This window comes from Fonsecaea pedrosoi (genome assembly GCF_000835455.1).
Source record: "Fonsecaea pedrosoi CBS 271.37 unplaced genomic scaffold supercont1.5, whole genome shotgun sequence".
NCBI lineage: Eukaryota > Fungi > Ascomycota > Eurotiomycetes > Chaetothyriales > Herpotrichiellaceae > Fonsecaea > Fonsecaea pedrosoi.
The window spans coordinates 2,240,741-3,234,729 of record NW_013550611.1 but is presented as its reverse complement, the minus strand read 5'-3'; the positions used below and the strand labels follow the sequence as shown (position 1 = coordinate 3,234,729).

The 993,989-nt window shown below is 52.7% G+C and overlaps 357 protein-coding genes and 3 non-coding genes across 360 annotated transcripts; 175 read left to right on the top strand and 185 right to left on the bottom strand.

Annotated features, from left to right (window-relative positions):
* Positions 1-3,025: 3,025 nt before the first annotated feature.
* Positions 3,026-4,823, top strand: Z517_08649 (uncharacterized protein; the record flags this gene model as incomplete). Its single annotated transcript, XM_013427164.1, has 4 exons — positions 3,026-3,068; positions 3,124-3,246; positions 3,318-4,245; positions 4,301-4,823. The coding sequence occupies 4 exons, from the start codon at positions 3,026-3,028 to the stop codon at positions 4,821-4,823; spliced, it is 1,617 nt and encodes a 538-aa protein (XP_013282618.1).
* Positions 4,824-6,002: 1,179 nt separating this feature from the next.
* Z517_08648 (uncharacterized protein) lies at positions 6,003-8,047 on the top strand (the record flags this gene model as incomplete). Its single annotated transcript, XM_013427163.1, has 3 exons — positions 6,003-6,488; positions 6,543-7,907; positions 7,955-8,047. 3 exons carry the CDS (start codon positions 6,003-6,005, stop codon positions 8,045-8,047), a joined length of 1,944 nt encoding a protein of 647 aa, XP_013282617.1.
* A 1,154-nt stretch (positions 8,048-9,201) lies between these two features.
* On the top strand, positions 9,202-10,861 carry Z517_08647 (uncharacterized protein; the record flags this gene model as incomplete). The annotated part of the gene is made up of 6 exons (XM_013427162.1): positions 9,202-9,417; positions 9,522-9,602; positions 9,665-9,918; positions 10,010-10,161; positions 10,211-10,362; positions 10,466-10,861. 6 exons carry the CDS (start codon positions 9,202-9,204, stop codon positions 10,859-10,861), a joined length of 1,251 nt encoding a protein of 416 aa, XP_013282616.1.
* A 399-nt stretch (positions 10,862-11,260) lies between these two features.
* On the top strand, positions 11,261-12,250 carry Z517_08646 (uncharacterized protein; the record flags this gene model as incomplete). Its single annotated transcript, XM_013427161.1, has 3 exons — positions 11,261-11,567; positions 11,661-11,774; positions 11,877-12,250. The coding sequence occupies 3 exons, from the start codon at positions 11,261-11,263 to the stop codon at positions 12,248-12,250; spliced, it is 795 nt and encodes a 264-aa protein (XP_013282615.1).
* A 1,110-nt stretch (positions 12,251-13,360) lies between these two features.
* Positions 13,361-14,434, bottom strand: Z517_08645 (3'(2'),5'-bisphosphate nucleotidase; the record flags this gene model as incomplete). The annotated part of the gene is made up of 1 exon (XM_013427160.1): positions 13,361-14,434. The coding sequence occupies one exon, from the start codon at positions 14,432-14,434 to the stop codon at positions 13,361-13,363; it is 1,074 nt and encodes a 357-aa protein (XP_013282614.1).
* Positions 14,435-17,248: 2,814 nt separating this feature from the next.
* Positions 17,249-18,865, top strand: Z517_08644 (uncharacterized protein; the record flags this gene model as incomplete). Its single annotated transcript, XM_013427159.1, has 1 exon — positions 17,249-18,865. The coding sequence occupies one exon, from the start codon at positions 17,249-17,251 to the stop codon at positions 18,863-18,865; it is 1,617 nt and encodes a 538-aa protein (XP_013282613.1).
* Positions 18,866-19,277: 412 nt separating this feature from the next.
* Positions 19,278-19,754, top strand: Z517_08643 (uncharacterized protein; the record flags this gene model as incomplete). Its single annotated transcript, XM_013427158.1, has 1 exon — positions 19,278-19,754. The coding sequence occupies one exon, from the start codon at positions 19,278-19,280 to the stop codon at positions 19,752-19,754; it is 477 nt and encodes a 158-aa protein (XP_013282612.1).
* Positions 19,755-20,720: 966 nt separating this feature from the next.
* On the top strand, positions 20,721-22,354 carry Z517_08642 (uncharacterized protein; the record flags this gene model as incomplete). Its single annotated transcript, XM_013427157.1, has 2 exons — positions 20,721-20,756; positions 20,813-22,354. 2 exons carry the CDS (start codon positions 20,721-20,723, stop codon positions 22,352-22,354), a joined length of 1,578 nt encoding a protein of 525 aa, XP_013282611.1.
* Positions 22,355-22,933: 579 nt separating this feature from the next.
* Positions 22,934-23,472, top strand: Z517_08641 (methionine-R-sulfoxide reductase; the record flags this gene model as incomplete). Its single annotated transcript, XM_013427156.1, has 2 exons — positions 22,934-22,988; positions 23,084-23,472. 2 exons carry the CDS (start codon positions 22,934-22,936, stop codon positions 23,470-23,472), a joined length of 444 nt encoding a protein of 147 aa, XP_013282610.1.
* A 1,307-nt stretch (positions 23,473-24,779) lies between these two features.
* On the top strand, positions 24,780-26,728 carry Z517_08640 (uncharacterized protein; the record flags this gene model as incomplete). Its single annotated transcript, XM_013427155.1, has 9 exons — positions 24,780-24,900; positions 24,954-25,297; positions 25,363-25,411; positions 25,461-25,533; positions 25,590-25,617; positions 25,666-25,944; positions 26,002-26,244; positions 26,334-26,483; positions 26,561-26,728. The coding sequence occupies 9 exons, from the start codon at positions 24,780-24,782 to the stop codon at positions 26,726-26,728; spliced, it is 1,455 nt and encodes a 484-aa protein (XP_013282609.1).
* A 447-nt stretch (positions 26,729-27,175) lies between these two features.
* Positions 27,176-28,210, bottom strand: Z517_08639 (nicotinate-nucleotide diphosphorylase (carboxylating); the record flags this gene model as incomplete). The annotated part of the gene is made up of 2 exons (XM_013427154.1): positions 27,176-27,252; positions 27,388-28,210. 2 exons carry the CDS (start codon positions 28,208-28,210, stop codon positions 27,176-27,178), a joined length of 900 nt encoding a protein of 299 aa, XP_013282608.1.
* A 663-nt stretch (positions 28,211-28,873) lies between these two features.
* Z517_08638 (phosphoribosylaminoimidazole carboxylase, catalytic subunit) lies at positions 28,874-29,497 on the top strand (the record flags this gene model as incomplete). Its single annotated transcript, XM_013427153.1, has 2 exons — positions 28,874-28,901; positions 28,968-29,497. The coding sequence occupies 2 exons, from the start codon at positions 28,874-28,876 to the stop codon at positions 29,495-29,497; spliced, it is 558 nt and encodes a 185-aa protein (XP_013282607.1).
* A 771-nt stretch (positions 29,498-30,268) lies between these two features.
* Positions 30,269-33,427, top strand: Z517_08637 (uncharacterized protein; the record flags this gene model as incomplete). The annotated part of the gene is made up of 6 exons (XM_013427152.1): positions 30,269-30,425; positions 30,503-31,924; positions 31,987-32,035; positions 32,085-32,195; positions 32,243-32,556; positions 32,604-33,427. 6 exons carry the CDS (start codon positions 30,269-30,271, stop codon positions 33,425-33,427), a joined length of 2,877 nt encoding a protein of 958 aa, XP_013282606.1.
* A 314-nt stretch (positions 33,428-33,741) lies between these two features.
* Z517_08636 (uncharacterized protein) lies at positions 33,742-35,203 on the bottom strand (the record flags this gene model as incomplete). Its single annotated transcript, XM_013427151.1, has 3 exons — positions 33,742-34,464; positions 34,535-34,753; positions 34,901-35,203. 3 exons carry the CDS (start codon positions 35,201-35,203, stop codon positions 33,742-33,744), a joined length of 1,245 nt encoding a protein of 414 aa, XP_013282605.1.
* Positions 35,204-35,805: 602 nt separating this feature from the next.
* On the bottom strand, positions 35,806-37,317 carry Z517_08635 (uncharacterized protein; the record flags this gene model as incomplete). Its single annotated transcript, XM_013427150.1, has 4 exons — positions 35,806-36,458; positions 36,526-36,699; positions 36,747-37,071; positions 37,144-37,317. The coding sequence occupies 4 exons, from the start codon at positions 37,315-37,317 to the stop codon at positions 35,806-35,808; spliced, it is 1,326 nt and encodes a 441-aa protein (XP_013282604.1).
* Positions 37,318-38,045: 728 nt separating this feature from the next.
* Positions 38,046-39,173, top strand: Z517_08634 (uncharacterized protein; the record flags this gene model as incomplete). The annotated part of the gene is made up of 1 exon (XM_013427149.1): positions 38,046-39,173. The coding sequence occupies one exon, from the start codon at positions 38,046-38,048 to the stop codon at positions 39,171-39,173; it is 1,128 nt and encodes a 375-aa protein (XP_013282603.1).
* Positions 39,174-39,639: 466 nt separating this feature from the next.
* Z517_08633 (uncharacterized protein) lies at positions 39,640-40,506 on the bottom strand (the record flags this gene model as incomplete). The annotated part of the gene is made up of 1 exon (XM_013427148.1): positions 39,640-40,506. One exon carries the CDS (start codon positions 40,504-40,506, stop codon positions 39,640-39,642), a length of 867 nt encoding a protein of 288 aa, XP_013282602.1.
* An 810-nt stretch (positions 40,507-41,316) lies between these two features.
* Z517_08632 (uncharacterized protein) lies at positions 41,317-43,289 on the bottom strand (the record flags this gene model as incomplete). Its single annotated transcript, XM_013427147.1, has 5 exons — positions 41,317-42,126; positions 42,185-42,286; positions 42,347-42,790; positions 42,845-43,050; positions 43,112-43,289. The coding sequence occupies 5 exons, from the start codon at positions 43,287-43,289 to the stop codon at positions 41,317-41,319; spliced, it is 1,740 nt and encodes a 579-aa protein (XP_013282601.1).
* A 915-nt stretch (positions 43,290-44,204) lies between these two features.
* Positions 44,205-46,495, top strand: Z517_08631 (uncharacterized protein; the record flags this gene model as incomplete). Its single annotated transcript, XM_013427146.1, has 4 exons — positions 44,205-44,292; positions 44,360-44,676; positions 44,748-44,776; positions 44,836-46,495. 4 exons carry the CDS (start codon positions 44,205-44,207, stop codon positions 46,493-46,495), a joined length of 2,094 nt encoding a protein of 697 aa, XP_013282600.1.
* A 771-nt stretch (positions 46,496-47,266) lies between these two features.
* Positions 47,267-49,777, bottom strand: Z517_08630 (uncharacterized protein; the record flags this gene model as incomplete). Its single annotated transcript, XM_013427145.1, has 4 exons — positions 47,267-48,224; positions 48,372-48,457; positions 48,525-49,027; positions 49,078-49,777. 4 exons carry the CDS (start codon positions 49,775-49,777, stop codon positions 47,267-47,269), a joined length of 2,247 nt encoding a protein of 748 aa, XP_013282599.1.
* A 341-nt stretch (positions 49,778-50,118) lies between these two features.
* On the bottom strand, positions 50,119-51,135 carry Z517_08629 (uncharacterized protein; the record flags this gene model as incomplete). The annotated part of the gene is made up of 1 exon (XM_013427144.1): positions 50,119-51,135. The coding sequence occupies one exon, from the start codon at positions 51,133-51,135 to the stop codon at positions 50,119-50,121; it is 1,017 nt and encodes a 338-aa protein (XP_013282598.1).
* A 697-nt stretch (positions 51,136-51,832) lies between these two features.
* Z517_08628 (uncharacterized protein) lies at positions 51,833-53,176 on the bottom strand (the record flags this gene model as incomplete). Its single annotated transcript, XM_013427143.1, has 1 exon — positions 51,833-53,176. The coding sequence occupies one exon, from the start codon at positions 53,174-53,176 to the stop codon at positions 51,833-51,835; it is 1,344 nt and encodes a 447-aa protein (XP_013282597.1).
* A 253-nt stretch (positions 53,177-53,429) lies between these two features.
* On the bottom strand, positions 53,430-54,615 carry Z517_08627 (uncharacterized protein; the record flags this gene model as incomplete). The annotated part of the gene is made up of 5 exons (XM_013427142.1): positions 53,430-53,677; positions 53,727-53,750; positions 53,809-54,389; positions 54,435-54,510; positions 54,570-54,615. The coding sequence occupies 5 exons, from the start codon at positions 54,613-54,615 to the stop codon at positions 53,430-53,432; spliced, it is 975 nt and encodes a 324-aa protein (XP_013282596.1).
* Positions 54,616-55,015: 400 nt separating this feature from the next.
* On the top strand, positions 55,016-56,791 carry Z517_08626 (uncharacterized protein; the record flags this gene model as incomplete). Its single annotated transcript, XM_013427141.1, has 2 exons — positions 55,016-55,184; positions 55,245-56,791. 2 exons carry the CDS (start codon positions 55,016-55,018, stop codon positions 56,789-56,791), a joined length of 1,716 nt encoding a protein of 571 aa, XP_013282595.1.
* A 487-nt stretch (positions 56,792-57,278) lies between these two features.
* Positions 57,279-58,827, top strand: Z517_08625 (uncharacterized protein; the record flags this gene model as incomplete). Its single annotated transcript, XM_013427140.1, has 3 exons — positions 57,279-57,945; positions 58,011-58,709; positions 58,772-58,827. The coding sequence occupies 3 exons, from the start codon at positions 57,279-57,281 to the stop codon at positions 58,825-58,827; spliced, it is 1,422 nt and encodes a 473-aa protein (XP_013282594.1).
* A 1,198-nt stretch (positions 58,828-60,025) lies between these two features.
* Z517_08624 (uncharacterized protein) lies at positions 60,026-61,810 on the top strand (the record flags this gene model as incomplete). The annotated part of the gene is made up of 1 exon (XM_013427139.1): positions 60,026-61,810. One exon carries the CDS (start codon positions 60,026-60,028, stop codon positions 61,808-61,810), a length of 1,785 nt encoding a protein of 594 aa, XP_013282593.1.
* Positions 61,811-62,834: 1,024 nt separating this feature from the next.
* Z517_08623 (uncharacterized protein) lies at positions 62,835-65,800 on the top strand (the record flags this gene model as incomplete). The annotated part of the gene is made up of 3 exons (XM_013427138.1): positions 62,835-62,840; positions 62,973-65,450; positions 65,504-65,800. 3 exons carry the CDS (start codon positions 62,835-62,837, stop codon positions 65,798-65,800), a joined length of 2,781 nt encoding a protein of 926 aa, XP_013282592.1.
* Positions 65,801-67,106: 1,306 nt separating this feature from the next.
* Positions 67,107-67,493, top strand: Z517_08622 (uncharacterized protein; the record flags this gene model as incomplete). Its single annotated transcript, XM_013427137.1, has 2 exons — positions 67,107-67,132; positions 67,208-67,493. The coding sequence occupies 2 exons, from the start codon at positions 67,107-67,109 to the stop codon at positions 67,491-67,493; spliced, it is 312 nt and encodes a 103-aa protein (XP_013282591.1).
* An 826-nt stretch (positions 67,494-68,319) lies between these two features.
* Z517_08621 (uncharacterized protein) lies at positions 68,320-69,378 on the bottom strand (the record flags this gene model as incomplete). Its single annotated transcript, XM_013427136.1, has 1 exon — positions 68,320-69,378. The coding sequence occupies one exon, from the start codon at positions 69,376-69,378 to the stop codon at positions 68,320-68,322; it is 1,059 nt and encodes a 352-aa protein (XP_013282590.1).
* Positions 69,379-69,505: 127 nt separating this feature from the next.
* Z517_08620 (uncharacterized protein) lies at positions 69,506-69,950 on the bottom strand (the record flags this gene model as incomplete). The annotated part of the gene is made up of 2 exons (XM_013427135.1): positions 69,506-69,548; positions 69,619-69,950. 2 exons carry the CDS (start codon positions 69,948-69,950, stop codon positions 69,506-69,508), a joined length of 375 nt encoding a protein of 124 aa, XP_013282589.1.
* A 904-nt stretch (positions 69,951-70,854) lies between these two features.
* Z517_08619 (uncharacterized protein) lies at positions 70,855-72,016 on the bottom strand (the record flags this gene model as incomplete). Its single annotated transcript, XM_013427134.1, has 3 exons — positions 70,855-71,605; positions 71,654-71,775; positions 71,825-72,016. The coding sequence occupies 3 exons, from the start codon at positions 72,014-72,016 to the stop codon at positions 70,855-70,857; spliced, it is 1,065 nt and encodes a 354-aa protein (XP_013282588.1).
* Positions 72,017-73,877: 1,861 nt separating this feature from the next.
* On the top strand, positions 73,878-75,919 carry Z517_08618 (uncharacterized protein; the record flags this gene model as incomplete). The annotated part of the gene is made up of 5 exons (XM_013427133.1): positions 73,878-73,977; positions 74,031-74,818; positions 74,872-75,057; positions 75,103-75,526; positions 75,573-75,919. The coding sequence occupies 5 exons, from the start codon at positions 73,878-73,880 to the stop codon at positions 75,917-75,919; spliced, it is 1,845 nt and encodes a 614-aa protein (XP_013282587.1).
* A 1,133-nt stretch (positions 75,920-77,052) lies between these two features.
* Z517_08617 (uncharacterized protein) lies at positions 77,053-78,042 on the bottom strand (the record flags this gene model as incomplete). Its single annotated transcript, XM_013427132.1, has 1 exon — positions 77,053-78,042. The coding sequence occupies one exon, from the start codon at positions 78,040-78,042 to the stop codon at positions 77,053-77,055; it is 990 nt and encodes a 329-aa protein (XP_013282586.1).
* Positions 78,043-78,910: 868 nt separating this feature from the next.
* Positions 78,911-80,113, top strand: Z517_08616 (uncharacterized protein; the record flags this gene model as incomplete). Its single annotated transcript, XM_013427131.1, has 2 exons — positions 78,911-79,076; positions 79,137-80,113. 2 exons carry the CDS (start codon positions 78,911-78,913, stop codon positions 80,111-80,113), a joined length of 1,143 nt encoding a protein of 380 aa, XP_013282585.1.
* Positions 80,114-80,820: 707 nt separating this feature from the next.
* Positions 80,821-83,085, bottom strand: Z517_08615 (uncharacterized protein; the record flags this gene model as incomplete). Its single annotated transcript, XM_013427130.1, has 1 exon — positions 80,821-83,085. The coding sequence occupies one exon, from the start codon at positions 83,083-83,085 to the stop codon at positions 80,821-80,823; it is 2,265 nt and encodes a 754-aa protein (XP_013282584.1).
* Positions 83,086-84,014: 929 nt separating this feature from the next.
* On the bottom strand, positions 84,015-84,959 carry Z517_08614 (uncharacterized protein; the record flags this gene model as incomplete). The annotated part of the gene is made up of 1 exon (XM_013427129.1): positions 84,015-84,959. The coding sequence occupies one exon, from the start codon at positions 84,957-84,959 to the stop codon at positions 84,015-84,017; it is 945 nt and encodes a 314-aa protein (XP_013282583.1).
* Positions 84,960-85,807: 848 nt separating this feature from the next.
* Positions 85,808-87,556, top strand: Z517_08613 (uncharacterized protein; the record flags this gene model as incomplete). The annotated part of the gene is made up of 1 exon (XM_013427128.1): positions 85,808-87,556. The coding sequence occupies one exon, from the start codon at positions 85,808-85,810 to the stop codon at positions 87,554-87,556; it is 1,749 nt and encodes a 582-aa protein (XP_013282582.1).
* Positions 87,557-88,732: 1,176 nt separating this feature from the next.
* On the bottom strand, positions 88,733-96,367 carry Z517_08612 (uncharacterized protein; the record flags this gene model as incomplete). The annotated part of the gene is made up of 1 exon (XM_013427127.1): positions 88,733-96,367. One exon carries the CDS (start codon positions 96,365-96,367, stop codon positions 88,733-88,735), a length of 7,635 nt encoding a protein of 2,544 aa, XP_013282581.1.
* A 1,315-nt stretch (positions 96,368-97,682) lies between these two features.
* On the top strand, positions 97,683-98,012 carry Z517_08611 (uncharacterized protein; the record flags this gene model as incomplete). The annotated part of the gene is made up of 1 exon (XM_013427126.1): positions 97,683-98,012. One exon carries the CDS (start codon positions 97,683-97,685, stop codon positions 98,010-98,012), a length of 330 nt encoding a protein of 109 aa, XP_013282580.1.
* Positions 98,013-98,053: 41 nt separating this feature from the next.
* On the bottom strand, positions 98,054-98,975 carry Z517_08610 (uncharacterized protein; the record flags this gene model as incomplete). The annotated part of the gene is made up of 2 exons (XM_013427125.1): positions 98,054-98,142; positions 98,201-98,975. 2 exons carry the CDS (start codon positions 98,973-98,975, stop codon positions 98,054-98,056), a joined length of 864 nt encoding a protein of 287 aa, XP_013282579.1.
* A 436-nt stretch (positions 98,976-99,411) lies between these two features.
* On the top strand, positions 99,412-100,246 carry Z517_08609 (uncharacterized protein; the record flags this gene model as incomplete). Its single annotated transcript, XM_013427124.1, has 3 exons — positions 99,412-99,572; positions 99,642-100,038; positions 100,100-100,246. The coding sequence occupies 3 exons, from the start codon at positions 99,412-99,414 to the stop codon at positions 100,244-100,246; spliced, it is 705 nt and encodes a 234-aa protein (XP_013282578.1).
* Positions 100,247-100,500: 254 nt separating this feature from the next.
* On the bottom strand, positions 100,501-101,399 carry Z517_08608 (uncharacterized protein; the record flags this gene model as incomplete). The annotated part of the gene is made up of 3 exons (XM_013427123.1): positions 100,501-100,603; positions 100,659-100,984; positions 101,040-101,399. 3 exons carry the CDS (start codon positions 101,397-101,399, stop codon positions 100,501-100,503), a joined length of 789 nt encoding a protein of 262 aa, XP_013282577.1.
* Positions 101,400-103,932: 2,533 nt separating this feature from the next.
* Positions 103,933-104,845, bottom strand: Z517_08607 (uncharacterized protein; the record flags this gene model as incomplete). The annotated part of the gene is made up of 2 exons (XM_013427122.1): positions 103,933-104,567; positions 104,647-104,845. The coding sequence occupies 2 exons, from the start codon at positions 104,843-104,845 to the stop codon at positions 103,933-103,935; spliced, it is 834 nt and encodes a 277-aa protein (XP_013282576.1).
* Positions 104,846-106,839: 1,994 nt separating this feature from the next.
* Positions 106,840-107,710, top strand: Z517_08606 (uncharacterized protein; the record flags this gene model as incomplete). The annotated part of the gene is made up of 2 exons (XM_013427121.1): positions 106,840-107,146; positions 107,220-107,710. 2 exons carry the CDS (start codon positions 106,840-106,842, stop codon positions 107,708-107,710), a joined length of 798 nt encoding a protein of 265 aa, XP_013282575.1.
* Positions 107,711-108,876: 1,166 nt separating this feature from the next.
* Z517_08605 (uncharacterized protein) lies at positions 108,877-110,775 on the top strand (the record flags this gene model as incomplete). Its single annotated transcript, XM_013427120.1, has 5 exons — positions 108,877-109,177; positions 109,230-109,437; positions 109,500-109,961; positions 110,047-110,419; positions 110,476-110,775. The coding sequence occupies 5 exons, from the start codon at positions 108,877-108,879 to the stop codon at positions 110,773-110,775; spliced, it is 1,644 nt and encodes a 547-aa protein (XP_013282574.1).
* A 354-nt stretch (positions 110,776-111,129) lies between these two features.
* On the bottom strand, positions 111,130-111,915 carry Z517_08604 (uncharacterized protein; the record flags this gene model as incomplete). The annotated part of the gene is made up of 2 exons (XM_013427119.1): positions 111,130-111,855; positions 111,883-111,915. The coding sequence occupies 2 exons, from the start codon at positions 111,913-111,915 to the stop codon at positions 111,130-111,132; spliced, it is 759 nt and encodes a 252-aa protein (XP_013282573.1).
* An 833-nt stretch (positions 111,916-112,748) lies between these two features.
* Positions 112,749-113,715, top strand: Z517_08603 (uncharacterized protein; the record flags this gene model as incomplete). Its single annotated transcript, XM_013427118.1, has 2 exons — positions 112,749-112,929; positions 113,096-113,715. The coding sequence occupies 2 exons, from the start codon at positions 112,749-112,751 to the stop codon at positions 113,713-113,715; spliced, it is 801 nt and encodes a 266-aa protein (XP_013282572.1).
* A 158-nt stretch (positions 113,716-113,873) lies between these two features.
* Positions 113,874-115,167, bottom strand: Z517_08602 (uncharacterized protein; the record flags this gene model as incomplete). The annotated part of the gene is made up of 2 exons (XM_013427117.1): positions 113,874-114,664; positions 114,723-115,167. The coding sequence occupies 2 exons, from the start codon at positions 115,165-115,167 to the stop codon at positions 113,874-113,876; spliced, it is 1,236 nt and encodes a 411-aa protein (XP_013282571.1).
* A 570-nt stretch (positions 115,168-115,737) lies between these two features.
* On the top strand, positions 115,738-117,733 carry Z517_08601 (uncharacterized protein; the record flags this gene model as incomplete). The annotated part of the gene is made up of 2 exons (XM_013427116.1): positions 115,738-115,806; positions 115,859-117,733. 2 exons carry the CDS (start codon positions 115,738-115,740, stop codon positions 117,731-117,733), a joined length of 1,944 nt encoding a protein of 647 aa, XP_013282570.1.
* Positions 117,734-118,513: 780 nt separating this feature from the next.
* Z517_08600 (uncharacterized protein) lies at positions 118,514-119,612 on the top strand (the record flags this gene model as incomplete). Its single annotated transcript, XM_013427115.1, has 2 exons — positions 118,514-119,418; positions 119,573-119,612. 2 exons carry the CDS (start codon positions 118,514-118,516, stop codon positions 119,610-119,612), a joined length of 945 nt encoding a protein of 314 aa, XP_013282569.1.
* Positions 119,613-119,690: 78 nt separating this feature from the next.
* Positions 119,691-122,072, bottom strand: Z517_08599 (uncharacterized protein; the record flags this gene model as incomplete). The annotated part of the gene is made up of 1 exon (XM_013427114.1): positions 119,691-122,072. One exon carries the CDS (start codon positions 122,070-122,072, stop codon positions 119,691-119,693), a length of 2,382 nt encoding a protein of 793 aa, XP_013282568.1.
* Positions 122,073-122,737: 665 nt separating this feature from the next.
* Positions 122,738-124,160, bottom strand: Z517_08598 (uncharacterized protein; the record flags this gene model as incomplete). The annotated part of the gene is made up of 6 exons (XM_013427113.1): positions 122,738-122,878; positions 122,990-123,579; positions 123,634-123,782; positions 123,830-123,861; positions 123,910-124,007; positions 124,061-124,160. The coding sequence occupies 6 exons, from the start codon at positions 124,158-124,160 to the stop codon at positions 122,738-122,740; spliced, it is 1,110 nt and encodes a 369-aa protein (XP_013282567.1).
* Positions 124,161-125,649: 1,489 nt separating this feature from the next.
* Positions 125,650-126,207, top strand: Z517_08597 (uncharacterized protein; the record flags this gene model as incomplete). The annotated part of the gene is made up of 1 exon (XM_013427112.1): positions 125,650-126,207. One exon carries the CDS (start codon positions 125,650-125,652, stop codon positions 126,205-126,207), a length of 558 nt encoding a protein of 185 aa, XP_013282566.1.
* Positions 126,208-126,867: 660 nt separating this feature from the next.
* Positions 126,868-128,251, bottom strand: Z517_08596 (mitogen-activated protein kinase HOG1; the record flags this gene model as incomplete). Its single annotated transcript, XM_013427111.1, has 6 exons — positions 126,868-127,599; positions 127,660-127,759; positions 127,816-127,859; positions 127,910-128,039; positions 128,094-128,141; positions 128,196-128,251. 6 exons carry the CDS (start codon positions 128,249-128,251, stop codon positions 126,868-126,870), a joined length of 1,110 nt encoding a protein of 369 aa, XP_013282565.1.
* A 3,482-nt stretch (positions 128,252-131,733) lies between these two features.
* Z517_08595 (guanine nucleotide-binding protein alpha-3 subunit) lies at positions 131,734-133,090 on the top strand (the record flags this gene model as incomplete). The annotated part of the gene is made up of 6 exons (XM_013427110.1): positions 131,734-131,863; positions 131,922-132,267; positions 132,329-132,457; positions 132,508-132,637; positions 132,696-132,934; positions 132,991-133,090. The coding sequence occupies 6 exons, from the start codon at positions 131,734-131,736 to the stop codon at positions 133,088-133,090; spliced, it is 1,074 nt and encodes a 357-aa protein (XP_013282564.1).
* Positions 133,091-135,206: 2,116 nt separating this feature from the next.
* Z517_08594 (uncharacterized protein) lies at positions 135,207-138,576 on the top strand (the record flags this gene model as incomplete). The annotated part of the gene is made up of 10 exons (XM_013427109.1): positions 135,207-135,397; positions 135,464-135,476; positions 135,539-135,574; positions 135,631-135,692; positions 135,748-135,851; positions 135,904-135,981; positions 136,032-136,897; positions 137,117-138,236; positions 138,292-138,414; positions 138,476-138,576. 10 exons carry the CDS (start codon positions 135,207-135,209, stop codon positions 138,574-138,576), a joined length of 2,694 nt encoding a protein of 897 aa, XP_013282563.1.
* A 602-nt stretch (positions 138,577-139,178) lies between these two features.
* Z517_08593 (uncharacterized protein) lies at positions 139,179-142,026 on the top strand (the record flags this gene model as incomplete). The annotated part of the gene is made up of 9 exons (XM_013427108.1): positions 139,179-139,228; positions 139,336-139,504; positions 139,544-139,749; positions 139,840-139,867; positions 139,946-140,009; positions 140,143-140,222; positions 140,347-140,518; positions 140,573-140,613; positions 140,719-142,026. 9 exons carry the CDS (start codon positions 139,179-139,181, stop codon positions 142,024-142,026), a joined length of 2,118 nt encoding a protein of 705 aa, XP_013282562.1.
* A 1,247-nt stretch (positions 142,027-143,273) lies between these two features.
* Z517_08592 (uncharacterized protein) lies at positions 143,274-145,756 on the bottom strand (the record flags this gene model as incomplete). The annotated part of the gene is made up of 4 exons (XM_013427107.1): positions 143,274-143,462; positions 143,515-145,516; positions 145,570-145,644; positions 145,692-145,756. The coding sequence occupies 4 exons, from the start codon at positions 145,754-145,756 to the stop codon at positions 143,274-143,276; spliced, it is 2,331 nt and encodes a 776-aa protein (XP_013282561.1).
* A 742-nt stretch (positions 145,757-146,498) lies between these two features.
* On the top strand, positions 146,499-147,026 carry Z517_08591 (uncharacterized protein; the record flags this gene model as incomplete). Its single annotated transcript, XM_013427106.1, has 1 exon — positions 146,499-147,026. The coding sequence occupies one exon, from the start codon at positions 146,499-146,501 to the stop codon at positions 147,024-147,026; it is 528 nt and encodes a 175-aa protein (XP_013282560.1).
* A 238-nt stretch (positions 147,027-147,264) lies between these two features.
* On the bottom strand, positions 147,265-148,571 carry Z517_08590 (uncharacterized protein; the record flags this gene model as incomplete). Its single annotated transcript, XM_013427105.1, has 2 exons — positions 147,265-148,205; positions 148,265-148,571. 2 exons carry the CDS (start codon positions 148,569-148,571, stop codon positions 147,265-147,267), a joined length of 1,248 nt encoding a protein of 415 aa, XP_013282559.1.
* Positions 148,572-149,347: 776 nt separating this feature from the next.
* Positions 149,348-150,314, top strand: Z517_08589 (uncharacterized protein; the record flags this gene model as incomplete). Its single annotated transcript, XM_013427104.1, has 3 exons — positions 149,348-149,784; positions 149,846-149,901; positions 149,953-150,314. 3 exons carry the CDS (start codon positions 149,348-149,350, stop codon positions 150,312-150,314), a joined length of 855 nt encoding a protein of 284 aa, XP_013282558.1.
* An 839-nt stretch (positions 150,315-151,153) lies between these two features.
* Z517_08588 (uncharacterized protein) lies at positions 151,154-152,134 on the top strand (the record flags this gene model as incomplete). Its single annotated transcript, XM_013427103.1, has 1 exon — positions 151,154-152,134. The coding sequence occupies one exon, from the start codon at positions 151,154-151,156 to the stop codon at positions 152,132-152,134; it is 981 nt and encodes a 326-aa protein (XP_013282557.1).
* Positions 152,135-152,906: 772 nt separating this feature from the next.
* On the top strand, positions 152,907-155,558 carry Z517_08587 (uncharacterized protein; the record flags this gene model as incomplete). Its single annotated transcript, XM_013427102.1, has 1 exon — positions 152,907-155,558. One exon carries the CDS (start codon positions 152,907-152,909, stop codon positions 155,556-155,558), a length of 2,652 nt encoding a protein of 883 aa, XP_013282556.1.
* A 681-nt stretch (positions 155,559-156,239) lies between these two features.
* Positions 156,240-157,930, bottom strand: Z517_08586 (uncharacterized protein; the record flags this gene model as incomplete). The annotated part of the gene is made up of 3 exons (XM_013427101.1): positions 156,240-157,700; positions 157,761-157,815; positions 157,869-157,930. 3 exons carry the CDS (start codon positions 157,928-157,930, stop codon positions 156,240-156,242), a joined length of 1,578 nt encoding a protein of 525 aa, XP_013282555.1.
* Positions 157,931-158,285: 355 nt separating this feature from the next.
* Positions 158,286-160,898, top strand: Z517_08585 (uncharacterized protein; the record flags this gene model as incomplete). Its single annotated transcript, XM_013427100.1, has 3 exons — positions 158,286-158,376; positions 158,426-160,671; positions 160,725-160,898. 3 exons carry the CDS (start codon positions 158,286-158,288, stop codon positions 160,896-160,898), a joined length of 2,511 nt encoding a protein of 836 aa, XP_013282554.1.
* Positions 160,899-161,631: 733 nt separating this feature from the next.
* Z517_08584 (uncharacterized protein) lies at positions 161,632-164,322 on the top strand (the record flags this gene model as incomplete). Its single annotated transcript, XM_013427099.1, has 1 exon — positions 161,632-164,322. The coding sequence occupies one exon, from the start codon at positions 161,632-161,634 to the stop codon at positions 164,320-164,322; it is 2,691 nt and encodes an 896-aa protein (XP_013282553.1).
* An 850-nt stretch (positions 164,323-165,172) lies between these two features.
* Positions 165,173-167,564, top strand: Z517_08583 (uncharacterized protein; the record flags this gene model as incomplete). Its single annotated transcript, XM_013427098.1, has 5 exons — positions 165,173-166,001; positions 166,068-166,118; positions 166,322-166,888; positions 166,940-167,008; positions 167,083-167,564. 5 exons carry the CDS (start codon positions 165,173-165,175, stop codon positions 167,562-167,564), a joined length of 1,998 nt encoding a protein of 665 aa, XP_013282552.1.
* A 1,013-nt stretch (positions 167,565-168,577) lies between these two features.
* On the top strand, positions 168,578-171,506 carry Z517_08582 (uncharacterized protein; the record flags this gene model as incomplete). The annotated part of the gene is made up of 2 exons (XM_013427097.1): positions 168,578-169,023; positions 169,082-171,506. 2 exons carry the CDS (start codon positions 168,578-168,580, stop codon positions 171,504-171,506), a joined length of 2,871 nt encoding a protein of 956 aa, XP_013282551.1.
* A 4,753-nt stretch (positions 171,507-176,259) lies between these two features.
* Z517_08581 (uncharacterized protein) lies at positions 176,260-178,388 on the top strand (the record flags this gene model as incomplete). The annotated part of the gene is made up of 2 exons (XM_013427096.1): positions 176,260-176,581; positions 176,656-178,388. The coding sequence occupies 2 exons, from the start codon at positions 176,260-176,262 to the stop codon at positions 178,386-178,388; spliced, it is 2,055 nt and encodes a 684-aa protein (XP_013282550.1).
* A 1,185-nt stretch (positions 178,389-179,573) lies between these two features.
* Z517_08580 (uncharacterized protein) lies at positions 179,574-180,440 on the bottom strand (the record flags this gene model as incomplete). Its single annotated transcript, XM_013427095.1, has 2 exons — positions 179,574-180,178; positions 180,242-180,440. 2 exons carry the CDS (start codon positions 180,438-180,440, stop codon positions 179,574-179,576), a joined length of 804 nt encoding a protein of 267 aa, XP_013282549.1.
* A 2,318-nt stretch (positions 180,441-182,758) lies between these two features.
* Positions 182,759-184,924, top strand: Z517_08579 (uncharacterized protein; the record flags this gene model as incomplete). The annotated part of the gene is made up of 8 exons (XM_013427094.1): positions 182,759-183,137; positions 183,223-183,327; positions 183,434-183,673; positions 183,760-183,906; positions 183,975-184,086; positions 184,150-184,279; positions 184,344-184,571; positions 184,700-184,924. 8 exons carry the CDS (start codon positions 182,759-182,761, stop codon positions 184,922-184,924), a joined length of 1,566 nt encoding a protein of 521 aa, XP_013282548.1.
* Positions 184,925-185,793: 869 nt separating this feature from the next.
* Z517_08578 (uncharacterized protein) lies at positions 185,794-186,801 on the top strand (the record flags this gene model as incomplete). Its single annotated transcript, XM_013427093.1, has 1 exon — positions 185,794-186,801. The coding sequence occupies one exon, from the start codon at positions 185,794-185,796 to the stop codon at positions 186,799-186,801; it is 1,008 nt and encodes a 335-aa protein (XP_013282547.1).
* Positions 186,802-188,711: 1,910 nt separating this feature from the next.
* On the bottom strand, positions 188,712-190,440 carry Z517_08577 (uncharacterized protein; the record flags this gene model as incomplete). The annotated part of the gene is made up of 2 exons (XM_013427092.1): positions 188,712-189,952; positions 190,008-190,440. The coding sequence occupies 2 exons, from the start codon at positions 190,438-190,440 to the stop codon at positions 188,712-188,714; spliced, it is 1,674 nt and encodes a 557-aa protein (XP_013282546.1).
* A 428-nt stretch (positions 190,441-190,868) lies between these two features.
* Z517_08576 (uncharacterized protein) lies at positions 190,869-192,071 on the bottom strand (the record flags this gene model as incomplete). The annotated part of the gene is made up of 1 exon (XM_013427091.1): positions 190,869-192,071. One exon carries the CDS (start codon positions 192,069-192,071, stop codon positions 190,869-190,871), a length of 1,203 nt encoding a protein of 400 aa, XP_013282545.1.
* A 436-nt stretch (positions 192,072-192,507) lies between these two features.
* Z517_08575 (uncharacterized protein) lies at positions 192,508-195,129 on the bottom strand (the record flags this gene model as incomplete). The annotated part of the gene is made up of 1 exon (XM_013427090.1): positions 192,508-195,129. One exon carries the CDS (start codon positions 195,127-195,129, stop codon positions 192,508-192,510), a length of 2,622 nt encoding a protein of 873 aa, XP_013282544.1.
* Positions 195,130-199,248: 4,119 nt separating this feature from the next.
* On the top strand, positions 199,249-199,692 carry Z517_08574 (uncharacterized protein; the record flags this gene model as incomplete). Its single annotated transcript, XM_013427089.1, has 1 exon — positions 199,249-199,692. The coding sequence occupies one exon, from the start codon at positions 199,249-199,251 to the stop codon at positions 199,690-199,692; it is 444 nt and encodes a 147-aa protein (XP_013282543.1).
* Positions 199,693-200,527: 835 nt separating this feature from the next.
* Positions 200,528-201,676, top strand: Z517_08573 (uncharacterized protein; the record flags this gene model as incomplete). Its single annotated transcript, XM_013427088.1, has 1 exon — positions 200,528-201,676. The coding sequence occupies one exon, from the start codon at positions 200,528-200,530 to the stop codon at positions 201,674-201,676; it is 1,149 nt and encodes a 382-aa protein (XP_013282542.1).
* A 903-nt stretch (positions 201,677-202,579) lies between these two features.
* Positions 202,580-204,610, bottom strand: Z517_08572 (uncharacterized protein; the record flags this gene model as incomplete). The annotated part of the gene is made up of 3 exons (XM_013427087.1): positions 202,580-203,460; positions 203,584-203,787; positions 203,935-204,610. 3 exons carry the CDS (start codon positions 204,608-204,610, stop codon positions 202,580-202,582), a joined length of 1,761 nt encoding a protein of 586 aa, XP_013282541.1.
* A 1,172-nt stretch (positions 204,611-205,782) lies between these two features.
* Positions 205,783-206,223, bottom strand: Z517_08571 (uncharacterized protein; the record flags this gene model as incomplete). The annotated part of the gene is made up of 1 exon (XM_013427086.1): positions 205,783-206,223. The coding sequence occupies one exon, from the start codon at positions 206,221-206,223 to the stop codon at positions 205,783-205,785; it is 441 nt and encodes a 146-aa protein (XP_013282540.1).
* A 30-nt stretch (positions 206,224-206,253) lies between these two features.
* On the bottom strand, positions 206,254-207,644 carry Z517_08570 (uncharacterized protein; the record flags this gene model as incomplete). Its single annotated transcript, XM_013427085.1, has 2 exons — positions 206,254-207,221; positions 207,272-207,644. The coding sequence occupies 2 exons, from the start codon at positions 207,642-207,644 to the stop codon at positions 206,254-206,256; spliced, it is 1,341 nt and encodes a 446-aa protein (XP_013282539.1).
* A 2,786-nt stretch (positions 207,645-210,430) lies between these two features.
* Positions 210,431-211,159, bottom strand: Z517_08569 (uncharacterized protein; the record flags this gene model as incomplete). Its single annotated transcript, XM_013427084.1, has 2 exons — positions 210,431-210,953; positions 211,014-211,159. 2 exons carry the CDS (start codon positions 211,157-211,159, stop codon positions 210,431-210,433), a joined length of 669 nt encoding a protein of 222 aa, XP_013282538.1.
* Positions 211,160-212,286: 1,127 nt separating this feature from the next.
* Positions 212,287-213,032, bottom strand: Z517_08568 (uncharacterized protein; the record flags this gene model as incomplete). The annotated part of the gene is made up of 2 exons (XM_013427083.1): positions 212,287-212,848; positions 212,905-213,032. 2 exons carry the CDS (start codon positions 213,030-213,032, stop codon positions 212,287-212,289), a joined length of 690 nt encoding a protein of 229 aa, XP_013282537.1.
* A 692-nt stretch (positions 213,033-213,724) lies between these two features.
* Positions 213,725-215,070, top strand: Z517_08567 (uncharacterized protein; the record flags this gene model as incomplete). The annotated part of the gene is made up of 2 exons (XM_013427082.1): positions 213,725-213,874; positions 213,931-215,070. 2 exons carry the CDS (start codon positions 213,725-213,727, stop codon positions 215,068-215,070), a joined length of 1,290 nt encoding a protein of 429 aa, XP_013282536.1.
* Positions 215,071-215,333: 263 nt separating this feature from the next.
* Z517_08566 (uncharacterized protein) lies at positions 215,334-217,355 on the bottom strand (the record flags this gene model as incomplete). Its single annotated transcript, XM_013427081.1, has 1 exon — positions 215,334-217,355. The coding sequence occupies one exon, from the start codon at positions 217,353-217,355 to the stop codon at positions 215,334-215,336; it is 2,022 nt and encodes a 673-aa protein (XP_013282535.1).
* A 1,790-nt stretch (positions 217,356-219,145) lies between these two features.
* Z517_08565 (uncharacterized protein) lies at positions 219,146-220,012 on the bottom strand (the record flags this gene model as incomplete). The annotated part of the gene is made up of 1 exon (XM_013427080.1): positions 219,146-220,012. One exon carries the CDS (start codon positions 220,010-220,012, stop codon positions 219,146-219,148), a length of 867 nt encoding a protein of 288 aa, XP_013282534.1.
* Positions 220,013-220,651: 639 nt separating this feature from the next.
* On the bottom strand, positions 220,652-226,058 carry Z517_08564 (uncharacterized protein; the record flags this gene model as incomplete). The annotated part of the gene is made up of 5 exons (XM_013427079.1): positions 220,652-221,716; positions 221,771-223,249; positions 223,306-224,543; positions 224,601-225,180; positions 225,237-226,058. The coding sequence occupies 5 exons, from the start codon at positions 226,056-226,058 to the stop codon at positions 220,652-220,654; spliced, it is 5,184 nt and encodes a 1,727-aa protein (XP_013282533.1).
* A 250-nt stretch (positions 226,059-226,308) lies between these two features.
* Positions 226,309-226,977, top strand: Z517_08563 (uncharacterized protein; the record flags this gene model as incomplete). Its single annotated transcript, XM_013427078.1, has 1 exon — positions 226,309-226,977. The coding sequence occupies one exon, from the start codon at positions 226,309-226,311 to the stop codon at positions 226,975-226,977; it is 669 nt and encodes a 222-aa protein (XP_013282532.1).
* Positions 226,978-227,188: 211 nt separating this feature from the next.
* Z517_08562 (uncharacterized protein) lies at positions 227,189-228,593 on the bottom strand (the record flags this gene model as incomplete). Its single annotated transcript, XM_013427077.1, has 6 exons — positions 227,189-227,252; positions 227,309-227,440; positions 227,493-227,607; positions 227,661-228,217; positions 228,267-228,387; positions 228,440-228,593. 6 exons carry the CDS (start codon positions 228,591-228,593, stop codon positions 227,189-227,191), a joined length of 1,143 nt encoding a protein of 380 aa, XP_013282531.1.
* A 1,372-nt stretch (positions 228,594-229,965) lies between these two features.
* Positions 229,966-231,771, top strand: Z517_08561 (uncharacterized protein; the record flags this gene model as incomplete). The annotated part of the gene is made up of 1 exon (XM_013427076.1): positions 229,966-231,771. The coding sequence occupies one exon, from the start codon at positions 229,966-229,968 to the stop codon at positions 231,769-231,771; it is 1,806 nt and encodes a 601-aa protein (XP_013282530.1).
* A 496-nt stretch (positions 231,772-232,267) lies between these two features.
* Z517_08560 (uncharacterized protein) lies at positions 232,268-232,980 on the bottom strand (the record flags this gene model as incomplete). The annotated part of the gene is made up of 3 exons (XM_013427075.1): positions 232,268-232,297; positions 232,388-232,870; positions 232,969-232,980. The coding sequence occupies 3 exons, from the start codon at positions 232,978-232,980 to the stop codon at positions 232,268-232,270; spliced, it is 525 nt and encodes a 174-aa protein (XP_013282529.1).
* A 458-nt stretch (positions 232,981-233,438) lies between these two features.
* Positions 233,439-234,203, bottom strand: Z517_08559 (nascent polypeptide-associated complex subunit alpha; the record flags this gene model as incomplete). Its single annotated transcript, XM_013427074.1, has 3 exons — positions 233,439-233,760; positions 233,811-233,869; positions 233,958-234,203. 3 exons carry the CDS (start codon positions 234,201-234,203, stop codon positions 233,439-233,441), a joined length of 627 nt encoding a protein of 208 aa, XP_013282528.1.
* Positions 234,204-235,555: 1,352 nt separating this feature from the next.
* On the bottom strand, positions 235,556-236,166 carry Z517_08558 (uncharacterized protein; the record flags this gene model as incomplete). Its single annotated transcript, XM_013427073.1, has 3 exons — positions 235,556-235,612; positions 235,720-235,983; positions 236,041-236,166. 3 exons carry the CDS (start codon positions 236,164-236,166, stop codon positions 235,556-235,558), a joined length of 447 nt encoding a protein of 148 aa, XP_013282527.1.
* Positions 236,167-239,092: 2,926 nt separating this feature from the next.
* On the top strand, positions 239,093-241,134 carry Z517_08557 (uncharacterized protein; the record flags this gene model as incomplete). The annotated part of the gene is made up of 5 exons (XM_013427072.1): positions 239,093-239,605; positions 239,652-239,758; positions 239,807-239,932; positions 239,982-240,068; positions 240,123-241,134. 5 exons carry the CDS (start codon positions 239,093-239,095, stop codon positions 241,132-241,134), a joined length of 1,845 nt encoding a protein of 614 aa, XP_013282526.1.
* Positions 241,135-241,578: 444 nt separating this feature from the next.
* Positions 241,579-243,549, bottom strand: Z517_08556 (uncharacterized protein; the record flags this gene model as incomplete). The annotated part of the gene is made up of 3 exons (XM_013427071.1): positions 241,579-242,658; positions 242,857-243,193; positions 243,395-243,549. 3 exons carry the CDS (start codon positions 243,547-243,549, stop codon positions 241,579-241,581), a joined length of 1,572 nt encoding a protein of 523 aa, XP_013282525.1.
* Positions 243,550-244,651: 1,102 nt separating this feature from the next.
* Z517_08555 (elongation factor 2) lies at positions 244,652-247,336 on the bottom strand (the record flags this gene model as incomplete). The annotated part of the gene is made up of 5 exons (XM_013427070.1): positions 244,652-244,662; positions 244,719-246,963; positions 247,019-247,133; positions 247,187-247,265; positions 247,318-247,336. The coding sequence occupies 5 exons, from the start codon at positions 247,334-247,336 to the stop codon at positions 244,652-244,654; spliced, it is 2,469 nt and encodes an 822-aa protein (XP_013282524.1).
* Positions 247,337-248,500: 1,164 nt separating this feature from the next.
* Positions 248,501-250,500, bottom strand: Z517_08554 (uncharacterized protein; the record flags this gene model as incomplete). The annotated part of the gene is made up of 3 exons (XM_013427069.1): positions 248,501-249,103; positions 249,164-250,343; positions 250,400-250,500. 3 exons carry the CDS (start codon positions 250,498-250,500, stop codon positions 248,501-248,503), a joined length of 1,884 nt encoding a protein of 627 aa, XP_013282523.1.
* Positions 250,501-250,962: 462 nt separating this feature from the next.
* Z517_08553 (uncharacterized protein) lies at positions 250,963-260,723 on the top strand (the record flags this gene model as incomplete). Its single annotated transcript, XM_013427068.1, has 2 exons — positions 250,963-251,021; positions 251,081-260,723. 2 exons carry the CDS (start codon positions 250,963-250,965, stop codon positions 260,721-260,723), a joined length of 9,702 nt encoding a protein of 3,233 aa, XP_013282522.1.
* A 745-nt stretch (positions 260,724-261,468) lies between these two features.
* Positions 261,469-263,276, bottom strand: Z517_08552 (uncharacterized protein; the record flags this gene model as incomplete). The annotated part of the gene is made up of 2 exons (XM_013427067.1): positions 261,469-262,844; positions 262,916-263,276. The coding sequence occupies 2 exons, from the start codon at positions 263,274-263,276 to the stop codon at positions 261,469-261,471; spliced, it is 1,737 nt and encodes a 578-aa protein (XP_013282521.1).
* Positions 263,277-264,770: 1,494 nt separating this feature from the next.
* On the top strand, positions 264,771-265,642 carry Z517_08551 (uncharacterized protein; the record flags this gene model as incomplete). The annotated part of the gene is made up of 3 exons (XM_013427066.1): positions 264,771-264,887; positions 264,950-265,304; positions 265,356-265,642. The coding sequence occupies 3 exons, from the start codon at positions 264,771-264,773 to the stop codon at positions 265,640-265,642; spliced, it is 759 nt and encodes a 252-aa protein (XP_013282520.1).
* A 2,201-nt stretch (positions 265,643-267,843) lies between these two features.
* Positions 267,844-271,147, top strand: Z517_08550 (uncharacterized protein; the record flags this gene model as incomplete). The annotated part of the gene is made up of 3 exons (XM_013427065.1): positions 267,844-270,837; positions 270,895-270,963; positions 271,022-271,147. 3 exons carry the CDS (start codon positions 267,844-267,846, stop codon positions 271,145-271,147), a joined length of 3,189 nt encoding a protein of 1,062 aa, XP_013282519.1.
* Positions 271,148-272,755: 1,608 nt separating this feature from the next.
* Positions 272,756-274,711, top strand: Z517_08549 (uncharacterized protein; the record flags this gene model as incomplete). The annotated part of the gene is made up of 3 exons (XM_013427064.1): positions 272,756-272,993; positions 273,043-273,401; positions 273,452-274,711. 3 exons carry the CDS (start codon positions 272,756-272,758, stop codon positions 274,709-274,711), a joined length of 1,857 nt encoding a protein of 618 aa, XP_013282518.1.
* Positions 274,712-275,044: 333 nt separating this feature from the next.
* On the top strand, positions 275,045-277,882 carry Z517_08548 (uncharacterized protein; the record flags this gene model as incomplete). The annotated part of the gene is made up of 2 exons (XM_013427063.1): positions 275,045-276,499; positions 276,632-277,882. 2 exons carry the CDS (start codon positions 275,045-275,047, stop codon positions 277,880-277,882), a joined length of 2,706 nt encoding a protein of 901 aa, XP_013282517.1.
* A 620-nt stretch (positions 277,883-278,502) lies between these two features.
* Positions 278,503-279,930, bottom strand: Z517_08547 (uncharacterized protein; the record flags this gene model as incomplete). Its single annotated transcript, XM_013427062.1, has 2 exons — positions 278,503-278,856; positions 278,983-279,930. 2 exons carry the CDS (start codon positions 279,928-279,930, stop codon positions 278,503-278,505), a joined length of 1,302 nt encoding a protein of 433 aa, XP_013282516.1.
* Positions 279,931-280,260: 330 nt separating this feature from the next.
* On the bottom strand, positions 280,261-281,889 carry Z517_08546 (uncharacterized protein; the record flags this gene model as incomplete). Its single annotated transcript, XM_013427061.1, has 1 exon — positions 280,261-281,889. One exon carries the CDS (start codon positions 281,887-281,889, stop codon positions 280,261-280,263), a length of 1,629 nt encoding a protein of 542 aa, XP_013282515.1.
* Positions 281,890-282,642: 753 nt separating this feature from the next.
* Z517_08545 (uncharacterized protein) lies at positions 282,643-284,226 on the bottom strand (the record flags this gene model as incomplete). The annotated part of the gene is made up of 1 exon (XM_013427060.1): positions 282,643-284,226. The coding sequence occupies one exon, from the start codon at positions 284,224-284,226 to the stop codon at positions 282,643-282,645; it is 1,584 nt and encodes a 527-aa protein (XP_013282514.1).
* Positions 284,227-284,822: 596 nt separating this feature from the next.
* Z517_08544 (uncharacterized protein) lies at positions 284,823-287,252 on the top strand (the record flags this gene model as incomplete). The annotated part of the gene is made up of 1 exon (XM_013427059.1): positions 284,823-287,252. The coding sequence occupies one exon, from the start codon at positions 284,823-284,825 to the stop codon at positions 287,250-287,252; it is 2,430 nt and encodes an 809-aa protein (XP_013282513.1).
* Positions 287,253-288,147: 895 nt separating this feature from the next.
* Positions 288,148-289,656, top strand: Z517_08543 (uncharacterized protein; the record flags this gene model as incomplete). The annotated part of the gene is made up of 1 exon (XM_013427058.1): positions 288,148-289,656. The coding sequence occupies one exon, from the start codon at positions 288,148-288,150 to the stop codon at positions 289,654-289,656; it is 1,509 nt and encodes a 502-aa protein (XP_013282512.1).
* A 414-nt stretch (positions 289,657-290,070) lies between these two features.
* Positions 290,071-292,104, top strand: Z517_08542 (uncharacterized protein; the record flags this gene model as incomplete). The annotated part of the gene is made up of 1 exon (XM_013427057.1): positions 290,071-292,104. One exon carries the CDS (start codon positions 290,071-290,073, stop codon positions 292,102-292,104), a length of 2,034 nt encoding a protein of 677 aa, XP_013282511.1.
* Positions 292,105-292,541: 437 nt separating this feature from the next.
* On the bottom strand, positions 292,542-293,990 carry Z517_08541 (uncharacterized protein; the record flags this gene model as incomplete). Its single annotated transcript, XM_013427056.1, has 1 exon — positions 292,542-293,990. The coding sequence occupies one exon, from the start codon at positions 293,988-293,990 to the stop codon at positions 292,542-292,544; it is 1,449 nt and encodes a 482-aa protein (XP_013282510.1).
* Positions 293,991-294,965: 975 nt separating this feature from the next.
* Positions 294,966-295,475, bottom strand: Z517_08540 (uncharacterized protein; the record flags this gene model as incomplete). The annotated part of the gene is made up of 1 exon (XM_013427055.1): positions 294,966-295,475. One exon carries the CDS (start codon positions 295,473-295,475, stop codon positions 294,966-294,968), a length of 510 nt encoding a protein of 169 aa, XP_013282509.1.
* Positions 295,476-297,801: 2,326 nt separating this feature from the next.
* On the bottom strand, positions 297,802-300,049 carry Z517_08539 (uncharacterized protein; the record flags this gene model as incomplete). The annotated part of the gene is made up of 2 exons (XM_013427054.1): positions 297,802-298,405; positions 298,509-300,049. 2 exons carry the CDS (start codon positions 300,047-300,049, stop codon positions 297,802-297,804), a joined length of 2,145 nt encoding a protein of 714 aa, XP_013282508.1.
* A 621-nt stretch (positions 300,050-300,670) lies between these two features.
* On the bottom strand, positions 300,671-302,302 carry Z517_08538 (uncharacterized protein; the record flags this gene model as incomplete). The annotated part of the gene is made up of 1 exon (XM_013427053.1): positions 300,671-302,302. The coding sequence occupies one exon, from the start codon at positions 302,300-302,302 to the stop codon at positions 300,671-300,673; it is 1,632 nt and encodes a 543-aa protein (XP_013282507.1).
* A 1,637-nt stretch (positions 302,303-303,939) lies between these two features.
* On the bottom strand, positions 303,940-304,731 carry Z517_08537 (60S ribosomal protein L10-A; the record flags this gene model as incomplete). The annotated part of the gene is made up of 3 exons (XM_013427052.1): positions 303,940-304,402; positions 304,459-304,634; positions 304,687-304,731. 3 exons carry the CDS (start codon positions 304,729-304,731, stop codon positions 303,940-303,942), a joined length of 684 nt encoding a protein of 227 aa, XP_013282506.1.
* Positions 304,732-305,276: 545 nt separating this feature from the next.
* On the bottom strand, positions 305,277-305,751 carry Z517_08536 (60S ribosomal protein L30; the record flags this gene model as incomplete). The annotated part of the gene is made up of 3 exons (XM_013427051.1): positions 305,277-305,372; positions 305,463-305,617; positions 305,676-305,751. The coding sequence occupies 3 exons, from the start codon at positions 305,749-305,751 to the stop codon at positions 305,277-305,279; spliced, it is 327 nt and encodes a 108-aa protein (XP_013282505.1).
* Positions 305,752-306,495: 744 nt separating this feature from the next.
* Positions 306,496-308,370, top strand: Z517_08535 (uncharacterized protein; the record flags this gene model as incomplete). Its single annotated transcript, XM_013427050.1, has 1 exon — positions 306,496-308,370. The coding sequence occupies one exon, from the start codon at positions 306,496-306,498 to the stop codon at positions 308,368-308,370; it is 1,875 nt and encodes a 624-aa protein (XP_013282504.1).
* Positions 308,371-309,163: 793 nt separating this feature from the next.
* Z517_08534 (uncharacterized protein) lies at positions 309,164-310,105 on the top strand (the record flags this gene model as incomplete). The annotated part of the gene is made up of 1 exon (XM_013427049.1): positions 309,164-310,105. The coding sequence occupies one exon, from the start codon at positions 309,164-309,166 to the stop codon at positions 310,103-310,105; it is 942 nt and encodes a 313-aa protein (XP_013282503.1).
* Positions 310,106-311,193: 1,088 nt separating this feature from the next.
* Positions 311,194-313,619, bottom strand: Z517_08533 (uncharacterized protein; the record flags this gene model as incomplete). The annotated part of the gene is made up of 2 exons (XM_013427048.1): positions 311,194-311,932; positions 312,058-313,619. The coding sequence occupies 2 exons, from the start codon at positions 313,617-313,619 to the stop codon at positions 311,194-311,196; spliced, it is 2,301 nt and encodes a 766-aa protein (XP_013282502.1).
* A 1,205-nt stretch (positions 313,620-314,824) lies between these two features.
* Z517_08532 (uncharacterized protein) lies at positions 314,825-316,387 on the bottom strand (the record flags this gene model as incomplete). Its single annotated transcript, XM_013427047.1, has 1 exon — positions 314,825-316,387. One exon carries the CDS (start codon positions 316,385-316,387, stop codon positions 314,825-314,827), a length of 1,563 nt encoding a protein of 520 aa, XP_013282501.1.
* A 2,553-nt stretch (positions 316,388-318,940) lies between these two features.
* Z517_08531 (uncharacterized protein) lies at positions 318,941-320,353 on the bottom strand (the record flags this gene model as incomplete). Its single annotated transcript, XM_013427046.1, has 1 exon — positions 318,941-320,353. The coding sequence occupies one exon, from the start codon at positions 320,351-320,353 to the stop codon at positions 318,941-318,943; it is 1,413 nt and encodes a 470-aa protein (XP_013282500.1).
* A 399-nt stretch (positions 320,354-320,752) lies between these two features.
* Z517_08530 (uncharacterized protein) lies at positions 320,753-321,518 on the bottom strand (the record flags this gene model as incomplete). The annotated part of the gene is made up of 2 exons (XM_013427045.1): positions 320,753-320,890; positions 320,994-321,518. 2 exons carry the CDS (start codon positions 321,516-321,518, stop codon positions 320,753-320,755), a joined length of 663 nt encoding a protein of 220 aa, XP_013282499.1.
* Positions 321,519-323,421: 1,903 nt separating this feature from the next.
* Z517_08529 (uncharacterized protein) lies at positions 323,422-324,412 on the bottom strand (the record flags this gene model as incomplete). Its single annotated transcript, XM_013427044.1, has 4 exons — positions 323,422-323,462; positions 323,528-323,875; positions 323,936-324,076; positions 324,145-324,412. The coding sequence occupies 4 exons, from the start codon at positions 324,410-324,412 to the stop codon at positions 323,422-323,424; spliced, it is 798 nt and encodes a 265-aa protein (XP_013282498.1).
* Positions 324,413-327,873: 3,461 nt separating this feature from the next.
* On the bottom strand, positions 327,874-330,558 carry Z517_08528 (uncharacterized protein; the record flags this gene model as incomplete). The annotated part of the gene is made up of 4 exons (XM_013427043.1): positions 327,874-328,903; positions 328,968-329,083; positions 329,134-329,166; positions 329,218-330,558. 4 exons carry the CDS (start codon positions 330,556-330,558, stop codon positions 327,874-327,876), a joined length of 2,520 nt encoding a protein of 839 aa, XP_013282497.1.
* Positions 330,559-341,680: 11,122 nt separating this feature from the next.
* On the bottom strand, positions 341,681-341,769 carry Z517_08527. Its single transcript has one exon. It is a non-coding gene; the product is annotated as a tRNA-Val (tRNA).
* Positions 341,770-342,351: 582 nt separating this feature from the next.
* Z517_08526 (uncharacterized protein) lies at positions 342,352-344,991 on the bottom strand (the record flags this gene model as incomplete). Its single annotated transcript, XM_013427042.1, has 2 exons — positions 342,352-344,247; positions 344,311-344,991. The coding sequence occupies 2 exons, from the start codon at positions 344,989-344,991 to the stop codon at positions 342,352-342,354; spliced, it is 2,577 nt and encodes an 858-aa protein (XP_013282496.1).
* A 427-nt stretch (positions 344,992-345,418) lies between these two features.
* Z517_08525 (uncharacterized protein) lies at positions 345,419-345,913 on the top strand (the record flags this gene model as incomplete). Its single annotated transcript, XM_013427041.1, has 1 exon — positions 345,419-345,913. One exon carries the CDS (start codon positions 345,419-345,421, stop codon positions 345,911-345,913), a length of 495 nt encoding a protein of 164 aa, XP_013282495.1.
* A 971-nt stretch (positions 345,914-346,884) lies between these two features.
* Positions 346,885-349,397, bottom strand: Z517_08524 (uncharacterized protein; the record flags this gene model as incomplete). The annotated part of the gene is made up of 6 exons (XM_013427040.1): positions 346,885-347,183; positions 347,274-347,417; positions 347,501-347,582; positions 347,672-348,805; positions 348,876-349,023; positions 349,099-349,397. The coding sequence occupies 6 exons, from the start codon at positions 349,395-349,397 to the stop codon at positions 346,885-346,887; spliced, it is 2,106 nt and encodes a 701-aa protein (XP_013282494.1).
* Positions 349,398-350,047: 650 nt separating this feature from the next.
* On the bottom strand, positions 350,048-352,126 carry Z517_08523 (uncharacterized protein; the record flags this gene model as incomplete). Its single annotated transcript, XM_013427039.1, has 6 exons — positions 350,048-350,278; positions 350,341-350,489; positions 350,566-350,687; positions 350,738-350,832; positions 350,910-351,679; positions 351,766-352,126. 6 exons carry the CDS (start codon positions 352,124-352,126, stop codon positions 350,048-350,050), a joined length of 1,728 nt encoding a protein of 575 aa, XP_013282493.1.
* Positions 352,127-352,620: 494 nt separating this feature from the next.
* On the top strand, positions 352,621-354,592 carry Z517_08522 (uncharacterized protein; the record flags this gene model as incomplete). Its single annotated transcript, XM_013427038.1, has 6 exons — positions 352,621-352,846; positions 352,918-352,951; positions 353,010-353,174; positions 353,242-353,719; positions 353,813-354,140; positions 354,246-354,592. The coding sequence occupies 6 exons, from the start codon at positions 352,621-352,623 to the stop codon at positions 354,590-354,592; spliced, it is 1,578 nt and encodes a 525-aa protein (XP_013282492.1).
* Positions 354,593-355,583: 991 nt separating this feature from the next.
* Positions 355,584-356,737, bottom strand: Z517_08521 (uncharacterized protein; the record flags this gene model as incomplete). The annotated part of the gene is made up of 2 exons (XM_013427037.1): positions 355,584-355,983; positions 356,085-356,737. The coding sequence occupies 2 exons, from the start codon at positions 356,735-356,737 to the stop codon at positions 355,584-355,586; spliced, it is 1,053 nt and encodes a 350-aa protein (XP_013282491.1).
* A 1,456-nt stretch (positions 356,738-358,193) lies between these two features.
* Positions 358,194-361,670, bottom strand: Z517_08520 (uncharacterized protein; the record flags this gene model as incomplete). The annotated part of the gene is made up of 1 exon (XM_013427036.1): positions 358,194-361,670. The coding sequence occupies one exon, from the start codon at positions 361,668-361,670 to the stop codon at positions 358,194-358,196; it is 3,477 nt and encodes a 1,158-aa protein (XP_013282490.1).
* Positions 361,671-362,761: 1,091 nt separating this feature from the next.
* Positions 362,762-363,567, bottom strand: Z517_08519 (uncharacterized protein; the record flags this gene model as incomplete). The annotated part of the gene is made up of 2 exons (XM_013427035.1): positions 362,762-362,964; positions 363,024-363,567. The coding sequence occupies 2 exons, from the start codon at positions 363,565-363,567 to the stop codon at positions 362,762-362,764; spliced, it is 747 nt and encodes a 248-aa protein (XP_013282489.1).
* A 315-nt stretch (positions 363,568-363,882) lies between these two features.
* Positions 363,883-365,020, bottom strand: Z517_08518 (uncharacterized protein; the record flags this gene model as incomplete). Its single annotated transcript, XM_013427034.1, has 2 exons — positions 363,883-364,817; positions 364,924-365,020. 2 exons carry the CDS (start codon positions 365,018-365,020, stop codon positions 363,883-363,885), a joined length of 1,032 nt encoding a protein of 343 aa, XP_013282488.1.
* A 523-nt stretch (positions 365,021-365,543) lies between these two features.
* On the top strand, positions 365,544-367,717 carry Z517_08517 (uncharacterized protein; the record flags this gene model as incomplete). The annotated part of the gene is made up of 8 exons (XM_013427033.1): positions 365,544-365,591; positions 365,648-365,688; positions 365,747-365,875; positions 365,945-366,375; positions 366,452-366,782; positions 366,871-366,951; positions 367,017-367,126; positions 367,230-367,717. 8 exons carry the CDS (start codon positions 365,544-365,546, stop codon positions 367,715-367,717), a joined length of 1,659 nt encoding a protein of 552 aa, XP_013282487.1.
* A 605-nt stretch (positions 367,718-368,322) lies between these two features.
* Positions 368,323-370,525, bottom strand: Z517_08516 (uncharacterized protein; the record flags this gene model as incomplete). The annotated part of the gene is made up of 7 exons (XM_013427032.1): positions 368,323-368,497; positions 368,612-369,145; positions 369,224-369,321; positions 369,387-369,523; positions 369,587-369,840; positions 369,902-370,180; positions 370,245-370,525. The coding sequence occupies 7 exons, from the start codon at positions 370,523-370,525 to the stop codon at positions 368,323-368,325; spliced, it is 1,758 nt and encodes a 585-aa protein (XP_013282486.1).
* Positions 370,526-371,200: 675 nt separating this feature from the next.
* On the top strand, positions 371,201-372,964 carry Z517_08515 (uncharacterized protein; the record flags this gene model as incomplete). The annotated part of the gene is made up of 4 exons (XM_013427031.1): positions 371,201-371,604; positions 371,678-372,167; positions 372,227-372,648; positions 372,718-372,964. The coding sequence occupies 4 exons, from the start codon at positions 371,201-371,203 to the stop codon at positions 372,962-372,964; spliced, it is 1,563 nt and encodes a 520-aa protein (XP_013282485.1).
* A 719-nt stretch (positions 372,965-373,683) lies between these two features.
* On the top strand, positions 373,684-374,062 carry Z517_08514 (uncharacterized protein; the record flags this gene model as incomplete). Its single annotated transcript, XM_013427030.1, has 2 exons — positions 373,684-373,829; positions 373,894-374,062. The coding sequence occupies 2 exons, from the start codon at positions 373,684-373,686 to the stop codon at positions 374,060-374,062; spliced, it is 315 nt and encodes a 104-aa protein (XP_013282484.1).
* A 1,013-nt stretch (positions 374,063-375,075) lies between these two features.
* On the top strand, positions 375,076-377,506 carry Z517_08513 (uncharacterized protein; the record flags this gene model as incomplete). The annotated part of the gene is made up of 6 exons (XM_013427029.1): positions 375,076-375,992; positions 376,074-376,273; positions 376,339-376,483; positions 376,544-376,759; positions 376,840-377,004; positions 377,068-377,506. The coding sequence occupies 6 exons, from the start codon at positions 375,076-375,078 to the stop codon at positions 377,504-377,506; spliced, it is 2,082 nt and encodes a 693-aa protein (XP_013282483.1).
* A 644-nt stretch (positions 377,507-378,150) lies between these two features.
* Z517_08512 (uncharacterized protein) lies at positions 378,151-380,302 on the top strand (the record flags this gene model as incomplete). The annotated part of the gene is made up of 6 exons (XM_013427028.1): positions 378,151-378,443; positions 378,566-378,844; positions 378,911-379,068; positions 379,139-379,429; positions 379,500-379,802; positions 379,872-380,302. 6 exons carry the CDS (start codon positions 378,151-378,153, stop codon positions 380,300-380,302), a joined length of 1,755 nt encoding a protein of 584 aa, XP_013282482.1.
* A 1,190-nt stretch (positions 380,303-381,492) lies between these two features.
* Z517_08511 (uncharacterized protein) lies at positions 381,493-383,764 on the bottom strand (the record flags this gene model as incomplete). Its single annotated transcript, XM_013427027.1, has 6 exons — positions 381,493-381,900; positions 381,955-382,455; positions 382,509-383,213; positions 383,282-383,335; positions 383,387-383,660; positions 383,721-383,764. 6 exons carry the CDS (start codon positions 383,762-383,764, stop codon positions 381,493-381,495), a joined length of 1,986 nt encoding a protein of 661 aa, XP_013282481.1.
* A 747-nt stretch (positions 383,765-384,511) lies between these two features.
* Positions 384,512-385,925, top strand: Z517_08510 (uncharacterized protein; the record flags this gene model as incomplete). The annotated part of the gene is made up of 3 exons (XM_013427026.1): positions 384,512-384,716; positions 384,789-385,104; positions 385,175-385,925. The coding sequence occupies 3 exons, from the start codon at positions 384,512-384,514 to the stop codon at positions 385,923-385,925; spliced, it is 1,272 nt and encodes a 423-aa protein (XP_013282480.1).
* A 616-nt stretch (positions 385,926-386,541) lies between these two features.
* Z517_08509 (uncharacterized protein) lies at positions 386,542-386,980 on the top strand (the record flags this gene model as incomplete). Its single annotated transcript, XM_013427025.1, has 2 exons — positions 386,542-386,719; positions 386,805-386,980. 2 exons carry the CDS (start codon positions 386,542-386,544, stop codon positions 386,978-386,980), a joined length of 354 nt encoding a protein of 117 aa, XP_013282479.1.
* A 742-nt stretch (positions 386,981-387,722) lies between these two features.
* Z517_08508 (uncharacterized protein) lies at positions 387,723-389,105 on the top strand (the record flags this gene model as incomplete). The annotated part of the gene is made up of 1 exon (XM_013427024.1): positions 387,723-389,105. The coding sequence occupies one exon, from the start codon at positions 387,723-387,725 to the stop codon at positions 389,103-389,105; it is 1,383 nt and encodes a 460-aa protein (XP_013282478.1).
* A 551-nt stretch (positions 389,106-389,656) lies between these two features.
* Z517_08507 (mitochondrial import inner membrane translocase subunit tim17) lies at positions 389,657-390,234 on the top strand (the record flags this gene model as incomplete). Its single annotated transcript, XM_013427023.1, has 3 exons — positions 389,657-389,735; positions 389,787-390,130; positions 390,187-390,234. 3 exons carry the CDS (start codon positions 389,657-389,659, stop codon positions 390,232-390,234), a joined length of 471 nt encoding a protein of 156 aa, XP_013282477.1.
* A 744-nt stretch (positions 390,235-390,978) lies between these two features.
* Z517_08506 (uncharacterized protein) lies at positions 390,979-394,710 on the top strand (the record flags this gene model as incomplete). The annotated part of the gene is made up of 1 exon (XM_013427022.1): positions 390,979-394,710. One exon carries the CDS (start codon positions 390,979-390,981, stop codon positions 394,708-394,710), a length of 3,732 nt encoding a protein of 1,243 aa, XP_013282476.1.
* Positions 394,711-395,864: 1,154 nt separating this feature from the next.
* On the bottom strand, positions 395,865-396,515 carry Z517_08505 (uncharacterized protein; the record flags this gene model as incomplete). The annotated part of the gene is made up of 1 exon (XM_013427021.1): positions 395,865-396,515. One exon carries the CDS (start codon positions 396,513-396,515, stop codon positions 395,865-395,867), a length of 651 nt encoding a protein of 216 aa, XP_013282475.1.
* A 1,205-nt stretch (positions 396,516-397,720) lies between these two features.
* Positions 397,721-401,327, top strand: Z517_08504 (uncharacterized protein; the record flags this gene model as incomplete). Its single annotated transcript, XM_013427020.1, has 3 exons — positions 397,721-397,932; positions 398,000-399,619; positions 399,713-401,327. 3 exons carry the CDS (start codon positions 397,721-397,723, stop codon positions 401,325-401,327), a joined length of 3,447 nt encoding a protein of 1,148 aa, XP_013282474.1.
* Positions 401,328-401,890: 563 nt separating this feature from the next.
* Z517_08503 (uncharacterized protein) lies at positions 401,891-404,122 on the top strand (the record flags this gene model as incomplete). The annotated part of the gene is made up of 1 exon (XM_013427019.1): positions 401,891-404,122. One exon carries the CDS (start codon positions 401,891-401,893, stop codon positions 404,120-404,122), a length of 2,232 nt encoding a protein of 743 aa, XP_013282473.1.
* A 745-nt stretch (positions 404,123-404,867) lies between these two features.
* Positions 404,868-406,460, bottom strand: Z517_08502 (uncharacterized protein; the record flags this gene model as incomplete). Its single annotated transcript, XM_013427018.1, has 2 exons — positions 404,868-406,029; positions 406,081-406,460. 2 exons carry the CDS (start codon positions 406,458-406,460, stop codon positions 404,868-404,870), a joined length of 1,542 nt encoding a protein of 513 aa, XP_013282472.1.
* A 333-nt stretch (positions 406,461-406,793) lies between these two features.
* On the top strand, positions 406,794-407,670 carry Z517_08501 (uncharacterized protein; the record flags this gene model as incomplete). Its single annotated transcript, XM_013427017.1, has 2 exons — positions 406,794-406,925; positions 406,990-407,670. 2 exons carry the CDS (start codon positions 406,794-406,796, stop codon positions 407,668-407,670), a joined length of 813 nt encoding a protein of 270 aa, XP_013282471.1.
* A 900-nt stretch (positions 407,671-408,570) lies between these two features.
* On the bottom strand, positions 408,571-410,352 carry Z517_08500 (uncharacterized protein; the record flags this gene model as incomplete). Its single annotated transcript, XM_013427016.1, has 1 exon — positions 408,571-410,352. One exon carries the CDS (start codon positions 410,350-410,352, stop codon positions 408,571-408,573), a length of 1,782 nt encoding a protein of 593 aa, XP_013282470.1.
* Positions 410,353-411,838: 1,486 nt separating this feature from the next.
* Z517_08499 (uncharacterized protein) lies at positions 411,839-414,324 on the top strand (the record flags this gene model as incomplete). Its single annotated transcript, XM_013427015.1, has 2 exons — positions 411,839-411,843; positions 411,906-414,324. 2 exons carry the CDS (start codon positions 411,839-411,841, stop codon positions 414,322-414,324), a joined length of 2,424 nt encoding a protein of 807 aa, XP_013282469.1.
* A 942-nt stretch (positions 414,325-415,266) lies between these two features.
* Z517_08498 (uncharacterized protein) lies at positions 415,267-417,996 on the bottom strand (the record flags this gene model as incomplete). The annotated part of the gene is made up of 1 exon (XM_013427014.1): positions 415,267-417,996. The coding sequence occupies one exon, from the start codon at positions 417,994-417,996 to the stop codon at positions 415,267-415,269; it is 2,730 nt and encodes a 909-aa protein (XP_013282468.1).
* Positions 417,997-418,423: 427 nt separating this feature from the next.
* Z517_08497 (uncharacterized protein) lies at positions 418,424-419,835 on the bottom strand (the record flags this gene model as incomplete). Its single annotated transcript, XM_013427013.1, has 3 exons — positions 418,424-419,464; positions 419,529-419,682; positions 419,747-419,835. 3 exons carry the CDS (start codon positions 419,833-419,835, stop codon positions 418,424-418,426), a joined length of 1,284 nt encoding a protein of 427 aa, XP_013282467.1.
* A 358-nt stretch (positions 419,836-420,193) lies between these two features.
* Z517_08496 (uncharacterized protein) lies at positions 420,194-420,970 on the bottom strand (the record flags this gene model as incomplete). Its single annotated transcript, XM_013427012.1, has 3 exons — positions 420,194-420,350; positions 420,402-420,787; positions 420,836-420,970. 3 exons carry the CDS (start codon positions 420,968-420,970, stop codon positions 420,194-420,196), a joined length of 678 nt encoding a protein of 225 aa, XP_013282466.1.
* A 1,479-nt stretch (positions 420,971-422,449) lies between these two features.
* Z517_08495 (uncharacterized protein) lies at positions 422,450-424,729 on the top strand (the record flags this gene model as incomplete). The annotated part of the gene is made up of 2 exons (XM_013427011.1): positions 422,450-422,923; positions 423,062-424,729. 2 exons carry the CDS (start codon positions 422,450-422,452, stop codon positions 424,727-424,729), a joined length of 2,142 nt encoding a protein of 713 aa, XP_013282465.1.
* Positions 424,730-425,271: 542 nt separating this feature from the next.
* Positions 425,272-426,564, bottom strand: Z517_08494 (uncharacterized protein; the record flags this gene model as incomplete). Its single annotated transcript, XM_013427010.1, has 2 exons — positions 425,272-426,425; positions 426,480-426,564. The coding sequence occupies 2 exons, from the start codon at positions 426,562-426,564 to the stop codon at positions 425,272-425,274; spliced, it is 1,239 nt and encodes a 412-aa protein (XP_013282464.1).
* Positions 426,565-427,270: 706 nt separating this feature from the next.
* Z517_08493 (uncharacterized protein) lies at positions 427,271-429,016 on the top strand (the record flags this gene model as incomplete). Its single annotated transcript, XM_013427009.1, has 1 exon — positions 427,271-429,016. The coding sequence occupies one exon, from the start codon at positions 427,271-427,273 to the stop codon at positions 429,014-429,016; it is 1,746 nt and encodes a 581-aa protein (XP_013282463.1).
* Positions 429,017-429,872: 856 nt separating this feature from the next.
* On the bottom strand, positions 429,873-432,446 carry Z517_08492 (uncharacterized protein; the record flags this gene model as incomplete). Its single annotated transcript, XM_013427008.1, has 1 exon — positions 429,873-432,446. The coding sequence occupies one exon, from the start codon at positions 432,444-432,446 to the stop codon at positions 429,873-429,875; it is 2,574 nt and encodes an 857-aa protein (XP_013282462.1).
* A 926-nt stretch (positions 432,447-433,372) lies between these two features.
* Positions 433,373-434,514, bottom strand: Z517_08491 (uncharacterized protein; the record flags this gene model as incomplete). The annotated part of the gene is made up of 3 exons (XM_013427007.1): positions 433,373-433,883; positions 433,941-434,240; positions 434,291-434,514. 3 exons carry the CDS (start codon positions 434,512-434,514, stop codon positions 433,373-433,375), a joined length of 1,035 nt encoding a protein of 344 aa, XP_013282461.1.
* Positions 434,515-435,740: 1,226 nt separating this feature from the next.
* Positions 435,741-436,146, bottom strand: Z517_08490 (uncharacterized protein; the record flags this gene model as incomplete). Its single annotated transcript, XM_013427006.1, has 3 exons — positions 435,741-435,890; positions 435,966-436,035; positions 436,091-436,146. 3 exons carry the CDS (start codon positions 436,144-436,146, stop codon positions 435,741-435,743), a joined length of 276 nt encoding a protein of 91 aa, XP_013282460.1.
* Positions 436,147-437,121: 975 nt separating this feature from the next.
* Positions 437,122-438,720, top strand: Z517_08489 (uncharacterized protein; the record flags this gene model as incomplete). Its single annotated transcript, XM_013427005.1, has 1 exon — positions 437,122-438,720. The coding sequence occupies one exon, from the start codon at positions 437,122-437,124 to the stop codon at positions 438,718-438,720; it is 1,599 nt and encodes a 532-aa protein (XP_013282459.1).
* A 382-nt stretch (positions 438,721-439,102) lies between these two features.
* On the bottom strand, positions 439,103-440,249 carry Z517_08488 (uncharacterized protein; the record flags this gene model as incomplete). Its single annotated transcript, XM_013427004.1, has 3 exons — positions 439,103-439,327; positions 439,421-439,803; positions 440,000-440,249. 3 exons carry the CDS (start codon positions 440,247-440,249, stop codon positions 439,103-439,105), a joined length of 858 nt encoding a protein of 285 aa, XP_013282458.1.
* Positions 440,250-441,375: 1,126 nt separating this feature from the next.
* Positions 441,376-446,010, bottom strand: Z517_08487 (uncharacterized protein; the record flags this gene model as incomplete). The annotated part of the gene is made up of 6 exons (XM_013427003.1): positions 441,376-441,921; positions 441,977-442,692; positions 442,742-443,200; positions 443,264-445,754; positions 445,802-445,945; positions 445,999-446,010. 6 exons carry the CDS (start codon positions 446,008-446,010, stop codon positions 441,376-441,378), a joined length of 4,368 nt encoding a protein of 1,455 aa, XP_013282457.1.
* A 753-nt stretch (positions 446,011-446,763) lies between these two features.
* Z517_08486 (uncharacterized protein) lies at positions 446,764-448,665 on the top strand (the record flags this gene model as incomplete). Its single annotated transcript, XM_013427002.1, has 1 exon — positions 446,764-448,665. The coding sequence occupies one exon, from the start codon at positions 446,764-446,766 to the stop codon at positions 448,663-448,665; it is 1,902 nt and encodes a 633-aa protein (XP_013282456.1).
* A 511-nt stretch (positions 448,666-449,176) lies between these two features.
* Positions 449,177-451,726, top strand: Z517_08485 (uncharacterized protein; the record flags this gene model as incomplete). The annotated part of the gene is made up of 1 exon (XM_013427001.1): positions 449,177-451,726. One exon carries the CDS (start codon positions 449,177-449,179, stop codon positions 451,724-451,726), a length of 2,550 nt encoding a protein of 849 aa, XP_013282455.1.
* A 1,377-nt stretch (positions 451,727-453,103) lies between these two features.
* On the top strand, positions 453,104-454,746 carry Z517_08484 (uncharacterized protein; the record flags this gene model as incomplete). Its single annotated transcript, XM_013427000.1, has 6 exons — positions 453,104-453,292; positions 453,346-453,761; positions 453,878-453,925; positions 453,977-454,072; positions 454,136-454,183; positions 454,236-454,746. 6 exons carry the CDS (start codon positions 453,104-453,106, stop codon positions 454,744-454,746), a joined length of 1,308 nt encoding a protein of 435 aa, XP_013282454.1.
* A 725-nt stretch (positions 454,747-455,471) lies between these two features.
* Z517_08483 (uncharacterized protein) lies at positions 455,472-456,521 on the bottom strand (the record flags this gene model as incomplete). The annotated part of the gene is made up of 2 exons (XM_013426999.1): positions 455,472-455,602; positions 455,660-456,521. 2 exons carry the CDS (start codon positions 456,519-456,521, stop codon positions 455,472-455,474), a joined length of 993 nt encoding a protein of 330 aa, XP_013282453.1.
* Positions 456,522-457,189: 668 nt separating this feature from the next.
* Z517_08482 (uncharacterized protein) lies at positions 457,190-459,406 on the bottom strand (the record flags this gene model as incomplete). The annotated part of the gene is made up of 1 exon (XM_013426998.1): positions 457,190-459,406. The coding sequence occupies one exon, from the start codon at positions 459,404-459,406 to the stop codon at positions 457,190-457,192; it is 2,217 nt and encodes a 738-aa protein (XP_013282452.1).
* A 974-nt stretch (positions 459,407-460,380) lies between these two features.
* On the bottom strand, positions 460,381-461,223 carry Z517_08481 (uncharacterized protein; the record flags this gene model as incomplete). Its single annotated transcript, XM_013426997.1, has 1 exon — positions 460,381-461,223. One exon carries the CDS (start codon positions 461,221-461,223, stop codon positions 460,381-460,383), a length of 843 nt encoding a protein of 280 aa, XP_013282451.1.
* A 504-nt stretch (positions 461,224-461,727) lies between these two features.
* Positions 461,728-462,251, bottom strand: Z517_08480 (uncharacterized protein; the record flags this gene model as incomplete). Its single annotated transcript, XM_013426996.1, has 2 exons — positions 461,728-461,995; positions 462,043-462,251. The coding sequence occupies 2 exons, from the start codon at positions 462,249-462,251 to the stop codon at positions 461,728-461,730; spliced, it is 477 nt and encodes a 158-aa protein (XP_013282450.1).
* A 786-nt stretch (positions 462,252-463,037) lies between these two features.
* On the bottom strand, positions 463,038-464,711 carry Z517_08479 (uncharacterized protein; the record flags this gene model as incomplete). The annotated part of the gene is made up of 5 exons (XM_013426995.1): positions 463,038-463,737; positions 463,819-463,852; positions 463,910-463,997; positions 464,069-464,370; positions 464,426-464,711. 5 exons carry the CDS (start codon positions 464,709-464,711, stop codon positions 463,038-463,040), a joined length of 1,410 nt encoding a protein of 469 aa, XP_013282449.1.
* Positions 464,712-467,411: 2,700 nt separating this feature from the next.
* Z517_08478 (uncharacterized protein) lies at positions 467,412-468,626 on the bottom strand (the record flags this gene model as incomplete). The annotated part of the gene is made up of 1 exon (XM_013426994.1): positions 467,412-468,626. One exon carries the CDS (start codon positions 468,624-468,626, stop codon positions 467,412-467,414), a length of 1,215 nt encoding a protein of 404 aa, XP_013282448.1.
* Positions 468,627-470,031: 1,405 nt separating this feature from the next.
* Positions 470,032-470,490, bottom strand: Z517_08477 (uncharacterized protein; the record flags this gene model as incomplete). The annotated part of the gene is made up of 1 exon (XM_013426993.1): positions 470,032-470,490. The coding sequence occupies one exon, from the start codon at positions 470,488-470,490 to the stop codon at positions 470,032-470,034; it is 459 nt and encodes a 152-aa protein (XP_013282447.1).
* A 584-nt stretch (positions 470,491-471,074) lies between these two features.
* Positions 471,075-472,475, bottom strand: Z517_08476 (uncharacterized protein; the record flags this gene model as incomplete). Its single annotated transcript, XM_013426992.1, has 1 exon — positions 471,075-472,475. One exon carries the CDS (start codon positions 472,473-472,475, stop codon positions 471,075-471,077), a length of 1,401 nt encoding a protein of 466 aa, XP_013282446.1.
* Positions 472,476-473,525: 1,050 nt separating this feature from the next.
* On the top strand, positions 473,526-476,174 carry Z517_08475 (uncharacterized protein; the record flags this gene model as incomplete). The annotated part of the gene is made up of 1 exon (XM_013426991.1): positions 473,526-476,174. One exon carries the CDS (start codon positions 473,526-473,528, stop codon positions 476,172-476,174), a length of 2,649 nt encoding a protein of 882 aa, XP_013282445.1.
* Positions 476,175-484,190: 8,016 nt separating this feature from the next.
* Z517_08474 (uncharacterized protein) lies at positions 484,191-485,244 on the bottom strand (the record flags this gene model as incomplete). The annotated part of the gene is made up of 2 exons (XM_013426990.1): positions 484,191-485,101; positions 485,160-485,244. 2 exons carry the CDS (start codon positions 485,242-485,244, stop codon positions 484,191-484,193), a joined length of 996 nt encoding a protein of 331 aa, XP_013282444.1.
* A 5,460-nt stretch (positions 485,245-490,704) lies between these two features.
* Z517_08473 (uncharacterized protein) lies at positions 490,705-491,235 on the top strand (the record flags this gene model as incomplete). Its single annotated transcript, XM_013426989.1, has 1 exon — positions 490,705-491,235. The coding sequence occupies one exon, from the start codon at positions 490,705-490,707 to the stop codon at positions 491,233-491,235; it is 531 nt and encodes a 176-aa protein (XP_013282443.1).
* A 943-nt stretch (positions 491,236-492,178) lies between these two features.
* Positions 492,179-494,920, top strand: Z517_08472 (uncharacterized protein; the record flags this gene model as incomplete). The annotated part of the gene is made up of 1 exon (XM_013426988.1): positions 492,179-494,920. The coding sequence occupies one exon, from the start codon at positions 492,179-492,181 to the stop codon at positions 494,918-494,920; it is 2,742 nt and encodes a 913-aa protein (XP_013282442.1).
* Positions 494,921-495,113: 193 nt separating this feature from the next.
* Z517_08471 (uncharacterized protein) lies at positions 495,114-497,138 on the bottom strand (the record flags this gene model as incomplete). Its single annotated transcript, XM_013426987.1, has 1 exon — positions 495,114-497,138. One exon carries the CDS (start codon positions 497,136-497,138, stop codon positions 495,114-495,116), a length of 2,025 nt encoding a protein of 674 aa, XP_013282441.1.
* Positions 497,139-498,279: 1,141 nt separating this feature from the next.
* Z517_08470 (uncharacterized protein) lies at positions 498,280-499,830 on the top strand (the record flags this gene model as incomplete). The annotated part of the gene is made up of 1 exon (XM_013426986.1): positions 498,280-499,830. One exon carries the CDS (start codon positions 498,280-498,282, stop codon positions 499,828-499,830), a length of 1,551 nt encoding a protein of 516 aa, XP_013282440.1.
* Positions 499,831-500,178: 348 nt separating this feature from the next.
* Positions 500,179-501,795, top strand: Z517_08469 (uncharacterized protein; the record flags this gene model as incomplete). Its single annotated transcript, XM_013426985.1, has 1 exon — positions 500,179-501,795. One exon carries the CDS (start codon positions 500,179-500,181, stop codon positions 501,793-501,795), a length of 1,617 nt encoding a protein of 538 aa, XP_013282439.1.
* Positions 501,796-502,017: 222 nt separating this feature from the next.
* Z517_08468 (uncharacterized protein) lies at positions 502,018-502,737 on the top strand (the record flags this gene model as incomplete). Its single annotated transcript, XM_013426984.1, has 1 exon — positions 502,018-502,737. One exon carries the CDS (start codon positions 502,018-502,020, stop codon positions 502,735-502,737), a length of 720 nt encoding a protein of 239 aa, XP_013282438.1.
* A 294-nt stretch (positions 502,738-503,031) lies between these two features.
* Positions 503,032-505,200, bottom strand: Z517_08467 (uncharacterized protein; the record flags this gene model as incomplete). Its single annotated transcript, XM_013426983.1, has 7 exons — positions 503,032-503,232; positions 503,323-503,724; positions 503,851-504,220; positions 504,335-504,493; positions 504,596-504,720; positions 504,853-504,946; positions 505,049-505,200. 7 exons carry the CDS (start codon positions 505,198-505,200, stop codon positions 503,032-503,034), a joined length of 1,503 nt encoding a protein of 500 aa, XP_013282437.1.
* Positions 505,201-506,162: 962 nt separating this feature from the next.
* On the bottom strand, positions 506,163-508,068 carry Z517_08466 (uncharacterized protein; the record flags this gene model as incomplete). Its single annotated transcript, XM_013426982.1, has 4 exons — positions 506,163-506,609; positions 506,688-507,009; positions 507,096-507,960; positions 508,023-508,068. The coding sequence occupies 4 exons, from the start codon at positions 508,066-508,068 to the stop codon at positions 506,163-506,165; spliced, it is 1,680 nt and encodes a 559-aa protein (XP_013282436.1).
* Positions 508,069-508,452: 384 nt separating this feature from the next.
* On the top strand, positions 508,453-509,820 carry Z517_08465 (uncharacterized protein; the record flags this gene model as incomplete). Its single annotated transcript, XM_013426981.1, has 3 exons — positions 508,453-508,560; positions 508,623-509,392; positions 509,445-509,820. 3 exons carry the CDS (start codon positions 508,453-508,455, stop codon positions 509,818-509,820), a joined length of 1,254 nt encoding a protein of 417 aa, XP_013282435.1.
* A 998-nt stretch (positions 509,821-510,818) lies between these two features.
* Z517_08464 (uncharacterized protein) lies at positions 510,819-512,324 on the top strand (the record flags this gene model as incomplete). Its single annotated transcript, XM_013426980.1, has 1 exon — positions 510,819-512,324. The coding sequence occupies one exon, from the start codon at positions 510,819-510,821 to the stop codon at positions 512,322-512,324; it is 1,506 nt and encodes a 501-aa protein (XP_013282434.1).
* Positions 512,325-512,722: 398 nt separating this feature from the next.
* Z517_08463 (uncharacterized protein) lies at positions 512,723-513,769 on the bottom strand (the record flags this gene model as incomplete). Its single annotated transcript, XM_013426979.1, has 1 exon — positions 512,723-513,769. The coding sequence occupies one exon, from the start codon at positions 513,767-513,769 to the stop codon at positions 512,723-512,725; it is 1,047 nt and encodes a 348-aa protein (XP_013282433.1).
* A 1,090-nt stretch (positions 513,770-514,859) lies between these two features.
* Z517_08462 (uncharacterized protein) lies at positions 514,860-516,023 on the bottom strand (the record flags this gene model as incomplete). Its single annotated transcript, XM_013426978.1, has 2 exons — positions 514,860-515,277; positions 515,374-516,023. 2 exons carry the CDS (start codon positions 516,021-516,023, stop codon positions 514,860-514,862), a joined length of 1,068 nt encoding a protein of 355 aa, XP_013282432.1.
* Positions 516,024-516,693: 670 nt separating this feature from the next.
* On the bottom strand, positions 516,694-518,740 carry Z517_08461 (uncharacterized protein; the record flags this gene model as incomplete). The annotated part of the gene is made up of 4 exons (XM_013426977.1): positions 516,694-517,662; positions 517,722-518,297; positions 518,361-518,428; positions 518,491-518,740. 4 exons carry the CDS (start codon positions 518,738-518,740, stop codon positions 516,694-516,696), a joined length of 1,863 nt encoding a protein of 620 aa, XP_013282431.1.
* A 443-nt stretch (positions 518,741-519,183) lies between these two features.
* On the top strand, positions 519,184-520,733 carry Z517_08460 (uncharacterized protein; the record flags this gene model as incomplete). The annotated part of the gene is made up of 2 exons (XM_013426976.1): positions 519,184-520,118; positions 520,481-520,733. The coding sequence occupies 2 exons, from the start codon at positions 519,184-519,186 to the stop codon at positions 520,731-520,733; spliced, it is 1,188 nt and encodes a 395-aa protein (XP_013282430.1).
* Positions 520,734-521,703: 970 nt separating this feature from the next.
* Positions 521,704-522,546, top strand: Z517_08459 (uncharacterized protein; the record flags this gene model as incomplete). Its single annotated transcript, XM_013426975.1, has 4 exons — positions 521,704-521,814; positions 521,903-521,967; positions 522,059-522,248; positions 522,367-522,546. 4 exons carry the CDS (start codon positions 521,704-521,706, stop codon positions 522,544-522,546), a joined length of 546 nt encoding a protein of 181 aa, XP_013282429.1.
* Positions 522,547-522,668: 122 nt separating this feature from the next.
* On the bottom strand, positions 522,669-523,378 carry Z517_08458 (uncharacterized protein; the record flags this gene model as incomplete). Its single annotated transcript, XM_013426974.1, has 2 exons — positions 522,669-523,256; positions 523,313-523,378. The coding sequence occupies 2 exons, from the start codon at positions 523,376-523,378 to the stop codon at positions 522,669-522,671; spliced, it is 654 nt and encodes a 217-aa protein (XP_013282428.1).
* Positions 523,379-525,034: 1,656 nt separating this feature from the next.
* Z517_08457 (uncharacterized protein) lies at positions 525,035-528,510 on the top strand (the record flags this gene model as incomplete). Its single annotated transcript, XM_013426973.1, has 3 exons — positions 525,035-526,960; positions 527,009-527,701; positions 527,773-528,510. The coding sequence occupies 3 exons, from the start codon at positions 525,035-525,037 to the stop codon at positions 528,508-528,510; spliced, it is 3,357 nt and encodes a 1,118-aa protein (XP_013282427.1).
* Positions 528,511-529,592: 1,082 nt separating this feature from the next.
* Z517_08456 (argininosuccinate lyase) lies at positions 529,593-531,391 on the bottom strand (the record flags this gene model as incomplete). The annotated part of the gene is made up of 3 exons (XM_013426972.1): positions 529,593-529,834; positions 529,987-530,871; positions 531,112-531,391. The coding sequence occupies 3 exons, from the start codon at positions 531,389-531,391 to the stop codon at positions 529,593-529,595; spliced, it is 1,407 nt and encodes a 468-aa protein (XP_013282426.1).
* A 468-nt stretch (positions 531,392-531,859) lies between these two features.
* On the bottom strand, positions 531,860-533,922 carry Z517_08455 (uncharacterized protein; the record flags this gene model as incomplete). The annotated part of the gene is made up of 2 exons (XM_013426971.1): positions 531,860-533,457; positions 533,565-533,922. The coding sequence occupies 2 exons, from the start codon at positions 533,920-533,922 to the stop codon at positions 531,860-531,862; spliced, it is 1,956 nt and encodes a 651-aa protein (XP_013282425.1).
* A 787-nt stretch (positions 533,923-534,709) lies between these two features.
* On the bottom strand, positions 534,710-537,356 carry Z517_08454 (acetoacetate-CoA ligase; the record flags this gene model as incomplete). The annotated part of the gene is made up of 12 exons (XM_013426970.1): positions 534,710-535,190; positions 535,248-535,317; positions 535,367-535,732; positions 535,779-535,843; positions 535,899-536,023; positions 536,083-536,163; positions 536,211-536,352; positions 536,413-536,588; positions 536,641-536,738; positions 536,796-537,030; positions 537,082-537,185; positions 537,260-537,356. The coding sequence occupies 12 exons, from the start codon at positions 537,354-537,356 to the stop codon at positions 534,710-534,712; spliced, it is 2,040 nt and encodes a 679-aa protein (XP_013282424.1).
* Positions 537,357-538,954: 1,598 nt separating this feature from the next.
* Z517_08453 (uncharacterized protein) lies at positions 538,955-540,040 on the top strand (the record flags this gene model as incomplete). Its single annotated transcript, XM_013426969.1, has 3 exons — positions 538,955-539,133; positions 539,190-539,324; positions 539,374-540,040. 3 exons carry the CDS (start codon positions 538,955-538,957, stop codon positions 540,038-540,040), a joined length of 981 nt encoding a protein of 326 aa, XP_013282423.1.
* Positions 540,041-542,354: 2,314 nt separating this feature from the next.
* Positions 542,355-543,158, top strand: Z517_08452 (uncharacterized protein; the record flags this gene model as incomplete). Its single annotated transcript, XM_013426968.1, has 1 exon — positions 542,355-543,158. One exon carries the CDS (start codon positions 542,355-542,357, stop codon positions 543,156-543,158), a length of 804 nt encoding a protein of 267 aa, XP_013282422.1.
* Positions 543,159-543,551: 393 nt separating this feature from the next.
* On the bottom strand, positions 543,552-544,637 carry Z517_08451 (uncharacterized protein; the record flags this gene model as incomplete). Its single annotated transcript, XM_013426967.1, has 3 exons — positions 543,552-543,907; positions 544,057-544,342; positions 544,542-544,637. The coding sequence occupies 3 exons, from the start codon at positions 544,635-544,637 to the stop codon at positions 543,552-543,554; spliced, it is 738 nt and encodes a 245-aa protein (XP_013282421.1).
* Positions 544,638-545,505: 868 nt separating this feature from the next.
* On the bottom strand, positions 545,506-550,494 carry Z517_08450 (uncharacterized protein; the record flags this gene model as incomplete). The annotated part of the gene is made up of 1 exon (XM_013426966.1): positions 545,506-550,494. One exon carries the CDS (start codon positions 550,492-550,494, stop codon positions 545,506-545,508), a length of 4,989 nt encoding a protein of 1,662 aa, XP_013282420.1.
* A 1,295-nt stretch (positions 550,495-551,789) lies between these two features.
* Z517_08449 (magnesium-dependent phosphatase-1) lies at positions 551,790-552,503 on the bottom strand (the record flags this gene model as incomplete). The annotated part of the gene is made up of 1 exon (XM_013426965.1): positions 551,790-552,503. One exon carries the CDS (start codon positions 552,501-552,503, stop codon positions 551,790-551,792), a length of 714 nt encoding a protein of 237 aa, XP_013282419.1.
* Positions 552,504-552,900: 397 nt separating this feature from the next.
* Z517_08448 (uncharacterized protein) lies at positions 552,901-554,498 on the top strand (the record flags this gene model as incomplete). The annotated part of the gene is made up of 2 exons (XM_013426964.1): positions 552,901-553,194; positions 553,254-554,498. 2 exons carry the CDS (start codon positions 552,901-552,903, stop codon positions 554,496-554,498), a joined length of 1,539 nt encoding a protein of 512 aa, XP_013282418.1.
* Positions 554,499-555,070: 572 nt separating this feature from the next.
* Z517_08447 (uncharacterized protein) lies at positions 555,071-557,612 on the bottom strand (the record flags this gene model as incomplete). The annotated part of the gene is made up of 2 exons (XM_013426963.1): positions 555,071-557,285; positions 557,338-557,612. The coding sequence occupies 2 exons, from the start codon at positions 557,610-557,612 to the stop codon at positions 555,071-555,073; spliced, it is 2,490 nt and encodes an 829-aa protein (XP_013282417.1).
* An 802-nt stretch (positions 557,613-558,414) lies between these two features.
* Z517_08446 (arsenical-resistance protein) lies at positions 558,415-559,676 on the top strand (the record flags this gene model as incomplete). Its single annotated transcript, XM_013426962.1, has 3 exons — positions 558,415-558,688; positions 558,741-558,781; positions 558,933-559,676. The coding sequence occupies 3 exons, from the start codon at positions 558,415-558,417 to the stop codon at positions 559,674-559,676; spliced, it is 1,059 nt and encodes a 352-aa protein (XP_013282416.1).
* Positions 559,677-559,716: 40 nt separating this feature from the next.
* Z517_08445 (uncharacterized protein) lies at positions 559,717-560,601 on the bottom strand (the record flags this gene model as incomplete). The annotated part of the gene is made up of 1 exon (XM_013426961.1): positions 559,717-560,601. One exon carries the CDS (start codon positions 560,599-560,601, stop codon positions 559,717-559,719), a length of 885 nt encoding a protein of 294 aa, XP_013282415.1.
* Positions 560,602-563,544: 2,943 nt separating this feature from the next.
* Z517_08444 (uncharacterized protein) lies at positions 563,545-565,342 on the bottom strand (the record flags this gene model as incomplete). Its single annotated transcript, XM_013426960.1, has 4 exons — positions 563,545-564,066; positions 564,179-564,496; positions 564,561-565,031; positions 565,229-565,342. The coding sequence occupies 4 exons, from the start codon at positions 565,340-565,342 to the stop codon at positions 563,545-563,547; spliced, it is 1,425 nt and encodes a 474-aa protein (XP_013282414.1).
* Positions 565,343-565,857: 515 nt separating this feature from the next.
* On the top strand, positions 565,858-567,015 carry Z517_08443 (uncharacterized protein; the record flags this gene model as incomplete). Its single annotated transcript, XM_013426959.1, has 1 exon — positions 565,858-567,015. One exon carries the CDS (start codon positions 565,858-565,860, stop codon positions 567,013-567,015), a length of 1,158 nt encoding a protein of 385 aa, XP_013282413.1.
* A 589-nt stretch (positions 567,016-567,604) lies between these two features.
* Z517_08442 (uncharacterized protein) lies at positions 567,605-568,835 on the top strand (the record flags this gene model as incomplete). The annotated part of the gene is made up of 2 exons (XM_013426958.1): positions 567,605-567,786; positions 567,845-568,835. 2 exons carry the CDS (start codon positions 567,605-567,607, stop codon positions 568,833-568,835), a joined length of 1,173 nt encoding a protein of 390 aa, XP_013282412.1.
* Positions 568,836-569,984: 1,149 nt separating this feature from the next.
* Positions 569,985-571,159, bottom strand: Z517_08441 (uncharacterized protein; the record flags this gene model as incomplete). Its single annotated transcript, XM_013426957.1, has 3 exons — positions 569,985-570,424; positions 570,487-570,996; positions 571,060-571,159. The coding sequence occupies 3 exons, from the start codon at positions 571,157-571,159 to the stop codon at positions 569,985-569,987; spliced, it is 1,050 nt and encodes a 349-aa protein (XP_013282411.1).
* Positions 571,160-571,643: 484 nt separating this feature from the next.
* Positions 571,644-573,244, top strand: Z517_08440 (uncharacterized protein; the record flags this gene model as incomplete). The annotated part of the gene is made up of 2 exons (XM_013426956.1): positions 571,644-571,991; positions 572,051-573,244. 2 exons carry the CDS (start codon positions 571,644-571,646, stop codon positions 573,242-573,244), a joined length of 1,542 nt encoding a protein of 513 aa, XP_013282410.1.
* Positions 573,245-574,725: 1,481 nt separating this feature from the next.
* On the top strand, positions 574,726-575,964 carry Z517_08439 (uncharacterized protein; the record flags this gene model as incomplete). The annotated part of the gene is made up of 1 exon (XM_013426955.1): positions 574,726-575,964. The coding sequence occupies one exon, from the start codon at positions 574,726-574,728 to the stop codon at positions 575,962-575,964; it is 1,239 nt and encodes a 412-aa protein (XP_013282409.1).
* Positions 575,965-577,444: 1,480 nt separating this feature from the next.
* Z517_08438 (uncharacterized protein) lies at positions 577,445-579,160 on the top strand (the record flags this gene model as incomplete). The annotated part of the gene is made up of 1 exon (XM_013426954.1): positions 577,445-579,160. One exon carries the CDS (start codon positions 577,445-577,447, stop codon positions 579,158-579,160), a length of 1,716 nt encoding a protein of 571 aa, XP_013282408.1.
* A 428-nt stretch (positions 579,161-579,588) lies between these two features.
* On the top strand, positions 579,589-580,491 carry Z517_08437 (uncharacterized protein; the record flags this gene model as incomplete). The annotated part of the gene is made up of 1 exon (XM_013426953.1): positions 579,589-580,491. The coding sequence occupies one exon, from the start codon at positions 579,589-579,591 to the stop codon at positions 580,489-580,491; it is 903 nt and encodes a 300-aa protein (XP_013282407.1).
* Positions 580,492-580,940: 449 nt separating this feature from the next.
* Positions 580,941-581,760, bottom strand: Z517_08436 (40S ribosomal protein S9; the record flags this gene model as incomplete). Its single annotated transcript, XM_013426952.1, has 4 exons — positions 580,941-581,358; positions 581,451-581,549; positions 581,628-581,646; positions 581,715-581,760. 4 exons carry the CDS (start codon positions 581,758-581,760, stop codon positions 580,941-580,943), a joined length of 582 nt encoding a protein of 193 aa, XP_013282406.1.
* A 300-nt stretch (positions 581,761-582,060) lies between these two features.
* On the top strand, positions 582,061-582,830 carry Z517_08435 (uncharacterized protein; the record flags this gene model as incomplete). Its single annotated transcript, XM_013426951.1, has 4 exons — positions 582,061-582,126; positions 582,189-582,275; positions 582,382-582,541; positions 582,667-582,830. The coding sequence occupies 4 exons, from the start codon at positions 582,061-582,063 to the stop codon at positions 582,828-582,830; spliced, it is 477 nt and encodes a 158-aa protein (XP_013282405.1).
* Positions 582,831-584,121: 1,291 nt separating this feature from the next.
* Positions 584,122-588,404, bottom strand: Z517_08434 (uncharacterized protein; the record flags this gene model as incomplete). The annotated part of the gene is made up of 2 exons (XM_013426950.1): positions 584,122-588,115; positions 588,163-588,404. 2 exons carry the CDS (start codon positions 588,402-588,404, stop codon positions 584,122-584,124), a joined length of 4,236 nt encoding a protein of 1,411 aa, XP_013282404.1.
* A 2,169-nt stretch (positions 588,405-590,573) lies between these two features.
* Positions 590,574-591,503, bottom strand: Z517_08433 (uncharacterized protein; the record flags this gene model as incomplete). The annotated part of the gene is made up of 1 exon (XM_013426949.1): positions 590,574-591,503. The coding sequence occupies one exon, from the start codon at positions 591,501-591,503 to the stop codon at positions 590,574-590,576; it is 930 nt and encodes a 309-aa protein (XP_013282403.1).
* A 1,463-nt stretch (positions 591,504-592,966) lies between these two features.
* Z517_08432 (uncharacterized protein) lies at positions 592,967-594,868 on the top strand (the record flags this gene model as incomplete). The annotated part of the gene is made up of 3 exons (XM_013426948.1): positions 592,967-593,375; positions 593,434-594,251; positions 594,302-594,868. The coding sequence occupies 3 exons, from the start codon at positions 592,967-592,969 to the stop codon at positions 594,866-594,868; spliced, it is 1,794 nt and encodes a 597-aa protein (XP_013282402.1).
* Positions 594,869-595,345: 477 nt separating this feature from the next.
* Positions 595,346-596,717, top strand: Z517_08431 (uncharacterized protein; the record flags this gene model as incomplete). The annotated part of the gene is made up of 4 exons (XM_013426947.1): positions 595,346-595,560; positions 595,719-595,960; positions 596,040-596,417; positions 596,542-596,717. The coding sequence occupies 4 exons, from the start codon at positions 595,346-595,348 to the stop codon at positions 596,715-596,717; spliced, it is 1,011 nt and encodes a 336-aa protein (XP_013282401.1).
* Positions 596,718-597,191: 474 nt separating this feature from the next.
* Z517_08430 (uncharacterized protein) lies at positions 597,192-598,106 on the top strand (the record flags this gene model as incomplete). Its single annotated transcript, XM_013426946.1, has 1 exon — positions 597,192-598,106. One exon carries the CDS (start codon positions 597,192-597,194, stop codon positions 598,104-598,106), a length of 915 nt encoding a protein of 304 aa, XP_013282400.1.
* A 596-nt stretch (positions 598,107-598,702) lies between these two features.
* Z517_08429 (uncharacterized protein) lies at positions 598,703-600,707 on the top strand (the record flags this gene model as incomplete). Its single annotated transcript, XM_013426945.1, has 2 exons — positions 598,703-599,019; positions 599,087-600,707. 2 exons carry the CDS (start codon positions 598,703-598,705, stop codon positions 600,705-600,707), a joined length of 1,938 nt encoding a protein of 645 aa, XP_013282399.1.
* A 322-nt stretch (positions 600,708-601,029) lies between these two features.
* Positions 601,030-602,395, bottom strand: Z517_08428 (uncharacterized protein; the record flags this gene model as incomplete). Its single annotated transcript, XM_013426944.1, has 3 exons — positions 601,030-601,791; positions 601,894-602,021; positions 602,107-602,395. The coding sequence occupies 3 exons, from the start codon at positions 602,393-602,395 to the stop codon at positions 601,030-601,032; spliced, it is 1,179 nt and encodes a 392-aa protein (XP_013282398.1).
* Positions 602,396-602,943: 548 nt separating this feature from the next.
* On the top strand, positions 602,944-603,723 carry Z517_08427 (uncharacterized protein; the record flags this gene model as incomplete). Its single annotated transcript, XM_013426943.1, has 1 exon — positions 602,944-603,723. One exon carries the CDS (start codon positions 602,944-602,946, stop codon positions 603,721-603,723), a length of 780 nt encoding a protein of 259 aa, XP_013282397.1.
* Positions 603,724-603,921: 198 nt separating this feature from the next.
* Positions 603,922-605,951, bottom strand: Z517_08426 (uncharacterized protein; the record flags this gene model as incomplete). Its single annotated transcript, XM_013426942.1, has 4 exons — positions 603,922-604,931; positions 604,989-605,304; positions 605,399-605,636; positions 605,710-605,951. The coding sequence occupies 4 exons, from the start codon at positions 605,949-605,951 to the stop codon at positions 603,922-603,924; spliced, it is 1,806 nt and encodes a 601-aa protein (XP_013282396.1).
* An 813-nt stretch (positions 605,952-606,764) lies between these two features.
* Positions 606,765-607,544, bottom strand: Z517_08425 (uncharacterized protein; the record flags this gene model as incomplete). The annotated part of the gene is made up of 1 exon (XM_013426941.1): positions 606,765-607,544. One exon carries the CDS (start codon positions 607,542-607,544, stop codon positions 606,765-606,767), a length of 780 nt encoding a protein of 259 aa, XP_013282395.1.
* Positions 607,545-608,045: 501 nt separating this feature from the next.
* Positions 608,046-609,600, top strand: Z517_08424 (uncharacterized protein; the record flags this gene model as incomplete). The annotated part of the gene is made up of 2 exons (XM_013426940.1): positions 608,046-608,379; positions 608,453-609,600. 2 exons carry the CDS (start codon positions 608,046-608,048, stop codon positions 609,598-609,600), a joined length of 1,482 nt encoding a protein of 493 aa, XP_013282394.1.
* Positions 609,601-609,771: 171 nt separating this feature from the next.
* Positions 609,772-611,200, bottom strand: Z517_08423 (uncharacterized protein; the record flags this gene model as incomplete). The annotated part of the gene is made up of 3 exons (XM_013426939.1): positions 609,772-609,840; positions 610,038-610,144; positions 610,285-611,200. The coding sequence occupies 3 exons, from the start codon at positions 611,198-611,200 to the stop codon at positions 609,772-609,774; spliced, it is 1,092 nt and encodes a 363-aa protein (XP_013282393.1).
* A 439-nt stretch (positions 611,201-611,639) lies between these two features.
* On the top strand, positions 611,640-612,970 carry Z517_08422 (uncharacterized protein; the record flags this gene model as incomplete). The annotated part of the gene is made up of 4 exons (XM_013426938.1): positions 611,640-611,924; positions 611,999-612,119; positions 612,213-612,635; positions 612,837-612,970. The coding sequence occupies 4 exons, from the start codon at positions 611,640-611,642 to the stop codon at positions 612,968-612,970; spliced, it is 963 nt and encodes a 320-aa protein (XP_013282392.1).
* An 805-nt stretch (positions 612,971-613,775) lies between these two features.
* On the top strand, positions 613,776-614,593 carry Z517_08421 (uncharacterized protein; the record flags this gene model as incomplete). Its single annotated transcript, XM_013426937.1, has 2 exons — positions 613,776-614,127; positions 614,211-614,593. The coding sequence occupies 2 exons, from the start codon at positions 613,776-613,778 to the stop codon at positions 614,591-614,593; spliced, it is 735 nt and encodes a 244-aa protein (XP_013282391.1).
* Positions 614,594-615,389: 796 nt separating this feature from the next.
* Z517_08420 (uncharacterized protein) lies at positions 615,390-617,420 on the top strand (the record flags this gene model as incomplete). The annotated part of the gene is made up of 5 exons (XM_013426936.1): positions 615,390-615,447; positions 615,502-615,680; positions 615,746-616,584; positions 616,645-616,784; positions 616,843-617,420. The coding sequence occupies 5 exons, from the start codon at positions 615,390-615,392 to the stop codon at positions 617,418-617,420; spliced, it is 1,794 nt and encodes a 597-aa protein (XP_013282390.1).
* A 382-nt stretch (positions 617,421-617,802) lies between these two features.
* Positions 617,803-619,488, top strand: Z517_08419 (uncharacterized protein; the record flags this gene model as incomplete). The annotated part of the gene is made up of 1 exon (XM_013426935.1): positions 617,803-619,488. The coding sequence occupies one exon, from the start codon at positions 617,803-617,805 to the stop codon at positions 619,486-619,488; it is 1,686 nt and encodes a 561-aa protein (XP_013282389.1).
* Positions 619,489-619,976: 488 nt separating this feature from the next.
* Positions 619,977-621,965, bottom strand: Z517_08418 (uncharacterized protein; the record flags this gene model as incomplete). Its single annotated transcript, XM_013426934.1, has 3 exons — positions 619,977-620,379; positions 620,459-621,663; positions 621,834-621,965. 3 exons carry the CDS (start codon positions 621,963-621,965, stop codon positions 619,977-619,979), a joined length of 1,740 nt encoding a protein of 579 aa, XP_013282388.1.
* Positions 621,966-623,003: 1,038 nt separating this feature from the next.
* Z517_08417 (uncharacterized protein) lies at positions 623,004-624,779 on the top strand (the record flags this gene model as incomplete). Its single annotated transcript, XM_013426933.1, has 4 exons — positions 623,004-623,312; positions 623,370-623,968; positions 624,054-624,477; positions 624,573-624,779. 4 exons carry the CDS (start codon positions 623,004-623,006, stop codon positions 624,777-624,779), a joined length of 1,539 nt encoding a protein of 512 aa, XP_013282387.1.
* A 1,312-nt stretch (positions 624,780-626,091) lies between these two features.
* Positions 626,092-627,759, bottom strand: Z517_08416 (uncharacterized protein; the record flags this gene model as incomplete). The annotated part of the gene is made up of 2 exons (XM_013426932.1): positions 626,092-626,277; positions 626,380-627,759. 2 exons carry the CDS (start codon positions 627,757-627,759, stop codon positions 626,092-626,094), a joined length of 1,566 nt encoding a protein of 521 aa, XP_013282386.1.
* Positions 627,760-628,902: 1,143 nt separating this feature from the next.
* Positions 628,903-629,672, bottom strand: Z517_08415 (uncharacterized protein; the record flags this gene model as incomplete). The annotated part of the gene is made up of 2 exons (XM_013426931.1): positions 628,903-629,207; positions 629,273-629,672. 2 exons carry the CDS (start codon positions 629,670-629,672, stop codon positions 628,903-628,905), a joined length of 705 nt encoding a protein of 234 aa, XP_013282385.1.
* A 298-nt stretch (positions 629,673-629,970) lies between these two features.
* Z517_08414 (uncharacterized protein) lies at positions 629,971-630,639 on the top strand (the record flags this gene model as incomplete). The annotated part of the gene is made up of 1 exon (XM_013426930.1): positions 629,971-630,639. One exon carries the CDS (start codon positions 629,971-629,973, stop codon positions 630,637-630,639), a length of 669 nt encoding a protein of 222 aa, XP_013282384.1.
* A 2,910-nt stretch (positions 630,640-633,549) lies between these two features.
* On the bottom strand, positions 633,550-635,972 carry Z517_08413 (uncharacterized protein; the record flags this gene model as incomplete). Its single annotated transcript, XM_013426929.1, has 7 exons — positions 633,550-633,975; positions 634,150-634,431; positions 634,655-634,685; positions 634,783-635,210; positions 635,259-635,314; positions 635,369-635,582; positions 635,637-635,972. The coding sequence occupies 7 exons, from the start codon at positions 635,970-635,972 to the stop codon at positions 633,550-633,552; spliced, it is 1,773 nt and encodes a 590-aa protein (XP_013282383.1).
* Positions 635,973-641,044: 5,072 nt separating this feature from the next.
* Positions 641,045-642,190, top strand: Z517_08412 (uncharacterized protein; the record flags this gene model as incomplete). Its single annotated transcript, XM_013426928.1, has 1 exon — positions 641,045-642,190. The coding sequence occupies one exon, from the start codon at positions 641,045-641,047 to the stop codon at positions 642,188-642,190; it is 1,146 nt and encodes a 381-aa protein (XP_013282382.1).
* Positions 642,191-642,800: 610 nt separating this feature from the next.
* Positions 642,801-644,658, bottom strand: Z517_08411 (uncharacterized protein; the record flags this gene model as incomplete). The annotated part of the gene is made up of 5 exons (XM_013426927.1): positions 642,801-643,314; positions 643,375-643,491; positions 643,556-644,128; positions 644,180-644,394; positions 644,455-644,658. 5 exons carry the CDS (start codon positions 644,656-644,658, stop codon positions 642,801-642,803), a joined length of 1,623 nt encoding a protein of 540 aa, XP_013282381.1.
* A 607-nt stretch (positions 644,659-645,265) lies between these two features.
* On the bottom strand, positions 645,266-646,455 carry Z517_08410 (uncharacterized protein; the record flags this gene model as incomplete). The annotated part of the gene is made up of 6 exons (XM_013426926.1): positions 645,266-645,494; positions 645,545-645,636; positions 645,704-645,745; positions 645,793-645,979; positions 646,060-646,331; positions 646,411-646,455. 6 exons carry the CDS (start codon positions 646,453-646,455, stop codon positions 645,266-645,268), a joined length of 867 nt encoding a protein of 288 aa, XP_013282380.1.
* A 315-nt stretch (positions 646,456-646,770) lies between these two features.
* Z517_08409 (uncharacterized protein) lies at positions 646,771-647,256 on the top strand (the record flags this gene model as incomplete). The annotated part of the gene is made up of 1 exon (XM_013426925.1): positions 646,771-647,256. One exon carries the CDS (start codon positions 646,771-646,773, stop codon positions 647,254-647,256), a length of 486 nt encoding a protein of 161 aa, XP_013282379.1.
* A 498-nt stretch (positions 647,257-647,754) lies between these two features.
* On the top strand, positions 647,755-648,298 carry Z517_08408 (uncharacterized protein; the record flags this gene model as incomplete). The annotated part of the gene is made up of 3 exons (XM_013426924.1): positions 647,755-647,904; positions 647,979-648,067; positions 648,130-648,298. 3 exons carry the CDS (start codon positions 647,755-647,757, stop codon positions 648,296-648,298), a joined length of 408 nt encoding a protein of 135 aa, XP_013282378.1.
* Positions 648,299-649,313: 1,015 nt separating this feature from the next.
* On the top strand, positions 649,314-650,938 carry Z517_08407 (uncharacterized protein; the record flags this gene model as incomplete). Its single annotated transcript, XM_013426923.1, has 2 exons — positions 649,314-650,427; positions 650,490-650,938. 2 exons carry the CDS (start codon positions 649,314-649,316, stop codon positions 650,936-650,938), a joined length of 1,563 nt encoding a protein of 520 aa, XP_013282377.1.
* A 131-nt stretch (positions 650,939-651,069) lies between these two features.
* On the bottom strand, positions 651,070-651,453 carry Z517_08406 (uncharacterized protein; the record flags this gene model as incomplete). The annotated part of the gene is made up of 1 exon (XM_013426922.1): positions 651,070-651,453. One exon carries the CDS (start codon positions 651,451-651,453, stop codon positions 651,070-651,072), a length of 384 nt encoding a protein of 127 aa, XP_013282376.1.
* A 1,247-nt stretch (positions 651,454-652,700) lies between these two features.
* Positions 652,701-654,742, top strand: Z517_08405 (uncharacterized protein; the record flags this gene model as incomplete). The annotated part of the gene is made up of 7 exons (XM_013426921.1): positions 652,701-652,865; positions 652,918-652,936; positions 652,987-653,184; positions 653,246-653,544; positions 653,592-653,798; positions 653,860-654,365; positions 654,418-654,742. The coding sequence occupies 7 exons, from the start codon at positions 652,701-652,703 to the stop codon at positions 654,740-654,742; spliced, it is 1,719 nt and encodes a 572-aa protein (XP_013282375.1).
* Positions 654,743-655,065: 323 nt separating this feature from the next.
* Z517_08404 (uncharacterized protein) lies at positions 655,066-655,704 on the bottom strand (the record flags this gene model as incomplete). The annotated part of the gene is made up of 1 exon (XM_013426920.1): positions 655,066-655,704. One exon carries the CDS (start codon positions 655,702-655,704, stop codon positions 655,066-655,068), a length of 639 nt encoding a protein of 212 aa, XP_013282374.1.
* Positions 655,705-657,561: 1,857 nt separating this feature from the next.
* On the top strand, positions 657,562-663,494 carry Z517_08403 (uncharacterized protein; the record flags this gene model as incomplete). Its single annotated transcript, XM_013426919.1, has 2 exons — positions 657,562-658,010; positions 658,067-663,494. 2 exons carry the CDS (start codon positions 657,562-657,564, stop codon positions 663,492-663,494), a joined length of 5,877 nt encoding a protein of 1,958 aa, XP_013282373.1.
* Positions 663,495-664,350: 856 nt separating this feature from the next.
* Positions 664,351-667,004, top strand: Z517_08402 (uncharacterized protein; the record flags this gene model as incomplete). Its single annotated transcript, XM_013426918.1, has 2 exons — positions 664,351-666,592; positions 666,658-667,004. The coding sequence occupies 2 exons, from the start codon at positions 664,351-664,353 to the stop codon at positions 667,002-667,004; spliced, it is 2,589 nt and encodes an 862-aa protein (XP_013282372.1).
* A 478-nt stretch (positions 667,005-667,482) lies between these two features.
* Positions 667,483-668,023, top strand: Z517_08401 (ubiquitin-60S ribosomal protein L40; the record flags this gene model as incomplete). The annotated part of the gene is made up of 3 exons (XM_013426917.1): positions 667,483-667,491; positions 667,542-667,712; positions 667,826-668,023. 3 exons carry the CDS (start codon positions 667,483-667,485, stop codon positions 668,021-668,023), a joined length of 378 nt encoding a protein of 125 aa, XP_013282371.1.
* A 552-nt stretch (positions 668,024-668,575) lies between these two features.
* Positions 668,576-669,610, bottom strand: Z517_08400 (uncharacterized protein; the record flags this gene model as incomplete). The annotated part of the gene is made up of 3 exons (XM_013426916.1): positions 668,576-669,342; positions 669,423-669,477; positions 669,566-669,610. 3 exons carry the CDS (start codon positions 669,608-669,610, stop codon positions 668,576-668,578), a joined length of 867 nt encoding a protein of 288 aa, XP_013282370.1.
* A 1,278-nt stretch (positions 669,611-670,888) lies between these two features.
* Positions 670,889-672,263, bottom strand: Z517_08399 (uncharacterized protein; the record flags this gene model as incomplete). Its single annotated transcript, XM_013426915.1, has 3 exons — positions 670,889-671,772; positions 671,825-671,974; positions 672,047-672,263. 3 exons carry the CDS (start codon positions 672,261-672,263, stop codon positions 670,889-670,891), a joined length of 1,251 nt encoding a protein of 416 aa, XP_013282369.1.
* A 1,074-nt stretch (positions 672,264-673,337) lies between these two features.
* Z517_08398 (uncharacterized protein) lies at positions 673,338-677,445 on the top strand (the record flags this gene model as incomplete). The annotated part of the gene is made up of 5 exons (XM_013426914.1): positions 673,338-673,888; positions 673,945-674,077; positions 674,125-675,688; positions 675,740-675,936; positions 675,985-677,445. 5 exons carry the CDS (start codon positions 673,338-673,340, stop codon positions 677,443-677,445), a joined length of 3,906 nt encoding a protein of 1,301 aa, XP_013282368.1.
* Positions 677,446-678,111: 666 nt separating this feature from the next.
* On the top strand, positions 678,112-681,511 carry Z517_08397 (translation initiation factor aIF-2; the record flags this gene model as incomplete). Its single annotated transcript, XM_013426913.1, has 3 exons — positions 678,112-678,603; positions 678,654-681,211; positions 681,268-681,511. 3 exons carry the CDS (start codon positions 678,112-678,114, stop codon positions 681,509-681,511), a joined length of 3,294 nt encoding a protein of 1,097 aa, XP_013282367.1.
* An 844-nt stretch (positions 681,512-682,355) lies between these two features.
* Z517_08396 (uncharacterized protein) lies at positions 682,356-684,130 on the top strand (the record flags this gene model as incomplete). The annotated part of the gene is made up of 4 exons (XM_013426912.1): positions 682,356-682,521; positions 682,580-682,730; positions 682,795-684,043; positions 684,095-684,130. The coding sequence occupies 4 exons, from the start codon at positions 682,356-682,358 to the stop codon at positions 684,128-684,130; spliced, it is 1,602 nt and encodes a 533-aa protein (XP_013282366.1).
* A 1,400-nt stretch (positions 684,131-685,530) lies between these two features.
* Positions 685,531-687,485, top strand: Z517_08395 (uncharacterized protein; the record flags this gene model as incomplete). Its single annotated transcript, XM_013426911.1, has 10 exons — positions 685,531-685,891; positions 685,964-685,992; positions 686,134-686,193; positions 686,245-686,287; positions 686,368-686,429; positions 686,496-686,586; positions 686,688-686,846; positions 686,989-687,088; positions 687,176-687,255; positions 687,364-687,485. 10 exons carry the CDS (start codon positions 685,531-685,533, stop codon positions 687,483-687,485), a joined length of 1,107 nt encoding a protein of 368 aa, XP_013282365.1.
* A 719-nt stretch (positions 687,486-688,204) lies between these two features.
* On the top strand, positions 688,205-690,343 carry Z517_08394 (uncharacterized protein; the record flags this gene model as incomplete). The annotated part of the gene is made up of 1 exon (XM_013426910.1): positions 688,205-690,343. The coding sequence occupies one exon, from the start codon at positions 688,205-688,207 to the stop codon at positions 690,341-690,343; it is 2,139 nt and encodes a 712-aa protein (XP_013282364.1).
* Positions 690,344-690,767: 424 nt separating this feature from the next.
* Positions 690,768-691,941, bottom strand: Z517_08393 (uncharacterized protein; the record flags this gene model as incomplete). The annotated part of the gene is made up of 3 exons (XM_013426909.1): positions 690,768-691,646; positions 691,744-691,826; positions 691,899-691,941. The coding sequence occupies 3 exons, from the start codon at positions 691,939-691,941 to the stop codon at positions 690,768-690,770; spliced, it is 1,005 nt and encodes a 334-aa protein (XP_013282363.1).
* An 804-nt stretch (positions 691,942-692,745) lies between these two features.
* Z517_08392 (uncharacterized protein) lies at positions 692,746-694,098 on the bottom strand (the record flags this gene model as incomplete). The annotated part of the gene is made up of 7 exons (XM_013426908.1): positions 692,746-692,906; positions 692,960-693,087; positions 693,169-693,445; positions 693,519-693,673; positions 693,753-693,818; positions 693,886-693,934; positions 694,014-694,098. The coding sequence occupies 7 exons, from the start codon at positions 694,096-694,098 to the stop codon at positions 692,746-692,748; spliced, it is 921 nt and encodes a 306-aa protein (XP_013282362.1).
* A 904-nt stretch (positions 694,099-695,002) lies between these two features.
* Positions 695,003-697,618, bottom strand: Z517_08391 (uncharacterized protein; the record flags this gene model as incomplete). Its single annotated transcript, XM_013426907.1, has 5 exons — positions 695,003-695,420; positions 695,514-695,865; positions 695,939-696,576; positions 696,643-697,169; positions 697,238-697,618. 5 exons carry the CDS (start codon positions 697,616-697,618, stop codon positions 695,003-695,005), a joined length of 2,316 nt encoding a protein of 771 aa, XP_013282361.1.
* A 715-nt stretch (positions 697,619-698,333) lies between these two features.
* Positions 698,334-699,205, top strand: Z517_08390 (uncharacterized protein; the record flags this gene model as incomplete). The annotated part of the gene is made up of 2 exons (XM_013426906.1): positions 698,334-698,893; positions 698,992-699,205. The coding sequence occupies 2 exons, from the start codon at positions 698,334-698,336 to the stop codon at positions 699,203-699,205; spliced, it is 774 nt and encodes a 257-aa protein (XP_013282360.1).
* A 516-nt stretch (positions 699,206-699,721) lies between these two features.
* Z517_08389 (uncharacterized protein) lies at positions 699,722-702,008 on the top strand (the record flags this gene model as incomplete). The annotated part of the gene is made up of 11 exons (XM_013426905.1): positions 699,722-699,818; positions 699,876-699,914; positions 699,971-700,029; positions 700,079-700,115; positions 700,172-700,323; positions 700,438-700,546; positions 700,608-700,628; positions 700,682-700,813; positions 700,874-701,197; positions 701,322-701,563; positions 701,628-702,008. 11 exons carry the CDS (start codon positions 699,722-699,724, stop codon positions 702,006-702,008), a joined length of 1,593 nt encoding a protein of 530 aa, XP_013282359.1.
* Positions 702,009-702,539: 531 nt separating this feature from the next.
* On the bottom strand, positions 702,540-703,645 carry Z517_08388 (uncharacterized protein; the record flags this gene model as incomplete). Its single annotated transcript, XM_013426904.1, has 3 exons — positions 702,540-703,069; positions 703,160-703,279; positions 703,342-703,645. The coding sequence occupies 3 exons, from the start codon at positions 703,643-703,645 to the stop codon at positions 702,540-702,542; spliced, it is 954 nt and encodes a 317-aa protein (XP_013282358.1).
* Positions 703,646-704,258: 613 nt separating this feature from the next.
* Positions 704,259-705,319, top strand: Z517_08387 (uncharacterized protein; the record flags this gene model as incomplete). Its single annotated transcript, XM_013426903.1, has 2 exons — positions 704,259-704,611; positions 704,695-705,319. 2 exons carry the CDS (start codon positions 704,259-704,261, stop codon positions 705,317-705,319), a joined length of 978 nt encoding a protein of 325 aa, XP_013282357.1.
* Positions 705,320-706,267: 948 nt separating this feature from the next.
* On the top strand, positions 706,268-708,537 carry Z517_08386 (uncharacterized protein; the record flags this gene model as incomplete). Its single annotated transcript, XM_013426902.1, has 7 exons — positions 706,268-706,563; positions 706,643-706,927; positions 706,982-707,235; positions 707,330-707,466; positions 707,527-707,625; positions 707,692-707,831; positions 707,934-708,537. The coding sequence occupies 7 exons, from the start codon at positions 706,268-706,270 to the stop codon at positions 708,535-708,537; spliced, it is 1,815 nt and encodes a 604-aa protein (XP_013282356.1).
* Positions 708,538-709,356: 819 nt separating this feature from the next.
* On the top strand, positions 709,357-710,745 carry Z517_08385 (uncharacterized protein; the record flags this gene model as incomplete). The annotated part of the gene is made up of 2 exons (XM_013426901.1): positions 709,357-709,760; positions 709,869-710,745. The coding sequence occupies 2 exons, from the start codon at positions 709,357-709,359 to the stop codon at positions 710,743-710,745; spliced, it is 1,281 nt and encodes a 426-aa protein (XP_013282355.1).
* Positions 710,746-711,163: 418 nt separating this feature from the next.
* Positions 711,164-712,345, bottom strand: Z517_08384 (uncharacterized protein; the record flags this gene model as incomplete). Its single annotated transcript, XM_013426900.1, has 1 exon — positions 711,164-712,345. The coding sequence occupies one exon, from the start codon at positions 712,343-712,345 to the stop codon at positions 711,164-711,166; it is 1,182 nt and encodes a 393-aa protein (XP_013282354.1).
* Positions 712,346-712,777: 432 nt separating this feature from the next.
* Z517_08383 (uncharacterized protein) lies at positions 712,778-714,873 on the bottom strand (the record flags this gene model as incomplete). Its single annotated transcript, XM_013426899.1, has 6 exons — positions 712,778-713,000; positions 713,051-713,154; positions 713,211-713,822; positions 713,891-714,068; positions 714,155-714,431; positions 714,582-714,873. The coding sequence occupies 6 exons, from the start codon at positions 714,871-714,873 to the stop codon at positions 712,778-712,780; spliced, it is 1,686 nt and encodes a 561-aa protein (XP_013282353.1).
* Positions 714,874-715,479: 606 nt separating this feature from the next.
* Z517_08382 (uncharacterized protein) lies at positions 715,480-716,956 on the top strand (the record flags this gene model as incomplete). The annotated part of the gene is made up of 2 exons (XM_013426898.1): positions 715,480-715,976; positions 716,074-716,956. The coding sequence occupies 2 exons, from the start codon at positions 715,480-715,482 to the stop codon at positions 716,954-716,956; spliced, it is 1,380 nt and encodes a 459-aa protein (XP_013282352.1).
* Positions 716,957-717,273: 317 nt separating this feature from the next.
* On the bottom strand, positions 717,274-718,403 carry Z517_08381 (uncharacterized protein; the record flags this gene model as incomplete). The annotated part of the gene is made up of 5 exons (XM_013426897.1): positions 717,274-717,529; positions 717,612-717,710; positions 717,765-717,916; positions 717,974-718,158; positions 718,232-718,403. The coding sequence occupies 5 exons, from the start codon at positions 718,401-718,403 to the stop codon at positions 717,274-717,276; spliced, it is 864 nt and encodes a 287-aa protein (XP_013282351.1).
* A 1,407-nt stretch (positions 718,404-719,810) lies between these two features.
* Z517_08380 (uncharacterized protein) lies at positions 719,811-721,155 on the top strand (the record flags this gene model as incomplete). Its single annotated transcript, XM_013426896.1, has 2 exons — positions 719,811-719,918; positions 719,983-721,155. 2 exons carry the CDS (start codon positions 719,811-719,813, stop codon positions 721,153-721,155), a joined length of 1,281 nt encoding a protein of 426 aa, XP_013282350.1.
* Positions 721,156-721,473: 318 nt separating this feature from the next.
* Z517_08379 (uncharacterized protein) lies at positions 721,474-722,907 on the bottom strand (the record flags this gene model as incomplete). Its single annotated transcript, XM_013426895.1, has 4 exons — positions 721,474-722,313; positions 722,370-722,672; positions 722,768-722,805; positions 722,865-722,907. The coding sequence occupies 4 exons, from the start codon at positions 722,905-722,907 to the stop codon at positions 721,474-721,476; spliced, it is 1,224 nt and encodes a 407-aa protein (XP_013282349.1).
* Positions 722,908-723,672: 765 nt separating this feature from the next.
* On the top strand, positions 723,673-724,838 carry Z517_08378 (uncharacterized protein; the record flags this gene model as incomplete). The annotated part of the gene is made up of 4 exons (XM_013426894.1): positions 723,673-723,731; positions 723,787-723,901; positions 723,960-724,720; positions 724,769-724,838. 4 exons carry the CDS (start codon positions 723,673-723,675, stop codon positions 724,836-724,838), a joined length of 1,005 nt encoding a protein of 334 aa, XP_013282348.1.
* A 1,366-nt stretch (positions 724,839-726,204) lies between these two features.
* On the top strand, positions 726,205-730,589 carry Z517_08377 (uncharacterized protein; the record flags this gene model as incomplete). Its single annotated transcript, XM_013426893.1, has 3 exons — positions 726,205-726,537; positions 726,596-728,968; positions 729,051-730,589. 3 exons carry the CDS (start codon positions 726,205-726,207, stop codon positions 730,587-730,589), a joined length of 4,245 nt encoding a protein of 1,414 aa, XP_013282347.1.
* A 663-nt stretch (positions 730,590-731,252) lies between these two features.
* Z517_08376 (uncharacterized protein) lies at positions 731,253-734,438 on the bottom strand (the record flags this gene model as incomplete). The annotated part of the gene is made up of 6 exons (XM_013426892.1): positions 731,253-731,757; positions 731,833-732,962; positions 733,006-733,892; positions 733,948-734,063; positions 734,124-734,320; positions 734,373-734,438. 6 exons carry the CDS (start codon positions 734,436-734,438, stop codon positions 731,253-731,255), a joined length of 2,901 nt encoding a protein of 966 aa, XP_013282346.1.
* A 1,682-nt stretch (positions 734,439-736,120) lies between these two features.
* Positions 736,121-738,217, top strand: Z517_08375 (uncharacterized protein; the record flags this gene model as incomplete). Its single annotated transcript, XM_013426891.1, has 1 exon — positions 736,121-738,217. The coding sequence occupies one exon, from the start codon at positions 736,121-736,123 to the stop codon at positions 738,215-738,217; it is 2,097 nt and encodes a 698-aa protein (XP_013282345.1).
* A 1,028-nt stretch (positions 738,218-739,245) lies between these two features.
* Positions 739,246-742,425, bottom strand: Z517_08374 (uncharacterized protein; the record flags this gene model as incomplete). Its single annotated transcript, XM_013426890.1, has 1 exon — positions 739,246-742,425. The coding sequence occupies one exon, from the start codon at positions 742,423-742,425 to the stop codon at positions 739,246-739,248; it is 3,180 nt and encodes a 1,059-aa protein (XP_013282344.1).
* Positions 742,426-742,828: 403 nt separating this feature from the next.
* On the top strand, positions 742,829-743,380 carry Z517_08373 (sorting nexin-3; the record flags this gene model as incomplete). Its single annotated transcript, XM_013426889.1, has 2 exons — positions 742,829-742,906; positions 743,009-743,380. 2 exons carry the CDS (start codon positions 742,829-742,831, stop codon positions 743,378-743,380), a joined length of 450 nt encoding a protein of 149 aa, XP_013282343.1.
* A 1,569-nt stretch (positions 743,381-744,949) lies between these two features.
* Z517_08372 (uncharacterized protein) lies at positions 744,950-747,112 on the bottom strand (the record flags this gene model as incomplete). Its single annotated transcript, XM_013426888.1, has 1 exon — positions 744,950-747,112. The coding sequence occupies one exon, from the start codon at positions 747,110-747,112 to the stop codon at positions 744,950-744,952; it is 2,163 nt and encodes a 720-aa protein (XP_013282342.1).
* Positions 747,113-750,371: 3,259 nt separating this feature from the next.
* Z517_08371 (uncharacterized protein) lies at positions 750,372-753,830 on the top strand (the record flags this gene model as incomplete). The annotated part of the gene is made up of 1 exon (XM_013426887.1): positions 750,372-753,830. One exon carries the CDS (start codon positions 750,372-750,374, stop codon positions 753,828-753,830), a length of 3,459 nt encoding a protein of 1,152 aa, XP_013282341.1.
* Positions 753,831-758,373: 4,543 nt separating this feature from the next.
* On the top strand, positions 758,374-758,946 carry Z517_08370 (uncharacterized protein; the record flags this gene model as incomplete). The annotated part of the gene is made up of 1 exon (XM_013426886.1): positions 758,374-758,946. The coding sequence occupies one exon, from the start codon at positions 758,374-758,376 to the stop codon at positions 758,944-758,946; it is 573 nt and encodes a 190-aa protein (XP_013282340.1).
* Positions 758,947-759,167: 221 nt separating this feature from the next.
* Z517_08369 (uncharacterized protein) lies at positions 759,168-760,481 on the bottom strand (the record flags this gene model as incomplete). Its single annotated transcript, XM_013426885.1, has 3 exons — positions 759,168-759,301; positions 759,349-760,359; positions 760,415-760,481. 3 exons carry the CDS (start codon positions 760,479-760,481, stop codon positions 759,168-759,170), a joined length of 1,212 nt encoding a protein of 403 aa, XP_013282339.1.
* A 316-nt stretch (positions 760,482-760,797) lies between these two features.
* On the bottom strand, positions 760,798-761,916 carry Z517_08368 (uncharacterized protein; the record flags this gene model as incomplete). Its single annotated transcript, XM_013426884.1, has 3 exons — positions 760,798-761,463; positions 761,529-761,597; positions 761,662-761,916. 3 exons carry the CDS (start codon positions 761,914-761,916, stop codon positions 760,798-760,800), a joined length of 990 nt encoding a protein of 329 aa, XP_013282338.1.
* Positions 761,917-762,566: 650 nt separating this feature from the next.
* Z517_08367 (uncharacterized protein) lies at positions 762,567-764,387 on the bottom strand (the record flags this gene model as incomplete). The annotated part of the gene is made up of 5 exons (XM_013426883.1): positions 762,567-763,012; positions 763,073-763,206; positions 763,274-763,877; positions 763,956-764,211; positions 764,268-764,387. 5 exons carry the CDS (start codon positions 764,385-764,387, stop codon positions 762,567-762,569), a joined length of 1,560 nt encoding a protein of 519 aa, XP_013282337.1.
* A 943-nt stretch (positions 764,388-765,330) lies between these two features.
* Z517_08366 (uncharacterized protein) lies at positions 765,331-767,656 on the bottom strand (the record flags this gene model as incomplete). Its single annotated transcript, XM_013426882.1, has 4 exons — positions 765,331-765,369; positions 765,463-766,214; positions 766,273-766,339; positions 766,457-767,656. 4 exons carry the CDS (start codon positions 767,654-767,656, stop codon positions 765,331-765,333), a joined length of 2,058 nt encoding a protein of 685 aa, XP_013282336.1.
* Positions 767,657-769,489: 1,833 nt separating this feature from the next.
* Z517_08365 (uncharacterized protein) lies at positions 769,490-773,485 on the top strand (the record flags this gene model as incomplete). Its single annotated transcript, XM_013426881.1, has 1 exon — positions 769,490-773,485. The coding sequence occupies one exon, from the start codon at positions 769,490-769,492 to the stop codon at positions 773,483-773,485; it is 3,996 nt and encodes a 1,331-aa protein (XP_013282335.1).
* A 262-nt stretch (positions 773,486-773,747) lies between these two features.
* Positions 773,748-775,402, bottom strand: Z517_08364 (uncharacterized protein; the record flags this gene model as incomplete). The annotated part of the gene is made up of 2 exons (XM_013426880.1): positions 773,748-775,341; positions 775,395-775,402. The coding sequence occupies 2 exons, from the start codon at positions 775,400-775,402 to the stop codon at positions 773,748-773,750; spliced, it is 1,602 nt and encodes a 533-aa protein (XP_013282334.1).
* Positions 775,403-775,975: 573 nt separating this feature from the next.
* On the top strand, positions 775,976-776,921 carry Z517_08363 (uncharacterized protein; the record flags this gene model as incomplete). Its single annotated transcript, XM_013426879.1, has 2 exons — positions 775,976-776,711; positions 776,776-776,921. The coding sequence occupies 2 exons, from the start codon at positions 775,976-775,978 to the stop codon at positions 776,919-776,921; spliced, it is 882 nt and encodes a 293-aa protein (XP_013282333.1).
* Positions 776,922-777,853: 932 nt separating this feature from the next.
* On the bottom strand, positions 777,854-780,161 carry Z517_08362 (imidazoleglycerol phosphate synthase, cyclase subunit; the record flags this gene model as incomplete). The annotated part of the gene is made up of 3 exons (XM_013426878.1): positions 777,854-777,940; positions 778,133-779,674; positions 780,039-780,161. The coding sequence occupies 3 exons, from the start codon at positions 780,159-780,161 to the stop codon at positions 777,854-777,856; spliced, it is 1,752 nt and encodes a 583-aa protein (XP_013282332.1).
* Positions 780,162-780,795: 634 nt separating this feature from the next.
* On the bottom strand, positions 780,796-783,798 carry Z517_08361 (uncharacterized protein; the record flags this gene model as incomplete). Its single annotated transcript, XM_013426877.1, has 1 exon — positions 780,796-783,798. One exon carries the CDS (start codon positions 783,796-783,798, stop codon positions 780,796-780,798), a length of 3,003 nt encoding a protein of 1,000 aa, XP_013282331.1.
* Positions 783,799-784,198: 400 nt separating this feature from the next.
* On the top strand, positions 784,199-784,998 carry Z517_08360 (uncharacterized protein; the record flags this gene model as incomplete). Its single annotated transcript, XM_013426876.1, has 2 exons — positions 784,199-784,344; positions 784,395-784,998. 2 exons carry the CDS (start codon positions 784,199-784,201, stop codon positions 784,996-784,998), a joined length of 750 nt encoding a protein of 249 aa, XP_013282330.1.
* A 192-nt stretch (positions 784,999-785,190) lies between these two features.
* On the bottom strand, positions 785,191-785,655 carry Z517_08359 (uncharacterized protein; the record flags this gene model as incomplete). The annotated part of the gene is made up of 1 exon (XM_013426875.1): positions 785,191-785,655. The coding sequence occupies one exon, from the start codon at positions 785,653-785,655 to the stop codon at positions 785,191-785,193; it is 465 nt and encodes a 154-aa protein (XP_013282329.1).
* Positions 785,656-785,959: 304 nt separating this feature from the next.
* Positions 785,960-788,329, top strand: Z517_08358 (uncharacterized protein; the record flags this gene model as incomplete). Its single annotated transcript, XM_013426874.1, has 1 exon — positions 785,960-788,329. One exon carries the CDS (start codon positions 785,960-785,962, stop codon positions 788,327-788,329), a length of 2,370 nt encoding a protein of 789 aa, XP_013282328.1.
* A 309-nt stretch (positions 788,330-788,638) lies between these two features.
* Z517_08357 (uncharacterized protein) lies at positions 788,639-791,026 on the bottom strand (the record flags this gene model as incomplete). The annotated part of the gene is made up of 1 exon (XM_013426873.1): positions 788,639-791,026. One exon carries the CDS (start codon positions 791,024-791,026, stop codon positions 788,639-788,641), a length of 2,388 nt encoding a protein of 795 aa, XP_013282327.1.
* A 580-nt stretch (positions 791,027-791,606) lies between these two features.
* On the top strand, positions 791,607-794,060 carry Z517_08356 (uncharacterized protein; the record flags this gene model as incomplete). The annotated part of the gene is made up of 1 exon (XM_013426872.1): positions 791,607-794,060. The coding sequence occupies one exon, from the start codon at positions 791,607-791,609 to the stop codon at positions 794,058-794,060; it is 2,454 nt and encodes an 817-aa protein (XP_013282326.1).
* A 1,380-nt stretch (positions 794,061-795,440) lies between these two features.
* On the top strand, positions 795,441-796,889 carry Z517_08355 (cAMP-dependent protein kinase type 2; the record flags this gene model as incomplete). The annotated part of the gene is made up of 4 exons (XM_013426871.1): positions 795,441-796,067; positions 796,125-796,378; positions 796,430-796,804; positions 796,862-796,889. The coding sequence occupies 4 exons, from the start codon at positions 795,441-795,443 to the stop codon at positions 796,887-796,889; spliced, it is 1,284 nt and encodes a 427-aa protein (XP_013282325.1).
* Positions 796,890-798,198: 1,309 nt separating this feature from the next.
* Positions 798,199-798,633, bottom strand: Z517_08354 (uncharacterized protein; the record flags this gene model as incomplete). Its single annotated transcript, XM_013426870.1, has 1 exon — positions 798,199-798,633. The coding sequence occupies one exon, from the start codon at positions 798,631-798,633 to the stop codon at positions 798,199-798,201; it is 435 nt and encodes a 144-aa protein (XP_013282324.1).
* A 512-nt stretch (positions 798,634-799,145) lies between these two features.
* Z517_08353 (uncharacterized protein) lies at positions 799,146-800,265 on the top strand (the record flags this gene model as incomplete). Its single annotated transcript, XM_013426869.1, has 3 exons — positions 799,146-799,247; positions 799,324-799,761; positions 799,819-800,265. The coding sequence occupies 3 exons, from the start codon at positions 799,146-799,148 to the stop codon at positions 800,263-800,265; spliced, it is 987 nt and encodes a 328-aa protein (XP_013282323.1).
* A 763-nt stretch (positions 800,266-801,028) lies between these two features.
* Positions 801,029-801,581, top strand: Z517_08352 (histone; the record flags this gene model as incomplete). The annotated part of the gene is made up of 3 exons (XM_013426868.1): positions 801,029-801,038; positions 801,223-801,468; positions 801,526-801,581. The coding sequence occupies 3 exons, from the start codon at positions 801,029-801,031 to the stop codon at positions 801,579-801,581; spliced, it is 312 nt and encodes a 103-aa protein (XP_013282322.1).
* Positions 801,582-802,511: 930 nt separating this feature from the next.
* Positions 802,512-806,120, top strand: Z517_08351 (uncharacterized protein; the record flags this gene model as incomplete). The annotated part of the gene is made up of 1 exon (XM_013426867.1): positions 802,512-806,120. One exon carries the CDS (start codon positions 802,512-802,514, stop codon positions 806,118-806,120), a length of 3,609 nt encoding a protein of 1,202 aa, XP_013282321.1.
* Positions 806,121-807,160: 1,040 nt separating this feature from the next.
* On the top strand, positions 807,161-809,209 carry Z517_08350 (uncharacterized protein; the record flags this gene model as incomplete). The annotated part of the gene is made up of 1 exon (XM_013426866.1): positions 807,161-809,209. One exon carries the CDS (start codon positions 807,161-807,163, stop codon positions 809,207-809,209), a length of 2,049 nt encoding a protein of 682 aa, XP_013282320.1.
* Positions 809,210-809,575: 366 nt separating this feature from the next.
* Positions 809,576-809,665, bottom strand: Z517_08349. Its single transcript has one exon. It is a non-coding gene; the product is annotated as a tRNA-Thr (tRNA).
* A 1,131-nt stretch (positions 809,666-810,796) lies between these two features.
* Z517_08348 (uncharacterized protein) lies at positions 810,797-811,903 on the bottom strand (the record flags this gene model as incomplete). The annotated part of the gene is made up of 2 exons (XM_013426865.1): positions 810,797-811,829; positions 811,881-811,903. 2 exons carry the CDS (start codon positions 811,901-811,903, stop codon positions 810,797-810,799), a joined length of 1,056 nt encoding a protein of 351 aa, XP_013282319.1.
* Positions 811,904-812,439: 536 nt separating this feature from the next.
* Z517_08347 (calmodulin) lies at positions 812,440-813,237 on the top strand (the record flags this gene model as incomplete). The annotated part of the gene is made up of 6 exons (XM_013426864.1): positions 812,440-812,481; positions 812,527-812,583; positions 812,639-812,654; positions 812,731-812,856; positions 812,917-813,129; positions 813,203-813,237. The coding sequence occupies 6 exons, from the start codon at positions 812,440-812,442 to the stop codon at positions 813,235-813,237; spliced, it is 489 nt and encodes a 162-aa protein (XP_013282318.1).
* A 374-nt stretch (positions 813,238-813,611) lies between these two features.
* Positions 813,612-814,741, bottom strand: Z517_08346 (uncharacterized protein; the record flags this gene model as incomplete). The annotated part of the gene is made up of 3 exons (XM_013426863.1): positions 813,612-813,706; positions 813,771-813,875; positions 813,937-814,741. 3 exons carry the CDS (start codon positions 814,739-814,741, stop codon positions 813,612-813,614), a joined length of 1,005 nt encoding a protein of 334 aa, XP_013282317.1.
* Positions 814,742-815,409: 668 nt separating this feature from the next.
* On the top strand, positions 815,410-817,412 carry Z517_08345 (uncharacterized protein; the record flags this gene model as incomplete). Its single annotated transcript, XM_013426862.1, has 4 exons — positions 815,410-815,506; positions 815,586-815,781; positions 815,832-817,265; positions 817,319-817,412. The coding sequence occupies 4 exons, from the start codon at positions 815,410-815,412 to the stop codon at positions 817,410-817,412; spliced, it is 1,821 nt and encodes a 606-aa protein (XP_013282316.1).
* A 968-nt stretch (positions 817,413-818,380) lies between these two features.
* Positions 818,381-819,388, top strand: Z517_08344 (uncharacterized protein; the record flags this gene model as incomplete). Its single annotated transcript, XM_013426861.1, has 1 exon — positions 818,381-819,388. One exon carries the CDS (start codon positions 818,381-818,383, stop codon positions 819,386-819,388), a length of 1,008 nt encoding a protein of 335 aa, XP_013282315.1.
* Positions 819,389-820,337: 949 nt separating this feature from the next.
* Z517_08343 (uncharacterized protein) lies at positions 820,338-821,482 on the top strand (the record flags this gene model as incomplete). Its single annotated transcript, XM_013426860.1, has 4 exons — positions 820,338-820,380; positions 820,439-820,785; positions 820,841-820,905; positions 820,966-821,482. The coding sequence occupies 4 exons, from the start codon at positions 820,338-820,340 to the stop codon at positions 821,480-821,482; spliced, it is 972 nt and encodes a 323-aa protein (XP_013282314.1).
* A 419-nt stretch (positions 821,483-821,901) lies between these two features.
* Positions 821,902-823,059, top strand: Z517_08342 (uncharacterized protein; the record flags this gene model as incomplete). The annotated part of the gene is made up of 1 exon (XM_013426859.1): positions 821,902-823,059. The coding sequence occupies one exon, from the start codon at positions 821,902-821,904 to the stop codon at positions 823,057-823,059; it is 1,158 nt and encodes a 385-aa protein (XP_013282313.1).
* A 1,452-nt stretch (positions 823,060-824,511) lies between these two features.
* Z517_08341 (uncharacterized protein) lies at positions 824,512-824,883 on the bottom strand (the record flags this gene model as incomplete). The annotated part of the gene is made up of 1 exon (XM_013426858.1): positions 824,512-824,883. The coding sequence occupies one exon, from the start codon at positions 824,881-824,883 to the stop codon at positions 824,512-824,514; it is 372 nt and encodes a 123-aa protein (XP_013282312.1).
* Positions 824,884-825,750: 867 nt separating this feature from the next.
* Z517_08340 (uncharacterized protein) lies at positions 825,751-827,262 on the bottom strand (the record flags this gene model as incomplete). Its single annotated transcript, XM_013426857.1, has 1 exon — positions 825,751-827,262. The coding sequence occupies one exon, from the start codon at positions 827,260-827,262 to the stop codon at positions 825,751-825,753; it is 1,512 nt and encodes a 503-aa protein (XP_013282311.1).
* Positions 827,263-828,100: 838 nt separating this feature from the next.
* On the bottom strand, positions 828,101-829,183 carry Z517_08339 (uncharacterized protein; the record flags this gene model as incomplete). The annotated part of the gene is made up of 1 exon (XM_013426856.1): positions 828,101-829,183. The coding sequence occupies one exon, from the start codon at positions 829,181-829,183 to the stop codon at positions 828,101-828,103; it is 1,083 nt and encodes a 360-aa protein (XP_013282310.1).
* Positions 829,184-829,600: 417 nt separating this feature from the next.
* On the top strand, positions 829,601-829,933 carry Z517_08338 (PHD finger-like domain-containing protein 5B; the record flags this gene model as incomplete). Its single annotated transcript, XM_013426855.1, has 1 exon — positions 829,601-829,933. One exon carries the CDS (start codon positions 829,601-829,603, stop codon positions 829,931-829,933), a length of 333 nt encoding a protein of 110 aa, XP_013282309.1.
* Positions 829,934-830,596: 663 nt separating this feature from the next.
* On the bottom strand, positions 830,597-831,803 carry Z517_08337 (uncharacterized protein; the record flags this gene model as incomplete). Its single annotated transcript, XM_013426854.1, has 2 exons — positions 830,597-831,708; positions 831,785-831,803. 2 exons carry the CDS (start codon positions 831,801-831,803, stop codon positions 830,597-830,599), a joined length of 1,131 nt encoding a protein of 376 aa, XP_013282308.1.
* Positions 831,804-832,903: 1,100 nt separating this feature from the next.
* Z517_08336 (uncharacterized protein) lies at positions 832,904-834,974 on the top strand (the record flags this gene model as incomplete). The annotated part of the gene is made up of 6 exons (XM_013426853.1): positions 832,904-833,011; positions 833,086-833,236; positions 833,355-833,414; positions 833,494-833,888; positions 834,017-834,257; positions 834,349-834,974. The coding sequence occupies 6 exons, from the start codon at positions 832,904-832,906 to the stop codon at positions 834,972-834,974; spliced, it is 1,581 nt and encodes a 526-aa protein (XP_013282307.1).
* A 334-nt stretch (positions 834,975-835,308) lies between these two features.
* Z517_08335 (uncharacterized protein) lies at positions 835,309-837,824 on the bottom strand (the record flags this gene model as incomplete). Its single annotated transcript, XM_013426852.1, has 4 exons — positions 835,309-836,316; positions 836,420-836,671; positions 836,735-837,518; positions 837,565-837,824. The coding sequence occupies 4 exons, from the start codon at positions 837,822-837,824 to the stop codon at positions 835,309-835,311; spliced, it is 2,304 nt and encodes a 767-aa protein (XP_013282306.1).
* Positions 837,825-838,786: 962 nt separating this feature from the next.
* On the bottom strand, positions 838,787-840,423 carry Z517_08334 (uncharacterized protein; the record flags this gene model as incomplete). Its single annotated transcript, XM_013426851.1, has 4 exons — positions 838,787-839,145; positions 839,200-839,398; positions 839,451-839,856; positions 839,909-840,423. 4 exons carry the CDS (start codon positions 840,421-840,423, stop codon positions 838,787-838,789), a joined length of 1,479 nt encoding a protein of 492 aa, XP_013282305.1.
* A 1,278-nt stretch (positions 840,424-841,701) lies between these two features.
* On the bottom strand, positions 841,702-844,816 carry Z517_08333 (uncharacterized protein; the record flags this gene model as incomplete). The annotated part of the gene is made up of 3 exons (XM_013426850.1): positions 841,702-842,513; positions 842,571-842,783; positions 842,836-844,816. 3 exons carry the CDS (start codon positions 844,814-844,816, stop codon positions 841,702-841,704), a joined length of 3,006 nt encoding a protein of 1,001 aa, XP_013282304.1.
* A 935-nt stretch (positions 844,817-845,751) lies between these two features.
* Z517_08332 (uncharacterized protein) lies at positions 845,752-847,511 on the top strand (the record flags this gene model as incomplete). Its single annotated transcript, XM_013426849.1, has 2 exons — positions 845,752-846,940; positions 847,021-847,511. The coding sequence occupies 2 exons, from the start codon at positions 845,752-845,754 to the stop codon at positions 847,509-847,511; spliced, it is 1,680 nt and encodes a 559-aa protein (XP_013282303.1).
* Positions 847,512-848,796: 1,285 nt separating this feature from the next.
* Z517_08331 (uncharacterized protein) lies at positions 848,797-850,593 on the top strand (the record flags this gene model as incomplete). Its single annotated transcript, XM_013426848.1, has 3 exons — positions 848,797-849,081; positions 849,147-850,286; positions 850,393-850,593. The coding sequence occupies 3 exons, from the start codon at positions 848,797-848,799 to the stop codon at positions 850,591-850,593; spliced, it is 1,626 nt and encodes a 541-aa protein (XP_013282302.1).
* A 2,175-nt stretch (positions 850,594-852,768) lies between these two features.
* Z517_08330 (uncharacterized protein) lies at positions 852,769-855,063 on the top strand (the record flags this gene model as incomplete). Its single annotated transcript, XM_013426847.1, has 1 exon — positions 852,769-855,063. The coding sequence occupies one exon, from the start codon at positions 852,769-852,771 to the stop codon at positions 855,061-855,063; it is 2,295 nt and encodes a 764-aa protein (XP_013282301.1).
* A 1,438-nt stretch (positions 855,064-856,501) lies between these two features.
* On the bottom strand, positions 856,502-857,548 carry Z517_08329 (uncharacterized protein; the record flags this gene model as incomplete). Its single annotated transcript, XM_013426846.1, has 2 exons — positions 856,502-857,115; positions 857,188-857,548. 2 exons carry the CDS (start codon positions 857,546-857,548, stop codon positions 856,502-856,504), a joined length of 975 nt encoding a protein of 324 aa, XP_013282300.1.
* Positions 857,549-859,750: 2,202 nt separating this feature from the next.
* Z517_08328 (uncharacterized protein) lies at positions 859,751-861,433 on the bottom strand (the record flags this gene model as incomplete). Its single annotated transcript, XM_013426845.1, has 1 exon — positions 859,751-861,433. The coding sequence occupies one exon, from the start codon at positions 861,431-861,433 to the stop codon at positions 859,751-859,753; it is 1,683 nt and encodes a 560-aa protein (XP_013282299.1).
* A 1,446-nt stretch (positions 861,434-862,879) lies between these two features.
* Z517_08327 (uncharacterized protein) lies at positions 862,880-864,154 on the bottom strand (the record flags this gene model as incomplete). The annotated part of the gene is made up of 1 exon (XM_013426844.1): positions 862,880-864,154. One exon carries the CDS (start codon positions 864,152-864,154, stop codon positions 862,880-862,882), a length of 1,275 nt encoding a protein of 424 aa, XP_013282298.1.
* Positions 864,155-865,107: 953 nt separating this feature from the next.
* Z517_08326 (uncharacterized protein) lies at positions 865,108-866,086 on the bottom strand (the record flags this gene model as incomplete). The annotated part of the gene is made up of 2 exons (XM_013426843.1): positions 865,108-865,654; positions 865,716-866,086. 2 exons carry the CDS (start codon positions 866,084-866,086, stop codon positions 865,108-865,110), a joined length of 918 nt encoding a protein of 305 aa, XP_013282297.1.
* A 337-nt stretch (positions 866,087-866,423) lies between these two features.
* On the bottom strand, positions 866,424-868,142 carry Z517_08325 (uncharacterized protein; the record flags this gene model as incomplete). Its single annotated transcript, XM_013426842.1, has 3 exons — positions 866,424-866,559; positions 866,609-867,009; positions 867,057-868,142. The coding sequence occupies 3 exons, from the start codon at positions 868,140-868,142 to the stop codon at positions 866,424-866,426; spliced, it is 1,623 nt and encodes a 540-aa protein (XP_013282296.1).
* A 1,008-nt stretch (positions 868,143-869,150) lies between these two features.
* On the top strand, positions 869,151-870,230 carry Z517_08324 (uncharacterized protein; the record flags this gene model as incomplete). The annotated part of the gene is made up of 1 exon (XM_013426841.1): positions 869,151-870,230. One exon carries the CDS (start codon positions 869,151-869,153, stop codon positions 870,228-870,230), a length of 1,080 nt encoding a protein of 359 aa, XP_013282295.1.
* Positions 870,231-870,792: 562 nt separating this feature from the next.
* On the bottom strand, positions 870,793-873,273 carry Z517_08323 (uncharacterized protein; the record flags this gene model as incomplete). The annotated part of the gene is made up of 1 exon (XM_013426840.1): positions 870,793-873,273. One exon carries the CDS (start codon positions 873,271-873,273, stop codon positions 870,793-870,795), a length of 2,481 nt encoding a protein of 826 aa, XP_013282294.1.
* Positions 873,274-874,482: 1,209 nt separating this feature from the next.
* On the bottom strand, positions 874,483-880,720 carry Z517_08322 (uncharacterized protein; the record flags this gene model as incomplete). Its single annotated transcript, XM_013426839.1, has 2 exons — positions 874,483-874,668; positions 874,727-880,720. 2 exons carry the CDS (start codon positions 880,718-880,720, stop codon positions 874,483-874,485), a joined length of 6,180 nt encoding a protein of 2,059 aa, XP_013282293.1.
* Positions 880,721-882,584: 1,864 nt separating this feature from the next.
* Positions 882,585-885,896, bottom strand: Z517_08321 (uncharacterized protein; the record flags this gene model as incomplete). The annotated part of the gene is made up of 2 exons (XM_013426838.1): positions 882,585-885,035; positions 885,084-885,896. 2 exons carry the CDS (start codon positions 885,894-885,896, stop codon positions 882,585-882,587), a joined length of 3,264 nt encoding a protein of 1,087 aa, XP_013282292.1.
* A 1,440-nt stretch (positions 885,897-887,336) lies between these two features.
* On the top strand, positions 887,337-888,689 carry Z517_08320 (uncharacterized protein; the record flags this gene model as incomplete). Its single annotated transcript, XM_013426837.1, has 1 exon — positions 887,337-888,689. One exon carries the CDS (start codon positions 887,337-887,339, stop codon positions 888,687-888,689), a length of 1,353 nt encoding a protein of 450 aa, XP_013282291.1.
* Positions 888,690-890,914: 2,225 nt separating this feature from the next.
* Z517_08319 lies at positions 890,915-891,075 on the bottom strand. Its single transcript has one exon. It is a non-coding gene; the product is annotated as a tRNA-Val (tRNA).
* A 6,922-nt stretch (positions 891,076-897,997) lies between these two features.
* On the top strand, positions 897,998-899,647 carry Z517_08318 (uncharacterized protein; the record flags this gene model as incomplete). Its single annotated transcript, XM_013426836.1, has 1 exon — positions 897,998-899,647. The coding sequence occupies one exon, from the start codon at positions 897,998-898,000 to the stop codon at positions 899,645-899,647; it is 1,650 nt and encodes a 549-aa protein (XP_013282290.1).
* A 10,751-nt stretch (positions 899,648-910,398) lies between these two features.
* Z517_08317 (uncharacterized protein) lies at positions 910,399-913,274 on the top strand (the record flags this gene model as incomplete). Its single annotated transcript, XM_013426835.1, has 2 exons — positions 910,399-910,423; positions 911,032-913,274. 2 exons carry the CDS (start codon positions 910,399-910,401, stop codon positions 913,272-913,274), a joined length of 2,268 nt encoding a protein of 755 aa, XP_013282289.1.
* Positions 913,275-913,925: 651 nt separating this feature from the next.
* On the bottom strand, positions 913,926-915,677 carry Z517_08316 (uncharacterized protein; the record flags this gene model as incomplete). Its single annotated transcript, XM_013426834.1, has 1 exon — positions 913,926-915,677. One exon carries the CDS (start codon positions 915,675-915,677, stop codon positions 913,926-913,928), a length of 1,752 nt encoding a protein of 583 aa, XP_013282288.1.
* A 1,064-nt stretch (positions 915,678-916,741) lies between these two features.
* Z517_08315 (T-complex protein 1 subunit epsilon) lies at positions 916,742-918,490 on the bottom strand (the record flags this gene model as incomplete). The annotated part of the gene is made up of 3 exons (XM_013426833.1): positions 916,742-916,795; positions 916,849-916,928; positions 916,978-918,490. 3 exons carry the CDS (start codon positions 918,488-918,490, stop codon positions 916,742-916,744), a joined length of 1,647 nt encoding a protein of 548 aa, XP_013282287.1.
* Positions 918,491-920,018: 1,528 nt separating this feature from the next.
* Z517_08314 (uncharacterized protein) lies at positions 920,019-920,996 on the top strand (the record flags this gene model as incomplete). The annotated part of the gene is made up of 3 exons (XM_013426832.1): positions 920,019-920,034; positions 920,138-920,522; positions 920,615-920,996. 3 exons carry the CDS (start codon positions 920,019-920,021, stop codon positions 920,994-920,996), a joined length of 783 nt encoding a protein of 260 aa, XP_013282286.1.
* A 1,325-nt stretch (positions 920,997-922,321) lies between these two features.
* On the bottom strand, positions 922,322-925,336 carry Z517_08313 (uncharacterized protein; the record flags this gene model as incomplete). The annotated part of the gene is made up of 1 exon (XM_013426831.1): positions 922,322-925,336. One exon carries the CDS (start codon positions 925,334-925,336, stop codon positions 922,322-922,324), a length of 3,015 nt encoding a protein of 1,004 aa, XP_013282285.1.
* A 777-nt stretch (positions 925,337-926,113) lies between these two features.
* On the top strand, positions 926,114-926,668 carry Z517_08312 (cytochrome b5; the record flags this gene model as incomplete). Its single annotated transcript, XM_013426830.1, has 2 exons — positions 926,114-926,226; positions 926,374-926,668. The coding sequence occupies 2 exons, from the start codon at positions 926,114-926,116 to the stop codon at positions 926,666-926,668; spliced, it is 408 nt and encodes a 135-aa protein (XP_013282284.1).
* A 2,336-nt stretch (positions 926,669-929,004) lies between these two features.
* On the bottom strand, positions 929,005-931,311 carry Z517_08311 (uncharacterized protein; the record flags this gene model as incomplete). The annotated part of the gene is made up of 6 exons (XM_013426829.1): positions 929,005-929,732; positions 929,786-929,974; positions 930,031-930,651; positions 930,708-930,828; positions 930,908-931,167; positions 931,272-931,311. The coding sequence occupies 6 exons, from the start codon at positions 931,309-931,311 to the stop codon at positions 929,005-929,007; spliced, it is 1,959 nt and encodes a 652-aa protein (XP_013282283.1).
* Positions 931,312-932,212: 901 nt separating this feature from the next.
* On the bottom strand, positions 932,213-935,030 carry Z517_08310 (uncharacterized protein; the record flags this gene model as incomplete). Its single annotated transcript, XM_013426828.1, has 4 exons — positions 932,213-932,314; positions 932,366-932,800; positions 932,854-934,131; positions 934,227-935,030. The coding sequence occupies 4 exons, from the start codon at positions 935,028-935,030 to the stop codon at positions 932,213-932,215; spliced, it is 2,619 nt and encodes an 872-aa protein (XP_013282282.1).
* Positions 935,031-938,617: 3,587 nt separating this feature from the next.
* Positions 938,618-939,518, bottom strand: Z517_08309 (uncharacterized protein; the record flags this gene model as incomplete). The annotated part of the gene is made up of 2 exons (XM_013426827.1): positions 938,618-939,129; positions 939,224-939,518. The coding sequence occupies 2 exons, from the start codon at positions 939,516-939,518 to the stop codon at positions 938,618-938,620; spliced, it is 807 nt and encodes a 268-aa protein (XP_013282281.1).
* Positions 939,519-939,962: 444 nt separating this feature from the next.
* Positions 939,963-940,963, top strand: Z517_08308 (uncharacterized protein; the record flags this gene model as incomplete). The annotated part of the gene is made up of 2 exons (XM_013426826.1): positions 939,963-940,701; positions 940,764-940,963. 2 exons carry the CDS (start codon positions 939,963-939,965, stop codon positions 940,961-940,963), a joined length of 939 nt encoding a protein of 312 aa, XP_013282280.1.
* A 695-nt stretch (positions 940,964-941,658) lies between these two features.
* On the top strand, positions 941,659-942,688 carry Z517_08307 (uncharacterized protein; the record flags this gene model as incomplete). Its single annotated transcript, XM_013426825.1, has 2 exons — positions 941,659-942,034; positions 942,114-942,688. The coding sequence occupies 2 exons, from the start codon at positions 941,659-941,661 to the stop codon at positions 942,686-942,688; spliced, it is 951 nt and encodes a 316-aa protein (XP_013282279.1).
* A 3,034-nt stretch (positions 942,689-945,722) lies between these two features.
* Z517_08306 (uncharacterized protein) lies at positions 945,723-947,644 on the bottom strand (the record flags this gene model as incomplete). Its single annotated transcript, XM_013426824.1, has 2 exons — positions 945,723-947,046; positions 947,139-947,644. The coding sequence occupies 2 exons, from the start codon at positions 947,642-947,644 to the stop codon at positions 945,723-945,725; spliced, it is 1,830 nt and encodes a 609-aa protein (XP_013282278.1).
* A 322-nt stretch (positions 947,645-947,966) lies between these two features.
* Positions 947,967-949,983, bottom strand: Z517_08305 (uncharacterized protein; the record flags this gene model as incomplete). Its single annotated transcript, XM_013426823.1, has 2 exons — positions 947,967-949,865; positions 949,915-949,983. 2 exons carry the CDS (start codon positions 949,981-949,983, stop codon positions 947,967-947,969), a joined length of 1,968 nt encoding a protein of 655 aa, XP_013282277.1.
* Positions 949,984-951,132: 1,149 nt separating this feature from the next.
* On the bottom strand, positions 951,133-952,395 carry Z517_08304 (uncharacterized protein; the record flags this gene model as incomplete). Its single annotated transcript, XM_013426822.1, has 1 exon — positions 951,133-952,395. One exon carries the CDS (start codon positions 952,393-952,395, stop codon positions 951,133-951,135), a length of 1,263 nt encoding a protein of 420 aa, XP_013282276.1.
* A 1,693-nt stretch (positions 952,396-954,088) lies between these two features.
* Z517_08303 (uncharacterized protein) lies at positions 954,089-955,039 on the top strand (the record flags this gene model as incomplete). Its single annotated transcript, XM_013426821.1, has 1 exon — positions 954,089-955,039. One exon carries the CDS (start codon positions 954,089-954,091, stop codon positions 955,037-955,039), a length of 951 nt encoding a protein of 316 aa, XP_013282275.1.
* A 650-nt stretch (positions 955,040-955,689) lies between these two features.
* Z517_08302 (uncharacterized protein) lies at positions 955,690-958,593 on the bottom strand (the record flags this gene model as incomplete). Its single annotated transcript, XM_013426820.1, has 1 exon — positions 955,690-958,593. One exon carries the CDS (start codon positions 958,591-958,593, stop codon positions 955,690-955,692), a length of 2,904 nt encoding a protein of 967 aa, XP_013282274.1.
* A 717-nt stretch (positions 958,594-959,310) lies between these two features.
* Positions 959,311-962,217, top strand: Z517_08301 (uncharacterized protein; the record flags this gene model as incomplete). Its single annotated transcript, XM_013426819.1, has 1 exon — positions 959,311-962,217. The coding sequence occupies one exon, from the start codon at positions 959,311-959,313 to the stop codon at positions 962,215-962,217; it is 2,907 nt and encodes a 968-aa protein (XP_013282273.1).
* Positions 962,218-962,875: 658 nt separating this feature from the next.
* Z517_08300 (lysine-tRNA ligase) lies at positions 962,876-964,678 on the bottom strand (the record flags this gene model as incomplete). Its single annotated transcript, XM_013426818.1, has 1 exon — positions 962,876-964,678. One exon carries the CDS (start codon positions 964,676-964,678, stop codon positions 962,876-962,878), a length of 1,803 nt encoding a protein of 600 aa, XP_013282272.1.
* Positions 964,679-965,246: 568 nt separating this feature from the next.
* On the bottom strand, positions 965,247-965,775 carry Z517_08299 (uncharacterized protein; the record flags this gene model as incomplete). The annotated part of the gene is made up of 2 exons (XM_013426817.1): positions 965,247-965,661; positions 965,741-965,775. The coding sequence occupies 2 exons, from the start codon at positions 965,773-965,775 to the stop codon at positions 965,247-965,249; spliced, it is 450 nt and encodes a 149-aa protein (XP_013282271.1).
* Positions 965,776-966,628: 853 nt separating this feature from the next.
* Z517_08298 (uncharacterized protein) lies at positions 966,629-968,058 on the bottom strand (the record flags this gene model as incomplete). The annotated part of the gene is made up of 3 exons (XM_013426816.1): positions 966,629-967,828; positions 967,884-967,940; positions 967,993-968,058. 3 exons carry the CDS (start codon positions 968,056-968,058, stop codon positions 966,629-966,631), a joined length of 1,323 nt encoding a protein of 440 aa, XP_013282270.1.
* Positions 968,059-968,646: 588 nt separating this feature from the next.
* Z517_08297 (uncharacterized protein) lies at positions 968,647-969,258 on the bottom strand (the record flags this gene model as incomplete). The annotated part of the gene is made up of 1 exon (XM_013426815.1): positions 968,647-969,258. One exon carries the CDS (start codon positions 969,256-969,258, stop codon positions 968,647-968,649), a length of 612 nt encoding a protein of 203 aa, XP_013282269.1.
* An 806-nt stretch (positions 969,259-970,064) lies between these two features.
* Z517_08296 (uncharacterized protein) lies at positions 970,065-971,779 on the bottom strand (the record flags this gene model as incomplete). Its single annotated transcript, XM_013426814.1, has 3 exons — positions 970,065-971,167; positions 971,267-971,549; positions 971,606-971,779. 3 exons carry the CDS (start codon positions 971,777-971,779, stop codon positions 970,065-970,067), a joined length of 1,560 nt encoding a protein of 519 aa, XP_013282268.1.
* A 2,168-nt stretch (positions 971,780-973,947) lies between these two features.
* On the bottom strand, positions 973,948-974,873 carry Z517_08295 (uncharacterized protein; the record flags this gene model as incomplete). Its single annotated transcript, XM_013426813.1, has 2 exons — positions 973,948-974,621; positions 974,741-974,873. 2 exons carry the CDS (start codon positions 974,871-974,873, stop codon positions 973,948-973,950), a joined length of 807 nt encoding a protein of 268 aa, XP_013282267.1.
* Positions 974,874-977,146: 2,273 nt separating this feature from the next.
* Positions 977,147-977,515, bottom strand: Z517_08294 (uncharacterized protein; the record flags this gene model as incomplete). The annotated part of the gene is made up of 1 exon (XM_013426812.1): positions 977,147-977,515. The coding sequence occupies one exon, from the start codon at positions 977,513-977,515 to the stop codon at positions 977,147-977,149; it is 369 nt and encodes a 122-aa protein (XP_013282266.1).
* Positions 977,516-980,909: 3,394 nt separating this feature from the next.
* On the top strand, positions 980,910-985,202 carry Z517_08293 (uncharacterized protein; the record flags this gene model as incomplete). Its single annotated transcript, XM_013426811.1, has 1 exon — positions 980,910-985,202. The coding sequence occupies one exon, from the start codon at positions 980,910-980,912 to the stop codon at positions 985,200-985,202; it is 4,293 nt and encodes a 1,430-aa protein (XP_013282265.1).
* Positions 985,203-986,444: 1,242 nt separating this feature from the next.
* Z517_08292 (serine/threonine-protein kinase pef1) lies at positions 986,445-987,522 on the top strand (the record flags this gene model as incomplete). The annotated part of the gene is made up of 2 exons (XM_013426810.1): positions 986,445-986,486; positions 986,548-987,522. 2 exons carry the CDS (start codon positions 986,445-986,447, stop codon positions 987,520-987,522), a joined length of 1,017 nt encoding a protein of 338 aa, XP_013282264.1.
* A 684-nt stretch (positions 987,523-988,206) lies between these two features.
* Positions 988,207-989,435, top strand: Z517_08291 (pyruvate dehydrogenase (acetyl-transferring) E1 component, alpha subunit; the record flags this gene model as incomplete). Its single annotated transcript, XM_013426809.1, has 2 exons — positions 988,207-988,418; positions 988,475-989,435. 2 exons carry the CDS (start codon positions 988,207-988,209, stop codon positions 989,433-989,435), a joined length of 1,173 nt encoding a protein of 390 aa, XP_013282263.1.
* Positions 989,436-989,996: 561 nt separating this feature from the next.
* Z517_08290 (uncharacterized protein) lies at positions 989,997-991,814 on the top strand (the record flags this gene model as incomplete). The annotated part of the gene is made up of 4 exons (XM_013426808.1): positions 989,997-991,506; positions 991,568-991,630; positions 991,678-991,711; positions 991,772-991,814. The coding sequence occupies 4 exons, from the start codon at positions 989,997-989,999 to the stop codon at positions 991,812-991,814; spliced, it is 1,650 nt and encodes a 549-aa protein (XP_013282262.1).
* Between the last annotated feature and the right edge of the window lie 2,175 nt (positions 991,815-993,989).

Here is a 993,989-nt window from a genome sequence, read left to right as displayed (position 1 = left end):
GGAGGGATGTTCCTTTTCTGGAGGGATGTTCCTTTTCTGGAGGGATGTTCCCTTTCTTGGGACGGTCTAGTACTTCACCCTTGCGGTGCCATGGGAGAACATCCAGCTTGGCAAGGTTGTGGTCTTGGTGGTGACGCAAAGTTATCTCCTTTCTGACTCTCTGTCTTTTCAGCAAGAATAGTACGGGACGGCCGGAAGAACAGAGCGCCCCATTGGGTGACAACCCAGGCTCCCGTCGGATTCATGCATTTTGTAGTGGGACTCGAGCTGAACTTGACGTGCAGGTGGACATGGCCGGAAACTGCCTGTCCGAGGCTGGACACCTTGCGAGTATTATACGTAAAGTCCAGTACGGAATTTGGATTGGTTGGTAAGAATGGAAGTGAATGCTCGTGGAGACTGTAAAAATGGAGTACGAGGTGAAACTCCAATGTGTACCAGTACTAGGTACCGAGTACTTGGTACGTAACCCAATACCTTCGTAAATTGGTAGACGTGGAGATAGGCCATGAAGATCGACAGGAATAACTAGAACCCGGTCAGTCTCAGATCATTTCTCTCCATATCCAGACACTCCAAACCCCTAGGACTCGGTGGACAGAGCGCTCGTCCGTCAACCAGCTCTTCTAGTGTTGAATGGGCCATGCTGTTCTCACACGGCAAACGCGTGGTACTTATAGCGGACAGTGCATACGAGTACAGAGCGACATGCAGTGTACAGGTCTGAAGGGAGTGCCTTGGGATGGAAACTCTGTCAAGCCAAGGGTTGGCAAAACGTACGCTGTATCGCTCTAGAGCTCTCAAAGTGGTCGCCTAGTTTGGAAATAATGGTACCTAGTGTCGGTGGGCTTTCGGGCGACTGAGGCTTTGGTGAGGGCTGACAAGGTGCTAAGGGAAAAGTTTACCGGGCTGGACTTTTGACCGAACCAATGCGGACGCAAGCTGTTGTTTCACGGCCAGGGTCAGCTGCAGCAGCAACGTGGCAGCCACCTTTTGAGACCAAGCCGCCAGTTGCAGCAGCCCGGACAAGGGGGTGCGCCAGTCAGGACTGAGGACTCTGCAGAGAAAGGCCCGCCCACCTCTCGCATGTTTCCCTCGTGGCTCTTTTTCTTAATGTTTCTGGAAAAAACCCAATTCCTCGGTTTGTCTCGGATAGGCGCAAGATGGCGGGATCGAAGGCTAAAAGGGTGCCAGGCTCTGCCAAAGGTAAAATATCTTGATACCAACAGACAATCGACGGTCGACGTTCAAGTTAGTCAGGCCAGTCGCCGGTGACTCGATAGTACATGGCCTAGTGATTGATAGCCCTAATCAAAAGCAAACCCCCAGAGAAAGGGGTAGGTCCTTGGAAAGATGAAACGTGGTCAGCCATGGTCGCAGCTTGCACCAACTGCGCCTAGCTCGTTAGGGGCCAAGTGCGCAGTTAGAGGGTGGAACGGTGCTTGATGGGTGATGGGGATGACGGACGGTGATTGAACCAATCTTGGACAGGACCAGGGCGACATGGTGGTTTCTTTCTTGGGGGGGCATCTGTCGAAGTTTGCCATCCGCTATTTATCGCCGAGGGAGAGAGAAGAAACGACTCGACTCGACGAGTAAGAGGTTTGAAGCAACAGAGAGGAGAACCTGCCGGTCGGGAGATGAGATTTGTCCTGAGCTTCCCCAATCATTAGCAATTGCTACAGCTTCTGCTTTGACTTTTGGGTTTTGACTTTGCCATGTGATGGATGGATGCTGGTGCAGATGGGCCACGGCTGATGGCTGATGGCCCGATGGTGGATGGTGGATTGGAGGTTGGCGGGATGATGGTTGTGGAGGATGGATGGAGGATGGATGGACTTGGAACAACGGGCCTCTTCATTTCTTCTCCCTCGCCTTCTTCTCCTTCTTCCAACTATGGGGCCGCCTTCGAGAAAAATCCACACCACAATTAATTCACTCTTCATTTCTTTCGGGCCTCTTCTTGATTCCTTCTATCGCCTGCCTATCCGCCTCGCCGTCCTCTGAGTCTTGAAGTCGTGCGCTGAGCTTCCCTTTGAACCGCCCCTGGTCGATCATCGTCTGCGTTCCCACCCATCCGCCTGCGACATAGCTCAACTATTGGTGTCCATCGATCAACTGTCGTTCGCCGCACAGGGACTATTATCCCCTTTGCACATCAAAGCCGATTGACAGCCCAGTTTCTGGAACTGGAGTAGCAGCAAGGGACTGCATCCCCCCTGGTCCCCTGTCAAAAAGGTTGACCTCCGCCTTACCAGTCTAAACGACGTTAGAAGGCGCACTTGATGCTTCGGCTACTACACTTTCTGGTATTAGGACCCTGACCGCCGCTGTCGAGCCCTCATGCCCGAATGATTCATTGCTATCTCAACCGTGGACAGCCTTTTTAATCGTACCATATCCTCTTTCTGGCTCGCTCCACGCTACCCCGGGCCTTCTTGTTCTGCTTCTTCACTATTTCGACAAGTACCTCGTACAACTCCAAAGTCTCCTCCGTCAAGTTTTGTCGCCTTGCCGTTCCTTTTCCTGTCATCTTGGGGCTGCGGCATTCGCCCCTTCAGATATTCCGCTGACAGCGATATTTTCTGAGCGTCTCCCACCGCACCGATATCTTTGATTCTAGAATTGGACGCTGGTCGGCACCTCCTCGACTCTTTTTTCTATCCTCCTTACCGATACTCTATCCCTTGGTCTGCCAACCTCGGTTGTCTAGTGAGGCATGCTCTGACATATCCTAATTGAACTTTCATGTGGCTTGGATAAATCTTCAAGATCGATCAGACAGCCTGATCGTCAACCGCTCAACTCCATCTCCAAATCCTCACCGCAATCCCAGCGCATATCTGTGGTACCTGCTACCACAGATCTATCGACCAAACTATTGGCCACCACGGTGTTCCTAATCTGACGTCCTCGATTATTTCCACCACCATCCGGGTTGTAACCTCTATGTTACTTCCTGGTGTGACAGATCTGCCTTAGTGGAGGAATTTTGGTGCTATTGTTACTCTTCCTTGATTGGTCAATGGGGAATTCTCAGGGCAAGCCTGTGGTCTTGACCGATGAAGGTGAGTTGTCTGGACGCTCGAAGACTATGCATTCATGTGCTCACATTTGAGTCAGTCAACCTCAATCACTTTCGCCTGTTAAGAGTCGTGGGCAAAGGAGCTTTTGGGAAGGTTCGCATTGTAGAGCGCAAAGACTCTGGTTTGACGTTTGCTCTTAAATATATCCGCAAGGATGAAGGTCCGTTCTTAGCCATGATGCCAACAAGCAGCCACAAGCAGCCCATCGGGTTATCTCTAACTGTATCGCAGTGGTTCGATCTGAAAGCGTTCGCAATATCATCAGAGAACGGAGAATGCTCGAGCATCTAAACCACCCCTTCTTGTGCAATCTGCGCTACAGTTTCCAAGACGTCGAATATCTGTATCTCGTGGTCGACCTGATGAATGGTGGTGACCTTCGCTTTCACATCCAGCGGAAGTCCTTCACCGAGGACACGATCCGCTTCTGGATGGCCGAGCTGGCTTGTGCCCTTCGCTACATTCACAGTCAAGGTATCGTCCATCGCGATCTGAAGCCGGATAATGTGCTACTAGACTCGGAGGGTCACGTACATCTGGCGGACTTCAACGTCGCCTCCGACTTCAAGCCAGGGAAGCCTCTAATAAGCAAGTCAGGAACCTTGGCATATCTCGCACCAGAAGTGTTCAGAGGTCAAGGATATTACAGTGAAGTTGATTGGTGGTCGTTGGGGGTGACCATGTACGAATGTGTTTATGGGAAGAGGCCGTTTGAAGCACGGACTCACGAAGAATTGGTCGACCAAATTTGTGCGGCTAACCCCCGATATTTTGTTACGAAGCCTCCGGTGTCGATGCCATGCCTTCATGCGATGACAGCTCTGATCGAGAAAGACCGACGAAAACGAATCGGCGCCACTGGTTTCGATACCTTCACCTCGCATCCCTTCTTCACTAGCATCAACTTTGAAGCGCTGGAAAGAAAGCAAATCCCTCCCGTGTTTGTTCCCTCCAGTGAAAAGACCAACTTTGATGCCACCTACGATCTGGAAGAATTGCTCTTAGAGGAGGCGCCTTTGGAGGCTCGAGCGCGGAAACAGAAACCGCGGGCGGAACTGCGCAACGATGCTACGAGCAAGGAAATTCGGGAAGACGAACTTCATCGCATGATCGAGACAATGTTTGAGCCTTTTGACTATACCCTGGCCAGTTATGATGTGTACGAGCAGGATTTTCCGCGGACCTAGCTGGGCACGATGCTAACAATATCATAGGAGTGCGGCAGCTGCAGTTGCTGGCACCGTACCGGAAGAACATGTCGAATTAGATATTGCTCAACCAGACTCACATTCTGTTCCTACCTCGCCAGACGGATCGCCACCGATATCACCTACCGCAGTCACATCGCCTCCACGGGCCGAAGAAAACTATCCACCATTGGATGAATTGAAAGCGGCAGTGCCGCAATCTCTGCCATCTGGACCACATGGTCGACCCGCCTCTTCCTCGAAATCATTCAGCAGACCTATCCCTCCTCAGCGACCGATGCCCGCCACGCGGCAGACAAGCAAAGGGGGTGGAGTTCAAATGGTGTTGGACGAGTCGGGAAGCTGGACGAATTTGGCCGATCAGACCGCTCCGCACCCGCAAGACAGCTTGGGCGATGGAGGTAAACTGGAGAAGAGCAGTGGCAGTATGCTAGGGTTCCTTAGCAGGAAGAAGGGAAGGGATCGAAGCCCCAAACCAAAAGAGGCGGGCGTTTTGGGTAAAGTTGGAGCAAGACATATCATCAGCTAAATTGCCATACAACCTGGGGCAACCACCACACTTCTCCCACCTCAAGCTCGACAAAGTCGAGTACCACACAAATATGATCGGCTCAAACTGGACTTTCAACCTGAGTTCGTCAAGGCCCCTAGCCTTCCCACGATAACAGCATCGAGTCTCGAAAATCGAGGGACGGGCCGGCACCGTGCCATATTGGCAGAGACGCGGGATTGAACAGCCTTCACCATGTGTCAGGAAGCAGTCTCGGTCTGCCAAAGATACTATTAGACATCAAGCACCACCACAGCGATTCTCGAGCAGGTCACGGCATGACAGGAATCCATACCTTATTCTTCACATATGTCGATCACCACGATCTGAAGCAGAGAACGTGGGAAATAGGAGGGAAACCGGTGACAGGCAACCGGAGGCGCAAATTGTATGACTAGGCCATATGTAATGCTACAAGACTGAACATGCTGGGTGGCATTGAATAAATAATTCAGCTACGATGATACCAGTGTGATTTTCTGTCGATTTGTTATTTGTTTATTATTTGGATACCCTGCATGAAAGAGCAGTAAGTAGCGAGTGCCTAGTACAGACACCCAACAGAGATATGTTCCCATCCGGGTGCTTTGTATAATATTGGTCGGTTGTTGCCCGGCACAGAAGACGAACCGGCGCAAGTTGGGGACCCACCGCAGCCACCAAACAACCAGCTCCCAGTGGCTCAGAGACCCAGACCAGCTCCAATTCTCTCTTGCGTGCTGCTCTCCCGGAACTGTCCAATGTCAACACTCGAAACAATACACACTACGAGTTCCTCTCTCTCTCTCTCACCCACACACCTTTTGTCCAGTGTCTCTGCTTCTTTTTTGCTGCTCCCACTCACTTCTGTCTCCTCCATAGTCGCTCGTGCTGGTTTTATTGCACATATCCTTTATTGAGCCCTATTATGTGCACTTTTTAATCTTGGTGGTTGGAGTTGGAGTCGAGACACTTGAGGCGCGTCGGTCGCGTGGTTCCAATACCACACACACACTCTCACCACACCAGCTACCCCTCCCTGCCATTCTACCGTCCTGCCATCCTTCGCCCATCTCTCTCCCCCAGCCTGCCTCCAGCCAGCAGAGACAACCACTTCTATCCTTATGAATGGCCGCTGCTGTATTCGTACCGCCTTCACCCCACGATCCTCTCTCCAAGATGGCGACTTCCTCTCGTCGAGTTCCACTGGCCAGCATAGCAAATGCTACCAACTCTCCCCATCGGCCACTCACCAACAGCAGTTCTAAACGGCCCCGAAGCATAGCGAACGTGTCCCAGCAGGAGAATGAACATCCACACAAACGCCTGGCCGTAGATAGGGCTGGGCGAGAGGTGTACAACCCAGCTACCCCACAAAAACAATCCCATCTAGCCTTGACAGAGGGTCGTGTCTTTGAAAGAAGCCATGGGGAGTCTGCATCGACTGCTTTCCAAAGGAGATTGGTCGCTTCGAGGGACAAAGATCGAACTGCTGCGGGTCTTCGTGTGACCAAGAACATCGATACACTCTCCAAAGAAGATTCTGGACTTAAGATGTGGCAGCGACACTATCGGAAAGTGTTTCCCTCCTTCAGGTTCTACTTTGACGGTTTTCCCGAGGAGGTCAAGTCGCGCTTCCTCCGACACATAACAGCTCTTGGGGCGGTATGTTTCACACGGGGACGCCTCGCGCTGTATTTCTTGCTGACATTGTTGTAGAAAGAAGAAAAGTTCTTTTCAAAAGCTGTCACGCACATAGTAACAGCTCGCCCTATCCCGGTGGAGCTGGGGAAGACCAATGCGGCCGGAGATGGAGCTGCACAACCATCTCCGACTGAAGAACACCCTCAGACCATTAACCCATCTTTACTTGAAAAGAACCCTCGTGGACATGGCGGCTCCCACGTGATGCGCAATGCCGTCAATCCAATGGATATCCTCGTTCGGGGGAAAGAAATGGGCATGAAGATCTATTCCATTGACAAGTTGCAAAGAGTACTCAACTCTGTCCTCGATGACACCGGAAATCATGGCCATCACACCAGGGCATCGGCCCACACCACCCGACTCCAGCACGAAGATTTGGGGGAAGTCTTGAGGAACGAGAAGCTTGGTGTCGCTTCGGAAAGGGAGCTACCATCTATGTCGATGGTGGCGTTCAAGGGTCCTTTCATCTATGTTCATGACATGGATGAGAAATACCGTCCCACCTTGGTCAGGGACTATCCGAAAGTGGCTCGGAGGACCGATGGTGAATGGCCTCAATTCCGATCTGCCAGTGTTGGGAAATGTCCATTCGTCGAAGACCCTGCCATGAAGAAGGACATCGAGCAGGAGCAGAGGCGAGCACAGAAGCTGGCCTTGCAGCAGCAGGAGCAGCAGCGTCAGCAACAGCAACAGCAACAGCGTGAGCAACATGCTCCGCGCACCCGATCACACGTTACTGTCACCACTGCGGGTAACGATGCTCCTCGCCGTACGAGCCCCAGGAAGGCCCTGCAACCGGTCAACAACGGTGCAAATACCTCCATGGACCTGGACAAGGAGAGGGGTTCAAAGAGTCACTCTGCTGTCATGGAACGTCAACCATCGTTTCCTCCCATGCCGAAACGAGGCGATCTGGAATTTGTCCGCCCACCGCAGCTACACATGGCTCGCGAACCAGCAGCATCTGGGATACAGAGATCCAATCTGACTTCAGCAATCCAGTCACAGATGATTTCTTCAACGGCGGGCACTGGAGTCAAAGCTGGCACGAGCAAAGAGGTGCATCATCAATTACAGCGTCAAGTCCTTGAGCGCACCCATACTGGAAGCCTTTCTGTAGGCTCTATTCCGTCCTCTCATCGTATGAATGACCTTGCCGGGGTTCTGAAGAGTGCCCGGGGTCCTGCTCCACAAAGGGCAGCCAAAAGCAAAGCTCAAGAAAAGTTGGGCGGAATACAAGAAGAGGCAGACTCCCATGCCGATGACATTGCAGCTGAACGGGCCACGCAGACGTCGAGGAGAAGGAAGACTATTAAGAGAGATCCCAAGCCAGGGTACTGCGAGAACTGCCGTGACAAATATGAAGACTTTGACGAGGTAAGTCATTGAAATTGCCGTCATGGCCAAGTCTGACTTGAACATAGCATGTTGTATCCCGCAAGCACCGAAAGTTTGCAATGACTCAGTCCAATTGGACAGAGCTGGACGCGCTTCTCGCAAAACTCCAAGCATGTTGAAGAGCATGGGACGCCAGGTTGATTCCAAAGGGGGAGCGAAGGCAACACTGTTGCTCGAAACCTCACGATGCAGCAACAGCGTGTCACTCACTTTGATTATACCTTTTGCTGTTGCATTTTAGCGGTCGATATGGTTTATCCTTGAAAGCATCAGCAGAGCACCAAACCGTCCGACCGTGAACGGCTGCGGTTTTGGAGGACAATGCCGAATCCCAGCCTCGTCGGACGATGAAAAATCTAATAATATTGCGTAAAAATCTATTCTTGGTTCGAATGCGGCAATAAAGGGGGTGGAGGAGCATGGTACACGAGATGATGAAGGGAATGGCTTTCCATGAGGTTCATAAAGTTGGCGAATCTGATGTGCATGGTCTCTGAATTCCAACGAAGTACCGAATACATGGTGCCTTGCTCTTTTGTTTCTTGTGATATGTGCTGCGGCTTCAGACCATTCTTTCAAGAGTCTCTCAGCTGGTTCATCTTGACTTCCTCTGACACCTCGAGCCCTCATCTACAAATTTCCAATGGCAGGTTTCAAAGACATCAGATTGTTGTTGCTTGTGATGATGCAAAGTGGCCCGTGCAATTAATGTGGATGGGCTGAACTGGTCATTATCCCCTTCCACTCTTCATCTTTTCTCTCTGACACACATTCTCTCACCAATGACACTTCCCTTTTCCTGAGGGGAACTGAATACTCTCTACTCACACTAACTCGTACATCCTCGTCCAGAGTCTAAATCGAAGATATCTGCTAGACAATGAACGGAACTTGGCTCTGTTCGCCACGCCTTGTTCAATGGAGTCCGAGGGGATGGTCAAAGCGCCGTCTTCGAAGATGCCGGATTCGGCCTCGACGTCTCTTTGAAGTTCAAGCAAGAAACACCCTTCCCGATGTCTGCACAATGAAGTTCTTTACGAGGAAAATGCTCGTTTACGTGAACGTCTGCTTTGTGCCCTGCAAAGCCGTGTATTTGGGATCAGCTGTGGTCTCGAACGAACTTTCGCGATGTTGTCCGATGCGACCGACCTATGCTTCGTCGAAAGATTTTCAACCCATCCTTTTGTTCTCTTTTGCTGTTTACTGTTCGAGCAACTTCTCAATTCTACAAATCTTGTTTAATTGAGTTCAAGCTGTCGATGGTTGTGTCATCATGAAGGTTAGGGACCTCCCAGGCGCCAATTTCCGCATCGCCACGACCTACAACTCACCCTACGATCGGGCAAAATGGACACACGACGGCGAGAAAACGAGGCGGCGGGTGCGTCGGTGGAGACAGGAGAAGGAGTGGTACGATGGACGGGTGGAGGCGTTTGCCCTGTCCAGGTCATATCTCGAGCTTGAGCGTGAGGAGGATAGTATGTGGGAGGTATTGATCCCTGATGAACGAATTCTGAGAGTCGGGGAAAGTGGATGTTCTTTCTCCCTCTTCGTAGATCCTGTCATTGCTGATGTCTGGGCTTTATCGTTTAGTGTACGGACATCCTGGGCCGCGGGGCCTTTGGTATGGTTGGGAAATGGACCAAGTTTGACAAAACCGGCAGGGTTTTGGATGTAAGGCGATCGACACCTCCGTTGTCAAAAGGAGCCTTTGCTTACCGATCTCTCTTGTCTAGGACGTTGCGATCAAGCAGTCTGACCTCGACGACCGTGAGCTTGACGAGGAGGGCCGTCCAACGGTACCCACCGAAGCCGTGCTGGTAAAGGCATTGATGAACCAGGGATGTCGGAACGTTGCCAAGGTGCGCGAGATGAGATTCTTTGACGGCGACCGACCAAAATGGAGATTGTACCTCGAATACTACCGATACGGTACCTTGCATGACCTGATCCAGAAATACCGGGCACGGAACAAAAGAAATCGTCAAGAGTAAGGCGGGCCACCTCACCTCCAAAAAGAGAGAATAAGGGTCACACCCAAACAGGAGCTCAATTTTGCTAATATGTTGGATTGGGTCCAGAGAGCGGATCCCAGAAGCGTTTGTGTGGCAAGCATTTCACGACTTTGCCCAGGCGTGTTATCACATGAAGGTTCTTCGGCTGGATAGCATTGGTGTCCGCTCGCCTCGGGGCGACCACTTTGCTCTGCACCTGGACCTGAAGGCAGAAAACGGTACGTGTTCAGCAATGAACTAATCGATCTGGCTAATCAGATGAGGCAGTTTTGCTGGGAGATGCGCCTGCAAACCAGAAGAGTATTCCGTATCCGACGGTGAAAGTCGCAGACTGGGGTATGGCCGAGTACACGAGCCTGGACGATAGTAGAAACAGCAAGAGATGGAAGAAGTACGGGACGATTGTGTGGATGCCTCCGGTATGTTTTCGTCTTTCACATCTCTTACCGATCTCCTCCGTCCTCCCGTTACATTTCCCAAGGCGAGGATAGATGAGAAACTGATGTGTCTATCCGAACACAGGAACAACGGGACTTTGGTCGCTATGGCGAACGATGGCATCATCCCGTTCTGGGAGGCGCCAATCATCCTTACTCCATGAAGCACGTCGTCTGGCAAATCGGCGCCAACATCTACGGGCTGATGAACCTGGATATTTACAACGAGGACATTAACGAGGTGATCAACAACGCCGAGGGCATGGAGAACACCCTGCGGAAACACGGCTATTCCGCCCTGATGGGCTATCGGAGTCGGTTCTACTCTTCCGAGCTGACGAGTTTGGTCGAGGACTGCCTTCGGATCGATCCCTCGAGGAGGCCGAATCCGTACGAATTGGTTGGGAGGACGCAGGACGGGCTGGCTCGATATACGGAGAAATACCGCCAGACGGGAGATCATCCAAAGTTGAAGCTGTAAGATGACTTACTCTATACCTTGTATGTATGCATCATGGTCAGAATAGAGAATTGGTTGTCAATTCATATTATTATGTAGTTGATCCGAAGCCGCCTAGATTTAGTCTAGTGTGATCTTCAAGTGGAGCTTGAGCTGAGTTGCCATATTATTGGTCCACACGCTTCCTCATCTGCCAATGCAGCAAACTGCGGAGTTCGCGAAAAAGGTCCATGCCAACGGTCTTTATTTCCAAGCCAGCTTTTGTTACTTTGTACACTATTTGCAGCGTCCGCGACCGAGAACGTCTTGAAAGCTCGCAACTCTGGACCTTCGCTCAGTGATGAGCTAACAGCAATTCCACCGCCTAAATTACCTCGCCGTGTTACTCGAGGACCGCCCCGTCTCTCTCTGACCATCATCATGGCTTGCACAAGCCTCCAATCCTCCTTTCGCCGTATGGTCCGCGAAGCCAGCCGCTCAGGGCCACGCGAGATCCCATCGTTCCTCGTCCCAGCACTATCTATATCTCGGCCGCTTAGAGCAAGACATGCCTCGACGCTCGTCGAACCCCAGACCCAGATACCGAGCTACCAGTCACGCATCGGCCGAGCCCCCATCACCGTGCCCCCCGAAGTGTCGCTGCGGTTTTACGAGCTGCCAAAGGGAAACGTCCGGAGTCGACATCCAGACACGCCGAACATGGCGTTGGAGGTTACGGGTCCTCTAGGTAAGAAACCAAGGAGGTGTGGGATGTGTCAAAAGAGGATCAGGGAAAGGGCATTTGGAAAGTTTTGGTAGCTGATCCGTTGGGTGTGCGCAGGACAAATGACGGTGCCTTTGCCGCCTTATCTACAGGCCGAACTCGACGAGTCTGCCAAAAAGATCAATATCAATGTCAAGGATGCGGCGGAGAAACATCAGAGGGCAATGTGGGGTGAGTTTGCGAGGCCATCGTAGCTTATGTTCACTTTGGAATGAGTTACATCAGGGAAAGAGGAAAAGCAGTGCTAACAATTTCTCTTTGGCGGTTTCTTAGGGACCATGCGCGCTCTCGTCCAGAACTCCGTCTCGGGCGTTTCCGAAGGTCACCTTTGCATCCTGAGATTGGTGGGCGTTGGGTACCGCGCCACGATCGAAGATACCGCACAGACCAAGACGCCGCAATACCCCGGCCAGAAATTTGTGAATTTGAAGCTCGGGTACGCGCATCCGGTCGAGATGGGCGTTCCCCCGGGCGTCAAGGCCTCGACCCCCCAACCCACCCGCATCCTGCTCGAGGGGTGTGACAAGCAGGTCATCAAGCAGTTTGCGGCGGAGATTCGGCGGTGGAGGAAACCCGAGCCGTACAAGGGGAAGGGAATCTTTGTGAATGACGAGACTATCCGCCTAAAGGCCAAGAAGATCAAGTAGATGGACCGAATCTGATGGCGAAGGTGGAAGGGAGAAAGGAAGACATTCTCGGTTGCCATGCCCTAGGAAGATATTATGCTATTGTGTCTTACAGTGCCAGTAGCAATACCAGGACAAGCACAAACAGCGAGGTACAGGACCTAGATGAACACCAAGCGAGCAGATGCTGGAGATGGTGTTCAACCAACTTCTGTTTTCGTTTGGTCCGACAAGAAGTCTCATTTGTTCTCGAGTCCCCGGATGTAGAGACAGGGCCGAGGACGGAGACATGTATATACTAGGGGTAAAATACGTACAATGTATACTGTACCATAGATGGAACGGGATTCAGTCTACGAGCACTTACCGAGTACATAATCTGCAATCAATACCTACCTACCTACCTACCTATCGACCCATCAACCCATCTATCCGCGTACGAGTATCTCATACTGCTTCTACCCACGTATGTATCCAATGGATGTATGGACACAACAGATGTATACTCCTCCTCCTCCTCTCCTCCTACTCCACGTGTACGCATACTCGTACTCGTACTTGGTACCCATACACACACCGACTCGACTCGTATCGAACCGAATATGCTCTACACAGACAGGTGCTCGTAGACATAGCATTGACGGGTAGATATTCATCTTCCACTCGTTTTCAAATTTTTCATCTTTGGTACGGTTTTTGGATCATGAAAACCTGGGACCGATAGAGATCCAGCTATCTACCCACCCATCTTTCTTCTACAGGGGTGGATGGTGGATAACTGGGTACACAGATGTGGATGTGGGACTTGATATCTTATTCGAGGGTCTGTCTGTCTGTCTGTCTCCCCAGTACCCGTACCTACTCAGAGGCGAGGCGCAGTGCACCTCGTAGTGTCGTGACCAAGCTCCGAGTCAACATTGTCTGCTATCCGTCCGACCCATCTATCGATGTATACAGGCATTCAATGAGAGCCCTACTTGAATCATTTTTCCATTCGTTCAATCAATCAGTCAGTCGCTCAACCAGTCACAAAGATCTAACATAATCCTCGGCCTTGTTCTCCAGCGCCAAAGTTTTTGTCCCCAATCTATGCGTCTCTCTGTAACGCGATTCAGTTTTGAGACGTATCATCTATTTCGCCGCCAATACTTCCTGGACAGCCTTGAGGACCTCGGCGTGCACGTTGGCCGGAGTCGCAATAACGCCCTTGTTCTCGAGCAGGGTCCGGCCAAGGCTAAAGTTGAGTCGCTTGCCAGTAACGTCGGTGACCTGGCCGCCGGCCTCGCGCACGATCAGGTCACCAGCAGCGTGGTCCCAAATCTTCTCAATATAGTCCTTGCGCACGGGTAGGCGGAGGTAGAGATCCCCAGCTCCTCGGGCCACACTGCCGTACTTGGCCTGGCTGTCCATCTGTACAGGGCGGCCCGTGATGCCCAGCTTCTCCGCGATCAGTGCGTTGTCGCCTTTACTCGAGTGGCCTGGCTCAACCGACTCGCACATGACGGCCTCGCTCACCTTGGAGATCTTGCTCACGTGGATCGGTTGACCATTTGTTGGGAGACCTCTTGTCAGGGGTTGCGAGGTCGCGCCCTGACCCTGCACGGCGGAGAAGAGGACTCCTTTCCCCTCCGCGTCGGTGGCCGCGGCACCGATGTCCTCTGTGAGTGGAGCTGAGTCATCGACTGGTAGGTTCGGGCAGCCTAGAACCCCGACTTTAACGTCGCCGTCGACCATGAGGGCAAGACACACAGCATACTGTCCGCCGCGGAGGAAACCCTTGGTGCCATCAATGGGGTCCAACGCCCAAATGCGGCCCTTGTTGCCGCCGGCCGAGTTGCCTTGGTCGATGGCGTCGAGCATTGCCTCTTCAGACTTGAGCGGTCCGCCGAGCACGGCATCGATGGACGGATCGTCCAGTCGAACATCCTTGACAAGGTTCCAGATCTTGGATGAGAGGTCTTTCTGTTCACGAAGAGAGGAAGCTTCTTCTTCGCCGACAACCTCGTCATTAGGAAAATTGTGCTTGATGGCGGCGATGATTAGGGCCTGGGCGCCAAAGTCGCCGATCGTCACGGGAGATTTATCGTCCTTGGACACGGTGCCCTTGGCCTTCTCGTGGAAGACTGCCTTGGTCAAGATGGCGGCACGGGCGACGGCCAGCTGGGCAACTTTGAGCTCATGCTCGTATTCCTTGGTGGGTGCCATCTTGTGGAGAGCGGCGTTTCGTTGAGATCGGGATTTGATGCCAAGGCTTGATATGAAGCTTAGGAGGGGAAAGGGGGCTGCCGGCGGAAATTGAGCGATCAAGGCACTCAGACGAGGGAGCAGAGATGAAGCTGCTGGACGGGGAGACGGTGCCAGGATGAAAGCGACGATTAGGATGGCAGCGGAGCAGAAGAAGATGACGATTGTAAGAACCGTGATAGAGAGTCGACGGTCGGATCGAAAGTGGATGCGTTGGTTGGGATTGAACAGGAGGAGCAAGTTCATCACTCACCGCCAATCTGGGGAAGAAACTCTCAATGGTTTTTTTTTTTCGCATGCAGTAGTAGGACAGTAGGGGATGGAGGGGTAGGGCAAGTCAAGGAATTCAGTCAGACAGAGACAATCGGGCAGTCAGGCAGCCTGACGCTCAGCTTTTAGGGGGCCAGAGGTGCCAAAGGCAGGCGCGGGAGGCTTCTCAACAGCCTAGGCGTCAATTCAGCCTCAGTGTCAGTCAACAACCAGTTGGGCGTCCAGCCTCTGGCAGTTCTCGCAGTTTTCAGAGTTTGGCTGTTCGACGGGCGGCGACACGGGATCCAACGCATGTCGATCTTGGCGCATCTCCGTCCTCTCCCAATCTGGTCAGAGTTCAATATCTGCTCGCCATGTTTTGTTTTTGTTGTTGTTGTTGTTGAAGGTGGCCGTTGGTGAAAAGCCGACGACAATCATGACCTACGTACGTCTTCAACACAGGGGGGAACGCCATGTCTTATCTTCTTGCAGTGCCCACAGAGCCCTAGCTCTGCTGGTTGATCACGCAATCCCACCATCGAATTGCCAAATCCATTGGCCCTCTACCTATCCGTCTGGCAGTGTCCCAAACTCCCAAGATCCTCCACGCCAGCCCGCCGGTGTGGCTTTAAGCATTTCGAAGCTCTTCCTGGAATGGACCAGATGGGCCCTTGTATCTCGGTTGGGCAAGACCGACGCCGGTTCGGAGGACGGGAGTACACGCAGGACTTTATGCAGGCACAGTGGATTACGCTGGTGGCTTGAGAAACACCACCTTTGAAGAACTACAGTCCATACCTCTATTTGTTTGCTTCCCTGGGCACAATCATAACTTAGGGATTTGTTAGGTTACGATTTGCTGCTCTCTGTGCTGGGATGATGCATCAGAAAGGGCGTGTGCCCCTTTGCAGGTAAACCAGCCCCGTTCGTTCAACAAAAACCGGTGGAAATAGAAACAAATTCTCGTTCTGACCACCCACTAATATTTAACATGAGGAATCAGCATGAGCACGCGCCGTCTTTGCTGTTTGAAGCTCACACTTCGCCCCTAGCAGTGTGACCCCCCAGCCTCCCAGGTGCAACCCTGACGCTTCAAACCCATTGAGGAACAACAGATGGGAAGTCCTGGTCCTCGACACAATGTGCTCTAACCACCGGCGGATATTTGCTACTCGACAAAGTAAAAAGCACAAACGGTCGGCAACTACAAACTCCTCGGTCCGCATTGAATTTGCTTTTTCCCTTCAAATCCTACTCGTCTGGTCGGCTCGAAGATCTAGACGGGTGCGCTTTTGTTTGGAAGGGATCAGCCAGCTCGGGAGGAAGATTCTGATAGAGCAAAGCGGTGTGGCCTCATCTTGACTGGCGAACCATCTGTGAGGAATGATGCGTGTGGTCGAAAGGATTCAGCTAGCCTGCGAGTAAATATGTGCCACTAACACCTTGAACCATGCGCCATCTCCCTCTTTCGGAACGGCTACTCACTGGATCCAGATCCTTCGCGTCTCCACCACTTGGCCTTCCGCGTGCCTCGTGGCACTTTAGGACCTGCGCTTACCGTGGTAGACCAAACACCACGGCCCAAAGTGGCCAAAGTCCAGTGTCCTATGCAGTATGCCTCCTCTTGAATAGTGCCATATCGGCGAAAAGGTGTCAGTCCATGCCGACGTTGAGATGGGAGAATAAGTGACAGCTGGGGAAGGTCCTGAGCAGCGAAACGACGAAGTTACCAGATCATTTGGGTTGTGTTCCCCTGCCGGGGTTTGCTGGCTTGTCAACAAACTGTGTTGGCGTCAGATAAGATCCAGAATGATGTGAGAAAATACGAGTCATCTCGTCTGTTTGGTTGTTTACCAAATCTCCAGGCCCAGGCAAATCCAGGCTTTCGCAACGTATAAGGAATGCTGAGGTTATTGAGGCGCAGTACCTTGATCCCCATTGACGCCAAAATTGAGCTTTCTTCCTTGGAAACACAGCGCAATTTGCCCCAAAAGCCAATGTGAAGTGGACGCGATGCCCGCGATTCCAGCGAGAAGTGGGTTAATTAACAGGTAGTGGCTGCTAAAGTGGAGAATGAGGGGCATCTACTATCGCCTAAACAAACAACTTTTTAGCAGTGATCCCGGTGGCTTTGGCGACTCTTTCCCCCCCCCCAAAACGCCCCCCAAGGCCTGGTTTTGCAGGTGACTGTCACTGACTGGGTCCTATTTTGGAGCCTTTCCCTTCTTGGCTCCGCAGGCCACTAGGGCCCGATGCAGCAAACCATCCACCATCGATGTTCCAACCCGTTCACACCTGGATGCTCAACCCCCAATTTACCAGTCTCATTTCCGTACGCCTCTGACCTACCTGTGCATAGGCCCTCTATAACCATGTTCTCCGCCTCGGTGAGTCCTCTCTCTTCCTATATCATCTCTTATTGTCCCTTGTTTCTGCCATGTCTTGACCCTGTTCCGCCCATCTCCATCCCCAAATCACCTACCCCGCCCAGTGCCCGCCATACCGGTGCTCCCAATGAAGCCCTCAATGTCGATATTCCTGGTGCACGCTCCAGCATGTGCTCCCGATGCTGGATTCGTCGACCTACCTCGACCTGAGAGTCCCCAGGTGGCCGATCCCTACGAGGTCGAAAGCTTGATCCATTGTCAAGAGCCGGAGGAGTGCGTCCGCTGCGCTCGCAAGAAGAGGAGGACCTTTGACGCCTATCCCGCACAGCCAAACCCTGAGATCCTAACTCGCCGGTTCCCTGACAAGAAGGGCTGCAAGCGGCTCCTTGCTCTCATCCTACATTTCTCTTGTTGTGCGCGATCTCGGAGAAGGTATCAACTAATCACTCGTTATCGGTACCACAAACAGAAGAAACCATATTCCGCCATCTCTGTCAACGTCGAACAATTGACCTCGGAAACCTATGAGGAAGACGACGTTGCTGGCATCCCTGATCTTCTCGAGGTCGTCAAGTTACAAGCCACTGGTGCGCAGGAAGTTGCTCGAGCTCTGCGGAAGAAGTTGAAATATGGCAACGTGCACCGGCAACTCCGGGCGCTTACCATTCTCGACGGTCTCCTACAAAATGGTGGGACAAGACTACAACGCGCGTTATTGTCCGATGGTCCTCTATTGGAACGACTTCGAATAGCCGCGGCCGACCCTACTTCGGACCAGGATGTCCGCTCAAAATGCAAAGACCTCTTCGGGCAGTGGGTTGCAAGCTCAAAAGAAAGTCCAGGCTTGGAAGGGGCCAAGTCCCTCTACAACACATTGCCTCGAACTCATCAACCGGTGCAGCAACGACGCGAGCAAAGCAGGGTGCTCCGGGAGACAGAAGAAGACGTTGCCAGAGAGCAAGAGATGGAGATTGCAAGAACGAGGTCCGATAGCTACTCAAGATCCGGCGAGTCATCCAACCCCGCAACTCTACGAAAGCAACCTTCTCCCGTTGCTCTCGGGGAATCGTCCACATTTGCCCCCAAAAAGGTCAAGAAGGACAAGAAAAGCAAACAAGCCAAGGGAGGATTCAACCTGGAGAAGGAAAAACCCAATATCTTACAATCGATCGCTGCATCTTCAGTTGCTTCCACTGGTTTGGCCAATGCCTTGAGGCTGGTCAACCGCGAGTCTCAGCGCGTGTCAGACAATCCCGAGGTTATGAAACGCTTCGAAACCTGCAAACAGCTCCGACGTCAGATTCTGCGATACATCCAATTCGTCGAGTCCGAGGAGTTCTTGGGCGGTTTGATCCACGCCAACGAAGAGCTGGTCAATGCTCTGATGGCGTTCGAAGTTCTCGACAAGTCGGTAGATGACGATTCGGACAGTGAGCTCGAAGAAGCACAGCATCTCAGTCGACAAGCAGCTAAAAGTGAGGCGTCTGCTGCGAGAGATGCAGAGAAGTTGGTCGCTGGGCTCAGCATTTCTGCTCCACCCAAACCTCCCCGGCCAACCCCCCGCAATATTGCGATGCCACCGCCACGGCCATCGTCGAATTCCAAGAATTGGAGGACCAAGCAAGTCGAAAGTGACAGCGAGAGCGAGACAGATGTCGAGGACGATTCGGATGACCCTTTTGCTGACAAAAACGCCATGAAAACTCCCGACCCCGACTCTCTAGGGAGAAAGGGGTACACGTGGAAGGAAGTGTAGATTTAACGGTATGAGTTATGAGGCATGGAAGATTGGCGGACCTTCAAGCACAGCTTATGTTCATCCCCTTCTATTCGATAGAGCGGCAGACGATGTGCTCTTACATTTGATGAAGCTATGAATGAATGACATTCGAAACACGAAAAGCACCTGATACCAATTCCCCTCTTTGTTTTAGTGCTTTGATTCATCGAATCAACCAAGTGGTCGGCAGTTGATTATCTCCCGATGCTCGTATTTTACCCCACAATCTGAGCTTGAGGCCTCGGCCATCCCAGCATGATATAGGTGGAACCTGTATATACAGCTAGGAAGCTTGTGTCGTCACCTTTCCATCCTTTGCTGACATTGTCCAACATCAGACGTGCGAGGAAATAAACAGCACGAAGCGAGTCGAGGCACAACAGAGTCCATGGCCAACTACACTTTCTCCAATCAATCCTCCATCCCGTCCCCTCTGGACAAACAACTCCCAGCGTTCTTTCGCTCGTGGGACGACCCGCACTCGGACAACAGCTACCTCAGCCTGTTCGCCCCCGAAGGCCAGCTGTTGTTCGGGTCAGCCGTGACGGGCCACGAAGCCATCCGTTCCTTTCGCGACGCCATGATCCACCCGACGAACGGGCCTGTCGTCGACCTCGAGCACACCCTGGACAAGTGCTTCGTGCTGGCCGGGGGCGCCGGGCCGGGGAAGCAGGAGGTGATTGTGAACGGGTCACTGTGGTACAAGCTGCGCAACGGCCGCAAAATCGCCGTCGACTTTGCCAGCATGATCAAGTTCGCGGATCCGGGCGACGGGGCCGATCTTCAGGCTGAGCTTTACGAGGTGTACCTGGACGCGCATGAGTTGAAGACTGCGATCACTGAGATGGGGGAGGAAGGGAAATGAGAGATGGATGAATATTGCTCTCCTTCAGCTCCTATCCTTGTTGTTCTTCCCTCCTCTTCCTTTTTTGCTTTTCCCTCAGCTCCCGCCTGGAATCGAGTGGTGAAATGGCTTGAGTGACATGAAGTCAAGTCAGCTGATGGGTGTGTCAATGTATACAGTAGGCGATACGTCGTTCTCATCTTGCTGCATTCTGTTCCGCTACTTTCTGATAGCTTATCTACTTGGTCTGGCTATGATGGGAATTATATCCTGTTCGTCCTTGAATGCCATGATAGGGGCGTATCTGCGTGAGCGCTCATCAGCAACGTCTGTGCGTTTTTCGCACTGCCATTCCAGATAGGCTTCGTGCGGTGTTGAAGAGCTTGACGTGGACAAGTCTCGCCCGTCTAACATGGTATTGGGTAGGGCAGAGCCTCGTGGAGTGGACGTAGGAACTCTGTATATTCCACATCCGTGTTGCAGAGAGCGGTTGTTCTCCGCTGTTTCGAGCGTTTAGATGTCGTGGACTGTTGGATGAGTTCTACCAGATATAGCATAGTCATGTACAGCTGAGCCGCAACCTTTGGGCAAGGCTGCAGGAGTTCACAGAGGTGGAGTTGATGACGTTGGCCATTGATTGGCTGAACCGAAGTTGAGCCTCTCTGCGCCCTGCAAGTCCTCGAGGCTGCCGAGTTATTGCGGCTTGAGTTCATTAGGCTGGAACTTTAGTAGCGGCGTTGGCGTGGCGGGCAAGGCGGGCTAGGCCGTCGTGGCCTTCGCACTGGTGGCACCTAACAAAGAAGTTGCATCACCATCTTGAGGCTGAAAACTCCCCTCCATCCTCACCCAACACTCTCAACCAGTACGTTACAATGCTTCTTCATCTTGACCCTTTGCACCAAATGTTTACCCTGCGAACACGAGAATACCCTACAAATCCCAGACTAGCCCCGCCGAATCAAACATGATCAACCCCAACATCTCAGCATGGTTGACTTGGAGACTTCACCTGCGGAGGTAGAGGTATGAATAAAATCCCTCGTCCCTTCTTGCCTGGCAATTATCTGATCTCTTGTTAGGCCCTTCGAGTCCAATATTGTCCTCCGCTGGATGATGCCCTTTTCTACGCCATCGCGTCTGATTACCAACTGCCCCAGGATAGGGCAGCCTTGACGGCGGACCTTGATCGCCTCAAGGCTGGTGCAATAGAACAAGAGGACGCAGAATTTGATCCTTCGGGTACAGGAGCTCCTGCACACCTCATAGATGCCACCGACACGTCCAGGTCGTGCCCCGAAGACAACTTCTCCAACGGTGTCACGAGCATAACCACTGGTATCTCCGACTTGCGGTGGAATGACTCAGACAGCCCGGGAAATGATCAGGATAACACCTTGTCGACTGAGAAGAAGATTGGTCGGCTGCGGCATGTATTTCCAAACATACCCAAACGTGAGCTGTCCAGTGTCTTGGAGAGCCACGCAGGATGCCTTGACAAGGCCGTCGACGAGCTTCTCAACCTCTCCTTCCTTAACCAGGGACTGGGGGAAGAACTAGAGGATGTGCCTATTTTGAAAGGGGTAGATGGATTTGCAGAAGATGCTCTCCTGCAAAGAAAAGGAAGGAAGAAACGGAAATACCGCACAACTGAGTCTTCGCGTGCGAATTCAGGCTCCTCCTCGCCTTATGAGTTAGAGCCCACTCCTACCAATGTCTGGGCTACTATGTCTAAAGATGTCGACTTCATTTGTTCTAGGACCAAACTCCAACCCCAACTAGTGCGGTCTATATATCATGCCAACGATGCGCGGCTGGCGTCTACCATTCGCGCGCTAGCAATAAGAGAAGGAGAGGCATACAGTAAGTCGGCAGAAGTCGATCCCCTCCTCGATATGCAGATTGCGGAGTTCCAGAGCCAGTTTGAGTATGTGCCCAAGTCACAATTGTATGGTCTGCTGAGACTAGCCCGAAATATACCCTCTGCGGCTCAGGAATTGTTGGAAGCCATGTCAGTGGCCGAGACTGTGCCAATAACCGGGAAGCTGCAGGCTGCCGCCCAGTATGCCCCTCTGAATCTCGGGGAAGATGAAGTCCCCAGAACCGCCTCGACCGCACCGGAGGATCTGACTATTGACCCATATCGGGCATCTGCAGCTAGTTTCCGGATAGCTGCAGGTCAAAGTTTTGATCAAGCTGCCGCAGCATACAGACGAAGCAAATCCGATCGTCTCTACGGAGGTGTTGCAGCGCACTACTCTGAGATTGGCCGAGAACGCGTCAGAGCTGCAAAGGAAGCCAAAGCTGCGGAAGCAGACTTGCTCGTGGCTAGACAATCTTCTTCAAACGTCCTCGATCTTCATGGCGTGACGGTACAAGACGCAGTTCGAATTGCCCGAGCAAAAACACAGAGCTGGTGGGATGGTTTGGGTGACGCCAAATATGCTTCTGGAGGTGGCGGACCTGCTAGGGCCGGCTTCAGAATAGTGACCGGGCTGGGAACTCATAGCAAGAATCATGCTCCGCGGATAGGACCAGCGGTAAGCAAAATGCTCCTGAAGGAGGGATGGAAGGTGGAAATTGGCCATGGTGAGTTGACAGTGACGGGTAAGAGGCGTGCATGAATGATAGTGTAGCTCGAAGCAAATGCTCTTTTGGAGATCTAGAGAACATGGATATGGATAGATTTGAGTGCTGAACTGAGTGCCACACTCTGTTACTGCTTTGTCACGGTAATTCCAAATACCTTGTGCCTAGTTGCTACTGGCGGCCGAGGCTGCGTATCTCAGCCTCGCCGCTACTGAATGATTCCACAATCAAAGTCCCACATTGTTGCCCGTCCAGCCAATCACGATGACCAAAGTATTTCATTGCATCATCAACCCTTGCGTGTTGGAGGCGCAGAACTCGCAAATACGCATTTCGTCGGTCTCGTTCCTTGCCTCTCGCTCCATTGCCGGCTCCCGACGAGGTCTATATCTCATCCCATCGTCCCAGGTATCCCTCTCTTGATGCGCTTCTCATCATTTCCTAGGATCGTTCGCAGGCTCTATACATTCGGCAACGCAACCGCATTTCGATTCCAACAACCGCTGCGGGGTAATCGCATCTCGCACACCCGTCGCGCCGTTGTTCCAAAATCTATGTCCTCGATCCCGTTCCTGAGCGCTTTATTCGGAACCTCAACCCCAGCTTCAGCCAAGATGACCTACCCTGATGCGCGATCGAATGATGAGTGGAGGACGGTACTCAACAAAGGTACGTCCGGAACATATATCCCCATAGCAACTGTCCATGAGATCGCAACTCTGATGGCCAGCCACACATTGAACCACCACTGACATCTATCGCAGAACAATTCCGCATCCTCCGCGAAAAGGGCACGGAAGCTCCCTTCACGGGCGAATACGATAAGCACATGCCCGACCACGGCGTTTACACCTGCGCCGCCTGCAACGCACCTCTCTACAAGGCCAACCACAAGTTCAAGTCCGGGTGCGGCTGGCCCGCGTACTTTGACAGCATCCCCGGCGCCGTAACTCGGCACACGGACAACAGTTTTGGCATGGAGAGGACCGAGATTGTCTGCTCAAACTGCGGTGGGCACCTGGGGCATGTCTTCAAGGGCGAAGGATATCCGACGCCCACGGACGAGAGACATTGTGTGAATAGTATCAGTTTGAAGTTTCACGACAAGGAGGACGAAGTGGCTGGGAAGCAAGGGAATGGGGAGGCGAAGTAAAAGAAAGATATTCAAATAAAAATGAAAATCAATACTATGGTTTAACAACTCTTTTCAACGCATGTGGTGGATGCAGACATATTGTCGCGATCCAAAATGACTTGTAGATGCGGACACCTGCCAACGAGTCGGAACACCATCCTGATGATCTTTATCAGCATGACTCTGGATTCTCGTGGGTGCTGATTCTGTGGCGTTGCCAATGCCGCAGAGTTACCTTGGCAAGATCCAACCAAGCATTGGATGCCGCGACCAAAAGCATCTTCAATGACCTACTTCACGAACTTGTCTATCCGAGATTCCTACGGAGGCGCTGGATATCGTATCCAGGATATCTTGCGGGTCTGGAGCTCAGGCCTGTACCACAACATTACATTTCTTTCTGCGCTGATCCTCGTGAAAGCATGTTTGTTGAAGGCTGGCAGACCCGTGACGTGGACGACAACTGGTGCAAGCGAATCAATGACCCTATTAGCTGCAATACCACTCGCCGTGGTTCGGAAAACTCTCCAGAATAATCTGTTCGAAGCGGACGTCCTGACTAAAAACCTACAGCGTCCGTCGAGTCGCGAGATCCAGATTCAGGGAGACGGGAGGGAATATGCTCCATACCCCTGTACTACCAGGATTGATAACACAGAACACTCAATGCCCTGCAATCCTGCAGATGGACGTTCGATGGGTCAGCTTCACTGCGATATGGCACGTGTGTGCAGGTGATTCTCGGAATTTACTGGTGCTCCAAAGTTCTACGCAAGGCACACTGCACAGACCATCCAAGCTCTATCAAGGCCACACTGGCTATCTGCGACCCACAGTTGCAATGGGACTGCGATCTCCGAAACCTATGTCGAGCCAACCTAATCGAGCTGTGGTTCAAGACTCACTGATAACCGGTCCTGCATTCCTGGATCACTGTTGTAAAGACAACCAATCCAAAGCTCAAAACTCCAACGGGATTTGACGAGTCCAAGGGAAAAGGCCTGTTTCTAAAGCCTTCACCAATCACACCTCCGTCACGAATCAAGGTGGACATCAAGATGTGCGGCAAGCTGCGAGGACTCCCCACGAAATAGATGGGGAGGTGGAACCACGGCTATTCGGACATCCCCCGAGAGACATATAATGGGCGATCATACTAAAGTCTGGCTCGTCAGGCCGTTTTTCATGCTGAATCGCCACCGTCTCCAACACATCTGCCGTGTCTGGAGGGCACACGACCAGTCTATGAGTGGAAATTTATCTTCGACAAGTCGACATCCTGCCCGTCCCAGCACATAGCCGATGTCATTCGGCTCGCGGCAAACATGATTGAGGACTTGAAGCCATCTCAAATGTCGACTTCCAAGAGCACTGATTTCCCATTGACGCAGGTTGGGAGCTTGTCTGGCGAGATTGAGGAATTGCCAGGATCCGGTGTGAAGAAGAGTACGAGGAGACTCCATTGCCCCCAGATATATACTTCAGCTCATCTTGAAAAGGCTTGTTGTGGAAGCTTGACTTGATCATCTTGCCTGTGCTTGCCATGATCTACTTCACCAACAGTCTCGACCGAGCCAATCTGGGAAACGCAAAGACCGATGGCATCGAAAAGGACCTTCACTTTGGGGCGAATCAGTACTCATTGGTCTTAACGTTGTTCTACATTCCTTATGGTCTCCTGAATATCCCTACCACGATTCTGGCGAAGCGCTTCAGCCCGGCCAACGTTATTCCGATTCTCATGTTTGGTTGGGGTGCTGTGTCTCTTGGGGCTGCCGCAGCGAAGAACTTTGGTGGTATTGCCACAACAAGAATTCTGCTGGGAGTCGCGGAGGCTGGATTTGTACGTCTATTCAGTCCTGTTTGCTCTGGTTGGCTGCTCGATTGGGATGCTAATGGCAATATCAGTTCCCGTCAGCCATTTACTACCTGTCGATGTTCTATACTCGGCATGAAAGTAAGGCATCGACTCGCCTCCCCTGACATTCAATACTGACCAGCCTCAGTTGCGAAAAGAATTTCGTTATTTTACATGATGGGCTTTGTGGCAAATGCTTTTTCCGGATTGATTGCCTATAGGTGTGTCTCAACCAGGCTGGGTGAAAAGATATGATGCTGACACCAATTGTTACCAGTGTCTTTCAATGGCATAAAAAGCTTCACGTAAGATATGCCTCCCAATCTTCGGGTCGACCGTTAACGTTGATGCAGAATTGGCAATATCTTTTCATCATCGAGGGGAGCCTCACGGTTTTTCTGTCCCTCGTAGCATTCACAATCCTGCCTCGAAGTTTGACTGCCTCGAGGTATTTTAGCCAGGAAGAGAAGGACTATGGCAGACTGCGGCTGCAGAGGGAGTTTGAGATTGAGCCAATCAAGTTTTCATGGTCCGCAGCGCTGAAACCACTGTTGAACTGGCACACGTGGATGTTTGGGGCCATGTCGCTGTGCTACGGAGTCGCGGCGGCCACTCTGTCCAATTTCTTGCCTGTGAGTTACATACAAATCTTTGGAGAGGTCTCCATCAGCTAACTGTGGTATCGGTAGACCCTCATCAAGCGATTGAAGCCAGACACAGTCCAAGCCAATCTCTTCACGATCGCGCCCAACCTCAATGGAGCGGTGTGGATCGTGGTCGTCTGCTGGATTTCTGACCGGTTTCAAGCTCGGGGGATCTGGTCAGTCGTTACCATGGGGACATCTATGATCGGCTTCATCTGCCTGGGTTCGGTCGATCTTGTCCACAAGACCGGAGTGGGATACTTTTTCACGTTCCTGTTGACATTTGGTGTGAGTTGGCAGCTTCATCCTCTTCCCCCCCCTTTACCTATCTCGGGGATATCTCCACTTTATAGGCATCCGCTCACCAGCTCTCCCAGACATTCACACCGGCCGTGTTGGTTCCTGCCTGGGCGACCAGCAACATAACTTCCAATTCAGCGCGTGCCACCACTCTTGGCCTGCTCGTGGGGCTCCAGAACATTGCAGGAATCATCTCGTCGTATGCGTTTCGAAGCCAGGATGCGCCGGTAAGCAATCCTCTATTCCCCAGTGATTTAGAAGAAGAGGCCCGAAGCTGATGTACCATTGGGTGCTATATTTGTAGGTCTATCGACCCGCACTGATCGTCTCAGGCTGTTTTCAGGGCGGCATGCTCCTGACCGCGTCGTTTGCCTGGTTTTACTACCGACGCGTCAACCGGCAGCTGGACAGTGGGAAGAGGACGTCGGTTCGGGGCATGGAGCAGAATCCAGACTTTCGATACGTGCTCTAGGGCTAAACTTGTGGCTATACACTATACATCTCTTGGAGTGCTACGTAGACGATATGATAACGAATGAATGATCTTTTCGGACCGGGAGTGTCATGCTTTGTTTGGTACCTAGAATCAAGTACCTAGGACTTAGGACCTAAATTCTGGCCCATCCTTGCGAAGTTGTGCTCATGAAATAGGGGCTACGTTCGCTATACTCTCGACTGTCTTGCTCGGCCGTCGACTCTAATTTCAAGTATACATATCCTACTTTTGCGCCCCCTCCCCTTCCTTCACGTTGCATTGCATCGCTTGCTAGACCTCGCTTTTGGTATCACAGATGCACTAACTACAGGCCTCCAGCCCTTCCGGCCTGTGTGCCTGTATCGTGCCGCTGCACGTGTTGTGAGAAGAAAATATCCACCCCAGAAGCAAAAGCAAACAGCTAAGGTCGAGGTGTCTGTCTGTCTAGTGGTCAATCTTGAGGGAAAAGTCGACGTGCGGACATCCTTGGTGCACGGCAGATGTGGATATCACGTCAATATCTAGATTTTTGCAGGCAACGTTAGCATCTGTTTGTTTGTCTCCCTGGATTGCTGGTAAAGGGGATGAAATTGGTAGATAGATTGATGAGATGGATGGACTGGTAGATAAAATCGATAGATAGAGTGTCGACTTACCATTGCTGACATAGTCGTTCACGTTCGCCGGCGTGAGGCCCCCACTACACTCGAGCAGAAACGACTTCTTGCCCGCCCACCTCTCCCTCAGGTTCCTGGCCGCGACGCGCAGCCCCGGCCCGTCGTAGTTGTCGAGCATGATGACGTCGGCGCCGGCAGCGATGGCCTCGTCGGCCCCCGCCTCGCTGTCGACCTCGACTTCGACTTTCAGGGCGAAGCCGCCGACGGCGCGGGCGGAGCGCACCGCGTCGGTGATGCTGCCGCGGGCCCAGATGTGGTTGTCCTTGAGCATGATCATGCTGCTCAGGTCCATGCGGTGCTGGTCGACCCCGCCGACCAGCATGCCGTACTTCTCCACCAGCCGGAACCCGGGCGTCGTCTTGCGCGTCCCCGCCACCATCCCCGTGTAGCCCGCGGCGCGCACGAGAGTGAGCAGCTGCCGACTTGCCGTGGCGACGCCGGAGCAGCGCGACAGGGTGTTCAAGGCCACCCGCTCGCCGAGGAGGAGCTTCCTCGTCGGCCCCGTGACCGTCGCGGCTTTGACCTTGCCGCCGCCCGCGGCGATGGCGCTAGAGTCGACAAAGTCGCCGTCCTTGACGAACCATTCGACCGTGCAGCCGCATTGCGCAAAGATTTCGTCCACGAACGGCAACCCCGCAACCACGCCGGGGGCCTTTTGGTACAGCGTCGCGGTGCGGATGTCCTCGCCGACGACGAAGCCGCCGTAGTCGAACGAAGGGGTGTCCTCGGCGAGCCAGGCGCGTACCTTGTCGGGGAGGCTGGTTGGGAGGAGGTGCGCGGTGGTTCCGTGGTCAAGAGCCATGATGATGAGGAGATGCCTGAGATCAAAGAATCGTGCCTACGTCCGTGTCCAAGACTGGCATGGCCGTGGCCGTGACAAAATTACCCCCTCCTGCGGCCATCGATCTTGGATTCAACATAATAGACCAAGAGCTTTGTATGAATCTGATGTTCCCCCACTATTCATTTTTCTGGTTGAGTTCAGACACCCGCCACTGGCCTCTTTCACGCATTTTCGTAGCGGTTCCCGATATATGGGGCTGCTCCCCCCATGTTTGAGGTGGACAAGGCAACGGGTTGAGCATTTTGGGTTTAGGCCAAGTGAGACTCGGGTTGCCCATCATCGGCTGGAATATGGGGGGCATTTCTGGGCGTTCATGACCCGATGGCTCTAACCGTGTGGAGGAGGAGGGTGGGAGGTAATGTGACATCCAACGCAGTGGTGGATGATGGCAGTGGTTGGTGGTAAAGAGCATAAGTTTGTCATACATAATCATCCATGGATCGTCCAACTGGATTGCATTGTGAGAGACGGTCATCACCGCACATTGGGATTTTTCCCCTTTTTGTATCTCGAGTCCAGCAAATCCAGGAGTTGAACACAGACATATACAGCCACTCACAAAAAGAGATCCCCATTGCTCTCTATCTCTCATTCCAAATCAAATCGAGCAATTGTTCCATCATGGACGCCCCAAGATTGTACCGCGGCGGTAGGTCTTAGTATTATCCTCCTACGATTACTGACTCCCTCGCTGACCCCTATCCCCCTCCTCAAGGGCCAGAACAGCGCAAGGCTGTGATTGCCGTCTGCATGGGCTCAGACACAGATCTGGCGACCTTGCGTCCTGGCATTGAGATTCTCGACACCATGGACATCCCCTACGAAGTCCACATCACTTCGGCCCACCGCACACCACAATACATGCTCGACTTTGCAAAGGGCGCCGCAGGACGGGGGCTCAAGGTCATCATCGCCGCTGCTGGCGGCTCTGCTCACTTGCCGGGAATGCTGGCCTCGGAGACGGTCCTCCCTGTCATCGGCGTGCCCGTCAAAGCCATGGCCTTGGACGGACTCGACAGTCTGTGCAGCATCGTCTCGATGCCGCGAGGCATCCCCGTGGCCACCGTGGGCATCTCCAACAGCGTCAACGCGGCCATCTTGGCAGCAAGGATTGTCGGGACGAGCGACGAAAAGGCTCAGAAGTGGGTGGCGGACCATCTCAAGAAGATGGACGACGACAATATGGCCAAGGAGCGTCGTCTCCAGGAGGAGGGGTGGTCGACGTACAAGAAACTGGACTCATGAATTGGGGAAAAAGGTCATGTCAGATGGGATTCTCTCCAAAGGCTCTAGTCATTTCATGAGCCAATACCTACGAGGACACGCGCGATGAGATAGAAGAAACATGCTTTGTATGTACTGTAATTCCTGTTCTGGGGGTTCAACAACGCAACGGGCCAAAAGCGACAGTGCGAAAATGGACCATCTTGCTTCTTGACATGTTCTCAATAGTCCCAGTGTGCCAGATCCAATATTGTTCGACATACCAGCCGTACCAAGATCTTGGGTGTTTTGGAGTGGCGGGCGGAATCAATTGCGCATCTTCCCTCGGTGTTGCCCGTCCGCAATCCATTCGTCAGTTGGAATTGCTTGTCCTACGCCCATTTTGTATTTCGTCGGCACCATCGAGCTACATTCTCGGCGATATCGAGGGTCGTTCTATTATGACATTCAAAGCCCAGCCAGCACGACGCCGATTGCCGCTAACTCTGTTGCATGGAATGATAAGAGGAGGAGTCCGGCTCGAAAACTAGGTGACACCAACAACCGCCATCGTGAAGATAGCCACTCAACGCCACGACCGAGGTTCGCTTGGGGTTTATCTGACTCCCTCATACACGATACGCCTCTGATAGTGGCTGGCGTTGCCCGCTCCCAGTCCCCTGATGCGTCCCTGACGCTAAGTCGTCCTGCGATCGGCCTGACATCCTTGACCTCACAAGATCAGATCTCGACATACATTGTGATGCTCTCACGTGCAGCCCTAGACACCTACATCGCCTATGGACATCGATCATGGCGACCAAGCCAAAGAGATTCGTCTGCCCCAACGATGCCTGCCAGAAAGGCTTCACCCGCGCTGACCACCTGAGGCGTCACATGTTGAACCATGGCGACGGGGAATACACCTGTCCGAGATGTCGCTTGCACTTTAAGAGATCCGACCTCCTAGGTAAGGCGAGACGGCTGATCTTACGCAGCGCGGGCCGTGGCTGTGACCACGACTGGCTAACTCGAGCTGTCACTTAGATCGCCATGTGGCGCGACATCGGCAGAAGGACGAAGAGGCTGGCGGTGAAGGACTCGGCATTGTCGAGAGTCGGAAACGACTCTGGCGAGACGCCAACGGGAATATCGTCAGGGATCGGCCCTCGCACAGCTACTTGCGCAGGCAGTGGATGAAGATGCAGTCTCTCGACCTCGCGCAGCAGAGTGCCCAGATACCCATCTTCATGAGCTGTTTGAATACCCCCACATCTGTCGATTCAGAGACGGCCTCTCCGTCGAGGTCCAAGTCTGGGCCCGACACGGTGACTTCCCAGGGTCTTGAGGCCGATGGAATTCCTCAAAATCAAGGCTTGATCGAGACGGCACTGGGATTTGACATGTTTGAGTTCATGGCCAGGTCGTCCTGGGACTTTCCGACCGATGATCTGGAGATGCAGGTCGACGCTCCCTGTGACGAAGCGTCGACACAGAACACTATGGGGGAAGCACCATGTTCACGACAAATGGACCGAACTGGCCACTCCGCTACAGCAACAATCTCTTATGATGGACTATTCACTCCGGTGGCCAGTCTCGACTGGCTCATCGACCCCAATGCCAACATAATGTCCGGTCTTGAATCATCGGAATTTGGACAGACCACGAACCCCAATCCGCCACCGAACATGTCTCAACAACCGATGAATTCGTCACTAAACGAATTATTCACCATGCCCCCCGAAACGGAGAGCGAGCCAACGTCGATACAACCACTGGAGCAGCTTTGTCAGCCGCTGCTACAGAACTCGACCGGAGCAACGGAGACCCTGGACGAAGTTCCGGCAACCCCAGCAGTTGGTACAAGAACCTCGAGAATACCGGCTCCATCAGAACTTGTCTCCGCCCTAGATTCGATCTGGGAGACTGGGTCTTCTACTTTTGCTTTGACACGTCCAGGATCTTCAAGAGGGGCACGAGAAGAGTCTGAGCAGATGCCACAATCTGAAAGAGCCAGCTCGTGCTCTGCGTCAAGCCTGGATAGCCTTCCTAGTCGGCTGGCACATGCACCACTGCTGGATGACGACTCGCACCAGAAACTATTGAGCTTGTTGCGCCATGCTAAGGGTAGGGCAGCAGAGGTGAACGTGGATACCGGCAAACACCACTCGCTCTTGTCCCGCGCCTCCATGCAAACCTATCTCGAGCTTTTCTTTTCATGTTTCAATGCTTCTTACCCGCTTCTGCACCCGGCCACTTTTGAGCCATCTCGGACGGAGACTCTACTTCTCGCGGCTGTGGTTTTACTCGGTGCAACCTTTAGCGATAACAGTATTGACGCCTTTTCCGACCGGATGTACGATGCTTTGAGGGCCGAAGTGTTCCATCGGGTAGCGTTTTGTGTGACGCCAGAGCTATGGATGATACAGACCGTGTTCTTGCTCGAATGCTTCGGTAAGTCCAGGCGTGTGGAATTGCATCCCATGTTGACCCATACTGGGACCGGCTAACATGATTGACAACTCTAGGACAAAGAACACATGACACGGCGTTTTTATTCCACGGTCTCCTCGTCAAGTATGTTTTCCCGGCATGAAACACGTCAGTGACAACTAATGCAGAGTAGCCTCATTCGGCGAAGTGATTGCCTGACTGTGCAGCAACCAAGAGCGGTCGACAAACCTGAGCTTCTCGAGTCGAATTGGCACAAGGCGATTAATGTCGAGCTCCAGAAAAGGTGAAATCAATTTCAGAGGTCCAAACAATATACTGACTGGTCCACAGGGTGGCTTTCCTTTGTCTCTTCTGGGATACACAAAACGCCGCTCTCTTCTCCCAGCCACTGTCTCTATCCACGTTCGAAATTCGCACCGCTCTGCCCTGTAGCCGCTCAGCTTGGGAGGCCGCCTCTGCAGAAGAGTGGTGGAAACACGCACGCGAGGAGTCTCTCCTCCCTTTCCAGTCCGTCTTGACGGCGTATCTGGATCTCGAGTCGGGGTTGAAGATTCCTGATCTTGACGCGTTCCCACTACTTCTCATCCTCAATGGACTCATATCGATTCAGTGCGAGATGAAGCACGTAGATCAGATGGCTTCTGGTAAGCGAATGAAATTGAGTCGCTCATCGGTACTAAATGTTCGACAGGATTGATGCACCATACGGGCTATTTGGACAAGGACAAATGGCGGGAACAACTTATTGCCGCATACGACGCATGGAAAGTCGACTTTGACACCTACTGCTTGAAGATGGTTTCTTTTGACGAGAGCCACTCAAGACGAGCCCACTTTGCGCGCTTTAGAACCGCTGCAAATGCGGTGTACCACACGGCCCATATCACGTTGAACGTCGACATCGTCGATCTCCAGATCTACGCCGGAGCCCGGCGTTCCATGGGCCGGCGCGTCACACGCTCGGACTATATGCGAGCCCAAGGGAATGTCAGGGAGTGGGCCAAGGCGCGCGGTTCGTTTTCTGGGGTCAAGGCAGTGTGGCACGCGGCACACCTCTTGCGGGACAGCGTCTTCAACCTGGAACACTTTGACGTCCGACATACCTTTTTCTACCCGTTCCGTCTGTACATCTCGACGCTGATATGCTGGGCGTTTCACTCCCTGACCGTGGCGGACACTACCAAGGCGCCACAGCGGCAGATCGCCAGCCATCGACAGGATGACACGACACCCGCCACAGCTGCTGCTGCGGGCGTAAAGACGACCGAAGGCTCTACGAGGTGGCAGGCCGAAACGGAGATGAAGGTCCTAGTCAGTAGCATGACGAGTGTGATGCCCGAGCGTCTCTCGCGGCTGCTGGGGAAGTATTCGACGTCGGGCCTCACGACCGTCATGGCCGAGCGGTTGAGTCGCATCAGGTGGATCGTGATCCAGGAGGGGATCAAGCTGCTCAGGGATCTTGTGCCGGAACGAGTGGTGGACGAGTACGAGGGCGAGGGCGTTGCTGATGATTAGGTAGGAGTCGTAGGAGCGAGGAGTACTATGAGACTTTACGCGTTGTCTTCCATGGGCTGTCGTGTCTTGTGAGACGGACGAGACCCTCCCGTCTATTTTCTTCTCTTGTTCTCATCATTTACCTATACCCTCTGTTCCGGCACCTTCTACCACCTGGCCATATACGTGCTTGTCCTAAGGGGGCCCCGAGCAGACCAGACCAGACCAGCCTCTTCACTACCTCCCATCCGCCGTCTTGGTTTGATCTTGATGTTGATCTTGTCGAAAGAACAAGACTCGTCACCACCGTTCATCACGACGGATTGAACACCCCCCTACTCCCCTTCCCTCTCCACCTCTCCCTCCCCCTGCTCCTCCCCCTCCACCTTCGTCCTAATCCAATTCTCCAACACGACCGCAATTTCGAGATTATTCAGCTCCAGCATCTGCATGTGTCCGTTGCCCAAGATCCCCCGGTCCTCCAGCCTGATGAAGTCGCACTGCACCCCGGCCTGGCGGAGGTACGCGACGGTGGCGTGGTCGTAGGGGGCGTGGTAACTGGCCTCGCCGACCTCGACCAGGACGGGGATGTGTTGGAGGTTTTTCAATTTGCGCAGCACGACGCCGCCGTTTCGCGGCGCAGAGGAGTCCGCGTCCTGCCGCTGCAGTACCGTGTCGTCTCGCCCGGGCTCTGTCGACGGGATCGTCACCAGGTCCAACTCACCGACCTCCGTCACGGGCGGGGAATACGCGATCGGAATGTCCGTCAGGCCCCATGCCCGCGCGGCCGCGCCGTTGTGGGGGTGTACCCCGGCAAAAGGGGGCCCGTTGGGTTCCACGGCGATGATGGCGCGGATCAGCTCGGGGCAGATGTCCGCCGCGAGCCAGCCCCCCGGAGAGCCTTGGGAGTGGGTGAGCAGGATGGCCGGCGTGGCGATGTGGCGGAGCAGCGCGGCGATAGCACTCGCTTGCGAGGATTGGTATGCGGCGATGTCGGTGACGCTGGGGTATGTACTGGCGTAGAAGGCGTCGAAGACGGGGTCGCCGCGTCGGCCGGTCTGTATGAACCGTGGGCATGTGGTTAGTCGAGTAGAGAGATAGAGAGAGAGAGAGAGAGAGGCAACTCACTCCAGGCCACTGCGAATGCCTCCTCGCCTGCACCCACTTCTCGGGAGAAGGTGCCGTGAACCACGCCTCCACAAACCCCGTGGAGAAGGTTGTATGGTCCTGGCCGAAATCCGGCGCTGATCGCCCCCGCGACGGCGTGTCCATGATGTACACGGTGAAGCCACGCGCGAGGAAATACGACGCCCACCCGGGCCGGTTGTCGGGCGTGTGTAGCCAGTTCTGTACGACCAGCCTCAGCCTCGTGTAATGACATGATATGATTTATGGTGCGGTATAAAAGATCCATGGATATTGGGTATATGGACATGGATATGGATGAAGTAGTGGAAAGTGGAGAAGAAGCAGGAGGAGGAGAGTGGAACGTACCAATCCGCTCTGTCCTGCCCCGTGGATCAAGACCAGCGGGAACGGTCGTCTTCGTTGTCGTCGTCGTCGTTGTTGTAACCCCTCGACTCCCTCGACCTCGACCTCGACCTCGACCGGCGACAAACACTCGACATACGCCTGGCCTTTCATGACGTATCCGCCGTATCTACGGGCCTTGTCCTTATCCTTACCTTGATTAGAATTGCTGTCGTCCTCTTCCTCTTCTTCCGGGACATACTCCCCCCCGACGAAAAAGTAGTTGCGACGGTATGGACCGTCGGGGAAGACGCGTGGGGAGGACATGATATTTCTCGGTCGTTTACTTCTCTCTTCCTCTTTTGGGTTGGCAATGGTATGGTATGGTGTGGTGTGGTGTGGTGATTCGGTAAACAACGTAGGGTCGCCTGGATATGTAGATGAGATAGATCGAATGAGTGAGTGAGTGAGTGAGTGAGTGAGTGACTTGACTTGATCTGATCTGATCTGTCCGCGTGTAAAACAGATCGGGCGTATCTACTTTGGCATATCTACCATCTATACCATCTATACCAAATGAAGGAGGGATAGTGGGGGGCGAGGGATGGACTTATAATAATCTATGGATGACCTAGATAGATACCTGGATAGGAAGGAGAATAGAGAAAAGGGAGAATATACTACTACTTACCGGGCCAACTAGATACTCCCGACGCGGCATCCGCTTAAAATCTTCTCGACTTTTTCCCATTTTTGTACGAGGGGAGATAACAGTTTGTGCGTGTTTCAGAGTGGACATGTGCATAGTATATGGTGCTATTAATTTATAGATATACTCCCCCTGAACCATTCCAAACCTCCGGTTTCAACTTCCAACTTTCCCACCTTGACCCGCACGAGCAAGATTCTGGCCAAAAAAAAAAAAGTAATCAAAAAAGAGTCCCGTCGCCCGCAATCAGAATGGGACTGGACTTGGTCGTCGGCCTGTACTTGGCAGCCAATTCGCGACCTGCCTTGAAAGTGCCGGCCTCAAGCATCTGGCCTAGACTTATGGGTGCCTTCTTTCCATCCGCACTCGCACCGAGTCTGGCCAAAATCATCTGGTAGAGCTCGTCACACAGCGCGACCGTCATGGCACGCCACTCGACGATTTCGTCGCCCGTGGCATCGAACTGGGGCAGGGTTTGGCCCGACAGCTCCTGTCCCCTCCGCAGGGCGTCGGGCTTGAGTCGCAGCACCGGAATATCCACGAAGATGCCGCCGTTGCGGTACTCGGCCAGACCGGTGCTGAGGTGTTCGTTCCGCCACGTCAGATCGAGGAGTCTCACGAACGGCACTTTGAGCGAGTACGCGAGCCACTGCGTCAGCTTGTGGAAGGGCTGGATGGGGCCGGTGAGGCGCTCGTCGCCTGTGGCTTTGGCCCGCTGGGCAAGTACCCGGAGTGGCCATGCGTCGCCGATCGGCCGTCCGTCTATGTGTGGTCGGTTTTCTGGCCAGACAGGGAGAAGAAGCTGTTGCAATGTCTGCCAGAGAAAGGCAAAATCGAGGATATTGGGGTTGGTCGAGTTTTGTAAGAGGTAGTCTGGGGAATCTTACTATCAGAATGATCACAGCGATGGAGAATTAATGGAACGCTCAGAATGCCTTACCGACAAGATTCCCTGGTCGCCCCGTTGCTCCAAAGATGGACGTGTGGTTGAGTAAAGACACACCGAGACGGTTGAGGAGCGTCACCCGTGATGAGAAAGCAGTCATGGCGTTGTTAGTCGAAATCTGAAATCCCTGCTGCATTGCCTGTTCGGTCATGTCGGCGAGACCACGCGCTGGATGCTGTCAGACAGAGCAGAGCCTGATGGTGGAGGTAACATACCGTCAACGAAGTGACCCCCCGTGCTCTGTGACTGGAATTTCCCGCCCAAGAACATGTGCAGAGTAGCCAGCGCGATACCCTCGCTCCTCCCGTACGTCTGGCCCGTTCCCGGCTCGCTGAACTGCCACACATCACCGGCGCCGGCGTCCATCAACACCGAGACAAACAGCAAGTCGACCATACGACGCGCGAGCTCTTTCCTGTCACAGCCCTGGCTCGTCCATTCTTCGAGCAACGGGGTGATTCGCTCCTTGTTCCCGACGTTGAACTGCTGCCACCGTCCATGCGGAGGGATCTGATCGTACCTGTCCGGACCAAAGTCACGCTAACCCGACAGGTGAACTCGTCAGCACTGGTAGACTCTGCCGGGAGCTTGGTTAGGGGGGGAAGAACACACCGAGATGATGGAGAGCACGAAATCGGCGACCTCGGGCATTTTGGTCTCGTCAAAGTCAAAGTGGTTGAGGGAGTCTTTCCTCGCGGCGTCTAGCACATGTTGTGCCTGCGATCGGACACTCTCCAGCGATAGGATGGCGCTGATTTCGGCGTCCAGCGTTTGACTAGGTGTCATGGTGGCCGGTGTTGTGCTGGTCTATCTTGGTTATGTCTGGCGAACAAGAACGACAGAGCCCAGCGATTAGGCGTACCTAATCAGAGGGACGATAACGGCTGAGAGTATTACAGGTGTTTCTGGGGATAATTGGCTTGAGAGTGCAGTAGGAGTAGCACAGCCTAGGACAAGTGCTTCGAGGGGGTCTGCATCGAGGATCGGGGAGAGGCAGAGGTAGAGGTGAGGTTGCGTTTCCCATTTCAGCCAAAGGATGGGGACAAGTCAGGCAGCGAGGGTCGAGGTACGAGTGACGAGGGATGAGGGACGAGGGACGAGGTAGTATGGAAGTAGTAATTGTATCCTCCCCACTCAAGATGAGGCACCAAGCAAGGATGACCTGCATATATTATTATTACTGTGTGTAGAAATATGCCCGAATGACATTAATCGGGGGCACCATGGGGACGGTCATTTCCCGCTATTTCATGCCTCCCCTCCATACATAAGTTCCGCTCCATACAATTGTGTATTCTCCTATACTGGCGAGAAACTGAAAGACGCCACCACAACACTAGATGGAAAACGACACTCGGGTCTCGTCTATCATCAATACAGTATTTACAACTGGATAGCGGTGGTGGTGTACAGAAACAACCCTGAACTGGTCACTGGGCGGGCGGTGACGGGTTCCTCGTTCCTCAAGGCGTACGACACAACACCACCGCAACTTCCCAGATATACCGATGACAATGGGCAAGATCCGCATCGGCATCGTCGGCCTGTCCAGCAAACCCGGCGCCTGGGCGGCCCTGGCGCATCTCCCGCGACTGGCGTCGTCGCCCAACTTTGAGATTGTCGCCATGTGCAATTCGACCCTCGAGTCGACCAAGGCGGCCATCAAGGCACACAACCTCCCGGACTCGGTCAGGGCGTATGCTTCGTACGACGGCATCGCTGCGGACCCGGACGTCGACCTCTTTGTCGTCTCGACCCGTGTCGACAGCCACTACGACGTGGTCGTCCCGGCGTTGAAAGCGCACAGAAACGTCTTTGTCGAGTGGCCACTCGCGACGACGACAGACGAGGCCAAGAAGATGGCCGCGCTCGCGAGAGAAGCCGGCGTTCGGACCATGATCGGGTTCCAGGCCCGCGCGTCGCCGTCGATCCGCAAGATCAAGGAGCTCGTCGACACGGGCAGCCTGGGCGAGATCCACAGCGTGCACTACCACGGCGTCATCAACAACTGGCACGACAACGCCGCCGACGAGCGGTACGCGCACTTCCTGCAGCGAAAAGTCGGCGCGAACCCTCTGACCATCTACGGCGGGCACGCGCTCGACTCGATCTTCTTCGCCGTCGGGGAACTCAAGCCGGGCACCTACCGACCCCTGGCCGTCAACCTGCGGCCGAAGATGCCCATCCAGCGCGCCGACGGGACGATATCGCCCGAAGTCTTCGACAAAGACACCCCCGACCAGATCTGCCTGCAGGGCCAGCTGGCGCGCGACCCGCCCGCCGTGCTGAGCTTCCACCTGCGCGGGGGCGCGCGGTTCCCCTCCTCGCCCGGCTCGACGTGGGAGATCTACGGCACCACGGGCGTGCTGGTCGTCACGTTCGCCAGCGCGGGGCCCCAAATGGCCAAAGCCACGAGCATGCGCCTGTACCGCACCGAGTCCAAGACCGTCGAGGAGATCGTGGTCGACGAGGGCGGCGACGAGTGGACCGCCCTACCCAACCAGGGCCAGAACATCGGTCGGCTCTACGAGGCGTATGCCCTGGGCGAGGGGTACGGGGATTTCGAGCTGGCTGTCAAGAGGCACGAGTTGTTGGATGAGTTTTGGGCGTCGATGGACAGTGTGCACGAGGGTTCTTTGTGATCTTCAGGTTTACTTTTTGATGTGCTATGCTGTGGAAGAGGTGGTATAAACTATGAGAGACATGGCTTTGGTAAGAGGTGGTACGATATAATAAATGAATGAATAAATATAGACAGGGTGCTGCGTTGTCTAGAAAGGGTAAAAGGGGTTGGTTCTGTTCCCCAGATTACAATCCATAGACTTATTACGGTCTTTTAGAAATATACAAGAACTATCTTACTCGGTCCTCTTGAAATTATTAGACTCGAGTGCTGAGGGAGAATTATTATTGTGTGTGTGTATGTGTGCTGCAAAGAACCAGACTCGGTGTCCGTCCAATCCATCCCATCCATTTCCCATAATACCTGTACCATCCCCATCCCACACCAAACGAAGAACCCACGCATAATATCAAATTTCAACTAGCCTTTCTTTACTGAAAGGAAAAGAAAGCCTCCTTTCTTCCTCTTGAGAACCTACTAACAAGTTACTCAATCGGCGTCACATTATCCCACGCCCGATGAACCAACTCGGCAAATTCCTGCAAATTCTGACACCGCCAACCATACCCGACCAAGCCCTTTTCCAGAACCATCCTGCTTTCCGCTTCCTTACCCCACCGCGGCCCGTCCCCGACGAGGTACACGCTGCTCAGACCCAGCCGTTTGGCCGGGGCGTGGTCGTGGCCCAGGCTCTGCGCGACGTGGAGGATCTCGTTGCGCTGCACGCCGTACCGGGCGCAGTAGGCGACCAGGGTTTCAAGACGCGTCTCGTCCAAGGGCCGCTCGGCGTCACTCGGACAGTCCTCGGCGGTGAAGACCTTCCACCAGCTCACGTCGCCGAGGCCGCTCGAAGGCGACGACGACGTCGTGTACCACGCGAACCGGTCGATGTTGGACAGCGCCACGAGCCGGTAGTTCTTCTGCAGTTGCCGGAGCGCCTTGACGGTGCCTGGAAAACACGGCCACGACGAAATTACCGCCTCGCTACCAAACGCGAGAGCCTCGGCCTCGGTCGTGTCGACCTGCAATTCGCGCGCGATCCGGCGCCAGATCTCCGCAAGGATCCCGTCGAACCGTCGCACAGGCTTCTCCAGCTTGATCAGGTCCTCCTGGCGCTGGAAGAGTTGCAGGAACCGTACCGCCCCGACCGTGTTGCTGTTCGGGATGTTCGATGACAGGGGGGTCGGATCCAGGTACGGTGACGACGATGGCAGACGCGACAGCAGCGGTTGGAAGGACCGGACAATGTGGGCCTTGTACTCGATCAGGCTGCCATAGACGTCGAACGAGATAACTTTGTAGTGAGGCAGCGGCAAGGTCGGGATGGTCGGTTCGGGCATGGGCAGATCCATTATTGCGGCAAACAAGAATGCCAGGGGTTTGCTTTTTGGCGACGGCAGCTGGAAGCGATGGCGATGGCGATGGCGATGGCGAGGTCAATGGTGAAGGCGAGCATCACGGCCAACACACAAAAACCAGATCAAACCAGGGGAGACACACTACCTAGTATTGTACCCAACCATCTCACCAGTCGGTGTGAGAAGCTGATACACCGTGCATCCTGCATCCTGCACCGTGAACCGTGCACCGCGCACCACGTACTCGGTAGCAAGTCACAGTATAGAGATAGGTAGTCCTTCGGCGCCCTCCGCTAGACACCACGGGCCTCCCCGTCTGTATCATGCCGTTTTTGGGATCAAAGGTGGGGGAAACCCCACAATGGGACGGAGAACAACGGTCAACGCTGACCGGCGTCGATCACTTTGACCGTGTTGGGCATAAAGGTCCAGGTCTGGGACTTGGCGATGAGATGCCAGCGCATTTTCAGGTAGTACTAGTAGTGATGACAAGAGTGGGGGAGGCGAGGCAGATGGCGTTGCTGGGTGTTGATGGGCGGTGGATGATGGAGATGGTGGATGGTGTTTGGTGGTCCTGACTGCGGTTTGCAAAGGTGGAAAAGGTGTGAAACAAAGAGACAAGGCTGTAAAGAGCAGTGACGGCACGTGACAAGGCTGAGGTCAGGCGCGCAACAAAAAGAAGTCACCTTTCGAAGAAGGCATGGTTTCAACAATCATAAAAGCACATGTACATGCACCTGCAACGTAATTCTATCCAGGTCAGCAACGACATAGACACTCATCAACTCATCAAAGGCCGGTAAATCAAGCAACCCTCCAATTAAACCTCACAATCTCATGCCACATGATCCAGTACCCGTTCCGATCATCCAGAATCTCCTCCCGTTCCACTTCGAGCCTCTTCCCCTTCAGCCTCGGCACGAGGTAATAGAACACAGCCCAGTATGCGAGAGAAAAGCCAACTAGGCCCATCCCGATCGTGCCGGTCAGATACCACTTGACGGGCTGCGTGATACCCGTGTCGCCCGACGGTGGGATCCAGACGGCCACCAGCGGGAAGGCGTTGGCGATGGTGAAGAGGAGCGCCGCCGAGATGCTCACCCACGCGTTCGACTCGGACTTGCTGGCCCAGTGGTAGCCCGGCGCCAGGCGCAGGACGAGCAGGCTCAGGCCAACGGCGAACCTGAACAGGGCGTCGATTGTGAACGAGTATAGATTGACCACGGTCCGGTAGGCGTCAGTGGGGCTGTGCTCGGGAATGGTCAGTACGATCACCGCGACGGCGAAGACCCAGTGCAGGATCAAAGCCCCCGCGGGCGTGTCCTCCGATGTCTCTCCCGCTCTTCTATTAGAGTTGCGCCGGGACCGCCGCGGCCATAGCGAGTAGTTGTTGGCAAAGAATCGCGCCCACGGCAGGATACCCTCTTTAGCAATCTCCTGCTTCACCCGCGCGGCCGTAAAGGTCTGGACAATGATGTTCCCGAAGCTCGAAAAGGCGATGAACCCACAGAGGACCTTGTCGGCCGCGTCCTCGCCAAAGATGCGTTGGAAGAATGGCCGGGCGACCGTGTCGTCTGCGCGGCCGAACAAGATCGAGGCTGGCACGACCAGCATCTACGCGGCAGTCAGTCATTGCTGCCATCGAATCTTCTGTTCCTGTTCTTGCACTTACGTAGGATATGTTGATCAAGACATACAATATGCTGACAACGCTAACGGTGGTCACCGCAGTAATCTTGAACTTCTTTCGAGGATCGTCAATGTCTCCCAGGACCTGGTCTCTTGTCAGTAACCCGAGATTCCCAAGTTGGAGCAATTTCGCAAGATGGCTCACATAGTTGGCCTGATTGAAACCGCCAATGGCAAAGATGATGCCCAGAAAGGCTTCGGCATAGCCGTACGATGATGTCGCTGCATTCGCAAAGGACTTGTGGACGTTTAGGTTGTCGGCGGCGATCTCATCGTTCCCACCCAGGCGACCCCCGGCATACACGACGCCCAGGATGAACATGAGCAGCAGCATGATGAACTTGACCGTCCCAAACACGTTGTTCAGCCAGACACCCCCGGTCCTCGAGATGGCATGCAGCAGGCAAGCAAAGGTGATGACCCCGACGGCGATGCCCCGCACCGAGCCGTTGATGGCCTCCTTGCCGGACGCCAGCATGATGTTTTCTGCAAAGACAATCGCATTGCCAGCGGCAGTGCCCAGGCAGATAAACGGGATGCCATAGACACAGGTGGCCAGGTAGAGCGGGCGTTTGACCATGTATTCGAGCTGCGTCGACAGGAGTCAGTTTCTGTTCTTTCGCTTTTCAGGGCTTGTACTGACATAGTTCTTCTCGCCTCCATTTCGAGGCACCGACTCTTTCTGGTGCTCATTCTCTATCGTCAGTCTCGGGACAGTCATGCCAAACTCTGCAAAGACGAGGACCCCCGCGATCGCGACGATGGCCCCAGCAGCCCAGAAGACGAGACTGTAGCCCACAGTATGGGTACCATGGGCCACGGTGGTGGGAGTCCTGAATATGCCAGTTCCTTGTCACACAATCAGAACCCTCTGGTCGACATAGGTCAGAGCGACTTGTCTGTGACTTACCCACCATGCGGTTGATGATGATGCAAGCAATGGAGATGTAGCCCAGCGAGGGTGGACGGGTTGTCACCACCGTTCTAGGCTGTAACCTGGCTTGCTGGATCTTTTGCAGCTCTTCCTCTGTGAATCTGGGGCGGTCATCCATTGCATCTTCGATTTCCATCTCTACGAAGCGTTCCATGGTGTCTTCTGAGCACGCGACTGGTGTTGAAGAGAGCGAAACAAATCTCAGGACGATAACGAAACGAAGAGCTCAAGGGAGGGCAAACTCATACGACTGATGCCCTTCTTGGGTTCAAGGGCATGATTAAGGGAAAGCTATCAAGTTGGCAGCAATGCCCTCTTTCTTCTGGGCTTTCTTTGCTTTCCCGACTTCGCCTCACCTGGGCGCATTCTTTTCCAACTGCAGCCAAGCGGGCTAGAGTCCCAAGAAGTCCCAAGAAGAGCATGAAGAGGGCTGTCCGACCTTCCAGAAGGCAGCCGCTAAAGGAATTGTTTCAAGCCACGGCGACTTGCTAAGTGTAGGACAAGGCGACGGATACCATCCTATACTCGTCTTGATTGGGCCACTTCCACCATTTCCAAGGCTGGGCGCTTAACTGGACTGACAAGTCCTCGCTTAGTCTTCTGCAAAGCCTCAATTCAAGCCTAGGCAGGCAGGTCAAATGGCCGACTCGGAAATTGGCTCGTGAGGCTGTACCATCTGCCTTCTGCCCCTCAGACTAACGATCTGGGACTCGGGCTAAATGGTGAGGCTGAGAATCCACGGCCAATGCTCCCACACCCTCAATCAGCAGAGCCCGGTCCGCAGGATTTGGGATAACTGAGACCTGTTATCCCTGGCTAAACACCTGCATCACCTCTGGGACTGGGTATTGCTGCGCGTGGGAATTTTTGGTTCCCCATATCCGAAGTCCCGATTTTGCTGTAAGTGAAGCAAGGCAAAACCACCCACTGACTCCGGACCGTTTCCAATCCGCCAGATCCCACAGTTTGCCACCAGCCTGAGCAATACTTGGGACAAACCCTTGGACAACTCCTTCATCACTGTTCGAACTTGCGCACCAAAACATGCCATCCTTTCCCGCCGGCAAGCATGGCACTTCCGCTGTCTGAAATCGCCGCCGCTGCACGCATCGCGTGGGCTATCTACGACCTCGGGTTCAGCCAGTACACCAGCGCCCGTAAGTGTGCTCTCGCCGTTGCCATCCATAAGAGCGAGAACCCGGGCTGAGAGCTACTACTGTATAGAGCAGGAATATCTCGATTTCGGAAAGGACATACTACTTCTTCGCGATGGTCTCAAGGCCATCGTCGACTCAGTCGAGTATGTCAATCGCCAAGGTCCGCGCGGTGATGGGGGCGTAGACAACCGACAGGACTTGTCTGCTTTTCACACGATTGTTGGCGACTTCAGGGAGACGTTGAAACGGTGCGAGAAACTCATCCGCCAGAACGCCCATTTTAGCCGGGATGCCAGCGGCTTCGTACGCAATGTCCAGTGGAACTCGGGGATTGGCAGCTATGTTGAGTACCTGGGGAGACGAGTGTCTTTTCACTGTTCAAAGGTGTGTGCCGGTTATATTGGGTGACCCATCTTATATTCTTCTCTGACTGTCCGTGGCTAAACGTGGAAAAGATCAACTTGGTTCTCATCCCGCTCAAGATGTGAGTAGTAGATCGAGCATCCCTCTTACACTTGGCCGGAGTCCCTAACTTGATAATAGAAAGCTGTACACCGACATCCGGAGAGACATCTCCATCGTCCACGAAGACATCATCTTCCAGTTCGAACAGATCATCCGAGCTCTCGATATCGACAGCGATGGCACCCTGCTGGCACTTCCAACCATCCTCGAAGAAAAGTTCCGGCTTTCTGTCGCACGATCATCGATCCCGTTCTCCATCGAAAAGGCCATTGACGCACTCGCCCTTCACCTGGGCAACAGCACGCAGCAGTTTGTGCTCCAGCCGCCACTGCTCGTCAGACCGGACACGTGCCAATACATCAACCTCATGAAATGCGTGTGGCTGGTGCAGCGTCTCCAACGGGACCCGAATTTCGAAGCCAGATGTCTGGACGTCCTCTGGGGGGCGTACTTTCGCCAATTACAGAGAAGAGTCATCTACGAGTGCCGACGGTTCGGGGCGCGCGACTGGCCCCTTCTCGCGCCCGACGACCAACAGATCTTGCAGGAAGCGGACGACAAGTTCGAGATGTGGGTGCACTTTGACGAGGCCGACGACTTGGACGACCTCACCGAGCCCAACGGTATGGAGACGCGTGTCTTCCGCGCCACCCTGCCCGACGATTCCGGGCGGGCACAACAGATCGCGGTCCTCAGGGTCAACACGAGCCGGATCCGGCTCGTCCGCACCCTGACACGCGGCAATGACCGCGCGATTGAAAACTACGAGATCGACTCCCAGCGGGTATTTCTGCTGCCCTTCTACAGCTTCCCCGAGGCGTCGGCCGACGCCCTCAGTCTCGGCTGGAAAGCCCAGGCCTCGGACCACCAGAGCCGGGCACTCACGTTCCGCCGACTGGGCGACCTGCACCGACTGCAGGAGGCCATAACAAATTTTGGCGTTGTCGCTGATCGGCCCGGCGTGGCGGCCGTGCAGATCAAGGAGTCGACCATATCACCGCTGAAGACCATCGGAGTGGGCGGCAGGGCACAGATCTGGGTGTGTCGCGCCGAGAAGAGATACGACGAGCAGCACTCTCCCAGGTCTTTGGACACGGACTCGGCCAGCCCGCGGCCCAGGCAGGATTCAAGCCTCACCGGGTCGTCTGGGTGGAACGGAGCAGGCGGTCCTGGCGGGTGGGCGCGATCGTACGCGGCGTCAGTCAACGGCAGCACCAGCATCCAACAGTCGGGCAGCCGTGCGCTGGTTGCTCGGCCCATCGCGGCGCAACTAGTACTGTTCACAGAGCGAAAAAAGGGCGTCAAGACGCTCGTGGCGATCCAGATCGACGAGGGCACGCGCCTGAGCCCGGAGAACTGCCACTGCAACAACCCGGCCAAGAAGTGCACGAAGATGGTCATCAAGAGTAGCGGGAGCAGCGTCAGCGGTCGCAGCACCGGCAATTCCTCAGGTTCCAACAGCAGCCACAAGCCCACCGTCCCCGTCAAAATCTACGAGACCAAACCGGGCCACGAGGACCAGTGGAACCTCGCCGTGCTGGGGTACCCGGAGCACGAGGACGCGCGCAAGGACGTGCAGCTGCACCGGGCAAAGTTTCTCGTCGTCGACTTTGAGAGCGACCGCGCCCGCGAGCTCATGGTCGACGTCTTTGAGCAGACGTGCTTTCTCATGCAGGAGCGCGTGCGGATCTATCACCAGGACCTGGCGGATTCGAAGAGTCGCAACGTGGCGCAGTGACTTGCGAGTTACTGTACCGTCCAAGAGGATAACTATCACGGCTTCCCTTCCCTATCACGCGGGTTACCATCCCTCCGTCCCTACCTCACTACCATGGCTACCATGGCCACCTTGGCCAAGTACCTAGTACATAGGTACTTACGGTAGGTATCGAGATAGTGAAAGGCGACTTTAGTCGCCGAGTACTCGGTACAGGGACATGTCCATCGCTATACCTACCTACCATACCATACCACACCCTACCATTGCGAAGAGGATGGCATACCTACATAGGGTTTAGACCAGGAGCACAAACGAGCACAGGACATTACGGATATTACGGGTTTTGGGATAGATTGCGCACAGGACCTCATCAGCCTTTGAATTAAAGGGAGTGTCTGGGGTTCTTGTGGGTCATGATGTAGCACAGCGAGACACACAGGTGTAGAGAGAGGGTAGGGAGGATGTGTGTGTATGTATTGATTTTTATGTGCGTATGTGTGTGTATGTGTATGTGTATCAGTAGAACTTGACCGCTAGAATAGGATAGGAAATGAGAAAGAAAAAAAAAACAAATTAAAAATGATAATAAATAAGTCCATTTTCGTCTCTGGTTCATGACTTGGTTGTTCTCAAACTCTGACACCCTCTCTTATAGGTAGTCCCTTCTGAAGAAGCCAGAGGTCAAAAGTTCTCGAGCATTTGGGGTTGTTCAGGGAGCAGATTGACTGACTGACTGACTGCCCGTAATTCCAGGCTGCTGACTGACTGACTGACCGACGACATGCCATCTCAGCCACATGACGAATCATCCTCGCCGTCCGACTCTGCCGCCGCGACGAGCTTTTCAAACTCGTCCAAAAACCCCTCTGGAGGACTGACTCTCCGGCGCGCAATCTCGAGGGCCGTGGCTCCCTTGTGGTCTCTGAGGGAGAAGTGGCTCCGCCGCCACCGGACACCGGCGGTGGTGCGGAGGATGTGGACGGTGCGGGCGTCGGCCTCGAGCGCGGCGGCGTGCAGGATGGTGGAGCCGGCGTTGTTGACGCCGTGGAGGGGATCGGCGCCTCGGTCCAGCAGCATGGTGAGGAAGAGGTGGTTGTTGTGGAAGACGGTCTCGAACAGGGGCGTGTCGCCGTGCAGGCTGCGCGTGTGCATGTCGGCGCCGGCGTCGAGCAGAAACGCCCCGATCGCGAGGCAGTTGGCGATGGCGGCGCCGGACAGCGGCGCCTGCCCGAAGGAGTTTGTGCTGTTCAGCGACGCACCCGCGCGTAGCAGCGTCCGCACCGGCTCGATCGCCCGCTGGTGCCGGCTCGCGTGGTGGATCGCCTGGCTGCCGATGGACGTGCGGGCGTGGACGTCGGCGCCGTGCAGGATCAGGAGCTCGAGGAGGCGCACCGAGCCCGTCGACGCCGCAAAAGTCAGCGGCGTGTTGCCAAAGTCGTCGCGACAGTTGACGTCCGCCCCGGCCTCCAACAAACACCTCACGGCGTCTTCGTCGCCCCTGGTCGCCGCCCAGTGCAGGGGCGTCCGCTTCATCGAATCCGCCGCGTGGATGTGGTGCCGGTACTGCTCACTCTCGAGCTCTCTGGCCAGCTGTCCGGGAAACAGGCCCAGCACGACCTTGTGTAGGTACGAAAACTCCCAGGCTTCGAGCTCTTCGGTTGCTGAAAAGACTCGCTTCAACCCGTCAAGCTCGGCGACGGTCCCTCTCTTGCAGAGGATTTGCTCCCAGGCTTTTTGGAATGGGGTTCTGTGAGATGAGACGGTCAGAGAATGTCAGTCAATCAATCAATCAAGCTTCGTATGGTCTTTATGTTTGGGTCCGAAGATTACATGCGTGTACAGGCGAGAATAGCAGGATAACGGATGGGGAAGGGCTCTGTTGTTGATAACTTACGTGCCGTAGTCGTCTTGCAAAAATGGATCTGCCCCAGCGGCCAGCAGTAGCGTGCACATGCTCGTTTTGTTACGCAGCACAGCGTACTATATGAAAGTTCGCGTTAGCAAGGTTTTCAAGCATAATAGCCCTGGTCTACTCGGTACCACTCACGTGTAAGGCTGTACGTCCATGATTAGGGTCCGCGTCGTTAAGTGAGGCCTTTCTGTCGTCCAACAGTGACTTGGCGCCGTCGACGTTTCCAGTCAGCGCAAACTTGAGCAGCGAATCTTGTCCTCCGCCCCAAGGCACTCTGCGTCTGATACTCAGCTGCATCGTCCAACCAAGAGAAGATGACAACGTTGCCGAGGCGTGTAGTGCTCGTTTGGAGAACCACAGGGGAAAGCAATACACTAGATTGATCGATCTCTTGTCGGTGTTGCGACAAGCCTTGACATTGCATTTTGGCCAGAACCCGGGGGATCCGGAGTAGCCCAGAAATAAGGTCCCAAGGTAATTCTTGAGCAGGGAATTTTTGTATCGTCCAGCCGAGTGGCATACACAGGGACACGGCGCGACGCAGCGACGCGCGCGGCGGAGGTGGAAGAACATGGTATTATTCGGAAGAAACGTGTCTGTATTCACATGGTTTGGCTGTAGTGTGCCATTGCTCGAAGCTACAGGAGTTAACACTAAGTATGTAAAGAGGGCTCACATGATACTGTACCGTCTATCTTTGGTTCTTCCCTCGGGGCAATCTCTGTCGTACCTTGTGATATGCTTGAATGAGTGTCTTCATCGGCAGTACTCGAGTGATCTTGCGATGTAGATGCAGTGTCGGGAGCTTGGGTCAAACTAGCGGTGGTGTTCTCGAGCTGAGGCTGCAAAACATGGAATGAGGTGCTCGGACCTGGCTGTATACATGAGAGAATGGTGGAATGCAGGTCTTCCAACCGAGCTTCAATCTTGAAGATCCGACTGCTGAGATGATGTCCGTCAGCCTTGGTGGACAGCAACAGCACAGCCTCGATATCCGATTTGAGTCTCCGTAAATTTTGGTGAATTTTCTTCGCTTTGGCTCTCTGCAAGACCCAGCCCAGCCGGCTTCGTTTGTTGGAAGTGTGTGATTCTGCCGTCTTGAGTATTTTCTCCAAGTCGACCAACGCCTTTCCTGCATCTTCGAGTGGCCTATAGGCCGCCTGGAGGAATTTAGATTGTTGTTGGTCTTGGCCTGCGATAATATCGTCGCAGAGATTCTTGACCTCTTCGAAGAAACCCTGAAGATCGCTGAGGTCGTTGAGCAGTGCCTGGATCTCGAACGGGGCGTTCTGAGCGCATTTAATCAGCTTCAGAAGTACAGCAAGGCACGTTGAACTCGTGTCGAGTAGTGTGACGACACTGGCGCCAATTGACAAGGGATCAGCCATGCTGAGATGACTGGCCCCGGAGGAATGGAAAGGTTGTAAAAGGAATGAACAGGCATGGTGATGGTGTACATGGATGCTGTTGATGAGGCTGAGAACATGAGCGCCTGATCAGGCACCAAAAGAGCCTCGTGCATATTAATTAATATCTTGGCAGCCCAAGTGAAAGTCAATCATCAACGCCGACCTCAGCCTGCGCCTCACTCGGTTGTACCCTCTCCCCTTCTGACCCCTCGCATGGTCTACGACATGGCGAAACATTGGACTGGACTTGGAGGGCAAGCAAAAGGCGTATCCGAGCCATATTTTATTTTCTTCGTTACATGGCAAAATCTTTCCCATTTCTACAGCTTTCCGACCTCGTATGGCCTGTTTTCCCGCCAACACTGTGCAATCTCCCCTCGGGTACACACCCACACGTCCTGTTTCGAGGCGACATACTCACAAAACCGCTTCAACTCGGCAAACCGGCCGGGCTTGCCGACGATTCTGCAGTGCAGGCCGACGGTCATCATCTTGGGCTTCCCCTGCTCGCCCTCCTCGTACAGCACGTCAAAGGCGTTTTTCAAGTAGGTGAAGAAATCTCCCGGCCCGCCAAAGCCCGTCGGCGTGTGGAACTTGAAGTCGTTGACGTCGTACGTGTACGGCACCATCAGCATGCCGACACAGTCTTTCTTGGTGCGCTTGCCCTCGGCCACCATGGCCTGCTCTGCGGGCACGTCGACCCAGTAGGGGATGTCGTCACCGTAGCTGTCACTCTGCCACAACAGCGGCAGTTTCATCTCGTCGTAGACGTCCCAGACCAGCGCGCGGCTCCGACTCGACAGCCGCCCGTAGTACCAGCCGACGGGATACTCCCCCGTAACGACCTTGAGGCTCTCGAGGCCCTTGCGGATCATGTCCTTTTCCTGCTCGGCGGGCATATCCTCGTAATTGACCCAACGGTAACAGTGGCTGGCGACCTCTGAGCCGCTCCGCACCGTCCGCCTCGCGACCTCCGGGTTGGCCTCCACGGCCTTGCCGACCGCGTACAGCGTCCACTTGAACCGGAGGCGCTCAAACAGCGACATGATGCGCCACACGCCCACGCGCGACCCGTACTCGTAGTCGCTCTCGACGTTGACCGCGCGCTGCTGCTGCCGCGGCGCGTACCGGCCCGCCGACTCCCACAGCGCGGCCTCGGACGTCGGGTCGCCGTTGAGCACGCAGTTCTCGCCGCCTTCCTCGTAGTTGATGACGAACGAGAGCGCCAGTTTGGCCTTGTTGGGCCACGGCGCCGCCGGGGGGTCGGGCCCGTAGCCCACCAGGTCGCGCGGGAAGTCGTGGTGGGCGTCCCATGTGTAGGGTGCTACGTCGGGCATGGTGGCGGAAATATTATGGTCGTTGTTGTTTCTTACTGTTCTTTTTGTTGTTGGTGGTGTTGGTGGTGGAAGACGATGGCTGTATCGAGTGGTTAAGATGAGGGGTGAGAGGGAGATAGAGATAGAGATAGAGTACGGAGTAGATAGGGTACTGTATGATTCCTTGGAACTGGTCTAGGAAACTCCTCAACACTCACAAACCGGCTGGGTGTGGTCTTGGTCTTGGCCTGGACGTCGTACTCGCGGTATTTCCCCTTCGTGGTATTTCCCTTTTTTAAATCTGAAATGCTTCAAGCGGCGGCGGCCCTGATTTCATATCATTGTTTGTCATTTGTTCTGATTATCGAGCCCCGCGGTGGACGACCTCGGATACCCGGCTACCTGGCTACCTGATAGCGTCCTCGTAGGAAACTATTGCTTCCCCGAGGTGGCTCACCACGATAAACATTCGTGGATTCGCGGATTCGTGGGCATTTGTCAATCTGACATCCCCCAATAATACCGGTGACAAGCATGGCTGGACTTCTCCGCCCTCCACATGGTTCTAGATAACCGGAGAGAAGCTCGGTGATTTCCTGTTACGGCACGGACCACGTTTCTCGTGGGCGCTCCAGTTGGAGTTCCCCGTTGGAGGCTGCACTAGTACGTTGGGCACGGCAGTTCGCCCCAACTACGAGGTTTTTGTAATGACGGACCATCATTCCTCGCAAGGCGAATAGTCTGTATATCCACGGGCTCGTTCGTCAAAAGGCACCCAATAGAATCGGTCGCGTTCGTACTTTGTAAGCGCCTTGCCGCGTCTCAGGCGAGACACGAGATCGGGATTCGACGTAAAGTAGCGGCCGATACTGATCGCATCGGCTGAGCCAGACTCGATCACTCCCCAGACATTCGTGTCGTTGTAACCGCCCGAGACGAAGAATGGGGTCGATCCCATGATTTTGCGGAAAGGCTCGAGGCTGATGTTGTCTCCGAGGGATTTCAGATATGTGTCTTTGGTGGCAGGGTCGATGATCTGCTCGAATCGTGGCTCGATGAAATGGATGTACGACATGGTCGGTATCCTCTGCTTGAGCTGTTGGCATAGATGAGACCAGATTTCCATTCTCTGCTCGCCATATGACTGCAGGAAGAGACCAAAAGGGGATAAACGGAGAGCAACGTTGTCTCCTCCAACGGCTTCCGCCAAAGCCTCCATGAGCTCCAGGGGAAATCGGCAATACCCAGCAACAGTGCCGCCGTATTCATCTGTCCGCTTGTTGATGTTGGTGCTGAGAAACTGCTCAACCAGATATCCATTGCCACCATGGACCTCGATGCCGTCAAATCCGCATTCAAACACAGCACGTTTGGCTGTGTCCACGTAAGCTCCTATAGTTCGCTTGATGTCGTCGTGGGTCATCTCCTTTGGCGGATGATCGCTCATTGTGATGCCTTCTCCGCGACCTGGTGCGCCGCTGTCATCGTCAGGAGGAGCGTAGCGCGACTTGTGATTCCCCTCGAACGGCGTAGCACTGGGGCACAGTGCGGGCACGCCGGTGAAATGAGGCAAGCACGATCTCCCTGCGTGCCAGAGTTGAGCGTAGATGTAGCCACCCTTGTCATGCACGGCGTCGACGACCGCTTTCCAGCCGGCGACCTGTTCGGGGAGAAACAATCCCGGCGCACAGGGTGACGCTGACGCTTCGACCGTAGGGTAGATGCCTTCTGAAATGATGAGGCCTCCGGGGGTCGTTCGTTGGGCGTAGTAGGTAGCACCAAGCTCATCGTGACCCCAGGCACGGTTGGGTTTGCCGACGTATAAAGGAACCCCCCGATTGCGCGTCATGGGCGCCATGACAACTCGATGGGAGAGTTGGATCCGGCCATTGGCAATGGCAAGCGGCGTGAAAAGGGCCGAGCTGGCACGGTCCTGCGAGTCGAGAGTCGGTGGCTCTCTGGTGTCGGTCCAAACTGCTGTATTTTCGGGGCTCACAACAGCATCTGCAGGGGCTGTCGCCGCAACTGGGGGAACCGGGGGAGCAGGAGCGGCGGCGGCCATGATCTGACGGACTAACTAGCACAACGAGACCAAAGTGACCTTGTAGGAACTCACTTGGTTGATATATTCCTTGTAAGATGACAGACGTTTGACGAGCCTCGTTCCTCTCAAAACTTGGCGGCTGCTTCTAGCTACCTAGTATGTACCTACCTAGATATTACCTAATACGGTAATATACGTGCCTAGACCTGGCTGGGTCATTACAAAACCTCCACTGCCCCACTGTCTGCCTCTCGTTTCCTACCGCGTATGGTCATGCTCGATGTCCTGGCCTGTAGGGAAACTTTGCCCTAAAATGCTTCGCAATGTCGCGTCTTGTCGCTACCCAGACGCCTTCGTGCTCCTGGACGTATTTCATAAAGTTCCGCAAAGCCTCCGAACGGCCCGGCTTGCCAACTATGCGGCTGTGCATCGGTATGTTCATCATCTTCCCCCCCTCGCGATATAGCATGTCGAATGTGGCCTTCAAATACTTCTCATACATGTCGCTCCCCACGAAGCCTGATGGGAAGGTCAGCTGTGCTGGTCCAATGTCCTGAGAAAATCTTACCTGGACTCATGTGAAACTTTCCATCTGCCTGACCGTCAGCACTGTCTTCTGCTCGTTCACTATTATACTGGGGGGGACTTACCATTGCAATCATAATTGTAGGGGAGAATGAGCATACCCTTCTTCTGCTCGTCCGGGAGATCTTTCTCTGCGGGTAGATCGACCCAATATGGAACGTCATCATTGTATGCCTCCGAGTTCCAGAGCATCTCGCTGCCAGCCTCCTTGAATACCTCTGGGAAGAGTGCTTTAGTATTGGGGGTTCCCCGTCCGTAATAGGCACCGACGGGCATCTCCCCAGACACATCCTTGAGAACCTTCAAGCTCTGAATAATATAGTCCTTCTCCTTCTGGAGATCGTAGTCCCATATATCGAGCCAACGAAGGCCGTGCGTTGCAATCTCGTGGCCATCTCTCACACAAGCCTTTGCAAAGGTCGGGTTGAGCTGCATTGCTTGAGCAACGGCGTATGTCGTCCACTGGTAGCCAAACTCCTTGAAGAGACGCAAAAGCCGCCAGGCGCCAACACGACTCCCGTATTCATACTCGGATTCCGCGTTGACGTAGGGGGCGCCTTCCTTGAAGCCCCCCGATGCGCCTTTCTCCCATAGATATGGCTCGGAATGCCCGTCGCCGTTGTGATAGGTGCGCTCCGCTCCCTCTCTGCAGCTCTGAGCATGAGTCCCGTGCAACAGATTTCCCACCTACTCGTAATTCAGGACAAATGACACGGCGATGCGGGCTCCATTTGGCCATTGAGGATCGAATGATTCCTCACCATAGCCTGACCACAGAAATCAGAGACTCATGTTATATCTCATCAACTTTGGTTGCGCGACTTACCCTCCAAGTCTCTCGGTATGTCGTATTTGGGATCGAGGTTGACCATGATGCTGGTGGCTTGAAGATTTCGATATAATTGCTCGCCCGTGATCCTGAGCTGGATATGCCAATTCAGCCGCCTTATCTCCCCAGGGTGAGATTCTTAAAAAGCGCACGGGATCAAAACGGGTTCCATGCATTGCCACCGTAATGAAGTATCGGGTTCGGTATGGCGGCGAAACCATACAAGGCAATCTCCGTGGAAGGGCCCCCCACACATCCATCCCAATGCTGGTTCTTTTGCCCTTGCAGCATGCATCTCCAAATCCGTCTTATCATCGCCTCACAATAAGAAGGTTCATGATCCTGGCAGGCCTTTATCTGTAAGACAAAGCCACAACCGGCACCAGTATCGTGGCTATCATAGTGGTTTCAAAACCACGACACACAACTTGTGAGCCACTACAATGTCGGTTTTTTCACTCGATGTGTCCAAGGATAATCCGGTGACTACGGACGACCTTGACCGGGCATGCGAAATCCTCGGAGTCTCCATCAAAAATGAGGAAAAGGCAGAGTATGTCAATCTCTTGGCCGTATACCATGATTCTATGGCCAAATTGATGGCACTCGAAGGTACATTCATACTATGTCCACGAAAATCACCGCAGCTAGCTGACTTGACAATCATTCTAGACTACGTCCCACAAGTTGATCATGAGAGGTTTGAAAGGAGGAATGTCCATTTTCCTGAGCCCGCGGACAACCCCTATGGAGCGTGGGCTTGGAGGTGTGAGATCTCCGACAAAAATCCCAATCCAGAGGCGCTCCTTTATGGCAAGACGGTGGCCCTGAAGGACTGCATTGCGGTCGAGGGCGTTCCAATGCTGCTTGGCACCAACTTCTTTTCAGGCTATACTCCGGGCACTGATGCCGCTATTGTCACTCGTATGTTGAAACAGGGCGCGACCATCCTGGGCAAGTCAGTTTGTGAAAATCTGTGTCATTCGGCGACATCGCATACTGCGTCGACGGGACTCGTACATAATCCCTACGCAAAGGGATATGCTTCGGGGGGTTCCTCGTCCGGCTCGGCAGTCTTGGTCTCTCTTGGCCCAGAGAATGGAGGCGTGGACTACGCAATAGGGGCAGATCAAGGCGGGAGCATTAGAGTCCCTGCGGCGTGGTGCGGCATCGTTGGGTTCAAGCCAACCTTTGGTCTCATCCCCTGGACTGGCGCTGGCAGTAACGAACCTACGAATGACCACATGGGACCGATGACACGCGACGTCCTCAGCAATGCCCGACTGCTCAAGGCGATAGCAGGTACAGACTATGTGGATGATCGGTCATACGGTGCCCCTGCACCGGACAAGATTCCTGCCTATCATGAAATTCTACTCGGACAGAAGAACCCTCAAGACCTAACAGGTATGAAGATCGGGATTTTGGCGGAGGGTCTCCGCACCCCTATGCTCGATCCTAGGGTTAAGGAGTTGTTCCTCGCTGCTGCCGACAAGTTTCGAAGCCTCGGTGCAGAAGTGGAAGAAGTGTCCGTCCCTGCACACGCGACGGCCAGTGCGGTTTGGACGGGCATCTCGAAGCTGGGAGGCTATGTGAACAAGACACTGGCGCTGGGAGGCCGCAGAGGCTATCAACTCAACGATCTCAATCAGAAGCTCTGGCCGATGACTCAGGACAAATGGGACAACGCCATCCCGTCGACCAAAAACATCTACCTGAACGGCGTCTACGCTCAGGACATGCAGAAATTCCCGGGCTTGTTTGGGAAAGCAACAAATCTCTCACTCAAGGCGCGTCATGGCTACGATGCAGCGCTCGGGGACTGGTCGGCAATCTCGACATTTGTCACTGACTCTCAACTCGAAGAGATGAAGCAGCAGAAGACGTACGACGTCTTGATCTCACCAACATTGCCATTCGTGGCCAAATCACACCCTGAGCTGGGCAAATCAGGTGCAACAGGCAACCCACTGTTGCAGCTACAGAAACAAGTCGGTCTGACCGGAAATACAGCTCCGTTTAACCAGACCGGCCACCCTGCACTGGCCATGCCTGTGGGGATGCTCGAGCCTACCGAGGGACCCCTTGCGGGGACTCCAACCAAACTGCCCGTTAGCATGCAGATTGTTGGCAAATGGTGGGACGAGTTGACCGTGCTCCGAGTAGCATACGCGTGGGAGACGGCGGCGGGGGGTCCAAACGCCTGGAAAGAGTTCTAGACCAACCCCCCTGCTTTCAACGTCGCGTGCACGCGCTCGAGTATCTCCGGCAGATGAAGTGCATAAACCATCGGATCAGCACGAAGGCCCCCTTTTTTGCCAGTCAGCCGGGCCGCACGAGTCTTTGACGATGTACATAGATAGACCTGGCGCTAAACAGCGACCGTATCAGCCAAACGTCTCGGATATTACCTCATTAGGAAATTCCCATATTCGGAAAGATCCATTTTGTTTCCACTTCGACACAGGCGACTCTCCGTGCATTATCAACCAGTTTTGGCGGGGGTGTTGGTCAAGCGTTCTCTCCATGCCTCGACCGTTGCGCCGCGCATATCTAGAACTCATGGGTCTTATCATACCTCCTCTCTGCCTCCCTGTATAAATACAGTGTCTAGGAACCATATCACCGGGGTCCCGGTTTGTCGTTCTTACACTCCATCCATCTTGACGTCCTTGCCAAAAAAAATACTCCCCCCCCAGTGCAATCATGGACACCACACAGCAGGACACCAAACAGGACCCGGAAAAGATCCATACCATTCCTAGCCGTGACAGCGAGGAAATCGTCAAGGAGCCCGCGGAGCAACAAGAAGTCTTCAAGATCACCGAGGATGGCGTCGACTTTCGGACCGTCACCTGGCCACGCGCCGCCATTCTCTTCCTGAAGATCCTCTTCGCCACCGGCGTCCTGAGCATCCCGGCAGCCATGTACGAGATCGGTGCCGTCGGTGGTGCTCTGGTTCTGCTCGGTTTCGGCATGCTGAACTGCTACGTCGGCAAGATCCAGGGCGATTTCAGAAACAAGCACCCGAGTTGCCACTCCGTCGCCGACATGGTGGGAGTCATGGCCGGCCCCATTGTGAAGGAGCTCATCGGCGGGCTCTACATCATCGCATGGGTCCTGTGTGCCGGCGCCGGTATCAACGGCACGAGCGTCGCGTTCAACGCCCTCTCCGACCACGGCGCCTGCACCGTCTGGTTCTCCTTCGTTTCCATGATCATCGTCGCCATGTCAGCCTCGATCCGCACCTTTCAAAATCTGGGTTGGGTCGGCTGGGCGGGCTTCATTTCCATCTATGTAGCCGTCTTTATCCTGGTCGTTGCCGTCACCCAGGTCGACCGTCCAGCTGCAGCCCCCAAAACTGGGGTGTACGGTGAGTTTTATCACAGTCTCGATCCTGCTTGTTTTCTGGAAAGTGCTAACATCTCCTCAATACAGACCTCGGATACCACGCGATCAGCTCCACTTCATTCCACGGCGGCATGGTCGCCACGACCACCATCTTCGTCTCCTCGGCCGGCACTTCAGCCTTCATCCCCGTCATCGCGGAGATGCGCCGCCCGCAAGACTTCAACAAGGCCCTCTACGTGTGCATGTCCTTCGTGACTGCCTCTTACATCACGTTCGCTTCGGTCATCTATGCCTGGTGCGGCCACTGGATCACGGCACCCGCCCTGGGCTCCGCGGGCCCGACGATCAAGAAAGTCTGCTACGGCATCGGCCTCATCGGGCTGATCGTGTCCGGCGCCTTCTACAACCACGTGGCGGCGAAATACCTGTTTGTGCGTCTCCTGCGCCGCTCCAAGCATCTGCAGTCCAACTCGCTCGTGCACTGGGGCACCTGGCTGGGGTGCACGTTCGGGCTCGCGGCCATCGCCTTCATCCTGGCCCAGGCCATCCCCGTGTTCAACTACCTCGTCGCCATCACGGGGAGCTTCTGCTTCGCGCCCCTCGCGCTCATGGTCCCCGCCTGGATCTGGATGTACGACCACCCGCACTACCGCAGCGGCACTATCGTGCAAAAGGCCATCTACGCCGCCCACATCCTGCTGATGCTGCTGGGCGCCTTCCTCTGCGTTGGCGGCACCTACGGCAGCATACAGAGTATCCTCGACGCGTATAGGAACGGTACAGTCGGTGAGTTGGCCCCCTTCGTTTCTTACTCAGTAGCCTATATTTGTGCTAACATTGCATGATAGGTGGTGCATTCTCGTGCCGGGATAATTCGGGGACTGTGCTGGGCGGTGGGCATTAAGTATGCTGTATGCTGTATGCTGTGTTCGAATAGTTGATCCAACTAAGGGAGGACGCCAGGCTGGGGCTTTGATGGTCACGTATACTGTGTGTAGTATAAGTACCCGTCTCAAAGAACACTCCTCTTTGTTATTCGGACACAGGGTTTTTTCTTTGAGAACGACAGAGCGAAGCAGAAATACGAGAACCTACCATGTCTCCGGTTACGCCATGCCATGCCGTCGTGACCCCTTCTTCGATACATATTGTATTTGACCACGCACGCATCCGTTACTCAAGAAGCATAAGCATAAGCATCGGGGATTCCATCTCCCACTGCGTAACAAATTCATATACTGGCAGAGCGAGCATCCAGGTGCCACTACCTACGAAATCCATAGATGCCTGCTCCTTTTCTTTTCCCGTATGAGAGAGCTGTCGCGGAAAAAAAGGCTATTGGTTTTTGCGTAACGCCTGGCGAACTCAATTTGGGGAAATGGTGGCATTTTCAGAGGGGGGGGGGGGAGGGCCATATACCTAGGTAAGGGAATAGGGGGGAGGACCTGTCAGACTGACAAACTAGGTATATCGAGTGCACGCTATGTCTTTCGGATATCTCTGAGCAAAGGTGGACGAAGCAACAGAGATTCCACTGTGTCAATGGGAGCGGTCTGAAGCATGACACCTCCTGTGTGATCAAGTTGGAGTTGGTCGGAAAGGGCTGACCGTCAGAGAGAGGGTTTTTGCAGAAACCGTCTGGCGTGAGAGGGGTGGCCAGAATCATTTTTAGATCCACGCATTAGCCCATAGCCTTGAGACAAGACAAGACCGTATCACAGGTGAGAGGGATATGATAGAAGCAGAGAATTGAAAGGAAAAGCGGCAGGACAGGTCGTTCGATGTTGACGCGTGTTCACGTGCAGACTGGGCATCTTCAAATAAAGCGGCGTATCCCACTAGTCTTGGGAAACCGGGGCGCTGACATTGCAATTCTGTCATTCCAACTCGGCGGGCAAACAACCACTTGGGATCTTATCCGTCGTTGCGGAATACCCTGGCCGAACGATCCCATCCTCTGACGTGAACCAGCAGGTGTCTTGACTCTGCACTCACACCATCGGGAAGCCCTCATACCATCAGACATCGCCCTCGTGCACCTCAACAACTGTGCACTCCAGTTTCGCCCCCTCAAACACGTTGTCACGACCACTTGAACCTCGATGTCTCGACGGCCCGGCAATGACAGAGCGGCCCAAAATGCCCAGACCCTCAAAGCTCTAGTCAAACTGGAAGGAAACAAAGTCTGCGCTGACTGCAAAAGAAACAAGCATCCACGATGGGCGAGCTGGAATCTTGGGGTGTTCATTTGCATTCGATGCTCGGGCATTCATCGAGGCATGGGCACTCACATCAGCCGAGTCAAGTCGGTTGATCTGGATGCCTGGACAGACGAACAACTGCAGAGTGTCTTGAAATGGGGCAACTCAAGAGCCAACAAATACTGGGAGGCCAAGTTGGCACCAGGGCACGTGCCGTCCGAGGCGAAGATTGAGAACTTCATACGTACAAAGTACGAATCCAAGAGATGGGTCATGGACGGGGCCATGCCTGATCCCTCAACGCTAGACGCCGAAGGTGACGATAATATGCCATTGAATATCGTGCAAGAGAAGGCCAAAATTGAGAGGTCGGCTTCGCAGCGTCAAGCGTCTACTCAACCACCTCCGCCTCCGCAGCCTCGGCCGACTGCAAATGTGAATCTGTTCGACGACTTCGCTCCAGCTCCCCCTGTCAGGCCCAATACAGCGGACATTCCTGACTCGAAACCCACGCGAACTGGCCCAGCAGCGCCTGCTCCGGCTCCAAAGCCCGCTGCGAAGCCACAAGACTCTTTGCTTGGACTAGATTTTTTTGGAGGCTCATCCTCCAGTGGCATTGGTCGACCTTCGAGTGCAGCATCCAATCCTTCGGCTTCCACAAACAGTAGAGGAGACCTGAAGAGCTCAATCCTCTCGTTATATTCTGCTGCACCTAAACCTCAACCAGCACCTCAACCCCAGCATGACCGTCAGCCGTCATTTGGTGGACTGGCCACATCACCCGCTCCAGCGAAGCAAGATGCGTTCGGAGGTCTTGCCGATGCCTTTAGCGGATTGAGCTTCCCTAATCCAACCACCACAAAACCTCCCGCGCCGCAGCCAGCCTCTGCGTTTTCGGCGTTTGGAAGTCTGACCAGCCCTGTTGCAGCGCCGAAAGCCACGCCAACCGCTCCCCAGGTGACATCGCCACCTCCCCTGAGTGGTGGCAGTTTCTTCGATGCGCTTCCCTCCAAAGCACCCGCTGCCAAAGCCACTGTCACCTCGCCATCGGCGTCGAATGGACTGGATTTCTCCTTTACCCAAAGATCCCCGCCTCCACAGCCTATGGCCGCCGCTGCACCCAAACCATCTGCTACGTCTATTCCTGTTGATTTGTTTGCGGCTGATGATTTTGGAGGCTTTGCCAGCTCGACACCTGTCTCACCACCCAAACCTGCTCCCGCTCCCGCTCCCGCCCCGCAAGTGTCGTCACCTATCAATCCGAGCTCGACATTTAGTTCTCCTTTCAATCTATCTTCACAGCCTGATCCAACGCCAAAGCCGGCTCCTCAACCGTTCAAAGCACCAGCCGTCGCTCAAACCAGTTCGTCAATGTTTGACCCGTGGGCTTCAGGCAATGATAGCAGTCCTTGGGCGGCGCCCGAACCAACACCTGCAAAGCCAGCACAGCCCAAGGTCGAATTGGGGAAGCCACCTGCACACATTACACCCAATGATATCCATGGAGGGTGGGGAGAGCCGATATCGTCGAGCAACAAACCAGTGCGACAGGCTTCTGTCACAGCCGACGAGGACTTTGGGGGATGGACCTCAGCTTCTACGACGCAGACACCAGTAGCTCCACAAGCCAAAGGGAATGGGGGATTTGGAGGCGCATCGGATCCTTTTGACAATCCATGGGGTTGATAAGGGATCAATGAGGACAGTCGGCCTCTGCTGAGGTACGAGACGAATAGTTATGAGATCTGGGGACGACTAGAGGAATGCCCTCGACGAATATAGGGCTGGCAAAGGACCCGAAAAACAAATTCCCATGTTATCTAGGCACTATACAGATTTTTAAGACCTGGACCTCCCTATGACGGAATGTAGATAAACCTTCCGCCAAGTCAGGAGCAACGACAAGTGTGACATTTGTCCGATGGGTGGATTGGCGGAAGGGGAGGGATAGAGAGCAGACGAATGATAAAGGAGTAGGAGGCCCACCTGCGCCACTGATCAGGGCACAGCACAAAATAATACGGGCACGTCCAAGCACGTCCTGGTACGTCTGGGCGATCCCTGGCGATTTGACAGGGATACGGGGTAGCAATTCCACCATTGGCTGACAAGAGCGCGGCTACTTGCCTACGATGATCCCCCCATCCTCCCTGTGTCTTGTCCTGCCTTGCCCTGCCTTGCCTGCACATCACCAACCCACGACTCTACATTTAGCAGCCTTTAGCAGCCCAACTGACAGTTCCTTTAGAGTAACCAGACCACCACACACTTGTCTCGTCCTGTCAGCGCCCGCCTGCACATCCGGATCTTCTGAGCCTTGTCTTTGGACCCCCGACAGAGGGCTACGTGCCTGGGTGCCTGGGTACAAGCCGCCGCAAACACACCGAGCACCTCTCCTTCCCGCGTTGATCATCCCCCATGATCTCAATTGTTGCAACTTGGTCCACCACTACCAAAACCGCTTTTCGATAACGCCCAGTTACCTCCAACTTTTGCCCAACGGTGAACCATTCTCTTCGGCCGTTCTATTCGCTCCGAACACTGCCTGCTTCACTCCGATGATTAAAGGAGTCTCCTCCGCAGCACCAACCTGTCGGCCACTGCGCGCAGGAGGCGGGTTAGGAGGGAAGGCTGTAGCCTGTGTTTGCACGCGCTCCTGATACAGGATAACTTCAGTCCTGGATATCTGTAGCCGCAGCCGGTCCGCTCCATGCAGGTTCGTCGAATTGCTTCCTTTGTACAAAAGATGGGCGACTGCAAGATCTTGGGGCCCAGGGTCCAGCGAGGAGGATCCGATACCTTTTCTGGTACTATAACAGAGACCAACTGACATGGTTGAATCTTACAGACCTCAACCCGCAGTCGAGACACAGGCGCGAGCTTCGCCGCCCGCCAAAGGGGGCACCTGCCCCGATTGTCGATAAGCGATGAGAATCACCACGTTACCGAAACCATCGGATACCTCTACGATGACGATTCCGAGCAAGAGCAGCAGCACCCTTCCTATTCAAGCCCATATCAGAATGCGGATTCACAATCAGAAGTTAAAATCAATGGCCACCACGTGGAGGGTGTGGTGACCCCGAGGAGGACGCCGTCTATACCCAGAAAACAGTTGCCCTACCGAGATATGCCAGACGACCATGCTGGCGCACAATCGAACGGTGTTTCCCGAGGGTCCCCTGGTCAAGTTCATTCCTGGGAACACCATAGTCGCACATCATCGTCGGCCTCGGGCTCACGAGAGCGCTCGTCCTCGGATACCGCCACCTCTCCATTCCCACTAAATGATATTGACTACGAGTCTAGCCCGGCAGGTCTGGCGCAAGAGCTGAGCAATTTGCAAGCCCTGAGACGCATGTCAATGCATGTGGGTGCAACGGACGACCCAGACCTGCCCCAACTGAATGCGGCCGGCATGCCGAGTGCTCCGTCACCCACCTCGAGTGAAGACGACTCCTCTCGATTATTCTGGGTTCCGGCTCGATTACACCCAGAACTTGCGCCGAAGGAATTCAAGACGTTTTTGGAAAGCAAAGCAGAGCAAATCAGAAGGAGATCGGGCGAACTGTCGGCTTTTACTACACCAACCTCGTCTCGGTCTTCCTCGTTAAGTGCCGAAGGAGGTAATTCTGGCTTGCGCAGAAAGAAATCGATGCTATCACGCCAGATCGATAGTTCTGTGGGGTACCAAGATGGTGCGGAACGATTAGAGAGGAAAAAATCACAGTCACGCCGGGCGGCGCCTCTAGACCCAAACCTGCAAGAGTTGGAAACGTTGGTTGCGAATACCCCGGGCTTGTCGAGGCCAAGTCTAGATCCTTCATCAGAAGACGATACCCCGGATATAATACTACCATCAGTCCCGGGCAATAGTCTCAAAAGGTCGACAAGAACAACCTACCGACGAGGTGGAAGTGTCAAAGGGAGGGGAGATCGAGGCACCTACGCTCAACGAGCCGCGAAAAGGGCAGCGGCTGGGAGCCCTTCGAGCAGCAGACCTGAGTCGCCCGAATCCAGCATCCCTGCGGTTCCTCCATTGCCAAATATATCCGTCGAGGGTCCCAGCCTTGCGCAGACCTTGAAGGACGTATCTAGCACAGCAAATTCCGGACGGACTGCTCCTACAAACTTCTCTCGGCCAGCAACCTCGTCCTCTAGCGGCGGGTCTTCTGGACCAACACCGTTTGATCATAGGTTCGGCAATGACGACGAAACGAAAAGGCCAACAGCAGCAGGCATACCTGAGTCGCGAAAATCACCACCCCCTCCAAAATCACCTCCTTCGACGGGCGTTTCTTTCGAGCGAAAGCCCGTGCCACAAATTGTTGAGACTCCGCCTCCCCTTGAAGCGCCACAGGTGTCTGTCCAGCCTCCGCGGTCCTCTTCGATGACACCCCCACCCGTGCAACAGCCAGTGCGACATCCCGAGAGGGTTTCTTCTCGGGACGATAGCCGAACAAGAGCCATTTCCCCGCAAAGACCGTCGATGCCGTCCAGGGGGTCTTTACCGACCATTACACCCCGAACACCGTCCCCAGCAAATCAGATATTGCCACAAACAAAACCCTCCCAAAGTCTCGAACAGCCATCACCTCTGCCTGGAAATGACACAAATACTAGCAATCTCTCGTTTATCCCGACCCTCAGTGTGGATAAGAGAGCCGACTCCAAAAAGAAGGAAGAGACCAAGAAGTCAAGCTGGAGTTGGTTGCTGGGAAAAGAAGACGGAGACAAAGACAAATCCGAGAAACCAAAGGCCAAAATTTCCAAACCTCCACAACAACACGACAATACACGGCTTGATCTGCTCCAAACATCCATTGATGGGGGTGTTCGAGGGCGTGAAAGTCTGGTGCTAGATCGGGAACACCTCAAGCTTGATGAAGAACGCCGAAAAGAAAGCCAACGGAAAGCGTCAGGGAGTGACAAGAAGGAAAAAGAAGGCCTTTTCTCCTCGATATTTGGCGGCAAGAGGAGCAAGGGAGACAAGGAAAGCAGCTCAAAGAAACACCGCGACCGAGGTCTGTCGCCTGAGCCGCCGTACCGAGAATTGAAACCCGACATCGACTATAATTGGACCAGGTTCTCGATTTTGGAAGAAAGGGCCATCTATCGCATGGCACATATTAAATTGGCCAATCCTCGTCGAGCCCTGTACTCGCAGGTGCTCCTCAGTAATTTCATGTACAGTTATTTGGCCAAGGTCCAGCAGATGCACCCACAAATGAATCTACCCACGAGTGCCAAACAGCAGCGGAAACAGCAGCAGAAAGACCAACAGCAGCAGCCGGACGAATATGTCCAATACCAGCGATATCAACAAGTGAGTACTTCAGGTTAGGCAGTATGGAGGTTCTCGTGCTAATTTCTTTGCAGCAGCAAGCTCAGCAGCAGCAGCAGCAACAACCTCAATCGTACCAAGGAGAGCAGTCATATGGTTCTCAACAAGATTTTGCGGGTGATTCGTCTGGCTATGATTACGACGCTGGCAGCTCGAGGCCAAGTTCGAGGGGAAGCAAGCACACGGTCGAGGGTAATGGTTCGGCATATGGCGGTGGTGCCGGTGCATATAATCAGTACCATAACAACAATCAACTTCAAGAGCACGTACAACAGGGGGGCTCACGCCACGGCGGGTCCCAGCTGGACGATGATGACGACGATATGTGGTAATATTCGGCGAGGTCGAAGAAAAGGCGTCCCGACTTGTTCTTCAAGCCAACTGGCAGTATCGCCGCTTTGATATTGGACAAGATATACTGCTGAACACTTTGGCCCGTTGCTCTCCCAATGTCTTTGGAGGGTTTTCTCTCGTCGATTTCTAGCATAGCGGATGGCAGGAAGGATGCGTATTTGTGAAGGAATATTTTCAACTTGAGGAGCGGTATGATCACATATCTCGAAATGACATTACAATATTTTGACACATCAAACTCGACATGACATCTGCTAGGACCAGGTCCTGACTTATCAGATGGGATTAGGAAGGGGAGGGGAGGATAGGAATGGTCCCTCCACCTAGAAAATTGTACATAGATGGAGGAATGCACAAACTTTGCTCAGATCCGGATAAATACCACACAGTATCGTGTGGGCTGCATGCATGTTAACGGGAGATGAGTGATATATAGAGAGGGTCATTGAGATGGCGCGAATACCGAGTGTCTGAGACTCTGTCCCGAGCAAGATGGCCAACGGCTGATGGTTTGTATGGTGCATCATGATTTCAGTTCTCGTTACAAAGTGTTGTAGATGCGAGGCTGAGGCATCCTGCAAGACACCGAGAATTACCTAGGTATTGATTTGTACCCTACATGTATGTAAGGTTTACCCTAACCATTCATTGCCAGTCACGCCCTGACCCCCGTTACCGCCGTTCCTGCGCCAGAGGCAAGGCCATGCGAGGCGAGGCGAGGCGGCACGTTTCCGCAACCAAAAGTGTCACCAAGTGCCTCTGATACCTCTCCATTATTCGCAAAGGAACTCTTAATCTTGATACACTACTCACTGACATCACAACTCCTGTGTCTCTCTCCCTCCTAGCCTCCGCAGCAGAGACTCACACGCGCACTCGACCTCGACGGAGTTAACTGCGTTTCCCCAAGGGCATCCGCTGCGCTCCTTTCCCGGCCCCCCCCCGTATTCGAGTCGCCGTAATCACAGACACAGCCACAGCCACCGAGACCTTGGAAAGACAACGGAACTGACGGCGCGAAAGTGAAGAAGAGGACAAAGTCTTGGGAGAAAGAGAAGGGGAAGAAGGGCGAGAACAAACGAGAGCCGACACTAGCCCGCCTGTGTGTCTGCGAAACCGCGCAGGGTCGAGGGCGAGCGGCATCATATCTAGCCCTTTCATACGGCTTCAAGGTCCTAGTCCTAAGCAAGGGGGAATCGGCCTCGTGAGGGCTGCCTCTGTCACCGACTCAGAAGTCCAAGAACATAGGACACCGGAAAAGTCACCAAGTCCGCCACCGCCGCAATGGCCGACGCCTACGGGCGCGAAGAGTAAGTCCATTCTCCCTCACCCTCGATACACCCAGACCCTTGACCAAAGTCAACACACTGATTGCGGCGAGACAGACAAAACAACGCCCTCCTCTCGTCCCTCTCCCAAAAGACCTCGGCGCTCAAACACATCACGCTCGACATCTACGACAATGCGCGCAGCCAGGGCACGCTCGACAACACCAACGAGGTGTTTAGCAGCATGAGCACAAACATCCGCGGCAGCGCGGGTCGGCTGACCCGCATGGCGCGCCAGGGCGACAAGGTCGCCGTGCTCAAGGTCGCGGGCGTCGTCGTCGTCGCCGGCTTGTTGGTCTGGTGGATCGGCGGGTGGATCTTGGGCTTGTTGTTGGGCAGGTGATGCATCCAGTCCTGTCTCGCTGGGTACGGGTGTAGGTGACTTGCCTGAACAAGCTAAGCACCTAGGTATCGATCCGAGTAGGTAGAGCATGAAAGGGCGAGGAAATGAAAGGGAAGAAAACATAAAGCAATCGTGAATGGGAAATGGGGGTTCGAGAACCAAATACCTAGAGAGGTAGGTATTACAGCAGCGAAAGCGAAATGATTTTGATCATACTTTGTTGTATTATTGATACTGATACTGATACTGATACACTGTCTATCCGTCTGCCTCTGTTTCGTTATAACGATACCAGTGCTCTGTTCCATTTCATTCATTCATTGATTCGTAATAATAGCTTTTGTGTCATGTTCATATTCATGATCATGATCCGTAATGATACCCAATGCCCATGCCAATGCTAACAATATGCGTGTTTCTTTTTTTCCTTTTCCTGGTTGCCTGCTCAATAAAAATGCCCATGCCGTGATAATGATGTTGTGATTGGTGGCGTTGGTGGTGTTTGCGTGTCGGTAAGTAAGGATGCTGGTAATAATGTCATTTTTCCCTTTTGGGTAACAATGCTGTAAGAATGGCTTTTGCTCTGCAGTAACAATGCCTCTCCTTCGGTAACGATGTTGTAAGAATGCTTTCCTTCAGTAACAATGTTGTAAGAATGCTGTGCCAATAACATTGGTCTTTTCCACACGCCATAACAATACGTGTAATGATGCTTGTCGTTGATGCTTTTGCCATGCTGCGGAAAGGAAAAACCCAGCTCAGGTTCCAGTCACATCTGCAGTTCTGTTGGGCTGATTTGGTTGGTTTGATGCGATCCATGTTGTCCTTAGACTGCATCTTCAAACTCTTCATCTTCTTCAGAGTCTCCTTCGAAGGCAACTTCATACTCTCTCTTGATGCCATTAATTGGTTCTGGTTTGACATCCACATCTTCAAAGTCTTCCTCTTCCTCTGCATCTTCTTCTCCTCCGGCGTCATCTTCATCTGGAGTGGTAGCAGCCGTGGCGGTTCCATTGGTGGTAGCCCCGATTGCACTGCTTGTATACCACACTGGCAGTTGATTCTGTTTGGCGAGGAATTTTCTGCGCTCTTCTTTCCTTTCTGCTTCTTCACGTTCTTGCTCCTCACCACTAGTCAGGTTGACGGTGAGATTTTTAACGTCGACCATGTCTGGGCCGCTTCTCTTGTAGTCGTAGTACCTGTTGCCTCTCTGTAGAGGAACGTACTGTTCTGATGTGTCTGTTTTCCCACTTCCCTGCGGTCGGGGGACGTCTTTCTTTCGGTCCCACGCTGACGTGAAGTCGTTTTCGGGGATGTCTGTCCGATCGATCTTGAGGATCATGTCGTCAAACTTTTTGAGCTGATCATTCAGCTTTCTGATCTTTTCGTGGTTGCCGCGGTCTTTCAGTGCGACTTGTTCGTTCTGGACCAGCGTCGCATGGCATCTGTCGCAGTAGAAGCCTTCGTCTCCAACTTTGTCGAGTATGTCAAGTTCTTCATATTCTGCCTTGCAGCGGGGACAGCGCCAGTCTTTGCGTTTGGTCTCATCTTGTTGATACATCGCCTCCACCTTCTTGCGGAGTTTTGCGATCTTGTATTTGATTGCGTCGATTGCGGGGTGGAAGGGACAGTAGTAGTATTCTCTGGACGAGGGTCTTGTAGAGCCGATCTTGGCTTCATTGCGGGACTGTGTCTGGACAAGCCGAGCAGTGCGCAGAGGGTTGAGTAGGCTGCGGATGTCTTTGGGCTGAGAGTTCAGGAGAATGTTCAGGTCGTCCATTTGTAGAACTGAGTGCATGAGGATGGCGTCGACAATGATGATCTGTTTAGGGTGAGGGAAGAAAGTGCGCACTGCCGTCCGGATGAGAGTCTTTGCTTCGTCCATGATGATGATGGTAAGGGTGTGATTTGAGTGTGACTGTGAAATGTTGTGACCAGGAATTGAGAGGACCGAGAAGAGAGGACCGAGCAGAAGAGACGTGCAGCCAGCGAGTCTTGGAAGGGGAGCTCCTTCAAGCGTATCTTGGGTTGCGCGGAGGCGCAACACGCTTGTCTCTGCCAAGCCAGTTAGTCAGCATCCTTTGAGTTGGGCGGAGCGGAAGACGCCAAACGAAAATTCACTTACGCGCAGCACTCGCAGACGAGGGAGTCGCTCGACTCAAGCTCGAGCTTCTTCCAATTCTCACACCGCATCTGTGGCAGCGGTGGCCTCTCCCTTGCCTTCCTCTCCAGCACCAAGGAGGGACTTGGGTCCCTCTCGTCCAACGCTTTGAGCCAGCGAAGGACGAGGGACGCAGTGACCTTTTCAGGTTCACTCGCCTCCTTGGTGACTGGCTTGCAGTCGGGGAGAGGACAGGCGGGAGGGCGGAAGGGCACCGGCTCGAAAACGAGCGGTGGGAGGTTGTCCTCCTCCTCCTCAATCTCCTTTCGGAGTTTCTTGGAGAACATGCACCCCATTGTCTCCGGCGGTCTCTTGAAAATTAAAATGGTTAAAAAAAGAAGGTGTAAAAAAAGTGTCAATGTCTCGGGCGTTCAAGTGATGTGGTATAGAGAAGTCCAAGTACGATGGGCCAGGTGTGTGTCTCACATATATTCTACAAAATCCCTCAGGGTTGATCTTGTGCGTCCGCTCCTCTGCCGAAATTTTATAGAGAGTTGTCAATCCAGTTGGAGACTGTCGATCCCAAGCCTTTTACAATTGCTGCCTCACTGCCTTGTACACTTATCACATGCAATGTTCCGCTATCACACATGGCTAGGTGGAGTTTATTGAAGGCGGTTGAGCCAATATCCGCTTAAGCGAACCCTACCGCTAGCGCCGCGCGGAACATCTTCGCTGTGCCGCCGCTGGAACTGACGAGGCTGGGGCTTACGGTGGGGCACGTGAACTTTTACACATGAAAAAGTTTGATGCAAGAGTTCAGTGAGAAAACCACGCATTGCTAGTTATTCGTGCCGTTGGAATCCTCAGGCCTGATCAAGTTTATCTGTCCGTTCAATGGTCTCTCCTTGCCTGATGTGCGCAGCTCATGCCTCATTGCAAATCGCCACATAATTGGCCAGATCAGCCAGATCAGGCACCCTGGGTTGATCCGAGGACGTCGCATCAATTCATCTGGTCGAATTGATTCCAATAAAGTTTTCTATATTGCTGGCAAAAAAGGTGCGCGACGTGCTATCAGAGGTCAAGAGGCTGTTCATTGTTCCCAATATATGGCAGATATAGGAGCCCTCAGGGGTGCCTAGAAGTTTGGATGGCCAGCATAGAAAAACAATATACCATCCTTGATCCATTGAAGAAGTATGCCATTAGTTGAGGCAGTGCAGCCTTTCCCCTCCATATCTGCTGCTCGTGAGTTTCCTAGCTGCCTGGATCGTCGTCGCTGCGTGGTCTAGATAGTGCTTTGTCCTGCGCCATCTTCCGCTCCAGCGAAAGAGTCAGCAACTCAGTCCAGAAGAATTGCCTACAGACCTCAAAATGTAGGTGATTGAACTCTGGAAATGGGACGTCCCGACGTAGTTTGTTGGCAGTCTTCCAGGTTTGTGTGTCATGGTCGAATGTCGCCAACAGTAACATTTTCGCCCAGAGAAGAAAGTCTTCGAGTCCCAGGGCGCCTGTACTGCGACATTCTCTCTCATAATCGACGTCCCAGTTCAGCATGCAAAAGGTTTGAATAAATCCATAGCCATTCGTTATATGTTCCCCTAAAGTCTCGGTTGAGATAGTGACGGCCAGCAATGAAATGGCCAACAACTCTTCCACCATGTTCCGGTGCTGGTTTTGCAGGATTACAATAGCCAGGAACATGACTTGAGGAGGCGACACTGGATATGTTGATGGCGAAAGTGCGAGTTTGTCATCTTGCTTGAGATCTTGCGTCTGGTGCATTAGATCAGACATTAGTTGCGCACTTGTCTGCACAACTTGAACCACTTGAATACTCAGTCTGCAAGACATGGCTAATTCAACAAAGCCTAGAGGCAGGCGACTCAACGTAAGGCTAAATTCCGGGTGGAAAGGATGTGTAGGATATTCAAGCAGGCCGTAAGGAAACTTTGGCACCTGATCTCGGTCAGGCTCAGCATACACCCCTCCCAGGAATGTTTCCCAGCTGACCATGTTAGATTGCATGTGCCGTTCGTGTAAGGCGATAACTTACGATCTGATGTGGGCCTTGATGTAGCCCTGTAAGCCGGTAGATCTGAGCTCGCCTCGCATTTGTATCATACGATGCATCACACCTAGATGCTGAAGAGGCGACCCTAAGTCTTCCGAGAGTGCCTGTAGAGAGTTACTCTAACGCCGGGTGGTCCACTATCGGGAAACAAACCTCAACAGCCATCAAATAAATAAGACTAAGCAGTATAGCGTCGGTCGAATTGGGAATGTCGGATTCAAGTCTGTTTCGAAGGAGGACAAGAGCCTTCCAGTAATATCCGACCACTTTCCGGCTCTGTCGTTTGTCTTGTATGCGAGAAGCAAATGCAAGGCCGGCTGCCGTTATCAAGGGATCTTGCATCATTGCCGAAAGATTGGCACCGATGAACTTCGAATCTCTGCTCTCCAATCTGAACGTTGGGTAACGCAGCATAGACGGGCAGTAAACCTCGACAACTTGAATGAATCTGTTCAGCATAACAATCTCCCTCCCTGGATCGTAGATGCTCACAGAATTGGATGGTTGCCAAGGGGTTGGTGTCGCCCTCCATCATTGTAGCATCCAGCGGCAAGGCATGAAAATTGACCGGCTTGACTCTGAGCAGCGTGCGAGCGGACCGCCGAGCTGAATTGATTTCCGACTCGATGAGTCGCAGTGCAGGGCTGGCCCTAGCTTGATTATTCATATGCGATGGTCTGAGAGTGTAGTCGGACTCTCCGCGAGGTGCATCCTCTTGAGAGGTTGAATGGTGAATAGGAGAGACATGCCCTCCTCGACTCATCGCCTTCCTATATCGGTCGATTGATCCTTCTGGCAATCGCTTTGCGTCGAGGGGATCTTTGGCGGGGATCGTTGATCGGACCTTGAGTGACTCCTCCGCTCGATTGTTTGAACGGTATTCCGCTGCCCCTGGAAGTTGTGGTACTGGAAAAAGACGGCTTGGATCATCTCAGGCCTCGCTCCAGCTGGAGCGAGGCCATATAATATACCATTCTGCCATCCTTGAAGCTCTCGTTTTTGTCCGACCAGGAAATCTTCTTTGAATCTGCGATCATTGTGGAAAGTATGCACATATTACACCGGCGGTTAAATACGGGCCAGCCCTTAAAAATAACGTGGACGCGGGGTCTAAAGACGACAGCAATGGAGTTGCATTGTCGGGCTCCAGACCTCCTCATCGGTGTCCTGCATGCTAAGGGCAACGAGCCACTGAAAAGCTTGTGCCTGAATATGGCGGTCACTCGCAAGGCAAGATTAGGCGTGAAGCGAGGTCGAAAGCTCGGATTTTTATTCCCATCCCACGTTGTAACTGGAGAGCCCTCAATGCAATCCCGTCTTTTTTGGGGGTGAACCTGCTGTCGCATGGCCCAAACTTACGGGCCATTTGGGCCCTTCGGGCCAGCTGACTTCATATAAGCTAGCCAAGGGGCTATTGGGGGAGGCTTCGCAGTGTGACTGGTGCTCTTGGAATGGTGTGCCGCTTGGGGCAAACTATCTGGGGGCAGCAAGAGGGGGAGCAGGGGGCGTCAGCCACAGAGGAGCTTGCGGAAGAGACTGCTGATTAATGGTCGGTGGTAGTCTGATTGGAGGCAGTTGTTGTCATGTTCCAGGTTCGGTAAATGATGGGAGAGCGTGGATTGAAATGTCCAAGAGCGTTGTTTGTATACTGCGCAGATGGGACAATGTGAGAGGAGAATGAACACCATGGCTGCGACTGCGGTAGCGGCGACGGGCCACGGCGGTGAGCTTTGAGTGAGTTTGGGGAGCGCCGCACACACTCACCAGAGCTTCTTCCACTTCCTTTGAGCACCAACTCAGATTACTGCCCGCTTATGATCCCCAGCTGCTCAAGCTTTCACTGAATTCCATGTCACTCTCTAGTCTGCAGCGCATGTAGCTGCCGTCCAGATAAGATCATTACCGTCTACACAGTGTGATTCCAGAAGGTGAGCTTGCGTTGAAAGGATCGCCAGGTCTTACCTCGTCTTGATCTTTGAAGTAAACACTACTTACTACACCTTGCTTCACACATGACCACGAGTACCATCGAATTATCCGTGCTACTAAGCGTGGGCCTGTTCACTCGGCCATAGAAACCCTACAGCTGTCTCTTTTCACGCTCGTTACTACTTACGCCCGCCGCTCATCAGCTTTGGTCGTAATCTCTCTTTGTTTCTTCCTTCGACGCACGGTGATAACGGCTCACACTGGTATGATCGCAACAATGGTCTTATCCGGACGTTCTCATGTACTCTGGTCTACTTATATCTGGGTTGCCTTGGCCATCGCCTTTGCTGGTAACACCCAAGCGAAATTCCTCAAAGGTGAGTGTAGTCTTTCAAGAGCAAAGGTCATCTTCATGCCCTAACTTCTTCAGCGGATCTAAAATGGCCTATCCTTCGAAGAGCCCAGGGTGACCTCCAATCCAGCCTCACTGATTTGTTGATATTGAGAGAGCCTGACAACGACCCGATATTTGAAAAGGCTATGCGAGTGGTCGACAATCTCGCCACCCAGTCGACCTGCCATCAAGCCGCGGCAGGTCACTTGCTTGTGACTTGTAAGACGATTGGCGCAAACATGGGTCGAGAACAAGGGAAACACGAACTACTAGAGAGGGCTCAATCAGTATACGCAGTCAGAGTGGCAGTATGCGAAACGGGTGAAGGCAGAGCAGCAATCCCCCCTGCTTGCAAACCAATTCTTGAAATCCCTCAACGACTTGACCACGAGATTGACGTCGTCAATAGCAAAATACTGGCTTCCTGTCTTGAAGCGTTGATCACAGAACATTACTACTGGACGAGCTATAGTAACAACAGACAAGATGCCAATACTTTGTGTCAAGCCACTACTATCGAGTCCACCAGATTGGAAGCGCTTCAGTCCTACCAGAAGCTGGCAGAACTCCTTCCCGAGCTTCGTGCTGCACTTGGTTCGACCCATTCTCAGTGGCTGGCTTTCCTGGAGCAGCAGCAGGAAGAGATTGCGTACGTGAGCAAACTTGAGCGGAAAAGTCGAGATGAACGCCAGGCACAACACAAACATGAGCTTAACATTTTTCACGACACTATGAATATGGCGAAAGAAGGCGTGCATAACGCATTTACGACTCTGCAGCGACGGATAGCTAGTACGCAGGAGGGCGTGACCCAAACCCGCGAGGTAAGTCGTATTCAACCATGGCTGCTGGACGAACCACTGATTCGTCATTACAGACTCTGGGAGATGTGTTTGCTGATTTTGTCAAACTTCGAGAACTGTTGCACACAGCAATTGCAACCACTGGTGAGCAGCATGCTGAAGCTGCAGCCGCCCAATTGCAAGAGATGAGCATTGCCCATGAGCTTGCCCTTGCCACCACAAAGGCACTCGAAACTATACAGGCGGGTGGAATAGCCCAGGTTTGTGAGTCCTACACAGTGGGAGTCATAGACTAACAGCGACAGGATATCAACAAGCTTCTTCATCGTCTAAAGGACGGACTCGATGAAATTTCGGGTATACAGTCGACCCAGTTGGCGGGCGTGAAGCATCATCTGCAACTCAGCGGTGAGTTGTCTATGGCCCAGAGGGCTAACCTTGCCTTGGGCGAACAAATGAAACATTTTTCGACTTCCCTAGCTTCTGAACTTGACGCTGCAACCACCGCGGCCGGAAGAGTGTCCAGCAAGCTTGACAGAGTCAATCAAGCGTTGACGCGCGTTGAAGCTGCTTCCACCATTCTCAGCTCACTTTTCGCCGTCATCACAATACCGTCCCGGATCGTGGAGCACCTTCATTTGAGATTATTGGGACTTTTTGCCATGCCAGCTTTACTGTTGTCGGCCTGGAAGCCACCAACATATTCGTACATACTGATGACTTTCTACGGTATGCGCCTCGTCTCGGGCCTCTTCGAAGTGCTAACCATTTCCAGTGTTCCTCGAAAGCCTCATATCCTTGATCGAAGAGCATTACGACAAAATCAGCATTGCTTCGCAGTACCTCAGCAACAGATGTCAAGCTATCATATTGACTTTCGCTTTCAATATCTCCGGCAAGAAACTACTGGTTGCTGGGCTGAGCATGGTGGTTGTCTTCTGCTGCTTCCTGCTGGCACATCCTCTCAAGTCGCAACCGATATCTTCTTTACCCCTAAAATCCATTGAAGAATTTGACGCCCTCACAATGGCAGAGCGATTTTACCTGGAGAACAGATTGCGGAATGCCAAATATCTGGGGCTTTCAAGAGACCGTTACCGACGAGCAGCGACTGTCTGCTAGTGTTCCACTTCGGACATCGTATGGTTGTCATTCTATCTTTCCACCCTATCATCATCATCTACGCCCATCATGATGCGAGTCACGACTCTATGACGCTATGATACCCAGGTATTTGGGAAGGACATGGCGTGGGGATTTACACTATTCTAGCTGGTGCAGTAAGGGATTTGTCTTGGTTTGATCATTGTCTTTGTTTCGCACCGCTGCAATGGTTCAAGAGAGGCGATTGTGGGTAGAGGAGAGGGAAGCTAGCAATGCACAGATGGCGAGCATCTGCAGGTCAATTATCCCGCATCTCGAGGATAATACTCAAACTTCATTGCACATTCATTCGTTCTTTCGCATGTATTGTCTGGCTCTCTCTACTCGGAATGTCCCCTCCCCATCTTTCCTCCCCTGGTTGGCCTCACATGAATACCCTCTGTCCGCCACATCAATCGAATTGCAACTTTGAAGGTTCGAGGACATATTGCCGATGCCAAGGCCTCTCTTTGCCCAAAGGCTGCGGTTGTGGTGACGTATTTTCCTACGAGTGTCTACCTGGTGGATAGACATTGGTGGGAGTCGCACCAAGAGGCACCAGCGGAATTAGCGGGACGGTTCGTCGTGGGAGACACGGCCAAGGACGGAGGATGATGATGCAGATATAAGAGCTGGTGGTGGAACACTTAGATCCGCCGTCATATTCGTATTGACAATGGCAGATAGGCAAACCTCAGACGACGAGGACGGACACAAAGTCAATGATTGCAGAAAGAATTGTGTAGCTTCTATGCCGTAATTGTGTGCTGCGCTTTCACCCGGTGACCCGGCACCACCGCAGGCACTGACATGTCTTCTCCTGTTCTTCGCTCTCTCATCTCTATCTCCATGTTTCCAGCATGCTTCGACAGACCACCACCATCCACTGACGAGCGTCCTGTCTACCCTGTCCCTTCGATCGCGAATAACATTGTCCCAAAACCCTCGCAGGATCCAGGCAGAGGAGCAGCCGTGTGACCCTGATCAACTCCCCTGACCCTTTTCACACACTGCTGGCAGCTATCTTTTCTTCTGGTTAGTTGCCAAGTTGAGACCCCTGAAAAATGCCGCGAGCTCACCACCTTTGGGACGACGACGATGCCGCCCTGTATTCATTGGTTAGTCTCCCCCGCCCCCCCTCTTAAGCTCGCTGCCGACGGAAATAACTCCATTTGAGCACCGAGACGACTAAACAGCTCAAATTCCATTCTTTCGCCTGACTTCGGACCCCGAAGTATCTCACCAACAATATCAGAACCAGGCGGGAGGTCATGTTCGAAGTGCGGCTCTCCAGTACCCCTCATATTCGCTAGGACAGCCTGTCTAAAGTGCCATCGTAGAAGTGGATCAATAGGCGCATCAGGGCGAGTAAATAACTCCCGATCGAGATGCTTACCTACAAAATCAAACCCTGTAGGCTCAAAGGCAACAATCTTATAGTTATCATCCGGATTAATCGAGATAGAGTATGAATCGAATAGTTGATGTATACCGGCGCTGAGTAGTAATCCATTCTGAACCGAGTTAATAGATCCCCCTTGTACTGGTTGACTTATAATCCATCGGCCGTAATTCTCTTTAATCCAGTAACCTTCGTAGGCGAGTGGGAAAATATGCGCAGCTTCGAAGCTTCTCCAGTAGTAGATATCGTTTAAGAAAGGTACAGACCGTCCAGATATAATACATTGACGATCTCGTAAACGAACAGCCTCGGCGAAGGCAGCGACGCGACTTCCGGTAGCTAGGCTAATTGTCCGGACAAGCCATGGCTCATCATTAAGTCGAAAAGAACTGGTAGTAACAATGTAATAATTTCCAGGTTGAAGTGGATAGTCGTCTTTCTCAATCTTCGTTTCGTTCTCATTTTGTAGAAAGAAAGGGCCCTCGAATATAACAATGATCTCTATCATTGCATAGAAGTTGGCATTTGTGACACCGGGTTGGAGGATCAGGCCGCCAATTACGGTAGTACGATCATTCAAGTCGTAGATATAGACATTTCGCCCCGCTGAGCGATCGCCTGTAGGCATAGTATTTTGCGGCGAAGAGGTTTCGGATGGAGGAGAGGCAAACGTTTTCGGGGACGAGGACGAGGACGCCATGATGGAAGCCTAGGACGCAAAAGTTGCATTAGAATGGCAAATGGTAGATGGCAGGTGTAGACTTGTAATAACGGAGTCGATGGGAAGGAAGGAGGAAGGAAAGTGGTGAGCGCACGTGAGCTCGAAGTAGTTTTGACTTCTCTTTGGCTGCCAAGTTGAGATCGGGGTCATAAGATTGGTCCAAAGCTTGCGAGAAACACGAGAAATACCATCGCGCGCGTCCCTAACCAGCTGCGATCCCTTCTTACCACCTTCATCAAATCCATTCTGTTTTTGGGCACAAGTCCTCAAACCTGAGTCTTTACGTCCTAGAGGAATAGCAGAGGAAGATGGTTCTCTCGTTTCAGATGCCTGCGCGTAGGGCTAGTCGAAGCTCACTTGTGGCCAGACACTGCGCCTTACGAACCAGCCAGCCATGTGCCTCCTTTTTGCTGGGCGGCCTTACTCGTATTATTGGCGAGTTCGCAATGACAACATTTGACAGGCAAACAGGCACCCAGCACCAAAAGCACAGCTCAGCCCCCAAACCTAGGCCCTTGGCACCTCTTTTCGCCCAGGGGGCCTTCTGGATGTTATGGTGCCAATCGTTGCATGTGAGAAATCTATGCAGCCCGACAGAGTAAGGTGGCATAGTGGCTAGAAGCCCCTCTGCAAGCTCGATACGTTCCAGCCCCTTTTCGAAGCTGTCGAAAGCCACGCCTCGACTCCGTCAAATGGCTATCGCTTTTAGCTGGCAGCTCAGGCGGTGATACAAAAGTCAGGATCATATAAGAATGACAAGGCCATCGCTTGCATTGTCGTCTCCCATTCCCTTTGCTCCAATTCCTCCTCATTCTTGCCTCAGCCGCTAGAACGTCCGTGAGTCGTGATGGCGCTGACTAGGATACTGACTACGGTTGCTACATGCTTCCTCGTGTTCGACACAGTTCTCGCTGCTGCCGATGCAGCTAATTCATCACAGCATGTTGTTCCCAACGCGGCTGGAGTCACAGCCCTTGACCCTGCCAAAGTCCAGAAGTACAAGTCTCTACTGGGTAAGCGAGTCTCTCGGGTCCTCCACTGGCGACCATGTTACTGACGAGAATTTATCGCAGATCACTTTGATTGGAAGGAAAAGTGGGAAAACGGATTCAAATGGCACGATATCGTCGACGATTACGCCCCAGCCAATGCAGACTGCTCACCGAGATGCCTGACTTGTGCCCCTGGGTGTAACCCGAGATGCTGTGCGCTTGACAGTTCACCGGCGACCACTGACAGGAACTTTGGCTCTCCTGATACATTCATCTCTCGCCCGATCTTTCCCGGTATTGGACGTCCTCTTCCCCGTCCACCACTCGGCTGTCCTTGCCATTGCGAGTCGTGGTGCCCGAGAAATGTTCAAATCATCTGCTGCTTTACACCTGCCTCTGCTTCTCCAGAACCAGGACCAGGAGAAGGCGCGATTCGTTCGGAACGAGCTCACCTTGTCGACGATGACATACAGAAGAACCTTCTCGACCGGATCTTCCCTATTCAAGAGCATTTCTGGGGCCGTCCAAAGCACCCTGAAGCATGCCCGTGTTACTGTGCCCCGACCTGCCCGGCATACATCCAAGCAATCTGCTGCACGACTCCGGGCTCCGACTCCCGCGTCAGCGAGCCCCCGAAGAAACTGCACGACGTCCTTGCGATGGTCACGGCAACCACGTCTGGAGATCCGGTCTCGGTGCTAGCCGCCATCAACCTGACAGTCTTTGACAGTTTCATCACCATGAATCTCGTGCGTGGGTTGAAGCGAGTCAACGAAGTCACGTACAGCGACGACACCAAGACGTTCGAAATCACGCTAGGCGTCACGGTCGGGCCCAAGGAGACCAAGCAGGCGCTGGCCCACACGTTTGTCGTCGTAGACGGCTCGCGCTTGTTGGAGGAAGAGCAGATCCTGCTCGGCGCGGGCTTCATGAATAGGATTGGTGTCCGAGGTGGAGCGCGAGCGGGAGCCGTGAATGTGAACAAGGACTTTTTGACGCCGCTGGAAGAGGGTCTCCCTGTCCTCACGGGGGTTGATGAAGGAGAGAAAGCGAAATGAATGAATGAATGAATGAACAAGCTACGTAGCTTGCATGTATGGCCAGCTGGCTGGCTGGAATACTCACCTACCTACCTATCTATCCAGGTAGCTATAGAGATTAGATTGACTACAGGTAGAGGAACGAAATACAAGGTCGATCCTCAGTATGAGACTTACCTACCTACGTCCCCACCTCTTTTTACCAGGCTTCTTCTCGTCCGCTGGCCGAGAACCTCGAGCGTGTCGAGTTAACACGAGCACAAGCCATCAAACCACTTGCTGAGGTACTGATTACCACCCTTCGCATGTCTTTTTTCTTCTTTATTGGGGCTTTTTTCGTCTATATATCGGCCTCCTTTCTCGCGCGCGAACACACACACACACGCACACACGCACACACAATGCGTGCGCATAGCAGGCTCAAGCATAAATAGTTGGATATCTAGAGCAGAGCAGATCATATCATGTACATTCGACGCGTATAGTACTATACAGCAACAGTCTAAAACACCTTACAATACCTCTCTCGAGAGGAAAGGGGAAAAAAAATTTGTCTAGATGCGAAGGTCTAAGTTCGAAATGAATATAGCACTCTTTGTCTCCAACCCTCCTCGCACGGCGCACATACACACACACACGCGTACCGGAAGGGGGGCCGAAAAGATCTTGCCAGCAAGAAAATTCGGTTTCCGTCTTTTCGTAGAGATCGCGAATGGCCCGTGTTTCTAGACCAGGCTCTTCAAGACGAAGCCGGTCCTGGGCTCGCCTTCGACCGCGACTCTCATGGTTTCGCGCGTTATTTTCGTCTCGTTGAATACTCTGCGCTCCTCTTCGACCCCGTTCCCTGTTCGGATTGTGTCCACGTCCACGGCGTCCTTTTCAGTGTTGTCGTCTCGGAAAGCGTGTAGCCCCAGGGCCGGCAGGCTGAATCGAAACGCCAGGTCCCGTACATCCACGACCCTCAACGCACCGTATGCCAATGTCGCACTGACGACACCAAAGACGATATAGCACAAGCACCCCGCGATGAGGATCGCCAGCGGCACTTTGGGCACTTTGGCCACAAGCAACGGCGTACGAGTCTGTTCTTGCAGATTGGCACGTGCGGAGAGGAATGGGCCAATGACACTCATCACGCGCGCCGAATAGCTGTTTGCAAACGTATCAGCAAGCTGCTGCAGGTTAGACTGTAGTGCTGCCGCGAGCATAGAGTCCTGGAGATCATTGTCAAAGCTGTCATAACTGCCGTAGATATTGTACCCGTGGAAAACCTCCGCAATTGTGCCATTTGGAGAAGGAGTCAGCGAATTTACTTTGGCTGAAGAGTTGACCCAGTTGTAGTCGACGAGATACGTAGTGTACTTGCATCGAAGTGTGAAGTCAAGGTAAGGCGTGGGACCCTGATAGATCCCTGGATCGGAGGACATATTCACACCAGCCCGTTGGGCAGTGGACTGAAAACGTGCAGCGACCCCGACATACACAGGGTTAATGAGCTCCGGGTCGGGCACAAACGGGCCCAGGCTGCCAGACGAGTCATAGTTGATGCTCAGTCCTTTGTCCATGTAGAATGAGTATTGCAAGGCCGCACCGCGCTTAAATCCCAAAGGTGGCACAGAACTATCGTCGACGAGCATGCCGGTGTCACTGACATTGGGTGACTTTCCTAGCACTCCCCAAAAGTTCTCGCTGCAGTTGAATTGGCTATAGTAATTTCCCGGACCACCGCTTGTCCAGTTGCAGAGGTTGCTAATGGGTTCGCAAGTCGTGATTACACCAGTTGTGTATGCTTGGAAGTCACGGAACGGAGACAAACCAGTGCTTCGAGGGACGAGAAGAGCCACCTTGGCGGCACCGGATGACGTGACGTTTGCTGGTTCGTCTGATGGCATATCGACGAGACGAACTTCACTGACATTGGATATGCCGTGCTGAAGATAGAAGATCTCGTTCTGGCTTGCAACGTAGGCGTTGTAATCCGCGGCGGCGAGTTGTCCGTTACGGGAGCATGGTAGCCCAAAGTTGTCGCTGCGGTTGAGGGCAAGACAAGTAGACGATAAGCCGTACCCATAGGAATGGGACAGAGGTGAGACAGATATTTGGTCGAAGTTGATGGTTGAAGTTGTGTAGTGAAGGGCAGTGTCAGCACCGAAGACGATGCAGGCAAGGACAAGGGTCAATGTTAGAGTCTGCGCAGCGCGCCGGAGAGCTGGAGGAATGATGACTCCATCCTCTTTCGCGTAGGAGAAGTACCTTCCCAGTCTGCCAATTGAGGCCAGACAAAGGCCGACAAGGAGCGTGTACTGATATGGGGTTGGGAGGTCCTGTTGTTGCGGGCTTGTGGAGGAGATATACATGAGGAGGGCAGACTGGAAGCTGGACAAGTTCATGATGAAGCTAGCAAGGAGAGGGGCAAGCGTCGATGCCCATGAAGCGACAAATGCGATCCGGGTTGCTGAATAATTGACCAAGACAACAGCCCGGTCACTTAAGGCGTGAGAGTTGGACACTTCTTCAAACAAGCTGTCTTCGGATCTGACCCGGTAGCCGAAGATGAGCGCTAAAAGTCCAGCAACAAGGAGGGCCATTGGCAGGATGATGATCGAGGTAGGGAGAAGAAGAGCTTTCCAGAGCGTCCATCTTGGGCATCTTAGATCGTGTGTTGCAGATGAGAGCGCATAGTATTTTTCAGTCAGGGGCCAATTGCCAGACCGACGAGGCCAACTGCCGGACCGGACAGAGGCAGCATCATCCAAGCGCGCCGTATTCTTGCTTTTGGAGGGATTGTAGGTAAAGTCCACTTCCTCGAATGACGCCTGGGACCATGCTGAGTCGGGTGTTGTTTGGGTATAGATTCGAGCTCCATCAGTGGAAGACATCCGTATGTGACTGTCATGGTCTAGGACAGAGCTTAGTCGTCTCGAAAGCGCGTGGGGCATGCCGTCCGTGAACGGGGTGGCAAACGACCAGAAAGGATTCGTAGAAGCCATGGTAGTAAATTGACAACTTGGGCGAGTAATTCTGATGCGCTCCCCAGATACCCTCACAAGCAGTCCGATCGAGGATCGAGCGTGTGGGCACGACCATGAGGGTGAAATGGGATATTATGGTACATACCATGAAGAGATCTTTCTTTTCCAGCCCGGGCTTGGCTCTCAAAGAGACAACTCACAACAAACCCTCTAGGGATACCAAGAGGCATAGTTTGGTTTCGCAGCAGAGCATGCAGTGTGTGTCAGAGAGCGCACACACCGAAAGCCATAACATCCTAGGCTGGGTTGTAGCCTTCGAATAGTCCGAGTGGCTGCTGGTTGCCTTGTGCAAGGCGAGAGCGAATGAGGTGGAAAGGAAGACTGCCTGAAGAAAGCATATCTAGGTAGAACAGCGATATTCGGGGATGATTGGCAGATCGAGGGGATTCGCCTGGTCTCAGCCGTAGGGCTCTTGGAGTCCAAGGGTCGATGGCTTTTGATAGGACATGCAAGATCGAGACGAACCTTTGAGCTGTGGTTGTGATGGACTTGTGGTGCATGGTTTTGGCCCCCAGTCGTCGGAATCGTACCCTCAGCACAATGATCCACAAAGCATCAAAAGAACCGCCAAGGCAATCGGGTCCAAGCCGGCACTAGAATAGAGTCTTTGTCGTCTCCTGACATTCCAATCGTATTGATATGTGTAACAATTCTCCGGCCAAAGCATACGCGAACTAGCGAGCCAGGGCGCGGGCCAAAGCCGCAAATATGCTGCCTGCAAGCGCCTATGGTTCTAGACTGGCCGAATTTCAATGCACGGTGAAATCTTGTCCCTGGTGAGATGTTTTGTTCGCTGTTGCCTGCCCCTCGACGACTTTGGTATCGTATGTTGAGTTACATGTGGCTCGTATTGTCGTCGTCCGACTCACCGTCTACGACTCCAGCATTCATAACACTGGTCCCTTCGTTTCCTCAAACTCCCCAACCTCTCCAATCACGCTCTTCAATATCTCGGGTACAATGACGGCTGCGTCTCCCTCGAAGAACCAATCATGCTTTGTGAGCTCTTGTGCGTCGCTGCGGTCCATGTTGATGACCGCAACTCGAGCACCCTTGGCTCTGGCAATGTTTGTGTAGCCGGCAGCTGGGTATACTTTTGCACTGGTTCCAATCACTAGCATGAGGTCAATCTTCCCAGGCTGTTGAAAGTATTCGTTTACATCGCGCATCACGTCTTCGGGAAGTGACTCGCCGAACCAAACCACCCCTGGGCGAAGTAGATTCTTCTTGCACGACGGGCATTGCGGAAGATCTTCACGCTTGAGCGCGGGAATATCCACATCAACATTCGAGATGTCAGCACCTCGAACGAGAGCATGCTTCTTTTGGTTGATGGCTGCCTTTAGCTGTTCATCTTGGGCTTCTGGTGGCAGGGCCAGAGCCGGGACGATGGGGTCTGTAAAGTCATTTTTGCGAAAATAACCACAGCCATCTTCGTCCCAGCATTTGACATCAAACAGATTGCCATGGATGAGTTTGAGTTGGCTAGCAGGATGGCCAGCGCGAGGGCTGAGACCGTCCACGTTCTGGCTGAGGGTGATGAAGTTGGGATTGCGACGGGCCAACTCTGCCAACGCAAGGTGGGCTCTGTTTGGTTTGGCATTGAGGGCCATGTGACGACGGTAAGAATAAAACTGCCATGATAAACCAGGATCTTGCTGAAACGCTTCCGGGGTGGCTAGCATGGTGGCATCGAAGGTGCGCCATAGTCCTCCTGCACCGCGGAACGTAGGCAGACCGCTGGAGGCGGATAGACCAGCCCCCAAGAGAGCAACAATGCGTGTGGATGACTGGAGGTGTTGCACAAAAGAAGCAACGTCGGTGAGGGGCATATTGGCGGAGGACAGATAACTCATGGCCGTGAAGACGACAGAGTTCTCTCGGTGTCAGAGGGTGTCTCAATCCGGTTCAACTTCTGTTGGTAGCAAGTATCAGTTTCAGGGCGAAAGCTAGAGGGTCATGAAGGAGATGTGAGTGTCCTGCCTGGGTGCCTCCATCAGGCTGAAGGGATAGAGTTTCCGGAGATGGCCATGATGGGCGATGGATATTGTGGTGTTGATGGTGATGTGAATGGTTAGAGTAGTAACCCCTTGTACCACTTGTAGGTATTACGATTAGTGGAGGTGGCCACCCCCAGAAGCCCTGAGGGGAGGCCAGCCCGCTGCCTCTCCATCGCCAGAGGCTTCCCAGAGGCTGCCAATGCTGACTTACATAACAGGAACCAGGGCCGGGTCTGGTAGCCGCCTATCAAGTGGCCCCTAGCATGCCACATGGCTCCAATAATGCGGTCACACATACGGTCTGATCGGCCATAGTTGAATTTCCCCTCTTCCCATACTTTTTCCCTACTGTCTGCGATGAATTGACGAATGTCAAACCACTTATTTTCCCATTCCATTTCCTTCTCAGGTTCTGCGAAGAAAGATAAAAGACTCCCTCAAGTCACATCCAGTCCACAGTACTCGAATCTCAAGCCTCTTTCCCATCAAACTTTTCCGCATCTCGCCGGGTTACATTGCCGCTTATCGTGAAGCCCTCCCACCGCCACGATCCCGATAAACCATTTTCGCCACCAATGATCAGAACACTAGACTTATAACACCCTCTGGCAAAACTGCGCGTTTGTCCTACCACCCCTCCGTCCGTCGAAACTCGACAAACCTCGAGACTGTCTCGGACCATGGAACGCCCAGTACAACCTCGCCCGGTTCGTCGGCGGGTCAACGCTCTTCTCTACGTGAGCCAAAGAATAGGGCCAGAACTGCTGCCCTACCTCCTCCACAACCCCAACCTAAACCTGCGAGTGATATCGGAACTCTCAAAGTCGGAATTTCAACAGCATATGGCCCCGGGGGTCAGTTTGGACAATGTACAATGGATAGAGAACAAGCCCCAAGATCCACACCGCAACGAGGTTATGATGTTAGGCCACCGTCTGGCGAGATGGGCCGATTTCATGTTTCTCGCTATCGATGCTGGCATGATTTGCTTCATGCTAAGCGGCTTCACTACCGATGTCCTTCTACATGTGTTGAGATGCTGGGATGTGTCAAAGAGAATCGACCTGTTACCGGAGTTGAGCAGAGACCAATACAGACATCCCATCTGGAACAGGCAGTTGTACGAATTGCGGAGAAAATGGGACTGGGTCCGTGTTCTGTCTCCGGCCATCTTTGAGTACTCGGAGAATGGTACCAGCCTGGCTCAGTCAGGAGCAAACTCTTTGGATGGAGACGTCAACCCAGAATTCCGCTGGCAATGGGCTGGACCGGCGGAGATGATCGAAGCTATCGAGAGCGAAGCTCAATCAGTCCTTCGGGCCACTTATCTCAAGACAAACTCGACCATTCCAGATCTCCCACTCGCCAAATCTGCTTCTACCAAGCCTCGACTACCCAGCGAGATTTGGACCATGATTCTGGATTCACTAGGTGACTGGGAACTCGCCACCGCCCTAGGAATCTTCACACACCTACCTGTGCCTCACGAGTGGGAGACGCTCATCCCATCGCCAGGATCATCCAAGTCTCCCTCGCTCGAATACACCATCCTCACACAACCTATATCCCAAATCCAAAAATATTTCACCACCAAAGCCTCCTCGAACCCTCCAACTACCCTCTCACCAATTGCGACCCGGCTCATCTTTCGCTTTTCTATGACTGACCTCCTCACATACCTGGCTCTTCATCAAAAGGACATATTCTGGACGTCTTTTGGGTTGGCCCTTCTGCCGCACAAAGCGTCTTTGATCTACAACTCCCCGACGATCTTGCAGTGGTGGAAAGATTGTCCTGCCGTGATCAAGAAGGAATACGGTCCTGAAGCACTGGACGGTGCTTCGCGCGCCGGATTCGTCGAGGTGCTAGATTGGTGGCTCAATTCGGGCTTGAAACTCACATACACAGAAAAGGCACTGGAATCAGCTAGCGCCAAAGGGCACGTCGAGGTGCTTGAATGGTGGAAGGAGAATTCCCTGAAATTGGCGGGCACCGATCGCGAAATGCCGCTCAAGGTCGGCAAGAGCATCCTCTTAGCGGCGCAGAGTGGTCGGACTAATTCGATTGAGTGGTGGGAAACGTCGGGGATCCCGTATGCACACGAAGACGGTGTCGCGCGGCTTGCATCCCAACATGGCCACGTCCCCGTGCTCGAGTTGTGGTACCGCTTCAAAGGGAGCAAGATGATTTTCGACAACCAAGTCCTCGTCGGGGCAACAAAGAATGGCCATGCCGGCGTCCTGCAATGGTGGAAGGAGATCAGTCGCAAGACGGGCCTGAGAGTCGAGTACAAGACGTGCGATATTGAGGAGGCCATGGAAGATGCGGTCGGCGGCGGCGGCGAAGGAGAAGTCAGAGAGTGGTGGGCGCGCAACGGGCTGAACCTGGGAGTCGGGACGGGCGAGTGGATGAGAGTCAAGACTTTATGAAACCTTTACGATCACGACGGCTGTCGACTCTCTCACTACCCGTTACCCGTCGATTCTTGTTTTCCTAGCATGGGCTTTTCCTTTCTTACGACGGAGCAATCGAATGCAGTCGACTCGACTGGTGGTGTGGTACTGGGGCGTCCTTCTATCTGTCTGTCTTGTCTCCTCTGAGTTTCTCGCTGCGTTTCTCTGCACGTTATCCAGCGTTGGGCGTCCTGGATTTGGGGCGAAAGGGGGCAGAGCTGGGCTTTTGTATGGAGTATATCGTACACTACAGGGCTGTGGGTTGGTTGCACAACAATGGGGGCGTCAAGAGAAGATACTTGTTGCTGGTCATTCATTGTTGTTCAACGACACAACAACAAGCACCTGGATGGGGTAGGGGACACTGAGATAGAGAAGAAAGAAATATCCCGACAAATGAACTCGATCGTCGCTAATCATTTGATCTCATTAAAGTCATGACAGTACCAGAAAGATCCCCTAATGAATGAATACCAGACTGAATTTCCCACCCATCTTTTCCCTGCCCCTGAATTTGATAGCAAAATACCCGAAGAGGTGAGTGAGGAGCCATTGGCCTTCATCGTTGATGTGGTCGAGGCTCTCTTCTCCCTGTCGTGTTCTCACGTTCTCCCGAAGAAGAATAGAACCAAGTCTGTCGCTTGCACCTCGTCCTTTGGCGCCTCAAACAGCTTCCACAACTCTTCTATTAGACGGCCCGGCGTGACTCCCAGAAAGCAGAAGGTCCTTCTTCCAGTCGCGTGCGTTGAAGTCGGGCAACACCAATTCATCCTTGCTTATGCGCCTAAGCTGCTCCCAACTTAGAATCATCCTCACACGGCGCCCGGAACCTGAATTGACTCAACCATGTTGTGCCCGTCATACCCATCTTCACCACTTTGCTCCATGCGCCATCAAAACTCTTCAAGCAGGGTTGGTTGCTTTTTCTTTTCATCATGCATCATCATCATTATCGGGAGACCCGCGTGTTGGTCCTCCCAAAGCATTACTCTTTCGCTATCCCGTGTCAATCAGTCCATCGACGCCCAACCTGCACGCCCAAGGTATTTCCGAAAGGACTCTTCCATTCAATGATGTCGAAGGCTTCGCCAGGGCCATTGCTTGCTGCCGCTCAAATTCGTGCGTGGCCAGAAGGGTTGTATACGAATGATCTCACGGGCTAAGCGGATCCTCGTAGTCCTCGGCGCTCAATTCGGCCAGCTCACTGCTACCGTCCTGCCAGTCAGCCGAGCTCAGAGTTTCAACTGCTGTCTCAGCTTTGGTTCTCAATGCCAGCATGTTGTTCTGGATTTCCCTCATCTTCTCCTCATGTACTGGATTCTCGAGTTCAAAGTATGTGAGACAATGTTCCACCACATCGATCACTTGGCTGACTTGGCCGGGCTGGAGAGTGTTACTTTCTCGACTGCGGGGATTCAAGAAGGTGGTCTGCACAAAGTGGGAACAGCTAGTCGCCAAATCGTGCACCGCCGTGACAAGTGTCGAGTAAACTCGAGGGTCTTGGAGAGCAGGCTCCTGGAGAGGGGTGAACAGGATCCTCTTGAGCAAGTCCACCGTCCCAAGACGGATGTTGAATTGACCTTCATTGGGTGCAATCAAGAACGTTGGCGCCCATTGATGCACCGTCTGCAGGACCAGGTCCTCGAGGAAACCCGCGGGAAGGTTAAGGTGGCCATTTTCCACCTTCAACAAGGCTTCAACAAACTCAAAATACTCCCGGGCATATTCCACGCCTACTGTCGCGATGCTTTCCAGGGCGGGTTGAACCAGGTCGAATACCTGATTCTCTGAGTGACAATACTCGCAGAAGGTCAGGACTGGCCGGAGGAAGGCACTGGCTATGTTGATGCTCCGGTCATTGAGCCCATTCACCAGGATGATGGAGAGTGCACCAGCGAGTCTCCGGTCCGTCGAGAACACCTCTATGAGATTATCCGCCATTGACGGATTCTGCCGTCCTGCAATCAGGCGCCTGAGCCATTCCAAGTTGGGGGGAATCTTGTTAAACCCGAGCATGTCCATCTCAGGAACAGTCAAACCGGCTCGCTTGTCATATTGGCGAAAATCTCTGTTGGCAGGTAAGTGGAGGTCGACACTCAGGAGTAAGCTCACAAAGAGGCGGATGAGCACCGGGTGGTTGAATGGTCGATTCCTCTCTCGGGCACTCAAATATGCAGCGTAGCGTGTTTTGAGCCTCCTGGACAACGGGAACTCGGCTTGATTGTTCAAGTGCATCATGATGATATCGACACACTTTTCGAGGAAGTTTTCTTCGAGGACGAAGAGGGTTTCCTCTTCGCCCAACCGATGTATCGCGAATAAGAGGCCGAAATAGTCCGTCCAGCAACGACCTGTCTTGGCTACCACGTCCCACAATCGAGACAAGTGATTGAGACTGCTCTGAAGCCACAAATCGTATTCTGCCGCAACCTTTTCGAATTCCGGACCAGATCGTAGTTCGTTCTTGACGGAGCGAAGTCGATTGAACGTGACGCAGAATAGGTTCGCAAACGACTTCCGGACGATCTGGTAGGGGCTACGGACGACCACATCTTCAAGGACCCGGACGGTTTGTAACCAGTGAGCTATTGTCCTGGTGCAGTCCTTGCACTGCTGTGTGTAAGTGAGAAGAACACCGATAGTCTCTTCAAAGTATGGTTGTTCCTTGAAGCGAGAAGATACTGAGCGCAAATAGTCCAGAACCATTTCAATCACAGCGGATTCGAGGCTGTGATTTTCACTGCATTTATCCGAACCCTGTGGCATGCGTTCGAGGAACTTCTGGACGAATTGCGCGTGTGACGGGTCTTGCGCGCAGTAAGAACGCAGAAAAAGCTCATTTTGTTGGGATATGTGTTGATCCAATCGACGCGGCAAGGGAATTCGTACAGGATTGATCGGGTCGTGGCAACGATATCGCTCCTCGACCTTGCGAATGCTCGATGTCCTCTGGTAGAACAGCATGTAAGCACTATAAAACTTGGGAAGATGGTAAAAGCCGGCTTCTGAAGTGCCTCCGAAGCAGTTGTCACGCATTTGGGTGGTATCAAAAACGCCGACATCTTGGTCATTGAATTGGACCCAAGACTCGTGGACGGGTTTCGCCGACGGCCGCTGGCGGATAAATGAATAGTAGTGACCAGAATCTGCTGTCCCAGAGTGAACAATGACACCAGTGAGCTGGAAGTAATCTGGCTCTCCGGATTGCTGCTCATCGCTAAGTCTTGCGAGAGTATAGGGTGCCATATCGAGAGTGTCGGGAAACTGGAATTCATCGTTGACTTTTGTCCGCATCCCAGTCATGATGTCGTAGTCGAACCGCTTGAGGTTGAATATCAAATTGTCAGGCACGTCTTTCAGACAGGCTCGCTTGACAGCATCCACGTGGCGCCCGCATGAAGTGCAAGAATATTTGTTTTCGCCTTGGAGAACTTCTCCCTCGACATACGCACGAAGACTGTCTTCGAGACGGGCTTTGCCTTTGATCTCCACCTGAACAGCGGAGAAGGGCTCCAGTCGTTCCGAAATGTGGTCACACTCCTTCGACTTGACTTGCTGGACCAGCTGTCCGCCGTACATTGACTTGAATGCCGCCCGGGCCGAAGAATCAATCTGGCCCTCAAGGCGATCAAAGAGCAGGTTGAAGAACTCATCCACATCCATCTGTACCGACACGTCAATTTGCTCTCCTTCATAAGTCGTTATCGCTTCAACCGCCATCGAGGGATCGATAGACTTTTCATAGGAATTTTGCATATATGCGAAGACCTTTGCCAGTTCTAAGACGAGTTTCTGTTTCGATTCATCGGAGCCCAACATGTTCAAAAAGAATTCCCGGAATTGCACGTTCATGAAGAGTTGGGAAAACAACGAGTTGAGGTAGCAAGTGTTGGAAAGATTTCGTAGCCCGGCGTAGCCGACATCTGTCCGGAGATTCTGCCGGTCGTGCGAATAGATGGGTTCAAAAAAGTCTGGAGGCAGTAAGTCGTCCCCCAACTTGGTGACAACCGTTGTGAGCTCTTCCGGTCCGTGGCACAGGGCAAGAATCAGGTTATACAAGCTCTCCCGCACAGTGCTGTCCAGAACTGGCAACCTCGAGTTCTCATCGACCCCTGCCCCGTTCTCGGACAGCGGTGGAAACAGGAATAACGTAATGATCTCGTCGATGATCTGATGGCCGGGAGGAAGCGCATTTAACGTCTTGAGTAGTTTGCAGTTTTCGAGGAGCAGTTTGGTGAGACAGGCAATCACATGATCCTTGAGAGGTTGGCCAACAACCTCGACATGCTCATGTTTCAGGAGGATGGAGATCCACTGGTCAAAGTACTGTTTAACAATCTCAAGAGGAAAAGATTTGCCTATCCTTCTTAGGATAGCAAGCATTGTCTCGCAGACTTCGGCGCAGCGCTCATGCTGCAGACACGCATACGGTAGGATGTCTGCCAGAGCAGTCCACAAATGTGAGAGACAAGTCTCAATGGAAGCGGGTGGAAAGCGTGATCGTGGCGCTCGTGGATTGTTAATCTTGAGGTACAGCTTTGTTCCGACCGCACCAGTCAAACCAACCACAACCTCAAGGATCGAATGCCGCACATCAGTTCGAGGATCAGCGACGAAGGCAGTGACAATCAAGTCTTTGAAGTCAGCTTCAGCCTCCACGTGAGTCCAAATTCGTTCATCATGTAGGCACGCTTCGATGAAAGTTTCCAAGACCAGTTTCACCATGGCTGAGGACGAAATTTCGTCCATGTTGGTGTTGTCACTCTCTAGTGCAAAGCGGAGCAATCTTGAAGCTTGCGCGGCGAATTCTTGATGGTCCACAATGTATTCGCTTGATGTTTCTGCGGACACCTTGGCTCGGAATGCGAGAAGAAGTGCTTCCGCTAAACCGTGCGCAATGGACATCTGGAGCCCATCTGATGGGTTATTCAAGTCCAGTTTGGGCAGTACTTGCACGATGGTTTGAATGCTGTAGATGAGAAATTGAGAATCCGGGCTTGAGCTGAACGACTCGTCCTCAATGCAAGATCGCAAAGCCCGGGCGCAATACAAGAGTTTGAAAGGTTTGCCAGGAGGCAGAAGTTCCGTGGGCGACTTGTCTCTTGATCGTACGACTCGGACGAGTTCGGTCTGCGCCGAGAAGAGGCTGAGGAATGTGTACACCTCTCTTGACAGGCGCTCATCAGCGTCAAGCAGCTCGTAAAGGTCATCGAAGTGGTGCATGATTTTGTTGTCAACCGGTGAGGTGGCACGCGTGGCGCGGGTTGGCGGGCTCTCTGGCGTGTTCAATGTTTTATGAACAATCAGGAGACCAGAGGCTACCTTTGAGTCTGCGATAGTTGTCGACTGTCCTGCGAGCAAAACCTTTTGGCCCATGTTGAATACGGAGAACTGGGTGAAACCACTCGCCTCACAAAGATACTTGTGCAATTCGTCGCAAGTATTCTCGGACCCGATGGTGATATTTTGCACCTTCTCCGTTATATACTTGCTTGCCATGATCTGAATCTTGAGTTCAATAGTCTCTCCTTTCTTGCCTGAAAACTCCGCCAGCCCCTGGATCTGCTGATCGGGGACTGGACTATACCGAGGACGTAGTTTCATGCCTTCAAGAAATTTTCGGAGGAATAGCAGAGACCGATCAAAACGCAGTTCCTCGGCGCGTATTTCGTCCTCCGAGGCGATAATCACCATGGGCTCATCCTCGCCACTCATGGTACCATCTGTGTATGATTTTAGCTTTGCTGCAGACGCCATAACCTGCTGCACCGAGCGGTCCACGAGAGAAGCATGCGTCGCGTCGATCACCTCCTTCGACCTTCGCGTGACAAGGTTGTTATCCAAGTACGTCCGGATGATGAAGTCTGTTGCTTGATTCTCAACAGTGTTTGGAGGCGCATCCAACATGACTTTCCACATTCTCTCGATCCCGGGTACTACAATGACATCCTCAACATCAGTGATATTTTCCGTGGTGCGTCTGATTGTGTGGAGAATCGACACCCTGATGAACTCGAGGACTTGTTCATTGTAGTCTTGGGGTAACAGGGTCGGCAAGTGTTTTTCGATGATCAAGTCCAAGAGGAGATTTTCGTCCTTGTTCTGTTTTATTCTCTCTGCGTGTGTCAATGTCTCCCAAGCGCGAGCTCTGATGGATGTGGGGAGAGGTGAGAATGCATAGAAGGATGTCCAAAGTTCCTGCACGAGATCTGCAGTGAAGACTTCAGGCACATAGATAATGAAGTAGTACAGGCAAGCGGATCGCACCTCGTACATTGCCTCGATTAATTTGACGGGTACACTGCGAGCCAGCATCAGGTCAAATTGGTCACGCAGGTACGCAAAGTCGGCAATCAACAGTGCCAACAAGTTGAACTTTTGTGTGGCTTCAGCAACACCTTCACCTCCCAGCATTGGTAATAGGCAGTTCAAGGCTTGAAGATCACCAGTGGCGTATTCAATGTGGGCTTCGAGGTTCGAAGCCGCCTCGGACATGATCCGATTCCGCTCTTCCTCGTCAATCGTGGGAAAATTAAGTTCAGAGCGACCCAACGACAGAACGTTAGTCAGATGTTGGGCAAAGTCCCTCCGTATGAGCGGCGCTTGTTCAAGAGACGCGTTTTCCTCCATGGAGGCTTCGCGCAGCAATCGTATGCACAACTTTCGTGTTATCGGATCTGTGGGTATTCCAAGATGGAGAGGTGATATGCCAGTCTTAGTTCTGAGATTCTCAAACAGAAGAGCAGTGAACTGCAAGACGTGCAGATCGAAGCGCTGAATGGGATAATCAGATAGTTTTCGGCAGATGTAATAAAGTGCATGAAGGTCGTATACAGTAAAGCACATTTGAAGGAGATTGAAAATCTCATGCGCCGTCCGCGGGTCTTGGCTCTCGACAATGGTTTTCCAGATATTGTCTGTGTCGGCGTCGGTGTATGTCCCAGAGACGCAGAGGAAACCGACCACATTATGGGCTCGACGAATCAACTGGGGGTGGGAGTCGACCCCGACAATATAGTCGACCAATTGGTTCTCCTTGATGAACTTGACCAAGAACTTTACCAGGGGGTGAGACATTGCAGGCTGGGCTTGGCCACTGATATGTTCTTTGAAGACTTGAACAAGATCAGTTGACATACTGTCGACGCCGGAAACTCGAAGTTCCATCCGCCCATTGGTGATGAATTTGCGAAGCGTCTTGAACTTCCAGGCGTATGGCATCGTGCTGGGAAGGTCAGTGAGATCCGAGTCAGCGAACCCAACTCCTGCTGCAGATATTATGTCCTTGCCGATCTGCGGGATATCTACCGCGATTGTCGACACCATTGGATTCAGAAGGTCAATGATCTTCCCCGCGGTCTCTAGATTGAGCCATGCCGCTTGTTTCACAATGGCTTGCTGAATGGCATGGTCTGCTTGTAAAATTATTTCCGCAGCGCTGTTGCGGATGTGGTCAAGTTGTGAGAAGTCGGCATAGACAAAATTTGTCTCGGTACTGTACACATTGGAGATCGGAGCCATGATACAGTTGGTCACCGAGAGCAAATTGTGGAAAGGTCGAAATAGATCAGCTCGCTTCGATATTAGAGCGCATATTTCGGCCATCAAGGCGGAGATGGATGGTAAGAGAGACACGGTCGCCGGGTTTCCAAGGCGATCGATGACGAGCGTGTAGAAGTGGGTGCGATCGAAACTGTGTGCCCGACACAAAGCGTCGTAGAAAGGAATGCGGACCGAGAGGATCCATGTCAGTGGTTGTATGTAGTTAGCACACACCAAGCTGAGTGACTTGAGCTCGCCGAGTTCTGCATCCTCACGGAGCAAACGAAGTCTTTGGGTGTCAAAGTCCATCAGGAGCTTGGCAATCTGAGCAAAGGCGACGAAGAAGTCGACGAGGTCTTCGGTCCGAGCTCCAGGAGGTGGACCGGCCTCTCTTCGCAGCAGGCCTTCGATGAGATCTGGGAGTCGTTGCCAGAAATCCTTCTCCTCTTCAAGCAGTGTCGGGGGGAACTCGTCACAGATGGAGACAAATTCCATCATCCAGTCCTTGACTTGACGGAATATAGCCCCATTCTGACCACCAGCGTGTTGGAAGTTTTCCGATATGCGGACAAGCACTCTATGCGTACTCCCTGGGGCCCATTCTTGAGCAAAGGGGAATGTGCGATTTACATAGCCAGCTGGGACCGGCTGCAGGTGGTCAGATGCGGATGGACTTCCCCCACTAATACGACCCGTCCACCTTGTCTGGTTTGGATCTTGGTCAAAGTCTTCAGGCTCAGCGACCTCGATTTCAGGGCTCTTGCTTGGGGAGGAAGATATCGAGATGATCTCCGCCGACTCAGTCGGATGTGGTTCGGGGGCAGGTACCGCATTGTCATCTCCCTTTGGGTCGGCACAACCAATGGGGTTTTGAGGAAGCGAGGGATTGGACGGCATATCTGCTGCTTCAGCCTCGGTGGTTGGTTGTGTGATTGATTGTGAAGACAACGGGCGGGTATTGATGGTAACCTTGCTGGTAGGAGATATGAGAGCGGGAGGGGCTACAGTTCTGGGAGGCAGCGGCGGAGTCTTGACGACAGCTCTTTCCTCATCCCGGTTGGCAAGGACAACTGGCACTGAAAGTGCGGGGTTGGAATTGTCTTGTTGGAAATCCGACATGACATGCGTCCCATCAGGCTTAGTATCACTCAGCCTTGGACGCTTGTGCTCGTGCTCAGGCAGCTCAGAACCTTCGGTGGAGTCGCTTCGGTTGCGAATCGAAGAATCGGACATTGAGGACGACATGTTACGAGAGTTGCATCTGGAATTCCGCAGGAGCGCGAGGTCCGCGTCCAAGAAAAGGAGAGCGGTGAATTCAAGACTGACCGGAGAATGAAGGGGTGGTTGAGGTGAGGCAGTGAGAGGTCTTGGCAAAGGCTGTAAAAGACCGCCACTCAGAGACAAGGCAAACCAGGATGACTGTCGGATCAGGAGAGGGTGAGCAACGGCTGGCAACTGATGCCCACGGGGGTCTTCACTGCATAGACAGCCGATCTCGTAGAGATTGACTGATGTCGACTTGGGCCATGTCTCTCGGCCAGGGGATGTTGAGTGACGGATGGAGACACGGGAAAGAGGCTTTGTTCAGCGTGTGGTGATGAGAGGCGGGGCCCAGGTGCTAGTCTTGGGGGGTGGGAAATTTACGACATGAGATCGGGAGACGCAGAGGGGGATATTGGATAGTCAGGAGATTTCTACCGATAGGCACTTAGAATGTAGATTCTTTCTGAGGATGGAGAGGAAGGAGAAAATAGTCTAGATGGTGGTGGTTTTTGTGAGTCGAATGGTCGTTGGACAGAGATGGGACCAAGGCTCGCAGGCTGCCGTTGACTTACAGTAGACGAAGTTGTTAGGGGACCCGGCACAACTTGCTTATTGGCGGTCCCACCATCACCAAATTCACCAAACTCACCAAAAACGCGTCTGGCGCGTGAGCTGCCCAGCTAATGGAAAGCATGGAGGGGCTTCCCAGTCCTGCTAACTAATCCTGGTATTCTCACACGTCATGCTCCCCCCTGCGCCTTGTCAGTTACCATCACAAAGATTTTTCTTGGGTGGATTGCCAGTATCGATGGGCATGGACAAACGAAAGAAACCAGCAGTTGTGCATTCTTTATCCCTCCCATATCCAGAGCCACAATGGTATATCTCTCTCTCTAGTGAGGAAAACATTCCTGTAGTCTACCACCCAACTAACTCCAATTCTTTTGCCAGGCCCACCATCTCTCCTGACACTGAGCAGGCACTCCTACAACTCCTCCTCCGGCTACTACAGCCCATTGGCGACTTCAGACGCGACCATGTTCTGCGTTCCAAGGGCAAAAGAAGAAGTGGGAAAATAAACAAGAAGATACAAGAAGACTCTATGCCAGAATGGATGCCTGATGTTTACGACCATCTAACTCTCGGATTTAATACCACGGTCCGCAGGCTTGAATCCTTAGCCCACCAGCGGAAGCCCAAAGTGCTATCTCAGCACACGAACGACGACTCTTCACCGGGACATACGTTTGCAAATCTCTCAGTTGTCTTTGTTTGCCGCCGCAATCTGCCTGACATAATGACTTCCTCCATACCTTTGCTGTTAGCATCCTCAGCTCCCGCAACCACCAGGGCCAGACTAGTCGAATGGTCTTCACAAGCCGAAGAGCAGGTTGCTCGAGCGCTGCACCAGCCTCGTGTCGGTGTGCTCGGAATTGGGGAAGGAGCGCCTGGCGCTGAAACACTTTTACGATTTGTTCAAGACAATGTTGACGCAGTTGATGTTCCCTGGCTAGACCATACACCCAAGCCCACATACCATTCCGTCAACATCCAAACAGTCGAGTCAGTTTCCAAGCCCAAGGCCACACTCCAAAATCGGAACCGAAAGAATCCCGGAGACGGCTGAGAGTGCTTTGAAGCTGGTGAACTGGAAGACTGATGCCATCGTCAACGGATGAATGGAATCCGGACGGGGACATGTCTGCGGTATTCAATGTAGTCTTCACCAAAGAAAGAAACCAGATGCCGTTCTTCATCTGTGAGCGAAACCATTAGCACATCGAGCTATGGAGGAGGCATGAAGCAGCGACTTACGAGTAATTCGATGGTGGAAGAACTTCCACAATACCACGGCATATATTACAAAGCAGATGCGGTTCCCTAGCAGCACTTGTGTTCCCAACCCCCACCAGAAGAATCCGAAATAGGATGGATGTCTGGAGAAGGCATAGACTCCGTCTGTCACCAGGACATGGTCTGCTCTCTTGGTCCACTGGACAACATGATTGAAGTTTGTCTTTGCCTGTCGCATGGCGGCACTTCTGACAAGTTGTCCCAGGACGATCAAAGTGGCGCCCAACCCGACAGTTATTGAGGATGGAACTGACGGAAATATCCTTGGGACCTGGAATGGCAGACTCAGCCAGACTGGGGCGTACTGAGAATACAGCCAGTACCGAACCAGCAATTCAAGCATGGCCGAAGAGTGGGCAGCCGCATACCCAACACCGTTTGAAAGTAAGAGAAAAGACGAGATTGAGGCATCTGGAGGATTGTATCGTGCTGTCATGTCAAATTCGAGGTAGTGAAACAGGGCCAGTGCTGCAACAAAACATGGTGCCCTCCAAAGTCCATAACCACAATACACCAACTCCACGGTCAAGATTGTAGAAATGCCCAGCGCAATGCCTAACCCAAAGGCGCGAATCGCAACCCCTGATAGTGCCCGTTTGCCTCCCGGCAGGTATTGCGGTGGGATGTACATGGGCTGCAAATTCGCGCGAGTACTACCATTGATGTGTTCTTGAATCCGATCTCTGGGGAATTCATGGACAATCCCTGGGGAACTGGGCGCTGAGGAGTCCGACATGCTTTCCAAATGCCGACACCTCTAATAGGCGGAATAGAGGACACCTGGGATGTGGCTATTTAAGGGGTTGTTGTCCTGGCGATCGTACAAATTAAAATGCCCACACTTTGGGAGCTTGCACAAATGACATCTTCAAATAAGCCAAAAGAATGAGTGGATCAAAGAGAATTGCATTACTTGAAAAGAACAATAGTAAGGAAAACGCCTGAAGGGGGTTGTCGAAAGGCTCAAAGCGTCTGCAGAATTGTGTCATCCGACTCTCCTCGAAGAATCTGCCAAACACGCCAAACACGCCACAGGCTCGGCATGTTCTTTCGCATCAATGATTTTCCGGCCCCGGTTTCTCTGATTATCTCCTTGACGGGCCCATGCCATCTTCTTCCTTTTCCCTCTCCATCAGCCATTCCAACTCTTGTTGTTGGGCTATTTTGGAACCATGTGTGATCATCCAGAGTGGCAGAAAGCCCAACGAGGCGAGCTCTATCATGCTTTTGTCCCTGAACTCATCGCAGCTCGAGACCGATGTAAGCAAGCCTGTGATAAGTTGAATTCCTCTGAATCCACAACCCGGCGCCGAATCATCGAAATGTGGAGAGAGTAGGTCGACGCAAAATCGGTCACATATACAAAACCCTCCTGGGGTATAGTCTCATGTCTGCCTTGCAGGATTACTAACGACACCCGCCCCCTGCCACCTCTGCAGCCATCGTCGGTAGACGACGACAGGCTGTTCGAAAAGGAGCCTTGGATCTGCGGTCCACTCCGTGCTGATTACGGCTTCAACATCTTTCTTGGCCAGGGAGCTCAATTGAATTTCAACTCGACCTTCATTGACACCTGCCCCATCCGCATTGGCGCTCGTACCTTGGTTGGACCGAACTGCAGCTTCTATGCTGGGACCCATCCTCTTGACCCGGCGGTTAGGAATGGAACCAACGGTCCCGAACTTGGAAAAGAGATAAACATTGGCGAAGACTGCTGGCTGGGAGGGAACGTTATTGTCTTGCCCGGAGTGACGATTGGCCGAGGCAGCACCATTGGAGCCGGAAGTGTAGTGACAAAGGTAGCGAGCTTGAGGCTCTCCTTACTCTTGCACAAAAATTTCCCATCTGACTTCTTTACAGGACATCCCTGCCTTTCACGTAGCGGCCGGCAATCCTGCGAGGATTTTGAGAAAGATCCAGACTTCGATGGACCCGAGTCAAGATAACTCAACAGTCGCGAAGAAAGACAGCGAGCAGGGAGCGGAAGGTGTGATATCTGCACAATAGACCTTCAAATTCACTGGCAGTACTTGTTTTATGCGTTGCTTCTAGCTCCTCTGCATAGTGGTGCAAGTCTCAAGCCTCCATATTTGTCCTTGGCTGCGCCTTGGACGCGGACAAGTAACGCTTCCAATCTCTCCACTTCTTATCCGGTGACGAATTCTCTGGATATCAGGGACGAACATTGCACTAGTTGTCTTCCAATTCTCGAGATATCTTAGACCGATTGCATGGTTCCAAGGCACTCGTCGACTGACTGTTCAAGTCCACTTCTCATACTCTGGGAAGTAGAGGCTGTGGATTCTTTCCGCATACTTGACGACACTCGCAAAACTTTTTACGAGTGTCTTTGACTCTGGAGCGCTGAGGCACGAAATCAATAAGAGCCTGCGAGGCTATACAAGATTGGGATACCCACCTGTCACTGACAAGCACAGACACTATGAAGCCGAACAACGTCGCGTCGGCCTCCGATGGCTGCTCGCCCCCAAGCAGCCAGACAGGTTCGTCATCGGCTGAAACCTGCCGCAGACGAATGCTGAGGACTTGGTTGATCGATCGCCAGATCTCCGTCTTCAAAACTCGCACCTCGTCGTTGGTCAGGCGTCCCACTCCTTGACCATGCAATGTTTGCGTCACACCTCGATAAATGAGAAACCCAACTAGTACGCGCACTGGGAACGGCATCGACCACAGGGCTTTGTCTCTTTGGACATAGAAATTTTCGAGCCACCGCTCGCGCATCTGATAGAAGTGTCAATTCTCCCGGAAGATGGCCAAAACGTGGAAAACTACTCACGTGGTAGAAATACAGCTTATCTTCCAGCAGGGCACGAAGAGCAAGATCTTCTAGCTTCAATTGCTCCGACAAGCTCCCATTCAGATCTGGAATACAGCCCATGCTCAGTAGCCTCTGGATGATCAACGTCGAGTCTCCCAAGAGAGAGGGTCTGTTGTGGCCATCGCTCTGGAGAGGACCGAGATCCACATAAGGGATTTTGCCCTTTGGCGCAACTTTTGCTGACCCTGCTTCGACATCGTAAGCCAGGCCAGCATGTCGAAAGCGGAATTCGACCTTCGTCACGAAGGGCGACCAGCTGTATACTCCCTTTTCAGGCCAGCCACGGGAGAGAATTAACTTGGAGTTTCCGGCTGTCATTCTCTTTCAAGCTGATGAGAGCAGTGACGTCCAATTTATCGATGACTGCACAGATCAAAGGCACGAACCAAACTTTGCAGAGTCCAGGAATCGGAGCGCTCATTGATATATTTACACCAGGACCTCAATCTCGTCTAGCAAGGCCGGGCCCAGTCGGCGTCTGATTTCTCAAACACCGACTCGGCTCGGAGCCACCGCGAACCGGCTCAAACATCCCCTTGGCGAAACAACCGAAGGGACAGGCGCACTGACTTCCTTGATATTTTGTTTCATGTATTCGGTACTGTCAGGAAGCTGGTAAGGAGACGATGGGAGAGGGACGATGACTTTCGGGCATGAAATTCCCTTTTTGCAATTCGGAGGATATCTGCTCCAAATAACACCAGCCAAGTTGGTGCAACAAGCAAAGATTTCGCTGTCAACGAGCAGAGGCCTTCCTGGCCATTCGTGGTGCGGCAGAGAGTGGCAGCTTCAACGGCCAAGGCGAAATATTTCAAGTCAACCCAGATGGCTCCCACAAAGATGAAAGAAAAGAACACCACGGTCAAAATTCCCCAGGGTTCAACTGAGCAAAAACTCACTCCCCGATTTCATCCACATTATTTTGCGGTGTGCACGAGGAGTGAGAAACCTTTCCCATTGCTTTTGCAGCAGGTGGTTTTTTGGAGTAACAATCATCCGAAGCACCCAACTAGGTGTATTCCTTCCTGTAGCATTGCACAGGAGAGAGATCCTAGGCCCCGTCCGGCTTCATCCGAATTGTTGGGGGGAAATGGACAACAATAATATATGAAGGGTCGATGTGGAGAGCTGGGTAGAGGTCTGGCAGAATTCTGAGGACTTGTATGGATGGGAACAGTATATCTTCTTTCACATCCCTCAAAGGTCATGGATCATATGCCCTTCCACTGTCAGCCTACTTCAAGTCCACAATGCCCGCGGCGATACTATCCTCCAAGCTCGTCCACCCAGCAACGCCGAAGAATGATTTGATGAGATCTTACGATTTCACAAGGACATGGCAAGGCCTTAGCAAGGCCACCTCGCCACCAATGGATATTGAGGCGTACATCATCTCTGGGGTATTGGTACTGTCGATACTGGGAACGGTTGTTCCGTACGTGAAGTTATGTACATGCCCTCTTCCGTTGATCTTGGCCTTGGGCTTGACCTATGAACTAGGGGGGAAGGTATACTCAGGCATCTTCTCATTCCCTAGACTAGGGGTTCGTTGCGAGGGCAAGTAGGGCAGACGAAGCTCCCTGGTGCGCAGTGAACCAGCTCTTAGCAACGGGGTCATCATTCGCCATGCAGCTCCGTGAGGTTGGTTGGAGAGGAGGCAGAGTAGATTCTATGGGCTTGTGCTTGAGCTCATGAGCAATGCAGGACGACAGGACAGGTATACCTAGAAGAGTAGCCTGGCGGGCCAAAACCAAAACCAGAACCAGAACCAAGACCAGAAGCGCACGAGAAGTCAAGTCAACGCCAAGTCAATGGGCACACAGAATCCCCATGTAGGTAGATAGGAGGTGTGTAGAGAGCATGCAAAGCTCGCCTGAGCGAGTCATGAATATTCCGAAGACATCGCACCATAAATAATGGCGACCATGATGGTACAGTAATACCAGTGCCACCAATGGAACCAGACCAAATGTGCTGACATAAACGCATGCTCGTATACGTACTTAACTGCTAGTGTACTTGTGTACATGGCGGTAGGCATGCTTACTAAGGACCCGAAGCGACTTTTATGTTCTGGCTCCGCATTATTTTATTAGTGCCGAGTACAAGTATGTACCGTATGTACCAAGTCTTTGGGCGTTAGGTGGATTCCCATTCAATTCAATTCAATTCGGCTCTGCCCCCACTCGACTAGACTTCGACTCCACCATACAAGTACAGAGTACGGAGTACAAGTAATAGATGGCGTCGGCGTCATGTGGGCTCTTTCTGACCTCTGCGTGAAGATGTTCCGTGGCGGTATGGCGGTATGGCGGTATGGCGGTATGGCGCAATATGGGTATATACGTAGCTACTGATTTCATGAGTCGCCGGCGTGTGGATGAGCTATGAGATGAGATGAGATGAGACGAGATGAGATAGGCATGGATCGTGTCACCACTCATCGCTCATCGCTCCAGCTTAGAGGGAGAGGGAGAGGTGATAGGTGAATCCCACTACTGAGGTGGCATTGGGTGGGCGGAAGAAAAGAGTAACAGAAGCAGAAAACCCGGGTGACGATATGGTCATTGGTCATTGGTCATTGATCAAGCGGCATATGTTCAACAGTAAACGCATCCATCCATATTTTTGTCATATTGTCGTCGTCATTATCGCTGTCCTGACAAGCCTGCGAGGGCAGAGCACAAACCCGATGACCTGGGATGACATCTTTAAAAAGCATCACATTACAACTCCTTGCCGTCGCATAACACTTACTACAGAGTAGTTACCTAGAGCTGTAGGTATTGCTCTTTCTTTCGTCGATCAGTCCCAGAGGAAGGGGTTATTGGCGTTGTTGTAGGTATGTGTCTCAAGCGAGCAGTGCCAGCACGCCCACCATCGCCAGTGCGACAGCCGCCGTCGCAAAAGCCCCCTGGCTCTCGAAACCCTTTCGTGCAGCACCAGCGACCTGAGTCACCGTCGCGGTCGTGGCTGCGGGCGGGGGCGACACGACTTCGGTGCTGGTGGTCGCCGCCGGGGTTGGGGGGAGGGTGCTAGTGCTGGAGGTCGTGACGATTACTGTTATGACGGTCGGGATCGATGCCGATGAGGTGGGAATCGGTGCTTCCGTCGTGGTGGTAGGCGGTGCCGGTGGGTTTTCGGTTGTGGAGGGAAGTAGTGGTGTTGTCTCGGTGATGCCTGGAGTCGGTGTAGGCGTGGGTGTGGGAGCTGTGGTACCTCCGGCGCCGACAGTTGCGACAGACGCCACCGTGTTTCCTGCTGTCGCCTTGCAATCATCCGGGCCGAGCGTCACCGACGAGCCATCCGTGTCGACCAGGACAGCGCAGGTTGCGTCGCTGCAACACACGCCCTTGGTGTCGCAGAAGCCACAGGTCAGACCGATCGCGCAGCCGCCGCCGGCACTGTCGTCGCAGCAGACATCGCCCTGGGGCACGGCGCCTCCGTTGGCGCAGCATACGGCGTTGGCACCAACATAGCAGCCATCTAGACCGGGTTAGTGATTGAGTACGAGACAGATGGAAGAGCTCTTCAAGGGTTCAACAGTGGTGGTCGTTAGCCGTACCGGGGCAAGGCGTCGAGTCTGCTGGGTCACAGTCATCTCGTTGGAACAGACCGTCAAAATGTAAGAAACCGCTTCTCAGTTGGCTAGAATTGCGTACGCTGCGCGTGTAACCCTGAGAGAGGTCGATGGGATGGAGAGGCTGGAGATGCGTGGCGACAACGACAGTGGAGAGGAACACCAAGGGCAGAAAGGGCGACATTGCAGATACCATCGTCTCGGGCACGTATGAGTAATAGCACGGAATTGAATCGACTAAACCGAAAACAACCTCCGCTTGTTCCCGGAAAATTCGAATACCTTGGAATAGTGAAAGCGTTTTTCTCTCCTCGACCATTTTCTGGACGATGTGCGGTATATGAGTCCCTCGACCTGGGGGCTCGAGCTGGCACCGTGCTGGCACAAACTCCCTCATTCCCCTAGGTACCTAGACCGCGGGATGAACACGAGGAACACGAGCCCTGAGAGCATCCAGGAAGACATTAGGGGCCATTTACCCGACACATGTTTCCACGATGCACCAACGACAATGGCTAGCTAACCCTTGTGGCGTCGGAGCTTCAGAAGCTTTCACGAGCTTAGTGATTCTTGTTTTGGTCTTGGCGCTGCTTCTGTAGACGAAGGGCGAGTTGTTTGGTTCCAATCAAGGTGACAGCAAAGATCGAGTTTGCTTTCAGCTCAGCCGCACGGAGCGATCGCAACGCAAGTACGAGGTCAGCCGAACGTCCAGGCAATGCCTAGACTCGATCGGAATCCCTCAAAAACTCTCGAGTCTGTCAGCGAGATCATGGATCGAGATTGTAGGACTGGTTACGATGGAGGATTTGGCGTAGAGACCGGTACCTCTCAGAGGTAGAAAGGCAGGGGGCTCAGCGGTCTAGGGCTGTGAATCATGGGTACGGGGAGGCAACACAAGTACATGGTAGTAATATGAAATCACAGTCCGAGTACTCACAGGAATGAAAAGGCACATAGTCATAATAAGAGAGAAGAGGGATGAGGAGAGCTCTTTACACATATCAATGGAGCGGAGGGTGGGAAGAGGGATACACGACGAGGTACGAGGCACTTGTACTCAAAAAGTAGATAGATCCTCCGGAGAATTGTTGTTCCATGAATTCTATATCTGGAATAGCCTAGAATTTCTTGGCACCAACCTATTCCATTCCAGGTATCCATCTCGCGACCACCATCAGCATCAACGGTCTTCTTTCTTCACCACCTACTTGTAGATTGCTCGAGAACGAAGAACCTTATCAACATTTACGGGTCAATCCTAGGGTGAGCGAAGGCTTTAACATGAGCTTTGGCTGAGCCTTTGGCTGCGCACCACTGAGCGCCTAATCAAGCCTCTCGGAGTCGTACAACCCTGCCTTTCAACGAGACATCTGTTTCAGATGGGTGCTAGGGGAACCTGGTAAATCGCCAACCTTTGCTCTGCGACAAAACCCGTCCGAACACAAACGTCTGCTCATTAACCACTGGTTGTTAGCAGCGAGGAGCTTACAGAAGATGAGAGGTACGGAGTACAGCCTAGCTAACGGCCATACTTCCGTATGAGGGTGAAAGTGCCGTGGGAATGAGTTGTTCAACAGCAGTCCCTGATCGATCAACAGGCTCTCGAAACTTGGTCGAAACTTGCTGCAGGCACATGCATGAGAGCATGCATGAGACGCGGATATGTGTCAAACGTGATCCGAGACCTCTTCAACGTCCCACCACCGGATTAATGCCTAGAAGACCTTCTGAATCACTTTGATTCACGCTCACAAGGTGAGGACTTTTGGGCTAGATTGATCTTTGTCGACTCCATGAATCATGGTTCGGATCAACGGTTCGCCTGGTAAAGCTTGACTTTGATCCTACGCGAAATAAGGCGCAAACAAGGCACCTGCGCACCGGGGCACACGGGCTGCAGGAGGCCTAATACAAGGCACGACCCCTGCTGCCGCTAATGGGGCGGAAACCCTATCTGTGAAGCCTCTGGAGATCGAGCGAGGGGCAAGCCGCGAACGTCCTGGGCTCATGCCTGTGTAGAGGGACTGCCAATATGGAGTTCGAAATCTGTTATTATCCCCCTAAGGAGACCCGTGTGCCTCCTCTGCACCAGAATCTCTCTTCATTGTTGACATCCCCGTACTAACTTTGGATTTCTTGGCCCACTTTTGCCACGACATTCACTCTACGTGCAGAAAGATGAGGGCTATTCAAGCCTGTTGGATGGTGTTCTCCCTGTTGCTTCGGCTCGCAATTTCATCCAAGACGTGCTACACACCGGCCGGCGAAGATACGAATGGCCCTTACTCGACCCCCCAGAACAGCACCTATCAACCATGCAACCCGACAGACGGCACGGTGTCAATGTGCTGCGCCAGCTGGGACACATGTATGCCCAACGGTCTTTGCTGGAACGAGGCGTACCACATCTGGTGGCGTGAAAGCTGTACTGATCCAGATTTTACCGATCCCAATTGCGTGAAGCTGTTCACCAACATAACTGGAGGTACGTATGGAACATGGTGCTGCGATTTCCCATCTCTTGCGTACATTGAGTGCTAAAGTATATATCTATCTAGACACGACAGTATCGAATTGTACCGACGGTAGTTGGTGTGTCGGCACAAAAGGTGGCTGCTGTTCGGATCATACAGGAGTCTTTCTTGCAGCAAACAACGACACCTTACCTGTAACCTCCACTGCCGCCATCTCGGCCAGTCCCACTCCCACCGTTTCTGCGAGCAGCACGAGTTCGTTATTGATAACAACAACTATCGCTTCCTCAAGTACCACACCCTCGTCCATCGCATCTGAAGGTTCACATTCTCTTTCCGCTGGCGCCAAGGCAGGTGTAGGCATTGCTACAGCTGTAGCTGTCTCGATGCTGCTTGGGCTGCTCTATTTGTTTGTTCGTCGGCGTCAGAACAAACGTAAACAACTCCGAACCGGTTCTGACAATCTGCTTCCAGCAGAGTCCAAGCCCGATAGAGCAGAAATCTTCTCCACTCCGGTGTTTGAGAAGGACGGCTCTCGTTTGAAAACGAGAGCGCCGGCGGAGATGGAAGGATGAATCAGTGAAGAAATTAAGAAATACGAATCATGAATGTTCAAATTTTTGAGAGGGATCAAATAGTCAGTATCAAGGGCACTTGGCGACTAGGTGTCTTGAGCAGTTGCAGAGCGCAGGAATACAATAATAATTGGGGTCGACTACCATTTTATGAAGTTGAGTGTCCTATCCTGTAGGTCACCCTTGAACAACGCTTCGAGTCCATGGATGCGTATCGTATACTGTAGGTGGAATCCTTTCCGCCTGAAGCCTCGTGTGAGACGCCACGCCACTACATATATCGAATATCACCCACCAATCAGCGGTCTGTGACCATTCGCGACTCCAATGAGAAGCTCATCAATTGGAACACGATTTTCCCCGAAGACAAAGGATATAGTTGGCACGCGGCACTGCACAATGCCAATATGTAGTGTTTCTAGCAGCCGATCGATCCATAGAACAGAGGCATATGATATCAGGGGATTGTGCGACACATGGAAATGACAGATCCGGGTGTCAAGTGACGAGGCTGTTCGACATGATTGAACTCAGCCTTGCGGCCACTTTCCCTATCAAGACATCATCAACGCCATGTCGCCCAGAGCACGACTGTCACCGTCTATATTTATAACTGGTTGTGCCTCAATTGTCCCCTCATAGCCTTGTCCTACCTCTACCTAGCACTCCATGTCACTCGGCGCCTTGTCACACGGGCTCACAGTAAGGCTGTCAATAGCGCCTTTCTGGCAAGAGAAACAGACGTCACCACTGTTGAAAGAAGACCACAAGTGAAGAAAAGAGACTCACTCTGTTGGACAAAGCAGGACGTTCAGTTGACACTTGAGCACAAGGCATCACATCTCTTCTTCACTTGTGCCATGAACCACGTGAACAAACAAACATTGCCTGCGGGTTCCTTCTCTCCTCCTCGTCCATCCTTTCCAACTTCAAGTACGCGACTGTCGAACTGCGCCTGCTTCATTCTCCTGATTGCTCCATCACTTGTTCTTCTCTTTCTCCTGCACACCTCGAGTCCTCTTCATCCTCTCCCTGCATCGACTTCACCGCATCCTCGCTTCGACATCGCTGTGCATACTTCCGCACCTGATCCAGTGTATCAGCATTAAAAACATCGTCCAGTCGCAGCCACACAATCACTATCTTAACGTCTCTAATCACTCAACATGCCTGGTGGTGGTGCTGTTCACCTTACGGCCACGACCGATGTCGCCCGGATCGAAGCCCCTGTCACTTTCAGAGCCTACCTGATGTGCGCCTTTGCTGCCTTCGGAGGGATCTTCTTTGGGTATGACTCAGGATACATCAATGGCGTGATGGCAATGAAGTACTTCATCCATGAGTTCACCGGCAAGCCGTATCCAGGGGCAGATGCTACGGCTCCAGAGAAAGCTGCTTTTGCCGTCCCTTCATCGCGCCAATCCCTGATCGTGTCAATCTTGTCTTGTGGAACTTTCTTTGGCGCAAGTAAGTCGGCTGGAAATCGTTGCTCTCAAGCCATGCTGACTCCATCTTTCAGTCATTGCCGGTGACCTAGCCGACTTCATCGGCCGCCGAACCACCATCATTGCCGGTTGCTTCGTCTTCTGTCTCGGTGCCGCCCTCCAGACTGCTTCCACAGCTTATGGCCTTCTCATCGCCGGACGTCTCATAGCTGGCTTTGGTGTTGGTTTCGTGTCTGCCATAATCATACTGTACATGTCGGAAATCTCGCCCCGCAAGGTTCGGTAAGTCTCCCAAGGTCTAGCTGGTGTTTTTTAAGTGGCCAGTACTGATGCCACGAATGTAGCGGTGCTCTTGTGTCTGGCTACCAGTTCTGCATCACCCTCGGGCTCTTGTTGGCATCGTGCGTTGTCTACAGCACGGAAGACTTCACCGACTCCAGCTCATACCGAATCCCAATCGCTCTTCAGATGCTCTGGGCTGTTATCTTAGCCGCAGGACTGTTCGTGCTGCCTGAATCTCCACGTTATTTTGTAAAACGTGGGAAACTCGACAAAGCAACCCATGCTCTTGCTAGGCTGCGAGGTCAGCCTCGTGACTCTGAGCTGATCCAGCAAGAACTGGCAGAGATCGTCGCAAACCACGAGTATGAGCTGCGGGTCGTTCCCCAGGAAAGTTACGTTGCGAGCTGGGCCAACTGCTTCAGAGGGAGTCTGTTCAGACCGAGCTCGAACCTGCGACGGACCATTTTGGGTACTTCTTTGCAGATGATGCAGCAGTGGACCGGAGTCAACTTCATCTTCTATTTGTAAGTCATTTGGCAACTTGCACATCTCTCGCATAGATCTTACCACAGGCCTTATTGAACTGTATGATGCTAACAGGGAGGATAGCGGCACCACTTTCTTCACCCAGCTTGGTTCCATTCAGAATCCCTTCCTCATTTCACTCATCACCACCCTCGTGAATGTCTGTTCGACACCAGTGTCATTCTGGATCATCGAGCGATTCGGTCGGCGGTCCATCATGATCTGGGGCGCTCTCGGCATGGTCGTGTGTCAGTGCATCGTGGCAATTGCGGGAACTATCGACGGCCGCAACCCACAGACAGTCAAGGCGGAGATTGCATTCATTTGCATTTACATCTTCTTTTTCGCAACCACTTGGGGACCAGGTGCGTGGGTGGTGATCGGAGAAGTCTTTCCTCTCCCTATCCGATCGCGCGGAGTCGGGCTATCTACCGCCTCGAATTGGCTGTGGAACTGTGTAAGTGGACATGCTTTTCCGTTTGCGAGACTTCACTAACGCGATCCATGTGATAGATCATTGCCGTCATCACACCATACATGGTCGGAACCGACAAAGGCAACCTCGGGCCCAAGGTTTTCTTCATCTGGGGTTCCCTGTGCGCATGCTGCCTTGTGTATGCCTATTTCCTCATTCCTGAGACCAAAGGCCTTACACTCGAACAAGTTGACCGCATGCTGGAAGAGACGACTCCACGGACGTCATCGCGATGGACGCCGAAGACGACCTATGCGGCAGCAATGGGAGTTAATGAAGCTGGTGAACTCAAGTCAGAGGTTGTCGAAGGCATCCAGCATAAGAGTTCTGCTGTTTGAGGGCAATTAAATCTGTGTGATTAGATAGGGATGTTCAGGCTTGCGGTCACTCAAGATCAAACAAGGACAGACAATCTGAGGGCGGATGGATAGATCGGCAAAACTCCGGTTACGCCTGTTGAGGCTGTAGCTGTAAGAGGTTCACGTCTACTACCGAGGGATAGTCAGATAATGGTAGAAGTTCTATGTTCCATACCATATTTCCAGGTGGATGATTCTCTCTGAGTAAACAGGAAGAAAGAGGGGAGCAGACGACACCTTGTGGCTTCTATATGGACCCTTTTCCTGGTTGGTCGGTCTATGTAAACACCCAACGAATTCCCTGTAAAGAGGTATGACAGGCAAACAAAACTGCTATAATTTGGCCTTGTCCTGGGACCACGGCTCACCCACCAAGGTCAAGCCGGTGATCTTTTCTAGTTCCTGGACGGCCTCCTTTGTCTTGCCGAGGACGACGCGGATGGTGCGCATGCCCAGGGCGCGGGCGGTCTTGAGGTTCTCGCCAATGTCGTCGAGAAAGACGATGTCGTGGAACTGGATGTCGGACCCCCACTTCTCGCGCATCAGGGCCAGGGCGTACTCGTAGATGTCGCGGTTGGGCTTGCGCATGCCGACGTGGGCGCTCGAGACGAAGATCTCGAAGACGTCGCGCACGTCGACGGGCGACGGGTTGTTGAACGGGTGGCCCTCCGGGTAGACGGTCGTGTTGGACAGCGCCGCCAACCGGTACCGCCCGTCGGCCTGCAGCTTGAGCAGCGCCGGGTACATCCACGGGTCCGGGTTGCGCGAGTAGGTCATCATGTTCCAGTACAGCGTCTTGGTGTCGAAGTTGGGCACGGGCGGCAGTTTCGACGGGTCCGTGATGGACAGCTTCTCGCGGTGGAACCGCGCCCACAGGTCCGCCCGCTCCAGGTCCGCCTTGAACAGCCGGAAGTAGTCCTCGTCGTTGGGGATCTCGCCGCGCTCCAGCTTGTGCCACGCCCCGTCCGGCGTCAGCTCCCGGATCGAGTAGTTGATGTAGCCCTTTGGAATGCCGTTTTCGATCTCATACTCGAGGATGGCTTGGAAGGGCGATTGGACCTAAAGAGAGGGAAAACCAGTCAACACCTGTTCATCTCGGGCGTATCTAGCCTTGGACATGCAGGGGTTTCTCTCTTTTCTCTCTCTCTCTCTCTCTCTCTCTCTTTCTCTCTTCTTCATATTTCCTTCTCTCCTGCCCATTCTCCAAATGTCCCACCAATACAAAAAGCGACCAGATCTGATGACGGGCTCATAATCTCAAGAATTTGTTTCCCCACGTAGATTCCAAGTCGCAAAGTCCAGGGGAGAGCACTTACACAAACACCTCCAATATCAAACATCAGCACCTTGGGCCGACTCTGCGAGGCCATGATGGGTGACAGGCTCGGGAAAAAAGGTCTATTCGCAAAGTAGAGAGGCGAGGGTCGCGAACAAAAGACAATCGATTATGAGAGGACCATCAAACTCCTAATAAGGCCATCTATGTTTATGTCTGAATGTATGTCACGTATATTGTATTGTCTGTGGATACAAAAATTCTCTACCGAGACAAGAACAGAGCCGGTGGAACTCGTTCAAATAATAATTAATGTACGAGGTCAAAGGCAATTAAATGAATGGTCTTTGGCCGTTGGGGAGAGATGACCGAGCCGCCGCTTCGAGGGTTGAGCCGAGGTCTTTGACGGTTTGAGCCTTACCGGGGCATGAACTTGTCGGTGACTTCGCTTGTGGTTCTTACGGTCCGCGGTAGAGGGAATTCTCAACGGCTACGGTACGGAGTACGCACTAATAGTGCAGCGCCCATCCCAAGACGCGCCCAGTACCTCGTACAAGTCGTCTAGACCGCGTCGCGGCGTTAGCGAGAAGAAGAACCAACAACACCCTACACACCTCTACCTCCTACAACAACGACATCTTACTCCTCCCGACGACCGAAACGAAAAGGAGAAAACATGGCCGAACCAACAATCACGGCGATCAAAGCAGCCTTCCTCCGCGTCGAGGTGCGTCAGCTTGAAACGCCGTTGGAGCCGTCGACTCATTGGCGCGCTCATGGGCTTAACCCCGGGCCTGAGTCCAGAGAGGGCCGCCCTCTGCTCAGCGACAAAGCGGTCCAGGACCTCGTTGCGAAAGGTACGAGAGATCGCCTTCCTCCATATTTTCTATATTCTTGTGACGGGAAAATACAATGCGTGTCGGCCAGAGAGGGAGAGCCCAAGAGGTGGAGAGAGAGAGAAACAGAAAATTGATGATTTTGACTTTACGAATTGAACGCACACTTATACGCCCGTCTACACAGTCAACGACAAGATCAAACAGCACAACCGCCTCGTCTTCTCCACGCAGTCGCAGCGCCACGTCGCCGAGCAGATCGAGTCGCTGCTGTGGGCGCGCACCAGCGCCGCCGCGGAGCACGCCGAGCTCGACACGCTCGCCATCCGCAAAGACGTCGACCTGGGGGACTCGGCCGTGATCTCTGCGCTGCCGCACGATTACGCCGCCCTGCATATCCACCCGGACCACGACACCGCGAGAAATGAAGAGGGAGGGGACGGCAGAGAAGGCCAAAAGGACGCGGAAGAACAATACGCCCGCTTACGTGGAGAGCTCGTCACCCTCAGCCGGCAGAGGGACGCGCTAAAGGCCCGGCTCGCCAGGTACCAACACCTCCAGGAAATGACGGAGCCGCTGCGCGATCCGCAGGAGAATGTCCAGCCAAATCTCGTCACCAAGCATGGCAAGCTGGCCAAGGAACTGGACCGCACCAGAGTCATTCTGTTGAGGATCGCGGCGCAGTTACGTGGAGAGGAGCAGCCGAAGCGGCGGACGAAGCGGCGTCGTCGCGAGGTGGTGCCACGACCGCCGCCGCAGACGGATCAAGAGAAATTGGGACAGGTCTTGGGGTGGACTCGGACATGATTGAAAAAAAGTGCTCATGTTTGTTGAAAGGCCCTGTTTTTGTAAAATCCGACAGCAGCCCAATGTTGTTGGTACATCATCCATCTGCACTCTGCGTCAACCTGCGCTCGTATACCCAGGACGCCGTTACATGTAAAGACCACTCCCAAAACCAGAAATCATTCATCGTCAGCCTCCTCCACCGTGGGAGCAACATGTCGCTTAGCTGTCGTGGACGTGGCAGCAGGCTCAACCGCAGAGGTGACGGCTGCACCGTTCGAGGGCACGGGTGTCTGCGCTACTGGAGTCACACCTTTCTCACCTCCGGCAGCAGCGGTCGCAGCGGCGAGCTTCTTCTGAGCCTTCCTAGCCTTCTTCTCCTTTTTCTTCCGCTTGATATCCTCCTTGGTTTCATGCCAGCCCCAAAACGGTCGGAAACTGTCGAAGAAGCCGACGTCCTCGAATAGGTTGGGATACAACCACAGCCCAGGCGGTACGAGGAAGAATGTGATAACGAAGAGAATCAGGCGGAAGATAGCCATGGCAAAGAACAGGCCAATCAACCCCATCATGCCCACCGAGAGGTACCACACACCTTGTCTCAGAACGAGCGGCCACAACGGGAAGAGGACTGCTGCGAACACCAGAACAAGGACCAATGCCGCCCACAGTTTGGTCTTCCACTGTGACCCCTCGTACAACCAGACGTAGTACATCATAGGATCAAAGTCCTGTTGTTGCTCGATCTTGACTTCCCACAATCCCTTGACTCTTTTCTCTTTCTTGGGTTTGGCGTGGTTGTGTCCCTCATGTGGATCCTTCTTGGAAACTCGAAGAGCGAGCATCGACAGGGGAAGAAGTTGCAAGGCTGTCCGCGCCTCAACGTCGTTCTCGACTTTCGGTAATAAGGGGTTTTTCTTTTGAGCCTTTTTGTAGGCGTCAGAGTGCAGGGCACGGTACGCTCGTTTCACTGTCCAGTGTGGTGGTTAGCAGAGAACAAAGGTACAGAGGTGACTTTTTGACCATACATTTGAACATATCCTTCCTCCCGCCGTCAAAGATGCATGTGCGAGTTTTCAGATCCTGGGCACGTAGAAACTTTGCCAGGGCCAATGCTTCTGGTTTGGGTTCCACCTTCGCATTCAAGGGGATATGTTGAGTCTGCTGTCCCGGCGGTGGTCCTCGTGGTTGTCCTTGTGCTTGTCCACCCTGTTGTTGTTGTTGTTGTTGCTGCTGCTGAGCCGCCTGCTGCTGGCGTATGAATTGTTGTCTTGCTTCTTCCTGCTTCATCTGGATGAATTGTTGAGGGGTCATTCCCGCCTTAGCGGCTTCGGTCTCGATCTGTTGTCGTTGAAAGGCTTGAAACTGAGGGATGGTCATTCCACGCTTCTGCGCTTCCATGGCGATCAATTGTTGGATTTGTTGCGGACTGAAGGGTTGGGCGCCCGGCGGAGGGCCGCCTGGGGATGCCATGGTTGCAGAGTTGTAGGAGAGGCCTGCGGAAGAGAGGGGAGGTGAGAGATCGAGCAAAGATTTCCTTGGATGTGTTGAGTCTACCAAACTAAAAGTATAATAACGTAGACTTAAGAGAGAGAATATCGTCAGTATGCCGATTATAGGGCGAGATGGCTCCTGGATAGAAGACACGGTTTGCGATCAGAATAATAGAGGCGCCAAAAATTATGGGGGGCACAAGCCGCGCGAGGCCATTGGTCATGCGCCACACACTTCAGCCTCGTCGCCAAGACCGTGGCTGTGCAATATCCCAGAATATCATATGGCGGAACCCGTTTACAACTCGACCATCATTCACCGGCACAAGTGGTACTCAACATTGTGAGCTTACAGAGAAGTTTGTTAATATAGTCCAACCCAGACGTTGACACACGACGGAAACCCATTCAGCGTGAAAACGCGGACACTCTAAGCTTGGTCATTCTTCCCATCCCAACTTGTCACCGACCCGTCTCTGCTCCCTCTCCCAATCTTGGGATCAGTGACCGACCAACTCTCCCTCAACATGTCAAGAGACCTCTCTGACATATGACGTCCCTCGAATACCAGCCTGGCCCTGCGGCGGAACCGGACGACCATTGGGGAACCGTGTTCCTGGTAGGTTGCCTCCCTTCACCTCCAGACTGCTCGTGTCAACTAATTGAACAAGTCCATGCGAGATGCTTCCGGACAGGTTCCTATCAACTACATAACCCATCCCGGAATCTACGTCACAAAGGCCTGCTTTTCTGATGGGGTCTACGATGACCTCCCGGCTCAAACATGCATATCAGATCTGTTTGCAAGCCAATACCGCCGGCTGATCATCGATCTCTACTGGGATAACATCAACCGTCAATTCAGTCTGTGCCCAGTTGAGCTTCCTCCTTTGGTGGGCAATGCGACGGCTGGTTACAGTGTGGATTCGTCGGCACTGTATTCTATCACGGCATCCACTTCTTTCGAAACCCCCGTCTCGTCCACCACGGTAGCGTCAAATGCATCGGTGTCCCTTGTTCCTAGCCTCGAAATTCGACAGGCCTCGTCGTCTTTGCCGGACAACTCCACCTCGCCGCTCACCGCCACCTCTCCCTCGATAACTAGTAGTATTACGACCACGGCGACGGGCGATGTGGCCATCCCAACGGCGACTGGTGTCACAGGTGGAACTTTACTCAAACTGGGACCTTACATGTGTAGTCTGGACTTGAACATCGGTTCCGTCATTTCTTTGTACAATGATTACTTTGACCACACCTCAGACACTATCTCTGCACGACTACATTTTCTCGATATCAATCTACACGCCGCAGCGCCATTCACCGACCCTTCCTCGCCCGCGCACACCCCGATGCCGGGTCGACTACCTCATTCCGACGAGCTGATAGGCGCTCAATTTCAGGCTGCACTCGGTAGGGATATATACAAACCGCAAGACTTGCAAGAAGATCGAAGAAATCTGAACAAGTCGTGGTTCCGGGATGATTACCGAGTAACGACAGACGCAAATTACTTTCGTACAGAGCAAACAGGACAGGATGACGTCCTTTCCACACCAGATGGCTGGCCGGGAGAAGATTGGATTCTCCTTACCGACAGCCGGAGGCTTCTGCTGAGTTGGGACCAGATCGATTCGCAGATGGCAGCGTACGACTTTCTGACCGAGTCGAGCAGCATCTTCAACGCGACTGAGCTTTTTTCAACTCCGTCTGTCGAATGGAGTGACACGGGCGTGGTGACTTCAGGCTGCTATTATCGTCCAGGCGATACGACAAATGCATCCTGGGCGATTGCGACCATCCAGGACACCAGTCCCAATGCGCTCTCTCTCCTTGCCGGAAACTTGTCCGCATGTGGCTACTCACCGGTAATCAACATGACTTTGGACGGTGTGTCTGTACAGAATAATTTGGCCCCGTACCGGGATTTTGCCCGGTCGACAGTCTTTGGTTGGGCTCCGGGTCAGCCACTTAACACGTCCTCGGTTAAGAACAATGGAAAGAGTGACGACCAGCTTCGGTGTGCAGTTATTGATTCGACGAGCCAATTCCAAGGACGTTGGCGGCTAGAGTCATGCCAAAAGTCACGGCGAGCGGCATGTCGCATTGCAGGCGTGCCATATGCATGGCGCCTTTCTACCTTCGATGTCCCTTATAGTGCGGCGCCAGATGCATGTCCGGAGCATACCTCATTCGACCTCCCTAGAACGGGGCTGGAAAACACGTACTTGTATCGGCAGATATTGAATGATACGAATCCCCCGGATGACGATTCAGACAAGATCTTGTCGGGTGTCTGGATTGATTTTAACTCGCTGGACGAGGAAGACTGCTGGGTATTGGGCGGTCCCAATGCAACATGTCCTTACTTGGACTTTCAGGAGGAAGATCAACAAAGACAGATTCTCATTCCGACAATAGCGGCATTGATCATCCTGATACTGACCGTTTTGACAATTCTGGTCAAATGTAACCAGAACCGAAGGAATAGCAGGACACGAAGAAGAGGCGATAATGGATGGGAGTATGAGGGTATTCCGTCTTGATTGCTGCGAGGACATGGTTCATTTAGCTGCCATGCTAATGTCGGCATTGTCCTGTGCTCTCCTTACCTTCCCACAAATGTCGCCATCAGCTCGGGGCGGACCCCCACAAACTGGGTCGGTCCAACTCTCCTCCGATGTGGCGTCCTTCGGCGACTTTCCTCACGCAACAACATGGCAATGACTCAGCTGCGCAAGGCCCATTATGCCCTGGATCCCCACCAGGGGGTAGCCTTGTCAAACATGATCACTCCTGACAAACCGGCAACATGGGACAATGCATATTGATATCTGCTGGATTTCAAACCAAAAGCCAGATCAAGCACGCGACTGCGCAATGTGCAATTCGGAAACATACGAGATAGACCTTTGTACGCGCCACCCATGCCCACAGCGGAATTGAGCCATGCAAACAAATGCCGGGTTACGGCATTGCCATTCTCCATAACACCGACACTGGCAGATCTATAATCTAGTCTTGGGTACAATTTTGAGGCTGGGAATACATAAAAGGGACTCGACTCTGCAAGAGAAGGACACTTCCTCTGTCGTCCTCGATCACACCATCTACCGAGCCAACTTCGACATCCGCAACCAGACACAGACGCGCGAATCAACTCCACATCCCCTCTGAATCTTCCGGACTGGGCCCCACATCGACATTGGGATAGACTTGCATAGAAATAGTCTTGCTCCTTGCTCTGCCTGTCCTCGTGCTTCCACACACAACCACTGCAACTCATTTGTGGAAGACATAATTGCAACCTCTCTACAACACACATCATGGCACCAGTAAAAGTGGCCGTCGCGGGAGCCACGGGCAACGTTGGACTGCCAGTCATTCAGGCACTTCTTGACGCCAACTATTCTGTCACTGCATTGACGCGCAAGGGAAGCAATAGCGCCTCCAAACTGCCTCAATCTTCCAACCTCACAGTCAAAGAAGTCGACTATACGTCGGTGTCGGACCTCAAAGCAGCTCTAGAGGGCATCAAAGTGGTGGTGTCCACCCTCGCAACCACCAGTATTGGCGAGCAATATCCTTTGATTGACGCCTCCATCGCCGCTGGGGTGGAAAGAATCCTCCCGTCCGAGTTTGGCAGTGATTTGGACAACCCCAAGACTGCTGCTCTCCCGGTGTTCAAGTACAAGGTTGAAGTGCAGAACTACCTCAAGGCCAAAGTCAAGGAGTACCCGAACTTCAGCTACACGCTCCTATACACGGGTCCCTTTTTTGACTGGGGCCTCGAGCACGGCTTCTTCTTGAATCCGGCCAAACACTCGGGCGTTTTGTACAACGGCGGCGACGCAAAGTTCTCGACCACGACGCTCAAAACCATTGGCCGGGCCGTAGTTGGGGTCATTGAGCACCTTGCCGAGACGGCCAACCGCGCAGTCTATGTGCACGACACGGTCACCACGCAGAACAAGCTGATCGCCTACGCCAAGGAGAAGGACGGCAAGGAGTGGGACACGTCGGTCAAGTCGACCAGGGATGTCTACCAGGAGAGTTTGGACGAATTGACCAAGGGCGGAGACATTGGCAAGGCCATGGTCGGGTTCATTCTGAGTGGTCTTTTCGGTGGTGACGAGACGGGCGCGAGCTACGAGGGCCGCACGGACAATGCATTGCTGGGCATCAAGGAGTTGAGCGAGCAGGAAGTCAAGGAAGTCGTCCAGCGCTTTGTGTAAGTTCTTGTCCATCCACAGAGTCTTGGGCGCTTTTCTTTGAAGCAGACGGAAACAAGATACTCTCATAGCCTCAAACCTGAAACCTGAAACCCGGGTCAGTTAGTTAGGTATACTCAATACAAAGAAAGACCTGACAACCGGCCCTGCTAGGACACCGAACCCCAAGACCAAGATGGACGTCAAACTGTGAATAGAATCATTGCAGAAAATCCTCGTCAGACGAATCAAACATGCATTGTTCTATCTGATCAATAAATGTTGTGGACTTTTATATCCAGATCTGCCCATCCTCGTCCATAGAGGCCGGTATACCCCCTGGCCGTTGTCGTTTTCGTTGTCGTTGCCGCTGCGAGGTCGAGGGCGGTATTTCTTCCTCCGCTGCCAACGCCGCCGCCGCCCCTGCCGTCAACGCTCGTGTTCGTGCTACCGCTGCCGCTGATGCACCCTTCTCGCCCCGTCCGTGTAAAAGTTCGGGGTATTCAGCCGGGTCGTAGACACAGACACGGGGACAGAGATACACGGTCGCCTCTCCCTCGCCCTCTCCGTCTCCCTCTCTCGCCTCCAGCATCGTCGCTGGTGTCGTGGGATATAGCCCCTCTCCCTTGTCGAAATCTGTCGCGACGGGCCGCGCAGGCCGGATGGGTAGGCTGCGGGAAGTATCCTGTAGAGGTTCCTTCGTCTTCTTCCACTCCATCGTGTCCCCGCTGCGATCCCCTCCGCGATCCGTCCGTTCACCAGCTTCCCGGATCTTGAGCGTCGGCACGGTTGGATAGACGGGCAAATACAGGTCGAGAATCTCGTCAATGTCTGCCGACAGGAGGAGGGGATCCGCGTCCGCTGCTGTTCCTTTCCCATTTCCTCTTCGCCCTTGACCCCTTCTAATTTGAGGGAGGGTTTCGTGGTGTTTCCGTAGCGGCTGACGAGTCCCGTCGTTGCTGCTGGGGCTGGGGTGATGAATGTCGTCGCGACCGGGACCGCTGCCGCGACAGGAATCGGATGGTAGGGGAGGCAGAGCCTTGTCTCTGAAAATCGGATTCGCTGGTAAGGGGTGTTGCTCAGTTGGCGGTTTTGTTGTAGGTCGTCCGACCACCGGTACTGGCACTAGTCCTGGTACTGAAATAGTGCATGTGGTGCCGTGGCAAGGTGTATCCTCAGGCTGGAGCGCGCCGCTGCCAGCGCCAGGACAGTAGATTGTCGCCCAGGAAGATTGGGGTGAGTTCGCCTCGGGATGCTGCTCGGTCAGGAGAGAGAAAGCCTCACGGCCACCATTCCTCCCATCTTCTCCATCGGCAGCGTCAGCGTCATCATCAGCAGCAGCAGCAGCAGCAGCAGCAACAGCGGGCGACGCGCACGTCCTCTGCCGTGTCAGCCGCAGGGGTGGCGGTACCAGTAGATTCAAATTCTTCTCATTGCGATTGCAGCGGTCATTCCCTTGGTCGACATCTGCTCCACCAGTCTCGAGAATAGTAGGAGGAGGAGGAGTGTTCTTCCTGTCACATGGCAATGGATCGGAGAACCCTCGACGTGGCCCGAGACTCTGACGTCTGCGCCGCCGGGACTTGAGATCGTCGCTGGTGTCATGATGGTCGTCGCCGTCTTGTATCCCGGTGGCAAAGGGAAGCTCGGGAAGCGGGCGAAGCGAAGACATCCAATATCGGACAGGGTCTGAAGAAGCGAGTCCAGCTCTCGAGTAGTCGCTCCGTAAGCCCTTTGGTTCTTTTACGCCCCTCGCGCTCTCATCGCAAGGGACGTTCGTCGTGGTGAATCGCTCAAGTGTCTCGGTCAGAGAGAGCGGCAGTGCCATATGCCCGTCATCATCATCGTCGTCGTCGTCGTCATCATCATCATCATTTTCTTCGAATCCTTCTTCCTCGTTGTCGTCCTCGATAACAGACATGCCACCCGCCAATTTACAGCCAGCGCTTCCCTCGCCATTGCTCTCACAGTACAGACTCCTGTCGTCGTCTCGACCCGTGTCTGACGGACTGTTGCTGAACTGCTCCTCGACCCATTTCCTGGGAATGACTTTACTCCATCCATCCGGGTCGATTCGAGCAAATGCCACACATCTCTTGTCCGGGTCCAGATCGGCCCAAGAACGCGGCGTGATGTGGTGTTCGCACTGTGCGTTTGGAGGAGGGGCCCGCCCAGCGTTCGAAATTGACGGCTGCTCGGCCTTCCGGGGACCCAGTGACCCGTCGCGTGATGGGTACGGGTCTGTATGAGACGAGGTCGGGAAGTGCAAGGAGTCCGGTCGAAGAGGGACTGGCGGACTGATTCTCAACTTGGGTTTCCTCGCCACGGTTGGATTCGATGACCACCAGCGAGACTCGGCCTCTCTGCGAGATACATATGTCGCTGTCGGGTGCTCATCCTGCTGTCTCTTGGATCGGAACAGGGACCACGACAAGAGCGAATTCTTCCGCTGCCGGTTCTGTGCTGGGTAGTGGCGGAGATCAGCTGTCGACGTCTGTGATGGTTGCTTCTCACCGGCAACGCCCCAGCTCGAGGACGAATATTCTGTGACCGGCGTCGCCTCCGAGCTCTTGCAGTATTGTGTCTGTGAGATCCACGACGCCGGCGTCCCCGGCGGGCTCGATGATGTCTCGCTGAACCTGCTCCGGTAATCCCGAGTCGAAGAGAGATCCATCATTGTACAAAGTCAGGGGATCTGAAAGGGTAAGTATCCAAATCCAGATCCATAACGTACCAAGGTCGAGCTCTCGGGTTTGACAGATCGATTTGGTGAATTCCGTTTGTCTGAACAGAGTCAGAGCAGAGCAGTCAAACGACACGAGGCACGAGGTTGAGAAACGGTTGTGGTTGACATTGCCTTCACCAACTAGAGTATCACTCGTTCGAGAACTTCTAGAAGAATGCCTCATGACATGTAGACAGCTCGGTGACACGTCAGCAGCCCCAAACAGTCCTATCAGCCCAGCATTCGAAACACGATGTGCCATCATTTGAGCAGAAGCCATATTTGCACAGACTGTATATCATGCTCATGGCACATGGGCTCGCTGTAGGTTAAGGCTGGTACACGAGCAAGGCACTGAACCCATCACCAAAATTCTTTCCGATAGAGAAGCTCCTGCTTTGACTTACCTATATGAAGCCAAGTTTGAGCATTGAGAGCATGGAGCTATGTTGTTGTTTGCTTGTTGCCAGCTCTGTCAAACGAAAGGAGGAAAAATGACGTCCGTTTGAAAGGGTAGAACAGGCTGCATAAGTGCGATTGTTCGCAGAATAACTTCCTTATATTATATCTAACCTCCACCTGTGACGAGATAGATGCATGGTTCATTCGCAACGTCACAGTTTTGACTTGAGCCACGATTTGATGGCCTTTCCTTGCTCCGTCTCGGCCGTGTCGCCAAATCGCAAGTGAATAATGGGAGCAATGTGTGCCTCGTTCGCACCGACCACGTGGGTTATAGAGTCCGGGTTGACGGACTTGAGAGTTCAGCATTAGCAGATTTCCCCCCTGAAGGACCCCTGAAGGAGTCGAGCAAACGGCCCTCCAACCACCGAGACGAGAGGAAAAGGAGGGAAGAATCAACGCACCTTGTACTTCTCCACCCATTGGGCAATCGAGTCGATCAGGATCTCGTTCCCACCACACACCACCAGGAGATTCTCAACTTTGGCGTCTTTCCACCACTCTGTCGGAGCATTGAGCGGCTCAGCAAAGGGCGTTGACGGTTTCCCTGCCAGGTAGTCCTCGGACCACTTTCGACCAGCGTATTGGCTGACAATGTCCTTGTGGCGGTTCCTTCTCTCGCTCTCCCAGTCAAGATTGAAGCTGACCCACGGTGCCACTGCCACAATGCCCTTGAGTTTCTCACCATCGGCCAGGTTGAGTTCCGGGAATTCAGAAGATGGATGCATGATTTGTGATAGCACCCCGAGGCACATGTTAGCACCGGCGGAATCGCCCGCAAGGAGAACCTCGGACGCCGGGCGATTCAAGTCTTCCAAGACGTATTTGACGGCTTCGACGGCTTCATAGATTGGCTTTGGAAAGGTGGCGTGTGGCACGAGCGAGTACTCGAGGAACAAGAACGCAATTGAGATGTCGTCGCCCTTGAGGTCATTCTGAACGCTGCTCCAGAATTGGAGATGGGTGTCGTCACCATCGAGCGAGAAGCCGCCTCCTGCGGTGGAATCAGTCACATAATCAGAAATGGCAACAATGACAAGACGCTTACCGTGGAAATACACACAGACGTATTTGGCGGTCTTTGGATCACCCACCCAGAACGCCTTGCATCCGGACTTTAGAGTCACAAACTCTGGCTGGACGTGAGCGCCCTTACACCACTTCTCATAAATTTTTGAAAACGGCGCGCCTAGATACCTGCCACTTGTGAGCCGAGCCTGGGGCCTCTGATCGGGGCCACTTACTGCAATTGAAGCGTGGTGAACCTTTTCACCATCTGCCCACCTCAGTGATAGTCCACGAACAGAGGGTATCACCAGCCTACCGTTCGCACGAGGGTGAAAGAGATATGCTGCCCATAGGTATGAGCTCCTGACTCGCCGCGGAATGGGGCGATGGCCGCCGTATATAGAGCTGTCCCGACTGGTACAACATCAGCTGAAATAGGACAGTGAACTCTCGTGGGAAGATCTTACTCAGTGACAGTAGTCCCGGGAATATGTCCAGCTTCTCCAGGAAAGAGACCTGATGTACAGGAGCAGAAAGCGCTTGGTCGGCGCTAGGAGGGGCTGCCATGTTGGAGTTGGGTATAATACAATCGGTCAACTATTTGGGTCCCAGGAGTTCAAGCTCTGCAGTTGTCCGCGATCTTGGATGGGCAAGGCGGTTGATATATGTGATATGTGAGGACAGGGTGTATTGCGTATCGGTGAGGATACGACTCTAATTCGGATTAGTCGATGTCAGGTCTGACAGTGTAGGGGAGTGAAAATACCAGTCAGCACAACGGAACGATAAGCAATAACCGATGCTTTCCCAGGCACGCAGGCTCTTCTTACTCGCACAAGTGTTGGGTGTCGACACATTCAAAGGATGTAGGAACAAATACGGGGTGCGTCGTAAGGAGAGCCGGTCTTACTCATGTACTTGAAGAGGGAAGCAATCTGTGAGAATTAGCATCAAGATCACCATGGACGTGATAAGGCCATTTGTGAGCTGTCGGCGTGCGCAAGTGCATCCCACTAAGAACTAAGCCCGTGAGATCAATAGCTCGTCGCCGTCAAACACCGCAGCCTTTGACGGCGATGGGTAGTTGCCGAGGCATATACCAAAACAGGTATAGCCTATATTGGGGTGAGGGACCTCATTTGCATGTGCACGCAGCGACCATACCCGCCATACCAAGTACAGCATTGCTTAACCTCTGGCTTTCTGTCTCTCTTCCTCTCCTTTCTCATTTGACCTGTCGAGCTCGAACCCTTGCGAGGGATGTAGGTCGGTCTTCGTTGCCCGACAGTAAGACTAGGCTGTCCATCTCCTGCATAACATTGTTATGGGCCGCAAGAATGTGGCCCATCCGGACGACAGTTATGACACCCCTCAAATCGAGCGTGTCTCCTCCCTCTGCACATCCTTAGGCCGTCGTGTAGGGCCCGCAACCCGCGAGTTGGAGATCACCAAACATGAGGCGGGCTTGACGTGAGACTCTGCTACGGGTACACACCGTGGTGGTCAGACTAAAAGAAGCAGGTATACCACCGAGGGAGAAGAAACCAAAGCACACACATCTCTTTCACTAAACAAAATGATCCCATCTCAATGACATACCGTTAAATCCTTGTTGTGGACGATGGGTGTCTTGCCGTATGTATGTTATAAGATACGCGTCGATCCAATGACTGCTCCCAATTCCGACGTGACAACATGAGGAAAGGGGAAAGGAAAAGGGGAGAGACTCGCAGCCTCGCAGCCTCGCGCACCCCTTTCATGCTATGTTCATCTCAACAGCCTCCAGCTGCACTGTTACCAGGTCGAGCCGCACATCAAGCCGCGATAACAAACACCAGCTGCCTACAATCACGAATGTCTTCTCTTGGAAGGGCTGATCTTGTTGTCACTCGGTCGTCCACCCATTCAATCACATCACACGAACAACGAACAGCGAACGACCGAACGAACGAACCACTGCCTTCGAACCCCCGGAGCTTGATATTGAGATTGAGGTTGCCGCCCGCCAATCATCTCGATTACAGACGTCCTCCTCAAATCCTTCACCACACTCAACATGCCCTCTACAACTGCGAGCCAGGATCCCTCCAACCCCAAGAAAGGCGTTGAGACGCCTTACTCAACCGCGTCTGGAGGCGGCGATGCCACCACCCCCACCACCACCGCTGGGCTCATTACGCCTGCCAACATCGATGACACGCCCACGCGGGCTGGGGATAATCACTCCAGGACTTCGCGTGAGTGCCACGGCGCCATAATCGCCTGGGGCAGTACTTCGGGAAAACTGTACCTCTCGGGCGGGGACCTCAACGAACCGAATGTGACGGCTAGTCTTGCGGCGCTTTTCACCGGTGTGGGCAAGGCGACCACCACCAGGGATGGAAATGCAGGGGATGGCAATGGTGGCGGTGGTTGTGGTAGTGAGGAAAGGGAAAGCAGTGCCGATTCAATCGGCCCCTCTGCTTCTGACCCCGTCATTCCTCTTGTTCTTCCTCTTTCCCTCACCCCCTCTCAATCTACCATGAGAAGGAAAGAGGCGCTTACGCAACCCAACCATACATACGCCACAGAATACTCGGTACACAATACACAACACAGCGAACGAGTCAGCTGACCTGCATGAAGCGAACCAAACCACGAGCACTCCTAGGGATCCACAGGGGGAGGAATTCTCGGCAGCGAGTGAATCAAACTTTGCAAGGCTCTGCGCTCTTTCTCACAGATAGATGATACCGGGATCAATCAATCAATCAATCACACACACCATCACCCTCACACGTTCTCTCACACTGTCAACCACACACATATGAGAAAAGGTTTCTGATTTGGCCCCTCGTTTACAGGCCACGGCATATATTGACTCTGATTCCAGCGCCACGCAATAAGGCTGGTTGACCCTCTACAGAGAAATTAGAGACTAATTACTCCCCCTACGGACTGGGGCTGGGGCTGGGACTGGGACTGTGCAGAAAAAGAACGTCTCGGGCGTCCATCTCTCAAGAGACGGGGATCAGGCCTGGACAAATACTAGGTAGTCTCGGATTGACCCCTGCTTACAGCGCCACCAAGCGCTACAGAGGCATGAAGCAATGGTACAACTTGTAAACCTTTTGTTGCAGAAATCTTGGTATGCCCGTTTCCCTCCCTGGTACACCAAAACATATCGTGGCATTCATTCGTTTCACTCCGTCCTAGAGCAGCAGGCAACATCCCGCTGACGCCTCCAGCTGCACGCCCATTATTGCTGTCACAGATCTCTCAAGGTCTTCCCGCTCTATTGGACGACCTGACTGTTGACGGCCTGAGCTTGCTCCACGGTCAATGGCTTGCCGCCCATCTCGGTTTCCTGGTTGTCGATATTATGATAGTCAAGGATTTCAGAGTACATCATAATCTTCCACGTGTCCACCGGAAGGTCGGCATCGTTGAACGACCAGTCGAACTTCTCGTCTGCGACTGGCTCATCGGTCGGATCGTGATATGGCGAAAGATACTCGTGCTCCAGGCCACCGGCTGCTGATACTCGTTTCTTGGGGTCGAAAACCAACATCTTCTCCAAAAGGTCGACGGCGGAAGGGTCGGCATTCTTGAATTTCGCACTTAGGGGTTGCCGTTCTCGCTTGGGCAGAGATTGGACAAATCTGAGGGTGTTTTCGCTGCAGATGGTCTCGATCACGTCCTGGGGAGGAGTACCAAGCAGCTCGGTGATGATGGAGAACTGGTTGACGTGATCTTTGCCTGGGAATAATGGTTTCCCTTCCAACATCTCAGCGAAGATGCACCCAGCGCTCCAGATGTCCACCTCGACGTCGTATTTCTGCCAGGTAAGCATAATCTCAGGGGCTCGATAGTACCGGGTTGAGACGTATCCAGTCATTTGAGGGTCCTGGATACGAGCCAAACCAAAGTCGCAGATTTTGAGGTCGCAATTCTCGTTGACCAGGATATTGCTTGGCTTCAGATCTCGGTGGACGACGCCAGCCGAATGGACATATTTGAGGCCTCGCTGCACGTGATGCTGTCAGTGATCCACGCATCGGAGACAAGTTCCGGGACATGTACATACCAGGATTTGATAGAGGAAATATTGGATGAATTGCTTCTCAAGCGGTCTTGAGGTCAATAGGCGATGGAGGTCAGTGCCCAAGAGTTCGGTCACGAAGTAGCTGGGCTCAACATCAGCATTTGGGCGCTTGGGGGAAATGGTGCTGATTCGGCATACATGTCTTCAAGCGGGGAGATGAAGATATCGCTGAGAGAAATGACCTGATAGTTCAGTATCATCAAAGACCAATTAGGGGTTCTTTCCAGCTCACATTCTCATGCCGAAGGTGTTTCAGCAGTTTGAGTTCTCGATAGGTGCGTTTTGCGAGCACCGGTGTAGAGAACGGCTTCATAATCTTCTTGACCGCCACCGATTGGCCTGTCAATTGATCTTTGGCAGAACTTGCAGACTGTCAGTTCGGAGGTTTCAGATGTATCTTCTGGAACAGTGCTCACCAGACAAGACCAAAGGCTCCCATGCCCACGGGTTGCAAGTCTGTGTACCTGGCTTCCAGTCAGCTGCGCGTGTCTTGCCACCAATATGCTTTTTCTGCCTACCTGCTGGTGATCTCGAATGTTGTCCCAAATATCTGGGCTCGTACGAACTCCGCCATCTTGATAGAAATCTAGTTGAGCAGGGCCAAATCTCGGAGAGCAGTGGAGGGGTGGTCTTGGATTCGCGATAGCGTGAGTGGTCGCAAGAGATCGCGACGTGCGTAAAATGTGAGAGTAGAGTGACGACCGGCTCAGCCAGAGACAAGAGACAAGGTGAAACGAAAAGCTCAAGTACGGGAGTGGCGGTTTGGAACTTCGGGATGTTTCAGGTATCCTGAAAATCGCAGTTAGAAAGGCACGAAAGGGAAGGGAGACAGGAGTGCGGCGGACACCAGGGAGCACGAACCTGAGAGATGTGACTGGCGCAACCGATGGATATTATAACATTCAATGTCTGGTACTGGTGACTGTAGCCAGTTTCACTACTCAGGAAAACTTGTCGTGGTGGTAGGAACAATGGCATATGAAAAGAGCAGAGCAACTGGAAGCAATAGCGGCGGCGGGCAGCAGCAACAGCAGTAGCCAGCCAGCCAGCCAGCCCAGCGTGGGGCAAACCAGTTTCCCGCCTTCTGGCTCCTCGATCGGGTCAGTTCTGGGTTACTAAGTAAAGGCTTGATGGTGGTAGTGGCACCTAACCAAATACCTAGTAACGGTTGGAGTGGCTTGAAAAGCCCTCCTTTTGGCTGTGAGGATGCCCACAATGCCCGCTTAAAAGATGACAATCGCAATCACCCATGCCCCCCAAAGCCCTCCTGGTGCCCCTAAGCCCAACTTCCCATCTACAAGTATTATTTTGTACCGTGTAATCCGTTTACCCCTCCATCCTCACTCCCACCTAGGCAAGTCAAGCAATTCAGCGACGTCGTGAACCATCCCTCCAATCTCATCCAATCTCATCCCAGCCACTTCTGTGTGACGGTGGTACTTTCTTCCGTCGACCCAAGGCCGGAGAAATCATCCAGCTGGCACTTTTTACACCTCCAGGATGTCCGCAGGCGATTTCGATTCCAAACCTGCCGGACAACCAGAGGTTAGTCAGATCGCTCCACCCTCTGGCTTTTCGATTTCAGTCGATGTTCCCGATCCATTTGCAGCCCACGAGCAGAAAGGTACAACTCGGTTTGTCAAGCCCGTCGCGGATCCCGTTAATAATCGATGATCTCACCCACCCTGTTTCTCCAGTTAAGTTAGAACCATCAGGCCATTGGAATAACACAATCAATAAAACCCGAACCCTCACGCACTCCAGTCACGTGGAAGTACTGATTCAATCTCAGCAATAACACTCGAGGCTCGCCTTTTTCACAACTGGATTTCATGGAAGATGGTGACCCAGCTCTACTCTGCCGTTGCCCGCGTCTCCTAGCACTCCTCGGCCTCAAGCGCGACCTCAAGCAAAGCGTCTAATATAAGACGAGCGTCGCTATCCTCCAATCAAGTCAACAAGCCTTTCATATATGTCCGGAACCAGGAGTTTCTAGGCAACAACATCATAAAATGGGCCATCCAATAATAAGATATGTAAAATTGAGCAATACTACAACATAAGGACGTAGGGGTGCTGGGGGTGACACCCATGTCTATCAAAGACACGGAGCCAACTACCTATCCACTGCTTGGCCAACATTGATGTGTAGAGCCTTGGCATTGATTCATTATCATTTCTTGAGTAATGTTCTATTGCTGAATGGGCAAGGGGATCGAGGCATTACTCTGACACCATCTCGCGAATTGTTGACTGGGGTCCCATGAGATCTCGTTGTGGTACGTATAGATGGTGGGCTCGCAAGAAAGCGCCTCGGCTATTGACCACTGACCTCCAGCACACAGCTGTGTAGGCGAGTGTTCAAAATCCGGGTGGTCAGTCTTTGTATTGGACGTCCATCTTTTGCCATGAGAGCTGAGACTGCGCCTATGTCGGTCGTTCTGGTAGATTAAGGGGGCGAACTTCGAGGAGTTGCGCATTTTCCCCAAGAGTCAGGGGAGGACACCTTGACGGAAGATTCGGCACAGAAGAAAAATCAAAGTCCGCGACAGTCAAACCCAGACTTGTTGTCCGTCGGAAATTTACCAGTGGACAGTGGTTTGGTAAAGGGGGACAACAACTTCTGCTGCTCTACCTATAAAATGATGAGCATTGACGACATCGTGTCCGGGATCCAAGTGCACGCAGGCTCTGTCATGTGCTGGCGACGCTGATCTGACAAATTTCCAGCTAAGCCCTGGTCCAACAGGGCGCCAGGGCGGTGTCAAGCGATGAGGCTGTCTGTCAAACTGGAGAATTCAAGTGCTCAGAGTGGAAATGGGATGGTTCTGGATGGTCTTTGGAGTAGCGAGTAGACCCAGAAAACCTCGTGCAACACAATCGTTTCTTTTGGCTTAGGTGCCATCAGCCTATGGAGGGGATAGCCATGTGGCGGACCCTGGCGTCTCGACGATGCTGGTTTTCTGGAGCGGCTGATGTCTGTCACGTTGCTGGGCGGAAGCGGTGTCTGACATGCAAAGTATTGGCGAACACTCGCACTCAGGGCATTCTAGGACAGAGGTCATTTGTACGGAGAGAAATTAAGACACGACTGGATGGTGGATTGGGGACAGAGACAAAATACACAGCCGTGCCTGCGTGCCTAATCTGCCTGACCAATGTGTCTTGTTACCCCTACTCGGGACGAGTAACTCGTAGATGAGACAGAAGCGGCCCTGGTGGCCCAGCACGATTATTAGTTGATTGACCTTGGGGGGACCACGGGGACCTAGGGGAGTGCCTAGTGAGCCTGGCCACTGGGACTTTAGCCCACCAGTCTGTCCTCGGTACCCCTAAGCGTGCCTACCCAACTATTCGGCTACTCCGCTTAAAGCTGGAGGTTCTGGCTGGCATTGGCACAACTGCCACTTACTACTGCCAGCGCCAGCCAGCACAGCTCCTCGTAACTCGCTCTCGCACTCGCACTTGGGTCCTTGTTCTCCACGATCGGCCCATTCCACCCTCTCGTCAGCTGGCGACTACTTCATTGGTAACAAATCTCTCTTCTGCTGTAACAACCTCGCCTTGCCTTGCTGCCCTCAAACATCCTGTTGCGCGACGACGTTCTCTGGCAGCGAGCTCTATACACAACTTTCCCGTTCGTTTCCCGGATTCTATATCTACAAACTTTGGCTCACCTCCAGTCCCTTCGCACCCATCTTTCATTCTACTAAGCCGCTCCAGCCCGAGTCAAGCTCCACTGACCAGTGCGAATCCTGGTCTCGGCCCCGACCACCACCATCATCAGCATCTCGAGGTTATCGACGCTCTCAAGTCTACCACGGTGCTTGCGAACCTGTCCTCCACATCTCCAATTCTCCCATTCGAGCCTGCGCTGCTTCAATATTTGAATCCCCCCGACCTCGATAACGACGTTCAATTGCCCTCCCCCCCGCACTCAGGCCGCAACCACAGGAGAACGCCCGTGCAGCTCCCTTTGCAGCTGCAGTCGCATCTGGCGCTGCTTCTGCAGCGCTGTCGCTGTCGCTGCGCTACATCCAACCCCATCCCTTCGACATGGGTGCATGTGGAAGTAAAGAAGCGTCGGCTGAGGATACGGAGCAGAAAAAGAGAAGTCAGGCGATAGACAAGAAACTAGAGGAAGATTCCCGCAGGTTACGGCGAGAATGTAAAATCCTACTGCTCGGTAGGCGACTTGAACAATTATGTTAGTGCATACAGTTGACTGATTGGTAACCTCGTAGGGTCCGGTGAGAGTGGCAAGTCGACGATTGTGAAGCAGATGAAGATTATCCATCAGAATGGCTACACACAGGAAGAAAGAGCGCTTTATCGGCTCACCATCTACAAGAACCTCGTTGACTGCATGAAGGCGCTGATCGGCGCCATGCAGCAATTTGAAATTGAACCAGAAGATCAAACCGTCAAGGACTACGTGGACTACATAATGGACTTTAACGTTGATCCGGATCCGGACACTTCGCTCGATCCCAAAGTCGCCGATGCTGTTCAAGCTGTCTGGAAAGATCCGGCCTCAGCGAAAACAATGGAACGACAGAGTGAATTCTACTTGATGGATTCGGCCCCATAGTACGTCGTGGCGTTCATTTTCAAGGCAAAATGAAGGGCCAACCCGCTCACACGTGGACAGCTTTTTCGAAGAAGTGCGAAGATTGGCCGCGCCCGACTATATCCCGAACGAGGCCGATGTCCTGCGGGCACGCACAAAGACGACGGGTATTTATGAGACGAGATTTACCATGGGCCAATTGAGCATCCAGTCAGTACAGACAAGGGAAATCGGGGGCGATCTCGCTAACTTTGTACCAGCATGTTCGATGTAGGAGGGCAGCGCAGTGAGCGCAAGAAATGGATCCACTGCTTCGAGAATGTCACATCGATCATTTTTTGTGTGGCACTGAGCGAATATGACCAAGTACTACTGGAAGAATCGAACCAGGTATGCAGAGGGCCGGAGCAAAACAGAGGTGGGATGGATTTGCTGACCGCCATTCTAGAACCGGATGATGGAAAGCCTTGTACTCTTCGACTCGGTCGTCAATTCCCGATGGTTCATGCGGACCAGCATCATTCTCTTCCTCAACAAAGTCGACCTGTTCAAGGAGAAGCTGGGTCGATCACCACTAGGGAACTACTTCCCTGATTACTCGGGCGGCAACGACGTCAATCGCGCCGCCAAGTACCTGCTCTGGCGGTTCAACCAAGTGAACCGAGCGCAACTCAACCTCTACCCTCAGTGAGTCCTCGTCTGCCGGTACATGGTCACTAGCATCGAACTAACTGCGTGTGAAGCCTTACACAAGCCACAGACACGACCAACATCCGGCTGGTTTTCGCCGCGGTAAAGGAGACCATCCTACAAAATGCCCTGAAGGATTCGGGAATATTATGAGAGCCACGACCAGAACCCATTTTCGTTTGTGTTTGGAAATTGCATTTTGCCCGGCGTCCAGCGTTCTCATATGATGAATCGGGAGTCATGACGGGATGGGATGGCGCCACTACCTCGCGCTGCTATATTTTCTCTGCCTGGAGGTCATTGATGTTGCTCGACAGCGGTATTCCGACGCCTTGTTTTGTTCTTCCTTGTTGCTGCCAATCCTGAGCTTTTTGAGTTTGTCGCCGCAAAAAGTTCGCGTTTTGGAATAGTCTTTTCGTTTGTCAAGTCAAGAGTTGGAGCGAGTGGAGAAGGATATTCTTGCACATGTCAAGGCTGCTACGGCGATGGGCTGTCAATTGTTTGATTTTGGGATGAAGGGCTGACTTGGTCATTGGATAACCACGACATTCGCAGGATGCTTGGGATGGGATCTTGACCATTGGGCAGATATGACGGACAACGTTAGCGTTCGCTGTCGCTCTCAGTCAGAGCCATCCCCCTAAGAACTGGAGGCAGGAGGCGGGACAGCATTTGGATAGTTGGCTGCAAAGCGAGATACGACATCTAAAGGCTGAAAACGTCGCCGTGTACTCATAATAAGACACTATTTCAACGTGGGAAGTTTTGCTTTTGTGCAACATTGGCACCATCAGAGTCTCGTGCCTTGGATTTGGATCGAAGCCCAATGTGGAAAGCAATTACACAGCAACCACGGGTGGATTACAGGACATTGTGATTTTTCCCGTCATGAGCCTTGATGAGCTCAGCATCGGGATGGGACATGGCTGATGCACCCTGGTGCAGTGGTGGTCTGATATCCCACCGCAGCCTCGCAGAAAGAATTTGGGTCAGGGAGAAGAACGGGCGGTGGCACATTATTTCGCCTTTGATGCCTGCTCCGGGCTGCTGTACAGCGGGTTAAGACAGGGCTTCGGTTGGCGACGGCCTCTTCCTCCCACCCCAACGCATCCAGGTAGCTTTCCGTCGAGATGGACGGGAAGGTGGGCGGTAAATCAATCCAATGGGATGCACTCGCTAGGGTGGATTAGAAGTGCAGCTGGTGTGGAGTGTAGCAAAACCGGGGCGGAAGCAAGAGAACCATAATTATCAGGTCGATATCCCAACTCTTTGACTTGGCTAACGAGTAGAGGTCGAGAAGGGCTACTCGTGCGCCATGATTACCCCGCCATGTGGCTGCCCAAAGGATAGCTTTGTCCGCCTCTTTGGCCCTCGTGTTCGTTTCTTTCCTTGTGGCCTTATTCCTTCAATGGAAGTATGTAGGGGGCTGGGTTGGTGTACGGAGTAGTAGGTTTCAATCGATTGTTCAGGCTTCAGACCAATATGACAAGGCAGTAAGTAGCATCAACGAAAGGGCTGATGTAGTAATATGGAACCGAGTAAAACCACGCCACTCTCGTTTGCACATGCAAAGTGTTTTCTTGGCCTCTGGCCCCGTTGCCGTGGAGCTTGAGCTCTAGCTTGGAGATACAGGCGCAGGTAGCTGTCAAGGTGGGATACAGGATCTGAGGCGCGTTAAATCTGGAGAATATGGCGTAGGGAATCCTCTTTTTCGTGGCTCACCGCTTGGTCTAGCACGATATTCAAGGTCGGGCGTTGCTGTTGATCGACGATGGCTAGATGCGACACTACTGTAGAGAGAATGATTCATGGTCAAGGTAATATCCCAAGCAGATGCTCGTACAGAGCCCCGCCGTTGCTGGCAGTGCGCTAATGCATACCGCATGCTGAATGATGGAGCTGGGATAAAATGGCCCGTTCATAGGCTGGATCCGGTTTTGCATGGCATCCATCGCATTGCATTTACAATGACGATAAGTCAATAAGCCCATGAGGCAAGGGCAAGGCCCAGGGCGAAGCAAACGACACTTCCATTGGCTTTTCACAGCAACCCAGCTTCCCCTTCCTTCCCGTCCCTGTCGAAGCTATACCACGTCCTGGCCTGCCCCTCTGTCCTCACAATTTCTCCCTTGCAATTACTCTTCCGCCCTCACCTCTTTTCTAGAGGCAACTTAACCTTCCAGGCCCATTGATTTTCCTCGATATTATCCTTATCACTCTGCCCTTCGTTTGGCTTGCTTGGGTAGTCTAGTCCTACCCCGCCGACAACATGGCCACCGCAGCCACCGCAGCTCCAGCCCCGCGGGAGCGTAAACCCTCGACGAGTGCTCCCATTTCGACCTTAGTAGGTCCTGTCGGCCCTGGCTTTACTCGACCGAAGCACAAGCGGACTGCCACAGGCTTTGGAGCCGGTGACATCAAGGCCGTGGAGTCAAGCATCCCGGAGCATATGCGAGAGGCGTAAGTAGTGGCCCGTCTCCGATACCACACAAAATGAGCATACTGACCTTTTCTTTACGACAATAGCTGGAGAAAATTTGTAATGAGCTCCTAACAGCTGTCTCCCACGTTCGGCGACCTTTCTAACCCTGATCTGGACAGTCCCCCCGTCCGTTCACAACCAAGGAAGAGTTTGAGGTCAGTGGTCGACTTATCTCTGAGCGAAGACACACAACCTGACACTTCCTCAACAGGCAGAATGTGTCAAGCAGATCGAGACCACCTTGGCGCGATCTCTCTTCAACTGCGACGAGCTGTATGTCTTGCCAATCTATTCCCATAACCACCTCCTCACGTTGATCCTCACACAGAGCCGCATATTCCGGGACTGCGCTGGCCTTCCGAAACCGCCTCATCATTGATTGGAACAAGACCCAGCAGAGGCAGACATTTGTCGATCAAAAGAGAATCTACTGTGAGTGCTGGGAAAGCTGTGGTGGAAGGTTGGAAGCTTACAAATCTGGAAGATCTCTCCCTCGAGTTTTTGATGGGTAGAGCACTAGACAATGCAATGCTCAATGTTGGATTGAAAGACGTGGCCAAAGGTAGGTCATACGCCACAACGCCGTCTTGGGCGCGCTGACACTGCAATTAGACGGTCTCGCGGAGCTTGGATTCCGCATCGAGGATATCATCGAACAAGAGCACGATGCGGCTTTGGGCAACGGAGGTCTCGGCCGCCTGGCTGCATGTTTCCTCGACAGCTTGGCTTCCTTGAACTACGCTGCCTGGGGCTATGGCCTTCGATACCGATACGGCATTTTCAAGCAAGAGATTGAGAACGGCTACCAAGTTGAAATCCCGGATTACTGGCTTGATTTCAACCCCTGGGAATTTCCCAGGCACGACGTTACGGTCGATGTGCAGTTCTATGGTTGGGTCAACAAGTTCACGGATGATGAGGGCAAACAAATTGTGTCCTGGCAGGACGGCGAGGTGGTCACCGCGACTGCCTACGATGTGCCCATTCCCGGCTATGGAACTTCGACCGTGAACAACCTGCGCCTTTGGTCCAGCAAGGCCTCAAGTGGCGAGTTCGATTTCTCCAAATTCAATTCTGGCGAGTATGAGAGCGCCGTGGCCGACGAGCAACGTGCGGAAACGATATCAGCCGTGTTGTACCCGAATGACAACCTTGAAAGAGGCAAGGAGCTCCGCCTGAAGCAGCAATACTTCTGGTGTGCCGCGTCTCTGCATGACATCGTCCGCAGATTCAAAAAATCCAAGCGCGAGTGGTCCGAATTTCCCGAACAAGTGGCCATTCAGCTCAACGACACGCATCCGACCCTTGCCATTGTCGAGTTGCAACGAATCCTGATCGACATGGAAGGCCTCGAATGGGACACCGCCTGGGACATTGTCACCAAGACATTCGGTTATACCAACCACACTGTTTTGCCGGAAGCATTGGAGAAGTGGTCCGTGCCTCTGATCCAGAACCTCCTTCCACGGCACCTTCAGGTTAGTAGCTTTTCATTTCCTTGATGTGCCTCGTATGTAGCTCCCTGTATTGCCCACACTCAGACCCGAAAAGGCACCACGACTCGAAGGTCAAACAGGCAGCGCACGATGCTGGTCAAGAACCTTATCTTCTTGTATCCCATGGATCTTACATTATATGTGCATGGCTTTGCTGCAAACCACGTCAAACACCGTTACTAATATGGGATTTTGTAACAGATCATCTACGATATCAACCTGTATTTCCTCCAGTCTGTCGAACGTCGCTTCCCAAAGGACCGGGATATGTTGGCCCGAGTCTCTATCATTGAAGAATCCCAGCCCAAGATGGTCCGGATGGCCTTCCTGGCAATTGTCGGCTCCCACAAAGTCAATGGAGTGGCTGAGCTGCACTCGGATCTGATCAAGACCACCATTTTCAAAGACTTTGTCAAAGTCTATGGCCCGGACAAGTTCACCAACGTCACCAATGGCATCACTCCCCGACGATGGCTGCACCAGGCAAATCCGCGTCTGTCCGAATTGATTGCTTCAAAGATTGGAAGCTACGAGTTCCTGAAGGATTTGACACTGCTCAACAAACTGGAACCGTTTGCTGATGACAAAGCGTTCAAGAAGGAGTGGGCGGAGATCAAGTACGCCAATAAGGTCCGACTTGCCCAGCATATCCTGAAGACTACCGGGGTGAGCGTCAACCCCAAAGCGCTCTTCGACATTCAGGTCAAACGCATTCACGAATATAAACGCCAGCAACTCAATATTTTTGGTGTGATTCATCGTTATCTGGCGATCAAGGCCATGACCCCTGAGGAGCGCAAGAAGGTTTCGCCTAAAGTGTCCATCTTTGGCGGCAAGGCAGCTCCAGGCTACTGGATGGCCAAGACCATTATTCATTTGATCAACAAGGTCGGCGAAGTCGTCAATAAGGATCCCGATGTTGGCGATCTGCTCAAAGTGGTCTTTGTGGCAGATTATAATGTCAGCAAGGCGGAAATCATTATTCCGGCCTCGGATATCAGTGAACATATCTCCACGGCTGGTACCGAAGCCTCGGGCACCAGTAACATGAAATTTGTGCTGAATGGCGGTTTGATCATTGGCACTCTGGATGGGGCGAACATTGAGATCACGCGCGAAATCGGAGAGCAGAACATCTTCTTGTTTGGCAATCTGTCCGAGGACGTGGAGGACTTGCGCCATCACCACTTCTACGGCAACTACCAGGTCAACCCCGAACTGCAGAAGGTGTTTGACTGCATCAAAAAGGGCACTTTCGGTGACGAGGCTGCTTTTGGCGCCCTTATCAGTGCTATTGCGGAGCACGGCGACTACTACCTTGGTAAGAATCTTGGAGCTTGAACAGCAGGTCAGAGGCTGACGAAATGACTCCACAGTGAGCGATGACTTCAACAGCTATTGCCAGACACAGGACCTCATCGACGAGGCATACAAAGACCAGGACTCCTGGGTCACCAAGTCGATTATGAGTGTGGCCCGAATGGGCTTCTTCACGTCGGGTACGTCCAACTGCCACATACTTCCATATAATTGTGTGTAGTGAGCTGACCTGGTATCTAGATCGTTGCATCAACGAGTATGCCGATACGATTTGGAACATTGAACCTCTCGACGTCAAGGATGAAAATGAGGTCAGAGCACGAACTGGTCTTGATACTTAGACAGAGAGGGTTTGAATGGTGTTCTTTCCTTAGACATCAGACCGGCAATGATTACAGAAAGAGCCTTGGCTTCATCAACCCATTGAACTGAGACCTCTCGAATTAGGAGTGTGGGAAAATAATGGATACAGCAAAATCAACCCTATAAGATTGCACTCGGGAATTATCAGCCAGAGCAGGAAGATGGAGTTAGCGGCCGCAGAGAATGATGACGACCTCATTGAACACAGTCACCTAAGTACCTAGTATGAAAATTGAGCACGTAGTAAGACAAGCAAGTTTACAAGATTGGAGATGTTCGCGCTCCGATTTCGCGATGTATCAAGGGGTCCTTACGGTAATTGACCGAAGTCTTGGCACTGCCTGAAATTCCGGCAGCGGCGCCAAGGGCGGAACCACGTGCAAATCGGAGAAACTAAGATCCGAAATCCGATACGGACTCCTTTCTCTCATTCCTCAGCGGAAACGGGCATTCTTGTTTCTGATCACACGTCGACTACATAGAGGTGCGCTTCGTCTCTGCCTCTGGGATGCGTAATATAATTTCCCTGCTTGCCTTTTTCTGTTCTTGACATGCCTTGCATATTGTTTTCATCTTCAACATGACAACCATTACGCCGCAGGTCGCCGTCGTTGACTTCCACCACGCTCGGTACGTTGGATCTTTTCGGGTTTATTCAACCCTGGTCCGTTCCCCAATAGCTTCATATTTCACATGAGACAAACTCCTTCCTTTGACTAACGGATCGTTGGGATCAGTGGTCCAGAGATTGAGTTCTGGGTTCACAGCGATGGCGAAAACCTGTATAAATTCAACGATTGGTCGTTGCTGCCGTTCATGGCGCTGTCTGACGGCGCGCACGCCATGGCGGAGGAGTTTAGCTATTTTACGCTGCTCGACAACCGGAGCCCCGACGCTGACCCTGTCGTGACTTCTCCATCAAGTGCAGAGGCGAAGCCACGCGAGACAGGAGCGGTGACGAGCGCGGCCACGAGTCTGTTTGGTATCTCCTGCACGCGACAGATCCGGTCGGAGAAACTCAAGCGCCGCTCCGTGGACGTCACGCGGTCGACTGTCCAGAAGGCCGTGGTCGTGATCTCGCCCACGGCGAGAGGTATGGGGGAGTTGAGGGAAAGGCTGGGCATTGTCACGGCGGCTTGGTTTGCGCAAGAGTAAGTTTGGAGGCCTAACCACTTCCGTTGCCTTTGGGCGTGGCGTGGGACGGTGCGTCGCGGTACGGGAGTGGCTGATGTTTGCGATAGAGATTTTTCAGACATCTCGATTTTGAAGGTGGGTGAGTTTGCCTGCACTCTGGCATGCAAAGGAAAGACGTGATGCGCGAAAGATGCTGATCGTTCCGCTCTACAGGAATTTCAAGATAGTCTGGTCAGAGCGCCGCCAACGCATGAGGACGGGAAGGATCACAATTTCGGTACGTCCCTGGCTGATCTATATCCTTTTTCATTTCTAGTATCTTGTGCCATTAGGTGACTCGCTTTTGGATGACACACTGGAACGAACTCGAGTCTCTGTGCGAGAGAAGCTGATTTCGGGATTGCTCATAGGTCTCTCTCTGAGAGAAATGATATATGAATTTCGACATCAGACCTTGGCTCTGGTCAAATGCCTCCTGCTGCAGCGAAAGGTAAGATTTTTGCCTACCCGGACACTTCTTGCTGGACCTCCCTGCTCAAAACGTCCCTCGTTTCTGCCAATGCGATGCAGTGCTCTCTGTCTATCATACTTACACATTGTGCTTTCTGTTGCAGATGCTCTTCTTTGGCTCCAAGTGTGAAAGGCTGTGCATGATGCAGTTTGCCCTGATATCGCTCATTCCTGGACTTATTGCAAACTTGCAAGACGCGGCAGATCCGAGCCTGGACAATTACGCACAGAAGGCGCAGAAGGCGACGAGCCTGAGGACGGGCGATAGATCCTCGCGTACGTACTTGGACACGCATGGCCACTGGGAAAGACGCTGACACGGGTACTCAGTATTGGCATTTATGGGCTTGCCATTACAGCTGTTTGGAAAGGTGAGTCTGCAGAGGAGAAACTCCCGATATTTCTTTGATAGACTTCGATCTTCATTCGTACGTCCGCAGCGGCTAACCAGCTCCATCGCTTGGGCGGTTTCCTAGGGTTCAATCTTTGGTCCATACACGCCCCTCCAGCAACTTGACATTCTTGCCGACTATGACACCAAATCCTACGTCGTCGGTTCCACCAACAGCCTCCTCCTCCAGCAAAAGGAAAAGTACAGCGACATTCTCATCAACCTCGACGAATCCAACTCGATGACCGTCACGTCTCCGTCTTTGCGCGCCGCTCTCGCCCTGAGCGCCGCGGATCGACGGTGGATCGACTACCTCACACAGACCGTTCTGGACACGTGGGATCCAGAAAACCCGAGCCGGCCGAAGAACATGGGCTATGCCGGTTCGGAGGATGCCATCCGCATGCAGTTCGAGGAGTACATACTCTCGTTACTCAGCAGCATGGCCTATCAAATCTACCACGAAACCGTCTCGGAAAGCGGCATCCCGGCTTCGGTGGCCAACATCGAGAACTTCCCCGAACCGGGAGACACGGCGACGGATTTCAACCCGGAATTCCTGGCCATGTGGCGCACGACGAATAATTTCGCCCTGTTTGACCGCCTCACGCGGGGGAACCGCATCTTCGACATCATCGAACCACGGCACCCGACCGGTGGAGGTTTGACGGTGGAGGACCTGCAAAGGCGGGTTGCGAGGGGAATGGCGGAGCTTCACCTCGACGAGAAGGTCAGGGAGGGACGCGAACAGTTGGGCCGCACGCTGCAGAGCGGGCGGGAGAGGGTCGAGGCCGGGATGGCTAGGTTTTGGGCCGAGCTGGAAAAGGCGCGGGAACAGCGGGCGCAACAGCGGGCGAACAAGACGACAAGCGGGAGTCACGGCACGGCGAGGACCAGCGGGGAAGGCGAACAACATCAAGACCTCGCGACGAAGCCGTCCGCCGCGGCTCTGTCGAGCGCGAGCTCCAACTCAAGTTGGATGGTGGTCGAAACCGAGGGAGAGCTAGGCAATGGATCCGCACCATCAAAGACGACGCCGCGGCCTGTCTCGCCTCCCTCTTCCTCCTCGACCACAGGACCTTCCTCTTCGACAGGGGCAGCGGGTGGTTCGAATTGGACGGCATCACTCCGCGACCGGGCCCCGCGCGTCGACACGTCCCAGATCCAAGCTTCGGCACGCGAGGGCGCGGCTCGTGCAGGCGCGTATCTCAGCGGCTGGGGCACGTGGGCCAGGGAACGGATTCAACAGCAGAATCAGCAGACGCAGCAGACCCAACAGACTCAGCAGCAACAAGTGAAGGGGACCCCGTCGTCTCAGACCCCGTCTCAGATCCAGAGCACACCTGGACCAAACGAGGCGGGGGATGCAGGGGGCGGTGGTGGAGGGGGATGATTTTACCAGATGGTTTGGTTTGTTTATTGAGTGATTGATTTACCGGAGTGGGCGATCGATTGAGCGATTGAGCCAGCGAGCGAGCGAGCATCGAGCATGGAGAGAGCACAAGGAACAAGGTCAGCGTGGTTGGTTGATTGATTGATTGAGGACAGATCCGGGGTCCGGGGGGGGGGAATGAGGTAGCACACTCGAAGCAGTATTTACAAGAAGTAAAATGGAACAGGAGCAGGAATAGGACCATTCTTGGGCATGTTCATCCCGTCGCCAAAGACACCTACCTACTGTATCTACTTGCAAATGTTTCGTGGTGGGTAGCGTAGCGTCAAGGCCATTCGTTCCCTCATAATTTCTTCGAATCTATTCCTTGCGACGCTACACTGCGAAAAGACACGACAAGAGCACAAAGTCTGCAGCGAGAAAAGGGATACCTCGTTTCTACTGTATGAATGTATGTATGTATGAATGAATGCGTGTATGTAGACTGACTACCCAAGTCCGACTTCTGCCTGTTGGAATCGCCTCAATCGCTCACGAACGCCATTGTGACCTGTAAACCGCGGATTGGGATGAAACAGAGAGTCTTCTTTTTTCATTGTCATCATACCACTCACTAACGGGCCCTTGCGTGCGCGCGAAACACAACCAGCGCCAAATGCTTCTCGTCATGACCTGCCCAAGACCAAGAACCATCCTTGTCCACAACCTCGTTATTGTCCTCGGGGGACAAACGCACGCAAGCATAATACTCGGTGCCGTTCATTCAGGCCCCTTTCCACAGTTCCGGCCCATTGATTCTAGTCGACTTTGTGAAAAACTCTCAAGGGTTAATGTGCACGCGTCGTCAAGTCGTTCAGTCGAATTCGTTCCCATCAGAAGCCTTGTTTTTCCCCCACGCTCCGAGAACTGCCCGGTCGAGTCGTGACGCTGATCGTAGGAGAGAAAAGAAATTGAGAGAGAAGCCAATGCAGTCCGCTGCACCACCGCGCAATGCTGTTGTCCGTACCATGCGTGTTGATTAGGTGAAATCGCCCGTCAACAAATCGTCCAAATCCGTCCACGCCATTCGCCCTGATTCACCCTTGTCTTTCGAGTTCTGAGAATTCTCTGCCTGGAATGTCGGCAAAAGCATAGAAGAAACATCCACTGAAGAGACTGGTTTCCTCTGGCCGACAGCTGTAGCCCCTCCAGGGAACCAATAGATTTCCCTCTTTGGAGAGAGCCATTCTGCACAAAAAGTGCATTACTCATGCAATGTACGCCAATTCGTCATTGTCCAAACGTTCAATGTAATCTTTCTCCATCAGGGCGTCGATGTTTTTCTTGATGTCGGAGATTTTGGGGGGGAATCGGTTACGGACTTGGTTGATGACTTCCTCGACCAGATGGACATGCTTGAGCTTCTTGCGACCTTTCATAATACGAACGATCACAGCCTGATAAAGTTAGCAAAACGCACACCCAGCAACACAACTGCAAGACACCTACCTGGAGTAACAGTTTTCGATCCTCCTCAATGGTCTTGTGAGTGTCTTCCGATTCTACCTTTTGTTCGGATTTGACAGTGATATTCAGGTTAATCTTGACCTTCTTGTTCTTGAAGTTGTAGTTGAGCGAATAACTAGTGCCGGGTGCCGGCTTGCCGTCTTCGGGCGACGAGATCAAGACGCGCGCTTTGCACAGGATGCCGATCGCCGGTTCAATTGTTTCATCGGTCAACTTGGTAAGTTCTTTGATTTCGGAATAATCCATCTTGTCGGAGTCGTTGAACAGAAGCAGGATGGCCATCTGGTAGGTGGAAACTTGAAAGGTATAGGGCACTTTCTGGCTCTTGATATAATTAGCTCGAATCTCGCCTTTGCACAACTGCCACAGCCATGTCAACTTGCGACCATTATGTTTCTGGTCGTAGAAGCGGGTAAAAGACTCGATGGCTTTGCTGACTTCAGCAGGAGGGGCAAATGGAGTGTTGGGAGCATTGAGAGGCCAGAAACCCGTTCCCAAGATTTGGAATGTCGAGTCGACCGTCCTCTTCTCGTCACTGTCCTCGAGAATCTTGTCATGCCAGTCTTTGTAGGCAGTATTGAGATCCTTGGAAATTTGTACGTCTTGGAACATTCTCTGAAGCTTGTTAGTGTACTCGTAACCACATGCCTCCTTCAATTTGCTGATCATGCTCGTTTCCGCATCGTCTGATACTGAGCTCGTGTGCACTAGACGCTTGGCCAACATTCGGGAATAGAACTTCTGGAACACGTCCTTATCCTCGATGTATTTAAACACGACCATAATCTGTACAAGAAGTTCTTCAAGCTCAGACTCGTCTGCCGCCTTGGCGCCTTTCTTGAGGAGTTGATCGGCGTATTTGGCAAGCAGTTCAGGGGATCGAGTAGAGTTGGTTTTGCAAACTTGGTTGTGGTTGACAAATTCCTGGCAAGCATTGTCGAGCGACCGCACAAATTCGGATTCTCCCGTAAAGGCGACATTGACGAGTTGTTGATATTTGCCGTGGATTTCGAGCAACGCATCGACATAGACTTTTGGTTCAAAGCTGTCTCCTTGGGCCGCAACCTTCTCCACAGCTGCAATGCCGGCTTTGCGGACGTGGCTCTCGAATCGCGTCCTCAGGGGGTCCAGCCCATCCTTGATTCTGGACAGGAGTTTGTACATCCGCGCAAGGTCCTCGGTACGCTCGTTGTCGAGCAGCACCTGAAATTCATCTCGCAACAGGACAGAATGAGCGCTGATGAGGGCTTCGTTGCACGTTTCCATAAGTTTTTTCATAATGTCCGGGTGCAAGTAGAGGCCCACACGCTCCTTTTCTTCTTCTAATCTTGCCTCTGCCTTCTTCATGTACTCGACAACGCTGTTCTCTGCCACAAACCGGCGGGACTCGTTGATGTAGTATTCTTTGGTGGCGAGGATAAACGGGCGTTCGAAGTAAAGGCGGTAGACGTCCAACGTGGATTTGCTGCTGTCATGCTCATCCAAGCCGAGGGAGACGAAGGAATCGACAATGGCCTTGATCTGCATCTGATCAATAGTCTCGCCGTTGCGTTGTTTTTCAACGAGTCTCAAGACCGCATCCATTACCTTGCCCTCAACGGCCTTGAAGAAGTCGTCCTTCCATTTAACCAGGTGGAGCGTGTAGACGTCGTAGACGTTCTTCTTGCCTTCATCAATTTCTCGCTTCACCCAGTGCCGATTCAGGTATCTAAAGAGGTGGTTGTTGTATTTTGCAGCGTCGGTATACCGTTTCCACTCTCGGATGTAGAAGGCCAGCAGCGCCTCGTCTGTGTGTGATTCGGAAGCGGCCAGGACATCGCGAAGATGTCCCGTGAGATATTTACCAAGGAGGGTGTAGAGCTCCTCGCCCAGAAGATGGGCGCCTCGATGAGCGGGACTCAAGGTTCCTGGTGAGCCACCCTGACTTTGATTCGTGGCTGCTTTTTGCGAAGTACAGAAATTGTGAACCGCGGTATACACGCCCCTGGCATCAGGTCAGAAAAGACTACTACCTGCGCAAGGGGGATTTTAACAAACATGTATGTCTTCATGTCAAGACCCTCCTGCAACTTGTTCATTACATTGTCGACGTTCTTTTCGAGATATGTCCACCTAATACCGGTCAACAGGGGCTTTTGTTTTCATTGTGACATCCTTACGTAGAATCAAGATCGTCTCGCGCTCGCATCGCCGGGTTAGAGGCCGTGCTCGCCGTTGGTGCCATTTCGGGAGGATATCTTTGTCTTCACTGAAGACTTGGAGAAGTATTGTTGCAAGGAGCAGATATAAAGGTCTGGGGGAGGGGGCGAGAGGTTATGTAAAGGCGACCGTGGCAAACGGAAAGCAGCCTGGGTGTTGTCTCCCTGCGGAGGCTTGCGTGCTTTTAGTTCTTCCTCCTCCTCTCGAGTTCTTGCCAGATCGGTTCCTCGGTTCGACAGCGAAAGAGGGAGTGAGGGAAACTCGAGGTTGGTTCGACTGAATGGCACAGTAGCGGGTGAATTTCAGTCACTGCGGATTCAACGAGGAAGCAATGTCATTCCTGAAACGCATTCCAACTCACGGACAGGTGACCAGAAAGGACGAGGCGTTGGTCGTAATCGCTGCAGGCAAAAGATGCTGTATGGAGGTAGGCTGTTAGATGAGAGGCTGCGCTGGAAGGGCAAGGCCACAGCACGTCTGGTCGGTCTGGATCATCCATATCTTCCGGAGAGATGATGACTAACTAACTAGACCGGATGACGTCATTTAACTCTAGTCTGAGCTGTTCTCTGCGTGTTCTGTTGTCGCTCTATACACTGTCTTGGAATTTCACAGGCCGCCCATGTAAAGTGCTCCTCTTCTCCTGTTCTAATGCTATCATCTCTCTCGTGCACGAGGCACTGCACGAGCCCCTTCGCAACCCTATCAGTTCGCAAGTCTCCGAACCACGGACACTCCGATCTCGACGAGTTCGCTGAAGAGGCAACATGCCGATCACTCCGTTGAGTGCTTTGCGAGTTTCGAAACATCAGATCCCCGCCTACAAAGGCATTCCAAACACCTCCATACAAGGCAAACCACTCATGATATACCACGGCGCCTTTACAGACCCCCAGCCCTCAACCATCGAATCTCACCTCAACTCCGTCGGGGTTGTTTCTCCACAATGGAGATACACCATGTTTAGCGAGACTCACTTCCACTCCACAGCCCATGAAGTTCTCAGCATTGCTGCAGGGTCTGCAAAGTGCTGCTTTGGAGGTGAAAAGAACGAAGGTCGAGTGGAGCCTGTTTTGGAGCAAGGGGATGTTGTAGTGGTCCCTGCTGGGGTCGGTCACCGGTTGCTGGAGGATTATGGCGGCTTCCAGATGGTAGGATCTTATGAGAAGGGCAAAACATGGGACATGTGCTATGGGAAGCCCGGCGAGGAGGACCAGGTCAGACGGATTGGAAGCTTGGGTTGGTTCAAGCGCGATCCAGTATATGGCAACGAAGGCCCCAGTCTGAGTGTATGAGGGAGTTGCCAGAGGTGTATCATTGACGAGGACTAAAGGGGTATGTAAAGCCATTAATCATGCCGAGCAGTCCTCCGGTGGCATGGGTCTTGCCACCGCTGGGCTCTGTACAAAACAGATTTTAAACATTTTGGTCGTAGAAGTCCAAGTCGTGAAATCGTTTCACTTCGTGTCGATTCGTTCTACCAGCCTGTACACAATCAGTCGACGTCCACAGAGGGGTCGGGGACGACTAGGCTTACCTCAAGACGCTAATGGAAAATGTCATTAACCATGCAGTAAGTGACACCAACAACACACCGCTGAGGGCCTCTGCTCTGTTGCAGATGCTCCCAAATCTGCCGGTCGTCCTCACAAAATCGCCAGTTTTGCAGGCGCCTTCATCCACGGTCAGGGATTCAAAACTTAAACTCAAATTTGCCGACTGAAACACAATGAAGAACAGATCGAGCAGCATCAGCCGTACTTTTGCTCTTGCACGTCGTAACCCGAGAGGTTTCGAAAAGTATTCGTCGTAGGTGATGTATATGGTGTAGATGATCGCAATAGCATCTACTATCACCGCCATCAAGCCTGAAGGATCTCGATAATAGTCGGTGGCTGAGGCGCCGACGCGCTGTGCACATTCGGGAGTGCGCCGGTCTGGTGGTTGTTTGATGCACTTTGTGATCTTGCCGGTTTCATGGTATATTGAAGCCCCTAGGCCCAGAGCGACGAGGGCAAAAGACAACACTGTCAAGCGGAACGCAAGAGGAATAAATGGATTTCGTAGGATGTAGAACTGGGCGCGTTTATACCACACCTGTCTTTTCCGGCGAAAGGCACGATAGCGGGAACTGCCATCCTCGACGTCGTCATCGTCGTGGTCCGCAAGCCATGTTTTGGAGTAGTCGGTAAAATTCTGGTTGAGCCAATCCGTGTCCACCTTTTCACTATTGAAATTCTCTCGTGGGTAGGCGCTGGGTTGGGCAAAGGACATCCATCTCGAAGTTCGCGGGGGTGTGACCTTGCCTGACGGTGTAGCGTAGCCCTCCTCGTGAGATTGCCCGCTTGATATAATGGGCCGCCTTGCTGTGGTCGAGCTGTAATGATGTTGAGCAACCAACGCCGCATGTGGGGTGTCCGGGCCCTGGAATTGGGGATCGCACAGATCATCCTCATCCGCATCTCTTATCCAAGCTGCTCGAAAGTGTTAACCTTGTTCACCAGAGTCTGACCGGAGCGAGACAGTGACCTACGGGGAATGGTTCGAACTGGGAGCGGCGATGTTGGTTTTGCCCTGGCCGGTTCTGACTGCGTACTGAGCGCAGTTGACAGGCCTGCTCGCGGAGGGCCTCTAGTTACAGCATGCCGATGCTTCCCTTGCGAGTTGATATTCTTCCGAGGCTGGGACTGTTGTTGCAACGCCGCAGTCTTGGTGGGGGATGTTGGTTCTCCTTCTTGCGTGGTTGGTTGAGGGACGGTGTTGCGATCCGGCACTGGCAACGCGGCCTTCTCGGGATCTCTTGATGGCGCTTGCCATGGGAAGCCCGCTTCAGTGGCCATGTGAATGACCGATTAGAAACGTAGGAGTACCCAGAAATCTGGGTGTTCCGGCAAAAAGAGGTTCAAGGGCCGCGGGCTTGTGAGGGCATATCGAGGGTAGTCGGTCGCGTAAAATCGCCTGGTGGAAGTCGGAGGAGGTCGTGTCAATGCTCAGTCAAGACCTTCTCCGGTATTGTAGCAACGGCGTTGGATAGAGATCGCTCTTTTAAGGCCTATAGACAGAAAGATATATTAGGTAGTGCTGCACCATATGCCACATGGGGAGTTTGACCTGCCTTTATTAGTAGGAGGCTGATCATTCATCACGGAGGAACCTTGGAGTAAGCTCATCTGGCGAATGGGGGCTTTTGCTTGCCGCAGATGGCTGTGGGAACACTTGCCTTGGTGCTGCCTAGGTGACGCCCTAGAGCGCGTTCTGCCTTGGCCCCTGGGAAGCTTTGGGGCGAATCAATGCATGGGATTCAGCCATGACGTTGGTAGATCTTGTAATATATAATCTTACTCGATGAGGATTTTGTTTGCGCAATAGTCGCTACCAAGTACATACCTGCACAAAGGCCAGATTGCAGCTACAATTCGTTTCTTCAGCCTCCAGCAACATCAGGGGAGGGAGATATTGAACTTCTCGTCGCTCATCTTCAGCTTTACTGGTGTTGCTCCACTAATATTTCGGACAGCATGCTGTCTCGACCATGATTTCATCGAAACTTCCCTGAACGGCGCAAATCGGTCGCATTCTCGGTTCCCCTGACCTCCAGTGCTCAGTCGTCGCGGCTATGCGAATCTTTCTCCTACCTCTCACCACGCGACAAGCACTCGTCTTCTGTCAACGCGCTGCTCCAAAGCCCAATGCGAAACCAACTATCGCCGATCGAATTACAGCGAAGGCTGCTGAGACATGGGCCAAGTGGGAAGCAGCAGATAGAGGATGGCGAAAAACAGTTGTCCACTATGGCAACCAAGGCTTGCAGCGTATACCTTACCAGGAATGGGGATTAAAGAGCTTTCCTCCTTCCAATCCCAAACTGCAGGCCGAGCAGATCGCACAAGGCAAGAAATTCGATGTCATCTACCCTGGTAATATCATGCACAAAGACGATGTGCCAAAGGTTCTGGCAAGGCTGGCTAGGGAACGCAAGCAATTGCACTGGAATCGGTTCATCGGAAGCATGGTCGCCATGCCACTCTGCATACCCTTTGCACTGGTGCCTGTGTATGGTCTTGCCCTACTCTTCCCTGTCCATGAGCCCATCAGCATGGCTAACGAGCAACAGAATTCCCAATTTCCCCTTTTTCTATGCTGCATATCGGTGTTGGTCTCATTGGAAAGGTAATTGGCAGGATCTCTTGGCAACCAACATGTTTGCTAACAGGCTGCCAGCTTTGAAAGGTTCCGATCACTTGGATTTCATCCTGGATAATCGACTTTTTCGACCAATTTCGCCGCCGAAGATTGAGGACTTGTATGAGCAGGTGGCACCTGATGCACCGGATTTCACGTTTGTCACGCTAAGCCAAGTCCTAGACGGCAGTGCACCTCCTGAAAAAATCATCCTCCCTGCAGACAGCCACGACCTTGTGGCCAAAGTGACAGGAGTGCCAGAGCTGAGTGGAGAGGTTGAGAGGGCAATTTGGCAAGTAGAAAGACAATTAAAGCGCGACAAACAACAGCATGAAAAGCGGGCGCTATCGCAGCCTCCTAAAGATGCTGGAAGCACTGGATCCCGGACCAAAGGCCAATAACGAGCAAGAAATGGCCATAATGTTCGTGGGATGGGTTATGAAATGATGATAGACTTGGTGGCAAAGTGGCACATTGTGCTGCATTACTGTACTATATGAGCTCCACCAAATAAGGGGGATAAACCAAGTTGGACAGTTAATTCAACTCGATTATACAAGAAAGAGAGTCTATAAGACGACGGGTATGTAGGTCATTTGAGTGGAAAATTGTCTACTCGGTACAAGGTACCTCACTTGTATTCGGTACTTGTAGTGGTTGAGGCGGGTGGCGCAGCTGCGGCGCTCCCAAGCAGGCGGCAGGGAACTTGGCTTCACTTCCCTTCCCTCCATAATGACATCCACAACCACATCTCCAAATCCACGGCCAGACCATGAACCAGCGTCCTCTACTCAGTACGTTGGCAGGCCTCGATTCGATTCACTGCCGCATCTCGCCATACACTCCGTATTGCTCTTCTTCCTCCCTCTAGTCATCGACTCTCCTACACTGGCGAATCTAAGACTGGACGAGGCGGGCACAAGCAATCTTCCTGTACTAATTCGGTCACCGCGAAAAGAATCCTTCGAGTTCCTTCACGCTAGTCCTGGGTCCACGAAGTATCATTGATCTCGACACCCGCTACAGGTACTCATAACATCTTCTGAGGATGGTAGGAATGGAGATTTCTTATCCATCACCTGTACCAACCTTCTAAGCTCCAAAAGTCTCTTCGCCTTGACAGCATTCTACATCCCCAGACTACGCCAACCACAAACAGACTGGAGTCCACCATCTCGGTCTCTATTCAGCTACAGACAAAGTATTCCTGCAACACCTCAGATCTTGCTTTAGATTTGCCATGTTTTCAAACACCGAGGTCAACCCAGACTCTCCCTGTCCTACAAACTCAGGTGTCTACCTGGCGGCTCAGAGGTACAGCGACAAACGACATCTGGAAGCCCCCAAAGTCTATGTACCACCACCTACTCTCGAGTACCACGACGGCAAGCCTTCTTTCAGAGTTCTTGTCACGCCTTTTACCCAACACTCCACGCAATATGGTAATCCGGATTTCTTGACCGCGCTGGTCACCAGTCACCAGCTGGATTTGACCCACTCGATGCTTATATGGCAGTACGAGATGCGCAGAAGTGCTCAGTGTATCCTTCCATTCTTGCTGCTGGGCCCCAGCAGCTCGGCCAAGGATCCCGTGTTTATAAAGCAAACGGGCATCACCCTCCTTGTTGCCGTTCGCTCTACCAGATCATTGCTGACGAGACCGACCTTCCTCGATCCTGCACGCTTTCCTTCGAGCTCGGGGCTTGCGACCTTGACTTTGGACTTTGATCATCCAAGCAATTTCATCCCTCTGGTCAAGTCGACTGTTCGAGCGATAAATGACCATCTCGAGATGTCATGTGCCCGCACACCAATCCAAGACATTAACGACGTCCGTGGTAAGGTCCTCGTCTTTTGTGAGTCTGGAAATGACCGATCTCCGTTGCTGGTAGCCGCATACTTGATGATTGTTTACGGAGTGGACGCAATCTCTGCCATTCATATCATCCAGTCGCAGCGCTTCTGTATCAGTTTAACGGACGAAACGAAGAATGTTCTCCTAGATTTGCAAGCAATCACTCGAGCTGAACGCCAGGTCTCCGGCTCAAGTGCAGGCGCATTGACTGACGGCGTCAAAGAGAGCATGCCACCCAGAATACTAGGCAAGCGCAGTTTGGATGACTTCTACGACCCCAACGAGAACATGAACCCTGCTTCTGAGCATACGGATTGCACTCAGGTTCGGGAAGGGGTGGCGCCGTTTGTGGACGTGTTCGATTGACAATGAGCGTTCTCGCAAAGAGACATTCGACACTGTTAATTGGGCAATGGATGCGAACCTACGCCTCGCAGCAAGAACAGGACGAACGGAACATCTGCCATCGGATGATATCGAGCGGGGCATGCCATCACCCTTCTTAAACACCTGTCTGGCAATACTTCTCTCCCGTGGACGTCTCTAAGAGAACTTCAATCATCGGATGAAGTCGTCACGTGCCATCTATCCGTTGTCATCGTCACGAGAGCAAGGTATGAACCCCTTGAAGAGTGGTGCGAGAGAAACGCAACCTTCCGTTACAAGGACCTCGAGCAACAAGCACTTCAAGAAACAGGACAGCACGGAACTTCACCATCGGCGTATGTCTGCGTATGAAGGATAGCATCGAGGAGTACAGCACATCAAATGCTAATGACCCATTTCACGGCCACAGCTTACCTCTGCTCCTGGATTAGCAGGTCGCGATCTCCTATCTTGGAGTGTCGCGTGAGAAAGAACTTATCAAAGGCGCCTCCCTCAGAGGCAAGCACTTCACTGGCAGCTGCTTCACTGTCCAACTCTTCACATACCCAGCCAGGTCTGGTCTAACAGTTCACACTTGTTTTTTCAACCGTCCAAACTGCTTTTGTCTTCCATCCTCCCTGTCTTGGGTAACTGACTCCCCGTTCATCACGTGTTATCACCCACGCTCCTTTATCGTGCTCAGACTGCTTCACATGTTCACCTCTCTATCGATCTCTCTTTCATACCATATGGAATTTATTGATATGCCACCATGCAACTGAGGAGAACTGTCACAGTGCCCACACGTTTCGAAGATGAGGTGCACAACTCATCGCCCAATCGAAATGGAACAAAGCCAGCTTATCCCACCTTACTCAAAGCTCAGATTGTCCCGTTCAATCCAAACAACCCTCCAGCAGCCTTTCCTTCACTTCCGCTGACATCTGCCAGTACACCTGCTGCGAGAGACTCAGACAGACCTGAAGAGATGGTGAACATCCCTGACACACTTCATTCACTTCGACTCGAGGGTCTCGGTATCAACTTGGCAGGCAGCGGCGCGGTCGAAGAAGACGACCCTCCAGCGCAATGGCATACAGTTGAACCCATCACAGTACAGCAAGACACCGAAATAACCGAGGGACCAATTGTAGATGACCCGATTGGCGCAGAAGTCCTAACCACCAGCTCAAATGTCTGTGGACTACTCAACCGCCCAAAGCTCATGTCAGCTGATACTTTACAGACAAATTGCGTTGTAACATGGGACCACCTCCCACTGTCCCTGCAGTCTCATATCTACAAAGCTCTATCGGGAAGCTATCCCTCGAAACTTGCACCCATCCTTTTGGGATTGACGGAGCATGAAGCGTTCCAGATCGAGAAGGCTGTGAGCATGCGGGTTTTGCATCCAGCTACGGTTGCGGAGATCTGGGACTACTGTTCCAAAGCTAGCGCTGAAGGCTCTGCACCCCTTCAACCGCCCTCCGTCATTGATGCGGATGTCTTCGATGAGTACGTTGGCTACATGGTCTTTGCGAGCAACTATGAGCTAGCATTTGAGTCCGAGGTCCGCCTGGCAAGAGAATTCTTGTCTAGTCGTGGCATTGCGACGGAAGTGCTTGGAACGTGGATGCCAGATCCTTCAGATGTGCCGTTTGACGGACTCTTCAGGCATGTCCCCGGCACTACGGGTAGGCCGAGTCTGTCGAACAATCATCTGGCAATTGATTCAGGATATTCATCCCTATCAGAAGCGGATCAGACCCTTAATGCAAAGTCGAGCGACCGGCACTCGCAGCCTAAACACGATCTGATCAAAAAGAGAACTGCGGGAAACCGAAGCACAAAGCCAACGACTCCAGCCAGCTTAGTCTATTCGATAAAACATCGCCCGACATTCGAGCCTCTCTCGACAAATTTCAAGTCGAACTTGGTGGTGAAAATCACACCCCATCCCCGTGCTATCGTCGACAATGTTGGTGGGTTACAAGGTACATCAGGGGATCCATTTTTCGATGCTGGAGACTTCAATGAGAAGCGAACAGGCGTCCCACACGCCGGTTTGCACTCAACCAAAGCTGCCTCTCCTCATTCTACACTGGAAACTTCCCAGAAGTCGCAAATCGAGACACGAGATGAAGGTCCAATGGTTGTCGACCAACCCCGTGATTGCTCCGCCTCCGAAGGTACATTGGCGGCATTTCTTTCAAAGGCTAACGAACACGTTCGGAACCTGGAAGGTGATGACGCTTCTCAACAGCCTGCTTCACAGTTGTCAGAAGAACGTACGCAGATTGGGGATGCACCAAATCCCCAGCGCCTAGTTCTCAGGATACAGAACAAGGACGGGCTGGCAAAAATCTTGAGAACGAAACCAAGACACGCGAATTGGGGGCAACAAGCATTACTTGCTAATTCTGGAAATACAACAGCACTTTCACTGAAGCGGGCCGCGAATCCGTCTGAGAGCTCATCACTCTTCTCCCCGTCACGCAGTACTGATGTATCTGGTTTCAGCACGGCTCCCGTAGTGGAGAACGTGGAACGATCTCTGCACTGTGGCATGTTCGACATTACCCTTTTCAGGCCGGAAAATCGTCTCCCAGTCAAACCCCAGTCACGTCCAGGTGGTTCTGGACCCGTGGCACCCGAAGGCACAAAGCGAAAGCCTTCTCAATCTGATATTCGTCCAGATACCAGCAAAGTTCAACGACTGCTAACCGTTCTGACTTCTGCGACTCCCTCGAAAGCTATTTCGCTGGGGTACAACGGCGATAACACCAAAGTCAAGGACGAAACGTCTAATGTTGAATCAGCAACAGCTATGACAGGCACTCTTGAGGGCACAGGACCCCCAGAAATCTTAGAGTCAAGATCTCCGGTCTCTCCGTCGTGGTCCCCGATTTCCGAAAATGAAGACTTACAGGATTTTCAGGCTCGACTCCGGGGCTCGCCGATGCATCGAACGAGGGGAGAGGTTCCTGATCCCAGCGACGGCCTTTCTTCTCACCCAGGCTTCGCTCTTGCCCCTTCCTCCGCATGTGCTGCAAAACTAGCCGCACTGGCAGAAAGTGATAGGCATCTACCAAGCTCTGGTGCAGGCTCTTATCTGTCAGCAGAGGAAATCCAGGACACTCCCCCGAACATTGTAGATGATGTGGTTAACCAAAAAACCTCTGGAACTGATCAGCACAAGCCACTCACTTCTGGGGACGTCGAAATGGACCAAGGAAATAAGGCATCACTTTCGAGCACGACGAGCGAACAGACATCCAGGACGACTCGGTCGGGAAGGACAGTGCAGAGGAGAACCGCCAACCAAAAGAAACGCGGGGGCCAGAGAGGGCCGAGAGGACCATACAGGAAAACGCGGGAACGGCTTGCGAAACTTGCTGAGGAAGGGAGTGTCAAGACTACCTGAATAAGCGCAGAGGCTACAGCGAGCCATGCAGGGCAGATGGAAGGCTAGTGCTTCGAAGAAGGACGCATTTTCAAGTGACAACTGAGGCGTTTCAGAGCAGGAGACCAGCAATAATGTTCAACAGGGCTCTTGCGACACATCGAACTATTCGGCATTTGTACTCCAACTGCAAGACTGGACCTGGAGGAGAATCAGAAGGGACAGAAATGTACAGAGTATTAATATCATCAACAATGAAGAGCAGCCAAAGACGGGCTGGGGGAAAACAGCATCAATTGAGTGGAACAAGGAGTTAGAAGGGATTGTTCGCAACTGAAAGAGCTTCAAGGCCAAAACCCCAATCATCAACATTGTCCTAGACCTGTGGACGCGGTGACGACCACTGCTGCTGCTATTGCTGCTGCGAGCGAGTGAACCCGAATACAAAGGTGCTTTCCAGGATCGACTTTTTGTTCTACACTTCCCCTTTCCACATCCATCAGAATTGAGAGATCCGAAATTGAGCATTGACGTGGATTTGAACGCCGATTCCGACGTGCCAGGTACACAATTATAGTTGTAGATGCTGTCTTTGGATAACCTGTCTTCAGCTCTCTTCTCCGATGACCGCCAGCGCGCATTTCATACATCGCGCGGTGCAAAAGGGGGCCTTCGGACAGTTGGCGCTTTTTCGACCATTGTTCAATACCCAGACTGTTCCCTCCTTGTAGCCCTGTCGCCCTCACCTCCACCCTCGGCGTCTCCCCCACCGCCACTTCCGCCGCCGTGAAAGTGGCCATTGGCCCTGCCATCCCTTTCCTTGGCCTCCTTGATGGCCGCTTCGTCGCCTCTGAGTTTCTCAAAGTAGGCCTTGATATCCTCGGCGCTGACGGCCTGGCCGCTCTCCGCGTACGGCTTGAGGAACTCCTTGACCTTGTCGCGCAGGTGGTTGTAGACCATGACGCCTTCGATTGCGCGGACGCGGTCCATGTTGGACAGGGCGGCTTCGCCTCTCTCCAGCAGCGAGGCACGCGAGGATCGCGAATGACCACCGCCACCACCACCACCGTTCTCGTGTGAGGATGCCCCTTCGGACGACAGCGACGGTTCGTACGTGTCTTCCTCTTCCAGGAGTTGCGGGTGCGGACCCAGGTGTGGGTAGCATTGCGGGCAGTGGCAGAAGTGGTCGCGGAAGTCTGCGCGCAGGAACAGCGAGAAAATCCCCGTCGGGGCCGAAGCGGGAAGGAGTTCGTGCTTGCGTTTGGGCTTCGATTCGGTGTCAGCGTCTGTAGGTTCTGTGGAGGGAATCTCGGTGGATTTATCGTCGTTCCTAACGCGTTTTGAGGGGCTAGGTGGTCCGGCTTCGATGTCGTCGTCGGAGGCTTTGCGTTTGAGGGAAACAGGTGCGGTCGATGTCGATGCGCCTTCCAATTGCGTGCTCGAGTCAGAAGGGTCGTCCACTGTGGGCCTCTGGAGGTCCTTTTTGAATACAGCGGGCAGAAATCCTGGTGTGCCAGCGTACTTCTTGATCCAGGGATTGGACTCCACACATTTGTAGCATATCATGGTCTCAAAGTCATCTTCGTTCGGGAAGCCTGGCGGAACTGGATGGCTGGGTTCTTCTGCCTCTTTATCCTCGGCCCCCTGCCCTTTCTGTCTCCCATCTTCTGCTTTTTGGTTCGAGCTGACCGACTTGTACCAGTCTCTGGGCAAGCCCATCAGGCACTCTGGGTGGTACCAGTCTTCTCCACACCCACCACTTTCAACCGAGCCCAAACCCAGACATTGGAACATGGTTCCCTTCTCTGTCTCCGCATCATATTCCTCGCCGCACGCGCAAAAGCGATTCTGAAAGTTGTGGTTGTAATGATTTCCCTTGCGCGGATCCTGCGAATGTACCCCTCGACTTCCCGTCACGGGATCGGATCGTAAAGTGCAAGGCGAGGTCGACGGCAATCGGCTAGTGCCACAGTCGCAGACGAAATTGCGGCGTGAGAACAACTCAACGAGAGTGTGTTCACCATGGCAAGATATGGAGCATGCGTAGCAGACTCCGGCGGGCGTGTAGACTTGCGCTGCAGAAGCGGGTGGAGGGCTGCATGTCAGACAGGCAAAGACGTTCTGGCGCAGCGGCCCGAGAATATTGGTGCACTTGTCGAATTTCTGTAGGAGATATTAGCGACCTGATTGTTGCTTCTAGTGACCCAGGGGATAAAGCCATACGTATGGAAGCACCTCTCGCGCATCAGCCTCAAGGGCTAGTTGTTGATCAATGAAACTGGAAATGTCAGTGTCAATGAGAAGCGCCGAATTGTTTGACAGGGGACTAACTCGGATGCGGTTTGTGAGTCTTGAGATGGCTTCAATTCATCCATTCCGGGCACAGTGTTCATCTTCACAATCGAGAATATCAGAGAAAAAGACAAGTAGAGGAGATATTCGATATTATTACTGAAGGTTGCACCGCATGCGAGGCGAGAGAGACTCGAACTGGAAATGACCTCAATTCCCCACTTCGAATGGGCTTTAGCGTGTTTCTTGGGACGCGTCTTCGCGCGTAAAGTGGTTTTAAGAACTGCGCACCTGGGGCTCTCCCTACTCAATTCAACCCCCTTCCATACTAGACTACAACGGTTGGCTTCTGCATAGAGTCGCAAAATCATGAGGTATGTGATTTGATAGTGTCTATACCTATGCTTGGATCGTATCAAGAGTACTAACTTGACAAGCTCACCGCTTCGACCCAGCATGTCCGCGGCAAATAGAGGCCCAGGGAACGCAAGCAGGCGGAAGAGGGCTCGCGATGAAGAAGACGAGATCATGTCCTCATCACCAGCTGGTAAGCAGCAGTCTCCCTCTCCGGATACCAGAGATTCTAACTTCCTCAGCGCTGCCTTCTTCTCCACCTTTGCTCCCCACGAACGAGAATGATGATCTTGGGGACGATGAACTGCAGACAGAAGACGACCTTATTGGTGACATTGACGACGCCGACGAGATGGCCGAGGATGAAGATGGCATCGATCTCTTTGGAGACAACTTTATGAATGACGAACGCGAACGCGGCGACCAAGAGACCTATCAAGGCCGAATGATTGATGACGACGGCGAATATGACGACCTTGACCTGGCTTCTCGGCGTCAATTGGAAGCACGTCTCAACAAGCGCGACCGCGAGCTGGCTCGGAGGCGCCGCATGCCCGCAGCATTCATGCCAGATGATGACGACGATGCTGGAATTGACCTGACCAAGCAGCCACGGAGACGCCGCCATCATTATGACGAGGATCAAGATGACATGGACCTTGACGAAAATATTATGGAGGAAGAGCTCTCTTTGGAAACGTTGCAAGACGTCAAGGCATCGAACATCACCGAATGGGTCACTCTGCCTCCGGTCATGAAGACCATCGCTCGCGAGTTCAAATCATTTCTTACCGAGTACATCGATGCTAACGGCACGTCGGTGTACGGTACCCGCATTCGCACTTTGGGAGAGGTCAATTCAGAATCGCTCGAAGTGTCTTACGATCATCTGGCCTCCACCAAAGCTATCCTGGCATACTTTCTTGCCAATGCTCCGTCGGAGATGCTCAAGATCTTCGATAAAGCCGCCTTTGAGGTCGTCCGACTACATTATCCGAACTACGAACTGATTCACCCGGAGATCCATGTTCGAATCTCAGATTTGCCGGTTCAATATACTTTGCGGCAACTGCGACAGTCACACCTCAATTGTCTTGTTCGAGTGTCCGGAGTGGTTACTAGACGAACTGGGGTCTTCCCACAACTCCAAATGGTCAAGTTCACATGTCAGAAGTGCGGTGTAACTCTTGGGCCATTTGCCCAGGAGTCAACATCAACCGAAGTCAAATTGACTTTCTGCCAGAACTGTCAGTCGCGGGGTCCTTTCACGCTGAACAGCGAGAAAACCGTCTACCGGAACTATCAGAAATTGACCCTGCAGGAGTCGCCCGGCACCGTGCCAGCGGGTCGTTTACCACGACACAGAGAAGTCATTCTTCTTGCGGACTTGATTGACAAGGCGAAGCCCGGCGAAGAGGTTGAAGTGACTGCGATTTATCGCAATAACTACAGTGGTCAGCTCAATAACAAGAATGGTTTCCCCGTGTTTGCAACGATGCTTGAAGCCAACCACGTTATCAAAACACACGATCAACTCGCTGGGTTCCGACTGACAGAGGAGGACGAACGACAAATCAGGGCTCTTTCGAAAGACCCCAACATCGTGGACAAAATCGTTGATTCAATTGCCCCCTCAATTTATGGGCATCGGGATATCAAGACAGCAGTTGCGCTATCTCTCTTCGGCGGTGTCAGCAAAGAGGCCCAAGGCAAACACAAGATCCGCGGCGATATCAATGTCCTACTGCTTGGTGATCCTGGCACAGCCAAGTCGCAAGTGTTGAAGTATATCGAGAAGACCGCACATCGAGCAGTCTTCGCTACAGGACAGGGGGCGTCCGCAGTTGGTCTGACTGCCTCTGTTCGCAAGGACCCGCTCACACAAGAATGGGGACTTGAAGGTGGTGCTCTTGTCCTGGCTGATCGTGGCACCTGCCTGATCGACGAGTTCGACAAGATGAACGATGCCGATCGAACTTCTATCCACGAAGCCATGGAACAACAGACCATCTCCATCAGTAAAGCTGGTATTGTCACCACGCTTCAGGCACGCTGCGCCATCGTTGCTGCAGCCAATCCAAGCGGAGGCCGATACAACAGTACTATTCCTTTTAGCCAAAATGTCGAGCTCACAGAGCCGATTTTGTCTCGTTTCGACATTTTATGTGTGGTCCGAGATACAGTTGACCCCGATGAAGACGAGCGGCTTGCAAACTTTGTGGTCAACAGCCATGGACGAGCGCATCCCGCAAGACTCGAGATAGACGCTGGAGACATTGCCGCCATGGAGACTGAACCAGTGAATGCAATCAACAATGGCGAACCACGGCAAGAAGGAGCAATTCCCCAGGAGTTACTCCGCAAGTATATCATGTATGCCCGAGAAAAGTGCCGGCCGAAACTCTATCAGATCGATCAAGATAAAGTGGCTAGGCTCTTCGCAGATATGCGAAGAGAGTCTCTCGCAACGGGCGCGTACCCTATCACGGTTGGTCATTGACAGATGAAGGCATAATGTTGTGTGGCTAACTCCTTCTGCAGGTCCGTCATCTTGAAGCGATCATGAGAATTGCAGAAGCATTCTGCAAGATGAGACTGTCTGATTTCTGCTCTTCGCAAGACATTGACCGTGCGATTGCGGTGACTGTCGATTCATTTGTCGGCAGTCAAAAGCTGAGCTGCAAGAAGGCACTTGCCAGAGCATTTGCAAAGTAGGTCACAAACTCCGCTGTGTATGTATTTCGCTGACATGAGGTTGCAGATACACATTACGCCGTCCAGAGCGTCAGCGAACTCGTGTGGCTGGAAGGGGTGCCAATCCTGTGGCAACAGTTGCGGCATGAGACCTGAGTGTTGGATATTTGTATGTGGAAGTCCTACAAGTACAGTGCTGATGATCGTATTATGACTTGGGGTTGGCTGCATAGTTGTTTTATACGAGAGAAATACCCAGATAAATGGTCCATATTGACAGGAGCACAATCACTCCATGTTGCTAGAGTGTTCCTGACCCTCTCCAATTCTTGTGACATTCTGAGTCCACGATAAGATTGTGGCCAAAAAGATCTTAGCGCCGATCAACGCGTATTCGAACGCGTAAAGTGGATCACGAAAGGGCGTGTCTTTCTGCCTTTCGTGACGACACCATATTCTTTGCAGTAACGGCACCCAGGGTTGAGGTCGAGGTCGAGGTCGAGGGTCGAGAATGATATCTGAGCAGGAAAGTCAGACTACTTGTGACCTTGTTTTCTATTAATACTTTGTCTAAGGGATTGGGAGGCAATTTGTCCTCTGATCCTCTCATCGCTGTCGTTTACGGAGACTCTCTTGCGCGGAAAGCCTCGGACTGGATATCAGTTCCTTCAGCGTCCCCTTTCGCGCCTACACCTAGACTACAGCGGTAGTAATGGCAACAAGGCCTTCGTCATCAGAGCCAACGACACCAGCTATGTCTTCTGGCAAAAGCACCCCTCCCACCTCGCCACTCGATGGCAGCATTGCAGAGGTCCAAACCGAGACTGGCGACAACAAGAAAGAGCAAGATACGAACAAAATGGAGGTGGACACAGACAATGTCGAAGAGATGGACTACAAGACACGGGCACTTACAAATCTCCTCAAGACGAGCTCGGTTTTTGTTGCGATCATGGCGGACAAGATGAAGCAGGAGCAGAAGCGCAATCAGGAGCAAGCCAGACGGGCGGCGACGAAGAAGAAACAAGAAGCTGCCAAAAACGCCGAGTCGAAAGGCCCAACAAGAAAGTCTACAAGAGGCCATGCTCAAGATGAGCGCGTGGCAGACGAGCCGGAGAAAGAAGGGAAGAGGGTCACGCGCGGTCGGGGTGGACCGCCCAAGAAGGCCAATGCTGCAAAGAAAAACATAACTGATTACTTCGACGCGAATACTCTTCAGGCCTCCAAGGAGGGTCCCACGGTCCAGGAAGCCCTTGCAGAGGCCGCTGATGAATATGAAGGGGAAGGACTCGGGGCTCAGGACCTTATCGCAACGGAGCAGCCTGCTCTAGTCACTGGAGGGAAAATGAAGCACTATCAACTCGAGGGACTAGAGTGGTTAAAATCACTCTGGATGAACGGTCTCTCCGGCATCATGGCAGACGAGATGGGTCTGGGGAAGACTTTGCAAGCCATCTCATTGATTGCCTTCTTGAAAGGGAACAATGTCTCCGGCCCTTTTCTAATCGCAGCTCCCTTGAGTACTGTGAGAAACTGGGTGGAAGAATTCAAATACTGGACTCCTAGTATCAACACGATTCTCTACCATGGGAGCAAGGAAGAGCGCGCAACCATGAGGCGGAAAAGCATGAGGATCCAAGATCAGCACAAATACGAGTTTCCGATCGTTGTCACCAGCTACGAGATTTGCATGAACGACCGAAAATTCCTGGCAAACTATCAATGGAACTACATCATTGTGGATGAAGGACATCGCCTGAAGAACATGAACTGCAAATTGATCAAAGAGTTGATGACATACACATCTGCCAATCGACTCCTGATCACAGGCACGCCGTTACAGAACAATATTGCAGAGCTTTGGTCGTTGCTTCATTTCTTGCTCCCCGAGGTTTTCAATGACCTCGACAGCTTCGAACGGTGGTTCGACTTCTCAAGTGTTTTGGAAGGCAAGCAGGAGGCTGACGAGAAGACGCTGAGTCGCAGAAACAATCTCGTGTCGACTATGCATGCCATTCTAAAGCCATTCCTTCTCCGGCGGGTCAAAGCGGACGTCGAGTCAGACCTCCCGAAGAAACGGGAGTACATCTTGTATGCACCCCTGACCTCCGAACAGAAGGACTTGTATCGGGAGATCATCGCAGGCACGAGCAGGTCGTATTTGGAAGAAAAGGCCATTGAACGCATTGACGCCAGAAGCCGCACGGCTTCCCTCAAGCGTAAAGCCGCCACCAGTGGCCGCGGAACACCCCAGAAGAGTTTGAAACCCAGTCGAGATTCCACACCAGCCTCTATTGCTTCCACCGGCTCCGTTCGACGGGGCCGCAAAGGAGCCCGCACAAGCTATCGAGATGTAACAGACCGGGAATTCAATGCTCGACTTCGCCGTATCGAACAAGGTGAAGAAGACATCAGCCTGGACCGCGCGTCTCCATCTCCCGGCTCCCAAGATGTCTCATCGGATGACGCAGAAGAGCTCGAAAGAGCACAAACATTCAAGCTTGCAAAGAAGGAGATTGCCGCTAAGAAACTTCAGAACCCCCTGATGCAAGCCCGACTGGCGTGCAATAGTCCGCACAACTTCTACTGGCCATGGAAACCAAGCACAGCAGCCGAGGAGCAGTCAGGCGACTACCCACGCGTTGATGAAAGTCTCGTCACGGCTTCAGGGAAAATCCTTGTGCTTGACACGTTACTCCCCCGACTTTTCGGTCTAGGCCACAAAGTCCTCATTTTCAGCCAATTCAAAAACACACTGGATATATTGGAAACGTATGCGACTGAACTGCGCGGCTGGAAGGCGTGTCGCATTGATGGCTCGGTCGCTCAAGAGGAGCGTTACGAGCAGATTACCAACTTCAACACGGACAAGTCTTACAACTTGTTCCTCTTGACCACCCGAGCTGGTGGGCAAGGAATCAATTTAACTGCAGCAGACACGGTGATTCTATTCGATTCCGACTGGAATCCGCAGCAAGATTTACAGGCGATGGACCGCGCACACCGCATTGGCCAGACAAAACCTGTCATTGTGTACCGCCTTGCAACACGGGGAACCGTAGAGGAGGCTCTGCTCCTTAAGGCTGACACAAAGAGGAAACTCGAGAAACTGGTCATTCAAAAAGGCAAATTCAGGTCTCTTCTGTCGTCTGGCATTGATGCAGATGATGTTAAAGGCGCGCTTGTCAACGACGAGTTTGAAAAGTATGATGTCCCGCATCTAGAGGATGATGAGAACGAAGCGAAAGGAAAACACCGAAAGAGGAGACCGATTCTCAGCGAAGAGGAGCTGAAGATATTGACAGATCGGAGCGATGAGGCGTACGAGCGGGCGGCGAAGGGATTAGATATGGGAGGCGAAGGAAGTGCATTCCAGGTCGCTGAAACCAAAAGGGGAGGGACGGCGGACGTCCTTGACGATTTGACGGTCAGGACTAAGCCATGATGAGCCTGTCCGTTAGATGTACAGTTGGAGTGGTTGTCTTAGGGAGGTTTTCTGGGACGAATGGGATAGACGAGGCCGAATATCAGAGGTTCCCTGCAACATGCATGTCATGTGCGAGGTAATCTCGTTGCCAATACCTCATCGTCCGTCCTAAATCCTGGGGGAGTGAGTGGAGGGTGACCCAGCCTGACACGTGACAAAGGATAATCTTCGGCCTGTGTAGATCACGTGGACCTATGGATGAGCATCCCGCATTGCATAGAAATTCTAGTCCACCTCGTGTATCATCACTATGATGGGACCAACCGGCCGTTGGAACGATTTCCTCGCCTGAATATCCAATTACTGCCGCTTCAGTATCCAATGATCTTTCCATTGCTCAAAACAACTCTCCACCGCGGGCCGGGTGGCCTCCACAGTGCCCAAGCGCGTCCATCCACGTGTGCGTCCCATCACACCCACACAACCCTCAGATATGGGGTTATGCACCGAGAATGTGAAGAGAGCCAAGGAATATTTACCAAGAAGAGCGCTGGTGTGGGTGGCACGGTTGGTCAGGAGGATTCTGGACGGAACCCATGAACAGCCGAAAATGTGCCTGATATCAAAGACCCATCTCCGCAATTCAGCCGGGCGGCATGGCTGATTTGAGAAGTTCCGTGGCTGATCAGGCAAGTCGCAGTATCCACGCTGGTAGGATACTACAACCTTCACTTTTAGCTTGGATCTGGCGGGGAGGCTCAGCGGATTCTTTCACGGTTACCAGGTCTGAAGATAAAAACTGTGCCTTGTGCGAAAAGTCAAGACGCGTTGAGGAAAACCGGCCTGCTCGAGGAATACGAAACCCACCATGTTACTCTCCAAAGATGACACTCTGCACTATACCTACGATTCCGAACGGGTTCAGATCGAAGCCTGGGGTCCGAATGCCCTTCGGATTCGTGCCACCAAGTTTCATACCCTGCCGTCGGAAGACTGGGCTTTGACAATTCCGCCGCCCAAGACCGATGTATCTATTTCTGTGAATGATGGGCATGCATCAATCAGCAACGGCAATATCTGTGCCACGATATCTTCGCGGGGAAAGATTACTGTCAAAAATTCCAAGGGCGAGTTACTGCTTGAAGAGTACCAGCGCAACCGTTCGGATGTCGAGGATCCAAAATGCAGCGCCTTGATGATCGAAGCAAGGGAGTTCAAGCCCTTGTTGGGTGGTGACTACCATTTGACCTACCGTCTAGAATCCATTGATCGGAATGAGAAGATCTACGGCATGGGCCAGTATCAGCAACCATTTCTTGACCTCAAGGGACTGGACCTGGAAATGGCCCAGCGCAATTCTCAGGCAAGCGTGCCTTTCATGCTCTCTAATCTAGGATACGGTATGCTATGGAACAACCCTGCCGTCGGCAGAGCTGTGCTGGGAAAGAACACGATGAGCTTCGAGGCTTATTCCACGAGGGTGCTTGATTATTGGGTTGTGGCTTGTGACACCCCGACCCAGATCATCGAAGCTTATGCGGACATCACGGGCAAGGTACCGATGATGCCTGAATACGGACTGGGCTTTTGGCAGTGCAAATTGAGATATCAAACTCAGGAAGAGCTTCTGGATGTTGCACGAGAGTATCGAAGACGGAATCTGCCGCTTGATGTTATCGTGGTGGATTTCTTTCATTGTAGGTCTCCACGTGCTATTTGATGGCTACGTGCCATTTGCGCACAGGAAACTGACGGTGTAAAAGGGCCGAAGCAAGGAGAATGGAAGTTCGACCCCACATACTGGAAAGACCCCGGTGAGTCTGCCATGCGAAGACTGTTATCGACGTGGAAGGAGTCGGCGACAGAGTCAGCGCCTGAATTCCACTTTCCCCCTCCTCCTTCCGCCATCAAACTCCAACTCGACTCTTTCTCGCCGCACTCTACCCCTGAAAAGGGCCCTGCTATCAAGGTGGAAGAATATAGCTCTGACGAAGTGTCGTGACGCTTGGTACTACAGACGACATGATCAAGGAGCTCAAGTCGATGAAGATTGAACTCCTTGTCTCCATCTGGCCGACGGTCGACAAGCGATCTGAAAACTACGACTACATGCTGGAAAATGGCCTTCTGATCCGGCAAGATCGAGGACTGCGGATCTCGATGGACTTTCAAGGAGAGACCGTCCACGCTGATTTCACGAATCCGGCCACAAGAGAATTTGTCTGGAATACTGTCAAGAAGAATTATTACGAAAAGGGTGTGAAGCTTTTTTGGCTTGACGAAGCGGAGCCAGAGTACAGTGCCTATGACTTTGATATTTATCGGTACCATAGTGGGAGTTTGTTGAGCACCGGGAATGCATATCCAGTGGAATACGCCAAGGCCTTCTATCAGGGAATGGTGAAGGATGGCAAGCAGAAGGACGTCTGCAATCTTATCCGCTGTGCTTGGGCCGGAAGTCAGAAGTTTGGGACGCTGCTGTGGAGCGGTGACATTGCAAGCAGCTGGGAGAGTTTTCGAGACCAATTTGCGGCTGGTTTGAATGTGGGGATTGCGGGCATCCCATGGTGGACTACGGACATCGGTCAATCAACTCTGTCAACGTTGCTCTATAAATTATGCTGACTCCGTCAAGGTGGCTTTCATGGAGGAAATCCCAAGTACCCCGAATTCCGTGAGCTCTGCACTCGATGGTTCCAATACGGTGAGTGGATCAAGCAAGAAGCCCCGCCTACGTTGCCGTTGCCCTCTGAGACTGTAATGCTGATTTGGTTTCAGGCTGTTTCTGCCCTGTCTTCCGCCTCCATGGCGATCGTGAGCCCAAGCAGCCCCAACACGGCACCACCGGTGGCGCGACCTGCCTCTCCGGGGCGCCGAACGAAATCTGGTGCTACGGCGAAGAGTGTTACCAGATCATGAAAAAGTACCTGTTCCTGCGCGAAAGACTCCGTCCGTACATCCGCGACCTCATGGCCCAAGCACACAACAAGGGCACGCCGGTGATCAGGACCTTGTTCCTGGAGTTTCCCGACGACAAGAGGTGTTGGGAGGTCGAGGACCAGTACATGTTCGGACACAAGTATCTCGTCGCGCCGGTCATGTACCCGGGCATGACCACGAGGAAGGTGTACCTGCCGAGGGGTGCCACGTGGAAAAGGTTCGATGATGGGGAGGTCCAAGATGGGCAGACTTTTGTGGGTGGAAGGGAGGTTCAGGTGGATTGTCCACTGCACGTGATGCCTGTGTTTGAGCGAATTTGAAAGGGTCAGGGCTGAATGAGCTCACCAACGAGGCGGTCGCAAAAGGCGGGTTTACCGTATCGCCCTGATGGCAGGTCACTGTACTCGAGCCTTTCAAATAGGTAAAAAAGGCACCTCTTCCAACTTGTATGGATTCTGGAAAACACATTCTCTACATGTGTCAACCCTTGTATGGATGAAAGGGTGGCGGAGTACGGGGGCTAGGGCTGGGTGGAGGGAAGCAAGGCTGCGCCTGCGCCACAAAAGGGGCCCCCTTCCTTACAGATCTGCTATCACGAGGCACCGCGACGGGATCGAATCCACCTTGCAGTGGCGTAATATGATTTGAGTTGTAGTACTTGTCGTCCAAAGGGCTACATATCACCTTTCCAGGTGCGACAAAGTCGTAGGGCGAGGCAAAGGATAGTTAAAGGGGGATTAGGCACTAAGCCCAATTGGTGTCTATACCAGGTCTTGGCATATATCTTCCAAACCGTGACATTCCTTATCTTGGCGTCGCTGTTTGTCGCCATCACTAACGTCTATGATTTTTGAGCAGGAGGGAGTAGCTGTGGCGCACGCAAGGCGAACTGGCACCGCCCAGTAACCCAGCCATTGGTGACCAGAGTTGACCAGGACGAGCCATTGGCTCGGCAGCAGCCCAATGCGTTGTCCTGGGGCTGTGTCAAGATGTTGGCAGCCTGTGGTTGGAAACCTCAAAGTCTCTGGTCAACTGTCATCTCCTTCGACTTGGTGAGGGTGACAGATTCGCACAGCATCGATTCAATTCACAGTAATCACATCCACCTTCCTCCAGAACTTGGTATAAAACAGTTTGCGCAAAGCTTGTAACGTGCGATTAACGCCTTTTCTCAGACCTTGATTTCGATCGCGGGGCAGGTGCAGCCAGCTCTTGGTGCCTGTAGAGATTCAGCCTCAGCCCTTCCGTTACAGGTCCTTACTGATAGCGAGAGTCTCCTTTTCATCAGCCCGTCTGACATCGCCTAAAGAATCGGCTACAGATTGATCGCATTATGGATCCTATCACAGCAGTTTCCATCGCTGGGAATGCGATTCAATTCGTGGATTTCACTGCCAAACTCATCTCGAAAGGGGCAGAACTGTACAAGTACAACACACTATCAGAGCATGTCGAGTTGCGCAAGGCAGCCGTTCAGTTGCGGAGTTTCCAATTGCCTCACAAATTGGACGACCTACGGTCTCTTCAGACGACATCGCTGACCGAAGACCAGTCTTTGCTTTTATCCCAGCTCGAAGAGGCTTACAGTTATTGCACGGACTGTGCCGAGCAGATCATTGAAGCCGTGGGAAAACTCACCGTGTCGGGAGACCACAGGAAGTGGAAGAGTTTTCGCCATGCCTTGTCCAGTGTGATGGGTGTTTCAAAACTGGACGACGCAAGCCGACGCTTGTCCAATGCACGTCAACAGTTGATGCTGTTCTTGCTGCTCTACAACGAGTAGGTCCTTGATCCCTTCCTTTGGAGTCGATGCTAAATAATTCCGTTTCAGCGACAGGCGCGAACGAGGTACTCGTGAACTGAAAGAACTGCAAGCGGGTTCAGCAGCAAGCATCTTGACAGAGTTGCAAGGGCTGAAAGACGAACTCCACTCCTATCTCTCCAGTCTTCGTCATCAACTCGTTGCGCAAGATCAGTCATTACGGGGGCCCATTCTGACCTCATGGATACACCAACACGAGCCTACTATGGCCCTGGCGGAAGAAAAGGTTGCTGAGGTTTTGCAGGAGCAAACTCGTTTACGATTCTGCTCGCACCTTCGCTTCCATCAGATCGATGATCGGTACGGCAGCATAGCACAGGCGCATGAAAAGACCTTCGAATGGGTCCTTCATCCGGACAGTCAACGAGATGCATCCTGGGACAATTTCGCACAGTGGTTGGAGGAGCCTCAGCCGTTGCACAACATATATTGGCAAAGTGGAAAGCCAGGGTCAGGTAAGTCGGTACTAATGAAATATCTTTCGACATCACCGACGACGTTCCAGCTGCTGTCAAAATGGCAATCACAAAAGCACCTGCTGGTGGCCAAATGTTTCTTCTGGAATCCAGGGACAGAGTTACAAAAATCTCTCCAAGGAATGCTGAGGACACTCTTATTCCAGATACTCATCGATAAAAGAGTCGATTGTGCAGTCATTGAGTACATTGCTCCGTGGCGGTGGTACGCATGTCAGAGCTCAAATTTCGTCCCGGAAGCGTGGTCTGTGCCTGAGCTATCAGCCATGTTCGAATCGACGGTACAACGAATAGCTGAATTTGCAAACGTCGTGTTCTTTGTCGATGGGCTCGATGAGTTTGGCCGCGATAATGTCGAGCGGCAGGAACTTGTCAGGCTTTTCCTGTCGTTGCGAGGCCTGGAAACTGTCAAAATCTGCGTTTCAAGTAGACCTTGGAATGTCTTCATCGATGCCTTCGAAGGGTTTCCTTGTCTGCGACTGGAAGATCTGACCCGAGGAGACATCCTGGCCTTTGTGGAGGCTGAATGTCAGGAGAGCAAGGCCTTTCGAGACCTGGAGGCCGTGGACCCAAAGCAGGTCTTGCATATCCGGGAAGAGATCGTCACAAAGTCCTCCGGGGTTTTCCTCTGGGTTTACCTGGTCACTAAGAGGCTCTTGGCCGAGATGCAGGATGGCCTGAGGTCGCCGAAAAAACTCCTCGAGGAAATTCCCGAAGGCCTCGACGAGTACTTTCAATTCATGCTGTCCGCCATCAGCACACGGGATCAGGCAAGAGTATCGAGAATCCTTCAGCTCATGAAAGCCATCCGATCTTCCACTCTACCATCGCTTATGATACTCTCCTTTACGGACGAGGAGAGTGCCGACTTCGCTCTCCAGGAAGGATCCGATCACGAGAGTCTGGATGCTATCAGGGCCAGGGTACTGTCGATGAGGCGGCTCTTCCAAAGTCAGTGCATGGATTTACTGGAGTACAAAGAGATTCCACAAGATGATTACCCGTGGCAGAATTCAGCGGTGGACTATCTGCACCGAACGGTGGAAGAATTTCTCGCTTCGCCTGCGACTCAGAACTTGCTCAACAACTACACCAATGGCGCATTCGACACGTCGTGGTACCTCGTAAATGCCCACCTCAAGCACATCGTGTTCATTGACGCGTTTATCACAAGCCATCGACTGCCAACTCGGCAAGGAGCAGGCAAAATAATCCACCACTTCGACGAATTCGCGCTAAAGATGAACCGTGTCAAGGGCCGACCGTGCTCGTCCGTTGCAAGATGTTTCGACAAAGCGGCGGTGATGGTCTGCGCAATGCTCGAAACTAATCAGTCTCCTCACCGGGATTCTGGGTTTATATTGCCTGCCCATGGCGATTTGTCTGTGTCACTACTGGGGGATTTTCACCGTGTCCAGTCACACGTGGAAGATCCTCATCTATATCTGGCAGTGCTATATCGTGCGAGTGCGTATGTTGAGGCAAAGCTCAGCATCAATGAGAATCTGCTCAGTCCAAAATTCTACGTTGAAGCCATGTTGTTTAACACATCGGCAATGACCGATATGCCAGATGCCTCAGTGCTACTGTTGCTTCTGAAGCGTTGCAGATGTTTCGCAGATGCTTCGGAGGCTGTATACCTATCTCACAGCTATTGGCAAACTATAAAATCCGGGGTCTCCAATTTCGGCAACAACAAAGTCTACATAGATTATGCTGAGGTTACAAAGGCGATACTCGAGTTGACAAAGGGGCTGGAACTGACTTCAGATCAATCGTCAGATCTGGCTCGCACGATGCTCAACGTATTTGGATATGACACTTTACCCTTGGCAGGGCGGAAAGATGTTCAGAAACACTTGCACAACGTTCAAAAGACCTGGCGAGTTACCACACCCAAATGGCCAGAAGCTTTGGGATTTCACAAGCTTGGTCAGCGGATGAGAAGGCTGATCTCACCATAAACGCAATATTAGGAGAAAAGTTGCAGAGTTTAGTTTTGAGAATATCTGATAGCGATGTGCGTTCCAACAGTCAACCTGTCTGCCCTCGTGCCTCCACAAGCCAAGTCGCGGCGATTGATCCGAGGTTGTCATTGGAGTTGATTTCTATCAACGGGCTCAATGCCCGAGACATCCGACTCGAGAAAGACTGTGGGACTGTGGATGGCTGCGACTGTTGGCCTCTAGCTCGGACGATGACACTGTCAGGTTTCTGGCTCTGGGACCCGCGCACCGGGCAGAGAGTGCAACAGTTCGAGAACATATTAGGAATCACAGCAATCAGTTTCACAGTTGATAACAATACTTTTACTCTACTCATCGAGTCCTTCGAAAACCATCCAGTCGTTTGTATAGTGTCTTGCAACTTATTGGGACGATATCTACCACAGCCAACGCTGAGGCTGAGCCGAAGTTCCGCAGAGTCAACACCAGAGACTGTATATGCCGAAATCTTTGTGCTGCTTTCAAGGCGACTTTCCGTGCCGTCTGGCCGTAAATATTCTACCGGAGGCTGACAACGTAAGTTCTACCTCTGATTAGCAACCTCCTTCGCTGTCACGCAATCGTATTCTTGCACAAGCTTTGTATTTTGGGGGAACATTTCCAGGGCCTCGGTTTCTGTAGATACCGGCTTGCGTGTCAACAAACAGCCAGATAGTTGGGGTGAAAGATGACGCGAGGTCGTAAAAGTCCTTGCGCTGTTCTTCTGACATACCTGAACCCGTCGTTTGGATCCAGCTCGAGTGTTGTGACAGTCTGGGACTTGGGTACTGTAACTCTGAGTAATTGACTGAAGATTCAGGCAGTCGCGCCATTGTATCTGATTAGACCGCTTTTGGACTTAGTGCAAGTTCCTTAGCTGCGTAATCGATAAGATCTGCACACACACGGCTAGCGCGGTTCTTAGCGGCTACTTAACTTCATCTTCATTCCTCCTTAGCTGTTTCTCTGTCAATCATCGCAGACGCGTTCGTTTGAACAGTGATGCTCATCAAACGATTCTTCTGTCGAGCGCTATGACAATGGACCTGGGACTGCCTCTCAGAGGTCTGATTGATGTCGAATCATCTGTCATTGCGACAAAGAGTTGCAAGGCGGTTCACTCCCTCCTCTTCCTGACAAACTGAGTAATGTGAGAGACTGATTAGTCCATAGCCACCCACCAGAAGTGAGGTGCTCAACTTGGTCGTCTGATGTAAGGACGGTATCACATAGCGTGGCCTGACACAGATACAGCACGGCCTGACCACAAAGAAGTCCTTGCTTGACAGTGTCTTTACAGGAGGTGTTTCCCTCCAGAACATAACAATTACAAGCCTGCATCTCCGGCTAATCGATATCGATACGATCTAGAGATTCCAAAGCGCAGATGGGTGGATAAGCCCCATGGGGATGTCGTGACAGCTCGACGACCTCGGCGAGCCCATCCAATTCGATGCTTGAGGCCCTGGGCTGATTCATTAACCGGACGACCCTCTTTGCTGAAGAGACATCGCTCTACAGGAAATCTTGCAACATACTGGGGATGGGATTGAGGGGCCCAAAGGAGTCGCCGGGCAGAAAGGCAGGTGGAGGCCATGTTGTGGCTAGATGCTTCTCGCCCCAAAAGACCACGCCCATCCCCAGTGGAGTGGCGATTTTTGCTGCAAGAATGTGTCGCCAGACTGCCTATCACTCCTCCGTAAACGTGCTCCACGACAAGCTCCACAGATACCTTCAAACCCATGCCGCACTTGGGGAGGTCGCCACCTCCACTCGTAGACACGTGGTTGCTTTGAGACCAAGGTCGAAACCCCTAGCACATCTCGCAAGACTTTTCGCGAAATCGGGCACGTCGTTCCTGACTTCTCGCGCCGGCCGAGGACTGATGCGCCACCGATCTGGGTGTCCTCACGAGGAGGCTGCCGGTTAATCGAACTTCCCAGACCGGCACGAGGTGGGTGGCAAGACTTCAAGAGGTCAGATACGCAAGTGCTCGCTGGAATCAGCCAGACTAGCCACCGGCATGTTATCTTTGCAACAGAACCACCAATGCGCTGAGCTTCCCTCGTGGGTGTGGTATTCCACCAGCCGGGGCTCCGCTTGCTCCAGAATTCTGGAGCAAGAACTCAGTCCAACGACACTAAGAAGGATTCCCTGCTGAGACGTGTGTGTCCACATGCCCTTTGAGCTTGGGACCTGTCCTCACAGGTAAAGAGTGTGCTTCTGGCTAAATGTTCATCCAGCAGATCAAGTGACTTTGGTGGACTGTACCTTGTACTCGTGGAGGGATGGGATCACGGTGAGTCACTGAGTCTTACCGTCTGGTATCGTTTGAGGACGTGATCGGGCGCTCGGCACCTGTGCTGGGGTGGAAGTTCAGGTATCTATTCTTGAAGGCTGCTCAGTGCTTGGTGACTGGTCGGGAAAAAGGTCGGTCGATCTTTGCCCTTTGCTCCTTTTGGTGGGCGTTGTTGCTGTCCTGTTGCCTCGAGGTCCAACCTGAGCTGTTGCATGTGACGGGTTCCCGGCATACGCAAAGCTATCAGCTCTGCTATCAGCAATTCAAAGATAAGGCGTGATGTGCTACGGAACTCTGTCGGCGTCCGCTGAAGGGGAGAACAGCCGTTTGGAACTCCGGTGCTCATGCCGTGGTCTAAAGTGCAATAACTATTAGCCCGAATGTGCCCGATCCCAAGACTCAACATCTGGACAAGAATATAAAAGCTCGGGATAAATCGATATCTCAGCTCAGAGAACTTCTCTTTTCACGGTTCTCATCCTTTACACGAATCGGCCACGAAATGCCATCGCCACAAGTCCCAGCATCGGGTCATGCTAACGGGCTTGAGACTAGGAAATCCAACTGGGGACGTCTGGGCTGAGGCCCCCCCATGCATGTTTGCCACGGGCTACCCTGGACCTGTAACGGTGTGAGATCTGCGTCGGTGCTCATTGGACTGGGAGAAACCCCATGCTGGAACCGCAGATCAATGGTCCTCAACTACCGGTCCCCGGTCTAGAAGAGGGGATCCCTGAACCTGGAGTGGTCATGCGAGCTTCTCCTGGACGGCACAGAGCACTGACCATGGGGACCGGTGTCAATGACACCAATGGGCGTGGGCACGCACACGGGAAAAGGGCACTGTTCGATAATGTTGACGACGTCCAAATTAGATCAGGGATCTCATTACCGAAGTAAGAGGCGAGCGACTTGGGGCGCGGCGTTTGATGGTTGCAGAGTTGGTTTGTGTGTGTCTTTCGACAAGAAATCCGGCCTCCAGACAAACTATTCAACCATGCACCATGCAGCTTATTTGTTTTCCCGGCCCTGAGGTCCTGACCATGATTTATGGTATTGATATTGTATTCATGACGAAGCTAGTCCTGAATGAACGCCATCGTGTGAAGCGTGTTAACCTTTTTCCCCCAGAAATGCTCCTTCCCAAGACCTCCAGAAACCCCGGATTTTTTTGGGCTGGTGGCTGGCAAATTACTGGCGACGACAACGTCTGGCGGGGTAACCCGCTCTGCGCCGCTATGCGGGGGAAGATACGGTCTCCGGAGCAGCTCGACCTTTTTGTCATGTCTGGAAGTAGGGTCCGTGTGGACTTGGGGAGGGAGATTGCAAGGGCAAAAGGTGTGACGCCATCCATTGCCCTCAAGAGTCGTGTATGTACCTACGTATGTAGCACCTCGTAGACAAGAAGCGAGGGAGCCATTGGGAATAGTGGTTCGGGAGAAGGTTTAAGCGTACACAGGTGCGCCGTTTTGTGACCAAGGAACGAAAATGCGAACTGGGGTTATTCAGCTTTTTTGGGGGGGGGGTTGGCAATAATCAAGCAAGGGGCGCGCGCGACGCCGCCAGCCATGGGATGATGAGGCGCATTGGGTCGTTTCGGCCAATTACCAACTCCACCCCCGCATTGCCGGGCGGAGTGAGCGGTACTAGCGCGATATTTCACGCGGTGTGATTCGTCGGTTCTATATCCTAGAATACCCCCCTACCCCGGCTTAGCGCGGAAGTTAAGCTACTAAGCAGCCAACCGTCAACCCTGCTTGGCAACAGCTACTGCTCACCCACGTCTCCCACCCCCCAGACACAACCTCTCTGCCTTCTTTCTCTCTCTCTCTGTGTGATCGTCTTGTCCTTTTTCTGACAATCCTGCATATACGCATAGTACCAGGAAGCACCAAGTATCGTCCTGGCGGCGGCTCCCCGCTAGTGGAATTCTCCACGTTCTCTATTGTGGTTTGTTGCTTTCACCCACACACACACACACACACACGTCCTTTTTGTGTTTCGGTTTTTCCAGACCAGACCAGACCAGACAAGACACATGCATTCCCTGATTTAGCGACCGGACCCAAATGCACATTCAGTTAAACGAGACAGGGCGACAGAAACTCATACACAACACCACAAAATCGACATGGGTTCGCTGGGTTAAATCCTGCGTCGAACACGGAGACAGAGAGAGAGAGGAGGGGGTGGGGGCCCTTGTCCTGTTGTGTCACATCCCTGACATGCATGATTGATTATATTCCCGGCCATCTTCCCCAGCTTATCAAAAGCCTCTTTCAATCCTGATCAAATATCACTTTGTTGACAGTCTACCTTTCCCCCCCTTTCCCTCAGTCGTTCTGCTTGCTGCGGCCTTTTGCTCCTTGTATACCTAAGTCGACTGCTTGTGTGTGTGTGTGTGTGTTCCCCCCAAAAGAGACTGCTATCATCATGCAGATCTACGAGAGGGTGAAGAATGATTTCAAGACTGATGTTACCTGGAACCGCGTCTCCCGTTATGGGAAACACGCCCTGCGTGCCACCCCGAGGGTAGCAGCAAGATATATCTCTGAAAAAGCACCCATTGTCGGGTGGCTGCCTCGATACAACCCTCGATGGCTCCTGACCGACTTCGTGGCCGGCTTGACCGTGTCGCTCATGTTGATTCCTCAAGGTCTTGCTTATGCCAAGATTGCAAAGATCCCCGTGCAATACGGTCTCATGTCCTGCTGGGCGCCTGCGGTCATCTACGCCATCATGGGCACGACAAAAGGTGCAGTTTTGTTCCCCCCCAAATCATCTTGTCAAAAGACAACCACGGCCTACTTACTTACACCTTTTGGGCAGATGTCTCAACGGGTCCAACTTCGTTGATCGGTTTGTTGACGGCAGATGTCGTGGATGACCTCCAAAAGGAGGGCTACGCTCCAGAAGCAATCTCTTCTGCGGTCGCTCTCTCCATGGGCATCTTCATGGCCGGCATAGGCGTCCTGAAGCTCGGATTCCTGCTTGATTTCATCTCTTACCCAGTGCTCACCGGCTTCATTTCCGCCGTTGCCATCACCATTGGCCTCGGCCAAGTCGCCAATCTCATCGGTGAGGACAATGTGGGCACTGGTACCGCAAACCAGATCCATGACATTCTGACCAACTTCGGCACTTGCAACGGACGGGCTGCGGGTGTCGGCTTTGGCGGCATCGTTCTCCTGGTTCTCTTGCAAAAGATTGGCGAGAAATGGGGCAGCAAGAACAAGATCATCTGGTTCTTGTCCATCACTCGGTCCTTCATCGCGCTTCTCTTGTTCACCGGCATCAGCTACGGCGTCAACAAGGGCCGTGATAGCGATGACTACCTATTTGATGTCAGCAAGGTCCCTTCCCTCAACATCCATACTCCCAAAGCAGTGGATTCGGCTCTTCTGGGAAAAGTTGCCGGACGCAGCATCGCCGCGTTTCTGGGTGCCTCAATTGAGCATCTCGGTATTTCCCGGGCTTTCGGCTTGAGGAACAACTATGTGATCGATCCCAGCCAGGAGCTCTGCTACCTCGGGGTGGCCAACATCTTCAACAGCTTCTTCACCGTCATGGGCGTCGGAGGGGCCATGTCCCGGACGGCCGTCAACTCTCAATGTAATGTCAAATCCCCGCTCTCGGGCTTGGTCACCACCGGCGTCATTGTTCTCTCCATCTACAAGATGACTGGAGCATTGTACTGGATCCCAAAGGCCACCCTTGCCGCCATTGTCATCACAGCCATCTGGCCACTCATCGGCAAACCAAGCACTTACTACCATTTCTGGAAGACCTCATTCGCCGACTTTGTTGCCGCTATGGTCGCCTTCTGGGTATCGCTGTTCGTCTCGACCGAGATTGGTATCGCCAGCGCCGTGGGCTTCAATATTGTGTATGTCTTGCTCCGCCAAGTCTTCATGCAAGCAAAGACGGTCGGAGCAGACTCCCGTTCGGAACTTGCGGCCTCGCTGGATTCTGCTCGCGGGATGCCGCCGCATATTCCTCCGGACACCCGGGTCTTCCGCTTCGAGGAGTCCTTCTTTTTCCCCAACATCCAGAGGGTCAAGGGCCACATTCTCAACGTCATTCAGACATACCACGCTCCCGAGTATAATAACCGCAACGGCGAGGAGGCCGAACGGAACTGGTCGGTGGAGTCAGAGAAACGCATCGCTCGACTGCGCCGGCACGCCAAGACCCAAGGTGTCAGCTTGCCGCCGATTCACGTTGTGGTCCTTGACTTTTCAAAGGTCAACTACTTTGACACGAGCGGTGTCGTAGGCCTGAAGAACTTCTTTGCCGAGTTGAGACACTATGCCGGTGACGGCGTCGAAGTCCGGTTTGTTGCCCTGAGCGACATGATCCGTGAACGCTTCGAGCGAGCCGGCTGGACCCTGCTGGATGGGGACAGCTCGATGGACACCTCCAAGGTGACGTCGGTGAGAGTATTCCGGACCGTGGCCGACGCTGTTGTGGCCTCGAGACAAGACCACGAAATCTGCGAGGTCGTCGTCAAATCGGACAGCAGCGAGGAGAACACCACAATTCACCATCGCGAGAAGATGTGATTGTTCCCCCCCCTCCTCAACGACTTGTTTGGCGGAGCGGGCAGGTCTTGCCTCGAGCCCGGTGATTTTAGAGCATGTTGGGTCTTTGCGAATGCTCGGAAGTCTTGCGGGCTGATTCGAGTGTTATGAGTGTATGAAGTGACGATCATTGTTATATGGCGACGAACATGCTGTTGCGCAAAGGCATGGCGGGCACGTGTATAGGAAGAAGCTGAGCCTGGGGAGCCGGCAGAGTTGATTTCCACTTTCCTGAGAGAAGGCGAGGGTAGTAGTGGCAGTGCACATACATACCTAGTGCAGGCGCGGGCGACCTCTTGAAAGGGTGTTGTGGTTTTCTTTCTGTATAGTTTTCGATATGGCCGGAGGAGGGGGCGAGAAGGAGAAAGGGCTTCTTCTTGTGTTATGTGAACGACGCCATGTGGGATGCAGGCAGGGCACACAGGATATCTATCTATCTATCAATCAGTCAGTCAGTCAGTCATCAGCAGCAGCAGCGGCAGCAGCAACAGTGAAATACCATCGCCCATTAAGTTTTTCTTCCTTTTCTGCTTCTCCTTGTTGGACTATTAGCATGGTCCACTACCTAGTGACTTACTCCATATTCCTCTCACAACGCAAATGCGATAACGATGTGTGTGGTGGACACACTGTCGTAACATTTAGCCGGCAGCCGCAATTTCACCGCCCAGTTTCGAGCCTGAGCCTGATCCGGTTTTCTCCACAAAGACGGCGAAGGTCCCATCAGTCTCATCTTTGTCGGGCGGTGGTCCACGGTCTGGACTGGCGAGAGAGATAAGGCATTGCCCGTGCGAATGTCAGCTCCATCGGCTAATTTCGGGGTCTTGAACATTTGAGAGAGGCTGGGAAAACGTATTCATGGGTACGTTGAAAAGGCTTGAAGAATTATAATATTGGATTACTGGTTCGCAAGAGATTTTGCCCCTTTTTAGATCTCGGAACAATGTATTTATCCGTGCCGGGCACGTGTAGAGTGTTCTGACTTCTTTCTCCTACCAACGGCCAGCGATGCGGTTGATCGTTGCTGACTTGTACAGTCAAGCAAGGCCCATTTCTTACTTGAAAACAATATATACAGGACATTCGGCCTTTCCACCGCTCAATGTGCTTGTTGCCATCCAACCGAAGTAAGTCCTCTGCGACTGTTCTAGGCGCTGTACCATTCATTCACTCCAGCCGGATTGATCCTTCGGCCCTCCAAAAGAGCCACACCACGGCCATCACGACTTTGGTGCCTCCAGCGATCCATAGTGGCCTAGAAATATCTCCACCCTCCGTCAGAACCCCGCCGAGTCCAGCTCCGAGGAGGAGCGCCACGGCCGACACAAATCTGCGGTTGCGCTTGGGATTCTGAGTGATGGGTGCCGTGAACAGGGTCGGATCGAACATCAGGTCGCAGTAGGTACTCGTCAGGACAACTGTTGGCAGTTCGTTGTACAGTAACATCCTGCTCATCACGATTTGACCGGCCGATTGAAATGAGAGCAGCCCCAGGGGAAGCAGGACGATGTAGTTGTAAGGTAGTTGGGTGCCGGCGTCATTGGGCACCACATCGCTGACCACGAGGATCCCGCTGATGAAGCAGAGCAGAGCCTGGAAGAGGCACGAGCCACTCAGGGTACCCCGGCGAAGCGGTCCAAGGTAACGACAGACGCGGCTGAAGAAGAAGGTCCCTAAGCAGAAACTGAGGATTGCCGTGCCAGACTTCACCCATCGATATGGCTGACTGAGCGGTTGGCCAGACATGCCCAAACCAACATATACAGTGTTTCCTGAAAACCAGAACGTCAGTCACCCAATCATTTTTCACCGCTACGTCCATCTCAGCAGCTCACCAGTTTGCATGCTCACGAAGCAGCTCCAGACGTTGAAGACAGCACTGTCAACCAGGCCTGAGATGAAACAAGCGACAATCAAGATCAAATCTCCCCATTGTTTGTTCGCATCTTCTGACAGATACTGTCGCCAGCGAGCCATACGGCTTCTTTGTTTGAAGACCTCAAGCGAGTCGTCCATGCTGCTGTCTTCGGCCATGTTTTCTGTGTTTCAAGGCAAAATACTATCAAGCTTCGTCCAATGCTTGCACCAAGGGATCAGGTCTTGAATCTGTGAGATACGGGAGACAGTGTCACCCAAGAGATTATGATGCTTATATGACGAGGCATCCTTCCCCAACAGGGACGCAACGACTCCGTGAACCGGACGTGGAGGCGACCCCCACAAGCAGCAGGATAGTGGCAATGGCCGTGACGGCTAAAGTATGAAGAGCATACCCTGGCCCCTGGAGGTGCTCGGCTGGGCACTGCAATCGGGATTCCCAAGCGCGAGAATCCCATCGTAACTTCTCCGCATGGGCATCAAACTCTGACTGTCGAAATCTCCACCAGATCTCCATGCAGGCGAGATCTCCATCACAGAGGGGGGCCAACTCCCATCTGTTTCCGCCTAAAGGATTAAGCGGCACTATTGGTCTCCGTATCACGCATCCCCCTCTCAACTTCTTGAACAAGGCGTTTTATGTCTATCCAACGGAACACTACTCAAGTGGCTCCCCGGCGTTTTCCTCCGGTCGGAGGTGCTAGCCCACCCGAAACCGAAATACCATCTAGGTCTAAGGGGGCACGGAGGCTCCCCCACGGTACCTGATTATATGTACATCGAAGTCAGTCTCAACGCTGGCCGATAGCCAGTATTAGGCTATGAACAAGCTGTGCAGCCGACTCTACTTTGTCTAAATCTCGGTGAGATTGCACGGTAGTTCGATCTAGCAAGTGAAGTCGGCTGTCTAGGTATGCAGTCAAATCTTCATCTGGCATTTGACATGTTTGGCGTGGTATCCATGTGGCATGTGCCCTTTCAGGTATGGTCCACATCCTTGTGAGTTGTTGCAGACACCACGCAGACGCAGTGCAACGGCCGACAGGCAAGTGCCAAGTGAAAGAAGGCGGTGTTGCTGAACATCTGCCAGACGATCAAGGAGCCATCTTCTCCTTTGGGAGAATTGACTGCCGGCAAACAGCCAAGCCCGCAGGCTTGCAGCTTTCAATAAGGATCTGTGAGATGTGTGCCGATGCACCTTTATTGGCCAACGCGTCTGTCACCATGGTGGGCTTCGTATGTGCACTCACTGCTTCGGCCAACTGCAAAGACGTCGCTGACCAGAGGCTTTGTGCCTCCCTCTCTCGGTATTCGTATTAACACAAACTCGTCATGCCAGTGGGTCACCGGGTAAAACGATATACCGCCGTGGCCCCTCCTCGACGGCAACATGCCATGATGGAGCCGACAAGGTGCTTGACTCGCAACTCATGACGGCGGGTTCCATCTCCGCGTCCGGGCTGCACAGCAGCTTCAGGCAGCAAGTGTCCCGTCAACCAGATTTCGACCTTTGGGTCTCATGAAAGAGGCCCTAGCGGTGATCCCACTTGCGCACGATATTGCGGATATCCGAAGGCGATTCCTGGGGCTATGTCGTATCGTGGGGTTTTTAACTTGTACGTGTCTGGGACTCCAGGAGCCATGTCCAAAGTTGTGAGCCTGGCAATATCATGTTCAAATAGCTGCACCACGAGATCTTTTATCATTCGCAGAAGCCGTTGTTATGCATCTTATCCCAAACCATTCCCTGTTCCGAGTGTTTTGATGGCACTGGGCTTGTTCTGTAGCTCGAAACTTATTCACTACATGCCAAAAAGACAAAAACAGTATTGCACAGACCAGACTTACCCAAGAGTCCGCCAACACATCTGGCAGGCTGCTTCTGGAGATTCCGATGTAAGAACCTCTGACAAGTGGTGGTGGTGGAGGAGATTCTCAGCAAGCATCGGATTTATGATGATCCGGTTCTCGGAACATTAAACGCCGACAAAAACTCCGCAGCCTCGGCCGCCGCACGAGGCTGTTAAGTGCAAGGCTGTCAGACACGACGTGGGACAAGGTCATCTGCCAAAGCTCTTTTGATTCTTGCCATGATTTGTTGATTATTATTCTTTCGGATGCAATAACCTCGAAACGAGCTTGTCCCAAGGAACAGCCCGCAGTTTGCCGGCACCGGCACGGCATCAGGCTCCCTGGTTTTGGTATCAAAAAGGTCAGGATACCTCGGCTGCGGTGGACCGTTGTCAGCACCTCTTCGGCAGTGTGACCAATCACCACACAATGCTTCTTTCTTTGTCCCTCTCTCGAAACGGGGCTCGTTCGATCTCTCGAAAGAGCCGGTAGGTTTGGTTTTCATTCTGAAAATATGAGTCGAGATTGTTTCCTTCTTGTTGTTGTTGATAATACATACCGAGAGTGAGCTTTTTCCATTGTCGGGGAGCGTGAAAAAGAATTTGTAGAGGTCCCGAGGAACCATGGCTCATCAGATCCCCATCGTCGTCGGCGTCGGCGACTTTGTCAACCGATCCACCGCGGTTGCTGACGCGCTGGAGCCGTTGACCCTGATCCTCAACGCCATCAACAACGCGCTCGACGACACCGGTCTCCCCCAGGACAAGAGGCGGCAGGTCCAGGCCGCTGTCGACAGCATCGACGTTGTCCGCACGTGGACCTGGCCCTACGACGACCTCCCAGGCGACATTGCCCGTGGCCTCGGGGTCGAGCCGCGCCATAAATTCTACAGTGATCACGGCGGGAACAAGGTCGCCAAATTGTTTGATCATGCCGCGAGGAGGATCTCGCAGGGCCAGACCAACGTCGCGATCGTCACGGGAGGAGAGGCTTTGGCGTCCCGTGAGTGAGACAATCTCTCTCCCTTCCACCAACGGGACCTTGTCTCTCGAGGCTAATTCTTCTTCTTCTTTGTCATAAAATATAGTGAGCGCGTGTGCTGCGGCCAAGAAGTTTCCGCCGCCGGGTTGGACCAAGACGAAGGTAGGGATCGACGGAGTTTTCAGTCCCACAGACAGAGATATGGGCAAAGGTATGTGAATCTCGGGGATGGGGAGGGGGGGGGAGCTTCCCATATGAAACGGTGCTCTCTGGCTTGACTTCTTGTTGATCTTCGCTCACGACTATTTAACAAAAAGATCTCGGCGCCATCCACTCGATAGGCGCCCCCATCCACATCTATCCGCTCTTCGAAAACGGTTTCCGTGCCCACCGCGGCCAGTCGATACCCGACAACCACGAGGAGTCGTCTCAGCTCTACGCCGAATTCGCCAAAGTCGCCGAGAAGTCGCCGTACTCGTGGAACTACGGCAAACCGGCGCCCACGAAGGAAGTCATCGGGACGGTAACGAAACGCAATCGCATGATTTGCTTACCCTGTGAGTTTTTCTTGCCGACCACCAAGGCACCAGGAAGGGGGTTTGGGCGATGGCAGGTTTTTTGGGGCTGACGAAAGTGACCTCAGATCCCCTTCTCATGAATGCGTTCAACACCATCAATCTGGCCGGCGCGTGCATTCTGACCTCGACAGCCTACGCTGAGGAACTTGGTATTCCCAAGGAAAAGTGGATCTATGCCCTCGGCGGTGCTGGCACGCAAGACTGCGACAACTGTACGTACCTGACGAGTTCTTTCAAGAGGCCACGATGTTACAGGGTCAACTAATCATCGAGCGCGCAGTTTGGGAACGACCCAACTTCTACACGAGTCCGTCCATCGAACAGTCCATTGACACGGCACTGCGTGTCTCGGGTGTCGACAAGGAAGAAATTGACCTTTTCGACTTTTATTCGTGAGTCGCGCGCCAATAGCTGATCGCCACCACTGTTGTCTCTGACATGGTGATCTACTGCAGGTGTTTCCCGATTGTCCCCAAAGTCGCCGCAACACACCTGGGCCTACCCATCACGCATGGAACCAAGCCAATCACTCTTCTCGGCGGGTTGACCAGCTTCGGAGGCGCAGGAAACAACTACTCCATGCACGTAAGTTCAACGCAACAACAGAATCGGTGGGCTATCGCTGACATTTTGCTCCTCTTCTACTCAGGCCATCACCGAGATGACGCGACAACTGAGACAGGGCAAAGGCCGAAACGGCCTGATCCTTGCGAACGGTGGCGTCATGACCTACCAGCACGTGTTGTGTTTGTCGACGACACGCCGACGAGATGGCTCCCCTTACCCAGACAGAGACCCGTTGCCGCAGTTTGTGACTGGCCTCACTGTTCCGAAAATCGATGCCAAGGTCGAGGGGGAGCAGGATGCTGTCATCGAGGTATGTACAACTTTTCAAAGGTCCTATTGTTTCCAGAGCCCTGCTCTCCGGACGTGTGCGATGGACATTACTGTTGAGAGGCGTGACGAAAAGCTTGCTAACGTCTGACACCCGGTGGAAACGAATAGACGTACACGGTTGAATTCAAACGGGACAACACCCCGCTCCGGGCATATATCGTCGGTCGACTGAAGAAGAACGACCACCGGTTCGTCGCCAACCACGCGGACGAGGAGACGCTGCGGCAGCTTTCGACCGGGACGGATGAGAAGATTGGACGGGCAGGACGGGTTCACAGCGATGGAGTGAGGAACTTTTTCTCGCTGAAGAAGGAGACACGGGGCAAGCTGTAGAGGTGTGATCTAACGAGTGGTCAGTCCATTCAATCCGTACAAAGTACTTGTAGTGGTTAGTCTCTTGAAAGGAAGATTGACCGCCCTCTACCGAGTACTCCGTACTCCGTACTTGGTACTCGGTACACTCTGATCGTACGGATCTGAAATTACTAAGCACAATCTTGGCGAGGCTTAGTTACTAACCTCTAATGCACTAGCTCAGTCACTGGATCATCACCGCCAAGCTTTACAGCCTTGTACGCCCAGCTCCCATTCTTCTCCCTTCTTTGATCTTCAGAGACTCTCTTATTCAGTCGATGAAGCCAATCAAAGACACAGGCTCCAGGTTCAAGACTATATCCCCTTTCCCAGTCTCAAAAGTCGATTCATCGCACACATGGTTCGCCTGTTCGCACACTTGTTGTGCCGTGTCATCTAGGGTGCCCTCCAATAAGGTCCCGCTCAACCCCTGATTGTTGCGCGTGGCGTCGCCTGGCCCGTTTCACCCGTCGGGCTCCTGCAGGTTTGCCCTCGCCAGGTTTCCCACATCCATCTTCTGTCCCCATGTTTCTGGCGCATTTCCAAAACGCCTTGCGGTTCGTCGCATGTAAGGCCACCCTCTGCCTACCCGTTTTTGAGGCGTCCTTGCGCCGCTAGCCCAAGTCTCGCCCGCGTTACAAGGTACGAATACTCGTTAGACGGTGATGACTGGGTCGTGTCCACATCTCCAGTCTCGACCCGCAAGATTGTGACCCGCTCTGGCACGGGTACTAGGTATGCTCCAGTCTTGCGATCGCACTACGTGAACATTCCCATCATCAGAACCACTTTTGCTCGCGTTCGTTGTATGGTTTTTTCATTTTTTTTGGGCCTGAAAGCATCTATCCATGGCCTCCCCAAAGTTTTCCGAAGATCATTCGTCCTACAGCGACAAGCAGATCGTGTCGAGCGTCGATCATGGTATAGAGGTCGTCAGACAGCCCTATCCGGACGCCTATGCATATGCCAACCCTAACAATACCAACAACGACAGTTCAAAGGGCGGTAGTGGAGGTGGCGGTCTCGAAGCTGTTCATCACCTTCTGTCCAACGATCAAGAGAACCCTGCTTCGTCCAAGGAAAAGTCGAATCGAAAAATCTGTGGTCTTCGCAGCAGGACCTTCATAATCGTGATTGCCGTGGTCACGGCTTTGGTTGTTGCCGCCATCATTGGAGGGAGTATAGGTGGCGTCCTGGCAAACAAACACAGCGCAGACAGCGCAAAGGCCGACTCAGCAGAGGTAAAGTTGGACTACTCTGACATTTTCGTTCGTGCGTTTATTGATATTGTGACCTTGAAGACCAGCACCACGTCTCCAGCTCCTGCACTCTCGACGACTGTAACAACGACCTCGGCATCAGCAACATCAGCCACCTCCGAGCCTGCTGTTTCCACGAGCAGTCCATCCTCATCCTCGACAACAAGCACGACCGGCACAACTAGCACCTCCACCTCTTCGACCGCTGCCGCCACGACGTCGAGCTCTGGCGAAGGAACCTACAACTGTCCCGCAGACAACAACACAAACTACGTGTCACCCTTACTCAGCACCGCGACCTGGACTATCCTCTGCGACACAGACTGGCCGAGCGGGGTGGACTCGTTCAGCGGTGGCACTGTGGTCGACCTCACTGCCGTCATTGCATACAGTATCGAAGCTTGCGTTGATCAATGCGCTGCGTACAACGTTGCTGGTGGAAATTGTGAGGCGGTCGTCTACGGCGCCAACATCACCCTTGCGTTGAGTAGGGGCGGAATCCAGGGGAACTGCTTTCTGAAAAGTGACCGGGGAGAAGAGAACATTGCCGACAATAGTGGACAAGTAGAGGCGGCGTATCTGCTCTCGGCCAGTTGAGATGGGAGAGAGGGGAATTTCGATTGCTATCGAACAAATATTGCAATGGAGGTGTGTGCCTCATTTCTACTCTGGCTATGCCACTGCTTGATTTCTGTTACCTCGACATCGGGTCAACGAAGAGGTGGCTGTCTCTCTTCATCTCAAGGAACCATGGGGACTACCGCCATCAAGATTGAGACAACGACAAACAACACGCAAGATTGTCCTGTGTTGGCGCTCTACGGACGCGCCTACCACTCAACACCGTATTGACTACTCACCTGTCTCAAAGCGCGTGCTCAACACTACCAACTGAGAGGCAACTTGGGGATCTCATGGTGCTGGGAGTCTGCAATCTGGTCCGGCTTTCTCACGCCAACTTCGCGCCTAGCATGGATAAAATGCTCGACACAAAGCGTGACATTTTGGGATACATCGACGAAGTTTCGAGGGATTGTTGTCAAGTATGAGCATGAACGACAGAACAATCATACAGGAGCCTCCTCGATGAGATACGGAGATGCACTCCTTTCCACATCCTCCGAGTGGAAGGACTGCCAACACCTACTGCCAACACCTATACCTGGGACTTTTTTTTCGCGAAACGCGAGAGCTCAGTCATGATGGCATTTGCGTTTACTGGGATCTCTATCCCCACCCAACCTGAGGGGAAGCTAGCTGGTTCAAGAGGAGCGAAGGCATATGAATATGTCGTCAACTCGTTCGGGCGATATGGAAGAGGGCAAGTGCGTGTGGAAAAGCACTTCGAGTGTTAGGAGGCTGTCAGATTGGGATGGGATGGAGTTGGATGAGAATCTCGACTCACGGCACGGCGTCCATGGGCATGCATGGTGCAATACAACCAAGAGAGACACCCCCATCCTCCCTTTTTACACGACTCGAATTCCTGGACATCGCGACACTTGTTCCAGCGTCACCCAGGCGTCAGATTGTGCATAAACCGTCATCATTATCACCATCACCATCACCATCTAACCTATCTACCCGTCAGTCCGCCAGTCGGTCAGACAGTCAGTCAGTGCCGTCCGCTGACATTACCATCTCCCGCCCCTTCCCAACACCTCCATTTCCACGCGGTACCCCTGGCACTCATTACCGTATCCGTCTCGACGATAGGCGGTTAAAAACCAGCCACGCACGCAAGAGCAAAAACAAGGCCGTCAGTTAGTCAGTCGGTCGATCAGACCAGGAAACCTACCTGTCTACCTACCTACCTACCTACCTGCCTGCCTGCCTGCGTGCTGGGGAAGTGAGTGCGCAGCCAAGTTTTGAAAATACTACAGAGAGGTACTGTAGGTAGGAGGAAGGCATGGAAGCTTATAGGCGGTCCCGGCACCAAGGAGGGCGCTGGTCGCGAGTTAGATATATATATACATGGCTATATTGCTCATGGATAGCTCAGCGTGCTCAGTGTGCTTGGTTGTCAGGTTCAGGACAACGACCACGACCACGACCAGGCGAGGACAAGGAGAAGGTATATATACATAGTACATAGGACACGGTACAGAAATTACCTAGATTGAGAGTTACATACTAAGTAGCCAATTGGATTCGCCCCTGGCTACGTCCCTGGGATGCGTTTCATCTACCTACCTAGATACCTAGGTATCTTGTACAGCTTGTCCAGCCTCGACTAACTTACCACGCGTTTGCGTTTAGGTCCGTGACTCTGACTCTGACTCTAATTTGTCTGACTGTAACCTCGATACCGATACAGAATACATTGTCCATGCGAACGAGCCCCTCAGAGCCAAAGCGCAAGCATGCATATCCCTTCTTTGGCTTTCAAAACCATGTTTTTTTTTTTTTTTTTTTTTTTGGTCATTCGTTCTTACTCGACTGCCGCCTAGGCTGGGTGTAGAAGTTCATGCTGCGAGGGTTCTTATCCTGAGGCGTGAGGCACAGTCTCAGTGGTGGGTTCCGGGAGGAGCGATATCGGTCATTTCGGTGTCTCTGGGTTGGTGGTCTGGTGTTTGTCCTTGTGTTTCTTTCTCTGTTTTCTTCAGCCTCTCCTCCACATGACCCTCCTGCGCCTGCACGTGGTCTGCTCCTTGCGGTTGCGTCGGTGTCTGTAGCGGGGCTTGTATCTGCGGCTCTTCCGGTGCTTGGACGGTGGGTGGTAGACGCACGTAGTCCTTCTCCTGGTCCTGGTCCTGGTCCTGGTCCTGGTCCTGCTCTTGTCCTTGTCCTTGTTCTAGTTGAGAAGGTCGCGCCGCGGAGTCGAGCGACTCTTGCGGTACGCAGCTTCCAGCTTGGACCTGCTCTTGAGCCCCAGATGTACGAAGGCGGAGCTGGGTCGCCATGGGCAACATGGCGGCAGTAAGCAGTGTATTCTCCTTCCTGTTTCGTTCGTCGAATGCCTCGTAGTCCTCGACCCCGCCTGTCCACATGTCCATGATACTGATCCCTTCTTTCCGATACCTCTCTCCGTCGCGCACACTAGACCGCTTCGCAATAGCCGTGGTCCACTCCCGGAGGATTCGGCGCTGCCTCAGCATTGCGGCGATCTGGTGCTTACGATGGAGCTCTGTCCGAAACTGACGCGAAGCCTGGGGAGGAATAGGGTCGTGGTGCTGAACCCGTGAGATCAGATACCTCAGCTGGAGGTCCGCGATCGTCCCCGTCGAGTCCTGGAAGTCAAACTGTACGTCCGGCTGTCGTCGCCGCCATTTCTCCAACTGCTCAATGAAGGTCATCTTGATCATCTTTCTCGCTTCGTAGATGACTTCCTGCCATGTCAACAAGTTCATTCCAGGCTGTCGACCGACACAACGCAGGTAAAGGCGACTCATCTGTCTCAGCTCTTTTTGAACCACTCTTTGATGGAATTCGCAGGCGTCACGAAACATCTGGTCATTGCAGACTAGTTGCTCTAGCTGCTCGGTACTGAGATCGGAGAGGGCGTCGCGCATGTTCGGAGACAACGAGAGCTGTGGCATGAACGAGGTCTGCACCAAGCCGTGTTGTTGATCTGAACCGTCATGGCGTGCTTGTTTTGGAACATCATCCTCAGGATAGGTACGTATTTGGCCTCTGAAAACCGCCCCTGCGACTTGGCCCGAGTTGACCACTATCCTTGCCAGGTCATTACTTTCCTGTCGTAACATGTCCTGGTAGATCGGCACTGCGGATGCTGGAAGAATGGGTACTGGACAGAAAGACATCAGAGGCGCTTCCGGTTTAAGGCGGTCATGGAGACATACATGACAGTTTCACACTTCGACCACACTCAATGCGCAGTGCGTCGCGTTCGATGTTCGCCATGACAAACTGTGTCCAGTCAAACTGCGCGAACGCGCCTGGCCAGTGTTCAACCTCATAGATCGCATAGAGCCTGCTGACCTCGAATTGTGATTCCTTCTTTTGATCTCGTGGCTGACATTCGCGGAAAAAGCAACGGTGTCTGCCTAGGCGAGCTTCCACGGCTCTAATCAGCCTCTTCAAGCGAGTGCGTGGATATTTTCGTATTGCTGTATCAGCAAGCATGCCGTGAGGAAGTCGAGGCAGTGGTACTCTTATCACGAAGTCTCTGTAGGTAAAGCTCTGAGGAGGGTCGAGACGGAAGACATCCTTGGACGAGGTTGCCGTTGAGCTCCCTCGGGTGACGTGATGCTCACTGAGACGACGACCGTGCATCTTGTTGAGAGTGATCATCGAATGTGGTTTGTGTGAGAAATGGCGACTGGCAGAAAGACAAATCACATAAATCTAGTGAGGCAGCGCCTTGGGCCGGCTTCACGCGGTGAAGACTGCACAAGCGGACCATCGAAGACCTGAGCCTAACTTTCCATCGGTCAGTGAAGCACTCGGTTTAGTGAAAGTAGCGACCTCCGGAGAGAGTGTGGGTTGGTTGGTCTTTGCGAGTGTCAGTTGCCTCGAGGTGACCCCCTACTACAACAAGATCGTCGTCTGAAGTAATGGTACAAAGCCGGGGATTGACAGTGGGTATCAGTGCACTAACGCCTACCCAGTGTTTTCTGTCGTGGACTGAGCATTCGCGCTGAGCTGCACCAGTCCCTAGGGCGTCAAGCAGTTCGGACTCTTCTGACCTTTTCCTGATCGATTTATACAGGTTCCGTGCGAGTCCAGGAGCTCTGACCTTTGGGACTCGACCCAAAGATGAAGTTCTCCCAATTCGCTTTCAGTCGCTGGGCTCCTTCTCGCACATCCCACCCCTTCACCTCACAAACCTTGTGTATAATCTCCAGAAGAAGCCCGTCCATTGTTTCCCCCGCACAGTGTAGGTCGCTCTCAATGAGAATTCTGTTATCTGGCACCGCTTTGATGACACTGGTGACCTTTGCGGTCGAAGAATTTGAGAAATTGATGGCCGCCGAAAAGGAGAAGTAGATTTCCGCCGGCACGGTAGGGGCGAGAAATTGTTTCAACGCATCAGGAGGCCCGGAGTAGGAGTGCATGCAGATTCGTGGCGGAAATGGGAATGTCTTGTCTTGGTTACCAGTGTTGGGACTGTCGTCGCTATGATGGGCCTTTGGAGCGCTCAGAGCCCTCTTTCTTTCTTTCTTGGATGGCTTCTCGTAGCCTTTCCACATCGCTTGTAGAAGGTCAAACACCAAGCCATGAGCTTGGACGCTGTGCACAGAAAGCGGGCGCCGTAGCTTTGCAGCGAGCTCGAATTGAGCTTTCAAGATCGCCTTCTGATGATCAATATTGACGCGGTAGGGCGAGAGCGGTCTCCCTTCGCGGGTTCCGGGGGTATAGTCCTCATCTGAACCACCAGTCTTGTTTGTGACATCGCCGGTCATGGCCCTTGGGCCTTGTGGCAGCCGAAATGATCGATCCAAGCCCACCTCCCCGACCAGTGAATAGGGAAACTCCTCCACTTTCTGCTCCGTCTCCCGGAGAAACTCACGTAGCGATCGAGGGGCAGGAAGAATCTTCAAGAACTCATCGTCATCGGGTGTCGGGGTCAACACCGCTTTGTAATGCTCAATCTGATTAGGACGTACGTCTCCCTTCAGGTCGTCGTACATTTGATGGGAGAACCAAGGGTGCCATCCGAACGCTGGAACGACGTATTTCGAGGTATTCTCTCTGGCATCCGAATTCGAGTCCTTCAACCTGTATTTCCTCGCAGTCTCCAGAACCATTTCCTGATCTTGAGACCGGGTGGCCATGATCGTGAGAACTCTTGCCTTCATGTTTGCGATGTCCTTGATCGAGGCCATGATATCGGTGGGATGACAGTGAGCGTCAAAAACGCCAATTTGCCAGATGGCATCATTGGCATCGTCGGTCTCCGCCATCTCTTGAACACGACTGTTCTCTGTGCTAGACGATTGAGGGAATAAGAGAGCTTTTCAGCAACAAAACATAGGAATACACAACATGATCAAGGTGAAAGACGCACTTACGCAATATTCAAATGACATCAATTTCTGTCATTCAATATCTGCCACTTCATCGATTACCGAAAAGAGGGAGAAAGATCAACAGTTGGGGGATTCAACACTGCTTCATAGCCTAGTCTACGAAAAGTGGCTGCCGGTTGGATGTATATTCTTCATAAGGCTGTGATTAATTCATAACAGTACTACGTTGACAAGTGTTATACATGGACAACAATCGTACGCTGTTCGCAAATGACAGGACCATCATCATGTATACCACTATCGGGGACAAGACCAGCTCTAATCCATTTCTTTCATATTCCGACCGCGACACCGTACCTCGTCAGAACATTCAAGCTGTGTTTCCCGGCAATGGCCCAGCATCCATGTCCCAATAGGATATACAAGCATCCTGACTGTCATAGCCAGAGTCGGTGCTAGTTTCACTATACCGGCGCGGGATCTTGTTTTGACTATTTTGCATGCCCAACACGTCAGCAGCATATATGTGATCGTGTGGTAGAACGCGAACCTCTTCCCTTCCAGCAGTTGCTGGTTTCTCAATAGCTGGCAGCCGTCGGAGAAGGTGCTTCCTCGCTGCCTGCGCCAACAGGTGCGTGTGTTCGATCTCAAGTTTCTTCGAATTGAAAAAGGCCAATGCTTCTGTTTCGTTGTCTTTGAGGTCATGATCTTCACGATCGAGAATCCGCAAAGTTTCTGCACAATGCAAGCAGTTCATGATATCAGCCCTAGCGGATGGGGGAGTTGACGAGTCGATGAAATAAGGGGGTCGAGTGTCAGCTGCTGGCTGCGTGGTGGGAGTGGACAACACTTTCATGGCCTCTGATGCCCGCCTGAAATAGTCGGATTGAGCAGTATCGCTCAGGACCGAGCTTGCGGCCAGCGCTCGCGTTTCAGCTGCGGAGCCTGGTGGCGCAATTTTGAGCGCAGCACTCAAGTGCTCTTGGACACGAGCGGATTCCTCGGCTGTGTGCAGAGACAGCTCCAAAGCCTCTGTCAGTGACAACATTGACCGCCAGGCAGCAACAGCATCAAGCGGTGATCTGACTGCATGATCTTCGACCACGACGTCCAGAAGGGGATTGGGAGAATCTTCCTGCGTGGGTCGGTCGTACATCAAATTGTACGCCCTCTGACAGACTGTATCCAGGAATACATGATCGCACGGCATATCAAGCATGTTGGCAAGATACGGAGGGAGGGGATCCGGATGATGCAGGGGTAAATTGTCGTGCGAGTCTTTGGCGCGGCCCCATTGCCTGTTTGCAAAAAACTTCCCGACGCGGTTAGCGATCCTGGATACTCCAGTTCCGAGTGAGCCCACGTTCCACAGGAGCACCCGACAATGGAGTGTTTTCAGCATTAACCGCAGAGGTGATCGGGGGAGAGTTCCTGCACCAAAGATTGTCAGGAGCAATCGGCTTCGGCTCACTTCGGCATCACCACCAGCCAATTGTGCGTCAATTGCAATGTCCCACGCCTTGATCCGAGCCACGTCGTCGTCAGCAGTGCGACCGGTAAGCCAAGCATAGGCGCGTGCTCCAAAAAGATAGCCAAAGGTATACTTGAGCCATTCACAAGTAATGGCTATCCACTCGGGGAAGAAGTGATGATGAGGAAGGTGTAGTTCCTGCATGCTCGTGCTCCAGGCGCGGCGTCGAACTTGAATGGGCGAGGCTGGAGCTGGAACCTGTCTCGAGGTAGTGCCCAGCTCCTCGACATCGGTTTTCGGTGGAGGTTTTGAATTGAACAAATATGAAAAGATGAGGAAAGCCAGGAATGTCAGGGCAATGAATCCTTTGACTAAGGGTATGATGCCACCGGCCTGGCAGAACTGACTGAATGCAGTCAAGTATATCCGAGGAGAACGTAGAAATTTCCAGCCATCAAGAAGCTCGAGGGGAATTCCAAATAGGCCCTTCTCACGGGATGTTGAGCCCATATCGGACTCACTGAGGCCATCTATTACCATCAGACTGGCAATTGAACCCAGAATGATCCTCGTAGGCCATTTCCCCTTGAGTCTCGAGCGTTCTGACGGGGTTTCATAGATGTGGCCGTAATGTTCCTGTGGTTGGTTTTGTCGTAGCCGCCTCCAACTCTCGGGCAATGGGATCAGGCCCTGCGGAGGGTGGGTGGTTGCGTCTGTCGATTCGGATGAGGGGGACTGGCTATTTGAAGCCGGTGAAGATTCCTCTATTACCACATTGCTCGTGAAAGCAGCAGCTCTTTGAGCATCATGACCGCCTTGAGCGATTACTTTGTCAAGGATCTCGAGCCGTTCTTTTAGTGCCTTGTTTTCTTCCTCTAAGCGCTTCGTCCGGAACTCGAGATGGCGGATGTACTCGACCGCTTTTGTCAATATCGAAGCCTTGTTGAGCTTGTTGCTTGGGGTGAGGCCATCCAGATCCTCCTCATCAGATTCTCCATTGGCTGATTCACGAACTTTTGTCTTCTGTGCGAACCGAAGGCTAGGCACGCTGTCCCTCAGCTCGGCTATCTTCTCATTGAGATTGGCACGATATCTCTTCTCAATTATGTTATGCGGCCGCTTTTTGGCAGGAGCTTCATGCCGGTAGTCCGTCATTGGGATATCGGTGGGTGACAGTTTCCGTTTGAGCATAGGTCGTATACTTGGGGTTGGCTGTTCTCTTAGTGTGTCGCCACTGAGTCGCATCTCGAGACTAGATCGTGATTCTGGAGATGCTGAACTGTGTCGCGGGGTCAACAGATCTTGAGATGGAAGGGCGGTGAGGAGGTCGGTCTTGAGTTGGGCAGGGAGAGAATCTCCATTTGCGGTCGATGATGGGGATATCGGAAGTGCGTGAAGGGCTTGATTTGGAGCAAGATTGTCTTCTTCGGGAGCTCGTGGAAAGGTATCTGCAGTTCCGTTCCAATCCAGCCATTTGTCGAATTCACGGCCAGCGGATTGGAGGTCAAGCGGCGCGGCCATGGCTGGCTGCGGAGGAGTGATCATGGCGCGTGTGTCTGTGCAGTCTGCCACTGTCTTCGGACGGCGAAGGCCAGCATATGAAGGAGCTCCTTATATAACGCTCATCCGTTGCTTTGGTGGTAGGATGTTTCGAGGAGGCGATATTGGGAAAGAATGGTGAACGAGCACAGGCCGAGTTGAGGTCCCTGACTAGCCAGTCAATGCCAATCCAAGAAGGGGGAACAATCTGCACGGCTGCAGATTCCGCTGGGCAAGCATGGTCGATAGAAGAGAAGCAGTTGGTTCGCTTGCTTGGTGGCTCTTCAGGCTGCGCCCAGGGAGCGCAGCGGCCATTGGTGGGATTGGGGGACGCCTGTTCGGCTGCTCTAACTTCCGCCATGCTGCGCCACGATAACACGATTCAATCCAAGAGGGGTCAGAGAAGGATAGTGTACCGATACATCTTTAATGTGCTATGGACAGCCCTGATAGCATGTACCTTCGTATTCTCACGCCCCTGCTGGTGGTTGAACACGTTGAATGTGGCTGATAGTCGAGCATCTCACCGGTACATCAGCGAAGCGAAGACATTCCGAGTCCTGACTTGGGGCTATTTAAGCGAGGGGCATCGATTCTTGTACAAGTACGAGGTACGAGCAGATACTGTTAATACCCATGAATGCCATTCGATACCGGTGGAACACCTGCAAGAGCCAGATGATACGAGGCTCTTGTCCGCTATCGAAGAACTTATCGACACATCCAGGAAAAGGTACCCTTCGCAGGCGCAGTGGAATAATCAAGGCCAGCATTGAGACATGGACACGGTGAGCCCACCATTTGAGGCCCCGCCTCTTGGATTTTTGGGTGGTGCCCCCCCTTGTCATTTGTGTGTCTGTCCCCTCGCACCCACCTCGTCCCCTACTGTACGAGGTACATAACCCACCCTCTCAGGGGATGGCTCGTAATATGATAAGGTTCCTCCTGCTACCCATATCGCTTTCGTGCGAACGGAGACAGGGGAGATTGTGCGTGAGGGGTTCAACCGTGTGTGGCATTTTCTTTAGGAGTCCTCACTGTGCCCTCGTAATGTAACTAGCTCTTTTAGGTACACAGCAGATAACAAGGCCTGTTGGCCTGCTATCTATTGCGCGCGGAGGAAACATCCTCATCGACGATCTTGCCGAAGCGAGAACGGATCCGTCGGAGTAAGAGGATATTGATCGTCTTGTCAGGTGGTCGATAGATTTGTCTCGAACCGCGACTGCACCTACCGTCACACAGTAGGGTCAAGACGATTTGTGGATAGTCCCATAGCCAAGTGGATAGCTTCATGAGTCGTTCGCCTGTCGAAACAATCCAAATGCGGAGAGTTCAACAAAAACGTGTATTTTGAGTCGCGGATACGTCCTTTGTAGTGCTCGGTTACGGGTTTGCATTGGCACTACTCCCTCGGTAAGCCTTGATCATGGCGCACAATCACTTGTCCTCGGTCTGTGGTCCGTGTTAATGTTCAAGTGGAAAACGTTTCCAAGGAATGCCAGTTCTGAGCGGGTTCCAGGGACAGGGTTCATTCCTTCGCACATTCTTTTGTAACAGTGCACCGAGTACGGATGTACCTGTTGTCTGTGACATATCGTTCTCTCTGTACCCAGTAATTCGACACTAGAGAGAAGTTGCACCGACTGGTAAGGAAATTGTTCCTGTAGTTGCAATGTTGTAGACTGTAGGGCCATGGCCATTTCCAGGGGATTTCCCCAGTGCCCCATCCATATCAACGAGGTACTTCTGAGAGGGCGGTCATCCCGTCGTGTCTCGGACTGGCACTATCTATTTCTGAAGTCGGCTCGCAGGGTGGCAGAGTAGGTAACAACTTGATGCATTTCCTGCGGGAAACCCTCGAGCGCTCGCTTCTCTCTCCCCCGCAAACGCCTTCACAAGTGCTGCTATTTTCTGCGCTTGCCTGGATCGATACAAGGAATGTTGGACACCGTCCTGTGCCCCGCACCTGTAAAAAGCACGTACATAGAGGTTGCACAAAACGCGGCCGAACAAGTCTGGTCGATGGCTCCATCTTCCCTGCATCATGGCCTCGGGAACCTTCAAGGGATATTGGAAACTAGCAGAGGAAACTCGGTCTTCGGCATTTCTGGTCCAAGCGGGACAATGGCTAATCCAGAAGTCAGTTCTTTCAGGACTTTGACACTGTGAGAGCTCAATGCTCGCGGGCACTTTGCGAGTAAGAGACCCTACCGTAGGTACCCAGGAATGGGATCTGGAGGGTCTCTGGTCCGGCAATTTTAGAAGGGGAGAAGTGGACGGGTTACAGATGTTGGCTCGAAGTTTACAGGCTTGCCACGTTTCCCACCCGCGCAATCGTGCGATCCTGGGCAGACGGCTCGAGGGTATAATTGATTAATGAATTTGTCAGACGATCAAAATACTCGGATCGCACGGAAAGAAGCCACGGATGGCACCTCAGCACCGATGAGTTGGCACCATGTGGATTTTCTGTCAGACACAGAATTTCTGTCCCTTCTGTTCAGCCTCCGTAATGACATCACAACGAGAAGTGAACGGGATTGAGTTCTGTAACTGCGTTCGCTTTTTTTCTCCGGGTGGTTTCTTGATCAAAACATCATCATCTTCTATACTCGTTCAAATTCTCTGAACTCTTTTTTGTTGTTTTGTTTGGAAATGCAGCGACACCGCCCTTGATCTACACCCAGCAATCTTTGGGTGTCACAATGTTTTCTCGGCGCTCAAGGCCTTTTCGGAGGCTCCATTATTGTTTGATCTCCGCCCCGGTACCCCTGTCCATCCATGCTATTCGCCCCATGGCTAGTCGTCCTGTTGGTCAGCCAGGACGGGTGGCGTGGTGCTGGCGTTCTCATTTCAACGCTTACCGTCATAGGCCATGTCAGGGATTCCCTTTTGTCGTATCCACCGAATCGCAATCAGCCAATACCTACTGAGGTTTCTTTTCATGTCCCTCCAGGCTTGAGTCTACATGGCCCTGCATCGATCACTGGGAAACCGTCGCCCCTTCGATAACCTTCTTCAAAATCATGGGGCGCCGATGAGGCCTCCTGATATACCAGCATTTTCATAAGCACGAAGATCTTTTCGGTTTTAAATGACGACGCCTTAAGAGCTGGGAACAAGAGGTTTGTGCCCAGGTCGCTTATACTCTGCCTTGTGCCCCCTGGTACTCATTCTACTCGCGCTCCTCGAGGCTGGAATCCTTTATCAACATCAAAACCCTCCGGCACCGAGATCAGCGTACCCTTGGTTGTTGGCAATCCCGGCACTTTCTGTTGATCATTTCTCACGCAATTTTCCAAAACACTGCAGATCAGACGCCCCCCAGCACAACCGCAAGCGCAACAGCACAAGCACCTGCCACCATCCCTGTCCATCAAGACAAACTCGTGACTCTGAGTCTGACTCTCATTTGTACTACATCTGGTAAAGGGCGAGCGACGAGAGGCCTACAGGAGCAATTCTGAGACGAGACCCATCTTTGGCAAACTCGGTGCCTGATCCTCCAGTCGTGTACAGCACACCAACCTTGGGCATCCCTCCACCAAATACCTATCCGCTTCTTCAATTCTTCCTGTTGCGGGCTCTCCTCTTTTACCGACATAAATCAACTCAGCATTGCCCCTCTTTCGGGCTCATTGCAACAAACAATTCGACGTCACGCGGAGCCCACCTAAAGGATTGACAAGTTGGTAGCAACCACATTTCCAGCGCCCCTCGCAGCCCTGGTCTCTACAATTTGGCCCCTTTGATCCGACTTCCGAACTTTGCAAACAGGACCAACCCACTTCGATGGGCATAAGACTCTTCATAAAGAGGTAACCGCACCTGTACCACAGCTGCCGCATGCACACAACAAGTGGCGATTCCCAGAGACGTCGCAGAGATTCCACGAAACACGGCCTGCGACGTTTCGCTTCTCCCATTTATATTGATCTTCCTGATTCAATGGGGTACACGATGAACCGCGATACATACTCTGGGCGTTACACCCCAACCTCACCGTTGTCTCCGAGACTCCATGCTAGTCAACAACCACTCTCTCCTCAATCAACCCGAAGTCGGCCAGCACCACATGGTCGGCAAGCATCGAGGAACATGCACATGACTCTGCCTCGATTCCATCCTGCCAATTTCGGTCATCTTGACTCGCCAGCCACACCAGCAACACCATCTTCCACTGTCCAGAGCCCAGCCATCACCTTGAACCGGGTGACGCAGCCCGTCGTACTGGAATCTCCGAGGTTGATGCGTGAGAAGCAACGCGAATTCATAGAGAGAACCACGTTGTCCGCCAAGATCGCAGCCTCTTCGATGGGCATCAAACCCGGTGCACCACGGTTGGACCCTCTGGGCAGTCCTAAAGGTCCCGTCACGCCTCTAGCACTCGAAGAAGGTGACGACTACTTTCAAGTCGCTGGAGCAGGCAAAGTGTCACCAGCAGGAAGTCCAGGCCCGGGAAGAAGTCCACGTAGTGATATTTCGTCGGACAAGGAGGAATCGAAGAACAAGAAAATCAGACAAGCCGATGTCTATCAATGATGGCAGCAATACAGTTGGTGTTGAGCAGAGATGGGGATTCGCAGGCTGACACTTGCTCAGTCTGTTCGATGGTTTCTCAGTTTCTTTTGTTATTAGCATATTGACACTCGTTGCGACTGGCCTCGCATCAAGGTTGCATCGGGTACACGGATTGCATCAGGTATCGCCTGAGACTCTAGCATTGGCGTTGGGAAGTCTACAAATTCGACCATCATCGTTGCCTGGGGCAATCTTGGTTTTGCCATTAGGGATTGACTGGGCCATTCTCTGCATAGCGAGGGTTGCAGGTCATTTCTGAGCATCATAACGATAGGCATGAAAAAAGAGGCCGGTCTATATTTGCATGGCCATGGGCATAGATAGACCAGACGAGCGAGAAGAACATTTGACAAATCCAACACATCATCTCGCACTATGCGGAAAGATGACTCCGTATGAGAGTACCTGTCCGTAGGATTTCCTGTGGCTGGGATATCTGCACAGGGATGGAGTGTAGTGTAAAGCCAAAGTGGCGGTGCATGGTCCGTCATCCATGTTTCACCAACGGCTCCAAAAATGTCACTCTCGACAGCCAGTGAAGCGACTTGAACACAAAACACACCCACAACTGCAGTTCACTCATTTGAGTCTCATTGTCTTTTCTTCCTCTTTCCTTTTTTCCCTTCTTGATTGCAGAGCTAACCGCTGCTCTTCGAGACCTGAAGCACCTCGTTTTGCCCGTTCTCTTTCAGGCCGCCTGCTCCCACGAACATGCTCCAACAGGCCACGCAACAGTCCCCGAGGTGACACGATTGTTCAAACCTCGTCCATTGCACAGGCGTGGCATGCTTCCAACATGCGACAGCCACGCAGTAGCAACAGGACCCTGGCCCTTGGCATCCTCCTGGGCGTTGTCTTCATCTACTTCCTCTACAGCATCCACAACACCTCAGTCGACCAGTCCGAACTCCGCCTGCGAGTACAAACGTCGGCAGCCGAGAACCCTCTATCTCCCCCGACCTCAGCCTTCCGCAAGCAATCCAACTCCCAAAATGCCCACGGTGTCCGCCGGCCGCCTCCCGTCGTTCACTACCAACTGAATAACCTGACCGCGTCAGCGCTGCCCGTTCAAAAGCACGAGAAAGTCCTCATTTTGACGCCCCTAGCGCGCTTCTACCCCGAGTACTGGGCCAATCTCATGACCTTGAGCTACCCTCACGAGCACATCAGTCTCGGCTTCATCACACCCAAGACGAAGGAAGGCAATGCGGCGACGGCCGCTCTACAAGATGCAATAAGGGAGACGCAATCGGGTCCGGAAGAGCAACGGTTTCAATCGGTGACTATTTTGAGGCAGGACTTTGTGCCACCCTTGAATTCACAAAACGAACAGGAACGCCACAAGATGGAGAACCAAAAGATCCGGCGGGCGTCCATGGCGCGGGCACGGAACAGCCTTCTCTTCACCACCATCGGGCCGCATACGTCTTGGGTGTTGTGGTTGGACGGTGATGTGGTTGAGACCCCCCCTACACTGATCCAGGATCTGGCCAGTCACGACAAATCCGTCATTGCCCCGAGCTGCATGCAGCGGTACGTCAACGACGACGGGAACGAGGACATCCGACCCTACGATTTCAACACCTGGCGCGACAGTGACGTCGCACAGGAGCTCGCCAGCAAGATGGGTCCCGACGAAGTTCTTCTCGAGGGATACGCGGAGATGGCCACGTATCGAACGCTCATGACCAAGCTGGCCAAGGTGGGCAAGGACCGTGATGAACGGCGTCTGATGCCGTTGGACGGCGTGGGTGGAACAGCACTTTTGGTCAAGGCCGAGGTGCACCGCGACGGCGCCATGTTTCCTCCTTTTCCTTTCTATCATCTCATCGAGACGGAAGGCTTCGCGAAGATGGCGAAGCGGCTTGGGTTCGAGGTCTGGGGTCTCCCCGATTACTTTGTAAGTTTTGCGCGATGTGTGACTGTTACTTTGTCCTCGTACTAATTCTCTGACCTTTTTTTTTTTAACAGGTGTACCATTATAATGAATAGATAACGCCCCGTGATGACATCCAGCAATACCTAGGGTATCATATCATATTCAGGGTTTTGTTTTGTTTTGACCCTGACCTTGACCTTGATCCTGATCCAGAAAAAGGAAAGAAAAAAAAAGAAATAGCGCAAAAAGAATATTATTTGGTTACTTACCTACCTACCTACCCACCTATCTGCCTTTGAAACACTTTTACCAATCCTACATGCCTCCTAACTATGTTGCCTACCAACCCTCGAAACAGTTTTGTCTATCCTACGTGCCTACCTACCACCTTTGCACTGTGAACCGCTCTCCGCGCTCCACGCCCCACGCCCCATGCATGATGATTCGCAGGTACACCGCTTCTATAAGATTTCAAGTGAGTGGGGAGAGATCTACGAGATTGTCGAAGTGCCGACATGTCGAAGTGTCGGAGCAGACAAAGGCAACGCGGGGATGAGAATGAGGGCTAGGATGTATTATCCAGGAATATCCGAGTCCCAAGAGGCAGAAAAGGGGAGCATGAGTTTCCGGGTAAGACAGAAAGAGAGATGTACGAGGTAACTGCTCTACTAAATGAAAATGAATCGAAAGAACATGTCTGATCAACTGAACTGGGTTGCCCTGTTTTTGTCAATTACTACTACGATAGTATATTTCCTCTCCTCTCCTCCCCTTTTTTTTCTTTTTTTTTCTTTTAGGTGTCGTCACTCATTCAGAGCTTGTCACAACAACAGTGTATCTGGAGCAGCCATGACAAGGGGCTCTTTTTGTGTCCATCTTTTCTGCAACTCCAGAACAGTTGGCCCTGGGCGGCCATCCAGCGAGACATATATCTCTCGCGGTTTCTGTAACATTATTTTTTTTCATCACTCATTTCGACCATCCGCCCAACTTGTCCCTCTTGATCTTCTTGGCCTGTCGCAGGCTGTATTTTGCCCGCTTGGCGAGTTTCTTGCCACCGCCACCGCTGGAGGTCGAGTTCTGAGGCATGTTGGTCGTGGTGTTGTAGATGGCGTCCGGAGGGATGACGGACAGCTGGATGGTGGCGTTGCCCTCGCGGTACGAGGAGACGGTGGAACCCTTGGTGAGGAACTGGGGCGTGATGGTGGTCTTGCCCGTGGCGATGTCGGTGTCGGCGAGGACGCGGTCGAGCATCTCGAGAGAGACGAGCGGCTGGTAGAAGGGCACCTCGTGGCCGGACTCGAAGATGCGCACAAAGGCGAACTTGCCGCTCTGGCGCACCTGGCCGTGCACGACGCCGTCCGAGGAGGAAATGTTGACAAAGCCCGCGTTCGCGTAGCCCGTCGCGCTGACGTGGTCGGCCACCACTTGCCCGCCCAGCCAGTTGCAGTTGAAGTCGGCGTCTCCGAAGTACATGGTGACAGAAACGTTCTGGCGCAGCAGCGCCTGCAGGGCCTCCACGGTGCCGATCTCGCGGTCGTCGTCGCCCGTGCTGCCGAACGCGTTGCCCACAGCCGCGTTGCTCTCGGTGTAATTCACGTACGCCCCAATGGCCGCCTGCACCCGCTCCGTGTTCAGGTAGTCGACATAGTCAACCGGTGGGAACGGGTCCGGCATCAAGAAGCGCACGTCGTACTCGTCGCGATTCAGGTAGATGTCGTACAGACTCTCCACCTGTTCTAGGCAGAAATTGTCGGCCGCCGTGCATATTTCGTCAATCTTCCGTGTGTTGCAGTCGAGTGTCTGGTCGTAGCAGTTGCCCGGCCCGTACAGGTTGTTGAACCATTGGTCTGTCCACAGGTCAGGACCCCTGTCTGCCACTCAATCATGCAGGGGGGCAGAAAGGCGTAGCCAGAAAAAATGGGCGAAAGATAGAAACGAGGCATAAAACGGAAAAGGGAGGGAAAACACACCTTTGACGGTCTGATTCAGTGGGTCATAGTCGTATGTATTACCTGGGGCTACGGAGAAATTGTAGTAGGCTTGGTATTGGATCAAAGGGTCGTACCAGCCGTTGCCGATCAACACATGCTCGAGGCGGATGTTGTGTGCTCCGGTGATGTTCTTCGCATTCTGCTGCTCGAAGTATTCCGACATGATGGGTGCATAATGGCCACCTAAAGCGAGTAAATGTCAACTGGGTCAGTACTTCTCGCATTCAATCTCTTGGCGACTGGGGTGGAGGTGGACTGGCAGATGGGAGAATAGAACTGTAGTAAGGCCCTTTGCCTTCAGAAGGCCTCCCTGCAGAAACGGGCACGTACCATATGATTCCGTCGCAAAGTTGATCCCCTGTCTCGCATACTGCGGGAATACGCCCATGAACCCCTGCAGTGTCTTCCACATGTTTGGCGCGGTCGCGGGCGTGCTGTTAGCTGTCAGAGACTCGTTCCAGTACGAGTACGTCCCGCAGCCCCAGTCACTGGCATAGTCGGGGCAGGTGTTGTTGGGCAGTTGGACTAGCATTCCCGAGTTCGGGTCCTCGTAGGCGGGCACAGGCGACGAGTAACTTAAGCCGACCTGCGTTGGCTCGTCGATGACGATCAAATTGGTGACATTGGACCACGAGTACGGATTGTCCACCGCCTCACCGTCCTGGTTGATTCGACATGGTCCCAGCTCTTGAAACAGACCGATCATCGAGGACGAACCCGGTCCGCCATTGATCCAGATGGTGAGCGGTGCGGTCGTGGGGTCGACGTTGCGCGCCTCGAAGAACCACCAAAAGATGTGTTGGCCGGGAGACACGTCGGCGTAGCCAGAGAAGCTCTTCACGTCGGGATCCTGCTCGCAGATGCCAGCGGGCACGGACTTGTAGCGGAGCGTGACATCTGCGTAACCAGTCTTGGTTGTAAAGTTCGTTGGCGCAGTCACGAACTGGGAGGAAACGAACTGAGCACCTGAAGCCAGCAGCAGAGCTGCAGGGAGCAAAGAGATCATGTTGGAATTGCGCAGTCAAAGAACGCACTCCGGACTCGCTCCGCAGAAAAGAAAACGTTGAGCGAGACAAAAAAGAAGATCAAGGAGGGTAGCACCGAAGAAGAGCTCGTCCCGCGTCACTCTAGAGAAAAAAGGCAATGGTGATCCTTTTGTACCACGCACGGAGCACCATCAGCACCCGTCATGCACGAGCTACCTTGCTCTTTTCATCCTTCTCGATCCGAGGTATAGCTACGAGGGGAATAACAGCTTGCTCAGATGATGACGATGCTGCTCCCCCACGAGCTCGGGATTGACCGAAGGAACCATCACAATTAATCCTCTCGATCGCATTGGATGAGAGAAGCTAGGGAGGCGGGTCTTGCTAGACATGGTAGGGAATAGGAAGAAGAGCCGTTTGCTAGCAAGGTAGCAGAGTCGCAGAGGGAAGCAGAGGCTGGTATAGGGAGCTGCCTGTTCAGGTATTCTTTGTTTGGCGATCAGGGCACGGCTGCTACCCTAAGGTAAGCTTTCTCATCGACAAAGCTTGCTCCAGACTGTGGCGAAGATAAGAAACAAGTCCCATGGGCCGATAAAAAGGCTTCCGCAGGCGAGGAGGGGCTTGGTAGGAGCTCTAAGAGGCATCGGGTCGTGGGGAAAGGTAGCATTGAACCTGAATTGCCCTGTCGGTGCCCGCCCAAGCTTTTGGGAGGCGAGGCAAACAATGGGTCTGGTGAGCCCTTGATCCCGGCTGCGGGCGGGAGCCAGGTTAATAGTTGGAATCCCGCCGCGTCAGATGATTGGAGGGAGGCCAGTTGGTGTCAAGGCACCTCCCATGCTCATCCTCATGGAGATGGCAGAGATGGCAGAGATATGTGGGAGGGGCACATCAGTAGTGTAGGCACGGGACAGATAGGAGGGGAGCTGACCCTCTGCGCAAGTGGCGCAGGCACCCAGGACGGGCGTCAAGGAGGCGCCTCGCGTATCTCACTATCTCCATCACGTGAAGACGACAAGTCCACCACCAAGAAACATCACCAAACACGAGGGATATTATTTGGGAATACATCCATTGTTTTGTCAGCTCAAGATTCGTTTTGCTACCATAAAATCAGATTCGTAAAGTCCTCAAACTCCCCCATATCGTCAAAGCTTTCAACTGCTGTGTCCACCATATGTTTGGTGCTCACCGACTATGCTTCCTTTTGTCTGAAATCAATCGAAATTTCCTCATAAATAAATTCCTTTTCGTCCACAGGATCGTACTCCTCCGCACTGAAATCACGGATCCAAATCGTTCTCTTCACCCCGGTACCCCTTGCGGCATCAAAGTCGTCGTCGATCTCGTACGTGACTTTGACCAGTCCCTGCGCGACACGCTCCTCGTCGCTAGGCTCCTTCTTGGTGACCTGCCTCGGTGGGCTGGTCTGAAGCTTGGCTGGCTTGTTTTCGTCGGATTTTGGCTGCGGACGTTTGACAAGGAGCTCCAGTGGACAGGTGGTATTGTTGTAGACCCAGCTGGATGGGTTGTTTCGTGCACTGCAGCGCACACAGTTCCGACGATGGTTCCAGAAAGCCTGGTGGAGGGAAAGCTTGATCTTGTCTGGCAAGACAGTGTCAAGGTGGGTGCACATGACAATCTCGTCGTTGCATGATTCCGGTACCTAACCGAGAAGCTTTGCCATTCCGGCGACGTGAGTGTCCACGGCAAAGACAGGCAACGACATGTTGAAGCACATCAAGCAGGATGCAGACTTGACACCGATCAACGGGAGAGACACAAGGTGATCAAGGAGAGCTTGCTTGCCCTCTTGTCGGTAGATTTCCCAGAAATAGTCGACAGACAGCAGGCCAGGTACGAAGTCAGAGGCACCTCTCTCGTTGCCATCGTAAAGGACTTCACCAACCCCAAGTGGGTCAAGACGCGCGACATTTCTTTGGTAGACGATGTCAAGGATGTCTTTGATCGCTTTTGGCTTCTTGTTGGCAAGACCGGCCTTTTTCAGCACCTTTTCCAGCTTTGTCAGACTCTGGACGCGCATTGCGTGATAGTTCGGCTTCTGTCCTGCGACCCATGTGTGTCCGACGCGATAAGGATATGCAAGGAGCATTGCTTGCTGTGCATCCAGTGCCGCTTCGTTTGTGCATGCCTGCGACAAGATGACACGGACGATGGAGTCGACAGAGATACCGGTGCTTGCATGGAATGGGTTGGTCGCTGTCCCTTCCACTGCGGCAGCCGCATTGATGGCAGGCTTTTCCTCCTCCAGTATCTCGTAGACCTTGCGGATGTTATACGGGCTCGGTGATGTCCAGTACCACAGGTGGTCGTGGCCGAACTGGAATCGTTGGATGTTCGTGTAAGGCGTTGCGGGGCGGCGCTTTCTCAGTTTCTTCAAGAACATGCCCAGACCTTTGGATTGAAGAGTGATAAAAGGGCCACGAAGGTCTTCCTTTGCCTTTCGAACAGCCTTGATCCGCCCCGTGACTGTGCCGTCTCCTCCTCGACCACGAAGTGCGCGACCGGCAGTAAGAATGCTCGGAGCTTGTGTCGTTGCATGGTCTGGTTCAAACTCGTCCTCGTCCTCCCTATGAGCCTGCTTGCTTTTCTTGGGTGGCGAAGTGTCAAGATCTAAGGAGAGTTAGCTTCGATCCAAGCAACAACCACTTCACGTCACGAACCTTGATCAGTGGACTCGCGTTTGATCCCCCGGGAAGTGGCAGCAGCTTGCTGACGGACTGATTTATTTCGCTTGGGCCTCTCCTTGATGTCAACCTTGGAAGCCACAACAAGATCCGTGCCAGTAACCCCGAATTGCTGAAGACGAGGGCCAAGCTTGAAAGTGACAATAAGACGACGAGCGCTATTCGATGTCTGGTCAGAAGAAGCGGTGAAAGCGGTGGCAATGGTGACGTCCGGCATAGCGACATCTGTGCTGGCACCTGCGGACACGGTGGTGGAGACTTGTGTGACCTGGGTGGTAATGTTGACTTTGCTAGACCCTTGTGCTCGAGTCGTGCGGCCCTTGGTTTGCTGTGCTCTTGTTGACACCATTTTGGAAGCTAGAACTGCAGTTGAAACAAATTCGAAAACTAAAGGAAATCATCTTGTCAGTCTCATGCGAAGTCATTGAACAAGAAGGGGTCAGATGTGATGGGGGAAGAAGTTGAGGCAAACAAGTCGGATAGTTGGAAGTCAAGAATCGGCGACAACGAACTGGGCCTGAGTTCTTGACACATGTCGGCGCTGGACGGTCTCCTGTATAGATGTTGAGCACATGTCGATTGAGGAGCCAGCCTTGTCGTTGTCGGCGCAGACTCGCTTCTATAGTGAAGTTGTCACATGTCGATTGTCTGAAGAGACTTGTCAATGCTCATATGCTCGGGGCCTGACTGTGATGGTGAAGACACCCTCAGCCTTGCCTAGGCTCGGCGCTGACCCGCCTTCCGGAACAGGCAACTCAACGACCAAATTCGGCGGTGTAAACAAAAGCCTGTTGTTGGAGGCCAAAAATGCTGGATGGTTGAAGTCTGCTGCAAGTCGGTCCAACTCGTGCGGATTTGTCAAGATGAACCTCTGTCTCAAATCGCAAGACAAATGACATCTTGAAACTGATACTAGGAAATGCCCTTTCGAAACCTGGGACCTCTTCGCTGTCGATCTTCGCAGGCGGCCAAAGGGACAAAGGAGGCGGACAATTCCATACCATCCAAATTCTGGGAGATCGATTGTCCAGGATCGGGTGGAATCAGAGACAGAAAGAACAATGAAGATGACTTACAAAATCTCAAAGTGACGTTGGTCTGACGTGGAGTAGACCGTGCGAAAAGGTTCAAACGGCGAAAACGGAAAGCAGTCGAAAACAAATTGCTTCTGTAGATATGGTCGAGGGTGTTGATATTTCGAGGCTAAATCGAAGTAAGTAATGTGAGCGAAGAAGTTGTTGATGGATTGACTGAAGGAAAGAAGACGGAGGAAAGAGGGAGGAGGAGAGTGATATATATAGACGATGGGCGACGAGGAGCACATGCGAGCACATGCTCGTCGTCGTCATGTCACCGTCTTCCGCCCTCCTCGCTCCACTCTCCGCTGACAACCGGAGGACACGTGGTCCTTGTGGCCAGGCTCCAGCGCCAGGAAGGTCCACTGCAGTAACTTTGCATGGCCTGACACGTGGCAGTGAGGGAGAAGGATAGGCACGGAAGAGCGATTGAAAGAGCCTTGACGGGAAAGTGACGGACAGGAGAGAACAGACTCACAGGCAGACCGACCAAACCCTAAGAAAGTCAGCTTCGTCAATGGACAGGGACACAGTCAGAGAAAAGGGCATACCTCAGAGCATGGAATTGACTGTTCTCAGAAGCCCTCAGAAGGCCCTTGGCGTACCTTGCGGTATTTGTGATCTGTATATATTCATGCATGTCAGACTATCAGAGAACTAACATGCTCATGGGAATGGGCAGGTTAAATATGTTTTGGCTTTCCAGACTCTAGAAGTGTCTGGAGGAGCAAATTGAAGGGTTCTGTTTGCTGTTTGTCTCCGGAATCCTAACACCCGTTCCGCCCGGAGCTTGCGACAGACAAACTGCAGAGCGCAAACAGCAACTCTCATGGTGTAGTATTGCTAGGGTATGGAACTCACCAAGGGGAGTGTCGGGAGGCAGCGTGTTGTGCGAAGTCTCAGGCAGTGTCCTGCAAAATGTTCATGTCAGCAAGTCGTTCGACACCAATCACAGACGCAAGGTCAAGTTGCCAAAGACAGCAACGACGCAGCACCAAGCAAATGCCTATCTCAATTGGAACTTGCGAGAGGCAACATACCTTTCTTGCCCAGTCCTTCAGGTGACAGACCGGTGACGGTGTGGATTTCTGAGAGGAGGAAGTCGGCAAAGTATTGGACAATCGGACGCTTAAATACCCCGAAGACGATCCCTCGACGACACAAGGTGACGAAACCGTGACGGGAACAAGACGTGGTAGAACCTCACTTTTCGACGGCAGACTAAATACAAAGCGACGTCCAGTCGATGCCACAGGGTCTCAAATCGGACACAATTTGCAAAGTCAATTGTGCGAGATTGATGACGTGCCGGTGACGGGAAAGAATGACAGTATCCGAGTAGTTGGAAAGGATATCAACGAGACAGAGACAGTGCAACAGAGGTGGAAGTGAGTTGGAAATGCATCGCAGAAGAGGATGAGACTGGGGACGGGGTTCGGGAAATAAGCTTAACTGTTTTGTGGCCGCCCATTGGATGTCGAGAGGAGGGGGGTGGATTGGGGGAGACCCGAACGTACACAACGATTTCCGCTCCGCCAGCATCGCCCAGGCATCCAAGCCAAGGGCGGAGAAACCAGGGTCTCGATCGGCGAGATTGATATTGGCTATTTTCCTTCCTGATAGTCCGAGGACCTGATAGAGGACGGGAAGGAAGGAAAACCATGAGTTTTGCTTCAAACAGGGTTGTCCTCAGCAGGAAGCATTTTGCTCGTCTCTGGCCTGATGCAAAACCCAAATCTGCAGCCTGTCCATCTTTTGACTCACACTATGCACAGCTCTGAGACTAACAGACCACTCTTGTCAGCTCTATCGATGCCATCGCAATGTCCTGTGTTCGAAATATGCAATCAGCGCCACCCCCAATGAACCTGCGCCAACGCTTTACCGTCCATGCCATCGCCACAATACCACCTATAGTCGTGGTAGTTTCACACACAGAAAAGACAGGCAATTGCCAGAATAACCAGGCTTACTGCATACCCGCAAGAGTTTGGGGCCGTACTCCGAACTAGCACGGCGCTTTTCTTGAGTGCTAGAGGCAAGCCCATCCTTCCGAAGCCTAAACGATCCATCTGGCCCCCAGTTTCTCGATCTGCTCTTCATTCTCTGCTTTCCAGGAAGTGTACTCTGGTTTCTCTTTGCCATCGGCGTCGTGAATGTTGTAATGGACGAGGCCCCAGAGCTCCAACTGCGTTTGGAAACCAGGATTCGGTTTCGCCTTTGAGCGACCACACCGAACATATCGCAATGCCGTGTCGAAATCGAGGTTCATTTCTTCCATAATAAACCCAATCACAACTGCGACAGATCGTGATATACCTTTCTGACAATGGACAAGAACACCGCCATCGTTGTTCTTGAGGCTTGCTTTGATGAAAGCACAGGCCTCGCCCAGAAACTGGAGCAGGTCAACGTTGACGTTATCCCGGAGACTGATCAACTTGAGAACGAAGTCTGCCTCATGGCCAGGGGGCACTTTGGGCTGCTTGTCCGGATTCTCGATGACGGAGAGGACATATTTGATTCTTGGCCGATTTGGTGCATTGTAGTTGGGGCTGAGGACTGCGGCAGCAGTGTGAATGCTGTCCGACAAGGGTCAGACAAAGCCTGCGCACATAATGAATGGGGCAGACTTCACTCACTCTGACAGGTACAGATTTGGCAAGATCTTATCTGGGATCAGAGGCGCTGTTGTCGTGGAAGGGGTGGCGCAAGGACTATTCATCTTGGAGGCTGTTGAGTTGGTGAAAGGACTCTTTATCGGCATGGACTTGGAAACGACACTCATGGCGCGATGCTGGTTTGACCGGAGAGATCTGGGTGAAGATATTATGGCCAACATCATGCTCACGCTGCTGTAACAATTTATCAACCCTTTGCCAAGTAGAGGGATGACCTTTTTTGCAGGTGGTTTCGCTATGGGTGCGGCAGAAACCGTGGTTCCAACTGACGCTCTTCCTCCTTGTCTATGTCTGGATTTTGTTGACGGTATGGATATAAGCCGGAGTCCTGTAACATTTTGGATGCGTTGATTGCAAAAGGGCGAGGACTTCGCCGGGACATCGCGCTGATATACGGGAGCGAGCTTGAGCACCTGCGCTGACTGTCATAAGGACACCAGAGGGGACCCACGGGAATGAAGGGAGTGGAAACGTGAAGATCCATGAAAGCTAGATACGCGAAAGGAGGATGCAGGAAACCAGCACGAGGCGGATCAGAAGAAGCCGCTTGGTTCGCTGTGGACACGACCAATTGTATCTATCTTCTTACTAGTCGTCATCCACATTTCTCCGCCCCGAAAAGTCTGGGCGTCGCTTCCCGCTGCTGAATCCCCCGGAGAAGGTGATTGTCGACGTAATCGGGTCCAAAATCCCTCCCGCGTCTACTCAGCATCTTGTTCAAGAATAGCCAATGCAGGCAGCGGGGAGAGTGCTTCCATGTTTCTCGTCGTTTTTTTGGATGCAAGTCATAGCACAGCCGTTCTCTACCAGCCCCTTTCTCCATTCCTCCCGAGTTGGATGGCTGAGTAGGGTTTGCGAGATTGTGGAGGAACAGTGGTGGTGCTTCTATCTTCCAAGGTCGCACTCGGTCGTAATGGCCGCTCGTTCGGTAATCGAAGCCTTGTATGTGGATGGATAGTCCTCGCACAAGCACCCTCCTAGGCCCTACTAAGCCTGCGATCTTTCTGTAAGCAAATCTTACTTGTCGGATGTATCTTTGTGAGCTCTGGTGTGTATACGGCAGATATCCAAGTCGATTTCATGGAGCATTTCTTCCTGCGTGGCAAAGCCTATATGTTTCGGCGCAGTGCTGTTGCATTTGTTCGAGCAAGGCCCTTTCTTTTCGCATCTGGTTGGGGCGATGTCTAGTGTCGAAGACTGGGCATATTGGACGACTATTCGCTAAGATATTGTCTCATGTCATGACGTCTCCGTGGTTTACCTTCCACTTCTTGATTCTGCGAGCAAGATCGCCTTCGCTCTGTTGCATCGGATTGAGCTTTCGGTCTCTGACCATGGCTTTAATATCGTCGCCATGCTTCTCCACTAGTTTAGCGATCCATTCTTCTTCCCGATGGCTCTGTTGTCGTGGCCGTTTCTTCTTTGCCAGCAACTCCGCCTCCTCTGCCGCCTGCGCTTCCAGCTCTGCGACGATGCCACTTGCAGGCTGTGGCCTCGGTTGTTCATCTTCCACATCCATAATGTCGTTTAAAGGGTCGTTTAGCGGATTGTCATTCGCTGTCTCTGGTCGGATGATCCTGAGTATACGACCTGTCTCCGGGTCTCTCTCAACTTGAACTTCTTGAGGGGTCAAGTTGACGGCCAGCGGTCCGGCGATGGCAAGCGAATCTCTTTTCACCTCTTCTGAGTCGGTTTTGTCCTTGGCTGCCTTCTTTTCGGTCCCGCCTGTCACAGCACTCAGTCTGGAAGACAGGCCCAGTCGCTTATAGTTTTGCGATAAGGTAAGTTTTCGATCCCTGTGGAAGGCGTTAGCCGTGGACAATCTGTGGATGTCGTGTAGCTGCAGACGTACCAATTCTTTGCAATGGTCTCATTTCCCAGAAAATTCACCCTCTTCTTACCGGCTTTTGTCCTTCCATCCTTTGGCCTTGCTTTCGGGATGGAAGACCTGTTTTTCTTTTTCTGTCGTTCGCGACCCATTATGATGCGGATTCCTCACAACTTCAGATACAACGATGGAGTGTCTGTCCGTTCTAGAGGGAATTATTGGCAGTAGCACACCAGTGAACAGAAAATCCGCAGTTTGTACCAAAAATGTTGCTTTTTTAGCCGAGGATTTGCCGTTATCGATAACGCCTGGTCGAACCCCTGAATTTCTTATTATGGCACATCCAGAAGCGGCCGCTTTAAAACCTCATCGTGCACAACTCATCAGTAACCCTGTCCTCTTGAGCATTGATACTGTCAATGCTTGCGTAGCCGGACTTGAGAAGATATTGGGCAGAAGCATTAGTGGTGGACGCGTCCGTCTATGAGTGCGAAAGGGATTCCATCTTGCCTTGCTCTGTCCCTCTCCAGACGGAGACAGAGGAAGTCAAAGCTCTAGGTGCACGAAGTCATTGGCAAATCTCCTGTAGATCCAGGGCTATGTGTTAGCTCAAAGGAACGAACAAGGAAGACCGCAGATAGCCTGTCAAGCCTGTCTACCTGTCGTACCTGCCTAAGAGCACAGTTGGAGCGCAGTGCGTGACTCGCGCGTGCTGCGGTTAAGGACAGGGCGGCGTCATCCTGACCCCTGATGCGGGTGAGCTCACTGCACTTTTACCAATGGTCCCTCATCAATGCCTGCGCAGTCGCGTGCCGTTTCATCTTACAGTCTGGAGGCAGGAACAATGGCTACTCTACGTTTCAGACCCTCAAGGATGATCAAATACACTATGTACGCACTATTTCTCGGTCTGGTAGTCTCGGTCTGTGCGGAGACTGTCCAAAGCAAGGACACCAGCCTGCTGACAAGGGATGAAATCGAGGAGAACGTCCAGGTGCGCAAGACCAAATCTCTGACCGTATAGATCAGCGCTGAGGCTTTGAGTGCCAGCAATGTGCCTTTGTGCAAACACTGTCAGAGGCAAAGGCTGGAAGTAATCCTACACATGCCTCGTTGACGACCCAGCTCTTCGCCATCCTTTTTCCCTCGTCCTCGCCTGCGATCAACGCCCTCCTCGCAACAGCTTACATCTCGGGCCCTCCGAACTTCCTGCTCGCACTATGTCCCCCCAATATCGACCCGTCGTCGCTCAGTATCATGGTTGCCTTTGCAGTCGGAGGTCTTCTGGGAGACACGCTCTTTCATTTGCTCCCTGAGATATTTTTGGGCGAGGACGAACATGACCAAGTCAAGTTCGTCATGGTCGAACCGAACCGCAATCTGCTCCTGGGAGTCGGAATTATAGTTGGACTGGTCACATTCATGGTTATGGATAAAGCCCTGCGCATTGCGACCGGAGGGGACGGCGGCCACTCGCACTCACACTCCCATTCTCACGACGAGAAGCACGAGAATGCCACCAATGGCTCAGCCACAACTACGTCCGCAAAGAAAGGGAAAGCAGCAGATGGCGACGTGAGACAACGCAAGGGCCAGAAAGACACCAAGGCCCTTACCCCAGTCTCTTCATCCTCGCCACAAAATCCCTCTGTAAAACTCGCTGGTCTCCTCAACCTAATCGCCGACTTTACGCACAACATCACCGATGGCCTAGCCCTCTCGTCCTCGTTTTACGCCAGCCCGGCCCTCGGCGCGACCACCACCATGGCCGTTTTCTTCCACGAGATCCCCCATGAGGTGGGCGACTTTGCGCTGCTGATCCAGTCTGGGTTTTCAAAGCGGAAAGCCATGGGCGCTCAGTTCGTCACGGCGGTGGGCGCCTTCCTGGGCACGCTGATCGGCATTTTTGTGCAAGAGTACGGCGGCTCCTCCAGGAGCGCGGCCGACGAAGCCACGGCCGGAGCTGGAACAGGTGGAGGATTTGGCGGCATCTGGGGCACCAGCCTCTCGTGGGGCGACATGCTGCTCCCTTTCACTGCGGGCACGTTCCTGTACGTAGGCACAGTAGCCGTCATTCCTGAGCTGTTGGAGACCGGTCCCAACAAAGCCGCCGAGTTGAAAAAGACGGCTCTCCAGTTCGCAGCAATGTTTGTGGGTGCCGCCATCATGTTGGGGATATCATGGTCGTGAATTGCGGAGTCAAAAAGTTTCAACCCTAAAAACAATACATAGAAGAAATAAGACGTCGGATCCAGGGCTGGGTTACGTGTGTTTATACCCTCCTCGGGTAATCGCCATTCTGGCATGATATTGGAGTTGGCTTACCAACCTTGACGTTTCCCCAGAGCAGCTGAAGATTTCTACTTCTGTAGGATACGCACGGAATGAGCGGCATGGGAGGATCGAGATCGACAATGTATATGAGGTGAAGGTATGAGGATCATGAGAGTACTTCATATCCTTTCTTCTCTCAGTTTGTTCTCTACCTTCGCTCCGGTCCAGCTAGTGTCACCCACCCACCCATCCACCCACTGTCCGGTGTGTCTCTGCTGTCTTTGTTCTTTTCTCATCAAGGCCGCCAAAAGCATCACCACAGATGCGGCCCACTCCCCCAGGCCCAAGGTGAATGCATAACCCGTGCCAACGACTCCTTTACACACATCCCAGCCATGCTTGGAAACGGGGTACTGTAGTTTCGGTGGAATCCTCGTCTGGATGCCCAGGGACCGGGCTAACCAATGGTCTTCACAGACAGCTTTGGTGTTGCAGAGAGCCCGGAGGCCTTCTTCGCCCCCAAAGCGTCCGTAGCCGGAACCTTTGACGCCGCCAAAGGGTAGCGAGCACGCGTAGTAGGCTCCAAAGTCGTTGACGGCGACCATCCCTGCCTTGACGCCCCTGACGCACTTTTGGACATCACGCTGGTTGTGTCCAAAAACTCCAGCGCCGAGGGCATAATTTGTCGAGTTCGCGATACGGATCGCGTCATCTACGCCCACGGCCTTCATTAGCAAGAAGACAGGCGCGAAGAGCTCATTCTGCGCGATCTCCATTTCAGGAGTCACGTTGCTGAGGAGCGTAGGCGTGAAGTAGGTCCCGCGGGGATATTCAGGGTGATTGAAGCGTCTGCCTCCACAGTGCAGAGTTGCCCCCTGAGCGACAGCAGAAGAAATCAAGGTTTCAAGACGGGAGAAACTGCGTGACGAGATCATGGCGCCCATGTCGGGCGGGTTGTTGGGAGATGACAGGAGAACAGAGCCCAGACGAAGCGACTTTATTTTGGGAAGAATCTCAGCCAGCAATTTATCGTGAATTGCGGGTAATGCGATGACGCGCTCAATACCGATGCAATTCTGACCGGCAGACTGAAAGACTCCACGCATGAGGATTGAGACCACGTCGTCAATGGTCCTGATGGTCTTCGGATCATCAAGCACGATGGCAGGATCTTTCCCACCCAACTCCACCGTGACAGGAGTCAATGCTTTAGCAGCCGATGTGCACACCTTGTGCGCGATGTCTCTGCTGCCGATAAAAGTAATGTGGCTGATACCTGGATGGCTGGTGAGGTAATTGGCAGCCTCCGGTAGACAGATAACATTCTGGACGAGATCCACACTGTGGTTGCATGCTCGCAATGCGCCTTGGATGATATCGATGAAGTACAACGTGCTCCAGCATGTCTGCTCGCTCGGCTTCACTACGATTGCATTGCCTGCAAACAAGGCTGAAATGACTGGGGAGATGAAATTGTGGAAGGGATAGTTCCAGCTCACGCACGCCGCTACCACGCCGAGAGGTTCATAGACAACAGCGTTTGACTTGTAGCACATGAGGAGATTGGACGGTCGTTTTGACACACGGAGAGCTCTTTCCCCATGTTTGATAGTCCATTGTAGTTTTTCGACAGTGACAAGTATTTCGCCGAAGCAGGCATCTATCTTGGTCTTCCCGGAGTCGAGGCAGCACGCAGCCACAATGTCTTCCTGATGGTCAAGCACATATCGAAGCAGCGTTCGAAGGACTTGACGTCGTTCTGAAAAGGTCGTCTGTGACCATTGGATTTGGGCTCGTGCTGCAGCTGAAACGGCAGAGTCGATTGCGGAGGGGCTTGCAGGAGTAATGGGCGGTCCTAAACGACGGCCATCCGCTGGACATCGAGGGTATATTCGACCGTCAGACACCTGCGTACACGGGTTAGCACCAGGCCGGGCAAGCGATAGGTTAGTACATGCCTCAACCTGTGGTTTGTCATCCCCGGCTATTACATCCTCAAGATTCCATGAGCGTAACTCCTGAGGGATGCGGACCGTAAAACGAACTGCGCTTTCTCTGCTGAGGGAAAGCAATCGGCGTCCAATGACTATAGTCAGTGCCGCGATCAGGCATAGACACACCACGCCTGGGATTGCCAGGTGCCCTTCGGACGACCATAAGCACCACCACGACTCAGTAGCCCAATTGACCAACTGCAGCATCTCGCTCGATGCGGTACGTGCACATTGGTTTTCATTGGCGGAGAATATTGAGGTCGGGAAGCTGTTCCTGCATGCACCGCCACCGACGCCACAGTGCGGCTCGTAGCGGTGGCTGGGGAATTGAAATCGAGATGCGGGACGCCACAACCGCCACAAATCCATCAGACCAGCAGCCAGTGACGTCCATTTATGCCACTTGCGCTCCTGGGATGCGGCCTGTTGGTTGGCGTCTTCCTGCACGGATCTGCAAATGACGTCGATAGCCCAAGACTTTCTTTCTCCGCCATTCTTTATCGGTCGACATCGGCCGCCATCTGCCACCGTCTGCCTTGTTTTCTCACTCGAAATCAGACGTCAACTGGTTTCCTTGAGCACATCCTTTCCCCTTTTGTTCCCACCATGGCATAATGGTGGTTTCCCATCCCAGAACTAGTGTAACGGGCAACCCCGTCAGATGCGCATTTTCGAGGTCAGGCTAGCATTTACTTGGCCCAGCCGTGAGATGGTCAACTCATCGCTATCTAATTTGATCCCGTGGCATCTCGAGCAAACAGACTTCCCAACGTCATAGCTCCATGACGTTTATCTCCCCAACTGCTCGTATTGGCCGGGATTGATGTCCTTGTGCATAGAGGTCCAAGCGCTAGGTCTAAGGGAGGTTAGAATCATGCTAAGCGAAGGATGTGAAGAAAGCAAAGTGATGTATTTGTCTCCATGGCAGTCGCAATGGCGATGATTCCCATACCTCATGGTGAAGTGACACAAGTACAAAGACCTCTTTTTCCCCAACCCCCACTTCTTCATCCTCCCTGAAGATTCTAGACATCCTCGACTCTCTCCTGTTTATCAAGACATTCAAAAGCCAGCCCATCATCCTATTCTTTAAACATTCACAAGAAACTACGATCCATTCAGACAGACACAAACCCTCACCGTCTCAATAAACCCACACAATACTCACAGACCGCCACAATGGGTGCAGTCGTCTCCTGCGTATGTTGTCTCCCTTACATATCCCCGTCATGATTTCGGTAGTACTAACGGTCGGACTACAGTTCGAATCAATCTGCCGCACCATTGGCTCCGTGCTGATGGCCATCGTCAACGGCATTGGCTCCATCATAACCGCCATTGTCAACGGCATCGTGTCCCTCTTTGACATTGTCATCTCATGCCTCACCTGTGGCCGCACACGAAGACATAGGACTCGTACAACAACGCACAGACATCACACAACGAGTAGGATCTGATCGACGGACTCTCTCGACTCATGAAGGAGACAAGGAGAAGTCACCAAAGAGAGAGTCTACAAAACACGAAGCTTGATGGATCAGACCGAGGTGCATAGAGGAAGGAGAGATTACTGAGTTGACTGCACAAGGCATTCAACCGATTGAACATTACCCGATTTGCTTTTCATCGACAAAGTGGCTTGGACAGACACGGAGAGAGCCCACTGTTTGTTTAGCACCCTGCATAATACCTCTGTACTACTAGTACCCCGATACCTGCGGCGCTTTCTGTAGCGCTGTCGAGCATAGAGAAATGAATGATGATGGAGAAGACACCAATTCTTTTCGCACTTTTTAACGACTAATAATCCTCATGATTAAATTATTCCATATAATGTTGCTAATAGTGCTATTGCCCCCAAACCCAAATTCACTCCCGCCCTTGTTGATACAGCTGCAAAATGTCATTCGCCACTACGTCCCCGACTCGCTCTCTAGGTTTGACTGATGAAATCCAGCGAGCTGATCAGCTAGATGGATAGGTAGCTAGATAGCTAACTAGCTAGTCAAACTGACCATCTCGCCCTCCCACCTCCCCTTACTCCCCTTCAACGCCTCCCCGACCACATTCTCATAAACCCACCGCCCAACATCCGCTCTCTTGATGATATACCCAAGCGCCGGCTCCGCCTCTGTGCCGCACCGGATCTTGTCCAAGCCGTTGCCGTCGCGGTAGTCGGCGCCGCCAGCGAGCAGGGTGGGCCTGACGCCGACGACGGTGCGGAAGGCCGGGTCCGCGGACGCAGCGTCGGCGCGGAACAGGTCTTCCATGTTGCGCTTGTCCGCGTGCGGCAGGGCCAGCATCTGGTGGTACAGGAAGCGGATGGGCGGGGGGACGTCCTCGGGTCCGCGCGAGATGCCCGTCGTGGAGATGAATGTCAGGAGCGGTTCCGAGGCCGCATCATTCGCAGTCGTGTTATTGTCGGTGGTAGTGTTGCCGGTTTTCTTCTCGGCAGAGATCTCGTGCACGGCCGCGAGCAGGGTCCGCGCCGCCGTCGCGCAGATCGTCGGGTTGTCGAGCTGCGCGATCTGGAACGGGTGACGCCAGTCGAAATGCAGTTTGGGGCTGCCGCCCAGTCCCGTCACCACGACCGAGGGGAGATGGCCGCTCGGTGATGAGGGAGACGCCGCCGCCGCCGCCATGAGTGTGCGTCGCACGGCCGGGACGTCGAGCGCGTCGCCCTGCACGATGGTCAAGTTGGCGATGATCTCCGCGGAGAGGCCCTGCGCTGTGAGCTGGTCCCGCAGCTTCTGAGGCGTGCGCACGAGCGCGCTCGCCTTGTACCCCGCCTTAAGGGTGTGCACCAGGATGGCGTTGGTGACACCGCCGGTAGCGCCGAAGAAGGCCACGGTTGGAGAAGACATTGATAGAGTTGCTTGAATGGATTCTTGTGAGTGGCTTTTGTGACTTTTTGGGTTTTTTTCCCCTTTGGCTTCCTTGAAGATGTATTTGGATCTTAGTGAAATATCGATGTTGCTTTTACTGTTGGCTCTTTTGCTATTTCGATTGCGGTAGATGTTAGTTCTCTGTTCGTTTGGTTCCTTGATGATTAGCAATGTGTAAAGAGAGTCATCCGTGGTCTTTATACACGATACTCCCGTATTCGCTTCGCCAGGCCACAGAGATCTGGGGAGACATGGTTCCAGCGACGGTGCGATTCATGACACGCAAGCTTGAAGAGGCTCAGAGTGATCCTCACAGGTACCTCAGAAATGCACCTGCATGTAATGCCGGTGGAGGGTTTCCCAACGACGAGGCTGAAGTCGAAACCTGAAAGGGATGAGAAGCGGAGAGACTCCAGCGTGAGTCGGAGGAATAATCTATCCGGCTTGGGGGTGAGTTTCCCCTATTGGTTAATAATTATCCGCAAGACTTTTCATTGGTTGACAGTGTGCCAACTGGTTACAGACGGACATGAAACTGCGCCGTAATAAAAGGTAAGACTGCGCCTTGTTCGTCCACCCCCAGACGGACGCCACACAGAGAAGCGAACATGCACCCACCTACTTCTTGTGAACAGGAAGCTCCACCTTCGAGCACGTCTTGATAAGACGATCCCACACTTGACATGCATCCTCGTGTTCCTTCCTCCTGGTCAATGTCGACTGGTCCCCGACAATGATCAGGCCGGCCTTGGCCCTGGTGACCGCGACGTTCAGCCTGCGCATGTCTTTCAAGAACCCGATTTCTCCCTGCAAGTTGCATCGCACCGTGATGAAGATGATGATGTCCGCTTCCTGGCCCTGGAACCCGTCAATGCTCGACACCGTGTGTCCCGGGCAAAGCTGCTTCAGCACTTCGGCCTGGCGCGCGTATGGTGTCAAGATCGCAATAGAAGGCGGCGGCGGCGGTGGTGGCGAGCTAGGTCCCTGATCTGGACTGCTTTGACCGGCTACTGGCGGCGCAGTGGTCAATAGCCTCAGAATCTCTTTGCAGATGTTGGCTTGGGCGTGGTTGACCTTTGATTTCCGCCCGAGGTCTTCTGCGTCGCTACACTGAATCCACACCGCTCTGGTCTTGTCAGGTTCTGCCTGCTTCGCATTCACTACTCGTTTTGGCCAGGGAAATGTCGAGGCCGGGATTCTAATCGTGCGGCAAGACTCGGCTGACAACAAGCGTCCCCCGTAGAATTCGTGACTCGGAAAGGTACACAGGCTTGGATACATACGATATTGAGTATCCAACATGACCCGACCAATGGTATTGTCTGATGCTTCTGTCCAGAGGCGTTCCATGAGCGAGACATCATAATCTAGAGTGGACGCATGGGGACTGACGGTGGCCCGAAGTTGAACGTGGTCCCCTACCAAGATGGCCCGCTGACAGCCCTTGACCAGGGGTATAAGGGATGCGGACTCCGTTTGTTGAGACGCTTCGTCGATGATTACCGTGTCAAAGAGTTGTTTCCGAAGCAGACCTAGCGCTGCACCCACACAAGTTGTGAATACCAACCTAGCGGCGGAAACCGTCTGTATCGCCTTGCGTTTCGCAGCCTGATACTTGTTCAGATCCTTCCCGATCATTGCGTCGACAGTGTAGGTTTTCAAATCATCCGAGACCTTCATCACCTGCGCAGAGACTTGTTATGAATTGTCTGTTCAAAGAGTTGCAAGAACACTTACCTCAGTAGAAACCCGGACTGGTCGTGGCAGACTGGGATCGATATCCAGCGCCTTTTTCACGTACTGGCGCAACACATTGTCGACGGCATTGTGCGTTGGTGCTGTGACTAATACCCTCTCTGCCTCTTGCTCCTTCAACAACCTCCGCAACAGTGCAATGATGGTCGATGTCTTACCTGTACCGGGAGGTCCCCAGAGACAGGTTAGCTGGGACTTGATGGACACATCAACGGCGCGGCTCTGGCTTTCATTGAGACCCTCAACAGGATCGCAACCCTGTGATGAAGCTCGTTCGCCCTCGCTCTTGCTCTCGGCGAGTACGTTGTTCTTCTTCAGCAGAGTATGGTAAAAGCTGCAACTCTGGTCCTTGTGATCAAGAAGATGCACCAGAGCTTCCCCGGCCGACTGACTGCTCACCACGGAGCCGCAATGCTTCATGTCCCAGGCCGTCTTCTCGAGAAAGGTCGCAGGTTGCGAGAGGCATCGAAATTTAATGGCGTTGTCACTTGCTGCTGTCTCCACCACAGCGTCGAATGTTGCAGGTTTGGCAGCAGAGGAATTCGTCGCGGTCGTCTTTGCCACGAATCGCACGTGGTCGCCGACTGCGAGCCTGGCCAGCCTGGGGGCATCAATACGGCGCTGGCTGGTCACAGAGGACACTCGTCCGTGGACTGCTAAACCTGATTTTAACATCCAGGAGCCTGGTGTGATCTCAGTATTATCGCTGGCTTCGGCGCAATGGTCGAGCACGGTCCCGAACATATTCCGCAAGAAATATGCGACGACATCAACGTCGTGATCCTGAATGGCATCCGCAAATGCTTCTCGGCATTCCATCAGGATCGTCAGCAGCAAATCCGGACTCGCAACCGCTATAGCGGCAGTTTCCAACAGTTCGCGCGTCATAGACAGAGTCAGAGATATGTCTTGCAGCACAGCCCGCAGGTGCCTCACCACCAGCTCTCCGGCCCTGTTTGCGCAGAGGAAAAGAGCACCAAGAATGGTAGAACCCTGCCGCAGAAGGGCATCCGAGAAGGGGTCGGGAAGTCGTGTCCAGGGACATAAACGCGCGAAGTGTATCGCCATTGCAGGCTTGAAGTGGAGAAATTCAACGAGGCATCGAAGGATCTCGGGGCTACACCGCAGTGCTGGACGTTGGTCGACAGTCTCAAGCTTCAGAATTCGGCTGTAAGTCTCCGAGACGACATCAGTAAGGTCGTGCCTCCAGCTCAACTCTAGCAGATCCGCGAGTTGAGCATCCGTTGCTTCCAGCACCAGGGGGTATCTCTTGTGCCGCACAACTTGAACAACAAAGTCGCTACAGAGACTCCAGTCGACATCATCAAGTGTCGGCAGGTTGTATGGCGGCTGTTCGTCTTCTGGAAAGTTGGGAAGGACGTCCAGAGTGTCGACGCTCTCGAGCCAGAGGTCGAGAGCCCGCAGTGCACGAACGTCCTTGTTGCTGATGAGATACAGTTCCTATCACAAGATATCAACGACGGTCTCTCACTTGCTTTTGATCCTCTGTCACCTACAGCATCAGTGACTGCTTCCTTCCTTGTGCGGCCGATATGGGTAGCGAGTTGGGCACTGAATCTGCCCAGATCTATACTCACTCTCCAGTCGCAGTTGACGCCTTGGTCGATTGTCTCCTGGCGGGATCGAGCCCGGTTATTTTTGCCCTGTACACCGCGGTAGGCACTGTCGTTATTGACGGATCTCTTGAAGTGGACAAACGTACTTTCGCGGCGGTTCTCGTAGAGCTGCATCCCGTTTTCGTCATAGTAAAACCTGTAGTTTATCTTGGTGGGCACACCTCGTCGGTGTCCGACTCTGTCCGGGTGGGAATGCGGGAAGGCAAACAATCTGACCGTGTCGTGGACGACGGCGTCTTCTTCCCTGTCGATCGGACGGGGAAAATAGATTGCCACGCTCAGTCGTTCGCCCACGCGGAGCACGAGGAGCTTCTTCGCGAAATCGGCAAAGGTCCGGTTGACCACCGCCATGAAACTCCGCAGCGGTTCGGACTGGGAGTCGAACACGCATTTCCAGTGGAGGGAATGCAGGTCGAGCCGGAAGGCCTGCAGGTCCTCGCGCGAGAGAATATGCGACTGGAGCAGTCCGTTCTTGAAGTGTGACGGATACCGGGGCGACGGGGGCAGCTCGGCCAGGATCCACGTCTGCTCGTCGACGGTGAGTTGCGATGCGTCGAAAAACGCCCAGAACTCTTCAAAGGGGACCTTGTTCCTCCGGCACCAGCTCAGCGTCAACCGTGCCAGTTCGAAATCCGAAAAGGGAGCCGGGTTGCTGAGGATGAATCCCAGGGTCTCTCGATCCGCAATGCCCATGGTGGGAATGGCGTGCGCCAGACTCTGGTGTCCCGCGGCATCAAAGGCCCTCGTCGCATTCTTGACACTGCTGCAACGTTCCCGTGCTGCGGCATGGAGGGCGTCGAGGATGAACGGCTCACCATTGAGCGGAACGTCTGGAGTATCGAGCAACGCCTCGGGGATTGTGATACGGTTGCCGTCGACGCACTGGGAGAAGAGTCGATTGAGCTCCTGGCACTGGCTGCAGCGAGGGCCCCGAGCGCGCGCCCATCCAAGGTAAACCTTCTTGACCCGTCCGAGGGACATGTTGTTGTAGCCCGCAAAATATGCTATCAAATCATCTACCTTGATGGAAGTGAATCGAGTCGCCTCCTTTACTCCTGGATACTCGGCTGGCTCTGACATTGCCTGAGGAATCAGGTCGGCATCCCAGCATACAAAGACTGTCTTGAGTTAGTAAAGAAGAGAGAGGGCAACTCTTTGATCCAGGGTAAACCCACATGTATCGCCGTCCAAGTCGCCGCCGGACATGAGGTCAGCAGCCGGTCGTCTCCCAGCCGTGGAGAAAACCACACAGTCTGTGAGGTGGCTGAGTTCCGGACGGTTCACGGCCTCGAGCTTGCGGAGGTCTCCAGGATGCAGACAGGGATTCCGCGACACCAGCACGTTAACCCCAGTGATGGTCAACGGGGTTCCGGTTTCTTCCAACGTCACACGCAGAAAACATTCGCCCGGTTTGAGCAAGCCGTAAGGATCACAGACCCCAAACAATAATCGGGACCGGGGGATCAGAATCCGTGTTTTCTGTTCGTCCCGTTTGTTGAGCAGCTTGCCGTATTCTTGAGTGACAGTCTTGCGCACACTCTGTTCGACCTTCTCCATCCCCTCGACCAGGAGTTTCTCGGCCTCGACGGTCATACCGAGGGAGCTTAGCAGGCGGAACGCAAAGACAGGGTCTGTCCGTGACCGATCGAGAAACCCAAAGTATTCTCTCTGTTTTTTGAGGAAGACATCCGCTTCGATGCCGAGAGAGTGCAGCAGGAGAACGATTTCGTCGTTGAGGTATCCGTAAGTGTAGGGCTGGAGGTGTCAGTGTCTCTCCAAACTCAGGGACCGATTTCTTGTGTTGTATATACCTTTGAGAATGCCACGACAGCAAAGCTCAGGTCACTTGTTCCGCTGAACTTCTTCATCGACTCGCGTAACTTGAGCCAGAGACCCTTCTCCATCCGGGGCTCAACACATACCACGCCCTTGTAGCTCGAGTAGCGGATCTGGAGGACGGAGGGGTAGTACCGCTGCTCGCGAAAAATGATGGGTTTCTTGCTCGCCACCAAGTGGACAAAATCCTTGGATGCCAGGCCGCATCCATCCGTGAAGATGAAGCCATTTCTCTCGACATCTTCAATGTCTCGACACCGGGAGGTGGGGACGTCTTGGACAATGTCGGCAGTCGAGAACAACAATCCGATCCGTTTGGCCTTTTTGGCCACGGTCTTGATCTTGCTGAAATCTCCCAGCGCCTCGACCTTCCTGCTCACCTCCTGCTTTGACCCGGCCAGCAGGTAACACGACCGAGATTTCAACTGGCTGTTGCTGTGGCCGTAGAATGAGTACTGGACACCGTTGATGACAATACCAGCGGTGAGAAACCGGCGAATGTAGTCGACGCTCTGTGCATTGCCCCTCGGTAACGAAGTATCCTGAGTGTCGTAGATTGGCCGAAAGTCCGCGACGCTGACCTGCACGAGATCCTCTGGGCGGTATTCGCGAGTGGCTCGATTTCGAGGAATAGAGGTCCAATCCAGGGATATGCCTCGTGATGAGGAGAGCTGTATTGATTTGATGTCTCCAGCCTTACCACCTCCTTCTGCATCCGACAAGCCAGGGATATCGTACCGCCACTCCTTGTCCGAAACGGCGATGTTGTCCTGTAATGTACGCTTTGCTCTTTTCATGATAGCAATCAAGGATGAAGCACGTCGAAGAAGGAATGTCTCTAGAGCAGAGGTCGACGACAAGAAGGCTGACACGTGATGGTATGCAGCCACCCAGCTGCCTGATGGTTGCATTTGCGCAGATGTGCATATGCACTTGCAGGGGCCTTGACTGCCAACTCATGCCCACCCCTACGAGGGTTGGGCTGTGAGATTGACTGCCTGCATCTGTGATTGCAGCTGATCTTCATCTGAGAGCCACTTGATGATGATGGCCATCCCTTCGATATACATCATTGGAGCCCAATGTACCGGCAAGACCACTCTGGTCGAGGCTGTCTCTCAACAGATCCACAGAGACCGATCCCATCTTTCCTTTGCGGTCATCAAGGAGCTTGCTCGCGGCGTCTTGATGGCGGCAGACGTGAACAGAGACGACATCCGAGCCGGGTCCGAGAAGGCCATGAATTTCCAGCGACTTGTGCTCCAGACGCAGCTCGACGAGGAACAGAAGCTCCAGAGCCACGAATTCATCATCTCAGACCGATCTGGCATCGACCCCATCGCTTATGCCAACCTATACGGTCCGCCGCAGGTTACAAAAGAAATGATCGAGACGTCTGCTTGGGAAGAGCTGAGAAAGAGATTGGACCAAGCCATCGTTATACTCTGTGAGCCAGTTCCACCCTGGCTGTTTGATGATGGAGTGAGGTTGATGCCGGAAGACATGAGCGAGTGGCTTGAGCTGCACAAAACCTTCATCAACCTGCTATGTCAAAACGAGCTTGAGTTCGACTTGTTGCCGGCGACAATCAGATCGATCGAAAAGAGAACAGCTTTTGTGATTGAAAAGTGGGAGGCTCGGGCGAGGCACAACGCCAGTTGGACGCCGTCAACTCAGCAAATGTGGGACCCGGGATTGGCGACGACGACCTTGTGACTCGAAGGAGATGATACTGAACCGAGAAATTGCATCATCACGCTGCGAATTTTGCTAGAAGAAAGATGAACTGCAACTAAACTACTCGACCGAGAAGAGGAAAGTACAAAAGTCGGTGAGTTGCCGTCCCTCCTAAGTCCTTTTTCTATGGTCCCTAATGTTCCTAATCATCATTCCTATAGCCTTTGCGCCTCTTCTCGATTCCCTGCTCTCAGTGTGCTGCGGACGTGGCACAGACCCAGCCTGATGGAGTCGTCTTGACCGTTGAGGTGATCCTGCCGTGGCATTAGCTATAGGCTCATCGGACCAAAGAAAAGTCCATAACACATACGTGGCCCAAATGGTCGAGGTGGTCCAGACTGTCTGATATGTGCGAGTGGTGCGAGTGCGTGTCGGTGTTGCTGCTGTGACTGTGATTGTCGTCTTTGCCTTTCCAGAGTATGCCGTTACTGGAGGAGGCGTGCTGGTAGTCAGAGTTAGTATTCCTGCAGAACTCTTCACTCGTTGCAACCTACACTGTAGTTGTCGTCGTTGCGTTTTCCGTGTCGATTTCGGTGCTTGTCGGGGCGATCACTGTGGTATATGAAGAGACAGCGTTGGCAGTATCGACAGAAGTGGTGGTGCATTGATCTAAGGAGATGTCAGCATATTCGATGACCACCAGCATGTCCACCCGCGAATACCTGGGCCACTGTCAACGGGCGAGTCATCTCTTCTTTGGCCAGCTCTCTTATTCCCGTTCCGACCGTTTCTCTCGAATTGACGCATTCGTGGGAGGATAGTGATTGATTCGAGGCTTGCGGCAAGGGTAGCCTTCGTAGGCCGAATGGTACATGTGGGATCCTTCGCTGGTGGCTGCGTTTTGCATGACGTGGTGACAGTAGTGGTCGAGACTGTCTTCGAGAACACTCTGCTGGTGCGTGTCCGCGTGATGGTTGATGTCGAATACACTGTTACTTGGGCGGGGGTGGTGGTTATGGTTCTTGTGATGGTCGTAGTAGGTACTGTAACTGTAGAAGGGGATGCCGTGGTTGAAAAGACATTGGTAATGGTCGTTGTGATCGTGGTGGACGGGGTAGATGTGACGGTGAACGTAGCAGTTGGAGTGGTTGTCACGACCACTGGTGGTGCCGCAATGATAGAAAACGATCTCATCCAGGCAAATGTCAAGCCTTCAATGACAATCGTCCAGTCTCCAGAGAACATATTGTTCTTGGTCACTTCATTACCAGGGATATTACTGGTTGCTGTTAGCAAGCAGACTCGTTTATGGTAACCCAAACAATTACCATGTCGATACCATATCCGCCCCGTCTGGTTGAACGGCAATGTCGGAGCAGAAGTACTCATCGCTGTTTGGATCGACCAGAATTGGAGTGACAGCGTCTTGTACATCACTTGCCTGGCAGCCTTTGTCACTGTCAGATTTTGGCTCGGCCCATGAAGGGGACGCTGTTCTCACCAAAGAATTCCGTGCCAAACGAGAAATAAGCCGTAGAAGTCGTATTGACACAGTAAGGTCCTCCAAGATTGACAAAGTCATATCCATACGACAAGCATTCGGCAGCAGATTTACCTGCAAGACCCAAAAAGACGGCGACAAGTATGAAATGCATATTGACGATTGAACACATAGACACAAAATGAAAGTGTTTTTCTCACAAAAGGACCAATGTCCGGCCTATATGACCATGTCGCAACATCTTGATCGGGTCGTTGTTGGCGGTGGAGGCCAAAGTATCACACCCCTTTGTAGAGATACTCTGAGATCTGAGACACAATGTCTTCCGCTCCCTAGCAAATGTAGACCCGGAGAACCCTGTACCCATGAAATTTGGCTTTGGTGAGAATCAGGCTGAGACATCAAGGGCCGGCAACATCCAGGATGTGGGCTTGAACTCGAAATTAGAAGCCAGCGGAATGGATCGCCAAAGGCTTTGATTGCAGTAGCAAATTCAGCTTTGGTCATAACGATATTGTCTAGGGGGTGTCAAGGTTCCACGGTCCCCAGATAGCATAAGGCGAGCCCGAAGACACGAGAGATACTCGAAAGGAGATCCGGGTATCTGGTTCAGCCATAATTCGCCAAACTGCTTCTTCGTATCACTCATAGCTCTTGTGAGGTTCCAATAAAAGAAACATGAGTGGTTTCTCTGAGCCAAGATAGACACACGTAATGTCTGGACTGGCCGGAATTGGGACAAGGGTGGTGGCGCCTGAGTTCAATCACAGCGATGCAAGGAGCATCAGACAATTGTAATTGTGGTTCAGTATCAAAGTGGACCGGAAAGAAGCGAGGGGGAATGCAACAATGAAGATTGTGACTTTGTCCCTTGAGATTCCAGATTCCGCACAATGGAAAAAGGGGGGTGGGAATTAAAGTGTCTGATTGGCCAATATCTTCCCGCTAGACCATTTTAGGAAAGGGAAACGACTATGCTTCGACTTCAGCGGCCTCGACGCCTCCAGCTATCGATCTTATTTACCGTCTTCGCCATTCTCAGCATTTCAATTCGGGCTGCTGCATTGATGGTTGAATACGCTGGAGAAATTCGTCATGGCCAGATTGAAAACAACGAGTGCAGCCCTTATTGCGGAAATTAGGCCCAAGAAATTGTCTCGGTTCTATTCTTGCCGTCGATGACCTGCTGTCCCAATCTGGCTTTTGTCGGACGAGGCTCCATCGAAACGAGAATCTGAGTGGCTCAAGAGAATGGCTGAATCCTTTTACTGTACGACTTCAAGCTGCTAGGGGTCCAAGACAACCTGGGCAAAGCCTCGTCTGTACCACGTTTCAACCACAATGATCCCAACATCCACCATACCGTCCCTAGATCGACATCTCGCCATGGCAAGGGAGGAAGCCATCATCTGAGATGAGTATCTCGGTTTCCTTTATATTGATGGGACTCGGGAGCCATCAGGTTTATCTCTTCCTATCCTCTACTCTGTCACTCTTGAAGTCTGTCCTCACCTTCGTCGCTCGCTATGTTGCTCTTCTTGTCCCTCGTTTCACTTCTTTTCTACCAGGCCTTTGCCAAATTTATCCCCAGAGCCGAATTGATTCGGATTGACAATGGCGTTCTGCCGAGGCAAGCATCATCGACGACTGGCAGTCCGTCAACCACGACCCTGACGCCAGATTCCCAGTGCACCAATGGGCCATTTACGCGCCAATGCTGGGGCAATGGCTTTAGCATTGCCACCAACTACGACAGCACCTGGCCCAACACGGGCAAGGTGGTGGAGTATTTTCTCGAAGTGCAAAACACCACGATGGCCCCAGACGGATTCTCCAGACCGGTGTACGCCATCAATGGTCGATTCCCAGGTCCCACCATCGTCGCCAACTGGGGTGACACGTTGAAGATCACGGTGAAGAACAGCCTAACCACCAACGGGACGAGCATGCATTGGCACGGTCTGCGTCAATGGAAGACGAACCACATGGACGGGACCAACGGTGTGACAGAATGTCCACTTGCCCCCGGCCAGTCGCGCACATACACCTTCTTGTGCACGCAGTTTGGTACGACGTGGTACCACAGCCACTTCTCGGACCAATATACGGACGGCGTCGTGGGGACAATGATCATCAACGGACCCGCAACGGCCAACTACGATATAGATCTGGGTGCCTTCCCGATCACCGATTGGTACTACCGCAGTGCGTTCGAGCTGGGGTATCTGATCAAGTATGGTGGATTCCCGCGCGGCCCTCCGCCGGGCAACAACGTCCTCATCAACGGCACCAACGTGAGCCTCAACGGGACGGCTGGTCGCTACAGCCGGACGACGTTGACGAAAGGCAAGAAACACCGTCTTCGCCTGATCAACACGTCGACCAACGACAACTTCAAGGTCGGCCTAGACGGGCACAACTTCACCGTCATCACGGCCGACTTTGTGCCCATCAAGCCCTTCAGCACCCAGTGGCTATTCATCGGCATCGGCGAACGGTACGACGTCGTCATCGAGGCCAACCAGCCCGTCGGCAACTACTGGTTCCACGCCGTGCCCCAGGCCGGCTGCAGCAGCAACCTCAACACCAACGCGCTGGCCATCTTCTCGTACGCGGGCGCCGACTCGACGGCCTTGCCCTCGAACGCGACCCGGGCCAACGCGCCCCCAGCGCCGGACTGCAACAACCCCAACAGCCAGCTGATCCCGTACGTCAAGCTGGACGTGCCCAGCAACTTCACGATCCCGCAGTCGTCGCGGCTGGACGTGGGCTTCGCCATCGTGCAGAACCAGGCCCAGCAGACGCTGTTCCAGTGGAACCTGAACTTCACGGCGATCCAGGTGCCCTGGAGCGACCCGACGCTCGAGTACGTGCTGTCGGACAACACCAGCTACGCGGCCAACATGAACCTGATCTCGCTGCCCGAGGCCAACGCGTGGTCGTACTGGGTGATCCAGGCGGTGCCGACCATCGCGCCGCCCATCCCGCACCCGATCCACCTGCACGGCCACGACTTCTACGTCCTGGGCGCCGGCCAGGGCATCTTCAACAACTCGCAGACCCTCAACTACAAGAACCCGCCCCGCCGCGACTCGGCCATGCTCCCGGCCTCGGGCTACCTGGTCATCGCCTTCATCACCGACAACCCGGGCGCCTGGCTCATGCACTGCCACATCGCCTGGCACGTCGGCCTGGGCCTCGGCGCCCAATTCTTGGAGGAGCCCGACCAGATCAAAAACCTGGGCATCGGCCCGGACTGGTACAAGCAGTGCAGCGACTGGAATACGTACAGCCAGACCGCCGTGTTTCAGCAGGAGGATTCGGGTCTGTAAGAAATGTGGCTGCGACCAAATAAACAGAGTCTAGCGGGGGGAAAAAGTGCTTCTTTTCACGAATGATAGCTGGCAACACATGATCTTTTCGAGTATTTTGTGACGGACTTGGTAGTATGTTCTTTAAGTCGAAAGTAGCGGAATTTGTGTCAGAATAGATCGATCAAGTATTGAACCGATAGGCGTTGAATGTCCTCTCTCACGTTATGAGAATGACGCTCCTGTTGACCTGTGAAACACGAACTGGGACGCTGGCTCTCGTCATCTCGGGCACTCCAGCTTTGCGCGATTATCTTTGCCACAGCACGCGACCCCGGTACGAGGACATTGGGTCAGACAGCTTTATGGTGTTGAACAAGTGCTCGTGTTTTGATCTAAGACACTATACATAAATTCTCGGTTGGGGAAACAAAAGCATTGATTCTGAGTAAAGGTTGTGCCACCCCCAAACCAATTGCTCCATTTCCTTCTCCATCTCTCTCTTGCAGGGTAACGTCTACAGCACCGACAAGTTGGGGAACCGCTCCTGTAATGCCATTAAGTTAGCAGTCTGATATCGAAGTGGAAAAATGTTGTTCTGAGATGTGTGTAGGGAGAATATCAGAGAGATTCGTACCTGGTATCCCGGAGGCATCCATCGTCCCTTCTTGACCAATCTTGCCGTGTACTCGTCAATCTCCGGCGCGGCTGCAGCAACCTCGTCAACAGTAGTCTCATCCCAAGGTCTTGCGCCCTCGATATCGTTCAAAGCCTTCTCCAAGCTCCTCAGTTCGACCTCCACTTTGCCCTTGGTCTCCTCGGCATTCTTGAGCGCCACCTGTTCGAAGCTCTCGATGGCCTTGATCTGTTTGCTAACGTCGTAGGTTTTCGGCTGGAAGGTCTTGAAGTACTGCTCGATCTCATCGATCACGGCCGTGTTTTTCAGGATGGAGCGGTAGTGTCCGAAGTCGACAGTGGAGGGCTGGTCCTGGAGCACTTGCACCCGGCGTCGGGCGTCATCGTTTCGCTTCTTGAAGTTTGCTAGAGATGTGGCCGTGCTGCCGCGAAGACCGAGTTGGGTGCCGACTTTGCTCCAGTCGAGCTTGATTGCTGCGCGGGACTGTAGTGAGGGAAATTGCGCGGTTAGTCAAACGGCATTCAAGCAAGCCTCTTTCCAAGCAAATCTGGAGGGTGGTTGACAGGAGCTTGTAAACGTACTTGAGCAGCCATCTTGAGGAGTCTAAGGGTGAAAGATACTGGGAGGGGTGAGCGAGTTGTCGAGCTTTGATTTTGAGAAAGGTCGGAAGTTGAAGGTCCCTGAGCTCCAGCGAAACTCAATGCCAAACCCCATCACGTGATTATCACATTTCTCAAAGCTGTTTTTCGTCTGGTCTGACGTCGCTTTAACTGCTTTGCTCATACATCTAAAGAAACCTTCAATTTCCCCCAACTCAACTACACTTGGAGATGGACAAAGAAGAAAGAGTCAACGACTAGTCAAAGACTAGTGCATTTGTTGAGATGCATTTGAGCATCTGGAGACATAGCTCGAGGTTCAAGCCCGCATACATAGCGTACATAGCAATACAGGCTTGGATTGCTGAGGACCATTGAACCAATTGTGTGGAAGACCGACTACCCCCATAGAAGCGAGCAGATCCAGAAACTTTTAGTTTGCCTTTTCCTGATCATACACTCAACGCCATGATGGAGTTGACTATGTCGTTGCCGTTCTCTTTCAGAGCTTTGACAGCCTTCTTCCGTGACACGGAGGCCTGGGTCATGACGAGTTCGATGTCCTTAGCCTCGAGACCACTATCATCCACTTCCTCGTCATCGTCTTCTTCATCCTCGGCCTTCTTGTCTTCGACAGCCTTGCCCTTGCCATTCTCAGCTGCATGATCGTGGCCAGAGTGATCTGCGTTGGCGGCTTCTGCAGCTGCGAGCTGTTGAGCGGCAACGGCTTGGGATTGTGAGTTGAGGTCTTCGATCTTGGCCTCTCCAAAGATGCTAGCAGTTTTGTTAGTGGACGTTTGGACACCGAGACAAATTCAGCTTACATCCAAGTGTTGCTGGTTGGCGAGCGGTAGACATCAGGGTTAGAGATGACGAAGAGAATCTATGGGCGAGAGTCAGCTACCCGCAACAGAACCAGTGCTCACAGAATCTCGACAGAGACATCTGCCATCGCGTGGATGAGAGCTTACTCCTTTTGGTCTCCTCAGCGTAACACGTGTGATCCCCGGGACGTGCTTCAAGCCCAGCTTGCCAATTGCCTTTCTCGCCTTCTTCTCGTTTCGGCTGTGTACTGCGACTGCAGAACCTGCCGGAATATTGGCTTCTCCTTCACCAGCGGCTTCAGGTTCGGAGTCGGATGAGCTGGAGGCATCTTCTGCTGCGGCCTTCTTGTCAGGCTCGTCATCAGGGAGCTCTTCTATTCTGGGGTTCGACATGATGATCGGCTAGTGAAGAGAGGACTGGTTGAGATGTACTGCGCAGTTGCAAAGGTTAGCTGAGCTTCGCTTCAGGTTTGTGGGATAGGATTAGTGCTCTCTGAGATACGGGTTCCGATATCTTTGAGCGCCAATACATTCGAGCGACGAGTAGCAAGAGCTAGGGACCTTACAGTTGAGCCTCTCTGAGCGGTTGATGAGCAACGGGATTTTGTGATTTGGATGTTCGACTGTTCGTTGAATTGTGGAATGGACGAGCCTCGGGTAAATTGCCCATCTTGTCCTACACCAGGGCTTGGCGTTCTTTCAATAACTGGAGACATGGACGAGTCAGTCCCTTGAGATTGCTTTCAGAGGAATATGCCATCATGCCATTACCGAGTACATGGGCAAGTTTCACCATCCGTGATCGCAGCCTTGTCCAGGAGGAAGCTCTAAAGTTAGTATGGCATGCGGTGCAGACACGAACGGTCAAGAGATCTCTACCGAGTACTCTAATGTAAGACGTGCAACGTCCGTCCAAGCGAGACATTGAGGGCTACAGAGAACAAAAAGAGTCGAAGTCAATGGGCGGCCGTTTAAGTGGCGCACAACGTGCTGAATTTTGTGTCAAAGAAAATGGCGTCCAGGGACAAACCATGTCCAGGATTTCCCTGAGTCCAGAATGCCGCGCAATGGGTAGGGACAGCGCATTTTCAGAAGGTGTATCCATGTTGTTCATCTTATCGCTTGCCCGATACACTAGATTTTGCGCAAGACACAGGGAGACTTGGGGCGGTACGTCATTTGTTGAAATAGGAGTCGTATCGCGCCCTGCATTAGGTAGCATGTACTTGTCGAGCTCAAGCAGCGTGGCGAGTAACCAAACGAACAGTCTCATTCTTGCAGGAACTTGCACCATAGGCCGGAGTTTTGCACATAGAGCAATCAGGCGATCAAACAGCCGACTCAAGAAGGAGAGCCATAATCACAATGAAAAGGGACGCAACAGGTGCCAACAGGTGAACGTGTCAAGCCTCGAAGTCTAAGATTCTCTCAGGTACATCCTGCTCACTACCGAGTGCACTGTTATCGTTGCAGGAGGCACATGGTGAAAAGCTCGACAACCCCTCATGAGTGAGTTTCCCATGATGATTTTGGTTTGAATGTTGATCGCATTTCATGAATGTATTGGAATCATGCTCTGCAGAAATTCCCACGCGGGCAAAGGGAAGAGAGCCACAGCCGCGGAATATTTTCTTTTCGTCAATCGAACCGACAGTGGTGCCTACCCTCGACATGCTGCAACTTGCATATCTTTGCTCATCTTGAAAATTTGTGAGCTGGATTGTGACGCCGTATCCGTGCCGAATTTATGCCTTCGCTGCTGCCCGAACCTTTGCCTGTGCCTTCAGAACTTCAAATCGTGCCTACAATCCCATAGGATTAGCGCTGATCTTCCACAAGGACATCCATTCAGAACTCAAAGGCAAGATCCCGTTCAAAGGGATTGCAGATCGTTCAGAGGATTGCTCACCTGCTTCTTCAACCTCATCACCTTGAATCGCTCGAAGTCAGTCAGATTCCTCCTCCTGTCCTGTTGTTCTCTCTTCTTTGCCCATGACGACTCTGACCACTTCTTGTCAACCTCGAAGCTCTCCCACTTCTTCTTCACTGCGCCAGTGCCTGCCGCCTTTGGTAGACCGGGAATGACCCAAGGGGTGAGGGAGACGGTGCTTGTAGCGATAGCCTGTCGGGGAACAACCGCATCTTCTTTCGTTGAGGGACCGTCGACCAAGATCTGGGAAATTTCGTGAGCACATATTTCCTCCGGTATTTCCCACGAGTGAACACATACTCTGCCAGGATCTATTATCTCAACCACGGTAGCCAGCTTGCCCTCGTAAGGCCCTGATCGGAGGGTGACCACTCGGCCGACCTCGACCAACTTCCATCCGGCGGGCTTGATATCGATGGTGGACATCTTGCCGGCAAATGAGGACTATGCGCAAGTATTAGTTTGTATCTGGAGTAAAGGATAGTCGGGCACGCATACGAATAGTAATGGGGAATATTGTTGTCGCCTCTACAATCAATTCGGAGATCTTTGGCAACGTGCAAGGGAAATTCGAGATAGTGCGTTCGCGCCAAGATATTTTGCGCCAAGAGCCGAGGCCGACGCTAAACCCTCTTGTGCCTCGTTCCTCTGTCGTGAAAGGACACGCGAATTTTCTTCCAGTATCTCTTTGTTTTTGCCATACTTTTCTCCCCATTTTGCTGCTAAGAAATGTCTCCTTCATCCAGTTCTATTCCCTCATGTAACATCCAACAACTCCCAAGGATGATGCTTGTCTCAAGCCAATGTGTAACTCCGTGTTCATTCCTTCGACTACCGAGACCACGGCTTGATTAATTTGTGAGTGTCTTGTTCTCCTATCCTATCACTTTCTTATGATGTTATAATTTGCGATTGAATTTGGTACTGGAGACTCTCGCCGGAGCCTCTTAACAGTCCCAAAGAGATGATATTCATTTCTTACATATGCTGAGTTTAGGAACCTGCACCCTGCTTTCGTTTGGCATGTTTAAAGGCTACGAATAATGTACTGACACTGCGAACAGTTGCTTTTAGAATTGTTGCGTTCCCCTTTCACCTCGACTTACTCGGAATCCCTTCAGCGAGCAGTATAAATGACTGTTTCTTGATTTGTGTCAATGTCTTCTCTGGTGACCATGTAACATCCAAGGTACGTACTTTGTTCTCTGATCGGCTTTTCCGATGATTACACCCTTTGCACTAGATAGTAAATGATCAACATTGACATGATCGTATCCCATTCACCAAGATCTCTGAGGAAATTTGACACCTTTGCATGTTCACTCAAGCTCTGCAAGTTCATTGCTGACCTTGTGCTAGGAAAGAAGCCTGAATCTCATCTGGTCGTCTGAGAGGGACCCGCTGCTTGGGAGATGGCCCCAAAAGACCCTTCTGATCCCCCCCTGAGCAGCTCGATCCATGCTTTACTGACTGACGAAAGTGGTCCATCTTTGCATCACTGCCCTCCGCCATTTCTGCAATCTTCTGGCCCACTCCTGCACCTTGCCTTCCGTTAGAGTTACCATCGCGTGTCTGAGATATTCCTCTACTTTGGAACAAGTCAACTCGTGTTCATCATTACCTATCAAATCGCACCAGCTTGTCTGACGGGGCTCACCCATGGTATAATGTCTCGAGGCCTTGTGGTGATGATCCGAATCGTCTCTTCGGGACGATCAACTCGGCTCATCTGCCTGTCTCTCCCATCATGAAGGGAGCGGTAGATGTCAGTAGGACTTGTACACGAGTAGATTGTAGATACTCAACGTTGCCCGACAGTGATGGCCTGGTTGGCTGTTTCCAAGTGCCACTGCAATTACTCCGTGTTCACTGCTTGTTGCCATGGAGGATGATGTGTTGCCTGGTCAAATGTTTCCTAAATCGCTAGAGTAACACAGCCGCATCGAGAACTGGTACAAACTTCCCTTTCGTCACACCATGGCAAATGGGATGCTTTCATACTCTCCTCTGGCCATTGGTCCGGAAACCCTGTTCTGCACACAGAGGGTTTCTAGCTCGAGAAAAACAAGTGCGTCTGTCAATATCTGCCGCAGGTGTCTCCAATCCAATATGGTATTCGCTTAAGCTGTTTCCTGCCAAGGCTCAAACTGCGCAATGCAGTGTTCATCAATCGAGAAGGGATCCATGTTGTCGCTTAGAGTGACTGGCATGGCCTGGACAGGTCTGTACGGCAGCAACGGGAAGTGGAGCGCGGTGGCGCGGCAATTGTTCGTACTTGTACGAGATAATCAGGTTGATAGCGAATGCTTGGTTATGGCGCACTTGACTGGGGTCAGAATTAAGGAACGTTCAACGGCGTGAACGGGCTTCGTCCGCCAGGGGGAAGACGACGCACCATAACGTTCGATCACTCAATCTGGGATAAGGTTGTGCAGAAGGGCTGACAGGGGGCTCAGCATGGAAGGATGTTTGGAAGTTGACTGGGGTTCTTCGACTCCACATGAGCTCGTTTTTCTTTGTTTCCCATGCTGCGCTCCCGTGCCCTGCAAGGCTCACACGGGGATGTAACGTGAATTCCTCCTCTTCCGCTTCTTCATCGGTCCCCGCAATGCTGGTGATGGTTCTCGTTCAGGTCAGATCGTGGGCGAGGAGGAAGTGATGGTCTGCCACGTCAAAGACCGTGCTCAGGGAGTCTGGAGGAGCCAACAATCTGGTGGTAGGGGTGCGGCAACAAATCTGAAGGCAAGTGCAGCACCCATGAAACAGTACATAAAACCCATCGCGTGCCGCACCTCAAAGTGACGATGGCAGGCGATCGAAAAGGAACACAAAGCCTTGCGAGTTCAAAGTGACGATCAACTGTCAGCTAGCTGGAGGGGACAGAGGCAGAGAGAGGGAGAAGACCTCATCTCTCACATCTTTGTGTTTCTCACCCAGCTTCACACCTTCGTTGACTTTGTGAATGATTGTGTCCATCTCGTCCTTCCCGCGTTCCTTCCTTTCGACACCACCTCTTCTCACCTCTCCTGTCGTCTTGTGCCACACACACCCTCACGCCAATATCGCTGCCACGGCGGTAATTAACCTGGTCTCCTGACCGCGCGCACTGAGATTTGAGCGACGCACACTGCCGACCTGCGTCGACACGCGCTCGGCTTACTTCACTCATCTGTCCAGCATATCCATCTTCTCCTTCCAATCTCTCACCGTCATATCGACATCAAGGCACTGGCTTATTTGGAACCCTCTCACTGAACACGCTTATCCGCTGGCACGGATGGCTTCACCTACTTCACCATGTGCTGGCTCCATGCCACGGGATATTAATAGTGCTGATCGAGGTACCATTGCCATGTCGACTCAAGTTCAACACGCTTATGCAAATGGCTATGATATGGCGCTGAGGTACAACACCGACGGACTCGGAATCACTTACATCGGTCTCGTCATCGCGTGGACCTGCCTCTTACTTCCTGCTGCTGTATTTCTCATGCGCAATCGACACTTGCCGTACCTACGCATTCGGAACATACCTCTCGCGGTCAGTGCTGTTGCAACTCTCCATGTGTACTGGGTCTTGTGCATGATCGCCTATGTCCTGAATGGATACTTCCCCTGTGCCACCGAATACTGGATTATGAGTATCTATCTTCCACTGGGCATCGCTCTATTCCAAGCAACAAATTCTCAATTACTCTCTGTTGCGACAGCACAGAAAAGATATGCGCATGGAGATGTTCTGGTCGAATCCCAGCCGATCACAGACCGGAAGACCCCAGTATGGCGCAAGTGGTGGCGCAGACTCAAGACATACAACGCTACAAAGAATACCATGGCATGGATTGGGATTGGTATGAGTATTCAGGTAAGTAATAGTCACTTCAGCTAGCACCCTGTCACTAACTCCCCAGGTTGTCTTTGCACTCATCATCTTTCTTGCCTCGCGAAAATTCCACCCGGGGTTCGGAGTCACAGGACAGGTGACCACAAGATCACTCTGCCGACGTGGATGGGAATGGTAAGCCTGGTGCTCAAACGCCCTGGAGTCAAATCTAACACTGGTCAGGTGGCCTTCAATCGTGTGGCAAATCGTCTGGTCTTGGATGTATGCGCCTGTACTTCTCTGGAGAGTCCGGAATATCCATGATGTTCACGGATGGCGGACGCAAACCATCGCTTGCATTGTTGCTGGGTAAGTGTTGACGACAACCACACGTGACGGCTTGTATTGATGACACCAGGTTACCTGCCTCACCTATGTGGTTAGTCGCACTGTATGCTGGACCTTTGCAAACGACAGTCGACAAGTACTTTGTCCCTCCCTTATGGTGAGATTCGCTCCTATTGTCCTATTGACGGCGATTGTCACTCATGCTATTCAGGTTTTCCCCTTCCATTGTCATCATGCAAGCTTCGGTCATATTTCTCCCTTTCTTTCAGATATTCAAGAACAGAAAACTCGAGACCGAAACACGCGAGATCATCGCCGAGTGGGAGGAAAAGCAGAAATTCAACGGCTCGCTGAACGCAGGGTCGACCAAAGCCGGCGTTCGATCACGGACTTCTACACGCCAATCTGTCAAGAGCACCACAAGCGCCCGCCAAGGAGAGATGTACACTATGAGCGCTCTCGAGACAACGCTGAAGTTGAATCCTACCCCTCTTCTCATGTTCTCGGCGCTGAAGGATTTCTCAGGAGAGAACATCAGCTTCCTGATCCACGTACGAGACTGGAAGGCTGCCTGGCTTACTGCCACTCCGAGATCCGGGATGCTGCGCAAGCAAGGACATGCCAGAACGAACGACCAGGAATTGACGCGGCGACAGTTTCAACAAGCGGTTGGAATTTATGCCTCCTTTGTGAGCCTAAACTATTCCGAGTTTCCGATCAACATCTCTTCAGCTCATCTCAGAGACCTGGAGGCGATCTTCGAGCAATATGCGGCCCTCGTCTGCGCAGAACCAACATCGAATGCTGCTACGCCCTTTGAAAACTATTGGTCCTCCACTGTCTCCGAGGACCTAGAAAGCCAAATGGGGAAGGATCAATTGTCGGTCGTTTCGACAGTAGTAGGAGAAGGTGGGAGAGGCGAGTTGAGACGCGAAAACAGTGAATCACTCCAACTGCAACAGTTGAAGATGACCAATTTCGGCGAGAGACTGCCCGCTAATATCGGCATTCCCGACGCTTTCGACGAGAAGGTCTTTGACAAGGCTGAGCTCAGCATCAAAGAATTGGTCCTGACCAACACATGGGCCAAGTTTGTAAAAGCTGGCTTCGCTCAAAACAGTGTCAAGTCGAGCTTCACGGCTCGTCTCGAGGCGGTAGTCGACTCTTGTCGACTTCGAATCCCAAGCCGACTTCCAAAGCTTGCTGGCAAGCCAAGGAAATAACGTCGATAATTTCAGGGCGGCATTTTTGTGGGATCATAGCGCGGAGACATTATGAAGGCAAGTGGTCGGGGGAAAAAACAAGAATTGTGCTACGGAAATTGATACCAAATGTCACGGATTTGTTTGCGTATGCTATGGGGGTCTAGGATTGCTCCGACATGACGCTCGCTGGAAATCGAGGATAGTATGGTGGAATATCCATGGAAGTTGCATTGGCTTCCTCTGTATGACCAGATTTCGGGAGTTTGTGGCCGGGCCTGGAGAGATAATGGCTGATGCATTTGATATCCGTGGATGCCATATTCAAGAACCGAGTCACAGCTTTCGCCGTGCGCATATGCATGACTTGCTAATCTCTGAATAGCTGGGAGACTGATGGCCACAGCAGAGAGTAACCAGCAGTGAGTGACACACGACATGCTCCTTAGCAAGGAATACCACTCATCAATACATAAGGACACTCAAATCCTCCCTCGCCTTCCCGCTACCGCCACCATCTCCATCTCCGTCGCCATTGGCGTTGACTCTCTCGTAGCCCTGTCCCTGTCCGCGTCCATCTCGATCCGCATTCTCGGCCTCTCCGTCGTCGTCATCATCATAATCCTCATCATAATGATGACCCCCCACCTTCCGCCCGACGAACCACCAACAGGGACTGAAGATCCCCTCGCGGCCGGCCTCGGCGGTACTGTCGACGCAGTACGCCAACGTGGTCATCGCGTCCGTGACGCCCCGATCCCACAGGCCGACGCGCTCGCCGACCCAAATCGTCCAGAAGCACAGGCGCCGCGGCCACGTCGACATCTTCCACGCCGTCCAGTAGTCCGTCCAGGTGGTGGCGAGGTGCGTCGCGCCCTCGAGCGGCCAGTACCATGGGCGGAAGGTCGTGGGAGGGATCGGGAGGGAATCGGGGAGGGGCGTCGTCGTGGGTGGGGCGGGAAGAAGGAGGGAGATACCATCGTCAGGAGAGAGTGAGGATTTGAAAGGTATGAGGACAGAGCTTTGAGGGGTTTGGTCAGAAGATGGTGGAGGAGGAGGAGGAGCAGGGGTGGGAGAGGGAAGGGTGTGGTCCTGTGGGCTGGTGCTCTCGTGTCCTTCAATGTCGATGTCATTGCCCCGATTCTTTCTAACCACCCCTCTCTGTGTCTTCGTCTTCGTCTTCGTCTTCGCGGTGGCGGAAGCGGACGCAGAATCCTCCACCAGACTCTTCGCATAGTCAAAACGCGCCGCAAAATCCTCTTCGTGGAGGATCTCGAATCCGGCCCCCTTCATCGCCTCGCGCGCCTCGTCGCTCGTGCGCAGGTTGCTCACGCCGTTGCCTCTCTCCACCCGGTTCCGCATCCCCACGTGCCTTTGGTCCGTCGGGTCGTATTTCGGCGTCATGACCCATTCCGAGAGACCGAATATGGCGCCGGGCTTGAGCACGCGCGCGACGCCGCTGTACACCTGCAAGAGGGAGGGGGAGTGGACTGTCGCCTCGATGGCGTAGGCGGCGTCAAAGGACGCGGGGGCGAAGGGGAGGTCCTGGCTTTGGGTTTTAGTACTCGTTCGTACATGTGGGTTCTGTCGTTATCTTCCCCAGTTCCTCCTGGCTTGAAGGGGACTTTGTCGTATAGAAGGGATGGTCGGATCATGAGGGGAAAAAAAGGGGTGGAAAGAGGCAGACTTAAGCGAAAGAGCGGGAACACCCTGAGATGTTCGAGTTCTGGAAAGCTAGCTCACCAGGAAATCTGCCCTCACAAAGGTACACTTGTCCTGCAAACCCTCCATCCTCGTCAAGTAGACGGCGCGATCGATCTGGGTCTGGTTGATGCACACGCCCACGATCTCGCAGCCCACAAACTTTGCAATCTCGCGCGCGGGCCCGCCGATGCCGCAGCCCACGTCGAGGACTTTCATGTGCGGCTTCAGGCCCATGACCAGGGCGAGGCGGTGCTCGTAAAAGGCCAGCGCTATGGCGATGGTGCTGTCGCACGGAGGGAAAGAGGGCGGGAAGGGGGCGTAGTGGAAATGGGTGGACCAGCCGCTTTCGTATGCTGCAGAGGCGAAATTGTAGTATCTGTAAGAGACAGGGAAAGAGAGGCATTGATTTTGATGATTAGCATAGGTCCTATATTTCTCTCTGTCCCTCCTTCGCTCCCTCCGTATTTCAATCCCTTCGGGTTGCTTTCGTTGGTGTATTGGTGTGATCTTCAAGGGTATTATGGGCAATGAACCATTTTGTATCCACGCCTTCAGAAATGGCACAAACTGTACTCACGATTCAGCAACGTCTGTCGCCGCTTCTCGTCTCTTCCTCCTCTCCTGCTCGGTCACAGTGGTCTGGTCGTCATCCTTGCCAAAGTGGGAGGTGAAGGTGTTGACGACACCGGCAAAGTTCTCGATCTTCTTGGGGTTGCCATGTCTGTCCCCCATTGTGCTGGGTAGCTGGCTGCCAGGTGGTCTTTTCGTCCGTCTTATTGCTAGGCTTTTTTCGGTGTCTCAGAGAACAAAGATTGCCTGTGATGGCTTTCGAATCGCGACAATATGTACCGGTTGTTCAAGAAGGCCCGATGAACCGCACCCGCGCGCCTGAACTGGAGGAGCGGCCATGAATCATTCTGTTGGGCGGTCGGCACATGTACATACATGGTTAATGCTCTCCCTTTGCGGGGCGAGCAAACGGGGAAGAATGTGTCCATTGTCAGCGAGAACAATACTAAGCAGCGCCATGTGGTGAGCGATGGTCAAGAGGTCAACATGCTGAGAGTCATTGGTATGTGCGGCAAGGGATGATGTTTGTCACTCACGGAAAGACATGGTGACGTGTCAGTAAACCACCATTTTCGTTCGTTCACCCCTTGCACAGTCCTGAATATCGACCTGTCGACATGGCATTAGCCCAGTCCCGTCTCGTTTGTAGATAATGGCATTGCCTCGAAGCCGGACGGTTGTTGACAGAGTGAAGAGATGGTTGCCAAAGTATTTCGGACACGTCACTAGCGACATTATTAATGTGGATTTCCACTTACCACTTCCATATGATCAACCACGATGAAGCTACACACTTCGAAGTTGGTTACGTAGCCCGGTAGGTTCACAATCCTTTCGCTCTACACCTCCGTCGGCGTCTCAAGAACAGACTCGATAGGAATCAAAAGCCAGAGCCGAGCAGTATCAGTGTCAATGTCATAAAATGCAATTCATCGTATTCTACTAGCAGAGAGATTTTTCTATCACTGCAACAGGCGGAGAGGCTGCCACATTTATCTATCCATTTCGCAGGGAATAGACATGGACGGGACAACCTTGCCTCCCGGGGATCAAGATTGACAAAGGCCCCATCGTCTACCTTCATACCACAACCACTTCTTCCGCTCTACTTCTTCTTAGTTTGCTGCTTCTTTCCTCGAGCATCTCGTTGCGTGCAGATCTGCTTTTGGAGGGTTGTCATCATACAATGCCTCAGGACCATAAACTCATGTATGCAATTCGTAAAGTCATGGCCTTTTCTATTTGCGCCTTCACGTCGAGTGCTCTACAACTTGTCTGTTTGCACCGTTAGTAACTATCGAACACAGAACAGGAATCAAAGAGTAACTTACCATAGTAGTTGTCATAGCCCGGAACTTGCTCCTTGAGACCCTTCCTCTTACGCATGTCCGTAACAATCTTGCCAACCATGGTAGTAGCATCAAGCGGCGAGCCACCAGGAAGGATTTGCCAGTGATCAAAGACGGATTGAGGGAAGGCTTGGCCACCGGTGGCAGCACGCAGATCAGCATTGAAACCAAATGACTCCAAGACGGGAAGATATGCCTTGACGGTGAAAAGCGGGGTTCCGACACGTTGCTCTTCGGAGAAGACGTGACCTCTTCTGCGGGTAAGGACACCGTAGATACCACCCATGGCTTGTTCTGGAACCTGGATCTCGACCAAGTAGACGGGTTCGAGGAGACCGGGGTCGGCGAGCAGAGTGGCCGCATAGAGCACACGTCGAGCAGTGGGGATAATCTGGCCACCACCACGGTGAATGGCATCAGCGTGGAGGGTCACATCCATGATGTTGAAGCGGATTGAGCGCATGGCCTCTTCGGCAATCGGACCTTCGCGAGTCGCCCACTGGAAACCGGACACGAAAGAATCCTTGATTTCGTTGAGGTACTGGACGGCCTTGGTCTGGTCAACCAACAAGTTGGCACCAGTGGTGTCGGGACCGAACGCCCAGATCTTACGAGCATCCGTAACATCCCAGCCGTGCTCATCGGCGAGGATACGGGCACGGGCCTTGAAATCGTCACGAGGCGTGATCTTGCCGTTCTCAATATCCTTCGACACTTCTTCACCAAGAGGCTCGGCGATGACATACAGACGGTTATGCTTGTTGGGAGACTTGGACAGGGCAGTCATGCTCGAGGTGCCGCCAACAGTCTCACGGTAAGACACGACTGGGTCGCTGATCTTGAGAGGAACACCGGCGTGGTCTTCTTCCAAATCCTTCAAGCAAATTTCCAAGTGAAGCTCACCGGCACCGGCAACAATGTGCTCACCGGATTCGGAGATTTGCGTCAACACGCAAGGATCGGACTTGGACAATCGCTTGAGACCTTCGACGAGTTTGGGCAAGTCGTTGGCGTTCTTGACTTCGACCGATCGTCGCACGACGGGGGAGACGGAGAACTTCATGACCTTCAGGTTGTGGGCGGTTTCGGAGGTGGTGAGAGTACCAGACTTGAGCAAGAACTGATCAATACCAACCAAACCAATGATGTTACCAGCGGGCATATCATCAATAGGCTCGACGGTACGACCCATCATCAGGACAGTTCGTTGAATGGACTTGATGAACAGATCTTCCTTCTTGCCAGGAACATAGTTGGGCCCTTGGATGCGGACCTTCATGCCGGATCGGACAGTACCAGCGAAGACACGACCGAAGGCATAGAAACGACCTTTATCGGAAGTTGGCACCATCTTGGAGACGTAGAGCATGAGATCGGCATTGGGATCACAGTCGCGGATCGCAATGCAGGATGGGTCATCAGCCGGTCCCTCGTACAGGGTCTCGGCACGATATTTCTGGGCAGTGACGGGAGAGGGCAGATGGATAACCATCATTTCGAGCAGGGCATCGGCAGCCGGCAAGAATTTCCTCATGGCAGCCTTCAAAAGACCCTTGCCCGGAAGTTCCTTTTCTTCACTGGTGATCTTGATCTCGAGCTTGGCGCAGAGCTCAACGAGTTGGTCGACTTTTCCCTTCTGGAATGCATCAAAGATCTTGAAGATGGGGTCGAGAATGAATTGGTTGAAAGCACGCTCAAGGGTCTTTCCCTCGTGCTCGGCAGTCTTGGTCCATTTCTTGGTCTTTGGGTTGAAGTAGTTGTCGCCCCAAAGACGTTCCATCATCTTGGTCTTGTCAACACCGAATTTCTTGGCGTATCTGACGGCGAATTGCCGCACGGTGAATGCCCAACCGTGAAGCCCGGAACCGAACGCAACGGTGCCTTTCTCGGGGAAGACTTGGACATCACCCAGGGCCTTGTCGAGGTAGGTGGAGATGATGACGTTGACCGACTCGATTGTACGAAGGAAAGATTGGTAGAGATCTTCCTTTTGGAGTTGCAACTCGAGCAGAGCTCGGTCGACCTTGTTGATGATGACCACTGGCTTGATACGCTCACCAAGAGCCTGTCGGAGCACAGTCTCGGTCTGGACACAGACACCTTCGATGGTGTCGACGACCACCAAGGCACCATCGGTAACTCGGAGAGCTGCCGTCACCTCGGATGAGAAGTCGACGTGGCCGGGCGAATCAATCAAATTGATCAAGAATTCGTTACCGTCGACTTTCTGAGAAATGAATTAGTCATCGGCAGGGTATCAGCGACTCGAGCGCATCTCTCACCTGGGGAATGTCCTTCAAATCTTCCTCGTCCGGAAGATGGGCATAAAGGGAGATGGCAGTCGACTTGATGGTGATACCACGCTCCTGCTCATCTTTTCTTGTGTCTGTAAACCGGCTGCGGAATTGTCATTATCTTTCCCTTGAGCACATAGTGGCGCGAAGACCTACGCTTCTCCTGCCTTTGCTGCAGAAATAATACCAGCTCGCTGAACGAGAGAATCGGTCAAGGTGGATTTGCCGTGATCGACTGCGTATCCGGTCAGCTTCCGTAGTCTCCAGACGACAGATGTGCGACATACCGTGAGCAATGACAGACATGTTGCGAATGTTCGCTGGCTTGTCCATCAACTTTTTGGGGTATTAGTCCACATCTCGCATAGCAGCCAGAATCCAATCAAGTCCAACTCCATAATCGGGTGTTGTCGAAGGAGGGGCAACTTACAGCGCGGATTTCTTCGATCGTAAACTGCCAACGACTTAGCCATGACCAGCTGATACAGAGCGAGAACGATGTAGACTTACGTTGACCATTTTGACGGTTTTTGATGTTGGAACTGCCCTAAAACGGCGGAATAGTGCGCTCCCTTGAGCTACTGAGAAGAATTGATGCAAGATCGAGAGCTCGCTCAATCTGCCAAAAAACGGAGCGAGAACCTGCGCGGGTATAGACGAAGAAGGATGGAAATTGCAGCTGGTTGAGCCGCGTGTTTGGTACGGGAGAACTCGAAGGGAAAAGAGGGTGAGGGAGGGGTTGGACTGAGATGAGAAAATCTTGGTGGTTAGAAATGCAAGAGTCGAGTGCGGCAATTTGCCAAGCAAGCATTCACGTGGGGCTTGGAGGGTCCCAGCAAGTTCAACAAGTGAGCGAGTGAGGTGACAGGGTGAGTTCCCGTACCGTGGTACCCCGCCAATGATCGAGGGCGCAGTCACCGTCGGGACGCCGTCTGCCGTGCAAGCTGTTAACTCCGGCCCTTGGCCACCGCTTCCTTCCTCTGGGACTGTATCTAGCTGCGCCAGACGAGAGGTGCTATGACTCTACCTCCTCGGTAGGCAGTAGGATACGACCTGTCCGGGTCCAATATGGCACAGATCAAAGGTGTCAGTGAGTCATCCGAAGAGTACGCATCTATACCGGCGGACGCACGCAGAATATCATTGGTCCAGTGCTTCCTGATATTGCCCTCCGCCTTCAGCAGCTGACCAATTCCCAAAACCTTTATGTGCGCTTGCTTTTGATGTATACCTATACCAACTGCCAGGGAGGTGGCGCAAAGACGACCTCGAATCTTGACGAGACCAGAACTGACCATCGACCATCGCCTGTCGCAGGATAACCCATGTCCGCTTGAACGCTCTCATGCCCACATATACCAGAACAAGCGGTAAGCCTAGTCAAACCCAATACCAACCATTTGAATGAGCTTCGCACAATGAGCTCCAGACCCTAGGCCATCCTTCCTCCCTAGAATGGTGTTACAATATTCAACTCCGGCTCCAAACATTATCTTCCTCGATCATGTTGGCATATTGGCCTTCTCCACGCTCTGTCCGAGACTCTTCTTCATCCTTGTGGTCGATAAAGTTGTTCTCGTCGTCACTCACTGCCCTCTCAGGAGGTGGTGGTCTCGCGGCCACGCTAGCCGGATCCCAGCCTTCTCGTATCTCCTGTCCTTCTGGTGCCTCCTCGTCGATGCTGTAGGTGCGTACGAAATGTCGTTGGGGTTTTCGATTCCAGGCATCGCTGCCTTCCTTTCGAGCTCTGACTCGCTCCGCCTCTTCCGCCTCTTCGTCCTCGACAACGAGATCTACGAGCTGGCTGCGGTCAGACTTCCCCGATGCCGAAGGGGAACGCTCTTTGGGGCGTTTCAACTTTGCTTCGATGGCACCTTGCTGTGAGGAGCTTTCGGAAGGTGACGTGCTCCGATTCTTGCCTTTCCGGATACGGTCCTGGATCTCGCTTTGGCGGCGGCTCTTCCTGTCGCGAGTCGGTTGAAAGAGGTGACGATTTGTAGAGGTAGTTAGCAAGTTAGGATCACGCCGCAACCAATCTTCACGTCGTGCTTCGTGCGCGGTAATGACTGGATACTGCAGAAGGAGGACAATTAGAAACATGGACCAGCATTCATGAGAGCATGGGTAACTTACGTTCCAATCGCCGAATTCCAGCGCCCGCGCATTGGTAAATAGTCGTTCGTCTTCCGCATCAATCCCAATCTCGATATCGGGGTCTGCTGCTCGGTATTCGTGAGCTTTGCCTCGAGATTCTGGCGCTGGAGCTCGAGATGACCCGTCCTTTGGCAATAGTGGTGTCCGACTGTTAGGACCCTGCGGCTTTGGGATCCAGTACTTGCCCTTGCCCCCCCTCTCATACCTCATGCCGTCCATCATCCTAGCAACGCGCGAATGGGACTCCTCGTGAGCGATCACATTGTCCCCAGAGTCAAACGTTCGATAGTCGTAATCCTTTCCTCTGAACGTCTCTTTTGTATCCTGGATCAGATCCATGGGACCAAAGGCATCTCTTAACGCGTACTTGACGGGCATGCGAGCTGCCGAAATGGTGACGTCGGCATAGTCATGCCAGGAGAAGGCATACCAGTGCGCCACAGCGAAGATGGGCATCTCGAAACAGATCAGAGCATCTTGAATGGCTGCAGCAAGGTTGTCCGGAGTGTAACCTGGGACATCATTCGGGATAGCCCCTAGGAATTGAAGAATAGAAAGGAAGAATCCTTGCCAGTAAGAGGCGAAAATGATGAGCTTTATGCACAAGAACTTTGGCATGGGGCGGAAAGGCTTGAGATCCTCATGCATACACACCCAGAACATGGCCAGGAAATACAAGCTCATAGTCACGCTGACGTTGTACAACAGGCCCGTCCAGAAGTAGCCCGACGTCAAGGAGATATAGCCTTCTTGGTATGTCCCCGTGAGCTTGAGGATGATGGTGGCAACACTGAGGACAGGTTTGAGCCAGGCATATTGCAGAATCCCTCTTTTGATCAGGAGAAAAGTATGTGGATCCGAGATATCCATCTTGGGGCACCATAGACTTATCGGCCATGGGTGCGAGACAGGCGCTCGCCCATGCATCATGATAATGAGGGATCGTTCGCCGCCGAGGAAGTTGACGAGGAGTTGGAGGAAAGTGTAGATGGTGAAGGCTTCGTAAATGTCACGAAGAGGGTCGAGGTAGAAGGCAGCCTTGAGCGATACGATCGAGGCCCACGAGGCAGCAGAGTAAATGGGCACCATGAGCAGGATTCGAATGACATATCGTTGCAATAAGGGTTTCCTGTAATTCTTGGACTGAAGCCATATCGATCTAGGCAGCAGATTAGCACCGCGGACTTCAACAGCATGGGGAATATAGACACATACACGCATGAAATTAGAGTAGCAAGCAGCGACGATACTCCCGCGAGGATAATGATGACTCTGGTGAGCTTGCTGCCCGTTCCACCACTGGCCATTGTTTCCATGACGGACGGCACGCAATGCCCAAGAGGCACCGCGAGAAGAGTTCCAGTCCCGTTACCGCGATCCCCAAGCCGACCTCATGTCGAGTTTGCCAACGCCTCAGAAATTATCGAGGAGCAACTGGTGTCGGGTATTGATGATGTGACGAAGTCGCTGTTATCGCATATAAGGAGTGTAGGCAAGTCATTCATCACAGTCAAGAAAACGTGCAAGTGATGCACGCATGTGCCTGTTCGGGATTTCTGCGGGGAAACACATCATCACCGCAACTCAGCATCGCGCATCTGAGTCCACATCCGCAACTTGACACGGGCTCACCTTCCTCTGCATGCCTTCGAGGTATTTTTCCTTTGGCCGCCGTTTCTTTCTGCTGTACGGCTCTGGAAACGCAACAGACAATGCGACCACCCTCTAAATACCAGTAACCATGGGCGCGCCGTCGCATGGTTGCAGCTACATGAATCATGTCGGATATGGATAACCTAGTCGGGGCTCCCATCTCAAGGAATACCTCTTTCAATTGGTGAGCAATTTTAATAGTCGCACCTATGCAGGATCAGGTTGGATACTGAAACTCTCTAGGACATGGTTTATCGAACTCTGCACCTGCTCATGCTTGACTCTCTTCTTTCTCTTCTACTTCAATCGCCTGTTCGCGACCCTTGTCTCCTACGGGCTGAGAGCCTTCACCTGGCATAAGTACCGAGTCTGGATCGACATTCAAGCGCTTCAGCTATCCTTTTTAGCCGGACGGATCTTCTTCAAAGGCATCCGCTATCATGCCGAGAACGAAACTGTCCTGATCCAGAATGGTTACATCACTTGGAGGTATTGGCAGTCCTCCGCGCGGCAGGTAGATCTCTCGGGGCTGGAAGGAGAAGAGGAGGATTATGTGGTCAAGGAGAAGAAAAAGTCTCCGCTGGACGGGTCTGACGATTCAGAGACTCCCTCTGAAGACCCCGAGAATGGCCGTTTCAGAGTGAAAACGACAGCAGAGGCCCGAATCTCGGCTCATATCTCGGGTTTGGAATGGTTTGTCTACAACAGAACTCCTGTATACGACTCCATTGTCCAAGGTGTTTTGAATCACGATCTCAAGGGCTGCAACTCGCAGAACCATAATACCGGCCAGAAACACGACCACATGCTGGGCAAGCTCCATCTCCGTAGGGACAAGACAAGGCCTCATTCGAAAGATACTGCTCATAGTGTCACCTCCGCAGACAGCCAACTTGGCGAAAAGGCTGACCGGGACTCACCAACGAGCGATTTCGCTGTCCCTCTCGGACGCACAGATACCTACGCCAGCGTGGCCCCGGACATGGAGCGACCTGTCGCAGACATACCATCCTCCTATCCTTGGATTCTTCGTGTCCTGCCGATCGCTCTCGAGTGCTCAAAAGGCGCAATCTCACTTGGAAATGAGAACACGCGGGCATTGGTCGTCACTACCTTTGCAGGTGCAAAAGGCCATATCGACGCGAGCGCAGCGGGGCTGTCAGACTTCTTCCGGCAGGTGTTCGACTTCACCATCGACCACCCCAAAGTTGAAATGAAACCCAATCCAGACTTTCGCAGGACTCAGTTCGTTGCTGCGGAGAGGATAATATCAGCCGCAGAGTCTCTCAACCACCCGCGACGCTGGTGGCAAGTGAATCTCGGTCTTAGACGCAGAATTGGTAAAGCTTTCCGTGGATTCAAACGACTTCTGCCAGGTCTAGGAAGTTCGAGGAGTTCACTGCGGACGACTGCATCACAAGACGGTAATACCAAGAAATACTATCCCTACGATGAATTTCAGGATGAGAACCGGTCGTGGCATGGACTTGGTAGGTACCTGGATGAGGACGAGCGCGACGATCACGAAGGCTGGTCTCACGTGGAGTATGCCAGGTATTCACAAATCCTAGATTCGCCGGCAATCCACTTCAAGTTCTTTTGGGACATGCCGGGGACCGTGACAGAAGAAGATGCAGACTTGGGCCGTCACGCACACTTCGACGACATCAATCTGTCCAAGCCACCGGCCTACGGGATGGACCTGACCGTCAAAGGTGGCTTCGTTAACTATGGACCTTGGGCCGATCGCCTTCGCATTGAAATCCAGTCCGCTTTTTTCCCGAATCCCTACCGATCGGTTTCAGCCACTCCGCCGGTCAAAGTTGGCGACGTGCGGCAATACACAGTCATGACGATACGCGTTGATCTTGAAGATGAAGTCAGCCTCCGCGTACCGACTAGAGAACGCTCGAAAGATTGGCAGTGGAGAAACCGAGCTCACGCGGTCAGGGAAGCTGCTGCTGTACGGAAGCAACGTGAAAAGAGACACTTTCGATTTCGCCGCGCTCCCAAGACAAAACTTGGTCCAGACATTCGCCCATTTGGCTGGTTGACCGTTTCAGCAGGACAAGATTCGACAGTGCGTTATGACATGGACATGGTGCCGCGACTAGAAGGGTACAGAAACCACTTGCGCCTTGACCTTAAGCACACGAAAGCTACTTCTAGCGTCAATCACGCACTGCTCTGGCGTTGTCCATCCCAAAAGGTCTCGTGCGACCTGTCCAACCCTCTAGGGTGGAATGCCCTTCATACCTGGGTTTTTGACGTTGAGAGCAGCGCCATGGAGATGTTCATTCTGAGAGACCACATGATTCTGCTAACAGATCTTATTAGCGATTTTACGGCAGGCCAGAAGCCAGACTATATGACCTTTGTCCCGTTTGTCTATCAACTCCACTTGAATTTCCCGGATCTTAAACTCTACCTCAATGCGAACGACTATAACATTATTGATAACCCATGTGACCTTGAAGAGAATGCATTCTTGGTATTGGGATTTCAAACGCTGGCTGGAAGTGTGGATATCCCAATGCAGCACTTCTCGCCTCGTCAGAGCAGCGTCAAGTTCATTGGGGAGGGCCATAATGCCTCCCTAGAACTCATCACCCCAGTGTGGAACACGCTCAATACGCTCGCTGAAGACACGACGATGATGACGCTCAAGGTGCTTAATCTCGAAGGCTCCTACAACTACTACCCCAATGTGTCTCCCACCTTGACAGATTCTTTATTCATGACCATTACAGGCTATTCGCCGAAGTTCTTTTTGCACGGGTATCTGATCCGCTATTTTGTGAACGTCAAGGAGAATTACTTTGGCGAAGATCTGCATTTCAGGACATTGGAGGAGTATCAAGACATGCTCGCTGGCGATGAACTCCCACGACCCCGACCAAGTAACAAAAAGGACAACGACCTCGATGTCATCTTGACTATTCGAGCCGAGAACTCCTCGGTACTTTTACCTGCAAACATTTACTCGCAGCGAGAAAATGTCCGTGTGGATATCCTCCTTGTCGATGCCGACATGCGCTTTACCAACTACTACATGGACTTGCAGGTGGAGTCGAGCCCCCTTGAGGTTTCTCTCGAGTCGATAACTCTTACGGAAAACGAGCCGTCCAGCGAGATCACGAACTGTCAATTATTCATCGATAGCACTGGGGTGTACGGTCATAGACTTTTTGGAGCTCCCCCTACGGAGCCCACATACGCCTGTCATTGGGATATCAATGTTGGCGAGATCACGGGTGAATGCTCCTCCAAATTTGTACAGACCCTAATCAATTCCATCATGGCATTCATTTACACCCTGGACGACGATGAAAATTCTTTGCCACCTTTCAATCGAACGGCTGTTCACGATGTGACCTTTCTCAGAGCCAATCTTGCCGGCCTTCGTCTTTGGCTGGTTTCGGGACGAACTGCCTACTTGCTGGAGCTTTCTGAATCGGATGTTTCGTTCAGCGACTGGGCCAATTCTAGCTTTGCAAAGACTTTGCGTGCCAGCGTCCCACAGGTTGTCCTAGCAGCTGTGGACTACAAGGCTGCTCTACGACATCACGATCGGCAACCAGGCCCGGTAGAGACCCTCGCCTGTTTCCAAACCTCTCTTCGAATTGGGACGCTGGACAAGACCGACAACCTTGCACAAACACGCGCATCACAACAACAGCATATTCGTTATCATGACCAACGAACCCACCGTGCACGTTGGTTGTTGGATCCTCAGAAGCACTACTTGCCCAATCACAGAACACCCGACTGGGCGCGTGATCCGCCGGCCATGCCAGTGCCATCAATGCCTGAACCTGTTGGGGGAGTAGAAACTACCACTTTTGCGGATTCAAGGCACGGCGATGATCGAAGGCGAGCTCGGGGACGACAACCCTCGTTTATATCGGCCTCGTCAACACCACCACGAAAGGGATTGTCTGTCGAGTCAGGTATGCGGGATCGGTCTAGTCATGGCCCTGTTGGATCCTGGCCGCCCCCGTCCAACAAGTCTGGTCTTAGCCGTGAGGGTCTGAGTCGTGTCCATTCAAAAGATCAAGATGTGCATCAGACCTTAGTGACGTTCTCCAGTCCATGGACCCCACCGCACTTTACACTGCATGATATCGAACCTGATACAAGAAATCTACCTCAGCTCCCTGCCTTGGATCCTGCCCAGTTTCCCTCCCTGACGCCAGCGGCCAGCACAGATCTTGGGACGATCCCAGACGAATTCGAGGACACACCACACAACGGTGTTGTCTTCATGGTTCAGAATGGCCTAAGAGGGTTTTGCACTCCCTCTCTCTTCATGTCAATAGGAGATCTAATACGAGAACTGGGTGAGGATCGGCCGATGGACCAGCTGGACAAGGTGCAGATTACGGTTATGAAGCGAATTCTGGAATCCCACAAGCACGATGACCGCGGACACGTTGTTGACTTCGCTGTTCAATTGCCCTTTGTACATGTTAGGTTGGTCAACAGCCTACAAGGCGAACCCGAGGGCCTCACACCATTTGCTCGAGAGGACCAATACGACGTGAAACTCAGGAGTTCACAGTTATTCTACCGCCTCCTTCATCCCAGGACCAGTGCCAGAGGGGGGCACAACCAACCGCACAGTCAACTGGCGTATGGTTCGATTGAAAATTTGTCCGTATCCGTACAGGATGCTACACTCACAACTGAGAAGCCCTCTGCACAGACTGCAGTCTCCCTGGCGAAGGTGGGATTCTGGTTCTGCATGAAAGAAGAAATCAACTCCAAATTGCAGCTGAGCAACTTTGACGTTGTATTGTGGGCGGACCAACTCAACAGTATGGCAGGACTTATCCAAAGGACAGTGTCGATGGTCGATCGCATTGTCGAGGGCTTTGAAGGTCTTGATCAGAGCTATAAATCAAGGCACTTGATCTATCATCTGACTCAAGCGGGCAATACAATCTCGGATCCTGTCTTTCTGACGAGACCTTCCTATGTGCTCAGAAGTGCGGACAAACATGTCCGTCTAAGCGACTCGTGGAAGATCATTTCCAGACTCAGGTACATCTTTGCCACCCTCGAAAAAGAGCAAGGGCGAGACTTCGTTGCGAAGTGCGGCTGCGAAAACTTCGAGTTGAAAGATCCCGCCAAACTCCAGGTTCTTTCTTCGTTCGAGCAGTGGCGAGGCTGGGATTACGCACGCGATAAAGTGCCGATCATGAGTTCCCTTTTTGACAGTGGGCGTGTCCAAACACCGGAAGCAGTCGACAACAAGCTGATTGTACAGACGGAAATCATCGTGGGGAAACTTGAAGTCATTTTGGATCCAGGACCTCGTCAGAGTGATTTGGCTCTACTCGGCCTTGATTTCAACATAATCCTGCGGCCTGCAGGTACATCCGGCCTCGACAAAAATGCGCGGAGAATCATCCTTCAAGCTTACACTGCAGACACGTCGCTTCATCTCAACTGGGCTCTGGTCGAACTCGCCCGTCAGGTTATTGAACTGGGCAATCCTCTATCCCTACGAACAGCCGACACCAATGATTCCGTGGAGAAGGCAGCGCAAAACCGGTCTGCAAAGAGAAACCACTTCACAGTTATGGTGGGAGCCGATGCAGCTTCCATTTACCTCACCACGATCAACCTGAAACTGAAATGGGCAGCCGAAAGCTTTCGAAGTGGTGTCTCTTTCTCCGAAGGTGGCTCTAAGCCTACGATTTCCTCCTTCACGATTGCAGCATACACAGCAATGGCCAAGTTCAGAAGCCATTCTCATACTCTGATGATGTGGCGCCTCCGCATGCCAAAACTATATGGATCAGTATGGCCACAGCCGCCTGCCAGCTCCGGAGACCAAAAGATGGTGGTCCAGATCTGTGCCGCTTCGCACAAGTTTCGGTTTCAGATGAAGGAAGACATTGTCAAGTTGCTTGTAGTCGCCGATTCTGTCGTGCGCGAGGAAGCTGCGACAATTACTGATTTACTCCACCAGATTCCCAGCGCAAACGGCAGCAAAGTCCAAAAGAGTTCTGGTTCAAACGATGCTCTCAATCTCGATCTTCGTGTTGCCATGTTTTTGGACGACTACAGGTTGAGCTTCGTGATCGTTCCGTCTCTACACTATGCAATTGCCGGGAACGTGGCCCGCACATCGATCGTTCCACGGCGACATGGTGGACTGGATGTCAATTTTGACATTAAAGAGCACGAGCACTTGTTTGAAGTCCCTGAGGGTGCCTCCCAGGGCAATTTGTCCCTCTTGAAGATGCCACCGATCAATGGGCGTCTTTGCGTAGCTCAGAATGATGCTCTGGTGTCAGTCCGAGCTCGTATGACTGTCGAACAGATTAATCTGGAAGCGTCGGGTGTGCGAGCTTGTTTCGACGCACTGAATCAGCCTGGCGTGATCCAATTAATACTAGATGCCAGGAAAGCAGTCCAGCGAGTGCAAGAGTCCATCGATCATCTCACAGGTGGGAAGTCAAAACCCAAGGCCGACAACCCTCCTGACGCCACACTTTTGCTTCGCTATGCAATTCATGGAACACTTGCCGGGATCAAGGTCCACTTCAGTGCGCCGTCTGTCAGGGAAGATCAGGACTACCGTGCTGATATGGAGCTTCAGCTCCAAGGGACGACATTATATATTCACAACGAGGCGGAAGATCCGGACTCGATCCATGAGCGGCCACAGTTCATCCTAAACTCTCAGGGCATTGGCCTTGGGCTTTATCGCAGTACAAGATCCGAGCGGGCTAACTTTGGCCTCTGTACCATAGGAGTGAAAGCCTCGGGCAAAACCGAGACAATTGGGAAGTCAGGGACAGTCCAGGTTTATAGGGCATGGAGCGATGGAATTGCTATTGAGCTGTTTGAGGAGAGTGCTACCCTTGCGGTCGACATCATGGCATTTCTGCAAGATCGGATCAAATCACTCAAGCTTGCTGATAGTGGGGAGAACATGCAACACATCCGGAGGATGACCACCGCTGGCCTCACCGAGCGGTTGAGACCTCGAGATCCAATGGATGTGGCCAGTGAAGCGGCCGAGAGCGTCGACGGCACTTCTACCATCCTCTATGCCTCGACCTATGCTCTTGACCTCGAGAACATTATGCTCCGATGGAATTTGACGCGAAGCCCTGGTTTTTCGGCTACCCGTGAGCTGGACGATCTCGTTTTCTCAATACGAAAGGTCGATCTCAAGACCCGACAAGAAGGAACCGCTCGGCTCTCGATACTGGACACACAGTTGCAGATTGTTCCACAGTCCCATTCGGAGAACCCCATTGAACGGACCGCCAACTCTGCATTACTACCCGAAGTAGTCTTCGCCACGGCCTACCTCTCCACCAAGCATGAACGACGATTTGCGTTTCAAGCGAAAGGGAAAGCGCTGGACCTCCGACTTTCTTCCGACTTCGTGATACCCGGTCACGCCTTACAAAAGTCGCTTGGCAGTGCCAGCGCCGAGTTACGCAGAGCGAAGAGTTTCCGTGTGACCAGTTCAGCAACACCACAAGCCTCTCAGATGGATCTGTTGGGCGGAAAGCGACTGGCATCTCTTTTAGTTGATGCTGATTTTGCCGGGGCTGTGGTCCATATCAGCCCTCGGAGCGAAGTTGAACACAAGAGTTCAGTATTCGGGTTCTTGAAAGGCAAGAAACGATCTCGGGCAGGCCGGTATGGTCAAGCAGTCCAAGGTGAAGACGTTTCATCAGCCGTGTTAAAGGCTCCTGGAGTTGCTCTGAAAGTCGAGTACAAAGACGATAACCGAGATGATCCGTCCCTGAGTACTGAGGTCAGAGTCGCAGCATCCTCGAATACTCTTTACCCTACTGTCGTGCCGTTGATACAAGAAATATCAGCAAGCATCAAAGAGATCCTGGGCGACGATCGGACAGGGGATGGCAAGCCTGGCTCATCGGCAGACGCTCGCAGCTACCTTTCGGAGACGGCGCTCAGTAACTCGAATCCAAGTACCATTTTCGGACGCTGCAAACTGAATGCTGGGCTCTACATACAACCACAGCAGTTCAGCTTGAGCTGTCAACCGATTGCAAGAGTGGCGGCCACAGCCAGATTTGCAGACATATTCGTCAGGGTCAACACCGTGTCTGCCCCTGATCAAGAACGATTCTTTGCCATTCAGACGACATTCAATAAACTCGCGGCTTCGGTACAACATGTTTATTCACGGGAATCAACTGCCAGCTTCGAAGTGGATTCAATTGTCATGTCGCTAATAAACAGCAAGCATGTCAGCGCGACGACGGGTATCTCAGTGGTTCTCAATATCAGTCCGATGAAGACAGACATCAATGCAAAACAACTGCAGGACTTTCTGCTCTTCCGTGAAATCTGGTACCCGCCAGAACTGCGCAGCAAGTCCAAAACAGCCGCCCCCACCGCGTCTCCCCTGGACCAACAAGCCTATGCAATGCAGCGCTATCAGGAGTTCTCCGGGAAGGGCACTTTACCATGGCATGCTATCGTGTCGGTGCAGGAAGTCCAGCTCCAAGTCGACCTTGGTCAGGGGCTCGGCAAATCGATCTTCACGATCTCCAAACTTTGGGCCTCGTCGAGAAAGAACAGCGATTCGGAGCAAAACTTGTGCATGGGGTTTGACAGAGTCGGGGTCGATAGCACGGGGCGGATGAGCGGTTTCATTGAGCTGGAAAATATGCGGGCACGGACGTCAATCAAATGGCCAGAAGATGCAACAGCGAAGACCCGTGCGCCCCTCGTCCAGGCATCTATTGGGTTCGAGCACTTCCGCGTGAAGGCCGCCTTTGACTATCAACCGTTCGCAGTGGCTGACATTTCTTTCTTCGAGTTCTTGATGTACAATGTGAGGCAGGGCCTTGGGAGCGACAGTGATCGCCTGGTCGGCCTTGTCGATGGCGGCAAGGTTCAAGTGTTTTGCACCACAGCCACTGCCGCACAGGGCCTGGCTCTCGTGCAGGCGTTTGAACGATTGATGCAAGAGAAACATGAAGCCTACGAGACATCGCTCCGGGATCTGGATAAGTTCCTCCGAAGGAAATCGGTGTTTCCATCCAGCACTTGGACAACTCCCGCTCCGGTCAAGGAGCGCCAAGGGGAAACTGTCGCAAAGGGCACATTTGCGCTACACACAGACGTCGTTCTGACATTGGGCGCTCTTGACGCTGGCGTCTTCCCAAACACGTTCTTCGACAACCAGATCCTGAAGGTCGAAGCGACGGAAGTACAGGCGAGGTTTGCAGTGGCGACAACCGAGGGCAAAACTCACAGTGCCCTCGGAATGACGTTGGGACAACTCAGAGTCGCGTTGTCGAGTGTGACGCGGGTTACCACCAAAGCTCTGAGCGAGGTCTCGGTCCCGGATGTCATCGACAGAGCCACCACCTCCCGAGGCGGAACCATCGTCAAGGTACCTCGTCTCGTCTCCGCAATGCAAACCTGGCAGGTCGCGGACTCTAACACGATTGAATATACCTTTCGGAGCACCTTCGAGGGCAAAGTCGATGTTGGCTGGAACTATGCGCGAATCAGCTTCATCCGCGGCATGTGGCAGGCTCATTCCCGCGCCCTGGCCCAGCGCCTGGGGAAACCCCTCCCACCATCTGCCATCAAAGTCACAGCGGAGCCCTCGGAAGATGGGGAGAACGGACGTCAAGAGAAGATCACTGCGGTTGTCAATGTTCCGCAGAGTAAATTCACCTATGTGGCGCTTGAGCCGCCGGTGATTGATACGCCACAGCTTCGAGACATGGGCGAGGCGACGCCGCCGTTGGAGTGGATCGGATTGCACAGGGACAAGCTGCCCGAGGCCACACATAGCATTGCAATCGTGAGTCTGTTGGAGATTGCGAGGGAGGTGGAGGATGCGTATACTAGGATACTGGGAGCGAGCTGATCTGGGGTTTTTTTGGGGTTTTTTAATCCCTGGACAAAAGGCAAGCATAGCGACGGCGTGGGATTGAGAATTTGGGCATTTGCTCAGAAAAGATTTACTTGAATTGATATCTATTAATTAAAAAGTAGCCCTTGAGAACTAAACACCTCGGATCTTGTCACCGTGGACCCCTCTATCTTCCATCAGTCCTCCCTGGAACAGTTGAGACCAGAAGACTAGTAGAGGTTTGTTTGTCAATTAAGCACCAAGATAACCTCGCTCATCCCGTCGGTGCTTCACTCATTCACTTGACCACCACATCTCTCTCTCTCGCTCGCTCGCTCGCGCGCTCTCTCTCTCTCTTTCGTTTCGTCCATATATCTCGATCCTCTCTCTCTCTCTCTCTCCCCGTTCACACATCTCCACCACAAAGGAAAGATGCCAATGGGGACGGACATTGCCACCCCGACTTGTATCCTTCCCTCTCCTGCCATCTGCCATCTGCCGTCTGCCAGAAGACTTGTCGCTAACCAACCGCTTGCTTTGTTTCAAAGGTGGAGAAAAAGGTCTCGGTCGTCTGACACTTTTGAATCCCCCATCTCCCCCCCGGCCCGGGATCTCTGTGTCCGAAAACCATTTCGCACCCCCCACACTCGGGGTTTAGTCGGGCGACACCTCTTGGTAGTTACTGTAAGCTGGATATCTCTCGTTTCTGCTCTCTTGCCATATCCCATCTTGGTGATTTTTTTGAATTTTTTTTTTTTTTTCACACTTCGCCAGCCTTCTTGGCCCCGGTGGGAGAAACCTCGTTTCCGTCCTTGAAGGCGTAGCGGCTGAATTTGCGGATGCGCGCGCCGTAAAAGTAAAAGGCGTAGGGGATGGCGCAGCAGGCGAGGGCCAAAAACGCCAGGAGCGAGCTGGCCCACTGGTAGCCCAGGGTGTGGTACATCTGGACGGTGAAGAGGACGACGCCGGCGCCCCAGAAGGAGCGGATGCAGGTCTTGGCGGCGAGGGCCGAGGCGGCCAGGTGCTGGTACGTGTCGACGAGGTAGTTGTTGGCCGAGTTGTAGAGGAAGATGAAGCCGAAACCGACGGGAAAGCCGCCCATCATGGGCCCCCAGTACGAGACCTCCGGGTAGGATGTCCACCCGAAGATGAACAGCCCGATCGGGATCAGCCAGCACGAGAGCATCATCGGGATGAGGCGCGCTTCCGCCGGTGGTTTGCCGTCCGGGTACCTGGCGCAGATGGAGAGATAGTGTCGGTTGACAAAGGGCGAGAGGACCGCCGACAACAGCACCCCGACGGCCAGCGGGATGAACATCAGGCCCGTGCTGCCTTCGGTCCACCCTTTGCCCTCGACGTAGACGATGGGGTACGCGACGAAGAACATGTACAGAAGGCCGTAGAGCACCGACATGTACAACGAGATGAGAAGCACGATGGGTTCGAGGAACAGTAGCTGCAGAGGCCGGAGGAGGAAGATGGCAAGTTGCTGCGTCAACGGGCGGGTGTCCAGGTCCCTTTCCGTCACGTACCTGCTGTCGCCCGTCTCCTTGCGGAGTTTCTTGGCCCGTTTGTCGAGGAGGATCGGTGTGTAGGTTTCCGGCACCGTGAAGGTCAGGATGGCCAAGCAGAACCCGGCGAGGATGAGTTGGATCCAGTAGAGCCAGCGCCAGCCGGCGGCATCACCGAGAAAGCCGCCTGCCAGGGGTCCGATCGCAGGACCGATAAAGGGCGCAGCTGAGAAGACAGCCATGGGGACGCCACGCTCTTCGTTCTTCCACAGGTCGGCCAGTGTGCCACCCACAAGAGTCATGGGGGCAGAGAAGGCGATGCCGTCGATGAGCCGACAGACCAACAGAGTGCCAATGTTCTGTGCCACGGCGCAGGGTATTTCAAATATGACAGCGAGACTGAGGGTGATGATATAGACCGGTTTCCGACCGTAGAGTTCCGACAACGGTGCAAATGCGAGGGGTCCGACTCCGAATCCGATGACGAACATGGTGATGGTCAGGAGGGAAACTTCTTCTGAGACGTGGAATGTTTCCGAGACGCCTTCCAAGTCGGCGGTGATGACGGCGCTGTTGAAGGCGACGGTAAAGCATGTGAATGCGACGACCATGGTGCACCACCACTCTGTTCGCAGCAGGGTCAGCAGGCGCAGAAAGGAATTATAACGGAAAGAAAATGTGGCACGAAGCACATACTATAAGCCTTGGACCAGTTCTTTGGGTTCTCCGGATCCCCAACCTTGAAAGTCACCAATTCGTGCTCCTCAAGCGCTCCAGTGACCCTCGAAATCGTCTTCTTGGGAATCACACCAGTCGTCGTCTCCTCCAGATATTCGTTCATGTTGGCCTCATCATTGAGGATGTCGTAAGGCAAATCCAGCACATCCGAGGCATCTTGTGTCGGCCTTGTCTGGTAGCGCTCCAGTGTTCGGCGAGTGGACGTCCGGGTCATTCTGGTGTCTGATTTCTCAACGCCATGTTCCAAAGCGCCGTCAGCATCCGACAGAGTTGGAGTTGTAGTTAGAGAAGCCCCGTGGGGCACGTGCGTGTGATCCATGTTGAGTCTGGCGAATTGGATATGGGTCTAGGAAATTAGTTCTGAACAGTAGAACTGTTTCTTCGTGCAGTCCTGAACGCCAACTGTGAGCTGGGAGACAAAAAGGGGCAATGAAGAGCCGGGAATGCGATGTATATATACTATAGTTTCCAGAAAATCTCCGTGCTATTTTGACAAACCTTCAGAGGCTTCGCCGCCCAGAAGGGCGCTATCTGCGAAAGCCATGTGCGGACCCAGTGCCCAAAAAAGTCGAGATCAAACATTGACTCCATTAACACATGCAGGTGGTTCGACCTTGTTTGCTTCGCTCGGTCTTGCGCAAAACGCGAGAGACGACGAGGCTAGCTCCTTGTGAGTGGAGCGGGTGCGGAAAGGTCGCCGTGAGGCTGCCTCGCACCCAATTGAACAGTGCAACCAGTTAAGCTTAAATCAAGCGAAAGGGAAAGTCGGCATCGCCCTTGCTTGAGCGAAGACACCGAATGCCACTCAGGAGGGACAGTGGAGGCCGAATCGTCAGCGCAGTTCAGACCGAATCCAACTCGAAGATACCGTTGAGAACAGCCGCGCCTGAGGAGAGATGCTGATTGGCAGTGGAAGCAAGAAGCGAGAAAAAGAACCAGTGATTATCAATGCCCGAGAAAGCACCGAACCTGACCAGGTGGGAGGGCCGCCCAACTGTTGTCTCGGTTTGGGTCCGCTCCCCGATGATGATTGGTCGTCTTGGGGTAGATCTCGCAAGGCTCTGAAGTGCAGGAGTACCCGTTTCACAAATATATCACCATGCAAACGCTGAGTCAGTGAAGGCTCAGACGATCGATGTCACAGGGGAAATTCTTCCTCGTTTTTGCTTGCTGCTATACGGCGGCTGGAATCCCATCTGAATCAGCGTCCACTGGATGTAACAATCTGGTGTCATTGAGAACAGATTCGGAGCCCGACGTTCTGCGGGCACTTCAGTGTCTGCCCTCAACAGTGAGGACACTTCTTAGGCTTTGATGCTCGGAAAGAAGAAATGGCGATGAAACTCATTCCTTGAAGCATTGTCCTGTGGAGCACGATCCAAGAAAGGATCAACCAGTATGAAGGGCCCATTCTCCCCCTTTTCTGTTCAGGAGGATTCGTGGGGATTGACAGGCAAAGCACACAATGACAATTCTCCTGATCACGGAGAGTGGCGGAGATGCCAGTTTCCAGGAAAAGAGAGGCATTTTGTGATATGGCCGAAAGGAGGAAGGCGTCTTGGCGGTAGCCTGTGGCTTGCTGAGCCTGATGTTTCGGATTGGTTTTCACGTCGTCCTGGCCATTCCGAGCGATGACCTCATAATTTATCCGCCCTTCCGGCCACAAGCCCCCGCCACCCTCCGCGCATCACCCGGACTGACTAAGGACTGAGCCTGCTGTCACTCCCATCATGCGCCGCCCTTGATAACACTTGCGACAGTATCTCTGCTTCGCTTCTTTCTGAAGACTGCTATTCGATTCATCCATATCAACATGTCAGACTACTACAACCAAAACCCATATCCTCCCCCGCCAGGGAGCGGGTACCACCAATATCCGCCACCTCCGCGATCACAACACGAGGGTGGTCAAACCTACGCTGCTCCACAGGTAAGGCTAGTTTGTTGATTTCGAATGTGGCCAGCATCGGTCTTGGCTGACTCCTTCATCAGTCCTCCTATGGAGAGTATCAGCCTGCACGTGAAGACCAATACCGATCCTCGCCGCGTAACTCGGGCATGCAGGTCGGCCAGTACGCGGGCGAATATGACGGTCGCTCGCGTCGTAACTCCGGCCCATATGCTGCCAGTCAGTACCGCGCAGGAGATAGCGCGTCATATTATGCGCCTCCATCGCAAGGATACGACGATCGCTATGACGACCGTCCAAGCTCCCGAGGCTCGAGACGGGAGAGGGGGAGGGAAAGATCGCGGGAAAGGTCAAGAGAACGCGGGGAGAAACATCACGGTGGGCACGAGGCAGAAAAGAACATAGGGGCAACTCTCCTTGGTGGTGCTGTTGGTGGATGTAAGTCTTGATACCGTCCTGTCGTTTGAACAAGGTCTAACAGTGAGGTAGGGGCGGGTCATGAATTGGGCCACAAGAACGGCCTTATCACCGTTGCTGGAGCGCTCGCAGGTGCCTATGCCGGTCACAAGCTCGAATCCAAGCATGAGAAAAGCAAAGAAAGGAAAAAAGAACGCCGGGAAGGCGAGGCTTATGGCGAATACTATGACGACTACGAAGACCGAAGAAGCCGTTCGGTGTCTCGCTCCCGCAAGAGATCAGAGAGCAGGAGGAGAAGTGTCAGCAGTAGCAGCAGTGAAAGTGACAGCAGCAGGCGCAGGCATCGTCACCATCATTGAGAGAAGTAAAGGGTTTGCGGGCGTTTGTCGACGGTTGGAAGGGATTGTTGAATGCCTTCGGCTAAATTTTTCCGCTGTGTTTTGGCGTTGCTGATCCACTATTTCCTGCAACAACACGAGTCATGACAACAAGAAATCTTTCCTTATTCGTGATAAAGGGATCTCCTGCTAGGATGCGCGTGTGTCCGTCTGGACATACGGCAAGGATGTCGTCCAGTTGAAGCATAAACCTGTCAGCCCTGAGACACTTGAAATAAAGTGTGGCGAAGACAACAAAATGCGATGCCCGCGATGGCACCCTGCATGCGCATGGGTTCCTGTCTGTCACTATCGAAATGTGGAGAGCTCGAAGGCGGTACATCTGGAGTAAACTGAATGCCAAAATCCGGGGAGGAGGCGGTGAACAACTGATCTCAACCTGGTTGTGAGAGGCCTTCTACCCCAGTTTAGTCCATCAGGATCCTTCACAGAGCCTGTATCCACGAATGGATCCCACTATCAGAGAACTCCGCATCTTGTCACTTGTGAAGAAGAAAGATCGACATCAGTCGCGATCTTAATGGAAGTATTCGAGTAGTGTAAATTTGTCCATCCCCGAAACTCAAGATTAAAAATTCAGTTCGCGCCGAAGATACCACGACGACAAGCCACTAAAGGACGGCAATATCCCCGTAGTTGATAGGTCCGCCAATCGGTAAGCACGTAAAAGGAACGTTTCGCCGATTTTTTGGCGCACCAGCGGTTGGGTGGCACCGAGCTTACCATCCTGTAAATTTTCGCGGGATGGACTTTTGCATTTGTTGGCGCAAATCTCGCTGGAAACAACAGGAATGAGAGGTGATCAGGGGGTGACGATCCTAGAGGCTCCCTCATACAGGCTGACTCCTCGTGTCGCACCTCCTGTTTGATCGCAAGGAGATTTCAGGAGTGAGGCAGGGTGCGCGTGGAAAAATTATTCTTCTTATCATTTAGCTCCGTTCCTATCGATAAAGGGGCATGTCTGATACGCGAGTTGGCCTGAAATGATTCCCACAGCCCCTCCCGGGCACTTAGGGTAACTCCAGGCTTCCTCCAGTGCAGGACTGGGGGAAGAAGTCTGACAAGTAGGACGGGGTGAACGGGATGACCGTCTGTTCAAGGCGAGATATTGCCAATCACTCAGCCATTAGGGTGTAAAAAAAGGCCCCGTCCAGGAGGCGAAGCATGCTTACACATTGTTCCATGTGTAGGCGGGAAAAGGCGACATGGGGAACTTGACAAACAACCTGCCGCGGGGGCTGCCCTCGTACTTGCTAGGATGTTGGGCATTCAGATCTGACGTGGTAGGCGTAAATGCAGCCTGCACACTGGTGTGAAACCCCCCTGTCTCCCAGCTGGCCTCTACTGTAACAGGAGGGTGCGGGTTGTTGATTATCCAAGGCTGAGTGGCGACAAAAATAGGTCTTCCAGAAGATTGACCAAAACTGAACTCATAGGCAACAAGCACAAAGACCCATTCCCCCTGTTGTGGTGTATGCCGTGTTGCCCCCCTTTTTCTTGAGAATTTTCGACTCGTCCAGACAGATCCGTGCTACTGGCATAGGGAGAGATCGTCGAGATCTCCGGTCGGGATTCGTTTGTCCGGGATTGTTCTGGCTCTGGTATCTCGGAGGGGCTCTTTTGGTTACAGTGTCTCTTTGTGGTCTGGGTCGGCCAGCGCGGCAAAGACTAGAGGAAGGCGGTCAAAAAGTCATTTGATGGGGAGAGTGATGGGGGCGCCAGGTGAAATAATGGGGCGATGCGGCCGGATATGACTGGCGAATAGACCAGGGGCTTTTAGGGACCGGCAGCACTAGCGAAAAAAATTTCTGTGAGCAGAGAACGGCGAAGTCCAGAGACAAAATAAAACTCAGGCCTGCTCACCCTGTCCATCCTTTTTCCTTACCATCTCTCCTCTCCCATCCTCTTTCTCCCCTCTAGACTCTTTGCATTTTCTCTGCTTGATAGAGTCTTTGCACATTCTTTTTCCCTATCCTCTTAGAGCCAGATAGAGCGAAGGACCGGCGTGGAAGCGCAGTCTTCGTGGGCACCCCCTTCAGCCGACATAGACCGCCTTTTTTTCACATTCCTGAAATTTTCCACCCACAAAACCACCAGATTCGACATATCCATCCCTTTGAGAACTCTCTGAGTTTCCTCCAGAGATGCCCTCTGTCGACACCATGTCTTCTACTCCGACTTCCTCGTCAAAAGAGACGAAACAGTCGATCGCCACCCTCGAGCAGTTGCTGCACCAATTGTCCATCTCGAAAACTCAAGATGAGGCAAACAGCGCTGCTGGCAACGTCGCCACATTCCTGAACGGCCCCATCGAGGAGCACGACGTGCCTCTCAAGGCTGTCGAGATCCTGAAGAAACAACTCAGCAACAAGAAAGATGCCGTTGTGCGAGAACGTGCTCTCGATGGCATCCGAGCCGTTGCCTCACACTCCACCATTGCCCCCGGTGCCGAGCCCTACCTCATCTCTCTCCTGCCACTGGCTCTCGCTGCGGTGGGAGACAAGATGGTTTCGGTCAAGAACGCTGCGCAGGCCGCATCTCTTGCCATCGTTAAAGCCATTAACCCCAACGCCGTCAAGGTCGCCCTTCCTCACATCCGAAACTCCATCATCACGGCACAGAAATGGCCCGAGAAGATGACTGGTCTTGATTGTATCGAAGCCCTTGTCGAAACTGCCCCTACCCAGCTTTCCTTCCTCGTCCCGACCCTCATCCCGATCGTTTCAGAGTCAATGTGGGATACCAAGCCTGAAGTTAAGAAGAAGGCTTACGGCACAATGGAGAAGATCTGCAAATTGATCGAAAACAAGGATATCGAAAAGTTCATTCCGGAACTCATCAAATGTATTGCTAAGCCTGAGAACGTCCCCGAGACCGTTCACTTGCTTGGTGCCACCACTTTCGTTACTGATGTCCACGAGCCGACTTTGGCCATCATGGTTCCTCTCCTGGAACGTGGTCTGGCTGAGCGGGATACTGCCATCAAGCGAAAGGCCGCAGTCATTGTGGACAACATGTGCAAACTGGTCGAGGACCCTCAAATTGTCGCAGCCTTCTTGCCTAAGCTGATGCCTGCTCTTACGAAGAACTACGAGAACATGGCTGATCCTGAGGCTCGTGAGAAGACCAAACAGGGCTTGGACACTCTCAAGCGAGTTGGTGCTGTGAAAGAAGACGGCTCCTTCCCCAAGATCGACAATGCTGGTGAAATCGCCACTGTGGTCCCGATTCTGAAGGAAATCATCGAGCAAAAGCACAAAGGCGCCGTTGCAAAGGCCGATACCGTCATTGACTATGTTGCCGCCATCGCTGGCCAGCTGATCGATGAGAAGATCACCGACGAGCCTGACTGGGTTTCCAACACCGTCGAATACCTCAAGACTATTGTTGGTGAAGCCGACGCCAAAGCCGTCGCTGAGACTCTCCGTAAACGTGCTTCTCCAGGTATCGAAGACGAACCTGAGGCTGAACCCGATGAGGAAGAGGGTGAAGATCTCTGTAACTGCACATTCAACTTGGCCTATGGTGCTAAGATTCTCCTGAATCAAACTACGCTCCGGCTCAAGCGTGGCCAGCGCTATGGTCTGCTTGGACCCAACGGTTCCGGTAAATCCACTCTCATGCGAGCCATCAACAACGAGCAGGTCGAGGGTTTCCCCAAGCAATCCGAGGTCAAGACTGTTTTCGTTGAACACGATCTCGACGCCGCCGATACTGAACTCACCGTCATTGGCTGGACCGAAATGAAGCTGAGATCCGTCGGCATCGATACTCCCGTGGAAGAGATCAAGGCCAAGCTCCTGGAGTTCGGTTTCCTCGAATCCCAGATGGAAGGCCCCATCACCTCGCTCTCTGGTGGCTGGAAGATGAAGTTGGCTCTTGCCCGTGCCGTCTTCGAGAACCCTGATATCCTCTTGCTCGATGAACCCACCAACCACTTGGACGTGAAGAACGTCGCCTGGCTCGAGAACTACCTCATCAACTCTCCTTGCACGTCAATCATCGTCTCACACGATTCTAAATTCCTGAACAACGTGATCCAACATGTCATCCACTACGAACGCTTCAAGCTCCGCAGATACCGTGGTAATCTGACCGAGTTCGCCAAGCGAGTCCCGTCTGCCCGGTCCTACTTCGAGCTCGGTGCTTCTGAGTTGTCGTTCAAGTTCCCCGAACCTGGTTTCCTCGAGGGTGTCAAGACCAAGGCCAAGGCCATCGTCCGTGTCAACAAGATGGCATTCCAATATCCTGGCACCGACAAGCCTCAGATTCAAGACATCACGTTCCAGGTGTCTCTCGGCTCTCGTATTGCAGTCATCGGCCCCAATGGTGCTGGCAAGTCCACCCTTGTCAACGTCCTCACCGGTGAATTGATCCCCACATCTGGTGAGCTCTACCAGCACGAGAACATCCGTATTGCATACATCAAACAGCACGCTTTCGCCCACATTGATAACCATTTGGACAAGACTCCATCCGAGTACATCCAATGGCGATTCCAGACCGGCGAGGATCGTGAAACCATGGATCGAGCAAACAAGATCGTCACCGAAGATGACGAGAAGGCCATGGACAAGATCTACAAGATTGACGGTACCCAACGACGCGTCATCGGCATCCACGCTCGGAGAAAGTTCAAGAACTCGTACGAGTACGAATGTTCGTTCGCACTGGGTGAAAACGTCGGCCAGAAGAACGAGAAATGGACTCCCATGATGACTGCCGACAACGCCTGGATTCCTCGCTCTGAAATCCTAGCTTCCCACCAGAAGATGGTCGCCGAGGTTGATCAGAAAGAAGCTTTGGCCAGTGGCCAGTTCCGACCTCTGATCCGACGTGAGATTGAGGCACACGGTGCCAACTTCGGACTTGATGCCGAGTTGATCTCCCACTCTCGGATGCGTGGTCTTTCGGGTGGTCAGCGTGTCAAGGTCGTGCTTGCTGCTTGCACATGGCAACGCCCTCATTTAATCGTTTTGGATGAACCGACCAACTACCTTGACCGTGACTCGTTGGGTGCGCTGTCCAAGGCTCTTAAGGAGTTTGAGGGTGGTGTTGTCATCATTTCCCACAACGCCGAGTTCACTGAGTCTCTGACCGAAGAGGTTTGGAGTGTCATGAACGGCAGAATGACCCCCAGCGGCCACAACTGGATTGTAAGTTGATTCGACCCAGAATTATCGCTGTTGAACTGTACTAACTCTTTATTTTAGCAAGGTCAAGGCTCTGGTCCTCGTTTGTCGGCAAAGGATGACGATGAGGAGGAGAAGTTCGATGCTATGGTATGTCCAACTATGTCAAGTTTTTTTCTTGGAGATGAGATACTAACTGTTCTTGCAGGGCAACAAGATCGAAGGCAACAAGAAAGCGAAGAAACTCACTTCGTCTGAGCTGAGAAAGAAGAAGAAGGAACGTATGGCCCGGAGAAAGCGGGGTGAAGAAGTCTTCTCGGATGAGGATGACTAGATGTTGACACGATTACCTTTCGATGATTCACGGCTTAAGGTGCATTGGGGGGCATTGAAACGAATCATGGTCGTTTAGAAAGGAGTGGCTGGAGTTTATGAGGCAACGCAAAACAAATCCGCTTGGAGAGGGAAATAGAGGCCGATTTCTGATACCCTCTCGATGATAGAGCATAGACAAGATAGAGCACTGAAGATTTCAGTCCGTCATAATGGATTCGCTTGTCAGTTCGAAACTTGGGGTCTTCCGACAACTACATTATGTATAATAATGGGATAGTTCGCACTGAAGACGTCTCGCTGCAGCCTCGTCCGTGTAGAGTAGCCTTGCTCAGCCTTGCTAAGCACGCTCGAACACTACTACGAGATAATGGGATTCTCCCATACATGTCGTTCTCAGCATTGTACGACACTCGCTCTGTGTTTTCAACGAGTGGAGTGATCTATCTGCTGAGGTCACGCAATTTGCTAACTGTGTGCAGAGTGTCTGTACAGTAATGGCGAATCTGGTGTTCCAAACGGGTATGTGGAGCAGTTTCTGTTCTTGCATACCGAGTACGAGTTACATACTTCACTTCGTACTCTTACTCTTACTCTTGCTTGCACTTCGTTCAAATGCCGACGCCACCGGAGACACAGCCACGGGATTCCCATCGACTGATTGGTGAAAGGGTCAGCACTTGCAGTCCTTTCATCCCAGGATTTGGATCACATTCTTGGGTGCTTGCATCTATTGCAAGTGACGAGTACTTGTACCATTCTGACCAAAACAAGTGTGTCCATCTGACAACTAATACCAGAAGCGAAGACCTCCTCGATGCTCCCACAAAAGCCCATCCAGTCCCACCTATTGGCGCCGAGCCTCACTGAATGCTGACCGGAAAACGCCTGGAAAAATCCCACCTGGCACATGGTGCGCCACTTGGTGCCACCACCCACGAGTGTGTACCGGACGGCACAGCACCTCTTTCAGTATCCCTTCGTTGGTCCTCTGTGCTCGCCTGAGAGAGCCCACCTCATCCTAACTAGACCCTGTCACTACGGATGGCGTAGCCCCGTGGGGGTAAACCACTACTCAAGAGCCGGATAATGCACCCAAGATACCACTGGGACAAACAATACCTTGAAAGTCCTCGGCCGCCCTCCACTACTCTGAATGGCGATTTTCCCGGGGCGATGTGCTCCCCAGAGGGGCGGGGCTCCTTGGGATTTCCTCTCAGGTTCCAACCTGCTCCTAAAGACCGAGCTAGACTCTGTGTTACAGAGTGTCTTATGATGCCGTTGCTTTCGGCAGATCACAGAGACTGAAGGCTCTGGTCCTTGTGGAAAGTTTGATATGGCGAAAACACGCCTTCCTTTTGGAGACCACGCCGTGAGACAATAAATAACCAGCAGCATTCCGCTTGCCATTTTGTTCTCTGAGCTTTCGATCCCCTTTGGCCCTCTACCTTCCTCTCTTTTCCTTTCTGGGTTCAGAGTATTGGCCTTGACTTGTGCTACAACCCGGAGGCGTCCACTGACCAAGTCTAACAGCTTATCTTCCCTCCGGAGGCTTATTTTACACTCTTTCGCCACTCTTTGCGTGTTCTGATTCGAAAGATTAGCCAAGATGGGATCGGTTGGTTACAAGGTGACGGATGGACTCTATGCCCATCCGCTGATCTCAGAGAGAGCAATTGATGAGCCGAGGCCACTCAAAGTCATTTATATTGGTGCTGGCGTCTCTGGAATTTGTGCCGCCATACAGTTTCCTCGATTCTTACCGACTGTGGAGCTCGCAATCTATGAGAAGAACGCCGACGTGGGCGGTACTTGGTATGAGAATAGATATCCTGGATGCGCCTGTGGTAGGTCCAACACGACGTGGCAACGATCCTCAATTGACGCAACACACAGATATCCCTGCTCATGCGTATCAACTGAGCTTCGAGTCAGAAGTGCATTGGAGCAAATTCTATGCTGACGCCCCAGAAATTCTTCAATACTGGAAACGAGTGGCCGACAAATACGATGTCAAGAAATATATGAAGTTTGGCCACAAGTGTATCGAAGCTCGATGGAACGAGGAAACCTCGAAATGGCACGTCAAGTTCCAGAGATTAGATACCGGCGAGGTCGTTGAAGACGTCGGCGACGTCTTCATGACCGGCGTTGGTGCTCTCAACGAGTGGAAATGGCCAGACATCAAAGGTCTGCACGACTTCAAGGGCAAGCTGCTCCACAGCGCAGACTGGGACTCAAGTTATGATATCTCAGTGAGTTGCCTCTGTTTCCGTCCCAGGGCCCTTGCTGACCGATGTGGAAGGGCAAAGACATCGCGGTCATCGGCGCCGGCAGCAGTGGTATTCAGATCGTTGCCACCCTGCAGCCAAAAGTCAAATCCATGGACCACTATGTGCGTGGCCGGACGTGGATCGCAGCGACATTTGGTAACGAGCTTGTCCGGGCCCGTAACGATGGAAAGGATGGGAACTTTAACTACACGCGAGAGGAAATGGAGGCTTGGGAAAAGGACCCTAAATCTTACGTCCAATATCGCAAAGCGCTTGAAGTCGGTATGCAGGGCGGCTTTGCTCTCACACACAAAGGGACAAAAGAGCACGAGGGCGCGTGGTCATTATTTAACCAGGACATGAGGAAGCGGCTGGAGAAGAAGCCAGAGATTGCCGAACACCTCATCCCAGACTTTCCACCTCTCTGCAAGCGATTGACTCCCGGTCCTGGCTATCTTGAAGCCTTGGTCGCTGACAATGTTGACGTGATCGCGACCAAGATTCAACATGTCGACGAGACGGGCATCGTGACTACGGACGGGAAGCATCGACCAGTGGAAGCGATCGTCTGTGCCACCGGATTCGACACGTCTTTCCAGGGTCGATTTCCGATCTATGGACGTGGCGGAGTCAACCTTCAGGATCGCTACAAAGAGCGCCCAGAAACGTACCTCAGTGTGTGCACCGACCACTTCCCGAATTTCTTCCAGTCCTTTGGTCCCAACGCCGGTCTCGGCAACGGTAATCTCCTGATCATCATCGAAGCTATCGCCAACTATGTCGGACAGATTCTCCAGAGACTAGGACAAGGAAACACCAAGACGATTGAGCCCAAGCGGAAAGCGGTAGAGAACTTTACAAATTATTGTGAAGCCTTTTTCGAACGGACGGTCTTCTCAGCTGAATGTGGGAGTTGGTACAAGTCATCGCCACCCAACGCGACTCCGGAAGAACGAAAACGAGGCCGGGTAACGGCGTTATGGCCCGGCAGCAGTATTCATGCTGTCAAGGCGCTTGAAAAGGTGAGATTCGACGACTTTGAAATGACTCCAGCCGATGGAAATGAGTTTGGATGGTTCGGCGACGGATGGGCGTCGGCGGAGAGAACGGGAGATGTGGAGGGTTTGACATGGTATCTGAACAACACAAGCTTCACACACGAACCATTGGAAAAGGGCGAGAAATTGAAGGTGACCAAGGACAAGGTGGTGATCAACGGGGATGCAGAGGGCGTCGAGAAGGGCGAGATTGTAAAGGAGATGCAGGTGCCTGACGGGATTGCTGCGACGTAGAGGAAAGCAACGTGTGAGTATTGTGTGTTAATGAGATAATATATCAATAGCTCCACCTCACCACCATTCAAGACTGCTTCTTCCCAAGACTAAAATAGCAGACTATGCCTCGGAAGGACATTGTAGCCCAGGAGGGCCATCAAAGTGTATCAGGGCATCAGGGCATCTCCGCTCCATGTCCGGGACCCAAGAGATTGCTCATGACTCAGTTCAGTTACATACTTTGTGAAGATACACGGTTATCACCATGAGAATCCGTGGGACAAGTCCTTCTCCTCATCCTTTCTTTCTCTTCGACTCCTGGATAACAGACGATTCAAAGACCTCGACAACATGGCCTTGTGGAGGCTGTTGGGCATTTCCACCTCAGCCGTGGTCGTCTTGACCAGCCTCGCTTATCTCCTCCTCGTCGCCTCCCTCTCCACTTCCCCCTCGGATCCAACTAGCCATCCACTGTTCGACCCGTCTGCCTCGTCATCTAAGCACCCTCACAGACACTTTCAGGCGCCTGCAGAAAACCTCTGGGCAGAGCTGGACGAGGTGGAAGCGTCGCAGGTGTATCTATGGCTTCAGAAAAATACTAATATATTCAACTCGACCGATGACCGCGCGGGTGGGAGTCGAGGGGACAACAACCCGTTGAATCTGATCGAACTGCTCCGGCCCAATAAATCCAGTGTGGTTGACTATCTAGACCACAATGGCCCTATCCCAGATCGCTGGGCTCGCCTCTCTGCCGTCGAGACCAAGGGTGATGACGCCTTCATCGTCGAATACATGGTCGGTCCGCTGCCACCCTCCAACAATACCCAGATTCTCCCCTTGACGTACTGCCACAATTCCGGCCGCAACTATGTTCAGAGCCCTGTCTCGGATGTCTTTGCACTGCTGGAGTGGGCGCTGTCCATCGGCGAGAACGCATCGGATGTCACCCAGGAGCTCTTGGGCGCAAAGACCAATCGTGACGATCTCGACGATCCCAATGGGTTGGTCATGGGCTCCAGACCTGCACTCATCGAGTCTGGCCGTATGGTACACTGGCTGGAGTTTTTTGGCCCGGGCATGAAGTCCGATGGCCGCAGCCTCTTGCCACAAGGTCTGTACGTCAAGCTGAACGTCCCCAACGCAAACCCGGAGTCCTGGACGACGAGCGAGTGGTTCTACAACGGGATTCTGTACGACAATCTTACTATGCTACGGCAAGCTATGGCGTCGCCCGGGTTTGAGCGCCTGACGGTCAACGAGGACGGGGAGTGGACCGACACTGAAGACCTCAGCACATCCACTCCAGAGCGAGACATGCCACCACCACTGTCGATTCAGCCGTACGGCCCTCGTTACCGTTTGGACCGGTCCGAGAAGTACATCTCGTGGATGGGCTTCTCGTTCTACCTGTCGACCTCGCAGGCCACGGCGCTCTCGCTCTTCGACATCCGCTACAACAACTCGCGCCTCATGTACCAGCTCGGCCTGCAGGAGGCGCTGGCCCACTACGCCGGTGTCGAGCCCATGCAGTCCGGCCTCGAGTTTTTGGACACCTTCTTCGGCATGGGCAAGATGATGTTCAGCCTCGTCCCGGGACTGGACTGTCCCGGCCACGCCGAGTACCTCGACATGTCGTACCACCGGGGCGGCAAGATGTATACGAACCGCAACGCCATCTGCGTCTTTGAGTACACCTCGGACGCGCCGTTGCAGAGACACACCTCGGCCTTTAGCGCGACCGTCAGCAGAAACACGTACCTTGTGGTGAGGAGCGTGAGCACGGTGGGAAACTATGACTACACGGTGAGCCCCTCTCAAACGAGCGTAGCCTCGTTTCTCCCCTTTTTTTTTTCCTTTTTCTTTCCTTCTTCTTACTAGACAACCTCTCCACCAGGTAGGAACGCATTAGCCCATAACACTGACTCATGTACACAGATCGACTATGTCTTCTACCTCGACGGCTCGATCGAAGTCAAGCTACGGGCCAGCGGCTACATCTTCGGCGCGTTTCACGCGGAGCCACGCTCGTCGTCACCACTGCGACGGGACTCGTCGACCAACGAATACGGGTACCGTGTGCGGCCGGCCCTGCACACCTCGATGCACGACCACGTGGTCAACTTCCGCGCAGATCTGGACATCTGCGGCACGGCCAACACGGTCGTGCGGACGTCGATCGAACCCCTCGAGCGGGCCTACGACTGGGACCAGCCCGAGGTGCGGGGCCCGCGCAACACGATGCACATGGTGCACACGCCCGTCAGGCACGAGACGGGGCTCAACTGGCCGCGCAACTCCGGGGAGATGTTCCTGATCACATCGCCGAACAGCACGAACAAATGGGGGGAGACGCGGGCGTACCGCATCCTGCCGGGCACGGGGATGGGCAACCCGGCGCACCTGACGGTGGTCAACTCGACGGCGCTGGGCAAGGCGGCGACTTGGTCCACGGCGGACCTGTGGGTGCTGCGCAACCACCCGGCGACCGAGCCCGGGTCGGCGCACCACTACAACGCGCTCGAGCCGCTGACGCCGCTGGTCGACTTCACCCGGATGGTCGAGGACCGCGAGGCGGTCGAGGAGGAAGACCTCGTGCTGTACTTCAACCTGGGCGGCCACCACGTGCCCAGCAGCCAGGACATCCCCAACACGCTGATGCACACGAGCGCCAGTTCCGTGATTTTCATGCCCTTTAACTACTTTGACGACGACGTCAGCAAGCCACTCCGGCAGGGCGTGCGGGTTGATCGAAGCCGCCACGGCGCATCACAAGTGAAGGGGGACGATGCCGCTGCTGCGAAGGAAGAAGTGCGACGAACCCCGACGAACCGCGCCGCCCGATCCAACCACGCAGCAGCAGCAGCAGCAGCAGCGGCAGTCAAACCGGAGGAGATGGACAAGAAGAACCCTGCTACCACTCATGACACTGCTAGCGTTGACGACCCCCACGACGGCATCTCCTGGTTCGGCGCGCGGTACACCGCCCCCGTGCTGGTGACGGAGCAAATGCTCTCGCCCGACCTGAGCCATTACATGAAGGAACGGGACGACGGTGAGCAAGACGGCTGGAAGACGGTGAGGAATAACGTTGGTGGTGGGCTGTACGGGTTGTTTGTCGGCAAGCAGAGAGAGCAGGGGAGCGGAGATTCACGAGAGCGCGAAGGCGGCGCGCGGCTAGATTGGTGATTGGTGATTCGTCGTCAGCTTTGTCGCGCTTCTCTTGCGGCTAAACTTGCGATTTGACTTGCGGTATAGATTGGGGAAGGAAAAACGAGAGAAAAGAGAGAGAAGAAAGACAAGAGAAGAGGTCGGAACGACTCGAGATCGAGACCGATGACGAAGACGATGATGACGAAGAAATGATTGACGTCTTTGTCTTTGGGGGGAATTTCTTAGAGCACATCTGGCTGTCCAGGCCGTGACTTGTCTTGATATGACATGTCTTCTCTTGTCGGCTTGGATATGATATGATATTATGTTGATGGTATAGAGAACTAGGTATACTGAAGTCGTAGCGGGAGAATTAGAAGATGGGTCAACAGAGAGAGAGAGAACATATGATCGTGATGCCATATACCTCTAAAGTCCCGATACAAAGTCACAATTCTTATTTGCGCTTGTCCTTCCACTTGTACTTCCACTCCCCTCGAGAGACTGAGTTCGTTTCTCGACCTTCAACATCTTACATGCCTAGACACATGCCCAAACCGTCCAGATCACCCCCAGTCAACTCGAACTTGCTCATTCTCATGCCCCGAATCTACTTGTTTCACTGCCAAAATACATACCCACCACACACTTGCCTTTCACCCTTTCAGGGCCCCGCCTTTTCCATCTCCCTTTCCTTGTCTCTCCCCAAAACCTGTTCCCTCCGCTTTCCCCGGCCCCAGCTCCGGATTCAACCGTCGCAGCGGGAATGAAAAGTTGAATCTGTCTCGACGTTTCCAAGTCCTGGTTTTGTCGCTGTTGTTGTTGTTGCGAGTAGTGACGGTCTTCAGGATCGACGTGATGCCGCCACCCGTCTTTGCACCTCCCGGCACGACGAGGTTTGGATTCCTCCTCCTGGCGGCGGCGGCGGCGGCGGTGTTCTGGTCGGAGCCCGTTTCAAAGTCGCTGTTTTCGAAGCGGCGGTGGCGGCGGCGTTCATCGTGGAAATCGACCTGTTTCGTCACAATCACAAGTCAGCAAGCAGGGTCCTTTGCTCGGAATGTACATCGGTAGAACTACGGGCGAAGGGAACTTGCCGTTCGCTTGGAGGGAGCAGGAAGAAGTGGAAGAAGGCGCACCTCGTCGTCGTCATAATAATCATCATCATCGTATTCACTTCCCGAGTCGCAGGGGGAGAAGGGGCTGACGATGCTGCTGGTCCCAGTCCCGGTACCCGACTTCGCTTCGTCTCCTCCTCCTCCTCCGCCGCCGCCGCAGAGGTTGAAGTCAAAGTCTATCACGTACCCGGAAGGCACACGTCTACCTGGATGCGGCTCGTCGTGTTCATGGATGGTCTCCAGGTTGGTTTCGGAAGAGGAGATGGTGTGCATCCGGTCGAATAGACGGGCAGTTGTCGTGTTTCGATCTGGTGTGCTCGTGAGGTTCGGGATATTCGTGGGTTTCAGCGACGGTCCGCGAAATGCGGAAGGATCTGCTGCTGAAGCTGAAAGAGATGTGACCTCGTTGTTGATATTGTTGTTGCTGCTGTGAGCTGGGGCGGTCGAAGCCGATGGTTTCGAGTTCGCGCACACAGGCGGCAGATAGTCCATGGTTCTTTTGGCTTCGAGCGCGGCTAGAAGACTGGCACGACCTTTCTTTGCATTCACATTCTCAGCATTCATAGGTACCGGCGGGCCACCCTGAGTGTCAATCCCGGCGTCTTCTCCGTACAGCCACACGAGATTGAAGAAGAGTGTCTTTGCAGTGGTGTATTGGCGCACAAACGGGCCGACATTCATGGCCAACGTGGCCCGAATGAAGCGACACGTCGCTGTGTTGGCCGCGTTCCATTCTCTGCGTTCCTCCTCGACCGAAGCTTGGTCTTCGACGCTCCAAGAGGGCGGAGATTGAGGTTCCGTCCAGCTGCCAAGTATCAGATCTGAAGAATGGGGATTGGACAGGAGAACCGGCTGGATGTCAGAGTGCCATCGATAGAAATTCGACTTGCCCTTCAGGGTGTCGATGGTGTCGATGGCAGGGAATTTCAGCTCGCAAAAGTAGGCATGTCGGGTGTACGAAGGTGGCATTCTGATGGTGCACCACAACTGCTTCCAGAGTTCAAAATGGAGGCTCATGAGATCAAAGGGGATATGTGGATGTGCTTTTGAAGCTCCAGGTCCTTCATCGCTCAATCGGAGAGGATTTAGCTCCTGATTCACTGTCGCCGTCTCCGAAGCACACACGTCCAGGTTTGGTCTTAGGTGGGTAAGACACTGGTCCACACTGACTTTTCGTTCTGTCGAGATACTCTGGCACAGGCCGTTTTCCAAAAGTCCCTCAAAAAACCTTTGTAGCATATCTAGGACTTTCTGTGTCGTTAGCGCGCCGATAAATTGAAACACTCTGATTGCTCTCCACTACTTGTGACGAGTTGACAGCATTTCCGAATCCTCGCCTGATTCTTCGGGGATCTGATTCAGATGTCCCCTCTTGCCCTGCAGCCGCAAACAGGAGTCCAGCTTGTCCGCGAGAGAATCCATCGAAGGTCCACGGTGAGGGAGTCCGGTGTAGGACATACCCAGTGCCCGGCGCAGATATCTCTCAGCCAGTGTATAGTCTTCACGACTCAGACAAAGAGTGGCGAGCTGATCACAAGCCCAGGCTGCACTTCCACTATTTTTCGAATCCGGATCTGCCGTTTCATGCTGGAGAATGCGGTGTGCCACTCCCTCAATGGCAAATTCCTCATTCTGATCCGCATACAGCCTACCCAGAGCTGCTAGCGCAGTCCTATAGCGTCTGGGATGCATCGACTGGCTGTCTTTGATCAGTCTCTGACATATATCATGTGCCATCTGGAACTTCTTGCGTTTTCGGAGCATGTCAATCTGGTCAACTCGCAGGGCAAAGAGCGAAGAATTGCTGGGCTTTCGTCGGGCGCTGTACCCTTCAACTATCAGTTGCATCATGGACTCAACGACACGATCCCGATTCTCAGAAGCAATCGTCATGCTCAGAGCTTTGGCATAAGGATGAGTTTTCCCAAAAGCACTTGCTGCCATGGATGAGACAAAGCTTAGTAGATGCTGCTCTAGCTCAGCCATTCCTAGCCATGGCGTTGCAAAGTGTACCAGTAGGCAAGATAGGAGTTGAAGAGGTGCGGAATATAGCAACGGCTGGACCATATTGCAGCAGATGTCGAAATTCTCCCACGCTTTGCTCGATCTTCCCGTTTGCAAGGATTCGAAGCCATGGTAGAGCCCCAGCCAAAACGCCGACACTTGATCTGTCTGTCCAGCTCTCACCTCTTCTGGAATAGAGTTCGGGAATCGATATTGCAATTCGTTCATTTTGAGCCGGTTGAATGCCGTAAACTGCCACTGCACGGCCTCGCGAGTGTGGAAAAGGCTGGATTGCATGTTGTATAAATCAGTCGGCGGCCGGACATCGATCATCATGAGACCGAGGCCAGTGCCATCGCAGCTTTGCGCATTGAAGTCGAAGTCTCCAGGCGGAGTACTAGAGTTTGAGAAGGCATTCGGCCTCTGTAGGGCCATAGTTGGCGACTCGTCCTTGATTGTAATGTCTCCTGCAGACGCCGACTCTGGACTCTGCGATAACTGTTCCCAAAGCTGAGTGAACCTTTTGTCGCTGCGACAATGGCGTTTGACACGATCTAACTTCAACGGTCTCCCTCGAAACGAGATCGACTGAATGTCATGCCCGGCGTCAACGTACTCTTTGACCCGTTTCGCCAAAAGTTCCTTGTCTTTTGCTTTGTAGTTCTTGTGGATTTTCCATTCAGTGATGCGACGCTTGAACATCTTCTCGCTAGCATTGAAACCATACTGCTTGCGCAAGATGGTCCTCACGTCTTTTAGCTTCCTGTTCTGACCAATGTACAAGTCAGTGAAGACATCTCTGATATCAGTCCACTGCTGAGGGCTTGGTCCGGCAGCCCTCCACGTTTGAGGATCTTGCTCGGCATTCTGGTACACGAGATTCATCGGGTCGACAGTCTCCAGACCTTTCTCATATCCTGACATGTTGTCCTCAATGCACCTTATTGTGTCGTCAGCCATTCTCTATGTTGTGCTGGAGAAAGAATATTGTGGTCGCAGATCGAACCAGAGTCGTCAGATCGGCGAGCTGAACACCAGGTCCTTGCGATCCGCTTATATAGTAGTTGAGAGAGAAAGGAACAGCCATGATTGTAAGGAGGAGAACGCCTCGAAATCTTATTATGATGGCATTTGACTTGGGAAGCATTCATCGATACTGCTTGCAAAAGGGCTGAGCAAACTCGAACGGGGACGCAAGAAGATGCCATTGGACGACAATTCCTCGGAGTGTCTGCCTCACTGCCTCGTGAGCCCATCCACATGGTAATGAGGTGCATTAGTGCTGGAACTTTGTGTTAGCAACCAATCGAGTTGAGCTGCATCCGAGAGGGAACTTTGGTAAACCAAGTACACCATGGCAGCTTTCATTTTCATCGATATTCTGCCGGGAGAGGCCTTATGAACACGAACAGACCGAAGCTGACGAGAGAGGAGGAAGAAGCAGAAGTGCTGATCAACAAATCGGAATAGATCAGAGATGGGTGGCTTTTACAATGTGCCTCTTTCGAAGGGTAGTCATTTTTTCATGCAGTCGTGAACTTCCTGTCAGACGATAACAATGACCTAATCATATGCACATAATAATCGAGTAGTTAATGTACCAGGAATGTGCCATCTTCAGTGTCAGACAAAATCCTTCCCGTCAACCCCAGAGTTTTACCTCTGCGACGCAGCCTCTTACGAGCTTACAGCTTCGCCAGGTTCACCCAATGCTTGTCCTTCGACCTCGACACTCTGTGCCAGTTCAGCTTTCCGCCTTTTCTCTTCCTCCTCAATTTCTTTCAGTCTCCTTTGCCCCTCTTCGTTTGTGGCATCAATCACCCCTTCCTGGAGACTGAGCATGTTGCCTTGACCCAACAGCTCCACAATCTCTTCGGCTTCATCCACACTCATCTTTCCCAGAACTTTGTTGACCTCGTCTAAGCTGCCACTCTCTAGCGCACGTTGTAGTCCTGGGGGAAAACGCTCGAAGATCTGGCGTGACTCTTGCTCGACAGGGTCATCCGAGCCTGGCTGGGGCACATTGATGTGGATCTCCGTTCCAGGCTCGACTGCGTGGAGCTGAATCTGTTCCACACCTGCTGGGTCGTTTCCTTCCTCCTTCTGTAACTCGGCCGCACGTGTCTTGATGCGACCGTATGTTTCAGCCAAGTCCTTGTTGAACACCTGCTGCGCTTGGTGTCCCTTGGTAGTGATTCGTTTGAAGAACAACCCGACGCCGTCCCGACCTAGCTGACGACAATATTGAATCAGGAGACTCTGATGTACGCATGTCCGCGCATAAGTATCCTGCCCTTTCATCTGAGCGTTGAAGGCCTCGATCATCAGGGCATCCTGGGTCTTCTCATTGACGATGTTCGGATGCTCGGAAATGAATTGTAGACATGCGCGGTAGTCTCCAAGCTTGATCTTTGCGAACTGCTTGCCCTCTGGCGTGAGCTTAAGACTTGCCTCATCTTCTTCTTCATCTTCATGCTTGTCCAGGAGAGAATCATCTTCAATATCCGCCTCTGCACCAGAGGAAACAGCGCCCTCACCAGACTGGAGTGTATCCCGTGCCTGTGAGCTTAGGCCTTGAGGTGCGTTGAGCAGTTCGACCCTCTCCGTTTTCGGCTTTTCCTTGGCTTTGGGTTTCTCGGCAGAGCTCGAAGCTGGTTTTGGTTTATTAATGTGAGACGAATCGAAGCCGATATGAATATCCTCGCTTGTGATCTTTGCGGTCGCCTCCTTCTCCAACTGCGCGAGGCGCTTTAGCAGATCCTGCTGCAGTTTCTGGACCTTGGTGAGGTGACCATTCACTCCCTGCAAAAAGTCTGCGTATCTGTCTGTGGATTTGTCTTTCTTCTCGTCGATTTCTTTCTTGACCTGATCGACCAGAGCCCCCATCATCTTAGAGTACCTAGGCTGCTCCTTCTGGTGCGTGTAGACACCTGCGGGGGGTTTGGGCGGTTCATCTTTGGCGGGATCACCGGCGCTCTCGATCAGACTCTGAAACACAATCTCGTCAGGGTTCTTTTTGTTTGCATCTTCTTGGTGTCTCTTCAGGGCGTCTAGGAGAGCATTGATGCGTTCGAGCAGTCCGTCGTTGATGATTCGTTCGTATTTGAGCGTGTCAATCTCATGCTTTCGCTGTGCGCGCTGTTCGTGGATTTGACGCTGTTTGGCTCGGATGAAGCTCTTTGTGTCAACGTTCGGGTGTACTTCGACGTCAGAATCGTCCGACACCTCGAGTCTATCCCACTTGTCGTAGGAAATAGGCATGGTAAGGGTAGAAGAGGAAGCAGGCGTTTGATTCGAGGAGGCAGTCAACTGGAACACGAGAGAGGAGCGGACTCGAGTCTTAGCTTGTTAGATTGCTTGATGTTTGCTGTTCTTGAGCCTGTTGAGCCTCTTGAATCTTTTCGAGGTCAAGGATGCTTCTAGAAAGGGATACCTAGTGTCTGGTGATCATGTATTAGATGTTTGCCATCTTGAGCAAGTGCCTCTGGTGGCCCTGGTGGCCCTGCCGGTTACGTAGTGGGGGTGACGTCCGTGGGTTGCAGGTGGAAAATGGAGGGGCTTAGGCCAAGCTCCATTTGGTACGGGCGAGTGCTTAACTGCTAGGGGCGGTTAGTGGGAGCTCTTCGGGCGTCCTAGGCTCGGTCTCGCGTCTCCGTTCATCGGCTCGTCAATCGTCATTGATCACATCCGTGGCAGAGGCAGGCAGCTTTTTCTCACCTTCAATGCTCTCATCGCGCCATTAGATATTGTCAATTTCACCGGTTTCCTTCCCATATACGACCGCCGCCGAGATGAAGAGGAGGAGAGACACGCCCATCCCTTTACTCCGCTGATTCATTCCTCGATCCACTACAGGTATGATCGCTACGCGCACCTCGGTGCTGCTTGCTTTCAGGCCTTTTCAACATGGCTCCCGATTAAATCAACTTGACCAGAATATCCTCCTTTCGTTATATAATTCCTCTCCCCGACACTCGCGGATACTATCCCGCACTCTGCATCAGCTGGTGCGATCGAACCCCTCCAGGAACCAAAGCCCATTTCAGTCACTGAAGTTGCTGAGCGGTCCTGCACTTAAGGCAAGCGGTCTCAAGACACCCTTCAGTCCTCGAATAGCCGCGCAAGCAGTATGCTTTTCGAGCGGTCGCAAACTACACGAGACGCCTACTCCGGTCATTAAAGAGCAACAGCGAACAAAATCTACCGACGAAACGGATGACGAGGATGCGTTTCACAGAAGTGAAAAGGCACACCAAGCTTCGCATGTGAACCTCAGTGCGAGGCTATCAAAAGAGGGTGCTACGGGCAAGAGCTCTGGCTTTGGGGAGATATGGCGATTGATCAAGATTGCACGTCCAGAAGCGAAAGTCCTCGCGCTGGCCTTTATTCTTCTCCTGATATCCTCATCTATCACCATGTCAATACCATTTTCAATTGGCAAGATCCTGGATATAGCTACCAAAGGGGGAGCGAAGACGGAGGGCGTCGAGCTAGAGCAGAAGACGGATATGCTCTTTGGGCTCAGCTTGACAACATTCTACACTGCCCTTGTGTGTATTCTTGCGACCGGCGCGGCAGCAAATTACGGACGTATCATTATCCTACGAATCGTGGGCGAGAGGATTGTGGCTAGACTCCGATCCAGGCTCTTCCGGCAGACCTACATTCAAAATGCCGAGTTTTTTGACGCCAATCGTGTAGGCGATCTGATTTCCAGACTCAGCTCTGACACCATCATTGTTGGCAAGTCTATCACGCAAAATCTTTCCGATGGACTTCGCGCTTTCGTTAGTGGAGCTGCTGGTTTTGGCCTGATGGCATGGGTGTCTCTGAAATTGACCGGTATTCTGGCACTGCTGTTTCCCCCGGTTGCACTCGGGGCATTCTTTTATGGACGAGCGATCAGAAACCTGAGCCGCAAAATCCAAAAGAACGTCGGCACGTTGACGAAGATTGCAGAAGAACGGCTCGGCAACGTCCGGACTTCGCAGGCGTTTGCAGGCGAAATCCTCGAGGTTCATCGGTACAACACGCAGGTGCGTAAGATCTTCGAGCTGGGAAAGAGAGAGTCCATCATTAGTGCGACCTTCTTCTCGTCCACCGGGTTTATGGGCAACATGACGATCCTGTCACTCTTGTATGTGGGTGGGGGTATGGTATCAAGTGGCACAATCAGTATCGGAGAGCTCACGTCCTTCCTCATGTACACTGCATACGCAGGTTCTTCCCTCTTTGGGCTTTCGTCGTTCTACTCGGAGCTGATGAAAGGCGTCGGAGCGGCGTCACGGTTATTTGAATTGCAAGATCGGAAGCCAACCATCTCTCCTACGAAGGGTACAAAAGTGGTATCAGCACGAGGTCCCATTCGATTCGAGAATCTCTCATTCAGCTATCCTACTCGCCCGGCTGTGAGTATCTTTAGGAACCTGGATTTTGAAATACCCCAGGGTGCAAACGTGGCCATTGTTGGCCCATCTGGTGGTGGAAAGAGTACAATTGCGTCCCTAATCTTGCGGTTCTATACGCCTACCGAGGGTCGCATATTGATTGATGGCAAGGACATTGCAACGATGAATGTCAAGTCTCTCCGACGCAGGATTGGTATCGTGTCACAGGAACCGGTCTTGTTTTCTGGGACCATAGCCGAGAACATCGCCTATGGTCGACCTCATGCGACCCGAGCAGAGATCATGCGCGCAGCGAGAAGAGCAAATTGCCAGTTCATTAGCGATTTTCCCGATGGTCTGGACACTCCCGTCGGTGCGCGTGGCACGCAGCTCTCGGGTGGCCAAAAGCAGCGCATTGCCATTGCTCGCGCCCTGGTCAAGGAACCCGACATTCTGATCCTGGATGAAGCCACCAGTGCTCTTGATGCCGAGTCGGAGACCTTGGTGAATGAGGCTCTGGCCTCGTTGCTCAGAGGGAGTAACACGACAATTTCCATTGCCCACCGTCTGTCCACCATCAAACGATCCGACACCATCATTTGTCTGGGTAGCGATGGACGTGTTGCGGAGATGGGCAGCTACAAGGAACTCAGCAGTCGACCCGATGGGGCTTTCACGAAGCTGATGGAATGGCAAATGAGTGGTGGGGAGAGAGCCCAGGATGACGTGGACAAGTTGGCAATCGATGCCGAACATATCAAAGGGCCGCCAACAGAGAAAGATGAGATTGAAGTGGAGCTGGAAGAACAAAGTGAGGGCGAGGGCGAGAGTGAGGAGGATCTTGAGGCCAGCAAGGCACAAGAGACAGTTAAGAAAGCAGTGGAAGAGAAGAAGCCATGATCGCAACTCTTCCAACCGACATTGTAGTTGATGGAGTTGGAGACTGGCTACGACGCCCGAACGACGTGGCTACTATCGGGGTGGCCTGCGCGTTTACCGCTCGGGGTTTGACTCCAGGAGTTCTTCCAAGTCCGCGAAGCCGAGCACGAGTGCGCGCAGATATACACAAACCAGGCGTATCATGCATATATATGTTCTGTATAGGAAACCCACAGGAAACGGTTGGGTACAGGAGCTGTGTCGGCCTCGAACTGTGCTGTATGTATCCAGAATTGGGGTTCAGATCTTGTACGATGAAATGGGAAAGAAAACACCGTCTCTACTCAGAAGGTGGAATTTACCGTGAGTGAAAGCAAAAGGCCTCAGCAGAAGAATAGTTGGGATTTACACATGCATCTCAAGGGATGGCATGGGCCAATCTGATATGCTGTAAGTTGGCCCAACAAGAGGCCCACAGCGCAGCTCCTCTTCCCAACCGCAGTAACCGCAAGCCAAATTCGCGCTTTGTATCATGCACCCCTGTCTTCTCCCACTCACTAGATGACGAGTGCACGCAGGAGAAGCCGTTCCGCCGTGTTCGGGTTGTCGTGTCACATATCCCTCTTGCTGCCATGTGCGTCTGTGCCTTTTACTTTTTTGCCATCCGCCCAGAAGGGATCTTCCAGTCATGGACGGCTACATTTTCGAAACTGCATTCCGTCATGTCATCCTCAAACCTCCTTCCCTCATATCCCTCCGCCGGTTCCCTCTTCCCCTGCAACCTGGACGGGTTCAATTGATTATGATTGACGATTGATCCACGGCTTAAGTCGAAAGAGAAGGGGAGATAAACACACTATCACAAGTAGCAGCACAACAATATACTGCATACTACTCATTGTTCCGACACTCTGTTATGGCCTATAACGTGCATACTCTGATCACAGAGACCCAGGATATCGCAGCCAAAGGCCTTCACGATGTCAAACCACCCGTCGAGGTCCCGAGCACCTCCGTCGATAAGCCTCAATCGCAACCGAAGATCCGCAGCAAATACCGGCATGTTGCAGCTCTGCATTCCAAAGTCCGGCCGTCATGTCTCAGCCACGAAGGGATAGAGACACCGAGCTTTATTGGATTCCGCAATCTCATGGTCTTGACGATCATTGTCATGAACCTGCGGTTGGTCATTGAGAACGCCAGAAAATACGGCCTCCTAATCACGCTGAAGTCGAACCTTCGGAGTCAGGACATCAAGATTGCTCTGGCCCTCTATGCTCTTACGCCATGTCACCTTTTTGTCGCCTATATTATCGAGAAAGTAGCCATGGAAAATGCAAAAGGAGCCATCGGGCGACGGAAGAAGACAGACCCAGACGCGAATAAAAGGCCTGAGACGGAGAAGCAGACGAAAGAATTTCTCAATACTTGGTGGTGGATTGCTGTTGCGCACACCTTGAATGCTTCGCTTGCGTTGCTCATCTCAAGCTTCGTGGTCTATTACTGCATTCACAATCCCGGCTTAGGGGCGATCAGTGAGCTCCACGCTATTGTGGTGTGGCTCAAGACCTGCTCCTACGCCTTCACCAATCGAGACCTCCGGCATGCTATGTTGAACCCTGGCGGTCCTGAATCGGCTCTGCCAGAGATATACTCAGAATGTCCTTACCCCCGCAACATCACCCTTCCTAACCTATGTTACTTCTGGTGGGCACCGACACTGGTCTATCAGCCATATTACCCACGCACCGACCGTATCAGATGGAGTTTCTTCCTCAAGCGGGCTGGAGAAGTTATGGCCCTGAGCGTCTTTATCTGGCTCACATGTGCACAATATGCCGTTCCGGTCCTGCGCAACTCGCTCGACGGCATGGCGGTGCTCGACTTCTCTTCCATTGCAGAACGTTTGATGAAGTTGTCGACTATATCGTTGATTGTCTGGCTCGCTGGCTTCTTCGCCCTGTTTCAGTCATTTCTCAATGCCCTTGCCGAGATTATGATGTTTGGCGATCGAGTCTTTTACGAAGATTGGTGGAACAGCACCAGCTTAAGGATGTACTGGTCTACCTGGAACAAGCCTGTCTATCACTTCATGCGGAGACATATCTACTCCCCTCTGGTCGGCCGCGGCTGGTCATCCCGAGCCGCCAGCGCGTTGGTCTTTGTGTTTTCAGGACTCCTCCACGAGCTTGCTGTCGGAGTGCCTTCCCACAACATCCTCGGAGTGGCTTTTCTTGGGATGGTGCTGCAGTTGCCTCTAATTCAGATCACAGATCCTCTGGCAAAGATGGATGGGACCGGCAAAGTGGTTGGTAACTGTATCTTTTGGATCAATTTCGTCTTCGTTGGACAACCACTGGCTGCAATGATCTACTTTTTTGCTTGGCAGGCAAAGTTTGGAGAGCTCAGCAGGGTACGAAGCTAGTTAGAACGTAGCTCAATTAATGAAATATCGATTACTGTCCAAGGAGTGTTCGGCGCATTTGAATCAGAGACGATTTCCTGGCATATGCGGCAACCCAAGAGAACCTCGAGGGTAGATCACGTGACCTGGCGATCCCTTGTTGTGACCTACGTGGATCTCTGCTTTTCGATCGCTTCAGCCTTCGAGTGTACAGACTTCGCCAACCATTTCTTTGCGATCCAGTGTGCAGTGGGCTTCGTAACTGCTCACAGTCTATCTCCAGAAGTCAGCCTTCAATATCTCGGTGGGCGCAGATGTTGACTTAACGAGCGAGCCATCCCGTGTCTCGCATCTAGTCCACTTCTGAATTCCTTCGCCGAACCCACCACCTTTATCCTGGGATTATCTCCTCGATGAATCCCTCTATTAGTCACGATGTCCAATGTCTACGATGATCAAGAGGGAGGTGGTTTCCGTCGGCGGAGACCGCGACCAATCACTGATTATGGCTCCTCAATGATTCAGTGGATGAGCAACCGCAAACCCCCTTACAAAGGAAGCTATCACTACGAACAAGAAAGACCGAGCCAAAGCTATGTTATTGATATATTGCCACCCCCAGCTCGAAGAGATGCCCCGGCCGAGTCGATCCCCGTTCGCCATCTTCACACCTCTTTGGGAAAATCCAAAAAGCCTGTGACGGTCGTGCGGTGGATGCCCGAGGGTCGTCGACTTCTTGCCGGCGTGCACAATGGCGAATTCATGCTGTGGAATGGCATGTCTTTCAATTTCGAGACTGTTACTGCGATGGGCTCTAGTTCTCTTCGGGCTGCGGAATGGTCTAATCGGAAGGACTGGCTGGTTGCAGCAAACGACGAAGGCACCGTGTATTACCTTCAGCCGACTCTGAACAATCCGCATCAATTCAAAGGCCACGATGCTCCCATCAGAGATCTGGCATTTGCGCCCTCGGACGCAAAATTCGTCACCGCATCCGATGACAACACTCTCAAAATCTGGGACTTTACCTCTTCCACGAACGAATCGACCTTTACAGAGCATGGATGGGATGTAAAAGCTTGTGACTGGCATCCCACCAAAGGCCTCGTTGTCTCGGGAAGCAAAGACCACAGCGTCCGATTATGGGACCCTCGGACATGTCGGAATCTAACAACACTGCACGGTCACAAGAATGCCATCACGGCCACTGTTTTTAGCCGTCTTCGTGATCAACTACTTGCTACAGCTGGCAGAGACGGCCAAACACGTATCTTTGACCTACGGATGATGCGCGACGTTGCTATCTTGCGAGGTCATGATAAAGGCGTCACTACCGTATCATGGCATCCAATTCATCCGAGCCTCATCAGCACCGGAGGCGACGATGGCTCACTGCATTCCTACCTACTCACCGAACCCAACACACCAGCTGGTATCTCCTCCACAACAATATCTCCCTATGCATTGTCAGATCCCCGTTCTGCCCCTGCACAATCCATCTATCCCGCCCACCGCATTTCCCACGCTCATGACTCCTCAATCTGGTCTATCGACTGGCACCCTCTGGGGCATATTCTGGCTTCCGGCTCAAACGACCACTTTACGCGGTTCTGGTCCCGCGCACAGCCTGGGCAAACCACTTGCTTCAAAGACCAATTCCATTTGGGCGAAGAAGGAGCAGAGGCCCAGGGCACATGGGATAGAAAGTTTGGGAGGAAGCAAGCCAAGGAGTTGGAAGAGCAAGAAGAGCAAGACGAGGCAGAGGGGCTGGAGGACCAGGCAAACCAGGGACAAGCAGCGGCTGCCGGAGGATTGTCAATCCCCGGTTTACCTGGGATACCTGGCCTTCCTGGCATAGGAATGAACGGGACGACTCAGCCTATTCCGGGCACTGGTCATGTTCCTCCGCCACCACTATCGCTCTTGTCAGGCCTGCAGAACAATGTCGGTATGGCTGGCAACCTAGGCCGGCCTTCCTCGCGTGGTGGTCCAGGTCAGGCTCATACAGCAGCTCCACCAATGCCACCGTTCCCTCCCGTTCCCGGCATGGATGCCGAATCCCTTCAGCGCCTGCTTGCCTTGACCCAACAACAACAGCAGCAGCCGCAGCAGCATCAACATCAGCAGCATCCCAGTCTACAACCATTCCCAGGCACCTCCACCGTCCCTTCGATGGACTTTGCAAACTTCAATCTGCCGCCTGGCTTCCCACCCCCTCCACCCACCGCCGGTAGCCAGATCGCACCTCCTCTAATGAGCTCCGCCCCCGGTACTGGCATTCCCGGTATCGGAATTGGAGGCGGAGGAGCAGGCATCCCCGGCCTCGCTGGAAACAACGGCGGCGGCACCCCCCCACACGCCTCCAACGCCGCTAATGCTGCCGCCATGCGACGGCGAGCGCCACTACCCAGCCAGAGTGAGGGATTCAAGGCAGAGCAAGCAAGAGGGAATTACCGCGTGCCACGATAAGTACAAGTAGTTGTCGCTCGCTTTGGCGTCGATGCTCGAATCCGTCAAGTGACGAAGAACTGCGTCCCTGCGATATCTACTCTTATGGCACGGGAATTTCTCGTCTCTCGTCTCCTTGTTCTTAGTTCTTACGAGTCTTGGGCTGGCACATTAAAAACGGGACGGGATGTTTATTTCACTGCGGTTTCTCCAGGTACTCCATCTAGGAGAGGGACCTTTAGCATGGTATGGAACGGAGACGGCTGGGTCGGCTGAGACTGGGGAGGGCATTCTTGAGAGGAAATTCAGGGCAATCTTTGTTTTTTTTTGAGGTTCTGCAAACGCAATGGAATTCATCGAAGCTGTTGCAGTCTGGAAATCACATTTTCCCTCTAGCCCACTAACTAGGGTTCCTCGTTGGCTCGTACTGCACTAACTGCACTGTTCGCGCTATTTGCTCAGATGGAAGGTCCAGCACCAGCATCAACGTCCATTTCCATTTCATTCCCGTTAGCCGCTACTGCCCCCGCGGGGGCATCAGCGCCGTGCATGTCGTTGTGATTGCCGCGCGAGGTCGGCCCGTCGACCACATCGCCCATGTCCATGGTCATCTGCATGTCCATATCCATGTCCATAGCCATGGCTGTGTCATTGTGGTCTTGTGGGCCCAAGCCCTGCTTGCCGCGCGTGGTGAAGAAAAAGTCGGAATCGGCCTCGGCGTCGTCGCCTTCGAGCATCCAGATGCGCAGGTCGCGGTCCTTGCCGCCGCTCACAAGCAGACCCTTGCCGTCGGCGGTGCGGCCAAAGTCCATGGCCAGCACGACATCGCGGTGTCCCTTGCCGCGCCAGAGGACTTCTTTGCTCGTCACGTCCCACACCAGCACGTCGCCGTCTTCGCTGCCGCTGGCGACGAATGCTGCCCGCCGCTTCTGTCCGGTTCCGGTGCTGTACGAGTAACTCCCCACGGTGCCGCTCAGGCTGTACTCCATGTTCACGTGGCCTTGATACGTCTTGACACATCGTCCTTCAATGTAGTTCCACAGCCTGACGCAGTTGTCCAGGGTCCACGCGAGCACAAATTTACCGTTCGGCGAGAACCTGACGCTCGTGACGGCCTTGCGGTCTTCGTCGACCAGTGTCTTGAGACACTGTCCCGTCCCAGAGTCCCATATGCGAATCAATCCGTCCCCGGCGCAGGAACAGACCATTGTCCCGTCTCTTATGAAGTCCACGCCGCCGACGGGGTCCGAGTGTGCCGGTAGACTGCGCATCACGCGTCCTGAGCGTACGTCCCATAGGAATACCGCTTCATCGAAGGAGCCAGAAACGAGCATGTTCCCCTTGGGAGAGAAGGCAAGGGAATAGACGTAGTTGCTATGGCCCATGAAGGGCGAGGGCGCGATTGGGAAGTCTGAGGAGAGGGGGGCCCAAAGGAGGATCGATTTGTCGTCGCCGGCTGAGGCAAGAGTGTATGGTGGTCCCACCGGAGACCAGGCTATTGCGTTCACTCCTGCTAAATGTGCGCGTAACGTGCGTATGTGTTTTAGAGGTGTATCCGGTGTTGGGGTAGACGGGACAGAGTAGATATTGATTGCATTGTCGGCCGACGCGGTCGCCAGGAGAGTGATGTCAGGGGAGAATTTGATCGAGGTGATTCCTCGAGCGTGCGCGCGCGGGAGAGTTATTAGAGGGGTGAAGTTGAGAGACTTGGGCTTTTCTGTCGAGCCTGGTATGGGTGATGCCGGCCGTGATTGGGAGCGTGAACGAGAGCCCGGACGGTCGAGCGACGACTCATACGATCTGAATCTTGACCTTGATCTTGACCTTGACCTCCTTCGTGACTCCGATCTTGAACGGGGTTGTTGCTCTCGTCCAGACTCGTACATCGAACTTGGGGTTCGGGACATGCTCAGACTTCTTCTCCTGGAACGCGACCGACTACGACTCCTTGATCGTGGGTGGGGTGCATCATCGCGACTTTGGTTTCTGCTCCGCGAAGTCGAATATCCTCTTCCCCTCCTCGCGTCTCGATCTGAACGTGTGGAATCTGCATGGCGCAGCGCGGGAAGACTCGACCTTGGTTCGGCCGTGGAATTGCGGGAGGAGAATGAGTCTTCACTTGACGTCCGGCGTCGTTTCGGGGGAGGATCGCGATCAAGATCCATGACTTGCTCGTGTTGGATGTCTGGTCGTGACGGGTTAGGAGAGACGTGTTGTCTACCACGGCGTGTTTGTTCAATGCGGGAGATAAATTGAGTGGAACAAGGGAGCAAACATGACAAACTTTCAGGTGGCTGCATACATGCCAAGCCTGGTATCAATCTGGCCGCGGGGCGTTAGTGGACTACCAGGTACGTACATAAAAGTACTCGCAAACAAAACGACCGATTGTATATACAGTTCAATACTGATCCTTCAGACAGGAGTACAAGGACTATTGGTGCCCTGCGATGCAATGAGAAGATTCTGGTATGGTAGGTGCTGTCAATGCCTTGCGCTCCAGTCAAAACATTCTCGTCGGACAGGGAGCCACAAGGCCGGATCCCCCCCAACAACCGCAGAACGCCAATGAAGGAATTCAGGATCTGGCAGCATGAATAGTTGTGATCCGATATTCGGACCATTTACCATCTTTGAGCACCTCTCGCCATCTGCACTCCACAGATTCGTCGCTTTATGCAAGACTGAAGAATCGAAGGTGGTAAAAGACTGTCTCCACTCGGCATTGCCTCGCGGTCGCGGTTGTGAAAGTGAATTGTATTGAGCCTCCTAGGGACCCTACTAGGGACCCTACTAGGGACCCTAGGGAAGAATGACAACAGTCCACCTTTTCAGAGAAGGAAAGGTAAGCATTCTTCTCTCACTAGACTTTTCATCCTGTCTCAACCCCACTGGCCCATCAGAACCCAAAACACCACGGTAAGAATCATCATGCCGGCCGAGACGACAAACCCAATCCACCCGACGCCCAGACAATATGCGGCGACCGAGAGACTCAGGAACACAAAGGCCAGACACTGCAGCAACATCAACCACAAACCCCCTAAACCCAGCACCACAATGCCAAAGACCACGGACCTCTCACCGGCCGTCCGACTGCCCGCGCCGCCGCGCCAGGCCTTGTATCCGCGTTCAAAAGCGTCTCGTACATGTCGTCTGTGGAAGGTCAATGCCATGCCGGTCACGGTCGCCACAGCCAGGGAGAGAGTGAAGAACAACCAAGCGAGGGCGATGAAGACCTGGATCTCGTCAAAGTACCGGCGCGGGCCGCCGTAGATGCCCACAGCGGCGGTGAAGGTGATGAGAGAGCCGAAGGTGGAGAGGAGAAAGGAGCAGGGCAGGAGGCCGTCGAGGAAGCGGAGGGCTGGAGGGTCGTTGGGATCCGAAGCCATGTCGCTCGGTTGCGTCGGTTCCGGGCCAATTTCGAAGCGTTCCATTCAAAGTGCGAGTTCTGCCAGGCGTTTGCCGTCGATAATGCTGAGTCAGAGAGACGGCGAGATGGATGAGATCGTAATCCAGGGGTCGTTTGTTCTTCCGGAGGTACAGAGTGAGCCTTTCTTTGATCGTCGTCGAGCCCCTGATTTGTTGGTCACAGAGTTGCCCTCGTTCGTTCCAGTGAAATACTCAACCCAACCCAACTATTTCCACCTTCGTGTGACACTCCGCTCGCACACGTGTGTCCTGTCGTGTGTATGTATGTACGTACGTAGGTACGTCGTGCTCAAACAAATACGAACGAAAAGGCTGAGATGACCACAAATGTATCTCGTAGTAGAGGACGAGGAGACGGGTGTGTCGACAAACACTGGCTATGCGCAAAGCCAGAACAACCAAAACCGCACAGAAGATGAAACGGGAGGAGGGGTTGGGGGGATCTGATCTATAGTTCTGGATGGGAAGTTATTATACTCGTAAGAGTAGGAGTCGCTCGCTAGCGAGGGAGGTGAGAGGAGGGGGAGGGAGCGTGACAGACTACATGCGATAGAGGCTAGAGGAGAGCAAGAGAAGAGAAAGAGGCCTCATGACTTGAACCTGCATTGGGTATGACGCTGGACGCTGGTGACGCCTCACTCCCTCCCTCAGTCTACCGAGTAGAATCCCCTGGTCAGTCCTGTCCGCCTCATCCCTGTCTGCCCCAAAACCCTGTGTCGTGCATCATGTATCATGTATCAGTTCAGCTCAAGTTCAGGCCAAGGTCAGGTCGGGGCCAAGGCAGGGCAAAACAGACCGACTTGGGGAGATGCGTCTGCGTAGGCGTAGGCGTCGACGTTCGCATTGGCATTGGCATTGGCATTAGCACTTGCATTGGTGTTTACAGCCTGATTTTATAATTTAGAAACTACGTGTTGGTATGTAGGCATTCAGCCGCGGCGTCGCGCAGGAGGGTGTAAATGGGGCTAAAAGGGAAGTAAGTGCTCTGCTCGAAGCGAGGCAGGGCGCAGGCAAGGTGAATGAATGCCCAACACAAAGGCAAGAGAGTGCATCCCTAAAGGTTGGGGTCAGAGGGGCAAGGCTGTCTGCCGGGTTTGCCTATTTGCCTACCTACCACCTGCAAACCATCTAGCTAGTGCTAGGTACATACGTGAGCACAAGTCTGTATCAGCAGTAGGTGTGTAAAGTTGTCTCGGTGCGTAGGTATGTAGGTTGTTTCACCAAACTACGAGGGACAACTAAATCACATCTCGGGCAACTTGTTAGTCGGGGAAACTGCCCAAAAACCTGTTTTCTGAGCCACGGCGAACAAATGATCGACTCTAATCCTTGTCCTGGGGGGATATCGTCACCTGATGCCAGAGTCTTGAGTCTTTTCAAGTCTTAACCAGGGGTGATCCATCCTCGGTTTCGCCAATGTCAAATCAATTACTCCCAAACAAATCCGCACTACTTGTAGACCAGAGCAGACTAGGCAGACTAGGCATTTGTACCAAGTAAACATACGCCAGAAGATGCGCTGTAGTCTTGACATTATTCTCAAGGATCTCCACGCCGAGATGCGAGTACTCATACTAGGACTTGGTGGTCTAAATCACTTACCTAGGCGCCTAGGTATACGTGGTGTGGTATACAAAGGTGACAAGGCTGAGGTGCCAGGTGGGTAGGTGGCTTGGGCGGATACATCTGTACGAGGTACTCGGTACATATGGTGGAGACCACCAATTCAGCCCCGACAGAACTACATACAAACCAGTACGAGGTATATAGATTGATCATATCTATCTAGTTAGGCACAGCACTCAGTCTCAGAGATTAGACGTTTCTAAATAATATATTACCTACCTAGTTATTAAATCCCTCTCTGGAGATGGCCCACAGAATTCCGAATCGCCCGATTTAATCTCAAACCAAAAAAAGCGAAAAAAACAAAGGGGAAACATACAGAGGCATCGAGGACAGTACATCTAGTACAGCACTTCCTGACATCTGACATCCTAACATGGGCACTATTAAACTCGGACCTGGAATTGGCATTGCAAGTCCAATCCCTCGTAAGAAAAAACAAAACCTCATCAGTCCACTCATTACTAGTACACGAGAGGTATCCTCAAACCTCAAAAAAAAAAGGATCATGTTCGATGACGGAACAGGTCCAAGAAAGCATTTGTTCCTTGCTCGACGTCTTGCAGGAACCATCACACTCCAAAGAAAAAAGACACAGTCCCTAACACCTGGTCGTGGAAAGGGGGCAACAAAATCATCCCACAGTTGTCCGGAATCAAATCAATAAATCGGCCTTCCCTCGTCCCACCGCCGGATCTCTAGATTCGAGTCCTCTTCCACCTTCACCACGCTGTTACCACGGCTGCTGCCTTCTGCCGTCCTTCCATCTGTAATCATCCCCCCTGACCTCCGTCCCTCCAATCCAGGTGCCAGATCCAGAGGCCCAATCCACTCCCAAACGCGACTCCACTCGCCCGTCTTTCCTCCTTCCCGAGTTGCTGCCCTCACATTTGAATTCCCTTCCACAATCTTCCTCACATTTTGCCACACGCGCTCACGCTCTGAAGCACTGAACACGTTCCGCAGCACATCATCCCGTAACTGGCCCACGCTGATAAATGCTTCTGCGGCTCGTCCGTCTTGATGCAGAGCGGCTTGCGTGGCTAGTCTGTCCAACGTCGTGGCCACCAAGCGGGGAATTTGCGCCGTGGCTTGTTGGTGAGATATAATCTTGTTGCGACCGTAAACCAAGAGCGATGCAATCAGAATCAGAATTGCAATAGGGATTCGATTCTCTGTAAACGCTCGGACCAGGGATCGTCGGACGGCGCATGCGAAGGGGAGTCTGGCGAGGGAGGAAGATGAGAGGACTGTTCGCCCGGATCTGCAAGTGTTGGGACATGCGAGCTTCAGTCAGTCAGCGATTCGCAAACAAAGAGCGAGTGCGATGATATGTGCTGGGCAAAGGATGTGGGATTCAACCATACCGATCTTGAGTGACCTCGACCTCGTCCCGCGCCTTGATATCCCCAAGGGCACCCCGCCAGAGCTCCTCGAATTCCTGCTCTGTCATTCCCTTCCTTCGTAACTTGGACACTGTTTGCTTGAGGTCCTCTTCCGCAATCTCCAATTTTGGCGCCGCGGATTTCGCTACTGTCTTGACAGTTTCGGTCTCCGTCGTAACAGGGACTGAAGAACTCGTCACATCACCTCCACACTCGTAAGTCGCTCGCCTCTCGCGGAGTTCCTCGATGGCTCGATCTGCAACGGCCTTGATTCTCCTCTGCTTCTCGCTATCTGGTTCACAAGTCGGTGGCAGCGGGACGAGATTGTTCAAGCTCAAAGGATGAGGTTTGAGCACAAAGTCGCTTTCACATTCTACCTCCATGTTGGGGTAGCAGACTGCATGTTGCGGACAGGGCTCGCACTTTGGTTGCAGGTTCTCATGCACCCAGGCAGGAATGTGTGGATTGGAGGCTAGTGACCAGTTCGGTTCGCCCACCCCACAATAGCCAATGCTGATCTTCTCCTGCCTGTACCACGCGCCCAGGGCGGCAAGGACGGTGGTGATGACTGCTAGGGGAGCATTTCTCACGACTGCGTTCGTCTCTTTTTTCTTCTTCCGCCTCACAAGTGTTGAGGATCGACCTGGAACTATTTGTCCATTCCTCTCTTCTTCTGCCAGTTCACGTGCAGCATCAGGTGTGAACTCTTCCGTGACATCGATCCCGTCTTCGGCATCGGCACGTGCGATTTGAGACATCGGAAACAAGACTTTCGAGCGCGTTGGTGTGACCTCTTCTGATTTGATGGTTGGCGAGCTTGTCTCCCGGCGTTTGGTGGTACTCGCTGATGCTAATGATTTTCGTGACCGAGATGTCGACGGCTTGCGGTTATGCGACGCTGACGTCGGACTTGACCCCGACTGGAATGGATTCTCGTCGGAGAAAGGGCTTGTTTCTGCTCCCTCGACCGATTTCCTCTTGGACTTGGTCTCTGGTCGTTCGATCTTAACGAAAGGTTCCTGGACAGCCTCAACGGGTGCGCTCTTTCTTTGTCTGCGGACCGTCGATTTCTCCACCTCTGGTTCCGTATCTGATGCGCGGGGTGTTCTGGTCGTACTCCTTCTACTGGGAGTCTTGGTTCGTCTGGCTGTCGATGGCACTGAGGCGGTGGCGGCGGAAGCAGAGAGGTCCGTTTTGCTTTTCCTACTGCGCGGCGTCTTCGGAGGCGGAGGAGGCGGCATCAACTGCTTGCCATCATCATCGTCATCGTCAACTGGCCCTTCTTGACTGCTTGGAACATCCGTGATGCCTTTACTTGTGCGCCGGACCCTAGCTTGCGCCCGCAGTAGCTTTTCCCTCTGTGGCAAGACCTCTTGCTCCAGGATTTCTAGGAGTTGTCCTTTCTTTGCCGAGGACGGGTAATGCACATTTTGGGCGACAAGAATTGATCGGATGCGGGGGATAGTGAGGCTATGCAGGTCGAAACCCGGTTGAAGGTAGTATAGTTCGTCTTCCTCGGCCATGGTTACGACGATGGCCACCACCGGTCAGCGCAAGACCCAGACCAAGACCACCTGCGCCCGAAAGTAAGGGTAAATCGGTTCAGGAGAATTTGCCTCAAGGGGCGAGTTGGACAGTGCAGCACGAAGAGGGGTTTATAGAATAAAGTGGACAGGTTGCTTCGTGAACGGGTAACGGGGGGGCAATACAATATGGGACAGGCAAGAAACAAGTTCAAAGATTGTAAACAATGGCGCAGTGGGGGTGCGAGAGCATCCACCTCAAAAATTGGTTCAAGCTGCCTAGGTGGTAGGTTTCAGCCAATCAAATTCTGCGTAGCCCCATGTATGTCATGTGACATGAATCATCCCTGTGGCAATACAGACAACAAAACCACATCGGCACACTGGCTTGTCCTCGTCTCGTGACCAAAGTAGAATCTGTTTATTGTTCAAACGAGTCTCGGACTCTCTCTAGAGTAGTGTCATCTTCCAGATCCTCGTCTTTACCAAGACAGTAAGAAAAGTTGAGTTGCATAGCCAACATCATGTAAGTCGTGATCCATACTCATACAGTGCAATGCCATCCCATCGCCGATGCATAATGCCGTAAAAGCTTGTCTTATCATGATATGTCCTGATATCCTACACTTCACCCCAGGCCCCACCACTTGCCAGAATGCTCCCGCTGCCGACGCTTCCTCCAATGTCCCAGTAGTTTCGACTTGAGCCGCTTTTCGCCAGGGACGCTTTTCTGCTGCTCCGCACGCTCTCGCTCGCGCAGCTACTTGCAGGTCGTCTGATGCTTGCCCTGGACTCACGTCGTAAGCGCGCAGGAGACCGCTGAGCCCGCGCAACCAGAGGATGGTGCTGGCGTATGATGGCCGTTCTCGTAGCGGCGTCTTCGAGCGGTTGTCTTGAGGTCTGAGGAGACTGAGCAGACGACCTGGTCGCAAACCGGTCTTTGAGGTAGCGAAACACCATCTTCAGGTCAAGCTCTCGCTCCCAATATTCTCTTTCTCGCTGAAGGCTCATGGATGAATCGAGCGGCGATGTGGTAGAGACTGGCTCTTCCTCGAAACCCCAGTTCTCGGCATGCGCCGCGTCACGGACGGTTGGTGGAAAATTAGGCGTCATGCCAGATGAGATGGTGGTTTTGGCGGGGATTTCCTCACTGGTTGGGAGTGAAATCTGGGGTTTGGGTCGAGCCGCGGAGACTGGCATGCCGGCATAATCAGGGCTACGGGAGTAAGTGGTGAAGGCTCCTGGATGCGGTGACAGTTGATGTACAAATACGCCCAATTCGCGGGCGATACGTTGAAGGAGCTTGTCCCTCCACGTCGAGTCCTCCACAGACTGCCCTTCCGATGGTAGTTCAGGTATAGGAGGTAGAGCATGGCTGGAGGATGGCCGGCTCTCGTAAGCCTCGTCGGGAAGGCTCTCCCCAAATATTACCGACAGAAGCGGCTCATCAATGCCGATAACATCTCGGATAAACTTTTTCGTGATGCGGCGCCAGAAAGGCTCTGAGGCCTCGGGCTCTGCAGCTGGTCTGGATAGATAGTCGCTCTGCTTCGGTGTTGTTCCGAGAAGATCTTCATTGATAGATGCCAGTGTCTCTTGGTAACTGGACTGGCGAGATACCCTCCTCAGTCGTCGTCTAGTTTCCCGTTCCACCTCGTCCATCAATGCTTGACTTTGTTCCATGCGCCACTTCTCTATCCGCATGCGCTTCTCCTCGCTCGCCTGCGCTTCGATCTCATCGATTGTATCAAGCCTCCTCTGCACGCTAGAAGGCCGCCGGTGATGTCCGTCGTATTTTCGTTTTGGGTTGTATGCCTCGTGCTGCCATAATTGTTCAAGGACTGGAGGACTGGAGGCAGGGAAGGTGCCCAGACCGTCATGAGTTGGCAAGACTGCGCCCTGGGTCTGGTTGGAGATGGTTGGGTACAAAGGCGGTTCTCTGAAAGCATGTAATCCATCGTCTAGGCTGTCGAGTTCACCATCTTCCGTGACCTCTTCGTCGAAGACGGAAGACTCAAGTCTACCGGACCGTCCAGCAGTGTTGAGTGATATATCGCTTACTCTTGATACCCCCGCAGTCTGACTGGTATGAGTGCGGGTGATGGTTGATTCTGCAGTGCTCGGAGAGAACAGGACCCATTCTTGGGAATCTTCTACTGTCGAGCGTCGTAATTGGGTCTGAGAGGAAGAATCCTGAGATTGATTCGCATTTATGAGAATTGGCCGCGGTGCGGCGGATTGTTGGAAGGCCATGTTTCCCTACCCGCGGAGGTACGGGTGGGCCGTGCTACAGAGAGCACGAGAATGGCCGCTATCGTAGGATCGAACTGGGAAGGGTGATGGTGATGGTAAGGGAGAAAAGAGTCGATTGACAAAGGATTGGGTTGGTATTGTGTCGTCAATCTTCTTTGTCTCCGATGGCGTGTTCGTGACTGAGTCGGAATCACAAAAGGTGGAGGTCCAGCTCCGATCAAGGAGATGCGCGAATGACTTGGATGCTCCTTTCGGGAAACTCAATGCCGCAAAGTCGTCGATGATAATGATGAGAGTGGAATGCAAAATGGACAACGAGGACTGTCAGTATCGACACTATTAGACGAAGTAACGGGTGTAAGGTATAAAGGGGTAAAGGGGTGTTGGGCATAGGAAGCGGGCAATCAGGTTGTAACGGTTCCTTTCAACCTTTGCAGGTGTCGGGTGAGTGACACGTCAAGGCGAGTAATCGACAGATAGAGCAGCCAGTGTGCCAGTGGTGCCAGTGATGGCAGAAGGCCAATAGTCGGAGAAGCCAGCCGCAGGGTTGACAGCATGACCTGAGCTGCGGGCTGCAGGCGTATGCATGACGAGATGCAAGATTTGGCCGGGAGGCCATCATCGTTATCATAGGGCCTTGCAGGGACCATGAGCCCTCCTCGCCCTGTCCAACATTCCGCTCCCGGCCTAGCCTCCCCATCCTCTCAGCCGCGTTTGGCTGAAGAGATACAGTTGAACCCCCGAGATCTCCTATCTGCCGCCTAAACATACAACTCTCACCCTCCCTCCCAGTTCCGTTCAACCCAAGCCAAGTTTGTTACGGACCCAGGCGGCCCTTCTGACTAATGGACTTCCGGAAAACCACGCGACCTCTGTGAGAAATCTCGCCAGTTTCGCCCTTCATGGCGTGTCACCAGTCTGCTACAATAATGACAATGTTGCCTCGAAGTGAAATGGCTTAGGATTACAACTACGGCATTAGGGGCGAAAGACTCCTGGAAAATTTACCCCTGTTGTTCTCACAGCCTTCTGCTTTTAGGCACGCAATCTGACAGTCGGATTGTGGCATATTGCGTGGTGAACTGGAATCATGCACAGCCGGACAACGGTCGCCGTTCGGGAAATAATCAGGCTAGCCTGGGAAGAGCATCAGGTTCTTGTATTGCCACTCACGCCCTGTCGTCACTTTTGGGTCCATGGTAGCCAGGGTCAGGGCCAGGAATAGTATTACATATTACCTCAGTAGTACCAGGGGCAGCATCAACAGGGAACTTTGTCAGTTCCCATTTCTACAGGGACTCGGTACATACCGTCACGTTCAACAGTCGTAGGAAGACTAGGAAGTTGTGGAGGCACGTGTAGTAGAATGGACAAATAGGTCCATCTCATTGTATCGAAGTCCTTCATTTCGCGTCTATCATGAGCGCAAGTACCTGAGAGTACTTCTTGTGTTCCGACGACGCCCCTTTTGCCGAGCGAAGGGCGCATTTTCATTCCGGACAAAGAATCACGCTGAGACATGCAATACTGTTGTCCAGCCGATACCTTCGTTCCGTAGTACTAAAACTACTCCAGTATTCCACTTGTGACCTCTGCATATGCATCTTCCTTTCACATCTCAAGCCAAAGCATCAAATCTATGCCTCTGCTGCGATCTCGCTGCCGCCCTCGTACGCGCCGGGGAATCGTTTCATGTTCTGCTCAATATTGCCCTTGTTCCTCAAGAATTGGACATATGCACCATCGATCAAAACACGGCCCTCTTGCTTCAACTTGACGTACTCCTCACGTCTCAAGGGAGTGAAACCCCAGTTCTTGCTGACGATGATCTTTTGGCGACCAGGGAACTTGTACATGGAGCGTCGTAGAGCCTCGATAGCGGTGGCACGGTGGGCGTCTCGGGTTCGGACCGACAGAAGAATTTGACCGATATTGACACGGGCGACGGTACCGTTGGGCTTGCCCCAAGCTCCTCTCATTCCAGTCTGAAGTCTATCGGCGCCGGCGCAGGACAACATCTTGTTGATGCGGACAACGTGGTAGGGATGGGCACGGACACGGAGATGGAAGCCTTCTTTGCCTGCAATCTTGACGAGATACCTGATGCCTCCGTTAGTGAAATTCTCCTTTTTCTTTGGACGTAGTTGTCGACGTACTTGTTGGCGCAGATACGGGCCGCTTCGAGCGCTTCGGAACTCAATTGTTCGTACTCATTGGAAACCATGTGCACGCAGAGAGGGAATTCGTCGACGTTGGCACGCTTTCGTCCCAGATCGAAGATACGGATCTTGGGGTCAGGTACACCACGGTTGAATCGAGACTTGGGGTAGGGCTGCAACGTGTTAGCACATCAATCGCACATTGGCACAAAATTGTCTGCCGACCTTGTTCTTGCAATATCTGTAGCATCTCGCTGGTCTTCTGGCCATCTTAACGGTTGTTTAGGGGGATTAGCACTTCTTGCGAACGAGATGGTCTGAGGGGAGAAGTTGAAGAGTCGACGATGAACTTTGTAGGTTGCGCACCGAACTTGATTTCAAATCGAATGCCAAGACCATCCGCCACCAAGAAACCAAGAAAGAAACAATCTTGCCCTAATTCCCGATCCGGAAGCCACTAATTCCGGGTGTCAATGTCTGACACAATTACATCTGCTCTGGCACCCTAGATTCAGGCATCTACTCTGTCAGACCTGATATTTATGGTCTTGTTTGGCCGTACACAAAATGAGTCACTATAAGGGCAAAAGGGGCAACATCGGTATTTCATTCTCTTGTCTGCTACTTGTGGACTGATAGAGTATGGTGGCCCTGTCTATTTTGTGGTGATTTATCGGCATGGGCAAATCCCATATGAGGGCACATGTTCCAGGGAAGGCTTCATCTCATTGTCGTGCCGTCTGCGCCTTGGACGGCCAGGGTATCATAACATGGGATACATGCACTTTTTGCCATCGTGCACTGATGTACGAGGTTTATGAGGCGGCACCCAGGATATCAGAGTCGCCGGCGTCGAGAACAGCCATGGTGGAGCAGCGGTAGAGCTTTCCGCAAGCAGTGCCCAGTTCAATCTACAATGGTTCGGGGTAATATTAGCCAATGTTCCCTCCAAAGCTCTGGGGAGCTTCTTCTCAGGGTCTTCCTTGTGAAGTTGTACTCACATTGTTTCCAGCAAAGTGGTGGACATTTGTCTTTGAGAGCATGGAGTAGTACTCAAGTTCGCTCTTGCGGAGAGGAGGAGTATTGCCAGCAATGATGACCAGCTTGGCCTTTCCGGATCGAAGGCATTTGAGAGTCGACTTGTAACCGAGAGTGACTGCATCGATCAGTTAGATGTGCACAAGGGCATTTAATTTTTAGAGCCGCAAACTCACCTTTGCCAGACTTCATCACAAGCGCCAGGCGCGAGTTGATGCTATCGGTGGTCTTCTTCGCCTTCTTTGGTGCCATCGTTGCGCTCTACCAGGTTTGACAGTAGGATTGACTGTATGATGCGCTCCGGCGGTTGTGTGGTGTTGGTGGTGAAAAACCAAATTCAATCTATTAGCATGCCAGAAAATGTATCTGCTGTGGGAAGTTGTTCTTGGCAAAGCCGAGCACGTGATACAGCCTTTGCCAACTGGAAGCGATGGTACCTAGTAGGATGTTCATAGCCCCTGGCCACTACTAGGTTTTAACCAGGCGGACCCCGGAACCTCCCTCTCGCGGGCATCCTGCCAACTGCGGCAATGCGAGCAAGGGCCGCCTTTGGGCTGTCTCTAGCAACGCGAGGCTCCGCCGTTGCTCCTTCTGTTACCATTCCGGAGATTTCGATCAGGGCATGTGCATGCATGTTTGGATAATTGTTGGACATTGCCCATTCCCGCTGAACGGAGTATTCCAGTAATCAGCTGGCCGGTACTTTGCCTTTTCATTCCAACATCATCCTGCATTGGTTCCAAAACACCACCCATCATATCTGCACCAGCTGAACACCGTCGTCATTCATCACTGAGGCGCAGGCTCGCTTCCTGACCAATACCTGTGGCCACCTCCTGCGCAGCCAATACCACCTGCACACCCTCGACTATTTATGTTGCAGTCGAAAACAACCTCCCGATCAATCCATTCAGCGGTCCCCCCTCTACCGCATTGCCTGCAAGTCTCAACGCGTCTCAACTGCTTGGCCAAAACTCTGCGAAGCTGCAATCCAGCATGGCTACTCCAAACTCCAAAGCACCACTGTCCACTCCCGCGAACACTCCTCCATCTCGTCGCAACCCCAACGACAATAGTCCCAACAGGCCAGGGGTTGGAAGTTCTGTACCAGCAAGTACAGGAACCGGCCTTGCACGAACTCCGTCGCTCCGGCAGACCCGTCCCTTGAGGAAAACGCCCAACCGGATGAGCACATCCTTTATTGGCTCTATCGATCAGGACCAAGAGGACGAAGAGGCAAAGTCGGCCAATGTAAAATTGATCAAAGATTTGCAAGAGCAAGTACAGCGCGCTGAGCAGGCGTCGGAGCGATACAAAAAACAATTGGAAGTGATGCAACAACGGCTGGATGAGACCTCGCAAGCGCAGATGGCGTTGGAGGAACGCGACCTACAAAAGCAAACGGAAAGGGACCGTTTGAAAGCGGAGATCAGAGACCTCAACAGACAACGCCGAGAGCTTGAAATTGAACATGAGGAGCACCAGCAGCTCTTTCTTCAAGAACGAGAACGACAGATGAAGAAGGAGGCGGAGCAACAAGCCACCATTAACAGACTCAATGAAGCTTTGCGCTTGCAGGGCACCGAAAGGTTGAACGCAAGCCGAAGCGCAGGCATGGCTGAGTTTCAGGCGGCGGACGCAAAAACCGACGGAGATGGCTCTCGATCAGAACATGCGGCGAACTTGGCTCATAGCCTGCAACAGAAAGATGAGACAATCAATGCTCTGCGCTTAGAGCTGGCCGAGGCACATCTGAAATTGACGCAACAAGAACACGTAGGAGACGGACGTCTCCTGGAGCTGGACCAAGCGATTTCAGAAATGAAGATGCAGAATGCCAAACTCAAAGAAGAAAATGAAAGCTTCCAGATGCTTTTGAGCGAGAAGACGCTCAAAGGCACCTTTATGCACCATGAACACACATACGACGAGCCGAGCGCAATGAGCACGTTGGCAGAAGAGCTCGAATCCAGCGAGGCGCAGGAGAGCACTGACGGTCTGAACGAGGTGTACAAGAAACTAGAAGGAGAAAATAAGTCACTGAGAGATCAAAACAAGGCTCTCACATTATACATCGACAAAATCATCGGGCGGTTACTATCGCACGAAGGGTTCGAGCATATTATTCAAGATAAAGATGATGCGCATCCGGCTCCCACAAAGTCATACACGGAGAAGGCGTTGCCTGCAATACCAGATCAACAAGCAGCCGGCTCCTCGACCGTGGCGGGGGTAGCTACCGGCTTGCTGCAGCGAGCGAGATCTGTTGTTTCACGGCCAGGGGGCAAAGCTCGGCCAATGTCTTATGCACAACCAGCGTCGACGGGTCCTTCAGCAAATGAGAATCCAGATACTGCGCCCAGTATCCCGCTGAACCGCGGACATCGCAGAGCGAGATCTGATCAGGCGCAGGCTGACATGGCGGCTGCGGCAGTGGTTCAACAGATGAATCGTGGATCTCCCATGAGGACTGCCTCTGGAAATCCAATGAGCCCGGGTATTCGACCACTCAGTCCACAACTGCCTCAAGGACGCACATCATACTTTGGGGGCCCTTCCAACTCTACAACTACACGAACTCCATCTGCCTCCGGCACGCGTGGAGGTAGTTCTGCAAACAGCATCACCAGTGATTCACATAGCGACGAGCAACGGTCGACAACCGATGCTGGCTCGATGACCGCACAAATGAGTGGAGAGAGACAGGTTCAAGGGAGTATTCCGGGAGCGGTGATGAAACAGAACCAGCTGAGGCCACTACGATTAGTGCAAGAGCAGACAGCCTCCGAAGAAGAGATGCAGAAACGAGCGAACAGAAATTCCGTTTGGGGCTGGTTCCGGGGGAGCACCATTGAGACTCAAGACGAGTAAAGAGCAGTTTAGCTGAGGATGGACATGTAAGTGGATAGACTCTAGACTAAGCCTTAAGACTTTGGAATGACAGCCCTGGGCGGGCCGGGGAACAATCCACGGACGACGAGTGTTTAACAAGAAGTAACGAGTATCGAGTTCGAGATTGAGCTGGCGTGGCTGGTTCCCTTCGAGTGGCTACACGTTGTCTGACCGTGGATTGGCGCCCTCTCCTAAGAGTAATTCTGCGTGGACGAGGAAATCAGCATCTGTCAGACGTAAGTCTTTTTTCGAAGGTGCGGCTTTGCCCAATGTGGGCATCCGCTTCCCGGGACGCCGCCCCGAGTCTTTTCTGACATGCGCGAATTCTGTGCTTCGTCTGTTCACGACTGCGCTTTCTGCCATCCAATTCGATGACCTTTTCCCATGTCGCTCTGGTTGTCTCCAGTATTTACCCCTTTGGCGGGCTTCTCGGACTCCACTTCGACCCATTCCCACCTCTACGGGCCATTTGACGGCGGTACAGGTGTAAGTTACGATGGCGATGCAGTCCCCATTGGAGGAATGGGCGGGGTGGGAAAAAAAGTTGGTACAACAAAGCAAAGGGCGTCGAGTCACCATTGCCTCCCGCTTCCCTTCAGCGTCTTCACCTTTTGACAAAACCGTCACGTAGATTTCGTGCTCCCTAAGATACTCTCTTGATTTCCTTCTGTCTCTTTCTTTCTGCCGAATCTACCACTTCGAGTGACATCGATAACTTTACCCCTCCAGCTACATCTCGACACAGTCCCTCACCGCATCGACGTCGTCTAAAATGCCGGCCCAACCCAAGATTCACTTGGTCCGTCACGCTCAAGGCTTCCACAACCTGGGCGCTGAATTCCACTCTCTTCATGACCCCCATCTCACGCCTCTGGGAGAATCGCAGTGCGCCAACCTCCGAGAACGACACTGGTCTCCCGAACGCCAGCAGTCACTCTCGCTGATTACCGCGTCGCCCCTCAAGAGAACCCTCCACACTGCTTTACTCACCTTCTTGCCAGCCCTGACAGCCGACGCCAAGTGCAAGCCTACCATTCTCGCGGTTCCCGATGCCCAAGAAACCTCCGATTGTCCCTGTGACACAGGCTCCGACGTCAGTGTCCTGCAAACTTTCTGCGCCGAGCAGAAGTGGCCAGTCGACCTTTCGCTTGTGACAGAGTCGTGGAACGTCAAAACACTAAACGGCCGCTACTCTCCGTCAAGCGAGGCTATCCAAGCCCGTGCAAGAGACTGCCGCCGTCTGCTCCGCCAAAAGGCTCGCGAATTGGTAGAGAGTGGAGACGACAACGTCGAGATCGCCCTGGTGACGCACGGTGGCTATCTTCACTACCTCACAGACGACTGGGAAGACGCCACCAAGTTGTTTGGAACTGGCTGGGAGAACACCGAATACCGCACGTACCACTTTGAGCACGCTTTCGACTCGGACTCGGACGAGGAGGCGTTCTTGATGGAGACAATGGAGAGCCGGAAACGCAGAGGCCTAGAACACCCGATGTTGGACCACGGCAAGCAAAAAGAACTGTTTCAGAAAATGGTGCAAGGCTGGGAGGGACAGGGGCTGCAGAATCCGAGCAAACTGTCTTCTGTGGGAGATGAAGAGATCATTGAGGAGCAAGAGAAGTCTGGCCAAGACCCGGCGGATGCAGAGAGACATGTCGCAATTGCGGATGAAGTGCAACCTCAACCTGCCAGCGTGCAGGTTATGGCTTAAGATCTGCCGCACACCGCACAGGGGTATTATTGTACGGTGGAGGATTGCTCAACAGAAAGTGGAGGTGTGCCTTGTTACCCGATATTCGGGACATTCGACGGACCACGACTTGGATTAGATTCATGGCGGCACGCTCCAACAGAGAGAAGGAAGAATGGAGAAAGGAGACTATCCGGATTGATCTTTTGGGCAGGATTCTCTCTTCCTCCCTTATCCCTTCGGTCCTCACTCGCCTCTGCCGGGATCATGACCTGGCGTTGCACAAGAGTACAGGGACGGGCAACAATGGAAGGGATGGGACGTTATCGATTATCCATTATCGAATACCCAGCCTTCTCGTGCTGGTTTGGAAAGCATGGCGATTGGGGGATTGGGTTGGGATTGGGATGGGATTGCATTCATCATCGCTAGAATAGACTTTGAACACCGCCCATAGAGCACAGACCTCACTCGGTTCAGCTCAGCTCAGCTGAGCTGCAGTAGAACGTTTGAACACTAGAACATTAGAATAACGAATGAATGAACGGGAGAGGTTTATGGACTGGGTAGATTCGACTGAAGCTCGACTCGAGCCGATCTTCATGAACAAGAGGAACAGGGACCAAGGGAGAGACAGTCACGGTCAAGCACGCCAACACCCACACTGATAAACGCTTGTATTATCGTCATCGTCACCATCGCCATCACATCACCATCGCATCAATATCCGGATCCCCAGTCCAAACTCAAGTCTATCTATTTGTCCCGCACTCGAAGGCTTTCTGCCCATGGCCTATACTCACTTTTTCTGCCTTTTCTCCCTTGCCTTCTTTTCTCGCTCTGGTCCTTATCCTTCCTTATCCTCGTCCCTGCCTCTGTCCTTGCTCTTGGATATATCTTTCGTATCTTTTTATGTATATAGTTATGTAGAGATAAAAACTCTCGTATCTCCTCTCGCGCAAGCCCCATCTCCTTTGTCAGCGTATCATCTACCTACCTATCTACCACTCTACCTGTCCGCCCTCTCTCTCTCTCTCCCTACCTCTTTAATCTACCCACCCACCCGCCTACCACCTCCTTCTACCTCCGGACCTAGGCTTCTGTTGAGGTCAGCGCACACCAAACTCCCTCTCCCGCATCGACCGTGCACCTCCACCACCGTCACCGTCGCCATACTTCCTCTTGCACATCACGCCCAAGTACCCGCTCCCCGCGCGCAAAAAACACACCTTTTGCGCCGGGTTGCCGTCGCCGCTGACGCGGCGGTCCGGGTGGGAACTCGATTTGGATTCGTGGCGTTCGTAGAGCTGCAGGAGCGGGGATGCGGTGTCGCTATCCCCGTCATCATCGTGACGACGTGAGGGAGATGATGACGACGAGTCGTTGAGCATCTTCTCCGTGACGAGGTGCCAAAATGTCGCGTTCAGGGGGGATAAGGCCGGCCAGGAAATTCCCCTTCCCTTTCCTCTCCCCGTCCCCTTCTCCTGTCCTTCTACGTCATCACCGCTTTCGTCGTCGTCCTCGATCTCGGGGATCGAATACACCTCTCGCGTATCATACTCGAATTCCCAAACCGGCGTCGTCCACCCGAGGCTGTTGGACATGTTTGCAAAGTACGTCTGGGCGCCCATGATGGAAAAGGTCGCCGTGTCGACTTGATAGACGCGATAGCCCGAGTTGAGGCCCGTCAGGGGCGTGATTGACGGGCCAATGTGGCCGATCTGGAGCGGCTTGGTGAAGTCGACCTGCGTCGTGTCGCGGAGGGTCTTGGATTCGGAATTCGAGGGCGCGACGAGCGACGAAGGCAGGTAGTCGTAGAAGATCTGCACTTGGTCTTGGTGCGTGTGTCTGTATATACATAAGAGAAGTGAGCTGGCAGTTCCACGTAATGTTTTCAGACAGACCGACAGAGAGATCGAGGTAGGTAGGGAGTGAATACTACATTGTGACATAACTCGTGGGGGGAAACTCACCCAAAAAACACCGCCGCAATTGTCGCCGGCGAGAAACGCCGCACGATCGAGTAAAACAGGGCCGTGGGATTCGGCATGCCCGCGGAGCCGTCATACCCCGAGAGCACATGGGCGATGATCCACGCGCGCTGACCCTTCCGCTCGCACGCCGACAGCTCGTCGGCCACCCACTTGAGCACCCCGCTAGGATCCGGGTCCGTCACGTTCCAATAGTTGAAGATGTTCTCCTTGTACCAGAAGTCGGAGTTTATGGAGATAATCCGCAGGCCTTGCGTCGTGGTGGTCGCGTACGCGCCAAAGTGCGTGGCGGCGAACTCGGCCTCGGAGTCGTTGAGCCACGCGTGGCCGGAGGGGGACCACAGCGACGCGACGAGGTCGTAGTTCCACTGCAGGGCGTTGCTGCTCCGGTTGGTCGGGTCCGGGTTCATGCTGTGCGGCGTGTTGAACCCCACGGGCAGCGTGTCGTGGTTCCCCAGCGCCGTGTACACGGGGATCCTGTCGCCCAGCAGGCGCTTGAAGACCTTGAACGTCACTTCCTCCTCGTACGCCACGTAGTCGCGAGACAGCAAGTCCTCCGGGTCGTGCGAGACGATGTCGCCCGTGAAAATACTGAAGGAGAGCTCGTCCATGTCGACAAATTTGGGCATCTCGACGAGTGCCGACAAGGCCAAATCGGCGGGCGAGTCGCACAGGAACGACCCGAATCGCGACGCCGGGATGGACGGGTTGTGCGCATCGGTAGACAGTTCCTCGTTCACAGAATACGGTCGGCAGCACATGTAGTTGGAACAATTGCTTTCGGACCCAATGTCGTAGCGCGGGTCCAGGTGCCAGTCGGAGAGATGGAGTACGTTGAAAGTCTGACCAGAAGGCTCGGGGGCCACGTTCGCCGAGTCTGGCTTGGGGTCAAAGTACAAGTCCTCATCGATCAGGACCGGAGGCTGTTGCTCACAGAACTCGTAGTTGATGGCGCACCAGTGCTGCATGTCGCCCGTGGCCAAGGTCATTTTGGAAAACAGCTGCGCCATATACGGACCGTAGCCGGCGCCGGCCTCGCCGCTGAAATGCGACTCGCAAGACGCCGCGCGCAGCTGTGCCTTAAACTCCGGCACAGCGTTGCACGCCCTCACGAGCACGTTTGTAAAGACAGCCACTGGCTGACTGATGGCCGCGACGTGGAGCACCTGGCCCGCGGCAATGCATTTCGAGCAGTTGTCCGGGTAGTACGAGGTGTGCAGGATGGAGAGCAGCTCGTTCAGGATTGACTCCTCGACGACCGCCTCGCCCAGCGGGGTGATGGCCTCTGGCAATGGCGACCCCTTGTCGTACGCAGGGACCGGCCCTGAGCCGTTGTAGTAGAGCTTGATGACATCCTCGGCGATGATATTGGTCAGTTTGGGGTTCAGTGCCTCAGGAGAGCCAGCCAGGGGTGCTTGAGCCGAGGCCGGGGAGGTTGCAAAGGCTGCTGTAACGAGGGAAGTATGTTTGAGGATGGCCCAGTAGCCCCAAAGAGCGCCGACGAAGGAGAAGAGCATGAACAGAGGTGACAATCTCGTCGACATGTGCAGGGCTGGTGGACAAGACTTGGTGGCTAGGTCTCTCGGTTGTTATCGTGACAATAGCCTGTAAAGACAGGTCCAGCGAGAGGCCATTCGAATAGCGTCAGTCATGCGGGTCGACAGCAGGATGAGTGTTGTACTGTAAGAAGATGTTGAATGGTCAGACGGGTTTGGACGTTGATGTTGGAGGTTCGACGAATGCGACGGACACGATGAATACGATGAAGTCATATCGGGATCCATCTCCGAACCGCCGACATTTGACCCACAACTACAACTTCATACATGCAAGAAGACATACTGGGTATATATGCTCTTTGACTACTCTTACATTATAAAAAGAACTAAGACATATACTGGGGGTAAACTGTAAAATGTAGACTGTAGCTAATAGTCTGGTCACATTTTTGAAGCATTCAGTAATGTATCGTGTAGCCTTGCATCGCATCTGCGTGTTGACTGGGGTCAGTATGTAGGCATATGTACCGAGTATATAGCTAGCTGTATGTACACGAATCCCAGGTTCCCATTCCCCATTCCCCATCTTCTCCTCATACCATTCGAGGAGCGATTCCCATAAATCCATACCAAACATCGCGTGGCATAACATCACGTGGCAAAACATCGCAAAGCAGAGACATAAAATCTTTTTTGATCGACTTTTGTCGCCACCCATGCCCGAAAACCAGAAGCAAGAAAACAGACAGATGACCGCCCTCAAATCCCTCGTCGAGACCAAGGCACCTGTTTTCCCTTGGTGCCGATCAGTGATCAAGAACCATGGCAAAGCTCAGAGAGCAGTGCAGATCCCTCCAATTCCCAAAAAAGCAAAACAAAAACAATATCGCTCACGATAGCCGACCCAGGTCCTCGGTTGTAGTTGGAGGACACGCAGTGGGAGGGGGGGACGCAGAAACACCCCTCCCAGTATCTGCGGTAATAAGCAAAGACACAGAAAACAAATATGCCGCCCAGGATGCTCGTGGTGTCGAAAAGGAAAAAATGCAGCCGAAACCGATGCTGGGCCAGATGGGAGGGCCGTCTTTCCATCGCCCTTGGGCTTCCAGTCAAGGGGTATTGTGGCTGATACATAACCCCCAGGTTATTCCTTCGTGGCTCGAGAGACGTGGAATCGAAGAGAGGACCACACCATTCTTCGTGGATTCCTTCTTCTCGTTTCCTGTATTTTTGGTGAATCTCTTCCACGCTCAATGTCCAAAGCTCCCGATCCAGCTCCCACTGGGTCTCACAATGTCAATGGGGACGCTCCCCACCTGGAGGGACGGACTGAGTCCCAGTCCTTTCTCACCACCGTCGGCGCCATCTCGGCCGACCTTCTCGCTGAGGTCCTCATCGACCTCGAGATCAAACGCCTCAGCTGGTTTCCCATCTCTCAAAGCTGGGCTCGCGAGCTCTTCGTCGAGCTCGAAAAATCCAACCCCGCTGCCACCATCCGCGGCACCAATCAGGCCGCCGGAAAACCCAGACTCGTCGGGGGAAGAGATCAGGTGTGGAAGCTGCAATGAGGGTGGATTTCCATCAAAGGCTGGGGAGGCCGAGGACGTTGGGTTAGGACTCGCCAATGGTGAAGGGATAGGCGAGATGAATCGACCTCCCCGCCCTCTTCCTCGACGCCTGTCTTTCACGCTCAATAGTGTGGGACTCCCCTTGTCCCTCGCCTCACCAATTTCTTCGCGAACATGCTCGTCCTCCAAGCCCTGCTGTGCGGGTTCACCGTTCGGATCTTTCTCAGCCTCCAACTCTGGACTAGGCCCTTCTTCGTAGCTGCTACTTGGATCGACGACTTTGAGATCCGCCAGCTGGAACATGACATGCTTCCTTCTCCTTCCTCCCCCACTGGCACTCCTCAAGGCACTGGGGAGGCTTGCACTCGGCAAAATGGACGTGGACTGGGCACGCTTGGTTGCAACCACGGACGGCGAGACCGGCTGCGGAGGCAATGACTGAGACGATCGGGTCTGTTGTTTCAATACATTGTCCGCGCGTTCTTTCGACTCCGCATCCAGTTGAAGTCGTTTCGTCTCCTCTTCCTCAGACGTCAAGGGTTGCGGACTCTTCACGATCGGAGTACGATCGCGCGAATCCAGAAGAGGCAGATACATGGGCGTGAACACCCCAGCGAAGGGATCGGACCGATCTTTCAAAGGCGTCGGAGTGGACGCAGGTGGAGAATGGCTCCTTCGCCGTGCAGGCGGCGGCGGCGTGGTCAGCCGTACCACGGCGTTTGTGGGAGAGCGGGATCTTGCACGAGTCAAGATCGTAGGCGTTGGGGGCGTCCCCAGCGTATGCAACGGCGGGGTGGTTTCTCCCGCAATATTTAATTTCTCCAGGGACAGAGTCGGGCCGCTCAGCGGGGGCGGTTTCTTGATGACCTTGTCACCCACCACCCCGTCTCTTCTCGCTTTGTGGGCTGACCAGCCATTTACAGAGCCGTTCTGGGTCGAAGCCAGTAGATTCAGAGCAGACGTGGGCGTCGAGGCTGTCATCGAAGCCTTTGTGGGCGTGCCATCGGAAGCACTGTTGGCCCCGACCCGCGACCTCTTCTTATTGACCCACAACTGCTTCTCAAACTCGCGAAACTCCCGGTCCTTTGCAGCCTTGAACCTGGCCACTTCCTCGTCCAACTGCCTCCTCTTCTGGTCGAGGGCATCGAGAAGTTCCGAATCAGAATCGCTAGTGTTGTCGGGCGAAGGGAGGGCGTTGGGCGGAATGCCGTTGATGCATCTCAGCTGCGCCGAGTTTCTATACATGGTAAAAAAAGAAATTCCTCCTCTCGTCTCCTGTCTTTTATGCGTCGTGTTACGCCCCCGACAACAAGTCCTAGGTGATCAAAAGTGCCAGCATACAGAGACCAGGTCACCGGGACGGGGGGGAAAACAACTGGGAACACATGAATGCAAATTCGGGGAGGTTTTCTCAAATCCTAGAGTTCGGCGAAAGGGCTCTCCAACGAGACAAAGCTGAGGTGAAACGGGACGGTTTGGAATTTCGCGAGGAAACTTGTCACCCTCGTGTGCGCGTCTGTGTGGTTGTCTTCTCGAGTGAATGGTCGGGGAAACACTGGAAAAAAGAGGGGCACCCGTTTTTTTGTCAGAGATGCGGTTGGTGGCGGGTTTAGACGGAGACGGGCAGACGGAGAGGTGCCAGGATCATCGACTTCGACAGGGCCTGCGTTTTGCGTGTGCGTGTGAGTGTGAGAGCGAGTGTGTGCGTGGAAAAATTGGGAGTTATGGAGAAGGTCGCAGGGGTGAAGTCGGTGAGGGCGAGGGAGGGCGTCGTAATGAAGGCGGTAATGGAGTTTTCGTCCAGGGTGACACGTCAAGAGGACCTTGGGAGGGTTTTGTCTCACACATGGGACATGTGCAATCCTAAGACTGGGGACCAAAGAAAAAGCTTGTCGGGAGTTGTAGTTGGTAGATTGCTTAGAGGGGACGAGGCGAGGAGGTTACGGAGGAACGGTTTTGCGGGATTGAGTTCGATTTCGGAAATCAAGGGTTTATCCCAGGTTTAATCCATCCAGGTCGCCGACAATTCGGGAATGTAAATATCTGTGTGGGATGGCAAGATGGATAAAGAAGTCACCCAAGAGAAGCCACTCGAGACTAGAGGCTAGACGGAGGAGGGGGTGGATGGGAGGACAAAAGGGCCTTTTTTTTGGCTGGTCGGAAACTCCTGCTTTGGAAAGAGTCAAAAAATGATGCACCCCACTTTTTTGTGGTGGACGATACTGACCGAGTAAGTAGCCGAGCGAGATGATAAATGATAAAATATTGGGGGTGGACAGCGAGCGAGCGAGCGAGAGTGGGAGGAGGCAGGGATGGATCGAGAGCGTGGGCGTGGGAGGGGAAAAAGAAGCGACGAGGGCGAGGCGCACCAACGTGGGCGTGGCTGTTGTGTGGCCCTTGCTTGTGGTCAGCTCTAGGGGGGAAGAAGGATCAAATAACTATTTCTGAGCCTCTAGGGGCGAGAGGGATGGGGGGAGAAGGGGGAACAATTGGACGGGTACAAGTACTTATTAAGGCCGACTACGAGGTTACAAGTACTACTCGGTACTACCCATCGAAAGGGCCATGCATGCATTATTGCATTGACAATCTCCAAACACCCACGGACAAGGGAGGGTGACTCGGTACCTCGGGAAGAAAAGAAGAAGAAAAATCACACCATTCATGGGATCAATGGAGTAGCGCAGGCTGAGTCAGTCAGTCAGAACCTATACAAATCAAGTACGAGGTTACAAGTAGGTAGTTGATTGACATATTGTGCTCTTACTAGAGGGCCGCTCCCAGCCTGCAATGATGCAAGACAAAAGGAGTATCTACCAGAAAGGACAATAGCCTAAAACATTGGAAACAATGAAATGAACCTTGCAGTATCGAACGATGATAGACACGACGAAACGATAATGATGATGATGATCCCGGATGATTTATCGATTGGAGAAATAACCCGCTGATCATTCTGGGGTCCTCGAGGGACATGGCAAGATAGCATCCCATGAATGCCCAAACATGGGCAATTCGAACAAAGGCTTGAAAAAGGTCCAGAGAGGGAATTGGGAAATGATGCGCGATCAGATCGATAGGCGATAGACGAGGCGGGCAATTATTGGCGTTTGGGTGGTTGGGGAGTGACTCCGAGAGGGGGATGCGTTGGGTACCTACCTACGTATGGGGTTGGGGGGGCCACTTGGGGGGTGTCACTTGGAGGGGGGATACAATTACTGACGCCTTACGAATAGGCACTCGGACTGTCCCTGAGACTTCCCGAGGCAGGCTTCCAACTCACAAAAGCCTCGCTCAGAAGAGGTTCCGAGGCGCACCGACGGATGCTGAACGGGGCATCTCTAGGCTTCTACTGTTCTTCTAGGGGCGAACTTGCTCAACTGTTCTACGCCTCGGCCTAATCATTCCGAGCTGACAAGGCCCCCCCGCTTTTCACGTGACGTCAAATCTCTCCGACAAAACTGCATGTGATCGATCCGATTTTGCTTGTTTGAAAGAAAAATGGAGGCGAATCATCCGCCCATCTTCACCGCTACTTGGTTACGTACTTGGCCCTTTTGGCTGAACTCTACAAGGGTACTCGAACTCGGTACTCTGGCGCCTCCTCCATATCTCGGAATACCCCAATCTAGTAATGCCGCTTCATCGCCGACAATCGGACTCGGAGTAGAACACCGAACCTGAGAAGCCCGATATCACCAAAAACAACGACAAGTCAAGTACACCAATGTATGTCTCAACCCGGACTCTCTGTGCTTCCCGATTCCCATTGCCAATACTTCCCCATACTTGAGTCATTTAGACCGCTCCTCGTCCAGCCGCTTCTCTTCGCGCTTCCCGTCTCCGGCGCCGATACTGGCGCGAGTATTCCTCGGCTGGGTCTGTGTATCCGTCGTCACTGAATCGCGGCCAGTTGTACTCGCTGAACTTGACTCTTCGGCCGTCGCTTGACAGAAAGCTCTCCTGGTTCTGCGCCGCCTCCGCGATAGTAGGACCTCGCGGGCGGGGGTGAGTATCGAGATTCACAGAGCTTCTCGTCACTCCCGGAATAGACGCTTCTCTTGCATATGCGGTCGAGTGCAAAGGGGAACTGGGTGACATCCATGCTCGATCTTCCACTTGCCCAGCTCTCTTGTCGACCACCGGCCCGTGGAGATTGCCCAGCACCGTCTTCATTTCGTCCTCCAAACCCCGGCCAGAAAATTCCATCGAAGGAATGCGTGGCTCCTGATACCGGGTAGAGTGATTAGCTTGTGACGGATCAGCATTCAGAAAAATCTCCTTGTGGAAATCCACCAGTGGCCACGTGTAGCTTTGACTTGGACGACCTGTAAGCGTCGTGCCATCTCGATCACGAGTAGCTTGTCGTTGAGCCGAGTTGCTCCCGCCGTGCGCGGCCTGGAGAACGGGTGGAACCCCATTGACAAAACCCGATTGTAATGTAGGTGGAATATAACCAACGCTGCCATTCTTGTGCTTCGATCCAGTCGAATACGCTTGGAACGTGACGGGGTCCTGCTTCTCAGTGTCTGTCTTGCCGGGATATGCCTTGAAATGAGGCTTGGGGCTTTCTTGACCGACAGGGATGGGCGTCGAATCCACAGTCAAGCTATTGAGCTTTGGCCCTGGCTTCTCCTCCGCAGACAACGTCGGGGTAGAGTCCAGCTCGATGCTATGTCGCACACCAGACCGGAATTGGTCAAAGTCATCTGGCGTGTCAATGCCAAAGAGACGACGCTCATATCGTGACGGCGCTTTCGTTTCAGGGACAAATATCGGGCTCATCGTGCGCGTCGAGAAAGTGGACGGAAGTGATACGAGGGACCCCAGGGCTCCGTTGCATATGTCTTGCAAGCTTGAAAAGCTGCTCACCGACCCAGGCCCGAATGCAAGGTCGAACATGGCTTCTCGGTGTCCGGGTATGAACTCGCGCCCGGGCTCGGGGGTTGTTGATGGCTTGCTGCGTGTCTCTGGCTGGTGGGTTTTCGATCCACGAAATTCTGCGGTACCAGCATGAGTTAGGAACTCTTCAGTCCGAGTCGCCGGTTCGTCCGACTCACTCTCAACCACGGACTTGAGGCACCCTCGACCTCGTCTGTCATACCACCCACGGACTGCTGCCTTCTTCTTGTGCGCCACCGCCTTGAATCGGTCAACGAATCTCGCCGTTTTTACCCCTTGGGATTGGGTAGGATTGACTTTTTCGCGCATGCTTGGTAAGAGTGTCGGAGTGAGTTGGCGAGATTTGAGTCGTGTAGAACAAGTCTGTTCCCGCTGTCAATTAGCTGGTCAGAGAATTTGTTGGGAAGCCGGCCGTAAACTCGACGTCGCTGTCGGATTTATCTTATTTCTTTCTCAAGGCACTCCTGTCCTCTCTTTGTGTGGCGTCCAAGCCCCTGAGGCAGATGCCTTGGATCGAGACAAAGGCTTTGGTTTCATGGCACCCGACACAACGGTGCCTTGTCGCAGAGTAATCATGGAGGACAAAGGGGGTCAAATTGTGAAACCACAGCTTTGATTATTTCTTTGTCCTTGGACTGACCACTCCCCCCAGCTACTGCTTCGGCGATATCATGGATCCTTGTCGACGAGTTGACTCCGTCACGGCCCCTAGTCCATGGGAATGTAGCCTGGAACATGCTTTACTTGCTCGCACCATTTGAGGATCGACGGCCATCTGGAGAGTTCGAATTTCGCGTCTCCAGCAATATGAGTGTACGCAAAGAGACAGATATCTGCCAAAGTGATCTGCGAATGCTTGCTTAGCATGTATTGAGACAGGGGGGAAGGCTAAGCTGAACGACATTGTTGAAACAACTCCGAGTCGAACAAAGAAAGCAATAGAACTCACGCTGTCGCCCACGAACCACCCATGCTCGCTCTTGGCAAGGTGATCCTCCATACAATCCAAAACCTGCTCTCCTGCCGCGACCTTAGCCTTAATCTGCGCACGTCTGGACGCTTCGAGCTTATCCTCCCCAATGATGTATAACCAAAATCGGAGAGTTGCGATATTGACTTCGTGCTGGTTCTGTTCGAAGAACATCCAGCGCAACATCTCTGCACGCTGTAGCGGGTCCTGGGGAATCAAAGTGGCCACTTGTAGCGGGGAGGACGACGTGAACGCTGGGCCGGCGGCATCGGCGAGATAAAAGCAGGCGGCGTTGCTTTCCGGCAGAAACGTGGAATCGCCAATCTGCAGCACGGGGATTCTACCAAAGGAAGAGACGGTGCTGAGGAACTCTGCCGTTCTTGTTTCACCATTCAGGATTGAGTAGAGGCGACGTTCCAGCGGTATACCCAGCAACGCCGCAGTTAGACGGATCTTGTAGCAATTAGCTGAGATGGGGTCTTCGTGGAGAGTAAACTTGTCCATGTCTGCAAGAGATAATCTTGGAGTGCAAGCAAGTTCACGATGGTAAAGGTAGGGAGACACGTAAGTTGTGAGGCAGCAACCAGCAAAGTCCAGTACCCGAAGCACTCTGGGCTTTGAAAATGGCGAGAGATATGTAGAGATAACATCATCGAGGTTTCTGATCGGCTGCACTTACTGTTAGATATATCCTTGGATGAACGGTCGTGATCTTGTCATCTGGGCGCTAAGACACGCCCTTCGGGATGTCCGTAGTTAATCATGACCAGTTAGACACGAGAGGCAATGCTTCCGTACGACCCGACCTATAGACATCTGGTATGCAACACCTGGAATCAAAATGCGCAAGCAACCGAAGAATGCTGCTGTCGTCAAGCATGGCAGTCCAGAATTCCGTAGTGTCAAGGACCACCGGGTTTGACCCAAGAAGAGTTCACCAAACGACATATCGAGGGGGTGGGTGCTTCTCTTCTTATATCACCAGCAGTCCGGGGGAGGATGACCTACAGGCACTAGATCGAGGGGGTGGTTGCCTCCGCCGCAAGTTGAACTTGGCCTGTACGATCGCATATGTATGTGATGCATGATGCGTCCGTGCTTTAAATGGCGCGGAGCGGAGGTCATGCTCCTCCCCGGGCAAAAGAAGCCGTGGTTCAGATCAATTTGCTCCCCATCCCTGAAGACTCACAGTAGCTGATTCGTCTAGGGTAGACCCCCTCGCATACTTGCTCTTCGTTCTTGTTACGGAGTGGGCCCCTTTGCCCTCTGGAAGATCCCTCTGCACGTGCATATGCATATGAGTACTCCGGGCGGGGGTAGTCCCAACGAGGGCAGGGATGGATGGAGGTTGGTAGGAAGTACCTCGTACAGTAGATCTGATCTCTCTCTCTCTCTCTCTCTCTCTCTCTCTCTCTGTGTGTGTGTGTGTGTGTGAGAGAGAGAGAGAGAGAGAGAACGCTATACTGCACTCGGTACCCAGTACTCGCGGTCCAACCATGGAATAGGTACATGAGTACTCCGTATGGACCTCGTACATACTTCAATTTCTCGGTACACGTACTCGGTACTCGGAGTGCTTAGGTCGGTCATTCGAAAGAGATGCATGAGTTAGTATGTACCCTCGTACCTACGTACTTCAGTTCTTAGTCGTTCGTAGCAGAGACGCTATGCTCCTCGATGTACTCCGTAGACGAGATGTCGGAGAGTCGGAGGTTAGTTCCGTCCGTGGCTGCGTGGGTTCCTGGGTTCCTGGTCTGGTTCGATTCGGGTTTGGTGTCAACGGAATGACTACTGTTAGTACTGTACAGGGTAGGTACCATAGCATGAAGTTTGGTACCCAGGTAGCCAGCATTATTGTCCGGGCAACTGGTTTCCTAAATGGTGAGTAGCGGTAATTCCAGGATGTATCGATACAGCAGTCATGGAGTCCAGCGGTGGAGATGCAGTTTGTCCAAGTTGCATTCAGATCCAAGGGCGGCAATGGAAAGTGAAGTCAGAAAACTCTCCGGGTGTCTGTGCGCGCCAAAAAAAAAAAGGAGAGAAGCCAGTTACGTGCGCGTACCATGGCTTCAAAGTACCGCGGACCACGAACCACGGACCAGGCGTGCAAGATCACTTATTTAAAAAAGACATAGTTGAAGAATGCTGCTAAAGATAAATTTCTATTTCATTTCCCAATCTTTTCTCTGGTCATCGCCTCTAGCCGTGGCACCGCCTGGAACTTGCACCACGTTCCTACATCCAAATCATTCATCCCGAACCAAGGAGGCTCTTCTACCCAACCTCCTTTGCTAAATCCCAAAAGAACTTTTTTTTACTGCTGAAAGCACGCTCTGGGATGCCGACAAGATTCTCAGCGAAGAAAAAAGCTCATGATGGAAAGAAGGTGACGAGCAGAAAGACCTGTTTAGGCAATACCGCTGCCACCGGTGAGAGTGATGATTTGACCTAAAAGGGCAAGGTTAGTGATCGGCTGGCAAAACACGACAACTAATTACAGGGGCAAGACTTACCGTTGATCCATTCGCTGTCGGGGTGGCACAAGAACATGACAACCTTGGCAATGTCGTCGGGAACGGCGCATCGGCCAAGAGGAATGAGTTTGGCAATGCCGGCCTCGATCACCTCAATGGGGGTATCCTTGGTGGCACCGGGAGAGTAATGCCAGGCATTCTGGGCGAACATGTCGGTCTTGATACCGCCAGGGGCAATAGCATTGGCGGTGATGCGTCGTGGGCCACCATCAGCGGCGAAAGAACGAGCAAAGCCCTCAACTGCCGACTTGGAGCCAGCATACAGAGCGTGGTTGGGAACACCCAGACGGGCAGCAATGGATGACATGAAGATGATGCGGCCACCGTCTGTACCGGGAACCGATTAGCCTAAAAGGGAATGCAACCAACGGACCCTCGAAAACTCACCGCTGAGGTACTTCAGGGCATGTTGACCGACGAAGAACTGAGCACGGGTGTTGAGACCGAAGACTTGGTCATACAGCTCCTCGGTGACATCCTCGGGCTTGGAGAAGGCTTCCATGCCAGCATTGTTGATGACAATGTCCACTTGAGCGGGATGTCAGCACGTGATCCCGGAGAGGGTGGGGAGGTCACGTCAAAATATCTCGACTTACGCTTGCCGAAGTGCTTGATGGCCTCCTCGAAGAGCTTGGTGATCTCGGGGACCTTGGAGATGTTGGCTTGGATGGCAACAGCCTTGCCGCCGGCCTTCTCAATCTCGGCCACGGTGGCCAGAGCTGGCTTGGCCGAGCTGGCATAGTTGATGCAGACAGCAGCACCACGCTCAGCCAGGGTTTTGGCAAGTCCAGAACCGAGCCCACGACCGGCACCAGTGATCAGGGCAACCTTGCCATCGAGGCGGATCTGGGATTGGCCGCTCATGTTTGTTGTGAGATGTTTTGAGGTTGGGAAGGGCGGGGGAGGGGGTAGGAAGGGGCGGTGAGGACACGGATTGAGTAGATTGAGAGAAGGTTGACGACGAGGGTATCCGACAAGTGAATGACGGACAGTCTATATCAGATGATGACAAGCGATAATGAAGCACGAGTAAGGATGGGATGTTTGGAGGGGATGAGAATATAACTTATGTCTGTGAATGAACTGACCGCTCAAAGCAAGAGAAAAAGGAATAACGAGATTTTTTTCAATGGATGATATAAGAAGCACGAGGGGTGGGAAAAATAGGGGGCCAGAATCTCCCCTCCGTACTAAGGGGAGAGTTTGTTTGTGTGTGCACACGCGTGTTTGGTGAAGTGCGTGGCGGCCTCTCTGTGACTGACTGTTCCCGACACTAGGCCGGACTGCGACTACCCATGATAACTCGTACTATTGATTTTTCTTGCTACGCTGCCCGCAGAGCCCGCAGAAGCCCAAGTCGGTGATTCGGGCCAAAAAGGCGTTGAGGGAGGGGGAAGAGAGGGTCTGGCGACTCATGGCTGACAGCCTCACCGATGGTTCGTGCCTGGGACGGAGAGTAAAATGGACCAGTCGAGGTCTTTGCTGGTCACGCTGGCGAACCCAGCATATCGAGGCGGTGAGGATTGAACGATAATGTTGTTTGGACTGCGGGGCAGACCGCCACGAGCGGGAACGAGGGGCTCGGTCTCTGTGTAACAGTATTTAAACATGGAGGGGCAAATGGCAGTCTCACCGTTTTGTTGAAGATTGAGGAGAGGATCTGGCGGCGGGAGTAGAAAAAAAAAGGCATTGGGAGTGGATGGATGGCTTTACAGAATTGTCGGACAGAAATAGAATGCGGACTTGGAAGAAGGACATGTTATTGATGGGGGAAAAAGGGTCACATTGACCAGAGATATAGGCTTGTTGGTTTTTGCCGTAGTGAACGGAAAGGGCAATTTGTGAGTAATTATTAGCTGAGGAGAGAGGGTGAGGGAGAGAAGAACAGAAGTCGGAAGTCCGGCGAGATGTGCTCGGTACCTAGAGCATTGAATCCAGTAGTAGTTCCCGGTCTGTTACAAGGTAGGTACCTATCTGGCTACTGAGTAGTTGTTATTCTCCATTGCAGTTTTGTGTAGAAGATCAGTCAACTCGTCAATCATGATGCCTTGACTTGGAAGATCAATCAGTCAAATAAATCATGTCTCAGATTTCCCTTAGAAAGTTACCACGGCCGTATTCACCAGTACCACGCTACGTCGCCTGGGTCCTAAACCGTTGGTGGCGCCTAACCGTTTGTGGGCGTCAAGAGTCCGAACGCTAACGGCTAAACAACTGCTAGGTACTTGGTAAGTGCAGTAGTGCAGGGGTCTTCCTTCGTGCCTTCCCCTCCACCCCTCCTTCCCCCTGGATTCTTTAGCGCGCCCTTGTCCCTTGCCGCATCTCTTGTCGGCCCCTCCATCCCTCCATTTTTAGCAGCTCCTAACGCATCTATCTGGTGCCTGACCATTCGCCTCGTGCTTGCCCATTCTTGTTCAGAGTCTGGCGTCATTATTTTTATTATTGTCTGTTCGTCGGTCCTTTTTGCCCTAATGCCAAGTCCATAGTCCATATCGAGACGTTAGTTGGTCATTCTCACTTAGTGTACTCGGTACTACTCACTCCCAATTACCCTGGCCGTCTTCTGGTCCTGACTGCACTGCACTGCACGTACCTGGAGGGGCATAAATTAAACAAGGCTCTGTCTGGGGTGGAAGGCTCGGACTTTATCCAAACACACATGCACACGAACATCATCACATCGCATTGCCAGTTCGGCCTGCCTGAGGCAGTCAATGTTTGTCACAAACTCCTCAGCTTGCTTGCTCCCCTGTCCCCGTTTCCCATTCATCCAACCATCCAAACATCCTCATGTCTCGTCCTTACCAAGCGACCTACATACTCCTACTACCACGAGGTACGATGCATCGTATCCAGAACAGACCCAAACCCAAACCGAGGGCAATTAATCAATCCCTTGTCAATCACCCTATATCTTAGTAAAACTCCGTAGCTCCGAACAAATCTGGCCGTGGCCCTGCCCTGTCCTGCTTTGCCCTGGTGGTCGGTCCCCCGTTCCCCATCTACGCACGAACGAGTATGGATGGACCAAGTACGAGTATAGGTATACATAGCAACGATGCTTTTACTCGCATGTCCTTGTGTCCTTTCCGCGTATGTACTCGGTCGAACACCCCTTGCTCCGGCCCCTACATACACCTATTTGTCTCCCCTTTCCTAAAAACGAGATCCGCTTCAATGGACCCCTGCCCAAGGCTACAATCAACTAACTACTCGTAACTTGCTAAAGTCCTCCAGCACCATCAACATTAGGCTTAGACTGCCATTTTCCCCCAGCAATTCTTTTTTAACGGCCTCGACGGGTATCAAATTTCCCAATCAGAAGCTACGTCTGCCCTTTGTCCCTTGCCCTTGCCTGCCGTTGATTGGGGGGACGTACAAGTTAACCGCCGTCGATCCAGGGTGCGGAGACTGGATCGTTTTTTGTTGTCGGACCCAAGTCTTGTCCGATTGCCCGACATATCTCGACCCCCCCAGTGGTTCAAACAGCCAATTGTTCGCTTTTGCTTTCAAGCTGCCTTGCTTCAATCAATCGACACTCATACCACCGAAACCTTGGTTCTGGCATCGCCCATATTTGGGTCGGGTCCGTGATGCAATCGTTTACCTTAGTGCCTCTGTTGGTGTTGTTTTAGAAAGGAACAAAAAACTCCATATGGTCTTGATACGTGCCCTGGTGCCCCCCCTGCCTGGGAAGGTCCCAAGGTCCGCTCTCGTCCTCATATAATTCGGGTCCGTTCCCCCCCAAGTGTCACTTGTCCCAAGTGTTCCAGAGTTTTCTGGCCCTTTTCTTCTTCCAAATATCTAATACCGACAACTACAAAGGTATCGAGACACGAAACCCGGATGGCAGAAGACTTCTTCCAATTCATATCACCTGGATTGCATCTCCCTTGGTTTCCATTGACGCCGAACTAGATCCCATACGTACCCAGAAGGGAACAACTGCAACATGAAAGCGACGAGCGCCCAACAATACCTTCCTCCCACAATATGTACCCGACAACCCAGATTCCTTCCCAGGTTCACGTTGACCACGTTCAATCTTCCCAGACAGTCAACGTACTGAGAACACCCCTGCAGCATATACCATTAGGATATAATATGTCCCGTCGTCTAGAACGCCCCGCAATGCTCTCATTATCATCATCCAAAGACATGAGACGTATATTCATCAACTGTACAAGAGGCGGAAACATCACGCCATATCGAGAAGAAATGTGAAAATGGCGTATTAAGATTCCCAGGTGTGAGGAATACGTCCTGGACGACTTGGGTCCATAGCCCACTGGCCATCATCTGTCGGGGCCGTGCTGTCGAATTTCTCACATGTCTCTCCAGCTTGACATGAAGACACGAAGTTTGCGCTTGATGCCATCTGTCAACCGCATCGACGAGTCATCATCTAGAACCTCAATGCAGTGTTGCAGCAGGTTGCAAGGTACGTCCATAGGTGCAAGTGATCCATCCGATCGTGTGAGCATGGGAGTGCCTTCTTGGTATTTCATATACCGACCGATGGCCTCGTTCTCTGGTGTTAAGTCATCAATCGCAAATGGTCGGTCAGACTCGGCTGGACCATGCGTGGGCGAAAATCGCCCATTGCTGTTCGCCATGCTGGTGGCCCACCCCGTCAATGCCACACGATACACTGCTCCTGCCCACCACGGCGGGCGGACGGCATGGGGCATGGAGCGGATCAAACGCAAGATTTGTCCACAATGGAAGAAGGCTTCTTCCGGTTGGTCTATACACCGCATCTGCAGCCACGATGCGTATCGGAATGAGCCAAGAGCCACCTCGCGGCGAGCAAATTGCTCAATGTCCTTGAAGCTGGTGATGGCGTTGAGTGATATTAGGTGATACATGATTAGGTTGGCACATGTTGTCCAACACGTGCCCTTGTTGCCCGCAAAGCTTTGTTTGCTGATCGAATACCAATGCTGCAGCAAGGAAGATATCTCCTCCAATCGAGCTTTGGTGGCCGCCTTGGACACTGCTCGGGATGCCTTGGCGTGGTTACCACCGTCAGGTAGGCACGCAATAAATTGACGTAGCTGGCATACTTGGGCCTGGATGGGGTGCAAGAGCAACCGAAGCTGCGTGGGCGAGAGCTCCTTGCCCGCCAGGTCTCCATCAACGAAACTGGTGAAGAAGTCTCTGACCGACGCGGGACTCCCATATGTCGACCCGTGGGCTCTGTCGAACAACTCAAGCCAGTCCGCTGCTGTCTCAGCGTGCCAAAGATCATCGGAGTCGGGCATAGGCGCATGGAGATTTACGATGGATAATAAGGGAGTGGTGTCGGAAAAGAGACTCATCTCCTGATCGACGATTACCCAGGAGTGAGCGAGCCTTTTTCTCCAGGTCAGCATGATACAACGCCACGGCTGCTCCTGACCACACGGGAACAACTCACCTATGTCTGCCCTCGTGCTCCTTCCAGTCCTCCCAGGCTCGTTCGGGATCCTGCCTTCGGCTTTCAATAGTCGTCGACCATTCATCGGACTCGAGCATTCCAGAATGTGCCAACATCTGGGAAGCATCAGCAAGGGTCATAGTTCATCAGGGAGAGAAGGACTCACTGCTAGGTACATGCCGCGTTGGCCCATGGCCATCTATGAGCTGTTAACAACAAGATCAAGCAAAGTATCCGGAACCTAACTTACGTCCATATGCCACTTGTCACCGGACCATGCAGCCAGACAGGTGAACAAGAGAGCAGATCGGAGCACCAGAGTCTCACGTGCTTGGAGCACATCCTTTTCGATCGTGTCAAAGAGTGAAATTCTGCAAGCTTCCGTCAAGCCACTAGCAAGGTATCGTGCCTCGACCGTGGCTGTTGCGGAAGCCCCCGAGGCAACCATCAGCAGGATTAGGAGGCTTGCAGCCTTGCTGTTACTTGATCCCATGAAGACATTGGGGTCCAGTCGGCCGGCAGGAACTGATGAATAATAGGGCTCATATCGGACGACGTAACTCCTCAAGAAGTACTGCATCACATCTGGGGGTGGTAACATCAAGAATGCATCACGGCTGGAGTCCGGGCTCGATGGGGTGTCTTCCCGAGCTGCGTGATCTGCCTTGTGGATTTCCAGTGCCTTGTGGAGGAAGCTTTGGGTGATGGCGAGCAGTTTCTCGCGAGACCATCCTACGATGGGTTCGGTCGCAATTTTTCGTTCTGTGGCAATGTCCAGGGAAGACTCATCCAGCTGAGCCGTCCACGCCGCCCAGGTTGCCTGATTACGGAGTGTCTGAGCAAGGCCCTCCAAGTAGATGGAGGCCGTCTTTGGTGGGGCAAAGGAATATTGTTTATCGACTCGATTGCACTGAAAGAAAGGCCAGGCGTGATGGGCGGCCAACACGGCATCGGGCTCCTGCAGACCACTGGTGGTCGAAGAGTTGGACGGAGAGAGCCCGGCTGGGGGCCGGTACTGTAAATGGCTATGAGGGCTTTCCAGATCCATCCGCATGGGAAAGGGTGTGGCTCCGTCCGGTATCTGAATCGGGAGAGGCATATGTGTTGGGGTCGGAATTCCCATCTTACTATGCAGAAGGAATTGATCTGTGTGGTCATGCATCAAGGCTGGAGGAGGGCTCATGAAGTCGGTGAGTATGTTGGTAGAGTCGAAATCTAGCATACCGGGTTGGGCACCGTTCATGGCTAAGAAATGACTGTCACCCTCATGGTCGTAGGGGGCTCCGTGCATTTGTATAAAGTTCTCCATATGCGGCATATTGGGCATCATTGGAGTGATTGGGATAGTCAGCTCTGGGGGCGTTTGTGTAAAGCCGGCTCTCAACATCCGTGGCTCTATATCTGCGCCGAACACAGCTGGGGCAATTGGTACTGGGTGATTTGTGTCAGGAAGGCTCATCCGGTGTTGAAGTACGGGACGAGGGCCCATGCTGTCTGTGATAGGGTCATTTAGTCTCCGGCTCCCGTACGCGGAGAGAGGAGGAAACGTACTGGGAGAAACTCCATTGATGCCCGGAGAGAAGTGAGACATTTGTGATACATGGAATGAGGCGGAGGAATGTAGAGCACGCTCTGAATGTGGGCGAGGGAGAGGGTTGCGTCGATTGGGATTGTGGGAGGAGCGACGAGTGGCTCGGGACTGGCACACAATCTGTTTGCTCACACATCTTGAGCATGGGACCTGTGATATTGGTTGTCAGAACAGGTGATATGCCAATTAACGCACAATCAGACATTCGCTCTGTATGAGGCTCTCCAAGGCTGGGTATGCGAAGCAGTCCCGTCGTCGTCAATAGCCCATTGGATCACACCATCTCTTTCTTCCCCTAATGCCCTGGAAAAGACGTCTGTTCTCGACGAGTCTGACTGACCTTCTTGTCACATTTTGCTTTCGCTTTCGCGCAGTGGACGCAGGCAATCGGCATGCGTTCTGTGGGCGAGTCCATACTGTTTGGACGGGCAGAAAGAGAGTCGAGTATAATATGAACAAAGCCTGGTGTTCAGGACGGCATACAAGACATCCGTCAAGTGTGCCAGTGGGGTATATGCGAGAGTGTCTCCCTCTTTCTTCGTCAATGCAAAGCGAGGGCTAGTGGCCTGGAGTCGAAACCTGACGAAGGTAGGAGGCTCATACAAATCGGGGCGGAGGGTTGACGGTGAGGTTGAACACAAATTAGCATTATCTGTAGAGGCTGAGCCGTAACGATGGAGAGACGGAACAATTGCCAATTAGGGGGGCAAGCGAATGTGGAGGGAATTCCAACGAGAGAGTCAACGAGAGGCGAAATAGTAGCAGTGTTGTGAGCGAGCGTAAGGATAAAGAGAAAGACACGAGCATATACAACGAGGAGGAGAGACGCAGTGGACGCAGTCAGATGCAACGATCGACGAATTATGGATTGGGTTTGATGGATGGATGGAGACCATGAGATTCTCGAGAGAGAGAGTTTAGAGCATCAGGACCACGAACACGAATCACTAACCACTCAACCGTGAGTGGGCGCGGTAAAAAAGTTGACCAGGGACAAGGAAGGGGCAGGCAGGGCTAGGAGGGGGGAGGGGGTGTGAGAGAGTGTGTGAATGCAGATAGCTAAGGGCACTAATCCCGTTTTTCTTGGGTGCGGCTTTGTGGGTGACTCGCTTGATGAATGGTCACAGCCGCAGCCCTTTTCCTGCAGGCGGGCTCTAGGTGGGCTGGGAAAGTGGGTTAGGTGGGATGTTTAGGTGTGAGTGGAGGGCATGGTGCGTAGTTGAGCTCATAGGGCAGAGACCAACAATTACCGTTTCTGTATGTTTTCGCCGTAATGTCCAATGGTATCAATACAGCAATACCAGGTGCGTATGTTCCTCCTCTTCTCCTTCTTTCACTCTGTATGAACTAGCCTCTGCTTGATCTGGCGGCGGCACTAGGCCTAGGCTTCAGCTTGTCGATCTGTTCTGGGAAAGCAAGAGAGCCCAGCTTTGGGTACTTGAGTGGTTTGATGACGGCATGCATAACACTCCACCTGTTCGAAGGGTTCTTTCTTTTTGTTGTCTGTGGTCTGGTCTCTTCGCGAGGCCCGATGTTTCTCTGCTCGATGCACATGGTTGCGCCGTCGCTGTGGTTGTTTCGTAGGGTGATTGGGAAAGACAAGGCAAGCGATTGATGGTGACGTTGCAAGGGAGCTCATGTTCTTTGTGGGAAATGGGCGCAGGAGAGGGCGCAACCAGGCTTAGGCTTGCCTTTCCTTTCGGGCGAATGCCCCCCCGCCAATAGATTCGGATTAATTGAGACCACCAACCCAAACCAGGCAACAGGGATGCACGCCGAGAGTGCTTTTTGGGCGTTGGAGGGTTGATTATTGGTGTGCCCGGCCTAAAATGCACCCCGAGAATGCAGCAACCACACAACCTGGAATGTCTTGCTGGCCATCCACTGCTCGCCGTATCCTGCGCCTGCGCCCTTGGCCCTTGGAAACTCTCCCTCTTCTCTCCCCACCGCACCTCTCACCCTCTTTGGCTACTGCAGGCTCTACTACCGGCAGCATCACTCGGAATCAAAGGACAGCCATCTCCGCCCTGCACCCTGCAGCTTGCGGCATGCGGCATGCAGCATGCACCCATCGTGGGAACGACAGAGTTCAATTGTCACGGCCCGAAAATAGCATGGGGGCGATTCTTCACCAGGCTCCTCAGGCTCCTTCTCATGCTCATCAGGACTCCCTTCTTCCCCAAAGCGTCGAACCCTTCAGCTTTCCCAGCTTCGCTGCCCGAAAGCGTCAAGATGCGAGGTGATCATATGTAAGGGTGGATTCTCTTGTTGGCTGTTTGCGCGGCCGCTTGCCTGTTCACAGACAACTACAAAGTCCAGGGTAATTACGAATGCGAGGTGGATAGTAGTATTCTCGAGTATGTGGACTGATATTCGCCTGTTTGTCTCCTCCTGCCTTTTCCCATCAATCCATGACTAAACCATGTAGGACCATCACACAACGTGATGTCGTCAAGATTCTCGCATCGGCTCCCTCTACCTGGACCTGGACTTGTAGGCAGGCGAGAGTAAGACACGGCAGCTCGTGCTGTTCCTTGTTAGGATCCTCGCGGTTTTCCCGCCTTCAAGATCAACTACCCCGGTCCTGGCTCCCGTTTGGTGAGCTTCCCCGAACATGCGATAGCCCACCGTACTATGCCGGCTTGTCCTCCTGCTGATGATGGTTGCACGAGATAATGACACCATGAGTTCGTACTGGTGTCTGTTCCTGTCAAGGGGCATCACCCGCAAGCCATGTCTGGGCTTCTGCTCTTACCTGGCTTCATTTCGCGCTGCATTGTCAGTCTGATCGTGTCGTGGTTAGACTCCCGCTAGGATACGAACGGCCCATTTTTGGTCTACAACTTGTACTCCTCTCCATCCGTACTCGTACTGGGCAGACAACCATGTTGCGCTGTATCGCGTAGCCAGTATTTGCGCCTCGATTCTACCACAGACATCCCAATTGGGAAGGCTGCCTTGGCCTAACACAAGCCTAACTGGAACACGGGATGTGCCAACAGCTCCTGCCCCTCGTGCACCTCGTACGTTGATGCGACTAGATAGCCGTATCGCCTCCCAATGGGTCACCGCTCAGCCAGCCATTCCAGCCATTCCAGCAATCGTTGGAGCCGCATACGTAAACACAAAGCAGCGCGGGGACTTTGCTGCATCTCTGCCGAGTTGCGCATGTGCTTGTATGTCAAAAGGCCCAGCTGCCGAGCATCCTCCTGGTCTTTACGAGTGCCAGCTCATCCTCTTCACGTATTTTACAAAGTGATGGATGGATCGAGTGTGGAGAAAGCAGTTTACCTTCGGCCATTAGATCGCTGGGGAAAACCCAGGTGTGTGGACGAGGTGAGTGAGCACGAGCCCAGCTCTTTCAGCCGGACGGTCCGTGTGTCCGTTTACAAGTGCTGGCACCAGGCTGACTACGACTTTACCGAGTTACTTGTCGAATGAGCCTTCTTGGCCTTTGTTGTGTTTTGGTATCTGTCTAATCATCTATTATCCTATCTCCACGGCCTTTTTGGTAGGGTTAGAGTAGCATTCGTTATGGTCCTTGAAACCCTTGGCAACGGTTACCAAGACCGAACCTGGGTCCAAGCCTCGCAAAATAAGTTTTTTTATCATCCCATTTCCCATTGACAAAGGTTACTCCACAATCGGCCGCTTGCATTTGCATGTATGCATACGTCGTCGTCGTCCAGGTCCAGGTCCAGGTCCACGATCCCTGATCAAGGTCTCTTTCCTCGCACCATTTGCTGACGAAGATGAGTGACTGAGGGAAGGGACAATAATACCGCTGATAGCCCCAGCAGGGCCTCGGCCCACGGCCCAAATATCTTGCCATTCTGGTTTTATGGTCTCCACACCCGTACCTGTGGTGGTGCCATATTTGGAACTTTATATGGAGGGAAGTTGGGAGGAGGAGCAAGAGCAGCAGGAGGAGGAGGAGTGTTGCCGGGATCGCGCAAACTACTACCCATTTTCATAGACGTAAGCAAGGGCACGGCCAGCCGGCCAGCCATACAGGGTCCTGCCAGGCACTGCCACTCGGCACCCGAATGGACGACCGCAGGATTTCTTTCCCAGATTTCAGGGATCCCGCGCCGCAGCAGCAGCGGGATGCTTGCTTGTGCTCGATATAGAAAAATTTGGAGAAAGACGGAAAAATGATGATTCACCGAATCAATCCAACCACATTCATTCCCTACATATCGGTGGCGCGGCCGAGAACCTCTGGGACGGGTATGAACATACCAACCTGTGGAGTACGGTGATCGGGGGACATTAAACAACATACACCCAATGAATGCTTCTTTAAATGTTGCCGATTTTGCCATGTCCTTTGCTTGTCATTTGACTTTCTCACGCGCGGAGATCTCGGTATCTTTTTTTCTTTTGTCTCTATCTGTCCCTGCTTCTGCTCACGACGAGCACGGGTAGGATATTATGAGGGGAAAAGGTAGGTATCGACCCAAAACCGAATAGGTTCTCTGTTGCTGACGAAGAATCTGCAATATTACAAACATCTCTACTTCAAGGACAGATGTTTACGGTATGTAATACATACGAGGATGAATACTCGGTACTGCTTGAGCCTCTTTCCCTCTCACTCACTATCTCTCTCTCTTTATCACTACGTATCCATGTGTTATTGTGGGCTTGGGCAGATGCGAGATGCAAGGCCCCATTCAGGCCCCGTCACTATCAACGCAAATCATCACTAAGAAACAACCGAAGCAGAAAAAATGTCGGCATGACCGATCGACATTACATTGATTGATTGATGGAATGATTGAATGAAACTCATCATGACTCGATGTTCTCGCGTAAACACGGAGACGGGGAGAAAGGGGCAGGCACTGCGCTGCACAGAGCGAGAGGTGCCCGATCTGTGTGGCCTGAGTCAGCCTAATTTGGTGTTTGCATCTACTTACCTATATCGGGCCCAGAGTGTGTTCACCATCGCAATGCCAAGTGGTGAATATACCAAGAAGGTATGTAGATGGGGCACGTAGGGATGGATTGGGAGAAGTCTACTCGGTAAGGCACTCGGTCCCTCCCTCCGACCGGGCCATTGCCGAGATTTTGATAACTTTGGGACTTTTTATACCCTTCACAGTACAAAGCCTGCCAGTGGAGTTTGTCATCCGGGGCATTATTAGTACCAGTGCACCTTGTACTCGGTAACCACTTTGTAAGTATGATCAACACAGCGCGTCCTGTGCGCCCTTGGGCCCCTGCGCGACTAGTAAGAAGAATTCCTACTGTAAGTAGGTGGACTACGAATACGACCTTGGGTATTACTCGCATTTCTCCACGCTGTACCGTTTTCAGCAAGAAAATTCCCCTAGCGATCAAGCACTAGCCCTGCCTTGCCCTGGATTCCCTGGTAACAAACTAACAAACTGACAAACTAACGAGGGTTCCATGTCAGATCTTCGTGTGAGTGTTACTACTTGCTAAGCGAGCCTTGCGCACGGTCCGCGGTCCGAGAGAATTTCGTCTTTTGTTTTTGAGTTAGTAAATGATAGTGGTGGTGGTAGTAGTAGTGGTTTCACTTACCTACGAGGTACGCAGTATTACGGCGTAAAATGTCGACTGCGTCACGAAGTTCAGATCTGGCCAGCCCAGCTCAAAGAGGGCTCGGCGCTGACAAGTAAAGTAACCTACCTAACCTCACTTCATAGGTTTCCAGTACGACATACATGCTCGTGATGTCTCCCTGAAGAAAAACAGCAAGTGATTTGATGCCCAGGCGGCAAATGTCCCCAAGTTTCTCCAAGCCTTTTCTCATAATCGAAATAGTTTCTTTTCCGAATAGTGAAAAAGATGGCGATAACGACGAAACACAATTTTCTAGGACTTACTAGCTAGTAGCGATCGTGTCGCGATATGCGATGGCACGATGATACGTTTGGTGGTTCTTCCTCGCGGAACATCTCCGGTGATATTTTAGGCAACACGTTTTCGTGGTGCTCGGTGGTTGACTCGGTAAGTCGTTGGACATTCATCAAGCATCATGCCCGTCGTCAAAGGGACGACGAGATTGATCCGGATGATCGTATTGGCACAGGCACCGCGAAGCGAAATGAAGCGAAGCAAAGCAAAGCACCGACCGACAAAGTCTCTAACGATCATAATGATGATAATGATAATTATCCGAATTCTCAGTGGCGCACGAGCGGGTATATCTTTATTACTAGAATGAGTACCGAGTATGCGGACTCGGTACTTCAGAGGCAAAGGGGCTCGCCAATTTCATACACTCACACTCACACTCACACGCTCGATCTAACCCAGCTCGCTAGCCATCTATTCAATCTCTCCCAAGCTATTCCGAGTTGGAGGGAATATTCCTGTTTGGCTTAACCCACACGAGTATGTGTGATATTCAGCCCTGCTAGCCCTGCTGGCCTGCTGCGACTCAAGGTTGATGGCAGCATTGCATTTTATGCCGAGATGCACTATCTGATTGGATACCAAGCAAGAGCGAGACCCGACCCGCATTGCGTTTCTTGTCTTCTCCTTGTTGCCCAGCATGATACCTACCAAGCCCGGACATCTTCTTTCAAGAAATTACAAAGGTGGTGTTGCCAGGTGAGTAGGTGGGCGGGTATAGTCAACTCGCTTTCTTGCCAAGGTACGAACGAGCCCCTTTGTCACACAATCAGTCTTTGTCTTTGTCTTTGTTTCGCAAAAAACCATGTTCATGTTCCAAAGGGCTTTTCTCGGTTCTATCCTGGGGGCGCCCAGTAGCAGGCCAGTCACGAGGGGTTCGGAAAGTGTGTTTGTACTCGTAATTGTCATACATGGATTGATTGGAATGCCCGCTCGTTGCAAACCGGACTGGCCTGAACAGGTGCGCGCTTCCGGAGCTGTGGACAATAGAAAAATGTTATCGACTCCAGTGCGGTGCCACTTTACATGCCGGTCTGCCGACAAACCCGATCGTAAAGGACAGGACACGACAGCCAACAACCAACAGATGAGGTGGTTCAACAAGCAAAACAACCAAGCAAGGCTCGTCGTCGGGTGAATGGAACGGTGAATATCTCTACCGAAGCACAGCTGCTGGATTGGATTTGTTTCAGATCCCTCCATGCATGGACCATGGGTTGGCCAGCCATGATGGACTCACTACACTTGTCGAGATTGTTATGTCAATCCTCAACCCCAATCGCATGGCGCCTCGTTTTGTTATCGTTGTACGCTACCCAATAATTGTGGCGGTCTGTTCAAGGTGTCGATGTCAAGGGTGTATTATGTCAAAATGATGGGTCTCCTGTAACCAACATCCTGAGTAGTGTCAAGCAGTTCACCCGCCCAGGGTCTACTGTGCGCGGACTGGGGCAGTGGCTTGCCCTCTATCGCATGTCCTCTGGAGAAGTCGGTGAGTGAGGCCCCCAAATAGTTCAACCCGCCTAGCAACAGGACCCGAATCTGCGGGAACCCAATAGACCAGGCCCACGTTTTCTCCAAGAGCAATCAATGCAGTGCCCTGGTTTGAGGAAGGATTATCTTCTTGGGAACACAATCGGCGACCCTCTCCCAAAACGCACACCGCCGCTTACCGAAGGAGTACGCGTACAGAGCAAAAAGGGCAAGCGAGGCAAGGATTTTCGCATTGGAGAATAGAAAAAAGATATCCGAGCTGAGAGTGACGAGGAGGGGGGAAGGGTTCCACCCCGGCGATGGAAATGACATCCGACTGCCGAACTTGATGACGCTTTGTTTGGACTGTAATTTTCTGGGGTCTGGGCCGATCTACGAGTACGAGCTTCTCGGGGGTAAGTCGTACTTGTATGTTGCGCAATGGATCCCCCAGACCCTCGATCGGGGGTTGAATCAAGCTCTCGGGATTTCCTTTCGCGCTACCAACCGGCAAGGGACACTTGCCTCACATTTTGCCTTGATTATTGGTGGTGGAGGGGATCTGGACCGTGACGAATACGAACGGATCGACTATCCTCCCTGGGGAGGTTGTGTAGAGAGACGGGGTAAGTACGGTAGAGCTTGGGAGGAGAGACGACGAGGCGGAGCGAGTGGGAGAGTGGACCATATTTTTTTCTTGTTTGTTCGTCGATGTTTGTGTCTCACGTCAGGAAGGGAAGGGAAGTGGTGCCAGTGGAGAAGGGAGAAGCCACGACGGGGACGACGGGGGCTACCAGGAATCAGAAATCAGGAATTCATTCCTCATCTGACACCAGGCATCAGGCATGCTTACAGGTGGACAGGGTTGACAAGGTAGTCCCCGTGGATTAGCCAAGCAAGAAGGAGGCATCCAGACAAAGGGACCATCAATGGTGTATGTGTGTTTGTTATACTCGTACTCCAATGACTTCATCATGTGTCGTATTGAGAAACCCGCAGGGCCCAGCCCAGCCCTCCTTTTTTCTTTTTTTCCCTTTTTCCTTTTACCTTTTTTATCTAAGGCTGTCTTTTCCATTGAGATACACGTGGTATCAGCTGGCACGGACTTTTCTTCTCATCGATCTGCGTCCTATGAAACCTTGTGAGAGGGAAGTTAATCACGGGCTAAGGATGAAGTTTATGCTCCAGTGAGGAACGAGCGGCTTTCAATTGGTCCCCCGTGAGCAGAGGACGATGCAACTTCCACAATGTCCGCATTGTCCGCCATGCCCTGGAACTTGGAATGAGGCGGGTTTATTCCCACTTTCAAACATTGGAGGAGGAGCTGACAGGGTGGTCCAGATCTCCTGTCGATCGAGGGAATCAAGTCATCAGAACAGTATTTAAAAGGCAACAACATTCATCAGAACTCTACTCTCTCTCCTCTCCTCCCCATACGCTATACATTTTACCTCGCATAACTGAAAGGTCTTGATTTCTTCTAGCTTACAAGCTCACAAGCTTGCAAATTTTAGATCGCCGATAGAGTTGCTCGAAGTGCGAGTGGGAACCAGGCAGAAGCTTCTCAACTGATTTTGTCTGTCTCTAGTACTTTACTGGAGAAAGACCTCCCTGAACTCAAATACTAAGCACCAGGGTGGGGAGTACACTACACAGAGGCCCGTTTTTAGTCTTGGGCGTGGAGACAGTTGTAACTTCCATACATGCATGCGTAAACAGAACAAACATACTCACCGCTAGGAAATTATCAGATCATGAAATTGAGTTTTTTTAGGGGGGAGGAGAGAGAAAGAGATCAGCCATTCTCCGTTACAGGCGCAAGTTTTGCCAAAAGTTTGTGTTTGGGGGCGCGGAAATGCGATTCCAAACTGGGCGGCGATTCTTCCCCACTCCCTCTCTCTCTGCCTCCCTCTTAATTTTCTCCTACAGTGAGGCTACTAAGGGGCGGACACTAGGGGGTGTCCACTACCGATATTCACTACAGCCATATCGAGTACCTTAACCTCATACTCGGAGATCGACATGTCTGGAACATACCTGGGCGAGCTGGGCTGCGAAAGTTTCTTTTTTTTTTTTTTTGGTTTTTTGGATTTCTGAAAATGCCATATTCCATGGGGATGCAAGGGCGATGTACATACGTACGTACCAATGTAGTAGTCTCTCTTCCCCTTTTGTCCCATGTGGCCTGTAAAGGTTTCTTGGCTGGTTGGCTGGCTGTTTAACTGGCTGGCTGGTTGATTGGTGCAATGGCTTGGTCGTGATCTGGACCTCTCAGTAGCTCGACTTGACTGGTCATGCAGTATCAACATTGCCATCAGCATCAGTATCAGAAGCACCATTAGGAGAGAGGAAGGGATTTGCTCGTGCTCGTGCTCGTGCTCGTATTCATGTTCATGCTCATCCTTGTGCTCGCTCGTGCTCGAAATCTTCGTGTCCACAAAAAGCGGACTCCTCTCTCCTCCTCTTAAGCCACAAACCACCTCTGTCCAAGGTGTCTGTCCATATCTGGGATTTCCCGCCGGCGGGGGACATCCATCCGCTTTTCTCCCTTGTTTGCTCGTTGGTGGGTGGCTGTATGGGTCTCTACAGAGAGGGAGGGAGGGAGGGTCCGGGGCAATGTATCCCATCGCTGGGCGACGATATCCATACGAGTCCAACCTCGAGCATCCCTTCCTAGGTCGGTAGCAGGTAGGCCCATACCTGACGGTACACGAGGGTCTCTGTATGTGTATGTATGTGTACCTGACATGACTTCTCCCGCGACGATTCGTACCGTGCCGAAGCAATCACGGATAGTTCCTCTCCCTGAGAAAAACCTGGGAAAACCCTGGCTTTGGCGGAGTATCTCTCTGAATCTGGATTCTCCAGAGTCCCAGAAGGGGAAGGAGGAGCTCGTTTCAGAGAGATGTGCCCCGGGAATATCGCTTGGTTACTTCCCGCTCAGGCAAGTCTGGAGCTCTATCCGAGATCTCCCTGTGTTTTGCATCGCAGGGGATTGAATGCCGGGTACCTCGTAGGGTGATTGTGGCGCCTCTGTCTCTGTCTTGGGAATCTTGATGCCGGCGAGATCAGGGAGGTTTGATTGATAGTTGCGTGTTTCTATGGTACCGCACCACCAGCAATTTCGTGCGTCGAGGCAACATCCAGAAAGGAGGCAAGCAGGCAATCACGCACCTCGTCCAGATTTGGTCACCCCCTGGAGGAATTCACGAGGCAGTCATGAGACGGTCACGAGGTTTGCGTCTCCCTGGTCTCCCTTATTCCAATACGGGCATGCTGAAAGTGACGTATGCATGTGGCATGAATGGACCAGGTTACCTCTGAGAGTATCTTATTGGAGTAGATGGGCCTCGGTGCGGTGCAGACCTGTCAGGGCGTTGCATTCTTGAACTTCGACCCGACATTGTGTTATCGACCCAGCACTGTCACTGTTGCATATCATTTATGTCTTGTGAGCGAGTCTGATATACAGACATACATTCACAGTGTAAACAGCAAAGTGACATTTGAGTTCTTTTAGCGTAGAGGGTTTTCCCAACAAGAAAATTTAGTGTATGCACAGATAGGTTTTTAGCTAATAACGCTCATTCATGAGTTATACTCTTCACAAAGCCAGCAACGGAGTTGTCAAAAAGAAAAAGAAAGAAAGAAAGAAAGAAAAAAGACAAATAAAACCAAGACAGAGCAGACATGCATAATGAATGAATGGATGCATGTATGCATGAAGTCGAGCAAAAAGAAATGTGAGGCACAAAATAAAACATGTTCGAACCCGGGATCGAACCGGGGACCTCGTCGGATCAAAGGCTCAAAGATGTGAGCAACGCGTGATAACCACTACACTATTCGAACACAATTCCTGTGCATGTTTTAGGGCATGTCATATATAAATGTGCGGCGCGGGTGGTACGGAAAAGCTTGTCTGGACCCATAGCCAGGCTAGGAGCTTCCACGCCCCCAATGAAAGCTACGGGTGACAGGCTCGCTGTGGAAGGATGGTTCGATATCATTTCTCTTCACAAGATATGGCGAGAAGTGCGACACAGATGATGAGATCTCTTACGGACATCCCTTGAATCAAAGAGCCCTTCATGTAAGTACAAACAACGAATCAACTCCGCCACCAAATGTTTGATCAATGTGACGAGTTTTGGTTAGTATCTCACCCTCCGACATCCGCCCGCTCGTGGCTTCCTGAACATACCGGCCCAACAGTAAAATAGATGGGGTCATCCGTGCATGGTTTCTGGGCTTCTGGACGCTTTGCTCATCTGTACGTACAGATTACGATATCTCTCGAGTGGCTGCCACAGAATACCAGACAAGACACAAGATGCGAGATACATTACAAGATACACTCAAATGACCCTCCAAGTCATGCCAGAATCCCCGTTCTTTACGTACATCGAGAGACTGGATGGCGAGCATGCGGGCCTAGAAATACCCACTGTCCCAATCCTGCATGACCCAGCTGCGGTCCGACTCGAGGAGGATGGCATCGAGGGCCATCTCGTCGCCACCGAACCCGTCGTTAACTCCCATCTCTATCCCGAAAAAACCTCCGCCATTGCTGCCGTTGGCGGAATGATACACGGAGTTGCGCTCGAGAGGATCCTCTGTCGGTGTCGCCGCAAGGGGGATTCTTGCGTAACCGCTCCCGCCTCCGCTGTGGTTCTCTATGGTTGAGCTCGAGAAGTCGCTATGGTGCTCGTGCTCGTGGTCCTGTAAGTGGCTGTGGCCGTGCTGTCGATGGTGCTGGTTCTGGTGCTGGAGTTGCGCACGGCGAATCTCGGCATGACTTCTGGGAATCCCTGGAGTAGCTGAGCCCTTGTGACTATGACTGTGACGGTGGCTTGTTGCGGACGACGGAACTCCGCCATGGGGCTCGTGAATAATGTCCACTTGCGCAGCTGAACTTGTGCGAACATACGACCTGTGACTTCGAGCCGTGACCTCCACGGTACTATTTAACCTCCTCTGCGCCTCCTTGTCTGTCAGAGCGTCCTCGTCCAGGTCGTTGTTCGAGTGTAAATATGTCGACTGATACGGCCCTAGGTGGTCAGATGAGAAGTGACTCTCACGTTGTTTCGAGAGAGGTTTTCTGTGCTCTGGAGAGTCGAGGTCGTAACTGCTCGCCGCTTCAGGGACAGCAGAGGCAGTCGTGGGTGGTGGAAGCATCTTCAACGCGGAGTGGTCGATGCCATTCGAGTCGGGCTCTTGACCGCTTCCGTGCCTCTCTCCGTCCATATCGATGGCACGTATTTCATCACACTCTCCCCACATGGGTACGGTCGAAGGTGACAGTTGGAAGGTGTCGCCTGGGTAATACGTTATCTCACATCCCTGGTCGGTCCGATCGATTCCTCTCTCCGTCGATGCGATACTATCAGCATCGGCGACATCAGCGGCATTGCCCACATTCGATGATGAAGAAGAGGAAGAAACCGCAGGAGCAACAGCCGTGCCGGTTCTGTGAGGCAGGGAATCGCGGTCTACGCTCTTGACGGTCTTTTGTGCCGAAAGAACGAAGCTCGGGGACGTCAGCCCGACGACAAGGTCGCACTTTGGGCACAAATCCACACCTAGCCGTTCAAAGAGCGACAGCTGGTCAGTGAGACTGGAGTCCCTGTGGTTCTGCCCGAGCAGGGCCATGTTTCGCTTGGACGCGAACGACCCCGTAGCACTGCTGCGGTTCATCGCCGACAACAGCTTATTGAGCGATCCTAGGTGACGATGAGCCGAGTGCCAGGTCTTGCTCATCTCTAACAGGGAGTACCGGATCATCTTAAATTCCCTCTTGGACGCTTCTCTCAGAACCGGGATCTTGTGACCTGATATCTGCGGCAGGCCTGCCGTGAAGAGGTAGAAGATGTGGATGGGACTGAGGTACCGGAGCAGGTCGCGGGCTAGGAAGTCCTCAAAGATGCGCGACACGCACGACGAGGCCAGGATGGCGGCGACCGAGCAGTTTTGCACCGCCGGACCTGGACCATACAGTATGGAGATGGCTGTGAAATAAGGTATGTGCAACTGCCGGGTCTCGAAATCAAAGTCGCTGGCACCGTCTAGCTGGAGATCCAACGGCAGCTGGCTCCTCCATCTATACAGGTCTCGGCCGACGCCGACGCAGAGCGACCCAATGTGCCCTCCAGGTAGGGCCGCCTGTCCTAAACGGCCCAGAATACAGCATATGTCGACATAGCTTAGGAAGAGCCGAGCGTGCTTGTTGTCTTCGGAGAAATCATGGAGCGTGGGCCATCGTACGGTACAATCGTTGAGGTTGATGGAGCGAGGTCGGCCTTGAGAGGCTGATAGAAGCGCGTCGCGAGCCTGCCCACAGTGTTGGTTAGTCGTCGGTCGCCGGGTTGCAACAGTTGGGGAACAACCACTTACAACCAGTGTCCAGAAAAGCCTTCGACGGAGCTTGTAATCTGGGTTTCTGGGATCCGGCTCTCGATGCAGACCTATCTGGAAGGCTAGTCCGACAGCCAGCCGCAGCCAGGAGACACTGGAATGGATGGAGACAAACTCGGGCCCATTCGGGTTGTACCACTGGAGCAGACACAGGGCGCGGATGACGGTGAGTGGGTTAAGTTCGTGTTCGGCGAAATACAGCGCTTTGGCTCGGTTGTAGAACTCGCTACAGCTGTTGAACGAGAAGCGCGATGATTGCACGCGGCTCCCCGCCACGAAGAGCGCCTGGGTGAGCAGGAGGGACACAGTATTTTCTCCCTGGTTGCTGTGCCGGGTCTGGACCTTGCAGGCTCCCAGGCCAATGCTTTTGAGCTCCTCCACCTCGATCACAGGCATCCACGGACTGCAATATACGGTGAAGCTGCTCACGAGGCTTTCTCTGATGGCCCGGGTGGGGAGATCAAACGCCCTGTACAGGCGCAGAAAGGCGAGGTCAACCTCGGGTCGCGAGTTTGTGGGAGGTGATGTCGGCGCCGACGATTCCATCAACTCGGTTTCTCTTTCGAGGAACTCGATCTCGTTCTCGAGATATACCGGTCGACCTACAACTCCACCCGTGGGCGTGAGTATGGCTTGAGGAGTCGACGCAGCTGCGGCCATTGACGCGGCAGACCTGCGTCTCGCTGTCTGCGGCCACGTCGTCGCATTGTACGAGCTTGGGCTGGTTTGGTTGTCGGTATCTCCACATGTTGTGTGTATGGAAGTCGATGGTTCATCGTTTGCATCGTCAACATCATCCCGATCTTCAATCCCTATATCGCTGCGGCTGCCCGAGTCTTGAGCCCGGTAGTTCAGATCGCCGTCGCCATGCTCCAGGACAGTTGGGTGGGTGTATGACTGAGTTCGACAGGGAGCGAGTCGGCTGACATTGGCTTGGGCAGCAGACGTATTCTTGGAAGCTGTGCGCCACGCCCGTCGTTGATGCGGCCTGTGATGAGACGAGATTTGAGTCAGATTTCTGGATTCCAACAACAGATGGATGGCTTCATGAAGGGAAAGACAAGGTATTGCGGGAGCATCGCACGAAATGCAGGAGAGGAAGAGCTTGCTGTCGGGGAGATTTACAAGCACTTCAAACCCTGCGACTGGCAGTTGGTACAGGGCCCCGAGCCTTGTTCAGCGAGATCGCATCGAACCTGAATGGAAGCAACAAGGATCACCGGTCAGTAATGCGCATCCCCAAAGGACAAGGCTTCCTCGGATGCTGCAGACCTTTCTCCTGTTGCAGATGACGCAGGCTTTCCGGCTTCGAGGCCTCCGCGTCTGGTGCAAACGGCCAGGTCGATCCTTTGCGGTCGACATTGCTTCGGCCTCAACTGTTGAACTATTCACCAATCCACCCGAAGGCTCATCGCCCGAGAATTCGTCGCCTAAGGTAGACTTGGGAGCAGACGAGAATACAGCTGGCCCGGATGATGTCTCCATGGCGTCTGTCATGAAATTCCCTCGGACTGCCGACTGGATGCCAGACGATGCCGAAGAATGGCGACAAACATGGGTGATTCTGTTTGATCGGTTTTGATTCCTCGATATGGATCCAGTCCAGACGGGAGAAGAATGAATAGAGTCTCGGGGGACGCTAGCCGTTGAACCACAAGACTCTCGCACCATTCGCCGGTTAGTGGCCACTCACTCGCCCGCTGTGCCGCCATGCAGGGCACAGACTAGACAACCCAATGCGGGGCGAACGCGGTAAGGCTGGGCTGGGAAACGGGACTGCTTGACAGATCTCTCCATATACAACACCCGCCAGTTACCCCAGGCACGGGTCGGGATCCACCAAATTGGGGCTCGAGGACAAAAGGGGAGGAAAACCGGGGGTCGGCCATCGGCAATGACTGGGTTTCGACCGGTTGAAGATGTTGCAAGTTTTCCCGAATGTCGCAGCTCGATGGCAACTTTCGGGACTTTTGGTCATGGGAGACCGGAGAGAGGCCGCATGAACTAGCCGGGATGCCGTGAAGTAGCAAAGCTTTGGGCGCAATGAGCAGTGAGCGGTGGGGAATGCCAGAGGTAATTAATTATTTGATGCTATCAGTACTCGTGAGATAGGGAGAGGATGCTTCAACCGACACCGAGTCTGTCCCTTTAGATGGCGAAGATCGAGACAAACAGCATCGGCTTGTTGGATTGTCCACCGAGACTTGGACTCTGTAGAAACATGACACTGACTCCGGTAACTGGGGACATGAACCTGGGAAATATCTGGCCCTCCTTACGGAGAAGGAATAGGCAGACAGACCACGGAGGCCAAGGACATGTCAAGACCAACGAAGCTGTATCTTGACCAGTCAACTAGGCGAGAGAAGTCAATGTTTTGCTGAACGGGAATGTCTTTTGTCGTCGATGTAACTCGGTCTATTCTATCGTGGCTCGTCACCTCAAGCATTTACACTCCCTCCCAGCCGTGCCCTGGCTTCACTCTTTATCTCGAATACTCACTTGCCCTCATGAAGCGATGTACATGTATGTACACCCAGCGACCTATCCCATTCAAAGCTTACTCAGCCGCTTCCCCCGATCGTAGTCCTTTGCGCCCATGACCAGCTCGTCCTCCCAGTACCGCGGATTATACGTGATGCCGTTCAGCGGGTTCAGGCGGTGCGCGCGGTTGAACAGGTCCTCGTACACTTTGCCGTCGTGGCGCCCTAGCGCGCTGTCGAGGAGGTAGTCCGGGATCATCCAGGCGTCGACCAGCTTGACGGCGTGCGGACGGATCTGCACCAGGAGGCCCTTGATTTTCTCCGGGATCGCGTCCAACTGGTCGGTGCTGATGGCGCTGGTGCTGAGGACTGGAGGGGAGGGAGACGGGGTTAGATTTCGTTGTGTTTCAAGTAACTAAACAGGTGGTCAACTACACATAAAAAGGGGCCAAAACTCACATTCGCGCGCTTCGTTGTCCATCGTGTACAGGCAAAAGAGGCGAAACAGGTCACGCAGGGCGCTCCTCGACTCGGGTGACATGTCTTTGGTGGTGTTCTCGACGGCGGTGTTGAAGAGGCCCACGACTCTCGCTTGGGATTGTGCTAGGGAATGGATCGTGAGCTTCAGTTCAGACAATGCAGAGACAACGCCTGCCTGGGGGTGAGGTCGAGAGGTTTTGACTCACCTAGTCCCAGCTTGTGCAGCTGGATCAAAAGGCTGTTCCACTTTTCCTTTCGGACGACTCTGGCTTCGTAGGCTCGGTATGTCTAGAACGGGGTGAGAAGATAGATCATCTTTGGTTAGTCGGCCAGGAAGAAATGCACTGTCGAGTGAGAGGAAGGGAGAGAGATCTTACCAGTGCTGCTGCCCTCCATTGAAAGGCATCGACCAGTGCTTGATCGCTTCCTGGCACGTCAAAGGGACAGACACTCTGCCCTGAGCCACGAGGAGTAGTTGTTGTTTTGGTTGTCTTGACAAAGTTCCGCAGCACCTTCTCGGTATTGTCTGCCGACTCCCCCTCGGGGTTCTCGACCACGGCAGTCATCTTCTTGATCAAGTAGGCGGCGACTTGCTGCGTGATCATCCAGTTGTCGCCTTCCACCGTTGGTTTCGAGAGGTAGTCGTTGTTCAGTTGGATCATCCCGCTCGCGCCACCGAAGCCATGACCGCCTAGCACGCGCCGGCAGGTCTCGATCCCGTCCGCAGCGAGGCCGGTGCACAGGCTCTTGAGCCCCGTCGACATGCTGTGGAGGTCTGCCAGCTCGCTAAAGTCCCCCGAGCCGATACTCGTCCGTGTCCGGTAGAATAGGTCGCCCATGGCTTGGCCGCTGTAGTGGAGAGCGAACATGGTGGCGAGCAATGGCAGCACTCTGATCTGGACGGTCTGGTAGTCGAGAACAGGCACTTCTGGACCGCTCGGGTCTCCGTCACGGTCTGAGAATTGATGTCTGACCGCCGAGTAGCGAACGGCAATGGTCACGGCGCGAGCGAGCACCATCCTTGCCTGCATGACGATGACGGACCGGGAGAAGGTCATGCTGCCGTAGATGAGCGCGCGGACCTTGGGCTTGCTGTACTCGCCCGTGTCCGGGTCGACCTTTGCGTGACGACTCAGGAAGGCCGAGTGAGGTATTCTGTAGTGGTCGAACAGAATGTATGCATTGTCCATGGTGATGTATCCGTACTTGGGCCCTATATCCCCAATGACGACTCCGTCCTTGGGCTTGTGCGTCCCAAACGCTCGAACCTGAACAACGAACGGGTGCGGACCGTATGAGGTGTAGCCGGTAGTCTTGTCGCTAGACGAGGATTTTGTAGGAAGCAGGAGTTGAGCCACCACGATAGCATGGTTTCCTGTGATACCGATAGACCCGTTCCACCATTTGCTGGATGTCAAAGTCGGGCTGTTCAGAATGAACTCTTTCGTCACAGGATCCCATTTAGCCTCCAGTTCAAGGCCTCTCACATTGCTGCCGTGGCCGAGCTCAGTCTAAAGATAAGGAATGTGAGCATCATCAAAGACTATCACTGGGCAAAAAATGTCAAGAGACTTGATTTACCTGTGCATAACCCCCAGTCACTTCCCAGCTTTCAATCTTGGGCATCCAGTAGGCCAATTGCTCGTCGCTTGCTTGCTCCCGAATCGTATTGGTGAACAGTTTCGTGTGGGCGTAGAATGGATTGACGTCGTCGACCAAGTACAATGCCCTGGAGATCGAATTGACCGGTAAGCGTCACGACGTTCCAAGGACGAGAGATGATAGACAAACTCGAAGTACCTACATTAGGTAGTCGTCTTGATCCCACTTCAGCTGGTCCGCCATGCGCCGCAGACACTTTGCCCGTGTCAGGCCGAGCTCAAACCGTTCCTTTCGCGAGAGATGTTGCTGTGATTCTTTGGAAAAGACAGGCTCCTTTTGTAACGCCTCCAAAATGCGTTGTTGGCGTTCAAGAAAGCCGTCTCGTCCGAACAGGTGCTGTGCTAGCTCCCGGACCGGTAGCGAAGAACTTGCTCTCTCGCGTGCCAGGCAATCCGAACCTTGGGGGTTTGCCGGTTTGAGGTTGTCTGGAAAGGTCGTCATGGCTGCGACCAGTTGATACAGGGTCGACTTTGTGGATCTGCTGGCTCGAATTTTCTGGCTCTTGTTGTTCTGCAGAGTGCCTCAGGGCTGGAGGGGCGATGGTTAATGTATTTGTTTCAAGTCACATATAAATTTGTCGCTGTTGCCCTTCCCACATTGACTCATACAGAGCTCTTCGATGGCGTGAAGAGGCAGACCACTTCGGGAATACGACCATCAATAGCCCACATGTCGGATCGACACGCGTAAAGGAACCGGCTGGATTCGACATTCCTGCACCGCCTGGTGTCGACCCGAATGTGGTTCAGAGTGAAAGCAAGTGATATTCGGCAAATGTTGACGTTGGATCGAATTTCCCGAGCCGAAACGACGAATCGACCTATCAACACAAGACCCGAAGTCAGAACAGACCTCTTCTCCTCGCGTGAGACCCAGAACAGGTAAGAGAGCACAAGACGCTATACTCCGGAGATATGGGGAGGAAAAGTTTTGTTACAAGGTCTTATCTTGCCATACTATCAATGACATCTCCTTGTATCGCAACTGCACTGAAACCGTCTCAAAAGGCCTTTTTGGTAGATACCTCTGGCGAAGTAAAAGCCTTTGTCTCTAAATCTACTCTATTCTGTATCTAGCAACAGCACAATCCCCTATAGTTTCGACGCGAGCGCAGGCTTCGCACTGCTCCAGATCTGTATGTCTCTGTGCCCGTTCTTGGGAAACAACTGAGGTCCCAGTATCTTCTTGGACACTTTTCCAGTTGCGGTCTTGGGAAGATCTTGAACGACTCGGAGCAGAGTTGGAAGTTTGTACGATGACAGTCGATCCCGTAAGTCACGACGGACTTTCTCTAGCGTGAGTTGTTTGGCGGGATCCGGCCACTGATGTATTCCGTGTCAGCAGAGCTTCGTCTCTCATCATCATACATGTGAAAGAGACATACGTTCTGGTTCAGAGTGACCACAGCTGCGGTTCGCTGTCCAAACTCGTCATCGTCGACGCCTACCACCATAGCCTCGCCGATATAGTTCAGAGAAAGCAGCTCGCGTTCCACGTCCAAGGTCGAAATCTTGTAGCCTCCGGATTTGATGACTGCAACAGTGTTAGAGAACAGCACCCAGAACTTGTGACAGGACGTCGAGAAGGAACGATTGAATAAAGGACTTACTATCAATAGACTGCCGCCCAAGAATGAAATAATAAGGCCCGACCTTGCGGGCAATGTCTCCTGTTTTGAAATACCCATCGGCGTCGTGGGCATTTGCCGTTGCCACTGGGTCGAACAGGTATCTGGATTCTCTATCAGTTTACTTGTCCGGGTATGAAGAACATGCACTCACCTCGAGAACATGAACGGAGTTCTCGCGAGGATTTCTCCTTCATCGCCTTCAGAGAGTTTTACCTCGACGCCGGGTGTAAGCGTTCCGACCGAGTCCTAAGAGTATCAAATCAATCAGCCAGCTGGATCTTTTAACTATGGTCAAGGGGCACGATGGTAATCAAGAGTCGTACCATTGGAGCATCTGACGCCGTGCATGGCATCTTGAAGACCGGCCCAAACTCCGTGGCTCCATACCGCGTCAACAACCTCATGCCGCCTGTCAATTTAACCCACTTCTCCTGCAGCGGCAATGGTAAGGCTGAGGTGCCACAAAGGAGGCCTCTCATACTCCGTAGACCGGTCAGGTACTCATTGAGTTCCGCATTCGGAAGCTTACTCAGGTGCGTTTCAAAGTGCTGCATCAGGCGGGCGTACATGGTGGGAACACCGGTGAAGAAGGTCAACCCGCCCTCTCTCCATCGTTGCCACAACTGTGCCGGGTTGAAACTGCCCGAACGGAATTCGACGCGAGCTCCGGCATACAAGAATGGAGAGAAGGACAATCCAATTCCAGCTGCATGGTGGACAGGCATCAGGTGAAGCACAGCGTCGTCAAGCCCCAAGCCGTAATGATCGGCAATTTCGTCTGCAGAGTCGATGAAGTTTGACCTACGCATCACCACGCCTTTTGGGGGACCTGTCGTCCCGGAAGTGAAGATGACGAGACCGGCACCATTGAGGTCGAGAGCGAGGTTCGACGAAATGACAATGTCGGTCGGTCGAAGTGGCTTCTGGTAAATATTTGGCTCGATCTCAATGCATTTGAAGTTCGCATTGGTGGTTTGGTTGATCGCTTCCTCCAAGGCTCTCCCGGTCTGCAGCGAAGTCGACGAGGCCAGAACAGCGTCGGCCCGGGACTTGTTGGCAAAATAGCAAGCTTCTTGAAGAGGGACACCAGGGGCTAGAAGGGGGCAAGATGCCCATGGTCAATGACTGGATTGCTGTCGAACGAAATAAGTAACACCGAGAGAGAAGATGCTCGCTCACCTAATGGGACCGGTACCGCGCCAGCTGCCAGCACCGCGAGCATGGCCACTGCAAACTCGTAGCCTGCAGGCGCGATGATATTGACAAACACCTCCTGCCCTGGCCCTTCATGTTGGATCTGGAGCCTCGAAAACACCTGCGGGTGGAGTGATCCTTCGAGCACATTGCGGAGGTGGAGGATATCAGTCAGCAATTGAATATGCGAGGCATGATATCCGGTGGTCCCATCCGTGATAGCAATCCTATTATGCCGGCTGGCGAATCTGAGTAACCTTGAGAAGAGAGCGAAGGCGGGCAGGACGTTGGGGCCACAGTGATTCGGGACCAGACCAGTTCGGTCGATATCCAAGTCAGCGTCCATCTTCTGGGGGAGTCCAGGGCGAGAAACTCGGATCTGAAGAGTGAAAGATCGAGGGGATATCAGACACGGCCCTTGGCAATTCATACGATTGACGAGAAAGCCCCTGGCCGAGAAGGGCTTGGGTCGATTGAATCTGTATGTTTTCGAGAGCCGAATCCTCGTCGTCTCGACATTTGCCGAATCTTTGTATCTCAGTCGCATTCGGGAAATCCAGCTCGGGTCGAGATCGCCACCATCAACCGAACAGTCGTTCTGGCCACATGCATAGAGACCAACCGAATACGAGCTGGTTCACCTGTACAAGAACCAAATAGGGTCTCACGGGGATTGAGGTTGGAATCCCTGCCTGCAAGAGGCATATCATCCCTTGCTTCCCTGTTCTGATCCCAACTTTTCCCCAGATATTCCCCGGATTCCTTTTGCCCACCTACAGAGTCCTTTTTTTTTCTTTCTATTTCCCTTTTCCCAGCACTTGTCACCCAAGGCCAATTAACATGGCTTCACAGGTGACTCCGGCCGCTGGCGACACGATCAGCAGTCCTGTGCACAAGGCGGACGGCAATAGGAGCGAAGTGCGCGTCGAAAATGTCAAGTCTCCGCATCTCGAGATCGGGACCGTAGAGGAGGGTGGTTCTACGTCGACCGAATATGCTCGCCAGCTCGAGAAGAGAGTCGTACGCAAGTTCGACCTACATGTCCTCCCTATCATCTGCATGATGTGTACGTCTTCCCATGATACGTATGGCTGAAACGCCTACCGAAGCTGCGGTTTGCTGATCGAGTCTCCCTAGACCTGCTATCTTTCCTCGATCGCTCCAACATCGGGTATGTCTTCCCATCTACTTGTGTTGGGAAACAAGACTGAAAGTTCATCTTCTGTCAGGAATGCCAAAATCGCCGGCATGCAAGAGGATCTCGATCTGGACTCGAACCGCTACGCATGGCTATTACAGATCTTCTATATCAGTTTCATCGTGTTCGAGCCCTTCATCCTCTGCTGGAAGAGGTTCCCACCGCACTGGTGTGCCACAGCCGCCATCACTACCTGGTATGTCAAAGCATAAAGCCCCCTACTCTCGTGCAGGCTTTGTTTGTCTGATATTGGGCCTATCTAGGGGACTCGTAGCAACCCTCCAGGCTTCAGCCTCCAGCTGGCAAGGCTTGATGGCCTGCCGTTTCTTCCTGGGCATGGCCGAGGCCGGCTCTGCATTGGGAATCGTCTACTACCTCTCATTCTTCTACAATCGCAGCGAGCTGGGCTTCCGCATCGGCATCCAGTTCTGCTGTAGTCCCCTGGCCACCTGTTTCGCCGGTGTCCTGGCATACGGAATCACTTCTGGCCATGCGGCTTTTGCAAGCTGGAAGGTGTTGTTCGTGGCCGAGGGTCTACCCAGTGTCGCCGCCGGCTTGGTCACCTGGTTCTTCCTCCCAGACACCCCCGAGAGTCTCAAGGTGCTCACAGAAGAGGAGCGGGCTGTGGCAAAGGCAAGGAGCCTGCGACAGGTTGGCATGGAGTCAGAGCAGAGAATCGGCCATCTTAGGTGGAAAGATATTGGAGAGGGACTCTTTGACTACAAGAACTACTTGACGGCGGTATGTATCTTGCCGTACCTAGTCCTTCCCATACCTCTTACAGATGTTCCCCTTGAGCACAACACTGGTCTGTCATACTGACTACTCTTTTAGCTGATGTACTTCTCCACTAACCTGTCCTTCACCTCCCTGCCGGTGTTTCTGCCCACCATCTTAGTCGAGATCGGCTTCAGCGGCATCCACGCACAGGGCCTCACCGCACCGCCGTATCTTCTCGCCTTCTTCACCACCCTCGCCTCGACCTACATCACAGACAGGACCCGGCAGCGCGGCGTGACCATTATGACCCTGGCGACGATCGGAACAGTCGGATACATTCTCCTCGCCGCCACCAAACCGACGGCCGTGAGATACTTTGGAGTGTTTTTGGCTGCGGGCGCCATCTTCCCCACAATGGCGAATATCCTGCCGTGGGTTCTGAGTAAGTTTATCATTATCATCATCATGACTCCCTGTCGTCCAAACCCCTTTTTCGATGAATGCATATACGCTCCGAGCGGAGAAGACTTACCAACTCGTGCTCTAGATAACCAAGGCTCCGACACCAAGCGCGGCATGGGCCTGACGATCCTCAACCTGATCGCGCAGACCGCCTCACTCATCTCGACCCGCCTGTTCCCCGAGGAAGACGGGCCCTACTACCGCAAGGGCATGGCCGTGTGCGCTGCCTTTATGTTCTTCACCGTCCTTCTCGCCCTCACCCTGCGCACCTTGCTGCTGTTTGAGAACCGGAGACTGGACGCTCGATACGGGCCCGTCGTGGCGGCTCCGACCGTCGTGGAGATGTCCAGCGGCGCGTCGCTCGACGAGCCGCAAAAGTGGAACGAAACGGGAGAGGAGAATGAGGGTCCTAGGTTCCGCTTTGTGCTGTAGGCAAGAGAGGCGCTCTTGCTTCCCAGGCAGACACGTACAGACATATACGTACAGGCAGGAGGAGAGAGAAGGGGGCGTTGGGATATTTTACCCAGCGGTTCAGGCGACAACTGCTGTTATCGACCTGCGGTATGTTGGCAGCTGAGAAGGTCCTGCCTAGATGATGCCAGCGTCCGAGTGATGTTTTATACCAAAGATAGCCTTTTGAGGGGATGAGGGTATCTCGCTGAACGGACGAACGAACGAACGACGACAGTCTTCCTTCGATGGACTCTCTTTTCCTTCTCGCACCGGAGCGATTCATACCTCGTACTATTTATACCTTACCAAAGCTACTCGGCCAAAGCAGACTCTTATATTCTTGAAAACATGCCATGCATCTTCACTCGCTCCATACGCCATCACACTTGGTACCTGTAGTTGTACGGTACAGAGTGAGTAAACAACCTACCTTCCTCATCCGGTCGATCGATCCGTATCAAGTTAGCTGCAGATTAAAGGGTGGAAATTGTTGGGCAGAGGGGATTAAAGTGGATCATTGGACCGGTAGTCGATACTACCATCTCATACCTATGTACCGAGTACTAATGCACCGAGTACTTATGTAGCTTCCTTCGGGGGCGCTCCACGCACAAATTGTTATGCTTTGTGTAGAGGTCAGATGATCAAATTGATGGTATTTGTCGTGGGTCGTGGGGATATCGGGGAATAACCATCTTCCGTGGCGAGATACGCGCCTACCCTGAGAGGAGGAGTTGTTGGTCATGACTGGCTTCCCAAGGGATAGCTCTCCTGAGAAACCATGTATTTTTTTTTTCTAAGCAAGTTTTCCGTGCCGGTCGATTCTACATCTCATCTAGTCGTCCCCAAGTGGCTTCTCTCGCAAGGTTATTTGATTGATTGAAGCCCACTGTGAACACCATTTGAACTTGTGGCCCGGTCTCTGGCTAGAATCAAAGACCCAGGCTACTTGGTTTGCTTGTCTGCTTGTCTACCAGGAGAACTTCTGCTTCACGATCGACTCGCTGAGATCCCACAACTTCTCCGCCCCCTCGGCGCGCTGACACCAAGCCGCAGGCTCCAACAGCTGACAATCCGACAGGTAATAGTTATGTCCTTCGGCATCTGGCTCGGCGATGTCCGGATCGAGCGCCGCCTCCAGCGTCGTCGAGGCGCCTTGGTCGAGGTTCTTCAGCTCGTAGGCACCCGCGTCGGCGCCGGCTTTCATGTTGTCCTGGACCGCCTGCTCCGTGTGCCGCCACAGGTCGGTGAAGATGACGCCCGGGTGGATGGCGTAGGATCGGATGCCGAATTTCGGGAGGAGCCGCCGGTTCAGGCCTAGAGCGTGCAGACAGTTTGCAGACTTGGACTGGCCGTACGCGATGTAGGGGCTATTTACGCCAGAAAAGCATCGGGTCAGTGTTGTAGAGATAGTTCCGACGGATGATCAACTTTCACAAGGAAAAAGAGGGAAAAGAAAGAAAAATCCTACCTATAGACTCCCTCCGTGCTCATCTTCAAGCTCTCCAACATGGGCGCGTTGGCCCGGTCCTCCTCGGGCAGCTCGGCCTGGGTCTTTGTGAAATTGGGGTCGGAGAACCTCACGGGCGAGAAATGGTGGGCCGACGAGGACACGACGACCACTCGGGTGGACCCGCGGGGGGACGTCGTTGCGGACGCGATCAACTTGTCCATGATGAGGTTGGCGAAGAGGAAATGGCCGATGTGGTTGGTGGCAAACTGGATCTCGTTGCCGTCCTCGGAGAGCTCGCGCGTGGGCACCGTCATGACCCCGGCGTTGCAGATGAGCAGGTCGACCTGCTTGACGTCCGGGTTTGCCAGGAGCGCCGCGGCGGCGTCGCGCACGCGGGCGATCGACGACAGATCCAGGTTCAAGAAGGTGAACTTGGTCGCGGGATACTTGGGCGCCAGGACGTCGATCACGTCCTGGACCTTCTTGGCCGATCGGCCCGTCAGGATCAAGAGGCGCGGCGCCTGCGAGGCCAGCGCTTCGGCGGTGCTCATGCCCAACCCGTTGAGCGACACGCCCGTGACGATGATGGTCTTGTCCTTGACGGCATCGGGAAAGGCACGGGCGACCTCGAAGGCTCCGGTCCTTGAGTTGAATTTCGGTGCTGTCGTCATCTTGATGTTACTCTTTCGAACGGTGTTTCTCTTGTGTCCTTCTCTCCGTCGTTGATAACCACTTTGCGACAAGCAGTCTTGCTCTGTACTATCGCTTCGAGGAGAAAAAGGTCTTTGAAAAATGATACTCTTTCTTCGCAGACTCGTATTTTCTTTCCCCGGCCGGCAAATATAGAGTTGTAAATAACAATGATCAAGATCTACTCTCTATGCTGCCCCTCTTTGACCAAGTAATCTACCAGATGAGCCTTTTCGGGAGTAGCAGCTATCAATCCAAGGAGATAGTAAATGACACACATACACACCTCTCCACAAGACACCTTCCAGCCTACATATGCTAGAGGAATACACCATTTTCCCACCCACCCAAAACCCCCTACTATGCTCGGAGGAAGGTGTTACGGGCATTCGGTCTATATCCGAGGTTATGTCCGTCTGGGTCATTTACATCCCTTGAAACGCATGGCGGTCAAGAAGACATATAACCCCCCCCCACTCTCAGGCGCCACGCGGCGCGCCTATCCCCTTTCCGACGATGGAGTATTGCTCTTGGCCAAAACGGGTCGAGAGTCAAAAAGTCCCCAGGAAGAGAGCTCGTTGGGCTAGGACGATGGGCTAGGGCTGTGACTACGACGATGTAGGTACTTCTCCCGATCACGTAGGGGCAATGAGCATCGTAGCGAACCAACGGAGATTCCTCTCGTCGTCGTGATGTGTATTTGGTGTTGTCCAGAAAGCAAGAATGCAGTAGCAGAGAGGCCTGCCTCCAACCGACTGCTTTTGCGGAAAGAGTTTTACCTCGCACCAAGTCCGATCAGAATCTCTTATTCAAGACACCATCTTTGGGAATAGTTCCCTTTTATGCCCCCCTTCCTGGACCTAGGCTCGGTTATCGCAAGGGCGACTTTACAAAAAAAAAACCTCGGGTTATGCTTCGCTGGCCAGCGTCTCGACGTCCCGGTTCCTCCGTCCTCGTTCCCCGACTCCGTCCTGACCCTGGCCGCTACACACTGTCAAACAGAGGTCAAACAAACAGGGCGCAGGCGTCGGATGGGCAGATGGATCAGTGGCTGGCTGAAGTGATTCAGAGAAGGCAGGGGAGTCGTCATTGGCATGGTGGTATAGACAACTCCCGGTGTGCGATCGTTCGAAGGAGCTAGTTAAGAGTGAGCTGGGAGGGATTACAAGAATTATGAACACAGGTCGTTGATGGAAGGTTGGAAACGACCAAGATCACAACTGAATAGAAAAACGGACATATCTAAGATTACCAGCTAGAGTGGCCAGAGGTCTAGCAGCAAGGCTCTGCAGACCGTGGCGGCTATATCATGTCCCCCTCTGTTCTTATGGAATCTTCTGGAAACGCAAAAGACACCTCAAAGCTCCAAACCATCTGGCTTCAACTTCTGAAAAAAAAAAAAAAGAGACGGCCCCTTGTAAAAACGAACGTAGTCCCTCACTGAAGTAGTTGAAGGTGGTTGATGTCGGAGACGTACTTCTTTACTATATCCAGAGTAATGCCCGGAATCGTCTTTTCGGGACATTCTGGAGCGTTCTGGATAGCCTTGCGGAATTCATCTGTAGATTGGGCTTGGATGCCGTGATTCGGCTTCGCAAAGGATCGAAGAAGAGGGAGGAAAGAGCGCTGCCGCACGCCATTTGGCAAAGCACGATTACCGGCCGAGAAGCGCGTGAACCAGTCGTCGTAGTCCGGGATGCGTTGGATCTTGATGCCGCTTTGTTCGAGCCCTTCGGTGACGGTGTCGAGGGATCCGCCTCCGGCTTCCTGGTTCCGGGCGTGATAGGTCTGATATCCGCTTTCACGGGCCAGAGCGATGCCGTTGGTGACTTCGGCAAGGTAGTCCACCGGGATCCCGCCGTACACCGTGCGCTGTGGCTGGCCATCCGGGCCAATGGGGTAGAAGGAGGCGGGCGCGATTCCGGTCGAGATCAGACTGATCAAGAGTCGGGTGAACATGTCTGGAACGTTGATTTGTCCGGCATATTTGCGGTCGGCCAAGATCATGTCACTCCTGAAGACGGTGCTCGCCAAGCCAAACGCATCGTGGGCATTTCTCAAGAGCACCTCCCCTCCCCATTTGCTCACTCGGTATCCGTTCGCATGTGACTGGTCGATCGGGACTTTTGGAATGGCAACTCGCACATCGGCATTCTCGTCAAGTTGGTCCTCACGGCCGACCACTGCCAGAGTCGACACATAGACGAAGCGCTTGCGACGAGTGGTGATGGCCAGCTGAATCAGGTTTGCCGTGCCAATCACGTTGGGGTGGAATAGCTCACTGTATGGGAGCACATGGTTGACCAGGGCGCCCGAGTGGAAGGTCAGGTCAACCGAGTCGGCCAAGCGCTGCCAGGTCTTGGAGTCCAGTCCAAGATGGATCTGCCCGAGATCTCCTGCGAGTACTTCAAGGTGATCGCGAGCGAGTTGATTAAAATGTTCCAGCAAGGCTTTATCGCCGGTATCGATTGCAGACTCAAGCCGCTGTCGGGCATCGGCGTTGTTTTTCCCTCTCACAATGCAGATCACCTTGCCTCCGATGGGCGCAAGATGTTCAAGCCATTTGAGACAGTTGAACCGGCCCAAGAACCCAGTAGATCCGGTCAGCAAGACTGTTTTGATGGGTCCAGTCACAAATGGAGTCTGTGCAGCTTTTGCGAGAACCTCGGCGTCAATGAACTTGTTGAGGGTAAAGTCCGTTGCCTGGGCCACTGTGGGATTCTTGCCATGAAGCACCTCAAACAGGGATTTGTCCTTGGCTTGGGCCTTTGCTTGGTCGACGAAGTTGGCGATGTTTCTAAAGCTGTTTGCAGGATTGGCGATGACGCTCAGCGGGATGTCGATGTTGAAGAGCGACTGCAGCCTCTTGGAAAAGGTATGCGATGAGATAGAATCGCCACCATTTTCGGAGAATAACGAGTCCGGATCCACGTCTGTCGATGTGTCTCCTAGCACCAATTGTGCCGCCTTGCAAACAATCTCCAGGGTCGGGAGATTGTCCGCAGAAATTTGTAGCAGCTGCAGTTCTTCATGCTGCTTTGCAGCCAAGCTGCTGTAAAGGGCTCGCATTTGATCCCTATACTTGATCTTGAGTTTCGGGTAGAGGTTCTTGAGAAGATTCGACAACAGGCCATTGTTGTAGCTGAAGGCCGTGGTTTCGATAACGAAGTCACGAGGGATCTCGTATGGGAGGAGGCCTTCCTCCTTGGCTACATCCTTGATCTTTTGGTGGAGGATCACTTTGAGCTCATCCATATTGCTGCCGAATTCTTCCAGTGCTTCCTTGGAAGGCACAATGACGCCGACGAGGTAGGCTTGATCACTCTCACCGTAGATGTAGATTTGTCGGATCTCGGGAATCTTGTCGGCAAAGATGTATTCCAATCGTTGGGTCGCCACGAACTCGCCCTGAGAAAGCTTGAGGACATTGTTTGTGCGATCAAGGAAGATCAGCTCGTCGGGTCCAACCTGGGCCAGGATGTCACCACTGATGTAGTAGCCATCTTCGGTGAAGACCTTGCTATTGAGATCTGGGCGCTTGAAGTATCCGGCTACCACACTTTCAGATTTGAGCAGGAACTGGCCACGGGGGTATGGCTTGTCGCTGGTATAATAGCCCATCTCTGGTACATCCTCCAGCTTCCAGTCAATCACTGGAGGCCGTTGGACTTTTGTCCTGGCGCACACGACCCCCATCTCTGTCCCGCCGTATCCAAATTCGATGAAGGTGCCCAGAACTTCCGCCATGAACGCTGTAATGTTTTCCTTCAACTTGGCCCCCGCGACCAAGGCGCTTTTGATGCGTCCTCCCATGACTTTGTCTCGGAGTTCGATTTTGAGGTCCGACTCCAGGGTCTTGGGATCGGCGCCATTCTTCAACCTTTGGCTGTACTCGTCTAGATACCACTGGTAAATCATCTCCCCCACACGAGGAACAATGATAAACTTGGTGGGTCGTACGAGGGCAAGATCTTCCAGGATCGTGCTCATGTCGCTTTTGGCGGTGAAGCAACAAATACCTCCAGACACGAGAGAGCCCGCGACAGACGACTGGCCAAGAATGTGGTTCATAGGGTAATAGCAAAGGGTGACTTCCCCCCCGTTGTGCTGAGACCAGTCTAGACTCCACATCCGAAGCATGATACGCTGTGTTATCATGGCACCTTTTGGTGTGCCGGTGCTTCCAGATGTGTAGACAAGGAGGTGCAGCGGATCTGTCCCCTTTTCAGGCATATCGAGTGGAGGAACTGGAGAGTCCTTGCTGCGCTGGCGGATATCGTCAAGGGAATCCAACTTGGCCGACACGCCTCTTGCCGTCAGCTTGGCTTGAGCAGCATCGAAAATGGATCGTTCAAGAGACAAATCAGCATTATAGCTGAAGACAATGATACGTTTAACCATCTTGTTATTCGCGGCCAGCTCCGCAGCCTTGTCCACCTGCTCGATACTGACGGTTATGATTAATGGCTCGAGCTCTGCTATGAGCGGATCGAGCGTCGACAGTGGAGCATCAATCTGAAGCGGTGCAATCACTGCCCCGAGTAGATGGCCAGCGAATTCCAGGACCGAGTAGTCAATGCCACAGAATCCAAGGAATGCTATAGGAACACGGGGACGGAGCGGGGCGTCCGCATCGTAGTAAAGGTCGTAGGCGACATCACGGACCTGCTGCCAGACGTCTTTGAAGCTCAACGTTCGAAAGGACGGGAACAGCTTCAGAGAAGTTTCGCCCGTCTCTGGATCACCAACGACCTCGCGATCTCGCTCCGCAAGTGCGGGTGCATCGCCGCCTCTCTGCAAGATTTGGGCGACACGGGTAGCAAGTGACTCGCGCTGGGCCGGAGGGTTCACAGGCCCAGTGTCTGGTATTCCAGTTGGGGGCACAATAGTGCTGGATTCAACAGCTACCGCCATGGTGTTTGTCGGTATCTTTGAACGTGGTGAGCGCTTGCTTTCTCTGCCTGCTTCGACCACAAACCATGTCCTTGGCTGCGATCCGACGACTTATGAATCGCGCCCTGAGATCCGATAACCACGGGAAGTCGAGTCCTCTACCATCCCTATCCTCGGCAGGCGCGAGTTCTTTCATGATAGCCTGGTGACCATATTTCCTATCCCCGCCTGAATGTCTCCGGACTCCCACGAGATCAACCCCGGATTCGTCTCGATAGTCCATCCCACAAAGGGGCACCCACCAGACATAGGCGAGGTTTCTTGTGGTTCCTGACAGGGCCAAAGCATGTAATGACCAGTAGATGAGATGCTCGGAGTCGGATGGCTCCGTATTGTGCCGTGACAGGCCAGCACAGCGTCGAGCGATACTCTAGACGGTCTGGCGGGCCTTGTCGTCTGGCTGGGGGCGGCCATGTTTGGCAAGAGAAGGCGCTGGGGAGAGTTTCACCTCGAAAATGTTTGGAAGTTTAACGAAAGCTCCGATCAACTAGGTTTGGATCAGCGGCTAACTACTCGTAAAACATAGGGCGGCCCGAGTGATAACGTCCCTCGGCAGGGTGTTTTCGAGAGAGGATATCCGCTGCTTCTGACATCAGGGTGATGGTCTCGAGAAGAATTCATCGCATCAACCCTCATCTTGAGGGTAGGCAATGTGGGACTGTCAGTCAAATCTTTCGGTCAAGGTGTTGATTGATGGAATTTACGAGACGCGAGACATGAGGGACGAGAGGTCCTCTCCAAGTCGTTCCCCCGAGACCGTGTTCCGAGATGGCTGGAAGGAGGGCGCATGTGACACCCTCGCCAGACCTACCTATCTCAGTACTGTTAAGGCGCAGGCTGATAGCACTGCCGCCTAACCTTCCAACGAAGTCCTCTACTAACAAACCCTCTAACAAGGGGAGGTACTTCTGAACCTGCATGTTTCGTTGTAGAGAAGAGAAATAGGCGTGATGGGTCACGACATTCGATTCGATGAAGTTGAACAGTGGACTTCGATCATTTTCTCTCATGACTAACAAGACAGCGACAACCTCGATTCTGTTTGCAGACAATTACGCTCCGCTCATGCTTCCTCCATCACAGCTCAGCACGTGCCCAGTTACATACGAGGCACTGTCTCCGAGAAGGAAAATAACACTGTCGGCTAGTTCGTGAGGTTTGCCCATTCTACCCATTGGTGTGCCCGAGCCGAGTCGCTCGGCAACATCTGGGAATCGCGCAAACGTTGCTCGTTGCATGCCGGATTCCGTGAGGCCTAGAGTTTGTGCGTCAGTAGCCTCTCTATTCCTTGGAGTCTGGCGACAGGAGTCTTACCTGGTGCCAGCGAGTTCACACGGATGCCTTCCAAGGCCCAATCGAGCGCCCAAGCCCGAGTCAACCCGATCACAGCGTGCTTTGCCGCACTGTACACAGCCAAACCCTTGACAGCCCGAAGACCAGCGCCACTGGATGTGTTGACAATGGCACCACCACCTCCTTGCTTCTTGAACTGCCAGTACGCCTCAGTCCCGCAGTTCCAGACGCCCGTAACGCAGACGGCAAAGATTTTGTGGTAGAGCTCGTCGCTGACAATGCCTCCTTCATAGGGGCAGATTCCAGCATTTGCACACATTCCATCGAGTCGGCCAAATTTCTCCACAATCTCCTCGACCCATGCGTGAACCTGCTCTCTAGATGAGACGTCGACGTTGGTGTATATCAGACTCGGTAAGTCCTTCAACTCGGCCGGCTGGGGGCTGACGTCTGCGACGGCGACCTTTGCTTTCAGGGTGATCAACTTCTGTACGATGCCGAGTCCGATGCCTGAAGCACCTCCGGTCACGGCGATAACCTTTCCTGCAAGAGAGTTGCGCTCCATTGCTGAGGGAATGCGAAAGTGCTGTTTCGATACCAGTGGGCGCAGACTGTTGACTTATGACAGGAATAAGTCTGACACGATTGTGGCGGCAAGTTCAAACAGCAATAGACGATTAGTCAATGTCAAAAGATCCACATATAACAAGGTGCTCCCCTCCGGAAATGCCACATGCCACGCAAACGCCGAGTGGGCACGAGCACTCCAGTTCTGACACCTACCTTCACTTCTGGCTCGCGGAGGCATCAGCTGTATAGGCTGAATGGAATCTTGGAGGGAAAACTTTGTGTCTAGGTTTGTTGTTCGATCGAACTACGCTTACAGCACGGCTATGGCATTCGGTGGACTGGCTACTCCTCCGATTACGTTTAGAGGCGCACTCGTGAAAAAGAATGACCATCGCCGCTCTTGCTGGCAGAGCACCGACAAGTCCTCCAAGTTCCAAAGCTCACCAAGGGGCATGCCAAAATGAACCAATATCCACTCATGCAGTACAACCTTGGATTCGTCACCCCACGGGACCGGGCAGACTTCGAAGCCAGGGGCGTCTGTGGCGACAGCCGCGAGATGCTTGTTCCAAAGCCACCGCGCTGATGCCATCGACTCTTCTACCCCAATGAATGCTTCCCCCTTGATGACTCGAGTCCTCTCCTCGGCCGGGCACGATTTGTACCATTTACTGTATCCTGTGCGAAGCAAGAGAATGTCTCCCTGTCGGATTTCCACGCCAAAGTGTTTGGCCACCTGATCCAACTCGGCCACTGTGATGGCATGGCTGGAACCTGCATTGGCCAGGCTTTGGCCAGTCTCTTGTCGCCAAAGCGGATAGTCCAAAAGGATGCCGCGACCAACTATCCCGCCTCTCTGTAGCCACCCTGGGAACTGGTCAGCGGCCTCTCTTTGGGCAATTTGGGTGGAATAGTGGATATACGGACTATGGGTCCCATTTCTACCGTCTTTCTTGCTCAACACGTCTTCAAATTTGAGGCCGTTGTAGAAGAACCCGTCTTTCTGGGTCGCACAGTGTGTCATGCCGTCCCACTGAGAGCTACTCTGCGTGTTGAAATGGAGCTCGTCGTCGTAGACGTACATGCCCGCCAGTTCGTGATAGTTTACCACCCTCTGCTCGAGCTGACGGCGGGAGCCAATGCGCTCGTTGAAGTGGTCAAGGGGAAAGTCTAGGGACGCCGACTTTCCGCTCTTGACCTCTGCGGCGGCACGTTGAACCACGTCTGGGGTAAGGAGATTCAAGGCTATTCGCCGCCAGTCAGAAGCGTTCAGGAGATATCAGAGCTGGTAGAGAAATCCAGATCATATCGACCCCTGCCGAACAGAAAGATCGCTCTGTGTAACACTCACTTCCAATCTCATCGTCTGCACCCCAAAAACCCCACGTATTTCCTTGGGGTCTGCCTTCGACTGGTGGCAGGGAATCAAAATCGGGGAGTGGCTTCATCTTGTAGAGGAGCTGGAAGGGAGGGCTGCTTGTTAGGGGGCAACGGCGAGGTCTAGGAAGACAATACCCTGGGCCAAAAGATATGCAGAGAGCCGCGTTCACACGCATACAGGACTTAACCATTAACCATACCGATACCCCCATACACCAGTCGACGGGCTCTCAGTGTCTCGCAGACTGTTTCTCTGATGTCTCGGTCGTTGCATGTGTTGCGTGACACGAATGCGGAGTTTCCACACCTGCCACCATGTCCAATTTTCTCCATGACAGGGATTTATGAATCTCCCGGAATACGGGGACACCCTGAGGTGGCCAGTCTCCGATTTGGGCTTCTATAGACCGCATTCGGAGTTTGTCCCCTTCCGGCCCACTTCGTTTTTCCTTTCCCCTTTTGACCACCACCCACACCATCCCTCATAAGGGTCGTCGTGCTGAAAAGAGTGTCCCTGTCACAGCCCACTCTATTCTCAGAGGGACATAGGGGTTGAAACAGCAGGGTTTTCGTTCTTTTCCCCCCTCAACGATGGGCCTTCTGGTACCAACCTGCGTTTGGGCCGTGTTCAGCGGTCTGGTATTTGCTACCCTTTCTCCTCTCGTAGAGTGTCGACAGGCTGACCCGGCTGGTAGGCCGCTCATCTGAAGTACAATCGACGAGAACCGACGCTCTTGTAAGTTCCCAAGGTATACAAAGACGGCGTATCTGGCCAGCTGATGTCCTCTATTTAGCCAGTATCTCGCAGAGTTGGCGACATTGTCCTTGCTGGCCTTCGTTGCCTTGTTCCATCAATCCAGGGCACTCAGCACGAGTCTAGGCCTCTGGCCTGTCTTCCTTGGGGTGCACCTCTTTGCTTTAGCGTAAGTGGTGGTTATCGTTCCATAGCACGACGGGAAGTATTTTGACCGACGGTGATCGCCCAACAACAGGTCAAGCATTACAGTGTACCGACTATTTCTCCATCCACTCAAGGAGTATCCGGGACCGGTACTGGCAAAGATCACCAAGTGGTACGGCTTCTACCTGACCAGCTTTGGAAAGACGTACATCGACTATGTCGAACTCCACCAAAAGTACGGCGACATTGTCCGCATCGGCCCCAACGAGCTCTCCTTTGCGAACCCAGAGTCGTTGAAATACGTCCACGGAGCGGCAGCGAATAAGCTGGGCAAAGGGCCGAATTACGATACCCGACTGTGGGCCGACGGCGTCAGTCTCGGAGACGAGAGAGACATTGCGGCACACAGAGCTCGCCGTAAGTTCTGGGACAAGGGCCTCGCGATCAAGGCCATCACTTCATACGAACCCCGGCTCGTGAGAATCATCAACGTCTTGAGGAGCAAGTTCGACACCTATGCCGGTAAGTTTCCCATGATCCGATCTTCCCGAGCGGACAGGGCGAGGCGTCGAACTGACCGAGAATGGGATGTGACCAGAAAAGGAAATCGACGTGGGTGCGTTCATCGACTTCTTCGGGTTCGACGCCATGGCGGACCTGGCCTTCAACGAGACCTTCTCGTTTATCGAGAACGAGAACTCCGGAGAGCTGGCCGACCTGGTCCGGAAGGGTCTCAAGATGACGGAGCTCATCCGCAACGTCCAGTGGCTGACGCCCATCTTCAAGTACCTGCCCATGGATCCCGAGGACAAGGCCCAGACGGAGCGATTTGCCAAAACCTCGGCGGAACAGTTTGAGAAGAGGCTGGCCATGGGGACCAAACCCACCGATCTCTTCACTTATCTGTTGGCTCATGATGAATCTGGAAGGTGAATGACGTTTCTCCCCTTTTGTGCTGATTTCTGGGGGTAAGAGAGACTCTTGTGGCTGACGGGATGGATTCTTCCATGACGACAGGGCTCTGGCGAAACGAGATCTCGAGTCCGACTCACCCGTCATCATCGTCGCTGGTAGTGACACGACCGCCGTGTGTCTAAGGTTGGTGGTTTCCACACTTATTTCAAGACTCCATGGACAGATAAACTGACGTCTACGGGGGAAAGCTTCGTCTTCTACTTCATGTCCAGGGACCCCAACGTCCAGAAACAACTGATCGAAGAGGTCGACAAGGCTTGGGAACAGCATGGAGAGAACCTCGACGGCCGTAAACTAGGTACATGTTCCTCTACATACCCGCGTCTTTTCAATCGACATAGTATATGGTCTGGCTGTTGGTTTAGCTTAGTACTAACCTGTGTGTCCCCAAACCCGCCCAGGGCCTGAATCGATGCCATATCTCAACGCCGTCATCAACGAATCTCTCCGCATGGTCCCGCCAGCCCCGAATGGCAGCCAGCGCACGACGCCCAAGGGCGGCTGCGTGGTCGACGGACACTACCTGCCGGAGAACACGCAGGTGTCGTGCCAGCCGACGTTCATGGCGCACGACGAGCGCAGCTTCACCAAGCCGCACCTGTTTGTGCCCGAGCGCTGGATCGACGAGAGGCGCGACCCGACCTGGAAACACGACACGCGCTCCTTCATCCCCTTCAGCGCGGGCCAGTACATCTGCCCCGGCAAGGCCCTGGCGTACCTGGAGATGCGGCTGCTCCTCGCCCACGTGCTCCGGGACTTTTCGTTCGAGATGTCCCCGGCTTTCGACCACGCGGGCTTCTGGCTCGGCCTGCGCAGCTACATGGGCTACATGAAGAAGCCGATACCTCTCACGGTCCATCGGAGGCAGCGTGGGGAGGTATCGAACTGAGGGATTGCAAATGAAGTGAGAGGGGGGAGAGAGTGTGACCTTTGAACAAGGTTGAAGAGGCAGGATGGCTCTGTAGAGGTGTTCGTATGTAGGTGTAGTCATTCTCCCGCAGGGGGAGGGATTCGTCCCTCCTGTTTCCCCATAACGTCCGTAGTAACGAGAGACCTATGATTTCTAGAGACTTTGACTTTCAAAATGATCCTTCCGCGTACAGGTTGGAGCATGCTGATCTTGTGCATTTCGATCGAGGGTGCTCCAAGTACGATGGCCATGAGAATATGTATTTGACTTTCCATTTTCACTCCTCCTTCCGCCAGGCTCGTGTGTAGAAAGGACCCATGAAATCGTACATGGCAAAACAGAATATAGAACTGAAAGAAAACTTTGCTAGATCGGCGTTAGAGGATGCTTCACATACATGGTGTAAATGTGCTGTATACTCCCTTTTATTACATTGCAAAACAGTGGGATACGTGGCGGCAGAAAAATACTATCAAACTGCAAGATAATTTCACCACACAAGCTCATTAACATAGTTTGTGGAGTGAGATTCCATATAGAAACACTATATAAAGAGGCGTATATCCTTTCCTCTATCGCGGCGGTCAAACATCGAAATGTTGCTGCTCGTCCTTGCCGTCGACCAAGCCCAAATACCACGTCAGATCTCTGCCGTCCAAGTCCCGTGTCGAGAAGCCGTTGCCGAGCCAATACCACACGTTTCGATTACGATACTGGATCTCGTAGTCTTCGTAGCGCGGGGCTGCGATGAGCTCCATGCTAAGAGCAGTGCAAGAAGAAACGGGGATGTTAGCAAAAAACCGTCCAGCGTCAAACGGAACTCGCAGAAATATCTTTATCAGGGAGAACAGGTGGGCAGGGAGAAGCACTTACTATTGGGTCCTTGTTCCTGGGTGTAGCATGATCTTCCCGCCCAGCTTGCCACCTTTGAACCAGCTGCGGCAGTTGCCCGACCACACGGTTCGGTTGTGGTACAGGTCCGTGTGCTCTTGGTAGTCCAGGGCGACGCTCAGCCTCGGGGTGTAGCTCTTGATGTTCTCGAGCTGCAGTTTCCGGATCATCTGCGCGAAATATTCGGCCATCTTTTCAATCATGCACAGTGCGCTGCCCTGGCCCAGCGGGCCGTAGGGCCCGTAGAAAGTAAAGTAGTTGGGCATGAAGGGCGCGGAGAGCCCGAGGTACGAGATGGGGTTCTTGCGGTACTGGTCTTGCAGGTTGTACCCGTTGGCGATGATGGGGAATCGGGGAACCCATGTGGTGTTGAAGCCCGTGGCGAGGATGATCACGTCGACTTCGTGCTCGTTCCCGTCGGGGTCGAGGAATCCTTGCTCGGTGATTGTGTCGAGGGCTTTGGTGAAGGTCGTGACATTGGGAGACATGAGAGCTTCGAGGAACCCGTTTCCAGGACTGGAAGCAGATAAAATCAGTGAGGATTAGATGTCAAAAAATAACTCCAAAATGTGTCCACATGTCCTGGAGACTCACGTTGGCCGTTTGCATCCGACGGGGAAATCTTTGGGAATGAGTTTCTCGATCAGGTCGTCTCTTCCCTTTAGTTTCTCCATCATTTCCTGTCTTGCCATCTGCCGAGTATCGATCAGTGATCCGTAGAGTACTTACCCCAGCATGGGGCGTCGAGCTATATTACCTTTTCCAGACCTTGCGCTTCAGGAGTATTGTGGTGGAATGCTAGAAACCCTTCTTGCAGCTGCGTCTCCACCATTTTGCAGTACTTGAGATAGTAGCCCGGCTCTTCCCTGAACCGCCTCTTCTGCTCCTCAGAATCTTTGGATGAGTCATTAGTAGTCGTTCTTGATGGTAAAATGAATTCAAGGACGATAGACTTACATTTGAAGTTGCCTCCACCCACACCCGAGTATTTCGAGGCAAAGGACGGGGTCATCCATGTAGGTGTACTGATCCACGTGTACAGCTTTTCCACTTGACTCTGGATTTTGGCGGTGATTTGAACACCACTTGATCCGATACCTACCACGGCGACACGCTTGCCATTCAGATCGAGCCCTTCCGGGTACGCCGCAGAATGGACAAGCACTCCTTTGAAATCTTTGAGGCCATTTATCTTGGGCCACTCCCAAAAGCTAAATAATGTCAGTTAGTGGGGAAACTTTGAATAACGGGGGAAATATTGGTGGGACACACTTGAGAGGGCCGCCGGCATTGATGAAGATGTCGCACGACTCGGTGAACTGGTCTCCAGACTCCAAGTCTGTGACGGTGATGTTCCAGTGACCTTCATCCTCGTCCCACTCGGCGTGGTCCACCCGGTGCCGCAGCTTGATGTACTTTGACAGCCCGTACTTGACGACTATACCTTTGAAATAGTCAAAAATCTCCGGGCTCTCCGCGTAGTACTGAGACCAGATATGTGGCTCCCAGGTGAACTGATAGCTTGCAGAAGGAATGTCACAAGCACAGCCGCTATGTTGTGTCAGTCTCGATCCATGGGCCCACGGCGATAGTCCCCTGTTGTGATCCAACGTACGGATAGCGATTCTCCCACCAAGTGCCCCCGACATCAGAGTTCTTGTCGTAGATTTGCAGCTCGACATTCTGCATTTGATCTTGGACGAGCTTGGCCAGGTTGATGCCCGACGCACCGGCACCCAGGCATACTATCTTGACAGGGCGCAACAGTCCGGAGGGGACTTCGTTGATGGTGTAGCCTGCCTCGTTTGTGTTCTTCCAGCCATACTTTTCGGCAAGATGGCTGGTTGCATTCACTGATGCCTGTTTTGCCTTGTCATTGTCTTGAGACGCGACCATGGTGTTGAGACCCAATCGAGGGTCAGCGGAGACCAGTTTCGATGCTACACCTCAATCTAGTGTCTGTATTGCGCTGAGCACGTTGTATAGGCCCTGTTGGACAATACTTTGTAGAAGGTACTATGTCAGTGACAAGTTAGCGCTGCTTACACCAGCACATGCCCCAACGAAAATGATATAGCCAACTTTCTGTTTGAGAGCCCTCTATGGTCATCTATACAAGGCTCACTGTTCCGGTACCTTTGGATGCTACTCCGACTTCCTAATCCAGGTACACAACTTGACGGCTAGTGCGTGAAAACTCCGGTTTATCCACATATAAAAGTGGAGTCTATCTCCACCAGAGACTCGGGAGTGCCTGGGTCAACCACTTCGAAACTCCGACTCGACACTTTCGCGGACTCTGGTACCATGATAAATCTGCCAGACTGTTGGGCCGCACACGTGGCTTCCCCGCGTGGCCCCGGACTTCTGTGGTATTATGTGCTGTGGAGTCAGGGGAGCATTGCACTAGTATCACAGATTGGAAGTTTGGTCCCAAGAAATATCACTCCAGGAGGCCTCGATTTTCATCCCGACCTCCCATTCCTCTCCTTCCTCATAATCTTCATCATCCCCGCAAACCAACACATGTCCGTGTTGAGGACATCATCGTCTGAACAATTTCCCCCCAAAATGACGGTTCCCAAGGAAGAATTGTCACCGCATCATGACGAGCATCTCATGCATCATAGCAAAGCCAGGGAGAGATTCAGTTTCTACAACTATGGCATCGTCGTCTGCGTCTCGTGCACCTCGCTGGCCACGGGCATGGTCAACGGCATGATCAACACGACGTTGGGCCAGCCGAGCTTTCTCGTCTACTTTGGGTTCCTGGAGCAGACAAAATCCAACACGCCGTTGATCGGGGCGATTCTCGGCGTCTTTTTCGCGTGCGCTCTGTTCGGCTGTGCCTGGGCTAGCTACGCGTCCGACAAGATCGGGCGCAAGAAGACGGTGCTCATCTCGGCAATCATCTCAATTGTCAGCACGGCCCTGGTAGCTGGAAGCGTCCATATTGCCATGTTGATCATTTTCAGGTGAGGGCCCCTCCTTAACGGGATGCTCTATGCGTCGAGTGGGAAAACTGATCTTTTATGTCGGCCATTCAAGGGGCTGCTCTGGATTTGCGTCGGGAGCATACATGTCTGTCGGATCACTGCTTCAAAGCGAGCTCGCGCCGCCTCGGTATCGAGGCCTCATGGTCGGCCTTGTCGCGGTAATGATCTCTCTCGGCTATGTTTTCGCCAACTGGCTCGGTGTGGCCTTTTACTTTGTGCAGGCCAGCGGCGTCCAGTGGCGAATTCCCTTTGCCATCTGCACCGTCCCATCGTTCCTGACCATCTTCCTCCTGCCTCTGATTCCGGAATCGCCCAGATGGTTGGTGATGCAGGATCGCACCGACGAAGCTCGCGCCGTCATCTCCAAACTGCACGGCCATCATGACGACGCGGGCCACGAGTTCGCCGAACTCGAAGTCAAGCAGATGGTGGACCAGATCTCGTTTGAACATCGAAATGCAATGGGTTGGTGGGAGTTGATCATGTCGAAACGGTACCGCAGGCGCTTTATCCTCACGATCATCACCCAGTCCATGAGTCAGGTATGTTGGCCCGGTGTGTCGTCTGCAGCATCGTTGGTTGTTAAACTGACGATAAATAGTCGGCTGGTATCGTTGTTATCGCCAGCTATGGTCCGACCATCTACGCCAGCCTTGGATTCAACACAGTGGGTCAGCTGTCCATCACTGCAGGTTATGTTACCTTTGGAGCCTTGACCGCGATCCTCGGAACCCTGCTCATCGACCGCGTTGGTCGTGTACCACTCCTCGCCATTGGAACGGCAATTCAGATTGCGCTGATTGTGGTGGTCACTCCCCTGATCGCCAAATACGCGGGAACCTCGCATGAAGCACCCCAGCAGGCCGTCGTGGCCATGTTCTACATTTTCGAATTGGGATACTGCATGTTTGCCGAAGGTGCAAGCTACACTTATGTTTCCGAGATGTGGCCGGCTCATCTCAGGGCCAAGGGTTCGGCTCTTGGAGTGGCGAGCATCTACTTCATCGACACCATCTACGTCGAGTAAGTCTCTGTGGAACCCTCGTGGGACAATGAGAGAGTTGAGCTGACCTTTGTTTTCTTTTTGGACAGAGCGTCCCTCTATGCCTTTGTGTCGATCGGATGGAAATTCTATCTCGTCTTCATCGCCGTGGGCGTCTCTTCGCTGGCCGTGTTTCTCTGGTTGGCCAAGGAAACCAAAGGCAAACCGCTAGAAGAGATCGCCGGGCTGTTCGGGGACGAAATCGCGGCCGAGACTTTGGAAAATCTTGTCATTGCGCATGATGCCGAAGTCGAAGAGACGAAAGAGGCTCCCAAAGTTAGCAAGCTGCGTGACTGAGACGCCAGCGTGAAGAGGGACTTCAAGGAGAGTTAGGAGTTGGGGGGGAATGATAGGGGCTCGGGGAGCCGACTTTTGTTGCATGATGGCTGTCGCGTATGATGCTGGAGCGAGCAAGTAGTCTTCGCGAATCTAGCACTTACAAGTCATGGAATCTAGAATGAAAGGCCTCGTGAGTTGTCAGCCTTTCAATCGTGCCCGCTTCGAACGTTGATTGGAGTGGTCGGCCTCAATCTGTCTAGTCCGTCCCACTAATAATACAAGCACAAGCACATGGCGTGATTTCCGAATGTCGTCAGCGACTTGGCCAGAGATCCACTGTGAAATGCCACGGCATCAGGAGAAGGAGTTCCGCGCCCCCCCCCCCCTTCCACATGTAAGAAAACAATCTGGAATCTTTCTTATTTTTCTTCCCACCTTCACAATCCCAAAACGTCTTATGGAGTACGAGGTTCGTCAAACTAGTTTCAGACCCGAAAGAGAGACAATGCTCGCTGGTCGATCCAGCCTCCGAGTAGAGATTACTTTGGCGCCTTCCTTCGAACCCGGGGACCTTCAACACACTGACAAGTATGCTGGAGCAGGTAGCACTCGTGACAGGCGCCAGTTCTGGCACACAAACTTGCCAGTCGGGGCATATCCATCGTGCTTGCGGATCGCCACTAGGTCAAAGGTCCAGCGGCTGCCCATGAGATAGCCCAGAAGTACCGTGTCCGTACATGACCCAAGAGTCAGAAGTTAAGTATCTTGTGGCCGTGGTGCTCGAGCTCACAGGGAGACTAGATCATGCGGCTATCTCTGCAGGTATATATGCGTCGATATGGGACGAGGAAGATAGCATCATCACGACCGAGTTGTTTGTCAGGTATGATCGATGATGAGAACCCACCACACATTTGGCTTATTTGTTACTGAAAAGACGCCCAGAGATGTGACTCCATCCCGAACCCAAACCCCGGCCAGAGCGGTGCAATCGATAACATCGTCTCGGTCTCGGGTCTCTATACCGTAGGACTGGCAGCGTATACACCGAGTAAATGTGGTGCGGCGACGGTCATGGAGAACGGTGCCAAGTTCTATGGCCTCAGTGGTATTTAAGAGAACGCAGTCTGTCCGGACTGAGAATGGCGGCTATGATTGAGTACAGTAAGGACGAAGAGGGAAAGATAGGGACTCAAGAGAATGAGAACGCGCCTGTACACCACAAGATTTCTCTGCGCCGTATTCCTTTTTTTCCCGGGGGGCCAAGCAAATGTGGCGAAGTTTTTGTTGAGTGATGAAAGTAGCTATAGGAACGGTTCGTTGGTGGTTAATGACGGTGACTTTCACGATATCCGGCAGCGTGGAGAGGAGCACTGTGTGATGGAGTAGGCTTCCAGGTAGACCAAAATCCACGTGCTACTTTAGGTACTCGATATACAATGCTATAACTCGGTACAAAGACCTGCTATACTCGGTACAAGCATTCCAACCACATGGGAATCCGCCTCCCCCACCCCACCTTTTCACTGTCCCGCTTCTTCACCCGCGTTCTTGTCCTCGTTTTCTTCCATGCAGGGTTGTTCGCTAGTTTAGAACCTTCCAGCCCCGGAAACTGCCACTGGCTCGCCCAAGCCTGCCTGTGCAAGCATCCACCCATCCACCCCCAGGGTCACTTAATAATGCAACAATTTCCTCCCCCCCAAGACCCCGAAATCCCCAAAAAAACTCCGCATTTCCTCCAGGGCACGATCTTCTTACATTTCTCATCCCAAAGCCGTTGCTGAAGCCACCCCTCGATGTCGCAACAGAAGAGCAGAAAGCAGCCTACGGAGAGGAAGTATATCTCCAGAGCATGTCTGGCGTGTAGAAAGCGGAAGGTGAAGGTCTGGATCACACATGCTCCAGCTCTATCTCTCCAGGTATTTATGAGTTGGAGCTGATTTTTCTCACTCGACAGTGTAACGACGATAAGCCACGATGCTCTAATTGCACTCTGTACGATGTCGAATGCGTCTTTGTCGAGGATCGTCGTCGGTGAGTTTACTTGCACTCACTGTCTGCCAAAAAGAAGCTGGCAAAGCAAAGACGGCGTAAGAACTTTTGAGAGGCTGATCTGCTGTAGCATGTCCATGACCTCGCGCCTGGAGAGTGTCATTGCAGCATCAAAGGCTTCCCAAGAAGATCTCCGCAACGGGACTCCCTCTTATTTACCAAGCAATAATGTCCAGCCACAGCGGCTCTCCGAGACTGCGGACCGTCATTATACCCATTCTTTAGCAGCCGATCAAGACATTCTCGATAATCTACAACCAGGATCAGACAATTACTTCTCAACCTCTGGTGTAACGAATTCCATCAGTGTTGAGCCTATACCGTCACCTGATTCAGAGCAAGATTGGGGATCTTGGATCGGCCTGGACGATGGAAATGACCTTTCCAGCGCAGCTTGCTTCTCCAACGAATGCCATCCGTTATTCGATCTCGTCCCCTCACTAGGACTCACGCACACCGAGCCAGACGTGCCCCTGACTCTGCCAGGAGATCCCGTTCCAGATACAATCTCACCGGGGGAAATGTTTGCAGGGGGAAGCCCAGAACTACTGATCTCCGCTGCAGGAAGCGACTCGTCTGTGATGAGCGCCAGAGGCAAAGTGAGATCGCATGACTTTGACGATCAGGACGAAGAACACGTAGACAGTATCACGAAGAATCTCACAAGCCGCCTGGGACGCTTACAGATTGCTGAAGACGGCCAGCCTCGCTACTACGGAGCCACCAGCAACCTGCATCTTCTACATCGTGGACCGTCGTCCTTGTGTCGACCCAACCTCCGAACGGTGGTGACGCACGGCGAGGCAGCCATCGCCCGAGCCGGCCTGCAGTGGAAGGGAGACGCCGAGTACGAAGAAACTCTGGTGAACCTGTTCTTTTCATGGCACAATGCCCTGATGTACGTTGTGGATAAACCCATCTTCTTCAAGGAGCGACAGCAATTTCGCTCGGGACACTATACGAACCTGTACTCTCCCGCCCTGGAAAATGCCATGTAAGAGTCACACTCCTTCCTCTGACCCTGAGATCGACCTCGCGTCTAGAAAATGGAATGAAAACTGATCGGTCATTGCAGATACACCATTGGCGCCGCATACACCGATCGTGTCCATCCCGATGTGGACGGTCCCACGGACGAGTTCTTCGGCTTTCGAACAAAGGCTCTCTTGGACATTGAAATCGATAGTCCAACCATTGCCACCGCCCAAGCACTGCTGGTGCTCTCGTCGCACGAGGCTGCTCATGCGCGCGACTCCCGCGGCTGGATCTATTCCGGTCAGTCGGCTCACTTTCTTCTGAGAAAGTCATCGGGGGCAATCTTACTGACACAAATATTACAGGAATGGCAGTGCAGATCCTGTCGGATCTCGGTCTACATCTGAATCTGGCGCAGGACTTTTCAAAGTTCCACAACACAAACAGTAGCGCCGCCGAGGTCGCGTTGCTGCGGCAGAACCTGTTCTGGTCTGCCAACACGATAGACACGTAAGACTCTCTCTCTCTCCTACAACTCGTTGAACAGAAAAGCTTATACGAGATACCCAGGCTGTGGGGTGCCTATAGCGGACGGCCCTCGCTGATGAAGCGTCTCGCCCACAACATACCAGGCCCGATGCCGTCGGCCAATTACGCCTGGGAGTATTACACCGACGAGTACAGCACCATGAATTTCCCAAAGGACTTTGACTTCCACGCCGCGGCGCACGTCCACGCGTACCTGGCCAAGCTGATGGCCGTCTTTGCCCGAGTGTCGGAAGTGCTGTACGTTCACAACGAATCCCACCAACCACCCGGGTTGGACAAATAAGGCACACATCTTGCTAATGCATGTTGTGACGCAGATACTCTGGCGTCCCTGACGTGCAGGAAGACATTGAGAAGTTCGTCGTCAAGTCTGATGCCGACCTTCAGGATTGGCTCAGTTCCCTGCCCCCGGCCCTCCGCGTCGACTACTCGTCCTCCAAATCGCGGACAGCCATCTATCTCCCCGCCGTCCTCGAACTACAGTAAGCTCCATTTTTTTTTTTCCAAACGTTTTTGATAACTCACTGCTCTAACAATCACACCAGCCTCATCTTCAACGAATGCGTCATCCTCTTGCACCGGCCACTCATCGCCGTCGACGAATCGTCGCGACTGTCCATCTCGCCCACGCACCGAAACGCCGCCCAATCCTTCTCCAAGTGTGTCCAGGCGGCGCAGCGCGTCTGCCAGCTGCTGACCATGTTCCGCCAGCGGTACGGCCTCCGCCGGCCGCACCACCAAATGGTTCACGTCACCATGACGGCGGGGCTCATCCACGTGTTTCAAATGTGCATTACCAGCACGGGGAGCGCCGAGAACCAAAAGGCCCAGCAGTCGTTCGTCACATGCATCCAGAGCCTGGGGGAGATGGGCCAGACGTACAAGAGTGCGTCGCGTGCCCTCGATGTCATCACCTCGCTTGGGCAGAGCTGGCAGCACGACGACTTTGCCGGGCGGCGGGTGAAGTGGCCGAAGCTGCAATGACTGGTTTCTGGTCATGTGAAATGATGCGAAGTGATGTGAAGTGATGCCATGGATGATTTGATATTTCTCCGGAGGAGTAAATGGAAAGGGGAAGGGCGGGAGGGGGAACTCATACCTCAGTTAGCGCAAATACCCACCTATATCAAGTAGACCGTGTGATTGATTGATTGTCCACTTGTAGACACACAAGATAAGTTGTTTGGGAGGAGTGTTTTCTTCCCTTTGTTTTTTTTATTTCTGTCCCATATCACGGCCCAGGTCGCCATTGTCTCATGATGAGGCCCACGGGGATTCAGTACAAGTACGAGGGGGTAGAGTGGCATCTCCGGGGGGAAATGTGTGATGCCCGGAAAATCAACACCGTCAACCCGCTCGACCGTGCGTGGTAAATTGTGGGAAAACTTGTTGTTAGTCTAGTCTCGTCCATCACCCGATCGATCTGGAAGTATTGGCGTCTTGGGCCTCGGCTCTCCTTTGTGTGTGATCTATGTACAAGTATGTATAGATAGTACGTGGAGAGAGAGAGAGAGAGAGAGAGCCTGGCCATATTGTCGACCAGTGCTTTTAAAGGTTGTTGTTCAATATCTCCTTTCGTGGCTTTCTTTTCTTCGTTAGGATCGGGAGAATCCAGCGACCAAACAATCATGGGAGAGTCCAGCGCGGCCGCAGTTCCCACTGCCGTCGGTCCACAATCAAGTCTCCCCGTGCATCCCAGCAATGGAACTACCAAACTCAACGGCTCCGCCAAGTTCAAGTGCGCGGACCAGTATCTGGGTCAGGGGCGGCCGATGAAGATCATCGTCGTCGGCGCCGGCCTCAGTGGCATCGCTGCGGTTAAAATCTTCAAAGACACATTCACTGACGGGTCGGTGGAGCTGGTCATCTACGAGAAGAACTCGGACGTGACGGGGACGTGGTTGGAGAACCGTTATCCGGGGTAAGTAACCTCGCAAGAGAAAGCGATCAACTCGGTGATGCCTACCATTGCAGCCCTGGAAGATTATGAGAAGGTAGATTTCTTGGTATCATTCATTTTCTGAGCTTGAGAGATACACACAGTTGCGCTTGCGATGTGCCGGCACACGCCTACACCTTCAGCTGGGAAGGGAATCCGCGGTGGTCGCGCGCCTATGTCGGCTCGCCGGAGCTCTATGAGTACTTCAAAGGTCGCGCCGTGGCGTACGGGGTGGACAAGTTCGTCAAACTCAACAGTCGGGTCAAGGAGGCCGTCTGGGACGAGAGCGAGGGCAAGTGGAAAGTGCAGATCGAGGACGTGATGTCGGGGACCACCTTCTCGGACGAAGCTGAGGTTCTGATCAACGCCGCTGGATTTCTAAAGTACGGTCTCCTGTCCAATTCTCCAAACGTTCTCACAAAGACACTCGTCTGAACTTCGTTCTCCAGCAAGTGGAAGATGCCCGATATCCCCGGTCTGGAGAGTTTCCGAGGGAAGTTGATCCATTCCGCACAATGGGACGAGGCATATTCCCTCGACGACAAGGTCGTTGGCATCATCGGTACGGGGTCGTCTGCCATCCAGATCATCCCGCAAATACAACCGAGTAAGTCCACAGTCTTTTTGTCTTGAAATCGAGGAACACAGACCAACTCAAAAAAAAAAAAAAAATAAAGAGGTCAAACACTTGACATCCTTCATTCGCTCCTCGACGTGGATCACACCCGAATTTGCCGCCGAGTTCGCCCCCGAGGGACGGACGGCCTTCTTCTCAGAACGGCAAAAGGACGAGTGGGCGCAGGACAAGGACAAGTTCCTCGAGTATCGAAAGAAGGTCGAGTCGACCATGAACAAATTCTTCGACATGCAGTTCAAGGACTCGACGCTGCAGAAGGACGCATACGAAAACTTTCGCAAGACTATGCGAGAGCGGTTATCGAGAAAGCCCGAACTCGCCGAACTCATGAGTAAGGATTTCTTTCACTCCTTTTTCCGAAGACAAACATTGACTGTTTGTTTTCTTTCTGTTATTATCAGTCCCCACCTTTGGCGTTGGCTGTCGAAGAGTCACTCCAGGCCACGGATACCTTGAAGCACTGACAGAAGACAATGTTACTGTGCGGAGTGACGGAATTGTCGCAATCACAGAAGATGGAGTCCGCATGAACAAGGGCGACACCATAAAGCTGGACGTCCTGATCTGTGCGACGGGTTTCGACACAAGTTTCCGACCACCGTTCCCTCTGGTCGGCCGAGAGGGTCGTGATCTCAGGGATGAATGGGCAGAGGAACCGCGGTCATACTGCTCCATCGCGGCTTTGAATATGCCCAATTATTTTAGTAAGTCTTCCACCTGTGTCGTCTGGTAGGCTTTCCACTGTCATTTCTCTCTCTCTTACAAGACTTCAGTCATCAGCGGGCCCAATTTCCCCCTGGCTAACGGCTGCCTCCTCCCCTGTCTCGAGACAAACATCAAGTACGCCTTCACGGCGGTGCAGAAACTGCGGTACGACTCCATCAAGGCCGTCGTGCCCAAGCCGCAGGCCGTCGACGACTTCCAGGAGTTCAAGGACGCGCTCATGGAGGACCTCGTCTGGACCGACCACTGCGTCTCGTGGTACAAGAACGGCAAGGCCGAGGGCAAAGTCTGGGGTCCGTGGCCCGGATCGTCGCTCTCGTACCTGGAGTTGATGGCCCGGCCGCGCTGGGAGGACTGGGACTTTACATACCTGCGACCGAACCGGTTCAGCTTCCTCGGACGGGGCAAGACGGAGCGTGAGTGTCGCGGCGGGGATCTGGCTTATTATTTGACAGAGCCTGGGGCCGCAAAAACTGCCTAGATATGTTGTAGATTGTGGGGGAGCGCCCCTTTTTTGGGGCTGTGGTCTGATACTTCCATGTTTCTTTAGAAATAAAGTCCGGTCAATTACAATTGCTACTCTCTGTTGTGACAGGATGAAGCCCCTGGAATGGTTAGCTACCCAAATTTGGGCACAGAACTCGTACGTCGTGTATGTATGTGTTTGTGTGTCACACAGATTTGATAGAGCTCCGTCATACCATCATACTAAGAAAGCCAAACCCAAAGAAGTTAGTAGATTAAATTACCTCCACAGAGCTCCCGTCTCGGTTAGCCCGGCAAAATACGGGCGAAGACATCTCGTACTCTCTCAGCCAATCAGAACTTCCGTAATCATCTCCACGGCCATCTAATTCCACGGAAATCGAACAGACGTCCAGACGTTACAGACTCTTTTTTGTCCCCGGCCGAGATGGATGCGACTGCATGACTTTGTCTTCAGGCCCCGCAAAAAGCCGGGGAGAGTGAGTGGCGGAGTTTGTGGCCATTTGCCACTTGGGGTTGAGCCAATTACCGGGTTTTCGATCCTGATCACCAGTACGGACGAGGACGGGGCGAGGACCTTTGGTGGATGAGCACGAGTAGATCCAACATTCCCATCGACAAGACATTTCAAACGTCACACTTTGAACCACACACATTGTCTTCTATCGAGTCCTCGAAGAGTATTTTTGATTCGCTAGCGAGTGACAGTGTCGAGTACTTGTATTCGTGACAAAAGTCATCCCCGGAGTTCTTTTGGTCATTTCCAGACCTGCCAGTAGTGCTTCCAGGACCAGCCAGATCAGAAAGTGGTCCTGGACAAGGAGTCAAGGTTTAACCAGAACTTGTTGAGTTTGGGGGAACAAGATCACCCGTTTGATCGGGTTTCAGGGTCTTCGTATGTACCTCCCGTTCCTCGTGGCATGCACACGGCAAGACGCCGCTCATGCTAGAAATATCAGATTTCTAAAGCCCCGATTGGAATTCCCATCGGCCTGTGCAACCACACGGGACTCTGGCAGCAGAGCGTATGGTCGAGACTAAAATTGTACTGATTTTTAGAAAAGGGCGAGGTGATACAGACGTTGGGAAGCTGCTTGACTGAATGACTTCAGATCGGAGTGGTACCGTCACCAACGGTAATTTGTATTGGTGGTGAACTTGCTGTGTCTTTCCATAACTCATCACTCAGAGCTGGGCCCTGATATCCCTCTTGAAAGAGTCTGCCAGATCAGCTGCCAACCTGAGCATTTGCTCGTCCCCGCCGTCGCTGAAGAGGTGTGCGATGCTTTTCCGTTGTTCGACTTCGTCGCTCGACGACCCTCTGCATAGCTCGTAATGGAGCAGGGCTGCGCAGACGAGGCGCCCGAAGCGTGAAACATCCCTCAGAGCGATGGTTTGGTGCAGGAGTCCTCGAAGAGTGGCTCGGAATGGAAGTTGGATTGGTGGAGTGTGTGACCAGGGGAAACAACTCGACCAGACCTTCGTGTTTTCCGCCTCCCACAAAATATCCTCACAAGGCATTTGCAGAGTCGGTGCCTCGAGATCGGGTAGAACTCTGTCGTGAAGGAACACAGATGCCAGATAGTTTGCTGCCTGTCAGAGATTCAGTACCCATTGTTCGCGGAAACCTCCCAGATGAGAACATACCAGATAAGCCCATGCGAGTCGCCGCGAAGTCTCCTCCTCGACCCACGCAAGCCAGCGGTGGTGCAGTTCAAGGTCGTTCCCATTCTTTATCTCAGCCATACAATCACAAATGGTATTCTTGCTCATCGGAACCACCCGATTACGACTCCTCCTTCCAACCCGGTTGTCTTGCTGGCGAAAAAGTCCAACCTTTTCAAGGCAGGAAATGTTGGCGTCAAAGAGAGTCGTTAAGAGCCGTGCCTGCTGACTGTTTCGGCTGCGTATCGCATGGCAGAGAAGAATGCAAACCGCGGCCAGCACGGACCCTTCGACGTTTCGATCGTGCCCTTCGCAGTCGGCTGAAGTCTGTAAGACTTCACTGAGCTTGAGAATTCCTTGTTGATGAAACAGCCGACTTTGTGCAGATTCCGCGTAGTTGGCCCCCACTACAGTAACGACTGCAGCAATTAGGGGTGAACAGGTTACCGGCTTCACCAGATGTCGGTGTAAGATGGGACAGTGCTGCTATTGCGTTAGTGTAGGAATTCGCCGCACTTCAGAGGTGGTGAACTGACCCTGTCAAAGTAGAGAAAGTACAAGTCCCAGAAGGCCGAGAGCTGAACTGAGCTCGGGAATGTAGAAGGAACGTCGGTGGCCAGTCCACTTTGACCAAGAGAGGTCTGCTGCATGACTTGATAGATTCTCCGGGCCAGACTTTGTTCTGGTTCAATGGCGGGTTCGCTGCCAGCCTCAGATGCGGAAGGCTCTACGGGACCACTAATAGACCTGTATATCTCCTCGTAAACAAGACCGGGCGCATTTGCAATGGACGGTTCTGGTGCGCGTTCATGGTTTGGTGAGCTTCCTCGACCTTGTAAGAATTCACTCGACGGTTGACGGGTCTGAAGTGGCGTGCTGGAAGGCTGATGAAATTCACTCCCCACGGTGACTAGATCTTCTGGCATGATGGTAAAATCCGGAAACCCTTCATCCGACAGGTTCGGCATTTGGCACTCGGACGTTCCGTGGGATGTGAGGTCCACAGACTGAGGGTCTTCCATATCAAAAAGAAGATCCCAGTGTTCTGAAGACAGGTGCTCTGGCCCGGATCGTTTTAGACCAATGTCATGGTGTCTGGTCAACCCAGAATCAAGCCTGAGGGGCGTGAAAAGACCATGACTATCTACGCCATGGTTTTCACTTGTCCGATTGATATCATTGTCATCGCGATGAGCAGTTATCACGATTTGCTGTCCGAAGGAACCATCAGGTTGACATACCTATGAGCCAGTAACAGCACGTTAGCAACGAGGCAAGATCGGCTGATTGCTTAGCAGTGAACACTCACGAGCGTGGGGTTATCCATGTCGCTATTAGATTCGCGATTCCAGGAGAACCCCCACTGTAGCAAGGTGAGCATAGCGATCTATCGAAGTGGCGCGCACAAACCAACCTCTAGACTTGCTTGATTCTCCAGACTGGACGGTCTTTGACACTGGGCTGGTGCCATAGATGTCATTTGTTGTCCAGGAGAAGTCCCAACTTCCTCGATCTCTAGTCTGGCACGCTTGGGAGGCGAACGAAGGGCCTGGTCTTCTCCAGGTTGCCGCCTATTGTATCCATTCGACTCTGTGTTCTTCGAAGACGGCTCGAAATTATACTGGCAGAGCAATCCACTCTTGCCGCATTCCTGGCAAGTCGGTTCGCGTGTGCACTTGACCTTGTGTCTGCATCCGTCAGTCTTGGTCGACCCGGCCAACGAGTTGAGGACAGTCTATCAAACCTACAGCGCGCAACGAAGACAGCTCTTTCGTCGTGAAGGCGGATTCATCTTCTGGAAAGCGGATTCTCCATGCTGATGGCGGATATGGCGCCTTAAAACATCCCTTCGTGCGAAAGACTTGCCGCATATGTGACAGGCATGGTTGGGCGGCCTATCGTACGATGCTAGAGCAGTCACTGAACGTGTAGAATCGTGCATGGTGACCGATGTCCTCGACAGAACGAGAGGTCGGAAAGCAGGAATTCGACTGACTCGGTACAACCAAGAAACAACGACCCCACGGGGCCATAAGGGCACTTACGAATCTAGGTCACGATCCCCTCAAACAATCCTCCCCCAGTCGCGGCTCCTCAATTTTCCGGACGATAATTACGTGGAAATGTGGAAATGGGAGCATCGTTACCACCGTGATTGGCGATGCTGGCTGGGCCTTTTGGAGACCCGCCAACAACGGCAACCTGGAGCCGAACCTGTAACCTGGGGATCGCATAGCTGTACGAGGACTCGAAGGGTCCTAAGCTAGAATCTTTAGCGATAACTGCCCACAAACTATGCCTAGACAATGCCTCCTTCCCTCTAAGGAGCCCCTTCCCCCTCCCTCCCTTCTCCCCCCAACGGTGATGCCTCCCGGGGTCATGTTCCGAGGTAGAAGGTATGGGACCATGCAATGAATTATCTGTCTTTTTATAGGTGCAAACTTGGTTCACAAATTCGACGGGTGGATGTGACTTGTTTGACGAGAACGATCTCTTTCGTCAAGTTGGTCCCCAGTATTAACATACACGACTTGACGAAATGACCTTCGAGACAGACATTGGCGCTCTGAGGGATCGCAATCGAGAGTTGACCGAATCCCTCTCCACGACTCGACAAAGACTGGTTGATATCACCAACAATCTCAATCAGCTCACGGATTATGTAGACCAAACCTCCAGACCACACTCATACTCGTCAGCCTTGGGATACACTTCACCCTTTCCTCTCAATGCGATTCCTCCCCGTAAGAGAGCCATCATGCTGCTTGATGATGTAGTGGCCTGCTCTTCAACCCACTAACGTAATGGGATGTTAGCAGCTCCCAGGTCGATCTATCCCACAGTGGAGAATGGTGGTTATCATTCAGGTCTTCTATCAGATCTTTTCGTCGACCACGGCCACGAGCCGACGACTTTTGCACCTCGAGCGACGAGATCGCCGCCCAGTGTCTCACAGCAAAGAGCCATTTCGTCTTCCCACTCTGAGGAGATCACGAAGCCGTTGAGTGACGCCTCGAGAAACTATCCTGTGGGCAGACCTTCCGATGCCTGTTTCGACATCATCCACCATGAAGGACTCGTCCGTCAAATAATGGTAGAGGAGTTTGCCGAAGATCCTGCAAACTGTCAGAGGTATTGTATTGCAACGGCCCTGACCTCCAAGTCGAGACGAAACCTGGCTAACCATGGCGGCTCCCACCAGTCTCGACAGCCTTGTAGCCAGAATGCTACAGTCCCTCGCCTCGTCCGAGAAATGGGAGCGTCACCGTGACTTCTGTAATGCCCTCAACGGCTGGGACAAGCTCGGCCCCATCACTCGGTGGCGGATCGAGCCAACGGCCAAACACTACATGCAACTTGCACCGGACTACCGTCCAAGCCGCCTCCAGATGACCAGGCACCATTGGCCCATTGTCGACTGGTTACCATTTCCCAAGATCCGGGATGCGCTGGTCCTCAATCCCGAGAGGTACGACTTGAATAAAGTCTGCTCCGAACTGAATGCGAGCTTCTGTTTAGAGATGGAGTTTGCAAATGCGTACCCGGACGCAGAACTAGGCGACAGTGGAATGGCACAGACCAGAGCGCACGGAACCACAAGGTCAGTAGGGCCTGGTGGACCGACGAGGAGTCCGTCCAACAACATTTTCAACGACACACATTTGAGACGAAAGCCTCGTAAAGACGACGTGGTGTACGTCCTTATACAAGAGTACGTCGACCACAGGACGGGCGCCGACTCTTCAACAACAACGGCAGGAAGCCAGAGCCAGCAGCACCGCCATATCAATGAAAACATCTTGACATACTTGCTCCTGGCCATCAGACAGCTCGAAAATCCTTTCAAGCTCCATTCGAAATTTTTCGACCAGTTTCCCGGCCTCCCACGAGAGTACATGGTCCGCGGTGAAGAGGTTTCCATCTTTGGTGACTACCGACCCACGAAAGTCTAAACTACCAAACACAGATATCCTTTTCTTTCAGGAGAAGTGTATCGACATCGAGAAGTTTTCACCAAGGCTATGGCGCAACAAGGCGGTGCGATTTCATGCGACAGGTGAGAGTCTCGGGTACTGGGCTACGTGACTGCCATTCGACTGGGAAAATCGTGCAGCAAAGGTACTCAATACATTGGGCTCGATTTCTGGATGTAAATTTTCAACGGCACAAGCTGGTATGCGAGTGTGTTGATGTGTATCTAACACGTGAATAATTTGATGGTCACACAGGACAGACCGACACTTGACAATGATATAAATAAAAGGGAATGATAGGCCTCCTTCATGACCCCTTGTATATTGGGACGGCCTGGATTGAAGTTGTATCAAAGCAAATCGCCGGTAGTTGTCCAAACCACGTCGAGCCATGGTGACTTGTGCTTGGTAACTTCAATGTAGATTGCACCGCCACACCACTGAAAGCTACTGCAAAGAGGCGGGGCTCCTGTCCCACCTTGTGATATCGTGCTGTCTTTGGGAGTTGATCCGAGGACATTTTCATATACATACCATCCAGTCAAACATTCTTTCTTTTCGTTGATTGGGACCCTGAACATCATAGACTTATAAAATGTCGCAAGGGCAAGAACATGTCAACCTCGAGACACCCCCGAAATGCACCGCCGACTTTTGCCTCATCCCGCTCGGCACACCTACGGCGTCGGTCTCGGCAGAAATCGCAGAGGTCCAGCGCTTGATGAAGAGGAGCGGATTGAAGTATAGCATGCACTCGGCTGGCACAACCGTTGGTGAGTGGGCGACAGGATCTCGGACGATGGCACAATAGTTCCATCTTTTATATGGTTCTCTGCTAATCCCTCCGTTCCCGAACAGAAGGATCATGGGACGATGTCATGCGGCTGATTGGACAGGCGCACACTCTTCTGCACCAGAAAGGCATAGTGCGTATTCAGAGCGATATTCGCGTAGGATCTCGTACGGACAAAGAACAGACGATGGAGGATAAAGTCGCGGCGGTGGAGAAATTGCTTGCTGCGGACAAGGCGTGAAATATGTACCCTACAAGTACTGCGGACAAAGTAGTAATCACTCATTGACCGAGTCAATTCGAAGATTGGGTGACAAGTCACACGAGATCTGCACACATTGGGAAGAAACAACCGGAGAAACTGTCCAACGAAAACGAAGCTGGCAAAGAGATGTGTCGCATTCAGCTGAGATGCGTAGAATCTGGATCCAATCCTTTCACCCTGCGCCACAATAGCTGTAACGCCACAAATGTGGCTTTCGCGACTGTGGCGCCGGGGGCTGTGCCACTTGTTTTGAAAGTGATTCCCCAGGGCGGCCGCCGATCGCACCCATCGTTGGGTCAAATCAGCCAGGAACACGCAGCTCGCCCTGCAATAAATGTCCATTTAATTGGCGACAAATGGCCCTCATCTTGCCGCCCAACTCCCTTTGGACGTTTCTTTGAGACAGATGATGATACTGTACAAAGGCCTCGAGCCCATCATCTTTGTGACTCCTTGTCGTTCCTCCATTACTTGAATCTGCCCCTGCTTTGTTTGACCGAAACTTCCTCCCTCCCCCAGCCATGCTATTTCCACCACCAGTCCCCGACAAGCGGCTGGACTAGAGACAACTCTCACCGCGACTCCTTCCTTCTTAAGCAAGACTCTTCCCTCGTCATTCATCCGCCCGATATACCTCGTCCTCTCGCAATCGATTCCTTCTTCACCCTCTACAATTGCTGAACAGACCTAAAGCCAGTCAAGAGCCATCCAGGCAGGCATGGCTGCAATTACCCAGACAATTGCAATCATTGACCGGTCAAACAAGGTTGTCAGCACCACCAAACAATTGAAAAATGTCTTCAAGGAGGCAAAGATGGCCTATCTCGAGCGGAAGGCTGAGATTGCGGCGGAAAGAAAGGCAAGAGATGAAAAGGAATTGAGAAAGGCAATGAAGAATGTGACAATAGCAGAGGATACAAGGTCGGAGGCATCCCGAAGATCACGCAGACATCACAGCCACAGCAACGAGGTCGACCATGGTCGATATCGACCTGCAGAGAGTCAACACCACCATCCTCCCGAATATTATTACCGGGACGCACATGCAGCTCCTGAGGTTGCAGCTCCTATGGCGCCGGAAGAAGCCTTCCCTAGACATGTCGGTCTTGCAGAGTTCAATCAAGAACTCTATGGTCACCACAACCCAGTGTCACCAGTTCCGGAATATTCAGCTCCTCCATATGGAGGGAATGGGCTTGTTCGCCGGACGACCGATTTACCACTCGACGCTCATCGACCACATCGGCCCCCGCCTGTGCGGTCCCACTCCGTTTCTGACGTCGACATGGACCTTGCCTATGGTGAATTTCACCCGGAGTCTCTGATGCTGGATCCCAAAGTTGAACAAAAACTGCAGAAACAAGAGATGTCCAGCCTGGTCCTCAAATGCAAGATCCTGATGGAGGAGGCCAATTGTGCACAGCACAGTGTCCGCGCTATAATCTCGCACCTGCAGACAAACCCAGACTCTATGGCAGCTGTCGCCTTGACGTTGGCTGAGATTAGCAACTTAGCAGCCAAGATGACACCTGGTGCGCTTGCGGCTTTCAAAGTCGGTGCGCCCTCAGTATTTGCGATGCTGGCAGCTCCGGAGTTTCTCATTGCGGTGGGTGTCGGCGTCGGAATCACTGTTGTCATGTTTGGAGGCTACAAGATTATCAAGAAGATCAGGGCCAGGGTGGGTGACAAAGAAGAAGACGCGGTGGATGAGATGCTGGATGTCAAGGAACTCGATCGCATCGAACACTGGAGGCGTGGCATTCCGGACGCCGAGACGGCGAGCGTTGCTACAAGCGTCGAAGGTGAATTCATTACTCCACTGGCAGCAAGAAGCATGGGCCACCTGCCTCTCCCCCGAGAACATGGGGGAGAAAAGCACAAGGAGCCGAGGACGGAGTCCAAGAAGAAGAAACACCACCGGAGGATCGATGACGATCCAGATCGAACGGTTGTAGGGAGCGAGAATTCGTCAAAATCGCGACGAAGCAAAGGAAGCAGCAGGTCGGAGAAAAGAGAAAAGGCACTTGTCAAACCCAAGAGGCCGAGCACGCTAAGAAGAATGTTCCTCACCAGAGAATCAGAGGTCTCCTCCCGTCGATGAACTGGGAAATGCAGGTGTTCTGTGTTACTCTAGCGTTGAGGCGAGGATTTGGGTTTGCATAGATGAGGTTATGACACGACGATGGTTATGGATTTGTTAGATACCGTGCTTGCAGAAGCGAAATCGCACTACATCTGTCTGAATATGGGACCGAAAAAGTTATCCTGCTTGAGAATCACCAATATCTATATGAGAATCACATGACTCTGATCACGTGCTCCTGCGGCGAAATTTTGGCGACTCGGAGATGGATCGTTCTCCCATTTATCGCGAACTAGTCGATCTTCCTGTTCATGCACTGTCAAGGTTTTCCTGGCCTTCACTGTTGAAAATTCCTTTGCTTGCGGTGTACTTAGAGCGCAGTAATCCTCTTTCATTCTGGTCCAAATCTGTCCAAATCAGACAGTAACCGAACGTTCTGTCCGCTCGAGGGCTGCGACAATAACTCGAACTCCCCAGCACTATCAACATCTTTGTCACCGTCCGCGCTACCTCAACACGTGGGGATAGGCACAACTAGATAAAATACTTTAGTGGCTTGACCTCAGATCATGGATCACTCCAGAGATCCCTGTCCCTGGGTCGCCTTGTCCGACTTTGGCGGAGCGTTTTGTATGGGTGCTTTGGGAGGTAGGAAAGATAAGACCCTTCCTTTGACACTCCCTCTTTGACACGGCTTAGGTACATTATGGCACGGAATCAAAGGATTTAGGAATTCACCCTACGGCGAACGACGGATAGGCATGATCACAGCCATCAAGGCTCGAGCGCCCGTCACAGGAGGCAACTTTGGTGTATGGGGCGGCATGTTCAGCACGTTCGATTGCGCAGTCAAGGGCATCCGCCAGAAGGAGGATCCATATAACTCCATCATCGCCGGATTCCTAACAGGCGGGTCGCTGGCGATAAGAGGAGGTTACAAAGCGGCCCGAAACGGCGCCATCATGTGTGCCATCTTCCTCGCTGTCATCGAGGGCGTTGGTATTGGTGTTCAACGATTCATGGCAGAGTCAACGAGACTAGATGTAAGTTGCCCAGGTAAACTTGCACGTCACTCTGTCGGTACTAACGTTTGCCACAGCTTCCACCACCTGCACCGCCTTCAGAATCAGGGCGTGTCGCAGCATGACTGGAAATGGCTACAGTGCCACATTTCATTTGAAACGACCACCCCGGATCATTCTTGCTCCTGGGACTTCTACGGCATTGGAGCTCTATCTCGATCCTTGCAAGATTCTCTACTCTACCCCAAGATCATTTCAACTTCGTTATATTCTAACGTTGGAAGAAAGGCTTTTGCAATTGGCATAGCGGGCGAATGGACATAAAATGGGACACAGGCGAAACAATTCTCACGGTTCTTTGGAATGGCTTTAAAAACTCGAAGCATTCCGCAAATTTTCCAGGGATGTCAATGTGGCAATGTCGTGTTGAGTGACAAAGTGGGTTGTTGCTGGCCGGCAATGCGCTCTGGACGTGGTATCTGCGGTAGAGAGTATTGTGGGAGTCATGTCCACGGAGTACTCTCCAGGGGTGTAATATAGTGTATTATGAGCGAAAGACTTGCAAAGAGAGACAAAAGACGAAATCTATTCTGTTGGCCTCTATTAATGCCTGGGTGATAAATTCCTGACTCCCTAATTGGTGTCACGAGGCTGAGTTTCTGCCTCGTCAACGCAAGGGTCGATATCTCCGTCGCCGCATCTTTGGCACTGCACGGCCAATTGTTCTCTTGAAACACAACCAGCGCTTTTCTCTCCCTTTACTCGAGCAACTTTTCGGCCTTTATCGCGATTTCCACTTTTCTTAATTCTCCATCGCCTCCTTCTTTTTCTATTTGGGGAATCTTTATTGGTCATGCATGTTACGAAGCATGGCTCCAAACCCGTCGCCCTCGACGAACCCACTCACGAAGGATCTGAAACCAAAACCCCGCGTCAAGGCCAGCGACCTTGGGTTCAATGCGCCAGACTACATCCTCGACGATGTAATCCCGATCTCAGACCCCAAGCTGTTCTACTCCAACGTCTACGCCCAGCGTGACCGGCGGCTTCGCCTTTTGATTCGGCGCTATACGAACCAGATCCAGTACGGTTGCAGAAACGTCAACTGTACCACCCCCACCTGTCTGAGCTACAGGAAGAGGAACAGCACGGGGCCTCTGAGAAAATATACTGAACTGAGTGCGAGGACGCTGGCATGTCAGTTGGTGGACGAATACAGTCGAAATGGCAAGGATTCGTTCGCCGGACTCTGCCAGAACGAGCCCGTTGTGCCGTGGTACGAGGATCCGGCCCTCGTTAGAAAAAGAAGGAATAGTCATGAGAAGGCTGGACACCTGCGACAAGAAAATGGCCACCTCTCAAAGCCTCCGAGCGTTGCCATGCGTACCAAGGACTCGTCCAAGGCCATCCCGACAGCGGAGCACGCGCCGCGAAGAACAAGTCAGGATGGTGTGGTTCAGGCGGGCAGACGCCTGCGAGAAATAGATACAAACGCTGCCGATGACGTGGTTGACGTGTTGAACCGTACTATTACCCAAAGCAATATGGGGAGAGGGCACATCGGTGAAGACGATCTAAAGGATAACCCAGAACAACCTGCGCCGGCTCCTGCAAGACAGAAAGATCTCGCTTCGTTTACACAGACACTGTTTGATCTGGTGCCGCTGCGGCTTCTCAACTGGTTGCCAGCAAAGAACGATGCCCGCACGACCAATGTTTCGGGATCAGTCGAGCCCTATGGCGATCGCAAACAAGCTGCTGTCGATGCCATGCCGGAAGAACTCGCTACATCTGTTGAAAGTACAAAGATAACATCGGAGGGAGAGACAGAAGATCAAGGATGCGAGTCGCAAGAACCACCTCACCAACGGGTGTACAGCCTCCGAACACTTACCTGGATCACTCTACCCTGGCTGAAGTCTGTTGGTCCCGCCGATGCCAACTATCAACGCAGATTCGTTCCCTTTATAAAGCAGAGCCTTGTCTATTGCCTCAGTGACCCTGTGAGGCTGGTGGACACGGTTAAGGATCTTCAAGTTACTTATTGGAATGGACTTAGGAATTCATCCGAGCAGAGTGGTGCGGGTTCAGAAAACAGAGCTCAAGTCCATCGCATAACACCGTGGCCCATCATTTCCACCAGTACGAGATATGATATGCAAGCGCTCTTGTTCAGCTTTGCTTATATTGAGAAATTCGAGGAACGCGATCTGGTCATGAACAGCATATTGAATGCGCTGCAGAACGCGTACTACCTGCCGCCATGGCTGCAAAGCAGACGTTCTACAAAACACAGTCGATCAGGCAGCGCGAGTTCCGAGTCGGCATTGTTCAAGGGACGCCAATCCTCGGACGGCAACAGCTCTCGGAATTCACCATCGCCGGATTCTGAGGAGCTCGATATCCTCTTAGAGGTCGAAAAACCGTTGATTCCGCTCAAAGACTCTCAGATAACCGACTTATGCTTTGTGGCACTGTTATCGCTAGCGACCACTATCTTTCATGTTCCTAATGCTTCACTTTTCACTGGGAAAGACCAATTTGTCCAGTTCGCGAGGGAGAGAAACAACGGGCGTGCGCATTCGTATTGGGATGGCTTCAGAGGACGAGATCTATTGCTCGCGCGCGAGATTATCGGCATCATCGATGTTACCGAAGACTGGGCTGTCCATCGGCTGCTCACTGCTTTCATGAACGTTCTCAGCCACCGATTGACCGTGGGCAAGTGGGCGGCAACTCTAAAGAGCCCAGGCATGCCCAAGTCGAGCAAGACCACCATTGTTGAGTCGCTCATTGATCGCTTTGACCGAGACTACCTGAATGGGTGGGACCGTTATGACAAGAACTGCAGTTGGATCGGAACCGCTGCTCTGGAACTGGGAAGGACGGTCATGCTCAGGGATTGGGATCGTTCTCCCGTTATCCTCCGTGCAGGCCCGGTGGGTGGTGCTCTGGAATTTTTGGCTGGATTGTACCGTGCTCGACATCAGCTGAACTTGGATGCCGATTGGTTTCATATGCCCTTCATCGCCGACACTTTCGACGACATGTCCATGCCCGCAGAATGGCTGTCCTTTCGCCCAGACTCTCGACAAATGCATCTGCTATCTTTCTCCTTCCTCTTCCAACCACATGTTCTGGTCAAGTATTTCAGGGCAATGAACATTGCGGTTATGAAGAAGTCGCATGAGGATGCCACCATTGTATACAATGACATTAGGCAATATATGTGGGCACCCGCCATCCCCATCTACGGCGCAAAGGAAGTGCTGGCTCATCTGCGGCCTCATATGGCCAGGTACTTTGTGCTCACGATCCGGAGAAATGACATCTTGAATGATGCAATCGACCAGATATGGCGACGCCAACGCAGAGAGCTGATGCGGCCATTGCGCGTCCGCCTCGGTAAGGACGAGGGTGAGGATGGCCTTGATCATGGCGGAGTCCAGCAAGAATTCTTCAGAGCTGTTTTTGGAGAGGCGCTACGACCAGAGTATTCCATGTTCACGGTTGACAGTACGACAAGGATGGCTTGGTTCCAGCCAGGTTCCTTCGAACCCCTCTACAGATTTGAGGCTTTGGGTATCTTGATGTCCATTGCCATCTACAACGGACTCACTCTTCCGATCACTATGCCGTTGGCTTTCTACAGGAAACTCTTGGGGCTCAAGGTGAAGAAGCTCGACCACATCGTTGACGGCTGGCCCGAATTGGCGAGAGGTTTGAAGGCACTCTTGGATTGGTCAGACGGGGACGTTGGCGACGTGATTGCCAGGACTTATGAATTCAGCTACGAGCTCTGTGGAACGACAGTCACGGTGGATATGCAGAAGATTGGGCGCCATGACCGTTGGCCACCAACAAAGTCGCAAATGAGCAAGAAGGGGAAAGAAAAGTCCAAATCGACCTCTTTCGAGTTGCCGTTAGAGCCAGCGCTAACTCCGCCCCCTCAGCCGTCACCCAGCCTCGGTGCCAGCCTACCGAATGGTTCAATATTGAGTCGGACATCTTCTATCGAAGTTAAGGGCATATCCACGCCCTTGAGCATTGACAGTGACATGCTGGAGAATTCTGGACAAGAGGCTGCATTGGTCACGAACGCGAACCGCGAACAATATGTTAAAGACTATATCTTGTGGCTGACGCACAAGTCCATCGAACCACAATACGAAGCCTTTGCTAGGGGTTTCTACACCTGCCTCGATCGAACGGCCTTGTCTATCTTCAATCCTGAATCCCTGAAGTCCCTCATCGAAGGATATCCCGACATTGACATTGACGAGCTCCAAATGACAACCACCTACGACGAGTATACACCCGACCATCCGACAATCCTCGACTTTTGGCACATTGTCCGTAGCATGAGCACCCATCAACACAGGCAGCTCCTGGAATTCGTGACCGCGAGTGATCGAGTCCCAGTCAATGGTATGCAGAGCGTGACGTTCATCGTACAGAAGAATGGCGAGGAGGACGCTCGACTACCAAGCAGCAGCACGTGCTACGGCCGGCTGCTGTTGCCTCAGTACTCGAGCCGGGCCGTGATGGAGGAGAAACTGACCAAGGCGATTGAGAACTGTGTCGGTTTCGGAACCTTGTGATGGTCTCGATTGGCCTTGTTCGTATTCGAACATACTCTTTCTTCGGTACCAAGAGGAGCAAAACATGCTGCGGACAGAGAAGGTATGAGGAAAGGGGCCAGACAGTCCGACTGGGTAAAAGGCAAGGAAGAAAACAGGGGGAGAGACCTAATTGGTGCCTGGTCTGAACTCAACCGTGTCTAGACACAAAATCTCCTCCTTGACCAAGATCCTCGCAGACGGATACTCTCTACTCTCATTCCCAAAGGCTCAACGAGACGCAGGGCGACAGCATACTCGATCCAGCGGAGTTCCTTTGCGCATCATGTGGCGTTCCGACCATAGACGGGGAAAATCCATACCAGCGCTATTAGCGATCGCACCCCTCGGGAGGATATGCGTGGCACACGCCAGAAGATATCGTGGCAGGACGAAAGCGATGGTTTTTTTTTTTTAAGTTGATATAGATCAGGGTCATCTATCATTCCGACCTATAACCCCCGTTACCCCGGCGAGCCTGGTGGAAAGAAACCCGGTAAAAATGATCTCGGCTCATAATGACATACATGAACGGATGGACGAGAGAGGATGTTTCGGTTGGAAAATCATGAAATGATGAACGACCGATCAGGGTTGCCTGATCGGTATCCAGGACTGTGAACTCTGGACTCTGGACTCTAAACTGAGGGCATGGATTCTCGTACTGACCTATCGAGTCATCGAGTCATCGAGTATATATAGTATTTATAGTATATGTACCCGCTTCTCCTCACAGCTCCGCTTCGCGACGCGGCCGGGCAGAGAGGGGAGGTGTGTCAATCTGAACCTATCGATTCTGTGGTACACCTCTCTTGAAAAGAGAGAAAGAAAAAAAAGGGGATAGCAAGCTACATGAAAAGTCGTAACTCCTGGGCATGCCTCGCTCTGATACCATACATAAGCCAAATCCGTCAATCGACTGGTCGATTTATTCATGCAGTCCTTGATAATCTTGATCGCTAGTTCCTGTAGGTCCATCCACTCATTCCCGGTCATCTCAGGCAGGACAAGTAAAACAAAGTTCACACAAGGGGAGTTGCCGCTTCGTGCATAGAATCAGCAATGGGGGAGAGAGGGAAAGGAGGCACAGGAAGCAGAGGAAGCAGGGGGAGAGGGACAGAATATGGGTGTCGTAGTCAGCGAGTGCCGGTGGCTGCGACGGCGTCCTCGTCCTCCTCCTTCCTGCCCCTCCCTTTGCCTCGAGTGACAATCTCCCTGGCCGTCTGCGTGAGGCTGATACCGCCAAAAAGCCAGTCGTCACTGTGCCGTCCATACCCACCAGGCGAGCTCCCGCTGTGCCGCGACTTCTTCTGGATCCAGCCGTGGTCGCGTTTCTGTAGGTCAGGGGATGCTGGGGGGCTCATGGTCGCTGGCGAGATGGCGCTGTCAGAGGTGTGTCTCTTCTGCGTCCGTGCATGGTCTTGGGGAGAAGAAGGGCTCGGAGCAGGGAGTGGTGAGGTCTGGACGTGCTTGAGGTTCGTCGGTGTCGTGGTGATTGTGGTGGGCGACGGAATGCTGACGTCTATAGGTGGTGGTCTCGGTGACTTGGACCGTGATCGCAGCCTTGTGAAGTGGAAGGGGAAAGAGAATGGGGCTTTCGCTGTAGGTGACAAGGACTCGGTCGACAACGGGGAGAGTGTGGTTGTGGGAGACAAAGTTCGCGTAGGCGTGATGGCATAGTGTGACTCGTCGCTCACACTGCGACCTTTCATGTCAGGTCGGTGAATGGGAGCTGCTGGTGTTGCTGGTGTTGCTGTTGTCGCTGTTGTCATAGACTGGGGGTTCATTTTGAGCGCATAAAGAGGAAGAGGAAGCTAGGAACAGAAAGCGTTGACGGGTCATAAGATCGAGCACATCTTCATGGCAAGCAGGCGTTGCAATGATTTACCTTCAGTTGAGGGACGTCTTTGACACAACTTACACTGTCTGGGGGGTGGACTGGATATGGCCAACTCGGTCGGCGTGCCCAGAAGATCCAGCCCTGCATCGGCATGCTCTCAGGTCTGCAATGATCTGACGATGGACGATTTCGGAGCCAAGGATCGCGAAACGGACGGCCATGTGAGAGGCTGGCAGCGTATCGATGAAAGCGAATGCTGATCCATACGAACCAAAGGCCTTTTTGCTGCTTGCTTTCACCCTCCAGCCTGACTCTTTGCTCTTATTGGACTCATCAGCGTCTGCTCTAGACATGGTCCTGTTCTCCACCCAATCATTCCAGGCCACATTCTCACAGGCAACGCCCGCTCCGCACCTGTTTTTCAGTCACCTTTCCCCGTGACGCTGCACACCGGTTTGGGCTGCGTTCAACCAGGACTTGGCTGGAACCTGCGACCAAATGCATCCGCGGCCGGAGGCGAGTTTGCAGGCGAATACCCCACGCTGAAACCAATGGCGTACGTTGGGCCCAGAGGGACCGAGGGGGGTGAAGTGGAGCGTCCTTTTTTCAGCCGCACTCTTGGGGACGGAGTTGGTTCCAGAATTCCTGCATGCGTCCGCTCGGGAGAAGAGGGAGGCGCATCTAACAGGGGTGACAAGTGCGTGATGGAAACGAGGCCAAGGGCGGATGGGCTGGCACAATCATCTTGCTCAAGTCAAGCGACCGTTGGTCACCGACTGCAAGTACTCAGCATTAGCATATTGCGTCAAGGAGGGCCTTTGGATGTACTTGGTGAAGATTGATGCCTGCAGCCTAGGGGAAGGTAGTAATGTAAGGCCACCCAAGGGGTTTAAATGGTTGGAAGATGGTAAAGCCTGGGGGACTTGCTAGGACCTTTTGGCGCAGCTTGCGCAGTTTCGCAGACTGCGCAAACTACGCCTGATGGCCTCGACTCAAAGTCTTTTGTCGCTCCGCACTTTGACTCTTGAAGTCTCTTCCCTCAAGAACTCCTTCTTGATTCTCTTGTAAATGGATCACACATAGTAACCATCTCATCAAGTCCTTTCAGACAAACTCTGTACATGGGTGCTGGATTTCTGTGAGCAACAATGCATGGATCTCGAGCCACGCTTACACGACGATCCTCTCGCCGTCAGTGACCATCCACCAAAACCACCATCTTCACCCCAGGAAGATGGTTATAGTCCACCGACAATCGATCAGTCGCACGATGCTGCCCTGGTATTGACAGCACTCGATCAGTCCTACAATTGCCATGGGGTCTGTGATGCAAAGATCCTGCTCTGGGGTTCCCCAGGCTGTGGGTGAGCCAGCACCCTTTTCTGCTCTGCCTGCTCGTCTAACAAGTGACGATCTCTAATACTGCAACAGCAAGCGTCGTATTGCTACTGCGGCTGCTCTGGAGTTTTCCGCCAGGACGGGCTGCAAAATCCTATGGATAGATGGACGCGCTTTCGAGTATTTCATCCGCGACTATAGAGCGGCGTACACCACCATTACTGGACAGCATCTTCCACAAGGTCTGACTTTAACCCATACTCTCCTGAAGATTAGATCCACACTGGAAGCTCGCCGGGATGAGCTTCTCATTGTCGTCTTCGACCTCCAGTCCTACTTGGAAGAGGACATGGAAAATGAACTAAAGATCAATGACCTCTTTCTGCCAGACCGCTGTCGCCTACTCTTTACGTCTTCGTATGTCCTTCCAAGAGCGATCACCAGCCATGAACATGGACCGCCCATGGAGTGCGGACTGAAGCTCGCCAATCGGGCGACATGTCTGCATGTCGGCGCGGTCAACGAGGAACAAGCCGAACAGTATTTCAGAGCCGCAGTACCGAACAGCATCGATGCGGTCGACTCTCTCCGTGCTTTCTGGCACTCCCACAAAGATCCGTGGCATACTGCTCCACTTTGCCTTGCGCTCTCTTGTGGTTGTATGCGCTTTCTGCAGATATCCCCTGGTAATTTTCAACAACTATGCGCATATAAGGCTAGGGAAGGCTGTACTCCCACTTTTCCTGGCTCCGGTTCAATTCTGGCAAACATAATGTCTACTTTATGGGACGCTTTGGATGACTACGATATTGCCGCAAGGCAGTTGCTAGCAATCTGCTCAGTCGTCGATCGAGAGGATATACCTGTTGTTATTGTTGAAAAGTTCCCAATGTTTCAGAACAGTATAGGGAGGCTTCACTCAGCCATTGACTTACTCCGTCGGAGTGGGTTAGTTGAGATCGACCAGGGAACTGAGCTTGCCACTATCAACCTTCACCCTCAGGTGCACCGTTGGCTGCAACTAAAACGCCGAAAAATCGAGGACAAGCAGGAGTTGACATATCTCGTCCACACTTGGATTTCTGTGCTCAGCGAATACCTCACCAAACCAGAGCATGAGCCGCAGGAGAATGGTCCCATCTTCGATCCCGATAAATTCTGGCGGATGCTCGGTCACATAATGGCGCTTTGCAATCTCAAATCAGGGCAACTTCGACAGTTTTGCAGCCTGCAGTACATGACATTTCTTAAGCACGTCGCGACATTCCTTGTCAACGACGGTATCTTCCCAGGCTTGGCTGGTGTGACTATCACTCATGCTCTCAACATGTGCACCCATCAACAAAGTCGACACCGTCGTAATGCAACACTTTACCGTGAGTATGTCCAAATTCGTCAAGTGAGGGCTACCGCCTTTATGAATGTATCAGATTATAGTCAAGCTGTGAATGAACTGCGGGAGGCGAAGCGAGTTGTTGGTCGTCATCTACCAGACGATGCCAGCAGCAGACGGATCTTGCACGAGATTGAGGATGCAGAAGCACACCTTAGTGTTGTTCAGATGAATTGGCCTGAAGCCGGCCGGATTCTCACCCGACTGCTGGCCACGCCGGAACTAAACAATGCTTCATACAACCTCGCACAGCGACACCATTGGATGGCGCGGTATAAAGCAGGAATAGGCGGAGATATTGGCTCCTTGGAACATTCGCAGTACGTATTCCCCAAAAGCACTATATTGCCTTTCATCAGAGGCAAGAGTGTCGATCGCTCCCACAAACCTACCGATTGCTAAATAGTCTCCAGCATGACCATGTCATACTGGAGAGAGCTGCCATATGACGAACAATGGGGCTATAAAGACATCACGACCCTGTATTGGGTAGAAAAACACATGCTGGACCTAATGACCATGAGAAAGTACAAAGGTGCCCTCCTCTTCGGTACACGACTACTCGAGAGAGCGTACGACCTGACGCCGGTTCTCGGAGCCTCCGTCTGCCGCTTAACTTACCGAATCGTATACTGCCAGTGCATGCTAGACATGGCTGACGATGCCGAAAGAGCAGTGTGTCGACTTCTTGAACTGCCTTCCCACGACACATATGGAGATGACACCAACGGGGCATATCTGCTGTATATGTTGTATGAGCTTGCGGTAGTGCTGCAGCGCAGTGGGAGGGCCGTGGAGGCCGAAGGTTTGTACAGATTCAACATACAGACGTCGAAGCTCTACGACATCAAAGATCTGGGCGGCACCGAAAAGTATGACAGTTGGCGTGATCATATTCAATTGATCATGTGTCTCATCGAGCAGGGGAAAGTGTGGGAAGCCCTAAAACTCAAGGAGGAATATGAGCATGAGAATCCGGGCAGAGAGTTTTCAAACTCCGTCATCCAGAACAGCTGGGCCGCTTGTCGTCAATCAAAAGAGTTATACATCAGGGCGGTCGAAGCTGAAAAGGCCGGGACTTCTCTGGAATTCAAGGCATCTCTTGATTTGGCCGAGCGTCGGCCAGCATTAAAACGGGCCGTGAGATGGTTTGGAAGCCCGAAGCATCGGGTTGAGGGGGACAAGGACTTTGAGAGCGATATCGATTTGCACGACATCGGACGGGCGCGGAAAAGTCGTCTCCTCCACCTCCTTGACTTCCCTCTCGTTTATCTAGCTTTCCGTCGATCCAGGGCTTCTGTCGACAATACTAACAATGAGTTTCTGTGGGCGAACGTTCGACAAAGCGTTCTCGGGCAGTATTGGAAATATTGTGATTGCAAGAGGAAGAGACGACGCAGTCAAAGTGTTCAGGGGTTAGACGGTTTCATGGCCAAGCTAAAATACGACAATGAAGACTCCAAACCGAGGAACCTGAAACAAAAACTCATCACGGACTGGGTTATAAGGACGCCAGGCGAGAGCAAGCCTATTTCAGCAGGTTGTGGACCCAGTTGTCCGTGCATCGAAGCCAACAAAAGAGGTCTTGTCGAGACTTCTGCTCTGGAATCAAAGCTTTACTTGTGGGAGGAGCCGACCTCCAAAAAGCGCTCGTCCAAGGATCGACCCAGGTACCGGAACAGGAAACCAAACCGATCACCGGTTTCAGAAGACGAATTATTCATTCTCATCCCACCTAATACTTTGTTGTGGATCCAGTCCGAGTTTGCGAATGGGGAGTCTGAAGGAGAGAATTATATCATTCCACGAGCAACTGAGATTCCGGGAATAACCATCACTCCACCTGAAGGGGAGATAGATCTCATGTCGCTTACCACATCTACCCAAGAGAGAGTGACAAAGTATTACCAGAGGGACTATACGGCAGACTTTGCTTCCGTATTGGAGAAGCAAGAGACCGAGTGGTTTAGCCCGACACGGTTGGATGACATCTTGGAGGACGATGAAGACGAAGGGGATACAGCGTGAAGTTGGACTCAGGGTAGATGAGGGTACCCTTGGCTCGTACATGTATTGGATACTACTATCATGGTTAGATCCCTCAATCAGCAACAGGGGTACCATATGTTTGTCGGTATAGAATAATACCCAAGAGCATTCCCAAATAGGAAAAGGGGATAATTGAGTCTGGCATTCCATTGGCTTGGCATGACGTCAGTTTGGTGGCCCAAATGGTGATGGTTGATTGGACGGGAACATGACAGGAATCGAGGAACGTCGACATCAAATTGACTCCATCGTCGGACCAACTGAAGTTCCCGAATACGACGATGATTCCCATCTCGCCATGTTCTTTCGATGTTCCTCATATTATCTTCATCCCTGATTCTGATCTGGAGATGGAAGATTGCGCACTTCCTCATGAATCCGTAATACTCCCAACCCATAGCTGACACCTCCCAAGTCAATATGTCTTCTCAACCAACCTTCACTTCTTCCTACTCTTCCACTTATGTCTAATCCTCTACTCTTTCTATGTACATAATTGACTTTTCACGAATTTGGATCATGACTCAAACAATATCTTGTCCATGGCCACTTCACACTCCCCCTCTCTCCTGAGCCTGGCGTCATCGCCGCCAATCTTCATCCTTCCAACGCACTTGAAGCCAGAAGAGCTTCATGACACCGAAGACCTGGTCGTTCAAGCGGGCGGCAAGCTGACATATGACACCAAAGAGGCAAGGATATTCATAGGCAGAGTCGCCCAGAAGAAGCGCGCCGCATTCGATCTTCGGGCGAGGGGAGTGTGGACAGAAGAGGCAGCCTTGCCCGAGAGCAGCACCGACGGAGGAGCAGGTCATGGACAGGCCGGAGCAGAAGTTCCACCGAGCAAGAAACTCAAGCTTGCAGACCATGCTGGTAGCGGCCGGCGTTCGACAAGACATGGACGGACCAACTCAAGCACAGTTTCATCATCCTCGGATATCTCTGTGAATGACGGTACGTCTCCACCGGCTCAAACATTCTGGCCCGATCTCTCAACCCATATTCTCATCCTCAAACTCTCCTGGCTGGAAGCCTGCGTCAAGGAGGGACGTCTGCTTCCATACCAACCTTACATTGTCTATGCTGCGAGAATCGTCACCAAGCCTGCTGGGGAAGTCTCCCCAAAAGCCCAAGCACCTCTATCAGCATATTCCAGAGTAGGTTCCGGATCCCAATCTCAAGGCACTACAGCACGAAGAGCATCTAAACCAACTGTGACAACTTCCATACTGGAACGCGCAAAAGCCGAAGCGGCAGCCCTACCCTCTTCAGCTCGCCGTCGCTTTGGTGATCATGGATACCGCCATGCTCCATCACAGACTGACGCCACCAAACACATGCCACCTAAGCTTCATCGCACCACAACATCTGAACTTGAATATCAGGCCGAGCATCCGCTGCCTCCTCTTCCCGACTGGGCAGTCGGCCCAAACGCGGCCTACGCGTGCTGCCGCTCCACACCTATGCAGACAGCTAACGAAGCCTTCATCGCGCAGCTTACCAAGATAAAAGAAGCCAGAGTACTGAGGCTAGATGATATTGGTGTCCGCGCTTACTCGACCTCGATTGCCTCAGTCGCCGCCTACCCACACCGCATCCACCATGTCGAAGAAATCACGCGCTTACCAGGATGTGAAACAAAAATCGCAGCACTCTGGCGCGAGTGGCAAGACTCTGCTCCGCCGGAAGCCGACGACTCCGAAAGATTCATCCAAGTTGTCCGCGACCTGGACGCTGATCAGGACCTCCAGCATCTCCGACTGTTCTGGAACATATGGGGCGTCGGACCGGACACGGCGCGCAAGTTTTATTTCGAGCACGGTTGGCGGGACATCGACGATGTGGTGGAGTTTGGGTGGTCGACATTGACACGCGTGCAGCAGATCGGAGTCAAGTATTACGACGAGTTCATGGAGAAGATCCCCAGGAGCGAGGTGGAGTCGATTGGGGAGGTGATCCTGCGGCACGCGCGAGCCGTTCTCGACATTCCGGAAGACAAGTTCGGTACGAAGGAGGATGTGGAGCTCATCATCGTGGGAGGTTACCGACGCGGAAAGCAATTCTCGGGCGACGTCGATGTCATTCTGTCCCACCGGGACGAGTCAAAGACGCAGGATCTCGTCGTGGACGTGGTCCGGAGTCTCGAGACGGAGGGGTGGATCACGCACACGTTGACGTTGCACACCACGACTAGTGATCGTGGGCAGGCGACGCTGCCGTTCCGCGGGTCCACAAGCCACGGGCACGGGTTCGACAGCCTGGACAAGGCGCTGTGCGTGTGGCAGGATCCCAACTACGAGGGCAAGGACGACGACGACGACGACGACGACGCCGCCGCCGCGGAAACCTCTTCCCCAAGTGGCACGAAGAACAAGAACAAGAAGAAAAAGAACCCCAACATCCACCGCCGCGTCGACATCATCGTCTCGGCCTGGCGCACCGTCGGCTGCGCCGTCCTCGGCTGGAGCGGCGGCACCACCTTCCAGCGCGACATCCGCCGTTTCGTGCGCAAGACCCACGGCCTCAAGTTCGACTCGTCGGGCGTGCGCAACCGGGGCAACGGCTTGGTCCTCGACTTCGAGGCACCCCGGCCCAAGGGCGCGCGCCAGAAGGACGCGCTGGAGAAGGTCCTGATGGGCCGCACGCTGCGACGCGCCGACTACGACGCCGCGACTGAGTGGGATGACCAGGACACCTGGGCCGATCGCGAACGGAGGCTGATGGACGGGCTGGGCATCGGGTATCGTCCGCCAGAGGAGAGATGCACGGGGTGAGATTTCTACCCGAGACCAAGAGACGGCTCTTCTCCTTTTTGCGGTCAGATTGAGTCGAGTCGAGCTGAGACGATCCATAGGTTGAGACCTTTCTCCTTACTCCCTCTATTCGTCTTTCTTTTTTCGCGTTTGGTTGTTGCGTTGTGGTTTGGATTCTGTTTACTTCGAAGCGAAAACGGGAGTCATCTTTGGCCATGGAAGTGGAGCTTGTATTTTGGGGGGGTTGGAGATGTACTCTTCTCTTTACAAGATAGTTGATACCGCACTGCACGACACGGCGCTTTCTTGTTCCAGATCAAGGAGGTAGCTTGGTCTATTCTGGAATCTGGATGGAGAGGGCACATATAACGAACGACACAACACGACACGAAAGTCCTGAAATCCCGGAGCCACAGCTTGGATCACGTAGGGTTAAATCAGCACGGGACAGGACAGGACAGGACAGGACAGGACAGGACATGCATTCTTGCTCCAACGAAGCGAAGTGAACGGCTCCAACGAAGCGAAGTGAACGTTCATCAGAGTTCATGAATCATGCAGATGAAATGAAATTTCCCAAAGACTTTGGAATAATTCAAACCTAAAGTTTTTCTATCCACTTCCCAGGAACAGGAAACGAGATCCCATTTTTATTGGATAATCTACAAAGAGACCAAAGAGAGAGAGGTAATACATACGTCAAAAGCTAGTGTCGGAGCCCTCTTCACTTTTACAACTCCTGGCCAAAGAGCGCAGGTATGTAGAATCATCTCTTCTTCTTCCCAATACTCGTGTCCACGCTGCCCACCAAGTAAGCGAGCACAAACACCACAGCCAATCCGGTGAAGATAGTCACAGGTTTTCGGAAGGCGGCCAGGAACGGGTACTCGTAGGTCACCAGAATGGTAACATCTCTTGCTTCATCGACGACGTTGTAAGCCGTCAATTTCAGCTCCGTTCGGCCCAAGGTGTCCATGAACGTCTTGTGGAAATCATATTCGGCATGCAGAGGTGGCACACCTGTTCCACCATGTGTCTGCCATTTGACATTCTTGGCTCCTTCGGGCAGAATGACCCGGAAGACAAGCTGCTCGTACTGAATGCCTTCTGGCATCTTGGGACCTTCCAGCAGGGGAACGGATAAAATATACGTGTCGGACTGAGTCTGGAGCTTGCGGAGGCTAGAGGACAGAGCATTGTTCCAGCCAATGCGGAAGCTATACTTCCATCCGCCGAACAAGGGGTAGCGAGGCTTGAGCTCCAAGCTGGCTTCACGGACGTTGTTGGGTCTGAAGCGCGACGTGGAGACATTCCCGATGTCGTCGGTGAAATACGGGTCGACGGTGCCTGGTTTCAGAGGGACCTTCAATTCCCGCAAGGCAGAGGTAGACCCCTGACCTGCGCTGATGTAGAAGTTTTGCGTACTCCACGCGAGACGAGAGAATTGGTTGGAAAGTTTCGCACCGTCGTGGCGAAGCCAGTATCTTTCTTCAGTAGCCAAATTACCTCCCCAATGGGAGACTTCAACATCTCGCTCGAGGAGGCTGCAGACGAGGAGTGGCTTGTTGAACTCGTACCGCACAGACACTGGATAGGTCGTGCCTGGTTCGACCTTGGCAGTGTCGTAGGGACCATATGTAAATGACGTCCCTTGCTTTTCTGGATCGGTGGCCGATGTCAAGCCGGTCGTGGTTGTATATTCAGGCACATCCGCCGATGGGAACTTCACTTTTGTTTTCTGTTTGACTGTCTTGTAGACGGTGGGAACGTAGGCGGAGAAATTGTAGGTAAGGTACTGCTTCTCTTCCTGTCTGATAGAGGCGGGCAAAGGCGTAAGGACTCCCAGCACATTCCAGGATATTGAGAGAGTGACGGTGCTTTTAGGCGGCAGCGGTTCCGAGAGATGGATGACATAGTATTGAGTAGGTCTGGGAAAGTCAGCAAGCATTTCGGTGCGAGCCCGTCCAGGTTCTGCGTACTTTGAAGCTTCGCCCTGGTCGTCCGAGACAGCAGACAACGCCGCAATGGTGACCTCCAAGGGAAATTCTGGCTTCTTCTTGTCCCGGGCGTCAAAGCCGCCAATCTTGCCAATCAGGTCATATCCGAAGGGGATATAGTACTCCGACTGTGGTGAGCTGTCCGTGTTTGTGACCAGCACATTGGTGGTCTCTCTCACGTAGCCTTTCTCGAGGTTGATAGTCCGAACGAGGTTGGTGTTCTCGAATACTTGGGGAGGTTTGAAGTCGCCCGTTAATATCTTTTGCGTGGTTCGATGTTCTGTGAGATTCGACTCTGCCCCGAGCACTCCGTTGCACAGCGCGAGGACGGCGCCGACCACGGATGAGAGCCTCATTCTCATGCCTGAAGGGGGTGATGTTCAAGACCGCATCGTCGTCGGCAACCCAATGTCAATCAGGCCAGCGTGGAGAAGGGGGACGCCGCGCATGCGGAATTTCGAATGACAGAAATGACAGAAATGACGACGATGATCATTACGGTGAAATATATGTGCAAAAAGCAAATATCCTCTACGGAGGGCCATAATCCTCCACAACGGCAAATGACATTGACTTCCCTGCCATTGGTGGAAGCTCTGCCTCTACGTCCTGTGTTCTCGACGGCGCAGTCCATTTTACCAAAAGGTACTCTCGTACCTGAACCAGAATTGATTCAAGTCACAAGTCGCCCCAACATGGCGTCGAAGCTTGTGCCACAGCTGGTCCGCCAGGCGACCAGGACAGCTACCAGAGCTCCTCAAAGACAGCTGTTCCATCCCAGACAATTCTCGACCTCACCTTCGTCGCGAAGTGAGTCGCTCTCAGTGGTCAGTTAGCACACATTTACACCGAAACGAGGTCTATTTTGCATCAACTAACAGAGAATGCCAGCATCGCAACACTCCCGAAAACAACCCTTCCATCCCCTTCAAGTTCAATGAGACGAATCTCCGGCTCATCGATGAGATCACCAAGCGCTACCCACCACAGTACAAGAAAGCCGCCGTGATGCCTCTTCTGGACCTGGGCCAGCGCCAACACGGCTACACCTCGATCAGCGTCATGAACGAAGTCGCCCGCATCCTCGAGATGCCGCCCATGCGTGTCTACGAAGTGGCGACCTTTTATACCATGTACAACCGCAACCCCGTGGGGAAATATTTTGTCCAGGTGTGCACCACCACGCCGTGCATGCTGGGAGGATGCGGGAGCGACGTGATCATGAAAGCGTGCGAAGAATTTCTGGGCATCCACTCGGGCCAGATGACCGAAGACAAACTCTTCTCGCTGCTCGAGGTGGAATGTTTAGGCGCCTGTGTCAACGCACCCATGGTCCAGATCAACGATGACTACTACGAGGATCTCACACCGGAGACGACCGTACAGCTGTTGCAGGCATTGAAGGACTCAGCCACCATCAGTGGATATGATGTGTCCAAGGTCCCGAGGCCGGGGCCGCAAGTCTACGAGGGAAAACAGAGAATCACCTGCGAGCCGCGGGCGGGGAAGACGACGTTGTTGGGCGAGCCATATCACATTAAAGACGTCCTGAGGACAGACGGGGAGCTGTGAGCGTCGGTAGAAAGAGTGGATGTCAGACCACTGGCTTGTGGAAAGGGTAGTGCCCATTGGACTTTCCGATGCGCAAAACAACCCAATCCTGGAGACAGCGGGGAGTCGCTGGGGGCACTGGCCAGGCTAAACTGCGTTGTACATATAAGAACTTGCTCGACTGAAAGCACACAGACGAGCAGAAGAAGAAGAGACGTGCTAAATTCAAGAGCAACTGGGCAAATCACACCCACCATTCCTATAACCCAGCGAGTAGTGACTTATTTACGTACATCACCGCACTTATACGATCGGCACCTACCTCATTATAAGTATTGTCCTCGTGCTCTTTTGCTCCTTGTTCTACCTTTATTATTAAATTTGATGGGATGAATCGCGTCAAGAATATAACGTCTCTGGCCATGAATCGCCAAGGTGGACGACTCAGGTATACTTCCTATGTATGTAATTACTGTACGTAGCTACCAGGCCTTTCCTTGGGAATGTGCAGCACAATTAAACAGCTAAGATTTTGATGCCTGCGCCGTTCTTACTGGCTGATACAGCAAGACCTGGGTCGATTTCCGTTTCCTTTTTGCATCGTTTGATGCATTTAAATCGTCATGTCGTGATGCTCGTTATTCCAACACAAAGCCTTGCCACCCACAAAGTTGACTCCGCCACACACACGAGCAGGAGATGTCACGCCGCCAAAAGGTACAAAATGCACCCTGAGAACGTGGACGCGCCCCTACACCCCAAGCTTGCCCTGGACAACAGTTGCAAAACACGGAAAACCCACGCTAACTCATCATTTCTGGTAGCGTATCAACAAGAAGTGAAGAAACTACCACCAAGAATATGCCATTCAGTAGAAGTTGCATAGCCATTGCAGTGATGGACCGACCTTTGGTGGTCCCATCAGCAATTGGAGGCAGTATTTGAAAAGAGGTTGCCAGTAGTTGCGAGAGGTATCCATTCCGTTGTGCTAGGTGGGTTGAATTTCAAAAGTTTCACTGTTTCGTGCGGCGGAGGCTGATAATTGATGGCCCCTCCACTAAATATACCAGGTCCTTCGATGGTCCCGACGGGAAGAGGAGGCTCGTCGTCCAAAGGCTCGTCCTGTTCCGAATCGTCCAAGTGATCAACTGCATGCCATGTCCAGCCATCAGAAAGTGTCTGGTCCAGTGAATTGACATCCCCAGCCTCGGATGGTGGTTGAGATACCTCATTTGAATGAACGCCGAATGATGGTTGGGTCAACTGCCAGTCCATTTGTTCCCCTGTGTGAAGGGAGTAGACCATGGTCCAGGTTAGGTCGCCTTCGAACTCTTCCCCATCTTCCGGTTGCTCAACATCACCTTGATTTGGCTGGATGGCGATCGATTCCAGGGGGCATTCTCGAATACGTCGGTCAACGACATAGGCTTCCACTTTAGCCTTCAATCTGTCTGTGCCTACAGTATCTTTTGCAACGAACCATTGTTGCCGGCCCCCATTACTCAGCCATCCGCTGAAAGACACCGAAGTGAGTTTCAGATCCGTCTTCAGGTGTTTGATCAGTCGGACCCAGCATTCCCGACGATCTTCGCCGCCGAGGAGGGTTATGTTTGACAATTCTAATCGTCTAAGGGTGGCGGCGTGGATCTTCAGGAAGTGCATCAGGTCCTCGTCGTGACAGATACAGGCGTCGATGATCAACGTTTCCAGTCTGGGGATGAGAGGCGCAGACGTCCACGTTCCAGCAGAAGTTTCCAGGAGTCCACAAAAATCGGACATCAAATCATCCTCTGCGTATTGATAACGACTGGCACTGCAATCCGTCAGTCGCAGCCTCAGCGTCTTGATTCTCGGTGCGCCTTCTAAGAGGGAGCGGACTGCTTCAATATGATTGGCGGTACTAATCAGAGTGTCGTTACGGAACGAGAGCTCCAGGGCGCGGAGGTTCTCCGTGATGGTTCGGCAGATACGAAGTTGTTGGAATGCTGCAGGGGCCTTGATGGGCACTACGCCGAACATGTTGCGGCCGTCTATGCTTTTTGCCTTGAAGGATTGAAGGTGGCAGCCGGCTGAGAAAGCGGCCGTCAGAAAGCCTTTTGTGTAAGACCTGCTGGAATTGGCCGACATAGAACTCCAGTTGACCGACTCTGGGTCGATCCTGAGGCGTTTGCAAATCTTGAGATAAAAGGAGGGAACTTTGGTAGCTGGGATAGTGGCGCCATCTTCGTGATCCTTGACGCGGACTGCCTGCAGATTTGGCAGGATCCGTAATACTCGAGACAAGATGGCAACCTCGATGGCGGCCTCTTCATAGGGTTTGAAATGTCCGGAGCAGGTACGATCGAGCAAGGCCATCTCTTTCACCTGTTCATCTTGTGGGAATGGGAGAGCTGGATCTGGTGGAGTTGCCTTGATGCAGTGGAAGAATGCACCAAAGCGGCCATCATACGTCAGACTTGTGATGTGACGAGTGATCTTTGAGCGTTTCAATGCTTTGTACAGGCCAAGGATACAATGGTCGTTAGGAACCAGAACCACTTTGCGCCAGAGATGAGGTTCAACCATATGAGCCAGATTCTTAGAAACCAATCGCAGATGCTTCAAGGTAGCTCGAGGGCATTGTTGAATGATGAGCAGGAAGATTTCATTGGGTAGATCGGGGATCTGCTTCACACCCACCTGGGTTGCCGAGGGAGAAGTCATGGCGCACGGAGGGCTAGATGAACATTAAGATGGATATCAGGAGGCAGCGCATCGAACATAGATTGAAAAAGGTATCTCATGAATGAAAAGCAAAGAAAAGACGACAAGTGTTAAGCACAGCCTTATGTATGATGTTGGGTTGAACGAGGTTGCCACTGAGGCGTAGACACCTGGTTGTGGCTGCCTTCGAACCTAGCGCGGTTGCCTGATGGAATTATGAGTCCGAAAGATGCGCAGAGACGGATTGGCGGAGCGACAGAGGGACGGATCGATGGCAGGAATATCGAAGGACCGATGGAATTGAATCTGGTCGTTGGCTCTGGCTGGCAGATGATGGCATTCTCAACTTCAAATAAATAGCAGGATGGGAAGGGAGGTTGGCCACGTTGAGTGAAGACGAATGAGCCAAGTGACGACGGGATGTGATTGTTGTCTCGGGTTCCAGTCCCAGTGCGGAAGTCGCAGACGGCCACCGCCGTCCCAATCAGCTCTTGTGGACCTTCATCGATGCAATACTTATGTCTCGGGCATCATGATGAGCTTGCCGAGTGTTGGAAGCTGTAGCTGGAGCAAAGCTCATTAACGTGTAGTATGAAGATATGGTTGATCCACAGAGTGTGGCCTGGCAGCCTGGAGGGGGTGTTTCCAGCTGCAGCCTCGCGAGGCTGGGTCAGCTTTGACGCAGGTGAGCGTGCAATTGCATGTGGTGCGGTGCATGCGCACCGTGGACTTGTCCTTGGTGAGGACAACACCGCCCAGGTACCTACGAGTTAACGAGGACGGGACAATCACCAACATTGTTAGACAGTGACATTGACTTGTAGTTTGGTGGTGGAGGGTAGTTAGGTAGGTACCTCGAGACCCGCACCCAAACTGGCTGATCTACAAGTATCTCTTAGAGACTTGCTCCTCGAAGCCTATCTTGCTTCTCTTTACCCACGAGGCAGCTTGTTAGGCTAGGGTATTTAGCCTGCCAAAATAGGTGGGCGCCCCTAAGCCCTTATGATATGTGAGTAATGGGTGCTTAGGCAGGTGCCCCAAACCTACTCAGTACCTAGATCCCCACTAGCTCGCTAGCTACTCGCTGCATTGACATGTTCTGGCCTTATGAGCTTGAAGGACTGGTGCACGTTCCCCCAGACTGCGGATGCCATTGGATCACCGTCCAGCTGCAGATCCAGCCCCTAACGCAACCGGACCCCCCGGTAAGCGAGCCCGATTCGTGCTCTCCAAGGGCCCCTCCAGCGTCAACTCCACCCATGACTTCTACCTGCATCCAAGTTTTGTTTAGTTGTGAGCTTTGCTTCTGCTGCACCACGATCCCAAAGACATCTGTCCGACCTCTATTAATTATTCTCTGCTGAGTCTCTTGTTACGACTAAGCTCTATGTCTTCTACCTGCTCTCCTGCGCTATCATCCCTTCTCACATCTCCGTCTCCAATGCTGTAGATCTCGACCTGCAGCACCTGTCTTGCTCTTCTCACCATGAAGTATGGCTCTGATACCATCCCCGCTCAATCGTGTTCCTCGCTAACGGTCAATCTTTATCTAGGTTCGGCCAGCAGCTCCGTCAGTCTTTGATCAAGGACTACTACTGGCACTATATTGCTTATGACGACCTCAAAGCTGCCCTCAAGAAACCTTTCGTCAACGGCAAGAACGGCGAACGGGAGGCATGGACCGACGACGACGAAGCCAACTTCATCCAGCTGCTGGAGGCAGAGCTTGACAAGGTTTTCACGTTTCAAAAGCTCAAGAGCCAGGAGATTATATCGAGGATCAAAGCTGCCGAGTCCGAGGTCAAGCAGGTGGTGGAACGTCAGGAACGCCAGAACCAGAACAACTCAGAGCCCGACGCGGAGCTCGAGAATGATTTCGATCTGCTGGAAGCCGACCTTTCCGACATTATCGCCGACGTCCATGATCTGGCCAAGTTCACCCAATTGAACTACACAGGGTTTCAAAAGATCATCAAGAAACACGACAAGCAGACCGAGTTGATCCTTCGCCCTTCTTTCGCAACCCGCCTCAAAGCAAAACCCTTTTTCCAAGACAACTACGATGCCTTTATCGTGAAACTCTCCAGGCTCTACGATCTGGTCCGGACGCGGGGAAACCCTGTCAAAGGAGACAGCAGCGCCGGTGGTTCTCAGCAGAACTTTGTCCGCCAAACCACGAAATACTGGGTTCACCCGGACAATATCACCGAGCTCAAGCTCATCATCCTAAAGCATTTACCCGTCTTGGTCTTTAATCCCAACAAGGAGTTTGAAGAAAAGGATTCAGCCATCTCGTCTATCTACTACGACAACCCGGAGACATGGGAGTTGTACATGGGCCGTCTCAAGAAGACTGAGGGCGCCGAGGCCATCCGCCTTCGATGGTACGGTGGCATGGAAAACGAAACCATCTTCGTTGAGAGGAAGACACATCGAGAAGACTGGACGGGCGAAAAGTCGGTCAAAGCTCGGTTTACTCTGAAAGAGAAGAATGTCAACGCCTTTTTGGACGGGACATTAACCGTAGAGGAGGTATTCGCAAAGATGCGGAAAGAGGGAAAGAAGACCGTCAAGGAGATTGATGACCTCGAACAGCTGGCTCGCGAAATCCAATACCGTGTCATCAGCCGAAAACTTGTCCCAGTGACCAGGTCTTTTTACCACCGCACGGCGTTCCAGCTTCCAGGTGACGCACGGGTGAGAATATCGTTGGATACCGAATTGACCATGACCCGCGAAGACAACCTTGATGGTCGACAACGCGCTGGCAAGAACTGGCGACGGATGGACATTGGGATCGATTGGCCCTTTCCTCAGCTGCCGCCGGAAGATGTTGAACGATTCCCTTACGCCGTCCTTGAAGTCAAGTTGCAGACCCAAGCGGGCCAAGAACCACCTCAATGGATTCGTGATCTGACAGCAAGCCATCTTGTCGAAGCTGTACCCAAGTTCTCCAAATTCATCCATGGCACCGCTACCCTGTTCCCTACCCGCATTAATCTACTGCCCTACTGGTTTCCTCAGATGGACGTCGACATCCGAAAGCCAATCACTCACCGCTTCGGCATTGAACGCCCTGCCAATACCGCAAGCTACTCAACCAGTGATATTGACGAGGACGAGTACGACTCAGATGATCCAGCAGTTGAGGCCCAAACCACTGGAAAGACGACACCGATGTTTGGTGGCTCTCAGGATACCGAAGACGAAGGCACCAGGCGCTTGAAGGCTGCACGGCAAGCACTTGACGAGCATTCCCGTGCCCAGGATCGAGATTCTATCGAAGCTAGCTACGCAGCTCCCGGTAACTCACTCGACGAAGAAGAAAGAGTTGCTGCTGCCCTGCGTGTATCGGACGAGTACCTGTACGATTCCGAAGAAGACGACGCCGAAGACGAGCTCGAACAAGCGCGACAATCCCACTCGTGGAAATACTACCCTCTGCTTCTGAAAAAACAGGCTCATTTAGTCGGCGACCGTCTTCTCAATGTCATCCACAAAATCCCCACGACCACTCCCTTGCCACAGAATGGTGCCGTCGCCGGTGGTAGAAACCAGCTCACCGGCCAAGTGCAAATTAAGCGCTTCAAGGCCCCGAAAGGCAAACGTATACATGTCCCTGTTCGTGTGGAACCCAAGGTCTACTTTGCCGCCGAACGCACCTTTCTCTCGTGGCTGGAGTTTAGCATTATCATCGGCTCCATTGCCGCGGCGCTCTTGAACTTTGGAGATAATGTAAGTCTGATTTCGGCTTGGGGGTTCACGATTGTCGCCTCTGCAGCGTTGATATATAGCGTTGTCATTTACTATCTGCGGGTGCAGATGATTCGCAAAAGGAGAGCTAGTGTGTCAAGGTACTATGATAAGTACGGAACCACGGCGTTGTGTGTGGGATTGTTAGCCGCCACAGCGGTCACGTTTATCTTTAGGATCAAGGAGAATGGATGGTTTCAGCAACCAAGCGATAGCTGAGGAAGCCACTGTGAGGGACTGTCGGATGGGGCGCAACACGGATTATCTGAAGTTTGAGCGACAATACCATTCCCAGCAGGGGAACCAGAAAAAGCTATATGGGGGGAGAAAAATGACAAAACGAAAGAGGACGAGAAGCGGAGCGGATTAAGAGTAGGATAATGATGGTCTTGTACATGAGTCGAGGATCGCCGTAATGGCTATGGTTACAACCTACAGCAACCATGGCATGGCAGGGGGAAAGGAACCAGTACTTACTTCGTCTATACAGTATCGTGGGACCATTGTATATACTCGTCGGTCCGGGACATACGGCACAGGCTCACCGAAGCCCTGCAGTGCAGTGCAGTATACCCAACTTTGGGTGTGTGGGTGTGGATACCTTGTACAGTCTATAGTACCACCCAACAATGTACATGTATACATGTGCACCCCGCTGCCAGCCCACCTGACAGCCAGTACATACAACTTCTTCGACGTGAATAACCAACAGATCTAAAAGGGAGGGGAAAGCCCTCTCTGTACTCGGTAGAGAGAGTCGATCGAAAGGCAAACCAACTCAACTCTCCAGCTTGCGAGACGGCGAGACAGCGAGACGGGAACGTGCAGAAAACTCATCAATCATCTGTGGTAGGTAGGTAGGTAGTAGCACCTTCAAGAACATTGTTACCTTTCGTCTCATACACAAGTACACAATACTACCGAGCTGCTGTAGATACCTAGGTACATGCGGTACCTGTGTTTCATATTACCTACTAGGTAGTTGGACAAAAGATCCAGAAAAAGGGACGTGGGACCTGTATTATGTCTGTGTGCCCATGTGTCTGCCAACGCCCCGTCATGATTTCCAACATGATAGGCCCTCGCATCCTTCCACTGAGTAGTTTCGTACACCAAAAGAACCGTAGGACCGGAACAAAGAATCGCACTTTTACTCCCTAGTCAGTCGTCCTCGATGTCGTCGTCGGAGATGTACAGCTTCTCCACACCCACAGCAGCCACTGCGGGCACGTCGTTCTTCGGACCCCTCAAACCCTGCGTCGAGCTAGGTGCTCCTTTTGCGTTCCCGGGAGCCAGAGTGGAAGGTGGCGCTCTTCCAACCCTATCACCAACTATGGTGGTGGTGGTGGTACTTGTAGCCAGATCGTCTTCTTCAAAGTCATCCTCTTCGGTGGAAAGGTAGCTGGTAGGCTTGAACTTGGTAATCTTCTCCAGGGTGGTGGTATCCTGTCTCCTTGCCGCGAGGATGCGAGTCATATACGGCAGAAGCTCAGTCGTCAATGTGTCCTTGGAATAGACGATCAATGGCGGTGGATTAGTCTCGGTCTTTTCTGACTCCTCGACAATGACGTAGGGGGCTGCTGTGTCTGTCGCCTCTTCTTTGACTTGTATCGAAGTGCTACTGGGAGCGTGGTCTAGCGCGAGCTCTTTCGTTCGCCAATTCGCAACGCCCTTATCATCACCAGTGAACAGTTGCCCCATCCCGCTCGTAAGCAGAGAAGGGTCGTGAGATCTGCCAATCCGGATGTCACCACCATAGACAAACGTCTCCAGGAGGGCCTCTGTCTCCTCGATGGGTTTCCACAGTCTCAAGCTCGCAGGGTAGAACATTTTGAATGAATCTCCTCTTTTAGCGCCTGGTACCGTGACCGCCGCTCGATTAACCGGATATGGTAAATTGAATAACAGGCCTCGCGTGGCAACTTGAAAGCTGATTTCGTCCTGCCGGAGCGTATCCGAAGTTCCTGCCTGGACATTTGATTGCACTATCCCGAAATTTGGATTGGAGTTGTTATGGCGCCGTCGAAGTTGGCGGATCTCGGGATTCAGAATGTCACTCGTGGAGAGGATGTCAGAACAACCATCGAAACTCTCCTCAAACATATCACCATTGCATGACAGGATGTAATTTTCGTGTAGTGTTGATATGAATGTCTGAATGTCTGTGCCTGTTTCGTTCAGCAAGGCCTCGATATCCACCTGGGACGCCTTTGTAGTGTAAAGATGCATGAGATGATCCGGTGGCTTCGGGGGTGGTTGGGCTCTAGTGTCCGATACACGGGGATCTTCGCGTTTGTTGTAGACGATTTTACCTGCAGCGTGGAACATGTCGAGAGTTGTTTCGCGCTGGCAAACCAGGTGCAAAGAGTTTTTTTCCACCTCAGTCATTGGCAGATTCTCCTTGTTCTTCAATGACCGTTTCGCCTTCGCCGCAACCGTGCCGGACCATTCGGACCCATCGCCTCCTCTCACACATAAGAACTCGAGGGAGTTCACAGCACTACGGACATCGCCCATCTCAGCCAGTCTTGCGAGGATGGCCGGACCCGGGACCCGGCGTCGACGTGATTCTCTCGCTTCCTTCTTCATCACTAGATCGAGCGCTTTTGTGACGAATGTAGGCGCAACAGGGTTGAAATCCATAGTGGTGATATAGGGATGATTTAAGATCTCCGCGCCCAGCAGTCGGTGAGCTGTAAAACTGTCCGTCAATGCTGTGGAAGACGACAATAAAGTCTCGGAGATGATGATGACCACAGGGGGGGAAACATCTTTTGCATCCTGTTGGCCACGAAATGACGTGGAACGAGACCCGTTAGCTTGTGCGAGAAAGCGCAGAATGACGGATCTGAACGATTGGAGAGCACTCGAGGATCTCGTCATCGTTGCTGGAAATTCTTCAATGACAAGCAGTCGACTGTTCGAGTCTCCTTTGGTTGTATGCCCGTCTGAAGAACCCTGGTCGAAAGCCAGGCTACTGAACTGACCGCCCCGATTCAAGAAGTCGTCGAATTGAGCGGACATCGAGTTTCCCGCACCCACTTCCAATACAGCAGGATTGTGCCATGCGACGAGCTGTAAGCCCAGAGATTGTGCAAGCAGACCGAGGGTCGTAGTCTTCCCACTGCCCGCGGGGCCTTTGAGCACTAACAGCTTCTGATTGTTGCGCCCGTCCAACTTGGCCTGCAGCCAGTTTTGAACATCTGCCACCTTCTTCTTGTGGACCACAAGCTCCTCAAGACTGGTAGGACCATAGCGGTCTGCCCACGGCCGGAGATCGTGGTTGTCAAGTTCAGATGGGGTCCCAAAAGTGTTGACATTTCGGTCTGTTGCCGCCGGCTTGACGAATCTCTGGGACGAGGAAAACCGCCCACCGCTGTCATTGCGCTTGGATGCCACTGCTGTTGACTGCGTCGCTGGTAATGGTCTGATCGCACTGCTGTTTGAACCGCGTTTACGGAGCCCCAGTTCCTCCAAAGTTTCATCCGACAGATCGTCGTCTTCGATGGCATCGCTCAACTCGCCATTATTTTCCACCTCCACATCTGGCGTCTCGGACTTTCTCTTCCATCTCTGCTCTTCTGTCGCCTTGTGGAAGAAGTTGTGAAGCGACTTATTCTTTTCCACCTCGTTCTTGACTTTGCTATTATTCTTTCTTGCTTTCTCGGGGGAGGATGTCGGTGAAGGCTTCGCGGCGGCCTTTCTGGAGGCAGACCTGGTCGTTGTAGACTTTACCGGGGACACTGTCGCAGACGTCCTGCCATCGAGCGTGATTTCCCGCTGTAAGCTCGCCCTGCTAGGTTTGGGAGACGGAACGTCCAAATCTTCATCGCCGCCATCTGAAAGGACGATGGTAGATCTGCGCTGCCGTTTGGCAGGTCGAGGAGCCATTGGCAAGCATCCTGAAGCTGCGGGGATCAGGCACTGACATTCGCCGCCGGATCAATCGAAAGTCGTACGAGAATGCCACAAACGCGGTTCCAACTTCAATTGGGGTTGAGATTTGGAAATACATCGCAGGATCGCTTAAGGCGGCACCATTTCACGTGATACGATTGTATACACCTCGACTTCTATTTCAGGACTCACTGCACCAACGCAGACCACCACAGGAAAACAAATAGTCGTTTCAAGTCACGATAACACAGTCAGAGAGCCGGGAGTCTATGGTAGAGGAACCTTTTTTCGTGATTTGGCTGAGCGGTTGAAGTGCTCGAGCATTGAGCGGATCTGATATATACTGTACATCCGCTGTAACTCCCACCACAAGGACATTGACGCCGCAAGATCATCTCTTCGTGCTGCAAATCAGACAGCCTCACCCGCGATTGAACAGCCCATCCCACAAATTGTCCCAGAAACCCAGGTCATACAAGTTCTCGACCTCTGCAATCGAAGAAACAAGTTCCCACCGCTCGTCCGGCACCTCTTCCTCACCCTGTTTACCTTCTGCCGCTTCAGGCCTCCCAACACTGGCACCATTTACACTCTTTCTAGGGGTTTTCCTCGTCGGTGGTTTGCCATCTCTCGTCCTCACGAGCCACCACTTCGCCCGCACGCCTTCTGGCCATTTCACGTCCTTATCGAGTGGTTCGACGTCCTCGGGTAAAGGTGGATACGTCTCTCTGAGCCTGGTCATCTCCGCCCGGAAGACTACCTTATCCGCAATGTCTTCTTTCCAGTCACTCCATTTGGAGCTCTCGTTCGTGGTCATCCCGGCCCAGATGAGATAGATGTGGTAGGCTAGAAACCCCAACGCCAAAGGGATACACATCATAGCTAGCATCATGACGGCCCCGATTTGCCATTCCATGGCAATAGCCCAAGCCCAGGCGTGGGCATACTCGTTCCAGGTCATCCGGGTGCTCCACCGCTTGGCCGTGAAACTGGCCTTCGTCAGCGCCGGCGGCACCAGTTGGTCCTGAAGTCTTCGGTCAAGCAAGGCGTAACCAAGATGTGAACCGTAGAAGAGTAGTACAGCTATGCTGACTAGGAGAAGATTGAACCACAGGTAATTGTTCCTTCCCACGCAGTTGTTGATCCAGATGCAGTGGTGGTCCTGTTTCTGAATGCAAGCCTTACACAGAGAGCAGTGCTTAGACCTTGCAGGTTTTGCAAATCGGCAGGTGGAGCAGAAGTAGCCCGGGTGGAAGAGAGCAAAGTCATAGGGATAAGCCAACATTGCCGCCCGGTGGTTCTCAGCAGTGATGTTCGAGGACGTGGTGGCAGAAAGGTACAGAAACACCAAAGGAGCAACAATCAGAGGTGGCAGCACCGCTATTTGCTTGGTCGAAAGACGGCTCCATGCTGCTGGAATGAAGAGAACTTCGCCGATGAGTTGTAAGAGGACAAAGAAGATCTAGATGCGTTGGTGAGCAAGTGTCCGGTTTCTCGCCTGCTCAACACCTGATCCTTGAACGTACAAGAACAATAGGATGTTTCTCATTCATGAGATAATTGCCCGCCTTCGCGAGACTATGCGTTAGACGGCGCCCGGTCAGCCGTTCATCGACGCTGATGACAGCATTTGGGATATGCCTCCATAGTAGTCGATGGAGAAAAGCAACAGGTGTCCTCCTGCAGAGAACATGTGAGAAGCTGAGGCTGAAGGATCTTCAGGGGAGGGGAAAATCCCGCTTACCTGAAGATGGGTAGTCGACCAAAGAGAGCAACGAAGACAACGAACGAGATGCTGAGCACTACAATACCTATAGTCCGTATAACGCCCATCCTTGCATATCGAAAGTCATATCAAGAATGTAATCTGGTCGACAACGGACACTTGGCTGGCCTATTGACTAGGGCGGCGTTGGTGCTGGAGCGCGTTGAGTCAGCCTTGGCGTTTCCAGGTTGGGTCGCGCCGCTTTTAGATTCCTTCGTCTCTATGATAATGAGACCACGTTCGTTGGTTTATGTCTATCATCCCGTACGTACATAACCTGTCCTGATTCATTGATATAGGCCTCTTAACATGACAACCCCTTCATAAACACAGATATAGATGACCACATCACAGAAAAATGTCCGGACTCTCTCTTAATGACCATGGCGGTATCTCAGGGTTGAGCTCGACACCAAAACTCTCTTTTCACTGGTGTCCATTGACGACCACTCCCTTCTCCATTCGGCTAGCTGATCCATGACCATTGTTCATGGCGATGTTGTTACCTTTGAGACTGGAGAGAGCAGCCCGGTGACGGAACAAGTTGATCGTATATAGGACGAAGGTGACGCCAAACAGGATGCTGCATTCTATTAGGCAGGGACACTGACGAACGAAGGACCCTAATACTCACAAGTTGATGACTGAAAGCGCAAGGGCGACATACATGGTCGCAGAGAGGGGATCAGTCGATCGTTTGACAAGCCCACGTTTGTCATGGAGGTCTCTCTTGTAGTTGACACAGACTCCGGCGTAGCAGACCGAACCGCTACCATCACTCCCACCGCCGGAATAGTCGACGCCATCGTAGCTTGAAGTGTAGCTTGTAGCCTGGACAAGTAGGGCGACCTTGTCGGCTGTGAGGGCGAAGGTACAGAGCCAAAAGATGAGGACGAAGAGCTCTACAGCAAAAATAGCCCAGTAATTGTAAAGATGGGTGTTGCCTGGGCTGTTGGCCACGAACCAGTAGATCAGAAAGATGATGCTGGCGAGACCTGTGAAAAGGCTGATGCCGCCAGCCTAACAAGTGTCAGGTAAAAACTTATAGAGTCAAGCCGGGGATCTCACATCATAGTTCGGTGCCAGAGAAAGGTGATAGCAGGCAATCCCAAACACGATAACGGTCAAGATCATCTGGACAATCCTGAAAGGAAAGAAGATGCGCTGCACAGGCACAACAGAGTACCCCTCTCCGGAAGACATGATGGCTTAATAAGTATATAGAAGTCTCTGATAGGTTCAGAGTAGAGGATGATGACTTGGCTAGAACGGAACGTGAACGATATGGAAGTAGAATCAACGAGCGACTTGAAATCTCTGTGAACAAGGAACGGAATGGGTTGAGCCATCAAGGATATTCAAACAGGAAGCGCTCCTATTTATGCAGCAGCAGGAAATACCCTGGTTCTTGACAAACATGGTACTTACACAAGAGAAATCTTTTGTACAGCAGAATGGGAAATTGCCACCGCCAAAGGGCTGCAGAAATACGAACATGTCAAGGCACACATCCTGGATGGCAGGCCAGGTTGCCGATATATTTGGAACGTATAGTCTCCTGAGATAGATACGAGGGATGAAGTCTAACAGGGCCAATAGTGACTCTCGATGTCGGAATAAGGGGTTGAGGGGGCCCCTCTATGCCCGTTCCGGTCGATGTCTTGGCGCGTGCCAAGGCCCTAGGCAAGGCTTGAGGCGCACCCGTCCACATCAAGCAACCTGGATTCTGGGTGCATCTCTCAGCCTCACAAACACTCAACTGTCCTCGCCAAGCGAAACTCTGCCTTGTCCAATTTCCACAGGGCCAGCCTGTTGGCCAGCTTTGAGATGTGTAGTTTCGGCGGTTACCAATGTGTCAAAGTCCTACATGGTGAGTCCCATGCTGAGTAGCGAGGGATACCCATGTGCCCACTCCCATGTCTACCCCTGACGTCCATGAGCTATTGGGGGAAAGAATCGAGCTGTGAAACCAAGCATATACAGAGCGGGAGATCGCGGCCAAGACCGCTATAAGGCTGAGTCTCATGTGGTTTGACTAGCTTCAGTGAAGCTACCGAGAACACATGGATATACACCGTCATGGAAAGAGCTGAAGATGGTCTAGAAACGCCACAGGGAGAGTTGCAACTCTCTTCAGCAGACCTGGTCCCCACGATACGAGGACTCGAGGGGTCATTGACAGCAAGGCTGGATTCTACAACAGTTCTACCTCCTTTTATTCGACCAGTCGCGTCTGAATCGAGAATGACTTCGCAGACAACACGAGAAATCAGGGTCACCATACGAACGCCGCTTTCAACAGTTCAATAGTTTGTCACAGTCCCAGCCACAGCGTCTGAAAATGCGCATTACGTCTGTTACCTTGTACCCGTGATCAAGCAGCCCCTGACCAACCGTTGGTCGAGAGTCTACTTCTCTTCCCAATCAGTCAATCTCATCCCCTACCGCATGTTTCCTGCCAAGTGCACCTCGTATACTACCACTCCCTCGTGTGGAAGTTGCCTCGAGGCAAATGGCCATCTGCAGAGCCAGCCAACAGATGGGGGGGTTCGTCTCTTGCAGCCAGAATCTCGGCTGCTGACCAGACGAAAGGCAATCTCCTCGACCATATAGAGTCGGAGCGACCCTCGTTGACTTTGGTCGAGACAGCCAACCCGGGGCAACATCATCGTCCTTGTCAGGATGTATCCCTTCTTTCTGGTTCTGCCATTTGTCGTTCTTTTCGCGAGCATTGCCGATGCTTATCTCCTTCCACGAGATTCGACACCGGTCTGTACCAACCTGCGAGCCAATTCAAACAATGGCGATCGCAAGGTCGCCCTTGTGATTGACAGCTCTGGTTCTATGGAACTATCAGATCCTTACCTATATCGACTCAGTGCTGCCAAAATGGTTCTCGACTGGCTTATTTCCAAGGACGAGGTAACCAGCACCCAGAAGCAAGACAAAGTCACCATCATCAACTTTGACGATGAAGCCTATCTAGACTACCCTCTTGGAGACCCCGGTGCAGCTGCAAGCTCGCTTGCAGGGATCGGCGCAGATGGCGGCACCTATATTGCAGGTGGTGTTCAAATGGCCATTAAGCAACTCACTGCTGTCAATACGGGAGACACCTCTGGTCGAAGTGGAATCCTAGTCTTCACGGACGGGGAGGTACGTAGATATTGATATTGACCTGTCCTTATTTTGGCTTGCTTTCTCAGCAACCCTTTTTTTATCTACTTCCTACAAACATCTTGACCACCACGACCTCTTCAAATGTTATTGCTGTGTTGCTGACTGTTCTCTCAGGACTATAGCACCTCGGATCTCGTGGATCAGATTAACCGTGCTAGCGGCCTCGGTATCAGAGTGGCATTCGGATTTCTGGACTCGTCTTCTAGCCTGCAGGACACCGACGTCCTTGCTGCGATCATGAACTCCGGGGGAAGATATTTTACCATACAGAACTATAATGCCTCAAAGGCTTTTATCGACGGCATCATTGTCAATGGTCTTACGAGGAACGACAACCCGGACGGAGACACGACCACTTTACTGGCTGGTCTCGATGCATCACACTTCATTTCAGGCTCCGAGACGCAGACCATGTCGTACAGCGCAAGATCCAAGGAGCAGCTGACGTTCAATGTCCAAAGCGTCGATGCCGGCACCCTAGCGGTTCAAATCGTGTCTGGGAGCAAAACTCTGGCCAAAGGCGAAGCGGACTATTACTCCAGTTACTATTCCAGTGGATTCTCCGTCGTCGCTCCCAGTACCGGCACGATCGACGTCAAGGTCACGGCGGACAGGGCCGACAAGAACTCCATCTTCGTCGTCGGGGTTACGTCGAACCTGCCTCCCGAGAACTGCACAGTCGGCGTTGTCGGCGACGACGAACCGAAGCACAACAACACCCCCCAAATCGTCGAGAGTTCTGTTGGCAGCGTGGTTGGACTGGTCATCTTGAGCGTGATCGCGTATCTGCTCCACAAATACTGCTACAAGAGGCACGGGAAACGCCACCCTCTTCATGACCATCCGTCAGATTGCCCGCAAGATCCGAAGCACCCTACACAGACAACGCGAGAGATACCGGGGCACAATCCGTCTCGCATACCATGGTTCAGCTTCCCGCCGGCCCTACCACCAACGCATGGTCAACCACCTAACCCGCCGAGGACCACTGATAATCACGACCGCGACTGGGATGAACACTCCTGCTCAGACGTCCCCAGCGACGACAATTACGATACGCCGTCGCAGTTTTCAAACCCACCGGACAAGCCGAACCACTGTGGCCCACCTTACCACACCGCCAACCCGCCCTGTCAGCCCCCGTTTCAGAACGACATCCCTCCGTACCAGAATGGCAACCCAACGAACCAGCCGTCCTATCCCAACCAACCGTCGAACCCATCGTCGAACCCCAATCAACCATCCCACCCTAACCAGCCATCACAACCCAATCAACCCTCCCACCCCAGCCAGCCACAAAATCCCGATGAGCCGCCTACCAACCCGCAAGACCCCGGCCAGCCTGAGCCTCCGCCTGAAAATGAGCCCGAACACCACCCGCACGCACACATGCGCCTCCGGACATACGGGGACGAGCACCACCACCACATCCCGCCATCGCACCCGTGCTACCGGAAGAGATGCCCGATCGCGTCCACGACCCACGTATGCGGCGACGACGGAACAAGCCATCCCTGCACGTGCGTCGACCCGAAGTGCCCGCTGAACCAGCCGCGCCAGCTGCTCCGGCAGCACCGGTGTCCCGACCCCGCGATGCCGCACACCTGCGCCGGACCGGACCTCGACCCGCGCTGTCCGCTCAACGACCGGGACTACGCCCGGCGGAAGAAGCAGGAGCGCGACGCCCTCGTTCGGAAGTATGTCGCGCAGGACCTGGCTTTGGGCGGCGTGAAAGTCGCGGCCTCGACGGCGGCTCAAACCGCGCTGATTTCCCAGTTATAATAGCGCAAGGGCAAGGGGTTTTCCGAGGGGGGAATGGATGACGACGTGGATGAATGAGTCTGGTGGGAGTTGACTGAGGCAATTCGATCCGTGTCGACCTGCTCATATGATAGTGGCGTCCAGTGGGAGAGTGATAGTAGAGGTAATGTGAGATATCTCGAGTACTTCAGGCTCTGGTTACACAACGGTCGACAAAGCCAATACGCTGTAACTGGAGATATCCTGCTTGGGAATTCTTGGTGTTAACAAGGCTCCTTATTTATACTCACAAGCTCTAGGAGGCCGCCGGCGATAGATAGAAAAGGGGGAATGGAACGGACAAAAAGATTCAAACAGCTTCAGCCTTGTAATTCCCTTTCCCTGAGGGAGGAGTCAATAACACTCTAGCTCAAAAGTCCACCAACGCCTAACTAGTGCTGTACATTAGACGCAAAAACAGGCCTGTTGATGTTGGTACAAGTCATCGAATCAACTCGTAGTCGTCCCAGAAACCATTCGCCGTTTTCCTTCTTGAGATGGGAGTTCACCAGACCTCCAAAAAGTCAAGACATAGCCTTCCTCTCCTCCTTCTTTTCGTTCACCGTCTTCGCCCACTTCTTGCCGACTTCATAGCTGCTAATCATGATTGCGCATGCTGGCGCAACTTTCAAACATCGAGCGGCCCAACCCCTGAAAAGCCCACTGATGCCTTCCTCGGTCCAAATATGGTAAAGAAAGCGTGGTATCGAGAGCTCTTCTGGGATATGCTTTCCGGCTTTGGCGGCCTCTCGTGCTGCCACCACGGAGGGGGCGTCGTCTCCAGCATGGTGATAAACTTGTTGACGAGTCTTACCCACATCGAATGGTGTGGTGACAAAAGCAGCAACAGCGCCAGAAGCCGCACCTGCAATGAAACTGTCAACAAAGGTAGTTGTGTGGTTTTCGTCAGCTTGAGCTGATCGTCCGCTGGTCATGGAGCGGGAAGGATCGAGATCATGGCCTTTGGCCACTTGGCGAGCATCGGTCAACTTATTGCGGATCGCTTCGTATCCCCACCAATAGATGCCGGAAAAGGGCACATCCCGCCACATGGTCAGTGTCAACCCACGCCATAGCGATGTGTATCCCTGTGTCTGGGTCATGCGGTGCAGCCCTAGTAAAGTTTCTTTAAATACACCCGTGTCGATTCCAGAGGTCGCTTGCATTCGAGTTCGGAACATTTCGATGGGCGAAACCGAAATAGCAGCTGCTACCCGTGCAATCGAGCCAGCAACGAGAGGAGCGTAGGTATCAGAGGAGATCTTTCTTATCGGACTGTTGCGATGGTAACGAAGCCAGTCGTAGCCTGTGAAATAAATGACGTTGGCAGGAATCGCCATGACCAGTGTCGGAGAAAGCCCCCGCCATAACGTCGAATAGCCTTCGTTCCTGGCAATCTTCTTCAAGCCGTCAAGGGTCGAAGTGAAAGTCCTTCGTTGGGTTTCTTCAACGGCACATTCAGCAGCGATTGCTGATGACCCCTGTGCGGAGCCATTTCCTGCGAGGCAGAACTGACCATTATTTCCAACAAAAAACACGTCTCGACAACATGAGTTGACACCCAGGTCGGGCGGGAGGTGTTTGAAGTTCGTCGAGTAGGCGGGAAACCGGGAGAGATTCGAGGGGGAAGGAGGTTGCTGGGATTGTAATCGTACACGCACGACGTCGAGCGGTGTCACTGTGGAAGAGTCAGTAAGGTTTGGTGGTATATCATGGTGAGATCATGACATACCCAGCAGCGAGGTCAAGATACTCCCCCAAGTGGCGGAGATCATGCGTTGGGCGGTGGTTATCTCGATATTACTAGAGCCTGACATGTTGCCAGTATTCTGTTGCGAGAGCAGAACTCTGTCATGCCGTTGTCCCTCAGTTTGTAATGGTTGTTGGGCATCGTGACCAAGCGCGTGTTGGGAGAGGGGATGCTCGTCAAGCGACTGCGCAGGCTCCGCAGTGAATGAGTAGGACATTCAAGCCGGGGGAGCCTGGAAGAGTGAAGACTGGTTCAGAATAGAGCCGTGGTCCTGCGAGATCAACTTCAATGCTGGTACATCTATCCCAGGAGAACGATATGAGGTTGTAGGGCGTGAGGAGGCAATTATGACATGGAGACTTTTTGGCTGGTGCATGGATGAGAAATTGACCTGCGGCCAAAAAGACAAAAAGATCGTCAGAGGAGAAAAGACCGAGCATTGCTCGGCCGTTATCGGCCACCTCCAAACGGGAAAGCAAGCCGACCACTCGGGCTAGTGTCGGCGATAACACGGGGATTAGATAAGCAGTACTACTGTAGGTACGTACCTCGCGTACCTCATGCCCTTTGCCAAATGCCACTCATTCCTTTGCCATACCTAGTTGATTGACTCCCCACCATTTGTACTACTCGAATAGATATTGGCGACATCTATTCGGTCCGTTCCAACCCCGTTTCTCGATATCGAACAACTGGGGAAAACTCAGGGTGATCCATCCCTCCTAGCGAGACCGTCTGCGACCCCGCTGAGTCAATACGTAAGGGAAGGCATCATGGCTGAGCAGGCCGCGGAACTCGAACAGTTCCGCCAGCAGTGGAAGGAAGAAGTCAGTGCTCGCGCTAGAAAACCAGAAAAGAAGCCTCTGTCATCAGCACAACACAGACACAGAAGGACCAGCGATGGCCGACCCGAGAGACCCGTCAACAAACCTCCGACTCGCCATCCCGCGGCAGATATCAAACAGGACGACTCTGACCACTATAGCGATGCCGATCAGGCTGGCGGTAGCAGTTCAGCCACGATCCACCAGCGCATGGAGACATTGAAAATCCATAATGTGGACGATGACGATTTTACCACGAATGCCTCTTCCAAGAAAGAACCCATCAGTGCGTTGGAACATTTCGAGCGCGCTGTCGAAAAGGAGAGTCAGGGGAACTTGGGAGATAGTCTCTCCCACTACCGCAAAGCGTACAAGCTCGATTCAAAGGTCGATCAGTCATACAAGAACAAACACTTCCCTCAGACAGCCAAGTCAAAAGTGTCCAACCCAAATCCCTCCAACGCCCCTGTCACAGTCCCCTCAACCGCCCACCACTCCCTCAAAGAACCCGACCCGTCTAATATAACTTTTTCTCAATTGATCGACTCCTTTGCACACGCTCAGATCGAAGGTGCACCGCCCGTTATTGAGGGAGATCGTCCTCCCCCTTGCGTTATCAAGAAGCTTCCCGCGGAGGTATTGCTGGAGTTGCTCCGACACATAGCAGTTCGCGATCCGGCCATTTATGTTCGACTGTCTCTGGTCTGCAAGAAGTTGGCATATCATGTCCTAAGCGACAACGCTATTTGGAAACGTGTGGCCATGGGCGCCGAATTCGGCCTGGCCGGGCAGCGTTACGACTTCAACACCGATTTACAAGGTCGTGAAATCACCTTCCGTGCTCTGGATGAAGACCTGGCAGATGAAGACTTGCCGGGCCCCGTACGAGTGACGGACCTCCCATTCCCTAAGGACACTATCTGGCGCGAGGTTTTCCACAACTATCCCCGCATTCGCTTTACGGGTGTATACATCTCTACCGTCAACTACACTAGGCCGGGTGCTGCTTCTGTTACGGCGAGCACGTGGACCAACCCGGTGCACATCGTGACATATTACAGGTACCTACGTTTTTTCCGTGACGGGACCTGCATATCTCTTCTCACAACCAACGAGCCCATCGAAGTGGTTCACCACCTGACACCGGAGAACCTGACCTTTGTCCGTTCGGGGAAAAAGGAGGCCACACATCCCCTGAACTTCACCTCCTCTGCACCCGCCCAGCTGAGAGAATCCGGCTCCTCCAGCATCGCAACGGGTGGCGGTGGAACCAGCACTGCAGCAGCACCACCTCCATCGGCACGAGACGTCATGAAACACGCTCTCCGCGGCCGCTGGCGCCTGTGCCACCCAAGTCTTGACATTTCAGAATCCAACAACACCACCACCACCACCAACCCGAACCACAGTCACGACCACGCAAGAATCCCATCATCCAACCCCACGCCAACCATGTCCCCAGGCGATCTGCACATCGAGACCGAAGGCGCCGGCCCCCGGTACATGTACACGATGCACCTCTCTCTAAAATCCGCGGGATCCGCCCGCTCGCGCCACACCACCAAGAACAACAAGCTGGTGTGGAAGGGCTTCTGGAGCTACAACGTGCTCACCAACGACTGGGCCGAGTTCCACCTGAGGAACGACAAGCCGTTCTACTTCTCCCGCGTCAAGGGTTACGGGCTGGGTTATTGATTCTTTGTTAGAAGTGTGGCCCTTACCTTCTTAGAGAGCCTCTCGTTACTCAGTATATACCGAGTAGTGCCTACGTACTCCGTAGGTAGTGTGGAGACCTGAACGCCACGCAGATATAGGACATGACGCGCTGGGCATACTCACACACATTGGGTACACAATGCGAGAAGGAAGGGGAGATATAGACCATTTAGATCAATCCATACATGTCGATTGGGTCGCTGATAGACAGGATAGTTGCAATCTGGACACCTCTCTACCTATCCATCTATCCATCTACGCCATCCTATGTATCTGTCTACATATCTACATGGAAGAATCCGACATTACAACCCATCCACCTCATCGCACGATGGGGGTCAATCGCCATGTCCATATGCCTTGTCCATATCCCTTGTGCAACACTTTACAAGACACGGGTCATGTACCCTGGTATCTCGATATCTCGGGCTCTATCTTGGTTTCTTGATATTTGGACAAGTCTACAACCAAAAAAATAAAAAAATAAAAATAAAAATAAAAAAACATTCAACGAACATGCTCCCTGTAATCCAAAAAGCAGAGACGCCCCTCTACGAGAAAATTAAAGGGGAGCAGCTTCTGGCAGGTAAACGGGATCCAAAATATTCTCGGGCATGGCTATGTAGCATTCTGCGCTATGGTATCGGTATCGGGCAAAGATAATTTTGCCTGGTTCGGTAAGGAAAAGACTTGGAGAAAGTACACACGCTTGGAACGCTGTCAAAACACACAAGAAAAAATTTGATAGCACTAATTGTGCTCGCCTCTCTCGATATGCCAAAGAAATGATCGTGGGAGCAGCTTCTTCAGGCCCGCTGTAGGAGGCTGCTGTGTCTCAAGAAATCCTCGACCCCAATGAACTCTGTCGGCCACTTCCAACTGGTACCGGTAATAACGACATCCGTTTCGCTTTCCCACTCATCGCCATAACGCTGCTGGGTCTGGTAATCGTGCGCTTCGACAGAGGACTCGAACTCGGTTCCGTGGTTTGGTCCTCGTCGTTCTCACTAGCTCTGTCATTCTCCTCCGAACCGTCTTCGTTCTTCCTAGGACTGCCTTCCAGCCTGTTATCAAGTCGAGGATTGTGAGATGTTGATCGCAATGGGACATGTGAGGAGCCGTAGCTCCTACTAAGAGATGAAGGTGGACGCTGGTGCGCACCTCCGCTCATTTGAGCCTTGTTTGGATTGGTGACCACGAGTGAAGACGGTGATCTGATGGTTCCCGGCGCTGGAGCACTCGAATTCCTGGTCTTGTGATACGGTACGGGGTCTAACAAACTGCTAGTTCTCGCTGGCAAAGGGTCCGCGACGCGCTCAGCGAAAGACCTGAATTGTTGGCTGTCTCTCTTCGCAAGAGGGTGCAGTGTGGACGGTGATGCGGATGCTTCGCGACTGAGAGGGCTCCGCAGTGGCAGAGCAGTATTGGAAGAGATTGATCGCGGAGTATACCTTCTCGAGGTTAACGGTGTTGTGGTGGATGAAGAACGATACGACGGCGCTATCGTGCTATCGTACGACTTCACAACAGCTGACCATCGGGGTTTGTTAGAAAGAGGTGTTGGTTCCGGTCGCGGTGCAGGCACCACAGGAGGAGTGTAGACGCCTTGACGGTATACAGATGGAGGACCCGGCATAGGGGAGGTTCCACGTCGAAGTGCACTGCTGCTCGAATGGGACATTGGCGTGGTGGGTCGCCGCGTCTGGGGCAGCATCGACATTCGTTTGTTGCTTGAAACAGGAGGAGGCGGCCTGCTGGTCGATGGAGTGCGTTGTTTCGTGTACCCATTCAGACCGTATTTCGATGTAGGCTTTTCGTGTCTTTGTGGGGGAAGATCAACCGACGAGGGAGGAGAACTACCCGGAGTGCCTGCAAAAGTGGTGCTGGTGAACGAGCGATCTGCCGAGACGATGCTCGAGATTGATTCTCGCAGTTTCGAGTTCTGCCGTGAGGTGACGGGCTCCAGGAGGCTGTCAAGGTCATCCATCGTGTCTGTAAGATCCCGCATTCTAGATGATAAATCCTTGTGCAAGCGGAGGATCTCCCCGTTTACCGTCAAGCGGTCCTTGAGGCCTTTTTGGATAATTCCAAGCACCCGTTGGATAGCCGGGCTGTAGTGGACCTTCTTCGCCTCGAAACTCTCGATCCTCTTGGCCAGAGCAGATGGGTTCGTTGCTTGGAAATTTTCGTGGATGGCTTCCTGAACCTTCAGGATACTTCGCTCGACTGAATCGCACATTTTCTGAGCCTGTCGGCCAGCGTTGCGGAACACAATCACCCAACGATCTTCGCTAAGCTCTCTCCGAAGGGTATCTGCCTCCTTTGACAACTCGGTCCAATTTCTCTCTAATCGTGCGCGTTTATCATCGAGCTCTCTGCAAGCAATGGGAAAGATCTTTTCCGCTCGAGACTGGAACATGGACATCCGCATAGGCAAGAAATCCAACGAAGCCCTGAGGGGCTGCATCCTTGCAAAAAGGGCTAGCAAGTTTGAGTCATCCTGTGGGTTTTCGATGATGGGAGATCCAAGGGGGGACGACTCAAATGAAGGAATGCTGAACCGCGAGTTTGGGGTCGTCCGTTTCTGGGCCGGCTCATCGATGAAGCTCTCGAGTTCGTTCAAATCGATATTTTGGCTTGAATCGACGTGAGTCTGTGTTTGATAGGCTGTATGCCTCTTCTCCTCCATCTCAAAGACCATAGCGCTCAGTGCGTCCATCTCTGCGCCCACATCTCCAAGGACTTTCGCCCACAACTCTTCCCATTCCATGGCCAGCTCCACCTGTTCATGCACCTTTTTCAGGTCTTTCCGAACGTCATCCCAGCCGCCTAGAACCGATTCCATCTGTTCGACCACAGCTTGGAGATCTTCAGGATTTGCGTCGCCGATATCAGGACGTGATTGCAGTTCTTCTATTGATAGAACATACATGTTGATCAACGACTCGAACTTGGTTATAGTTTTGTCTGTGTCGTCCAGGCCTAGCCTTCCGGCGGCCGCGGCCCATTCCACATCGTCCTCCGCATCGAGATTTTCCAAAACCTTCAAGGCTTTCTTGATCCATGATTGTATTTGCTCTGCCGCAGTCGATATCGCTCTTACGGCCTTGCGGGCGGTCGGAAGGGAGCTGACGGTGGCAGCGAGGGACTCGGCTTGCGGGATGTTAATTGAGGTCAGGCTCGCGATCTGGCTGCTGAAGGAAGCCCTCGAAAAGGAGAAGACGGAGTTGCTTCTGGAGAGACTGTCTGGAATCACGAAGGAGCCAGCATCACTGCTGGGTTCGGAGGACGCGGAATTGGCCTGGTGTTGGGAAGAGACATCGTTCGACGAAGAGGGAACAAGGAGTTGATGTAGATCGACATCGCTTGGGGTTTCCACCATGGACGGACGGCGGAAAGCAGAGGTCATAACAGCCAGCGAGCGCTGACTGTCCAGCCCGATCAGTTGCTCCAGGTTTGCGGCCAGGGGACCCAGGGAGAGGGTGTAGCTGCAGTTGCAGTGTAGGTCATGCGTAAGGATCACGGTCGACGAACAACTTGCAGCTTAGCGTGTTCAGGAATTGGCTGATCAGATGCTGCTAGCATAGAAAACTGTGTGCACAGATGTTGTGGAACGTGGTTCGAGCGCCAGTTAGTACGCCGGCGATGTTGGCAGGTTGAGTTCTTAAGGTAAAGGGCGACGGTGAGCCGATGGGACGAGGTTGGGCTGGTAGGAAGTTTGTTGGCAGTGCACGCCCCGGGATTTGTTTGGGTAAGATTAAACCAACGAGTGAAGGCGACGAACCAGGCTTAGGGAACGCAGACCTTCCCAGGGCGCGCTTGCGGAGCTTAAAAAATGGGCTGACAGGCGTGACGGGCCACTAGGATTGAGCTGCTTGTACCTGAACAATGCACTCTGACATCAGGCAGTCGTTGAACAGCCTACGAGTACGCGCACAATAATAATAGATATGGGGGGTTCCCTATCGCGTGAATATAAACAATAACCTGGACAAAAGCGCAGCAGCAACATGGATGCGAGAAATCGGTTTTATTCATGTGTTTGGAATGGGGAATGGTGCCCTTTTAAATACCCTCCCAGGTCCCAATGTAGCCTGAAAAACGAGGGGCCACCTACTATCTATCGATGTTTGCACGACAGTCGGATTCTAGACTGACCTGCATCAAGTTTCAGTCAAACCATGACAATCATTTGCCCCCAAATGCACCTGCAACGCCATACCAAGACATGCCGCAAGAGACGCCCGGAATGTCATTATTTGTAATGCACTGAACTCTTGTGCAAACCCCGGGTATTGTCCTCCTGCGCCCCAGTGCATAATACATATTACCCGCTCAGATCACTTCTTCTCGCTCCCAGCCTTTCGACTTGATGTGCTCAATGCCTCTGCCAGGATGCGGTTTGGAAGGATCTTTGTACTCGGAGGCAAACGGGTTGGGATCTTCGGCCTGGTTGAGGTTGCCCAAAGTGTGATGGATCTCTCGGTGCTTTGCCTCGTCAGCCCGGACGTAGTAGAGGAGATCTTTCATCGTCCTTTTCCCTTCCGGCATGTTCCAGTACTTGACGGCAATTTCCGGAGCCTCGAGCTTCTGCCAGCCTGGCAGTTTGCCACTCTCAAGATCTTCAATGGCATAGGTGTATGTCTTAGTCGCCTCCTCTTCTAGATAACCCACAAAGCGGTGGCATGTCTTTGGAGACAAAAGGTATGCGACGAAGAAGGCGTTGCAGAAGACACCCTGGGCACCGAGAATCATCAATTTCATAAACATTCCAGGTTCGGCCATTTTCAGGAATGTCAGGAGGTGCATCCGCTCGTTGTATGCGTCTTCAAGCATGGTCTCAATCCTAAGGAGATCTCTGTCAGCTATGGTCACGGCCAGAATCAGATGCAGTCATCCTCACCATCCATTGTCTCTTTTCATTGCCCGTAGACTTCGCAGATGGCGGAGCATCCCTGCCACCATTCCTGGTACACCAGCCACAGTCTCAAGGAAAATAAAACGGACGAGCCATTTCCTCTCGCTCATTACGTAGGGTTTGTTGGGATCGTGGCGGTAACCAGTGACAAGATCGGTGCCCCATCGTAGGAAGCGTACCGTGTTATATGCAACCCAGTCCGAGGCACCTCGCACATCTCTGTGAGCAATCTCGATCTTTTTGAGTTGTTCTTCTGTTGCAACTGGATGAGGCCATGGTGGAGGACTGCAAATAGTCAGTACAAGGGGTCGCGATATAGGGCCGCCGGACCGTACGTCAGTTTGATGTGAGGGAGGTTCTTGGATGGTGGAAAGAATTCGAGCTGTGCTTTGTGTGAGATGGAGAAGTTCCGTTTTGACTGCGCATCGAATGGCCTGATGGCTGCACAGCTGGTCCTCAGACCCGCAGCGGTGGCAGTCGATGAGAATAAGCCTTTCCTGGCTACACTTGACAAGTTTGCCGTAAGGGTAGGCGTAAAGAGAGCTTTCGACGAGGTCATAGTGGAGGGGGGATCTGTGTTAATCAAAGGAAGGAATGGAAAGGTTTGTTCTGGTTCAGGTCTCCTGGAGTCATGAAAGAGTTGGTCAGTTCATTGAGAAGTGGTAAAGCCCCCGCAGACAATGCCAATAGATGGTTATGTTTTATAGTTCTGTATCAGCATCCGAACTGGTCCACCCCAAGCGAGGAGCGAGGAGAAGGTATGTCAAAGGTTAGGCATCATGCGCCACATGCGCCAATTTCGGAGCACGCTTTAGGCATCCAAGGGCATTTGCGCATTCTAAGATGCAGTGTTGCACATGTGCGCTGCTGAGCAGATTACCAAAAGAACTGGAACAAGTGGAGGAGCAACACGGTTCGAACTCGTATCCGGGATGAGGTGGAGAGGAATGAAACTTCGATGGCCGTGGGATCTTTCATGTTTGTGGTTAGAATGCGCGACCCGCCTGCGCCCAGGCTCCTCCACCTGCACCTTCCCAAAGCTGCTGACTCACGCAAGCTAACCACCATGAACATGGCGGTGGCCCTTGCATCAATATCCCATTTCACTTTCCCTTCCCTGGCAAGAGATACTTTCCAAGTCTAGAAGCGCCCATGAACCTCATACAGTTCTTTGCGTGTAAAATAGCGTTCCCCAGCTCAATGTGAGGTCGCTGACTACTCAATTTAATTGAGGCTTGGCCGCAAAATCACCATTTTGCCATCATGGTCTTGAATCCCGAGAAATCTAGCATTTTCGGTAACTACACGGAGATCGACAGGTACAGCTGACTTGCAAAAGAACGGCAAAGATCGGGACCCTGGAAGGCTGAGCCCATCAGGCTGGGAAAAATGACCTCGAGGTCTCTGAGCCACACAACAGTACAACGTCGGGAGAAACCGGCAACTTTCTAGGTTGAGTGTCGAGGCTGAATATTTCTCGGATGGATTCGCTCAATTACTCATGCTCCCCAAGTAGGTATATGTGACCGATTTGGTGGTTCAGCATGAATCCCTTATTTGCTCAGATTTCTATTCTCACATCCTTGGCCGGGGACCTCGCTTGGGAAATCCGGATATGCAGTCTGATAGGGGAGCCAAGTGTCGCAACTACGAAAGAGGCTATCCTCAAAAATCTCCAATGATGATATCAGTCCCTTTCCTCCAAACTTCCGATTGTATTTGTATCCTCTCGTGTTGTAGATGTGTGTTCAATAAAGCCCGTTGGAGTTTTCTTTTGTCGATTTTTCATACTGAGACTTCGAATGAATTCTCTCCCTCTTTGACACCAATATCTTTGATTTCAAGTTTGACAACGTGAGCAGTTCTAGGTCCAGTGTCCAGATCCGCCTTCAGTTTCTTTAGTGCTTCCTCATCACCCTGCGCTTCTCCGGCTACCTAGAGGTGGAGAGGTATGTCAGCGGGTGGTCTGATGCAAACTGTTTATTGATGAATGTATGGAGAAAGCCCGACCTTTCCATCAGAGGTATTCAAAACGAAGCCTGTGAGGCCATAGCTCGAGGCTTTCCTCTGGGTAAAGTCACTGCCTAGAATCAGACGTGATGCATGATCGATCCTGCGACACCACAGAAACTTACCGAAAGGCGACGCCCTGCACTTTACCATGGACTTTGAATGCAATTCGTTTAGTCATGATAAAACAGAAGGTGAGATGTGGCGGTTTGGGGTTTCAACTTCCGACGGCTGACTGTGTCTCGACAGAATTGATATATGCCTCGATACTTACATGCAATACTAGGTACATTGACCAAATGCGAGTACGTAGAAATGATGCATGCCATTAGTTGGGCCTCTTGAATGCGGGGCAAGGACGAGACTGCAGCGGCTATGACGACAGCATGCTCCAGGGGCGATGTGAACCCTACGAGGTACAAGTACTCGGTACAAGTACCAGGCACTAGGTAGGCACCTGGGCTGCTGCTTATCCCGCCTTCAACGCTCTCTACCGGTCAGACTCCTGGGGCCGGTTGAGCCCGTCGATCCGGCCGCCACTGCCTGGAACCGCCAAACCTTAGGTGACGAAGATACGCGTCCCATGCATGACTGCGCGCGCCACTGGGGTCCTGATATGTCAACAAACAGTGCGGTTTGAGTTGGGACTCAGCTCTACTTGATATTCTTATATATCACAACGAGAGGATCGATGCCAGTCCGCAATCTTTTACCGGAGTCGAAAATAATAAAGCTAAGCTGTGTAGGTGACGTTGCTACAGAGATCGATCGAGTGAGAGGAGCGAGCCCGTTGATTCTGCCGACTTCGTTCCCCTTTTCGACCTCGAATCTGGCACTAGCGTCTGGATGCAATTTCACGACCCAACCTGCTTCAACCTGCCCTTTGATGACCGACCATCAACTACCATGGCCAGGCTCATCTTCCTTTGCACTGTTTGCAGTTGTTCTGTGCTATACTGATTGCTTTGATCTTTCGTCGCTCCTTACCATATCACTTGGACTTATCAACCTGTCTTTCGCTGCTTGTGAACATTTGCCATCCCCTTCTGTGCCACACGCCCACCTCTTGGGTTGTGCCACGACCGTTGCTCGCATCCCGCTAGCCAGCCATCCTGTGCTTCCCCAATTCGACGTCTTCAGTGACAATCGAGCAGCCATGAGCACGGATCTAGACCTGTCATCCTCCAGTCTCCCTTCTCGATCGCCCTCGACCTCGCCGAATTTACTCGCAACTCCTGACTCCTCCGCCCTCTTGACTAATCGATCCTGCTCCGGCGTCTCGACGATTTCGAGCCGATCATCGTACTCCAATGGCTCAACGACATCTCGAACGAGCACATACTCCCGTCGTCGTGGCTATGTACGTCCTCAAGGAGGATCATTTGCCGAATCAGCCAAAAATCGTGAGAGCGTCATGAGCCTCGGCAGTATCGCCCATCTGCAATACTATTTCGCTCGAACGGGATTGTTAGATGGCAAGGGAGGGCAAATGGCAAAAAAGAAGCAGAATGGTGAATACGATATCCCAAAGCTCTCGTTAACCGCGAATCAAGAACTCGTTGAATCTCCAATCGAGGATGAGTCTCAGGCCTCCTGGGACACTTTGACTGAGGATGGCACGGATGTCATGTTACCCCCAACCGTATCCACATACAGTGATCGATCAACATATGTGGCTCCACCGCCCGATCAGAAAACCATGAAGAAAGAACTCGTGGAAGCTTTAGAAAATGCATTACAAGCCGTTGAGTCCTGTGAAGGCCCGGCGAGTAGCAGTCCCGGAGATCCGACACCAGGATTTTACGAAATTCAGGGACTGCATGTCCTTGACACGACCACTCAAGCAATTCGAGCCGCAAGACTTTATTACACTCTGCATCCCAATCCCCAGAGACTGAACTCTATCAAGTCGGACCAGGAATTGAGAAGGGACCTATACTCTGTGCTCGATGTCCTGAAGAAATGTGCTTCTCGAAACTTCGCGGGTGGATTTCGTGAGGATGAGAGACTCGCCGTGTTGGTTTGGGTGAGTGATGTTGGCATGATGATCGACCAAGAAGCGAAACTGGAGGAGGCGGACAAGACGGAAAGAAAGGACTGGCACTGGATGGACGATGCCAAGTGGGTTGGTCGAGAGCAAGAACGGGATATCAACTTCCTCAACTTCTTGCTCCACGGCAAGGGACAAAGCCCATCGCTTGAGAAAGCCGATGTCACGCCCGAGTTTTTCCGTTATCTGGCTGATGGCAGGGATCTTGTGAAAATGCACAACGCCGCTGTCAAACGATCCAAGCGGCAATTCGACTTTATCAAATCCTTTCACGAAGACGTGGCAAAACCGTACAGGCGTGCAGACAACCTTCGCTTTTGGCTGAAGGCCGCGGAACTCAGATGGGAGCTCAAGCTTCAGCTCGACGTGATGGCTGTTGCAAATCAGGTTGAAACCGTCAGCACTTGGTCATCGTTCGAGAACATTGTTCGACAATGGAGCCGTGGAGTAAGGGCCGAACTTACCAAGGACTGGAACGGTGAAGAAGAACGCAAACTACATGCGCGCGCAAGAAGCCTGGCGATGGCGAGTCCACTGTCGAGCCCTTCGAGGAAGAACTCTCCGGCTCCACCTCTCCCAAGTCCGCTCAAAACGGTGATTGTACCAAGCCCTGTCAGCAATCCATCTGAAGGATCTGCGACATCTGATGATCCAGACAGCCCGACACCAAAGCCGTTGTCAGTGGCTTGCGGTAAAGAAGTCTAAGCTAGTGGATGAGGTGACGGAGGCATGCCCTCTTATTTTGGACAAGACTTTTTTTTGAAGCGAACCGGATGTATTATGATACCCACGCATTTTAAGGAGCAAGCGCTAGTATCTGGAGTGGCATTGCCTTCGACTTCCGACGAGAATTGGAGGGCTTTGCTGATGGAATTCTACATAGTTTACACCATTCCCCCAGGTTAACATTCGACAGGGGCATTTAGCCATTAGCCATTTTGACAATATCAGTTTCAGCACCGGCAAGGAGCATTTGTTGGCGAACTGGCTGTTAAGCAAGCATTATTGATGCATAGTGATTCAGTCTTGATTCCATTAAAAAGAGTACCTGATACATGCACTCGGTTCTTTGCAAAGTATTTTCTAGTTATTTCAAAAACCCCCCATTCGTCTTTGCGAGCTGCTCATCGTAGTACCCCTGGAAGGCGAGCCAACCCTTTTCGTCCGTGCCGACCTGCGAGTAGGAGAACTCGGCCTCGACATCGGAGATGAGCTTCTTCTTGTGGCCGCTGCCGGCGCTGGCGGCGTCGGCGAGCAGTTGGGCGTGGCAGGTCTTGTCGAGCGAGATGAACCAGAAGGCGGCGGCGTCGACCTTTTATTTGCCAGAGGGTGATACCATCAGTAATAAGATCCAGCAAAAAGGGAATCCGTGGGAAGGGAGGGAGGGAGAGAGAATGAAACACACCGTCTTCGCCACGGTCAACAACCCATGATTCTGCAGGATGACTGCTTTCCCGTTCCCCAGCGCTTTGGCGATCCTCTTCCCCTCCTCGCGGTCCAGGACCACGCCCCCAAAGTTGTCGTAGACGGCGTGGCTCTTGTAGAACCGCAGGGCGTCCTGGGTCATCATGTCCAGCTCGCGGCCGAAGACGGAAAAGGCCTTGCCGTAGACGCTGTGGGCGTGGCACGCGGCGTCGACGTCCGGGCGCGCCTTGTGGATCTCAGAGTGGATGGCGAAGGCGGCGGCGTTGATGGGCTCGTCGCCCACGACGACCTCGCCTTCTTCGTTGACCAGGATGAGGTCCGAGACGCAGATCTGAGAGAAGTGCTGCGAGAGGGGGTTGAGCCCTGCCGACATGAGTCAGTAAAGACAGTTTCCCTTCATCGTGTTATTTCCATTCTCCCTCGTTCTTTTCGTTAGACAGTCACCTTTCTTTCACACGTCCATCCTCTCTCCTCTCTGTCCCACGAATCTCATACCTACGCCCCTGCCCCTTCCCCACACCACGTCCAGAGGAGGTAAAAAAAAAAAAAGAAAACTCACAGAAATGATCCCTCAAAATCGGATCCCGCACCGAGATATGCCCCGCGACGCCCTCGTCGAACCCGCGGTCTGCAAAGACGCGAAACGCCGCCGCCAGGTGCTGCTTGCGGTACAGGCGCTCCTCCTCGAGCGAGTCGAATTTCGGGTACGAGCGCACGCGGAGTTTCTTGCCGGACGTGGTCGCTCCCAGGGCGCCGACGGAGCGGTTCTCGGCCGACGAGTGGTCGTAGACGTCGAGGGCGGGGGACATTTTTGCTTTTGTTCCTTGCTATCGCTTTAAGAGGCGGAGGGGTGAAGAGAGGAGTGTATACAGGTAGAATTTGACGCAGAGGTGTCTGGGTGTGAGGGATCGAGTGATATATATAATATATGTATGTAAGAGACTGGCTAGTTCAGGACTGGCTTTGACTTTGACTCTTGAGTTCTCTTTCTGAAAGGGCTTTTATTCAATTCCTCGGTTTTGACTTGGGTATACCGAGTAATGGTATTCTTCTCCTTGATCAAAAAAAGACTCCAAAAGAGAAAAAAGCAAGATAAATGGAGAAATATGTTATCTCTCTCCCCTTCCTCCCTCTCTCCTCTCCATACATACAGTAGGTACGGCTCATCGGCTCGGCATAGACACCGTGGGATCAGACAAGACAGATGCGGGGAAGAAACCACCATATGTACAACCCTGGGGAACAATTGATATAGGTCGATGATCATTGGTGACGAAGAGGGGGAATCCAGGACTGGAGATTCCCACTTTCCGACGGAAAGGCGAGGCCAGTTGATGATGTGCCGGTGGAAGGAAAAGAGACGACGACAACAACAATGATACAGTCCAGTGACAAGACCAACCACATACCTACCCTACAGAATACATGATACCTTACGACCCTATCCGGTACCCCTTTTACCACTACTCATACCTACGTTGCCCTCGTAGAGTTACGGATATCCATACGATTTCGGGATATTCACCACTTCCTCACCTCCTTACCCTCTACACAATTCTACGGTCGCACACTTTGTAAGAATTCACCATCTCATTTTCTACACAAATTCTGTCAGATGCACATCACGGCATTCAGGCGCCTGGCGAGTCAGTAAACAATCCTGTCTCCCCACCCCTTTGTTGCTCCTCCATTGATCGTGTGCTGCATCGAAATCATCTTCCCATGAACAGAAAATTGAACTTGAATCGAATCGAACCGAACCGACAATTCCCACATGGAGCCGACCCTGGTCCATTATCGTCATATCTCTTTTGACCAACGCCGACCCAAACCCAGCCATATTCAAAACAACCCTTGATGTCCTTCAAGCTTCCATTCCCTTGCCCCCCCATCAACCATCAACGCGATCGTCCTCATTATTAGTCTCGTTCCTCCTCACGCATACATGCTCTTGGTCTTTCGATGCCGCTCCTCCCGTCCGACCGTCCCCTTCATTGGACTGTGCGTCTGGCCCATTCCGCCACCTGCATGGTACGTCTCCGTTCGTTGATGACCTGCCTTGGGCCGTTGCACTGCGCCTGCTGCTGTCTTCATCTTTTTCTCCCGCCGGAGCACCATTTCTGCCCATCCTTTAACCGGGGCCGAGTTGCTCTGGACGCCTTTGCCTACGACCTGCGACAGCGCTTGCATCCATTGCTCTTTCTCGGCTGTCGAATCGGCATAGAAGTCGATAACTTCTCCGTTGGCAAAGCGGATCCGGAATCCTTCCTCCACAAACATGTATCCTTCTTCCTCTTCCGCGAATCCACTCTTGCGCCGTCCACCTCCCTTGGTTGAAGTCTCTCTCTGCGTCAACGCCGTCTTGTCGTCAATGAGCCGCGTAGCTTTCGCAAGGTTGATGGTTGCCCGGGGTTGAAGCGTTGTTTCATGGAATGCCGTGAACTTGGTCCCGGCGAGCTTGAAAAACCGTCGTCTCCAGTACTAAGATTCGTCAGCATACTTCCCTCAATAGGTTTTTCAATGGGCCTCCACAAACCGGACAATCGCCTCCCTGTTGGCTCAGGTAACCCTCAAACTCCTGAATAGTTGCTTGTTGTGCCAGACGTTCTTCAGCCTCCCGCAAGGCCCGAATCGCGCCATTCATACTCTTGGGCATATCATCGTCCTTGGCTCCTCTCGGTTTCGGCACATACAACAACTGCAGTTCGAGTTTGCCAATTTCATAAGGTGGCCGACGCTGGAGCTGCGTCACGCTCTTCTTGCTTCTCGAACTGCCCACATGGACTTCTTCCACCGCCCACTCGTTGAAGCAGGTGATGTCCACGGTGTACGGTCTGCCGTATGCGTGCTTTTCATGCTCGCTGAGCGAAATGTAAGCTCGAGCAAATGAGCCGTCCTTGGCCACCAGGCCTTGAACCAGTTCATACGCCGAAGGTGGTGTCACTGGCCTTCTGACCGCCTGGGCTTCTTGCTGAGCTCGCACTTCCGACTCTTTCTTCTTCTTCGGCGACCCAAAAAACCTCCCGAAGGCTCCTTGCTTCTTAGGCGATGCGGGCGGTTTCGATGGCGATTGCGGCCGTTCCACCTTTGGCTCCTCCAATTTCATCTGCAGTGTGAGTTGGAATTCAAGCTCATTGAGGACAATCAGCTCAAATTCCTGTCCAATAGGTGCACTTCGAGCCAGATCGAGCCAAGCTGTCGTCACACAGTGCATACCATTGTCGAGCGTGAGGGCAAAGAAAGTGCGTTCGTCTATTCGTGATCAGCATCAAGTCCTTAATAGAATCAGAAAACAGCTTACGTTGGGGAAATGGCATCTGCAGGTCCTTGACACCGACCACCTTGACAAAAAGTCGGCCACGTTCGGCTCCATCCTCCCACTCCTCTTCCTCTCCGATGTCATCTTCAGCAACAGCGTCAAGGCCCTCCTGAGCATTGCTTGCCTGTCCTGGAAGAGGTGGCACAGGGCCCTCGACTGGCTTCCTCTTACTGACAGCCTTTTCCCCGCCAACTCGAATACTCTTACGCCGAACCTTACCGTTCCATGGCTCAGCAGTCCAGGTGGGCTGACTCGTCTTGCGCGGTGACGCATGGACCTGGTTGGCTTCCGCGGGGATGCCGAGCAGACCATCTTCAGTCCCCGGAAGGCCAGGAGATCTGCACTCATCTTGAGAGATTCGTTCGCTGGCGACGACAATCTTGGTGTTTTGTCTCATCAGGTATCCTCTCTGTCGACGGCCAGCTCGATTAGCAAATGACTCTTCATCAATACATCTGTCGGGAGAAATAACAACATGTGCCGCACGTAGGGGACGCGCTCCACGAGGTTTGGGGAGAACAGGGATGTTCTCCATTGGGTTGCCTCCTTTCAACTCCATTGCCTCGGGCAGCTCACTGGAGGGGAATCGTCCGTGAAAAGGGTAATAAAGACGTTGCAATGAGAGTTCAAACTCTACCTTTTGGGCTTCTACTACCCGGTCAAATTCCTTCTCGAGACCCAATCCCAGGCCTTCGTCCAATCCTGTGTGGGGGATATCCAACGGCAGCAGGCTACTAGTCCGCTTCTTTTCGCCTTCTTTCTTGTCTGCTTCGGGTTGTTTCTCATCTGCTGCTTCTGGAAGCGTGGAATTGTTCTGTGCTATTTCGGCGCTTTGATCGAAAGTGTCCGAGATGGGGGACACAGGTGACATCTCCTTCTCATGCACCAAAACCGAACCCGTATCGGAGGGGCTAATTGAACGGTCACTTTGTGCTTGTGCAGCCAAATCATCCACTCTTGGGTCCATGCCGACATGGCTAGGCGACTCTGCATGTTCGACGGGGTGTCTAACCACAGAATCAGGGGTTCCTGGTGCTGCATGTTCTGGGCTGGATTTTGCGGGGCTTTGGAATGATGTGAGCTGAACTTCCGGAGTGTATGATCGCTGAATTGACTGGCGGAGAGCAGCGAGGTCTGGCAGTTGAGATGGTGCCGCGACAACGGTGGCTTGTTTCGCACTCTCGTCCTTCTGGGTCAGATACGGAGCCAGGCCGATATCGAAACTGCTTGTGTCGCCAAAGTCAGTGAAATCTGGCAAAGACACACGTTCAGTCGTTGTGGGCTTTGCGTTCAACTCTCGAGCTGGACTCTGTGCTTTGGGAGTGTCGTCTCCTTCCTCAGCCATTTGAGGGAAAAACGATGCTTGTGAGGGTTGCGAATATTGGCTTGTGAGGTCGTCATCATGGTTGGTGCTAACGTCTGAACCGGAAGCAGTACGTCCCATGTACATATCCGGGATTGAGTACAGGTCAGGCTCTTCATCCTCCTCCATTTTGATACGTGGTTGTGTAGGATCCTCCAATGAGGGTATTGGAACATCAGGATCAAGAGAGGAGAGATCCCGCTGTCGAGACGTCTCTGCAATCTCCTCGCTGCCTTCTCGACTATCAACGCCGACTCGACCACGCAGACCTTCAAGGATTGATGCCCTTGACAGCTGTGGGGTCGAGTTTCCTGATTCAGACTGGATTGGCTGTGAATCGCCAGCAAGCGAGTCTTCGTTACTAGTGCTCCGAGAGGGGACAGCGTCTTTGGAAGCCATTCGCCTCATCCGACGTTCTCTCTCCTGTTCCTGGAGTGCCATCAATCTCAATCTGTCATCCGCTGATAGGGAACTCCCACTCCCGATCTTTTGAATGTCCGCCTTTGAAAAGCTGGCTGCCAATGGTGGGCTTGGAAGAGATCGTGACGCGACGCTTATACGCTCAAAAGCACCGGACAAGCTGTCAGACCTGGAGTGGCCTTGTGATCCGATCATGGGCGGAAGCGGTGGGAGAGGGCGAGACTGTCCGTTAGAGTCGATTGAGCTTGCACTTGTCTGATGAGGGCGGTAAGATGGAATACTTGGCTGGGCGGTCGGGGCAGGACTGCCGCAGTCATCTTCGAAGACGTCTTCTTCAAGATGAGACAGGTCTGTGTTGGCATTCTCGGGGCTCATGAAGCGCCAGTCCTCGGGCAGAACCACTGGTGTCTTCTCAGTATCCTCAAGGGACGCGTCAAAGCTGTCATCGTGATCCATTGACGAAACCCTCTCCAAGCTTGCCTCCTCGTCCTCATCTTCATCCTCGTCGTCCTCATCGGTGGACTCATAGCTACCCTCGCGCGATCCGGACGCAATTGACGAAGGGGCTGGTGTAGTCATCTCGTACTCATTGATCTGTGGAGGCGCCTGGTCAAAAGTGACGCTTTTTTGATGACGGTGCAACCCACGGCCAGCCGGCAGTTGTCTGTCTCGAAAGTCGTCATCGTCTTCCCAAATGCCGGTCTCAGGGTTAAAGCCACTGCTTCTGAATGCTGACCCGGTTTTCTTTGACAAGGACGACTTTGCTGGCGAGCTGTTCAATCGACTTGGCGAGAGAGGGGTGACTGGATTGGTTGTATCTTTAGCTTCCTCTTGTTGCTGCTTCTCCTGCGATTGAAAGGATGCGGCCTTGTCCAGTGGGGCAATGTTTTCTTTTCGCACAGCATCGGGACTTCGAACTGGCGAGGACTGCCGTAGAAACTGCATGCTCTGAGGGCGACCGTCCAGAATTGATGGACGCGAAGGATCATAGTGAGTACTCTGCTCGAGGGCAAACATGCTACTGTTTTTCACCCTCGAGGCCTTCTTTAGGTTCTCAATGGAGGAGCGCTTTGGTGGGGAGGAGGCAGGAGGAGTTTCGGTGTTGTCTCTCGCGGGAGAGCTGGGATCGCGGCCCTGCCAGAACAGACGTGGTGAACTCGAAGAAAAAGGTGAAGAGCCTATTGGAGAGGTTTCGTTTGAGAGTAGCTTGCCCTGCGAACGGATCAGATTTGGGCTTGGCCTGATGGTGACTGACATACCTTTGGTTGCGGAAAACTTGGAGAGTTTCTGCGAATTGCCATAGGGCTCAGTTCGGAAAGAGGACGATTACTTATTCGCGGCAGTTTAGATGGCGAAGAGCTGGGCCCATTTCCGCCGCCCTTTTGGATGCGCAAAGGTGGGACCTGAAATAGAGGATGAGCACAACAAGGTCAATCTCAACAAGTTTCGTCTTTACCTCGGAGGCCATAGCATAGGGCAGGAGAGCTCGACAATGGCTTTGTGTATGTAGCGGATGTCGAGCTCAGACCAACAATCAGGCAATAGTTGGCCGAGTTGAGGAGTGAAGAATCGATGGATGGGTAGCGCGCGAAGTTGGAAAGAATGGCAGAGTGTCTGTGCTGAGCCTGATGAGGCAGACCAGCTGCGGGTAGGTAGAAATGATAGCAATAAACGCTGTGGCAAAGGACTGTGAGCTACAGTTTAACTACCCAACTGCGACCACAATCGAGACCACTCTTGAAGAAGAAGTAGTCAGCAGAGAAGTATCTCGTTGAGAGTGTTAATCTTCAACGTTTGTCTGATGGTATATGCGAAACTTAAGTGGTCGCCCCACGGCGATTTGACTGGGGAATAACAACAAAGCCCACGACACCACCGGTTGCTAGGCAACACCCTGGCGGTGATGTCCACCTGAGACACACCCCAACCTGTGGCGCCGGATTTGCAGGGGTGTCCTCGCCTAAACTACAGTGGACCGCGAAACCGCGCTGCGCAGGGAAAAAAAAAGTTCAATATCACAACGGTGCTGTTGGATGGTTTCTACACCTTCCTCCCATTTTCGACAGCATTTCGCCACAATCCGTCGATGTCGTCCTCCGCCGCCATATGCCCTTCTTGCCAGTTTCGAACATTAATTTCTGCGCTCAGGCCGCCAACGCGACGATGGCAGCCTCAGAGGTATATGGCACTAGCCATGCGCCAACGGAGAAAACCTTCCAGGATGACTCTTACACAAGATGTTGGGAAGACAGACGCGGGCAGAAGGGTTGCGAAGAGGGACACAGCAGGTCCATTTGCGGGAATGAATCAAACTGTGGCACGATTGCCTGTTACAAGACCACCTCGAGCGGTTCCGACCCGGGTCGGAATGGCCCTTAGATCGAAGCTCAAAGAGCGAGCCGCCGCAACCAAGTTGCGCACGAACACTGCAGCCCCTCGTAACGAAGAGGACCATGTTGCTGTCCCATCGACTTCATCCTTCAAGAAGAAGGAGAAAAGGGACAAAGACGAACGACCGCTCTTCCACGCATTGAAAATGCAGCAGATCCTTACTCCCCTATCCTACGGGCAACGCACGAAACTCAAGCAGCAAATGGAGAAAATCGAGTCCTTTGAAGAGCTAGGATTGATGCCTTCGGTCGTTGACTCTATCTACACCCAAGTCCTGCCACATCTGACAGAGTATACGCCCACACCTGTCCAAAAGCTGGCAATTCCCGCGCTGCTCAGTAAAAAGGGCGAGTATCAAAAACAGAAGCAGGTGGATGTAGACGGAATGCCAACCCAGAATAAATACAAGACATTCCTTCTCGCGGCAGAGACTGGTTCAGGGAAGACGCTGGCGTACCTACTACCCGTCATCAATGCCGTCAAACAACAAGAAGAAGCGGATCGCAACGAAGAGCTCCAGCGGGAAGCCCGCAGGGTTGAAGAAAGTGAAGGGAGAGACAAGAACCGCGTTTTCGAAGCAGACCCTTCCGAAACCGATGAATTACCATCAAACCAATCTATTGGCCGGCCTCGCGCCCTCATCCTTCTTCCCTCGTCCGAACTCGTTGCGCAGGTCACGAAGGTGGTCAAAATTATCGGCCACACGGTCAAATATCGCTCTGCGGGCATTTCTTCCTCCAATACACCCACCGTCATTCGCAACCGCCTCTTCAACCCCCAGGGTATAGATATACTAGTTTCCTCTCCTCATTTAATCGCCAGCATCGCCAAAAAGGAGCCAAATATCCTGTCCCGCATTCAATACCTCGTCATGGATGAGGCTGACTCCCTTTTTGACCGCTCTTTCAGCGAGACAACGTGCGAAATCATCGATCGTGCCGCCCCCTCATTGAAGCAACTGGTCCTCTGCTCGGCCACGATTCCAAACAGTCTTGACAGGTTCATTGACAAGAGGTTCCCCGATTGCAAACGCATCGTTACACCTAAACTACATACGATTCCGCGTCGAGTTCAATTGGGTGCTGTGGATATCGACAAAGATCCCTACCGTGGCAGTCGCGATCTGGCGTGTGCCGACGTGATTTGGACACTTGGGAAGGCTGTACACGAAGACCTTAACCCCAAGAATACAGTGAAACACATCCTTGTCTTTGTCAACGAACGCGAAAAGGCGGAAGAAGTTGCCCGGTTTCTAGTAACAAAGGGAATCGAAGCCGTCGCGCTGACGAGAGATACTACGGAGCAGCGTCAAGCTGAAATCCTCGCAACATTCACCTCTGTTGAGCGCGTCGAGGGCTCTTCCAAGCCGTCCTCCTCCCCAGCTTCGGCCTCCAAGAAACTGTTCAAAGACTTTGTTCCTTTCGACCGTTCGTCTACCCCTGCGACTTCTGGGGCAAACCCGACCCAAACATCCAGGCCTCCAAGGCATCTCCCGGACGTTAAGGTTCTTGTGACCACCGACCTTGGTTCACGCGGCGTCGATACCCTCGCAGTCCGCCACGTGGTATTGTATGATGTTCCGCATACTACAATCGACTTTGTCCACCGGTTAGGACGGATGGGCAGGATGAATCGGCGAGGAAGAGGGATTGTGCTGATGGGAGGCAAAGATCGAAAGGACGTCATCAGGGAAGTCAGGGAGGCTATGTTTAGAGGGCAGGCTCTGATATGAAGACATCCAAAGAATAGAGACTTGGATGATGTCCAAAATGAACCACGTAAAACTACCGCTCGCTCCGTTCAGCCAGAGAATTCCACATGCAATTATACTCTGGTGCATCGATTGAAGCCGCAAGTCTCCACTGAACGATAGTAGTCGTTAACGTTAAAACTCGCCAAACAATGTGCATTTCCCAAGTCCGCTTAGCCTGATCTCTCTTGTAGAAGGGTTCCATATAATACCGAGTACCCCATACTGTGTCCGGTTTTGAATCTGGTTGGAAAACGGCCTTGTTTCGGTGCCAAGCCTGTGGGGAAAACGTGACGAGGCTGAGAAGAAATTTTGTTTTTGCCATCGCTTGCCAGACACATCTATCATTCCATGTACTGGGTAATTTCGGGCGTTTCGGGTGCTTTTATTTGCTCAGCGCTGCGCGGTGTTCCCTGTTCCTCATGCATAGCGAAAAATACGCGCATTGCAAAACTCCCATCAGCACTGAGGTGCTAGAAAGAAAGAAAAAACGATGCTCCGTAAAGGAACCAAGAGATCTGCAGATGAAGCATTCCCGTCAAAGTCCGCATCTGTAAAGGACAAGTTGGAACGCCACAGGTCTAAATCTGCACAGAATGGGGCGACAGGTAAGACTGTCGATTTTGAGGAACGGCAAGGGAAGGACGACAACCTGAAGGGCGGTAGCAAGACCCTGAGCTTGAGAGAGCGGGCTCGCCTTTTACTGCCAGCCAGACAAAAATTACCCATCTACAGCAGCGCCGATCAGATACGCCAGAAGGTCAGGGATCATGATGTGCTGCTACTTGTCGGAGAGACAGGGTCGGGCAAGTCGACGCAGATTCCACAGTTCCTGGTGAACGAACCATGGTGCCAAAAGAGGAAGACCGGCGGGGGCGTTAATGTTGGAGGGTGCATTGCCATCACACAACCCCGGAGAGTGGCGGCCATCTCCCTTGCTCGTCGTGTGGCCGAGGAGATGGGCACACCGCTGGGAAACTCGAGTCCTGCATCTGAAGTCGGATACTCTGTGCGGTTCGAAAACAGCACGAGTCCCTCGACGAGGATCAAGTTTTTAACAGAGGGTATGCTCTTACAAGAGATGCTGCGGGATCCTTGGTTGAGGGAGTACTCAGCCGTCGTGGTCGACGAGGTTCACGAGCGCGGAGTTAATGTGGACCTGGTGTTGGGCTTTCTCAGAAGGATGCAGGATCTGAGAAACAAGAAGGATGGCAGGGGTGGCGTTCCATTGAAGGTTGTGGTCATGAGTGCAACGGCAGACATGGAGAAGATTCAGAACTTCTTCAGCACGAGTCAGGAAAAGCACGAAGGTCAACCCGATGCCGATGTCGAGTCTCATGGAGCAGAAGACGACTGGTCTGGTTTCTCTGATGAAACAGATGCTGTTGACCGAAAAGATACCAAGCCCGACCCTGTCAACAGCAATAGTGTTGCGAAGGATAAGGCTAGGACTGATAGCTCCTGCAAAGCAACATCGCTTTTCATTAAAGGCCGTCAATATCCTGTGACCGTCAACTATACACCAACGTCGGTGCCAGATGTCATCGATGCGGCATATCAGCGAATCCTGGACATCCACACTCACAGTCCTCTACCAGGCGATATACTCGTGTTTCTCACTGGTCAAGAAACCGTCGAATCTCTGCTCGGTCTTGTGAGCTCGTGGTCACTCTCGGTTCAGAAAGACCCCAAGCAGGCTGCGACGCTTCCCAAAATCCTCGTCCTCCCACTTTACGCAGCTTTACCTTCGAACGTGCAACAACGTGTCTTCCAACCAACACCAAAGTTGACACGCAAGGTGATATTAGCAACAAACATCGCCGAGACCAGTATCACGGTGCCTGGAATTCGATATGTAATTGACACCGGAAAGGCGAAGCAGCGACTCTTTCGCCCTTCCCTAAATTTGGACACTTTACTGACAGTGCCCATCTCTCGCAGTTCCGCCAATCAGCGATCTGGACGGGCCGGACGAGATGCCCCGGGAACTGCATACAGGTTGTACACTGAAGCGGATTACTACCAACTGGCCCAGGATACCGAACCTGAAATCCTGCGCTGCGACCTCAGTCAGCTTGCACTCACACTCAAGGCGCACTCGATTGACAATTTGGGTGACTTCCCATTCCTGACGGCTCCGCCACGAAGGGCTCTCGAGAGGGCGATGATACATCTCCTCCAGCTCTCTGCATTGGATACCTCGAACGGGCAGATCACACGTCTGGGACAAGAGATGAGCGTCTTACCATTGCCTGCGAGCTTGGCGAGAGTCCTCCTTGCCAGCGCAGACCCAGCATATGATTGTGTCGAGGAGATTATTGATATCGTTTCAGCATTGAGTGTTGAGAATATCTTCCTCAACATCCACAACCGTCCATCTGCTACTACATCCGGCGACCTTGTCAAACCTACCTCCAAACCATCTAGCCACAGTGACTCGGATGCTGAAGAAGACTCCGCAGAAGGTCGTGCACAGCAAGCACGACGACATCTCTTTCGACGTGAAGGGGACCATCTCACCCTCCTAGCCACTATCCAGGCATATGTGGCTGAAACAACAGATCGCCGTCGCTGGTGTGAAGAGCGGTTCATCTCGCACCGGGCTATGAGCGGCGCCATGGATGTCAGGAAACAACTTACTGCGCTGATGGACCGATACCAGCGCAAGAACGAAGCTGAGAGCAAAATGGGTGGAAAAGGGCCACGGAAAGTCATACCAATGCAGGATGGTGACAAGACCAGTCAAACCACTCGGATACTCAAGTGCATCATGACCGGCTTCCACCCCAATGTTGCGCGGCTTTGTCCCGACGGGAGCTATCGGACCATCCTCACGAACCAAGTTGTGGCCATTCATCCAAGCAGCGTGTTGTTCTCCCTGCCTTCGTATACCTCTGGAGGTCAAGGCCCTAGTGGCAAGACCCCACAAAGGAAATACGAGGGTATTATGTATAACGAGTTTGTGTACACAGGCACAAAGGCCTATGCGCGTGGTGTGAGTGCGGTGGAGATGAAATGGATGCAGGAACTTCTGGAGCCGTGATAGATGTACGAAGTAGTCTTGATGCGGGAGCTCTGGATGGACCACTGAGACGTACATTTAGGGCCGAGGCCCGTCGATGACGTTCGGTACCCACATTTTAGCGAGGCAGCTTTGGTTGATACGAGATACAGAAGAGAACTCGTTCCGAGGACACCCTGCTAGGACTGGTTAGCAGACTTAACAAGTACCCCGTCCCCTTGCGCAGGCAAATACACTCGGATCAAAGTGTCACTCAACGTTGCAGGTGGATGATTCACGTGACTGCGCTTGGTCCATTTCGGGAAAGGCGGCCAACAAGCATCAGAAACTGCGGAGTAACAGTTGCAGGAGTTTTGCCGTCCTTGCAGCTTAATGCACAGGACACTAATGCAACCTCCAAAGTCATCCCCCCTCCAGTCAACTCAGACTTTCCGGTCGATGGAAAGTGAATTCAGAAGGCTACATGGGATGGAACAAGTCAAGAGAAGTCACAACCTCGACAACTTTGCAACTGGCCAACTCCCCTAAGCTTCCTAGCTCGCATCTCATCGAGCGGGAGTGGCAGCCTCGACGCCGACGACATCTTTGACAGGTCGGAATCACACCATACCAAAACCTTAGCGATCCTTCTCTAGTTCGTTCCCCGCATCGACACATCGAATTGGCCGGCAAAAGATGCTGAAGGAGGTTTCATATGCACCATCTCATGCTCATGTCTCAGATGTTACACGAGTGCCCGCGGCCTCCCGAGTCTATTTCGTCATCGACTGATCTCGGAGGTACAGAACGGTGTGGGGCAGCGAGCTTTCTTTCCGACGTCTATGCTTTGGTCACCACCACTCAATCAGACTTTTCTCTGAGGACGCGGACATGCCAAATCAACGAAGCTCACTGAGGAGGAGCTTCTTTGCAGCACGACGATCGCCAAGACGTGGGCGTCGAATGGCGATCCAAGCGAGCACACCATTCGCATACCGGGACGCGGGGTGACCAACAAGCACGCTTTTGGATTCAAGCTACGCCTGGAACAGTGATGCGTTGGGAATATGGTGGAGAGAACGTGCATTGGACAACTGACACTAACATCAACGTCCATCCACTGACCGGCTGTCACGGACAACCTCTTCACGCATGATCGACTCTGAATTGGCTCTCATGGAACCGCTAGGACAACCTCGATGTCTTCTCCTGGCGAGCTTCTGCCGTCAAGGAGCTCTCATAAAAAAACGTCCCGCCCAGTCGCCGTTCTTTTCTTTCTTTCTTCCTCGAGAAGTTGCTTGTTGTATACTCCCAATCCTCTGGTAGGACACTGATCATTCGCTTCAGCGTCTACCCACCTTCGTTGAGATCGAGCCCTCGTGTCAGCAACAAGCAATCCCATCTCGCAACACCTCCGCCATGCGTACTTTCGCTCTCCTCACGGCTTTGGCCGTCTCCGCCCTGGCCTCGCCCATGCCGCAGGGGGTGACCTCTGCGATTGCTCCGTCCTCCCCAGCGCCTGATGGCTGCCAGCCCTCGTTCAGCGGCAGCTTCCAGATCACTGTTGTGAATGTCTCGTCCTCGGCAGCCAAACGAGATCTGACCGAGGTTGGCTCACAACATCGTCCGTTCATGTATAGAACAAACTAACTCATATGCAGCGTCAAACCTCTGGAGTTCTAACACTCACTCTTGCCGACTCCATCCTCAAAGATCAAGCGGGACGGACTGGCTATATTGCCTCCAACTATCAATTCCAGTTTGACGAACCTCCGCAAGCCGGAGCCATCTACACAAGCGGGTTTTCGATCTGCTCTAATTACAGTCTTGCGCTAGGTGGCTCTGCCATCTGGTATCAATGTCTGAGTGGGTCATTCTATAATCTGTACGACCGCAACTGGGCCCCCCATTGCGTGCCGATCTACATCTACGCCTTGGTCGGATCTTCCGCTCCACCAGCGACACAAGCAACAGATGGTCAACCAGCAGTGACGACTGTTGTCCCTTCGGTCTCTCAGCTCACGGATGGCCAACCCCAGGTCACTTCGGTGGCTGTCACACAGATCTCAGATGGACAGTAAGTACCCTTTCAATGTGGCGGTCGGAATGCTCTTGTGACGGAAATCAACGTACACGTCGATTTGTTTTGGCTACGTCACCGTCATTGAATATTGTTCGCTGACTCCTTGACAGACCTCAGGCTACCACTGGTGTACCTGTCACTCAAATCAGCGATGGCCAGTAAGTCCACCACTCTACACTAGTTGTCCGTGCAGTTCTAAGCATTCATAGACCACAAGCAACTACTGGTGTACCCGTCACCCAAATCTCGGATGGACAGCCACAGGCTCCCAGCGGGACCCCCGTTTCCCAGATCAGTGATGGCCAGTAAGTATAGAATCTTCTCCGGTGTCTTCACCATTACTTTGCCGCTTGACTAATAACGCAAAGACCACAAGCTCCAACTGGTGCTCCCGTCACCCAGATCTCAGATGGCCAGTATGTTTGCTTTGAATTTAGTCCTGCCTATATTCTCGCTGACCAAACCAAGGCCACAAGCTGCTACCGGCACCCCGGTCACCCAAATCAGTGACGGACAACCTCAGGCTCCTACTGGCGCTCCCGTGAGCCAGATTAGTGACGGACAGCCCCAAGCACCTACAGGCACACCCGTTACTCAGATCAGTGATGGACAACCTCAGGCACCCACCGGTGCGCCCGTCAGCCAGATCAGCGATGGCCAGCCTCAAGCACCTACTGGTACTCCCGTCACCCAGATCAGTGACGGACAACCTCAAGCCCCGACTGGCGCTCCTGTCAGCCAGATCAGCGACGGGCAGCCGCAAGCCCCTACTGGTACACCAGTTACCCAGATTAGTGATGGACAGCCTCAGGCTCCTACTGGGGCACCGGTCAGTCAGATCAGTGACGGACAACCCCAGGCGCCAACTCAGACTGTTGCTCCCGCCTCGACCTCAGTCGCCCCATCGACCTTCACTGGTGCCGCCTACCGACCTGAGTTCCCTGGAGGACTAGCTGTCGTTGCAGGTATTGCAGGGTAAGAGTTCTTCCGACACAATATCTCGCCTCATTGTTCCAGTTTCAGATACTAACAGAATTGGCAGAGCTGTGGCATTCCTGTAGGATTGATGACGAGATCTCATCGACCATAACGCCGGATTCTCTGCGCACCTTGTGCCTCTGATCAACGTCAACTGATTTCACCGACCTATCGTCGCCAACACTCTTTCTCCGTCATCGTACTGAACATTCGCAAACTAAGTCCCCTTAATGTGTCCTCCTTCCTGCACAGCATTGGAATTTGCATATGGATGGGAAAACAAGCATGACAGACAGACACCAAGCAGTCTCTTATGGGTGTTGAATCACAGAAATGTGCCTCGCATCTCGAGCAGAAAGGTTTAGCGAAGTTGTTGGTGGTTTGGGCAATTCCACACAGCACGAGTTCAAAAGTACCTAGGTAATTAATAATAATAGTATGTCTTGGGTATATCTAAGTATCGTTGGCATGACAAGAGACATGTTGTCATTCGCCATTTCGTGTGGTAGGTTGCGTAGTAGGTCGCCGTGGGCACATTTGGTGTGCTTTTCTTTCACATGCGCATCTTGTTGCAATATACCAGCTTTCATGAAAAATTCGCCTCAGATCTGCTGGGCGAGAAGCAGGGATATCTCCCAACACCACCCATTTACACCCATTCCTCTGAAGAACTCCCTTCCCTTGGTAGATTAGTAGTCCCTTTTGTTGTGTTTCGTCTCATCCATATCATTCGCATCGCTCTCGCTCCCACTCCCTCCATATCCTCACAATCTCCAACTTTTCCCACCCGGCCGTCTTGCCGCTCGTGCCGACCGTCTCGGCGCGCCAGTGCCATTGCCATTGCTCTGCCTTGCCAGCTGTTTCTGGCTGTGACCGTGGTGGTGGTGATGGTAGTATCGAAGGGTCCCACGCACGAATCCACCGCTTGACCTCGTCGGGCTTGTTCCCGCGACAAAAGAGCACGTACGCGACGCCGCGGGGGCTGAGCACCTCGGGGATTTGGGCGAGGAGGCGGTTCGTGACTTGCATGCCGTCGGGCCCGCCGGCGTAGGAGAGGGCGAGGAGGGCGGATTGTTCCTCGAAAGTTGGGTTTGGGTTTGGTTCTGGTTCTTTGGTAGTGGTTGGAGCGGCAGGGACCGAGTCGGTAGGCACGTAGGGCGGGTTGAATACCAGGACGTCAACTTCGCCCGGGCGGAGCGGTGTGGCGAGGTCGCCGTTCACGGACGAGAGGTAGATACTCGCACCCTCGTTCCGTTCATATTTATAATGAGAAACGCCCTGATCATTCTCTGCGCCATCCCCGCCTGAATTTTCTGAGAGTGCCACCGCCTTTCCACCCCGCTCCTTCTCCCCTGCCACTCGCCTCTCCGCCCCTTTTTCGGCGAGCGCCTTCTCCACCGTCGTCCTCGTCCCGCGGCACGCGTACGGATTGACGTCGACGGCGAGACTCAGCACGTCGCGCCCGAAAATGGTTTTTGCGTTGGCGACCAGGAATGCGATGACGACGCCTGATCCCGGACCGATTTCGACGATGAGTGGCGTCGGCGACAGCGACGATGTTGGCGTCGACTTTGGTAATGGCGTCGGTGTGGGCGTTTGTTGTCCCGATACCGGTAAAGGCAAAGGGGAAGATCGGGGAGAAGGCAAAGAGAACCGCGAACGCAGCCACGCCGTCTCGGCGGGCGAGGACAGCGTGTCGAGAAACAGATAGGAGTCCTCGGCGGGTTCGTAGACGAGGTCGTACGAGACGTGCGAGGTCGACGGGGTGGGGAGCATGGTGCTTTTTTTTGTTTTTTGTTTTTTTCTTGCGCCCCTTCCTCAATAAACCTCACCTTTGGCTGTCCTCTCTCTCTCTCTCTCTCTCTCGCTCTCTCTCTGTGTGTGTGTGCGAGGGTATGTGCTCGTCACCCCTGATTTCCTACAGTCTCGTCACACTCGTATCAGAGCACACATGATGAGGATGACACGGAATATTCCTTGTATCCCGTTTAACAGCCAAAGCAACTCTCACCCAATATCACCAAAAACAAGAATAGTTTAGCTCCAGAGGTCTCTTTTTATTCTATAGTGTCTCGATTTCTCTCTGTCGAAAAGATACTTGGACCAAAAGCAGTCGTCTTGTGAGGAACGAACAAAATCTCCTGTTGTGCCGGCATATCTTCGGGTCTTCTATTTATCGTCTTATCATTTCTTGGAGGCATATCACCACGTTTAAAAATGTAATACCAATATTGTTATTGTTATTGTTGTGGACTGGCGGCTGAAAGCGTATCCCGTGTACTTAGGATAGTGGTAGGTATCTGCCATATGGCACATGAATACTCATACCGAAGCCTGCAGTCTTGGGTAACGTCCACAGCCGAGCCATAATTCCTGCCTGTCATCAAGTCCTGTTCGAAGACCAATTGTCTCCATTCAGATTCGTGATCCTTGGTCATCAGTCATCACTCTTCCAGTCCTCTCGCAACCTTGTAAACACCCGATTTGCCAATCTCCAGTGCACCTTCTTTCACCATGGATGCCAGAAACTCTTTCAATTCCTCGTTACTAAAGGGAAACCCTCCCGGCACCACAATGGATAACATCATCGAGATCCTCGCCAGAGGCATGGCCCCTTGATTCGTGAGCATGGATACAATAAACGCATTATACATGGCCATTTTCTGCTTGCGTTCCGCTTCTTCTGCCTCCCTTGTTGCGGTCGCCAAAGCGGCGGCTTCTGCGACTGCCAGAGCACTGTCTGATTGTTGGGCGGCAGACGGCCCACCCTCGCTCATCAACGTGTCGTCGCCGTCGCCGGTGCCACTAGGAAGTCGTTCAAGGACAGTAAAGGTGTTGGGCGATGATTCGGTGAGGATGCGCCTCGAGACCCAGAAAACGCAGGCGGAACGAATGAGAGGCGTGGACATTGCGAGCTCAGAGGCAAGTTCTGTAAGAGTCTTCTTGACAGGCTGCCCCGATGCCCCTGCATCGTCATCTCGAAATGCGTAAATGACGGCCGCTTGCCAGGGAAGGACTTCGTCGTGGTAGGTACGGTCTTCCAGCTCCAGCTCCACCTCGACTTGGCCAACAGTATTGACCCAAGTCAACTTTCGTGATTGCTTGAGAGCTCCAAACCCCTGTTCGTAGTATCTCTGCTGCTCCGTCACCACTGGTGGAACATTAAATGAGTGGTCCTGCATGGCCGGCCAGAACAGGCGCGAGAGGATCTTCGCATGAATTTGGACATCGTCGTCCCTCTGCTTTGCAGAACGTCCTTTTTTGGCCTGTTGCGCCTCCAAATCCTTCCTGATCACTTTATCCACTTTCTTTGAATCCAGAACATCTCTCAACATCACTTCGCACCCTTGCAGCGCAGAGTCTCCGAATCGCAGCTTCAAGTGCTCCACCACACCGATCTCCTGGGTGAAGTCGGCTTTATTTTTGAGCAGCCTCTCCGCCATGGCAGATTGAAGTTCCCTGACAAAGACTTCCTTTGTTTCGAACAATGTGACGAGACTACCAATCACGTCGGTGGTTTTGTTGGATTTCATGTAATCTGGAGCGGCGTCGATGGGATCGGGGACCCAGTCCATATTATTCCAGTCGAATTCGCTGTCGTCCGTTGCATGGTCTCGACCGGTGGGACTGGTCAGTTCACGAGCGAGTTCTGCGAGGACGTCTGGATCGGATTCTGGCGGCTGTCCGTCCTCTTGGGGCGAAACGTCAGCTAGCAGTCCGGTCACAATCACCTTGACAGTGTCGTCTCGCTCTCGGAGGTAGCGACGGACTCTTCTAGCGACACGATCCAAGAGGACTCCTCGTGGGTCGAGAATCCGAAAAGAGCGGATAATAGAAATGTAAAATTGTAAAATTTCGATGGTCGATGCGCCCGGATGGAGAAGACGTGTTTGCAGGACATTGACAAAGTTGTGCGTCAAGTATCCTCTTGTGGTCGGACTTGTCGTGAAATGCCGCAAGTCCTCGATTGCAGGTGCCGTGGCATCCCAGTCCACTATGACCTCGAAGAGTTCGTCGACCCGTAGAGCGCCGAGTCGGGCGGTGGCCATATCCTTCCATTTCCGCACTTCCGTTTCAGGGAGAGTCTGTGACTCCAATTTCTCGTCGAGGCGACAAAGGACATTTCGCGCGATCCTGGAAAACAAATGCTCTACCCAGAACTCAAGGTGAAGATGCAGCCCTTGACGATAGACTCCGGCATAGGACCAGGTTACAAACTCCGTCATCAAATCATTGAGGACCGACGCTAGTAGTTTTATTACTGCCTCAGGCCCAACTGTAGCCCGCCACCCAGCCAGCATCCCCCACACAGGAGACACTGCCTCCCTAGCAACCTGCGCGGCATGGTCGGTAGCTGTTGGCTGTCTAAGCTGATCGAGTGAGGGGCAGGAGTCGAGGTAACCGTGGAAGGGAGCACCCGCATGAGGCACCACCTCGTTCACTCCATAAACGAAAGACTCGTCGCCGATTCCCAAAAGCACTCTCAAGTGCTGGTGCAGGGCATTCTGTATCTCCGGAAGCGTTGCAAGGGTCTGAGGGGCAAACAGGCGACGGTGCTTGGGTGGTTTAACGACTGAAGGCGAAAAGACTGATGCGAAGATTGGGTCGGAAAAAGGAACAGATGCGGCGGCTTTAGACCGGGCCATCAGGGTTGTGGACATGTTGCTGTTTCCATGGCAGGAGCGTCAGACTAGTTGCTGTCGGGATCAATGAAAGGACGCGTTTGTCGCGAGATGGATATTCAATAGTTGCCGAGGAGCAATGTAGCGTGTGCTGCAGCATGTAGTGAATGTACGGGTTTGAGTGCGTACAAGGACCGAATCGAAACGCGCTTCACCGCGTCTTCCATACATCATAAATGCCAAGCAAATGATTATATAATACTTGGCAGCTTCTAAGCTTGAAATAGAAAATTGTTTATCTAGCGGGGGCAAACCAAGGGTTGGGGAAATCTGCTTGCGTCTCACAACCCCTTTGGGCAGGAGGGTGACGCTGCCCTGTGCTCACCCCAGGCTCGCGCGAGCTGGGTGGGCGATCACGAGTAGCAGTATCTTTTCATAGCAAGAATGTCGTGACTTTGGATCAATGTTTCCATCTTGAGCAATGTTGTTTACGTTAGCGGTCCAGGTCCAATATAATCAATCCTCCTGTCACTCCTCCTGTTCGCGAGTCTATTCTGCCGCATAACGTCGAATCGACGTTCGACGTCGCTATCTATCGACCGACAGACTCTAGAGACCCGCATCATTGGGCGATACATATAACCACCCCTACTCGCCGTAGCACTCTGCACCAAGTGCACGATAAGATCGGCGGTAGCGGCTACTATGTGGCCAACGAACACTGGGGCGTGCGGCCGAGTCACGCACGACTGTATCGAATGCGCATTCGTGTTGGCCACATTCGGTTCATTTATGTCCGCAGAATTCGTCAGATCATACAATGTTGGGCTGTAAACAACGTGCCGGCGCGCTGGAACTGCCAGCGTTGGGTCATTGAGATAGTCTGGTGGTTGAGAACTTGCGGCATTTTGGTTGTAAGGAGGCGGGCACTTCGTCGACTTCTGAGGCTCAGAGAATATTAGCAGTAAGCCGTGCTTGAGCTTGGTTGGCTGTATTATTATCTCTTGGCCTCATCAGACAAGCCGAAGGTCGATGGTCGATTCGACGTGTATTATTTCATCATCAGAGACTCCCAGGTTTCGCATGGTGAGATTCGGAAATTCCATAATGTCGTCCACACCTTGAGGGTCGTTCACCCAATGACCCCCATCCGCGTACTCGTGTAACTGAGTTTTCAATCCTAAGGAATGCACTAGGACATCCCACATTCGCCTTCCATTCTTAATGGGTACAGTGTCATCATCGATTGAGTGGCCGAGAAAGATGGGAGTAGACCGGAGGGACGGCGATGATGGTTCTGGGGACTGCTGACCGAAGTAAATCCTCTGAACTGCGTTGGAAAGCTGCTCGTCACTGGCGCTAGATGCTTTAAGATCTTCGATAAGGTTGGCGAAAGGCATCCAACTACATAGGCCAATCAGGCCAGCGAACCCTTGGCCGTTTGCAAAAAAGGCAGACAACGCTATCGCAAATCCCTGGCTGATACCTCCTAAAAAGATGTTTTGTCGAGGCACATGAATTTCTTCGGCTCTCATCACCTCCAGCAGGGCGGTAACACTTTGTTTCAATCCATCCATTTGGATTTCGACTTGCTCCTCAGGATCTTCGACTGACCATATATCGAACCATTGCGATATCGTGGTATCGAAGCGTTTCGAATAAAGAGCTGGTGCTGTGGGAAACACCCATCTGATACCTGGAAACAGGTCTGGGAGGGTGCGTGGTCTCCCAGCAGGCTCGGATGCCTCGCTCTCGAAGAACTCGTCCAGGAACTCTTGGGCGTCACTGTCTCGGCCGTGGAGGAAGATGACTGTGTGAGTGTGTTTGCTGGTCTCTCTATGAGTAACGATAGACATGTTGGCGGGATGAGTGAGTACAGTCGTGATGGATATAGTCATGGACGAGTAGATATGGAATGAAGATGAGAAAAAGTGATAGAGAAGGGAAACAGGTAAATATGGAAATGTTTAGATCAGAGCATTTGTTTGGGGCACTAAACTGAGAATTTGGCACAAGTCCAGCTCGCACCCCGTCCGGCTACACTTGACGACATAGTACCAACCGCGGGGTAATTTTCCCAAGTGGTACGTCCAGATGATTTATGGATTGGACAAGGTTGATGACTCTTACTATTTAGGCTCAAGTATTTGAAATCTGTATGGCCAAGTTGGATGGTAGAGTGTAAGAATGGGCATTCTCTCGTTGCGATCTCCACCTTGGATTTGGTACTGTAAAGTTATTGCAGGGAATTTAGCCGCTGCTTCAGGTCATGATCTTGATTCTCATCAATCGTAAACTATCAATACAGTTCTGACTCGTGCACTTCATACAGCGTGTCTATATCACTAGAATCATGTCTCTTATGGAGGTGGTGAACCTGCGACCTCTGTTAACCCGATGTGAGCTCTGAGTAACCGCTTCTTCTCCGCCAAATTTGCACCCTGTGTAGGAATACCCAATTGTTGTAGTACCGAATCTAATTGTCTTCTTGCCATACGTTCGATTTCGGATGAGGTATGAGGGAAACCAAGGATAGCGGCACCGGTAGTAGCGTTGACAAACGACACAAGATTTTCGTTCTGACTTCGAAGGTATGTATTCCGAACGCGGACTGCGTTATTATGATTCCTATAGAATTAGTATAGTGATATTAAAATAAGTCGAACCGTACATACGATGCAGTAATTTGCTGGCGGACATTTACAACGTCTTCTCGTATTGCCCTCGTGTCTCTCTCAACTCTCGTCAACTGCTCCCTGATTGTACGGAGCTCGGCGAGAAGTTGCTGACCGCCAGCGAGTGCAGGTGTATTTGGTATCTTTAATATCTCGGCAGCAATGATATTGAAGTTAGTCTGCGGACCAAGAGCGATATCGTCAGCCATCGTAATGGTGAGGGTAAGGGTGATTGTGGTGAGGGTGGAAGTGTTTGTTTTGGGTTCCCGGATGGGTGTGGGCGGAGGAAAGCGCACCTCCAAAAGCGGCGGTGCTGGTCGCCAAATTGGGCGCCAAATTTCCCCGGAAGCAGAGTCAACCACGAGAGACCCGAAAACGGAGTTCACCAAGTTTCGCAAATAATACGTCCTGTCCTTGGAAGAGACGTACAAAGGGACTGCAGCAGAAATCAGACGGTCAAGGCGCGCGTGAGTTAAAGCGTGAGTCAAAGGGTTAGAAGAGGTGAGGTTCAGCGCGAGTGACGAGAGGGGCAGGCGTAAAAGCGGCGCGGTCTGGGTGAGCTGTACGTGACCTACAAGCAGTTTTCCCATCGCTTTTGTCGTCAAGACGCGGGGTTTGATAGCCACAAGAGAATTTTCTAGCCTTGATCAATCCTACAGAATCTGCGCTGTTGTATTGTGCAGTGGTAGATGGCTCTAGTCCAGACCTTACAGAGAGCATAGAATCTATCATGGCAGTTCGAGCGCGAATACGTCCCCGAAAAGCTCTGGATTTATGTTCGTCAGATGCAGGCATTTCGGCTTCTGATTCGCCCTTCACTCTGGTTCTATCCGTTCTCCGTGCGATTTTAGGGCAGGCGAATAATGTCAAATGGTTGAATTGGATGCAATTTAGTCTGGGTGAATCTGTTTGTGGTTTGAATGACGATTTCTCCATGTGCAGCTGCCTACAGACCCGTTGTGGCAGACAAACAAACGCTATGAAACTCCACCCTGTCAACCCTGGCCCTCGCGTTCTGTTCCTCTGAGATGACCCAGCTTCGCCGCCAACTTCAGCGAGAGGCCATCGTTCCAGAAATAACTCTCGCATACTCTGACATTTGCCTGCCAATCTCGCAGGGTAGGTCGCGCTCGCAAGATCGATAGGCCCAAAAACCACGGCTGTGCTGATGGGTCGAACGTGGCTAGCAGCATGGTGGCCACCCAGGTCATAAATGCCTCGTTTCTCTCCGTCACCTCGATATACACTGTTCTCATGTACTTGCAGCGAATCTGGAGGTAGGCGTTCGTCAGGAAAAACATGGATCGTGTCGAGTCTGTGGAATAGCAGAACGAGGTCAACGCTAGAACCAGGAGTTGCTCGACCATCGTCAAACCTGACTTGTGCAGGAACTCGCCGCACAGCGTGACGTTGCGAGAACTCTGGGACAAGTCATGCAGGTTGTATACGTCCGAGTCGCGGAGAGAGGTATTCACCTCGTGGGTCCAGTTGTTGACATGGGTGACTAGGTTGATGATCTGATGACTCAGCATGCCTGACAAGGCCATGTCAGTCAGTCCCGGTGCGAAGCGCGCAATAACATCGCACAACTCAGGATCGAAGGGATGTTCTGGGTAGGTGAAGATTCCGTCTTCAGGGAAAAACCGTGGGTCGGTCAGGGAGATGGAATGTCGAGCTGCATAAAAGTTCTGCCACCTGGAGAGCAAGGGATAGACGGTCCCTGATTAGTCATGTGTTTTAGATCCAACGTCGTGTCAGAACCAAAATAGAACTTACGCCGTGGCCACAGTCTTGAGGAAACCCTCGAAACCTGTCTCTTGTCAGAATGGTGTGTGTAGACGACCAAGTCATCGTGCAGGAGAGGTACCCAACTGGCCAGTGCCCCCTCGAAGGGCGACCACTTGCTTGATGCCCAGTGTATGCATATCAACCGCCTCATAGTTTCCCGAAAAGGCCTACAGAGTCAGACACCGCGTCTCAGTGAGTTTACTATACACGGGGAGTTCCCTGGAGAGCTTATGATCACCTCAAATGCGCACAAATTGGCCAGGGTCACAATCACGGCGTCACTTGCCCGCTGCGACTCGTTGGTCAACCTCTCCCGTAGCAATGACACGGCTGACTGATAGAACCGAAAAGATTCAGAGGGAGCCTCGCGACTACCGGTGGCGGCAATATTGGCGCTGAAGGAGGACATGGCTACCAGCGCCGAGAAGACCATACGGTCGTTCATGACGAACGGAATGTAATCACGCAGAAGGAACAAATCTGGGCCCACGCCAACGAAATGTGGCCGCTGAACCGCTGTCGGCGAGTACTGTTTCACATCTGGTCACACAAATATTAGACGTGGGATATGAAGCGTGCAGGGGACAGCACATACAGTACTGAATGGCTCGCTGGACAAAACTGTTCCGGGGGAGGGGGAAAGGAGAATGCGACAAGTCCCGCGCTCCGGGATTGCCCAGTTGGACGACTTCATGACTGGATTGCTGGGAGGTGCTGCGACGATGCTGGAGTGGTCTCTGTTGTTGTTCTGCAGGCTGTTCATGAGGAGTCTGTCGTTGCAGGTGTGACTCCTGTTCCTCATCTGCCCGCCGTTGCTGTCGGGGGAACAATGGATTCGTCCTCAACACTGACCGTTCGTCGAGGTCACCGGGACGATCCATCTTTCCATGGCTCCGGACATGTTTATCCACGACTCCTTCCTGCTGACATGGATGTCTGCGACAATATATGGGCATCTTGGAAACCAAAGGCTTCGGAAGATCCGCGCTCAATGTGCGCTAATCAAAACGATTCCTCCGCAGCCGAGGATTTTGGAGCCTTGGGGCCTCTGGCGTCAGGGCATCTTGCCTGTGTGCGCCCTAGAAAGACGGTAGACTTCCCGCCCATTCGGTCACCACTTTCCAAAAGAGAATAACACACAAAGCAGTGGAGCGCTCTACTGAAGCAACACATCACGATTCTATCGAGACCAGCTCCGGAACAAGATAATCCGTCCGGAAAAAATATGCAGGGATCCGCCTTGGAAGAGTCCCAATGCAACTGCGCAGCCACCATGGACGTCCCTCTTAGTGCATCTCTAAAACCCATTCCCAGCCAACAACTGCGGATGAAGGGGGGCCGGGAATGTCTAGAGTTCCTGGGTAAGCGAACCGTTGTCGAATTGCACACATGCTGCAAGGGGCGCGCAACGAGTTAATGCAGTCCTCACGGGAGCAGCAGCCAGGGTCAGCTCATGTTTTCGAATTCATCCAAGACTGACAACAACCCAAAAGGCACATACAAGCAAAACCAGCAGTGAGCGCGAACTCCGAGGTCGATCTACTTCATCGAAAAATCCCCAATCAGAAGCCGGCGGCCCTTTGTGCGTTTTGGGCAAGAGTAGGCGGGATGGCCCTATGTGGACCTTTTGGACAAGAGTTGGGAATTAAAAGACACATCATCTCCACACGTTGTCTCGGTGGTCGAGTCGTCGACGTTTTGAATCATGCACAATTGGCGATCCCCGAGAACATGGCGTCCAACCTCTACCAGGACGTGGAATGCCCGGGTTGAGTCTAGTGGGCGTCCAGCACCCATTACTCGGTTGAGATAATGCCCCCTGCCACTCGTCTCCGGCGGCGCCAACTCTCAGGCCTTCGGGGCATTCTTCATTCGGCGTGCCCAGGCAACAAGAACGCCAATCAATCTTCTTTCGACCGCGGTTCTACCCTTCCAAACCCTTGCGGCTTTGTCATCGCGCATGTCAAGCTACCAGAACCAGAAAGCTACGACATCAATTCGACTCGTTGCATGACGCTCTCAAAGTGGCCATGTGAGGCTCCTCAGACAGCAATCAACAGGCTCACTCATCTGAGAATCCGGCCCGGATTACTCGTAGCCAGAGCGACCGACACGAAGAGAAGGGCACCTCTAAAAAAAGCTGAGAATGACTCCGGAGCACAGTGTATGGGCGGGCAGCCATCAACGGCGGGACCCGAAGCCACCTCATTCAACCCTAGAGCCAAGTCGCACCGTGTTAAGGCAAACCTGGTAGGCCAAACCTAGGGCCAGATCGACTATCCCTCGTACGCTGACAAACCTTGCCCAATCGCTAACATTACGTTGGTGCATGGCATCAGAGGCTTGTTGTTGACATGCAGGGACACACGGATGAGTAGCCACAAAAATGGAAGAGCGAAGCCGCATGCTGTTGCCTCATCTTCGGCATGTTCAATAAGGTGTGAACTACGGTGCCGCATCTCTGAAGGTGATAGCGGCACGCATCTTCTTTCTCCCACATCTTGCCCAGCCCTCATTTGGTAGTTATCCCTACCGAAGAAGATTGTCATCCGTCATTCCGGAGTCCACGATAGTGGATGGCCCGATCCCGGCCTTCTGGTCAAGACAGCCAGTACTACCAGAAGGGGCTTTCATTTCAGAGACGCAGGAAACTCTGCTCGTTTTAAGCTATCCGAAACGCGTCTCCCGGTCCACTCAAGAGCCCTCCTCTCGATTCTCTGGTCCCACCACCATCTCGATCAGTCATGTGAAAACACGGTAAGCTCAAGGGGGATCGATGCTCCTGTGTGTCTTCTTCCAACAGGACACAGACACTTCCGTTCAAGCTCAGGCTGCCACATACCGAAGGGTGCCGGCTGGATCGCAACCGCTGTTGCATCCAGGGAGGGTGTCAATTGTCTTTACCCCTATGCGACGCGTGCCTGTCGTTGCGATCATGATGAAATCATCACGGCTATTGATTTAACCGTCGAGTCATGTCGTTGGTGATTTTGAAGTCCGTCCGAATGGATCTTAGACTCTCTGCTGAATAAGGCAACCGGGCTCAGAACCAGCTTTCTCGACAAGGCTTTCATGCTGATGTAGCAGGCCAGTTGGTGAAGAGGAAACAGTGAGTTGCCCAAGTTGGCCATCAGCAAGTGTAACGTTTTGGAAGGCCAACTTGAACAGCCCACATGAGGTTCGCTGTGCAGGCTAATGGGGCATTGGATCCGAAATGCTAGAGTAGCTTCTATGGGGGGGAAAGACGACGGAGTCACTTGGAGGAAAATCAATGGCCAATATCAGAGGGAGGAAAGACAGCTGTACCACATGTGGCACCGTCCAACACACAAAATGCACTTTGAGATGTATGTGTTATGTTTGTGCTGCGTGACTCACAAAGACTATTCAATGGCCTGGCAATTGGGAGAAGCCATACAAGTCGAAAAATCTAATGGATCGAATTGTAGGCTAGTTTATCTACTACAGTCTTTATAGAGCTTCTCCTGGGAATTTCATCCTCTAAAACACCCCCCATGCAATACACACAGACACATGCACAATCGCATTTGCATGAATCCCGGCGGACAGCAGCAGAGGTTTTAATCCGCATCCAGCCTTGCGACGGGCCTTGTGTCGTCGACCTGGATGCCTCCTCTCTTGCGCTCGTCTGCGTCGTGGAAGGGCAGGCGCCAGCCGCCCTCGCTGACGGGGCAGCTCAGCCACAGACGCATCAGGTGGCGGCGGGGCATGCCGCTGTCCGGGCCGTAGTCCCTATAGGCGGTGCGGGCGTGGAGGATGTGCGAGTTTGAGACGAACTGGATGTCGCCGACCTCGAGGATCATGTGCAGCTTGACGCGCTGGCAGACGGCCTCGAGGGTCTCGAGCGCGTGGACCTGCGCCGGCGACAGTGGCGGGATGATGCCCTTGTCCGAGAAGCGCGTCAGGCTGCGCACGTAGTAGGGGTCCCATTTGCAGTAGACGCGCTGCTCCTTGCCCGCTTCGGGGGTTTCGAGGTAGAAGACGCTGGTGCGGATGTAGGGCTCCTCGCCGCGCGACACCTCGCCCTTGCGGTCAAAGTACCACACGGGCTGGGTCAGTAGCTCCGCCACGTCGGGGAACTCGGCCTGCAGGATGTTCCACACCTGGTGCACGCACGCCACGTCCGACTCGCCGCCCTCCTCGGCGCGCGCGATGCAGAGCAAGCCCACAACGTCCGAGTCGTCGGCGTGGAAGAACTGTCGCGCGTTGGTCCGGTAGATGCGCACCTTGTCGATCTGCGTGCTGTCCTCGCCCAAGTCCTTGACGTGGCCCAGGATATGGCCCCGACCGTTCTGCGACACCGGGTAGCCGATGTACGTGCCCAGTCCCATGTAAGCGACCGCGGACTTGTGGGAGCCCCATTGCTGCACGGGGAAGCCCTTGTACAGGATGAAGCCCTTGCCGTTGAGGATCTCGTTGCGCATCGATTTCAATGACGCTGCCATGCTCGGGAGTGGGAAGTTGGCCGGGTTGATCCCTGTCAAGGGGAGGCCTTGGGCCATGAAGTTGTCCGCCGCGGTCGAGAGTTCATTGATCTCAGAATCCGAGAAGACGTGTGTCCATGTCTCCGGGTGGGAGGCGTAGTCCTCACTCGACCAGACCGTGGGGCCGGAGATGGACTTTGGAAACGCAGAGTAAGGGTACAGCTTGTCGTAGAGCGGAGGGTGTTGGCCAGATGTCTTGAAGCCGTCCGGGAAGATGGACAGGTCAATTGGCGTGGATTTCGTAGGCACCTCAGTAGGAGGGTGAGATGATTCAACCGCCACAGGAGCCATTGTGTTCTTCTGATGTTTGTCAGTCAAGTCTAGGGTGGCCGATACCTCGTTTCCAGATGTGTCGAATCTCAGACAAAAGGAAAAGAAATGGGTTCAAGAAGGTGAGAGAGAGAAAAAGGTCTGCCACTCTTGAAATTTCTTAGGTTCTTTTCCCGTGATCCTCTTCCAGTTGACCTCATGCCATTCAAGTATAGCGAATCCCTACGCCATCAGCCATCATTGTACCGATACGCATAGGGCATCTCCGAATGAACGCCTGCTATCGGGCTGTTTCGACGGGTCGCACGCGAGGGGTTCGTGTTGTGACATTGGTGACATCGTGAGGGGCAATTGCGTGATCAACTCGTTTCGCGAATGATGAACGAGGAGCGGGCGATGTCCGACACAATCACCTCAAGCGGAATCGTTCCGTTGAAACATATATATATAGAATCGGTATGTAACTCGATTGATGGAAAGGTGAGGCTCAGAGTGAGATATGTGAATTCGTGCGAAAATTGTTAGGGTGCCGTCGCTGACAGACCGTGCCGTCAGTCCAACTAGAGAAATATCTGCAGACTCCACCCTCAGCCCCTCCGCCTGCCGCACAAGTAGGAGAAACTGTAGGACCCGTAGGCCTCCCTCTTCCCCGGGGATCCAGCCTGCTCACATCACTGTACAACATCCAGCCTGCTGCCACTGTCCATTGGGATTGGACCTGGTCAAAGGATATGACCCCGACGCGAAATAGCCTCCGGGATGGTACACCGGTATTGCCCTCCCCTGCCCATCAGTCATGTTGTATCCATTACCCAGATTGCCTGCCTCCCTGGGTGTCCTGAGAATTATCCTTGTCTTGTCAGCATCGTAGTCTCCTTTGAGATCGCAATTTGGACAACTGTCGGCCGGCGCGGAGACGTATTCAGGCTGGAGTAGTCTTTTCCAGGCACTTCTTGCGGGTTGATATTGGTGAGCCTGGTTCTTAAAGGATGCTTCTGGCCCACACGGTTTGACGATGCTCATCCAGTGATGTGGGCAGGTATGAGATTTGAATGCTTCGGTCTTGCACATCTTGCAGTTATTTGTGCTCTAGGGGGTAGATCAGGTGCAAGGGCGTATGCTCGACAATACTGTGTTTGCTTATCCGGGGCTTTCAGCACAGGATGCTGCTTTTCAGGAGGACGAGCTCAAGGAAGAAGAGTCGCTTTGAAGACAAATATTGGTGCGGCGTCATCTTCTGTAATGATATTGTTTGCTTGTCGGGTTGGTGGTAGAGCGGGCGGTGACAAGCCTGGCGAGTGTGATTAGACCTGCGTTCGCAATGGCTCCTCCCTCGTTTGGGATGGCTTGGGTGATTCCAATGTGAAATGTCACCGTTAGTTTCACCTGGGTCGCGCCGGACCAGTCTCATCGACAGCCAGACTCATTATGAGCTGTTCGACGTACTTGAGCCCTTGGCCTCTTCAATCGCCTTCAAAATTTCTCCCTCCTCTTCCTCGTCGACACTGTCCCTCCCTCTCCTTTGGATCGCCAGCATAAGCTCATACATCTGCCCAACCTGTTGATCACTCAGTTTATCCAACAACGCCGGGTCAATCTTTTGCTCTTTCCAATCCTTCCCTTCAAGTTGCTGGCCGTATTGTTGCCATTCTGTCAGAAAGCCGACAATGTGTAACGGGTTCTCAATGTCCCTGTGTCTTCGGAACTCGGCTTTCAGGTAGGTGTCGCCGAAGACGCGTTCTTCGGGGTTGAGTCGCTTGCGGTGAATGCGCAGGAGACGACGATAAAGGGGGATGGGAGGGAGTAAAGCCAGAGCTTGCGCTCGCTGTCCTGGTCTAAATGACGGCGTAATGGGGGCCGCAAGCAGACGTAGACTTGCCCGCATGGTAGAATCAAGCACCGCGAGATCCAATTGCCTATCCTACGAGGTGTGAGAGCTCCTCAACTGGAAACAGATATTCACCTTAAATTTTGAACATGGAGACGAGGAACTGAAAACTGGCCTCGAATCCCGACAAATAGCCGGCCGATTCTTCAGGGAGGCAAATCCACGAGGCTGAGACCCTTTAGTTTGAAAACAAGTTGTACATACGGAGTATGCTTTTCTAATTACAATTTCATCAAGTTCTTCTGGAGACTTGAAGTCTCTCGGTGACTTGCCGGAGCGATCTAGGTATGGATACATAAGGAAGAGCCATGTCAACACCATTTTGTCCCATCCATCCCACAAAGCCACCATCTGCTCCTCAGTGTCAAACCATAGCAATAAAAGTGGCCTCTAGCCAGAACAGTAAAAAAGTCTTTACGAATCCGGAAAATGATTGGACAAGAAAGCTCACGGGGGTATCTGCGGTCAACCGTCTCTCGTAAAATGCAGTTCTGAGTACTGTACAGGTAGTTGCGAAAAAGGTCGTAAGCTCGTAATCATACATGAACATGGGTCAGGGGGGAGGGGGCTGCTCGTCTCGCCTAGTCACTGCAGTCCATGTCCGAAACTTCTTCTTCATCCGCGAATGGTCCGTATTCCTCCCGTAAGGTTTCTTCGTCAGTGAAATCGTCATCGAACATCGGGTGGTAATCCTCCTCCTCGGGGATACCAAATTCGTCGGTCACGTAGAGTCCAAGGGCGTCACCCAATGTGAAATGATGGCGATCCTCTACGTACGCTTCCGCGTCTAGAAGATGCATTGGGAACATTTGGTCCGGATCTTCAAGGATACCACTTGCCACGAAGTTGGTCAAGTTCAAATTTTTTCGCATCCGCTTGGTGGCATTTGGCCAGCGACCTTGCTCGAGGGTCATGAAGCCTAGTCGGAGATCGCGCAAAAATGGTTGACGTTTCAACATGCTTAGGAAATAGTCCTCCGTGGTCGACATGCAATCCAGATTCAACATGTGAAGACGTGGCCAGGCGTTTGAGCCAAGAATATTTTCGAGGCTGGTGACAGCCCCATAGTAGCCGTAGTCGTCAAAGTTGATCGTGAGCTGTTCCAAATCACGGGCAGCGCTCAGTGCGTCACGAAGACAACCTTTCGCAAGATCTGCATAGCAGCGGTCTGCAGTCATAATGTCCAAGCCAATCCTGTCATCCTTCTCCAGACGGAAGCTGAGGTCAATGGCTTTGAGGTTTTGAAAGGCGCGACATATCAGACCAGCCGGTACAAAGCCGGTGAAGAACTTGGGGCTCATGACATGGACCTCCAATACCGCGAGTTGGGTGAGTGGGCGCCCTTCTGGGAAGAGTAGATGTTTCAGCTGGTCCTTGGTGAAACTGGTATCCTGTTCAATTGGCATAGCACAATCGGCAGTAAATGACTCGAGGAATCTCCCAGAGAGAACATGCTTGCAGCGACCAACAGTTGAAAGGATAAGTGTGTTCAGTCTTGGGAAACATGGCATGCTGGACGAAATGAAGTCGGTATAAGCGGCGGACTTGAGAACCTTCTGTTGTTTCTCATAAAGATCCAGATACCGTTCGTACTTTTTCTCAATCTCGCGGTCGAACTTTACCAGGTTTCGTTCGTAGAGTCTGTGCTCACGGGGAGTCGCATGTCTGGAAGGAGTTTGCGGTCTTTCGCTCTGGTGATGATCGAGCTCGTAGTGGGCATGGTAGGTATGGATGCAGGGTACGCTGGCCAGCAGATTGCCTTCGAAGACTATGGTGTCGACATATTTGGAGAAAACATCGTGCTGTGCGATGGCGTGTAGACGTTCGAAGGAGTCCTTTGTGCAGTGGAAGCGCACTCTTTTTACCAGCGCTTCAGCTCCGACCTCGGCCAACCGCTTGTTGACCAGTCGCACATTGGCAACATTTTGAAACTCTAACCAAGCGCAGACTTTCAGGAGCACCTCATCGGGACATTTGTCCATGTTTGATGTAGTGTAATGGGTGAGATGTTACACGAGAGAGCCGTGAAGGAGGAAACGGGAGTGCGTGATTTTGAGAGGTGAGGGGCAGTTGGGCACCGGCCTTTGGCGGTCGCAGGCGCGGAGCTGGCTGCGCAGACGGGGACTGAGCTGAATTGACGAGTAGCTCTGGACCAGGTGGGCAGGCTGGCCAGCGCAGTGATAACGAGTGTGATGCGCTTCAAGCCATCCAGAGATGGTTGGTTGAATGAGGGAGTGAAGGAGGATGGATGGAGATGGGAGATGGACAGGGAAAGTGAGCAGCAAAAAAGGCGACGTTTTGCCGGGGGTTGATGTTATCGGGGAAAATAATTAAGGTAATCAGTTTTTAGGGGAGAGACAAGAGATGGTTAACGGAACAAAAAGAAGCCCGGGGGACAGAACGGTGCCTTGTCACGCTTGTCTTGGTGCCTGTCACCCAGTACAAATTAGCAGGTCACTGCACGCTTACCCGTGGATAAAAAGTGCGGGACAAAGGGAGCACGAGGAAATGGGGACCTGGGCTAGTAGCACTAGTTCCTAATACGCCCTTTACCTGGGAAGGTTTTCACGCGACCCGCGTAAAGTGATTCCTGATAGGCTAAGCTTAGTTGGCTCTAGTCCACCATGACTTCCCCCAGCCAACCCATTTTGAGTCCCTTAACCGCGCGCAGGTGGTGCATCTCAACTTGTTGCGGCGCTCCCAGCACTGTCCAACCCACCATCACCATCCTTTACCACTACCACCACATCACAATCACAACCTGCGCCTGAACACCTCTCAGACCAGGAGCACTGGCACTTTCACATTGTGCAACCTGGCTCTCTACTTCACTCGTCTCTCGTCGCTTCATCTGTCAGCCCTCTTACGTCCCACCGTTGGTGACACCTCCATGGTCAGATAATAAAGGATTCTGTCCGGCTCAGAGCTTATGCTCTGAGCCTGTTCGCACATCTGATTAAGTACCCACTCGAGGCCAGCATACATTCTTCATAATTGGCAAAGCTTTATTGTGTACCGAGGATCACTTCAGGATGGAAGCAACCGTGGAGTTGGAGGAAGCGCCCGCCAAACCACTGGCCAAGGGCGCAGAGACTCTTTTGGCGAAACATCTTCATGGAAGGAAACAAGAGTGGGATGCAATTACGGCGCACAAAGAGCCCTTGCGCCTGCTGGACTTGCCCGTCGATATCCTACAAACCATTCTTCGAGAGTTGACGCACACAAATGACCTGACATCCCTCGCTTTGACCCATTCAGCGCTCCACGCCCTGGTCATTCCTCATATCTATGCCCGCTTCGATATTGTCTGGCCGGACGCGAATGCCACCTTTGAGAACCGCATGGGTGTCGATGCGCTAACCTACGGACTGGCAACTCTGGTCATGGCTCAGGATGTGTTTGGTGAAGCCCCATACCAGCAGCAGATTCAACATCAATGTCAGAACTGCGGTCACCATAACCGGGCTGCGCAAACGGCCTTGGAACGACCCAAAAAGATTCGCCGTGGCAATCATTTCGCTCAGTACACCCGGAAATTCAGTCTAGGCAATGGGCCAGCGGAGTGGGTGCAGGAATACCTCATCACGAAAGAGGGAGGGAAGATGCTAGGGACGTTGGTTGCACTGGCAGTGGGCAGGATGCGAAACCTGGAAGCTTTCATTTGGGACATGCCCACAGGTGTTCTTCGCGATGTGTGGATGGCTCTAGCTTCGCTCGGTAACCGTGATGACGGACGAGAATGCCGGCTTGAACGAGTCTGGGTTCGCTGGCATGACAATCAGGACCAAGGGCCCCTGGCTTCTCCTCCACCACCAGGATCTATCCCAGGGCCACAGGCTTCTAACTTGCCAGCGATTTTGGCGGGATCTGCCGACTCCCTTTTCCAAATTCCACCATATCCTCGTGTCGAGTTTCCGACGTTTTCGATTTTGCCACCTCTCAAGAGTCTAAGTGTGCTTGATATTGATGAACTGCCCTATGCAGAGGAAATGAGTGTTCTCATTGAGAGATCCTTGGGGAGACTTCAGGAGCTCCGTGTCGGCATAGCTTCACATGCGCAGTTCGACATATGGGCCAGACCTGCCGAGGACCGAACTTCTATTCTGCCTCCCCTTATGCCAGGGATTGGTGACCAGACACCGCGACCGGGAGGTATTCTCGGCATCCTAGTGCATCGATTCTGCGACACCTTCTCTCATTATGCACAGAATCCAAAGCTATCCTCTATAGACCCGCAACAGGGCCCGGCCCAAAATGCTGCGATTGTGGACACTTCTCGAGAACCGGAGCGGGAGGAAGATCACGAAGGTGTAGTGAGCACTTCCGAGGTGAATGAGTTGGGCGCACTTCTGTCGGCCCAGAGTATCCAGGACGACCACTCTGAGGCGGTTTCTGCCTCAGCGACGAAGCAGCGGTCATTCGGAGACGCCGCTTCCGTTCCAAACGCCACCCAGACTCACAACACGAACGACACATTTCAAGATTCTCCTCGAGAAGGTCGCCCAGTCCGAAAATTGCAGCTGGAAACGCTCGAGCTAGAACGGGTCTACCTGTCAATAGCGGTGCTCTCAAAAGCAATCGATTGGTCTCGACTGACGACCTTGACTCTTCTAGGCTGTCGAAACCACGATCAGCTGTGGAAAGCGCTGCGGAAACGGTTTACTCCCACAAACCGGAGGAGGGTGTCAACGACGCCGTTCAGGATCTCAGCAAATGGAATGTCGAGCATGCTACTTCGATCACAGACCTGCACTCCTCCGCCTCCTGCCCCCGCTTCGTCGGATTATCCCCTGAGATTGAGGCGACTGCACACCGACATGGTGTCTCCAGCATTGATTGCATTTATCAAGGACACGCTTGCGCCGGACAGTCTGGAATGGCTTTTCCTTCAGGAGAACACGGCGTACAAGTCGCCGGTGTCGATTGACATGATTTACAAAAGCGCCATCCGACGGCATCGTTCTAGTCTGACTAAGCTACTGATCGACAGCACACTTCGGACCGAAGACCCAGATCGTCCTAATACCAATTGGCGGAGATGGGTGTGCAACCGGGAACTCATCACTTGCATCACCAGCGGCAAAATGAAATTACGAGAGTTGAGCATGTCGATCGACTACAAGGATTGGCACTATTTCCTCCGGCGCCTGCCTAACGCGACGACGCTGCGGTCGTTGCACATTCCACATATTGCCGAACACGTCAATGGCACGGTTCATTCTCGCGAAGCGGCATTGCAAGTGCTTGATATTGTGGCTCTGAGGCCAGAGCTAGAGTTGTGCTACCTCGGGATTCAGAGCCAGTGCTTCGAGATCTTGGAGTATGCGAGTCCGCGAAAAGGATCCAGCTCAGGCATGAGCAGTCTGGATCACCCTGGAGACGACATGGGACCAGATGGTGACATGATGGCGACTCATGGCAATGCGGCTCCGACTCCGCACGACCATGACTCTCATGATGAGGAAGCTGGCGAGAATGGCGAAGGCGGGGCAGCGAACGATGATAGCGACTTTGACGCGATTTCAGACGATGGGAACGGTCTGACGGATGATGAGGACGGGAGTGACGATGGGGGAGAAGGCGGTGGTCCTGGTTCAGCGAAACCGACGTGGAGGCTTAGGGAGATTCTGTTCTACGACGACAAGATTTCCATCTTCAAGGCGAGGCATGGACGGTTATAATACGAATGCAAATGTAATTACGAGAAGCAGAGCGTCGAAGTATCAAGGCATGATAAGGAAACAAGGACACGCGAACTAAGGACGGGCTGAAGAAAACGGACGAGGCGTTACAACTGAGCGTGCCACGGGTGCTACGGAAGAGTTTGATGGGAATTGCTACTTTGACATTGCCATGTGTTGCTGCCATGTGGTAGTGACGGCGACAGGGACAGGGACAGGGACAGGGACAGCGTGATGCTCGATCCAAAGGTAGATGTCAGGCTTGTTCCAGGCCGGGTGGAAATCCCCACAACACTTTATATATATAGTTGGGACGCGGACACAATGAGAACGATTGCTAGGACGAGGACGTGTCTCGATTTGATTTGAATAATTGTAAGAGATTTCGGGATGTGATGCAAGTGATACAAATGACCTAACTACAGTACCCGGGTACCTGTGTATCTTGATCCTTGATCTTTGATACCTTGATAGCTATGTAGATATGTAGGTATTATGATACTATGGTACTATGGTACTATCGTAGTCATGCCGCGCGAATCATGAACGAGCAGGTAGTCATTTAGTTCGTTACTCATGCATACATACATACGAGGTACATACATACAAACAAACAAACAAACTCCCCTACACCACATGCAGGATGCATGCAGAGGATACGATATCAGTGCTCGGGAACGTGCATATGCATATGCACATGCACACGCGTATTCGTACGGGAGAACGAGATGCAGCCACACCAAACATACATCCACGCCACGCATCCAGACATCCAGACGTCCACGTATCCCTCCATCCATATTTGCAGTTCCATGTATGCAGATATACAGGTATGCAGGTACGTAGGCACGTAGTCACGTAGTCACGTAGTCATGTAATTAGTCATGGCGGGGAGACATATACCCAACAGAGTAATCCATCGAAAACGCACTCTTTCCGCTCGTTTATTCGTTTACAAGGGGGTTCGTTTCATACACCTCGTACCGAGTATTCATTCGCTCGCCCATTCGCTTGCCCCTTCGTCCATGACGGGAAACAGACAATATGATAGGTCCATCTCTCTCTCTCTCTATCTGACTCTCTGACTCTATCTATCTATAGACATATACAAAAGATTATGTGGAGGGAAGGGCATGTGAGGAGAAAAAAGGGGGGGGGGGGATGATTATCATTATGATTCGGGGAGATACTCCGTAAGTAGCAATTACCTTTTCACCTCGTACTCGGTAGGTGTATTTATTTACCCGGACTACGCGGCTCACTGGCTCCGGGGGCACGGACGAGGCTGAGCTGAAGGGGCCCGGCCCACTTCTTTTCCATCGATCGAGGACAAATACCGAGTGCTGTACATACTTGTACGAGGTATTCAGTACAGTCCCTTGTCTTGTCTGACGAGGACCAAAGGTAGAGGGGAAAAAATAGGCAGTAAAGACCAGAGGCAAAAACAACGAAGACCCCTCTATACCCATGTTTCCAGAAATGAATCAGTCTGATTGGGATTGGATTCAATTTGATGATGAAATGGGAAAGAAATAACCACCTGTGGGGTCTCTGGGTCTCTGGGTCTTGTGGGCTTTGCTGTCTTGTACAGGGTAGTTCTCGCGGTCTCGCTTCCATGCGTGATTTTTACTCTTTCCAGACATTTTCTCCCGCTTCTCTCATGCGTCGACACCTCCCCAAGTCACTAACTGTGAGTGGTAAAGCCTCCTCATCCTCGTACCAGAAAAGCACGGAGCCAACTGCGAGGATTCGTACTACAACCACTGTTAAGTACAAATACTCGCTACGCCGCCAGATCCCCGTTGGGGATATGGAGACTTCCTTATCTCAGCCATCGCACCATGGCTACGAGGTATTGGTTGCAAACTAAACCATGGGGTATAAAGTGGGTGAGTGGCCATTTCGCATACTAATCCCAAGTACCGAAGACACCACACTGTCGTACCGCTCACGCCATCAGCCACACGGTTCGAGTCCGACGAACCGGAAAACAGATCAATCTCGCTCACTCGTCGGGTGGCGTGTCTCCAGACATCGGCGCCGAACTGCGGCGTCAGCGACCCTTCTACCCAAGAATTCCAAATGACACGGACAAGGCAATGATGCGGCGACTCGGAATTTGAAATTCTCTTCTTGTTGCGACATGGTGGGCATGATTTCCACGACAGGGCCAAAGGTCTGCTTACGGGCCGCATCGAAAAAACAAAGTGCCAATATACCCAATGGGACCAATACTCGATTCATGTGCATTCCCGCCCTGATGAAGCCGGAGAAAAGCAGGAAGACGGTGGCGGTCGTGACCACAGCACTGCGCGGGCTCGATGAGATTACTTTGCTGTGTTTCACGGGCCTTGTCCGACAGTTGCCCTTGCACATCATCTTCCACGTGGAGATTGACTCCATGTCCGTAGAAAAACCATTGTAAAAGCCTCCGGAGCGACCGCGTAGTTGCTAGGGCGCTCATTTTCCTGGCGAGGAGAGAACGAGCCCTTCTCACGACACGGTTTAACACCATCCTTTGTAGCTCTTCCATGCGCCATGCCCTAGCAAGTGCGGCACCCTTCGTCCCAAGTGTTGTTCCTGTTCCACCTTCTTTCTGTCGGCGTCCGAGGCCTGGAAAGTAAACAAGCGCACGGTTCAACGTTTGATACTCGACATCTTGCATCGCGTTGATTGACACCATCGTATTTGTGCTTCGTCATCGAACATTGCATTGCAATTCGGTGGGGAGAACGTAACGGCCGCAGATGTGTTCGGCGAGGGCAATGTGAAAGAGACTATCTGTGCTGATAAGTATACGAGTCAACCGGATCTCTCCAAGACGAGGCTGCTGCAATCGGACATCACACATCCTTGGTGCCAGGCTCCTGTGATTCCTTCAATCACGTCGGTTCGCCAGACAGTCGTACTACCTTTCAAATATTAGGAGCATCCCACAGCTGAAGACAGCTCCGTGAGGCGATCTGCAGTGCATACCATCGCCATCTCCGCGTTTGGGAGAGGTTTCAAAGTCGCCGGGGCTCGGCGAGTCCGTTGCCTGTTACCAATAGGTTGACATTGGGGCAAGAAACCCGTCAAATCACGCTCCTTGCTGAGGAATGAGCACCATCCTCTTCAGTAATCCTGCCCAGCAGCAGACTGCAGACATGGCATCCGTCTCATCCCTTGCCATTGCCGCCCGCGACTAGACGGTGGTCATTAAGGGAAATAACCACATCAAGGCAGTCTCAGGCATCATGCATCTGCACTCCATGGCTGTGGTTTGTTTCGTATGTAATGACTGACAAATTTTTGAGAAGCCCCTGTTCCTTTGACGCCCTCTGTACAAAGGAGGAGCCGCCAAACTCAGCCGTGGCATCTCGGCAAACATCGAGGCAGCTTGCCGGTTGTATCGACGTTCTAGCGTTTTCACAAACATACATGACTGCTCTTGCATGCGGAGCTACGGCACGCACTCCCTGCTCGTTCGTGTGAGGTACAAAAATGGCCAATGATTTTTCTGACGACCGTCAAAGTTCTCGACTTCGTGGCAGGCCAAAGAGAGTTTTTGTGGCAGCCGTCTTCAATAGTTGTTGCAAGTGGCTGGCAGTAGTCCTGGACGCGAGCAGCTCAGCTTCCCTCGACGAATAGTAATGGGGCCCATGGGACCTTGAAAGGGAAATCTTCCGGCCCCTTGTGGATACATGCTTTGATCAATCGTACGACTGGACTCCAGGAGGTTTCGGATTGACCAAAGGTACCGTCTCCAAATTTGTCCTCCACTCCTCTTCGTAGTCTCCAGAAGCTGATGGAGATCGTGATCAATCGGCAACATGTCTGAAAGTCCATGCACCCCTGACAGGAATGCTCAGCACATAGTTGAGGGACTGAGGCAGCCCCCACCAGCAAGGAGGTATCAGGAGCTCAAAGGCAAGAAAGGTCCCTAGAGCTCAACGGGCAATAATCATGGCGCCAATATCAGATTTGGTACACCGGGTGTTGCCCCGACTTGGTTGAACGTCCAGCCCGGAGCATGGCATGCAGATTCAATTGGAGCTATCCAACAGTAGGAATCTTCGAAGGCTGGTGTCCAATGGCGGCTTCTGGCAAGTTGGACGAACGGCAGATGTCTCCATAGTAGTGACTCTATTATTGCACGCTGTCCCCCAAAAACACCAGTTTGGAAATTTCTTGCTCAATTGTGCTAGTCACTCGGCAAAGCTGGGCCGAGGGCTGCCCTGTTGAGCTTTTGGGTCTTTGGGTCGCTATTGTGCAAGCATTTATGTACACATGACAAAGTATGTGGAGAGCTGCTGGTGAGGAATCTGAGATTCACACTGGCTGGGCCATTCTCGTAAGCACTTTCGCGATAAGGTGGATGATGATGGACCAACCCAACACAGGGCTTGTTAATCTGTTGTGTACCTATACTGATTTCAATTCGCTCCACAAGTCAGCTCCAACATAGTCGTAATACAACTTGTAAAGTCCACAGCTGTTCCCTACGCCCTCGGCGTAGAATCCTTTGGGTGGTCCCAACTTCAGTCGTCCAGGCTCACTTCAGCAAGTCTGATAAGTGCTGCATATGGGGTTGAGGCCAGAGAAAGACGCCATTGACAAGGAGAAGCGACGAGAGCTGGCGAAGTGTGAGAAATTGGGTTCACACCTGAGGCGAAGGATCCAGTTGAGACAGTGATCGACTCTTCCCCTGGTGGAGATTGATGGACTTGAATGGAGCCACATGTGTAGGTAACAATCCTCCCAGGAATAATGACTAAACACATCGGTGTCTGTTCAGGAGAGAAACTTTCACTTGCCAGGATCTAATCTCAATAGCTGGCCTTGAGCATGGTACTGCAACCTGAGGTCTGACGACCCGCCAAGCCAGAAGGATGAGGTCGGCCGCATGAACGTACCTCAGCTGTCCCATAGTATACTCGGTACAGACCTACTGACCTGATCCTTTGTCGCCCTTCTCCTTTCTGGCACAAGCACAAGCACCAGCCACAAAGTCGTTGTGGCGGGGGCTTGAGAGAGTCAGGTGCCATAGCTTTGTGCACGAAGGACCATGGGGATCGGGGGCGGAACAGGGCTGAGAATAGTGTTAGTTGTTAGCGAGATCAGTTGACGACCCATTGCTCCAGTTGCATTGTTGGCAGTCCCTAAACCATTGCCTCGTGTTGATTGGCTGTGAAGTTTGGTAACTTTGGAAGTGTCGCTGGAAGTGGTAGAAAATGTGTTATACCAGCATTACCACCCTGGTGATGGGACCTTGGTCATCAGTTGTTACACGAGCCGGGGGTTAATTCTGATGATTTACCCGAGTCACCGAATAAATCTGGTAAGACTCTCGTGCTTTCCGTGAGCAGGGCGACGCCGGCCCCTGTGTTACGCTGATGATAGTGGCGACTTGATATGTGTCGTAGCATACTCAAGCAGGTGTAGATAGACCCGCACCTGTACACATATCCTTGTATCTCGGGTATCCTGTCCAGCCACAGACTGAAATCGAGTGGCGGACGCCATCATTGACGTCGCTCGGAGCTTCTATTGCAGATCCGATAGAAACAGGATGCGTAACGATGATTTCCAGGTTCTCGAGAGGCTCAGGCAGGCAGGCAGACAGGATAATCCTAGATTCAGGCGTGATCTCGCTGCGCCTAAAACCCGTTAAATGCGGATGCTAGCAGCCTAAACCGCACAAGGGAAAACATGACCGGCCATATTATTTGTCCCGGGGAAAGGGCGAGACTGACGCTTGCCACTGGCGCGGTGAAGGAGCGGCGGACAGTCATGACAGGAGAGGCGGTATTCTCGATGCTGGGACATCGGTTGTAGACGATGCCCTCTAAAGGGACCAGCTGCGGAGAAGAGTGTTAGTGCAGAGACAGACGGTATCCATCAGATTGCATTGGAGCGTTTCCCTCAGTAGGGAACCGCAGGACAACACTTGTTTAGCAAGATGAAGGATCAGTCTGAGGAGTGAGGCTGCATGTTACATGGGATGCCATCGAGACTCTGGGGGCTGAGGACGTTGTGGTAGCTTTGAGCCGTTGAAAAAGACTGGATGCGGAAAGGCTTGGGCGCTGCAGCTGAGGTGGGATTAGGGCCATGGAAACAAACAAGAGAGCGAGCAAGAGGGTTACTGAAGAGGACAATGTAGCAGGACATACAAAGCCACTCATCCGATTGTGACATGACAATTGATGACAAGAGAAGAGAAGCGAGCGACAAGGGAAGCGCGGCAAGCCAAGTGACAAGGGGGAGGGCAAGCCATCCGAGCCGGGGATGGGAAGCGGTACTCAGTGACTCGGCGGAATGAAGCTGTGGGTGTCGCCCCGTACCTGTACTCCAAGTGTAGCTGTAGAGGGCCTTGAATTCGGTGGTGCCCACTACCTGTGCTAGGCGCCTAAGATAGATGATGGGGAGGTGCCTGTAGTGTCATGATGCTGTGGTCAGTGAGCGTGAGCAGCTGCATGACCTCACCCATTAACCCTGGAGAATTGCCTACCTACATAGTACCTACTTAACCTATCAAGGTAGGAAGGTAACTCGTACCTTGGTACCTGGAGACCTCTTGCCGGTGCCTGGTCCCTGGTCCCTGGCACATGTGGACTCTCCCTAAAACCCTAGCAGAAGTTCCCTGGGCGCTCCCTGGTCGATCTCTGGGTGGGTGTTGGTGGATACGTTCCCGGGGCCGAAATCCCGGCTTATCAAGCCACGATTTGAGGAACTGTGTCCCAATACCCACAGCACCGTCAGCCTCGCCTCTGGCCGCCCCCCTGGTTGTCTTCCCTTGGTTAACTAACCCCCCAATTACCACTTCCTCGTTGGCGGGACTTTGGCTAGCACAAAAATCACCGAGGCACTTCTACCTTACTGGCTCGTGCTTGTGGTGGTGGTGTTGGTGGTGTGCAACCTATCTTGGTTGTCAACCAACTCGGGCACCTGCTGAGTTGCCTGCGACTCTGCAGTCTTGCTGGTGCAAAGCTGACACCAACATCCAAACCCACCCTCCCACAAAGTCGTACATCTGCATGAAAACTTCACCTCGCACTGACACATGCGCAACACACCTCCTTCCGCCGAGTCATATGCCCCTCACTCCCTTTCCCCCTCTATGCTCGGTATAGGTTGTTTCTTTCCCAAGGGTCAAAGAGGTGGATATCTTTATCCTAACCTAATATAGATGCAGCCAGCCAAGCGATCTGTTTGCCTTCGGGCAACTCGTTGACCCAGTCGCCGATCCAGTCGCCATGATCTGTTGCTCAAGCGGGCTGCACGTTCCCTCTTAGAGCAAGCCTCAACCCACGGGCCATGCCGACCACTCGTACAGCCTGTGGCCCAGTCCTCTCTTGTCAGTAGTCGTTCGGTTGGTCCTCACATCCTGTATTTGGAGCCTCGTCCAGTGCTCATGTTCCAGCACTGCTTGTGGTACACATGAATCCTTTCTCTCGAGTCTGCTCCCTCGATTGTGACTGGCTTTGATCTCAAGGCGTTCTCGATACTTTTTACACGCCTCATGAAATATAAAGAGCCGGAAAAATGGAGAGTCGCTTCTGGAAGGCAAAGCTTGAAATGCTGCTCTCGCCTAAACCAAGAGACGGGTCTCCGCTTCTGAAGTTATACGACGTAGCATTGCAGCAGCAGCCGCCCCCAGACACCCTCCCCAAAAAAACCGCTGCAAAGTATCATTGAAACCTCCTGCATCGGGAGCCAGAGACTCATGCTTTTTGCCAGACAAAAAAGAATCCAAATCAATCACAGATCTTGCACCACTGTGGATCAACATTGCTCCCCTTCCCAATCCCTCCCAAGCAACCAGTGTCCAGACGCCGTGGCCGGAGCATGCGCTCATTTTTCCTTGTCGTCGCCGCCTCCGTTGCCGTTCCCTTGAGCAAGTGTTCATCTGGCCGTAACTTGACGTGCAACGGATGTCATGTCTCGACCTATTCCTACCTCCACCACTTGCTCATTGAATGCTTGAAGTCGTATCGTCGTCATCGCCATGCCATCCTAATAATGAAATTCAAATAATCAAGATTCCTTTTTCGCTCGGTTCGAACTCTCACCCTCGGGCCTTCCTTTGCACTTGCCGCCCGACATGTGGCCATTTCTAGCCGTGGTTCTTGTAAACTCCGTGCCACAGTGTGGGCAAACAGCTTTGACCGCGCTACCACTTTTCTCTCTTTGGTGGCGTAGCAAGTTCGAAAAGGTCGAGAACTGGCGTCCATTGCATCCGTGGTCCCAGCACTGTGGTTTTGGTCTAGATGGCATGATCTCAATTTCCGCGGGAGAAGATTCCAAAGTGAGTGGCACTGGTGGGAAGGGTTGCATCGCCATCCCAATTGAAGGCAGTGGTTGTTGGCTATGCTGCGGCTGACCGTGCATGTACAAAGCATTTGGCGACTCGGGTGGGGGTAGGCTCAATGCTGAGCCATGAGAAGTTGTGCGGCCCACTGGATAGAATGTGTGGGCTTCCGTTTCATTCTGGTGCAGCGGATATTCAGTAGTGGTGTCTTGTTGCGCCGTTGGTGGTGGAGCAGCGGATCCGAAATAACCACTCTGGTGCGCGAAGCTGTTGATGGGAGGAGACATATTGTACGGAGGCATATTGTACATCTGGGGCATTGTCGACCCGCTTTGTGATGGCATAGCAGCCATTGACGGCAGGGACTGTGTCTGGTGTAACTGATTTTGTTCAGTAGCATAAGCCAGCAGCATGTCACTTCGACTATGACTGCGACCGCGAGAGAGGCTGGGCCTGTGGTGCCGAATGGGAGTTCGGTCACGAAGTGCTGGCGCGCTCATTGCCGCCTGCGGTGAATGGGACGAACGTCTGCGATATGACACATCGGAGCTGACTGAAGGTTGAGATACCATCAAAAGTGGCTGTGGTGGGGGTTCAGAGGTGTAGGCAGCGTTCCCAGGTGGCAGACTGTCAAAATCTAACCTCCTGATCAGCAAACAGTAACGTAGTCTAAAGTGCGCAGCGGTAACGCTTACTCTGAAAAGAATGGAGCATCTCGTTCCCGTATGGCAAGTGGTTGGGGAATTGTGACGAGGGCGTAGGAAGAACTTGAGCAGCCATTCTATGAGATATACATGTCAGTCAACCCCATAACTCGATCGATTCAATGGACGTTACGAACCCTTGTCGTTGTAGCGTATAGTGCGACAGTCCGGTAGACTGCAACTCTGCTGAAGTCGGTTGTTGTTGGTTCGATGTCCAAGAGAATTGATGAGTTGGGTAGGAAAAAGGTTCTGTGCGTTGCCGCTCCTCCTGATGCGGTTGTAGCCCCGTTTTGGTCAGTATTGACGACCTGGCGTGGTCTTGTCCTCCTTGAAAAGTGCCGACACGGCCACTTCCTTGACCACTTGCGGTGGGGAGTCGATTCTCGCTGTATGTGGCGCTCTGAGTGTGGCTGGATGAACGCTCCGAGGCCGAGGGTGAAGCCGACAAGAGGGAGGGAGTGGACTGGCACGAGTTGTGGTACGCAATATTGACTGAGGCTACAACCGAGCCTGCAGGAGCAAGCTCGATATATCTTGAATATTCTTTCTTTGTAGTCGAGGACCGATCGACGAAGTTCTGGAAGATAGGGAACGGAAAGTTGGCGGTCACTGACTGTCCAAAAACCGCCGGGCCCGCTCCGATAAATAATATCTCGAAATAGGTGCTGCTTTATCCCCGCGGTGGAAAAGGGTCCGCGCAGATTCTGTTGGAGGCAAGTCTGCGTAATGACGATATTCAGTGATTGGCCAGTCTTAGGGTATCGGAATTGCCTTTAGGCACGGCACGTTGACAGCAGATGAGAGGTGCTTGCTGATGACCGGATCTTGTGAGGTTGAGGGGGTTGCTGATGCCTTCGACTCGGGGATATCCTCGACGGATAAACTCTTTGAAAGTATCACGCCTCTCCCCCCTTTAGCGCAGCCCTACAGTCCCCTTTGTACGTTGCTCATATGGCCAAAGAACGTTTTGATCCTATTTGGGGGCCTGAGCGATCCCGGGCGCGGCAAATGGAGGTGTGGCTCGAGGGGAGGGGGGTTGTCAGGGAGCCGTGTTGCCCACGCCACGTTTTAAGCAGATGGAGACAGGGAGAACTGGGATGGATCAAGCCAGAGCTGAAGATGACGGATAACCGTTTGAAGACAATGTCGAAAACGGGGGGGGCCAGGCGGTTGTTCACATTGGGTAGCCAGCAACGAGGATCAGATGTAAGAGTAGGTTGGTGGTGGAAAGGTCTATTGCCAGGCCAGGTCGGGCGGATCCTGACCCGCGATCATGAGTCCAGGGAAATTCAGATACCCTCAAGCCTAGCTTTAGAGATCCAGGGGAGGTGCTTGCTGCGAAGAATCAAAGAGGACTGTGCGGCGCTCAGCACGGTAAGAAACCGCGCTCTCAGGTACGTGTTGGGGGGGAAAGCGCTCGAGGGAGATCGTGGAGCGACCGTACATGGGCCCAAAGCCCAATGCCGGTTCACCAGCATAGCCCACTCGCCGACGCCCATGGAGAGCGGAGCGACCTCAGCCACGGTCAGCACTGCTTACTTACATAACTCACCAAAAGACGTCTCCAGTGGGGCCAGTTTAGTAGTGTTGTGGAAACCTGGGAGGGCTGCAAGAATGCTCTTTGTTTCGAGAGTAACACGCACTTTGAGCGGTAATGAGATGCGGTAGTGCGTAATCAAGTACCAGCCTTTTGAAATGACAGAAACAATGGTATATACGGAGGTCCGTGTACCCATGGAGAACGTGTCGTCAGAAACCGCCCGTTCATCCAGCACTGGGAAATAACTGTAGGTGAGCAATAAGCAGGCAAGGCAGGTAAGCAGAGGGGTGGTGGCCACCATCCTGCCTCCACTAACAACCAGCCTGGTGGGATAGTACTGGGAAATAATGTTGCAAAAGGGTACCTCTCTGTAGAGTGGGTGTCTGATCCCCGGGTTCGGCCACTTTGTAGCCTATCAGCCTCGACCAAGGCCACAAAACCCTTCTCAGAGGTCCCAGCACGACATTTGCTTCATCGGGCAGGTGGCATGGGTTGTGCTGGTTGAGATATGATTTTCATCGACTCTACGCTGTGTGATTTTTAGCAATTGAGACTTAGCTCACCCCATTTTTCAAGAGGCAGACGGTTGAATGGTGTCTCTCTTGGTTCCTCCTCTTCCTCGTCAACCCTTCTCCAGAGGCTGGTGGCCAACCTCTGAGCGTTCCTCCCCAGCACCAAAACATTTGGCCGGGAAAACAAAGCAGCTCTTCAAGGCACACTAACGTAGCTTAACGGCGCATGAGTGCCAGAGTCGACTCGTCCGGAGGGTAATAGTAATACGCACAACCACCTCCGTCCTCCGTACCAGATGGCTGATTTCTCAAAGGTCTGACAGGGCCCTACTTGGCTCCAACGGGGACCGAGTAGGCGGGTGGCAAGGCTAAATTACGGGAGTCGAGCTTGGAAAGACGGCCTTGACGGATCGACTGCTAGTGGAGGACAAGTTGCGAGGTGGTTGGTGGATGAGCACAGATGGCGAGATCAGTGGTGAGCACGAAGGGCACCATCCGAGCGAGGGAGAGAAAAGGGAAGCAGGGGAGCAAGGTGGGAGAGTCCGTATTAAATTCGCCCCCACGATGCCCAGCAAATGCCCCAAATGACCAACTGTCAAGATGCATCAGAAAGAATAATGCAACAGAAGCTGGCAACATTAATCTTGCAGGTCTTTGTGCTGGACCCGATAGGCCACCTCGTCTTGGGTCGCTCTCGTTTCTCTTTCCGTTTCTTCTCCTAGTCACCCATGGGACCCTTGTGCCTCTCGTTCTTTCGCTCGTCACTAAACCCCAATAACGCCCCCTGTTTGTGGTTCTGCAAACGGGCGAATTCAAATGCACGTCCATGATGCAACCAACCCTCACATCGCTCGACACCCGTTAAGTGGTAACCCTAACCTCTTGGACCTCACGCTAATCATTTCGCCTTCATACACAGGCCATGATGCTGATTTGGAGATTGCGATAGGGCCAATCCGCAAGAATCGTCCACATCACTGTTACTTCTTTCAGCCAGACACTTATGTCAGTGACCAAACAAAGTCTAGGATACGAGTAATTGTCGGCCGTTTTGAATCAGCACCTCCGTCCTCCACTCTCTGTTGCGGCTGAGGAACATGGGAAAAGAGATTGACCCAAAAGCACATCTTGAAGAGGGCGAGTAACCGACAGGTCGGTGCTAGCTCGGTACTTGCAGGGTGAACAGCCACAATCCTCAGCCTCTCGGCATGGCCCATTGACATCTCAAAGTCGATCTTGAGCACGGCGCTACACCTATGTACGAGCATTCCCTTTGTTGACATCGAGCTTCTCAAGTCCTCAAGCTCCCAAGTTCTCATATCTTGGTACCTATGAGACTGAACCTGCCGTACCTAGTCCTCTGAAATCGCTCTTGAACCCCTTCGGAAGCTATAGAATCCAACAAATCCAAATCCTCGATCCTTGCGGAGTGCCGGAGTTCGACATTACAGCGGACTCGGGTCTCGCAGTTTCCTAGCTCACCAGCCACAACTAGACCCCAAACGCCACAGTCTAGAAGAAGTACCAAAAGTCTTAGGATCCTGGATCGACCGCTTCCCCTAGGGCAGTCCTTTCCAAGGGTGTCATGTGCAGCAGCCGGCGGGCGATTCAGCCTCATCTCGATGTACGAGTAATTGCAGGCCAGGAATCTGTGGCTTGAATCCTTTCGGTTGTTCATGTGGCTGTTAGTCGACGCGATGGATTCACCAGCCACTTACCCCGTGCTTCAGGTACATTTTGGCCCTCAGGACTATACGGGTAGGTTCCAGCTCTGCGAGCTAGGAATGCTCGGGATCTACTCGTATTTCCTAGTAACCACAACTCGGAGTAATAATATGCGAAACGTTTAGATGCAAATCCACAAGCTGATCAACGACGGAGCCGCTTGTGATCCCCGAACTATTCATCTATCCACTCACAAATGCATGAACGGAGTATTCACTCTCTCACACCTATCATTTACAGATAGATGCGACTGGCCTAAATACTGGCGCGTCATGCCCCTTCTTACTTTCATCCAGCCATATCCATTGTCAATGGGACACCTCGTTCAATGATGGGGCGGGCACTCTCCAGGTCAATCAAGCAAATATCAAAACGAAGCTCTCACAAGGGTCAATTCTCATCACCCAGCTGGCCCCCATTGTTCTCCCGAGATTGGACATGACACGAAACCAGTCAAACCTCCGTTCGTCATTACGCCACGCAGTGCTAGAGATTCAGCCGCACGTTGGTTTTCCGAGCGCCTTTACAGTCGTGGAGAGATCGGCACTCGCACAAGTGGGTTTTGGCGCTGGGCTGCTGGCTGGGCATCGTGGTATGCTCTGGGACGATGCGACAAGGTTGACATCGGAGATACACTACCATCCCACCGGCCGGAGCATTTTCGCCCGAAACGCGAAACGATGGTGGTTTACATCGCAACCTCGTTCGGCGACCCGAAGACTTGCGTTTCTTCACAATGAGATGACAGATTGATGTTTCCTGCCGCGTTTTGATTCTGGACTTTGGTGTGACTACTGCATGCACAATGACCAGGCTATAACGTGAAATGGCATTAGCATGATCATCTGACCCCCTTTTGTACCAGTTGATGGACAGGCGCATCTTCAAATAACATGCATAAAGAAAAGCAAGCTTGATCTTTCTCTTCCAGTAGCCGCATTTGTCTTGCTAGTCATGGCCACCATGCCTGTCTTTTCTACAAGGGAACAATGTATGCAGCTTCTACCGGAAGCTTTCGACAATCGAGTTCGCATTTGTCCCAGTAACGATCAGACAGTCCCAAACTCCAGGATGTATCTATCCGGAAATGTTCGTCATGTGTAGGGGTTTCGGCGGATGTCACGCAGACTTCGAGATAATAATCATGTGCCGACAGGACAAGACTCGTCTAGCCAAGCGAGGAAGCACTCGTGTAACTTCCAGCAGGAGTCTGGGGTAGCCAGTAAAACTGGCGACTGTGCAGGTGCGAACAGTGCAGTGCGAAGACGTAAACCCGAGGGATTTCTAGAGTTGTTACATATTTAATAGTCAGAATCTCATCCAAAGTGAAACTATTGACGATGGCATAGTTATGAGTTGTTCAAACAGGCAGCCTGGTGGCCGGATGATTTGTTTTCTCTGACTTTTCTCCAACTACAAGTGCCCGACAGTGGTCGTCATCGGCCACTTGACTGCTGGCCTCGGGGTGCAAATCCTCGGTGGCCCTTTGTCGATGCCACGTTTGCACCTTTTCTAGCCTCCTTCAGCCACTCAAATACTCCAACCTGTCCTTATAGAGCGGTCGCCTGCCTCTACCGCAATCGCAAGGGGACAAGGCGCCAGGGGTTTGGTCTCCCGTTAAAAGCTCTCCAAACCCTCCTGGAGGCGGGGCAGGTTTCGTCGCTTTCTTCCCACTCTCGCCCTCGCCAGCTATCTGCCTCCTCGATTACCATTCACCTCTTTCAACACAGCGCTGCGCAGAACGACTCTGAAATAGAAAATGGCCTCCTTCCTCGAAGAGCTCTGGAATTCCATCTTTACGCCCGGTCCGACACCTACACTCCTTGTTGCTACGAATGCCGCATTTGCCGCCCTGCAACTCCTCCTTCTGATCCTGCTCATTGCGACCTATTCCCTACACTTTTTGGTATTATCCGTTCTGTGCGGCGGCCTCTGGTATTCCATCAACTGGTTCGCTACTGAAATCGCAAAAGAACAACAAGCGCAAAAGGCAAAAGAGAAGAAAGAAAAGAGCCCGGAGCCAGATAACGCGAGTGATACTGAAACAGAAGGGCCGCTGCCGAGTGCGCCAGCTGCTGACCCGGTAAAATCTACAACGACAGCATCGGTGCGCAGCCAGAGTCCGAGACACGAGAGGCCGAAAGACAGTCCAACAACTCTCCTCGAGCCAAAGATGGCAGAGAGTACAGAGTTGCTGAGGCGTCGGCGCAGCCTAGGCGAGAGCTCAGGCTATGTCAGCACCGACAGCGAGTGGGAGAAGGTATCCGAAGGAGAAGAGAAGAGCAAGTGAACCGGCGGATTTTCTTGCTGGCTTCTGGCATCATCACTGGGAAGATCTTCCGGCTTTCTCCCACGACCGAAATAGAAACAGGAAAGAGATGAAAGAGGGCTCCTTTCCGCCAGACCACCATCTTCGTCCAATGCACCCATTTACTTGATTTCCCCGTCGACTGCGATCATTCCTTGTGATACCCGGAGAGCATAGGAGATAGTGTCAAGATACCCAGATGAAAGAAATGAAATGCTTCCATGTACGAGTTACACCGATACAATCAAATCGCGGGGATGGCAATCCTTCACAGAATGCCCCGCACACAGTATGCATTGCTCGAGGGATCATGAGTTGTCGTAGCCGAATAAAGTCGCGCCCTCATAGACTGCTAGATTTCTCATTCTGTTGCGGCGTCTCCAAAGCCGGAATGACGTGCTCTACTAAGTAACTCGTACGTAGCGACGAGTTCTTTTGTCAGAGGAGCTGTGACAAGGGAGGCCCTTACATACATGTACTTCCTGCATGCGGCAAGGGGAGAGCAGCCTGCGTCGGCATGACCCGCCAAATCTAAGTTCCGCCGCCGAAAACCCAATTGTTGACCAGGCTTCGACCTCCTCTATCTTGGTTCGCTCAGCCTCGACTTTGTGACTCTATATTGGTGGCATTGTCATCAGTGACTCAAGGTTTCCTCTGTCCGCTATACATAGGACTGCCTCCCCTGCATGCTATGACTGTTACTAACTCTCCGAAACTGCCATCATAAGACCATCCTACCTCCTCCAGCCTTCAGTCCTGCACGCAGCTGAACTCATCGCAACAATGGTTGTTCGCCTCTCCCAACTTCTCTACTACTCTCACACTGTCACCCGATCTTTATCCCGGTCCTCGTTTCGTTTACCATTAACACGGCGTATTGCGTGAAACAACTGAAGAAAAAGAGAAGGATATAGACGCTCACATCATGGCTTCCATCTTTACCTACCAGGATGAACCTCCTCGAATACATTCTCCTTGGTCCACTCCAGGAAGTTCTACTCCTCAGCCATTTCATCACTCGCGTGAACATCTTTACAGTGGCGGGGCCTATGTCACACATGCGCTCATGAAGCTGGAGCCAGAACGCCAGGACGGTCCTACAGAGTACAAACTTCACCTCCTCCTTCGTCCTAGGCGGAAATTCCTCTCCACGACTACCTCATCCTCCATCCCTGGGTCACAGCACTATACGCCCATAGTCCAAGCCGCCATTGAATCGAGTCGCTCCCTGGGTGACTCTCTGTTCGATCGTCCGCTATCACAGCCTTCGGCACAGACTCGTCAGACCAGACTACAACAATTGACCACACAACTCTTATGGAGACTACAACAGTCTTCGCCCTTCCATTCTTCATCAAACGCAGACCTGGTTCTGCCGCTGCTTCCTGAAGCGACTCCAAGATTGGGAGTTCCAGAACGTCCAGCAAAGCTGCTGCCAGGTCTCGAAGAAAGCCAGGGCGCCCTCTATGAAATCGGTGTGGCCGATGATGGCATGCTAGCAGGCTTAGTCGAAGATGAGTTACAAGAGAGTCTAACCAATTTAAAAGCCATGGCCGCAAGCCTCGGCTGTACCACCAATATACTGCGGAAAGTTCCAGTCGGAGCGTGCGAGTGGGTTGACAGCGACAGTGAAACCGGCCACACGGAAACGCGCAAAGACGTGCTCTGGGTTGCTGAAGTACTGGTTTACCCAGACACACGAGGCTCAGCCGATGCCGATATCCCAAGAACAACCCTTGATACGTCAGTCGATTCCTCTCGACCAGAGGATGTGTCAGACTTGGTCGACCACGCTTCGACTGATCAATTTCGAGTGACACTAGTTGGAACTACAGCTGCTGGGAAGTCATCTTTACTGGGAACCTTGTCGACCTCTACTTTAGACAATGGACGGGGCAAAAGCCGGCTGTCGCTCCTTAAGCATCGACATGAGATCGCTTCGGGGATCACTAGTTCTGTTGCACATGAACTAGTAGGCTACTCGGAGAATCGACACGCTCAAGCTGCTGTTATCAACTATGCGTCAGGTAATGTTTCCTCTTGGCTAGACATCCACAACCTGGCTCAGCGTCTTGTCTTGCTCTCCGATTCGCCTGGTCTTCCAAAATTCTCGAAGTCTGCTTTCCGAAGTCTGATATCCTGGAGGCCTTCTTGGACCATTTTATGCGTCGCAGCTGATGGCAGTAGCGAGGCAACAAACCGAACGGCTGCAACGACTTCTCAAGGATATAGTCATAGCGGAAACGCCGAGAGCTGGGACCTCTCACTCTCGTATCTGGATTTGTGTTTGCGACTAAAGCTGCCATTGGTGGTGACCATCACGAAAATGGACATTGCGACCAAGGCAGGACTACGACGTGTTCTTGCAAAAATTCTCTCCGCTCTCAAGGCCGCCGGTAGGAAACCTGTCATGCTGAGCAACGTGCCAGGCCCCCAGCCTGCTTCAGAACAAGGACTCGCTCGCCCAGGACTCCAAGTCATATACGAAAGGGATCAGGTAGAGGTTGACCGCCTTGTTGGATCGATGCGAAATGACGCCGAGCAGAGTACGGTCCCAATTCTAATGACTTCCGCTATTACAGGGGTTGGAATAAGCAAATTGCATGCATTACTTCGAAGCATGCCCTCCACGTGTAGGCCGAAGCAATTTCCCTGGCGTGGACATGCTACGAATCCTGCTCTTTTCCATATCGATGAGGTCTTCAGTATCCCTCCATCCCGCGTTTTCACCTTGGATACCGAAAATAAAATCGCAAAACAGGGGATAGTGCTTTGTGGACATCTCTCTTGTGGTATCCTGTCTGTTGGCGATACCATGCTTCTAGGGCCTTTCAATCTGGACTCTGATGGTTTATCCGCTAATGCCTCTCAGTCCGCGTTGAGCGCCAGTTCCTATGCTGCTGGTGAGTCTTTAGATACAGAGGGACTACCATCAAGTGTTCTCGCTCGCTCTTATCAGGGAGAGACGCCACGGCACTCGAATCAAAGATACCATACTTGGGCGACATTTCTCCAGGTCCGCATCGTGTCCCTTCGCACTTTACGGCTTCCAGTAATGCGTATGCACAATGGAGAAACAGGCACGATTGGCGTCGAACTCCTGAACGATGAGCACGCCACCATCGCGCTCAGCAGGGCTCGCAAGGGTATGGTTCTTGCCGATGTCACCCAGAATCTGGCGGGCTACCGTTCGTTCTCCGCGAGGTTCCCTACCTCAGACTTTGCACAGACAACTTCACCAGTCCTGATTTTAGGGGGGCATGCAATCGTGTACATCAACAGTATTCGTGCTGCTGTCAAAGTGACGGCAGTCGCGCTTGATGAGGGCGAGCAGTTTAGCACAAGGGCGGTTGCGACGTCTTGTCGGGACGACTCGGAGCTTTTTCACTTTGACATTGGCGATGATGATGATGATGATAACGGTGCTGCTGTCGAGGTATGTGGAGATGGCGACGGCAACGGCGAAGGCAGCAAGCCCAACGAGGAGAGGAGAGAAATCAGGGTATCTTTCCGTTTCGTCAGCACGGTCGAGTGGATGGAAGTGGGCGACCAGGTCCTCGTTGTCCCTACCATGACTGCGACCGGGCCGGTGACAGGTCCAGCACCGGCTTCGAACCTGGGCGGCCTGGCTGGATTTATCGGAACAGTATGTGAGGTGTTTAGTTGATGATGAGCTACGAAGTCATATCAGAACACGTAGGGGAGAGCAAGATGACCATGGTCGAGATACTGGTCGAATATTTTTCTTTTTTTAATTGTCCCTCGTTTCATTTCAGTTTCGACTACATTTGTTGATTTTTACACCCTTCTCGTGTCCCGGACGTGCACATCCAATTACAACCGGATCCAGCCACGCTATTTCAAAGTCTGGCTTGTATCGCTGCTTCAGGCGAAGTCGCCGCCGCCGAACCGAGAAAGATCCTCCTGTCCATCTCGATCTCCTTGGACCTGTCACTCGAGGTAATATTGCTCTCGGTCTGTAGTATCTTGACCTTGTCGGCGGGCAAGGCGTGCGTCCTGACCCAGCGCTTTGCGATTTCGGTCGCGATCTCGTCCCCGTCAACGGTGGCGTCTAACATGAGCAGGCAAGCGCACGCCACGGCCTCGATGTGGTCCAGAATGTCCCGGCCGCATCGCTGGAGAGACAGCGCGTCGCTTGAGCGGACCAGATCGCGGAGGAGGTTGTAGCGGTTCGTGGTCATCTCGCATTCCGGGGCAAAGACGCCTAGTGTTCGTTGCTGGCGGCCATCGTGGGTGGCGCTTTGAACGGCATTCAGCACATTCCGCACCCAGTCCCCAAAGACGTCGTCGAGGATGTCCCTAGTCTGCGTCTTTGGGTTCTTTACTACCCGCAACACGTCCTCGGCCATGACGCTCGTCGTGCCCTCCCAGATGGTGTTCACCGAACAGTCGCGGAATAGACGGGCGATGTTCATGAGACCGCCATCTTCGTTGTTCTCGCAGTAGCCCACCCCACCGAGCGACTCCATACAGGCTCTCAAGCCCAAGACGCCATTCAAGCTGACCTGCGCTTTCATCACGGGAGTGAGCAGACGGAGAAGTATCTCTTGTTTCTCCTTCGAGCGTGGGATGAGGACCGCTGCGCCGCGGGTGTGTTGTGTCACAACCTCATAACCCTGTTCAGTAGCGCCCAAAAGTGCAATACCAAGGAAGACAAAGTGTGCGCTGGCGCGATATTTGACGCTTTCGTTGGCCATCCAGGCCAAATGCTGCGCGTTGTCCCGCAAAAGTTGGCCGCCTCTTACTTTTCGGACGAGCGTGTATGCACGACTCACTGCCAATCCCCTTGCCAAGCCACCTGCACTTCCACTTGCGGTGTGTAGTCGTGTTATATTCAAAATAGAGCTGATTTCCTTGATACCTTGGCCTTCCTGGCCGACGAGGTAGGCGCGCATTCCCTTGAGCTCGAGCTCGGCGGTTGGCACACCCTTTGTGCCAAGTTTATTTTTGAGGCGTTGGATCCGGACACCGTTTGTTTCCGATGGGGAAGACGACCGCCGACCTGTACTTCGGCGAAGAGGAGCATAAAATGCACTGAGCCCTTTGCTTGTCTGTGCCAGAAGAACGGCCATGTCAGCGTCAGTTGCAGAGGAGAACCATTTGAACCCGTCCACGATCCAAGGGCCGAGAGGGAGACCGTGTGCGTCTTTGTCCCGGTTGAGGTTGACATCATTTCGAATTTCTTGAGCAGTTATCCGACGGGCAACGGTCTCGGTGCCCCGTACGTCACTTCCACCGCTGCGTTCGGTCATCCATTGGCCACTGGTCCAGGAGGTCGAAGGATCCAAAGAGACGAGACGACGATAGCTTTCACGGAACACGGCCCCGCGACCGGGTTGATCTCCATCCGGATCATCGAAATGTCGGCGTAACAGCACAGCCGCCCCGTCAGTCATGGCCATAGGGCAGGTGGTCACCGCGCACGAACCGTGCCAAAGGTGTAGGGTGCCGAATTGATGAACTCGTCGATTGAAGTCTTGCTTCAAGGTGGGCTGAGGATATCCGTTTCCCACCACGCCGGCGCGAGTTTGAATCTGCTTGAGAGCTCGCCATCCTTCACTTGTGCGGAGAGGAGCTACTTTGTTCTCTTCGCCAAAGGTGGTCAATGGGTGGAGTGTTGGCAGATCAGTATCACAGTCGACCGTGTGTTGTAGGGTTGACGGCTCGAGGACAAGTCGTGCAAAGTCATGGAAATGGTTCTCGAGAGGGGTTGGCAGCGGGCTGGGAAGGTAGAGGGACAAAGCGCGTGAGAAAACTGGATCATCTGACGATTCGTGCGGCGAGGAGGCCGTATATTGCTGTGGTACAACGGGAAGAGCTTGGAAAAATCCAGAGGTTGACGATGAGGGCTTTCTCGACCCCATTGTCCTGTTGAATGGAGAGTACTGAGTAGACGAGTGGACGGGTATTTGGGCGCAGTTGTTCGCTGAACCTGAGGTAGAAACGATAGAAGTCGCAGCTTTTCAAAAGAAGCCAGCAATCGTGGCGTCGAGAGAGGAGACGGAAATCTGTCCGCACTGAACAAAATACTTGTACGAGATGTGATAAGATCCACCTCCTTATTGTAGTTTATGCACCTAAGTCATATTGTATTTACCACAGCATCTTATCCATTAGGTTTTCTTGTCGTCTGGAACACGGACTCCGAACATGATGGATGGGGATTGGAGGAAGAGATTTGAACCTCGGCAGTTTGGACATGTGCACGATGAGATTGTGGAGTGACAAGAACGACAAATCAAAAATCTCGGCTGTTCGGTGGTATCACAGAAGACTATTGCTTGACTGTGGGGTGGGTGGTTTCGGATCTATTCTTTCTTTCATAAGCCAATGCTCTTGCAGACCACATTCATATGAGATGAAGTGAAAAGAATACGAGGTACAAGTCTGCGATGATGGCATTATACTCTACCGTACTGACTAACCCCGCACATGGCAATTTTCATGTACGGTAGATCATTTAGCCAATCTGCGCTGCACTCTGTCACTACCTCCGTGCCACCGTGGTGAGTTACCTGTCATCAGAGTGAACGAGTGGGATCAAAGAAGCTGCGTACAGTAGCTACGGCAGCGGTTTGTCGTCTCTGGTATGTACAGGTCATGCCTATGACACCTCTCACAATCCCTGCATCTTCGGGGGCTGGAAACATTGCGGCTATGAGCTACGTTCCTACACACCCCAACTCATGCTACAACGAGGGGGTTTCCCTTGGAATAGCACTGGCCCATTTGAGAACTGGTCTGCTCGGGCGGCAACTGAGTTGCCTTCAGTCTTGACGAGCGTTTGAGTGGACAAAAGAAGGGCGAAAAATGCTGCTGTTCGCATTTACGCGTCGCGTTCCACTACATGCAAGGAATGCCTGCCGTACCCGTGCCTCAACAATGGGACTGAAACAATAACAGGTAAGAATTTGCGCATGAACTTGATTTTCAAGCACTGTCTATTCGCTATATGAGGTTAAGTCTTTCTCGTCTACCCTGACTTCGCAATCCTCAGGTCTTACAATGGTCTCTTCACTGTGGCCTTCGAGAGGCTCGGAAAGAATATATGTTGGTCTTTTACTTGTCTGTCTCTTCTACATCCTGCTATCCAGTCCCATATTAAGACATGCCGAATCAATAGTCAAGCCTGCCTGGAGAACTCCTAGGATCAGCGACATCGGTGATTCTTCTGACCTTGGGATTGATGAGACAGTCGCAGGGGAGACAACATCTTCGAGCGATTTAGGCGACGATGTGGAGGAAAATACATCTGCCTCTTTCGGCGTGGACTTTGGAGAAGAGGAGGGCGAGTTGTTGTCGGTCCCTACAGTCGCAGATTTGAATGAGTCAAGAATGGGCATGGTTGGACCATACATCTCCGCCATAATGGATCCAAAGGATACTCATTTCGACCGGCTACAATGTCCACGGCCTATCAAGGAAAGATACAAAATGTTACGGCCAAAAGAGAGCCTCCCTTTCAATGTCCAGCAACCACGGAAGCGCTATTACTTCGCGCTCAATCTGTACGAATGCGCATATGTGCTTCCGCGGCTTCTCGGCTCGATCGTCGAAGCAATGCGATTTCTTGGGCCCGAAGATTGCGTTCTTTCTATTGTCGGTGGGCGCTCCGACGATGGTACAACAGAGATTCTGGCCGCACTGAAGGATGCGATCGAGGCTTTGAATGTGACTTACTATTTCCGGACAAGCGACATCGACCCCCTGAAGGGTGGAAATGACCGAGTGACGGAGCTGGCTAAGCTTCGCAACCTGGCACTGGCTCCGCTCACCACTGAACGGGACAAGTATGCAAGGGATGGCGCTATTATTTTCCTGAACGACGTGTCAATCTGCACCGATGACATCCTGGAACTCATCTATCAAAGACGCCATCAGCGAGCGGATATGGTTTGTGCTATGGATTGGAACAACAATGGAGACACCTTCTATGACTCTTGGATAGGGCGCAGCATGAATGGCGACATGTTTGTGGAGATTCCTCAAAGTGGATCCTTTGAATTCTCTCACAACCTATTCTGGAATGACAGGACGGCAAAGTCTCACATTGACGAAAAGCTCCCCCTTCAAGTATTTGCCTGCTGGAACGGAGCCGTCGTCTTCAAGGCAGAGCCCTTACTGTCGCACAGCATCAAATTCCGGGCTGCTTACAAGGACGAGTGCTATACCGGCGAGCCGACATTATTCTGCAAAGACCTGTGGACTTTGGGGCACGGCCGAATCGCCATCATTCCCAGTGTCAATGTCGGCTACAACGACGAGCAATCGCGAAACACAAAGTCAAAGCACGGATACGCTTCGGCCAATATTCAGCAGGCAGAACATGACATGGGGTTATCAACTGAAATCGAATGGAAGACTTCGCCTCCTCAGCTGGTCAAATGCCAGCCTGACTGGACACATTCTTCGTGGGCACCGTGGGATGATGCAGTCGGGGAGCATGTCCCCTTTGACTGGTCACGGTCTGGGTATTTCAATGCCAAAAAGCCCTTTGATAAGGAACTTGAGTTTGAGAGCGACGGGAAAGAATACGGCGTAGACGCCCGAGGTTAGAAACAATGGATACGGCGGTGATGGTCAAGGACGACTGTTGGGTGTTACACAAAGATCGAAGATACAGGCTTCAACTTGTGCCTTGTTCATTCTCAGCTGTAGAGTTTAGGATGGTGGAACTGCCAGGGTAATGATACTGAGAAAAGATAATAGCTGATCAATGAAGTCATCTGTGTATTTGTACTTGTCCTTGTGGTCACGTTTTGACGAGCAATTTTCGCGGCGATCGATGGCCCGCTTATCGGCCACTTTACACGAGTCCCGCGTCTCGCCTTGGAACGTTTTTCCCCGCCTGCTTCTTTGCGTGGCGATGCCTCGTCTTCTTCTTTGTGCCACCAACTCACCACGATGCCCCTCAACATTCTACGGCTGAATCACCAGAAATCATCCCATCCGAATGATCGGATTGTCTTCATCAAACCACTTCCCCGACCGTCTGCGGACCAAGCATCCTACGACCTCGCCGACACATTCCTGCGCGCCATCGCCGCACAATGCCTTCCACTGATGAAGAACCACCACCTCTCCGTCACCACGCTGGAAGAGTACGAGCCCAACCGAGAATTCATCGGTCGGAACTTCAACAATGGTGAAATCATCCAGCTGGTGCTCCAGAGCAAGAGCGGCGGGTGGGTGCCCTTTAACATGGTGCAGATGGTCATGATGCACGAGTTGGCGCACAACACGCACATGAACCACGGGCGGGACTTTTGGAAGACAAGAAACATCTACGCGGACGAGATGAAGGCCCTCTGGCAACGCGGATACACGGGCGAAGGCTTCTGGGGCGGCGGGCGGACCTTGAGTGACTTGGGCACTGTCATGGGCAACAACGTCCTGCGCAGCGAGGAGTTAGAGAGTTTGCCGCTTTGTGGAGGCACGTATCGAAGTCGGAACAGGAAACGCAAGACCCGGAAGGACAAGCCAGAGTTGACCTGGAAGGAGAAGAGGGATCGGCGGATCGAGAAGAAATTTGGCAAGAACGGTGTGGCGCTCGGTGAGGACGAGGACGCCCGGTTGAGCCTCGAGATCAACCGCAAGGGACCGATCGGGAGCAAGCCCCGGGTGGCCCAGAGTAAACGAGGGCGGGAGTTGAGGGCCGCTGCTGCATTGGCTCGGTTTGAGAAAAACAAAAAAGAGGTCGAGGATCTTCAACCTGCTGCCGAGGAGGACACCGAGGACGAAGACGGCTACGAAGATGCGGATGCTGGCGAGGAAGACGCCCAGGACATCAACGGTCAGAGATTGCTAGACGGCCAGGGCCGGGCGATGGTCCGGGTCTGCGAGAACGAAGATACACAAGACGTTAATGTCCAACGAGAATTACAAGACCTGACTACACTTGATCGTTACCTGCAGCCGTTTCGAAATAACAAAGATCACGGCGGTATCCCATCAAACGAAACGGACTACACAGACACATCCACCACGCACGGGTCGGTTGGGACCCCAGCAACGCTACAAGCTGACACGAACACAGGCGGTCAAGTCTCAGGAGACAGGGGCCGCAGGAAAGAGGAGTTAGAGACAAGCGCTGCTACTCGTATAAGCACCGAATCTCCGTGTCATCTGCCCAAGTCAGACTCGACGCGGTCTACAAAGGATGCATCTCCGACCTTGATGCTCAGACCGAATACCACCTCCGTGGTCCGAAAGTCGGAATCTGACCTCGCCACCCCGGACTCCAGCTCAGCCAAAGTCGTCTCGGCCAACCCGCCCTCGGGCATAGGCTCAGGCTCAGGCACATCCTCGCCACGACCTCCAACAATGTCCTGCCCAATCTGCTCGCTAGAGAACCCCCGCCTCAACGCCACCTGCATGGCGTGCTCACACATCCTAGACACTCGAAAAGATCCCCGACACTGGTCGTGTCAGAGCCTGACATGCAAGAAGAGTCTGAGCGGGTATGTGAATGCCGGTGACGTGGGTGTCTGTGGAATTTGTGGGACGAAGAAGGGTGGATGAGTCTGAAACATTGATCAAATATCTGTCTCTGGACAAATTCCATGCAAAAAGCGGCAGGTTTTCAGCCTCTCACGTGATCACATGTGGAAGCCAATGAACCACGTCTCCCTCTCTTTGATCTTGACGCGTTTTCGTGTTGTCGTGGAAGGGAATCGCAATTCCCAAGACTAAAGTCTCCCATTTTCCACCTTTCCCTTTTTCTAAAGTTCAAGAACAAGTAAGATGAGCTCTCAACCATCGCAATCGACCTCCGCATCATCATCACGCCCACCTGTGACCCTCGGACAGACCACCCATCTTGACCCTGGAGCCTACATCCGTGGCACACACGCCATCGCAGCCGGTGAACATACCCTAGTACATCCCCGAGCTCAACTGGTCGCTGTCCACGGACCCCTCTTCATCGGTGACAAATGCATCATCTCCGAGAAATGTATCATCGGTGGCCCCGTTCAGAGCACAAGTGGTTCGACCTCTGATCCGGCTTCAAAAGCATCAGGTGCTCCCGGAATCGGAAGCAACCAGCCTAGCCCCTTGATCCATCAGGGCGGTACTGATGATGTCGATGATGAGGAGCGTGACCCCTTGAAAACGGTCATCAACGATAGTGTATACATCCATCCGAGCTCGCAGATCCATGCCGGAGCAACCATCAACAAAGGTGTCTTGATTGAGTCTCATGTGACAGTGCTTGCAAATGTGAAAGTCGGCGCACATGCAAAGATCTGTGCGGGCGTGACTGTGGACAGAGACGTGGCCGACTGGACGGTTGTGTACGGAAACGGCAACATAAAGCGACAGAGGAAGACACAGTCGGCTGAAGAAGACCAGACTGAACTTGTGGAGATGCTGAGGCTCAAGGCCATGGACAAAGAACGAGAGGGCACAGTGGCTCTTTTGAGGGCGGCGGCTCGCGTGGCGAGTTTAGCCAAGAAGAAATGAGCATTCACCCCATACGACGGCATCCAAACCATGATCTGTTGTGTCTTATCTCTCGTCCTTTGGATGCGATGAGAGTCCCTGGGCAAGGAGCAAACAATGGCACGACCTGCACAATGGCCGAAAGGCATATCTGATCGCAAAAACAACCATATTATCAATCTCCACACTGCCTAGCGAAGTGCCTAGAGCCCAGTGATAGCTACTACCTACTCGTAGTAAGCGGACCCCTCATCATCTTCGAAATGGAACCATCATATTCAAGACCCTCGACACCACTGCCCTTCCCACCGCCCATCATATCACATATCGGAAATCAGGCTGTTGTCGGTCTGTCTTGCCCGCCAGATCTTCTCGCAGCGCCTCATCCATGCTCCGTCTCTGGCTTTGTCCGTGGCGTTTATTCCTCTGCGCGTTCTCCCAAACGTAATACACCAGCAGACATGCAAGGAAGAAGGCGCCGAATGCCAATCCCGAGAGCGATGCCCTGAGTCCGGTCTACATGTCCGCCGGAAAAGTCATGTCAATGACCAGAGCCACCGCAGAAAACGGAAAAATACATCTGTGAGAAAAAGGGGTGGGACTTACTGCATATCTCGGAGCCTGGCTGGTCTGGAAGAACTGCGGGCCCACGATGTTGCCGACGCAGTAGGCGACAAACAAGGTGGCACTGGTGACGGACCTCTTGGTGAACCCGCCGACATTGGAACTGATCAAACTCAAGGACAGAGGAATATTGGCCGCAAAGACGCTTCCCAGACACAGTCCCGTCATACGCGCCGCGCGACTTTTGCATTCGTAGACCATGATCATGCCTACCATGGAACTGAGGGTGTTGAATATCATGAGGACCAGTCGGGCTGATGGAAGGATTGTGGCCAAGCTCGACGTCAACAGGAGGAAAACGAGCTGCGCCACGCCAATGGGCATCTGAATGAGAAGGGCATTGAGATTGGAAAACCCGAATCCCTTGACAACAAGTGCCCCAAACTAGACACCAATTAGCATTGTTCGCCCGGGGGTTCCGATTCGCGTCCGCACACAAGTCCAGAAGCGTCAAGGTGCATCATAGGATCGCAAAGGACGGCAGGGAGAACAAGTCGAGATGGGACTTACGCTGGTTAATCCCCCGTTGGCAAGGTTGACCGAGACAGTGTAGAGCACCAAGAACCACAACTGCGGATCGGTTAGGGCATCAACGACCTGGCTCGGAACGAAGTGATTGTTATCCAGGAGCCCCGTCTGGTTCTCGACCGTGCGCTCCAGGGCAATTCGCCGCTGCTTTTCATCGAGGAACCTAGCTTTGTCTGGCGAGTCCGGGAGAAACAGGTACAGGAGGAAAGCATAGGCCGAGGTGATGCTGCCCATGATGAGGAAGAGCAAACGCCAGTTCCCAAGAGACGACGTCTCAATCTGACCGATGCCATACGCGACCAGGCCACCAAAGATGTTGGCCAACGAGTTTCCAGCAAACCAAGCGCCTTGTCTGTGTCCCCGAATCTCGTCAGTGTCTGGCGAAGTCTTCTGACCAACAAGCACCTGAATGGAGTCATCGCAGCCAGATCTGGAGGACCAGGGTGGAGAGGGGACGTGTACCTACCGCAGAGGTTGTTCTTTGCGTGTATAAAACATGCCTGTGATCAAGGCAAAGCCAGGCGCAACGGCTGCTTCACCCACACCAAGGAAGAAACGTGCCGCCATGAGTCCCCCAAAGTTGTGAACGGCCCCGTGGCACATGAGAAAGCCGCCCCATAAAAACCTGCGCGTCGACTCGTGAGCGGTGTCCATATACATGCGCCATATAAGGGCGACGTGGGAAAGCAGATCTTTTCAGAGACACAAGGAAACTCGGGACACATACACAGTGACGGCGATGTATTTCCCCGTCGGAAACCGGACAAGGAGGTAAGAGCTGGGCCAGCTCCACGCGAGGTAGCCAAAATAGAAAATGGCCGAGCACCAGGAGTACTGGGAGCCGTGGAGATCCTGGCAATACAAGCAACAAAATCAGCACATGGATCCTTCTGGAATGTAAGAAGAAGAAATATGGTGAATGGGGCTTCCCCTGTCGTGGAGAGCGCACAGTTCGCTGCCATGTCTCCCAGAGTCTTGTCTTACCAAGTCCTGCAACAGCCCCAAGAGAGTCGCCGAGCTGAGAGCCAATTTGTCCATGTACTGCAAGAGGTAACAAAACCCCATCAGAGGAATCATGCTGATATCCAAATACGGTCAGCCAGGGGGTCGCATTCGTGCGGACGGAGGGCATCGGCTCTCTCCCACGGTATCTTTGCTTGAGTTGATCACTCCCACTGACCAGAAATCAATCTTTCTCAAGACCTCCCTCGACTCTGCCGGCGACGGCACGGCCAAGCTGTCTCCCTCTTGCAACTCCAGGACGTCTTTGGGCTGCATTATGACGCAGTCTAGCTTGACGTCTGCAGAGGTGGTCTTGTGGTCCTCTTTCATGATCGTGTCGGGAAGTGTCCAGTGTCCTTCCTTTGCTCGTGGAGAACAGACAGAGAGGATCTGTGGGCGTTTTCGTCTCAGAGGAAATAATGATTGCTTGAAGAAAAAAAACTTGCGGGTACAGATGATGAATGCTTTTTTTTTTTTTTGCTAATTCTTTGGTGAGCGTGGGTTCCGAGCTGTCAGAGACCACAAAAACCCATCCCAGTGATATCCGTGCAGTTGTATACGTTCTTTACTTATACTTTGTCAGCTCCCATTACCGACACGCTGGATATGATTTCCCCCCAAGGAATTTTGAGCCATCTTTGTTGTTGTTCCTTATCTTCTTCTCCAGTCTAGAGTCGGACAAATTGAGGTGCATATTTTGGCGATTTGACTCGAATCGACTCGACTCGAGATCGCGATATGTCTATATCGCTCGATTGGGCGGCATAGCACCCTTTTGAAAGGGACCTCGAATCGAAATCCTCTTAGATATATATGTCGGCAAAAGCTCTGCAAGTCGGCAGAAGCAGCCGCACGTTGATTGGCCGCGTCGGCAAACAATGGGAGCCCTTCCATACTCCACAGCCTCTTATCATTTCCTCATGGAATCAGTCAAGCCTCTTATCGGCCACGCGAGGCCAAGTGTGTGAGCCAGCCAGCCAGCCAGCCCGGCGTCGCCGGAATCGATACGCGTCCCTGGGCAGGGAGCCTTTGATCATCCCGTCCAGCCGAGGATTGGCTCAGAAGGATCCGATTCGCTTACGGCGACCATCACCGTCACACTTACATAGACAGATAGGGAAGATGCAGGCATGTCACACAGCGCGCAGGGATCAGAAAGACGACCTGGTTTTCAAGAGACAAGTCAAACAGGTCTAAGCCATACATACACGGTTCCGGAAAACAGCGGTGCAGAGAGGGTCTCCCGTCCCCCTGCAGTAATGGCGATCACGGACAACAGCCCACATGGGTATCTAATGTTGCAATAACCGCTGATCGGCTGTCGTAGCCACTGAGTGGCATGTGCGATTCGCTTCCAGGAGAAGCTGGCCGAGCAAGCCTTTCCCGTCCCAGACGGACCCGGGGAGTCCAAAGCTGGGGAGCAGGATCTGCGCCTTCAAGAGTTGGTCCTTGAGCCAGTCGCGATGCACCAAGTCTCTGGTCCGTATCATGGCGATCGCGAGCGGCCAGACCAGGCGGTACAACTGCCGAGGGTCTTCTTTTACGGCCTTGTATCCAATACTGGTGACGGTGGCGACCACGCGCTGCAGCCACGGCGGATACTCGTCGTCAGGATCGAGGCAGGAGTACAAGACTTGCAGGGCGTAGAACTCGAGACTGGCGTGGTAGACGGTCCATATGAGTCTCTTGGTGCCCGTGTCGACGACCCTGTCGGCCAGGGCGAGGACATCAGCGAACTCCTATTTGCCCAGACCGTCAGCTCAGATTTTGAGAAGGACAAATACCGCCCCGAAATCAGCCGCGAGAGAGGGACGTACATCTCCCAGCTTGGTCAGCTCCTTCCACAGCTGTTGCCTGCCGGCCTTGTCGCCGCGGCCCATGTCCGGAGAAGCGGCCAGGTTGAGGATGCTCAGCTTCGGCTTCTGGCACAAGTGCAGAAGGTGGAGAGGTCGGTAGTTCTCCAGGTCGTCGAGCAGCTCGGAGACCGGATACTGGGCTCCCCAGAGCTTGGGGAGACATGATCTGGCACTGTAGAACAGGCCGTCGTACGAAACCGGCGAGTCCGCATCTTCCGACAGCAGATCCATCCACAGCTTCCCAGAAGCCATGCTGCTAAATGCGAGATAAACGTCCATGTACCTTTGGGGTGGGTTAGTCAGAGTCAGGAGTGAGGGGAGGGGGGGCGGTGGAAACTTCTCAAGAGAGACAAGAGCTACCAGACTCACGAGATAAAGTACAACAACTGCTGAGATGCGAGGGGCAGTGTCGCCGTGCCATGCTCCCCACGCGACTTCAGATATGGTTTGAGAAAGGATCGAATCCCTTCCAGGTGTACGTGAGACGCTCCGATGCTCTGCGAGTCGTAGAGTCCAAAATGGAGGATGAGGAACCACATGGCAAACAGGGCGTCGACGTCGTCGTCGCTGCCTCGGGAGGAGGATACGTGGTCTACCAGCGCGGACAGGTCCTTCAGGGCGAGGTGATAGTGGCTGGTCGCCGAGTGCTCCAGCCGGCGGGCTCGCTCATACTGGTCCGAGGACAATGTCCCATCGAACTGGTCGAGGAGCGCCCTCGAGCGGAGTTCCATGGACGCGCCGGCAATAAAGATCCTCATCACACCTGCGTACTTGCTCGCAATGTTCAAGTAGACGTAAGACAGGTTGCTCCATTGAAAAGGCTTGCCGATCCGGAGGACCATGACAGAGTTCTGGACGTACACGAACGACTGTTGATCCTGCGGAGTGAGCTGCAAGGCGTTTGAAAGGGGAATGTGCGCCGTCGACAGGGCCGAAGGGACCAGGCTCAGGGGTGACTGTACATCCAAGGCTTTTCTAGGCGATGATAATGATGATGAGGTGATACTCGACCGGGTCTCATTGCGAATCACGCTCTCTGTCGAATGTGGACTCGCGTGAGATGCGTCGGCGGGCGCGAGGAGCCTGTTGGATGGAACATTGACCGTCAGGACTCTCGTGCGGGCTCGTCTCACGGGTTGGTCCCAGTCGCACTTCAGACGAGACTTGGAGCATCTTGCACAGACGGGCCTTAACTCGTCGCATTTTAGTTTTCGAGTCCGGCAAGTCGCGCAGCCTGGAACGCGGGATCGTGTCTCAGCGTCAAGATGCTTGCACCACGCCGAGGTATTAACGTACCGGTTTTCGAGCGAGTACCGCGTTTGGCCGATGCAGTGCTGTCCATGGTCGTTTGGTCGTGAGAGTGATAAATCTGAGAAACGAAAGAGCCGGTCGAAGGAGGCAAGCTGAGTGGCTGACTCGGCTCTCGCTTAGACGGAGAAAGGCCATTCTCCTTGATGAATGGCTGAATTTGCCGACTTCCGGGTCGGTGTGGTACTAGCTTATCGCTGGTGGCGAGAATCCACGACGTTGTCCGGCCGAATGCTTCATGGACCACAAGCCGGGGCTCTCCATTGCTTTCCAGCCGTAAGGCTGAGCTTGTATTTATATAAATCAAGGCACTGATGCCACTGAGAGATGAAGGCACAACTGTCTATTCTATCACGAAAGCGACCAGCATCCAAGTCGAAGAGCGGACCAACATCTGTAAGGAGTAGAATTTCCAGACATGACGAGTCCGCGGAGCGCAGAGCTCTGGTCGACAGAGGACCTGTACAAGAACATCTCGGCATATATCAGCAAAAACGAAGAGCACCTGGCTGACATCTGCAAGAAGGTCTGTCTCCTCCCCTTGCCCATCTACCAAAGAAGCCTGGCTACTGACGATCTCATGTCCAGATTCATGATGATCCTGAGTTGAACTATCGCGAGTTCCACGCCCATGACAACATCTGCGACCTGATGGAAAAGCTCGGGTACCACGTCAAGAGACGCACTTACGGGCTCGAAACGTCTTTCGAGGTCGAAGCTGGGCATGGAGGACAGCTGGTCGTCTTCAATGCCGAGTACGACGCTCTCCCGGGCATTGGACATGCCTGTGGACACAACCTGATCGCCACCAGCTCCATCGCGGCGTTCATTGCAACGGCCGAGGCACTCCGGGATAGTGGGCGAGAAGGACGAGTTCGCCTGCTAGGGACACCAGCTGAAGAGGGCGGTGGTGGGAAAGTGCGCCTCATCCGTGCAGGTGCATATGAGGGGGTTGATGCTTGCTTGATGGTCCACCCTTCGGGCCGTCTGCCTGTGAAAATGGACGGGGTGGCTGCAGGCAAGTGTCTTGCACGTCGACAAGTCAAGGTCACGTTTAAAGGCCAGAATGCCCACGCCGGAGTCATTCCTTGGAATGGGAAGAATGCGCTCGATGCGGTTGTTGCGTCGTACGTCAACATCTCGTTGCTGCGGCAGCAACTTGCTCCCACAATTCGGGTGCATGGAGTCATTCGCGACGGAGGAGCGGAACCCAACATCATTCCCGACTCGGCCAGCCTCGAGTATTTCCTGCGCGGCTCAAGTTTCGCCGAGCTTTTGGAGCTTTCGGACAAAGCAAAGGCCTGCTTCGAGGCCGGGGCCCTGGCAACTGGATGTCATGTCGATTGTGCCTGGCAACTGTAAGTGTCTTCTTCTTGACAAGCATGACATGATATTGACTCGAGTGGGTAGGGACAATGACTACAAAGATCTGATCACAAGCCTCGGCATCGCACGAGAATTCACGAAGCACATGGGTGGCTTTGGTCGTGAGTACCTGGAGAATGCGGGCGACCAGATCATGGGTGGCTCGACGGATATGGGCAACGTCACATACGAGGTGCCTGGTTTCCACGGTGTCTTTACCATTGGTATCGACGACCCAGAGGTTCAACCGCATACCCCGGCATTTGCAGCTGCAGCAGGGACCAGAGTGGCCTTTGAACGCGCTCTTGATTGTGGCAAGGGCATGGCAGCGACAGCCTATGGTTTGCTTACTCGGTCGGAACTAATGGAGGAGGTGAAGAAGGACTTTAGGGAACAAATGAAGCCGGGAGTGAAGCTGTGATCGACCAATCGATCTAAAATCACCTGCAATGGGTGTCTGGGCTCTGCGGAATTTTCAGATGAGAAGAAGATAGTCAGCACATTTTATTCAGACGCAGGTGCAATGCAGTTGGGTATTTATGGCAGTCGCATATATCAATGAGATAAGCGTAGGATCCAACGCAAAAAGATAAAGCTTCTCGTCTCTCATGCAAAGATAAGAGAATAAAAGACAGTGGATGCTGTAGCGATGTCAAGAGTGTCTGTTTGCCAAGCTTTTGCCTATTCCCAAAGAGGATGAATCACCTAAACTGGATCTGGTAATTACTCTGCTTTCTTCATCTCCTCCGCTACCCATTACGAGGTACTCACTGCTCTATGCATATTTAGCAGAACAGCTGGTGAGTACCAAAGTACTCACCTGTTTGATTGGTTTGGGCAAAGTGTCACGGCTCAATTGCGAGGCTTCGGCAATGAGGGAATGGACCTAGTACACGACACTCTCCCATCCACATCATCACAGACCAACACAAGCATGAGAATGCATACAATTCCCGCGGCACTTACGTGTCACAACATCTACCCTTGATCGTCCAACTTACAGAGCTAGACAGGCAAATAAGACCAGGATCTTCGGGCATATGCCGCGATGCACGCGTCATGCAGAGTAACGAAATGGTGCGGAGCACAACCATGTCTCTTTGGAGAAACGGCCTCTCTTTTTGGGCAAGACCCAACGCAGACCGAATCAAGGAAGGGCAAGGGGGTCGACTGTTACTCCGAATATAGAATCAGGAAACTTTCAGTGGTCTCCGCAGTATGTTGGTCAGAGCCGTCTCATGATCTTGGAAACGTCATGACAAAAGCTCGTTCTAATGCATACGAGATAGAGACTTGTTGAAAACCTTTCTGCAAGTACCGACAGAGGTTGTTCGAGCCTGAAGATTGCCCGGGGTTGACCACTCCTAATATACAACACCAAGGTGATCTCACAGCTTCATTCAGTTGCCGGAACAAGCCATGCCTCCAACCTATCCCGAGATCTTGAAAGTGCGGTACTCCTCTGACGACGCTTCCCTCCAGTTCCCGGTCCACAACCCGGCGACGGGCGAGGTGATCACCAATCTCCAAGCGGGGACACCCGTTGAGGTCGACGCCGCAGTTCAGGCTGCTCAGAAAGCGTATGACAACGATTGGCGCTGGCGATCTCCCGCAGAACGCAGCGCCTTGCTCTTCAGGTGCGCCGATGCTTTAGAGCCTCACAAGGACGAGCTAGCCGAGTTGTTGTGCCTGGAGAACGGAAAACCCAAGCAGGATGCTCTGTCCTTTGACATTAACTTTCTCGTCAACATCTTTCGCTTTTTTGCCGGTATTTGTGACAAGTTACCAGGCGAATTCTACCAGAGAGGCAGTGTCAATGCGACCGTCATTTACGAGCCGTTCGGAGTGTGCGCGGGCATCCTGCCGTTCAACTGGCCACCAATCCATTTTGGCGGTAAGACGGCCCCGGCCCTCGCTGCGGGTAACGTCATGATCATCAAGCCCGGAGAGCAGGCCCCCTTGACGGTGCTCAGGATGTGTGAGATCATTTCCCAAGTCCTACCGCCTGACGTGGTCCAGGTTGTGCCTGGCCTGGGGCCAGAGGTACCTGCGGCGCTGATCAAGCACGATCTTGTCAAGATGGTGTCTTTCACCGGCTCCACCGTGGCTGGCGCAAAGGTGGCCGAGACAGCCGCCAGAACCGTGACCCCCGTGGTCCTCGAGCTGGGAGGTAAGAACGCATTCGTCGTCTTTGACGACGTCGAGGGCCTCGATCGCGCGGTTGGAGACGCGCTCGAAGGGGCATTCTTCAATAAAGGCGAGGCCTGCACCGCATCGTCGAGGATCCTCGTCCAGAAAGGGGTCTACAACCAATTCTGCGACAAGTTGGCTGCCGGGGTGAAGAAGCTGAGGTCTGGAAACGGTCTAAACCCGACCACCCACTTGGGGCCGCAGGTCAGCAAGGCTCAACAACAGAGGGTGCTTGGATACCTGCACAAGGCCAAAGATCTCGAGAAAGAGGGAAAAGTCAAGATCGCGGCCCAGGGTCAGCTACCAGAGGATCCAGCCTGCAAGAATGGCTTCTTCGTACCGCCCACCCTCATCACCGACGTGACGCGAGACATGGTGATTGCACAGGAGGAGATGTTTGGCGTGCTCGTGACGGTCACGCCGTTCGAGACCGAAGACGAAGCCGTCGACATTGTCAACGAGTCCAGGTACGGCCTGACGAGCATCATTTTCAGCTGCAACAGCGAGAGGTGCTGGCGCTTCTCCAAAAAGGTCGATGTCGGCCTAGTCTACGTCAACAACTACTTCCGCAACATCCTCGGGGTGCCGTTCGGGGGCGCCAAGGAGACGGGCTACGGGCGCGAACACAGCATCGGCACGCTCAGGGAGTGGTGTCGCGCCAAGGTCATCAACCAGCCGAGCGGGTTCGGAGAGGTGCCTAGATGGAGGGTGGTCAAGGAGTTGTACGGGGCGTGAAGCGGGACTTTCAAGTCACACGGTAGTCTTCCACCTGCTCCCCGGGTTTATATTTTCGCACACGAGAAAGGTAAATGGTAAGGAAGCCATATGGTGGAATAGCAGCCGGAGCAAAAGTATGCGCGCCCTTTGACATACGACTCGACGACTAAGTAACCGTAGGTGTATATATGTGCATAAAACGAGTGCTGAACAGCGTGACAGCCAATCGGCTTCTTGAATAAGGTTATATTCATAGTAAGCTAGCGCCTTGGCAATCAGCTTGGCACATATGAGTAGACGCCGTGGTGCCTCGGTGCGACTTGAAGCAAAAGTTTCTCCCCCTTTCTCCCTCCACTTTGAGGCTAGGTTTTCCTATCCTCATGCTGCACTGTCGCACGACTGACAAAAGTACTCTCTTAGTACTCAAACTTCTGACCGACCAACTTCTCGCTCAATTCCCACAGTCGGTCCGCCAGTTTCGGATCGTGTGTCCAGGCAGGAGACTCTGCAATGTGCCCATCGCTCAAGAAGATGCCTGACCCGTCCTTGAGGTTGGCCGGGCCGAGGCTGTCGTCCAGCCCCGCGACCAGGGACGTGGCGCAGCCCTGGTCGACGCTCTTGAACTCGGACTTGAATTTCTCGACGATGGCCGCCAGCGTCTCGGGATCGTAGTGGCGGCTGAGTTCGGTCATGATGGCGCCCGGGTGCAGGGCGAAGCTCAGAATGCCGTATTTCTCGTACAGTCGCGCGGTGAGGCCGAGGGCGAACAGCACGTTGGCCGACTTGGACTGGCCGTACGCCACGGTGAAGTTGTAGGTCTCGCTGGGATCGACGGGTCGGCCGGTCGCGGTCAACGCCGCGTTGTCGGGCTGCTCGGCCTCGGGCAGGCTGCTCATCTTCTGGTCGAAGTTGATGTCGGAGAACCGCACCGGGCTGTAGGCGATACCCCGGGAAGAGACGTTGACAATGCGCGTGCTCCCTTTGGGGTTGGACTTTGCGGCAGCCAGGATCTTGGGCATGAGCAGGTTTGTGAAGAGAAAGTGGCCGATGTGGTTGGTCGCGAATTGCAACTCGATCCCCTCGGGGCTGAGCTGCCGCTCCGGGATGCTCATGATGGCGGCATTGTTGAAGACGATGTCGATCTTGTCGACCTGTGCGTTGGAGAGGATGGAAGAGGCGGCACGGCGGCACGACTCCTGCGACGAGAGGTCCAGCGGGACCGCAATGTACGTCGTGCCCGGCGACTTGGAGCGTGCCTCGTCGATGATCTCCTGGATCTTGGACGGCGTGCGGCTGGCCAGGATGAGCGTCTTGGGCGTGTGTGCGCTGAGGATGTCGACCATCTTGCCCCCGAGCCCGCCCTTGTTGACGCCCGTGATCAGGATCGTCTTGCCCTTGATGGCCGGGGCGAAAATCTCCGCCACCGAAGTCCCGGTGGTCGAAAAGTCAAACGAGTGTGCCATTTTGCCGTTGATCTTGCTGGAACTGAATCGTCTTGTTTGGATACCTTGGAAAATACAGCTAAGTCTGATTGGTTTTGCGTAGATGCTGCAAGCAAAATCCCAGGATCTGATCTCAAGTTGACGTGAGAGTATATGAAACTGGCGCATAAACATTTCAATTCGTCCTCCCACCCCCCAAAAGTCCAGAGATCCCGCGCCCTTTTATATACCAGGTCTCTACTTATTCACTTACATGTATGTCCTCCTATTTACATATGATGTGCACAAGGGTATGAGCATAAGGCTGGGACGACCTCACGTTTCGTCCCTTCCGTCCAATCGCCAACTCGTCATTCCAGCCGGAGTTTAGCAGCCAGATTTAGCTCCGGTCACGAGGAGACATAAATCCGAGGTTCCATGGCTGTGTATCGAGTAACTCCCAGTCCATGTCACACGGTTGCAGGTCGCAGGTTGCATGGTTTAGAGGGGAGGCGGTTGGTCCCGGTCTGACAATAAAAAAGAGATTGGGAGCTGAAGTCGTGGTGTGATGGGTCCTTGAAAGTACTAGCTACGGATATATGTATCCGCGTGGCGGAGTGTCAGGTTTCAACACGTGTGTGTCTCTTTTATATATTACTCGTGCCCATTACCATCTACGTTCAAAAAGGGAGAGCGATGAGGCTGCTTTGATCCGGCGTGTGGACGGAGAGTATCGAGGAAGCCTGGCCGAGTACATATAAGGAAAACTGCTGGAGCACTCCGTGCCCTGAGATGTGCTTTCTGCGTGTGGGAGAGAATGCGCTCAACCTCGAGACTCTTTGTTGTATTGAGTCTCAACCTAACCTAGCCAAACGTGTAGATCGGATCGCGTGAGATGGTCCCACTCGTTCTTGCGGGCTTCAATTCCGCCATTAGCTCATTTTATGCACAGAAAAAGGTGATCTGGGCCAGTCAGACGTAGTATTCACTAAAACGATTTACATTTAATTCACTTTCCTAAAACAGAAGCACGGAGAAGGCTCGGAATTCATTGCTGTGCCTCGTACCTCCGCACCCTTTTCGCATTTTATATTCTGGCACAAGCGAATAGGTACTCCAAGCATCCCGCGTCTCATTTCTTCCCTTCCTCCTCATCCAGCCCCAAGATATCGGGTACCGGCCCCTCAGGGACAACGCCGCTCGGGTTCAACATGACGAGACTCATAAAGTAGTGGCCCTTGATATGCTCGAAGCTGGTGGTGCTTTTAAAGGCCTCGACTTTCCAGTACAGGTGCCTCACCCAGCGGTGGAGGTGCGGGTAGTGTGTGCGGATCATGGCGCGGTTCGTCTTGAACAGGGACACGTAGACAGGGTCAAAGCGGATGATGGTCACGTAGAGGCGGATATCGGCTTCTGTGAGGGACGCGCCGAAGTAGTAGGGTCCGTCGCGGGAGGCGAAGGAGAGGTCCTGCTCAGCTCGGTCCAGTGCGGCGAAGAGAGCGGTCACGGCGTCGTGATATGCGGTTTGGGTCTGTGTGAGGCCGCATTTGCTGGAGGGGTTGCATCAGCTTTTGGTCTTGGGCCTTGCGTTCAAGAAAAAGAGGAAGAGGCACTTGGACTGGGGGAACAAAAGGAGCTGCACTCACTAGACACCGTTGTTGATATTGTCATAAGTCCATCCATTGACTTCGTCGATCTTCGCCCTCAACTCTCGCGGATAGAGGTCGACCTTTCTCCTCTCCTCGGGCAAAAGTTGGTCGAACTCGGTGTACAACATGCGGATGATCTCGCTGCTTTCATTGCTCACGATCGTCTCCGTCTTCTTGTCCCACAGCACAGGAACCGTGAACCGGCCTCCGTAGTTTGGTTCAGCCTTGTAATAGAGCTCCTTCACGCGCTTGAATTCCGGGTGCAAAGGGTCTGGAGTCACGTCCTCCATCGGCAGCGACTCGTCGGGCTCAACGAAGCGCCAGCTATTAACAGAAGACATGTGGTAGTGTACCGATGTGACGGAAATAATCGACTCCAGGCCCTTGAGTCGTCGAACGATCAGGGTCCTGTGAGCCCATGGACAAGCATATGAGACGTAGAGATGGTATCTGTCCTTTTCAGGAGGGAACCTCGCGCCCGGTTCACTTGAAATCCAGTTGCGGAACTGAGCAGCCGGTCTTTGCAATTCGCCCTTGCTGTTGAACAGCGTGGCCGGCAGGGCTTTCTCATCTGTACTCTGTTGTTGAGTGGGTGGATCACTGTCAGCACCATCTATGTGGCAGAACCCCTTTTCGGCATCTCGCATATCAAGCTCAGACGTACCTGGATAGACATGGTTTGGGATTCCACTCTGCTCGGAAGAGTTGGCAACTTGTTATACTGCTATTGCGAATCTCGACCCGAGGTCATGAAAGTATGTATTGAGAACTACCCACCAAGAATGCATTCGTTCAAAGGAAAACAATGCGGCTTGTCTTCTCACTTATACCTACTCGTGTCAAAGATCCAGGATATATAATCAGAGACTCCATCGTGTGGCCTTGTCTGGGTCGAGCAATAAAGCGGCAATATCGCCCGCACTTCCGCAGTGATGAGAGATGGGCGAGAATCCAACGTCAGTTCCATCCAGTGAAAGTCTATGGCGGTCTTGCTGGGATAAGGCCAAGCAACAAAAGGCATCATTTCCGCTTTGCTCAGCCATTGTCAAGCCTTGATGGCATTGGTGGTGTCCCCCACAAATGCTTCTCGCCCGATAAGCTCGGACGAGAGATGTACATGGTCACGTGAGGACCTTGTTGAGCAGTTGGAAGCACTACGGTAGCTTAGCAATGTCATGAAATTGTTTTGGGAATCCTTCACGTGTATCGCGTTGGCTCTCCAACTCACTCTATGACTTCTAGCATGAGAGATGGGAGGCTGGCCATTCAACACAGAGTCACCGCAAGCACTTCGAAGATGCTTCTAGCCCACCAGCCTCAACATTTCAGCTTGATTCCTTTTCGCTTTTCCTCTTCACGATGTTCGAACATGACTTGAACTCCGACGAACAAGGCAGAGCAGGCGCCGAGCATGAAGACGGCACCTTGCCAGGAGCCAGCAATCCCATTCACAAGCCCCATCAATCCATCTAATCCTACAGCGAAACCGACTAGGTTGGCTGCCATCATCATCAAAATGTTGAGGACTGCTCCAATCCCACAAATGACGCGGTATGTATTAGGACGATTCTTCCATTTTGATGCTGGGAACGCCATAGTCGCGAGAACTTCCGGTAACACGAAAAGCACAACCAACCAGCCCCACAATAGGAGGCGGAGTTGGATATCGTGCCACAAGGCCACGAAGGTGAAGACTGCTAGCATGTTGAGGATGCCGCGCACGGTGCCTGAGCCGCCACCAGGACCTCCTCCAAGGGGTACGTAGACGTAGCGGACTGTCCATCTGTTGAAGCTTCGGTGCCACGAGCGCCAAAAGCCAAAAGCCGAATAATTGTCGCTCATGCATCGAACCATGTTTTCTGGTGGGTCAATACCATCCATTAAAGCCCAAAATCTGAAAAACCGCCAGGGGATCATTAACTTTAGCCAGATGTGGTGCAGATTAAAGTAGGCGAGCATGCTGAGTTGAAACGGCGTATATACAGACCAGTCCGGCGAGGCCTTGGAGATGGCAACCATGTAGGCAGTGTGTATGAGAAACTCCATGCAAAACATTGTGATCAGAAGTCTAATCCCGTAGAGCGCGTTCCGTTTGGTCGTCACGGATGGTGGCCGATAGGTGGATTGGGAAATATAATCATTGAAAGTCAAGATCGGACCAGCCAGATACAGAGGCGGATATAATACATAGGCGAGGTATGAACGAAAGGAGGTATAAGCTGATGCTGGAGCTGGCATCTTGACTCGATCTCTTTCGGAGAGTGTAGACGCATCGAGTTGCTTCTTCTTGACATTGTCAGCGTATCGTCAAGAATAAGAGCATCGATCAGTCATTCACAACATACCTCAATAGGGCTCCCTGCTCTCGAGCGATCTAACGACCAGTAATAGTCAAAGTTGAAAGAGATCATGCGTAGCACAGTAATGTTGAAAAGAACCTCCCAGCGCGGATTTAAACCTCCGTAAGAATCCAAGAATTTGCTCCAATCGGCCGCAACGGGAAAGAAAGGCACCAGGGCCTCGGCCATGACCGAGTATCGGTAGCCTTGAGCAAGTTCATTGGCGAAGAGAATGGCAATGTTGAAAACCCACGTTGCTACCGGAATCGTGTCTCGGGGAAGGGCAGTGGCAATTTTGAAGTTGATGAACAGGATGAGCAGGATTTTGAAGATGGAGGAGCCGTTCAATGCAAGAATGTAGATCAACGCAGAACCAAAGTCGAACGCAAGTCGGTGTCGAAGCCGGGATTCGGCTGTGGACTGGGCAACAGGAGACTGCGCATTCGTACTGCCGTTGATAGACGGTGGATTGGGAAGAACGAGACATTCATAGGCCCGGCGAAGAAGAGGGTGCAAAATAACTAGAGCTGCCAAGTATGGGAGGTTGTCTCGAAACCCAGCATACTGGCCATCGGAGTTGTCCTGTGATCTATATAAGCCTCGTAGTTCACATACACTGACTGGTCTGTGTATTCCTAGACATACCACTTTCCGACCGAATAGCCAACCCGGAGAAAGAAGATGCTCATATTTGGAGTAGTTTGGGGAATCAGCTATTGTTCAAGCCTGTCAAATTTCTTGTCTTGCTCTGCGGTATGGAGATTGAGTTTCTTACGCTGCGATACACTGACTACAGCCCAATACATCTGTGGGACGCAAAACAAGAAGACGGCCAGATACACATAGAACTCGGTAGTCCTCCATCGTGGCTGTGATGCTTCTGTAGGTTGTGTCTTTCCATCTCTTACTGCCTGCTTGGAAGCCGCCTCATTGACAGACTTTAATGGCGTTGAGGAGGAATTCGTAAATCGCGTGTCGAGGGTATCAAGGGAGTACAGGTCGCGGAGGGATGACAGAAGGGTCATGTTCTCGTATGCATGCTGTGTTTCTTTGTAGGACGCTTGAGCACTTCAGAGAGGCCAAATAATCGTGGGATTCCCTGAAAGGTGTCCTGGACTTGTAATCGCTGGGTGCGCGTCGTGTGTTCTGGACAGAGAAGTCAATTCTAGGCCAATGAAACCCCGAGCATTTGCCCTGTCGCCTGCGCAAGAGGGATAAGGGGCAGTAGTCTCTTGGCATCCGTAGGCGCTCAATTGCCCCCCGCCTAACTACCTAGGCACGTTTTGGAAACTCAACAGTCAAAGACATCCTCTTCTGTGTCCCCTCACGTCGCTACCTGGATAGGTGATAATTCACACCGATGACATTTACATCTGATCTGCATTAATGCTCATTTCTCTGAGACCCTGGTCATGAATCTCGCACATCCATTACTTGAGCCACCAAAACTACTCATCTCAACAACGGCATGCCTTTAATTGAAGAACTACCAGTCACCACCACAGCCCGTGCCTCACATGGCTGGAGTTACGTTCCTGACAATGTTGCCCCTGTTCCTGCCCTCCAGCTGGGTTCCCGCAAACGTGGTCGTGAAGGAACGGTAGCACATGCAGCTGCACACAAACTTTCGGCAAAGCAAGAAAAGGCCATCCAACAGCGACTGAATGACTTGAATAAGGAAAACTATCGCGATGCCCACATACCAATACCGAAACGAGAGGGTGCAAAGGGAAAAGAGAGGAAGACCACACAAAATGTAAGGCGGATTCTCGCCTACAATAGGACGTTCCAGCATTATCTTGCAGACGAGGAAGCAGGGGTGAATGTTTATGGAAGTGCTGCCAACGTACCTGCTGCCACGATTGCTAGAGGTCAAGCGAGACAAGAACCGACGCAGAAGACAGCAGCAGACTCTAGGAAGCGGAGTGCTGCTGCGAACGATACTCCATCAACCAGTGCTCAGAAAGGATCTTCGCGCCGTCGGAACTCGTCTAAAAATGCCAAAACCACGCCTGTGAAGAATGCAGGGGGGGAGAGAGGCAGCACGATTGATGTCGAGATGCCCGACGCGCCTCGACCTACGAAACCCTCAGAGCAGACCTCCCCAACAACAACTGTCAAATCCACCCCTTCCACTGGAGAGAGACCGCAACCGTCCTCATCACCTTCAGCTAGTCAAGGACACCTTCCATCCTATGACCCAGCTCTCGACCGCGATCCGCTCCTCCGTACGCTTAATCTTCCCAAGATGCCATCAGAACGCGTCATGCAAGCTCTCCTATCCGAGCCTTCGCTGAGTTACGTTGCCGCGCGGGCCAAACCACTGGATCAAAACATGGCGGGTGATGGAGGTTTCGCCCTGCGCACTGGTAACAACTCACTTATGGCCAAGCCCCAGCGCTGGTTCTGTTCTGTATGTGGTTACTGGGGCAAAGTGAGGTGTAAGTATGGATGTGGAGAGCGGGTGTGTGGGTTGTTGGATTGTTGGCGAGGACACGAAGCGGTTTGTTCGCTGGCGGCAACAGGCTACTGAATTGAGGGTCTCACTCTCAGTCTCGTTTACTGCGGTAGGTGTCACCGACCTGCACCTCTGGAATCACTCTTGTGGCTCACTGAGCGAGATCATTTGCTGGGAAGCATACACCTCAATTCTCCTCTTGCTTTCTAAACATGATAGCATGTGCGGCGTCTGCACACTCGTCACCACTTAACTGAGACAAGGCTATCCGGTCTCACGTGCGCATGCGATGATGAAGCCATCCCAGCGGCATACTCATCGCCGGAAGTGAATCTGTGCCCTGTGTCTCCAAATACCGGATTGTCGATGCTCTAGCTGCTGTTGACACTCTGAGAGACGAGCCGTCACTGCATAACAAGATCGATGACGATCTTCCTCCCTTCCGTGCCGTGGTGTGTGAACGTCCGTCGCTCGATCCAGTCCCCAATCGACTTCCGAGAGCGATGAGCAGCTCCGCCAACAAAGCTCGAGCGAGTGTCAAAGCGCACGGCCGCCCGTGATGCTGGTACACGAGGAATTGTTTGGCAAATTGTATGGCATGAACATGCCATGTACGAAAAATACCGATCTCAAGTCTGCAAGGTGGAAGGGTGAAACCAGCAACACCTCTACTACAAATTCCATCATGCTAGTCATATCAACCATGCCAGCCATGTACCTAACGCAACCTGCATAGCTATCTAGGTCCTAGCCACTGCTGCCAGGTATGAGAACATACGTACATACGTACATACCTCCTAGTACTTACGAGTATCTAGGTATATATATGGTAGCATTCTATTATTTCCAACATCCATCAGTCTCGTACTTTCCCCGGTTAAAGCCAGGCATCTACTCTCTCCCTTGCTAACCTCACGTTGCCCAGGGTGATCATAGGTATCATCACATATCGTACAAGTCAGTCTTGTTCGTCGTTCATCTGTCATTGTAGACTACAATCTTAGGTAATAAATCGACCAAGCTACCTCGACAGGAAGCATTGTCTCCCAGCAAGAACAGTGAGCCGACGCTCTATCCTAACCTCGGAACAAATCGAGTCACCATTGTAACGAGCATACTGCCCATAGTATCTGCATCGAGTGTGAGCCACATTCTTGCAGTTCTCTGATACAGGGAGAGCACCAACTTCCTCCCTACCGGAAATGCCTACAGTAGATCCAATGGCAGCCATGAATTTTCCTCTAAAATTGCTACCGTCAATATCTCGGGCAATGGCTCACCGCTGGCAAGGCTTTGTGGTCTGGTCCAATACATAGATCTGTACCTCGTAGGCGGTTAATGATGTGCCCACTGGGCGGGTCAGGGGGTGGAGCAACTCGTATATGGACTTGGCGGATTCATATCAACCCAATCCGCCTTGTCTTGATACATGCAAAAGAACACTCTACGGCCTCTCCAGTCTCGGAAGACCTACATATGAATATCTCAGCGGCCTGGCCTTGTAGCATGATCGACTGACGCGCGCACAGCATGGCCTACTATGACGTCGACGCCATCTTGACAGACTCGCAAAAACTGCCCTGCACCTTCGAACTGGACGTGCCTGGCCTTGGATACTTGGATGGCAATGCTGGTGGGACGGTCAGTCGGGAGCCAGAAAATTCCTGTGTCATGAGTAGCTGCGCAGGAAGATAACAAAAAGACCCCGTTCGCTAATACATCGTGATAGATCAAGGCGGGCACAAAGATCGATCTGCCCATGTGGCTTGGTGTGATGCTGGCGGTATCAACGGGGTGAGTATATATATATATATCTCTCTCTCTCTACGCGTCTGCCAGGCACCTTGCAACGCGTGAGAAACATCTGACGGTGTCTCTCGTCTAGGAACACGCCTGGCGCTCAACGACTCGTCACGCTGGATTTCCCGGCGCCTCTTCAACAGCGCGTCATCAACGCGCTCAAAGCAGACCCCAAGACCGTCGACCTGCGCGCCCAGGCACCGCACTTCTACGCTCTCGGTGCCCGAATCATGGAGTTGTTCGATGATCGCGCGGTGCTGGATACCTTGTTAGATGTAAGTATGGTACTCGTGGCTTCTGACCTGCCTTTTACGGGCTTAAGCGCCTCCGTCAACCCATGGCGGCCAAATCCACACCTGATACTGATGTGAGAGGCGTTTTGCGCGTGTCTAGACTTTCAAACAACGAGCGGCAGAGATTGCCGATCAGGCACATAACCCCCGAGGCGCATTGGGTGACGGAGCAGAGTTTCTGAGAGGATTGGAGGAGAGTGAGCGACAGCTATTCAAGGCGGCACACGAGGGTCCCAAAGCCGTCAGAGCTTGGACGCAGGACTTGAAGAAGAATACTTGAAACTGTGGACTTCAAATGATGATGAGACAGGCACGCTTGTACGCGACATGACAGAAATATGCGGTGTCAGCAGACAGTTGTAACGAGAAACAAACGATGGCTCGTATCCCTGCAAGATATTCTCAGCCAACACCCCCGGCGGCTTCCTTGACCTTTGCTTGTTCCGGAGGCTCATCCACGAACTGCGGTGGTGCGACTTCATCCTGCAGGAAACCTGGGGTACTCTCGCCGATACCCATCTCTTGCTCAAACATCATATCCTCGCCCAGCGCCTCCAGCTCGGCGTCCAACTCGGCCTCGTCAACTTCATCGGGTACGTCGTAAGCGCGGCTTATACTTTCGTTGATCTCGTTGCCAATCTCCATCAAATCCGCCATTTCATCCTGCATCTGTTCTATCTTGTCAATGTTGATCTTGCCGTATTGTTGTTTCAGCGCTTTATTCGTGGTCTTCATAGCATCCACGGTGGTCATGACGTTCTTTAAATTATCTTGCATCACTCCGGCCTGTTCCATGTTCCATGATTGCTGCTGGAGTTGGTCCCGTTGTGACTCGTACATTTTGCGCCGTTGTAGGACTTTGAGGGCTTTCTGCTTTATCGCCTGTTTCCCGGGGCCGTCGCGCATCTTGGAGAGTTTCTGCTGGTATGTGGAGAGTTCGGCATTGATTTTGGCGAGCTTGACATCGAGAGAGTCGATCCTCGTGTCTACCTGCGACAAGGGTCAGACCATCCCAAGCTGTCCGGCGAGGGGCAAGGACAACCCACATTTTGTATAGCGCTGTTCAAGGTCGGCTTGGGAGCCGTGTTTTTTGAACCAAAGAGACGATTCATCTTGTGTGAGTCCTTGAATCAAAGGGTGCACCCATGTGCGAGAGCAAATATACAGGAAATGTCGTGTTTGTGCTCGAAACACTCGAGTGCCTTGTAGATGGAGCAGCGATGCAGAGAGAGAGTTGCCTGTCCAAGTTGGGCTTCTGAAGCGTCATTTCGCTCCGACATTTATCCGGCGGCACCCAGCCATCATCCCACCAGCACCCATCTGGCATTTTACCACTTTCTCATCTCACCCTGCGTGGTGGTCTTGTACTCTGTTCAAAGCATCTTCACTATGCGCCATAAATATATGAATCATATCAATGTTGTTTACGACTTAGCAATTTCTGGTCGCCTTACTGAACAATGCTGATGAATGTGACAGGCCGAAGGTAAGGAAAGAAGGGAGACCAGGGGTAAAGGATCGTCCCGCACGAGATGCTGGTGATTGACTCAATCGATCTGCAGATGCGCAAATTGATAATTAGCACAGGAGCCTCATCCTTATGCTGCCCAAAGCATTGCCAGATGATCCCGGAAATATTGCACGTGTCCTTGCGGCGCCCCCTTTTTTACTTCGTTCTTTGTGCCACCTCATCTGCATCTGGTGTAACGCCTCCCATGCGCCTGGGCATTGTCATCATTTTCACTTGTTAGTGCTTGGGCCGGTTGGATGGTTGGGCTTCAGTGGGAGCCGCTAAGATATCTGGGGGAGGCTGCCATTCGGACTTTCTAGGGAGCCATGTGGCATGGGCATTTTGTGGCGGGCAATAATCATCAGGAATCAGGATAGGCGGCTGGTTGGGCGCGGTGCGAAAGGAAAAAGGGGGGCGCTTGTTTGTGGAGGCGCCAGCAAATGGGCCACAGGGCAAGGCATCATCTGCTAATGGTCCGTCGCAAACTTGTCCTTGTGGCCGACGGGACTTCAGGACTCCAGCTTCTTCAGCCGGCGTTGTACCTCGTGCCCAAGTCACTTAGTACTTCTTCACATCACTTGGCCCTTTTTGCCTGCGGTCCGTGTTACATGTAGCACAACTCTTGTCACTACTATTACCCGACCCTGTACTACAACCTATTCAAGGCGCCAGCCATAATACTATCGCTCCTCCCTACCCTACAAACGCCCGGCGCTGCTTTTCATGTGAGCTGGAGATTGGTGATTGCGTGAACGGTGCAGTTCTGACTTCTTCGCTGCCAAGTTCGCGCGTGGACATTCTCTCTTTTTTGGTTACCCGCCGAACCTCCAACCAGAATCCCGATTCATCCACAACTCACAAACCACCGCTCAATTACCTCTCGCGCTCAGACAACTTCCTCCCTACAATAATTCCTCCCAGGCGAACAGTCCTTGACTTCAGTCTTTGACCGCAGTCTGGACTTCTCTTCCAGTCACTCCTTTGTAACAACAGGTAAACATGCGTGATTGCACACTCCGAGTTGCCGGCAACATCGCACAGAGATTCCCGGTTGCTCATCTTCTCCATGTGTTTTCAGAGAGCTAACTTTTGGACATTGACGACAGCGCTGGACCGTCTGTCTATGTCTTACTCAATATTCAGCTCACGAGTTACGACTTCCCACTGCTTGTTACTTGACGATCACATTCCTACGATACTGTATCATTACTAAGACCTCCTGCATTGCTCCGATCGCGTCCGAATCGCAGCCGCAACCATGTTTTGGCGATTTGGAGGCTACTCCAATATATCTTCTATCGACACGCTCCTCGAAAAGCCCAATGTCAGGCTCGAAGACTTGTTGGAAGAGACCGACCTCATTCAGGAGCTCAAGTCGCACCACACTAAACTGATAGAATATCTGCGCGATGAACCAAATTTACATGCTCTCCTAAACTACGTTATTGCCCCTGGCCCTAAATCTGAGCACGAAGAAAATGAGGAGGATGAAAAAGGCAAAGGCCTCGTGACGGATAATGAAGATGAGCCGCAACCTCTGGACGAAGAACAAGAGAGGGCTGAGAAGATGCGCTTGAAATATGCCTATGTCGCGTGTGAGATACTGTCTTGCGAGACTTGGTCGATTACAGAGTCTCTGATGGCCAACACCCCTTTTCTCACCGAGTTTTGGGATTTCCTGCGGCAACCTGCTCCATTGGACCCTCTCCAGGCTGGCTATTTCACAAAGGTCAACGAAACCCTGCTCGAAAAGAAGACCGAGGAGATGTTGGATTTCTTCAAATCGCTTCCGGGTATCGTGCCCGCCATTCTCCAGCACGTCGACTGTCCAATGGTGATGGACCTGTTGTTGAAAATCATCAGTCTGGAGAAATCTGACGGCGGAATGGGCATCGTGGATTGGCTTCAGGGGCAAGATCTGATCCCAATGCTCCTTTCTAACCTGTCCCCCGAATGCAACTCCTCGACCCAGACTTCTGCCGGGGATTTCCTGAAAGCCATTATCACGATATCTGCAAACGCGGCTCAAAATGAGCAATCCTGCATTGGTCCCAACAGCCTGACACGCCAATTGGTGTCGGAAAAGTGCATCCGACAGCTGATTTCATACATGCTCAGGGGCGGAAACCCGCTCACCGTGGGTGTGGGAATCGTGATCGAAGTTATCCGGAAGAACAACTCAGACTATGATCCCGATCAAGGTCACAGCGCTGATGCTCCTCCAACTAACCACGACCCCATCTATCTTGGCACCCTCCTGAGGTTATTTGCCCACCATGTTCCGGACTTCATGAACCTCATCCTCAGCTCTAAGCACACTGTCACCGAAGGCGAGGAGACCAGGGTAGTAGAGAGAGGCCAACTCAAATCGGCATGGGGAACACAAATCGAGCCTCTCGGCTTCGACCGATTCAAGACCTGCGAGTTGATGGCTGAACTACTTCATTGCAGCAATATGGGTCTTCTCAACGAGCGAGGCAGTGAAGAATTCATCAAAGCCAGAGACGCCGAGAGGGAGAGACTCAGAGCGCAAGGGGCGTTTCTGTCTACCAGGCAATCGGAAGATTCGACCGTCGACATTTCCGCGAGTTCATCGAGATTCGAAAATGCATTCACCCCGTCGGGCTCCACCTCGACTGAAGAGCTACGCATTGCTAACCTCAATGACGAAGATGGATTTGAAAAGGTTGCTGTGTCTGAAGCGACAGATCTCGCTTCAAGCTCGAAACCAGACTCGGCTGAAAAGCCCACGCTATCTCCGCGATCCTATGACCAAGCAAATACGCCGACTGGTGCTCTCGATGAGACCGTTCGCCGTCTCAGCCTTGAGGACACGGACATGACCGCACCCGACGAGCATGAGGTGAACACTCTGACTTCAACACGGGAATCCCAGCCCGAAGACATTTCGCCCCATCCAGACGACAAACCTGCACCATTGTTCTCAAAAGCATCGGATCCTAACAAGACACCCACGGCGAATAGCCCAGAGCCGCCTACTAGCCCGTCTAACTCGAAACTTCGACTCGATGAAGGACAGCCAGAAGGAGAATCATTCCAATCGGGTCACGATGACACAATGCAAGTCGTCCAGTCAGAAGCTCCTGCTGTGGGCGAGGCACCAGTTGTTGGGGATTATCTGAAAATTATGTTTGTGGAGAACAGGGTTGTCCCGACGATTTTGGTGAGATTTTTGTTCTGCCGATTCTTGTGAGGTGCTAATATCGGACAGAGCTTCTTTTTCCGCTTTCCGTGGAATAACTTCCTCCACAACGTCGTGTATGACGTTGTGCAGCAAGTTTTCAACGGGCCCATGGATCGCGGCCATAACCGATTTTTAGCGTTTGATCTCTTCGAAACTGGTCGTATCACTGACGCCATTATCGAAGGGCAGAGACGAAGTGACGAAGAACAACGGGCGAGGAATATGCGCCTAGGGTACATGGGACATCTGACACTAGTAGCAGAAGAGGTCGTCAAGTTTGGCGAACGACACCCCAGAGAGTTGCTATCGCCTATCGTTCAGGATTATATCTATTCTCAGGCTTGGGAGGAATACGTTACCAAGACACTCGCCGAAACCAGAGAACGCGACAATGCCATCTTGGGAGGGTTTCGACCAGATAACGGTATCGGATCCAGGCAAGCTGTTCTGAATGCTGTGAATGCTGGACAAGGCTTCGGTGTTTCGAGTGGCTTGGCTGGGGTTGGACTGGGTGGAGGCCAGCATGGTCTGGACAGCATCGACTTGTCCAACAATGGTAGCGCCACTAGCGCTGGCTACAATTCAAATGGATCAGTTTCCAGTGGGTTTGGAAGCTCCTCTGACGACGATGACGAAGATATGGATGACGCAGAGGATGAAGAGCATGTGAGGACAGTGAATCAGCTTTCTGCTGCTGATAGCGGTCTCTCGTCGGAGAGTGTGAGTGGGACCAATACAATCCAACGGCTGTTTACGTTTTAAGCTAATGATGTGCTCTGCATTTGAAACAGTCCGACCAGCCAATACCCTTACTTCCACCTCCGCCAGCACCACTCAACATTGAGCCGTCACGTGCTCGCCGACGGTTGGCTGATCGATTAGCGAGACACAAACAAGAGGCCGAGCAGGAGGTGGCAGCGTCCGAGTTCGGCTCCGAAGCAGACGACCCATTCGCTGCGCTGGGGAATGGCGATGACAACGATTCAGGCGACCCGTTCTCGTTGGACGAAGAGGAACAAGACATTACGACGTTTGGGAAGCGGAGTAATATCAATTCGTTCAATACAAACACAAGCGACCACCACAGCTTTTCGGTCAGCAGAGGACTGACCAGTTTGTTTTCTTCAGTACCAAGTCGAGAAATGCATGGACAAACGTCACACGACGACTTTGATGGGTCACTAGATGACTCGTCGTCTGATGGGTCGGGTTCTGACATAGATTCGGGAAATCCACCTCTGGAAGCCAGGACAAGTCTGGAGCGGCGCCCGCTGGAAGTTTTTGAAGACGAAGAGATGGGAGAAATGGTGGCTCCAAGCGAAGAAGTCGAGAGCAACAGTTCTGACGAAGAGGTGTTGAGTCCGTTGGAGAGAGAGAAGTTGGAAAACGCGTATGGAATGAATGATGATCCCGACGAGCAGGCCTCGGAGTTCGCGGGACAAGCGGACCATGATGATGACGATGATGATGAGGATCATTTGGTTGAGATTGCGATCCCTGCCAATTCGAAGCGGAGATCGCGAGGTTGATGTGTTTTGCCTACAAGATCTGATATCCTCGGAAGATTTTGAGGGATTCAAAGTGCAGAGTTTTGCGAAGGATTCGACCGATTCCGAAGAGCTTCTCTTGATGCTCGTGGTGGACAGATCTGCACCCAGCCAGCAACGAGCGGACGGAAAGATACAGTGTACAATTACCCACATCTTTTGTGATACCCCCTCCATACACATTCGGTCATGAGGAAACAACAGGCGGGAAGAAAAGGGATTTTCCAAGTTACGGCATGGCATGGCATGGCATGGCCTGGCATTTAAAGCTAAAGCAGATGAAAACAAGTCCATTTCTTTCCGATGACAAGACTTAAGTTAGATTAGGTATGGGTTGAGGTGGTGGCGCCTATGAGCTATAAAGCCATAAAGCCATAAATAAGCAGTGTGTCTGTCTAATAGTTTTGGAGATTGGGGGTAAAGAGCGTGTGAAGAGCGTGAGGTGAGGTTGACATAGAAGTTTTGCGGTGGAAATTTGGCTACCAAGGGGAGAGGGATGAATGCATTGTCTGGAGTATGAAGAGAGTGGAGCGAAGACTCGGCCTCTGTGCGTGTCAATTCGATTCGATGATATCTTTGTGGATGAACAAGGAGATGAAGATGGATGTGAAGATGAAGAAGGAGCTAGTGAAGGCGGTAAAGGGTCGGTCAGTCAGTATGTGTGCTGTGTACGATAGCAAGAGTGAGAGCGAGAATGAAAACGATAAGGCGTAGTAACAATAAAGGGTCTATGAGTTGGTTAATTAGTTGACGTACGAGCAAGGTAGGTTAGGTAGGTATTGCACCGGAGTCTTTCTTTTCTATGTCTATCCAGGTCCATTCATCTCGACAAAACGAAAAGTCACCTCAAGTCCAACCTGTTCTGTCCCACTGGGCGAAAGTCCGTATCGTCCATCTCGTAAAGGAAAATCCCTAACCTGACTGCCCACCTACCTACCAACAGTGCTACCTAAACCAAGTCCTCGGGACTGTAGGAATACTGTTTTTTGAAAACCCCTAATCGTCACCTAGATGGCCACGTCAACCCCCTCTCTAGCTCTCTAGGTGTCAAGCGCAGCTGGACATCAATTCAACGCCCCCTCCAACGCGTCCAACTGCTCCAGCACGGCGCGCCGACTCGTCCCGCCCGTCGCGTCCTTGAGCTCGACCGAGCGCTCGTAGTCGAAGACGCTGCGCACGTCGGCGCCGAACCGCGCGTCCACGCCCTGGAACTGCGCCACGCTGAGTTGGTCGAGGCCCACGTCGGCCGACTCGGCCAGCGCGACCATCTGTCCCGCCAGGTGGTGGGTTTCGCGGAAGGGGACGCCTGTAATTCGTCAGAGACAAGGTCAATGACAATGATAATGTCAAGGATAGGGTGAGGAAGAGGAGGAGGGTGGAGGGTGAGTATAAAAGACGAGGATAAAGCAATGAGGCAGAGGTAAGACGAGGGGATGGGAGAAGAAAGAAAGTTCTTACCCTTGCGAACCAAATACTCGGCAAGATCCGTCGCAAGCATGTCCGGGCTCAGCGCCGCCCGCATCTTCTCCGGGTACACCGTCGCCGTGGCCAGCGACCGCGCCGCAATCTGCAGGCTGTCCTTGACCGTCTTGACCGTGTCCAGCATCGGCTGCAGGCTCTCCTGCAGGTCCTTGTTGTACGTGGTGGGCAGGCCCTTGACGCTCATCATCAGCCCGGCCATGGCGCCGAAAATCCTCCCGGACTTGCCGCGCAGCAGCTCCAGCGAGTCGCTGTTCTTCTTCTGCGGCATCAGCGAGCTGCCCGTCGTGTACGCGTCCGCCAGCTTGACGTAGCCGAACTCGAGCGAGCTGTACAGAATCAGGTCCTCGGACCACCGCGACAGGTGGCTCCCGATCGTCGCCGCGCACTGGAGCACCTCGACCACAAAGTCGCGGTCCCCGACCGCCGACATGCTGTTCATGATCAACCCCTCAAACCCGAGCTCCTTGGCCAGCTGCACCCGGTCGATGCCGAACGCGTTGCCGGCCACGGCGCCACAGCCGAGGGGCAGTTTGTTGATGTTCTTCTTGGTGAAGCGCAGACGTTCGAGGTCGGACTGGAACGCCGTCGCGTGGCTGAGGAGCCAGTGACTCCACCGGACGGGCTGGGCCCGTTGGAGATGCGTGTAGCTCGGCATGATGTAGTCGATGTCTTGCCTGGCGCGCTGGGCGATGACCTTGAGCAGCTCAACCAGGTACTGCTCAATCAGGACGAGCTCGTCGCGGAGCCACATACGCATGTCGGTCGCCACTTGATCATTGCGGCTGCGGCCTGTGTGGAGCTTTCCTGCGATGTTTGTGCCGATGATCTCGCCCAGGCGACGTTCGTTGGCAGTATGGATGTCTTCGCAGTATAGTGTCAGTGATTACTCCGAGATAGAACATTCTGCCAGCAACATCATGAAGAATCATCCCGGTGAACTGATGGACAGTCCATGCATCGACAAATATCCCACTTGACCCTGCCCCCCCCCCCCCCCCCCTTTTTCTGGCCAATGCCCAACACCACATCACAACAACGCCTGTAGTACGCCAGAACCTGCACGACTCACTCACTCACTCACTTAGTCACTTAGTCACTCACCTTCATCGCCCGGCGCGGGCTGGAACGTCCCCTCCTCCCACTCCTTGAGCACCTTGCGGAGGCCCTCCTCCAACTTCTCAAACTCATGCTGCGTCAAGATCCCCGTCTTGACGTTCGCCCGCGCGTACGCAATCGAGCCGCGGATGTCCTGCGCGTAAAACACTCGGTCTACCGACAAAGACTCGTTGTACTGGTCCATCAGCGGGTCGATCTCGCCCGTGAACCTGCCGCCCCAGAGCCGGATGGGGGCTGCGGTTTTTTGGCCCTGTGATGTCGTCATCTTCTTGGAGATTTTTGGAGGTCTACTCAGTGCATGGGCAAGCGAGAGTGTATCTGGGAAAGGAGTAAAGGACAAAGCAAAACAGAAAAAAAAAAAAAAATGCGATGAGGGCTTGTTAGTATAGACTCATCTCGCTAGAAAAAGGAAAAACTTCGGGGATCAAAAAAAAATTGGGTGATAACGGCTCCCTTGGCATTGGCGATTTGCGGTGACGTTTGCCAAGAGATTATCAAACGAAAATACTGTGTATTTATGGGCCACCCCGGATTTTGGGGATGGAAAAAGCTGGGGGCGGCGACAAAGGACAAGTCGGGCAGGAAGAGCTTGAGAGGCAGCCCCGTGCCACGCCTTCAGCCCTGGATGTGGATGATGCCAGATCCAACCGTTGGGTCGTTACCACCGCTTAAATACATGTACCTATATCCGTATTTTGGTGTATCGACGACCAGGTCACGTCGTCCAATCTCCTCACACAATCTTGATCTTTTGCTTCTTCGCCCCGACCAGCCAGTCGTTCCCACACGTAAAATGGCCGATCCGCTCATACGCCCCGGGGACTCGCGATGACTTTGTCAAGACGAGCCCGGAGACGCAGCCGTGCGAATGGCCCGCGACGCTGAGACACCACACCCGTGCTTTGAAAGGTTTGTAGCTCTCCTCTTGTTTGCCTCGTCGCACCATCCCGCCCGACGAATCGTCCTCGGTCAGGTCTTGCACCAATAGTGAATCCGGAGAAACGCCCACGGCAGTCCCGCTGCCAGGCATTGCCAAGTGGTACTCGAACTTGTAGCTTTCCGGAGCGACCAATGTCCCTTCCGCCAGGGGACCGCACAAGTCGATGAATCCGTCTGTGACCTCGCCCAGCGGATTGAGGCCGAATTTCGTACACGACGTCTTCGTAATCGAGATGTGCGCGCTCAACTCGACGGCCTCGTCCTCTTCGAGCCCAAGGGGCTGGATTTGAGTGTCCACCGAGGCCCACGAGAAGCTCGGCGCACGGTAGTCGTCCAACCTCCGTGCGAAATGTGGTGACTCGAGATGCGGTGCGGATGCCCAGAGTAGGTCCTCGACCAGATTGTCTTTCCACAGGCCCGCGACATAGACCGAATCGGTGGCCGTTTGGACCTTCTTCGCAATCCCCGAGATGGCCGGGAGCTTGTCAGACGCCACAGTGAGCTTGCGGAGTGTGTATTGCGCGAGGATGCGGTGCCAGGTTCGGAAGATCTTGGACCGCTGTTTCACCGACAAAAGCAGTTTCGGTAATAGGCCTGGAGTCGTGGCTTTTCGCCTTGACAAGGGATTGCACTCGCAGCGATATGTCGAGCGGCACTCGAATGTCAGTTCCGTCTCTGTGTAGTGCAGAATTCGAGGCGACAAGACATTCTCTTGCAATGCCCAGGCTCGATCCCTCAGAGGGCCCTCAGTCCGAAAGGCTAGATCTCCATCCGAAGTTTCGTGGTGGTTGGAAACTTTTCGAGCTTTGACTGTAAACGTCTTCCCTCGTGCAGTTCGATGTTCCAGACGTAATCGCTTCGGACGCTGCACCAGGCACGGGTGGGTATTGTCCTCACATGCGTCTGCCGCGATTGTTATATACGAGGCTTCATAGATGTCGCTCATCTTGGATGATTCGCTCTCCCAATCTTTTTTGTCGTCTTGAATGATGCACAGGCCGTCGATCCACAGATAGCGAATGTCCAAGCGGCGTGTGATGGTGACGGCGTCTTGAAATAGGACCGGCAACGTGTCCCAGTCGATCCCTTTCCGCATATTTCGCAAGTTTGCGCTGGTCGTAGTCACTGCCGATCCAGGTCCCCAGCAGTAGCTGAGGGTAATATATTCGACGTCCTTGCCCTTCAGCTCAACCAATTTTAGGTTTTTACCGCCCTGCACGTCTATGAGTCTGCTTGGCAGTCTGCTCGGGGTAGATTTCCGGCATGCGCCATGTGCTGGGCTGGACATGCAGTCTTTGATGCACTTGCGGGCGAAATCAAACGACTCGTCAGAGCCCGAGGAAATTGGAATGCTGCGAGCATTGCCCAGTGCTGGCCACGGTGGCCGCTGGTCTGCCAAAGTATCAGAACTTGACAATGGTGTCGTGGCCAGAATGGTGAAGATTGTCTACCAAGTCATGGAACCGACATGGCAGACAGAAGAGACGGCGAAGACACACCTGACGGAGTATACAACTCAAACACGATAGACTTGCCGCTGGGCTCTTGTACGGACACCTTGATAGGTGAGCCCTCTAGAAGATCAATGCACACAGGGTCACGGATATGGGCCCAGTCTCTCCCGACAAACCCCTGCAGAGATTGTCGGAGCAGCTTGCAATACTGGCAGTTGCTGGCAGATAGCTGGCGAGCGTCTATGCAGAGTGTGAGATTGGCATTGTGTTTGGTGGCACTGTCTGCATCGTACGAGCTGGATGTGTGACCCCGTGGACTCAGGTTATTGCAAAGCTTGCATCGGGAACGTGCTCCATGGCGCGTAGCCTTGGTTGACGAGGACTTCCCTCCCGCTCTCAGCATGGTGATCCTCGAACATGGGTATTCGAGGCTCAATTGACCTGAGACTTTGGCACGAGCCCAATTAGGGGTCTGAGACCCTGCTGGTGAAAGAGAGAATTGCCAGTCTGAGAGGAGCGGCTCACGGGCTAGCTCATGGATGGACGAGGGATAATGAATGTCGAGAAGTGACAGAACGATCAAGGATTTCCTTCACCACGTAAATCATTCTGCTGGAGGTTGTTGTCGTGAGACTTTTAAGAGCCTCGAAGTCAATACGAAGAAGCTTCAGGGGCCAAAGTTGGTTTCACAATAGAAGGCCTTGGCCCCTGTTGCACGTGATGGCAAGGCTGTGTACGAGTTTGTAAAGACAGAAACTTCTAGGGTTCTTACCCAGTAGGAGGACTTTGAGCATCTTTGAGAAGGAGGTGTCCGTGTCAAGTATCATGAGAGCAACCCGAGCTGTCTGTCTGCATTGATGTTCTGTGTGCACACTCGTACAGACCTTCCTGGTTCAGAGCTACAAGGTTACAAAGAAGAACAAGAACCGTCCTCCCAGTGTTGTCTGGTCCGATCAGATCTTAGTAACCTTTCTTAGAGATGTAGATTTCTATTCTGATGTTTTCCATCTCAAGCCAAATTCGGAAGAAGATCCAACATAGTGTCTAAAGGAGGAGGAGCTGGCTCGGGCCGAGATGGACATGTCTGATAGTGGATAGGCCAACCCACCGAGCCACCACCACCCGAGCCGAGCCGAGTACAGTGAAGAGATAGAGGTACTCCGTCGAGCCTGGTCAACCCGGGCATCCGTTTACAGTCTCGCAGCAGTCCCCTCGAGCCTTTTCAGCAGCTTCTCCAGGTGGAAGAACGGCTCAAACTGCTCAAGCATAGCCAGCTCCTGCGGACTGAGTCTCTGCTTCGTCTTGGCCTGCGCTCCACCATTCACAACAGCCTTGACCTGGATCTCCATCTTCTTTCCATTGGCATTGTAGGGAATCTCCTTGACCTCAAAGATGTGAGCCGGGACGTGTCTCCTGCTGAGATCCTTGGCGATTTGATCGCGGATGCGGCTCTCCAGTTCTTTGTTTGGGAGGATGTTGTTGGAAGACACGCCTTCCCGACATTTGATGAAGAGCAGAACGCGCTCGGTGGTGTCTGAGTAGGGCGCGGCGCTGCGTTGCTGGCCCACGACCACCGAGTCGACTATCGACGACGTGAAGCGCGGTGATGAAAGAATGTTGTAGATTTCTGAACTGCCGAAGCGGACGCCAGACGGGTTCAGAGTGCCATCACTGTCAGCCATGTTAGGAGTCGCCGTCTTCTCTACCGGTCATGGGACATTGACTGACCTTCTTCCCAACACATAAGTCCCCTTTGTCACAGGATTGACTTTGATGAAGTCGCCATGTGTCCATACATCTTGCGTCTCGTCAGCATAGATCAGCGGAATCATCAACAATAGACTCACGGGGGAACATGTCAAAGTACGCATTGTAATACCGCTTTTTCCCAGGATCCTTCCAGAACATGGCGGGCATGTTGGGAAATGGTTTCCTGCAGACTAGCTCGCCGCTCTCTCCATCGGGGACTTCGACTCCGTCTGGCGAATATGCAGCAATATCCATACCCAATGCCTTGACAGCGACCTCTCCGGGGTACGATGGGAGAGAGCGCGTTCCATGAATAAAGGAGCCGCACAGCTCAGTGCCCCCTGAGAACTGGATCTGGCACACAGGGCCGAACGCTTCTCCTAGCCATGATGCCAGACTTGGCGTGAGCACCGCGCCCGTAGAGAAGATTGTGTGAACATTTTGAGCGTATTTTCCTGTCTCGTCTATCAGTGGACTAGAACAAGAGACAAAAGGCTTCGAAGAACGAACTGGGCGTCACATTCCTCTTCTGCAACTCAGCATAATAACGCGGGCCGGCGCCAAACCCGGTGATACTGAAAATTGCTTGTCAGACATCGTCGCACTTTAAGAAGTATCACTGTTACATACCCCGTTGCCAAAACGCCCTGAAGGAACTCCTCCGGGGAGGGATAGAATGGTGATCCGTCATATAGGACCATTGTGGTTTTGCAGAAAAGGGCGCCTATCGATATGTTCCACAACGTCCACCCAATCTGCTGTTCGTGAGATGCTTGTTCCGAGAGAAATAGTGAGAGGAATGGCTAGAACTTACACCACTGAAATGGAAGTGTATATCCTGTGGGCCGAAGCTGTTGTGGAGGCGGTGCTCCTTGAAGCCGTTCAAAAGCAGACCCTGCTTCACGTGAGCTAGTTTCTACGACAGTGGTAGTCACGGCATACTCCATGCGAGTGTACAATGCCCTTCGGAGTCCCTGTCGTCCCAGAAGAGAACATGATGACCAGAGGCGTATTGAAGGGGACTTGCTCAAAGGTGAGGGGTAATTGACAGTCGGTGCCGCCGACAAAAGCCTCGAGGCTCTCACTGCAATAAGATAAGAGATCAGCTCTTGATGACAAAAACTGGGGATTCAAGCTGCTTTACCACTTTGTCTTGAAGCCCGTCGTATCTCCTATCACGACCAGCTTTAGTGGACTTGAGACTTTGCGTGTCCAGCCATCAACCTTTGCCGTGATGTTGATGCGTTTCCCGTTGTATGAATAGTCTGACTCGGCGAAAACCACGCGAGGTTCGATCTGGCTGAGTCGGTCGTTGAGTGCCTTGAACAAGATCAGCCCAGCATGAACACCCTGCATGGGAGAGTAGCTTCACCTTGTCCCCAACATCAGTTGCAAATGATGCAAAAATACCGCCCACAGCCGCCGTAGCCAGTAGTAAAGCCAATGACCTGGTGCAGTTACTTCCTATCACTGCAGACGTATCAATCGCTTCAGCGCTTCACACACAATTGCTGCTGTCATCCTTACAAGCAACAACATCTCCCTTTGCAACGCCAGCCCGACGCAGTGCGTTCGCATACGTTCTGACCAAGTCTCTGAGGTCTCGCCACGTGTATCGTCGAGGACTCGACAAATTCTCCTCGTTGACATCGATGACAGCCACCCGATCGTCGTCACCACACAGCATATTCTCTGCAAAGTTGAGTCTCACTTCCTGGAAGAACAGCGGGAACTGGTCGATGGGGATGTTCTCGTCCACCGCCTAATGGCGTTCAGCATGTGGATTCACAGCCAGCGAGTGATTGCAACTCACAATTTTAGGGTGGACAGATGCTTTGATGTCAAGAAACCGCCATAGTGCCATCCAGAAGTCATTCAGTCGGTTGATGGAAAATGCATGCAAGTCCGCGTACGTCTCTGGGATTATTGAAGTGAGCGTTGGCCTGCAGATAATACCAATAGACATGAGTGTTTTGAGCAAGGCAACATACGCAGACGCAGACCATATCTCCTGTTCACATAGGTCTGGAAGTCCTCCAAGGCAGTCCGAAGACCTGGGGGCGGTATGTAAACGGGCTTCACTGTCATGTTTGGCTATGAGAGATGTTTTCGTGTCACATTGAGAATTCAGGCAGCAAGATATGTCTTTCGAGGTTCTGAAGACGTCCACACCAGGCTGACCGAGTTCGCCGTTATTCTTGAACCCACCCGATGTCGCTCTATTTTCGGCCTTCTCGACCATGAGCCGCACCACCTGTGCCGTAGCAGCGCTTTACGCCGACGAAGCGAAGTCTTGTGCCCAGTGAGCAATGCCGAGGCTTTCCCCGCGTGGTGGAGAGGCTGTTGGGGCCTACTTGTATGGTGGGTATTATGTTTTATCTATATCCTCCTCTAGGTTTGTTTGTATAGTTCAGATGTACGTTGATGAATGTTGCTCGTTTCAAGCGCAGGGAGGAGCATCGCAGGGAGGGAGGCCAGAAATCGGGTCCGACACTGGGACTCGATCTTTCGCTTTTGACAAACTAGACGATTTGGGGGCGTCTGGTTAGCAGGACATTGGAAGAAGTGGTGGTGGGTTGCTCTGTTTTCCACGGTGCCCACAACACTTCCTCAACTGGAATCGAAGAATTTTGATTCGGGTGTAGGACGACTACTGACAACGTACACCGTATACGACAATTCTCGACAGTAGGCGGATAAGGGAACACCAGTGGCTCCCGCATCGTCCGGGTTCAGAACCAGAGGGTGGCTGTCGGAGAATTTTGAATTTCCGGGGTGGGAAAGAGTTTTATCACTTGGGTGCGGTTGCCTCCGAGACTTCGACGATTCTACCCTGTTCTGCCTGTTGTGTGGGAACCCATTGTTTTTTCTTTTCCAGCAAAGCTTGCTTCTACTCGGATACAGACAACTGTGATTGCTATTATACCCGCCTCGCACGAAAGATTTTCCACCACTGCACCGCTGGTTAGGCGAGGAGAAACTCCGGCATCTGCAGGGGCTGAGATGGGTATCTCTACCTCGTACCCCTATTCTCTGCTATTCTCTGGACTTATGCGCATTGACGGACCTTGCACCTCTTTTGGATCTGATGTTCGTCCTCAGCCCCAATACCTCGTACAGTGACGGTTGCGATATCTTAGAAGACATTATCGATCGGAGCCATCAACTTGTGCCCACCTAGAATGCAAACAAGCTGTTCAGCAGAGTCGTACCCGGTCCCGTCTACCTCTATAGCTTCGACTCACGGTTCAGATGTTGGTCCGTACTACGAGGCGCCTCTTCTAATCACACCCTTTCTTCCACATGCCTGGACCAGCATCTTCAAATGTACCGAGAACCAGTACGAGTCGGTAAGCACCGTTGACTATCTAAGAGTATGAGGTACAATCTTAAGGGCACTCGCCGACCCGCGTTCTGTGCCTCTAATGGTAGCTGAAGGGAGCAATTTCCAAGATGGCTGAGTGGCGCATTCTGAAACTCATCTAGCACCCAGACATCGCTTTGGGGGCCCGGTGAGGCATTCATATTTCCTCTGCTTGTCTGCCCGCGATTTCTTACAGTTCAGATCCAATATCTCTCTACGCGAGGCGAGGTTGGCGAGGCAAAGGCTTGTCTATTATTGTCTGTGAAACCCAGTCTCGCTTCCAGCCTTGTGGCACAGCACAGCCCACCACGTTCCTGCTAGGATGTACCGACCTACTCATCCTCGCATCCGTCCTCGGTTGTCAGAGACGAGGCTCCATTTACTGTTCCTGGTCCTCCTCCATTTGCTCCACGTCGCGGCTCTGGAGATCACGTATCCCAAGATCGGAACTGTCTATCCTACAAAGGGTCCCCTTGACGTGCAATGGCAGTCAACGTCCGAGTAAGTATTTTTGAGATGATTTCTATTCGTAGCGACTGAGCTGATCTCGACACTAGGTTTGACGCCGTGGAGCTTGCGATCTATCTCGCCACATATAGCGGGCAGACACTGAAGAGCGAGCAGCGTTGTATCGTTGCCGTGATAGATGATGGATCCACAGCCATCACTCTGAGTCAACCGCCACCAGATGGGTAAAGCTGTCCCTCACATTATCAAGAGTGCACGGGCTCATAGACGCAGGGACTCCTGGACCTGGATGTTCTACGACGACGTCCAAACCATCTCGCTCGGCAACAACTACATTGCACAGTCGGTCCACTTCCAGTTCCAAAGTCCCACTCCAACGCCAACCCCATCACCAAGCCCCACTTCGACCCCCTCTGCGAAGAACTCTTCGGTAGGCCTGTCACCTGGTGTCGCGGCCGCTATTGGCGTCGGAGGCACGCTCGTCGTGGTAGGCGCGGGTCTGGTTGTCGGGTACTGTTGCTTCTATCGACGCTGGCAGAGCAAGAAGCGCGAGACCATCAGTGCCATACCGTATACGCCGGGACACCGATACTCGAAGCAAGAGTTGGACAGCAAGCCCAGCACAGCGTACGGAATACACACGCATTCTATCCCGCATGCTGATATGAAGCTACCCACGCAGCACGAGATGGAAGTTTACCCTAGTTGCCCTCCTGCGTCTGTGCCATCAAATAGCGCGGTCTCACCTGGTGCCGAGCTCTCAGTCAAGGCGCGCCACTCGCATCTCCCGCCCCAGCACGGCCTCCAGCCAACGTCGCCATACAGTGAGTTGGCACTATCGCCCCTTCGACATGAAATGTACCACGACCCACGTCGTCCGTTGCCTCAAGAACTGCCTGGTGACATGGATATGAACCTGCGATATATGGAGCCCAAGTGACGCTCGTCCCCAACTGGCTCGACTATCAGTACTAAGACGGTCGTCTGGAAGGAGAGGTTTGACAGTCCCTGAGCGGCCTCGAGGTTAAGCCCTCTGGCCCGAATTGATGCAACTGCAGACACATGTGAATGCATTTTCTGCGACAAGTCGAGGCACACTACACATAATATGGCGACGTCTGGACAACCCGTTGCCCTCTTGTATAGGGCCGATAGTCAGCACTACTACCGTCTCAAGAGTTAGAAGACCTCAACAGCGCAACTCATAGGCAAGAGACAAGCATGCGGCTCTTCTGCTCTCTACGAACTGACCACGCAAGTTGCTCTTCGCCTCACTAATCAGACTGGCACTATATCAACGGAGACGCTCACAGGCATAAGATATGTGTATTGCACTATCCCTTGCAGCCGAGTCGGCTTGAGCAGATAATAGACAGGAGATAGAGGACTACCTGAATCCGCCTAAGGTGTTGTGGACTCCATAGACGCCAATGCGATGATCTGGGTGTTATCTTGACCAGATGGAGGTGGGTGCTGAGATCGAGCCGGGGTTCATGATTGTGTATGGATGACCACGAAAGGAGAAGACCAAGCGAGGCAAATCTCGGTGGAAGGGCATTTCGGTGGGTTGTGTCCAAGTTGAGGTTGGGGTCCCCGGTCATCGAGCGGTTTTCACTTCATCTCCCCAGAACGGACAGAGACGCAGTCCCGGTCATAATCTCGCACTGGTGCCTCAGTTGCCCTATAACGCCAGAATGTTAGCCATCTCTATCAACTCACCTCAACACTCCCCGATCTCGTCAATTCTCGTCTTTCTCCACTGTCAGGTCCTCCTCGACCAGATTCGGCTTCCCATCCAGTCCTGACCCCCTTCCCTATTCGTGTCTTTCGAGGATTGGATTCAGGGTCAACTTACACAAGCACACTGCAACCCATCCCCTCCCGGCTCGCAGTTCCCTCGACAATCACACAACGCAATGCCTAATCCCGCGTCGTACATACACACGTTGTTCGATCCGCAGGGGATACTGCCCGAGCAGCAGAGCAGCGAGCCGTCAGGGAGCTCGCACGCGCCGCCGCCTGCGGTGCCGCAGAAGTCGGAGGCCGGCGGGCCGACGCAGAAGTCGTACGAAACCTGGGCGGCGGCGGGGAAGGAGAGGAGTGTCGTCGTCGTGGCAAGGAAGAGGATGGAGGGGAGGGGGAGGTTGAGCTTCATGATTTTTTGAGGCACCCTACGTCCCTTTGAGATTGAGGTTGAGTCGACCAAAAGAAAGAGGTAGAGAGGGATGCAAGGAGAAATAAGGGCTCGAGTGAGTATGTGAGTGAATGGGTACGTGAGAGAGAGCATTGTTCCTCTACGGTCATTATATAGGTACCTACCTACCTACCTATCTACCTACCTAGGAGTTAACTAACCTAGTAAATTCCCACTCCCATGGCCGGCCATGAATGCTTGATACTCTACCATCCATTCATTCGACGACATGTTTTCCTCATCTGATCTGATGTTACCTGTCTGATATACTCTTTCCAGTTGACAGGAGTAATCGCGGTGAGATTCCTCGACCGGTAAAAACGAGGCAGTCTATGACTTCCTGATCGGTGCGGGAATTCATTTGTAGATCCATCTATCCAGGTAATATAGATCCACCAAACATCCATCGGACCCATCAATCGACGCTCTGCTTCATCCCACGAATCCGATGACGCCCAATGTCAGTGTCAGTACCGTCACTATTACCAGAACAAGTTAAACTGGGTTAGATGTCAGATGGATGGATCAGATGGGAATGGGATTTTGTGGGGAATGGTTTGAGACCATGCATGGGTCGATGCTAGGTACCCGAGTCTTAGGGCTGTTTACTCGGCATGTGACGAGTACCGAGTACCGTCTAGGAATGTGAGACGAACCAGACACGTACGTACGTACGCGTGCGGACGGAGTGGCGAGACCGCGGCTGTGCGAGTAAAGGGGGTTTATGGGCGGGAGTATTACGGCACTATTTAACTCTCCTCTCATTGTGATTCACGCGACGGTCGTCCAGGCGAGGAAGACAAGGAAGGGGATCTGGATGGTCGCAAGGCTGCCGCGGGGTTCAGGGGGTCAGGGTCAGCCGAGCGTCAGGCACTCATCCCCCTCACCCTCAAAACGGTGGGACTGCGGGACCGCGGGGCCGAACCGAGTACACACATTATCAAATATGTACGGGGTATATCACTGAAGCATACTGTGACAGGCTTGACCCTCACCGTCACTCAGCCTTCATTATCCCCCGGCAATAAAAACCAGAGATACCATAATATCACCCAACATTATGCCCGCTCAACGAACAAGATCGAACGTCCGCACCAACGACGGCATCACCTGGTACTACGAGCAGGAAGGGTCTGGACCGGACATCGTCCTGATCCCCGACGGCGTGGGCGACTGCGGCCTGTTCGACCAGCCCATGTCGACGATCGCGAGCAGCGGGTTTAGAGTAACCACCTTCGACATGCCGGGCATGTCGCGGTCGGCAGCCACCGCGCCGCCCGAGACGTACCAGGACGTGACGGGCCAGAAGCTGGCGGGGTACATCGCCACGCTGATGGACGAGCTGGGGATCAAGTCCGCCGCGGTGTGGGGGTGCAGTTCCGGCGCGACGACCGTGCTGGCGCTGTGCTCGGGGTTTCCCGAGCGCGTGCGCAACGGCATGCCGCACGAGGTCCCCACGGTCAACCCGGACAGTCTCAAGAACATCCACGAGGTGACCGACACGGACGCCCTCACGGCGGAGCTGGCGGCCACGATCCGGACCATGTCCGCCAACGAAGCCGCGTGGGACGCACTGGGTGCAGAAGTCCACGAGAGGCTGCGCGGCAACTACGCCCGGTGGGCTTACGGCTATCCACGCACGATCCCCGGGTCGGCGGCCACCAAGACGGAAGACCTGCACAAGGTGCCGATCGACTGGACCGTCGGGGGCGCGGGGCCGATGCAGGCATTCTTCGAGAACGTGGTGATCGCGACGCGGGAGAAGATCCCCATCACGACACTCCCGGGCTTTCATTTCCCGTACGTGTCCCATCCAGAGGCGTTTGCGAGGTACGTCGTCGAGACGAGCCGGAAGTACGTCTGACTCTGGCATCTATATCTGGCACAGTGACTAGCAGGAAAAGGCAGGGTCGTGGGATGTAAGATTTGACGAGGCTATGGTCGGTAATAGGTGTGACAATATATATATATATAGTGTAAGTAATGACGATGGCCTGATTTGCCTTGTCATCAAGACTGTGTGGAAAAACCATTTTCCAATGTCCCACCAAGGGGAAAACAGCCGATAAATACCATTACAGCGTCTCTGTGGTTGACATTCATCGGTCCTCTAATGATCTGTGAGAGTTGGACAACAGGTCTGCGGCAGGCAGGCAGGCAGCCAGCCCAGAACAATTCGCACAAAATCTCCCTATCCCCAATCCCCAATCCTTTGTCCGTCCCTCCATTTGTTCATTCATTCCGCTCATCAGTCTACCTAGCTAGTCCCCTGACCGCCATCCACCGCATGAACCAACTCCCACCCCCTCGCGACAAAGACGTTGCTCTCGGTGAAATGCTTCAGCGCCCACGGCGTGCTATTCGCCGCCTCGCCCGCCGGACACTCCCACGTGCGAGGACTATCGCATTGATGAACGGCGAGGTACCTTGCCGGCTCTGCGCCGTCGACGGTCGAAGTTGGCGTCTTGGGCCCGAGCACGTACCGCGCACCGCGTCGGTAAAGGGGCAGTTCGCCCAGCAGGGGGAGGTGTTCTTCGCGGTACCATTTGTCGAAGTCGGCTTCGGCGTCGGCGGTGGGATCCATTTCGACGACGGCGATGAAGGGGGCGGGTTCTGCCACGGTCAAAAGTCAAGAGGTCAGGGTCAGGTTCTCTGGTTGGCAATATTGGGGCATGAAGATGACATGAAACGACACGCATGGTCACACACCATGTATAAGAGAGAGAGAGAGAGAGAGAGAGAGAGAGGGGCGTGAGACTCACTATTCCCCCACCCCTTCGGATCAAAGTCCTGAACGAGGCGATAATTCCTGGCGTGGAACTCGCCGTTGTCAAACGTGTCAAATTTGTTCGGGAACAAGTGACTGCCGGCCCTGACGCCGCCCTCGGCCAGGATCTTGGACTTGAGAAGTTCCTCAAGGTCGGTCTCGTACAGCGCGAGGTAGTTGCGTGGGGGCCTCTTCTCGGGCGGCGGCGCGCTGGCGTAGTCGAATGTCTCGCGGTAAAAGGCCGCGCGGGTGGCGAGGCCGCTGTTGACGAAGTCAGGGAGCTGTGGGAGTTGGATGGTCAGTAATGCTTTTCTTAGGTATCATTGTGGTATTGCATTGAGGAGGGTCATGAATTATTCGACTCTGGAGATGTGATAGAGTGTGTGATGAATGTGTCACGTCCAAGGATATATATGCCTTAGGTACTCAGATACTCAAGACATAGGTAGATAGGTATATAGGTGGGTAGGTAGCACGTACATGTTCAGTGGTATAAAACTTCTCCCACGTCGCCGCGTCAGTGCCGGACTCGGGCAACGGTCGAGACTCGATGAAGGATAGATACGGCGAAGGCATGTCGACCTGTCTGATTTCTGTCTGTCTGTCTGTCTGTCTGTCTGGCCTTTCGAGGACGTTGGGTTGGGTTGCCTACTTGCTTGGAAAGGGGGATACTTCGGTTACCGGTACTCTACACCTAGCTAGTCAGTCAGTCTGTGCCACACATATATATTATATATTGCCCATGTTGTCGGCCCCTTATTATTTTATACTCTAATACTCTAATATATTCGCACACCGAGACGATACACTTCACAGATTGCAACCACGGTCTCGATATTGTTGCCCCACCGGATGCCCTGTCTTCGCCGAGACCCTCGGGCTGGTGGCTGTCGTGGGCGTCGTAGCCTCGGGCTGGTGGTGAGCATTGACTGCTCCTGCTCGCATGCGTTGGGTGTGCGTGGTGTTGGGCGCTCATTACATAAATACCTATTTCTGGGGAGATATCATAGAAAACACTCTCCCCCATTCCTCATAGATACGCAGGCGTACCACGAAATGATATATCTCATGGATTCGGCTTAAAGACTGGGGCCATATAGGTTCGAATAGATGGATTTCTCGCAATTTGATTCGCCAGGCTGGCGGTCCCCATCACTTACTTCAAGCCGAGCTAATAGTAGAGGAGCATCTCCCCCCTATTGCTGGTAGATGTATCCTGTTTTGTGATAACGTGGCCAAGGCCGATTAATATTATTCCAATACAGTGAGTGGTGAGTGGCTTATTTGCGGGCTCGTAGCAAGAACAACATGCAGCCAAGTCAATTCTGGTACATACCACATGCTCATCCACGGCAAGGACACAGCCTCGTCTTCGAATTCTCGCTCCCGAATGACAACAAATCCAAAAGAATCATGGCATCTCACCAAATAAGAAATCTTCCGGTCAGCGATCCGATTTCAACCGCCTCAGACTCGGAGACGGGATGTCTTTGTCAAAGTCGCACGTGGTACCAGGCTTCCACATAAACGGCTCCTCCTTCAAGTCAAGGCCCAAGTTGACTTTGACCTTGCCCGGATCTCGGATCCCGATGATGGGATAGATCTGACCACGGACGTTCTGGAAGCCGGCCTTCATCAACCTCGTTCCGTTCAGGGTCCAAAAGACGGTGCGCTTCTTCACGTCGATCCCACACCCGACCGTGTCGCCGTACCCGTACTGTCTCGCCAAACCCAGGTCCTTGATTTTAGGAGGGTCCGCGACACACCAGATCTTGCCGTCGTCGCTGTGGTAACCCCAGCTCGAGGTGCCCGGTTTCGACCACCCCGGGAACCACTGCTTGGTGGATCCGATGGGCTTTTGAGTGATTCCAATCACAAACATTGGCGTGTCGACCTTGACCTCGCGATCGGCAATGGTCATTTCAAAGTAATACCGCTCCGCCGAGGCCGGGATGGGGTGGTCGGTGACGAATGACTGGTCGGTCGTGTAGCATAAGGGTTCTGTCGCCGCCATCTCGCCACCTCGCTGAAGCAGCTCAATCTCCAAGCCAGAAGGAGAGCCGACGAGCGCAGCTGAGAAGGACCCCACGAACTTGGAAGGCCGACTAGCCGTCGCGAGCTTCGAGTTCTTGATCACTTCGACGACGTCCGGTCGGTCGTATTGCTCGGCAAGTTGGACAACGTTCCAGCCATGTTCGTCCGTGGCATACGGATTGGCGCCGCACTCCAACAGCTTGGCCACCACCTTGGGTGAATCGTTGATCGCCATCGTGTGAAGCAACTCAATCTCGGCAATGGCCGCCTGCTGGTCGTGGTCGATCAACGCAGATATCGTTTTCTCTCGGTCCTCAGTCGGTTTCGTCCAGATTCTTGCATAACACAGCTGTAGAGGTGTCTTACCCTGCAAGTCCTTACACTGACTATCGGCCCCACGGTTCAGCAGAGTCATTGTCGCTTCAGGGCGCGCCCTGAGCGCCGCATAGTGCAGAGCCGACCAGCCCTTCTTGGAGACGGTGGTGAGAGCGGCCTGCGCGTCGACGTGATCAAGGATAAAGTCAATCACGTCCGAAATTCCTCGAGAGGCGGCTCTCATGATGGGCGTCTTCCCAAAAGTGTTCTGCCAATTGAGGTGCTCGACTGCTCCTTTGTCCACCATGACTCTTCCCAGGATAAGAGACGACTCGGCGTCGCCGTACCGGCAAGCCATTCCGAAGGGGGTGGCTCCGAGGGAGTTCCGTTTGAGTGGATCGGCTCCTTGATCAAGAAGCACCTTGACCACCTCAGTTTTGCCCATCATTGCCGCAGCAAAGAGTGCCGTTTGTTCATAGTCATTCACATCCTCAATGTCGGCCCCGTGTTCGAGCAGCAATCTGACCGCCTCAGCATGTCCTGCTTCGGCGGCTTCTCTCAGAGGCCTTGCGGAGGCCTCATCCTCGGCGTCGACTTCGGCCCCTTGCTCAATGAAATACTTCATCGCGTCAACGTGACAGTTGTACCGACGGGCGAGGAGATGCATGACGGTCTCGCCCCTGCCATTACGGAGGTGAATATCCGCCCCGGCCTGGACCAGGGCCACACCGATATCCATGCCAGCGTCTCCGAGAGCGAAGAAGTGTAGGCCATTGTTTCCAGTCTCGTCCAGTGTATTGATATCGGCGTTGTGTGCGAGGAACATCTCGACCTGCGCCAAAGTCACCGTGTCCGACAAGAGAAGAAAATGAAACGCGCTTCCGAGATACTCTTCCCCCCAATGGTTGTTTGTGTTCGGATCTGCGCCCGCCTCCAGCATGGCCAGGTAAAAAGAATCCACATTCTTCAGCATTAAAATCTGATAAGAGACTGCAAAGCACAGCACACCCATCCCCTCGGGCACCCTGAGGTTGACAAATTCCGAGGCATTAGGCCGGGCCAAGAGTATATGTGCAAGGCTGGTCAGGCCACAGCACGCAGCTAGCACTATGGGATGTAGCTCTCTGGCGTCGGTGTACATTTCGATGGTGTCAACTGGTAGACCCGCCGCGGCCAATGTTCGGAGCCAACCTCTCCACGCCTCAGACTCGGGGTCCAGGAACCTTTCGAGGAGCTCGCGTAGCTTGGACCAGGCTTCGCCAGACCTTTCTGTGGCGGGATAGATTTCTTCCAGCTGCGTCAAATGCCACCTCAGTCTCGAGATTTCGTACCGAGGGTGATAGCTCTCTTGATCTGACTGCAGGTCCCAGAGTCGAGCTTGGTCTTGGTCTGTCAAATCCACGATCTCATCGGAGTCTGCCACAGACTGGGTATCTGTTGCTTCAAGGGCTGCACCAGATTTGTCGTTGCTTTGTGGCCCCTCGCCGTCCAGCGGACCGTCGCCTTCATGTGTGTGGTCTGAACCACCGTTTGGCACTGCAGACTTAGAATCCAGGTCATCGGACACACCATTACTTGACGGCTCCCTAGGGGCGTTTATCCCTTCCTTAGTTGCGTCCTCACCGCTGGGCTTGGGTATTTGCTGTACGCCATCGAGGTTGTCTGTTTGATCAACAAGGCCTTGATCCTGCGCCACAATACCGTTGCTCTGGATATCCTTTCCCTGAGCGTCTGTTTGTGCCAGCTCTCCTGATGCCGCCTCTCCTGGTGCTTCGGCGTTTTCGCTTTTGACACTAGCCACATCTTCACCTTCCTCTGTGTCTTGCTCAGTCTTCTTGTCATTCGGTTCCTCTTGTGGTTTGACATAGTACTTGCGCTGAAACGACGGAGATAGCAGGTGGTGAAGGATCGTGGTGATGATTTGCATGTGACCTTCTCTTTCCAATACGACAAACTTCTTGCTGTGTTTCAATTCTCTCTGGCATCGAGCACATTCACATTCAGGCTCACCCGATGATTGTACAGCCCCATTGATAACGCTGTCTGGCTGCAGGAAGAAGTCGCGCACAGTGTTGTGGACGAGGCTCACGGTGTGGTCGGGATTGACCCGAAGAAATCCACTTCCGGCTTGTCTGATCTGGTCTTCGTAAAGTTCTATATTCACATTCTCCTGGTCATCGTCATTCTCCGACGTCGGTTCCGCGTCCATGAAACTACCCTTGTACCCATCGATGAGCTCTTGGACACTCAGTTCCTCTCCAGCGAGGATAGTCCAGGTGAGGCAGTGAGTGAGCAGATCGTAGTATGCAGGGTTCGTCTGGTTGAGGCGCTGAGCATAAATATTTTCAACCCCCGAAGGTAGCGATGCTAGATGGGCTGACAAGGGTCTTCGCCATGGACGACGCATGAAATCCATGGCCAGCTCGACGTAACGGAAGTAACATCCTGCTTTCTGCGTGATTTCTCGACAAGCCTCTTCACGTTCCACAGGCGTGAACCCTGGCAGTTTTGCCATCTCAGCTTGAACAAATTCGGCGATATCTTTTGAGTTGTTCTCTTCGACATTTATTCTTGGATAATTTTCCAGGGCGGCAGCAATATCAGGTTCATCTCTGCTGCTGCAGTAGACGTTGATCTTCAGGCCCCGCGTGCTGGCTAGTTTCTTGATCGTTTGGATGAATTCTTGCGTCTCTCTATCGGCACACTCGTCCAAGGCATCTATCATGAGGTAGATTCGCTTGTTGATGATCTTAGCAAGAGCGGTGTAGGTCTGTTCAAATCCAGCTGGTCCATCTCCCGCTTTCTTGCTTGCCGTTTTGCTGGTACTCTTCTTTGAGTGCTCGATATAATCCGACATGATCTTGTTGCACTTGTCCAAGACGTCCAACGATTGAGCTGCGTCTTGGTACAGCTGCGCAAGAAGATGGCGCTCGATCTGATCAGCCTGCATCGTGGCTTGAGAGCCTTTGGATATGAAAAAGAAGTGAACGAGGGAGCCGTGCTGGTGGGCCTTGTTCTTGAGCTCTTGGATGACCATGGACATGAGAAAGGACTTTCCAGATCCACCTGTACCGACCAGCCAAGTAACATTCCCACCTTGGGCATTGACAAAGTCTTGAAATTTGGTGTTTTCCAAGATCCAGCCACAGGTTCCTGGCTTGCGAGCAGCGAGTTTCAAATCAAGCACTTGCTGATTGTCGTCGAGGGAGAGTAGTTCTTTTTTTTGCCTCTCCCAATTTTCGTGCGTGATCTCTGCCGCAGTCATTCGTTGATCTCTTCTGTGAAGTTCGTCCCTCTTGATCCATTCCTCCATCAACTGATTCTGTTTGGCGGCTTCCTCTTGCAATGCTTGTAGCAATTCCATTTGATCCGACAGGCCCTTCATCATCGTCGTGTCATTGTCTAGGCCTTTTCTTTGGTAGTACTGCGAGACTTGCTGGTTGGCCTGGGAGGCAAATTTGTTCATCTGCACTTCGTTGTCTTGAATGGCCTTTATCTTTGGCTGGAATTTCCCCTGAGCGCTACGGAACAAGCCTTTGATGACACGAATGCCGGCATTGGATCGAGCATATTTCCACATCTGATACGAGAACTCGATGATGTTCACGTAGGTGTCCTTGATGTAGCCCAGAACCTTCTCGTGAAGCTCGGTAAATTCTGGAGGGTGGTCCTGGCTCGCATACAAGCGGCCATACACCCTACACGAGATGAGTATTCCCAAGATATCTGCGCATGCCCCGGAGAAGAGACTGAAGGTGGCGAAATCATCCTGTACGGAATGGAGGCAGAGTCTGATGCCAGTCCAGGCAAGACCGATACTTTCAGGAGCCGACTTGATAGCCAGATCTCCCACTTTCATAAACTGGTCGACCTTGTCAAGGATGGCACCGAGCTTGCCGTTGTATTCGGAATTGGCTTCTTTCTGTGCCTGTACGACTGAAGCCCGGGCAGATTCTGGCGTCGTATAGTCTTTGAGGAAGGGCTGGTAGTTGACGGGCTCATGGTTGCCGGAAAACACTACTCGGGCAGCACTCCATGCCTCTTTTTCAAAAGTTTCATCCTTCGTTTTGTCGTAAAGGCTCATTTTGAATGAATGATCTGCCTGGGGGCCTGTGACTATTTGCTCAGCCTGATGGACATGGGCCAACACATAGCAAGCATTGATTCATTCGAGAACCTTGCCAATCGGTATTAGGCTGTCTCAATAACAAGACTGCCGTGTCAGTACGCCGAGTTTAGGACAATCCATGAACAAAACATCATGGAGTATATATCCAGCCGACATCGAAACAAGGCGAACCACGACAGATAGCAGGACACTTGGGAGGTCTTTCAATCTCGCTCATGACACGTTCGGCTGAGATATGGAGCAGCTGAGCACGACCCAAGTTTCCTAAGAGCCGCCATGCTGCCCAAGATGCTCTCGCTCCCTGTAGAGTAGTCGTCACACCAGTGACAGGCTCGCCGTTAGCTTCGAGCCAGCCCACCCAGGGGAGGGGGGTCGTGGGGGCGGCAACCGTTCAGTTTTGGTAAGTGTTCGCTTGTGTGGCTTGTGTCCAGACATGGAAACTGTTGGTTCATCTGCACGCCAAGGGCTGTTTGGCTGGCCTAAAGGCCTGGTGGTGATTTGTACGAGGTGCTCGATAGTCTGTGACCATTGGAACAGCGATCATGGCTGGCCAAGTCTGAAACTTGCATTCGTTACGTGTTTCTGAGCCTCAAGGCAATCAGAGGTCACCTCGCTTGACATAAGTCCTGTCTCCTTCGTGCTGGTAAAAAGGAGTTGGGATAGCCGCTACCGGTCTCGTGCCGAATTTGCTTGGTCAACTCTTGTGTGCGAGTAGCCTTCGATCCTCTGGGCTAGTCCTGGACATGTAACCAAAGTCGGCAGGAAGAGGCGAGAGATACTCGGTAGACACATGGATCAAGGACAGGGTGAACCTCCTGATCAACAATTGGTATGAGGCCCGCAGCGGAACTTGCCGGCCGAGTTTTAAGGCAAGCGACCAGGGTTGGCATGAAACAGCAAGCAGACAAGGCGCAAGAAATCAATAAGATATTAGTGATCCAATCTATGGTCAGTACAATACGAGTGTTCGGCACCCCGTACTGCTCTGTAATGGCTCTACTGCGTTCTCCAAGGACAGAAATGACTCAAATCTGCCTCTATCCTTAAACCATACATCATCATATACGTGCTTTGATCTTCATCGATCCAATACATCAGTGTATACCTCACAGAAGCGCCGTCGCTGTGCACAAGAATCTCCGTCGTCGAGTTCGTCGTACAGAAGGGCCACCTGAAGAATACCCCCCCAATCTAGAGACCCAGTGTGAAATGTGCAGAATTCAAACCCTTCAATCCGTAAATCTGGACAGTCAGCCTTCCAACTCAGCAACCTGCTCCCCGTTTCTCAAGTCACTCGGTGTGATTCCTCTTCTTCTCCTCCATTCCCAGACTCCTCGATCCACCTCTTCTCTGTTGACTCCATCTGGAACAAGATAAAATGTAACTCCCAATTCTGTTTCCACGTTACGGTTCCTACCTTCGTCATCGAAGAAGAGCATTTCGTCGAATGGCACAGTTCCAACACCAGACGATGGTGGTGGCTTTGCAAGTTGCGTCTGAAGACGGCGGAAATGCGTTGTTTTGGAACCCGGGTATATTTGTGGATGGGAGAACAACTCGATTGCTCTTAACGGCTTGGTATCTGGTTTCTCTGTAGACTCACCCTGCGTTGAAGCAGGAATATGGAGGCCTTTTAACATGTCCCTTGCCAGGTCTGGCGCATGAGTTCTACTCGCCAAGCTCATGACGATGCCTTTCTCCCGTGCGGCGGCCAGTATTTGAGGTACTTCGGAGTAGAATCCAAACGATTCTCCAAAGCGATCAAGCATGCGGCTGTTCGGTTGCCCAGGGGCTGAGGTCTGTGGTTTAACAGGAGCGGAGACGTGCGTGTCCACCCAAAAGGGCCACAGCGTGTAGTCTAGGTCGAAAACTATTATCTTTGGGAGTGGAAGTGAGTCGGTGAACGTCGAGGGGATGGGGGAAGATGTCGACGGAGGGCGCTTGGAGGAGCGCGTTTTCGGCATTTCGACCACTGGTCTGGGAGAAGAGGAGAAGATCGTGGGGAAGAGAATAACAAGAAGCCCCAAAAAGGATGATAAGTAGACTGTACAGCGTTGGAGGAAGGGAAGGCTAGTTGCGAGGGTAGACAAGTCAATGACGCTTCTTGTTCTAGTTGGCATACTTTTGTGGCAACACAGTTACATTGAGAAAGGCGACAAGGCCGAGGGGCAGCCTGATGCGGCCGGTTCAATTTCGGTCAAAAGCTCTATCGATAACAACTCCGTCATCTGCTCCGAGAGATCCATTCATGGTGCCGTGCTCGAAATCTTTGACTTGTGACTCCAAACCCCCTCTCTTCTTTTGAAGAGCTTTCTACAGTTGAAGTAGGGGGATGATGGCGAGTTCCTTATTATACTGGCCATGCTGACCAATCAATGCTGGTGTCTTCCATTCCGTGCAAGATTTGCTTCTTGTCGAAGCTTCCGCAGCTCAATCGCATTTTCTATTCGGAAACCTTTCAGTACTGATGTACCTGCAGGACGCGATGGCAATGGACCAGCTCCTACCGTGGCCATCATTGGCTCCGGACCCGCAGGCTTCTACACTGCTCAAAAACTGTTGAGGGACATTCGGGGGACGAGGATAGACATGTATGAACAACTGCCAGTACCATTTGGGCTCGTCAGGTTCGGAGTCGCTCCAGATCATCCAGAGGTAAAGGTCATACTTTCCCCTTCCCACCCTGTGCAACGGCATACTCAACCTCCTTACAGAATGTCCAAGACACCTTCCAAGCCATCGCCGCGTCTCCTGGTTTCACATTCATTGGAAACATCAATCTGGGCCACGATCTTCCCCTCTCACTTCTCGCCAGACACTACGATGCCATAGTTTTCGCATATGGGGCGTCGAAAGACCGGAAAATAGGCTTAGAGGGAGAAGACAAGCCTCACATCTATTCCGCCCGCGCTTTTGTGGGCTGGTACAATGGTCTTCCCGAATACCGACATCTGGACCCTGACTTGACAGCCGGGGACACCGCGGTGGTTGTTGGGCAGGGAAATGTGGCATTGGACGTGGCCAGAACACTTTTGAGCAGAATTGACGCCCTGGAAAAGACTGATATTACAGAATACGCATTAAACGCCCTTTCTGCAAGCAAAATCAAGCATGTCCATGTCGTGGGCAGGAGAGGGCCCATGCAAGCAGCGTTCACGATCAAGGAAGTGAGGGAGCTTTTGCACCTCGACGATGTCAATTTCCGTCCTATACCAGATCATCTATTCCCGCCAGACCTGTCAAAGTTGCCTCGCCCGAAGCGACGACTCATGGAACTTCTGAAAAAGGGGAGCCCTCTGAAGGAAAACGCTATAAAATCATGGTCTCTGGACTTTTTGCTCGCACCCAAGTCGCTAGAATGGTCCCAGTCAGACCCAGAAATCCTGCAAGGAGTGGTGTTCTCAAAAACAGAACTCGAAAATCCAGCAGATCCAGAATCCAAAGTCAGCACCACGGATGACACACAGCTGGTACCCACATCGACGCTGTTCCGATCGATAGGCTACAAGGCCGAAGCCATTCCTGGGATGGCAGACCTGGGTGTCGACTTCGACGAGAGAAAAGGGACTATTCGGCATGACGGGCTGGGACGAGTCGTGCCACTGGAGAAAGCCGAGACTTCAGGACACGATGTCAGCATATACTGCTCAGGCTGGGTGAAACGCGGTCCGACCGGCGTGATCGCCAGCACCATGACCGATGCGTTTCAAACCGCCGAAGCAATCGTGGAGGACTGGAAGAAAAAGGTTCAAGGATCGACGACGGCACCGACTGAGAGACGAGATGGTTGGCAGGGCGTCCAGGCCGATGCCGTCTCGTCCAGTTTCCCACTCAGACCGATCCACTGGGACAACTGGCAGAACATAGACCAGGTAGAGAAGAAGATTGGGAAGCAAAAGGGCAAGCCGAGGGAGAAATTTGGGAGTGTTGAGGAGATGTTGGAGGTGAGCGGCGGATGATCCCAGCGGTTGATCTCTCTCTCTCTCCCCCTCTCTTTCTCTCTGTGTGGATATAGACATTCCGCTCATCTCTCCTCTCACTCTCCTCCGACATCGCTTCGCTACAAGAGAAAGAGACAGAGAAACCCGCGAGACGATCTGCTTATATACCTGGCCTGCATCACTCGCCACTTTAGATCTTCGGGTGTTGATCTACAGGTAGATGTCAAGTCTAAGAGTCTAGATACATACCCGATACCAAGTACACATATATCTATATACCTACCTACCTACCCATCATTCTCCCTTTACAGAGCGTATATGGTGCCTGCCGCGTGTCGTCCTTTTTCAGACCTTTTTCCGAAGGGAGGGCTCAAGACTCCTCAAATAAAGACTCATACAGACAGACGAGGACCCGGGGACGAAGAGAGAGACAAAACGGCTCACTTGGCTACATCTCAGCTCAGGAATTCAATTGCAATGCTTATTGCTCGTTGTGTGATATATAAAGACCGATGCCTATAAAGGAGCCAAGGGGTTAACCGCCGCTCAACTTCTGTCGGTTTCCGCAGCTGCTGACGCTACTCCCTGATTCACAGCTCGAGCGAGTGCCATCCAGCCTCTGCTCTCTCCGCATCCAGTATGCCTTGCACGTCCATCTCTTTCGTCACGTCGTCATTCAGGTAGCTCAGGCCATCCATAGCCTTGCCTTTACAGGCTTGGCCCAATGTCAAAAATGCAAAATGTCCTCCGACCACGGGCCGTGCAAAAAAGTTCGGTCCGGGAAACCCTCCTTCCCCTTCCGTCATGTGTAGATCGGTAAAAGGGCGATCGGTCACAGTCTCATTCACCCACTTGGCGACAGATTGTAAGATGTTGGCTCGGACTTTCGGCGCGGCGACGGCCATTGCAAAGAATTCCCAATCCGTCTTGGTGTACAGGTGTCGCGAGTCCAGAGGCAATCCATATTTCTGCCGGACGGCATAGTACCAATCGCTTTGCATCTGGTATATGTGTTTCGGCACGAATCCGTCTTTGTCCCCGGGAATGGAACCCTTGAGTGGTTTCTGATACTCATAACGTCCAGCAATAGAGGTCTTTGTCGATGAGTTGTCTGAGCCCAAGTGGAAGCATAGCAAACTATCCGCGTACAGATTGTACGTGGTGGTCCAAGAACCATACCAATTGTAGGCGACCTTGGCATGTGTTTTGTCACGAGAAATACCATACTCTTCCCACTTTTCGATATACACTTTGGATATGTTGTTGAATACCTTGGCGTCCTCGTGGTTTTCTGTGAGTTCTGCAAGCCCAGCCATGGCTTTGATGCCAATAATGCCTTTGAGAGCCAGGTTTGTCTGCAGAGCAAGCCAGCCAGCAAAGTCGTCTGTGGAGAGCTGGTTATGAGGTAGCAGAGAGAACTCGACCAGGTAGCTTGTCCACTGCTTCCATAACCGATAGCTTCTGTGGACCCACTTCTGGGCTCTCTTCAGGCTTTCAGGCTGCCCAACCCAAGCATCATCAATGTAGAGGATGCCGTCTTCCTTACCAACTGAGAGAGGAGCAAGGCTGTCCGACGAGGGCATTGGTGTGGGAACACCACCCATCGCCTGCCATGTGGACGACGCAGACCAGCCCGCATCATTCTTCAAGGCATTGGCCAATGCCAGTCCCATGATGAGGATGTTTCCACACTCCTCTACGGGCATATACTCATCTTGTCCCAATGGATGGCCAGTGGCATTTGGAAAGTGGAAACCCAGGTCATGCATGGCGTATTTGTTTGGATACTGCCCGCTCAGCATGTGCTCGATGAGCGGTTCCAGTAGATATCCAAGCCATCGCGCGTTCGTATACAGAAAGAACGGAAATGCGGGGAATATAACGTCAATAGTCTGGAAATTCCCGTTTGATGAAATTTCCTTTAGAAACAAAATCGGATCGTCTGGTGTGCCCGAAAAGCTTGTTGCCCCCAGGACTTGACGAGCGGAGAGAGCAACGATGTCAACGTAGTCCTCCGCACCAGACTGGTAGGCGTCGATAGCCAACTGCGCCGAATAGTTGGCCGCCAACCGGCTAGCGTGATGGAAATCGAGGTAGTGGAAGGTAAGCACTTCCTGAACAGTCGGGAAATATGACTCCCACAAAGGTCGCATGTAGGTGAGCCCCCGCGCAGCAGCAAACTGGACGACCGGGTCCTGAATGTGAGCAATCGTAAACGTGATGCTCTGATCTGTAGTTCGCGTGCTGTTCAATTCAAAAGACTTTGAAAATGCAAAGACAGGTTCCTCGTCCATGATCGAACGGAAGTCGTGGTCGATCTTGTCTTTCAAAGTCCCATGCCTGGCAAACTCCTGTCTCAACCGAGCCGACACACCGGCCTCGTGTCGCACGTCCGAGGGAGCCGAGAAGTAGAGGGTACCCCATTCAGCACGATCTTGAAATTCCGTAAAAAGTTGTTGCACAGCTCTCTGAACCTTCCAGGTCTTGAAACCTTTCGAGATACCCTCCAACGCTGTATGGTCAAGACCCCAAACGATCTTGCTTCCCCGGTCACCGCTGACCCATTGACCATTGACGTCAATGTAGATATCTACAGGCACATTGCCCGAGACGTACACGGTGACGTAACTCGCCGGGATAGACTGTCTGACAGTCGAGGTGGGAGTTATAGGAGACAAAAAGGAGATGGTGATGTCAATGTTGCTGGACTCGGAGTAGAGTGAGGGCAACGGAAGAGAGTAGGACAGATTCGTAGTGGAAGCATCGTAGACCGCTCCACGGTAGATGGGTGTCGATACAGTATAACTGCCGAAGAGGTCAATTCGGTGCTTCACGAGCAAAGGGTTTCAATATTTACTTGTCACCCTCCTTTCGGAGCGAGTCCTGGGGTCTTCCCAGCAAAGGGTATGCGGTTCTCTCCCCGGGAACACTGGCAAGGATGGAGAAGCCGATCTCTTGACCTGTCCAAAACATTGGCCATTTTTCCCACGGTACGTCTCGTGCATTATTTAGCCAGGTGCTGAGATAGGGGTTTCGAACGATCAGAGGGAGAACGGGAGGGGTGAGGCGTGAGCATTCGACCTGGATGGCGAGGGCGGCGGCCGTGGCCGCCAATGCGGAAACCAGCCGCATGACGGAGGAAGCAGGACAGGAGCAAATCAAAAGGACCTGAGTTAGGAGCTCAATCTAAGGACAAAAGACATGAGAGTGCAAGAAGAAGCGCACAAACACTCGCAAAGACACGAGAAGAGAGAAAATCCGGGGAATCGAGCAATGTGGAAGAAGGAGAAGCTGCGCTGGTCAGCCGATCAATTGCGTTGGAGCCCGCAATATGCAACACCAACCACCAACTTTGCGTCTCCAATCACGCAATGACGGCACGATGGGGGATGACGGTCAGCATTGGATGCTTGATGCGCTTGTGACCTCTCCTCGGTACAGCCATTGCTTCGCCGCTGAGGTCCCCTCCATCTCGCACTATGCCTGTTCCTGGCCCCTCCGAATCTTCTCCCCTCGCCTGTCAAGTCGCAGACATACGGGAAACTCGCCCAGAAAATGAGGACATTAGTGGCGATCTACAAGGTACCTGCTAGCAGCGCCGTCCAAATAGTGTGGATATGGTCGATTCGCCAATAGCAACCTCGATCCTTCGCTCGAAGGATTGCCAAAAGCATGAATTGGGGAAAGACTCGGAAGCAAGAATGGGATGCCACAGTTTGTCACGGCCTCGCGCCCATTGGTTGAAAACCTTGAAAAATAAAAAATACTAGATATGCGTCGTCTGGGATTGCGCCTCCACAGAGTCGGTGTCGATGGGCTATCTATAAATCTGCGTACTCATATCTGTTATGACCGCCAAATTTCCTGCTTCCCAGCGTCTTCGTTTTACTTGCAACTAGCTGTGGAATTGAGCGATATTGCATTCCATCCGACAATGGACTTTCAGAACAAGGAGGCTGTACTGGCTCCAGAAGTGTCTGCAGAAGTGTCACCGTCCATTGCACCTCAAGATCTTGAGCAACAACCCGACAACGAACCACGGCTCAGTATTCACACCTCAGCCTTCAGGAGTCTCGGCATTCTCGACCAGTTCCTCGCTCTATGGATCTTCCTGGCGATGCTCACGGGTATTTTGCTGGGCAATTTTGTCCCCAGCACTGGTCCTGCCCTCCAGAGAGGCGAATTTGTTGGCGTTTCAATTCCTATAGGTACGTCGAGGGAGACAGTTGATGAGCAACGGTGGGCTAACTTTGAATTGAGCCGTCGGATTGCTGGTTATGATGTATCCCATTTTGTGCAAGGTCAGATTTGAAACGCTGCATCACTCCTTTCGCGAAAAGACCCTGTGGGTGCAAATCCTTTTCAGCATCTTCGTCAACTGGATCATTGCACCTCTCTTGATGGCAAGTTTCGCAGCATTCTGTAGGGCCGCCCGATACTGACGGGATCCAGCTGGGTCTGGCCTGGGCTTTTCTGCCCGACGAGCCTGATCTCCGCGATGGGCTCATTCTGGTCGGGATTGCCAGATGCATCGCCATGGTTTTGATTTGGACTGGGTTGGCTGGTGGCGACAATGAGTATTGTGCTATCCTGGTCGCTATCAACTCTCTCCTACAGATGGTCCTCTTCGCCCCTCTGGCGCTTCTCTTCATCAACGTTATCAGTCAATCTTCCGAAGGCGTCAACGTTGACTATGCGCCTGTCGCGAAGAGTGTCGGTGTCTTCCTCGGAATACCTCTCGCCGCTGCCATCGTCACCCGGTTTAGCCTTCGAAACCTGGTTGGCCAAGACTGGTACGAAAAACGATTCCTGAAGTGGATTGGACCTCTGTCATTGATCGGCCTCCTTTTCACAATCATTGTGCTTTTCGGGTCTCAAGGCCGCCGCGTGGTCCATCAGATTGTGTCCGTCGTGAGGGTTGCCGCTCCTCTCATCGTGTATTTTGCAGTCATATTCCTCTCCACGCTGATGATCACCAGGAGGCTCAATTTCGGGTACCGACTGGCCTGCACCCAGAGCTTTACAGCGGCGAGCAACAACTTCGAACTGGCCATTGCTGTAGCCATTGCCACATACGGCGTCAACAGTGATCAAGCGCTTGCGGCGACTGTAGGTCCCCTTATCGAGGTGCCAGTTCTTCTCGGGCTTGTTTATGCAGTCAAGTGGTTCGGCAAGCGCAAAAATTGGACGGCATAGATGATTGACGCAGACCACCAAGAGAATGACAACAACTGACTTAGTCATGTTTCGGCCTAGTATCCAACTCTTGCAAAATTTGAAGCACAGCCTGGGTGTTCATCCGACAGCCCGAGTCCGGGAATTTGGGAAGGCCGATATCCGTGGTAAGCCGCGTGTTGATTTCTTCCATTTCTGTGGGCGTGGGGTCATACTGCTCGATCATTCCTTTGGCAATCAAGCATTGCATGGTGTTTGTATTTTCTGGGGGAATCGATCCATTTGGCGGAACTGCGAAACCATCACAACGAAAAGCCTCGGGAGAGAAGGGAGGGTTATTCAGGCCGTCGGAGCGGAACATCCATTCGTACTGACTGGCTTGGGGGGCTATTGAGGCGAGCTCAGGTTGATTCGTCGTTTGGACATTGGAAGCTGCCGCAAAGGGCGGGCACTGCTGTGCCTCGTAGTCCTGTAGAGGATCTGGGGCTAAGGCAGGCGTTGGGGTACAAAACGATGCTGATGAAGGGAACATGGGGCAAGATGATTCTGACTCTGACTCTCTGCTAGTTATGCTCTCCGCAACATGCACCTCGCCAGCTTGCAGTGTGTCTGGTTGATGATATCTAGGTTTGAGTTGGCGATACGCCAGCGCCGGCGCATTGCCGGGTAGTGATTGCATTTCATGGCGGCCGAAAGTCTCGACGATGTCTGGACTGATGCCAACATAATGCAATAGATCTCGCAAACGGGCATTTTCGACTTGCAGGTCATCAAAGGCTGCGCGCTGCAACTCAGCGGCGCGACAAGACACCTGGTATTCCTTCAATCGTCTTTCCAGGCCGGCCATATACTCCTGGCGTCGAGCGCGGCTGCGTCGTTGGTTGTCGCGGATTCTTTCCTGCTTAGATCTCTTACCCCCAGGCGCTGTGCTGGCTTCGGACGCCATACCCAGCAAGCATCAACACTCGGCGATTCGAGAAGTGGTATTTGGCCAAAATGCATTAGATACGCATCATCAAAGGTAAATGCTCCTTTGGACGGACAGAAGCTGACTCTGGGCGGGCGAACTGCAGCACACCACCAGCGCTAGCAAAGTGATGAGTAAAATGAAAATCACGATTGGCCGAATCACCCTGGCGCTATGCTGGGGTGGCTTCGAAGGGGGACGCGTCAAGGCCCGAAGCCGGTTATTGAGGGGCCTCTCTCAGCTGAACAAGAGATGAATGTGATGGTAGAGACAGACAGACTGGGGTCCTCTTCGTATCTGGAATGGTTTGGCGGGCGGGAGTGGCAACACGAGAATCGCGACAGAGTGAAGGTCAGCCAGATTGTGAGGAGCGTTCTGGACAAGGGGATCTCCAGCAATATATACACATATGGATAGCATATGTCAGTTGCTATTCATGAATCCGAAAAGAAGGGCCATGTACCCCAGCTCCGCCGCGGGAATGCGATCCCTCGCCCCAAATCCTCCTGAATAGGATACGGGTCTGGGTAGATCAACCAGGTGACATAATTTTGGAAATGGAACAGGCCTGGTACTGGAACAATTGAGTTCATCGAGGGCGGATCGCCTTGCAGAAATGGCGCGAACAGAACAAGAGATGGATCCTCCACAGCATGGCGATCCTGGGGATAGAGACTGCGCTTGTCAGCGGGTTTTTGTGGAGAGAGGGACAATTTATCAGGTTGTCCACTCCGCTTGCGAAGGAGGAGATGGTAGTGGTAGCAGTGATGGTGTTGATGGAGGGTGGCAGCAGAAGGGAGAAAAAGTCTAAGTCAATGTCCCACAGATGCGCCGGCAGCTGAAACTCTCGAACTGCGCCACCACCACCATGGATGGCATTTTCTCACACTTCTCCGTCTCTCGACCCTCGATTCGAGACTTCTCGGTTTATTCCTTCTGTGAGATCCTGCGTCCTGCTCCGGCTGCGCTACCGTTACCCCTCCTCGTCCAGTGAGATCAACGAACCGCCCTCTGGATCCAAACCCAAAATCTGCTCTTTTTTGCCGCCTCCTCTCACCTCAGCCCATATGCCTGTATATCTAAGGTTCCGGATAGTGACAATTTGTCAAACCAGGAAGACGCCATGCCGACTCCGCGCAGAAAGGGGCGCTCTTTTTTGTCTCCATCAATGATGTGACTATCTCTAAAAGGAAACACGCAAGGAAAGAGTTGGCATTGTGGCGGGCTTGTGGCAACGCTCTTCTGGCTCCTCCTGCTGACGCAAGTGTCTACCACTGACCTCTCCTTGACTTTGTGTGGCTGTCAAACCACGAGCAGAGAATCCCTACAGCCGTTGGACAACACCATGACCATTGTTCGCCAGACTGAAATCAGGGTAACGAATAACCCCAAGTCCTAACCATTGGTCTATGGCTACGTTTCAAAGGAGCACGAGCTAATCCCAATATCCTCGCCCTACACTTTCGGTGCTGCCGGGGTCAAAATCAGTCGGACGATCCAGTGATCTACATGATTTCCACAGCCGCCTCCTGAGCTTGAGGAAACGTCGCAGCTTGCATGACGAACGTTTTGTGACACCGTGCGTGTATCTCGCCCAATCGTGGCATGTTTGGTGGCGACTGTCCTCAACCACCGAGATTCCGCGATGCTGAGTACATGGACCACAACCCCCACTACGGTTGCCACTCGGAATCCAAACCCTTGGATCCTTAGAGGTAGGTATTCTTCTCAATTCTCAACCAGTCGTCATGAAAACCAGGTTCGTGGCGCGCTTGGTCAGTTTTCCAACTGTTTGGTTAACTGATCCACCTGAACCACGGACACAGCACTCTATATCTGGGCTGAAATTCTAAGTTGGATGTATATTTCAGCATGGCCAGCCCCTTGCGAAATGAACCTGAACTGCTGCTCCAATGGTGCGAGTGATCTGCGATGTTGGGTAAACGCCAGAGGAAAATAATTCCGACAATATACCAGCATCCCTGGCTTTGCGGAATGTTGGCTCAACGCCCGAACACACATGTGGTAGTCGATCCCAAGGTGAAAAGCATGGATCGGCCAGGCCGAAAGTTCTCTAGGGGTGCTGCCATGTTCGTTCGCTAGAGAATTTTGTGACCTGTGGACTGTCAAGATCGCCTTCCCAGTCTTGATCTTCAAGTGGTGGACCAGAGAATTCACGAGCCACAACTGCTCCATGTGCTGCCCTGGCAAATTTGGAATCGGACGCTGGAGAAACTCGTGATGGGAAGGTAAGCGTGTCCTAAGTTCTACGTTAATAGGCAGATGTGGGAGCAGTCGTTCTAGACCCAGAAATCCTCCGGTATGGCGCGGAGTTGGTGATCGGTCTATGTTGATCAACCAGTCTCTTTTCGAGCGCCGTTCAGAAAGGCGCATGTGAACCCCGGCGTCTTGAGCTTGATGAGTTGGGTTCCTTCAGACTGAATTGAACATGCATGTGGTCTATTGGGGCTCAGGGAATTCGAAGGGTGCACATGTCACAAGCTTGCCGAGGATCACCTGGATCGACCACCATAGGTCTCGAGATGCTTGAGTCACTCGAAGAAGCATAAGGAGTAGCATACTCGGTAGCGAAGGGGGGCTTGGAAAAGGAAGCCCCTGAAGAACGGGCAAAGACGTTTACAGGTAGACACAGGTAGAAAGGCAAGTCGGACACTCATTTTCCTTGACACAATCTACTCAGTCAATTACACAACCAACAATCACAAGCACCAGAAGGAAAAAGAAGGCGACCAGCCAGTGATTTAGTGAGTCAGCCAGTTCCATAGTTCCAGCCACGCCCAAAAGTGGCTTCTCTTCTCTCTCTCTCTCCAACATGGATACACAAGCTGACTATGCGTCCACACGACCAATCCCCTCCTTTCCCCCCTCTCTTTTCTTTTTTTAAGGTCTCTCACACTCCCTCTACAACTTCGACGCTCCCCCACTGACCCGTCTCAGAGCCAATGGGTCCTTGGCCTCTAGGCCATATTGGCGGAGCAACTCCCTAGTCTTCTCCTTCTGGGCGGCGATGCGCTTCAACAGAGCGGGGCCGCGCTTGTTTTCATTGCGGCCCAGCTGCAGCATGTGCACCTCATCGGGGCCATCGACGATCCTCATGGTCCGGCCGCTCGACCACATGGCCGCCAGGGGCGTGTCCTGGGACACACCGGCGCCGCCGTAGGCCTGGATGGCGCGGTCGAGGACGTCGAGCAGCATGTTGGGCACCTGCACCTTGACCTCGGCAATCTCCTTGAGCGCGTCCTTTGCGTTGGACTGGTCGATCTTGATGGCGGCGTTGAGCACGGCGAGACGGGCAGAGTCGATCTCGATACGGGACTTGGCCACACGCTCCAGCATGATGCCGTGCTCGGCCAGGAGTTTGCCGAAGGGCTTCTTGGCCGGGTCATTCATGCGGGCGAGGAAGTATTCCAGCGCTCGTTCAGCCTACAAGGGTAAAAAAAATTTTGATTAGAAATTATCTCACCAAACAAACGTCCTCCCACAGATTTACTTGGGAGGTGGGAAAGAGGAAGAAGAGCAGGGGGTCTAAACTCACAGCACCAACTGATCTCATGGCGTGGTGGATTCTGCCGGGGCCGAGACGGCCTTGGACGACCTCGAAGCCTCGTCCCTCACCTAAGATCATGTTGCTCTTGTGCACGCGCACGTTGTTGAAGGTGATGTGGCCGTGGCCGTGGGGGGCGTCGTCAAAACCGATGACGGACAACATTCGCTCAATGGTGATGCCGGGGGTGTCAGCGGGGACGAGAATAACCGACTGTTGCTTATAAGGGCTCGGCTCGTTGGGATTGGATTTGCCCATGACGATGTAGATCTTGCACCGGCGATCGCCCGCACCGCTGGACCACCATTTCTGTTTATCGTCAGCGTCAGATATGGGCATGAAGAAGATGACGAGAATGCGGGAGAGAACAAACCTGGCCGTTAAGCACGTAGTAGTCGCCATCTCTCTTCATGTCCAGTTCGATGTTGGTCGCGTCACTGCTGGCCACTTGGGGCTCCGTCATCAAAAACGCCGACCGAATCTCGCCATTGAGCAGAGGCCCAAGCCACTGCTTCTTCTGCTCCTCGGTTCCGTACTTGGCAAAGACTTCCATGTTGCCCGTGTCGGGGGCGGCACAGTTGGTGGCTTCGCTGGCGACGGAAGACTTGCCCAAGTACTCGGCCATCAAGCCATACTCGAGGTTGGAGAAGCCGGCACCTTCCTTGAAATGGTTCTTGGGCAGGAACATGTTCCACAGACCCAGCTTGCGGGCTTTGACTTTGAGGTCTTCAATGACCTGAGGGTGGGCGTCGAAGCGGGAGACAATGTCGCCACCATTTTGGTTGATTTGTTGGGCAAAGACCGCATCGGCGGGGATGCATTCTTCTTCGACAAATCTCTCGACCTAGATAGGGGAATTGGCGTTAATCAGTATTGACACTTAACTTTTCTTTGGTGTTTTTGCTCCCAAGTAGTTCCGTGGAAGTTGCTGTGTTGCTTCCGGGCTAACCCCGGCGGTACTTGGGATGTACCACTGAGCGGTAACAGGACAAATGTAGAGAGCGCTTTGCAATGACACTCATACATGTAGTTATTACTCACCAGATCCAATGTCTTCTTCGCTCGTTCGCTCACGAAAGGTCTGGCAATAACTGGGATTCTTTCCGAGGCAGGAATATGGCCACCGGCACTATTGATGAGGTACGGAACCGACATTCTGGAGAAATTTCGGGACGGAGAAGAAGCTGGGGATGGGGATGAGGAGGGTCAGAGGGTTCCTCGATCGAAGCAGCGAAAAGAGGAATTAAATGAATCTGAACGACGACGGGATTGATGGGATTGGGATTGGGATTTAGTGATCAACAAACAAATAATGGGATAATGGATAAAAGTGTAGCTGGTCTTAGGGTCTTTGATGGACGGGAATCCCTCGCCTAATCCGAGAACCGAGGCAGTGGAAACCAGATTCGGAAAAGCAACAAAAGCACTTGAGACTGCAAAACAACGAGTAGAATTATTCCGACTAATACCTGTAAATGCCTGGGTTAACTTGGTCCTTGTTACTTTGCCCCCCGGGGACCCATCAGGCCACACACTTACACTCATCCACACAACCACCACCCACACGACACGGACACCGCGGGGCATTCGAAAGATGATGGAGTCAGAGTGTCTGGACTCTGGCCAATTCCATCTCGGCTGATTCCCGTATCAAAAGCTTCGTCTCTATCATGGCTTTACCCAGCCTGAGAGCAGCAACATGCCACATCTCACCCCACATTTTCTCTGCTGCTCGCACAACTCAGAAGACCATTCAATGCATTAACATTGCTGCCAGACAATCCGCGAATCTTGTCGTGTTTCCCGAAGCATCAATCCCTGCGTTTCCACTATGGTCATCACTCCTCCCGCCGACGCACACCAATCATTTCTTCCGACGGATGGTGCAGGAGTCGGTCTATGTTGACGGCGAAGAGATCTCTGCCATCCGTCAAGCAGCCCGCGACAATCATGTAGTGATCAGTCTGGGAGTGTCTGAGAAGGTGCGGTACAGCGCGGGCACTCTTTTCAACACCAATATCATCATCGGCGAGGATGGCGAGATTCTGGTGCACCATCGCAAATTGATGCCTACATTCTTTGAGAAGTTGACCTGGGCTCCTGGCGATGGCTATGGTCTACGCGTGGCACAGACCCGGTACGGCAAGATTGGAGCCCTGATCTGTGGTGAGAACACCAACCCACTAGCCAGATATACCCTCATGGCACAGGGAGAGCAAATTCACATTTCCACCTGGCCTGCCATCTGGCCTACCCGAGTGATGGTCGAGAATACCGGCAATCAAGACAATCCTGTAAGCACAACGGGTCGCAATTATGACAACATTGCGGCAAATCACACGCGAGCAGCCGCTCACTGCTTTGAGGCCAAATGCTTCGGGATCATGAGTGCAGGCTATCTTGATGATGCTGCCATGGCTGACATTGCCGCGATGACAGAGGCACCAGAGGATATGCACAGGAAGCTAGCAAGCTATCCACAAGGAGCAAGTCAATTCCTGGATCCGACAGGCAAGGTTGTCCAGGGAGGTTTCGCCATGGAGCTCACCCAAGACCAACGCCTAGATGTCCAAAACATGGTCACGAACAGGGAAGCAATTCTATTTGCGGATCTCGACCTGAATGAATGTATAGAAGGCAAGCAGTACCATGATGTTGTTGGCGGATATCAGAGATTTGACGTTTTCTCGTTGCAAGTAAATCGTCAGCGTCATGAGCCTGTACAATTCCATGACGGGAACGAGAATGGATCGAGCCTGAGGAGCAGCAGCCTTGGGAACGATGAGCAGAAAAGTTCCGGCGGGAAAGGAAGGGAAGGGTCGGAGTGAGATTATTGAACAAAGATCCGGTGGAAGCGGGATGAATGGTGACTGGCCGAAGGTTTACGAGTAGTTGCCGGTAAAAGGGGTCATCCTCAATAGATATAACCTCGGGAGTTCGTGACAGTAAGTTACAAGGACAGATCCCAACTTCCACCTTCCTTCTTGTGGACAAACCGAGACTGCTAAAGGTTACAGCCTCGCTATGTATACTCGGTACGAGGTAAGTACTCCTGATACTGTAGAGACATGATATCCTCTGTCCGACTTCGAGGTCAAATCACATGTTTGCGTCTTGACCAAAATGACCCAGAAATCAGTCATTTGAATCTGTCCACGTGACTACACTGCATGTCTTGGCGTCGCGGATGCAGAGTTTATCCGTTGCCGATCCAAAATTTCCATTTACCTTTTCGGCAATCGAATGATTGACACTGGAAATTCAAGCAGAGTCGTTGTCGCCTTGCATTGTACAACCAGCAATATCGTTCTTTTCCCTCTTTGACTGTACAGTTCTGCTTCTCCCTAGCCTTTTCTCCGCCACTCGTGCAGGCTTCGTTTTCTCCATCTCCTTCTAAGCTAACCCCGCAAACCGTTCATGACCTTTCCTGCGGCGACTCCCCAACCTTTCCAGGGTACCAGCACAAGAGGAGAAGGTCCTCTGATCCTAGAATCGAAGGAGACCGGACAAGTTGTACCCGGGGGACAGAATGACCAGGCGACTGCGGTGACAAAGGATGGGCCCAAGGCGAAACCATGGGCCCATTTCGTCGCGGGAGGGTATGCGCCCAAAACTAGACTCCGTTGTCTGACTGGGTTCAAACTCATGATGTTTTAGTATCGGCGGCATGGCCGCGGCCACCCTCACTTCTCCTCTTGACGTCTTGAAGACCCGACTACAGTCCGATTTCTATCAAGCGCAACTCAGAACCCTACACGCTCAACATTCTCTGCCACATAAACTCACCTTCACCTCCGTCCCCAAAGCAGCATTCTTCCACATCGCCGAGACCGTCCAGATATTGCGATCGATATACCAACATGAGGGGTTTCGGGCGCTATTTCGAGGTCTGGGCGCAAATCTGATCGGCGTGGTACCCGCAAGGAGTATCAATTTCTACGTTTACGGGAATGGCAAGAGAATTCTAAACAATTACCTCAATCCCGAAGGGCGAGAGAATGTCTGGACCGTCCACCTTCTTGCGGCAGCCACGGCGGGAATCGCAACCGGAACCGCCACAAACCCTATCTGGGTGGTCAAGACACGACTGCAGCTCGACAAAAACACTGCGAGCCATGATCCTCTCAAGGGACGACAGTACAAGAACAGCTGGGACTGTATCAAGCAAACTGTCCGGCACGAGGGTATCCGAGGCCTGTATCGTGGCCTATCGGCCTCGTACTTGGGAGTTACCGAGTCAACCCTTCAATGGGTATTGTACGAGCGGATGAAGCTGTCTCTGGCCAGGAGGGAAGCGAAGCGCCTGTCACACCCTGGGTATCAGCGAACAATGCTCGATGACGCGGAGGAGGTTGGAGGGAAGTTTTGCGCCGCGGCTGGTGCGAAGCTCTTTGCGGCAGTCATTACATATCCGCATGAAGTTGTCAGAACGAGGCTACGGCAAGCACCAACCATCACAACGGAGACAGGCAAAGTCACGATCAAATATACCGGCCTGATACAGTGCTTCCGCCTCGTGGCCAAAGAAGAAGGGCTGGCTGGTTTGTACGGAGGCATGACGCCGCATTTGCTTCGAGCTGTCCCTGCCGCCGCCGTTATGATGTCGACCTACGAGATTTTCCTACGGCTCTTTGGGACCACTTCATGACCCCTGCGCCGCTGCTAGTCCTGGAGAAACAAGGACAACTTGGTCACCACGTCTTCAGCGTGCCTGTACAATTTGTATCGGTCCTACAGGTCGGGCGTTTCGTTTTTGCCATGGCATAGAAACAAGGCGTTTCTGGAGTAACCCCGCTTTGGTCCGACATGGAGCAGTAGCCACTACGAATTATCGGCAGAGGCGCCTGCATCGGGAGCCCAATGGGGGTTTTAATGGAGAGGCGGATAATTGTCCTGGTTGACAAAAGAAAGATACCCACCTCCAAGCTTTGTATAATACCAACATGTGTTTGTGTGTATGAGAAAGAGAGAGAGAGAGAGAGGAGAGGCATCTTCTCTCGTTCCAATAAAAGTTTCATTGCAAAGTTTGTATTGAGCTGCACCGAGGTATAGCTGATCGTGTTTCGGTCCGTCCTTCTTTCTTCGTGTCCTGTGCCTTTGAAGATGCCGAGGAGTGTGCCTCGCCAGCGTCACCACGTTTACTGGTGGCTTTGACAAAGGCGAGGAGGAATGGTGGGTAGCCCGGTCTATTGACCATGAATGACGGCGTCGACGGTCACTACCCTGCCCTCCCTTTGAAACGATAGCCCTAGGGAGATTGCAGAAGACGGCACTCCTCGTGATCATCGGTCCAGAAGAGGGTGCTTCCACCCATCCAGACAATTTAGCGTAGGCTTTCCACTGCTCCGAAATTGAGACCATCCAAGACGGTCAGTATCTCTTGGTTGATCCCTGACTCTGCACCCTGGTCGACAAACATTTCTCTCGTTGAAAGGGCGGTGGCAGAGCAGTAGTTGTACCCAGCCAATGAGAACGTATTGGATACAGTTGAGTGTTGACACACACAATTTTTGAGCCTCTGGCGGTGAGAAATGCTTGATCGAGAGCCAACCGTTTCGCAGGCAGCAATGACGCCAAGGCATGCCGACCGTCTGAATCTGAGGGTCACCCCTGGTCGCTATTGTGAATCTGACCAGGATGTAGGCGGCTCTTTTGCTCCTGGTCACTTTTGTGGGGTTCTCGATCATTCGAATTCTCTAGTGTGCAAGCGTAATTGCTTGAGAGATGTCCAGCCAGCAGCTGTCAAATGCAAAAGGGAGGCGTGTCTAGGGCCCTCCCCCTATCCATCCTGAGGATGTTACCCCCTCTTTCGACGCCCTGCCTTGGTCACATTCCTTGCTGCATCCCTAGCGTCCTCGCCCCGTCGCTCGTCCACATCTTTCGGTGCAAGCAGTTCTTGGGCGTCAGGCTCCAGTCTCAGGAATTCTCGGATCGTCCAATCAAAGACGTTGTCGTACTCAAATCCTTGCTGGCGAAAGAGATTGCTGAATACGCTCCGGAGGTGCTGATAGTCCGGTCGATCCTCATCGCGCAAATTGTGCACGTAGTCGAAGTAGTCCACGAACTCGGTTGGCAGGTCTGCGCAGAGTTCGCTCGTACTGGTCGCCTGCTTTTTCTCCAGAACCAGCAAGTACTTCTCTTCCGGCTTTGCTTTGAGACCTTGCCAGGGAAGGCTTCCACGGAGGAAGTACACAAGCATATAGCCAAGTGCTTCCAGGTCATCGCGCCGGGATTGTGCTGGCGAAAAGGGTCAGCCGGTCTTCTGGCACTTTCTAAAAATAGTCAGGATGTCGCCTTACGGATGCCTAAATGACCCCTGATACTCGCGTATCTGCATGTGCCTAGTAGCTGAGGAGGACGCGCTTTCACATCACGAGGAGGACGAGGTGGACCGTTCGATCCCCATCGATCAGGATGGCGGTAAATCGCAAGACCTAAATCGGTCATGTAGACAGTATTCCCTCGCTCGCCCAGACCAAGGAGGAAGTTTTCAGGCTTGATATCCCGGTGAAGGTAGTTGTTTGAATGGAGACTCTCGAAGCGACGGAGTAGTTGATCGGCGAGCATCAGCGTCGTCTTCAGCGAGAATTGGTCACCACAGTATCGGAACAAGTCTTCCAAGTTTGGCCCGAGTAGCTCAAAGACCAAAATGGCAAAGTCGTCCCGATCTCCATGCCAGTATACCTCAGGAAAGCCAGCTTCCCCAGCAAGGGATCGATAGATGCGCACTTCCTCGGAGAGAAAAGATGGCGCAACACTGTGATGTTCGAGTTTCATGGCCACTTCGTTGCCGGTTTCAGCGTCACGCCCTGTTTGAACGGAATGAGATTACATTTTGAAGACATGGGTTTGTCAAAGAATTGTCGCCATACCGAGGTAGACATAACCAAAGGAACCAGACCCGATTTTTCGTACCAGGTGGTATCTTCCGCCAAAGGCCATGTCATAGACATGCTGCATAAAGCTGTCCATACTGTGTCGTGAAGGTCGTTACAATCGTCCATCGTCGACTGCGACCGAGGGTGTGTTTACGAGGTACTTGTGGCAGTTTGACCTTGAGCGGCTCGCTCCACTTTCTCCTGGGGCTCCTTAACTGTACGTGGTTAGGTAGCAACTCGCAAGGTACATTGTAGATCGCACATGGCTGCCTAGAACCAACCCCGCAAGCCCGAACCTGACACGCTAAGGGTGGCACGCACAGCCCGCAAACGCGTTAATCTCTGATCCAATAAACCATTTCCTTAGCGCCAGAGGCTTGAAATCGTGTGTCAACCTCCCATCAACGCAGATATACGACTACGAGTCATACGGTGACTGGATGTGAAGTGCGGCATGCATCTCATGCCACACCTCCTCTCAACATGCATCCTTACCTAGCCTGCCACTGCTGTTCGTGTCCTTCTTTGAGGCCACCTCCTCACACCTTTCTCCTCGACTCTTCGTCCTCTCTTCACTCATGTTCGCCCTCGAAGAACCCGAGTCGAGAAAGCGACAGCGGTCCTCACAAGGGCCCGCGGATCTCGAGGCGGAGCCGGTAGCAAAGAAACAAAAACCTCTGTCGGAAAGCCGTGACCTTCCTTGCCGTGACCTACGTTGTCGTCGTCCTCCCAGCTACTGGAACACGCTGTCCAAGGTTCATTTGACCCGCGGCGCTCTCTGGGAGTTTGACCGCCGGAGCATTGAAGAGAAGGTTCAGTCGCCTTGCACATTCACGCCAAAGGTCGGATATCCCACAGGACGTGCTGTTCTACGGCTCAAGAGGTTTGCCCGATGTGGGGGACCTGATCTTTCACACCTTCGAGGGGTTTGTCTTTTCTCTGCCGACATGGGCCTGCCTTGGAGACTGACCAGAGTTTGTGACAGCTTGCCGACTTGCCCCTTTCGGTCCACGACAGGATGAGCGATCATGTTAGCTCCCAAAGCCGGAAACGCTCCTCAGCCTCTTCGAAGCCGGGTGACTTGGCTAAGATTACCTCTCCTAAGATCACACCTTATAGCGGCAATTTTGAGCAAAAACTGATTGATACTTGTATCTATCCCGATGACCACGAACATCCAGATGGACAGTTTGCGCCTGAACCGGCAAATTTGAGCGATATTCAGGCCGCACAACGGGTCCCTCGACCGTCTCTCTCACCATCGCGATTTACAGAGGAAGATTTCAGAGCTTTCAAGCGGGCAAATGCAAGAGTAAAAGGCGAGACTACTGGGATTCATAATCTATTCCCTTTGATCGCTGGAAACGAAGCAGCCCATCGTTTCGAGATGGACCTGTCATTGAGCAACCTGCAAGCGTTCGACAAAGATCTCAGTGACCCAAAGCCCGACGTCTATCATGGAGTGGCACTATCGACCATCCACCCGCGGGTGCGCGCTGACTTGGGGACTTACATCATTCCATCGAAGGTCGACATAACTCGTCCAGCCGCTCCGAATTTCTTCGTCGAGGGCAAAAGCGCTCAAGGACGATCGGACGTGGCAAAGCGACAGGCACTGATTGATGGAGCTGTTGGAGCGCGAGCCATGCACGAACTCCAGAATTACAAAGCTAAGGAGCCGGGATATGATAACAAAGCACGAAGCTTCAGCGCAATATACCAGGCAGGCGTTGGTGTCCTCCAGACCTACGCGCACCATCTCACAAAGCCTCTGACTCCTGGAGGGAATCCTGAGTATCACATGACTCTAACTGGGTCCTACGGAATGACACACGACAGGGAGACATTCGTCAAAGGAGCTACTGCGTACCGGCGTAGTCGAGACCTAGCAAAGACAGAGCGGGACAGTCTCATTGCCCATGCCAATCAGGTGGCTCGTCAGATGCCTGCGCCCAGCACCAAGACACGCTTGACGACCAGCCGCCAATCCCAGTCAACGGGCCTTGTCACTGGATCAGACTCCTCCGAAGACGAGCTGGCTCTCGACGAAGTAACCCCGGTCAAGCGCCGAAAACCAAGTGCAGCGTCCGTGAGCTCCGGTTCTGCAACTGGACGAGATGGTCGCTCTGCTTCCGGGGCCTCTATGGCTATTAACAGAGCACCCTCGGCACCTCCATAGACTATCATGTCGCATCTAGAACGCATTGGACGACCTTCGGCGGGAATTGAACTACCCACACACGGAATGGAACGCACACATCTTCAATGGAGAAAACCTTCAGACCTCTCCAGGTAATGCCAAAGCGTGTAGGACTCGGGACAAGGTCGTCAGACACGCCCCATGGTTGGAGTTACTTCAGAGCGGATGCACTATAGACATTTCCCGGGTCGGATGTAAAAGCGCAACATTTTCGGTTTCAGCTGCTGTGTTTAGGACACTCTACAGGAAATACTCTGATGCTCGTCCTACGATGGACACCCTATTTTTTCGACACCTCGAAATCCATTTAGATGAGCCTTAGCAAATCTGTCAACAAATAGAATCAGGCTCGTTTGGAAAAGTGTATACGGGCAAGATGGCCATCTCGGAGACGGTGAAACACAGATTCAACTGATTCGGTGGTGGCCGTAAAATACATTTCCTCTTGTACTGGGGAGTCCTGCCGTTTCGGGAAAGGTCGAGGACTGTGCGCGCCGCCGCTTTTGACGGTTATAAGAACCCTAGCTGCCTAGTCCCCCGTCATCCTACTCTGTTTATGATCTATTATAATACCTCTAGCGAGGTCCCCAAGGGGACTGGGGGACCAGGCGCCCAATCAACAATCTACACCGGCTACCGCCAAGGGCTCGAAACCAGAATGATACCCCTTTATCGTATGAGCATAACTACAGTCTTGACAGAGCTTGGTTGCCTAGGCGGTCAGCCGCATCATACTCGCATTGCCATGCACAATCATGCGGAAACAAGAAGGCCAGAAGTCGGCGGGCCAAGTTACATTCGTTTACGACTTCACTTAGAGTGACAGCCTTATAGTATTCAGCTTTCTGAGTGCTTGACCAGCTCTATCCTTTCCTGACATACGCCTGGACTTATGCGGCCATAGTGCAGTCAGTTCCCCTCATGGTGTCCCGCAAAGTACCGAGTACCATTGGTGCCATCGCTGCATGATGCCGGGTAATTTTTACCAACCTCTGAATCATTCACGACGCGAGATACGGCTCATACTCCTGCACAATGATGACCAGGGATTGGAGAGTCGAGATTCACCCAACAGCCCACTGCGATGTCAATTGATTACAACTTCCTTGACGTTTTATGGTACAAAGTTCGATCTCGATGCTAGAGAACTACTAGCGGCCGCGTCACCGCAAATCAGTTATACATTGTACGTCCTCTACAAATTGCTCCGTTTCGCGCAACGGAATGTGCCGCGCATTTTACAGCAAAAGCCTTCCAGGTTTTACGCCCTTTCTTATGTCTAGGGAGATCCGACACGCTTGAGCGACATTGAGGTCAATGGCCAAGTCGCACGGATTCCTGAAAACTTGGCAGAAGGACTTCGAAGCATTCGAGCAAATACGAATATTCGCGTCATTTAGGCTGACGCAATCTGCATCAATCAGCAGGACAACGAAGAGAAGTCATGGCAAATTCAGGAAATGACAACAATATACAAGCGTGCAGCGTGCGTTATTTCATGGCTTGGACGCGGCACTGCCGAAAGTGACTTGGCTTTCGCCGCATTGCAGAAGTTCAATTTCGGACATGATCCACTTCTCAGCAGACTTGTTGATCAGGAGAGACCTTGTAACAGCGTCGTCGCAGCTATTGAATATGCCATCTCAATGATCCGGGAAGAATTTATGCTTCCGAATGCTGGTCTCGGCTCCTCGCGGGCATTTAGAGAAATCGTCTCGCTTTCGGGAGACGCTATATCAACGCTTCTCAAAGATGCTGAGCACCTGGATGCTGTCCTTGCTCTAGCAAATCACGTATATTGGCCACGGATGTGGATATTCCAGGAGTTTACTTGTGCTCGCAAACGGTTGTTTCTTTGTGGCAACAGCTTGACCGACAATCTCGACCTCGCCCTGGAAAGTGTAATGCATTGGCGCGGTCTCTCAAGAGCTTCTGGTGAAAGCAAGCTCCACGCAGCTTTACCTCCGATGATTACAGCAGCAAACAACCTAGGGTTCCGAAGATGGAAGTTTCATTTAGGGCCAAGGCTAGGGCCTAAGGTTTGGCAGTTGCTCTCGCGGTATCGGAAACATGATGCTCCCGTTCTTCTGAGCCTGTTGCGACGACTCCATTTGCTCCACGCTACAGACGCCCGAGATCATGTCTATGCACTTATTTCAGTAGCTGCAGACCGGCGGGAGTTACACATCACTCCGGATTATGCGAAATCAGTTGAAGTCGTCTTCACAGAAATCACATCAGCACTGCTTCGGCACGGCAACTTGGACACTCTGCTTGACGCAACAAGATCGGAACCAAGACCTGACCTGCCGTCATGGGTCCCATACTGGTCCAACTTGTCAGAACCGGGTTTTGACCCGCATCTCTATCGTTTACACGGGTCAAGTGACTGGTATCAACGCTCTCCTGCCCTTGATATGTCCCGCTTTCCTGACCTAATCCATCTGGATGGATTCATTATTGATGAAATTGTACTTGTGGGAGACACTTACAGGGGCCGAATCTCTCGCAACAGCGATGGTCCGAACGAGAAGCCATCAAAGCTTCTCCAGTCATGGTTGGATTCGATTGGGACTGCCATTTGGGACCATGACGGTATGTTAAAGATCAAAACGAACAGGAAACTTCTGCAAGAGAATGCATCACCACCGATCTTTTGCTCACAGCAACTGTCGGCCTCCAAGTCAAGACTGAACTAGCTCTACCAATACTCAGTCTTACGGGCCTCCTTAAGAACCTCCTCGTGAAACCCACGCGGTCGCAGAAGGAAGTTGTACAGGAATTGACATTCCCAAAAATCGAGAGTGAGGGGATCTGTTTGGCGCACTACGCTACAAAAGTGGTGAATCTACTCTCGTCTCCAAACGCCGCTCAACCATTTCGAACTTTGACTGGATATTCTTGCCTAGCCGCCCAAGACAGATGTAGAGTCGGTGACCTGGTGGTCAGAAACACAACAACAGATTGTACTCCTAGTAGACATATCTACCGTCTGATTGACCAAGCGTATGTGCATGGGATCATGTCTGGAGAATTCTTCAAACAGAAACCTCGTCCTAAACTTGAGAAGTTGGCGCTGCTCTGAGTTTAGGCTCCAGACGAGATCATCAATGAGTGCGAGCTGATGTCTGAAGGGTACCCGGTTTGGACAGAATCTGTGTTAGAAGGGCTAATCGGCGAATGGCCTCTCGACTGTCGTGATGATGACAGTCTAAGTTTCTCCTATGTAGTAAAATAGACCAAGACCGGGATACTTCTATTTCTACTATATTTAATCTCTTCCAGAACTCCAAACGTCCCCCCTCAACTCCCGTAGATAGTCATGGTGGAAGAAATGTGGATTGATCGCGAAGAACTGACCTCCTGTCCCGGCTGCTGGTCCCGTTGTGCTTCACGACCGCGGCCGGACGATGTCTCCGAATACGGAGTAACTCTACCATGTGCGCAACAAACCATCGCAGATCTATCGTGCCCCTCCAATTTCACTTCCGAACGAGTCTCCCATATTGCCATGGTGAGCAGAATCAGTAGTCCTTTCACCACTGAATTTCTCAGTACTAGGCGACAGCTGCCCGTCTCCTCCAGGTTTCAATCTTCCGGTCAATGTTCCGGAGACGAGACGTTGGCCAGCGGCACATAGCACCAGAAGCAGAATAGTGGCTTGGCGGTCAGGCCAATGAATCGCCGGCTACATGGGCTCTGATTGGCCCACAGTCACAAATGCCCAGGCCAAGGGCCAAGGCTGAATAATGATTGCCCAGAGCCCCAGCGGAAAGCTCTCACGCTCTCCAGTACTACTCGGCGAGGTTGTGGCGGAGCTGCTCAGTGTCGAAGCACTGAGACTTAGGATGGCCCATTCTTGCATTCGACGAGCCAGTCGGAGGGCACGCTACAGGTCGGCCAAGGCTCAGGCTCGACGCGTGTGGCCCCCGATCAGACTGCCAACATCCACAATCCGCCCTGGGTAACATTCATGTCGACTTGGCAGTTGCACTGACCTTCACCCAGGTTGATCGACGGCGGAGACTACCTAAGCCTCAGTGTGGACGACGTCATGCTCACTTTTCCCGCTTCCCGCAGCTGATTAAAAGCTATATAGAGCCTCGTCTCGAGTGCTCCGACCCCATGTATCACCAATACATTCCTCTTCTTGTCTTTTCCAAAAACATACCCTAGAAAATGTCATCAAGACTTGCATTGACGGTACTGAGCGTTTTCGCGGCTGTCGGCGTCCTGGCGCAAGGTGGTGGGCAGACCGGCATTCAATTTCAGCCCTGCCCAGAGCTGAACGCGAACATATCTGCACTGCTGGGTGGCGGAGGCTCAGTCTTTGACTGCGCTACACTCTCGGTACCCCTGGACTACACGGATCTTGACTCAGGTCCGCTTGACCTCCGGTTATTCAGAGTCAATGCCACCCAAGAACCGGTTTTGGGATCCGTCCTGATCAATTTCGGTGGCCCCGGAGGCACGGGCGCGGAGAATTTACCTACGGTCGCTGAAATCGCGCAGAGTGTCATTGGGCCGCAGTGGAATCTCGTATCCTGGGACCCTCGTGGAACCGGTTATACTCTTCCGTTCACCTGCGATCTTGATGCCTTGGCCGCGGCTCCAGCTCCAGCTCAGAAGCGCGACGTTGGCACGTTAATCAGCACGAATGTGACGGAAGTCTTTCTTAACGTCGGATGGGACTACGCTGGTCAAATTGCAGACTACTGCGCTGGACAATCGAACGAAACGGGAACACTCATCGGGACAGCATTTACAGCCCGAGACATGATCGAAATCGTCGACGCTCTTGACGAAGACGGCCTTCTTCGCTACTATGGCTGGTCGTACGGCACGGCGCTAGGATCCTACTTTGCTGCCATGTTTCCCGACCGCGTTGAGCGCATGGTTCTGGATGGCAACTTGAATCCTCACGACTACCAAGCCGGCCACTACGGAGAATTCGCCCACGATATCGACGAGGCTTTCGCTGGCTTTCTCCAGACATGCTTCGACACCGCCGACGATTGCGCTCTATACTCACTTCTTCGACCGAACACAACACAAGATCTCCTCGATGCCATCAACGCTGCTCTGACACCTCTCGCCGAGAATGCGACTTCGAGTCTCGAAGGCTATGTTACCTATTTGGGGGTTAAGGGGACTTTCATTGAGCCGCTTTACTACCCTTCTACATGGCCCACTTTTGCAGAGACGCTCGCCAGCATCATGAATGGGACCGCCAGCGCGCCCGCCAATACAACTACGCCTGTGCTTTACGGTCTGGCCAAGTATGCCGTGATTGGAATCCGCGCGAGTGACGCCACATTCATTGCCAACTCGAGCAACGAATACCTTTCTCAGGTCAAATACCAAGCCAGCGTCAGCCCCGGCTTCAGCGACGCTTCGTATTTCAACATCTGGCCTTCTGCGCGGTGGCGAATGCACGCCAGGGAGCGATATTGGGGAGATTTCCGCGCCACGACCAAATCCCCGATCCTGTATGTGAACGGCGAGTTCGACCCGGTGACCCCGCTTGTCAACGCGTACAATGGCAGCGCCGGATTCACGGGCAGTGCGGTGCTGCCCCATAGCGGCTACGGTCATGGTGTCTTTGTCAACCCTTCCGCGTGTGTATCCAGACACGTTCAAGCTTATTTCCTCAACGGGACGCTTCCCGAGGCGGATGCACATTGTGAGCCAGACTTGGACCCCGTCGAGCTATGGCTGTCGCGGGTCCAGGCGTCAGAAGCGAACTCTATGGCTAGCGGTAACGACACTGACAATGGGAGTGGAAATGGTAACGCCACTGCAAACGCGTCCGAAAATGGAGTGAGTCGGAAGAACTCACGTACTGTGTATACCACGGTGGGGGTGCTGGCGATAGCAGCTCTGATTTTGTTGTGATGTGTGTTTGTCCGCTGTATATGTACCCCGTGCTGATTGTGGGATGCATGGTTGCGTGATGTAAGAGCAAAGTGCAAGGTTATAGCCTCAGAAACGAGAATGGATGCTCCAGGCGATGGGGTTGGGGTCGACGTAAGAAGGGCCGCCCGTCCCAACTGGAGGAGGGAGGAAGGGGGGATCTTGGCATTGAGGGAAGGAACCTCCCAAAAGCAGCGGTGGTGACCTCCAAATTCGGCGGGAACTTTTTCTTTGCAACGACCAGTCCACGCGGGTGGCCACAGGGCGGCATCACTAAAGTCCCGATGCGGGGGTGGGTGGCTAACTCATCTTGGCATCTTGATGTTTACCTTTCCAGATTCATCTAAGTACATCGAACTGCTCGGGACGCCTGCAATATTGTTCTGAATCATCGACTGCTGCTTTGAATAATGGACTCAATGGACTATCACGATACTCTCGAAGCCCTTCGTGCTCAGCAAAATGCACAACCGCTTTCGATCATCGCGCTCGCGGAGCCCATTACCGCGTCGCAAACACAACCTCTACCCCAAAAGCGACCATCGGACCTACACCCACGTCCCTCCGACACCCTATCCACCTCGACCTCGGAGACAGAGTCCAACCTGCAGCTCACGCCTGCCACGCTCCTCGCCGACCTGGCGCATTACAAGGACCTGTTCTCGAAACTGCGCTTCAGCTACCTCGAACAGGTCACCAAGGAGAAATACCTGCGCAGCATCGTGGGGGACCCTCCCCTCGTCGTGAGCCATGAAGACAATCTGGTCCTGGAGGAGCGGCTCGCGGTGATGAAGAGGGAGTTGAAAGCGAAAAAGGACGAGGTCGACGCCTTGGTCAGGGAGATGGAGGGGCGCGCGCGGGATGTCGCGCGCGCGTACGAAGGCGTCAGAGAGGGTATGGACGTACTCGAACGGGTTCCAGCGGAGATCGAGACGCTGAGGGCCGAGGTGGAGAGGTTACAGGCCGACATTGCGGTTCGACGGGGTCACGACGGTGCGGATCCGGGAAGCGGCGACCCCAGGATGCATCTCTCGCTCGCGGCCACGGAACAGGAACTCAGGGAACAACGAGAGCGCAACGCCGAGATCGACAGGGAAATCGCGGAGCTGCAGAGGCTGATGCCCGCAAAGGTGCGCGAGGTCGAGAAAATGGACCGTGAGCTGGTCGATCTCGAGAAGAGGCGCAATGAGAGCACAAAACTGGCGATCGAGGGGAGAAGGAGGCGTGAGCAAGGGGGGAGGGACGAGGTGGAGGAGTTGGGCAGATGGTATAGAGCCAACGAGACTGTTATGAAGGGATTGCTGGGGGTGTAAAGGACTGAATCCTGATCACGAAGGGAACGAGGACATATTTAGACGTAAAGACGAGATGAGACGGGACGTAGTGCCGACTTTTTGGATGATTGCTGACGTTTACTGGTTAGATGGTGGCACACAATGATACCCAAGGACAAGGAATGGAAATGGAAATGGGGAATGCAACCAAAGATTTCTCGTATGAGGAAAACCCTGTATCGCTCGCTCGCTCGCTAGCTTAGCTACCTGGCGGAATCAACCGCTGGCATGCTGAAGTTCTTGACTTGACATGTCGTCAATTGGGTTCAACTGGGCTTTCCCCTTCGGTGTCACTGAGATGGCGTAATTTTGCTTGGAACAAAAATGCCTCTTTGACGTTACATGCCAACACTCCCATCAACATCTGGACAGTCGAGCCGGGCCGAGATTGACTGATCAGTCCCTCATCCGTCATGTTGTCATATGATCTACTCCTCGTCCTCGCCGCCTTCCTCGCCATCCTCATCCTTCTTTTCCGCAGCCTTGGCCTTCTTTCTCCTGACGCGACCTGGGCGGCCGCCACCGAAGGGACTCGTCAACGCGAAGTCAATGTGCTTCTGGCTGTCAAGTCGCACGACGAAAGAGGGGACGTTGACGATCTGCTTGCCGACGCGGATGTGTCGCTGCTTGATCAGCACACGGGCGTGGTGGATGGACTTGGCGAGACCGAGTTTGTAGACGCAGGTTTGCAGGCGGCGCTCCAAAAAGTCATCGACCTTGAGGGCCAACACGTAATCGAGTTTCATGCGCGATTCGTCGAGCACACCGACACGCACGAGACGGCGAATGAGGGCGTTGCCTTCGAAGAGTCGCTTGGGGTCCTTTTCGTCGAGGGTCAAGAGTTGACTACCAGCGAAACATAGATGTCAGTAAAACAACCTCTCCAAAACTGCCTGCTGCAGAAGGAAGGCTCTAAAGCGGGACTGGTGATTGCATACCGAGCAGCACGTCGAATCTTGGACAGCGTGAGCATGACACGCCAGACTTCACGCTTGTTGCGCAGGCCATATTCGCCCACAATCTTCAATTCCGAATCACTAGTGGACAGTCAGAATATCTCAGACATGAAGCACAGACAAGCTGGTGCTCAGTGGCCAGGATATTAATCAACGTACAGACGGGCAGACTCGAATGCTGTTTTTGCAAAGTCAGCCTGTTATTCTCTTTCGGACAAGCAAAGCACGGCACGGCACGTCACTCACGTCGACGAGGGACCTTGTAGGTCTTTGAGTAGGAGCGCGGCGCCATGACTGCGATGTAGACGGCGCAATCGAGATGGTCGTCGCAGGTGAGAAGTCGTTGGGCGGTTGGACGGTTATTTTTCGTTGAGGAGATACAATTGAGGTGGGCTTGTGTCTGGTGCAAAATTGGGCGGATTTCGAGTCTTGGCGTGGCCGCACAATTCGAATTTCACCCTCCGCGGCTTGGCATTGATTTTGGGCAACTGCGCCTTTGAGCCCACCACACCAACATTGAACAGTTCTACAATCCGTCTCGAAAACTAGATCTTTTCCTTGCCGACAAGTCGCCTCGAACTCATCTGTCACAATGGGTCACTCTCGAGGTCTCCGGTCTGGCACGCGCTATGCGTTCAGCCGCAGCTTCCGCCAGAAGGTACGAATCAGCCAGAGAATGTGTGCGAAGAAGCTGAAGGACTGACGGGGTGAATTTTACAGGGCATGATCCCTCTCTCGACGTACATGAAGACATACCGAGTCGGTGATATCGTCGACATCAAGGCCAACGGCGCAGTCCAAAAGGGTGTATGTTGTGTCCCCTTGATGCGAACTTTGCAAATGCCACCCGGCAGTTTTTGCCCTCTACCACCTACAACCGCCGATAACTGATCTTTGTTCCGGAAAAATCTAGATGCCGTACAAGGTGTACCACGGCAAGACTGGCGTCGTGTACAACGTGACCAAATCCGCCGTCGGAGTCATCATCTACAAGCGTGTCGGAAACCGATACATCGAGAAGCGAGTCAACGTCCGCGTCGAGCACATTGCCCATTCGAGATCGAGAGAAGAGTGTAAGTTTCGCCTACCTCGCTTTCTACATATCCATTCGTGTAGCGACCTGGATACTCTTGTGGAGGAGTCTTGTGGAATCCGATTGAGGTGGTCGTTTGCTGATGTGTGATGTGAATATATGCAGTCTTGAACAGAGTCAAGTCGAACGCCAACCGCCGCCGCGAAGCCAAGGAGAAGGGCGAATCAGTGCAACTGAAGCGTCAACCCCAAGGTCCCCGGAAATCCCACGTCGTCGAGTTCACAGGTGTCGAGAGTCTTGCTCCTCAACCATACGATACGCACATCTAAACGGGGAGAGACTGGGTTTTGCGTGTCTTTTTTTTTTGCCATGACAGGCCAGGACGGGCCCTGAATCGACGAGATGGGTATGGAACGGGGAAGTGAAATGGAGAACTTCAAAAAGCCATGGTTTGTGAGCAAGGCGAGAGAGAAATGCGGATTGTTGAGGTAGTGGAAAGAGAGAGTCCCAAGGACGCAAAACCAGGCCCTGCCTGCTCTTCTCCCAGAGGCTATGTGTATGGGCGGCTTTGACACCCCGAAAAGAGAAAATTCCGACAGAGCAAAATAATGGCCAAGGGTCGTTTTCCTTCTCCTCCATACCTACCTACCTGCCTCGATATGCTTCCTGCCTAGGAGAAATGACAATCAATTTGAAAACTGTCAAAACAGTGTCGAAGGGATGGCGCATGACCCTGAGAATGCGATGCGAATGTGACTGTGAGTGCGACCGTGACTGTGACTTCGTTGAAGTGAACCTACCCATGTCAAACAACGCAAGAGGAGAGAGAGAAGCCTGCCATTGCCTGCATTATGACCAATTCTCTCTTCCCCCGGATCGTGTAACTTTTGCGTCTGTCTGCCTGTCTGTCTATCTCCCTACTCCAGTGTGGCCTTCGACATCCTGTACAAGCAAGTAAGCCCCTCCCAGGGGTGATTGACACGGCATAAAACCTACCAACCAGGTACCGTTGAAGCAGTAAACTATCTCGGCCTTGCTTGCTTGCAGTGTTGACTCGTAGCGGGATTGCTCGTTCAATCTTAAGAGGGAAGTCATATGTAGTCTCGAGGAATTGCGCGCTTCATGTGTGCTTGACTGGCTGGCTAGCTCAGCTCTCAACTACTTGCCTATAGTCGCAACGTCACGAATCCTGGTTTTCTGCACCTTTAGTCGCCACGGCCGCCATGAATTCCCGGGTCCCAGGTGAGACGCAGGTTACTCCTCAATCGCCATCGATGCCGTGCCGTGGCTCGCACATCCAGAAGTTGTCCAATCACCCACACATTGACGGCAACGTCTCCTTCCCCAGATCCCGGATAAACTGGTGTAAAACGCCACGCTATGCCTTTGGGTATCATGCATTTCTGAGTTCAGTAGATAGGAGAAAACCCCCAATCCCCCCAAAACCCCTGATTTCATCACTGGTCGGTCACGACCGTCGTTTCGTGTAGGTCGACACAGATGTCTGGAAAGGTAAATAAGCGGAGAAAAGAAAGTGAAGACCGCCAGCGGAGAGAATCACAATCATCATTCGACATGCTGGCCCGCGGGATTCGTCGTGATTCTGAACAGACGTCAGATTTAGAAGGTAAAGTCATCCTCATCACCACTATCCACCCCAAAGGCGCGAAGCTCTTCCTGTGTCATCAAAACCGGGTCTTTGAGCGGCAGTTTCTCGTGAACCGCAAGTGGATGGGTGTTATTTGAAGTCGGCATGCGGAGGTCCTGGAACCGGCCTGTGTCATTGGAGCTGGAGATTCGGGAAGATGGCAGGACCTGAGATGCCAGACACTCAGGTGAAGGAGGAGGGTCGATATCGTCTGAGCTGGTGGATGCACTCATGTTACTTAAAACCACAGAGGGTACGTTGGAAGAAGCCATCGAGCTGATATCAGACACGGCTTGATCGTCCATGTTTCCGAATGCGTCGAGAACGTGTCGTTCGCCAGGCGAAGGCTTTGCTGTTGGACTTTCCCTTGGACGAGGTGGTGGCATCGTCCTTGCACGTAACATTTCGTTCGGTAAAATTTCTGACAGAGCCTTGTCCGCGCACTCCGTGACAGGAATATACGGATCAGGCAAATGCTCCCCATGATAGGTCCATTTGCGACCAAATCCTTCAAGGAAGGGGTCAGTCTCCACTTGTACCGCATCGTCACTACGCCTTGACCGTTGATCAGCAGTCTGCAATGCCCCGCCTCCGTCATGCAGAACTGTGTTCCTTGCAATTTTCACCAGTGTATCCTGAAGAACCCAGGGGAAGGATATAAATGGCATTGTCGAAGAAGCCAAGCCTGGTGTATCTGAATCAGCAGACTCTGAGTCATCCTCTTGGACGTCTTGCTGGTGTGTTTGTGCCTCTCGAAATTCGTCGTGAGTGACATGATAAGCTGCTATCGCGTATGGCTTAAGCTTCTCAGTCTCATGTCCTCCAGCCTCCTGGCAGAGTGCTTCGTAGTATTGGTCCTTCAAAGTTTTGGCGTGCTGTCCAATCTCTTCATGGAACTTGAAATCTCTAGACACTTTGCTGTGGTGGAGTACAAACGTAGACCAAACCTCAAACTCGGAACCAATTTGATGTTGAGCCATAATGCGCCGCAGACTCTCATCGTAACTCTTTTTCATATTGCTGACAATATCTCTGATCTCATCTGCTGGTGTATGCATGAGGATTCGCTGGTCGAAGTTCCCTGACCAATGCGGCTTAAATTTCGCTCTCTCGACTGCATCGAACAATTGACCTAAAATCTTCTTAGAACGGTATCCTCCTGTTCGCTTCTTTTCCATGAAGTGAGGCCAGTTGTTTCGTTCAAGGTCTCGACTCATCTCGGCAGGGATGCCGGTCTTGGGATAATCCACAGCCAACGAGTGGAGCTCGACAAGCTTGAGGCATTGCTCGCTGTTGATTCCGTCATGGAGGTAGTCAGCAGCTGCGAGATGAGCATTGGCGATCCTTCCGAGGAAATCATTCTGCATGTAATCGTAGAAGAAATTGATAATATCGTCGATAGATATCTGCTCTTTCTGTATTGGCTTCGGAGCATTATAATGAAAGGGTTCGGCATTCCATTCCGAAGGAATGAGATCTGGGTCCCAGCTCACAATGTAGTCATCTCCGTCGAGATCACCGCCTGAGCACATACTTGGCAAGTCACGATCTCCAGTCGCTGGCATGACCACCACATCACAGTGATGGTGTAAATGTGGCACATCAATGGCTTTGACCACTCTTACATCGCCTCGGTGCAAGGACGGATTTCGGGCAATGACACAAATTCCTTCCACAATGCGGCGCACTCCCTTTTGTTCCGGGTCGGTGTATTGGATGAAGACCTCTGGCAACGATCTCTCCTTCTCCTGTTGGCTTGCGCCAGGTCCAGGCTGCATATCATTGATGTGGCCACGAAGTGTCCTAGTTTCATCGACAACGCCGAGCACGAAGGCTCCTTGAGTGATCGGGATCTTTGCTTTCTCCTTCAGGTATTTCAAGGTCCAGGCCCTCCAAAGCCGTATCAGAGACGTCACAAAGGGTTCATGGATGTGGCTGAACCCGGCCTCTATCAAGGAAGCGATGCTCAGGGTGATTGAATTGGGGTCAACGGTGGCGCGCAACGCTCGCAAGGCAGCTTTGTCATCGACGAGAGCGGCGTCCAATGCCTTTATGCAGTCCGATTGCTTGTGCAAGAATACGCGATCAGGGACGCCGAGCGCCGAGAGCACCAAAATGATCTGACGGTTGAGGAATGGTTGCCAGAATTCCGAGACGCGAATGATCTCCAACTCATCGGACTCACAGCTGAATTTGTACTGACTCGGACGGATTTTGATGTCAACGCCAATGAGCTTGGGATCCACCGCCAGGACGCCCTTACAGCCACCCAGTCGAAATTGGAATGCTGAAGGCAGGTGCTCGCCACCAAGTTTGAGGTTTGTTTTGACAAGCTGGGCAGCAAGAGGAGAGATCTTGCCCACTCCATCGGTGAAAGTGTAAGGACCATTCACGATGTCCGGGATCGGGTCTCTTTTCCAACTGTTTCTGCTAAGCACCGGAACTGGTTTCGTTGTAGAAAAGCACTGGCCCATTCGCGCGGCTCGCTTTGCGACAACCTTTTCGTGGTCAAAAGTGCCCATTTCTCTGCGAATACTGTCGGCGGTGATGACGGGGTTCTGTGAGGCAGCGAAGAAATATGCTCCGTGTTCTCGGAGCTGTGAGTTGCCCCACGCGAGAAACTCGTAATGTCGATCACCAAGAAGAATACCATTTTTCAGTGTACGACGAACTCTCTCAAAGATGAGCTTCATCTTGCCATTTGTTGCGGGATAGAGCCTTGTTTGGCCCCTATATGGCTCATCTTCGAAGCGGACCCGAAGAAATCGATCGCTGAAGCGCCTATACTTCCGCACAATACGATTGGTGATCTCGACGGAAGGGGTGTGGAAGAGGATTCGGGTTGCGGTGACCGTGGCATGGTATATCTCTGCGCAATTCACTGGCAGTGGACGAGCACGGACAGGCTTTGAGTAACGAAGATCGGTAAAGATGGACAACGGATCGTAGACTCTCTGTTGGTGTGAATCGACATGAACGAGCATCTGCTTCGCACGCTCAGGTCGCATTGCTGTAAGCTGTCGCAGGAACTTGTCGTCCAAACTGTACTCATTGAGCCAGCCTTTGGAGATACAAACCTCAAGTTGATATCTCAAATCGAAACCAAGATATGGCAAGGAAAGCTGGTCCGAGAGGGATTGAAGTGAGGAAGTACCACTCAACATACGCCAAAGAGGCGCCACGCCACTTTGGCCTGGTACGACCCTGAACGAAGGATCACGAGTGATGCGTATGTTGAAATCTGCAAGAGCCTTAAGGAAGAATTCCAAAGAACTGTCGGGGCGGTCAGTGCATGGCTTGATAGTGACCCGGAAGGTTGTCCAACGGCCAATGTCAATGCTGTTGTAGAGCTTTTGCACTGACACAGGACTGCTGTCGATCTTTGTATATGTTTCCTTTTCGTCAACAAGGTCGGTCTGTCGAGACCATGTATCATCCGCGGACCATCTGTATGACTTTGGGTCGTGGCTCAGCTGCATGGCCTCTTTCAGTTGCCTTGAATAGCAGGGCGGATGCTTTGCATGGATCACCAATGAAGACAACACTCCATTTGGAACCTCAGAGAGAGAAAATTGATCGTCGAGAGCTAGAAAGAATCGGTAAACTCTTTCGCTGGTCTTGCCCTTTGATTTGATCAGCACGGGAAAGTGGACTTCCAATTCTAGGCGTTTCAGATTGAGAAGCAGTCTGACACCGCCACCGTGGATTTCGGACTTGCTCGCCTTAACGACCATTAGTGACGGATTTTGAAGATAGCCGAAGTCGATCGAGTAGCCTAACAGGGTCATTTCGGACGGATATGTCAGGCCAGAGTAAGCACGACTCTGAAAGACTTGAATCGTGGGTTGGTTTTGGGACAAGTACACCCTGACTCTGTTTGGTATTTCACCATCTTTGCTTCGAAGAGGGAAGTCAATGCCATGTTTGTACGCCGGGTCCCATGGAGCTCTCCGAATGGGCGGGGGTCTGTGACTTGGATTAGCAAAGATTTTCACCATCATAGATTTACCTACTTGAAAACAACCTGAGCAAATCTGGCGAAGTTTCCTTGACGAGTCTCCTCGATGCGGATGTACTCTAGTCTCCCAAAGCGCTGTAGATTCTTATGGATATCGTAGGTTGTTGTACCGTGGGGCAAATTAGGAATGGTTGCTTTCACCGACGGCCAGCTTCTCCATTCTTTCTCAGCGCCATTTTGGCGCGTCACATCACGGGTTCCAGGTCTGTTCAGCGGGTATGGAGGTCGTGTGTTCATCATGGCGCTCGGAGGTATAAGCAAAGGCAGCCAGCCATAGTCCGAGACTTCGGGGCGGTCAGCCTGAGACTTCGGGCTTTGAAGGTGAGACCAGAGGTCCGGTGGGAGATAAAGCGCCGATCACTGGATGAGGCCTATTATTTCGACCCTTGAATGGCCTATCGAGGTGAAACTAGATCGATTGGGGGAGGCGGAAAGTGAGGCCAGTAAAGTGAGGTCAACCAGGTGAGCCTATGACGGAAGCTGATCGCCAAGCCAAAAATGGAGAGAGCACAGAGGGTGGGAGGTGTTGTTGTAGAGAACTGGAGAAGGCGGATCTGGAAAATTCATGAATGGTAAAGTTGTAAGTATGCTGCACCAGGTGGTGTGGTGTGTTGGTTGTGGAAGTGAAAGTGCAAGTGATAATGGCTCGTCTGATGGGAGAAGGTGGAAGTGAAAACTGCACCCGGATGTGACGACAGCGCAGTTCACGGCCGAGCTTTGAAAAACAACAATTCCACTCGCCGACTGAGCTGCACTTTGCTCTGAATTGAGACCGTGATTGTTAATAGGACAGCAAACAGATCAGCCACCTCATCAGATGCGTCTCGTTTTCTTTGTTCGAGCGACATCAAATGGGAAGGCACATTTACCCGCATAAACGGACAGGGCTGCGACCCATTGGCTGCACTGGCAAACGACAGCAAACGAACGCACAGATGTTTTCCTATCCCATCCACCTCTCTGCAATGCGCCACAGAGCGTCTGTTGGCGGCACAAAACCACACGGTTCTCAGAAGAAGTTGTGTGCTATCGAAAAGGAATTAGTTCCACGCCAACGAAATTCGAGACGCCCGACCGTGCGGTATCAGCAGATCCCAGATCTCGGAAGGGATCCTCACCTTGAAACCGCGGGCACCAGTGCCCGATGCCGCCACCCATTTCTGGGCCAGATTAGGGCTCGTTCAAGACGGACGAGTTAAGGGCATAATAACCTAATACACCCGAGGGCAAATCGGACGGCTGCTGTTGCCGTAGTGGGGATATTGCTGAAAATCAAAGAGATGGGTAGGTGTTCATGACAGCTGAGTGGCAGCTCTTTGAGAGCTCCATCCCTGATAGGGAACCCCCCTGTCGCCTGACGGACATCGGCCCGCGGCTCTACAGCTGTTGGACTCCAGTCAGACCGCGTTTTTGCCACATGACAAGATGGGACTGGGACCAAAAGGACAAAATACTTGTTTCTCTCCATCCACACGCATATTCCATGCTCAAGGTCATACGTTTCAATCCAGACAAAATTGCTGAGTCGTAGAGATGGTCCCTGATGTTGATGGGTAAGATATTACTCTCGATCTCTTGACCGCATGTAGTCTCCTCTTCGCATTGCTAAATATCCGCTCTCTGATCTGTTTCAAGGCCCTCCACACCTGCGCCTTTTTCTTTTGACAGCCCTGATTATCATTGACAATACTTCGAAAAGAGGTGAACCCGAGGCTTCTAGGGAAGTTCAGGAAGACAGGTGAGACATTAGTGCCCTGCCCCTTAGCGCCAAATCCGTTGCCCTGGTGGCTGTCTAATGCCTATGTTATGTTCTTCACTTCTGTTTTTTATCACATTTATACTTTAATACGATTGATTTACACTGGCTATGAGCGCCTTAATTAACTAGCCCAGCAAACTCCTGAGAGGTCTAGTATATACTCAGTCTACCCTGATGTCTCATGGAGTTGGAGTTGCAATCATTTAGAGTCTGGATAGCCCAAAAAGAGCGTCTTGAAAGCCAGGTTCTGAGCATCTATACAGTATTCTGACACGCCCGAGTACTGGACGGGACGCCCAGCCACACCTTCGGTAGTCTTGCACAGATCAACAAGGCGAGGAAGTCAAGTCCACGTGCTGTTGTCAGTCGCCTGTCGCGTTCATACTATGCACCCTCGCAAGAACCCCTATCCTGGCCCTCCCACGGGGCTGCTCTAGTCAGACTCACATCTACCACGGCCAGAATCGGAAATCATCAAAGTCGGTCCATAAATACGAAAACTCCAGGAGATATATGCAGGTAGTCTAAGGTAAGGCCATACTGACTCGTGCATTCGATCCAGCTCCAAAATGACCCTCATTGTTAGGTATGCCAGAGACGGAAAAAAGACGTGTATGCGCATTCCTCTAGGGGAAAAAGAAAGAATCTCAATCAGCCGAGCTGCTGCCATTGCCGTTACAATGCGTGTTTGTTTCCCCTTGATAGACCGTTGCGCCAATTGGATTCGCCTTAGAATGAGCCCATAGAATGTAAGCCGGTTCGGTGCCGTGGTTTCGCAGCGAATGAGTAAGCCCTGGTGGAAAGTAAAGACAATCCAGGTAGCCAACTTCTGTGTTGCCTTGACCGAGATTGACGACTGCTTTTCCTCCCGCGATAATACAGGTCTCTGACACTTGCTCTTGGGCGTACGGTGGTTGTTTATGGCCCGGCATGAGGACCGTCAGCCCAGCCGTAATCTTCTCGCTCTCGACCGCCAGTCCACGATTCAGGTTCTGGTACCCAGATGGACCCCCGATCCAGTTGACTGACCATCTAAGAAACTCGGGTTCCTTGGCGCGAGGTAGTGACCAACAAGGCTCCAAATCCTTTAGTGAGACGATCGTGATCGGCTCCTTGCCAGGCGCGTTTCTAATGTCCTCTTCCGTCGTACAGTACACCGTAACCCCCTTTTTCTCGACTCCATCGTGTAGCCAGACCATCTCCACATCTTCAGAGCCGCAATTGCGCACGCCGTGAGGAACACCGGCAGGAATATTGATCAGATCCATGGGACCTGCTCGGTGAGACTTGCCTGTCCCGTCGTACCCTTCCAGAAAGCCCTTGATGATGATGTATATCTCCGTAACCTCGTGATAGTGTAGACCCTGTTGCCGTTGTCCCACTGGTAGATACATGAATCCAACACCAATATCTTCATTTTCCACAGCTTTTCCGGGGCTGGAATTGATATAGCCCGCCGGCCCGCCGACCCAACTAATAAGCCATCTCATGGTGCCGGGGACTTTGGCTCCGGGGACGTGCCATGATGGCTCAAGATCGCTGAAGCGAACGAGGGATGTTTTGGCACCAGGCTTCATGGCTCGCTGTGTTCAGGATCGAACGGTCGTAGTGGGAGAGACTTGAACAACGCTGGCTTCGTTCGCGCAACAGGGCGAGACCCAAGGAGAAGAGGTATCAAACGCTTGGATGTTCCCACGCACTAGGCAACATCTTGAAAGCGAAGGAAAGAACCCTTGCCGATATCGTAGCCGGGCATGTGAATGCTCTATTTCCTAGATTGCCCTGGTTCCAATCACAACATTGCGTGAGCCTTGCGAGGAATGGGGATTGTTCTTTCTGAGACGATGTCCTGTCAATTCCGAATTCCTAATACCGAAATTCCACATTCCGTGGGAAGGTTCTGAAAGGCCAACCTCTAGCTCGGTGCCAACCTCGGGCCCATTGTTTGGTGTGGTCAGGGTGGGTAGGTAGGTGGCAAGAGCAAGACCACATGGCACTTCGCCTGGACTCGAGTCATAAGATGAACCTCCTGTAAAAGTTAAGCCAGATGGTAGGCTGTGGGCCAAGGGACAGGGTGGTTCAGCAGCCGCAGTGGCGGCAGCAGCTTTCAAAAGCAATGTAGAGAGGCCCCCACACCCCGCACTTGGCGCCCCCCGGGGCCTGGACTGCCCTGCCAGTGCCTGCCGAACAGCCCGAATGCATAAAAACTTGGCTTGTCGACGTTGCCGCAGTAGTTCCTTATTGCTCCTGGAAGACACACACCAACGTCAAACAGACCAGGCTGTATCCTATTACATTCGACCAAGAACTACCAGGCGCCATTACCGACCGTCGTGCATGAGAAATGGATCAACCGGCCTTTCACCACACTTCCACAGGTCCCTTGCTGAACGATTTGGTTCCTGGCGCCGGCATTGGCGCAGGGACCGACCTGCCAGCAGACGTCCAACAGACATCTATATCCATCGCAGAGCCGACGTCTGCCTCCCGACTCCCTCCACCGACGCGCCGAAACAAGTACACGTCAAGAGCTTGGTGAGTGCTGCCGGCCTGCTCGCGGATGTCGTGGAAATCTTCAAAGACTGACGTGGAATCCTTGTCTCAGCCTGAAATGCCAGCGACGGAAAGTGAGGGTTAGTGTGTCACCCATTGAGAAAACCCATCTTCGAAACTCGACGTGGCGGTATTACTGACACCATGAAAAGTGTTCTGGAGAACAGCCTGGCCCATGCTACCAATGCGGCCTGACTGGCGCCAATTGCGAGTATCGAACGGGTTCGCGTCGAAGGCACCGAATGGTAGACAGCTCAGGTAATGCCAGGCGAGTACCTCTTTCCTTAGATTTACTACATTCAAGGTTTGAGATGAGACATGTTGACAATAAATCCCTAGGCCGAGCCGCTTGGAGAATGTATGCAATGCCGCTCCGGCTCCTCCTAGCCCGCGTCATGGTTCAGTCCAGCCAGACTCGCTCTCAGCGTCAGGAAGCGCCCCAAAAAATGTGGCCACTCAGTCCGCGCCATCAGATACCCAGCAAACCATGGATTTTGAAGCACGATTGGCGAGACTGGAGAAGGCTTTTCCACAGCAAGCGGAGCTACCTGACGGGGACGATGCTAGCCCTAGTGGAGGCTCAGACTGGTTATCGCCGTCCGTCGCGCAGAACGATCGCTCCTCCCTCCTGGAGAATGATCCGGATCAAATGGACGAGGCGATCCGCGGAGGGACGAGTGCCCGCAAGACAATAGCAGACCTTGACCAGCTTATCCCTCCAGACAAGTCAGTGGAACAGCCCGCGGCCCTAAACCATTGTCCTTTCGCACGTTACAATGCTTTCCCGGACTGTTGCGAGAGGGAATTGCTCGTATGGACATCCCGCATGAATTACCGAAATCATGACCAGGACCAGAATACCCTGAGAAGGTATTTTACCTTTTTGAATCCGCACTGTGAGTTTTGGTCTCCAAGCATTCTATTGGTAGTCGACATGATGATTGATATATACAGACCCTTGCCTCAACGAAAGCCGCTTCTTTTCGGATTTGCAAACATATTCGACCAGCGATATCAGCACTCTTCGCAACCGAGAGGCACTCCAGTTCGTGGCTCTAGTGTATTTACTCGTGGCCTTGATGAAAATTCTCGAGGACTATTGCATCGAATCATCGGCAATTCCGGGTTGGCAAGAATTCAATCGTGCTAGTCACCTACTTTCCCACAATACTCATATGGGAAGAGGGGACGTACAAACAGCCAATTGTTTCATCATCAAAGCCCTATACCTATTATACATCGAGGAGTACAATGCTTCGTACGAGGCGGTATCTCAGGCAGTCCGTCTTTGTTACCAGAACGGGCTGAATCGCCAATCGACCTGGAAGGACTGCACTCCCTTTGAGGTCCACATGCGACAACGCATCTTCTGGTCCATCTACTGCTTAGATCGTACTGTGGCACAGGTCAGCGGGATGCCTTACCTCCTTCGGGACACCGAGCATCGGGTCGACTTGCCCGCGGCTGTAAATGATCAAATGCTTAATGCTGGTGATCTGCTTCCCGAGGAAACCCCTGAACATTCTGCCAGTCCTTATCAGCACAACATTGTGAGATGGGGCCAACTCAGCGCCGAGGTCTGGGACAAGATGTATGGTTTGAATGCCGAAAGCACCATCAGCGACGAGTACGTTGTGACGATGGACGCGAGGTTGATCCTCCTACGAGACAGGTTTCCCAAGCACCTACAATGGAGAGGCGAGCTGTCGACCTCCCCCGGCGCCCGAGAAACACCGCGGTACATCGTCCGGCAGGCGTACATTCTCCACCTGGTAAGTCTGCAACATTCTTTCTTGTTGCAAAGTCTCTCTGACGGTCGCAGCGTGTCAATCATCTCCGACTCCTGCTCCAGCGGCAGTCGATGGTCGGATCTGATTTTCGCCAACGGGCTGCCGAGATCTGTTTACCCATTGCCAGTGATTCCATCATGACCATTTACAACACGCACTTTTCGAGTCTCCACCAAGAGCTTGAACGCTATTCTTCCATCACGTACCTTACGGGGGCTATGATTCCGGTGGCATGTATCATCTTGAAAGGTGGCCCGCAAAACAATCTGCGGGAAGACGCCATAAGTCTATATCAGAAAGCCATGATGGTCTTTCAGGACATCTCCTCGGGTTTTGCCCTAGCGCGGGCCATGTTGAAACGACTGAGAAGGATCGTGTCGGCGGTCGAGTTGAATATCAGGGGCAGAGACAAGACGGCGATGGCCAGCCACACTTCGAAAACATTCCACGTAGCGGACATGGATACCAACATGGACAACTGTTTGGAGCTAAACCAATACAGCGTGAACATGTTCGATCTCCTTTACGATGCAACTCTCGATGCGCCCTTGGATGACGCTGCGATATTGGAATTTCGGTCATTCGATCAGTTTGGTTGAAAGGAGGGTTTTGAGAGGGCTCTTAATGCAACAGCCGGCGCGTAACAGAAGACGGAACGATAATGTTTGTATATACCCCTCGTATGTATGTTTGTCTACTCGCCCTTCCCTTTTATATGTACTTCTTCTGGAATTTCGGGCCCCTTTGTGATGGAACCAAATTATACAATTCCTTGAACCATGGCGGAATTTTACAGGGCGACACAATGCCGTCTCGGTAATAATGCCACCTGTATCAATCAATCACCTGCCTCTCCCGCCAACGCCCCGTCCGGGGCGGACACTATTCCTTTCATGATCACCCGAAGCACCACTGATAATTCCGGCGGCCTTATGTGGAAGTTCACCTCTACACTATCATCTTAAAGGGCCGTGCAAATTTCACCAAAATATACTGGAGAGCATAGCATATATTCCGACTCCCGGTTAGAAAAAATAGAGGGACGTAGGCTAGAGACATCTCTAGCATCGTCAGCCATGGATCTCGCGCCGGTCTCCTTCCACGACCGAATCGACAACTTGCCCGATTTCAACGAGATTCCGACTCGAGAGGGTGTGCCCCCGTCGGCAACCTGGGGACTATGGGACCGAGATGGCCAGAAGGATGAACTGGGGACTTTGAACCTCTTGACACCGGCAGTGATCAAAGAGGCGGCCAAGGAGATTCGTGAAGGTATCTCGGTGTCATTGAAGTGAGTGGAGAAAGACAAGTAGTTCCCCTGGGGTTCTTCGGACGGGTTGGCGTATAACTACTCAGTTTACCGGGTATTCCTTGGTCAACCGAAGAAGGTGGTCCTTTTTCTTTCAAGGCTGCTGACTGCTTGGTCTTCTTGTTCTTCTCATTTCAAAGCCTGGCCCTCGATCAACCTTCTATCGCAATCTTTCGTCGCCAGGGCCTCCAACACACGATCCGGGACAACAGCACTTTCAGCTCATCCCAGAGCTTTGACGACACGGTTCTCTTCAACACCCAGGCCGGGTCGCAGTGGGACGGTCTCCGTCACATTGTCCACGATAATGGACTGCTCTACAACGGCGTGACCAAGGACGAGGTTCTAGGCCCAAAAGCAACCACCAGACTTGGGATACATAGTGCGTGATGAACCACTTACCTCTTCCCTCGTCTAAATTTCAATCAAGCCACGGCTGACACAGAGGTGATTGTCTCTAGAATGGCACGAAAAGGGCGGCGTCACCGGTCGAGGCGTACTGATCGATCTGGTCAAGTACGCCCAGCGCCACGAGATCAAATACGACCCTACAAAATACTTTGGGTTCACGAGTCGAGATTTGGAGGTTGCAGCCCGTGAGCAGGGCCTCACCTTCAAACAGGGTGACATACTCCTCGTGAGAACCGGTTTCGGCAAATGGTACAACGAATGTAAAGATCCGACTGAGAGAGATGCGTGGTTCTTGGACGAGGCGCGAGAATCGGTAGGTGTGCAGGCAGACCGTGAGACCGTCTCGTGGGTATGGAACCACCATTTCTCTGCCGTCGCTGGGGATTCTTTGGCTTGGGAAGCTATGCCTTTGCCCAAAGACAGTCCTTGTAAGTGCCTGCTCCTCCCCCTGTTTCCTCCTCGACCCTGTCTTGTAGGGCGATTCTACTCCACTTGAAAATGAGGAGCGAGAGACTGATACGTAAGGGGAAACCTGATGTTTCTTTTTAACAGCTTTTCATCAATACCTACTACCCTCCTGGGGGACACCTATCGGAGAGCTGTGGGATCTAGAAGGACTGGCTCAGCGATGTGAAGAGTTCGGTCGGTATTCGTTCATGCTGGTCAGTGTACCCTTGAATATCCCAGGTGGCGTGGGGTCACCGCCGAATGCAGTGGCAATTCTATGATTGGGACACCGAGGGTTAGAAGTCAGCGGTGAAGTAGGAGAGGGCGGAGTGACGAGACAGTGAGATGGGTCGTAAACAGTGATAGTGAAATATGTGCATGTCACCCGCAAAGGACTTTTCTCAATTGTATACAAGCCTCCAGTGTGATGCACATTGTGTCCAGGCTCAGACTCCGATTGCTTTTCTTCCGGGCCTGAGAAGCCGAAGTTTGGGCCGGAATCCGTATCGAGTCGCCGGGACTGACGCCGAATAGCCAACCAAGGACGTTCTAATACTATATAGTAGGCTTATGTCTAACAAAATCCCCATGGTAAATTCGCCAACTATATACAACGTACCTATCTATAAAACAGCAGTCGGGTGGAAGAGGGTACCCTGCAGCATCACCTCTTGGCCGACCTTGTTGCGTAACCACAATTGTCCAAAAGACACAAGACACAAGACACACAGAGACACAAGAAGGGGACAAGAAAGATGCCGTCTCCCGAAGCAGAATCCATTGTCAATCTCTACAAGTTCATCAAGGGCACCCTGGCCAAGACGTCCCAAGGCTCGTTCGATGAGATCCGGTACATGTTTGAGCTCAATCAGATCCTCGCCGCCGAACCTACGGATGTCGTCTACGAAGAGGTTCTCTGTCCTGGCACCGTGCGACCGGCCATCTGGTGTAAACCGACCACGGCGAACCCTGGCCATGTCATTCTGTACCTGCACGGAGGAGGGTGCTTTGCCGGGTCACCGCAGAGTCACCGGAAAATGGCTGCTCATCTGGCCAAAGCAGCCGGCGCCCAAGCGTTGTTGATCGACTTCCACCTGGCACCCCAGTTTCGGTTTCCCACACAGATCGAGGATGCAGTGGCCACGTTTAAATGGCTGCTAGGACGGGGTATCGAGGCTCGCAAGATCGTGCTGGCCGGGGACTCGGCTGGGGGAAATCTCGCCATCACCACCACTCTGAAACTGAAGGAAGAGGGCGTCGGTCTTCCCGGGGGTATCGTGGCTATCTCTCCCTGGGTTGACCTGGAGGCCACTGGCAAGTCCCTTGACTCCAACGCTCAGAAGGACGTCTTTGCCAATCGAGGAACCGAGGCGTACTTCAGCCAGCTGTACCTGGACCAGGCCTCACCGAAGCTGCCCCTCGCCAACCCGCTGTACGCAGACTTGACTGGCTTTCCCCCCATCCACGTCTCGGTTGGTGAGTGGGAGGTTCTACTCAGTGACTCGGAGGCGCTCGTCCAACGAGCCAAACAAGCTGGCGTCGACGTCACCCACGAAGTTGGGCCGGAAATGCAGCACGTTTACCAACTCATGGCCGGGAAGGCTCCAGAGGCGGACAAGACGATTACGAACATGGGGAAGTGGCTTCAAGCCAAGGTTTTTTCGCTATAGCTTTTCTCCCTCGGATAATCGTCTACTGGCTCCCTAAAATGGTATATTTCTAGAGATACGCGAGGCTTGGGACATGGAGCGTGAGCGCACATGCGAGAGAGAAAGACGTAGGCAGTATCAGACCACATGGTCCGAGACGAGTACACGCCTAAACTCCGAGTAGCGGTTATGAAAATTATGTACGAGATATCTCGATCATAAAGCGCTCTGAGTTTCCTTAGGCTGGAGTAAAAGGCTTTGCCCGGGGGGGCCCCTCCTTCGGAATTGATTTTTGAGTGACGCGGAATTCCAGCTTCATCCCACTGTTTACCGAAGTGCGGGACGAACTTTCGCCTCAAGGCTCAAGGCTCATGCAATCCCATGCTCGCTTCGACATAATTGGGCGGGCGAATGTATCTCGACACCTAACTGTATATCTCGAGAAGGTCAAATATCTCCGTGCCTTTCTATACCTCGTTTTGGCACCCACCACCTGGCCTAAAGATCAAATACGTTATAGCTCTCTGATACGCTCTTTTGTTCCCGGGACAAGCAAAAGAAGCTACTCTACAAAATATACACAGACACACTCCTTGACTGACCTCCAGACTCCAAGCATGGCCCCCACCGTGGCCAATGGCGAGGTCGATTTTAACCCAGAGGCTCTACAGCAGAAATACAACGCCGAGCGAGACAAGCGTCTGCACAATGGAGGTCCGACTCAGTTCCGGCACAGTCGTCCCAAGGACCTGAACGACATGTTGAAGGATCCCTATGTGTCGCCAGATTTCAAGCGTGACCCAGTTAAGGCCGTCTATGATGTCCTCATCGTCGGTGCCGGCTACACGGGCATTCAGGTCGCGGCTCGGCTGATTACCAAGGGGTACACGAATATTTGCGTCGTCGAGAAGGGCGGTGATGTGGGCGGGACATGGTAAGGTCTCTGCCGACGAGAATCCGTTGAAAGTGATATTGACGGATTCTTCCGCTGTGTCATATAGGTACTGGAACCGATACCCAGGCATTCAGTGTGACATCGACGCCTACATCTACATGCCGCTCCTGGAGGAAATGGGCACCATCCCGACCCGCAAGTACGTCTCGGGCAAAGAACTGTACGAGCACGCACAGAACATTGCCAGGAAGTACGGCATCAACGAGCGGTCCTTGTTCCAGACGGAGGTGACGAAAATGACGTGGCTCGACGATGAGCATCTGTGGAAGATCGAGACGGACCGTGACGACGACATCCGGGCCAGATGGGTGTTGCCCGCCCATGGCCCTCTACATACCCCCAAATTCCCAGGCATTCCGGGTATCGACACTTTCCAGGGCAAGAGCTTCCATAGCTGTCGTTGGGACTATAGCTACACTGGCGGCAGCCCCGAAGATCCCAAGCTCGTCGGGCTGAGGGATAAGCGCGTAGGCATCATCGGTACCGGGGCGACGGGGGTTCAGATCGTGCCTCGTGTGGCCGAGTGGGCTAAACACTTGTACGTCTTCCAACGGACACCTTCGTCTGTGGACGCGCGGAACAACAAGGACACGGACTCCAAGTGGGCGTCGGCTCTACAACCGGGGTGGCAGCGAGAGCGGATGGAGAACTTCACCACCATCATCAACGGGGGCGCCACGGAGACTGACCTGGTCGACGACGGGTGGACGGACGCGGTGCGATCGACACCGGGGTTCTTCGGCACGGGCAGCGACGACGTGGACAATAACGCCGTCGCCGAGAGACTCAAGCTCGCCGACTTCAAGAAGATGGAGTACATCCGACGCCGGGTCGAGCAGATCGTGCACGATGCCAGCACGGCCGAGAAGCTGAAACCTTACTACCAGCAGTTCTGCAAGCGACCGTGCTTCCACGACGACTATCTACAGGCCTTCAACCGGGAGAACGTGACGCTGGTGGACACGGACGGTCGGGGCGTGGAGGCCGTCACCCCGAAGGGGATGGTGGTCAACGGCGGCCAGGAAATCGAACTGGACTGCATCATCTACGCGACCGGGTTCGACTTTGGCGGCGACTTTAGCGAGGACAACGGCAAAGTGTTTGGTCGCCACGGCCTCAGTCTGTCGGAGAAATGGTCGGACAAGAACGGCGGGCCCTCGACCTTCCAGGGCTGGGCCATCAACGGGTTCCCCAACATGTTCATTCTGGGCCCGACACAGTCGGCCCCGAACCCGAACTGGACGCACAGCATGATGGAGATGGGCACGCATTTCCTCTACGTCCTGGACGAGTGTAAGCGACGGGGCATCGAGGTTCTCGAGGTCAGCCCCGAGGCCGAGCGGAGCTGGGTCGATCACGTTTTACTCAAGAGCCAGGCCCGCAAGGACTTCCTCATGCAGTGCACCCCCGGTTACTACAACAACGAGGGCGTCGTCGACGAAAAGACGCTGCGCGCGCAGCCGTACGGTGGCGGCGGGCTCGAGTTCAACGCCATCCTGGCCGAGTGGAGGCGGCGGAATGAGCTCGAGGGGTTCCTGATTCAGCCCGAGGGAGAAACCACCGTGGAAGCCGCGAAGCCTTTGTCCAACGAGCTGAATGGATCATCCAGTGGAGAAGACAAGACGAGCACCGAGGTCGCACAGAGTCGACCTTTGGAGCTACTATAGCTATATATTTATATATGTATTTACTTTTTGATGTATTCAACTCGAGACTGCTACGTATTACAAGTCATTCACCAAATTATGTAATTACTGAAGATATGAGACGGCCACTTTACCATTCCCGAGATGGATAATACGCAACATCACCAAAATGACTACCTAGTGGCGTAAATCTGAGGGAGGAAAGGAGGAGGAGGAGGAGGAGGAGGAGGAGGAGGAGGAGGAAGAAGAAGAAGAAGAAGAAGAAGAAGAAGAAGAAGAAGAAGAAGAAGAAGAAGAAGAAGAAGAAGAAGAAGAAGCTCCCATCATCCAGGAATCTATATTGCTAAGGTATCTGTTTAGCCTTGCGCATCCTATCAAAACAGGTGCCCCAAATTTCCATGACCTCTGCACTCTCGGTGAAACCGACCTGTTGCAGTTTTGTCATGTCGACCTGGCGATCAAAGTCGGTCCATTCCAACTGACCTAGTTCAAAGACGGGTTGACGGACCTCGGACTTGGCCACACCGGGACGTAACCCGTGTTCCTTTTCCAGCGCAAGCCACTCGTCGAAATGCTCGTCTATAAAGTCTCTTGGACGGTGTTTTGGTGTCTCAGACACTGGAGGGGTGCCTTTCAAGCCGAAATAAGCCGCTATCTGGGGCCACTTCTGCTCCCAGTTGTGCCATTGCGGGTTGCTCCCGGTGTTGAAGGCCTCGCCGTGACCACAGGTCGAGGGGTGTAATGAAGTGAAGATGTTTTGACGCGCAATCATGTCGGCCCCGGCTTCGTTATGTTTGGCGACCCAGCTTCCTGGGTTGCCGGGGAAGGGCACCTCGGAATCTTTGCCGTAGACTTTGACCCAGAGTGACAGGTAGACGCCCATGATCTCGGCCAGGGAGTGGTTGCTGAGGTTGCAGACGAAGCCGATGATCATGTCTGGTCGGGTCTCGTTCCATGTCCATTTCTTACCCTTGGAAAATTCCGTCAAGAAGTCGACCTGGGGGTAATAGAAGATGTCGTCGGCAAAGGGCTTCTTGAGTCGGGGCAGATTCTCTTTGAGCGGGACCGGGAAGTAGTGGTCTTGACGGAGGTAGTAACCGTATTGCTAGTTTATACAAGTGACCGTGAGCTTGTGAGGGAGGAGATATGGATGGCCGGTTGCGAAGGGGAGTTTCAAGCATGAATGATAGACAGGGTTTTCGCTCACCTTGGTGCCAGTCTGCAGGTTAATAAACTCGAGCTTCGGCGCCAGACGGTCCAAGGCGATAGTTGTTCGGGTTAACATGTCCACCGCGTCTTTTAACTCTGCCTGGACATCTGGCTGAGGCTTGAATGCTGACATGATTAAACCCCGTCAATATCAAGGTACATATACACCCGCAAGCACGACCTTGACAAGGAAGACAGGACATGATCTCACCATAATAATACACATGGGTGATGGTGTCAATGTCTGGGATTTTCGATTTGATTGTCGCCTCGAGATCCTCCTGAGTGCCTCTCAAGATGTCAATGCCCGAGACAATCTCGAGTCTCTTGTCCGCGGGCCATTGCGACACCTCCAGGCTCAATGGTCGGTTGGTGAGAGCAACGACTTTGTCAAAGACACCCTTGGCTGGGTAGTCGTGGAGGATCTCATTGACCACTGCCCACCCGGTGATACCAGAGGCGCCAAAGACGAGCGCGTTTTTGCCTTGAGGGTAAGTCATGACTCTTGGGGGAAACTGTTGTGTGGTGTTAGGCCATCTGGGCGAGTCACATGGCTGGAAAGGACTTACCACTGGAAATGCTTGGGTATGGGTGTAGGTATTTCTGCTTGAGTCGGCTCTGGTCTGAGCTGAATTGTGTCCCAGCGCCGTACAGGCGAGAATATACCAGACAGGGTCTTTAGGGGGTTGTCACTTCTAATTCCTGCTCGGGACGACCGACTCTATGCAACCTCGATCGGGTAGTGAATTGAGGTTCCATGGTTGATGAGGGTGGAAAGTCTTGGCGGGACCTCCGGAATTGGGTGCGGAATGCGGCTTCTCTCCCACCCACAATCCCCTCACTCATTCAACCTCTCGGCTCGGAGCACTTGTTGGTGCATTCGGCTATCGATTTTGCCAGAATGGTTGCAACAGGACAGAAGCGTCTGGGCAAAAGTACTTGTATACACGCGCTCAAAACAACCGGCTTGGCGGCGTTTGACACTGATCTGATCATCTGAGATACCAGTGTTCGCCAGACCTCTCAATACATCTTCAACGTGGCTCACATGGCTCAATCCACATCAGACGACCGAGTCGCTGTACTGAAGCACCAATTCGAGGCCCAGCGCGGCATTTGGTCCCCAGCCTGGGAATCCGTGGCCAAGCTCAACCCGGCCTACCTCGAAGGCTACCTCAAGATTCAATGGGCGTCGCAGCACCGTCAACGTTTACCGCCCAAGATTCAAGAGTTTTGTTATATCGCCGTGGCTTCGTCCGTGACGCACATTCACTTGCCCGCGGTCGAGGCACACGTGGTCGCCGCATTGAACGTGGGCGCCACGAGTCAAGAGATCTTTGAAGTCCTGGGGCTCAGTTACCTCCTGGGCGTGCACACTGTGACACTGGGTTTCCCCATCTTGCAAGAATTGATGGAGGAACTCGGCATCGATGCCGCCGCAACGGACGAGGCGCAGCAACAAGAAAAAGAGCAAATCAAAGCCAAGTTCATCGCGACCAGAGGCTTTTGGCCCGAGACCTTCCAGCCCTTGTTGGATCTGGACCCGGAATTCTTCGACCAGTACACCGACTTCTCTTCATTTTCGTCGCGCTCCAAGGTCCTCGACCCCAAATACCGCGAGATCATCATCACGGCCATTGATGCCGCAACGACACATCTCTACTCGCGGGGAACCAAGATTCACATGCGTAACGCGTTAAAGCTGGGCGCGACGCCCGCCGAGATTCTGGAGATGTTGGAGATCACGAGTTTGATGGGAATTGATGCCGTTTCTAGTTCGGCACCGTTGTTGTTGGAAAAGGCGAGGGCGCACGTCCGTGGAAATTAGGCGAGTTTTGAGTGGAATGGAAGAAGTTCCAGAGGCACAGAGAGAGAGACATTGGCACAGACGAAGTGCGTAGCGCTGGCAGATAGTGGAGACATTTACATATCTATTTTCATGGGCTTTCATTGTACACACGCTTCCCAGCCCAAGTGCCCGTCTTCAACTATGCAGTTTGAATCTCATAGCTCACTTTCTCCCCATCTACACCCCATCTATCCGTATTCTATCCCGCACTGCCGCTCCCGTATCAGAATCAGCATCATGGTTGACAACAGGCGGCTGATCCACATTAACAAGGTAGTCGGCCGTGTGGTTGTCCTGCTCTTGTAACACGGTCAACCCGTTCCCCAACCAGGACAGGTGATTGTGCTTTGTCTCGGGGCGGTACTCGTAGTCAAAGTCCTCCCAGCGCGGGTTCTCGTAGGACTTGACAATGTGAATGGCCGAACCGGGCCAGATGGTCACGATGCGTCCGTTTTCCTTGCCACGTTTCATCCACGACTTGCAGGGCTGTGTGTAGATGGTCTTGGTAAAGTAGGCGTCGGTGTGTTCGACGAACATGCGGATCGCCTCGGGCTTGGGGACCACGGCCTTGATGTATTCGCGTTGAGCCTTTTGGACCGTCTTGATCATGTACTCGCACGCGTACTCGATCACGAGTAGAAGTCCGCCCGTCCCGCAGGCGCCGTTGGGTCCGATAAAGCGCATCATGTTGGGCATCTCCGGGGGGAAAATTCCTAGATACGACACTGGGTCGTCACGCCAGATGTCGTTGAGGTTGGCGCCGTTCCGGCCGATGATAGGCATAGGCTGTTTTAGCGACGTATCGAATCCGGTGGCACAGATGACCAGGTCAACCTTGCGTTCCTTGCCGTCCACCGTCTCGATCCCGTTCTTGGTAAATCGCTTGATCTTGGTTGAGATGAAGTCCACATTGTCCTCTACGAGGGCCTCTAGGTAACCCGGTCCGGGCGTCAGACGACGGCACCCGGGCGGCCAGTTCGGCTCAAGGGCTTCCATAATGTGTGGCTTTTTCGCCAACTTGTTCGCCATGGCCTCGCGGTTGATCGTCATGAACTCCTTTTGCACAGGCGAGTCGTGTAATGTGATTAGTGCCGCAGCGTTGACCATCTTTTCGATCTTGGTCCGCCATTCCAAGTAGGCCTGGGGGTCTTTGCGAAATAGCTCCAGTTCTTCGGGAGAATGTTTGACTGTCATGGACACATGATAAGCACCGTCCGGAGATAATCAAAGGGTTGATTACTCACAATTGCCTGTCGCTCCTCGAGCTTGGAGCTCTTCACTTCCAAACCCAATTGGAGAAATCCAAGTCTTGCTGCTCATATAATGGTCCACGCGCTTCGCCACAGGCTGGATCTGAGGTAGGATCTGGATCCCCGTCGACCCAGCTCCGATTAAAGCGATGTCAAGGTCTTTCATCGTCTCACTAGTTAGGGTTGGATCCCATCGGGCAGAGTGGACCATTCTGCCCTCAAAGTTCTCGCGTCCTTCGATGTCCGGCCATTTCCAGTTGTTGAGAATGCCAGTAGCCGTGATCAGGAAGTGACACGAGTCTTCAAATGACTGTATGTTCCCGTAATCAGTAAATCAGGAGTTGGTCTTGTCCGCTACCATGATGAATTCCATGGACGAGGGGTTCACAAGTGAATTAAGTTACCTTTCCTGTCTCGACATTCCTCAGGCTGACGTGCCACTTTCCCTCATCCTCGTCCCAGGTTGCGCCGATCAACTCGGTGTTGAACTTGATGTATTTGTACGCGCCGTATTTGCGGGCGGTTCGCTTGACATATTGCTGGATTTCCCCGCCGGTGCAATAATATTCACTCCATTGCGTATTGCTCTCGAATGAAAATTGATATGCCGCCGACGGTACGTCGCAACGCACGCCTGGATAACTGGCAGGGCCCCGTCAGTGGCTCGGTCAAGACCAAGCCTTCAAATGCCCGTGCCGATCGATTTTGAACTTACTTGTTCTCGTACCAAGTCCCTCCCACCTCCGGGTTTTTCTCATAGACGACCAGATCGAGATTGGACACTCGTTGGGGGAATCTGATGGCGGTCAAGACGCCCGAGAATCCGGCACCGATACATATCACCTTGACGGGCGGGAGGTCGTCAATACAGTGGTCATACAGCGGCGGTAGGTGTCGAGTATTCGCGTCATCGCTGTTAGACGTGGAAGCCTCCTTTCCTCGATCGTTGGTTGTCATTTTGTCTAAAAGAAAGCAAGGGACTGGTCGTGAATGCTGTGGTGGCTCAAACGGTGTGTCCTTTTTCGTCACCCAACTAACATATAGACACAGTCTTTGTCTCTTGACGACGTACTGACGGCGGCAATGCAAGACCGAGAAACTTAAAATGCGCGGAATGCTTCTCGGCCGGTTCGTCCGAGGTGATAAGTCGCCACCACCTGCTCAAACAAGGTGGGGTGGTGTGTTCCAGGTATGCCCTGTTTTCTAAATCCCGGGGACAGTTATGCATGGGTGGGGTCTCCGGAAAGCCTCATCTCGGACAATGGGGCTTTGTCATTGGCTGCGGAATTGTCGTATTTCCGCTGCGGGATGAAGTGGATAACGCCAAGCCTAGGGTGCCCCGGAGGGGACGGCAAACGGTCATGGGATGGAAAAACAAGGTGCGAGCTCTTTGGTACGGTAATGTATGCGTTACGGAGGGTCAGTGTGCCCTGGACAAAGTTCTCTCTTGTGGATTCGATCGTAGTGCCGTACAAGGTACAGGCAAACAAGGTCCCTACAATGGACGTCAAGGTTTTTCGTCGCTCTGCGCTCCACTGCGCTTTCATTCGCACGCGCCTCATGGGATGGTCTTTCAGCAGCAATCCCCTCTGATATTACCGCTTGCATCTTCATGTATGCAATGCAGTGGTCGCCACGGGGTATGCACAGGACTAGCATAGAATCTTTCTCTTCCAGTAGCTACTATTCTGGTCATGCAAATTGTATCCCTGTTGAAGCGAACACAAATCAGTGTTCAATGATCGATTGTCAAGCGGCACATGCAGGTCTTCAGGGGGTATACTGACCACCGTCGCAAATCATACTCTGACCGGTAATGCGGTCTGAGTCCTTGCCAGCCAGGAAGCTGACCAGGCCGGCAATATCCTCCGTTTGTAAATCCACCTGAAGAGCGCTAACTCGGTATGCCGACTTCTCGTACGCCTCGTCTATATTCGAACTGCCCACGTTCTTACCCAGCTTCTCGGAGAATTGTTTTGACATATTCGTGGGCACTGAACCCGGGCAATATGCATTGGCCGTGATGCCGTGCTTGCCCAGTTCCACGGCGCACGTCTGGGTGAAGCCCCGGACAGCCCACTTACTGGTACAGTATGCGGGACACTGGCCGCTAGGACGGAAGCCCGATATCGAACAGGCCGCGATGAGCTTCCCTCCTTTGCCTTGCTTGACCATCTGTCTCGCCGCGGTGGTGTGGCAGAGGAAGACGCCACGCAAGTTGACGGCCATGGTCCTCTCCCATCTTTCTAGACTGATCTCCAGTACCGGCGTCGTGTCGAGGATGCCAGCGTTAGACACCATCACGTTCACCTCGCCAAAGACCTGAACTGTCTCAGCGACCATGGCCTCGACCTGCTCTTGGTTGGACACGTCGACAGGAACGTAGTGAGCTTTTCTTCCCTTGGCTGTGATCTCCTCTACCACTTCCTCTGAAGCGGCCTGTTGCGGTGGAATATCCGCTATCACGACGTTGAATCCATCGTCTGCTAGGCGAAGGGCGATGGCTCGTCCGATCCCTGAGGCGGCGCCGGTGACGATGGCAACTGGCATGGTGATATGTTGGAAGGAGTGAGGTTGAATAGCCGATCCGGTTTAATTGGGAGTGATCCGTCTGAGTAGGAGAGTCAAGACCGTAGTCAGCCTCAAGGTGACAATGACAACGCCTGGCCAAGAATGTAAAATAATCAAAGTTGCCCAGGCAAAACGGAATAGTGGTAATAGCCAGTAGAAGCCGACTCATTGCTTTGCGCGTGACGCATGCCAGCGAATGGGCGAAAGTATCCGAATTTCCGAGACGCAGTGAAGAAGACTATCAGCCCTCTGCCCAACCTTAACCGGGCTGCGACCGATTCTCCAGGCCTGGAATTACTTGTCCGTTTGCACAATCTGAGACCAACAAGTACGTTGCTAAAACAGCGCTGATAAGTTCTTCCGAGAGAGACATGACATCGATGCCGAATCAACTCTCCTGACACGCTGCAGTAAACAAGTCAACCATTGCTTCCCAGTTGATTATCTTCATAACCAGCGAAAGGAGGCCGGCTCAGCACCATGACCGCCTCCCTGAAAAATGGCGCTTCTTACCCAAGCAACATCGAGACGCGGCTGTTCATCAACAACGATTTTGTCCCTTCTCAGAGTGGCAAGAAGTTTGACGTGGTCAATCCGGCTACAGAAAAAGTGACGGCGTCGGTATCTGAAGCCGATGGAGCAGACGTTGACGCCGCCGTGCGAGCAGCAAAGACCGCATTTCCCGCATGGTCGGCACTGAGTGGGTTTCAACGCGCGGCCTATTTCTACAAGTTGGCCGATCTCGTCGAGAGCAGCAATGGTGAATTTGCGAAGCTAGAGGCCGTGAGCATGGGCAAACCGGTGGGAAAGTATAGTATGTCGCATTTGAACACAGTTGTGTGTATGAGGTACATGTTTTTCTTTTTTTTTGACTGACTATCTGGCAGCCGAGGGAACAAACATGGCCCGTTTCATCAGATACATGGCTGGCAAGGCGGCCGATGTCAAGGGAGAATCGTCGCTTCAGACGCCCAACTTTGTCAATTTCACCTTCCGGCAACCTTACGGCGTGTGTGCGGCCATCACCCCGTGGAATGCCCCAGTCACGGAATTGTTCTTCAAGGTCGCCCCCGCGGTGCTAGCAGGGAATACTATCGTGGTTAAATCGTCGGAAAAGGCCCCCTTGACGAGCCTCCTAGTGGCCAAACTATGCCGGGAAGCTGGTATACCCGCCGGGGTGATCAACGTGCTGAGTGGCACTGGTTCGATCTGCGGCGCCGCGATAGCCTCGCACATGGAGATTCGAAAGATTTCCTTTACGGGGTCCGCGAGGACGGGAAGAGCCATTAAGAAGGCCGCGCTGGAATCGAATCTGAAGCACGTCACGCTCGAACTGGGTGGCAAGAGTCCCCTCATCATCTTCGAAGACGCGGAGCTCGACAGGGCCGCCAGCGCCGCCGCCTTTTCGATCCTTTACAATTCAGGTCAGGTGTGTATCGCGAGTACCCGGATCTACGTGCACGCGTCCATCCTCGAGCGGTTCTGCCAACTTCTCGTCGCGGCCGTGAGGAAACAGGGGGGCAACCCCTCTGAAGGGAATGACCCGTTGGTATCCACCACAGTCCGAGGCCCCCAAGCGGACAAGGGCCAATTCGAGAGCATCATGACATACATCGCCGGGTCACGTAAAGCGGGGGATCAGATCCTGGTAGGTGGGGACCGCGAAGGCGATCGAGGGTTCTACATACAGCCCACCATCATCTTGGAACCCGACGAGCACAGTGCCGTCATGCGGGAGGAGATTTTCGGTCCCGTGGCGTGCGTCCGCAGTTTTCAGACCGAGGAAGAGGTGCTCCGCCTCGCCAACGACACCGAGTACGGTCTGTACGCGAGTGCCTTCACGCGCGACCTATCGCGGGCCATGCGCATGGCGCGGGGGTTGGAGTCCGGCACCGTTGGCCTCAACTGTACCAGTCCGATGATGACGCTGGATATGCCCTTTGGCGGCATCAAGCAGAGCGGTGAGGGGAGAGAGAACGGCCAGCACGCTCTGGACGATTGGACCGAGCTGAAGACGGTTTATGTGGGGTTGTGAAGGAAAGGCGGGCACGAAAGCGTGGAGATCCGATCAATGGATACATATAGAAGGAAGTAGGCAGTGCAAAGATGGTTCAGACTCAGACTCATTCTGCTTTGTAGAAAAAGGTACCCAGGTAATCCCGTATGCTTTAGTTACTGTTCTATCACTCTACCTTGACACAGCACTCTACTCCAACTTTGTCATGTCCAGCACGACACGACCTTGAATGCGTCCTGCGTGCATTTCGTCAAAGACCTAGATTTGAAAATTCACCCATGTCAGTCACTCAGTCAGTCAGTCCGTACATAGTACCTCGCATCATACACCCCGGCGTATTTTGGCTCTCATGGGCTTCAAGAGTAGAGTCGCCAGAGACGAATACCCCACGAGATCGTAATGGTGATTGTAGAGCAAAGCGAAGACAACGATGAGAAAAGGAGAGAGACACTCACCTGAGTCAGGTGGCTCATCGGTCGAACCGTGACCTGGGGATCAATCTGGCCTCGAGCCAGCGGTTTCAGGCATTCGACTGCGTCTTTACGGTTGCCGATCATGGTGCCTTTCATCCCTCACGTTAGCTACACGCTTCCACTTGAGAGAGAGAGAGAGAGAGAGAGAGAGAGAGAGAGAGAGAGAGATGATCGGAAAGTTGAGGGAAACCCTGGAAGAAGGGGCCTGATTAGTTGATTTCCTACTCACCCTTGATAGTCAACCGGTTCATAATCATATTAGAAGGGACAGCACCCGCTATAGGCAGCGAGGAACCCTCAGGCAAGCCGACGCACACGAGCGTACCACCATAGCGAACCAGGTCCAAGGCCTGATCGTACGATTTGGATGACGAGTTGCTCACGAGGATGGCGTGGGCGCCGCCACCCGTGAGACGTTTTGCCTCGTCGGCCAGGGCCTTGTCGGCGCCCTCGCCGCTGAAGTTCGTGAAGTCGAGAAAGGCATCGGCGCCGATCTTGCGACAAAAGTCCGCCTTGGAAGGGTGATCGATGGCCAGGACATGAAGGCCCATGGTCTTTGCGTACTGTGTCGCCAGCGAACCCAGGCCGCCACCACCCCCTGAGATGGCGACCCATTGGCCTGGACTCAGCTCGGCCCGCTGTAGGGCGACATAGACAGTGATGCCACCGCAGAGTAGAGGGGCAGCCTTGGCCGAGTCGACGCCATCCGGGATGGGCGTGGCGTATTGGGCGTTCGTGACAAGGTATTGCTGAAAGGTGCCTGGGTGACCCAGACCCGAGACTTTACGGAGCGTGCATTTGCTCTCGTAGCCGTACAGGCACATCTCGCAGGTCAGGCAGGATGAGGCGATCCATTTGATGCCCACGCGTTCGCCCAGTTGTCGTGCCGTCACCCCCGGCCCCAGCTTGACCACGACGCCGACGCCCTCGTGGCCGCCGACCTGGCCTTCGGGTAGACGAACATGGCCCAGTGTCTGTGTGGCCAGCGAGTAGTCCGTGTGGCAGACACCAGAATGTGTGATGCGGACTAGGATTTCGCCGTCCTGCGGCTCTGGCACGTCGACGTCGATGATCTCGGTGGCTGTCGTGCCGGGATTGGAGTATATGATGGCCTTGGCCTTTTTGGGCACCGTGAAATCGGACATGGTGAAATGAGGCGACCCTGAAGGGGGTTGAGAGTGAGTATATGGTATGTATATGGGTTGGGCTAGCAAGTGAGGCTTTTTGCTTGTGAACAGGACCTGTTCAAGCTCGCCAAGTGTAAAATGGAATCACCCACTGTCTCTCACTATACGGAAAGGTGATCGAACCCTAACAATTAGGTGCCTAGGTAGGGAAGGGGACCTGGAGCAAGGACCACCCAATGGCGGAGTAAATGGTGGAGAGCGATAATCAATTCCGTTCTATAGAGCCACACACGAAATTCCGGCACACACGAACCCGAGAGCTGGCAAGGGCCCGGCTACCCCCCCTCAGGGCATCCGAGCTCCATATGCAGATCAACACACGTTGATACGAGAATATGTACCTACCGAGTACATGTTTTCACGAGTCAAGATAATATTCCTACTTGTGATAAACAATATGACGAGACCTGCATTTGAACATCTCCCTTTGCGTAAAGGCGACCCGCCCTTCTCCGCCTGGTCCCTGTACGGGCCGGACGACCAGTTGGGCACATTGAACATATTGACGCCAGACGTGGTGACGGCCGCGGCTAAAGAGATCACCACGGGTGTACGCATAGGTCTCGATGCCCCCGTGGACTATCTTGCCCGGCCTCCGCACGACAGGAAACCCTTGACACACACCGTCATCCACAAGGCTCCTCGAGCTGTGCACGACGACTTGCTCGACTTCAATACTCAGGTGGGTCATTTAAGACCTTCTTCACTACTGACAACGACGCGTCCTCTCGCTGATGGACTACCCTACTGTCACAGATATCGAGCCAGTGGGATGGATTCCGCCATTTCGGGTATCAAAGCCTGGGGCTGTTTTACAATGGCGCCAAAGTGTCGCAGTTGTCGGGGCCTGAAGCGACGGCAAATCTAGGAATGCACGGTATCACCACCTCTGTCACTCTGCGTACTCCTCATCCTGCATGAACGGGTCGATGAATACAGGACATGGGTATTTCTGACATGAGACATCAAGCATGGTGTGCCCAGGGCATCGTCGGCCGCGGCGTCCTCCTAGACTACCTCCACTGGTCCGACTCCCAGGGTCAAACGTACGACAAACTCGGCGACCACGCCATCACGGTCGAAGAACTCAACGCCGTGGCAGAGTCACAGGGGGTCACCTTCAAAAAGGGCGACATTCTGCTCATCCGCACAGGGTTCCACGCGGGCTACGAGACCTTGAGTGCCGAAGAGAAAATCAGCTGGAGTCATCAACACCCGACAAGCCACGTCGGGGTCGAGACGTCGAGGAGCATGGCGAAATGGCTCTGGGATTCCCAATTCAGCGCCTGTACCTCGGACGCCCCGGCCTTTGAAGCCATTCCGAAGCGGTCCACGGGGATTGACGATTTGTTCCTGCACGAGATTCTTTTGAGTGGTTGGGGGATGCCAATTGGTGAGTCCCGACTACACCAACTTTGTGTCTTTAGGATAGACGATATGAAACACCACGTCCAGAGAAGTCAAGGGTTCATATCAAAGGAGAAACACCAGCCAATGAGGATCCTGATGATGATGATGATGATGATGATGATGATGATGATGATGATGTGAACAGGGAACGAATGCCAGTGTCAATTTGCTAATTCCTGGATAGGTGAAATGTGGAATCTGGAACAGCTCAGCCGCCACTGCCACCAGACGAAACGATACACGTTCTTCCTGACCAGTATGCCCCTGCACGTCGTCGGTGCGGTCGGTAGCCCCTCTAACGCAGTGGCCATTTTTTGAACTGATGTATGCCCAATTGTAGGGCATCATTGGTTTCTCGTGTGTTTTCAGCAATTTGACGAATTATGCAGAGGACGAACATCCCACGTTGATAAGAACGCAATGAATGGTTCGTTCAAGCAAATATCGGGCTAGGGAAAACTTATCCACTAGACCCCGTATTGGGATGCCAAATTCTCGAGGCTCTTTGTTGGTGTTGATGAAGATTCACTCGAGGATTTCTCGCAATGACCGCTTCACAGACGCCGGCTGATGAAGCAGCTATCTGACAGGCGCTGGTTGAGGGGCCTGTGTGGCAGGGATCACGAGAGATCTTCCCTGACCACTGTGTTTGTATATAAACAACCAGGCACCGCCTGATGCTAAGCATAGACAGACCTATTCATAATCTTGCTCATCCGCTGTTTGTGCAACAAGTCGGGCGCAAGCAGTAAGAGAGGCCAGCCAAACAACCCTAAACGACTGCCATTGGTACCTTGATATCAGGACTTAGGTAAGTTCCCAGAACCACGGAATGTTCATCCGCATAGCGAGTAACAAGTGGTGACCCGGCGGAATATGGGGGTTACCCACTAACCGGAAATATCGTCATTGGAATTGGTGAGTTCCTTGCCTACCCGGGATTGAGGGCACGCTCCCAAGTTAAAGGTGAAGTAGCATTGGCGCAGCATGCAAGGCACCAATCCAAGCCGACGGACCACAAGGAATAGAGTCCATTCACTGAGCACCCTTATAAATTTGTCCGGCCTTGATCTTGTTTGAACCTTATCCGAGAGGCATACGAAAACATTGGCTGTCGTACAAAATGGATGGCAAAGTGATCGCTATTACCGGTGGATCGAGTGGTATTGGCAAGGCGACTGCCAGAATCCTGGCGTCAAGAGGCGCCAAACTCAGCATCGCCGACTGGAATGCCACCTCGTTGGCTCAGTTGTCGGCCGAGTTCTCCTCCCAGTACCCCGACTTCCTTTACACGCAACTGGACGTCACCCAGCGTGCGAAAGTGGACGACTGGATCGCCCATACGGTCCAGCACTTCGGACGTTTAGACGGCGCCGCTAATTGCGCAGGCGTGACCGGCCGTACGAACGACCGGCTGCCCCTGACAGAGGTCGATGATGAGCATTGGGATGTTGCCATTGGCGTGAACCTCACTGGTACGACTATCTTTACAACTTCCCGCCTCCCCCTCCCTGTGACCCCAGAGGTATTCGAGCTCTGAATGACATACGTGGACAAGGCACAATGGCTTGTCTCCGAGCGCAGTTGCGAGCTATTGTCGACGGAGGCAGTATTGTCTCGATTGCCTCCGTGGCTGGTCTGGAGGGCATCGCGGGGATCTCACCGTATTGTGCGGCAAAGCATGGCATTATCGGCTTGACGCGGTCGGCAGCCAAGGAGGTTGCGCAGCGTCAGATTCGTGTCAACGCCGTGGCTCCAGGCACCATCAATACGCCCCTGTATCAAGACTCGATGAACGGTATAGCCGTGCCGCCTTCATGTCCTATGGGACGCGTGGCCGAGCCGCAGGAAGTGGCGGCGGTACTCACATGGCTGTTGGGACCGGAAAGCACATTCGTGACAGGATCGGTGTACACGGTGGATGGCGGCTGGCATTGTTGATGTTCACAAGATTAGGTCTATGTGGCTCAACGGAAACAGTCACATTAGCAAGATAAGAACAATCTTGGAGAAATGATGCTTTCATCATCAAGAAATTGGCTTGGTTGGTTTGCGTGATGATCCCCGTCGACGAAAATGCAGACTCTGGCGATATCTTGAGATGTTCTTGTGCCGTACGTAGCATCCTCGTATCAGTAATCGAGTATCCGTCGTCTTGATGTGTCGCTATCCCCTTGCTGTCTGGCACAAAGCTGTGTGTACTGAGTAGTCTGATTTGATCATAGGACGGAATTGACGCACGGAAAAGGAAAATATATGCAGCAACGTGACCATCGGGTATTTGCTGTGTGACTAACAGGGTTTGCCAAGACCAGGCCCTCGGAGGTATCGGCGCTAGTACGATGTACTCGGTATAATTACCTCCTGTAATTCCTTGATTAGGTAGTAACTCGTCTGCTCGTATATAGTCGACTAATCCTGGGGTTGCTCCATTGAGTCCCTGTCAATACTCATCCGCAACCTGAACCTGATAATCCCGCCACGGGCAACTTTTGAGATCGTGGATCCAATTTTTCAAAGCTAGTGAGTGAGTGAGCAAGTGAGTGGCTGAGAATGGCGGGATCGACTTCGAGATGGTCTGCTCGAGGCACACGGCCAGTCAGGGTCGCCAATTGTTCTGGTGGAAGAAGTCAGTGTCTCTGTCCCTGTCTTACTGGCGTTTGAATCCGATACTCTCTCTGCGACCATACTCGACTTTTCTGACTGTGACGAACTTCAAGATGACCCTGGCTATCAGATGCGGCGCCAGGCGGAACAAGGGGATGTTGATTTCATCACGGGAGACTACCTTGCGGGTACGCGAAAGTTGTTCGGCACCGGTCTCCCTCGCTCGTACTGAACCAATACAGAGGTGAGCTTGGCGGAGAATGCCGAGGCAATGCGCGCCGGACAGCACGATGGCTGGTTCTCTACATGCTGGGATGGCATCGAGCAGAGTCTAGACATCGTCGCGGAGAAGAACATCAAGATCATCGTCAATGGGGGAGGGTTGAATCCTCGTGGTCTCGCGGAAAAGGTCCAGCGACTGGTAAGGACAACATCACCGACTGCTACATCTACATTTTGCTGCTGCTGATAGTGACGATATTGCAGGTTGGCGAGAAAGGATACCTAATCAACGTTGCGTTCGTGTCTGGTGATGACGTGTTGCCCGAAATCAAGGATCAGCTTCAACAGACAGGAGAGTTACCACCACATCTCGACTCCGAAAACACCGAAGTCCGCCTCGATGAACGGACGCTGACGTTTCGAGACATGAACCGTAAGCCGCTCGTCGCTGCAAACGCTTACCTAGGTGCTCGAGCCATCCTCGCGGCCCTCGACGTTGGAGCGGATATCATTATTTGTGGCCGTGTGGCCGATGCGTCCCCAGTCATCGCCGCGGCGTGGTGGTGGCATGGTTGGCGAGCGACCGACTATGACCAGCTGGCCGGGGCACTACTTGCTGGCCACCTCATCGAGTGTTCCGGATACGTGACGGGGGGCAACTTCTCGGGATTCGACGCCTTTGACCTGGACTTGCTGGTCGACATCCCGTTTGGAATCGCCGAGATCGCCAAGGACGGCAGCTGCGTGACCACTATGCATGACACGGGAAAAGGGGTGATCAATGTCGACGTAGTTCGTTGTCAACTACTGTACGAGCTGCAGGGCGCGATCTATCTCAACAGCGACGTTTCGGCTGACCTTACGAATGTGAAACTAGAACAGGATGGGAAAAACCGCGTCCGTGTCACCGGTGTCAAGGGTAGTCCACCACCGGCCACGACAAAACTGGGTATCTTCTACCGTGGTGGCTATCAGTGTCAACTGCTGCTCAATGCCACAGGCTACAATACGGCACTCAAGTGGAAATTGCTAGAGAAGCAGGTCAAGTACGTCCTCAAGCAGAAAGGAAAGCTGGAGGACTTTGACGTGATCGACTTTCAAGTGTGAGTTATATCACCCTTTTCCCTGACTCGTTGCTCCGGTAGTGACAGCGGACCATGCAGCGTCGGAACACCTCAAGCAAACCCGCGCACTCAACTGAATAGTACCACATACTGTCGCATATTCGCTCAGGCAAGCGATGAGGCCACAGTAGCGTGCCTTCGAGCCGCGTGGGCGGAATTCGTCATGCAACATTTCTCTGGTTAGTCCGTCCACAATGTGCTTCCCCACCAATGAACTGATTCTTGATGGTGATACAGGTCTTCACTACGCTCTAGATTTCCGTAGCGCAGCTCCAATGCGCTACATCGCATATTACCCGGCATTGTATCCACAGAATTCTCTCAAGGAGTTTGCCCATATCTTGAAACCCGACGGCTCGATTGGCCAGACTCTGACGGCGGGCCACCCACCCCGGTACGAAGCCATCGAGAAGAGAACAAACTTCGACACGGAACCAACGTTTGTCCCCTCGAGACCCGAGACCAAAGTTGTCCGTCTAGGCGACGTGGCCCTCGGCCGATCCGGCGACAAGGGCGCCAACATCAACTTTGGCATTTTCCCCAAGACGTCCAAGATCTGGCCGTGGTTCCGGGGCTTCATGTCTCGGGGCCGTCTACGAGAATTGATCGGCGACGACTGGCGGGACAGATATTTCATCGAGAGAATGGAGTTCCCGGGCATCCACTCGGTGCATTTTGTGGTTTATGGCATTCTGGATCGTGGTTCGAGCAGCACCGTCGCCTTGGACAATCTGGGTAAAGGCTTCGCAGACTTTATCAGGGACAAATGGGTGGAAGTTCCCGTGGAGATTTTGGACCAGTTATCATCATCATGATAGAAGCCATAAAAAAAAAACATCTGCAAGGCTCTGTTAGGCTTTTTGGGCGGCGCTTTCAACACGCTCTGGAACCACCGGGAAAAGCTCAACATACGCGGAGTTATGGTGGCTGCAGGAGCGGAAACCACATTTGTACCAATACTACCACCACAACACCACCGCTTCCCCCCTTTTCCGATCGGAGAGCTGAATTCCGTATACGGCCAAGGGGTTTTACATGCTGATAAGTCACATATATACACCTACATACATAAGAACAAGCTACGCATTGATAGATGCACGTATCCCAGAGTCTATCAATGTCGATCCTTGTTAGATTAATAAAGCCAAGGTGAATAGACGACGTCATTATTTATTTTATTTTTGTGGCCCCTTCAACATGACGTCGCAGTCGAGCAGCGCCGACGTCGACGGCAGATGGGACGAAGAATACGACATCATCTGTGTAGGGTCAGGCATCGGCGGCCTCTCGGGGGCTATTACGGCCGCGAGCAAAGGCTTGAAGACGCTGGTGGTGGAAAAGACGTCGCAGTTTGGCGGCGTGACGGCCCTCTCAGGAGGGCAGATATGGTCTCCGGCCAACAAGTATCAACTGGCCCGCGGGATCGAGGACTCTTTGGAAGATGGGATCCGATACATCGAGTCGCTCGCAGACGGCTGGGCCAACGACCGCATGACGAGGAACCTCTTCAACACCGCGAACGAGGCATTTGATTTCTTGGAGGAAAAGGGCGTCAAGTTTCGCATGATCCCCAATCTGCCGGACTACTACTACCCGGACCTTCAGCCCTTCGCGAAGCGAGATGGGCGGTACATCGACGCCGAGCCGTTTGATCTGCGTCGCTTGGGTGACCGTTATAGGCACAAACTCCGCCACAAGGCCTGGTCGAGCCCCGAGATGGCTGGGATCACCGGCCGACCCGAGGCACAGCGACGGGACTTTGTGTACACCGGGGAAGCACTGGCCGGGTATCTCTTGCAAGCGGCCCTGGAGGCTGGAGCGACGTGTTGGACGAACAGTCCTGCCACGCGACTGATCAGAGGCGAGCCGGAGGCCGGGACGAGTCCACGAGTCACAGGTGTGGTGGTCGAAGGTCTTGATGGTGGTGGCCGAGAACAACGCATCCGGGCGACACGTGGTGTCCTCCTGGCCGTCGGTGGCTACGATTACAACTCTGCCCTTGTGCATCGATACGAGGGCCGCTTTGAACCTTACGGCACGCTCGTCTTCCCCGGAATTGACGGGGACCATCTCGCCATGGGGGCTGACGCTGGTGCCGCGATCGCGACGCTGCCACCTTCACGAAGTATCGTTCAGAGAGCAGTGCGCACGGGAATCCGGCGGGATGAGGACTTATCGTCGCCAACGTTGGACAACGAGATCCTCGCCATGTACTGGCCTGTCGGACCGCATGAGATCGTGGTGAACCGCGCAGGGAAACGATTCGCCGACGAGACCTTCTACCCCGAACTACACGCGAGTTTACACGTTCTCGACCCAGTGCGACATGTCCATCCTCACTGGCCGACGTGGCTGGTCATGGACGATAACTACTGGAGCTCACCGATGCGGAGACAGCAACCTGGGCCACCCAAAGAACAATGCCATGTGGCCGACACGCTTGACGAGCTGGCGACCAAGGCGGGGATCGACCCTCGAGGCCTCAAGAGCACAGTGGACCGTTACAACGAGATGTGCAGACAGGGGCGCGACGATGACTTCCACCGCGGTGAACGACCCTGGGTGACGTCCAGCCTGGCCTTCGCCCCTCTCGGAACTTCACCCCTGGGTCCCATCGAACAGGCTCCCTTTTACGCCACGAAACTCATCCAGGCGTTTTTGGGCGTCGGCGCCGCGGGGCTCGAAATCAACCAGCACGCCCAGGTCGTCAGGCAGGACGGCCGACCCATCCCGGGTCTCTATGCCGCGGGGAACTCGGCGGCGCGGACAGACTTGGGCATGATGTTGCAGAGCGGCGTCACGAACCTCCGCGGCATGGTCTATGGGTTCTTGGCCGCGAAGCATATGGCTGATAACGGGTGTCGGAGTCGGAGTCGGCTATGAGACCGTGGAGGCGGAGACGGAAAAAGGAAAATGGGACCGGTCGAAGCATCAATCCGGGAGGTCCAAGTATTCTTCGGTGGACGGAACCCAGGGCATCTCGATTGGTGACCATGTTTCACTTTCCAGGGAACAGAGGCAGTCGCGTTGACGGAATTCGGAATTGGTATGTATCGAGCTAAAAACAAATATCGATGCCCCGTATTGTCACGAGCATGCATGATAAATCGCTAGACGGGTGGTGGGCATCACAGTGGAAGGCAAATGGACCAAGGATTTCTGGACTTGTGTAGAGAATAGTTAATGTGAATTTTACATGGAAAAAGTGTGTCTGTGTGTACATGTTTCCATACAACCACGAAGCCTACCAGGAGACAAGAATGAACGCACCCCAGATCAACCAGGCCTATGCCGCACCACGTCTCGAGGAGAGCCGAGGGAGGACCGCCCATATACCCTTTACCCCCCCAAGACCACAGATGGAGATGCCCTTAGTGGAACTTGTTCTTTTCGGCGTTGACGTCGTTCTCGAGGAACACCTCAATCTTGGGCGTCATCTTGGCCGTAATGTCCTCCAAGAACAGAGCCGAGATCACTCCCACACCACCAAAAGCGATCGAGGTCAAGGCAACCGTCTGAGTGGCTTTCACGTAGCTCTCTGTGAATGCGCTCCCGGCTGCTGCAATAATGGCGGTCGTGGCGCCCTGAATCTTTGCCAAGGCATCGGCACCGAGAGGCAGGGCGCTCAGGACTTGCTGTGCCACAGCTCGCGAGGCTCCGGCGGCTTCAGCCGCGGGGATGACCCGCTTGACAGCCTCACTGGCAAGGGTGTTGTTCAAGATGGTGGAGAAAACCGTGGTGGCGATCAGGGCTCCGGCGTAACGAGTCACGGCACTGAGTAGAAGTATATCGTTAGTCGGAGACGCAACAGAAGGGGGGGAACTGTGATCGGGATGGGAGAATTGATGCTTACGCCAGACCTCCAGCGATACCGAGATCGACCTGCTCGGCGCCGAATTGGATGTATGCAATGCCGAGATATGCTGCCCAGGAGTAGGTGATGCCAGAACAGGCGCAAATGAAAATGAGAGGCGCAACACGGCCTGGTCGGCCTAGGGCAAAGAGCCCACCGAACAGGGTCATCAGTGTGAAGGCTATTATCATCTGCCATTTCCAATGCTTGATGCGGCCCCCTAATATCGCCAGGCCCATGGAGCCGACGGTGATGCCCAGACCTTGGACCATAGCCAGCTTCATGCCGTGGGAAATGGGATCCGTGGGTTTGGTGAAGAAGACGCTCACCATGGTACCCCATAAGATATTGGGCCCAAGGTAGAACATACCGCTGGAGATACCACAGATGAATGGCGCGGTGAATGCGCGGCCACGATTTCGGCTGAAGATACGTGATGGGGTGAGAGGTTGCTTGAGGGGCGCCCAGGTCTCCCAGCAGCCAAATATCACCAGCAAGACAAATCCGCTGACGAGGGTGCCCACGATCTTGGGGTCCGACTTGTCGGCGATGTATGAGGTGTCGACAATGCCGACCATAATGAGGGTGATGGACAAGATGAAAAGCGCGATCCCGACGTAGTCGAGTTGGCGAAGTGCTTGGTGCCAGGGAATACCGCGCGGATGGGCAGGCGGAAAGTAGAGGAAAGCGAGCATCAAGCCGGTGACAGCGTTGGCGATGGCATTGGGATAGAACAGCCACCTCCAGCCCTCACCGTTCTCTCCACCGTTGTTCACTGCAAATTTACCGGCGACCGGCCCAACGACCAGACAAAAGTATGCAAACGCTTCGGAGAGAACGACACCCAGTGGCCGCCATTTGAGGGGCAGGAGCTCCGGGAGGGCGAAACAGGCCATCTGACAACAACCAGTGCCGAATCCGCCGATAGTCATGCCGGCGATGAAGTGGTTGGAAGTCTTTGCAGCGCCTGTGAGGACACCACTGATCACCATGCACAAGTTACCGAACAAGATGAAGTAGCGCCGACCGAAGAGATCACTGTTGGCGCCGCAAATCATCGAAGCCACGATGGCGGCCACGGAGAAGGCTGAGAGGAACCAGGTGCTCTGGCCTGCGTCGGCATGTAGTTTGGCAGAGACCTGGGCTGAAACCGTTCCCACGGTGGGAAGCAGCCATATGGAAAGACCTGAGGAAGCTGAAAGAGCCTATACGAGGAGACAGAAGATCTCGTCAGCGTCTGGTCTTCTATGTCATCCGTTTCTCCCCGTTCAACCATGTCTTTTCGCCGCCAGGCTGTTACCACCTTCGGCATGACCGAGAATCTTGACTGAGAGAACAGAGAATGGTGATAAGACAGGAAAGGATTTATCCTTACAAACACCACGAGCCAGGTCTTCGGTGTGACGGAGTCATTGGTCATTGGTCTTTCGGATACAGGCACAGCAGATAGTTCGTGGGATTCTGCAGCCTCGACCTGGATTGCCGGGCTCGTAGGAGGCTTCTCCATCCTTGCTGTTGAAAATTTGTAGAGGTGAAGAGGGAGAAGACTTGAATAGATGGTGACAATGGGAGGACAGGGTCGATGCGGGAGGAGTCACCTCGTCTGTTCGTCTCAACAGGTCCCCCGAGCAGTCCTTATGTGAAGCTCAAAAAACGTGGTCACTCTCGGGAGAGGGCGCGGAATCGACTTATTTGGACTTCGGAGACGAAACCCTCTCTCCATACGGAGTACTCCAGACTCCATCCCCTGCCGAGAGTTGTGGGGATAACAGGGATTTCCGCACAAACCAAGGCCATCCTTATTCCGAGCCTTTGGGTCCCGCTCTAATTCCGAGACCCTAGCTGCCTAGCTACCTAGGTGCGTCGACTAGGTTGGTTCCTTGTCCTACCACGTGCTTGCCCAGAAGGCTGGTAGCGAGGCGTGGCGTGGGGTTAAACTGAGTACCTCGTACTCCGTACTTTCCTGTACCTATTATCAGCTAGTCTTGAGAGCGTCAAGGGAAATAGTAAGCAAGCTGGCAGGTCGACTCTGGTGGAGATGTACAGGTACCAGGAAGGTTTGTCTTGCTCCTTGCAGATTCACCAATTCTACATCCTTACATTTACCATGTGGACGAATAATCAGTATTGCCTTGTCGTACATTGCGGCATGAACGTAAAAAACAAGACCAGATCAATAGCAGCGACAGTTAAAAAGATCCCCTATCTACTCCTCATTCTTCCTAACAAGCAGTGAAATGTAGGTACTGGAGGCACCATCGTCAGCCTGACTAAACCACATGTCAAAACAAATACAAAGACAACCATTTCTACACTAGAGTAATGGCCAGGCCCTGATGCTTTGCTGTTCGACAATCCTTTCGTCCAAGTCACTGCGTCAGACACAAATGACCGGACTCCCCTACTGGAATTCCGAGCACAGACTATTCCGCTATCCTTGCCCGGAACATGTGAATATGGCGACATAATACCCTCTGAAGAAAAAGAAACCCTGGCCACCATCAGTGCATCTTGCAAAGGACTTGATCAAGGTGAAAAACCCAACATGTATTTGCTCCAGCATGTGTCGCAGCATCCGGTCTTGTACCCATGTGTTGGAGCCGTCCTCGTTCTGGTCGTCAGTCTCTTGGCTACTCGCTACCGCCGAGGTCTGCGACAAGTGCCAGGCCCGTTCTGTGCGAGTTTCACGGGTTTCTGGAAATCTTACGTGTCGTGGGTAGGCAACTATGAAAAGGTGATTCGAGAATTGCACAACCGCCATGGCCCATATGTTCGCATTGGACCCAACACCGTGTCGATCGGAGACCCGAACGCCCTCGCTGTCATCTATGGCATCAACAAAGGGTATAACAAGGTATGATCGACTGGTTCAGGCGCTGGGGGTGTATCCTTTGATTGAAACTTTGGACAGACTGAGCTCCTTCGAACAAACATGATGGTGTACAAGGGTCAGCGGCTGCCAAACCTCTTCGCCATCAGCAACGAGGCTGAGCACGCGGCCTTGAAGCGGCCTGTCGCGCACGCGTATTCAAACTCGGCCCTTACCGACCTCGAAGACTACATCGACAAGTGCAACGACATCCTCGTACGTCGGCTGGACGAGGTATCCCGGCATGGCGAGCAGCCTGTCGACATGGCCAATTGGCTCCAGTACTACGCCTTCGATGTCATTGGAGAAATCACCTTCTCAAAGCCCTTTGGATTCTTGGAGCAAGGGTCCGATATCGAGCACATATTGGACAACATCCATGACTCTATGGTATACAACTCACTGGTCGGCCATATCCCGGGTCTCCATGAGCTCCTGCGAGGCAACCCGCTGCTCAAGTATATAATGCCCAATTCAAAACGTTCCGACTACATCACGGACTTCACCCTCAAGCGAATCAGCGAGCGTGAGACGGCTAATGTCAAGAGACAAGACCTGATGGGGAGGCTCTTCGCGGTGCAACATCAAGACCCCTCGAAGATGCCCCTGGAGCACATTCTGTCTCATACAACGACGAACGTGTAAGTCAGACTTGAGAGTCTCTTGATCCTTCCTTCCCCCTTTTCCTCGCCTGATCGATTCAGGTCTAAAAGTGAGATGTGCCAGTTTCGCCGGAAGCGACACGACAGCCATCGCCCTCCGTGCCCTAGTATATTACCTCTGCCGGAACCCTGCCGTTTATGAAAAACTAGAGAAGGAGGTCCAAACCGCCGAATCCAACGGCGAGCTGAGCCGGATCGCCACCTTTGCCGAAACCCAACGGCTGCCTTACTTCCAAGCCTTTCTCAAGGAAGTCATGCGTTGCTTCCCACCCACCGGCATCATCCTGGAACGTCGCGTGCCCGCCGCTGGGTTGGACTTGGACGGAGGCCGGATCCATCTGCCTGCCGGGACGATCGTGGGGATCAGTGCGTGGGTGATTCACTATGACAAAGACATTTTTGGCGCTGATGCAGAGGACTTCCGTCCGGAGAGGTGGTTGGAAGCATCGACTGAGCAGAGAAAGCGGATGGAAAAATTCTGGTTCACGGTATGTTTCCCCCCCTCTCCTCCCCCCTGCCCTTGGAAAGCGACATCCGGACATGGCTCTGTTTGCTTGTTACTGACGCCCAACCCAAACTCCAGTTTGGCTCAGGGTCGAGAACGTGCATCGGCAAAAACGTCGCCCTCATGGAGATGAACAAGGTATTCCTCCATCTGATACGCAATTTCCGCGTCGCGCTGGCAGACCCCGAGATAGGATGGACCACGCACACCACCACCGTGGTCAAACAGTCGAATTTGATCTGTCGATTGACACCAAAGGCCCATCTCTTGCCGGCTGAGCCGTGAAGCTTGTCGGCCAGTGGAGGTAAGTATTTCGTCTGGAAGAGACGGGTTCTAGACGGGTTCTTGTGGGGAGCAGCGGCATTTCCTTTCAGCGACCTCTGATATCTGGACATTGGGGACTATCTTCCATGGGACGTCGGGGTGGTTCGTGTCTCTTAAATCCCTTTGTGCAAAGACGAAGCTATGAGCAATCACGAGGACAAAATCAACCCACCAAGACGCGAGTGATGGCAGAAGAGCCCGCCATATCATCGACCATGTGCGTAGAAATCTGATCGATGGCTTCTCAAGATGGCATTGTGTACCTCGTGGATGGAGAAGTTAACCGATGGTGCGCGATACTCCTCACACATAACGAAAACGAGAGCATGGGTTATTATACATCGATTCGTCCCAAAACACCAGACGGATAGAATTTTGTGTAAAGTAAATGCGACAAAAGTAAACGGTGAACAAACAGTCCTGGATGAGGCAAGGTAGTCGCGGAGGTGGATGAGGGATATCAAAAGTTGCTCTGGTCCGCTATAGCCCTTTTAAGGCAAGAGTACCCTGTCCATCGTCGTTTGCTTCTGTCTATCTTCTGAATGCCCTCTTGGGCGCAAGTAGAAGGCGTCCATATCCAATTCTTGACGCATGTTGATGTTTTCATGATACCATCCATCCATCGCAAACACGGGTCGTTGGACACAATCTTTCCTGACTCGTCTGCCGTATGTGCCACTTGATATCCAATAGGGACGGGATCGAGGTGATTTCGAGTCGGCATTCTGTGACGAGGCCCAGTCTATCCAAAACCATCTGGTCGCATATGTTTTGCCCGAACACACTTGTTTTCTCAGTCGTCCGCCTCTCACCGCTGCCAATCATCCATTCTTCAGGACAACCCTGTCTGTCGAAGCCTGCGAAGTTGTGTCCTTCAGAACAGGAATACTTCTGTTGGGCTCCTGTGGGTGGACCAAGGAAAGGACGGTGCCCGTGAAATGGTCCTCTTCCGAAACTGCGATTGGGCACAATGCATATTGCAGGAGCTACTCTCGACAAATGGCTGATGCGTGTCCTACGCCGCATATCCGAGTGCTAGACCCAGGGACTTCGGGGCGGGATTTCGGATTCGCTAGAATTACAGCAACGAATCGAGTGTGTCTCGGTCGAACGTGAATATTCTAGTCACCGTCGGACTGTGCGACAATGGTCCAGTTTAGGGAATTCGAGTTTTGATCATGGAGACTGCGGCTAACCCACTTTGTCCGCGCGCATCACTAAATGACATACCGACAGACAGAGAGGCGAATCGAGTCGTAGCAGGGGGGACAGATCAGCCTGTAAAGAAGACTTTCTCCAGTTTCCTGGCAAAGTTGACGCAGGGCGTGTCGACTGCTCGAAGGAAAACATCCGCAGCCCAAATGACGGCCAAGACAATGACGATCGAAGACTTGAGGAACTCGAATTCGAACCGTCTCATTATTTCTGGGGTTTCGACTTCCGGGGTTCGAGGGAGGATCTGGTGAGTTTATCAAAAGATTAGTTCAGGAATCATTCCACATTGAGGAATAAAGTCCGTTGCACTTTGGGAAGGGGGAGGGAGGGATGAATATTTCCGTACCATGTAGCCCAGCGTGTGGATGACAGGACCGTGCATGAGATAGAGGGGAAAGCTGATCTTTCCGAGATACTGAATAGGACTCCAGCAAAAAGCCTTGTTGCGCCAAAACCCCAGGCGGGATGACGACCAGACGATCATGACTGCGCCGATGTTTGGCCAAAATCGATGCTTTTGCGTAAAGTTGACGGGGATGAGGCTGGTCAGGGTGAGGTACCCCGGGGTGACGTGAGCGTCGATGTCCGGAAAGGAGAGCAGGAAAAGCGAGACGCAGAAGGTCGACCAATATAGGATCTTGGATGATAATCTCGTTTTCGCAGGCGGTGGGCTGTTTGCGACTGACGGCAGCTCAGACGCCTTGGGAACCGTCCAAATGATATCCAGCTCGGCAATCACCATTCCCGCCCAAAATGGACACATATCCCATCGGTCCCAGGAGGTACCCCACACAAGCAGCGCCGCAAGCGTCGACAGCCTCAGCCGCGAGGACATCCTAGCCACCATCATTTGTGTCAGAAATAAGGCCATGCTGCATCGGAACTCGACAGGAATGGTCCAGAGATGCCGATCAAGCTCAATGGAGCCAGCGAATATGCCCCAGTTGAAGACATCCACAAAGATGAGCAGCTGCACCAAGTAATCGGTGAACTGCAGCCACGGGGTAGGTTGAGTATAGCAGTGGCTCTCCCGGATCATGCGCATTTGGTTGGCAAACCCTTCGGTGAGTTTGTACAGATTGAGCTGGGCGAGACAGATGACGAGGAATGTCGAAGCGAAGCAGGGAATAAACAACCGCAACCCGCGTCGAAAGATGGACGATGTCATGGTCGTCATCAACTGATCTTGCTGCTGAGACCGCATCTGTTTCAAGGGCTTGTAGCTGAGCGCGTAGCCTGAAATGACGAAGAAGATGGCCACCATCGGAGGGCCAGAATAGAGAAGACGGACAATAGGTAAGCGCAGATATTCCCGGTAGACAGATATTGGCTGGTGTTCGGGGTCCGTAACGGCGCCCCATGCATGAGCGATGTCAAAGGTACCATATGTGAGGTGGCAGATGAAGACCACAAACGCAGCAAGCCCGCGCATGCCATCGAGAAACGCCGTTGGAGCAACTTTGTCTGGTTTCGCCTGGTCATTAAGGATGCGGCGCTGGAGAAAACTCGGGATCAAGAGGTTGAATAGTTGACCAGCGAGTTTGACAAGGAATTTGACCGACAAGCACAAGGTGACTTTGGGTATTTGGCGAGAAGGACCGATGCCCATCCAAGGGCTCGCGTTGGTGTTCTGTGCATTGTGGTCGAAGTCGTGCTTTTCCTTCAGGAGTTCAACCTCAGATCCATCCGAACTGGTTCGCGAGGAGCCAGTCCTCGACGAGCTCATGATTTGCCGGCGGAGTGGGTAGCTACATCAAGCAAAGAGAATGCAAGAGGGGACACCTCAAGCAGTGACGCGTTCACTGTGAACAAGATCCCGTTGCAAGGTGAATTACGGGGTGAGGGAGGGTATGGAGTAACAAGAAGGGAAAGGAAAACAGAAACGTCAACGAGGCGCTTTACAGCCCAAAAATCACCCGCAAACGCCAAACACGGGGGAGTCGCTCAACATCGACACTATTTTTGATTTTTTTTCAGGGATGGGGGCCAGTCCATCACCCCATCAGTCCACCAGGTCCATCAGAGAGCCTCTGTCAATCCATCAAATCACTCCTGTACAACTGTCTGTGTTTCGCTTGGCGGATCATCCTTCTCCACAAATTGCCCACAAAAATCACGCGTATGAGGCCAATCCCCCTTTAGCTTCTGCACCGTCTTCTGAGACATGATCCTCCCACTGCGCGAACACCGGGCAACGTGTTTGGTACAAGGAGATAGGAATCAGACATGGTGCGTAGTATCATCAGTATGAATGGAGTACGCAGAATGAAGTGTTGGGGTTCGAGGGTTTTTAATTGTCTTTGCCCATATCTTCTCCGAAGTCCCGACACGAAACGAAAGGGCAAAAGGATGAACGGCGTGGCGCTGGGCAAAAAAAAGGAGGTGGCGTTTCTGGGGTCGCTTGTGCCAGATTATGGGTGGATTCTGCTAGGTCTGGGCCCTGCCTAGAGCTTTGAGCCGAGGACTGAAAAGGAACATGCGATAGCTGTTCACTAACAAGGATTTTACAAAGTACATGAATGGATTGGTGAATGAACCCTGAGGTCTCGTTTGCCCTGACGAGGCTTTCTGCCTGCGCCTTGATTTGGGCAGGTTTCCCGAATCGCCCAAAATAGAATCAGCAAAAGTCCCCTTGACAGACGCCAAACTTTCCCTATCGTGTCTCCCTATGTACAAGTCCATTGCTTGACATCTCTGTACTGTTTCGAGTACACATACAGCTATCTTGCAGGATGTCGCGTCCACCCCGAAATGCGTACACCAGTTTCCCCGAGACTCATAATGCACATGTGTTTCCGTTCAAGGAAGTGCAAGCCCGGCGGACAATGGAAGGACTCGCTCCGCTCTACACTTCAAGTTTCGTTCACCGTCAAACCCTGTGTCCGACCTGCTCGATGATGTCGGTCTCAACGATTGGGCCGTTGTATCTCCCTCTAAGGTAGCCGAAATAGCTAACAACACCAACGACCATGGTTCCGCCCCATAGCAAGCAGGACCAGTTCATGGTTTCGAGGGTCAAATCGGTCCTTGCAGATGGGAAGAAACTAAAGGTCATGACGATAGCAATCCAAAACAGCCCAAAAATGTTGCAAAAGATGCCCAAGCGCCGTCCCAATGTCCAGGGGCCATAGTGTATGGACGAGGGATGGTATATTTTCTTGTGCAGGATAAGGACTAGTTCGTCGTTAGTATCGAGCAGCCGAGATCAAAGACTACGGAACGGCCACCGGAACACTTACTAATTGGTAGAGTATAACTGCCGAGATAGCCAGACACGACCAAAGAGGCAACGGCGTTAAAGGCCGCGGATGATCCAATGTTGATCAATCCCAACAGGAAGGTGGTGGGAACAGAGAGTGCGACCGAATACAACGGGAGCTTCGTCCGGGGATTGACCTGCGAGATGAATTGGGATCCGGGAAGACCATTGTCACGGGCAAAAGCCCACGGCATTCGGGATGCCGCTGCTAAAACCGCTATGGTAGCAAAGATCATCAACGAGAGGACTATAGATGTCAGTGCAGTGGCTCCACCATTCGACTTAACAGCCTGCTTGAAGATTTCGATAAATGGGAATCCTGTGTGGGTTGAAAGTGCATTGTCGATGTCGCCGATACAGAACAGGATCGCCATCAGCATGGCAAAACCCATCAGTCCGTTGAGACCAATGGACGCCACCAAGGATTGAGGCACCACCGTTGAGGCAAAATCTCGACGTTGACCTTGCTGTTGGCCCTCTCGCCGAACAATTCTTTACCGTATCCCAAGGCTGGTTACGGGCGGCGTGACGGCAGCGTGGGCGGTTGCATCGATCCTCGCCAGTGCATTTCGATGCTCGCTTCCCCATCCATATCTGATTACCACGAACAAATGCTTCAGTCAGGAGGGCTTCTGGGATGCCGTGGGAGTTATCGATATCCTAATCGACGCGACACTCATGGCAACCCCCATATGGCTCGTGTACAACGTCCAACTGCCATGGGAGAAGAAAACCGCCGTGTGCTTTGCCTTTTCCTTCCGCACGCTTGCTATCGCTTGCACGATCTGGCGACTATGTGAGATACATCACTTCTTCGATCGCGGCGCTGATGTCACCTTCGAGAGCTGGCTACCGACGATCGTAAGTTTGCTGGAGGTTTTCTTCAGCGTCTTCTCCGCGTGCGTCCCGCACTTGCGTCCATTTATGGAATCCATCCAAGCAGGCTATCTTTCCGGCGTGATCCAGGAAGGCGACGGACGATTCGGCTATAGCAATGACAGCTATCTGATGGGCAAGATGTCGCAAAGTAAAACCGGTTCAGTCACTCACAGTTACGCCCTGAAAAGCGAGGTGCGGGTCGAGAGTCTCGACCTCCCACGCCAGGGAGCCACTATCGGACAGACGAGCGACTCGGCAGGCCATGGAATTGGACAAGCTCTGACGAGTACCAGGCGTGTCGTGATGAATAAAGTCTCCGTGGGGAGGCCGGTAAGGGACTTTAGCCCCGAGAGACATCGCAGCGAGAGTATTACCTCGGAGGGAGGCAGGAGCCACGGCAGTGATGGGAGCAAGCCCATGATTATCAAGACAACAAAGGAATGGAGCGTGAGTTATCAGGACGTTTGAGCGGTGCTGATCTCGAACTGAGCCTCCTACCTCTTTTTTTTCGCCGTCTGCCTCGTTTCTTGGGTGCCTTGGAAGAGCACTGTGGTTGGGTATATATATGTATATTGACATACTGTCGCTGGGTTGTGGAAGGACACGGGGACTTCAAGCCAGGTGAGCATGGATAGGGGGGGCCACACATGGCTGGGGAACACAGATGCTAAGGGATTCTGTACGGCTAGACTCCGGGGATATAAGAGATACATGCGCGAGCAGAACCATCGTGAAGAAACGTGTCATTCATGTCTACCTTGTGCGAGGTACAACCCAGACTTACCAAGGTGCCTCGTTCTAGTAGCTCCTTCAAAAGGGTTGCACGGATCATCCTATCCCGCGGAACTTTATGAGCATGTCTCAAGACACAAACGACCGCTCGAATTACCACAAGGACACCGAAGAGCTGGAATTGGGTTGGTGAACGGCACAGAAGTGAAAGTAACGCACAGCAGTGCGATTGCAGTGATCTGCACGCCCTATCGCACGCCCTCCCTGCCTTGCAGTGAAGTGCAGGGACAAGTGCGCAAACCAGCCCCCGTCCTAGTGATATGTACAGTAGCCCGAGACGAGCACACTTCTATTTGCTGTTATTCGTTCTCGGTAAGTACCGCCCCCAGGCCGTCGCGGCCGGGTGAGGTCGTCGGCGAAAGACATGCCGGTGACTATTGCAGGCTGGCAGGGTACTCGTAGTAACTGGCACCTAAGTATGCAAGTACTAGATACGCAAGGGGGCTCGATTAGGGCTGTGATGGCAAATGGAGCATGGGGAAATATTTAGGCAGGCATGCAATTGGGTTCTGGACCCTGCATCTCAACCCCAAAATCAGGGGGTGCGGCCAACGGTAGGTACCTCGCATGTGTTTCACATGTCTCGACCGGCACGTATTTATACGAGTGGTGGTATCTCTCGCATCTCTCTCGTATCTACCCACCTATCCCAGCACGAGTAGATCGACAAGAACCGAATCATGGGCAAGATTATTTGTTCCTGCGCTCAAGGGGAGAAAGGTCACGAGCAAATCGGGAAGATTTCTTGTTTTTTTTGCGAGCTTGAATACACAGAGAGCATGGAGTCTATGGTTCATGCCTTGATTGTTGCCGAATTTGCGCTTCACGGACTTTCGTGTGGTAAGGTAAGCCGCCACCGTGGGGGGAGTGAGTGAGAGTGAGCATGGATAGGCTGGAGAAGGTCCTAGACAGTGATAAGTCTAACGTATCAAGCAAGGTTCAGGAATATCTACGATCGGCCTTCGCTACTGCAAAACTGCTTCATGCAAGGAACGTAGAATGTGTACTCCCGACCCCTTTCGAGGGTGCGAGATGCACGATACTCGGTACAACACCACATGCCGCTTGTGGGACGCTAGATTAGGGGTCCTCTCAGCACCAGCACACACTACCGCCGTCCTTTGCTACATATTCTCAACTACCGATTACAGACCCTGATCGGTCCGAGGGGAGCGGTTTTTGGTATCTGGCATGCTTTCAGGCTTGTTATTCCTTTCTCCCACTCGCAGAAAGGCATGCCTTAGATGCTCGGGTACTTTGACAAAAGGGTCATGTTCTTGTCCGACGGCAAACACGTCCGTTCTCCTGGAATATCATACGCGATCAAAGCGGGTGACCGGTTCTGAGGCCTGTGGCGTGATGACGAACTCTCTCTCTCAGGTCACAGGTAGGTAACAGGCGCTACGGAAATTGCTAGGACATATCTTTGTAGCTCGAAAGTTGTTGTGGAAGCTTTTCTTGATACTTCATGGAGATGATGGAATATGTCAGCAAGTGCCAACTCATGTTCAGCGGCCTGGATAGCTTTGTATCGGTGACATTTTTGTAAGTACGAGTAAGAGCGGGCGCGAAAGGATACTCCGAAGCGATACTATCTGCGACGGGCGGTGCAGCGGTGAAAATCCAGCTTCGAACGCTCGGCTCACAAAGCTGCTCAGAGCTGTCACCCATGGCTCTAACGACAAAAGGCGCGTTCACCAAGAGTGCACTGCACTGTACGAGTGGGGGACTGTGCACACGCAGAAGAGGGAATGACCTGATTGGGAGCATGCCAGGGCGACCAATCATATTAGAGAACTTGTGCCGAAAGTAGTGTAGTGCAGTTTTCACGGAACCAATGAGATGAGCATTCACGGTCCCATATGGTGCCAGAGGGCCGCCGAGGGTCTGGACATACAAATGCATACTTCCCGGAGCATGCAAGCTTTTATTTACCCTTCTGAACCAGAAATCTATTCACGAGAATGCTAATTGCTGATGCTCAGTATATGGTTGCCGGGGCTTGCCTGTGAGAGTGGTGGGGTCTTGGCTTTTCGATAGTGCGAGCAACAAACAGGCAACTCTCGTTGGTACAGAATGCTCTTTTCGACGCAGAGCTCTTCAAATCCGGAGACCCCGTCATTTATCCACAAAGGCCTTCTTCTGTTCGAGGAACACTTTACGAGAAATAGTCAGCTCAGCGGAAGTGTCAAAATCAAGATGTATATATATATATATATATATATTAAATGTACGAGACAGTCATAACTGCCTGTGGTATGGAGGGCATTAGGACTTGTGCATACAACATAACAATCGTAACGAGTGCGTCAAAGAGCAAGCACGCACTTGGGTTTCCCCCCCTCTTCCAGTGCAATGCTGCGGGGTATCCAACTTTTCCGTTGCTTCTCCCACCTGATCCCCCGGGATTGGTCCTCCCCCTCCATCTGCCCAATTCATTAGTTCATTCACAACATATACCAATACAAACACGCTCTGGTCTTGTTTCTGTTTCTACTCTTTCTCTTTTTGCTGTTGTTCTCTTGTCTCTGCTTCGCGGCGGTTGAAGCCGGCTGGAGTTTATGGGTGGCACTGAGACGTGGTGAGTTATGCTTGGTGCTCGGCCTCCTTTTCGGCCTCCTTCTCAGCATTTGACTCGTCGCTGTTGCGGTCGGCGGCAGCAGGGGTGATTTCCGCGTCTTCGACATGATCGCCGGTTCCGGCCTCGCGTCTGATCCTGGCCATCTCCTCTGGAGGTGGAGCGATCCACTCACTGCTCTTCCACGGCTTCACACCGAGGATGTACATGGTATCGATCTCCTCCAGGGTCCGGCCTTGGCCTTCGACGACGAAGAAGTAGACCAGGGGGATGGCGACGAGGTTGCAGCCTGCAAAGACGTAGCCGTAGAGGAAGTCGATGTCTCCGGTGATGAATGGTGTGAAGAACGCGATGAGGAAGTTCCACAGCCAGTTTGAGGCGGTCGACAGTGCCATACTCTTAGCCCGGTATCTCGAAGGGTACATTTCGCCGCACTGTGAGAATGTTAGAACGTGTTCTATGCCATCTAAAAAAATGCCGGGAAAAGTAGTGGTGGTGTGAATGTGCCAGGAAGTATCCCCTTCCCGCCGCACGCCATTTTCTCTACCACCATACCACTTTTTTCCTGGCCAAAAGAACATCAGAAGCATCAGAAGAAAAAGACTCACAATTGTCCAGATGATAGGTCCCCATGTCACAGCAAAGCCAAAGATGAAGAACGAGGCCATCACAATCATGGCGGTGCCGCTAGATTCGGTCTTTTGGGGGTCGCTCTTGTCGAGCGAGAAGTGGCCGACATTGGCGAAAATCAGGAACATCAGGAACATCCAGGCCGATCCCCACATGAGGGACTTGCGACGGCCATAGTGCTCGACGACATACAGGCCGTAGAAGGTCGTTCCGAAGTTGATACCGTTCAAAATCACTGATGTCCCGTCAGCACCTGCATACTTACAAATCGGGAAATCTGGGGGTCCGGGATATTTCGGCAGAGCTGGAGCAGGTCCGGGAAGGGCTTACTTTGGGTCTGCAAGTGAGTGTTAGCCTCTTCTGACATGTACTGAGTCCACCACAACAGCCGAGTGTGGCTGGTGGTAGCGAGGGGTGGGAAGAGGGAGTAAGACGGGAAAGAGCCGGAAAGGGGTGGAAGCTGAACAAAGACTTGGCACTTACCACAAAGCTATTGTTGATACCCGTTGCTTGGCTGGTAGAGACTATTAGATAATATTCGACAGATTTCATGATAGGAATCTTTCCCCAAAAAAACACAAGGCGTAGCCGGGAGGGTGTGGGAAACTCACAATATCACCGTGCCATAGTAAAAGAAGTAGTTGGCACCGGTCAACTGCTGGAACATCTGCAGCGTCATGCCGAGCACGACACGATACGCCATCTTGGGAGCGCGGAACATGTTGAACCATTCAGTGATGGGGCCGTCCTGCTTCGCTTCTGCCCGGAGCTTGGCCTCGATTTCTTCCAGCTCGACGTGGACGCTGTAGTGGTTCGGTGGGGCGCCATATACTTTTTCCATGATTCTCTTCGCTTCTTCTTTATGTCCTTTGCGGTATAGATATCGCGGGGTGTCGGGGAAGGCAAGGATGCCACCACCGAGAATGAATGCCCAGACGAAAGCGATTCCCATGGGGATTCGCCATGATCCAGAGTTTCCCCTTTGGTGCTCGTAGGTGCCAAAGTTGATGCAGGCAGCCAAGAAGATACCGAACGTGATCTATATGGTTTGTTAGAAGAGACCAGTGGGGTTCAAGGGATGACATACGAAGAGCTGGTATGTACTGATCAGGGCGCCACGGATGTATCGAGGGGCGGTTTCAGCTTATAAAGGGTCAGTGACTGGACTCGACGAGCAATCTTGACAAAATCGCTTACCCATATACATTGGCACGAGCAATGATAATGCGCCGACACCGAGACCAGCAACCCATCGGCCCATCATAATCTGGTACCAGTGATGGTCTGAGGAGATCATGACAATGTTGCCCACGCAAAAGACGGCGCACCAGACGGTCACGCTCAGCCTTCTGCCAATGAAGTCGGCAATAGGAGCAGCAACAAGTGCTCCAATCAATGTACCGATCGACAGCTATATCACTTAGTCCCAGCCTCGTACCAAGGGGCCGAGGGGTAGTCAACTTACCATTGCGACAATAAGACCTGAACGCACGTTGCTGAAATAGAATGTCCCATCGCTGTGACGCAGGCCGAATCTTTCCAGGAAGTCTGGCATGGCAAGGAAACCAGAAATCTGACCGGTATCATAGCCAAAGATGAATCCACCCATAGAGATGAGAATGCCCATCCACAGTGAGGCCCATGTTACTCGTCGCAGAGGTGAATAGTCCAGGCCAGCCAACGACTTCCTGGCCTCGGTAGCGCCGGCAGCATTTGGATTGTACTTGTCGTACTGTACCCAGTTGGTGAGGCCGAGCGACTCGCGAGTCAGCTCGGGCCTTCGAAACTTGAGGTATCCCATGTTTCGCTTATGCTTGTTTAATCAACACTTTTTGTGTGGAAAGTATGGGAAATCTGCTAAAGATGGATGGACGGTGCGGCCTTTCTTATAGACACCGCGAGGGTCCCCCCCTCCCAAGTAAAATTCCCATCGCGGCACGTGGATGATGGGCTGTCTTCCAACGTTACTTCGAACAAAAGCGGAGGAGTGCGGATGGCCTGAGGATCGAATATGGAGATGTGTGGTGGCACCAGTAGCATATCCAATGATGTATCATGATGAGCGATTTCTGGAAGGGTTCTGTAAGCACAGGCCCACCTCCTCTTTCATTGTTAGGCACGACAACAAGGCTTCAAGGTAGTTGTGCTAGACCGCACACCTCCCTGACACTACCCTGCTTGTCGCTAGTGGGCGAGGGTCTATGCTTTTGTTCACGGGCGATGCTGGACCCGAAGGTGCTCCAAGCTCTTCCCTGGCAAGCAGATATTGGGTCGTGCAACCTACAAGGAACCTCAGAGGCCCAGTATTTCCTTATGCTGGGCTCCTACGAGGCTCTTCGGAATTCCGCTCTCCGACACCATCGAGGCACTAGACACGGCGACAGCCAAGAGTCTCCCGGAAGGCCCGGACGTAGGTTATGCAACTCTTGCTTTTTGCGAGCAGCTAGCAGTTGATCACTTGACCGATGACGAGATGCTACCACAGATCGGAGGCGGTTTCAAACAATGCCTGGACTCCATGTAATCGAATCTCGTGTTTGCCCCGTGGGGGACAAGGCCTCGGCAAAGACCAACTGGCCATGTAAGCTGATCACGCTGAGCAAGCAAGGAGGGGACTTTGACTACGGCACGCGCGAGGACTCAGCACGCGCAGAAACCCACAAATCAGGCAGTTGCTCGCATGTTGACAGAAACTGAGTATTTCCACAACGCAAGTTGCCAGGGTTGAGGTATACGAGGTGTTGTGTAGGTTGGACACACCAAGATCGACAGGAGGCTGCAATGAAGCCTCGTGAGAAAATGCTTAGATTTGTCGGATCCCGGAGGGCGCGGTGGCGCATTTGGATCACTAGAGCCACCAAAATCTGAGGGAAAATGATGTCGGCGGCGTAAACAAGCATCCACCGCGCCGCCTCGGCCATTTCATCCAGAGCTTAGCCAGAATCAGGTGATTATCAAAAAGCCCATCTTCGGCGAATGGCCAATTTGCAATTGCCGAGATGGAGTCAGCCACTTGGCTGGCCCCTTCCAACCAACGCCTCTTCTTCTTTTGAGCCATTAGGCCCAGCGTTGCAGGGTTGTGAAACCCCCCATCCCAGGTCTGCCTTGTGAAGGCCTAATCCAAAGATGCTTAGCCCGTTTCAGTATGGCTTGTGCACAAGACATCGAACCATAATTTTTCTGATGCTTGTCACACATTTGTCGGCGTCAGTAATGCGTCATTAAGCCTGCCTGCTTGTACACAGTAATCACCATATCTAGTTATAGTACACAGTAGTGGTACTTGTACGACACCAAAGCCTCTGCATGCTACCCATCCGAGTCGTTGCAACAACATTCGCACCACGCGAGCAGCAACTTTTTGCTGGAGCATCATCTGATTTTCATTCAACTAGGATAAGTCATCACGTTTGACCGTTTGGCCGTTTGGCCCGACAACCAAAGGCATTGTCAAGAGGGGAGATGGTGGATCCTGCCTCCTGTCAGCCCACCATTAGCAATGAAGGATGTAACGTCGATTGAGGTGGAGATATGCATTTGTGCCTGGCCACTTGCCGTCCAACCAATAACTGTGGCCCTAACAAACAGTCGTGCTTGTATGGATTTCACATCTGGCCAGGCACGTCAGGATACGAACTCTGTGTACCGCTTTCGCAGGCCGCAAACCATATGAAAGACCCGAGCTCGGTATCCGACAATCATTGACCGCTGCCGGAGTCATGCTGACTAGGTCACTTGTGTTCTTGTAACCCTACCACCCCGCCATTATTGAAAATTCCCGAGAGTGTCGGGTCCCTCAAACAAACACCAAATATTAGATTTCAATATATTTGGTTACATGAGAGGATAGCGTTGTAAGTTTCTAGGACTGAGCGATGCTGATGCGTTGCACCAAAGAATCTCTCTTGCATTGTTGGTCTATTCAATCCATGAACGTCGTCACTTGAAAAGCTGGTTGTGGCTGCTTCGCGGCGTTTGAACAGCGATGCCATGGGACTACATTGTGAAAAGCACATGCAGATTCTGGTGGACGCGACGGAAGGTCTGTGCATGGGTGTGATTTGCTCCCTAGAGGAGGTGCAGTCCTCAATCTACAAAGGGACTTGAGGGTGATTGGAGAACGCGAGGCTGGCGAGGACTCTGAATGCGTCAGTGCCCGGCATCTTTCTGGCCGAGACAGATATATCGTGCGTGATGTGTCAGCGGCGGAAAGAGACCACGCGCGAGAGGGTTCTCTGGAATATGTGAATAGCAGACGGATATCTGCATGTGAATGAAAAGCGAAAGATTGTGTTCCTTTACATTGCTATTGGCTAGTGGCAAGCCGGTCATTGTCAAATTTCTCTCCTCTTTGCTCGATAACCTCCTTCCTGTAAAAGATTCAATGGATTTATCTTGGAAATATGTCCGAGTCAGTACCTCCCTGTTGCACAACACGTGGCATGAAATTTGTCTCCAGCCTTGGCACAGCTAGAGCGCTTGTAGCTTATCAGTGATATTGCATGCAGATAAATAGGAGCTACCAGAAGAAAAGAACAGGGTTTTGCTAAAATTGATGTCAACAAATACGAGAAGCCTGTGTCAACCACCGCTCTTCCGAAGAAGACTGAGACTTTGCAAGCCGCACAGCATGAGATTAAGGCATTGCACGTAGTAGAGCAATGGTATAAGGGATCAGGCGAAGATCGAGGGCAACAATTCGCACGGAGTATGGTGACAGTCATGAGAATACCGGGTTCGTTGGTCAGATACAAGACACTTTACTAGAGTGACCAGCAACCGAGAACTCGGTACTCATGGACTGGTTAATTAAATCTAAAATTTAGCTAAACCAAAGTGAGAAGGCATATAAGAGGTAAAGATACTTCACTTCTGTGTCTAAAATTGGCACTTCTGCGACCTCAGATACAATAGAATAAAAGACCTAACTCATAGTCTCATGGTGTCATGGATGAGGCATGAATAGCAGATACCCACTCATGATGGATATGATCAGCTACGCTTACCGAGCGCTCCCGGGGCATGCCCAAGCATTTGGTCTTTCCCTCTTCTGACTTTGGTGACAATTCGCCGATGAGATCCGTTTGTCCTGAAGCACCTTATCTTGTTCTTCAATTTCACTGATACATTGAGATCTTCTGCAGCTCGGTACCATCATCTACCGTTCTTCGCCGACCTGAACCGCTGCACGCTTCACAATCACAAGCTCACAAGCGACTCTTCGATTCGGAAATGTTCAAATCGATGAAAGAGGACCGCGAAGACTGATGGCAGGTGTTTACATGCAAGTCGACGGTCACTCACCGAGGGTGCTTGCAAAACACGCAGGAAAGCTGAAGGAGAATAGCCACATGGCATCAGATGCACCCTTGCTTTTCCCAACGATCGACTCCGAAAACACTCTGTATCTTGAGGAACGTCAGCGTCGCCTTCAACGACAACAAAGAACAACTGGAACATAAAAAGTTGCCTTTTGACTCGTTGACAATGCTGAGGCACAAAGACAGCCCCGGCCACAAAGCCAGTGTGAAAGCCGGCCCGAGACGATTTCTCGTGCGTGTACGCCTTTGTCTCGCAACAAGAGAAATTTTGAGGGAAGTCGGAGAGCCTCGTTGTTCGAGAACAAGGCAGATATCGAGAGCAGGGCGACCGCAGGGGTAGATAAGCACATATTCTCGCCGTTCGAGACGACTTGCATCAACAGCACAGCTCTGAACTTTCGAACATCGTCTCGAACAAAGACAAAACCATGTGTTCAAACATCTCTTTCATGCGAATGTTGTGGAGAATCATTCTGATCCTGGTGGCCATCGAGGCTCACACGCGCGTCATCCCTCAGTTGGCAGAGATTATTGTCCCGTTCGCGGCATTGAGCTTGCTGTTCGATCCGATTTTGATCTTCATATGGGTCCCACTGTTTACCATTCCGTACATTTTGGGCTGGATAGTTTTTTCTGTGGCTCTGGTAAGTTGCACGACTTAAAGTGTATCGCCCGCTGGAACCCACGTGTCGGGGAGGTAAGTATGATCTCGACTGCGCTGCTGAACCGAGTCATAAGCGCAATTTGATTTCCCTTGACCGAAATTCTATTTTTGCTTGCTCTCTCCTGTGTCAAGTTCGCATAGTCTGCCCGTATGGAAGAGCGAAACCAAAGACTCTCGCGCCATACTTACTGTTTTGTGATTGTAGCGGCGCAAGAGGTCTTGGTTGCCTAACTATATATAACGAGGGGGCATCATCGCTATATATCGTAATCTCACCCGAACGAATGAAGCTTAGTGCGTGACACAGCTTTCCAGCTAAAGCCACAGCTGGGTGACAGCCTGGTGGAGATTCGCTTACACAGCCGTCTTCAGGTTCTGACATTATCCCCAGAATGGTTACATTCCGCGGCGTGCAAATCACTTGTACACAAGCGGCCAAGTGGCTAATATCCTATACTACGACCAGTTCGGATGCATAAGGCGAGCCTAAGGCTTCGGCCCTACATCTGGAAGATTGCGGACGCTTCAGCTGTCACATTTCACGCCAACCTCGCAGCATCCTTCCACATCGTCGCTCATTTCTCGAGGAGTTGAAGTGATTATCAGAGGGCCCCTAACCCAGACCTGGGCGATGTACGCTTCATAATTCCTTTTACAGCTACGATTACGGATGCAGACCAATCTCGTTTGAGTCGCGGCTGAGAAGCTGCCGGTACTGGGCACCTGCATTCTCGGTCATGTATAATATGGCAGCGTACAGTATGGGTCGGGGACATGTATATATAAGGCTGCCAGAGCAGGTCTTCATCTTCCAATCCCTCATCCGCACTTCTCACATTCACTCGCTCATCACATCAAAGAGAAGTATCAACACGTCGAAAAGAAAAGATGATTTACTCTACCATTGCTGGGCTTTTGCTCACGCTCACGTCGGTCGCCACCGCATCAGCATTGCCTCAAACCAACACCTTGGAGTCCAGACAAGCGGCTTCCGTCTCGACGATTACCTTCTCGGAGCCGATACTAGCACCGCACGTTATATCAACCTTCCCCAACGGCACCTGGGTCGAGAACCTCGTTCCCCGCTCCGAGGACGGCAACTTTGTGGCCACTCTTCTTTCAGCACCAGAGGTATACCTCCTGTCGTCTACCAACGCCTTCCCGCCACTCCTCCTTGCCCAGTTCCCTGCACATACAGGTGTTCTCGGTGTCGTGGAGCTGGGCCACGACATCTTTTACGCCGTGGTCGGCAACTTCTCGGTGAAAACGTTCACGTCCACGCCCGGGAGCTATGGCATCTTCAAGATCGACCTGAACGGCCACACCGCTGGTGCCCGCACGGCTGGTCACGGGAAGCTTTCGAAGCAACTGGCCAAGGGCGTCAAGGTCGCAAAGGTCGCGGATCTACCCAACGCGGGTCTCCCGAATGGACTGACCGTGCTGAATCCCAACACGGGCATCCTCTTGGTCGCCGACTCGGCCAAGGGCCTCGTCTGGTCCGTCAACGTCTTCACGGGACACACTGCCATTGCGGTCAACGACCCGTCCATGGCGCCCAACGCGACCCTCTCAGGCGGACTGGCCCTGGGCATCAACGCCGTCAGCTTCTCCAACGGCTATCTCTACTACGACAACTCCAACTCGGTCACCTTCAACCGCATCCCCGTCAACTCCACCACCGGCCACGCCACCGGCCCCGCAGAAGTCCTCGCTGACCAAGAGTTTGCCAACATCTTCCCTGACGACTTCACGCTCGATTTCGCCGGCGGTCTCTGGTTTGCGTGCGAGTACGGCCACATTGCCTACCTCTCGGGCGTGGGCGCCGGCACATTCCAACCCGACATCGTGGCCGTGGCGGGAAACACGACCGGTCCTGTCGGCTTGACGTCTGCCAAGTTCGGCACGAGCGCCGAGGACCTCAAGAGGGGATCGTTGTACGTCGCCACGAACGGTGGTCCGTTCACCTATGGCGGCGCGCATCCCGCCCAGGGCCAGCTGGTGAGGTACGACACGGCCTTGCTCGGCTTCTACTAAGTAATGTGAGACTGTTGGTGGCAAGAAGAAGGCCGAAGACTCATGGGTGCGTGAGAGGTGACCGGTGACTGGAGCTTTGCATGCAGCATAGTTTGGGGGGTGGTGGGTGCAGGGACAAACTTGGATAGATCGAGATTTAACCTTTTTGCGCTGGAACTTTTTGGAGGCTGATGTATGTAAGACAGATGCAGAAATACCTCGCCGCAACGATAATATCAATGTGCCCAGTTTATATGTCCTCTCTATTCAAATGTCTCTCTCAATACCTCTCGATTTGCTTTGGAAGAACCCGAATGAGAGAAAGGAAAGACGGTGAATGCAGCAGCGCAAGAGGCTCTTTATTAACACATCTCCCACTCTCGTCTGATTGGCCCATAGGTTATCAAGGGCCATGTGGTATGGTTTAACACAGCTCTTGGTCGGTCCTACTAGCTGGGGAATATTAATATATTTCTGGTCAAACAGTTTCTCCTTATTGCTACCTGAGATCCAGAGGATCGATGGTCTATTGTACCTTACAGTAGCTTCCACAATGGCCGTAGGGCTCCCACTCTAGAGATTCACCGACGTCACAAGAGTCATCCACCAGGATCCTGAGTGGTCACGTTCATCAGGAAGAACCTGGGAAACGGAGAGGTCCTCCTTTGATCCTGAGTCTCTCGCCGAAGAAGACCAGTGGCAGGAGGATGAGGCAAGCAAGGATGATGACGGCGGCCTGTGTCCCAAAAGCAGCGCCGTATCCGACTTTGGCGCCCCAAGGAAGTTGGAAGTAGGGGACGGCAAAACCACAGCCGGTTCTGAAGAGATTCAGCCAAGCCGAGACCTCGCCGGAGCCGTTGGGATAACAGTCCAGCGCGTACGCAGTGATAGCCACGCTAGCCAACATGGCCCCAAAGATGTAGATGCCCCAACCAAAGGCAATTCCAGCCCAGTGCAGTCGATACTGTAGCGTCTGACCAACGAGCACAAGCCCTGGAATCATAAATAACCCTGCGACGAAGTTCATTGGCAAACGACCTTCAGGCTTGAAGATACCGCGGTGCTTGTGGGTGTATCTGGCTGCAAGCCAATCGTTGCACCAGTGACCAGCCAATTCACCCAGTGTGATGCCAATGGAAGGCGCGCTGTTCGGTAGGTCAGTGGTTCGATTGCATTTTTAAAGGGGGTGAAGGTGTACGACGTACAAATAGATGAAGCCAACTGCGTCAGTGTTGAATCCGTAGCCTCCTTGCTCCGGAGGGGTTGCCAAAAGAACAGCAGAGCAGATGTTGATGCCGACAGCCCACATGAATGTTAGACCGCTGGATAAACATGTCAGTCTGGAATGCCACCAGGGCTGCGGAGTGGGTGATCTCGATAACTTACTAGTAGACAATGATGGGCAGAACGATGGGCTTCACAACAACAAGCGTCATTCTGCTACATGCCGGCAACACGTCAATGAAGTAACCTTTGTGGTGCTTGATCTGCCACCACCCAAGTAGTCGAGAAAGACGACTGCCCCGTGGTGGTTGCTCCTCCCGCGGAATATCACGTCGGTACCATGACTCGTCCGTAAAAGCGAGGATCAGGATGCAGCAGAAGACGTTGAATCCGAAAGATAGCCAGAAGGGATTGCGCCAACCGTTGGTGTAGGCCACGACAAAGCTTCCGCACATCGGTCCGATATAAGGGGAAATGAAATAGAGCGAGATCCAAATGCCGATCTTCCTGGCGTGCTCGTGGAAGAAGAACATGTCCTTGATGTAGCACAAGACCGTCACGTTGCAGGTGGTGATAAAGAGACCCTGGATTCCGCGCAGGGCGTAGAAGGTGGCGAAGTCATCGGTGAGGGCCAAACCGAGAGTCAGGAGGGTCGCAATCAAGGTGGTCCAAAAGAGAACGGGCGCTCGACCCCAGAAGTAGCACGGAGGGATCACCAGAAGGCCACCGATACCGCTAGAAGACTGGTTATAGTGGTATATAACATGGAGTATGGAGACGCCTTACCTCAAAGCAACACACAAACTGTTCGTATAGTTCATTTTGTCGGGAGTAACGCCCCAGTATTCGGCCTGTCTGACGACAGCAGGGACACCAACAGTGATACCGAAATCACTGGAGAAGGTGCAGATAGACGCAGCCACGAGGAAGGCGTGCTTCTTGAACCATGACCAGTTGAGCGGATCATTGGGGTCGTCGCTCGGCTGCGGTATCAGAACCGTCTGGGCACCAGAATTCATAAGCTTGTGCGTCCGTGTGACTGAGATGTTCTCAAAACTTACATGTCCGTCGGCGGCCAATTTCAAGCCATTGGCTGCTGGATCGCCATCTGTGTTATCGACATAGAGTAAAACGGCCTCGGCGCCCTGGTGGGTGATATCTTGAGGATCAATGGCCTTGCCCACTGGAACATCTGTCACCACGGTCTCATTTTCTTCGACATGGCCCATTTTCTCCACAGAGTGAGGGTTTGCTGGTGCTTCCATGATACTTGGACAGCTTCGGCGTCGTTGGGCGCTGCTCCTTCTGTGGTAGACAGAAGGGAGTAACCTCTTCAAGGCCAGAGGCACCAAACGTTTGATATGACTGAAGAGAATTCGACACCGCGGCTGATTACATGTTCCCAGGTCGAATATATACATCCACAAGGCCGTTCTCTGAGTTGGGAGGCATCCTTGCACAATGCAGGGGCAAGGCGAGAGGTCCCCACGGGGAAGCCAAGAGGCCGGAGAACCTCGAGCCATGCAAGCCACGATCCTGATATCTGCAAACTCTTGCGAATCTGGCCAAGAGGCCGCTCCAATTTAGTCTCCGGTTATCAGTGACTGAACGTGCCAGACCCCAACGTTTTTAGAGTTCTCGTGCTCGGTCTTTGTAGCGGCCAGGTTCTAGACTCGACAAATCCATATGAACATTGCCGATTCAAATATCAAGTATCTCCTAGACGCTTCGGTGTTTGTCCCTAAGTAGGAAGGGGATGGACAGAGCATTCAAGTGACGGATCGGAGTGTGTGGTTCCTGAAGCAGGGAACTATGCTAGATTGAGAAATCCAAAACCACAGTAAAGGGACCAGCTCACACAGCTACACAATCTCAGTTACGTCGTCTAACTATATCCTCAAGCTGGGAAGATTCCCCGTGAACTTGTACGAAATATGGGTCATATACAGTGCAGGTGCGCTTGGAAGTCTCTCCGTCTGCGTAGCCCGGTCGTGGGAGCACAAAATGCTTGTCCCTCGAACACTCGATCAGTTCTCCATTCAGACTGCGATCATGCAGGCACTTCATGTACGCCGCAGCAATAGTCTCCTTCGGGGTCAACCTATACGCTCCCCATCAGCATCGAAAGTGCAAGAAAGGGCAGAGACTGACCCATCGGCACCAAAGGTGTCACGCATCTCTTGAGAAATGAACTGGCTTGGGACGATCCCCGGCAGCACAGCGTTAATCGTTATGTTTTCCTTCTGCTATAGATGTTAGAGACAGCATGGCTCGACGCACCCTAGCGGGGGTGACTAAGGTTGAACAAACCAGCTTGAGGACAGGGGCCGTTGAAATCACAAATGCGTTCATCTATTGAAGAGTTGAGCAAGGCGCGGACCAGGGCAGGACTGACTCACGGCAGACTTGGCTCCACAATATTCGGGGAAAGTAGCAATGGGATGATATCCCACCATGCTTGAAGTGCAGACGATGAAACCTCCCGGGGTCGGGTTCTGTCGCATGAAGTGGATTGAAAGCTGAGTTCCATAGATCAAAGCATGGTAGCAAACCGCTGTGCAGGCGAGGTCAGGCTTGGGGGGAATGCTTCGATTCAGTCAAATATGTATATTGTTAGTCGTGGTGCTCCTTTAAGGGGAGACTTTGGTAATGGGCTTCTGGCGTACCTAGTTTTTCCACGGTGGCTGTAGATGTAGACCGAGCTTCTATCGATTATACCAGCATTGGAGCAGAACGCATTGATCTGTCCAAACTGTGCAAACACCTGTGCAAAGGTCTCTGCCAGCGCATCGTAGTTGGAAACGTCGCATGTGCGATAGGAGAAGGACTTTCCAAACTCTTCGGCGATCTTTGGATCACAAGAGTCGGCCACGTCGACGCCGACAACAGTCCATCCGTCTTGTAGGAGGTATGTTGTCAATACCGCCCCGATGCCAGACTATTGCGAGGTCAGAGAAGATTTCAAAGGTTCTCCCCTTTATTCTTTTCAACTTTGGGGAACAGGTAGTTGTACTAACAATCGCACCGGTAACTATGACAACTTTCTGAGTGGACGTCGCCATTGTTGAAGATAGTGGTGGTCTGGACGGCGATTGAAGACAACCCTTGTTATTTTGAAGTGTGATTCAACGGCTTCACATGGGTAAATAGTCAAGACACCTTTGAACACCCAGATGTTCGGCTAAAAACCCCCGCAAATGCAAGGTATACTTCGTCTAAAGGAAGATGCCGAAGTTGCGGTAAGAAGGCCAAGACCCCGTCCAGATGAAGTTTTCGGTAGACACCAGCAAAGGAAATAAGACAAACAATCGCTTGTGGTACGCATATAGTCCCAAAGGCAGTTGGCCAGACGGGGTTCTGCACAATCTCTGCGAAATATGGCTTTCCCAAAGCACTACGAGTTCGACAATCAGTCCTCCATCCCAGCGCCGTTCAACGAGACCATCCCGGCCTTTTTTCGCGAATGGGACAATCCCACAGCAAGGACTGAGGAGTTGCTCGAATTCTTTGCCCTCGACGCGAAATTCATCTTCTCCCATATCACGACAAACTCTCGCGAAGCTCTCGGCGATCTGAGGAGAGGCTTGATCCATCCAGAAAATGGGCCGGTCGTTGACTGTGGCCACACACTGCGACAGTTTTACGCTCTGACCGGACAGTCCGATTCGAAATCAAAGCAATTCCTCGTCAAAGGACTCATTTGGTACAAACTGAGAAATGGACGGAGGGTTGACGCAGGATTTGTAACGTATATGAGCCTGGTTCAGTCGGCTGGCGGGAAGTGGCAATCCGATCTTTACGAGATCTTCCTCGACTCTCACGAAATATTCGATGCCATCAAGGAGCTGCAGGTCACAGCATGACCTAGCTGTGGGTAGAAGAGTGACCGAACTGGACGCGCTGGCTAGACAGTATGAGGCTATGATAGTTTTGTATTTCTTCATACAATTCCAGCCTGATATTGAACCAAGCAGACTCTCTTTCAGTGACCCTCCATGCAAATATTGGAAACTTCTCCTCACACCGCCGAAAGCGCAGTTCAGTCCCCGACCGCAGAGCCTCCAGCCTCCTCCCCACGAACATGCTGTTCGACTCGTGCCGAGACCCCGACGCAAGGGATGGTGGAGATCCCGGGCCGGCGAAGGATTGGCAAATACCGCGAGTTTGGTATGCCTTCAGCTACCTCGGGCAATACTTAGCGGGATTGGCACCTCATGGCCTCTTGAGATATCCAACCTGGCTAAGCGGTGCACGTAGATAAACGTATGCCCGGTAACACTGTGTTGGAACCTGTTTCGAAAAGACCAACATCAGCAAACAAGAAACCCACGTCCCAACACTGGCAACACGCCTAAAACAAAATGTCGCTGCAAAAGGTCTGTCGCATATCTGTGCTTGTCACGAAGCGAACCGACATCACCGACAAAGAATTTCATAGTTATTGGGCAAATGGCCATGGGCCCCTCGTCGCACCGATGCTCATCAAGTATGGCATTCTCAAGTACACACAAGTATGTCTGCCCACCTCCCACATTTGCACAACAGACGCCTCTCTGTGCGCCCTGGCTTAAGCCATATTCCCCAGTACCACATGACGCCCGAATACAAAGCCAAGGGCGCGGCCATTGGCATGCCATCGCCTTACGACGGCATCGCAGAGTTCCTGGTGAACAAGTAAGTGGCTTGAATGCTCAAGTTCATCAGCTTGCCGTGGGACTAAATGCATTCGCTTCCAGATACGAGGATATGTCCGATTTCTTCAGCGACCCAGAATACATGGTCAAGATCCGTCCTGATGAAGCCAAATTCGTCGACATTGACAAGATCGTGTTCAATGTCGGTGTGGACTACGTGCAGATCAACGACAACAAGTTTGTTGAGCACGAAGGCCCCAGTTCCTTCTAGACGTCAAAGACCACTTGTATGCAGGCAAAGGCCTGACCATTGCGCGGAGGATGTGGCGACCCAGGGATCTTCAGATAGCTTCGGCCGTACAGCGTGTCAGAACAGAATATTATTGCACAAGAGTATGGAATCTTTTAGGGCAAAGCCGTATCTCCAGAATTCTTGAGAGTACTATCTACAGCGAGATCATCTGAAGCGTCCCCACGACGCTGTTTCCACGGTCGCTCCATGAAGTTCATCAGATGCTCAGGGTTACCACTGGGCTCGCCCACGTACCTTGGCTCGTGTGGTCGGGGTCCGCTGCGCGAGGGGCGGAGAGTCGGGATCTTGGCCATCATTCATCACTGAAGGCCAAGATCCCGACCCCAGCGTTGCCAACTAGGCAAGGGGATTTTAGCGGTCGTGGTAGAAACTAGTCCGTTTATAGATTAGCCTACAAGAAGACGTAGATGATAGGCTAGTAACTTCACCAATTAGCTAGCGTGGATTTACATGTAGGTCAGGACTGTTAGCTGGCAACGCTGGCCTTCACTGTTGACCGAGTACGGGAGAAAGCCTGACTTCCTGACGGCAACCCTATACTCTCTCGCCGGATGTGTAAGAGACTGGACCGTACATTGGTCGCGTCTAGAAGTACCCATCATTGTCCTTGGAAGAGGCGATTGGAGAATGTTATGGTTGGGGCCCCATCGTATTGGGTAACGACTCGGCCATGTGTGGGAGGTAGCCGAACTCCTGGGTCTATGTTCGGGCGATCGGTCAGCTGTGCACCCATGTGCAGCACCTATTCACCGGTCACGAAATCTCAGTTACAGATTTCCTTTGATGCTGTTGGGCCTCCGGGCTCTAGGCCATGGTCCTGCCGGTCTCGCAAAGTCAGGTGAGGATGAGCATCTCGCGAGCGATTCATCCTTACCAGAACGGGTTGTGATCTCAGTTGGAGGTTCACCATCATATTTATCCTCGAGGACTGCTTTTTCTGCGGCGTTCGAGTGCCACGACAGTCCATTTCACCATGTTTGCCGTTCAACTTCTGTCTATTGTGGTGGTGGGCACCATCATCTGGGCACTTTACCGGCTATCCACCTCGACCACGTCCACCGCTCCGGATGGTTTGAAACCGCTCCCAGGGCCCAAGGGCTATCCATTCCTCGGCAGTGTCCTGGAGTTCCCCAAGACGTTCTCTTACCACAAGTTCAAAGAGTGGTCAGACATATACGGGCCGATTTTCCAAGTCAATATTCTAGGCACCACCCATATTGTCATCTCGGATGTCGAAATCGCAAACGACCTTCTCGCCCTCAAAGGCGCCCAATACTCGGATCGCCCGCCTATTGTGATGCTTCACGAGCTCGTCTCGGGCAATGGTAATCTCGGCACCAGCCCTCTCAATAAGTACTGGCGAAACGCGCGTAAACTGGCGGCAGCGCGGTTATCCAGTACTTCCCTTGAAGTTTGGGATGGCGTGCAAGTCGACGAAGCCAAGCGCCTCGTCAGGGACCTCATTAACGACTGCAGCAGCTATGAATACCTCTTCGAAAGGTACTCATCACTGGTCATGCTGCGGATACTCTACGACAAGAAAGTTCCTTCTGTTGAGGAAGCTGATCATGTGAAGACGATTACCAATATCGTACGAACACTCGAGCGGACTGGCGCACCAGGGACATATTTGGTCGATTTTATCCCTCAGTTGAAGTACCTCCCAGAGTTTCTTGCTCCCTTCAAGGCTGAAGCTAGGGTACTCCATAACTATGAGTATACGTACTTCCTAGGTCTCTTCCGCGAAGCCTTGAGGCGTTATCATCAAGCAAGTGGACGACCCAAGGATGGACCTCAGGCAATGGTCGACGCCTTTCTAGAGAAGCAGGATACCTACGAACTTTCGGAGTTCGAGGCGATATACTGCATGGGGACCCTCTTCGAGGGCGGTTCTGGCACGACGTCTTCATCAATGCAGTCCTACTGCCTCGCCATGTGGCACTATCCTGACTGGCAAGCAAAGGTTCAACAAGAGATCGATGAGGTGGTCGGAGATCGGTTACCTTCTTTCCAAGACTGGCCCTACCTTCCTACTGTGCGGGCCGCCATCAAGGAGACCTTAAGGTGGAGGCCTGTTGTTCCGGGAGGTAAATCTCTTCTCCAAGAAACCTTGTGTGAGCAAGGCAGAAAACTGACCGACTCCACACAGGCATTCCTCACTTGTCAACGGCGGCAGACAACTACAAGGGGTACTACATCCCCAAAGGCGCGATCATCCATGCGAACCAATACGCCATGTTTAAAGATGAATCAGTTTATCCGGACCCGGAATCCTACAATCCTGATCGATGGCTAAGACCCGAGTTTCCGACGTATCAAGAGCCACTCACCCAGTTCCCCAATCTGAAACGGTACGCGGCGTTTGGCTTTGGGCGACGCATCTGTCCTGGTCTTTTGGCTGCCGAGCGCTCACTTTTCATCGAGGTGACAATGCTCATGTGGGCATGCAGTGTCGACAAGAAGCTCGACTCGTCAGGCAATGTCATTCCGGTCCCATGGTACGACTACAAACCGGGGAATAACACAGGGCCAAAACCTTTCGACTTTACCTTGAAAGTCCGCAGCGAGAAACGGTTGTCGTTACTCAGCAGTACATAGATTCGAGCTCGAGAAGACTATGAGAAGAAGCGTTTCCTATCTCTGCTGCATCCTTCTGATTGTGTAACTGGGGTACGCTGGAGCACACGAGGAGCTAGAGGTTTCTATGGACAGCCCTGTCTGTGACCGTTTCACCCCTTATATTGCGATGACTTTTCCCTGACGACGTAGAATTTTATGGTTGAACGGTCGATGAAATTTGCCTCATCGGCAAACAGAGGTCCCTGAATCGCAGGGTCTGCGAGGCGGTGCTGGAAATCTGCAAAATCGGCCTCGGTCTCGAACCACACTTCGGTCATCACGTCGGAGAATGCCTCGTCTGACCCTCCTGCACGTCCTTCGATCGCGCTCTCCTGCTGAATGTAGTTGCGTGTATATCGTTGAATGCAGGACGGGAACAGTTGTTCGATGAGGGGAACATGGTTCTTTTCGTAGTAGTCTTCGAATTCGACGGGGCTGATTCCCGGCTTTCTTTTGAAGAACAGGATCAGCTTGACGGCGTGTTGTTGAGCCATTGACGCCAGTAAAGGGTTTTGTAGGTGTGGAACCCGTTCTGCGCTTTGAGATACTCTTCAGTAAATGCTAGCAGATCCTCCCTTCTCGGGCGAGGCTCAGTTGTGCGCAACAGGGAGACTGGTATACCCGAGGTAATATGTCGTCTAGCGGCACTACTCCCTCTCAGTCGGTGACCGCGTACAAGGTCGGTTCGTAATCATTACATTCTATATACTTCGAGTTCATTATCGATAGCTAGATAGCCATTTACCTGTGCACGACTCCTTTTTCTCGTTTCGTTGGCCGCCGTCCCTAACAGTAGCCTAGATCGTATAATATCTGGGTATTGCGCTAAGGATTAAATCCGGGCTGTGGGCAAAATCCCAAGACCCCGAGAACGAAATCATCTTTTACTGTACCTGGTACAGATTGCGGGGTCTTGGCTACCCTCGACACGACCTTCTCGGGTTCTCACAGTAACCCCGTCCATACCTCACCTGGGGAAATCCGGACCCGCTTAAGTAGCCGGAAGCCAAGTGTATCTCTCCACACCGCAGCGGGGAGTGGCGTGGAGGCCGGGATGTTGGTGGTCGTCTTGAGACAGCGAGTCCTGCACATCTTCCTCTCCCTGGTAAACTTCACCGTGTGCCTCGAATGTCAGTCACATCGAGCCCAATTCGCTCAAGCACTAGATTCGTTTCCTACCATGGTTCACCCGATCGAGCCCTCGAAGTTGTCCAACACCTGTTGTCGCTGTCGCGCAAAGAAAGTGAAATGTAGGTCGAGCGAGCCTGCACCTGTGGTCTCGGCCGACTAATGTATTTCTTGTACTGTGTTTCAGGTAATGGTCGAGAACCATGTGACAAGTGTCAAGTATGGCCGCGAGTGTCCGCTCAAAACTCTTTCAAGCTCCCATGTCTGATGACCATCTCAGCGCACCGGGAGTTTTTGCACCTATGTGCCCTCACGGAGAGGGAGAAGGCCAACGACGTTGGCGAAGCAGCACCCCAATGGGTCTCGGGGGGCGAATATAAAAGCCTGCGCGCACCACGCTCACAGATCACCGTCGGGTCAGATTCACTCAAGTGGCTCTCAGGGGCGTTACTCGCCTCCTCCGACAGCTACGTCCTACTCGTCATGCGGGGAACGGCCGATCGGTCACAGCGACGAGACTGTGTCGTGCAATTACACTGTTCAATCTGGCCGCACGGAAATGGGCATGTGTCCGAGTACAACATCTTTCCCACTAGAGCCAGAGTCCTTCGACATGGACACCCGCTTAGAAGAAGCATTGGCAAGCGCCGATGGGATAGGAACATTGCACCAGGACGTCGACGAATCAACCATTGAGCCTTTCAGCTCAGAGGCTTTGCAGCCTCCACGGCTACCGCCGGCGTCGGAGCGTGAAAACTGCGCCCTCACCCCTCACAGTGTAAGAAGGCCAAGAATTGTTCGTGGAAGACTACAGGCTTACGTGACAGCAGGGCAATTGGGAACATCATGGTATTTTCGCCTACCAGCCGTCAGAAGGACCTTTGTTGACCTGAAGCCAGGGCCCGGATCCTGGCTCTCCATCTGCTCAAAACCAGGGCTTGCTTGGGTATCTCAAGCGGTTGGTTCCAGCGACTTTGGCGAGAGTGCAAGAGACCTGGTCTCCACGTGGACACGGCGTCTGACTATGGACATGAGTGCCTTGGCTCCTCATCCAAACTCGGAGCCGGAGCCGGAAATGGCATGGGCATTTGTCAATGGTTTCTGGCTGTTCTATGTTCCGCCTCCTCCCAGCTAGAATACTGACATTATTGTTGATAGCATATTTTGACGAATCCTTTGAATCTATCTACGGTGTTGTGCACAGACCCGAGTTCGAGGCCACACTCAGTGCTTGGCTTCGTGGCGAGTCGAAACGCAACGTGGACGTAGTCTGGCACGCACTGCGCAAGACCATCTACGCAGCCGGGTGCACCATATACCTGCCCAAACACTCTACCTTGAGTTACAAAGAGATTCAATCACAGGCCTGGGGTTATTTCCAGCAGGCTCTATCATCCCTCGTCCAGATTCTTTTCACGCCGAATGGAATTCTCTCCATACGCTGCATATTGGCCATGGTACGTTCCGCTCCATACACCGGGCAGCGGAGAACTGACAGAGGTAGACATTCTTTGCTGGTGGGCTGGGCTCACCATCACTTGAATATCAGCTTTGCTCAATGGCGGTGCGACTGGCACATGCCAAAGGGATACATCGACAGTCTGGGTCGGGATGGAGTTTGTCTGCAGACGAAGCCAAGCAATGCAATTGGCTCTTCTGGGCAGTTTATTGCTGCGAGAAGCATATAGCCCTGCGCTCTGGACGGCCTTCGGTGAGTAACATCCCCCACCCAATCCTTTGTTTCTCCAGGATAATGACAATCTCGATTGTAGTTGATCGATGACGACGAGATTAGCTGTCAGGTCCCGAAGGACGCATGCCCCGGAAGCACAATCGATGTTCCCGCGCTTGTCGCTGTGATCCAGCAAGCTCGTATTCTGTCTCAAGTGGCGAAGAGGTTGTTCTCTTTCCAAGCCCTCCAGCGGTCCTCCCCGGTTCTGCTAGAGGCGGTGCGTGATCTGGACGCCCAACTACGGGGCTGGAGAAACTCTCTCCCTGACGATTTGAAACCACCAGACACCCTTGGTTCATTCTCGATCGTCGATAGGAGGCGCCTGTGCCGGCTGGTCCTGATCTACTATGGATACTACGGTGGTCTGACTTCGATTCATGCCGCATTTGCTTACCCCTGGATCAGCTCGACTCTCTTTGGCCATGGCCGGATGGGTGAGGGCATCCGCGAGCAAATCATGGCAAGCTCCGAAATCGTCCACGGGGCAGCGAGGAACATGCTGGTCATAGCCAAAGGGGTTGAGATCAAGCCAGACGCTTCGCAATGGTGGGTGAATCGTGGGGTCTCCTCGCATGTTCTCCTGCTGACAGATCTTTAGGGCTGCGTTCTACTTTCCGATGCTAGGCCTGATCAATGTCTTCATCTACGTGCTCAAGCACCCGCATGGAGCTTCCACTTCTTCCGACCTTGCGTTGCTAGACATCATGGTCGGGTACTTTGCGAACATGCAATTCGTCACCGAGGGCGATATGAGCTATCCATTTGCCCGTGATGTAGCCAACCTTGCAAGGCGGACCGCCCAAAAAGCAGCAGAGGCGGAGAAGAGAGACATTCGCTCAGGGCCGGATTCTGACGACAATGTGGCGCTCGGCCGTCAAGAATTCCAATTCCCCGACATGGTAAGTGGCCCCATCTGGCCGTGAGAGACGAAGCTGACTCGCCCTGTACAGAATGACAACTTCCCAAGTCCAAGCGATTTCAACTTCGACGAGTGGGGGATTTTTGGCTCTGTCTTTGACGAAATTATCGTTGCATGACAGGGATATACGAAGAAAAATTACTGTGGCGGTTAGGTCGATTTCGGATTATGCGTGCCAAGTACAAGAAAAGACGGACTTGGCACAACCGATATATGTGAGAATCGCCTGCCTCGCACCTGCAAATTCAATAGCCTCTTGGGAAATGCAAGTGCGCCGCAGCGGAGGAGCCCAGTTCTTAATCCCCAAGACATGACCAGAACAAAACATTATAGAATCTTCCATGCATTCTGGATTTCCCATGACGTGGCCACATGAGCACTTATGGGCAAGACATGTGTAACCAACATGCCATGCACGCCTGGAACTGGATCAAAACATGCATCTTCCATCACCGTCACGATATACCCACGATCTGTCGCAGCACGAGTGGTACTCAGGACACAGCCAGAAGTGCTGATGCCGCCGATGATGAGCGACTTGACTCCCTTTTCCTTTAACAGGCTCGACAGCCCATGGGACTCAAGGGCGGAGATGAATCCCGGTGTTCTCACGAAGCTGAGCTCGCGGTCGGGATGTCGTTTAACTGCCAGTGTCTCCGCTTCACGGCCGTACCATGGCTTTCCATCCAGTTTGGTTTCATACATCTTCCATCTTGCGGCGATCCTCGAGTGATTGGGAGGCTTTGAGCCGGGCGAAGCGTCGATGAGGCAGTGAAAGACGGTCATCTCTTTGTCGAGTGCCCAGTCGCGCATCTGTGATGCAATATTGAGGACACTGGTTGCGGCAACGTCCCCAATCCCCGCAAGAGTCATGTTTTGATAGTCCATGAGCAACACCGCAGTTTCATGAGGTGAGATTGACAGTGGCGATGACAGGTCGCCAGGTGTGAAGACTGCGTTTGCCATGGTCAACATGAAGGAAATGGCGGGCAAGAAAGCATATGAGATGAGGTTAGCGAGCGAAATCGCACACCTGTTACGCAGGAGTCGTGATCCAAATCCAGAGTGATCCAGGTCGAAGTGGTATTTGCTATATGTTACAGGGCGGAGATAAAAATTAATGCCGAGATGCATATGCAACGTTGTGGGCCTGGGCGATGAAAACTGTCACTGTGCAGTTGCAATGCGCTATCGTCGATAATGGCCCGTTCGCGGGCGATTCCGGATCTTGTTTCCATGACCCAGTAGTTGTGGGCGGATAGTAATGAAAACTGGCTGGAGGAACAATTTCTTACCCATGGCTTAACACCGACCAACTTCTTGGTTCCTAATGGTTTCTTTGCAGGACGTTCAGCCTCTTTTGAGCCAAGTCAAGGGACGCCGATAATCTCTGGTACCATCTCTGCTGTGCTCCACGACCAGTGGACGGGTTTGAGGCAAGTCTGGTTCTTTTTCGTAGGATTCGAGTTTAACATGCATAAGACCCTGCAAAAAGCACATACTGCTCTTCAATCTGGTTTCCTGGATTCCGACAGGAGACTGAGGAGTGTTTAGAGTAAGGTAGTTCGGAGATAAGGTCGCTCGATCAGCTTGGACTGGGTTCGACAGAGAAACCCAAATTCGAGGTTCAACCTTCCAAAATGACTTGGAAAAAGGTTGACCAAGAGTATACAGAGCAAGATGCAGTCTTGTTCCGTCATTAAGACTTGTTGCAGAGGGTGCAATTCGGAATTCCGAGTCCTAGGTACACCTAGCTAGCCATCGTGCCAAAAGATCCGGAAACGCCAGGCAGGGTAACAAGGAAAACACTCCATGGGAGTATTCTCTCCATATCACCTTGCCCTTTCGACATCCAAGGCACCAGCTCGAAAATTTACCTTCTCGTGCTCTGGGGATGTCAATATTGGTCAATTATGGTCAGATTGAAGGTACATTCTGCAAGGCCGTTTCGAAGAGACATGAAGCATATGCACAATCGATTTGCGCGATTGCTTGCAGCCGAGAAACGACTCAGGATGGTACTGTTCTTGAGACGAGAGAAGAAGCCTTTCGCCAGTCCTAGCCCGGGAAGATCGTTTCAACAGGACAGGACAGGACCACCTACTCTGGGGGTGAAGATTTGTTGGTCGCAGCTCTGATCTAGGGTACATGTTTCCCGGATGACTTCGGCACCTCGTTCAAGAAGACTGACATCGTGTCCTCAAGATAAGAAGGCAGCCTGACGAGACCAAGGAAGCACGAGCTGGGGAATTGAAAGGAACTGGAGATGGCTGCTAAAGGGGCAGAGACTATGGAACAGAAAAAGTGATGAAGCGCAGGTGCACATTGATAATACATGGTGACAGTTGGCAGTGCCAAGCCTTTCCCTCGCCTGGGCGGCGCTGCTGCTGTGTTGATGCCTCGTGCCTTGCGGAGATTTTGGGACAGACATGTTCATACTCAAGTGTCGCGTGCAGTTGAGCAAAATCCTCATATTTAGCAACTGATTATCCTATTTCTGAATACATTGTTGCCCCCCTCGGATGACGTGACATTGTCTATCTCCTGAGCCTTCCTCCTCCGCATCGTCGAGCATCTGTTCGCAGGCATAAACGTGACGTACGACGTCGCAAGGCTGCACCGCAGCTTGCTAAGCGCCTGGGGTCGTATACAACCACGTCGCCTGCCAGTCCTTGTACGACCATTAACTCGACAAGAGAGTGTGTCATCCAAGTCGTGGTTCTTGCTTCTGTCAGCGTCGGTATGATCCAGGACAATCGGTAAATCCTCACTCCTTCGACTCGAATGACCCCAGCGATCCAGCAGGCGAACAAATAACAGGCCATGGAAATCCCAAAGCAGCACATGGAAGAGCTCCTCAACGGCAGCCTTACCAAACAAGGCTCTGAAATCTCAAGAGCGACCTCTCCGGGCGGTACCATAGCCATGCAAGATGGTCAAACGAACGAGTCCGGCAGCCAGTGCAAGCGCAACAGACCTCGAACGTACCCTTACTTTTCTACCTTGCCATATACTGTGGAAGATGAGGCGAAGAGACAGGAAGATCTGGCAGAGATACTCAAACATCTTTACATTGCGATCCAGGCCAGCGACTTCACTCCAGGTGCGGTGCATTGGACTAGGGAACTGCGCAGCTGGCTTTCTCTCAAGTTCGATCCCACCAAAGAACAGCGCGTAAAGCTCGTTAGGCTTTACTATGAACTCGCCCTGGCTCCTGGCATTGATCCAAGTGTGGCCGAACGCTTCGCTAGCATGTTCATGCTACTCACAAAGTCTGTTGTTTCCCAGTCCACGGCCTTGAAGGGTCTCCCAACTGACATGCCCGCAGACGAAAACACTACTTGCGTCCTTTGCTCGACCTAACCCTTGACTGGCGGCCGCTCTTCCGAGAGATCAAAGTATTCGTGCTACCAAGCGAGTCGGGCTTGATGCAGACCACCAACCTCAAGCGCAATATCAAGACACTGATCAAAATCAGTTCCTTCGCCCAGCTGTATTTTGATCCAGAGGACATCCCTGCGATGTTGGAAGAAATTCTCCCCTATTTCACAATGTCATCGACTGAGGGCGCATTTGTGGTGATAGGGCTGCTGAATATGCTGCTGCCAACAGCACCCCCTCCGCTCAATCGATACGACCTGAATCCTCAACATTTTCTTCCCACCTTTTTCCACTTGTGGTCGTTGGTCAATCGCTCCCGAACCGTCGATGTCGCCCTGGTCGATCTTCTCTCTCGCCTGGCTCGAGACTCGCTGCCTAGTAAACAGGTCGAGTTTTCCGAGTTCGGGATATTCACCGCTGAGCAGTCAACGCTAATCACAACTGCGGTTCTGAGGTTATTGGAGATTCCTGTAGGGCAATCCACCTCTCCCTATAGTGCTCTCGTGGACATCACAGCTGGCATGGGGTTTCTGCTGGATCGCGATTCACGCAAGCACCCCGTTTCACATCACATTGCCCGCTGGTTTGTCATGTCATTATCACCGGTCTGCCTGGAAAAGAAGACATCGGTCCTTTCTCTTCTCGAGACCCTGATACAGGCCATTGAGACTTTTTTCCACCCTTCGAACTCTGGCTCCTGGACCCGCACCCTAGCCCAGCTTGTGTTCTACCTGGCAGATTTCTTCGTTATGCGGTGGAACAGAGAGCGCAACGGTGAAATGGAGGTCCCTGAAGAGCGAAAACTCAATGAAGCATTACGGAGACGTTTTGTCCTCTGTTTGCGAGAAGTTATATTCATGGGCATTTATGCCAAGAGCGGAACAGCCATGAGCTATTCGCTGTCAACCCTTCAAGCCCTAGCATTTTTGGAGCCAGACTTGATCCTCCCCGGTGCCCTCCAACGAATCTACCCTTCAATGCAGGGGCTTGTTGAGGTGCACCGAACAATCTCCTCTATACGATCGTTGCAAATCTTGGCGAGGACAATGATCAGGACTAAAGGCTACCGTTGTCATATCACGGCTCTCCTTGGTCTTGCCTTGCCTGGTATCGACGCCAATGATCTGGACAAAACGCTCTGTACTTTGTCGTTCTTCGCGAATGTGTGCTACAATATACCGTTTGAGGATCTTTCCAAGGGCCGAGAAGATGTTCAAGGTAACATGCTGGCTATAGACTGGATCACAGGGGAGATGGAACGTATGGAGCAGGAAGGCTCCCAAGTCGAGTTGAATTACGCCGCCTTGAACGAAAGGGATGAAGAGTTGATACTTGCCTCGTCCACTGCTGGGTTTGGAGAATTCGTCACATCGTTCCTGGGCCGAGTCTTCACTCTGCTGGAAAATTTGCCAGATGCAGCGCGTGTCAGAAGTGGATCTCCCGAAGAAAACATCGTCAATACATTGCCAGCAGCTTTTATGCCTTTGCTAGCATCTCTCTCGCCAGAATTGTACGACCTGGCATTGAACAAAATTGTTGACTTTGTTGCGAACCACGTCATCCATCAATCGAGAGATGCAATGGCCTTTATTTGCAACTGCTTGTGCAAGGTCGACCCTGAGAAGGCCCTGGCGAAACTCGTCCCTGTCTTGATCAGTGCCATTCGCACTGAAATCGATGAGAACGGTGCCGGCTCAACCAGGAATGCTGCTTCCGATGTCCTGCCTCGAGATAGAGGCTTGGTTTGGAATATCAGCATGCTGAGTATGTGCGTGGTTCATGTCGGCTCCGCAGTCCTAAAATACAAGCAGGAACTGTTCGATATCGCTGTGTACATGCAGCAGAAATGCAAGGGCATGCCGACCGTGCACGTCTCCAACTATGTGCATCATCTGCTGCTAAACCTCACAGTAACCTACACCGCGGATTACGCCTTGTATGAACCGGACAGAGTCAAGAATGGGATCAATGCAGATCTCTGGGGCGCGGCAGAACCACCGGCAACCGTCAAACCAAAATGGCACGTTCCCTGCAAAGAAGAGATTGATTTCGCCGTGGAATTGTTTGAGAATCAAGCCGAAAGCGCGGTGCAACATCTGCAACGCCTCATCGACGGCTCATCCAGTATTAAACGCGACGGCAGCGGCAAGGAGTGGTCGGATGAAGTCTCAAGGAATCTGGTTCTCCTACGCCTGCTCCTCGCTGGAGTATCAGTTCTCTTTGATTCCAAGGGTGTCAACGAGGGTTTGACCACGACTGCGGCAGGTGTTGATGCCGATACCGACACCTCAATATCTCAGGCAAATGGCCATGCTCCGGAACAACCCAGTGACGTCTTGGACAATGACTCTTCCCTTGATGGCACAGACGAAACATCGATCAAGCCCTCTTTTCAGTATCCTGCTGGCGAGTTGTTAAAGCCTGATGATGCTAACTACAAACTTCTTCATCAACTCAGGCAGAAGATCGGCCGTGTTCTTCATGAGGTCCACGTCTTTCTGACTCGAGAGGGGGAGGATGATGTGTCGTCTTTCGCTCCTTTGTACACTGCCTATCGATCATGGTTTGTTGATGTCGGTATCGAGCGCTCTGCCCACGTTCTTGACAGAGTCACTCGGCTACTTCATGCTGATGAGCAACCGTACAAAGTGAGCGGCATACGCAAGGACTACCCTCGCTCAATACTCGTCCGACGAGCCAATGTTTACCATACCCAGAGGCTCCGGCATAATGCTGCACCTAGACCACGATCAGAGCTTGACGAGCAGCTTCTACTAGACCTTGCAGAGTCCGCCGTCTCTTTATACACGGAAGTCCGCCGAAATGCGCAAAGTGCAGGCGAATCGGCCCTCAAGGTCATTTTTGGAGCTCGATTGTTCGTCATCCCGCCACTTTTAGCGGCCTTCCAGAAAGCCGTAGAAAAGAACGACTTCCCCCGAATTAAAGGCGGACTATTCGCCTTGTTGTTTGGCAGTCTCGCAAAGACAGTGGGCAGACATTGGAAATACACACCAGCCGTCATAAGAACATTTATCGAGGCCAGCACTGCTGACAAGCCCTCCATCCAAAAGCTTTGCAGTGGCGGCTTGTTCCAGATCATGGACTATGGCCGGCCTGGAGATCGAATGGCTATAATCGACCGTACAGTTGTCGACCCATTTGCTCCCGCTGAAGATGTCGATGATAAGATCGCAAAGAAAAAGGCATTTATCCTGACCAAGCGTGGCAACATCGAGCGCAAGAAGGCAGAACTTGCGGAAGAGCTCATCGAGCTTATTCGCGTCTCACATTGGAAGAAAGCCACCCGCGTGGCCACGCTTGTCATGTCTTTGGGAATGAGGTTCGACACAATTGCTTCAGACAGCATGATTGATTTGATAACTCTGGGCACGATAGACCCTCACCCGGGTTTGCGCGGCCTGTATTCTCAGGGGTTAGTTGCTCTCTTCACCATGACCGATGTGCGAGCAGTGTGCAACCACGACTATGCAAATTACATCCAGGCAATCCAAGAGTTCCCTGCAAAAGTCAAAGTCGAGACGAGAGCTGGAGAGGAATCGTGGACCGAGACATTCCTGAAGGCCTTCTCTCAACCGGAGGCCGATGTTTACATCGATCACGATTATCCTGGTTGGCTTGTGTGGTCGAAAGACATGCCCGGCTACAAGGCTAACGTGCAGAACGACATTATCTATGATGAAGTTGAGTGGAAAAAAAGAGCTGTAATCGGCAAACACCTCAATCGAGAATGGTTTGTCACCTTTTTCAAGTACCTGAAGCAAGAGCCTCGAGACCAATCCGCAGATAAGTTCCGGATGGCGAGCGCGGCGATGTTGACTTATGCCTTCGAACTGATCATAAGGGACGGTCTAGCCGTTGCAACATTCGAAGACATCAAAGAAGAAACACTGGCAGTTTTTGAGGACGGCAGCGACAAGCATCAACACCGTGCCACGGCAGAGATTCTAGGTGGTCTGGTAACGTCGGTCATGGATAATTCCATTGAGCGGAGGACGATGGTATGGGAATTCGCGTTCCCAATCATTCAAAGAGTCTTCTCAGATGGCCTTACTCCAGAGAATTCTGGCTACTGGACAACTTTCCTTCATATGATTCTTCAGAGTCGGGACCCTCGGAGAGCATGGCCACTGGTGGATTGGATCACAAGCTTCCGCCTCGATATGGGATCCAACGCCGCTTTCAAGGAAAGTTCAAAGATTCATCTGCTCCATCAAGTGATCCTGGATGCAGGGTGGCATTTCCAGCTCGAAAAGCCTATCATGGAAGACTTTTTAGGCCATATTGACCATCCATACAAGGGCGTCCGAGAGGCGATGGCTCAAACTCTTGCTGCGATTACCCGTACTCGATACCATGAGTCGTATAAGGACGTCAGGGAACTCCTCGAAGCCCAGAGGAAAGCAGGTCCTATTGGGACCCAGCCGTATCTGCCAACCAAGGAGTTCGATGCCACCATGAGTGAGATTTTTGCGCGCTTGGAAAAGTGGCGGCATGAACGCACACCCGGTCAACAGACCCCCTCCGCCTATACGTCTGGGAGCAAAACAATATTACTGTGGCTTGATTCCATGCTCTCGTCATATGAGTGCACCCAGCTCTTGAAGTACTTTCCCAACTTGTTCACGGAGCAATTCCTGCACATGATGGATGTCAAGGAGGATCCCGAGTTGCAGTCTTTGGCATACCATGTCTTTCGACATCTGCCGAATATTCCCCATCGAATAGGGGAAGATCAAGCGTTGATCGAGTCCTTGATTCGCATAGGCAGGACATCCCCATCATGGCATCAACGTCTCCGTGTCATGATCAACATCCAGATCATTTTTTTCAGACGCTTGTTCTTGCTGTCGGAGGAAAGTAAACAGAAGCTTTTCAATTGTGTGGCTGATATGCTCGAAGATACACAGCATGAGGTGCGGGCGGGTGCTGCCACAACTCTGTCTGGAATGATCCGATGCTCACCGCTAGAGCTGCGAGAGAGGATGATCATTCAGCTACGGGATCGATTCACACAAATGCTCATTGACAATCCCCTGCCAAAGAAACCCAAGGGCCAACTAGCCGGGCTGTCATCAGCGCGAACTTCGGGAACTAACACACCTACTCCTGAAGCACAGCGTTTGGTCATCGTTCGCCATGCCGCGGTGCTTGGGCTAGGGTCTCTAATCCAGGCATTCCCTTATTCAAGTCCACCACCAGCTTGGATGCCTGATGTTTTGGTCACGCTAAGTAGTAAAGCGGCGAATGACCCGGCGACAGTGGGCAACAGCGTCAAGAGTATCATTAGCGACTTCAAGAAGACGCGGCAGGATACTTGGCATATCGATGTCAAGGTACGTTTTGTGATGAACTGACCTTGTAAACCGAAACTGACCGTTGGCAGGCATTCAAACCAGAACAGATTGAAGACCTCTCCGGGGTTCTATGGAAGAGCTATTTTGCTTAGCTCTGCACTTACTTGTAGAATGGAAATGCATAACTTTGTGTTTGGGCATAGCGTCGGCGTCTGGCTAAAGTCCAAATTAAACGGGTCACAGTGGTGTTGTTCGTTTCTTTGAGCGATTCTTTTCTGGTGGACTCTCGGTACCTTCTTCCGATGTGTAATTACACCTCAGGGATAACGATTGCAGCTCTCTAAGGACACGGGCTTATGATGGCTTAGTACCATCCTCCTTGTTGAGACAAGAATTGATTGGACAGGCGGGAGATGAGCGAGAAGATGCATCTTTTCGGTCAGAACCACGTGAATGGTCGAGGCATAGAATTGGTCAAGTATTATTTGGGGGTCGAGGTGGCGAAGAAAGGGTGAAGATTGACCTTTATGGGTTGTATCAGGTGATAAGGAAAATCCCTTGATGCCCCGTATGAAATCCAATTCAAGACTGCAGTTCAACTTATACTCACGCCTTCAAGAGCCGCTAATGGAGGATCGAAATGTGATGCCCTCAGCCTTGTCTGCAGTAGCTGCTCAATGCGCGACCGTATAACTTGGAAGAACCTTTAAGCGGCTAGCGTGCCAAGCCAGCAACTGAGGTACGATGCAATCATCGAGCAACACCTCCAGCAGGGACCCAGGCTGCGACTTTCATCTTTCAAAGCTCTCACACTTCTTATAGTGAGCCGCCACAGCTCTCTGGTGAGGCCTTTTTCTCAAACTCCTCTACGTCGTGGCCTGGGCGGCCTGGTTCCTTCCTACAATAACCGCCCAGCATGGCCCATAAAGATACCCTCTTTCGGTCGGCGAGCATGTCCTTGACCCAGCTCTACATCTCCAACGAAATCGGTCGTGAAGTTGTCTCTGCCCTGGGTGAAATTGGCGTTGTCCAGTTCCGAGATCTCAATGCTGAGACAACTGCTTTCCAACGCACCTTCACCAAGGAAATACGTCGATTAGACAATGTCGAACGCCAGTTCCGTTATTTCAAGAGTCAAATGGACAAATCTCACATTGAGATGAGGAGTCACTGGGATTTCGATGAGAATATGCTCGCGGTCCCTCAAGCCAATGAGATCGATGCCCTTGTGGAACGCGCGGAGAGCTTGGAACAACGCATCAGCAGCTTGAATGAGAGCTATGAAACACTGAAGAAGAGGGAGGTTGAGCTGACCGAGTGGCGATGGGTTCTTAAGGAGGCCGGAGGTTTCTTCGACAGAGCTCATGGACAAACAGAGGATATTCGCGCGAGTATCGATGAAGATGACGCGCCCTTGCTGCGAAACACTGAGGCCGAGGAAGGCAGAGCTAATGGGGATGCGTCTCAACAGCAACAGAGCTTCGCTGTGATGAACATTGGGTTTGTCGCTGGTGTCATTCCCCGTGAGCGACTACCTGCGTTTGAACGAATCTTGTGGAGAACTCTGCGTGGCAACCTGTACATGAACCAGTCGGAAATCCCGGAGCCGATCATCAACCCCGAGAACAACGAAGAGATTCAGAAGAATGTTTTCGTGATTTTCGCACACGGCAAGGAAATCATTGCGAAGATCAGGAAAATCTCCGAGTCTCTGGGTGCAGACCTTTACAATGTTGATGAGAGCAGTGATATCCGCAGAGACCAGATTCACGAAGTCAACACCCGCCTCGGCGACCTCGCAAGTGTCCTCCGGAACACCAAGAATACCCTCGATGCGGAATTGAGTGCCATTGCTCGATCTCTGGCTGCTTGGATGATCGTCATCAAGAAAGAGAAAGCTGTCTTCAATGCATTAAACATGTGCTCCTATGACCACGCCAGAAAGACCTTGATTGCGGAAGCTTGGTGTCCCACCAATACTCTTCCACAGATTCGGCGTACTCTACAAGATGTCAACGACCGAGCCGGGTTGTCGGTGCCGACAATTGTCAATCAAATCAAGACCAATAGGACTCCGCCTACCTATAACAAGACCAACAAGTTCACTGAGGGCTTTCAAACCATCATCAATGCTTACGGGACCGCCAAATATCAAGAGGTCAACCCTGGTCTTTACACCATCGTCACGTTCCCGTTTCTATTCGCCGTCATGTTCGGTGACTTTGGGCACGGCTGCTTGATGGCCATGGCTGCAGCAGCCATGATCTACTGGGAAAAGCCATTGTCACGGTCCAAGCAGGACGAACTGTTCGCAATGGCATTCTATGGTCGCTACATCATGCTGATGATGGGTATCTTCTCCATGTACACCGGCCTCATCTACAATGATGTCTTCTCAAAGGGATTTACTCCTTTCGCCTCTACCTGGGAGTTCCCTGAAGAGGGTCGCCCAGAAGTCACCGCTCACCTCAAAGGAAGCTACAGATATCCATTTGGTCTGGACTGGGCATGGCACGGCTCCGAAAATGACTTGCTCTTCAGCAACAGTTTGAAGATGAAGCTGTCTATTCTCATGGGTTGGGCCCACATGACCTATGCTCTATGCTTCTCCTATGTCAACGCCAGACACTTCAAATCTCCTATCGACGTCTGGGGCAACTTTGTGCCTGGCATGATATTCTTCCAAGCCATCTTCGGGTATCTTTCGTTCTGTATCCTTTACAAATGGTCCATCGACTGGGCAGCCGAAGGTCGCAACCCACCGTCCTTGCTCAACATGTTGATTCAGATGTTTCTGTCTCCAGGGAACGTTGAAGAAAGTGAGCAACTTTACTCGGGTCAAGCGGGGGTTCAAGTATTCTTGCTCTTGATTGCCGTCATCAACGTGCCCATCCTCCTGCTTTTGAAGCCTCTGTACCTTCGCTGGCAACATCAGAAGACTGCTGCTCAAGGATACCGCGGCATTGGCGACACTAGCCGTGTTACGCATGCCACAGATCTAGAAGACGACGACGATGAGAATACCAACACAAATGAACGCCGTATGAATGGCCGACCTAGTGAGGATGATGACGAGGGTGCAATGATCACCGAGAACATCGGAGACGAGGAGGAAGAGGAATTCGAATTCTCGGAAGTCATGATTCATCAAACTATTCGTAAGTACTATGGACTCTTCAGCTCCTCCCCCTTTTGGTACACTGTCTAACCTGCTGGTGATAAGATACGATCGAGTTCTGTCTCAACTGCGTTTCCCATACCGCTTCGTACCTTCGTCTGTGGGCGCTCTCGCTTGCCCATCAACAGCTCTCCGTCGTCTTGTGGAACATGACGCTAGGAAACGCTTTTGGGGCGTCCGGCGCGGCACAAGTCATTATGATCGTTGTGACCTTTTACTTCTGGTTTGTGTTGACTATCGCCGTCTTGTGTGTCATGGAAGGGACAAGTGCGATGTTGCACAGTCTCAGGTTGCACTGGGTAGAGGCGATGAGTAAACATTTCGTTGGGGAGGGCGTGACATTTGAGCCTTTCAGCTTCTCATTGTTGTTAGAAGAAGAACCTGTGGACTAAGGGCAGGAACAGGGACTGTGTAAAGGACACGGGGAGAAAGTATAGGGAGCGGATTACATAGAATCAGAATCTGTACCGAGTAACTTCACTCCAGACGTCCGACTATTTCTAATCTTGGAAGAAATACCAGAGATCAACGCGATGACGGACATTGGCTGGAGGTGGCAAGGCTGAAGACCTCATTCGCTCAACCTTCTATTTCTGTAGGGCTAGGTCTTGGCGCCAAATCTGCGTCCACAATCAAAGGTGTCTTGCCACCCCTCGCTTTTCGATCCCACTTGCTGCTACACATCAACCAACATCGCCAGTGACCAGAAGATCTTGACAAGAGTAAGTTGTGACCTGTGCGATTTAGAGAGCCTTTGCCATTTTACTGACTTCGTCTTCAGTGCAGATGTAAGTCATCCTGAACGCACGTCCGACTCGAACAACCTTGGCGAAATATTGCTCCGACACTACGGGATTTTCAAGAAACGACATGAGAAGAGTATGAATTGCTAATGATGGTTTTTCTTTGCGTATAACAGCTTTGTCAAGACCCTCACGGGCAAGACCATCACCCTCGAGGTCGAGTCGTCCGACACGATCGACAACGTCAAGTCCAAGATCCAAGACAAGGAAGGCATCCCACCCGACCAGCAGCGATTGATCTTCGCCGGCAAGCAACTTGAGGATGGCCGCACCCTGAGTGACTACAATATCCAGAAGGTACATAGCACAATTCTTTTCGCACTGTCCCAAATGGCAACCCAGAAGGAGGAAATCAAGCCTTCTCACTTGTCGTGCGGAATCCGCTGACCTGTAGCCTGTTCAAAATTTAGGAATCAACCCTGCATCTCGTCCTCCGTCTCCGAGGCGGTATCATCGAACCCTCTCTCAAGGCCCTCGCCTCCAAATACAACTGCGAGAAGATGATCTGCCGAAAGTGCTACGCCCGTCTGCCACCCCGAGCCACCAACTGCCGCAAGAAGAAGTGCGGGCACACCAACCAACTCCGACCAAAGAAGAAGATCAAGTAGTGGTCTGCGTACGCAGCGTCGTGTATTTTTTTTGCTGGGGTGGCCGGTTTCGCGCGAGATGGACTGTGGGCAGTGCAGGAGAGTGTTGATGGATGGTGCACCCTACGCAGGAGTAACGTTGCAAGAGTCTCTGGGTGTGCCTTTCGGAGTGATGCGCGGTAGAAGATGCAGAAACGGCGTCGTGAATCCGTGAGGTTCTCACGGGCTGGGCAAGCTAGACTGTCAAACGCGGCGATTTTCAATGCACGTTCATCTCGCGCTCGCCCTTAGCATGCGCTGACCACCAATACGCCTGTCAGAAAGTAGTATGAAGAGTGCAGAAACGAAAAGTTCACACAGCAGATCCGAGTTCCTTGAATAAGTTTATTTGTCGTTAATAGAGTCGGTAACTCCCAGAAGCGCAGAAAACTCTCGCCCGTTTTTCCTGTATGCCTCGAGTTATTGATACATATACCCATGTAACCCATGTGTCCGTCCGGTAGCATGCCCTCTAGCCCTTGAACAGGCGCCCTTCCCATGCCAGGGGTTTACCAAAAAGCCCCTCTTCAATAACTAGAACAACATCTTACTGTCATCGTCCTTCGCGGGGCTCTTGTGGCTGAAGAACAAGATCTTGATGGCGATGGCCAGGCCGGCGTGCAGCAGCACCACGGCCAACAGTAGGACCTGGCTGATCTTCTTCTCCGTCGCACTGATGACGGGATACAGATTCTTGACCAGGAAGAACACGCTGACCCCATATCCCAGGCCCACGAGGGCGTAGTTGAGCCCGTTGAGCGGCGACCACGAGACCAACGCGACAGCGATCCAGAACAGGTTGCTGTATCCGTACAGCGCCCAGCACTCGACCAGTTCGAGAGACTGAGCGCCGAACCAGCGGAGCGCGCCCCAGAGGCCCAGCGGAATGAAGAGCGTGTATCCATAAACGAGACCCGCGGCGCCGCTGAGCAACTTGAAATCGTACTCGAAGTGCTTCTTCCCCTCGGTCGCGAGTTTGTGGGAGATGGTCCCCGTGAGGAACAGAATCACCACGACGGTCGTCGCGATCCAGAAGGGGCCGTACAGGTCCGGGTTCCCGTCCATGATGTCCAGGAACGGGGGCGTGTTGGGGATGAAGGGGAGAATGGCGGAGCGACACCGGTGCAGGACCGTCGAGGTGTCGACGTCGAAGAATTGCGCGTAGAAGGACAGTGACCACAGCATGTGCTTCTGCGGCATCGAGGACGGGTCGTTGGGCAGGCTGCTGGTCGGATTCGCCGAGCCCGAGAGGAAGGGAGTGTCGGGCTGGATCTTGCGGCTCGAGGAACTCGATTCAAAGTCTGTGTGAACGCACTTTCGTTAGTGGTCCAAACCTCTATAGTACGGCCGTGGGCGGGCGGACCGATGGGGGGAGACGTACTGGATGGGTGGAATTCTAGGTCGTCGTCTTGCAGGTCTGTGTGTCCAAGGTCACCCTGGGTCGATGTGGTTAGTTTTCGCGCCGTGCTGTTCTCACACAGTTGCGATCAAGAGACAAGGGAAAGGCGGGGGTGGTTTGCATACTTCTGTGTCGACGTCGACAACGACATCGTAGCCTCGGTTGGCCATCTTTGGCGGCGAGAGAATATGGACAGCGAGAGAGCTTTTGGAACGGGGTGGCCGGTGCTTGACTGAGAGCGAAGTACAGACACGTTTGCCTGTCGGAGTAAGTGATTTGGAGATGGATGTCCGCGCCCCCTTGTGAAGCGCAGTGAAGGTCATACTACAAGAAAATATTTGAAATTACCAAACCAGTGCGGTCATTTTTCACCTGGACAAGTCCCGTCATTACAAACATGTTGGAGCCAATCCCAAAAGGGGGACTCTTGGTTGAATGGCATCCAAGCAATCACGTAAGTCAACTTGTACCTCAGGTCTTTGTTCCAGATTGATGCTCTGCGTTTTGATGCCTGTACCCTGTCTCATCTACGAGGGCACATTACATGCGACGTCAGGGGTTCTCTCCTACTATCAATGCTGATCTCATCAGATATTTGTGGTTTTCGTAGAGCATCTCAATTGTCGAAGTACTGGAAGCATCGTTATGTGTCTGGCTACCTGAAAATTCCCTGTCTTTGACCTCACAAAAGCCTGTCGGTGGTGCTTGGCTCGAACGCCAGGGTCAGAACCAGAACCTATTCAAAACAAAGACTTGGTGCATGTCAACGTGCCTGATCCCCTGTATACACCCGCCCCAATGCAGTGCACATTCTCTGCCCTCACTGGTAAGCACATCGGCAAAATGTGCAGACAAGACCTCTCTTGTGGCTATCACTTCTGCCATGTTGTCGTAGCAAAGCTCTCCAAGGCAGATCTTTCCAATTGGATACTGCACTTGAAGCTCGTCATTCATCACACTGCAGCAACATGCTCTCCCGTGCCACAGCTTGCCAGAAAGCGCTGCATTGCCCTCTAATACCAAGCTGGCGGCATTGGCCTAGATAGCTTCCCGTGATTGCTCGGTGGTGAGCCAGGGTGACAGCTTTTTGCCAGGAGATGCCCTTGACACACCAATAGACGCCACGTTGGAGCACCTCATCCCCGTCCACATTGGCACACAATGCACATTGCAAGAATTGGAAATATCAGGGTTAAAGAGCATCAAGGATTGGCTCGGGTGGGGTTGTGTGATGCACATGCAGCAAGGGTGGACGGTGGAGTCGGCCGTAGCTTGATCAGAGTATGGTGGTCTTTTCGTCCCAAGCATTCACTCGTAGGACAATAGCACCACGTAGATTTACTCCTCTGCATATGGAGACTTCTAATCTTCGGGCGTTCACCCAGTCAGGTCCGTGTAAGATCGAAATCTAAGCTTCTCCTTCCCGGGTCTCGATCCGGTGGGACAGTCTATCGCGGAGTTGAAAAGAAAGTAGTTGCGGTCGATATCATGGACCACAAGATCCTGTCGTGGCCCGTCTTTCGCAACCAGATTGAGAAGATTCCCACCAAGATGACGGCCGTCATCGATGCGGCGGGTTTTCTGTATCTGTAAAGTACTAGTGCTCTCTTGCGCATTAGCTCGTGGCTGTGGAGTTGCTGGATTTGCTTCCGGCAAAGAATCTCCGCTTCTTCCAGGCTCTGAGGTTGCTTGATGCAACGTGATGTCTTGAGGACACTGTAGCGAGAGAGGCGCCACCAGATAAAGCCAGGCAGTCTCTGCGGCGGATGATGGCGAAACAAAGTCACAGCATCCTGGATCCGTGCGTCAATGTTGAAAGTCTGGGGTAGTTTGGATATGACAAAAGTCAGGATATCGGACTGATCCGCAGGCATCTCGAGCAACTCCGATCGCCTCGATATTGTGACCGCCGCAAACAAATAGATGCTCATGATTGGTTCATGCGCAAGCAAGAAATCGTACACCCTGGCAATGTCGCCATAGTCGTAGATATCATGCGCGAAAAGGGAATGAGTTGCCGATAAGGCAAAAATATTCTCGGCCTGGGCAATGTGATTCGCTAGATCGGGGTCGGCGGCCATCACGACAGCCGATACCAGCTCAAAGTGTTTCGTCGCAGGTGTAATGGTCGGCAGCATGTAGTCGCGAAGACGGAGCAAAGAGATTCGTGGAACGGCAGGCATAGCCTGATGTTTTCCCAGCACAAGGAGGAGTACTTGTACGACATCGTGATAGCTCTGGAAGTAAGAGAGGATTGGATAGCTTCTCAACGCCGACACAATCAACTCAAAGAGCTCCGCCTTCTTTTGCCCGAGGGACTGTTCCGATTCATCTGGCTGCAGTCAGGCCAGTGTCACATGGCTGTTGGGGAAAAGGGCGCAAACCTTTAGGGTAGTATACAAAGGCGCGATCAACATCAAGTTGTACTTGATCCTCGTCCGGGTGACGGGGTAGCGATCTCCACTGGTGCTGATTTGAGTGCTCTGGCTGGGTCGGTGCTGTGCTTTCAGGTGTGCAACCCAATAGAATTGGCCCTTCCAAGTTCATGCATCAGTTCAAAGTGCCACGGAGTGTATCGAACTATTGGTGGACAAGGGGGGACATACAAGCTTGTCGGCGCAACTCGTCGCTCAAAAGACCGCCAGTCGAAGTTGCAAGCGTTACCAGGGCCACGAAATCCCGTTGTCGACAGGCTTCTTGTATTGATTCAGCCTTTGCAGTGGCGTCGACATCTGAAAGAGGAACCTTTTCAGCAGAAGCCATAGAAGCTGACAGTTGCTTCTGATTGACAGCTGCACCCACGGTGTCGGCGCCGCAATGCATTGTGCCTTATTTAGCTTGATCGGACGATCGCCATCTGCGTGTGTTGCGAACCGTACGTTTAAGCGACGGTGCGGGCGCAGACGGCCTAGTGCACGCCGCTCTTTGGGTCGAGATTGAAACAGGTCGTGAGCAGACAATAGCCGTGTCACCTCCAGGCCATCAAGACGTGCGTGGGGATGGAATTTGACGCGGGCGGTGGTTGATAATGTGACAGGTCGCACAAAGCAGCCGGTTTGACCCCTGTCAGATGTCAACTTTGTCCACACCCAGACCCAAGCAACCCTCCTTGTTTTATCATCGTGTCATGGATGGTTCGGATGGGTTCAATCGAAGAGTGTCAGGGCTCACAGGTCTCGTTGGTCGTCTTTGGGTCACTGGGGTTTGCAGTGATGGATGGATCCGTGAGGGCGCGGACGATGGTGACTCTCGCTCAGGGTGAAGGCAGATGTTTGGAATGACAAGCACCAAGAAAGTTGCGGAGGTGGGGGAGGAAAATCAGCGACCATTTTTCACCTGCAGAACCTGGTGTCCTTTCCAAAGCCCCTGCATTTGCTTGTGTTCGCCAACATTGTCCTCAAGGCCTAACAACAGGTTGATTTCACAGACAACCGACTTGTTTGGATGCATCCTATGCGGACCCCCATGTTGGATGAACAGATGGCGATTCAGTCAGGCGCAAGGCCAGATTTGCTGCTGTCCCTCGGCGTCTTGGACCGCCAACCCCGTATTCTGACCGCTGTATTCCTCTGTCCGCGCCGCATGTCTCTCTCTGGAGGTTCCTAGAGTTGTGTGAGAGGGCGAGAGAGGAGAAGGGAGAAGCGCAATACTGTAACAAAATCCAGCCAGGGCGCGGTTTACGCACAGAGACGCGGACACAGACTCGTTACGGGGTATATCAACCTCAGCTCTGCCGCTCTCGTTTCCCCTCGCCTCGCTTCTTCAGCCTCTTTGTTCGATAACCTATACGAAAATCCCTTCCATCATATCCTCACAATCATCATCCTGCTCTGTTCCATTCAAGCTCTACTTCATTCTTGTTCTCCGACTTCCCTCAGCCGTCTCGCGTTGTCAACCATGGCCTCCAAGAGCCATCATCTTCAGCGAAGGCAATGGGCGGAAGGGCGTGACGAGCCTCGGCTGGCCATCCAAGACCGTGTAGGCATCTTGTCTAGGACTCTCAGCTCGAGCTCCAGCATCAGATGGATCCTCCCTGCCCGTATTCGTTCTCCTTCCAATAACGATGTGGTCTTTGTTGGCCCAACTTTCGTCCAGCTTCACGAATTCAAAGACAGTGGACAATTGGTTGTCTTGACTGCAAAGCTAGACTTTGGCACAACAATCACTGATGCTAGAATCATATCGGCAGAGTTGAAGTCTGTTCCAATTGTCGATGCGATATTGAAACAAGAGCGGGATCAAGAGCAGTTCAGTATTCGTGGTCAACCCGTAAACGAGACAGAGCCGCCACAGATTCTTGTTCTCATCACCAAAGACAACGAGTTAATCTACGTCTATGCAAGGAAAGATGTCGTTGGAGACGTCAAACTCATCTTCGCAAAAAGACCCTTTTTGGGAGGAGTGGATCTGCCTTCCAGAGAATGTCGAGATATCGCAGTTGATCCCGAGTATGCCTGCCAGCAGCTTCCAGCTCCTGTGAACTGTGGGCTAACTGATGCCTCAGATCCCGTGCCCTAGCCGTTGCTTCACCATCGGGCTACTTTGGAGTCTTCAAGCTACATGACGTGGATAAGATCAAATCCGAGATTGATATATGGGATCCCCTTAACCCCACCTCTTTCCGTCCCTCCGAAGAGGTATGTGTCTATATCCTCACGAGAGGTTCTAAAACTAACCAGCTTAGCAACGATTCATTCAAGTTGCTGGCAAGATTCTTTTGATGACCTTTTTACGCAGCCCAGAAGCCGATCCCACCAAGGTCATTCTGCTCCTGCTGGTCTACTCTGGAGAGGCGGAACAGGGAACGCATCAATACATCTACAGATGGGACACTCGTCAATCCCTGCAGACGATACAGCCAATGACCTGTAGTGGACGCAGGTTGAGAGAAGATGAGTTACCCTTGATGCTCATTCCGTCGACGCGACCTTTCTCGTACATCGTTGTCATGGCATCTGGCATCAGTTACTATGAGAATGTCCAATCTTCTCAAATGAAACGAGTCTACTGTCGATGCATGGATAACATAAACACAAGTCTGCAGTGGGTCCAATGGGTAAGACCTAGACGCCACAACCAGTACCTCGAGCGGTGCGATGATATTGTCATTCTGCGAGAAGATGGACTCTTGAAGAATTTTCTCATCGACAAAGCATCCAGCACCAAATTCAGCACCAACAACACCATTGGGCATCTTGGTTTCAGCGTTGACACGGCATTCTGCATGCTGTCGGGCCCCCCCAGAACAGGCGGCGATATCATCATAGTGGGTGGAAGCTTGACAGACGGAGGCGTCTTCCACGTATCAGCAAGAGGATCGCCGGAACGCATTCAGCGTATTGAAACACTCGCACCACTGAATGATATTGCCCTCGGACCTCCGATAGCCATCGATTCTCAAGACCCTTCCATGTGGCAAGGCATACCAGGCAGGCTCTATGCGTGTTCAGGTCCTTGTGATAGGCATGGTCAAGTGTCTGAAATTCGGTACGGCTTAGAAGCGCAAATCGGTTGGGAAATGTCGTTTCCGGAGGCTGCTTTGGTAGAGCGGCTGTTCAGCTTGGAGATACCGGATGCCAACGAACTACTGCTACTAGCTTCTCATACAACCAACTCGTCGATGGTCGCTTTCGAGTTAGAAACTCAAGACATCTCACTTACGGATACAGAGAGCCACCCTGGATTCGATTTCGACCACCCCACGCTTGCTGCGACGGTTATTGGGAGGAACACCGTTGTACAGGTGACCACCCATGGCGCGCACGCCATATTCATTGACGCTGATGGAGAAGCCAGAGAATTGAGTCACCTCAAGTCCCGCATCACACACTCAGCCTTCTTCGCCGATGATCAAGCCATTGTCACCGCGAACCGCGTCAGCTCAGGTCATGAACTCTGTGTGATCGATATCGAGACCTCAGAGAATGAGCTGAGTTGCTTCACATGCCGTCCCTCTGTGAGACTGAGACACGTTCCCAATGTGATTTGCTGCATCCCGGCACAGGCCTCGCAGCTGGTTCTAATTGGGACGTCAACCGGAGAGATATTGGGATATAACGAATCACTAGAACTTGCTTTTGAATTCCGAGTTCAGGATCTAAGTGCGAAAGTCGAGAATTCCGCTGTGTCTTCCCTGGCCGCGCTAAAGCAGCCCACCACTGGCCCAACACTGCTGTTATGTGGTCTGCGTTCCGGCACAGTCATTTGTCTGGAACTTACTGTGAATTCTGACGATGCTTCCAAAACAGGTATGGGATGAAGATCTTTGATATATGCCCTGATTTCTAACACTTGCATAGCCTTGAAATGTGACGACGTGTATCGCGTTGGGGCAACTTCTGTCCAGATTGTCGAAGAAAAGAGTGAGACCGGCAATCCGCATTATCCATCTGCACTTGTGCTTTGCGAATACACGCTTCATCGAATAACACTCCATCCTAATTCCGCCGTGGTCGACTACACTATGTCTCCTTTGTGGGTGACAGATCGAACTAAGGTAACCCTGTCCTTGACCGTCCTTCGTACTATGCTAACAAATGATCAGCCTTCGGCCCAGCCACTGGTCAATGCTGTCCATCGCATCCCGAAGCTTGCATCAGGAGACGAACAACCCGGAGGCTTCCTGATATGCGCTGTTGCAGAGGACTTGCTTTTCTGTTCCGTGATTGCTCAGGAACACGGAATAGCAAGGCACTTGAACCTCAATGGCACCCCCAAGCGTGTAATCTACTCGCGGTTCCTCCAGCGGTTTGTCGTGGCATTCTCCAAAGAAGGCAGTCCTGTTGAAATGCGAACAAGAAGGCACACAGGGGTGACTCAGACCCAGAGCGGAAAGGACATTTCCAGTCCTCCCTTAGATAAGGTTCAGAGAGTCGGACTACAGCTCATCACCCCGAATTTACAATATCCTAAATCGAAGGATTCAGAGTACAGCACCTTTTCAACAATCGTGACCGGAGACGACAGCGATATTATCCACGATCTCATTGATTGGGCACCGACAGATGGCAACAATCACTACGAATGGCTGGTACTTGCTTTGGAGCAAGCGAGCACTGCACCGAGTGCGCGCGGGCCTGGGCGCGTTGTCTGTGTTAACGCCAAAAGCCTGGGCAAGGGCAAACCTGATGCCACCCCTAAACTTGCATTCAGCAGCCGTGAGCCTATCACTGCGATATGTGCGTACAAGATGTCGTCTCTCCTGATTGCTGCCGGCAAAGAAATTGTGTTACATCACCTGGATTGGTCCACACGCCGATGGAAGACGTTGGCAAGGCACGCTCTCCCGTCATATGCGAACGCTATCTCCTGTCAAGGCTCGCTCATCTGCGTAGCCACACAACAACATTCGTTATTCGTGCTCGTGGAGAAGGAAAATGCACTGCACCATCATAAGTGTGACACCAAACTGAGATATGCCAAGGACATTGTCGTCCTGGATGGTTCCACCGCCGTTTTTGCCTCTGCCGACGTTGGAGGCACGGACATCATTGGCTTCTCCGGGTTGACCGAGGGAACCACAAATACAGTCCCTGCCTTTCATGCAACGGTTCCAGGTCACATCCACCGCTTCCGACTTGATACATCACAGGGACTCCGAAAGACAGACCGAACTCGCTTCTACGGCTGCACTCTTGATGGTACCATTTTCCATTTTGCACTTCTAAAGCATAATGAATGGAAACTACTTCACTTCATAGAAGAAATGAGCCATATGATCAGGAAACCGATCAAACCGGTGCCCATTAAGAAAAGAGACACGGACAACAAGGCGTATCTTTGGAAACCCCCAGCTTTCCGGCCGAGAGATATGCATGTCCAGGGAGACCGACTCCTCATGATGATCGACCAAGGGCCATACAACCTTAGCAATGTCCTCAGAGGGTCAGAGATGTTGGACAGTTTCAATGCTTTGGTAAAGGAGACTTTGGGGGACACGGAGGAGCCCGTGGATGCCGTGATTGCTTGGATAAGGAAGCTGATGAGGTATCCACCAAGATCTTGATCATTGGGGAAGACAGGACAGCGAGACCTCTCATGTCATCAAACGCATGGGCAGCCTTCCTACCGCAGCCTTGGGGAACTGGAGCTGGAATACATGTTGCGAGTGCTGGACGGGGAATGGTCAGGCTGAGGATCCACCACCGTGTCCAGATAGTTTTCCTAGCCTCCCCAGAGAGGATAATCCTTGTTTTCAATTGTGAGCCTGAGCGTGGGTTACCTCTGTACCATGGCGACAGTGGAATAAGGTCAGTTGGCGGGAGCCTCACGGGTGACGAGGCTGCCTCTTAGCGAAGAAGTGCCAAGACAGGCAGCGAAGCCGAACCTCCGCCCGCACTGTTTCTTTCACTGAACGTCACTTTATTTTCTTCTCGTTGCCCCACCACCATCCGTTCAGCTTGTTTGTCAACTTCTAGTTGCTACTATAATCCCCAGTGTTCACAACCTTTAAGTCCGACTCCCCGTACAATTCTCCCCTTAAAAAAAATTGGTGGCGAAGAACGAAAAGATCCAAGCCTCTGCCCAATAGCCACTACCCGCTTCTACGCCACCAGTCACCCGAGTGCCTCCCCACCAACCTTGACAAAAACTGCACACGACTTTATGTCGCCGCCTCTAAACCGTGAACGCTTCATATCCTTAAAATCCATCCACCAGCTCAACCTCTGCAATGGCACCTAAGAAGAAGGGCGGCAAAAAGCAGGCTGACGACTGGGAGAACGAGCTCGGTGAGACCGTGGATCCGATAGCCCAGGCTACCGAAGATGCGAAGCGGGCAGAAACCGAGAACGATGCCGCTGAGGAGGTAAACGGCGGTGGAGGATTGATGGCAGCCCTGCGCAAGAACAAAGACAGACGTGCAAAGAAAGGCAAACCGGTTGTCAATGACTTTGTCGAGGGCGAAGATGCAGACGGTGTTACCCCGGTCCAACCCGAGAACGACCTGCATGCGAAAGCACCCACCGAAGCAACTTTTGATGATGAGGATGATGATGTCTTTGCGGGCAACGCTCATAAGAAGACCAAGGGCGGCAAGAAACAACAAGAAAAGGACGAGCAACCTGCCAATGCAGATGGCGAAGACGCTGGCGAGGGCGTGAAGTCTAAGAAGGAGAAGGAACGCGAGAAGAAGGAACGTGAGAAGCAGAGAAAGAAAGAACAGGTAACCTGACCGTCACTAATCTGGTTGCTACAACACTAACGAGCAAATAGGCTGCAAAGAAAAAGACTGTCGCCCCGGCATCAGGTCCCAAGGTTGAGGAAGCGAAGCCAGCTGCACCTGAGAAGACCGAAGCCCCTGTCGCCGCACCAGAGAAAGAGGACAAATCGGGCAAGAAAAGAAAAATTCCTGCACATCTCGCTGCCATTCAAAAGCAGCAAGAGGCTCTTGCTAAACAGCGAGAAGAGCAGGCCAAGTTAGAAGCCGCCGAAAGGGCCGCAGAAGAAGAGCGCCTACGACAGGAGGCGGAAGAGGAGAAAAAGAAAGCCGAGGCAAGACAGCGAAAGAAGGAGAAGGAGAAGGAGAAGAAGGAACAACTTAAGAAAGAAGGCAAACTCCTCTCAGAGGCTGACAGGAAAAGGAAACAGCAACAAGAACTTCGCCTCAAACAACTGCTAGAATCCGGCGTCAAGGTTGCGGGTTTGTCCGAGGGTGTCGAAGAGAAGAAGAAACCCGCCGTCGACAAGAAGCGGAAGGGCCCGAAGAAGGAAGAGATTGACCTCGAAGCCGCTGCTGAACGAGCGAGACAGGAGGCTGAAGCTGCGGAAGCAGAACGCCAACGTCTGGCCAAGGAGGCTGAGGAAGCCGCCGCTGCCGCTGCTGCAGCCGAAGCAGATGCTGCGAAACAGGAAGAATCTTCGGAGCTTGACGATTGGGAGAAGGCAGCTGACGAAGACCTTAAAGAGAGTTGGGATGCTGAATCAAGTGACGAAGACGCTGGATCTGCCAAAGGTGCATCAAAGTCAGCCGCCAATGGAAGCGCTTCAAAGACGACTGGAACCAATGGAGCAGTGACCAAACCAACCACATCGTCAAGCCTGCCTATACGGGATTCAGGGCGTCCGCCTAAGGAGAGGCCGATCGAGTCCGACACGGAATCAGAAGAATCCTCTTCGGACGAGGAAAAGACTGCCACCCAGCGGGCGCTGGCAAAGAAGAAAGCCGAAGCAGCCGCCAGGAGAGCCAAGGCTCACGAAGAGGCCCTTGCGGCCCGGTCCAAGGATAACCTGCGTTCACCTATCTGTTGTATTCTGGGCCACGTCGACACGGGTAAGACGAAGCTCTTGGATAAAATTCGACAGACAAATGTGCAAGAAGGTGAAGCGGGTGGTATCACCCAGCAGATCGGTGCAACCTATTTCCCCGTGGATGCTCTGAAACAGAAGACAGCTGTTGTCAATAAAGATGGCAAATTTGAGTTCAAAGTGCCGGGCTTGTTGGTTATCGACACTCCTGGTCACGAATCTTTCTCCAATCTCCGGTCACGCGGTTCCTCGCTTTGCAACATTGCCATCCTCGTTGTCGACATCATGCACGGTCTGGAGCCGCAGACTCTAGAGTCCATGAAACTGCTTCGCGACCGCAAGACGCCGTTCATCGTGGCCCTCAACAAGATCGACCGTCTTTACGGCTGGAAGAAAATTGATAATAATGGCTTCCAGGACAGTCTTGCTTTCCAGTCCAAGGGGGTGGTGGCCGAGTTTGAGAGTCGACTTGCTGAGACCAAGCTTGCCTTTGCGAAAGAGGGATTCAACTCCGAACTGTTTTATGAGAACAAGGATATGCGCCGGTACGTGTCACTGGTGCCAACCTCCGCACATACAGGCGAAGGCATCCCGGATCTGCTCAAGCTGCTGGTGTCGTTGACTCAGGAACGGATGACGTCCAGCCTGATGTATTTGTCCGAGGTGGAATGTACTGTTCTTGAAGTTAAAGTGATTGAAGGCCTCGGGACTACGATTGATGTGGTACTGTCAAATGGCGTTCTTCATGAGGGCGACCGAATTGTGCTCTGCGGCACCGACGGGCCTATTGCCACTAATATCCGGGCGCTCCTTACACCTGCGCCGCTCAAGGAGCTCCGCCTCAAGTCGCAATATGTGCACAACAAAGAGTGCAAGGCAGCTCTGGGTGTCAAGATCGCTGCCAATGACCTGGAAAAGGCCATTGCGGGTTCTCGGCTTCTGGTGGTTGGACCTGAAGACGACGAGGACGACTTGATGGACGACGTCATGGCGGATCTACAAAGTCTGCTCAGCAAGATATCCAAAGACAACCGAGGTGTCAGCGTTCAAGCTTCGACCTTGGGCTCTTTGGAGGCTTTACTGGAGTTCCTTAAGCAGAGCAAGATCCCCGTGGCGAACATCGCCATTGGACCGGTGTACAAGCGAGATGTCATGATGGCGGGCACTATGCTAGAGAAAGCGAGAGAATACGCGGTAATGCTTTGCTTCGATGTCAAAGTCGATAAAGAAGCGCAGCAGTACGCGGAGGAGAACGGCATCAAGATCTTTACCGCGGATATCATCTATCACCTGTTCGATGCCTTTACCAAACACATGGAAGAGCTGCGGGAAAAGAAGAAGGAAGAGAGCAAGATGCATGCCGTGTTCCCATGCGTGCTCAGCCCTATCCAGGTCTTCAACAAGAAGGATCCCATCGTCGTGGGCGTGGACGTTGTCGAGGGTGCCCTGCGGCCGTTGACACCCATTGCGGTAGTGAAGACGAATCCGGTCACCGGTGTGAAGGAAATCATTACCTTGGGCAGAGTGTAAGTGAACCAGCATCCCCTGCTACCATAGATGGAGAAAACTAACGTGCACACAGCGCATCGATTGAGCGTGAACACAAGGCGATTCCGATCTGCAAGAAGGGCCAGCCGTCCGTAGCAGTCAAGATTGAAGGACCCAACCAGCCTATGTACGGACGACAGTTGGAAGACAAGGACACGCTGTACTCTCTGATCTCGCGCAGGTCGATCGACACGCTGAAGGAATTTTACAGAGATGAGGTGACGCGAGATGAATGGGCATTGCTGAAGAAGCTCAAACCGATTTTCGACATTCCGTAGATCAAAAGAGAGCATGAAATGACAGGAGTATGACAGGGCGTTTGGAGGTCTGAAGAAAAGCATGGCATGACTATTTTCTGCATTTTGGGCTGGACCTATTACGAGTAGGAACGATGGATGGCATGGATACTGAATGGAGCATACTGGACACGATGTATTGAGGTGTTTCTGTCCTGGAACCCTCATCTCTGCTCTCTCTTTTCTCTCTCTAGTTGAGCTTCCCCCTTTTATTCGTGGTCTGTTCGTAGAGTTGGACCCTGTGGCATTGTAGTTGTGGAATAGAACATCTCACATGATTGCTTGGAGTGTGGATATATATTTATTGTTATGGGACCAAGTACGAGGTATTCATACTCACTGTGGACTGATGGTTGTGCGTGTCTATATGAGCTGCGGGTGATTGGCTGATAGGACCAACAGTGTCGCCATCCGGGAAACTCGTGAACCGACGGGGGAGATTGAATCGTACAACGGGTCCGCATCCAATGGAAGGAGCCAATTCGCCAATTCTAATTCATGGACCAAATTTGGCGGTGAAGAGGCCAATGCCCCCTCAGGAATTTCCGGTTGTACCTCGTAAAAATAAAGCCCTACAAACAACCAACCCCCCGTCCTCTCTTATCTTGGTGGTCTTCGTGGTTGTGGTTGTCGTCGTTGTCCGCTCTCACACTCTAAACAACCTGTGTGTCAGAAGAGGAGGATTTATACGAGCAAGCCGTCGACACGTCGCCCTCGTGATACGACGTTTGCCCAGCTGCAAGGCACAGCGCCCCCATTCGATCGGGTCCTCAAGTCAATCCGTTTGCCGCGGCCCCCTTCACACCAACCCCCCAGCCAATACGCCATGGACGTCCTCGCAAATGCTACGAGCTTTGCTTCTCCTCTCGCCAATGCAGATCTGACGCTTCAGGCGGCCCATGCCTCTGGTGTCTTGGGCAGAGTATGGGCGCAGCTCAATTCTTGGACTGTTGTCTTGACAATTATCCTATTACTGGCTACCTACGATCAATGTGAGCACCATGGTTGCAGTGAATGCGGTTTGAGGCGGGGTGTTGACCAGTCGTACAGGTAGCTACCAATGGCGCAAACATGGCATCGTCGGCCCTGCGTGGAAAATGCCCTTCATCGGCCCCTTTCTCGAATCGATGCGACCGGACTTTAGGAAGTACAAAGAGAAATGGGAAAGTGCAGAGCTGAGCTGCGTGTCGGTTTTCCACAAGTATGCAGAATTCGCGCTTTGCTCGCAACACTAGCCTGGGGTGCTAATCGTTATGTCTTACCAGATTCGTTGTCATTGCGGGAACCCGTGATATGGCACGAAAGGTTTTCAATTCGCCAGGCTTCGTCAAACCCACCGTCGTCGATGTCGCGCCAAAACTCCTTCGCCCCACAAACTGGGTCTTTTTGGATGGAAAAGCCCACGTCGAGTACCGCAAGGGACTGAACGGACTGTTCACGCGTCAAGCGTTGGAGATGTATTTGCCCGGTCAAGAGGAGGTCTACAGCAAGTATTTCAAGACCTTCCTGGAGATGTCCAAGGAAAACAACATGAAAGCCACGCCCTGGATGCCCGTGTTCCGCGAACTCATGTGCGCCGTATCGTGCAGAACCTTTGTTGGACACTACATGAGCGAGAAAGTGGTCAAGAAAATTGCCCATGACTACTATCTGATCACCGCTGCGTTGGAACTCGTCAATTTTCCCATCATCATCCCCTACACTAAGACCTGGTACGGAAAGAAGGCTGCAGACATGGTCCTGGTCGAATTTGCAAAGTGTGCAGCCAAATCCAAAGTGCGAATGGCTGCCGGCGGTAGCATTACATGCATTCTGGACGCATGGGTCAAGCAGATACAGGATTCAGCCAAATATCGAGAACGCATCGAACGAGGCGAGAAGGTGGACGATTCCGAGAAACCACCCCAATTACTTCGCGACTTTACGGACTTTGAAATATCACAAACCGTCTTTACCTTCCTCTTTGCGTCGCAAGACGCCACCTCGAGCGCCTGCACTTGGCTGTTCCAGATTATGGCTGATCGACCAGAGATCTTGGACAAGGTCCGAGAGGAAAACCTCCGTCTTCGTGGTGGCGACCGCAACAAGCCCTTTGACATGGATATGCTGGAGTCGATGGTCTGGACGAGGGCGGTGGTCAAGGAGACGTTGCGGTATCGTCCTCCAGTCATTTTGGTGCCCTATGTCGCCAAGAAAGATTTCCCCGTGACTGAAGGCTATACCCTCAAGAAAGGTTCCATGATTATTCCGTCAATCTGGCCTGCCACCCATGATCCTGAAGCATACCCCAACCCAGACAGCTTCGAACCTGAGAGATGGATCACTGGAGATGCCGACAAGCAGGTCAAGAATTGGCTGGTCTTTGGCACGGGGCCTCATTACTGCTTGGGGCAGACTTACGCTCAGCTGAACTTGATGGCGATGATTGGAAAGGCTAGCATCTTGCTGGACTGGGAGCATGAGCCCACTCCCATCAGTGAGGATATTGAGGTCTTTGCTACCATTTTCCCTCAGGTGAGTCGATCTCTGTTATTGAACCATTTATATCGCTGACATTGATGGCAGGATCATTGCAAGCTGGTCTTTTCTGAGCGACCATAAAGCATTAGTTTGTTGATATTTTGCATTTCAGCGATAGACTTTGTTGCTCGGGCTGGTCAACGTCGGAGGGTCTGTCCATATACAGCCGACGAATATTCCACGGCTCGTGTCGGAGAAGCACGACCTCGTCCCCGTGAACTAGGTTAATCAAGTCGCTCGCTCGTTGCGACTGTAGAGATATGGCGGTTTTGCATAAGGCCGGCCCATGGGCACCAAATGTGTGGTGGCTTAATATGGGAGAAACAGTATGAGCGGTTGTACATAGTTAGCCAGGAATGCGAACGAGCTTCGATAGCCAGCGTTCTTAATAGCAGACGGAGACGGACTACGTGTATAGGATACGTGTTTGCCGAGTCCATAGACGAATAGAGCCCATCCAGACTTTCTCTGGGATTGGTCTGTCATTTGTTTAATGCCGAAACGTTTTTGACAAAGGTGGTCGAATATTCCTCTCTGGGTATTCTATCATTTCTCTAGGAGTACTTGGTGCAGACACTAATGGTGCACAGTGGCCAGCAGATCAGAGAACATTCCCTACAACCTATTTCCAATATGTCGCAGTCACCTGAAGAAGTTATGCAGAATATGACTCGCTAGATCTCTTTAGTATATACTATCCCTATTCAGGAAACTACGTTAATATTCCTATTAGGGATAGTTTACCGAATTTCATGCCCAGAATTCCCTTTTTCGTCAGACTTGAAAGAGAATGACTGGGTCCTTTGGTTGTTGACTCCGTGGCTTGATGAAGTCCCTTTGACGGGTATGGAGGGAGAATCGAGGTGAGCTGTTCTAAAGCTTCATGCTGAAGATGATCAAGCCAACTCGCCCAGGTCAGCCTCGGATTCGATCTAGGGGAGACAAGGCCGTCATTTCCAGCCTTATCACTTCGCGCCCTCCGCGAGCAATTCTACCAACCCCGTCTGCTGACTACAAGGCCTTTATCTCGTTCCCGAAATCCAATATCGATTTGCAATGACAATATAAAAACACATCATGAACACAGTGTCAGTGTCAAGTTACTCCAGTCTCGGATTGACGCGATCGGTTCCTGTGGTTGCGCCATCCAAGATTCCCTCCAATTGGAATCTACATCCCTTTCCAGGACAAGGTGGACGGCCACGTGGAGATCAGAGGCATGTGCCGCTTCCCCAATGATTGCTGGCATAGTCATATCACGCAATGAGGGGATTCATGGCGAAGTGACTGATTGCGATAGATGACAAGCTGCTTTGCGCCTGGTGAGAATTCATCTGTTTATCGAGAGGTTACCTTTGTTTTATCTCAATCGTTGCCAGTACTGCCTTTATCCCTCTCTCAGGGAGCTCTCTTGAAAGATACTTTTGAACCTCTCGTCCCTCTGTATAGATAGCACCATTTAGATATCGCCCTCCGCTGCAATGGCACACCTCGAAGCCCGCAAATTCGTTTCCCCTGACTCGGGCTTCCCCGTCACCTTGCACCCAGGGTTCAACGCAAAGATCAAAGACTGGGTTCCGCCAGAGCCTCTACGCGAAGAGATCAAACCGGAAAAGGACCGCGCGCTGTTTGCCGATCCCGAGAAGAAAGCCCTCTTCGCGGTGGCGAAGCGCGTGGACCTGACTGAATCTATCGGCACGCTGCTGGAAAACGTCCAGCTCTCGCAGTTGGACGAGAAACAGCTCGACGAACTCGCCCTGCTCGTCACGGAGAGGGGCGTGGTGTTTTTCCGCGACCAGGACCTCACGACCGAGGGACAGTACAAGCTTTTTGAGCATTATGGTAAACTCTTCCAGTGATTCCCGGTTCAATTCTCTGAAGTGTTCGTGGGGACTGAGGGAGCGCGGTTGATAGGAACTCTCGATCGACATCCGGCTCAGAAGGTATGTCCAATCTTGTTGTGGCTGATTTGAAGACACCACTTTCGCAAGAAGGGTTGCTGATCGAGATTCAACCAGACTCAAAAGGTAGCTAGCTCCCTTCACGCAGGTCGACAAAGGCTGTCGTCAGCTAAGAGATTCTAGCATGTGGTGATCAAAGGGAGTCAGGAGGACCACCGTGAGATATTGAAATATACTCCCTGGGTGCGCAACACCGCCCTGCTTCGCGTATTGGATTGAACTGACGGTCCACAGCCTCAGGGAGACTGGCATGCCGACACGTCTTTTGAGATCAACCGTGCGTCATTCATTCCCTTGTTGCTGGTTGAAGTTCACCCGGTAGAGCATCTGGGCTAGAGCTGATGCTTGTTGTCGCAGCTCCCTCATACTCTCTTTTGCGGATGGAAGAGCACCCTGAAGTTGGAGGCGACACTGCATGGGTATGTCAAAACGCCTTATCTGTGATATACCGTCCAGGAGAGCGAATACTAATACCGAGAGCACAGATCTCGCAGTACGGCACATACGACGCCTTGAGTAAAGCCTTGCAAAAGTTTGTCGAAGGACTGCACGCCGTCCACACGTCGCGGCTTCAATGTCAGTTTCCTGTCCCGTTTGCATTCTGGTGGGGAATGCGGAAAGGGCTCAAGAATAAGTTGGTCGAATTGACTTAACAACTGACCGTGACATTTCTGCAGACGACACAATCCTTGACCTCTGGGGCGTCGGCCCAAACCGTCCGCCCATCGATACTCACCATCCGGCCGTCCGCACCCACCCAGTCACTGGGCTTAAAGCGCTGAACATCAATCCCGGCTTTGTGACGGGCTTCGCGGAACTCAATAAGAAGGAGTCAGGTATGAATGGTCTCTCCCTGTGGTCTTCTGCAACGTCCTTCTACCCTGGTTTGTTCCCTCTCGTCTTGTGCACGGGCTGTTTGGTTGTTTCAAGTCTACTCTATCGCTAACCATACGGCGTGACCTTCACCACTCAAAACAGACAAACTGCTCGAGTTCTTCGAATACCACCTGCATTCCGCCGACGACCACTATGTGCGCTGGAAATGGGCCGTGGGCAGCGTGGCTATGTGGGACAACAGGTATGCAATTCAGAACCAAGCCTCGCCCCTTCATGAACTCACAGATCCGACGACTGACCTGCGATCGCCTTTTGCTATGAACGGCAGATGCACCGCGCACCGCGTCATTCCAGGGACGTACGATAGTCCCAGGAGAGGCATCCGGACGACGGTGTTTGGCGAGAAGCGTAAGTTTGGACTTTTCCCCTAGTCCCTAGTTCCTCCACGCTGACAATTTCGTCCTCTTCCCTCTCCCCTAGAGGGTAGGGGAGTGGACTGGGACACACTACCTATAGCCTTTTTCGATCCCGCAAGCGAAAGCCGTCGCGAGCGGCAGCTCAGGGCCAAGCAAGCAAATGGTCACGGCCAAAACGGCCACAGCGGTCAGAATGGTCAGAACGGCCAAAATGGTCACTAATAGATGGGCGAGTGGCTTGAAGTCAGGGGAAACTCGAGTCCTGCTAGACTCTCTTTCTTTGATCAATAGCGCGCCATATACAAACATACCTATAGAAGTCCAATGAAGGCCACATCCCCTGCTGATTGGGTTCTGGTCTTGTCTTTTTTGTTGATGTCCATTCTCGTCTATGCGTCTTACTCATCTCAGATATTACCGTATACAGGACCATGTTTTGCGTACCCGGTACTTCTGGACGACGCCATCGGTCAACGTTCGAATGTTACGACAACTCGCTTCCATGATGTTGTGAAATGTACCAAAGAATCGAGGAGTCTCCTGATTGAGTTAGGATCTAGGCTCTCTCGGCAGGGCCTGCAATTCGGCGTGTGGTCAGGATCGGCGTCTTGTCTTCTCAGGGACGTACATGTATTCGGCTAAGATTTCTCACCGCGGCCGGTTCCTCCAACCGCCGGCCAGTGGTCGCTCGCCATCACAGAACAGCTATAGCCGCCGACCGCAGCTTTCATTCCTAAAGCCTAAGGCCATGTACGGCTAGGATCGGCCTAGCTGCGATCGGCTCGGACGACATGGTTTCTGGTTACCGACAATGGAGCCTCACTTGCATGAATCTCGAGGAACACAAAGTCAGTAGACATTCCTAGAGCCTACGAAGATGATGTGGTACAAGGCTGTTTGTCTTGCTTGTTTCCAAATCGCCGTCGAGGATTCTGGTAGTCATGGCCGACTTTACGCAGCGGCTGAAGCCAGCAGACCCCCAATGCACTCAGATCCTGGCGGATGAGCGCGCTCGGTCCAGCATCGACACCGAGCAGCTTGCGAGACACTTGCTCACGGACGAGTTCCTCGAGCGGCAGAAGAGAATCTTGCGAGTTTTGGCGCGAGAGCCAGTCTTTTCGAAGCAGAACCAACTCAACCTGGGCCATCCGGAAAGATACCAACTCGGCCTCGCTCGAGCCAAAACGGTTACACGGCTCGCGACCAAACATGGCTGGGACGAACAAGACTACAACATGGCGAGCTATCTCATCGACGAGATGGGTCCTTATGCCTTGCAGCTTCTCCTGTTCAAAACATCGATTCGCGAACAAGGCAGCGACGCGCAAAAGGAGCATTGGCTTCCAAAAGTCGACAACTGGGAAATCATCGGCGCCTACTGCCAGACCGAACTCGGACACGGCAGTAACGTCAAGGGGCTGGAGTGCGTCGCCACATGGGACCCTCGGACGAGAGAGTTCGAAATACACAGTCCTACACTGACCGCCAGCAAGTGGTGGTGTGGAAGTCTAGGCAGGACCGCGAACCACGCCGTGGTGGTGGCACAGCTCCATGCGCCGGACCCGAAGACCAACCTCTACAAGTCGTACGGGCCGCACCAGTTTATCGTGCAGGTGCGCGATATGAAGACTTTCGAACCCTTGCCGAAGATCACCATTGGCGATATTGGGCCCAAGTACGGATACGCCGCCATGGACAATGGCTACATGCTCTTCGACCACCTAAGGGTGCCCTCGTCGGCGCTTTTGTCGAGGTACGCGAGGTTCAACGCCGAGCTTGGGATCCCGAATACCGCGTCAGAGAAGCCGGCGATGGTGTACGGCTCGTTGACGTATGTCCGCGCGCAGATCGTCATGCACGCCCGACTGGTGCTGGCGAGGGCGTGCACCGTCGCCGTGCGCTACCTCTCGATCAGACACCAGTTTCCGGATCGAGATGCGAAAGGCGACGCACCTGAGCAGGCCGTGTTGAACTACCCCACGGTGCAGATCAGGATTCTACCCCTGCTTGCCACAGTCTTTGCCCTTCACTACACTGGGGCCGCGATGGAGAGTCTCTACTGGCAGACTCGGGCGTCGATTGAACAAAAAGGCGATTTTTCGCGGCTAGGCGAGATGCACGCAAGCTCCTCGGGCTTGAAGTCGCTGTGCACGACCCTCGTGGCCGACGGGATCGAAACCTGCAGACGAGCGATGGGCGGGCACGGGTTCGGGGGCGACAGCGGCATGGTCGCCCTGAACAATGAGTACCTGTCCAAACCGACCGTTGAGGGGGACAATTGGATGATCACGCAACAGACGGCGACTTACCTGATCAAACGAATGTCCGAAGCCATCAAGTACCCGGGTACTCCGGCGCAGGAGCCAATAGATGTCCAGTTTAAAGAGTTCCTCCGTGCCCGGGACGTGGTCCCCGTTACATTTGACATTTTCGAGTGCGATGAGGACTTGGTCAAGGCGTTCCAACATCGCGCCGCGTACCTGTCTTATCAGCTCTATCAAGCCCGCGTGGTCGAATGCCGGCCGTGGACCAGCCTGATGATCTCCCTCCACAGAGCCAGCAAGGCGCACTCGGAAAGCCTGCTCGTTTCGAACTTTTACAACGCGGTGACTGCGGCGTCCAGCACCAGCTCCAGCCCGGACGGTGCACTAGACCGAGACACGGCATCGCTCCTCGGCGTGCTATTCCGACTCTTTGCGCTGTTCACGCTCGACGCCTCGGCGCTGGAATTCCTGACCTCCAACGCCGCCCAGGTCTCCCAGCTCCGACACACGACGCGCCGCATCGAGGCGCTCATGGTGCAGGTCCGGCCCCACGCCGTCCGGCTCGTCGACGCCTGGTCTATCCCTGACTACCTGCTCGCCAGCTCGCTGGGCCGGTACGACGGGGACGTGTACAACGACCTGTTCCGGCGCGCGCACGTGGTCAACCCGCTCAACCGCACGACGTTCAACCCCGACTGGACGACCGACGAGATCATCAAGGGCGAGGGTCCCGAGGCGGCGAGGAGACGGATCCGCCATCTCGCTCTGGGGGAGGCAGACGAGCGGACGGTCGGAGAGACGAGAGCGAGGTTGTGAGCTACAGCACCTAGACTGCGAGAGTGAAAAATATAGAATATAGTCCTCCACAAAAAATAGAGATATCCCATGATATCCCATCACAAGGCAAATGTGATCATACTTGGTTTTACCCCAAGGTTTCATTTTACTACTCCTGCCCGCTGTATTTCCTCCTTTTCTCCGGTCGACTTGATGACTTGATTTGTTGATTATGCCGGAATATAAAGGTGTTAGTACCAATGCGCTATATTGATACCCATCATTTCGGATCATGTACATCAGCATGGAGATTTGGGAGAGGCAGAGCTTGACGCATATATGGTTTCAAGAGCGGTCGAATGGATCATCTGTGGATTTCTAACGAGGCCCGAAGACAGAACTCCGTCCCTGAACCAGAGATAGTATCGGTAGCATGGAGATAGGTCTATACCCCGAGCGCCCTCTACAATCTCCCCCGCTGTTTGGCATGTGGCTTGTACAACCTCCGGCTCCTGTCCAACACGTCGACGGCTTCCCGCTCAATCCGATCGATCAGGTCTTTACACGAGGGAATGTCGTGGATCAGGCCGATGACCTGGCCGGCGGTCCAGACGCCAAAGTCCTTGTCGCCGTTGAGAAAGACCTGCCGGCCGCGCTTGCCGGAGACGTACGGCGCGACCTCGTCGAAGTTGCCCGTCGTGCTTTCGCGCTCGATCCGCGTCGCTTCGGCCGTCACCTTGTTCTTGAACAGGCGCGAGGTATTCCGCCAGCGGCGGAGGACGAGCTGGGTGTCGGTCTCCTGCGCGTCGACGATGGCCTGTTTGATGTGCTGGTGGATGGGGGCTTCGATCGTGCACATGAACCGCGTGCCCATGTTGATGCCCTCGGCGCCGAGGCTGAGGGCTGCCGCGAGGCCGTACCCGTCTGCGAAGCCGCCCGAGGCGATGAACGGGATACCGAGAGACTGTCTCGCGCGGGACAGGAGGATCAGGTTGGTGATGTCCGACTCGCCCACGTGTCCCGCGCACTCGAACCCGTCGATGCTCAGGAAATCCACCCCGAGCTTGACGGCCGACGCGGCGTGTCTGATGGTGGTGCATTTGTGCAGGACGGTGCAGCCTGCGTCTTTGAGTCGGGCGATCACCGGGCCTGGAGAGTTTCCTGCCGTCTCAATGATACGCACGCCCTCGTCAATGGCCACCTGCGCGTATTCCAGGTACGGCGGGGCGTTCAGCGTGGGCAGGAGGGTGATGTTGACGCCGAACGGCTTGTCGGTCATGGTCCTGCACTTCCGGATCTCGCTCCTCAGATCTTCAGGCGTCGGTTGCGTCAGGGCGGTAAGCTGGTGAGGAAAGGGTCAGTTTTTTTTTTTTTTTTTTGGTTCCTCTCTTCACAACAGTTTGTCAATGGCAAATCCGACATCGTGCCGTTTTACCTACAATCCCTAGGCCGCCGGCGTTGGACACGGCAGAGGCCAGCTCTGCGTAGCCGACCCATTGCATTCCACCCTGGACGACAGGGACTGGGGGTCCGAGTTAGCAGTGTGCAAGTTTAAATGAATCGTTTCTGAAAGGTATAGTAAATGGTAAAATACCTCGAATCCCCAGCCGACGTGTAAGTTCTGTTTCGAACGGCATGTTTGTTGGCACTGGCAAGCTAAGTCCGCACAGGATCACCGATTCTGTTGAACCTGGGCGAAATATCGTGTATCGTATAGTATCTATATATCCCAAGCGGCACAGAGTCGCACACAGGACAAGACCAAGCAAGGGCTAAAGGATATAAAAGGCAGATATACGTAGATCACTAGGAAGGTAGATAAATGGCAAGCTCCTACAAGGAACTAGCACGAGCACTGTCACTGTAGCTGTATCTGACCAGCGAGGTACAGATAGATAGATAGATCACCCTGGTATCCCTGATACCCACTTTCGAGCAGAGGCCGTGAGCCGGAGGGCAGGCACAGATGGCCTATCGGCGTGTGTCATGATTCAGGAGCGCGGCCGCAAGTGCTCGGTCCAGAAAGTTCAGAGGATATCCACTTAGTCAAATGAGAGGGATGTTGCCGGTGAGTGAGTGGGTGGACAGGAAGGGCCGTAGGTTGGTTGACAAAGAGCCGATCTGCGAGCCGGACAGCTTCCTTCTCAGGATGTATCGGGACTAACCTAGCCAGTGCTAGCTACTACCTACTAGCTACCAGCTGGCAGCATATACTTAGTTGTATGGGGGTGGTGTCTCGATACCCGATCAATGTCTGACCGTGTGATGGGAGGAAACCAGGCAACAAAACGAGGGGGGAGGGAAATAGTCTTAAATGTTGCCTTGTACAAGCATATGCATATGAATATATGGCCCCTTCAGTTGAGTGGCCCTTCCCATTCCCGGAATTTCTATTGTGATGGACAATTCATCCCTGATCCCGCGAGATATATACCTTTTTTCTATCTTGCAGTGGCTGCCGCCGCATCGTTCAAATTCCGATTGATGGCAATCAACTGGTTCTGAAACGTATCTAGCAAATCCCCGTACTCGTAGTCATCCAGGTCCACGTCCCTGAACCCTGCGGCGGCGATTTCTCGCGGGAGAATGGCCAAAGATCGGCCTGGAAACATTAGTTATTGAGTTTTCCTCAAGAGATTAGGAGGCGTAGCTAACCATTGATGGATTTATCGCTGGCGACGTATACCATGGCCCGGGCGGCGTCGGAGCCTTGACAGAATGAGATACCTTTGCTCAAGTAGTAGGCTTCGACTTGGGGAGGGCGGATGGCGGACGATATGAACCTTGTTGTCGGGTGGTTAATACGCAATACATTAAACCCTTGCCCCCTCCTGGTTTCTCATCAAAAGAGAGACAAAACATACCACGGACAGATATTGTTGTATCTCGTCTTGTCCAGAACACTGGTCCGACGAAGGCAACGCATCAGACCACGGCATCCCCATTTCGCCGCCGTGTACTGTGGCGACTCAGGCAAGTCCATAAACCCGGCCAGGCTGGCCGTGATCATAAAGCATCGATCTCTCTCCTCAGTGTCGGGCTGCCGGGCAAAGTAATGGCGCGCCAGCTTCAGCGTGTACATGACGCCGATGAGATCGATGTTGACGATACTCAGTTCTGGCTTGACCGCTTCATCGCTGTCTATTGAGGTGGTTGACTCGTTGTGAGCGACAGCTTAAATCACCGACAGAGATAGGAAAGGGGATAACCATACCGTCCACCTTGTGAAGAATATCTGCGCCGCTGATTCCCGCATTGGCAATGACGACATCGACGCTGTTGTGCGGCGACTTTGCTTTGGCGGCGTTGAACACTTGCACCTGGTCTTCCCACTTGGTCACATCGGCCTTGACGAAGTTGACGTTGGTTCTACCCCGAGTCAGCGGCGCCGCACATATATGTTATCCAGTGATCTGCTTGGGGGGGAAACGTCGGTCGTCAAACTCACAGTCCAAGTTGCGCCTCTACCTTTTTGCCCTCGGCCTCATTCACGTCGCAGAATGTCACAAAGGCGCTGTTGTGTGTTAGTGAAGACCAAGCCAGCGAGCAGAACCAGGAGAGAAAGGGGAGGGAAAACCAACTCAGCCTGAGCAAACAGCTTGACAGCTTCCAAACCCATTCCATTCGCACCTAATCACACATGGCACGGGACTGCGTTAGAACATTGTTGACTATAGTACCATAGCTTCTATAGGTGTGTTCAACTCACCTCCTGTGATGACGACGCTCTTCCCCTTGAGCCGCGACGTATCGGGCTCTCGGGTACAGTCTACCACTCCTTTTGCATATGCCATTGTTCTGAGGCTTGGGTGTCCTCGAACGTGGATGGAGAGATACAGAGAACAAGTTATCAAATAGGGCGCGGTACCGCAGTAATATGACTGGGAATCTATATAACTTGATCTGATCTCGACCTCGAGCTCTTGGGCATACGGATATAAACACTACGAGCAGGTAGATGGGAGGAAATATTCGGACACAATGTCTGACCTGGCGCGGGGCGCGGCGTTGCAGGGAGAAAAAGCAGTAGTATCAGTAAAAGGCAAAAAGCTAAACGACAACATCCATCCATACATGGACAACCCGAACCCATCAGTCGTAGCACTCTCTGTACGAGGTACATGGGATCTGGTGCTGCCTGTGGCCGAGTCGAGCCGATCGAGCAACTGAGTTCAGCCGAACGACGACCATCTGGGCCGATGATTTTGTACCAATGGCTTGGAGCTCGCATGACCCCAGACCCCAGACAAACTCCCGAGGCAAGGTCCGGGGATCGGACATAGACACGACACGGTACGGTGCGGTTACGGTGCCTTCCGTCGAGAATCTGCTCTGTCCCTCTAAGGCTCATGCATGACAAGCCAGACTGCGAGTTATAATTACCCGACTAACGTCTACTGGGAGTTGAGGATTCGCTGGACTAATCTCCAGAATGCTGCGGAGCTGTTTGCACGTAGATATGGACTCTGGAAGCAAGCGTCCATTGATGCCGTCGGCTGCAAATGTCCAACCCCATAGACCTGAGTATACGGCTTAAGCTAATCTATCTACAAGTACAAGAAAGCACCAGGACCATGTCGCAGTACAGGCGTAACGCAAGTCTTCCTCTGCCCATCGAACACCGAGTCCGCGATACAGGTGAAATATACGTCGGGAATAAGAAAATGCCTCCTCGACTCGACGACCTGGAGCGGCTGGTCACAGGTCGAAATCCGTGTCCGGCCTCAGGAGGTTCGAGCCCAGGAAATCCTGGACCCAGTCATCGTCCCGGCGCATCAGCGGACCCCACAGGTCATCCACGCCCAGGTTCAGCGTGTCGTCCACCTCGCTGAACGAGATGGGGAACTGTGGACTTCGGGGAGGATCGGTCGTGTTGGAACCGTCGGCATCGGCGACGGGTTTCGCGGTCGGGGTCGCAGACAGCCCGGTTTGCTCGACGATGACTTCCAACATGCGCAGCGTCCACTTCAGCGCACCCCAGTACTCGCACGTCTCCCGCATGTATGTCAGTCCCGTGTGGATCCGAGCCCGGGTCACAAACTTCTGGCCGGGGGAGATGTTTGGCTGGAGGGCGCTTTCAATGTGCAATGCCAGCACCGCAGAGACACAGGTCGTTCTGGAAACCCAGAGTCACACTCGTTAGTGGGCACGCTCGGGATTTGGGGGAAAAGTTACGAGGGTACACACAGGGGGTCATGCAGGGACATACAGCGACAGGGGAAACAGGTGCGCGATTCCGTTCTGGAGAACCCGTTCAATGACCGTGTCCACCTCGAACAAGGCATTCTCCTGCTTCTGCGCGGCTTCTTGGGCCTTCTCGTGGTCGTTGAACGATTGATACCGCTGCCGAAGAGCACGGCAAAGAATGCATTCCAGTCGATAGCTCAACGCAATGATCAATAGGATCCATATGTTTTGAGCCGTCCATTGGCCAACGCCCTGCAGGTGAAACTCGACTGGCAGTGCACACCGCCAGCTTGTGAGCGCATTTCCCACCCTCAGACAGTCCTCTTCTGACGGCGTCACTCCTGCTGTGCGGAATGTCTGGATAAATTGTCCGCCTAGCCCCGTACAACTTAGTCATGAGAGTCAGGGAGGGGATTGTCAAAGTGACGACGAGGCAACAATACATACATATGATTGACAATTTGCACGCCTCGAGGAAATAGAGCTTTTGTATACGAGGAATCGGGGGGATCAGATCGTCCCGGGGCTCCGCCGTCGGTGGTTCCCAGTCGTCTTCGGTGAGACTCTTTGTGTCAAAGTCGCAGTCGCGAATCCTCCTGACGGTATAGTGGCCCGACACATTCAAGAGGACGTCTCGGTTGTACAGCGCCCACCAGATTCGACGAAACAGCTTCGCCGTGCCCGGGCCCAAATTCTTGAAGACGTGTTCCCGGTGAAATCCCATCTGGATCGCCAGCCGCACCGAGTTTGTCAGCCAGTAGCGAAAGTCCCGGTCTGGCGAGAAGGACGGACTCAAGGAGCTCAGGATCAGGGAACCCTGGAGGAGCCGGAGCGGCCTCCTCTCGGCGCAAAAGTCGTAGAGCAATTGCGCCTTGGAATAGAATGACTTTTGCGCAGCCAGGCGGTCTGAGAAGCCAGCTTCAAGCAAGAGCTCCAGCGACATATAGGGAACCACATTGGCCAGCATCGCCGAGAGCACAAAGGGCGAGCACTGATCCGCTCTGTATTCCTGTATGAACTCTTCTCGGTCCAGTACGGGTGTATAGGGATAGACGCGCTCGAAATACAAACGAATCATTTTATCACTGTTTCCCCGTTAGCATTCGCCGTCACAAGTGGTCCCGGAGAAGACGAGCGACGAATTGCCTTACCGTGCCTCACGGGGCGGCATCCTAAAGGCGCCTTTGCGTTGTAAATATTCGTAGTCGACCGCGTCCATCTGAGGGTGACTTCGAGACGGATCCCCCGGGCGATGGGGATCTTTGAGGACGATGCGCACGAGTCTCCCGCGCTGCTTGCGTCCGAGGGCCTCGCCCAATATCGCAATCGAATCTTCGCCTTCCAACAGCTCGATGACTTCCCTGCCGCTTTCCGGGTGCGACAATTTCGTGGGCGATGCCCCGTCGAACGGCCACTTGGACATCTCCAAGTACATTTGCAGGTGTGCGTCTTCCTCCTCGACTGCTACGCAAGACTCGTCCGTCCCTTTTGCCACAGTTTCATGATCAGTCGCTTTGGAGCCCAGGGGACTGACGAGCCAGCAAGTGGAGGTGCGGGCAGACAACTCACCATCAGAGGCTTTTGTTCCAGAGTTGTGCTCGTTCGCTGGAGGATTGTCATCCAAGTTTGATATATTACGAGGGTCATCCAACAAGGGATTGATTTCGACCAGCGACGTCTAGACTTTTGTCAGCAACATGCAATGTGTCTACTCAACCAGGTTCATCCCACTGAATCAGCTCTCACGCCCATGTGATCAGAGCCCGGAAGTTGGGTTTCACCCAAAATATCTGGCACACTCGTGTACGACGCATTCGCTGTCTTTCTTCGTTTGACGCTGGTTTTTTCACGTGTTAGATCTGAAATGTATAGGTCTGCAGGAAGTGCCTGATCGTACCATCGTGGTCTCTCTGGGAAAGGTATACAGATATCTGCTCGGCCACTGGTGATACATCGAGTGCAGGGACTTCCTAGTCCCGAGGCGTTGCACTTGAGCTTGCGTTCGTGGCACGGAATGCAGGCCCTGCCCTTCTTGCGAGGTCTGTTGCCCTCGGACGTGGTCGCAGAGCCTTGTGTATCTCCATTCTCTACTCTCTGTGCGTCTTCTGTCGGAAATTCTGTCGCCATGGTGGATTACATGTGCGGGAAATTGAAGATAGTCGGGGTCGCTACAGAGCAGAGTCGCAACTTGGGAGCTTGACCTTGACGACTTACCACGAGCTTCGCAATTCTCTCACAATCGGAACCCAGAAAATCAAAACCCCCGCACCAAATAACTCAGCACCTGAGCCCCCGTGGGGCGCGAGGGGAGGTAACCGAGGGGGTTTAGTGATGATGGCGATATCATGGCGCCCAGCTGGTCACTTGGCTCACTGGGAGATTGGGCGATGGCGGCAAGGACCTCCTCCACTCCCATTCTCAAGTGCGTCAGTAGAACGAGGTTCTTGAGAACCAAGTGGAACCGGAGCCAAGTAAAGTTCTGTGGTCGTAGTGTCCGATAAAGACACTCGGCGCCGAAGCTTCGGCTCGTGGAAATCGTACTCGAGAATGATAGACAGTGCTGGAGGGCACAGGCGTGGGAGATCCAGCGTAGGGAGACCCTCCGCCCTCTGTAGTTGTGACTCTCCGAACCAGTCGGTTGAGCTATTTTGTACAATGGCCTTGTATGCAGACGGTAGAGAGCGATATAAGTTCTTGAGTTGTGGGGAGGTCAGCAAAAAACCAACGCAATTGCTCTAAGAACTTCTCCTTTCCTCGATATTTTGTACAGTCCAGGAACGCTTTGGCAAACTATTCGACACGAGACGTCCCAAGGCAAGACTCTTGAACTATCTCGTCGGACATGGCAGGTCTCCAGGGCAAGGTCATTGCAATCACCGGGGCAGCCTCCGGGATTGGAAAGGCTCTGTCCAAGATTTGCGCCTCTCGTGGCGCCACTTTGGCTCTAGCCGACATCCAGGATGAAGACCTGAAGCAAGTCGTGTCCGAAATCAGCAGGACTGGGGCCAAAGTCGTCGGAACCAAGGTAGATGTCGCCTCGAGCAAAGCTGTCGACGACTGGATCACATCGACTAGCCAGAAATTTGGCCGTCTGGATGGAGCAGCAAATCTGGCCGCGGTAGACGGCAAGACTCGTCTCTTCGCTGACCTTACCGACACGACCGACGAGGAATGGGATTACGTCCTGTCCATAAACTTGACGGGGCTCATGTACTGCGTCCGGGCCCAGCTGCGAGTAATGAAGGCGGGTGCCTCGATCGTCAATGTATCCAGCCTCGCCGGAGTCATGGGCAGGAATGGCATCTCGGCTTATTCGACGAGCAAACACGGAGTGGTAGGCCTGACCAGGACGGTGGCCAAAGACGTCGGACCAAAGGGCATCAGAGTGAACGCCATTGCGCCGTGAGTGGAAGCATTTCCGAGCCTCTTCTTTCTCCCTCCAATTTCATCGTAAAGGGGTATACGGGACTTTATACTAACCTGAGCGACGACAACGATAGTGGCCCGATTCAGACTCCACTGTTTGAGAGGCTGTTGAAAGAGGCCGGAGGTACCGACAGTGAACATCCTGTCACCAAGACATATCAGGGCATGGCTCTCAGGCGGTTGGGCCAGCCTGAGGAGCCGGCCAACCTCATTGCCTTTCTTCTCAGCGACGATGCCAGCTTTATTACTGGGGCGGTCTACTCTGTTGACGGAGGCATTGCGTGCTGAGGCAAGTGCCATAGTCGAGCACATCCTGCGGACGTAGAAGTGCATATACATCTACACAAATAGTATCTTTTGTTGAGACCTTGTGCCTTTCATAGTATCGAGCATAATTGTGGCTTCATTATCAACCCATCTGTTGTACCTCTGCCGGTGTCCTTCGAACCTTGATCGGGGTATACGCGGCTCTGATCTATACCGGCCCAGACCCCAAGTCCGGCTCAACAACTGAGTTTCACCACCATGAGCTAAACTCGTGGTCTCCCTGAAGGCAAAAAAAAAAGGGCTGTTAACGAACTTCTCGGGTCCTAAACAGACTTTGTCGGACTTTGTTCTCCTTGGTCGGCTTCTATCACAACAACTAGCTGCCGAGCACCGGCCGCATGATTCGGAAATACAAAGATATGGCGGATTGGTATTTAAAGAAACACGTTTTCTACCCCAGAATCCCCGTTGTAGTTCAAATTCCCCAGAATTCTCGGCAAGCTTTCATCTGTCCAATTCGTACAGACAGCAGCCACCATGACGATCGGCATCAGTACAAAGACAAGGTTGATTCCCCGGCCACGCAACGCCTACGTGCCTCTGATAGCCCTCTTTGTCGCTTTTGGCAGCTTGAGTAAGTCTTTTGTCGGGTATTGGTGAACGATGACAAAAAGTTGACCATCAACCCCAGGCTACGGATATGTATCCTCAGTGTTCGGGGCACTTCTTGGTAAGAGAACTCGATACGCGGGTAGAGCATTGGTACTCATGGATGTCCGTCTCTAGGGGTGCCCTCATGGTACGACTATATGGGGCTCGACATCCAAGGCAGCTACACAAACGCTGTACGTCTACAGACCCGCCTTCTCCATGCATCTACTGACCGAGTACAAGATCATCGGCACGGTCAATGGAGTTTACTCGGCAGGAGGTGATTCTGGTGCCTGGGCTCTCTCCAGGGATCTTCTACTGAGGACTTTGATACAGGTGCACTCGGCTGCGGATTCAATATATGGTCCTCGGAATACTATGGTCGTAAAAGAGGCCTGCAGATTGGCAGTCTGATCGCGACCATCGGAGCCATCATATCCACTGCATCGGTCAATATCCCCATGTTCGTCGTGAGCCGTTTCATCATGGTATGTGTTTCAGTAGACCCCGGTACCTTTCTCTCGCGCAACGGCCTGATTTATATCACTAGGGCTTCGGTATCGGTAGGAGAGCCGTGCCAGCATGAACACCATAGATTTCAGCTCACATACCCCATAGGAGAGCTGGTGACATTGGTTCCACTATATCAAGCCGAGATTGCACCTGCAGATTCACGTGGGTTCATGGTTGGAATGCACGGAGTGCTTATAGGTCCGTCCTTTCCTCGAGACATCTGGTTCAACTTGAGGAACCGCTTCTGACGGTTTGACAGGCACGGCGTATTGTTTGTCCTGTAAGATGGCTGGACTCACTTTGACCAGGGTTAGACGACTGACCCGAAGCCAGGTTTCGTCACGTACGGGTGTTCGTTTGCGAAATATGGACAGTTCCAGTGGCGATTTCCTCTGGGTGTCCAGATTGCGCCGACTGCCATCCTCTTTTTCGGCTCCTTTGCCCTTCCATACTCTCCACGGTGGCGTACGCTTGTTCTGATGACCTCACCCTGCTGAGCACCCCTTGCTGACTGTTCTCTAAAAGTGATGAGTCAAGGTCAGGACGACAAAGCTTGGGACACGCTTCGCCGCCTCCACGCCTCCAAATCCGACACTCATGACACTTACGCCCACGCCGAGTTCAGGCAGATCCGGGAGCAGATCAACTTCGAGCGCCGGCATAATGTAGTAGGCCCTTGGGGCCAAGCCAGATTGACTTTCCGCACCAAGAGTCTTATGCGACGCCTGGGATTGGGCTTTCTAGTACAATTCGGGAACATGTGCACCGGGTCGCTGGTTATCAGCAACTACAGTGCTCGCATATTTGCCACCCTGGGTCTCAAGGACCATATGCCGCTGCTAATGCTCAGTAAGTACAAGCAGATTGCCTCCCGGGGGTGACTCTTCATTCAGTGGACTGACCAGGGTGCTATAGGTCTGATGAACCTGCTCTGCATCTTTGGAAATTTGTCCTGTTCAATTCTCGTCGATAGGGTTGGCCGTCGAAGATATATGTGTAGGTGATCCTTGTTATACTGCCCCGAAGCATGTCATTGTTGACTCCATGGGTCTAGTGATCGGAATCGTGGGTCTCATTGTTTGTCTGGCGGGAGAGGCTGCCATGACAGCCCGTTTCGTCGAGACCGGATCTACTAACAAGGTCGGCCTGGGATTCGGCGTCTTCTTCATCTTCCTTTTTGTCCTATTTTACTCGGGATTCTGTGACGCCACCATGGTAAGCGATTGGTCCTTTGAACATTTTGCTTTGGCATTCACGCTGAAACTCGTCCTCCCCGCAGTATATCATTCCCTCTGAGATCTTTCCCATGGTGGTCCGAAGCTTCGGCATCTCGTTTAGCGTCATGGGTCAGTTCCTCGCCACCGTCATCCTCCTCGAGGTCGCCCCCACAGCGTTTTCCAACATCGGCTACAAGTTCTACATCATCTTGATCGCACTCAGTGTCGTGTACTGGCTTCTCGTATACTTCTACCTCCCCGAGACAAAAGGGAAGACACTGGAAGACATGGGTATCCTTTTCGGCGACGAGATCAACTTGAGCTTTGAGGAAGCGGTGTTGGAAGAGGAGGCGGCCGAGGCAGCAGACGTGGAGAAGGAAAAGGGAATGGCGAGGGCTGAGACCCACGAGAATATGATCTTCACAAAAGATGGGAAGAATTGAAACATGAGCACAGCTCCGCGTGTAGTCGAGCTTGCTAGCCTCAGGGGAGTGTCTGGACGCGGTGGACCTGCAAGAGTGGGGGAGGGTTCCACATGAAGTCTCAGAGGTCAGGATTCTCTTGGGGGGGGGGGAGAAGAACATGGAGAGAATGTAGCCAAGTCAAAAGAGCACTACTATTGTTTCTAGGCCGTTTTCTGTCCCTTGCAGACCGCGTCTGCTGGCCTAGTGAGTCTGTGGATATGGTAGATGCCGATCAGCCGGGAGCCGCAGCCTTGCACTTGCCGAGCCGACACAGACGAGGCTGAACGAAGCAGGGGCCACAAGGCCACCAGTGCCGGCCTGTAACGATCCCATGCAAGGCCATTCCCTTTATTCATTCAGATCTAGCTACGTATGTAGCAGAGACTCCTTTCTACAAGCATGTGTTCCTCGATCGTGCATCCTATTCTCTGTTCCCCCCTTTGCAACTACTTTCGACAACTCTTCCAGATACCGTCTTCCTGTCGTGTGGTCAAAGGCCGTGGCCACGGATTATGCATTCAAGCCGACAGTGCCAACGGTTCTTGCAGAGTTTGATACGCCCCGAAAACAGCAATCCCATATCCAATCAACGATGATGTCGTCCGTCTTGTTTCGTACACCCGGATCGATCCAAGATGATCCCATGGCATAGACATGTAACTGGCCCGGCTCGATCACGAGTTTGTGCTCGATATCCGCAGCCTCACAGACGTCCGCCCACCGTTTCCCCTCCTGGGTCACCACTTCGGCAGAACCCACGAATATCAATTGTCGGTGGAGACCCTTGAGCTCGCTGGGTTTCCTGCGCAGCGGATTGATCTCGGCGTCAGATCCCTTCAGGCCCGTGCCTCGGAGAAACATGTCGGTGAATAAGGGGAGGATCGTGTTCCCTGTGACGACGTAGTCGGTTTCGACCGAGGCGTTCCCGCCCCTGAATGCGTCGAGGGCGAGGTCCAGCCACGGCGACACGAGCACCGAGCCCGCGGGCTGAGGTAGGCCGAGTTCGAGAAGTTTCAGACCAGTCAACACCATCAGGCCACCTATATATACAGTCTTTGGTGAGTTATAGGGACGAAGGGAAGCTCTCGGACCCCAGCGAGGACATAGATGCAGACAACAGACACACGCACCTCCGGCGGAGTCACCCATGAACACAATCCTAGACGGGGATATCCCCAAGTCCAGCAGATATCGATACGCTCCGAGCATTGATTCGAGTTGGGCCGGATGTGCAGCCTCGGTCGTCAGCGCTGTTTGCATATCTCAGCTTTCCTGCCGTGTCCCAATAGAGAGATGGCAGCTCGCAACATACGGTATTCGATGGTGACGAAGACCAAGTCCATCCCCTTTTTCTCCCGGGCGAACCTGATCCAACGCTCCATGTAGCGCAGATACATCCTTGCTTCTCCACGGGCATAACCGCCACCGTGGGCGAAGAGCACTACGCATGTCCTGGATGCGGCCTCGCTTTGGCCGTGACTTTCACCGTTGGCAATAGATTCGAGGTCGCTCGTTCCCGGGATAACATATCCCATCCAGGTCTTTCCCTCCACCCTCTGCGCCCGCGTCGGGGATGCCAAAATCGGCAGGCGATGGACCAGCTCAGGGTAATGCATGCTGCAAGACGACAAGTAGGCACGGTGGAAGAGGATGCGCAGCGATTGAAATGCCGGAAGCTGCGGCAGCAGGATCCGCCTGGCCACCGCGAACAGACATTGTGTGAGAAAGGTATAAGTAAACAGCAAGGATTTCAATGGCGAACGAATGAGAAGGAACAAGAGGTTGGCCATTCTTTTTTTTCCCGCGCCTTCTTTTCGGGATGCCCCTTTCACTGTTGTTGCTGCGTGCTGCGTAAATATGTCTCCGTACATCCAGATAAATCTGGGAACAGTAATTGAAATGTCTTGGAAGGTGGCAGTCCACCTCAGGATAGGTAGAGGGCCGACACGACATTGGAGTAGTGTCTCCTGTCCAACGGTCCCCCGACTTTCCTTCCTTTGACCTCTTCCCAGCCGAGGAGGATGTGGGGTTCCCATCTATGGTTAACCCCTACACGCTTCGATGAAAGTCCTGACGCCCGATTGGACGAGCAGGGTTTCTTCGGAGCCGAATGAGGAGAGGGAGGCTTACGGGCTCGTCTCAAATAAGTGCTACATGGTAAACACCACACGCTGCATGAAGAGTCATCTGTAATGCTTCAACTGTCTACCCAGTGTCCTAGGTCCCGCCATGTATCCTCCTTCAGCGCCGGTCGAATTACCCACCTCTTATGCCTCTCTCGATCTACCAGATATCAAACTGTCTCATGTCCCGGAATCATCTCCAGTCCCGACTCCAGTCTTGCTGGTTACGCTCAACAGACCGCACAAGAACAATGCCTTTACGGGACCGATGCGTAACAGCCTCGAGAGTGTGTTCCGCATGGTCAACGTCGACTCGAGGGTCAAGGTGGTGGTCCTGACGGGCGCGGGAAGGATGTATTGTGCCGGGGCTGATCTGGAAATCGGATGGCCGGGGAGCACCAACAAGGATGCGACGGAGACGGTGGGGAAGAGTGAGCGAGACGTGGATCATCGAGACCGGTAGGTACCGCCATAATACATCTCTTGTCTGTCAAGATCCGAGCAAGAAGGAGGCGCTTGCTGACACGACAGCCGGGATGCAGGGGTGGGAGAGTCGCGCTGGCTATCCACCAGTGCTCCAAACCAACCATCGCAGCGATACAAGGCAGCGCTGTCGGCGTGGGCATCACCATGTGCCTGCCCGCGACCATCAGGGTCGCGTGCGCCAGCGCAAAGATCGGCTTCGTCTTCTCCCGTCGAGGCATCGTCCTCGACGCCTGCTCGTCCTATTTCCTGCCTCGCCTAATCGGTCTGTCGCGCGCCCTTCACCTGACTGCCACCGGTGCGAATTACCGCGCGGACCATCCACTCCTACAGAGCCTCTTCTCCGAGATCCTCCCGACGCCGGAGCAGACGGTCCAGCGAGCGCTCGAGCTCGCGCAGGAGATTGCGGACAATTCGTCGACCGTGTCGCTGAAACTGATGCGGGACATGCTCAACCGCGGGCCGGGCAGCGCGGAGGAGACGCATCTCCTCGACTCGCGCATTCTGCACCAGTTGTTCGGGAGCAGGGACAATCTCGAAGGGGTCAAGAGCTTTTTCGACAAGAGAGCTCCGAGTTTCAAGGGGACCTTGCAGGAGGACGCGCCGGACAGCTGGCCGTGGTGGCCACAGACGGACATCGGGTACAGTAAGCCCAACACCAAGTACATGGCTTCAAAGCTGTAGGGAGTCAGGAAGTCGAGCGGAATCCAACACATGGACACTATCATGGCCCGGCAGCGGTTTTTGGTGGAAAAGGTAGAGTAGATGTGCCCTCGGGAATTACGCATGTTTAGCAACAGCCTCGGCCTCGTACTGGACAAGGCTCCAGCTATAGAACACTAGAGTCACCTATGTACATATCTTGTCTGCTACTCTAGTGTGACGAAAAGTCTTGTAACAGACCCCCATGACTTGTCCCTCAGTTGAAGCGCCAAGCCAGGAAAGAGTGAGAAATGAAGATGTTTGCGATGCATCGATAACAAAATGGCACCTTATCGCAAGTTCACCCCATTCCTTGTTAGTTAGCATGGCAGGACTGCCGGCTCGAAGAGCGACCTTCGGCTCGGCAGGTTGCTGCTGTGATGGCGTTCGGAATGATGCTCGGGATGGTGCTCGGGATGGTATAGAATAGGTAGCGGTTGTGGGAATCCGGTGGGCGGCCCTCCAAAATTCCAACGTCCCTCGACTTTCGGCCACATGCCCGGCGACAAGTCAAGAGCTCTGGACCCGGGGCTCGAGACATGTGTGGTGTTCTCGCTCGGCATCGGTTGTGTTATGGACACTCACCTGCTCGAAGGTTCAGTGAGTCGAATAGAGTGGTGTGTGTCTCCAAGCACGTTTTGAAATCCACCGGAACCATTTATCAAGGAGTGAGATATACAAACATACATACATGTATTCTTTCAACCTTTTTTTAGGTACTTCGCTCTGACCCAGTGTCTGGAATCGCGAGTGGAATTGGTCCTAGTCTGAGACGCCTAGTGTGTTGTTGCAAATTCTTGCTCAGAAGACCTATAGAGGTTAGTCCTTTCGCATTGCTGGCGCACCTTGCAACCAGGCAATTCGCTTCGATTTCCATCGACTGACTTCCTGCGACGCTCTTGGAGTGACAAAGCAACCGGACCAGTCACCATGGCTCCCGACATAGGCTCACTAAGCGGCAGCGCCGTGCCAAACGGAGGCCATGGCCTCACGAACGAGACCTCAAAGTTTCGTCCCGAGCTTTACGGCTGGCCTACTCAGAACGAGCGTGGGTACAGGATCCTAGAGCAGCCCTTCAACACGAAGCGGCCTGTTCGGGTCATACACATCGGAGCTGGCGCTTCGGGGATCTGTTTTGCAAAGTTCCACGAGACCATGACGGAGAATGTGACGATCCAGCTTTACGAGAAGAACTCGGATATTGGAGGGACATGGTTGGAAAATAGGTACGCAGCCCACACTTCCACGAGTCTCAGCAAGGGAGTTTGAGGCCCCTTCCCGTTATGGTGTTGACCTTTTTGCCAGATACCCAGGCTGTGCATGTGATATCCCCTCGGCGACCTACCAGTTCACCTGGGCTCCGAATCCCGACTGGACACACTATTATTCCACGTCCCCGGAGATCTGGAGGTACTTTAAGGATGTTGTTGAGAAACATCACCTGGCCAAGTACATCAAGCTCGATCATGAGGTGATTGGAGCCGAGTGGAATGAGGAAGAAGGCCTCTGGCACGTCAGCGTCAGAGATGCGAATGGACAAGTCTTTGAAGACACCTGTAACGTGCTGTTGAATGGAACTGGTATCCTCAAGTGAGTTTTCCATGTGACGAGAAGCAGTCAGTCCACTCTAATTCCAGAGTTTAGTAAGTGGAAATGGCCTGATATCCAAGGTCTCAATTCATTCAAGGGGACGTTGATGCACAGTGCCCACTACACCGAGGATTTCGATCTGACAAACAGGCGAGTGGCCGTTATCGGCGCCGGGAGCAGCGGCATCCAGATCATAGCTGCCATCACAAGCCAGGTCAAGGAGCTTTATTGCTGGGTTCGGTCCCCTACTTGGATCACCGCGGGCTTTGGCCAAAAGTTTGCTGGCCCTGATGGAGGAAATTTTGAATGTAAGTCAACGGTGCAAAATCTGCCCGAGGCAGCCCTGAGGCTTGACCTGTCACGGGTGAGAATGCCAACCTGTTCCTGACAAGATCTCATCAGACACCGAGGAAGAAAAAGAGCAGTTCAGGAAGAATCCTGACAAGTTCCTGCGATATTCCAAATTGATTGAGACCGAGCTCAACCAGCGCTTCAAGTATATTCTCAAGGGCACACCCGAGGCCGTGTCGTCGATCGAGGTATTTTTTTCTGTCCCCCCGTCTTGTTCGTGCAGTGAACTAAACATGTGGGCTTTCCAGTTCTCTCGGAAAGAAATGTGCCAAAAGCTCGGCGGTGATGCCAAACTGATTGACGCAATTGTCCCCAAGGACTTCGGGGTCGGATGCAGACGGCCGACGGTGAGTGTCTCTCATGAAGATGCTGGCTGACGGGTTCTGTACTGACATATACGTGTCAACTGCTAGCCCGGACCTGGATTTCTGGAGGCCCTCAGAGAGCCTCATGTTACCGTGTTCGTTAAGAGCATTGGTAGCATTACGGAGAAGGGATTCATCGATCACGAAGGTGTCGAACATGAAGTGGATGTGATAATCTGTGCTACCGGGTGAGTGTGACTCTGTGCACGTTGACACCCTGACCATGGGAGGGTGGAAGCAGAAAGGTCATACGAAACGAGACCCGTACTAATCGAGCTCTATACTTCCAGTTTCGATACCTCTTTCGTGCCCCGGTTCTCTGTCGTCGCTAACGGGGTCAACATCCAAGACATGTGGCGCAAAGAGCTCCTCTGCTACCTGTCAGTCGCAGCCCCAGCCATCCCCAACTTCTGGGTGGCGGGAGGACCGTACGGGCCGCTCGGTCATGGATCAATCCTCCCACTCATTGAGACCTGGATGAAGTATTTCATCCAATGTATCAACAAGATCCAGATTGACCGGATCAAGTCTCTGACCGCCAAGGAATCCCTCAGCAGGGCATTCAAGGAGCACGCGGACCTCTTGTTGCAGAGAACGGCGTGGACCCAGGGCTGTAGTAGTTGGTTCAAGCAAGGCAAAACCGAGGGGCCGGTCTCAATCTTCCCCGGCAGCAGAATCACTTACATTGAGATCTTGGAGACGCCGAGATACGAGGACTATGACATTACCTACATGAACCCGTCGAACCCCATGGAGATCCTCGGCAATGGCTTCAGCACACGGGAATTCAACGGGAAGGACCTCAGCCACTACCTGGGGTTGATCGACGGCAAAGACGAGCAGCTGGATTTGGAAGCCGAGTTTTGGGCCGTCAAGAAGGGAACTGCGGCATAGCCAGGGCCGTGGAGGGACCCAAGTGCGACGACTGTCTGCGTCTAGATAGACGGTGCTAATGCTTCTATGGGATAGCATAGGAACTTTTGTCAGTAGCCTCCGCGTTGAGAGTTATACGGAACATCGGCATGAAGAATATATAGGTGACGCAGTCTGTTCCAGGATTAAAAAGTCGTGTCGGCTCGCTCCAGAACGCGTCGCCTCAGCCGAATCTTGTGTATAGAGAAGACATTACGTACAAGCAATGCCGCCGCCTTGACCACAGTTAGCGTGGGCAGTCAAGCATTAGGCTTGGTCTTGCTTTGGTCCTTGACAGATGCCGGATGCCGATATAGCAGACGCCTTGTCTATCGACTGATTCTGGGACCGAGACGTCTTGTTCCGTCTGGAGAAAGTGGATATCCTGGCCAACCCCATGGAGGTATACTAGACCATGGGCATATGACGTGGAGAATGGACCATGTTGGTACCTCGTCCACAGGTCTCGGTCCAACTTGTATCCTCCAGCCGGTTCAAGACGTCACAGGGAGTGAGGCTCGGGCCATCGGGGATGGGGTTTCTCGTGTCCGAAGCTGTCGGCACGGGTCTACAGTTCGTGTGATGGCTCTATTTTCCTAGTGAGTGTATATAAATCCAGTTCAAGCCTTCACTATCAGCGACCTCATTCTTTCCTTACCAGGAACCCAGCATTATCGGCCGTGGACACTCTTGTTTGACTATACTACCATCTACATTATCAATAGCGGTAATTGCCCGACTCACCCCTCCCTTGTGCGTTGTATGCTCGAACAGCGATCGAAAGCAAGACAACAAAAAAAGATGTGGTCCGTACCTAGCATTGCAACCGCCGCCAGCTTCCTCCTCCTCGCACTTCCTCCTGGACGAGCACAAGCGCAAGAGAACATCACCGGCGTCCTCCTCCCCGGATCATGGGCGTACAAGCTCCCCATCCCCTTTGACGGACCATTACCCATATGGGGCAACCTGTCCACCAACTTTGTCGGCATCACGACGTCCACCGACAACGGGACCGTCAACGACCTGCTCGCTGAAGCGCAAAACTCGACCTACTACGCTTTTGACGAGGAGTTTTTCGACCTGTTCGGAGGCCAAAGAACCGCTCCGCTCGTCCGGCTGCCTGTGCGAGAGGCGGATTACGCATATGAAGCCGCCATCTGGCTCTATGACCGCAACGAGGTCTGGTTTACCTCTGCAGTGACCAGGTGAGTCTTGTAGAGTAGTGTCAAGGGCGCACAAACTCCACCCCATCTTTCCAGACAGTCCCATCCCTGTACGACGCGAAACTAAGTGTAACGTGCATCTCCATTCAGTCCTCCCTCGTACGTCTCCAAGCTTGATCTGGCCACGAACAAGATCACGAGGCTCGACATTCCCCCGGTGGCGCATGTCGGCGTGAACGGCGGCTACTATTACAACGGCCTCGTTTACTTTGCCGCCACGGGGAACGAGTCCCTCCCCAACGCGCCCGCCGCCCTCTGGTCCGTCGACCCGAAGACGCTGCACGCCGAGGTGGTGGTGGACAGCTACTACGGCCTGCGGCTGAACTCGGTGGACGACCTGACGTGGGTGAAGGCGAACGGGTCGCAAGGGTCCAAGTCGTGCACCACGGCGGGTGAATCGAACCTGTTCTTCACGGCGTACGACCTCGCCGCGCAGGGCGCCACGGGCTACGCTCCGAGCGCGTACATGGCCAACGCGGTGTTCCGCTTCACGCCGGAGACGCAGACGCTGCGACCGGTGATCTCGCGCGCCGACGTGCTCATGCCCAACGGGATCGCCTCGGACGCGACGGGCCAGCACCTCTTCATCACGGACACGGCGTCGCCCTTCTTCGTCGGCGGCGGCTCCAACAGCTCCGGCTCCAGCGCCATCGTGCGCTTCGACCTGGACGCCGACTGTAACCCGGTGAACAAGCTGCAGTGGGCCGTGCCGCGGACGTTCGCCGACGGGATCCACGTCGACGACCACGGCCGCGTCTGGACGGGCGAGTGGGACGGCATCGTGGTCAGGAACGCCCGGGGCAAAGTGATTGGCGTCTTTGGCGCCAACGCCTTACAAGACGGGACGAGGCCGCCGATTGCCAACTTTGCCCTCGCGGGGGATAAACTGGTCGTTCTCGCCGTGGACAGGGCCTACGTCGTCACCCTGGGACAGACTGTCGTAACGCCGGGTCGCTATTCGAGCTGAAAGGGAAAGCCTGGGAATCATGGGTAGAAAGGATCGGGACACACGATGCGATGGGCACCAAGGCAAGTACCAGGCCCAGAAGTAGAAGCAGCAGCAGCAGCAGCAGGACAGAATACATAGATTTCTTGCCGAAGGCCATGCCAGATTCTGAACTTGAACCGACCCAAATCTCCGAGTATTGTAGGAACGTGTGTATGCTTCCGATCATCTCAGACCATGAAAGCCCCATCCATCCAAGATCGAATGCGATACAAATATCGAGCACGAGCCCGGCAGGCCTCCGGTGTGGCCAAATTCATCATGAAAGGGCATATATTTGTCAGTCATGGGCTTTAACTTACTGCCTGATTTACATACATGACCTTCAGTCTTCGTCTCTGTGCTGGCGCTTTCTGAAAACCGATCTCTCTCTCTCTTTTCACCCTTTCACCACCATCCCCTCACCCATGGTCTGGAGCTGCTGACGACCATGGACCGCGGCCTCTGCGAAATCGCGCAGGAAATGCCATCGGATCCGCTCCTTGAGACCCCTGGCCTTCCAGTCATCCAGGGTCCCGGCGGGGAACAGCGGCACGTCCAGTGACCCGTCTGTCAAGGCGGGATCGTGCGCGACCAGCACGAGCACGCGGGCGTCGGCATCGAGCTCCTCGAGCCCGTGGATGGTGTCGACGGCGGCGTGGTGGTCGTGCGAGAACTTGGGCGCGAGTTTGTAGAATTCCGTCGTGGCGCTCTTGTCGCGGTGGATGGCTTGGAAGAGGGAGGCGGGGCAGATGGACATGGACGAAATGGGGGACGGGTAGATGGTCTCTGGGAGTGGAAGGAGGTCGGTCGGTCGGAACTCGCCGTTGTGGTGGCACGCGTCGCCGCCGAGGAGGATGAATGTGTCGTTGTCGTCGTCGGCGGCGGCGGCGGCGGCGGTGCCAGGTCCAGAGGTCACGCGAGCCAGAGCGCACATGTGGCCGATGGCGTGGCCGGGGGTGTCGAGGAGGTAGAAGCTGCCATCTGCGAAGAAATCGAGGGCCCGGAAACGGCCGATTCGGAGGTCGGACGACGAGAAGTCCATCTCGACCAGGTTCCTCCCTTCCCAGTCAGCCTCGAGGAGCATGCTGTTCTCATTGACCGGCCACCCCGGGGTCAACGCTTCCCTGAAGCCGGGACCGACGACCAGGTCCGTGCTCGAGGGGAACGTCTTCATGTTGCCCACGTGGTCGTAGTGCCAGTGACTCCAGACGACGGCGTCAATGCGCGACGGCGGGATCCCATTCTCGCCCAAGATGTCCGCCAAGTCCTTGTCCACCTCGACCGTCCACGATGGCTGCGTGATCAGTCGCGCGGTGGCGGGGGAGAAATTAGACAAGTCCTTGCGGGTGCCCAGGTCGAACAGGACCTGCTTCCCCGTCGCGGCGTGTTTGACGAGAAAGGAAATGGCGGGACAAGAGATCCTGTCGTGTCCGGGGATCGGGGGCCCAATCAAGACGGACACAGGCACAGCAAGGCGACTGGTGCTATCGATGGCCGTGACCGACACCGTCGACGGAGATTTGGGCAACTTGATCCCCCTGGAGAGTTTGAGGGGCTGGGTGGTATGTTCTGCACCCATGATGGGTGGTACCTCGTACCTAGATATATGAAGTGGTCCTTGGGATAAGATGCCTCTGTCACGGTAAGGAGGTGGTGGTAGTCGTAGCCACAAGCCCTCATCCCCAGTCACAGCATGTTTAAGGGTTCTGCGAGCCGGAAAATCGATGCCGGGAGAAACGGGCAACCGAAACAATACGTGCGGCTCGGCTGGTCCATTTCAAAACACGAGCCGAAACTCTCCAGCAACCGTTCCAACGTCAACAGCAGACGGGAAGCTTGAGGAAACCCAAATAACGCCGCAGAGATGAGAGAAGATGGAGAGTAGGGTACCATTCCAGCATAATATTCTTCTATACAGGAGCAATATGCGCTGTTTCCCATGTCTATATACCTTTTATTGTACGTCTGTAACCAGTGTGAAGCTCTTCCCTTTCTCCTAGGGGGATAATCTCTATAGTTTCGGAGCCATGCTTGATCCACCACCGCTGTTCAGCTTGCGCCTTTCTATTTTCCCCGTGTTGTTGCGGGGAATGGCGTTGATGAACTCGACTCCTGCTGTCAACCACTTGACCTTTGAGAGGCGCGCTTTGATGAAAGCTTGGAGCTCTTCGGCTGTGACGTCGGGTGCCTGTTCTTTCTTGACCACATAGCCTTTGGGATATTCTCCATTGTTCCTGTGGTAGAGTTGAGCAGCGTGGCTTGCCGGGGAAGGCAGAATGCTTACATCTTGAAGCCGACAACAGCAGCATCAGCGACGCTCGGGTGTAGTAGTAACGTCTGTTCAATCTCAGCAGGGGCGACCTGGAATCCTTTGACCTTGATCAACTCCTATAGCAACGAGGTTAGCCCAGCAAAGATCTTGCATGTTGCCGGGGCCATCTGACCTTTAGGCGATCAATGATATAGAATCGGCCCTGGTCATTGACGTATCCGATGTCGCCTGTCCGTAGCCACCGTTTTCCATCCTCGTTGACTATAGTGGCCGCCGTCTCTCGTGGCTTCTTATAGTAACCTTTCATGATATTGGGACCTGTCAACCAAATCTCCCCGACGGGATAACGCTTTGTCACTTCTGACGGTCCAAAGTCTCGACCAGGGATCGGGACGATTTTGGCACTCATATTCGGACTGAGCCAGCCAATCGACGCACCGTCATCCTCGTCATCCTGAGCAAATCCCGTTGCGGTGCAGGTACTTTCTGTCATGCCCCATCCCTGCTTGACGACAATGCCAGGCCGAAGGTAGCGCTTGGCCACCAGCTGACCAATTTCAGCATTCAAAGGGGCTGATCCACTGATGACAGACTCGACGGCCTTGAGGTTGAACTTTTCCGGGTGCGGGTACTTTGTGAGGGAAGCAAACACGGTCGGGGTGCCGGTCAGGAAGTTGATCCGGTAGATGTCCAGGTACGTCAGCCACCGCTCCAAGTCGTATTTGCCCATGACAAAGACCTTGGCTCCACAGCGAGCTGCGTTCAGGCAGTAGTAGTTTTGGCCCTAGGACAGAGTGTTAGACACATTTTTGGACCAACATCTGTACGCGAAAAGGGGAAGGGATCACCCACGTAGGCGTGAAACATTGGGAATGGAGCCAGCCACCTTTCGCCAGCCGAGTCTAGGCGGCTCTTGCGAGCAAGCCCTGCAGGAGTATCTGCGACGAGCTGACGCTTGAAGAGATTCTGGGCCGAGTTGCTGATCAGATTGTAGTGGGAGAGCTCAACCCCCTTGGGGAGACCTGTCGTTCTTGAAAGCGCACATGGTCAGTTCTAGGTCGCGGCTCGAGGAAAGGTCAAGATACGTGGATACAAGACCTAAGAGCACTGACATACCCGCTGGAATAGTTGACCACCGCCGTTTTCGCCATCGCCTTTTCCTTGGTGTCCAATTTTGGCCAATCCCATCCGGATATTCGGGACTCTGAAGCCCAAAAGTCTGTCCACGGCGTCACTCCTGACCCTGCGGACTCGGGGATGTCAGGTTCGGTGAACTCATAGACTCGGAGGCCCGGTCTTCCGACTTTACGCACGGCTTCTTGGACTTTGGCCATGGATGCAGCGTTCGCGAGCACAAGCTCTGCGTCGCAGTCGTTGAGCTGATATGCAATTTCTATTGAACGAATACATTAGTTGCTAGCGTCGGGCAGCCTTCTTCGTTCAGATGTAAATTTCTTCCACCAAGATCAGACTGGAAATAAGCGGAAAGGAAAGGGCGTCAAGCGGGACTTGCCAGAGACTGAGGCATTGGGTGAGCATCCACTAAAGACACAGCCGGAAGCCATCACGGCCCAGAGAAGCACCGGGAAGTACAACGAGTTGGCACTGCACAGAAACACCTTGTCGTCCGCCTGCAGCCCCAGGTCCTGCAACCCCTTGGCTATCCTCCTCACCCAAATTTCCGCTTGCTGCAAGCTATAATTCCGCTCAGGCTTCTCTGCGTCGAAATACTGTGGCTGACGGCGACTCTCGGGCGTCCCGGCCGTGAAGATGAAGCTGGCGACATCTTGTACCGGAATCTCCAGTGAGTACGGGCATTCGTATGTTCTCGCCATGGTTGTGGCACTTGACAGTTACAGTATAATATGGAGAACGTTGAGGGTCTGAACTTCTCCTGTTACTTCGCATCAAGTTTCACGCAAACTAAGAAATCGCCAGCGATTTAATGCCCTGGTGGCTTAGTTTTCCCTAGAGTCCGAGACGGCTTTTTTCTCTCTCTTCAGTGTACTCGGTAGACTGCCTCCCTCTGGGGGCCAGGCCTTCTTTGCAGGGTGACCACGACGAGGCTGAAAACTCGGCTGGAAAGTGATCGGGGCTCTCCCCACCAACTGGGAAACCGGAGATCGGGGTTGGTTGGATATGTTGATGTGGGTCCACCCATCGGCGCCGAGCCTCATACTTGGGTTTTGCCGATCCCGAGTCATGGTCTGCCGCCCCGCCGATTGGTCAGTTGGTATACAGAGCCCTGCACAGGTCCACAGGACATACCAACAAGGCAGGGGTCAGATGTCGGAGAGAAAGACTACAACAAGCCCTTGTTCCGTTCAAAAGCAGTCTCTGTAAGACACTTGAAACCTAGACAGAGACATAGCTGTGTGAGCAGCCTCCCGCCACCCCTAGACCTCCCCCAGATAGTGCTCTATCGTGCCAGCCAACCCGACATGGCCACTTCCGCAGCCAGCCCAGCCTACGTCTTGGGCGTGGGCATGACACAGTTCATCAAGCCCAGAGGCAAAGTGACCTACTACGAGATGGGCTTCGAAGCCGGCGTCAAAGCCATGCTCGACGCGCACATCAACTACGACGACGTCGAGATGGGCCTCGCATGCTACTGCTACGGTGATTCGACGAGCGGCCAACGAGTCTTTTACCAGTTCGGCATGACGGCCATCCCGGTCCTCAACATCAACAACAACTGCGCTACCGGGTCGAGCGGCCTGTTCATGGCGCGCAAGCTCATCCAGGGCGGCACCGTCGACTGTGTCCTCGTGGTTGGCTTCGAACAGATGCGGCCCGGAATGCTCAGGTCCAACTGGCCAGACCGTCCATCGCCCACGGGGCTGATCAGGAAGATGGGCGACGAGATCGCGCCCGAGAAGTCCAACAGTCCTCCCAACGCGCAGATCTTTGGGAATGCAGCGAGAGAGTACATGGCCAAGTATGTGCCGGTGTTTTCTCCTTTTTACAGAAAAAAAAAAAAAGACTCCAAAAGGGGAAAAACCAAGGACTAACGCGTGAATGCTCTCGAAAACCAGGTACGGCGCTGAGGCGGACGACTTTGCCGAGATCGCGCGCGTCAACCACGACCACTCTGGCCGAAACCCGTATTCGCAGTTCCGCGAAAAGTATTCCCTCGAGGGCATTCGCAAGTCGGACATGATCTACGAGCCCCTGACGAAGCTGCAGTGCTGCCCGACCAGCGACGGGGCCGCCGCCGCCGTCATTGTGTCGCAGCGGTTCCTCGACGCGCGCCCGCACCTGCGCGACAAGGCCGTCCTGATCGCCGGGCAACACTGCGTCACCGACTCGCCGAAGCTGTTCTCCCGGAGCGCCATCGAGCTGGTCGGGTTCGACATGTCCAAGCAGGCGGCACGAGTGGCCCTGGCGGAGGCGAGGGCGTCTCCGCGCGACGTCAAGATCTGCGAACTGCACGACTGCTTCTCCGCCAACGAGCTGTTGACCCTGGATGCGCTCGGCCTGTGCGAGCCCGGCAAGGCTCACGAGATGGTCCGCAACGGCGACATCACCTACGGGGGCCGTGTCGTGGTCAACCCTTCAGGCGGGCTGATTTCCAAAGGCCACCCCCTGGGCGCCACGGGCCTCGCCCAGTGTGCCGAACTCGTCTGGCATCTCCGCGGGTGGGCAACGAACCGACTGGTGTCTGACCTCGACGTCGCCCTCCAGCACAACCTGGGCCTCGGAGGCGCCGTCGTCGTCACCGTCTACAGGCGCGCAGACGGCCAGAGGAGCTCGATCGCCTCGGACCGCACTGCCGCCCAGAGTTCCGGCCTGGGTTACAATCCGGCCGTCGAGGCGCGCAAGATCCAGGCTTCCGACGCCGACAAGGTCCGGAGCAGGAGGTGTCGTGTTGACTGGGCTCTGGGAGACACGCAGCAGCGCATCGATGCTCGACTTTGAATCGGAACTTGTGGGTTTGTGTGGCAGGTATATATATATATATGGACAGACATAGAACAGAAACAACTGTTTGCTATATTACTGTATCGATCTAATTCCCACAGTCGCCTCGTATAGTCTGAACATGTTCCCTGCCAAGTTGTGCTCGCGATCAACGAGGACGTCGTCATGCCATTTAACTCGTCGTGACTACAGAGTCGAGTCTATCAAAGACATGTGGCCATTGCTGGATTCTGGCGGTTGGTGTGATCGAAAAACCTGTTATGAATCCCATCGATCGCTGGGCAATCTCAACTCCCCATAACTATCCTTTTTTCCTATTTTCCGCCAGTTACCATCAACGTCTCGCCGGTGATATAGTCAAACAAGGGACTGGCAGCAGCCATGATTGCAGCTGCTGCTTCGGGCACCTTGCCCGGCCGACCCAATGGAACGTCATTCTTTGCGTCCCGCTCGCTCCTAATCGCCTGCGGCACGCCGATGGCAACCCTTTTCCCATCGGGCGTTACCGCAAAGTTGCCGGCCTCTTTGGAACCCGAGAGCCGAGTTCCCTTGATGTATCCGAATGCGACTCTGGTAATGGTGCAAGGAGTGTTAGTGACAGTTGTGCAACTCCGAAAGAGAGAAGAGAGGGGGAGGAAATGTGATTCCTTACGTGATACTACGGACGCCGTACTTGGGTCCCCATTCTTTCGCAATGGTTTTGGTCAGGCCAGTGACTCCAGCCTTGGCCAGGGAGTAGTTGGCCTGGCCGCTGCAGGGCATCAGTGCTGGTTGCTCGAAACACAAAGGCTTTGTTTCCACTCACGCATTCCCATGGATGCCGCTGACGCTGCTGATATTGATGATGCATCTTCGCTCCCCGTCGGCGACTCTGAAATAAGGTGCAGCCGCTCGTACAAGCATAAAGGGTGCCGTGCAATGCAGGTCAATAATGGTCTTCCAAGCCTCATCGGTCATCTACCGTCTCAGCGTGTCAGCAGCATTTGGCATTTGCAGGTCGGGAAGGGTTGTGACCTTATGAATAACTGAATCCCAGGTGAACCCGGCGTTATTGACAATGATGTGAATCTTGCCATTGCCAAACTTTGCAGCTTCTTGGACGAGCTTCGGTATATATGCAAAGTCGAGCATGTCCCCTGGCACAGCAATTGCCTCACCTCCACTGTCTCTGATGCCCTGAGCTACATCTTCTGCCCTCTCTAGACTTGCGAACGACTTCTGCTTAGCTTTTCCTTGGGGGGGAGGGGGAGAGGCATTGAACGAATGACGTACTTGTATCGATATCCTGCACCACCACTTTGGCGCCTTCGTTGGCAAATAACCGAGCAGTCTCAGCACCGATACCTTGTCCGGACCCCGTGATTATGGCCACTTGCCCTATCAGGAGACCTTTGGGAAAGGTTATTTGTCGAGTTATCTGTTTCACACGATCTGCGGGAGACATTGTGTCCTGATGGCCTACTTGTCTGGAGGATCGACGGGTGTTGTTTGAGGTATTAGCCAAGGGAGCCGCCAGTCTTCTGATCCGCATATTTCTATGGTTCACATGGGACCGAGATCATGAGTTCGGGCAGATCAATCTGCGCCGAGATCAGGACGAGCTCGGGTCGGCGTGAAGATTAGGGCAAACTCCGGCTCCACCTAGCCGGCACAGGAATGACAAGCCAGGCTGCACTTCAACAGGCACGAAGATGTGAGTGTTTGCCAAGAGAGATACCTGCGGGAGGAGGGCTGCTGAGTTCCTGAAATCTCGTTGATCAGAGCGTCTGAGGTTCACCAACTTCCGCAGCGCCGAGAGCGGGATGTTCTCCCGGATAGCGGCAATGGCTTCGCACAGCCTCTGCAAACAGCGAGGTTCTTTGACGAGGTCGTGGTACAGGCATGTCAAGCAAGCAGCCGTACATACAGTGTCACTGTCCGCGAGAATGATCAGTTCTCATAGCTTACCAGCTACTTCTTTGAGCCACTTTTCTGTCGCTACAGAAAGATCCAGGTACAGACGGGGCACTGATTAACATCGAAGCTTTCATTATAGAACTAGTCCGCGGCGACGATGAGCTCTCCATACTGCAACTGAATCGCTCAACCAAGCCCTAGGTGTGCATATCCATTGGAGGGTCATCGTCGCACAGGAATAGCGAGATCAACTGCGAGATATATTCCCCGAAAGGACTAGGGCAGTGGCCCTTGCGGCGGAGAGCGAGTGGGTCGTATATTTGGAACGCGAGCATGAGTTAGGTTGAGTACAGCAGCAGATGTGGCATCGGTAGGATCATTCCAGCTACAACTTTGTAGCGAACTGAAAGTGTGAACTGGCCTGACTCACTTTGGGGTTCCCTGCCAACCCGCCAACCTGCCAGCCTGCGCTGCCTGCGGATGTCGATTCCGGATCATCTTCCCGCCGATTGCCCGGCGCTATTCCCCTTTCTCTCACTTCGTTCATATCAACTCTGCTCTCGACTTGTATGCCACGTACCAACCAACACTCTCCAATCAGGTCATCTATTACGTGTACATTGTTATTGTCATAAGTTAAGCCCTGCTGGGACGTTGAACAATTATCTGAGATCTAATCACCCCTCCTGGAGAGTACATTACCTCCGCGCAAATTCTGATAAGCTTCTTATGACCTTCACCCTCCCCGATTGGCGCAGGGGCGTGAACTGTCACTGAGCGAAGTCCCAGTCTACATGGTCTGGTGAGGTGAACACGAGGGAATGCCACAGTGAATAGGGTTGTGGCCTGCTATCTGCAGATTGTCGTGAGTCGACCTTGACCCAACCAAACACTAATGCTAACACGAGCCAACAAGGGTAAAAGCACCGATTTCCGCTCTGGACGAGCAGCCACCATGACAATCTCTATAGCGCGTGCTGCAGCCAAGCTGCTTCACCGTGAAGCTGTCAGGACAAGGGCATTCTCCACCACCAGAATGCTTAATGTGGACTTTACTCATGCCGTACGTCCCAAGCCACCACTTTGGCTTTTACAGGAGAAGCTGATCTGTTTGTCCACGACGCTAGGTCATCGGTGCAGGAGCGGTTGGGCTCGCGGTTGCGCGCCAGCTGGCCTCGAGGACAGGCACCTCGACGATCCTGATCGAGCGACACGGCGCCGTGGGTACCGAGACGAGCAGTCGCAACTCCGAAGTCATCCACGCGGGGCTGTACTACGGGCCAAACTCGCTCAAAACCAGGCTCTGCATCCGAGGCCGACAGATGCTGTACGAGCTGTGCGAAGCACAGAGGATACCGTACCGGCGCACCAAGAAGTGGATCATCGCGCAGGACGGGGTGCAGTTCGCCGAGCTCGAGGCCCTCCACGACTTCAGCCGCTCCATCGACGTGCCCACCCATTTCCTCTCGCGCGCCGACATCGAGAGCCGCGAGCCCGATGTGCGCGCCGAGGCGGGAGTGCTCGAATCCCCCACGACGGGCATCGTCGACTCGCACGCCTTGATGGCCTATCTGGAAGGGTCCTTTGACGAGCGCGGCGGAGAGGAAGTGCTGCACACGGTCGTGGAGAAGATCGAACCGTTGCGCAGCTCGTCGACCAGTGGCGATGGCGGCGATTCTAGCGCCGGTTACGCCATCACGACGCGATCGCGCGACGGCACAGGCGGCGAGGACACCATCACGGTCGAGACGCTGGTCAACTGCGCGGGGCTGGCCGCCGTGGACGTCTCCAACATGCTGCTGCCGCCCGAGCGACACCGCAAGGCCTACTACGCCAAGGGCAGCTACTTCTCGTACTCGGCGTCGCGCCCGAAACCCAGCACGCTGCTCTACCCAGCTCCCATCCCCGGCCTGGGCGGCCTAGGCACACACCTGACGCTGGACATGGCGGGACGGATCCGCTTCGGCCCGGACGTCGAATGGGTCGACTCGCCGCACGACCTCTCCCCCAACCCGGCGCGCCTGGCCGCCGCCGTCGACGTCATCAAGACCTACCTCCCGTCCATCGACCCCTCCGCCATCGACCTCGACTACTGCGGCATCCGGCCCAAGCTGGGCCCCGGCACGAGCGGCACCTACGGCAAGGACGGCAAGGGCTTCGTCGACTTCTACATCGCCGAGGAGGACGGGTTCCCGGGCTTTGTCAATCTGCTGGGCATCGAGTCACCCGGCCTGACCAGCGCCTTGGCCATTGCCGAGCACGTCGAGGAGATTCTGTACGGCGAGGGAGCGAGCGTTTGATCTTTTCAGTCTTGCTGGGGTGAAGTGTCGTATCGAGTGAGCGAGCGAGCAAGCAAGCGAGAAAACCTTCCCGTCATCTGGATGGATTTTGGGCGATATCTACGTTTTTCCAGCTCACGGTGGACATGAAATGGAAACATAGTCATATGCGCAAACCTGACATGGGGCATCTGGCATCTAATAGCTGACATCTGACATCGTCCGAGTCTACTACTATGTACCTAAAGCATTACCTCATTGTGCTTGACCAAGAAAGCAAGAAAGAGAGATGAGAGAAAGACAATGCCCTCCCGACCTTACAGGCGGGCCAAGCCGGTGCTAATTTGCCTCCTGCTCCTCCTTGTACTTGTTCATGCCGTGCTTGATGAACGGCGCCTCCATCAGCCTATCCCAATTATGTACGGTCTCAGCCTGGAGGATCGAGATCTTCATCTCCAGCAGGGCGCGCTCCTTCATCTCCTTCTCGTAGTCGGCCATGGCCTCGCCCAAGGTCTTGTTGCCGGCACGCCACTCCCTGATCTCGTCGATCAGCTTGGCCGCATCCTGCAGCGCGTTGTTCAGCCCCTGGCCGCGGAACGGCGGGATCGCGTGCGCGGCGTCGCCGGCGATGGTGACCCGCGGCCACAGCGGCGACTGCGACCAGTCCATGTCGGGCTTCCACACTACGGTCCGGTCCGTGGGGAAGACCAGGTCGTCCGGAAGTTCCTTGCCAATTGTGGCGAACGGCTCAGCGTACTTGGGAATCTGGTCGCGCCAGAACTTGAGGCGGGATGCCTGGTCCGGAAGGTCCTCTGGCCTCGGGGCACCAGGCCAGGAGAGTAGGTTCTGAAACAGCCACGTGTCGGGCTTGTCGGGATCCGTAACATCCTGGATCGAGTTCCACCACGTGAAGCCTCCGGGGTGGTAACTGTGCTTGAAGATCGGGTGGATCGATCGCAGGTATTCTGCAGTTTCTTTGGAGAAGGTACAGCTGACGTTGAACATCTGGATGTCCATGTACTCCTCCTTGGCCAGCTCTTCACCCACCAGGAACTTGCGCACCGTCGAATGGGATCCATCGCACCCCACCAGGAGAGACCCAGATGTACTTGACCCGTCTTCGAAGACGGCTGTCACGGTATCCCCCGAAACAGAAACAGACGCCAACCTCTTACCGTACTGGATTGCCCAAGGTCAGCACCCTCCAACATAGTAGAGGCTCCAAGAGCCCTTACCTGTACGTCGATCCCCTGGCTCAAGAACTTCCTCAGCTTCTTTCGTGATACTCGCCGGGGGTCCATGCCCTGCATTTCAAAGAGCTTCTCGCCTGTGGCGCCATTGTAGATGGGGAGCGATGAGATTTTGCCCTTGAAGAACGGGTCACAGCAGATGTTCTCGTCGATTTGGGCGACCATATCCGGCGGAATGCACTTGGATAGATACTCTGCTCCCCAGTGCAAGGTCATACCCCACTCGCGTGCGCGGTTCTGGTAGGTGGTATGGTCCTCTCGCTCATATACGGTGCATGCAATGCCATTCTATGACCAATTGTTGGTCTCTCTGGGCCGCGAACATCCCCACGGGATGGGAAATGAAAGCAGGGGGGGGTGGGTAAATCGCAGTGGTCCAATACCTGTTTCAGGGCTTGTGCTAGCAGTAACCCAGTAGATCCTGGACAAAGTATGAGCCAGCCAGCATGCGGTCGGAGTCGAAAACCTTCTCAAACGTACCTGCGCCTATCACAATCACCTTCAGGGGCGTCGTGGAAGTCATGATGGGATGTGTATCTGAGTGTTGGAGAAAGGGTTGTGGTTGGGTTTCTTCGCAGCCAGGGTATTAAAGATCTGACAGGCCGTCTCGTCTCGTCTCGGCTCGCCCTTGCCGGTGACATGTCATAGAGGTGCAAGAGGAGTAGTCTGGTCGTCCGTACTCGTACCTTTGAGGAGGGGGGGAAGTGGTTTGTGAAGGATTTGACGTGGCTGATGTGGCTCAAAGCTTGTCATCTCGCTTGCTGCGTGGGCGTGCAGAATCCAGATGCTGCATTCGTTCTCGTGCATGACATCGAGGGACGGATAGTGGGACATGAAGACGACCCTTTCAAACGTGGATGGCTCCTATTCACTGCCATCAGGCACCCTAGGACCTCGTCTATCCACCTCAAGCGGCCACCAAGGCGCCTCTTGCCGCCGGGTGGCAGTCACACCGCAGTCCCACGCGCAGCTAATGCGTCCCACCCAACTCCGCAGTCGTATTTTGTCGATATCGCAACGCCTATGACACGCTGAAACTTGGTCAGATGCACCAGAAAGAGCAATATCCGACCCGTACCGGCTAAATCTCGAAGCTCACGCCAAGGAAGCGAGGGTGGAACGTCTAGATGGGGGTGGCAGATGTTGATAACACTTGCAGGAATTTTTGACATGGCTCACCAGAGGACTTATCTCGCATCTCCCGTCGGCTACTAGTACCTCAGCGGGGGCTATACCAGAAATCAAAATCCCCTCTCTATCCAAAGACATCCTGAAAACGCGGATCAATATGGCTAGTGATGAAACTGCGCAGATCGCCTTGGATGAAGACGAAGGAGTTACAGAGCTGTGAGTACCAAGCTGCTCCGCCAATCGAGAGTCAGCACCTAATATATCCCATCAGGGACGATGGCGAGACGACGGCGTCTGTGCGTTCCAGCGTGCTGCAAAACAAAGAGCAATATGGCAGACGATACCACGCTTACAAGGATGGGACATACCATCGACCAAATGATGAGGTGGGTGATGCAGTGCCTGAAGCTTCCTCACACTCAACTCACTCGTTGAATGTACCAGGCTGAACTGGAGCGGCTCGATATAGCCCACGCCCTCTTTAAGATCATCAACCAGAACCGACTCCATCTGGCGCCGCTGAAGTCTGACCCCGGCCGTGTCCTCGACCTCGGAGCCGGTACGGGAACCTGGGCCATTGAATTCGCCGATGCATATCCTTCAGCCGAGGTGGTTGGCGTCGACATCAGTCCCACCATGTCCGAGATCGTTCCGCCCAATGTCCAATTCGAGATTGACGATGTTCAGGACCAGTGGACATACAGCAAGCAGGCGGACTTCATTCACTGCCGGTACATGGTCGGGTCGATAGCGGACTGGCCAAAGCTGATGCGTCAGTGTTATGACAATCTCAATCCGGGCGGCTGGGTCGAGTTTCAGGATTTTGACATCAACTACTATTCTCAAGATGGGTCGTTGACCGAAGAGCATGCGGTCCGCCGCTGGCTCGCGCTGTGCCACCAGGCGGCTGGCAAAATCGGCAGAACGTTACGCGTCGGCAAGCATATCGAGCAGTGGGTCAAGGATTCCGGCTTCGTCAATATTCAGGCGGTCAAGGTTCCAGTGCCCATTGGTCCTTGGCCGCGTGATAAGAGACTGAAGCGGATGGGCTTGGTCAATTGGACCCAGATCTTTGAGGGCCTACAGGCTGTTAGCTTGAGGTTGTTCCTGGGCGTCCTTGGATGGACCCAAGATGAGCTGGAATCACTGCTGGTCGATGTCCGCAAGGACTTGAAAAACAGGGAGATCCACGCCTTGTACGATGTGTGAGTATCCACGGTGCGCTTTTGACGTCCTGTACTTATACACGGCAGATATACCGTCATAGGGCAGAAGCCGCAGAGCCAGGCAGAACGATCTCACCAGTCCGCTCCTGGCACATGAGTTACAGCAGAGCGGTCAAGACACTATGTCAGGCCAACGATGAGACGGGACCTGATAGTTCTCGAAAGGTCGACCACTCCACGCCAACCGGGTAGACCAACTTACCACCCAGCAACCTCTTTCGAACTCAGCATCACCAATGCCAACGGGACTGTCTGAGGCGCTTGGTCCCGTGTGACCATCAGAGAATCAATCTAGATAACAACTCTCGATCACAAAATTTGACTGTGAGTCTTCGTTTCAGAGAAATTAGGGGAGACACTAAGTGTTGCTTTCCAGTGTCTGAACATCAGGCAAAGAATTCTCATCACAGAAGATCAATAGCTCATATCCAACCGGGTCCACTCTCAGATATCCACCAACACTCTGTAGAGAAGGTCGATGAGCACCCTGCCATCCATGGCAAGTGGGCGCTGTTCAGGCCCCCCCCCCCCCCCCCAAACATTCGGGTGAGGGAAGCAGGATTCGGTCAGGAACGATAGACGATGCTATCTGTGTTTGCATTTATATTCGCAAAGTCCACAGAGATGTCGACGGAAGCGGCAAGAATGCATGAGATGTCTTGTACAAAGTTTGCCAGACGACGGACGGAACCACGGCCCCCACCCGATTCGTGAGGCTTGATCTCTTAATTCTTCAACACTATTCCTCACTAGGAATATTCTCAAAAGGAAATTTCTGCCTGTAATGCCCCAAGACTGTCGCCGCCCTCAACTCTCCCACTGCCTTTTCTCTCACCACTTTGTTCCTCTCGTCAATGACTACTCAATTATTGTTTCAGCCTGATAGTGGTCGTGATAATACTTTCGCTAGGAGGAGGTGCTCGCCCATGGGACTGTGTACTTTTTCTTTGCACCGACTACAATTCGATAGATACACAAGAGCTAGGATGCGTTGGATAACCTGGTTATCACGGAGGACATAAGACCCCGTTGGGGGTTGGGGGGCCGTCGAATGGAAACGAAGAGATTGAATTCCGGCAGTCGATGCCCAAATCGTTTCGCTGTCGTGGCACTCCTCGATTGGACGTACTAAGTTTATCATCAGAACGCAGTCGACTCCGCGTCTCCAGACTCCATGTGTCTGAAGATTGATCACGAACCTATACACGAAAACGAAAGTAATATACGAGGTGAAAACCTTGATAAATTACTCTGTCCATGTGCAAAGATGCAACTGGAGAAATGACACTTTTTGGATACAAATCGAGGCGCCAACACGACTTCTGATTTCTTTGAGCGGACATCAAGGTCTTTCACCTTGATCCCATCGTCGGGGCTGTCTATACAAAATCCAGCCATCTCAGCCGCGTTGTCGGGAAATATTGGCATTCTCCCATCCGCGAAATCGACATCAATTCACCATCATGGCGTCGAGACCCGAACAACGAAACTTGTTGGCAGGTGTTGGAAACGACGACGACGAGATGAAAAGAATCCTTCAAGAAGAGTGGAAGAAGGCCCAGAGCAAGATCGCCCATCTCCTCAAAGGACACACCCTGCTGGGCGAAATTGGCGTGGACATCAAGACCAACCGTGCCGGTGAGATTCAGGACTTTGATACGACCACGGCAGTCAAGAAGCTTGAGGAATTCCTGAAGAAGAACCAAGACGAGAGCAACAAGGGTGGCGATGGTATCAAAAGCTTTTTGAATGTCGTCAAATCTACTGGATCGGTCATCTGCGACGGCGTCTCAGTGGTATGGCGTCTTCGGGTGCCCCTGTCGGTCACGTCGAACACTCACTGTCTTTGTGCAGGTATTCGCACCAGCACCGGCGTGCTTCGGTGCTGTCGTGCTCCTTATCGATGGAGTGCAGAGCTACAGTGACTTCTGGGAGAACATCACCGATTTGTTGCACGCATGCCAAACGTGTTTTGTGCGTCTCCAGGACCACATGAAGAGCAGGACCATAACCTCCCATATGTGTAAAACCCTGGTGGCGCAGCTACACGTCTTCTTCGAGATCTGTGCCTATGCAAACAGCCAGAAATGCAGCCTGTTCCGAAAAGTTGTGGGGAAGGCGAAGCTGTTCTTCTCCAAGCATGCAAGGGTCAAGGCACTGTTGACTCAAATGGACAAGTATCTCCAGGACGAGATAGTGTCGCAGACCCTTCAGATCGAGTTGTCGATCGCTGACCTGCGTGCAGACATGAACTTGGACGAGACCGAGTGGAGCAAGGCCATTGCAAGGGCACTGGGATTCGATCAGAGAGAACCAGGGCTGTCGGAACTGGGGAAGCTCTACAAAGACGCGAACCCCGAGACGGGGAAATGGATCCAAGACAACGAGATTTTTAAAGGCTGGAAAGACGGCACCAGCGGGGCCCCAGTTCTCGTGCTGCAAGGGGCATCCGGCCAGGGCAAGACATTCATCATGGCACGGGTTGTCCAGATGCTGTCTGCGCTGACGTCGCGGGGGGCGATCCTGGCTTATTACTTCGGCCAACAGTCGGGGCCTCGGGCGCAGTCGTCTGATCCTTCTGAGATCAAGGCACGAACTGCCCATGTAGTGCGGAGCATCCTCTGGCAGTGCGCCGAGGCTGATAAATCCCTGGCCAAGTCAATGGCCAGTATCATTGGAGCGGTCAAGGACGTGGAGGGGTCCGAAGCCTTCCACGATAGCATCAAACAGTGGGAATACCTCCTGGTCGACAACGACGAGAGGAACTGGGGAGATATATTCATTCTCATCGACGGATTCGAGAGTTGCAGGGTTGTCCTGCCCATGCTCGAGGCCCTTGATCGTTACGACTACGGCCGAATCCGCATCTTCCTGACTTCATCACTGGAAGGCTGGAAACCCTCGCAGTCCAGTAGTGTCAAGAGCCAAGCTCTGATCTTAGGACAACACAATAGCGAGGACCTGGCAACTTACATCACCTCGGCTATGTCCGAGATGCGATATCTCAAGGATTCGAAACATTTACTCATCAATCAATGCCGTTTGCACATCCTGGAAAACCTGCCATCGTGGAGCAGAGGAGACTACTACAAAATCACCACCTTTCTCCAAGAAATCTCCACGACCCAGAGGGAGGAGGTCATCCGTGCTGCGCTCGAAAAGGTCCGCCAGGGACCAGAGGAACAGATCAAATCATATATCACGGAGTTGAACAAGACACTCGACGAGGCTGAAATATTCGAACTAAACGAGATCATCATGTGGATCACGTCTGGGCGTCGGTCGCTGACGCTGGCCGAAATGGATGCGGCCGTGAAGCAGAAACATGCTCGACAATGGTTCTCCACCTTGATGGAGAGAGTCGCTGGCACGTACAAGCTGGTTCTGAGTATCAGCCCGTCCGGATCTGTCGTGTGGCGTGATCCAAGCACCGAGTTTTACATCGCGAAACGACGACCAGGGACGGCCGACGTCCGAAACGAGCCGACCGTTGCCGTCCACAGGAGTGAACTGGACATTGTGCGAGGCGAGAACAGAATCATCGAGCAATTCCTCCGCTTGGTCTGCCCTTCACAAGCCATGTTTGACCATTTCAAGTTCAAGGATTTTTTGGGGGCGAGGACCGGCCACCCAAAGCCCGCGGTAGGTATTTGCATGGACCCGGTGAACGCCAACATCCACATGGCGCTCGTCTGTTTTGGCGTATTGACAGAGGCTCCGAAAGACGGGGAGAAGAGAAGTGAGGATGTTCTCCGCGGCTACGCGCTTGAGAATCTCCTCGACCATTTGACAGAGGTCGATCTGTCGTTGGTCGACGAGGTCTTGAAGACAGAGGCCGGACCCCTCCTCGCCCGACTTTTTACCGACCCGAATGCAATCGACGCCTTCTTCTGGACCCACCAAGACGAATCCAGTCTTGATCGATGGGACAACACCGAAGGCAGGTGGCTGGGCGACATCCGTCGGCGCTTGATCCGTAATCCCGACGGACTCATCCTCCTCTCGTCGTGGTTCAAGGACGAGGTCGTCGTCGCCGGGATCGCAGAAGAATCACACAGACAGCTAACGTCAGCGTTCGCTCACCCACAGGCCGACCAGGACCATATGACGGAGAGGATCTTTAGACCTGCGGCCGAGCGATTGGTCCGACACCTGTTTGAGTCGAGCAGGATATCCACGAGAAGGCAAGAAACCGCACTTGATTTCCTGAAAAGATATTTATCAAAGGTGAGTTTCCACTTTCCAGATACCCACGACACGCAATAACTAGACCGTCTCCGCTAACCACCGTTTGGTCGGTATGTGCTAGCCGGAGGAGACAACTGGTGATGAGAATAATAACCAGGACGGATCGACGTTCAAGTTGTCGCTCAAGCAGGTGGAACGAATAGAAGACTGGGCACGATCAGTGCTGTTTCCGCAAGGTGCTCCCAACGCAAACGCTCGTGATGCCCTGTTTCAAATACACATGTCCAGGATCTTCCGTGTACACTGCCACGACCATGGTGAAGCCAAGAGCAGAGCCGAACGGGCTCTACGACTTGATCCGAACAATATCTTGGCTAAGTTTGAGGTCGGGTGGTACGAAGACGACCCAATCGAGATGTACGAAGATGCGCTGGCCCATATAGGCGATCCCGACGTCAAGCTTTATGGACGAATCATTGCATCCGTAAAGATCGAACTGGGCGATCTCTACCTAAAGAGCGATAAGGAGGATCGCAGGCTCAAAGCACCCAATACCTATCTCGAAGGGCTGAAATACAACTGTACCTGGTTTGAAAGTTACGGGCAGATTCTCGACGGATATGGCAAACGCTCGACTTGGGACGAGTTTGTCAAGTTCGTCGAGGAGTTCAACAGTCATTCTCATGAGTGGAAACCGCACTTGGATGACATGGTTTGCCTTTTACTCAAGGGGCGAGCCCGCTGTCGAAACTTTGCTCTAGCGGCGGAAACCGTGCCGAACGGGGGCGTGGTTTACGAGCTATACGAAACAGCCTTGGAGTTGGCCAACAAAGACAAGGACGTGATGTCTCTTTTCTATCTGTGTCTCTCCTACGGCACCACTCTTGGCTTCACCCCCAAGAAGAAGGAGGCCATAGCGCAGCTCGAAGGAGCTCTTCATCACGCCCAGGACCTGGAGAACAGGGAGCGAGACGGAAACGACGCGGTGATCGAGAAAAGCGACATCAGCAACGCTGCCGAAGAGCTTGCCCGCCTCTATCTGTATCAGGCGCTGGCCCCAGATGTCGAAGGGATCGAAAGGCAAAAGTCAGGCCAGAAGCTCGAGGAGCTTTTGCGAATGCGGAACGAGGCCGAGCAGAACGTGATCATGTCGTGCTGTGCAGCCCGTTACCACCTCTCCAGGGGCGAGCACGAAAAGAAAATGGGTGCCGTGCAGAGAATTTCGACCATGGCCTCCCACATGCTGGAAGACGACACCCCGTCCAACGACCTACTGGCATGCACGACCCTTGCACAAGTCACGACTTCGCTAGGCAAGGAAAGCATCGCGATTGATGCCTGGAAGCTGGTGCATGCGTTGGGCGCCGACCATGCAGACAGCGGCTCCGTCTGTGACGGGTGCGGAAAGAAGCTCGACTTGTGCAAGGGCTTCTACACCTGCGAGGACTGCGTCGGGCTCGTCCTGCTCGACCAGGCGTGTTACGCAACTCCTCGGGTGAAACCTGGAGCTCCGGGGCTGGTGTGCGACCGCAGGCACACATTCATCCACGTCCCTCGGTGGGATGAGACTAATGATGTGTCGGACTCCGTTGATTCCGCCATGGAGACATTTAATGAGAGGGTCAAAGAAGAAATTCTCCAGCGGCAGCCATCGACCTAGGTTGATCGATCGAGAGTTGGAACCATGTCGACAATACTTTGGCTATCTCATGCTTATACATATACAGAGACTCAAGAGTCTTGAGCACTTTGAGAGGATGGTGCGCTCAGTAAGACACCGTTATATATATATATATTCGTCTTCCCTTAGCCCCCCTTAGGTAGGTCGATATCTACCGTTGTTGCTCACGGGGTGCTGGATCAAAACGGCCTCACTCCCTCCGTGAACGAAAATAGCAGCGCAGAAAGTACAGTCCAGAGTCTATATACATATATATACACGCTCTATATGTATGGGGAGCTTCGACAAGGACATCAGGACATCCAGTTATGGCACGCCGGAATCGATCAGAGTACAGTATGTTCAATCGAACGTTGTGATTGTCTATCCATAATCAATGTGCTCTTTTATTAGACGGGCTCGATGGTGGCCACATGTAACATGTAACATAAAATATATAATGTGATGTAAACCTTGACTTTCCTTACCAATGCAATTCCAGGCTCAGTGACTCTCAGCGTTCTAACACACACAGAGAGAGACAGAGACAGAGAGACAGCCGGTATCGTAGAACGGTTCCTGGAGCGTTTCTCTTGTGCAACCACACATCTCCCCACTCCTTAACCTCTCTTTCCGATCTCCTCACCTCCAGACAGTTTTTTTTTAATCCGCCTTCTCCCGGATCTCGCGCGGAACCATGCCAATGTCCCTCTCATAGTCCTCCTGGACGACGTCTAGATTACATTCAGCCTCGCCGACGAGCTTCTTGGTCTCGGCCAACAGATCGGCCAGGTCCTCGTTGAGCATGGTCGTGCAGACCTGCATGACGGCAAAGGCCGAGTAGCCCGGCTCGCAGACGTGCTTGGTGTCGAGGATGCTCGAGTCGAGCGAGGTGAGCATCTCGCCGATGTGGAACCGCTCGGGCGGCTGCAAGTAGGGCGGGAGGGGCTTGCCGGAGCCGATGGACCCGGAGATGATGGCCAGCAGTGTCGTGACGCTGTGGGATGTCAGTTGGAGCGACGAGATCAGCTGCGTGAAATCCTTGAGCCAGGTGCCTCTCTCGTCCGTGTCGGCGGCGGGGTTCGAGGCCCCCAGGTGGCCGACCGATTCGGGAACCTCTTTGAAGGTTTTGGTCGTCCAGGCGATCATTGCTGTGAAGCGAAGGATGCTGGGGCGGAGGACGACAAGTTAGCGCTGTTGGCACTATTCGAGGGGGGCTCTCAATGGCTAACGATGGACTTACTTCTCTGTGTGCGCGAGCATCCTCTCGTACAGCTCCCGGGGAAACCTGCCTCCAAAGGTCGGTTCCCACTTGATGAACTTGAGATGGTTCTTCATGGCCTGGATGAGAATCAGATTCTTTGCAAAGAGCTGAGTGCGGGCCTTCTCTAGCCTCCGCAGCGGACTTCTCTTGTCCTTGACGTCTCCTTCTAAGCCCTTCAGACGTAACGAGACCGACTTGTGCGACGAGCTGTAGTATTGCCCCAGCAAATACAGTGTGTTCCCCAAGTCTTTCCGCATCTCGCTCCTCGCCGTAGTCACGCTCGGGAAATATGTGAGCAAGCAGGCGACGCCCACTCCACCAAGCACACAGGCAAGTCGGTAGGGTGCCAGCTCGTAGACGGGATGAAAGACTTGGCCGTTTGATTCGGAAATGGCCTTGCCAACTTGCTTGACTTGAAGCTCGTACGCCACGATCAGGATGACGGTGATCATTCCGATCATGGGAATGACAGGGTCGTTCGGTTTCGTCACCATGAGATAGTGATAGAGGAACACGGTCAGGCCCAGAAAGACAATGACCCCGGCTGTGTGCCCGTCGACGATGTACCAGTCGATGTACGAGAGGACCATGGCAAGGAACGTGCCGAAAATCCGGACGAATTGCCCATACATGCCTGAGCCCGCCGTCTGGGTCATGCTGATGGCAACCATAATAGCGCCCCAGATGATGCGCTGCTTGATGTAGAATTCCTGCGAGTTTCGCAAAAAGGCCGTGACCGCGATGATCATAGTTCCCACGGCCACCTTGAAACCGAACCATGATTCCTTGGAGCCGAAGAGCCTAGGGATCAGGCGGAAGTAGTCAGTCAGCTTTTCCCACCAGGTCACCGGGGGAAGGTGTTCAGGATCTCGGTTCACCCCCAGGGCATCGCCGAGATAAACGGTAGGGGTGCCGCTTCGATAGCTGTAGGTGGTGTAGTCCAGATTGCTGTCTTCGCGGCTGATGACTGCCCACGCCCACTTCTTCCATTGTTTTCCCGTAGGAGTTATCAGCCGTTTCTTTCTCATTGTGCCGTCTTCAACTTTCGAATCCGCGAACCGGACCAGGTCGAGGATTCCCATTGCGGTTTGTACGATGCAGTACTCGAGCTTGAGAGGTTAGCTTAAATCAGTATGACTGGGTGATACGTACATCAAGGAGAAGGTATAATTGGGACGAATGCCGCATGTGTGAAGATCGACTACCCGAGTGACCACTGGTCTCGTCAGGTTCGTTCATGCGACACCACTCTTTCAGAGGCTCTTCTCGCTCAGCCAAGAACTTGTTGATTGTGTCTTCAAGGTACTTTGCAAAGCCTTTTCCGTCCGGAGACTCGGCTCCTTTCGCTTCAAGCTCCTCTTTGGTCGTGAATGCTGGCTTCTTCGTGATTTGCAGAGTGAAGAATGCGTAGTCGAGACCCTCGATCATTGCCTTCCACAGTAGTTTGAAGGCCCCGTCGACCTGGCCAAATAGCCAACTCCATCGTTCCCTCTCGGCGTCGTTTAATGCTCGATTCGTCGAAATTTCCGAGTTCGAACCGTCTTTGGAAGACTTGATCGACGTCCATCCTCCCTGCTTTTCAACGCGGTCGTTGACCTGAATCACAGTTTCAAGGCCGGCAATCGGTATCAATATGTTCCTCAGCAGTTTTGTGATGCACGAGTAATCCTTGCCAGACAGTTTCCCAAATGTAACCTCACGTTTGACATAGCGCATCTCTGACTGCATCTTGACCTGGCATTCGCTCGCCGCCGCCGTGAGTGCTCTCCACTTATCAGCTTCGGGCCAGGAGGTCAACCGTTCGGTTGATTCACCATCACTGTCGCTTCCCGAGCTGCTCGTTCTGCTCGCATTATTCCAGTCGCGAGACGGCAAAGAGATGAGCAGAGCTCCTTTAGCATCAATGACGTTTTTAAGGACGTGAAGATATTCTGTAAGGATCATTGTTGCCAGATCTCGTGATGTGATAGGTAGCACCAGAAAGTGGACGGCGAATGCAAGCCCGAAACCGACAAAGAACGTATCGAGGAGTCGCCTAGCTGCAAGACCCCACAGAGTCAGTGGAAGTCCTCTTGAGAGGATACCGGTACATACTCAAAGAGTACACTTGTTCCATTTCCGGAAAAATGGCTCCATATACAGCCGTAATGTTGATATATATACCAAATACGATCAAAGGTAGGAAATATTGCGGTCGGAAAGCGCGAAAGCTAGCTAGGATATCAGCACGGCCGTATTGATAGGAAGCAGCCGATGAAGGGAGCACATACGTGTTGTAAGCCCAGAGCCAGAAGAAGAACCACACAGCAAGGCATGCGCTCGCCGCAGCGTTGTAGGGCACAATTTGGGCTCCCGGTACTGGTCCATTGCTCCGCTGCTCGGCTGAGATATGTGTTGTGTTTTTGCGAGCCTTGATCGCCGTCCACATGTAGAGGAGAGATATTGCTGCAGCCAAGCAAGTTAAAAACTAGTAACGGTGAGCTCTACAGATCTCGAGAAGAGCAAGTTTGACACCGTACACAAGTGACGAAGAAATTCTGCAGAAATCTGGCTCTGGGCAGGATGGGAACGACGAAGAGTGACATGATAGGGATCAGGTAGCCGATTGTTGAATAATGGTCTGCGACACTGGTATCTTGATATCTGGCGGGAGTGAGTTTCTTATCGATTTATTTTCCCTAAGGGCAGCGTACATAGCGAGGCCGATTGTAGGTGCAACAGCACCTCTAGCACAGAACCATCAGCACGGAACCCAACGCTTCGGAACGAGAGGGTAGGCAGGTTGCCGTAGTGCAACACATCGTGTAATCAACCAGGTAGTATTGTCCTCGCCACGAGTCAACAACTTACTTGAACATCAACAATACGGTTGGGAGATTGATCTTCAACCCCAGCTTGTCGTTAAGCCTCTTCAGCATTGAGGGTGGCTTTGAGTTTGCCATGTTGCCGATGTGAAGATGGTGAAGGATCCCAAAGCAGGGTAAGCAAGGTAATGGAAAGGTCAGGTTCTTCCTAGGTGAAAGGCCGAAGCAGAAGGAGAATCACTTCAGCATCGCAATAAGATAGAATCCAGTAAATCCAAGATGCTACGATTCCTGTTCGGCGCCCTGGCCTCCAGTTCAGAGACACGCAGCAAGTAAACAAAGATCGAGGCACAAAAGACGCGTTCGAGCAGAACCACGCAGCGGAAAAGGCTCAAGCATGTATCAGGTGAACATCGGGGCACAATGCGCTGAAGAAGAACAAATGGAATAGAATTTGGCACAGACAGCAGGCTAGGGTCTTGACAGAGTGGGGAGATTGATATGCATCAGTAAGCCATAGCCTCAGCGAGCATGAGATACCAGATTGGGATACAACCCGAACAAGGCTGAAAGCCATACGATTGGAGTTGCATCATAGAGCTTGAAACTGATGGCGTCCAAAATGGTCAACGCATCAAGCAGCGGAATTTGCCTCGTACTCAGACTCTCACATTTCGAACATCTCTTCTTTAATGTATGGGTTGACAAGTACTTTGGTAGGGAGAGTGGGAGAGTGGGAGAATGGGTGAAGAGAGGGAGTGCCTGAGTGTTTCGTAATCAACCCCGAGGCTCGTATTAGTTTCGACCTTTTGCTAAATTAGGGTTAGGTCTGCCAAGAACCCTTGGCAGCCTGGGAAGGTGGGAGCCTTACTCATCACCCCGTCCATACTTCATATCCCTAGCGAATGTTTGATTGACAACACCACGAAACACTCCGACGCAAGATGAGCCACGCCAATGGTCGATCAATTAATAAAAAGACTGATTTAGATCCCTGCATGGCTTACAGGTCCCCAATCACACTCAACTTGCTCTCGATTGCAGGAAAATTCTAACCGCAACATCCGACATGTTGCTTGCCCAGCTACACTACAGGCGCTTGCAATTGCGGCTTCACCTTTGCAGACAAACATAATTGTAAAAGCCCCAGTGGCTCCTTTAATCTAGTCTAAATAAGTCTAAGCGTTGGGTAAGCTTCGTGTCCACTGAATACATGAATTTACGTGACAGTACGGATGACTTCTGATTGGTGAACTGAAAAGCGTGGAAACTTGAAAGCGGCAACGCATCTATCTAAAATCAAATCAGGCGGCAGCGACTATCCTCTCACTGCACTTTGAAGCACAGGACACCTGACAATATCAGCAAGATGAAGTCGTCTATCATATGTCTGGTGCTGCTGATGGTTGGGGTTTGCTGGGTGGCGGCGACAGGTATCTCCCTCTGGAGACCTTTCACTGCCCATGATAATTACTAACGTGGGAACCGCAGAAGTGCTCGGTGGCATCGGCGTTAGTTCCTACAAGGAGAGCGGTATCTTGATACCCCAGAACAATCGCAATGGCTGGGTCAATCCTGAAGACTTGACTCCCATGCCACAGTGCATCGCCCAGCAGGATCAATCCATCTGGCTGAGTGCCATGACGAAATGTACCAGCCTACGATGCACTCGGCATTTTGGAGTCATCTGCACCCACCACCAATGGCTGACGCAGCTTAGCTGCCTCAGTGTCGCCTTTTCTGCCGATTTGGTCCAAGGTTATCTCCCAAACTGCAGCCGATCAGTGCTCGCCAAAGCTCAGTTGTATCTGTGGATTCGGAAAGTCACTGGTCGGACGTGGCTTGTCGACGTCGGCGACACGAACGGGTTGCAAAACCTCTCCCCGGCCTCCCTGGCTAAAGGATATGCGGCCGTTGACGTGATTGACCTGGCACCGACGTGTCTGACGGGCTCACATTCTCCTTCATCGATGGAAGCATTTCAACATGTGATAGCCTCCTGTAGTTTCACTAGTGTCACCCAACATACCGGAAATGCCGCTCGTCCTTGGGAGTACAGTCGGGCCCATCAGTCCATGATCCCGCTGGATTATGAGACTGTCGGTTATGACATCACCTGGAGTTACATCAGATCTGGTGACTATTTTGACAGAGCATGCTTCTGCGGTGCGTTTAGGATCGACCCCCAAACGGAACCGTGCAGAACACCGGGGGAAATAGACTTGACAAGGGAGCGATTGTGGATGAATGCCACTTGTGGGCCGACGTCGCTACCCGCAAACTGGACGGACGGACTCAAGACCACGGAATTCGCGTATATCCCCATCGACGAATTGCACTGGCCTAAGTGTGTCGCGGATATGCCGAAGCAAGTGATCGAGCTCCCTAGTCAATGCGCAACCGACGCTTGTCGGGTCGACCCCGATGGCTACTGCCAGGTCGTGCGCGCAGTTGACCGGGCTTGCTTCTGCCGTGACATTCGTTATGCTTCCTGCGGAGGCTCCTGCCAGACTTTCGAGACGCGAATAGATTATGTCAATTGGCTCCACGAACTTTGTGGCAATGTGCAGGACTGGCATGGTCTGCCGGATAACTGGCGTCAATTGGCCACCACCACCCGCAACGACATGATTCCATGGCGATGGAATCTCAAGCCATCCAACAATTCTAACCCGGCCTCTATAACCCATTCGGGATCTACCAAGGTCACAGAAACATGTGCCACGACCGAGTGGAAGCTCGGAAGCCTGGCGATGATCAATACAGCGACCTTGCTTGCCGCCTTTCTCGGCCGGAGAACCCGCGTCCATCAAATCGCCAGTGGCTTTCGCTGGCACCCGCATCTGCAAGGTTGGTTTTCCAGAGGGGTGTTCATCGCCGCTCTTCAACTCTTTGCCAACTGGCTCAATGCATTCCTTGTTCAGCAAACCACTGGTTATGAGGACGTGCCCATTGTTCGGTTGATGCTCCTCTGGTGCTCTATGCCTCGACTTACTTGGCTCGTGACTTTGCTACTTGATACACGACCATTGGAAGCGATGCATTGCTCCGCGGCCAGGTCTTCCCTGTTTGCGGAAACGATCCTCCAGGGTTTGTCGTCGTATTATCTAGTTATGACCGTCAATTATGGCCGAGCGCACAACTTCTACGTTGAAGGCATGGAGAAACTAGACGGCGCACCACCGGCAAAATTTATGTATGCTGGAGCATTCTTGTGGCATGTTGTCGCTATCGCGGCGTTTGTTTCGTCGCTGGTGCTCTTAAATCGACATTGGAAGTGGTTGGGGCAGAGGATGGCACCACACTGCGCACACGAGGATAAGGGCTCGGAAGAAGAATCGTTGACGAGAAGTGAGGGGCGAAGTTACATGGCATATGGCACTCTCCATGTTGAACGCCAACACAACCAGGTTACCCGGAAAGCATTTACGAAGCTGCACACAGTCGCGATTATAACCATGCTCTTTCTTTGGATCGCGCAGTGGCTCTTTTGGAGCGGATTTATTGGTCTGAGTTTGGAAGAGTGCGTTTCATCAACTTACTGGGCTCATATTCACTGACTGGATTTAGGTTCTGTCCCCCTAAACTTATGGTTCTCACCGTTGTTTGGATTGCCTTCTCACTGGCAGGTGCTGTTGTCGGGGCCATTTGAGAGAGCTGAACAGCTCAGAAGCGCACATCCTTGGGAAAAGGTGACCGAGGTTGAAGAGCGATTCGGACAGCCCTGTTCGCCGAATCCAAGGAGCAACTTTGTCCCGGCATGGAGTAGGGCACGTCTCTCTTCTCATGGCGAGTCCTCCGTCCTTCGTGATGCTGGACGTCACTAAAGTTGGACATTCAGCGAAATGGTTCAATCCGCCGCGGGGTGGATGGTTTTCTACAATGCACACGACTAACTTAGTTATCAAAGTCCACGATTGACGAAACGCCCCTTGGATCTCGTCCGCATGATAGTATGGTTTGCAGCTAACACACACCATAGCTGTGATTCGTTCGAAGTTAAGCTGGAGCAGGACTAAATCCCCCAAGACTGCCTAGAAAAGAATTGCAAATGTGTCCGGCATGTTGGCTACTTTCGGGAACGACCATACAGTACCACTCTTTTCATTCTTCCTAGCGTTTCATAGGATGAGGGAGATGCGACTTAACTCCACAGAGCAGGCTGGGGAATCACGTGGAGGGACAGTGTTGCCGCTATTATCGCGTATAGCTTACCGCGTAGCCACTGCTTTTGGTGGGTAATATATAATTGTTATGTACGGTAAACTGACACACCAGCTAACCAGCACGCAATAAATGATTGGTAGTGGAGAAATATACGCTTGAGCTTATCTAGTTCTAAGTAGGGCGGACGACTTGGGCTTAATAATCTTTGAGTGTATGTAAAAGGTGAAGCCGCAATTGCAAACGACTGTATACTTATGCCTTGCAAATACGCTTTCCATATGCACCCAACGAGGTCTTGTATTGCTTCTGAAAAGGCACGGATGGATGTTCAGCATGACAAGTTTGGAAAGATGTTTCTCGCCATTCGATCGTTTTGTGCTTGATGCTGCTAATATCTTCTTTATAGATGACCAGCCCCATATCACTCCACTAGCTTCGCTCTGATACTTTGGCACCAATTGTTCCAATCGGTGAAGAAGCCCGACACAATTCTGCATTTCTTGTCCGTTAGTTGCCTCAATCTTGTCGACGCGTATATCTCCACAACCATTTTGATATCGGATGGATTGGCTCTTACGAGAGCCTTCGCAACAAGAATACTCGACAGACTTGCTGCGTTGGAGTGCGCATGTGACGACTCCATGCCCGCTTCCTCGTGGATCGACTTCAGGATTTCAATGGCATGCTCGCGGGAAGAGTCGTCCGGTAGCTCGGGGGCATTGGGTCCTTTGCACCGTGAGCAGAACTGCTGGAGGATACTGCAAGCACGGTTGGCCAGCTGCTTAGTTGGCGTGGTTCTCACAAGCCTGAGAAGGGGAAGTATTAAATCCATGCTCAGTGATTTGTGTGCCTGGTGCTTCAGATACGAGTCGATCAGGTCGAGCACGCGGTTCTTGAAATTGACAATGTTCTCCTTTGCCTCTTTCGCTTCGTTCTTTTTGTTCTTTGATTGTTGTTCACTTCGCGCGCGAAAGACTTCTGCAAGCTTGGAATCCAGTTTCATCATTTCATCGTCATCCATATCTGCGTCGGAAGAGGATTCTGAAGTGTCTGACGCAGCGTTGAGATCACCCTCATTGAGCCGTCTTGTGCCAAGCGCAGATGCAAGTAGTGCATCGAACGCCGCAAGCTCCTCATCTTCGGCATCATTGTCCTCTGACTCCTGAGAGTCTGCAGATTCGGCATCTGAAGTTTCCGCAGAATCATCGGATGTCGATGTCGAATCAGAATCTTCCTTTTCGGAAGATTCGCCAGACTCCGAAACAAAACCGACTTCGACATCCGAATCTAGGTCTTCCATTTCAGAGTCAGAGGCAAGGTGCTCCTCGCCTTCATTCCCAATATCTCCAGCTTCGAACATTTCTTGTTGTCCCCGAAGGTTTTCTTTGGTTTCAAGAATGCGGCACATGGATTCCAGGCCAGTGGCAGTAATAGAGGGGGCAAAAGCATCAAAGATCTGGACCGTGATACGCCTCAAGAATTTGGACGGCTTTGATAAGAAGCTGAGGAGAATCTCCATAATCGCATCGGCAGACTCTTGTCCATTTTCAGTCGGAACCTTGCTTTTCTGATTATCTTTCCGTCGACCCCAGTTTTCAAGCACTTCCTGTAAGATCTGCACAGCCTCTATCTCTCCGCTGTAGATTTGGAATAGTAATAAGGCATAGAGCAGGCACAATCCCTCAGATGACGACAGTGCCGTTCGTATGGGCGTTTTCGAGGCCTTCGAAGCCTTTGCTGCGGCTCGGCTGGCTGTCGAGACTGTCTGAGTATTGATGGGAATACCTACCAAGCTTTGCCACGCTGTCTCCACGATAGCCTTAACGTCGTCCTCAAAGGCAGCAGTCATCTGGATGTCGAGGACCTCCAACTCGCGAATGTGGAGGATCACATGCTTCAACAACCAACATCCCAGAGGCCCAAGTTTGAGGGCTTGCTCAAAGGACAAGCTCAGACGCTCCTTTACAAATTCGTGAACCTCTGGCAGCAGTTTCGGCCGCATATCACGGTTGAGGTTCTGCGAGCTCGCCCAAGTTGGCGATATGCAGACTTCTCTGAGCCATGACTGAAGTACTCCGGAGACAAGTGCCTTCTCCTTGTCGTCGATGGTGTTAAGTTGCGACATTTGAAGCTGTTCCCAGCGGCGGAGCCTTGCTGAGAGTAGCTTCCACTGCAAATTTACAAGCGCTTTCTGTTGCAAAAGTGTCGTCTTCGTGTCCTGCTCATGAGAGCTAGTCAGAAGGTCGGTCAAAGCAGAACTGATGCCCTCTAACACATCCGCGGTTGCTCCTTCGAACAGATTTTGTAGAGTTTTGGACTTGGTGATATGGTCAAAGTCGCCGAAAGAAACACTTTGTAACAGTGCGCGGACGTAACTTCCGGCGAGATTGGCGCGTTGATCCCAGGGCTCAGCACTGGTCAAGCAAGCCTGAATGATCTGGGTTAATCTTAGGGCCGACCTTTGGAGAAATCTTTCGGTGCTCTTGAGGGAATTGACCAAACAATGACTCGCTCGCGACGTAAAGGTGTAGATCAATAGTTCTCGGGGGGCTGTTTCAAAGATCTTTTCCCATAGACTGAACCCCCAGGATTTCCGCTCCGCGCTGCTTGCAGGTGCGAAAAGACTTTCATCCACAACAACTTTCCAGAACAGGTCGAAGGGGAGTTTGTCTTCGTTCCGAATGCTACTTTTCCCATCACTCCCATTCTCAGGCTGTTTCGACGTATTTCCGAAGATTTCAGCAAGCACAACATCCCAGGCAAAATGGAGCTTGGCAGACCATCTCGCAGTGCCTTGGGATTTCAGATCGCCATCTGCCTCCGCTCGTTCGATCCTCGCATCTTTGAGGATATCGGCAAGGATATTCACGTCTTTCTTCGCCAGTGGATGACCGCTCTTCCAAGCCGACTTGGGCAATTTCGCATGAGGGAAGCGCCTAGTTGTCGCCAACCAGATTGCCACGCCCTCTGGTGTACGTATCAGCTTGTTCGCAACCAGCTGTTCACAGATGAGTAGAGAGAAGGGTGGTGGCAGCTCGTAATGATCGTACAACGTGCAATTGTAGAGGACCCAGCCGCATTCCTGACGGAGCCACGGCTTCTTAATTGCTAAAGCACAAATAATGTCGAGCAGGCGCTTGAACTGATTTTGATCCGCTTTCTTGCCGAAAAGAATTCTCGATTTCAAAACGGCATCAGCACCAAAAATTCTGCCGAAATAGTGGTCACGCTCGTCCTGGCCAGAAGTACCCTTCTCTGGCAAGGTCTGGGCTTCAAGGATATCAATGACAATTGATGGGGACACAACACTTTCGGACGAATTGGCCGCGGCGGTTGTAAGCTGAGAAAGAAATTCGGTCAAGGCGACAGAAAATCCGAGACGCGCAGATTTGCGACTGCTGCAAAGTCCACGGAAAAGCCGTTTCAAAATGGTCAGGGTCTGCTCATGGCTCGTGATTCCAGGCTTGTAGATTTTGGACAGCAACGTATGGGCTGCAGCGAGACGAACGTCCTCCTGGTTGTCGGCCAGGTCCTCGTAGACTTTGACAAGCTCGACGTCGACTTCTCTTTTCCGTTTTTTAGACGCCGTGTCAGTCCCCATTGTTAGGATCTGGGGTGTGTTTACAGTCCTTCCTGATCAACAGTGAAGAAAAATGTCCGAAATATATGTAAAAAATCACTGGCCCCCCTGCCGCGAAATTTGAGACCCACTCAACGGGCCTTGGCGCAGGAGGATGCGGGGTGGCCCGATTGGGAAAGCGGCAAAAGTCAGGTGCGGCTTTGCAGGAATCTTCTCGACGGACACCAAGATACTCTGGGTGACGCCCTAAATCAGTCCAACGGCTAACCTCACATACCCGTCCTCAGCTCTAATAACCGAATTGCTTTTATCAACGCCCTACAGATTTCAGAGTGCATTCAAATCGCCTTTACCTTGTGTCTAAAGTGCACGCGACCGATCACCCTGTTCAGCTGCCTGCGTCCTCTATTTCAACCCCGCAGCCATGCAAGCCCTACCAGAGTCTCGCCAACAAACTTTCGAGGAGATCTACGGCCCTCCAGAAAACTTCCTCGAGATTGAGGTACGTTCTGCGATCTCTCATGCGCCGCAAGGGCTCTCCTAGTCGCCATGTTTGAATCAGAAGTACTTTTTCTCGGTGAACATAGCCTGACCTCGTTCGCAGGTGAAAAACCCACAAACCCACGGTTCCTCTCCTCGTAACATGTATACCTCTTATGAAATCCACACCCGTACCAATATTCCGGCCTTCAAACTTCGTCACTCGGTCGTCCGCCGCCGATACTCCGACTTCGAGTACTTTCGAGATATCCTGGAGCGAGAAAGCGCCAGAGTCACAATCCCCCCACTACCTGGAAAAGTATTCACGAACAGATTCTCGGATGATGTGATTGAACACAGGAGGGAAGGGCTTCAGAGGTTCCTACAAATAGTGGTCGGACACCCGCTGTTGCAGACTGGGAGCAAGGTTCTCGGGGCATTTATACAAGGTAAGGGAATTGACTCTGCCATGGTGGTACAAGCTTGGGCTGACTGAAGACAAAATAGATCCGAACTGGGATCGTAATGCTTGGTGAAAAGGCCTACTTCTAGGTGAAATAAAATATTGCCTCAGGAAACGACATGGCCAGAATGATCAAACGAGATGACGAGCAAAATGACAATTGGAAGCGAGGGCTTTTTGCGAGCAAATCTCTGAAGGCATTATTCGACTCTGTGTGTTTGTTTCTTTCAATTGAGCGTACGCATGGGGGAGTGGGATTGTCATGGAGTACTGTTGACGGCGTATAGTTTCGACACCCTCGCAGCACACTGAGCGAGTTGGTCAGGCAGGAATGCAGCGTATTGAAAGTTCTCGGCTCTCTCACGACAGCGAAGCACCGCGCCAGAAGTCTACACCTGCATGGAGTGTCCGGCACATACAAAGGACGTCCGAGGTACCTCATACGTGTGATACGCATTGTCCGAAGAAGCAAGACACAAAAGGCCAGGTCAAGATAACTGAGAGAGGAGTGGGGAGCAGAAAAATCAGACCGACCATTCACGCCATCCTGCCGCAATATGCACCTACGTGCCCATTGAAATCTCTATCTCTCTCTTTCCTTTGCTTCTCCCGTTTGGCGCTTGAACATGACTCCATCCCGTCCCAACCATGTATAACTGGCTACGTCCTACCTGCTTACACCGTGTATGAAGCGACAATCCTGACGAGATATGGACGAAGGCACTGCCAGAGCCAGAGCCCAGAGCCCAGAGCCCAAAGGCGAAGAAGACCGAGCAGAGCCGACTAGCTCCACCTCTTTCCCGCCTCTCCTCCCTCGAACCCTGTGTTCGTGATACCGAAATGTCATGTTGACGGCTGAATCGATAGATAGACAAGTTTTTTCATCGACACGGCCCGATTCGACTCAACTCGACCAGTAGCTACAAGCGTATGCGTGGGGTAACCCAACGAAGAAGGGAGAAGAGAGGGTGGCTCAGTCGTGTTCCAGCAGTAGTAGTATCTGTAATACATGTCAAGTACATATAGATTGTAGATTCTATACAAGTATCCGATCTGCTGGAGCAGGCAGAGGCTCTCCGACCTCGGGCTCACGAGTAGGAATACAGAAAAATAACTCTTAGACACGGCCGTCTCTGGCCCTGGTGCCTTTGTAAGTATTCATTACCAAGGTACCAAAGTACATAACACACGGACGCATGTACCTAGTATATAGATATGTTCAGGTAGAGCTTTACGTGCCAGTTCCAAATTTCCCATCCCCGCCCTGTCCAAGTACCAAAAACCAAGGGGTATCACAGTCGAAATAATAGCACCTTCACCAGTCCCCTTTCCATTCCATGAACCCATTGTCCTTCCTTTTTTCATCCCGAAATTGCCTATCAACCAAGGAAACAATCAGGAAAACAAGAATACAGATGTCCTGTCGCTACATGAGCCGCGTTGTATCGCCTTCTGCGACTTCCCATGCCCAGTCCCCTCCAGTGCCGCCAATACCATAATGTTTGCTCCAAAATATTTGTTCAAGCCTGATGTCAATCTTCGAGGTTCCTTTCTTGTCACTTGTCAATTCTTCAAATGCACATGCCACTTTCCGTTCCGGTGCTAGTCGCTAATATCATCCTCATCGCCGTCATGCAACGGTGGCAGCCTATTATCCTCCCAGTCCATGTCATCGAGGTCGAGTGTCAAACTGGGCAATGTAATGAGGGATTGTTGTTGCTCATTTTCAGCTTCGCGTTCTCTTTCTCTCTCGTGTTCCTCCTGCATATCTTCATGGTCTTGGTCGAGCTCATCGCGAGTTAGCCTGTTCACCGAGGAGGCCGACGCAGTTGGTAGAAACGAGCGGCGTTTTCTTCGAGCTGAAGTAGTCGCACTTTCATCTGCTACCGTCACTTTCCCAGATTTCCGTCGCCCCTTCGCCGAGACCTTTGTTGCATTGGGCACTTGCCCAGGGACGTCCGTCTCTAATGTAGTTGATTCTGCAGCTTGGGCTTCTTTCTCCGCCTTCCTGACCTCTGACCTCAACGGCGCAGACTCGGCGTGCTTGTACCCATCTGGAAATTTATTTCGAATGCGGTCTCGGAGGTCGGTGGCTCGCCTGTGCGACAGATCCAGGTCTGGGTCGTCATGAATGGCGGTCCACTGGAAGCCATGTCGTGCTACACCCGCCAAAAGATTCTCGTCCTCGAGGTCTGTCCAAGCACGGCGTTTACGACGTTGTTTCGAACTCTGACCCCGATCTGCCAGTCGCTCCGCCACTTCACGACAGTGTCGTATTCCCAGTATCTCAATGGATGGAGATGGTTCTGCAATAGGACTGTCGACTCCCAGGTGGGTGTCGGACTTTGAGGGCCTGTCGTTGATGCAAACGCGGTACCGATCTTTCAAATCCACGGAATTTCTGTCCCTGAAGTGGAAATCCGGATCGTCTAGAATCTGTTTCCATCGGCCGATGCCGTATTTATTCACGCCGGCCATGAGGTCTGCAGTTTCAGCATCAGTCCATCTCCGCCTGGCTCGACGCTTAAAGATCTTCTTGTTTGTCTCCTTCCAAACAGGATGGATCACCTTCGGAATGCGTTGGCGGATCTCGTCGGGAGAGAGTTCTTCAGTCCTTAGAAAGGCCCTGGTAAAAGTAATACGTGTATCAATAACGCGGCCAGGAGGAATGGGTTCAGGTGAAGGGTCTATATCTGGTTGATCGGCTTCAGGACTCGGGTGATAAGATTCAGATTCTTGACGGTAGTGGTCAGATTCTTGGTAATAAGGATCAGCTTCTGGATTGTAGGGGTCAACTTCTTGGGGGTAAGGGTCAGTGTCAGGTTGAATGGGCTCGGGATCTGGTAGACTGGGTTCACGGTCTGGCCCAACGGAGTCTCTGAGCATATCTCTGACATGAATCCTCGATGTTGTTGTTGGTGTTGGCCGGGTAGTGGCTTGTGTCGAATCGACATCAATCGGTGGCGGATGAGCCGCAGAAGTGGGACGGGGTTCATGCTGCCTCGTGCTCGTGGTGTGTATCGACTCCGGATAGACTGCCGGCAACAGCGCAGTAGGCTGAGTTTCATGCAGTCCTGTAATCGTGGCACGTGTTGGGCGAGAGTCAAGCGATGGTAACAGAGCGGAAGGCTCGTGTAATGCTGTGACGGTCGGATGTAGAGAGTCAAGGTCAATGGATGGCAGGAGAGCTGCAGAGGGAGGAGGCTCATGCAGTCCTGTAACCATAGCAGGGAGGAGCGGAGTCGGTCTGTTGTGACGGTTTTCTTTCTGAGCTGGGGGAGGAAGATGCCTGGCCCAGTCAAGAGCAACATGGTCGTTGTCCGCGTCCAATCTCAGATGCCTGAGAGATTGAGGATGTTCTAGAAACGAGGGGGCTTGGACAGGAGAGTTTTCCACCACAGCCAGACTGATGAATGAGGGCAGATATGTTGGTGTAGGGTCCGGGCCATGGTCGGCTTCCAGCAGCTCGCTGATGGCGAGATGTGGTCTTTTTGCCTCTCGTGCAAGAAGGACATCGTTGGGAGTTATTGATGGCGCCCTCCTCCTCTCCGGACTTTCTACAGGATGTGTAGTAGTTTTGTTCGTCCGTGCATTACCCAGGCTATTGTCGGCCACAGGTTCGAGGGGTAGAGGGACATTTGCATGACGGCTCGGAGCAGGATTTCGTAGAGGGGCAATTTGAAAGTCAGTCAGGGCAGGTAAATCAGGAATTTGAAATAGAGGATCATCAAGGAGGCCAGGTAAAGGCTCGATGATGCCGTTCATATTGGCTGTAGGAGATCATCGCCGATTGGAGTCGCGGGAAAGTCAAGGTAGGAGGATGAGGGTGAAAGTGAAGGTGATGGCAACGAGTGTGAGAACTGGAGAGTAGAGAAACTGTCTTTGCACATGGGACTCGACAAGGAGCAAAACGCAGCAGGATATTGAGGAAGTTAGTCAAGTGAAGTTGTCGTAGAGGTGTGAATAGAAATCACAAGTGACCTTTTAGATGTTGAGGTTGAGCAGAAATCATGAAAAGCGCAGTTGATGGCCCATTCTGAGGCCGAGCTTGGCGTGAACTTTGGCCAGACTTGATGTTGGTGAAAGGTCGATCCACGAGGTTATGCTTGATCTGTGATCCCACCCCTCCTCCCACCTGCGCAAAACACAGGTCGCCTTCACGACTACTTACACCAAGGTATCCAGGCTATAGCATTATCTACAGAGTTGCTGATCTATAATCAAAGTAGAGCCTATTTCCGCCCCGCCGTCCTTGCGTCTCTTATTCTTAGCCCCACAACTGTCGAACATTTGGCGATACCAGGAGCTGATCTCGGTGATTCAGGACTTGAATGTCACCACTCCTATACCAACCATCGTCTCTGCGCTTGGTTCCAGTCCTCGCACCTGCCATTCTCCGGTCGTCATCAGGTCAACCCTTCATTGCATCTGAAACGAAAACATAACTGCCGCGTGTGACACCTTTACTTCCCACACAGTCGCTAGTGTGCCAAGCGGTAATGATACTTGCTTCTATCAGATTGACTTCAGGTCCGCTCCCATGAGGGCAAGGCGCTGCAGATCACCGTCAATTCATAGGAGCAGCGGATCAACACCATCCTCCACCTGATGCTTCTACCCTCCCAGGCTCGCGCTCCCAAAGGTGATGACAATCCGTTCAATGGGCTTCACCCGATGCATTCTTTGAAATGGTGTCGGGAAGATAAAGTTGAAAGAACGAAGGCTGGGGGAGGGCTGAGGATCACCGCTCTCAAGACATTTCCGTCAAGTCCACTAGAGACTCTCTTTAGTGTCACTTGTTGCGCTGGCCATGGAAACATACTCCAAAGAACGGTACTCAAGAGTGGGAATTCTACTACACCTGGTTGCTGATCCGAAGTCATGAAATGCTTCAAAGAATTGGGAAACAAAGCTGTTTGAGAGAAAAAGGGGCAATCGCAAGAATGGTCCAACATTGCCTGATCTTGCCTCTCATTCTACAATGTTATAAGTCAATGCTCGTCAGAAGATCTATTAAGTATCGACCTTTTCGACGCGCATAATATCGGCTCAGCCGATAAGGCCAGGTACCACGAGCTTTGCATGCATAATGTTGGCATTGCCTCGTCACAGCCCAAGCCCGGCCACATGCTCTCCGGAGCTGCACACTCATACGGGCCGATCCAGCCAACTCCTCCAAGAGGTGCTTTTGTAATTAGATAGTCCAACATCGTGAGAGTGACACGTGATCATCAGCATGGATTCGGCCCGGGGCCAAACTGTGAAAGCATGGTTCATAGGCGCGCTCAGTGTGATATAAGGTGGGAGGTACAGTATTAATAGTGGCATAAGAAGCAGCAGCTGTCGCTAACCTATTATTTGATGGTTGCCTAAGCCCGGGAATGCGAGAATCCGCATTATGCAGCCTTCAGGGGTATTCCGGGTTCGAACCAGTATAATCCCCGCAAAAGATGGAAGCACGGATGCTTTTTCAGGGCACACAGGCGCTCAGGCTCAGCTAGTGACATGCTTTGCAGTGCCGAACTCAAAAGGTGGATGACCAGAGCTGAAGCTGGATGGTTGGTTGGGGGTCCCGGGCACCAGTGTTTCATGTTGTCTGTCAACGCCAACAGGGTCGAACAGGTACGAATCGAACGGCCAAGTGGCTGGAGCATAAGCGTCGACCCAGCACGGAGCTTGTGCTGGGAAGCTTGGAAGCTTACGTCGAGCTCGAGGGCAAGGGGGCATTCGTCAGTCACACCTTTCGTCCCAAGGGTCTGGGGGTCCAGGATGATGGATGTAAAATTGTCTGAGCATGGTGGACAGACAGACGGTGTTTCATGGCCGACTCCGGGATCAGCTCGGTGGTTTTGAAATGCGGGTCAACACGCAAGCATACATACAATAGGCTCTTTGAGTGTTGAAATCATCTTGGGAGGGATCATACCCACATGCTCCCTCTTTTTCGTGTTGCGGTCTGATAACTGAGTTCAGAGTAGTTGTAGTGGGAGAAAAATGATGTTCGATACGAGCAACTCGCAGTGGTTGTTCTGGGACCCATTGCTTGGCAGGCACAGCAAGGAGTACCGTCACTAGGTTGGCCCTGGCCTCTTAAATGGGGGTGACACAGGGCTCCGAAAATTCTTCAGAGGACTCTGGTGGCTCACCTACAGCTAAACTAGGCTTAGAAGGGTGCCGTCCAGTCCGGCAGAACTGGGTGAGAACAGATCGGGTGATTAATTAGGGCTCGACCGCTCGTTAGCGGATCCTGATGGTTGCTGCCCTTCCCCGTACTTTTCTCTACCCATGGCTTGTGGCCTCTGGCCCGTGGCTCAGAGCCTATCACCAACTTAACGAGCCACCTAGGACGCCCAGCCGTTGACGTGGTGTCTCTCTGTAACTGTATTTGCGTCTGCGCAACCCATCAACCCTGTTCCCGATCTGCCCCAAACCTCACCTTACCTATTAGCATGTCCTCTGCCCCCTAATTCATCCACAACCACCGCCATCCTGCTGCTGCTGCTTCACCTTACTTCTTCTCTGCTTCTTGTCACCTTCGGCTTTCCTCTAATGCCCCCTTCAGCCCTGGAGAGCTGCTTCGTTCGATTCCCTCTATTCCATCACTTGTGTTAATACGGCCACCGACTGTCTCTCCTTCCCCGATTACGATCCCAAAAAACTTCTAAAGTAATATCCTGCGATCCCGAACCTGTTCTCGAATTCACGATCTTACCTCGCCTTGACTTCTATTCCGCATACAGAGTCATTTGTTCGTCAGTCGGTCACTGCCTTTCTCGAAACGAGTCTTGCGTTTAAAATCACCTGGGAGCTATACGCACCCGCCCGCAGATTGCCGAAGGCATCCCTACACATTCTGGACATTCCCAAGAAGCAGGAAAAACGAGCATACGATATCGCCTCCAAAATTATCTTTGTCATTGAAAAGTGGTCCTAGACCAAAAGAAGGCCGACTACATATTGGGGCCTGCAGCATTGAGTCCCTGTGGTCTTTAGAATCTACGACATACCTTATAAGACCTCAACGATGGCTCCTCCCACTGTCACAAGGCCTGAGGGACAACTCAATATAAACCTATCCGGGTTGACTCCTATCAGCGAACCTTCCTCGGTTCCCACCAGCAAATCTCCTTTTGGCGGTTCAAAATCTTCCTCGGGACTGGCAGGGCTTTCCAATGCAAGAGTAGGAGCTGGCTCTCCTCTTCACGAACAGGCTTCTCGGCTGTTTCCAAAGCGTACACGGGAATTACAGTCTCAGACCTCTTTAACCCCTAATATTTGGGGTCCTCCAACAAGTGGTACTTCAACTCCACTGTTTGAGATCCCGGAATCCCCCAGCCAGGATGGCTTCCCAGATTTGGTGCCTCTCACTGAGACTGGGATAAATAGTCCCGCGCGACGCGGACGAGCTGGCACCTTGCCCTCCAGAATATCCCCAGTTGGTACGATTAATGCAGTGAATGTCATAACCTCAAAAACTTCTCGTCCAACTCCTTCCACGAGTCCATTTCGACCCGGTTCCACCTCCGCAGCCGAAACCGCTTTCTATTCGACAGCCTCTAACCAAGCCAACTCCGGAACTTCAGCGTTTCTATCCAGGCTTCGTGCCGGAAGCATGCCTCAGCGGTCAAGTCTGCTTGGTCCTTCTGGCCCCTTTGGTCAGAACGCATTTAGTTCGAGCTGGGGAACAAGGACTCGAGCAGCTACTCTGACAAGTATCAGTTCCGCTGAAGATCCCACCTCCCCTCAACCGTCTGGATACTCCAAGGACGGCATGTCTGACTCTGGGGTCCGCACACTTGACTATCTTGGTCTGGCCGAACCCCCTCATCACTCGAAATCCGACGGCCTTCGCCAAGTTGCAGATGATTCGGCTCATGGCCAGGAACCCAGTTTGTCCGACGTGTTGGCTGGATTTGGAATGCGTAATTCCAGTCGATTCAGGTCCTTCTCTGTGAACACACAATCCAAATATGCCACCGAGGCTCAAGAAGGGAACAGTAACTTTCCGCTGTTCGCTAGCGGGTCATTGACACCCTCAGCAGCAGCAGCCCTGGAAGCCGAGTATGAGTTGGTCCAGGAGAAGGTCCGTCTGCATAATCAGGCGGTTCAGGCATTTGCGGTGAATGCCAGTGCTGCACGCCCGCGAGCTCGAACTGCCGGCCTTGTCGAAACACCTCAACGTACATCACTTCGTAATTTGTCACAGCAACCAGCAGACAAGCTTGGTATGGTCTTTGATATGCCGGGATCGAATGCAATGGACCAGGCCGCTCTTGCAGATACTCTGCAGAATATGGCCATTGTGGAAAACGTGAACTTGTCATACGAAGGCATGGATGACTCAGAAGTCCAGGTCTCTCGGTCCCTTTGGATAGGCTCAATTCCGAATTCCACAACAATGTCATCGCTGGATGCCATCTTCAACCGGTACGGCCCGATTGAGTCGACCAGGGTTCTCACTCACAAAAACTGCGGTTTCGTCAATTTTGAATCGGTCGAGCATGCCGTCCGCGCCAGGCAACTCCTCAACGGAAAAGAAATCTTCCCCGGCGCCGGCCCCGTTAGAATCGGGTTTGCAAAGGCTCCGAATGCGTCCGTCTCCTTGACCCCAGTGCCGAATGCCACCCCTCCCCCTGGCTCGAACGGAAATATCGAGGCAGGGGCATCGCAAGCTAAGGACACTACTGGCAGCCCAGCCGGTTCTACAAACATGCAGCAGACGCTGAGTATGCCAGCCCCTGACCGTCTAGCGGAACTGCAACCGGAGATATTGCAAATCATTCTCGATTTTGGCGGGCAACAGTCGGATTTACCGACCATCGCTGCCAATATCGAGAGTGCCATTCACTACACTCGTCTAGAGAAGGAGATCCCTCCTATCCCCGAACCGAGTTCTACGAGAATGTATGATGCTCCTAGGCTCCGGGACATACGCAAGCGGATTGACAACGGGGCCTGTGGCTTGCAAGAGATTGAGCAGATTGCTATCGACATGTTGCCTGAGATTGCAGAGCTGTCTTCGGACTATCTTGGGAACACCGTGGTCCAGAAGCTTTTTGAATACTGCTCTGAGCAAACCAAAGAACAAATGCTGGCCTGCATCGCACCCCATCTTGCTGAGATCGGAGTGCACAAGAATGGAACCTGGGCTGCGCAGAAAATCATCGAAGTGTGCAAGACCGAAACACAAACTCGATTGATTGTCGACTCGCTTCGCCCCTACACTATCCCCCTGTTCCTCGACCAATATGGCAATTATGTTCTTCAGTGCTGCCTTCGTTTTGGACCACCGTACAATGACTACATCTTCGAGACCATGCTTAGCCAGCTATGGGAAATTGCCCAAGGACGTTTTGGGGCCCGGGCAATGCGCGCTTGCTTGGAGGCTCATCATGCTACAAAGAACCAGCAGCGCATGATGGCAGCGGCTATTGCTTTGCACAGTGTGCAGCTTGCCCAGAATGCTAACGGGGCCCTGCTGTTGACCTGGCTCCTCGACACCTGCACGTTTCCTCGCCGGCGCTCAGTCCTTGCCCCGAGATTGATCCCCCACCTCGTGCAACTTTGCACGCACAAGGTGGCCTATCTCACCGTGCTCAAGGTCATCAACCAACGAAATGAACCAGAGGCTCGTGACCTGGTTCTGAACGCCCTATTTTTCAGCCCAAATGACACTGTCCTTGAACAGATTCTGTGCGACCAAACCTCTGGTGTGACGCTGATTTTTAAGATTCTGACCACACCTTTTCTTGACGACCACATGAGGCCAGAGGTGGTCCAAAATGTTTCCAAAATTCTCACCAAGATCAAGGCTCAGCCGAACCAAGGATACAAGCGGATCATGGACGAAGTTGGGTTGTCATCAAGGCCTAGCCAACCTGTTATGCAACAATTTCCCTCTCATGGGCACCCAAACCTGAACGACCGTGCCAGGCCAATGGCTCAGCCGCAAAATGTCCCTATGACGGGACCGCAACAGCCCAATTTTCCTCAGCGGCAGTACAGTGGCACCTTCGTCCCCAACGGTGGCGCTTTCGAGAATGGTATGAGTCCAATTCGGACGGGCTCGGCCGACTCGTTCGGTTTCGCACCTTACACGATGAACGGGTTCCAGCCGCAGCAGCAATATTCGCAACTTCCATACCAACAAATGACGCCACAATCTCAATATCAGAATTTCCCAGCTGCAGCCCCTCAGCGTTCCAACAGCGGGTACATGCCCAACGGTTATGCTGGCTACGCAACGCCGCCTACGACCGTCGATCCTTTTCGACCGTTGCAGAACCCATCATCCTCACCTCTCTCTTTCTCGGCTCAAATGAGTCCCGTCATCGGTTCGACTGGTTTTCCCCCGCAGAGCTTTCAGCAGAATATGCCTTCCAACATGTACAATTATCCTCAACAACAGTTTTTCTTCTCTCCACCAATGCAGACAGTCCATTCTGGAGGACGAGGTCGTCGGGTAATGTGCAACCCCTTCTAACCTAGTTTCTAGTGCTAACTTCCATCAGAGATAGAGAACTTCATCTGCACACCAAAAGACCGATCACCCTTCGATGATGAAACTTGCTTATGCCTTGTTGCCATGTTTCATCCCTTTGATCATTGTCCAAATTCACGAATCTCATTTGGTGCAACACGTTTCGAAAGACTTGACAAGTTTGGCGAGCATATAACATTCTAGTGCAATACATATCGGAAAGGGGCAACTTCCATGATACCCGGTGAGCGCAAAAGAGGAGTTTCTTGAACCTAGTATGGAATGATGTTGCATCATAGTCACCTATCTATGGTGGCTATCTGGTGTTTCCTACCTATTGCACGCACGCTTTATTCGCCTTACGTTTCTATATTCTATGAGAGAGATTCACTTGCAGCTATTGGATTGCTGCTCCCTTGGATCTCGCGTGATGCATTCTGTGCCGTGCGCAGACCCGAAGAGAATGGGCAAACAAGGCTGGAGGACACGCATTCTGAAAAGAGCAATGGGGAATGGGGAACCGGTTAGAGGCAGAGGCTAGGGCGTCAAGAAAGGGGCATGTAAGCGTGAGAGTGCCTGTCGAGGACGTCTCTTCTGAGATGTCGTCTGTGCTGGGCTGGAGTACCTCGTACACTCTTCCAACCGCATGGTCTTTTTTTTTCAGGCGTGGGTCATATTGACCACTTTTAGAAAGCTTTTATGAGCGAGACAATCTTTGTACAGTGGGTTGGTTTCGGCGCAAGTTGCATTCCACACACAAAATAAAAAAGCAATACGATCAACAAGTGATGAAGTGTCTCTTTCTTTGTTGTTTCTTTCCCCGATTGTCCTCAATTGTGATGGCTTCTGTAGAGGAGACTTGGTAAGTCGGTATTCGGTAGACTGATCTACGAGATATATAGAGAAATATAGAAGACAAGAACAGTTGATTGATCTATCTCCCCCGAGGTGCCTTGGTGGGTACGTGGGCATTTCGGTTCCACGTTACACGGTATTTTATCTCTTTGATTGTCTTGTCTTGTCCATCCAAACCGTGTTGCTGAGTATTATGTATGTGGTGCTCGTGGACAGCCAGGCCTTCTCGAGTCTCGAGGCTCGAGTCATAAGTCACTAATTTAAGCGTGTCTGGCTAAGATAGGGTGGGCGCCAAGCGCCGGGGGAGTGAACATCTGAGTACCTAGCGAGCTAGGTATCTATCTGCACGAGGTATTCGGTATTATGTAGATGACAAACGTTACTGGGACCGCTCACTCACTCACTCACTCACTCACGCAATCGCTCATTCACATGGTTACATAGTCACTGAATAGACTGGTAAAAAGATGGACTCGCAGACTCTTTCAACCCCTGGGTAGGTAGGTAGGTACCTTTACTGCTCGGGGACCAATCTGTGGAAAAGTCGGTGGTTAATGCCAGTCGGCCGGTTCATGGATCACATGAAAATGCCGTGCTATCATATCCTCTTCCATGCCATGACATGTAGTACCTCGCTCAGAGAACCCCAATTGTGAAGAATGACATAGCACGGCACTTGATCCCGGTCTCGACATTCATTGAATCCCATGTGCACGAAACAGTGGTTGGTGGTCGGGCCACATGCTCCTTCGACGCTGCACATGCGGCGTACGCCGGTGGATAGGTGATGCCCAGATCTCAGCAGATCCAATTCGAGGCAATGCCACTGGGCAAGCAGAGAATAATACCGCTTGCAGGTCCAGTCAGCTGCGTGTTGAACACGCGGATGAGCTGGGGTGGTCAGGAGGTCAAGGTCTTTCTTTAGGCATCCTGACCGATTCGCTTCGCATCATTCGGCCATGAAAAAAAAAACCCCCCCACAAGACGTGGTTTGCTCTGTTTTGCCAGATCTTGACCGGTTACACTTGGCCTCGGAAGGAAATGCTGTTTGCGGTGTAGAGATGGAAGGCATTCAATCGTCCCTCCAGCGCTTTTTTCCTCTTTTTTCTGCAGAGCCAATGCAGAGTTGAGACGGTACCCGACTGCCTTGAGAAAGCCCCCTAGTAGCCAAGAAGCAACGCTTGCCTGAAGAGGTCGCCAACTACAGAATCCTCCAGTGGGAGTGTAGAGGGTGGAGTGTGAACAGATCCTTGCCTTGTTCCAGTCGTCTGTGGTGTCAAAATATCCCTTGCATTCCATATAATTGGTCATCAGCAGATAGTGTATGAGGCAGTGCGTGAAGCTAAGCGCTCGCAAGTCTGGTAACCAATGTCATTTCTCTGTTGGCAACTGTGTATCATGGTCTGTGGGTACAGCCTGAGGATCGGATGGCCGGGCTCCGACCCTGACCTCTGGACAAAGTCACCGGTTGAAATCCTAGTGTAGAGCCACAACCCCGATCTCCTGCTTGGGTGCGATTCTTTGAATTGCGTGGGAGAGCCAGACTCTAGCCGACACATAAAGTCATGGAAGGCCAACAGAGTTTCTGGGCCAGGCAGAAAGGCTAAGAGCATGACTTTCCAGCTGGTCCACCTGGCATGAGATATTTGAGCATTCGCCGAATCAGGTCGCGTGGAGAGATGAGCGGGTAACCATCACAACCTAGGCTAGCCACACCACCCTCGAAATTGGAAGAGAGGTGAGGAGCAACAAAAGTACTCCTTCAGCTGCGGGTCCCAATCCTGTCAACACCCCTTGCTGACCTTTAGGACAGCAATGGTGACGAGGACAAAGTCAAAGGAAGCAGGGTTGCAGACGAACACTTGATATGTTCGGGCAGAGCGAGCGATGTCTCAGCATATGCCGAGCCCCGTACAATAAAATCCCTGACAAGATGCACGAAGATGCAACGATCGAGGCGAGGTATATGAGCCAGATCGGTGGGCGGCAAAGCTCGGATTCAGCACTATGCTCGCCCCAAGCTGTACCGACATCGACATACTGGTGTTGAGCTAGGGCTTCATTCCCTGCCATGTCATAAATCCAGCTCGTTGGTTGGCCTCTCAAGGCGTGACTAGTTTTCCGCTCACTGAAGCTGTTTTCACTGGCTGAACCGCGACGAGGATGTAGAAGCCATATCCCATGGCGATTGGGAAGGGCCCCTCTTCTGACATTGAGCAAGCGCTTGGACCAACTCTCAAAACTCAGATCGACGGCGTCAGACCTCGAAATGATCGGTGGCACAGACAAAAGTGAGGGGTTTGCGTCTGCAAGGCGAAAAGTCGCCGTCAGGACCCCATGCTAGCCTCCACAATCTAGTCAAGCCCGAAACCAAGAGTGCTGAAGCGGAGCAAAATTCCATCTGGCCTCGAACAAGGGAATGCCATAGTAGAGACCGGCCCCCATCAATGATCTTCTGTCGATATCGACCTGGCTATCATCGTCTAGGAACATTCTGATATTCGTCGCCTTGACCGAAACGATGAACGATACGGCAAGCGAGATTCAGACAGGATCGTCATCATTCTGCATGCGCGGTCCTTGTGGTGCCAATCTAGGGAACTCACTGAGGATGAAGAGCAGATGACCTAGATGCAATGCGGGCAGTCAAGTTAGTTGAGTGGATCGGCACATGTCCAGGAGGCTGCCGCATGCAATGTGTTCCACTCATGCAATCAGAGCGACGCGACTGTCGGTTGCGGATGCTAGCCTCCCTGATCCCGTACAAGGGTCTATTGGCTCTCTAAAGCCCTGTGTGACCTGTCGTCCGCACTCGATTTTTCGGATCCAACAGCAGCTGCAGAGAGACTGCCACCGTCGTCCTCTTCGGCAGCGAACGCTAGGCTGAGATACTCGCCACATTGTTTGTTTGTGTAACAAGCTAGGGGTTTCGGGCTCCTAGAGCACTGTGGAGGGTAGCTTTCAGCTCTGATTGATCAGCCTTTACGAGGTGATGGCCTCATGGCCCGTGCCCTGTTGCTCCACAATCACCGCGAGACTGAAGACAGGATAGTCGAGAATAAGGGCATACCCATTGGAAAGAGATGCAGAAACTCTCCAGTGTGCGAAAGAACCTGCCTACCAGGTAAGTTTTGAAGTCTGTCTTCGTCGTATCGCTCGTAAATTGTGGAGACTCCTTGCTGGACTGCCTTACAAGGCCACAAAAAATGGAACCTGGTGATTGAGAGGCGCCGGTCCGAAATACTGTTACGTTCATATTGGTGTGCACCAGATCCCCGATCTGTCGGGTAGACTGTTCGGACTTCCTACTCCTCAGGGTCAGAGGCCGTTCATCTTTGGGCCTAGTCTGGCGTATGGCCGTCCAGCCTGGATTGCTGTACGTCGCAGACTCCTGGCGATACCTCAGAAATACAAGTTGTATGCATCACGCTGGCGTGAACCACTCTGTCGGGTCGACTTGAGGGCCTATTAAGGTCGCTGCATTGACCGCCATGGATTCTGCTGCGTTTCTTGTGCTCCTCTCCTCAAAACAGAAGGATCATTGTCTCTCCCCTCCTTATCGATTCCTTCTCACTTTCCCAAGTCTGATCAATCTGCCTGGTTCTCCTGGATTGAAAGCACTCTCCAAATGTCTTGTTCTCCCCGCGATCATGACCACGGGGTACAGAGAGTCCGTGGTAGGTTTGATAAAATGAGCATTGCATCAGTCTTGAACGATAGTCAAGACGAGGACCAAAAGACCGACGACCAGACAAGCCAACCCAACGAGGTCCAGTCAATAGACGATGGCACGGACAGCAGAGACTTCACCGACTATTGTCCAAGCGAGGCCACGTCCGCTAGCTCTTTTGAGTCATCGATCGCGGGGCGAAAGCGCAGACGTCCTCGTCGGGGCTGCAAGAAATACACAAATGAGCAACGATATTTCATTTGGTATCACCGAACAGACCTGAAAGAAGCCTGGGACGACGTCGAAAGAGAGTTCCTCCGTCAGTTCGGCGAAGTCAGAAAGAAATCTGGACTCCAATGCAAATTCTATCGCGTTCTCCACGAAGCAAAGGTCGAGAAAGTGAGAGAACAAGCAAAATCCGGACGCAGATATCGAGGAGACCTTGTCGGCAGGTTTGGAGTGGTGGACAGAACCGCCGAGCGATTTGCCTGGATGCGACCAGAGGATCAATCGAGACCTCCTCTGCCGTGTTTTGCCACAGATGACTGCCGAAATCCGACTTACAAGATTTGTGCCCAGCAGAACAAGATATGAGTGGGAGCTTTATTGTCCAGTGTCACATCGTGATGACAATCATGGTAGGCATTGATGGGGTGGTCTCCAAAGTTCCATGAGAAGTCATTTTAGGATTCAGGTTTGGTGGTTTCGTGTGGTAATGAGTAGAGCAGGACGGCTTAGTGTCCTCGTCGGTGCTGATCTGGGTTTTCGCGGTTGCATTATTGATTGATACGGGTTCCAGGAACGATCGCCAGTCTTTATCGAAAAGTATGATCATCGCCGAAGTCCTCTTGGTCAGATCCATAGGTACGATACTTGTACGGGTTATACCCGTACTCATCGTCTGAACTGACTTCTTCTTCCGGGTAGTCATTTGCGGGATTATCCTCAGCTGTCCAGAGTCAGAATGTCAACGTTACGAATATCTTGGTTGCTTACCGTTTGAGTCCTCTTCGTCCCAATCAGTGTCGTCGTCACTATCGATGTATTTTTGCCAGAGGTCCTCGTCTTCTTCGTCAATAACGAGTATTCCATAATTGGAGTTGAGACTTTTGGTAGTATCTGGACCATGGACCTGAGCATCGTACTCCACGCGGACATAAGTCTCGTAGACGTATTCCTCCTCTCGATCACGAGAAGTCATCATAACATCCTGGGGTTTCAAGGGAGGTGGCGAAGGAAGCACCACTTCGGCCACTTGCTGCACATCCGGATCGAGTTCCATCGCAAGGGCAGCCAATTCATCCGCAAGCTGATCAGATTCGAGATCCCAAGTGCTTGGATGGTCTCTGATAGAAGTCCCGTTCCTAGCTGTTCGGGAGCCTGCCTGAACAAACGTACTCGTCGTGCTTCGCCTAGATGCCTTCAAGGCTTCCAGGGTCGGTTCTGTGACTGGGTCCGATTCTGAAACCCCTACCCCGTCATCTCGTTGGATTTCCAGCACCTTATCAACTGGTTTTTGACGATACAGCGGATTCTGCTCGTGGCTGAAGATGGGAGCGTGTCTTTCAACAAAGGTAGCGAGAGGGGGGCGAATGAAGTTCTTGGGTTTGCGAATCCCACCAGAAGCGCTTGGACTAAGCACTGACGAAAGGTGACGAGTGAGGTGGAAACGGCGTGTTTGCTGGAGTGCTTGACTTGGGGCAGGCGTGTTTGGAGCTGAATTGCTGCCGGGATCCTCGGCGTTGTTCTCAGACGCTTTCCCACAGTCCTCTTGTGTTGCAACATCTTCTTCAGGGGGGGATTCCCGGGGCTCCTTGGGGTCTTTTTTCAGATCGCTCGGTGAGCTGAGACGAATTGGAGGAATACCAGGAGCAGGAGGCTCTGACCACACCGCTTGAGGGCTGGTGACTCGCTGAGAAATGGGGGCAATCACATTGGGCTGGACGCGTTTAAAGTAGAATTCCGTGACTCTCCGCTTTTTGTCTGGGCCATTGCCGTGTTCGAGGTCTGGTGGTATTGGATTAGCTCTTACTCTGAGGGTGTAGATGGCAGTGGGAAATACATAGTGCCTCGACAGGTTCCTCCTGTCTCCTGCGCTTCACGCTGATGCGCTCTGGAGGTAATGACATATCAGCAGTGGGGAGGCGCAGACGCTGCAGCGTGTTCAGTTGCGAGTTAGAGCACTACCTCAAAGAAGAAACGACTTGAACATCGGCGTCGTGTTTGGGTGTGAGCAACAGCAGGACAACAGTGAATGATGTTTGGCTTCTGTTCTGGGAAAATTCGCCGGGAAAGATTCTCCCCCGCACAATGTCATTCCGCAGTTTGTTGATCAGCGCAGCCAGACCGAGCCAGTCATCATCAAGTGACACACACCAATTTCCCCTCCTCCGTCCTCGCTGGTCCTGCTACATATGATTACCCATTGTGTCCTGTCTATCCCACTTATTGCTCTCGCTGATTGAGAAATCGCGCCTCAGAAGAGGCATTCTCGTCAACAGGGAATGGTAGCAGACCATCCGGTCGCACTGGTGGCCCGCCCAACGTCCTCATCAGTCCCATAATCTCCCCCTGCTGCTTGGCCTTCAATAACCACAGTTCTTGCGCATGCCTGGTCTTTATCTCTTCTGGTGCTGCTCGACTATATCGCTGTAGGGCGTCAACAACAGTGAGGAAACCCTGATCGCTACTACTGACAAAGCGGCACATTTCTCGGTGGTCTGCCGCAATACCGCAGCGCTCAACATCGGGAAGGCCGGGAGCAGCACTGCTTTCATCCACAATGTACGAGGCACCCAATCCAGGGATCGAAGTGCGTTCCTGTTCCCACAAAAACATGAGATGGAAGTTTGACATCAAGGCGACGAATTGATCCGTGATATTTTGCAGCGTTTCCGACTCTTCCTCAAGGGCCTTTGACAGATTTGATCTAATGCGCAGTATCCTCCTCGGGATTGCCAACCTCGTGACCTTTTGTAGGCTATTGAGAAGCTGTGCCTTGCTTGAACCATTGTGTGGGGTACCGAAGAAAATGATACCATAGGTACAGGTGAAGATGGAACGAAGATGCGAGTTTTTCGGTCCTGCCCGACTTTCTGAGTATGCCAGTGCCTGGACATGGCAACCTTGATCAGCAAATATGGATGAGGGATAGCCACAGCAGCGGTTTAACCTACCCTCTTGACAACGATGCCTCCGAGACAGTGGCAAACAAATATTATGGGCTTCTTGCTGGTACCATTCAGCTGGAAAACTGCAGTCAGCAATCGGATTTCCTGCCATGCCCGGGCAACTGCATGATCTGCTCACAGTTCTGTCCCCCTGCAATTGTTGCACCAAGCTTTGGGCATGTTGGAGTATCCGATCCGAGCTTGTTGGTCCTTTCAGGGACGAGACATTCGCGTTGTAACCCCACGTCAACACCCTTGCACGGCTGATATATTTTGGAAGGAAGTCTTGGTGCTTTAACCAGCAGATGGGCTCCTCTCCCTTTCTAGGATTCTCTGCAGTCCAGGTGTTGATGGCGTGGCCATTGAGACCGTGTACGGCGACGATACTGTCCATCTCAGTATACTAAAACAATAGGAAATGGCTCGGGGTATCCGGCTCAATCTCACGTACTCTACTTCGGGCTCTTCCGTTTGAGGTCGATACAGTTCGCGAAACCCAAACACCTGTTGTTCTGGTATATTCGGGCCCATGTGGACTACTTCCCGCCAATTCTGCTGTAAGCTCATGCGTTAGTGAGAGGGTACTTGAATACTGGAAGGACAGCTCGAAACTTTTATAACTTCTGGTGGGCAGCGGAGTAGGCAGCAGGTAGGACTCCCCTGACCTGGAATTGGACCGCTTTGTGTCTGGACGCCTGAGACAGAAGCGTGCACACCGCATAGATTGACGCCTCGAAGGTTATCATGAGGCTTAGACGCCGGCTATCGAGGTCGACCAGGGTGAAGAGACATTCCAGGAAATCAGCTTCCACCCAACCTCTAAGTTCTTAAACAGTGTTTTGGGTCGAGGTCGGCTCCTTCTGAAGCCAGCCCTTGTCAGCCCAGCAAATGGACAAAATACCCAGCGACCTATCCTAAGTCTATCCTGGCTGCAGAATGTAGTCCTTTGCGAGCCACTACGAGCTACAATAAGCGCTACAGAAGCTCTGTCAGGCTGTCTCTCGGCCAATGGAACATTCAAGCAACATTCTCGCAAAAGATCTGCTATCGTCGGACGTACTTGACCCTACAGCCGTCGGCGCTTGACAAAACGAGCGTCAACCTTTGTTTCTCCTGGCCTAGACGTTCAACGATCTCGCCGTCCGGCAAATCAAGGCTGGAACATGCCTGAAGCAGCCTCACTATGGTATACGAGACCTCCATAAGTGCAAAATCTTCGCCCAGACACTGTCTCGGTCCGCCGTTAAAGGGGAAATATGCCCAGCCAATCTTTGCGAGTCCGTTGTCCTCCCACCTTTCGGGGCGAAAGTCGTCTGCGTCCGACCCGTATATGCTCTTTACACGGGAATTGACGTACTGTGAGAACACGACTACTTCACCTTTTCTGACCAGAATCATTTGCTTCCCGTCAGGTCCTCCACCCGTTGGTAAGAGGGTCGTTTTGATAGCCTGCCGGTTGTTCAGAGGCACTGGCGGATATAAGCGAAGACCTGGGATTCATTAGCCAGCTGAGACAAACATAGCCTGCAGACTTCAATCATGCAACTCACTCTCCTTGATGACGCACGCGAGGAACGGCATTTTACGGATCTGTTCTCTCGACGGATGTATACCGTCGCCCATGACAGTGGTAACTTCTGCTCGCAGGCGTTTCATAACCTGAGGATGGCGAACAAGAAGACGACTTGGTCCCATGACAACTGTCAGCGTGCTGATGCGATTTGATTGATGGGTCAGAGAACAAATCTTACAATGTCCACGTCAAACAACAGGCCGTCGTATCCCGACCTGCGAGAAGGACGTTCAGAAGCTGGTCTCTCAGCTCGGTTCGGCTTTTCGACTCATTGGCTATCTGGTCAATGAAGCTGTACGCGTCTTGGCTCTTCTCGTTGGAGAGATGCCTCTGCTCGATGTACCGTTCCACATAGGCGTGGACAGTTTTGCAAGCCCGCCGAAAGGCTGGTGGGTTATACAAAGCGTGCCATGGAGCGATGCGGAACCGCTTTGCAAGCCCTTCTTGGGCCAGATTGAAGCTCTCGGAGAAGTCTCGATTTTCGGCGTCTTGATCGATATCTGCTCTCAGGCTGTAGACCGACTTTCCCATCAACAGAGCAGTAGTTGTGTCCAAGGTGAGGCTAAAGAACAAGGGTTGCAAATCAACCACTCCCTGATCCGGGAGATGGCTCAACAGATTGTCAACATGCTCTTGGAAGTGGCTGAGATTCTGATACTGTGCTCGGACAAATTGCTTGCGCAAAAGTTCCCGGGAATGTTTCCAGGCAGCACCCTCTTGCGTAAATATACCCTGGCCCAGTAGAGGAGCGAAAATCTCTGCGCGGACTCCAAAGCCGTAATCTATTTGGCACGCATCAGACACATATACCCAAATGAACGAACGAGCAATCGATGGCCTTTCCTTGAATGGCGACTCACCTGCAAAGTTTGATGACAAGACGGCCTCTAGATTCCGGGGTTCGAGGATATGAAAGGTACGAGGGCCAAAGAGCAGGTATTGAGAAAGCATATTGCGAGGCTCATAGTCCTTTGCGATGGAGCAGAGGAACGGCAGAAGACGACCTTCAGCATTCGAGGTCCATATTTCACGCACCCAATCGATCCCCAGGGGCCATTTGTTCGGGAGCTCTGGAGGTGGCATGCAATGCATGCGATGGGCAAGCGCCGAATCTCTCTGTAGTTGCTCAGAATCAAACAACCTCTTGCTCCCTCATGTCTTGGAGATCTTACCTTGTAAGCGACCAGCTTGTTGACGACTGGGTAAAGGATGAAGAGGAACGGGCATAGCAGCAGGGGCAGGAGTAGGGGCAGGAACATGCTCGCCCTCGATGTCGTGCCGTCTTCCAACATTGTCTCTTTCCTTTGAATGGCAAACACGCGACCGGCTTCGGGGTTCCTAGGTCGACAAGAGCCACAGGGCTTCCATCTGTAGAAGCAGATCCCGTTCTGAGGCGCACGGACTCCAGGAGACAAGCAAGGACCTCTTGAGGGGCAGAAATCTCAACCTGTCAACCTGTCAAATGGCCTTGGCTGGAACCTGAAAAGCCTGACAGGTTCTCCTCAATATAATATCCGACCTCGACACGCACAAGACCCACGAGATCAGAAGCATCTCTTGGTCCTTGGACATGGAAGTCTCCCTCCACCGGATCCACAATAGCTACCTGTCTCGAAACTGTAAATGTCTACCCCAGGGAGAAAAACTCCAAGTCCACGTCATGACATGAACAAACACCGTGTAGCCAACCAGTTGTATTTCACGCCACAGTATGACCGCTTTTGCCCTTGCGACCTCTTCTAGAATTCGTTATTCACGTACGTAGTAGGAAATCTCACGGATTTAATACTTCGCGAACGAGTACTCCAAGTCTCCTGAGGCTCGAGGGAGGGCTTGGACCTTGAGTGGACGACATACCCGTGAAATCGACAAATAAACGACGCAGTCAAAGATAATATCCAGAGAATGAGTGAGCGAGACTCATTCACGCTTATATCTGAGATGGGAATAAAAGACAAGAGAATATGGAAGTTAAAGAGAAGGGAAGATAGGGAGAGAGGGAAGAAGGGAAGAAGGGAAGAAGGGAAGAAGGGAAGAAGGGAAGAAGGGAAGGGAAGGCGAGGAGAAGCGTGTTGTAAAATCTGATAGATGGTCATCATCGACATATGTGATTGAGCCTCGTCTTCACGCCTGACACTGATCGGTATATGGGCAGGAAAGAAACCACCTGAGCGGCTGGCGATCGCGGCAATATCTGCATGTATGTCCGATTCCCTGTCCTACCCTACTCGGGATCTATATGTCAATCCATCTGGCCATCCACTTCTCGGTTACCTGTTGAGGCCTCTGTTAGTCTGGCATAGGAGATGGCAAATGGCAAGAGACATAGAAGAGTTTTTCGGGTAGCCCAGGAAATGCTGTACTTACGGCTTTTGCTTCGTCCACCAGGCCCAACTCAAGAAGGAGCTGGACACTCGCTCGGACGCCACTCTCCAGAGCACTCGAGATCCAAGAGCTGGTATAGCTGGTCCCTTCGCCGCTCATAATGATACCCTGCTCCGTCTTGAAAAAGGCCGGGATGAACGCCTTCCTCATTCCAATGTCCGGGCTAGCCCAGCTAATGGTCTCGTACTGATCCAGCACCCAGCAGCGCCGGTTGAAGGCCCCAGTATACTGCTCGTAGACCACAGGGCCGTGAATCTCGGCCATGGCATCCACGACATATTGGACGTGAACGTCCTCCGGAATCGACGGCCAACGCAACCCGTCGTCAGAGGATGTGTAGCTTGCGAGCATCACCCCCATCCCAGTCGAGTTGATATCGTAGCTTGGGTAGCAGATGCTTCCGATACCGGGGATATCGGTGGTCGTGCTGCAGGAGCCATAGATGGGGTTCTCGAAATGCTCCCAGAAGCGGGTCTTGAACTGGAGTGCCACCTTACATACTTGGGAGTAAGGGTAGCTGTCGATGGCCGTCTTAAGAAGATCTGAAAACGCCGGGAGACGCCATGTTCGAACGAGCGGCATAGGAACAGTCACGACCGCTAGGTCATAGCTTGCGTTCTGGAACGTACTGTCGAGTGGTTTAACCTTCCATTGCAATGTCACCTTCTTGGTGCTCTCGTTGTATTGAACTCGCTGGATCTTGCGATTCATGAACGTCACATCATCCACAAGAGCTATGCGTTACCTATACGTTAGTCATTCCTTGTAAGGCTGCACGAGAGTTGTACGTACGGTGGAAGGCACTGGGAAGACGGGTCAAGCCACCATCAATCGTCCTCCAGTCAGTTGCAGAGAAGTACTAAAGTAAAACGAGATGTCAGCGCCGTCAGTCGAGACCAGATCTCAAAAATGGTGTGGCTTGTGTCAACCTGCAAGAGTAGATTGTCAGTGTGGATAAAGGCAGGCACCAACTCACCATTGATTCAAAGAGATTATCCCAAAAACTCTCACTTCCAGAGCCTCCAAGCTCAACGAAGGTCTCATTCAGCGCATAACCCAGGACATTGTGAGCATAGGCGAATTCGGAAAAGTCGTCGCCACCCAATCCACCAAGTCCTTGGTCTAGGAATGTCTTATGCGCCATGTATATGTTTCGAGCCATCTGATCGATGAAACTACCGTTTTCGTAGATAACGTTCAGCTGCTCGTCAAGTGCATCCAGCTTGGGGTCGTCTGGCTGAGAAGAAGTCGTCCCAAGCAACGATGCATTCGCTCGCACTTCTGACACCGTCGGAACTTGACCGTTGGGTTTCCGGGCGCCGTTAATGTAGTATAGTCCATTTGGCGAACTTTGGTACCATTTGATGAAATTGACCGTGAAATTGGTATTGTTATTGTTCAGTCTGTTGACTTCAGCAGCCAGATCAAAAACAATGCGGTGATCTTGGATCTGTATCGTCTGGTTCGTCTCAGATGACGTGTACGATAGTGGGAAACGCATTGGTCCCATTTCTTGATACTGTCTCTCACTTGGGTCGCCGAAGTAAGCAGTATGGACCCGTCCGCCCAGCCGCTGAGCTGCTTCAATAAGAGAAAGATTTGTCATGCCGGATTGGTTGAGGGCCAGCCAAGTCATGAGGCCAGCCATGCCAGCACCGACGATGGCGATTTCTTTGGATTTCGCTTCTTGGACATTGACCGCACTGATCTCCTTGTTCTTGAGGGCAACTACTCCGTCGAACCATGGACCTTCCGCGTCAATACCGCTCGAGTTGTCCATCTGGATGGAGAAGTCGGCCTGGCGCTTTTTGAGGCGTCTGCGCTTGGTCTTTGCGTTAGGTGCAATGGACACCGGAGCACTTCGCCCAAGAAGGTTCTGTCTTGCGTCCCATGCTGAAAGACAATGGCCCGTGGGAGTGTCTTCGGGGACTTTCCACAAAAGCCTATCGTGGTCACAGGAATTGGACCGGGCAACAAGATGGTGCGCTTCTCCCGGAGTCTTAGCCTTGCAAGGACCATACGTGAACGCGACCTCTGTGGTGATGGGTTTGTCATAGGACACGTGGATATTGGCAAGACTCGAGTCAACAGCTCGCTTCAAGTGCAGCTTCACTGGCAAAGAGACAGCCAGTACACATGGCAAAATCAAGACTGACAGCAATAGTTGACGGGCCATTGCGAGCGCCAGTACTCTCCACCGAATCTAGTGTAGATTAGATGGACAAAGTCTTGTAGACCTGACTGGCAACCATGGGTCTTTGTATATAAATCCCAGCTCGTTTATCCGTGAATCCGACCTCCAAACTTGACCTTCCCCAACCTTTGTGGAGGTTCTGGATATCGGTATATCTAGAGAAGTCGTTCAAATCCGATGTAGAATGCATGGTGATGATTGGTTTAGATTAGTAGGTTGCATGCGAGGAGGATGCTCTGCGACCTGCCACATCTAGTAAAGATGATTAGACAGGCATCAGTCGATTCCTGTGTTGAGTTGACTTATGCAGATCATCTCGTGGGCCGCGGTTACCGAGCCGAACGAACTCACTAGCTGGGATGGGAGAGACTGTTGCCTGATCATTGTGCGCTCATGGACATGATATCATTACCTGGCACATCTGTGTAGCTTCATGTTGCTTCACTCCGGTCATTGGCATAGCCTTGTCTGTGGCTCGTACGGTATATCTCTTTGCCAAACGCCCTGGCATCTTACTGAGCACGAACGTGCCATGAGACACAAGCATTATGCGGATCAGGGACCAGAACTTGATCCTTCTTTCCTGATGCGTCAATACGATGATCTCTCGGCAAGAGGCTAGGTAGATAAGGATGGATATTCTGACTAATGGAGGAACTCGAGTCAGAAGCTATACGTTGGGTAAACCGTTGATCCATAAAGGAATAATGCGCATTCGTTGGCAGCTCTGGGGAGAGAGGGCCGTAACGACAGCCGAAAGGATTTGCCTTGCCCCACAGAAACCGGCGGTGATGGCAATATAGATGACAATCGAAAATACGAATGGGACAGGATAGCGAAGAATGTGGGGGTTGAATTGGCTTGATAAGAAGATGACTTTGGTACCTCGTATCAAGCTTTGTATTGAATTCTTAGGCACCCGTGGCACCTTCTTGGCCTGTCGGTGGAAGCGGGAGGAACATTGTTCCGTGCCGATCCCGCCTGCGGAAAAAGTGTTCCGGTCCTCCGAAGTCACGTGGGTTGTCTGCCCATCGCTGTTGAGCATCGCTTCATGGCGTCGAGCCGTCCCGTTCTGAAACGCCTTGAAACACCATCACCTGCTCGCTGTGCGCCTTGTTTGACAGGATATCAACTTCGCCTGCTCTCAACAGCCCCATCGTTACACTAGGCGGCTCTGCCCCTAGACCCATTCCTGCCACAAGAGCGTTGCCCCAACGCTAGCAACGACCGTTGAAATAAAACATACCTTTCTGAAAACTGCCTCGAACCTTAAACAGTTTTGATGAGGGAAAAAGTGTGACCAATTTACCAATGATAAACTCAGGCTGCTCGGCCAGCCGTGTTGTTGCCTGCACGTACCCGACTACTCTGGAACGGTTGAGCGCAAGGCGTCTTGCCGGACGCGATGTGACACTAAAGATGAGTCCATCAATCAGATGTTGGCACCTAGCCAGGCCAGGGCCAGCCTTTCCAGCCGCTTCTTGTGGGGTCCAGACAAGATCAACAGACAACTCGAGCTAATCTCGACTACTTGTGCGGGCACTTTCGCCATGGAAAGAGAATGCCAGGGCTCAAAGTGCGGCCTACTCTATATTGTACGAGTAGCGGGGCAGTCGGTTGCAGGGTTCAAAGTCAAATCTGGCTCGCCTGAACCGCATTGACGTTTTGAGACCTGGCCTTCCGGCCGCGTGGTGCAAAAACGTCTGAGCAGAGAGCCAGCCTTATCTGGCAGACAGCCTGTCTGGACGGCTTATTGGCTTTGCTCCCAGTCTCTTGTTTGTCATCATCGCCATCCTCAACACCGCATCTATCGCGATGGCGAACAGGTCGTTTCAGCAAACATCCCCAGTGAAGAGAAAGCCGCTGCCACGAAACTCAAGACACAGCAGTGCTTTCTATGATGGCGCCTTACAAGATGACGCATACCCTATGATCTCCTTCGACGACAGATCCTCCTGGGCCCTGCCTCCTTTTCCAGACTTCAATCACGCAGAGACTGCATACGACCCTCAGACGTATCTCGACGCCCCGAGTCCGACCCAGCATCACGGCAAGATCGCCGGACAACAACAGGTTGGCAGCAGTCATAGCTTCGAGACCTCTTCTCTTCCAGATCAGTGGGAGGACTCGGAAGCATCTAGAAAAGCCCCGTTCGTCTGGCAAAATGACATCCCCCAAAACAAGGACGCGCAAGTTCTTCCGCGAACGTGGAACCCGACTTGGTTACGCAAACCAATTCTGTTTGGATTTATTCTACTCTTTTTAGCCCTGATCGCCGGCCTGGTCATCCTGGCGCGATTTGCGCAAATCGAGAATGGAATCAGAACTGCCATCACAAGCAATCATTATGCATGGACTTATGGTCCGACCGCACTGCTCGTTGTGATCCTTGTGCCCTGGAGACTGGTTGACTTCCATTGCCGAGCTTTGGCACCATGGTCACATCTTCGGCATGGCCCAGCGCCGGCCAAGGAATCTCTACTCCTAGACTATATCTCGCCTCCTTTACCCCTAGCTCTGGCAAAAGCTGTACCAAACCACGATTGGGCCGTGGTGGCTAGTGGTGTGGGTATGCTGCTGCTGAGAATTGTCATCGTCTTCAGCACTGGTCTGCTTGTACTTACACCGACCTCCGACACCAAAGTCGTCTCTGATGCTCTTGTGAACTCAAAATTCGTGGGCACGAATTTCACAATTGGGCCTTCTGCCATTGACACCGAACTGATGGAGTTCTACGGCATACAAGAACGGGGGCTCAATTATCAATACGGCACGTCAGCGAGTGTCGCATATGATACTCTTGACTTACAGTCTCTACCTGCAAACTCAACCGTGACAGCAACGGTGAACGGCGTGTTCCCTTTCTTCGACTGCGAAGTGGTCACACCGGAAGTGATTGGCAACAATTTTACTTGGTCGAACGATGGTTCATACCCTTACGGAGATCTCCTAGAACTGAGGCTTACACTGTCTCCTGCTCATTGTCCTCCAATGTCGTCCTACTACCAGTTGTGCCAGGCACCCAATTGCCCTGTTGGGCGATCCATCATCTCTGACGAGAGCTGGAACACGTTCGGTCCACCAATTGACGATCTTGATCCATGTTCCAACCTCTACGCGCTCACCTTGATAGACATCACATTTGAAAAGGTCACAGGGCACCCCCAAAATACTAGCGCTGCCTGGAACGTCAACTTGGCCGAATCGGTTGGACTAGTTTGTTCTCGCGGATACACCATCGACAAGGTCAACATTACGATAAATACCGCCAATCCCACCTCAAAGGGCGGAGTTAACACGACCGGGCCGTTGGAGCGCGTGGCAGATGTGCTGCCTGGATACTCATACTACAATCTGAGTATGGCTTTCGAGAATGAAGTCTTCGTAAATAGCCTTCCCCCTACACCAGAAGCTCCGAAGATATATGACTTTGCCAACTTCTTCGCCATCCTTGCGGGCGGATCCGCTGTTGATCTTTTAAATGCCACAATATTGAGAGCCACTGCCGAAAAAGCGTTCAAGGGCGTGGGTGTTCAACTTGCCCATTCATATCTACGCAAACGTGACAACGCCACAACCACAGCCAGCGTTGTATATCAGGAACCAAGACTTCAAGTCCGAGAGCTGAGCGTGTGGGCCATGTGCGCAGGGTTTGCTTTGCTGGCACTCGCCGCTGCCGCTGTTCTCCAATGGCGCACAACAGACGTGGTCTCGCGGCAGCCCAACTCTATTGGCGCTCAAGCAGCTATACTTGCCGCGAGTCCAACGCTTCAGAGGTCGTTGGAGGCAGTCTCGAGCTACTCAAGTGCACAGTCCAATGCTCATCTTGAGGATTTAGTGGCCACTTCTTCCTTTGACAGTGAGCGTGCAAACCCGGAATTCTCTATCAAGACCACCGTGCAGGAAGGAACTCAACAACGACCAGCCGATGAACACGGCAATCATTCTTGGTGGGAAACTAGCTCTACCACACCCTGGTTCATGTCAGCAGCTCTTGGGCTACCGCTCACGGTCATTGCGGTTTTGGAAGTCTTGCAACGCGAATCAGACGCCCACAATGGGTTGGTCACCATTTCAAGCTCTGGTATCTATCGTTCACTGCCGACAATCCTTACGTCAGTCGTTCTGATATGTATCGCAATCATGTACGATGCGATCGATTTCGCTGCAGCGACACTTGCCCCGTATCAGGCTTTGACTCGTGGAAGTGCGCCGGCAAAGCAAACATTGCTGAGGACATCATCCGGCGAGCTCCCAATTTGGTCCACGTTGAAAGCGGTTCGTGAGCGCCATATGGAAGCTGCTGTTGCATCAATGGCCGCCCTGATTGGCAGTTTGTTGACAATCATCGCTTCGGGCCTTTATACTATTGAAGGCGTCCCAGTTGTTCTCGGTGTTTCCGTCACCACGTCCGACAAATTTGTGCCCTCATTCGGGACTACATCAGACGGGTCGGCTGGTGCTATTTTCACGCTGATCGAACAGAACAACGGGTCTTACCCAGCATTCACATACGACGGACTGGCATTTCCGAAGATTGAGCCCTCTTCCTTAGGAGCCGAGGCTCTGAAACAGCTGGGCGATTCTGCAAGCCCACTAACCCTTCACGCCGATGTTGTGGCTATGAGGGCATCACTTAACTGCACCTTGGTCCCCCGAGAGAACATGAACATGACGATGCAGGGAGCACCCAGTGCTCATGCTGATCCTAGCTGTCGAGACAACCACATCACGTTCTACGCCGATCTACCCCCGACATGCCCACACTTCTTGACTGGAGACAACGAATTAGTGACGAATATTACGTTCGCGACTGATGTACAGCATAATTGTGGGGATCCGGGTGGTCTTTCCATACATGAGCAAGTGGTTCTCAATAACCAGGGCGCGACAGACGCATTCCTCACCGATGATAACGTAGGGTATACCTTGGGGGCGGCAAGCAATCCCCCTGGATGCCCATCCTTGGCATTCATGTCTGGCTACTTTGTCGAAAATGTCACCTCGACGGAGAATGTGACAGCAATGACGTGTATTCAAGGGTTGGAAGAGGTACACGCCGAGACTATCTTCATAGTCTCCTCGGACGGCTCTTTTCAGGTCAAGTCGGAGCCGAAAGTCGATGAGAGCTCAGCAAGGTGGCTTCAGGCGTTCAATAGCACGTTTTGGTTTACGAACTCGAAGACCTTCGCACCCTTCGACCGGGAGGCCCCGACTCTGTTGACCGACTACTTTTACTCCCAAGTCAACTATGGCCCCGATGGAATCCCCGCCGACGAGCTGACAGGCCCTGCAAACACGCAGCGCTTCGTTGACGCCACTCAGCGCATGTATCGGCGGTACATGGCCCAACTCATCCACGGCACCATGCGCCGCAGCCTGAACCAGACCGAAGCCGCAACGGCGCCCCAGTACCGCGGGTCCGTCTCTGGCGTCGAAAGGCTCCGGCTCAAACAGAACGCCACGTCGAAGCTGATCCTGCAGATCTTCCTCGGCATCATGCTCGCCTGCGGCCTCTTCGTGTACGGTCGGCGCAACATGCGCCGTATCCTGCCCCAGGGTCCGTGGAGCATCGTGGGCACCATGAGCCTGCTCGCCGGCAGCGAGGTCATTGACAGGAGGATCATCCCCGCCGGTGCGGAGTTTATGAGCGACGACGAGCTGAAGAGAGTGTTTGAGGGTTACGTCTTCAGCCTGGGGTGGTGGGACACTTCGCCAGATAACGGAACGAATAGTCCAGCAGCAGGAGGACAAAAACAACGAAGATTCGGTATCGACATCGGCAAGGCAGACGCTGGTGCAAAAACATGAAAGCTTACAATCTACGCATATGTAGGTGTGGTACATAATCATCACAAGATTCGGTCATTTACGCGCTCGAAGAAAAGGCGCAAAAAAAAGATCGCTAAGGGGAATTTCGAACGACGGCCTCCAAAACCAGAGGCGGGACTTTTTCACACAAATGCACTCTCCTGCAACCCGCCAACTCCCATCGCCGACCACGGCGGTAGTCTGCGCCAAAGTGCTTGACTTGGTAGATTCCTCCCACCCTCTCTTTATGATCAATCACTCTCTATCCACTAATCCTTGGATTCCCGGTGACCACCTCTTCAGTGCCGTCTACCCGCTGTCTCTTAGCATCAGCCCCGTCGGCAGTGATCGATGTTACATGATGCTGCTGCACATTGCTCACGTCTCCCAGCGGTGTTCTCTTCGCTGCCTGCAACACGCGGTCAACTCCACTAGGGTCAACTAAGCTCAGTGCGTGACCAGGGCCTGAGTCCAAAGGTCCTCGTCTCGTGGGAGGTCGGTATGCAGAAGTATTAGGCCCTCGCGCGCCTGGAATCGGTCCGCTGGGGCCAGGAGCACCCAATCGTCTCATCGGATCGGATTGTGGGTTGATGACATTGGTCCGGAGATTGGTGGTATCTGGAGTCAAGTCTCGTTTCAAGGGAATAGACCTGTTGTGATTGACCCCAGAGGTCTTGCGGATAGATGGACTTTCAGCATGCGGGTTGAATCGGGGTGCTGTCGCCGCTGCAGCAGGAATCACGTTGTTGTTCTCATCCAGAACTTCAGCAGCCCTGGCTGAATAAAAGCCAACGCCTTGACCTGCTTGCTGGGGAGGCAAATGGTGGGGGGGTAGAGGTGAAGCCGCCCGAGAGACATTGTCAATAGGCGGTCGAGAGTCTCCTGTCAAGGGTTTTACAACAGGAACCGGTGCCGCTTGGTGCCGCTGGCCGGGCAGAGGTTGGGGGATGACAGTAGTGGGTGGAAGCGTCTGGGCAGGCTTTGGGAGCGCCACTCGAGGATCACTGCTTGCTCTGGCTGCTGGTTTGGATGGCGTAGTCATCAGATCAACCCTAGTCTGTGGGTGAATTCGTTCTGAGGCCGAAAGACCTGACTTGTTTGTTGAATCTGTCGGCTCCGCAGGTAATGAGACTTCATCTGGATGCCCCATGTCGACACCATCAAAATCAAGTTCTTCAAAGTCTGCAAGCTCAAAACTGTCCTCAAATTCAGGCGTTTCTTCTTGTGCGTGTGTGGAGACAATTGGCTTTCTCTCTTCGGGCGCCTTTTTAGGTGCAAAGTCTGCGTGTCGATGGAGCATACCCTCGTCCCATTTGGTGCTTCCAACCTTCATCTTTGTGACCTTGGACAAGTAACTCTTGTCATAGACGCAGTTGCCCAAGACATTGCCAAAATTTCTCAGAGTCCTCTTCAATGCATCCGTGGTACCCTCCTTTTTAGCCTTCTCAAAAGCAGCTGCTTTGCCTTTGCAGTTCTCAATTTGTCCGTAACCAATGTCTTCGTGGTGGGAGCCGTCTTTCAGCGTTACCCGCACGATGACGGAGAGACCGAGAGAAATCTTGCCCGTCTGAGGGTTCTCGTCGACAAAATCGATCTGTATGTTTTGAATGGAGCTGCTCCAGCCATTGAAGCCGAAAACCTCATTGGCAAGACTGATGGCCTTGTCCGCTGCCAGATAGTGTACTTTTGAGCCACCTGGTCCTGCGCGTGATGAGATATACTCCGGTCCTAATTGTTTGTCTAGCCGACTTTGCAGGGTGGCAATCTCTTGAGCAGTATATTCTGTTATTCGTGGCGGACGCTCTTCGAATGGGTTGGCTGTCGTGCTGCCGTTTGGCCTGTGCTGGTCACCTACACTGTCAGATAGTTAGCAATTGTTCTTTTAAGAACATATCAGACAAGACCTTACGCAGGCATCGCAGTGACAGAGTGAACAGATCTAGCCTGGAGGAGGTTGTTCTGCTATGACATAAGGAATAGGTGAGTCGCGATTTGACATTGGAGGGGGGAAATGCAAGCTAGGCTCCCTCAGCGCGCCGCCTCCATCGCGTCGGATGTCTCTGAGAAACACCAATCCACGTGACCATGGTAAGCCTTGCCAGCCTTGTACCTTGAACGCGTCGTAGTCACGTGTCGCCCACTAGACCGATCTGATATGACGCAGCTGCCCGCTGTTGAGAGGCCACCAAAAAAATTGCTGAGGGACCAAAGTTGTGGGTGTGGGGTCGAATATTGAGAGCACCATCCCATACCATCCCGTCCTATTCTCCAACTTTGAGAAGAAATTCATACCTTGTGACCATTTACTAGAGATGACACTGAAGGTTCTGATCTTGTAACCCTCATGTCGCTGACCTCGAGACCACCTACGATTCTATCATTACCCTAGTCGTCGAAGAAGCAGCCCTTGGTGGCTCCTCACCTTCAAGATACATAGCTAGGTCCTGCTTCCTCGCCGACCCGCCCGATCGATACCAACCCTCCACCAAAATGTTCTTCCTCCTTCGCTACATTCTCTATTTTCTAGGCCTCTACTTCGTCACCATGTTATCCTGCTTCGCTCTCTATACCTATCTTCCGAAGCCTCCCAAAATCCTCGGCTTCGTCGCGCGCACCATGGCCGCCTACCTGAGCCTCATAGCCTGCGCAGCGTATGGCACAATTTCCTCTGCTGTCCTCCGAGTCTTTGGTCTACATTTCGCATATGCACAATGGACGACAGCCAAAGCGTTTAAGAATCTCTGCACCTACACAGTGGGGGTGAAATTCGACATCTTGGACGACGGCTACGAGATCCTAAACAACACCCGCCCCGCCGTCTTCATCCTCAACCACCAAACAGAGCTTGATGTACTGCTACTAGGCTGGATATGGCCAAAATACTGTTCTGTCACGGCCAAGAAGTCACTCCGCAACGTCCCCTTCCTAGGCTGGTTCATGACGCTCTCGGGCACTGTTTTCATTGATCGGGTGGACAGAAGTGCAGCCTTGAAGGCTTTTGAGGGTGCTGCCAGGACCATGCGGGAGAAGAGACAGAGCGTTGTCATATTTCCCGAGGGAACGAGAAGTTACTCGGTGGAGCCGATGCTGCTCCCATTCAAGAAGGGGGCATTCCATCTAGCTGTGCAGGGTGGTGTACCTATTGTCCCGATCGTGGCAGAGAACTATAGCAGTGTGTTGAGCCCCAAGGCTAAGAGGTTCAATGCTGGAACAATCCGAGTCAAAGGTTGGTTAAATGCTCGACTGGAAATTGTGCATGAACTACGGACTCGCACTAACACATTGTACAGTTCTTGATCCTATTCCTACAAATGGCCTCACGGCCGTGGACGTTGATAAACTCACACAAGATACTCGTGAAAAGATGCTCAATGCCATCATAGCCATGGGTAAAGATTCCCAATCACGATCCGTACAGAACAAGAAGGACTCGTGAACGCGAAACATCAGGGCTCGGCAACTTATGACGAAGCTGAATATCGAAATGTCGATATCAGACTGTTACGGAAAGGCGGTAGAGATATTCGAGAAGCCGGTCCCGTCCGTCTCACATTAGGCTTGGAGGGTTCAACACTTCGCGTCCTATGAACGCCAGCCGCTACAATTCTTCATCCTAACCCCCGGATCTTCTTTTGGGCTATACCTCTTATGAGTGGTGGTTTCCCATTGACACACGACTATTACACAAAGAAGTCGAGCGACAAGCAACTAGTTCTGCACTACGAACTTAGGCTGTCGTGGGAAGAAGGCCTTGTTCGTGATTTGCGGTATAAGCAGGGAACGATCCAGGACATCACTACACGGTCTACGGACGACTGAGCTAGAATTTGATCATGTGGGGTACTTGCTACTGGGTCACTGAAAGCCCTTCTCCGTGCGGCGAGAGAAAGGAGCGGTTCAAGTGCCAGGATCAAGAGACCCAGACCAAGAGGGCACACGAGCATGCTATTCAATGGTTTCTGGCAGGTCCAACGACATACCCCGGCGGATGTTGCTGCGATTAACGACAGCGTCACGGCCACTATCCAAGCATCATCAATTCTGTTGCGTCGATTCCTTTCCACGCTGAATTGCATAGCAGAGGCGTTCTATAATACGGCATGGCATACGAGGCGAGCAAAGCAGTAGACGAGATATGCAAATGAAATCTATTTCTTCCCACTTGTTTATGCACAACTTTCATGTCCCTTTTCCCTCTTCTCGCCGGCATCTCTAGTCGTCATAATACCAAGCACAAGGACAATCCAAGTTCCATCTAGTTGCTAGATATCTATGGTGGTGAAAAACCCATGTCGGCTTGCACGGCAAGGGAGCAGGGGAGCAGGGGAGCGAGCGAGCGAGGCCGTGCCGCCGATCGGTCTGTCTGTCTCAAAACTTCTCAAACGGTCGAACCAGAAGGCCCGTCTGGCCGAGATGTTCTTTGACTTGGGCGACGGTGTATTCGCCGCGATGGAACTGTGTGGCGCGGGAAGGGCAGGGCGGGTTTGAAGGTCAGTAAGCGGATATCTCCAATTCGAATTTAAAAGGGTGGGTTGCAGACGCAGAGAAAGGGGACAGTGGCTAGGAACAAGGCGACACAGAAGCGGGCAAGGGAGTGGTGAGTGATGACTATGATGATAGAGAAAAAGAAGCAGGGAGAAAACTCACCATGCCAGCACCCAGTGCTGCGTCCACGTTGGTCTTGCGAAAGACCTCCTCGAAGTGGGCGGGGACGCCGGCGCCCGAGGACGCGATGACAGGCACGCCGACGGCGGCCTTGACCATGTCGATCAGCTCGAGGTCGTAGCCGCGGTTACTGCCGTCGCGGTCGATGGCGTTGAGCAGGATCTCGCCGGCCCCGAGGGCCTGGACGGCCGTGCACAGCTGGACGACGTCGAGGTCGCGCGTCTCGCGCCCGCCCTTGATCGTGCACGCGTACCAGACGTACTCGCGGCCGTCGGCGTCCGGGAAGGCCGTGCGCACGGTGTGGTGGGTCGTCTCGGACGGGGAGGAGACCAAGACGCGTTTCGGGTCGACGCTCACGACGACGGCTTGCGCGCCGTACGCCGCCGAGATGGTCTCGATGGATGTTTTCCCCGTGAGGCGGCCGCCGGAGTGGTACTCCTCAGCTGCCAGCACGGCGTCGGACCCGATCGACACCTTGTCGGCGCCCGAGGCAAAGTACAGTTTCGCGACGTCGAGCGCCGACACGTTCTGGCCCGTGACGGGGTCCGTCATGTCTCGGATCCCGCCGCCGATCGTGAGCGGCACGAAGACGGTCTCGCTCGTCCGCCGCAGAATCTCCAGCATCGGCAGGTCCGTGATCGGGCAGTCCCGGAAACTCGTGATGTTGAGAAAGGTGATTTCGTCGGCCCCCTGCTCGTAGTAGCGACGCGCCATGTCGACCGGCTTGCCTAGGTTGCGGACTTGTCCCGGCCCCGTGGTCGACGTGTCGGATTTTTCCCGCACGTCGTACTGGTCGCCCTTGGTCACGACGAGGTCGCCCTGGTCGTTGGTGCGGACATCCAGACAGGCGATGATACGTCGGGTCAGACCGTTTTTGCCTCCATCAGACCTCCCTGCCGGAGGTGAAGGCGCTCCATTTGCGGTCGAGTTGGTTCCGGGTATGGATGCAATGACTGGATCCGACCAGGTGTTGCCCTCAAGAAAGGCTTTGATCACTCTCAGACCAGCCGCGCCAGATTTCTCGGGGTGGAATTGCGTCGCAAACACGTTCCCCTTCCCGATAGCCCCCACATACGTCTCGTCGCCGTAGGTGGCCGTGGCGACGACCCATCCACTCGCCTCGAGCTCACCGGGAACATAGGGTGCGAAGTAGCTATGCACATAGTAGTACTTACTTCCTTGGTTAAGACCGTAAAAACTTCTTCCTTTCCCTGGCGCGGTCGAGTGGGTGGGATCTAGGTCAGGGTGCAACGTCGAGGCATCGTTCCAGCCTATACAAGGCACAGACTTCTTTGAGCCGTCTGCGTTGTCGGCTGAGAAGCGTTTGAGTGATGTAGGAATGATATTGAGACCCGAGACATTGGGTGCCTCTTCTGAGCCGGTGAACAGCGCTTGAAGACCCACACAGATGCCGAAGAAAGGCTTGCCGCTGGATATGTGGGCTTGAATGGCGGGGAGATAGCCTGCTTTGGATAGAGAGGTTAGGCAATGACCAAAGTGGCCAACACCTGGAAGGATGATTTTCTGTTTGGAGAAGTGGGAGGAAGGTCAGACTCAGCCAGTATGAGGTACATTGAGTACAGGTGAGAAGGCAAATGAGACGAGAGGCAGAAGTCAGTCCGCCGGAACCAGGAAGCGGATCATATAGCAACGCCGAGTCCTGAGTTCAGCCAACAGCCTCCAACACGAAGAGTCTTGGATATCTGGACTTCAGCCAGCACTGGCACCTCCACGTCCGGCCCCGAAGGAGTGACTCCTTTGCCAAAGATGTACAACATTGCCAGAAGAACACAATATCTGCAGGTCGGATAAAGCAAGGCCTGCACCTGTACTGCAAAGCGACAACGACAGAGCAAGAGTCACGCGACTGGAGATTGCAAACACTTACATCTGCCTTTTCAACGTCCTGAGGACTCCGGATCCATTCAACTTCCCATCCGCACTTTTCAATGGCGTTCACCAACGAGCGAATGTTGCCCGCGACGTAGTCGAGCAGGTGGACTTTAGGCATCGTCCCTATAGACCGGGGAGTCCGGTCTCCCGAATGGATAGACTAGAATGGAACCCGAGTCGGGGTTTTGGTAAGAGGCAGACAGGCTCAGTGCGGGAAGCAGTGTTTGGATGGTTGTCGTTCAAGGTAGATCCATCTCGTTGCCTGTTTCAGCTAAAGTAACTCGACGTCGTCTTTTTCAGGGGCTTGTCATCGGAGTTCAGAGTGGGATGTGAATTAGTCAATGACAAGTTGAGGTTGAGTTGGAAAATGAATAAAAATCGTCGGCCAAATTTGGAAGTGAGTCACGCATTTTCATTGGCTGCTGCAGACGACGACGAAGAGAAAAAAAATTGTCTGAACGGCCTCAATCACCTCCAAGTGAAGTGTAATACATCGAGCCATTTACTGTCATCTGACATTGTATAACCAGAGCATTAGACAATTACTTCAGTCGTGTCATGCATCGTTTCTCCAGCGCTATATCATGACTGTTGTCTCGCCGGCCACCAAAGAGTCAAAAACTACTCCTGCGAAGAAAACACCAGTCCAGCTCCATCCAAACAACTCAGTTTCCATTGTCATATTGTACAAACATGTTGGTATCACATTTTTGGTCGTGTCTCTCATTGCGCCTGAGCCTAGTGGATCTCATCTACTGCGTTGTAGCCCTGATAGCCTGCAACAAGAGCGCAAAGATCAACCCTCTAGCCACATTTTCCATTTGCAAGCAGTCGAACACTTTCCCCAGCGCTTCTCCACTGGCAGCGGTGCCCATCACACTGGTCAAAGCCTGTGGCATACCTCTCTCAACAAGCAGTTTCCTTGCTTTCACCCGTAGCTTCTCCTTCTCTTCAGCAGTCAACTCTTTGGGCCAAGTGGACCTCTCTTCCGTAGTTGGGAGAGTGTTGTATCGCAGAGTATTGATATGGGTCGCCACTCCCTTGTCGGAGAAATTGGCGTCGAGCACACTTTCCTGAAGTAGCATACGTATGGACTCGAGCTGGGGGTTGTTTGGACGGAGGAGGAACGTCTTCGCTGCCCCCAGGAGGGACAACCGGATAGACCACGCACCCGAGAGAGAGTAGAGCTCCGTGAGGATAGCGAAGAAGAGTTCTATCAGGATGCGCGTTTCTTCCTCCGAGATTGGAATATCCTTCTTCGCTCGTCGCGACGATATCTGTGCTGGCACATTGTTCGTGGAGAGTGCAGAGCTAGAGTCTGCCCGTTTCAATGACTCAGCAGGAGTTGATGGAATGGCCGTAATGGTGTCTTGACGAGGTCGTGGCGGCGTCTCTGGTTTAGGGAGCGTGATCGGTTGGTAGTCGTCCGACATGACACTTGGTGGTGGTGGCATTGACAGGATTTCTTCTGATTGACGCCCCGATTCAATCAAGCCGATCGGCGATTGAGCATTTTCCTCCTGAACCGCGACGCCAGCGTTGGGTCTCGCGGGCAATGGGGGTGGCTTGGCTTCAACGCTATCGGTGCTTTGTCGCGGCAGGTCCTGGCTCAATCGTGAAACTGAGATGGAGGACTGTCCTGTATGGTTTCTTGTCGGTGTAGGCCTTGCTGTGATCAGCCGCTTGGGTGCGCCGCCGACTCCGGTTGCCACGGCTCCAAAGACACCTTGTACACCTCCTAGCACCGCCTTGCCGCCACCAGCGATATTCTTGCCGCCCTGTCCCAAAACATTGATGAAGTTCTTGCCAACATTTTCCAAGGCAGCACCTCCCTGTACCAGAACATTCTTGCTCTGTGCAGGTGCCTTTTGGAGACCAGTCTCTTTGTCGAGGAATTTCTTCATAGCTTCCGTCTCGGCCAATGGCTCATATTTGACAACAAATCTCAGATAGGCCTCCAAGCTTTGAGACAGTGTCGCACTCGTCTGGCCTTTCCAAGCGGGCAGGTTGGGATACTTTTGCCCAAATTCTGGCACGCCTGAGATGCGAGCAATTGTGGTTAACGTCTGGTGAAGGGGTTCGAACTCTGGGTACTTGCGAGACACCATCCAACCGGGGTAGCGATGCGATGCAGGTTCTATTTGCAGCAAATACTCATTGTTCGGTCTCTGGCGGAACACGGCTCGTTCATTCATGTCGCCAAGGTCAAGAATCGTAATTGAAGCGTTGTGCAGTGTCAAGGGAACCGCCATCATGGTTTCGACGGGCGCCGGGGCGGTCGACACAGGTGGTAGCACGTTTGGTACTGTTTCTGCGAGCTGATCGAAGCTGGTGAAGGATTCTTGTTCTTTGCTGGGACTCGGAGTTGAGGACTCATAGGCATTGCCGTCGTTGTCGAAGACTAAGGATGTGTCCAAAGACTGTTCTCCTTGTCGATTCCGATCACTACCTGAGGAGCTTGGTGTTGCCATTCCAACATCATTGGTGGCTACCGAACTGGTTTCTTCGGGTTCGCTTGCGCCCAGTCCGCGTTTTCGCCTGGCTTCGTCCTCAGCGATCATCTCGTTCAGTCTCTGAGCTTCCCGCATGGCCTCTTGCATTGCTTCTTCAGCCCTACTCATCCGACGATCGTGGACTTTGCCGTTATCAACATTCTCCTTCGCGTGCGACATAGCTTCATTCATGTCTTCAACGCCAGCATCGATAGCATTCATGAGTTCGGGCTCACCGTCCTGCAACAAGGAAACAATCCAGCCATTGATAAACTCCGGTTTCGAGCACATATCCACGGTAGTCTCTAGCACCAGTCCTGCTAGAACTTCTCGAAGGAAGGTTTTGACTGGAGGACAATTATACGACTTCGGCTCGAGAAAGTTCTGTAGGATATCGTCCGCCACGAGGTTGAGCTTGCGTTCTTGCTGCTCCCTGCTGAGAACATTGGCCAAATTGCTGTCCGGCTGGAATTGTAGGTAGGTTGTCACGGCAGTCTCTGCATCCTGATTAGACGACGCCTTGAGGGCGGTGGAGAGCTCGTTCAGGAAGACAATAATGATGGAAGTCGAATTGGCAAAGAAATCGAGGACCGGATCGGCAGTCCGTTTGCGCGAAAGATGGTTGGAGAAGGAGACGACGAAGCTGCTAAAGGTCTGTCTGCACCTCGCGGGAAAAGACTGGTCTCTGGGAAGAAGCGGACTATACCACCATTCGACGTAGTCTCTTATAACAGCATCGGTCAGCTGGGTGAGAGCGACTCTTGTTTCAGGCTCAAAATCAGAGTAATCCAGCGTCTTCAGATCGACTTTGGAGTCGCCGGGACTATCGTCCTCTTCGTTCTCGGGCTTCTGTCTCTTGTCTCGCCAGTCCAGCACTCTCTGCGCTACTTCAATACCCAGCTCTTTCCTCCTCTTGTTGATCTCTTGATTGTCACCGTCCGCTTTCCCCCCATACTGATTTTCCCAGGTGGCATGAAGGACAACGCCGCCAACTGCGCCAATTAGGACTAGACCAACTCTCCCTAAGACCAGGTATGTAGAGGCGCAGAGGCCTACCGCGCAGGCCCCCAGAGTTTCATTGCTCGCATTCGCAAAGAACTTGAGTGTAGCATCGAGCACCGCAGATGTCGTCAGCGCTTTCGACGGTAGCGGTAGCGGGGCGGTTGTAGGATTTGATTGTGATTCCTGTTCGGGGACCGTGGATAGTTCGAGATGAACACGATCGCCTTGAGGCGTTTCGAGAGGATGAGGTGTTTCATCCATGGCCGCTTTCTCTCATAGTCATCGCATTCGAGTCCACCAGCGCAGACAAAGGCGTTCCTCGACGTGTTGTTCAGGTGCCAGCTTATGTAGCAGGGCAATTCAAAGGACACCGTTGAACCCGCATAAGCCGGCCTTTCGGAGCGCGTGTTAAGGCCCAGGAGGAAAGAAAGGGGCGTACGAACCCTGCATGGTTCAAGCCTCCGCATGGCGCGGATAATCAGATATACGGACCCCTGTCGCCCCATCTAAAAAGTTTCTGCCGCAAATGAGAATTGTTGATTCGACGGCTGCACAAGAAGTTGTTCAAAAAAAAGCCATGAATCTTTGGTGCTATTTTCTATCGACCGTTAATATCTATAATTCTTAGCACTTCCAGCAACCAGCAAACACAGCCTGCGCCATGTCCGATCGACTTTGCTCAAGCTGCCATGAGCCTCTGCTCCTCGAAGTTGAGCCGGATAGCGATGTTGAAGATAGCAAAGCGGCTGCCCAAATACAAAGTGTGCCCGACGACGTGGAATTGTCCTGTGGCTGCCATTACCATTGGTATGTGTGTTGCGAAGTCTCAGATTACGGTGGCTCACTCATCTTGTCAGGGAATGTTTTCTAGAGTCCTACACCCTCACAGAATGTCCGAACTGCGCCAAAAACATATCCCTTCTTTCTTCCGATGGGTCGCAACAGGTATTGGTTACTCTCCGAAACGAGGGCGGTGTTCAAGAGCGTTATGATATCCTTCCTGCAGCCACAGAAGAAGCCTACCTGCGCGCATATCCTGAAGAGCGGAAAGGACATGCTTATTTGGAATTCTGCCGGGAAGGCGACATCGATGCCATTATTCACATGATAAAGGACTCCGACGAAGACGATGAACAAGACGACATGAAGACAGGTGATATATTGCGATATCGGGGCACGTTCGAGGGCATCGAGGGCTCGGGTTTACACGTCGCCATCCGATATAATCAACAAGAGGTGGCATGGTTACTGCTGGCTCTCGGGTCTCAACTCGACTGGGCCAAATTCCCCTCAGTTGTTCTCCAAGCCATGGAAGGCTTAGGACTACGCCCCGAAGACAGGAAGGGTGAGCCAGACATTAGGACTCTGATCGACAGTGAAGGGCGAACACCCGCCGCATTGGCACGAGAGCTCAAAGGCGTGTGGACAGAATGGCTGAAGGAGGACCGACTGAATCCTTGACTTGTTTCAATTTGACTTGGTTTGTCACACGCCATAATTCTCGTATGGACCCGCATGCGTCAAAGGTCGAGAGAGATCTAAAGCAATAGGCGTGGTATATTTGTTCTGCGACGTCCGAGTGAATCATAGCAGAATGGAGGAGTGTCGCTGCTTGATGCAAAGAAGACGCCGGGTGGATGATATCTTGTCGAGTCAGGAGTCCTTGGTCTGCTCCCGATCTCGCAGAATGTATTTTGTATGGGTACCCTGAGCCACCACGCTTTTATTCGTCCCTTCACCTTTGTATATGGTCACAGTGGTGAAGCCCATGTTTCTTCCCACCTTGCTGACATTGCCCTCGATGGTCAGAACATCGCCCAGCTTTGCGGTTGAGACGTAGGAAACATGGATATCGGTGCTCAATCCAGTCTTTTCTAGGCCTGTACTGGCAATGGCCATGCCCCCTGCCCAATCAACAATGGTTGCGGAGACTGAGCCATGCAGACCACCTTTGGAATTGAGTAGAGTCGCTGAGACTGGAAGCCGAGCGACCATGGAGCCATCCGTGGCACTGACGAGTTCGATGTCCGAAAAGAAGAACTGGTAGACAGGGGAATTCTGGGAGACGCGTGCCCAACATGCTTGGACGCTCTCCAGAGGTGTCTTGACTGAACCCATCTGGGACAATTAGAGTAAGATAGAAAGCAAATATTCAACTGTTGGTTCTATAGTCTTGTGATACAACGCAAAGTTAGAGGAAAGGGAAAACGCTTGTGGTGCAATGAAAAGAAGGGCTGTCCACAAAATATGGATTGAAAACTCCTAGGCGCAGGCGAGGAATTTCGCCGCACACCGCCTTTTGGTTGGGGCCGGCAGAAAAAGTTACTGTTGCTTCTCCACAAATTGACACTCGCCGCAACCTCGAAATTTTTTGGCTCTCCAAACGTCTGGCAGCCACAGTATTGAGCACCGACACAGCACCATGGCCGAATCCAAGAAGCGGAAGGCCGTAACAAGAGATGTTGACGAGGATGCAGCTGTGGTGTCTGGAGACGAATTCGATTTTGCACAACTGGATGGAACTCTCGCGGACGAAGAATCTGCCAGTGGCAGTGACGAAGACTACTCGAGCACGAGCAGTGGCGCCGAAGACGAGAGCGATGGGTTGTCCATAGGAACTGAAGAGTCACCCCAAGAAGATGATGAAGAGCTACTTAAGCCCAAAAAGAAAGGACAGACAGAAGACATTACAGAGGTGGACATTGGCATCCGGGATGTGGCTTCTACTTCTGAAGAGAAGGACCCGGGCACACTTGATGAAGTACCGAACTACGAAGTCGTGAAAGATGCGAACGGGAACGACAGATATATCTATCCCGAGATAGACCCCGGCGATGATTCGGATTATTCAGTCCCAGACAACGAAGCTAACACGATTGGGAATATTCCACTCTCATTCTATGACTCTTATCCTCATATCGGCTACAACATAAACGGGAAGAAGATCATGAGGCCAGCCAGAGGAGAAGCCCTGGACGCGCTACTTGATAGCATTGAGGTTCCCAAAGGATGGACTGGCCTTACAGACCCTGCCACTGGGAAACCTTTGGAACTCACCCGAGAAGAACTGGAGCTGCTCAAGAAGGTACAGATGAATGAGGTCGCCGCTGACGGATACGACCCATACGAGCCCACAGTCGAATGGTTCACCAGTAAAACCGAGATAATGCCTCTGAGTTCCGCTCCAGAACCCAAGAGGCGATTTGTGCCGTCCAAACACGAAGCAAAACGAGTCATGAAGCTTGTTCGCGCAATCCGAGAAGGTCGAATTCTGCCATACAAGCCGCCTCAAGATGAAGAGGAGGAGGAGGATGAAATACAAAAGTATGATATCTGGGCCGACGAACAACCCAGGGCAGACCATGCCATGCATATGCCCGCCCCGAAACTGCCTCCTCCGGGGTTTGATGAAAGCTACCACCCACCACCAGAATACCTTCCAGACAAAAAGGAGAAAGAAGCCTGGGAAAAGGCCGACGAAGAAGATCGAGAGAAAGACTACTTGCCCACGGATCATGCCTCGTTACGCAAGGTGCCAGGTTATGAGCGATTCATCAAAGAGAAATTCGAGCGATGTCTGGATTTATATCTTGCACCTCGAGTACGCCGAACAAAGCTCAACATTGACCCTGATTCACTCTTGCCCAAGTTACCAAATCCGGATGAACTCAGACCATTCCCCACACACGAGGCCGGCCGGTTTCATGGCCATAAAGGTCGTGTAAGGTCTTTGGCCATTGATCCTTCCGGAATATACCTAGCTACTGGTGGTGATGACGGCACTGCCAGGGTCTGGACTTTGATGCCTCCACGAGAAATCTGGTCTGCAAAATTGGTCTCGGATGCTGCAGTCAATGTCGTTCGGTGGCGACCCGGAAAAGATACACCTATATTAGCTGCCTGCGCCGGCGAAAACATCTATCTCTGCAACCCTCGACTGGGCACAGACTTTAGCCCAGAAGTCGACGCTGCGCAAGCGGTCCTGGACGCAGGATGGGGATACGCGGCGTCCGAAAATACTACATCTAAATCCACAAGTGTCAAGTGGAGTCGACCGACCTCCTTCCAGCGGGATCAGAGGGTGGCTCTGGTCATTCACCTGGGACATACGGCGAAGACGCTATCATTCCATTCTGGCGGCAACCACTTTGTCACAATCTGTCCCGCAAGCAGCGTTCCAGCATCACAAGCCATTGCCATCCACACCATTTCAAAACATCAAACCCAACTGCCTTTCCGAAAGAGGCTCAAGGGAGGTGGTACTCCTCAAGCGGCACACTTCCACCCGACCAAGCCTATCCTGTTTGTCGCAAATCAACGTGTCATTCGAGCGTACGACCTGTCCAAGCAGACGTTGCTGAAGATCATCCAACCTGGCGCTCGCTGGATCAGCAGTTTCGACATCCACCCGACAAGTTCGTCCACCGCCGGCTCGGACAACCTGATCGTCGGGTCATACGACAGGCGGCTGCTGTGGATGGACCTGGATCTCTCGCCCCGACCATACAAGACTCTTCGTTTCCATGAAAAGGCCATCCGCACCGTGCGCTTCCACCCCGCGACGAACCGCTTCCCACTCTTCGCGGACGGCAGCGACGACGGCAGCATCCAGGTCTTCCACGGTCAAGTCACCAGCGACATGATGAGCAACGCCCAGATCGTCCCCTTGAAGGTGTTGCGCGGGCACAAGATCACGGGAGGCCTGGGTGTGCTCGACCTGGACTGGCATCCCCAGCAGCCGTGGCTCGTGAGCGCTGGGGGCGACGGGACCTGTCGACTCTGGGTTTCCTAACGCATGAGTTGAGATGCGGATGGATAGATAGATCTACACGATGTGCATACGTATGTACGGATGTACATAGCTTGTCAGAGTACCGCTTGTATGTCTGGCTAACGACCTGTGTCTCATGATGTGGATATCAGCGTCTGGAAAGTTACTGTCCCTCTATTCTATGATATCTGGTCACGGCCATTGCTTTTTGCTTCGGATAGCAGATCTCCCTTCCCTCTGCTTTTCATACATTTCTGATCCATGCATTCCATGTGTGTAATCGTACTGTCCTAGGGCCTTAACAACCTGATTCGTCGCTGTCGACGACCCTCATACCATGCGGAAAAAGTAGATGTATGCGAACTTCTTCATTTCGTCCACGTCCGCCGCCTTGACAACCTTTTCATCATTGAAGAGAACCCACTGTCGTTCCTTGCCTTCTCCTGGAATCGACTTTCGAATGAACGCGACATAATGACCGGCATGAATGCTTGCGCCTTTGTGGCAGACAATACTCTGAAGTTCAAACTTGGCAGGCAATTGATCGCTGCCGGGGAGTGCCTTTGGCTGACTGGCAGTGGCAGGGACATCTTCGCCGAAATCCCCTTGATCGTCAGGATGGCTGAAGACCCAGTCTAGAGCTCGATTGACATCACCATTGCACTCCCGCAGTGCTTTGCGTGCTTGTGGCACACTAATACCCATATCACCAAGCTGAGCAATCTTGTCAGCATCGTCAGCTGAGCCAGTTCCGCCGCCACCACCACCACCACCAAGATTCAGAGGTTCGTCAATATCGGGGTCATCCATATGCGAAAACAGCCAGTTCATGGCGGCCTCGGCGTCTGCGTTGCCTGTAGCGTGAAGTGCCTTTTCGCAGCGTACTAGAGGGAAACCCATAGACGCAAGTTGCTCAAGGGCGGCCTCGTTCGGGATGAATGTAGCTGAAGACGATTTAGACTCTCCCACGTCTGCATCTTCTGGCAGTTCCTCTTCGCCCGGTTGCAAGCCAGAGGATTTATATATGCTTAGGTCCAACGGCTCATCTGACACTTGAACAGGGATATCGAGTTTAGTTGGCACCCAGTTGATGATTTCGAAGCGAAGAGGATTGATTGCGAGGTTGCGGGGGAACGTCTTGAACTTGGATGACTTCGAAAAGCCTGCCTTGGAGCTACAAGCGGGACAGGTCAATTCCACGGAAGTGGAAGCGGTGAAGATGTCCAGGCATTCCTTGAGCGACACTGGCTCGAATTCGGCACCCTTCGTCGTATCTGCTGTTTCAACGTCACCGTTAGATACAGGTTTCCTCCTGACCGGTACAGGAATTGAGATGTTGTCTTGCTCATCAGTTCTATATCGCACTCGCTTGCAGTTCAGACACTGCAATCGTTGCTCCAGTGCAAAGCGAAAAGATTGGACGGGGTCTTCGGAAGGGCGAGATCCGTTGGAGATATTGATGAGCTTGAAGAGATGGAGGAGCAATTCAAAAGCGTCCTGTTGCCTCATAGTTGAGAACTCTTCATGTCCTCGTCCGATCAGGTGTTTGAACATGGCGGGGGAGAGACCTTTCTGATGCGGTACTTCCGGATTGTCGGGAGTAGCACGAACGGTGTTTTCGGGACGAGAATAGCGGCCGGAGAGTATACCGTCAGCGAGCTTCCGCAGCTGTGTCTCTAGGTCTTCGGCAGGGAGTTCAGTGGCTGGAGGCGGTTCGTCAGGGTGGTAGTACCGCTGTTGAAAATCCGGCAAGGCGAACAGGCATTGTACAGTGCTTGCAAGGTAGCAACTGTTGCCAATATTCTTTAGACCAGTGAGGCCAGGCCCAAAGAGTGGGGATAGCTCTTTGCCATCTTCTGTTGTCATTGAGAAGTCCCATTTCAAATTCTGCTCCACCTGCATCTCCATGAGGCTCTTTTCAGTCTTTTCCCGTTCCGCAATGTTGATGCCCCAGTGAGCGAGGTGCTTTGCAAGGTCTGTATCAATCCGCTCCTCATTACACTCGTAGCAATAGACGTCGGCATTGCCTTCCGGGGTGATGGAACCAAGCTTGACGGCAACGGCATGACCGGTCTCTGTTGCATGACCCAAGCCATGGGAGTTGCCACCGATTCCACCGAACTGTGCGCGGCCACACCCAAGATTACCACATTCCAGGCAGAGCCACAGGTTCTCCTTTAGATCACACATGGAACATGAACCCAGGTTTTGTGATTCAATCTGTCGGCTAGGCTGCTGCTCCAGACAGAGTGTGTGTTCGCACGGCGTGAACTCTTGCTCCCAAGCCTTGACTTCTTCTGATTTGGCAAAAGTCATGGCCTTCATGACTCCATCCACAACTGCAGGTAGATTTCCCGAGTCCTTATTCAGATCTTGTATTTGACATGCATAGCACTTGACTCTTGTCACTGTATCATACTTGTCCTCCTCTGTTTCCGCGGCAATGGCGAGTTTGGTGAGCTTTGGTGGGGGCTCATCCCGTTGGACTTGTTTCCGGGTTCGTTTGATGTTTAGAACGAGTGGATGTTCCGTAGAGGAGTGGTGGAGTAGCGAGTGATTACGATCTCCTGCGCAGCCACCATTGAAGCAGTGCAGGCAGACGTCAAGACCAGCTTCATCGTCTATGGAATCGAAACATTGGGTGCAGTCTTCGCGGTAGACACTCTGGTTAGGTCTGGGGGGTCGGAGAGTATCTAGATAGGCATGAGGACACTCCATTATGACTGCGAAGTAAACTGAAATGGGCTGAAAGGCAGAAAACCACCTAGGTTGATCCGGGACAAAGAACGATGAGGTTGAGAAGGTCAGACAGAGGCACAAGAGCAGCCCGCAGTTAAAGTGACGAGGCTACAGCCACCAGAGCTGCAAGGCTGACATACTTCGCAGTGGCGCTGATTGGTTAGTAAGCGTCGAGGGGGAATCGAGGGGAACAACCCCTCCAAAAGCAGCAGCACCAACCGCCAAACTGGGCAACTTGTCGAACCGTGTTTCGGTGGTGCTTCACTTGTAAGCCAACTGCCACCTAGCGAAGTCAAACATGGACTCCCTCGATGTCAGTCCTGGGTGACCAAACTTCATAGATACCTTGTTTCACATACCAATTCCCACGTTGAAGAAGTCATTTATGCGGCTTATGGCCATCTCTCGTGTGCTCCAAGGATACCAAGACTGTGTTGTTGGTGGATTAACTTGACCCTTGATGGATTCATCTTGGAATTACGCGACCCTGGACTGAAGACCCGTCTGTCTGGTCAGGTATCCTACCTAACATGGCCCTATTACAAAATGAAGAGTAAGGATGTCCCCCTCAAATGTACCGCGGCGGACCGTGCGGAGATTCTGGCTCAGTTGTCATGAAATCGATCCCGCTGACTTAGACGCCAGTTTTGCCATCTGGTTTCTGCGCACATCTTACCTAGGGAGTGCGAAAGACGGCACTGCAGAGCGACTCATCAATGTTAACTCATCAATCTTGAATACTCCTGGGTTCCGCGCAGCAGGCTGGTCAGCGGACCCTGTTCACCGGACATACTCTCCGCCCATTCCGACCTCGATCAACAGCGAGTATCTTAAGGAAGGCTCCGAGCTGCAGCGAATAAACTCTCAAGCTGACGAAGAGGATGAAGGTGGCCTCGTCACTGGTAGAACCAGCAACGACACCATTGGTCCCGGGTTTAACGTCAGGCGAAGAAGGAAAAAGGAGCATGTTGAGGATGACGATAGCAGCGATCTCACCGACGAGTCTGACGAGGAGGCCGACGGTGCACAACGTGCTGCGCAGCAAATTCGTTTCGCAAAGATGCCTTCCCGCCACCGAGCCGACTCATCTCCCATCCGCGGCTCGGATGTCGACGGGGAAAGGACATCCCCTTTGGCAGGCCCTACGGACAACAGGCGCCGAACTGGCTCTCTTGGTGCTGTCGAAGCTGTCAAAGCTCGCGCCAGGCGAGATACTACCACAAGCAGCGATATGTCTTCTGAGAATGAAGTCGACCCGGCCTATTTCCAGCGTCGTCAAGTCCATGCAGGCCAAAGGTCTAAATCTGCACCCAACCCCGACGAGGCTCCTTTGAGGGTCAGCGCAGGTCCAGGTCAACCAGGAGATGTGCAAGATGACTCTGATGCGGAATCTGTTGGATCTGCAATTTCTTCCGAATTGGGCGAGACCATGGACTCTGCATCACTCCTCAACACCATGGAGGACAGAAACCTTACATCTACACCGCCCACGCTCGGCAGTTTGACCGGCTCAGGCTCTCGTTCATCTCTACCAGAATCACCCAAAAGGCAACGAACGTTGCCAATCCTGCATGAGCTACCACCTCCTCGACCTATTAGTATGATACAGCCCAAGAGTCTACTCACAGCGGCCCTCGGTGCTCAGAAAAGGGCCCCGAGCAACCCCGTACAGGCATTTGCCGGTCTCTCTGGCAAAGGCACTCCTAACCCACTTTGGGTCAAGATATACACACCGTTCGCAAGCGATGCCGATGAGCCTTTTGAGATGCCACTTGCTCGTAACTCCAAAGACGGTAGTCTGGTCACCGTCGCAGAAGCGATCGGTCACGCTCTGTGGAGATATGGGGAGGAAAAGCGGGAACCTCCTCTCAAGCCTGAACAGCTCGATGTCAACAAGTGGACATTACGGATGGTCGAAGATGGAGAGGTGGATGATGATTTCCCACCGCTCGTCCGTACGAGGCCAATAGCGGACTTCACGTACAACAACAACAGAGGTGGCCGAGGTCGCGCAAGAGATCGTCCATTTGATGAGTTTGCGCTTGTCGAAGCTTCTGCGGCTCAGTATGAAGCGAACAAAAAGGAAACGCCTCAGTTCATACCAGAAGCAGCAGTAGAAGTCGGCCCTGTCGCCGCGCTTGACGGAACTACACCCCAGTCTCAGGCACCACCTCCTCCCCCAGCAAAAGCACTGCCGTCACGGACCAACATTCTTCTGGCTGGCCAACCATTCACCTCTGCGCTGAGCAACACATCTTTAAAGCCTGCAGATCTCCCAGCGCCCGCCGCACCCCAGGCTACTCCGCGAATGGGCGCTACAAAGACGATTCGGATACGATATCTGAACCTCGAAATGACCGCCCAGACAATGACTATGGAGATTTCGACGGATGGTTACATTGCTGAGATTTTAGACCATGTCTGTAAGAGATGGAATCTTGAAAAGGCTGGATTCGTTCTAAAAGTGGCGGGGACGAATACTGTTGCACCCTTGGACCGCACTGTGGAAGCGCTAGGGGCACGATCTGAATTGGATCTTGTGCGTCGAAGATTCGGTGCCGGTGCCTCCTTGACAGGCTCGCCGGGAAGCTCCTCGCCAAATGCACCACTCTTGCTAGACATTCAAGGTCCCAAGAAAGGCAAGAGAGGTCAACCGCTCCACCCGTTAGCACAGAAACAGGACCTTTTATCGAGTGCCAGCAACTTCAAGAAGTATTATGTCACGCGCAAACAGCTTGGTGGATTTGCTCAAGGGAGTCAAAGGGTGCTTGTGTTTGATGGCGACATTATCCATGTCATGCCGGCAGACACCAGCTCCAATGCAAAGTTCAGCTCGATCGCATTCACCGATATCCTGAAGTGCAAGGTCAGCTCCAAGCACCCCAAGCTTGTTCGAATTGTAGTGCGAAGAATTAACGAGTCGAAACGATATGACTTTGAGGCGCGCACAGCAGGCGAGGCGCAGGAGATTGTGGACGAGGTAACACGGGAAATGAGGTTGGCACGAGCATGAGGGAAGCGAGCTTTGCTGGATATGTATCCAGATATACAGGACATTTATCTGTTCGGCTGTTTTGTTGGCGGCGTCATTGAGCGGAGGACGAATACCTGTACACAAAGCTGCATCCATGCACCGTACTAAGTACCCAGGTATGTATAGGGCTTTGTATGGTTAGGCGTGGTGGGCGCATTGGGCGTTCTTAGTGGGATTATGTCACCCGGGGATAGCGGGCATAGACAGCGGTGGTGCGGACAGCCCCGGCAAACCTCGGCTGGGTCGGCCAGTGGGTGCCTTTATCTACGACATACGTAAGGAGGGGTAGCTCTTCCACCACCACGAGCCAGATACTAGTGGACCGTGACATACGTGGCTGAAAGAGACGAGGTGAGTGGGCAGAACTGTGAATTGACTAGGCAATAGGCAAACAGATGAAGAGGAATGAGAGGAGCGACAAGAGTTGACGAGCAACAAGCTGCCTGTGAAAGGGCGATTGTCTGGTAATCAGTTTCCCCACATCTCTTGAGGACGAAGAAAACACCATCTCTCGCCTGGCTGCCTGCAATCGCCACAGCCTGCGTCTACCCGCAGTGCTTAGTGCTGGCCTGGGTGTTGGTGTTGGTGCTTGTTCTCCTTATTCACAATCTAGATTCCGCACACCTAAATCCACCGGCTACTGTAACCCCCCTCGCTCTTTGCTCCCCCTGTACCGCCCGGCATTGGCCCCTCACCAAATGATGCTCATCACTGGTGCCCTCATCGCCAATAATATCATCCACCACACCCAAGCTCAACAAGTTCGCCCTCCATCACCCTCTTTACCTAACCACTGAATACTAGTGACGACCCAGAGTCCTCCCCCAGCTCCTGGAAGAAGGGACGCAGAAAGTTCAAAGATCCCGTCTCTCAGCTTTCCAACTTGGAGCTCCGACCTGTCCTTTTCATTCCCTGTCTGTGTTTGTGATACACAACCTGTCTCCCCCAGTTCGATTGTGCTTCACTATTCCTTGAAAGGACCAAAAAAAAAGGAGAAGGTGTCAAAGCTCGATCTCAATCCTGACCGATCTTATTGTCGCGGTCGTCACCTTCCCCTCCACTCTTTATTGGAGCTTATCAGCTTGCGCTGCAGCTTCCCAGCGACCAGCCCATTACCCGACCGAATAATCGAGCAAACCGTCTTGGATTGATCCTGGCCTCTTTTCTACTTTTGCTGCGAGCTGCGAGCTGCGGCTGTTGCTACCCCTCCCCACTTCGCAGTCCATTGCCCTCCCTCAACTAATTCCACGTTCCACGTTGCGACTCGGTGGGCAGTCCAACAGGCCTCCGAGCTCCTGTGAATCATCCTATTGTTAGCATTCCAACCTCTGGGAACGTGCGCTTCCCTGCGTCACTCAAATGCCGACCTTTGGAGGTCTCCTCAAGAAAAAGAAGACCAAGGAGTCTTCTGACGACAAGTCCGCTCAATCAGGCGGAGGCAGTTATCAGCCTATTCAATACAAGTCCTCACATAAAACCGACACCTCGTCGCCTGTCCCTTCCAAGACTACAGGCGCCTCCGATGTACCCTCCCAAGCCACCACGGCTGTGACAACCACCTCCACTCCAGAACCTCATGCCAAGACGATCGAAAGTAACGGCGGCGTCGATATGAACGCTGCTCCTGTTGTCAGCCCTTCCGGGGGCGTGGTGGATTCCAAGCCGGTGCAGAGACAAACGAAGGGCAAATACACCCTCTCGGACTTTGCAATCCAGAGGACCCTGGGCACGGGCTCGTTTGGGCGGGTGCACCTGGTTCAGTCAAAACATAACCAACGCTTCTATGCCATCAAAGTCCTGAAGAAGGCCCAAGTGGTCAAGATGAAACAAATTGAGCATACAAATGACGAAAGACGTATGCTGCAACGTGTCAAGCACCCATTCCTCATCACACTGTGGGGAACGTTCCAGGATTCAAAGAACCTGTACATGGTCATGGACTTTATCGAGGGTGGGGAGCTTTTCAGTCTGCTTCGAAAATCTCAGGTAATACCTTGTGCTTGATTTGTCTGCTATCAAGCTAATGTTGAATTTTTGCGACAGCGTTTCCCTAATCCTGTAGCCAAGTTCTATGCTGCCGAAGTCACGTTGGCACTGGAGTATCTGCACGGGCAGAACATCATCTACCGCGACCTGAAGCCGGAAAACCTGCTGTTGGATAGACACGGTCACGTCAAGATCACCGATTTTGGCTTTGCCAAAGAAGTGCCTGACATAACGTGGACCCTTTGCGGTACGCCAGATTACCTCGCTCCGGAGGTTGTAGCCTCAAAAGGGTACAATAAGTCAGTGGATTGGTGAGCTTGCCTGTCGCCGTGTTTTGAGCGTTCGCACTAAGACGTCTCCAGGTGGTCTCTCGGGATCTTGATCTTCGAAATGCTGTGCGGATTCACTCCCTTCTGGGACGGAGGGTCCCCTGTCAAGATCTACGAAAACATCCTCAAAGGAAGAGTCAAATACCCTCCTTACATTCATGCTGACGCTCAAGACCTTCTGGTTCAGCTGATCACAAACGATCTGACAAAGAGATTGGGCAATTTGCACGGAGGTCCAGCAGACATCAAAAACCATGCGTGGTTCGCGGAGGTTACCTGGGAAAGACTGCTGAAGAAAGATATTGACGCCCCGTACGTCCCGCCAGTGAAAGGTGGAGCTGGTGATGCCAGTCAGTTCGACAAATACCCCGAGGAGACAGAAGAATACGGCAAGAAGGGAGAGGACCCGTATGAAACCCTAATGACCAGCTTTTCTGAATGTCCGAGAGCTGACATGATACCCAGATTCGGCCATTTCTTCGTGGACTTTTGATTATGACGTCGCCACAGCGAAGATGGAAAGGAGCATCGTACAAAATGCTACCGAGTACGGAGTACCAGAGACAGAAGACCAGAAATCAGGCCTTGTCCCTGTAAAATGACTGCCAGATATTCTGGTTCGATACGACAGGAGCAACAACAAAAAAAGTGGCCCCGGATTCGATTTGTGCTGCAGCCGGTGCAGTCCTCGTATTAACGAATTTTGATGATAGCGGATACGGCTCTCAGGGAGAAGCCACCATGAAAATCTGGTGGTGAACGTGGTTTCTTTGGATTTGTGGTTGCAGTGTTTAGTGGGCCGCGGCGGTTGTGGATGTTGTTGTTGCTGTGTATAATGATGGCGACGATGAAGCGAGGAGCGGGGAGCAAGAAGCAGGAAGCTGAAATATCTATGATGACTTCAGAAGGCGATATCGGGAATTGCACAAAGCCCTCGGTGCATTGTACCAGGACAATATCGGCACGGGTGGCCATGAGATATCGACTTTGCATACTTGCCATTCAAGAAGTTATCCCTCTGATGCACAGAAGCAGAGCAGTTGAGCCTTGGATGAGCCTCTGCCTTTTCAATGCAGTAATTTTTTGTGTCCTCTTCAAACACGTCGCATCTGATCTGTCGGGAGAAGGTAAAGACCAGAGAAGCAGTAATATCTAGTGTTAAGCGGTCCGCGGCACTGGGGCATGAACTACTCGTAAAGATCATCTGCTCCATCCATAACTGCATCAAGCATGTCTTTGGAAATTTGGTTGCTTTTTTCAATTTTTGACGGTCCCCTAAAGTAAAGACTATTGTACAGCTATGTTGTGGAATCGAGATCTATACAAAGCAAGCGCGGGTTTATGGCGAAACTCGTAACTTGTAAACCACCCCAAACAACGACGTTTTTGAGGAATAAGTCAGCAGAAGATCTCTGTTGAGAAGTGAAAGGAAGGCTGCTTTGTTGTATACATCTGAGAGGCGTGTGCAGGCTTCGAAAAAGCGCCGAGTCGACATCAACGAGGCTCCAAGTCGACAGCCACTAGAGCGTTGGAAGTGCTTTGGTGGGCGACCACTGCACTCGCTGTGATCGGGTGTCCAGTGCATCATGTACAAAAGAGCACCGGCTCATCATGGAAGTGGTCGATTGATCGAGTCTGAAGATGGCCGGCCTGGCCTCGTCCCATGCTCCTCCTGCTTGGCTTGTGGCTCGCACCTTTTGGGAGTCAACCAGGTTCCAATAATATGGATGCTTCTAGGATCCTGCTTTCTCCAGCCCCAGCCTCATGAGGCTGGCCTTCGCAACGTCACTGTGCGAGTCCGCTCAAAAAAGCTCCTTTCCCCCTCCAGCACCGGCACCCCCAATTCCACCGGCCAACGATGCGCTCTCCCTCTGCAACCTCGCTGTGTATGTCCGGCTCGTGACGTTCCATGCATCAATGTACTTCTCCATACATGCGGTCAAGCACTTTTGTTCTGCCGAGCTCAGACTACTGCCGGGATTGGGGACGCATTTCTCAAAGCAATTCGTGTGGACATTGGAGATTAGCTGCTTTGCGTTGGCGACGTTGGATTGCTCGCTGATAGCGGACTGGATGCGCTGGAGTGTCACGCCCGGCGTCGTCGTTGTACCGCCAGTAGACGAGAATGAGGAGGATAGGGGGTTCGTGACGGATGTGGACGAAGAGTCGGAGGATGATGATGTCGATGAAGAGTTGTCTTTGGACGAACCGCCGCCGAAAAAGCCGCCAAAGGCCATTTTGTCACAGTCTTCTGATTATGTACTGACGATCTCTGTCGTCTTGAGTTCCTAAGTCGGACGGGGCTTCAGGTGTGCTGTGGAACTTGCTTGGACAAGCGTTTCTGTTGCACGGAAAAAGTACCTCTACAAGAAATGTTGACTTGTCGGGTTGTTTAGAGACCTAGTTAAGTTTTACCAGGCAGGTCGGCCGGGCGGTGGTAGCTCGTAATAAAGCCATGCTGCTGGCCGCCTATAACAATTGGCCGGAGTGACTTAATTGGCAGGGGCCCCATCGGCAAACCATTTCGTGTTCTCCACAAGCCCCAGTTCACCTGCGTCGAATAGTCTGGCGAAACTGAACACCTTTACAGTAGTCCGACGTGACAATTTCACTTTTTTCTGCGCCTTTAAGGGGTGCCTGCGACAACTATTGAAGACACAGCTGTGGTCTTGCCATGAAGTCTCCGTGACAGAATTCTTCCCTCACGCTATCGCGAAACTTCTGAGCAACAGGCACTGTTCTGTTCAAGATGTGGCCATCTAATGTTTGGTCGTCCTTATGGCTGCTGGCGGCATGTGCGGTGGGCACGCGAGCGGCGGTAGAAGCAGACCCAGAGATGAAGAGTGTCCCTGTGAGTTATGCTACACAATTAGTTCTCCTCCTGCGTTTGCTGGACCACTGGCTAACACTCTCTGTTCTCTCGTCAGCTGCGAACACACAGTCTCGCGCCTCCATACCTCGACTCGGACATGTCAAGTCGGTGGTTTGATTTTGGTGGTGACACAATCATCCGCGCCGACCAGTACATACGCCTCGCCTCCGACATGCCCTCACAGTCAGGGTGGATCTTCTCCCGAATACCGCTGACGGCGACCAACTGGGAAGTGGAATTCGAGTTCTCGATTCACGGTAAAGGTCACCTACACGGCGATGGGTTTGCGATGTGGATTACCAAGGAGAGGGCGCAGCCTGGTCCGGTATTCGGGCACGCCGACCGCTTTGAAGGATTGGGCATTTTCTTCGACACATACAAGAACAACAGACCTGGTGTTGTGTTTCCTTACGTGATGGGTATGATGGGAGACGGCAAGACTTCATATGATGCGGCCAACGATGGGAAAGCGAACGAGATCGGTGGTTGCTCGGTAAGATAGGAGCAGCTCCAGGCACCTGATATGAGACTGATCAAGGATGACACACAGGCTCGAGGGTTGCGCGGTGCTTCTATCCCCACCAAAGCAAAATTGACTTATTTCCAAGATAGGTCACTTTCGCTCCAGCTACAGTACAAGTCGACCGACGCATGGATCGACTGCTTCTCCATTACCCCCACAGCAGATCAGCCATTGAAGATGCCCAACACGGCGTATTTGGGTTTCAGTGCGCACACAGGCGAGCTTTCGGATAACTTTGACATTATCAGCGTGGAGACTCGGAACCTCTACAACCCCGTGGCAGCAAACACCGGGAGAGATAAGGCTGCGCAAGCACGGACAAGTGGGAGGGGAAGAAGCACCAGACCGCAGGGTGGTGGTTGGGGATGGTTCTTTTTCAAGTTGCTCCTCTTCGCTGGTGTGGCTGGTGGCGGCTATGTTGGGTACAAGAAGTACAAGGAGAAGCAGCGGTATGACGGATTCAAGGGGTTTTAGGGGGGGTGGGAATCAGAGGAGTTCTGGGCGGCATGGGTAGGTCATGACTCCTGCTTGTACAATGATCAATCGAAAGATATTCCACTGTTTGGCTTGCTCCATATGTGATACGGGTCATGTGGTATGTTGGGGCTCTGATATGCCAAGAGAGCCATGTAGACCAGCTCTTGTCCTGGTCGCTGTTCTTGTACAGTGAGAGTGAAGCATAGCCTTGTTGAAATATCACTGATAAAGAACAGGTGTTTGCCCGATTGGGATCTGGAGGCGTGGTTATATCACGTGAATAGTATCCACTAAACCAAATATGGTCCACTAACGCGACTAAGCCTACTAGCGCCTCGTGATCTGGACCCGGCAGCATCCAGAACACAGAGCAAACCCAACATCGAATCTCACAGCCAATCAACAGCGCGCATCCGTGCCTTGTTATGAGTGAGTGAATTCGAGCACGTCTTTTGCCTGATTTTCAAATCGACCTTTTCGCAGTCTGAATCAACCCCCAGGCAACTTTGGATCAACGCCAAGGCCCCGACCTGACCTGATCTTGCTGTCACTGCCCACCCATCTACCCTTTCGCTTATAATCCTCGTTTCCCTCCTGCCCATTTTCCTCCTTTTCTTTTTCCCTCCTGTTCCGCCCACTTTTGACCATCTTCGCGCCACTACTACTTTTTGGTTGTTCCGCTTTCATCAACCTTGCATCAACCAACCATCGATTACTCACCAATTGCTCATATTTTCATCTTTGAATCAACTTTGCAAACATGACTGGACGTAAGTAAACACCTTGCTGCATCAGGCTGTCACGATTATCCTCGTCGTCGCCGTCGCTGCACCTCCTCGTCGCATGGAGCTTCCCTGAAGCTGTTTCCACGCCACCCTCCACCTGAACACCTAACATCCTCGACCACAACAACGTCCTCATGAAACAATATAACTAACGAAACTCTGCACACAGGCGGTAAGGGCGGAAAGGGTCTCGGCAAGGGTGGTGCCAAACGCCACCGCAAGATTCTTCGTGACAACATCCAAGGTATCACCAAGCCTGCCATTCGACGTCTCGCTCGTCGTGGTGGTGTCAAGCGTATCTCAGCCATGATCTACGAAGAGACCCGTGGTGTCCTCAAGTCCTTCCTCGAATCGGTCATTCGTGACGCTGTCACCTACACCGAGCACGCAAAGAGAAAGACTGTCACTTCGCTTGGTAAGTCGAGAGTGAGACCACATCGTGTACATGACCAAAGACTAACACAGATGACAGATGTTGTGTACGCCCTCAAGCGACAAGGCAGAACCCTCTACGGTTTCGGTGGTTAGATTTCCTAACGCGGTCAATACCTAGAGTTACGCCAACGCGACAGAAACGGAAACGGGCTATGGTGGTTTATGGATGATGAAACTCGGCGCATGGGTCTGGCTGTATTACAAAACTATTGACGTTGGGTTTTATGCGGAAGGGGTTTCCAACATTTGTGTCCTGCTCGACAAAGGCGCAGCAATGCTCAAGATGGATTTTGTATCCCTTTGAGTGGACCTCTTACAGAAGACAAGTAGTCAATTGTAACACAATCGAACAATTGAATCAAAATTGATTTGATGCTGCGACGTTTCCTAAAGATGCTGTCTTCCTAGCTTCGCGGATTACTAGAATGTTCTGATGAGACAAGGGGCCAATCTGTTCAGGCTTCAGCTCAGTCTCTGTATTCCCCACGCATGCCAGCGCAACCTTCGTCCTTTGTATGTAGAGTCGCTACTTTGTACAAAGAGACTATCGAGATGCGGGCGCCTTTACTCCAGGCACGAGCAAACGATCGTGGCAAGGCAGCAGTGTAACTTGTACCGAAAACGAGGAAACTCTGGGGTGAGAGTGAGACTGGGAAGTGTGGCTGGAGCCACTCGGAACAGGCGCCTAACCAGAGGCAGCCTCCGATTCTTCCAGGCGGCCAATCTTAGGCGGCACTGCGCTTCCCGAGGGGCTGTGGCGAAGATTGGCTGATGCGTCGAATAATATTAACAGGCAACAGGATTTCGTCCCATGCCGATATACTCGGCTTCACCCCGCTCAGACTTCTCGGGTCCTTATGCACGATCAGTTCAGCACTACCCAACTTCGAACTACGACCTCTACCGCTCCAATTCCTCACAATGCATCACCTTCTTCAGCCTTGTCGCACGCAATAAGTCAGATCATGAACTGGGAAAGCAGACGATAATTACCCAGTCTCTACTCGCCCGCCGATCGCCATCATGTTCCAACGGCGTGGCACGTATCTTCAGCGCCTGTCCAAGCTCTACTCAGACACCAAGCAGTCGTATGAGAGCGCCAAAGTCACTCCCGCAGCTGCCAATGTTACGGACTTGCCCGAGTTGAGGGACCTGAGACGGGATTTTCAGATTCAGCAGGACAGGTTGTTGGCATGGGGGATGCACTGGACCGACGTTGGCGCGCCATATTCCGCCCAAGGCGATGTCGACATCGACAAGAAAATCGACCAGGCTGGTTTGGGCGAGGTGGTGGCCAGCGTCATGTCGGAGATCAAAAGGCTCCTGGAAGAGAGTGGCCGACTCGAGCATCCGGAGCGCTACGAGATGAAGAAGTCGGCACGAGGCCCTGGTGCGAGTCCTGTGGCCCAGCGGAGGGACTGGACTAGTCACGAGGTCATGACGGGGCGTGCGCTCCTGGAGCAGCTGACAACTTGTATCGACGTCCTCTATAGCCTCGAGGAATCAAGGAGGGCTGACGAGAAGAGTGGTGACGCCAAACGGATGAAGCATGCTCATGGGTCGCTTGCTGCCGATGGTACAGACTACGCCCCCCTCTACGACCATCCCCTGCACATCGACTTCAATGGTCTGGAGTTCAGCACCTACTCGCCCCAAGCATTCGACCCTCCACCATATGATCCCGCCGAAGGCTCGGCGACTTCAAGAGAAAGGTCGATCGCCTATTTCCGCCAGGGTGCTTGCCCGGTCCTCGTTGACTTTCTCACGGCTGACTGCCCACCATATGTTGTCGGAAGTGCCGAGGACGTCTTCGAGCTCCATGAACTCGGCGAGAAGCTCTGCAAAGATCGATCCTTGTCGTGGTGCGGCCATCTGAGACTTCTCGGATTCACTGTTGACCCCAATGGACCGCGCTGTGCAATGGTCTATGCCTTACCTGAGGGACACGACCAAAAAACTCTCCAACAACACAGGACTCTTTCGTCTCTTCTAGCCACGAGCAACGTTACAGAAGGCTCGTCGCCAGCTCTCGAAGATCGATTCCGACTGGCATACAACCTCTCTTTGTCCATCATGGGCTACTTCGCCCAGGGAGAAACTCACCAGTACATCAACAGTAACAATATCCTTCTCATCGGCAGCAGAGAGCATATGCATCGCCCCCAATTACCTAAAGAGTTGAGACACCCCTATCTACTACAATCTTGTCAGGACTTTCTGGCTCGCTTGCAAGCGGAGGAGCCATTCTCGGCAACCATCTATCGGCACCCTGACCACGACATTCATGCGGATGAGGTTGTTCCTGCCTATGACATTTACAGTCTCGGTTTGCTTTTGTTAGAGATTGGTCTGTGGATCCCTCTACAGAAACTGTGGAAGCCAAAGTACGACCGCCGACTTTTTATGGAGAGAGTCCAGCGAATCTACGCACACAAGCTGGCTTCAAAGTGCGGCAGCAAGTATATGCGGGTAGTTCAGAAATGCCTGCAAGCGCCCACAGAGCTGCAGTACAGGAACAACTACGAGGACGCTGGCGCATTCCTGCTTCAGGTAGCCAAGGACTTGCTACAATGTTGCGCCCTCGATGATGAAGGGCCGCCACCGGCCTCTGATATCGAGACCTTTGAGCTTCTCATCATCGAGCAAATGTGCAAGGCTGAGGCAAAAGCAGCTGAAGAGGAGAAAAAGCCACAGATACCGCTTGAAGACGTTAGGCCCGACCTCCCCAAGAGAGCGAACTCGAAGCGAAAGGCGGAGGCGATTCAGCATTCCACACCGCAAGCAGAGAAGCCTCTCCGCAAATGGAGTGATGTCGATATTCCCCAACAAGACCTGGACCAGTGGAATACCATGGTGATGCCCAAACTCGGCAAGATATTGGAGAGCGCTCTCAAGGATTCACCCGAATCGTCCTGTAGCCTCAGTCTCATGATGTTCGGAAGTGCCCCTGAAAACGCCAAAACAACCATCTGCATCCAATGCCCACAGATCAACAAAGTCCGTGATGTGCTGAGGAAGAAGTTTCGACCCAAAAAGGGATGGGGCGTTGTCCTCCTCAACGGCGAAGTCAGAAGAAGCGGCACCGGCAGAAGGAGAAAACCGAGGCGGTCTGGGTATGGTTCCAGTTGCTCAACTCACCGAGGTCCCAAAGCCATGCATCGAAGGCCTCTGGAGCAAAAATACCAGGAACGTCCGACCAGTGGAGCCAGTATTGGAGCCTTCAAGGACGCTGAACATCTTCCTCCCGTCTCCTTTGGAGGCACCATCCTCGTCGACGGCGAACCCTACGGCATGACAGTGCATCACATGCTCGACCTTCCAAGCGACGACGAAGACGAATACGATGACGACGATATCGTGCGACGTAGTGAGCAGCAACAACAGCACCAAGCTCGAAGAGCGGCAGCACCACGTAGAATGCCTGGACAGTTTGACACTTCAGCTGATGTACGTTTCATGCAATCAGAGGAAGACCTTTCGCGGTTTTCCGATCTTGCCATTTCTGACGAGGATTTTGAAAACAACAGTGATGACGACGATGACCAGAGCGACGCCAGCACCATCCGCCCCGACTACGCCATCATGGACGCAGACGGGAACGAATTCTGGTTCCTTGAAGACAGCCCTCCTGGTCTTGATGACGACGACGGGTCTGACGAGGACTCGTCCGAAGACGAAGCAGACGCGGACGACGCGGCCTCGATTGGCGACAAAACAGGCATCGCGCCATACTCGGATGACGATCTATGCGTTACTCAACCCGCCATCGACGATGTTGACGACGACTTCTTTCCCAGCGAGGAAGACCGCGATGATGACCACCTCGCCAGCCATGCGTTTGGATATGTCTTTGCCAGTAGCGGGATTCGACGCGTGATTCGAGGGGAAATGAAACATGAAGTCGACTGGGCACTGATTCGGGTTCATGAAGATCGCTTGAAGATTGAGAACGCCATTACTTCGCAGCAGAAGGGCACTAGTATTCCCCCAGCGACACTCTCGTCACGACCAGGGTCTAAAGCATCCCCTCAAAGGAGAAACCCCCTTCCTGTCCTCACCACTATAACACCCCTTTCGTCCCTCTCCGGCCTCCGGGTACACTGCCGCGGTCGGTCGTCCGGCTTCCGACGAGGTCGCATCTCGCAGGCCATGTCGTTGGTGAAGATGCACGGCCGCCAATCCTTCTCCGTGAGCTGGTGCGTGGAAGGAGGGTTTGGCATCCCAGGAGATAGTGGCGCCTGGGTGTATGATCCCGTCTCGGGAGGACTCTGTGGTCACGTCTTGGCCTGGGGGGAGAAGAGCAAGACAGCGTATATTGCGCCCATGGAGGTGTTGTTTGAGGACATCAAGGGACGACTTGGCGCCAGGTGCGTCGAGCTGCCCGTCCCCGAAGGGTTGAGGAGGCAGGTGAGAGAGGACGAAGGAATCGGGATGGGCACTACGAGCACGAGCGGCGGGGGGCAGGAGGACGTGGCTGCCAAATTGAGGGACATGAGACTCGACAGTAACACCAATGCTACCACCGCCGCTGGTTCTGGATCTGGTCCTAGTTCTGGCGCACCAGGCGGAGGAGGCAAGACGAAGCAGGTTGTCGGTGTCCGGCCGCTGGTCATGGCCAGCGCTGTCTCTTGATTCGTGAGTGGTTAGTAGTTGGTAGTTGGTACTTTGTAATTGGTTATATTGTCCGCAGCCGTCTTATCTTTCATCTACGCAGACTTATTCGTCTACGACGTACATTGTCACATTAGCATGGCGTAACTCGGTATATTAGTATGTAATACTTTGGTTTTTTGGTTTTGTTTTTTTGTCCCCCCCCCCCCGACATGCTCTTGCTCCGGATCACACGCTACAGAACTACTGATCACTGATCACCTTGAAATCTCTACATGATACAATTGCGTTTTTGGGATTGAGGGATCATGAATCAGAGAGGGGCGGGGGGTGGATTGCTTTCTGTATTCACTGGATCGATCATCCGTGTGTCTAGTTGATTACAACTATCCCTGCGTCGTTTCTAGACGTAGAAGAGGTTTGGGGGGTTGAGTACCTACCTACATAGCTACCCGGTAGGTACACACATAGAATAATAGCACATGTATATATATATATAAAAAGTATGTATAGATGGATGACTACCTAGATATGTACCAAGGTATGTGTATAAAGGTGACCCTTCACGCGGCCACCCTGCGACTCTGCGACCTTGCGACCCTGCCTGGGCTGTGCTTTCTCGGTTCGTTGGTTACAGTACATCTCAGTCGACCAACCACCTGCATACAGACCTGGCATCTGGGTGCCTAACCAACTAGCCTATCAACTAACCAACCAACAACCAAACGGAAAAAAAAATAAAAGCCAATACCTTGTTGAGTGATTGATTGCTGCATCAGTGCACCCCTCCATTGGCCATCACGGTGCAGGCCGCAGGGCGCAGCAAGATCAACCCATGACGCCTAGGCTACAGTGTCGTGTAGTGTTGGCGATGCCTGTGGGATTCTACCATACGGCTGACCTCAAAATGAGGCTGAGAGAAGAATGGACGACAACGAAATTGCAAGGATTTGAATGGCTATAACTTCTTCCTGGTTACTTCTTATTTCCTCTCCGGACAATTGTACGTGCTGTGGTCTTTGTAAATATATTTTTAAACCAGGTCAAATAAAACATCAGCCATGGAAATGCAATATCGTCCGCTAGATCCCGCCAGCAATGAGATCAGGCTGCTGCGACTTCTTCCTGAAAAAGACCGCCACGATGGCGGAAGGTTCAAAAGGCTACCGTCCTGTCAGGTCTTTCATGCCCGTCTGGGTGCGAAGCCGCAGTACGTAGCACTGTCCTACGTATGGGGCACATGCCAGGACAAGCGGGTGATCCTGGTCGACGGACAGCAGGTCAAGGTATCACAAACCCTATACGACGCGATGATGGAGTTGAGGCGAGGTCGTCGCCAACACCTCGTCATCTGGATCGACTTTCTGTGCATCAACCAACGTGACCATGAGGAGAAAAGCTGGCAGGTCGCCCTCATGGGCGACATCTACAGGCAGGCGACGCAGGTGTATGCCTGGCTCGGACCGGCCGAGGACGACAGCGATGATATCGTGGATTACCTGAACAAGTTGGGCGAGCGGGCAGAATCCTGTGGAGTCTACACCCTTGAGGGTGTTCACTGTGATATCTGGCGGAGTCTGGTAGCGCAGGGTCGACAAGGTCATCCACCGATCTGCGCGGTCACAACAGAGGACAATCAACTGCGATTTGTCAGTCGCGAAGAGTTGGAAGACCTCTTCTACTTAATGAGTGGATGGCGCGAGCAAGATCATCTCCTTCCGGTCGCTGGCATAAAGCGGTTCTTCACTCGATTTTGGTGGGGGCGCATATGGATGTTGCAGGAAATGGCCCTCCCCGAGAATGCAGAGTTGCTCTGTGGCTCCAAAAGGATCAGTCGACGTCGGTGCAATGCAGCCATCAGCGCATACGAGGCTCTTTGGGCGACCTTCATGGAGAAGATACAGAAGGAGGACACAACATCGCTTACACGGCAGCAGCTATTGTTCACGACAGAACTGTTCCACCACAGGCCCAGTGTCATGTTATCTTTGTGGAGGATATACAGGTATGAGCGATTCCCCCTAGCAGCGCTTCTCCGTGCCACCTGTGTTGGCACCAACGATCTTCGCCGGCATGGACCTCATCACTTCGAGTCGACGGATCCACGAGACAAGGTCTTTGCACTTCTGAGCCTGGCATCTGATCGAGAAGACTTGAGACAAAGCGGCATCATTCCGGACTATACAAAAACCTGTGCAGAAGTCTACACGTCAGTAATGTTAGCTCTGCTCCGGCAAGGCCATATTTCATTCCTCTCCTGTTGTCAAATTCCCAAGTTACAGCCTGACCTACCGTCCTGGGTTCCAGACTGGTCTAAATCGTTCGTTGCGATGGTGCAAGACGTGGAAAACGATCATGTAACCCTGTACCCAAAATTTGGAGCGTCTGGGGTGGACAGGGGCGTTCCTATGATCTCCGTGCCGACAATCAACCAAGTCACCCAGGGATTATTGTTAACTTGCAGGTTGTATGACACAATTGAGGCAGCCGGCGATTTCCCTAAGAGGAAGTCAAGTAATAAAGTGCCTCTATCAGAGACGGTCTCGTGGCCATCGGAATGGCTTTTCGAAATTCTGCGCCTCACATACCACAGGGAGCGATCATACGAGAATTTTAGGTACCGGCTGTGCGCAGCAGCAGTATCGTCCATTGCAGGTGTAGGGTACTCTGACGGAAAACAGACAAGGATGGAGGGAGAAGATCGTTTGTCTGACGCCGTGCTGCTCTTGGAGGCCGGGAAACGCTTTCTTCGATCTGGGGACTACCGTATCAAAAGGGAAGTCCAAAAGTTCCTGACCAGTGGTGTTGTTAAGGCTGCCAGAGAAAGTCTTGGGCGACGGAAATTCTCGTCCCAAAGGCTGGGGTCAGAGATCAACGGTAGGAGTCTGGGGCGACTTCCGTTCGTCACGAGCATGGGTCATTTGGTTCTGAGCTCCGAGCATGTGAGAAAAGGCGACGTCGTCGCACTCATCAAGGGTGCTCAGGTGCCTTTTATTCTTCGTCGTGAAGAAAACAGTGCGTATAAGCTGATCAGTGAAGCTTATGTGCATGGCATCATGGACGGAGAGGCGGCAGAGGAGGACAAGTTTGGAACTGTAGAGCTTGTGTGATGACTTTGGCAGGCAGCATCCTTTCTCTGTATTACGGGAGATCTCGCGAAGAAGCTTTCGAGAAGAAGATCGTGTAAACAAATCGACCAGCATCAACCTGAAATTCGCGACTTCTTCTCTGGGTACACGCAGTATTTGTATTATGTGGTCAAGGACGTAACCTGATGTTGGTCACTACATGTCCTTGGCGCCTTGGCAGTCTTAACATACACAACAAACCAGCCCCAGACCTGGCCAGCACTACCACCACCAGTCAGTACCTCAAGAAGAAGATATGAATGTCCTTGCATGGAAGAAAGGAAGAAGGGATGAACAAAAAAAACCAGCCACCAAATGTAGGCAGGCAGGAAAATCTACAAAAAGAAATGCCTCCATTGAGAGTCGAACTCAAGACCTCGACATTCCAGTAGGTAAAGGAGCTACTAGTGTCGCGCTCTACCGCTGAGCTATGAAGGCCGCAGAGAACTCGCTGATGCGCGTCTCGCGGCACTTCTTGGAGAGATTTGGGGACATGTATAATATATAGCTTTGATTTTAAGGTGGGCTTGATGGTGGGCTTGCGATTACGTGTACGAGATACCTAAGACTGACCGACTGTCTCGGCGGTTTCTCCGGTTCCACAACCGGCTGACCTAATATAGGGTGAGGGTGACAATACTTTACGGTTCTCAGCTCTGGCACTACTGGTTCTATGATTGGATACCTCGTTTATGTATAGCATCCTTCTGGATTCATAATAATCTCGCCGAATCTCAAGGGCAGTTCCCGCCTGTAAGAGTGCCCGCTGTCGCTAACAACATGACAAGTACCCATTGGTTCCCGAAAATTCCACAAAGTTACGAGTTACAAAAGGTCAGAGGACATAAGAGCTGAGATGTGGAAAGATGTTGTAAGATACCACGGTGAACAGTATCCCTCAACCCTTCTACTGGGAGATTCTCGTCATAAGCTATGTGCCTTGTACAGCAAATCAGAGGCTTCAACCAAGAGGAGCTGCTGGGTATAAGTAGTAGTAATAGTATTTGTGTTAACACACGCCCTCTTAGGAAAGAGGTGAATATATTCCAAAGTGTTTCGTTATAGAATGAGGACCAGCTCAGTCCCTCTGCTTCCGTATTAGCAATGCATGAAATACTAGTAAGAGTGACCCATACTCACGTCATTACGCCATAGCTACCTCGTCGTCCGTACCGTAATATGAAGGAGCTGTGAGGTTCGTTCAACAGGAGAGACCTCCGGCAGGGTCTATATAGCTCTTTCAAAACAACCTCTATTGTATGCCACGAACCCATGGGCTTGGCTTCCCTTGTGTCTCCTGCAATTGTGTCCAACTTTTCTTCCCCGTGCTCAGCCGGAATAAACCACGGATTCAGGGAGTGATCCTCCAGAGGATCAAAAGGGGAGTGCTTTGGTCATCCGACACAGTCCTGCGACTGAGGTAACACTGTTGAATCTCGCCCTTCGACAGGCACTGTGTTTGTGGCCAGGATCAGTATAAGAGGGCGAGCTTGTGGTGCATAGTCCTCGTTTTGTGTCCTTTGTGTCAAGCAAATATTTTACCATCGTGTCTACACCGTGCTTCATTGCTCAAGGAGGACTGTCTGGGTTCGCAGGAGATGCAGGAGGTGGTATTGGCTGAGCTCGCTTCTTCGGTTTGATCAACAGGAGGACAAACATGCCAATAACAAGAAGCAATAACAACAAGAGGATTTTGCGTTTGGTGTTGCGTCGCTGGTAATTGGTGGCAACGATGAGCTCCTTCTCCGCTCCTTTGACATCTGTAGCCATCCGTTCCACATTGTAGTCAATGCGGTCGAGCATGGTGCCCTGGTCGATGACCATTGCTTGTAAATCGCGGAAGATATCGGCCAGCTCAATGATACCTTTGGCGATGTCGTTGATTTCCTGTTCCCGTTGTGCGATGGCAGTATCGTTTCTATGCAGTCGTTTCTGTGCTGTTTGTTGTAGCGCCGACTGTCCTAGTCGCTTGTCGGCGTCAGACTCGAGTAGGGCCGGGTCGGAGTACGGGTTCTGAACGGGTATTGGAGTTGAAGAACGACCAACTGGTGATTCGAAGCCACCCAGTTGACGGAGTTTGTTGAGGTAAGTGCTTTGTTTCTTCCTGAACGTGGCGCTGACTTCCTGTACTCTGGATGCCAAAGCGACTTGGATATTCTTTGCCATGATCTCGTCCCCTTTTTGAAGGTTGCCTGTCTCCCTGGCCTCCTTGACCATACTCTCGATGCGCTTGATCGCTTTTTGACATTCTTGAAAGCCTCTCGTGATCTCCGTCGTCAACTGTTCTATTTCGCGCTCCTCCTGCAGCTTGACCGACTCATCGTCGAACCCGGGAAGGACATGTTTGGAATGCAGCTTCTCCAACTTTGCAGCTTTGAGTGTGATGTCCTTGAGAATATCGCCGACCTCATCTTGAACATCAATCCAGCGGGGAGGAAGCAAATCCATCTCTATGACTGCATCGCCGTCATTGTCGTATGCCCCCGTGGACATGAGACCTCTGGTCTCCTCTGATGCCTGGTCGGCATAGCCGTTTGTGGCGGATGGGAATCGCGGTTTCTTAGAGGGGTGGTGGGAATATGACTGGCGATAGGAGATATAACTAGAAGAAGGTCAGATATGCTTGCCTTGTATCAGGAAATTTGGGCTATACAGATTCGTCCGATCTCTCCACATATTGAGATCTGATGGAATTGAACGGATCACATGTGACTGTCCTCCGTCTGATCTCGGGTTGCTCTGACTGGCATGCTGATCAGATACAACGGATTAGGAAGAAACAAGTAGTTCAGACAGTCGTCGGGGTGCCAATAACATGGAAGCAGCAAGCATTGTCAAGAATTAAACTTGAGTTGCGCGACACAGGCAGCCTGTGCAAGCAACGAACAAGCAACACCTAGAAACTGGATCAGTGACGAAGGGGCTCGGAGAATCGATAATCCGCGGACCATGGAATCTCCCGCCAATCCTTCGTTTTTCAGCTGGCCCGAATTCCAGCGCCATAATCCAGTGGAGTTCGAGACTTTGCCCTTTCTACGGACAACTTTACTCGTAACCCTGCAGTTCAATTTACGCCGCCGCTTCAGCCGCCTTTGAATACGTCCTCCCTTTAGGAGACGCTACATAACTATACCAACCCCCTTTCCAACGTCGCGCACCACCATAACCTGCACTCAACTGCAACGGCGACCGTTGCGTGATTGATTTCGACCATGGTATGGCACCACATGGCAATCCTAACTGCGGCTGCAGTGGTGAAACAGTCTCTATGGGCCTAGACTGACACCTGTTGACTGTAGGCGGACTCCTTGACCGAAGAACAGGTCTCTGAATTCAAAGAAGCTTTCTCTCTGTTTGTACGTTGATTGATCTCTTCATTACTGCCTTGGAAGCTGACGCATCGCTCTGTAGGACAAAGATGGCGACGGTACATATACCCCTTCCTACCCCGCCGATGTCATCGCCAGGTCCGCAAACCTTGAAATCTAACATGACCTTGCTAGGCCAAATCACCACCAAAGAGCTGGGCACGGTGATGAGATCTCTCGGCCAGAATCCTTCAGAATCCGAACTTCAGGACATGATCAATGAGGTGGATGCAGACAACAATGGCACCATTGACTTCCCAGGTATGGTGGAGCAACTTACAATCAGTGGCATCCATGGACTCGGCTTACGAGTTTGTTTAGAATTCCTCACGATGATGGCCCGAAAGATGAAGGACACAGATTCCGAGGAGGAAATTCGAGAGGCGTTCAAGGTGTTTGATCGCGACAACAATGGCTTCATTTCTGCCGCTGAACTGCGTCATGTCATGACTTCCATTGGTGAAAAGCTCACGGATGATGAAGTGGATGAGATGATTCGAGAAGCTGATCAAGATGGGGATGGTCGCATTGACTGTAAGTCAAATTTGTCCTCCTTTCTCCCGCCTGTCCGATATATGTTGTTTCACGACTGATCACCTCAATACAGACAACGAATTCGTGCAACTGATGATGCAAAAATGAGCGAAATAACGACGAGAACCTGTCACCGGCACAGAGTCATGACGGGAGTGAGGACAAGGGCTTCTAGCAAGCGCGGGAGCCCTCGACAGGGTAGTGAGACGAGCTCCTGGAATGGCGATGGCACAGCGGAATTTTCCCGGTTCTACTTGATAGAGTCCAGTTCTGAACTGATGCGGGCGTCCTGGGCCAAAGAACGCCCATTGAAGTATTTGAGCGAGGTGCAATGAAACCAACTAAACAGTTTCCTGTGGCTCAACGCGCTGTCATAAACCCCACCCGTTATCCTGCCCTTTTCCTTATTGATTCTTGGGTATCGTTATTGCTCATTGCGAGCTGCCTATCGCCGCCAGACATCCTTGAACAAAAATGAAGCCTCAGTGAGACTTGAGCCAGTTCAGCATTTGTTGGAAAGCTGCTTCTTGAGCTCTCTTGATTTCGGGCGAATCATAATCTCCATACACCGCAAATCCTGTGCCATAGTCAGTGATGAACCCCTTCGGCCCAGAGGAATGTTTCCTCGAATTGAAACTCACCGTGCGGGACCTCGGGATATGCCTTGATCTCATGGTCTATGCTGCTGGATGCAAGGTGTTTTCGACCAACATCTAGCACTTCGTAGGGAAATAGAGGGTCGTTCTCTGGTAAAATATTGTCAGCTGTGGATATCCGAACAGCACAAAGACATCAGCTCTAACTTACCGACACAAACCATCGTCAAAGGCGCCTTGATGGCCTTCAGATCCTCGCGCGTCACCAACGTCGCGTGCGCCACAGCACCAGCCTTGATTAGCGGCCCCTTTGCCATCATCCCTTCCTCTTCATCCTTGCCACTGGGCGGTTGTTGCGTATGATTCTCGCCGGCTAGCATAACCACGTACTTCCCACCGAAGCAATATCCCACGCTATAGATGCCTTGTCCATGGGCGACAGCATCCGCGTATTCGTCCTTGCATGTCTCGATCACCTTGAGCAAGATGGGGAGCACCTTCTCTGGTGTTTGGCGGGCCAGCCACATGTCTACGAGGAATGATTTCGCCGTCTCGGCAGCACCAAGTTTTATGCGCTCGAGGAGGCTCGGACTTTGTGGTGGTTCTCCAGGGGAGGTGGGGGAAGTGGGCATCGTAGTCCTGTTGGAGCTCGGTGCCGGATCACCATTGAATTGGTCAGGCATGATCACGACGAAGCCCTCGGCGGCGAACATGTCTGCTTGGACCTGATTGTTTACGGAGTGCACCCCCGTACCAGAGGTCAGGAGAAGGAGGAGTTTGGCTGGAGTATTTGGATAGTCGGCCGGTTTCGAGATGTAGACGTCAACGTCACCCATCTTGGACATCTCGCCAGACGGTTGGCGATTGTCTGGTGTCGGACGGTCTGTTACGCAGTGTTCTCCCATGCTGGGACCAGTCTGAGCCGTTGAATCTGTAGATGAGACAGCAGAGGGTTCGACTTGGGCTTCCATAGCATCGGACTCGGGAGCCCTGGTTGCGAGTTCAGAATCGGCCATAGTTGCACACAGATGTGTCAGGTAAGTTCTCCTTTCCCCGGGCTCTTACTCTCGTCTACTTGGATAGTTGTGGTATGTGACTTATCAGTTTGGGACTAAAGACTTTGGCAAAAGATGCTGATCGTCCGGCTCCTTGAATGTTGGATATACTTGGTAGGGTCTCACCCTTGAGGTCAGCCTAAAGAAATGACAAGGTCTGACAGGAAACTGCTCTGAGAATCGTGGCAGACGTCACAGAGTAGGTCCTGCTTGAAGAAGGACATACAGCATTTCACTGTCGTAGATGTCCGTATGCTCTTATGCCTAATGACAATGCACACGAGTACCGGAAATGGTCTATCTACAATAGGGATGCCCTCTGGATACTTGGGCTGAGAACCATACGCGGAGGACAGCCAGAATTGGTGGGGTGAGACCTTGACAAAAACATGGCGTCAGACAATGATAGTTTTTGCCTGGCAAGTCTAGTCAGCGCCTCTCCTTGCAAGGCTGTTGTACCAGTGGCGGGCACCAGGCGGGGAGAGCCACTTAACGCGTTAGAACGCGTCGAAGTGGGAGCTCGCAGGCATCATTATGTGTCGCTAAACATTTCAACTCACCAACCTTTGCCTCGATCTACCATTACTCGTCTTTACCTCGTTTCATTCATTCATCTTTCAGTGCTAGCCATGAACTCCCCTGCTGCTGCACTCGCGCGCATCGATGCAGGTTCGCTCGCCGACATTTTTGAGGATCGTCCTGGACGGGTCGAACATCCCGTCATGCGTAAGTCGCCATGTTGTTCTCAGACGTTTCCATGCACTCCGAGATCGTGGTACCTTCGATGAAGACTGACAGGGAACAGAATGTGTTCAAATCAAGCCTATTGCCACGCAACAAGGTGGTCAGGAGCGCCACCGAGTCATTTTCAGCGACACGAAAAACTACATTCAGACGATGCTGGCCGTGCACCAGAATCAGCTGGTAGAGGAAAAGATTCTCCGCAGAGGAGTTCTCGTGCAACTGATGGGATATTCTGCGAACAAGGTCAAGGCTAAACGGTAAGACAGGCTCTTTCGCTTACTTACAATGACACTAACGATCTGTCCAGCATTCTCATCGTGACCGATATCAAAGTCCTCGAAGAGTATGGGGAGCACGAGAAACTCGGCGACCCGAAACCACTGGAGCTGAAGGCTGAAGATGAAGAGAAGGCATACCCTACGTCGATTACGAGCAATGGATTCTATGGAAACAAACAAGAGCAGCCGAAACAGAACCGACCCATGGGTCATGCGAAGCCATCGTCATCCGCTCACGCGAACATCTACCCTATCGAAGCAATTTCACCATACTCCAATAAGTGGACCATCAAGGCGCGTTGCACGAGCAAGTCGGACATCAAGACATGGCATAATCGTAATGGCGAGGGCAAGCTTTTCAGTGTCAACCTGCTGGACGAAAGTGGCGAAATCCGGGCCACGGGTTTCAATGACCAATGCGATCAGCTGTACGATCTGTTTCAAGAGGGCAGCGTCTACTACATTTCGAGTCCTTGCAAAGTCTCATTGGCGAAGAAACAATTTTCAAACTTGGCAAATGACTATGAGCTTCACTTTGAGAAAGACACCACTGTCGAGAAAGCCGAGGATCAAGATGACGTTCCCCAAGTTCGATACAACTTCACCAGCATCGCAGACTTGCAATCTGTGGAGAAAGACACAACCATTGACATCATTGGGGTGCTCAAGGAGGTCGGTGAGACTTCACAAATCACGTCAAAAACCACAAGCAAGCCCTATGATAAGAGAGAGCTCACTCTGGTCGATAACACTGGATACTCGGTGCGTCTAACCATCTGGGGGAAAACGGCGGCCTCGTTTGACATTCCACCTGAATCAGTGGTCGCTTTCAAAGGTGTCAAAGTCTCAGATTTTGGCGGACGCAGCTTGAGTCTGCTAAGTTCTGGGTCGGTTAGCGCCAATCCCGACATGCCTGAAGCACACAAATTGAAAGGGTGGTATGAGGACCAAGGTCGGAGTGGCAATTTTGCGACTCATGCAAACATCCAAGGCACTGCGGCATCTGGAACCGGTTCTCGAGGTGATCCGTTTAAGACCATTTCGCAAGTCAAAGACGAGCAATTGGGAATGTCTGACAATGCCGACTTCTTCTCCGTCAAGGCTTCAATACAATACATCAAGCAGGACAACTTCTGTTACCCGGCATGTTTGTCGGAGGGGTGCAACAAGAAAGTTTTCGAGATCGACCCCGGTCAGTGGCGCTGCGAACGATGTGACAAGAACCATCCAAAACCTGAATACCGCTATATCATGTCGGTTAACATTAGCGATCACACTGGCCAACTCTGGGTCAGCTGTTTCGACGAAACGGGCCGACTGGTCATTGGCATGACCGCGGATGAGCTGATGGAGATCAAGGAGGTGGACGAGAAGAGGCTGGCCGAGATATTCTCCGAGGCCAACTGCAAGACATGGAATTGGAAATGCAAGGCGAAACTTGACACTTTCCAGGAACAACAACGGTAAAACGACCGACCCATGATGTTGTTGACACGGAGACTAACGCGAGTACTAGGGTTCGATATCAAGTCACATCGGCGGCGCCTTTGAACTATGTGACAGAATCACAGAAGCTGATTGCATTGATCAAGCAATACAACATTGACTAGAGGGGGAGTAGCAGAAGCTGTGGTTATCGCGGATTGAGGTGTTGGGAAAACAACTGGGTGATGATGGCACTATACCTGAATGATAAGCCTTTTGCCTACCGGAAAGACCACATAGGGGAAAGAAAGCAAGCCACTGAGTGCCACCCAGAGTGCTAGGGTCAAGTGTGCTTTGTCATTTGGGATGCACCTGTATTGATAGCTGCGAGTTATGCATGTGGAAATGATGGATGAATCTCGGTGGCTGAAGGCCATGAAGCCCCCAGTGGCACAGAGCAATGCTGGATCCGGTGGAAATTCACTACTTTCGCTAATTACTTTTACTACTTTTACTACTAATCTGGAAACCTCCGAAATGTTTCGTTAGTAATGGCGTCATGTCATCCGCAGAGTTCCTCGCACCTCGTCTGCACCTCGTATCGTGTACGAGGGCCTCATCGTGCGCATCCTTGCGCTGCTATGATGATGCCCCTCTCTATACCTTTCCTGGCGGCATTTAAACACAACCTAATCAGGAAGCAGCCTTGAGGTAATCATATCTCCGTAGCCTGGTGTCGCCTTTGTCTTTGCTTCGCCAATCCCTCAAATCTATCTTCCGCCTGCCGTCGATCCCGAGGCTGCGATCTTCGTCCTCTTCTTCTCCTCCTCTCTTTCGCCCGTATCGACCTTGAATGAACTCGACGGCGACTGTCTGCTCGAGGGTCGCATTAGAAATCCCGCATCTCCAACGGCTAGTGACCGGCTATTACCCGTTCTCAATAGCAATTCTTCAAGGCCAGCGCATTTGTCCGTCTTTGCATATATTGCAGACATCGACGTCTCTCGGGGCAAGAAGATCCTTTTCAGCATCAGCATCAGCATCAACATCAATATCACCCTTGAGCAGTACCACCAGAAGTAAGAACAAGTTTGCTATCAGGACTCTTCACAGTCGCGTCCAGCCGTCAGCTAGAAGCACACCCGCAAGAGCCATGGCAACCATGCGCGCAGTCGACATCAAGGGCGGAAAGGGTCCCATTTCCGCCCTCTTCATCAATCCCGACACTCCCAAACCGGTGGCTAAGGGCAGCCAGGCTCTCGTCAAAATCAAGGCTTTTGGCCTGAACCGCATGGATCTCCTCCAGCGAGAAGGCGGATACCCATTACCACCGCAGGCGGGTCCGATCATGGGCGTCGAATTTTCCGGAACCATCGAGGCCTTTGGCTCCGAACCCGAACGGGGCTTCAACATCGGCGACGAGGTCTTTGGCCTCGCCTACGGTGGCGCCTACGCCGAGTACATCGCCGTCAGTACGCACATGCTGGTACACAAGCCCAAGGAACTCAGCTGGGAGGAGGCGGCCGGCATCCCCGAGACGTGGATCACGGCGACGCAGGCGCTCTACCTGGTGGGCGAGTTCAAGCCGGGCATGTCGGTGCTGTGGCACGCGGGGGCGTCGAGCGTGTCGATCGCGGGCATCCAGCTGTCCAAGGCCGACAACGCGTCGGCCGTGTACGTGACGGCGAGCTCACGCGAGAAGATTGAGTTTTGCAAGTCGTTGGGCGCGACCGAGGGTTTTTCGTACAAGGAGGGCGACTGGGCGCAGGCCCTGCTCAAGCAAACCGACGGCAAGGGCGTCGACCTGATTGTCGACTTCATCGGCGCCGGCTACTTTGACCAGAACCTCGACGCGGCGGCCCGCGACGGCCACATCGTCAACCTCGGCAACTTGGGCGGCAACGTCGTCGAGAAGCCCGTCGACGTGTCACGCTTCCTGCGCAAGCGCCTCCGCTACGAGGGCTCCAGCCTCCGCAGCCGTGACGAGGCCTACCAGGGCCGCCTGCGCGACATGCTCGTCGAGCACGCCCTGCCCCGCTTCATCGATGGCCGCTTCAAGGTCATTGTCGAAAAGGTCTTCAAGATGTCCGAAATCCAGGAGGGCCACAAGATGCTTCAGAGCAACCAGACCATGGGCAAGTTGATCTGCACCGTCGACTGATTGCGTTGACATCCGCCTCGAGAATTTGAGATCAAAAGATCAAAACATACCATACGCACGAGGTATTTTGGGGGAATCAAGCTGCGAAGGAGGGAGGAGGGAGGAGGTATTCGCACAGGACTGACTGTACGAGAGACAGGTGCTCGACAGACAAGGGTGATTAAAAAGCCATGAATGAAGGGGATAGTCTTGAGAGAGAAACCCGCAAAATTATGATTGTCAACATTGAGCTTTCATTCTTCTACAGCCAGGAGCTCGTATGAAAGAAGTAGTTTTTTTTCTCTCTCTCTAATCATTTCCTAAACGGCCTCAAAAAACGGCCTCTCTGATGAATATATGATTGATAATAGCACAGCATTCATTGTTCTCAAGCCCTGTCCTTAGTCGATCCGCTTGGCCCCAATGGCTCGGAAGGGTAATTTTTCTGGGGCACCAATAAGAGCACAGCCGATGGTGCTGTCTCGCATAAATGCGACCATGGCTTTTGCTTATGAAGACACTCCCGACCGTGTTTCTGAGGTCCATGAATCCGTGGTGAACGAATAGAGTTCCATGGAAGAATCACCAGCCCGTCACTGAGAGCCAGTGCTCTTGGATTGAGCTGGGCTGGACTGGGCTGTCGGGAGCTTTGGGCAGTCCGCTGATCCGCAATCGTGGTACTTGGTCACCCATCTTTATAAGAGCCTAGAGCCTGAAGCCTCGAGAGGCTTGTGCTTGGTGGCGGATGAGTATGCTCGGCCAGTAGACTGTTTGTGGTATGGACACGCGACGAACTCGAGGGAATATTGGATCTGATGAGAGGGCATTTGGTCAGGCTTGAAGAGTATATAAGTCGAATAGTAGACCTGAAGAGCTTGATCGATTCCTCGCACAAGAGCATACCGCAAGACTTCAAAAACCAATTGACACGTCGATTCAAACGTTTGTCGCAGCGGATCCAGCATCGACCATGCCCTCGATTTTGCTTTTTGGTGTAACAGGCCTTGTTGGTTGTAAGTTGCCGCCACAATTGTCTCATAACTTGGCTGGTTGACTGACATTATCTCCAAGCACATCTCGTTTTGGCTCTGAAGAGAGAGTATCCCCAACTCCCAGTCACGGTCTTCTTACGGAATAATACCCTCGACAAGTACTTGTACGAAACAGCAGGCGTTAAACGCATCGTGCATGGCACTTTCGATGAGAAGGACAAGATCACCGCGTTAGCGCGAGAACACGACATCGTCATCAACGTGGGTTCGTCATGGGATGTGCCTTTGAGCGAGGCGGTTGTGGCAGGATTAAATCAGCAGCCGCAAGAGAAGAAGAAGACACTCATTCACATGAGTGGGACTGGTAATTTTGTGGATAAGAGATGGACGGATGGGGCGTTTCACGCCGAAACGAAGATCTGGGACGTGAGCGAAATGGCACCTTTGAACTACGCGGAATGAACTTACTGACATGCAGCAGGATTGTAGCCCAGAAGACATGAAGCTTATCAACCCTTCCATGCTCAATGGTGGGCCTGACACCGTGTATGATCTTCCCTGAGCATCATAGTATCTGTCATAATTGACTGACAACTGATCATGCAGAGTCTTAACTGCAGGCAAAACAAGCAATATCGGGACCTACATTGTCTTCCCTTCTGGAATATATGGCGAAGCTGCTGGCCCAATTCCGGCTTTGGGAGTGATCCAACTAATCTACCGCGAGAAGGCCAAAGAGCTGGGATTTGTGCCATACGTAGGAGACGGAAGTGCCCTCTTCAATTGCCTCCACGTCAATGCCATAGCCCCCTTCATGCTGAAGGTCTTGGACCTGGCATTGCACGAGGAATATCCTCAAGGATCTGTCTATGAGCGATGTTTTCTGATTGGAGGACCGGAAGTTTCCTGGAAGAAAGCATCAGACGCCTTTGCAAAAACATTGTACGCGGAAGGGATCGTGCGGGAGCCTCGAGCCAGAAGTGTAGCTTTGGAGGAAGCAGGCGGGGGCGAATTGCCGATGCTGATGGCGAGCAATATGAGGTTCGTGTCGCGACGCGCAGAGAAGTTGGGTTACAAACATAACGAAGTCGGGTTGGTGGAATTCTTGAACGAGTCGAGGTAGCGTGGCATGAGTCGTTGGACAATAATAGAGAGACACGTGAGGCTGCTGTGGAAACGGAGCCATTCCTGATTTGGAGTTAATCAACAATTGCGTCATTATCACTGGACAAAATATATGGCGCAGCCTTGCTCCCCAGCCTCTTCAGTGTTTCCTGCCACCACATATTCACGGCCATACAACAGTATTTCGCGCACAAAAGTCTCTTCGGAGAGGTGAGTTTCTCATCTGCCCATCTGGACATTCCATATCTGACCCTCTGCAAAATTACCACACCGTCAAATTGTCTACAAGACACTACATCGAAACACCGTATCTTATCGTCCCCTAACGCAACCGAACATCTGTGATATACGACAGAAGAACAGCTGCACTGACGAAGCGTTTCCCTCGAGAGCGTTGCTGCTCTCTTCCCTGCCATCATGGCTCCGGTCAATTCCCATGTTGACATTCCCGACCTCAAATTCTCCTCCCTTGAACTCGATGCACGCTCCACGGACCTAAACGAAATGCCGACGACAACCTCATTTTCTAAACGGAATCTGGTCTACAATCCCCTCATCTCCCGAAGCGATGACTCTCCTCCCATGCTATCTCCGATAGATAGCTATAATGTCCTCACCGCAAGAGATGCCCAACATACAAAAGACCCAAACCCTGGTGCCGGGTCAGTTGATCCTAATGATATCAACATGAAAGGTATCCAGGCGCTATTTGCCATTATCGGGGCTTCTTTCGTCATCCTTGCCATCTGGTTCTTCTTTTGGGCCAAGAACGGCGGCTTTAAATGGCAAAAGGGCGACTGGGATGAATACAAGTCTACCGTCTTGAGACGAAAGGGTCCCAATGGAACGACTCTTAGTAACGCTACCAAGAGCACCAAGCTAGGTGGTGGTAGCGTTGTGGGAGATGGGTACTCGGACAAAGACACGGCTACGATCCCGGATACCATGACAGAGGCTATGACTGAGACGATGACAGAGCTGTCTTCTGAAGCACCTATCATCAAGGAGAAGCAGTCAAGGAAGCAAAAGGAGACGGCTAAAGAGAGAAAGTTACGAGAGGCCAAGGAAGCCCGCTGGGAAGGTGGCCAGGACTACGATGTCCGCGCTTATCGACACGAAAAGGCTGCCCGTGTGGGAGGTCTCAACAGAGACTCGGATGCCCTGTTCTACGGCACGGACTACACCGAGACCTCACGTGGCGGCAGTGACATTGGCAGCAACAGCACCCGGCAAGCACCATCTTCTCGCCAACACAGTCCTGAGAAACGTCAATCACGTCGTGACTTTTCGTACGGCCAAGAAGGCAGCTTCAGCGTCGCGACTCCACCACCGGCTGCTGCGCCAATGTCTGGTCCTCGTCCACCAAGATACCACTCGCCGAGCAAAAATCACAGCCCCCAACGTCCAATCCGCACCGTGCCTGGTTCATTCCACGCAAACCAGGACTTTGACAACCAGAGCGTCCAGAATCAGAATACCAAGGCCTATCATCATCCACTTCCCAGCCTCAGCGGTCAAGGACCCCCAAGGTCTGGTGGCTGGAGAAGAGATAGACGAGACAGCCTGGATGACTGAATGAGTGGTGGTATCGATGAGCGTGTTCTTCCTAGGATTCGAGGTTGCCCATGTTAGACAAGGCCTCTCATCGGTCACGTCGATGACAGACAACTGCAAGTCTGGAGGAAGCACGGAACAAGACGCACGAAGTGACGAGATTGTACTGTAACTCCGACATTGTTGATACTGGGAAAGGGACAGATTGACCTGGTACGGCGTTTTTGACTTCAACACGGGAATAGGGTTTCGGAAATAGCATGGATCGAAAAGCGACATGGATGACGAACGAAAGGGAATGAAAGTCTCGACATGGACAAAGGACAAAATTGGCATATGTGAACAGAGGAAATGGAATGGGAGAATTGTTACAAGCGAGCGAAATTCCCATGGGCATGGTGCACTTGCACTTGATATCGTGCTAGCCAACTAGAAAAGTAATACATACGAGTAAAATGAGTACTAGAGTACGAATTTTGAAGGGACTTGATTATAACACGCTCTCCCGTTGTTCGAGGTGTAAGAAAGGCCCGTGACAGACTGAGTTCCTCCCGCATTGCTCGTTTCCTAGATGGATAGATACATAGATTAGAATTGAGTGAGTGAGGTATTCCTAGGTATCTCTCTATTCATTGCCGTTGTACCTCTACCTCTGTACCTCAGTTCGTACCTGTGAACCTGTGTATCTCTATCTGTGAATGGGGATGTTAGAACATAAGGACCGAGGGACATAGACACGCAGTTAAACAGGTGGGTAGCGGTAGGGACGGAGGGAGGGAGGTAGGTGTAAGGTGGCCTTTGAAGCTACCTACTATCTAAGGGATTTTGGTCTTGCGTTTCTTATTACCATGGATGATGGTATAGGGCCCAGCCAGCCAACCCGGCTTAACTCAGATGGCGATACCAGACCAGATCCATGCGAGGTATCCTGAACCAAAGAAATCCAGCCTCGTGATGTGATGTGATGGATAACAATGCCCTTTTGCAAAAACTCCGGTGCGAATTCTCGTAAACAATACCCAATTGTCGTTATGCCGTGCCGTGCCATATCATGTCATGTCATGTCATGTAAGGTCAGTCAGTCCCTGAGCTCCGAATCCTCAGACTTGAGCCTCGAGCCTCGAGTTTCGGGCCTTGAGTTGAACAAGGAAAAGGAGTCTGGGCTTGTGAATAAGAATGCCCGGGAACAGAGTGAGTGAGCGAGCAGGCGTCAGACAAAATCCCGGTGGTAATGTCATTAATGATGATGATGACCATGCTCTCCACCCCCAAAATCCAGCTCAGGGATGGGAGGCAAGGGGGCAAGTGGGCAAGGGGGGAAAGGGTAAAATAACACAAGTCCGATGCGTTCCCACAAAGATCCAAAGTGGGCCAGTCAGCACAGCATTCTCCGCCAGCTTCTGTCTGATCATATGTTTGCTGCGACAGAAACACTCATGTCTCGTCTCGTGCAAAGTCGAGAACACCCTTGATCTAGGATACTTCGACCCTCGCGGTGTTCTTGGACACTTTGCTGCCCTTCCCGTCTGTGCCTCTGATCTTCTTCGTGCCTGCAGCCTTCTTGCCGGGCTTTCCCTCGACGGTCCCGATGACTTTCTCCACCGCGCCCTCGACCTTGTCCGCAATTGTGGGCTTTCTCTTGTGGTGCGACGCAGGCGCACGTTTCTTCGTGACACCGGCGCCGGTGGTTGTCGCGCCCGCCTTCTTCGGAGCAGTCTTGCGCTTCTTCTTGGTGGCGCCGTCCGTAGTGGTAGCCGTCGTCTTGCGTTTGCGCACAGGCTCGGTCGAGACGGTGGCAAAGACTCTTGGCTTGGAGTGGCCGGTTGCGCCGCGTGTTTGCGCCATTGGTAGTGGTGGTTTTGGTAGGTGTTGTGTGGTTTTTTGAGGCTCTTGCAGTTGTATGCAGATGAGACGGCGAAGGCTGTCTTGAGAAACTAAATAAGGCCAGTTGTCAGCTGGTAAAGTGAGTGAAACGGTTGTTTGGACTGCGCAAAAGCGGGGGTGACAAGGTGACCGGTGAGCCAGGCAAAGATGATACGGTCACAGCTTCATGGGGTATCGTCCAATATTTATAACTCTTGGAACAATGATAGATAAGGTGCTCGCGACAACCGATGAGTCATGGGAGCAATGGAAAAGCAGTGGTGGGATGTGGTTCGCAGGCAACCAGGTCCAGGCAGTAGAAGGGACAACAGCGCAACAGGTGGGAGACAGGTTTACGTACCTTGTTATGCGCGTGTGTCTGGATCCTGAAAAATCAGTTACTGATCAATAAACACCAGGCGACCGGATTCTGATAATGAGACGAACAGGAAAAGGTGGTTGTGGGTGTAATGGAGAGAGGAAATGTTGAGGTTGGCGTTATCGACGAAGGTGGGAAATTCGGACCCTTTTTGAAGTGTCGAGTTGCGAATCCAATGACGGGCCCAACAAGGACAACACACACTCAATCCTCCCCCCAATCCATGTCATGCCAACAACACTCATAATAATTCACTCTCTTCCCCAGGGTGGATTCAGTTCTGCTCCCTGCATGCGTTTGGGATCCCCCAGCCCATTCCTCTCCATTCGTCCACTGCAAACTGCCACTTGTTGCTCGATCCTCTAAGCGCCATGGTCGCTGGGCGCTTGTCGCAGCAATGCAGGGACACTTTTCACCCAGCCATTGATGCTCATGGAGCTCTTCTAGAACATGGTCAATCCTTGTCGGATTCAGTCGTACCAATCTTTCAATTGAAATGATTGATCTTCCAAAGCCGGACCGCCAGCAAGATGGAGCGCATTTCGAACTTCCCACTCAAACTCAGCCAGAGCCCTCAGTTCCGAACCCACAAAGAGACCCCCGATCAATCCATGTAAGGTCCCAGCCATGAGGCCAAGACTGCTGAGCAGTATCAGGATGAAGGACACAAAATTCCGCGGTGACCACCAGACGGCGATGAAGCAGCCGATCGAGACCACAGCGGACCCCACGAAATGCAACAGGCCATACCGTCGTTGCTTTCGCTCCCGCAGCGTGTATTTGTCGATCATGACGAGGATATCTCTGTAAAAGTCCTGGCTGACTTGGCTTCGCGTGGGTATCTTTGATATTGCCTTGTCGAAATCCTTCTCCTCAAAATCCGCAGTCTGGAGGTTGGCATCTGTGGCGCTTGAATCGTGCAAGGCTGCGTGAGCTTCCACTGTGATCGGAGGAGCTGGCTGGCTTTGGCTTCTCGCTAGTGTCGCCTGCACAGCAAAATGGTCACTCAGCGAGCAGAGGAGGGTCGGGTGCCTTTCGGTGAGAGCAACCTTTACCTCACCCACTCTCCAACCCTTACCTATACCGCTGAAGAAGATGTAGTCCAATCGTTTTGCTTTTGGGTCCAAGTCCGTGCCCGAGATTTTCCGGTCGTGGCCCTGCGCCAGCTGCTTCTGATGGGCCTTGTTCCATCGCCACGTATTCAGAACAGAGTCGCACGTGTGGCCGTGTTCCTCGAGACTTATCTCGACGGACGGAGTCTCATCTTCGCCCACGCGTTTTCGGCGCTCCTTTTCAGGTGGATCGACGCTTGCACCAATGCTGCTCCCAGGTTTCACCACTCGCCAGACATCCTGCACGCCCGCACGACTTTCCACCAGAACATGTGCGAAGCTCAATGGGACCATGTTGAAATCGCCCAGTCCAATGACTAGGCTGCCTCTGTCGGAAGCTGCACGCATGAGTTTCGCAATTTCCCAGGCCTGTGCTGTTCGATGGCAGATATAGCTGTCGTTCGGTTCCTTTTCATAAGGCGCATGTAAGTGCGTATTAAATACTTCAATGTTGTCGCCATCGGGGAGAGAAATCCTCGCACATGCAACACCCTTCCCGACGAACCAGTCGCCGCGGAAGTATGCCTGAGGTCGGCCATTGAGAGGATAACGATACATGGAAGATTCGGTTATTGGCCATCGACTCAGGATGGCCAGACCAGCTCCGAAGATGCCGGAGTGGTAGAACTTGCCGTACGGAAGGAAAGAGCGGGTGCTGTCTCGTATGGACAGGTAATCGGTATATGTCCAGCATTCTTGCAAACCGACAATATCGAGTTGAGGAGAATAGGTGGCAAGCCGATTTCCTATTTCGGACAGTCGTTCATGGCGGTGCTTTGCGATATATTTCAGTCCCCAGCAATTCAAGGTCAGAACGTTGATAGATGAGATTTGGGAGCCCGCGGTGCTTGTCGTTGGACGTGATTCCATTGTCGGCAGATATGACGACTAGATTGGCACCCAGATCCAATAATAATAATAATAAGAGCACTGAAGACCTCCCCTTCAAAAACCACCCAACGCCAAGCAGTTCAATGGACGAGCTAGTGAAAGATGAATGCAGGGCGTCGACAAAAAGATTAAATGCGGCAGAAAATGTGACAAAATCATGACATGGCGCAAAAATAGTATCAAAAGCTGCTGCTGCTGCAAAACTGAAAAAGAAACCGTAAATTTGGCCTGGGACAAGGAAAAAAAAAGACCAACAAAATAAATACTTCGCTGTTTGGTTATCACGCCTGGGAGAGAAAATTGGGAGAGGGAAAAGAAAATGGAATGCGCGAGAATTGATTTGATGATTGAACTTCGGCCCGGAGGGACAAGTTACTGTTCGCTAGGTAATTATGGCAACCGGGGCGGATTGCACGTGGTGGAGTCCCTCATACTCGGTATGAGGTATGACATAAACCTCAGCCTCGTTGGTCACAGCCTGGTGCCTGTCTAGACTAGGTGTCTCGCACTAAACCGTGTTTGGACGCTATACGCCGACCGGCAAGGCTGAGCACCATCATCCCTACATGTACGTATCTTGCTTGTACGCTTGGACTGTGTGGGGTAATATTTTCCCAGTGGAATCAGTCCATCGAGAGATTTTGCCATGGCGTTACAAGTTCTCTACGGGCGATCAACGGCATCTGAATGAATCACTTCTCGCCGAGAAACATGCACATGCCGTACGAGTCTCGTGTCCGCTCTGTGCTGTGCAGAGAAACATCCAATAGTGTGGTATTGGACGGTATTGTAGCCGACAACCCTCAACCGTACATATTCAGTATATTACATCGTCTTCTTGTCCACGCTCGAGTTCTTCGCCACCATGATCATGGTCGTCGTGCTCTTTGCTACTGCCGCTGCGCCGCCTCTCTGCTTTCGATGGGTGTTCCGCAGAGTTGTTATCCTTCAGCGGACCGGAAGCATCGTTGGGGGAGGGTTGATCTTCCCCATCCTTTTGACTTGTGATCTGAACCGATTGTTCATCTCCAGATGCGTCGTTGGCAGCCTCGCCTTTCGCATCAAGGCGATCGTCTCCTTCGTCTTTTGTGGTATCTCCAGGGAGGCTTTTTATACCCGGCGGGTGCTGCGCCTCCTTATCTTCTTCCTTCAGCTCCTGTTCCCTCGACTTCCTTTTCTCCTCAAATTCCTCGGTTTCCCGCTGAATCGTGGCCTCCGCCTCCTCGATCTGTTGTTTAATCTCGTCTTCCTCCGAGTCGCGCAATTCCCAGGGTTTATAGTATAATCGTGGCTCTGCCTTGGTCTGCAAAAATCCAGCGGCGGCCCTCATATTCCTATGCCGCAATTTCATTGCTTCCTCATCCCAGCGCAACTGCTCGACTCGTCGTTCGCGCTGGAGTTGTTGCCTCTTTGCGCGGGCAGATTCGGCGATCTCATGGGACTCGCGTTTCAGGCGTTCCCGTTGACGTGATTCGATTTCTTCACGTCGTTCATTTAATGTTGTCGTCGTTGGATTATTTATCTTGGTTCCAGCGGACGACCTTCTCGATGCGTTCGAGGATTGCGAAAGAGTGCCGAGTAGGGCACCGAAAAGTCTTCGGTTTCGAGATTTATCCTGTTCCAGGGTCGAAGATGTCTGTCGCCGGCGAGGCGGAGGAGGCGACATCGCCGATGGCTGTCCTCCTGGAGCGCCTACTGCGGCTGGCGAAGTTGCTGATGGCGCCGATGGGGACGCTTCGCCATTGTTCGTTCCGGCCGTTGACGTCTGTGAGTTGAGGCGGGGGCGCTTATTTGATTCTGAGGATTCGGAAAGGGAGGACTGGCGGCGTTTGAGGGAGCCATGTTGGTCTACAGGGTCGACCTGAGGCTCCTCAGGAATGAGGACAGCCGAGGATATCATTGTTCGCAAAATGCGGTGGGTTCAAGAGTTGGATCTCTATCAAGGGAGGCTCCTGCTCCTCACTCCCACAGTTCGTTGGTTTGGCATTGAGGCTGTTGATGTGTAGATGAAAGGCAGAAACATCGAATCAGGCCTGCAGGCGGAGCTCCACAGATCTTTTCTTGCTGCACGTGCCGGTTTTGTTTGTGCGGGGAAAAGGAACGAGGCTTAGAAATTCGCGCAAGGCTGAGCATTTTCGATGCGTTTCTGTTTCCTGTCCCGCAGCCAATACGCCGACCTACATATTATTCCCTGCATCCTCCCTTCCTGCGTCGTCCACAAGCTCCGTACCAAATCAATCCTCCGCGAACTACTGAAAACCACTACAACAGTACTTCTGGTCGCTCTCGAAACCCCCCACAAAATACAACTGCAACAATGTCGCGCCACCACCCCGATTTAGTCATGTGTCGTAAAGCCCCCGGCATCTCGATCGGCCGTCTTTGCGACAAGTGCGACGGCAAATGCCCCGTCTGCGACTCCTACGTGCGCCCGACGACTCTTGTACGAATCTGCGACGAGTGCTCCTTCGGCAACTACCAGAACAAGTGCATCGTCTGCGGCGGCGAAGGGATTTCCGACGCCTTTTACTGCTTCGAGTGCACGAGGTTGGAAAAGGACCGAGACGGGTGCCCGAAGATTATCAATCTGGGATCGTCGAGGACGGATCTGTTCTATCAAAAGAAGAATTTCAGAAATCAACAGTATTAGGGGCACGCGCTGCATCTTTTCAGAGGGAAGCCGGCGCTGGGAACAGACCACCTCTCTCTGTCCGTATGGGCTAAAATGAGTGCATATTCCAAGCTGTGCAGGCTACAACTTGATGCCTAGGGGGATAATTCATGGTCGGTTTGCCTGTTCTGGCGAGGATTTCATTCGAGACAATCTCCAGAGCTGTTGAATATGGCACAGAAGTGTCCGCAAATCTTGCACACTCTGTGGCAACCCAGCGCGTCCGCTTCCCACCTTCCACACAATGAGGAACACGGCCAGAGCCATTTGTCCTGCTGAACTGGTACTGGCTTATGCTCCAACTGTTCCGCGCGTTGAGCCGCACGTACAACACTTGAAATCCGGTCTGTATATGGGCTCAGTGCATCAAACAACAGATTTTCTACCGGCCGGAACACGTTTGTCGTGTCACGACACTGAATTACGATTGGATCCGGCGTATGCAGAGAAGGAAGGAAAGGAAGGGTAGAAAACAGCCAGCGACTGATCTCAATTCAATCGTCACTTTATTCGTCACTTGTCTTTGAGAACGGTGATTGGGTGCTTTTGAAAGCCATCAGCGCCACATTTACCTCGAAAAACAGAGGTTATTCTTGCAAGTTTGTAGTGCAGTTTCAAGATTCTGCCTGATTCCTCGACTCGTCACCTCTTCCCTGGTCTCTTTGGTCTGGCAAATCCTCCTCTGGGTGTTGCAGTTCCCGACCCGGGGCCCAAGTTGTCGCCGCCTTCTGTACCAGAAATTCCACCAGCAAGACCCGCCGCGGCGAGCAAAGACTTGACTTCCTCCTCTAGTCTCTCGCCGTTTAACTCCTCCGGATCTCCGGCCTCCAACCTCTTCACGATCTCGACACCTTCCCACCCAGCCAGTTTGGTCATTCCCAACCTCGAACTCGCGTGGACCATTCTTTCCTTGATCTTGCTCGTCCCGGGACACACGTAGATGAATATACTTCCCGAGACTCCGTGTGCGTTGTAAAATGTATAACTCGGTCGATCGCCTGGTATATTCCTAGCTACCGCACCGGGATGGACGTCAGAATTTGTGGACAACAGCTGAATCTCTTCCGTGGCAATGTCGATTCCGAAGACAGCCATATTGCCCCCCGAACTGTCAGTGTCCTTGAACGCTGTCAAAGTGGACTTGGCCTCATCCGCAATCTTCATCATGACACCCCCTTTGCCCTGTGTGGCGCCACTTCCTCCCTCACCCATCAGATCTCTTCCCCGCGTTCCGTGCCTTTCTTCCTCCTCAGCCCGTTTCACAGCTTGCAGCTCCCTCTCCTCCGCGCTGAGCAACCCAGAATCCACGGCTCCCCTCGCACCGGGGGTTGGGACTCCACCGCTCGCAGCCGCAGAGCCTTTGGAACGCTCGTCCCATTGCGCAGGATCGAGTATCTCTTCTCTCTCAGTCAAGAAGACCGTCTCGGAGAACTTTTCAGTGCCGAGCTCGCGCATAAGCGTGTTGCGTGTTGATGCAAACAGAGTTTTCTGCCGTACGGGGGCCCGTGAGGGGACATATGTTATTGCTATCAGCTCACTGGAGTTGGGAGCACGACGGAGGAGCAAGTACAAGGGGTCGGTCGGCGTCAGGATATCGGAGAGCGTGTGGATGCTGTTGAAGAGGCCGGAATGCGTGGAGGGGAAGCGGATCGCTGGTAAAGGCGTGAGGGACTCGGAACTTATACCCGCAGGAAGGCAGAAGAGAGAGGTATCGCTGGTAAAGTTGCTGAATGCGGAGTGAAGATCAGAAGATGCTGCGGGTAGCAGAAGGATGGTGGTCAGTCAGCCTCCTGTATATCACGGTCCAGGTGCGGGAGGGTACCAAGTTACCTGTAATTCCGGACTGCATGATGACGGATTTCTACTCTTTGAGTAGATCCTAAAGTGAATAGAACTTTGACGGATTTGTTTGTAGGAGATGTGAAGGAGGCAGCCGTTTGGAGACGCAAGGTCGTTGGCTGGAAGAGGAAAAGACGTGATATGTAGACTTCGGATATAGAAACTTTCAATGGTATCGCATTCACCGTAGCATCTTCTCCTGTCTTCGAGTTCTGCGAAATGCCAAATTCTGTAACTACATAGGAGGCTCTTTTGTCCACGTCGATCTTGCGGTGCAGTTGGAGGGCCCCGCCATGGGGTGGCCGTCCGAGGCTGCACTTTACCTGACTTGGTAGACGACAGCCTCGTCGAAGCCAAACCACCATCTCATTCACCCTTTCAACGTCAAACTTATCTCCTATCGGGACGAATGTCCTGGCATCGAGGGTATATTGCGGGTTACGCAAACTTATTCGAGACCGAATCGAGGAGCTCTGACGGAAAGGTGCATATGGCCGACTTGGGCGATGGATAGTCCGTGGTCTCCTCTAGGATGACTCGTGCCCTTCACCGTGGACTGGTGGCTCACCGGCCTACCACCACTTTGGACAATGCCTTCAGACAACTAATCTCCAAGCCTAAATCCTATGTGAGTACTTTCAAGGCCGGGTAGTATAACCCAACAGATCCAAGGTGCAGTAGTCGGAACGTTCCGACCATGGTCAGCACTCCAGTCGACTCCGTGACGATCACTCTCCGCAACGTGTGGGTTGAGAACGTGGGGGACCTATCAGACTCGATGCCCTGCTATCTACCGTAGGTCCTTGCATTTATGGCCAGCAATGGGAGAGGCCTCTGGAGGTGATCGGTGGCTTAGGGAATCTGCAGAGATGTGCGGTTAATCGGGAGGCCTCATCATCGGGGTTTTCCCAATGGCATGGAGAAAGACAAGTTCGGAACGATGATCAAGGTCAGATCAACCAAGCTGACATGGAAGCGAGACTTGTGTATAAGGAGTCCGACGACTGCAATGATATATTTCCGATCATGAAGTCGATACGAGCTGGGAAATTCGAAGCACTACGCTGACCAATTCATTCAATATCGTGGTGATATCGCTGGCTGCCAACAATGACATTCACATATCGTTCGGGAGAGTCCGCCACAGAGAAGGATGGACTACTCTACCATCCTGTACTTCTGCTGAGTGTTATTTCCATCTCGACAGCACTGCTTTATGTATGCTTTTCAGGAGAATGGACGATTCTCAGCTACCAATCCCAACCTCTCATGAATGCTGACGCAAATGGCAGACACTCTGTCTAGTCACATACAGGCTTTACTTCCATCCACTCGCAAAGTACCCCGGTCCATTCTGGGCGAGGGTCACGAATTGGTATTCGGTCTATCACGCTGCTATCGGCGACAGACACCTGCAGATCTATTGGGCGCACCAGAAGTATGGTACGTGTTGTCAAAGTGTATGGTGGTTCAGGAGATGCTTGTGAGAAAAGGCCGGATGTGAGGCAAGGAAGGTGATCAGAAGAGACAGTGACTGACGAAGTGTTTGTTCTCCGTGCAGGCAAGTTTGTCCGTGTTGCCCCCAACCTCGTGACAATCAACGACTCGGCTGCCATCAAAGGTACGTGTGCATGACCACAGTTGCCCTTAACTGAACACCAGTGGCTGAATAACGAAACTAATCCTCACTATCCAACCAGACATCTACGGCGTGAACCAGAACGTGCGCAAATCCATCTTCTACGAAGCGTCGATCGCACACAATGGCTTCCAGAACATGTTCTCCTCCCGCGACCGCGAGATCCACGCCCGCAAGCGCCGCATTCTCGCCCCAGCGTTCACCGAGGCGAACCTGTCCTCCATGGAACAATACATGCTCCCGCACATTGACGAATTCTTCCGTGCGGCGTCGGGCGAGGAGCACTGCTCGGCACTGCGACAATGCTGGACCGCGGACCTGGGGAAATGGGGCAACTACCTGACCTTCGATGTCATGGGCGATCTAGTGTTTGGCAAGGACTTTGGAATGCTCAGGGGAGACGAAAGTCGCCAGCTCCCCGATGTCATTGACGCGGCCGTACACCAGCAGCTTCTCGTAAGTTTTGTTTCTGGCCACCCACCGCGTGTATGGTTTGGGACTTTTGAAGAGACGCGACACAAAGCAAGCCCGAACACTCGAAATTGTCGAAAGGTTGGAAGAGAACTGGCTGACCACACACGCAGAATGGATGCAGCCACTTCATGCTCAGGTGGAACCTTGACAAAATCCTCTTCCCAGACATCGTCCGCCGCGGCCGGCAGTTGCTCGTGTACGCGAAGAAACAGGTCCAGCTGCGCATGAACGCCGACCAGAGCCGCAAGGATTTCTTCTCGTACATTGCCAGCGCCGAGAACAAGGACGGCACCAAAGCCTACGCCGATTCCAAGGAGGTGTTTGCCGAAGCGAGGGGTCTTATACTTGGAGGTACGTCCTCTCTCTTTTAACACAGGAGTTCTGGGAGAGCGAAAGAGAGATTGTTACTCACAAAGTCTACAAATTCCTCCCCCCGAACCAGGCTCCGATACAACAGCCACACAGCTGGCGGCGAATTTCTTCTATCTGACGCACAATCCGCACGCGCTGAAGCGTCTGACGGAGGAGATCCGCACGACCTTCACCTGCGTCGACGAGATCCGCCTCGGCAAGACGCTCGACGGCTGCGACTACCTCCACGCGGTCATCAACGAGACGATCCGTCTGAGCCCGAGCCTCCCCGGCGTGCTGCCCCGGGAGGTGCTGACGGGCGGCCTCAGCGCGGCGGGCGAACATTTCCCCGCGGGCGTCGAGCTCTCGGTCCCCGTCTACGCGGTGCACCATCTCCGAGACGTCTTCTTCGACCCGCACACGTTCATCCCCGAGCGGTGGCTGCCCGAACACACGAGTGTCGACGCCGTCAAGCGGTGCCACGACGCCCTGACCCCGTTCTCGTATGGCTCGAGACAGTGCATCGGGAGGCGGTTGGCGGTCATGGAGCTGTGTCTGGTCATTGCCCGCGCGGTCTGGATGTATGACCTCGAGTATGTCGCTGGTGGGAAGGAAGATCGGTTCAAAAAGAATCCCGAAGTCGTGGAGTATAAATTGCTAGACCATCTCGCTGCAGGGAGGTCGGGTCCAGTCATAAGATTCACGAGCAGGAAGTGAGAGACGGCGCAGAACAGAACTCTTTATTGTTCGTCTGGAAATCACGGAACGATTCGAGAGACGTCCGTTCGAAGAGATTTTAGACACTGAAAACACATTTGTTCGTGCGTGGCAGTCGCGCGTAGCGGCAGTGATCATTCATTCCCTTGATACATTCCCTTTTTTTCCCATCTTGGTAGATACTCCCATCCCCAAGTGACCGACCGTTCCGTTCGATTCAACTGCACCTAGAGTCTGATGGAAACGTTCTCTTCACCAAATACCCAACCATAGGGGAACGATTCTTCTTCTTCTTCTTCTTCGAGCCCCTTGTCCCAACGCACGCACGAGGTATTCACTGGCCAAAGAACCCCAGGTCATGGGGCGGCAAGCCAAAGTCCAGATCCGACGACGACGACGGGAGCTGGAACCCCCAGACGGCCGGGTCGTCGGACAGGAAGGGAAACATCAGCCCAGTCTCGCCATCCGCGGGACCGAAGTCAGTGGTGAGTGGCAATGAATTGAGACCGACCCCGGAATCCGTCACGGCCTTTGTGTGTTCGAAGATGATATCGAGATTCTCGGGTCCTAGTGCGGGCAGGAGAAGTTCCGTCTCTGGGTCATTTGATGCTGCTGCTGCTGCTCCTGAGCCTGCGGTGGTGGCGAGGAGGTTGTCCGAGAAATTGAGTCGGGAAACGACGCCCCGGACCCGTTCCCACAAGTACTTGGATTGGATTGAAGTTTCGGCCAGGGTTTGGAGACGGGCCAGCGCGGTGGTCGAGCTCTGTCGCGCCTTCTGGGCAATCTCTGTGGGGACGACGAGTTCCTGGCCGTTGGCGGACGGTGATCCCACGCCGGATGACCTGTGCGTGGTGGCGAAGAGGAGCACGTCCAGGGCCGAAATCAAAAAGTGGTTGAACTGCGCTTGGTGGAAGAGGTACTCCCCCCCGGAAGAGTCCAGCTCGCTGAGAACCGCGACCGTGTCGGCCGCGATGTCCACCGAAGTGACCCAGATATCCGCGGGCGCGGCGTTTCGCAGGCCAGAACAGAGGAATGCGCGGGCGATGAGCGTCTTGAGGTGGTTGGCTCGGATGTGCAGAATCGTGCGCACCATGGATAGTCCTGGTGGTCCGAGACTGGTGCTGCTTTGAACCTCACCCTCATCCTGACCCTGACCAAAGACTTCAAATGTCTCCGACGCTCGAGTCGCCCACAAGTTCACCCGGTAGAGAAAGTAGGCATAATCGTCCTGGAACGTCGACAATTGCTCAGGATTCAGGATTTTGTCGTTCAGCAGGGCGTCGCACGACTGTTTCCCAATACTTGCGTACTCGATCATGAGCTGTAAAAAGGGAGCTTCGACCTAAAAAATGTCATATCAGTCGGCTGTGAATGATTTATACAGTGGTAGATGTGACAAATAAGGGATCTGTTATTTGGTGGGCACCGAGAGAGACCTAGCTTACCGGCTGAGGAAAATTGGGCTCTGGATGGAGGTTTTGCATGGCATTCGAGAAGCCCAGGGCATAGCTGAGATGCTGCTCGAGCACAAACACCGTCCACACGGTATTTATAGCCTGGGATCGATTCTTGGGGTCGGGGAAAGACCGGTCCAGGACCATTTTTCGATTCAGTCCCAGTTCAAGGATGATGCGGCTGACATTCATCGTGAATCTCCATGCCAGTCTCCATCGAGCGCAATGCAAATGGTACAAGATCTGGCACATGACGCATTAGTCCCATTGATTCCTCTGTATATGGTGGACGAAATCAAGACGTACCACTAATGTCATCAATACCAGGTCTTTCAGATCAACTGCGGCACTCCAAATCATAGTTTCGATCTGCGAGTGGAGAGATTGTAGCAGACTAGATGTCAGCGTTTGATGGGTGTCACCTTCGGCCAGGAGGCCAATTGCCGCGACCATTTTCAGGATGGCCGAGTCCTCCTTGTCAATCGAGTGTCCTCGTCCACGGGTAGAAAGCCCGCCGGTCGAATCAGAGAGGGCTCCTATGGCTTCTTCAAGGGTTGAAATATCCAGGATGGGATACATGACCCATTCCAGACTGTGGAAGGCTTGCACTCCTCTCTGGAGGAGATTGGGTTCCACATCATAGAGCGGGTCTATCAGTTTGACCGGTACAGAAGCATCTTGGCTGCTTGAGCTCGCCGTCGCAATTGACTGTGCGACATGTTCGATTTCGCTCCGGCTTATGTCACTTGACTCCCCATTGACCACCTCACCGCGGATAATCGACAAAGCCGGCCGTGTCTGTGTCCCAATAGACACCCCCGGTGTGTTTGATCCTTGAGAGAAATCAAGTCCAAGCTTTCTGACACCCGCATCGATGACGTTGACGCAAAAGAAAGCACTGGTCGACGTCTGAAAGAGCGGTAAAGGGTGTTTCTCAGCTGCGAGGCAAGTATCGGCCTTTGACAGGCGATTTTCAGCCGCTTCGTACGCAGCTTCAATGGCCGCGGTCTTCTTGATCAAGAGATCCAGCTTCTCGTTCTGTTGTCGCAGCAGAGCTGAGACCTCTGCTTCAAACTTCCGCTCGTCATCCCTTTGCGGTCAGTCAGGTCTTGCAAAGACAAATGATGTGCTCTTACTCTGGCCGAGCCTCTTGGACTTGGAAGTTTGGAGGTGCTTGAGCACTGTACAGACAGGTGGCGTCTCGAGAAGCACAATATTTACAGGGGAGGCGTCCGTCACATCTCACTTTTGCAGCTTTGCATTTTTCACACGCATGCGGCGTATATCGACTTCGCTTTCGGGGGCGGTGAGACGAGATTTGTGGTGTCTCAGTATCCGTTGCGTTTGCTGCTCCTGCTGCCCTCTTACCTCCAGAGACATCGCGTGGTCCGGCCATTATGACAAAGGAAATACGGTGGTGAGAGATGACAAGGAGAATAGAAGCGACAGCAGCTTACATCCTGTTTTCTAGGTACCACAGCCCCCGAGCATATCTGACTAATTTTCGCCATCTCGACACCCCGAGTGAATGCGGAAAAGCACCGAGATCGACACAGGGCACTCTGAAACTGAAAGGCGGGGGACTCGGGTGTTTTGCTGCCTATCTGTGGGGGAGAGTGGGAGAGAGTGTCAGCTCCAGCTCCAGCTCCGGTGATGCCGGGGGCGCCGGAGTATCAATCATCCTTAGCTGCTTTGGGGCCCTGGATCTTCAGCCTCATTCGCTTGGGTCGTCCAACTAGGTACAGTACCACAGCACTTAGATTACTAGATGGGATTCTCTAGTACCTTCGAGCTGTCTGGTAAGTCCGGTCTGACAGTGGCGATTTTGCGATTGTAGAGATGGTCACTTTTGTATCAGCACCTCGTATATTCTGTTGATACGACCTTGATGTAAAGACCATCGTCAAGTTCCCGGGTTGGGACATTCCTTATGATAAAATGGCCAATGGGTTTAGGTATACTCGGACCATAGCTTAAGAAAGCTCTTTACAAGTGAATTCGACCCAGTCTTTGAGCCGGCTGTCACTGTTGGTAAGCGATCGAGGTAGTGCCAAGGTGACGGACGCCCTGAGCACATCTCTACGGCGAGACTCGCTGTCGGATCTGGCTCGTAGCTCTTTGAGGATCTAGTACATCTCAGGTCGAGATGATCGCGTACATGACGCCAAAGCCAGATCTTGCGATTCAAGGTAGAGAGAGCCGTGCCAGCAGCTCTTGACCTAAGCACGAATCGTATGAGGCTCAAATTCGAGGTAGAGGGTCCTGATGTACAATGCTCATTATCCAAGACGGGATCCGCGGGCCAAAACTGGCATCGCATTCACTCAACTTGAACGACGTTGCGGTATGAAAAGCCTCTCATGGTTCATTCCGTAGCAGTGCATCAAAATTACCCGACAGGGATGATGTCCCTGGGTCTAAGTAGTCGAGATCAAAATTGAGGTCCTCCAGGCCCACAAGGTTGTCCAGGGCTGTTTGGAGAGCTTGGAGGTTGTTCTCTAGCAGCCGCAGCTGTCTGTCGAAATGTTTCGCAGGTAAGTTACCCGCTAGGCTCTGCTGACGAAGGATACCAATTAGGGTGCCGAGGGCAGACAAGTCCTCGTCCGCAAATTGCAGAGCGTCCTGGTTGGGATACTCGAATGACCGCATGGTGCTGGCAAGCTGAAGTGCTATGGCAGCAGTGAAGGCGTAGCTGGCATCAAAATAGGAATAGGTGACTGTACATGTATTGAATTAGCATCCGGTGTAAAGGAGAAATTGGATTTCCTCACATAGAGCACCCTGGTATTGCAGCCACTCCAGGATACTAGCTGTCTCTCGCGCAGAGTCTAAAATAGCATTATAAAATGCTCGCAGCATTGACTTCAACACGGGAGAGGCGTCAACCATATCGGGATGTACCCTAGTTCGTGCTTCGAAACGGTCATTATGGATATTGACCAAAGCTGGCCTAAGGAGCACAAGGATGGTCTGGTCCTGGTCAGTAAAAACAACAAGAATCTGCGTGGTGAAGAGGGCTAACTTGATGATAGGTGAGATGCAAGCTCGCGATCGATCGGCTTGGGTTAAATCCCGATCCATCCAAACTCCTGGCGAGCTTGAGTCTTTCCGGGAGCTCCTGCTGCCAGGCGATGAGGCCTTGGTGGAATTCATCCATCTTGTCCAGGTGTTGTTGTGATAAAGAATTCCTCAGGTCAAAATCGTACAGGGAGATATGAGAGTAGGGGTTGATCGCAGTGCCTGCATAACCATATAAGGAGGAATAAGCCTGACCTCTCAGGCGCATGAGTTCCATGTGTGCATTGGCCTCTTCGGAGTCAAAGAACTCCATCACTGAGTCGCCGGAAATACGACTGGAGTCGGCATAATCAATGTTTATTTCGTCGTCAAGGATACCCCAGGGGCGACCTGTGGTGGAGGAAGTCAGTCTAAGGCGGAGAGTCAGCTCGTTCAAGAGAAGTTGACACTGTCTCGACGTACAGATCTTGATAGTACACATTCCAGAATACGCGCCTCTGGTGTTCGCTCTCCGCGACACGGAGATCCGAGGCTTCAGACGGGATATCTAAAGGACTTCGGTGCAAGCCGAGTGACAGGGCCGCGCGCAAACCGAGACCGTTGAACATATAGCCAGTGTTGATTTTGTCCATGGAAAAAGCGTAGATTGCAAGTAAGCATAAGGTCTCGATGTACAATACATCGGGATTCTCAGCCACCTGCTGAAGAAACGCAACGGATTGGTGATAATACTCGGCTCCTGGAGGTTCCCTGTCGGGTGTTGTCCCCACGCCGTTATCGGTACTGGTGTGTCCGTTGTTATTGTGTAGCTCCCCGACTGCGAGAACTGCAAGCCAAAAGCAGAGCCAACCTCGATCTTTGCTTTGGGGGGATTCCGGGTTTTGATACATTTGCGTTACCCTGCTGCGAATGTGTTGTCGTCGGAAGTAGTGTTGATCGTGCCCGATTGCAAACTCGACGCATTGAATTAAATGCATACTGTGATTATAGGGGGGCATACGAATCCTCACAGGTCGATTGGTCTCCGATCGGGCTGAAGGGCGGAACACTTCGGTATCAATTGATATCTCCAACCCAGGGTTCATCAGCCCTGAGTCTAGGTGTGAAAGGGAAGCCCATGATGGATTGAAAGACGCCTCATCGAAAGGGTTCAGCTGGAGTTTCTGCACTACGACCCATGCAATAAATTGCTCAGTAAACGTACGACATGAGGGGCTGGCACAGTAGGTTTGCCTCGAAACACGTTTGCTTTCATCGGATCGCCGCGAGCTGAAATCTTTCTCGGAACGTCTATAGCTGCCGGCTTTTGATGCCCCTGGTGTCGACACTCCGTTGAACGTGATTGATGGTGTTGGCTGATCCTCCTTGAGGCTGTTTGAAGGCGAGACAGGTCCCTGCTGGCTCGTGGAAGGTCGAGATCTCCGGGGTGGTGGGAAGATACATGGTGCATCGGAAAGTGTGCAGTTCCTACACGGCACCCCTAGAGCCTGGATTAGCATCATAGCAACGTGCCTATATCATCGCGTGCATACCGCCTAGGCACTTTATTCTTTTCGTGTGACACCTTGAACACCTATCGTGAACGGTTAGCGCTTCAACCCCCAGACCCACGGATTTTAAGCCAGAGTCAAGGATGAGACCGGGAGAATCACACACGCTTGCTTCCTACGTGGGGTGTAATAAATCGGCTCCGGTCTGTGCACGCTTGGGGTCTCGTTGAATGTTACCGAAGGGAGAGACGCCGGTGTCTGCCACATTGTCGTAAAAAAGGTGACTCACGGTTCGCTGGGCAATAAACTGCTCTGTCGAATTGTACAATGTTCCGACCATGCAGTTGGTGGGACTTATCTTGTTTGGGAGTATCAAGTGTGATACACGAGGAGTTGATAAAGAGCCTCTCTGACGGGCTGGACGGACCAACGGACCAACAGCGTTAGCCCAAAGGAAGGGTCTTGGGGCTAGATCATCACGTGACTAGTCTAGAAGTCTTGGCATTATCAACTAAAATCGTCGGTTGTTGCGCTTAATTCTGCCTCTTGAACTCCATCTCACTCCATCTCAGCATTAAAACTTATGACTACTACCTATGTGTCAGACCATGTTCAGTGGGCTTGTAACAGATCGGAAGACACTCTTGGCACGCATATCATATGAGCCCTCAATTTCTTTTTGTGGAACAACGGCGACAGTGTCATTCAATATGCACATGGGTATCAGTATCAGCTGCCCTCTATCAAAGAATGCTCCCTATGGTCTCAGTTCGTCGCATCCGCGTACTCGAGAACCACACTCTTGGGCTCAACAAACACACCCAAGGGACGGTAGTCAATATTGTATCCGAATGCCTGCGGTCCACCATACTCCAACCCTTTCTTTGTGTCTGACCATCGCGGCGAGCAGGTAATTCCAAGCACTGTTACTAGCAATCCATATCGAAATTCAGGAACGCCAAGGGCGCATCCAGATTGCGTGTCGAGAACTGAGATCAGGTCGGGAACTGTCGCCAGGTACGTTTCGGTTCCGTCATTGGCGATATGCTTTGCATAGATGTTTTCGTTCTTGAACGGAATCTTGACCACCCCTCCTTCAGCGACTGCCGCCATCTCATGACTCTGCTCCTCTTCGTCTTCGTCGGTTTGAGCTATTGTGATCTCTCCATAAGAATGTCCTTTGAACACCCGTCGTTCGACTGCCACTATCTTCCCTCGGAAGAGGATCTTCGCAGTGGACGGACCGCCAACTTCGTCGATGATTTGTTCTGCAACGGTATGAATAGTGCTCTCTTGTTGAGCACGGGCAACGGTCCTCCCAATTCGCCAGGCCAGTGAAAGGGTGTTGATGACCCCATAAGATCTGACACGATCAGTCGTCGTTGGCTTGGCTGCCATGCCCACTCTAGATCCCATTTCCGAGCAAGAGGCTCGCAAGGCACGGTCGACTATTTCATCCTCAGGAGACTTTGTCATGATGATCGTTTTACCGTCACCCGAAGCGATTGCGCACGGGGTGAGTTGCCCAGTTTCATGGACCGCAATTGTGGTTTGCCAGTATGTTGGATATGCTCGACCTGATGTCGTGTCAGCAATTCATCAATATTTGTGCAAGGTGAAGACGAGGGACATACCCATCCAATCTGCGTCGATTACTGGTCTATCGAACGCATGAGAAGAGCCAATGAGCAAAGGCTCTAACCCGTTTGCTCCTCCGATCTCCAGGCCCATGATGGCATCGAATGATTTGTGACCTAGATACTCCATCAGGTCTGCCACGGCTGCTATGCATTCCGAAGAGTTCAATCGCTCAATCGAGACAGCTGGCGATCCCATCATACCGCCCCCTACAAGTTTGTCAGCAACAATGGAGACCATGATAACCTGGGCCGAACTCACAGTATATGAGCGCGTCTTCCTTCAAGGAGGAGCTGTCAATGATACGAACCGTACACCCAGCTCGGATTTGATCGCGGAGTTTAAGGAATTCGGATTTGGGTGAACCACCACCTGCACAACCCAGAATGTAGCACCCTACACTGAGCCACTCAAGGTCGGTCTCTGACACAATCCACTCAGGGACACCGGTGTCGATGTTTCGTCGGATCAGCGGCCGGTATGCGTCGAAATCGAACTTGCCGGTGGTGATCTCTTCCTTCGAGGACGACGAGAGGTCTTTGACCTGTTCGACATGAGGTTCATATACGTCGTCCTCCAAGTCAGAGACAGTCTTGCTGTCCGCAACAAAATCAAGGGACAGATCTCCGACTGCTTTGACAAGGACGCGGATTTGTCCTGAAACGTATGGAATCGGCAAGGTGTCGATTTCCACCACCGTCACTGTATCTGAGTCGGCTCCTCCCGTCACAGCTTTTGCAATCGCTTGCGCTTTTGCATCCTCCACGACTTCAGACAAGGACATGTCTGTAATGCTGTAGATAGCATCGACAGAGCCACAAACTCTCGATATCGCAGCTCCAACTGCATTTGCCACTGAGTGAAACTTCGGAACCACGACTTGAGACACGCCTTCGAGCTCTAATGGACAGATGACAGATCCACCGCCGACCAAGAGAACGGGCAATGGTGCCGGAGTGAGCTTCAAACGGTCAATGACACGCTCAAGCATTTTTTTCGTTCTCGCACGAACGCGCTGTATCATTTCAGGCTTGATGTCGCTGACCAATTCTGGATTCCCGACAGCAAGCCCTCCGGCAACGGCAACATCAGTGGTTGTACAAGTGTCACCACCAAATACCCTCGACTTAGTGGTCAGCTGGTATCCTACCGAATCCGGCCCGATTGAGACGTCCGTGCCGCGCTCGCGTATGATCGATCCTCCTCCGAGGCCGATTGATTCCAAGTGTGGCATTGGAAAGTTCATGGTCACACCCGCCACGCTGACATATGCTGATGCTGCACGAGGAAATCCCGACGGTAAAAGAACACCGCAATCCGTAGTCGTACCGCCAACGTCAATTACAATTGTCGAAGTACGTTCTTCGCCCTGAAGTCCCAGTTGTCCGAGGCCAAGATATGCGGCTCCTCGCATGGAGTTTGTGGGACCCGAGGAAAATGTCTTGATGGGCAGTTTTGCGGCCGAGACGGAATCGAGGACTGTGCCGTCGTTCTGCGAGATGAATAGCGTGCAGTCGAGCTTCAGCCGCCTCATAGCAGCACGAAAGCCACGGATCGTACGTCTCGCAAACTTCAGAATGGATGCATTCAAAATGGACGCGTTTTCTCTTTCCAATAATCCGATATTGGAGACTTCAGACGAACAGACGACGTCGACGTCGGGTAGTCGCTTTTGTATTATGTCGCGTACGCGCTTCTCCTGGTGAAAATGCTGATCGATAGGCGAGAAAATCCCAGAGATGACCACGGCCTTGATCCCGAGTCTTTCAATGGCGTCGCACTCTTTTAAGACTTGCTCCTCGTTGATCGGAGCTTCCTGTGCGCCATCGATGTGGAGACCTCCATCGACGTAACCGTGGTAGCCGTGAAGAAGGTCAGCTAGTACTGGGGGAAAGTCCGAAAAGGGAGGAATATCTTTGGTAAAACTCCTGGACAGTCGAATCACAGCAACTTTGGACAGCCGATGTACATCGCGTTCAATGACGGCATTCAGGAAATGGGTAGTTCCAATAATGAGGCAGGTTATTTCTGAAACGCGATCCTCGGCCTGTTTGAGCACGCTACCCACGGCCGTCTCGATACCGTCCGTCACATTGGGACTTGTCGTTGGTGTTTTATGCCAGGCCAGCACTCCACGATTGGGCTGGTGGACTGCATCCAAGTCGAGAAGCACAGCATCCGTGTTGGTACCTCCGACGTCGACGCCAATCCTCAGCGACCGCTTTGCCCGGATTGAACCCATCAGGACGGGAGAGATGTCTGGGAAACTTGAAGGTGACGATTACTCCAGCGATCGACAGTGATACCGTGCACGATTTACCGTCGAAGAAGGCACATAAATACAATCCCGTTCAACCCGAGGTCGACTACGCATTAGGCCAGACTGTGAGGTTTGAGATCCAGATATGTAGGCGAAGCATTCGAGGTCAGTTACAACTCTGTCATTTTCTTGACTAAGTTTTGATTGCTATTTGGTAAGTCCTTTCGCTCAGATGGAGTATTGAGGCAAGTCCAACGAGCCTAGAATACCGTTTGGAAGCATCCGAAACACGTTCTCCAAAAATATGCCGAAGAAAAAGGTTGATTTACGGCAAGCCTTGACCTATCTTCTCCAACGAAGCTAGTTCCCATGTGGCAAATGCCTCCACCGATAGGTTCAGATAGGCATGTCGTCAATCTCCGCAGCAATTCATACCACTTGATTGGTCTATACGCCCCAAGATAGGTGAGAGTGATCGGGTTCCCCACCAAAAGTACCTTGGCAGGATACACGCTGGTGGGTTTTGGTGGCATCAGAATGACTTGTGGCAACTACAAAGTCAATCTTTGTATTCTTGGGGGTCGGATATTTGCCTTGGCCGGCCCCTGGTATATGGGTACTGGTGCGAATCTAGACTGCTTCTTGTGATACTCGATATTCCAACCACGTTTGCTCGGGCATCAACAAGGAATATACAAGAGTTTCCTATCTTCGAGTTACGTGGCTGACTTATTGGAGGAATGATAACGACTCTTCCTTCAACGAGAGTCTAGGGTCACTTATCTCCAGCAACCGGCGACCAGGGTTGCTATATACATCCCGTCGAGAATCCGAACCCTCGAACACCAGACCTTCCTCCCCCCGATCACCACCTCCTGCAATTTGCATCACACTCCCTCCTCTCCAAGCCACTCACGATGAAGTTGCCGAGTTTGCGACCGGGATCCTTTCACCTGCGGCTTCCAGGCGAATCCTCAATCTGGATCAACGATGATATTCGACCGCTCCCTCCTTCCCGCCGCCTCTGGGACACCTGGGCATACATCTCGTTCTGGGCCATCAATCAGATTGCCTTGAGTAACTGGCAGCTTGGTGCTTCCCTCATTGCAGTCGGTCTGTCCGTCTGGCAGACCATGATCGCAGTTATTATCGGCAAGCTCATTATCGCCGGAGTCGCCATATGCAATGGTATGGTCGGTGCAACCTGGCATATTGGTTTTCCGGTTTTGTCGCGGGGCATATGGGGAGTCTGGGGATCCTATATCATTATCATCCAGCGCATTGTCCTGAGTCTGACCTGGTTCTGCGTACAATCCTGGACCGGTGGCCTCTGTGTCACCGCGGTCCTCAGCTCCATCTTCTCGGGTTTCCAACACATGGAGAACACCTTGCCGGAATCTGCAAACACCACGACGAAAGCATTGACCGGTTGGATAGTCTACAACATCATAACTATCCCCATGCTCTACATCCCTCCGGAAAAGACCCGACGGTTGTTGTTCGTCATGAACATCATCTCTGTCACCACACTCATCTCCATGATGATCTACGTCCTCTCCACTGCGAAGGGTGGCGGTCCACTATTGTCAGCGCCCGCAGCAGCCCAGTCGGGCAGCCAACTGGGTTGGGCAATTGTGCAGGGTATAACAACAGTGATTGGAGGTATCGCCGTCGGACTCACGAACCAGACCGACTACTCTCGCTTCGCTCGTCGACCAGGTGACCAGATCTTTGGCCAGTGGTTCTCCATCCTCACCTTGGGCACCATCTTGCCGTTGTTTGGTTGTCTCACTAGTTCAGCATCCATCAAGCTGTACGGCGAAGCTTACTGGAATCCACCTGACCTCTTGCTCCGCTGGCTCGACGATGACTACAATTCCAAGGCTCGAGCCGCCGCCTTCTTTGGTGGCTGTGGACTTGTGGTCTGCCAGCTTGCGATCAACACCATCGACAATGCATTTTCCGCTGGAATGGACATGGCTGGTCTGCTTCCCAAGTACTTCAACATTAGGCGAGGATCCTACCTGGCTCTCATCCTTTCTATTGCCATGTGCCCGTGGGAGCTGCTTGCCTCGGCTGGGACTTTTATCAGTGTTATGGGTGCCTGTATGTATCTTCCCATCTCGTTTTTCCAGCCGTGCATACGTTTTCCATGGGGACACGTGAGCTAACTATGCCCGGGACAGACTCCGTCTTCCTTGGACCCATGTGTGGCATCCAGATCTGCGACTATTTCTTAATCCGCCGTCAACGAATGAAGCTATCAGACCTATACACGCCCTCCCCACAGGGCATCTACTATTACTTCCACGGCACGAACCCGCGCGCATTTGTGGCGTGGGTCTGTGGCTGGGCGCCGCAATTGCCCGGGTTCATCGCCAACGTCAACAAGAGCGTGAGCGTGCCAAAGGCTTGCACCGAGATGTTCTACCTTGCCTTCCCGCTGGGGCTGGCCATCAGCTTCACGCTGTACTATGGACTCAACAGGATGTTCCCACCCCAGGGTCTGGGCGAGTACGACGACGTCGACTATTATGCAACATTCACCAACGACGAGGCTGCCAAGCTTGGAGTCTCGCCCTTGGAAGAAACACAGGGAGAGGAAAAGGCCGGACAATACGGTTTTCCTGTGAACCAGAAGGTTGTGGAGGCGGACGTGTACGAAACGAAGAATTAGAGCGCGGGCCGGGGATTGGAAATGACTAGATTCTCTGGTACCTTTGTCCTTGACTCGGCTCAAGGGGATTGGTCTCGCAAGGGATGTCCTATACACAGATACACCTGTAGACACTATTAGAGCTCAGGCGAGTTGAAGCGAGCCAAACACATGTTATACAGTATGGCCAAGAGCGACACTCACAGTGTAGTCGTCTCAAAAGTGTTTCTGTTTCTCGATTCTCCCTCTCGACTTGCACTGACCAGTCATCGCCATCATATTCACCCACTGTTCCAGCCTTTGGTCTGCTGTGCACAAAAGTCGCAAGACTAACCTTAGAAGCGGTATAGTTGAGGATAATGTGAACAGGGTGAAAGTCGAAAATGTCCAGCTCCCAGCCTACTCTCGACTTCCTCTTTATTGCTGAGCAGCGCTGAAAAGGACGGGGACGACCATGTACCATTATACTGCACCAGCCTTGTGAGGATATATGTATCGGCTTAATGTCCGGGTTCATTCAGGACCCCGAGGTTGAACCGGAGATCAACACGACGAAGAGTTGCTACTCGGTTTCTCGTGAATAGGCCAACTCCGACACTCACTTTCAACACACGATAGCTGTCCGCTGCGCATAGGCGTGACAGGCGAGTCAGACGCAGTTGACCTGCGGTTTATCGGCAGGACCAAATGTCAGCTGTAATCGGAGTCGTGCCGCTCGATCCTCTGGAAAGAAGCATATGCGCGGACATGGGCTTTAGCGTCGCAAATGGATACTGACCGACTGGGGCTTTTGTTGATATCGACGGCTCAAAAAGCACCGACGCTATCTCTCATGCCTGTTCGAGTAACCCGCGACCTTCGGCGCGACACCGGTGCGGCCCTGATCGACAACGCCAGTGATTCACCTGGGCTCAAGAACACTCGATGCCTGGATAGCACTTGTCGACTTGTGTCCCACAGGGCTTCATGATTCCTATCAAATTACCCGGTTGGGAAGGATGGATGAGATTCCTCTGCAACGGCTATTGGACGATGTTCTTGATAAAACTGACCCATCACGATAGACCAGGGTCTGGATAATGGCCCGCCACGGACGACAAGGGTTGAACACGAGCCCCGATACTGGGGAGATGCGTCCCAAGGCTCGAATATACTAACAATGGCAAGAGAGACACCGTCTTTGGCCACGTGCCTCGACAATCCCCAGCGAACAGATAAACTGGAGTCAAGCGCTATCCTCTCTCTTCCCTTCATTTCCCACATCCCACACAGGACAAGGAAAGACTTGTCTTGCTTACACACAACCATGGCGGACGCAAGTCGCAATGTGGTCCCGGGGACCATCCACCTCGTCGACACCGAGGCCGCTGAACACACGGGCAAGAAGGACATTGTGCTCAACCCACGGCCGAGCTCAGACCCGGAAGACCCGTTGAACTGGTCCAAGAAGAGGAAGCTGTGGGCCATCACCATGGCGTACGTCTACATCATGGGCATCGGCATGTCTACGACGGTGCAGTATTCCATCTTGACCAACATCGGCGAGGCGACCGGCATCTCCATTGCTGACATCAACACCGGCACCGGTCTGGTAAGTGTTTTGTCAATATCAAACAACTTGGGGGGCCCCCCGTTTCTGACAAAACACGTCCATAGCAATTCCTGTTCGCGGGCTGGGGATGTCTGATTTGGCAGCCACTGGCGCTCGCCTACGGACGGCGAGGAGTGTACATCCTGAGCAGCCTGTTGGCCATCGGCCCTATGGTCTGGACCGTCTACACCACTTCCACGAGCGTCTGGTGGGCCCACCGCAGCCTGTTGGGCCTCATCATCGCGCCGGTCGAATCGCTGGGTGAAATCTCCGTCTCGGACCTGTTCTTCGCCCACGAACGTGGCAACTACATGGGCATCTACACGCTGCTTGTCTTTGGCTCCAACGCCCTCGCGCCCTTTTTGGCCGGGTTCGTCACCTACTCCATGGGCTGGGAGGCGGCCATCTGGTTCGGCACCATCGTCCTCGGCGTGTGCACGATCATCATCTACTTTGGCATGGAAGAGACCATGTACTTCCGCAAGACCATCGAGGGCATCGACGAAGGAGCCGCCGAGGTCACCCTGGAGGGTGTCGAAACCTTGGGGGAGAAGACCGACGCCGTGTCCAAGAGCGCACCGCTCCAGGAACCCGCTTCGCCCAGGGCAGAGTCGTTCCGTCTGAAGCCACGGACCTACTGGCAGAAACTGCAGCTGTTCCGACTCGACGAAGGCCGGCCGTCGGTGAAGCAGATGTTCATCATGATGGTGCGCCCGCTCTGGATGTTCTTCTACTTCCCCAACGTCAACTGGGCGGGCTTTCTCTACGGGGCCTCGCTGTGCTGGTACAACGTGCAGAACGCGACCATGGCGCTGATCCTCAACGCGGCGCCCTACAACTTCTCCGCCCGGGCCGTGGGCATTGCCTACTTGTCGCTGCTCGTCGGGTGCTGCGTGGCCTGGTGGTGGGCCGGCTGGGCGGGCGACGAGATCGCCATCCGCCTCGCCCGACGCAACCGGGGCATCCGCGAACCGGAGCAGCGCCTCTGGCTGCTCACCTTCTCCGGCACCATCGCGACCGCGGGGCTCATCCTCTGGGGCGTGGGCGCCGCGCACCAAACGCACTACATGGGGCTGATCATCGGCCTCGGCATGACCAGCTTCGGCATCGTCAGCGGCGGGAGCACGGCGCTGGCGTACGACGTCGACTGTTTCAAGGAGATTGCCGGCGAGACGGTCGTTTTGGTCATTGTGATTCGCAACACTGTAAGAATTTCCCCCTCTTCTTTTTTTCCCCCCAACCTTCTTTCCCGCTGTGAGCAAACAACGGTAGTTTTACGCTGGCCTTTTTTACTTACTTACTGCCACACAGATGGGCTTCGGCATGAACTACGGCATCACGCCCTGGCTGGAGAACACGGGCACGCAAAACTGCTTCATCGCCGTCGCCTTTCTCTGCCTCTTCTGCAACTTTAGTTTCCTGTTCATGACCGTGTGGGGCAAGAAGCTCAGGCGTCTGTCGGCCAAGAAGTACTGGGAGTATGTCGACACGTTGATCGTGGGGGGGCATTAGAAGAGGAACCGAACGAACGCCTAGTCAGGATTTGAGCGAGGAGTGTGTGGCGGGGTCAGAGGCAGGCTTGGTTCTTGGTTCGCCCGTGTTGAATTGTTGGATGGATTGGTGGATGAATGGATGGATGGGGATTGAAGTAAAAGGGAAGGGAGAAAGTAGGACAAGACAAGATAAGGGCAGGCCACGGTGCGAGACAACGAAATGCTATGTCTGTATTTATGTATGTATTTGGGAGAGAATGCGCCGCGGACAGACGGTCGACCTACGTTCCATCGCATCGTATACAAGTGTGTGTGTATGTGTGTGTGTCACAACCTGACGTTTTTTGTGGCTTGCACCAAGACACTGCACTACCGAGTAGGTTCCCCTCGCGGAAAAGGGTGATCGACCGCGCACTGCGCAGCGCACCTCGTACTCGTACCCGTACTCGTACAGTAGGACGCATGTGGTAAAAGGGTGTCCGTCTTGTGGCGTTGGGACAAGGATCCAATAATAATCGGAATACTTTCTTACGCTTGGGGGAGGATCCATCCATCTATTATCGATTATCTATCCATCTATCTATCTATCTAGATACAATACATATGCGTCTCGGCTTCCTGGGCTGCTTTATACTTTAGGTCTATCACTCTATAGAGAGTACACCCTGTAGCGAGTAGAGCCCAGGGAGTATCTGTCTGCCGATCGTGGCTGATATACCGAGTACGTGATATGTATGCATACAGTATCTCACACAGGCTTTGTCTTTGTGCTTGTGCTTTATTACTTGCTACCCGAACTCGTACTGGTAGACCTTTTGTTTGCTCGCCAGTAGAGGGGGAAATGAAAAGACGCGGAGAGAGAGAGAGCAAACCGATCAAGAGCACCAGATAGATCTCCAGCGATCCCGCCAGCCACTGTATCGAAGTCCTCCTACAATGTCACAACGGCGACGAAAGAGGCAGGAGTATCAAAAAAACCCACCCACCCTATCATTCCCATCCTTTTATCACGACGACGATGATCATCCTCTAAGCCCTGAGGCTCTCTTGCCTAATTGGGCCTTGCCCCCCAAGGGAAGGGGAGATACGATAATTAACCATGACCAAAGTAAAGTGGATCTGTTCCAACCAAGACCTCGGACAACGGCTTGGTGGTGCAGCATGGCATGGCACTTCTCGCCGAGTCAATCATCAGTCACCTATTAGCCAGGGTTTGTCCTGGGTATGGACTTTGCACGTTGCACGAATGAACAAGGCGAGGCGAGGCAGGGCAAGACAAGGCAAAGCCCCAACGCAAATATTATCAGTTAATCCTAATAAAACTTGGTTACCTATTCGGGCCTAACTAATCCTCGGTCGTATGTAATAGCACCAGTAGGGACCGTTCCTACTCGTATGTTGTAGAGCCACTCCCCCTCCTCCTCCTCTTCCTGTTTCCTCTTATGTATGTACTCTATTCGTACCAAGGTACCGAGTAATTATGTAGGTATGTATATCGCCCCCGCATGCATGCATGTGGTGGATATCACCGCACGCACCACACACACACTAGGGACCCTCCTCCTCCCCTTCCTCAAAGTGTACCCAAGTGGCCTTTTGGCTTCCACTCACAAATTCCACCCTTGGCCAACAGAAGATAATCGATTTCCTTTTACGCCAATGGGATTGGACATTTTATTCTCTTCTCTTGAATTCCGTGACCCGAGATACGTAACGGGAAGGGGGTCGGGGGCCGGCGCGGTTCAGCGATAATAATAATGGTGTGCTCCGTATCTCCCCAATCAATAAGTCAATGGATTTGGGGGGGAAGGGGGGGGGGGGCCAACTCAAAAAGGCGACGCGACCTTCTCTGTCTTCTTCCAATAATGGAGGCTGGATGATATAGAAGGCAGAGGAATCCGAGTTGCTGGTATCATTCACTACCACAGACCAAACAAAAGAAAACAGCTGTTCAAAAGTCAAGTGAAGCTGAAGCTGGCTTTTGTCTGTCTGAGATAAAGTTATCATCCTTTGTACATTTTTTAAGGACTCTTGAGTTGAAACAGCGATATCCCTATCCATACAAAAGTGCCTTATAAGTGAGGCTGTCCTTGCACCTTTTACGTCGTCAAAAGACGTCCTTTCACGCCTCCCGAGAGAGAGAGGACGAATTTCAGAAGGAGATAGATCCTTGTTGTGACATCTCTAGATCAACATGAGCACAATCGATACACCCCCCAAGGACTATCCCTCCGAAATCACAGGGTATGCCGACCCCTGGATCGCCAGCCCTGGAGACGAGGTCGCCATCAAAGTGTCTTGCACGGAGCCGGAATACTCCTATCGCACTGTACGCGTGATCCAGGGCGTCCAGGAAGAGCACTCGCCCGTAAAAAGCCTCGAAGAGGTATCCCAGATCCCCTCGGGCATGGCTCCCGGACGCTTCCAATACGCCCGATCGGGTTCCTACGCGATTGTTAAACGACTGAGTCTGCCATCGACGCTGGAAGGGGTGGAAGTCTCGCTCTTCTTCCAAGCCCATCTACCCCAGGCAGGGCATCCACAGGCCATCATCTCGAATCTGAATGCCGACACCAAGACCGGATTGGCCGTCTTGATCGACGACAAGGGCCTCGTCGAAGCGTGGGTTGGGACCGGGAGCGGCGTGGAAACGGTCCAGACGGGATTCAGCCCCACGCGACGAAGATGGGTCAAGTTGAACGTTGTGATCAAGGGGGCAGAATGTTCCATCACCCTTCAACCTGTGGCGTACATTGTGGAGAAGGCTCCGTCTGCCCCGTCGGTGAAGACCACACTGGCCTCGCCCGTGGTCGCGTCTTCGACGCCCTTTTCCGACGATCTCTTGATTGCAGCGACCTACGCTGACAGTCCAACCTCTGGTTTCCCAAGAGCAACACATTTCTTCAACGGACGCATCGACAGCCCGACGATCTCCGTCCTCAAAGGAACTTCTACCGAAGTCATCGCCAAATACGACTTCTCCCGCAACATCTCGGAAGACACCGTCCTCGACGTGTCGGGCAACAACTTCCACGGGACGCTGGTTAACGCGCCGACGAGGGCCGTCACAGGCCCGGACTGGAACGGCGGCGAGTCGGACTGGACAAAGGCCAAGTACGGCTATGGGGCGATCCATTTCCACGAAGACGACCTGGACGATGCCAAATGGGAGACGGATTTCACCATCAAGATACCCCAGGACGCGCGGTCCGGCATCTACTCGGTTGAGGTGAAGTCGACCAACGGCAAGACCTCCGACATGATCACTTTCTTCGTTCGGCCTACCCCAGAAACCACGGCGGCAACGGGTGCAAAGGTGGCCCTGGTGCTGTCGACCTTTACCTACCTGGCGTACGCGAACGAGCAGCTGTCGGACCGAGCGCGGTCGAGCTCCATCGACGTCGGGCCCAGCTTTGACCACTCATCCATCAAACGCAGCGAGGACTTTGAACGCCTCAGACGCCGTCGCGACCTGGGCCTGTCCAACTACGACGTGCACAACGACGACTCGGGCACCGTCTTCTCATCCGCGAAAAGGCCAATCCTCAACCTGAGACCGGGGTATGTGATGTGGGCTTTTCAGCGGCCTCGCGAGCTCAGCGCCGACTCGATGATGATTGGGTTTCTCGAACGGCAGAAGATCCCCTATGATATTGTCACGGACCACGACCTTCACCTCCACGGTGCCGCGGCCTTGGCCCCGTATACCACCGTCATGACGGGGTCCCATCCAGAGTACCCGACCGTGCAGTCCTACAATGCGTACGAAGATTTTGCCCGGAAAGGCGGCAACCTTATGTATCTTGGCGGCAATGGCTTCTACTGGGTCTCGGCCGTAGATACTGCTCGGCCCTGGCGCCTCGAGGTCCGCCGTGGAGACCAAGGTGTCCGCTCATATACGCTTCCTGGCCCTGAGAGGATCATGAGTCTGACCGGGACGCAGGGTGGATTGTGGAAGAGCCGTGGACGATCTTCGCACGGCCTGTTTGGTATTTCCTTTTGCGCCGAAGGGGCCGGACCCGGCGTGCCGTTTAAACGAACAGAAAAAGGTCTCGGCCCAGAATTTGAGTGGATGTTCAAGGACATCTCGCGGGAGGAGCTGATCGGCGAGTTCGGCCTCGGCGGCGGCGCCAGCGGCGACGAAATTGACTCGTTCGATCTCGCGTGTGGAAGCCCCACGAACGGAGTCATCGTCGCCACCAGCACGGGCCACCCAGACGACTTTGGCATTGTCCCGGAAATCGTAAACTTCCCCATCACGGCGACGCTGGGCACCCAAACCAACGAGATCCGCTCCGACATCGTCTACTACGAGACCGATGCCGGGGGCGCCGTCTTCTCAGTCGGCAGCATCAACTGGTATTGCTCGCTGGGCTGGGACGACTACCAGAACAATGTGGCCAAGTTGACCGAGAATGTCATTAGGGAGTTCATGTCGAGAGCGGAGAAGAACGCTGCGGCGAAGGGGGGCGTGGTCGTTACCTCGTGATCTCGATTTTTTCTGTTAGTTTTCCCTTTGAAAGCAAATAAATTGAAGAAGAGGGGGGTATCTCCACATTTATAGCAGCGTTGTCATATCCGTAGAGGATCGGACAAGGTTGTGTGCGCGCGGTGTGGTGTAGGTAGAGGAGACACCTCTGTGCGCAGGATGAGAGGTAGAAGCCCGGATTTTCTCATATCCACAGCGTTGTCAATCGCCTTGCAAGGAGAGTAGTGACGCATCTTAGCTCAAGGTAACCTCGTATGTAACAGATCAGACTCAGACAGTTACTGCTCTCAGCGTTCGTCAGCATTTTTCTATTGCCCTATAGCTAGTGCCTTAGGTTCCCGTCGAATAAGATCCGATCAAGGACAGTCCAAAGACGCTCGAAGCCGCCTAACCACGAGATCAGGTTAGATTAGACCGCAAAGAGAAGCCGTTGAAGCCTGAAGAGGGCTTGGAAAGGCGTCGGGTTCATTCTGGCACGTACATCAACTGGCGAGATGACGTGCACAGCCGGGATCCGACGCTGGCAATGTGATATGGCACAGTCTCAGCAAACGCTCGTGAATCGATCCATGGAGTACATTTCTTCAGCAACGGCGAGGATAACAGGTTCTCAAGAGAAAGAGACTGTAGTACATCGAGTTGATGTCTATTAGAGAGGGGGAATGATATACTCGGTGGCCACTGGTTGGGCAAACTCAGGAGTTCGGACCGGAATAAATAAAATCCGTGATGCTCACAAAGCGCAGTCTAAAATCCCTTTCAAAGGTCCCTGCGCCCATAAGTTCCTCGTGTCAGTGACAAGCTGCTCAGACACAGAGCGCTCGCTCACTCACTCACTGATGGCGCCGTCCCCTTCATGGATGCGATATCGAGTAGACCATCAGGTCCATTTTACTGACTCATACAAGTAAACGCAGAACCCTCAGCACGAGAAGAGATGAGACGAGACAAGTCAAGTCTCCCAACAAACCCTCCTGCGATGCGTTCATTCGACCCCTCTGCCTGTCCCTCCTACCTCTCCCAAAGACCACTCGATGCTGCTACTGCGCGTGTCTCGCCTGGAGTTGACCCGCGGACTTTGCATAAGAGCGCAAGAGATGCGAAACATGGACGTTACACTCCGCAGGACCGGAGACGGGCTGCATTGAGAGAACAAAAAGCGGCTCGCTGGCAGATGACGATCCAGGAAATATTTCGCTTTAACAACGAATAAATAAACAAACTCGCACATGGACCGACTATGTGACTATGTACAATGGAAAAATGGTCCTGTGGGCGCCAAGTCAAAATGGTTCTTTTCCCCCCCTCCCCCCCCCCTTGGTTCTCGCTCCAGGAAGATGCTGCAGAACATCACAACAACATGCATGGTATTTGCGACCTCACCACCTCACCCAACCAGGTGTCTCCCCTCTCTAACACTCTGGGGCTCACCCCGCGATCATTCCTCGTACTTGCCTCCCACAAACATGAGGTTGCTCTTTTCCAGAGCTCCCTTCAGGTATTCATAGACGGTAAACGTCACCGCTTGTCCAGGAGCCACACGCATCACTCTGGGCGTGATACCTTTGTAGAACGCCTTCGGTCCTTCCTGCTTGAACATGTCGCTGGAGATCTTCATGATCCTCGAGAGTGCAGTCTGACCCGGCTCGGCGGGCGTCTTTTGCAACCGCGTCTTGATCGTGTCGATGGGGGCGTTGGAAAAGGGACCCATGGCGCCGGATATCAGCCCGATGACGGTGGTCTGGTAACCGGGGAGGTTCTTGTTGTCGAATTCCGGCTGCCATCTCTGCAGCATCTCTTTCAGTTCCGTGTACACCGTGAAGTTGACAGCCTGGTTCGTGCCCTGGCGCAGGGCAGTGAGGGACACACCGCGGTACAGGGCGCCGAAGCCTTCTTCGCGGATGACGGTCATGAGCGCGTGCGGTGCGCTTCGGTACTTGGGGACGTCGAGCGGGTCTGACAGACTGTGGTATTGGGCTTGCATTCGAATCTTGACCACCTCCATGGGCGTCACCACCGCGACTGCCTCTGTGATACCGGCGGCCAATCCAGCTGTGTTTCACGTGTTAGTTGACATGCCACTCGCCGTGCGTCACCTTTGCTTGTGCGGAGGGGAATGCTTACCCATGAACGTCGCGCGCGAACTGACTTTCCCATCCGGATCGGCCAGGAGCTGCTTATACCACTCGTACGAGGTGAAGCGAATGGCCATCTTGGGGACGATGCCCGTGAGAACGGCGCCTAAACCCTTATATAGACCAAAAACCGTTTCCCGCTTGACAATGTCCCGCCCGGTCATGATGAAGCCGCGCTTCTTGGTCCCCGGCGTCCTCCCCCTCCGGGACAGCTGCATGCGCACCTTGATCGTGTCGAGCGGGTGGCAGACCAGGGCTTCCATCATGCCCGCGCCGCCGCCGGCGATGAGGTTTGTCGCCGCGCTGGCGGGCTTCTTGCCGCCTTCGCCTTTGACGCTCTTGGCCGACATTTTTTTTTTTCTTTCGTGAGAGTCTTCTCTAGAGAAAGATAATCCGTTGGCGAAGCTATTACGTGCTCAGCAGCTCATGCGCAAAGCACCTTGGTGGGACCGTATAGTCTAGTCGAGGCTAGGGTAAAGAATACGGTTCGGCGAGGTCGGGCTCGGCGGAATTCGAGGGTCGACTCGTTACGATCACCTGAGGAGGAGGAGCGCAAACGAGGAAATTTAAAGAGAGAGGTCGAGGTCGAGGTCGGCCTGTTACGAAGCGTGCTTATGACAACACAGACACCCCAGAGAGCTAGACTCGGAGACAAGGAAAGGGATGATGGCAAGAAAAACTGTCAAGCTCCCTCAAAAGCGCAAACAACGCCCAATGGTTTCAAGTTGGTAGTGAGAGGAGAGGAGAGGAGTGAGGACGATCGTGACTCAATAACCCCCCAGGAAGACGAAGAGAGTCTTGCACACCCGAGAAAGCCCAGAGAAAACGAAGTGAGGGAGAAGTTGAGTAGTTTTGGGCAAGAAAAAAAAGGGAAAATATCAGCTAGTCTTATGACAATCATGCACGATCCCAACCAAGACTTTGAACGGACACGAGTGAGGGACGGACGGACGTTGTGGTGGACGTGTGGACTACTAACAACTTCTACCGAGTAGCAACGTCTACTAGACACTACCAAAATTGCCCCGGTTTGAATCCGGAAAATCATCGAAGATTGCATGCATGCAGCAAGGGGAAAAAAAAGGTCCGAGAGGCAAAAACCGAGAGGAAGAAGACGCAGCAACAAGAAAACAACCGCGTTTACCGTTCAATGAGTTTCGTCGTGAGTACCTAGCTAGCCAGCCAGCCAGCCAGCCAGCTAGCTTTTTTGTCCCCTTCCGCCGAGGCAGGATGAGAAAGAAAGGCGAGCGGCGGCGGCGGCGGGCGGGGACCTTGGGTGGGCAGCGGGTTAGCGCGACAGTGCCAGGGCCGAGCAATAATAATGAACAAGGATTGGAGCCATGAGCCATGAGCCATGCATAGCCCATGGGAAAAAAAAAAGACCAGAGAGAGATTTCATCATATGCCCAGTGTGTCATAATGGCAAGTGGCAGCCCCCCAGCAGCTTTAGCGGGATCCTTACTAGCCTCGAGAGAAAGCTCGCCAGGCACAAGAGCGGATTGGAAGGACGAGTGGAAAAGCAAAAAGCACGAGACTTGGGGATGAAGTCAGAAGGTGCAACAAAGACACCAAAAGGGTCAGCTGGATTTCCCCCCCACCATAGCTTTTTCCTTGGTACATACATACAAACAGGTAATTTGTGACGCATGTTTTACGAGGCATCGGATGCGGATCTCAGCAATCAAATTGAATCTGACAGCCGAGGAATGCGGGGGAGGAAAACAAAATGAAAAGAGAGAATGACGAGGGAATTACGCATCCAAGCATCCAAATCCCCCCGCCAAGCATGTGATTTCCATTCCCCATTTCCTTTCCATTTTCAATTCTGCCTCGGTAAATATGTTTTTCCGAGCATGCAACCAGCCAAGGGCGCGCGGTCATGTTCAGTTTAACTGCGCCCATCTCACTTCTGTCATTGATAGAAACATCTCAACCCATCGACCGCCTACTCCTCGGATACGCACCACCATCTACAAAGTAATCGTCGTGACCGAGTACCCTGGACTATCTTCCGGCATCAATGAGCCCTCGGCCTGGGCACCGAACAACACCCGAAACTCCCGGTTCTCTTTCGTCCTTGTCCGTTGCTGATTTCTGCTGACCCCGACATTTTCCGTGATCGCCGCCGGAATACCAGAGTCCACTTTATCTACCCAGGCGCGCCAGATAGCCGTCTTTGCGTGACTCCGCGATCGGTGGCAACTTGTGATCCGGCCGTCGAGTCCAGCCCTGGACGGACACTCTCTCCAGAAGCTGGGAAGACGCAGCATGGTCGCCGTAGCACAGGCGTAGACAAGAACTTGGGAAGCAAGTCTGTTGTCTGCGACGCAGGATGAGCACACCCTATGCTTGTGTTGGGGTTTGGTGGCTTTGACATTGGCATGAGAAGTGTCGGTCCGCCAGATTCACTGGTATATCGATCTTTCTGCCGAAGTAGTGTAGATTGCGATTCAAGATTCACAGTTGACAAGACAGCGTTCTTGTACCTTCGATAGTCTCCGGTGCCAGCATCGCAATTTCCTGGGCGTATATAGCCAATTCACGGCCATGGCTCAGTCTCCAAGGTCAGCATGCACAGCTCGCTGTAAGAGCCACGTCAGTTTCACCACGCTGCCCGGTTTCAGGTGATCCAGGAGCAAGAATCTCTCCTGGATCGGCCTGAAGTCTTCCCAAGAAAAGATCCCGAGTGTCTTTGCAAGTCTCTGGAAATGCACCGCAAACCATTCTTGATTGTCGACCAACTCGCTCGCAACAGCGCCCAAGCCGGCAACCCACAGGAGCATAGCTTGTTCTTTCACACTAGCCGGATGTTCCTGCAGACTCGAAATAATCCGCCCCAGCCTGTGCCGCAAAGATCTGGCGTCGACGGCCGCGCGCAGTGTAACTTGTCCTGCACTGACAGCATATGGTACACACGCTGGCACGAATGCCATCCAAACAATCAAAGCCAGGCGAACGCAGTCCTGGAAATTTGGTTCCCCAGAAACGGGGCTTTCGGGGCCTTCCCCGCCAATGCTGTCTTTAAAGTTAATCAATTCGTCTGCCACGAAATAGCTTCGAGCAACAGCCCAGTCTTGTTTTGGGATGAGTGCTTGTTCGGCGACGCCGGCCCAATGACAATGAATGACACAGCAAAGCTCCAGGACAGCATCTAGCAGACGTTGAAAATCCTCGGTGAAGACGCTATTTGTTTCCATAAAACCATACCCCATTGGCTGTCTGCCATGTTCGCGCAGGGCGGCCACCGCACAGGTGTACTGCTGCGGTGTCAGCTCTTCAGTCTCCCATCTCTCTTGGATCAAGGGTGGAGTCTGTGTGGCAGCCGCCTGGAAACGATCCGCCACCCACAGCATGCGGCGCATATAAGGATCCAGGTTCCGGAAGCCACCGAGGTGAGCATTGCAGAGAAACATGATCATCTTCCCATGCGTCCAGACGGCGTCCCAATTTCTTCGATAGCTCTCCACGGTCCACAAATATAGGATGCTTTGCACCAACTCATGGGTGATTGGTCGCGCTTGGCTCAAATAGCTCCTCAGGAGTCGAAGAGTCGCATCTGCCAGCCGCTCGGGTAGATCCGCGCGGGAAAAATGATATCGATCAACAAACTTCATTCGAGCACTTGCGGCAGCTAAGAGTGCAAGGACGTGCAATTCGTTGGTTGTGGCTCGACGGACAGCCTGCACAGCAGGACTTGACGAAGATGCTCGGGTGTGGCCCATGAATGCGACTACATCGCTTCGCGTCACTGCAGGGAAGAACCTCAGGACGAAGTACTCAAGGATGCGGTGCTTCTCGAGGTTCATTGGGACTCTGAACTGGCCAAACGGATCCAACGAACCCCATGAAGGAATGACAAGCGAGACCTCTGGAACATGATTCTTGGGTCTATCTGGAGTGGTGCAGCAATCAGCGTCCGCCTCGCGCTGCCGATGTACGTGGGGTCTAAGAGCGACAGAATGGGCCCCCTTGCTGGGAAGCGCGTCTGAAAGCACGGGGAGAGGTTCCGAGGCGGGCGTTTGCCTGGGAGCGACCGAAATAGGAGTCCATCCCAGGGAGAACAGCCTCGCTCTCTTCAGTTTCCTTCGGGTTTCTTTCTCTTGTTCATAGTCTCGGGATTTCTGGACATGCTTGTGGATCTGGCGCGAACTCTCGACGTCGCCTTTGCTGTTGGAAAGAGACTTTGACTCGGGTGTCTTGTTCACAAAAAGAAGACCGGCCTTGTGGGGGGGCATTTCAGAGATGCATATTCGCAGGTAGTGCTTTGTAAGAGATGAGTGCGCATGGCCACAGAGGGACAAGAATCGGAAGACCAGGAGGGGGACAATGCGTAAAGAAACAATGGAGGGAAAGGGTGTGGTGATGCGGATAATACGCCCGGGCGGCGCAACTGGTGGTCAATATGCTTGCCCCAAAAACCGACCTGAAAGCTGCTTGGAAATCGGGCTTGCTCCAAACAGACAATGGTCTGTGCGAGGTAGTTTGCGCGATAAACCTAGCCTCTAGAAGCATCGAACGGGGGCGTGGTAAGAGATGGAAATCGAAGGGATAAAGAACTTCCGGGCTCCCGCAAGCCGGTGCCAACAGTTCGTTGGAGATCAATCTTGATAGGCGTCTTTAGGCCTTCGGCCCTGCGCTAAGGCAGACAACATGGCCGGGGCTTCCTTGTGGGGGTGGTTGGTCCAAGCACAGCATATTACCAATTATCGTACTCCGATTGAAGGGCAGTTGATCGGATCGAGGCCTGTCAGTCAGAGCTGACAACAGAGTTGCAGACCTTGATCTGCGGACATTTCCAGAGCCTGATTTAGGCATCGTGGAGAGCTCACCCCGACGCTGGCTTCCCAAAACAGCTTCTTGACGCGACGGCGATCAAGATGCGAAGAGGATACGAGATACAACGTTCTTGTAACTGTGGAGGTTGTGTGTGAGGTTGAAGATTGGTCGTGCTTCAAGGGACGCAGCCGACAACTGCGGGCCTTGGCAATTCCCTGCCCGGCGTCCTGCGAAGACTTGCTTCATGTTTCAATCTCAGGTTTCCCCCAGTTGAGTATTACCCGCCATACTCTCGTCTTGTCTTCGTCTGATGATATATGTATCATCACACGTCTCAGTCATCTCTCTAACAAGGCACCGATCGCAAAGCACATCAGCTCAATGCGCGGACCACTCCAGCATCGCGTGGCTCCTTTCCGGAACTAATAGATCCTGACGGCCGCATTTCCCAAGAAAACAATTGTTTGGTGCTGTTTCCCTTTCTACGTGCTACGTGCCTTACAGCGCCTGTCTAGTCCTGGGAGATTGAATATACTGCACGGCAACACTCACACGATCCCCCCTGAACGGAACATTTTGACACAAGAGCAAAGAGATGCACTGCGAAAGAGGAACGGCGTAACCCGAATACAAGAGTGCGGTCGGCCGAAGCAACGAATTCCAAGTTATAATGTGAAAGATATTGATAGCATTATCCTATTTGACCTTCTGTCAAAGATGCAGAAGTAGTTGTCGCGAGACAACCAAAGGCTAGTAGTTCATACCCGTCCTAGTCACTCATTGCCTGGAGGAATGTGATAAGTCTGATCATAGCAGCCACCCATGTTGAACCTCAAAACCCAGAGTCGGTCCCTGTGTAAACCAAAAAAACACTTGAAAGAAACATTGGCAATCCCATCATTCCATCAAGACAAGAGAGCAACCATTAGCCCTTCGTAATACTTGTCAAAATGGATCTCGCCCTTCACCCTCTGGATCAGATCCCTCTTGTATCGGTGCGAGTAGGCCCGCTTGACCTGGTCCAAATGCATCTTGTCCCAATGCACCCGGACCACCCGTTGAACGAGCAAAACATCCTTGGTGCCCGGCCCCGCCATAGCATCTTCCAGCTGCACGGCGTCGGACATTGCGCGGTCACTCGCCCTCCGAACCATCAAGACCAGTGCGTCTTTCATGTGTCCCGAAAATTCGGACTCAATCACCTTTTCGAGGGACGAACGGTACATCTGGTGCCAATGCTGTGCAATGGCGCGGATCTGGCCATCAGAACGTCTTGCTAGGATAGTGCACACGGTGAGCTGGTCGGTGCCCACGCGGGCGTCCATGGCGCGGTGTAGCTCCGAGCAATCACGCTCGAGCTCTGCGGGGATAACGGGCGTGGACTCCTCATTTCGCGTGGCCGACATGACCAACTCGAACAACCTCTCTGTCTTCATCGATAGATCCCCCTTGACGTCTGCTTCGAGGGTATTTCTGTACGTCTGCTGGTACGCCTGCTTGATGGCGCGCATGTCGGCATTCGATCGACCCAGCAAAACATCGTTCAGCACCGACTCCTTCGTCCCTAGCCCTTTGATCGCTCCGTGGACACTGTGTACGTCGTGCATGAGCGGGCCCTGGACAAGCGCGACCAGCCCGTCACGGAAATACTTTGATGTTTCTGACTTGATGTCTCTCTCCAGGTCGCGGTGGAAGCGCTGATTGTAGGTGTTTCTCAGCAGTGCCATCTGTAAGGGGTCTGGTTTCGACAGGATCTGGATCAGCGCTCTCTCGTCCGTGCCGAAGCCTTTCATTGCGCTACGCAGCGCTTCCGCGTCGCGCGACGCGTCACCTTGCGCCTGCGCGCCGAGGACGTAACCGGGCGAGGGCTGCGCGGGAGGAGCGCCATATTGCTGGTATTGTTGCGGGGGAAAGCCGCCAGGGGGAGGGGCGCCATAGCCCCCTTGTGGTGGAGGTCCGCCATATTGACCTGGGAAAGGGCCTCCGGGAGGAGGACCCCAACCGCCTTGCTGTGGACCACCGAAATGTTGTGGTGGTGGAGCGCCATAACCGCCCTGTTGAGGGGGAAAACCACCCTGGGGAGGAGGATATCCGCCGTGCTGTGGAGGGTGGCCATAGCCCTGTCCTTGAGGAGGATATCCTCCGTACGGAGGTTGACCCTGAGGGGGCCCGTATGACATTTGCGCCGTGTATGTAGAGGTCGGATTAGGAGACTTGTGATCTCGACTGCCTCGACTGAGTTTGCGCCGAGAATAGGCAGATAAAAATGGAAAGAGAAGAAGGTCGCTTTGATTATTGGTGTGGTATCGCAGGAAAAGGGAACGATGAGGAAAAGGCCAAGCAGGTTTGCCTTTTGAGCCCGGAGATAAATAATATATTAGTTTTAGGGCCCCCTTCTCAAACCAACCCCCCTTATCCGTCAAGAGAAATGCGGGCCGTAATAAAGGGAAGACAAAGGGCAGAGCCAAGGCAGAATCACCGTGCGAGAATCTAGGGATGACGCAGTCACGTTGGAGAGAAGGTGCACCGGCGGAAAAGGCGCGTTTGATAAACGGACGGGAATGGGCGAATGCTTGTAAAATCACTCCACAACGGCGGGGGGGCGCAGTTTGGCAAGTTGGTTGATGCCTTGGCTACAAGTAGTAGAGGGGAGGGGGAGGGGAGGGGAAGGGAGGGATCGTGGACTGTGGCTGGGGGGGTCAAGGCATCATCCTCTGGGCCTGATGCAGTCAAGCGCGGTCATGTGACTGACTCCGCCTCGTGGCGCAGGCTTGGCAGACAAATCCAAGTGGCGCCGTCGTACTCGTCGTACACCTTCACCAAGTCTCCCCAGTACCCAGTATATCAAATAAGTGGACATGTCGATCGTTTCGTCGTGGTGGAGGATTTGGGCAGCAAAAACCGAGGCAAACCCCGACGGATTGAAATGTCAACGGCGAAAGGGCATCATTGGGGAAACGAACTTTTCAGAGTGGATGACAGTTACAAGTTGGTCGTTTGACCATTACGAGGTAGACCAGATACGGATCAGACTATCGCTGGTACGGTGGAGATATATTGCTAATCATATAGTTTCATATCAGTACCGGAGGTAGATCTGACTGGCTGACATATATTCCCCCAACTTCTCGGTTTATTCAGCGGTCTGATCCTCATGGAAGACCAAACATCGCACCTCGATCGACTCTCGTGGGTATTCATTGACCGTCTCCGGGTTCACAAACGCAGTGTGTGGCACTCTCCTGGCTCGTCCGTCCAACTTTGAGTCAAAGCACTTGATCAGGAGGACCTCCTCCGGTGTCTGGCCGTACAGATAGTGCCACTTGTGCTCCGGGTTGGGTCGCACCGTGTAGGTCTCGCCCTTGCGGTTGTGGTAGATGAGACCGACGCCGATCAGGTCCGAGTCTGGCACCGAGTGGGCCTCAGCGACGGCGAGGGGGTCCTTGAGGATGGTCTTGATCGGTCGCCAGACGTTGATGATCTGGTAGCGGGTCTTGAGCAAGGCTTCGGCCTCGTCGGGGAGGTGGAATGGAACCCGCGACTTGGCGGCGCTGTAGCTCTGGTCGATGTGGACGCGGTTCACGGGCCCGCGAAGAGGAGGTGTAGTGGGATTTCCTCGTTCGTCCTGATAGGCTCGACGGATCGTGTGGTCAAAGATCAAAACACGAGAGGCCCCAGTGCTATCAACCAGCCATTGTCAGCTAGAAGGTCAGGGGTGGTATACTCTAGGGTATCACTCACGCATCCTTCAACAACTGTTCGATCTCCGGGTAGTATTGTGCCTTGATCTGATCGTCATCAAGAAAGTCCTTTTCGACACTCGTGTGACGGTAAATCTCAAAGCCACTCTTGTCAAGCGTATAGTTACTTTCCTCGCCTCGAATGTCATGTACCGTAACGTCGACTGGTTGGATTGGTCTTTCGTAGGTCTCTGGCTTGCCAACATAAGTTGGAGGCGGTGGGCTTCCATCCTCAGAATCCTTGTGATAGTTCAACTGGGTATGGACATGGTGTTTCTCCTGTTGAGGCACCGAAGTACTCTTCAGTTGCGCCGTCAAAGGTTCGAACGAGGTCGAGTGACCGCCGGGTTGTTGAACTGCTGCCGATGCCATTGTTGTCGCTTTCCGCTTGCTGGATAGTTCTCGGAGCTGTGCCGACAAGTGAAGGGCACCCTGTACTTATGGTCCAGGCCACAGTATTTCCTGATTTGTCAGATAGCACGCCATCCCGGGTTCTATACACGCGATGCTCAGACGGAGTGTGGGGTAAGCCATCCAGAACGTGTGTTTACCAATACCCGAGGCGAATGGGCATCTATGCCATTGGATGATGTGCCTCCAATTGCTCAGGCGTTCACAGTCTTATGTTCAGTGAAGCGAAGTATTCAGAGTGATTTGTTTCATGATCTTCCAATCGGCGTCCCGTATGCTTATCAATACAGTGCACTGATTATAATTCCTTGCGGACGAGTTTCGTGATTGTTGTCCCGTCACCGAGCACGTCCGTTTCTTCCTCCAGCCTATAGCCTCTATAGTGAGGTAATGCAATGGTCCACACAAACCAATAGACGAGTCCGAAAACAAGACTATAGATATGGTCAGTATATGGCGTTTTGGGGCATAGAAGCTGCTTACATTGCAATCCCAACCAAGGCATATGTAGCATAGAAGAAATTGACATCTGAAGCCCCTTTGCTGGAGGGGAACAGCGGAGCGCCAATCAACGCCACAGACAGGATGATTCTGAACCAGACAGCCGGAATCCAAGCTTTGAACGGTCGCCGGAGATCGGGCTTCTTGGTGCGGAGAATGATCAAGCCAGCACCAACAGCAAGCGCGAAAAACTGCCCTGCGTAGCCTTCGACATCTGCGATGAAAGCGTACACTGTAGCAGAAGGTGGGAGAACAATGACCAATACAGATGGCACGTAGTGGACAATGAGACCACCAAGGGGAGCACCAAAGGGTTTGGAAGAAGCCAGGATCTCTGAAAAAGGAAGAAACCCTTGCCGAGCAACTTCCTGATTGACTCGAGCCTGGCAAATCGTTAGGACGTTCATCGCTAGGTGGAGAGGATACGTACCAGGCTAAAGGTGACCACCATGACATTCCCTACAGCGCTGAGAGCGATGGCAAGGGGAAGGAACTTGTTGCCAAAGCCAGCCCCAAAGACCCGCTCGAAGAAAAGAGCTGCTATGAGCTCTCTGCTGCGCTTGACCTCCTCAAGTGGCACCACCGAGAGATATGCGACGTTGACGAGCACATACATCGTACAAGCAGTCAACAGCGCAGCTGGTCCGACCGTTTTGAGAGTTCGCACAGGGTTCTTTACCTCGTTGAGGACATTGTTGACGTTGCTGAGTCCTGCATACGAGTAGAGAATCTTGAAAAATGCCGTCGACAAGGTATTCCACGCCCAATCGGAGCCAGTCCACAGGTCATCCCATGCTGTGGCCGAGGCAGGGTCCGGGATGCTGCTGGGTGAGGTGTGAGGCCGAAATAAAACCACGAATAATCCAGTCAGGATCATGAACACGATCAGCCCAACCTTGACCCAACCGAGGACATTCTGAATCCAGATTCCTGTCTTGTAGAAACAGCTGTGCACGATGGTGATCCAGGTCAGTAGTCCGACTGCGAGTAATTTGGTATTCAGGTCGTTGGGAGTGGCGCCAGCGGCAAAAATGGTGTATTTTGCAAAGACGATACAATTGCTTGCCGTGAACCCGAGGAGGACAGCTTGAACAGCAACCAGAGTCGAGGTGAGGAACCGCGGCTTGCGAAAGGTATATTCTAGATACACCTTTACTCCGCCTGAGCGTGGAAGCATGCATCCATACTCCATGTCGATGGCTAGTCCAGCCCACGCAACGATGGCTCCAATAACCCACAGGACCAGAGCTAGGCCAGGACTGCCTACATTCTGGACAATGGTTCCAGGCATGGCGAAAATGCCTGATCCGATGACTCGAGAGATGACGAGGATGTAGGCGCTGCCCCAACCAATGTTCCTCCCCGCCGTCGATGTTTCTGGCAGCACATCGTTGTCAATATTTCTCTCATCCTTTGCTGTCGTCGACACGAGGCTCTCCGAATCGTGCACCGAGCCCTGCTCGGGGTTGGGGGATAAGAGAGGCGACGTTTCGAGGTCCTGCATCTCGGGAGCCATAAACCAAACAACTTCACGAGTGATGAACGGCGCTCTTCAGGCTGACCTGAATGACAAGACGACCACAGCGCAGCGGCATATAAAGGAAGGCTGGGATTGTGCAAACCGGCAGAAGGCGAAACATGCTACTGCACAGGCAGCCCCGTGCTGACAAACTTGACACGCTGGGACGTATGTCGACATGTCAATATAATATTTGATCGGATGTATCGCATCAGTCCGCGGGTCAGTCGCGTCACGGCGATGTGGCCAGTAGGGAGATGATTGGACTTGCTCATTCGGGGCCTGCATCACGCCATAACCTCTTATCTCAGGGGCTGACATTCCTGACGCGGCAGCGCGGCCAGGTCAGATAAAATTCCCGCAAAGGCACAGGATGAGAACGCATTCTACTCCTTCCCAACGTGCTTTGCGATAAGGCAGGTTGGGCAGAGTTATACATGGCTCGTCTTTTCCCCCAAGCTGCCTTCATTCGCCCAAGACAACTAGACATGTGACAGCCTGATGAGGTGAGTCTTGTTGGGCACCGCAATTGCCAAGCCAAGATTAGTCATCCGGATAAACAGCGGCATCAGCGGACCACTCGGCAGCTTCCAGGATGCCAAGCTCCCCCGCAAAAAGATGTACTTGGGGCATCTGGTCACGTGTCGATATCTAAGCCTCGGCTGTTTGCTCTAAACTAACTAGCAAGACAGACATGCTTACACCGAGAGCAACAGGAGGTAACCAGCATATTTATGTCAACTCAGCTCTCATCATCTTCTCTCCCCTTGATAAGTCATCATTGCGAGGGAAATTAGCACGAGTCAACATCTTTGACTATTGAAAGTGGGGGAAGTTTTGCAATTGGACCGTGAACCGAGGGCAACGTCCAGATCCGTCTCGACGGAGCAAGTCCAGCATTCTGCCAACCGAGCCGGGGTCAGAGGTGTGTATATAATCACGTCAGTATTTGGATAAAGACACAGGTGAAGGGACAAAAGCCTCACGAATACGTGCATCTCCACCATGGCTTTCGAACAACAATCCAGAGTCGACAAGATCAAAGTCAAGAATGACCCGCGCGTCTCTTTCCGCTCGGCGTTTTTGAACGGGAGGACATACGGCTACCTGTTCAGCCCGGCGTCGGGATCGGTGCCGAAACGGGGCACCGTCTTCCTGATCCACGGCTTCCCCGACATCAGCATGGGCTGGCGCTACCAGATCCCCTTCTTCACCAAGCTCGGGCTCGACGTGGTGGCGCCGGACTCGATGGGCTACGGACGGACCGACGCGCCCAAGTGGACACTGCAGGACTACAGCTTCAAACGGGCGGCCGACGACCTGGCCGAGCTGTGCCGGCAGATGGGGCTGAGCAAGATCATCCTGGGCGGGCACGACTGGGGCGGGTCGATCGTGTACCGGGTGGCGCAGCACTACCCGGACCTGATCGCGGCGGTGTTCAGCATCTGCACGCCCTACTCGCCGCCCAACGCGAGCTACGAGCCGCTGGGGATCCTGGTGCAGAAGCGGCTGCCCAACTTCGGGTACCAGGAGCACTTTGTGTCGGGGGAGATCGAGGAGGCGGTGCGGTCCAAGGACGAGATCCGCCAGTTCCTGGTCAACATGTACGGCGGGCGCACGGTGGACACGCGCGAGGTGGCCTTTGACGCGCACAAGGGGCTCGACCTGGCACGGCAGCGGCGGATGGGCGCGACGCGGCTCCTCACCCCCGACGAGCTCGACTACTACGTCGACGAGTACGCGCGGCACGGCGTCCACGGCCCGCTCAACTGGTACCGCACGCGCGAGGTCAACTACATGAACGAGTGGCGCGACTTCTACGACAACGGGCGCAAGGACCCCCGCCAGGCCGACCGCGACACCCAGCTGCGCCAGGAGGTCCTGTTCGTCCTGAGCACAAAGGACCAGGCCCTCAAACCCTTCATGGCCGCCAAGATGGGCGAGCGCATCCCGCGCCTGACCCGCCGGGACGTCGACGCCGGCCACTGGGCCCTGTGGGAGAAGCCCGAGGACTGCAACCGCCTGATTGGCGAGTGGTTGGAGGCCAAGGTATTTCCGACGTTTGGCCGCGAGAGTAAATTGTGAATTCCCTAGGGAAGACTTGCGGCGATGAAAAAAGGCCCGTCGTCCCCTTTTTCAAGGGACGATTCAAACAAAGAGGAAGAAGAGGAATCGTTTAGAAATCTTCTGTATCTACCATATCACCTTGTCACACATCCTTGAGTTGCGAGAGATCGATCCTATTGACTGACTTTACCGGTCTTGACGTTTAGGAGATTGCTTGCAAAAGCGTTGTTGCTTTGAAGCATAGGTAAGAGTATCAAGCGCACATGCGCACACTGTTCATGTAAAGAGACCACCTCTTCTGTCTCTCTTTTTTTTTCTATTAGAGTATCATCTACAGGTTATCCCTTGTCTGTCTGTCTCTTATATCTTTGTTATGCTTTTATCTCTCTCTTTTTTATCTGTGATATGCTCTTAATTTCTCTCTCTCTCTCTCTCTCTTCATCTCTCTCTTTTCAATACCTCAACCACAAGTCCATGACTCTGACATTCTGAGAGAGTACTCACTCCCTCCGCACCAGCAATCCACCTTTACAGGTTCAAACTCCTCCTCGCTCACTCCATCACTAACTCACTGACTTCGTCACAAATGCATGCCTCGGACATCACTCAAGATCAACTCTGCCACCGGCCCGGTCAAGGACTCGTCGATGCCGAGACTCATCAACTTGCCCATCTTGACGTTGATGGCGCTGTCCCTGTCGTCGACGATGCTCCAGATCTTGTCCTTGACGTCGAACTCGGTCTGGTAGTCGAGCAGCAGCTTCTCGATGCGCGGCTTGTGGTCCAGCACGCTCAGTTGCGGGTCGCCGCCGCCGCGTTCACCGGAGAGAGACACGGTGATGGTGTACGTGTCGGGGCGCGGGGCCGGGGAAGCTTGAGGAGAAGGGACGTGCACGAGCATCGAGGGCGTGTCGGGGAACTTTGAGACGGAGACGCCGGTATCCCCGGTGCGGTCTTGGCCGTCGACCGTGACTTTGAGGTCCTTGGGCGTCTCGGTGACGGCGAGGAAGCGGAAGCTCCACGTCCGCCCGTGCGTGATATGGGCCGTGAGTTCGCCCTTGGCCTGGTTCCATTGGATCTGGGAAGTGCGCTCGCCTGCGGTCTGAGGAAGAGCCTCTTTCTTGGCTTGATCCGAGTTGTAGTCGTCGGCAGGATCCTCGAGGACGGACGTCTGCCCATCGCGGCCAATCACCACGAGAACCTCAAAGTGCTCTGGGTTGAGCCCACCGTTGCCGGGCGTCCGGTTCGCGTCCAGGGGGATGATGCTGCCCTCGTGCGCCAAGACGGGGATCTCATGCAACGGGCGGTACATGTTGAGTTCCCTGTTCCCGTCGTAGACGGTGCCCGTGAAAATGTCCACGTGCCGGTGCATGGGCGGCAACCAGGCCTTGACGCAGGCCAGATTCGTCCGCCGGTCCCGTGGCTTCACGATCGGCGCCACCATGAGCTCCGAACCAAAGAAGTACTGGTTCGGCACCTGGTAAGCCTCGCCGCGCTCGGGGAAGAGCCAGTACATGGGCTGCATGAGGGGCTCGTCCTGGGTCGAGGCGCGGACGTTGCACGTGTAGAGATAAGGGATCATGCGGTGTCGAAGGCGCATGAATGTCTCGATGACATGTTCGCTCTCCTCCCGATACAGCCAGGGCTCCTTGGACGTCCACCTCGAGTTGGAGGAATGCAGACGCATGATGGGGCTGAAGACGCCAAACTGCACCCAGCGCGTGACCAGCTCGTCGTCGCGTTTCCCGTGGAAGTGGCCGCCAATGTCGTGACTCCACCAGCCGTACCCGATGTTGGACGCCGTGGCGGTGAACTCGGGCTGAAACTCCAGCGAGGCCCATGTTGTCACCGTGTCCCCCGAGAACCCCACGGGATAGCGGTGGCTGCCTGGGCCGGCATATCGCGAAAAGATGAGCGGGCGTTTGCCATCCAGGGCGTTGTCGAGGAAATGGAAGTGATTGAGCAACCACAACGGGTCAATTCCCGGCACTTTGGTATGAGAGCCCTGTTGCCAGTCAATCCACCAGAAATCACAGGCGATCTTCTCTATACTCCGGTGGAGAATCCCCAGATAGGCTTCCATAAACTTGGGAGTCGTCGGATCAAACAGGATAGGATTCTTCTGAGAGGTGTCGTGGCTCAGGAACTTGGCCATGTCCTCGTACGAATCTTCATGCGAGTGGATGCCCGAGTGCGGGTGGTCGTTGAGGGTGATCTTCAGGTTCCGACTGTGAATCTCTCGTCCAAACGTGGCGGGATCGGGGAACAGCTTCTTGTCCCAGGTATAACCCGTCCATCCAGCATGAGGGACGCGAGGATCGTCCACCATGTGCCAATCCATATCCACCACAGCGACCGACAGGGGAACTTCTTTGCTCTTGAATTGGTCCATCAGGCCAATGTACTCGTCCTGACGGTACTTGTAGTATCTCGACCACCAATTCCCGAGCGCCCAGCGGGGAAGTAAGGGCTGTTTGCCGCTGACGGCGTAAAAGTCCCTGATGGCGCCCTTGTAATCGTGACCGTGGCAGAAGAGATATCCATCAATCCGATCACCAGGTCGTCGACCAGCCACGAAGCCCTGACCATCAAACAGCATCGACTTGGTATCGTCAAGGGCGGCATAACCAAACCTCGACAGCACGCCGTTGCCCATGTCACATCGTCCATCAACCTCGTCCAATGTCCGTGCCGTTCCACCCAGGTTCTCCTGTCTGCCATGGCTGGGTTGAGCACCGAATCGCCATTGCGCTCCCCAGAGAGTGACCTTGGCCGAGAAGCTGCACAACAGGCCACTCGCGCTGAACCGCTTCTTGTCGTAGCTCAGGTGGAAATGATCGTTGATGATCTCGAGTTCATCGGGCCTGTCGACCACCTGGAACTTGGGCACGGGAAACTCACGGTTGATGGCAAAAGTCGATGCTCGATCTTCGAATTTGCCGTCATAAGACCATTCGTACCGAATCAGACGGTCGGTGAGGACAGTGAAGCGGTGATGAGGTCCCGAGACGATAGCATCGGCATGAGCCACTGGCTTGCTTTCAAAGTGATAGTGTTTCATTTGGAAAGAAGACTCTGTCTTTTTCTCGGAAATCTCAAAGGATGATGGACGGAGGTAGTAGTACTAAGGTCTTATTCCTGTCTACGTACCATGGTACTCGGCGTAATGCTCGGAGAAATGTAGTCGATCAGCCATTTACCATCCGAATCCAAGCTTGCGATCCTGACCTCTAGGTAGTAATGCGGTCATAGCAGACGCCGATCATGTACCTCGTATATAGCAGCCCCACGTCTCCCAGTTGTGGCTTGGAGGATGAGGCTGAACCCAGATTCCGACCCCAAAACGGAAGGAGGAAGAGGACGAGTTTGATATCAAGTGCTGGTCTTATTGGATTGTTGTCGAGCACTGCGAGTGCGGCGGCATGAGAAACCCCTTGTGGTTACAAAGACCGTATAATATGCATGGCATGGCATGCTGTACCACGGCTGCGACAAACATGGTGGCCACAAACATGAAAACAACCAAGGCGGGAGAGAAACAAAGTCATAGTCGTCTCTTTGGGAACCTGTAGCTCTGCTCTGCGCTGTGCTGTCTCTGCCCTATTGTACTGTCATGTACCTGTACCCGTCCTGTGCTGTCCGTCCCCTGCTGATCGCTTCTTCGGCCTCCCTCTAAAGCTGATCTCAGACCCTCCGTGTTGCTCCTCTCACTCTCAACACCATCGACAGCAACCGAACCAACTGCTGGACCATAAAAAGAAGCCATATTTCCAGAGGATAGCCATATCCTGAACAACCTTTCCCTTTTCTCTCAAGTACACAAGTAATAAGTTATGTGCATAGGGGACCCAATCCAAAAAAAAAAAAGAAAAACTTCCAGACGCTCGACAACGCATTTCAGAGTGTTCGTAACGGCGTTCATCCCTTCCCAAATGCCCCCTCCCTGGTTGTTGTATGAAAACCCTCATCAAACAGCAGTTCCCATCCCAGCCGCCCTAGATTAGGCACCATGCCTAAATTGCAAAGTGCCGAATGATTTTGTTGTGTTCATAACTTCCATCCCAATGCCCTCCCAATACTAATAGCAGATCCTTCCATGCCTTGGAAGCATCAATTACCGAGCTATGAGCTCCCTAGTTGTACGTCTCATTCGTCGATGTGTAGCCGAAAATTAGGGTCTCGAGCGGTGTGAATATCGCGTGCCGGAGTCAGTGTCTCCACCTTGTAGACATCATCGTCGTCAATATCGAATGAGGCGATCCCTCCAGCCTCATTCTGAGTCGGTTTCTTCTCCAGTGTCGGGAGTATGAATCTGGTTGCGCTCTTCTTTGACTTCGGCGAGGATTGTCGATATCTCGCGCAGAATCTCGCTGATTGGCTTGGCCTGATCAAAGAGACTGACTCCCTTCTGGAAAGGTTGGTACATGTGTCGAAGTTGCAGGGTCGTTGCACATGCCTACCAAATGTGTTAGCTTGTCTCCCGCACAGACGATAGAATTAGCTATTCTGCTTACCTCGACTCGCGTCACCTGGTGTTCCAGAAGGTTCATCATGAACCCATCTGTTTGGACGCCGCCCCGTTCTTTCATTCGGGTGAGCAGACTCAATTCCGGCTTGTGCAGTCCGGCTGACCGCTCCGGAGCCTCTAGACAGCTGCACAACATCTCCAGGCGCAGGGCAATATCCCAGAGTTTCCAGACCTCGTCCAGCTGCAGATCCTTCAGTTGGCTATCCTTGCCAAGAGTGCCCGGTTGGCCTTTGTCGTCGCCCGTGGAAGGCGACTCGCCTCCCAGCTGGACTTTCTGCTCCGCACCAGGCGGTATTTCCAGCCGACTTGCCAACGAGTGAGGATACATCAGGTAGATGTATTCCGGATTTTCGAGGCCCTTCAGCTTCTTCTCTCCAAGATCCTTGACCTCAAACCCTTGGCTGCTCAGTTGACGGAGCTCGCGGCGAATCTGGACCGACAGCGGATCGTCATTAACTGTATCTTCTGAGCCGACAGAATCTCGCCGGTCATCGTCTGCATAGCTTTCCAGTGTCCTTTGAACCTCGGCAATAAAGTCGCTGCTCACAGTAATCTGTCCGCCGTCGGCCACAGCGGAGACTCTGGCAGCTTTATTGACCATGGGCCCGAAGTAATCCATTCTTCGAGTGATCGGATCCTGCTCACACACGGGCCGCCCCCAGTGCATTCCCATTCTGACTGACAGCCCACGGTAGATGGTGTTCTGCTCCGAGTCCAACTTTTCCTGGCAATGAACCGTCTCCAGGATCTCCTGGGGCCAGGGCAATTCCAGAAGGTGACTCTGACAGCTGAAACACCAAAGCAACGCTGATGTCACGGTGGGAAATGACACCATGAATGCATCGCCTTCCGTCTTGACTTCATAACCACCGATGATACGAAGCTGTCGCCGCATGAGCTCGTTGTGCATCATTATCGCCGATCTCATGGGCACTGGAAGGATTTCCCATAATGCCGTTGAATTCTTGATGTCAGTGAAGCATATCGCAACATCGCCCACTGGTGGTTCCGGCTCTTCGAGTCGAGCAAGCCGGGAGTCGCCAACGAGTGTCTCTCCCTTCCGCCGAGCTTTCCGGGAACTTGGAAATATAGCCCCCTCGTCGAGACCCATCTCCTTCGCCATCGACAGACTGGTCCCGCGGAAACGATGATTGCCTCTCTTTCTCAGGTCGGAAATTCCGAGGACCATGACCATGATCTTGTCTCTCGCACCAAACGCCATTGCAAGATCCCTTAGTTTCTGAGCAGCCAGCATGAGATCGTTCTTCTCGGCTCGAGCCGCGTCGACCGCGACATCCACCGTAACGTAATCCCAAAACTCTTTCGTGGCCACGACGATGAGCTCGTCCGACTCGGTAATCTGGCATTTGAACGTGTGTGGCGCGGCGATGACTGACGGCATATGGCTGTAGTAGCCAAATGCTCGGCTCACTTCGAGGACATCGTTGAGTCTGCCTTGCCTAGAGACATACCCTCCAGCCTCCCTAATCCGTTCCCGTTCACCAGGCTCCGCTGGGTCGTGTTTTCTCGTCAATTGCCGATGCTGCCCATTGGATTGGATGAGAATGGCCTCAATATCACCCACATTCGCGACGTGCAGTTCCTGTCCACTGATATACAAGACTGCCGCCACCCCCCCTGAACTCAAATCATCGGGGCCCAGGATGTTTGCGACAGTCGAACCCCGGTGACCATTAGCCAACCTGTGCTCCTTCGTGTCGAAGTTGCTGCTCGCAAAATTGGCCATGTCCTTGTTAATTGTCAGGAAAGTTCGTCTAAGGGCATCTATCGGAGTGTCCTTCAGATTCTCCGCCTTTTTCAGCTCGTCATAGAAGACTGCCGAGAAGTTCTCGTGCAAATACTTGGCAATCCTGGAACCGCCGCTCGACATGGTCTGGCCGTCGAACATCCCAATGAGTATCTCGCTATCTTGGCCTCGAAAATTCGGTTTCAGGAGATCCAAGGTTGACAGATGCTCGTTCTTGCCCAGAGTATCTGCCATACCATACATCAGTGCCCCAACGACGGATGCCGAGGTTCGTACACGGCGATCTTCGTTATCATCCGGAATCGTGTTCGTCAAAAGTGTCACATCCATAAGACCCAGCACGCGGAGGTACTTCAGGGTATTGAAGCTTGTGAGGTCCGTAGTGTCATTGCGGTTCATTGAATGGAAATGTGACTGGTTCTGGTGCGCAGCAGGCTTGATTTCTAGGCGCTTGTTGGCGGAGAAGTTCAAGTACTTGAGATTCGTGTTGCGGTTCCAGTTCCAGTCGTACGGCCAGTTTGAGACGTTGTACTTCAGTGAGTTGCTCCCGACATCGAGGGTTGACAGTTTGTGCACATTGCAGAGCTCGGCCGGAAGAACTTGGAAACGGTTTGCGTTCAAATGCAATATTCTCAGATTACTACTCTCTTCGAGGTCATCGGAAGGTAGAGATGTGAGCTCATTTCCTGAAAGATAGAGCTCACTCATTTGAGGCCAGCGTCGCAACACGCCTTGGGGGAAGTCGTCTAGTTCGTTGTATGACAGATTGAGAACGCGGAGCTCTGGCAAGAGGACGAGTTCCCGGAAGACGTCGTCTTCAAGGCGGTTGTCAGCCAAGTACAGGTACCGCAGTGACCCGGCAAATGTATTGTGTAGTCGAGCTTGTGATATGTTGGAATCCTTCCGAGTCGCAGTCGACATCGAATACTCTGTATTTGTTCTTGAGATCACGGATTGCTTTCGATGAGCACTCAACGAAACGACGGAATTCTTCCGTGCGCCTGGGGAGCTACCGATACTCATCATTCCCGATGACGCCTGGCTCGGTCGGCGAGCCTGGAAGTCTTCAAGCTTGCCCAGATCGTCGAAGCTGGGAGAAGTAGACAGGCCTGGAGTAGCTGTAGGTGTGTAGTCTTTGGGCTCACTTGGAGGCGGAGCCGCGTTCTGCTTGGGAAAGGTCTCCAACACATTTGAGGAAAGATTCAGTGTCTCCAGCTTCCTGCAGTACCAGATCTCAGGAGGGAGGCTCTTGACATTGCACTCCCTGAGGTTCAGAAATTTGAGCTCCGCGAGATTGCCAATGGACGGAGGAACTATGTTCAGCGGGTTTTTGGCCATGCTCAGGAACTCAAGTTTCGTCAGCCGTCCGATCTGAGAAGACATATTCGAAAGGTGGTTCTTGTCCAGGTTCAGCTTTTGCAAGTTGGGCATGTGGTCGAACATTGTTTCCTTGAACTCGACTAGTTTCGCTGAAGCAATATTAAGGCTAGACAGCGTAGGCACAGGCTGATCCAACTCGAACGACGTGATCGGGCAGTGATCCAGGACCAATACTCGCAACTTCGGAAATGAGCCTTTGAATGTCGTGATGTTGTTGTGACCGACAAGTAACTGTTCGAGATTCGGAAGACCTGTTACATTATCGATGTTGGTAATTGCGTTGAACCTTGCATCGATCTCCTTCAGATTAATCAGACTTGCGAAAGTCTCGTTGAAGGGCCCTTTCAGATCATTGTTCGTGACCCATAGGCGTTCGAGAGTGGTCAATTGTGAGATTTTCGGGAGCGAGGAGAGCTTGTTGAAGCTGATGTCAAGGTCGACCAAGGACTTCAAGCTGCATATGTTTTCTGGAAATGTGGTAAAGTTATTGGAGGAAACGTTCAGGCTGCGAAGCTGGCGAAAGTACGAAAAGTTGGGCGGCAATTCCGACAACTTATTGTTTGCCAGCTTCAAGCTCACAAGGCCCATTAATCTGTGCAGTTCAGCGTGTTCCAATTGTTCCAGCCGATTGTTTGACACGTCAAGCACAGTCAGCCGGCTCGCCCAAGCCAAGCTGGGTGGTAGCCGCCACGCTTCATTGCCCGTGAATTTGATCTCGCGCAGATTGATGCAGGCGGTGATAAAGTCCTTTGGCACCTTGAGTGCAAGGTTCCGTGAAAGGTTGATGGAAATTATTTCCGAGGCCTTTGTATAAAGGATAATCGGTATTGTTACAAGCGACTTCCCGGAGAGATCCACATGGCTGAATTTTTGCATCTTGTTGAAAGCCGGGTCTTTGTCAAGGCCGCTGCCGTAACCCGTCTGTTTCTCATGGCTGAATGTGAATCGAATGAGGTAGCTGTTGTCCTCTCTGCCCACCTCTTCCACTCTGTCCCTTTCTGTGTACCCTGCAAGGTACAAGAGCTTTTTCTGCATGGCCACAGGACGTTCTCCCGACCCCAACTGTCTGGACAATTGATGTTTGCGCATGAGGAGTTGGTAGTTTTCAATAGAGTCATGGAGAACGGATTTTTTGGCAAGAGATTGAAGCACCTCTGCCACGGTCGCATTAATAGACATGGACAAGGTCGCAAACGTCCCATCGGTTCTGAAGACACGCATAAAGTAGGATATGCCATCCTCTTCCTGGATGGCCGGCAGGCCGTCCTCATTGATTTCTGGCAAGCTGTCAAGCACCTCATCTTCCTGCCCCTTAACAGCCCAACTATCCGGGGCATCCCAAGCGGGGGCAGAGAGTTCTGACATGGGCGTCGCGGAAGCTTTTCCCGTCCAGATTCCTGCTTCCCCAGGAGTTTTTGGGACTGGTGGCTGAGAAATAATGTCTGACATATCATCAAAATTCGTGTCAAGGCTGAAGACCCCCGCTTGCATCGGAGCCTGTGCACTTGTTGCTTTGCCCTTCTCCGAGGTATCACTTTGGATGCTAGGTCCACGATGTCTCCCATGACGAGTGAACCTACTCGTCTTTGATGACGCCGTTTGTGTGCGATCAAGCTTCGGAGAAGGGTCGGTGGCTTTGATCGTTGATGCGCTGTCAACCGATGCAACGCTTGTCTCTCTATCTCTTTTATTGTCAGAGATATCCGAGGCGGTGGTTCTGGTCGACTGTGTTCTACCCTTCTTGTGCTCCTCTGGTGGCCGTGGCGGCTCAACAGTGGTCTTGATCGGCTCAGGCTGGGACGGCTGTTTGTCCTTACGCGATTTCGTGAGTTTCGAAAATATCGATCTCTTTTCGGATTGCGTCGGAGCGTCCTTGCGTGATTGAGGTGCTGGGCTGGCATTGCGCGTGAGCGTTGTAGAAGAGCTCATGGGCGTGCTGTTCGGCGGTGTATTGCGGTAGAAGGCCAGGTTGCTCGTCGATGACTCGCGACTTGTCGAAGGCCTTTTGGGCATTGAGGCCGGGGTTTGCAGGCCTTTTGGTGGGTCTTCTTTACTTCTTGTGTGTCGATGAAGCAAACCACGCCTGTGAGTAGAGGCCGGTGGAACCGGCTGTAAGGTTTCGTGTTGCGGCTGTTGCTGCTGTTGTTGCTCCTGTCGGATCGGTGCCGAACCAAAGTTTGAGACATCTTCAAAATTTTGATAAGCCCAAGGCGTAACATCACTAGAAGGAAGAGGAGCAGGAGTCTTGGGTCGATCATCAACGGTGGTCTGAGTCTGGACAGAACCACTCCGCTGTGATGGCTTGTCCGACGAGCTGGCAAGTGGCACTGACTCTCCCAAGTCTGCCGTCGATCCCTTCCGGGAATCTGTAGGATCTTCACCAAAGAAACCCTTCAAGCTTTTGTGGAATCGACCATTAGCGGTGCTGCTCCTTGAACCTGTACTGCTGACCGTTGTAGCACTAGCTATCGACGGCCGTCTTGCATCACCATCATAATCCGGCGAATCTGATGTATTTGTTCTGGCCGTATCCGGACGCCTTGACGAACCTGGAGCATCCCGGCCGCTAGAATCGTTGAAATAAGATGAATTCAGTGGCCGCGTGCCTGAAATATGTGCCTGGGGATCGCGTTCCCAAGGCACTATATCGTCATCGTCAGGAAGCTGGGTGTCCCAAGGAGCGATGTCATGAAGCGCCCGAGATTGCGAGAACTGCTGACGGCTTGTAGTGTTCGTGGGACCTCCGGTTCCAAAGATGGCCATGGCTTTCGGGGGCATTGACTGCGGAGGCCTGGTGTCCCATGGCGCCACATCATTGTTCGTACGGGACATGGCGAGAAATAGGAAAGCAAGGACTTGGTCCGGATCTGGGATTCCACGTCAATTCAACTGCGCAACCATGTCTCAGGCATGTTGGACAGAAAACACGGATGTAAAATAGCAAAATGACCAAAGGAGTAGCCCAACAAACACAGGGCAAATAGCGCAAACCCGGGCAAGAGTGAGCAAATGGCCAACAAGCACGCAAATTGCTGTGCGAAGCAGCAATGATGTCCAGGTGCAGAAGTTCAGAACCTCAATGTCCAGATAGGCTCTTGCTCGCAAATTGTAATGTGCGTGCTGCGTACCTTCTCTTTTCCCCGGTAAATGTTCCTTCGACGTTGACTCTTCACCCTTGCCGCTGTTCCCTTCCGCTCATGGTCTGATATAGTCGATATGGATCTCGCGTCGGGCGCAGGGAGATGCAGTCACCATGCTCGGTTCAGTCCCAGGGTAGGCCGGCTCAGGAGCGAAATGCGAGGTTCTCGTGATGTTGAGACGTCTTCAAACACCGAGACGGACTCGACAGGAATATGTAGATATACCGGCGAACCTCTAGATACGTATAAGTAGGTTCAGTTGTAGCTGGTCAGGCATCGCGGGCTTGCAGGCTCAATCATCGACGGCGGCCGTGTGGAGGTAGTCAACTGTTCAATCGAGGAATAAGGGTTGTGTAAGAAATAGGAGATAGGTGTCTTGATGATGATCGATGAAGAGGAATCAGCAAACATTGAATGCAGGTAGGCTGAAATTGAAGACGACGACGAAGTTGAGGTGCGAGATCGAGGTGCGAGGTGCGAGGTGCAGCCGATGAGGAATGGATGATGGCAACGAGTCAAGCACGCATGCGAGTACGAGTAGGCGTCGGCGTTGGTTGTTGGTTGGTTTGTGGAGATGGGGTTTGACCTCGAGGCCACCAGGCTTCCAGGGTTGCAGGCTTGCAAGGCCTGACTTCTGGACCGAAGTTGATCAATGGGCATCAATTGGCTACCCGGGCGCCCACCCGCTCTCGCCTGCCTTAAATTTAGCCTTATGCCTTTGGCCGTGATGCCGGCAACTGAGCCCCTCACCTGCACCGACTTCCCTTTACTCTCTAGGTACTTGGGTACGCGCAACACTTTGCCTAAGTCATTGGAGTCCTGTACCAAGCGGCACCGCACCCCATCTCCAGACTGCGTTTCACAAGGTAAAAGTCCATGCACACCGGTCAGCTGTTCATGCTTCAAACTCACCACCCAGCCAACTGTCCATTCACCACTCACTGTCCCCTGCTTTATAAATTCTGACCATGGTTTTGACTATGGACAACTGTGGCCGATACACAGAGAGTCGCTCCGCCTCACTCGCTGTGCCCATATCCGCTCCCCGGGTGCGCCCCCAACCCTCCCACACTTCCTCCTCGCCCGCAGCCCTCACGGCGCCCGCCGACCGCCAGGGAACTTAATCAGGGCAAGCAATTCTGAGCCGTTGAATCGCGTGACGGATCGACCTTCTCTGACTGGTGACAGTATCCGGACACATCTCATGTCTAGCCTTCTCGGCACCACTGGGAGCTACAGAACACTCAGCCACATTCTTCCCATCTCACTGCCTCATTGGACATTACAGGCTTCACACTGTACTTGTACAAGCGTCGGTCGATACGCTTGTCCCAAAATGATACATTCGAAGATACCCATCAGCTCTTGCCGCACAACAATCAAAGCCAAGCTTGTGAATATCCATAGGATTAGATTAAAAGGATTTATCATCTTATATGCACCCTGCTCACCTGTTCAGCATGCTTGGATTGCCAACCAGCAGCTCGAAAATTGAGAAACCCCTTCAATATCCAACAGCGCCTTTGCCACAGACTTTGCTGAAACGATACACCAAGTCATTTCTTCGTATCTCCCCGGAACCAGAGCACGTCTTTGCCAGACGTAGTCATCATGTCCGCTTGAGGGGGTGGAACTGCCTCTAAGCCTGCCTTTGGTGCTGATCCAGTCCCATTCGTTGTAGTTGTTGTTGCTGCCGTCCCCGTTGTCGTCGTCGTCATTGTGTGTATAGAAGCCCTTTCTGAGCTCCTTGCAGTAGTGACGCTGCTGCTATCCGCAATGCTCCCCCGGAACAGACTTTTCCATCCACTCTTACTTCCCTCCCCAGCATTGCTGTTTTTCTTCTTCTTTTTCTTCTGCTTACGTTCTCCCTCAAACTGTCCCGCAGAGGCAAAATCAGGTTCCACCATCGGTCGGCCTCCTGGAGCTGGGGGCGCAGGAGCCCGCTCCGGGGGTCCTAGCGAACGGGATGATTGGTGCGACCAGCGTTGTGCCGAATTTGAAGAGACACTCGAAGCTGATCGGGCATGGATAGGTGAACCTGGTGGTGTATAGGACAGTTTGTCGATGATATCTGCAACAACATCTATTTTGAGCTTGGGGCCCGGACTGTCCACTCTCTGCGAACTCCCGCCAGGGCTCGAGACTTGTACGGGAACAATCTTGCCGTCTTTCTTGGCGAGCTTCAACTTCAAGGGTCGAATCGGCTCTGGCTTGTTCGAACCCCCAAAGTCCTTGGGCTTCATACCAGGTTTGATTGTGAGTTCGGAGGGCAGCTTGAATAAGTCGGCAGGGGGGCTTTTGCTGGCACGAGGAGTTTCCTTTTCTGGAATTTCGACTGGTCTTGGAGGCAACTTGAACAAGTCGCTAGGAGGGCTTTTGCTGGCACGAGGAATTTCTTTCTCTGGGATTTCGGCCAGGGTAACGGGTCTCGGAGGCAGCTTGAACAAGTCGGCAGGCAGGCCTTTGCTGGCGCGAGGAATTTCTTCTACTGGGATTTCGGCCACAGCAACTGGCCTTGGAGGCAGCTTGAATGTTTGATGTGGAGCTTCCAGCTCTACAGGTCCGAACTCTTCCTTCGGTTTGGGTTGAGGAGGGTTAGGGACATGGGCCTCTAACTCGGCAATAAATTCTCTTTTTGGGCTCAGTGTGTCGACTTGCTGAGCAAGCACGTTATTTGAGACGTTACCTGATGTTGTTTGAGATGTGACCTGGTCTTCAAAAATTGTGAGCGCAGCGACGGGAATTGCTGATCTTTCGCCGTCATTGGCGTTTTCGGTTTCTTTAGACGGCGGAGGCGCTGCAGCTGCGATCTGAGGCTGCAAAGGTGTCACCACCGACCCATATACAGCATTTTGTGTGCTGTTTCTCGCATCCACTTGGGTTTGAAGATGAATCTGTATCTCCATTTCGGCCTTTCCCTGCCCTTCCTCTTCGCCGGAGGCTGGCACGACAGCAACGGTGATCGTCGGTTGCTCAATGGCCGTTGTCGTGTCCAGCACTGAACCGGAAGTTGACCTAGTCATTTCACCTTCGTTCAACTCTGGTCCAGGTTCCCCCAGGCTAGAAAATTGAGAGCCTTTCCGCGAGGACGGAGAGTTCAACAACTCTTCTCTCGCTACTGTCTCAACCGGGGCCGGCAGCTCTACCGGAGGAGCTGCCATGGACATCACAGCAGGATGAGAGGTGAATGCTGGGTTAGGGATTGATGAGCGACGCGTTACTGGCCTTGATGGATCCACTATCGAGGCCCGAGCCGACGCCTGAGCGCCTGTTGGAGACGGTTTGGCAGAGTCGACGCCATTTTTGTGATCCGGGTTTAATACCCCTAACGAGGGACTATGTTCGCGAGAGAGAAAGAAGTCGGCGTTACCTTCTGGAATGACAGGCGACATCACTGTCTGTACCGGTGTGCCTTTCGAATTTGCGGTCTGAGGGGTAAGTAACAGAGAGGATATAGCAGGGGACTTCAGAAGGTCACCCAACGCTCTGGGATAGTAGACACTAGATATGCGGTGACTCGTATTGTCTTTTGGTTTCAGCCCGAGTGTCATGCTCAATCGATTCTTAATCGAGACCGGCGCTTGCCGAAGTAGATCTTCAGGAACATCGGCTGGAAGTTCAACGAGATGCTCCTCGCCGTGTTGAATGAGTAGGCCCCCCAGACTGTGAATTCGGTCTGAAGCGAGCTGCGGCCCTTCGGTCGCCAGCATTTCGGCAGGAAATGACTGCCCAGGTATTCCTTCGTTACCTGGTCTTCTAGATTCTGGAGATTGCGGCGTCTGATGGCCGTAAGACTGAGGTTGCGAATTCAATCCTTGGCTTGACTTTCGGCCGCTGTTCGGTCGACTGGAGAAGCTGGTAAGTTGGGTACTTCGAGATGAATTCCTGGTCGAGTGTTGACGACCTGGTTCACTGGGGAGTGGCTTGTGCTCGGCGATGGACCCTAACTGAGACGGGGCACGGCCAGCATCCTGAGAAGTAATGTGTTTGGTCTTCTGAGCTCTAGCCTAGCAACGGTAAGAAGAGAGACAACAAGAGGGCAGACATCGTCTTACCACAAGATTTCTGCTGACAGCCGCAGCTCTTTGCTCCATCTCAGAAACCACCTCCGCGAGCTTCTTCAGAGACCCAGCCAGCTTGTTCCCTTGTAGATGCAACTCCAGGAAAGCTCGGCGCCAACCTTCGACGTTCCCAAGCATAGCGACTAGAACGGCTTCGTGCTCAGGCGATTCCCTCTTCCATGTCGAGTTCAACTTTGACAGGTATTTTTCCATGACGTTGGTAGCATCGAATCCCTTCTGTACATCCTTCAGAGCATCTTTTGCCGCTCTCTTGGTCCGGCTGATGACATGGTCAATCTTTTCGTTCCCCTCGAGAATGGAAGCGCGAAATGCCCGATCCTCCAACATTCGGTCAAACACTTCTCCATGTGCAAGCGGGAGCTTGAGACAACGTATTCTCTCATGGATATCACTTTGTGCAAGATCGAAATCCTCTGTGGTCCGTTCCAGGAAGGCATCGATATCGTCGACGTGAGACTGCAAGATTCTCATGACCTCCTCTTCCGAAATGGCCATGTTCTGTGATAATAGATGCATCCCAAAGGTTAGTTGCGCCACGAGTTTCCAGAGTGGATGATATTTTTCTCCCGGTTTCTGCTTCCACCTGCCCGCAATTACCCGTTCATAGGTAGGAGCCTCGAGGAGCATTGTCCTTCGTGTCATGGCGTCGGTAGGGACATCTTCCGGGACCTGATCAGATATTGATTCCAGCATTGACTCCTCAAAAGGTTTTTGTAATTGCGGTACTGGATGCGCAGGCGGACGGACAAAGGCTTGCCCTCCATTGCTGCCCTTGTCTATCGACATTGCGCGGGAGCAGACTCCTTGAGACAACCCGACGCAGGTGCCGATCAATTGATGCAAGGGTGGTTATTATTCACGAGCACCTTGTCCCCACATGAACACATGTTCGTAGAACACAGCCTCTTGACCCTGAACCCCATGTACTTAGATACTTTTTCTTAACAATCTCTTCTTCTGTGCTCTTATGTACGCACCAAGGCGCCGATGTTCAGGAGAAGGCACGATAAGTCGAGAATATAGCACCTGGCCCCGTGCAACCTGAGTCCCTCCAAACGTCTCAGCTGTTGTGTAACAACGGCGGACTATCGGCCTAGCAGAGGATACCCGGGTGAACGCGTATAGAGATACTTCCAACGGCCGGTTACAAGTGTCAACTTCCGTGACTTGGTTCAAGAGGTCGGTGTTCACTGGCCTGACGCGGCACGCGGAGTCGAAGGAGGGCGGACAACAGGAAGGACTTGGGACAGCCGGTGTGAGGCTGGGTCGAGGGAGAGAGGGAAAGCTAAAGTCTCTGAACGCGTGCCCACGCAGAGAAGGACTGATGGGAGGAGGGATAGGTAGTCCTTGCTCGTGGAAGTAAGCAGCAAATGCAGATCCATATCAAGCCACCAACGGGATGGGCCAGGGTATCTCGCCTGTGGCCGTGAATTTGAGGCCTGATGCGCCATGGGGCCGAGTCTTGACCAGGCTTCGATTGTTTCAGCGCGTTGAAAGCAGCGTGGGACTTTGCGCTCTGCTCGAGAAAATGCAAAGCGACCGAGGGGGAGTCAACAGCAGACCATGTGGGATTGGTCACGCCCGTAGTGGGCGTCGCCAATGGTGAAACCAGACTTGCATTTCAGCCTCTCCCGCGATAGGCCGCAGGAAATTTCCCGACTCAGAGCTAAGGAATAGCTCATCAAAATTGACCCAACATGCAGTGCATGCCCAACCCACAGATGAGAAAACGCGATCGGGTTATTGCCGATGATCATTCTCCCCGGCGCCTTATTTTAAGTGATGGACAGTGACCAGGCGATAAGGACACAGGACGTATGCACCTCTACGGAACATCTACTGCAGATATTTCGGGCTCAGCATTGACTCTCTCTACAAGACCGGGCCGGAAAGAGAGGCAGTGGAAGCGACAGCAGCACCTACTCGAGGCCATCCTTCTACTCCTGATTCACATTTCCACCGTGGGACCCTGGTTCGCCCCCCGCTCCTAGTTGCACGGGTGTCCCTTGAAAGGAGTCCGTTGCTTGTTATCACCAAGACGCCAAAAAAGGGAACAAAATCACGTCAAAGAGATAGCACGCAGCCAAGTCATTCCTCCTCGATCCTTCTCCTTCACGACAGTATCTCCAAATAAATCTACAGCTTATGTGACTGTCTCGAGCACAAAGCTTGCGTCTCCTTAACAACGTCCTATCTCAGCCAAAGGTGATCTTATCAAACCACAGTATGTCGACCACGGCCTATCCTCTCTCATCAAGAGAGGCCCTACTTCAGGCGTACCAATCTCAGTCGCTGCACGATGTACCGATGCCAGCAGCGGTTATAGATGTGGCAAAGGTAAAGGCAAACTGTGTTGCTATGCTGAATGCTGTCAAAGAGCTGGGTGTCAGTTTCAGAGCTCACGTCAAGACTCACAAGACAACAGAAATTACGAGGATCCAGGTCGGCGAAGATTGCAATGACGTGAGGTTGATCGTGTCGACCATTATCGAAGCAGAGCAGTTGGTCCCTCTTCTGCTGGAATATAAAGGTCGGGATGCAAAGATCAACGTCTTATATGGCGTCCCTCTAGGCCCTTCACATGTGGACCGGCTCGCTGCTGTGGCTCATCAGCTTGGTGCAGGGTCCATTACGGTCATGATTGACCATCCAGAGCAGTTGAAATGCTTGCCGTCGTTCAAAGAAAAAGCCGGATTTCCCGCCCTGGTTTTTATAAAGACCGACTCGGGCTACCACAGAGCTGGTCTGAGTCCAGAGTCGAGAGATATGATGGATCTTGTGAAAGAAGTCAGTATCAGTGAACAGCAAGGCCATCTCTGGTTGCTCGGCTTTTATTCACATAACAGTCTCAGCTATGGCGGCTCGTCCCCAGACGATGCGATGGACAACCTCAAGGTCGAAATTGATGTCTGCCGGGAAGCTTCCCAGCACTTTAAGCGAGACGGCCAGCCAGCGCTTCTCGTTTCTGTTGGAGCATCTCCCACTGCACTCTCTCTGCAGAACATTCTGCCTTCATCGGCTAGTTCTACCCCCTCGGCTAATGCTCTAAAGGACACGCTTGAGTTGACCAGATCTAACCTGGAGCTTGAAGTCCATGCTGGCGTCTACCCAATCTTCGACATTCAGCAGGTAGCTGCTAGCAGTCGCCGCTTTACCTCTGATCCTCATGATACTATTGCGGTATCTGTGCTCGCTGAAGTCTGCTCTCTGTACCCCAACCGAACTGAACAGCCTGAAGCACTGATCTCTGCCGGTGCTCTGGCACTAGCAAGAGAACCTTGCAAGGACTATTCTGGGTGGGGTGTTGTAAGTCCGTGGAACATGCCGGGTGATTATGGCACGACAAAGAAAGATCGCATCATTGTGAGTCGGATAAGTCAGGAGCACGGCATCTTGGCTTTTGAAGACAATAGTATAGAGAACCGACAACTGCCTTTGCAGTATGGACAAAAGCTGCGCATCTGGCCGAATCATGCATGCATCACTCTAGCAATGTTCAGTTGGTATTTTATCGTCGATACAGAGACCGACACTCCGGACAAGATTGTTGATATCTGGGTAAGATGGCGAGGCTGGTAACGAAAAGGGCACAGGAAGGACAGGTCTGTTGCAACCGGGCTTGGTCAGTACAGCAGGTCGACGTGATTGTGATTGTGATGGCGATTGTGATTCTTGTTCGAGCCATAGCTAGGATATCTTACGAGGCACAATCCAACACGAGAAGGTTGAATCCGATGAGCTGGAGGCTCCTCTCACCAAGCCAGTCCCTAGCCAAGTCCTGTCTATATATCACAACGCAACAGATTATAACATGGGCTGCAAACCTAAATCCAAACCGAGGCTTCTCTTATATTTTCTTCACTGTCTGGGTCCCATACACCTCTGCTGACTACCACTCCGCTTCTTTTTCCAGGAGACCGGGCACGGCAGAAGAAACACTCTATGTTATGAATCCCTGAGGGGCATATTGATCGGGTTGATGATCAAATTCTCTCCGGAGATAACTGCCAGGATTGTCGGAAAACGAAACTCGCACGGTTGCCTGTAAAAGGTAAGAGACTTTCCACGTCTGGGACAGAATCGAATTATCACGAACATCCTTTTTCGGTCCTTTGCCTCTCGGAGCTGCACGGTGGATATATCTGCAGGCGATGGGACTGCAAAGGGGTTGCTACTGGACGGGACCAGGATGGTGTGTTCCCTACTTGTGTAACCACCCAGTCTGCCCGGATCGAGCTTCCGGGCGTCCTTCGCGAATGCCTTGCGGACTTCCGACGCCCATCGGACAGCGCTATGCAAGGCTGTTGGCATTCTCGTCTGTTCGCCTAGCTGCTCGCGGTAATCACCTCCGTCCTACAGGAATGTCAGATCGAGATTGAAAGTCAGGTGACAAAAGGTCTATTTCAACAGTAGAGTTAACAATGCCGGAGGAAGCATTTGTCGCTCGTTCTTGATCCTATATGACAGTGTCCGAGTCGTCCGAGCTGAAGATGCAGCAATTCCTGACTACGCAGAGTGACATGAAGCTTGCCAAACCTCCATACTCCCTTACCCTTGCTTACCGTCCAAGTCGACCGTGTTAGCCAAGCCTGAGACCTGTGCAGCTCTGAAGGAGAGAACTTGTATGGCTCAAGCTTTGACGGGATCGTTGATTCGCCCGTACCTCTGAAGTGAGCAACCCAAGAAGTCGCAATGATGGGCAGGATCGCCATCATTGACGCAGGTCTCTCTGTCTTTAGGTCCATGACACGTACCTAGTGCGTGCCGATATACTTGCCCGGAGAACGCCAGGCTTTCCTCGCACTCCCTCCCTCCTCTCTGCTCCTCTCCAAATCTGCCGACGTCCGCGGCGACATCACCATCCACGATTTATGAAGTCACAGCTCGGACCATCAATCCGTGGCCTCGACATCTCTTCTGCCATAGAATCAGCCGCAGGCCCGCTAGACCAGCGCATACTGCATCGCACATAAGGGATGAGATTGATCAACGTTAACTGCGCAAAATCCATAGAGAACCAGTACAAACCCGTCCGCTACCTTTTGCTCCATGCAATGCGAAAAAGGCGAAGACTGAGCAAAGCACCGACTGTTCCGTATTGATATACAAATATTACTGGACTTCGAGAGAAGTGCTATTTACATGGACATTTGAACAACAACCGCTGGGCAGCGATGTAATATTATTATTCAATATCCGACTCTCCTGATCAGGTTAAGCCCCAAGCCACTCAAGTACTCGAAAAACCAAAATTTGACTTCTCACTTCTTTTCATTCTTTGCCAACCCCCGTCAACAATGCCAATTACTTGTCCGCCGAACAACTTTCGAATGGCCTAGTAAATGAGTTGCTCCAGTGTCTCTTGTCTCGGTATCTTGAAAAGCTTTCAACGCGATCGTGGTCTTGACTTCCACTTGCGCGAGCAACAGCAGCTCGCCCCGTGAAGATGAACTCGACATGTCAGGTCATCGGCATCACAACACCTGGCTGGTCATGGCCCCTTTCTCTATGAGGACGAGAAGGGTAGACAGAGACATCGTCCCTGTTCTCTGGCAGCAGCAGAAAAAAGCGAGTGGAAGGATTCCACCCCTCATTCATTCTTGCCGCACCGAGCCACTCTGTAGGTTCGAATCCAAACTCTGGAACGCCAATTGCGCGCTGTTTCCTTGATCATCAAAAATACAAGCAATGCACCATGAACGGAACCAAACAATGAGTCGCCCACACTCGCCTCTCGCACACCTACCACCAAAACACCCCTCCGAATCTCTTTCCTGAGCAAAAAAAAGAACAAACAACAGAGATACTGGTGCCTGGATTCGAACCAGGGTCGCTTCGGATTATTGTTAGGGAGTTAGATGACTGTTTGTTGACCCCTCCCACTTTTGTGGTTGAGGGGTTAAATGCAGTTACGATGCACCCATAACTTGTTGACGAAGCATGCTAACCACTACACCACACCAGCCGATGTGTGTTTTTTTGTTCGATCCTGAGTGAGGATTTGAATTGTTGAAGTGTTTTGCGCGGGAGTAATAGATGAATATTGTCTTCCTGTCCCTCTTCGAGGAGGGGCACCGTAGCCACTCGAACCAAGGGATCGTAGCGGTATCGGGTGTGGGTGTGGATATGGTTCGTGAGTCTACCAGAAGAATATCCCTCACGGGTTCTGAGAATCTGGGACTTGTGGTGCACGGTACTCGGTGCAGGACCTGGTAGGTAGGGCATGTGATAACTTAGGTGTGAAGGAAATACAGAGTCCCCCTCTCGCTCAGAGCACTTGGGTTCTTCAGTACTGACCTGTCTGTGTCGTTGGAAGAATGGCCTGGTCCCATTCATTTGCTGATCCCCCGTCATGCATACCTAGGGATCCATGTCATCTCTGATTGAGCCTCACATCGACTCAAGATGCCACACCAGACAGACACGAGACGTCCAGACCATCATCCAGGTCCGTCCGCCAACAGTGTTGCTTTCACACGCGTAGACCGGAGGCCCCCGACCGCGAGAGGTTGCAAGGGCGGAAGGGATGAAAGGGGTAGAAGACGACACGTCCCCGTTTTGAGCCAGTCTCTGGCCCGAGCACAAATCCACATACCAACCTTGCCAGTGATCGTCCTGTCCGACGGACCACGACACCGCGTCGAGAGGGAGTAGGCGAGAGGAGGTGAGGCAAAACCAAAAGAAAGTGACAGGGGCAAGGTGTAATGTAATGTACATACTTGTACATACCAAAAGGGAGCCCGATACATGACGAAGCCAGGAGGGAGAGGTAAGGGATGTTCCTTTTTCGTAATGATAATTCGGTGACATCAGAAAAGAGACCGTGAGGGCAGCGAGAGGAGGAAAGGACGGTTTGTTTTGGTAAGAAGTGACCAGGACCTGCACACACATTCGTACCTAGAGATAGACATGCAGACCTGCAGACAAGTACCTAAAATGAGATATGTACATAACTATGTAACCATATATCTTGCCCTTGGGGAGAGGACGACGGAAACAACCCAAGAAAGCCTTTGATACCCCGAACACCCTCATGTAGACCTACAAACCTACAGACCTCGTAGCTACTCATAGGCATCATCAATATTATTACACACACCGCAACACGGTAACGCATCATGTGGTTTTTTGTTTTTTGTTTTATGTTCTGTGGCGTTAGTGTGCTATGTGCTATGTATGATATTATCACACTTGTCCACCACACCCACATGCACATCCCCATCCCCATCTCCATGACAATCTCCATCATCCATGACCCCGGAACCTACATACATACCTTACATACATAGAATCTCACCGCCTCGAAAATCCCTTTTCTTTGAGCTTACTTTTCCTCCCACCGACATTTCCCTTTTTTCTCCGCTGGTAACATAAAAGACAGACAAGGCAGTCCCTGTTATGCCGATATGGCGGTATGGCGATGCACAGCTCGATGGTCATGTCATGCAGCCCAATTGTTCGGGAAATGCCATTCATTCATCTCATTCAATTCCACCTGCCCACCACACCACACAACACCTACCTCGTATACACCTGAAGACCCAAAGCATTGAATCCTTTGAGCCTCTAAATCAACCATACACGGCATTGGGCGGGATAATACTTCGTATGCGTGGGTATGCAAGCACCAGCAAGGAAAGGTATTTATTTGATGACATCAGGGGCCGTGAGGGGAAGGGGGTGGAAGGGAAATTATATCTATCATGTGTCCGTCTACATTCTCCTCGTTACTTGACTTGACTGGTGACTGGCACCGGGGTATTTACATAGGTAGGTGAGTAGGTGCATGGATACTTGACCGGAAAGGGGATGTTCAAGGGATATAGTAATAGTAATACCTGCTAAATACGCCATGCAAGGGAGAGTAGAAAGAGCGAGCGAGCGACAAACTCGCTTGCTCGTATAGAAAGAAACCTCTTTTGAATTAATCCCCGCAGATCACATCCCAAGAAAGTGGGGAGCGCGACGAAGCGGGAATGATGCAAGGAAGAGGCAACCACCCCAATTGACACTGGGGGAAAGGCAAAGGAAAGTCCCGTTGGCATATTCCCATTCTTGGCCTTGATTTTGAACCCTGCCCAGCCTTGCCCTGCCACCTCATGCACCCCGTGACCGAATAAATCTCAAGCCTCAGCAGTCTCAGCAGTCCGCGAGGTGGTGTGTGTGGCATGGGTCTTTTTCTTTTGCTTGGTCTTCGCCATCCTTGCTTTTTTGGTTCGCTAACACTGTATAACGATACATGAAAGAAATCGCATCCTGACAATTTGTCTTTTTCCAGAGACGACGACCGAGTGGGCCACGGGAGGATGCGCAGCGGCCAAGCCTCGAGGGCGCCAGCAATCAATCAGATCAATGGCCGTCTATTGACCCGCACGGCGTTGATCTGCTAAGCACAAGTAGGTAAGAGAGTGGGCATGTATTAACATCCCAGTAAGTCCACTGCATATGAAATCAGAGTGCAAGATCAGGGCGAGGGACTCGTTCAGAATTCCCCTCAGAGCTGCCCCCCTTGAGCTTGCAGACGTTCCATATGGTAAAAAGGGGTGTTGTGTAACAGAAGATGAATGTCTTTCACAGTGGTGGCAATACAAGGAGTCCCGTCCTGCATAATGGTCACAGGGTAAAGACGCAGTGACAGGAGCGTCGCTGATGACACCAGAAAACTCCAAAGGGACTTTTAGCCCTTGCATTCTTGTCGCAATTCGGTTTGACGTTGGCAAACCCTACGCTTGATGGCAGGGTTTCTTGAAAGCAACAGGCTCTATCTGGCTATAGGTTGTTAGCCTTCGGGTGAAGCTCTATCGGAAGAAGCTTCAGCTATGGGTCGTAAGATCGGGCGATTGTGCACACCTCCAGATGTCAAGGTGTCACCTCCACTACCGCAGCTGTCGTGCGTCGAAACTTCGGATCAAGCGGAGGGGCAAGGTTCAATGAAATGATGGTCGAGTTGATTCATGTTAGTCACAAGTATAGGCAATCTGGTGGTAAGAGGCAGGGAACAGGCTTCAGATGCTGAGATTAAAAAGGCTGGAAACCTTCGCCCCAGAGCATCGCACAAGGTTGTCCCCAGGGCTTTGCGAAAGGGGAAACTCTGGACAAATGTACCGGCAAAGGAGGGTGGGAATGGAGGAGTTTCCAAGAGACGCCGTAAAAAGCCACTCCAGCAAGGAATAATTCCCCAAGGGGAAACAAATGTGCATATTGGCGGTGACGACTGTGCTCTCGCAACACGAGGGGATTGCACGAATGGCAAGGCTGCGAGAAGTCAATAGCCTACCAGATCGCCCATCTGTTGCATCTCCGAGATGCCATTGATGACGAGGGTTGGGAAAGGGGGGGTTGTGTGTGAGTGGGCTGTCCGGCATTGTCGTGGCAACATTGACGACTTGTGTGAAAGGCACCCCTGCTTTCTCATGTACGAGTCGTTTGGGCGCCACCAGGCTTTGAGAGTCCGTGTTCCCCGCCATACCCGGCATATGACTATGCAAACGAGTTTGATCCGCCCGGGGGCAGAGTTCACTTCAGGAGCAGTTGGTGACCCTGCACCTGCAGCCAAAGCGTCGAGAAGAGTACTCGTAATCCTACCTAAGGAGCGGCAATGGGGAAGGGAACCTAGGAAGAAGAACCTTAAAACGACAGGTTTGGGGGGTGATTGTGAGGCATCCGAAGCGACCAGACCCGGCTCATTCGTTGGTCGGTGCCAGCTCCGGGACAACGGTCTGCGGTTATGCGGTTCCGAGTGTCCCACCTCTTCCCCCTCGAACTATTGAATCGGGTGAAAGCCGGTGTCCGGGGAAGCTCCAGCACTGCGCATAGTTTGGTGAGGCAAGCAGGAAATGAAGGTTCATTCCGCGTCAGGATTTGCTGAATCGACATGCTCCCCTTCCCTTTCGAGATTGAGCTTTGTCTTGAGCTGCTGATCACTTTGTTTAATTCTGTCCAGCCCGTTGCTCTTGGTAGCGTGATCGGTTTCGCCCCAAGCTTGATTGAGATGTGATTGCTGCGACAGGGTCTTAGAGGACTCGTATACAAAGGACTGGAAATGCATTCCTGAGACAGCTTCGGGGGAAAAGGCAGCCGACGAATGGGGGAAGGGAATTTGTTCAGGATTGAACGACAACTGAAGTAAAAGCCCCGAGAGACAGAGGGTCACGCATGCCCGTGAATGGACGCCTCTTAAGCCACAAACGCATGGGAGGTTGAGCCCTAACCGAATGCCGAGACGTGAAACGAGTGGGATGGGAACACAACATCATTACAGTGTGGCTTGGGAGAGGCTGCATCTTTCCTTGATGGGCGCGCACACAGGGGGGCCCGGGAGTTCGAACGCGGCCAAGCTGGGTATGGCAAAATCATTGAGATCCAAATGGCATGCGGGACGAAAAGAGGCCCGTGCATGAGAAACAAGGCGTTGAAATTGGTTGATCGTTACCCGGTGAATCGATGGCCGCATTCGGACGATGCGATGGATCGGTGCCAGAGTGTCGGAGAGACAGAGATTCCACATTTCCTCCACCACGATAACTACTCCGTAGGAAGGTACTCGATAGACGGCGACCTTTTGTGTCGTTCTGGGTTCGTGGCCACCGGCACTACACCCACATCAAGCTTGGGAACAACATAACATGTACAGTAATGTAGCATCAGGATATCTTGTTGAGTAAGAAGGGGGGGTGAGGTAACTTGGTGCTTGGATAGGCAAGGAAATGATCGCCCCTGCGTACCTTGATGCTTGGGCACATGTCAAGGCAAGAATTGCAGAGCTGCCAGAAAGTAGTTCCACGTGCTGATGGAAAAAAATGCTCTTCTCTTATTGCCTGTCCAGCTGACTCGACTCTGGGACCACTTGCCGGGCTTAGATTCCTTTTGCTCCTCTCTTGATGAGCGTTTCCTTCCGCCGCGCTTATGGAGACAGCCTCTTGCCCCATCTTCCATTTAGCGCCAACGGGGAATCGGATGGCTGCAGAAGAAGGGTGACATGCTTACTCGACCCCCGAGTCGTCTGTGCTCTTGTACCGTAGTGGCTGGGAGAGATTACCTTTCTGGCCGAATTCAACCTTTTCCTTTTACTCCGCCAATCGCCGCAGTATGATGATGATGGGACGTCGTCTCATTCGTTCCGAGTCGAGTCAGCTGGCTTGACGAGTTTTGAGGATCTCTCCTTTGTCTCGATGGATGGCATGGGGTGGCTTGATGAGCTTTGGGGGGTACTTTCCAGGATGATGACTTGTATCTTGGTCAGTCACATTGACCCCTCTAGCGAGAGTATATGTAGGGGAACATCGCACACCATCACTCAGCCAGTCGCTAACACTTCCCGAGAACGATATATCGTTGCATGTCGGCAAGTCGTAGTCGTAGTCGTAGGGCAGAAGGAGGCGGAAGTGCCTCGTACTACTACCGAGTAGTAGTAGACAGAAGTAGCCTGTGGCTGAGGCAAAAACAATCCCCCATCGGATCTAAGGCAAATGTTATTATTGGCATGTGACCCAAGCTCTGGAATACCACGGCAATATCAACTTCCAGACATTCATTTATCCATCGGTCTCACATGTCACTAGTGGTGATGAGTTACCATGATGTCCAATATCTTTTGGGAAAAGGTTCACCACGCTACGTACAGAAGACTGTGAATGTGAATGCATAGTGGGTAGAAGAAGCAATAACGTCCAGAGTTTCCCGTGGTGATGAGTGATGGGCGACAATACTGATGCCTGGCCCAAGGAACAATTGGTGCCTGGATGGGACTTCGGGGGGGGGAGGGGGCGCGCAAGTCAATGATCGGAGTCCCCCCAAGAAGATAACCAGATGGGCTGTGTGGGTGGTGCCCAAGGGTACCCAAAGGCCTCAAGGTATTCGTAGGCACTGCCAATCCCCAATCCCAGGCCAGTGTGACCCCGTTCCTCCCCCAAAGGAGCGATAAAGCCATGAATCAGCTCCGAACGCCCCCCGAGGGACTCCTCGGCTTCGGGGTCCCTAAACCAAGTCGGCGGTTGGTGGCTGGTCTCCTGGTCTATCCTGTCATTACATCTGTTACCAGTGGATTCTAGTGTATTCACTAAAACTTGGGTCTTGCCAGAACGTCTTTTGCCCCCCCTTGCCTACTCTTCCACCCCCCAAATCCCTCCTCCCCCTTGCCCCTTCTAGGCTTTCCCACACTTTTCGTCCCTCGTGTCTCGAACCTTGCACTATTGTCCAATAACCACCGAGTTAAAGGCACAAATCTGCAGTCACCTTTCTCACCTGGGTCGTCCGCTGCGTCTCCTCCTACCCTCGCCCTCTCGAATTCTGGTCTGTCCTGGACTCTCGCCCCGGTCTTCTGCCCACCTCCACTTGGATCCTCTTTGCTCGCTCCCCCCTGCTCGCTTTTTTCGTGCCTTGTGCCCTGGTCCAGCTCCCTCTGCAACTTACCATCTCGACAAACAACAACCCCTGCAAGTCGCACACCTGGCCCGGACTTGTGGTCCTTATACCGCTCGTCCCCATCCGCAAAGCCCCATCACCATTTCTTCACCCACACGTCTCTTAGACTTAACCGCGCTCTCACACACACCCTAAAAGACCTACACAAGTCTTTCTCTCGTCGATACACATTCCCGTTCGACCTCGACATCCGTCTCACCGGACCTTGAATTCACCCTCTGTCAAGTTGTCGGTTGCGTCCAAGTCGTCTGCACACGTCCCCCTTCGAGTCGGACCGAGGTCTTGAATTGCGTCACAAGCCGATCCCACCACATTCCCACCCGTTTGCGGCCCTGCAACTTCTGCCAACCTGCCAGCGCCAGCGCCGTCCTCTTTATTTGATCCTCCCCCTAGAATATTCGTTATTGGGCATCTCATCGACCTAGCTTCTCTCCTGACCAGTCCACACGAGGGTTCTCCTCGAGATGCCACCGCGCAAAATCCCCCATGTCCTATGTCTGGACCGGGGCAAGATGCACCATATCGATCCCTCGAATGCCTGCAGTTTGATGGCGATGTGGTCCATGTTCTCAAAATGCTCAGATACACTAGATGAGGGGCCCCGATTAGAGAATTTGAGTTGGCGGATATGGTCGCGAGAGTCGTTATGTGTGACGCCTTCCCCGAGCCAAGTGCCCTCTCTTAGCACTTCATTGTCGTCAAATGACTGTCTGAGCGAAGGACGATGCAGTCCTGCTCACTCCAGGACCAGATCCCGGTCCCCCCCACAGGACGAATGCGCCAGCTCTCTCTCCAAGTCTCGACATCTGAGTCCCATCACATTAGAAAAGATTGTCGCTTCAATACAGGAAAAGACCGATCTTTGTCCCTTGTCTCCATCACTAGAGGCCAGTCGTCCTTTTACGAAAGTGCCATCTTGGAAGCAAGAGGCCTCGGAGAAAAGAGAGAACACTGCCGAAGCACGACCTCAACCTGTTCTGAAGCCCCTCCAAGATTCCACCGACTCATGTCTCTCCGCCACCACTGCCACAACATTGAGTACGGCTCGTCAGAGCGAGCATCGTGATTCTGATACTTCGGTATCTTCAGATGGACTAATTCCAAGCGGTTCTATTGTCCATGGATTTTCCCCTGTGGCGTCCTCATGTCGTTCTCGAACTGCCAGCTCAAGTGTCAAGCCACCTACAGCTCCTTCCAAGTTCATTGCTCCACCCAAAGGTGCTCTGAAGTCAACAGCCATGTTTACCCTTGGCGGCTCGTCGGAGGATGATGAATCCTCATTTGAACAACGGGTCCTGTCTGTCCGAGCACCTCCGCAGAGAAGCTCACTTTCCCAGAGTTTGAGCAAGCAGAATCTGTCTGAACGCAAGAGTGATCTCCCCCCAAAGAGAACTTCATTCCGGGATGTTGTTGCCGAGCGGAGAATCCAGGAAGACGCCGAAAACGACGAGGGCGCCATTGCAAGCAGTGATGAAGAGGACGATACTGACGAAGTTATGGAATCTGCCATCGACGAGGACGAGGAAGACGGCGATGACTGGGAAGATTCAACTTCGGACGATGGAAAGGTGGTTCAAGAACCTCATCTGTTCCGCCGGGTGGACAGCCGCAGTGTCTTGCCATCGCGGCGATCCATGTTGACTCTGGCCCTGAACAAAGGTCGAGCCGGCCTGGCCCACGCATATTCCCAGCCTGCTCTCCATCGGTCTCGGCAAACCTCACCCCCACAAGGACCGTCATTGGCCAATTCGCCCGAGGAAGAGGACGGCATGATGATGCAAACGTCGAATCGGCCACCCATCGCCATTCCACCACCCAAGTCATCCTCCAAACCTGTGGCCCATTCACCACGAACGACGAGACGGAACATGCTGTCGACCGAGCTGACCGAATCTCTCCGGAAGAACCTCCTATGGGAGAGACAACAGAAATCTCAGACAGTCAACGCCTTCCTCAAGCGGAGCCGTAACGCCCAGTCAATGGCCAATCTCCCCTCAGCTGGTCAGGCTGCAGGTGGGCCAGGAGGCCAACCTCAAGCGCCGGCCGTGGACTTGTCCAAGGACGACTCGTGGACCTTTGACAACACTTGGGAATATCATACCAAAGGCTGGTAGGCCTGGGCATCGAGCGTTGCTGCATCTTTTTACCATTTTTGCTATCCTTGGTTTTTTTATCTGCGTTCTGAGCGGGGTCACGTTGTTCATGTGCTTTACGAACCACTTACACCACACCTTTACGATTGGCGAGTCCGGAAAACGGCAAGGATGGAGAGGCCCTGTTGCCCCATCCATGTACAACGGCGCATCTCGGACCATATTCTTTGGAGGCGGCGGCGGCTCAAAAGTGACGTGCATACTTTATTATCATGTTGAATGAATGGAGCTAGATACAATTGACCTCAAACCATACCGGCTACGGCACTGAGGTATCGGCCCATTCCTTGGGTAATTGCTCTGATAGTCACCTACATTGTACCATACGATCGAATACACCAGATAGCTCGGGCTAGTTTTGCTGCTGGGAGAGAGAGAGAGGTTGTACCATTATGAGGAGGAGAAGCAATAAGACCAGAGCCATCCAACCATCATCTATCTATCCATCCAGATTCAAGTTTTGCATTTCAGCGACAACGACAACGCACGGTTGATTATTGTAATACTATCAAGTAACCGTTTTTCATTAGGTACGATCTTTGATATTGGATTGGATTGGATTGGATTGGACTGGATTCGTTGGTTCGGAGGAACCGTGATTGGCCACAGTGGGCAACGCATGACATGACATGTTTTCCTTGCTCGTTTGTTAGTTGGTAGTTGTTTGTCGGGCGCAGATTTTTTTTGTTGATGACTTGTCATGGATTGTCCACTCTCATGCATGGTGGTGTGCTCATGTGAGTAACTAGGTGGCTATTCGTAGTGAGTAGGACCCGTTTCTTTTCTTCTAGGGAGTGTTTTGCCAACGTGCCCGCCTGCCTGCCAGCTAGCCAGGCCGCCCGTGGAGAGATTCGAGAGATCATGAGTCCAGACGCGTCAATCGTCAACGGCAACAGCGCCATCGAGGCGGATGGTTGTCCACTCTATACTTGTACGTGTATGTAGGTTCACGTGAGTGAGAGTGAGAGAGGGAGGATGATATGAGTCCAAGTCCAGGTACATACAAGGACGATGGAACTGGGAGTAATAAGACTCTTACCTACCGAGGGCTTGATACTTGTATGGACTCTACGAGTAGTCTACTCTACTACTACTGTAGAGGTATGTACCTGTGCAGGTCCAAGTGTGTACCAAGTACTAGGTACAGAAGGTGAACATGTGACTTGGTAAAACAGTGCCTGTGCCTGGCGCAAGTGAAGGTGAAGGTGAGTTGTTGGCACGTGGTTGGCAATTATCGCAAGTCGCCGGATCCGGCACGTTCTTGCACAGCCGCCACCGCCTCCGTCGCCGCTTTCGGCATCTCCGTCTCGATTTGTCCCCCGAGTACCACCTACAAGAATGGACCTGCATCCTTTGTACAAGTGCAGTAGCGAGCACAAGTACAGGTACAAGTCTATGCAAGGGCAAGGGGTCTGCAAAGACAAAAAGAAAAGGCAGAGTGAGAAAAACAACCCCAAGTCCAGGTACCAAGTACGAAGCCCAAGCCCAAAGGGGGGCGAGGGAATGATAACCGTACCTCGTACCGTCGGGCTGGAACGGTTTTTGTTTTTCTTTCCTCGCCTCTTCTTTTTTGCTCCTTCTCGTGCCTTACTGATGACCTGATGACCTGAAGAAAATGCTTCTTCCGCCGCGTGCGCCGTGTGCGCCGACCCCCCCCCGGGTTCAGCCTCACGAAAACGGGGAAGGACGGGATTTCATTATTCGAGGGGAACGAGCCCCGACCTTTTTCGTCTTGGTGGCTTTTTTGGTTTTTGGGCTTTTCCGTGTGTGCCTGCCTGCACAAGCATAACCAGTTAATTCGTGCGAGTAAGTCGAGTTCGTCCCCCCGAGAGACTAGTCAGTCATGGTCAGGCAGTAGTAGTGCAGCACCTCGGAACCGAGCACGCGCGGTCGCGGTCGCAAGGGACAGGGTCTGGTCCGAGTCCAAAAGGGGTCACAACGCAAAGCAGGTACAAGTACCGAGTACAAGTATTACCTTCACACTACTACTGGTACTTGTACTCGGTGCGGAAATTGTTATTCTAGTTGGTTAGTTGTGAGTGGGGAACGGGAACATCGCTGCTGGTGGTCGCTTCCACATGTTCTCATGCTCGTGCTCGTGGTCTACGAGTATGCTGACTGTTATTATTTGATCCGAGAGCGAGGCCACGCCTCCAGGTCCACGAGACTATGGCCTGGTCTGGTGGTCTCACCCAACAACACAACAAGATCCACCTTCTAGTGAAGAAATAAATGCAGAATCTACAACCTACAACCGCAACGAAAAAGGAAAGAAGAGGAATTCCGAAAAAGTGTTGTTGTCTAAAGTGCCGACGCGAACGAGAATGACCGTTGGGCCATGTGACACTCCCCAGATTAGGTAGATTCACTAACGGGGCCACGGAGCACTCTACTGACAAGGAAATGCAACACGGCTCGATGGTACGAGTAGTTAGTCCACTCAAAATCAGCAAATCGAACGGCCGAGAAACAATTCAGAACAGAACGAGACGGGAATATTGTTGGACGTACCAAAAGTTGATACCCACACACACTGCGTCACTCTCACGCGGACGCACCGTTGAGAAGCACTTTCTACACTACGTTAGGACAAGACAGGTAGAGGTAGGGCCCAAAAGAAAGCGGGGGAGATGATTAAGCCGGCCCTACAAGCACCTAGCCGGCAAATAAACTCGGGGAAGAGGAATGGACTTCGGTAATTCGTCTGGATGAATGGAATATGGCCGGCACGCGACCGCTGCAAAGGAGACGAGTATTACTACTTCTTGTGTAGTTGGCGAGTGAGAGCGTAACCGAGGATGGTAATAGATGATGCTTATGGTGAGTATGAGTAACCGAGCATGGACGCTGTCTTACTGGGGGATTTCATTTCCTCCCTCTTCATGCCCGCTGCCCCGAACACCCCTGACACTACTCGTTTCAGTCACGCGGTCTGTCTCTGTTACATGCTTGCATGCATGAGAATATGGGGTTGCTGATATTGCGGGGAAAGAGGAATCGAGACAATGGAGAATTTAGACGATCAGCAGTCAGCAGTAGTCAGTCAGGAGATAGAAAGGATCATCCCGTTGCGATACCTTGTAGGTAGTGAGATGTGCGGTATGACGCGCAAGGAACACTTCACTGCAGCGGATGTGGGCGCCCGGATGGAGCACCGCAGCTCCCTATGAGTACTCATTACGTGGCTGTGTCTCTTCGGCATTTGTATATTGTCAGCGGGTAGAGAAAGCGACACTACTTCGTTATTGACCTGGGTATCTGGAGGGGTTTGGGGTTTGGGGTGGTGGCCCTGATGTGCCCCGGACCTAAGTACTGTACCATGCAAAGGTACCGGGTACTTTGGAGATTCAGAGGACAGACCTATCGGCATAAAATGTGGAGGTACGGGGTATGTCTCGCACAGTGGCCTGTAGCACCCTATACCGAGTACATGGCCGGGGTACCTACAGTGCGAGGTACATGCACTGCCCTGCTTGACTGACCGCACAAGGCGAGCCGCAGCAAGGGGAAATTACATGTACAACACAGCCCAGACGCTTGAGCAACAAGGTAGCGGTACTGCGGTACCTACAAGGCCCGCCAAACTTACATGGCAAAGTAGGTACCCGGGACTCTGGGGTCTGGACTTGGAGTGGTCTGGAACTTTTGGTGCTTCTGGACCCTGCGGATTAAATAATAATTGGGGTGGAATAATTGCTCCAACATCCACAGCGTGTATCACGAGAACAAAAGGAGAAAGAAAGAGTTCGCCCTAATTACTGTCTACTCCTCGGCTCGAAGCAAGAGTGCAGAGGCGGGCCGTACTTGGAGAGTCCCTCTCTCTCTCTCTCCATTATTGTCTAGAACGCGTAGAAGAGAGGAGCTCCAGTTACCTGTAATTGTATACCTACAAGACATGTCGTGACTGTCTGTCGTGACTTTGCAGGCCTAGAACATGCTAGATATTGTGGGGTACAGACCAAGTCTCGACACACACACGCGCGTGTGTGCATGCGTGCAAATGCAACACTACATTACTACTACCACTACCACCACCCGGATACTTCGGCGGTCGCTTGCTACGTTGAATTCGAACGAAGCGGCTATCCTGCTTGTCCTTGTATGGAGTATAGTGTTGACACGAAAAATCACTGAAGAATATGTGAGACGGGGTTCGAGGCGAGGACAAGTGCCTCGTACAGTACAAAGGACATGCATTCTCGCCTATTATTCGTACAAAGTACAAGGCCTGGATCTCCTTGATACTTGTCCACTTTCCCTCTTGCCCGAGCAGCCCGAGGAACTTGACAGTCAATACTCGGTATTGACTCTTGAATACCTGACTACGCCACTGCTACGATTGGTGTGAAGCACCGGAAAATTATGTACCACCGTTGCACCTGAAAACCCCGTTGACTGGTTGTGAGGCATTCGTCATCTCGGCATATCGTCAGCCGACGTGCATTAAAAGTGGACGGACCCATGGAACCTCGGATCCATGCAGGGGAAGAAGGGGGGATCCTTGTCGCGTGAGAAATCCACGAATCCGGAACTCGGCCTTACAAGTCCGTCACATGTGCGAGTACCGGGTACAGGTACAGAAGTCCCGCCGATGCAGTCGACTTGTTCTTTGTCTCTCATCTCTTATGAGACACACGGCTTTCTCTCCTCGGGGATGGATGGCGAGAAGGATCATGTTCACGGCAATGTTAAATCGCCCCGAACTTCATCCCTATTACTGTCCTTGTACAGGCAACGCCGGCGTCGGGGTTTCTGTCCCATGGAACCCAATGGCCGAGCCCGCGAATCGGACTTCCGAAATGAATCGGCCAACCTGAGTCACGCTCAACATACTAACTTTGTTGTATGATTCGGCCAACGACAATAATTCGTCCGAAAAACGAAAAACTGCGATTGCTCGCTACACCTCATATTTATGGTATTCAGCCAAGCCGCTGTGTCGCTGATGCTCTGTGTAATCGATTAGGGCAACGGGGAAACCATGTATATTCGCGTCACAACAACGTCCGTATGGGCGTCGAGTACCGAGTAATAGTCCAGACACCCTTTCATCAATCCGACGAACCGTGAGATGTGAGATGTGGAAGTGCAGCGAATCCCAGGGCAAGTACCAGGTAAAAAGATTCCCAGGGAAGAGCAGCCTTTAGAGCCCGTGATATTTTCAGGTCTCGCCAAAAGTACATACCTTGTACAGATCTGCTCCTACAATGCCAGGTTTCGCGCGAGAATGCCCTGTCGTCTTCTTCCAAGTATGTATGTACCTCTGCCCGACTTCTCTGAGTCGGTCGTAGCCAAAGCACTTGCGCAGTTTTCCTCGCCTCAGTCCATGCTTAAGATCATCCCGACAGAAAGGGGGCGGATCATTCATGTCTGCTAAACAGGACACCAGGCGTCAAGGAAACTGCCGGGTCAGCTGCTCACCGCTCACCTCTCATCTTTGCTTTGCTGACGGCTTTGATGTGCTGTGCTCAGCAGTGTAGTGCAGTGAAGTGCAGAGCCGTGCCAGGTAACCCCATACTCGCCCTATCCCTTGCCCTTGCCCTTGCCATGGGGCCGGCACATTTCCCGTGCAAACGCCATTGACGAGTATAGCGCGGCAGCAGGTACCGGGGTACCGGGGGTTCCTGCGCCTATCTAAATAAGAGGGAGATGCATCGCAGGATCGTTGAAAGTATGTTACCAAGACATGTAATATGCAGCATGTCAGATCTACAGGAGAGCATCATGGCCAGGCAAACAATCACCATCGTCAATACCCAAGTAACCCCGATAATCCGCGAGAAAGACAGGATGTAGCATACTATGCCATGCATTATTGTCGGGGGTGATTTGTGGCGTTTCTCACACACCAAGCATTTCCTTCGTAGGGACAAGGTTCTCCTCACAAGTCCTTGCAAGGGAGTTGAAACTGTGGGGGAATTCAACGGGGGACGGGACATCATTTAGCCTCCACCAGCAGCCTAGTAGCATCCATCAAACATCCATCTGGGACATTTCCTTTACCTTTTCCCCATTAACTATTCAAAATACCTATTTCGAAAAATGGAACCGTTCTACCACCCTCCGTTCAGTAGTGGCATTAAGAGGGGCTGGTGACTCGGTCGGCTTTCCAAGTCTCAAACACGTCCGTCGTTGTTCGTCTTTTCGTATTCGTTCATCATGTTCATTTTGGGCCGTACCACCACTCACCCACCCACTCACTCCAAGTTACTTTTTGAAAGGGGGATGTAACCTCACCTTGGATAGCGCGCGAGCTCTTCCATTCTGACAATGGTCGGTTAGTAGGTACGTGCGAAAGTTAATCTCGCAGCACCTTGGGAGGCACCGGCACTCTGGGTCGACAAGGAAGAGGGAGGGACGTATTTGCTGGAAGTGGTAGGTTTGTAGGATGTGGGGGAACGAAAGGATCGCACGCGGACCATGATGACAAGGAGGATTGGGTCGGGCACCAGGCTGCCGGGATGAGTACCTGACTGGCGAGAGTCTACGAGGACGAGGTCCTGGTTGGTAGGTTGGTAGGTAGGTAGGTGAGCGCTTGATAGCTGTGAGTATCTACCCAGGCCGCTACGAGGTGCTATACGATGCGCCTCCTCATGCTATACAGTACTTACACGCCCATCTCTCTCATAGTAATCACATGTCTCTCCTGTCGAGGGTTATGCACGAGCAGCCCCCTCCCCGTCCTTCCTTTATGTAAGAAACCTGATTGTTCACAAACGATATTCCAAGAAGGGGAAGGAAACCCCAGAAACAAAAGTTCCAAGATGATTCTGGAAGTTTTCCCCCCTTTGCGGTTTATTCGTAGAGTGGAGAGTGGGAAAGGTGGGCACAAATCCCCTCCCACCTTATCTGTGTGCCTGCCTACCCAGTCCTAGGAAGGTGCTGGCGACGGCAACCCAACCTGTTTCGACTGGGCAATTTCACCCCCCAGCAACTTGACCCTTCTTTCTTTCTCACATGTATCTCCAGTATTCACATACTCTCACCAGTACTCGGCACAAGGACAAGTACATACTCGGTACAGGTACGGCTAATTATCAGCACCCATTTCAAAAGGGAAGGTAGTTAGATAATAATAATAATAGGGACAAGGCACCAACCAAGCACTAATTAAGTAACTGACCAGGCATGTGAGTAACTAACCAACTAAGCCACCGATTCAACGGCCAAATCGTCCAACGGCCGCAGTGATCCCCACCCACTCTACCTCGTACAAGTAGGTGAGGCAGGGGTTACAGCACTCGGTCCCTAGTCGGTGCAGAATGCTCTCCGCGACAGAGTGCACCTAGTAGTAGTATCTACCTCTAAACCGAGAACATGCACTTTTCCGAGTCCCAGACATCGTTATTGGTACCGAGTGCGCGTACCGTTCGGAGGTGCTGTTGGACTACCTGATTTGGCAGTTAAAATGGGAAAGACAGGGGGTTGTTTTCGATACCAAGGGGGCCTCTAACAAGTACCGAATAGAGCCGGCACTACTCGGTAGTGTAAACTGCATGCAATAATCGTCTCGAAGGTCCATCGGCGTACCTACAGTATCTTGACTCTTGACTCGTGAGGTATCTAGTATCTACATATTCGGTACTCGTAGTAGGTAGTTAGTAGGGGGAGATTGAATTGCGCACGGCAGGGAACAGGCCTGCGACCTGCGACGACACTTCTGTACGGGGAACGGAATTGCAAAGCCTACGCCTACGCCTGAAGCAAAACTGTCGGGCATAGATATTCTGCAAAATAGAACCCTTGGTAGCGATGGACTAATGACTATTTTTGCTAATCTATGTTTGTAAGGCAAGGCTGAGTAACAGGCCTAGAGCATGTTAAAGGCAGCTCCCTGTTATCAATCATCTCTGTCATTGGTGGTGGTTACCCGACACATTGCAATTCCAAGCTTGTACTCGAAAGGCCAGTCACACACAGTGACAGGAAAACTGAAATAGTAGAGGGGCGACCAGTTCGGTCTCTACCGAGTACCTACCTTCCCTGTTAGATGGAGCTTCAGCTTGCAAAGGGTCTGGACACAATCACTGTACTCGATACAAGATCTTATCTTCCAGCTCTGTAATCTCGAAGCACGTGAAAATGTCGTACAGCCCAATGACCAGCATGGGGAGAGAGACGCATTCGAAGATCCCAAGCAACACAGTGTGCCCAGGCCCCTGTACCACCTCCAAGGAGATTTGTGAGAGGTCGAAGCACCAGTTCGAGTAACCAAGTCGTAAGCTAGCATGTCAGGAATATGCTCAATGTCATGCAGGACATTCTCCATCTCGGGCCCAAATCATGTCGGTGCCAACGCACAATCAGGCGGTCAGCTATGTCGCAACATCTTGCCTATCAAGATTCAAGCAGAATCTCCCCCATGACGAATCACCCGACCTGTCCGAGGGATCGAACGGCTAATTCTTCTTTCGCGGATACGTGGAAAGGATGGAGATCTCCTTGTGGTTGTATCCCACGCGTCTCTTTCTTGGGTTGAACGAGAAAACTTCCTGCTCTTCATGCAACAAGACGACTCTGGACATGAGGACAAGCAGAATCTGGACCTAGTCAGGGGATCAAATCGTTCAACGTGTTCAAAGCCAACTAAGGCCTGGCTAGGGTCAAAACAAAGAGGACCGCTCCCGAGAGCTAGAGAGTCTATCCCATGATCCGTTCAGAGACGGTCAACTCGCCAGGACGACAAGAAGGAAGAAGGAAGGAGGAAGGAGAGAATAAGTGGGAGACGGCGCTGCGGGCGCTGCGGGCGCTGCGTGCGGGCGATCAGGCTGTGGAACCGTGGAACCGTGGAACCCTAAGGCCCTGCGTGGCCCTGGCGCATGCCGAGCTCTTCCCATCGGGAACGGCGCCTTCCGCACCGCAACTGACAGGGGGCATTTTCGAAATCATAGGCGAGCCAGGTGGTTTCGATGGCTAGCTTCCGAAGATGCATCGAGAGCATGTCCCTGTGATGATCGACCCGCACTAAGATATCCCGAGGGAATGGGTGTGCATCGAGGCGTGTGGTCTGCGCGCGCGAAGCGTAGCGCCGTCTCGTAAGGGAGGGTCTCGAATGGTGCGTGGCTTCACGTGGGATGGTTCTGATAGTGAGGCATCTAGATACACCTCGTACCGAGTTACCTATCTACCTGGGTCAGTTATCAGATAGAAGAAGCAGGTGACGGACACGTCAAGTTCCACGAGACTTAGGGAGGGCCCGACAGCGATGAGCTGGTAGGAGTAGCTCAACAAGGTGTCGCTTTGGGTTGAATTTGGTAATGACAATCAAGGATTTGTTGGCATTTTTGGGGGTTGGGGGTGGGTGAGACGTCCAGTAGAGTGGCCAGTTGGAGATTTGGGGGTCTGATTTGATTGTCATGATTGTATCGGTCAGAGAGTATTAATTATTGCTTATGCCAGTTGTCAAAGATAGCTTTGTTGGTAGTTGTACATACCTAGGTAGGTGAGGTTGGGGGTTAGTTGTTAGAGCCGGCGGTAAAGTTGGTGGTTGCTTGGGGGAGTGTGGATGGGTGTGTGGGTGTCAAACAAGTAACAAGGAACTAGGGGAGGCCAGGGGCGTACCTAGGGGAGCCGAAGGGGGGAAGGGCGGAGGGCGGAGTGACCCTGTGGGCTGCACAAATAGGTACTAACCAACTCGCCTAGGTAGCCAAGTAGCATCGTACTGTGCAAGAACAGTCCCTCGTACGAGGTACAGGTATCACCCCCCCTTTTCCTCTCCTCCAACTTAGGCTGTAACTTGGTTAAACTAGGCGAGCCAGTAACTGGCAATGAACTCATCACGTTGGGGCCCGAGTGCTCCCTGGGACGCGTACGAGTATCACCATCCATGATAAAAATATGTGATAACGGCCTCCGTAATGACCCAAAACAGGAGATACAGAATTTACGGAATTCCAGTTCTGATACACTTGACTTACGATACAGAAATTTTGGTAGGTGGATAGGTATGTTTCCCGAAGAAGAAAGTGGTGGAAGTTCATTGCATGAGAGAGACGATGATGATCAACGGACAAGATGCGATATGCCCTGTAGTTGCTTCTAGGGGAGAGAATAGGAAGGCCTCGACTCTAGGGGCTTTGGCAGGGCGGCACTGGGGGACCATGGGAATCACTGTGAATCGGATTCAGGGCAATGATGTCACTGCCCACATTCCGAGTTTCTCACTTCTCACCTTCAGGTTCTTCGCACTGCACTTGAACCTCGCCTTCTTCAACGCCTCTTCATATGAGAAACGCTGTGTCAAAGAATGTAGATGGGAGTCATTGTGTGACTCAACCATCCAAACTCTCTACTTGCCACAGCCCATCAATGACTCAATTGACGTTCTATACAGCCACCACCACCACGTCTATCAAAGGTAAAGAAGAGGGACTGTGATCTCGAGTCTGCCGCTGTGGCATCACTTGATCACTTTCCCTTCCTCCTTCGCTTCTGTTTTCCTTCTCATACTTTCTCATTTCTCCGATCTACAACTAGACTCGTTACTATCGGTGTCCATCCCCCTCCCACCCTTTCATCCGCCACCCCTGATCAGATTCGGAACTTTATCATCCGCCTTCTGTGCCTCACATCCCAATAGCCAGCCCAGAACTTGGTCTGCCGACCACCTCCGCCGACCTGCAAGCGGTCCATCATCTGGCCGACCAAAAACCGAAATCAAGGAACCTTTGTTGATGAATGAACGGCATCGTCTTGCCAACTCATCAATCATCATGTCACTTGACGACGCCAGCCTCAGTAAGCCTGCAGCTCTTTTGTTGCCTTGTTCAGTTTCGCCCTGCCTGGCGAGCTGGTTACGCGGGCTAAAACCCGTTCGCCACCGTTCAACTCGCCCCCATCCCGTTCCTCGACCCCCTCAAGGCGCCTCCGCGTCGAATCCCTTTCTGGCTTCAAGTGATGGGGACCCTGATGGTCCAGCCGATGAAACACTGCCCGTCGGTCATCTGACTGCTGAGTTGTTACCCCAGTTGCTGATCGCTTGCGCATTGCGCCCAACATCCAGGCACCAGCCGTGTCAGCACCCAAATTGAGCATCAACCACATCCTCGAATTTCACCACCAATCACTGCTACACCGGCTCAATCACAGCCCAGGGTATGTCGCTTTTTCAATACAAACAAAGGTAATCCGTCTTCTGTCTTTTACCACCTAATTTTGTCATTGGTCCATCCCGTGTAATCAATTCCTCCAGTAGCCTAAATGGAAATATGCACGGCATTCAGTCTCATGCCTGGCTGACCCTCAGCTGCTGCGCACATCACTGGCCGTTGCGTGCACTCACAATCTTGGCCTTGTTTATCATACCAATGACTTCCACGTGATAGAGCAGCTAATCACTGTGCTAGGTTGTCGTGCTGGCTCGCAATGCCCGTTCAAACATCTTCAGCCTAAAGACGGAGTCACAAGCACTAAATCGAAACCTGACCAGCAACAACCAGACACTGCGCAAGGCCCATCGGCCGTGCAAGGACGCCAGCCTCTGTCTCACCCATCCAGGGCGTTGCTCTCTGGCCCTGGTGCAAGTCAGAAGCCCCAATCCCAACTTCAGCAGCGCGATCCGCGCGAATTCGAGCTGGGTCAAGTGATTAAGAGGTTTCGTCCAGCTCGGAGAGAGACCAATGGGGGCACAATCTTGTCCTTTGCGCTGGCTCCGTCGGACCCTGACTTTCCATTCGAGCTGCAAGGTGGTCTCCGTTGCCAACTGACAGTGCCTCGCACCTATCCTCAAAATGGCAAACCGGCAATCAGAGTCACAAATGCCGAAATGGCTCGGGGATTTCAGATCAACGTCGAAAAGGGGTTCGACAGCCTTGTCGAAGCCTCGCCGAACAAGACGCTACTAGCATGGTTGAACGAGCTGGACAAGAACCTGGAGAGGTTCCTGACATCCGAAAAGGCGCAGACCATCAAGATCATTGCCAATGCCGACAAAAATCCCAGACTCCCTGATCCTGTGCCGGCCGTGGTTCGCCCTGCCTCACCACCGCCTATACGCGCGGCACCACGCCCACCAGTCTGGACAGCTGAGCAGAGGTCCAGCGCCTTCTCAAAGAGAGAAGCTGATGTTCGTCAGCTAGAAGCACGCATGGGACGGCTTCCACACTACTCTAAAAGTTCTGATGGTACAAAATTCAACATTCCTATCCAAATAGCCCGATCCGAGCGGCTCCCACCCAGCCTACAATCGCTCAAGGAGGTCACTCTGATTGTCCCGAAGCTTTATAACCTTGAGCCTTGCACTGTCCTTCTGAACGGAGTCAGTGGCCCAGAGGCTGAGACTGTCCAGCTGGCCTTTGAAAGACATGTCCGGAAGAAACTCGACATGACCCTCATGGCTCATATAAATTACCTGACACAGAATATTCATTCCATGGCTTTGGAATCGGTAGAGAGCGCGGCTCCAGTGGCTTCATCAGATGTTCCACTTCCACCAGAGCCTCCTGTCGACGATGAACAAGGGGTTTCTTCGAAAAGGGAAGCCTCTGTAGAACCCAGAGAGCTGATCATGGACGAGGATAGGCCACATGTGAAATTCATCCCTCGACCCCCTGAATGGGATCGACAAGACTCCGATTCAGATTCTGATTCATCCTACAACTCTGATGAATATTCAGCTTCTGAGGATGAGGATGAAGACGGGGAGTCAGAAAATGAACAAGGCGGCGCCATGCTGCCAGTCTCCTCGACCTCGACAGAAAAGGGAATTCACATTTCGTTCCCAAATTTGGAGCTCCACAACATTGAACTGTTGAGCTTATCCTCCCTGTCACTTTCGGTCAAATGCCTGCGCTGTAAAGCACCCCTCGACATACCGAACATCAAACCCAACATTGACATAGCCGGTTCTTCCATGTCGAGTATACGCACGGAAACCTGCTCGAAGTGCACTACACCATTCACAGTCTCCTATACACCTAATGCCCTGCACGCCAACAGCGTCCGTGCTGGCACGATTGAGGTCACAGGATGTACCATCACCGACCTCCTCCCGTCGGTCTTCCAACCCACCTGCGCGTCGTGCTCTACGACATTCCCCGCCCCTCCGGGTATGGTGTCGGTACGTGGCGACACTCCGATCCAAGTATGCCGCGCATGTCATGCCAAAATGACCTTTACGATCCACGAGGTCAAGTTCCTGCGTGCGTCCTCGGCATTTGCCTCGGGCGCGCTGCCACCCCGGCGGCCGAAGAAAGAAAACCTAGGCATCTCGGCCGGCACACCTCTACCAAGCAACGGCACCTGCGCACACTACCGCCACAGCTACCGATGGTTCCGCTTCAGCTGCTGCCAGCGCGTGTACCCGTGCGACCGATGCCACGATGCGGCCGAGGCGCACGTCAACGAGCACGCCGACCGCATGGTCTGCGGCTGGTGTTCGCGCGAGCAGCGGTTCCGGAGCGAGGACTGCGGTGTGTGCGGGAGGAGCGTCATCCGGCGACGCAAGGCCGCCGGCGGCTTCTGGGAAGGCGGCAAGGGGACTAGGGAGAAGGGCCTGATGAGCCGCAAGGAGAAGAGGAAATACAAACGGCCCAGAGGCAGCGCGGTGGGATCCGCCTCGACTGCAACCAAGAAGGACGGTACAAAGTAGCATGCAAAGCAGCAAAATAGTCTTGTCCCTCATTGCCCCCTTTTTCGAGAAGGAGGCTCTAGCTAGCCCACCCTGATTGACTGAATGACGTTCAGCCCGTCGTTTGTGAGAAGGACCATGACCACGTTGATTCTTCACGGAGGCCTCGACTTCATACACACACACACACACACACAGAACAGGATGTGATAAAACACGAGGCATAAGACAATACAATAACAATGATAATGATAATGCGAAAAGTCTACGCCAGTTGTTCTTCTCTCTACCTGTAGGGAGGTACCTAGATACTCAGGTATCATGTCATGGAGATAATCTATCTACCTACCTGCCTAGGTACCGATGCGAGTGTGTGAGCATGTAGGTATGTAGGTATGGTATGGTATGTGTATATCTATGTATATATGTATGTATGTTCGTACGTACATATGTGCATCGACGAGCGATGACTAAACTCCTATGCGCCCCGTGCGCCCGTGCGCTTATGCAGTCGGTACTAGGTATTCAACGCCCCCCCCCCCCCCCCCCCCGACGAGCGATGACTAAACTCCTATGCGCCCCGTGCGCCCGTGCGCTTATGCAGTCGGTACTAGGTATTCAACGCCCCCCCCCCCCCCTCTCGTTGTTCGTGCGTGTTCGTGCCTGACTTACTTACTCCGGACATATCAAATCGCCAAAGTGCCATGATCCGGACCCAGACCCAGACCCAGACGTCCCGCCAGCCTTGTTCCTTTCTCCCTGTGACTCGTGTGGTTGTCGATGTTTCTGCCGTGACATCGACGCAGATGAATCAATGTCACTCTCTTTTTCCGAGTTGGTCGCTTGGTTCCGTTCTCGTTCCCATTCTCGTTCTTCACGGCAGTCATCACCATCACCACGACCAGCGGGACGAAGTCTCGTCCACACTTTGCGTGCGCCCTTGTCACAAGCACGGTCGAACCAGAGAAAACTCCGCATGAGGTCGCGGAAATGGGTGAATTGGCGGCGAAGGCTGTCGATACCCATTACCGTGGTGGACCAGGACGCCACGAGATCGAGGAAGAAGGGTTCATCCGTAGTGGTCTGGGACGCGAGAGCGCCTAGGACGGCGAGCCATAGGAGGAATGCCGATGGAGGATGAGAGGGAGGAGGAACAGAACACTGTCCGTCGGTGGTGGCGGTGGTGGTGGTAGTAGAGTAATGTGTGGGATATCTGCTATATTTGCCACTTCCATCGTGCGAAGCGGGTGTTGGTGCTTCAATGTTGATCTTTGGCGTCAAAGAAGTGTGAAGTAGAAAGTCCTTCAATGCATTCCTCAACTGAGCGACCAGCATGCGCAACGGTCTCGGTCGGGCAACCGGGTATATGACGCCGTAGCTGAAAATCATGGCTCCGAGACGACAGAGTTCCTCCTCGCGGTTCTCGTAGCGGGGCAGACGCAGGAGTCGGTACTGGATGAGGTTGCGGTAGACGTTTGTTTCCCAGGCCACTGACGCGGGCACGGGGTTGTCGGGGTCGGGACCACCACCAGCCTCGGAAAGATTGGATCCGGCGGTGGTGGTGGTGGTGGCAACGACCCTATCTAGCTCCCGACAGTACATTCTCATGTCGAGGAGTAGATCCTTGAACTCGGCATCGGCAATGGCTGGGAAAGCCTCGTCGAGTCTCTCCCGCGGTGGGCGAATCAACTTGACGTGGTTGTCTAGGACATGCTGGTACAGGCGGCAGAGGGTGAAATATGGGCGGCGGATCGACAAGCTTGCCTGGAGAAGGTCGGTCGACTGGATCTGCTCGGCGATACCGGGCATCGTGACGCCTTGTAAACCTCCTCGCGCAGCCACTAGTGCAATGGTCGCTCGGATGTGGGACGGCGTCCAGCGAAAGTGGGAGAAATATTGTATCCACCCGAGCGATCGCAGCGGAGGATCGAATCCCCCGAAGCAGTCTTCTCCCGCGCCCTCCTGCACGGCGACATGTGGGTTAGTGTCGCGGATCGTGAGAGCGAGGACTCCAAAGATCACCGAGTCCGACACTTCGTTCCGCGCGATGTGCTCCCGGATACCCTGGACGGCCTTGTTCTGGCAGGTGAACATGACCGTTTCGTTGTCAATGGCGGTATGAGGCAGGTGCATCGACATTGCCATCGCGGCTGTCCATATGAATGAATTGAGCAGCAGCTCGTCGACCAGGCTGAGATGGAGGAAGGCTGAGGTCAAGGACTCGTTGGTCTCGAGGCTGTGATGCTTGAACGACGGCCAAAGAGTTTTGACAGTGTAGTCGTATACTCTCCGTACCTTGGGATTCGCCAGCAGCGCCGTACATGCGGGTTCTGAAGAGGAGATTCGACAAAGCACTGGCTGAGGGCTCAATGTGACCTGATGGCGGGCAACATTGTGGAACGAATCATCTCGCTTAGATTGCATCTGATTGACTTTTATTTCCGGATCTGCTGCAGGTACAACTTCCTTAGGTGCGAGTGGAACGAGTGTTTGCGGGCTGCAAGTCGCTGACGCCTGTTCGGCCGCTCGTTCAGCTGCTCTTCGGAGGCCTGGAAGCACAGCAGTTTGTCAGGCAACTGCATGATCGTTGGGCAGATTTCCTCAACATACGATAAGTCCGTTGATTCAGACGATTTTGAATTCTTCTCCTAATTCTTGCATCCGACAGGCCGGTCCAGTCGTCCTCCTCCCTCCTTGCCGCCGTCGGCAGTCTCCGTTCGAAGACAATTCGTGACGGTTGGACATGCATCGCGTCTTTCATTTCGTATGTTCCTTCTGCTCGAAGCACTGTCCATTTTGCGAGAGAATTCTTGTCAGCTTGTGGCGTCCCCAGGACAACACTTCAAACCCAGGGCAAGAACTGCGCAGAGCACTAAAACCTTCTCGTCATGCTGACTCGCAACTTTGTCAGTTGATGTGGAGCTGATATGCAGGCAGCTTACCTCTGAAGAGCCAATCAACATGGACATGATTTCTCCAGCTCCACCTACAGCCTTGCATGATTCGGCTTTGTTAAACTCCTGTCGATCGTGGGTCAGACGATTGGGGCTTCCCCCATATCGACATGAACGGGGCGAACACGGCTGATACAAGACAAACCGCCTCTCTCATCCAAGGCGGAGGCTCTGAGAACATCTCAATATGATATCGAGCGGAAACCTGAGGCACTGCCAACAGCACGAACAACGGCGCCTTCGGTAGGAGAAGATCAAGGCTGTGTCTGCCGCTGGACTTGTCATCTCCCACAGGATGATCCCCAGATAGTGAAGACTCATAGACCTTTCCTCTACGAGAACCGAAGTCAAGCGAAATAATTCCAATGCAGACAAGGCCACTTTGATGACGTTCAACAGCTTTTGATTTTTCTATCCGATCTGCCGACGGGTATCATTTTGTACATTCTTTCGAATCATATCTTCATGCAGGTCTTTTGCATAAACGCCGTGAAATGCTGACGCGCTGCTGCTGCTGCTGCTGCTTGAACACATCTAAAAATCGTTATCATCGTTCCCCGCCACAATCACATTGTTGATTTTCAGGACCTATTGGACATTCGTGAGCTATATAGATCACATGGCAGGACGACCGCACTTACCATTCGACATAACTGTGTTGCAAGGAGCAACTGCTGCCGTTTTCCAATCAGGGGGTCGATGACAAAGTTGGCACGCATATCTTGCACAAGTCAGCACAGGCCGAAGACCAGCAAAGTAATGTCACATACCATTGTTTCCCGTTCCCATGCAATCAACACCCAGCCGAGAGTTTTGTTCTTTGATCTGCCGCGACTTCACCGCGGCCAATGTCTCAATTGGACTCAGACCAGAATTCTCTGCCAGTGCCATCGGAATTGCATCCAAGGCGTCGGCAAACGCTCTCATGGCATACTGTTCCAGACCCGGTGATTTCGAGGCCGCATCCTCGACAGCGATGGAACAAGCAATCTCAGCCGCACCGCCACCATAGACGACTCGGTTGTCTCTAACTAGATTACGAACAACACAGAGAGCGTCATGGAGTGATCGCTTCGCTTCGTCGATGATCATCTTGTTGCTGCCCCTCACGAAGACTGTGACCGCTCGCGTATTGGCGCACTCCTCGATCACCAACATCTTTTCTCGGGTGGTACCAAATGTCATTTCCCGAACAATACCAGCCGTGCCTAGCTTCTCGCTGCTCAAGTCCTCGAATCGCGGCACGATTCGACCGTTGGTGGCAATTGCAATCAGCTCGATCTCGGGTCCGCCAACCCAGCGTACAGCTGGAAGCTTGTTCTGAAGAAGCAGGTGGTTTGCCTCATCATCGAAACCCCACTGGCAGATGACGAGATTTGCTCCCGTAGCTTTGATCATATCAATCATCTCCACAAATTTATTCTTTTCGTATTGTTGTAGCTTCTTGAATTCTTCGACCGTAGATATGTCGAGTTTGTGCTTCGTTTTCGGCTTGGGGGGTTCGAAGGCACACGTCAGGATCGCCAGTTTGGCGTCCCTCACCTCGCTTGGCATTTGTGGATGAGAAAAGTCCTTGTCAATGATGACTCCTTTTACCAGCAGAGAGTCTTCGATCGAACCGCCCGCTTTGCCGTCGACCTTGATGAGCTCGAAATCGACATCTTTGCGGTCGAGGTCGGCAACAGACATGACGGCATCGACAGCAATCCTCGCGAACTGGTCGTGAGACTTGCTGACGATCTTGCTTCCAAGACTCGTTTTGGCAACCTTGATCAGATTTTCCTGCTTCTCGCGACTGAAGGCAATCTCGTCACTGATCCTGTCCAGATGTGCCACGGCAACCTCACAAGCCTGGTCGAAACCGTCTGCAATCCGAATGGGATGGATGCCTTTATCGATGAGGTCTGCGGCTTGATCGAGGAGAGCAGCAGCCAGAACGACGACGCCCGTGGTACCATCACCAATTTCTTCATCTTGTGATTTTGAAAGTTCAACCATGAGTTTAGCAATGGGGTGTGTTATTTCCATCTCCGACATGATTGTGCGACCATCGTTCGATATCTGAATGTCCCCGTCTGGAGATATGAGGATCTTATCGAGACCTCGTGGCCCCAACGAGGTTCTCACAATATTGGCGATCGTGCGAGCGGCAACGATGTGTTGCTTGACTGCTTCTATGCCATGTGTTCTCTTCTTCTTTCCCTGGTCTCGGACCACAATGAAAGGCCTTCCGGTCTCATCTTTCAGAATTTGTGCCTGAGATAGATCCAGTTGCATCGCCATGGTGAAGATATCTCGGTCTAACCAGACTCGCTCGCCTCTTCAGTCTTCGTCGCGAATTTCTGTTGATTCAACGTGGGCGTAAATATGGCGTGAGTTGGTCGATGCCTAGTGGCTGCGTAGAGGTTGGCGCAGACGGATCGATGTAAAAGGGCGTTCGTTCCTAGGTCGTTGGGTCTCAAATATTACCCCTGAGAGAACCTGAAGTCGGATAAGATGTTGACAATCCAATGTGCGTGTCCCCAAGTGATAGTTAACTGCCCGCAGATCTGGTTCACGAGTGGTAAAGCGAACATCTCAAAATTTTGGAGACCCTCGTGTCCCGCTGCTTTTGCGCCCCGAGCCAAGATGCACATCCCCTTGCCACGAACGGTTGACGCCGCCCTAATCCTGTTTCGAACTGTGAACTTCATGCCAGAATGCTTGAAGGTTACACCATCAGTAGTTCTTAATACATTCCGGCGCTCGGCTCGGCAGTCTCTTGCTCTAAAATTCTGTGTTTTCAAAGCATCTCTCTGACCATATACGAGTCCTCCTGAGCACTAGGGCGCCACGGGCACCAGTCATTCAATGTGGTCCAAAGTGCAGTAGCGGTTGAATCAACACTGGCCAGGATATGGAGCAGAGATTCGGCCTTGCATTCCTGCTAGGTGAGACCATGAGTGACATGTTAGCCCAACAGATCTTCCACCTTGTCGGCATCAAGTCCGAATCACTCGGCCACCGCCGTGTGCGCCACGCCAACAATAGCCGAACTCGAGCTCGCCAACGTATACCCGAACTGCCTGGAAATGCATGTCTCCGTCTAGAGATCTGGCCAGCGTCGCATGCGTTCGTCGTTGAGACAGGTGAATGAATGCCCAGACATTTGGTGCTGCACCGAGAGCTTCGACGCCAACGTCAACGGTGGACTGCCTGCAGATAGAGCCGACCTTTGTTGAGCTAGATGCCCTATTAACTGTGCTCCTGACCCCGTCACGCATCTGCTGCGTGACGTGGGTTTCACAAAAGCCGAGTCGAGGGGAAATGCTACTCAATCCCAATCATTTCGAGGGAGAATTGATGACACTATCGTGTTGCGGCCTCTCGGGGAAATTTACATAGTTGAGCTTAATGGACTATGCAGGGCAGACGTTGAGAGAAACTCCGACACAATGACGGCTACGAAGTGTGGATTCGTTGTTTTGTATGAGGGTTTGGGCTGGATTGTATGGAGATTGATACCCTTTGTTTCTCATCCACCACTGCCACTTGATTAAAGCAGCGTTTGTGAACAGGGACGACAAGTTCCAATACAGTGAACGCCAAGATAAACCGCTAGCGCCAGATTAAAGCAGCGGACCGGGGACGGATTTCCCATGTGAGGTCCGCAGTCGCTTTCTCCGCGTCGCGATATTGTCCCTCTCCCGTCTGGAGTAAGTCGTTGTGAAAGCTGGTGCCACTCTACATCTCAATCCTGTCGCGTCGCAAGTTTGTGCTAGAACTGTCATCCAACTGTGCGCGCTCTATCCACAGCTTGCAGCAGTTCAAAATGCCTCAAGGATTCGGTAGGTTGGATCATTGTCGACTCCACTTCGTCCTCAGCTTCACCTCCCGGGCAAGTGGTTTGTCGCGCGCACAGCCTTGACCAATGACTGACCGGTCGCGCAGAAGATATTGGAGATGCAGACGACATCTTTCACGACCCAGAGCCGGACGCCGACTCCGCGGCGAAGAGACAAGTCAATGGAGATTTGAAAGACAAGGCTGATGGAGAGGAAGAGAGTCCTCACAACGACGACAATGATGAGGAGGGGGCGCCAGAGGCTCCTAAAGGCAAGGCTCGGGCTTCAGAGGATGATACGACAGGCAGGGCCAAAGAAGACGACGACGACTCCGAAGACGACGACTCGGAAAGCATTGAAGAAGAAGCCATGTACAACGTCGAGACGATTCGAAATCACAAATTCCAAAAAGGCCAGGTGTTCTACTTGATCAAATGGCAAGGCTATAGTGAAAAAGAAAATACCTGGGAACCTGAAGAGCATTTATTACCGTATGTCTGACCAATGCCTCTATCTTGTTCGGCAGAGCGTTGCGATCGTGACTGCGACCACGGCTAACACAATCCCCCCCTTTTTTTTCTAGACATGCTCGCCAGCTCCTCGCAGACTACCACGAAAAGATTGGCGGACGTCCAACTCCATCTGTCAAGAGGGCAAAGTCCAAGCAAAAGTTGCGCACACCAGCCTCTACCGATGACCGGCCCGCAGCAAAGCGTCGGAAGCGCAACACTGACGCACCAGCGAATCCTGCCGAGGAGGCACTTGGTACGTGGCTCCCCGACAAAGAAAACTGGGAGGACCTGGTGGCCAAGGTCGAGACGGTGGAGCGAGATGAAGCCGGCAAATTATTCGCCTACATCAAGTTCAAGAATGGCAAACGGTCAAAAGTCCTTATGGATCTCATAGCCGATCATTGCCCCAAAGCGATGCTCAAGTTCTACGAAGAACATCTCAAGTTCAAGTAAGATAAGAGCCTAAAAATAATCCAAGAGCGGAAGCACGGAATGTTCTGACAAACGAGCTGCAGTTAGTGGACTCTGGTCCAAGCTTCTTCCCACCGAAGCCTGTATATTATTTCCTCGACCACTTTTCTAATCTTTTCAGTCGACAAAGTGATGGCAGCCTCCCCGGGGGTGATTCCTTTCTTAGATTGCTCGGAGATTTTGATGACTTCTTTTTGCGTATGTATGGCGCTGGAAACAACGGCGTCCCCGGGGGAGGCCACAGCGTGTGTGTTTTGACCATGGAAGAGAGAGGAACATCACGTAGGGGATTTCACGGCCAGGAGTGTTGCAGGTATTGGGAAAAAAACTGGTGAGGGAGAGGTAGGTATTGCCGACATGGACAGGGGGAAAAGAAATGAATGATTTCAACGGGTCGCCTCGAAGCAACGGAGTAGCACAATGTCACTAAGTAGTGTGGCAGTGAGCAGTTGAGAGCTGCATGTCTCAGTGAAACCCTCTCAAGAAGGGGGCGGAGAAGATATCGAGAAAACATAGCAAGACCGCAAAACAGATGGAGAGCCAGTTTTTATTCTTCTTCCTTGTTTTCCAACCCCTTCTTGCGAAAGATCCAGGGAAACACCGAATCGTGGTGGTTTGGGAGATGGAGGAACATTGCCAATTCGACGTACCTCGCGAGTACAGCGCAGCTCACGGACAGCACCAGACCCTGTCTTCTCTCTTCTCGACAAACGTCCTTTCCCTTGCTTGCATTCGTGATGGGCCCTTGTCCTCTGGTTATCGTGCGAAGCTGGGCTCAGTTGAACTTGGCACATCCCAAGAAGCCCGGAGCTGATTCCGACTGGGCTGGAACCAGACAGTATAGGACGCGTACTCGTATACTGGATGGGAGCGAAGATGACGCTGTAGATATTGGTGAGTGAGCATGGAACTGTTTTTCTTGTAGCCGGTTCTATCGCGAGAGCTGGCTGGTACTGCTTCCTTAGGAGGTCTAGGGTGTAGCCTTCTTGGTGGCGGGTGATACAGTACGCAAAGGCTACGCGTGTCTTTCTTCTTCTGTCTCTGTACGTTGTCTGCCCTGCTTGCCTTTCGTTTCAGCAATAGCTTGTAGTATCTGAATCAGCTCTGTTCCGGCCTCTCCTAGAATATCCCAGCTATCGCGGGCATGCGAGTATAGACAGCTTAAAACGTGTAATGAAAAGACCACAGCTCACCCACTCTCCGACTAGTTGCTGTTTCATATGTAGAGATCCTCGTCTGCTCGGACAACTCCATTTCCCTTGCGACAGATTGACTTCTAAGTGCTGTTGGTCCTCGCGGTCCATCCGTCACTCCTCCACAAAGTGCCGCAAAAACTCGAAGCGCAAATCACATACGTTTCGCCCATGCTTCCTCAACACCGTATTCATATCATTTGCGTCTGGACTAAGTAGGAGAGAGTCATCCGTCTCAGTCCAGACGCCCCGCATAGCTCGTGGGAGGAGACTCTCCATATCCAAGTTGGCTTCTGCTAGCTCAGTCAACCTTCCAGTGCCGCTCTTTAGGCCCCGCCCTCGCTGCTTCTCTAGGACACGACGTCGATTTGTTAGCATTATCTCCACGACTTCACTTGCAAGTCCAAAATCGAAGCTGGTGGACTCGAGGGCTTTGAACAGCACGGGTTCCAAGTCCGGGACGCTTGAATGCAGGGTTTGCTGAAGAGCCATCCATTCATCTGTTTCGTGACCGTCAGGCTCGGGAGACGAATCCTCTCTGGTTTCTTCTTGTTCTGTCTGCTCTTCCTCGACTTCTCCCCTCTTGCCACTGACATCTTCCGAGGAACTTGGCATGTCTGCAGCGCCAGGTGATGCCTGCGGGTTCCGAAGAGCAGGATATGAGAGAATCGGAGGAGGTTCAAGAAAGCTGTGGTCACTCAGCCTGCGCTGGACTTTCAGAGAATCCTGGCTGTGGTCGGATTCATCTATTTCTGTGAGCCTCGTGACATTCTCCCTTATATTTTCTTCATGAGCCACATCAGATATACCGTCGCTAACTGCGTCGATCCTGTCTGAAGACTCCGGGTGTTCAATAGCTATGTCAAGCTCGGCTTTGATGTCTTCAAGCCGATTAGACAGTGCCAGTGGTGTCTTTCTCTGACCGTTTGACTGAAGCGGTTCTTCTGGTCCTGTCTCGTATTCCGGGATGGACTCCTGGGCAGTCTCGAATTGTTCAGATGCCAGGTCTCGCAAAAAGGTAGCAGAGCCGCTGAAATCTGCAGCTAGACCCGATTTTGATCTCCTATAGTGTTTGCGCATCTCGTCATCGTTGTCAGATTCCGTGGCAGAGACTGGGGAGTGGTCACGAAAGGTTCGTGCACGCTTTGGCGGGTTAGACGAAGCCATTGGGTGAAGGAGCGCATCATCCCACTGTGAATCCGTCACTGCCAGGCTGCGTGACGAACTGCGGATTGTGTTCTGTATGCTGATTGAAGAGTATTGCCAATAACTTATGTCCCCCAGCTCATCTTGCGGAGGCTTACGTTTCCCTCCCGGAGAGACCAGGAACGCGGTTGCACCTTCTCGTGATGGGTCGTTTTCACTGATAGTTGAAGGTTGCGCATGGGTATCACTTTCCCTAGACTGGAAGTCTCGCATATCTGCTGTCAGACCTTTCGACGGTAGCGTTTGATTGTGGCTTTCCTGTCGAAGACTGTCGTCCACAGTCTGGCTTTGAGTGCCGGATTGACTTGATTCCTGCGTAGACTGAGACTGTGAACCCTTTCCAGCACGCCTCTTCCTGGACTCGTTAGGTCCAGGTGGACGACTTGTGAGCGGAGTCTCAAGCTGAAATGAGGGTGGTGTGTCAGACGGTACCTGTTGAGAGTAGTCTCCGCGAACAGGCGCTGGAGGGCCAGTGCTGCCTACACGACTGGCATTTTGGGGAAGATTGGTGTTGGCGGCGGAATTGGTTCGACCGTCTGTGATGCGACGCTTTCTTGCATGTATTTCGGGTTGTTCGTCTTCGTCCTTGTTCATCGCAGCATCGTCGACTGACAAAGCTGTCGATGGCCTGTGATAGCCATGTCGTCTCACAAACTTGGCACATTCATCGCAAATGAGCTTGCCCTCTTTATCATGTCGCCATCTGACAGTTTCGGTGGTAAAGCAATTTGCACATTCGCCATCGTCTTGGGTTTGAGATGTGACAGATGTCGCCTCAACCTTTTCCCTGGAGTCGAGCAGTTCGACTGTGTTTGTAGTATGTTCGTCAGGTTCGCTCGCCAAATAAGGAGCAACCTCTAACACAGTCAAGTTCTTAGCTTTGCAATAGTCAGGAATAATCCTCGAAATAAAGAAATGCTTCCATTCGGCAGGTGTATGCGTACCACGCTGCCGGGCCAACTCCTCCCATGGCGTGTCGAAATCAATGAACTGTCCACCCTCAAATGTCGCTGCCAATTCGTAAAGTTCGTTATATTCCTCTATATTGAATGAGGTGCGGATCGTAGACTGGGGATTTGTTGAAGATTGTGTCTGGCTGACATCGTGATGCGTATCGGCAACAACTTCGGGACTTCTAGAAGTGGTCGGGACAGTGAGGCTTACTTCCCCCTGTGGAGCAGCAATGTTTGGCAGCCTGTCTGCGACTCTGCCACTCACGGCTGTTACAGACTGACTTGGATCGATCCCAGGTTTGGCTCGTGCGCTGCCTCCATCATCAGGTAATTCTGGCCGATGCCTTCTTTCGGGTACACTATGCGATAGACGGGTTTCTGGCGCGTCCATACGAGGCCGCTCGGGGGCGACAGTCTCACGGACTTGTCGCTTGTGAAATTGAGTGTGTTTAATCCATCTGTCACGCCAACTCTGGTAGGTATGTCTCGGATTCGCCTCTTCCATCTGCTTGTAGATCTCATTTCCCTTCCAAGCCCCTCCACGGTCAATGAAGGGTTTCATCCAGTCCCAGAGGAACTGGTCATCCTCCGCAGTGAAAGGTGTCCTTCCAGACTTAGGGGCTGTGACAGTACTGCCGACAGGCCGCGAGACTCGTGAGGGCGCCCCGACGGCATGGTCGGCCAGGTTCTCGAGTTGGCCATTACGGAGGGAGAGTTCAACGTATCTGTACGAGTATGTTCCTGGTGCATTGTTCTTCCTGAGGTGGTCGACAAGTCTGACATCGGCCTCGGTATCCCTACTCACAACCACAGCGCCGTTGAGTTGAGCTTTCTGGATCATCTGCTGCCGTTGGGGGATAGCATGGGAGAACCATAGTTTTTGCCCCGCGAACAGCGTCGCGTGAGATTCCCGGTCGCTGTCATCATTGTGCGTGCGTGGCACACCATGATATACAATGTGGCCTGACATTTACCGCGGGGTGGTGAGCATGTGGGATCTCGATGGTCGTGCTATCGTTGCATCTCGTTGGGCGCAGGTGGTGTTGGCTTTGTTTACAGATGATGGAAGACACCCTCTCCGCACTACTTTTAGGTCCTTATCCGCGACCTGCTCGCCCGCACGAAAACACGTGACGTTAATAATTGCTTGGACCTTCGCATCCACCCACATCCCCCAGATTCCTGGAACGAGATACGGAATACGTCCCACAAGGCCCGACCAAATAAGGCAAACTTCTCCGAGGCCGAGTGAAGTGATGGCAGGGCGGAATTGAGCGCAACTATACTTGTTGACGACAAGTCGGTGGAAGACGGAAAGTCATCGGAAGCGGGCTGACAGGTTTGGGGCATCAAGTCCCGCCATGTTGGACCTTACCATCACCTGCCTTCCGATTCGCTTGCCGACCGAATATGAACCAAAGTGACCGGATTGTGTGCATGGCGGTTGCTGTGGCTCCACCACATGGTCCCTGCGCAGTTTCTTTCAGTTTCTCGGCCGCTGTTGTTGGCTTAATTACTGCGGCCACAACTGACTCTCCCCGACCGACAATCTGGCACTTCTCTTCACACAATAATCAATTGATAGACCCTCTCTCTTCACTCGCACCCTCGCTGCTCCTTTCGTATCCATCGTCCTCCTCTTGTCCTCCCCTCCCGAGTCGAATTTTCACACGAATCCATCTCATCGACCCCGATTCGAAAGAAGCCGTTCTCATCTCACCCAATCGCAGTCCCCAACTCCGCAGCCATGTCTCAAGACCTCACATACGCAGAGGTGTCGAAGCACAACACCAAGAAAGATCTCTATGTGGTCATCCACGACAAGGTCTACAATGCCTCATCTTTCGTCGACGAGCATCCGTATGTTGCTCCCACATGCTTTCCAATGCCTCTTTATCCCCCACCGCTGATGGCCCCACATTGTGATTGCGCATTTTGATGTCGAGTTCATGCTCTAGCCTGCTTCACGTGTGTTCGTGACTGATGCTTATGTGTAATCGTTTATAGTGGCGGTGAAGAAGTTCTCCTCGACGTAGGAGGTCAAGATGCAACCGAAGCCTTTGAAGACGTTGGCCATTCAGATGAAGCCCGCGAAATCCTGGAGGGCCTCATTGTCGGCTCCCTAAAACGCGCTCCGGGTGACCCAGCCCCCAAGGTTGGTGCCACTGACAAGATTGCTGCTGGTCCCGGCGGGAGTTCCGCAGACACCGGCACGGGTGTTGCCATGTATGCTGTCCTTTTGGTTGGCGCGGCCCTCGCATATTTCGGATACACCTACATGCAAACCCAAGACAAGAAATAGATGAATTTCCGAATGTGGGAGTGCTGGCTGTGAAATACCGGGTCACTGGGTTGGGTTGCAGGATCAAGAACATGCCAACGTTCGATTTCGTTTCTGGGAAGTGCACATTTACAAAAGGTGGCTGCATTGCGTGTTGAGTGCAAAGCGCCGGGCGCGGCAAATCTACTTGGGTCAGAACCACCTGTTCCACACATTTTGCTCAGCTGTGAATACAAAAACGGACAAAACCATGCTACTTCGACATCAAGCTACAAGTAATCGAGAACGCCATCCACCCAGCTCAGACAACCAATCTGGAAGGATCCACGTACGACGCAGACTTGGAGCTCCCTTGCTCATGCTTTGGGTGTTTGGCAACGTTTTAGCCGAGTCTAGATGTTCGATGCTTAATACTACAACGATAGAGATCTGGGCTATGGGTGTGGTTTTCTGTAGTTGAAAGAGACTGCTCAAGTTCTGAAGTGTTTCCCGGGTTTCACATTGAGATATTGCCCCCATGCCCTTTACCCATACTCGCACATTGCGTTCCAGTGAGTTTGTGCTGTCAATTTCGAACCGAACTCGGACATCTCGGGATTCCTCTCCGAGCAGTCGCTTTCTCGGCTCACACGAGAACGAGAACAAGAAGATAGAGTGCCACTGCCAGCTGGACTCATATCTGAGCTATCTTTTGTATCGAAGGCTACCGAACTCCGACATACTGTTGCTGCCACCTACGAGGAGATGGGTAACTAGGCGTAGGCATTGAAGGAGACAGGGCAGGGGGTTCCGGGCGGGGTGGGGTAAGGGCAGAGAGGTAGGGGGGTAGAGAGATGGATGGGTTCCGAGTTGGATGCAGTTACCAGTAATGTGGGGTGGGGGAACCTCTCGTCGTGTACCCAAGGGAAGTGAACCGTAGGAGACGCGTAAAGTACCGTATAGTCGCCCGTAGGTCGGTAGGTGTATGTATGCATGTTATGTATGTTATGTTTGTATAGGTATGTATGGGAAGGCGAAGGACAAAACACTCCGACCTCCGAAGTCCCGAGACGCAGTACATACACATGACATGGTCATACCATGATCGACGGACGGACTGACGGGCAGACTGTACCCCGGGTGGTATCGACGGAAGATGAAGATGAAGACTCTCCGGTATTGAGATCCATACGTATATACATATACTTCGAGTTCCCAACAAGAACCTTACAAGGGAACACCAACAACAACAACAACAAAAGTACGAGGATATCTATCATGCATTCATCCATGTAGATTCATGTTCATGTCCGTGTTCATGTGAATGTGCCGCGGATGCACCGCGAATATCTTTCCCAGCGGTTGAAAAATACGCCCCTTCCCTCAGAGTTCGAAGCCTCCCCTCTTTCCCCCGGCGGCCGAACAAGGATGATTTGCTATTATTGTTCAACTAACTGAGTCGGGCCGGGTCGAATCGAATCGAATCGAATCGAATCGAAGCGCATCGAGCCAAGCAAAGCAAATCAAAGCAGAGCAGAAGGAGAGTAAGGGAGGTAAGGGAAGTAGAAGTCACTATGGCGAAGCAGGGGAATCGACAACGACACTGACATTGACATTGACAACGAGAACGACAACTACAAGCTCGGAAAATCCCATGACCAACAAATATGTCCATTGTCATTGTAAACACAATATACTTTCACCCAACTTTAGAAGATTCGGACAATGAGTCATTCGTTCGTCATTTCATTTATGTTGGGGGTCTTGTCTTTCATCGGTTCGGTCAATGAGTCAGTTAGCTGCGCAAGGCAAACGGCTTTCTTTCTTCAGTCTCCGAAATTCTCCTGGCGCGCGTCGTTTATACGACACAACAGTCAGGTATCACACCTTATGGACACGGATAACGCAGCGCCACATCCACGCCACGATAATGCCTGTTGAAACACCAAACCAAACTTTCCTTGTTCCCTCCTTTCTCCTCATGTTCCTCCCCCATTTCAGATACGCCGAGCATTGGTCGTTAGTAGTCGTCAAGATTCCCCTCCTAAAACTTCCAATGCCCAAATTCGGGTTCCCGCTTCCACTGTGATGCGAAGAAAGCGCTCGTGGTCCCCAGAGATAACTCCACTTCATTGCTTCTACAGTCCATTTCAAGTCTCAAGGATAAAAGAGGGAGCCATGGATGGGGAATGCACAGGAGGGTGGAAGGATCTTGATTGAGTGTGCGTGATGATTCATGTTAGTGCACGCTGAGGTTGCAATGTGATCCAGGTCCATGACGGGATCTTTGCGAGTCCTAGATGCGATCCCTCGGATGGCCATTCCCTTCCTCCCATCTCATTTTCCCTCGACAGACTCCTGCTCGTCCGTAACCTCATTTACCTGTAATAACTCGTCGGTCTCTGACTATAAGCTTGATACTGCGGATTCGCTTGTGTCTGCGTCGGTGAAAACACTGGATAAGCCGAGTTCTGTGCTAGTGGCGTGATCGGTCTTTGCGCAGGATCGCTGGGGACCGCAGGTGGGCCATGATTGGGTGCTGGAGGCGGGGAGCTGATGGTTGGCACCGGATAATCATATGACGCTGGTGGTTGAGACGATGGATACAGCGCGGGTGGAGGCTGCGAAGGTGGCTGTTGCCCCATAGGGATCCCTTGTTGTGGCGGATATGGCTGTGGAGGCCCCGAGGGAGGCTGTGATGTTGCTGGTAGATGTTGGTGGCTGAGATCCTCGGTCGAGTAGTTGGAAGGCGAGTAATCTTTCCCGTCCTCTCCGTACTGCAACTGTGCTACATTCGGCGGCTGAATGGATGGGTACGATTGGCGTCCTGGTGGAGCAGAACCGTCACCGGCCGGTGGAAACGCCGCATAAGGCTCTGAAGGTGGAGGGTGTGATTGACGGCGGAGCGGTCCTTGTGCGGGATTCGGGTAAGCGGCGTAACTATCGGGTAGTTGAGAAGGGGGAGGTTGAGGTTGATTTGATGGCGTCTGGCTTGGGGGTGGCGGCGAGGCTACCGGGTATGGAGGCTGAAAGGCTGGCTGTTGCGCTTGCTGGTTTGAAGCGTAGGGCATGGCATTGTTGGGAGGTTGGCCATCTGGAAATACCCCTGTTTAGATGGTGTTCTTGACGAGCTTGTCCCAAAAATGGTTCAGAACTCACCAGGCGTGTAGAATCTCTGAGGCGGATATCCCTGCTGGACTGGTGGTCCGCCCCCTGCAGGCCCATATCCGTATGGCGCAGGACCAGGACGAGCGTATTGTGCAGCGGATTGTGCCATGGATGACTCCAAAAGTGCTTCATAATCGCGGCGGGCTTTGATAAATTTCTCATTGAGTTGCTGGAAATCGTCTGTATACGTTAGCATTTCATTGCACGGTACAAGTCCATCGTCCTTTCTGGGTTACCTTTCTTTTGCGTATATTTCCCGATTAGTTCGATTAACTTTGGTCGTATTGCCAACGTGCTGTGGTACAGCTCGGTGATCTCTTCGTTGTCGCGCACATTCGTGTCTCCCGTACTCGTGCTTAACAGGGCAAGCAGTTTCTCGACATTCTTGATCTGGCCAAAAACCTCTGCTTCCATTTGTGCTTCTTTCTGTAACTCCTCGGGAGTGGGGTCTTGTAGTTTTTCGACATAGTTGAGAGGAAAGATGCCTGTCTGGCCGCGCAAAGACCCCTTCCACCAGTCTTTGTATACGGACTCAAGAACGGCTATTACGTCGCCCTTGCGGAACTGAAGCTCGCCCGGTTCAGAAGGTTGAAAGTCAAAGAGAGCCCGTACTCGTGAAACTGTTGCGGCAGTTGTCCCTGAGGGTACGGGTTGATGCTCTGCCTGTTGCGAAACACTACCCGGCGGCTGGGCTGCTAGCTCCGCCGGACTGCTCGAGGGTTGAGCAGAGGGACCGACGACAGATTTGTCTTGGATCGAAAGTTTGAGAGCCATCTGTAGTTCTTCCTCTTCCCTTCGTCTGTCCCAATCCGTGATCGCACTCTTAACGGGGGCTTGAGGGGGTTGGAGGTTGGGATCTAGCCCTCGCGGTCAGCATCGGGGAGCACTCTTCTCCACCTCATGGCGAACTCACTCTGTGCTTTCAATCTCATGTATGCCTGCTCCATTATGCCCAACTCGGTATTGCTCGAGAAGTCTTTGGTCCAGGCCTCCATCCTCTCCACTATCTTGGATTTCACTTGTTGATGCGTATTCTAGATTCCACTCATCAGCCAATTTGTGCCTTGTCGTTGACATCACGGCCTTCTAGGCTCTTGGAAGGGAAGCACGGACTCGATCGTTTGCCAGTCGCAACAAAGCCTCTGTAAAACTCCGACTAGCCAGCTCCCTGTGCATCTGGATTCCACAATTCTGCGACAACGCATTGGCTAGCTCCAGGGTGTAGAGCTGGACGTTGGCGTTGCGATGTGCCAGCCGCTTGATCATGGCAGCCACGACATCTTTACTCCCGCTCTCGCTGGACGAGACTTTGTCGCAGACATCAAGGATGTACTCCCAATTCTCGGAGGTCAGGTTCTCGTCGGTTGCCTTGGCTATGTAGGACAAAAAGAAACAAAGGCGCATGTGTCAGTCCATGTATACAGATGTGAGGCAACAGTGATGGCGAAGCGCGGTGGTCTCAGGATTCAAAGCTTACCAACAGCGTCGTCAAATGCGTTTTGTTGTGCCCGGAACATGGCAGGCAAGTCAACTTATTGATCGAACCAAGGGTTTCAACGAAGAAGAGATCAAGAGTTACGCGACAGCAGATAATTATGACATGGGCAGAAGGCTCGGTATGGAAGCACGACTTATCTTTGGGGTTGGATGCGGCGCAGCCTGATGAACAAATGCTAGCACGAACTCACCTCCAGCTTTTAGCGCAGTTCGAATCTCGGTGACGCAGCAGGTCAGAGTGGCGGGTGTGAAAGGTGGAGAATGCCTCCACACAAGCCACACCAATATCACATCTGGCTCGCTGGTAGGGGATGGGATGTCTTTACAAAATGGTAGCTCTGATTTCGAGGAGCTCTCTCGTCTACATGGCTCATCTGCCTGCCTTGCTGTTACAATTGAGGTCAAATTCCCTCGCCCTTCACGGCGCTTTTCAGACCTCTCCATACTATCGTCCCGGAATTGAGTAGCCACCAGACGGGCTCGAGTCCTTTCATACCCATTGCCTTTGCTCATTGCCCATATTCCACAAAACTCCTTTGTCCGCTCATCTGATCATCATGTTTTCTTAATAGTCGTCAAGGCAACGGCAAGCTGATAGCCCGCAGGAAACGCTGCACAAAGTAAGAAAGAATACCCAGTACCGGCAAGTAATGCGAGCAACCCTCGATGGGAGGCGTGTCGAAAAGATAAAAGTCTGTAGCAGTGCGTCTAATAATCGCCTCTTCCCAATTCTTCTTCTGGCTGTTAACAATGCATGTTTGGAGAATGCAAATAAGCATATCACCCTCCGACGCAGGATGTCGAAAGCATATCGCGCTGAACGTGAGGTTGCAGTGTCCAAAACACAGCCAAGTCGGATAAGGGCTGGTCTCAGTCACACTTGGTCACAGTAATTGTACAAGAATCAGACCAGCACAACCATCAGTTGCCTCTATTCGCCTTCTCGGCAGCTCTGCTTTCTTTCGCTGATTGAACGAGCGGAGCCAGGCTGGAAAGCGGGGCACAATTATGCATGAATGGATGCTGTTGTTCCACGTTAGAGATATACACCGAAGATGTAGGAGATCGCCTTACATGTAGCAAATCATGAGCACTTGCTCGCTTCTCGGGTTCAACTTTCAGGGCGAAATGGAGGAAATCTCGAAAGACCGGCGACAGGGCTTGCTCGTCCTTGATACGTGGTGTTCCGTACTTAGCGATCAAGTATAAGGCCCGCAGCGGTGACTCGGTCAGATACGGTGGTTCTCCCTCAATCATCTCGATCGCCATGATGCCCAAGCTCCAGATGTCGACCTTTCGTCCGTACTCTTTTCTCGTCACCACCTCTGGGGCCATCCAGTATGGCGTTCCAACCATGGTCGTGCGCTTGTTGTGAGTGTCATTAATTTGGGCACAGAAACCGAAATCTGTTAGCTTGATGTCCCCTCTTTCCGAAAGGAGGATGTTGTCAGATTTGATGTCTCGGTGTATCACGTTTTTAGAATGCAGGTGTTGTAAGCCGTAGAGCGTCTAAAACAGTCAGCAACGGAATGCTTACGCCGATTCCCCGGGACAATACTGACCTCCCGACACACGGCAGCAATCTGTCCTTCACTCATGACATTGAATGTCACCACATCGGTTAGACTGCCACCTTGCATGTATTCCATGACAACCCACAGGTCTCCATCATGCAGATAGCTGTCGATAAAGTTGACAATGTTCTTATGCTTACTATCCTTCATCACAATGATCTCATTGATGATCAGGTCTTTCTTCGGTTGCTGTTCGAGGTTCATCTGCTTAATAGCAACACATCGCTTGGTGCCATTTTCGAAAGCCGTATAGACACCACCAGAAGCACCCTGCCCGATTTTGTTGAGGTTGCTGTACTTCGCGGTCGGGTCACCAGGAGTGCAGATTGCTCGTAACCTGGCAGTAACATCCACGATATTGCTTTGTTGCCGTTTCTGTCGGGGTCGAGGTACGGCCGCTACCTGTGGAGTACCTTCGAGAGCCGGCGAAGCTGTCACTGCAGCAAATTGCGCTTGTGGAATGTTGGGGCTGACTTGTTGAGGCAAGATCTTTGGTGGAACCTCGGGGGCTCCTGGCGCAACTTGACGCTGGCTTCGACTTCGATCTAGTTGTTTACTCTGAATAGCTTGCTGTGCTATCAGCATTGCCTGTTCTTGCTGCTGTTGATACTGGGCAGGAGATTGGATTGCCGGCTGGGCACGCGGTGGTGTTACCGATGGTCCTTTCGAGTTGGAGCGGCTCAGCGCTTCTTCTTGGGGAATAGATGGCGTATTAGGCTGGGAGGCTGGAGGCGGCTGTGGTTTCAACGGCTCCTGAACTGTCCGTAGCGGTAGATCTCGGGTTATAGGAGGAGGAGGCGCAGGCCGGGAGGGCGCCATATCTCTCAGGCTCTGTACAGGTGGTTTGGGAGCAGGTCGATTTGGCATCATAATAATTGGTGATTGACTCGGTTTCATACCTGCCATTGCACTAGCGGGAGGGCCTTTCGGTACGGGTGGTGGAGCGCGAGGGTTTTCGAAGCTGCCCTCGTGGTTCTGGGGAAATCGAGGACTGGCTGGGGGTGATATCACACCAGTCATGGGGGAGTACGAAGCAACGCTCGAGCCAATGATGGGCGTCACTGGGCTCTGGTAGCTGCTGTTGCTGCTTTGAGGGGAGTCAGAGAGTTTGGCGTGGTCAAACTTCTGCCACACCCCATCGTCGTTGCCGCCCAGATTGTTCTTGTACGTCTCGACAATGTTGACCATCATCTGTGGATTCTGGTCTTGCTCAGTCTTGGTGATGCCACTGTCGGCTAAGACCCTCTGCCATTCTGCAGGTAGTCCCTGTTTGGAACGCATCAGCTTGTCAGACTCCAGAATGGGGGGTGATTCTAATCAATGGACGGATGGATGATCTGCTCAATTGGCTGCCGACTTACCGTAAACTGCCCGGTCTGGTTGTCGTAGCCAACGTGTATCATGTGCAAGGGGTTTTCTGGCGCGGAGATTTTGATTGTCCTTGGGGATCCCAGCATATTGTTGACGAAACTAGAAAAGCCACTCTTCTTGCGAAAAGGCCCAGCTGGTTTGGTGTGCCCGTCACCTGAGAAGCGCTTGGGACTGAGCGTGCCATTTTCCGATTTAGGAGGTGTTACTTCCATCATAGCCACCATTCCAGGCCCAAATGTCTGCGAATTCCGTAGCGGGTGAGATCGAAGGTCGGGGCTTGTGTGGGTTTGGGTTAACGGTGGGGGATATGATGATTGAGCACCAGCATTCTGATTGTCGTTCATACCGGCAACTTGAAAAGAAGACAAAAGACCCGAGGCGTCAAATGGCGCTCCGATCAAGTCCTTGTGACGGTCATCTGAAGGTTGGGGTGTGAGCGGGAGGTGTTGTGGTGGCTTGTAGCCGCTGACTGACGACGCGAAGAAGTTTGTGGGAGGAACGATGGGAGACGGTGCGCCGCTGCTGTGTTCAAGCGAGGATGTGGAAGAAGCAAACGCGCTGGATTGGGTTCTCTGATGAGAATCGCGGGAAGACAGTGAGGCGTCGTGACTGCGAGGGTATGGGGATGGAGCTGACGGCGCCCGTTGAAGTGCGGCAGACGACTGTTGTTTGCGTAGCGAGCCCTTGGAGGGGAACGCGGAAGGGGGATGATTCTTGGTCAGAGTATTTCGACGTCGCTTGGAAGAGGTGAAAGTGGTCAAGTTGGAGGAGGTCGTGTTATGGACGTTGTCCATGGCTCTCAAGTCAACGTGAAGGTTGGCAGGTGCAAGTTGCAAGTGCAGGTTGCGGATTCGGTGCAGGTGCCGCCACCACCACCACCACCACTACAATGTGGACTGGACTGTGGACTGCGGACGCAGACTGCAGGACTGCGCACTGGGCAGTTGGAGGAAACCAAGAAAAGCGGGCAGCAGAGTGCCAGGTGGGTGCCAGATGGGCGCCAGATGGCTAGCCCCGAGCCACTAAGGGTGCTAAAGGTTTAACTGAAAGCCAGCGGGAGCGGCAGATGCCAGCCAGATGGGGAATTGAACTGCTGTTGAGCGCTCAGCTTAGCTTTCGAGCCCGACCTTCTGACGCCAGGCTTTCTGGCCTTCAGGCTTCAAAAGTTCTCAGTCGCAGGGCTTTTTGGTGTAGGGCGCGAGGTTCCAGGCTTCATCCAAGGCTTCGAGGGGCCTCTAGTTCTGTTAGTTCCTGTGAATCAGGGCGAAGAAGCAGGCAAAGCACCAATGAGTGACGCAGGCGTGTGATATTTCTCGCCTTTCTCTTTCTCTTTTTCCAAACAGGGACAAGCGACAGGCGCGCAGCAGCCAGTCACCAAACACCAGTCACAGGAGACCAAGATTGTCACGGCAGCAGCAGCCCCTTTGGAGGCGAGGGCCGTTGGCTTGCAGGGTTGGGGCCAAGGCGTGAATGGGCATAGCACAGAGGACGGAGCACAGGAAGAAAGATCTGAAGAAGGAACAAACACACGGGGGTTGACGCAGCTTTGAGTCTGTAGGGAATCTTGCTGTGTGTTCCCTGCTCGATGATATCCACCCACACGCACCGCAGCGCAGCGCAGGAAGTCATAGATAGCGGTAAGAAGCGCGCACCACTCACCACCACGTCAAATCATTCAAAGTCAAATCCCACCCAACAGGAACGCGCCGCAGAGGTTGTATATTTAGTTACTCGTCCACGCTCTTCGGTTGCTTCATCGCCAACGGTTTGCCCACAGGGACCTTAAACAGATGCTCTCAGCAGCAACGTCCACACGCGTACCTAGTCCCTACCAACGTCCTTTGTTCTCCTGTCGCCTCTATTCGGACCTGGCTTGAATGGTCGAGAAACTAACATGAATATCAACAGCGGTCAGATTTCGGGTCAAACCAGTTTGGTCTTCGTTTTGTCCGGGTTCAAGCCACGCTGCTTCAGCCAGCAAACCTTGGTCACTGTCACAAAAGCATGCATCACAGAATGTCACCTTCGAGTACCCCATCGTGCCCGTCTCGCCCTCTGTGTTCATCCTGGTCAATCTCCATCCCCCACTTCAAGCCCTGCTAGCAATCGATAGAGGTCCTGCACCATATCGATACCACCACTGCGATACCGAGTAGCAATTTCCCGGGCCATTCTTACACGCAACGCCCGCCCAAACCACACGGGATCTTCCACTGTTCAGATCTCCAGAAGCCCAACCGTGCACTGCCACCTCCACGTGGTCCGCAGGCTACGAAATATTCCCGCCCTCGAGAAACCCAGCGAGTGAACAGTGTCTGATCGACGAAAAAGATTTGCCATTATTGACACAAACGAGGCAACGCGTTAGTCCGGTTAGCCATGCCTCTCGCTCTTTTCGTTTCCCCTCGGAGTGAGCCCTACGAGGATTGGGTGCCAGGAATCCCAGGATACAGCCAGCCCACCAGGGCGGATTGATAAACCCTCCCTTGTGGGGATTACGTTTGCCTCAATTCTTGCTATCCTGAAACAGACCAGACCTGGATTGTCGCAGAATGGCCAGGCCCTGCTTGCTAGGCGTAAGCCACAAAAACATACAAAGGTAGGTAGGTTGGCACTGGGGCAAACCTAACTCGCATGATCATTATGTCAGGGATGCATTGTCCGGAGCTGTTTTACCAGGTGCACCCGCTGCAAGGTTCTACTCGACTGCAAGGGTTCGCATTTCAAGAGGGGGTCCAATCCAGCCAGTGGGAAATACATACTCGTAGTGAGATAGGTTCGGAGCACCACCCCTGCTCAGTCCTGTACATATTTCAATGACGAGCTGATTTTTGTTGACCCCTAGAGAATTCTTGTCTCGTCGCGCTCCGCGTCAGTTTGTTGTTTGTATCGGGTGCCAGATGAATTCACCCTCGATCGCGTGTTCCATTGGCTTTTTCTGCGGCCGGCCCGCGCCTTAGACGAAAGTCTTTTGTCCTTGTGGCGCGGCCTGCTTGGCCACCGAGCACAAGTACTCGTACTACTACTACTGACTCTGGCACCTGGGCACTGCCTCGTACCTCCCCTCGTACCTAACACTGGTTGGCCAGCTTTGCCTACCTAGTAACCACCAAGCAAGGCCAATAATACGTATGTAGAATCGTGACTACGAGTAATATGTACATATTTACATACTCGGTACCTTGGTGGAGAACGAAACCGCAGGGCCATGAAACAGCTCTACGAACAGGCAATTCGACGTCGGAATCTCGACACGAGCACTTTCCATCTCCATCTTTGGACCTGGTGATGGCCCTGAACTGAGGAACAGGTGCCAGAAGAAGGACCCGAGTACCATGTCACGTGGCTAGCCAAATCCGGAATGGGACAACGGGACATTGGAATGGGACGTGGCTAAACCATTGTACCATTGACCCATTCAAGAAGACTATGGGAAGGGACGACTATTTCGACTCGTTCCCTAGGCACCGGGTTTGTTAGGAAGTCCTTCGTAGTCAATAACCAAGTGTTACGAAGCCTTCAAACCTACCGTTCAGTACCTGCCGAGCCCGACCTCGAATCAGAAGCACCGCGTTGTCTTGAGGCCCGGTGTCAGGAATAGGCCCACGATTCTCGGGCAAGTGCCAAAAAGACCGGAATATCACTGATTATTAGTGAAGATGTGGGCGCTGTCATGGATAAGAGGAATAGCCTTGTCATTCATGACACACTCGTGCTGGAAGAGTGATCAGGCACCAATGGTCGTTACGAAAATCTCGGGCTGGAAATTTTTCGGCATCAACCCCGTAAATCTTGGGACCAGAACTCCAGAAGAAATGTCCTAGGTGTGCGAATATAGTGACAGCATATAGGTAGAAAGCCTGGTGTAGTGGAAATACTGGTCCAAGGGGACGAGAGAGATGTGGTTAAGAAGGAAGTCGGAAGAAGAGGCGTGGACAGGAGGTGGATCACTGTTGATGATAAGACGAAAAAGGAAGAAGAAATGACAAAGATAATTAGAGAGTGTACAAGTATGCTGAGAAAATACTGTGCGAGTTCCAGCCAAATATCCGGGGAAAACACAGCGAGGTTACCCACATACTTCAAATGCCTTGTCACTCAGTCCTCCCAATGTTCTGTGCCCCTCTCGTGACTTTCTCTCTCTATTCCGGCCGAGCCAATAGTTCTCCCTCTATCATTTCATGTCGCTCCTTTTGGACAGCCTATCCTGGATTTAAATAGTATTGCGTATATTTCTCCGCGTGGAGTGCCCCTGAGCGATCAACCATAACCTCCTGGGTTCGCAGAATTTGTCCCGATGAACACGACTTGAACGGCTGCAAAACTAGCCACATGTTACTTCGATACCGTCTGAGAGGGCACGTACCCAAAAGGGTCGAACTTACGCTGTCGTGGCCGCAAAGATCTCCACCCGCTTTGCGTTCGTCAAGAGTGCCAGGCAGAAGGCGAAAACGGCGGTGAAGGCGGCCAAGGCTCCCAAACGCGCGCCCATGCTCTGCACAAAGTACAAAACGACGGTGGCTCCAACGGGGAAAAGGCAGGAGATAATGGTCGCGACGACATCGACGGCCGCCTGGATTCCAGACGAGGAATACCACGACATCTCCGATGCCGGGTCCCAGTCGACGGTGGCTTTGTGGTGTTTACCGATGGTTCGATGGTAAAGGGGCACACAGTGGCCTGAGATCCAGTCGCTCAGAGCGTCTGCGAATCCTGCGGGCTCGAGAACGACGAGGTCATGCTCTTTCTCCGCGTCCCAGACATGTCTGTCGCTGCTGATGATCGGGCGGTTGCCCATGTGTCGCCGCTCAAACCAGCTTCGGAGGAAGGTGAGGTTGTGCTTTGCTGGTCTACCCAGTTCGCCGAGTGCCTTTTGGTCCTGAAGGCACTGGTCTTGTTAAACATCGATGATCAGTGACTTGGGCTACCACTCCTGGGAAGTGGATGCTCTTTGGAGCATGAAGAGGCAGGGTGACGTTAGGCTCACTGTACTTTTCCAGTTTACCCCGGATTTCGAGCATTGTGGTCCATTGCACGTCGTGGCCGGCTCCCAGAGAGGTGCTCAGAAGGGGAAAGTGGTTGCCATAATGTTGGCGGAGAGGATCCTGGGATTGGGCGTCTGCCGTCGTTGCGCTTTGCAGCTCTGCCTCAAGCTGCACTAACTCGGCTTGGAGATAGAGGATATTTCTGTAGTTCAGCTCGCGGAATCGGCGGACGATGCCGTATTCTGGATAGTGGCTCATCAGATGCGCGAGCTTATCATAGCCTCGCATGCCAGCCATGTTCTGCCGTCGGTTTCCAAATTTGAAAGTCGAAAACCATGCAAAAGCTACCAGGTCCAAGCGGCACTTGTATAAATGCTCGCTCACCAGAGGTGGGTAACACCAAGCATAGGGATAATTGGTAGCATCACTGCATGGGTGACCAGAGATAGGTGCATTGATGCTCGCGCAATGTTCACCGGTTTTGCTACCGCTCTAGCCGGGCAAAATCGCAGTGGTTATGCTGCACCGACAGGCTCGGAAGGCTGCTGTGTAACGTGTTTGGGCAGCCAACAGTCGCCTCATCAGTCGGATCGCTACGACAACGCAGACACAGTTCAGATGCGGGGCAGTCGGGGCTCTGTCGCGTGATATAGATAAAGGCGATGCGGCGCAAGTCCTTTACTGATCTGCCTACGAGCAGGCAAACTTTCGTTCCAGCCTTATTTTGTAGGCACCGTGAGCATGACTCGGCAAGATAACTCTTATGACGCTCTGGAGCTTGACCGCGACCGCTGGCTCAAGCTAGGATATGTCGCTACTGGCGTTCCCACCAGTATGTTACACAAGGAGAACCTGGATGCTAAGAAGCATGGAGCACAACGCAGAGGGGCAAACAGCACACCGAGTCTTACCACAGACGATGAGGATGACGAGAGGGTCGACGACAGCTATCCACCTGAAGGAAATGCTCGTGGCCAAAGCAAGCAACAGAGACCGCGCACTAATAAATCGGCCTCCGACAGTCGAGCGCTACCAAGCAGAACAATGACCAATCAGCAACCTCAAAGGCGCATGCTCCTGACCGATGAACCAAAGCTCAAAATGAACCAGATCGAAGCTGAGCTGATTTTTCCAGGAGGGAAAGAATGGAAAGGCGTGTTCCTGCTTGACACCGGAGTCATCGATAACTGGATCAACGAGAAGATCGTATCGGCCAACAACCTCCCCGCGAAATGGGAGAAAAGCAAACCTCGCTGGTACAGCTTCGACAACAGTCCAGTGGCTTCGTTAGGTCTTCTCAAGGGATCAACTGTCTTTGAGAACCACACACAACCATGTGAATTCCAGATTGCACGACAGAACAGTCAATTTGATGTCATCCTCGGCTGCAGGTCGCTGATGGAGCGCGGCTTGGTGATCTGGAAAGGAAAGGATCTCGATGTGCTTGCTCCACTGACGTCGAGGGGCAAGGACAGCAAAGGTTAGTCCCGTTGGAACTCACCGCCGGTCCCAGACCACATGACTAACAACTGGCCGCGACAGAGGAGAAGGAAGCGCACCGAAAAGACGACCGCGATGTTGAACGACGAGGCAAGCAACTTGATGAACTAGTCAAATGGAGGAATGAAAGGAAGAAGGAAGGGTTGCAGTGGGACAAAGTCAAGAATGAGTGGTATAAGGACGACGGGGGTAAGAAAGTCCCTTATGATGGACCCGCATATGTTCTCGACTTGGGATACTAAGGGTTGTCAAGGGGAGAGGGTGTTTCTGTCTTTCTTCTGTCGTCTGAATATTGTATCGAGCTAAGGCGTTTTATGCCTAGGTACGCTTAAATTGGTACCTATGAAGTCAAAGATTTTCCGGGGTCCGCTAATCTGGGTCTTCGGGTTTGGCCTCTGCGCCTGTGCACGATCGTCAGGTCCGGTTAAATACCGCGAATAAGAGATTTGACGTGTTTTCTCAACCCTGCTGGTCACCGCGTCCTAATTCACCACTCCATCTTGATATCAGTTCAGACGTTGGTCAAAGGCTCTCGTTCATTCTGTGATCCTGCCATACCACTCTTTCATACTCTGCTTTTGAAGCCGTGTGGCTATTCCTGGAACAAACCTTGCGGACCTGGGTACCTGCTTCGAACTTTTGCCAGGCTGCGCGCTGCCCAATTTCCGATCCTGCCTAGTTATCAGCACACCCATCGTCACCGCCTTTCGTTCACATCGAAATTCACTGCTGGGCGACCCAGCCAACATTAGTGTTGCCAGACGAACCGAAACTCTCTGCTGCCCTTCAAAACCCAATCGCCTTCACCGCCGATCGAACCACAAGTCGTTGGTCTCGAGACTATGCCTCCCTTGCGAACCCGACTCACGCTAGAGTTTTGTGGGCATTGACGATGCCGCACTCAACCTCGCAACCGATGCGGGATCAAAGTCAAAAGATGGCGCAGCCTGGAAGGATGCAATCTCGCCCGATGAGTGTTCGGGAGAACAGGGCAAGATTTCAACTTTTGCTTCCGGACAATACCTGGTCGGGTCACGGTCGGCTGGAAGATCATCGTATACCCTATACTTGGATTCGGTGGTCCTTTGTGCGCTCGATCATGACAACGGCTCCCCTTTTGCCTCTGCTCGAGAAGGTCACGGAAACAGTAACACTGTACGCCGGGAACGTCAAACTCAAGGCGATAGGCGAAATGTTAGTGCAAATCAAGCTGGAAAGGACTAGACAGAAGATCAATCAGCGGGTGTATGTCACAGATAATACTCGGTGCCCGGATATGATCGCTGGGGAAGATCTCATGAGCGTCATGAATGGTCAATCCGACTTCCAAGGCGAGTCTGCCCCAGTACTTCCCTCCACTGCCATTGAACTGACCTTTATCGGCGCTCGCAGGCATCGAACCTCAGGCCAACGGCAGGGCCATAGCCAAGCCTCCGGATGTGCACAGTTCACTTCCGCCCCGACCTGCTGCAACTGTCGACCTTAGTGGCGAAGACGAGGACTCGAACAACGATGCGGTGTCGCAAACCCAGATATCAGAGGATCGAGGGACAACATCAGACCAAGGAAAGATACCTTTGAGCAACTTTTTTGACGCGTCAGGGGTCCAGACAAAGCCCACGGACGCCACATTTCCCGATCAGTTCGGACACTTGACAGCCAAGGCTGCGGAGGAAGGCAGATCGTCTGAGCAACCTGCAACAAACCGGATGTTGCTCGTTTGGAAGGATATACAGCGGTTTCCGTGTTCATTTATTATTTGTGCAGTGATCGTCGCTGCTGTTTTTTTTATGTGGCGACAAGAGGGAGAAGGTGCACCCCGCCCGATGATCTTATTTTCATGGCTCCTTTCGCAGTTACTCCAATCACCAAATGACACGGTCCGATCCTTGATCTCGGCGCTCAAGATTGTTGGCATACTGGTTTTATTGGTAGGAGTATGGGCGCGCTTTGAGAATCCACTGTGAGCACAGCCGAGGAGAGACTATATGGATCGGACGCATTGAAAAGTGTATATCATACTTATGAATCTTCTGTGGAGCATCGTCGGTCACCCATCTGGCGGAGGTTTTGGCGGTCTTCTGAGCGGGCGTATCGAGTGGGTTAAGAAAGTGTTGGGCATAATGCCTATCGGGCAGAGCACCAGCTTGCCAAATGGCGAGCAGAAAAGATCGGTCCTTAGTGACCGTCTTCAAAATATGGTGCTTGGTCGTGCTTTGAAGTTTCAGCAGCTTTCACGTTGTTTTGTCGTGAAGCAACGCGCCCTACCGTGGGTCTCCCATCGCCTCTGCATGGAAAGTGAGACAGACCTGGTGGTTAGAGTAACCATCTTTGCACGTGCCAAACTGGACCGGCCTTGTTATAAGGGTAGATGGGCTGAAGGTTATAACAGGTCTCCGCAGGAAGTTGGAAGCGACACCAGAAAGGATAGAATCAAGCCCTTGCTGCAAATGCTTTTGCTTCTGAGAAGAAAAGTAGTTGGGAAAAAGGTGACAGCCATGGGATTTCAGGGCAGCCTGCATGAGTGCCTCACATCCAACACCCTACTGACGCGGCCTACAGCACCCTAGTAAAAGTATCCGTCCACCCCCCAATTTACACCAAAAGTAGCAATTTTCGACCTCGTTTTTTTCCACGAACTTATACAGTAATGTACTGCTAAATTTTAGTATAGTATAGATAATATATAGATTTCATATAATCTATAAAATTATCATATTATATCCTATTTTCGCTGCGTAGTCTAGCTTAGAATATAATAGATCGTAAAATCTCATATAAAAACTATAATTTTCCGTGTCTTTTTTCTTTAATTATAGGCTACTTGAGTCTCGATAAGTATTCTAAAGTTATAAAGAGATATAATAGTACTATTAGATATACGCTTTAATCTCCTAGCTGAAAAAAGTATAGCTACCTTATCAATTTAAAAGTTATGGCGATGTGAAAGTCAGGGATTTTGGTGGTAAATGGGAAGTGGACGGATATTTTTGCTAGGGTGCTGTATGTGTATCGTGGCATTGGAAGACAAAGGCAGAAGTGAAATGCCAGGATCAGACATGTCACTCCATCACGAGTACGGGTCTATTTTTGCAACCTATCCTCGAGAGTTGACTACTAACGTCGCTGGACTCTGACTATCTACATATGCATCCCTGACAGAGGCCATCACGGTCATAGAGCCCGACTCGCTCTCGCACGGTCAAGGAGGGAATATGTCGTGGTGCCTTTGGGCCCTCGTGAAACCCGACGGTCTACTCGGTAGTGGAGGGACGACCTTTGGGCCACTGCCCAATGTCGTCAGCATGGTGAGCTGGCCCAAACAGCCATGGGCCGACATTGAGCCGACATTGAGCCGGGCGCGGGCTAGCCTGCCAGCCTGCCACGCCTGAGCAAAAGCGGCGCGAGATCACGTGAGATAGGAGACCCTCAGGCGTCGAGATTCCGGTGGTGAAACAGGAATTTACTGTTCTTCTTCTCCACACATATATGTATGTCACCCACTCGTGCCCCTGTAGTCAACAATCTTGCACCTCGTACCTCGTGCTTGAATATACTCGCACGAACTGCGAGGAGGTACCACCAAGTACCGAGTACCTATGTAGTAATAGTGGACTGGCACGGTCAGCCCGGTCAGTCAGTTCTCCATTTCCCGGAAATCCCGGAGGAGGACCAGCGTCCTGCCGGGTATGTTATCTACCCACCTACCCACCCACCTAAGGAGGAAAGTACCTAGGTAGGCAGGTAGCCATGTATGTGTGTATGTCTCGAATCCCTCGTACATACATATTTACTCCGTATTCCTACCGACGACGAGAGTAGGGGAGGGAGTAAGTATTTGGTGACCTTATCAAAGGAGGGCCCCTTCTGTTTTGGCCCTTGCTTTACTCGGTACTGTAAAAATGATCTGCTTGACCTACGTAGTTCCGGACTGATCTTGTTTCATTTACTGTTTGCTATGTACATGTATGTACACGAACTATGCCTTATGCCCTATGCCTTACGAGTATTGTTTGCTTGCCTCTCGTCCTCCACCTTCCCGCCCCAGCCCTGCGTCAAAAAGCCATGTGTAGGTACTGATCAGGGCCCAACCAACCCCCTAACCCAGCTACGGACTTGGTTCTGGTCATCAGTCAATCAAACCCGGCGGAACTCCGTTTTTTTTTTCCGAGTTGCTGCAAGGGAAGAGGGATGTCGCGCCAACACCGCGCACCTCCACAATAATACCTCGTACATGCCTTTGGGAACCACGGATCGAAGGATTCATCAAAGGTCAACCCGGCCACGTCGCTGACGGTTGATGACCTTAGAAGAGCCCATCACGATCGAGCGTCGGAAAGATAATGCTTGCGTAACCGAGACATGTCTAAGACATTTCGGGGGTCGTTTTGGCAGTCGAAGAGCTGTGTGGACGGTTTGATTTTCTCCTCGCAAAGAGATGCTTGTTGCTGTTATCCCTCGCGGCCAGCGAAAGTCGTGTCCGGAGTGGCTAGTGACAGATGTCCAAGCCTCTGCGGTAGCCGTCGATAACGCGGTATTTAACAACCCAACTCTGATGGCCATAGTACTTGATACAGGCAAGTTGATAAGAAGACGAGAAGACGACACCGTGGCTCCCACGTGATTGGTGCGTGTCCACCTCTGCAGGTAGTATGCGGTACCCAAGACCGTCTGCCAACGGCAGGTCTCGAAATACACCGCGTGACTGGGTGTTGTTGGTACATTGTATAGACAGTTCGCAATGTTGACAGCTTGGTGGTCACGGATTAGTGGAGCTGGCAGCTTGTAAAGCTTGCAGCGTTGGACCTGCCTGGTAACAGAGGACCACCAGAACCCTTTTGAAGCTCATCTGACATGGTCAAACGTGGTCAAACGTGATATTTTGTGCTGAGATCGGGACAAGTGGTTGAAACATGCGGAATGATCATTCACCATCTAATGTAGTAATACAACAAAGGTAGTCAAGAGTGAAGATTGTGAGGTTCGCACCAGTGATTTTCGCTATGAGGCCTTCGGCACCGACGAAGACCGCATTTGTTCGACCCCTGAGACTGCCCGATGCGCAGTCATATGAGCGGAAAGCTGCCTCGCAACATCAGCCTCCGACTTCGAAGAAAGTCCAAGACCTATGGCTGTGACAATGGGCATGCAACCAATTGCAGCCAGAGCAGCAGGGCTACCAGGCATCACAGGCTTTGCCTTCGCTGCCGACGACATCATAGCCGCCCTGTGCGCCACTTCAGCACCGCTACCAGCAAGATTTACCTGGGTTCGCTGAGCCAAAATGCGCGCAGCTTGGGTGGGGAACCAGACTCGACTTCCCAACACAATCGTCCAGGTCAACAATGCCAGACTCCCTGCCTGATGTGCGCTTGCTAGCCCAGTGGGTACTAGGTATAATAGCGTGGAAATGCCCAGGATGACCTGCAAGCACGCAAAGCCAACAACACCATGAACACCTTTCTGTGCTGCTCTCGGTAAGATTTTCTGCACTGCTCCTGAACGAGAGAACGCCCATAGCGCCATGACTGCAGTGAAGGTGGTCGTCGCGAGAATCCGGTGGTCAAGCTGAACCAAGCTAGGGTTTTCGAGCAGGTTGCGCCACCAAAGATCACTGTGGTCGGGTGCCCGACAGTAGAACTTGTCCCACAGCTCGCTCTTCGGGGGCGTTAGGCCCAGCCCCATGTAGGGAAATTCGTTGTAGATCAAGCCTGCGTCAAGACCTGCGACCAGGCCTCCGGACATTGCTGTAATGAAGATCAAACCTGCGAGGAGGGACACATAGCGCTTGAAGGGCTTCAACGCCGGGTTTCCCAAGCTTTTGAGCGTCGCACTCGCACCATCGGAGGACATGCGTAAGATTTTGTTCGTTCGGAGGATGTCAAGACCATTCCAAAGCATTGCCAGGTAGCAGACAAAAGCCGCACCCAAATGTGCGGTCAATCTGTACTGCGAGACACGCGGATGCGAGCCGGGTGCGAATAGGTCATCTTTCAATCCCGACTTCACCATCCACCAGCCGAGGAAGCCCTGGAACCCAATTAAACCTGCTATGCCGAGTAATCTCGTTGCCATGGAACGGGAGACTTTCTTCCGCGCGACGAAATACGCCGCCGGCAAAACGAAGGAGAGCCCGATGAATCGACCCCAGAGCCGATGGATCCATTCCATCCAGTAAATTGATTTGAATTCTTCAAGCGTCATTCGTGAATTCAGCATGTGAAACTCGGGACTCGAACGATATTTGGCAAATTCCGACTCCCAATCTGCCTCAGACATGGGAGGAAGGGAGCCAGTGACGGGTTTCCATTCTGTGATACTTAGACTGGTTTGAAAACTCGAGTCAGCAGGTTCCTCGCACAAGAACGACTCCATTGCTCGAAAGCGTCAAGAGTTGTAGGAGTTGGTATCACATACCCGGACTCTGTGAGTCTTGTCAATCCTCCAAACACCACGATCCCAAACACACTGGCAGCGCTGCCGAGAAGCCAATAGGCCACAGTGTTTGAGGAAGTATCTGGGAAGAAATTCCTGCTCTTGCTCTCATTTCCGGTCTTTTCCTCATCCTTTCTTCTTTCAGTTGGGTCTGTGGCGTTATCGGCAATGCTCGTGGATCTCGCGTGCGCAGATTCAGAGAATCCTCGAACAATCGCAGGTGCAAAAGAGGCGTTCTTGAGGTTGCAGGAAGGGGAATTGGCCCGTGGGAGACTGCAGTTTCGTATTGATGCACCACAGCGCGTGCTCAAGTTCCGGGTCTGGCTGATCCTCGCCGACGATGGTTGTACTGTCGAGGTACGCGCGGATTTGGGTTGAAGCTTGCTAAGCTGGGCAGCATGATTACGACCACTGCATTCGAAGAACCTCTTCGACAAGCCCGGTGCGACTTCACGAAGAGTCTTTGAGAAAGCAGACCCAGGCAGCATGGCGATGCTTTGGGACTGTCTGGCACTCTGTATGGTACAATAGGAAAGTCTGGATTAATATTTGAAGTACACCAAAATGAGCATTGAGCATTGACCAATCGGAGACTTCGAAAGACACATTACCTGGGCAAGCAAAGTCGGCAATGTCACTTGATGAGGAGTCTATTATCAGACCACTTCCCCTGCCCCATTGCGAGGCCTGGAAGAAACTAGTTAAGCAAAAATGTGCCATTTTGTGTTACAGGATCTAGCTATTAATCATCGTTACTGTGTCGTCACCGCGAGCAAAGAAGCCGCCTCCATTCTCAGAAGGGTCAACTCCTCAATAATGATCCAATATGTCATCTACTCCCTGGCTTCCCTGTCTCTGTGGAATCGGCCTCTCTCGTGCACCACTGGGAAAGCCCGGCTGTGATGTAAAAGGGGTGTATGTCCTGGTTGGCTCGGTGACACTACGAATGGTGGCGCTGGGAGGAATTGAAGACATTGGAGTCATGGATCGCTCCCCGGAGTAGGGAATATAACCGGCAGAGCTTGAAGGCTGTAATCGAGGCAATGTTGGGCCTCCGGTTGGTGTCACAGTTCTGATCGGACCTCCACCGTTCGGTGCGAAGAATGTTTCTGGGGGTCCTTGATTGGGAGTGTGTGATCGGAATTGAGGTCCTGGCAAAGGTGATTGTCGCCCCCTCTCCTCTGGAATAACAGGGAATGATGGTCCAATGGCACCTCCAGGCGTACGGCGACCCGAGGCGTCAATTTGGTGGTCGAAGGTTGGTCCTGACCATGATGGTGGCTTGCTCGATGGCGTTGAGCTTCTATCGTCTGGGTAGGGGAGAGCGCTGCTATTTTCCAACGGATATCTGGGACGTCCATTGTTAGACATGCTGGTTCCTGGTCGTGGGAGAGAATCCATTTGGTACGCGCCAGGACCATTCCTATCACTCTGTGCTGTACCCGGTCGTGGAAGTGCAGGACTGATAGACCGTTGTGGAGGCTGCGAAAGGTTCGATATGCTACGGTTTGGTGCTGGTCTACCGTACCATGGACTGATCGTATCGGACGCTGGAGTCTGAACTCGATCAGCCGCAAACCCCATGTCCGCCGCCGAGCTCATCAATGGAGCGTTCGAGGTGTAGCTTGACCACGACGCTGCCGATCCATGAGTAACGGTACGAGTAGGCATCGGAGGACGAGGAGCAATATCGGGTAGGGTTGGAACGGCGTCGTCACTGCCCCTGCTTGTGGCCGGGCGCGAGGTATATTCTGGGAGGGTTGTCATTGTGGTTTGCCGCGACAGTGGAGGAAGTGAGTCCGAATCGGCGCCTAGGATATTTGGCAAGGTCGGTTGTTTCTTTATATCCGTTCCTTCGCGCGCCGCCCTGGCTTCTGCTCGAGCCCGCAGTGCATTCTCTTTCTTGAGTGCTTTGTCAACCTTGATCTTGACAACCCTCTCCATCCGTCGATTAATCTTGTTACGGCAGTAGCCTGTTAGACCCCCATCCTCAGTTGGAATGTGGTGCCAAAGAAAAACGAGATAGAGAATGACTGAAATGATCAGACCAATGACGGAAATGACCCATATCACCAAGGTCCACAGCATGCCGAATAGAATAACGGCCTGCAAGTGATTGGAATCGGCCAGAATTCCAACATTGACAAAGAATTGGACAACCGGAGAGTGACCATCGGACGGAGCATGCTCGCCCTCTGGGACCAACTTGAGCCTCAACACTGAATACAGTGTGATGGCGTTGACCACTTGCCGTGGTCCTTCTGCAAAGACAATACGGAGCCAAGCTTCGAAAGAGAAATATGCAAACAGGGCAACGTAGTCGGCTCCTTTTCGACTCTTTGTCAACTCGGCAAAGACCAAGAAACGCTTCCAACCTCTTGCTTTTCCCCATCGCATCGACTGAATTCGGACTGCCAATGGGTCCAAGTAGCTTTTTGCAATTCCGCCTTGTCGCATGACTCTGACTGCACGTATCCATCGGTAGATGAGTAGAACAAACGATAGAATGATACATCCAGCAAATATCCATCGAGAGATGTTGAGTGGAATCTCGGGTTTGATCTGACCAGCCCATCTGTCAAAGGCGAGGAGGTTGATAGCGGTGAATGTATCGACGGCGTAGACGGATATCGAGACAATAAGCATCAAAATAAGGTAGCCGTAGGCAAAAGGAGTCCAGCATGAGGAAGATTTGAAGTCATCAAGGTTCTGTGATGTGTTAGTCCATGCAGGCTTCTCCCACGTCGGGTATGCGTACAATGTAATCCCATTTCTGCTCAGCGCTCAGATTCCCGAACTTTTCTCGTTCGCCTCCGCAACACCCCATGGTGAATGTGGTATGTGTATTGTGTAAAGATCGTCCAAAGCGCTGCGACCTGGCAGCGGCTTACCAATAGTTCGTGAAAGGGGGCATCCGAACACGAGTGATTGTATGCCTGTTTCTGAGGCTGTTGTACGTTGCTGTCTCAGACGCGGTGCAGCCGAAGGCCAGGTGTAACAAGAGCCCAGCTCAATTGCCTCAGAGATTGAACCCTTTGTTTTGTAGTGTGTTTATTGCATCGCTGTCGAGTCCGCCCGTTCATCAAAGCAGTGACGGAAACCACCTCGTCTCAATATTCACGGACTGACTTCCGCCGTCGAGGAGGGAGCCGTGTCACGATTGAGCGAAAGAGATGAGAGGCGTCAGGAAGAATTGACCGCCTGCTGATTTTGCTTGTCGTCCGTCAAGGTGGACAAAGCGTACAGCAAGGACGAGACAAGGGGGAAGGCTCGGAATAACACAAAGAACGAACGTGGGTCGAGCGTGGAACAGGAGAATAATGACACAAAAAGAGCCGAGAAATAAGGACGTGAATTCTGAACGAGAGACTTGATACGACAATGCTAAGGAATGGCTTGAATCAGGAAATCTGAAGTGAAGGGCGGGTCGGTGAATAGGACGAAGAGTTGTTGTAGATGGGGAGAGGGTGCGGCAGACCTACTACCGGAATGCTTAATGGAACAGGAGCTGTTGCAAGCCTCGGTGCCAATGTGAGCCCGGGGCCTTGCTTACCCGCCCTGCTTGGCCTCCAAAACATCAAACTGCGCTAGGCGTCTAGGGGCCCTCGATGTGGCTAGCCTCCTGCCAATCCTACGCCCCTGTCCAGCAACCCCAAACACACTCTCCTGACCTGTGAACTCAGCTGATTCGCCCTCCGATTCCCCTGGGCGATCGTTTTCATGCAGGAACCCGTGTGCCCGTTCATTTAGGTGCAGTAGTTTGAGCGTTGGGGTTGCATCATTTTCTAGCTCTGGTTGGCAAACAATCTCCGCAGTTCCTGCTGGAGTTCGTAATGGTACATGTAGGAATGGACTTGGATTCTATATTTAAAATGAAAAATATCCGTCTTACTGACAGATTTCTCTCTTCTACTCCCCCGAGAACAACTGTAGACACAACCTAGGTACTTTCGCTTCAAGGAACCGCCATTCTGCTTTACCGGGTTGCTCTGGTCTCGTGCTTGCCTTTTCCACCCGCCCTGCCGTGGAAGCCCCATGAGATCTGGTTTGCAACGTGAATCTCAACACCAAGATCCTCTGCGAAAGTCCAAACCAGGCCGGGGTTCTTCTGGAAATACCGTCCAACAAAAGCGGCGTCCAGGCCCTGGTCTAGAAGTTCCTGTGCCAGAGTGCCCGTTGTGATGGATCCAACAGTTCCAACAAGCAGAGAATCCCCCACTGCTTTCTTCACTGCCAGTGCAAACGGAGCTTGGTATCCCGGTCCGCCGACAATTTTTTGAGCAGGGTGGATGCCGCCTGAGCTGGTATCGAGAAAATCCACGCCCAGATCGGCCAAAATTGGAGCCAGCTTGGCTGTGTCCTCAACTGTCCAGCTCTCTGGGAATTCGTCTTGACCCTTCAGCCAGTCGTCGGCGCTGATCCGGAAGAAGAGAGGCATGTCCTTGGGAATGACGGCCCTTGTCGCCTCAACGAGTTCTCGAGCCAGACGTGTCCGGTTTTCGAAGGATCCGCCATACTGATCAGTTCGCTTGTTGCTGACTGGGCTCAGGAACGAGTGAATGAGATAGCCGTGGGCACCGTGGATCTCAATGACATCAAATCCAACTTGGAGGGATCTCTTGACAGCGTCCACAAACGCGTTCTTGATTCTTTCGATTCCCTCAAGCGTAAGAGCATTGGGATTGGGATAGGTGTCCTGGAAGGCAATGGCGCTCGGGGCAAGCGTCTCTGTAGGCCAGCCGCCAGCTTCCTTCTGGGCAGTGTCACCTCGACTCAGCCAAGGAGCAACTGTGCTGGCCTTACGACCTGCGTGGCCCAGCTGGATCCCGATCTTCTGACTTTGACTGTGCGCAAACTCGACGATTCTCTTCAAAGGGCCCATCTGACCATCTTCCCAAAGCCCACTGTCTTCTGGAGTGATTCGACCTTCAGGAGTGACCGAGGTTGCTTCGATGAATGTGAGGCCAGGTCCTCGCTGGATCATGCCACCAAGGTGAGTCAAATGCCAGTCAGTCAGGTAGCCATTCTGAGCGGAATACTGGCACATCGGCGAGAGGAAAATGCGGTTCTGGAAAGTAACTCCACGAATGGTCAGGGGTTGGAAGAGCTTTGGGATTGCACTGCCATCAGACTGGGGATCCTTGGCTGTTCCTGAAGGAGGCGATTGAGCGGGGGTGAAGTAGGAAATCCCCGGGGTTCCCTTGTTGATGATAAGAGGCTTTGCATCGTGAGAATCCATTGGGAGGGAGGATGCGACAGGGGACAAATTCTATGCTGGCTTGGTGAGTGTGTTGGGATGTTGATGAGGTACGGATGGCAAGTCTTGAACAGGCGTTGTGAATGTGCGAGACTTAAGGGTATGATGGAATGCAAGAAGGAGAATTGAATGAACCATGTGCGTCGATAACGTTTTATATGTCGATGCTGGGGACTTCAGAGTTCTCTCTACGCCTCTTTGACTCTATCTGAAGTCTAGGAGAGTTTCTTCCACAGGCTCAAGTGAGCTTTGAAATCAAGTGCCGAATCTACCAATCAGCATTGTCCACAGCCTGAGTAAAGTGGCACCGGCGTCACAATGACATGGACAGATGGCACCATCAAAAAGAACATCGTACTTGTTGACCTAGAAGCTTTTACAACTATTCTCGTGTTTTTCTCGGACGGGGTCGCCAGGGTCTAGAAGAAAGTAACACGAGAGAGCGCCAAAGGACGAGTGTGGCGGATATCAAGCACTTCACCCACCCTTGGGACCTCCAACAGGTGCTCCTGTGTAGCCTTGACGTAGCCGATCAGTGTGAGCTTTTCCGAAAACAGGCTCTTTTTGGTGGGCTGCGCAGTACGGAGACACCAGGGTGCTGAATAATGAACATGTACGCTGACTGTGGTCGCAGAGCCAAGTCCACCGGAATCCCCTCTTTATTTGCTTGACGGGATCCTTGGCACTCGACTTCGACCGTAAGTCAAGACCGAGTATCTCCCTCGCTTTATGTCGTACTTGCACATGGCGCCGTAGTGAGTACGGTGAGTACGAGGTACATAATATTGTGCACCTTCCCTCCACACCCTCATCGCACTGACCTTATCCACTTCCGCCGGGACACCTGTCGAGCTGCGAACCACGTCCAGCCCCTCGGGTCAAAACTCTTGGCGGGTAACAGCTCACGTGTGGAAGGCCCGCTCCGCGCCTGCCCAAAAGGACATCCTCAGTCATGGCAGTCCACACGTCATACCTCGTACTTCAACCTCACAATCACCCTCTCCCTCGTCTACCTCCCAACTCTCCTTCCAGTCCACTCTCCACGATACCGATGATCTCCAATACCAATTTTGATTATGCTCACAGTGCTCGGTAGGTCGTATGATCTCGGTAAGCCTTCCTTACCTAGCTCCTCCCCCTCCTCCTCCTAGCTACCATAGGTTGAGATTCGACGCAAAAACTTCCATATACAGCAGTGGGGTATCCGCCTGGCCTGGTTACTATACCACCGAGCATGTTTTCTCGTATCGAGATTGGCTCTCTCGCCCGGCCAAGGTTCATGAAGCGCCCCCATAAGCTGAACGCTTCAAACTGGCACGAAAAAGCACTCAAAAAGGGTCTGCCCGACTGCTGATGGGATAGTTTTGGCCCTCCCAAACTCCATTTTGTGGACGTCGATGGTATGATTCAACAGTCTTCCAGGCTCCAGTGAGGCTTGAAAACTCACCGCAAACTCGACCTTATGTAGCATTGTCTTTGTCCGACTCTATAAGCACTAGATGGCAGAAATGGGTATAAAGACGTTGTGGTGCGGCATTGGGTTCTGTCACTTGTCACTCGACAGTTATTCCTGCTGACCTTTCACTACGCACCAGGCACAACTCGCCTTCTGACACCACCAAGCAAATCCTGTCCCACGGAATCATCCTTTTCATCTGCTGCGATACAAACAGTCATGTTATCCCGCGGCTCTCAGGTCTTCAACTCCATTTTCCTCTTGGTATCTCTCGGGAGTTTCTTCGCCCGCGCACAGAACGACTGCAGAGCTCGAAGCTTCGGCTGCTGGCGTATCTCCCAATCCAACCCTCCGGGGTCACAATTTGGTGACTTCCACCTGGCCTTCGATCGGATCCCGGATGGATCCGTCTCGAGCATCTGTGGAAACCTTGCTAAAGGCCTGGGCTCTGACTCCGGTCAAGAGTTTGATAATATTGGGTGCGAAACACTGAGCGTGGCTGGGGCGGAAAATGGCGTGCTCGCCACAGGAAACTCCATGGCCGTCTCCTCCCAGGTCGCAGTCGACATCGACGATGCCATCAAAGACTTTATGCCGACCTTCAACAGGGTACTTCAATGTCAATCTACTTCATCTGATGTGCCCTGCCTTGAGCTAGCCGACACCATGCCCGTGGGACAGGAGTCACCAACGGTTGATACCCTGGGTACAGGATTGGTGCTCACAACCATCGGGCAAACATACAACATCCAAGCTGGAGGACAGATCGGCATGATCTTCTACAGCGCTGTTCACTCTGGCGCTCTCGCCACGTTGCAGTTGGACAATGCTCTGACCAACGCGATCGGCAGCATCTCCGCACAGGTCTACTCTCGATTCCAAGATCTTCCAGACTCCAGCTTGATGGTGGCTGACGCCCCCATTGGAGACACCGGCCTGGTAGTCAAAACGGTGGTGGATATCGGCCTCTTCAACTGGAAAGACAAGCGAGGGAAAAACCTTGGCCACAGAATGTCCCAAGCCGAGTGGGACGTGCTTTTTTTCGACCTGTACAGTGATGCAATGTCCTTTTCACAGAATGTCCTTGCCGCTGTATATTCCGCCGAGGCTGTTGGCCATGGCCAGACGCCAGATATCTTTGTCAGCCTCGTGATCGGACTTGAACTCTGATCTAAGCGTGTAGTGTGCGCGACTTCTGACAAGTTCTGGGGAGACAACAGGTGATGGAAAGTTTCATTCTTGGGAAATCAGCGTTGCGGGCGTCTCAGCGATGTAGAGTCGAGATGTTGGAGGATTGAAACAGCTAGCACTTTGCCTTTCTTCTGGCATTGACATCAGATCAGGTGGAGATGTTTGGTAGAGATTATCATTCCAGTCTTGATTGCTTCCGGCGCATCTGCTCTCTCACAGGTCCCGAGCTTGAGTGAAGCTTCCAAAGACATACGTCTTCCATGTGGTTGACTCGCAGCGGAAAGTGCGCCAATCATAGATGACAGCCCTCCCTCAACTAGACCCGTGGCGAGAAATTCTCTCCCATGCCCCGTCAGGCCAGGCCTGTGCACAGTTATTCATGACCGTCTTGCACTTGGTCATATCCATCCCTGTGGACTCACGCACTGCACCGAAGAGATACCATGGGACAGCATACAGAGAGGTGAACCGCGTCTCACGATGTAGTATTGTTTGTGTATTGAATACTTAAGTGGGTGCTAACGTTCCCTCCTTGTCGCCGCTTGTAAGACGCTTCTTTGCTTGTTGAAATCCATAATCATAATCTTGATATAACTTGAATGCTTGAGATGCAAACGCTGGCAGGTGCCTTATATATTGCCAATGACGACCATATACCTCAATTTTCCGTCTTTACTAGACTTCGTCGTGTCACATCCGCCAATCCCGTCGTCGAGTTGCATCTGGCTGCTCTTCCAGCCCCAACTCTTACTGACATCGAACTTGTCTGGCGCGCTCTCATAAATGCTCAAAAGCCGCCCACCCTTGCTCGGTGAATAAATCTTAAAGTATGTTCGTATTGTCGGACGTCCATCCATGTAAGGTGGCATAGCAGAAACATTGTATTTCCTGTTCGTCCGCAACAACTCTGCATCCTCCTCATCCGAATCTAACATCAGGCCATCGGCGGGAGAAGAGTCATTGGACAGCTTTCCCCCACTTTCAGGGTTTTGTGAAATCTTCTGGACCGGCTTTGCTGTTCGCCGTCGAAATGTCACCCTTTCGCCTTCCGCAATCGGTGGATTCGGAATATCATATTCTTGTGTCGACTCGGCTGATGCATCCTCCTGCTCTGCTGCTGACCCTCGAACTGGCTCATTGACGTGCCAACTGCGGTTTCTCTGTTCCGTCTTCCGAAGCAGCATCTCCCGCTCCAGCTGTCCGATGCGATCGTCCACCGTCGAAGATATCCACAGTGCAAGTGGATCTTCGCACGGATCTTTATCCTTGGCTCTGTGCAAGTATATGCCCAACTGCTGGACCTTCGAGTTATTGACGCGTTGGATATAGAGGTTCCACAGGCTTCCCGCATACCAAACAGTGTGTGAATAGACCCGTTTCTTTTCTTTCAGTGTCCGGGGACTCGGGAACTCGGCTGAAAATCGAAATGGAGGGTAGTAGCTGAAACGTGGCGTTGATGTTGGCGAATAGCCTCTGGACGGAGGTCTGCCGCTGTCGATTACATTGCCACTTGTGAAGTCGAGAGCCCATGCGACATCGGTGGGTTCGAGGCTAGCTGATAATCTGGCTGCATGCGTGCTCCATTCTGCAACGCTCGTAGAGTTAGCAGCTACACAGGCTTCGCGGGTGCCTCCCATCACGCAGGAGACGTCGTTAGTCGGAATCCAGAATTTTCGAGGTTTGCCGTTACCATCCCAGGAGCCAGACTCCATCTCTGCGGGAACTTCGGTTGTGCTGGCTGGCCCATCGTCTCGGGACTTTCCTTTCTGGTCCGATGCTTGTTCAGCATGATCTTCCGCTTCATCAAAGTCTTCGGCTACTTCGCTTAGTCCGAGCGTCTCGTCAGTCTCCCGGGCATTGAGGACCTTCTGTCGAAGTTCCATTGACATCCATAAGGCATCACTTATGACCTTCTCCGGCAGTACCGGAACTCCAAGGATGTCTTTCTGCGTCCGGATCTGCTGTAATTGTTCGAAGCGAAGATGAACATAATGGATTCCTTCGTCCAGGAGCACAAGCAGAGGTGCTATTTCTGGCGATGTGTACAGGGCGACCCAGGCCTCGTCCTTTTCGGAAACGTACCGGTTGTGTCCAGTTATTCTGTAAGGCGCATCAAATCTCACGGCAAAAAACCGTAGGCTTGTTGGTTTTGGATAAAGATATCGACCACTCGGAGACACCAGCCCTCCTTCGATGGCCTTAGCCTTCAGGCGGCGATTCAATAGCTTTAAGGCGAGGTACCACCTTTCCCACTCGCCTGGTACGAAGAACGGGTCCCCGCCAACGATCTCGCGGATGATTTCAGCCGGGATTTCGTCCCAGTACTCGTAAGGCATCTCCCAACCCTCTTTGCAAAGCATTGCCTTCGCGGAAGCCAGGATACGATCACCAGCTTTCCCGTAGTAATTGTTGGTCACTAGTTTGATCAAATTGTGAAGGGTAGCTGGCTGCATCTGTCGAAGGATCGAGTCGACACAGGACTCGACCAGGTCAGCCATATCAAGCCAGCATGCGGTAGCGAAGAGCCCAATTGCTTCTTTCTCTTCCTGCACAGGAAATTGTGTACCATAGATTCTCTTGAGTGCAAGCTCAAAAGCGTTTCTACTGATATTTGGGTCGAGATCTTCGCAAGGAATTGTCATCTCTCGCGCCGTACTCTCTGCCCAAGAACCAGAGAATGCCGACGAAAAGTAAGGCACACGATCGAGAAGCAGTTTGTGAAGTCTATAACTCTGACCGAAAGCATGCACAGTGATGTCTGAATGACGACCTTCCTCGAAGCCATGACGGAAGAGATGCCCTGTGAGTGTCGCCGTGTCACCGAGACCTCTGCTGGTACTGGATATGGTTCGGAGGTGGGAGTGGACTCTGGACGTGGGACCAGGACTCGATCCATCGCTTGTTATGAATAAGCGTGCAAGGGTCGTGGAGGTGTTCACAGGGTCAGGGTCGAAACTGCTGGTGACTGCACTTGTTGTGGGGTCATCTACATCTTTCTCAGGATTAAGCAGAGGATGTCGATTGCTGGAGCCAGCGGGCGAGGCGGAAGGCGTGGTGTCTCCTGCCTTTATATTACTACGCCGACTTCCACCAGCGCTTGTCAGAGCAGCTAGTGAGCCTGAATTGCTCGAGGACACTGCAGCGCTCAAGGACGCTAGCGCCGTGTTCGCAGAGACTGATGCAGTAGGCGGTCCCGATACAAAGATCGATCGAAGAGGAGGCTCGAAGGAGACTTGTGGGGGTGGATCTCCATAGCCTAAGCTAGGTATCTGGCTTGAAGAAGCTATCCTTCGCTGAGGGAGTGGTCTAGAGCTGGAAATCGTATTGGTAGGCTGTTGGAGCGGTGATCTGACTGGTCCGGGGGAGGAAGGCTCGAGATAGCGTGATGGGTGAGAAGGGGACGCTGCAGTGCCCTGTTCACTCCAGGCGGCCCTGTCAACATCTGGTATAGTAGCAGATACATCATACCCTGTGATCAGCCCATCCAGATCGTCTCGTGGTGGACTCCAACCGCTGAACTGTTCTTGATCCATCAGATTGAACTATTGCCAAAGCCTTCGTCAGAGAGGTATGACGTTTAGCACATATTCGTCGAACGAAGTTATAGGAAATCAGCACTGTGCAGCAAGAATCATCTTGCACATGGACTCAGAGAGGAAGGGCAAAGATGGCCAGAGCTGACGTTGTATTGCCCTGACTGAAAGAAGTTGTGATTGAAAACACCAAGAACTGCGATCCTGAAGCCCACTGAATGCTCCACCAGCCTCTGAAGGTGTAATGTAGAGGAATGAGCACTGTCACTCTTCTTCGGGAATAGTGATGATCGCAGCAGATTGCAAAAGTTGGCAAGTCGTTTACAGATGTTGCAAGAAACAGCGGGTTTTAAGATGATCATCAACAGCGTCACCTGGACGGTTGTGCCGCTGTGCAGGAGCCACGCAGCCACGCCGCCACGATCCGCCAGCCGCAAGCCGCCAGCCACAAACCACAAGCCACGTGTGGTCGTCGTCTCGGAAATACCACGGACTTAAAAAGTGACTGTATTATTTGGCGACATCTTCCTTTCCGTAGAAGGACTGACTTGGGTGTTACTCGACTCACACCAACTACCATCGAGACGTCGTGATGGCAACTTAAGACATTGAACTCGTCGTGCTTGCGACCAGCCTAGACTATTAGTCACCTTTCTTTTCAAGGGCACCGCAGCATGGCCGGCTTTGTATCCGTCACGTCTCCTTCCCCTGTTCATCATGGAAGGGCCAACGATTACAGCCGTGGTGAATAGTGACCACTATCATTTCGCCGGGCGAGAACCGCTTACACCTCCTAATGTTCATGACACCCTACCGCCAGTTCATTCCCCAACAGATCGAACGAATGCCCAGAATGGGATGCCGCCGACGCAGGACAACCGTTTATCCGAGGTGGACAATACACTACTGCAAGCGGATGAGGGTCGGAGTAACGGGCATGTGACGCGGAATGGAGTTGAGAATACCACAAACGGGATCTTGGACAGAGATCACGACCATGTCGTGGGAGTGGCTACATCTATAAAAGCGATACCAAATGGTTCGACGACAGACCGGGATTGTTCGCTTGCTTCCCCTACAAAAGCAGACCAATCGGTGCTGGGGCATGCTGCGGAAGGCCCAAATGGAATCGAGGTTGAACAAAATGGACCAACAGATGACATGCACAACCTACCGAGCACGGTGGACTCTCTTCCTACTTGTCCTGACGACTCACAAATAACAGCACCTGTCTCAAACGATGAGCTGAACCTTTACACAGCCTTCCCCGCAGCCGACAAAGCTCCAGAGTCTCCTCATGATGATGTCTTTATTTCCACTCCCAGAGCAGCAACCAGCACATCTAGGCAATCTGAAACGTCCGAGATGAGACGAAGTCGTAACCTCACCATCGAGACTAGCAACCAACTACTGCAATCTACAGGCAGTCCTTTACTCAGACCTAATCCCCTACAAAGGACTCTATCTACTCCTAGTGCCCTCAAGAGCCCCCTGTCTCCTCAACGGCACGATAGAATTGGCTCACGACCAACTCTTAAGATTCCCGAGACCGGGGCAAAAATTGATGGAACCACCGGGAGAAGGCATTCGTCTTCCGGGCGACCTCTTGCGTCCCCAATGCCGGCATCAATTCCATTACCACCTTTGTCAATTCCAACCTATCTCCAGCTCGAATTATCCTCACAGCGACCCTCCCAACTGTATATCCACAGGTCTGCCAACAGCGACTTTCCGTACGAGTCTTCACGAGTCAAGGTCGAGAGACTTATGAACTTCCTGCTGCTTCCTATGTACCTCGAGAGTGTCCTATGGTTCGGCACTCTTGCGTGTCTCGATTCATGGCTCTATACGTTCACGATCCTTCCACTCAGACTCCTCAAATCGTTCTACATTCTAGTCAAATCTTGGTGCATTAACTTCATGAGTGAAGTGCACTTTGTCGCCAGTTTTGTGTACAACGGGACTGGAAGAATGTGGAGAAGACGAAGGAGCAGTCTTGTTCCGACCTCTTCACGTAAAGCCTCAGGTTCTGACGCGGGCGAAGGCAAAGCTGCTCATTCTATTGCAGCACACAATCGCAGGCAAGGGAAGCAGCATCAGAGGACAAAGTCGGTGCCATCGGCGTTGCTCCCTGACGACAAAGCGGACATGCTCAAGGGCCTGCTGATAATTTGCACATGCCTTATTCTTCTGAGGCTTGATGCCAGCCGGATGTACCATTGGATTCGTGGTCAGGCGGCCATCAAGCTATATGTCATCTACAATCTCCTGGAAGTCTGCGATCGGCTGTTCTCCGCAATAGGGCAAGATGTCCTCGAATGTTTGTTCTCCAAGGAGGCTCTCGAACGCAAGCCAGATGGCCACAGCAAAGTTCTACGGCCATTCTGGTTGTTCGTGCTGGCACTCATTTACACAGTCATTCACTCTACAGCTCTGTTCTATCAAGTCATCACGCTCAACGTGGCTGTCAACTCATACTCGAACGCTCTCATCACGTTATTGTTGTCAAATCAGTTTGTGGAGATCAAATCCACCGTCTTCAAAAAATTTGAGAAGGAGAACCTTTTTCAACTGACTTGTGCCGATGTCGTCGAACGCTTTCAACTTTGGCACATGCTGGTCATTATTGCTTCTCGCAACATCGTGGAGACGGGAGGATTAAGCGCAGGATTGAACGCTTTTGTCAGAGCATCGAGTGCGGTGGCAGCGGCGCCTCCCCTGACTACGAATAGCAGCCTTCCCTTCATCAGCGCTCTTCCGCCGAAATCGGTGAGCTCGACCCTTCCAAAATCGTTCACTCTGTTACCAGCTGCAGTCAATACGATAACATCGTACGCTCCAGCTGTCAGTCAGGTGCTCGGTCCTTTTTTGGCCGTCCTAGGGTCTGAGATGTTGGTAGACTGGCTCAAACATGCTTATATCAACAAGTTTAACAACACCCGTCCTGCCATATACGACCGATTTCTGGATGTTTTGGCCAAGGACTATTACACAAACGCTTTCGGCGACCAGAACCTGACCAAGCGGTTGGGCTTGCCGGTCATCCCTTTGAGCTGTCTCTTGATTCGAGCCACAGTGCAAACATACCAGATGTTCATGGCCGCATGGGTTCCGTCGAGCTCGCCAAGCTCGTCAACAAGCCTGGCCAGCATCCACGAGCATTACTCTGCGGCCCGCTCAAACATGCCCATGACCACGAGCACGGCGATTTCCAAAACCGTCGACGACATTATCAGAGCCATTCCCGCGGCCATCACCAGCTCCAGCGTCGTCACACACATGACCACCATACTGTTATTCCTCCTGTTCTTCCTGATCCTCCTGGCCTGCAAGCTCGTGTTGGGCATGCTCCTCCTCGCCTTTGCGCGGTCCCGCTACCGGTCGATGAAGCTGCGTGAGAAGAACCCGATCTATCACGTCGACGGCGGCCGGCGCGTCGGGGGTTGGGGTGTCGTCGAAGTCGACGACGATAAACGCCGGTGGATCTACGAGGACGATCCGGCCGGGCTCAAGGCGCTGCGCGAGAGGGAGGAAAAGGACAAGAAGAACAAGGAAAGGGGGACCGGGGTCGAGAGCTTCGACAAAGTCAGACGGTACGAGATGGTGGCCAAGAGGATATGGTAATACAATGCTAGCTCTGATAACGTCTCCTCCTAACCGGGTGACTTGCAGTCATATCACTAGTGAGTCACCAAGTGAGCGGAGGAAGAGGAGCGTCCTAATTAATTGATGGGTCCCAAAGCACAAGCGATGTTCGTGCATACATACATACAACTGTAGGTAGGTAGTCTAAGCCACTGTCTGTCTGTCTGTCTGTCCGTCCGTCCGTTTGTCTGGCCCTGAATCGGGAGTGCAGATTGATGGTATCGGGACACCACAAAAACTTTATCATTCTTCGTCAAGTAAGGAAGAAGGACGACCATTCTTCTACATACATACACACATACTTTGTATGCGCGCGCGCAGGTTTTCTATCTTTTTTTTTCTCTCTTTTCTTGGGCTCTTGTCTTGTCTTCTCGCACGTGCGTGCGTGTATGAGAGTAAGTAAGCAAGTGATTTGAGGTGTATCTCTTAGTTTGCGGGCATCAGCATCAGCATCAACGCGTACATATACCAGCCACCCCACGGACACAGTTCAAGATGAAAACCCCTGTGAGGAGGCGGGGAACGAAAAGGGGGGGGGGGTTGTCTCATGAGCTCGTCAAACGCGTCAAACGCGACTTCTTAGCAACAGCGCCAATACCAGCACCACCAGCAACAGAAACATCCCAACAGATTCAAGCTAAGGGGCCGGTCTGGTCGCGACGACCTCGTGGACCGCCGCAGTCTCCTTGCCGCCGGCCGGGGTCTTCTCCTCCTTCATAAAGGGGAAGGCCAGGACCTCGCGGATGGTGTAGTTGTCGGTGAGGAACATGACGAGCCTGTCGATGCCCATGCCCCAGCCGCCGGTGGGCGGGAGGCCGAACTCGAGCGAGGTGCAAAAGTTCTCGTCGATCATCTGGGCCTCGTCGTCGCCCTGGGCCTTTTGGCGGGCCTGCTCCTCGAAGCGCAGCCGCTGCTCGAACGGGTCATTCAACTCGGTGTACGCGTTGACAATCTCCTTCTTGCACACAAACGCCTCGAAGCGCTCGCAGATGCCCGGCGACGAGCGGTGGTACTTGGCCAGCGGCGACATGATCTGCGGGTGGCCCATGATGAAGGTCGGGTCGATGCACTTCTCCTCGATAAACTCGCCGACCAGCTTGTCGAGCATGCGCGCATTGGTCTCGGGGGGCGGGCACGTCACGTTGCACTTCTTGAGGACGCGCTTGAGGAATTCGTTGGTCTCGGCCGTGTGGAGTTGGTCGCCCGGCGGGAACTTTTCGCCCGTGGCCTCCTCGAGGGCCGGGATCATGTCGATGCGCTTCCACGGCCGGGACCAGTTGACTTCGTAGACCTCTCCATTCTGTGTGTGGAAGGTCGTTTGGTGGCCTCCAGTGACTTCCTTGACGAGCCCCGAGACGAGTTCCTCGGTGCGGTCCATCACATCGTAGACGTCGGCGTACGCCTCGTAGAATTCGCACGTGGTGAACTCCGGGTTGTGCGTCAGGTCGGCGCCTTCGTTGCGGAATTGCTTCCCCAGCTCATATACTCGGTCGATACCTCCCACGACCAGCATCTTGAGGTACAGCTCCGGTGCGATACGCATAAACATGTCCGTCTGGTACTCGTTGATGTGTGTCTTGAACGGCTTGGCCGTGGCACCCCCAGCAATGGAGTTCATCATGGGCGTTTCCACTTCGACGAACCCATTGGAGTCGAAGTAGCGACGCACGTACGAGACGATCTTGGCACGGGTGAGGAGGATGTTGCGCGACTTCTCGTTCATGATGAGGTCGAGGTACCGCTGGCGGAAGCGGGTTTCGACATCCTGGAGACCGAAATGTTCCGAGGGGATCTGGTGCAGGCAGGGTGTGAGGAGGATGACTTGACGAGCAAACACGGAGAGTTCGCCCTCGTTGGGACGGTTCTTGGGCGACGTCCGTCCGGGGTACCCGATGACGCCGATGATGTCCCCTCTCCGCAGGTGCTCGTGCTGGGCCTCGAAGGAGACGTCGCCGGCGGCTTCTTGGGCCTGACACATTATCTGGACCTTGGTGCCGCCGCTCCTGATGTCGTAGAAGACCAGCTTGGCGCCTGCGGAGCGCTTGACGTAGACTCTCCCGGCGACACGTATTTCCACCTCTTTCTTCTGCTCGCCGGGCTTGAGGGAGGCATATTCCTCCACAAACTTGCCCAGGTCCGTGTTGACCAGGAACTTGTGAGGGTACGGGTTGGGGTCCTTGGTCTCCCGCAGCCGGTTGATGCGACCACTTCTGATTTCAAAGTACTGGTTCGGGTTGAGATTGCTCTCGTCGAGTTCTGCCTTCATGGCCTTCTTTTCGACTTGGAGCGGGGCAGCGGCGGCCTTTTCCTTCTTCTTCTCTTCCAGTTGTCTTTGCTTCTGTCTCTTCTTCAACTCGGACTTGGAGACTCTCTCACCGGTGACCTCGTCGAGGTGCAGGTTGGCGGTGTCTTGGGTAACAGACTCGGTTGCGTCTGCCATGATGAAGAGTTCAACGAGGTTTTGGGGGAGCAGTGATTGGGGATTTATACCTGTCGAGACGAGCGCAATTGAAATCCTGGATCAAAAGTGTCACAAATAAAACATGCTGAAAAATGACTCACTTAGTGTGGGGTCGTGTGCCTTAATGACTCGTACCGTTGATGATGACGAGGGGCAACGAGAGAGCCAAAGAGGGACAATAATAATAATAATAATACGCGAATCCCTCCTACGAGAACCGAGTGGTCTTCGACTCTTAGCTTCGTCTCACAAGCACTTGGCCCACAAACAGTCAAGGTTGTGCGTTTGTAGCACCAGTATGTACAGGACTTCTAGTATACTTGTTTGTTCCAGGAGCTCCTAGTAGGTGGGAAGAAAGAGAGTCGCACTTTAAGCCATCATCAATGCATTGAGCTCCGCAGCTCCTCTCCCCGGAAGACGCAGGCAGCTTCAGCGCTGGAAAGACACGCACGACTTGTCTCGCACTTTATATAGCACAGTCCTGATCACCAGTCTAGTCCTGAACATCTCCGATGATCCTACCCTCCCCAATACCAACGAGTCTACCTCAAAGCAACTTCAATGCTGTAGACACGCACAAACTCCAGAGTCCACCTTGCATCAACCAAAAGAGACTTCCGGACAACCTGCCCTTGCCATCCTTCTTCGTGCCCTTGACATAGCCGATCGCGTAGACGATCCGAAACGCCAGCCAGGCTGCCCCCAATGCGGCCGTGGCCGTGGGATACTCCAAGCCTGCGAACAACATGTAGGCGATTGTCTGGGGCATGTTCTCGAGCAGATTGGCGTGCGCTCTCTGGGCGCAGTTGAATTTGTACGCGGCCTGGCTCTCTTTGACCTTCTCTGCCGACGCGTAGGCGTTTGGGTAAGGCACGCCAGCCGGCTTGCGCAGGAAGGTCACCGCCATGCCTTGGGCGTAACAGAGGACTGGGATCGCCCCTAGAGCGATGAGGACGACATAGCTTTTGCGAGGACAGGTCCTGTCAGCTTGCCCCTCCAGAACCCGCAATAAAAAAGCTGAGGGAAGCTCTTTGAACTCACCCGTATCGGTCGGGAACGGTGAGAGTGGCCACCATTTTTGCTTTGCCCTGTTGTTCTTTCAACGCGTCGCAGTCAAAACTGTGCCAGGAAAGTCGATTCAATCAACGGGGTTTCAACCGTGTGAAGAATAGCTCACAGGTCTTAAAAAAAAGATGTCAGTTTGTTCCTATTAATGTTAAGGCAACAGTCAAAAACCGACGGGAGCTTCCCTTGTCGGGTATTTGTATCCTTCCGAGGTGAAAGCCGGACCAACATTCATCCGCCAAGGCTCAGAACTTGCCACCTTGTTCGTTTGGTTTCTGGCAACGAGACCGTCTCAGGTACGTGAAATGGGACGGATAGACAGCCATTAATATCTGTCTCGTTCTGATGGGGGTTTTGACAATCGCGTTCCATAGGCAAAGAAGCCTTACCTACCTATCGTACACCCTAGTAGGTGCTGACGAAGTGGTTCAGACCCACACTGCTCGCCAACGACTCTGCCGTGGCTCGAGATCTGTGTTTCCATACTTGCAGACGCTGTAGGAGACGAGAGGAGAACAAGCAGAGAGGAGGACAGACGTCGAGAATGTTTATATAACCTTTGGGTACGCCTGATTGGGTTTGACCGGCCGTGATGGCTTCTATTACCTCAGCTTCAGGCGGATTGCGTGACGGGAGAATGAGGACCAATCATGCGGGAGGAGATCAAATGCCTGAACCACTCGTACATTACTCCACGTTTGAAACCCATCATGCTATCATAACGCCCTTTGGCCTGTTGGAGCATTCCTAATAACACAATCTGGTTCTTTTCTCTATGGCCTGCTCCTCCCGCAAAAAAACATCTGCTTCTGCACCGTCCTCTATTCGTCCTGAATGTCCTGCCTGATCAAACCCGAAACGAGACTACATGATGACCTCGTTGGCGACATCACGCTTCAACTCCTTGTATGGCAGGCAGATGCAGTTTTGAACCCGGACTTCATCTCCCACACCGCATTCCTTGCCAAGAATAGTGATGCTCTGGACTTTAACCCCGTTCTTGATGATGGTGGTGCTGTGGTTGGTGACTGGCGTGGCCGTGCCCTCCACTCTAGCCCAAGCTCCGACACGACTGTTCCATCCGATGATTGCATAGAGAACACAGGCATCGTGCTTGATTTCGGCCTCGTCGAGGACAATGGCCTCTTTGACACGTGCGCCTGCGCCAATGATGGCCTTGGGACCGATGGAGACGTTTGGCCCCAACTTTGCCGTGGGATCCACCTGGGCGGTGGGGTGGATGAAGACTGGAGGTACGATGGTGGCGGATGGGGTGGCAATCTCTTCTGACTGAGACTGGAAAGCTTTCTGCAGGTATAGGGCGTTGGCCGGGACTGCAGAACCAGCCGTCTTGATCTGACGCCAGAAATCCTTGGTTTCATGGACGAAAAAGCGGTTGCTGTCGGCTAGATCAGGTAGAATGTCCTGCTCAAGACGCATGACCTCGTTTTTCTCTCCATCTTCATCGGGGTCGGCCATGAAGGACGAGTCGAGGTTCTCTGAGGAAGGATATGAGATCATCCGGGGGCGTTCGGTCTTACGCTTGATGGCACTCTTGATGGAAGGGAAGATGGCATCGGTGGCGAAGAGGTATACACCACAGTTGATCAGGTTGGAAATGTGGCTCTCTGGCTTTTCAACGTAGTGAAGGACTCGCTTTGTGTGAGCATCGGAGACAATGCAGCCAAAATTGGTGGCGGCGTCGTTGCTGATCCGAGTGCCAAGAATGACCGCCTCAGCGTCCTTCTCTTCGAAGAGTTTCAACATGGCCTCGAGGGGAAAGGAGCAGCAGACATCCGAATTCAGCACAAAGAATCTGTCGGGCTTGCCCTTCAAGATAGCATCACGGAAGTGGTACAGACCACCAGCAGTGCCGAGGGCCTGGTACTCGCGCAGATACTGTATCTTGAACTGAGGGAATTCTCTCGACGAGTCTTTGATGAAGTCACGAAAGACATTTTCTTCGTAGTAGCCAATGAGAATGACCTCTTTGATATCTGGGACTTTGGAGACAGCCTTCAGACAGTGCCAGATGATTGGGTGGCCCGCAACATCGAAGAGAGGCTACAGGTGATTTTCGTCAGTCCACCGTCGAGTCTCAGACTGAACCAGGACGTACCTTTGGGACATCAAGACTCAGTGGTCGGAAACGTGTTCCTCGCGAAGGACCTCCAACCTGTTTGACGTTCAGTCGAGTTTCTTTGTCAGCTGGAATTCGCTGATCTTACCAAAATCACGGCTTTGGTAACAGCCTGGGCCCCAGTAGGCTTCTGACGAGAGGGGACTCTCAGCATCTTTGGCCGGTGACAGAGAACAGTGTGAGATCGAAACCGCAGCAATGAACAGTCCTCTGAACAAGAAGACAAGTGACAAGAAGATATGTCAATGTTCAACGTTTCAATGTCGTTGGTCGTTGGAGTCGAGGGGCAGAATGAACGGCAGCTGAGGCCACGGGGTCAGTTTTTTGGCTTTTCACCGCCATGGAGTTGCAGACCTCTGATTGGTCAAGACCCTTAGCCTCACTAGCCGCTTTTGGCTGCGTCCTTCACTCACTCATTCCACTTTCAACCCCCTGAACACACGCACACACGCTTCTCGATGGTACAATAAAGGCGGTGAAGGTGCTGGAGGCGCACGAGGCGCTGAAGATTGTTCTGGCCCCGTGTCTCTTTTACCTCGGAATGCTTCATGTACGCCAGCCCTCTGGGCACGTGGATCAATTAAAATTCAACCAAATTTTTTTTACTTGGTACAGGCCATAGCCTCGACACAGCATCTCCCCCTCCATTGACTTCATCCGAGTACCTCGTACTCGACAACTACCTGCAATAGCATCGTACAGATCGTTCCCACCCATCCCGACAAGAGTGTCCGTGTCGCCTTCACACACGCTCTTTCTTAATGTCCTCCTCTGTCAACTCTCGATGGACACCAGTTTGAGCCACACCACCAGTCAAGGCTGCTGTTCCAACCTCCTTCAAAAACCCGAGGCTCGAGGTTTCCTTCTTCCAATACACAATGTACTTGCTCTTGATCTCGATCAGACTCATGCGCGGATCTTTCCATGTCCCGTCGTGCACACCGTCCTTCAAGTCCCCGAACCAAGCACTGACTGTTGAGCTGTAGAGCTCCTTGATCCTCGGATCGTCGTTGCTGGCTGTCGTCGCGGTGCCACTGATGGAGATCCAGTCCTGGGTCTTGCTGTCTTGAATAGTAATCTGCACCTCCTTGTTCTTGTCCAGGTCTTGGAATTTCTGCGAGTCTTTGTTTGCGAGGTACAGGATATCCGGCCCGGAGCGTTTGGCCACAGCCATCGACCGGCCAACGGGGCCAACTCCCTCGCGGTACGTGTTTAGCATGCTCGTCTGTTTACTGTCAATGAGCTCGTAGAGTTCTTTCCACTGGTCGGCTTTAGGAGTCTGATCGTCATATTGTTTTGCAACCGAGGGATCGATCCCAGATTGGACTTCTTTGGGGTCTAGTGCTTCGGGCATCTTGAGTCGTGCCGTTACGCAGATGTGTCGAACCTGAGGCTGAAGCACAGAAAGGCGCCTTAATGCAAAGGAGGGAGGCAGGTATTTCGAGATTTGGGATGTTGAGAGTAACCGGCATGCACTCAAAGCTGGAGGCATTGCAGATGCACAGAAGTTCAGTATCACCAGACATGTTTATTTCAATTGCTTATCCATGAAATCATCATGACTTACCTCAACCATGTCATCGATGTGCTTCTAGTGGTTCTGCAGCCGTTTTCCGGTCCACCTCTGACCAACGAAACGGGCCTCTCCACGTCGTTTCCCAACCGTCAACGCTGCTTCAACATGCATCATGGTAGTGGGCTTCTGATCGGTTTCTCAGTGGATGGCTGAATCAAGAGGGGGTGGAAAGTGGTGACGACAGCAAAGCATCAGGCTGAGATCATGAAGTTTGCCAAGTCTCGAGGGTCGGCTTTCGGGCTAGTCACGATCCGGCTGTTAGAAAACACTCTAGACTCGTACAAGACCAAGAAAGAATCGGTATCAGACATCCGTAGAGAATGAAATGAACAGGAGCATCCAGGTGAAATATGTCTCCGGATCCGATAGCTGGTACTATTTTGGAAGGACAGGGCAATTTTGTGACAACATGTAACCTATATATGACTTTGAAAACCATTGAAAATGTTTCATTTAACTCAATGCTTTTCTACAGAAGACCAAATGATAATCACGCGATTTGTATGTATCCAAGCATATACATACCCGGCACCCACTGAGTGCCAGGGGGGCCGTCCTCCCCCAGCATTTTTCGAGTGATAGCCTTACCGACCGCCAATCTGCTTCTTTGACACGGGAGGGATCCAACAGAGTACGACGTTGATGGTGATGGTGACGACGCCGATGATCCAAAACGACTTTCCGTAGTCGGTCTTTTCATAGCGAAAGACGATGGCGAAGATGATGCCACCGAGATTTCCCATGGCGCCGGTCATTCCAGACACGACGCCATTTGCGTGAGGACTGACGTGTGGCACTAGAGCAAAGTTGGCTCCGTTGCCCGCTTCCAAGAAGAAAGCCATGCCGGCGATGAGACCGAACATTGCTTTTGTATCGTGGGGATCAAGGATCCCAATTACAATGAGAAACACGCCGGTGATGATCCCCAGAGCATGAATCCAGATCTTCTTCACCCAAACGTTGGGACAGCGCTTGAAAAGGAGGTCCGCAAAAATACCTCCACTGGGGCGATAGACGACATTTAGCAAGCCAAACATAGCGGCCCATTGCCCAGATGTGGTCTGCCCAAGCTGCTTGAAGTTTTTCTGATAATACGTTCCAAGGATCGAGTTGATTGCCAGTTCGCCGCCAAAAGAGCAGAAGTAACAGAGGGCGAGGACAAGGGTCTGAGGAGCGAACATGGCTTTAAGGACTTCCTTGGGTGTAGGCTTCACAACAACCTCGCCACGAGCTGTGTCGATCATTTGCTGTTCGGTCATTTGAGCTTCGTGGTCGGCGCATATGGATATTTCCCGCTTGGCACTGGCATCGTAAAATGTCTTCTCCCCTGCTGGCGGATTGACGAAGCCTGATGAAACCGAGGCAGGATTATCTGCAATACTGGCACTGGGTGTCTCAACAATGGTTGCGTGAAGACCATGAGCCGCGAGGTGAATCTCAGCAGCACTGTGGCGCTCGCTCCATTTACCAGTTGGTGTATCCTCGCAGAGCACAAGCAGACCGAAAGCAACAGCCATGATGATAACGCCGGGAGCAACAAACGTCACCCGCCATGCTATGTGAGGAGTCAAGCCATTACCAACGAGAGAGTCGTAGATGGAGGGCATCAGAAAATAGGTCACACCACCACCCGCATTACCCAGGCCAGCTGTGAAGGCATTGGCAGTGCCTACTACATTCTTGTCAACTGCACAATTTGTTAGCTCGTATTCCGATCTGTCTTGAGGCATTCGATGGCTGTTTTGTAGAAGCAGCCAGAGCGGTCGACTAGGAATGGATTACTCACAAAAGCCAGTGCTCCATACTTGACACGGAACGAAGCTTCCACCGAGAATGCCAACGAAGAAACGAACAGCAAAAAGCTGGTTCTTGGTATATGCAGTTCCAGCCAAGAATGTAGGGATGGCGCCAATAGCTAGGCATCCGGTGAATGTCCAGCGAGGACCAAAATGGTCGCAGCATGGGCCTGCGATTATTCGGACGAGCAAAGTCGCAGACAGGGCGATGATGTTAGAATTCGCAACGTCGGTCTTGGTCAAATGGAGATCCTTTTGGATGGTATCGTGCAACTATTGCCTGTCAGCTAATGTCACTGGCATGTAGACGATGTTTGCGAGCTGCTTACCAGAGGAGGAAAGGCGTACCAGGCGAAGAAGGCAACGAAAAAAGAGAACCAAGAGAAGAAGAATACTCTTCCATACATGTTGATTGGATTGAGGAATGGAATAGCACGGGCCTTGTACGTGATGGGGTTGACCTCAGGACCCCGAAAAGGTAGGCCGAAGTCAATGCCCATCATACTTGCGATCGTGGCGAACGGCCCAGGATCTGTTTGATTCAAGATTGTCCTGACTTCGTTTTTTCAACGCCGAATCCTGGATGTGAACACATATTGTCCGAAGGAAACAGTCTGAGAAAACATAAAATCTTTATGAAAGAGGTGACTTGAACCCACGTCACTCATGCACTTTGAAACCTGATATGGCGTTTTGTTGTCTTTCTCCGGGGACAAGGTATAGATGCACTTTGAGACCACACATACTCTGAAATAGTATATCCGCGGCAGATCGCTCACAGAGATCGAGTCAATTGGGCAAATTAGGACCCTGGTTCACAAAAGTCACCTCTGAACCAGGCCAGATATTTGCTGATACCGGAGTTAAATTGACTCCAGTCAATTGATGACGAGCTCCGAGGCGTTGGCCAAGTCCAAAATATGTTCAAATAGATGGACGTACTCAGTACAAGGGTCATCCCACCTTGTCAACTCGCCTCGGAAGTGCTTCTGCTGTTTATCACGAGGAGTGTTCCTGTCTGCAATGGTTTACGCCTGGTCAAATGTGATTTTGGTAAAAACCACATCAACGCTTCCGAGGACTGTTCTTTAACTCAAATCCTTCCTGGTGAATGTGGGCAAGGGACATGCCTAACTCCAATGCACAAAGTAGATTGTCAATCCAACCCCACAGATTGATGGACGAGATAAATGGTATTTGTCGATCTTTTGCGGCATGCAATGCGCCCTGTTTTGCGCGGAGATGTTATGATGTCTTTCCTTGGGTACTATCCTTGTGGTGCGTCCACGTTCGATAACAAGGGGAGGCTCAGATGCGTCAATCTTGGTACGAGTCTCTTGAGCTGCTGTTCGAAGCGTAAGGCATGAGGTTTGTGGTTGGACGAGGCTTATCTGAAGCATGTGCGCATTGGACCAACTTGGTGGATCCTGCTTATCAGACCAGCCGCTTCCATTGTACAACTAGCGTCTTCAACGCTCTCTCGACCTTGCTACTCGCATGGCATTATGATAAGAGTCCGATAATGTGTGAGTGTCTAGAACATTGCACCGTCTCCGCGGGGATAGCTTGTCAGATAACCGACCTCTAAAGTCAAGATCGCCTGGCGCTGAAGCTTCTCAATACCACATTGAATGGGATGTAGACGAACGTGGCGGCTCCGTGGTTCACCTACGGAGACTCCCAATGTTTGCTAGCAGCTTATAAATCCCCAGGCGTTTTGACTGTATTGTCGCAAGGGATAGGTGTTATTATTGGAAGTTGTCGAATTCAAAGAGGGAGGAAAATGTGGTTGAGAAAACGCTTGCTTGTCTGGTAACGATAACCAATGAGATGCGAACATTGTGGGACGGAAAGAGAACTGAGCGGCTAGTCCACTTCGGGGGATTCATTCTTGGCATCAACTTATCCTCTTGCCTCTACATACCAGTTTGATGCTTCGATGGATGATCTGAGGGTATTATATGAGAGATCTATTCGAGCGATTTGATCATCAGTGGCCCTTTCCCGGATGCCAGCATCCTTGAGCAACATCTCGGCGTCAGGTTATATCCTAATTCAAGCCTGTCACGATATCTTATGTCAAATGCACACTAGGACTCCTTTTGCTCTAGGACTTCACAAATCCAGCGTTCTTGGTAGTCCTTCGGCGGCGGGAGAGGGGATACTACTCAGACAACACCAAGCAACATCATCTCCTCGCGCAGCAACAAGAGCCCAACACAACCTCTCATGACTGACGAATACTAAGCCGATAGTTTGAACGAGTGATTGGAACAGCGCGTATTCTGAGGGCCTCATGAAGAAGGGCGTCTACCAAGACAACTGGTGTTCTCTTCCGCAGAGGAGACAAATCAACATGGCATTTTCATTTTCCAAACCCTGCGAAGCAAACTAGTTCTCTCGCCTCTCTCTGATGCAAATACCATTCATATCCTCCAGAAATGGGAGTAGCATAGGACCACGGCGCCGGTGTGCCCTCCACCGAGCCCCTGTGAAGAGACGTCCAGTTTCACCGATCCCTTTTCTTTGCGTTACATAACCTATGTATGAATACAATGATGAGAAGCCCTCTGGGCTGAGCTGCCTTTGCCCTGAGTTGAGCCACCAGCGTCGACCCCATGTTGACGACGACAATCAGGAGAACTTCATAACAGTGACAGGAAAGGAAGTTTCAAGACGCTGTTGCGAACTTCTTTTTCCTCGCCTCGGCGGCAGCACGGTCCGCATCCGTAGAAAACACGCCTGATTGCTTAGGAATCCCAGAAGGCTTCTCTCCCGGTCTCCGTCGTGAGTTGTCCCTTCCACCTCTTCCTCGGAATCTTCCACCACGGCCTCCTCCTCCTCGGCCTCCTCGGCCCCCAAAGCTCTTTCGCAGACCAGGATCGTCCATGGTGCCGCTCTCTTCAGTCCTGCCTCGTTTCCTCGAACCACGCTCGCGCTCTTCAGGTAAGGCTTCGTCCAACTTTCCCACAGCCGTCTGACCAGTTCCAAAGCGTCGCGCGCGTTCCAGAGCTCTCTGAGCCTCACCATCTGCGGTGTCTGCTCCTGTTTCACCATTTGTAGGGGCTGCGCTGGTACCGAATCTCTCAGCACGAGCCTTGCGCTTGGCCATCTCGGAGTCAAGATCTGATTGCGGTAGGTTCAGGGCGTAGGAAGTAGAATTGGCTAGTGCTGTGTCGGTATTTGCGGACGGAGAGTCTTTCTCATCGACACTTTCAGTTACTGCTGCGGGTTCCGCGACTGCAGGTTCCTCAGATGTAGGTTCTGGCACTGCGGCCGTGGTGGGTTCTGGCGCTGGGGCAGGCTGCGTGGTGGACGTTTCTACTGGAGGCGCATTCTCGGTTTCTGCGCGCAAGTCAGTCAAAACATGCCAACGGCGCTGCGCCATTGAGCCCAAGGAAGCGCAGAATGGCAGCAGAAGAGAACTGCACCAGCTGGCACCTCCTCGAGTGGTGAACACATACCATTTTCTTGAGCTGCTTTGTCTGCTTCGTTCAGCCTGGCAATAAGATCTGCCTTCTTTCCTGAATGTGGCAGGCTCCGCGATTTAAGGATCTCTATCAGCTCAACCACCGTCTTCTTAGAGTAGTCGACCATGGTCACGGTGCGGTAAGGAATCTGAAGAGCAGGAGACGCGCCACTGGCGCTGAACAAGGCGCAAGATCAGGTCGCAATGCAGGTAACGGTTGAATGAGTGAGCTCGTAATAGAGCCTCAAGCGATCAATATGAGATGCATCAATCCGAAAATCTGAACTGTAACTGTGTTCACCAGGCGCAGCGCGTTCGCAGGGCGACCAGAGCGACGCACTTGGGCACTCGAGCCATTGACGAATGTGGGTACGGGGCATATCTGGCTGCTTTAATGTTTGTTCGTCCACGTCATTTTCCATTTCCTCCCAACTTCCCCCCTATTCTTCACCCTGGCCAGCCGGCTTTAAGTCTATGGACAATCTCATGTTGTTTCTGCTCGCAAGATCTGGGAATCATTTTGGAGTCTACAACATTAAACCGGTCTAGAGCAACAGCCACCTAAACGTATTGGACTGCATCTGCCCGTAGTTCACGAGCGGTCAAGGCCGCCGGTCTTGTCAAGATCCTACAGAGGCTCCCTGCCTGCAAAGTCCCAGGGTAAGGGACTTTGGGCATCCACTGATGTGTCCACGTGTGACAGGGAACTCTGGCCTTGAACAATTACCGCGACCATGGTTACCAAACTCGTCCAAGACCACCTGCAATATGCCGAAGATTGAATGACCCTTTCGAACCATGCTTGACATAGACGTCAGACTTTATATGCCAGAAGTCCTTGAGGGCACATCCTCTATCGTAGGATGGGCAATCAAAATCTCTGTATCCAACAGGGCCGATATCGACTGTCATGCAGAAACGCCGCACTGCTAGGCGATCAAACTCTTCTCTTTCTCACCACCTCTCATGTTTGTATATGGTCAACTAGGTAAAGCATGTTAAATCCACACAACCAACAATCAGGCGCAACAACTGCACAGTCTCATCCTCTCGCTCATTGGTTTCCTTGACCTGCCTAGGAACACTCAACTTACCGTTCATGTCTCTGTGAACTAGCATTGTCGTCGACATGCTCCAGTCCATCTGGACATGTCACTTCCAGTCCTCAGGTCAGCGAAGAGGGTAGAACAGCTGATACCATGACTAAAGCTGGATACCCTTCTCGCACCAATGGCACGCACAATTCTGGTGCTGATTTTGTTACGAGTAGGGCGTTTTGCTGCTAGCTGTGGTTTGCTCGGCCATTACTGAGGCCCTCCTTTTCGTTCTCACCTGAACCAATCCTCCTCCGTTTCTCCGTCATTCCAGCAAGGACCGAGAGATTCTATCAGCAGGCCACGGGACAAGTGCTGGAGATGTATGAATGGCGGGTCTGATGTCCCATGTTTCCCTGGACCCGCTAGCCAGCAACTCTCAGTTGGTTGGACCACGTCGACCGACTCGTCCCGCAAAGATTCACATGAGAATGAAGTCGTCAACAGTTTTGACACAACGTCTTTTGATAAGTGGTGGTTGCGACGGGAAAGAATGTTTCATCGATGATTGGCTGAGGGAATCCTACAGGACGGGGTGTTGTTCTGGCTCTAATCTGTCAATTGGAGTGGTGTGCAAGCACGTTGGCCTAGACCGAGAATAAACACTAATCTGTCTGTACCCGCGCCGAAAATCTTGTATTGGGTGTAGTAGTACGTTGTCTGACATCCCGATTTGAGAAAACCTCGTGGCTCTTTACGGATTTGGGTTGGACAAAACGTACCAATCGTGGTCCGTTTTGGGCAATGAAAGAGAACCGAGCACAAAGACTACGTTTCTCTCTGTGAGAATACGGCCTCCAACAGAAGCTACCAAGATTATTATTATCAGATCTTAGCCTTGTTTTCAGCCTCAGGTTCAGCTGGCACGGTCCCCGGCGGGCGGGCCCAAGGCTGAAGTCGACCCCAAAACGTTCCGCCATACCAAATCGGGCTGGTAGTGTTGCCAACGCATCAACGCACCACAATTTTCTCTTTTCCCCTCAAGGGCTGGCTAGGTATCCAAAGTCAGAAGAGATGCTCGAAGAAGGTTAACACGGAGAGTGACTGAGGGCCACTCGTTTAGGAATTGGTTTGTTTCATCTTAGCAAAGAATTGACATAATCCACTGCAGCATGGCCGAGTGAGGCATATCTTTGTCTGTCCCAAGCTGACCGAACCTAGACGGCGCACGCACTGATAACCTACGGATGTGTATCAGATGTATACCACTAGCAGTTCTCCGAACTTTGAAACAGCCAGCCACCCAACCTGGTATATCGATGTCTGAAAGGAGGTTCGCTTTATTTGAAGGCCATGATTGGCATGTCCTATTGGGTAGTGCCGTCGCGTGCTTCTACGGCCCGATACCTTTCAAGACTCCCCTTGGACCACACTTCCCCCTTGGTATAGCTGCCGCGATCAAATACGGGGGCTTTATCCGAGAGAAGGATCCATGGTTGCTTCTCAGAAGCCCAGATGTGAGCGTTTGGCGGGAGTAGGTCTGGGTTGTCCAAGGTCCCCACACGAACAATGCGGATGCCCTCCTTTACATTGGCTGTGTTATCGAGGTAAACACTCCATACAGCAATCTTGCATCTTGGGCAACGTGCGATATTCTGCCCAGCGCCACTTTCGCTCGGCACGGTGATCCATTCAGGTTCATTCTTCAGGAGTTTCAGTCGGTCGGTTTCAATCATGGCGTTGAGTGCAAAGGAAGCCCCAGTCTCTCTTTGACACCATCGACAGCTGTGCCGTTTCAGCCGGGGACAACTCGCAAGACGTGATATGTTCTGACACTCACTGGCAACAGTGAACAATCATCGGTTCTGTCCGTAGTGAGTAACGCACTTCCCCACAGTCACAACCTCCTTCGACGGGGAACACAACTCCTTGCGGCGCCATGGCGGGAGTTGGAGGGATTGATGGTTTACGGGGATATTGAGAGGAAAGCACTGAATTTGATAGGTCTTGATCGGTTCAGGGGCTTTGGATCACACACACTCTCCACTGGGAAGCTACGAAGCTCAAAAATTAGGAAAGGGAAGTCTTTGGCACGCAAAAACCTTACACAAGGTGGCCATGTCTCCAACCCAGCCAAACCCCAACTCCATCCCGCGTATCAGGTGATCGGATACACCTGCTCATAGTCGAGAGTGCAGGGATAATACCGTGTCCACTGGCCTTGATCGGAGATTTTGCACCAACGGAAAGCATGAAAACCTCCACAAGGAACGTGGTGGGCACGCGGGCGGGATTCGCCGGACACCCCTCTGGAGCATATCCTGCCAAACGTCCTGGGTCTCAAGATCAGCCACAAGCAGAGATATTTGCCCATCTCTAGATGATAATTGGTCGCGAGGTAAGAAAAATAGCGGATGCGCGAGGGAGAATCAGGTAAAAAGAAGTCTGGAAGATTCGAGTTCGGAGGATTTTGTAAGCCATCGCTTGACGAGTAGCAGGGCTGGTAGAGCGTGCGCCATCCACAACGTCCTAAGGCATGCAGAGCGCTAAAGGAGTTGCTTGCTGCATTGTTGACCTGCAGGAACACGTTAGAGAACTGTGACTCCATGCAGGAGTTGCAGTGATGAACATGCTCTCAAACCATTACCGAATCAGCCACATTGCCACACAAGCCGGATGCGTTTCATGTGGTGTTGGAAGATCAACAGCAGTGTGGTAAAGCCATGCACGTTGCCGTCATCTTCCGTGGTGGTGACATTGTCCTTGACCACATTCGCCATGATGAAGATTGAGTCTTGCACAAAGTCGTACGAGTCTGGGTCGATCGTAATGGGGCGCACACGGAAGGTCCAAGGCCTTAGTTGACAGTACGAGGCGTATGTCAGTCTTGTCAATACCTCACCCGACCTGCGTGTTTGAGGCTTTTTTCTTGAGAAGCGCAGATTGTCTTAATCAGAGGCTTGTTCTGGCATAGAAAGGCCGTTCAAGCAAGCCTTCGCAATATCAGAGGACAGGACGAAAACGACGGTGCGCTCTCCAGCACGGACGGGGCTCTGGCAGTGGCCCGAGCCTCGGTACAGTGGGGAGACGGGGCACCTATCCAGAGCGCAGAGAGAGACATGACTTTAGGGCTAATGGGCTATGCAGAAGGCTAGCTGGGCACCTACGGAAGTAGCTCATTCAGCCCGCAGTGTTGCCACCACCCGTAGGAAGGACCCCCCAAGTGGCCGCCCCAATGACTCGGCTTTGTCCGTAGGTACCTACTGGTACGAGTATGCGTCACCCCCACTTTCGTGGCCGCTCTTCGACTCTCAAACCCCGTCAACTGGTTCTCATCCTTTTCGCAACTTTTGCCCACCGGCCTCTTTGCTGGTTTCAGCAAAGGTACTTCCCCCCTGCTGGATCAGATTTTACTCCATTGTGACAATACGAGGTCGCCAGTCACTTGTGAGCTGCTTCCAAGCAGTCAATTCTCGACCGGCGCAGATCCAAGCGTCGCCACATGATGGACCTCCAGAATTCCCACTTCGCGACCTTGATGACAGCCTGGCATCGGCCTCGCCTGTGGGAACCTTGAATTCTGCCTATGATGCGGCTATCCTCGCACATGCCACCCACATTGGTCGTCATACCAATGCACATGACCTCGTCAAAGCACCACGCACGACATCTAGCGAGTCACGCTTGCGCATGCCTGCTCGTCCATTTGATCGGTACATACGAAGTACCGAGTACACAGTCTCAAGTCGTTTTCCGGGTTTGACTCCTGGGACGGTTTCCCCACGAGGCCTAGAGTGCATTTGATCGTATTTGCCCAGGCATGTCAGCCGCAACCCTGGTCCGGCTTCTCCAAGACTGCGCGGGAGGACCCATGATGGAGACCCGTCCCAGATATAAGACCTATCAGCAGCAAAAGATGGCCTTGGACTTGGACAGCCCCAAGGTCTCTTGACGCCTTACAACCAGAACACAGTTGACTCTAGGTGATGGACACGAGTTACCCGCGGTCCAGTTGGTGGGCCACCCCGCCCCGTTGGATAGCTTGGAAGGCCGTGCATGGTGGAAAATCCCTCTGATCATGAAGCAAGCCATCAGCATCAGCCATCTGGAGCGAGCGAGCGTCCCTTTAACGCTGGGCCAGCGTCCTTTCGTTTTGTGCCCCAACTAACTCAATTCGCTTGTGCCGCTTTCTCTGTCGTTACAAGATGCTTGTAAGATCCGCCTGGTCTCATGCTGCCGTTTTCCCTCTCGGGCCGTTTATCATCCCAGAAAAAGGACCTTGCCTCCCATTCCGATTTCCATTCTCTTACCCTTCTCACTGGACTTCTACTTGTACATAGTACACGCGTCCTCTTGTGTGAACGGCACCAGGATCATCGTCTGCCGTATCACGTGCTGCAGTTGTGGCTACTATTTTTTGCTCTCGGCGTGGCCGATCAGGCTATACAGGCCTCTGTGGCGTATCCTATCGATCAAGATTTCCCACTTCTATCCTATTCCCGCACGGCCACTCAACAAGACTCTGAGCATTCATCACACTGTCTCGGGTATGAAAGGCTTGTGCGACATATGCTTTGAGTCATTCTGAGAAGAATTATCGACGAAATCCACCTTTGAGTTCCTGCCACTTCGTCTGTATACCTCCAACAAGAAGATCTGCTCTTACGCTGCGCCTAGACACCTACGAAAACGTGGCGGTTCAATGTCTGATCTTGATTGTTGATGGGAACGGAATGAGTCAACGTGCTCAGCATCATTGTGTGCAATCAGGGAGGCCGGCAAGGAGGTTCCCAATCGATACAGGATATGTCACACAGAAATCCAACGTATGACACCCAATATGGTGTTTCCAGAACCAGAGATGCTACCGTGCCACGAACCACCAGAACACCTAGTTCTCGTCATGGGGGGCGTCATCCCGACTTGACACGATCGGCCACGAACACACGCCCAGCTTCGCGCTCACCTCCTCCAAATGAGTCTCCGGCGAGTCCAAGTGAAAAGCCTCGTCAAAGACCAACAGCCATCCCACGACCAGCAATAAGAAATCCTTCTCAGCGCTCTGTTGCCACTCTCAAGAGCACCAGCGCCTCTGTTGGAATGAGCAGGCCGACTACACGATCGGATTCAATGTCGCAGGAGGTTCCTTTGGTCATGGAATCGTACCCGGGATCACGATGGGAAGACGATGCCTCTGGTAATAGGAGAGTGGCTTACCCACCAGGTCTCTTGAGTGATGTCCAATCTTCTTTGGATGTTGATCAGGATGCGATCTTTGGCGTAGTGATGCCGAGAGCGAATTCATCTGTTCGCGCAGGCGAACTGCCACCTCGATTAATACCAGAGTTGCAAGCTCTTGCAGCTTCGTCAACAAGACAACAACAAGCCTTCAACAACAAATCTGCAAGCTCAATTAGCAGTCCATCAACTCGATTTTCCAATTCTCCGAGTCCATGGAGTGTGTCCACCACAACGACAACCCCTACATCCTGGTCTTCAGCATCTCCTGGTATTGTGCAGCAAGTTCCCGTGACAGGTCCTGCAAAGCGGTCTCAGACAGTCCCGTTTCCTGCTGCCAAGCGCGAAAAACCTCCCAAGATGCCGGCTCTCCCAGAGTCTCTTCCTCCACCGGTCGCAAGTGAATGGCTGGCAAGTTCCAAGGACTCGGTGAAGTCGTCCGGCAGGAAGAGAACACCCTTGAACACGCCAGCCCCTACCCCACCTCCAAGGTCTTCGTCCGCGAAACATTCACTAAGTAGGAGCAGCAGCAAAAGCGACAAGCAACGTGGGAGACCGGACCAGGAGCCTACACGTTCCTTGTCCGATTTAGAACGCAGCCCTTTGGCAGCTCGAGGCTACCCAGACCGGGTAAATGTTGGGCAATCCCTCCAGCACCGCCCGATTGTCCGTGCTCATGCCAATCTCCAGCAGTCTTTACATGACAAACCGCGCAGCGAAAACCGCCAAGGTGTAGACATCTTCGGTGATCAGAGAAATCGCGCACCTTCCACACGCCGACATCCAGATGTAACACAACAGAATCCCGAGACTCAATCTCGGCCGACTGAGTTTCCTAGAATACAGGAGATGGCCGCGGCAATGGAAGGTCGTCCAAAGACCCCTCCGGATCCGGACTTAGCAACGCAAAGCTCAACAGGTCGCGCAGGCAAATTCTCTCGCTTCGGACTGTTTGGTCGCCGAACCAAGTCTCCTGCGATCGAAGTCGAAAAATCCCCCCGCAAGCTGCAACGCAGAGGGCCTGCTGCTGGGACAGGCCACGAAGGATACGGAAAATATGGAAGAAGGGGCCGCAAGACATCTGAAGAGAGCAATTCAGCCAGAGGAAGCGAAAGTGAAAGATCCGTGAGCAGCACTAGAAGGATTCCTCTTTTCTCCTCCAAGGGCAAGGATAGCCGCAGTAGCAGCCGCCACAATCGAAGCAGCCAATCCGATCTGGACGACTTTGCGGCGAGTCGAATGAAACCCATCCCTATCATCGGTGGCTCTGGCAGTAGTATGAAGAGCATTTCGGGAACTCGACTTGACGCATACGAGAGCTCTTCTGCTCCACCTGCTAATGTTGTGGAGACATGGGGAACCGCATCGCAGTCGCAGACGTCTATTGGTCGACAGTCAGTCGAAGACAGTCCACAGAGAGCTCAGGAACGGCTATCAAGCCAGAATAGTGTTCCTACACTGGCACTGCGGCGATCACAACGCTTTGGCAATGATCCAGAGAGCTTCAATCTCCCAACATCAATTCGCACCGAAGGACTTTCGGCGCCATTGTATATCAACAGCCAAGACGACAGTCGTTCTTCAGCTTTTCCAACCTCGACACCTAGCACAACGACTGATCCCAGCCGAGGCGATACTGGACTCCAGAAATCGAAGGATAAGAAGACTCGGAAGCTTCGGTGGAACATCTTTCGAAAAAGAGGAACCGAACCAGAACCCGTGAGACGTGTCGGTGCAATTTCATCTTCGCCCGAGGAGATGCCAGTCAGCATATCCGCTATTCCTGTCTCTCGGCCTATGCCGTACTATGCCATGATGGATTCTGAGAGTGAAGTCAATCCACCTGAGTATGTTGGAGACTACCTTGCGCGAGTCGTTGATTCACCAGTGGTGAGTCCATTGATCGGCGGTTACGAAGCAGACTTTGCAGAAGATGAACCGCAAACATCCATACATGGGGACGACACCTTTTCCCGAACTGCACAAATGTCGTCCCCGCAAACGTTTTCGAGGTCGCCACCGGCAGTGCCGCAGCTGAGTCAGGCTGAGCACGTTTCGATTCAAACAGAGGAGCCGCCACAGAAACAGCCGCGCCTGATCCGAGTTGGAAGGATCCCACCCGTTGTACCGAGGAACGAGAGGCAGCATAAACCGAGTCGCGCCTCCTTTTCTCAACCATTTGTCAGGGATCCTCCCTCTGAGAGTCCATTCAATCCGTCGGAACCCTTCGACCCCCTGCTGTCTATGCCACTCCAGATCAGTACGGATGTACTACCAAGTAGACCATTCGCTGCAGTGGATGAAGCCACCAAACTTCCTAGTGCACCAGTGTTAGGAGAGACGGAGTTCCTGAGATTCCCGTCGAGGCAACCATCAGAAGTCTCTGCATCCAGCAGCTCCGAGGGAGTCTTAAGTATGCTTGGACCCCCTCTGATTCCAAGTATGCCTGCTGGTGGCATTTCTGGAAGACCTATTGCAGCTCAAGATGTCTATCCAACTGGCAGCCCCAGCCTCGATGATGTCTGGAATGAATACGACGATTTCATTGACCATGTCATGTCACCTTCTCGAAGCAGAAGAAGTGTAAAGGCTCTGGCACGGCGAGGTAAACCAGGACTGGTGGATCTCGAGTCTCTTCCGAGGCCGACCCCGTTGGACCAACACCCCGAGGACGAACGATCCGATCCTATCTTAGCAGAATTTCCCGTTCCTGGCATGAGAAGACCCGTCTACTCACAGACTCTGGCGACATCAGCTACCCCTCCAGTAGTCTTTCCACCACCAACAATGGCTGAACGCGTCGTAGGGGAGGATATTCGATTGCGCAGGTCCAGAATCGTCTCGGCCTTGCATCATTCAAGCGACCCTGTATCACCTTTCTCAATTCGCGATATACTAAGCGAGTACGAAAATCATTCAAGACAAAGCACTAAACTCTCGGAGCGCTTGAGCACATCTACGGCAAATCCCTCCCTCGAGCGTCTGACGGCAACAATCAGTGCACCTGAGCTGGCCCCAGAATCATCTCATCAAGAGAACGTTGCTCGTTTAGACGTTGTTGAACGAGGCAAGGACCCAGCGGCACAGTCAGAGCTGCACTACGCATCGCTCATGGTGTCAAAGTGGTTATCATTTGGACGAGTTCTATTCTCGCCTGCTCATGATGATATTCTGAAATCTCCAGAGCGTCACATCCTTGTCATTGACGGTCTAGGCAATGAAGATTGGTCGATATATTGTGCAGTGACTTATGAAGCGCAAAAGGCATATGTCCACGATCTCAAAGAGAAAGTTACACCCAAAGGAATGAAGACTTCGAAAGTGACCCAGCATGCACCAGACAATCATCGACGAGCCGAAATCCCGAGTTTCTACGAAAAGTTTCCTTTCCCACAGGATTTCTTCTCCGTGGTTGTCCTCCGCTTTCCTCCCGCAATGGCCGAAGCAAAGATGAAGAACATTGTTTCTGAATGCAGGCGGGTATTAGAACCAGGCGGCTATCTGGAACTAATGCTGCTAGATCTTGACATTGTCAACATGGGCGTGCAGACTCGGAGGGCTGTCCGAGAGCTCAAGTATCGAATGACGACGGCAGATAAACAAATCAGCCTGCGACCAATTATCGACAATGTCCAGAGCGTGTTAGGCTCACGACGTTTCACAAATATCAGCCGCTGCGTAGTAGGAGTACCTGTCGCAGGGCGTCCTTCAGGATCCTCCGATTCGTCGTCGTCATCGCGCTCAAGTCGAGGCTCGGACGGGTTACCAAAGCGAGGATCTGGTGACACACGTCCGGGAGATGCGTCTCCGCGAATGACATTCGGCCAAGGTCGCAGAGGAGCCAACCTCTCCCTGAACGACCTTCTTTCCGATCGTTCAGACAATGCGGATCTTCGTATCGGAAAGATCGTGTCGAGGACGGCACGAACATGGTGGCAGCATTGTTTTGAAGCCAGCGTCATTAGCGATGGCAACCTCGCCAGAAGCATATTCGCCGACAGAAATGTACTGGCGGAATGTAAAGGTCGGGGATCGAGCTTCAAGATGCTCATTGCATATGCTCAACGACCAACCGTCGAATCGTCACGTCGGCGAACAATGAGTGAGCCAGTGGTCCCAACGCTGGTCACAGCAGGGGGGAAGACACAGCATCCGCCATCACTCAGCAATCCACGCACAGCATGATTTTGGAACGAGCTAGACACCACGTTGAATTATTCTACACTATAGTTGCCCTGGCGGCGTTACGAACGAAGTACAGTGCACGAGACGACTTGCCCACGAAATGACACTGAAAAGAGAGTTGCATATGAATGATTTGTTCCGATGATACCCCTCTCACAGATACCGTCAGCAACTTCACGACTACTTGTTTATTTTTTGAGCGATTCGACGACTTGTTATGAGCGGAGGTCTGCAATCTCGTTGCATTTAAAGGATTCAGCGTGTAAGAGACGACAACGGCTACAGTGCCGACCAAAGAGTCCATATTGGCGCGAGCCAGCTGAAATAGATGATGAACGTCCGGGGGGCTAGGCCGCTGGTCGGCGCTGTCTGGACAGAGTTATAATGTAGACATAATAAGTATGTCATAATCCTACAAATACCCACATGCATGTGAATCAGTGTGCTTGTCTTGTAGTGAACTTGTGCCGTAGCTTGTTTGCTTGTCCATCGATGACAGGCGTACGAGGCTGAAACAGGGCGGCTGTGTGCATGTCTATACATAGCAAAACGGAAGCGCCGAGGTAATTGAATTCTCGATCTTTTGTGCGGTGTGCGGTGTGCGGTGTGCGGATTTTTGGCTAGTCACCGGACAGAGGCAAGAGCAAGGGGAAACGGGTTTGGCCAGTTACAAATGCCTGGTCTGGACGAAGCAACAGGCGAATGGCGGGGCATAACAGGCGCCCGGATCTTGCAGGGTCTGCGGACACAGAAGAGGTTTTTTTTGCTTTTCCTCTGCAGCAGTAGAGCCAGTTGTCCCCGATGTGTAACCCATAGCCAGGCACCGATATCCCTGGCATACTCCTTCTAGCCGCTCGTGGCAAATGATTTGCGTTTCACTGGAGTTTGGCCTGATGCGTAGAGGCGAGACTGAGGATCGTCGCTGGCGAGAACCAATACCAGTAAAATCCTAAAGGCGCTGCCTCTCATTTTCTGGGCCTGCCCTGGGTTCCCCGTTTCCTTGTCATGTCTTCTCGTTCCACATCTATTCCTCATCGTACTTCAGTCTCTTCGACAGCATCGACACACCATTCCCAAACCCAGTCACAGGCTTCCACTCAGCAGAGAACCCACCAACAACCTCAGAGGCTCACTGCGCAACAGCTCGCCGAACGAGTCATCTCGCCAGCCTCACTTTTATTCCCTGGCGGTACCCCGCCTTTCAGACGAGTAACCCAACCAGACCGACCACTACACACAGATATGGATCGGAGGCACCCTAGTTCATTCCAACAGCTGGAAAAGGTACGTTGACAAGTCCCGGTCTTCCCAGAAGGGAGTCGCCCTTGCTGACTCAAAACCTCAGCTCGGTGAGGGGACCTACGCCACTGTCTACAAGGGGCGAAACCGACAGACGGGTGAACTCGTTGCCCTCAAAGAAATCCACCTTGACTCCGAAGAAGGCACACCGTCGACTGCGATCCGAGAAATCAGTTTGATGAAGGAGCTCAAGCATGAAAACATTGTCACCCTGCACGATGTCATACACACGGAGAACAAGCTCATGCTGGTCTTCGAATACATGGACAAGGACTTGAAAAAGTATATGGACGCACGAGGGGATAGGGGCCAACTCGACCATGTCACCATCAAGAGATTCATGCAAGATCTACTCCGAGGCACTGCATTCTGTCACGAGAACCGAGTCCTACATCGCGACCTGAAGCCCCAAAACCTGTTGATAAACACCAAAGGCCAACTGAAGCTGGCGGATTTCGGCCTGGCAAGAGCATTTGGAATTCCAGTAAATACCTTTTCCAATGAGGTGGTCACACTGTGGTACAGAGCACCAGACGTGCTTTTGGGGTCGAGGACTTATAACACGAGCATCGACATTTGGTCTGCGGGCTGCATCATGGCCGAGATGTACACTGGCCGGCCTTTGTTTCCAGGGACGACGAATGAGGACCAACTACAAAAAATTTTCAGGCTGATGGGCACGCCGTCAGAGCGCACCTGGCCTGGCATCTCCCAACTCCCCGAGTACAAGAGCAACTTTCCATCTTACGCCACGCAATCGTTGGCAATTCTCTTGCCGCAGATTGATCAGTTAGGCCTTGATCTGCTGGGGAAGTTGCTGCAGCTCAGACCAGAGAACCGAATCAGCGCACAAGACGCCCTCAGGCATCCGTGGTTTTCGGATCTGCCAAACTACGCCGGACACGGTAGGACTCATGTTAGCTCAACAATGCAGCAACCCGGACAGCTGGGACATCAGGGCGGAGTTTCTGGAGGGTACGGTGCTCAGCCTGGATTGGTAGGCCCTGGAGGTGCATATTAAACCATTTGGGGATGAGAGACATATCGTTTGTCTGCATGAGCGAAATGAGAAACGTCGTGACGTTCTCCATGAACCTTTACTACTGAAAGCTGATCAACGTTGGGCGGGACGGTGGAAATGGGTTGAGGGAACACTGTTTGCGACTGTGATACCCTCGTCTCTTTGAGGAAGCATTCTTACAGATACGGCATTGAGGTTCGAGGCATCGGGATAGGTGCAACGCAGGCAGGAATCCCATTACTAGGCGCAGCAATTGGTAATATGAGTCTACGACTTGCAAGTTCTTATTATCTACGAGGTATACCGGATCTCATGTGTTGATCGTAGGGCTCTCGAGGCATTGGTGAATCGTTAAAGCAGCAGCAGCAACACCGGGGCCATTTGGGTGTCGGCGACGGAATCCCAATTTTTGGCTTTTTTGAGGTCCGCTGGATGACACTAGCGCTCCTTTCGGCCTCCCAACATACGAGCACCAGCTAAGCAGAACTCCCATCCACTTCTCTTCATCGGCCGCCCCATTGAATACGTTGCATCTCTTCTTCTCTCCTTTCACCCATTCAGAGATGCTGTCAAGAGCCTGTCTAAGAGGCTTCGGCCTGCAGTCGCTGCCAAAGAGACAAGCCTACCAGCTTGCTCGACGGAGCGTCACCACTGACGCCGCGAGCTCTCACGCAGAAAAGGACGATGTCCCGGAGGCAAGGCGCACCCTCTCCCTCTTCGGTTTCATTTGCGTCCGAGGAGAAACTGACACTCCCTCTGCAGGAAGATGATAAACCTTTCCCAGTCAAGCTCTCCGACGAGAGTTTCGAAACCTACAACCTCGATCCTCCCTCGTACACACTTGACACCACGAAAAAGGAGCTGAAACAGATGTACTATGACATGGTGGCAATACGGTGAGTCGGATGTGAGCAGAGAATGCTGCAAATGCACCTTCTGACACTCGCAATAGTCGTATGGAAATGGCGGCCGATAGACTGTACAAGGAGAAGAAGATTCGAGGATTCTGCCACTTGTCAACCGGTCAGGAAGCCGTTGCTGTGGGTATCGAACACGCAATCACCCGCCAGGATGCTATCATCACGGCTTACCGATGCCACGGCTTTGCGCTCATGCGTGGTGGCACCGTCAAATCCATCATTGGTGAACTCCTTGGGCGACGAGAGGGCATCGCCTACGGGAAAGGAGGTTCGATGCACATGTTCGCTCCAAATTTCTACGGTGGTAATGGCATTGTTGGAGCCCAAGTCCCTGTTGGTGCTGGTATCGCCTTTGCGCACCAGTACACTGGCAGTAAGACCGCTACCATCACTCTGTATGGCGACGGCGCTTCCAACCAGGGTCAAGTCTTTGAGGCTTTCAACATGGCCAAGCTGTGGAACCTTCCCGTTTTGTTTGGCTGCGAGAACAACAAATACGGTATGGGTACCTCGGCCGCTCGATCGTCCGCTTTGACCGAGTACTACAAGCGAGGACAATACATCCCCGGTCTGAAGATCAATGCGATGGACGTTCTCGCCGTCAAGGCCGCCGTTCAGTACGGCAAGGAATACACCGCCAGTGACAAGGGACCATTGGTGTTCGAATATGTCACGTACCGATATGGTGGCCATTCCATGTCAGACCCAGGTACAACCTACCGAACCAGAGAGGAAATTCAACGGATGCGATCAACCAATGACCCCATTGCAGGGCTCAAGCAGAAGATCCTGGACTGGGGAGTGTGCACAGAAGATGAGCTCAAGCAGATTGATAAAAAGGCGCGAGAGGATGTTGATGCAGAGGTTGCCGAGGCCGAAAAGATGCCACCTCCAGACCCGACGGAAAAGATTCTTTTCGAGGATATCTACGTCCGTGGAAGCGAGCCAGCTTACATTCGTGGTCGCACACCCGATGAGACATACTACTACTGATTGACCTATTCGATATCATTTTGGAGGGAAAGGTTGGGGGTCAAAAACGGGTTTTCTGAAGCAGTCGTGTATATTTAGCCTCGTAGTTTAACCCTGGGAAGGACGTTACCACAGATGGTCAGTGGTGCGACCACCGTTTGCTGTGGATCAATGGACTTGTTGCTAATCCGTCCCACGTACATAGATAATTGGTGGTTTCTTGTCCTTTTGCATATGCAGAGGCGTGCCGAGTAGATACCAAGTACGGAGCTTTGCTCGGCAGGAAGTAACGTGCATGATTGCAGGCGAAACTAACTTAGTAAGCAAGCGCAGGTGGAGTCGCTGGAGAGCTCCCAAGGTTGCCAGTTGGAGAGCCAGCCAGAGAACGATGATGCAAACCCGGAGAGCCAGACGGTTGGGCTGGTTAAGTTCGTCTATGAGGACACACCACTTGCTGGCTTCTCAGCTTCATCCATTCCGTCTCCCCCCCTCTACAGTCCGTGAAGAATATCACAGGCTCTTGTAATCTGTTTCCAATCCCTCCCTCTTGTACGACCTGCTTCCCTGTCAAAGGCCTGAACCATGGCGACCACAGCGAGCGAGTCGTCTCCCTTACTGCCCCAGCATACTTCCCCCAGCGAGTCGCCATCCCGTCCCGCTCTACGCAATCAACGGACTGTCACATTCAACCCTTTGACGTCTGTTAGTACCCAGTCTGGAGCCACCTCCTCCGCCGCTCTCCGACCCATCTCAAGTCCTTCGGCGGCCTTGACCGGTTCCAACCCAGCAGTTCGAGATCAGCCGCCTATGCTGAGTGCTTTCAACTCGAAACTGCGCAGAAGAAATAGCCACGGAGCCCCGCTACCGACCACGCAGCCGTTCACTCCGGCTCCAAGAGCGGGTGCCCAAAGGACTACCAAAACCACAGAGAAGCTAAAGATACTTCCAAATCCGGACATCGGTGACGAAGAACGAGATGAGGAGAGTGGCAGAGATGTATATTCACAGTTCACCCGGATCAAAGACCCTACGGCCAGGAGGGATGCTGCAAGGCTGGGGAAGGCGGATAGGGATCGATTACCTCGAGTCACTGCATACTGCATGGCACAGGGATACCGACTTGATGGGATCATGAAATTCATGAAATCGAGGTCAAGGACTAGAGGTGCCAACCCCAAGTTGTTCGACGAGTGTCTCTATAGCCCCTACGACTACGACTATGTGAAGAAGAACAAAGGAGGAGACCGGAGTTCAAGCCCAGTCGAGGAAAGGATCGCGAGAGTCATGGCTTCTCCGAGAATAAGTCCCAGGGAGAGACGGTTCTCGGACAGCGCCGTAGAGGTGGAAGATAACAACAAAATCAGAAGGGATCAACTCATCGACCTACAGGAAGAACTGGGTACCCAGACAGGTATTTCTGCAACAGCAGAAGATACGACGACAGATCTGACCGCCATTTCGAGCCACCTTTCCACCGACCTCCAGTCTGAAAGTGATGCGATGCGCCCGAGGGCGGACTCGGAATTTTCCACCACTGTCCACATACCCGAGATCTTTATCTTTGACTATGGCACTGTCGTCATTTGGGGCATGACGGTACAACAAGAGCAGAGATTTCTCCATGACATGTCCAAGTTCAGTGATGCTCCGTTGCCTACCGAATCCGTTCAAACCGAGAACTTCAATTTCTATTACACGAAGGAATACCAAGCACGGATTTATAACGACTTCATCTCCCTACGAGAGCCACGAAACCATATGATCAAGCTGGCCATTTCACACGCGCTGTCTCAATCCGTCAAGACGAGTCTGTTCGAGGATCTTGTCAGCGAGACCATCGAAACGACCGCACCGCTACCAGCACTTATCGCCCAAACCGGCAGTGTCAACTTGACCAGACGACAATTGAACATGCAAATCGGGGAACTATTTATCTTACGGATCAACATCCACTTGCAAGGCTCCGTGCTGGACTCTCCTGAGTTGATGTGGTCGGAACCTCATTTGGAACCCGTGTATGCGGCTGTGAGGAGTTACCTGGAAATTGAACAGCGTGTTGGGTTGTTGACAGAGCGTCTGGATGTTATTGCTGGTGAGTTTCCGGTGCAACAGTATTCTTGATGCTACATGTGAGGATTGCTAATCTGGGGCAGATCTACTTGCGGTCCTGAGAGAACAAGGCAGCAGGCGACATGGAGAAGTGCTGGAATGGATTGGTGAGCATCATTGAGCTGTTGAATGGCCTTTTGCTAACGAGCTATAGTTATCATTCTCATCGCCGCGGAAATCTTGGTCGCGTAAGTCTTCATTCGAATTGGTGTTTCACAAAAGCAGGACAGCTAACCCATTCCCTGCAGAGCTATCAACATTGTCGTCGACCTCTACGCTGGCATCGATTGAGAGATTCCTCTCCTGCCACGAATTCTTCCATCACGTCTTCCCAGCCTGAACCTTTTACTGCACAACCCCTAATTTCAACTTGACTTCTGTTATCGGCTGGAGAACTGATGATTGTTATGGACGTCTCTACCACTACCGGCGGATGGGGCGGAGACAAGCAGAGTTATATGCTCTCTCCTATCGCCGCCGCGACACACTTTCACCTTTGAAATCACCTGAAATGCAAAAGTCTTAGCTAGCGAGGGCGTTGGAGGAGTTGAAGATCCTCCGTCCACTTTGTGGATCTCCCGAGATCCCAGTCTCCGCAGGCACATGTATGCTTTGATCCCCTCTGAGTGTATGTTTAATCGATGTTGTTAAATCTGTACTGAACAGCTAGTGTGTGCGGCGATTAGTCCGGCGCTGGTGGATAGGGGAGTTACCTACAGACAGAAAGAACTCTTAGAAGACCTCGAGAGATTGAGATCATTGAAGGGGAACGAGTTGCCCTGTTCTCCACGGATCCAATATTGGGCCTTTGCATTTTTCCTATGCCTTTGCCTTTGCCATTGCCATTAGCCACTGGCCATTTTTCATATCTGTACGCGCTCTTGTGCCGGTTTCGACACGACATCGACATGGTATACATGGTACATGAAACATGGCGAAAGCATTCGATTGAGAAAAACACGATATGTATCACTCACTGGCAGGAACAAAGTGGTGGTGGTGGAGGGTGGATGGATGGATGGATGGATAGATGAATTTCCAAGCTGATTGATTGACTGGTGTGTGTGAGTGCGTCCACAAGGGATTGAAAGACGACATCTCGTATCTATGTACTCGTTCCTCGCTCCAGACGTATGTCTCGGAGCGTATCCATCCCTGCAGGACCTGGACAATCCCAATTGATTTCCCCCTTTCACCACCAAACGTGGTTCTCGTGCATAGGAAAACCCGCCCACCAACCCGCCATGCCCGCCGCCATCTATCTAAATTCCTCCGAGTCCTTTCCAAGGCTCTCCATCCAACGATGGCAATGACAACCACAACGACAATGTCCTGGTCCTGTTCCAACTGACCTGAACTGCCTCGACTGTGCCCTGCACATGTCCGGCCCACGCTGAGCTCAGCTCAACTCAAAATCCCCTTGACCCTGTGTCCATATCCCCTGTGCCCATACGGCTCTGCTCCTCCGGCAATGCGCTTTCCCATACCGTGCACCCCGCACAGTTGCTCGTTGTCCCTTTTGCACTGTCCGTCTCTCTCTCCACAGAGCCCAATGTTGGGTCTCCACCATCCTTGTCCTCCAGGCAAAGAGCTTTCCCATACCGTGCGTCCCGCTCAATGCTCCTTTTTTTTTTGGCTGTGGGCGATCCATGCTGAACCGAAGAGACCAAGTGACTTGAGTCCCTGATTGTGTTTGCTGATGCTGTCGGTTCTGGATGCAGTTTGTTCCTCCTGTCACTCGAGCTTTCCCATACCTTTGTCGTTGTCGTGGTTGTGGTTGACTTGACTTGACTGCCCGCTCGGTGATCTTTTTTTTGGGTGTCGTGCTATCCGTGTTTCTTTCTTTGCGCCCTCTTCCTTGGTGTTCCCATACCATCCTTTCCAAGACTTTGCAATCCATCCATACCCGGTACACTGACTGACAATGCAACACCACTCCAACACGTCCTTTCAAGCCAGGCTTGTTCAGAACCCTTGCTCACTCAAACAACTTTTTGTTGTTTTGCTATCTTTTGTGCTTGTGACGAATACACTTTGGCCTTTTTTTTGATAGCATGGCCTGTCTTTTTTTTTTGGATCGTGTGCCTTCCTTTATGGGCATGTTCTCTTTTTTTCGTTTTTTTTTTGGGTCTCAGGCTTTTGTGACTGCAACCTGGCCATGATGTTCCCACCACATCTGCACAGTGTGCAGAAGGGGAAAACCACACCTGTAAGAACTCAAAATCAGTTTCACATCAAGGTTGATTTCACTTCAAATTCACTTACCAAACCCCCACTGTCCAGATGCCACCACTGGTGCTCCCAAATCCATCACTCCGTCTGCCTGATGTGACAAGTTAGTGTTTTGGAAGTGAAGACATGGATGAGAAAATAAACTTACTTGTGTTTCTCTCGTGTGTGGGCGGAGAAAGGGGGAAGGGGGGATAAGGAGGAGGAGGAGGAGGAGGAGGAGGAGGAGGAGGAGGA